Here is a 950,147-nt window from a genome sequence, read left to right as displayed (position 1 = left end):
GTTTTGTAACATGGATAGGTCTTGTTCTAGTACGTCTATATCAGAAGATACAATGTTGCCCAGTGAATAAATCCTGGATGTTAATGTAGTCATACCATTGTCAACTACAGCTTACACCTTTTTAGGTTAATCCTGTCTATTTCTCTTAGTCTCTCCGCTGCTTCTTGTTGGGAGATTTTCCAGATTTCGTTATAGACAGCATATAAGAAACGTTTTTCACCTGACTTTCTGGGACCTAATAAAAAATCCTTTAGATCCACATCATCTGATTATAGAGATAAGTGATGTTTTACCTGTGTGTCGAGGTTTTTAGCCAATCTAGGCACAACTTGCCGACACTGTATGATGTGACTAACCCGGATGTTGTCTTTGTACATTGTTTGGGTCTGGCCTATGGATACTAAACCCTTCGGTGGTACCCCAGAATCTTTCTTGACATCTGTTTGTGTCTAAGGGCCAAACCAACCATCCTTTCCAATCAGGGTCTGATCTATTGTACTGGATAATGTAATTCATGTTTGCTCCTTCATGCGTTGTAGAATTTTGCCACCCCTCCATGTTTGATGGCATAGGAAACCTAGGTGTGTTCTTGTCCTTATTCTTGGCTAGTCCAAAACAGGATGCCTGTTGCACAGTGTCATTTAGAAATAGCATCTGCTGAGGAATGAGGCATGCTCTAAATAGCGCTTCTTTTCCCTGGACTTGCCATTCTATAGTACCCCAGACTGATTTTAAGTCTATTGTGTCTTTCCATAAGTCTAAACCTTGTTCAGACAGTTGGGTAATAAAAGAAGCAGACTAAATCGGTTTGGTGTTAGTCAACATATTTTGCTGTGTCGATGCTGGTGTATCCTTATAATAATATGAGGCTGGGTCTGAAATGTTAAACCCTGAAAAATATGAACATTCCTGTACAAATGTCTGTGAACTACTCTTTGGTGGTGTTGGGCAATGCTCTCACTGGTGGTAATCAAAAACATTTCTAGGGGCAATTGATGTATGCAAAAAATGATGACCAGAATGTCGATAACAGTACAAAGTGTCATAGTCTGAAGTAGCTTCTAACATTTCAGTGTTGGAAATGCAGCTATTTTTTCGAAAACATACCCCATGTTATTAACAGTTTCAGATCCCAGACATCAAAAAATGTACTCGAGGTAATAATATCATTCAGTGAAATTTTAAATGAATGTGCTATTTTCAGATGTTCCGTAGGACAAAACAAATGATTTTAAAATCAATTTCACTTTTGAAGCTGCAGAGCTCTGTCTAAGATATGTTCCATTAATTAATAAGCTAAAAACAGTATCTAAGCATAACCAGAAAAGAAAAAAGAAAATCCCAGTAATTATCCACAGTTGCAGCCATGGTGATACCAGGTAAGTCTTTTTAAGAAAAATCAAAAAGTCAATAGTTTGGTTTTTAACGGCTGGCATCGTTTCTGGTTCACTTGGATCCAATGAAAAGGTATTGAAATCCACGAAATAGCCAGATGTTGTTCGATCAATTTTTTGAAGGCCAGCAGTTTGTGTTGAACTTGAAGGTGGCTCTTGACGTGGCATGTTGACGAGATATCGGTGTGTGACCTGATAGCAAGTTGTCGTTCATTTTGAGTTGAATTGTCTGTTGGATTTTCAGTTCCAAAGGGAACGAGTTCCATGGCATTATTGCATAGTCCATCATTCCGTTGCGGCGACTCTTCAGTGGTGATGAGTCTTTTTGTTTATACTTCTTGTATGGTAGTGAGAGGAGGATGTCGGCTACCCAGGAGTCCACGAGGCCTACTGTTCAGTATTGGCCACAAACCCCCAGATGCATCAAGCATCCATTTTGCGATTCCTTATTAGCGAAAAATAAGGATTCGCTAATAAGAAATAGCAAAATGCCATGCATGAAGAACTCGCTTTAAAAATAGCGATTTCTTAAAATTCCTTAATTGCGACTCGCAAATTGCGAGTCGCAATTAAGGAATACCTCCCCATTGCATATACCTCCCCAGGGCATGTCTGTGTGTAAAATGGAACTTTGAAAAATGCACTTTAGTGCATTTTTCAAAGTTTTTGCAAATTACCATTAAGTTCAACTTCATGGTAATTTGCGCCCCCTATAAGCGAAATCGCAAATTTTTTAACTTTAATGCGTTGCATTTAAGGAATCTCAATTTGAGATTCCTTAAATGCAATAGCAATTTAAGTAATCACAATTTTGCGATTTTTGCATTTGGGATGATGCATCCCAAATGCAAAAATACCAGTCGCAAAGGGGCAGATTCTGAGAATCTGCCCCTTTGCAAGCGGTTTTTAGCTTGATGCATCTGGGCTTAAGACCCCCCCCTTGATGTACTTTCAAAAAACGTGGTGCAGATGTAAAGCGTGTGCCCTTTATGGCACTTTAAAAAATATATTTTGGGGTGCTTTTATAAATTGCACATGGCTACCATCAACTTGGTATCGACGGTAAGAGCATTTCCTAAATACCCAGTTTGCATTTAGAAAATGCTTTGTACATGTACTTGGGAAATCTCTAAATGCGAGTTCCTATTTAGGGAATCACAAAATGTGATCTCTACTGGGTAGAAATCACATCCTGTGATTCCCTAACTGCCTTAGTACATTGGAAAAGGCTGTTTTGCATTTCTTAATGGGTCTAAATTGTGATTCGGCCTGTTAAGAAAGAAAAACTGCTTTTGTAATCTGACCCTAAGTAAATAATTCAGTTTTTGCAATTTAAAAGTCCACCAGCCAAATATTACATTATTTCTGCTGGTTAGCCAGCAGCCAGATATATGCTAACGCAATAAAGCTTATTTGCTGTTTGCATGCCTGCTGCCCAAATTATACACAATCTCGGCTATTTTGCCATCACCCTAGTAAAGTGTGACGTTTCCTGGCTGCTGACAAATAATGCATAATGTTTGTTATTGAGCCATAGGCCGGGTGAATACTGAGTATCTTTGCTTTGTGCATGTCTGTCAGCCGAACAGTACATAATGTCTGTCAATTAGCCACAGGCCAGGTAAATAGTGAAGCCTCCTTTCTATTTGCACGGTTGCCAGGCGAACACTGCAGAAGCAAGGCTATTTAAACAGCAGCCGGGTACACAGCGAAGTTTCTCTACTATTTACAATGCCACCGGTACAGCACAGAATCTGTTCTATTTAACCAGCGACTGCGTGTATAGAAGAGAAAATTCACTATTTACCTGGTGACCTGCTAAATAGCTGCTTATTCCTTCCATAAAATAAGGACAGAAATGGTAAATTTCAGGAAAACAATCATTAAAGAAACTTAAAATATCTCTCATTAGGTACAAACTACACACATTTCAGTACTGCAATGCTCCCAGGCTGAATTGAAAGTAAATGCTAGAACTTTATTCATGATATAGCAAAACACCTCGGTATAGTGAAAGCATTCCCATAAAGCTTATATTTGTGCAGGTGGTGGTCACTAGCACTGATTTGTGGTGGTTGGAGTTTGTTTCAGCAACAGACTTTGACCAAAAGCAAGAAAGGAATTCATTGGAAAATAGTAACAAAAGAAGGAGCAGGAATGATAGAGAACCAGCAAGAGTGAGATTGAGTGACAGGTAATGTAGAGTGGTGGAAGAAGTGACATGAGGTGGAGTAAAGACGAATACGTCTTGGTATCCAACCACCCTGGCATTGAGCTACCCTGGCGTCAGGCTCCATGGAGACACTGTGGGCCATTGCTTGTTTTTATATTGGGCTCCTCCCACACTTTCTTGATTGACAGCCTTAATTTATTATTTTCCTGGGGATTTGTTGCAAACGTCGCTCTGGCAGCATCTGATGTCTTCATCTGGGCTTAATAACTTGTGGTTTTCACATTCTTCCATGGTGATGCAACGCGTGTGCTCCTCTGTGGATAAAACAACCTTGTTAGTTTTTGTCCTGTTCTTGCTTGGGTAGCATCATAAAAAAAGATTAAAGGAACTGTAGCCAAAAAGTAAAGGTTATGCTCTAGTACATGATGAGTGAAGAGAACTTAGTTGCTTCCCAGTTCATACTGCCTCCCCACGCAGCCAGATTAACTAAAACAAGGATTGTGGTTTAAGGTAACAAGTTACAGCTTGACTGTATTTATTTTTTGTGGTACATGTTTTATGAACTGAATCCACTCTATTGCAGCTGTGGCTCCCCCCTGTGGTTCTCCCTGCAGCCTCTGTGGTCTAAGCTGCTGACCCAGAGAAACCTCATAAGTTTCAGAAGCGAGCAATATTCAAAATCCGGATTTACCGATTCTAAAATACCGAATTTTACCGATTCGGTATTTTAGAATCGGAAAATGGGATGTAGGTAAAAATGTGTTAATTTTTACCGAACCGGTAAAATTTGGTATCAGTCAATCGCTATTTACCGATTCGGTCTTTTTTGGTGTCCTACATCTCAATTGCCCAATACCGGTTGGTAACGGCCGAAATCCGATATTTTTTGGCCTTTACCGACCGGTATTGGGCTACCTACATCTGGCCCTTAGTCTTAAACATTTCGATGACCATATTAGGTATTGGGTCTCATTTAGACCCGGAGGATGCCCCACAGGCACCTAGTTCATTGGGGGCTAGTGGCTTTATTTGCAGGGAGAGAGACCACCTCCAGATGTACAGATCCCTGCCAGACTGGCGAGGACTTGCATTTACGTGAGTTGGAGCTATTAACATAGTAAATTACAATACCTTTTTATTTTTGTTTTCGTTTTTAAAACCTAAATAAAAGGCATTGCCATTTACAATGCCAATAGCTTAAACTAGCGTAAATGCAAGACCTATTGCATTGCAAATGCTTGTTTTTTGGTAGACACGGGGTGATTAAGTGATTTGCCCAGAATCACAGGGAGCTGAGCCGAAGCCGAGGCTCAAACCTGGTTCCCCAGCTGCAAAGTTGGAAGGAAATTCTCAGAATGTCTAATTTCAAGCAGCTCTCTATTATTTTTTTTTTTTGCGGATTTATATAGCGCAAACTCGACCCGAAGGTATTGGAGCGCTTTACATGAGCACCAGTTACCTCCGGGTCGGGTGTGCGCTACTTATACCCGCACAAAAAATAGGGTCAATTTGAAACCAGTGAACAACTTACCAATAAGGTTTTACATTTTTTGACTAAACATGGAGATTTTTCTTTGCAGAAAGCAGCAGGGATTATTCTGACATGCAGGTTGGGATGAAACATGAGTCTCTAAAGAATAACAAGGGGGATTGTGTAATTATAAATTTAGGTACCTGAGTCTTTCTCACATAATATTGGCTTACAAACCTGACTAGGATCACAAAGAGAGTAAGATTGCAATGGTGCTGTCAGGCTATTTCTATAAACCTTTATTTGTTCTTGACCATGTGATGAGGTGACAAAAGTGTAAGCAAGCAAAAAATATGTAGAAAATTATTATTTATTATAACACAGGGTGCATGTCATGTCTTGCTGAATCACAGCTGACAGAGAACTGAACATTCTAAATGGTTCAAACTGAGGTGGCATGGTGACCAAAAGAATGATGGGTGGGAATAGTAACACAAATAATCATCGGTGGTTAGACACATTACAAACATTCCTCCATCACCTTTTGTGAGTTTCGTGTATCTCCCTAAGTGTCATGGGTATGCCCAGACGTGAGTTACATGCTCACTGTGTCACTTGGTTCAAGCTAGCCTGTCTGATGAAAGGTGGTACCCCAAAACCGGCCTCAGGATGTTTGTTTCCAGTTAAGGGAGGACCTGACTTGGCAGTTCGGGCTGGATTGTTCCCATGAGCAGCAGGGTCAAGACTGATTTGCATATGGCTGGGTGCAAACTGAGGTGGCAAAGTGAGCTAAAGAACAATGATGGATTCAACCCAGATCTCTGACTGGGGGTGAGTGTCTGAAATGTTTCAGTGCTCCAGCCGTCATCTCCTTGTGTTTGCTTTGTTCACTCTAAGTTGGCAGGGTATGCCCAGATATGGGTCCACTGCTCACTTTGCCATTGGATTCAAGCTAGCCTAGCTGATACCCTGAAAATGGTCCCAGGATGCTAGTTTCCGGTCCCGGTAAGACCTGGCTTGGCAGTTCCGACTGGACTGTTCCCATGAGGAACAGGGTCAAGACTGATTTCCATAAGGCTTGCTCTGAACTGGAGTGGTGAAGTGAGCTAAAGTACACTGATGGATTCAACCCAGATCTGTGATTGTGGGTGAGTGTTTGAAAGGTTTCAGCTCTCTGTCCATCATCTCTTTGTGTTTGCTTTGTGCGGCCTAGGTTGGCAGGGTATGCCTAGACGTGAGCCCCTTGCTTACTGTGTCACTGGATTCAAGTTAGCCTGGCTGATGAGGGGTGGTACCCCAAAACTGATCCCAGGATGTTTGTTTCTAGTTAAAGGAAGACCTCCCCTAGCAGTTCAGTCTGGACTGTTCCTATGAGAAGCAGGGTCGAGACTGACTTGCATATGGCTGGGTGGCGCAGTGAGAAAAAGAACAATGGGTTGGGATGCTACCCATAGCGATTACCAGTGACTGGATAATATATAACCATTCCTACAATCAGCTTTTGTGTGTTTCATTCTAAATGAGCTTCACCTAAGATAAGGGAGGGGGAAGGGGATAGGAAGGTAGGTGCCATTCAGGTAAATGACAACACATCTCCTCTTTATACAAGGGATAAATAATTGAAAATACAGGAGCAGGTAGATACAAACACCTCTAACTGCAATAAGGAAGACAAAATTATAGAGAAAGTTTTACATTTGACAATATGATAAGATAATGAGAGAAGATATGGAACACTTTTTGAATACCGAAAGTCGTAAAGTTAGGATGTTTTTCAGTTTAGGAGTAATAAAGTTAGGAATCCTAACTTTACTACTCCTAAATGCCTTTTGTGAATACCAAAAGTTGTAACGTTAGGATTTTGTCTCAGATTACTTTTGTGAATCGGGCCCATAGACTTCAGGTCTAAGTTTACCTTTGTGAATTGGACCCTTAGACCTGAAGTCTAAGTTTACACCTCAAATCTAAGTTTACCTTTTTCAATCGGGCCCTACGTGTCTATGTTGGGTAATTTGCTAACATGATTAAAGTGTAGACAGCTATTAATAATTTTAAAGTGCTGTTAATTGCAACTTTTATGAATCTATTTAAAATGTATGCCTTGAAGTATTCTTCAACAAAAAAACAAAAGTTACCTGGGACCAACAAGAAGGAGGATTGTAAAAGAACTACCTATTTGGAAACAGCCGTCAACTATTATAATTATTGCTCAGATGGTATTATATTTTCTGCTACTCTGGTCTTCTGAGACTGATCAATGGTTGTTGTACCTCAGGAATAACAACACAATACATGGAACTGTTTATCTGTGTTTTATGTGTGTCCCTACTTTGTATTGGTACAAAAGGGGTGGTGATGGACGGAGCATCTGAACCAATCAAACACTCACACCCAGTCAACAGATCTGAGTTTAATCCATCAGCGTTCTTTAGCCCACTCTGCCACCCCAGTTCAGACATGGCCATATGCAAATCAGTCTGACCCTGTGCCTCATAGGAAAATGCCAGCCCGAACTGCCAAGCCATGCCTTCCCTGGACCGGAACCAAGCTTCCTAGGACCAGTTTCTGGCATTACAGCCGTCTTCAGCCAGGCTTGCTTGAATCCAGTGGCAAAGTGAGCAAGGGACTCATGTCTGAGCATACCCTGCCAACTTAGGGCGAACAAAGCGGTACAAAATGGGGTGTGATGGACGGAGCATCTAAATCAATCAAACACTCACACCCAGTCAACAGATCTGGGTTTAATCCATCACCGTTCTTTAGCCCACTCTGCCACCCCAGTTCAGACATGGCCATAAGCAAATCAGTCTGACCCTGTGCCTCACGGGAACAGTCCAGCCCGAACTGCCAAGCCATGGACCGAAACCAAGACTAGGTGTGAGTGTTTGATTGGTTCAGATGCTCCGTCCATCACCGGGTCAGACTGGTGTACCTACATTGTATTGTACACGAGGCACACCAGTGTCTCCAGTGATGGCTCGAGATGGAGAGTACCACCAAAATAAATATTTTGTCTGTTTGTGGATGAGTTTGTTTAACTTAGGGATCTTAGTCCTGAGAAAGGCCACTGACCCTTTAAGGGCCATAAAGAACGGCTGAAATCAGTCGGGACGAGGGAGTTTTTATAATCCCTTGAGTCCCAATTTAATGTTTTTAATATCCCACAGTGAATTTCCTATAATAACAGGAATTAGAAGGGCTTCAACATTAAGTATTTCTATCTCTTTTTCACATAGATCTAATACCTCTTCATCAGTGAGTTTACCATGACCTCTAAAGTGCTTGGAAAATGTCTTGATGACCCCATTCACTTCCCTAATATACTGTCAGACAGTTGCGATGGCCATTTGATGAAGCGTGAAACCTGGCTAGGTGTGTGAGGGTCAGTCTAAATAAAATTAATAACATCTAAGGCTCCTTCCTCATCTCTCCCTTTTTCTGTTGTTTGATCCTGAAGGTCTTCTTCTTCATGAAGACCATAGACAGTGAGAGAAGAGAGAGAGACAGAGAGAGAAAGAGAGAGAAAAAAAGGACAAGACTAAGTCCACGAGTAAAGGCTGATCAGAAGACAAGAGAGAATACCCATTTGAAACCAGGAGCAGTCTCTTCTCTATCTCAATTCCCTGTCCCCTTGATTCTTGTTGATTGCTCCAGTATAATTGCTTGGAGTAATCTACATGGTTGGAGGAGGCAGTGGCACCGGGTGGTAGGGTCAATCTGCTTCTCTGGAACTTCTGGTACCTGAGTCTGAGCAATCTACCAAAGGTACGGAGGACTCAAGGTCAGTTTTTGAAGGTCTTTGAGCCCCATCGGCCATTACACTCTTCAGTCCCTGCCCAGCCACTAAAAACAACTCTTTGCCCTGCTGCTATGTTGATTGTAATTAAACTTACACTATCAATAGGGTGAGACCTCACAAGACTCCTTGTCCCCAGTCAGCATCACTGGACTGTCAGGATGTATAAAACACAGACTGGATCTGCCTATCATACATGGGAAGGACTTGTGTCTATTCAATGTTCAAGAAGTTTGAAAAGAGAGTGGAATGACACAGCATAGATGGGGGGACACCAGTGCCAGGAAAACAGTGATGGCCCAGTAGATGTACAGGAGGGCTCAAATGTAGATCAATATCACCACACTGGACTGGACTCCACTAGAGAGACTGCAAAGGGATCTGGGATAAAGCAAAGCTGTCCCCTAAAGTGGACAATGAACAGTCACCAGCCAGCTAAAGAGGGAGTCTAAAAATAAAAGGCAGAAATTGAGAACTCATAGGTCATTCAACACCAATGACAGGCCACCTGAGCGCCTAGAAAGTAAATAATGATTATGTAATAAACAAATAACCCATTTCTCTTACAGACCAAACGTACTGTACTCTTTATTTGTGTGTGGGGGCAATGTCACAGTCATACCACAAAGGAAATAAAATATTGTGTATCTAAATGTTTATTTTACTCACCGAAACCCTTGAAAGTTTGTAAGCAGTCCACGCATTTGAGACTCATTTCTGTGCCTTTTGGGGGAACAAAGTAGCATTTGTAGGTTTTTAAGGCTTCACCTGAAAGAAAACAAGAGAGTTGAAGAGCTGGAGGAGGGGAGAGGAGAAGAGAAGAGAAGAGGAGAGGAGAGGGAGAGGGATTGGGAGGGAGAGGAGGGGAGAGGAGAGGAGAGGCGAGGCAGAGATTGACAGTGGGTCATGAAAAACAGGCCACGAGGCATAAATGAAGGTATGTAGATGATGATTGTGAACCTTGGAGCTATATGAGCAAAGCATAAGAACCTGCAATAAGTTTAGGATGGAGCATGAGTGCAGTTTTTCAGCACGTGTCTATATGATCATATTCCACACCTCTTTCCTTAAGTTTCCTTTGATTTGGGGCCAAAGCAGCTGTGTTGAAAGCTGGAGTGGGATGCAGACGCATGAGGAAGGCGCTGCTTCCCTCACTATTCAATGTCAAAATGAGTTCCTCAGTGCTGCTGACCATAGCCTCACCTGGTGGAACTTCCAGGATGTTTATTATTTCAAAAGTTTTTATTGAAAAACAAGATTTTACAAGTATAATACAATACAGTACAGTCGTGTTGCGGGGGAATATACATATGATCTCAGGGCCTTGTTGTATGTAGTTACATTTGGCGATGTTTGTTGATCTTTGTGGCCGGTGTTGCGTATGCCCCTAAATTCCCTTGGCTGAGAGAGAAAGAAGAAAGAAGAGAAGCTGGAGGGGGATGGGGGGTGTTGAGCACTGGCGCTTGTTGGTCTGAGGGGGTTTGTAGGTCTAAGGGGGTTTGTATGCTCCTAGGTAAGAGTCTAAGGCTGCCCACATTCCCCCTCTAGCTGTATGGTTCGCTGAGTGTTTCGCGGTGATGTTGTCGGCGCCTCTCAGGAAGGTTACCCAGTTAAACCATCTCTTGAATGTTGCTTTGCTGGTGTTCTTCCAGTTCGCTAGTATTGTCTTAACGGCCGCTGTGAGTAGAAGGTCCACTAGTTCCCTGTCTCCCCTGCATTCTAGGTCTGAGGCTAAAAAAGCTGTGGCGATTCCTGCTAGACCTTGTTGAATGCTCCCCCTACTATCGTGTTGATGAAGTTATACACTTTGCTCCAAAAGTTCTTGACTTTAGGGCATTCGTAGATGATGTGGGTCAGGTCTCCTTTCTCTTTATGGCAGTTCCAACATATGTCGGATTCTGTGGCGCCTGCTGCTGCTAGTCGGGCTGGCGTCCAGAACATTCTGTGCAGTAGCCAGAACTTTGTATGCGCTAGTTATGGGGATACTTTGTTCTTGGAGGCTGATACCCAGAGCTTGCATTTCTCATCCTCGCTAAATGTTCTGTTGTGTTTAGTTTCCCAGAATGCCATGGTTTTGGTGTTTAGTGTCGACGTGCGTGGGCATATGAGTTTGTATATATGGGCGGTTTGGTGACCTAGCCTATTTAGGTTCCGCACGTATTCTATGATGGAGGAAATCCCTTTGGAGAGGTTTGCTTTAGCAATGGCAGCTTTGATCTTAAGAAATTCGTAGAATTCAATATTGGGTAGGTTGAGGGACTGTTTCAGCGTCTCAAATGTGAGCGGAGTGTCCACTTTTTCCAATTGGGCAGGAGTTGTGATCCCTCTCTCATACCACTCTTTGTTTGCCAGTGTTTTGCCCCTATAGGTTATTCTTGCGTTGTGCCAGATCGATTCCCATTTTGACCTTTTGATGCTGCTTTCCATTTCTTTGTCTACTCTCAGGAGTGCTATTCTAGTGTTTTTGAACAAGGCGTTGTTAGCCTCTGGGTGCTTGTTTGCTGTGAGTAGCGCTACTGGGTTGCCCCCCCCCAGGATGTCTCTCTCTAAATCGAGCCTGACTGGTGTATATTCTGGAGTGGGGACAATCCAGTGTAAACCTTGTTTTGCCAGACATGCTGTTTGGAAGGCCCTGTAGTTCGTCATATTCAGCCCCCCCAGTTATTTCCGTAGTCTAAGTATTTGCAGGCTTATTCTGGCTTTTTTTCCGCTCCACAAGAATTTGTTGATGTTTTATCGAGTTTTTTGTGAAAATCATCGGTCAGTGTTAGTGGGAGCATGCTAAGCATGTAATTCAGCATGGGAGTGATCATCATCTTGATGGCCTCTACCCTTCCCCACCAGCTAATGAGTTTTGGACTCCACGACTCCAGTTTGGTTTTAATTTTTTTGAGGGTCGCTTCCTCATTGCGATCGAGAGTGGACCGTAGGTCTCTGCCAAATAGTAGGCCGAGGTATTTAAGGGGTTTCTTTTGCCACGTTAGCCCCGATGTGCCCAGGACTGTACTGGTTGTGTGGCAGTTCATGGGTTTGCACTCAGACTTGTCCCTGTTTAGCTTGTAGCCTGAAACTAGGGCGTATTCTTCTATTGTTTGCATTAGCGCCTCTATTGAGGTGTCTGGGTTGTTGGTTGTGATCAGAATGTCATCCGCATAGGCTGCTAATTTAACAGTGTTGTCCCTGATTTGAACGCCCGTTATCTGCGGGTTGTTCCTGATCGTGAATAGGAGTGGTTCCAGAGCTAGTAGGAATAGGCCGGGGGATAGCGGGCAGCCCTGCCTCGTTCCTCTCTCTAGGGTGAAAATTTCTGATGTTCCCCCGTTAACTACTACTCGGGCTTTGGGGCTGTTGTATAGTGACATCACCATACTTCGGTATTTGGCTCCTAGTCCAAATTTGTCCATGCACAGGTCTAAGAAGGGCCATGAAACCCTGTCAAAAGCATTTTCCGCGTCTAGCGCGATCATGACTGCCTTTTCTTGGCTGTGTGGTGTATGAGATGGCATAGGAGTCTGGTATTGTCTTGAGAGAGCCTATGTTTGAGATATCCTACCTGTGACTTATGGATGAGGTGGGGCAGGACCACGTTTAGCCGTGCTGCCATTATTTTGGCGTATATTTTGCAGTCAACATTTATGAGAGATATCGGGCGGTAGTTTTATGGGAACTGTGGGTCCTTCTCTTCTTTGGGAATGACGATGATATTAGCCTCGGCCATTGAAGCAGTCATTCAGCCTTTCTCCGTACAGAGCTTGAACACCTCGACCATGGTGTCCTTCAGTTGGTGTAGGAATTGTTTATAGAAAGCGGCCGTGTACCCCTCTGGGCCGGGGGCCTTAGTTGGTTTGAGGGAGATTATCGCCATTTCTACCTCTGCCCCCGTTATCACTCCTTCTAATGACTCTCTTTGCTGGTCCGTGAGCCTGGGGAGTTTGAGTTTGTCTAGTAGACTTGCGCCTCCGTCTATTGCTAGGCCCTTGTCTACTGTGTATAACTCCTTGTAGAACTCTTTGAATATCTCTAGGATCTGTTTGTTGGATGTGTGCATCTTGCCTGTCTTGTCTGTTAGTGCTGCTATGTGGTGTTGTCTTTGCTTTGCTTTTAGGTATCCCACTAGAGCCTTCCCTGCTTTGTTTGCTGAGCACAGGTTTATGGATTTGTATTTATTGATCCACGTGCCTGCTCATTCACTCAGGATTCTATTGAGCTCGTACTTCTTTCTGGTTAGCTCGGTGAGGGTATTTTTGTCAGAGAGGTTTGCACAGTGGCCCCTTTCTAGGTCTCCGATCTGATTTTCTAGCACTGTTATTGTTTTATTCCTATTTTTGTTCATTCTGGATTTGATATTTAGTATTTTGCCTCTTATTGTCGCTTTCAGCTCTTCCCATAGGGTGCCTTTGTCTGTCTCTCCGTTGTCATTGAAATGAGGTATTCTTTAATTGCCTCCCCTATTTCTGCTATGTTGGCTGGGTTCTCTAGGATGTCACTGTTTAGTCGCCAGCTGCAGCTGGGCTTCTCGTTGTGTTTGCCGCTGATCGTGAGGGTGATGTGAGCATGGTCGGAGATTGTGATTGGCCTAATTTCCGTCGTGTCGGTGAGGTGTGTGTGACTGGCCGACATGAAGATGTAGTCTATTCTACTGTATGAGTTGTGTGGGTGTGAGTAGAAGGTGTATTCTCTTTCGTCTGGGTGTTGGAGTCTCCATGGGTCTGCCACCTCTAGTTTGGCACAGAGGTTTTTGAGGGTGCTTTGTTCCTGCGGTCCGTGGCTAGTTCTCTGTGGGTGTCTGTCTATGGCGTTATGTATGGTTTGGTTCATGTCACCCGCTAGGATCAGTAGCTCACCCTGGGGAATGTTGTGCAGTTCGTTCTCCACCCCCTCCCAGAAGGCTTTGTCTGCCGAGTTTGGGCCATAGATGTTGGCTATATGAACCGACTCTTCACCTCTTTTTAGGCTCGTGATTAGCACCCTCCCTTCCGTGTCTGCATGGTATTTGTGTATTGCAAGCTTGGATTTTTTCCTTACGATTGTTATGACCCCTCCTTTCTTGTGCACTGCCGGTGAGCATACTACCTCTCCTATCCATTTAGCTTTGAGGCGTTGCGTGTCCTCCGTAGAGACCTTGGTCTCTTGGAGGACGTATTTGTCCCCTTTGAGTCTCGCTAGGTAGTCCAGCGTTTTCCAGCGCTTTATAGGATGGTTGAGGCCCTTAACATTGAGGGACACCACTTTAATGTCTGAGACTGATTGTGTTTGCGATTGTGTGGTCATGGTGGTTTGTCTCCATCGCTGGCTCTGATGGCGTGTGTGTCTACGTGCTGCCCTCTGTGCTGTTGTGCTTGGCCTGGTGCTTTGTTTGTTTCCCCCCCCTGAGAGATAGACTGGGAGTAGAAAAAGGTAAGAATAGAAAGAAAGTGAAGATAATACTGCGTATCTAGCTGTACTGTGCGGCTCCCCACCCCCTTTCCAACCCCCCGCCCGTCCCCCCACCCCCCCCGTCATCGTGCTGTGTGCGTGCGACAGCAAGGGTCCTCCCTCCCTCCATCATCCCTGAGTTCCTCATTCTTCCTGCCCCTCTTCTGTAAACATATTATATTACCCCTGGACGGCAAAGGATATGCGGCTCGTCTAGCATCTTCATGAGGTGCAGTCTTGCTTGAGTGTCTCATAGCTTCTGGTGCCACTTGCGCTGTAGTTGCTTGATTGTGCGTTATGATTTAGTGTCAATGTTCTTGAGTCGCTTCCGTCGCTTCCGCGCCTGTTGTCGTGAGGTAGCTTCTTAGTGTCTTGAGGTAGATCTGTTGTGCGAGGTAGAATGTTTTGTATGTCCTTAGGTAGTGTCTCTGCTAAAGTCCTCCATCTGCTCCACCTTCGGAGCCATCCGATGATGCTCTTCTTTTTGCAGCTCCTGGGCTTTGCTCTTCCATTTGTTTTGGGACAGGGCCTTGTAGGTACCTCCGCAGCTCTGTTGGTTCATCGAAAATCCGTGTTCCATTCTTGTCCGTGACTCTCATTCTGGCGGGTCCTGCAAAGGTGAAAGTTATATTCGCTTTCCTGAGTCTGTCTCTGAGCGCCAGGTACCCTTTCCTTGTCTCTACCGTTAACTTGGAGAAGTCCTGTGTTATGAGGATCTTTTGACCATTCCATTTTACGTTTTGGCTATTCCTGGCGAAGGCGAAAATGGCTTCCGTGTGGTTCGCCCGCAGTGGCTTGCATATGATCGCCCTCGAGCCCTTTCCCAGCGGTAGTTTTGTTGCTGGCACTCTGTACGCTTTGTCCACCTCGAAGGGCCTGTCGAATTTTAAGCCAGTTAGTTTGGGTAGTAGGTCTTCCAGTAGGGCCGCGCAAGAGCCCGATGCGTCTTCCTCGCCTTCTGGCACCCCCAGGAGCCGGATGTTCCCCTTTCTGCTCCTGTCGTCCTGGTCTGCCAGCATCTTCTGTAGGTCGCTTGTTGTTTTAACCACGTAGTGCAGGTCTTTATTGGTTTTGGAGGTATTGTCTTCTAGGTCACTTATCCTTTCCTCGGCCCCGTCGATTCTGCCGTTCATTTTGCTCTGATCGGCTCTTATGGCTGTGAGTTCCATTTGCATATTGTCTATAGTTTTTTTTGTGGCTTTCGCTAGCTCATTGCCTTCATTTATCTTCTTGAGGAGTGTGACTAGAGTTATTTCATTTGTGGGGTGGTTTTTCATCTTCGATGGGGATTCGGTAGTGTCCTTCCTTACTTTCTTGTTTTCATTGGTTGTTTTGTCCTCTCCTCCTGCCATTTTGTCGAAGCCTCTTCTCACTAGATGTGTGCTAAATCTGTCGTCTTTCTGTTGATTGGCTGGGTGTGATCTGTTGGGGATAACACTTGCGGTGTCTTTGGTTTCGGGTGTGCTCTCTAGCCTGAATCTGCTTGGCCACCTTATTGTCCTTGTCCTGGTCTTGGCGGAAGCCAGCTCTTTTGTTGGCCGTTACCCTAGTTTCTAGGTATGCTAGAGCTCGGTTGCTGCCCACGCTCTCCTGTTGTCTGCTGGCTGTGGTTTCAGTGCTCGGTTCTGCCTGCAGCGAACGCTTGCATCTGTGTCTCTCACTTGCTGTGTTGGGATTACCCCTCTGGTTCTATCCCGTGCGTGTTTGCGGGTGCATCCGGTGCCTGCGGTGGTACGCTGCCTTGACCGAGGGCGTCTCCAGAGGCCCTGATTAGTTCCTGTTTGCCGTCGCTGTTGGCTGGATAGTCATACCTGGAGGATTGGTGTTGCTAAGGGCTGGTTTCGAGGTTAGGTCTGTGTCCTTATTATTCGGTATGCTAGTTGCCCGTATTCGACCAGCCTCTCGCTTAACTTCGCCCCAGCGCGTCCTTCTGTGTGCCTCCCGCCTCAGGGTTTGTCTGTCTGCACCCCCAGTGTCGTGGGGTGTTAGCGTTGTCCTTATTTATCGCTGCCTCGCCTTGACACAAAATGGCTGCCCCCAGTGTTGCTTTTAGTTTCTGCTTCTGCGGTGTGTTTACCGCTGTTAGGCTTCTGTGGGGGTTGCTTCGCTGACCGGCATTCGTGATTCCTCTTCAAACGAGCAGCCACAGCAGGTAGCTACTGGTTGCTCCCTCTCTGCCTTTTCTCATTTTCGGAGCGTGTGGCTTTTATTCATTCGCTGTTTTGCTTGCCGCCATCTTGTGTTACTCTGGCAGGCTCCGCTGCCTCACAAATGCCTTCTTGCTCCCTCTCCTTCTGCGGGTCAGCGAAGTCTACCTTATGTACCTCCCGCCTCAGGGTTTAGCCCGTTGTTTCCCCAGTGTCATGGAGTGCCTCTTCTTCGGTGTTTGTCTTTATCTGCCGCTGACTCGCCTTGACTCAAGATGGCCGCCCCCAGGGTCGCTTTTACTTTCGCTTCCCTCGGTTTTAACCTTCTACTAGATAACAATCCCAGTGCTTTATTTTTAACTGAAACGTGGCTGCACGAAAGTGCGGGTCCTGACATAGCCACTGCCCTCCCCCTAACTATGCCATAGTTAGGAAAGATCGCAAGGGTCAAGTGGGCGGGGGAATTGCTATTATATTCAATAGAGAACTTACATGCACGCTTGAACCCGTCAATATCCCTGACTGTGAAGCGGCTTTTTTCAAATTAACTCTTACCCCCAACTTTACAGTCTCCGGCATCCTAATATACAGACCTCCTGGGAATGCCAGTACATGGGCAGCAAGCCTGGCTAACTACATCACACCTTTTCATCTCTCCTCTAAAAACTTCTCCCTTCTGGGAGATCTAAATCTGCATTTTGACGACCCCGCTAGTGTGACATGCAATAATTTACTGGATGATCTAGTAGCATTGAACTTAACGCTACTTAACTCTGGGCCTACTCACCGGGCAGGACACTTGTTGGACCCTATTTTTTCCAACATTCCGGAACTGAAATGGCTTAACACGACCCCCACTGCCTGGTCAGACCATCACCTTGTTCAATTCTGCCTAAAACTGCTATTACCCTCTCAACCTAACAAATCCTGCCCTATATCCTCCATGAGAAACTGGAAGTTGCTGGATATGGAAAAACTCAACAAAATGCTATCTATGAATCCCCCGGCCCCTGGCCCTGACATGGAAAGTATCGCCACATCCACACATTCATGGCTTGAAAAGGCCGGCGAAAACTGCCTCCCTCTTTCTCGGCTAAAAAGTAACACCCACCGTCCCCCAGCCCCGTGGTTCAATGAGAACCTGAAGATCGAAAAATCAAAATGTAAATCTCTAGAAAGAAAGTGGCGCAAGGACTATGCCCACGACAAAAAAGTGGCATACCACAAAGCCAGAAATGAGTATCATTCTGCATGTGCTAAGGCGTGTGCCCTTTACGTGGCAAATACCATTGACACTGCGCCAAACAAGGCAAGAACGCTGTTTAATACAGTCAAAGACCTTGCAGGCGCAAACACGGCTGCTACAGCTCGCCCTTTGGATAGGAAACAATGCCAAGACCTTGCGTCTTTTTTTAGTGACAAAATTGAAAAAATTATTTCCGATATCCCCAGAAACACCCCTGCACATGATCCTAGTGAGGAAATGCCCTCGTGGTCAACGAACTTTAACACCCTTGATCACTGGCCTCACATCACCCTGGAATCATTGAAATCTACCCTCAAAACCGTCAAATCTGGTTCCCCCTGTGACCCATTACCCGCCACTGTTTTCAGACAACTGGATGACCCAGCCTTGACCATCATTGCTGAAACTCTTAACTCTTCTCTCCAGCTCTCCTCAGTTCCATCACTCTGGAAACATGCGATGGTATGCCCGCTCTTGAAAAAACCCTCAGCAGACCCTGAATTACCTGCAAGCTACCGACCCATATCACTCCTCCCCTTTTTTTCAAAATTACTTGAAAGACACATCCACTCCGCCCTCACTCTCTTCACCGAAGCTAATTCACTCCTCCATCCATCACAGTCGGGTTTCAGAGCGGGTTTCTCCACCGAAACAGCTCTGCTGGGAGTAACCGAAACCATCAGGAAACTCCTAGATGATGGCCAGACAGTCGCACTCATTTTGCTTGATTTGAGTGCGGCATTTGATACCATCTCTCACACCAAACTCCTGGCCACTCTTGGGAGAAATGGTATACAGGGTAAAGCACTCAAATGGATTGAGTCTTTTTTGTCCCAGAGAACTTTTCAGATTTCATCCCCCATCGCTTGTTCGGACACGATTAGAACTCCGCATGGTGTACCCCAGGGCTCCATTCTGAGCCCTTTGTTTTTTAATCTCTATCTCAGACCCCTGGCTGATTTAGCTGACAGGGCGGGACTCACTCTGAGGACATATGCAGACGACTCTCAAATCGTCTTCTCACTGTCAGAGTCTAAGCCTACGGCCCCGTCCACCCTTAAACAAGGGCTTCAAAAAATCTTCAGCTGGATGTCTACTAACCAGCTGAAACTAAACGGTGATAAAACCGAAATCCTCCTCCTGGAAAAAAACAAACACCTATGGAACGCCTCCCATTGGCCTTCTGAGCTAGGCAGTATCCCCACCCCTGCCACCCACGTAAGAAATCTGGGGGTCATCATCGATAATACCCTCTCGATGAAACTTCAAGCAAACAAAGTGGTTTGTCTCTGTTTCACCATCTTGAAATGGTTGAGAAAGATCCTCTGGATGCTGCCCCTTGCAATGCAAAAGACCGTAGTCAATGCACTCATTACATCACGGCTTGACTACGGCAATATCCTTTATCTGGGCTCGAATCAAGCAGTCATTAAACGTTTACAACTTGTCCAAAACTCGGCTGCAAGATTACTTTGTAAAATTCCAAAAACTGCTAGTGTGTCGAAACATCTGAATGACCTACATTGGCTCAGGGTAGAAAACCGCATCAGGTTCAAAGCCCTGGGCTACATGTTTAGGATCAAATCCGGCACCGCACCAAAGTATCTTTTATCCCTAGCGACCCCCTACACCCCGGGAAGAGAACTGCGTTCTCTGACCGCAGCAAATTTTTCGACCCCGAGATTCAAATTGGCAAGAATAGGAGGTAGATCCTTCTCTGTACTAGGGCCTTCCTTGTGGAACAAACTCCCCCCCTATATTCGCAAGGAAGAAAACTACGCCAGTTTCAGAAAGAATATAAAGACCTGGCTCTTCCAGAAATAAGTATAAATGCTTTACCGTTACCTCCGTTCATAGAAGAATCATCGGCGCCGGGAAACCCTTTTTGGGTAGCTGTGCACCATACAAATGTAAAAAATAAATAAATAAAATAAATAAAACTTGTCTTTGCTGCCGAATTTGAAGGAGATGCTTCCCTCAGTGTGTCCTAGTCTGAAATCTAGCCCATAGGACTCCCAGCTGCGACAGATATCCTACATGCTCCGAAAGAAAGGGTGTACAAGTATATACACATAACCATACTACTAGGAAAATCAGTAAGTACATCAAATTGGACTTTAAATAGTTATCAAACCTCACGTTTTTTCTCGCTCATGAGCACATAACTTTTAGTACAGTTCTTATTCTCTACATATAAAAGAGAAAACTTAATTTTTTGCCTATAGCTAAATAAGGTTTTTCCTTTAGATATATTTGTTTCCAACGGTTCGAAAGGCATCTCGGTTTGTTTATATACATAAACACCTTTTTGACAGACACTGTACAAAAAACATAACTCTATCAAATAAAAGGCACACAAATGACCGTGCAGCGTTTTGGTGCCTGCAACCTGTGTCGCCCCTTTTTAAGTTGTTGTCAACTACGTTATGTTTTTCAGAAGTGCTTTCTCTACCGAGCACAGGTTACCCTCGTGGTTTGTTACAAATGAACCAGCCTTGTGAAATGTTGGATAGGGTCAGCACAAACTCATGTTTTATGCCGCCCTCCCCCTTTTGCCGCCCTAGGCAAGTGCCTAGTCCTGCCTAATGGTAGAAACGGCCCTGGCTGCCCCCTCAGCCTTTCTGCTCTCCCCTCCTCCGCCTCCTCTTCCTCCCAGTGCCCCCACTCACTCACAGTCTGCTCTGTTCCTCTGCTGCCCCCTCAGCCTTTCTGCTCTCCCCTCCTCCGCCTCCTCTTCCTCCCAGTGCCCCCACTCACTCACAGTCTGCTCTGTTCCTCTGCTGCCCCCTCAGCCTTTCTGCTCTCCCCTCCTCCGCCTCCTCTTCCTCCCAGCGCCCCCACTCACTCACAGTCTGTTCTGTTCCTCTGCTGCCCCGTCAGCCTTTCTGCTCTCCCCTCCTACGCCTCCTCTTTCTCCCAGCGCCCCCACTCACTCACAGTCTCTTCTGTTTCCCTGTAGTCTCTCCGTTCTACACACCAGTCTCAGCCTCTCTCCTCCTGGTCTTCTCAAAGAGCCTGTCTATCGGGTCTCCCCCAGTCTCTCTATCTGCCCCCACTCTCTCAGGCCTCACTGCTCCTTCCACCAGCATGACACCTCTCTCTTACCCCTGCAGCCCCCTCAGCGCTCTTACCCCTGTCTCTCCACTCTCCTCCCTCCCCTGTCCCCCTCCCAGTATTTCACTCTCACCCTGCCACCCGCATTCTATTCCATCTCCTCACAGCTCCTCTTCCTCCTCCCAGGTCTTCAAAACAGACCTCAAAGTTCTCCTCCTCCAAAGACACCTCCAAAAGTAATTCTCTTCCTCTCTATTATCTGAAGGAAGACCTCCCATTATTGAAAATTCTATTCTCGATGAGTATGGAAGTGCCTTCCCAGTGTGTTCTTGTGGTTGGAGTGTTTGCCATTTATTGCAGTATTATCCTTGTACCTGTGTTTGGTTCTCTTTTGTAACATGCACACGCCACTTTTCTCTTGTAACACACTGTTTGCTACCTCTCACATTTTGTTTGCTTTTGATACTTGCACAAGTGCCACCTTTGCCTACGTAACGTTTGTTCTTGTGCCTCTGTGTCTAGCTTATATTGCAGTATATTACCTCTAATTGTATTTTGTTTTCTCTTGTAACCTGCACACTTGTCACTCTTTCCTCCTGTAATGCACTGTTTGCTACCTCATGTATTTTGTTGGCTCACAATTGTCACTTTTACCTCATGTAACTTATCGTCTGCTTTTGTAATTTGTTCACTTGTAATTTTCTGTTCCTTTTGTGAAGCGCTCTTACGCCTTCGGGTAACGTCTGCGCTATATAAAAACGCATAAATAAATAAAAATAAATAAATATGATTGTCTGACCCTCGGTCTTCTGATGTGACGTGTCGGTACCAGGAACCGTGGTTGCGTCCTGTGACTTGACGTCAAACCTGAACATGGGTGTCATTTAAGGACCGACAGGGGTCACAGCTGCGACTCCTGGCTTGCCTTCTGCGACCTCTAGCAGTGTGTATGAGAGGCGACCCCTGAACTCAGAGGAAAGTAACAAACCGGAAAAACAATAATGTATAAAGTGGTGCAGGGCACTGTAAGAAGGTGTCTCCTGCTGCCCCTGAGCATGTGGAGGGAGCAAGAAACCGAGAAGGGAGAAGGGAAAAAGGGGGAAAGACTGAGAGGCAACATTACATGAGGGTAAAACAACAAAAGGAACAGCAGGGTGAGGACAGCGCAGAGAGAATGGTGAAAGATCAAGAGATTAAGAGGGGATATGTGGGAGATATCAAAAAGGGGTTAAGGAGACATCAGATAGAGGTGACATGTATGAGAGAGATATGCACATGTATGAAAGAAAGAAAGACAGGTGAAAGTGATAGGTGATAAAGACACAGACCAGTGATAAAGAGACAGCCGACAGACAGAGAGAGGAAGCCTGGTGAGAGATGCTACATAGAGGCAGATGAGACAGTGGTAGCTAAGAGCTGCAGATACAGAGATAATCAGTTCACAAACAGCCGAGGGGAGGGTGACAGTGGGTCAAAGGTCATATCAAGTTGCTTTCTGTGATTGCATTGGGGTCAAAGGGCATGTGTTGTCACTTTCCCAACTCCTGACACTTTGGTGTATGCACGCCCATGAACCTGAATTCCTCTAGCAGGAAGCCTGCGGGTCCATTTGAATGATACATCATCTCTGCCAGTTAGGCGGCTTCTGACTAAATAGCAGAGATTATTTTCTATTAAACTGGCGGGCAGGTGGAGAGACACTTCCAAAATTTCAACACCAAACACTTTTTGAAAAGGAAACAAAATCCTCTAACACTCACTCCTGAAGGCAATTATTACTGAGCTTGACTGCCTCCTGAGAGGGCAAAGTTATACAACTGTATCAGTGTTGGTCTTTGTTATCATTTGAGGGTATCCCTGAATCTTCCACTTGGTCTACCCTCACTAAAATCAACATTTCATAAATCCATCGGCAGCAGTTCTGTGACCTGGATGATATCTCTTTACCAGTTCCATGACTCTAGTATGCAACAGGTGATTAACACTGTCAGTGCCTAGAATTGTGCTTGTAGTCTGCTTGAGGTTTGCTAACTACAGTGGCTGGGCACCTTCAGGTAATACATTATGACCATTATTGATATAACTGGCTGTTAGACCTGACAGCCTTAGGGTGGTCTCCCCCAAAAATCTTTAGCCTGCCTGCCTCCCTTTTTCTGGATTTTTGCTTCTGTTGGCCTTTGGATGCTGTGTACATGGTTTGATTGACATGTACTTAATTGGCATATTTAGTTTACTTGCAAGTCCCTTGTAGAGTGGTATACAATATGTATCCAGGGCCTGTAAGTTAGATGCACCCAATGGGCCCGCAGAACTTATTCTGCCACCCACCTACATAGCACTCTAAAACTTGTCCCAGGCCTGCCGCCGCAGCCTGAATGCAGTGTCACACTGCCATGTTGACTTGGCATTTAAAACCCCTTGTCAAGCCTTAAGCTTTCTTTTATTACATATGTCACCCCTAAGGTAGGAACTGGATAGCCCACTGAACTTCAATGTTCTCAGGCACTTTTCTCTCAAAACTAAGTAAGTGCTGTCCGGGACCAATCTACTTCTTGTATCTGAACCGCTGTCCATCGAAGTCGGCCTTAACTTTCAACTTTCTCTCTGACTCTTGCGACAGATGTCCGCAGTTGATGCGTTGAACTTTTAGGTGCTATATTTCACTTAAACATGTAAAAATTCATAAATCTGTTTCTAGTGATTAGATTTTTGTCTTTTTGGTATAAAAAATGTATTAAACTGTACACTACTTTCCAAAAATGATTTGGGATTTTTCCTGTGTTGTTTTTTCACTTTTTTACTACCCCGGCTGCCTTTGCTGCCACCTACCCAGGATTAAGCACTGGTTAATTTAGTAACTTTTTTGGTTTATCCTGCAGGATATTGTGGCAGTTGCTTGACCATGGCTTGCAGCCCAGTCAACCAACAACCCAATTTCTCACACTGGCTAGTTTAGAAATTGTCATCATCCTAAATGTTATTAAGCTTACAGGTGGTTAGTGACAAGCATTACAATTAATTCTAAGAACTCAGAATAGATATGTTTATAACCATAGGATTACCAACAGCTACACCTACTGTCTATAGCATCTTTGTGCTAAATTTAGTAGTAAAGGTGTGTGCTGCAATTTCTACTCATACTGGACTTTACCTCCCATTTAAAACATTTGGGAAATTAAGAACAAATAAATATTCTGCAAGTTGTTTTTTATTGTTTTCAAGAACAAAAAGTGAAACCCACATTCACTGGTTGTGATACCGAGAATGTATTTTGTGCTTGTTCAGGTGTCCATTGTGAACTCCATTTTATCATCTGTTTACAGCTTGGAGTAAGGTGAAGTAGAAAAAAAGAACTAGCGCCATTTTCACTTACCTCGCAATATGTACACATGAAGAAATGGCACACAACTGCTTGTGCCTTTTCCCTCTTGTGTAAGCCTTTCACTGGGTGGTTGTAGCATCTTATAGAACATGGTAAGTGGACCCGGTGAGGAGCCAAATACTGCACTTCTAAAAAAAACAGCTGCTGACTGTTTGATTCATAAATTGATGGCTGTTAAAGAGTTGCAGTGGGGAAGGCTCAATATGTCCTTTAAATATCTCACTATTCTTAATGGTACCCTAAGAAAAATTCTATATGTGCAAGTCGATATTTATGTCCTCGATATTTTTTCTGCGATATTTTTGTTGCCTATATTTTATACTAGCAGCCCGTCCCGACGTTGTCCGGGTATGAAGAGTTGAGTGAGTGACAGGTCGCGCTAGAGACGCTGCACGTGTGGGAAAGGGCAGTCAGTTTGAAGTTTAGTGTGCCAGCAGGGCCGCTTAGTCGCGTCAGCCGCCGCTTGAGGCCGGCTTCAGCCCTGGTTGATGTTGTGCGCCGTGTGTAAATTAGTTAATGCAGAGAGTTGAGTGACAGCGCGCAGGAGACGCTGCAGTTATTGTCCCTGCAGGGACGCTCAGTGGCGTGTGCCCCCCGCTTGAGGCCCGGCTCCAGCGGCAACCGTATTACAATGCGAATTATGTGACTTGAAAGTTATTTCCCGGTAATATTATTTTTTTAGGACCCACGTGAAGGCAGGAACGTAACGGCAATTTAGTGAAGCACCAACGGCATTGGGCCCCAGTCTGTTTGACACGCACCCAGCACAAGGCACACACTACATTCGGCCCCAGTATGTGTGCCACGCCCCCAGCACAACGTGCAGGCCCACAAGTGAGTAGAGCGAACGGTTACTTACCATGCCTCCAGCTGAACACAGACGCCCATTGAACGCATACGCCCAGGTGCGCGATTGGCATCATAATTTATGAATGTGGCGCGATTGTTGGCGGCCGATTGCCACGCCCATTGTCCACGGCCCTTGCTCCCGTGCAATTCCGCAATTGGCGCACCCATTGTCGTTTGTCACGGCCCTTGCTCCCGCGCAATTGCGCAATTGGCGCGCCTCCAGCTGAACTCAGGCGCCCATTGAACGCTCTTGCTCCCGTGCATTTCCGCGCCCATTGGCCACGCCCCTTGCTCCCGTGCAATTCCGCAATTGCCGCGCCCATTGTCGTTTGACTTGCCCCTTGCTCTCCGCAATTAAGCAATTGCCGCGCCCATTTTTGTCACGCCCCTAGCACACGCCCCCAGCCTTTGTCACACCCCCAGTACACGCCCCGAGCACAACGCACACGTTTAAGGAACGTTTTTTTTTGTCGTCATGCCGCGCCCTGCCCACGCACACGCCCACAAGGGACTACTTTGCTGGCAACGTTCTTTTACCTTTCAAATGTATATGGTGGCCATCCGTATAGCCTATGTCCTTCTGCTGCAACTGCCCTTTCCAATGCTGTATTGAGTGTTGTGATTGGTGCTGTGGTTACTGAGATTACCCGCCTCAAAGGTTAGGGCTCTCTCTTTATAATATTAGTATAGATAAGTGATATGGGTGTATGAATTATTTATTGATCTTTATCACAGGATCCTGGCAGGCAGCTCAACATGTAAAGGCTATCTAAAGCAATACTTATTGTCTTTTATGACCAAAATAAAACACTGACAGTGTGCGCTTCGTCGTAAAAATATACCCACATCGTCGGTCCTGCTATCTGTTTAACGCACCTACACTGGCGTGCCTGCTCCTCCGATGCAGGGGCCTTTTATTTGTGTGTTTCCTGAAACACACAATTAAAAGGCCCCTGCATCGGAGGAGCAGTCCCAGCTGCAGTGTGTGGCGCTCTGAGGGGATGGGTGGGCAGAGCTCTGTGTGAACTCACTCTTGTAAAACAAAGGAGGGGCGGGGGGCCGCGGAACAAAACAAAAAGTTGAGGGAAGGAGTGACCTCCCCATTGAGAGACCCCCTACTCTGCACCCCGCCGCTTCGAGCAGGAATCCCACTTGGATTGTCCACTGCACCTGAGCACACTGTCAGATTAGTTACTGGGGGGGCTGTATTATATCTGCCACCGGAGGATATTTTGAAAGGGCATCTAGGGACATGTGTGTGCTTTCATTATATTTGGATGCCATATTTGGTGCCGTCTCCTCGGGCGTTACTCATACAATTCTGAAGTGCCTTTCAGGCATTAAGTTTATCCTTAGTTAGGCACTGTCACCCTCCAACACAATCAATTTCTCACAAGCTGCCAGTGAAAATGTTAACATGTTTAAATGAGGGAATCTATAACCGCTTTAATCCGTCTCCAGTTTACACTTAATGAGCCCTACACTGTCATTACTTTGCATAGATGCATAAATAAAGTATAGACCATTTCTAAAGCTGACGTTTAGGGCTAGTGTACTAAGGATTTTTGTGATTCCAAAGGGTCTGATTAGCAAAATGTATGACAGAAAAATGGCTTTTTGGTATGTACTAAACACAAATTGGGATTCAGCAACATGTTGCCGAAGTGCAATTTGAGTTTGCGACTCCATACTAAAAAAATTAACATTAATCTTTTATGAATGAAATCTGTTTTTAAAACATTATTATCTTACAGACTACACAACAGTAGTGGCAACCCATTTGTAAATGGAGAGGGGTCTCTAAAGAACCCCTTCCCCTTTGTCATTGCTCACAATTTTTTAAGGTTAGGCAGCGGTTCTATGGACCACTCCTTACTCTTCAAAACCTTTGTCACACTTAATTTTTTTAAAACCATCCTGTTTTCCTATATGAAAAACAACTGCATGAAAAAACAGTAGCTTTATAGTATTGTGTTACCAGTGTTTAGTACATCGGGCCCTAAGTTCTCTGTTTCACAAGAGTAAAGTACATCCCGAGGTCGGGCTTACATCCCGCGCACAGGTAAAAAATGGGGGGAGTCACGGCGAATTGCCAATTAGGTCAAGGGAGCCTTGGGCCAAAAAAGTTTGGGAACCACTGATCTAGGGTAAACTGCTCCATTTTGCATTACTCTAATAGTGAACTCTAAATTATTTTGCACTATACGTAAAATACACCCTAAAGGAGGACTATTGGATACCCTGAATAAACAAATTTGGAAAGTTTTCCAGAAGATTGCAAAAAAATATATATTGCTCTCTTTTACTGTTACGCCTGAATGGAGGACAACACTTTGTACCTCAATATTTAACACATTTAAGGTGAACTGTATAACTGTGTACGAATAATCCATTATTACAGAGGTGCAGTGGTCGTTCTGTAGTGAAATTCAGGCCACAGCAATTTCTTGTCTTCCTTAGGTTAGGAGTGCAGAATACCACGCAACATAAAGGAATTTACCTGTAACTTGATACACATTTCCAAAGACAAACTCCAAAGTCCATGCTGTAATTGGTTCACAAAATTGTTCCTTATTTTAATTTATTCATACAAATGATCAAATTTCCTCATCCAATATGTTTCATTCGATCCAATTGGGACGTTCTTCAGGGCAATGTGCAGCTCAACATGTTTCAGAAGTACGATCCACCCTGTGTTCAGTACGATTCATAAAACTGTTCCACGGCTAGGTATGTTTGTTGTGCAGCATGCTCTTAGAATGCAAAAATGTTGTGGCCCTACAAGAAAAGACTCCCATCGCAGGTCCACAGGACCACAGTATGCATTTAATAAACAGTGCTTAGTACAGCAGTTGCAGTGTTCTTTGGTATAAAAGTTATTCATCCATTTTTTACCCACTGCGGGTCTCAAGATCCATTTTATTGTGTCACTACCAGCCCGTCCCGACGTTTTCCGGGTGTGCGCTTCTTAAAGTGTGGCCCCTGACTTTTTTTGGTTGTATGTCAGCCCCCTCATAGACCGGCTTCTTTGAAGGTCAGCCACCTTAGAGAATGGCAAGGCCCACCAGAGAGTTAATGCCTGGTTACTCACCGGTAATACCCATTACTCCGAGTCCTGGTCTCCCCGTCCCATTCCTGATGAAGTGAGCAGCTAGTCTGCTCTACAGAACCCCTACCTAGCTGAGCTGTTGGCACTTCCCCCTAGGATGATGTCACCATCACGTGACTACAAAGGGGGACGTGCCGGAAGAATCATCCTGAAATACCAAAGACAACAGAACGAAACACATACAATCACCCACAGACACCCCAAACCAGGGAGGGAGGGAAGGGCACAGGAATGGGACGGGGAGACCAGGACTCGGAGTAATGGGTATTACCGGTGAGTAACCGGGCATTACCTCCTCGTCCTGTCTCCCCGTCCCATTCCTGATGAAGTGAGCCCATACCCAAGTACCCAAGCACACGGTGATAGTAAGAAAAAAACAGACCAGAATAATGCAAGAAACAGGTCCATTTTAATCCACAAAAAGAAGTACAAATCACAAATCATGTACAGCAGACAGGACAGAAGCCCCAAAAGCAGCAGAGGCCGCCATCCCCAACTCCAGACGATAATGGGCAACAAAAGTGTGGGGAGAAGCCCATGTGGCAGCATTGCAAATGTCCCTCAACGAGGCCCCTTTGAACATGGCCCAGGAGGAAGAAACACTCCGAGTCGACCAACCCTGAACAGAAGAAGGCAGGGGACAGTGGGCAGAATCGTAAGCAGAAACCACAGCGCCCTTGACCCAACGAGACAAGGTGGACAGAGAAGGGCGAAGCCCCATACCCGACAGGCCATAGGTGACGAACAGGGAATCCACTTTACAAAAACCAGCCGTACGCTCCAAGTAGATGCTGAGAGCCCTCAGCACATCCAACGAATGGAGGAGCACCTCTTCAGGAGAAGAAGGAACCGGAAAAAACACCGGGAGAACAATATCCTCCTGACAGTGAAAGGAAGAAACCACCTTAGGAAGAAAGAACTGACTTGGACGGAGAATGACCTTGTCAGCGCAAGAAGGGGGGAGAAGCCATCAGCGCACCAATCTCACCAACCCGCCGCCCAGAAGTAATGGCCACCAGGAAAATAACCTTCGCAGAAAGGAACTTCAGGGCCACGGAGTCCAAAGGCTCGAAAGGAGGACCCGTCAAAGCCCGCAGAACCAAGGGAAGATCCCAAGGAGGCACAGGCGAATGGGAAACAGGACGCTGAAGCAAGAAACTCCGCAGAAGGCGAGCCACCAACGGGGAGACAGAGGAAACAGAGGAACCCCGAAAGGCAAGAATGGCAGCCCACTGCGCCCGCAGGGAAGAAACCGCAAGCCCCAGGACAAAACCATCCCGTAAGAAGTCCAGCACCTTCACGGCCACACAGGAGTCAGGAGAGAGACCCCTCCCCAGACACCAAGCGGAAAAACTCTTCCAGTGTCGGGCATAAGAACGCAAGGTGGAAGGACGCCTGGAAAGCTGAAGACACTGGGCAACCTCCAACGAGCAACCCAAATTCAGCAAACTCAACCTCTCAAGTGCCAAACCCCCAGCCGGAGGCGACGCAGGGAGGCAAGGCCGAGAAGAGGAACCCTCAGAGGGGAGGGACACAGGGGAAACCGCCAATGAGGGTGAACAGAAAAGGCCAGCAGAAGGGGGTACCAAGACCGCCGAGACCACTCCGGAACAACCAGGAGAACCTCCGCCCGATCCCAATGAATCTTCCGAAGGACCCTCGGAATTAAGGCAAACGGAGGGAAGGCAAACAGCAGACCCCTCGACCAAGGAATCGAGAAAGCATTGGTGGCCCATGCCAGCGGAGAGGGGACGATGCTGCAAAACCGAGGATAAAGGGCGGATTCCTCCGAGGCAAAAAGATCCAGCCAAGGAAGGCCGAACCGGAGGACAATCAGATCGAACAGATCCGGGGACAGACAGATGGACACTGAGGAAGGGAACACCCGGCTCAAAGAGTCCGCAGGCCCATTCTCCTTCCTCGGAAGATAGACCGCCATCAGAGACAAGAGATTCGACACGGCCCACAGGCCGATCTTCCGGGAAAGGAGAAACAGGGCACGACACATGCCCCCCTGGTGATTCACATAAGCACGAACCACCTGATTGTCGGTCTGCACAGAGACCGCCTGACCCCGAAGGAGAGGAGCGAACCAAAGAAGAGCCAACCAAACTGCCCTCAACTCCTTCCAGTTCGACGACTGGAGGGACTCGAAGCTGGACCACCGACCCTGAGCCTTGGAGGCACCCAGAACGGCACCCCACCCCAGAGCACTGGCATCCGTGGACAAAATGACCACAGACAGAGGAGGAAGGAGATCGAACCCCCGGGAAAGAGAGAGAGAGGACAACCACCACTAGAGATCCGCCCGAATCCCCGGAGTGACAGGGATCAGAGTCTCGTAGTCCAAGGAGGCAGGATCCCAGTGCGACAGGATATGATGCAACAGGGGGTACAGATGGAGTCTGGACCAAGGAAGGAGATGCAGAGTGGAAGCCATCTCCCCCTGACTCCGCAGCCAGAGACGGGCAGACACCCGGGACTGGGACAGAAGCCAGGAAAGGTGACGAAACAAAGTCAACTGGCGCTCCTGCGAGAGAAAACCCATGTCCAAGTCCATGCGGAAGAGAGCCCCCAGGAACTTCAGGGACTGGGAGGGCACCAGGGAGGACTTCCTGTGGTTGATAAGGAACCCAAAGGACCCCAGCAGAAGACACACCTGGTCCACATCCGACAGAGCCTGCGAAAAAGAAGGAGAGACAATCAACCAGTCATCCAGGTATGGAAAAACCAGAAGACCCCTGGAATGAAGGATACCCACCAGAGGGGCCAAGAGCTTGGTGAACACCCTGGGCGCCGAGGAAAGGCCGAAAGGGAGCACCCGGAACTGATAGTGAAGGGTCCCCACAGCAAATCGGAGAAAACGCTGGTCTTCCGGATGTACAGGAACGTGCAGATAGGCATCCATGAGATCCAGGGACGCCAGGAAACCCCCCGGCAGGACCAGAGGCAGGATGGACTGGAGCGTCACCATCTTGAACGGACGATGGACAACGAAACGATTGACCCGCTTCAGATCCAAAACAGGACGAAGATCCGAAGTGTCTTTCTTTGAAACCAGAAAGAGGATAGAATAGCAACCCCTGCCCCTCTTCAGAGGAGGAACCTCCACAATAGCCCTCTTCTCCAACAGGAGTCGCACGCCGGCCAACAAAGCATCCCTGCGCAGAGGAAGACGCGGCAGGGGAGTCTGAACAAAACCCGGAGGAGGAGGAGAGGAAAACTCGATCCGGCAACCTTCCGAAACAGTCAGAACTGCCCAGGCATCCGGAACCGACAACCACTGGGCGCTGAAGGACTGGAGGCGACCACCAACTGGCAAGGGCAGACAGTCATTGAGAAGAGGAGGAAGCAGAGGCGGCAACACCGGCAGCGGCCCGGGGCTTGGCACTTCCAGGGGCCCCCCGGACACGACCCCTGCCACGAAAGGGCTGAGAAGCGCCACGAGCAGGAGGCCCAAAAGCGCGACGGTAACCAAATCCACGACCCCGAGAAGGAGGGCGGACCGGAGCCACCAGCTTGCGGTTCTCCGCAGACTGCTTGACCATGCCCTCCAGCTGAGGACCAAACACCTTCGAACCCTCAAAAGGCAATTTAAGGAGAACCGACTTCTGGGAAGAGTCCGCCTTCCAGGAACGCATCCAAAGATGACGACGGGCAGCAATGGACGCACCAGAAGCAGCGGCCGCCGCCCCCAAATTGTCGAAGGAAATGTCCGACAGGTAACGCACCTGCAACTCCATCAAAGACAGAAGAGGCGTGGCATCCTCGCCGTCCTGCAGCAGAAGAGACAGAGACTGGAAGTCCTTAAGGAGCGACTGAACCATATAGTAGGAATACGCAGTCGCCCAGACAGAGAAATTAGAAGCAGCATAGGAACGCTTCACCGCCCCTTCAACACGCTTATCCACAGCGTCCGCAGGAAGGGCGTCCTCAGAAACAACCAAACCCTGAGAGGAAAGGCCAGCCATCAAATTGTCCACTTTCACAGCCTGAGGGAACTCATCAGCAAAACCCTCAAGAGGGTAACGTCTGGACAGGAAACGAGGAAAAGAAGACTTGTCCACCTCCTTCCACTCGTGAGACAGCACATTGCGCACTGCACTATGCAAAGGCAAAGAATCCGGAGCAGGCTGGACATACTGCGTAAAAAAGTCATCCTCAACAACAGCATCCGCAGGAGGAGAAAAACCCAAGTTGGACCTCACATGGGCAAACAGTTCAGCGAGCTCAGCACCCTGAACAAAACGACCACGGACACCCTCATCCTCATCAGGACCAAAGTCATCCACAGGATCAGCCTGCGCATCCAAAGAAACATGAGGCACCTTGGGAGGAGGCCCAGCCGCGTCCCTAGCCAGGAAAGCAGCAGCCACAGCCTCATTAATAAGGTGGTGCAGGGCATCCAGAGGGGCCGCAGAAGAAGAAGCATCCAAATCCATAGCGGAAGCAAAAAGTCCAAACAACACTCCCAACAGGAACAAACATGGACAAAAAACATCCCAACAAGGACCCCAGATATAGCCGAGGACCCGAACACCTGTGGGAGGAGAAAAAAACTGGGCCGGCATAAGAAGCCCAGCCAGCCGCAAAAATCGCCCCCTGAAAACATGCAGGACACCAAGCTCCACAGAAAAGCCCCCGCCCGCTAGAGCAGGGCGAAAAATGGACTGGAGAACACCCAGGAACGGCCGCTGGAGCAGGCCAACCCAAGCCAGGTGAGCAAGCAAGCACGAACAATATAAAACGGCCGCTAACGCGAGCCGCGTATAAAATAGTGCCCCAAACAGAGACGGCCGCTAACGCGAGCCGCGTGTAATAAAGGAGCCTCACAAACGGAGCCAGCGCGGGGGAAACGGCAGAGAAGAAAAACACAGGCGGCCGCTAGAGCAGGCCGCCGCAAATAAAAAATAAATGAACACGGAGACTCACCAGCACAGGAAGCCTCCAACAGCACAGCCAGGAACGTGGTCGTAGACTGCAGAAATGAAAAAACAGGATGATTCTTCCGGCACTTCCCCCTTTGTAGTCACGTGATGGTGACATCATCCTAGGGGGAAGTGCCAACAGCTCAGCTAGGTAGGGGTTCTGTGGAGCAGACTAGCTGCTCACTTCATCAGGAATGGGACAGGGAGACAGGACGAGGAGGTAATGTTAAGCGGCTAGCCTTGTTAAGAGTGCATCCCCAGTGAGAATGTGCGTGTTTCCGAATTGATGAAAGCTTTGTTTTCCTTCGCGCCGCAAGTACTGTGAGTGCTACAGTGCTAACGCTGATGGCGGCGAGTGAACGCTGAGTCACTGAAGTTATTTTAGGTTTGTTGAATGTGGAAAAGATGTCCGCAACATATAAAGTAATTCGTGTGACTCTTATGAGTAAATTACAGTCAATGTTCCGGCGAGTGCCTTCCTTGCGTGACAAAGCCGCGTCACTTTTGTTTTAGGAGAGCCCCCTCTGACAACGTGCGAGCTTGATAAATGGCGAAAGTTTTCTTTTATTTATCGGCGCAAGTACTGTGAGTGTTATGAGTTATGTGGCGTGATAGGGCGGTTGTGAAAGCCACGCCCCTTTCTGTAAGCGTGCCCCCGTATGTGAAGGAACGCTGAGGGTCACAAATAAGCGTACTTTTGTATTACTTAGCGCCGCAAACAGTGTGAGTATTAGCATTAATGTAGGGTGAATGCCTTGCACAGTGAATTCGGCGGCCATGTATTTATTTTCAAGCTGCGCCTCTTACTTGATGTCAGCCTCGGCCCCTCTGACAACGGTAACGCCCACGAAGTTCTATTTGACACGCCCACGCTACTTTCACATGCCCATTGACAAGGCCAACACCCCCGAGGGACTACTTTACCACTAAGGTCGTTTCCCCTTTGTAAGGTATATGGTGTCCAGATGTATAGCCTATGTCCATCTGCTGCAGCTCCCCTTTACAATGGTGTATTGGGTGTAGTGATTGGTGCAGTACTTTTTTAGATTACCCGCCTCAAAGGTTTGGGTTCTCTCTTTATAATAGTAGTATAGATTTTATTCATAAGATGTTCATCCCTTCTCTCCCCTCCTACCTCAGCCTTGGTTCTTGTGACCCTAACAAGATCAGCAGCGGGTGACTAATTCTTCAGCTAATCCTCCACCTGTGCTCTCCCCGCCAGCACCCTAGATTCCCATGCCAGCCATTTCGACAGAGCAGTTTGTGAACTGCAGACATTGCTCAGGGAAATGGCAGAGGCAGGTGCATCCTTCTGCTAGTGGTTGGGCAATGGACTGGGAAAAGCTGGAAATACGCTGCCAATCCAACCCCCACTGACGCTAGAAGAGGGGAAGCGAGAGTGAGACCCGGGCAAACAGGCCTTCCGTTGTTCATGTACAAATGTACAAATGTCCTGTGCACTTGAGAATGTCATTGACCAGAGAGATCAGTGGCAAACCAGCACAAGTGTCCTCCCAGGAGAGTTCTATGTGGGGTGGTTTAGTTGGAAGGGCTGGTGAAGCTCAGTGCCAGTGGAAATGTCCCCAGTGTAAAGCCCAAGAGATGAATGTTGCCTTAAAGTTTGATCCCAACATGATCCTCTGTTAGAATGAGCTTTGGATTTTCAAATTCCAGTGACTGGCCATGCATGTTTAATTGCATCCAAACTGACCAGTAATATTTCAGAATAGCCCTCCTGGAAGGTTTCACTCTGTATTCTCACAGGAGGACAGACAACCTCTTTCACAAACAGGTAAAAGGTTTACTGAATGGATTGATTGAACTAAACTAAATTGATTGAACTAACACTTACCTGTGCACACAACCACTGCAAGGAAGAGAAGAAGAGCGGTAAGCTTCATTCTGCTGTAATTAGAAGTATTTCAAGTTCTTTTTTCCCGTAGGAACCCTGGAAGATACAATAATGACAAATTACACTGGAATCCAATCCCAAAGGAGGCAGGTTGCTTCAAATTTTCTGGGCTCTTCTAGGCAAAAGGGAACTTCTGAGAACCACATGCCTTTCTGGGGCTTTGGTGGAACTGGCTCGTCCGACAACCTGACAAACCAAAGTTCTACAACAATAGAATGTATGACTCAGCTTTTTAAATCAACAATTTGCCCTAGGAAGCTAGCAAAATAACTATTTTACAGTAGACCATCATATTGCTATTGCAAGAGTGTTCAAACTCCTTGATCTGAGAACATAGAACAGCAGATCCGTTCACCAGCATTCAGTTTCTGGACTAGTTATAACAAGTAAACCACCTCAAACCATGCTAGTCCTGGAAACCTTTCCGCAGTGGAGAGCACATTACCAGTTTTGAACACTTTTTTTTTATCCTCCAAAATGATGAGGTTGCTTAGAAATGCAATACGTCTTTATTGAAACAATTCTTTCCGATAAAATAAATCTTGATTCTGAATAGGTTTTCTCACGTTCATTGCCAAGCAATGCTGTCTTCTTTTGTAGTTTGATTAAACCCACAGCTCATTCCAGAATCAATGGAAATTGCCTTGCTATCAACAATATGAAAATGTAATTGATGCTCTACATTACACACAACATTATCACCCTATTTGTATTCTTTCTTTCACCATGATGTTCTCGTATGCTATTAGATTCAAAATATACTATGAAATTCATAGCAGTAACAGTTTGATCCAACAAGACATATTTCTAAAATAAGGAAAGCTATTTAATATCTGGAGAAAACCAACTAGTTACTCTACTTGTCAATTATCTGTTTCTCTTAACCCTGTTAGAAACTGGGTTTCTGGTTGGCAGAGGTATGCACCCTGTCCAAGCAGGATCCGCATTCATAGTCAGGGTGAGCCACAAATGCACCCTAAATTAACCTGTGCTCACCCTCTGGAAGCTTGACACTGAGTAGGCTTAATTTAAGAGGCAATGTAAAAGTATTTGTGCAAAACAGTAAATCTGTGAAAACACCACACAAAAAGATTTCACACCAAGTTAGAAAATAGAAAAATAGCTCTTAATTTCATAAATAAAACAAGACCACTACAGCAAAGATCCAATAGGTAGAAGTGAAGCTATGAATTTTAAAAGTTTAAATGCAAAAATAGTGCTTAAAAGCAGTAAGCGCTTAAAGAGTTAATTGGTTGTACTGGACCGCAACAAAGTCAAGAGTTCAGGCCAACCGTCATGGAACACGGGCCGGATACAAGGCCTGTACAGGGGCTGCTGAGTACCTTAATCCTGGTCACAAACACGAGAAGATGCAAGTTGCAGTCGGACGAAGCATTGGTGTTGATCCCGCAGTTGAGGTGATGTTTCCATTTTCTCCATGTAACAATGGCAATGTGCTGTTTCAGAAGATGAAGTGCTGATTCGGAGATGTGTTAGTTCCGAAGCCAATGCGCCAGGTTTCTCAAAGCAGTCAAGGGGATGCGTCAATCGTCTCTCACTGTAGTAGCAGCAATGCAGCTGTTCCGAGTGTGATGCGCTGATTCTGTTCCAGATGCGTCAATTCTGCTATTGCAGCAGAGGATGCGTCAGTTCAGCTGGAGCAAGCACCTGGGACTACTTCCAATGAACCAGACACAGGAGCAGTGTGAAAGATTTTGATGTCCCTGAGTCGTTTGAAGAACAAGTGGCTAGTAGGCTAGCCCTTAGAGCCACTTGGGGTTCAAGTTGTGATGGTGCAGTCAGAGAGAGCAGCAGGGAGGAGGGCAGCACAACACGGTAGCATTATTCCAGACCAGCAGTCCAGCAGAGGGATAGTCCTTAGCACAGGCGTCTACTGAGTTGGTAGAGTCAGAGGTCCAGTACTTATATCCTGTTGTGCCTTTGAAGTGGGGATGGCACAGAAGTCCTTTCTTACTGCCCTGGCTCCAGACTCAATACAAGGGGGGTGTAGCTCTTTGTGTGTAGACATGACACATCCTAGTCAGGTGTAAGTGTGAGGCTGTGCCTAGCTCCTCCCTCCCATCCTCCCAGGTAGATGCATGAAGTCACAAACAGCCTTCCTTTGTGTGTGGCTGCCTAGATGGAATACACAAAGTGAACTTTCACCCAGCCTATCCAGTGATCAGAGACCGGAAGCAGATACCAAATGGCTAGAGCAGGAAAAGTAGCACTTTCAGTATAGTAACAACAAATCCAACTTTACCATTAAAGATAATTTAATATTACTATTCCATAGGTACTAAACTTGACAATTCTACCTTCTCTTAATTAGGAATTACCTTCTTATTAATTGTAAGATGGATTTCCCAATGTTAACCTATGGGAAGGGTAGGCCTCTCAGTAGTGAAAAACGAGTTTGGGAGTTTTCCACTACCAGGGCATGTAAAACCTAATGGTAGGTGTCTTTCTTTCCTTTTAGTTACATTGGACCCTGCCCTATGGGCTACCTAGAGCCTACCGTAGGGGTGTCCTATATGTAATAAAAGGTGGAGCTAAAGGGCATTCTACGTCTTGCCAAGGGGTTTTAAATTTGGCCTAACTGCTAGGGCACTCGACCTCAGACCTGGGGAACCTGGTTCGAGTCTCGGTAATGTCGCTTAAACCTCCTGTGATTCTGGACAAATCACTTAATCTCCCCGTGCCTAACAAAATGAATGTGTGTCCTCATGTAACGTAACTAGTGCTATGTAATGCGCTCTCATGCCCGGTTCGGTTCAAGTTCGCTCTATATAAAACTCTACAAAAACAAAAAGGCGCCATGACAGTGTAAATTGCACACACAGGCTCTGTAATGGCAGGCCGGAGACTTGTTTAAGTGCTACTTGAGTGGGGCGCACAAGCAGTGCTGCAGACTCACTAGTAGCATTTAATTTACAGGCCCGGGCAAAAGGAGTGCACTGTACTAGGGACTTGCAGGTACATTACATGCTCAGTTAAATCATGTCTTAGGGAAGGAGCACATGCACTTTAGCTCTGGTTAGCATTGGTAAAATGGTCAGAGTACTAAGGCCAACAAAAAGAATGAGTAAAAATATTAGGCAAGCATGCAAAATGTTTGGTGAAGACCACCCTAAGGCTGTCAGGTCTAACAAACCCCAACATATTGACTGAGTAGAGTGACTGTTCTATAGGGTTATCATCACAGTTAAATGTTCCACTTGTTCTCTGTTGTAGTTTGTGTCCTTCTTTTCCTAATCAATATAAAAGACAGTTAGAGGACCTTGAGTCCAACACTCTCTTGAATTATAGTTTCTCCATAGATTTGGATTGGGAAAAGTAAACCCTGAAATACTGATGATGATCATTTTTATTGTTTGATTAATTAAAATCCCATAAATAGGAAAATATCATTTAAAAAGTAGCTTACATGCTGCTTTGACTTCCATACCTTCAATCTAACAGTTATACAAAAATAGGGTGCAAAGTTTGGCAGTGTACGCAAATCCTACGCAGATGTATTATGGATGATACTGTCAACAACTAAACATCGGAAATCACAAGTGAAACCAGATTAAAGAGACTAACAATACAATTACAATGAACCATTTAAAATGTAAGGTTAATTCATCCATTGCTTCAACCTTACAACTGAAAATTTCAAAAATTTCAAAGTGCAATTGCTTGTGTCTTAGCAGTAAGGTGCTAAATGAATAACATATGATATTGTTAAAATTCGTATAATGAAGTGATTCATAAATCCACAATACTATGTCATTGGATAATTATCTGGGGATTACTTAGCAGCAAAAACGAGTGACCTGTGCGAATGTGCAAAATAGGCCAAAGTGCATTGTATTTGATAACAGTTTCTCATTTGGTCCTGAAAAATCTCAAACACTCAGCTGGAGATACAAAAACATAAAGGGCTTATGAATGGTGAGGTATATCGGGACATATCTCAACAGCAGGTAAAACAAATGCAGATATGTTAAAAGCATACTATTTAATGAGTAGGGCATTTACTGTCGTGGCTAGAAAGCCACCAGCTGTTTCTCAGCAATAGCAAAAAACTTTACAAATCGGCAGATAAGCAGAGTAGAGCTGCCAGTTAAACATAAAATCCAGGAAATAGGGGCTCAGCATGATTTTACAAGAGCTCAATAAAGGTGGAGTAAAGTTTCCTTCATTTGTCCACAAGCCTGCCATTCCTGTTTGACCATTCTTAACCATAAAGGGGTAGCCTCCTTGATTGTATGAACACCAAGAGCCTCATTTATGAGAAATGAGGCATCGCTGCATGAAAGCAGTGATGCGTCACTTCTCAGTACGCCCTCCTTGCGACATACCTGATGCGTCATATTTAATGTATGACGCGTCATATTTAATGTATGACGCATCATGTCGCAAGGAGTTACAGATACGTCAGTATTTCTGACGAATCTGTAAGCGCAAAAGTGACGCATTGCTGGAGTGTGTCACAAAAGTGACGCAACTCCAGCAATGTCTCCTTTCAAATGGGACAAGCCCCATGTGAAGGGTCAGTCTTACGCCTGCTGTGAGACAGGGGCAAGATTTTGATGCAATGGCGTCCTAGAAGTGACGCAGTGAAATCTCATAGATTTCACTGCGTCACTTCTATGAGGCTTTTTGTGGCGGAACGCCCCCCCGCATACATTATACCTGACGCAGGGGTTTACAAAGTGACGCATCTGCTTAGATGCGTCACTTTGTAAATAGTGCGCAACAGGAGGCATGTTTTACGCCACCGATGCGTCACAAAAAGACGGCCCCAAGTCAGTGGCGGTTGGTCCATTGGGGGCGTTGGGGCGTTGCCCCACTAGCCATGGACGACCGTTACTAACTGTCACTGACACTGCACATACCCATTACCGACACTGCCGATAGTCATATTAATGCATTTGAGTGAGGTCGGACGGTCGGGACGTCATCGCGGAAGGAAGGACTGGTGTGGGGGCGGGCCTGCGGCAGTGAGTGGCAGGCTGGCAGATAGCAGCAGCGTCAGCGTGGAAGGGAGGGCAGCAGCAGTGTGTGCGCATTTAGGACAAGTCATTTTTATGACTTGCCCACGCATGCGCACACACGCAGTAGCCCCTTCCCTCCTCCTCCTCCCCTAGCACCAACACAGGCAGAGACCCGGGAGAGCCGGGTCTCATTATGGGCAGCATTAGCCCAGCTCTTTAGCCAATCCTGGCGCATTGGCGATGTTAATGCTGCGCCAGGATTGGCTGACTTACCGCCCACGAGGATCATGGTGGTGCCTTAGACCTGGTTTAAATTAACTGTAAAATAAATTCTCTTAGCATTCTGTTTAATTCTATTAACCTTGCATAATCCTTTAAAAGAATTAGATTTATTTAGTAAACTAAGCAGGGATAGGGCACACCAATTTGGGAATGGCAGAATCTAAACTCCAGGGCCTCATTCACAAGGGATCTTCTCACATAAGTTTATATTTAGGGACAAAGCTGGTTGATTTATGCCTGTTAGATATCCACAAAAGGATACTTAGCAGGGTAAATATTATTCTACCTTCATAACTGTAAGTTGTTTACGCAGCACCTCCTACATACATTGTGGGAGATGGAAGCTGCAGGGCGAGGCTAACCTTCAACATCTGCAAACATCTGTCAGCATTTAGACACTGCTCTCTGACTCTGACTCTGGAAATTAACTGAGATTTTCTCCTTCCAAACGCTGGAGGCAATGCCTTTTCATGGAGGGGAGGGAATCAGAACACCTCTGAATTTATTATGGGTATAAAAAAAGGATTTGTCCATGACATTTTTTTTTGCCACCATGCTATTGGGCAATTGCACATTGATACTGCATTTTCCTAACGTAGAATTCTGCTGGACATACAATTTCAAATTGGAAAAATTAATTCAAGGCCTTGTAAAATTAAAATTATGTTGAAAAAAGCCAAAATGCTGGATTTTTTACCCGATAAATTTGTCGAAATTTACTGGGGGAAAAACACCTAGTAAAACGGATCCAGATGATTTTGATGCAGTAAGCACTAAAAGATGTGCATGTATTGCCCCATATTTGGGGCAAAACTCCTTAGTTGCCATTATTTTACTCTTCTGCTAAATATTGAACCCTATGGTATTATTATTTATTGAATGTAATAAATCACAAGGCATTTAGACGCATTTTAGACTACCTCATAGCTAAGGACTAACAGCCAGATTCATGAACGGAAAATAGGCTCGCAAAGGGCCAGATTCTCAGAATCTGGCCCTTTGCGAGCGCAGTTTTTGCGTTTGGGATTCATCATCCCAAATGCAAAAATCGCAATCTCTATTTGAGATTCCTTAAATGCAATTCATTAACCATTTTTGAATAGCGAAATCGTCATTTTTGGCCGCTATTTACCGCGAAATCTGACTTCGTGGTAAATAGCAAAAACTTAGAAAAATGCACTTTAGTGCATTTTTCTAAGTGGCATGTTATACACACACATGTCCTTTGGACATGTGTGTGCGCAACATCAGTCTACATTTACAATTCAGGGGTGCTACAGGGTGTCCTTTGGACACCCCTGGCACCCTTGAAATCGCATCCTTTTTGCGATTAGCAAATTGTTAATCCTATGGGCCTAGGAATGAATGGGGAGTGATTCCTTATTTGCGATTAGCAATTTGCTAATCGCAAATAAGTAAGCTGTAGGAATCGCAATTGAAATTGCGATTTCTACATGAATCCCGTTTTGCAAGTCCTTAATAGCGATTCCTTAATAATCGCTATTAAGGACTCGCAAAACGGGACAATGATGAATCTGGGGGTAAAGGCCTCATTTATGGCATTTTGGCGTAGGGCAGCACCGCAAGACACCTTTCTGTGGTGCCCTACGCCAATGTGAATGGGCAGGAATGCATTGTATTTAAGCAATACAGTGCTATCCTGTCCTTTCTTCCTGAACTGGTGCTCTTTCGGCAGCCTAGCGCCAACATACCATTACATAAAGGGGTAAAGTCAAAAATCACTGGGACCTGGATATAAGACAGTACAATAATGGGTGGTCCCAGTAAAGGTTAATTAAACAGTGTACTTAAGATAAACAAAGATTAACAGACTCAAAGGAAAAATGTTTGTATACTGAACCAGTGTTATTTAATCACAATGAACACACAATGATATCAAAAACAATTTAAAAGCTGACAGTGCCCAGAGGGAAAAGGGAGAGAAGAAGTAGGGAAAAATCGGTGATCTGAGTGAGGATAACGGGGTACGAGAAGTTTGAGTATCGTGCACATCACATTATTATAATTTAGTGGCGTATCATTTAGCCAAAAGCTATACAAACGTTTTTTCTTTCAGTCTGTTTTAATCTTTGTTTATCTTAAGTACACTGTTTAATGTACCTTTATTGGGACCACCCATTATTGTACTAGCGCCAACATAGGCACCCTTACACCATGGTCCAAGAGTGCCTCCATTGCATGCAGGATTGTTTTTGTGCAGGAAGGGACACCTTCCTGCGGAAAAACAATCCTACAAGGCGTTTTCCTCTTTCTATGTGTGCTGCAGAATGCAGCACACGTGGAATGAGGAAAAAGGAGAAATTAAAAATGTCTCCACTTTACGCCTGCTCTGGAGAGGTGTAAGGTTTTGGTGTGGTCCTAGGTTTACGTGATTAAGTAAATATGGGGTACCGTGAAAATCCATGAGTGTTGCGCAACGCTCACATAACACCTCCCTGGTGCAGAGTAAGGCAACACAGTGATTTGCACTACTTTGTCTTACTCCATATCTGTGAGGCCATGCAAAGTCATGCAAAGTTGCTTTGTGTGTCCTCATAGATATGGCTGAGAGACTTGCGCTGTCGGAGCATCGAAAAAAGTGACACTCGGACGTGCAGACCTCTTGTAAATAAGACTCAAAGACTGAAAAAAATAAAATACATTTCTCAGAAGAATGCCTTCAAAGTTGTGATTTCCAGAAGTACACAGGGAAAGTTTGGTACATTCCAAAAATAGCATAAATCTATTTCGAGCAGGAGTGAAAATCTTCCAAAATAATATTCCCACTTTTTATTTGTGACTCTGGCCCCACTCTTCAGTGCATACATGCCAAGTTTGGAGTCTGGAAATCTTTTCAGTTTTGAAAACACAGCTATACCATTCTCAAATGTCTTGGGTAAGTGAAGTTGGCACATGTGTAACAACGCAGTATTGTATCACATTCAGGAATGATGTTGGGTGATGACAAATATAGGTGACATTTATTCACTGTAGGGCTGGCTGATTTTTACACCTTATTTATGTTTTGATATAGAGATATATGGCATTTAGAATCACAATTGTGCCCATAATGCCACAATATAAATGATGTCGCTCATTGTTCGCGTATACATGTATCACAGCATAGTCACAGTGTCACATGTAGCATATGTTTGAATACATGGATGAACTGATGGCCCTTTCTCTTGCTCCCTGTTCTGCACAGCCAATAGATTGACATGGGTGCTAGACAGCAAGATGGACAAGGAAGATCCTGTTTATCGGGTGGGAAACAGGACAACCATCGTGAATGAAGAGTTGGAGGAGTAGGGTCAGAAGTAACCCTCCCTTGAAGAAGCCACAATACCTGCCCACAGATGCACCATTTCCTTGATGAGGACACACCAGAGGAAGAGGAAGTGGTTCTGGACACCACCACATAACTAGAAGAGTTGGAGGAGGAGGATCAGAGGTATCGCTCCCTTGAAGAAGACACAAAACCTGCCCCCAGATGCGCCATCTACCCTTGGTGAGAGGAAGAGGTAGTGCTACTGGACACCACCACATGACAGGAAGACAGCAAGGAAAAGGGTCTTCCTGGCCATAAACAATCTGTGATGTCCAAGAATCACTCTCCCCAATAACACAGCTTGTGGCATCCAGCCCTCCTGTGTCTCCCTGTTCCAAGAGGCAATCCAGGAGCTGATTAGATATGTGGTGCATGAGCAGAATGGTTGTATAGCATTACAACGCGGGCTTTTACCCCGCGTGCCATTACAACTCTGTTTTTACAACGCAAGTCGTTACAACGACTTGCACTGTAAGCGCTGGATAGTGGAATAGTTTAATTTTCTATTCCAACTCTAGCCCACGTTACAGTAGGTAAGGTGTTGGATAGAAAATTAAACTATTCCCTATCCAACAGCACCCTCCAGCGCAAGTCGTCGTAACCACTTGCGAGGTAAAAGCAGCGTTGTAATAGCAGCGCGGGGTAATGCCCGTGTTGTTATGGCTGTTTACCGAGCAGAATTAATCCTTAAGTCCCTTGTAAGGGTATTTACTTTGATTTAGATGGGGGGTTGGGACTGGCACATTTGCAGGCTCACCAACATTGGGAGGAGACCTTCCTCGCTTACCCCTGGGTTGCTTCCTTGTCCTCACCAGGATCACCCCATGCCTCTTCTGTTGCCCTCATCATCCCACTCCTTCTTCCACCTTAGTCCTGCACTTACATCTGTTCCCCACAGGATGGGTTTGATCCTGCCTGCCAGTGGAATTGCTTGCACCCAGGAAGGCAGTACCATTCGCCTTACAGTCTGAAAGCAATGTGGATAGATAGGAACTCTCTTCCCACCCCAGAGCAGCAACGACAGCTCCTTGTCTGGGTTTGGGCATTCACTTTTAATTTACTTTAGAGCCATGGTAAGTGGATTTTAGCTGGATTTTCGGACATTTGTTTGGACGATTCTGACAGAACTTTTTCTTTGGACATTCATGTTAGGACAATGGTTTCTGGGGTTTTCTTGAATTTGCCAATATTCTTTTGTTTTCCCCCCACTTCCAAGTTGATGATCACTCCATGCACCAGCAGCAATCCCCATAACTCCTCATTTAAAGTCACACAGACAGTCTCTCTCCACATTTTGCATACTCCTCTTCCTCCTGTACATCCTATGAAAGAATACATGCCGATGTTGTGACAGTGTTTTAGTCAATTGTGTTAACATATGGCCATATATGGGCAACAAATGTTTCTGTAACTTTCCACATAGGTTCCTGTTCCTATAAAAGAGCACAATACTTGATGGACAGCAAAATGGACGGTGCAATCAAATGTATTGTGAAATAGAGTGCAGGTATGAAATGTCACATATTTATTTGCCTGTGAATGGTGCACCTACATCAAGGTGAGTTGTGTGTGAGAGGTAAGTTATAATAAGTCCCGAGGGAGGGTTTTAAAGTGCCCATGATTGGCACCCGCATGCACGAGTGGCCAAGACCACATCCCTGGCTGTATATAGTTGTGACTTGCCATGGGTCTGAACTAGGTTATGCACTGGTAGCAGGTGAGTGCGTGGTGTCACAGGACCCGGCTGTTGGTTGTTCCCATACAAGATGGACCAACTGCCTTACTATGTCCCACAAGAGTGACTGGTGCTTATCAGCCAGGAGCTGACTGAGCTGAAGGGCTCATCATCATGCCGAATGGCCTTTTCCTCTCTCAGCAGAGTGAGATATTCTTTGTGTATTTCCAAAGTGTTCTAGGAGAGTCAGCTGTTGATCTTCAGGAGCTGATTGTGTTTATTCATTAGGCATGTGTTTGCCTGCTGCCAATTGTTCAGGTTGGAGTTCATGAAGTGCAAGGACCTTCTATGTTATCAACACCATGGCACACAGCGCCTTGCTTGTTAAAGATGTTGGGCCCGATTCACAGAACTAACTTAAGACAAAACCCTAAACTTACTACTTTTGGTATTCACAGAAGTTAGGATTTTGTCTTAAGTTTGTCTTAAGACAGACTTAAGACAGACTTAAGTTAGGATTTTGTCTTAAGTCTGTCTTAAGTCTGTTTTAAGACAAACTTAAGACAAAATCCTAACTTCTGTGAATACCAAAAGTAGTAAGTTTAAAAATGTACTTTCATATTTCGTAGACCTACTGTCGTATTGGTTGTCAACGTGCTTGTTTGTTATAAGTTTGAAGAAAACATGTATACTACACCATGAAACAAAACAGAAAATGGTAGACCTGTGGATTCTCCGTTGTACAAATTGCTTGAATTATATGCACATGCACGTATTATGCCGCCGAACCCCCGGGTTGTCGGCTGAAAGGCTGTGTAAACTAGAAAATGCTGAACGGAAATGATGAACATCGCGGCCGGCCCGCGGGGTTGTAGGCCATGTGGTGTGTCATTACTGAACTGTGCAATAAAGGTCTTTAAAAAAAAAAAAAAAAAAAAGTAGTAAGTTTAGGATTTTGTCTTAAGTTAGTTCTGTGAATCGGGCCCGTTCTCTTCCCAGATGGGACCTTTTCCCAGACCATCCCCTCATTCATGGGATAACTTGGCCATCTCTTTAATTGGGAGGTGGCAGAGTGACATGAGGAGAGATGTGACATGGTCACTGTAGGAAGGAAGAGGCCCAGTGCTCACTTGGTCATCCCTGCTCAGGTGAAGAATGGAAAGAACACAGCAGCAGCACCTGGGTGGTCCAGTGCTACTGGGAATCCAGCCAGTGTAGATACAAGTCGGATGTGTGAGTTGGCATGTTCTATGTAGTTGTCTCAGGGGAGTGTCCCATGTGCTCAGAATGAGATATTAACACCCATTGGTACCTGGCCATGTGGTAGGGTTTGGACCTTAAAACACACACATTTTCAAGCATGACTAAGTGTGAAGTGGGTGATAAACATGAGACAGCCACAATTTCAACATATAATCCAAGAATTGAGTACAATAATAGAGGGACCCTAGAAAGTTACGTAGCTTGCCCACTCATGTCAATGTGTGGACGGACCCTGAGATGGCAGACCCTCTCCAACAGTATTGTTAGGAGGTTGTTGACATGTTTCCTAGGAAGGAGCAGGTCAAAGAGGAGGCCCCTGGGCCAGGAGGCAGTGGTGAGTTTGGACATCTGATGTATCTGACGTTACTATGGGGACATTTACTCCAGTCACGTGGCCATCACTTGTACCCAATGTCTGATAGCAATATTACAACTACCTTGATATATAATATGTACTGTAAGCTAACATTGCAATAAAGAATGTCATACATCAGTGTCTCCCTGACCCCACATGTGATTTGATTAAGTTTGTCAGTCAGGGATAGAAACACAGATTCTCTAGGTCTACCAGCCTATTGGACAGCTTGTGAGGAGGGGCCCCTTGCAGCAGGGACTGTAGCTATTGTCCTGGAGTGGACTCCAGTATGGAAGTCGGGTAGAACTGGGCAGCATTTGCCTGGCTCAGCAGGATTCAGTAATGGCGTTTATAGGAGGGGGTCGATCATTGCCTTCTTCAGGCTGGAGGGCGAGGGCCTGAGGTCAGGGAGATATTACCTCGCATGGTGACCATGTGGCTGAAGTCTGGAATTCACTTAAGACAAAGCCCTGGATGTGCTGCATCAGCTGGACAGTAGACGCCCTGCTTCTGACTCCTCGGGGTGACGGAGTCTGCTGCTCACAGACATTTATAAATACCTCGATGTGGTGCAGGCCGTTCTCCGTGGCCCGTAGTCTCTCCTGTGAGAGGACATTTATAAGGCGCCCGCCTTATAAATGTCCTCTCACAGGAGAGACCTTCGCATGGAGAGGCAAGTGTCTGTTGTTTTAGAGTAGACGCAATCCCTCAGCTTGTCACCAGTGCCAGCACAGAGTGGGGACCAGTTTGGATCCCACTGCAGCCCCAGTGACACCTCCCTGCATCCTGATGCATCTCTTGATCCAGGGATGTGTGCAGGGGCTTTAGAGCGTCCCCTACTGGGCAGCCGAATCTATGAGTCAAAGCTGGTCACGGCGCTGTATCTAAACACTTAGGTGCATATTTACAATCCCCGTGCGCCACTTTTGCGGCATTTTTAACATGGGAATAGTGACGCAAAAGTGGCGCAAGGGGCTTGTAAATCTGCCTCTTCAGCTTTAGGATGTGAAGCTGAACATACCTCTGCTTGCAAAAGAGCCAGGGCCTCATTTATCATTAATTCACGCAGCGCAGCAGGACACTTTGCTGTGCTTAAAGGAGGAGTGCGTCATATATCTATCTAGATGTGGCGCAGTCCTGGTCTCTGCCAGCGGTGGCACACAAACTGCTGCCGAGCGCCAACGCATGCACCCGTGTACCACGGTGCAAGTGTGCTTGTGTTAGAGGCTGGATTTTTTTGAGCATGGTGGGACGCCTTCCTGCACAAAAAACATTATTTTTTTCGCTTTCTAATGTTCTCACTAGAAAGAGAAAAAATAAGGAAAAATAAAGATATTTCTCTTTGTTACGCCTCCCTTGGGAAGGCGTAGCATTCTGACGCATTCTCAGTTCTACCAGTGTTGGCAAATCTGGGAATGCTTCCGAATCCATGGGTGGATGCACGGGAACACCCACACTGCACCCATGGAGCCCTTCCCTGGGGCAGAGTAACGCAGCTTGTGCTTCCTTGCAGTAATCCCGATATTCCAAGCCTTGCATGGCCCGGGTCTTTAATTTCTTTAGCGGGACCCCCGCCATGACCAGAAGACAGTGCTATGTTATACAATGGGAGGTAGTGGAGGCAGAGCAGGGAGCCCTGCAGCATGCCTAGTCAGGGGGAGCCCTCGCCTCCATCCTCTCACAGATGAGTACTCGCCAAGGAACAATTCCCTACTGAGGAAAGCCCGACTCTCTGCCATGATCTATGTGATGGAAGTGTAGTGTATGCACTTTCATGCCTGATGAAGTGCTGAGGGCCTGACGTGGTGCTGCAGCATGCCGTCAGGGGGAGCCCTCACCTCTATCCACTCACCAGATGAGTACTCACCAACGAACACTCTCCCTACCGGGAAAAGCACAGCTCTCTGGCCATGATCCCAGTGACGGAAGTGTAGTATATGCACTTTCATCCCTGATGAAGTGCTGGGTGCCTTCCATGGTGCTGCAGCATGCCGTCAGGGGGAGCCCTCACCTCCATCCACTCACCAGATGAGTACTCGCGAAGGAACACTCTCCCTACTGAGGAAAGCCCAGCGCTCTGGCCGGGATCCCTGTGATTGAAGTGTAGTGTATGCACTTTGATCCCTGATGAAGTGCTGAGGGCCTGCTGTGGTGCTGTGGCATGCTGTCTTGGGAAACCAAAACCTCCATCCACTCACAAGATGAATACTCGCCAAGGAACACTCGCCCTACTGCTGATAGCCTTGCTCTCTGGCCATGACCCCTGTGATGGAAGTGTGGTGTATGCACTTTCATCCCTGCTGAAGTGCTGAGTGTCTGCCGTGGTGCTGCAGCATGCCATCAGGGGGAGCCTTCACCCCCATCCACTCACAGGTGAATACTCGCCAAGGAACACTCTCCCTACTGGGTAAAGCCCGACTCTCTGGCCGTGATCTCTGTGATGGAAGTGTGGTGTATGCACTTTCATGCCTGATGAAGTGCTGAGGGCATGCAGTGGTGCTGCAGCATGCCGTCAGGTGAAGCCCTCACCTCCATCCACCCACCAGGTGAATACTCACCAAGGAACACTCTCCCTACTGAGGAAAGCCCAGCTCTCTGCCATGATCCCTGTGATGGAAGTGTGGTGTATGCACTTTCATCCCTGATGAAGTGCAGGGTGCCTGCCGTGATCCCTGTGATGGAAGTAAGGTGTATGCACTTTCATCCCTGATGAAGTGCTGGGTGCCTGCCGTGATCCCTGTGATGGAACTAAGGTGTATGCACTTTCATCCCTGATGAAGTGCTGGGTGCCTGCCGTGATCTCTGTGATGGAAGTAGGGTGTATGCACTTTCATCCCTGATGAAGTGCTGAGGGCCTGCTGTGGTGCTGCTGCCCAACTTGCATTTTTTTTTTTTGGATTAGGTAAATCTTTATTTGGATATAAAATATCCATAAAAGAGCACATCGAAAATACCAGCAACAATACATATTATTGTAAAAGAAGCAAAAACGTAAAAACAGTGAGTAGATAAAAACTTCCAAATTGCATTAGGGGACTACAATAACATACATATGTTAAAAGCCATGATGTGCAAAACAACAATGTCAACAATGGCATTTAAAGCATAGAGAGTTTGTGGCCCTGACAAATAGCAATTTTATGCTAGTGGATACAGTCAAATGTTCAACAATTAGCAGCCAGTTATGATAAAGTGCAATCAGATGTAAACCGTTTTAGCAGCGTAAAATAAGGTGCAATTTAGTGCGGACTGTTTCTTTAATAAAAAAAAGCATTGGCAGACACTTCCGGTTATTGAGTGAAATTACATAACATATAAAAATTGTAAGGCCAATATTTAAAACTGTATTTTCAGGAGTCAGAGCTGCAATAATTGCCTGTCTACAGGTCCGGATTCCCAGCCTATTCCACTCAGTTTTCAGTTTTCGTCTGCGCTGTGGCGTAAGAGCGGGGCAAAGACATAGTACATGCTCCAAAGTTTCAGCCGTCTTGCCACACCCTCTGCACAATAAATCCTCTGACGTTCGACGCCAGGAGGGTAAATCTTTTAAAAATTGCCAGTCACCCAATCTTAGAGCCATAAAGCTAAGTTTTAAATACAAGGGATAAGTGCAGGACAGGTAAGAAGAAGGAGAAGCCGGCCCATAAGAATTCATTATTGCCCATGCGTGTCTACGTTTAGCAAAGTGAGCTTTATCAATGATTAGGGACCTAATTCGGGTACGTTTCTTAATGCTGATTTTAAAAACTGCCTTGCTGGGGTTTAGGTCCCATAGGTCGCCCGCAGACATTTGCTGGACGCAGTCCTTAAAGAATCGGCCATAGGAGCCGCCTGGGATTTTCTGAGAAATGTCTAACCAAAGTAATGACTCAAATGAACCTGGATCTGCTTGCCTGAGTTTGTGGCCTTGCATTCACTTTTGTTTTACAGAAACAAACCTCCCAGTGTTTGTAAGGAACAGAAGAGAAACGTCCATGACCAGGGCTGGGCTTGCATCTTTGGCCTCGAGGGCCTTTGGAAAACAAGCTTCTGATTAGAGGTCTCTGCAGACCCCCTACAGACACACACACCGCACATGGGGCTGCTAAACTGCAGGTGTGACAGACCCCGAAGCTGCTCAGACTTATGACAGGACATCCATTCCACTGATCTCTGCCTGCACCCCTTCCTCTGTCATGAGTCTGACTGAAGAGGGTCAGTTCCACCCAGAGTGGCTTTGAACAATCATAATCTCGCGCTGCAGAAGCATCGCTGTTGCACTCACCTGTGCTTGTCGTCTGTGCTGCTCCCTGCTCCAGCCCAGCCAGCCCTACATAAGAGTCTCTGACGGCGCCCATTGGCTACACGGCTCGAGCTGGGGCTAGCGAGGAGTAAACACGACGCGCCACTGCCAAGCAGGTGATAACCGGTCTCACTTCAGGGTAAACAATAAACCTGCGTCTGTCACAAACGCAAAGCATTGGTAAACCCAGGCGCCTGTCAGGTGAGGACGCCGCAGCGTCAGCCACGCGGCACTCTCCCTGGTGACAATCCAGGGTATACACCAATGGACCTTTTTACAGACAGCCTCGCACTCACGCAGAGCTTTGCATTCAATTTAAGACAATATTTACAGCATCCGAGATTGAGGGCTGAAATAAAGCACTATGGGGCATATTACCAAGGGCCTTATCGCCGCTTTAGCGGGAATTTTTCCCGCTAAAGCGGCGATAATTTTATCTCCCTATTACCTAGCTGTCGCTAACATCAGTTAGCGACAGCTAGTAGGAGATAGCAATCATCTTGGGGCCCACTTTGCATGTCAGCGATAATTATCGCTAATGACATGCAAAGTGGGCGTGCCAAGATGTTAGCGACTGGAAACAGTCGCTAACATCGCTATCGCCTATTACCTACTTTTGGAAATATTCGCGCTAAGCGCGAATATCTCCAAAAGCTAACGCCTGCCCAGAGCAGTTCTTAGCCATGTTATCCAATGGTAGGTGGATAACATGGCTAAGAGCATTAGCTCGGTAATGCATGAATATCGCTGACTTTTCAGCGATATTCATGCATTTCGGCTGATTTTTATCGCTTTTGAGATAAACCTTGATAATAGCAAGGTTTATCTGCGATAAAAATCGGCGGAGCTCGGCGATAATGATATTCCCGCTAACCGTGTTAAGCGATAATTATCGCTTAATCTTGGTAATATGCCCCTATCTTCGGAGAATCATCTTGGGTAGAGAGCCTGTGAGCGGGCACATTGGCCTAAATTGTTTAAAACAGAAAACTAAAATATTATACGTGACATGTATGAGCGGGCTCTGGCGAATATCTTCACCCATTAACTGGGACGTCTCTTTTCCCTTTCTGAGCGGGGAACATTTCTGGAATAATGTTAAATATTTTTGGAAACATTATTTAAAGAAGATGCAGTTTGTAACCAGGCAGGGTTGGACAACTCTTGTATTGCTTACAGAACTGTCTGTGCTAATCTCACTGAATTACAAGAAGCATATAGATGAGAAGCATACATCACACCACCTTAAACAACAATAATGAGCATTGGCAAAGCCAAGAGGTCTGACATTTGCATTAGGCCTGTGCACGATTTCGATGACATAGAAGTAAATCTGTACTACTCTTTGACGCAGAATTACTGATATTCACACAACTACTACTTCTCCTGTAATTAAGATGAATATAGGGGGGGAATGCGACTGCAATAACGCGTTTAGTGAGTGCGGGTAGTGGCTTGTGCTTGTTATACATGCTCTGTTGCATTTAGTGCTGTTTCTTAGCAAAAAAGGAATGTGGATGTGAGGATACATTTTGTGCTAAGAAAAAATTGATAAATGATGGTAGTAAATTGGGAGAAAATCGTACCCTGAGAGCACATTTAGTCAGCTCGAGCAGCTACTCGTGCCAGCTATTAGTGTTTGGTTGCATTTAGTGCTGTTTCTTAGCGTAAATTGCATCCTCGCGTATATTTTTGGTATGAGGGTGCATTTTGTGCTAAGAAAATAGCGCTAAATGACGGTTGCAAGTTGGGGGGAAATCCCACTTCACAAGCACATTTTGCGAGTGCAAGCTGCTGCCCGGGCTCCCTACTCAGGTTCTGTTGCATTTAGTTTTTTTTCTTAGTGCTAAGAAATATCGCTAAATGCAGAATTACTCCTGCGTAATTCAAGCCTAATCTCATGGAATTCTTAGGTATTTGGCATGATTATGCTACACAGAATTACATGAGTTAAGCCCACCCCTAATTTGTATGAAATACTGACTGGGCATGTGCACACCGTCCAAAAGTAAAACCTATTGTACTGTAACCCAGATTAAACCATCTGAAAAAGCAAAGGAACAGGAAAGGGTAATAATTTTTAGGTCTCGCCTACCCAGCGCACAAGCCCTACTTTGGAGTGACCTGTTGGAATCACTCCGGGCTTTTTTTGAAACTTGTGAATGTTCTGCACTGTTTCCAATGAGACTCGTTCACATACGGCATTTACCGTGCGGGAGCGAGCAGCGACTCCATATGTTTGCAATCATTGTGCTTGGAAACAGATGGCGCCGCTGCTCGCTCCCGTGAGGTAAACACTGTGCACTGGCTCTCACAATGTTGTGACTTCGGGGCACCTCTGTTTTAAGCTCCAATTGTCCACATACTGTTTCTTTTGGTCATAGTTTATGCAATATTGGTTTGCCGATGCCATCTCAATTGAAAAGGGAAAAAGTCGGCGTCGCCTTCCGAAATTAGACTCACCCCGCCCCCCTCAATTGAGTAGCATAATATATATTTGTTCCGCTGTACGAGTGCTGCCTTGAGTCAGAAACATTTGTTGTGCTACCACATGACCCCCAGAATCTATTTTAAGCTTGTAAATAGCAATTTACACTAGGGACACTAATAACTTCTGCTATTAGCCAACTCAATGGTAGTGTTGCTTATGTCAGGAAGTGTAGAATATCTCACAGGTCTGTGACTCGAAGAAATGAGCTACAAGTATCTTGTGACAAAAATGCGATGTTTTAGGTAGAGATAGGTTATTACTTTTCTATTTGCAGCAAATTATTTTTTATTGCTAACGCGATATGACATTTTAAAATTTTATAGCGTATTACATGGCTCAACAAACGTCAAAGGACATCACAAGCCGCAGCAATGTCGCATTTCTTTCAGAATTCAAAAACTGCGGACTGTTCTTTGCTGCTCTTAGGCGAAAGAAAGACCCCCATGCTATGCCTTTTGACATCCCATTCTCTTTGGTAAATTCTGCCGAGGAAGACATTAACGAAGAATCAATCTGTTTATTGTTCTTTCAAATTCATTTGATTTCCTCGCATGCAGTGTCGTTATTGTTCTTCAACACGTCTTTACATGAAAACAAATTGTTTTATCAGTCACTTCGTTTTGTGAACTCCCTTTGTCACTATTTGAGACTGTTTCCTCTAGAAGCAAAGTTGTTTTCGATTTCAATGGATTCCGTACCAAAACATAATTTCATAAAGAATTCTGTGTCGTATGAAGACCTTTCTCCAAATTCTCGAACGCGCTGTACGCATGTAAAGCTACACGGTGCACATGCACACTCGGTTCATATGAAGGGGACTCAAATTTTGCATAAAGAAAAAAAAAAAAGGAAAAACATAAAGCTTGCCAAGGCCATTGGCATGCATTGCCAATACTTGTTTTGGGGTGGCAACGCATGCATATGAGTGAGCAATTAACCCCTCCGGTGCCGCCTTTCTTATAGAGTGCACTGCCCTGATCGGTGCCGCGGCAGACCGATAACTGAGAGCGCCAAGAGCAGGCAAAGCAGTGCACCCTATACAGTCAATGACTTGTTTCCAGTGTAAGTGCAAACGCAGGTGCCCGCGTTGATGCAAAGACATATTCCCTCATTTGCATTGGGTCATGTCCCCGTGTAAAGGAGGGAACACCCCTTGGGATAAGGATGTTGTATATTTATAGAAATTTTTTTTTTTTCTTTCATGTACGCAAAAGAAGGGTATATACCCATTGCCTCCCCCCCCACCCCCCACTCAACACAATCTCTGTAACATGGCCCTAGGTCTGGAAAAAAAAAAGTGGAAGAGAGAGAAGCGATCATGTGAGTGGCGACCATGAAAAGAGGCATGACTCTAAATGGCTTGAAAAATACTGCTATTTCCAGATTAGGAACAACAAAGAGAAAACAGGCAGTAAGAAAAGAAAAGAGCCCTTGAGCCTGAAGGTGGAGGGTATGGCAGCAGGTCCGGCGTCGGGCGGAGTACAGAGGAAAACATGTCCTCACCGGCGGCCACGAGCCAGACCACTGAAGGCGGCCTACGAGGAAGACAGTGGACACCGGCCAGGTCATTAGAATTAAAACAAGCATTGGCATAGCACTTGATGATGTTGCACCAAGGATATTGTGCTGCATAACTAAATACTTATAAGTTCCCAAAGGTGAGACCTATTGGCTATGCCAATGCTTATTTCTTCAGCATTCTTTGTTAAGATACTTTGTGAGCGATTGCGCCACAGTGCCTCCCAGCCACTCGCTGACTGATGTCAAATGTAAAACAGTGACATCACAGAGTTGGTCTTGTCGCTTTGATATTATCAGCTTCTCTCATCCTGCCCAATTACAACATAGGGTGGAATGGAACCATGATACGGCTGCGTGATATGAAACTGGTGTTCTACAGCACTCACTTCGGGTTCTTTCTTAGGGGGGACTACAGGAGGTTAATGTGAGGCTCCCTCGTATAGTTGTGACCCTCTTTAGTGTCTGGTATAACCCATATCATATATTCAGGGTGCCCTAAGTTTCCTTCCCCTCAGGTACATTATTCTCATAGCAGGCTGCCGGTAAATGCTTTACTGGCTCTGGGGCCATGGCTGGGACCTTCCTGGCTGCCTGCAGCTTGGGTGCCTTTTCAAGGAGGCTAGTTACGCCAATCGAACATACTTGAGTTGTTATAAGACTTGTCTGACTGACTGTTATTTCTGATCAGATGGACACATGACTGCAAGTGTGATCATTTCTTTGTGCCCTTCAGTCCCCTTCTACAGTCCTATCCATAGGCACACACACTCCAGCCATGGACAGCACCGCTCTTTAATGGGACCCGTCCCTCCATCGGTTAAATGGCGGATCTCTTCTTTTTAAAGCTTCTTGTTTTATGAACTGAAAAACGCATATGACAAACCAAACGTCAATCAATCAATCAAGAATTTGTATAGCGCGCTACTCACCCGGAGAGTCTCAAGGCGCTTGGGGGGGAGGGGTCCGCTACTGCTCGAACAGCCAGGTCTTGAGTTGCTTCCTGAAGGAGAGGTGGTCTTGGGTACGACGGAGGTGGATGGGGAGGGAGTTCCAAGTCTTGGCTGCCAGGTAGGAGAAGGATCTTCCTCCCATGGTCTCTCTTGGAACGGTGGCAAGGGCGTGGCTGGTCGATCGTAGCTGGCGGGTGGGAGTGTAGAAGGTCAGGCGGTTGTCGAGGTACCTGGGGCCCAGGACATGGAGGGCCTTGTGTGCGTGGGTGAGGAGTCGGAACGTGATTCTCTTGCTGACGGGGAGCCAGTGCAGGTCTCTCAGGTGTCCGGAGATGTGGCTGTGTCGGGGGATGTCCAGGATGAGTCGTGCGGAGGCGTTCTGGATGCGTTGTAGTCTTTTCTGCAGTTTGGCTGTGGTTCCGGTGTAGAGGGTGTTTCCGTAGTCCAGTCGGCTGGTGACGAGAGCCTGGGTGACCGTCTTCCTGGTTTCGGTGGGGATCCATCGGAAGATCTTTCGGAGCATGCGTAGGATGTTGAAACACGATGATGAGACGGCGTTGACTTGTCTGGTCATCGAGAGGGAGGAGTCCAGGATGAAGCCCAGGTTGCGTGCGTGGTCCATTGGTTTGGGTGCGCTGCCCAGGGCAGGGGGCCACCAGGAGTCGTCCCAGGCAGAGGGTGATGATCCAAGGATGAGGACTTCCGTCTTGTCCGAGTTCAGTTTCAGGCGGCTGTTCATCATCCACTCGGCTACGTCTTTCATCCCTTCATGTAGGTTGGTTCTGGCGGTGGCTGGGTCGTTGGTGAGGGAGAGGATCAGCTGGGTGTCGTCGGCGTAGGAGATGATGTTGAGGTTGTGTTGGCGAGCGATGGCTGCGAGGGGGCTCATGTAGACGTTGAAGAGGGTGGGGCTGAGTGATGATCCTTGTGGTACGCCGCAGATGACTTCGGTGGCCTCGGATCTGAACGGGGGGAGGCGGACTGTCTGGGTTCTTCCGGCGAGGAACGAGATGATCCACTCCAGTGCCTTCTCTTGGATTCCGATGTTGCTGAGGCATTGAAGTAGGGTGCAGTGGCAGACAGTATCGAACGCTGGGGAGAGGTCCAGGAAGATGAGGGCCGCTGTTTCCCCGTTGTCGAGTAGGGCTCGGATGTCGTCAGTGGCTGCGATGAGGGCGTTCTCGGTGCTGTGGTTGGCTCGGAAGCCGGACTGCGAGTGGTCGAGGGATCCGTTCGTCTCGAGGAAGGCGGCAAGCTGTCTGTTGACAGTCTTCTCGATGACTTTGGCAGGAAACGGGAGGAGCGAGATGGGGCGGTAGTTCTTGAGGTCGGTGGGGTCTGCTGATGGTTTCTTCAGGAGGGCGCTGAGTTCGGCATGCTTCCAGCTCTCCGGGAAGGTGGCGGTGTTGAAGGAGCAGTTGATGATGTCCCGGAGTTGGGGTGCGATGACGGAGTCGGCCATGTTGAAGACGTGGTGGGGGCACGGGTCAGTTGGCGATCGGGAGTGGATGGTGTTCATCACGCGGGTGGTGTCTTCGGTGCTGACCGGGGTCCAGGCGCGGAGGGTGGTGGTGGGGGACGTTGGTTCTGTGGTTGGGTGCGTGGTCTGTGCGCCGAAGTTGTTGTGTATGTCTGCGATCTTGCTGTGGAAGAACGAGGCGAGCGAGTCGCAGAGGTCTTGTGAGGGGGTGATGTCGTTGTTTCCGGCGCTGGGGTTGGAGAGCTCTTTGACGACGCTGAAGAGTTCCTTGCTGTTGTGTGCGTTGTTGTCTAGTTGATCTTTGAATGCTGTCTTCTTGGTGGTGTGGATCAGCTGGTGGTGTTTGCGGGTGGCGTGCTTGAGGGCGGTCATGTTGTCTGTGGTCGGGTTGTTTCGCCAGGCTTTCTGGAGGGTACGGCAGTTCTTCTTGGAGTTCTTGAGGTCGTCATTGAACCATGAGGCTTTCTTGCTGCCGGCCCTGCTGGGATGGTTTTTCAGGGGTGCGAGGTCGTCAGCGCAGTTGCTGATCCACTGTGTGAGGTTGTTGGCTGCTTGGTTGGGATCCGTTGATCTGGCTGGAGGGTTCTGGTTCAGTGCTGTGGTGAGCTGGTCGGTGGTGATCTTGTTCCAGCTCCTGCGGGGAACCTGTTGCGGGTGGTGGTGCGTCGTGGTCCTTCTGAAGCTGAAGTGGACGCAGCTGTGGTCTGTCCAGTGGAGTCCGGTGGAGTGGCTGAAGGAGATGTACTTGCTGGAGGAGAAGACTGGGTCAAGCGTGTGTCCGGCGTAGTGGGTAGGGGTGTTCACCAGTTGCTTGAGTCCGAGGTTGACGAGGTTGTCCAGCAGGGTGGTGGTGTTGTTGTCGTTGTTGTTCTCCAGGTGGAAGTTGAGGTCCCCTAGGAGGATGTAGTCCGCGGAGGGGAGTGCGTGTGGGCTGATGAAGTCTGCGATGTCTTCGCTGAATTGTGTGCGGGGTCCTGGGGGTCTGTAGATGAGGGTGCCTCTGAGTGTGGTCTTGGGATCGGTGTGTATCTGGAAGTGGAGATGTTCGGCGGCTGTTAGGGTGTCGTCCGAGTTGGTCGTGATGCGGATGGTGTTCTTGTGGACGATGGCGATGCCTCCTCCAGTCTGGTTGACGCGGTCCCTCCGGGCGATCTTGTATCCGTCCGGGATGGCGATGGCGATGTCGGGCACTGAGGAGGCGTTTATCCAAGTTTCGGTGAGGAAGGCGACGTCTGGAGATGTGGTGTCGAGCAGGTTCCATAGTTCCACGGTGTGTCTGTGGACGGAGCGGGTGTTGAGCAGGATGCACTTCAGGTGGTTGCTGCTGGTGCTCGGCTTGGCGGGTGCGGTGCAGGTCCTTTTGCAGGAGAACTTGCAGGATTGGCAGGTGAAGGGACCGAGGGTGTGTCCTGGGGTGGCTTGGTGGCATCCGGGGGTCCGGCCGGTGTTGAGTGCGTTGAGGGTGGTGGTGTCGTACGTCCGGCGGGTGGGATGGCATCTGCGGGGGCCAGGGGGTCTGGTGCTGGGCGCGGTCCAGGCGCGGACGGGCGCAGATGGGCTTGCAATTGGCGCGCCTTCGGCGCACAATCGGCGCGCACGAGCGGACTCTGCCATAAATGGAAAGTGGGGGGGGGGCGGGAGGAGGGAGGAGCAGCTGGGAGGTGGGAGCGGGATGGCGAATTGGTGAGGGTAGAGGGAAAGAGAAGGAGAGGGGGCGGGGCCTCGGGGGAGCAGCGGCAGGGTGCGGGGTGGACCAGTGGGGCCAGGAGAATCCTCTAGGCAGAGGACATGTGTGTGGCCAACATCACCAAGCAGGTAAAGGCAGGAAAAGGCAAATCACATCAAACTGATACATGGGCAGAGGTGTGGCGCCGCGGCCAGGGTGACTGACACCGGCCGCTGGGGCTCACAGTTCAATCCCCGGCTCCGGTGGCAGGGATATGGCCAGCACCATGTGAATCTGGGCAATAGCTTGCTTAATCTTCCCGAGGGCCCACAGAGCCGGGATGCCTCTTGGTAGCTGTGCGCTTTACAAATACTGGATTTACATAGATTACTCAAGCGTATCTCAATATAATGTAGCAGCGTCACCTTGGGGTATACTACTTGAAACTGGTTCCACAAATTTTACATCGCCAGCCCATGTTCTTGTAAGCCTGAGGCACAGTTATCCGTTCCCTGTATCCATTCTGCCTTTGTCGGTGGTGGTCCACCACTGGTGATTGCGCAACAGCACTCAGAAATGTCTCTCTTTGCCACCAAATAAGCAACATGTAGCAACATCTCATCACTTCCGGTAACAGCCCTTACAAATGATATCCCAGCAAGATAGTTCTCGGATCCCACACAAAGGAGGCCCGGATCAAGGTTGCTGAATGGGGGAGTGTGAGAGATGGGGTCTTTGGAGACTTGCTCTGAGCTCTCCTTAAGATCGAGTTGGGGCTCTTATCTGGGGTGCTGGCCGCCTGGTTCTTCTTTTGCGTTAGTAAAACATGGGGTATGCTCGATCTACATTAGAAGACGCCCGTATCCCCAGTTTTTAAAGGTCGCGGTGACCCCTAGTACCAGATCGGCAGCTGCAGAGGCTGACCAGGTCACCATGGTGGTCTTATTAGTTTGTCCTGGTGAAGGAGACAGGAATTCAACCGAGACACCATCATCCATGGTTGGATTCACTGCTTCTGGGATTTGGCCAAGGATGAGAGTGAAGAATTTCCCTTTGATTGATAGTCATGCTACATTTAGGCTACGTGGCTGCTTGTTGCACCGGGAGATATGATCCTAGAGTCAGTGAGGTTTTTTACCATGGTGTGGGGCTGCTGAGCCTCAATTCTGGAAGGCAGGGCCATAATTGCTGATGGATTTGTGAACCTGCTATGATAGTTATAGAGTCTAGTTTGATGGTGTCCTGAGTTGAACAGGTTCTATAAGCGTTAGTTTGATGGTGCGCAATATTGTTGCCCTGTCATAGCCAAAGTCAGTGCTAGAGGGGTGCTTACTTGTTCGTGACATGGCCTGTTGTAGGGGTACAGAGTTGCTGTCAGCTTGGTGGCCGGCATGGGCATCCTTTCATCCCTGTTTTTACATGTGCGCCCATCTGAGGTGCTGACTGTCTTGTCTGCTTGGGTTGCCGCTTGACAGTGCTCACTACGTTCTCCCATTCCCTCCCCCGTATAGTGATTTCATGAGAAGTTGCAGTGTCTAAATTAGCTTCTTGAGGTGGCATGTGGTCGGCGCAGCCTGTTCTTGTTTCTTGTTCCTGTGTGAGTTTGCGTCGCTGCTAGAATTGCTGATTACAAACACACAATGCCCTCACAGGATTTGTTTCACAATACTTCAATAGATACAATTCAGTCACCCACACTGTTTCGCAAATATAAAAATCATGGTTATGACCTCAAAATGGGTTCATTGATATTCTAAAAAGAATGTGATGTATGGTCTTTTTACTGGTCCATATAAAGGAGCGAAAAGTGTTTTATACTACTGATAACCAAGTGCAAATATTCGAGTAGTATGTACGTTGCCATATTTCATCTTTTTAAAATTGTGAATAAATAACACGACAAATTGTATTTCCTGCATTTTGTTGATTGAAGATCACTGTTTGGTGACTGAATTTTATCTATTGAAGTATTGTGAAACAAATCCTGTGAGGGCATTGTGTGTTTGTAATTGATAATACCCAGTCCTTACGGGAATAATGGGTGGCTCTGTTTTGTTTATAAAGCTAGGATTGCCAAAGCAGGGGTAGATGCTCTTCCTTGTGCTGGATTTGTCCCTGCGTTTTCATGCTTTGCGTCAATCCTTCCTCCGTGGGGCTCCTGACATTTGTCCGAGGTAGACTGCGACTGTTAGCTCGTGCCAAGGGAGTTGTATCTGGGTCCACGGATGGGTCCATCTGTGGGCAGGTGATGCTGTGGGGCTTCCACGGTTGTCGCTGCAGGAGGTGTTGTCTATTTCGGCGTTGAAGAAGCCTGAGGCACTTGCCCCTGGCAGATGCTGGACGTACCCTTTTTGTCATCCAGTGCCAAGTGTAGAGCGGGCAGAATGAGACTCTTAGAGGCATGAAAAGTGGGGTAATTTGCCGTGGTTACCAGCTTTATGGCTTGTTTGAGGTCGTAGAGGAAGCCGCCCTGGGTTGCAAGGAGTGTCTCCAAATGTCTAGGATTGGGGGGCACCTGGAGGGCCTGCCAGCTCCATGACTTCAGCTGCTTTTCCAGCTTTGATTATTAGGAACTGTCAATCTTTGTATCAATCCCTGAGGCAAAGACTGCCAGGGTGTTCAATAACTTGATCTGAGGATTCATGCTCATGGAATGGTAGTTGAGAGGGTCTATTGTGAATTGGAATGTTCTTAGCTAAGTTGCCCACAAGTCTGCTGAGTTGATTTGCTTTGCGGTCGAGCCGAGGTGATTGGGTTTGTGGGTTTCTGCTAGGGCGGAGTTTGAATAGTTCAGCTGATCGTCACCGTACATAGCTATCATGGCTTCCCATTCAGTTCAGGTGAGTGAAGACGGGTTTTGTAGAGGTTTCGTCTCCTGCGTTTCCAGATTGATGGGCTGCCTGGATAAGCGTAGTTAGTGTGCATCACATTGCTGTGTTTCTTGGGATAAGGCTGCTTGCCTATTGCTTTGATGCTGTTATTAAGCTGGAAGCCTGTTTCGTAGCAAGAGGTTGACCCCTGGGCCAGCTGTGGGGGAATTGTGGGCGTGGAGAAGGAGTGCAGGGTCGATTCCCTTTGTCCCATTGCTTCAATTAGAAGAGAGAGGTCTCCGCCGTCCTTACTCTCAGATAGATTCGGGAAAGCGTCGATCTTGTCTGCACGTAGGTGTACTTGCGCACAGAAGGTGAATACAGATTGAGGGGTTTATTTATGAGAGGCTTGCGCCTGGGGGAGTGTCTTTCTTTTTGTCACTCTTGTGGTGCAAGCCTCTTAATCATATCTATGAGGTGACGCAAAGCCACTCTGCGTGGCTTTGAAAGGCCTCATCGATATGAAGTAAGACAAAGCAGCACAAGTCGCCACCTTGCTTTACTCTGTGTCAAAGAGGCGTTCCATGGGTTCTGTGGTGGTTTTTACCATGCAAAACCCATGGATTTTGATGCTGCTTCAGATTTATTCACGTAAACATGGGGCAGCGCCAAACCTTATGCCTCCCCAGAAATATTTGTATTTCTCCTTGTTTTTTCCTCCTTCCAAAAGTCCTGCATTCTGCAGAAAGAGAAAATCACATCTCAGAACTGTTTTCATGCAGGAAGGTGACCCTTTTTGCACAAAAACAATTCTTTCTGCAACAGAGGCACCATGGTGCAAGGGTGCCTACATTCGAACTAGTCAGCAAATTGTGCATCGGCGCACGGGGAAAGGACAGGAATGCACTGTATTTCATAAATACGGTGCATTCCGCCCTTTCACATTGGAGTAAGGCAGTGCAGCAAGAAGACTTGCGGTGCTGCCCTACCCCAATTCCCCGTAAATGAGGCCCTGAGTTTCTCACTCTCTACTTGTGCAGTGTTTATCAGAGTTCACTGGCGTATCGCACCGTTCCTGCGGGGCTCCATTGGAGGTGATTGCACCCTTCTCCTCTTTGGCATTGGCGTTAGTGCTGGCAGGCGGGGTGAGGTCGAGACTGGGTTGTGGAGTGCCGCAACCTCATTAATTGTAGCCTTGGGTTTGGGATGCGGAACAGTTGGCCTGTCTGGAGTGCCTTGTGAAAGACCTTATGAAGAAACTTGATTAATGACAGTCGGCTCCAAGAGGGGTGATAGTCGAGGGATATTTGAATTAGAAGGAAACATTTCCACTGCTTAATCCTCGAGGTAGAAGGATTTAATGTGGATTTTAGATTGACGCTTGTTTATGTCTCGCCTACGCAGCGCGCATGGGCTGCATAGGAAAGAGACTTTTAGTAATTGGCACAGCTTTCCCGTCAAAAACGTGCATGCATTGCATTGCTTCCAATGGCAACGCATGCACGTCTGGCGATTCACTTGCGGGAGCGAGCAGCTGGCGTCATATGTCATCAATTATCGCGCCTTGCTGCTCGCTCATGCAAGGGAATGATGCAGGCCTCCTCCTCTCTCCCCTCCCCCTGCTGCCGCACGCCTTGCGCGCTTGTGCTTGCCTATTTAATGCGCGGCTGGACCTTGATGTACTGCGCATACTCCGTTTCCTGCTCGCCCATTACTTGCAAACTAATCAGGGCACCACCTCCCTCACGCTAAAGTCCTAACTGCTACTGCATTGTAAATGTATCACTCCCACCCCCTCCCATTGTCTGTTGACCACCTCCCTCGTTTTCCACTCTAACATCAGGCTCCATTTCCTGCTCGAGCATTAGTTGTTAAAATTGCTAATTGCTTTTGGAAGGGATAAGGAAAAAGGCGTGTGTTGCGGTTTGAATTTTACCGAATGTGTTTGTGTGTATGCTTTTGGGCACAGCGCAGCTTTTGTTTTGACAGCATGGCACCCGCTTCAGGGGTGCTGCACTTTTCATCGTTGTCTTCTTTCCTTGCTGGTGCTGCAAGGGAGGGGCATGGCTGCCTTGAGGTGAAATGGCTTGAACGTGCTGCTCTCTTAGCCAGAGCTGGGTTGTTCTGCATGTCTCCTCTTCTTTAGAGGTGGCATGCACGCAGGACAGATCACCACAGAGGAAGTGTTGTCCAGTGCGGTGTTCCACGGAGTGTGGATCCATTTCAATGGCTTTTGCATTGCGAGATGCTGAGCAGCTCACGGGTGTGTGGACAAGCTCCAGACGACCTTCTCTGTGGGCGTCTTGGCTCCTTTCTTGGCAGTGGGTCCCCTATCTTGTGTCTGACGTAGTTTTCCATTTTTTTATTTGTAATGCTTTGATTTGTGTGGAATATACTGGGGCCTGGGCAGTGTATTTTTTATTTTGCACCTGAGGTGTCCCCATGTGTCAGGATATGTGTTCATGTTTGTTTTATGCGCTCCTTCCCTGCTGTTTTCCATTGTTCTGTCTGTTTCCTAGCCTCGTCACACACTCGCTCCACTTGTGCTTGCACTCCCCCTCCTACTTGCTTCCCCCTCGGTGGCGGCTTTCTTTTTGTGCACGGTTCCTGTATCTCTTAATGTTTTTGCCTCAATTCCATCCCTGTGTCCTGCTCCTCCCCCTCAATTCCCTTTGCCTGCCTTTCCTTTCTATGGGAAATGTATTGTTCATCGAACCACAGTGGCTGGGGGCGAACATGTTTTAACAGCATAAATAACTGCGCTGAAAGTGTATTAGAAAAGTGTCTTTCCTATGCGTCCAAATATAATTCAGTTGGCAGTGAATATCTTGTGATGTACCGTGTCAATGCTGCCTAGATTCCTAATTAGTGCCTTAGAAATATTTGCTTTTATGCAGGCTGCACTCGCTATAATAAACCAATAAAACTCAGAATATAATTTTTTGAATAACATACCACAATAAATTACTCTTAAGCTCTTGTCTGCATTTGTGTCTCTCTCGTACCCAGAACTCAAGAGGCTGTTTCCCTGCTGTTGCTTCTTGTCAGGCCTAGTGTTGGCAGAGTACCTGGCCTCTGGTTTTCACTTTTGAAGTCCTAGGCCTGTTCTGCTGCGAGAAATACCATCACCCTCTCTATTATCAGTGTTAGTAGTTGCCTGTTTTCCCATATGTGTTACACTGCCAAAATTTAATAGAAGCTGCAGTTGCATTTCTGCATATGGTGCTCTGAGTTCAGGAGGAAGGCTTTTTTTAAATATCCCGACTTGGTACACAGCCTGTAGTATTTCTTGGTCTGGCGCAGGACATTCACAATCCCAAACGGTACATTTTCCAGAAAAGTTCATAGGGTGTTACGAACCCTAGCTCCAGCACGTGAAGTTAATGGATTTCATTTCACGTGCCTTACTGGTTTACATTCATGGCATGTGTGCCCTGTTTACCATTAATTAATTTGTATATATATATGTTTTTACTGAGGCTAATGCTCCCACTCTGATGCTAACGAGGAACACTGCTGCTCCTCATGCCCAGTCCACCAAAAAACATCATGCTATAAAATGTACAAAAATAAAACATTGTCAGTTATTCCAGTACAAACCATTGCCAATATCTCTAGCTAAAAACGTATAAGGTCCCAAACGCGAGACCTATTGTCGATGCCAATGCTTGTTGTTGATATATCCTTGTAAACGGAAGGTGACCCTATGCATCACATTAGGACAGTTCCCTTGGTAATGGGGCTGTAGAGTTATCTGCATCTGAAGTTGAGACCAAACGTGGGACACCAGGTTTCTGAAACAAGTCGGCTCGGTGCGTGCTGCCTCGAGGGCAAGAGTGGTTTTCCTTTTGACTCTCATCACCAGAGGGTCCCTCTATTTACCGGACTCCATATTGTGAATTGGGGTGAACTGTGCCAAGCCTAGCTGGAGCAGGTATGTCTAGAGACGAAGAAGCCACACAGGTATTGCACCTTCCGCACTGTAGCTCTGTAAAATTAGCATGTATGCACTAAAATAGTATGCAAGTAAAATCCAGAATTTGACCTTTCACCAACTTACCTTTGACAACGTAGGCTTGCATGCTGTGATAGCTTGGTGACAACAAACATTTCATTTAGAAGTTGACCAAAGTGGAAAAAGAGGAACACACTATTTCATGCCCATGTTTATAATTGCACCTATTGCGAGTTAAGTTCAAATTGCATGTTTACACTTCAGTTTAATTCAATGGGAAATCAGTATAATAATGGACAGAAGAATAACTTGAGTATATTATTCAACAAAAAAGGCAACACGGGTGATAAAGCACTACATATCAGACATTTCGACACAGTTTTACAGGCCACTTTAGTGTTAATCACTAAACAATGGATATATGTCTCACAGATGAGATCTTTGTGATTTCTTCTGAATGATATGAAAGTGTAACATATACCATTAACAACTTTTGAAAATGAAGGTCATGGGGGGCATGGCTTGCACCCAACGAAGATGGCGGAACCCTGCTAGGGTTCCGCACAGCGATGGGAGATATTTATCAAACAGAGGCGATTCTCCTTCACAACGCCACCTGTTAACTGATCCGTAGACAATGTAAGAAATTATAGCATTCCTGGGATAGGTTTCATGACTTCTCTAGGTTGTGTTAATCTATTTCTTCAAGACAACATGTTTTTCCTGCTAGCCGCGCACATCCCTCGGAGGAGGCGGCGGCAATGGTACATTGGTGAAAGGCTGGTTCCTGCATTAAACGTCTGACATACTGAGCCCTCTTTCACGTTTTTTAAGTATTCCACATCACCTCTTTGCACATCATTTTGGTGATTTATGTACTTTTAATCCAGGTAGCTGTAATTCTACTGATTTCAAACGCTGCAAAGGATTACTTCTAGGCAAATACCTTGGACCTTTTAGTGTAACCATTGTGGAGTTTTCATTCTGACACCGTACTGCGCTTCTCATTTTTGCCTCCTCTTTGGATTTCTCTCTCCACATTATCAGGGAAGAGTCACAGTTTACAACAAAATTTTAAACTGGTCATTCGGCTCATAATTGAACCTGTAATGTGAAGCCCGTTGGCGATCAGTTGGTATTGTTCTGTGACCATAATAGAGGTCTATATTAGTCATTGCAGATGCTACCATTCTTTCCTTCACCGGCGCTCCACTAAGGAATTGCGCATTGCTCTATGAACAGGCTGAGAAAAGTTTGACATCACTCTAAAGAAGCATTAGGCTTCTCTAGACCATCTGTTGCTTCATAATCCTATTGGTCAGTGGAAATTGTGATGGAGAACGCAAATACCTTGACCTCTCAAAGTCCCCCCCTCCTCTACAGCCTTAGGAGGCATTTTTCCATTGCATGCAGCAGGAAAAGCTTCAACTAAACGATTGAAAAAGACGCTCCATTGACTCTGAACCTTCTTCTTCAGTCTCTCTGGATCTTCTTTTGGAAGAGTTTAGGGCACTACCCCATGCATCGAGAAGATCAATACAAAACTCCAAAATGTAGATGACAAGTGGTCTAGATTAGAAGAGAGGATGATATCAGCAGAAAAGTGCATTTCAGACCTCACCAACTCAGTTCTTGCAGTCCCACAGCTTCCATCTCCTTGCTTCAGTAACAGGTTGAAGATTTAGAAAACAGGATTCGCTGGAATAATTTATGCATTTATGGCTTGACGGAGGGTCCTGACCCTGTCACATTTTTTCAAACCTTTCTTCCTAAATTACTTCAGATGCCAGAGACGTCTCCTTCAATCATTCAACATGCCCACAGACTTGGATACATATCTAATGCAGCATCTACTTCCAAAAAGCCTGGAGGTGTTATTCTATATTTTGTTGAATACATAGATCTGCTTAAAGTATTGTCAGCTACTCGATCCAGGTAACAGCTGTTATGGTCCAGTAATAACTTGCATTTCTTCCGGGATTACAGCAGACCGACGCAAAGATTTACATTCATTGAGACCTGCGCTTCTCTCCCCTGGTGCCCATTTTGGTCTGTTCCATCCATGCCTGTTCAAAGTCACCTATAACAACAAGACTTATAATTATAAAGACCCTGTCCACTTGCAAGCTTTTCTTCAAGAGCCCAAAATGGAGTTCATGGACACCTCCAAACTGACCAAGACTTGAAATGTGTTTTGCTCTAATATGGGTATGGTCTGTTCTCCGTCTTTTGAGACATTCTTTGTATACGATTTTTACTTGATGTTTACATTAGTCTTCGCACCTAGCTCAATACTCTTCACCTTTGCATCACAGGCATCTGAATTGTTGGGCCTTCCCTATTGTACATAGATTTTTGGTGGTCATAGTAAGCCCTGTGAAATACTTTAAACTGATAAGGTGTAAACGTGCTTTAATAGCCACTTCTCAGGATGCATCAAGGCTGCCTCCCAATCTATGCCTCTAGCATACCCAGATCTAATACTCATCTTTCCAGCAGATGTACCAGTGTGTCTGCATATTCTTGTTTATGGTCCTGTTTGTCTGTGATATGGTGCCCATCTCTAGTGCTTCCATTAGGATATGCCCTTGAAGAGGGGCGTATTCAGGGATATCCTCCTTATCCAGTCCCTCTAACTGCCACAAAGTTCCTCCGACTACCACAAAGTCCCTCCGACTGCCACAAAGTCCCTCCGACTACCACAAAGTCCCTCCTCCTCTACACCCTCAGGAGGCATTATTAGTTGTGCACATCTAAAAAAATTGGGTAGTTTGTAGCTGGTATTCCCTTTGCATTGAGGGAAACTGCATGAGAGTGCCATTCTTACGCACATCTCCTATTTTGGCAATGCCATACGTTCCACAACCACATAGCCCAGAAATCTCCCCCAACCATTTACCCTTCTATGAAGGTGACTCAAGTTATATTGTGCACCCAACTGATTGTTCTGGTGGCCTTTTACCATGCCTGTAGGGACACCTGCATTGCACGCACCAGAATGTGGGCACCCTTATCCCCATACAGATAGTGGAGAAGTGTACGTTTCTCCAGCCCTGCCCGTTCCAAATGAAATGTCGCATGGTCCTGTGGGGAGTAGAGACAATCATTGAAGGCGATTAGATGAGACACCCAGTAGTAACCCTCAATATCTGGGAGCACCAAGCATCCACCATACTGGGACCTTTGCAGGGTGCGAAGTGACACGCGGGGGTAGCTGCCACCCCACAATGGCATTCACAGCCCCTATTAACTTTAGTGAGCACCGATGGAGCTACTTGGTCATGAGTATTTAGAAGTGCATATAGACGTTTAGGTAAGATGATCATTTTAAATAATGCAGCGCAGCCAATAAATGTGAGCCCCCTCCACCTGTCTATATCAGTTAGAAAATCTGTGATGACTCTCCCAACATTATGTTTAGCTTAAAAGTCCTTAAGGGCAATCATAAAGATCCCTAAATATATGAAACCTTCCCCTGACAATCGGAGATCCAGTAGCAATGGGCAATACTGGTACAGGGTTCTGTGGGGCACACAACACTGATTTGGCCCAGTTGATATTATATCCTGAGTGGGGGCCATATTTCTCCAGTGCCTCAAATAGGACCAGGATGGTGCCATTGGATTCTGTCAAATGAAGGAGCAGCTCATCTGCATAGAGAGAATTTTTCATCCATTGTATCTACTGGCTATTTGAGGAAGCCATGTATGTCTGGGTGTTGTCTAATTATACAGGCCTGCCTTTCCAAAGTGAGAGCAAATAACAATGGGGAGAGAGGTGATTCCTGCCTGGTCCCTATTTCTATGGGGAATTCCTGTGTAATTATCCCATTTACCCGGACCGTAGCTATCGGATTCTTGTAAAACAGAGCTACCCATCCCCTGAATTTTGTACCAAAGAAAAATTCTGAGAATGTCTGTTCCAGGAAGGGCCAGTGAACTGTGTCAAACACGTGTTCCATGTCTATCAATAAAAATACATGAGGCAACAGGCAGGCCTATACAGTGGTCAGCCATATATGTGTTAGACACAGGTTGTGGTGGTCAATCTGCTCTGGATAAATTACTATTGGTGGCGATGTATCAGAGGAGTAATCATTCAGAGGAGGCATGTTGCTAAAATTGTGGCCAGTATTTTGGAATCTACATTTAGTAGGGATAAAGGGTTGTACGATTTGCATCAGTCATTGGGTTTGCCCTGTTTGAGGAGGACTGCTATTGTTTTGTTCCAAAGGTTCAATGGTAGTTCCCCTTTTTCCTTCCCCTCCTTGAACAGGTTCAGCAGATGAGGCCCAAGCAGGTTCGTATTTCGTTTATAGAACTCTGCAGGTATCTCATTTGCACCCCACGTTTTCGCCGTCCATAATCTAGCTATGGCATCCTACACCTCTTCCAACATGAGGTCTGCCTCGAGGTACTCATGAAATTCCCTGTTCAGAGCTGGCATGGCAATTGGGGTCTGATAGGAGGCAATTGCCTCGGGTCGTGAAGTGGTCTGGTAACATATAATTGTTGATAGCACAGTGTGAATTCAGCCACTATTGAGGTATCTGTTTTAAGAAGTTCGCCTGACGGATTGCAAACAGCACGTACCAATCTCTTTCTCAGCATCCAAGGCAAGTGAGCAGCTTGTCAGACTTATCATATGTGTCGTATAAATGGTGTAAGAATGCCATCTTTTGTTGTTTGGACTTTTCTTGCACCAGGTCTATGTATTCTGTCTGGTTTGCCGCTCTGCCTCATCCTTAAGTGATCTGTGGCCACATTGGGGGGACCGCTCAAGCTGTATAATCTTATCTTCCAGGGCCTCTAGTTGGGCTTGCCTGGTGTCCTTTTTCAGCTACAATATTTTGGGCCGTATCTCGAAGCACTACTTTGAAGGCCTCCCATAACACAACCCAAGATTCTACGATAGGTTTGTTTTCTTCCACCCTGTACCTGTCCTTTCTTTCAGCTTCCACATACAGATAAATAAAGGTGAATGATCTGAGAGGTCCCTCACCAGATATTCAGCCTGGGATACGTCCCCTATCTGACGCTTGGATACAAAGACATAATCCAATCTGGAGTACACTTTATGTGCACCCGTAAAATAAAAATGTGCCCAAGGGGTAGGATGTTGCTGACGCCACAAATCCTGCAGGCCCAAGCTAGAGGCAAAGTGTGCTAGGCCTGACGGATGGGGCATCTGTTCTTGGATACTGAAAAGATTCAAAGTTGGGGCCATCCAATCATTAAAGTCCCACCCCACAATGTCTATATCTGTGACCATAGCAAGAGTATGTGTGTAGCCGGGGCGGGCATATACATTTAAGATAGTTATGGCAGTCCTCCCCCTGGTACCCTGCACTCCAACGTCGACCCAAATAGGGTAAAGGGAGGGTTCTCCCTCATCAATATTGCCACTCCACGGCTCGGCTGGAATATCTAGGATGGGCCAATGTGGAGTAGGCTCAACTTCCGAAAACCTACAGTGGGATCCTTTTAGGTATGTCTCCTGTAGGAGAACCACGTCCGGCTGTAGCTGTCTAATGTAGTGGGCAACCAGATCTCTCTTGACTTTATTGCCAAGCCCATTTACATTCCATAAAAGCACAGTAAGGGGGTGCTGTATTAACTGTCCCGACTGAAGCATCTAGTTTCGAGTATTGTAAGAAAGCCCAAGTCCTAGCCCCTGTGAAAGGTGGAGGTCGTGTTGATTGTTCATCACTATTTGTAATGCAGAGCGAAATACTAAAACTTAAATAAAAAGATATAAAAACATCAAACAAATGATGCTTAACCATAATAGGGCCCCACCAACCAGCCTCCACCCCCGCAATAGCTCCCCACAGCACTGCACCATAAACTCCTGCTCAACATAAATCCAATTCTTCACCAACTATATAACTACAATTTTAGGTAAAATATGGAAATAGAAAAAGCAACGCAGCATCATCTATCCGGATGCATTTATTGAAAATCCAAAAAGAGAGAAGCTAACCCTCAGAAGTGTTCAGGTAACATACATGAATGACTTTGAGGGTGAAACGAAAGTTATGTAATGTAATTGAAAATGAGCCTGTATGCCCTTAGTAACGATTGCTATCATTATTGTAGGTGACAGACTAATTAAAGTAAGAAGAGAATATTTTACTGTACAGACGCACCAGAGTTGAGGAGTCTCTCTATTGTCCCCTCCCCCCCCCCTGGTTGGTGCATAAGACACACTGACATAATATAGCACATTGCGTGAGTAGTTGAGGGGACTATGGACTAATCTTCTGGTCCTGATGGCATCGACATTTGGTATCTTGACAATCCAACCCCAATACTTGGCAGGAGAGAAGGTAGGACTTTGTCTTAGTCACAAACTGGACACCCCTCACAGAGATGTCAGACTGCTGCATTGTGATGTCCCAGCATGCAGGGACCCTTGGTGTCAGCTGAAGTGCCTCCTCTGCAAATCTGTTGGATGCTTTTTATTCATAATAGATAGCAGCCTTGCGATGTACACATAGATTAGCAATGTTATGGATATGTAGATAGCCCTGTTGCCCTGTGGATGAAGCTAGAACGGCATTTGTACATAGTGTGTAGAAGGGCCTTGTACATGATGTTTGAGGCATCATGATAATGTGGTGCAAAGCTAGATGAGTAAACAAAGTAGTTTCAGAGAAAGTAATCCAACATTGTTGTGCACACAAATATGTGCAAAAGGTCACAGCAGAAACGTTATTGTGAAAAATAGGACAGTGAGCCATTTCGGTACATGGGCCTAGCTCAAGCGCATAACAGCAACATCCCCTACAGCCCGCCTCTCCAGTGCGGTAGTCGGCTGCCAAAGCCATCCAGCACTAAGGGGCGCCGTTCCCCTCGTGGGCCAGCCGATCCAGCGTACCTCAAGCAGTGGTCCTCCCAGGTCCCTAAACACTGTGAGCGGGCGGGGCAGTTGGTCAAGCACTCGCAGGCCTCTCTGGCACACCCAGCAGTATCGCGCCGGGGCTTGAGCGATACCTCCAGTTCTTCCTATGTTTTTGTTTGCACCCGCAGGCACGAGGCCCGCTCATTTACCACCTAATTTGTAGAAGTTTTGCTTTGCATCGACAATGTGCCCGCCCAGACCAGCGACTGTCGGCAGTGCTCCTCTCGAAGCCAGGATATGAACTACAGATTGCGATGCAGTCAGCATGGCTGCCGTCAGGCCGGGAACTTCCTCTAAGTGCTGAATTACCTCCTTGGTCATTATCACGCCTCAGAATCACCACAGCTTCTCCAGACTGCAGGGAGATGCATTCGCCAAGTCGGCAGGCAGACCGCGTATGGGTACAGGATTCCTGACGATTGAGCGCTGGGGAGATGGAGCTCGCTAGAGATGCGTCCCGTTGGAGGTCACACCCCCTCGATGCCTACTGGAAGGTTAAATTGTAGAACAAAAGTAGTATGCAATAATAAATCACATGATGTATTCATACTTTCAGTCTAGGTAACCTCATTACTTTCATGCTTAAATACGGACATTGCACAATGTGATATCTGCGGCTTGATTCTTTGCTTGTTTTTTTCTCCACTTCTGGCTGGACCCAATACAGCCACTGCTGAAATGTCCACGATTTAATTATTTTTATGCACCTTCACATTTGCCCCCTTGATCTACTGCTCTGGTGTCTCGTTGGTTGTATGACGTTACAACGCATACTTTTACAACCCATACCTTTACAACGCAACATCCATTACAATGCATTCCATTACAACGCACGACATTACAACAATTTTTTAAAAACTACCTTTACAACGCATTCCATTACAACGCATACTACCTTTACAACGCATACCATTACAACGCATAACATTACATTGCATGTATGGTAAGTATTGGATAGTGTAGGGGTAAAAATGCCTATTCTAACTCCGGGGGGAGCAACAGTAGGGTAAGTGTTGGATAGTGTAGGGGTAAAAATTACTATTCTAACTCCAGGGGGTGCAACAGTAGGGTAAGTGTTGGATAGTGTAGGGGTAAAAATTACTATTCTAACTCCAGGGGGTGCAACAGTAGGGTAAGTATTGGATGTTAATGGTATGCGTTGTAATGACTGCGTTGTAGTGGTATGTGTTGTAGTGGTATGTGTTGTAGTGGTATGCGTTGTTATGGCTGCGTTGTTATGGCATGCGATGTAATGGATGTTGCGTTGTAAAAGTTTTGTGGTAATGGTAGTGCGTTGTAAAAGTTGTGTTGTAAAGGTTGTTTCCCGTCTCGTTTTATCATTGGATAGTGCTATCACCCCTCTCGAGGATTAAGGAAAGTGATATACAAAGACACAAACACAACATTACAGAGTTAAGGAAGTATTGTGAGGCCAGCGAGTTTAATGTTAAAGCCATGAAAACATAAATAGTTGTCTTTGAGAGGATACATTTAAATGGACTTTGGATATCCATATTAAATCTTCTTGACAGTTGTAAATAACTATGGATTTTGTTTCTGAACGACCTGAGAGACATGGCACACATGGAAAATGACACCAGGGAATACACTTCATTGAGTGGCGCAAGATCTAAACTCACAGATAGCACTCTGACAGACACCAGGGCTAAATATGACATCATAGCTCGACAGGAGACTTGGTTATTGGGTCCACTCCAATTGCCTAGCTACATGGTGCATCATTTAGATGCCAAAAAAAGCACCGATTTGGGACCTATCGGTTTATGTATCAAACACCCTTAAGGCAGAATGAGAGCAACTATCAAAACAACCCCAAATATACAGATAATTAAATTAAACTTTGGCTGAGAATACTGGACAAGGTCAACAATCCTGTTCAATGTATATGCTCATCCAAACACCCAATCTGCTATATTTAAAAAATGAACAAACAAGCTAGCTGAAGTAAGGTATAACACGCCACCTTGGAAAATAATGATAACAGGCGACTGGAAACTTTTTTAGATCCTGACACAGCTAAACTGCTAGATTTAATGAACTGTAGTAACCTAGAACAACTGGTGATGGAGGCGACTCATCAGGCAGGACACACTCTTGATGGCATTTTTTCTAATAATTTGCAGTTATTAGTCACCAAGATTACTGCACTTCTGTGGTCAGACCACAAAGCGGTGTTATTTAATCTCTCTGTTCCAAAGCGTCTTTCGCAGAAGCCAGTTGTAAAAAAGAAGCTGGTGAAAAGAGAGTGGAAAAAAGTAGTGGCTGAGGATCTGTGCAACACCCTCAATAAGACTGTAGATCCGACCCCCTCTAACTTGGAAGAGGCAACATGCTTCATCTCTAGCTGATTAGAAACAGCAGGGAATATGCTTGCTCCAAAAAGATTTCTACCCCACCAGACGGGTGCCTTCCGCTCCATGGTACTCACAGGCTCTCAGGGAACAAAAACGGACATGTAAACATCTGGAGAGAAGGTGGAGAACAGAGTATAAGGATTCCGACAAGGAAGAGTATAAATGTGCTCTTGCCATTTATAAACAGCAGGTTCATCAGGCAAAACTTCTATTTTTCTCTATGAAGATTAATAGAGCAAAAAACTCAGCTAGGGAACTGTTTAATACAGTTACCAGCCTGGCCAATCCAGCGGCGATTACAGCTATGCCTAGTCAGGATTTATGTGAAAAACTGGCTTGTTTCTTTTATGAGAAAGTGTATGCTATTTTCTCCACTTTTTCCAATGCTACGGCTAAGAACATGGCGGACCAAACTGTCGATCGACAGATAGAGAAGAAGGTGTTATTGGACAAATTTGCTCCACCGTCAGCTACAGAAACTGGTAAACTTCTCAGGCAGGTGAAATTCGGATCCCCCTCGGACCCTTGTCCGATCGCTTTATTAAAGCTTGGAGCTGAGCCAGTATCTCGAGTTTTGACAACCATTTTCAACTTAATGTATTCAGAGGGATATTTTCCGCTAAATTGGGAAAATAACTTTTATTCTGCCCCTTCTGAAGAAACCTAATCTTGATACAAAAGACCCTAACACTTATAGACCTATATCAAGACTTACGGTACCTGCTAAAATTATTGAGAATAATTTAAATATGCAGCTTAGCCAATTTTTGGAGTCCACTCAAGCCTTGGATCAAACACAGTATGGCTTTCGAGGGGGCCACAGTACTGAAGCTGCTCTTCTGAAATCTACAGAAGAGATAAGGACTATTCTAGATCTTGGTGGTAAGGCTGCCCTGATCCTGTTAGATCTCTCTGAAGCATTCGATATGGTCCATCACGTTTTGTTGATGGACCGGCTGCAGGAGATGGAGTACAGGGTTCGGCTTGGAGACTCTTCAGATCATTTTTGTCAAACCGGAGTCAGCAGGTGGCGTTGGGGGAATTTGTATCTAAACCTTTTTCATTATCATGTGGGGTCCCTCAGGGGTCCTCACTGAGTCCGAAACTATTCAATATTTATGTGTCCTCTCTCGCTCCCCTTATTCAGTCATTTGGGTTTAGTCTGACCAGTTATGCAGATGATACCCAAATCGTGGTGTCTCTTTTACCAGCTGAGTTAAAAAGTATGGCAGTCCGTTTTAAAGATTGTATCAATGCAGTGGGGTCATGGATGGCCCAAAACTGCCTTAAATTAAACTCCAGTAAGACGGAGGTGGTATGTTTTGGGAATGATCCCAATTTCTGGATGCCAGAATGGTGGCCAGATACCCTGGGCCCTCTTCCTGCCCCCAATAGGAAGGTTAAAATCTTGGTGTGTGGATTGGTCAGAAACTCAGTTTCAAAGATCAGGTCTTTCGCTCTTGGGTCCTGCAAGAAAATGTTGCCTCTGTTACCAATTGAATGTCGTAAAACAGTGATCACAGCTCTCACTGTGTCAAGGCTGGATTACTGCAATAGTCTTTAATTCAATATTCAGGAAGGTTCATTGCAGAAGTTGCAACTCTTACAGAATGCAGCTGCTAGACTGCTGGAGGGCATCCCTAAATATGCTCCAATAGCGAAAGAGATTCGAAGACTTCACTGGCTGCCAGTCAGGAAGCGTACTATGTTCAAGGCGATCTGTCTGGTCCATAAGGCACTTTATGGAGCAGGGTCGGCTTATTTAAAAGAACGACTACGTTCATCTGATGCTAAACTGGTTTTTGTGCCATTTGTTAAAAAGGCCACTTGGGGTGGAAAAAGCTTTGTGGCAAATGCAGCCAAAGCGTGGAACAAGCTTCCCCTAAGGCTTAGAGGTATACCGAGACTTATGGCCTTTCGAAAGGCTTTAAAAACTTGGTTGTTTACTGAATAGTTTGCTAATTAAGATGTCATCGGCTGGACCCTTTGGATAGATTTCACATAGCGCCAGGACACCCATGGGTAACAGTAGCGCTCTATAAATGCTATAATAATAGTACACATATAATATACACCCCAAATGACGAGGACGAGCTAATGGCCTAAAACAAAATCTGGTTGGTAAATCCACAAGCAAACCATCCTCGGAAGAAAGCCAACAAGGTTAGCAAGGAACTGGTTACCACCCTTGAACATTTCGGCATTAGAGTGGGCAACAGTAGAACATGGGACGACAATCCCACAAACCATACATATTATGGACCAGCATAAGTATTAATATTCAACTACACCATTCTCTTTCTACGGCTTCTACAACAATTCAGAACATTTTCAATCAAATGTTCAATGGACAATGACCACTCAATTCAGGAAATAGCTATCTACATAAACCCAGAAAGACACCAATTGGCCCCTGTTGTTAGTGGGGGAATCGAAGAAACAAACCTGAAACTATTGAACTATTCATGTCACTCACTTCCAAAATTAGTGGAAAAGACAAAATCGATTATGGAGGCCAGTACAATGTCATCTAGAACGGCATTAAAAGCCTGGACCGAGTTTATAACCCGGTTGACAATTGTAACATTTAGTATGACATCAAGAGGGCACAAAACTTCTGTAAGTTCAATAACTCAGGAAACCAGAGAACTAAAGAAGGAATTGAGAAGGGAGATTAGGAAGGCCAGAAAACCAGGAACACCAACGGACGTATGGAAAAAAATAAAACTACTAAAGAAGGAATACAAGAAAAATCTCTGGCAGGAGAGGAAAAGAACGACAGAAGAGTTTTGGACCGAACTACTTTACAGCTGCAAACAATCCAACACCAAAGTCTTTTGGACAACAATAAATAGCTTGGGTACGCTAGCAAGAGTTATGAACGCATCGAACGTTACCAATAAAGACTGGGCAGTCTACCTGACAAAAGATTTTTGTAAATGATGAGCAGCAATCACCGCGTTAAGCTATCAAATCGAACAACACAATGACTTGGATATATAGTCCCAGTGTGACAAATCAACTCTCTTATGACAGAGTTCCACAAAGAGTGGAAAAAGTAATCAAGGCTGGTAGAAGTGACGATGCGCCAGACCCAAACGGCATCCCGTAAGCAATATACAAGATGGATCCAAAATACTGGGCCAACCCGATAACGGCACTGTTCAATGAGGTGGAATTTATGGGCACGATTCCATATAGCTGGATGGGGTCAATAGTAAGACCAATCTTTAAGGGAGGTGATCGAACAAACCCAGTCAACTATTGGTTAATAGCTTTCATTGATTCCGGAAGCTAAATATGATGCATCTTTAATACCGGAAGACTTCATTGAATGGTCAAACACTAAGCATCTGATTCCCCCTCAACTGACGGGTTTCTGGAAAGGGCATGGAACCATCATTAATATGCTGACAGTAACAACAATTGTGGAGCAGTGCAAACGGCTAAAGACTACAATTCTGCTTCATCGACCTTAAAGCAGCTTTCAAATGAGTTGATCGAACCCTTCTATGGCAAAAACTAAGACCATGTGGCATCCAAGAAAAAACCTTGACAGGAATAGAATCATTATACACTGACACATGGATCCAAACCAAGGTGGCTGGCGGCACAAGATTATCCAGAAGAATACCAACAGTCAAGGGCCTCAAGCAAGGGTGCGTGCTTGCTCCACACCTATTTATTCTCTTCAAGGCTGACTAACTTTCCCGGCTTAATTGAGTAAACTTCTACGCCACGAGATTAGGCCCAGTAACTACATCTCATTTTACATATTGGATTGACATTGTGTTGCTGAGCTACACGAGGGTGGGCCGATGAAGATTAGTTGAGGAAACTGCAATATTTACAAAGACCAACAAATTGGAAATTAACATTACAAAGACAAAAGTCGTCACTAGGGAGCAGATCAAACGTCCTTTTGAAAATTAAAAATTAGGTAATGCAACCACAGAAGATGTTAACACCGACAATTATTTTGGCTTCGGGTTTAACAAGAACTTGTGGTCAGCAAAAACAACGCCTTAATATATGCATTTCAACGCACTTGTAATACAAACAGAAGGACCCTCTTTTCAACCATTGCTTGCAGTGATCACTGCAAAATTACTTCTATCCTTGACATACACAAGCACGGTGATGCATGGGAAAGACGCTAAACTGTTACTTAAATTGCAAATACACACATTCAAGCAGATCTTTGGTCTCCCCTAAAATGCTTTGCATGCTCAAATCCGCTTGGAATTTGGATTGGCACGACAAGAGAAGGCAAAAACATACCATAAAACTAAATCTTGGCACTAAATACGAAATCAAAAGTCTAGCCCACTAGTCAGCGCTCTATGGCTGTCGCTGTCAAATGATTCAAGTTCGACTTATCACAAGTACTTATTTTCATCTTTGGACTGCTGCTTTATTGGACATAAACTTGCCACATGCTACCTTTTGCAGTGTGATCAACAAAGCAGAAAAAACGTCACTCATTTTTGAAAGATAAAAATAAATTTTCGCAGCGATCACACGCCTGGATGACAAACGCAACATATGCCACTTGAACCAGCAGCATACCTCCCATTAACTTAACCAGTGCACTTAAAGAAAAAGCTACTAGCTATTCGCCTAGGAGCATTGCCCTCTCTAGCGGACAAACCCCTTTGGGGGTACAAAGGCCAGAAAACGTGTAGGCTACGTGGCGCCATTAAAGAGGATTTCACACATTTGGTTTACATGTGCCCCGCATTATAGCAAGCACGCCTCTCATTTCAATTCTACAGGTCCCCAGCTAAATTGCAAACCATTGAAATTCTTGCAACTCCAGGACAAAGCGCTCAAACAGGGTTCAGAGAGCCGAGCTCCCGTAGGAGAAAGTGGGTCCGCATATATTCGTCAACAGTGTGCAGAAGACAGCTATTTCGCAAATTGAGACACAGCACAATGTGTCATCTTAACGCAGAACTACATGCTATAATAACTCAGTTGAAACTTATTGGCCTTGTTTCAGAAGGGAATGGAATAACACCTCAGACACCAAATGATTTTAACAACTTGTATTACGGAAATAATTGTGTTAACGTTCAATGAAAAGGACAAATCAGGGAAGTAATTATTAAGTACTTTATTTAAAACTGTTTTTATTATCTTGTATTGTCTGTAAAATATTGTGACGGTTTTTATGAACTTATAACAATAAATAAATGAAATGAGTGGCTCTATATGATTTCTCAATAAGGCCCTAATAATAAACGCCTTCGTACATAAAATATCTGTCATGGTTTCAACATTCCAACTTCCCTTGTTGAGCTGAATATTTAGAATAAAAGTTCATGCAAAAATTGAACAATGAAGGTGAGTTCATCTGAATCAATTGAAGGCATAGCATTTCATTTGGAGCATAGGAGGTGGCCTTCCATCGGTCAAGGTGGCAGAGGACAATACCTTCCCCACCCTGACCAGACTACGACCCAACATATTTAAGAGTTCTCCGCAGGCCCTGCAGAGATCTCTAGGTCTTTAGAGGAGTTGTTGCCATGGAGGGTCCACTGAAGACACTGAACATTTGCTTAGTGGCCGTCATGTTTCGGGCAGGAGTTTGTTTTTGAAAGACAAAAATCTAATGACACTGAAAGCTCTTCAAGGGTGTGGGAGCAATTTTTAAAACCTTCAGTTTGGTACTGCAAGGGTTTCTCTGGAGGACCCAAACAGTAAAAAAGTGTTCATCAACCCATCCCCTTAAAATAGGATGGCGGTTTTACACCAACATCCCCAAATTTATCGGGGCGTCGGTATGGGATTTCCAACGACGGTGACGCAGCCAGTGGGTGCAGCACCTTCGGAAACATGATGGACCACTCAACTCACATGAGAGCGTGTGGACTGTCAGATGAGTGAACAGGGTATTCCACAATGTTTGTGGCAGGGTACGCTGTCCATCAAACTCCCAATCAGGCTCAGAGAGTTCTTTAATAATGATTCACTGGTACAGGGATTACTGGAAAACTCAAAGGCTTCTTTCTACTAATCTCACTCAGTACATGAGAGAACAATCTGGGACTCAAGTTCACTCTATGTAAAGCTGCAAAAAAAGTGTTTCCAGCAAAATAGCAGCACAGGTACATTTTATTTTAAGTTTAGCTTCTACTGTTACATATTTGTATTTTCAACATTGTTTAGATAAATCTATCGACCTGGGTGGTAGGTGTAATCTCATTTTAAACAGCAGACGATTCATTTTGCATTAAAGAACCAAGTTTCAAAAACCCTTTCATTATTCATGGCAGGCATATTGGGCCTGATTCAAGAAGGAAATTTACACTTTTGAGTAAGTACTTTTGTGTAAGCTTATTGCTTTTCAGAATTCACAAATCGCACATTTGTAGTAACTTACAGTTTTATAGTAAATTACACTTTTGTATATGCCCAGCAGTACGCATGGCCAACCATTGGTAATTCAACATCCTCCCATAGAAACTAATGGAGGTAGAGACCTAAATTATAACTCCACATAAAATAATGTTAAATTAAATTGTTTAAAATGATAGCAATTATAAATACATATAAAGTAAAGTTAAAATGTCTATGAAATATTACATTTATAATTTCATTACAAAATATTTAATCAAAAATGGGTGGTGTTGCAGTACCAGTGGTTGGCAATGTGCAATGCCTTTTTAGGTCTCGGCTCTAAGACGGCGCGCATGCGCTGTCTCGAACGAGACATGATGTAGCTCCATCTAGGCTTACAGTCCGCCCATAGACTTCCTATTTGCTGCAACCATTGTCGTTCCAGTCTGTGTCTCCCCATTTGTTGAAGGCTTCCATAAGTCATGCCTTTTCTTGTGTTTCACCCCCCGAGCGATCCACCCTACTACTGGTAGACATGTGCTGGGAGCATTGTAGGGCACATTTTTATGACTACTTTATTATTTCTTTAAGCGCGCTCCTGTTTTTACTCGCAACAGTCGATGACACTGCCTCTCCGATATTTTTGCACACGATCCACTAGTCTGCGTCTCCACCTCACCAACTACATTCTTTACCCTGCGTTTAGGCAAAGGGCCAAGGATTAAATGATTAATCAACTTTTTAAAGAATTTGTCCCGTAATTACCCGCTCGAAGCTTGCCCAGTGACTCCTGTATATTTTTCGTCTGCAAACAAACATTCCACTTCACAATAGACACAGAAGAAGGACGCCCTTACTTCCTCATAGAAGATAGACCGCTTTATGGACGCTGCATTTCTCTCCGTCTTGAAAATTGAATGGGACACACTCATTTGCACATATGTTAATTTGGCACATTACTTAGAGTCTCTAAATATGCCGTATTTTGTCCCAAAATGACAGCATTGTTTCTTGTAGAAATAAATGAAGAGCTCTGTTGGCCTGCACGGTTCACTAGAAGAATTAAAGGAAGTTTGACAAAAAATGCCACTAACACTTGCATTAGCGAAAAATAAATATCAAATGTAGAAAAGAAAATCGAGAAATATGAAATGAGTTGCACTATACGTTGCTTCAAATACAATGAAAGGTTAGTTTCAAATTAATCTGCTTATTTTCAGATTGTGATTAAAAATGTTTTCTATTTGAATTGATAGAAAAGTCTGTAGATTTCCAAGCACCGCTTGCCCTGTGAACCGAGGGCTTCCCATTGAAAGATGGCGCTCACATTCACAGTCATCGAATGACTCAAACTACGTTGTTACTGTATTTTTAAGGAGAGAGGCACCTTTTTCTAATGAACGCGCTTGTTCTGGAACAGCCTCACTCGCTTGGTGTGAGCCCCATACCTTAGAACACAGTCTGTCTCACTCAGTGCAAGTCGCACCGTGCTGCACCATCTCTCAGATTGGGAGCCAGTATCACAAAATACCTTGAAGGACTGACACAATTATTCGGTTACAGTTTCACATCTTGGAGCTCAGTAATTGCACCTCTCACTTCCTGGAGAACAGCCTCAACAATCTGAAGTAATTCCCATGCCATAGTGAATAGTTTCACTCATCTGCCACAGACACATAGACTCCCTCCTTGTGCGTGAGTCTTACTTCCTTGAGGACAGTCTCACTCACTGGATTTCAGTTTCACTTCACAGAGCACAATGTCACTCACTGAATGAGTTATTACATTTTAAAGTACTATTTTGCTCGCTCGGTGCGAGTCTCTTGTCTTGGTCTCACTCACTGAGTGCCACACCTTTTTGCACAGTCTGACTCCTCTGATCCTAACCTACAGCCAGAGAAGGCGATTTTGCCAAAGTAGTGATGGCACCAAGATCAAAACTCAACATCACACCAGCGGCACCAAACACTGACACACTATGTTGTGTTGCATATATAGCACACATTCTGCCATTAGTGTGGTTTTGTTACGCTTTTGGAAGTCAGACTTACTTGCAATGTGTTCTAAAGTAATAATCCATACTAATATTATAAAGAGAGAGCCCAAACCTTTGAGGCGGGTAATCTCAGGAACCACAGCACCAATCACAACACCCAATACAGCATTGAAAAGGGCAGTTGCAGCAGAAGGACATCGGCGATACAGATGCCCACCATATACATTTAAAGGTGAAAGAACCTTACCAGCAAATCAGTCCCTTGTGGGCGTGGGCGTGCGCGGCATGATGACAAATAAAAGGCGTTCCTTAAACGTGTGCGTTGTGCTGGGGGCGTGTGCTGGGGGCGTGAACAAGGTCAATGGGTGCGGCAATTGCAATTGCGCGGCAGCAAGGGGTGTGGCCAATGGGCGCGACAACCGGCAACAATCGCGCGGCACATCCCCCCCCCCCCCCCAAAAAAAACGTGCCTTGAGGGCGTGTGGAAAACAAACGTGTGCGTTGGGCCGGGGGCGTGGCCAAGGTCAATGGGTGCGGCAATTGAGCGGGAGCAAGGGGCCTGGCCAATGGGCGCGGCAATTGCCGGGGCTTAGGCGGGGGCAGACGCGACTGATCGTGCCTGCGGGGACAATAACTGCACAGTATCCTGTGCGCTGTCAGCCAGTCAACTCTCTGCATAAAGGACCGTGCCTGCGGGGACACTAACTGCAGCGTCTCCTGCGCGCTGTCACACACTCAACTCTCTGCATAAACGAATTGACACCAGGTGCACAACATCAACCAGGGCTGGAGCCGGGCTCAGGCGGCGGATGACGCGACTAAGCACGCCTGCTGGGACACTAACCTTTGAACTGACTGCACTTTCCCACACGCGCAGCAACTCAACTCTCTGCATCAACGACTTTACACCACAAGCACAACATCAAACACACTGGAGCCGGGCCTCAAGCGGGGGATGGCGGGATTCAGTGTGCCTGCGGGGACACGAAATTTACAAATAAATGCACTTTCACACACGCTTACCTCCGGAAGTGGAGTACATACACACAAGAGACATCTGCTAATACTTCTTACTCCGAGGTACACACAGTATCTGCACACACATGCCTAACTATTGTGACACTTCATGCTAAAAATGTTGTCTACCGCGAGATTTTAAAATAAATTTCCCTTGCCTATTGCACACATTGCACACATTCTATTGCATACCCGGACAACGTCGGAACAGGCTGCTAGTAATATATAATACAAATATCCACATTTTTTGATCCAAGTAAGTAACCCCGGAGTGGACAGCTACTGCAGCCAAGATGTGGCTGAACTGACTACACACTGGTGCTTTTCTATGCACAGTTGCAAAGTTAATTCACTGCCAACCTTTTTTGTAACAGATCCTTCTCTGGCTATCACTGCCTCTTGAACACTCTCCCATCTCTTTACTGTCACTTCTCTTATCTGCACACATGTACTCCTCGTGCCCCCTGCCGCCACTGCACACAATTACCGCAACAGGAAGCACACGCAATCCATCAATTTGCAGGCAATAGTGGACCACCAGGGACTCTTCACCAATGTCATCGCCAACTACCCAGGCAGTGTGCATGATTACTTCATCTTCCGACAGTCCATCATCAACCAGCGCTTTGAGGCTGGCACCTATGGGAATACACTGCTCGTTGGTAAGTACCAAATGAACACACCACACACCTCAACTCCACAATCATGCAACTCACAACTGTGGGAATGGCTAAGTTACAAACTCACATAAAACATGCCAAACTACATGCCCACCTACCAGACAAGACAACACAACTTACTGCGGTAACCTGGGCTAGCCATGTACACAAGCCATCAACAGCATAGCACCTCAGCCACACAATAGCAGAATGTGGGGAGAGGTGGGAACCTGGCATGTGCGAAAGAGGCAAGTGACCCATGAATGAGAATGTGCACAATGCCAAGTGCGGCAGAATGTGCTGGACAGACTTGAGTATGCAGACCACAGACATGTCCATGTCGACATACACTGCTGGTGTTTGGAGTGTAGTGGACAGTGGATGCAACCATGTTACCTCAGGCAGTGGGGAAGATCACGGAAATGTAGGTTGTTACGTCCCCCCTGAGCAGAGTGGGCTGGCCCGGCATACGCTAGGCCAGCGTAGGGGGTGAATAAAAAGCCCGTTGCTCTGGCATGGTTCTCTTCCAGAATGGCCAACGTGTCTGCCAGGGCGGTGCCTCTCACCCAGCCATGAGGCCGACGCCATAAGCCGGCGGTGCCTGCGATCCTGTGCGCCTGCTGCACCCCAGCCCACTGGTCCCCAGACCCTTCTTTCCCGCCCCTACGCGCCCAGGCCTCATTGCTCACCTGCCGACACTGGCATGTGTCAAAGATGGCCCACCACGTGCTCCAAGCCAGAGGCCCGCTGTTAGGACTGGGGGTCTCTAGTTGGCAGAGGTAGGTACCTTTGACCAAATAGGGACCCTTGCTTCTAAGTAAGGGAAAGAGGATTACACTACTGGATAACCCCTGCTCACCGCCTTGGTAGCTTGGCACGAGCAGACAGGCTTATCTCAGAGGCAGTGTGTTAAGCATTTGTGAATACATACAGTAATACAGTGAAAACACTACAAATGGATACCACACAGGTTTTATAGAAATAAGTATTCTTTATATAGACTTAAACACAAGACCACAAATGATAAAAATCCACAATACTGTACTCAAAATAGACTTAAAGATGGTAGAAGTACCTGGATGTGTAATGCAAAACAAACAAAAGGTTCGCAGGGAGGATGTTGCGTCAGTTCCTTGTTTCGGGGGAGATGATGCGTTGTGCCTCAATGCTTGCACAGAGTAGGGGTTGCGTCTTGGTCCTTACCGGAGAGGAGGTGATGCATTGATTCTCGTACTGCGTTCCGGTTATGATGCGGCAAGATGGCGCCTCGATGCGATGCGGCAATCTGGTGCAATGCGATAAGATGGCGCCCTTGATGCGAAGATGAGAAGACGATGCGTGCACGGCTGTCGGCCGTATGGCGAACTCTGTAACTTTGGAGCCGCAACAGGCCCTGCGACACGCTTCTCCGGCGATACGACGCCAACAGCTGCGACTACGACACACTTCTTGTTGAGTCGTGCTTCCAGGTCGCAGCGACATGCTGGCTTCTGCAGACAGAATTCCCAGCAAGGAAGTTCAGAGGGTAGCTGGTGGTGAAGTCTTTTGTCCCTGAGACTTCAGCAGGAGGCAAGCACAAGTTCAAGCCCTTGGAGAAATATTCTGCAAGATGATGAAAGTTCTTTAAAAGTTCCTTCTTTTCTCCTTGGCAATGAAGACACCATTGCAAGCCAACCCAGCAACACAGCCCACTGGCAGGGGGCAGTCCAACTCCTACAGCTTCCTTGGTTCTTCTCCTTGGCAGAGGTTCGTCTTGTTGTTCCAGAAGTGATCTAAAGTCCTTGGGTCTGGGCGCCAATATTTATACTGCAAAATCCTTTGTCTTCTGAAGGCAGAGGATCCTGTACCTAGTTCAAACCAGTTCTGGGTGCATTCTGCCAGTGTACACCTTCTTCCTTTGTCAGTGTGGGCCAGGGTCCTGAGACACACCACAGGAGGTGGAGCCAGCATTGTGGAAAGCAGGCACAGCCCTATTCAGACCCAGGTACTACTCCTCCCACCAGTCTACATGCAGATAGGTCTATTCAGCCATGTGCTGACTCACCCGGTCTCCTGGAGCCCCTGTCACTCACAAAACCAGACATACAATACACAAGCTAGCAGAGGCAGGCTGGATGGTGTAGGCAAGAAAATACCTACTTTCTAAAAGTGGTATTTTCAAACACAGAATGTTAAAACCAACTTCACTACAAGATTTATTTTATCATTCTGAGTTCAGGCATACTAAACTCGAATTTACACCATGTTCCCTGGGTCAGTTAGGATTATAGGATGTTATAAACAAACTGCCCATTCTGGCCAATGGGGACTGGTAGCCCTGCAATATTGAAAAACGAAAATGGCTGTAATTCACTATTAGGACATGCCACACACACCAGGGCATGTCCTACCTTATACTTACATTGCACCCTGCCCATGGGCCTACCTTAGGGGTGTCTGATATGAAGAAAAGGGAAGGTTTAGGGACTGTAGTGGGTGCACTTACCAAGTCAGCATGGCAGTACCATACTGCACACAGGTCTGAAATGGCAGGCCTGGGACACACTTAACAGGCTGCTTCTGTGGGTGGCACACCCAGTGCTGCAAGCCCATCATCAGCATTTTATTTACAGGCCCTGGGCCCACACGGTGCACTATACTAAGGTCTGACAAGTAAATCAAATAAGCCAATCATGGAGTCACTAATCAATACGTGAATTTACAACAGGGAGCACTTGCACTGTGGCACTGAATAGCAGTGGCACAGTGCCCAAAGCATCTAAACCAGCAAAACATATCAAAACAGAGGAGGCAATCAATAAAAAATGGAAGGGAAACTCAGGCCAATGGTACCAGGTCTAACACCTGCGACCTGGGCAGCCTCCTCAGACCATTGCTGGCCTCTCCGACACAGGCCCCCAGCACTCCTTTCTCGTTGACGTACTCCACCACTGCCTCAGGCCTACACTGCGGTCCAGTAGGTCCCACATTTGGAACTGAATCTTGAATTCATGATGGCCGAGTTCATATGTTAATGGCAGCATTTATATCACTGTACTCCCTTTGATCTGGTGCCACTAACTCTGTGCATCGCAAGCCAATGACACGTGTCTGTGGGCCCTTGCGGACTACTGCCTTCGGCCTACACTGTGGTCCAGCACCGTGGGGTCACCTGTGTACTGTCTACACTGCGGTGGAGCCGGCCTCACACTAATCCAATCCAGCCCGCACCAGGCAGGACACAGCATCGTCGCAGGCTGCACACATGCTCACCTCAGGTGTTTCTACCTCCTTCAACCACAAATCATCGCCACATGCCATTTCAACGCAGTGTGTGAGAGTTCCAGTAGGAGCTGGCTGAACACCAGTTGGCCTGCACTGACCGCTGCCTCCGGCCAACACTGCGGTCAAGTAGGTCACACATTTGGAACTGAGTCTTGATTTTTGAATGGCAGAGTTTATACCATTGTACACGCCTCATCGCAGACTGCATCCCCTTTCAGCTCTGGTGCCACGAACTCTGTGCACCGAAATTCATGGACACTCTCTGGTTGAACTTTGATGGCATCTGAGTCTATGGCCTGGCGGTTGTCTTCATCATCATGTGGCTGGTACTGACTTGGTGTTAAACATGATTCAGTAGCATTCAGCTCCTCCATATTGCCTGTTTCAGATTGGTTCTGCCCTCTGCATCATGCCCTGGAAGTACATCTACCACTGTCCCCTGAAACACTCAGCGACATTCACCTTCGACATCGACGAGGACCCGCTCAGCTCTCGTGGCCCTACCTTAGTCCACCGCAAGTCACCGTCCCGTGGCGGTGTGCCTGTGCCGGACGGAGAGCATCCAGGGCCACTAACTCTGTGCAGCTCAAGTCATGGATCTTTGCTGTTTGAACTTTGAACTTCTGATTGTCTGATCACTGTTGTAGTTGTTGCCAGCACCAACCACTCCCTGAGGGCTGGCTTACACTCACACCACACCCCTCCAGCACAGGCGTCACTGGACATGTGACCCTGGCAATAAAAGGGGCCGGGCGCACGTGCCCGTAGCCAGTTCCACAAAATATCTAAGTGTGTCTGTGTGGTCATTATGTATGCATGAGGGCCCCAGGCCCTACCACATTACATTGTGCTGTGTACAGCGGACGCAACCATGTCACCTCAGGCAGTGGGGAAGACCTGGGGCATGTAGCTGTGTTGTACCCCCCTGTACGTGTAAGTGGAGTGGGCTGACCTACGACAGTCCAGCATAGGGGTGTGGATAATCACCCCGGGGCTCTGGGTGTGGTTAAGTTTTGGGCTTGCCAGGGAAGTAACTATTGCGTGTGTCTCTGTTGTAGTGTTGGCGTCACCCATCTCAAAATGGACAATGTTGCAATGTAGAATATCCCCGGAGTGCGGGCTCGGCCAAAGGGATAAATGAAGGAGCACAAGCCCGTTCGGGGTCAGGAATCATACATGCCAACTGTTGGGTGTGTATTGATATTACCGCAGCATAAGCCAAATGTCTAGCCTCAACCGCATCGTGAGTTCAGCCAGCCACAAACTCTACATCTGTGTCCACCCTATCGTTACCATAGGCCAACACACACGTGGCCGCCCACCTTCAACGCCCAACATCACGGGGTCGTTCTCAGGCTTGTGGACATGCGCAGACAGGCATGACAATGGTGTGCGGTAGGAGTGCAAGTGATGCAACGGCGCAGCACACACAAGTAAATAGGCTCGGGGGAGAGAGGACCAGCAGTGAGGCTACGTAATAGATATTGATGCTGCTCTTTTGCTACAAGCAGTACATGTTAAACAGGAATCACTAAGTCACACATACCACACACCACTAAACTAGTGACCCTGACAACACATCATGCAGAACCAACTTTTGACTCATGTCTCTCTGCACTGTCACAGGTGATCAAGGATATGCACTCTGCCCTTGGATGATGACCCCCCTCGGAGTCATGAACACACAGGCCCAGAGGTAGTACAATTTGGTCCACAAAGGCACCAGGGGCATCGTGGAACGCACATTTGGCGTGTTGAAGTAATGTTTCAGGTGCCTGGACATCACATCACAGCATGTGAAAATGAAATAATAACAACACATATTCCTTGAGTGGATGTCACTCCTCTGTACAAGCACATCACTCTGACAACTGCAAGTGCACTATGTCGTGCTAACAATCTCACAAAAGGAAAATAGATGGTGGGTGTCACCTCTGTACAGAGAAGCTGTTTAGGGTGTCACGTATTTGAAATGCCATTTCTGTGCGTCAAAGATAGTACGGAATCCCACTCATCAGCGTATCACGTGTCCAAAATCATGACATAGAGGCTGTCATTTGTGACCTACAATTGATAACAGGGCGTCTTTTAGGGTCAAATATGCACCACCATGATGCAGGGATGCACCCTGTGACTCAAGTCCCACAACATGAGCAACATGGACGTAAGGGGGAATCACTGCCCCTACATTTGTCCATGCTTTCATACTCGAGTAAACCTAGACATGTCACATCTGTGTGTATTGGAATGTATTATTCACGTTCAGTGGAGTGTTGAAGCTGTCTTAGTACTGGGCCATGGAAACAACACTTTAAAATGTTGCCCCGTGGAGGCCCATACAGAGTCCTTTAGGGAATGACGAGTTACTCGGAAAAGAAAGAGTCCAGTCCGCAGTCTGATTGCTGTGTCATTGTTAAGCAAACAAAATATGGCAGTCCATGTCGAGGTCCAAGGTTAGTGTCGCAGAGTATATCGGGGGACAGTCGAAGGTGTGATTCAGAGCATGATGCAGAGGGCAGAACCAAGCCATATGGCAGAGAAGAATGCTACTGCTTCCTTCTTACCACCAAGGCAGATTCCTCCTCATCTTCGTCCTCTGACATTTTGTGTGCCTCACATGTGGGTGGTGGTGTTTGGTCTGCAGCACTGTGTGACACTGACACATCAGGGGCCGGATTTGTGGACGTAGGAGTAGCCGCAGCATTCATCTGTGCCATGTCTTGTGGCATCACTCCCATTATGACTATCTGCAGGGCATGGAAGATCCCATCTACAGCTTGCTTGTGTGCAGCTGTGATAGTCATTCTTTCTGCCTGCATCCGCTCCATGTTCTCCATGACCCTCCTTATGTTTCCCAACTCACGGATGACATCGCTGTAGCCACTCTGACTACAGTTGTTGTCGTCTCCGAGTCATGACTCCAGCTACGCCAGCCGTGGATTGTTGGAGGGCATGGGTGGACTTTGAGGGTCCGTTAGGGAGTGTAAGTGGTCCCTCATGAGACTTAGACACCCACGTATGGCATCTAGTTTGGCTGCCTTGAGTGCGACCCACCCGCACCTGTTCAGCCAGCTCCTTCTGGCGGTCTAACACACAGAGTTGGAACACCATGTGTTCTTCTGTGAGGTGCTGGGAGCCAGACGTCGTGGTGGGTGCTTCCTGCTGTGTGGTCTGCACAGGGGGTGGGCTCACCTCGATGGTGCTGGGCTGCCCTGCTACTGGAGGTGGGGTGTAGAGGTTGTCCATGAACTGTTGGAGTTTGTTGTAGTCGATGTCCTGGGGGTCGTCTCCATCATCACTGCTCTGCAAGAGGTGTTGATGGTCACTCTGCAATGTAAAGGGGAGTGTGTTCCATGTATGTTGATGCATTGGAAAAGTTGGCATACAGACTGAATGACAATGTACATTGTGACTGTTTGTTAGGAGATGCCTATTTGATGCGGGACAGTGAACATTTGTACTACATCACGGATGTGAGGTTGTACTCGTACATTGTCATCTCACAGTTTCCTGCTATTCCAGTTGTGATTGGCCATTTTGTACACACATGCAGCCCCAGTTGTGTCCTGTGTTCTGTTGTGAAAGTGTTGCAGTTTGTACCACATTGTTGTCAATGTAGATTACTCTTATGTGTGTGCGCTGCAATGTGGGTGAGTCGCCCCTGCAGCTCAGATTTGGCTGCCCCTTATCCCTTTCAGGCGGTGTGTCTTTGACTTCTGTGCTTCTACAGTGCTGAGATGTTGCAGACTTGGGTCAATTGGACTCTTGGTCGACTTGTGACTCTTGTGCATGGTTTGTCCACAGATGTGTTGTTGACGTCAGGGGTTGTTTGTGCACCTGGATGTGTCAGAGTGTGACCTGTTTCTTTCCGGATGTGGGCCACACTCAGCCACCTCAGTGTCATGGAGTGCACAATGTCATGATCATTGGACTGCAGCCATGCTAATCGTCATGTAGTGTCACTTGCATTGTCAGTGTGGCTCCCAAATATGCATCTTTGCTGGGTTTCGCATGTGTTTGTTGTGAGATTGGTGATGTGTGGGGTGGAACCTCTTTGGGCACATGGTGGACGGGGTCCTACTTGGTGTTTGTATGTGTGATGGTGTCGTGGGGATGACCCATACATATACACTGTGTTAAGATAGCATGGGCTTATTAGAAGTTTAAAAGCCATCTTTACTTGCCTGCTCTGCTTTGCAGACGACACGCATTTGCGATATTGTTTAGAGAAGGCTGGTTATTTTGCTTCACATGAGAATAACTAGTTTTGCTGCATTTCTGAACTGCCTCGTTGGTTTAGGCTGTACAATGAGTGCCGAGACAGTCAAGGTTATCCTAGACACTGTAGCTGTTGTTCTAACTGATCAGCGCACGTTCTGGCCATAACACATATGCAGCTGTGGCCACCTCTGATATTGGCTTGTTTAATAATGCACTGCGAAGGCATGATCACACACACTTGGACAACATTTGTATGCTGAGAGCTTGTGCATAATCTGATGTGATCCACTTCTGCTAAATACCAGAGGTATGGGGCCGCCTATGAGACCTTCTATTAGTTATAAAATAACCTACTAGCAAGGGAGGGAGAAATATAGGTATATTTAAAACCTGTTTCCCTTTAGAATTATTACATGCTTTCTCCCTTTGTATTCTATGAAATATTAATTATGCTGACAATCTTGTTTCTAATAATATGTCTGCTTGTATTAGCTAAGGTACTGCGCCTGAGATCACGACGTTAGAAATAAATATTTCAAACTTGCTCGTGTCTCCTTTACTCCCTGTTTTGGACTGGTATGAGAGCGTAACGAAAGAGTGTTCTTGTTTTCCACATGGCCTGAGGTACCCTAAGTCGCATGTTCTGGGTTGTCTAATCATTGGTATTTTGCTATAGGACGAAGAGCCAATGAGACACTGATGCTAGACTGGTAGGGGCGGTTTGGTACTAAGGTGAGTTTTGGCACACCCTAATTCAATAAGGTCCTACGTCTTTGTGCACAGTTCTGTGTAGGAGCAGAATCCCTGCAACATGGCACCCAACGAGGTTGGTTGTATTTACAAGACGCTTGATTAGTGCTTATATCAGTCCATAACCCCCTCACTATTGTTTCCGGTTAACAGTGGTGAGGGATAAAACCTACCTATGGTTACATAGGTCCTTTCAAGCTTGAATCTATCAAATCAGTTTCCTTTTGAATTGCTACCCAGTTGAGCTACAAAGTATTACATTGTACTTCTTTCTGTGTCACTATGGCTGACATTGACATACCGCAGCATAGTCGCATTGCGGTCCGCAATCATTTGCAAGCTTATAATGTTGGCTTGGAGGGCAGGGCAATGTGGTGAGTGCAGAAGTAGCATTCCCTTTTGAGATTTTCTACACCTGGGTGACGTTTCCTGCAGTGGATGCGGCTACTCAGGTGTTTCACACTTATACTCACACAGCCGTGCCCGTGGAATATGTTCCCTATAGGACACAGGAAGGTCCGATTTCTGAATGGCAGCACTGAGTTTGGTTTAATGGCGCCCTTCCCCACAGTTTAACGGAGATTAGATTAGGTCCTCTGTCCATTGCAGGCGCTTCCTGGCCTGTTTTGGCTGGATTTACCCCGCATCCTCATGCGGGGGCAGTCCTCGTTTCGGACTTGAGGATCCTATATAACTCCACGATCGGGGTTATTAGGGCTCTTGTCCAATATATCACCCGCAATTTCCAGGGCGGGCCCCTGGTGTTGCGGCGCTTCCAGCTGGACCGAGCGGAATGAAGCTTAGTCCCGTGATGGTTAATGCAGTTATGGGCAAGCGTCCCCATGAGAAGGACGATATGCCTTTTTGGCTTGCCGAGAAATTTGACCAGCTGGAGGCAGTTTTGCCTAATTCGAGTCCCGTAGAAAAACACAGGATTCTTACAATTAGTTTGCCCAAGGACTTGGTACCGGAGGCCGGTGACTGCGAGTCATGGGGTAGAATGTTTGCGGCAGTATACGCGAGGTGCTTCGGCACTCCGTCGGTCATTAAGCGTGTTTAAGATGAGTACGGACCGGAGGCTACGGTTGAATTGGGAATGAGACTCGTTGGCACGTTTGACGTCGTTTCCGATCTCATCCTTTCTAACATTAAAGGAGATGCGGTTAACGTTCAGTGGTCTAATGCCTTGCGCGAAGTCCCCGATGCCAATAAACCCCGGCAGTTACCGAGAAATATTACGGCGGTTTATTATTTTTATTTTTTATTTTTTTTTATATATATTTTTATTATTTTAAACACAAGAAAGGTAATATACATATCGGGTGCCAGTAAACGAAACACATTACAGCTGGGGATGGGCGAGTGAAGGAAAGAAACACCATACAGTCATGAGTGGCAGAATGATCGATACCAGCGAATGGCTGGAGCAAAACAATTAAACGTCAATGACCGCAGGCCTCCCCCCACCCCATCCACCCACCAAAAATACAGGATTTAAGAAGCATACAAGTGACACCCAGATACGATAAAAACAGGAGAATATGCCACAGTTCTTGTGAGAGAGGGAAAAGGGAATAGAAAGGTCATAGAAAATAACAAAGGAAAAATAATAAACCCCCCCACAACCCCCCACCCTACACCCCTGCCGATGGCTACGACCTAACCCCACTAGCAGTGTGTCTGTCGCCCCCTAAACTACACCCCAAGGATGGGGAAAAAGGTTGGAGGAGGAGAATGTACAACACGATACGAGCTTCCGGACTCCCATCCCCCCGCCAAAAGCAGACACCCCCTACCGTCAGAAAAGCAAAGCAGAGCAAATCAAGAAATAGCATGTAGGGGAGCCGCAAACAGAGAGGGAAGAGAACATCCCGTCCGACCCCAATCAACAGAGATAGCAGACCCCGTCCAGATACAGTAGAAAACAATAACCAGACTATTCAGATACACAGTCGGCCCTGCTCCCATAGATACAACCCAGCCAAAAATTGAGAAAACATTGCATCGAAGTTCAATCAAGTTCAGCCCAAACCCTCACGGTCAAAAACAAGAATTCCCCTCAGCACAAAAAAGTCGCCACGATTCTCCACGTTGGAGACACCCAATCGGACCGCCATCACGACAAGAATGCCAAAAAACAGGAGAATGTCAAAGTTAATATGAGGAGAGGGAAAGCAGGATAAACGTACACAGAGATCAAAAGTCAGAGCAAGTCCACTGCCCATCAAAGAGAAAGTGTCCAAGCGGTGTCTATCGCTCACAGGAAGAAACGAAGGTCGAATTTGACAATCGTGGGGGGAGGCATACTTTCTCAGGGGGATAGTCACAGCCATCTCGGGTGGTATCAATTCAGGGCTGAACACACATCCAGTCGTTTCGGCCTCGATCGCCGCCATCTTAGTGTTGCTGGGAGGTTCCAAATGAATAACCCGCTCGGGGTCCTCTGCGCCAATCAAGACGGTTTCCGCGGGTGGAGTAGCTCGGCTTTCTAACAACAGAGGGTCGGAATCCGGTCTAGGACTAACACAGTCAACAGTGACAATCATCCCCTGGATGGCGGCGGCGACCCGTTCGTAAAGCTGCAAAATGGCGGCCATTACAGTGCGTAGCGACGGTGTAGTTTCAGACCGCTCCATCGCCTCTCAATGAGCGACCGGGCGGGTATCCAAACCCCAGAGGTCGACTTCTCCGGGGCACAGGGCAGAATTGATGTAAAGTCCACTGTAAAACACTTCTACAGCACGAGAGGTACACCGTCGCCGCCCACGAGGTATCTATACCATAGAACCACCGGGAGCTCAACGGGGTCTCCGGGAAGAGAATCCTCGAACAAATACTCGATAATAACAGGCCACCGTAGTTGCAGGGTAGTGCCGTCACCGGAGCGCCATCCAATAAGGGAAAGAAACAAAGCCACTTCGGGAGACCGGATCCACCCACTTTCCACAGCCGATGTTGTTCGACTCCAACCCGGCCAAGTTGAAACTCGAGGCCCCGGCGTCAAGTCTGGGGCAGGCCACAAATGGCGCACGGGATATCTCCGCTCTCCGGGCCGCCAGAAATTTCGGGGTTGCACCTTTCGAATCAGGCGCAAATCACCAGCACGGGAGTCCGGCGGGAAGTCAGAATAGTACACAGGATTTATGAGCTTCTGGTGGAGGTCGACGGAGCCGGGAGCTTATGCGGCCATCTTGGTTACGAGCATAGCTCCTCTATTACGGCGGTTTAGAAGACCATTGGCCGCAATAGTTTAGGTCTCAAGCCTTTTTCTACAAAAGAGAAAAAACAAACTCAGGCTCCGAAGTCTGATAAGGTTGATGAACCCAAACCTCAAAAGCAGAATTGGAGTAAGAACAAAAAGCTGGGTAAACAGCAACAGAAACAGGAGTGCCGTCCCGCATCACCAGTGCCTGCGTCTACTGAACGCGTATATGACTTGCGCGACCGCTCTACGATTAAGTCACCTGATCGATTTCAGGTTCCTGATCAACCTTCTCCTCGTTCTTAACAGGACACATCGGTCTCATCGTCCGGTGGTGGAGGCGGTGGCAGAGGTCGGGATGGCCAGCAGAGTCGCGACCAGCCCCGCCCGAAAGACGGAAAAGGCAAGCAGGACGAATCTTCACAGAAAAGACCCCAGTTTCAGAAAAGGAAAGTTGCCGCTTTAACAGCGAGATATGCCACAGATCGTGAGAACGCAGCTTTGGAATCTGACATGGGCCCTGACGCTGTTGGACAGCACGGCGGAGATTACCATTGTGCAAGAGGCCCTGCGTTCACTACTGAAGGTGACAGCGACTGACAAATATGTTGTTGTTAAGACAGCTGACACTAGAGTAGCTCCCCCTGACAGGCTTTATGAGATTGACCTTTTAATTGAAGGTGACATACAACGTACCATAAAAGGAGTATTTTGGGAAAATCTTACGACTACCTATGATATTTTGTTAGCGGAGGCTGACTGGCCACCACCTTTTGTTCTCGCGGCTCCAAGATGGGAGGAGGTAATCCTCCCTAGTTTCGAGCACACAGTGTCGAAAGAGCATGCGCTGAATTTTGCAGAAGAGTGGGCTAGGGCACTTGCGCCTGCTTTCTACCATGCTCGTGGTTGGGATAAATTCTCCCCCACCACGAGATTCCCTTACGGTCTATGCCACAACCTCAACCTCAATAACCCATGCGATGAGAAGGGAAGGCTTCCGTGGAAGAAATCCTTGAACAATTGGAATATCACGGAGTAATTGAAACTTGTGTGTCTCTGATGAATAACCCACTTTTTACTGTGACCAAGCCTGGCGGTTCATGCCGTTTGGTATTGGATTACCGGCATTTAAACTCGCATTGCCATACCTGTGCAGTACAGAATACCCACGGCTCTGCTTTGGTGGATGGTCTTGTGCGTAAACTGTTTAAAACCACACTTGACATATCCAATGTTTTTTTTGCCCACAACTTGTCTGGTCTATGTTCCCAGTTGACCAGTTTTACCAGTGGCGGTAAACAAAGCCAATTTAGACGCTAGGCCATGGGCTATAAGAATAGTCCAGGCATATTTGCTGCCCGTATTGTCTCTCTTTTGGAGCGAGTCGACCCAGATGGGTGTTCGTATGTGGATGACATTTATCTCACAGACTACGAGATATGGGCGCATCTGTGCCGCGTTGACCGCATAATTTGTTGTTTTGCAGACTTCGGTTACAAATTTAACTTTGCAAAGTCACACATTGCAGAGTACACAGTGTTGTTCCTGGGCTATAAGCTGAACAATGAAGGTAGAGGGTTAGCTCCTCACTTCTTGGAGAAATGCGCACAACTGCGCGCTCAGACAACACTGAAAAAATTACAGTCCTTGCTGGGATATTAAAATTTCGGGCGTACTTGCATTCCGGATTATGCCCAGCGTATCCAGCCACTGTATGCTTTGATACAACCTACTTTTACCAAATCGTGCTGGCTGCCTGAACATTCAGCCCTTTTGCAATCTTTGCAGGCTGATCTTTCAGAATCTAAATTCTTACTGACTCGTGATAACTGCACCAACCTGGTGATAAGAATCGTCCCTGGATCGGTGGGTTTCACGTACCTTACTTTTAACGAAGGTGACATAGTGCCTATCGCTTACAAGTCACACTTGTACACTTTGGCTGAAATGCGGTTTTCCACTGTGGATAAAGTTTTGACAGCAGTGCAAATGGCGATTTTGAGGGAACGTGCACTGTCGCAGGGAAAACGCAAGTTGGTTGTTACCCCGTATCCTGCCCTGGAAGCAGTGACGAAAGCCAATGTACCAAATTCTAAAGCTTTGCACCCATGGTGGATACAATCGGCGACATCATTGACGTCTCCGGATGTCAGGTTTATTTTTGATGCCTCCTTGCAGTCGCAGGAGTATTTACAGTATGATTTTGTTCATCCTGCTCCTTTGACTATGCGTCCGTTGGAGGATTTCCATTGTATCATTTACACTGATGGTTCTGCGCAAGTCGCGCATGGGTCTAAGCATGCATATATCTCAGCCTGCGCAATTGTGGTCGGTACAATGGTGAATGGAGAGTTCAAGTCCGATGTCGTGCATACACAGACATTAGGGGACTGTACCGCCCAATTGGCAGAGCTCCGTGCTCTATTGCTTGCACTGGTGTGACTATTCTTATTGTGAGTGACTCTTATTACTGTGTCCAGTCATACAATGACAATCTGTTCTTTTGGACTCAAAATGAATATCGAGACTCCAAAGGTAGCACAATAAAATATAAAATTATCTGGGTCGTAGGGGCTGAACTTAAAGAGCGACTGCCACTCGCGTATGTAATTCATACTCTCGGTCATCAGCATGTGGGAGTTCACGCTGCTGGCAATAGTTTGGTCGATGAGGCCGCAAAATCAGCAGTATCGACATATTTGGTTGCAGGGGTTACACGTTCCAAAAGTAAGATTGATGATAACATCTTGGCAGCTATTGCCGCTACTGAGAAGGGAAGTAAATGTCCTATGGGATTTCCTCTGAAGTATACTTATCACTTAAGTCCTGATAAAGTTCCTTATGTGAAAATTCCGGACATTTGTGATAGATTGATTCCCAACGCGGAATGCAGGACCTCACTGATTACAGCTGCCCATGAAGGTGTTGTGTCCGCGCATGCGGGCGTTTCGGCTACTGTATCTCAGCTACAATTACGTTTCTGGTGGTGGGGACTGTACTAACAGACGCATGATTATGTCCTTCAATGTGACATTTGTCAGCAGATCAAGCCTTCGACTGCTGCGTGTCCGCCACAGACACGGTTGTACATATCTAATAAACCACTTGGGTGTGTTTATTTAGATCACTGCGGTCCTTTTTCCTCTGATACTGCATATAAGTACATCTTAGTTGCAGTTAATTCATGCACACGCTTTGTTTGGGTGTGGTCACACCGCAGCGCTGATTCACGAACTGTCATAAGAGACTTGCGTGTCTTTGTGGGAATTTTTGCCTGTGGCACCTTCCATTCGGAGCAGGGTGCAGCATTTGTCTCTAAGGCGTACAAGGATGCCATGAGATCATTGGGGGTCCAAGTCAAATTTTCGTCTCTATACCGACCTGAGGGTAATAGTGTTGTAGAGCGAATGAACCGTGATTTAAAGCAGTCTTTGACAGCTAGGGTTATAGGAACTGGCTAGCCCATCTCAATAGCGTACAGCGTGCACTTAATAATCTCCCTAGAAGGTCTCTGGGTGGGCGGACCCCATACGAAATGCTCTTTGGTATCAAAATGTTCGTCCCGGACCTTGAAGGTCTAAACCAGGCGACGGATGCTGCCCCCTTTGATGTAGATGAACATTGTCATGTTTTACAGAATCTACAAGAGACGAGAGAGTCTAGCAAAGGAATACTTGCCCTCCAACTCTGATGCTGCGTTGCAGATCCCGGTAGTTGGCTGGCTACCTCGAGTCGGAGAACTGGTCCGAGAGAAGATCGAGAACAAGAAACAATTTGGCCCCTTGTATCAAGGTCCAGTTCCTGTGCTTGGCGTGCAGGGCACAAGAACAGTCCACCACTTCCAGGTCGTAAAGAAAAAAGATGCATCTCCATTGAGAATGTCAAACTACACAGAGTGGCCGATTCTTCTTAGCATGACACCTGCGGTGTCCTGTCCGGCACTGCAGAGGAATTCTGTTTTAGTTCTTTTTTTGAGTCCTTTATTGAATACCATTCCTGATACTCATCTTGATGATACTGAATATACTTACCCCACTGACTTATCGATGCCCAATTTACAGACCTGAGGGGCCAATGAGTCCAGATTTTATTTTGACACTAACTCTACCACATCAAAGTCCCCATTGAAAATGTCGGTTTTTGCAACATGGTTTAAAAAAAACATTTTTGATTCCCCCTGGACTTACGTCTGGTTGGTACTTTTTTCAATTTTTTTGTTCATGTCCATTGGATTTGTGGTGTATTTTTTCCGTCTTGTGAATGGACACTACGTTGAGGAACGAACACTTATTCGCCCAATTAATGCAACATTGGCACCCCACTCATCATCGCACAGAATAAAAAGAGACTTGGCCTTGGTTAATATCACTGCTTGGCCAGTTTTGGATGGGATTGTATGGGATGCTGTAAAATTTCAAATTCATGGACCCACGGAAGTTATAAATGTCCCAAATGTACTGAGAGTTTCTATGGGGGATGTGATTAAACAAAATTTTTGTTCTGATGATTGGAATGTTAAGGCCGTAGAATCTTTGTTTTCAGGTTTGAAATACTATGCTGCCTTTGATGCTGAGGATTTGTATTTAGATTCTGCTAATTATGGTGATTTGTACTGTTACCAGCACTTTGGAAATCACTGCCTGCACAAGGCAAACACAAGAAGGAATATTGGTAATTATACCCAATGGAAATATTGTTGTTCCGCTCCTGTAGATGGTAGCTCCAGGGCTCTTTTAAGGAGATTCACATACTTTACTGATTTCAATAAGTCAAATCCTAATGCATTTTATTTTAAATTGACAGAAAAGTAATCTTCCAAAGTTAGACTTACCCACACTAAATTGTTATATTCCAAGTCCTTTCATGACCAATTTGCTATTGGAGCCGATGAACTGTGGAAAGATACCATTGATCTTAAATCTGTTTGGGGTTCAAAAAGTTGGCAAGTGCAAGGCACTGAGGCTTTGCATCGTGCATGTCTCATCCCGAACCATATGTTGTATTTGAATTCGACTATTTCACAAACCACCTGCTTTGGATTGGCTACTACTAAAAAATTAAATGCACCTTCTTTTCCTGAATTAGAAGAATATCCCGGCTGGGATAATCACACTAATTTATCCATTGAAGATTTGAAGACCCTGATGCTGAATTCTTCGTTTAACATTTCCAGTTTGGACCCTAAAGGGTGGTTGCTTTGGCACAAAAGTGCTGATTCCTGTCAACATTGTTTTCCCGGTTTGTCCCCTGGGTATACACAGGTTAGGGTGGATCCCCGGTTTGGAAGTGACCATTCTGTCACAACCTATTCTGTAGGCAAATTATGTCAGAGTTGGCTCAAACACTCCACTTTAACGTCAGTTAAGCTTGATTTATCTAAACTGACTGACGATGTTGATCTGAATGACTTTGTAAAAAGTCCTGCGACTGGCAGATCCAAAAAGTGAATTTATGCTGTTTACAATGAGGTTTGGAAACTCTCTCAGATTGAGGCTGCTTCACGATTGAGAGCTATTGATCAAGCTAATTTAGAAAAAGTGCTTGCAGTCGTAGATAATAGCATTAACACACTTTCTTCCCGCCTTTATACATTAGATAATATTGTTTCATCTGTTGTTGATATTGTGCAAGAAGATGTGTCTATTTTGTTTCATGGACAAAATCAACTGCGTTCCATCATGCAGTTTGCGTGGACTTTGCAAACGTTAAAGGCAGGTCGAGTGCCGTGGGACTACATGAACACGTCCTCCTTATTTGCTCCTTTAAATTTAACGGAAAAGCAATAGTTTATGTCAATGAAAGAGGCATCTTTTTCTATGCTACATATTGAAAAGTTAGAACCTTTACCTTTTTCTGTGGCCGAATACAATTCTGCTGTGTAGCTTATTCATGGATTGATCACACTCCTTTTCCCTCTATTCAAGTTTGAAGCTTGCATGAAGTATTATACCATAGGCACATATGAACCTTTAGGCCGCGCTGATCTCCATGAAGCATGGCCACTGCCATTTACAAACAGATGCCTGAGGGAGGGTAAAGAAGTTTATTTGAATGGTGAGGATTGCACAACGACACCTGACCGCTCATTAGTGTGTAGGAATATCCATGGCTCCTGTATTCAGAACGCGCCTAATTTGGCCTGTGTTTTAAAAGGCACACTTACACCTGCTATCACACCAACATTCACATTACTAGCAAACGGTAGTTATTTACTTTTAAATAATGAAGACTGTTGTGGGATGTTCTCAGGAATTCCTTACATAGTTACGGTCTCCGAAAGAGTAGTTTGTTGTAAAAATGTCTTGTTTACTCCTCCGCATGGGAAGCTGGATGTTTCCATCTGGCCGTCGATTCCGACCTTCAAAGCAGAGTTCAACAAGATGATTGGAATAAGAGCGCTATTTTCCCAGAAAGAGGTTGCCCTCACATCTGCTCGTGAAACATTTGTCCTTCATGTGGCTAACACCCGCACAGTACATGCTTTATTAAATACGGATTTGCCCTTCCATTTTAGGGAGTTAATTCGCACTATCTTTAATGCTTCCTCGACCACGGGGCTGGCTCACTTTTTTAAAATTGTAAGTAGTGACCTTGTCACTTCCTTCCAAACTATATTTGGTGTGTTCCCGGCATTTTTTTATTCGATTTGTTCGAGCCTCTTTGGTGGATTTCCCTTAATGCTCGCTCTGGTGGTCAGGGTGTTTCTATTGCTGTTTTTATTTAAAAATGGATGCTCATCCTGTGGCTCACGACAATATGTCCCGACTGTTGTTGCTGCGCAACCGAATGCTTAACTATTATGGAGCACTGCCTCTGGCTACATTGAGTGCAGCTTATGGATTATCATTTCGATTTTCCTTTTTCACATGCGTCCAGCCCGTCTTTCATTGCCTGAGCTGCGATTTCGACTGGGCCCTGGATTTGTCTCTGCAGTACGGTGTCTCCCAACGCGGATTATGATCAACTGATGAGCCCCTTAGTTGCTCATGAATTGCTTTGTTCTGGCAGAGGGATTATGGCCTTTGCAGCGATGCATGGAGTCTTGGGACATTGGAATGTTTTTGCAGCGGCGCATGATTTCTTGGCAGGCAGTTATATTGAAGAAAACCCGAGTTGTTCTCTGATGGTGCTAGAGGCTCTGGTTATTGAGGAACATGTATGTTCATTCCCATTACGGAATTGGATGGCTGAAATGTTTTCGGATGAGAACAATGACTTCCTATTGGAGGCTGTCGCAACGTATGGTGAATACACGCTGTTGCAGTGAGATATTTTTTTCTCTTAAAATTGTTTACCTGTGTGATATTGTGCTTTTAAATCAAACTCTACTCACCCCAAGCCTCTGTTATTCAGAAGCGGACCCTCCGCTGACCAGAAACCGGCGCGCTAAATGCCTGCCAGCGCCTCGGCCGATTGATAGGCCACGCCCCCTTTGGAGGCCACGCCCACCGCCCATCTACGCACTATTCCATAAGTATGTGCGTCCCTAGGCAGCGCAGCAGACGAGCGCAGCGGGCGCGCCGTTTGCGCGCCGAAGGCGCGCCTAAGGAAAGCCCGTCTGCGCTCGTCCGCGACCGCCCGAGGCCAGAGGCCATACACCCTGCTCCTCGCATTCAATATTCCCACTCGCAACTCACTGCCCATCAAGGCAAGTGGACTCTACCTGCCGCTATCTTAGCTCGCATTTCTGATCTTGGACTACTAACTTCACATGATTCAGTCCACACCAACATCTTGTCCACGCCCCTAAAAACCAGTTACTCTAATCCTCTCCCAGACGTCCTCCCCCCCACAGCAATAACTGCTATGTACTTAAACACAAGATCGGCAGTAAAACACCAGCTCGATCTTTTCACCCTACTGGAATCCCATAAACCTGATTTATTATTTCTCACCGAGACATGGTTCTCGGACAGTTCTCTTCCTTCCCTGCTGGCGATACTCCCCCCCGACCTATGATGCCATTCGAGCCGACCGCCCTTCGGGCAGGCCTGGTGGAGGGGTAGCCCTGATCGCCCGTAAGGAATTCACTTTCCACCCTCTAGTCTCCCCCTCCATGGGAATCTCAGATTGTTTAGTGGTTCGATCCCTTTCCTTTACTCCACCTCTCACCTGTGTCCTTGTGTACCGACCCCCGTCCTCCCCTCAAACGTTCCTCCCCTGTTTTCAAGACCTAATGGCGACTTTGGTTGTTAACCATTCCTCCATCATTGTTCTGGGAGACTTTAACTTTTGGCCCTCCGACCCTGCGGAATGCGCCACGTCCAAGGAATTCTCAGACTCTCTTCAGTCGCTCAACTTTACGTCAGTCGTCAATGCTCCCACACACAGGTTGGGACATATTCTGGATCAAATCTGGCAACGCGATTGCCCGGTTAGTTCTATCTCCATCTCCCCATGTCCATGGTCGGATCACTCACTGATCACCTTATCCCTATCCCCCGTTCCACCATCTAAGCCCGCACCCGCGAGGAATGTCTGGGCGCGCTCATGGAATCGTGTTGACATCGAAGCCCTATCGACCCTCCTCTCCTCTTCCAGCCCCGATCTGACCGCGCTGCCCTCCTCTGGTCAGGTAGATGCTATTACCAATTGGCTGCGAGCTGGGTGCGATACCATCGCCCCTCTAAAACGCATCGCAACCAAACGCCCTAAAGATGCAAACCGCTGGTTCTCAGACGATCTAAAGACCCAAAAACTCACGCTCCGCCAAGCTGAACGACAATGGAGACGAAACTACTGCCCCTTGGCTAAAACCTGGTACACTGAACTTCTCACTCAGTATAAGAAAGCCATATTAGACACAAAGAAAAACTATTTCTCCTCTAAAATCCAACTCGCGGAGAACCGGCCAAGAGAAATCTTTTCTATCGTCCAAGACCTTGCCTTTTCCGATAGAGCTTCACTCAAACCATCACCCTCTCAATCACTATGCGACTCCCTTAATCACTATTTCCTAGACAAAATCAGCAAAATTAAAATTAAAATTCCTCCTCCATCCCCGACCTTCACCGACCCCCGACATCCTCCAGTCACTGCACATCTGGATTCAATTCCCCCCCTATCGACCGACTCATTTCTTTCCATTCTTCCGTTGGTCAAGTCCGGCTCCCCGCTGGACCCCTGCCCTGCCTACATCCTAAAGCAGATCTATACCTTCTGCCCCTCACCACCTTTAGTGCTTCTCAATAGCTCACTGACTCAGGGCATCGTTACCCCTGCACTCAAATCGGCAGTGATCGTACCGATCTTAAAAAAACCTGGAGCGGATCCCTCCGACCCAGCCAACTTCCGCCCAATTTCCCTCTTGCCTTTCCTGGCAAAGGTATTGGAACGACACGTGGTAAAAACCCTGAGTGAGTTCGTGGAAAGTCATGGTGTTTTGGCTTCAAGACAGGCCGGCTTCCGCCCAGCCCACTCAACTGAGTCCGTTATAACATCGGTTCTGGATAACCTCCGACAAGGAATGGACACCAATCAACATCAGGCCCTGATCCTCTTAGATCTTTCCGCCGCATTCGACACAGTGGACCATACCATCTTACTCTCACGTGTCGAGGCGGCGGGAATCCGAGGAACAGCCCTACTATGGCTATCCTCCTTCTTGAGCGGCCGGACTCAGGCGGTTCGTCTGGGAGAGTTCTCTGCGGAATTTTTACCCATCCAGTGTGGTGTCCCCGAGGGTTCCTCTTTATCCCCCCTTTTATTTAATCTTTACATCGCCCCCCTTATTTTTGCTTTACAGCAACTGGAGGTCTCTGTGTACAACTATGCAGATGATCTCCAGCTCATTTTCCACCTTTCCTCTGCCCCTGAGTCTATGTCGAAGGTTCAGTCCATCATGACCTTCATCCAGGACTGGATGAATTTCAACCACCTGAAACTCAACCCCGATAAAACGGAGTTGGTGTTGACAGGTGGTTGCTCCAGTCCCTGGTCCCCCTCCTTCTGGCCCCTCTCCTTAGGTCCCCCACCCACTCCTGTATCCTCTGTCAAAACACTTGGTTTCAAAATCAATAACCAACTTTCCCTACACTCTCAAGTCTCTGCTGTGGTTTCCTCAGCCTTTCTTTCACTCAGGACCATCCGCAGAGTCTCACGATTTTTTGACCCAGACGCGCTCAAACTAATTCTTCTGGCCATGGTGACTTCTCGCCTAGATTATGGCAATGTCCTCTACCATGGCATGCCCGACTACCTTATGAGGCGTCTCCAGCTGGTTCAAAATCAGGCCGCTCGGCTGGTTTTTAACCTTTCCAAATCACACCATGTAACTCCTCTCCTCTTTTCCCTGCACTGGCTCCCCGTTCGGCAGCGCGTCCTATTCAAGCTCGGCTGCACCATTTTTAAAGCCAGGACAGGTTCTGCCCCCTCCTTCATCAATTCGGCTATTCAAACCTACACTCCCTCACGAGACCTCCGATCCTCCTCTCACCACCTTCTCTTGGTTCCCCGCTTCAAACGGAAGAAGTGGGGTGGTCCCAAGTTTGCAACCACGGGCCCAGCTTTTTGGAACTCTCTCCCATTGTCCCTCAGAACTTGCACCCAGTACCCCCTCTTCCGCAGAGACCTCAAGACCTTCCTCTTCACCCAAGCCTTCCCATCCTGAATGTTCACCTTTCCCCCTTTTCCGACCCACCGAGTAGTGGTCGCCAGTTAGCGCCAAGAAACCGCCAGGTGTACGAGCGCTATATAAATCCCTTCAAATTCAAATTCAAATTCTTCCCTTTTCTCTCTCTCCCTTCCACGACTGACGTCACGTGCTGAACAGCGGATTTTTTTCTTATTCCCTTCGTTTTTGTTTAATGAAGAAGATTATACTACATTTGTGTATTATTTCCAAATTCGGAGTTTGCTCCCGTTTTCCCATGGAGGCAAATTTGAACTTGACTTTGGCTCTTAAACTTGAACTCTGCGTTCCTGATTTGCCCCCCACTGCTTCCACGTGCTCCGATCAAGGGAGGGTGTCGTGGGGCTGACCCGTACATTTACAGTGTTAATTTAGCATGGGCTTATTAAAAGTTTAAATGCCATTTTTACTTTCCTGCGTTGCTTTGCACACGACACGCACTTGCGATATTGTTTAGAGAAGGCTGGTTATTTTGCTTCACATGAGATTAACTTGTTTTGCTGCATTTCTAAACTGCCTCGTTGGTTTAGTCTGTACAATGAGTGCCGAGACAGTCAAGGTTATCCTAGACTGTAGCGGTTGTTCTAACTGATCAGTGCACGTTCTAGCCCTAACAGATATGCAGCTGTAGCCACCTCTGATATTGGTGCGTTTAATAATTCACTGCAAAGGCATGATCACACACACTTGGAGAACATTCGTATGCTGAGAGCTTGTGCAGAATCTGATGTGATCCACTTCTGCTAAATACCAGAGGTATGGGGCCGCCTATGTAAGCCTATGAGACCTTCTATTAGTTATAAAATAACCTACTAGCAAGGGAGGGAGAAATATAGGTATATTTAAAACCTGTTTCCATTTAGCATTATGAGCAGTTGAGTGCGCTACATAGGCATAGGCGCATCCCTGATGTTGGGCACACTTATAAGGGTCTCGGTGCTATACAACACGATGAGTTCCTCAAAGTTCAATAAACAGTTTCAAATGTTCATATTGTTGAATTTATTGGAATGTTTTCATTTAGACGTTTTATACTTTCTTCTTATGAATGATCATACAATGAATTTAGTCAACGTAATACCGTTGGAAATGCTCCAATGCATTTCGGACTCGAAGAGTCCTTTCTCAAGGAGCGTTCAAAGATCTCGAAATGACATTGTGCTTCAGGAACGGCAATGGAGACAGTACAGTGATGAGCCCAGCCAATGGGCTGGGCACAACACTGTACTGTCTCCATTGCCGTTCCTGAAGCACAATGTCATTTCGAGATCTTTGAACGCTCCTTGAGAAAGGACTCTTCGAGTCCGAAATGCATTGGAGCATTTCCAACGGTATTACGTTGACTAAATTCATTGTATGATGATTCATAAGAAGAAAGTATAAAACGTCTAAATGAAAACATTCCAATAAATTCAACAATATGAACATTTGAAACTGTTTATTGAACTTTGAGGAACTCATCGTGTTGTATAGCACCGAGACCCTTATAAGTGTGCCCAACATCAGGGATGCGCCTACGCTTATGTAGCGCACTCAACTGCTCATTAACCAGGACGCATTAGGACAGTTGCGTCACCTGTAGGAGCACCTTTAACTTCCTTAAAACAACACTACACCTGTACTTGACCATTACCCGACCAAACGCAGTGCGCCGTGCCTATCCTTTTCATTTTCCATTTAGCATTATAACATGCCTTCTCCCTTTGTATTCTATGGAATAGTAACTATGCTGACAATATTGTTTCTAATAATATGTCTGCTTGTATTAGCTAAGGTACTGCGCCTGAGATAACGGCGTTAGAAATAAATATTTCAAACTTGCTGTGTCTCCTTTACTCCCCGTTTTGGACTGGTATGAGAGCGTAACGTAAGAGTGTTCTTGTTTTAAACATGGCCTGAGGTACCCTAAGTCGCATGTTCTGGGTTGTCTAATCATTGGTATTTTGCTATAGGACGAAGAGCCAATGAGACACTGAGGCTAGTCTGGTAGGGGAGGTTTGGTACTAAGGTGAGTTTTGGCACACCCTAATTCACTAAGGTCCTACGTCTCTGTGCACAATTCTGTGTAGGAGCAGAAACACTGCAGTGTGCCAAGGGGATGAGGGACATGATCCAAAGTCATTGTGGGTGTGAAGTGTGCTCTACTTAATTGTGCATGTGTGCCATTGTGCCCATCTCCCCCTGTGCCCCCAGTCCCTTGTCGGTACTCACGCTGTTGATGTTGTGTCCGGTCATGTTGAGCAGTGTCCGGATCCTCAACTCCTGGCACTGTATTCCGACTGATGACTGTGGCCACCATTTTCTCCATGTCATCCAGCTCCTGGTGTGCCGCTGGACCCGCACCTCCAATCTGCGTTGCTGCTTTCATGTTGGCAGCGTGTTTCTTCTTGGTTTTGCCCTTCACATCATTCCAGCGCCTCTTGACCTCTTCCATTGTCCTCCTCAGCGCTGCAACTGCATTCACATGGTCCAAGATGGTCTGCCATATTTGCATCGTTGTTGCAAATGACACGGAGGTGACGAACAGTGGTTAGTAGTGTTCTATCACCTCCGTAACAATGATCCTGTTTTCCTGCGGACTGAACCTCCTCTTCCTCTTCTCCTTGGCCTTCCCCAACAGCGAGGTTCCTTGCTGGTCGTCTGTAGGGTTCTCGTTGTCCTCTACAGTCAGTCGGGGTGCATCCATGGTGCTACGTAGTTTTTTTTTAATATATTTTTTTCTTCTGCTTTTATAGTGCATTTTCCTGCATGACACGTGGGAATTGCAGGCCTGTCAATGGTTTTCGTGGATTTTTGTATCGAGATTTGGGCCATCGCCACTTTTTTCACATTTGTGTTTCGCATTTTTTCCGCAACGCGTTAAAATTAACGCGGTCATTTGACACGTTATCGTGAGACTATCGCATGGTACCGCCGTGTTGAGAATACTACTTTAACACAGCGTTATTTTCCAGCGATAGACTGCAATGTGAAAAGTTGCGTTAAGCTAATTTTTCGATAATTATCACGCGTTCTTCAGAATATCCCCCTCTGTTTTTACCCAGACATATTTAAATATTGTTTTTCTACTGTGTTTTTCTTGTGACAAGATCTATCCTAGGTATACCACGGATGCACCCCGTACTGCCACACGTAGGTGTTGCATGGAGCACCTACAAAAAACAACAAGTGATGGACTGAATGTGGATCAATGTCACACACTCCCCCAGTCAAAAGATCTGGGCCCAAATCCATCGTTTTTTTGCACTCCCACCACCCTGGGTCAGATAATGGCTTTATGCAAATCAGCTCTGACCCTGTTGCCCCATGGGAACAGTCCAGTCCGAACTACAACAGCCATATCTTTCCCAGACCGGAATCAAGCATCCGAGGACCGGACCGGTTTCGAGGTAACACCTCTCTTCAGCCCGGCTAGCTTGACTCCAAGTGGTGTGGAGTGCCTGGGACCCACGTCTGGGCATCCCCAGCGCACTTAGGGCGGCAATTGCAAAAAACAACAAGTGATGGACTGAATGTGGATCAATGTCACACACTCCCCCAGTCAAAAGATCTGGGCCCAAATCCATCGTTTTTTTGCACTCCACACCACCCTGGGTCAGATAATGGCTTTATGCAAATCAGCTCTGACCCTGTTGCCCCATGGGAACAGTCCAGTCCGAACTACAACAGCCATATCTTTCCCAGACCGGAATCAAGCATCCGAGGACCGGACCGGTTTCGAGGTAACACCTCTCTTCAGCCCGGCTAGCTTGACTCCAAGTGGTGTGGAGTGCCTGGGACCCACGTCTGGGCATCCCCAGCGCACTTAGGGCGGCAATTGCAAAAAACAACAAGTGATGGACTGAATGTGGATCAATGTCACACACTCCCCCAGTCAAAAGATCTGGGCCCAAATCCATCGTTTTTTTGCACTCCACACCACCCTGGGTCAGATAATGGCTTCATGCAAATCAGCTCTGACCCTGTTGCCCCATGGGAACAGTCCAGTCCGAACTACAACAGCCATATCTTTCCCAGACCGGAATCAAGCATCCGAGGACCGGACCGGTTTCGAGGTAACACCTCTCTTCAGCCCGGCTAGCTTGACTCCAAGTGGTGTGGAGTGCCTGGGACCCACGTCTGGGCATCCCCAGCGCACTTAGGGCGGCAATTGCAAAAAACAACAAGTGATGGACTGAATGTGGATCAATGTCACACACTCCCCCAGTCAAAAGATCTGGGCCCAAATCCATCGTTTTTGGAGCACCTAGACACATCTGGACAGCTTCTAGGCGCTCCCTGGACAGATTTTTCTTTTTAATAACATTTGAAAATTAATTATGTTCAGCCTGAGTCCGACTACTCCGATGTTGGCAGATGTATAATTTGCACAAACACACACATAGCACACAGCCAGAACACAGGCACACATGACACAACCATAACCCCAGAAACATATGACTGAAAACATTTACATTGATGACGCCAAAAGCTTGGAACTCGGCATTTGCTGAGAACTATTGACTTCGCCAATGCTTGTTACAAAAGTGTAAGTAACTACAGGAGAGTAAGTTGCTACAAACGTGAAGCTTGTGAACATCGAAATGAGCAAACTTACTAAAAGTGAAAACTTACTCAAAAGTGCAGTTTGTGAGTGAGGCCCAGAGTGCTGCATGCAGACTGCAAAGGGCTTTGGGACAGACTAATTCCGCCACTGGCTTCTTCTGCTACCGATACTTCATGTGTTGGCTTGAGTCATTGTTAATCAAATCTTGGATCAGTCCCCAGGAGAAGCTTAGTTAAATTGTTTTTCTGTCGGCGCTTTGGGTGGGTCTTCCTGTCGCCATTTTAAAAAATGAGGGAATATTTAATATCAGAAATCATTCGGCAAGAGGCAGAGTAGCAATGTAGAGTGATAGCTATTTCTGTTGATAATGTTTCCAACAAAACAATTGACATTGACTTCAAAAACATTCCCTGCTTAGCACTGTTCAAATAACACTTTCTGTCCATCTGAGAATAGTTTCACCTTAAGGCCTACTAAGACATTTCAGGCCTAACTTTTCTGCTTCCTGTTTTATACAACTGGAGCCAAGGACCCAGGTCTCCTCCACTCTAGCTCAGCTGAGTGACCAGCAGTGCTTTCTTCAGCACTGAGTGACCAAGAGTGATTTCTTCAAGCACTGAGTGACCAGCAGTGCTTTCTTCCAGCAATGAGTGACCAGCAGTGCTTTCTTCCAGCAATGAGTGTCTAGCAGTGCTTTCTTCCAGCACAGTGTGACCAGCAGTGCTTTCTACCAGAACTGAGTGCTCAGTTAAATGTCCGAGTAAGTTAGAGGCTGACTGCTAAGAGCACTTGTGAACACAATTGGACAGAAGGAACACGTGTATACACTAGAGTGCCACAGGAGTAAAAGAGGCATGAGATGCTGCCTCGCGTCCCCACCTGACCACCTAGTGCTTTGAGAAAACAGCGTTAATGGAAAATTAACTTTAGTTGTTTACCCTGAAATTACAATATGTCCCTGAAGAATGTGTCTCTTGTTTGCTTCTCTCTGGCATGAGGAATGGAGATGAAGCAATAGGCATTATCAAAGAATCGCGTATAGGGCCGAACACCTTCAGAGCACTGAACAGTAGACGTCAACCATGAGACCCCCACAGAACAGTGCAGACAGCAATGACACGCCCATAGATGAGTGCAGACAGCCATGCGACCCCCACAGATGAGTGCAGACAGCCATGGGAGCCCCACAGATGAGTGCAGACAACATGAGACCCCCACAGATGGGTGCAGACAGCCATGGGAGCCCCACAGATGATTGAATGCAGACAATTGTGGCAGTCCCACAAATGAGTGCAGACATCCATGAGACCCCCCACAGATGAGCGCAAACAACCATCATACCCCCCACCGATGAGTGAATGCAGACAGCCATGAGACCCCCCCACGCATTCCTTTACCATGCCATTTGTTACAGCGGCATGCCTTATGGAAAATGCTGGACTTTGGAGCAGTATAATTACAACTCCAATCTAGGCAACAGTAGGAAAAGCATTGGTCTTTAAAGTCCCATACCGCTTTCCCTAAGGCATGTCATTGTAAGGTATGTGTGGTAAAGACGCATTCATTGTAACGGCCACATTGTAACTCCAGCGTGTGGTTGGTGGGCAGTCAGGGTAAAGGCTGCTTCCCACAGTGAGGTAGGGGAAGCGCCCTCCACTGTTGCTTTGGGGGATGCGGGGGATGCAGAGCACAGGTGCCTGGAGGTTTGGTGGAAGTTCAGGTGTTGGTTGATGTACCTTTGTCCTTGGTTGTGACGGGCCATGTAGGTGTGGATCAGCATCTTGATTTAGCAGCCCTTCTGAATGGGGATCCAGTGGAGCTTCTTGATTGTGATAATGTTAATATTGGGGGAAAATATGTGGAGTTCTTATGACTGAAGTAAGGTGGGCAATGTCAGTTGTATATGCTTTGAAAACAACAATAAATTCAAATTGAACACCAGAGGACAGTCCATCTCCCACCCTGCCAGGTCATGGAAGACCCTTCCCCTGCACCTCCAAACAGACCTTCATTGACCGACTTCAAGAAGGGACTCAAGACCTGGCTCTTCGACTGAAATGCAGCCCAGCACCCGCATACCCTCACGGGTGATTAGTCATGCTATACAAACACCACATGATTGATTTCTTGGTTTCTATTAAATGCCTAGTTGATCTCAGTCCCAGCATGCACGTGGGGTTGGTGTGAGAGGCAGATTTGTTTTGGAGGGTCACATCTAGCTTCTGTTCTTAAAGTTTCATGACAAAATTGGCTTTTAACTCAGAAGACCTTTATACACACTATAACATCTGAACAAATGTGTAGACACAAGATAATCCTAATATGTCTGCGCAACCCGGAAATGTTTGTGGAGTCAACAAAGCACTGCAGGTGCTGGAATAGAACATGATTACACATTGTTTACAGAGTCTGCCTATCTTTGCACAATACACATTTCATTAGAATACAATAGTGTCTTATGCAGCAGGGCAGATGTTTCACAAGAAAACAACCTATGCATGGCGGTCTGTAATTGTGATGGAATCGGTACTCCTATTGTTTTTAAAAAATAGTTCCATGTTGTGATATATCTTCACTGGCCTCGTCATGCTCACGTTACAAAAACAGTGTCCACAGAAAGAGGTTTTAAACCCTGGCAAAGTAATATCAGCCTAATTCACAGGTGATGGATCACAAAAGCATTAACATTTAAGGGAAAAAAGGAGAGACAAATGGATACCCATTTGAGGTGGATTTGTACAAAGTGAAACCAGAAAACATGCATTAATTGTGGTTTTCCCGCTTAATCAAATTGTGTGTTCTTAGGTAAATATTTAATTTTACTGATCTTCCTTGTTCTTCACTATCGCATATGAAAGCACCTTCCACTCCCTGAGTTAGATACCAGCGGTACAAAAACCTATTGCGTTCGATTTAATGGACTATACTGTTGATTTATCTAGAAGAACCTGGGCAGAGGCAGATTTAGCGTTAGAGGTGCATGATGTGACAATTGTTGTTGCCGCCCCTCCCCCCCATGACTGCATTCTCTAGAGATTACCTTACTCCCACCTTCCAACATAGCGCTACTCATGCCAACCCTAGGGTGTCAAAACACTTTACATCAAACAAACTTTATAGAGGCAATGAATCTTATGTGTGTAAATCAATCTGTAGGAAATGTTCCACAAACCAATGAGGATTACCATTCTGTGATCTGCATGTACACGTTCTTTGCAGCAGGCATATTAACCCTCTGTGCTACTTTATGATGAGTCAAAGCTGTCACAAGACAAAACTTATTTCTCTCTCTAGCAGAAACCTTAATCACCTGCCTTATCTTGCCATTTTTACTGTTGCCTGAAACCTGCTGGACATACAAGGAAACAGCAGGTGCTTTTAAAATAAAAAAAATTCTGAACACACCGCCTCTCCCAGGTCAGCCCATGTGTGGCTGCACCAGTCGCACTGTCCTACTAAAGCTGCCTTGAATCTGGGTTACACAGAGGGTTCATGGGACAACTGTCTTGTCTCTTAGTTCACCAATAATAGCACTGCCACCAGAGCAGGGGCAGGAATGGTTTCTAAGGTCATGTATACAAACAATCACTTTTAAGTACTTCTCAGCGCAGCGCTATAATGTGACCTATTAATGTCAAAGCTCCACATGTCAAAGAAATACACATTTTTTAATTCTGCAGAGACTTTATCTTACATGACGTTTTGGGTATGATTCACATGGCACGCATTTTCTGGGCTTCTATTAAACAATCGTATAAGGAAAGATATGTCGGGGTCAGTTTCACATGAGGCTTCTGGTTGTCGTGGCAACATGTTGGAGGGCCATTGTGAAGAAAATGACACATGCAGGCATTGGTATGATAGGTGTTTATTAGGAGCAAGAACTGCCCGCCTACAACTAAATGCACTACAATAATCCTGCCGTGTAACCTGCAAAGTGATTCCCAACCACACACTGACTACTACCTAATACTATAGCAGATCTGAGGAATAAGAGGGTTGTTCAAGGATGAGGGGCTGAAACTCCCTGCAGCCCTCACACCAGCCTCAGCTCTGCTCATCCGGAGAGATTAAAGTACGGGAAGAGCCGCTCTTTGAAGGGGGCCTGCGGGAAGGTGTAGAGAAGCTCCCAGGAGTCAGCATTGTACACAGACAGCCGCCCCTCCTCCTCGTAGTCCAGATACACCCCCAGCTTCCGGGGCTTCTCACGTGGAGATAAAGCGGACTCTGGAGAGGTGAGAGCCTTGTAGTGACCATTACACACCTGTACCGCCCGGACTACCCCCTCAGATGACCATGTGATCCCTCCCCACCTGTTCACAGACTCTGCCGCAACCCCGGCATGCCACCCTCCACCCTCCTGCAGCAGCTGCACCTCCCAGTAATGTCGGCCGGAGGTGAACCCCTCGATCCCCAGCACGCACAGACAAGACATGAATCTCTTGGGGGTGTCCGGCAGGCGCTGTACTGTGTCCGCGTATCTCACACGTCTCCACCCCTCAGACAGAAGGAGCCAACTATGAACTGTGTCAGGATCCAGAGTCACCATCACTGCAGAGAAGAGATTCACAATTAGAGATTCAATGACAGAAAGAAAGGCTGTAATTACTGCTTCGGTTTTACAAATGATTAATTTACGCCACATCTGGAAGGAGCACGCTGTGCTAGAGAGCGCGGCACTAGACTGCTCACTACACTAAAGCACGCAGCACTAGAAGCTCACTACACTAAAGTGCACAGCACTAGAAAGCTCACTACACTAAAGCACGCATTTATCTAAAGCGCACCCTACACCAAACACCACACTGCACTATATAGACAGGACATTCTCCTACACACTACACTGCACCATGCAGTGCTAGACCGTACACTGTATTACACAAACACTACAGCTGATCTGGCACTGTACTATGCAGTACACTGCATCAGATGGCACAGAGAAGCAGATACTAGAACGTATACTGTGCCAGTCAGTACACTGCATTAGAAGTTACGGAGTGACAAGGTTAGATGATAAAGAGTGACAGGGCAGGATCATACGGAGTGATAGTTACTAGAAGGGATATAGTACTAGTCCGTACACAGCATTAGATGGTACAGAGTGACAGACTTACTATAAGGTATGCAGTACTAGTAAATACACTACCTCCATTGGCACAGAGTGACAGAGCTACTCCAATGTATGCTGTACTAGTAAGTACACTGCATTAGATAGTACACGGTGACAGACCTACTCCAAGCGTAGGAAAGTGCCTCTTTCGGATATAGTTAGCCTCCACTTTTTGCCTGGAAAATGATGTAATTTCAACTGGAAGTACACATGGTCCCTGCCAACCAGGTCCCCGGTGCCAATCTCCTTCCCTAAACTGTACCTTTAGTTTCAACAATTGGCACCCCTTTAGCTCACATACAAGTTGTTGTAAAAACGTACCTGTGGTACCAAGGGCTTTGTGGTTACAGAGGGTCCCTAAGGGGTGCAACACAAATTGTGCCATCCTATGGGACCCCTCACCAAGCACACAAGCGTGTCTTGGTGCAGACATAACTGAGGAGTCGACATGGAACACATCCCTGTGTGCCATGCCCATAGACACTGCATGACTTATAGAGACCCCCCCTTTAGCAGGCCTTATCCCTGAGGCAGGGTGCACTATATCCCTGTGATGTCATATCAGCATGAGCAGGTATGCCCCTGCAATATCCTCGTCGATTCCTGGATCTTGTACGTGACCAGGGAAGCTATAGAAAGAACATGGGCTGAGGACTCTTCATTACGAGTTCCCCAGCTCCAAGATGGATTCGCTGAAATATGGGATGTTATAGTACCAAACATCTCAGCATAATAAACCTGCACTGATTCCAGTCAGATTTATTAAAGAGTGCACACCGAGGACCTCTGAGGGGCCCCCTGTAACCTCCCAATCCTTAGTGTGGTCACCGACTGGCCTGAGCCAGCCTTTTATCACCAGTACAGATTCAAAGAGCTACTAGAAAGAATTCAGTATTATTTTGGATACACTGCATTAGATGGTAGAGTGACAGAGCTACTCCAAGGTATACTGTACGAGTCCTAACACTAAAGTAGATGGTAAGGGGTGACAGACCTACTAAAATGTATACAGTACTAGCCAGTACACTCCTATTATATGGTACAGATTGACAGAGCTACTGGAATGTTTCGTGTAATAGTCAGTACACTATATTAGATTGTACAGAGTCACAGAGCTACTCCAAGGTAGACAGTACTAGTCAGTACACAGCATTCGATGGTACAGAGGGACAGAGCTACTCCAAGGTATACTGCACTAGTCAGTACACTGTATTAGCTAGTACAAAGTACTAGCAATACTATAAGATATACAGAAACTAATCTGTACACTCCATTAGATGGTACATAGTGACAGAGCTAGGCAAAGGCACACTGTACTAGACAGAAACTAAGTGGTTCTTTATTGTTCAATTAATTAAAATCGTGAAAATGTGCTTCATTTTCATGTATCGGGTAAGAAAAATGAAAAGAAAAGGATAAAATTAAGATTTTAAGTTCGTACCCAACGTGTGTGTTCTAGCTGGAATATCTGGGTTCGCTAAAGTCTATGAAATCATAAAAGCAGCAGTCCAGGCTGAATCTAAAGTGCTAGTGCATAGGGAAACCAACCGCATCTATGGACCTCATTCTCCCATCCTTTGAGTGGCCCCTTTAACCCAGTAGATTAATGTTCCTTTACGGTGCTAGGGTAAAACCTCTGTGTTAACTGTCCAGCATTAATTGTGAGTTAAAACAGTTAAAAACAGCATTTGCGCGGTGCGCCTGCGCCTTATCCAGTTCAAGTACCTTCACCGGGTATATTTCCGCAGAGTTCGATAGTGATGGGCGAGGTTGGTGGCCTCCCCCGAGTGTCGTAGGTGCACGCGAGAAGAGGGATCTCTAATGCAAATGGTTTGCCATGGTTCTGCCCTGGCACGATATTGGAGAGAGGTTATGGCTTGCCTCTAGGAGGTATTGGGCTGGGACCTTCCCCGCTCGCTGAAGCTGGTAATCTTACACATATGGAAGGGTTGGGGGTAACATCTACAAACGTCATCTTATGTTACTGGGGTTTACTTTAGCCAAAAGAGACATTGCAAAGTCGTGGAGAGCACCGGCGGCGCCCTCTCTGACTGCATGGAAGAATAGCCTAGATTTGTGCATGGGTTTCGAGATCCCCATTTTCACAGCTAGGGGGTGCCCGTAAAAACATAACATTTGGAAGAGATGGTCGGACTATCGAGGTCTACAGTTCAAGCCTGTCTCTGTGGCGGGGCTACCGGACTCTGCTGGATTTCCCCCTTCTTTTTTTATTTTTCTTGTGGGTGCGAGATACAACTATGTATAAAAATGTGCTGCATTTCTTGGTGTGGGTGCTTCTTCTATGAATGTGCTGCACTAGGAAAGATTTTAGTGTGACGGGGGGGTAGTTATGTTCTTTTCTGTTGTTGCTTTTATACATTTGCATTGCTTTCCATTTCTACTTGATTACGTTTCTGTAAAAGTCAAAGTCATAATGATGTAAATTTATTATGCAGAAGTGTCTGGGGTACAGAGCTCTGCCTTATATGTGTTATTTGACAATTTTTGTTGTTGTTTTTAAACAGCGTTTGCGGGTATTTTCCTCGATTCGGTACAGGATACGTGAGTTGGCGAGTTTGACGTGCACGGTTTGTCTTCTAGTCTTGGTCGATTGGGTTTCCTTCTTTGCTGTGCAGGCCATTAAATCGTTGTTGCTCTCGCTTGGAGGCCAGCTAGTTGCTGCTGGTGGTTTTAGTAGTATTTGTAAGAGCGACCCAAATTAGTTAGTGAATTTCCCTAGTCTGGCCACGGTTTGTGCTGTGTTGGCGGAGAAACACAGGTCTGAGATTTCTATGCAGTGTCTAAGGCCAGGAGTCCTACAAATTGGGATTACCAAGCGATGTTGCTCACTAGCCATCTTTGGACAACTGCACAGTAGGTGAAGCAGGATACGCATTGGTAGCTACATAGACGAAAAGCGATTGAGTTGTCCCACCGGTACCAGGATGGGTTGAGGTCCACGATTGGTAGCACAAGAAGTCTCATGTATGAGATTCTCTTTCAAGCTTGAACTGTCAAGGCTTGCTCAAAATAAGGCTGAGGTTTTCCCAGGATATAGGAGGTATCCAGTTTAGAGAAATTGGGTTGGCGGCGTAAGCTTTCCAGGTCCCTTTCAAATGAAATTTACGTAACCTGTGCATTCACTGACTTTTTCCAGGCTGTGACCGGGATGTCCTGTTTTTGCAGGTTTTGAACTTCTATTTCAAGTAGACTTGTGGCCGCTGCCAACTGGGCCAGACATGGGGAGCCTGCCTCTTTGAAGACATTGAGGGTGCTGAGGCATGCGAAGTGCTGATGTAATATTTTATTGTGTCCCCTAAACATAAGAGATCCGCACGAGTGAGTCCCACCTCCAGTCTCAATCTGGCTCTCCTGGCCTGTCGGGGGAGCATTAGAACCTTATTGTAAGCGGAAGTATGGAATGTTGTGTGCCGAGAAATGCTAGATGACCATAGTTAAGGGAGGGGACTAGTTTGGCTCTTAAGACTTTCAGGATGGATTCTGCAGTTGGACTATGTAACAGCAGGTTTAGATGTTTTAAGCTGTAAACGATGTCGGCTCCCTTGATTCTTAGATGCATTAGATGGGCCACTGGTTTTGCCCAGTCTGATAGCCTGACGCCAAGATAGTTGTTAACTGGTCCGGTTTTAATTTGCTGATCACCTAGGCGCCATTGGGCAGTTTTCTTTAGAGGGTACTTCCTGAAGATGACTATTTTCATCACCACAAGATTATTCGTTTGATCGTACTCTGCAGGCGGGTCCGCATATGGTCCATTATTGAGATGTCATTGACATACTGGAGAATTTAGAGCTGCACTTTTCATAACTTTGGTGTTAGTAGACATGCACCTTCCAGGGCTTTGACAGGTCTGCTGTATAAAGATTAAAAAGTAGGGGGGAGGGGGGCAGCTTTGTTTCAGACCATTGTTGGTTAGCACCTTTGCTGTTGCTGTAGATTGGCTGGTCTTTAGGAGGACCCATGTTCCCTGATGTAGTGCTGTTATTGCCTTTAGTAACTGTCAGGAGATTCCCCAGGGGTCTAGGTTTTCCCACAGTTTCCCCTCGATCCACCCGGTCAAAAGCTGGGCTGTAGTCCATGAAACAGCGCAAGAGAGGTGGTTGCGTCTGCTGTGTAGCTCGATGTGCCATGTAACCCAGTGCTAGGATGTTATCCGTGGTAGAACCTTCGGGCATAAATCCTGATTAAAAAGAGGGGAAGGATGTTATCATTTGCCCAGGCTTCTAGTTCTTTCAGTAGTATTCTTGCATAAGCTTTCGCTTTTAAGTCTGATAAAGCAATGAGGCAATAGTTTCCCAATTTCGTGCAGTCTCCTTTTTTATGAATTGGGAAAAAGATGGACACTTTCCATGACAATGAAATTCTTGAGGTGGCGTAGGCGTGCTTTAAGAATGGTGTAAGCTGTCCCAACCAAATCATGTGAGGCTTTGAACACGGACCCTGTTAGGTCCTGGGGCTCCATCAGTCCTCATTTTTTTTTATTAAATCAGTTACCTCTGCAAAGTTAGAGGTTTTGGGGACCTAGCGTGTTACTGAAGAAGATTGTTGTGGGTTGGTGTATGATGTATTCTGTTGGTTAAAGTATAGTTGTTTTGTGTATTTGACCCGCTCATCGGCTGCCACTCCAATCTCTTTTGCCTGACCGGTGTTGCTGTATTGATTGATGCATTTCCAAAGTTGAATATGTCCCCTTTCTTAAGAAGAGAAGATTTTCAGCCATTCTGCCTGGATCTCCTTGGATTTTGTCTGTCAAACTTTCTTTCTGTGCTCTGCACGGAGAGCTAAGATTGGGTGTTTGCAAGTTTTTCTTCCCTTTTTTCATTGCCTTCAGGGCCTTTGAAAGGCTACGTTTGATTAGGTATAATTCCCTTGGTTTGATATGTAGGTTAGTGGGTGGCCTGCATCTGGATGATCCAGATCCCCCTCATAGGAATTGTTTTATGTCCACTAGGTGTGCTTCCCAATGCCCTGGGAGGGGGACTGTACACATTTCTGTTGAGTTAAACTCTTTGGATGTAATTCACTCCGCGAGTTTTGGGCCGAGCTTTGTAGACCATTTTATTCTACTCAGTACTTTGTGAAGCTCCTCCCCGGTTGGAGCCCCTAGAATTTGCAGTTGTGGGCGACTTTCCCTTCTAATTGGAGGCCCTCAGCGGTCTGTGGTCACTCTCATCCCTGTTGCCCACTTCAAAATAGTTGAGGAAAGATGCCAAGTGATCTGAAATGAAGATGAAATTAATTGGGGACTTGCCCCTGAAAGAGGTGAGTGGGAGCCAAAGGATGTCGTTTTGTTTAAGGTATTTAATTGCTGAGTTGGTACTGAGGAGTTTAAGACCAGCTACGTTCCAGGATATGATTGATAGTTGTGAGTGGAGTTCTGGTGCTGATGAATGTTGCCGTCGAGAGCACAGGCCTTCAGATCCGGTCAGAGTTCACGGTTCAAGAGTTTGCGTCGGCTCACAGGAGGAAACTGTCCTATGAACAAGTGTGCTGGTTATCCTGTATCCGTTGTAGGATGTTCGCTTTGATGTCAAATTGTTCCCTTGATGGCTGCCGGCTGTCCCCCTTAGAACTGAGTAAACTACGTTCGTTGGCAGGAGTACTTTTAACACGTAAGGATATTTCTCTAGTGCGGTGTCTATGCCGCATTTTGCCATGAGAGATGTCTCTTCTGGTGTTAATCCTTCCCAGATATTGCGGCACAGTACGATCGAGGTGGATTCCCCATGAGTATAGCCAGGTAGGGGCAGGAAGCCCGGGCCAAGGTCGGGCCCGTCTGCGCCCATCCGAGACCAGAGGAGGCTGGGCTGGGCCTACCCTCTTGGTTCCCTCTACTTCCACCTTTGGGACCTCGTCACGACAAGTCCGGTGATCCTTCAGCTCGGGTGGCAGTGGTAGAGAAGCAGGTAGGGAGGCAGCACTCCTTGTAATTGTTGGTATTATTAGTGGTAAATATCTATCTGAGGCTGGTTAGAGAGCCGAGGTCCTCGGGTGTTCATGGCCATTGTGTTTTAGACATGCGGGTCTGCGAGGCTAACAGCCTGTGCACGCAAGTAGAGCCTGAGACTGCTTATATTTGTGCTAAAACATGCTAAGGCATACTGGTCAGAGTTCGCAATGGGAAAACGCAAGGGGACCATGGATCTTGGGAGACCCACGCTCGGCACAATAGTGACTATGGACTCTTTTCTCCAGCGGGCCGCAGGAGTGCTTGACAAGGCTATAGAGCTGGTGATCCGGCGTCTCACCAGGTCCCCTGTGAATGGGGGGTTGGGTGGGCTGTGAATAGTCCTTTCCCTCCCTTCAGATCTACTGCAGGGCATGCACTGCATTGGTAGTGCATAGCATACACTGGCACTGCATTGGTACTGCAGGCCATGCACCGACTGTCATTTTATCATCAAACTGGATGTACTGTGACCAGATGGCTTTTTAGAAAAATATACTTTAAAACTCATAATTACACCCCATTTGTTAATTTTTCTTAGTGAATGCACCCACTCCAACCTTGAGACTCTACTTTATAAGATTACCAGTCATCACTGGCTGCAGGAACCTCTGCAAGCGACCCCTCCCCTAAAGTGTTGGCTACTAACAGCCAATGACAGAAGGCACTGCCAGTGCTCTCCATTGAATGTCAGCCCAGCACTGGGTTGCCACTGGTGGTGGAAGTAGTTGGCAACAGTGGTGGCAATCTTTGGGCATGATATATATATATAGATAGATACAAAAATAATCTACTGGCGCTCGTCAGTAGGGAATTATAGTTAGGATGCAGTCTCCATAGGAAAAGTTTTTTTCATATGCCTATACCTTTGGCATTGTTTGGTGAATCCTAACGAAATTTTCAAAACTAACATGCCGCTCACTTCAGCTGCTGTTTTGACAGTTTCCGGGGGATCCGTCATGTGAAGCTGAGAAATAGGGTTGGTCCCAAAATGTGTTTTCCCCATGTTAATTTCCATAGGAACTGTAGGCACAGCTACAGCCCGAACTGCTGCACGGAATTATAACAAATTTGGCAGAAATGTAGCTATTGGTTAGAAAGCGACCTTTTTGTAACTTGGTGTAAATCCGTTCAGTAGTTGCACATTTATTTAAAGATTTTTTCAATTGTATATATAGAGAGGGACGAGTCTCTGACGTGGAGCTAAGCAATCCCAAGCAGCAGGAGGAGAGCTTCAATTGGCAGGCCGCAAGCTGCGGAAAAATGTTGCCGCCACCATTTCATGAAGTGGAGTCGGTCCAGGGAAATGTTTTAAATGTTTGATAGCACAGAAGGGTTCAGGGTTGGAGTACCTTGACCCCATGGGTGCTTTGTAGGGGAGCCTTAGACCTCCTTTATAAGTTTTAGAAAGTCTAGATTTGTTTTTTCCCCACGTATGTGGAGTCGCGACCCATAACAGTATTCAGCGCGTCCATCGATGTAACGTTACGATGGAGGCGTAAACCCCGCATGAACAAACAAATAATTTGGACCCACAATTAAAAAAATATACACAGAATCAAAGTCTCAGTCATACATTATTTGTATGCACTCACAGACTCACACAGAGCCAATCACAGACTTATACACCCACTCACAGACCAACTTAGAGAATCACACATCCACTCAAAGAACCACTGAGACAGTCACTAACCCACACAGTGACCCACTCAGACATTCATGCACCCATTCAAAGACAAACTCAATCACTCACACACAGACCCACTAAGTCTCATGCATTCATTCACACAGCCACTCGGACTCATGCACCCACTCACAGACCCATTCAGAGGATCACACACTCACTCATAGGCCCACTCAGACTCATGCACTCATTGACACACCTACTCAGAGACCCCTGCATTCACTCATAGACCCATCTACTCAGAGTCTCATGCACTTACTCACAGACCAACTCAGACACTCACACATCTAGTCACAAAGTCACTCACAGATGCGTGCACCCACGCGTGCACCCACTCACACACACACACCCACTCACTCACAGAGCCAGGGTCACCCACCCATTCAGAGATCCACTCAGAGACTGAAGTATCCACTCCTACATCCACTGAAACATTCAGGCATTCACTCACAGACCCACTCAGACTCCTGCGCCCACTCACAGACCCATGTACACACTTACAAATCTACTCCGAGACCGACACTCCCAAACCCATTCAGACTCATGCACCCACTGACAGACCCACTGAGAAACGCATGCACCCACTCAGAGACCTATTCACCCACTCCCAGACACATTTAAGAAGTGATGAACCACTTAGACCCATTCATACAGTGTTGCACCAAGGCAGAGACACACTCAGACACCCTCAAAGACTCCTGCACTCACCGACAGACCTGTCCAAAGACTCCTACACCTATACACTCACCCACTCAGATACAGATGCACCTACTTACATACCCATTCAGACACTTATGTACCCAGTCAGAGACCCACGTAGAGACTCACAAGCCCAGTGACAGACCCTCAGCCAGAGTCACGCACATACATATCCACTGACATGCAGAATACAGGTGGATCAATTGATGTAGTGTGTGTGTGAAAGGCAGGAAGTGGCCACGCCCAGATGCATTGATGCTGCACTTACCCGAAAATGATTTGTTGCAGTCCACAGAATCAATAAAAATAATAGAAATGGATTTAGAGACGGTGAAGGAGTCATGGAAAAAGACAACGATAATGTAGACATAGTCATTGCCCAAGAGTGTGTGGAGGGGGGCAATAAAACTGGAAGCTATCAACAAAGTATAGGAGGAGATGAACAGAGCGGTGACTGGATTTTGTAAGGTGCAGGACGAAGCAGTAGTGAGGAATGTGGGCATGGTTTAGGAGTACCCACAGTTATTTATACATGTTAGCGTACATTCACCTTTGCTGGGAAATACACTTTAGTTAAAGCGTGTGACAGAGGTGCAGAGAAGGTGTTGGATGTGCAGGCCAGACAACCAATAGGTTGGGGGTGGGCACAAGTAGCATCTCAGGGTTCTTTCTGATGGCGGGCTGCACTGCCTTTAAGCTAGGTTTGCAAAATAGAAATACCATATACATGCATACATATAATCATGAATAGAGATAATTAAACCAGTGCACATCCCTACTAGTTACTTTTATCCAATTGAGTTTCAATTCAATCACTTCAATGGTTCAATTTTCTTCAAGTCCACACAAGTATTCAAATAGTACAAAGTCCATTAGTTCTTAAAGTTCTTATTTATTGATTACTTTCTTGCCACATCGTCACAGCCGACGCGCGTTTCGCCCTCCGCGGGCTTTTTCAAGGCTGCAAATTAGTATACAAATACATACAATAAGTAAAAATCATACATTAAAGGCCACCTTTACCCATCCATGCTTAACCAAAAGATCCAACCCTTGTTCCCCTAAATTCCAGTTTGGAGCGTCTATCATGTATCATTATTGTTTTTCAAGTCTGGTACTTAGATTATAAGTAGCTGCACATTTGCTTAATCAAATAACAGGCATAATGTACATTTATTTGAGAAAGTCGATTACACACGTTATTTAGTGTTCACCCTATTTCACATAGTTGCGCTATGTTAGCTGTTGGAAAACTCTATTTCAAGTTATCAATGCAAAACCTGTCACTCAAGATGACCACCACTTGTGCCTCAGTGTCTTTTGTTAGAACGCATGTCAGTGTGCCCATTATCACCACAAATCGATCAATATTCAAATGTTATTGTTATTTTAGTTGCACAAATGGAGACTAAGTGCATATACATTACTACCTAAAATTTATAGATTCCACTTACCAAAGAAAAATAGTATGGTGAGTGGCGTGTTTTCATATAAATCAATAAAAGACGTAAAATCCTTAATCATTGGTCCTGTAAAACCAAACAGCGCCGGTATTTAGAACAATTTTCTCACATTAGTATGTCGCATCACACTCATCAATTCATCATGGACAATTCCCATATAAGCCGGCTTACCTTAAAGCCTTAAATAGTGAATGTGAAAATTGTTCCTTAAGATTCTTGTACTTCTAAATCCATTTGTCACTCGGTGGTATGTAATTTAATAGAGGATTGAGGGAGCCATGATAAGTTCCATCTGAAATGATAAGTTCATCCCCATTTCAGTTGTTTAAAAGGGAAAAGATTTGATATACTGTTTATATACCTATTGTGTTTCCAATTGTGTATTCCATTGTATTATACCAAGTTTACAGCAAGGCTCTGAATCAATGCCTTTCCAAATACCGGTATTTACCGGAACTTATGATTGATGAGTGTGATGCGACATACTAATGCAGAAAATTGTTCTAAATACCGGCGCGGTTTGGTTTTACAGGACCAATGATTAAGGATTTTACGTCTTTTATTGATTTATATGAAAACACGCCACTCACCATACTATTTTTCTTTGGTAAGTGGAATCTATAAATTTTAGGTAGTAATGTATATGCACTTAGTCTCCATTTGTGCAACTAAAATAACAATAACATTTGAATATTGATCGATTTGTGGTGATAATGGGCACACTGACATGCGTTCTAACAAAAGACACTGAGGCACAAGTGGTGGTCATCTTGAGTGACAGGTTTTGCATTGATAACTTGAAATAGAGTTTTCCAACAGCTAACATAGCGCAACTATGTGAAATAGGGTGACCACTAAATAACGTGTGTAATCGACTTTCTCAAATAAATGTACATTATGCCTGTTATTTGATTAAGCAAATGTGCAGCTACTTATAATCTAAGTACCAGACTTGAAAAACAATAATGATACATGATAGACGCTCCAAACTGGAATTTAGGGGAACAAGGGTTGGATCTTTTGGTTAAGCATGGATGGGTAAAGGTGGCCTTTAATGTATGATTTTTACTTATTGTATGTATTTGTATACTAATTTGCAGCCTTGAAAAAGCCCGCGGAGGGCGAAACGCGCGTCGGCTGTGACGATGTGGCAAGAAAGTAATCAATAAATAAGAACTTTAAGAACTAATGGACTTTGTACTATTTGAATACTTGTGTGGACTTGAAGAAAATTGAACCATTGAAGTGATTGAATTGAAACTCAATTGGATAAAAGTAACTAGTAGGGATGTGCACTGGTTTAATTATCTCTATTTATGGTTCATGAAATTCTACTACACCTTCTGTGGGTAGATTATCGTGACGGAAATTGCTTAAGGGTGAATAAGCATCCTATCAGTTGGGCACTCCCAAAGTGAGTATTTTTGTGTTACTGGACAAATCAAAACTATGGGAAAAATGCAATATTGATGTGCTGATCATAGTAGCAAATTCACCCTGTCTTTTTGTTGACATACATATAATCATATTAGTAGGTGTGGCAATAAGACAAATGTGTGCCCAGCTTGCTCCTAAATAAAGTGACTTCATGACAACAATCAGGTATCCGGAGTTACTTTTCTCCCCCCATAGGGAACATCTCAGAATACTGCAGTAATTGTGTAACATGAAATTACCAGTCTCTACAGGATCAATATTTCTAAGAGCAAAATTACTGCAGTAGAATTTCTTAAGATCCAAGGAGGGAAGCAAGAATCAAACAGGAAACAGGTCAGTAGACCTATCAATTGTGGAGATGTTCAATGTTGAAAAAAAACCATCATAAGTCTTGCAATCCCAAAACGTGTTTTAAAACTTCTGGAAAAGTTAGAAAGTAGAGCTACAAACCAAGCAATTGGACTGTGATTTGAGAACTAGTGCATATTCTCATTATAAAAAATACATATAATTTATTTTGCTTGTACGATTTTGAGTTGAACTGATTAATTGTTGGTCTCGAGCTGTGTGCATGGTTAGATGTGTTGCTCTATTGGCATGTGTGAGCAGTATATCAAGCATATAACTATAACAAACAATGTCACTTTCATAGGATCAAATATCCATAATAAACCCAAATGTATTTACCTTTATAAAACTTGACCATCTCTGGGCACCGAGGCTTCACATCATTACACCTGAAACAACAATAAATCATGTTAGTCTAACAAAAAAAACACTGTTTACAAGATAACGTAAGGAACCCCACTTACACCCAGTTATTAGAAATATAATGCTGTAATCATAGGCAGTCCTATGGACCAGAGCACAGAGTGTGTTACTATTACACACAACATAACCTATATTAAAAAGGAAACCACGAAACTGGGGCGCCCCGATATTTTCTTTAACCCTGAGGGGCTGACTAAAGCGGATTTAACTTGTGTGAAATTAAATTTCATCAAGTCTTGTGAGACTGAGCGGGAATCTGAAGAAATAGGTAAACCTACGGTTAGGGCTCATTACTTGCTCATCTCATCCTTAACCATGCAACCGTATCTTTCTATTGTTACGATCCCCTTCCATAGATGGTTACTGACAACATTTCGGCTTAACCAAATCCATATGGTTTTAAGTGACATACAGGGATGGAGTAAGCCTGAGGACAGTGCACCTTGTAAATGTGATGATTATTCACTGCAAGATACTATGCACTTTATGTTTTTCTGTTCCTTTTATCATGAAGCCAGAAAAAGGTTTATTCTTCCACTGTTAAAAGATAAAGCATTCATTCAGTCGAAACCTGCACTATGGCACTTGCAATTAATGGAATCGCCTGTAATTATGTTTGGTGTGGCAAGTTTTCTGGTCACATCATTCCGCAGTAGAAGGTTAAGATTAGCAGTACAACAGGAGAGGGATTGTTTGATAACAGAAGTGTAACATATATGATTAACTGATTTTTTAATGTGACATTGTGTTCTTTTTTTAAACTGATTTTATGATAAATTTGAGCAACTATTTTTACTTCTGTATAGCATGCTTTTAGGATTTTTAATAATCGAATAAAGTGGTTTTTTGACTGGACTATTATACACAACAAATTAAAGCACCAGCCATATATGGGAACCCAGTTACAACCTGCTGGGCAGTGACTGGGTGAGGATAACAGGTGCAAAACCAACTAAAAAGTGCAAGACACCATAAACCAGGGCCACGCTGCTAATGATGAAGGACCATAGATTGGTAGCCAATACAGCCTGTTAATGGATAAAAAGACCATTCAACAACCCTCGATTTAAACTGGTCCAAGGTCATTATTGCCACATGACCGCCTGACTCCACTTAAAATAAACGAGGAGGATACAGGGAGTTCTCTACAATACCCAAGAAGCCATGAAACAGCTGGATTTAGGAGTATGAGGTGGTACTGTCCTTCAGAACAAATATACTAGTCTGAGTTAGAGAGAAGGTTGCCTCAGTGCAAATGAAAGGAAAGATGAAAAGAAAGTGCACTCCATTGGGGAATATACTAGTAGTACTTTAAAATGTCTAATTGTGTGTCTTGTTATTAATCTCTAGTTTCCGGCGCCTGGGAATCTCTAAAGACTTGCTCCTTGGAGTCCCTGGAGTTTTTCCAAAGTCAAGCCCCTTGGAATCCCTCAAGTCCTACATCTTGGAACCTCTGTGGTACTGGACCTTGGAATTTATGTAGTCCTGCACCTGGGAATCTGAAGCTTGGAATCTGTGTTTTCCTGCACTTTTGAGTCTCTGAATGTCTGCTGTAACACAGAATATCTGAGGTTCTGTACCTGGAATGCATGAGGTGGTGCTTACTGAAATATCTGCCTTCCTTGGTTCTGATTTCTCCGCAGAGTAATAATTATTTTTTTCTGGTTCTCTCATTACAAGTTTTGTACTTTGCCTTAGATCCATCTGACTTTCGCAATGCTTTGTCCAATACCTCAATCCAGTAATTCCTGGACTTTTTCTTGTTTGCAAGCATTCTCACATTAAGCAACAAACTGCTCCCGGACACTGTCCTATGAAGTAATACTGGGTAGGTGCCCCCTCTGCTGTAACCTAAAACTTCTTCCAGATGACTCTCAAACGACATGCAGCTATCCACTAACCGATCTGTTCTTGGCATGTAGAGCTGCAGATTTGTATACTTTTACATAGATCGCCATCTGGTGTTTGGCTCGGATGTTTGCAGTTTGTTTTTGTTTTTGTCTTGGAAGGAGTCTTTGTAGTCATGGCGTAGGTGGCTCCTTCCTAGGACGATAGCGTGCATGGGCATCTGCTCCACCCTTAGATTGTTTTTGCCATGAAGGGTTACGATGGAGTAGTAAGAAGTAGAAAGAGATGTCCATGTGAATGTACCTTATTAAGAGAGTACTGGAACAGATAGAGGTATCTGGGGAGGCTGGTGGGCGTATACAAATCTGTAGCTCTACATGCCAAGAACAGATGCATATTGGTAAGTAGCATTTTCCGTTCGAGGCATGTGGACTGCAGATTGTATACTTTTGCATAGACTATACAGCAGTTACCTCCTTACTGGTGGCTACCTGTATCCACTAGCTCGTTGTTTTGCCAGCACATCTACACAATAGTGTTTTGTGAAGGTGTGGGGTAGCCCAAGTTGCTGCTTTGCAGATGTCATCTAGGGGAATGTTCCCTAAGAATGCCACCATAGAAGCCCCTAGTTTGCATGTGTAATGAGCTCTAGGGGAAATGGTTAGCGTGCGTTTGGCTTTGATATATCATATTTGGATGCATTTAACAATCCACCTTGCAATTCCTGCCTTTGAGATGGGATTGCCTTTATGAGGTGGGGAGAAAGCCACAAAGAGTTGCTCGGTCTTTCTAAAGGAACTTTTTCTTTCAATGTAGTAGAGTATCACTCTTTTAATGTCTAACGTGTGAATGGCTTGTTTTGCCACGGAGTCTGGTTGAGGGAAAAATACTGGGAGTTCAACAGACTGGTTGAGATGGAAGGCAGATATGACTTTGGGTAAAAATGTAGGGTTAGTCCTACGAACCACTTTGTTATGATGCATTTGTAAAAATGGTTCTTGTATGGTTAATGCATGGAGTTCACTAATTCTCCTGAGAGATGTGATAGCGACCAAAAAAGCGACCTTCCAAGTGAGGAACTGTAGTGTTCATGTTTGTGGAGAGTTTCAAAATGGGGACCCATGAGTCTGGTAAGGACGACGTTTAGGTTCCACACTGGAGAGGACGGGACTCTGGGTGGAATTATTCCTTCCATAAAAGCTTTGATAGCGGGTACTCTAAACAAAGACAAATGTCTTTTGTAGATAGGCTGCTATGGCAGCTAGATGTAGCCTAATAGGTGTATATGCTAGGTTACATTGTTGTAGATGCAAAAGATAGCAGATAATGTTCTGAATAGTGGCATCTAGTGGATTGACTGTTTGTGCAATAAATGACAAATCGTTTCCATTTTGCTGCATAGCATGCTCTGGTGGTAAGGTGTCTAACCTCTTTAATGATGTTCATACAGTCTGGTCGAAGATTTCGGTTGCCAAACGGTTAGATTTGGGGGTCTCTAGTTGGCAGAGGTAGGTACCTTTGACCAAAGAGGGACCCTTGCGTCTAGTCAGGGTAAGGGTGTACACTCCTAAAATAACTCCTGCTCACCCCCTTGGTAGCTTGGCACGAGCAGACAGGCTTATCTCCGAGGCAGTGTGTAAAGCATTTGTGAACACATACAGTAATTCTATCAATACGGAGCTGTAGAGGGAATACAGAAACCAGGTCGCCCCCGCCTCTCAATTCATCAATAAACACACCAGACCTGTTCCTTAAGGCTTATCAAATATCAAAATGTGGAGGTAGAATTATTTCCTTATTTATCTACATCGAACACTCCTTGTTTATAAGGTAGTGCCACACCACTTTCTTTGCCTTCCGAGGTGCCATTTTGTTTGTTACACAATTTATTAAAAACACATTTATGGGTGTGTTTTGGGGTATATATACCAGGGTTACCCGTCTTTCAAGAATTGATGGGGTATGACTATCATGTGACAAAAGACACTTCTATAAAAAGAAGCCAAAGAAAGTGGTGTGACACTACCTTATAAAGAATAAGGAGTGTTCAATGTAGATAAATAAGGAAATAATTCTACCTCCACATTTTGATATTTGATAAGCCTTAAGGAACAGGTCTGGTGTGTTTATTTAACACATACAGTAACCCAGTGACAACACTACAGATGGACACCACACAAGTTGTAGTATAAAAATAAGTATTTTTATATAGACTTAACACAAGACCACAAACGACAAAAATACACAATACTGCATTTTAAAAATGGTAGAATTAGCTTAGTTTCTCAAGAAGTAAAATGCGACACTTTAGGAGTTCAATGTACCTTTGGATGCGTAACGCTATACAACAAAAGTATTGCAGGGAATGACCTTCCGTTCCACCTGAGAAATAGCACAGACCTCCTGACGTTTAGGAAGAGTCTTAAGACCTGTCTTTTTAACCTGTAACAGCAATTCACCGTCTCTTTACTTAGGAATAACCAGCGCCAGGACACCTCCAGGTAATCGTTGCGCTATATAAGTTCCCATAACATAACCTTGTGTACACCTGGGAGGTGTTCTGCAAGGAGATGGAAAATGCTAATTACCATTATGCATCTGTTCTTGGCATGTAGAGCTGCAGATCCACACACTATGCACAGATCGCCATCGCCGGGGATGCCTGGTTTCACCTTGGAGATACCCAGTAGGGACCATCTCACAGGGATAGCCAGGACGGGTTCCCCAGCGGTCTACAGCGCCACAATGCCTCAGGGCAGCAGTGCGCTTTACAAGACACACACATTACATCACATACATTTTGGAAGTCACAAGATAGGTGACTTCCCCTTTGGATGATAGTGCGCATGGGCATGGGCTCCATCTTCATAATGTTTTTCGCCAGTAGGTAAATGGAGTTTTGTGAGAAACAGAAAAGATGCCCATGTATGCTGTATAAGATAATACTGGAACAGAGAACGGTAGCCGGGGAGGTGGGTGGGCGTGTGTGGATCTACATCTCTAAATGCCAAGAACAGATGCATACTGGTAAGTAGCATTTTCAGTTCGAGGCATATGAGCTGCAGATCACACACTATGCATATATTGTATAGCAGTACCGGTCCTTAGCGGCGATCACCAGTATCTGTTGCAGTAGTTTGAAATAGTGTTTTGAGTACAGCTTGGCCTACAGTAGCTTGTTGTCTTGTTTGCACATCTACACAAAAGTGCTTTGTGAATGTGTGCGGTGTAGACCATGTAGCTGCTTTGCAGATGTCATCTAAGGGAATGTTCCCTAGAAATGCCATTGAAGCCCCTATCTTGCGGATAGAGTGGGCTTTAGGAAGAATAGATAATGTATGTTTTGCTTTGCGATAGCAAATTTGTATGCATTTAACAATCCACCTTGCAATTCCAGATTTTGATATGGGGTTGCCTTTATGTGGTGGTGAGAAGGACACGAAAAGTGGTTTGGTTTTGTGAAAAAGTTTTGTTCTTTCAATGTAATAAAGGAGTGCTCTTTTCACGTCTAGAGTATGAAGAGCTCTTTCTGCGACTGTTTGTGGTTGCAAGAAGAACACTGGCAACTCCACAGACTGATTGAGATGAAAGGGAAAAATAACCTTAGGCAGGAATTTTGGATTGGTTTTGAGAACCACTTTGTTATGATGGAGTTGTAAAAATGGTTCTTGAATAGTGAGTGCTTGTAGCTCACTGACTCTTCTAAGGGAAGTAATGGCCACAAGGAAAGTGACTTTCCATGTAAGAAATTGTAATTCACATTTATGCAGAGGTTCGAATGGAGAGCCCATTAGTCTTGTGAGAACAATGTTCAAATTCCACACCGGTGAGGGTGGTACCCTGGGAGTAGTTATTCTTTTGAGACCTTCCATAAATGCTTTTATGGCAGGTACTCTGAATAGTGATAAGTGCTGCCTATTCTGCAAGTAGGCTGCTATGGCAGCGAGGTGTAATTTAATAGATGTGTATGCTAGATTAGACCTTTGAAGATGTAGTAGATAACATGGGGTGCCGCAGCGTGGAGGTCTTGGAGTGATCTTTTGTTTCGTGAGGAAAGGACTAAGCTTGCCAAAGATTTTTGCTAATAGCGGGCTCTGGTGGAGTGACGTGGGGCCCATACCGTGATCCTGGACTTGTAGACACGCCGGAACATCAAGGCGGACTCCATGTCCCAGGAACCTTTCCCTGACAACACCTGGGCGGGGAGCAAGCCACGCCCATACGGTTCCTCCCATATAACTCTTATTATCCCCACGTCGCGGGAGCGTCCCGGGACAAGGGTGGGACCGTCTGAGGTCGTCCGAGGACGGAGAAGGACGCGACGGGCCACCGCCCTTGGCTGAGCATTAGGTGTGTAGTTGTATTGACATCGTGGCTAAAAGCATTAGTATCTCGTATGGTCTGTCCTATATGGTTGTAGCTTCCATCTGAAACATGGGCAAACACACACCAATGCACACTCGTTCTAGATAGAGACAGAAAACACAAATTTCGACACCACTTCCCAGCCTGACAGCAATAGATAGGATGCTGCAGAAAACGATAGGGGTTGTTGTGACAGCGATCGAGAACACTGAGAGAAGTCTCACTCCCACCAAATATGTGCCTGGCCACAACAAATAAATACATCTTTAACTACAGCATACGACTCCATACTTATGGACTCGTACGCAGACTTTCCAGGGATAGATAGAGGTTGTGATACCGGGTTACAACAAAACCCCACCATTGAGCATTCACTTTCAGCTACTAGACTGTCATTAACACCAAATTTACAACCATTACAATTAAATGAGGATTCCCCCACTCATAATTAATGATTCAGATAATGTGGAGAGGCCGGATCCCTACCCTAACACCAACACTGATACTGAATCCACAAACAAAGGGGATAATGAAAGTCCCTCACAAAGAACAAGAGGGCGTAAACCTAAATGTAGCCAAGTATGCAGTAGAGATAAACAACCTAAAATTGGAGCTAGGGGGAAAAATAAAGGCAATCGAAAAAAATGGCTCCTACCTCATCTAGACAAAAGGGTTTTATGAGTGAAGATCAACCAATAGAAATTAATACCCAACAAAATGAAGAGGAGTACAGCCCAACTCGATATAATATCTTTAAATACTGAGGGTTTTATGAGTCATTTGGAGCAACTAATGAAATCCCTTATTTCACCCCTATTGGAAAGAATAAAAGTCCTCACCGACAAAGTAGGCAACCTAGAAAATATGGTTATAGTTAACTTAGATGTATTGAAACAACTTGATTTCCATGGTAAAAATGCTGTTACATCTAATCCAAGCCCGGTCTTAAATACAGCCAGCGGTGCTTTAAAGGCACCCGATAAACCAGCTGCACCAGAGGCAAAGGGCGTTAACTGCCCGGTGCAGCATATTTCGCCCCAAGGGAACAGAGCACAGGCTTTTAAAAACACTGAACGAAAGGGGTTCAAGAGGGAGCCTGGAAATGCATTGACAGGTAGTGAGCGGACCAGGGGCACCACTGACAGATTTAAAAAAGTATAGAAGTAATACTGGGAAGATCAACTACCCACGCATTGACCTTCCACCTCAGTCCCTGCCTTATACCGTGGTCATAACTGGGGTGCCAGAACTGAATACAGAAAAAGGGGAATCCCACTCTGAACTAAAGAATAAGGTAGTCTTTTGGCTTAATGCCAACAGGCCACTACCAGGGCATGTAAAGGCGGAAATTATACATGTTCGTAGGGTAGGCTGGATAGGGCACAGACAAAAAAGTCTCCCCGGGGATTGTATAATCATACATTTTAGAGACAGACGTGCAGTAAGATTTATTTGTGGTTGGAACAATCAGAGAAGGAATGGCGGGATCCAAACAATGGATCTGACCTACTTCTATCCAACGATGATCATCACAACGAACGCATTTAACTTACGGCAGCAATGGGAATCAAGGGCACAAAACAAAGATGAGTATAATATATCAACATCCAATCAATACCATATACTGCAGGGCTTAGAGGATATTGATTGACTTGCTAGAGATATAAGGGTTTTTGATTTCCCAATGAGTAAGACACCCTGCGGACAAAGGTTAGTCAGTGAGAAGCATGGCATGGACACGACCAATGCTAAGGGCGAGTTTGGTATAGTGGCTTATGAGAGTAAAGAACAGGGACCGAAGAACAAAAGCTCTTCACATGATAAACCACTTATTAGGTTCACTGTGGAACCTATTCGCAATACAAGTGTGCTGGATAGACAACTAAATAAGGAATCATGGTCCTTTTTGAGCTGGAACATCGCAGGGCTAAGATCCAAATTGGATAATGAGAACTGGGCAAACCTTGTAAATAAATATGATGTTGTCAGCTTTCAAGAAACTTGGACCATGGTCCCCGACCACTTCAATGGTTTTAGAACCTACTGTACGCCCGCTATCAGCTCTGCTCGCAGTAGGGCTAAAGGAGGATTATGCACCTACGTTTCTAATATGTTGGCATGCACTAAAGTGGAAATGGTTTGTAACAATATGTATTATCAAGTTATAAGGTTTACAATTGATATTGTTTTTTCTTTAGTTTTGGTGAATTTTTATAATAATGTCCCGGATGAGGACATAGATAATGTTTTTAAATCCATGGGAGGTAACATTAAATCCATAATGGAAGAAAATAATAGAGAAGTCTGTGTCATATGGGCAGGGGACTTTAACTGTCCTCTATGTGTAAGAGGAGAGAGGGGAACTTGTGGAGTAATGTTGGATAAGGATACTAGTTTTAGCCACTTCGAGCACACTAAATGTGGGGAATATTTAAATGAAGTCATTTTTGTGTGTGACATGGGTTTTGCAAATAGGTTGATTGGCCCGAGATGCCATTTCTCCCCACTTTTAATGGTAGAGGGGCAAATACAACGATTGATTACATAATTATGACTGCCAGACTTGGGGACATGATTCAGAAATTTAACACACTTGACAACTCACTGAGTGACCACTTTCCCCTTAGCCTAGTCTTAAAAGGTAGAGTGAAGGCAACACATGGAAAAACCACATCCTGAATACGAGTAGACAACATTTCCATGGTTAGGAAAAACGGCTACTCCTTAAAGTGGACAAAAATCGTTCCGGATGATTTTTTGCAAAAACTAATAAAGAGTATTGCTCCTCAAATCTATGCCTGCACAGATATAAATACCCCCGACCCTGATATCATTAAAAATTTCTTAACAATCATTGTACAAATTAAGAAAGTGTTATGGGTTGAAACTAAAGGTGGTAAAAAAGTTCAAAAGGGGTGGTTTGATACGGCCTGCACTAAGGCCTATTCCCAACTTAAATGTGCCCTACATGCTGCAGTTAAGGATAGTTCCCTAATCCGAGACTGCAGAAATACCTATAAGCAGACGCTAAAAAGGAGACAAGATAGTTTAAAAAAGGAAGCATGGGACTCTCTGTGCGAAGCATCATTAAGCAGAGACTCCTCAGCTTTCTGGAAAGTTGCCAATGTCCCGTTTCTGCAACATAACACTGCAGCAAAAATTGAAATAGCGATCCCTGAGAAGGAGTGGGTGAAACATTTTTCACATTTATATTCTGCTGAGATGCAAGGGGAAGACAGTTTAATAGCGACAGATCCAGTTGGGTACCCCTTACACTTAATGAGCAACTTAGTCCCTGATATCTCTGTAACAGAAGTAACTGCTAGCATTGATGCAAGTTCGGGGGGTAAGGCACCGGGGCCGGATGGGGTCCCCGATCAGCTCTTTAAAAATAATACTGACCTTAGGTCTCCGATTCTTACATGACTCTTTAATGCCAAACTTAAAAATGACCTATTGCCCTCCTGGTGCGAATCATTGATAGTCCCCATATATTAACAAGCATTTACAATGCAATGGTCTCGGCAATATTATAGGTAGAGCTATTGGCATTGCTCATTCTTTTTTTTTGTATCGCTAAATAAATGGCATTGTCATTTATATTGGCATTAGCTTAATTGCTTGCATATGCGAGACCTATTGCATTAGCAGAGAGAGAGTGAGGTAGTGAGATAGTGAGGTAGTGAGATAGAGAGAGAGAGTGAGGTAGTGAGAGACCGAGAGAGTGAGGTAGTGAAAGAGTGAGGTAGTGAGGGAGAGGGATGTTCTGAGGTAGTGAGATAGAAACAGAGAGTGAGGTTGTGATGTAGTGAGATAGAGAGAGAGTGAGGTAGTGAGAGAGAGTGAGGTAGTGAAAGAGAGTTAGTGAGATAGAAAGAGAGAGAGTGAGTCAGTCATTTTTTATGCAGGGACGTACTTTTCTCCCTCAGACTTTGTACCAGAGGTAAAGAGAGACAGAAAGGCGGAACATGTGAGAAAGATGGATTGGCAGAGGTTTTACAAATCACATTGCAGGTGCCCATCTGTGGGACTGGAGCAGCAGACCATTAGTATAACTGTGCATGGGGTCAGCCGTGAAACAGCATGGAGCATTGCGGGTTAGATAAAGATGCATTGATAGAGCTGTGTTTCCTCAGTGCTAGGACTCCGGGGTCCTCTGCGCTTTGGGATTGAGGAACCTGTGTAGAGTTGTGCATGGGTCTTTGTATGGCCTAATGTCGGAATTGAAATGGATTTTGCCAGTGAACTATGAACAGGGCCAAGTGTTGAAATAGTTGTAACAATAATTACAGATAGGTGTATGGCCCGTAAAATGTCCTCCATATACGACCTGGAGCAGGTTAAGGCGCATTGACAGAGTTATATAGTTCTCAGCACTTAAAACAATCTACCAATAAACCAGCAAAGAGTCTACAAAGAAGAGACACCTACAGACAAATAAAACATATGCAAAATAGCAATATGATAATAATAAAATTACAATAGCCTAATGGAAATAACTGGCAGTGTGCAGGCTGCCATACAATTTACTGTGTTTAACAACAACAAGGCGTATGGGAAAAGGCTTCGTAACTAATGTATAGATGGGAGAAGGAGCAAGGAAGGCATATGAGGAAGAGAGGTGGGAGGTAGAGAGGAGAGACTAAGAGAAATATGAGCTAATAAAGTGAGAGGTAAAGGGGAGAGAGGCAGCGGTGCAGAGGGCATGGGCAGTAAATAGTAGAATTGCAGAGGGCTTTTATGATAAAAAAGGCTTGACATGGAAATTTGAAATGAGCAGCATATATGAAGTCAGATCAGAAACATTTCAGGATGAGTGATAACAGGTGGGATTAGGAGATGTGATTCGAATTAAATAGCTGAAAAGTGGCTAAAGTAGAGAGAATTGCCGATAGCAACATAGCAAAAAGAAAGAGACCCAATAAAGGAAAAAAAGAGACTGTGACGAGAGGAGTGACATTTAATGGAGTACATATAGATGACAGTGAAAGAGCTCAGAGGGGGTCAAGGAATAGTGGAGTGGAAAGGCAGAGATACAGAACACTGGACTGGCATTAAGAGAAAGCGCAGTGAAATAACAATGAAAGAGTAAATACAAGAGAAAGAGAGAGATTAGAGGTGTGCCATGACAAACAACAGTAAGAAAGACAAGCTCACTGGATACAAACGGTGGCTCCTTCGATATTAACAGATGACTATACAGTCTCACTCAGGAGAAACACTGCAAAAAAAACTCAGAGCAAAGAAAGGTAGAGCAGGTCACACAAAAAGGACAGATGCAAAACGACACCCTCTGGATAGCGGGTACTTTTCCAGGAGGGGCGCAAGGCAGGATGTTCATTACAGAACGGTGTGCAAGGTCGAGAAAAAAAAGGGCACCTCTCTAGCAAAACCAAAGGAAGGGATGCACAGCAACAGCTCCCGAGAAGGGTGAACCCACCAGAGTCATAGGGGGTCTGGAAGCACCTTGAATGAATGAATGAATATAAGCGTTATAAAGCGCAAACTTAGCCCAGGGGCGTCAAGGCGCTTCGGAAAGATGTCAACCGGAAAGAGAAAAGAGATGCAAATATATAACCAACTAACAGAGAAGAGAGGAGAAGGGGCCCAGGGGAAAGAGGGCTACTTGGAAAGGAAAGAAGCTCCACCAAGGAGGGGGAGATGGTGACACCGGCAAACCAGCAGTGTTGAGAGTGCAGCGAAAAAGAGAGGTAGAAGAGGCTTGGTGTAGGCAGGCAGAGTAGGGTAACCGACCGGCAAGCACTAGCCCGCCCGTTAAGCTCTACTGCTGGTCTGGGAAGGGAGTTTGTCCACACCTGCAGCTGGGCGCCGAGAGGAGGTCGTTAATACATGTTAATGAGACGCCAACAGATGCTGAACAAATTGATTTGCTCCTATCTGGTCAAACGACCATTTAAAGAGGGGGAGCGGAAGGGTTTAACGTCAAAGTAAACAAGCGGATCCGCACAAACATCTCTGCAGTTATTCACTGGAAAGGAAGATGGATTCGAAACCGTGGCAGGCTCTCGAAGGGCTGTTGACGCAGGCAATAATAGGCCAGTTAAAGTAATGAAGCGTCTGGATCTGTATAGAGAAAGGGAAAGCAGACGGAGCAGATGGGCGGGTGCAAGTGAAAACAATGACATCCAACAGGTTTCCCTTTTGTGCGGTATATGCACTCGGTAAACGCGCATAAGCCAACAAACCTACACATACCGAGACCAACATAACTATTACCATCCATTTTCAAAATGCTAGGCAGACTTGCATGCACTCATTCAACAAGGCTAGCAAATGCACAGGCATCCACGCAGACAGACCGACAGCCAGACAATCTTGCAGAGCAAGAGGGCACAGGGTGAAATGCCTCCGTGGAGCCCTTGGTGATGCGCCTCGTGGGAGCCCCAGGCACACACGGATGTGCAATGGGGGCGCGAGTTGAAGTACAGTACAGAAGACAAGCCAATGTGTGCCATAACCTGCCTTGCACCTAAAACCGGTCCTGGATTATCGCTAGCAGCAATTTACACACTGGGATTGTTAAAACCCTACTTTTGGCAGGACAAACAAAATTACAAGACTCAGAATGGTAAATTTTGTTGGAGAAAAAAACAGAACTGGATGATGCCACATCTTTATAACATTAAATCGTTACAATGTTCCTAACGCGAGATGTTTTTATTGTCACGTTTTTTCACTGTCCGCATCCTGAATAAAAAGTGTGTCTTAATTCGACGATTTCACACACCTTCACTTACAATGCTCCTCTCGAAGCTTTTCATGTCAATCAATAGTTCAAATTTCATTCGAGGTTATCTCAATATATTCAGATACTTAGACGTCCGCTGGAATGAACCACAGTGCACAAAAACACAGTAGTTTACCTCAGAGGGGATAGAAACGGCACTCACCGGCTGTTTAGAGAGGCGGCGGCTCCTCTCTGCCGCGGGCAGGGCTGCTGGGCTTCGGCTGGGGACGTGCTTCTTCTCCTTGCCGGACAGGAGCGCGGGGAGACCTCCCGTCCGCTTCCTGCCTGGCCCACTGTACTTCCGGGTCGCGGCTGCGGTAACCAATCGCACCGCGGCTCTGGAGTTTGGAGGCGGCCACAGCGCCTCTCAGCGAATTCCCGGGCCGGGGGTCTCGGGGGGTGGGGCTTTGAGAACAACTCGCGGGGCTCCCGGTGAATTAAATTAAAAAAAAAAAAACGGCAGACAAAGCACACTGCAGTCTACTGGCAGGCGGCGGCGGGGCTCCCGGTGAATTAAATAAAAATTTAAAAAAATTAAAACGGCAGACAAAGCACACTGCAGTCTTCTGGCAGGCGGCGGCGGGGATGCAAGGGCCAGCCATCACGACGAACAAGACGATCCTCCCCAGACGAGAAAAAAAAAATGGCGGCCGCTAAGCCCAAAGAATTTCGGATTTGGGGGCGTGGTTTTGTTGTTCTGAGTGACGGATGACGTCACTGTCTAAAGAACAGCAAAAATGACGCCCCCAAATCCGAGAAAGACGGGGCTAAATCGGAGTGACGGCTCTCTCCTCCAATGGCTGGCTTCCGTTTAGGAAGCCAGCCAATGGGAGAGAGGCATAAACTGAGGCGGGACTAATATTCCCACTAAGAAACATTAATTCTCGGACTTCCGGTCTGCCGACCGGATATTACCAAGACCTAAAAAGGTGACAGGGCTAGTTGTCAATGTTACCGTCCTATATCACTCCTGGATTCTACTATTAAAATCTTCGGACGGGTGATTTTAAACAGATTACAATGTTGGGCAGACGAGAAGAAGATAATCAGTGATTTACAGTATGGTTTTAGAAAGGGGCTCGGTACAATCGAACAATGCTTGAATCTGTATATTTTAATAGAAAAATGCACAAAAGCCAAGGACGGCCGAATGTTTTTAACCTTTGTAGATTTAAGTACTGCATTCGACTGTTTGTCGCATAGTAAACTTTGGCTGGTGATGGAGAAACTGGGGGTAGATCCTTCAATAATCAACTTTCTTCGTGAACTCTACCTGGGCGCAACCGCCAGAGTTAGCTACGGGAAAAACGGCGAATGCACAGATTCCTTTGGCATTGCAAGGGGAGTACGCCAAGGCTGCGTTTTGGCCCCGTTCCTTTTTTCACTCTATATCAATGATGTGGAGAACACTCTATTGAAGGAATGTAGGGACATGCCGATGGTGGGGGTAAGACCGATTCCAGCACTCTAGTACGCCGACGATGCCGTCTTGATGGCTAGAATACCTATGGCGATGCAAAGTTTAGTTACCTCCTTTGCGGATTTTATGACCAGGCTGGATTTGAGGATAAACTGCACAAAGACCTTCACCATGAACTGTGGTTTGGGTGCGCACAAAAAGAACGAGAAAGCTGGTTGCTATTGGTTCTTCCCCAGTTGATTTTACTATAACTTTCTCTTATTTAGAAGTTTTGTTTGATCCGACCGGCCTATGGAATACTACAATTAACACCGGAAAACTATTGTACTGTAAATCCATTATGGCTTTAAAAAATTTTAGACAAAAAATAAGAAGAAAACCCATTGGGGAAATGCTGACTGTGTATAGAGCCACCTGTGTGGCAATTGTGACATATGGCGCAGGTTTATGGGGCTATGCAAATGTAACATCTTTACAGACAGTAGAAAATTGCTTTATGAAATATCTACTAGCAGTGCCTAAAAGTGTCTCCACATGTCTGCCATGCAGAACTTGGAGAACCATATCTGGAGGATACCATAAAGACCGCCCCAGTAGCACAGAATCTGGACGACTGATGAGTGTGGGCTAAATCGCTTGATCTTGAACAATGTGGTCGGATTAGAAAAGAGTAACAAAATAAAGTGGTTGTGTTACGTGAGGAAATTCCTCACTGACCTGGCATGGGGAATTATTTCTCCGACCCGTCCGCTCTATGTTACATCTCAAGGAAGTCTTTGAAAGAAAAATGTATGACTTACCTACATGAGCACCGATCAATAATAAAAATTAAGAAAGTGACAGTGGTAGCCCACGAACAGATTGTAATTTTAAGAAAAATGCAGCCATATATCAGACTGCAAATGAGTGACCATGAAAGGTTTTTATTAACTCGTTTCAGATTAAATTTGTTGTTTAGGTTGCTCAGTTTTCCTGTAACGAATGATTGGTCTAAAAACTTGTCTATGTGCCCCTGTAATAACTTGTCCGAGCAATCGGATATGCATATTCTTTTCTTCTGCAAATTTTATACCATGACACGACGTAGATGGGTTGTTCCACTATTGAAAATTAATCACTGCACCCTGCCTTTTTAGCTGTACAGAAATTGGATAACATTTTAACTATTCTATTTATTTCTTCATTTTAAAAAAATGTTTACAAATCACGTAAATCAATTGTATCCTGAACTGAGTTGAACAGACCTTTAGTGCATTGGATGAATTAATTATATTTTATAATTGTGTTTTTATTTGTACTTTTATGGTTATTTGGTCTTAATAACCGAATAAAGGATTTTTGATTTGATTTAGTAGATAACATATGATGTGTTGAATAGACATCTAGTGGATAAATGTTGTTGTTGTTACAATATATCACAAATCTTTTCCACTTGGCTGCATAGCAGGCTCTAGAGGTGGGGCACCTAGCCTCTCTGATAACGTTCATACAGTCAGGGGGAAGGTTAAGGTCTGAGCATACCCTGCCACACTTAGGGCGAACAAAGCGATACAAAAGGGGATGATGGACGGAGCGTTTGGAAAACTCAAACACTCACCCCCAGTCAACTGATCTGGGTTTAATCCATCACGATTCTTTAGTTCACTCAGCCACCCCAGTTCAGACATGGCTATATGCAAATCAGTCTGACCCTGTGCCTTATGGGAACAGTCCAGCCCGAACTGCCAAGCCATGTCTTCCCTGGACCGGAAACAAGCATCCTAGGACCGGTTTCGGATTCATAATCCTCATCAGCCAGGCTATCTTGAATCCAGTGGCCAAGTGAACAAGGGACGCACGTCTGAGCATACCCTGCCACACTTAGGGCGAACAAAGCGATACAAAAGGGGATGATGGACGGAGCGTTTGGAAAACTCAAACACTCACCCCCAGTCAACTGATCTGGGTTTAATCCATCACCATTCTTTAGTTCACTCAGCCACCCCAGTTCAGACATGGCTATATGCAAATCAGTCTGACCCTGTGCCTTATGCCCTAAGTGTGGCAGGGTATGCTCAGACGTGAGTCCCTTGTTCACTTGGCCACTGGATTCAAGATAGCCTGGCTGATGAGGATTATGAATCCGAAACCGGTCCCAGGATGCTTGTTTCCGGTCCAGGGAAGACATGGCTTGGCAGTTCGGGCTTGACTGTTCCCATAAGGCACAGGGCCAGACTGATTTGCATATAGCCATGTCTGAACTGGGGTGGCTGAGAGAACTAAAGAATGGTGATGGATTAAACCCAGATCAGTTGACTGGGGGTGAGTGTTTGAATTTTCCAAACGCTCCGTCCATCATCCCCTTTTGTATCGGAAGGTTAAGGTAACCAAACTCTAAGACTTCAGGAGCCAGATCGCTAGATTGAGCTGTGCTGGGTCCGGGTGTCCGATCTCTCCATGGTTCTGTGTTAAGAGGCGTGGGGAGAGGTGTAGTTTTTGGTGCGGGACTACTGATAGTTCCAGCAATGTTGTGTACCATGGTTGTCTTGCCCATGTTTGAGCAATTAGGATAAGTGTCAGTGAGTGTCGCTGCAGTTTGCGCACCACCAGTGGAATGAGTGGGAGAGGCGGGAAAGCGTACGCTTATCTGCCTGACCAAGTCATCCATATCGCATTGCCTTTGGACAGTGGTGTGGATATCTGGAGGTGAAGCTTGGGCATTTGGCGTTTTCATGTGTGGCGAAGAGATCTATCTCCGATTGTCCCCACATGTGCAAAAATGGTTGAAGAACTTGCGGATGAAGTTGCGTTTGACGACTTAACAGATCAATCAATCAACATTTGTAGAGCGCATTACAAAATCGTGAGGGTCTCAAGGCGCTGGGTGGGTGGATGGGGGGGGGCGCTACTGATCGAACTGCCAGGTCTAGAGTAACCTCCTGAAGGTCAGCAGGTCTTCGGTCTGTCGTAGGTTCAGTGGGAGGGTGTTCCAGGTCTTGGCGGCGAGGTGGGAGAAGGACCTCCTGCTGGTGGTTTTCTTTTGGAAGCGCGGGATGGTGGTGAGAGCGAGGTCAGCGGAGCGGAGCTGGAGGTGTAGAAGGAAAGTTGTTTGTTGAGGTAGGCTGGGCCGGTCTTGTGGAGTGCCTTGTGTGCGTGGAAGAGGAGCTTGAAGGATATCCTCTTGTTGACAGGTAGCCAGTGCAGGTTTCTCAGGTGGGGGTGATGTGGCTGCAGCACGTCGAGGATCAGCCGTGCCGAGGCGTTTTGAATGCGTTGTAGTTGTTTGATGGGCTTGGTCGGGGCTCCTGCGTAGAGGGCGTTTCCGTAGTCCAGTCTGCTACTGACAAGGGCCTGGGTGACTGTTCTTGTTTCTGTCGGGATCCACCTGTATATTTTGCGGAGCATGCAGAGGGTGATTAAACAGGAGGAGGAGATAGGGTTGACTTGCTTGGTCATGGAGAGCGTTGAGTCGAGGATGATTCCAAGGTTGTGTGCGTGGTCGGTCGGTCCCAGGCTGAGGGGTTGGAGCAGAGGATGAGGACTTCCGTTTTGTCCGTGTTCAGTTTTAGTCGGCTGGTCTTCATCCAGTCGGCAACGGCCTTCATTCCTTTGTGGAGGTTGGCTTTGGCGGTGATGGGGTCCTGGGTGAGGGAGAGGATCAGTTGAGTGTCGTCAGGAGATTATGTTGAGGTGCTGTCGGGCGACGTGTGCGAGCGGGGCATGTAAATGTTGAACAGTTTCGGGCTGAGGGAGGAGCCCTGGGGTACGCTGCAGATCTCGAAAGCTTCGGATCAGAAAGGGGAGGCGGACGCTCTGGGTTCTGCCGGAGAGGAAGGAGGTGGTCCATTCCAGGGCTGTCTCTCTGATCCCTGCGGCGTGGAGGCGTGTGCGTAGTGTGCGGTCGCAGACTGTGCCGAAGGCGGCGGAGAGGTCCAGGAGGATGAGGGCTGCGGTCTCACCGTTGTCCAGCAGTATCCTGATGTCGTCGGTGGAAGCGATGAGGTCAGTCTCGGTGCTGTGGTTGCTGCGGAATCCTGACTGGGAAGGGTCCAGGATTCTGTTTTCTTCGAGGTATCGGGTTAGCTGTCTGTTGACGATCTCGATGACCTTGGCCGGGATAGGGAGCAGAGAGATGGGCCGGAAGATTTTGAGGCCATTAGGGTCAGCCGTGTTTTTTTTTTTTGAGTAGGGCGTTGATCTCGGCATGTTTCCAGCTTTCTGGGAAGGTCACGGTCTCGAGGGAGAGATTGAGGACATTGGCCAGGTGGGTGCGATGGAGCTGCTGGCTTTGTTGAAGATGTGGTGCCGAAATAGATCTGATGGGGAGCCGGAGTGGATTGTGCTCATGGTCTTGATGGTGTCATCGATGCTCACGCTGGTTCAGGCTAGCAGGGGGTCGTGGTCGATGGTGTGCAGTGAGTCTGTTGTGTTGCTGTCTGTTGGGGCTGTCTGGGTGTTGAAGCGGTCGTGGATGTCTGCTATCTTGCGGTGGAAGAAAGTGGCGAGGGAGTCGCACAGGGCTTGCGATGGCAAGAGGTCGTTGGAGCTGGGGTTGGAGAGTTCCTTCATGATGTTAAAAAGCTCCTTGCTACTGTATGCGTTGTTGTCGAGGTGGTCCTTGAAGGAGGTCCTCTTGGCCGTCCTGATGAGGTGGAGGTGGTGGTGGATCTGTTGGGTACGGTGGTGTATGGTGGGTTTCTGGAAGGAGGAGTGGATGCAGCAGGGGTCGGCCCAGAGGAGTTCGGTGGTGTGGCTGAAGGCGACGTGGGGGCTTGCGGAGAAGATGGGGTCGAGGGTGTGGCCTGCGGAGTGGGTGAGCGTTGCGACGAGTTGTCTCAGTCCGAGGTTGGCGATGTTATCAGGGTTGTCTAGTTGCTGTCGTTGTTGTTCTCCAGGTGAAGTTCAGGTCTCCGAGGAGGATGTAGTCGGTGGAGGTCAGGGCGTGCGTGCTGATGAAGTCTGCTATGGAGTCGCTGAACTGGGGTCGGGTCCGGGGGGTCTGTAGACGAGGGTGCCTCTGCTATGTTGTTCTCGACTCTTGGAACGTGTTGGGCTAGGAGAAAAATGTTCTGGGGAATAGCTCATCTCCATATACTTTGTGCTAGTTGGGTGAGCTGTAGGGAGTGTGTACCGCCTTGTTTCTGTATGTAGTACATTGCGGTCATGTTGTCAGTGCGGACTCAGCTTTGCCTGATATTTGTTTCTGGAATTACTTTACTGCTAGAAATATAGCTAGTATCTCTAGGTGATTGATGTGTAGTAACCTTTATTGAGGCGTCCACTTGCCCTGTATGGTGTGATGTAATAGATGAGCTTCCCAGCCAGAGAACGATGCGTCCGCTGTTAGTACAATCTGTGGAACGGGCTCGATGATTGGTCGCCCCATGGAAAGGTTTTGGGTGTTCCACCATAGCAGAGAACGATGTGTGCGGCCGTCCACCAACACCAGATCTGTAAGATGACCTTGAGCCTGGTTCCACTGACGCGATAAGCATTCCTGTGGAGGACGCATCTGGAGTCTTGCGAGAGGTACTAAAAATAGGCAAGAGGCCATCATCCCGATTAACTGAATGATTACTGGAGTTGGAAGAGAGTGTTGCAGTTGAAATTTTGTTATGAGGGTTTGCATGCTTGCTATCCTGGGAGGACTGGGATATGCAAGTGCTTTTGAAGTGTTGATTGTGGCACCCAGGTACTGTTGTGTGTGGGAAGGTTGTAGGTGAGATTTTGCAAGGTTTATGGTAAACCCCAAGTCGTGTAGTAGTTGGATTGTAGCGTAATGAATATGCTACTTACCAGTATGCATCTGTTCTTGGCATGTAGGGCTGCTAACATTCATATCTTTGCATTAGATCGCCGCCTAGTGTTGGGTCCGGATGATCGCACATTGTTGTCCTGGAAGAGTCTTCGAAGTATCCTGAGATAGGTGGCTCCTCCCCTGGACTACAGTGCGCATGGGCATCGGCTCCATCCCCAGATTGTTTTTAGCCATTGTGGCAGAGATGGAGTGTAAGGTGTAAAGGATGTCCATGCTAATGATTGAATGCAATAGTATATGTCTGCAGCTGCGACAGGCACCGGGGAGGAGGGTGGGCGATATGAATGTTAGCAGCCCTACATGCCAAGAACAGATGCATACTGGTAAGTAGCATATTCAGTTCGAGGCATGTGGGCTGCTAAATTCATATCTTTGCATAGAATACATAGCAGTCCCTCCATCAGCGGCGGTTGCCCGTGCCAGCTGCAGAAACCTGAAAGAGTGTCTTGAGAACATTCTGTCCCACAGCAGCTTGCTGCTTGGAATGCACATCAACACAGTAGTGTTTTGTAAAGGTATGTGGTGTAACCCACGTGGCTGCTCTGCAAATGTCTTCTAAAGGAATGTTCCCCAGGAAAGCCATGGATGCCCCCAATTTGCGTGTGGAGTGCGCTCTTGGGGGTATTGTTAAAGTACGCTTTGCTTTGTGATAACAGATTTGAATGCACTTAACAATCCACCTGGCTATTCCTGCTTTGGAAATAGGGTTGCCTTTGTGTTGTGGTGAGAAGGCAACAAAAAGTTGTTTTGTTTTCCTAAAGTGTTGTGTCCTGTCCATGTAGTACATCAACGCCCTCCGTACGTCCAAAGTATGGAGCATTCTTTCCGCCACCGTTTGTGGGTTTTGGAAGAATGCAGGCAAGTCAATAGTTTGGTTGAGATGAAACTGTGACACCACTTTCGGAAGGAATTTGGGGTTAGTGCGTAGTACTACCCTGTTTGGATGAATCTGTATGAATGGCTCTTGGATTGTGAGTGCTTGCAGCTCACTGACACGTCTCAGTGAAGTGATAGCAATAAGGAAAGCCACTTTCCACGTTAGGAACTGGAGTTCACACGAGTGTAGTGGCTCAAAAGGTGGTCCCATCAGCCTGGTGAGGACCACATTGAGGTTCCACACTGGAGCTGGCGGTGTTCTTGGGGGAATGACTCGTTTCAGACCTTCAAGGAAGGCCTTAATGGCAGGCACTCTGAAGACAGAGAGATGCTGCCTGTTCTGAAGATAAGCTGCTATGGCGGATAGATGTATCCGAATGGAAGTGTACGCTAGATTGCACTTGTAAAGATGTAACAGATAGCAAATGATGTTAGGGATAGATGCATCCAGCGGGTTTATGCCATTGGCTGTACAGTGAATGACGAAACGCTTCCATTTCGCAGCATAGCATGCTATGGTAGTTGGCTTCCTTGCCTCCTTGATGATGTCCATGCATTCTGGAGGTAGGTGAAGATAGCCAAACTCTATGACTTCAGGAGCCAGATCGCCAGGTTGAGCTGTTGCGGATCTGGATGCTGAATGTCTCCATGGTTCTGCGTCAAAAGCCTGGGCGTTAGGCGCAACCTTTGATGCGGAACCACAGAGAGTTCCAGAAACGTGGTGTACCATGCTTGGCGCGCCCACGTTGGAGCAACTAGGATGAGTGTCATCGAGTGCTGCCTTAGTTGTCTTGCCACTAGCGGTATCAGAGGTGCTGGTGGAAAAGCGTACGCAAATTTGCCTGACCAGTTCATCCATATCGCATTCCCCTGCGACTGTGGGTGAGGGAACCTGGCGGCAAAGTGTTGGCATTTTGCGTTTTCGTTTGTGGCAAACAGGTCTATCTCCGGATGACCCCACTGCTGGAAGTACGGGCGGAGTACTGATGGATGTATCTCCCACTCGTGCATCTGATGGCTGTATCTGCTGAGCAGATCCGCCATCTGATTGTCCTTGCCCGGGAGGTGTTCTGCCATGAGGAAAATGTTCCTCTGAATGGCCCACTTCCACATGCTCTGAGCCAGATGAGACAGCTGCGGCGAGTGGGTGCCTCCCTGCTTTTGAATGTAGTACATCGCTGTCATGTTGTCCGTCCGGACTAACACTACCTTGTTGCACAGATGTACATTGAAGGACTTGAGCGCCATGAAGATTGCCATCAGTTCCAGATAGTTGATGTGCCTCTTCTGTTGCTGCGTCGTCCATAGTCCCTGCACAGTGTAAGTGATCAGATGAGCTCCCCATCCCTGGAGAGATGCGTCCGTTGTCAGGGTAATCTGTGGCACTGGCTCTTGGAACAGATGGCCCTTGCAAAGGTTTTGTGGAGTCCACCAATGCAGAGAGTTGTACGCCCGACTGGTAACCAACACTAGGTCTGTCAATTGTCCCTGAGCCTGTGTCCACTGATTTGCTAAGCACTCCTGGAGCGGACGCATATGTAACCTTGCGTGAGGGACTATGAAGATGCAGGAGGCCATCATGCCAATCAACTGCATGAATACTCGCGCTGGAAGCGAGTGTTGCGGTCTGAACTTTTGGATTAGAGACAGCATGCTGTCTATCCTGACCTTGTTTGGCTGAGCCATGGCTGTCAGGGTATTTATCTTCGCGCCCAGAAACTGCCGCACATGTGCTGGTTGAAGGTGCGACTTTGGGTAGTTCAGCGAGAATCCCAGATTGTGAAGGAGGTGAATGGTAGTCGACATGTCCGCGGCGCACTGTTTTTCCGACTTGGCTTGAACGAGCCAGTCGTCCAGGTAGGGGTAGACATGGATGTTCTGCCTCCTGAGGTGCGCCGCTACCGTCGCCAGACACTTGGTAAACACTCTCGGGGCGGTTGTCACTCCGAAGGGTAGGACTTTGAACTGATAATGCCTGCCTTGGATAGTGAACCTGAGATATTTTCTGTGGGACGGGTGTAGTGGTATGTGGAAATAAGCATCCTTGAGGTCTAAGGTTGCTAAGAAGTCCCCTTGGTTTAACAAGGGAAGAATCTGTTGCAGTGTGAGAATATGGAAATGTTCTGACAGTATGTACAGGTTGAGGGGACGCAGGTCTAGAATGGGTCTGAGAGATCCGTCCTTCTTTGGAATAAGGAAGTACAGGGAATATACCCCTGTGCCTTCCTCCTCCACTGGCACGAGCTCGATAGCGCCTTTTTGCAGCATCACTACTACCTTTTGCTGCAATAAGTGCAAGTGCTCTGCGGACATAGGCCGTTGCCTTGGTGGAATGTTGGGTGGAGTGGACTTTAACTCTAGACAATAACCGTACTGGACAAGTTGTCGTACCCACCTGTCTGTGGTGATGTTTGTCCAGACTGGCAGGAACTGCTGGAGTCTCCCCCCGACAGGTGTTAAATGGTCGGGGGGCAGTGACAGAGTCACTGTTTGTTTGGGGCAGAGGAACGTGAGTTGTTGTTTCCTCTGCCACGGCCTCTGGTGCTGTTTCCGCGATAACCCCCTTTATTCTGTTTGGGGTACGAGGACTGTGCTCCACCTCTAGTGAACTGAGATTGTTGACCCATCTGTCCTCGGGTGACTCCACGTGCACCTGAGCGACGAAAAGTGTTGCCCCGAAATTGTTGTGACTGAAGGGCCCCCATAGACTTAGCTGTCTCGGTGTCTTTCTTAATCTTTTCGAGGGTGGTGTCAACATCCGGACCAAACAGTCTATCAGGATTGACGGGCTGGTTGAGTATGGTCGTTTGAATGTCTGGTTTAAACCCTGATATGCGTAGCCACGCTTGCCGTCTCAGCATGACGCTAGTGTTAATAGCCCTAGCTGCTGTGTCTGCGGCATCAAGTGCACACTTTATGGCTGCGTTGGAGATGAGTTTTCCCTCTTCTATAAGCAGTTTTGTACCCTCTTGAAACTGCGGAGGCAGGTGTTGTAAAACTTGTTCTAGGGTGTCATAATGCACCCTATCATAACGTGCCAATAGCGCCTGTGTGTTTGCAATACGCCAGAAATTGGCAGCCTGCGCAGCTACTCTTTTGCCCCCTGCCTCAAGCACTTTGTACTCCTTGTCTGGGGGAGGAGCTTCACCCGTCGTCTGGGAGTTGGCCCTTTTTCTGGCATTTGCGACCACAAGAGAGTCCAGTGGCAGCTGCCCCCGAATGTATGCAGGGTCCGCAGGTGCTGGTCTGTATTTCTTTTCGATGCGTGGATTGACCACCCTTGCCCTAGTAGGCTCTTTAAAGATTTCCGCAGCATGCTTAAGGACACCCTTGAGCATAGGAAGGGTCTTGACTGTCCTTTCAGAGACTGAAAAAGTGTCAAACAGGAAATCTTCTTCCACTGGGTCAGCATGCATGTCCACATCATGATTAGCAGCTGCCCGCTCAATGAGTGCATGAAATCCTGCAGAGTCTTCTGTGGGGGATGCACGTGCACTGAAAGGCTGTGGGTCTTGTCCCACATTCTGGATTCCCTGGTCACCCACGTCATCATAGGAATCCTGTTGTGCATCGGGGTCATTGATGGGGAAAGTGTACTGGTCATCTTGTCCATATTCCTCTCCCTCAGAGTGGTCAGGGGAAAGTGTTGGACTCCTTCTAGGAGTAGGCTGGATAGGCTCAATCAGGGCTGGAGCGTCCTGTACAGGCCTTTTCTTCTTTAGTGGAATCACATAGGAGTCCACTGGTTGGGAAGTGATCTTCCTTTTGTAAAGGCTCAACTTGCCCATGTCAGCGTCGATAAAACGCTCCGAATCGTCTCCTGAGTCGAGTTGTCGACCTAAAACACCAGCAGACGTGGACAATTCCGATGTCTTTGGCGCCGTTTTTGGCGCAAAGGCCTTTGGTGCCTCTTTTGGCGGCAGAATAAAGAGAAGTTTTCCAGCCGGCTTTGACGGCATGTCCATCGGCTTCTGGGGCGACGGCGTTGGAGCAGACGTCGCAGAGTCCTTATCCCGAATTCTTTGTAGTGAAGTGGCGATGAGGGATGCGTCACTCACAGCGGCACTTGGCGCCGACGAGGAGGCCTTCACTTTGCCTCCGCTTTCGACGGCTTGTAGGCCCTTCGTAGTCTTAGCCGTTGATGCTGCAGCCGTAGACACAGAGTCCTTGGACCGATGTGTTGAGCCTCCGGTCTTCGATCCGTGTTGTTTTGCAGCTTCCGTAGGCACTGCAGACTTGTCACCGACTTTTTTAGACTTCGACGGCGTTTCCCCGGTCGAGCCGTGCCGGGCGACCTTCTTAGAGGATGCCTCCTCCGTTGACGGCTTCGGCACTGTCGAATCAACAGTTTTCTTCGACTTCTGGTGACCGGAGGTCGACGGAGTCGATGAGGTAGCAGGCTTTGGCGTTTTTGGCGGTGCGGCCGCCATCTTAGGTGCACTCGAATCCGTAAGTTTCGGTTTCGTTTTCGGGTCGGCCATTTTAGGCGTCGTCGATACCGATGGTTTCAGTTTCGGTTTCGATATGGGCTGCGTAGCAAGTATGTCCGTGGCCGGGCCTGAAGGCGGGGCCGTGGCTTGCGGTGCAGGGTCTTGGGTAAGGCCGAGTGGCGATCCCGTGACCCGAGCCTGATCCTCGTAACTTTCGGGGCATAGCTCATCCCCTGAGCTATCTTCCGCGGCCCCATAAACTTCTTCGACGTCCCCTACCTCGTCGACGTATTCAAGGCCTTGATCTACGACTCCGTCGTCGTCTTCCGGATCTGCCTCGACCTCCGTCTCTGGCGGGGAGATCTCAAGATGATGGCTTAGGCCCTCTTCTTCCTGGTCGCCGAAGATGTTATCTGGAGCTGGGGCCGCTTGGCTGGCCTCAAGGCGCACCGCGCGCCGGAGCTTAAGCGTCTTCTTCGACCTGAATCTGGAGCAGGCCATGCAGTTGTCCTCGTTATGGTCTGGCGACAGGCATTTGTTGCAGACCGGGTGTACGTCGATATGTGGGTATTTGGACCCACAGACGGGACAGTATTTAAACGGGCTCCGCTCCATGTTGAAAAGTTTCGGTCGTGTTGCGATGAGAAGGCCTCGATGTCCGTAGAGTAACTCGACTCCGCAGATTCCGACTCAAAGAGACGGAAGAACTCGAGACCGTACGCAAACAATACCGACGTAAAGAAACGAAGGCCTTTTGGCCTTAAAGAAGCTATTTTTCTCGGGTCCGACAGAGAGACGTCGAGACCGCATCCGAACCCAATGGCGGAAAAAAACAATCTGGGGATGGAGCCGATGCCCATGCGCACTGTAGTCCAGGGGAGGAGCCACCTATCTCAGGATACTTCGAAGACTCTTCCAGGACAACAATGTGCGATCATCCGGACCCAACACTAGGCGGCGATCTAATGCAAAGATATGAATTTAGCAGCCCACATGCCTCGAACTTGTGATGTACACACTGGCTGTATGAGTTGGCTTTTATGAGCCAGTCTTATAGGTATGGGAAGACGTGAATTTGCTGTCTTCTTAGGTGAGCTGTAACCACCGCCAGACATTTGGTGAACACTCTGGGTGCTGTGGTGACTCCGAATGGGAGTACCTTGAATTGGTAATGCTGACCGTCCACTACAAACCGGAGATATTTCCTGTGAGAGGTGTGAATGGAAATATGGAAGTAGGCGTCCTTGAGATCTAAAGTGGGAAGGACGTCGCCTTGTGAGAGAAGAGGAAGGACTTGTTGAAGCATGACCATGTGAAAATGGTCTGAGTGTATGTATAGATTTAGGGGACTGAGGTCTAGGATAGGTCTTAGAGATCCGTCCTTTTTTTTAGGATAAGGAAATACAGGGAGTAAACCAGTGTGTTTTGCTGATGAAGGGGGACTGATTCTATTGCATGTTTAGGAGGGAGATTACCTCCTGTTTTAGTAGTGATAAATGTTCTAGTGACATTGGGCGCTGCCTGGGTGGTATGTTTGGGGGGGTTAGAGTTGAGTTCTAGACAGTAACCTGTTTGAACAATTTGCCTCTCCCACCTGTCTGTGGTGATGTTGTTCCAGACAGGAAGCAACTGTAGCAATCTTCCCCGACCGGAGTGGAATGGTCCAAGGGGAGGGGAGGGAAGTCATTGGGTAGGGGTGGAGGCAGAGTGGTTGTTGTTGGTCTTGCCTCTACCTTTGTTATTATTGCCTCTGTAACCTCTGGTAAATGTGGTCTGGGTGGGAGTCTTGTAAGAGGTGGAGGTGTTGTCAGAGGAGTAGCAATGACGAAAAGAACATCTGGGAGCTTGCGATTGCAAGGCTCCCATTGATTTAGCCGTGTCTGACTTTTTTCATCTTCAGAGATTAATCCACTGTTGGTCCGAATAAGTGTTTTTCGTCAAATGGCTGGTTAAGGATGGAAGTTTGTACTTCAGGTTTAAAACCTGAAATGCGTAGCCAAGCAGGTCTATGCAGAAGGACACTTGTGTTGATAACTCTGGAGGTGGTGTCTGCTATGTCTAGAGCGCAACGGATGGAGGTGTTAGTAATAAGCTTACCCTCCTGTATAAGGTCATTGGACTTGGTTTTATATTAATCCGGAAGGTGTTGCAATAGTCTCTAGCTCATCGTAGTGTGCTCTATCATACCTAGCTAACGGAGCTTGAGTGTTGGCAATACGCCATATGTTAGCTGTCTTGGTGTGCACCTGGGCCCGAAGGTGAAGGTGTGACCAAAGCCTTTTTCGGTGCTGGGGGAGGGGGTCGGCTGCCCAGGAGTGATGTCTTTGACGTCGGAGTTATCAGCTTCGTAGGCGCGGACGAGGCCTTCTTCGTACCGCTCCTGTTCCAGTACATCGACACCCTCCTGGAAGATGTCGTCGGGAATGGATGGCGACAAGCGAGGAATGCTTCTTCGAGCTCAACGATCTTGAATAGTCTTCTTGGAGTGGAAGGAGGCACAAGATGGAGAGTCTCTGGCCTTGCGCTCCGGTGAAAGGCAAAGGTTACACACCTCATGAAGATCTGTGTGTGGGAACTTCGACCCACATTGAGGACACTTTTTTAATTGAGTCCTTTCCATGAGCCAGACGTAATGGCCTAGGTAGGCCCAAAGGTCTTCGTCGACGACCTGAATCGAGCACTTCGAACTTGGAGAGATGTGCGTCGACTAGGGATCACGATCAAAACAATACCTGAGAAAGGGGCGAAGGATTACGCGTCGAAAGTTGAATCGATAACAGCACCAAACTGGAGCGCGATAAACACATCCGAGCCCGATGGCGGAAAAAAACAATGTGAAGATGGAGCCGATGCCCATGCGCTCTATAATCCAAAGGAGGAGTCACCTATCTCGTGACTACCAAAGACTTTTCCAAGACAAAAACAAAGTGCAAACATCCGGGCCCAACACCAGATGGTGATCTATGCATCGTGTGTGATCTGCAGCTCATATGCCTCTAACATATATTTTGCGGAATGGCCCATCTCCATATGCTCTGAGCTAGGTGTGAAAGCTGCAGCAAGTGTATTCCCACTTGTTTCTGTATGTAGTACATTGCTGTCATGTCTGCGCGGACCAGGACAGCTTTGCCTAGGAGATGGAGTTGAAAAGATTTCAATGCTAGGAACACTGCTAACAGTTCCAGGTAGTTTATGTGGAATTATCTTTGTTGGGGGGGTCCATATGCTCTGAATGGTATGGGTTTGAAGATGAGCTCCCCAGCCGGTGAGCGATGCGTCTGCTGTTAGCATGGTCTGTGGAACCGGGTCGAGGAACGGCAGCCCTTTGGAAATACTTTGCGTGTTCCACCACTGCAGAAAGCGATGAGTGCGGTCGTCCACCAACACCAGATCTGTCAGCTTTCCTTGAGACTGGTTAAACTGACGTGCCAAACATTCCTGTAAGGGATGCATTTCTAGTCTTGTATAAGGTACTAGGAGGAGAATGCATGAGGTCATCATCCCGATTAACTTCATGAACACTTGCGCTGGCAGTGTTCAGGCTGAAATTTTTGGATTAGAGCCTGTATGGTGCTTATCCTGACTGGATTGGCGAGGTTTACTGTGAATCCCAAACTGTGAAGCAGCTGAATTGTCTTGTGTGTGTTGCACGCAACTGCTGTGTGATTTGGCTTTTATGAGCCAGTCGTCCAGATAAGGGAAGACACGAATTTGTTGTCTCCTTAAGTGGGCTGCAACTACTGCGAGGCACTTGGTGAAAACACTGGGTGCTGTAGTGACCTAGAATGGGAGTACTTTAAATTGGTAGTGTTGACCATCTACCACAAACCTGAGATATTTCCTGTGAGCTGGGTGAATAGGAATATGTAAGTAGGCTCCTTTAGATCCAGCGTGGAGAGAAAGTCACCCTGTTGAAGTAGTGGAAGTACCTGTTGAAGAGTGACCATGTGGAAGTGGTCTGACTGAACGTAGAGGTTTAATGGCCTGAGGTCCAGTATGGGCCTGGGAGAGCCGTCCTTTTTTGGAAGTAGAGGGAATAAACCCCTGTGCCTTGATGGGGCAAGGGGACTTGTTCTATTGCATGTTTTTGTAATAGAGAGAACACCTCCTGTTTGAGAAGTGTTAGATGTTCTGGGGTGGAGTCAAGATGGCGGGCTGAAGCCGCCAGGTGAAGGAGCTCGCATGGAGTAGCTCCCCTCTGCTTTCAGAGAAACTTATGAGGAAAGCGTTTCTGTAGCGCTGCTTTATTGCGCTGCAATTTGCCGAGACCGGAGAGAAGCAGGAAGGGCAGAGAAAACCTGGCGCTCTCGCTTTCTTTACTTGAAGATATTCTTGCGGGGGAAAACGCCCGCAATTTCATTAACGCTACATCTTACCGTGGCTGGTTTTGGATGCTGCAGTTTGTTTGTCGGCTGAGCAGAGGGGTTTTACCAGTCTGGAGACTCAGGAGCACCGGCCCCCTCCGAACGCTCATCAGGGCTTACAAAGGAGCGGGTCCTGGATTACCCTCCTCTCAGCTGTGTGCTTCTCTAAGGCAGACGCCGCATTTGCCAACCGAGCCGCCATCGGAGCCGCCATCGGAGCCGCCATCGGAGCCATTGGAGCCAAGCCTCTCTGTTTTGCCGACGACATCGAGGCAGAATACCCGCTCCACTAGAACTGGAAGAGCGGGGAAGACGGGGAAACCGGACGGCTCAGGTATGATGTCTGCCAGCGAAGTTAAAGCAGCATTGGGGAATTCTGCTGGGAAAATGAAGACAGTTATGGGTGTTACTGGTGTTTGCATTGGAGGAAAAGTTGTAGCTAAGGTCACGATGGACAAGCAGCCACCCTGCCCAGTCACACCTGACAAACACCAATAACAATGTCGAACTTTCGGAATTTGAGGACATAGGAAGTAATGAAGCAATCGCTATAAAAACAATCAGTATAGCTCCTGTTCCTCTTAGTATCGCTGACACAGGCAAAGGAATCCTTAAGGGAAAGGATAAATGCAAAGACAAGATCGACAAGGCTGATAAGGCTGACAAGTCTGAACTTCATGCTGATGGAGATTCCACCCTTGAGGCTGAGACCTTAAGGGAAAAAGAAAGTGACATTGTAAACTTTGAAGCTGCTGCAAAGGAACGGGGTGTAAATACAAATACCAAAACCAATGTCCTTTTAGACTTTACGTCCGTAATACCTCACTCTATTACTACAAGTATATATGTAGATCCAACCAGCCACATAGACATAGAGGGTACTCAGGGGTTGAATCAATCACAACCGAATCTGCATCTGAGAAACAACTAGGCGGAATTCTACAGGGAAAGAACACCTCTGTGTGCTTACATAACGATGAAATGGAGAGAGTGGAAGAAAGCTCCAACCCTGACTACGAAGAAATTTCTGAAGAGGGTGAAACTGATACAGAAACTTCCACTAGTAGAACTATTTCTTGCCGAGTAACTGGCTTAAGGAAAGCAAAAATGAAGGCCACAACTAAACAAAAAGCTGCTATTCGTAAACCGCGGAATGAAGACTCTATTGTAAACAAGAAAGGATGTAATGCTGTAGTGGATGATAGCCGGCTGAGAAAATGGATTGAAGCAAAAGGAGGAGTGAAGGGTATGGCTCTAAGACTTTCTGGAGCAAGCCCTGAGGAGGACTCGAATTTACGTCATTAAAAATATACCTCCCAGAATGGAGACTACTAAAACAAACGTTGATATAATAGCTTCACCAGCTTTATTGACCAACAATAGACCCAATGGTGTGGGCTCCAATATAATACAGCCAGATACTTTAGCTCCAACTCTATCTACTAATCTGACGAATAGTCCTGTAACTAATGCCACCATCAATGCACAAGCAGATTCTACAAGTCCTAAGACAAGCTCGCATCCGATTGAAATTGACTCTGACAACTATCTATTGGCAATATCAAATGCTGAAAATTTTGAAACAGCGAAAATGAATGCGGGCCCTAGTTCTCTGGTTGCTAGTAATCTGGCCATAACATCAGAACATAATGACACATCAAACCAACTGCCAGCCCAATTAGTAATACAGGGGGAAAAAATAAAAGTGCATTCAGATATTACATCAACAGACTTAATCATGCAAACTCTTATGGCACAAAGACAAGAAAGCCAACAGCAATACTTGCAATTAAGAGAAGATAATACAAAATTGCAAGCCTTTATGAGTGAAGTGTGTAACAAGCTTGGAGGGGTCGCGCAGGAGATTGAAGATTTAAAACAACGCGTTGTCGAAGTAGAAGAAGGCGCTATAGATCGGAATTAGCAACAAGATCCCACTCAATACGAATATCTAATTTGGAGACAAAAGTTGAAGACATGGAGAATAGGGCACGCAGATACAATCTTAGACTGTTTGAAATTCCAGAGGGCTCTGAGGGGGCCGATCCGAGAACCTTTGTGGTGAAACTTTTCCAAAAGGCCTTTAGCGACTTATAGGATTGGGACTGGGACTCCCAATTACAGCGGGTTCATAGATTGCCCCTCTTTCAAAAGAACAAAAACAATAAATTCCCTAGACCATTTTTGATATATTTTGGAAATTTTCTGCTACGACAAGCAGTGTCTCTTAAAGCTAAACCTAATAGCCCAGTCACTATTGACAATATTACTTTTTTTGTACGTTCGGACTTGAGCAAGGGTACAATGGACTGACGTTGGGAGCTCCGCAAATTAACTCTTTTAAAGCTTTAGGTTGCATGGTCTATTTACAGGAACCTGCCCGCCTTAAAATTATTAGAAATGGCCAGTCATTATTTTTTACTGAACCGGAAGAGGCGGTCTTAGCTTTAGAGAAATTCACAAGAGAGCAAGACAAATGAAATAATACTCACATTAGTAGGACATGATCCTGATTATTTGACTATTTAGAAACAATTTGAATTTGCATAGATAAAGGGAGGCTTTCTTCAGTTGAAACTTTTCCTTTCTCTCTCAAACTCTTTATTGCTCTACTTCTTTTTTAGTCTCTCCATTCTCTTACGCTTTCCCTCTCCCCTTTTTTTTTTTTTTAGTTTGGAAGCTGAGGTGACAGTCTCCATGCTCATTACTTCACTGTGCTGCCCCTCCAGCGGCAGCAAGGGATAGAGGGGTGCTCCCCCCTTAGGGACCTGAGGGTGAGAGGGCGGGTGGGAGGGGCCAGGGCTCTGGCGTGGGTGGGGGTAAAAAAGGGGAAGAAACTTTATTGCAAGAATGGAATATGGGCAGAAACGGAAATTAAAGATTTAGAGTTTTTCAATACAAAGCAATATACTATGCAGAGGAGGCTGAGAAATGTAAGTACAAGCTATGTCTTTTCTTAGATGTTTGGTGTGGAATGTTGCTGGACTCAATAATAAATTGAAGAGGAGACTAGTACAAGAAGAAATGAACATGTATAAACCACATATTGCACTTATTCCTGAAACACATATTGGATTTCAAGATCGTAAGCTTTTTTCACAAATGGGCTATGACCTTGTCGTGTGTTCAACCTTAGGGGCATCAATTCGGGGTGTAGCTATCTTGAAACAAAAATGGTTAAGAATGAATGTTATTAAAACTGCAGCTGATGCCAAGGGGAGGTGGGCAATAGCACAGATGCAATTTGATCAAAAATGCTATGTCTTTTGTATTGTCTATGGTCCCAATATAGATGAACCTAAACTCTATGAGCAATTGAATATTGAATTACTCGATTGGGAAGGCGAACTGCTGATAATGGGGGATTTTAATTGTGTCATGAATTATAAAATAGATTCGACAAGTAAAGGAAATAGAACTAGAATGGGTAAAGTTAGGGCAGCTATAATAGAGCTGGCCAGGATTCATAACTTGAAAGATGCTTGGCGTACTAAACATCCCACCATAGCTGGCTTTACATACTATTCGGCTCCACATAAAGCTTGCTCTAGAATGGACATGATATGGGCAACAGACAATACTCTGGAGAATTGCGATATAGAACTTTGCCCTAAAGTTACTTCCGATCATAATCCGATAATGTTTGAATTTAAAATTCTGGATAATAAACAAACCCCCCGACAGTTTACATTCCCTAGATATCTACTAACAGATTCAAAATGCATTCTTTGTATTATAAGTCACATAAAGGAATTCATATTATTGAACATTAATTCAACAACTATTAATTTTGTATGGGATGCGTACAAATGCAGTATTAGAAGCTATGTGCAACAATACATTTTAAGGGATAATGCTGGAAAACGTGGCGTAGAAAATTTGACTATATCTAACATTCGACTTGGTGAACAACGACTGTCCGATGCTATAATACAGGGCCAAACTAATATCTAAGAACTTGGTTTAGGATTAGTGGCATTGAGGGCGACATTAAAGAAAACCCTCAGGGAAAAATTTTGTTTCAAAATACACAAATATAAGTTGGCACAGTATGAAGGGGGAGACAGAATTGGTAAAATGTTGGCTTACAAGATAGCTGACAAAAAGGCAAAAACTTCTATAAAAGTAATAAAAGGGTTAGACTCTAAGGAATACAAAAACTCAGAGCGGATTTTAGACCAATTCGCTAAATATTATTGTCACCTCTATACTCCATAAAATTCACCTACATCAGAAGAAATTAGAATTTATTTAGAGAAATGCGCACCCGGGAGACCAGATGTAGAAGCAATTAGACAACTTGGCTCCAAAATTACAATTGAAGAAATAGGGAAAGCTATACAAGCACTACCTCCAGGTAAGGCAGCGGGAGAAGATTGTTTGCCTATAGAGATCTATAAGATCTGTGAAAAGGAATTACTTCCTTTCTTTCAGCGAGTGATAGACTCTATAGGGGAAACAGGAAGAGCTCCTATATCATGGCGAACCGCCAAAATAGTATTCTTTTTAAAAAAAGAACAAGCCACCGGCGGAACAGGGATCATACAGGCCAATCTCACTAATCAATACTGATGCAAAAGTGTTTGCTAAAGTTTTAGCAAATCGCCTTGCTCCTATTATGTCAGATCTGGTCAATTGCCAACAACATGGGTTTGTGGTGGGGAGAGACACCACTACCCACATCAATACTGCGGTTACAGCTTTCGACGTTGCCGCAGTTACTCTCGCTCCACTCGGAATGGTCATGTTAGAAAAAGCATTTGACCGAATGGGCTGGGAGTACCTCTGGGCAACGTTGAGTGCATTCGGTATACAGGGGCAATATCTCGGTTGGGTTCAATCTATATGAATCACCAACGGCAACAGCTAGTTATTTAGGAGCCAATTCGGCTACATTCTTAATCAAAAGGGGGACTAGGCAGGGGTGTCCCTTATCGCCCCTGTTATTTGCTTTGGAGCCATTTCTAAATGCACTAACAGCTCAGGATAATAGAATTCCAATAGAGCATGGAGGCAAGAGCTTGAAAATTACAGCCTTTGCTGATGATATAGCTATATTTACTACCGACTTAGTTTTGGCCATCCCTAAGATAATTGAGGAAGCTAGCGAATTTGGTGCTATATCGGGCTATAAGTTAAATGTGAGCAAAACTCAAGTAATTGCTAATTATAAGCCTATACAACCGATATTAGGGCTTTGCCCAAATGCTATCTATTTAGGAGTTAAACTCACTGCTGATATAGAGAAAATCATAGCACTGAACTTTGATCCTTAACTCAAAGAGATCACTGCTACTCTTAAAAACTGGCATAAGATACCACTTAGTTTGGTAGGACGTATAAATGTAATCAAAATGAAGATTGTACCGAAAATATTGTATTTATTTAGGTCTATCCCCATGCAATTGAATAATCTATATATTAAGAGAATAGAGAGTATATGTAGCAGCTATATTTGGGGCTATAAAAAAGCCCGAAGGTCAATGACCGCATTGAAACTTTCAATAGAAAAGAGAGGCTTAAATTTCACGGATTTCAAAATTTATTTTTTTGCCATCTTCATCCAACGTATACGTAGTCTCCTGTCTAAGGATGGTTCCCTATTTTTCCATCAATTTATGTTGGGATCACAAAGTAATCAGTTTTTATATCGTGTGCACGACCCTAATTATTACAAGAGGGTCAAATTTAAGACCGCTAGAGATATCAAAAGAATTTGGGATCAAATTATGAGTATTGATAAAATTCCATTTTTCAATGCGGAGCTACAAATCTGGGGGAATCCAGGGATGCCAGATATATTTTCTGATGGCGCCTGCGCACAATGGATAGACCATGGTATAAATACTTTAGGCGATTTATATGGACCGGATGGGCTCTTGAGATTTAGTATATTAAAAATACTGTATAAAATTAATGATGCTATGTATTTTAAATATATACAGATACAAGACTTTTTGGTTAATAGAATGAAAATTGGGAGAGTAGAACATTCAGATACTTTACAATGCATTTACTCTAGTTATACTAAATCCCTTATTAGTAAGAGCTACGCTTGTCTTGATAAAGGCCAAACAGGGGATTGCGCAAAAATGGCGGACAAATGGACCAAAAGGTTAGGAGTTAATATCAGCTCCAACCAAATTGCTGGATCACTCACACAAATAAATCGAGTGGTTCAATCTTCCAAATTTGAGGCTACAGTTCTATAGAACGGTTACTCAAATATACTATACACCTCAAAGAATTGCTAGCTGGACCTCAGGAAATATTTCTAATGAGCGTACTAAATGTTTAAAATGCAATATGGAAGCTGCTGGTATAGAACATATGCTTTACCAGTGCCCGAAGCTTATGACATTCTGGCAAGGAATAACAGAGGCTCTTAATAGTAGACACATAATAACACCTGCTCTCTCGGCACACTTGATACTGCTGGATATACAAGATATTAATTGTAACTATAAAGACCTGATATCTATTGTTTTTGCCTGCGCTAGGTTGGTCATTGCGCGGACTTGGATCTCGAAGGAACCTCCCAGCGTTATGGAATGGTGGCATCTTATTCATGAAATATATACAATGGAGATATCACTGGCTAAACTTAGGGGCCCTAAGGCATTAAAAGGGAAGGAAAAAATTTGGGGAATGTTTATGAGGTAAATTTGCAATTGCTTTTCGAGACCAGCACACTAGCATTACTGTTATGATTTGGATACTTGTGAATATTTATACTGTAATTCTTTGCTTGTACTTCAATGATAATTTTATGTATAGATACTTATGCAATGATGTATACATAACCAAATATGATTTCTCTTTTTTTTTCTTTATTTCTACTTTCCTTTTTGCTTATTCTTGCAATAAATAAAAATATTTAAAAATAAAGAGAATTGTTAGATGTTCTAAGGACATTGGGCGCTGTCTGGGAGGGATGTTTGGGGGGGTAGAAGTGAGTTCCAGGCAATAACCATACTGGATAATTTGTCTTACCCACTTGTCTGTTGTGATGGAATTCCAGACAGGTAAGAACTGTGAAAGACGTCCCTAGAAAGGAGTGGTATGATCGGGGGGAAGTGGAGGGAAGTCACTGTTTAGTGGTAGGGGAGGTGCGGTTGTTGTTGCAGCGACTTTTTCCTTTATTATTGTTGCCTCTTTATCCTCCGTGAAAATATCCCTTAGGGGATGTTTGCGTGGGGCTCTTGGTAGGAGGAAGAGGGCTGTTCTGAGCCCATGGTTTTTGAGCCGGCTCTGTAGAAAGAGCGGTGAAAAGAACCTCTCGGGAAAGGGAACTGTAAGACCCCATAGACTCTTGGTGTCTTTCTTCATTTTTTATAGGGATGTGTCAACTGTGGGCCCGAAAAGATGTTACTGATCAAACTGCTGATTTAAGATAGCAGTTTGAACTTTTTGCTTGAATCCAGAAACCCAGAGCTAGGTGTGTCTCCGCAACAAGACGCAAGTATTAATTGCACGAGATGCTGTATCATCCCTATCTAACACACATTTTATTGATGTGTTGATAATCAACTTGCCCTCTTGAATAAGATAGTTGGCCTTTTGTTTGTACTGGTCAGGGAGGTGTTCCATGAGCTTTTCAAGCTCGTCCTAAAGAGCTCTGTCGTACCTGGCCTATAAGGCTTTGGCATTGGCGATTCGCCAATGGTTTGCCGTCTGTGACGTGATACATTTTCCTGATGTGTCAATTAATTTGGATTCCTTATCAAGAGTGGGAGTGTCGCCTGTACCCTGCGAGTTTGCCCACTTGCGTGCCTCAGTCACCACAAGGGAATCCAGGGGGTTCTGACCTTTACTATAAATTGGTGTCATTAGGAGCTGCCTTGTATTTTTTATCCACCCTTGGGTTGAGAACCCTGGCTCCGACTGGGCCTTTAAACACTTCCGTGTTAACAAGCCTTTTAATATTGGCAGGGTGTATGCTGTTTTTTGAGAGGGTGCAAAGGTTTCTAGCAAGAAAATCCTCCTCTAAGGGGTCGGAGTGTAAGGGGACTCCATGGTATTGGGAAGCTCTGGTTATAAGTTGCGCAAACCCAGTGTTTTCATCTGGCAGGGTGGGCTTAGATGGATAGACATCCGGGTCATTATTTGGGTCGGGCCTGTATTGTAGTCCTCCCAAGGGTCAATGTTACGTGGGATGGTATGGGAGTTGACATTATCATCCCCCTGTGGATCTGTATCCCCACCCTGGTCATCATCAGTGTCTGATGTCTGAGGTGAAAGTATAGGCTGTGGGGAGTGTGGAGGGGAAATCAATTGGTGTGGATTAACTGGAGAAGGAGGTGGGGAATTGTTAGTACCCATGTCCTGCTTCTTGGGAGGTATTGGAGGCTCCTCTGAGGTGTCCAGTTTAATCTTTTTTGGAGGTTTGGCGACTAGTTTGCCCGTGGATGGATCGATGAACAGAGATTTCTGTTTTTGGTCCGAAAATTCCGGTCTAGGCTTTGTGGGCAAAATTTCTTTGTTCGGTGCCGAAGATTTCGGGTCCGAGCTTTCTTTGTAGTGATTCTGTGATTATTTCCGTGGGGTCTTAGACTCTTGAGGGCTTTTCTGTTGCGAAGCTTTTTTCGGCTCCGACGACTTTTCGGAGTCTGAAGCCTTTTTCGGCTCCGAAGATTTCTTCGGCTTCGAGTCTCTATCTTTGGTGTGTGCCGATGCCGACAGCTTATACGTCGAGGCGGTCTTTGGCACAGAGGAAGGATCTTTTCTTTGTGGCATCTGTGCCGGGTAGGACTTCCCGGTGCCGGAATGGGAGTGACTCGAGCCTGAGTCGGAAGGCTTTTGTTTTGGCTTCATAGCCGGGCCCGGAGGCAGAACGTCAGAAGTATGTTGTCAGTGTCGACCTGAGCCGGACAGCGAGGGTATTACCGGGGCCTTCGGTTTGTTTTTGGGTAGAGGGGTTTCGGTACTCATGGACCGCTGAGACGAGGGGACAGTCTCCTCTTCAGCTTCGGAGATGGGGACGTCTTCTTCATCGCCTGATTCTTCCGGCTGGATTTCGGGATCTGTTCCAAAGACGTCTGGAATCGAGCTGGTTCCGCAAGACATTTTGTGTCATCGAGCCAGACGATCACAGATGTTTTTCTTTCGACCTGAATGATGCACAGGCCTTGCAATGCTCATCTTCGTGCTCCGGGGTGAGGCAGAGTTTGCACACCTCATGCAAGTCTGTGTGTGGGAACTTAGCATTACACCTGGGGCATTTCTTGAAAGGAGTCCTTTCCATTGTCTGCAGGCATGGTCGGCGCGGAGAGGCCCAAAGGCCTGCGTCGAAGATGGTCAAGAAGTTTGTTGTGAAGATGTGCGTCGGGAAGGAGTCGGGATAGAGTCAATACCGTCAAGTGGAGAGATTGCGCGTCGAAGGGGGATTCGAAACAGATATCGACTCGGAGCGCAGCAATGTACATCCGAACCCGATGGCGGAGAAAATACAATCCAAGGATGGAGCTGATGCCCATGCACACCAACATCCTAGGGAGAAGTCACCTACCTCGTGACTACAAAGATTTCTTCCAAGACAAAAACAAACTGCAAATATCCGAGCCCAAAACCGGATGGCGATCTATGCAAAAGTATACAATCTGCAGCTCACATGCCTCAAACAAGGGAGTATCTGAGTCTCTTCTCTGTATCTCGCTCTCTCAATCTTACTCTTGATATCTCTTTACATCTTTCATTGTCTCGCTTGCTGTATCTTCTCCCTCTCTTGATCACTCTGTCTCCCTTTTTCCTTCCATCCCTCACTCTCATCTTTTACCCGGTCTCTCTCTCTCTCTTGTTCCCTCCAAATCACCCTCCCTATTTCCTGCTCCCTTTACTTCTACTCACCCTTTCCTTCTCTCTTTTTCGCTCACTCCGTCTCTCCCTAAATTCTCCTCCCTCTCTTTGGCCATGTACTTTACCTATACCTCTCTCCCTCACCCTTAACCCCCTGCTCTATCTACCCGTTTGTATCTACTCCACACATCCACCCTCTTATACGGTTTCTCCATGAATAGCACAACGGGGGGTTGACCACCACACTTTGCTTTAATAATGGGGGGGGGAGTGGGGAGCCGAGGAGGGACCACCACTGCCACCTTTCCCACTGAGACACTTCTACGGACCTGAACTTCCAAACAGGGCCGAGACTATGGTTTGTTGTTTGGGGACTCAAGTTGGGGCATCGACGGGGGTGGGGGGGAGGGGGGGAGTTGACGGGATTTCCAGTTGGGGTTCAGGTGGGACAGTTGTTTGGGGTGGGGGAAGGGGGAAGGGGGGCCTCCTTGTCCACAGTTGCTGAGAAGTATAGGGTTTTTCTTTTTGAGCCACCAGCCCGCTTTCCATATGCACTTGCTCCTGTTCCACGCGCAGAATGACACGCCCGCTGACGGTACTTTCCCTAAATGTGAGAGGGCTTAACAGCCCGAACAAGCGCAAGGCGATTCTCTCCTTTCTAGATCGCTCACAGGCTGACATATGCCTTCTGCAAGAGACTCACCTACTGTCCAAGGATCACCATAGGCTGACGTCCCGCTCCTTCCCGGAGCAGTTTTTCTCATCCGCGACCAAGAAAGTGGCTGGGATGGCAATCCTGGTGGCAAAATCTTTCAGGGGGCGGGTGTTGCAGAAGGAGGTAGAGGTGAAGGGTAGACTGCTGGTACATCGCTTTCTCGTGGACGGGCAGACACTACTGATAGGCTCTATGTACGCACCCAATGAAGGACAGGAGAGGTACTTACACTCCGCACTGGAAGCAGCCACAGCCAACACGCATCCACACCTATTGCTGGGGGGGGGGGGACCTCAACCTGGTGTTTCATAACGCCGCGGACCGCTCCAACCAGAGGTTTGGCCAGGTGGGGGCGTTGTCCGCTGAGGGGCATGCACACCTCACAGACTTGGGACTAGTTGACCTGTGGAGACACTGCCATCCCCAAGCCACGGCCTACACTCACTACTCAGCAGCACATAAGTCTTATGCGCGACTAGATTACCTTTTGTGTTCCTCCCAACTGGCGACGCGCGCGCGATGTTGAGATCCTCCCAGCCTCACTGTCGGATCATTCCCCGGTAGTGGCGTCCTTTCTGGTACCAGACACACCTGGCCCGCAACGTCACTGGCGCCTGCGAGATGGTTTGATGCAGGTGAACCATTAAGCTCGAGACTTTTTTCTCTTGCAAGCGGGTGAGGCGGATGACGATCAGTGCAACAGAATGAAGGATGACTAGCAGGTACGTTAGACACATTGCCGGAAATAAGACGATGAGAGTATAGGGAAGGAAGGCAGAGTGGGGAAACATTGAATGAAGGAAAAGCACTGTTCGGATTAAGTTTAGGATGACATGAATGTCAGGTGTAAAATAGCAGGAGTAAATGACCATGAGAACACGGAGCCGAGCGAAAATAACGAAAGGAAGGGAGGCTCTGGCACAGACACAGCAGAGAGTAGAGGGGAGTTTCTAAAAGGCATTACGCACGGGGGATATGCAAAACAAATAGAGATGGGGTGTCAGATAAAAACAAATGTACAGTGGGACTGTGGAATGATTGTAAAATAATCGAGTTGATGCGCATAGGCGCAAAGGGATTAAGTGTTTTTTTTAATCGTGTACGCTACGAAAGGATGTGATATTACTATAGATGTATATTGTACTTTACAGTTACCCCTGACGAAGAGCCAGACCGGCTCGAAATGCATTGGGTGTAAATAAACTGCTTCCTACGAACTTGGCTTTAGTACGTGTTATTGATGGAGGTTCGGATGGCCCAACTTTAACATGAGAAATTTGGGAAATTGCCGTTTCCTTTCTTGTGGATAGTGACTGAGTTAATGTGAAATTTGGACAAACAAAGAATTAAAAAGAAGGAAGAATAAGAGTAAAATGATGGAAACAAAACAATGAAGATTAAACAGACTGCTAACAGCAGTATTTTGCAGTGCCATTGGTTTGGGACACAAAGATGTGTTCCATTTTTGAATGTTGATGCAGAGCCCCACCACGGTGGAGAAGATTAAGACTGCCACCAGCCACTTCCTCACGCACAACGCCAACGGCGACACCACTAAAGCTACCCAACGGACGACGCTTAAGGCGGTCCTCCGTGGCAAATTTATCTCAGTAGCTGCGGCCAATAATAGGGAGCGCGCGCAGAAGAGGGCTGAACTCACACAACGTGTAGCGGAGCTGGAGCAACTACACCAACGCACGGGGGCGGCCAGGGCTTGGCGCCAGTTATGCAAAGAGCGAAAGATGTTAGCTGCCCTGGATCAAGATGTGGCGGAGTTCGCCGCTCTGCGCCTGAAGCATTCCTATTACACCGGCGGGGACCGGTGCGGGAAACTGTTGGCTTGCAAACTACGAGAGCAGCGACAGCAGCGACATATTCATACTATCCAATCTACCCAGGGTGACTTGCTCACGGACGACGCCGCCATCGCGGCATCGTTTGGGTCTTTCTATGCAGACCTGTATGAAGCAGATGGACTAGACCTGCAGATCGGTAGCGACTACCTGGCAGGAGCAACCCTTCCGTCCTTGAGTGAGGCGCAAGCACAGTTCCTCGATAGGCCCATAGGCTTGGAGGAAGAAGTTTCAGCGATCTCCCGCCTTAAGCTAGGGAAATCCCCGGGCCCGGACGGCTACACCGCGGCTTTTTATAAGAAGTTTTGCCAACAGGTGGCTCCTCTGCTGCGAGATCTATTTAACACCTTTGATCAGCCAGGAGCTATCCCTCCGGAGCTATTGGAGGCAGCGATTAGGGTGATAGCCAAAGCAGGTAGGCTCCTACAGGCCGATATCTCTACTGAACGTTGACCTTAAGTTGTACACGGGCATCATTGCGAGTCAGCTGGCTCCCTATATGCAGCAGTTGGTTGAACCCGACCAGGCGGGCTTTATCCCCCAGCGGCAAACGAGCGATAACACCAGACGCGTCCTCCACCTCATTGAAGCCGGATCGCGTACAAGACCGGGTTGCATGCTCCTCACTATAGACGCTGAGAAGGCGTTCAACGGGTGCACTGGCCCTATCTAGAACAGGCGCTCCAGAGCTTTGGCTTCGGGGAGACTCTCCGCAATCGGCTATTTAACTGCTACAGACAGCCTCACGCGTCGGTCCGAGTCAATGGCCATACCTCACCACGTTTCCCGATAGGCAGAGGGACCAGGCAGGGCTGCCCGCTCTCCCCCCTCCTGTTCGCGCTCTACATGGAGCCCCTGGCGCAGCGGGTTAGACAACACCAACGCATCAAGGGGATCCCTTTTGGGGGAGACACGCACAAGATCAGCCTATATGCGGATGACGTCCTGCTCTCCCTCATGGACCCTATGCAATCCCTGCGGGCGCTCCTCGTCGAGCTGCACTCCTTCGCCCAAGCCTCGGGGTTTAAAATCAACGTTGAATAGTCCATGGCGTTAAATGTGTCCCTGCCCCCAGATGTGTTGGCGGACGCCAAGGCCGAATTCAATCTGCAGTGGTCCACCTCTACAGTTCCGCACTTGGGGGTCTTACTGGCGCCAACAGTGCGAGGCACGGTGGAGGCCAACTATTCCAGGCTGAGTGCGCGCCTCAGTGAGACACTGAGGAAATGGAACCGTCTCACGCTTTCCTGGCTAGGACGTATAGCGGCAATCAAGATGAGCCTGCTGCCGCAGGCTCTCTACGTCTTCCAGACCCTCCCTTTGCGCCCGCCGTCGGGATGGCTTCAGAAAACGCAGGCGGATCTGGCGCGATTCGTATGGAACGGGCGTCGCCCCCGCTTTAAGCATCAGATCGCAATACTCCCTCCGGCACACGGGGGAGTGGGCCTGCCCGACCTTACCCTATATTTCCAAGCGGCACAGTTGCGCACACTGGTGGAATGGTACCAGCTCGAATCCAGCAAACATTGGCTCTTTCAGGACCAGGCAGTGGCTGGCCGGCCCCTCCAGGGTGTTCCCTTCTTGCCGCGGCGTCACAGGCCACCTAACCTCTATGCATCCTACATCACGAGCACGGTGCTGAGGGTGTGGGATCAGGTAGCTGTCCGGAAAGAACTCACTTAGTTTCCCTCTCCGTTAACGCCGATATTCGGGAACCCCGATTTCACCCCAGGCCTTGACCCACAGCTCTTTAAAACATGGAGGACTACGCCCTGTAGGGAAGCGGGCCATATGTTTAACCTCGAAGGCATCCTCTCCTTTCAGAAGGTGAAGGAAGACTATGGGGTACAAGAGGCTGATCGCCTGCCTTATCTACAGGCCCGGCACTGGGTTCTACACCCGTCAATTAAGCCAGGAGCGCAGCGTTTCCTCACGGCATATGAGAAGTGGCTACTGACACGCACATCCGAGAAGAAATTGCTTTCTGATTTATACAAACATCTGCTTCTTACCAACATATACACATACAGCTCAGGGAAGGCTAGGTGGGAGAAGGACCTTGGGAGGCAAATCACTCGCAAGGAATGGGAAGGGATATTCCATAGAGCCCGGCATTCGGCCTATCACACTGGCCTCACGGAGACCCTGACTAAGGTAGCCACACACTGGTACCACACCCCAGCACGCATACATCGCTGGGACCCCCGGGTTAGTGATCGCTGCTGGAGGGGGTGCGGGAAACTGGGAACACTTGAGCATCTGCTATGGAGCTGTGAGCGACTGCAGCAATACTGGTCCACCATACTGGATCTAATAGACGCGCACTTAGATACCCAGCTCCCTAGATTCCCTGCCTATGTACTCCTTGGCTTGCCAAATGCGCTGATGTATCCCCTAAAATCCATGAGGGGGAGACCGATTGCTATCGCACTAGGGGCGGTGGTGCAGAACATAGTGGCCCATTGGAGAGACCCGCAGCCACCCATGCAACTTGGCTGGCTACACAGACTTTGGACGATCCTGGGGATGGAGAGGCTGTCGCTGTCGGCGGCTGGAAGAGGTGAGGAGTTTGCAGACCTCTGGCGGCCATTCTGGACTTTACTCACCGGGGAGTTCAGGGAGCTGAGCTGTCCCCATTATTTGAGATTGCTGCACCTTGCGGACACTCCACTCACTGTGCCCAAGGCAAAGGCTGGCAAACGGAAAGCCCAGATATGAAATGGTTCGAATGCTGCTCCTTTTATTGATACAGGACTGGTTGGGATTTTTTGGTTTACTCAGCGGACAAGGAGGTCCTCTGAGGGGGGTGGCAGAGGGAAGGGGTTAGTTTGGGGTTTTGTTCTATTGCACACAGGGCTACAGCTTCCGACTGGTTCTCATGCTTTCAGACGCGGCCGGCCCGGCAGGGTTGTAGGCGGCTTGCTGTGTGTAACACATGTAGTATGGCACTTGTGCCTACTTTGGCGCTATTATTGCATTGTTGTCGTGTGGCCGGTGCCTTCACAAGCATGGGTCGGTGTTAAAGCTATGAATAAAAAAGATTTAATACTAAAATGACCGCCGTAGGTCATCTTTATTTTCACATGTTTGGTCAACATTTGGCTATGAATCGACCACCAAACTCGATACTTTATATTGTTTTTAATAATCAGGGTAAAGGGAGTTCTCAAATCTATTCCCAAAACAAATGCAATTATTTTGTGTGGTCTGTCGCCACCTTGGATTATTTTGTTAAGTGATCCGGCATATCCGTTAAGGCTTTGAGGAGATCGCATTCTTACCTTTACAACAGAAGACATCATTGAGAAGTATCATGTCTAATGAAACTCTATTAACCCCTTCGATGCTTGTGACGGAACCATTCCGTCATCAGTCACGGCTGAGCTGTGCTGATAACGGAATGGTTCCGTCACGACCGCACCCTGTTCTGGCATGTCCAGCACGGGGCGGAATCGGCGCCGCACGGAAGCGGTTAATATTAACTTAATCAGAAACAACTTGCCTAGGAGCTTTTGAATGTTGTGGAAGTTCTTGTTTGCAGACTAGCCCATGCCTGGCTGTGCTCTCTCTCATGTTTGATTTTCATTTAGTTTCCTTTGTTTTATTTAGTTTTTATGCCTGTTGTTCACATATTATCCTTTCTGTACAGCAAAGGGTTTGAGGGTTCTATCCCTGTCGCCTTTGGGCTTAAGATCGCCTACTGTGTGGATAAGCAGCTACAGTCTAAAAACTGGATCATTTATACATTGAAGCGGGAAGCTGACCTGGAGTTAATTGTGTGATCTGGTACATGTCACCGTACTCTGTCTGCAGTGTGATTACTTTCTGATCTAGGAGTCTGCGCCATGACCATTCATCAGACATCCGTGGCTGTGACACCCACCCCATGTGCGGATCTTTAGCTCTCCACCCTATCTCTTCTTTCGCCTTTTGAGAATATCCTTGGAAACAGTTTTTAATAGATATTTTGAGCTATTAGTTAGGAGAAGCTTAGGATTGGCATCGAAGACCAGCTGTGTACGCCGCCTAAACCTGACAGAAAACTTGAGGGGAGAAGTTTTATGAAGATATATATTTGTGGAGGACTAATTCAGTTAGATCATCACTCAAACAAGTTTCAAGTGGATGCAAGCGAGTATTTTCCAGACTCAAGGATGCTTTTCAGGGAACTTTGAGATTTCTGAGATCTCAATTAAGTTTTATGAGGATCTGAAGATTTCTTAAAACAAAATGAGCAGTTTGAAAGAACTTGTGAATATAGTGTGGATTTTGAAACCAAGGAGAATAGTGTCAATATAGTTTGGACTTGTCAAAGTACTAAGCATAAGTTTATGGTGGGCACAGGTGGGTTGTATATTTTACAATGTAAGATCCTTTGACATATTTCTTTTGCAAGATGGGGACTTGTGTGAACTCAGCAGTTGCTTTTACACACTGCAGCAGCGAGACCTGCTCCTTACACACTGAGAGGAGGATAGTAAACCAGCCTTACCTGCTCAGGGCGCTTCTGACATCCTGCAAAACAGAGAAACAAACACAGTGAAATCAGATTTCACAAAACGATATTAAATAATTTTTTTGATAAACAAATGTGGGCCATATGTAGGTAAATGGCATTTGCCGAATCGTAAATACCGAATTTTACCGATTCAGTATTTACAAAATCGGTAAATGCCATGTAGGTAATTATTCTGTAATAATGACCGAATCGGTAAGAATCGGTAATTACCGATTCGGTAATTACAGAATCGGTATTTGCCATTGATTCCTATGGGCCTTGAAGCCCATAGGATTCAATAGCAAATATCGATTCGGTAATTACCGAATCGGTAAAATTACCGATTTTACAAGGGGGACAGGGTGTCACTTTGACACCCTGTTGCACCCCTGTTTCTGGCTTGTGTGCCATGTGACACACAGACATGCCCTTAGGTACATGTACACAGGAATTCGTTATTTACCATGCCATGATATTTCATGGTAAATAACGAATTCCTAAAGGCCTGTGGCACTGTTTGCAGTGCCACCTACATCCCATATTACCGATTCTGTACATTTACCGATTCGGTAATTTACAGATTCGGTAAATTTACCGATTCGGTAAATATACAGAATCGGTAATATTTTGGCCACCTACATCTGAAACTCAAAATACCGGTCGGTAACGGCCGAAATCGGCCGTTACCGACCGGAATTTGCCCACCTACATATGGCCCTTTATTGTTTACAAAGTACAAGCACCAACTGGACGACCATGAAGAGCTACAACACTGATATAGTACAATGAAAAAGACATAAGTAATGCTTATCCAGTCCCAACCCCCAGCGGAACATACAAACGCCTCATATACAGAGTTTGTCACCCAATGGCTCCCAACCACTTGCCCCACACCCTCCGGTATTTCTTCGGACACCCTTGTGCCTCGTACATTGTTTTTCTTGTGCCACACACCAATCCACCCCCTTTTGTCACCTCCCCAAGCCCGGCAGTGTGGGAAGTTTCCAAGAGGCGGCAATGTCCCTCTTAGCCACAACCATGGCCGTGTTGTAGAATTGCTTCTCATTCCTGGTCCCATCGAGTCCCTCTGTGATCCCAAGAAGGGAATGACGTGGATCATGGGGAACCTCCCACCCCAGGACCTCGGATAATTCACTCTCGATCTCTCCCCAGAACAGAGTCAGACGGGGCACGCCCACACCATGTGATAGAAATCGCCCGGTTCTTGACCGCATCTCATACATGCGGCAGGTGGGGAAAAACCGGCAGGATGTAGGCGCTGTGGGGTTAGGTAAGCCGTGTGTATGTAGTATAATTGTATCATGCAGAGCTTAGCGGATGTGTTGACCAACTTAGGTGACATGAGGGCGTCACTCTAATCCTCTTCGTCCAGAGGACCCACCCGCTCCTCCCATTGGCCCCTGAGTTGGTCTAGTGAGGTCGGGGTGTTGTTAACCAGCGTCTTGTAGATGCGAGATATGCCCCCCCTTCCACAAGTCGCCCAGCATGGCCTGAGCCTCGGAGGGACTGTATTCAGGGATCCTGGTGCCGTCTTGTAGGTGCACGTGAAGGGCGTGTCGTAATTGTAAGTATTTATAAAATTGCGATGGGTGCAAGGAGTATCTGGACTGGAGGTCTTTAAAGGAGTGCATGTGGCCACTCGCCCACATGTCGCCAAGTTGAGAGAGCCCAATAAGATCCCATGTTCTGAACTCCCGCAGTCCACTGACCTCCCCGTGCCATAGAGGCGTATGTTGAGTGAGCTTATGTGTCCAATTGGTATGTCGGAGGGTCGCCCGCCAGGATAGAAGTACAGAGCGCGACACATCGGGCCGGGTAGATGGAAGAGACGCCCCGTACATTAGGGATTGGATCTTGGGTAGGCCAAGCACACTGAGCTCCAACCTGTAGGCAGGGTCGGACCAGCCCCCATTGAACCAGTCGTGTATACTCAGTAGACGGGTTGCCAGGCAGTAGAGGTATAAATGAGTCAACCCCATGCCCCCATCGAATGATGGAATCTGACCAGTCCTGAGCGCTAACCGGGCCCTTCCTCCCCCCCACAGGAATTTAGTAGCCATAGTGTCCAGCTCCTGAAAACACACCCGCGGAAAGCAGAAGGGGGTATTTTGGAGGACGTAAAGGAATTTGGGAAGGATCATCATTTTAAATGAGGCGACCCTCCCAAAGGGGTTCAAGGGCAGTGCCTGTCATCTGGAGAGAGCCCTGCTCAGGCGTGGTGGGCTGACTGTCATGCTGCTACGCTCGCTGCCTTTTTAAAAACCAATACTGAAATTGCTGCTATCGCTAATTTGCACAGTGTGTTGTTACTGCTTTTTAACTGATTTAATAGTTTTAAACAAAGTATTCCTCACAGTGTTGGCGCATTGCTTTAACTCCCCACCTCACGACGCACCCCGGTAGAAGCACTTCCGGTCGGTTACCGGTCTAGTGCTGGGGATTGACAGCCGCTGCACAGCAGGGCTGATTGGCGGGTGGGTGGTGACTCTGCCTATATCTGTCACACTGGATCAAGCGCGCAGCGCGCGCAAGCCGGCGACGCGCCAAAGGCAAGCCCGTCTGCGCCCCTCCGGGCCCAGGGGCCAGACCCCCTGCCCGTGGCATACTGTACAATTTCTCCGACCTGCACCAACTAAAACGTCTACCTGTACCACTGGACAACAATGTAGCATCCCGCCTCAATGCAGAAGGACTACTAAGGTCCCCCCCTCAGAAGGCCTTTGACCCTCCGCGGAGGGCTGCTACCCTCAAAAAACCTTCCCCGACTCTCGCCTTTGCTTCACTAAACACCCGCTCACTCCAAAAACATAATGTAGAGGTTTTTCACTCTGCTACAAGATGAGACAATCGACTTCCTGGGTCTCTCGGAGACCTGGCTGGAAGACTATTCAACCCCTGACCTTGTAGCCACTATTCCGCCTAACTACGCGGCACTCTATCATAATAGGCCAGGCAGCACACGCGGGGGAGGGGTGGCCATGCTGTACAAAAAATCCCTGAAAGCCGAGACCCTGCTCGCGGAAAGCATCGAAGGGGCGGAAGTGTTAGGGGTCAAACTCCACTCCTCCTCGTGGTGTGTTACTGCCTTAGTCGAGTACCGTCCCCCGAAAACACCATCCAAGTTTGCTAAGTGGCTGGCGGAATTGGCACACGACCTATGCTCCCGCTACCAATGCCTACTTATACTGGGCGATTTTAACTTCCATTGGGAAGCATCTCCCAAGGAGAGTCAAGCCAACCTCTTAGACGAGGCTTTGACCGCTCTGGGACTGAGTCAATCCGTCACTGGCTCTACCCATGCAAAAGGTCACACTCTGGATCTAGTATGGGCCTCACTGCCTCTCACTAGCCCCCCAGTCATCCAACCTTGTGCATGGTCCGATCACTCAATCATTTATGGTACCATTCAACCCCCTAAATCAGGACCCCAACCTTCTCCAAGCTGGAGAGTGATTAGAAGCTGGAACAAAATTAGTGCAGACGACCTTGCCCCTGCCCTTAGAAAGTCCAGCCAGCAAGATTACCCATCTGGAGACATCAATGCAAAAAATCGCGCCCTGGCGGAAAGACTTAATAGTGCTATTGACAGACTAGCACCCCCACGTAGGGAAAGGATTAAAGATAAGGGGAAAGGGGCTCCATGGTTTAATGCAAATCTACGCAGTCTGAAACAACAGCTTCGCCAAGGGGAAAGAGCCTGGTGAAAAGCATATGACCCTACCGCCCTTTCACACTATCTGTTTACAACATATAAAAATGCAATACAGACCGAGAAAGCGGCCTTCTATGAAAATAAGATTGTGTCTGCCTCCAACACGCAGAAAGAAACGTTTAAAGTCCTGAAGGAACTTCGACAGGTCAAAGAGCAGAAGCCTGCCTTTAACACAGAGGACTGCGATAAGTTCCAAACCTTCTTTACCTCCAAAGTGGAAGACCTCCTGACAACTATTGAGAACACCCCTAAGCTTACATGCCCGCCAAACCCAGTCTCCATCGGCCATCCCTTAGAACTTGCCCTTACGTCTTTTCCCCTGCTTACGCACGAGGCCCTGGGGCCTCTTTTTGGACGTGTGAAGTCTGGTTCCCCAGCTGACCCCCTGCCCACCCAGGATCTATAAGATGGCCCTCCCCGAGATCGAAGGCGAGATTCTATTACTCCTGAACATGTCTCTGGAAACAGGAGTGGTCCCAAGTGACTTCAAGGAGGCGCGTGTGATTCCCCTCTTGATAAAACCCGGGCCGACATTAAAAATCTGAAAAATTTTCGGCCTATATCTCAGCTCTCTTTCCTTGCCAAGGTCCTTGAACAGCATGTCCTTGCCTCTCTCGCTCATCATCTAGAGGTTAACGATCTTCTGCAATTCAATCAGGCTGGTTTCCGGCCACATCACAGTACTGAACTAGTGATGTTAGCAGTCCTAGATGGTTTGAGATTGAGGGCCGATTCAAAGGACCCCTGCGCCCTGATTTTGTTAGACTTATCCGCGGCTTTTGATACTGTGAACCACGAGCTGCTTCTGTCGCGGATGTCTGACTTCGGGGTGCAGGGCATAGCAATGGCATGGCTCACATCCTTTCTGAAAGATCGCTCTCAGAGAGTGCAGCTGGGTGATGCAGTTTCCAAGTCGGGCACCCTCCCATGCGGAGTCCCTCAGGGATCCGCACTGTCTCCCCTTTTATTTAATGCTTACCTTCAGCCCCTGATAGCTGCACTCAACCAGCTGGAGTGCCAGATATACAACTATGCAGATGATACCCAAATCATCATTCGCATAGATAACTCCCTACCAGCGCAACATAAAGTACAGAACATCCTAAAATTCACAATAAACTGGATGTCGGCCAACCGCCTCAAGATCAATCCGGATAAGACTGAGATGATGGCTGTCACCAATTACGCCAACCCCTGGAACTGTCTTTTTTGGCCACCCGAGTTGGGCAAATACCCAGAGCCAGCCACGGTAGTTAAAAGCTTGGAAATAAAAATTGACAACAAACTAACCTTGGCTCCACAGGTATCCACTACAGTCGGGGTCTGTTCTAACATAATAAGGCAGTTACGAAAACTGGCTCAGCTGCTTACTTTTGAGACCTTCAAACGAGTGGTAGTAGCACTTATCCTATCCCGACTGGATTATGGTAACTCGCTCTACTTAGGACTCCCAGACTACCAATTGGCCAGACTCTAGACCATTATGAACGACGCGGCTCGGCTTGTGTTTAAAGTCCCACGTCGCACTCATGCCTCCCCCCTTCTGCGCCAACTCCACTGGCTCCCTATTGTCGTGTATTTCTATAGGTTCTGAATCGATCCCCCTATTCCTGACCCTATTCTGGTTAAACTACCTAGCTAGTTAACTAACAGTCAGCCCATGAGGCAAGAAATCCCCCATGATGCAGATACCGTTATCTGACGCAGTCACACTACGGCACAGGAACGTGTTATCTGATTAGGTCATAACGCTTGAGATCTAATTAGACAAGCGACATTCCTCCAGCCCCTGATAAGGCATACGACGTTCTCATAACAAATCAAACCTATGACAACCTGGAAAATCCGTGCGGCCATTGTTTTGATTTCACAGAGAACTTTTGCAAAAGAATGTGCTAACGAGCAAGTCGTATGACATCTTTATTGACGTACCTATGTCCATCCTTACGTCAATCTCGGCACCTTTAAGGTATAAATATTGCCGACCTTGCCCTATGCAAACACATGCGTGGTGACAAGACGGAGCAGCCATACTTGCCGAAGCCGAGAGCAGAAGCAGACCCCGCAGGCAGCAGCCCCGCCTTCCTGACGCGCTGAGAGACGCGCTGCTATCTCAAGCCGAGAGACCCAGCACCGGCGCTTCTGGGCAGCCCTCGCAGGCAGCCTGGAATATCGAGAGCAGAGAAAGAGATACCATTCCTCATTCATCCTAAATTCCAGGTACAGAACTGAATAACCCCTCCTAGAGAATTCTTTAGTTATTCACTTGGCAAAAACAAACTTAACTTAAACTGTAACTTTCTATTCCCGCCCACGCATTAGACTTAGGTCAGGTACACGGGGTAGGCGTATTTAGAAACACCAGTTGAGTACGTTTAGTCAAATGTATATGTGTATGTAAAAATATTTTAATCATTTTAAACATCATATGGCTCAGAAACCATATCAATGTTTTTACAGTATTATTTTATACTATTGCTTCTAATGTATGCACTTTACTTAACTATAAGTATTGCAATAATATCGATCCATTTCTCTTGTACGAGAAAAGAGACTGATCAATAAATAACATCTTTTATTGAACACGCCCGTCTCTTCCTTTTCTCTACATTCTGATGAGACTAAGAATGCACGTACTGACTGAGTAAAATAATTGCCTTGTGCTCACACGACTCATGAGATTGACTCTTGATTAGGGGAGAGCAAAGTTGTCATGTTCTATGGTTGTCAGAAACTAAATCCCTTCTAGTCTAATCAGGGGAGTTAATTCCTTCCTTGAACATTCGAGAAAGTTTCTAGCGAACTCTGAGCTTAGCTGGCAAACCCAAAAATTAAGTCTAGTATCGACAGTAGTAGACCTAGTTAACGTCTGGTCTAGGCCTTTACTGCTGTAGGTACTATTCCAATGCGCAGAGCCTATTGGGAAAATAGGAGCTACACTACATGGCGCCCAACGCGTTTGGAAAGGGCGATAAAACTAACGTAAGACATTTAGAGTAACTCAGTCGTGCTTTCTCACTCAGACCCCTTTTCCCAAATACTCCAAAGACGTCTGGAGTGGGTGAAAGGTTATTATATCCTCCAAAACCTCGCAGGAGGGAACTCCTATGTATGGTTCTTGGTCTAGTCAACGTTGAAGGATAAAACAGTTCCAGAATATTGTGCATCTAATCTCTGTTTCCATAAGAAACCTGATCTGCAAACAAACATAATACCATCCTGTCTGTGAGAGTGATGATGAAAGAGAGGCAATTAGATTAGCTACTGAAATAGCAGATGCTGATGCTACCATGCAAACAGCAGACCCGGATATAATACTCATCCAGGTCGCCAAAAGGAGATCTATAACCTTAAAACTTATAGAAAATGGACTGACACCTAGAGGTGGCACAGTCATATTCGTAATTGAGGCACACGAATATCGGCAGACAGAGGTATACTATACATGGATACATTTTCCAGCAGCAAATGCTGTAACAAAGTACTTCCACTATTACAAAGTAGAGGAACCTCCTGAAACGTACACTCCTTTCGAGGAGGTGGAAGTACCACTCAAATTCCAAGAGCATTTGCTCTTATTTGATGGCGCCCTAAAACATAACAATCACATTACAAGGCTCGGTCCTTTAGGAAGACCAGGAGCAACGTGGCCGGTCCTAGCCGGATACACACCACATCCAGACATCGAAAGAATGCCTGCAGCAGAGCTGTTAATACAGCTAAAACAACTACTAAAAATTCATAGACAATTAGTTCAGTATGTAATGCGGACTTCAACAATTCAGCCAGCGATTAAACTACCACAGCTGACCCCTCACCAGGGGAACACAAATAAAATTACACCACAGAACATCCAATCCTGCCTAGGTAAAGTTCCAGCTAAACGGGAACAAATACCATTCTGGTTGGCACAGAAAATTACCCAAATAGAGGCGGTGTTTCCTGACACCACCCCATTAGAAAAACACAGGATTCTGACTATATGTCTCCCAATGGGAATCGCACCACACATTGAGGACTGTGACACTTGGGGTACAGTCTTTGCTTCCATCTATACAAAAACGCACGGTGTTCCATCCATTTCGGTGATACCAGATGTGCTAAAACAAATTCAAGATGAATACGGTCCAGAACCTGCTTTAACTCTTGGTATGAAATTACTGAAAGACTTCAAGCAGGTCTCGGCTATATTATTAGCCAACATAAAAGGTGAAGCAGCAAACGTGGCGATCCGCCAGAGGTTAAAAGAGACAGATATAGCAGACCAACCAGCTGAAATTGCCAGAATCATAGAAAAATCCTATGAAGAACTAGGCAGAGATAGTCTAGGTGGAATACCAGTAAAACCGCAACTGACTACAAGTCCAGAAAAAATGTTTTTTAATAATAATAATAATTCACCAAAAAAGAACTGGGATGGGAACAAACAATCCAATCCTAAAGAAAAGAAATTCCAGTCCAGAGGAAGGTCTCCTAGGCGAAGAGAGAAATCTCCAAACCCGAGACAAAGGTCACCCCAGAGTGAACCCTCTGGGAATAGATATAACCTTAGAAATAGGGATAATATTAAAAAACCTGATAGATATCAAGACATTGATACACGTCCCTCTCAATCTTTTCAGAATTCCTCGCAGAAATCGGAAAGAAGAGGACGATCAGAAGAGCACGCCAAGTCCAAAGACAAGGAACCTGCTCAACTGAAAAAGAAATCACAATTTCCAAAAAAGAAGGTAGCCAGTATCAAGGTAGTTAATGCCGAGAATACTGAGGACACAACTGAAAAACGGAGAGTGGGCTCAGACAATGCTAGACAGCGCAGCAGAGGTGAGCATAGCTCGCAAAGTCCTTATGAATCATCTGGAGACAGTGGACACGAATGAATACCTTCAAGTGGAAACTGCAGATACCAGAGTTAGCAAGCCCCACAAAATATACGAGATAACATTACGTATAGAGGGAGATAAGACTAGGAAAATAAGGGGACTATTTTGGGATAACCTCTCCAAGGGTTATGACATCCTTCTAGCTGAAAAAGACTGGCCACCAGAGTTTGTCAGGGAGTGCCCTCATGGCGAAGAAGTAATTATGCCTGCCTTCTCGAATCAAATGCCGATTCATAAAAAATATACACTTGCTAGAAAGTGGGCAGTGGCCTTAGCACCTGCTTTATATAAAAATCATGTAGGATGGGATGAGGATTCTCCTCCTCACAAAATCCAGTTAAAATCACAACCAACTGCACAAAGGCAGTACCCAATTAAGCAAGAAGCTAAAAAACAAGTAAATGAAATACTAGATCAGCTAGAATACCAGGGGGTGATTGAAACTTGCACCTCACAAATGAACAATCCTTTGTTTCCGGTCTCCAAACCAGACAATTCATATCGCCTAGTTTTGGATTACCGACACCTTAACACATGTTGCAAAACTTTTGCAGTGCAAAACTCACACAGTGCTGCACTAATGAATAACATAGTGCGCAAAAAATACAAAACAACCGTGGACATCTCCAATGGATTCTTTTGTCAAAACATAGCACCAGAGAGCAGATATTTAACAGCTTTCTCAGTAAATGGCACTCAAAAACAATTCTGTCGGTTAGCCCAGGGGTACAAGAACAGCCCGGGGGTATTCTCAGCGAGAGTAACAGAATTACTACAACTATATGATGATGAAGCATTATCTTATGTCGATGACATTTACTTAACAGATGATGACTTGGAGACTCACTTGAAAAGAGTGAACACCATAATACTTGGTTTCGCTGCAGAGGGTTACAAATTCAACTTCAAAAAGTCCAGAATTGCCCATCTGACGGTCCTATTCTTAGGATATGAGCTATCAAGTGAAGGTAAAAGCCTGGCAGACAATTTCCTAGAGAAATGTGCCGTTATCCAAGCTCCTAAAACACTAAAAAACCTACAGTCAATTTTAGGCTTCCTAAATTTCGGAAGAACATACATTGCAAATTACGCAGAAAGGGTGAAACCCCTTTACGATCTAATTAAACCAGACTTTAAAAGATCCAGTTGGACTCAAACACACACAGAAATTTTGAGATCCTTACAAACAGACATGCTAATTAAGACAAAATTAGAAACCCGTGATAATACACGCAACCTTGTGATCCGAGTCATCCCAGGGAGATGCGGATTCACATACCTGACCTCTAATGAGGGAGAAAAGGTACCAATTGCATTCAAATCACACTTGTACACAAAAGCTGAACAGAGATTCAGCAACAAAGGAAAAATTGTTCAAGCAGTTCAAACCGCAATAGCTAGAGAAAAAGACATAGCTGACGGTAGACATATCACAGTCAGAACAGCTGAATCAGCCTTTGAGGCATTAACAACACCGTGTAATTTACCATCAACAACATTGGATCCAGAATGGATACAATGGGTGAATTCAATTACAACGGACAAAGTATACTACTACTTTGATCCAGAACTAGAAGAATTAAAAAATCTAAAATATGAAAAGACGTATCCTCTGCCAATCGACATTCTGCCTCTACGACATTACGCCTGTGTAATCTATACAGACGGACATGCTCAACCCTCCGTTTGGGGAGAACATGCATACAATCCCACATGTGAGATCACAAAAGAAGTGTGGCGCGGAGGTAAACTAAGACCTCTATTAACAAAATCACACTCAGTAGAAACTAATTCAGAACTACAAACTGAAATAATAGCTTTGAAAATGGCGCTAGATAATGCGGATCGCGAATTCCCGACACTTATAGTGTCAGATTCATATTTCTGCGTCAAAGCATATAACAAGGATTTGCAGACATGGATTCAGAACGGTTACAAAGATGACACAGATGCACCAATAAAGCAGAGACTTCTCTGGGAACAAGTAGCTCTTTTGAAAAAAGAACTACCAAAGACTCACGTGACTCACTCACTGAGTCATCAGCGTGATGGCGTTCACGTTGTAGGGAATTCATTGGCTGAAACAGCCGCAGCGGCAGCCAGTAAACCGGCTCCCGTAGATCGAAAAAAGCGTACATTAAAATACATTGACGGTGAAACATTGCTGGCGGTGAAAACGTCATTAAAAGGCGACTGCTCAGCGTTACCGATCAACTATCCACTCAATTATACATACATAATCGATGCAAACTCCGTCCCTTTTGCTCGAATCCCTGGAGTGGGGGATAGAGTGATTCCAAACACGGACAGGAGACACTTGTTAATCGCAGACGCACACATGGGCGAGGGTCTCAGACACCTTAAATTAAAAGATTCTCTGGAAGAATTACAATCACGGTACTGGTGGCCAGGCATGAGCCTGCACTACACCATGTTTGTAAAAAACTGCCCAAACTGCAACAGAGATCGCAGTGGGGAGAGAAGCAGTTTAATACCTCGTCGTATCAAGGCAGATAATATTACCAACAAAAAGAATGGCTTGCGATTAACATACACAGGCTAGTTCCACTTATAATGTAGATCCACAGCACTCGGCTGACGTCCGGACTGTTATACAAGATTTGCGAGTCTAAATGGCATATACGCTAAGAGCATGCTACGTTCGACCATTTTTTTTCACTCAGGCAATCCAGCCTGGGGGGGGAAAGAATGGCCAAATGAGCACAGCCCAGCGGGAATCTTCTCACTTCCTTCCTGAGGGTATGGGATGGTGTAAAGAAAAAACCAAGGCAGAAAGCAATCTATAATGGAAAGGACATTAGGTTCGGGAGCTGGGTGGGTCAAACATCTAATAAGTGTCCAACGTAGTCTAAATAACTTGCCAAGAAATTCTCTGAAGGGATTCAGTCCGTACGAATTATTATTCGGAACTAGGATGTTGATCTCTGACCTTGATAGTCAGACTTCAGTGGTAACAGAAAAAACCTTTGATGTCAAAGACCGTTTGGCTATTTTGCAGGACTTAAACAAAACAAGAAAAGACCTGAGCAACATACAGTTGAAACAACAGCCAACAACCACTGAAGAATCACCACCTGTCCCAGCAAGACCTGTCTGGATTCCAAAAGTCGGGGATCTAGTCAGGGAGAAGATCGCGGTAAAGAAGGAATTTGGGCCTTCTTACAGAAAAGCAGTTCCTGTCTTGTCTGTCAACGGGACAAGATCAGTTGTACTACCGCCACTTGCTGGAAAAAAGGAGAACCGAGTTGTATCCATCGACCTGGTAAAACCACAACATGTGGCCGATAACAAACAGTAGGCCAAGTGGACTCCCAATAAGTAGCAGAACACCAAGGTTTGCTACCAGTACAGAGGTCCTAACAAAGAGGCTCATCACATTCGAAACGCCTAAAGAAGAACAACAAGGACTATGCAACAATGCAATAGAACTCAGACCTCTGAAAACCCAAATAAAGACATTTAGCAGAGACACACCAATCTACAATGAAGTTCCAAGTGAAAATGCAAGAAACAAAAATCCTGAACCAATTGGAACAATTGACAGAACTGCATCTGGTTGCTTCATCAACTTCGATGATTCCTCTGAAGGTTTCAGCGAACAAAAGACACAGCCATCATCAAAATCCTTTAAAGACAAAGCTAAGGAACTTTTGAAACAACTGAAAGAAACATATCTGGTTACTCCATGGATTGAATTTTGGGTGGGTTTTGGTGCATTTATCCTCATACTTTGGCTCATCATGGTATTTACCTTGGGACGCTTCATTGAGGGAAAATATGCTAAAATGGACACAGCAAGTCAGAACATCAACTTGGTCCTCAAACCACACACATCTTCACACGTCGAGAAACAAGAACTTTCTTCAGAACTTTCTTCAGCCAACTTCACAGCAATTCCAATACCTGGTGGGGTAGCCTGGGACAACACTGACTATGAAATTTATGGTCCGGTCGAGATCCTGAAATATCCACACCAAATCAAGATCTCCTTGAGCGACTTTGCAAAACCAAACTCATTTGCTGATGATTGGGACTTTGAAAGTATAAACAATATGATGTCTGACTTAGTAATGTCTGCTAAATTTACAAAACATGATTATTTGCAAGGTTCTACAAATTATGATAGTATGTATTGCTATAACCATTATGGTAACCATTTCTTGCATAAATCTGCACAACCTAGAAATGTTTTAAATTATAATCAATGGGAACATTGTGCTACACCTCCAAAAGGGAGCTCTAGAACCGTTTATGACAAATATTCATATTTTTCAGGTTTTAACATAACTAATGCTGAAACATTTTATTACAAATTGTCAAACAAGACAGGGATGAAAACCATGATAACCAACACAAAATTGATATATTCAGATTCATTCTTTGAAAAAATGAATACATTTGGATTTGATTATTGGGACAAAAATGTTGATTTGAAAAGTGTTTGGGGTACAAAAGAATGGCAAGTACAGGGTATAGAAGCTTTGTTTAGAGCCTGCATGATCCCAGAACAAATGATATTTTTAAATGACACTGTTCAACAAACCACCTGTCTTGGCTTAGCCAAAATCAAAGATTTAAATAACCTGTCTATTCCAAAGCCAACAATGTTTAGCAATAACTCTGATACAGATGAAGAAATAGACATAAGCCATATACTTAACCAAAACAGAACACATCCTGATTGGAAACAATGGTTGATCTGGCCCACAGATACAAATAACTGTCAAGATAGATTCCTGAATAAAACACAGGGTTTCAAATTGACCAGGCCAGACCCTAGATATCCTCAAAGACATCACCCAGGGATAATAACAACCTACAGTGTGGGCAAATTATGCCTTCAATGGCTACAAACTTCCACACTGCCTGAAATTAAGCAACACCTAACTTTACTTACTGATGGTGCTGACTTGCGTGATTTCATACTGGGACCACGCAAACAGCGTCAAAAGCGTTTCATAGCAGCCTCTGTATATGCAGCATACAATGAGGCCTGGAAGGTTACTCAAATTGAAACAGCAGAGAGAATACGTGAAATTGATCGTATTAATTTGGAAAAATCACTTTCTGTAGTGGACAATGGGTTAATGACTCTGTCCTCCAGAATATTTTCATTGGACAGCATTGTGTCTTCAGCAATCGATATATTATCGCAAGACTTACTGTTATTGCAACATGGTCAGTCACAATTGCGCTCTATTGTACAGCTTGGCTGGACGTTACAAAATCTGCGTTCAGGCTATGTGCCTTGGCGTTTAATCAACACAACGTCACTATTCCAAATCTTTAACCTTACTGATAGACAAATCGGTATGGCTCAAAAGGGTGCTGATTATACAATCTTGAGCATTGAAAAACTAGAAAGATTACCAATGACAATGTCAGAACGACCTGTCAGTGAATGGATAATCCACGGAATCATAAATATTCCAATCTCAACCTTCAGGTTTCAATACTGCCAAAAATATATACAGGCTGGCATGTACGAGAAATTGGGAAAGGGGTACCTTAAAACAACTTGGAACCTGCCCTATTCACATGCATGTGTCAGTAACAAAGGACAGAAAGTGTTTCTTAGTGGCAACAATTGTGCTATGTCACTAAGCGGCACGCTTCTGTGTAACGGTATTAGTTTGCACAGAGCCTGTGAAGGGAATTCATACAACCTTTCATGTCACCAGCAAGGCGCACCTGCAACTGAAATAGAACCATTCTTTCAAAGACTCTATAATGGGAGTTACATTCTTATTGTAGACCGCAGATGTTGTAGTCTTATGCCCGGGACTCCTTATCTCGTCACCACGACGGCGAAGGTCAAGTGATGTGGACGTTCTTTGTTCCCCAGCTCCTTACCAGACAGGGAGGCAAGGGCATGGCCCGGTTTGAAAATTACTTCTATTCGAATAGACACTTTAAGCAGAATGAAAACAGTGCTTCTTCAGACGCCTACAAGGCTCACGTCATCTAAAGAAACGTATGATCTACAAGTCGCAAGGACGACTGCAGAGATACATACATTATTATCAACTAATTCCCCCGTACATTTCGCGGAAATCCTGAGCGAAATCTTAAATATTTCTGATACCACTGGGGTCTCAAAGGTATTTAAGACAGTATTTTCGATGGCATTAACACCATTCAAAGCCATACTGGGTATTTTTCCAGATTTCGTCCATTCGATTTTTGGCGGACTTCCCCTGATCCTGGGACTAATTGCAGGAATCCTATTCCTAGTCCTTATTTTTCGTTATGGCAACCCATGTCACAGATCAAACTCTCGCGACAATGGAAGATACGATCCTAGCCATTGGATACCGGGACCGGATATCAAAAATCCTGGGACTCTCCCGGCTTAGAGACCTAAACATGACTTGGTTTCTATCATTTCGACCAATGTGGCAAAGGTGTGTTTTACCTGTACTAAGGTGTCTGCTATGCGGAGAAGAATGCGTGTTAGACACCTGTCTGACGCTACAATCGGATGCGCCGGTGGATGCAGATACACTGTTGGTTCCTACCAAGGTTCACGCTTTGTGCTGCCCTCAAAGGCTGCCAATTCTGATGACGGCAATCCTGGAATCTTCACCACTACGATTGAAGAGTAGTGAAGTTCAAGATGAAAGCAGCATCGAACAGGTACGACCTTCTGTCAGCAATGCAAATCAGAATGTCAATGGAGACAATCATGCGCATGAATGCATGGTTACCCCTATTTCCGACTTAGTGGAACTTTCCCATGAAGCTGTTGACAGATTTTTCGAAAGCCTGAATGATATGATGTTCTCTCCGGAACAGAAATAGAGACTTTTGAGTAAACTCGCACACGGCGTTCCCTGAATTCGGCCTTCAACCTTTAAAAATAAAGTCACATGAACAATTACAATCCAGTTCACGGACAGCAACTTTTTTCAGCAAGCCCTTAAAATATTTTTCTATATATTTTTTCCCCGGGACATTGATCTTCTGCTTAAAGTAAGAAACTATTCCTAGAGAACTAAGATTTCTATTTTTAGATACTTTATAGACTTTATATAGACTTTAGCTGCCCGCTGGTATGTTCACAAATATTTTATCATGTGATGAAATGGTCTCGAACTTCCTTTCTGTATAGCTATATTAAGAGCCATTTCATGTGTATTTCTCATATACCAAAAAGCAATAATGCATTACAATGCGTGTTTACTTTTGCATTTAATTCATAGCTTAAGTGCGTACAATATATATGACTGCAATTTTTCAGTATATTTGAACATTTCGAAATGCATTTATGTATTTTGGGGTGGTAAGGTATACACTATACTCTATAGTATGTTGTACTATGTTATACTATGCATAGATTAGTAGATATGACCATAGTTAGCGTAGAGTGGGTGTCGTGTATTTCTATAGGTTCTGAATCGATCCCCCTATTCCTGACCCTATTCTGGTTAAACTACCTAGCTAGTTAACTAACAGTCAGCCCATGAGGCAAGAAATCCCCCATGATGCAGATACCGTTATCTGACGCAGTCACACTACGGCACAGGAACGTGTTATCTGATTAGGTCATAACGCTTGAGATCTAATTAGACAAGCGACATTCCTCCAGCCCCTGATAAGGCATACGACGTTCTCATAACAAATCAAACCTATGACAACCTGGAAAATCCGTGCGGCCATTGTTTTGATTTCACAGAGAACTTTTGCAAAAGAATGTGCTAACGAGCAAGTCGTATGACATCTTTATTGACGTACCTATGTCCATCCTTACGTCAATCTCGGCACCTTTAAGGTATAAATATTGCCGACCTTGCCCTATGCAAACACACGCGTGGTGACAAGACGGAGCAGCCATACTTGCCGAAGCCGAGAGCAGAAGCAGACCCCGCAGGCAGCAGCCCCGCCTTCCTGACGCGCTGAGAGACGCGCTGCTATCTCAAGCCGAGAGACCCAGCACCGGCGCTTCTGGGCAGCCCTCGCAGGCAGCCTGGAATATCGAGAGCAGAGAAAGAGATACCATTCCTCATTCATCCTAAATTCCAGGTACAGAACTGAATAACCCCTCCTAGAGAATTCTTTAGTTATTCACTTGGCAAAAACAAACTTAACTTAAACTGTAACTTTCTATTCCCGCCCACGCATTAGACTTAGGTCAGGTACACGGGGTAGGCGTATTTAGAAACACCAGTTGAGTACGTTTAGTCAAATGTATATGTGTATGTAAATATATTTTAATCATTTTAAACATCATATGGCTCAGAAACCATATCAATGTTTTTACAGTATTATTTTATACTATTGCTTCTAATGTATGCACTTTACTTAACTATAAGTATTGCAATAATATCGATCCATTTCTCTTGTACGAGAAAAGAGACTGATCAATAAATAACATCTTTTATTGAACACGCCCGTCTCTTCCTTTTCTCTACATTCTGATGAGACTAAGAATGCACGTACTGACTGAGTAAAATAATTGCCTTGTGCTCACACGACTCATGAGATTGACTCTTGATTAGGGGAGAGCAAAGTTGTCATGTTCTATGGTTGTCAGAAACTAAATCCCTTCTTGTCTAATCAGGGGAGTTAATTCCTTCCTTGAACATTCGAGAAAGTTTCTAGCGAACTCTGAGCTTAGCTGGCAAACCCAAAAATTAAGTCTAGTATCGACAGTAGTAGACCTAGTTAACGTCTGGTCTAGGCCTTTACTGCTGTAGGTACTATTCCAATGCGCAGAGCCTATTGGGAAAATAGGAGCTACACTACACTATCAGACAGAGGATTAAGTTCAAGGGTCTGTGCATTGCACATAAAGCCATCTATGGCAAGGCACAGACATACATCAGAAACAGCTTAACTAACTACGCCCCAACCAGAGTACTCCGATCCTCGGAAGCCAGGATGCTAGTTTGCCCCCGCGTTCGCCTGTCTTCCATGGGAGGCAGAGCCTTCTAGTCTATCATTCAACAGATCTGGAATAGACTTCCTGACAACCTCCGTAAAGAACACTCCGTTACCTTTTAGGAAACAACTCAAAACCATTCTGTTCAATGAAGCCTGGGGCTCACAGTAAAGTACAGCCTCCCCAGCCCCAACCTTAAGCAGGCCCCTCTCTCAAAGCGCTTAGAGACCGTTAGTGATAATGCGCTATATAAATATAAATTACAAATTACAAATCTGTGGAGATCCTCCTTCGCTTTCTTTATGAGCGAGGTAACATTAAGGGACCAACCCAATTCCGGGAGGAGAGCTACCCAGATCTCAAGACACTTAAAGGACTGACGCTGAAGCGATATCGTGGACTGCCAGTCGTAACATTCTCTGGATAGGTGGAGCAGAAGCAAGACTGACTTGTTAGGGTTCATTCGAAGGCCAGAGGCCTGTCCGAAGGAACTCAGGATCTGGAGACAATGGGGACCTGACAGGGCGGGATCTGTTAGGCAGAGCAGGACATCGTCCGCGTAAAGAGTGATCTTGTCCACTTCCGAATTGGGCCATTCCCATACCCGCACAAGGCTCGCGGACCGGATCAAAGTCGCTAGGGGCTCCATCGCCAAGGCGAGGAGAAGGGGCGAGAGAGGGCATCCCTGTATCACCCCCCTTTGAATGGGGTAGGCATCAGAAAGAGCCCCATTTACCAAGACTCTCGCTTGCGGCCGGGTGTAGAGAGTACCAACTAGCCAACGGAAATGAGGGCTGAAGTCCATAGCCACCAGTACCTCATCCAAGTAAGTCCAGTCCACGGTATCAAACGCCTTCTCAAAGTCTATCAGAAGGAGTGCCAAGTAAGGGGTAAGCACCTGGCGGTGAGCCACGGCCAGGTGAAGCAACCGGAGACAGTGTCTGGTGCATGGCTGGGGCAATGAACCACACTGGCCCGGGTGGACCAATATGGTAAGATGGGGCTTCAGCCGTTGAGCGAGAATTGCTGCAAAGAGCTTAACATCCATGTTAATAAGAGAGATGGGACGATAGTCTGCACAGTGAGGAGATGGTGGTTGTGACTTCGGGAGGACCACAATGGTAGCAATATCCGTCTCGGTGGAAAGGATCCTTTCTCCAGGGCCTCAGCATACAGCTCTGCCAAGCGAGGCTCGAGGGCTTTGCGGTACGCTGCGTAATATTCCTGGGGAAGGCCGTCTGGGCCAGGAGTCTTGCCCGAGGAGGTGTGGGCGATAGCCTCATTGATCTCGTCGTGTGAGATTGGATGGTCAAGGTCGGCCAGCGCAGTAGGGTCCAGTTGAGGGAGGTGGGTACCCGTCGATCCCAACAGCCCATGGAGAGATGCGTCGGGGTCCGCTTGGCGTAGAGCCGACGGTAGAAGGTGGCAAATGTGCTGGCCATAGCCACCCGGGATCTTTGTGTCGACCCCTCTTGGTCCAGTATCTCTGGAATAATACGGTTCATTCAGGGATACGTGGCGAGCCTATGCAGAATTGTGCCATTCTTGTCCCCCAACCATAGACTCGGGCCACAGACGATCTGCACAAGAGTTTGGCGGCCTCCAGGGAGAGATGCTCGATTTAATTCCAAATATGCATGAGGCGCCGCTCGCGATCAACATCGTCGTCAGCGGAGGGAGAGGGCTCGAGACGTAGAGCCTACGCCTCCAAGGAGGTGAGCTGTGATAGCTGGGCCCGCCGTTGCTGTTGGATGTGGCCGTTGGAAAACCCACGAATGGTGGCCTTACCTGCCTCCCACAGGGTACCCGAAGAGGGAACCGACCCCACATTAGCGTCTAAGTAATACTGCAGCTCCTGTCCCATTGCTTTTTTTAACCCTTTATCTTGAAGAAACCAGGCGTTCAGCCGCCACATTGGGCATGAGTAGGGGGAGGAGCCCCGATACTAAGGAGCAGCATGGAATTGTCTCGGTCTCGGGAGTATACAGACTTCTTGAAAGGAGCAGCAGTCTTTGTACGGATGAAAAAGGGCATCTATAAGCGCCTGCGTGTGGTGAGAGGCAGAGGTGTGTTTGAATTGTTTAGTGTGTGGGTGCCAGATTCACCATGCATCGCAAAGGCCAAGGGATGCAACCAAGCTTGTCAACTGTTTCGCTTGCGCCAGCCTAGAGGGGGATGGAGGGCCTGTCGTGTTGAGGAGTGGGGTAGAGACTGCGTTAAAGTCACCCCCAATAACGGTGGATCCCATAGGGAGGGCAGGCAACAGGGCAGTGGACTGTGTTAAGATCATGGCGAGCATCGAGGGGTGTGAGTACAAGGACACCAGGTTAAGAGGAGTACCCCCATGTGTACCGCAAACAATTACAAACGTGCCTTGGGGGTCATGAATAACTTGTGTAAGCACGAAGGGAAGGGTGCGTTTCAGTAGTACAGCAACACCACGAGAGCCTCGGGCAAAGCCCGAGTGCCAAACTCTATCATAGCCGTAGCGCGCATGAAAGGGGCAGTGGTTACCAAGCAGGTGCGTCTCTTGAAGCAGGAGTATGTCTACATTGAGGCGTTGTGCGTAGCGCAGTACAGCTGTTAGTTTGTGGCGGTCTAAAAGGCCATTAATGTTCCAGGATAAGCTATGAAGGGCAGCCTTTGGAGTTGGAGCGTCAATCATGGGGGAAGGAAGTCACTATTGCAGCCCATCTAACCCTGAAGAGTCGACGCAGATGCGGGGCCCGGTGCAAGCATGACAGCACGCTGGTGGGAAGATCAATGTGTATTGGCCCCCCAGAAGGGCGGGCCGAGTGTCGTGTGTGTGTGTGGTGGTGCAACAAAACCATAATGAACCGTAGTAAACCTCGGGAGCAAACAACCTCAGTCCCCGTCAACAAAAGAAAACCCCCCAAAGTCCCAGACCCTCCCCACCTCCCCTGCCCCCACCCTATACTTCGAGAACAGAAGCATCAGTCGACCACCCATTTGACTGAACCAAACTAAAACGCTTGGGGTGGTTGCGTGGAGGACCCCTCTAGAAGAACAGATATGCATGCATCGGCGTTGAACAGTGCAAGTGAACAAGTGCACATACCACCAGTCATATGCCGCCCCGCCGGCGAGGCACTCTCCCCCCGATGATGAACATACGTCTGAGTCTGACTACATTATCTTTAAAGGATGGGGGTGCGGGAGAGGTCAGTCTTCCTGGGCTAATGGTAGGGACGAGCCAGCCATGTTCTGAACAGAGCGGTGCCTGTGGCGCGGTGGGGACTCCGAGTGGTTGGAATAGTCATGGGGATCTGGGGCTGCCGCACTTAAGGACCTGGGTGCTGTTGCCTGTAGTTGGCGCCCCTTGCCCGACCGTGTGTAGTGCTGGCGCAGGCGTCCCGGCGACCTCCGCCCCCCCTAGGCTGTGACTCCGTATCATCCGGGGACGTATCACGCCACTGGCGGAGGGGGGGGGCGCTCCTCTGTCAGCCATGTCCAAGCCGCCTGGGGCGATTCAAAGAACTGTGTCTTGTTTTGAAAAATGACCCGAAGGCGTGCTGGGATTTGGAGCTGGTATTGTAGGCCCAGGGCGCGGAGCTTCTTCTTTACTTCAGTGTAGGAGCGCCAGAGGTCCTGGACCTCCCTGGTGTAGTCCGGGAATATTATGATAACTTGGTTCTGAAACTGGAGGGGGCCAGCTGCCCGGGCCGCCCACAGGATGGCGTTGCGGTCCTTGAAGTTGAGAACTTTCAGGATAATGGGACAGGGCACGGCACCGGGAGAAGGTCTGGGCTCCAGGGATCTGTGGGCCCTCTCCACTGCAAACCACATTGACAGGGCATCACCAGGCATCCATGACCGTAAACAGTCTTCAACTAAGGTGGCAGCTTGGCCCGCCTCCACCCCCTCAGGGAACCCCACCAGGCGGAGGTTGTTGCGATGGGCCCGGTTCTCTGCGCCTTCTGCGCGCCTGTGGAGGTCCTTGGTGCGAGTGCTAAGATGAGCCACCTGTTCGTTGTGTAATGTCGTCATCGGCCGTGGATATACGGGATTCGGCTTCTGATGTCCGCGCGGTGGCGTTGCGAAGATCTTGCCCAAGGAGAGACATGTCTATCTTAATTTCTCCAATCTTCCCCTCCACGGATGCCTGGGCAGCCGGATAGCCTGGAGGATAGTGTCGCGGTCGTTGAGGCGCCCCCCCCCCCGCAGCCCACCCTCGGGTCTCCTGCTCGGAGGTGGTGAACCGGTCAAACTTGGATTGCGTGGAGGACGGCGTGGGTTTGGAGCCCCTGTCTTTCCCCGTGGCTTGTGGTAGCTCCTGGCGTCACTGTAGCAGTAGGGAGCCCGGGGGGACGGGAGGCCGGCGTGGGACCCACGGACCCACAGAGGCGAAGGCCACCCCCAAGCCAGACAGGAGCCGCCCAGTCTGGACGGCCTCAGGGGCCCCGCAAGAGGAGATCAATCCTTCCGGGACCTGCGTGCCGGGAACGCCCTCCGCCACCCGAGAAAATGGCCGACGCCGTCTGGTGGGGTCAGGCCTCCCCTGCCTCTCCAATTGTTGTCAGTACCCCAGGGAACTAGATTCGCCAAAGCAGGGACAGGTGGGAACCACAAAACTCCCCAAGAAGAAATGCATAGGATTGAGGAGGGGGCCCACAACTTAACAGCGCAGCCAGTCCTCTCCCCAGACACTAAAACCGGGGAAAAACACCTCCAGTCACCACCGCTGGGGCCCCCAGGCCGCAGGGGGGCTCAGTGCTCCCACCCCCACAGATCAGGCCCCTGATTCGGTCTTCTGACATATAGCAGGGTTGCAGAGGGCCCCGCCGGGCACAGTGCTCCACGAAGACGCCAAGTTCCCCAGTGCCACCTGGTATGGTGCCCGAAAATTCCCCCGCCTAGGGCCTCACCCACCGCCGATCAGATGAGAGCACTGGCCAATAAGGGCCCGAACACGCCCACAGATCCAGCAGGTAGGGGGGGCACACCACCAAGGCCCCCCTGCAAGGGAGCTCCCCTCGCCACCCAGTAAGATGGCCTAATCTGCCCAGCCCGGGATGGGCCCCGCCAGCACCGCAGCTCCCCGTGCAGGCCCACGCCAGTGTGGGGTCAACAGCTCCAGCCCAGGAGGGGGCCCAGCTCAGCGGCCAGATAGATGTGGGAGAGAGGGGTCCACTTTTTGTCCAATAGTGCAGGCGATCCCCACCTCCAAGGTGGAAAGAGCAAGATATACCAAGGAACACGACCAGGCGGCAGGAGGCCTGACCCAGGGCCGCCCAACCCGTGTGGGCCCAGGCTACAAGCCCCACCACCTCAGGCGCTCTGATCCGATCTGGGGCCAACCCTCAAAGCAATGGCCCAGAGCGAGAGGGGGCGCAGCAAGAGGCGGGAGAGAGGGGGGCCACTCGCACCACTGCCCGAATTGACAGCTGTACCCCCCCCCACTCACCGGAAGATCCGCCGCAGCTCCCACCGCTGGAGGCCCACCCGGCCTCGTGTGATACGGGGCTCTACCACGGCCACCACCTCGCCAGCCAACGTGCTGGCCGATCAATTGACAAAGGCCGCGGGACGCATCCGGGTCCGCCAGCCCCTGGAGCGCAGCAGAACGCGACACCCAGGAGGCTGTAGGCGCCCGAGCCGGCACCAAAACAACAAGGGAGGAGCACCACCGGTAGAAGAACAGACTGCGGTCAGGTAGGGCTGCGGATGGGCGCCGATGGTCGTGGGATCCAAGGCGGATGACGGAGGGGTCCGGAGCACTCTTAGAGTGCGACCGCCATCTTGACGCCTTCGGCCACGCCCCTCAACGATATTAAATTTTAGGAGTTAAATGCGTTCGAAAATCTAAGCTTCTTTGAACACTTTTGACTATCTCTAGTTAGAAAGCATTGGGGCAGGTGCTGCCCCCACATCCTCCTACAAAGTCTGATATTCTGTCAACACAGGTTGTGATATCCTGAATGGAAATCCCATGACAGCACAATACACAGTGATATTCTGAATGGGGTCACATGGCACAGCAGACACAGTGATATTCTGAATGGGAAGCATGACATGGCACATTCTGATATTCTGAAGGGGCTCACATAACACTTTCATTCTGAACAAGGTCTCCCGACTCAGCAGTCCGTGATGCTATGAATCTGTTCATATTACACAGTCTGATATTCTGAAACTGTCACATGACTGCAATATAGTCGTAATATATGAACCAGGACAGTCTGTGATATTCTGATTGAAGTCACCTGATCGATACATCTGTTATATTTTGAAATGGGTCGCATGACACTAAATTGTTATATTCTAGTCTGCATCACATGACTCAGCACATGGTGACTTTCACTTAATATTACAAATTATAAATAACCTCCCATAAATGTGCCATTTTACAAGACCTCATAGGCGATAACACAAAAACTAAGAGCGCAGCTCCAGAAGTTATTTAAGAAAGGTCTCTACCCCTGAAAACCGTAAGTTTTGACTTTTTCACCACTGGTATTTGGACCTCTCCTGTGATGTAAGAGTTCCAAAAGACGTCTCACCCACTGTAATTAATCGCTGTTACAATGAAATTATGAGCTGCTTTTTTTATATATGGCCAGCTACAGTCGAGTAGTTCGAGTAAGGGTCTCTGAGTAGGTTGCACAAGACATGGACAAAGACTGTGTGTGCACTATGCGTGTTGCATGTGAGGGTGAGGGTGGAACGTGTCTGTTGTGCGTTAACCTAAGAGGACAGAATGTTGTATCTGCTATGTGTCAATGCGACCCAAGATGGAAGACGGAGAGAGCCTGTCAAACAAGGAGGTAAGTTATGGGTACATTAAAGTCCTTTGAAGCTGGTCAGGCACCTCTGAAAGGAAGGAGGGAGACAGGTGCCACTTAGAAGTGCTGGGACAGTCCAGGAATACTTCCTGCTTCTTTCTTCTCCAGACGAGTTGCTGTGGACAGATTTGTGGAGCAGCTGAATTGAGTTGTAAGGCCTCCTTCTTTTGTCACTTTGTCTCAGATTCCGTCAAGGTACACCCACCTCCAATCCCACTTACTGCCACATTTGAGCAAACAAAACTTTGGCCTGACCATCCCGAGCAAATAAATACATTATCAGGACATGGCTGAAACTCGCTCCAGAGATGGATCTCTGGAGCCCACATCTCTTTCTGCACAGTTTGGATAAATATTGTCTGGAAACCCAGATCAGAGTGCCAGGATTCTCTTCAACCATTGTTAGGACAATAGAGAAATGATGGTGCGCATTACTGCAGCTTCAGAGCCACGGCGCCTGATTGCGGACATCCTGGGCAGGGCCCCTACAAGGGCAGCTGTACACTGCCCAGAGAAAGTAGGAACTACCTGCTGGACATAGGGGGTCCGTGGACTGTCAACCCACAGAAACCTGCTTGTGAAGCCAATCACCAGCAGAGCTGCCTGGTGACTAAGGAGCTGTGCAAGGCACTTTGGGACCAACCCGGAGGGAGCTGCTGCATCTACCCGAGGGTAGAGTCTAACTCACTAAGCAGAAGGGGTACGAGAGCAGTGCTCTGCAAGAGGAGGTACAAGGAGATGGGGTACGAGAGGAGTGCTCTGCAAGAGGAGGTACGAGAAGGGGTACGAGAGGAGTGCTCTGCAAGAGGAGGTACGAGAAGAAGGGGTACCAGAACAGTGCTCTGCAAGAGGAGGTACGAGAAGAAGGGGTACGAGAGGAGTGCTCTGCAAGAGGAGGTACGAGAAGAAGGGGTACCAGAACAGTGCTCTGCAAGAGGAGGTACAAGCAGACTGGGTACGAGAGGAGTGCTCTGCAAGAGGAGGTACAAGGAGATGGGGTACGAGAGGAGTGCTCTGCAAGAGGAGGTACAAGGAGATGGGGTACGAGAGGAGTGCTCTGCAAGAGGAGGTACGAGAAGGGGTACGAGAGGAGTGCTCTGCAAGAGGAGGTACAAGCAGATGGGGTACGAGGAGTGCTCTGCAAGAGGAGGTACAAGCAGATGGGGTACGAGGAGTGCTCTGCAAGAGGAGGTACAAGCAGATGGGGTACGAGGAGTGCTCTGCAAGAGGAGGTACAAGCAGATGGGGTACGAGGAGTGCTCTGCAAGAGGAGGTACAAGAAGAAGGGGTACGAGAGGAGTGCTCTGCAAGAGGAGGTACGAGCAGATGGGGTACGAGAGGAGTGCTCTGCAAGAGGAGGTACAAGGAGATGGGGTATGAGAGGAGTGCTCTAGATGAGGAGGTACAAGAGCAGTGCTCTGCAAGAGGAGGTACCAGCAGAAGGGGTACGAGAGGAGTGCTCTGCAAGAGGAGGTACAAGGAGATGGGGTACGAGAGGAGTGCTCTGCAAGAGGAGGTACGAGAAGGGGTACGAGAGGAGTGCTCTGCAAGAGGAGGTACAAGCAGATGGGGTACGAGAGGAGTGCTCTGCAAGAGGAGGTACAAGGAGATGGGGTACGAGAGGAGTGCTCTGCAAGAGGAGGTACGAGAAGGGGTACGAGAGGAGTGCTCTGCAAGAGGAGGTACAAGCAGATGGGGTACGAGGAGTGCTCTGCAAGAGGAGGTACAAGCAGATGGGGTACGAGGAGTGCTCTGCAAGAGGAGGTACAAGCAGATGGGGTACGAGGAGTGCTCTGCAAGAGGAGGTACAAGAAGAAGGGGTACGAGAGGAGTGCTCTGCAAGAGGAGGTACGAGCAGATGGGGTACGAGAGGAGTGCTCTGCAAGAGGAGGTACAAGGAGATGGGGTATGAGAGGAGTGCTCTAGATGAGGAGGTACAAGAGCAGTGCTCTGCAAGAGGAGGTACCAGCAGAAGGGGTACGAGAGGAGTGCCCTGCATGAGGAGGTAAGAGGAGATGGGGTACGAGAGGAGTACCCTTCATGAGGAGGTACAAGCAGATGTGGTATGAGAAGGGTGGCGGGCATGAGGAGGTACGAGAAGAGTGCTCTTCACGAGGAGGTACAAGCAGAAGGGGTATGAGAAGAGTGCCCTGCATGAGGAGGTAAGAGCAGACTGGGTACGATAGGAGTGCGCTGCATGAGGAGGTACGAGCCGAAGGGGTATGAGAGGAGTGCCCTGCATGAGGAGGTAAGAGCAGATGGGGTACAAGCGGAGTACCCTTCATGAGGAGGGTGCGCTGCAGGAGAAGGTAAGAGAAGAGTGCTCTGCATAAGGAGGTACAAGCAGAAGGGGTACGAGAAGAGTGCCCTGCATGAGGAGGTACAAGCAGAAGGGGTATGAGAAGAGTACCCTTCATGAGGAGGGTGCGCTGCAGGAGAAGGTAAGAGAAGAGTGCTCTCCATAAGGAGGTACAAGCAGAAGGGGTACGAGAAGAGTGCCCTGCTTGAGTAGGTATAAGCAGAAGGGTTTACGAGAAGAGTGCCCGGAAGGAGGAGGTACAAGCAGAAGGTATGAGAAGAGCACCCTGCATAAGGCAGTACGAGCAGAAGGCGCATTAGGAGAAAATTTAGTTTCTTGCTAAATTTCCTGACATAGATCAGAACTCCTGCTACAGTTACTCCGAGCAGAGGCAAAGCGGCAGCCGAATGCTCGAAACCGGCCATGGCAGGGAGAGGTTCCCTCAGACGCATATCCAAGAAGGGAAAAGAAAGATGCCCAGGAGGAGCAGGTACTTGTGTAAAACCATCCTTGTGGGTCTAACGTTTGTTAAGGCACTGCGGGGAGGTGACCCATGTGTGGAGGGTCAAAAAGGGTTTCCAGACAACCCTATGAGCAAAGAGAGAGTTGCTCAGGGAACATGACTACCATAGCAAGTTATCTTGCATCGGGCTACAGTTTTGGTGTATGGTGTACGAGCATGTACCCCTGCCGTGAGTGTCCAACTGCATGCGGAACTGGTATCCTAGCATTCTGTGTGCAGAGAAGCCTAGGCCTTTCCACGACAAAGTGAGGTTAGTCACAAACAGAGGTGCTGGCACCGTTCTGAGATTTGTGAACCATTGGGCTTCAAAAGAAATGATTTCTATGTCTGAGTAGAGAACAGTTCACTGACCCCAATCATTTAAAGTTCGGCTTTAGTGTGAAACCCAGCATACATTGTGGGTGGACAAAGATTCCTCCTGCAGTGGACAGTAGAGGTGCATTGACTACATTTCTGTGGCTGGAGGGTGGAGATCCAGATTCTAACACAAAGGAGGATGGAGACTGGGCTACCTTTACAAATTCAATGAGGTTCTTGTTAGGAAACAGCAGCTGAGTTCCCGGGCACTCCCGTTCCGCAGATTGCAGGGGTGAATGGAGGGAAAACAGTTTCTGTTAATCAAAATGTGGAAGTTTTGAGGCAGGCCTGGCCGCGGTCCAACTGCATGTGAAACTGGTATCCTGGCATTCTGTGTTCACAGAACCCTAGGCCTTTCCATGACAATCATAGGTTAGTTATAGAAAGAGGCGGTGGAACCATTCTGAGATTTCTGAATCATTGGCTTCAAAAGTAACTTTTTCTATGTCTGAGAAGATTACAGTCTCTTGGCCCCACTCACTGGGAGGGCTGGATGGGGAGGTGGGGGTGGAGGCAAAGCGGGCTGAGTGTACACATATATATGTATGTTTGTCCAGTGGACAAACTTTAAGTCTTCTGAACCTCAATACTTGGACCAGCGGGATCCAATCTGGATGGTCCCTGGTTTAGCACGGCACAAGGTGGAGGATGGATTATTTCTTCCTCAGGCAGTGGACAGTGGTAGTGGATTGACTACATTTCTGTGGCTGGAGAGTGGAGACCCAGATACTAACATGAAGGAGGATGTAGACTGGGCTACCTGTAAAAAAATTCAACAAAGTTCTTGTTAGCAAACAGTGGCCGATTAATTTGTCCGGTGATGGGTTGGGCCAGCAGTTTCTGTTAATCAACATGAGGAAGTTTCAAGACAGGGTTTGCCCTTTTGTATGTCGATTGCTATCTCAGGAAGGCTGATGACAGCCAAGTGTAGTGATCCACCCTTCATTGTGTCTTTGTTTTGGATACAACGGCTTGGAACCAGCATCATTGCTACCTTCTGTGAGATAATCACCTTGCACACAAGCTGTGTCTGCCAAATATCCAGAAAATGAAATTCGAAAAGGAACCAACGGACGGAAAATGCTACTTACCCAGTATGCAGCTGTTCTTGGCATATAGAGCTGTAGAGTCATATGCTCGGCATAGACTGCCATCTAGTGATGGGTCCGGATGTTTGCACTTTGTTTTTTTTCCGAAGAAGTCTTTCCAGTCACGAGGTAGGGGACTCCTCCTTTCGGTGTTAGTGCGCATGGGCATCGACTCCATTGTTCGATTGTTTTCCCCACAGAGGGTGATAATGGTGTTAGTAAAAGTAGTAAAAGGAGAGGTCCATGAATGCATGAATCTAAGTAAGATGTTACTGCAACAGGTATAGGTACCCAGGGAGGTGGGTGGGCGCATACGACTCTACATGTAAAAAACGACAGAGATTAAATGTAAAAAACGACCGAGATTACCAACCCATCGGATACACAGGACTCTAGCAAGGTATTGTCTCTGCTCTACTTTTATTTCAGATTTTCCACAATTTACCTGTGAGACAGATACCGAGCGGAGCGGTATCCTTACCCAAGGGATGACTGTTCCATACCGGTTTACGAGACCCTGAGATCCAGACTCCTCTGCTCTGTTCCCACAGGATAGCGGACAGAGCCGTAACCCGGAAGTCCCGGCCTCGCGAACCGGAAGAGGAACCTCCGGACCAATAACAGGAGGGGAAACAGAGCGTGAGGCAGACAGAGAAGACGTGGGACCCGACCAGCGGAGAGAAGACGCGGGACCCGACCAGTGGAGAGAAGACGCGGGACCCGACCAGCGGAGAGAAGACGCGGGACCCGACCAGCGGAGAGAAGACGCGGGACCCGACCCAGAGAAGACCTGGATGCCGGAAAACCCCGAGGACGGAGAAGAGACCTGGTCCGAAGACTGGTGGTGTCCGGAGGTGGCTGGGGAGCGGCCGTGACTCAGGAGAGTTACGGCGGAGGCTGGTCAGTGTCTGTGGCTTGGGAGTGAAGTAGGAGAGGGTGGGGAAAGAGCGGGAGGGATTGTTTTTCTTGCAGTAGCGTATAACAAAGGGACCCTCGCAGTGCTACCCCTTGTGACTACATACGCCCTAGAGTAAATGATCCCGCACTTTCAAAATTTTCAACCCGAGAGCGTGCACCCTTTCCTTTTTCAGTTGAACACGGAACGTGACTTTGAGATATTGAAACAAAACCATTATTTTCTTAGTAGCCTGTATTCTCCTTATTTCTTGGTGGTTGGCTCTATACTAGCTTTATTCTTGGTGGTTGGCACTATTCTCGCTCGAGGCACCTTAAACAAACCCAGTGCACCTGGTGCGGTGATGGCAGTATACCACTGAAACATTACCATATCCCATTCTGACAGCCCTTTTTCCGTCTCTTTGTTCTCCTATGAGCCTCCGGGGTGAACACCACGGCCAAGGACCACCAGAAGACAGGACAATCCCCCTATCCTCATCAGACCAGACCAGTTCACGGGAGTCCTCGGATGAAGAGGAAGAGCCGTCAATAACTTTATCACTACCATCTACTTCCTCGGCTATTGTTAATAAATCTACTTCTAAACCTATACTTAAGCCTCCACGCCTGTTCATCAAGCCCGCCCTCCCACATTACCCCTCTTAAATCTGTTGCCTAAAATGGCTGGGGTCATAAACCTGCTACAATAAGTCAGCCTCCATTTTCACCAGACTCTCACTAAACTTAAATCTTTGCCTGGCACTGAGACTATCAAAACAGACATAGGACTCCCCACTCAGCAAGCTTGAAACTGGTCTTCCTCGGTCTGCCCTGAATTAGAAAGTGAAACTGGTCTCAAATCATCAAAGAAGGACTATAATACTATTCTCTACCTCCCCATCTTGGCGGCCATCTTAGACTAGTCAATCCTCTCTACCTTACCCTGCCTAATGAAGCGCCCATTTTAGACTAGTCACATTGTCTAATCCTCATGCACACTTTTCAGCCTAAACACCCACACCTTCTCTCACTTACCATAGCTGTTTACCTACTCCTACCCACACAACCTCCTTCACCCACCTACACCTCTACTCCTAACATGGAACCCACGGGCAAGCACACTTATAAAATTAATTACCCCCCAGAGCCCCCCAAAAACACCGCCAAATGTTTTAAACACAACTTCCTGAAGTCCCACCCTGAAACCCCCTTTGTAGACACCTACTTCTCACTTAACAAGGGAGCCAAGAGCACCGACATCATCCTATACACTATACGTAGAGCACAATGGAGAAAAGCGTTCCTCAGCTTACTCACTATCTCCGCCACCAGGAAATCCGCCCATGGCTTAACACTTTCCACCGCACCTTCTCAATTCTTCCCAGCTAGAGCAACCATCACTATCTACAACAATGGCATTATCCTAATTCAATCCACAGACAGGAACCATGACCTATTCAACAACTTGTTCCCCACTTTTAAAGCATATATCTCCAACCCTCAGACCCCTATCCATCTGGCCTCCAATCCGAACAACCTTGACTCCACAGCGCCTCCCAACACTGACACACATCTCCCCCCTCCCCTCAGCACTTTATTCCTTCACCCACCCGTTACAGTCACATCACATCCCTCAATCACAGTCTTAGCTCATTCCTCTTGTTACATCCCCCCCACCCCCACCACCTCTACCCCCCCAACAGAACCCTGCCCTCAACTTCCTACTAGACTCTCAGAACACCCTACCTCCTTCAACTGCACTCCCCACAACAGGTCCTCCTCCCAGCCCATCTCCCCGCCCATTCCCAGTCCCCACTACCTCACCTGCACCCCAGCCACCCCTAGCCCTCTCCCATCCAGCAACTTCTCCCCCCATTCTCAGTCCCCACTACCTCACCTGCACCCTAGACACCCCTAGCCCTCAGTAATCCCTCAACTTCTCCCCCCAACTTATTCCCCACTACCACACCTGCACCCCCGCAACGCCCAGACCACACTCACCCCTCAACATCCCTCCCCCTCCCAACTCAACCACACCCTTCACACCCAACCTACCTACCCTCCTGAACACTAACCCACTTACTAATACCACCAACACCTGCAGCAACACCACCCCCCCCGCTCCAGTAACAGATACCTACACACCTTCAATACCCATTCCCACCTCCATTCCCAATCCCACACTGGACATGATTATGTCCACCCTCCTCCAAGTTAAAGAAGATCTCCACACTCTCAAAGAGTTACTCCTCACACCACACAGACACGCCATACGGACCACCACTTCCCACCCCCCAACATATCCCCCACCCATCCTACTCTTCCTCTCACACAAAACTTCCCACGCTGGACCTCAATTCCCGCTCGCAATCCCACCATCCGCTCCAGACGCACCGTCACTCCACTTTCGGACCACGACATACGCACCCTTCTCAGCTCATATGACCCACTTCTCCAAAACCACTTAACCACCACACACCTTTCCATCCCCACGATTCACCCAAACCCCCTTAGGCACCCCACTTAAAACAACAGAGGCTCCGTCCCAAATAACCTTAAAAAAGTCCCCCTCACTCTAGAACACTCTACCACCCCTTACACCCCAAAGCTCAAATGCATGCTTCTCAACTGCAGGTCGGCCCCTAGACACTCCTCAGACATCACTGATCTCATTAATACACTGGACCTTGATCTAACCATTCTGACTGAAACTTGGTTAACTGAATCTTCTACACCCATCATGGATATTCTAGTTCCCCCTAATTACCACATCATTAGACTTGACAGGACCAGCAAGACAGGCGGTGGAATCGCATGTATTTATAGGAGCAACCTCTCCGTTACTAGAGTCACCTCCCCCTCGCTCACCTCATGTGAATACTTCTGCCTAGATGTCATCAGCGAGTGCAAACCTGTATGATCTCTGCACATCATCTATCACCCACCTGGGGACAACCTCATCTTCACCCAACAACTCATGGACACAATATCAACCAATTCCGGTCGGCAAAACACTCAAATTTTCCTTGGTGACTTCAATCTCCACTGGAACGATCACAATGAGGCAGTGGTAAACAGCATCAAAAACTACCTCAACGCTCTTGACCTCATCCAAATCTGCAACAGCCCGACCCACGATAAAGGCTCTATCCTCGACCTTATCATCTCCAAAGAGAACTCTACCCAATTTGGATCAATCCAACCCTGTGACTGGTCAGACCACCACATTATCACATTCTTTATCAATGAAAAAGTTTAATTTAACCTGGTTCAACCCACCAAATCCAAGGTCTGGAAAAGGGACCTGAAGAAACTCAACCCAAACTCTCTACCTTCCCACAGCTGCAATCTCCTCCTGCCCCCTACCGGTGCTCTAGACGTTCAATCCTTGAACAACCACTACCTCAACTCTATGACTTCCATAATCAATGAGACCACCCCATTGCAACTGAAAAGAGTCTCCTCCAAAAACTCCAACCCATGGTACGATGGCAGACTCGACGAAGATAGATGGGCTATGCGTATGGCAGAGCGCACCTGGAGATCAGCCCCTTCGGCACTGCACCTTAAAACTCTGAAGAAAAAGAGAAACGCCTACTTCAGGAAAATCAAGCGCACAAAATCAGATTTCTTCAGCCTCCAGCTCGACCAAGCAAAAAAAACGACCAAGAAAACTGTTTGAACTAATCAATACACAATCCAAGTAACATCCCCAACCATCGCATAGCACTACAGGTGATACAACATCCTGTAAAGACTTCTCTGCTTTCTTTAATCTAAAGACTGATAACATAAGGAACGATCTTCTCAATGACGTAAGCCTTTACTCCAACCCCACAGCATAATAACCAATGAACCAAAGAATCATGCTACATGATCATCCTTTGACACCTATTCTGAAGAAACAATTAACAAACTGCTCACCACACTGAACCCCTCTAACCACCTCACAGACCCCCTTCCTGCTAACGCTGTAAAGGACTTCATCCCACTTCTTCTACCACTCTGGACCAAAATTATCAACGGTTCACTTCAACAAGGACGCATCCCCGACTCCCTCAAAGTTGGACAAGTCACACCTATACTCAAGAAACCAACAGCTGACCCTACTGACCTAAACAATTACCGTCCTATTACCAACATTCACACCCTTGCCAAACTGTTGGAAAAATGCGTCCAACTCTAATTAACGAAACACATTGATCGGTTTGACCTCCTCAACCCTCATCAATCAGGCTTCCGAGCAGGACACAGTACTGAAACTGCTATGACACACATAATTGATGACGCCCTTCAAATCCTAGATCAGAACGATTCCTGCCTCCTCATCCTTCTTGATCTCTCCTCAGCATTTGACACTGTCAAACACGACAACTTACTCGAGCTGTTAAACACCAGAATGGGTCTATCTGGGACTGTTCTCAAGTGGTTCACTTCCTTTTTACATAACCGATCTCAGAAATTCAAGAGCAACAACCTGATGTCCTCACCAGTGCCTGTAACATTAGGCATCCCACAAGGATCTTCCCTATCGCCAACATTGTTCAACCTGGTCATGGAACCACTCGCCACCTTGTTACAAGCATCTAATGTACACTTTCACATGTACGCTGACGACACCCAACTATATTTGAAATTAAAATCCCCCAAAGACATCAAACTTCTGAACTCAACGCTCAGAAACACCCAATCATGGCTTGCCGATAATCACCTCAAACTCAATGCTCTGAAAACTGAGTTCCTTCTGATCTCACCTCCCGCGAAAAGCTCCACCACTCAAACCTGGCTTAAGCACTTAACTGCACTCAATGGCCAACCTACCATCGTGGACTCAGCGAAATCTTTAGGCATAACACTTGACGCAAATCTCAACATGCAACAGCATATCAGCAAGGCAACTAAGGGAGCTAATTTCCAAATCAATACTTTGAGAAAACTTAAACCCTTCCTCCCAGCCAAGGACTTCCAAACTGAAGTACAAGCCCTAGTCATGCCGCGCTTAGACTACGGTAGCATCGCCCTCTGCGGACTTCCCCTTTCTACAACTGCGCCCCTGAGAGCCTCTTTGAACGCTGCAGCAAGACTTATCACTGGATCAAAAAAACACTCGCATATTTCCCCTGACCTAAAATCCTTAAACTGGCTGCCTTTTGAGGCCAGAATACATCTGAAAATTGCGTGCATGACTCAAAGGGCTATACACCACAGCTCACCTGGCTACCTCACTCAGAAGCTGACAATTTCTGGTGGCTCAAGAAACACAAGAAGTACAAAGAATCTTCTTCTGAAACCTCATAGATTCCGGAAGGAAAAAACATATAAGTGCTCCTTTTCAGGAATGGCACCCAGGATCTGGAACTCTCTCCCTCCAGAAACCAGACTTATCACCTCCACTACATTTTTTAAGAAAGAAGTGAAAGCTATCCTCATGGCTAAATTCACCTGAACTTGTACTTCACTTTGGAACTATTTGAGACTCCTCACCTTTGTAATATTCGTTTATCTGACTGTCTACTTGTATTATTGTTTTAGCTGATTGACTATGCTCCCTCATGTATATACCCTATTTTGCTACTCATCTATTACCTATAAGAATTCTTTGCTCAAAAGCTTGTTAATCGCTCTCTTGTTTTTCCTACCCCCTGTTTTTGTGTTTTTTGTAAAGCGCTCTGATATCTGCAAAGATCTTATTCGCGCTATATAAAACCTTCAAAATAAATAAATAAAATAAATAAATAAATACAGCTCTATATGCCAAGAACAGATGCATACTGGGTAAGTAGCATTTTCCGTTCGAGACAATGAGCTGTAGCTCATATGCTGTGCATTGATTATATAGCATTTATCTCCCAAAGCGGTGGCTAACCTGTATCTATTGCAGTGGTTTGAAATACTGTACGTAAAACTGCCTGGCCCACTCTAGCTTGTTGTCTTGCTAACACATCTTCACAATAGTGTTTCGTGAATGTGTGAGGTGTAGACCATGTTGCAGCTTTGCATATGTCACCTATGGGTATATTTCCTCAGAATGCAATAGAAGCCCCCAGTTTGCGTGTAGAGTGTGCTCTAGGGGAACTGTTAACGTTAGTTTTGCTTTTGCATAGCATATTTGAATGCACTTGATTATCTACTTTACAATACCCGATTTTGAGATGGGATTGCCATTGTGTGGTGGAGCAAAAGCGACAAAAAGTCAATTTGTGTTACTGAAAGGTTTTGTCCTTTCTATGTACTAAAGCAATGCTCTCTTCACATCTAATGTGTTTAGGGCACGTTCCGTCACTGAATCTGGTTGAGGGAAAAACACAGGTAACTCAACAGATTGATGGATATGAAAAGAAGAAATTACTTAAGGAAGGTATTTAGGATTAGTCCGAAGAACCACTTTATTTTGGTGCTATGATAACAGGCACTCTAAAAAGAGATCGATGTGGTCTATTCTGGAGGCATGCAGCTATTGCAGCCAGATGCAAACGCATGGATGTGTATGCTAAATTGGAGCATTGTAGATGTAACAAATAACATAATGCGGGTTGATGTCGTTATTACAGTATATCCACTTTACTGCATTGCAAGCTCTTGTGGTAGGACGTCTAGCCTCTTTGATACTATTCAAGCAGTCTGGCGGTAGATTAAGATAGCCAAACTCTAAGACTTCAGGAGCCAGATCGCCAGATTGAGTTGACTGGGGTCTGGATGTCTTATGTTTCCATGGCTTTGTGTGAGGAGGCTAGGTGTAAGATGTAGTTTTTAGTGAGGAACTACTGAGAGTTTCAATAGGGTTGTGAACCAAGGTTGACATGCCCATGTGTGAGCAACTAGGATTAGTGTCAGGGACGCTTGTTTGAGTTTCTGAATCACTAATGGAACAAGTGGAGAGGCGGAAAAGCATAAGCAAATATCCCTGACCAATTCATCCATAGTGCATTGCCTTTGGATAATGGGTGTGGACACCTGGATGCAAAGTTTGGTCATTTTGCATTTAGATGTGTGGCGAACAAGTCTATGTGTGGGAATCTCCATATTTGGAAGAATGGGAGTAGAACATGAGGGTGTATTCCCCATTCGTGGATTTGCTGTGTCTGACGACTGAGCAAATCTGCCATCTGATTGTTTACTCCTGGATGGTGTTCTGCTAGGAGATATATTTGGTGATGTATGGCCCATTTCCAGATGGTCTCTGCTAGCTGTGACAGCTGGAGAGGGTGTGTCCCTCCCTGTTTTTGTATGTGGTACAAGGCTGTCATGTTTGTACGAATTAGGACAGTCTTGCGTACTAGCTGAACTTGAAATGCTTTCAGTACCAGAAAAATCACTAGCAGCTCTAGATAATTTATATGAAGCTGTTTCTGCTGCAAGCTCCATATGCCTTGAATTGTGTGAGTTTGGAGATGCGCTCCCCAACCTGTCAGTGATGTGTCTGCTGTAAGTACTATCTGTGGAACCGGGTCGCTGAAGGGCTGAACTTTTAAAAGGTTTTGTGTGTTCCATCACTGCAGAGAGCGATGGGTGCGGCCGTCTACCAACACCAGATCTGATAACTGACCGTGAGCTTGGTTCCACTGACGTGCTAAGCATTCCTGAAGGGGACGCATTTGAAGTCTTGCATAGGAGGGACTATAAAAATGGCAGACTCCATCATTACCAGTAACTGCATGAACAATCGAGCTGGTAAGGAGTGTTGAGGCTGAAACTGAGACATCAGGGTTTGTATATTCCCGACTCTGGCTGGAGTTTGGTATGCTAAAGCTTTTTGTGTGTTTGTAGTAGCTCCTAGATATACTTGAGACGTTGATGGCTGGAGATCGGATTTGGACAGATTTACTGTGAATTCTAGCTCGTGGAGCAATTGCACAGGTTTTTGTGTGTGGCGTAGATAGCTGTTGTGCAAGCTGGCCTTTATGAACCAGTCATCTAAGTATGGAAAGACATGAATATGTTGCCTTCTTAGATGGGCTGCGACTACTGCCAAGCATTTTGTGAAAACCCTGGGTGCAGTTGTTACTCCGAATTGATGCTCATATGCCTTGAGCAGACAGTTATCTAACCTTTAACACTGAAACAACGGCCCCTGCCTGGAGTATTCAAAAGACACCCAAACCACCCCACTTTGTTCAAATCTAAAGTTCTTCTTGGGGAGTTCTTCTCAGGAGTGCTCCGCAGAGTACTGAAAAAGCTGCTCTGTGACCAGAGCGGTTGTCTGAATAATCTGCAGAGTTATTAAAAAACACTGGCCTGTTTTAGCTCCTTTAGAACTTGAGACAGGGATCCCCTTATTTTCATTCAAAAGAGGCAATAATCTGAAAGATCATTTAGTGAGAGCTGCCTGCAGTACTAAGAATAAAAATACAACCATAGAGACATGTTTGAACCTTCCACCTATTGTAGGACACTACAAATGCAATAACTGCACTGCATGCGTGTTCTCGACTAACACAAAACTGTTTGAATATGAGAATTGCAAGTATAGTCTAAAATCTTTTACGAATTGTAATTCAAAAAATGTCGTATACTGCATACAATGTCCCTGCAAAAAACTGTATATCGGCCAAACTACACAACAGATCAAGACAATGATTTCACAGCATAGGAGCCGAATACGGTGTAAGGTACTAACTGCGCCCTTGGTTGAACATTATATGGAACTTGGACACTCTGAAAATGACTTATGGTGGCAAGTGATTGACCATGTTGTACCTAATGTAAGAGGAGGCAATCAGCAGACAACTCTGAATCGACTAGAATGTAAATGGATTTTTCTGTGCAAAAGTATTGAGAAAGGACTTAACACTTTGGACCAATGGAACAGTTGTGGCTAAATATACATAATTACCAGCTTGAAAAAACTGTATTTTTGATGATGTCCTTTGTATGAAAATGTAAAAGTATAAGCATGCAAATGAAAAATAGATAAGTGGTTTCTAGCAATAATAATTACATTTTTCGGGAAGACATTATGACATCTGTCTTTATAAAAATACTAGAAACTATTTGGCTTTGCTTAAAAATACAAAATCGGCAGGAAATCGCGCTATTGACACTACTCCTCCAGACATGCGCGTTATAAGAATCGTATGCGCATGCGCGAAATGTGAACCGGCTGACGCATGCGCTTAAATATACCCCGACCTGAAAATGGTAGTGCTCGAAAGAACGCTGAACTACTGAGACAGCGAGGTGCAGCCTACGGCGTAGACCCTTGCGGTGATTAAGTAAGTACATGCATCGCTGTAGATACGCTCTCCTCTCTTTTTAAGTACGCATCTTGATGCGGGAGGGCTGAATTTAATCTTCAATCCCCTCTCTTATTTTCTTTATCAGCTCCCGCCCGGACGCCGAAACACGACTTAACCTGGGACATACATCGTATGATAGTTCCCTCCATCAAATACAACGAATTGCATAACGAATTAACACGGCAACGGTAAAGATGTAAAATTGTTTTTACCATAATCTACCACGCATTAAAAACTAAATCTAAACAGTTTCTAATTGCTTATAGATGACCCTCTGGAGACGCGGAAGTTAACTGTAAATAGTACCAATCTCACCATTTCCCCGACTTCTATCGCACAGATATCGTGTAAGTCTCCATTTTGATTACACTTGGGTTACACCACTGTATAAATCTCTTTATTAAAATTATCTCTGTTTAAATTTTAGATAGTGTGGTTCACCATACCTGCAGAATTAATTTCTCCTCCACTTCAAACTATTGTTGAGAAACTTCCTTAAGTGAGTTCACCAGCACGCTTGAGCTTCAAAGCGCGTAAACAAGTCTGTATTTGATTAATTCAAGTCCCATCTTTGCAAAGTGATTTTGTATAGCTCATTAATTCGTCTGAGCCCAAAGCGCGCAAATAAGCTTGTGTTTCAAAGGCAACTATACACCCTTAAAATGAATGTGTGTAGTTCAGGGCTGCTCGCCCTAGTTAAATAATGTCCAAAACTGTATGAACTTCAGAGCATTGGGAGCATCAATTAATTTGGTTTTCGATCTTGTGCAATACCATAGGATTAAAATTTAATTTTATTAATAATTTCAGGGAAGCTCACGTCCTGATGATGATCTAAAATACTCTAGATCGAAACGCCGTCGACAAACTCAAGGAAAACTTCCCTATTCCACTGTATATATTTTCTGCGGGAATAACCTTGTGTGTGACATCTTTGTATATAATTGTATATAACTGTTTTTTAATATCTTTTCACTAAAGTCACTTTGAGCACTTTTGTCACATATGTGAGCACCTGTAATAGGAAGTAACTATCATTATTTTTGCATAATATGTTAATAAAATTTACCTATATGGTATCTTGCCAAGACCTTCTCCCTGAATTAATTTCATAATTTAAAGTACCCTTCCCAGGACCCTTCGGGGCCACTAAAAACCATTGTAACTCTTACAAAAAAGTTGTCTGAATAACAGCCTTTCTCCCAGACAGAAGGAGACATCGCCTGCTGAAGAAGAGGAGGGTCTGTCTAGTACCTAGAAGCCTGTCTGTACGCTCAGAAAGGAAATTAGAGTGCCCGGCCCTGCAGGAGGAGGGATTGTTCAGGAGGAGAAGCCAAGTGTGTTTTCTGGGGTGAGGAACACTCAATAGAAAATAAACAGCAAACCATTGCGACTCCATCTTTTCCCCCGGGGTGATCTGCTGTGGTGGGGGATTTGCTCCCGCTCGGTGAAGCGGAGGGAGCAGGCAGCACGTTTGGGGCGCCTCACCACCCGGTTGCTCGCTCTCCGCCCGCTCGGGCCTCCCTCCTCCCGGGGGCACACATGTGAGTCCTCGCCGTATTGGGTGCAGGGAGCTCGTCAGGGAATATCAGCACCCAGGACTGCAGGCGGCCATACGCGGCGGTGCCCGCAGTTGAGCTTGGCCCGCGTGGGCTGGCACAAGGGCGGGCTGCAGGGTCGTGTAGGTACATGTAGTGTAAAATTTAGCCGGAGGTCAGAGTTTAAATCATGGTGGCAGATGCAGCAGGAGAGCCTAGAGGCAACACCCGCGGTACCTGGTGGCACCGTGCCCCCACTGTTTAGAGATGGTTGGGGACACTTTGTGTGGTCTCCGGTCACAGCAGGTCCGTCACCACCCCCCAACACGACGGCCTGTTTGTCGATGGGAGCCCGCGCGTTAATTGTAGGTCCCCGTGCAAAGGGAGCTGCTCATGGGAAATTAGTGGCATTATGTGGGGGAGGCCTTGCACGGTCTCGGTTCGGGCATCCTAGTGCACCCGCTGCACGGGGCAGGCCGGGCGGCTGTGCAGTGTGCCGCTGCAAGGAGGAGATTACACCGGGTTTGGGAGGCCGCAGGCCTGCCTCAAACTGGGGCCTAGGGATGGAGAAGCACATTGACAGAAGGGGCCCCGGGGCTAGAATGATGTGCGCCATCCTGATCGCCTGCCGGCAGCAGGGGGAAGGGCCTAGTGTGGGCAATGATTGACAAGGGTAATTGTTCTTTAATCAAAACTCCTGCCAGCCCGCCCGGCAATATTGGCAACGGGAAAGTGCGGTTATGGCCTCACATCTTGCCTGGACCGGGTCTCGCACAGGACAGTGAGGTCCCGGAGTTCACTAAACGCGTTGCAGTAGTAAGCAAAGGGCGAACCCCGCAATCTCCACAGTCCTAAAAGTATGCAATTTGACCGGGCCTGTGTGCAAGGTAACTTGTCTTCAGGTAAAGCGCCCCATCACTTGCGGTTCGGTCGCGCCCATAATGTACATTTTAATGAGGGACTACACAGTTACAGGGGAAAGAAACAGTACAACACCGCGGGTTAAAACTGCTTTCGGTATATGGTGTCTTTCAAACGGGGTGTAGTACTCAGCAATGTTTTTGATTGAGGTATGGTTTGGCCTGGGGGAGGCCTTGTGCGTTTCTACTCACCGACTTGGTCCGGCACACAGTGCTTTACAATAAAGGTTAGGTTCCAATGCCAGATCCGTCGAGGTTGGCTCCCCACAATTGGAGCATCATGGAGGTGCTAGTATAGCAGCTGTTACGCCTTCTGGGACTCACAGTCAAGCCGGGCCCTGGTACAACCCAGCCACCAAGGGTGCGTTGTGGCGCATCTGCGAGGTCAGGGGGTCGAGGCCTGTTGACACGGTGCGGAGGTCTGCTTGTGCTGTGAGGTGTGGAGTGTAGTCGTGGTGTTACGGGGTGGGCACAGCCAGGGCGGGGTTCTGGACTGCGGCTTCGGCCACAGTTACTTCCTGGTTCATAAGACTGCATTCATTGGGCTGGTCATGCCGAAGCGGTGGGGGTAAAGGGTTAGGTTACCTAGCAACATTAAGGGGCTACCCGATACTGGGGTGAAGTACTCATTTATGTTTTGTGTTCACAGTTTACAGCAAAGGAGATTGAACGCCCGCCGCCAGCTTACAAGCCGACTCGCTGCGCTCAAATCCGCAACAGGTATTGCTCAGTGGCCTTGCCTTGTGCCGGGGTACGTATGTGTTGGTGGGTTTATCGTCAGTTTTACATGGCGCGGATTGGGCCCGAAGGGACCAAAAGGTTGCAGCAATTTAGCACAGCGGCCGAGGTCGCAATTTTCTAGGTGTAACATGATTGAATTTGGTGATTGGGGGGCCGTTTCTGCCTCATGCCACGAGGTGCGAGATTTGGAGCCGAGCACAGAGTAACTTGGGGGATATGTTGCACATCACCTCTTTCATGTTTTCTCTCCCTGAGCAGGTCAGGAACGGACGTTCAGCGCGGCTACTTGAACATCAGGTAATGGTGCACGGGTGAACCCCCGCGCGTAAGCAAGGCCTAGCAGACAGGGAGCGGTAGCAGCCCTCTTCCTTTACAAGGAGTCACAGAACTCACAGCTGGGGTAGCGCTCGTAAGAATGGGGGTGCTTTTCATCACTCCACAGAGACTGGTGGGGCACGCGGGCTAAAGGGGCATGGTGCAAGGGAAGTATGGGGGAGAGCTTACTTAACCCTCTTTCTTCATCTTTGCACGCAGAGTTCATCAAAGCACCCCACGAGCGTCGTCAGCTTAAAGCTCGATAGCCCACAGACAGTAAAGTAAGTACAGAGCTAGCAGAGGAACGCTGCTGCGGAGCACCTGAACAGAGCAAGGTCGTGCCTGGCTCAATGTTCGGTCGGAGTAGCTTACAGTTGTATTTCTCTTCCAGATTGAGCCAGCAAGCGCAGGAAGCAGGATGGATAGCCAGGGATCCCCTCTCCTATTCTTGCAGAGGTCCAAAGTGGAGGAAACCCAGCCAGGCACCGCAAGACACTCAGCTCGCAGCCTTCATCGAGATGGCTAAGACCAAGGGATTAGCTTGGGCCACAGAACTCTTGAAGGCCAATAATCCGGAAGACTCCAGTTTCGCCAGTGTGGTCCCGACCACAGAGCAGGAGCCCAGCAATGAGGCAGGCCCTTCTAGATCCAAAAGGATACACAGGCCCACAGCAAAGGACTTCCCGGCAGACCCACTGCCAACCAAGAGTCGCGCTGTGGCCACCACCCGAAGTGCCGCCATACCTTCGCCTGTTCCCACGCCCATCACGGGGACCATTAACACCCTCGGCCAGCAGGACGCCCTCTGCGACCTACGCCACAACAGAGGACTTGGGTAAGATCACAGACACTTGGAGGAGCTTTATGACAGAAGTCAGATCAGGCTTCACTGGGGCCAGCGCTGTCGCCGGGGGGCCAGCGTTATCAATGGGGATGGAGGGGCTGCGGCAGCTATGAACGTTTGGGCCCTACAAGGGGTTGGCTCACAGGGAAAACAGAGGGCCCTCCCAGGGGCATCCAGCGAAGTGTCTAAGGGAAGGGCAGGATCTACTGGAAGCAGCATAGGTCTGGGATTTGCGGGGGGTACTGGTTCAGATGGACCAGGCAGCCAGATCGCTACTCCCAAGGGCACGACAACAGCAACTGACACCGGGGACGGGCAACACAGAGGGCGGGGGGGTGGGGGGGGGGGGCTCTGGTCTCCAGTGCTCTGGCTATTCCCGCCCAGGCCGACCTCAGCGCCCGACAGTCACACCACCCTTATCTACACCTTCCCTAATTGTGGCAAGTGCTTCCTCCTTGCAGCCACCTGCAGCACCAGCAGTATCCTAGTCTGTCACCAATGCGCCGCTCCTATCTGGCAGCGGCTCCCTGTCCTGGGAAATCCCTCCGGCCATAAAAGTGGTCATTTGAATTTCTAGACGTGTTTTCCCTACTCCTGCTAGGCCAGGAGGGCCTAGAAGCTCGTAGAGTTGGGGGGGAAGGAGGACGACAAAAAAATTAAGTATCAGGCGTGGCCGGAGAAGAAGATCGACAACTGGCGCACGGCCTTCTCAATAATGCAATCAGTGATTATGGAAAAATTCCTAGAGCAGGGGCCAGGGCTGGTTCAATACGCACGGTTGATCCACATGGAGGCACAGAAGTGGGGTGGGTCAGGTTGGTTGGACTACGACCGTGAATTCAGGAAAAAGATAGCAAAGTGGCCAGAGATGGGGTGGGACCAGAAGGGGGTCCAGTTATGGATGGGTCATATAGGGGCACACACTGCACAGCGCATAGGGACGCAGCCTAAGGAGCAGGTGGGGTCCCACTCAGGCACGGGTTACTTTCAGACAAAAACAAGGGCCTTCAGGCAGCCATTTCTAGGGGCGGGCAGGAGTGGGCGGAGAGGTGGGTTTAGGAGGTCGCCTCCTGGAACAGGTCATATCTTCAACGCGGGTGCGTGCTCTTGGGGGAAAAGGTGCAGGTTCCAGCATGCCTGCAGCAAATGCGGTGGCCCTCACCCTCGGCCTCCTGTCATTGCAAGCAGGAAAAGAAACCGCTGGTCCCGGCAGGCAGGACATGGCATGCAGCAGCTATTAAGTCAGGACCCAGTCCCCCCACCCCCGTGACTCATTGCACTGTGCCTCTCTCGTCCATGCCTCGCCAGCCCTGTTGAGCGTCTTTCCCGCAATCCCCAGCGATACAACCCCCGTTTGCGGAGCACAGGCACATCACCAGTGAACATGAACTACATCATTCCCCTCCTTCGGCGGTACTCCAACAAGGAAGATGGGTCATTATTGCTGGGGGGGGGGGGTTCACGGAAGGTTTTGTGATCCCCTATGTGGGCCCATTGGGGACGTGAGTAAGGGCGTGGACTGGCGGTCCACCGCTGGGAGGGGTGGCCCCTCCCAAAATTGGTAACCCCCGATTGGCGACGGCCACAGTGGCATTTGGCTCATCAGGCGGGCAGACGGCATAGGGGCTGGCCTGCCCTTGGATCGCCCGTAAGATAACCCACAATGTTGGCATATTTGTTATGCAAACAAACCTGCAGCAATTTCCTCCAGAAACAAGGTGTCATTTGGTTTATTTATGTATTTTGCTGTATGGGAATTGGGAGTGTTGCCAATATTGGGACTATGTGCCCTGAGCTGCCGGATGATCCGCGGGAGCCTGCACCAGTAGGCCTGCACTGTTCTGAGGGCCCCACCTCGGCAAGGTGAATCACCCTCATTCACACCCAGCACATTCTGCACCCCACCCCGCCCCCCAGCTTGGGCTCCGCTCTCCCTGTCTCTCAGACACACCAGGGGTGGACGGGGGCATGGGGAGGAGCTTCAGGGAGAAGAAACCAAATTGTTCCATTTTCAGTCTGGGCTGTGCTGGAAGGCAGGGCTCAGTGAGACACACAGGTACACATAGTGCTTAACACAGTGCTTCACAGTGAGTAGTGCTCACCTCCCACAGCCTCAACGGAGTTCCACCGTGACATACACGCAATACGAGAGTGACATTCACCGGGCTGCCAATCCCTCGTGACTATGCCTCTATCTGGTGAGGCGTGATTGGAGGTTGTGACCAGCTCAGCCCAGCCTAAGGTCCAACCCGTGAGTCCAGAGCCAATGTATACGCTACTCACTTGCTGTTAAACAGCGCAAGAGAGCAGCATGAGGATTGGCTCAGTCAGGCGCTGCCACCGCTCCTTAGGAGACCTGAAGGCTGTACCTGTAACCTCCCAGGCTCCTACATTGCACAGGTAGGCGAGAGTTCAAGTGGGCATGTCGGGATGGTCAGAGTACGGCACCCATCCGACCGGACATGCGCACTTCCCCCCCCCCCCCCCCCCCCACAAAGTTATTGTGTCTGTATGTTGATCCACACTACCTCCCTGAGAAGCCTTGGAGTGCTCGCTCTAGTCACCCTCAAGAGAAGGTGCGGAAAGGGTGGACTTGGTCCAGTTTGCAGAATAGCAGAAAGCTTCCAAGGACAACGGCAGCAAATGACCTCCACCACTACAGTTGTGGTCCAGTCGCCCCAATCTGCCTCTAAGCCTACACACAGGGTCTGATACCGGGGAAAGACTTTTGGCCACTGATTTATGCCTGCATGCAAATCTCATTGGTCTCTTAGGCAGAGGCCTGATGTTAATGACAAAGCACATTGGCTTAGATTAAAGGATTGTCACATTCTTGTTAAAGACAATAGTTCTTTCTTGTACTTTGTGAATATCCTGGCCATGCCTGCAGGCATATTATGAATCCATCACTAGCACTCATACAGCAGTCTCAGCAGCACTGGCAGTATATTATGTATTCATCACTAGCACACATAGGGCAGTCTGAGCAGCACTGGCAGTATATTATGAATCCATCACTAGCACACGTAGGGCAGTCTGAGCAGCACTGGCAGTATATTATGAATCCATCACTAGCACACGTAGGGCAGTCTCAGCAACACTGGCAGTATATTATGAATCCATCACTAGCACACATAGGGCAGTCTCAGCAGCACTGGTTGGTATATTATGAATACATCACTAGCACACGTAGGGCAGTCTCAGCAGCACTGGTTGGTATATTATGAATTCATCACTAGCACACGTAGGGCAGTCTCAGCAACACTGGCAGTATATTATGAATCCATCACTAGCACACGTAGGGCAGTCTCAGCAACACTGGCAGTATATTATGAATCCATCACTAGCACACGTAGGGCAGTCTCAGCAACACTGGCAGTATATTATGAATCCATCACTAGCACACGTAGGGCAGTCTCAGCAACACTGGCAGTATATTATGAATTCATCACTAGCACACATAGGGCAGTCTCAGCAGCACTGGTTGGTATATTATGAATCCATCACTAGCACACAAGGGGCAGTCTCAGCAGCACTGGTTGGTATATTATGAATACATCACTAGCACACGTAGGGCAGTCTCAGCAGCACTGGTTGGTATATTATGAATTCATCACTAGCACACAAGGGGCAGTCTCAGCAGCACTGGTTGGTATATTATGAAATCATCACTAGCACACATAGGGCAGTCTCAGCAGCACTGGTTGGTATATTATGAATTCATCACTAGCACACAAGGGGCAGTCTCAGCAGCACTGGTTGGTATATTATGAATTAATCACTAGCACACATAGGGCAGTCTCAGCAGCACTGGTTGGTATATTATGAATTCATCACTAGCACACATAGGGCAGTCTGAGCAGCACTGGCAGTATATTATGAATCCATCACAAGCACTCATACAGCAGTCTCAGCAGCACTGGCAGTATATTATGAATACATCACTAGCACACGTAGGGCAGTCTCAGCAGCACTGGTTGGTATATTATGAATTCATCACTAGCACACAAGGGGCAGTCTCAGCAGCACTGGTTGGTATATTATGAATTAATCACTAGCACACATAGGGCAGTCTCAGCAGCACTGGTCAGTATATTATGAATTCATCACTAGCACACATAGGGCAGTCTCAGCAGCACTGGTTGGTATATTATGAATCCATCACTAGCACACAAGGGGCAGTCTCAGCAGCACTGGTTGGTATATTATGAATACATCACTAGCACACGTAGGGCAGTCTCAGCAGCACTGGTTGGTATATTATGAATTCATCACTAGCACACAAGGGGCAGTCTCAGCAGCACTGGTTGGTATATTATGAATTAATCACTAGCACACATAGGGCAGTCTCAGCAGCACTGGTCAGTATATTATGAATTCATCCCTAGCACACATAGGGCAGTCTCAGCAGCACTGGTTGGTATATTATGAATTCATCACTAGCACACATAGGGCAGTCTCAGCAGCACTGGTTGGTATATTATGAATTCATCCCTAGCACACATAGGGCAGTCTCAGCAGCACTGGTTGGTATATTATGAATTCATCACTAGCACACATAGGGCAGTCTCAGCAGCACTGGTTGGTATATTATGAATTCATCACTAGCACACATAGGGCAGTCTCAGCAGCACTGGTTGGTATATTATGAATTCATCACTAGCACACATAGGGCAGTCTCAGCAGCACTGGTTGGTATATTATGAATTCATCACTAGCACACATAGGGCAGTCTCAGCAGCACTGGTTGGTATATTATGAATTCATCACTAGCACACAAGGGGCAGTCTCAGCAGCACTGGTTGGTATATTATGAATTCATCACTAGCACACATAGGGCAGTCTCAGCAGCACTGGTTGGTATATTATGAATTCATCCCTAGCACACATAGGGCAGTCTCAGCAGCACTGGTTGGTATATTATGAATTCATCACTAGCACACATAGGGCAGTCTCAGCAGCACTGGTTGGTATATTATGAATTCATCACTAGCACACATAGGGCAGTCTCAGCAGCACTGGTTGGTATATTATGAATTCATCACTAGCACACAAGGGGCAGTCTCAGCAGCACTGGTTGGTATATTATGAATTCATCACTAGCACACATAGGGCAGTCTCAGCAGCACTGGTTGGTATATTATGAATTCATCACTAGCACACATAGGGCAGTCTCAGCAGCACTGGTTGGTATATTATGAATTCATCACTAGCACACATAGGGCAGTCTCAGCAGCACTGGTTGGTATATTATGAATCCATCATTAGAAAGAAGAGCTACTGTTGAACTAACCTGTATATTTATATGGGTTACTGACATGCATGAATCACCATACGTTGAACTGACTTTTATATTGGGATGAGTTCCTGGTGTGCATGCAACACCGTAGGCCAAACGTACCTTTATACTGGCATATGTGCAATACCGTAGCCTGAACTGACCTTTATATTGGGATGGGCCACTGACATGCATACATCACCGCAGGCTAAACTGACCTTTATATTGGGATGGGCCACTGACATGTATGCATCACCGCAGGCTGAACTGACCTTTATACTGGGATCAGTTATTGACACGCATGCATCACCGCAGGCTGAACTGACCTTTATATTGGGATGGGCCACTGACATGCATACATCACCGCAGGCTAAACTGACCTTTATATTGGGATGGGTTACTGACATGCATGCAACACTACAAGAAGAACTAACCTGCATATTGGGATGGGTGAGTGGCGTCCCTGTGAAACTGTAAGCAGAATACACCAGGATATTGTGAAAGTGTCATTAGCCTGAAGGAGTTCTGTAGGCAGAACGAACCTGCAAGGATGCGATCAACTGAACTTGGAGATAAAACTTGCACTTTTGGCCAGTAGCGGTATTTGTGCATTATTATTAAAACGATTACAACTAAGCTGGAAGTTATGGTCTACACATCTGCTACCAAAATCTTTGCTTTTTATGGGTGTTAATCTTGTGGTCCTGCATCCAGACACGGACTTTATCTTACATTTAGATTCAAAATTAAAGATATAAAAGAGGCTGCGAGGTCCCTTTGGAACATTCAGGCTGCTGGGCCAGGTGGCCTTCTGGGAAAGCAATGCGTTTGATCCAGATTTTCTAAACTTTCTTCAAGCGCTCACATCATAAGGTTTGGTCCATTACTCTAGAATTACATGAGGTCACATCAACAGGTCAGGACCCATCACCATAGAATGACACAAGAAGGCCTCTTCTTTAACGCTTTCGCTCGGGCGGCTATTCCACCGCAGTGCTAAGGAGCGAGGGGGCCGCGCGGCGCTCACACGCTGGTGACGGAACCACTCTGTCACGCCCCTCGGGTGAGCTCAATAGAACGCGGCGAGCGGGCCGTGACGGAACCGTCAACCGCACAGCCCACCCGAGGGGCGTGACGGAACAGTTCCGTGACCAGCGTGGGAGGGGTTAAGAAGCAAAAACTCTCGAATTATAAGTCTTTTTGCCCCATTTTGTTCTGTAAATTTTGACATGAAACAACATTTAAAATTTTTATCTGCATAGGTGGTGGCAAACTGGGACCCGAGGCAACATGGATTCATTGTGTGGGAAGGGCTGCTCAAACACTTATCTATCATTCTCCTAGAAACAGAAATGGCATCTGAAAATGTGTTTAGGGTAAACTTATGAAGTAGGTTTCTGTACAAACATTGACAGGCCATGGTCATGATGAACAAATTCAATTTAGATTCTTTCAGAATTGGAGATGGAACCAGACAGGGATGCGCCCCATCATCGCCACCTAAAACCCTTTGCATGGAGCTATTTCTCAGGAAGCTTCTTGGCTGTGAACTAATCAACCTATCTGAGGAGATCATCACTGTTAAAGTGACAGCGCATGACCATGATAAGGGGGTTTATATCTCAAGACTCATGCTACGCCATATTGGTGAGGAATTTGGTTACAGTTCAGGGCGTTGAGAAAATCCAGTTATAAATGAAATTTGTCTTGCTATGGGCAGCAATTTGGGGAAATTCATTTCACACATTCAGTGATATATCAGAGGGCAACTAGTAGTCATGGGTAGTCAATGCCCTTCACTTAAGGCCATATATATGCTACCAGGATCTTCCGGTTTCATTAATTTTGTGGTCCCACATGACAAATATATCTTTGGGCAAATGTATACACCTTTCAGTTACTTGCCCATTTTTGTGACCACTTTGTTTTTTATGCAGCAATTTCTGCCTTAATCAGTGGGCAGAAAACCCCAGTGAGCTTACCGTTACCCATTCTAAATGCCCAATTATGTAGCTCACTGTTCACCCTAACAAGAGGTTTGTGTAAGTGAAAAAATATGTGCCACCTTCATTAGGAGAAAATTAAGCGCTGAAGAGCAGAAATGTTTTCAAACTTCTGAAACAAGGGAGAAAGGTGGTTTCCCTCCCAGTCTCAGATTTTGCTTCTCATAATGTTATCTATTTTTATCTTGTTTTATCACATTTTGCTCCTTGGTCTCCATATGTAAATTACGGTCACTAGAATTGCTTGGTGTATTGCAACCTCCCTAACAGAAGAAATAAAAAAATAACTAGTCTTTATATTGAGATGGGTGTGTTAAAAGGCACTGGAATCTCCCGTCACCAACTAGGTTAATGCATCACCAACACCGAAACTCTCCACTAGACCGCAACATCAGCCGGCAATGATCCACCCAATGGGCGTCAGCCACCTGAGGCTCGGCGTTCCAAAGTCAGGGACGAACCACTGGAATAGAGCGTAGGGGGGTACTGCTGTGTCCAAGGGGAAAATAACCCATTAAACATGGAAAGTGAATGTAACAATGGGTTATAAAAACGTATGTGACACTGTAGGAAGTCACATTATATATTGTATATTGTATTGGGCTCACAAACAAAAGGAGGCAGTGTAAATAACCCTCCATCTGTATGTTTTGGGTGGCTGTCAAAGTGCATGGGGTCACTGTGCATTGAACCTGTCAGGAGATCGTATGTTACACTCGCGCATTTAACCCTGCATGCAAAGTATGAATATATCTACTCATACTTGAATTCATCAAACTATATCTCACCTTCAGGAGTTCCCACACTGGCTCCTCACATTTCTTTTCTATCTCTGTTATCAGGGCATTGAGAGAGGTGATTTGATTGGGGAATTTGGTGAGATTTGCATTTTCCACCATGGTGATTTTCTTCTCCATCTCCTCCAGTCTTCTGTGAAGTGTTTGCTCATTTTCTTTCAGCAGCTGCCACAGTTTCTCATACTCCGATTCAATTTTCTGCTTCTCAGTTCTTAACTTCTCCTGTCAGGAGCAAAGTAATGCTGGTTAGATATCAAGAAGCTTCATACAGACCCTGCCATCTTTAGGTTGGGAGTGTTGAGGGGGGAGGGCTCAGGTTCTTCTAAACGTCAGAACACTAACATTCTTTTCCTCACTTCTGAACCTTCCCTTCTACCATCTTCCGTCCTTCTCACACTCTATCCCTCTCCCCACAGACACCCCACAGACCTCAGAGAGGTCAGAATATGTAAAGCTGCAGAGAAGCTCGATCCATGGAGAGAGCGCAATTGAAAGAACCCACCGCAGGCAGACAGTGTCAAAGACCAGTGCCGGACTGGAACAGAAACCGGCCCTGGCAAACTGCTCCGCTGTTCTCTCTCTCTCTCTCTTCCCCCCCCCCCCCCTCCCCATTGGAGTTTGCGAGGGCCGGTTCCGGGCGATTTTGTGCAGGGGGCGTTATTAAAAACCCCTGGTAACAAAAACGGCCGCCCAGGGGCCCAAAACTAGTCCCCACCCTAGCGGCCCACCGGGGAAACGCCTGGTGCCTGCTATGGCCAGTCCGGACCTGTCAAAGACCCAGAGACAGGCTGAGCAGAGAGACTGGCTGAAGACAAGTGTGACTGACACGTGAACATGTAAATGAGGTGGAGCCCGGAACATTCAGCAATTAGGATGGAAGACAGGAGATTTGGGAATGTGGGGAATAACCCCATGTTGCCGGGACACTGAATATACAGAAGACATTGTGACAATAACCTACTATGTCCCTCATTTAGAGTGATGAGGTGGGTAATTTTACACTCAAAATTATACCAGTATCAAGTATTCTGAGGAGCAATTGAGAATTACCAGATATATCAAAGTTACTGCACCAGTTTCTGTAGGTAGATCACAATTTCCTATAGATGATGGGCGAGGAGGTAGGTTAGACATCTCATCCTATGATAGGAGGATGTGAGTTTTCAGATGAGGTACATTCACCTCAGCAGGAATAGGAGGGTTTCAGCACTGGAGAGAGGTATGTCTCTCTGGCATCACCATGAAATACTGTGGAGTAAGAGCAGTCTCCACTCCTTGTAGAGGCTTATGTCCTCTATGTGTCACTAGCAAACAGGTGGACGATTGTGCTCCTCTGATGCGTCACTATGATACAGGGATTGTCCTCATAGAGAAAGGGGTTCTACTGTGCTGTGTCACTATTATACAGGGAGAGTGTGGTGCTCCTATGATGTGTCAGTAGTATACAGGTAAAGGGATGTGCTCCTGTGCTCTGTCTAGTATGCTGGTAGAGGGTTTGTATGAGAAGGCCCTTTTGTACGGTCACCCCCACACTTTTTCCTCCAATGCTGATGGTTTTGACTCTGAAAGTTCACTGGAACCTGCTAACCAGGCCCCAAGTGCCAGTGTTCTCTCTCTAAAACATGATGCATGTTTATTGGTAAACCCGATTAGAAAGAACTTTAACCCCCTTATAAGTCCTTGGTAAGTGGTACCCTAGGGACACTGGACATGGGAATTAAAGGGATCAGCAGGGCTTGGAGCACCGATTGTGCTACCCAGAGTGGCCCAAGTAAACAGATGACAGGAGTCTTGCCATTGCAGACTGCATGAGCAGAGCCAACTGCTCCACCTTGACTTTGCCCTCACAGTGAGTGGCAAGGTCACAGCACTATTTTTATTATATGCCAGTCACCTCTAATGTAGGCCACCTAATCCCAGGAGGAGGACTGCATTATATTAAAGGTCTGAATATGTAAGTGCAAGCTTATATGTCCCTAAAGTAGCCTCCTTCCATTAGGAGCTACTATAAGATTTAGGATAACATGGGCTGGCACATGGGAATTCCAAGGACGTCAGCTCCATTATAGTCCCACTGAAAAGCATTATGTTTGGTATCAAACAACTTGTCTCATCAAACCCGACTTTCCTAAAGTAGGATTTATTGTAACATGTTCTCAGATGGCTACCTTAGAGGTTGCCCTCCTGGTTGATCCATCGTCTTCTGTGCCCTGGCTGACAGACTACAGTTACTACTACCTAAAACAGGAATCTGACCCCCAGCCAAGAGATGTGAATGTTCCCAAGAGTCAGAAACGAAGACCTGCCTGGGCGGGAGGTGTCAACCCCCTACCTAGTGCCCAGACATGTGCCTGCCGCTGCCTAACATCAGAACTGCCCCAAGAAGAACCGCCATCAACGTTGCTGTGAAAGCACTGATCCGACCTGTAAGACCACAACCGTCACAGATGAGCTGTGCAGGTCTCCTGAACTGATTATCACCAGCAGTCCTTGGCCTGAGTGAAGCTGCCGCTATAGCTCCACACAACTGGAGCTGCTGCCAAAGGAACAGGTCAGTCGAGCCTGTGTGCCAATGCCATCAAAGCCATAACCCCATCAAAGAGGCAGGGACAAATCTACAATCTGAGCAGTTTGTGCCCTTAAACTCGTTGAGGCAAAAGCGATTGAACTGATCTACACATGATCCAGTTCGGTGATCTAGAGCAAACTGCACCTGTGCTTGAATAAGGCCCATGCTCATGTGACATCCCGTGGACCGTAGACATTAAAACTCAGAGGGGGAAGAGGGCACCAGGGGGGGGTGTATTGCCTTATTGGAGATTGTACAATGCCACTATGTAATTGTACCTTTTTTTTTAAACTTTTTATTGATTTTGTGCACACAACAGACAATCTTGGTCACATAACAGTTCGTACGGAGCACACATAACCATATCACTTCCTTACCATCCCCAGCAACAGTCCCTATCCAAGATATCCCGCCTCCCCTTCTACCCCCACCCCCCCTCCCATGTCAGTGTGCCTCTCTACCCTCATTACAGTGGTCAAACCCATCCAATAATCGGCAGTAGGTACTCCCTTCAGGACAGTTATCCACAGATAAGGTCAGACAGGAGCCAATGTTGCTTCAGACCTCCACTCCATCTCCGGGCCCGTGGGACCCTCTTAATCTGTTCCCGCTGCACACCCGGGCGCACTGTCTAACTTCCTGCCTCCACCTCACCCACCTCCACCTCCCCTCGCCCCGCGCCCCCTTCCGGATTCGCCGGTTCGCCAGCCTCTCCGCCCTCATCAGCCTCCACAAGTGACTGCAAATCCGTCACAAGCGCGCTCCATGCCCTGGCAGCATCTAGTGCCCTGTCAGCGGCCGTACGCCTAGCTAATTGCAGCCTGAGAGAGCCTTCGCACGCAGCCCATTGCAGGAAGCACCTCCGCCACCTCAGAAAGTTAGGCCCCCCTCTAGACTTCCAATGTAAAGTAAGTTCCCTCTTAGCCATTATGAACCCCAAATCACAGAATTTGCTAGTAATTTTGGTGGTAGGGGTGTGGGGAAACCAGAGTAGCAGGCATACTCCTGCGTCTGCATCAACCCGACGGCCCGTAACCGCGTTCAGGCACGCGCAAACATCAATCCAATATGTGCCAAGCCCTGTGCACGACCAAAACATATGGTGAAAGTCAGCATCCTCCACGGCGCAGCGCGGACATAACGATTGTGCACCTCCGAAGATCCGTCGGATTCTGGCAGGAGTCCAGTACGCCCTATGGAGTGTGTAATACTGAACCAACTGAAACCGAACATTACGGGTGCTCTTCCAGGCCCTGCGTACCAGTTGAGGCCAGGTCGTCTCCGGTATCTGTCGACCCAGGTCAGCTTCCCAGCTCTCCCGCAGTCCATCAAGGGGGGGGGGGGGGGGGGGGGGGGGGGATCAGCCAGTGCCAGCCTCCTGTACAGGCATGTGATGGCCTTATAGGTGCCAGCCGCCATCACAACATACTGGCAGCCCAGTGACGTAGGAGGTTCCACCAGCCCCATCTTCCAGCGCCTCTGAATCCCAGTAACCAAAGCCGCATGTAACAGGAAGTCACCCCTCGGCAGACCGAAGGTCTCCTGCAGGACACCGAACGGCATCAAAGCACCGTCCCGGTATAAATCCCCTAGCATGTGAACCCCGTAGTCCTCCCAGCAGGCAAGCGCCGACCAATCCCCGCCATGCGGGATCGCAGTACACATACCCAAGGGTATCTCCGGTGCATATGGTGCACAACACCCCACCCGTCTGTGGCCACGCAGCCAACACCTGCGAAGGGTACGCTCTTCAAGAGTCAGCCGCTCTAACCGAAGCTCCTGTTGGAGCACAATAAAGGACAGAACATGGCGCTGCACAATCCGACCCTGCGGGCCGTCCGGTCCTCTAAATTCCCGCGCCACCGCTTGCGTGAGCCACTGAAGTTGAGCAGCCAAGTAATACCATTCGAAGTCCGGAACAGCTAGGCCGCCCTCCTCTCGGGCCCCAAGTAAAGTAATCAGGGCTATGCGTCGCCTGCCAGTACCCCAGATAAAGCCTATCACCACAGACAGCAAAGTTCGGAAGAAAGAGGAAGGGATCCACACCGGTAGCGTGCGGAAAAAATAAAGTAATCGCGGCAAGACCACCATTTTCAACAAAGCTATCCGCCCTGCCACAGACAACGGAAGGGCGCGCCAAAACCTCATGCTACCTCTAATGCCCCTCATGGCCCTTCCCACATTCCCCCCCTCGTATAGGAGCAAATGGGTGTAATATATATGAACTCCGAGGTACTGCAGACAATCCGGTTCCCAGCGCAGGCCATCCAGCACCTCGGGCTGAGCGCAGCGGGAAGTCAAGGGGAAGAGGCAGGTCTTAGACCAATTAACCCAAAGGCCCGATAAGGTCCCGAATTCCTGAAGCAAGGCACGTGCCCCCGTCACGGACGCATCTACATCTGCCAGGAATAACAAGAGGTCGTCGGCATACAAGGAGATATAATGCAAGTCGCCGCGGGACAGTACCCCGTCGAAGGACCGACCCTGCCGGGCCCGCGCCGCCAGCGGCTCAATCGCCAAAGCGAAAAGGAGCGGGGATAAGGAGCAACCCTGTCTGGTGCCCCGACCGACCAAGCATGCCGCGGATATGGAGCGGCCCGTTTGGACCCTAGCAGTAGCCGACTCATATAGCAACCCCATAGACCTGGTGTAGGCGAGGTGCCAGGAGACCCACATATGCCGCATAAAACTCCACGGGGAGGCCATCCCCCCCTGGCGTTTTCTTCCTGGCCATATGCTTAATCGCCGCCCTAATCTCCCCCTGTGTAATAGCCGCCCCAAGCGAGGCTCCCCGCTCTGGATCTAGCCGCGGCAGCCGAGCCTCTTCGAGGAAGGCATCCAGTGCCGCAGGGCACGCCGCCATCCGGCTCCGATAAAGTTCCGCATAATAATCCCGGAACTGAGTGTTAATCTCCAGCTGCGAATGGACCATGCCCCCAGCTGACGTAGCTAACGACAAAATCGGCGTGCCCCTAGCGTCAGGATTAGCCAACCATGCCAGCAGCGAGCCTACCCGATCCCGTTCCGCATGCGCTCGGACCATGTATTCCCGGTAGTCATGGCAGCGGAGCCTCTCCACCTGGGCGGCCACCCGCTCTCGAGCCTCTAGCACTTCATCTCTATTGCCGCCCTCCTCACGGCTGTTCCTCTCCGCCTGCCGCAGAGCGGTCTCCTCCCGCGTGACATCAGCCAGCAACGTCCGGCGGACCCCCGACGAGGACGAGAGGCACGCGCCCCGCACCACCACCTTGAAGGCGTCCCACTCAATTGCTCGAGTGGACGCAGTTCCCGAGTTCTCAAGGAAGTAACGCTCAATGCAGTCCTGCATTTCAGCGTGAAAAACTGGGTCCTCCAGCGTCAGCGGGTTCAGCCGCCATGTGGGAACCGGCTGCCGCTGCCTGGTCCAGAGGACCGTGAGCAGGCAAGGGTTATGGTCCGATATGGTCCGCGCCAGGTACTCTCAATCATGCGTAAGCTCCTGAGCCCCACTTGAGCAGAGGAAAGTGTCGAGACGCACATGCAAATCATGCGGTACCGAGTAGAACGAATAATCCCCATCTGTGGGGTGACACGTCCGCCACGCGTCCTGGAGTCTCCAGCGGTCCTGCCAGTCCCTCCGAACCTTGGCCACTCTACACACCACCGACCGAGCAAGCGGCGGATGGGAACGGTCCATCTCAACATCTGCCACCGAGTTAAAATCTCCTCCCATGTACACCGTGCTCACGAGCACATCCGGCAGCCGGCTTGACAACACAGAGAAAAACGCAGCCTGATCAAAGTTAGGGGCGTACACACAGCAAAACGCAACATCCCGGCCATCTAGCCTCCCCAACACTGCCACAAATCTCCCTTGCGGATCCACTCTAGTGGTCAATGGCTGAAAGGGGACACCCGCTCGCACCCAAATTAGCACCCCCCTAGCATGCGCAGAGTAAGTAGTATAGAAGAGTTGCCCTCTCCAACGCCGCTGCAGCGCCTGTCCTTCTGCCAAAGTTAAATGCGTCTCCTGTAAGAAAGCCACCTGGACCCCCCTCCGGACTAAATATGCATCTACTTTATACCTCTTCCTCATGGAGTTGAGCCCCCGCACATTCCAGGTAATGCACTTCAGTTCCAATCTAGCCGCCATCAATGGGCACATAGCAGAGTCCAATCCCCCACAGTCTCATCGGCACACTGACAATACCCAGAAACTGAACAATCCCAAAACATCCCCAACCAACTCCCACCCCCAGAACAGGCGTCAAACAGTTGTCACCCATCCAAACCCAACCCCCGAGTACGAGGGAAACTCTGGTAAATACCAGAGACTCACAGATTACGTGAGATCGAGGAGGTGGCCACCCACCAGCCGGCCGGACAGCCAAAACCCGTCCCACCAGGAGAGGTCGATCCCGACTAAGAGTATTCCTCCCCCACCGCCCCCCCCCCGGCAGCACCACCCCCCATCAACAAGGCCCAGGACCCAGCACCCCCCACAGGGAGCAGAGCACAGCCACAGTCCTATCCGCCCAGAGAGCAGGACCCCATCCGCCCATAATGTGTCCACCCCACTTGGCCAGCAGACCTCCTTACTGTCCATTACTCAGCGTCCCGTAGTCACTCATCTAGTAGGCCATCAGCTGTCTGCGGTGTGATCTGAGGCCGCCCCCCAGTTTCCTTGTCCGAAGCCTCATCCGAGCCTCCCGGTTCCGCCTCATCCGAGCCCAATCTCGAGCCCACCACCTGAGTCTCAGGCACCACTCCGGAGATGTCCGACACCGCCCGTAGGGCATCTCTCCTCTCCTGCGCAGTCTGTGAGGCCGAGGGAGACCTCCTGCCCTGTTCTCTCCTCCGATTACGCCTGCTCCTGCGCGGTCTCGGCCGGGCCTCCGCGTTCCCCGTCCAGGCACCCAAGCCATCCCTGCCCGCTCGATACCGCTCCAACCATTGCCAAGCGTCGTCCGGGGAATCACAGAACGTCGCCACTCCGTCCACCAGCACCTTCAGGCGGGCTGGAAACAGCAGAGAGTATTGCACCCCCTCATCTCGGAGAGCTCTCTTGACGGCGACAAAGGAAAAACGGCTGCGCTGGACCTCCTGGGAGTAGTCTGGAAAGATCGACACAGATGCGTTGTCCACCTTGTAAGGTCCAGCCGATCTGGCCTGCCGCAGTATAAGGTCCCGGTCCCTAAAGTGGAGCAGCCGAGCTATCACCGGCCGGGGAGGACGACCCGGGGCCAGGGGACGAGCCGGGACCCTGTGAGCCCTTTCCAAGGTGTAGAAGTGCGTCAAGCCCTCAGGGACCACCACGTCCCGCAGCCAGTTCTCCAGGTACGCAACCATGTCGTCCCCCTCAATATTTTCTGGTAGGCCCACCACGCGGACATTGTTGCGTCTGTTGCGCCCTTCTGCGTCAGCCGCTCTCCGTTCCAACTGCTGCACCCTACGAGTTAAGTCCTCCAGTGCGACGTCCGACGCCTTCTGGGCCGGTTCCAGTGTCTCTATCGCCAGTTCAGTGGCCTTGACACGGTCCGCGAGCTTGCCATGGTCCGCCTTCAAAAGGCCAAGGCTCGTGGAGACCTGGGCGATGTCCTGGCGCAGCGCCTCCCTCGGGTCCCCAATGGCCTGAAGAATCTGGTCCATCTGTTGCTGCTGCAGCCCTGCCACCCGATCGCCCGTCTGCTGCTGGTCAAGGGGGTCAAGGGAGTCCTCAACTTGGTCCGGTGGCGCTGCGCCTGCCCCCTTCCGCGGCTTCCCCATGGAGGCCAGCCGATGACCACGTCGATGCCAAACACTGCAGGGCCAGCCCAACTTGTTCTTCAATGAGGGCCAAAGTCGTTAGCCCGCCGGTAAGCCTGACGGGATAGCAGGGTCCAGCACGGTGAAGGGAAGAGAAAGAAGGGAGGGCAGCCAGCCGGCACAGCCAGATCTCGGCTCCCGCTACCCCCAATGATACTCCCTCCGCTCCAGTTCCCCGCAGCCAACAGCCAAAGCCACCAGTAATCCCACGCCGCCCCCGGGCCGTCTCTGCCGGTAGTTCCCAATGCAAAGGTCCAGGATGGGAGCAGAGTGGACCCAGGCTCCCCCCAGGGCCAGATGGCCGCCCCAAGGAATCCGCGGTATCAGGGTCGCTGCCGCCAAGGTCCGTCGTGGGTTACGAGGGGTCCCTCCAGGCAAACCCGGGCCCCCACAGTTCTCGCGGCCACCAGTCCAGTCACAATGCCGCCAGAGCCCAACAGCTCCACAGCCAATTCGGCACCCCTGGGCACCAGGCCGGCGGCGCCTCGCCGATGCCGCCACAGGTTCACAGCGCCAGTCGGCCTCAGCGCCGCCCACCGCCGCCGGGCGCCTCCGCTCCCGGTGCTCGCTCCAAGCCTCCTCACAGCACCAGCGTCCCGGCACTCCCCGCTCCGGTATCCGGCCCGTCGGAGCCTAGTCGTCGGGCTCCCAGGAGGCGGCCACCCGCACTCGGGGTCAGGGCGCCCGCCAGCGCCGTCCTCCAGCCTCCCGCAGCAGGTCAATCTCCGACGGCCCCCCAGAAATCTAGGCCGGGGATCGGCCGCGAGTCACAGGCCCAGGCAAAATGGCCGGCAGCCGCCTCCGCAGTTCCCACCGAGGAGCTCAATCCCCTGCAACCACGGGACCCAGCGCACTCCCGATCGGCGCTAGGGCGTCCCGCGACCCTCAGAGATCAAGCCCGGGTGGCGGCGCCGCCGGGGGGTCTCTCAACAGGATAATCTCCGAGACCGACCCGGAGCTCAGGGCTCAGGCGTGGTAAATAAATAATTAATTACCGGTACTATTTTTCAATGCATTAAATAAAACAGATAGCTCAATAAATAAGAGGCAGGATCCGGGGTATCTGAGTCGATCAGGCTTTAATCAGGCACAAGGGAAGGGACAGGATCGGAATAGCCTGTAAATGAATGGAATGGCAGCTGCTACGTCTCATTAACATTACATGGTATATATAGTAAAACAGTACAATTACATTGCATACAGTAGGCGGAACAAGTGACAAACGGAAGATAAGAACACATGGGCGTAAAAAGAAGGCGTGCACAGGGCGTGCACGAAGACATGTGATGTAGACGTCACAGAAGTGTCATGAATGGGTGGATACATGGAGGGGGCTACCTGGGCAGCTGGAACCTTTAACCTCGTGGTGCGCGCAAACGGGCCATGACGTGTACCTGGGGAGAGCTGGGGGCTCGGACTTCTGCACTAGAAGAGGAGACTAAAGTCTGGGATGTCAGGACGACATGTACCTATAGCATATCTGGTATCTTGTGTTTGGAGTACATGTTGATTGAATCTAAAAGTCATCAGAGCAAAGGCAACTTGACACTAAGGCTGGTGCATGCATATATTCTTCATGTATTGCGTGTGCTATGAATCTTCTATGGATATTACTACAGTAATTCACTTGCATGGAGACAGAAAGACTAGACTATAGCTGGAGATGTTTATGCGGTTCGTTAGCTTAGGAATGTGAAGACGAGGAGCTGAACTGATAACTGTAGGCATAACATATTCTTGGCAGGCAGGCAAACAGAGCCAAGCCGGGCACCGTGCTGCGCGGCAGGAAGTAAGTGAAGGGTCAGGGATGCAGGTGGGGGCTGCATCTCTCGGAGCAGTGCTTTCAGGAGACTGGAGCTTGAATCTGGTGTCCGGGCCCTTTGAGGCCTAGAGACGGGGACAATTTGATGAATTAACGTGCATAATGTAAAATGATGGCAACATAGGCCTAGAAGCCTAATTCACGTTGCTTTCACGGGGGACTGGATAACTGACATACTAACGTTGGACACAACTGTAAGTGCGTCTTTATTCGATCATAGGGGGATATATGCATATTAATCATGCACATATAACATAAGATGGGGAACACGTAGGGACACATAACAGGGCAAAATATAATTTTCCTCATTCCCTCCTTGTGCCCTACGTTTCCATCAGGAAACATCAATATTCATGATACCATCTACCATTTCATATAGCATCATTTGCTCATCTCGAATCTTCTTGGAACGGGACTTTGGACTTGGAATACAAGATGTAGCGCACAAGCCGCAAATCGCAGGGCCACATTGTAAACAGAGACAGCAACTGAATATGATCATTACTGCTATACCTAGGAATGATAATACTTTCCATCCCCAGGCAGATATTATACTCCAGAGCCAACCGGACCATGTCCAGGTGCCTGGATTCTGGTGTAACTGATGGGCTATTTTATGAAGTCTGGTTATAGCTGAATAAACAGACGGTGCGTTATTAGGAATTAGGAATGAAAATGCAGCAACTAGATCCGATGACTCTACAAGCTCCGCCCCTATCGGCCAGTATGACGTCAAGGACAAGGCGGTTTTGAAGGACAACAAATCTCATAGCAGATTGTTCTTCAGTTAAGTTACCTAGGGCGGAAGTAGTCTCATTCACTACTGCTTCAAGGGTTCTGGTTAGCCTACGTATTAGCTTACTATTCTGGACGGGACCTATGAAGAAAAAGAAACCTTTATTGAAGTCTGTATACTGTTCTAAGGCAGTTTCAGTCTGATCGACAATTGGGGACTCGATCTCCCTTCTATGTCTGACGTGTACTAGATGTGTGTTTCTGTGATAATCGGATGGGGCTAGGAAAACTGGTGGCAGTAGGAAGGCAATGTAACATGTTCCATCCCAATCTAGGGGCAGGCGTACATATGCGGTCTGACCACATACAAAATAAGAATGACGTGAGGCTTTGAAAGTAGATTTCCCACGGTCACTATACTCGACCACAGTTGTACAATCACTGTGTCCTAGATGTACTGAACCATTCTTTCTGACACATAATTCGCCTTTCACTGGTAGAACTGTAATAGCAGGCAAATCTGGAGTAGTCTCGGACTGAACATTCAAAACCATGAAATTCGAGGAATTACCTAGATCATATACTTCATTTTCTAGATCTAACCCTGTTCTATGGGAAAGACCTTCCTTGTCTGGGAAACATGTTCTATTCAGAAGGGACATATCGTTTGAGGATGACGTTAACGTGGACCATGCTCCACACGAACCATTGTGTGAAAACGGATAGGGAAAGAGTGGCAGAACTCCCTTCGGTGTCTGGAAAGGGGGGAGTCGACCACACACCCAACAATTAGTGGCATTGCTGGTCTGGTGTGAATAGTGTAGCATTCGAATAAAAGTATTGTTGCGCATGGCAAGTCGGTAGGATAACTCGTGCGGAGGTAGTTCACTAAATGTGTGCTCTACTGTAACATTAGAGGAAAAATGTACACGTGAAACGATAGGAGGAAAATACATGTGTAAAACATAACTTATGCCTGTAATCGTAAGACTCAGAAATAACATAATTATTAGAGTAACAATGCATCGACTTCGGAGATTTTTTCGATAACGTATTTTCTTAGAGTTTCGACTAACTCTCTCACTATGGAGGTCTATCTTATACATGTCAGGAACCTGTCTAACCGTTTCACCCGAGAGGGACTTAGACAATTAAACTGGCTGACTTACTAGACCTTAATTTTTCTTTATACTCCTGCTGCGGAGTTTTCTCTAACAGGGGAAGTTTAGAGTCAGTATCTGGGCAGTCCTTGAGAACGGGGCAGTCTTTGAAAAAAGTCTTTGGACGGAGTCCATGGAATCTTTTAACGTGGCTGGAATGTAGCCACCCTTTACGGCCCTCCAACTTCACAGCCGTCCTTGTTGTCATCAGAACGAGCTTCGGTTCTTTCCAGCGGGGCTCCAGCGGACTTGAACGATCAAAATTTCTAATCAAAACGAGGTCGCCTGGTATGACCTCGTGCGGTTTCACTTGGGTGTTGTCTGGAAAGGTAGCGGCGACCTGTGAACGACAAGAGAGTAGTGCAGACATCAAGGAAGCCAGGTAATCTGTCAGCATATTACTGTCAACATCGGTAATTGTACGTGGCCTAGGTGTACCCCACATGTTTGGGGGACGACCGAAAACTACCTCGAAAGGGGACAGACCTGAACGGGAGTGAGCAACCATTCTCATGTAAAAAAGGGCGACTGGCAGTGCTACCATCCAATCTACGCCTTTCTCTGCGCAAACCTTAGCAATGCGGATTTTCAGGGTCTGATTATGTCTCTCGACGAGACCAGCTGCTTCGGGGTGTCGCACACAGTGGAACTTCCACTGGTACCCTAACAGAAGGGATACTTGTTTCATGAGTTCAGATGAGAATGGCTGGCCGTTGTCTGAATACACGACCCTCGGCAAACCATAACGCGGGAAATACTCACGAACCCACTGCCTGGCAGTGGTCGCGGCAGTGTAATATGGGACTGGATATGCTTCTGTCCATCTGGACAAAGCGCATACTACTACGAGGACATACTTGAAACCTCGACATCGATCCATCTGAATATAATCCATCTGGAGGACTTCAAAAGGGTGGTCAGGAGGATGGAATCCACCTTGTTCCACCGGAACACCTTTACCTGGATTGAACTGACAACAGATCATGCAGGTACGCACTTTCTGCTTGGCTGCTGCTCGTAAATGCTTGTTAAACCAGAGGTTCTGAATACTGTCTAACATGGATTTTTCTCCTAAATGTGCTGGACTATGTGCGGTGTTAATAATGACTTGAACCATAGAGTCGGGGAGAAACCACGTGGCTTTTCCCTTCGTCAACCATCCCTGATCCGTCTGGACCCCTCCTTGTTCAGACCATTTCTTGATTTCGTCGGGGGTAGCATGTGACTGGATATCTAGTACGTCTTGTGTAGGGTCCTTAACTGTCATACAAGTCGTCTGAACTGGAATGTCTGTCTTTGTCGTGTTAACTGGAATGTCTGGAGTCTGAGCTGTAAGCTTGGCTGTTCGATCTGCCAGGTCGTTACCCTGGGAAATGATGTCAGTGACTTTCGTATGTGCCTTGCACTTCATGATAGCGATAGTTGTCGGTAAATGTATTGCACCTAACAGAGCTTGAATGAGGGAGCCATGCTGAATCTTGGTTCCATGAGAAGTCATGAAACCTCTCTCTTGCCAGAGTACTCCAAAGTCGTGTACGACTCCGAATGCATAACGTGAATCTGTATATATGTTTACTTTCAGGTTCTTGGCTCGTATGCAGGCTTGGGTCAGAGCGATGAGCTCTGCTGCTTGAGCAGACAGGGTGTCAATACGATGTGTTTCTATAACTTCGGTTTCAGTAGTCACTGCATACGCGGCTACTAACTCTCCTGTACTTGTTCTCATACATGAACCATCCACATAGAGTGTCAGGTCGGGATCAGGTAATGCAATGTCTGTCAAGTCTTGTCTTGGCTTTGTCATGGTGTTAACGACTTCCACACAATCATGTGTGGCAGGGCTTGAAGTAACTGAGGGTAACAGTGTAGCAGGATTTAAAACGTTGCAGCGTCTGATTTCTATGTGTGGCTGAAACAGTGTCAGTTCATATCCTGTTAAACGTGCAATTGTCAAGTGCTGAGTCTGTGTTCGGTTTAAAAGAACTTCCACAGAGTGTGGAACTTGTACTGTCAGGGAGTGTCCTAACACTATGGAATCACTTTGTCTGATAGCTAGGGCTGTGGCTGCAACTGACTTGAGGCACGCAGGCAAAGCCTGGGCCACCGGATCTAATGTGCTAGAAAAATAAGCACAAGGCTTGTGTTGTCCTGCTTGATCTTGTGTGAGAACAGACAATGATGTACCATCACGTTCAGTAACAAAAAGTGTAAAAGGCTTACTGTAGTTCGGTGTTGCTAGAACAGGTGCTTGGCATAAGGCTTTCTTTAACTCCTTGAAAACAAGTGTATGTTCTTGGGTCCAAGGGAGGACAGTCGATGTGGCTGCCTCCTGTGTCGTTAACTGTATCAGTGGCTTGGCTAGATATGCATACTGAGGAATCCATTGTCTGCAGTAAGAAGTGAGGCCGATAAAAGCTCGTACCTCTTTCTGTGTCTTGGGCTGTGGAAGATGTGCTATTAACTGGATACGGTCAGGTGTCAACTGCCTACCCCTCTTGGACAGTAAGTGTCCAAGGTACACCACTTGCTGGACACAAAATTGCAGTTTCGAAGGGGACACCTTGTGCCCCATCTCTGCCAGAAAATACAAGACTGTAAGTGACGCACGTTCGCAGTCACGCTCAGAACGGGCTGTGATCAATAGATCATCGACATACTGGAGCAGGGCAGTGTCAGTTGGCATGTGAATATTGTCTAGTTGTCTTTTAAGTGCTTGACTGTAAATACTAGGACTTTCTGTGAAACCTTGAGGAGCTCGTGTGAATTTATAGCTTCTTCCATTTAAACAGAATCCGAAAAGAAACTGGCTGTCTGGATGAATGGGGACACTAAAGAATGCGTTCTTGAGATCAATAACAGTGAAGAACGTGGCTTCGGAATCAATGGCAGTCAATAAGGAAGAAATATCTGGAACCACTGGGTACTGGGGTATGATACATTTATTAAGTTCTCGAAGGTCAATCACTAATCGATAAACTGGAGGTGCATTTGAATCAGTACGTTTAAGAATCGGAATGATAGGAGAATTACATACATTGGAGTCAGTTTCTACAACTACTCCTTGAGCGATGAGCTCGTCAATAATTTTCGATAAGGCTGCTACAGCCTCAGGTGGCAATTTGTACTGTCGGATTCGTGGTAATACAACACCTTTCTTCAGAGTGACACGATAGGGTGTAATGTGCTTACAACCTACATCAGTTGGACCTTGCGCCCATAAATGCTGTGGTACATTCAATAATCTTGGATCAAAATCACGTAACACATAATGACCTTTAAAATCACGTAAAAACAATCTCACTCCTTCTGGGGAGCAACATATGATAGCACCTAACTCTTTCAGTGTTTTGATACCTAGTAAATTTTCTGGACATGATTTCGTAAGTAACAAGTCTGTAGTTCGGGACAATGGACCAACTTCTAGGGAAACTGGTTTCGATATTTCGTTAACAATAGGCTTTCCTGAAAATCCAAGGGAAATGTTTCTAGAGCCGGAGAGCGGAGCCCCTGGAACCTCGTCATGACTGATGGTAGTCCTACTTGCCCCTGTATCAATCAGAAACTTTCTGCCTTTCCCTAATACTTGACTGTGTACATAGGGACCCTCTTGATCTACAGGAATCTCGATGAGAGGCAAGCCAACCTCCCTCTCTAGGCTGTTTCATGAATACTGCTGATAATCTGGATATTCGGACTGTGCATACTGATACATCTGTTGTGTAACGTGTTGTGTGGCAGCTATAGGCTGCGGTACTGTAACTGTCTGTTGTGCGTTCTGCGGTGCTTGCGTGTTCTGCGGAACATGTTCCTGTCTAGGCGGACGCGGTCTCTCTTTCGTCTTACCAGTAGCTATGTTGTGTTTCAGAACTGCACATTCATTTATATAATGACCTGGCTGTTTACAGTAATTGCAGGTCCCTTTAACGGGAGCTGCAGAATGACTAGTTTGATTCGTACCCCTCTTCTGACTGTCTTGGGGAACAGACTGTGCAACTAGTACTTTCATTTTCGTGTCTTTCATACGTCTCCTTTCATGTTCCTGCTCTTCCCTGATTCTGTTCTGGTGATACTGGAGCATCTGGAGCATTTGTGACGGAGTATTAGCTTGCCAAGTACTCTCGACTTTCAGTACTCGATTTTTAACTTGTGGTAAAGAATTCTCAACTAGTTTGGTAACAAAAAGATGTGGATACGATTCACTACTTGTTTTCAGACCGCTATTAATAATGAAACATTTCTCAAATCTAGAATAAAAATCACTAGTGTCTTCGTCTTGTTTCTGTTTACAGGCTGAGATAGCATCCCAGTCTTCCTTTTTCGTGGCTAGTAATCTTGGCAAGACTTGTATTAACAATTCGGGCAATGCTTTAGCTTTTTCCCCAAGACCGGTACCTGGAACTCGCGTGTTATCTTCAGTCTCTAATGCGGTCCAATCTATCTTTTTCTCTCCCACTTCCCATTCTTTTTCTTTGAGTTTTTCATATATGCCCGCAGGCAACAGGACCTTTAACATTTTAATGATATCAGGATACGTGTATTCTCCCATACGGAGCATGTCTTTTAATTCACGGTGGAACCCTGCTGGATCTTTATCGTGACAGGGTATTAACTTTTTCATTTCTAGTAGTTCTATTTTCGTGATAGGGGTGTAAACAAATACTCGTTCTAGATCACCCCCGCTCCCTTAACTGGATGTACTTCTCGCAACGGATTCTGTCTGTCTATGTAGAATGATTTTCTTACTAGCGGTGGAACAGGAACAAAATGTGGATTCAGGAACGTTCTGTATTTGTGGCGCTGTTCTAAAACGACATTAATTAAATCGGTACCTAGACCTTTCCATCTGTTTAGGAGTAACTCGTTCAGTACATCATACAGGGGACCTGGATCAGACTGCTGATCCTCATACAGTGTAACGAGGTGCTGGATCATGTACATACCCACCAGTCGCTGCTCGGCTGGGGGCAGTTTCAGAAACATTTGGGCCACTATTTCATCTGAAAACGTGGTAGAATCACTAGTCCATCGGACTGCTGATCGGGCTAGTTCTTGTTCATGCATGGTACTAAGCTCACTGTAACCTATTCGTAATTTCAGAACTTTATCGGTAGCCTGGAATACTTGTTCAAGAGAACACTGTTCTGGTACGGGAGGAGGAAAAGCTTTCTTGTAGTCTAGGCGTGAATGTCTATCGGAAGGTCTCGCTCTACCTACATACGCTATTCTGGTTGGGTTCTCGCTGTCTACCTCTTCACTTGAAGAGTCATTCTCTTTTTCTGCTACTCTTCTTGCTTCCTCCTTTTGGTGTATACTTATAATTTCCTTTCGGATCTTTCTGTACATAGTTTCTATACAATTTTGTGTCTTTCGTTTTCCGTCGGCTATATTGTCACACCATCTTGTCAAGACTTTCCTCTCGTCTTTGTCTTTATCAGGATAATCCTGTTCTCTTATTAAACAATTTATCAGAAATTGCAAAATCATGCTTTGAGTCTCGACTTTCCTGTGTGCCATAGCTTCGTGAATACTTTCTGGTTTCTCCCCTGTTTGGATAAAATGATATATTCTGTCTAAATGTTCCTTCATATCTGATATGGTAACTAAAAAGTTTGCAACTCGTCGTAAACGTACGGAATATAATATCATGTGATCTTCGCCTGGCACCGGGTCATATCTGCAATCAGTAAGGAACTTACTGATGGCTTCGTGCGTAGCCACTTTTGGCGTATGTTGTAACGCTGCGTCTCTCAGCGTCAGTCGTTTTACTTGAGGCAGAGTGGTAGGAGCACCTCCCCCCGCTCCTCCTGAACTAGAATCGTCAATTGATGCTGAATGTACTGGTAAAGTGACTGGCAAAACAGGCACACGTACTGTGGGCTGGTCCGGGGGGTACTGGCATATGAACGGGATTCCCGGGACCAGTGGCTGGAGGAACAGAAATTACATTATTAACAGGGTGCTGAGGTTGAGCAGGCAGAATAGGATTTGCATATTCTGGGACAGTATCGTCCAAATAGGACGAAAGAAAAATTTCAGCTGCAGTCGGTTTATGACGTAGCTTAGTCGGGACCAATGGTGGCGGTAAATTACAGGATGCTTCCGGGGTTGCCTTTGGCAAGCCCTCAGCAAGAAGAGGATACATACCTTTAATAAGGGCATTTCTCTGTCTGTCTGACTGTTCTGCTCTAACTCGTTCACCTTCTTCTAGAAGTTCCCTTTCTTGGGCTTTTTCTGAGGATTCCCTGCTTAATTCTGCTTTTCTGAAATCTTTTTCGGATCTTTTATGGGATTCTTTACGCCATAATTCTATGGCATCTTTCTGGGATTGTCTGGCTTTCTTTTTCCATAATGCTTCTTCTACTCGCATGATGCACTCGGCATCCCATGTACCTGATACAGGCCATCTATATTTCTCTTCAAGATTCTTTGTATAATCCACCCATAAATCTAGATACAGTATGGCATCTAAGCCATGCTTATGATACATGAAATGTCCAGGACTATCCCTAGGAGGGACAGGAACTGCTTTTTCGAGTAACCCTTTTCTAGTCTTTATCTGACGTAACTTCGAAAACAGAGGCATATTTGAACCGTTACTTGAACATGAACCCAATACACAATAATCACAGAAATGAATAGCAAAACAATCGCTCATACCACGACATAAAAACACATTAATAACAGTTTGAACAGAATACTACCTGGTACATTGAGAACATAACACTTGAATTTCTCGAGAACGGACTTACTAGAATTACTGGATGCACTGCTAAAACAGTACAGAACATACCGGTCTCATAAAGAGACACGTCAAACCGTATAAACCTAGATGGACACGTCGGTCTGGATCTGCGTACCCAAACCCATCGGACCAGGGACAAACTAATGACCCTGTCTAGATACTTCCCCCGCAACGGTACTCACCGGGAAGCAGAACTGAAGGCCTCGGACTGGACTGCTACGACGTCTGGTTACTGCCACGCATGCGCTTCGAACTTCGGAAACAGGTGGGCCTCCGGATACCTCGGACCTTGCTCTCTCGGCTTGGGCTCTGGTCGGGACGAACCGCATTCCTCACCGCCTCGTCTGGATGCCGGACCGCAGTCTCCGTCTCCTCCGTGGGCCTGAGGGAGACTTGATGAAGCAGAAATATCTGCACGTGCACGGTAGGGTTCCGTCACGGCTGTAGAAGGGTCAGGGGACCTGCGTTACATCTCCGGCGCGTGGGGAAAGGGCTCGTCCCTGTTCGGGCGCCATTATGTGGTAAATAAATAATTAATTACCGGTACTATTTTTCAATGCATTAAATAAAACAGATAGCTCAATAAATAAGAGGCAGGATCCGGGGTATCTGAGTCGATCAGGCTTTATTCAGGCACAAGGGAAGGGACAGGATCGGAATAGCCTGTAAATGAATGGAATGGCAGCTGCTACGTCTCATTAACATTACATGGTATATATAGTAAAACAGTACAATTACATTGCATACAGTAGGCGGAACAAGTGACAAACGGAAGATAAGAACACATGGGCGTAAAAAGAAGGCGTGCACAGGGCGTGCACGAAGACATGTGATGTAGACGTCACAGAAGTGTCATGAATGGGTGGATACATGGAGGGGGCTACCTGGGCAGCTGGAACCTTTAACCTCGTGGTGCGCGCAAACGGGCCATGACGTGTACCTGGGGAGAGCTGGGGGCTCGGACTTCTGCACTAGAAGAGGAGACTAAAGTCTGGGATGTCAGGACGACATGTACCTATAGCATATCTGGTATCTTGTGTTTGGAGTACATGTTGATTGAATCTAAAAGTCATCAGAGCAAAGGCTACTTGACACTAAGGCTGGTGCATGCATATATTTTTCATGTATTGCGTGTGCTATGAATCTTCTATGGATATTACTACAGTAATTCACTTGCATGGAGACAGAAAGACTAGACTATAGCTGGAGATGTTTATGCGGTTCGTTAGCTTAGGAATGTGAAGACGAGGAGCTGAACTGATAACTGTAGGCATAACATATTCTTGGCAGGCAGGCAAACAGAGCCAAGCCGGGCACCGCGCTGCGCGGCAGGAAGTAAGTGAAGGGTCAGGGATGCAGGTGGGGGCTGCATCTCTCGGAGCAGTGCTTTCAGGAGACTGGAGCTTGAATCTGGTGTCCGGGCCCTTTGAGGCCTAGAGACGGGGACAATTTGATGAATTAACGTGCATAATGTAAAATGATGGCAACATAGGCCTAGAAGCCTAATTCACGTTGCTTTCACGGGGGACTGGATAACTGACATACTAACGTTGGACACAACTGTAAGTGCGTCTTTATTCGATCATAGGGGGATATATGCATATTAATCATGCACATATAACATAAGATGGGGAACACGTAGGGACACATAACAGGGCAAAATATAATTTTCCTCACGTCCATGCTCGGCAGCGCCGTGGCCACGCCCCCTCGAGTCATGTAATTGTACCTTTATTGAACTGTTTGATATTTTGTGTTTCTGTGAACTCAAAGGTCTTTCTTTCTAACTAAAATTAAGCAATGGGCCAGACATAAAATTATCGTGCCTGTTAGTGGACTGTTGAGTTCTGAGTACTTGCCCCGCGCTCTATCTTTATGAGAAGCTTTTGACTGCTCGATCTCACTATCCTGAGAGTCAATTTCAGAAAGAGAAGTCTTTCGCCCACCCTCCAAAGCCATAAGGACAGACCCCTGGACACAAGAAGCAAATAGCCTCAATGATTGGGGATCACTAACCTGTTCACCGCCCCTCCCCACCCCAATGCGGTCTGACTGTGCAAAAGGAGTGCAGAGCTGTGATCTGGTACAGTTTTTTGCAGCAATAAATGGGCACTCAGGTGAGAATACAATCAGGCAGCATAGCGACAAGTGAGGTACTAACCACTACAGAACGAAGAGTGTACATTAGGAAAAGCACTTCACAAAAATTGTGGAATAGATTAGCAAATACCGTGAAATGTGTATGCCAATGACACCTTCTTTAACTTTATCACCACAGACACCTGATGAACTCTTGGGGTAATTCCCCCACGGCGCGGGGTGGGGCGCGGTGCTGCTGTGCTTGTGATGAGCCCAGCTCGTTATGAGTCACAGTAGAGCTCTGCTCAGGACGAGCTGGACTCGTCACGACTCCGCCCACTGATTAATTCTCCCGCACAGGCGAGGAATCAATCGCTCGTGGGCAGACCGTGGCAGTTATGACGAGCCCAGCTCGTCATGAGCAGAGCTCTAATGGACTCATGACGAGCTGGGCTCGTCATGAGCATGGATGGGGTTAAATATCACAACCGTGGAGTCTGAGTGGTGATAAATGTGCGCTATTGCCGATCCATTTCAGGCTAGTCCTTTCTTCCAGTTTGAGGCAGGGCAATGTGTCTTAGTTCTCTTGGGGTGCTATGTTTGGCTATGAGCCATCTTGAAACAGCATTTTAATGAAGGCATAAAATAGGACACGTGGAACTGTAGCACATACATATATATATATATATATATATATATATATATATATATATATAAAAAATACGGTTTCAGAAAAACCTTGGAACAAGGATTGAGCTGAACAGATAAGTCTGAGATCAGTGGCCAAAGCAGAGTTGTGCCCATGTTTTCAGAGTTAGAAAGGCCTAAGCCCTGAAGAAGGGAAATGTCTTAGCCACAAAACATGTAAAAACTTAAAAGGCATTTGATTTAAAACGAATGAACTATTTGTGGGTAAGATTCACTATAAAAATAACTTTGCTTTGAAACAGAAGATTCCGTGGAACGTGTGCACTCTACAAGGTAAAATATTTCCATGACCTGTCAGTTTCTCAGTACCCACAGGTTTGTCGGAAGTGGTGGCGTTGGATATACCATTCATATGACTAGGTCAAGGGTCACCAGCTCCACACCCTAGAAAGAAACTCGACAGACCGACAGACCGACAGACACACACCGACACACACACACACACACACACACACACACTTGTACAAAATTGCAGATTGATGTCTCCAGAAGTACACAATACTTCACATGCACACCCAGATGCACATCAATAATCTCAGAGATGTACAACTCCAGACCCATGCAAACAAAACGTACAGAGGCGCACACACAGATGCACTCATGTATTTGTACAGTTACAAATAGCACCAGACCATGTGACATGCAAACTTTCAGACAGACATTCACATATGGAAGTACAAACTCGCAGCCAAAAAAATTCAGACTAAAGCATATACATCCCCCAAACGCACATGCACACAAAAGTGCACATGCATTGGCAGATTATGTGGCTCAAAATACATACATAAAGAGACACACAAACTCTCAACATGCCCACGAAAATACACAATTATAGAGATACACAGGCATGCATGCACTGCCACAGATTACTCCAGAACCATCCATACGTAAAACGCATACTTTACCACGTAAGTCTGAACATGTACACACAGACTGGTATATACTCGCTGCCAGATAATGCCACACATGTACAAACATATACTAATGTACACTATTTAAGTATGTATGTATTACGTTCTAGTGAGCATAGTAATTTTTATTTGTGTTTATTAAGACACACCCTTGGCTGACGATTTCAGCCCCAGTGTCCAACAGCAGTGGCTCTGTTTACCTAGTGTGTATCACGACCCGGTCTGTAGGGGGTCTCATCGACGTTTGTGTGTCTTGAACTTTAAGAGGTACACACAAGTACATGGACAAATACAGACACATATATCCAGAGCATTCACTGCAGCCACTCACCCTCAGGGTTCTACATTGTTCCTCGTCCTTGACTTTAGACTCCAGAATATATTCTTCCTCTTTCTTGAGAAGACGCAGCCACTCTTGAAGTTTTACCTGCAGGGGTGAGAGTGCAAGAAAGAAGTGTAGATCGGTAGAGTGTGGTCTAACTTACGAAACAAAATCATTACAGTACCAAACATACCTGTCCAGACTAAGTACCAGCCCCACATATCCAGACTAAGTACCAGCCCCACAAAGCAAGGCTGTACTCACCAGCCACACATACACAGACTGTATACATCAGTTGTACATATCCAGACTGTAAGTACCAGCCCTAAGTATTGGACCTTTTCTGATCTGGAAGGACTAGGCTAGAATTCCTGCTCCAGGTAAACTAGCTTCATCACTGGCACTTACTCCTACTTGATAAAGACCTTAGTCTTTAACCCATAATAACATTAAGACGTTGCACTACTTTAAACAATAAACAATGTCCTACTGACATTTTCAAAGCACTAAGTAAAAGTATCAATCACTATAGGCTTGGCGGTGGTCAGCCCAATATAAACTGGGAAACACTCACTTTGCCATATGACGAAGGGTTTTAGCAGCATCAGACTTGGAGCTGTAATACTACTGTGCACAGGCACAGCATAAGCACTTCTGGATACACCCCCTGCCATATATGGCCCACTTAGCAATTAAGTGAGACATAGCATATCAATACCCTTGACTGCCCTGACTGGGAGGGCGCCTCAATTGGGCCGGAATGAATTGAACTCAGTCAAGAATGCGCGACTGGCCGATCGGTGCTAGTCACGATGAGGAGGAGGAGCAAGATGGCAGACTGACTCCACCAGGGAACACAGGCAGTCGGACCGGTCCTCGCAAACTCCTCAAACCCGCTAAGGATATTGATCAGAATGTTGTACTGACGAGGTGAAAACTCCGCCGCATGGAAGCAGAGCAAAAATGTTTTTGAAAACTAATTAAAACAAATGGAACAATACAGCTGAGTACCAGGATACATAGTGGACACATGCTGGTGGTTACACTTCGCGATATCGACTGACATCTTACAAACATCGGCTTTCTAGTCTCCTGACTGGGAGGAGATCAGCAATTGTTTGGGAATCATTGGCTTGTGATACCAGTGCTAGAATTGCAATGGCTCCACCGAAGGGATCAGCAAGATTGACTCGCGCATGCAGGCAACCACCTCTTCAGCAGTGTTTAACCGGACTAACTCCCGCTGCCACTGAGGAGGATAATGCCGCTGAAGAAACATCAGAGGCAGTGGCGCCACCGAGATCCCGTGGGGACAAAGCCTATACTTCGACTATTACAATCAGGGAGAGCAGCAGAGCTCCTGGCAACAAACAGCTCTACTGAGAACGCCAGTAGTAATGAAATTGCTGGCATTTTATCGGAGGCTATCCCTGGGCAACAAATTTGAATGGCTTAAACTTCTACTGTGCTAGAAAATGGCGCAACTGCCTCAGAGTACACGCTAGAGTCCGGTGTTCAACAATCAAAGATTGCTGGCTGCCCTGAAAGCGATCTAGTGTTGTCAGATGATATGATTGCACAGATAGCAGTGAATGAGACAAACACAGAGCAGAGCTAGTGAATTGGGCGAGAGGGCTGTACGCTTGCAGTATTGCTAACACGGTTAACACTGTTAATGTCAATATGTCCAGCAATGAGGGCTCAGCTACAGAGGACTCCGCGTATGAGCAGGTGATCGGGTTGGCTGATAGTAAACTGATATTACAATCTCACCTCTTAATTTGGCACTCCCCCTCCCCCCCCCCCCCACCCCAACGATCATTTCGATAGAGAAACGGGCTAGGAGTCACAATCCTCTCCATATTTATCGACGGATGAAAGTGTGATACCCTGAGACAACTGTCATAGTGTGCTACAAACGCCTTCACCTCCCTCTAATAAAACCAAGGTAAAAAAAAACATGGAAACAACGTCTAAAAACACCCAAGACTGTTCCTAAAAAGGGAAATACAAAAACAACATATCACAAAGGCAATAAGAAAACGCCAATTAGGTCTGATCAACAATATACAGCTGGTTTACGAAATAAAGATGTATTAACTGACACCTCCCTACGTCGCTGGGTTCAAACGAAAGGTGGGGTCAAGTCAATCATTTCTAGTCTATCGGGGGACAGTCCAACAGAGACAGTCCAGAGCAAAGAAATTGTGTCAGAAGACTTGGATAAAGGTATTTCTACTGTGTCTGGAATGACGGGAATCTCTGGACCTGTTCTCTCAGGAACAGCCATCTAATTCTGACTCAAACTCATCAATTGAGCAGTTATCTGATCATGCAGAACCATTACTTGCTTTGAATCTAAAAGATCAAAGGCAAGAAGCTCAGGAGCACTATGCCCAGCTTAGAACTGACAATCCTGCATTCAACAGGCATTGCCGGCAGTGAGACTCAAGGTTGGCACACTTGTTAGTGATATTGCAGAACTTCAGCCGCGGGTGGTGGATACTGAGGAGGCTACGGCACAGACGGTGGATTTGACTCAATCCCATGATACTTCTATTACAGCACTACAACTTAAGGTCGAGGGCTTAGAGAACCGCCAACGTCGGCATAAACTCAGACTGTTTGGTATTCCAGAGGGGAAGGAAGGGGCAGATCCTTGTGCGTTTGTGGTACTTTTTTCAGAAAGCCTTCCCAGATTTAGGCGACTGGGGTTGGGATTGTCAGATCCAAAGGGCGCACAGACTCCCTCTAGGGCAGCAAAAACAGGGATCCCGCTTTCAAAGGCCAATGCGAATATATTTCGTCATCTTTTTGTTGCGACAGATTGTATATTTAAAAGCCCGCCCGAGCTCCCATATAACAACTGATTCTATTAGTGTTTTTGTACGATGAGATCTCGGTAAAGTATCAATGGATAGGCGGTGGCAAATGCGACAATTAATTGAACCCATAAAATCTCTGGATGCACAAGTGTTTCTACAGGAACCAGCACGTTTGAAAGTTCTGAGAACTTATTTTCTTCAATCGTTAATGATGCAAAAGCGGCTATCAGTAGGTGGCAAACTGAGAAGGGGGGGGGGGAAAGAGGCTGAGATATACTTTTTTTTCTGTTGAGTCTCATTGCTCTCCTTCCTACTTGTGTATTCACTTTTTCTAGTTTTCATAAGTTGTGGGTGCGGGTTTCTGTTTGAGGGCTGTTCCGGTTGACCGGTCTTCCTTTAGCTGCTACAGTAGCAGCTCTTCAAGGGGTTGATTCCTCCTTCACGAAACGGGGTGGGTTGGGGCGGGTGGTTTGGGAGGGGGCAATTGGAAAATAAAAATCAACAAGATTAGAATATGTAGCTATAACCTTGTCTTTAATAAAAAGAGAATAATTATTAAGAGGATAAAACTATTTGTAATATTTGTAATAAATGGCAATAGCGCATATGAGGCGAATAAGAAAATTGGGTAATGGATCAGATTAAATGTATAGCTCGGAATGTCACTGGTCTCAACAGCAACCTCAAAAGGCAGTTGGTACGGTAAGAGCTAAAAATGTATAGCCCTCAGTTCGTTCTGTTAACAGAAACACATCTTTCTTACAAGGATCGTAATCTTTTGTCACACCTGGACTATGAAACAATTGCTTGCACGTCTCAGTCATGTTCGATCAGAGGAATGGCAATATTAAAACAGACAGGTTTTTCATGTGTAATACAGAGAACCTTGACAGATCAGGCTGGTAGATGAGCAATTGCCCAGGTGGAAATGCGGGGTAAAAAATATATCCTATCTGCTTTATACGGTTCTAATGTGGACGACCCATCAATTTTTGATGTATTAAATATGGAATTGTTAAATTGGGAGGGAGAAAGGGTGATAATGTATTACAACATTGACACAACTAGACACGGGGCCACCCATAGAATGTGTAAAACTAGGGCTGCAATAGTGGAACTTGGCCGTTTGCAACTAATCAAGGATGTATGGAGATATTTGTATCCAAATACTCCAGGATACACGTATCATTCCTCACCACATCGCTTGTACTTAAGAATTGATATGGCATGGGTGTCAGAAGGAATACTTTTGACATCAGATTTAGCAAAATGCCCACGCATTACATCAGACCATAACCCCTTAATGTTAACTTCCAAATCTTACCAGGAGATAAAACACATGGACCTTTTACTTTCCCAAGATTGAAGACTTGCTATCAGATAAAACGTATATAGATACTGTTAGGAAACAATTAGAAACATTTTTTCATGAAAATATAGGGTCAGCTTCTCCAGCGATGGTCTGGGATACCTGGAAAGCAGTTATCCCAGGAACTACGCAACAATATATATTACTATAAAACAAAAAAATGCAAGCTACAACCCAAGAAGATATCCTAGCTATAAGAAGGGTTGAAATAGAACATATGGAGGCAGTCCTGTCTGGATCGCATAATCAGGATAAACTGTTATTTAATCTGATAGACCTCAGAGTGGCTTCCAAAATAGTATTTAGAGAAAGAATAGCAGTTAGTTACAACAAGTATCGCCTCTCACAATATGAATTTGGTGAGCAAATAGGGAGAGTTCATTCTTATAAAGTGGATGACGATCGAGTTACAACTTATATAAAGGGGGTAAAAGCAGCAAATGGTATACTGCATACAGAACTGAAAGATTTTAAAACAATTTTCAATCTATCATCAAGAACTATACACCTCTGATATAATGACAAAAGAGGAAGCTATGCAGCAATACTTACGGCATATACGCTAGTCCAAACTAAATGAGGAGGTCATAAGTACAATAGGAAAGGACATGAATAGAGAAGAGATATGTCTAGCAAGATCTACGCTCCCTTTGGGTAAGGCGACGGGGAAAGATTGTTTACCTCTGGAATTTTATAAAATATTTAAAGATCTTTTAATAGAACCATTCAGATTGGTTATACAATATATCGAAACCAGTGGTACAGTACCCGACTCCTGGAACCTACAGTGAATAGTATTCTTTCTTTAAAAAAAAAAAAAAACACCAAAAAAAACACCCTGATGAGTGCAGCTCATATAGGCCAATTTCACTTATGAATGCAGATGCAAAATCTTTGCAAAAATACTCACAACCCGTTTGGCTCCAGTTATGTCAGATTTGGTATCTGTCCACCAACATGGTTTCATTCAAGGTAGAGATACCACTGCCCACATTAATACTGCCATCTGCGCTTTTGATCGCGCGGAAAAAACAACTATTCCCCTTGGTATGCTACTTTTAGACGCAGAAAAAGCGTTCAACAGGGTAAATTGGGATTTCTTATGGGCTATACTAAAAAACATACGGGTCAAGGGCATTTACAAACGGTGGATATAGGCCCTATACGACAAACCACAACCTAAAATAATGTATTTAGGGTCACAATCAACTGCTTTTCCAATTTTTCGCGGCACACGACAAGGCTGTCCACTTTCTCCCCTTTATATCAAACTATTTATTTATGCACTGCAATCCAATCTACAAATTAGACCACTGTTATATGGTGCAGCCTCGCTTAAAATCATCGCCTATGCTGACGATATAGCGTTTTTTACGACTGAGCCAGCTAGACAGATGAAATTAAATCGAGGATGAAGCAGCTGGGTTTGGCGCTATATCAGGGTATAAACTTAATACCAATAAAACTCAAATAATCCTTAATTTTAAACCTAGGGAATTTATATATGGTGTCTGCTCTGTTGCTACATACCTAGGGGTCAAACTATCTTCACGGATTGACTTGATATTTGCTTTGAATTATGAAGTTTTAATTAAAGATACAGCTATACTGTTGAAAACAATGGCATAAACTATCTATTGGCATCATCGGTCGCTCAAATATGATCAAAATGAAAATATTACCGACATTTTTGTATCTTTCGATTTATCCCTTTGCGGGTGCCCAATATTTTTTTTAAAAGGTCAGAGGGTCTTTTTAGTAGTTTTATCTGGGGTTACAAAAAAGCACAACGATACTGCTCCCTTTCGAACAGGGTGGAATAGATTTTCCAGACTTTAAAATTTACTTTTGGTCTGCATTTGCTGGTCGCTTTCATAGTCTTTTAAATCCCTTATGCACTACTTTCTTCTATCAACTTATGCTGGCAGAGAATAGTACTATGTAGCTATATAGAATCAATGATTCGAATTATTTTAAACAGGTTAAATTTAAGACCTTGCAAGATACTACCTTTATGTGGAAGGCGATCCTATCTAGATGAGACTTATCATGTTATCACGATAGACTCCCTTTATGGGGTAATCCAATGTTCCCAGAAACTTTTCAAGATATTACTAGTAAACGCTGGGCTAACTATGGCATTACATCTCTTGGCGATCTGAATGACTATAATGGTTTTGCGTCCTTTGAGAATTTACAACTATTGTTTAAACTACCAGGACATATGTTTTTCAAATATTTACAAATCAGGGACTACTTCGTGAAACATCTAAAATTGACAAAAATAACTAAATCAGAGATCTGGGATAATTTAGATCAGGACAAAGTCAAGCCTCTTATAAGTCATATGTATAAATGCTTTACTAGCTATAGAAAAGGGGATGGTAATAAATTAGCTGAACGGTGAAGGAAGATACTGGGAGTAGGGGTTACGGTAAACAATATAGAACAAAGCTTAAGTGTAATTAAGAACTCTGTACACTCTAGCAATATACGATTACAACTATTTCGTACTATCTGCCTTCTCTCTTACACAGAGAATTGCTAAGTGGGCTCTTCTGGGCTCTGTTAGCACTTGAGTAAAATGCTCCAGATGTGACCTCTTTGCAGCGGATATCACACACATGTTTGTATTTTGTCCTAAACTAGATAGTTACTGGCAGCAGGTGTGCCAAATATGTTTTCAGAAGATGGGGCTAGATCCTTCTTTTACGATCAGGGAAATCATGATTGGTCCTGTAAATACGAATCATAGACAGGCCTGTTTCCTTTCGATACTGCTTGTAATAGCTAGGTTGGTATTCGCTCGAGTATGGATCAGTCAGAACTCTCCACTTATAAGTGATTGGTGGATGTTGGTTAGGGAAATATATGAGATGGAATATGCACTGCCAAATGTAAGGGGTGTTCAATCTATGACTAAACTAAATGCTATAATGGGGCTTATATTTTAATTTATAATATATATGAACTAAGATTTATTGTAACTGAGATAAAAGTTGAACTTGATTTTAGTTCTATGTACATATGTGTTCTAATGTTTTTGGTATGAGTGCACGACTGGCCTAGGAGGGCCTCAGAAGACGCTCAGACTACCCTGAGCAATACGCCCTGGAACAGTCCCTGACCCACCACCCTCTTAACTCACTCACAGCCACCAGGCAGACCCTCAAGAAAAAGAGTGTGGGGGGAAACTAAGATAGGAGACTTATTCCATACTGGTGCTTTTATAGACTGGGACACCATCGGTGGACGGACAAAACCTACTCTTGTGGATAGAGTCCCCTACATACGCGTGCACTATTTGTAAAGCAACTACTCATCTTTCCGCAGGAACCATGAGATTGTAAATCTCTCTTGTTTCTCTTAATGCACAATCCAAATCTCACTCGACCGGGAACTTATACACTACACAGGATTGTTCCAACCGTTAAAGCTAAATGGTTAACAGCCCTAGACAACACATTTACGGAGTAATAATGGCTCTGTTGCTGCAAACAAATGGGCATATTATCTTCATACGGCGGACTAAGACTCCTTCAAAGTTTCGCATGAAGCCTACAGCACCACCCTTAAACAAGCCAAACATAGTGCAGCAGCTACAACCAACTGTGTGCGCTGCTCTGCACCAAATGCAGATTCCCTCCACCTTACCTGGCACTGTTCCTAAATTGCAGCATACTGGGTGCAGATCTTTGAGCGTTTATCTGCAATGACAAAGATACAAGTATCCCTAAAATAGCCCTTTCAGGACACACCAGGTGATTAGCTGCAACAATCAGATTTGGCCCGCTAGCCCTACTTCTGGCGAAAGCCAGTGCACCTCCCCAGGACCTGTGAGACAGCTACATGAGCTACGTCATTGGCTAGTGCAATGTGGGAGACTGATGGAGCCAAGCCCCTAGAGTGCCAAGATCACACGGTTCTTCAACTGAGGTGTCTGATGGCCTGCTGCCCCAGCAGGATCCGGTTTGAGCGTGAACTGGTCAAGCACTATAATTGAGACAGGCTGGAGTCAAACTAGACCTATGACAAGAGCGTGTCATCTACCTGGAGGGGGGGGGGGGGGGACGACAACAAGTTGTAATCCGGAATGTGTCAGACGGGCGACTATTGGGAGCTGATACAGTAACTTATATTACATGGTCTGGTATGTTGGTGTATTGTAGGAAACTTTGGTATAAATACAAAAGTTTAATAAATAACTAATTCAACAAGTTTTTAGAAGTGTAATAACCATGCATAATGCCCATACCAACAATAAACAGAATATTTTGGGAATGTAAGCATGAACATGCCTTGAGCGGTTTGTTCTGCCTTGCTTTCGCTTATTTGCAAGCTTAATGTAGCATTCGTAGCTTCTTAGAGTTCTACACCAGTTGTCAGGTGATAGAGAATAATATTCTCGGTCTAGGATGTAGCTTCAGTTGGAGCCAGGATGTTAAGCTGAAGACAGGCTGTTACTGGATGGGATCCTTATTTCTGGAATAAACCTTAATCTACATGGAATCTACATGGAACAAAGTTCATTGATTGGAAGAGTTGCAAAGGTTCGAGATATGGCATTGAATGCGCTTGCTCTGTGAAATCGTTGAAATCTTTTAAAGTGGAGGGTTTTTTTTTTTTTTTTATTGTTACCACAAGGTAATACAAACATGGGCCTACAACCATTCCAGCCGGCCGCTAGTCAAGTCGGAAATACAGCAATTCAGTGTATAAAGATACAGCAGCCCGAAAATCGGGGTCTGATAAGTGTCCAGGATATAACTTGTATTCAAATATACTATGTGAAATTTAGGATTCAAGAAGGTTCATTTTACCATGAAGAAAAACAAAAAAAGTTAAAATCAATACCAGACGGTCATACATGGTCCTACAATAGCAAGCATGAAACAGGAAATCCGCAAATAGTGCAACTACATTTGAAGTAATGGGGCAAGGCACAGGAGTCAGGATAAATGCAACAAACACATACATTTCGTAGCGAACTATACCCCACCCCTCAAAACGAAACATACTGTAGGAAACATGAAAAACAATGATATCAGAAAAAGGAGAAAGACAAAGGGCCACAGAGACAAAGACAGGACAAATTTACAAACCCCAACCCCCTACCCCCCACCCCTGCAGAAGGCTACGGCCTAACCCCTCCCCCCTCCCAGCTGCGTGCCTATCGCCCTAAATAAGAGACCCGAAATAGAGAAAAAGAGAGAAAAGAAAAATGTGGAGAAGGGCCATCAATTCGGCCACCCCCCCCCACCACCGCGCGCAGTGATTATCGTAACAAAAAGGTCAGAATAGCCACGGAAAACAGTAATCATCAATAGCACAACCAAGTACATCCCCGCTGAGTTTCCCCCAAACCACCGTCAGCCAACAATGAGTTCCACTATGTCCCAGACGGTCTCACCCCTGGCCTCTTCTATCGACAGTACCAACATACGTCCACTGATCAATCAGCATAGAGAGCAGCGTAGAGGGTCCAATTGATCCGGGCGGACCGGGCAGTGTTGTTACTCCATGAGATGTTAACCACCAAAACCCAGCCGAATATGCATGGCGGAAATCCGTCCGTGTCAGTATCGACACCGAAAACCTCCTCCAGTCCGAACACAGTCTCACCCGCCAGGGAAAGAGGAGCAAACAATTCGGTAAGCGGCGAAACGCCGCCGGGGCAGCCCAAACCATAGATCGATGTTGTTTCTTCTGCCGCCGAACAGATAAGGGCCCCGACGAGTCACTCACATGTACAACAGCTCTATCCAAAGCGATCTCACGGACCGGGTCTATCAGCGTCTCCACGAACGTAGACGTAGCTGAGGCACTCATCACTGACGCAGAGACGGGCACATCGGCGCTTCTTTGAGATCGACCCATGCCCGTGTAGAACGGTGGGACAACAATGGCGGCCATCCTTCTTGCCAGTTGCCGGGCATCCCGGATCAGGGTCATTTGCAGGGTTGTTAGCGCAGCCAGTATATCTCTGGACGTGGGCTCTTTCTCGTGTCGCCAGACCCCAGGACTCTCCTGCACAACGGTTTCTCTGCCTGGATGAGGTGCGCGTAACAGGGTGCTATCCGCCATCTTAGCTGCTCCGGCCTCTTCCCTCTACACCTCACCTCGGGACCGGGCCCCACACCAGGGAGCAACAGGAGTCACCAAGGGACTTCGAAAGTCAAGGCAGGCCTCCCAGCGGAGGGTCACCAAAAGGCTAAACTAAATTTCCGCCGCTCCCTGGGAGCCGCCCGCCAATTCGGGGAATAGTTGCCAGCATCACCGGACACCACACCGGAAAGGGGGGCCAAGCATCGTGAATTCCCCTTGACCCTGCCCCACCGCACTCCCCACAGGACACTCCGCTAGTTGGCCTGGGTCGGCTCTGTCGCCATCGGTCATCAGATCTCCGGTTCCCTCCGGCCGACTCCTCACCGCCACCAGAGGCCGCTGTTGTTGCAGTCGCGGCCGGATACTCTCCTCACTCGAGACCCCGGTGCCAGCACCGTGAAGGCCGCAAAACAGTCGGGGACATTTCCACGGGTCTGCCGCACGTAGAAGCCTCAGGAGCAAACGGTAAGTGAAAGTTGTCCTTCGCCTACTTAAATACGCCGTTACAGCTCAGGATAGTTGCCAGGATGTATTCGCGGGGAGAGAAGGCTCACGGAGCCGAGCGTTTATGCAGCCATCTCGGTCGCCATCTTGGCTCCTCCCGTGGAGTTTTATTTTAATGGACGTTGTGCTTTTCGTGAGGGGTGACATGCAGTTTGTGTTCTAAGGAAAGCTGTCGCCTTTGATTTGAAATCAATATTTTTGCTCTGCAAACACATTTTTAAAAATGGAAACTCTGCACGCCTGCTAAGCCAAGACGCATTTTTGAATTCACTTACCCAAGTCTGTCCGCGTAACTTGGAACGCTTGGGAAGTCAAACCTCGTTCCGGCATTGTTATTTCCTGCCTTGAGCCTCGGAAGACCTTCCACGACGAATTACGTCATTGCGGATTACGCTCTTTAGAAGCTATATAGTTCAGCATTGTTAGTGCCTGACCTAGCTTCAAGGACGCGTTGCATCATCAAGTGTACTGCACAACGTGGGGGCCATTTTGAAAATTAAATTAGCGAAACGCATACAGAGAGTAAAACGCATACGGAGACCGTTATGTGTTTCAGCGTGTTGCAACAGTGACACACACATTGTACCACTCCGTGTCAGATGAGCGAACGGGGCCAACAATATCCGAACCAACTTCCTTCCAAGGACCATCTGGGCGATTCCTTATAATCATAGGTTGAACTTTGGGTTTAGCCACTCTTTCGCTCAGAGCACACTGCATGCAATCTCTTATTCTCCGTTCCACTTGAACATCAATTCCTGACCACCAATATGATTGGATATCAAATACAGGGGAGTGATTCGTTTGAGGTAGTCAGAGGCCAGAATCACGATCAAGTAGTTATATCAAAGGTTTTACCTCTGACACCATAGATCAAACAGCATTATTTTTAAATCAGAAGTCCTTTTAATTGACTCTTTAAATCTTATTGCTTTTTTTCTATTTTTTTGTTCACTTTTTTTTTTTTTTTAAGGTTAGCTGTACTCACAATCTATACAGCGTGATTCCTCGAATTCTCATACATCCATTTTAGCACATGATATATACATCAAATACTATTTACAAAATGTGAAAACAAATTAATCCATTGAACTCATAAATACTAAATCAAAACATTTACAAAACACATTTATATATACATTTATATACTCAAAATCAAGTCCTACTCGTTTGCTAGAGGAGCGTTATTTTTTTCTTAGCACTTCTTATTAATTGGTCCTATTGGAGTTCAGAGTCTATTATTTAAGGCAATATACTGGAGAGCTCATACAGTCCGGCTCCTATAAATTACTATAGATCTTATCATCCTAGTATATTGTACTCTAATCCTCTATTATGAATGCCAATGCGTTTCCACCTTAGTAGTTGTGGACCTCTTGTTTAATAGAAGGTCTTCATCAAGGCGTAGTGTATGTTGCGTAGAACAGTTTTTCGTTGATTGTAAAGGGAAGGAAGTTATACTTTGGATGTGATGGTCTCTTGTTTTCCAGGTTAAGCAGGATTTCTAACCAGTCGTTTATGTTCGAGCTGATTACTTCTGCTTTATATGGAGAGGTTTATTGTGCTTGTCAACTATTTAAAGTTGGTGCGGGCTCTCTTCTGAATGTTCGTTTCTTTCCTCGTAGCTCGGGCAGTTTATTTCTTCCTATTTCTTCACCATTCGCTCGGCGTCTGACGTCATTACAGTGCGCTATCAAACACACTGTAATGACGTCAGACGCCAAAAACTGAGGCCGCCGAGACCAACACAAATGGCAGTCTGAGGGAGCAAAAAGTGCCTTAAGGGGTAACAAAAGCCGTTAAGTTTCTAGACCTTTCATCCAACCTGATCTGGTGGTATGCAGACTTTAGGTCAATAGTGCTAAATACTTAGCCCCTTTTAACAACATTAACAAGTCTGCAATCTTGGGTAATGGATATTTATCTATTACAACATTTTTGTTTAACTCCCTATGGTCCACACATAGACGAAGTGAGCCGTCAGATTTTTTTCGCTGCAACAACTGGCGCAAGCCATTGGGTTGTCTCTACTTCAATGATTCCATCCTTTTTTAAGCACTCCAGTTCAGCCTGAACTTGTACCATAACAGCAATAGGAATACCTCGTACCTTACAACACACAGGTATAGCATTATTTGCTAAGCGGATGTGATGAACATAATTTTTTAGACACCTTAACGTTTCACCAAATACATTGAGAAACCTTTCTTTTAACATTAGGGTGAAATGATTCTCAGGCTTGAGTGTTGCGATCAATGGCAGCTGCAGATTTAGAAATAACGTTTTCTTTTAGAAATAAAGTTTTCTTGGAGAAGCATTTGCATCTAAAATCACACCAAGATCTCTCTGGTGGAACCAACTTAATATACTATCACCTTTTTGTGAAATATACATTTTAGCACTGGTTAGCCTGTTCTTGTAATCAATTAGACCCCAGAAATAGCCAAATAACTTATGAGGCTCACCCCCAAACGCAAAAGATCTAATATCAGAGGAATAAACCTTTGCTTTCTCTGTGATCTAATGTAAAACGCTTTAACAGAGTGCCGAAAGAGACAATTGAGATGGCAAAATCAGCAGGCCTGGATTGGCGCACAAAGTCTTAAAAAAGTGAAAGTCTATAGGTTATCTCCACATGCTGTCACAAAATGAACCCCTTTTGAATTGTTATGGGGAAGGTGTGCCAACTCTTTGGTGACATCCAGTTGGGTTAATGCCAGACTGCTTTGGAGAAAGTGAAAAATGTGACTGGAGGTTAGCCGAATCTAAAAGAATGAATGCAAGAAAAAAAACAATGAGGTCAGAAAAAGTGTAAGGAAAACAGTTGTGAAAGTTGGTGACTGGGATGTAATTAAAATACTTGTAAAAGTAAATCTAATGGAGCATTTTTTAAACCTATTCGAATCATCAAGATTTTCAACAATGCCATCAAAACTGCTGATCAGCGCTGATCATCGCATTTGAAATTTGAACAGGGTGGTGGTAGTTAGGGAGGACTTCGTTTATGGATCTAAAAGAACATCTGAAAATTCGGATACGGATTCTCTAACTTATAAAAAGAACTGGTTCGTACTAATGATACTCCAACTGCTTTACGCAAGTCAAAGGATTGTTTCTTCTCCAACTTATATAAGAGACTATGTTAAGTAGTATTTTCTTTTGTACATATATTTGTTGTTTATTCATCCTATTTCAATTATTTGATAGACAATGTTTTTCTCGGACTAGGATGTAGCTTCAGTTGGAGCCAGGATGTTAAACTGAAGACAGGCTATTACTGGATGGGATCCTTAATTCTGGAATACACCTTAATCTACATTTATATTTATGGTGGGTTGGATTCTTTCACTTAACCTTGGCCCATTTGCACGCAGAAATCGCTGGTAGTCTCTTAACTGATGTTTTAATCATTTTTACTCACTGCTGGAAGTCTGTAGTATTGCATTGGATGAATTTGTTGTGTTAACTTGCTCCGAGGGGCTGAAACTTCCTGGTTTCCTGGTCGACGCCTAGAGACGCCATTTTGGTCAGTGCGCTCTCTAGTTGTCAGAGGGACATCCCCATAAATATGCGCGCTGAGCAGACGCGCGACTGGCACGCCAAAGGTGCAACTAAGGCAAGCGCATCAGTGCCCGTCAGCCTCCCAGATGTGCCCATCGCCCGCCACGCTGCCCGTTTCCTTCCCCATCCTGAGACATTACGAACCTACAGCCGCAATGAACTGCTTTCCCATCTCGGTTGAAGATCCTTTGGCGGTGCCTTCATCCGACCATTTCCTGTCTTACTTCTCTTGATTGTCGGATGGCAATATTTTACCTAGTCAGCTGGTTTCTAAAATTGACCCCCTAATTTTTAGCTGTGTTCTGGCAGAGTCAAGACCTGCTCGATCTAATGACGTAGAGGGAGAGCTTGCCAGCTTCTCCAGGTGGATCACGCAAGCAGTGTTTCTCCTTTTCCCCACGCCCCTTCATAGGCGTTCAAGGGACTCTCCCTCTAAACCTTGGTTTACACCGGAACTTAAAGGACTGAAGCAGCAATTTTCTCCATTGTTCAGAGCTTTCTGGCCCCAAAAGTTGAATCGTCTACACTGCTTTCCTCAAACGCTTGGTGTGAGAAGCGCTCTAGTTTCTTTATGGATAAGATTAGTTCTATTCAGGCACCGTTCACCATATGCAATCAGCCATCTGCCAGGATCCCACCTTTGGTGGATCCGGCTGTTCCATCTCCTTCTTTGGTGGCCTTTGCCTCTATCAATTTGGATGACTCACTCAGGGTCCTCAAGGCACTGAGATCAGGCTCTCCTTCTGACCCTTGCGCTGCCCGACTTCTGGCTTCGGTCATGGAGACAATTAACCCAGAAGTTAACAGGCTCATCAATCTGTCCCTTCAAGAAGCCCTTGTCCCGGCAGTGTGAAAACAGGCTACGATCCTACCCAGTCTAAAAAAGCTGTCGTTAGACCCATTGATCCCGGCGAGCTACCGTGCCATCTCCCTCTTACCTAGCATGGCCAAAGTCTGCGAAAAAGTAGTCAATAGACAATTTACTGACCTTATCGAATGCTCAGGATTACTTCACCCAGCCCAATCTGGATTTAGAACCTCCTACAGCATCGAATTAGCTGTTGTGGAAATCTCGGAGGTCATTCGGGAGTGTCTGGATGCTGGCAGAAGGGCAGCTTTGATCTTGCTGGACCTTTCGGCAGCATTCAATACCGTTCCCCACTACCTGTTGCTCGCTCAACTTACGGACATGGAAATAACGGGCACTGCCTGGTGCTGGCTGGAATCATTTTTTAGAGGGTCGTTCACAGCAGATATGATCCTCCCCACTCACTTAATCAGCGCAGAGGGTGGCCACTGGGGTGCCTCAGGGGTCCTCTCCGAGTCCCTTCTTTTTAACATTTATGTGGCTTCTCTAATTCAGCTTGCGGAGGACTTTGGTGCCAAAATCACTGCTTATGCTGATGACACCCAGCTCCTGTTTACTTGGAAAAAAGCGGAGTGCTCCACTTCATCTGCTAAAAACTGTCGGTCAGCTGTCTTCCATTGGCTGTCCTCTGCACAACTCAAATGCAATGAGGACAAATCAGAAATCCTCCTGTACGGCAGCTTCCAGCCTCAGTTTAAGGAAGCACTTTGGCTGGTTGGCCGCCAAGAATCTTGGTGTCTGGTTTGAAGAGAATTTGTCTTTCTCTACCCAGATTAAGAGACTTGCTGGGTGCTGTTTTGGGGTCCTTAAATCCCTCAGGAAAGGTCTTCCACTTCTCCCTTGGGATGCAAAGGAAACGGTCACTCGAGCTTTGATAATTTCACATATGGATTATGGCAATGCCCTGTATGTTGGCCTACTAGACTACCTGCTTAATAGACTACAGGTAGTCCAGAATGAGGCAGCAAGGATTCTTCTCAACAACCCTATTAGAAGCAGTGTAAGGCAACATCTGCGCACTTTCCACTTGTTAAAAAGTTCAAAGCCCTAGTCTTGGTGCATCGTGCTCCGCTGGATTTCAGCCCAATCTATTTAAGGAAGCGCTTTATGTTCTACACGCCAGCTAGACAGCTTCGTTCGGCCTCCCAGCTTCTAGCACACATTCCTCAATTTCGTTTGCAGAGGTTAGGTTGCAGCTTTCTTGCTTTTAGGGCTGTGACTGCATGGAATCTGCTCCCATTTGCTCTGCGCAGCATCCAGGACCCCAATCTTTTAAAAAAAGATTGAAAACATTCTTTTTCTTTCACTCCTTAAGGTTCGCACCGGGACACTCCTTGGAGTATCCTTGCGCGTTATAAGCTTGAATAACATACACCGCCAACGAATTTCTGTCAGTACATTCTGTGTTTTTATCATAACCTCATACTCGACTGATGCTAATCAATCAATGCACACTGTGCAGTTACACACGCTTCAGACATCACTGATGTCTTCACCCAACACAACCTAATTTCACTCTCCATCACTGAAACATGGTTCACTCCCTGGTCCAAAGACCACACACTAGAAGCATTCTATCAGCATCTCCTCATATCTGCTGCTAGACTCCTACAGACCTCGACTGGACCAACCACCTTGCCAACCACTTCACCATCAAATATTCTACACCATCACCATCAAACATTCTACACCTCAGCATCAAATACAACTGAAAATAACCTTCATGTCATCAAAGACAAGCAACTGAAAAAATTCAAGAAGTTTCCAGAATACTTCAGCCCACCAAAGATGTCAACTAATGTACAAAAAGCCAAACCGCACAAAGACTGAATTCTTCCTGTACGCCAGCAGCTCAAAACAATCCCGTTGCAGAATGGCTCTCCAACTTAAAAATTTCAGGCTTTACCCCTACCCATAGACACATAGCTCTCATTCAAGGAACACTTTGAAAAGACCAAGGAAGCTATGCCTCAACTCGCGATTGAAGGTTTTTTTCATGATAAATGAATTCCAAACAACCATTTAAGTCCTCTCAGATAGAGGCAGAGGCAAGGCTTTGTTCTTGTTCAACGATCTCCCTAGTATCACACAATCACCCATTAAAGGTAGCAGACACGAAGTGGCACAGCTCATCAAGGTCTGAAAGAAATTTGATCAAATCATCTCCAAATTAAAAGACCTACACTGGCTCCTACTTCTAGTCCAAATTCATCCTTAAGACCAACTGCATCAGTTGTAAAGCGCTCAGCAAGAGGACACCACCTTACCTGTCAAACAAACTAACCAAATATAGAGAACAATGTCAGAACAGGAAGACAGATCACCAGCCTGGAGACAAAGCACATATGAATAAAAAACCCAGGAGGTCAGCCTTCTCTATTCATGGTCCCATAATCTGGCACCGCATCCCTATCGATATAACATCAGCTCAAACTCTCCACATTTTTTCTGAATTGCAAAAGACACAGATCAAGGATTACTACCCCTGACTTGACAGCCCACCCATGACCTTCCACCAACAATTGTATCTTCCCTGGGGCAAGGCGGGAGGACAAACCAGAGTAGAACAAGCCATTAGAGACTATATCACAGATAATGAATCGCCAGACATAGACCCCAAAACACTGTGGGACGCACGAAAGGCAACAATTAGAGGGACGCTAATAGAAATCGAAGCAAGACGGGACAGGGAAGCGAGATCAACTGGAAAGAAGCATCATGCAATTAGAAAAAAAACACATCGGCGATACTAGGAACACCAACACCCTAAAAGAACTCACCAGGAAAAAGTACGAATGGAATTCTGAGCGAACGGGCTGGCCTGTGGATAAAAAAATACAAACAAATTAACCTATGCGAGGCAAACAAGGCAGGGAAAATCCTAGCATCATACCTTAGCACAAACATAGGCAGCACTCCATCTCTTCAATCACAGACACAAAAAACATCACACACACCCAACATAAGGACATCCTGCGCACATTCAAGGACTTTTACCAAGACCTATACAAAAGAGATGAAAAGCTGGACCAGAAGGGCTGCAAGGTCTACCTGGACAGACTGAACCTACCCAAGATATCGAAAGAGGAGGCACAGACACTAGGGCAGGACATAAAAGCTAACAAGATCGCACTGGCGATCAAGTCACTGAAGGACAACAAAGCCCCAGGGCCAGATGGCTACACGGCCACCTTCTACAAGACGTTCCAAGACCAGTTACTCCCAATCATGAAAAAATTATTTAACCACTGCGAGAACATGGGGGAAGTCACCGAATCCATGAGCGAGGCGAACATAATAGTCCTACCGAAGGAAGGCACAGACCCTCTGCAACCAAAAAACTACCGGCCCATCTCACTTATAAACTTAGACTGCAAGATCTATGCCAAAATCCTTGCTACAAGGCTTAACGCCCTGCTCCCTCAGCTGATTAAGAACACACAAGTGGGCTTCATGAAAACACGGATGTCACATGACAACACCAGACTCCTCTGCCATGTTATAGAACACTTCTCCAAAACTGACATACCGGCGGTAGCAATCACGCGGGATGCAGAGATAGCCTTTGACAGAGTGTCCTGGCAATTTCTAGAACAGAGCATGCGAGCGTACAACCTTGGAGATAACTACATAAGGAAGGTTATGGATCTATACAAATCCCCCAAGGCACAGATAGCCCTCAATGGGTCGACATCAACCCAATTCAATCTCCAACGGGGCACAAGACCAGGCTGCCCACCTTCCCCTGCGCTGTTCCTACTTGCACTCGAAACCCTTATCAGGGACATCTTGTACAATAGTAATATGAAGGGTGTAACCATCAATAACACGACAGCCAAACTCGCAGCTTATGCGGATGACATACTAATAACAGAGGAACCAGAAACCTCCATCACAGACTTGTTAGACACCATAGAAGCGTACTCTAAACATTCCGGGTACAAGTTAAACAGGGACAAATCGTAGTGCATGCCTCTCAACGTACACACATCCAGTGAGGTAATAGGCACCGCAGGGCTAACCTGGCAAAATAGGTCGGTGAAATACCTTGGGATCCAGTTTGGGAAAAACCTGAAGTCCACACTCGAAAACAACGAGAAAATAACCAGAGGTAAGATCAAAGGACTCTTAGAATCATGGTCGCCAAAATTCATCACTTGGTGGGGTAGAATAAACACCATAAAAATTATGCTCACACCAGTAGTAAACTATCTGGCAGGAATGCTTCCCCTCACACTCCTCGGACGATATCCATCGCAAGGTAGACCAAATGATAAACAAGTTCATATGGCGAGAAAAGAAGCCTAGAATTAGCCTCCCAAAACTAAGACTAGAAGAGAGACTTGGAGGACTAAACGTGACTAATTTCATGGCATTCCAGGTGGCCTTCATAGCCAGACAAGGATTGTACTGGATAATACCAAACCAGAAATACACGCCAACATGGCTAGCCATCGAGAAGGCCATCCTAAACAATACAGAACCGATGACACTCCTTACCGCTAATAAACAGGCTCAAAAGAATAACACGATACTTAGAAACACAAGAATGGCACTCCTCAGGGTAGACCAGAGGCTTGAACAGAGCATCAAATATTTGAATTGGGAAGCCCTCTGGGCAAACCCCAAAGTACAAAACAGGGGGAAGAACCTGGAGATAAACTCATGGCAGAGGTTAGGGTTCTCATTCCCGGCACATTTAGAAGAAGAGGGTAAGCCTCTCACGTTCAACAACCTCAAAGCACGACACAACCTCCCAGACATTGAACTATACAACTACCTCATAATCAAAACAGCCCTAACAAATTAAAAAATAACAAAACACAAACCCTCAATCATTCAATATATGGAGAACCTAAACAAAGTGGACCACCATGTGTCCCACCTATACAAACTCCTCTGTCCTGGCTCCTCAAAATTCAATATCAAGTTTTGTAGTGTATTTCCAAGTCTTCGTTGGATTCGGTGCTTGGGAACATGCAAGGTGAGGCCCCTGTGTGTGGTGATGGTGCCACGGTATATCTGGATCCCCTTGTTTTGTTGTGTTTCAGATTCTTTGTTGTAGCCTGTGCTTGGGAACATGCAACAACTACACTGAAGCCTTCTCCCTTAAACTGGATATAGGCTGAACCCCTGAGCATATCTAGTGCTCCCTGTTTAACTAAAAGGAGCTCTGCACACCACTAAAGAGAAGGCAAAGGCCAGAGATGCGGATCTCAGCTGTCTCACTTCTACAGGTAAGCACTAGATCCCAGGACAGAAGAAACTCTGCCTTGCTGCTAAAGGACCAATGAGCTGGACTGCCTGTCACGAGAGGACTTTCTCACAGAGCTCAAGTCCAGTGTACAGCAACTGGAGGTAAGAATGCCAGAGACTCCGAGCTTCTAGAGCCTGTAATCACTGCCCAACCCAACGTCCAGTCCTCCTGTGAACGAGTCCCCAAAGGTCAGCGTAATTTATGTAGAAAATGCTAGAGGAGAACTTCACTCTGTGCAGTTACCTCTGTGGATCATGGTATACGCATGTGGTCTCAACGCTCTGAAAGACACACTTTGTGCTCTTTTACACCTATGTATATAGTTCACAGTCTTCACTTACGCTCCCTAAACACCCCAAACATTCCTTGTGCTTTAGGTCAGCCTTCTCTCAGAGATCCACATACTTCGTTGTGATCCCTGAATACCAACAGACACATCTTGTGCTCCTCTGCTGCTTCTTCTATGAGACTCATAGTGAACAAAATGTGATCCCTGAAAATTTACATACAAGTGTTGTTTGCCTCTGAGGCTCCGTGTCTAAACTTCTGAACCCTAACCACACACACACTGTGTGCTCTTAGGCACCCTTCTCTATGGGACCCGTGGGTGAAACTTAAATCCCATATTACCGGGCATTCCCGGTATTCTCTTACAGACTTAACAATTGAATTCACGTGTAAACCCTGAACTCCCACACATATACCTTGTGCTGCTCTGCAGCTTTTTCCTCTGTAGAACACACAAACATTTTACAGCCTTCTCTTTGGGGCCCTCAGGGTGCACTATGATCCGGAAACATCGACACATTCATAATTCAATCAATCAATCATAACACTTGTATAGCGCGCTACTCACCCGGAAGGGTCTCAAGGCGCTTGGGGGAAGGGGGCCGCTACTGCTCGAACAGCCAGGTCTTGAGTTGTCTCCTGAAGGCGAGGTGGTCCTAGGTCAGCCGAAGGTGGATGGGGAGGGAGTTCCATGTCTTGGCCGCCAGGTAGGAGAAGGATCTGCCTCCGGCGGTGGCTCTTCGGATGCGTGGTACGGCGGCGAGGGCGAGGCTAGCGGACCGTAGCTTGCGGGTGGGTGTGTGGAAGGTCAGGCGGTCGTTGAGGTACTTGGGGCCCAGGTCGTGGAGAGACTTGTGTGCGTGGGTGAGGAGCCTGAACATGATCCTCTTGTTGACTGGGAGCCAGTGCAGGTTCCACAGGTGGCCAGAGATGTGGCTGCATCAAGGGATGTCCAGGATGAGTCGGGCGAAAGCGTTCTGGATGCGTTGTAGTCTTTTCTGTAGCTTGGCTGTGTATCCGGCGTAGAGGGTCTTTCCGTAGTCCAGCCGGCTGGTGACGAGGGCCTGGGTGACCGTCTTCCTGGTTTCGATCGGGGTCCATCGGAAGATCTTGCGGAGCATGCGGAGGGTGTGAAAGCATGAAGAGGAGACGGCGTTGACTTGTCTGGTCATCGAGAGGGAGGAGTCCAGGATGAAGCCCAGGTTGCGGGCGTGGTCTGTCGGCTTGGGGGCGGTGTCCAGGGCTGGGGGCCACCAGGAGTCGTCCCAGGCGGAGGGTGATGGTCCAAGGATGAGGACTTCCTTCTTGTCAGAGTTCAGTTTCAGGCGGCGGTTCTTCATCCACTCGGCGACGTTTTTCATCCCTTCGTGGAGGCTGGTTCTGGCGGTGTCGGGGTCTCTGGTGAGGGAGAGGATCAGCTGGGTGTCGTCGGCGTAGGAGACGATGTTGAGGTTGTGTTGGCGTGCGATGGCTGCAAGAGGTCTCATGTAGATGTTGAAGAGGGTGGGGCTGAGTGATGATCCTTGCGGGACGCCGCAGATGACTTCTGTGGCCTCGGAGCGAAACGGGGGGAGGCGGACTCTCTGTGTTCTTCCAGCGAGGAACGAGATGATCCACTTCAATGCCTTCTCTTGGATGCCGGTGTTGCTGAGGCGTTGGACTAGGGTGCAAATTTCCGCCGCTCCCTGAGAGCCGCCCGCCAATTCGGGGAATAGTCGCCAGCATCACCGGACACCACACCGGAAAGGGGGGCCAAGCATCGTGAATTCCCCTCGACCCTGCCCCACTGCACTCCCCACAGGACACTCCGCTAGTTGGCCTGGGTCGGCTCTGTCGCCATCGGTCATCAGATCTCCGGTTCCCTCCGGCCGACTCCTCACCGCCACCAGAGGCCGCTGTTGTTGCAGTCGCGGCCGGATACTCTCCTCACTCGAGACCCCGGTGCCAGCACCGTGAAGGCCACAAAACAGTCGGGGACATTTCCACGGGTCTGCCGCACGTAGAAGCCTCAGGAGCAAACGGTAACTGAAAGTTGTCCTTCGCCTACTTAAATACGCCGTTACAGCTCAGGATAGTTGCCAGGATGTATTCGCGGGGAGAGAAGGCTCACGGAGCCGAGCGTTTATGCAGCCATCTCGGTCGCCATCTTGGCTCCTCCCGTGGAGTTTTATTTTAATGGACGTTGTGCTTTTCGTGAGGGGTGACATGCAGTTTGTGTTCTAAGGAAAGCTGTCGCCTTTGATTTGAAATCAATATTTTTGCTCTGCAAACACATTTTTAAAAATGGAAACTCTGCACGCCTGCTAAGCCAAGACGCATTTTTGAATTCACTTACCCAAGTCTGTCCGCGTAACTTGGAACGCTTGGGAAGTCAAACCTCGTTCCGGCATTGTTATTTCCTGCCTTGAGCCTCGGAAGACCTTCCACGACGAATTACGTCATTGCGGATTACGCTCTTTAGAAGCTATATAGTTCAGCATTGTTAGTGCCTGACCTAGCTTCAAGGACGCGTTGCATCATCAAGTGTACTGCACAACGTGGGGGCCATTTTGAAAATTAAATTAGCGAAACGCATACAGAGAGTAAAACGCATACGGAGACCGTTATGTGTTTCAGCGTGTTGCTACAGTGACACACACATTGTACCACTCCGTGTCAGATGAGCGAACGGGGCCAACAATATCCGAACCAACTTCCTTCCAAGGACCATCTGGGCGATTCCTTATAATCATAGGTTGAACTTTGGGTTTAGCCACTCTTTCGCTCAGAGCACACTGCATGCAATCTCTTATTCTCCGTTCCACTTGAACATCAATTCCTGACCACCAATATGATTGGATATCAAATACAGGGGAGTGATTCGTTTGAGGTAGTCAGAGGCCAGAATCACAATCAAGTAGTTATATCAAAGGTTTTACCTCTGACACCATAGATCAAACAGCATTATTTTTAAATCAGAAGTCCTTTTAATTGACTCTTTAAATCTTATTGCTTTTTTTCTATTTTTTTGTTCACTTTTTTTTTTTTAAAGGTTAGCTGTACTCACAATCTATACAGCGTGATTCCTCGAATTCTCATACATCCATTTTAGCACATGATATATACATCAAATACTATTTACAAAATGTGAAAACAAATTAATCCATTGAACTCATAAATACTAAATCAAAACATTTACAAAACACATTTATATATACATTTATATACTCAAAATCAAGTCCTACTCGTTTGCTAGAGGAGCGTTATTTTTTTCTTAGCACTTCTTATTAATTGGTCCTATTGGAGTTCAGAGTCTATTATTTAAGGCAATATACTGGAGAGCTCATACAGTCCGGCTCCTATAAATTACTATAGATCTTATCATCCTAATATATTGTACTCTAATCCTCTATTATGAATGCCAATGCGTTTCCACCTTAGTAGTTGTGGACCTCTTGTTTAATAGAAGGTCTTCATCAAGGCGTAGTGTATGTTGCGTAGAACAGTTTTTCGTTGATTGTAAAGGGAAGGAAGTTATTCTTTGGATGTGATGGTCTCTTGTTTTCCAGGTTAAGCAGGATTTCTAACCAGTTGTTTATGTTCGAGCTGATTACTTCTGCTTTATATGGAGAGGTTTATTGTGCTTGTCAACTATTTAAAGTTGGTGCGGGCTCTCTTCTGAATGTTCGTTTCTTTCCTCGTAGCTCGGGCAGTTTATTTCTTCCTATTTCTTCACCATTCGCTCGGCGTCTGACGTCATTACAGTGCGCTATCAAACACACTGTAATGACGTCAGACGCCAAAAACTGAGGCCGCCGAGACCAACACAAATGGCAGTCTGAGGGAGCAAAAAGTGCCTTAAGGGGTAACAAAAGCCGTTAAGTTTCTAGAACTTTCATCCAACCTGATCTGGTGGTATGCAGACTTTAGGTCAATAGTGCTAAATACTTAGCCCCTTTTAACAACATTAACAAGTCTGCAATCTTGGGTAATGGATATTTATCTATTACAACATTTTTGTTTAACTCCCTATGGTCCACACATAGACGAAGTGAGCCGTCAGATTTTTTTCGCTGCAACAACTGGCGCAAGCCATTGGGTTGTCTCTACTTCAATGATTCCATCCTTTTTTAAGCACTCCAGTTCAGCCTGTACTTGTACCATAACAGCAATAGGAATACCTCGTACCTTACAACACACAGGTATAGCATTATTTGCTAAGCGGATGTGATGAACATAATTTTTTAGACACCTTAACGTTTCACCAAATACATTGAGAAACCTTTCTTTTAACATTAGGGTGAAATGATTCTCAGGCTTGAGTGTTGCTATCAATGGCAGCTGCAGATTTAGAAATAACGTTTTCTTTTAGAAATAAAGTTTTCTTGGAGAAGCATTTGCATCTAAAATCACACCAAGATCTCTCTGGTGGAACCAACTTAATATACTATCACCTTTTTGTGAAATATACATTTTAGCACTGGTTAGCCTGTTCTTGTAATCAATTAGACCCCAGAAATAGCCAAATAACTTATGAGGCTCACCCCCAAACGCAAAAGATCTAATATCAGAGGAATAAACCTTTGCTTTCTCTGTGATCTAATGTAAAACGCTTTAACAGAGTGCCGAAAGAGACAATTGAGATGGCAAAATCAGCAGGCCTGGATTGGCGCACAAAGTCTTAAAAAAGTGAAAGTCTATAGGTTATCTCCACATGCTGTCACAAAATGAACCCCTTTTGAATTGTTATGGGGAAGGTGTGCCAACTCTTTGGATGTAATTAAAATACTTGTAAAAGTAAATCTAATGGAGCATTTTTTAAACCTATTCGAATCATCAAGATTTTCAACAATGCCATCAAAACTGCTGATCAGCGCTGATCATCGCATTTGAAATTTGAACAGGGTGGTGGTAGTTAGGGAGGACTTCGTTTATGGATCTAAAAGAACATCTGAAAATTCGGATACGGATTCTCTAACTTATAAAAAGAACTGGTTCGTACTAATGATACTCCAACTGCTTTACGCAAGTCAAAGGATTGTTTCTTCTCCAACTTATATAAGAGACTATGTTAAGTAGTATTTTCTTTTGTACATATATTTGTTGTTTATTCATCCTATTTCAATTATTTGATAGAGAATGTTTTTCTCGGACTAGGATGTAGCTTCAGTTGGAGCCAGGATGTTAAACTGAAGACAGGCTATTACTGGATGGGATCCTTAATTCTGGAATACACCTTAATCTACATTTATATTTATGGTGGGTTGGATTCTTTCACTTAACCTTGGCCCATTTGCACGCAGAAATCGCTGGTAGTCTCTTAACTGATGTTTTAATAATTTTTACTCACTGCTGGAAGTCTGTAGTATTGCATTGGATGAATTTGTTGTGTTAACTTGCTCCGAGGGGCTGAAACTTCCTGGTTTCCTGGTCGACGCCTAGAGACGCCATTTTGGTCAGTGCGCTCTCTAGTTGTCAGAGCGACATCCCCATAAATATGCGCGCTGAGCAGACGCGCGACTGGCACGCCAAAGGTGCAACTAAGGCAAGCGCATCAGTGCCCGTCAGCCTCCCAGATGTGCCCATCGCCCGCCACGCTGCCCGTTTCCTTCCCCATCCTGAGACATTACGAACCTACAGCCGCAATGAACTGCTTTCCCATCTCGGTTGAAGATCCTTTGGCGGTGCCTTCATCCGACCATTTCCTGTCTTACTTCTCTTGATTGTCGGATGGCAATATTTTACCTAGTCAGCTGGTTTCTAAAATTGACCCCCTAATTTTTAGCTGTGTTCTGGCAGAGTCAAGACCTGCTCGATCTAATGACGTAGAGGGAGAGCTTGCCAGCTTCTCCAGGTGGATCACGCAAGCAGTGTTTCTCCTTTTCCCCACGCCCCTTCATAGGCGTTCAAGGGACTCTCCCTCTAAACCTTGGTTTACACCGGAACTTAAAGGACTGAAGCAGCAATTTTCTCCATTGTTCAGAGCTTTCTGGCCCCAAAGGTTGAATCGTCTACACTGCTTTCCTCAAACGCTTGGTGTGAGAAGCGCTCGAGTTTCTTTATGGATAAGATTAGTTCTATTCAGGCACCGTTCACCATATGCAATCAGCCATCTGCCAGGATCCCACCTTTGGTGGATCCGGCTGTTCCATCTCCTTCTTTGGTGGCCTTTGCCTCTATCAATTTGGATGACTCACTCAGGGTCCTCAAGGCACTGAGATCAGGCTCTCCTTCTGACCCTTGCGCTGCCCGACTTCTGGCTTCGGTCATGGAGACAATTAACCCAGAAGTTAACAGGCTCATCAATCTGTCCCTTCAAGAAGCCCTTGTCCCGGCAGTGTGAAAACAGGCTACGATCCTACCCCGTCTAAAAAAGCTGTCGTTAGACCCATTGATCCCGGCGAGCTACCGTGCCATCTCCCTCTTACCTAGCATGGCCAAAGTCTGCGAAAAAGTAGTCAATAGACAATTTACTGACCTTATCGAATGCTCAGGATTACTTCACCCAGCCCAATCTGGATTTAGAACCTCCTACAGCATCGAATTAGCTGTTGTGGAAATCTCGGAGGTCATTCGGGAGTGTCTGGATGCTGGCAGAAGGGCAGCTTTGATCTTGCTGGACCTTTCGGCAGCATTCAATACCGTTCCCCACTACCTGTTGCTCGCTCAACTTACGGACATGGAAATAACGGGCACTGCCTGGTGCTGGCTGGAATCATTTTTTAGAGGGTCGTTCACAGCAGATATGATCCTCCCCACTCACTTAATCAGCGCAGAGGGTGGCCACTGGGGTGCCTCAGGGGTCCTCTCCGAGTCCCTTCTTTTTAACATTTATGTGGCTTCTCTAATTCAGCTTGCGGAGGACTTTGGTGCCAAAATCACTGCTTATGCTGATGACACCCAGCTCCTGTTTACTTGGAAAAAAGCGGAGTGCTCCACTTCATCTGCTAAAAACTGTCGGTCAGCTGTCTTCCATTGGCTGTCCTCTGCACAACTCAAATGCAATGAGGACAAATCAAAAATCCTCCTGTACGGCAGCTTCCAGCCTCAGTTTAAGGAAGCACTTTGGCTGGTTGGCCGCCAAGAATCTTGGTGTCTGGTTTGAAGAGAATTTGTCTTTCTCTACCCAGATTAAGAGACTTGCTGGGTGCTGTTTTGGGGTCCTTAAATCCCTCAGGAAAGGTCTTCCACTTCTCCCTTGGGATGCAAAGGAAACGGTCACTCGAGCTTTGATAATTTCACATATGGATTATGGCAATGCCCTGTATGTTGGCCTACTAGACTACCTGCTTAATAGACTACAGGTAGTCCAGAATGAGGCAGCAAGGATTCTTCTCAACAACCCTATTAGAAGCAGTGTAAGGCAACATCTGCGCACTTTCCACTTGTTAAAAAGTTCAAAGCCCTAGTCTTGGTGCATCGTGCTCCGCTGGATTTCAGCCCAATCTATTTAAGGAAGCGCTTTATGTTCTACACGCCAGCTAGACAGCTTCGTTCGGCCTCCCAGCTTCTAGCACACATTCCTCAATTTCGTTTGCAGAGGTTAGGTTGCAGCTTTCTTGCTTTTAGGGCTGTGACTGCATGGAATCTGCTCCCATTTGCTCTGCGCAGCATCCAGGACCCCAATCTTTTAAAAAAAGATTGAAAACATTCTTTTTCTTTCACTCCTTAAGGTTCGCACCGGGACACTCCTTGGAGTATCCTTGCGCGTTATAAGCTTGAATAACATACACCGCCAACGAATTTCTGTCAGTACATTCTGTGTTTTTATCATAACCTCATACTCGACTGATGCTAATCAATGCACACTGTGCAGTTACACACGCTTCAGACATCACTGATGTCTTCACCCAACACAACCTAATTTCACTCTCCATCACTGAAACATGGTTCACTCCCTGGTCCAAAGACCACACACTAGAAGCATTCTATCAGCATCTCCTCATATCTGCTGCTAGACTCCTACAGACCTCGACTGGACCAACCACCTTGCCAACCACTTCACCATCAAATATTCTACACCATCACCATCAAACATTCTACACCTCAGCATCAAATACAACTGAAAATAACCTTCATGTCATCAAAGACAAGCAACTGAAAAAATTCAAGAAGTTTCCAGAACACTTCAGCCCACCAAAGATGTCAACTAATGTACAAAAAGCCAAACCGCACAAAGACTGAATTCTTCCTGTACGCCAGCAGCTCAAAACAATCCCGTTGCAGAATGGCTCTCCAACTTAAAAATTTCAGGCTTTACCCCTACCCATAGACACATAGCTCTCATTCAAGGAACACTTTGAAAAGACCAAGGAAGCTATGCCTCAACTCGCGATTGAAGGTTTTTTTCATGATAAATGAATTCCAAACAACCATTTAAGTCCTCTCAGATAGAGGCAGAGGCAAGGCTTTGTTCTTGTTCAACGATCTCCCTAGTATCACACAATCACCCATTAAAGGTAGCAGACACGAAGTGGCACAGCTCATCAAGGTCTGAAAGAAATTTGATCAAATCATCTCCAAATTAAAAGACCTACACTGGCTCCTACTTCTAGTCCAAATTCATCCTTAAGACCAACTGCATCAGTTGTAAAGCGCTCAGCAAGAGGACACCACCTTACCTGTCAAACAAACTAACCAAATATAGAGAACAATGTCAGAACAGGAAGACAGATCACCAGACTGGAGACAAAGCACATATGAATAAAAAACCCAGGAGGTCAGCCTTCTCTATTCATGGTCCCATAATCTGGCACCGCATCCCTATCGATATAACATCAGCTCAAACTCTCCACATTTTTTCTGAATTGCAAAAGACACAGATCAAGGATTACTACCCCTGACTTGACAGCCCACCCATGACCTTCCACCAACAATTGTATCTTCCCTGGGGCAAGGCGGGAGGACAAACCAGAGTAGAACAAGCCATTAGAGACTATATCACAGATAATGAATCGCCAGACATAGACCCCAAAACACTGTGGGACGCACGAAAGGCAACAATTAGAGGGACGCTAATAGAAATTGAAGCAAGACGGGACAGGGAAGCTAGATCAACTGGAAAGAGACATCATGCAATTAGAAAAAAAACACATCGGCGATACTAGGAACACCAACACCCTAAAAGAACTCACCAGGAAAAAGTACGAATGGAATTCTGAGCGAACGGGCTGGCCTGTGGATAAAAAAATACAAACAAATTAACCTATGCGAGGCAAACAAGGCAGGGAAAATCCTAGCATCATACCTTAGCACAAACATAGGCAGCACTCCATCTCTTCAATCACAGACACAAAAAACATCACACACACCCAACATAAGGACATCCTGCGCACATTCAAGGACTTTTACCAAGACCTATACAAAAGAGATGAAAAGCTGGACCAGAAGGGCTGCAAGGTCTACCTGGACAGACTGAACCTACCCAAGATATCGAAAGAGGAGGCACAGACACTAGGGCAGGACATAAAAGCTAACAAGATCGCACTGGCGATCAAGTCACTGAAGGACAACAAAGCCCCAGGGCCAGATGGCTACACGGCCACCTTCTACAAGACGTTCCAAGACCAGTTACTCCCAATCATGGAAAAATTATTCAACCACTGCGAGAACATGGGGGAAGTCACCGAATCCATGAGCGAGGCGAACATAATAGTCCTACCGAAGGAAGGCACAGACCCTCTGCAACCAAAAAACTACCGGCCCATCTCACTTATAAACTTAGACTGCAAGATCTATGCCAAAATCCTTGCTACAAGGCTTAACGCCCTGCTCCCTCAGCTGATTAAGAACACACAAGTGGGCTTCATGAAAACACGGATGTCACATGACAACACCAGACTCCTCTGCCATGTTATAGAACACTTCTCCAAAACTGACATACCGGCGGTAGCAATCACGCGGGATGCAGAGATAGCCTTTGACAGAGTGTCCTGGCAATTTCTAGAACAGAGCATGGGAGCGTACAACCTTGGAGATAACTACATAAGGAAGGTTATGGATCTATACAAATCCCCCAAGGCACAGATAGCCCTCAATGGGTCGACATCAACCCAATTCAATCTCCAACGGGGAACAAGACCAGGCTGCCCACGTTCCCCTGCGCTGTTCCTACTTGCACTCGAAACCCTTATCAGGGACATCTTGTACAATAGTAATATGAAGGGTGTAACCATCAATAACACGACAGCCAAACTCGCAGCTTATGCGGATGACATACTAATAACAGAGGAACCAGAAACCTCCATCACAGACTTGTTAGACACCATAGAAGCGTACTCTAAACATTCCGGGTACAAGTTAAACAGGGACAAATCGTAGTGCATGCCTCTCAACGTACACACATCCAGCGAGGTAATAGGCACCGCAGGGCTAACCTGGCAAAATAGGTCGGTGAAATACCTTGGGATCCAGTTTGGGAAAAACCTGAAGTCCACACTCGAAAACAACGAGAAAATAACCAGAGGTAAGATCAAAGGACTCTTAGAATCATGGTCGCCAAAATTCATCACTTGGTGGGGTAGAATAAACACCATAAAAATTATGCTCACACCAGTAGTAAACTATCTGGCAGGAATGCTTCCCCTCACACTCCTCGGACGATATCCATCGCAAGGTAGACCAAATGATAAACAAGTTCATATGGCGAGAAAAGAAGCCTAGAATTAGCCTCCCAAAACTAAGACTAGAAGAGAGACTTGGAGGACTAAACGTGACTAATTTCATGGCATTCCAGGTGGCCTTCATAGCCAGACAAGGATTGTACTGGATAATACCAAACCAGAAATACACGCCAACATGGCTAGCCATCGAGAAGGCCATCCTAAACAATACAGAACCGATGACACTCCTTACCGCTAATAAACAGGCTCAAAAGAATAACACAATACTTAGAAACACAAGAATGGCACTCCTCAGGGTAGACCAGAGGCTTGAACAGAGCATCAAATATTTGAATTGGGAAGCCCTCTGGGCAAACCCCAAAGTACAAAACAGGGGGAAGAACCTGGAGATAAACTCATGGCAGAGGTTAGGGTTCTCATTCCCGGCACATTTAGAAGAAGAGGGTAAGCCTCTCACGTTCAACAACCTCAAAGCACGACACAACCTCCCAGACATTGAACTATACAACTACCTCATAATCAAAACAGCCCTAACAAATTCAAAAATAACAAAAACACAAACCCTCAATCATTCAATATATGGAGAACCTAAACAAAGTGGACCACCATGTGTCCCACCTATACAAATTCCTCTGTCCTGGCTCCTCAAAATTCAATATCAAGTTTTGTAGTGTATTTCAAAGTCTTCGTTGGATTCGGTGCTTGGGAACATGCAAGGTGAGGCCCCTGTGTGTGGTGATGGTGCCACGGTATATCTGGATCCCCTTGTTTTGTTGTGTTTCAGATTCTTTGTTGTAGCCTGTGCTTGGGAACATGCAACAACTACACTGAAGCCTTCTCCCTTAAACTGGATATAGGCTGAACCCCTGTGCATATCTAGTGCTCCCTGTTTAACTAAAAGGAGCTCTGCACACCACTAAAGAGAAGGCAAAGGCCAGAGATGCGGATCTCAGCTGTCTCACTTCTACAGGTAAGCACTAGATCCCAGGACAGAAGAATAAACTCTGCCTTGCTGCTAAAGGACCAATGAACTGGACTGCCTGTCACGAGAGGACTTTCTCACAGAGCTCAAGTCCAGTGTACAGCAACTGGAGGTAAGAATGCCAGAGACTCCGAGCTTCTAGAGCCTGTAATCACTGCCCAACCCAACGTCCAGTCCTCCTGTGAACGAGTCCCCAAAGGTCAGCGTAATTTATGTAGAAAATGCTAGAGGAGAACTTCACTCTGTGCAGTTACCTCTGTGGATCATGGTATACGCATGTGGTCTCAACGCTCTGAAAGACACACTTTGTGCTCTTTTACACCTATGTATATAGTTCACAGTCTTCACTTACGCTCCCTAAACACCCCAAACATTCCTTGTGCTTTAGGTCAGCCTTCTCTCAGAGATCCACATACTTCGTTGTGATCCCTGAATACCAACAGACACATCTTGTGCTCCTATGCTGCATCTTCTATGAGACTCATAGTGAACAAAATGTGATCCCTGAAAATTTACATACAAGTGTTGTTTGCCTCTGAGGCTCCGTGTCTAAACTTCTGAACCCTAACCACACACACACTGTGTGCTCTTAGGCACCCTTCTCTATGGGACCCGTGGGTGAAACTTAAATCCCATATTACCGGGCATTCCCGGTATTCTCTTACAGACTTAACAATTGAATTCACGTGTAAACCCTGAACTCCCACACATATACCTTGTGCTGCTCTGCAGCTTTTTCCTCTGTAGAACACACAAACATTTTACAGCCTTCTCTTTGGGGCCCTCAGGGTGCACTATGATCCGGAAACATCGACACATTCATAATTCAATCAATCAATCATAACACTTGTATAGCGCGCTACTCACCCGGAAGGGTCTCAAGGCGCTTGGGGGAAGGGGGCCGCTACTGCTCGAACAGCCAGGTCTTGAGTTGTCTCCTGAAGGCGAGGTGGTCCTGGGTCAGCCGAAGGTGGATGGGGAGGGAGTTCCATGTCTTGGCCGCCAGGTAGGAGAAGGATCTGCCTCCGGCGGTGGCTCTTCGGATGCGTGGTACGGCGGCGAGGGCGAGGCTAGCGGACCGTAGCTTGCGGGTGGGTGTGTGGAAGGTCAGGCGGTCGTTGAGGTACTTGGGGCCCAGGTCGTGGAGAGACTTGTGTGCGTGGGTGAGGAGCCTGAACATGATCCTCTTGTTGACTGGGAGCCAGTGCAGGTTCCACAGGTGGCCAGAGATGTGGCTGCATCAAGGGATGTCCAGGATGAGTCGGGCGGAAGCGTTCTGGATGCGTTGTAGTCTTTTCTGTAGCTTGGCTGTGTATCCGGCGTAGAGGGTCTTTCCGTAGTCCAGCCGGCTGGTGACGAGGGCCTGGGTGACTGTCTTCCTGGTTTCGATCGGGGTCCATCGGAAGATCTTGCGGAGCATGCGGAGGGTGTGAAAGCATGAAGAGGAGACGGCGTTGACTTGTCTGGTCATCGAGAGGGAGGAGTCCAGGATGAAGCCCAGGTTGCGGGCGTGGTCTGTCGGCTTGGGGGCGGTGTCCAGGGCTGGGGGCCACCAGGAGTCGTCCCAGGCGGAGGGTGATGGTCCAAGGATGAGGACTTCCGTCTTGTCCGAGTTCAGTTTCAGGCGGCGGTTCTTCATCCACTCGGCGACGTTTTTCATCCCTTCGTGGAGGCTGGTTCTGGCGGTGTCGGGGTCTCTGGTGAGGGAGAGGATCAGCTGGGTGTCGTCAGCGTAGGAGATGATGTTGAGGTTGTGTTGGCGTGCGATGGCTGCAAGAGGTCTCATGTAGATGTTGAAGAGGGTGGGGCTGAGTGATGATCCTTGCGGGACGCCGCAGATGACTTCTGTGGCCTCGGAGCGAAACGGGGGGAGGCGGACTCTGTGTTCTTCCAGCGAGGAACGAGATGATCCACTTCAATGCCTTCTCTTGGATGCCGGTGTTGCTGGGGCGTTGGACTAGGGTGCAGTGGCAGACCGTGTCAAACGCGGCGGATAGGTCCAGGAGGATGAGTGCCGCTGTTTCCCCGTTGTCGAGAAGGGCTCGGATGTCGTCGGTGGCTGCGATGAGGGCGGTCTCGGTGCTGTGGTTGGCTCTGAAGCCGGACTGCGAGGGGTCGAGGGATCCATTCGTCTCGAGGAAGGCGGCAAGCTGTCTGTTGGCGATCTTCTCGATGACTTTGGCAGGAAAAGGGAGGAGCGAGATGGAGCGGAAGTTTTTGAGGTCGGTGGGGTCCGCTGTTGGTTTCTTCAGTAGGGCGCTGAGCTCGGCATGCTTCCAGCTCTCCGGGAAGGTGGCGGTGTCGAAGGATGTGTTGATGACGTCTCGGAGTTGGGGTGCGATGGTGGAGTCTGCCTTGTTGAAGACGTGGTGGGGGCAGGGGGTCAGTCGGAGATCCGGAGTGGATGGTGTTCATCGTGCGGGCTGTGTCTTCGGTGGTCACTGCGGTCCAGGTGCGGAGGGTGGCGGTGGGGTGCGTTGGTTCGACGGTTGGGTGCGAGGAAGGTGCGCCGAAGCTGTTGTGGATGTCGGCAATCTTGCGGTGGAAGAATGAGGCGAGGGAGTCGCAGAGATCTTGCGACGGGGTGATGTCGTTGTTGCCGGTGCTGGGGTTGGAGAACTCCTTGACGATGCTGAAGAGTTCCTTGCTGTCGTGGGCGTTGTTGTCCAGTCGATCCTTCATAATACCCTTCAGCAGACCTGCTATATGAACCTAAAGGGTGCCTTGTGACCCCTTGAAAATCACAAACATTCCTTGTGCTCTTCTGCAGTCTCTTCTTTGAGACGCACAGGGTGACGTGGGGCCTCTGAGAATCAGCACACGCTGCTTTTGCTCTCCGGCTGCCCCTTGATGTGGCTCACCAAGTGACTTAGCAATCTTTAATTTCCACAGATACACCTTGTGCTCTTCACTTGTGGTTACAGGAGAACACACACACAAAACTTGTGCTTCTCTGTAGCCTCCTCTATTGGACTTGCTGGATGTGTTTTATGCTCCTTGACTCCCGTACTTTACTACCTCTATCCCAGGTTCTAGCTTGCATACCCGCATTCACCTGTCGGCTTTTCTCTTAAAAGACCTCTGTAAAAGTGACCCTTTGATTAGGTGTCCCGTCGGGCATTGCAGAGCCGGCCCGACGAGAAGCATAAGCCCAGTGATGAAACATGACTCCCGTCGGGAAGTAGGAGGGCTAACAAAAGAGGCAACTAACAAAAGAGGCAAGACCGGACCGTCCGCTTCGGGACTAGTTCCTGGAGACCGGGGATGAACATATGCCTCTCTCTCTCCTCCTCTCTTTTTACATCTCTCCTTCCCACTCTTTCTCTCTCTCTCCTTGATGAGTAGGTGATAACTCACACCTGACTCTTGGAACAGTGCCCCCTTTTTGATATACGTGACTTGTTGGAGCACGGACACTGGACCAGAATAGGCTCCTGGTCTCCCCTTTCTGCTTTTTTCTGACTTAGTAGTATGGCACAGCCCACAGCCTAGGTCAGTCACCTGTTTCCATGCGAGGCTGCAGAGAAACAATATATTAAACCGAGATTTCAATAATCTGAACTGTCTCACTTGCTGGCGAGAGAAATGGGGGCGATGGGTGCTGCAAGCTGCAGTGGACTCCTGGTTCGGGCCCGGGCGCTTATTTTACATATTAAGCACCGCCCTGCCTCATTTAAAATAGGTGGGACCAAAACCAGTTCTACAGTCGAAAACCCTGTCCCGCTCAGCATTACCACAACACCGTCACGTCTACGGGAGAGGAACTTTAGGTAGGCAAATTAGCCCACTTAGGGAAAGTGTCTCAACGTTGCTCTTCCTGCCCATGATCGCCATGAATGACCTGATGGTTGCAGGCAGGTATAAACACAAATAATGCCTTCTATGCACTTAGAGAGAACCTCTCAGTGCATCAGGTGCAATGAATCAAACAACAAAATGCTGAACCGGTCAGAAATACAGTTCAGTGGTCTTGAAGAGAGGCCTCTTCAAACACTTACTGAACAGCAGGTATGATGGGGCACGCCTGGTGGATCCGTTGCTGGAGATATATATATATATATATATATTCATATTCTTTTTGCCATTTTATATATCGAAAACTAGCCCCGGAGGTATTGGAGGGCTTTGCTTAAACACCAGTAACAATACTCAAGGGCACATTTAATTATTTATTTCATGCACTGGGCGATTAAGTTATTTGCCCAGATTCACAGCATGTTGAGCCAACGCCGAGACTGGCACTTCGTTCCTCAGTTATAAGACAGCAGGTGTGGTGTATATTAAGCAAATTTGACACACGAAATTGGAAATGTAACAACCTAATATGTATTTACATTCGCTTGGTTACCCTTCTCCACCTGTAAATCTGTCTAACAAACTGATGGATATGACATTCCTGCATGACAAATTGCAGGTTTGAGTAACTACGCAAGTCGAGAATTTTAAATGGTGTCATAGCGAGATGCTCTATCTGCCGCCCTGTGTAAGAAAGTTTATCACTGTTAAACTTGCACTGTTCTTACAAGCTTCTGAAAATGCAGATGAGCAAAAGAGGCAGGATAGTTGAGATGCGTCTGTGTAAATGTGTGTGACAAAACTGCACTTTTCAAGTGGTTTGGTCACACTTCTTTTAGGGAAGCTCCAAGCTCACAGTCAGCGCATGCATATTGTAATTGTATTTATATAGCGCTTACTACAACTAACGAGGCGTCAAAGTGCTTTTCAGAAAGTAGCCCACTACTCCTGAACCCAAAAAGGATTAGTGGTGGATTAGTGTAGGGAAATATGAGAGGTGGACATGTGAGTCTGTTATTTGAATTGCAAAGAATAGTAGAGGGATAGAAGAGGGAAGGGTCTAGAATGTGTTCTTTGGGAGAGCATAGTAGTAAGGTGAGGTTTCAGATGAGCAGAAGGAGGAAAAAGTCTCTAGAGATCATAGTAGTAAAATGAGGTTTGGGTACATAAGAGTTCGATGAGTCCAGGTCAAGCGGGCTAGATGGAATCTTGTGCTCAAGGCTATTGCTAAAGATTCTTCTCACACCACATTAAAATACTTTCTAAAACTATGGGTAGGTGTAGTGAGCACAGGCCAACACGCTCCCAGGAAGAGATCCAAGGTTTTTATTTGTCTAGTTACTGCCACGTGTCGCACCTGCAGCTTAAATTGTACCAGTGCTTGTAAGTGTTGGTCATCGACATTATTTCTGGAGAGCAGAACTTATTTTTATCTGCATACTTCGAACAAGATCCAAGAAATCCAAAAGAATAAATGGGGAAGGAGCAGAAAGATATGAAACAAATGACAAATGGTGAAAAATACCCTGTAAGAATAAGAGAAAGGATTTGCAGGTGATGGAGGAAAAGGCGTGACGAACAACATTAGGTTTCCTTAGGTTTTGGAATGCCCAGCATTTGGCATCACAGGTGGCACGCTTTTAAGATAAATCCTAGACTACAGCACCTGCTTTTTTAATTGAGCAACTGTGACTGTATCAGAGGAGTGTCCTTTAGATTAATCTGTGCATCTGTTGTTCTCCCCTCCCACCACCTCCCCCCGTACTCTGGATCACAGTTGGGCATACAGGGGGTGGGAGGAGGCCTCGGGTAAACAGGCGAACCTCCGTTTATAATTTTCATTATCTGCACCTTTCTCCCAGTGCACCTTCCATGAGCGGCGCTTTGAAATATGAGTGATGTAACAAGGTCATTCGGAAATCGGTCATTGATTTCTTTAGAAACTGTTACAAACATGCACATTTAGCCATTTTCAACACAGACATTTAGTAAGTTTTAAAGCTTCTTTTCTCAGATAAGAGTGGACTAGCTTGTGCAAAAATGCTCCCTTTTTGCAGATAAAAGAAACTGAGCACCACTGTTACAAAACCTCTATTTAGAAAGGTGAACGATTTTCTCGGCGAAAGTTTGACAGGAATTGTTCATTTTGAAATAATTTGTATGTCAAAAGATTCATGCCCAGCAGCTTAACTGCCAGGCTGGTTTAGTCTAGAGGTTCGCTGATTGTGCAGAAACTGAGCATAGGTAACGAAAAGGGTCACGGAGGGCGACCACGCCCCCCACCTCCCAAACCAATTCCCATATTAGGGAGAAGCCATGATTGTGCGTGATCTAGCCCAATTTGGCAACACTGCCGCTAGGTGGGGGGAGGTGGGGGGGGGGGGGGGGGAGACACTTGTACCTCTCGCCCTCCCTGGCCCCCCGAGGGGTTTACAAAAGCTGGGCTGTCCTTGTGCCATCATGTGGCACTAAAAGGGGCCGCCCTCTTAGGAGGGTCCCCTTCGTGGGTGTTGGGCAGCCCACATTCATAATGCCGTTGAGCAATCTCCTGTATGGACCTACAGGGTGCCTTGTGAACCTTGGAAATCCACAAACATTGTATGTGCGTTTCTGCAGCCTCCTCCATGGGACGCACAGGATGATGTGATTTCTGAGCATCTGCACACACAGCTGGTGCTCTCCGGCATCTGCACACACAGCTGGTGCTCTCCGGCTGCACATTGATGTGGAGCACCAGGTGACTTACTGTCCTATGAATTTCCACAGACACACCTTGTGCTCTTCACTTGTGGTTATAGAAAGAAAAAAACCACACGCGCACACACACCTTGTACTCCTCTACAGGTTACTCATAGCTTGACTTTGCAATCCATGAATGCCCAGATACACCTTATACTCCTCTGCAGCCTCCTCTATAGGAGTCACTGAGTGAGTTGTATGCTCCTTGGACTCCCGGCAGACCCAGCATATCATCCTCTGATCCTCTGCACAGAACAGCCTCAGTTTCTCTTCGTGTTTCTAACACAGATTGTCTCCCAGGGGCCTCTCTGTGGGCAGGTGAAGCTGTTTTGCAATTTCCACCACGTTCCCCAGTTGTCCATTGGGTCGGAATTTTTTCCTAGGAGATATTTCCCTGCACTGTGGACAGGGGAAGTTTCCATCTCTTCCCTCCCAGCTCTGGGTGATGCAGGAGCGGCAGAAGTTGTGGCCACACTCAATAATCACCGGATCAGTAAAATATTCCAAACAAATGGAACAAGTAATCTCTCCCTTGAGGTTCACCAGCTGAGCTGCGCCTGCTCCCGCCATGATTCAGCAATTCCGGAAGTTAAAACTAAGTTTCGTTACTCTTCCTCTTAAGCTCAGCGCAGGCTCAGGTTGGTTGAAAGCCTTCTTGTTTCCATTGGTTGCTGCTGAGAACAGCGCAGTCTCGGATTGGTTGACAGCCTGCTTGTTTCCATTGGTGGCTCTGGATGGCAACTCAGGCTCGGATTGGTTGACAGCCGCCTTGTTTCCATTAGTAGCTGCCGAGAACAGAGCAGTCTCGGATTGGTTGACAGCCAACGTGTTTCCATTGGTTGCTCTTGAGGACAGCACAGGCTCTGATTAGTTGACAGCCTGCTGACTCCCATTGGTTGATACTGAAGATGTGAAAAGCCTCTCAAACAGGCCTGTAAGTTATTGCTTCAGGGTGTGCTGTTTATTGCTTGACACGTAAACGAAAATACAGGGAAAGAGAAAATACACGAGTAGAATAAAAAAATAATCCCCGAGTGGACTTAAAATAAGCACAAGGGGAGAAGAACGAAAGAAGAAAATTCAGACCCCAGGAAGAAGAAAAATAACAAATAACAACATAATGCGGGTAACTGGGTAAGCAGTGACAATGAGGAGGTGAAAGGAAAAGGGGAAGGAAAAGAGCAGGAAAAAGAAACCGTCCTGTTTTTTTAAGAAATAAAAAGTTTTAATGATTTGGTTTGCACAGTGCACATTTTAAGGATTGTTACAGGGCAAGTTTCCCTTAACGCAGTGGGCGGGATCGGAAGGGCACAGCGTACCCCTACTTCTTTTATTAAAAAGATTCCGTTCCCCTACTTTTTCTTTTCAAAACTGTCTCCCAGGACAGAAGAAATAGCAAAGGCATTCAGATAAGGCTCTGCTTTGGTGGCCGTTCGGGGACGGGCAGAGAAGGAAAAGGACTCTGTCTCTTCCTTACTGCCCATAGAAGACACAGACAATGTCCTCTTCTTTTCTGTGCTGGCAGCTGTCCCCTTCCCCCATCTCTTCCTATTATTCCCTCTCTTTCTGTCTTGCTACTCACTTACTGAAAACTGTGACTTGAAGAAAGGTTCACAACCTCTCTTTCCTTCTTTCATTTAGTTGCTTCCCTGTGAAATGGATCCAAAAAAGACAACATTGGCATAGCCAATAGGTCTCGCCTTTGGGACATTATAAGTGTTTAGCCATATAACAGTTGATGTTGCACCAAGCATATTGTGCTGCATAATTAAATAATTGTAAGGTCCCAAAGGCAAGACCTATTGGCTATGCCAATGCTTGTTTAGTATTTGACATTTCACTAACAAGTTACAGCTTATTACGGCATTTATTAAATAAACCAATAGATACACGTTTACTTAAGGTTTAATATAAGCTAACGATACAGGGTCATAACACAGGCCCCGGAGCCCCAGCGGTGCGGGGGGGCCTCAGCTGCAGGGGGCCCCTCAGCACAGTACTTTCGCCGAGAGTTTCTGCAAAAATTCGGAGTGGAGGCCCGCTATGCATCTTGCAAAGGGGCCTCCTCAAATTTCGTTACGCCACTGTTTGTCGGTGGTGGACCACCACTGGTGGTTGCACAACAGCGCTCAGAAATATCTCTCTTTGCCACCAAATAACCAACATGCAGCAATATCTCATCACTTCCGGTACCAGCCCATGCGATTAATATCCCGGCAAGATAGTTCTCGGGTCCCACACATAGGGAAGCCCGGATCAAGGTTGGGTGAGTGTGAGAGATGGGGGCGTTGGAGACTTGCTCAGTGCCCTCCTTAAGGTCGCTAGGGCTGTTATCTGGGGTGCTGGGCGCATGGTTCTTCTTGTTCGTTAGTAAAACATGGGGTACGCTGGATCTACATTAGAAGACACACGGTGTCCCCCCGTTTTTAAAGGTCGCAGTGACCCCGATCAGCAGCTGCAGAGGGTGACCCGGTCACCTTGGTGGTCTCGTTAGTTTGTTCGTCCTGGTTTAGGAGACAGGAATTCAACCGATAAACTATCAGCCATGGTCAGATTTACTGCTTCTGGGATTTGGCAAAATAAACAAAGGATGTTTCCATGAATGAAAGGTCGAAATGCCCCTTTGATTCATAGTCAGGATTATATTATACAGTTTGTCATATATAATAGATAAAATAAACAAATGCCCTTATTATTGTGCATTCAAAAAACAGCAATGTGAAAGTAGAAAAGAAGAGGAACAAATATATGAAAAACTGTATAATATAATACCATATACAAACTGTGCAAATATGTTTTTGCAGCCTTGAGAAAGCGCAAGGGGGCAAAACGTATGTCGGCTGCTGCTGAAAACTATATGTAATGACAAGGAATAAACCAAACAAAAGGATCTGACACAACAATTGTGGTGGGATTCTTTTAAAGGACATTTACTGTGACTGGTTGATTCACAGAATTTTGAACTTGGATGATAGTAACAATCAGTTGGTGTGCTTTGGTGTTTTTTGTTGGATACTGTTCTAGGCTGTCTCCAGTCCTAGTTGATGTATACCCTGGTGGGTGGGTATTATGACACCACAAGAGCACCCTAAAACATTGTAGCAACAAGGACACAGTTGAGACGAATTACTGTGGTATATAGATGTGTAGATCACAGAGCACACCCACAGTCTTTGGAAATAGGATACATTAGTTTTACGTGGCTGCTTGTTGCACTGCAAGATATGATCCCAGATTCAGTGATGTTTGGTCCAGTGGTGCCCAGCTGCTGAGCCTCAAGTCTGAGAGGCGGTGCCCTAATTGCTGATGGATTTGTGAACCTGTCTACATTAGGTATGTGAGGATCTAGTTTGATGGTGTCCTGGAGTTCTGAGTTTACCGGGCTTGTGTAAGCCCTGTGTCATTTTGATGGTGCACATTTTTGTCGCCTGGTCAGTAGCCCAAGTCAGCGCTAGAGGGGTGCTTCCTTGTTCGTGACATGGCCTGTTGTAGGGGTATCCGTTGGATAAGGGGCACAGTTGGCTCGCATGCCTGGGCGGGGCAGTCTTTCTGTCCTGTTTTTACATGTGCACCCATCTGAGGTGTTGACTGTCTGCGTCGGTCGCCACCTTTCAACGCTCACTGCGGTCTCCCATTCTCCCCCGTATAGTGATTTCGTGAGAAGTTGCAAAGTCATAATTAGCTACTTAAGGGTGCCATGTGGTCGGCGCAGCCTATTCTTGTTTCTTGTTCCTGTGCTATACTTCTGTTGTGTGAGTTTGCATTGCTGCTAGGATTGCTGAAGCAGGGGTAGGTGCTCTTCCTCCTGCCTGCTTTCTCCGTGTGTTTTCGTGCTTTGTGTCAATTCTTGCTCCGTGGGGCTCCTGCCATTTGTCCGAGGCAGACTGTGACTGTTGGCTCGTGCCAAGGAAGTTGTATCTGGGTCCACGGATGGGCCCATCTGTCGGCAGGTGATGTGGTGAGGCTTCCACGGTTATCGCTGCAGGAGGTGTTGTCCCTTTAGGCTTTGAAGGAGCCTGAGGCGCTTGGCCCTGGCAGATGCTGGACGTACCCTTTTTTTCCTCCAGAGCCACGTGCAGAGCGGGCACAATGAGACCCTTAGAGGCTGTCAAAGCAAACAAATTCATTAATAGGGACAAGAAGAAGGGCACATACAAGGTTTCAAAGAAAGTGGCTTTATTGCCAATAAAAGCTGCAGCTTGAGATAATTTGCAGGAGTGCAAAGTGATCTGGTTTTTCAGTAAGCAAGCCAGTTCTTATATACAGTTTTCAGAACCTGCATACATTAATTATTAACAATGACATCATGGTGTGACCATGCTAGAATTAGGTCCACGTGTACATTACAGTATCAAGGTGCATTTCAAAAATATGTCTACGTTCACAGTTTACATTAGTTGCAATACATCTGACCATGCAGCTATAGGTTAATCTTTAAACTACCGCCGCCTCCTGACTTTCAACCTTGCCTTGACCGGTTATCTGGAAATGTCAATGTGCAATGTTGATCTGATGTCAGCAGAGGCCCGTGTTTTCTGCTTTTCCATACAGATGACGCACTTGCTATCTATGTTATCTATGCTGAGCAAACACTGCCCTTTCACTTAACCGGGCGAGGGGCAGAACAAACTTGGCACGTCCTAGGTCAGCGAGCGATTCTTAGAAAGGTCTCGCTGAACTGACTCTGTACATGGGTGAAAGCTAGTAATACATTAAACAAGTAGGAGCTACAGTAGAATGAGCACGCACACGTTCACCATCTATCCTTTTCTGGTTTTAGCTGAATTTCAGACAACTTAATTTAACTCTCTGTGTACCAGCTGTGCATCATGGAGCAGCATTTCATTATGACTAGTGGGCTTATTTTATTAGCAAGCAGGTTAAAGACAGAAATTAATATAAACTACGGTTCAATTTAATATTTTCATTCAACAAAGGGCCAACTTATTTTTCATCTTTTACAAATCGACCCTTTGAACCTCAGTTTAAAATAATTTCATCACGCAGCATATCACAGTCTAATAATTATATTGTTCATTCTTATCAATGTCAGAAATGTCTATGTTCATTAACTCAGTAGTGGCTGTTTGCATCAGCATTCTTTCTTTTTCCTTTAATTTCCTCACTGGGCATTTAGTCAGCTGTCCCAATAGTTGACAGCACATTGGCAGGCAATTAATTAATAGGCAACAGCCTATTATTAGTAGGAAAATTGTTATGAACACCATTCCTATCTTCCAACCCCATGCGCTCAACCAACTCCAAAGTGAACCTCCTATATCCCATGTACCAGACTCCTGATGTGCTTCTACACCTATATGATGTAATCTTTTTATTGCTTCCCTGACAGTAACAGAGGTGTCAGGGACATAGGTACAGCAGGACGCCCCTATAACTGCACAGACTCCTCCCCTTTCTGCTAGCATCATGTCAAGAATCATTCTATTTTGTAATGAAACTAATCTCACAGCTTGAAGCTCTACTGTAATATTTTCAAGTACACTTGTAGTTTCGTTTATTGTTGCTTCGAGTAGTCTGGCTAATCTACGTATATCCCTTGAGTTGATAGATGGACCAACCCATGGTATTATTCCTTTAAATATATCACCTGCTATTTCTGCTGCTGTATCTCTTTGATCCACACTCCTTCTGCCTCGCCGTGGTGCATGTCTTTGCATGTCCCTTCGTACTTCCTTTGTGTCTTTTATCGCTATAGCAGGTAATACAAAACCTAGGTGACAACAACCACTCCAACTTGTTGGAAGCCATGTATAAGCCTTATCTCCACAAATGAAATAAATTGAGTCACCTACGTAAAATGGAATGCTAATATTTCCGGCCGTCATTTCAAATGTCATATTGCAATTTGTACTATTGCCCACCTGATAGGTCCCGTTACTCTTAATACAAATACTCCCTATTGCGTTGTGTTTTCTTAATTTTAACTTCAAAAATGGTATATTCTTATTTGCCTCTTTTGATGGGCCTGCTATCCCAATGCTTGTATTCTGAGTTGGAAAGATTGGGGTAAAGATGTCAGACAAGGGGAATGTTGCATTCTGCTCTACTACCTCCGTGCAATTTCCCAGTGTCAGAATCTCTGCCATATATTTGTTATATAATGTTCCTGCAGGGGGAGCCATAGTTGCCCCTGCACCACCAGAGGTGCTTTTCTTTAGATTCTGTAAAACAGCTATTATCTCTATCTTTACTATTGTTACGTAAATAGCGTAACAGGATGCTGCGAAAGGCAGTGGGACTTGAACCAGGGGCAAACTTTGGTCTACCGAAGCTGGGAATTGCAAACATATCCAGCAATCTCCCCTTGGTAATATTTTATTGGTATGATGCAACAAAGTCACAAAAGTATTGTGGTGCATATCTTCTCTGTGGGCTATTTCTTCAGGTGACAAAGTGTATGCAGGTATTGTAGCAGGTGTTGTTGGTGCTGGGATCAATTTTTCCATAGGATAGAACACATCTAATAGATATACAATAATTAATGCTAGCAATAACAGACAGAATATCACCCCAGGTATACACATTTTAGACTTGTACCATTTTTTCTTCATTTTTAAAGCTGTATTTTCCCTATCCATACCTATCTATTCTTATACTCTTGTTAATTGGATGTAGAGCTATTGATGACACTATGTTGTGAATTATCACTGTGAATTTTTACTATAATATAAGCTAAACACACAAAAAGCATGAACACATATAAGGTGAGGCTGTAGTACAGAATATATTGCGAACAACTATTCGTTAATATTTCAGATGGTCTCTGAGAATTTCTTGGTACTTCTCGCCTCCCAAAGATATGCATGTAATTTTGTAATGCACGACCCTTTGATATATATCAGTTGGTGGTGCAGCCACACTTACTTTCACAGGAGTGTCCACTATACCTCACCCCTCAGGTAATTTTCTAAAGCTAGCTGTCTCGACGACCTGGAAAAAGTTCTTTGCTGGTTGCTGCAGCAGCACGGGTGCTCGCAGTGACAGGAGGACTCGCAAATACCTCCCGGATCAGTTCATCTACTAATGGCTGCAGTGGCACGGGCACTATGCAGCTACAGGAGGACTCGCAAATACCTCCTGGATCAGTTCATCTACTAATTACTGCAGTGGCACGGGCACTATGCAGTTACAGGAGGACTCGCAAATACCTCCTGGGTCAGTTCATCTACTCAACGTTGAACTTCCCTGATGAAGTGTGCTAAACTTTTCTTGTTCTGCAACTGAGCTATTACTCCTGGTGGTAGTGTGCAATATACCTTAGTTGTATTTTCTTAGTCTGAAAGTACTCTACTCAAGGCTTCTTGTAATGCTATGCTATTTAAATCTCGCATTAGTTGGTATTCTAGCTGATCAAATACTTCCTCAAGGCAAATGAGTGCATTTTCATTGTCTTCCTCACTGCTATTCTCAAAGTCAAAAATTGTCGTCAAAATATCTGTTAGGATGATATCTAGTAGTAATACTTCACCTACTTCCTGTAGAAGATCAGGTACTGGAATCACTGACATTTCATCTCCTTCTTCTTGGTAGATCTTAAGTTGTACCTTTTTTCCTCTTTGACTGGTTCTGGTGTTGGCGTGTGTTGCTGACCTGTGTCTTGACTGGATGCCGTCTCAGTGGGTGCCCTTTTTATATGGCTGGCATGAATCCAGGATTTGTAGTTGGTGCACTTCACTGCTGTCTTTGTAGCGAGCAGCACCTGCTGCGGTCCCTTCCAGCGGGCTTGGAGGCAGTTGGACCTCTGGAATGCTTTGATGAGCACCCAGTCTCCAGGCTTGAACTTGTGCCCCTCGACCTGCAGCGGCTCTGGAAGTGCTCCCTTCACGTGCTGGTTGATAGAAGCAAGAGTACGTGTAAGTGACATGCAGTAATCATTCAACAGTTCATTCGTCATCATAGGCAGAGCATTTTTGTCTGGAACTCCCCAAGCTACCATCGGCAACCCAGTGACAATCTCGTGTGCACTGAGTTTGGTCTTGGCATCTGGTGTGCTCCTCATGCTCATCAGGGCAATAGGTAAGGCATCCATCCAGGTCAATTTTGTGTCAGCACATATTTTAGATATTTTGGCCTTGAGCACGCCATTTTTTCTTTCCACTGCGCCAGCGGCCTCTGGATGGTAGGCACAGTGTAGCTTCTGCTGTATTCCCAAGGCTTTGCATGTCACTTTTATTAGTTCATTACAGAAGTGACTGCCATTGTCTGAAAATATTGTTTTTGGGACCCCAAAACGTGGGATCAACTCCTTTATCAGGCACTTGGCTGTTGAGATGGCATCATTGCATTTTACCGGGTATGCCTCTATCCATTTTGAATACATGCACACCACCACCAGGATATACCTATACTTATTTGTAGGGGGCATCTCCACATAGTCTATTTGCAGGGCTTCAAATGGCATTGTTGGCTTCTGAAAATGTCCCTTGGGTACTGGAGCAGTCTTACCCACATTGTACTGTGCACATACCATACATGTTTGACATATCTCCTGTGCCATCTTTCTTATGTTCTTGTTCACCCAGAATTTGTCCATGCAATTTACAATTGCATCCCTGCATATATGTGCCGGGCCATGCATGGCCAAACACATAGAGTAGACCATCCTGTCTGGTAACATATATTTATCTTTGGCATCATTCATCCAACATCCTTGAACAAATGACCCGTTCTTTGACCAACTCATCTGTTCTTCTGCTGTTGCTCCTTGTTGCATTAGTCTTATACCTTCACTTGTTAGATCTAGTGACTTCACTTCATCAGGTAATTCTTGGACCGTTAGTACTAGTGCTGCATTATTTCTTGCTGTCTGTTTTGCTGTAATGTCAGCAAATGCATTTCCCTGGCCTACCTTGTCTGTAACTTTCTTATGAGCACTGCATTTAACTATGGCCAATTTCTTTGGAAGTGCCAAGGAATTAAGTAATTTAGTGATCAGCACTCCATGCTGTATCTTTGTGCCTTGTGAGGTAATAAAACCTCTTTCCTTCCAGAGTCTTCCAAAGGAATGTGCCACATTAAAGGCGTATTGGCTGTCTGTATATATGTTAACACACCTTCCTTCAGATAATTCACAAGCTCGTGTGAGTGCCACAATTTCTGCTGCTTGTGCAGACAACTCAGGTATCTTACAGGACTCAACTACAGTTCTATTTGTTACAACTGCATAGGCTGCTGATGTATTTCCATCCTCTGTTCTAAGGCAGGACCCATCCACCCACAGTTCTCCTTCAGCATCTGCATAGGGTGTATCAGTCATGTCAATTCTACCCTTCGTTTGTTCTTCAGTTAACAGAATACAATCATGGTCTGAATCCACTAAATCATCAGTGGGGACAGGTAACAGAGTGGCAGGGTTAAGTACATTGCATTTGTGAAGTGTCACATGTGCTGCGAATAAACAGATCTCATACTGCGTGAGCCTGGCATTTGTGAGGTGCTGCGTGCGTGTCTTATTCAGTATCAACTCCACGGCATGTGGAACATAGACATCAACTTCATGTCCCATTATAATGCTTTCTGCACGTTGTAGTGCTAAAGCAGTTGCTGCAACAGAACGTATACAGGAAGGTAAAGCCTTGGCTACAGTATCCAAGGTGGCAGAGAAATATGCGCATGGTCTTTTGTGGTCACCAAATTGCTGGCATAGAACCCCAAGAGCACTCCCGTCAGACTCATGGACATAGAGTAGGAAAGACTTAGAATAGTCTGGTAGGCCTAAAGCAGGAGCAGAGCAGAGAGCTTGCCGAATGGCAAGGAAGCTTTGTTCATGTTCTGGCAACCACTGAAGGGGTTCGGGAGTGTCCTTGTGGGTCAGGGCCAATAAGGGTTTTGAAATCAAGGAGAAGTTAGCAATCCACTGTCGACAATAGCTGGCCATACCTAAAAAGGCTCGCACTTGCTTTTGGGTGCGTGGCACTGGTGTCTGTAGAATCAATTTAATGCGCTTGTCATCCAATCTTCTCTGCCCTTTCGACAGGATGTGTCCTAAATAAGACACTTCCTGTTGAACAAATTGTAGTTTCTCTGGGGAAACTTTGTGACCACGTTCAGCTAGGAAATTCAACAAATTGATGGTGTCAGTTATACATTGTGGCTCAGAGTTGCTGCCAATCAGCAGGTCATCTATATACTGTATTAGCACAGAATCTGGTGATAAATTGAAAGTATCTAGTTCTCTTTTCAAGGCCTGATTGTAAATGCTTGGGCTTTCTGTGAACCCCTGAGGAACCTTCCTAAAACAAAAGGTCCTCCCGGAGACTGAGAATGAGAACAGATACATGCTACCCTCATCTAATGGAATTGAGAAGAAGGCATTCTTCAAATCGATCACTGAAAAATATGCCATTTCTGGTGACAATGTTGACAGTATTGAGACTACATTGGGGACGACCGGGAACTGAGGCACCACAATCTTATTAATTTCCCTGAGATCAAGAATGAATCTATAATTCTTTTCAGTAGTATTTCCATCTCCCTTTTTAAGGACCGGTAAAATAGGGCTGTTGCAAGGACTGCCTGTTATTTCTTTCACAATTCCTTCTTTGAGCAAGTCAGTTACTATATCCTGCAACCCCTTTAGGCCTTCTGGAGCTATTCTGTACTGAGGTATCCTTGGTAATTTCACATTCTGTTTAATTGTAATTGTTACAGGTGTCATGTTCATTCTTCCTGTGTCATTTTTATGTTTCGCCCAAATTCTTGAATCTATTTGATCCAATATGTGTGCTGGTATAGTTTTTATTCCTATTGACAGTAAACAGTTGTCTATTTCCTCTGTCATTGGCCCATCTACTTCCAAGAATACTCCATCTGCCCTACACGTAATTGTTGCATTCATTTTCTTAAGCAAGTCTAATCCCAACAAATTAAATGCACATTTTTCTGATATTAGAAATGAATGGGTGTCCTGTAGTGGGCCTATACTGTATTTCAAGGGAGCCGAAATTGGGCTAGTTACAGGTATGTTGGTGAATCCCACTGACTTATTTATTTTTCCCGAGAGAGGAACATCTGGAAACTTTTTCTTTGTTAAGGAGGAATTGGTGGCCCCTGTATCTATTAGTAATTCCACAGGTGTACCTTCAATCTTACCCCTGACATATGGTCCAGTGGGATCTACAGGGATTACCATCCTCTGTATTAACTCTCTCGGGCCTCCCTATCGTGCATAATAGTCCCATTCCCCTTGGGGCCCTTCCTGATATATTCCATCGTAAGGGTGATGCACCTGCATTTTTGGTATTTGTGCATTATCAAAGAAATTTGTGTTGGGGGGATAGTCTGTAGGGGCAGGTTGTGAGTCACGTCCTTGCTGTTGATAACCAGCTCTTCCCATGCTCCTACCCCGACCTCTTGATCTCCCCAACCCACCCCCTCTCTGTGACTGTTTAAGGGGGTGTGGGCATTGAGCTCTCCAATGATCATGACCCCCACAATTAAAGCATCCTTGTGTGTGTCCTTGTTCATTTGTGGTGGTATGCTGTGCAGGGGGAGTAGAAACGACCTTTGTGGACCCCCACGGCCTCTTCCTCTACCCCTTCTTATTTCTCCTCTGCCGCTATACTGGTTTGCCTGCTGAATCAAAACTTTAGTTTTTAACTCTTTTAATTTGTTATTTTTACTTTCCAAGTCCTTTTTACCTAGCATTTCGTAATACTGTGCCAATTGTAAAACTTCTGTTAGTGGTTTGCATGACCAAGTAGGGTTGTATTCTAGAATCCCTTTTTTAATAGATGGTTTTAAATTATTTACAAAACAAGAGACAAGTGCACTCTGTGTTGCTTCCTTTTCAGTATCTAAACCACTTGAAGCTGTGAAGACTTTCTGTATTCTAGCGAAAAACCCAGATACTGTTTCTTCAGTGTCTTGAATGCATGCATTTAATTTTGACCAGTCTATTTGTTTTCTGGGGATCAGTGTATTTACTTTAGTCATTATTTTTGCTGGTAAGGCTCTAATCTCATCTGATATATCATCTCCTCCTTTTCTAGTTTCTGAAGTTATATCGTCCCATTTTATTTTGAAAAGTTCATCATCTTCTCTCCTTATTCTTCCCCAAATGTCTGGTGGTAATATTATAGAAAACATTTGTTCAATGTCATCCAATGTCAGAGTGCCAACTCTTAGTATTATTTCTGTTTGCCTGTACCATTCTTCTCTATTTTGTCTAATGTCTGGAAACTGAAGCGCAAATCTATGTAATTCAACATTTGACCATGGTGTGTGAACTTTAATAGTGGGCTTCCCTTCCTGACTTCCTGGTACTTCTCTTAATGGCAGGGCTCTAGAAGTGGAAAGAGTACTATCTTCTTCTTTTTTAGAAAGAGTACTATCTTCTTCTTCTTTACTTTTTTTCTTTTGTATACATTTTTGTTGTAGTATCAGAAGAGTATCTATCCATTCGGCTAATATCTGGACAGCCTCTAGTATCTCTGTGCTTAATGCCCCTACATCATCTATTGCTGCTGAGATCGTGTTGCTATGAGCACGGGACAATCTGTCAGGTTGGGGGTAGCTGTGTTCCTCTGGCCAAAATTTGGCCCAATCTTTAAACCAGTTGTAACTTTTTTTGTCCAATTTATGCAAAGCACTGCGTTGAAGTGCAGGCGTGAAATCTGGGGGGAAGCGACATTTTGCAGTACGCCATGCAGCGGTACCATATTTCATAACGTCCATCACCCATTCGTGTATCATTTTCTGTTCTTTTTCTGATATTTTTTGTCGTAACCCCTGTCTACCAGAGTGAGAGAGAGGCGTGTCATGTAGTGGTATAGGTACTGTCTTGCTAGGTGGTGATGTATGTTGTGGTGTGTGTGTCTGTGCTGCTGATGGAGTTTGCATTGTTTGTGGGCTGTATGGTGGTGGAGTTGTTAGTAATGCTTCTATTACAGGATCTTCGGTATCTTCCTGTTCTAAGGGAGCATTAGGTAGAGTTGGGTAAATATCTGGTATTGGCTCGTGAACTGTGAAGCATTTGTCTACTTCCATTTCCTTTTCCCTACAATTACTTACATGTCTTTCTTCCCATTTCTGCCTATCATGTACCATTGCTTTTCCTTTCATACTTTTAGGTTCGCATGAGAATCTTGAAGCTACATATGACCTCCATGCATGGAAAGCATCCCACTGCAACAAACGTACCTTCTTCCCTTTCTTTTCACGTTCTCTTAAACAATCTTCTAAATAAAGCATTTTATCTTTATCAAACGTGCCATATTCTGGCCATTGCAATTCAGTATTTTTCCTTGTGTAATGAGTCCATTGATGTAGATGGACAATTGCAGAGTATCCCTTTTTCCTTGACACGTACCATGCTGGGGTACCGCGAGGTGCTGTCGGCTGAGTGACATCTAATGCTGCCCTGCGGCCTTTAGCTGTGCTCAGAAATAATTTACTAAGCATTTTTTAGTTATGTATGTATGTATTTATCAATTTATTTTCTAGATATACACTGTTCTACACTTTATTTAAACACTGTTGTACAACCTATTTCAGTAATATGCATATTTTTCTAGACGTCTTTCAGAAGCATGCTCTGTCTAAAGGCGACCACCCACGGTCCCTCCTCCTGTCCTTGAGATCCTCAAGATCTTTCACAGGTTTGGACAGTCTTCCTCAGGTATCTTACTTAAAGGCACCCTCAGACCTCCTCTAGAGACCCCTAATGAATCTCAGTATATACCTTCTAATGTAGTTTTTTAGAAAAATACTATTCATTTAATACAGTTGAGTTCAGTGCAATTAAGCACTGCCTACCTGATCATCAGACCAGTCAGTATGATGCCGTTGTATGCGTCCTTCTTTGTTGTGGCAGCAAAAACCTGATGGCCCAAAGGAAGCTGGTGGTGTCTTTTGTCAAAGGATGATCAGCGGGAGCCTTGCCTTCTGGGCGTGTCAGGAAACAAGTCCTCTCATCAGTAGCTGCGCAGATTACACCGAGACTGAAAGGCCCCTGAAGATTCCAAAGACAGCAGTTCTTTATCCCCTGCAGAGACCATCAGTTCCTGTAGGGTCACGGCACCATTCTGTCAAAGCAAACAAATTCATTAATAGGGACAAGAAGAAGGGCACATACAAGGTTTCAAAGAAAGTGGCTTTATTGCCAATAAAAGCTGCAGCTTGAGATAATTTGCAGGAGTGCAAAGTGATCTGGTTTTTCAGTAAGCAAGCCAGTTCTTATATACAGTTTTCAGAACCTGCATACATTAATTATTAACAATGACATCATGGTGTGACCATGCTAGAATTAGGTCCACGTGTACATTACAGTATCAAGGTGCATTTCAAAAATATGTCTACGTTCACAGTTTACATTAGTTGCAATACATCTGACCATGCAGCTATAGGTTAATCTTTAAACTACCGCCGCCTCCTGACTTTCAACCTTGCCTTGACCGGTTATCTGGAAATGTCAATGTGCAATGTTGATCTGATGTCAGCAGAGGCCCGTGTTTTCTGCTTTTCCATACAGATGACGCACTTGCTATCTATGTTATCTATGCTGAGCAAACACTGCCCTTTCACTTAACCGGGCGAGGGGCAGAACAAACTTGGCACGTCCTAGGTCAGCGAGCGATTCTTAGAAAGGTCTCGCTGAACTGACTCTGTACATGGGTGAAAGCTAGTAATACATTAAACAAGTAGGAGCTACAGTAGAATGAGCACGCACACGTTCACCATCTATCCTTTTCTGGTTTTAGCTGAATTTCAGACAACTTAATTTAACTCTCTGTGTACCAGCTGTGCATCATGGAGCAGCATTTCATTATGACTAGTGGGCTTATTTTATTAGCAAGCAGGTTAAAGACAGAAATTAATATAAACTACGGTTCAATTTAATATTTTCATTCAACAAAGGGCCAACTTATTTTTCATCTTTTACAAGGCATGAAGTGTGGGGGTCGCTTGCTGGGGTTGCAGGCTTCGTGGCTTGCTTGAGGTCACAGAGGAAGCCACCCTGGGTTGCAAGGAGTGTCTCCAGTTTGTCTATGATTGGGGGGCAGTTGCAGGACCTGCTGGCTCAATAACGTCAGCTGCTTTTTGAGCTTTGGTTTTGAGGCTATCGGGATTGTCAATTCTTTTATCAATCCCTGAGGTAAAGACCGCCTTGGTGTTCAATAACTTGATCTGAGGATCCATTTTCATGGATTGATAGTTGAGGGCATCTGATGTTAATTGCAATGTTCTTAGCAAGATTGCCCATATGTCAGCTGAGTAGTTTTGTTTTGCGGTCGAGCCACGGTGATTGGGTTTATGATCAATAACTTTCGTTAATAAAAGAAGATGTACTGACACTGGCAATGCTGAATCTTTTTCTGGTGCAACTTCCCTATTGGCACATGGCTTCCCATTCAGTTGAGCTGAGCAAAGACGGGTTTTGTATAAGTTTCGCCTCCTGACTCTCCAGATTAATGCGGCTGCCTGGATAAGCATAGTTAGTGTGCATCACAGTGCTGTGTTTCTCAGGATAAAGCTGCTTGTCTATTGCTTTGACGCTATTATTAAGATGGGAGCCTCTTCCGTAGCAAGAGGTTGACCCCTGGGCCAGTGGTAGGGGAATTGTGGGGGTGAAGATTGAGTGCAGGGTCAATTACCTTTGTCCCATTGCTTCAATTAGAAGAGAGAGGTGTCCGCCGTCCTTACTTTCAGATAGATTCGGGAAAGCGTTGATCTTGGCTGCACGTAGGTGTACTTGCGCACTGAAGGTGAATACAGATTGAGGGGCGTATTTATGAGAGGCTTGCACCTGTGGGAGTGTCACTTTTTTTTTTACACTCTTGCAGCGCAAGCCTCTCAATATTATCTATGAGGTGACGCGTAGACCACTCTGAGTGGCTTTGCATGGCCTCATGGATATGAAGTAAGACAAAGCATCACAAGTAACCAAGTTCCCTTACTCTGTGTCAAAGAGGCGTTCCATGGGATTTGTGGTGGATTTTTCCATGCAACACCCATGGATTTTGACCTAGCCCAGATTTATTCATTCACGTAAACCTGGGGCAGTGCCAAAACCTTATGCCTCCCCAGAGCAGGCATAACGAGGAGTAATATTTGTATTTCTCCTTGTTTTTTCCTCCTTCCATATGTCCTGCATTCTGCAACCACATAGAAAGAGGAAAACACATCTGTGGACTGTTTTTGTGCAGGAAAGTGCTCCTTCCTGCACAAAAACAATCCTTTCTGCAATGGGGGTGATCCAGCGCGGCTCTCTAACAACCTTTAATATCAATTCACTCAACTCAGATGCAATAACTATTTACCCATAGGTGGGGCCTATAACATCGCGAGTCACACAAAACACACACAATACATCTGAATCAGTGACATCGAGGTAGAGCTGCTGGTTAGCGGGGTACCTAGGTTTTATATCCTGTACATTATATACATTAACCTCTATTTATTATATGTCAACACATAATCTGGAAAACTCTACACCAAGGCACTCCACTACTTGGTCAATAGATCATCTAGGAGAAGCTAGTTGATGGAGATTAGGACCAGCTCAATCATAGTAATCCAAATAATACATTAACATTTAAGACACTTTGCAGGCACTTACCGTCTGTTCCGGTTGTCTCTGGGTGCCGTGGATCCTGAACTGCGCCCTTGTTCGCTTCGGGGCCTCCGGAGCGGGCTGGCCTGGGTCTCCTCGGCGGCGCCCGGACGGGGCGAAGCGCTGTGGCCGGCCCTTGATGGCGCAGTGGGCTCGGTCAAAGAGGCCGTTGTGCGGATAGGCCGGTTGCGGCTTTCTGGCCTGGTCGGCGGTCCTGCGGCCTGGTGTGGAGGCGCTGCCTTCCGTGGACGGGGCTGACCGTATATGTGGCTTGTCCCCCCTTTGTTCTCCGGTCCGGCCATTTTGAGTCCCTCCGCCCGGACTCGGAGAACGGGGCCGGTGGATTTGGGGAGCCAGCGACCCTCCTTCTTCTGGTGGCCCCCCTTCCTGCTCTGGATGTGCCTCTGCTGATGGTTGGCTGAATCCGGGTTGCCTCGCTGCTGCCCGGACGGGGGTCGAAGATCGCCGCGGCCCCGCCGGGCTTCTAAGATGGCGGCCGACCTTGTGTATCTCAACCGGGCCGAGACGGGCGACGGGGGTCCGCCACATGGCACAGATGCCGGATACTGTAAAGGTGTTCCTACACTTGCCGACATCCTCGCCGCCCTACGCTCCTGGGGTGCTCCTGTGGCCGCACCCGCCGTTACCCTGGAGGAGGATCGTTATGCCGGGCCGTCTGAGCCCCCCCTGGCGTGTGCGGCTCCGTCGTTGCTGGGCGCGGCTGGAACTGTCCTGGAAATCATGGGCCCGGTGGCTGCCGCTTCTGTGGATGTGCGGAGTTCCGCTGCCCTCCATCGTGCTGTGCTCTCTCCTGTGCTGTGGGTCGGTGGGCCGCGTCCCGTCCGGACCAGTCTTGATGGTTCTTCCTGTCCTTCTTCGCCTCGAATGGCCGAACGTAGATCCTGTGCTGGCCCCGCTGGGTCGGCTTTCCTCAGATTGTCTTCGGAACTGTGCCTGCATTGCCTACGATGGTTTTTGACTTTTCCGGATCATCCGGGTTGTACTCGAAATAACTTATGCGGATTGGCGTTTAAAATCCCTGTTATCTGCCTCCTGTTCCTCGTGGTCTGGTTCTTCGTGAGTTGGACGACTACAGCTTTGGAGAAACAAGGACAGGGTTGAGACGAACTTGCTTTTGTGGACTGTTGTCATGTAATGGTTGGATGATCTGCTTGTAACGGTACGACCATGTCTGATTTTTGTCGTGTTCCTGGAGTTTATCCTTTGAGTTTTTGTCTTCCCGAGGGCTCTCCATATTTTCGGACGGGAGGGTGGGAGCTGACGATTCTGTTTTATGGCCCTCTCCCGTGCTCTTTCCTCCCTTATCCCTTCTTCTCCCCTTTTTGTCTTTGTTGTTCCATCTTGCTTCAGTTCTTCTATATTTCGGGTTCTGATTAGGGCGACAGGCACGCTGCTGGGGGGTAGGCCATAGCCTTCTGCAGGGGTGCAGGGTGGGCTTGCGGGGTGGGGGGGGGTCTGTCACTTTGGGGGTTTTTTCCCCCCCATTTTCTTCCCTTTTTTGGTTCTATGGCTCTTATGTATTCCCTTTTTCGGGACGCAGTCTCGGCATGTGTCCCCCTGGGGTGTTTCTGATGCGTGGGCCTTCCGGTCTTATTGTGATTACGGCTCACTACGTATTCTTGCTCCGGTTACCACTGGTTCCGTGTACCGGTCTATGTTTTCCTGCTTAGTTGGCCATGGGACGCGTGCTTGAGGAGGCGTTCTTCTTTTTACCTTTTGTCCCTTTTTTTCCCCCTTTTTCCTTTCCCCTCCTCCCCCTTTCGTGGGGTTTTTTTCTTTTTCCCCTGGGTTGTGGTGATGGAGGGTTTATATGATAGGCTTTCTCCCATTCTGTTTGTTATGATGTGTTTCTGCTGTGGTGGGTGGGCGCCGAACGGCGAACGCAACTGCTTCTTGCTGTGGGGCTCCCGTTCTGCCTTTACCAACATGTATTTGTTCTTAATGACTTATCCTGTATTTTATACTGCTGCTTGTTCGCGGCCCACCACGGCCCTCCGGGACTTATTGCCTGTCATTATCCTGTTATTCCCGTTTCTATATTAGAAAATCAACCTTCTCGTATCCTGCCCATGCTGGTTGCTATATGCTTTTAGCCTTTGCTTCCTGTATGGTTTGTTGTGATATCCTGTCGGCGCTTCTGTACTGTCGAATGTGTTCCTTACATGTGGTGGCCGGCCCGCTGGGTTGTGGGCCCGTATTTGTGAGCCCTTTCTGTACAATAAAGGTTTTAAAAAAAAAAAAACATTTATCTTGTCCTGACTTTATTTTAAAAAAACGCTACTCTCCTGTGCTGTGGGTCGGTGGGCCGGGTCCCGTCCGGACCGGTCTTGATGGTTCTTCCTGTCCTTCTTCGCCTCGAATGGCCGAACGTAGATCCTGTGCTGGCCCCGCTGGGTCGGCTTTCCTCAGATTGTCTTCGGAACTGTGCCTGAATTGCCTACGATGGTTTTTGACTTTTCCGGATCATCCGGGTTGTACTCGAAATAACTTATGCGGATTGGCGTTTAAAATCCCTGTTATCTGCCTCCTGTTCCTCGTGGTCTGGTTCTTCGTGAGTCGGACGACTACAGCTTTGGAGAAACAAGGACAGGGTTGAGATGAACTTGCTTTTGTGGACTGTTGTCATGTAATGGTTGGATGATCTGCTTGTAACGGTACGACCATGTCTGATTTTTGTCGTGTTCCTGGAGTTTATCCTTTGAGTTTTTGTCTTCCCGAGGGCTCTCCATATTTTCGGACGGGAGGGTGGGAGCTGACGATTCTGTTTTATGGCCCTCTCCCGTGCTCTTTCCTCCCTTATCCCTTCTTCTCCCCTTTTTGTCTTTGTTGTTCCATCTTGCTTCAGTTCTTCTATATTTCGGGTTCTGATTAGGGCGACAGGCACGCTGCTGGGGGGTAGGCCATAGCCTTCTGCAGGGGTGCAGGGTGGGCTTGCGGGGTGGGGGGGGGGGTCTGTCACTTTGGGGGGGTTTTCCCCCCCATTTTCTTCCCTTTTTTGGTTCTATGGCTCTTATGTATTCCCTTTTTCGGGACGCAGTCTCGGCATGTGTCCCCCTGGGGTGTTTCTGATGCGTGGGCCTTCCGGTCTTATTGTGATTACGGCTCACTACGTATTCTTGCTCCGGTTACCACTGGTTCCGTGTACCGGTCTATGTTTTCCTGCTTAGTTGGCCATGGGACGCGTGCTTGAGGAGGCGTTCTTCTTTTTACCTTTTGTCCCTTTTTTTCCCCCTTTTTCCTTTCCCCTCCTCCCCCTTTCGTGGGGGTTTTTTCTTTTTCCCCTGGGTTGTGGTGACGGAGGGTTTATATGATAGGCTTTCTCCCATTCTGTTTGTTATGATGTGTTTCTGCAGTGGTGGGTGGGCGCTGAACGGCGAACGCAACTGCTTCTTGCTGTGGGGCTCCCGTTCTGCCTTTACCAACATGTATTTGTTCTTGTTGACTTATCCTGTATTTTATACTGCTGCTTGTTCGCGGCCCACCACGGCCCTCCGGGACTTATTGCCTGTCATTATCCTGTTATTCCCGTTTCTATATTAGAAAATCAACCTTCTCGTATCCTGCCCATGCTAGTTGCTATATGCTTTTAGCCTTTGCTTCCTGTATGGTTTGTTGTGATATCCTGTCGGCGCTTCTGTACTGTCGAATGTGTTCCTTACATGTGGTGGCTGGCCCGCTGGGTTGTGGGCCCGTATTTGTGAGCCCTTTCTGTACAATAAAGGTTTTAAAAAAAAAAAAACATTTATCTTGTCCTGACTTTATTTAAAAAAAACGCTACTCGAGTTTAAATTTAAAGTAATTTTTATCTATTCATTTAAGAAACAGAATTTTAGTTTATTCGGACAAGCGAGAATTTAGCCATTATTTGGTACATGTTAAAACAAAACAGAAATTAGAAATTATATTACCTAACTCCGTCATATAGAAATAACAGAGTTGCACGAGTCTCAATCTGCCTCTCTATTCTCCTTTACACCTCAAAATAAAATCTCCCCATTCAGTCATCTTCATTGCTCCAAAAACGTAAAGTCCAAAAATATTTCAAAGTCTCTAGCACCATAGAATAGATCAGACTGACATCATGTCGTGGTGCAAAATAAAAATCAGGAGCAAGCTTTTTTACCCTTTTCGAACAAGATCTTTTATACCCTCTTTCACTAACTATCTTACTAAAATGTAAATTTTTACGGTCCATAGTTTATACTGACTGGTCCAGCAATGGGGTGACAATGGTCACCTCATCCATCCTTGGCAGAACCCGTTTTCCAAAATGCACAGTCATTTTACCCTTTCTCATACATGTCATCTCCGTTTTTGTTTTTGTCATTCAGTTCAATCGTTACATGCCTTTCCGTTCCCAGGATCTCAGATGCAAAACAACTTTTGGCATCCCCTTTTCACTCCTGAGTCAGGCCGGCCTTGACATCAGTCGCTCGATGTTCCAGGTGCTTCTTGCTGAGTTGGTCTTTTTATTCATGCGCACACGCACGGGTCACTGAAATTATATCGACCACAAAAATATCGAGGATAAAATATCGAGTGACAAAATATGGACTGGCTATCTTCAAACAGGTAAGTACTAAAATATCGACTCAAAAATATCGAGTTACAAAAATATAGACTGTCAAAATATCGTTTTTTTTAAATGTCTTTAAATTAAGTTAAAACTAATATAATAATACATATATTTAATATAAACTTAGTTAAAATTATTAAATAAATGTAATATTAATACATAATTAATGTAAATTAAAAGAAAATATAACAAAAATAATACATATATATATATATATATAAAATCATATTATTAAATAAACATATATAATATTTTTACCGTAGCATAGCAAAATGGTTAAAATTTATTGTAACAACTCTAGTAAGTTCAACAGTAGGGAAAGTGTTGGATAGCGTAGGGGTTAAAATTACTATTCCCACTCCAGTGGGTGCAACAGTAGGGAAAGCGCTGGATAGCGTAGGGGTTAAAATTACTATTCCCACTCCAGTGGGTGCAACAGTAGGGAAAGCGCTGGATAGCGTAGGGGTTAAAATTACTATTCCCACTCCAGTGGGTGCAACAGTAGGGAAAGCGCTGGATAGCGTAGGGGTGAAAATTACTATTCCCACTCCAGTGGGTGCAGCAGTAGGGAAAGCGCTGGATAGTGTAGGGGTTAAAATTACTATTCCCACTCCAGTGGGTGCAACAGTAGGGAAAGCGCTGGATAGCGTAGGGGTTAAAATTACTATTCCCACTCCAGTGGGTGCAACATTAGGGAAAGCGCTGGATAGCGTAGGGGTAAAAATTACTATTCCCACTCCAGTGGGTGCAACAGTAGGGAAAGCGCTGGATAGCGTAGGGGTAAAGATTACTATTCCCACTCCAGTGGGTGCAACAGTAGGGAAAGCGCTTGATAGCGTAGGGGTAAAAATGACTATTCCCACTCCAAAGAGTGCAACATTAGGGAAAGCGCTGGATAGCGTAGGGGTTAAAATTACTATTCCCACTCCAGTGGGTGCCACAGTAGGGAAAGCGCTGGATAGCGTAGGGGTTAAAATTACTATTCCCACTCCAGTGGGTGCAACAGTAGGGAAAGCGCTGGATAGCGTAGGGGTTAAAATTACTATTCCCACTCCAGTGGGTGCCACAGTATGTAAAGCGCTGGATAGCGTAGGGGTTAAAATTACTATTCCCACTCCAGTGGGTGCAACAGTAGGGAAAGCGCTGGATAGCGTAGGGGTTAAAATTACTATTCCCACTCCAGTGGGTGCAACAGTAGGGAAAGCGTTGGATAGCGTAGGGGTAAACATTACTATTCCCACTCCATTGAGTGCAACAGTAGAAAAAGTAAAAACTTCAAAAATAAATATAATTAATAGAAATATTATTACCAAGTAAATTTAATTTCCTATACCAATTACTTTTATTTACCAATTAAAATTTAATTAATGGACAATTATTAATTAATTAACAATTATTATTAATTTACATAATTAATTCATTATAATTAAATTACTTCCCACCCTATTCCCCTATAAACCCACAACCCACTACAGAAAATAATTTACTAAAAATTAATGATTTATCAATTAATCAATTATTATTAATTACCAATTATATTTTAATTAATTACCAATTAATTATTATTAAAAAAATATTATTAATTTACATAATTATTTAATTATAATTAAATTACTTCCCACCCTATTCCCCTATAAACCAACAACCCGCTACAGAAAATAATTTACTAAAAAATAATTATTTATCAATTAATCAATTATTATTAATTACCAATTATATTTTAATTAATTACCAATTAATAATTAATTAACAATTCTTATTAATTTACATAATTAATTAATTATATTTAATTTACTTCCCACCCTATTCCCCTATAAACCCACAACCCGCTACAAAAAATAATTTACTAAAAATTAATTATTTATCAATTAATCAATTATTATTAATTACCAATTATATTTTAATTAATTACTAATTAATAATTAATTAACAATTATTATTAATTTACATAATTAATTAATTATATTTAAATTACTTCCCACCCTATTCCCCTATAAACCCACAACCCGCTACAGATTTATATTACACAATTATTACAAATTATTAAAAACGTACCTTATTTTCGATTTTTTTTGGTCTATATTCTATCTAGTCGATAATATGTCTAGTCTATATTTTTGATTCGATATTTTGGCTATTAATATCGATATAACTCGATATTTTTGTAGTCTATATTATGTCTGGTCGATATTTTGTCTAGTCTATAGTTTTTAACTCGATATTATGTCCAGTCGATATTTTGGAATCGATATTATGTTTGTTTACCCACACGCACAACCTCTCAGCTTCAAACCAACGCTAACATTGCAGTCAGCAGCCATTTCCAGCTCCCAGCCACGAAGGCCACAATGAGAACTAGTGTGAAAACAAACACAATAGAATATTAAAATATAGAATTATAGATTTTTCTGTTAACCTCACACCTTTCTAATATTCCCATTAGTAAATTACCTAGCTGAAGCACACACACATATAGCGTTTTCTACTTACCAAATGCATTTATTTTATTTTCGCCACAATGAGACATACATGTTCACAAAAGCAGACACACATGCAGTTTTTCGCATTATAGCACTATATTAGTATGACTCGTTCACACTTGTTAATAAATTAGTCTTTGCAATTAAGCGTTTAGTACCCACGTGTAATATTGATGTCTAAGCGTAACTTTGTTGGTTAATTTGTCATGCTTCACATGATTAAATTTGTTATAGTTATGCACGTATGACTTCACAGGGGGTACATAAAAATATTTGTCTCACCCCTGCTCCATCAGAGACAACCTTGCACCATGGTGCAAGGGTGCCTACATTCGAACTAGGCTGCAAATATTGTGCCAGCGCATTGAGAAAGGACAGGAATACACCACATTTCATAAATATGGTGCATTCCTGCCCTTTCACATTGGAGTAGGGCAGTGCAGCAGGAAGACTTGTGGCGCTGCTCTATGCCAATTCCTCATAAATGAGGCCCTGAGTTTCTTACTCTATACTTGCACAGTGTTTATCAGTGTTCACAGGTGTATCGCCCCATACCTGCTGGATGCGATTGGTGGTGATTGCACCCTTTTCCTCTTTGGCATTGGGGATGGCGGGCGGGTCGAGGTCGGAGTCATGGAGTGCCGCAGCCTCATTAATTGTAGCCTTAGGTTTGGAATAGGGACAGCTGGCCTGTCTGGAGTGCCTTGTAAAAGACTGTATGAAGCGACTAGATTAAGGACAGTCGGCTCCAAGAGGATGGTAGTCCAGGGATATTTGAATTAGAAGTAAAAATTGCCACTGCTTGATCCTTGAGGTAGAAGAATTTACTGTGGATTTTAGGTTGACTCTTTTTTGTTGATATATCCTTGTAAACAAAAAGGGAACCTTTTGCACCAGATTGGAACAATGGCTTTGGTAATGGGGCTGTAGAGTTAGCTGCGACTGAAGTTGAGGTCAAACGTGGGACCGCCAGGTTTCTGAAAGAGGTCGGCTCGGAGCGTTCTGCCTCACGGGCAAGAGTGATTTTCCTTTTGACTCGCATCGCCGGAGGGCCTCTCGTTTTCCCGGACTCCATATTGTGAGTTGGGGTAAACTGTGCCTAGACTAGTTGAGACAGGGAGGCAGGTATGTCTAGAGAGGAGCAAGCCACACCCTTTTTTGCTCCTTCTCTATTGTAGCTCTGTAAAATTAGCATTTATGCGCCAGCATTTAACCTTTTACCAACTTCCCTTTGTCAATGTAGGCTTGCATGCCGTGATAGCTTGGTAAAAACAAACATTTAATTTAGAAGCTGACCAAAGTGGAAAAAGAGGAACACACTATTTCATGCCCATGTTTATACTTGCATCTATTGCCAGTTAGGTTCAAATTGCATTTTTATATTTTTACACTTCTGTTTAGTAAATGGGAATTCAATACAACAGCAGACAGAAAAATAACTTGTGTATATCATTAAAAAAAAAAGGTAACGCCGGTGATAAAGCACTACTTATCAGAAATTCCAACACAGTTTTACAGGCCACTTTAGTGCTAATCACTAAGCAATGGAAGAAGACATATTGGGCCCGATGTAGGTAAATATGAAATACCGATTCCTAAATACCAAATTTTAGCGATTTGGTATTTAGGAATCGGTATTTCATATGTAGCTAAAAATTCGGTAAAAAATACCGAATCGGTAATATTCGTTATTACCGAATTGGTAATACAGATTCGGTAATAAGGAATCACCTTCCCATTCACTATTACCGATTCGGTAAATTCCCAGTTCGGGGCAGACGCGCTCGAGGACAGTAAGCAAAATCGCCTCGCGCTAGCTCTGCTCGTGTGAATTTGATGCAACTGTATTGTATTCTTTTAAAACTTAGCACATAACCTGTAGTGTAGTTCCTATTATCCCAATAGGCTCTGCGCATTGGAATAATACCTTCAATAGTAAAGGCCTAGACCAGACGTTAACTAGGTCTACTACTGTCGATATTAGACTTAAAGTTTTGGGTTTGCCAGCTAGCTCAGAGTTCACTAGAAACTTTCTCGAATGTTCAGGAAGGACTTAACTTCCCTGATTAGACAAGAAGGGATTTAGTTTCTGACAACCATAGAACATGACAACTTTGCTCTCCCCTAATCAAGAGTATATCTCGAGAGTCGTGTGAACAAAAGGCAATTTATTTTACTCAGTCAGTACGTGCATTCTTAGTCTCATCAGATTGTAGAGAAAAGGAAGAGACGGGCGTGTTCAATAAAAAGGTGTTATTTATTGATCAGTCTCTTTTCTCATACAAGAGAAATGGATCGATATTATTGCAATACTTATAGTTAAGTAAAGTGCATACATTAAAAGCAATAGTATAAAATAATACTGTAAAAACATTGATATGGTTTCTAAGCCATAAGATGTTTTAAAATTAATAAAATATATTACATACACATATACATTTGACTAAACGTACTCAACTGGTGTTTCTAAATACGCCTACCCCGTGTACCTGACCTAAGCCTAATACGTGGGCGGGAATAGAAAGGTACAGTTTAAGTTAAGTTTGTTTTTGCCAAGTGAATAACTAAGGAATTCTCTGTGAGGGGTTATTCAGTTCTGTACCTGGAAGTTAGGATGAATGAGGGATGGTATCTCTCTCTCTGGTCTCGATATTCCAGGCTGCCTGCAAGGGCTACCCGGAAGCGCCGGTGCTGGATCTCTCGGCAGGAGAGAGCAGCGCGTCTCGTTCTCAGCGCGTCAGGAAGGCGGGGCTGCGCCAGCGGGGTCTGCTCTGCTCTGGGCTTCGGCAAGTATGGCTGCTCCGTCTCGTCACCACCGCGTGTGTTTGCATAGGGCAATATCGGTAATATTTATACCTTTAAGGTGCCGAGATTGACGTAAGGATGGACATAGATACGTCAATAAGGATGTCATACGACTTGCTCGTTAGCACATTCTTTTGCTGAAGTTCTCGGTGAAATCAAAACAATGGCTGCAGGGTTTTTTCCAGGTTGTCATAGGTTTGATTTGTTATGAGAACTCCGTATGCCTTATCAGGGGCTGGAGGAATATCGCTTGTCTAATTAGATCGCAAGCGTTATGACCTAATCAGATAACACGTTCCTGTGCCGTAGTGTGGTTGCGTCAGATAACGGTATCTGCATCATGGGGGTTTTCTGCCTCATGGGCTGACTGCTAGTTAACTTGTTAGTTTGCTAACCAGAATAGGGTCAGGAATAGGGGGATCGATTGAGAACCTATAGGAATACATCACACCCACTCCACGCTAACTATGGCCATATTTACTAATCTATGCATAGTAAAACATAGTACAACATACTATAGAGTATTGTGTATACCTTACCACCCCAAAATACATAAATGCATTTCGAAATTTTCAAATATACGGAAAAATTGCAGTCATATGTATTGTATGCACTCAAGCTGTAGAATAATGCCAAAGTAAACGCATTTGTATACATTATTGCTATTTGGTATATGAGAATTACACATGAAATGGCTCTTAATACAGAAAAAAAGTTCGAGACCATTCCATCACAGAATAAAATATTTATGAACATACCAGCGGGCAGCTAATGTCTATAAGCTATCTAAAATTAAGAAACCTTAGTTCTCTAAGAATAGTTCTTACTTTAAGCAGAAGATAAGTGTCCCGAAAAATATGCAAAAATATTTTGGGGCTGCTGAAAAAGTTGCTGTCCGTGAACTGGAGGGAAAATTGTTCATGTGACTTTATTTTTAAAGTTGAAGGCCGAATTCAGGGAACGCCGTGTGCGAGCTTGCTCAAAAGTCTCTATTTCTGCTCTGGTGAGAACATCATATCATTTAGGCTTTCGAAAAAACTGTCAACAGCTTCCTGGGAAAGTTCCACTAACTCGGAAATAGGTGTAACCATGCATTCGTGCGCATGATTGTCTCCATTGACATTCTGATTCGCATTGCTGACAGAAGGTCGTACCTGATCGATGCTGCTTTCATCTTGAACTTCACTACCCCTCAATCGTAGTGGTGAAGCTTCCACGAATGCCGTCATCAGGATTGGTAGCCTTTGAGGGCAGCACAAAGCATGAACCTTGATAGGGCTCAACAATGTTTCTGCATCCATTGGCGCATCCGATTGTAGCGTCAGACAGGTGTCTAACACGCATTCTTCTCCGCATAGCAGACACCTTAATACAGGTAAAACACATCTTTGCCACATTGGTCGAAATGATAGAAACCAAGTCATGTTCAGGTCTCTAAGCCGGGAGAGTCCCAGGATTTTTGATATCCGGTCCCGGTATCCAATGGCTAGGATTGTTTCTTCCCTTGTCGCAAGAGTTTTGTCTGTGACATGGGTTGCCATAACGAAAAATAAGGACTAAGAATAGGATTCCTGCAATTAGTCCCAAGATCAGGGGAAGTCCGCCAAAAATCGAATGGACGAAATCTGGAAAAATACCCAGTATGGCTTTGAATGGTGTTAATGCCATCGAAAATACTGTCTTAAATACCTTTGAGACCCCACTGGTATCAGAAATATTTAAGATTTCATTCAGGATTTCTGCGAAATGTATGGGGGAATTAGTTGATAACAATGAATGTATCTCTGCAGTCGTCCTTGCGACTTGTAGATCATACGTTTCTTTTGATGACGTGAGCCTGGTAGGCGTCTGAAGAAGCACTGTTTTCATTCTGCTTAAAGTATCTACTCGAATAGAAGTAATTTTCAAATTGGGCCATGCCCTTGCCTCCCTGTCTGGAAAGGAGCTGGGGAACAATGATCGTCCACAGCACTTGACCTTCGCAGTCGTAGTTACGAGATAAGGAGTCCCGGGCATAAGACTACAACATCTGCGATCTACAATTAGAATGTAACTCCCATTATAGAGTCTTTGAAAGAATGGTTCTATCTCTGTTGCAGGTGCGCCTAGCTGGTGACATGAAAGGTTATATGAATTCCCTTAACAGGCTCCATGCAAACTAATTCCGTTACACAGAAGTGTGCCGCTTAGTGACATCGCACAATTATTGCCACTAAGAAACACTTTCTGTCCTTTATTACTGACACATGCATGTGAATAGGGCAGGTTCCATGTTGTTTTAATGTACCCCTTTCCCAATTTCTCGTACATGCCAGCCTGTATATATTTTTGGCAGTATTGAAACCTGAAGGTTGAAATTGGAATATTTATTATCCCATGTATTATCCATTCACTGACAGGTCGTTCTGACATTGTCACTGGTAATCTTTCGAGTTTTTCAATGCTCAAGATTGTATAATCAGCACCCTTTTGTGCCATACTGATTTGTCTATCAGTAAGGTTAAAGATTTGGAATAGTGACGTTGTGTTGATTAAACGCCAAGGCACATAGCCTGAACGCAGATTTTGTAACGTCCAGCCAAGCTGTACAATAGAACGCAATTGAGACTGACCGTGTTGTAGCAACAGTAAGTCTTGCGATAATATGTCGATTGCTGAAGACACAATGCTGTCCAAAGAAAAAATTCTGGAGGACAGAGTCTTTAACCCATTGTCCACTACAGAAAGTGATTTTTCCAAATTAATACGGTCAATTTCCCGTATTCTCTCTGCTGTTTCAATTTGAGTAACCTTCCAGGCCTCATTGTATGCTGCATATACAGAGGCTGCTATGAAACGTTTTTGACGCTGTTTGCGTGGTCCCATAATGAAATCACGCAAGTCAGCACCATCAGTAAGTAAAGTTAGGTGTTGCTTAATTTCTGTCAGTGTGGAAGTTTGTAGCCATTGAAGGCATAATTTGCCCACACTGTAGGTGGTTATTATCCCTGGGTGATGTCTTTGGGGATATCTAGGGTCTGGCCTGGTCATTTTGAACCCCTGTGTTTTGTTCAGGAATCTGTCTTGACAGTTATTAGTATCTGTGGGCCAGATCAACCACTGTTTCCAATCAGGATGTGTTCTGTTTTGGTTTAATACATAATTTACGTCTATCTCTTCATCTGTAGAGCTATTGCTGAACATTGTTGGCTTTGGAATAGACGGTTTATTTAAGTCTTTGATTTTGGCTAAGCCAAGACAGGTGGTTTGTTGAACAGTGTCATTTAAACATATCATTTGTTCTGGGATCATGCAGGCTCTAAACAAAGATTCTATACCCTGTACTTGCCAATCTTTTGTACCCCAAACACTTTTCAATTCAACATTTTTGTCCCAATAATCAAAACCGAAAGTCTGAATATATCAATTTCGTGTTGGTTATCATGGTCTTTGCCCCTGTCTTATTTGACAATTTGAAATAAAATGTTTCAGCATTACTTGTGTTAAAACCTGAAAAGTATGAATATTTGTCGTAAACGGTTCTTGAGCTTCCTTTTGGAGGGGTTGCACAATGTTCCCATTGATTATAATTTAAAACATTTCTAGGTTGTGCAGATCTATGTATAAAATGGTTGCCATAGTGGTTATAACAATACATACTATCATAATTTGTAGAACCCTGCAAATAATCATGTTTGGTAAATTTAGCAGACATTACTAAGTCAGACATCATATTATTAATGCTTTCGAAGTCCCAGTCATCAGCAAATGAGCTTGGTTTCACAAAGTCACTCAATGAGATCTTAATTTGGTGTGGATATTTCAGGATTTCGACCGGACCATAAATTTCATAGTCAGTGTTGTCCCATGCTACCCCACCCGGTATAGGATTGGCTGTGAAGTTGGCTGAAGAAAGTTCTCTTTTCTCGACGTGTGAAGATGTGTGTGGTTTGAGGATCAAGTTGATTTTCTGACTTGCTGTGTCCATTTTAGCATATTTTCCCTCAATGCAGCGTCCCAAAGTTAGTACCATGATGAGCCAAAGTATGAGGATAAATGCACCAAAACCCACCCAAAATTCGATCCATGGAGAAATTAGATATGTTTCTTACAGTTGTTTCAAAAGTTCTTTAGCTTTATCTTTAAAGGTTTTTGATGATGGCTGTGTCTTTGATTCACTGAAGCCTTCAGAGGAATCATCGAAGTTTATGAAGTAACCGGATGCAGTTCTGTCAATTGTTCCAATTTCTTCAGGATTACTGTTTCTTGCATTTTCACTTGGTACTTCATTGTAGATTGGTGTGTCTCTGCTAAATGTTTTTATTTGGGTTTTCAGAGGTCTGAGTTCTATTGCATTGTTGCATAGTCCTTGTTGTTCTTCTGTAGGCGTTTCGAATGTGATGAGCCTCTTCGTTAGGACCTCTGTACTGGTAGCAAACCTTGGTGTTCTGCTACTTATTGGGAGTCCACTTGGCCTACTATTTGTTATCGGCCACATGATTGTGGTTTTACCAGGTCGATGGATACAACTCGGTTCTCCTTTTTACCAGCAAGTGGCGGTAGTACAACTGATCTTGTCCCGTTGACAGACAAGACAGGAACTGCTTTTCTGTAAGAAGGCCCAAATTCCTTCTTTACCGCGATCTTTTCTCTGACTAGATCCCCGACTTTTGGAATCCAGACAGGTCTTGCTGGGACAGGTGGTGGTTCTTCAGTGGTTGTTGGCTGTTGTTTCAACTTTATGTTGCTCAGGTCTTTTCTTGTTTTGTTTAAGTCCTGCAAAATAGCCAAACGGTCTTTGATATCAAAGCTTTTTTCTTTCACCACTGAAGTCTGACTGTCAAGGTCAGAGATCAACATCCTAGTTCCAAATAATAATTCGTACGGACTAAATCCCTTCAGAGAATTTCTTGGCAAGTTATTTAGACTACGTTGGACACTTATTAGATGTTTGACCCACCCAGCTCCTGAACCTAATATCCTTTCCGTTATAGATTGCTTTATGCCTTGGTTTTTTCTTTACACCATCCCGTATCCCTCAGGAAGGAAGTGAGAAGATTCCCGCTGTGCTATGCTCATTTGGCCATGTTTCCCCTCAGGCTGGAGGGCTAGAGTGAAAACAATGGTCAAACGTAGCATACTCTTAGCGTATATGCCATTTAGACTCGCAAATCTCTGTATAACAGTCCAGACGTCAGCCGAGTGCTGGTGATCTACATTATAAGTGGAAACTAGCCTGTATATGTTAATCGCAAGCCTTGCTTTTTACTGGTGATATTATCTGCAGTGAGACTCCACGGTAGTATACCGTTTCTCTCACCACTGCGATCTCTGTTGCAGTCCTGGCACTTTTTTACAAAAATGTGATGCTGCAGGCTCATGCCTGGCCACCAGTACCTTGATTGTAATTCTTCCAGAGAATCTTTTATTTTGAGGTGTCCAAGACCCTCACCCATATGTGCGTCTGCGATTAACAAGTTTCTCCTGTCCATGTTTGGAATCACTCTATCCCCCACTCCAGGGATTCGAGCAAAAGGGACGGAGTTTGCATCGATTATGTATGTATAATTGAGTGGATAGTTGATCGGTAACGCTGAGCAGACGCCTTTTGATGACGTTTTCACCGCCAGCACTGTTTCACCGTCAATGTATTTTAATGTACGCTTTTTTCGAACTACGGAAGCCGATTTAGTGGCTGCCGCTGTGGCTGTCTCAGCCAATGAATTCCCTGCAACGTGAACGCCATCACGCTGATGACTCAGTGAGTGTGTCACGTGAGTCTTTGGTAGTTCTTTTTGTAAAAGAGCTATTTGTTCCCAAAGCAGTTTCTGCTTTATTGTTGCATCCGTGTCATCTTTGTAACCATTTTGAATCCATGTCTGCAAATCGCTGTTATATGATTTGACGCAGTAATGTGAATCTGACACTATAAGTGTCGGGAATTCGCGATCCGCATTATCTAGCGCCATTTTCAAAGCTAATATTTCAGTTTGTTGTTCTGAATTAGTTTCAACTGAGTGTGTTTTTGTTAATAGAGGTCGTAGTTTACCACCGCGCCACACCTCTTTTGTAATCTCACATGTGGGGTTGTATGCTTGTTCTCCCCAAACGGAGGGTTGAGCATTTCCGTTTGTATAGATTACACAAGCGTAGTGTCGTAAGGGCAGAATGTCGATTGGCAGAGGGAATGTTTTTTCATATTCTAGATTTTTTAATTCTTCTAGTTCTGGATCAAAGTAGTAGTATACTTTGTCCGTTGTGATTGAATTCACCCATTGTATCCATTCCGGATTCAATGTTGTTGTTGGTAAATTACACGGTGTTGTTAGTGCCTCAAAGGCTGATTCTGCTGTTCTGACTGTGATATGTCTACCGTCAGCTTTGTCTTTTTCTCTAGCTATTGCGGTTTGAACTGCATGAACAATTTTTTCTTCAATGCTGAATTTTTGTTCTGCTTTTGTGTACAAGTGTGATTTGAATGAAATTGGTACCTTTTCTCCCTCATTAGAGGTCAGGTATGTGAATCTGCATCTTCCTGGGATGACTCGAATCACAAGATTGCGTGTGTTATCACGTGTTTCTAATTTTGTTTTAATTAGCATGTCTGTTTGTAGGGATCTCAACATTTCTGTGTGTATTTGAGTCCAATTGGATCTTTTAAAATGTGGTTTTATCAGATCATAAAGGGGTTTGACCCTTTCTGCGTAATTTGCAATGTATGTTCTTCCGAAATTCAGGAAGCCTAGAATTGACTGTAGGTTTTTTAGTGTTCTAGGTGCTTGGATTACGGCACATTTTTCTAGAAAATTGTCAGCCAGGCTTTTGCCTTCACTTGATAATTCATATCCTAAGAACAGGACTGTCAGATGGGCAATTCTGGATTTTTTAAAGTTGAATTTGTAACCCTCTGCTGCGAACCCAAGTATTATGGTGTTCACTCTTTTCAAGTGAGTATCCAAGTCATCATCTGTTAAGTAAATGTCGTCGACATAAGATAATGCTTCATCATCATATATTTGTAGTAATTCTGTTACTCTCGCTGAGAATACTCCCGGGCTGTTCTTGTACCCCTGGGCTAACCGACAGAATTGTTTTTGAGTGCCATTTATTGAGAATGCAGACAAATATCTGCTCTCTGGTGCTATGTTTTGACAAAAGAATCCATTAGAGATGTCTAATGTGGTTTTGTATTTTTTGCGCACTATGTTATTCATTAGTGCAGCACTATGCGAGTTTTGCACTGCAAAGGTTTTGCAACATGTGTTAAGGTGTCGGTAATCCAAAACTAGAAGATATGAATTGGCTGGTTTGGAGACCGGAAACAAAGGGTTGTTCATTTGTGAGGTGCAAGTTTCAATCACCCCCTGGTATTCTAGCTGATCTAGTATTTCTTTTACCTGTTTTTTAGCTTCTTGCTTAATTGGGTACTGCCTTTGTGCAGTAGGTTGTGATTTTAACTGGATTTTGTGAGGAGGAGAGTCCTCATCCCATCCTACGTGATTTTTATATAAAGCAGGAGCTAGAGCTACTGCCCACTTTCTAGCAAGTGTATATTTTTTATGAATTGGGATGTGATTTGAGAAGGCAGGCATAATTATTTCTTCGCCATGAGGGCAATCCCTGACAAACTCTGGTGGCCAGTCTTTTTCAGCTAGAAGGATATCATAGCCCTTGGAGAGATTATCCCAAAATAGTCCCCTTATTTTTCTAGTCTTATCCCCCTCTATACGTAATGTTATTTCGTATATTTTGTGAGGTTTGCTAACTCTGGTGTCTGCAGTTTCCACTTGAAGATATTCATTCGTGTCCACTGTCTCCAGATGATTCATAAGGACTTTGCGAGCTATGCTCACTTCTGCTGCGCTGTCTAGCATTGTCTGAGCCCATTCTCCGTTTTTCAGTTGTGTCCTCAGAATTCTCGGCATTGTTAACTATTTTAATGCTGGCTACCTTCTTTTTTGGAAATTGTAATTTCTTTTTTAGTTGAGCAGGTTCCTTGTCTTTGGACTTGGCGTGCTCTTCTCTTTGTTCTGATCGTCCTCTTCTTTCCGATTTCTGCGAGGAAGTCTGAAAAGATTGAGAGGGACGTGTATCAATGTCTTGATATCTATCAGGCTTTTTTATATTATCCCTATTTCTAAGGTTATATCTTTTCCCAGAGGGGTCACTCTGGGGTGACCTTTGTCTTTGGTTCGGAGATTTTTCTCTTCGCCTAGGAGACCTTCCTCTGGACTGGAATTTCTTTTCTTTAGGATTGGATTGTTTGTTTCCATCCCAGTTCTTTTTTGGTGATGTTGAATTATTATTAAAAAATATTTTTTCAGGACTTTCAATCAGTTGTGGTTTTACTGGTATTCCACCTAAACTATCTCTACCTAGTTCCTCATAGGATTTTTCTATGATTCTGGCAATTTCAGCTGGTTGGTCTGCTATATCTGTCTCTTTTAACCTCTGGCGGATCGCCACGTTTGCTGCTTCTCCCTTTATGTTGGCTAATAATATAGCCGAGACCTGCTTGAAGTCTTTTAGTAATTTCATACCAAGAGTTAAAGCGGGTTCTGGACCGTATTCATCTTGAATTTGTTTTAGCACATCTGGTATTACCGAAATGGATGGAACACCGTGCGTTTTTGTGTAGATGGAAGCAAAGACTGTACCCCAAGTGTCACAGTCCTCAATGTGTGGTGCGATTCCCATTGGAAGACAGATAGTCAGAATCCTGTGTTTTTCTAGCGGGGTGGTGTCTGAAAACACCGCCTCTATTTGGGTGATTTTCTGCGCTAACCAGAATGGTATTTGTTCCCGTTTAGCCGGTACTTTACCTAGGCAGGACTGGATGTTCTGTGGTGTAATTTTATTTGTGTTCCCCTGGTGAGGGGTCAGCTGTGGAAGTTTAATCGCTGGCTGAATTGTTGAAGTCCGCATCACATACTGGACTAATTGTCTATGAATTTTTATTAATTGTTTTAGCTGTGTTAACAGGTCTGCTGCAGACATCCCGTTGATGTCTGGATGTGGTGTGTATCCGGCTAGGACCGGCCACGTTGCTGCTGGTCTACCTAAGGGACCGAGCCTGGTGATGTGATTATTATGTTTTAGGGCGCCATCAAATAAGAGCAGGTGCTCTTGAAATTTGAGTGGTACTTCCACCTCCTCGAAAGGAGTGTAAATATCAGGAGGTTCCTCTATTTTGTAATAGTGGAAGTACTTTGTTACAGGATTTGCTGCTGGAAAATGTATCCATGAATAGTATACCTCTGTCTGCCGATATTCGTGTGCCTCAATTATGAATATGACTGTGCCACCTCTAGGTGTCAGTCCATTTTCTATAAGTTTTATGGTTATAGATTTCCTTTTGATGACCGGGATGAGTATTATATCCGGGTCTGCTTCCTGCATGGTAGCATCGGCTTCTGCGAGTTCAGTTGCTAATCTAACTGCCTCTCTTTCATCATCACTCTCTACCATTTTACCGACAGGAAGGTTATTTTGTTTGTTTGCAGATCAGTTTTCTTATGGAAACAAAGATTAGATGCACAATATTTTGGAACAGTGTATCCTTCAACGTTGACTATACCAAGAACCATACATAGGAGTTCCCTCCTGCGAGGTCTGGCGGATATAACCTTTCACCCACTCCAGACGTCTTTGGAGTATTATGGGAAAAGGGGTCTGAGTGAGAAAGCACGACTGAGTTACTCTAAATGTCTTACATTAGTTTTATCGCCCTTTCCAAACGCGTTGGGCGCCATGTAGTGTAGTTCCTATTATCCCAATAGGCTCTGCGCATTGGAATAATACCTTCAATAGTAAAGGCCTAGACCAGACGTTAACTAGGTCTACTACTGTCGATATTAGACTTAAAGTTTTGGGTTTGCCAGCTAGCTCAGAGTTCACTAGAAACTTTCTCGAATGTTCAGGAAGGACTTAACTTCCCTGATTAGACAAGAAGGGATTTAGTTTCTGACAACCATAGAACATGACAACTTTGCTCTCCCCTAATCAAGAGTATATCTCGAGAGTCGTGTGAACAAAAGGCAATTTATTTTACTCAGTCAGTACGTGCATTCTTAGTCTCATCAGATTGTAGAGAAAAGGAAGAGACGGGCGTGTTCAATAAAAAGGTGTTATTTATTGATCAGTCTCTTTTCTCATACAAGAGAAATGGATCGATATTATTGCAATACTTATAGTTAAGTAAAGTGCATACATTAAAAGCAATAGTATAAAATAATACTGTAAAAACATTGATATGGTTTCTAAGCCATAAGATGTTTTAAAATGAATAAAATATATTACATACACATATACATTTGACTAAACGTACTCAACTGGTGTTTCTAAATACGCCTACACGTGTACCTGACCTAAGCCTAATACGTGGGCGGGAATAGAAAGTTACAGTTTAAGTTAAGTTTGTTTTTGCCAAGTGAATAACTAAGGAATTCTCTGTGAGGGGTTATTCAGTTCTGTACCTGGAAGTTAGGATGAATGAGGGATGGTATCTCTCTCTCTGGTCTCGATATTCCAGGCTGCCTGCAAGGGCTACCCGGAAGCGCCGGTGCTGGATCTCTCGGCAGGAGAGAGCAGCGCGTCTCGTTCTCAGCGCGTCAGGAAGGCGGGGCTGCGCCAGCGGGGTCTGCTCTGCTCTGGGCTTCGGCAAGTATGGCTGCTCCGTCTCGTCACCACCGCGTGTGTTTCCATAGGGCAATATCGGTAATATTTATACCTTTAAGGTGCCGAGATTGACGTAAGGATGGACATAGATACGTCAATAAGGATGTCATACGACTTGCTCGTTAGCACATTCTTTTGCTGAAGTTCTCGGTGAAATCAAAACAATGGCCGCAGGGTTTTTTCCAGGTTGTCATAGGTTTGATTTGTTATGAGAACTCCGTATGCCTTATCAGGGGCTGGAGGAATATCGCTTGTCTAATTAGATCGCAAGCGTTATGACCTAATCAGATAACACGTTCCTGTGCCGTAGTGTGGTTGCGTCAGATAACGGTATCTGCATCATGGGGGTTTTCTGCCTCATGGGCTGACTGCTAGTTAACTTGTTAGTTTGCTAACCAGAATAGGGTCAGGAATAGGGGGATCGATTCAGAACCTATAGGAATACATCACAAACCTAATGGCTTTTACCTGTTTGGCTCTCGCTTGCTCTGTTGCTTTCCCCGGTCCACCGCAGCAATCTTGTGCTGTTTGTTGTGGAGGGAGGCACTTCAGTTCTTACTTCCTGGTTGAGCACGTTAGAGCAGCCATTGTGGCAGGGTGACGCTCTAGTGCTCCATCAGTAATGTGCCATATAAATCACACCATGACGCTAACGCGCAGCGGGCATGCCGAAGGCGCGCCAAAGGCAAGCCCGTCTGCGCCCCGGGGCCATGGATTATGGCAAAAATGTAACCTATTCATCTAGGGAACTAAAACTACTAAGACCTCCTACACACCTTTGTCCTTCTCTGGACCTTAACACCCATCACTGTATTTCCATCAATGGCATCTCTAGGCCTCTATCAGAGCATCTTTCTGCTGAACCCAGTCCTGACTCCCCTGCTATCACTAACCTTACCACAAACCCTCAACTGGATCTTCATTGTGTATATTTCAACACATGCTCTTTGGTAAAACACCAACTTGACATCTTCCTTCTACTTGCCACTGAAAAACCTGATATTCTATTAATCACGGAAACTTGGTTAACCCAGGACTCATTACCGGATATCCTAGCAGCACTTCCTTCAGATCATTACATCATATCAGCCAATCGCCCCCTGGGCAAATTGGGAGGTGGGGTGGCAGCTATTATCCACAAAAACCATAAGTTTGTCGCTCTATCCTCTCTTGTCCTGCCAGAGGTCGAGAACCTAGTTATTAAACTCGACACGGACACTGGCACGCTGGCACTCGTGCTGATCTATCGCCCCCCCCAAGCTATGGCCACATTTCCCACCTCCCAGGGTGAGCAGATGGCCTCCCTAGTGGTAAACCTTGCGAAAGTTCTCCTAATTGGAGACCTGAATTACTGGTTCAACAACACCGCTGGCGGCCCCCAGGCGGTCGAACTCTCGGAGCTCCTTCTGAACCTGAACTTGGTCCAACATATACATTCCCCCACTCACAAAAAAGGACATATCCTGGTCCAAGTATGGTCACACAATCTCTCACTCTCGACTCCATCCATCACTCCTTGCATATGGTCTAACCACCACTTAATCCAGTTCACTACCACCATCAATGGCTACACTAAGTCCCTGCCCCGGGTGGGAGGGATAACTAGGAAATGGAAGTCCTTAAACACATCGGCCTTTGTCGACACTCTGAAATCCACCTTACCCACCTTCTGTTCGGATGTCAACATTATGGCAGGAAATATCACGGAGGGGTTATCAGCGGCTAGCGATACTCACGCCCCCCTGTTAAATTTTCCCACACACGTTGTAAGGATGCCCACAAATGGTTCACTTCTGACCTAAAAAAACTAAAACTTGAATTACGCCAGAAAGAAAGGAAATGGAGAGCTAAATACACCATGCAAGATAAGAAGGAATTCTCCACAGCCTGTAGGGTATATAAGAAAAGTATCCTAAATAGCAAAGCAGCCTATTTCTCTACAAAAATACTAAACTCCCAAAACAAATCAAAAGATATTTTTAAAATAGTGAATGACCTATGTAACAGCGAGAGAACGGCACCCACTCAGACCCCTACCCAGGAGCTCTGTAACACATTGAATAAGTTCTTTGTAGACAAAATCTCTGCTATTAAAAACAGCATCCCTAACCCCCTCAGTCAGGAACCATTGGATGACATCTATAATAACCATCTTACTCTTGATGCCCTCCCTCCTATTGACCCGAAAACATTCTCGGAGCATCTGTCTCGGGTCAATTCCGGGTCGCCTTACGACAGCTGTCCACCACATATTATGAAAGAGGTCTTCTCGGCCCTACCCCAAAGTATTCTCCCCTTCCTCAATGAATATCTCGCACAGGGCAAGGTTCCTTGCATCTTTAAAAATGCAACGGTCGTCCCACTCATAAAAAAACCTTGGGCAGACCCCATGGACCCGTCCAATTATCGGCCCATCTCCCTTCTCCCCTTTATGGCCAAAATACTAGAGGCCCACGTGTCTAGATGTCTTACGAATTTCATCGAGCATTCTGACTATCTGGAACCTAACCAAGCTGGATTCCGCCCTTTACACTCAACGGAAGCGGTGATCCTCGCAGTTCAGGATACTCTCAGGGTCAATGCGGACAAGGGCAACAACCAGGCCCTGGTGCTCCTGAATCTGTCGGCCGCGTTCGACACGGTCGACCATAACATACTGTTGAACCGTGTCGAACAGGCTGGCCTCAGGGGATCCGCTCTCAGATGGATTGCTTCCTTCATTACCGAGCCGATGCAATCAGTAAGACTTGGAAACTTTACCGCCCAGTGGCTCTCTTCCCTCTGTGGGGTCCCTCAGGGATCATCACTGTCGCCACCATTGTTTAATTTATACCTCAGACCCCTGATACACTCCCTAAAACATCGCAAGATTACCATATTCAATTACGCTGATGACCTGCAGCTGATAATACCTCTGAATTCCCCAGATTCAGCTGCACAGTTCCGAGCAACCATGTCCCACATACGGAGTTGGATGGACCTTAACCATCTAAAACTCAATCCAGGCAAGTCAGAACTAGTACTGCCCGGGAAGAGGGAGCTCAGTTGGGGCCCGCATTTCTAGCCGTCTGATATGGGCTCTTCTCCCATTGCTTCCCCTTCGGTAAAAAGCTTAGGGGTCATCCTCAACACCGACCTGTCGCTTAAAGGACAGTTGGGAGCTGTCTTCTCCGCTAGCTTTTTCCATCTTCGGAAAATTGCACACCTGCTGACTCACTCTGCACTCATACAGGTAGGGATAGCCCTGATACTCTCGCGCCTGGATTTTTGGAACTCCCTTTATCTTGGCCTGCCACTGGGCTTGTTAAAACGACTCCAGATGGTTCAAAATCAGGCGGCAAGACTCATTTGGAAACAACCCAAATGGCAGTCAGCTAGACCGGGTATGTCAAAACTACACTGGCTACCGATGGCCCAAAGGATTGTCTTTAAGACGGGTTGCATAGCTTTCAAGGCACTGCATGGCAACGGCCCCAAATTTGTAAGAAATATGGTAAACAATTACAAACCCCATCGTAACTTACGCTCTGCCTATCTCCACTTGGTAACTATTCCATCGTTCAAACGAAAAAAGCAAGGAGGAAGCTGTTTCTCCTACCTAGCCGCCACTTTCTGGAACTCCCTCCCCTTGTCACTTAGGAACTGTGACAATCTCATGGTCTTCAGGAAGTCCCAAAAGACGTGGCTGTTCGAGCAAGCATACATCTAGGGGTTTGGTTACGTCTCTCTGCAAGAGGGCCATGAAACCTACGAGTGTACGTGCGCTCCACAAATGGTTATTAACATAAAATAATATAACATAGGGGGAGCATATTCAAGGGTGGCAGGGTGTCACATTGACACCCTATTGCACCCCTGAATCGTGCATGTGTGCACATGTGGCTCACAGTATGTCTGCCACATAGCACTGAGGAAAAAGAAAACATTGCTTAATTTAAGGAATTCGGTATTTACAACCCAACTTGTAGTTGGTGGTAAATAACGAATCCTTAAAGCTAAAATGCACTCACTTAAGTGCTACCTACATAGGTTTTAAGGATTCGATAATTTACCGATTCCTTAAAATAAGGATTCAGTATTTTACAGATTCCTTAAAATAATGAATCAGTAAATTACCGAATCCTTAATATCTGCCTCCTACATTAGAAAGGGCTAAATACCGGTTGGTAACGGGATAATTACTGATTTTCTGCCGTTACCGACCGGTATTTAGCTACCTACATATGGCCCATTGTCTCACAGATAGATGGGATCTTTTGTCATTTCTTCTGAATGATATGAAAGTGTAACATATACCATTTACAACTTTAGGAATGGAGGTCATGGGGGCGTGGTTTGCACCCAACGAAGATGGCGGCACCCTGCTAGCTCTCTGCACAGCGATGGGAGATATTTATCATACAAAGGCGATTCTCCTTCATGTCGCCTACAGTTTACTGATCCGTAGACAATGTAAGGCATGAAATCCTTCCTGGGATAGGTTTCGTGACTTCTCTAGGTTGTGTTAATCTATTTCCTCAAGACAACACGTTTCTCCTGCTTGCAGCGCACATCCATCAGAGGAGGCGGCGGCAATGGCACATTGGTGAAGGACTGGTTCCTGCATTAATCGTCTGATAAACTGAGCCTTCCACTAATGTTTTTCAAGTATTCCCAGTGGGTTTTTCTTCTCACATCACCTCATCGAACATCATTTTGGTGATTCATGTGCTTTTAATCCAGGTAGCTTGTAATTCTACTGAGTTCAAAAGCTGCAAAGGATTACCTGTAGGCAAATAACTCTGACCTTTTAGTGTAACCATTATGAAGGTTTCATTCTGACACCGTACTGCGCTTCTCATTTTTGCCTCCTCTTTGGAGTTTTCTCTACATTATCAGGGAAGAGTCACAGTTTACAACAACATTTTAAACTGGTCATTCAGCTCTTAATTGAACCTGTAATGTGAACCCTGTCTGAGAACGGTTGGTATTGTACTAAGGCCATAATAGAGGTCTATATTCACAGTCCGTTGGTCATTGCAAATGCTACCGTTCTTCACTTCACCGGTGCTCCACTAAGGTATTGCGCATTGATGTATGAACAGGCTGAGAACGCTTGATGTCACCCTAAAGTAGCATCAGGCTTCTCTAGACCACCTGTTGCTTCATAATCCGATTGGTCAGTAGAAATTGTGATGGAGAACGCGAATGCCTTGACCTCTCGAAGGCCCTCCTCCTCTACACCCTCAGGAGTTTTTATTCTGTTGCATGCAGCAGGAAAAGGTTCAACTAAACGATTGAAATAAAGACCCTCCTTTGCTTACAAAACCTACTTCTTCAGTCTCTATGGATCATCACTTGGAAGAGATTAGGGCACTACCCGTGCATCGAGGAGACCAATACAAAACTCCAAAATTTAGATGACAAGTGGTCTAGATTAGAAGAGAAGATGGTATCAGAAGAGAAGATGGTATCAGCAGAAAAGCTGATCACCCTAGTCTGTCTCCTACATTATCCACCTTCTCCCCTTATGTCGTCTTCCTGGAGCATGGATGTGTCATTCTTTCGTGTGTTCTCAACACCTCCCCGTCTTCTTTGATGATATTTATAGATCTGTTTTCTTTCACTTGTGTTCTTCATTCTATTTTACTTCTGCACTTACGTATTCCTCAGCTTCACTCATATTTTGTTAATGTATTTTCATTTGTTTTATGTACAGGACAACAAATAGAAAACATTCTACAAGTCCGTGCAACATGCGCCCTTTACAGCTATTATGCATCACCGATGTACAAGGGCAATCGTGTATCAAATTAATAGAAAACAGTTCACCCAACACCATAACAGTCAATGCCAGCACAGAAATACATTGAAAATGTGAAGGTGAAGAACGAGCCCATCTCAACCCCAGTCACCTGGGTCCCATCCCCTCCAAGAACTGTTAAGGGGGCAGCGCTATTGCTACGTCAGTCAATCCATAGGCATGCTCTCCACCATCCTCAGATCATATGGAATTTACGTGGGCACCTCCTACTATGACACATCACCTTCTCTGCCACCATATAAAGATCTATTCCACTATGCCATTCCTGCACAGAGGGGGTCTACGCTTCACCCCAGTACCTTGCAATATCTCATTTGGCCACAACCAGTTCCAATGAGCTAAATAGATGGTGTGCAGAAAGGAGCCGACATCCACTATGCATCGCAGACATGTGAATGTGGGGGCCTTATCTATTGTATGTAGTTTTCAGTGGTCATAGTAAGCCTTGTGAATTACTTAAAACTAGATTAGTAAGAAGTAAGACCTCCCACCCTTGGTCTCAGGCCTACTCTCTCCCCATCAGTTCCGCTCCACCTGTGCCGCCACTGAAGGCGCGCCTAAGGCAAGCCCGTCTGCGACGCGACCAGGGCCAGGGACCCTGCATCTCGATCCACCCACCACTACAGCACTGCTGCCCTCCACGCACTCAACCCCAGAAGACTCAGAGACTTCCAATAGGCCGCACCAAACTTGACCGACGGCCAGTTCTCCTGCCTCCACTGCCGCCAGACTTTCACCACCAGCCCGGTCTTCAACACCACCGACGCCAACACAGGCGACACCCTAAGATGCATCCTCTTCAATGTGCGCTCCATGCACAAACACACCATGGAGATTTGTACCCTACTCGACTCCCTCTCGCTCAACATCGCCTTCTTCACGGACACCTGGACCAACGCCTCCTCTGCCCCAACATCAACACCGCCATCCCGGACGGATAGAAGATCCAGAGGAAGGATCACCCCAACCACCCGGGAGGGGGGGCTTCACCATCGCCCACAAGAACACCCTCTGCCTCAGCACCTCCGCCGAACATCTGCTCTTCCAGATCCAGAGCAGGCCAAGCTCCACACTCCGCAGACCCCTCGGCCCCCGGGCCCTCTTTGCCGCCGCCATCAGCGACCTCTTCGTACCCCATGCCATCGGCTCAATGAACTACATACTCATCGGAGACCTGAACTTCCACCTTGACCCCAACTCCACTACTCTTTGTGACAACCTCGCCAACATCGGACTTAAATAACTCGTCACCACACCAACCCATAGGCCAGGGCACACCCTCAATCCCATCTTTGCAAGAGGAAACAGCGTGCACTTCAGCCACACAACACAACCCCATGGACCGACCACCAATGCGCACACTTTACCTTCGACAAACCCTAAACACCCAAACCTGCTGCACGCCCACCACAAAGGAAATGGAGCAAGGTCACAGACGAGCAACTGAACTCCACACTCACCCGAGACAACCACACCTCGGCATCCTATGCCAACGTCGCAGCTAGGGAACTCCACACCTGGATCTCCAACTGCGCAGACAAGCTCGCCCGCTGCCCAACCCCGACAAACAGTGCCCCAGGAAAGCCACTTGGTTCACCACCGATCTCCAAGAAGCCAGACACACCTGCAGACGCCGGGAGAAGATATGGAGAAATACCAAGACACCCGAAACCCACTCCAAGGAACTTTTCAGTGTCACTCAGAAATTCACCAACCCCCGCAGCGAAGCCACATTCATCACCCCATCCCAAGACCTCTGAGATAAGCTCAGAACCTACTTCCACCTCAAGATCAAAAACGTAAACGACAATGTCGTCGACCATCCACCAGATGCAACAGCCAGCCCCCAAGACACACCAGCCACCCCACCATCTCTACCTGAACCCATCTTTCCCACAGATATATTAGTGTGTCTGGCATACTCTTGTTTATGGTCCTGCATGTTTGAGATATGGTGTCCATCTCTAGTGCTTCCTTTAGGAAACGTCCCTCAAGAGGGGCGGATTCAGGGATATCCTCATTATCCAGTCCCTCCGACTACCACAAGGTCCCTCCTACTCTACACTCTCAGGAGGTATTATTAGTTGTGCATATCTCCAAAATTGAGTAGGTTGTAGTTGGTATTCCCCTTGTATTAAGGGGAACGGCATGAGTGTGCCATTCACAAGTACATCTCCTATTTTGGCGATGCCATATGTCCCAAAACCATGTAGCCCAGAAATCTCCACCAGCCATTTACCTTTCCATAGAGGTGTCTCATGTGTTATCTTGTGACCCAACCCATTGTTCTGGTGGCCTTGTACCACGCTTGTAGGGACACCTGCATTGCAAGCACCAGAATGTAGGCACCCTTACCCCCGTAAAGATAGTGGAGAAGTGTTTGTTTCTCCAGCCCTGCCCGTTCTGGATGAAATGTTGCATGGTCCTGTGGGGAGTAGAGCCAATCATTGAAGGAGATTAGATGAGACACCCAGTAGTAACCCTCAATATCTGGGAGCGCCAAGCATCCACCATACTGGTGCGAAGCAACACTCAGGGTGGCCGCCCACCCACAATAGCGCCCACAGCACATGTTAACTTTAGTTAACACTAATGACACTACTTGGTCATAAGTATTTATAAGCGCATATTGTAGTTTAGGTAAGGTGATCATTTTAAACAATGCAGTGCAGCCCATCAGTGTGAGGGGGAGCCCCCTCCACCTGTCTACGTCTGTCAGGAAATCTGTGATGACTCTCCCAACATTATGCTTAGCATAAAGCTCCTTAAGGGCAACCATAGAGATCCCCAAATATATGAAACCTTCCACCGACAATCGGAGATCCAAAGGCAATGGGCAATACTGGTACCGGGTTCTGTGCATACAACACTGATTTGGCCCAGTTGATATTGTATCCTGAGTGGGCCCCATATTTCTCCAGTGCATCGAAAAGGACCGGGATGGTGCCATTGGATTCTGTCACATAACGGAGCATGTCATTTGCATAGAGACAACTTTTCTTCCTTTGTATCTTCTGGCTATATGCGGAAGCCATGTATGTCCGGGTGTTGTCTGATTATACAGGCCAGCATTTCCAAAGTGGGCAAATAACGGGGAGAGACGGCATCCCTGCCTGGTCCCACTTTCTACAGGGAATTCCTCTGTCATTTTCCCATTTACCAGTACAATGGCTATCGGATTCTTGTAAAACAGAGCTACCCATCCCTTGAATTGTGAACCAAAGCCAAATTCTGAGAATGTATGTTCCAGGAAGGGCCAGGGAACTGTGTCAAACGCTTTTTCCAAGTCTAGCGATAAAAATACATGAGGCAACAGGCAGGCCTATACAGTGGTCAGCCATATATGTGTTAGACACAAGTTGTGGCAGTCAATCTGCTGGGCATGAATCCAGATTGCTGGCGATGTATTAGAGGAGTGATCACCCGGAGGAGGCATGTTGCTAAAATTGTGGCCAGTATTTTGGACTCTACGTTTAGTAGGGATAAAGGCTTGTACAATTTGCATCCGTCTTTGGGTTTGCCCTCTTTGAGGAGGACCGCTATCATTGCTATCCAAAGGTCCAATGGTAGTTTCCCTTTTTTCTTCCCCTCCTTGAACAGGTTCAGGAGATGAGACCCTAGCAGTTTCGTATTTCGTTTATAGAACTCCTCAATGATGTGATTTGCACCCCACGTTTTTCCCGACCGTAATCTAGCTATAGCATCCTGTGCCTTGTCCAATGTGGTCTGCCTCAAGGGACCCATGATCTTCCTTGTTCAGAGCTGGCATGGAAGTTGGGGTCTGATAATAGGCAATAGCCTAGGGGTCGTGAAGCGGTATGGCAGCATATAATTGTTGATAGTCCGGTGCGAAGTTACCCTGACTGATTGCGCACCTCACGTAGCCATATCTTTCTCAGCATCCAAGGCAAGCGTGCAGCCTCCCAGACTTAACACCTGTTTCTTATAAATGGTGTGAGGATGCCATCATTTGTTGTATGGACTTTTCTTGCACCAGGTCTCTGCCTCATCCTTAAGGGATCTGTGGCCAAATCGGGCTCAAGCTGCATAATCTTATCTTCCAGGGCCTCTAGTTTGGCCCTTTCCTGGAGTCCTTTTTGAGCTACAATATTTTTGGGCCGTATCCCAAAGCACTGCTTTGAAGCCCTCCCATAACACAATCTAAGATTTTGTGGTATGTTTGTTTTCTTCCATCCTGTAGCTGTCCCCTCTTGCAGCCTCCACATACAGCTAAAGTAAGGCGAATGATCGGAGAGGCCCCATGCCAGATATTCAGCCTGGGCTACTTCCCCTATGTAACACTTGGATACATAGACATAATCCAATCTGGAGTACACTTTATGTGCACTGAAATATAAGAATTTGCCCTACTGGTAGGGTGTTGCTGACGCCACAAATCCTGCACGCCCAAGCTAGAGACAAACTATGCTAGGCAGTACGGATGGGGCATCTGTTGTTGGATACTGGAAAGATCCAAAGTTGGGGTCATCCAATCATTTAAATCTCCCCCCACAATGTCTATATCCAGTGCTCGAAACTCTCCTGAGGCGGAAGCCAGGAGATAATAGGTTCAGAAACAGATTGTTTTTTAAACTGTGTAACTTGTTGTGTTTTTTAAATTGCGGACTGTCATAGCGCATTTTAAACTTGCACCACGTTCTAGGTGGTGACCCACCTATCTCTGCTGCATCCCGACCCCTGATCCTCGCGCAGCCAATTAGGTGCTGACGCGGGATTAGAGAGGGGTAAGCCGCCATCTTGGGGGGTATGCGAGGGTTGCCGACCAGTTGTTAGCATCCTCCCGTCTCCCGGGGATTTAAACCGCCTTGCAGCGCTCGCGCGCATATCCAGTGCTCGAAACTCTCCTGAGGCAGAAGCTGGGAGATAATAGGTTCAGAAACAGATTGTTTTTTAAACTGTGTAACTTGTTGTGTTTTTTAAATTGCGGACTGTCATAGCGCATTTTAAACTTGCACCACGTTCTAGGTGCTGACCCACCTTATCGCTGCTGCATCCCGACCCCTGATCCTCGCGTAGCCGATTAGGCGCGGACGCGGGATTAGAGAGGGGTAAGCCGCCATCTTGGGGGGATTGCGAGGGTTGCGGACCAGTTGTTAGCATCCTCCCATCCTCCTCTCACCCCATAAATGTCCACCAGACTCCGTCCGCGCAGCGGGCGTGCCGAAGGCGCGCCAAATGCAAGCCCGTCTGCACCCGTCCGCGCCAGTCCGGCGCCTCCCGCCGGAAATGCTGGTCAAAACCTGCCGGATAAGGGGTTCTATTCTAGAGAGGACTTGCCTGATCTGCGCCCTCCTAAGTTTCAAGGGTGTTTGCCCCCTCTTGACCCTACGAGTGGTCCACTAACTTGTTTGTGCGGCCAACTTACTCTCCCCACTCCTATTACTATAGGAGCCTTCCTTAACTCTCCTCTGCATCAGCAGTTAAAGGTGTTACAGCTGAATGTGCGGTTGTTACCTAAACATCATGCGGAAATATTCGATCTTATAGTTGATGAGTCCGCTGATATCTTCTTCTTAACAGAAACGTGGATGAGGGATGACTTAACTACCATTTCAAACTTAGTACTACCCCCTGAGTATTCGATTTCTCTAGTAAATAGAGCTACCAGAGGAGGCGGTATCACCGTGATCACGAGATCTACCTATTCCTGCCTCTTTGAGAAAGTTAGTATGAAAGGGGGGGAATGCGCACACTTTAGCATCACCATCAATACTCATTTCACCTTTGCGGGGCTATTAATATACAGGCCCCCTGGACCTTTGTGCGGATTTAACACCACTCTTTTGGAGATTGTAGAAGCGTTCGCTGTGGGGTCAGCTAACTTCAGCATCCTAGGTGATCTTAATCTCCACTTTGAGTTGGAGCACGATCTGACTATTCGCACCTTGACTGCTGATTTAGCCACCTTTCAGCTTCTTCAAATAGTAAAAAGTCCCACTCATATAGGAGGTCATGTGTTGGATCCGATCTTCACGAATATAGAGATGTCCAGCACTATTATCCCCACACCGATAGCTTGGTCGGACCACTTCTTAGTGGACATGTTTTTTTGTTTCCCTACCTCTACCTCTTGTAAAATCCAAAGAGCCACGCGCAAAAGACCTTGGCGTAAGCTCCGATTAGAGGATTTTCACGCACTCTTGGTATCCCACCCTTTGGGCCCTTTTACTGACGTGGAGACAGGATATGATTCCTTTTGCTCATGGCTTACCTGGGCTCTTGACACACTCATACCAGCTACTTGGGCAAAAGGACGCACTCAGGACGCCAACCCTTGGTACAATGATACCTTGGCGGGCCTGAAGAAGACCTGTAAAAGATACGAACGTGAGTGGAGGAAAGACTATTCCTCTGAGAAAAAGGCCTGCTATTTAAATAAACTTAAAGTGTATCATAAAGCTATTTGTAGGACTCGGGCGGGGTATTATGCCTCCGAAATAAAAATGAGTTCTAATCCTGCTAAAGTCATCTTTAAGATTCTTAAAGAACATAGCACAAAAAAATCTGCACAAAATATCCCTACGTCTGCTGCCCAATGTGAAGAGTTGGCCTCCTTCTTTGTGGAGAAAATCCAGGGCATTTATCAAGCGTTCGCTCCCGCGAATGAGCCTCGCTTCATCCCTGTCAAGAGACCTAGTCTTGCCTCCCAACTGTCAGTCATACTTAAATCTCTGAAGAGGAGTTTGACAAATTAACTAGATATATTAAATCTGGCTCTCCGGCAGATCCCCTCAAGCCTGCCCAATTCAGAGACTCTTCTCTATGTTGTCTGGTCCCGCTTTACAATCTTATTAATGCCTCTTTTTCAGCTGCTACTGTCCCAGTTAAATGGAAGCAGGCATGGGTCTCCCCTATACTCAAAAAACCCTCTTTAGACCCTCTGAAACCTGAAAATTTCAGGCCTATTTCCCTGCTACCCTGGGCTGCGAAGATTGCTGAGTCTCATGTTAACTCAATCCTTACTAAAGTATTGAATGCCAATAACATTCTGGATGAAACTCAGCACGTGTTCCGCGCCGGTCATAGCACAGAGACGGCGCTCCTGGCTATGACGGAGCACCTTCGTTCCACTCTTGATCACGGTCATACGGCGGCACTGATTATTGGAACTTAGTGTCGCCTTTGACACGGTTTCCCATCAGATCCTGCTCCACCGGCTTGAAGAGGCAGGGATCACGGATATGGCTCTTGCCTGGTTTAGATCTTTTTTGACCGATAGATCATTCCGTGTTTCCACCCCCCCTTCCTTTCTATGGCACATGCTGTTGAACAGGGTGTTCCTCATGGCTCGGCATTGAGCCCCACCTTGTTCAACCTCTATGTTCAGCCACTAGCTGCGGTCGCCAAAATGTGGGATCTTAACATCGTCTCATATGCTGACGATACGCCGCTGGTGGTTGCCCTCACGGAAGGTACCAACATGAACCATGTTAAGTTCAAAGCTGGTCTGGCCGCTGTGGCAGAGTGGATGACAGCTAACTGTCTACAATTAAACACTGCTAAAACAGAGGTGTTATTGGTCGGAAGGAACACCCACCTATGGGGGATCATTGGTGGCCATCTACCTTGGGGAAATCTCCTACACCTAAGACGGAAGTAAAAAATCTGGGAGTCTGGCTAGACTCAGCCCTAAGCTTCAGCACTCAAACGAAAAAGGTCGCCGCTACATGTTTCGGCATACTACGCAGCTTGAAACCGGTCTTGAAATTCTTTGACCCTGCCATTAGGCAGCTGATTGTCCAGTCTACGGTGTTGTCCAAACTGGACTACACATGTTCATTGCTGTTAGGCCCTAACCAGGCCGAAATTGCCCGATTGCAACGCATTCAAAATGCGGCTGCCAGGGCATTAGAAGGCCTGCCTCGATTTAGCCCTACCTCTGCTACCATCCGGAAACCTCATTGGCTTCCGGTTGCTCAGCGGATACAGTTTAAGACCTTATGCATTTTGTTTAAAATCTTAAAACTGGCTACCCCCAAAATGTTGGGTACTCTGCTAAACATGTATGTTCCTATGCGGGCTCTATGTTCGGCTGGTCAGAACCTGGTCAAAGTACCCCGTTTCATTCGAAGCAGAGCTGGTGGACGCTCCTTCCGTTTTCTAGCAGCAAAATTATGGAATGCCCTACCAGCCCACATCCGGGGAATGGAAGGCCTGTTAAAATTTAGGAAAGCCATCAAAACATATTTATTTCCTTTGAAATAACACTTTCTGTACACCTATCTTATTGAACCCAGTTGTTTGTTTCTTTCTACAGGATTTAGCGCCGGGACGCCCCTTCGCTGGGGCAGCTGAGCGCTTTACAAGACTTTATAACATAACATAACATAACATCTGTGATTTTAGCAATTGTATGTGCTTGCAGCCGGGCGGGGCATATACACTTAAGATAGATGGCAGTCCTTCCCCTGGTACCCTGCACTGCAACGTAGCACCCCATAGGGTCTACCAAACTGGTCCCTGTCCAATAGATCATTCTCTTCATGGAAACCTGATAGTGACTTGCTGACCACTTTTTCCAGTATTTTTACAGGGTATGTCAGAAGGGATTTAGGCCTAAAGTTTGCTGGGTTAGTAGAGTCTAAAGAGGGTTTCTTGAGTAAAGGGGGGGGGGGAGGTTACCACTGCTTGCTTCCAGGCCTCTGGTACCACCCCATCATCTAGTGATTGACAGCAGATTTGGTGCATCCAAGGAAGTAGTTCTTGCCCACATTCCTTCCAGATCTTATGAGGAATGGGATCTAAAGGAGATCCAGATGAATCACTTTGAGCACAAGTGTAAAACAGCTCCTTAGTGAGAGGTGGAAAGTGCTCCAGAGTTGCTTCTGTCCGGGGTTCCTCAGTCATTATCTGGGGTAGTTCCTCCTGACCACTGACCGTGCCCGGATCAAAATCTTTAACAATTTTAGCTCTCTTTTCTTCAAAGTGGGCAGCGAACTCATCGCATAGTTGCTGTGAGGCAACTTTATTACCCATGCAGGCAGGGCCAGAGAGATCCCTTATGATGTTAAAAATAGCTTTTGTGCTGTTAGTTGCATGAAGAATGGTTTTAGCAAAGAAAAGTGCTTTGGTCTTGGCGATGGCGTCTTTATATAGAGGACTTTTAGCACTTTCTTGTCTCCTTCTAAGTAGCACCTTCGCCACCTCCTCTCAGCCTGTCTACATGCAATGCACAAAAGTTTCAACTCCTCATTGTACAATGGGGCAGATGGCTTCCTTTTATTCTCCATCTGTTTAATGGGGGCACATATATTCAACGTATTAATGAAATGTTTACAATAAGATTGATAATTCTTATCCACCGAGTCGTCAGGAGTAAAGAAATGTTCATTCAAGAATATGGGGCCATGCCTATTTTTTTTTTTTTTAACTAATCTCGTCCAAGCTCTACCCATACGATAAATCACTGGCAGCTATTGTCGTATGCTGCTTCAGGCAGAGCCATTCTAAACTGAATGAGTGAATGATCAGTTCAGCTTTGAGGCAGTACACTGATCACCTCCGTGTCCACCTGATTTGCGAATATTAAATCTAGCACATGCCCTCCTAGGTGAGTGGGATGGGGTACTAACTGACTTAAGCCGAGATTTTCACAGGTTTGCCTAAGATCTCTCAAATGATTTTCTAGGGTCTCGTTATCCCACAGGTTAAAACCTCCTGGGAGCAGCATTCTGGAATGTGTTAGAGTCAGGGTAGTAATGGTATCGGCCAGTTCTAGATACTGTGTATCTTGGCCCGGCGGTCTATAACAGACCATTCCAGTTAGAAGCCTTCCCCTTCTTGTAATGAGAAGCCTAGTAGCTCGATCCCTGCAACCTCTTCGACCTGAAATGGAGCAAAATTCAATCTTTCTTTAAACAGGACCCCAACGCCCCCTCCTCTTCCAGAGGACCTAGGCTTATTAAACAGCTTATAACCAACTGGACAGGCAAGGCCTAGCTCTACCAGGGAGTCATTGTTAGACCACGTTTCCGTAAGAACCAATACATCCAGATCCAAGTCTAACATATTGGACACCTCCTTCAATCAGGGACCTGCAGTTTAACAATCCACACTGTAGTGCATCACATCCCCGTGACTGAACTACTCGAATTCCCCCCCTCCACAGTCCTCTCACCAATACTAACCAGTTCATCCTTGGAGTAGGTAAGCCGGCCGAGGCTGACACGAACAGCATGGCTGGCGGTAGGTGCAGACAGGGTGCGGACGGGGCGCGGACGGGCGCAGTTGTGCTTGCCCCTGGCGCACCATCGGCACGCCCATTGCGCGCGCTTGCATTGCCTCTCCTAAAATAGGCCGGCAGATGCAGTCGTCCGAGCACTAGAGCGCTAACTAACATGGCGCTTCCTACAATGGCACTAGGAGAAAAACAGTTCCCTACCTCCCGCAAAACAGCGGGATGAAGTGGCGATTTTTAAAATGCGGGTATGCATCTGCTAACAGGTATTATATTTTTATTTCCAACAATTAAAAAGTATTTCCAAATTTAAAATGCGGCGAGCCCCCCCTGCCCATGACCCTGCAGCCGCCGGCAGTACAGGCGTCCCATAGGCTTGCTTTTAAAAAGAAAGGCCAATTGGAGAGAAGGAACACGTGTATACATTAGAGTGCCACAGGAGTAAAAGAGGAACAACAAATGCTGCCTTGCGACCCCACCTGACCACCTAGTGCTTTGAGAAAACATAGCGTTAATGGCAAATTAAACGTTGTTGTTTACCATGAAATTACAATATGTGCCTGAAGACTGTGTGTCTTGTTTGCTGCTTTCTGGCACGAGGGCTAGAGAATCGCATATGGGGCTGAACACCACCGTCAGAGCCCTGAACAGTAGACGACAACCATGAGACCCCCACAGAAGAATGCAGAGAGCAATGAGACCCCCACACATGAGTGCAGACAGCCAAGGGACCCCCCCCACAGATGAGTGAATGCAGACAGCTGTGGCAGCCTCACAAATGAGTGCAGACATCCATGAGACCCCCACAGATTAGTACAGACAACCATGAGACTCCCAAAGATGAGAGCAAACAACCATGAGACCTCCACATATGAGTGCAGACAGCCATGAGACACCCACAGATGAGTGAATGCAGATAGCCCTGGCAGCCCCACAGATGAGTGCAGCCAGCTAAGGGACCCCTACAGAGAAGTGCAGACAACCATGAGACCCCCACAGATGAGTGCAGACAAACCTGAAACCCGCACAGATGACTGTAGACAGCAATGAGAACCCCACTGATGAATGTAGACAGCAGTGAGACCCCCACAGAAGAGTGAAGACAGCAATGACAATGAGACCCCCATAGAAGAGTGCAGACAGCAAGGAGACCCCCACAGATGAGTGCAGACAACCATGAGACTCCCACAGATGAGCGCAGACCGCGATGAAGCCCCAACAGATCAGTGCAGACAACCATGAAACGCCCACAGACGAATGCAGACAACCATGAGACCCCCACAGATGATTGCAGTCATCTGTGGGGGTCTCATAGGTGTCTGCAGACAGCCATGAGTTCCCACAGATGAGTGCAGAGAGGCATGAGACCCCCACAGATGAGTGCAGCCATGAGACCCACACAGATGAGTGCACAGGCAGCCATGAGACCCCCACAGATGAGTGCAGACAGGCAGCCATGAGACCCCCACAGATGAGTGCAGACAGCCATGAGACCCCCATAGCTGAGTGCAGACAACCATGAGACCCCACACAGAGGAGTGCAGACAGCCATGAGACCAGGGCCGGACTGGCCATAGCGGGCACCGGGCAATCCCCCGGTGCCCCGCACAGGTGGGGGCTGGTTTTGGGCACCTGGTGGCCATTTTTAAAACAGAGCTCGGCGGCACCTCCAACCCCCCCGGGAGGGTGGGGAGGGGCGGCCGAGCACTTTGCTGGGGCCAGTTGTGGTGCCCAGTCCGGCCCTGCATGAGACCTCTGCAGATGAGTGCAGCCAGCTATGAGACCTCAGCAGAAGAGTAGAGACAGCCATGTGACCCAGACAGACGACTGCAGACAACCATTCTTTGGAAGCATGATATTGTGATAGATCAAGGCCCCCACGGGTGACATTGACTCCGTTCATTCCATAATCAGGACATGGAGGCTCGTGTATACAAGGGTGCCAGACCTGTCAACCACCTACCGTAACAAACATCTCTCCTGCCGAATGGGAGGCCCACATTGTAGCACTCTACGTAGAGCCCAATAGAAACAACTGACCTAGCCATCACAGCTCAAGTCATATTAACTCTTACATCGGACCAGAGCCCACCATCAAGATCACACCAACACAAGTCGCACTCATTATACGAAAAAAATGCAACCCAGAGGGGCGCCGGGCCCAAATGGCATACCAACAAAGGTGTACAAAGAATCTACTCACAAGTGGGCCACACTCTTGGCCACCCTATTTGAGGCAAGGAGCATGGGTGGGTCTAATCCTGACTCCTAGCGAGGCTCTCTCCTTGTGCCATCCATATAAAAGGCCCAGGGCCAGTCCTGATAACTACCGTATGATTGCCCTCCTCGATGTTGAAGGGCAGGCCTATGCAAGTGCTCTACTTCAAGAACTGACTACCTGGGTGGAAGACCATAAATTAATACCCTTTACTCAAACTGGCTTCCAAAAGGGCTGCCACACTGAAGACAATTTGATCTGTCTAGCCCTCATGATTGAGGGCACGCTCGCTACAAAAGGAAAATCCTTGGTTCATCGATCTCCAAAAAGCTTTTCATTGCGTTGTTCGTCCCAGACTCTGGCAAAAAAATAATTAAATGGGGCATCTCGCAATCCCTACTGAATGCTCTCATCGACCTGTACACTGACACCTGGGTAAAAATAAGAGTCTCCTCTGGATGGTCAACAACCAATAAAATCATGACCAACAGAGGCTTAAAGCAGGGATGCATACTGGCCCCTCTACTCTTTAGTTTGTACCTAGCAGACCTGCCCAAGTGGCTAGCTCTCCCTCTAGCATTTCTGTCTAGTATCGCATATATTAAAATGCAATCAATGCAGACAATACGATTCTCCTCGATCAAACCCAGGCGGGCCTCCAAAGACTTCAATTCCTTGGAATTGTACTGCAAAACAAACGTTTTAGAGATTAACGCCACCAAAACCAAGGTGATGATAGTCTTGAGACAATGAGCAAGAAAGCGCTCCTGGTATATTGAAAGGAAATCAATAGAGGTAGTTGCCGCATATAAGTCACTGGGAGTCTGGATAGATCACAGAGGAAGACCGGCGCCCCACATTGCTGTAATGCAAGGAGTGGCTCGCTGCCTGGAGGGGGCCTTCTTAAGAACCACAAAAGCCCTCCATTCTCCATATTTCTCGCTGTTAATCAGTTATAGGTGCCAAACTTTTACAGACCTTAGCCTTTGGCGCCATAACCTTCAAAGATAAAATGTTCACCTGGATAAACAGAGCGCAATCAGCCTGTTTTCGCAGTGTTCTATCTACGACCTCTCAAGCCCAAATCCGTATGGAGTTTACCTTGTCATCCCAACACTGGATTATGAAAGCAAGATGTATTGCCTACTGCTCAAAAACTAAAAAGGTCTGTGATCTTACACTACAGAGTTGTATTTGGTCCCTGCTAAACAACCCTAGACCTCCTGGGGTCCATTTTTAACATACTGCTTGGACGCACTAGAAGCTCATGATATATGGGCTAGTTCGCTGTCCACAGGGGTGATCGCAAAAGTACTGACCAAACGAGCGAAGATCTTGTCAGCAGAACATGATGCACATGCCGTGAAAAATCTCTCTCATGGTAGCTGGGCGTAAAAACTCCATGATCATGAAACTCTACCACACTGTCAACCCCTATGAAACCATCAGTGAAACAAAACCTAATGAGATTACGTTTTGGCCTAATCCCCCCTGATGGCGTACAAGTATGGCCAGAGGTATAAGGTAGATATGCCCTCTCAATGCTGTTTTGCGACAACGGGTAAGAAAATGTATTCACGTCTTGTGCATTTGCAAGACCTGACTTCCCTTGCAAACCTTTTGGTTGCGTCCAATTTGGCGGATCCTCAATGTGGAGACATGTCAAGAGGCCCTAGAGGAGTGTATGAAGGGTGACTCAGCTCAGATGGCCTCTCGTTTTGTAAAATACAAATCTGAGATTAAATCTATTTTATCAGTAGACGACCGCCATGAATTCTGCCATGCCAGTCATGAACTCTTTTAATATGAACTCCTTTTTTAATATAGAATGGAAATAGCTTTTAAGCTTTTTTGTATGAATTGCAATGATTTTAATTAATTGTGCAATAAAAAATGTATCACCTAGATGCGGAATTTCTGTCCAGAGGTGAAAGTGCAGCTTCTCTTACTACAAATCAATAAAAACAGATACTATTAACATTGAAAATTCCATTAGAATAATTAAAGATAATTAAATTTTTAGTCGGGGACAGGGTCGAGACAAAGGAGAACGCTCGTTAGGCTCCTCTGTGAGGGCCTGTATTGCATTGGCATATGTCTGCCCATGCAGAGTTGGATTTCCCTGCAATTCGCAGCCAGTCAGTCATGGCGCAATTCAAGGCACATGAAGGGAGTAAAGAAACGCTACTGAAATCACACATGAGTCTGGGGAAGATTCCAGTGGCGGTAACCGATTGTGGACCTGGATGGCATGAAGAGCAAGGTGTAACTCGTGAGGTGCAGGTAAATAACAATCACAATTGCCCAACATGAAGAAGTCACATTTGAGGGGCACCTACAAGCGCCGTTGGCATCAAAACAGAGGGGTGTAGAAGGAATTAATCCAAGACAAACATCGGGAAAAGTGCAGGGTTGTAAGATCTGCTCTTGGAATGTCAACAGGCTAAGCTCAAAGCTAGAAGAAGATGAATTCATAGAGTTCATTACACAACACAACATACTTCTTTTTCAGGAAACCTGGCAGACAAAAAACTCGACACTCGTGGGTTATGAAGAACATTTTATTCAATCTCAAAAGGAGGCACAGCAAGGTAGGGCAAAAGGAGGGCTATCGACCTTAATATCCACTGACTTCCTTTAGAGAGATATTGATATAGACTTAGACTCCACATGTATGCAATGCATTGAAGTCAATAGTTCACTTTCCATGGGCCTATTAATTCTGAATCTATATATGCATCCAGCTGGAAAACATAAGGGGCAAAGAATTAAGCAACTAATATCAGCAATTACAATGCTGAAAAGCACCTACCCAAGTGACAACATGATAATAACAGGTGACTTCAGTATGAACCTAATCCAAGGACAGGAGGGAAACTTAGCAAGCTTTATACAGCCAATCAAAGCAGACAAGATACCACGGGGAAGAAATGCAGAGCAACATTAGAAGACCTATTTCTGCACGCGTTAAGCGGCAGGAGCCCCTTGGACAGACCAGCAGCTTTTACGAGGGTCACCAGGAATACATGCTCAACAATAGACTTTATGTTAGCAGACCTCGATCTGTTTCCCCACATAACAGATTTCCACATCCTGGAACGGGTTGAAAGCGATCATTACCCCCAGATCTTCACATTATCTATCACCCCAAAAGAGTCGGAGCAGGCGAATTCTCTAACATTGAAAACGCAACTCTTCAACTTACAATGATTAAACTGGAACGAAAAAAACATCGCCAATTTAATGGAGACATGCCGCTCATTGCTATCACCGCCAGTAGAAGTTCAAGACACAGAAAAGGCAAGGGAGTCCTTCGTAGACAACATCAACAAAAGATACCAAATCAAGTACAGAGGCCACAAAACAACAAGAAAGGGAGGAGGTATGTGGTATATGCCAAAAATATGGGCAATAAAAACGTGGCTTAACACTCACCTAAGGTCAGTTTCGAACAAAGGACCACCAACTGTCACAACAGACTCTCGTAACAAAAGAAATTTTTTAAAAGGAGCTAAAACGTGAAATCATGGTAGCCAAGAAAATATATAAGGAAAACCTTTAGACCATCATACTCCATGCTAGTAAGCTGAGAAATTCTAAACAGTTTTGGGCAAAAATAAATCTAAAAGGCAAACATCTGCAGTTTAACTCCGATATGGCAGATAAAACCTGGAGTGGCCACATACAACACCACACTGGACCTGCACACAGATAGTATAACTGACATCTCAACAGAGCTTAAACCGACTTTCAGTTGGAGAACAATACCAGAAGCCGAGAGTCCTAGCAAGCAAAACGGATCACCTCCCACCCTCAGTCTGCCTCAGTGGAAGCCTCAGCCGTGGATCCAAAAAAGCCATCCCAAATTAAACCACAACTTACAAACAGAGAAACCTATAAAGAAAGAAGCGAGCTAGCTATTCTGAAGCAAATAGATGAAAGACTAGATAACTCCAAAGCAGGTTTTGACCACAATAAACCACTTGAGATCAGACGGGGCTCCCGGACCAAACGGCCTACAGAATGCTTTGTTCAGGCAAATCCCACGTTTTGGTCCAGCTTCTGATCTCCCTTGTTTTGCAACAGCTTAAGGACCGGGAATATCCCTGATTCCTGGAGGGGTAGCATCCTTTAACCAATTCACAAATCAGGGACAAGCTCATACCCAAACAATTATAGGTTAATAGCCCTAATAGACGTTGAGGCCAAGATCTATGCATCCAACCTACTGGTAGACCTGGAGACCTGGGTCAAGAGAAAAAAACTGATTTCAATGACACAAACAGGATTCCGGGCCAACATGGGCACCCTAACAAATTCATCACCACTAACTCTTCTGGCTTTTGACAACTCTAACATCCTCTATACATGCTTTCTAGATCTTAAAGCAGCTTTTGATAAGGTGCCAAGAGCCAAACTATGTGCCAAAATTAAAGCTTGGGGTGCCCCCCTAACCTATTGGGAGCAATCATTAACTTTTATTCGCATACCTGAGTTCAAATTAAAAAAAGGAACGGTCAGCGCCTAACAAAGAAATTTCCAATAATAAATGGGTAACAGCAAGGATGTGTGTTGGCTCCAAGCCTATTCAAATCTATACTGCCGACCTAGAGAGCAACCTACATATAATCCACGGTGACCCACTGAAATTGGGATAAACATCTATAGCGAGCGCAATATGCGGACCATATCGTGCTTCTTTCTCAAACTCCACTTGGCTTACAACGGCTGATTTCACAACTCGCGCTGTATATCTCAAATGCTCATTTAACAATAAACTTCAAAAAATCCAAAGTCCTATGCTTCTCCAGCACTCGTAAAAAACAATCAAAATTTGTTTGGAGGATAAATTCCTGTACTCTAAAACAGGTGGATGAATATAAATACTTGGGTGTTCTACTAGATCGCCATTAAACTACAAACATCATTAAGACCTCGGTAAAGCTAAATCAAAATAACTACAATCGCCTTCAAAACCATACAGAAAAAAAACGAAGTGGAAGCTCAACCAGTCACCTACTAAAGGTGGTAGCAGCAAAATGTCTGCCCTCTATTACATATGGCTCGGAAACGAACACCAAGGATTCTAAAATGCTAAATCTCACCCAATCAAGATAGTTAAAAAAACTGTTCTTAATTCCGCGTCATATTTCCCAAGTGCAAATACACCTGGAATACGGATTAACAAACCAGATACAGGCCAGACAAGGTGCCTTGGTCAAATATTACTGGCGAATGAGGGCAGCTGAAGACAACACGCTAGCCCATCACTGTTTGGAGGAGGTCGAAAAACAGGTTAGGCAGACCAATTCCATATGTAGGACTCTTAGGCAAGCGCTTCTATTGCTAAATCTGGAGGAAACTTTGCCTTCACCAATGTCATACCTCGCTTTTAAACAAATTACTAACAAAGCCATTAAACAAACATTGTTGCAAACAGATAAAGCATTAGTGGCTGGCAAAAGTCATGCCTGGATTGTGATGCCAACGTACAAACAACTGAAACAACAATCCTATTTACAAGAATGCTTCAGAGATCACTATAAGAGGAAACTAAGTTTACTGAGAATGAGGTGGTTCCGATCAAAGACCTCACCCCAAAATGGTTACGTACTTGGCCATCTCTGGATTGTCAATTCTGTGACAAGGGAGAAGAGTCGCTATTACACCCATTATGTATCTGCCAGGCCTTACACAATTTAAGGAAGATCCCCCTGAGGCCAATTTTAAGGGAAACACAAGTCAGGACTGTGATGAAATGCCTCATGGGGTCTTCGATCCAACTTTCCTACAAAACGATTAAATTCCTGACATTTGCAGCTCAAGAGCTCGAAAAAAAGGCTGCAGCAAAACAGGAACATGTGGACATTTTGCAGCCGGACCCAGATGTTTCTTGATGCTCCTTGCAGCCTCCTCTCCCTTTTATTCTAAGTCACTTCAAGCACTTTATTTGAGACGGGGGGGACAGACACACTTAATCAAGAACAAGTTCAAACGTGTTCTGCATCCTTGTTATAACAGTCATTGGTTGGCCCCAATCTTCTAATGTGAGGGCCATCCTTCCCCTTTTTAAAACTATTTTTCTGGTTTTTACTTAGCATGTACATCTGCGTAATGCTGTCCTGCACACGTGGGCATGTCTCGTCTTTTTAAAGTGCTTTTCCTGTTTTTACTCATCTTGTACATTTAAAAAGTGCTTTTCCTGTTTTTACTCATGTATATTTGTGCAATGCTGCCCAGCACGTGGGAGGCTTGTTTTACTCTATATGTTGTTGTGTACCACATGGTGGTATGTTCCATCCATTTATGATTTTAACAAATTAAATAAAATAATTTCTTCTTTTTCCGAGGTGAAAGAGTACGTTGTTCCAGGACTTAGCAGTGAGGGGTTGTACGGCAGAACAAGGCATGCTTTTAGCACCCATGCCATTACTCCACAGCCTTTACAACAAATGCGTCTTTGCCACACATTCCTTTACCATGCATTTCATTACAGCAGCATATTTAGGTAAAATTCTGGACTTTGGAGCGGTATAATTTACTATTACAACTCCAGTCTGCGCAACAGTAGGGAAAGCGTTGGACTTTACAGTCCAACACCGCTTTCCCTAAGGCATGTCATTTTAACGATATGCGTGGTGTGTGGTAAAGATGCATTCATGTGGTAAAGATATATTAATTGTAACAGCTGCATTGTAACTGCAGCGTGTGGTTTGGCCATCAGGGTGAAGGCTGTTTACGGCACTGAGTTAGGAGAAGGAGCGTCCTCCACTGTTGCTTTGGCGGATGCAGGAGGTGTGTGAGAGGGAGAGGGATGGGGAGCACAGGTGTCTGGAGGGTGGTGGAAGTTCATGTAGTGGCTGATGTACATCGGTCCTTGGATGTGAAGGGCATTGTGGGTGTGGATCAGCATCTTGAATTAGCATCCCTTCTGAATGGGGAGCCAGTGGAGCTTCTTGAGTTTGGGGTGGGGGGGACTGTGGGCCCGTTTGGGGAGATCGAGGAGGAGTGATCATTTTGTTTGTTTACCATCTGCCTAGACTTGAACTTTCAGGGGTACACACATGACGCTGTAATGCTATTTAAGTGTCTTAGATAACTAGATAATTTATGGTATTTTTCTCTGGCAGCATCACAGACTGGAGGAGGGCTGTCATTAACCTACATGGATTTTGAGCTTTGGCTTGACATTTCGGTCTACTATTACATCTATTTTCTGAATGATTGTACCACAGGCAATTTTGGCTTTGTGTACTTTTCAGGATGCCTACAAATATTTTGCAAAAAGGTGTTTACAATTGTAACCATGAAGACTATCCAATCCTGTGTAATTTTTTCTTCTGGCTACATTGTGTTGATTTTCATTTTTGTACCCTTGATAACCAATGATTTGTAATCAATATAAACAAAAATCATACACACCCATGTTTCGCTTATCTGTTCTCTAACTTTTATATCCTTACACAAATGATTGATTCATTGATTTATTAACAGAATTGTTTTTGGATTACTCCAATTGGAAGCGACTTTCGTAGAGCTTACCTGAATGTAATTTTCTAATCGTCAAAAATATACATTTGAACAAATCCCTTGTAGACACACTTTACCTGCTTACTTGATTGCGCAAGCATCCAGGGTCTATTGGGTTTCCCATTTTCTGAGATAGCGTTATGAGAAAGCCAGTAGGACTGACCTACTTATTATAGAAAGCATCAGTTAAAGACAATAGGCTTTTAAGGATGGATTGTTATTACATTGCACTCAAGCCTGTAGGCAAGTACTTGTTATATGTAATTCAGAGGTTACTGTAGTAGGCTAGGGCTTGTGTAAGTGATCTACATGGACAAACGGTGGCGATAGAAGACATGCACTTTAAGAATAATCCTGATCAGGCTCTCTTTGGAGCTTAGGATGTCATTTTATGACTGTACGTCCGATGGTTGCCTGGTGGGAAAGCTTCTGCTCTGAAGGAGGCCTCAGTTGGTTACGGTGATAATTCATTGATAACAGCGATTGGCCTGATTGGTTCACAGGTAAAAAAAAAATTGGCCACCACAGGTATTATCTGTGTATTATAAAAAGTTAAGATAAACGCAATAGGCCTGACATACTGATTGTATAAAGCATACATTAAATTCAAAAGGCATTTAAGAGTGGATTGCTATTTTTCTGTATTAAAGCTACATACAGGTATTTTGACAATCAATATGTCAGATTAACTTTACAGGGATGATTTTCCCGCTGGTTAAGATTTGCACTGTAATAATTCTTGCTATAATCTCTTCTTAGATGTCTGACAGGATCTTACAATAAAAAGCCATTAAATAATACATACATTTATATAAATATATATCCATATAGATACATTAGATCAGCTCTGTTCTGCCGCTGGGCTGTCTGCCATTTAGACTCTGCTTCCATCCATGACAGTGTACTGCATGGGGCATGGTGGGGTAATGGATTGGAAGGTTTCAGTCATTGGCTCTTTTGCCCTGTGACTGATGGTATTTTTTAATCATGCGTACACATCCGCCTTGTAATGAGTGCCCGTCAGTATCAGGGCTGGTTTCAGTCCTTTAGTTTAGAATTTTCTCCTTTTATGGTTTAACCTTCACTTCTTTGCTTCCACTCTTTTCATTTCATTGTTTCTTAAGAGGACATTACAGCTCTCCGGACAGTGCCAACAAGTTGCTCGTTTGCCGCTTATTATATCCGCAGAGAGCCGCATTCCACGCGGCCACCTTCTCTAAACCAGTTCATTACGGAATGATACAGACTACACTAGATCATTATTTTAACAATCTAATGTGGCCAATGTATCGGTTCTAAATGTGACAGCCACGCATAAACTTTAAAACAAGGAAATACTATTTACAATACCTTTGCAAGATGGACACCCGCTGCTACGTTCAGTTTTTCTATTACAAACATACGCCCACCGTATACAGAAGGCAGTGTTTTCTTTTTTCTTCTTGTATTCTTTTAATTTATCTTGTGTATGTTCTTGAGATTGTGTGTCTTTTTTGTGGTTGTGTAATAGGGTGAATGGAAGGATGAGTTAGTGGATTGATGGATGGATGCTTGAGTGCAAAGAATAGCAACAGAGTGCATGTATGGTGAATTATTGGGTCTACAGGCATCAGTGACGCATTGCCAGTGCTAATGCTTGCTTAATAAGTCCTTTCACCTTTCTACTATTCTCCACTTTCTGTGACTTCATTTGGGCTAAGATGCCTCTGCGTGAACTTTGGACTTAATACTTGTATTCATTCAATAACCTCCCTGGTGACAACTTAAGATCTTTTAACAAGTAAATAAGTAATTACATTTATATGGCACACAGTACTACTAGTTAGTCGCTGAGTGATATGAACAGCAAAGTCAAGAGGATTTATGAGCATCACTGGGGATGCGGATGCGGACAAAACACAGTGGTGATGAGAGTCGCGCGAGCGCGTCGACCAAGATGGCCGCCACCGCCGGAGCTCCGTAAGTCTCCCGGCCCAATTAGCCGGAAAACGACGAATTTTCAGTCAGGACCCGCCAATTTATAGCGGCGCTTGTTTTCTTTCACTGTCCCCTACCTGCTGCTCTATTTCTGGGCGATTTCTTCGAGGGAAAGTGCTTCTGCTCGCTCCTCGGTCCTCTCCCCTGCCTCTGCTCCAGCTTCTGCCGGCTTGCTCTGCTTGGGGGGCGGAGTGAACACAAAGAAAGGGCCTGGCTTTGGCCTGGCCACACCCACGACCCTGTTTAGCTGCTGCACCAGTCCTTTTGCAGTACTTTTGGGGAATTTACATCCTTTTTCCCACATATTTATTAAAATTTGGGGTGATTTTTACTTTTTTGCAGTTTTCTGACGCAAAAGGTTCTTTTCACCTCAAGATGGAAAATAAAAATGTGCCTACTAATAAAAGGAAACAGCAGATATCGCCTCCTCCAACTAAGTCTAAGGTTGTTGAATCTTCTGAACCTTCCCTTGCTTTGATTTTCGAGGAAATTCAAGCGCTGCGTCTGAATACAGACACTATTGCCACTGAAGTGAAAAAATGTGCGCAAAGATATGGCTTCTATCTCCATGAAAGTGTCTGATAATACTATCAAAATTCAGGACAATAAAAATAAATTGGACGCTGTTACTCCTTTGGTGAGTCAAATAGTACCAATGCATACTCAACTGCTGGAATTGGAAAACCGTAATAGACAATACAATCTTCGTATTTTCAATCTTCCTGAAGAGGTTGAGGAATCTGATTGCCCATTATATCTAGAGTCCTTGCTTCCTGGTCTCCTAAATATCAAATTTCCTGAAAAATTTGAAATAGATAAGGCTCACAGAATTCCCTCACACAGGAATCCTTGCCACACTAAGCCCAGGCAAATGATTTTTAAGGTTCTGCGACACCATCATTTGGTCCTTATCAGGAAAGCAGCAAGAGACATTCCCTCCCTCTTAGTAGATGGCTGTAAAATCTTTATCCATCAAGATTTTGCTAAGGAAACGGTTGCTATTCGCAAGGAATTTTCCTCTTTTCGTCCACAATTGCGAAGCCTTGGTTTTAAGTATGGTCTATTTGATCCATCTACGATGAGAATCTGGAAAGACACCTTTTCTAAATCTTTTCATCGTCCTGAAGATTTGAGACTCTTTCTGGCACAACAAGCTTCACCGTCAATGGACACTCATGATCCAGTTACTTGAAGACGTCTACTCTGATTTCTCCTGACATCTATACTTCTCTCTCTTCACGGGCTCCAACGGTTTATATGGCCATGCTTGAGGAACGTGTGTGCGTCTCTATCTTCTTATTTATGTTTCTGTTTCTTGTTTGGTTTTTTTCCCTTCCTTTGTGTTTCTCCCTTTTGTGTCCTTCCTTTTATTACTCTCTACGTAGAGTTACTTTTTCTCTATGGCTGTTTTTCAGTTCCTCTTCCTTTGAATCTTTTCCTGTCCTCTTCTTTTTAACTCCTAATGGCTAATACTCACTCTATTAAACTTGTTTCACTTAATGTCAAGGGCCTGCGGAATCCAGTAAAACACACGAAAATCTTGGACTACCTGGATGCATGCAAAGCTGACATTTGTTTTCTTCAAGAAACGCATATTGATAAGATTTTACAATATATGAGGAAAAAATGGGTTGATAATATTGTTTCCTCGCCTGCGTTGGGGAAGAAAAATGGGGTTGCGATTTTCTTTACAAAAAGGTTACACTGTCAGATTCTTAATAAGTTTAATGACACAAAAGGTAGATATATTGTAGTTAAGGTAAAAATGTATGACTCAACCTTCTATTTGCTTAATATTTATGGCCCTACGGCTGATGACCCTTCGTTCTGGTCTGCTATAACTACTGAAGTTTTGAAGTTGGGACAAGCTCCTTTGATTGTTGGGGGGAATTTCAATGTGATTATTGATCCGTTATTAGATAGGCTTTCCTTTGCAAAATTCCGCCCTCCTAAAGTTTTTTATGCCTTTAAATCTTTCCTTCGATCCACCAAGTTGGCTGATATTTGGAGAATACACTTTCCTACTGATAAATGGTTTTCCTTTTTCTCTAATTCCCATAATTCTCATTCAAGGATTGATTATTTTTTGCTTTCGCCTTCTTTACTCCAATCAGCTGACAATCCTGTTGTAGGTAATATTGATATCTCGGACCATGCCTTAATTTCCTTTGTTTTAAATGTCTCCTCTACTTTTACCAAACAAAATAGGTGGCGTATGAACACGAATGTTGTACTTAATGACACGCATAAACCTAAACTATTACAAGCTGTTCAGGACTATTTTTTATTTAACCCTGAAGGTTCAACTTCACTTGTCAATAGATGGGATGCGTTTAAGGCTTAGATTAGAGGTACCACAATTTCTATTATGGCCCATGCAAACAACCAATTTAACTCTAAAGTTAAACTTTTGGACAAACAAATTGCCAAATATGAACGTTTAGTTATTTCTTCTAATGACCCTAAACACAAATTTACACTACAAAAGCTTCGTTATGAATTTAATGCTCTACTTAGTACTAGAGCAGGGATTCAACTTGCAAAATCCAATGCTAAGTTTCGCTTTAATGCCAACAGGTCTGGGAAACTCCTTGCAAATTATTTACGAATCAAGAAGGATAAGACCCAAATAACCTCGATACGTGGTGCTAATGGCCAAGTTGCTATTTCCCATAATGATATTGTCCAAGAATTTTTTACTTTTTACTCTACCTTATATAGTAAACCTGATACCTGTGATGATTCTTTAATTGATTCCTTTTTAAATAAATGTAATTTGCCTCAAATCTCTCCCTCCGATAGATTAACTTTAGATTCCCCAATTACTTGTGATGAGATCTTACTTGCTATTAAATCCCTTCCTAAGAATAAATCCCCAGGCCCGGATGGTATCCCAGCTGAATTTTATAAAGAATTTGATTCTCACCTTTTACCTTATTTAAGTGCCCTTTTTTCCCATTTTGGTTCCTCTGGTACTATTTCAGGCTCCTTTACGGATGCTTTAATCATTGTTTTGCCAAAACTTGATAAGGACCCTACCCTGGTTTCTAATTATCGTCCCATTTCCCTAATAAACCAGGATTGTAACCTTTATGCTAAAATCCTTGCCAGTAGATTGGCTCCTATCCTTCATTCCATCATTCATCCAAATCAATCTGGTTTCATGAAAAATAGATACTCTGCAAATAATACCAGAACGCTTTTACACGTTATTGAACAGAGCTCTCACCTTACTTCTCCTGCGGGAGTGATGGCTTTAGATGCGGAAAAAGCATTTGACAAAATTCATTGGCAATTTTTATTTAAAACTTTGTCTTTTAATTTTGGTATCCATTTTATTCATATGATTTCTGCTTTATATTTTGCCCCTACTGCTCGTTTGTTTATTAATGGTCAAATTTCTACTCAATTTCCACTCTTTAGAGGTACTAGGCAGGGTTGTCCCCTTTCCCCACTGCTATTTTTATTAGGAATTGAGCCTTTTCTTAATTATGTTCGATGCTGTGATACTATTCAAGGTGTTGCGATAAATTATGTCACGGTTAAAACTTTGCGTAATCAAGAGAGAGAGGTAGGACCAGAAAGCTAGTCCTTGTCCCCGGGGTAATATGTGATTTAATCAAAAAGAGACTAGCTCATATTTATTTTAGATTACAAAAACAAGAAGGAAAAGACTCTGGTATGTTTCGTCACGGAGTTGGAACACCTGGTGAGTGTGTTCAGAAAGCCCTCACCCACCAACCTAGTTGGTGGCATGCTTCATCATCGGGCCCACCCAGTGGCACCTAGCGTGCCCCGGGTGTGCTTCGACGCCTGATTACAGCGGAGCTGGTATATTGCTGAGTGTGCAGTGAAGACAGTTAAGAAAGTGATGTTAAAACGGCTAGGCGGGGGTCCCAGTACCCGAGGGTGAAATTAGACTTTAATACCTGGGCCTCCGTCAGCGGTTAAAATAAGGCAGGGGGATGTAAGAGGCGAGTTACGACCTCTCACATCCAATGGGTCAACATGTTTCAGCCAGTGCCTTATGACTAAGCTGGCTTTCTTCAGGACCTAAGTAAAAGGGGTGAGTGTAAGTAAACTAGTGGGAGTGTGGATTAGACTATGTGTCTACACGCCCTAAAGTGTATCTATGTGTGAGAGGGGGATTCCCTTCTCAAGACCACGCTAGTTTTTGCTCAGTCTGACCTCAAGGTTGGGAGGTGGCAAGGGCTTGACCAGCATTTCTGGGCAGAGCCTGCTCTGGACCTGTAGTGCCTCCTTCGCATACCGGTTAAAACTTTAGCATATGCAGATGATGTGTTATTGTTTATTAGCAATCCTCTCTCCTCTGTTCCCTCCCTCTTAGACATTATTACAAATTATTCTGTAGTTTCAGGTTACAAGTTAAATGTAAGTAAAACTGAATTTTTTCCTTTAAATGCTTTTTGTACACCGGATATGCTACCAAACGCAGATATTCTTTGGCAAAACATTAAGCTTAAGTACTTGGGTATTCTATTTGCCTCTTCATTGCCTGCTACATTAAAACTAAATATGGATTTTATACTTGATTACGTCAAAGACAAAACGTCCAAATGGTCTCCCCTTCATCTCACCTGGTGGGGGAGAATGGAGGCTGTAAAAATGAATATTGCACCAAAAATCTTTCACTCTTTGGCTATGATTCCCACTCAATTTCCTCTCAAATTCTATAAAGATGTTGATAAACTGCTATCTAAATTCCTTTGGTCCAACAAAGTTCCTCGTATTGCTTACAGAAAATTATAACTCGCCAAGTCCCAGGTAGAATTTGCCCTTCCAGACTTTTACCTTTACCATAAAGCTTTTATCTGAAAACAAAGTTCCTTGTGGTTTTCCAATTCACATGTGGTCAAGCCTCCAATTTGGTTAGATATTGAAACCTCACTTGTACGCCCCTTTACATTGCTTTCTTTGATGTCAATGTCCTCTGTTTCTAAGGTTGTTCATCGGTCATCTATAATTAAATCTTCTAGATTAATACTTAATGACTTGGACTCTAATTTTGAATTACCCTTACTCTCTACAGTCCACTTGTCTTTATGGCACAGTGCTCTACTTAAACTAAACAGAAACATTAATTTTTGGTCCTCATGGATTTCAAAGGGAATTTTATATCTTAAAGATGTCTTTTATAACAATGCCTTTATTCCTTTTGAGCAACTACAGTTACAGTTTGGTATCCCAGTTTCTGATTTTTCAAAATACCAATCTTTATGTAACTCTATTTTAGATTCCTTTCCCAATGGTATTCCCTCTTCCACCACTAATGACCTTTTGATTTATCTTAAGGCTGTTACATCATCCTCCAAAGCTGTCTCTGTTTTTTATAAAAAAAATTCTACTTTCCAGGGCTCCAATGTTGGTGCAATATCATCTTTTTGGAACACTGAACTTTCCATTTCCCTATCAGATGACTTATGGTCCTCAATATGGCTCAACAGTATCTCTGGTTGGCTTCCAGTGTCTCTTTATCAGACTAATGCTTATATTTTATTTAACGCTTTATGGACCCCATCTCGATTAAGTCATGCAAAATTGATACCATCTGATGTTTGTTGGCACTGCAAGTCAACTTCTGGATCACTTCGTCATATGTTATTTGAATGTACAATTATTATGAAATTTTGGTTGGATGTTTGGAATGTCATTTTGAAAATTTTACCTTTGCATGATATTTCTTATGCTGTGTTAATATGCAAATCGGTTGCCCTCTCCCATCCTCTTAATGATTCAGAGACAAAGTTATTTAATTTTTTAATTACAGCTGCTTTAAAATTCATTACTTTTTGTTGGAAAGACGCTTCTTCTCTTTCAGTTCATGCTTGGTGGTCTTGGATTACCTTTACAAGAAGAGGAGCTCAGCTGTTTCTTAAAGGCGTTACTCACAATTCACAGTCATTTCAATCTTTTTGGTCGCCTATTGATTCGTATGTTCTACAATGACGTGATTAATATGCTTTTATGTCTCTTGATGGTTAATTTTTCTTTATTTGCCATCTTTGTTATATTCAACCAACTCGTAACTCTATATGTTATGTTTTTATGATTCTATGATATCTTCATTCCCCCATCCTCCCATCCCTTTTTCTCCCCTTTCCCTTCCTCTTCATTTTTGTATTATTGCATTTCATACTTATCAATTAATCATTTACGCATGTACGAATTATTCTTTCTGTATTGTACTTGTTTATTTCTTTTGTTGCCTAAAACTTCAATAAAAACGTTTTGAACTCAAAACACAGTGGTGATGCAATCATACGGAGTCTAGAGCTCCAGAGTGCCAGGGCTTCCTTTGTCCTCATGTCTTACCTGAATCCTTGGCGTGCTCAGGCTGATCATCACTGCTAGGAATACAGCTCTGTGGTAATCAGTGTTCTCCTTAGGAAAGCAAAGTGCATTGTGGGACATGTAGTATACTTTTTTCGGTTTTGCGATTGTCAAAAAATCCTACTAGGCAAAGTCCTGGTGGGTAAAATGCAGATATGACGTTGTCTGAAGGTGTCACATGACACGGGTGCACCTATCAGCTGTGGACTTTGCATGCTGGGATTGAAGTTTAACAAAGTCTCAGAATAAGCCTCATTGTTGCCTAAACAGTCAGAGGCGCCTGATGGTGGAGCCCTTGACATGGAGATGCTTGGCAGCTCTGAAAAGGTGACACAGTCTGTGCTCAAAGATTATTCTGGTTGTGGCGATTCTGTTGCTTCCATAAACATCGCTGTCTTCATCCCCGGGGCACATAGCCCTGCCGCTCGTGGATGAAGATAGTGATGACGTGTACACTGGATGGTAATTCTTGTACGTCATGTACAGAGGATCAAGATAGGGTTATAAGAAGCCTCAAGCATAATAAATAGGATTTGTTTCAGAGAAACTAACCAACATTTGCCGCAAACGTAACTGTGCAAAAGGTCACCACTGGAAATGTTATTATGGAAAAGGCAGGACAGTGGAGGCAAGAAGCCGCTTTTCTACATGGGCCTCACAGGGAATATAACAAAAGCCGCGCTAGGATCACTTTCAAACACTTTGAATGTGATGCTGCGTTTCTACCTTCTTTTTACAAAGAATGCAATGACTTCTCACTTGTAATGAGGAGGACGTGCAGCATCAAGCACTTTGCGCTCTTGTGATATAGCGATAGCTGTTTTTGGTGCCTTCTCTAAAGACTGCCTTACTGCCACCTTCCAACACAGTCACTCCTCTTTACACAGCCCCGGTCTCACGCGCATTTCTCTTATTTTATAGCGCTACTCATGCCAACCCTAGGGTGTCCGAGCACTTTACATCACACACATGTTATACAGAGGCAATGAATCTTATGTGTGTATGTAAATCATTCTATAGGAAATGTTACACAAACCAATGAGGATTACCGTTCTGTGATCTGCATGAACAGATTCTTTGCAGCAGGCACATTAACCCTCTACGCTACTTTATGAGGAGTCAAAACTGACAAGACAAAACTTCCATCTCTCCAGCAGAAACATTAATCACCTGCCTTATCTTGGCATTCTTATTGTTGCATAAAACCTGCCGGACACAAGGAAACAGCAGGTGCATTTAAAATAAAAAGTTATTTCTGAACACACCACCTCTCCCCAGTCAGCACAGGTGCGGCTGCACCAGTCGCACGGTCCTGAAGCTGCCCTGAATCTGGATTACATACAGGGTTCATTTGACAACTGTCTTGCTTCTTAGTTCACCAATAATAGCACTGTCACCAGGGCAGGGGCTGGAATGGTTTCTAAGGTAATGGTACTTCTCAATGCAGCGCAATAATGTGACCGATTAATGTAAAAGCTCCGCATGTCAAAGAAATACACATTTTTGAATTCTGCAGAGACTTTATCATATCTTACATGACGTTTGGTGTGTGATTCACATGGCAAGTATTTTCTGGGCTTGTATAAAAAATTGTATAAGGAAGAGATATGCAGGGGTCAGTTTCACATGAGGCTTCTGATTGTCATGGCAACATGTTGGAGCATCATTGTTACAGATGATGACACATGCAGGTATTGGTATGATAGGTATTTATTAGGAGCAAGAACTGCCCGCTTACAACTAAATGCACTACAATACTCCTGCTATGTAACCTGCAAAGTGATTCCCAACCACACACTGACTACTACCTAATGCTATAGCAGAGCTGAGGAATAAAAGGGTTAATATTCCCCAATGAGACAAAAAATCCAGTTATTCTATGTAATCCAGTTACCATATAACATATACTAAGGTGTGCGAGTCACCGTGGATGCACACTAGCCGTATGCTGGAATCTAAATAGGGCACTGTAATTATGCAGTCATAAGGTGTGCGAATCACTGTGACGCGCACTTTAGCATATGTCTCTCAGCCCCATGGTGTGCGAATCACCAACAAAGTGCACACACTTTTCAAAACATGCCGCTTGTAGTTCACAAAGTGCGAATCAGTGACGATGCACACCTTTACTGGCGATCCAGCGGCCGACGCCGCCTCCTCAGCTCCTGGCCTTTCCAAGATCATGATGCATTAATGGAACGTGCGCACGCAGCACGTGCGTCATTGACTCGCCCGCAGGCAGCAGAGCCACGTGCACCGAGCATGCACCGTTTAGCTGCACGAGCCACGCAGGACTTGCACTCCTTCAATGATGCAGACTGTGAACTTTTCCTGCTTCTAGCCGCCCTGCTACACCACGCCAAGGACGTTCACAATACTGCTTGCTCCCATCGCTCAATGCTGCAGGCATCCGGGGCGTCCAGAATGGGAATTAAATTACAGGCTCCGGGTCGTCGCCAGTTTGTAGAAGGGGACACAAGCAGGTATTGGGGTGATAGGCATTTATTAGGAGCAGTTGCATGGAGTCCTCACACAAACGAACAACCTTCCAACTGCTCCTCCCACACCCCATTCCATTCTAGAACAGGAGACCTCATGTTACCAAGATGCTGGTAACTAAAACACCACAATTGTGAAGAAGATTCTTTGGCATGTTGGAGTTTAAACTGGGGATCATCCGGTGAGGGGAGGGCTCTTCACATCGGGTGGGCTGACATCTATACATGAATAAATCTACATGAAAGAAACCTTTTCTAGACACTTGAATTACTACCCCCTCCAAAGAGAATTATCCCCAAAGGGAGCGTTTTATTATTGAAAAGCATCTCTGCTTGTGCTCCTGGTTACATTTTATCGGGGGGGGAGGGCACAAGGATGAGGGGCTGCAGCTCCCTGCCGCTCTCACAGCAGCCTCAGTTCCGCGCCCGTCCAGAGATAAAAGTACGGGAAGAGCCGCTCTTTGAAGGGGGCCTGCGGGAAGGTGTAGAGAAGCTCCATGGAGACAGCATTGTACAGGGACAGCCGCCCCCCATCGTAGTCCAGATACACCCCCAGCTTCTGGGGCTTATCACGTGGAGATAGAGTGGTCTCTCGAGTGGTGAGAGCCTTGTAGTGACCATTACACACATGCACAGCCCAGACTCCCTCCGCAGATGACTGTGTGAAGCGTCCCATCCTGTTCACAGACTCTGCCGCAACCCCTGCATGCCACCCTGCCCCCTCCTGCAGCGGCTGCACCTCCCAGTAATGTCTGCCGGAGGTGAACCCCTCGGTCCCCAGCACACAGGGGTGGAAGTAGTTGAATCTCTTGGGGGTGCCCGGCAGGGTCTTCCATGTGCCCGTCTCTCTCACTCGTCTCCCCCCCTCAGACAGGAGGAGCTGTGGATGAGCCGTGTCAGGATCCAGAGTCACCATCACTGCAGAGAAGAGATTTACAATTAGAGATTTAATGACAGAAAGAAAGGCTGTAATTACTACTTCGGTTTTACAAATGATTAATTTACACCACATCTGGAAGGAGCACGCTATGCTAGAGAGCGCAGCACTAGACTGATCACTACACTAAAGCGCGCTGCACTAGACAGCTCACTACACTAAAGCGCACAGCACTAGACTGCTCACTACACTAAAGCACGCATTTATCTAAAGCGCACCCTACACCAAACACTACACTGCACTATATAGACAGGACATTCTCCTACACACTACACTGCACCATGCAGTGTGCAACACTACACAACACAGTGCTAGACAGTACACTGTACTACACAAACACTACAGCTGATCGGGCACTGTACCATGCAGTACACTGCATCAGATGGCACAGAGAAGCAGATACTACAACATATACTGTGCCAATCAGTACACTGCATTAGAAGGTACGGGTGACAAGGTTAGATGATAAAGAGTGACAGGGCAGGATGATAGTTACTAGAAGGGAGACAGTACTAGTCAGTACACAACATTAGATGGTACAAAGTGACAGACTTACTATAGGGTATGCAGTACTAGTAAATACACTACCGCCGATGGTACAGAGTGACAGAGCTACTCCAAGGTATGCTGTAATAGTAAGTACACTGCATTAGATAGTACAGGGTGACAGACCTACTCCAAGTGTAGGAAAGTGCCTCTTTCGGATATAGTTAGCCCCCACTTTTTGCCTGGAAAATGATGCAATTTCAACTGGAAGTGCACATGGTCCCTGCTAACCAGGTCCCCTGTGCCAATCTCCTTCTCTAAACTGTACCTTTAGTTTCAACAATTGGCACCCCTTTAGCTCACATACAAGTTGTTGTAAAAAAGTACCTGTGGTACCAAGGGCTTTGTGGTTACAGAGGGTCCCTAAGGGGTGCAACACGAATTGTGCCATCCTATGGGACCCCTCACCAAGCACACAAGCGTGTCTTGGTGCAGACAAAACTGAGGAGTCGACATGGAACACATCCCTGTGTGCCATGCCCATAGACACTGCATGACTTATACGTGAGACCCCCCCTCCTCTAGCTGGCCTTAGCCCTGAGGCAGGGTGCACTAAATCTCTGAGGGCATATCAGCATGAGCAGGTATGCCCCTGCAATATCCTTGTTGATTCCTGGATCTTGTACGTGACCAGGGAAGCTATAGTAAGTACATGGGCTGAGGACTCTTCATTACAAGTTCCCCAGCTCCAAGATGGATTCGCTGAAATATGGGATGTTTAGTACCAAACATCTCAGCATATAAAACCTGCAACAATTCCAGTCAGATTCATTAAAGAGTGCACACAGAGGAGCTCTTTGAGGGGCCCCCTGTAACCTCCCAATCCTTAGTGTGGTCACCGACTGGCCAGAGCCAGCCTTTTATCACCAGTACACTCTATTAGATGGTACAGATTCAAAGAGCTACTAGAAAGAACAGCCTGTGCACGCAAGTAGAGCCTGAGACTGCTTATATTTGTGCTAAAACATGCTAAGGCATACTGGTCAGAGTTCGCAATGGGAAAACGCAAGGTGACCATGGATCTTGGGAGAGCCACGCTCGGCACAATAGTGACTATGGACTCTTTTCTCCAGCGGGCCGCAGGAATGCTTGACAAGGCGATAGAGCTGGCGATCCGGCGTTTCACCAGGTCCCCTGTGAATGGGGAGGTGGGTGGGCTGTGAATAGTCCTTTCCCTCCCTTCAGATCTACTGCAAGGCATGGACTGCATTGGTAGTGCATAGGAAACACTGGCACTGCATTGGAACTGCAGGCCATGCACTGTCATTTTATCATCAAACCGAATGTACTGTGACCAGATGGCTTTTTAGAAAAATATACTTTAAAACTCATAATTACACCCCATTTGTTAATTTTTCTTAGTGAATGCACCCACTCCAACCTTGAGACTCTACTTTAAAAGATTACCAGTCATCACTGGCTGCAGGAACCTCTGCAAGCGACCCCTCCCCTAAAGTGTTGGCTACTAACAGCCAATGACAAAAGGCACTGCCAGTGCTCTCCATTGAATGTCAGTCCAGCACTGGGGAGCCACTGGTGGTGGAAGTAGGTGGCAACAGCGGTGGCAATCTTTGGGCATGAAATGTATAGGTAGATTCAAATAAATAATCTACTGGCGCTTGTCAGGAGGGAATTATACTTAGGATGCAGTTTCCATAGGAAAAGTGTTTTTCATATGCCTATACCTTTGGCATTGTTTGGTGAATCCTAACGAAATTTTCAAAACTAACATCTCGCTCACTTCAGCTGCTGTTGTGACAGTTTCCGGGGGATCCGTCCAGTGAAGCTGAGAAATAGGGTGGGTCCCAAAATGTGTTTTCCCCATGTTAATTTCCATAGGAACTGTAGGCACAGCTACAGCCCGAACTGCTGCACGGAATTACAACAAATTTGGCAGAAATGTAGCTATTGGTTAGAAAGCGACCTTTTTGTAACTTGGTGTAAATCCGTTCAGTAGTTGCACATTTATTTAAAGATTTTTTCAATTGTATATATAGAGAGGGACGCATCTCTGATGTGGAGCTAAGCAATCCCAAGCAGCAGGAGGAGTGCTTCAATTAGCAGGCCGCAAGCTGCGGAAAAATGTTGCTGCCGCCATTTCATGAAGTGGAGTCGGTCCAGGGAAATGTTTTAAATGTTTGATAGCACAGAAGGGTTCAGGGTTGGAGTACCTTGACCCCATGGGTGTTTTGTAGGGGAGCCTTAGACCTCCCTTATAAGTTTTAGAAAGTCTAGATCAGTTTTTCCCCCACGTATGTGGAGTCGCGACCCATAACGGTATTCAGCGCATCCGTCGATGTAACGTTACGATGGAGGCGTAAACCCCGCATGAACAAATAAAAACAAATAATAAAAAAAATCCTAACTATATATACCTACTGGCGACCGCCAGTAGGTTATATATATATATATATATATATATATATATATATTCACTGAAAAAACCATAGGTTATAGACCATATATAGTTAGGAATTAGCATTTACAAAACCTTGAAAATTCACTGAAAAAACCATAGGTTATAGACCATATATAGTTAGGAATTAGCATTTAAAAAACCTTATTTTACTCACACAAAACCATTGAAATTCCATATATAGTTAGTTGTACTAACTATATATATCGCGCACCCGCAATCCACTGCTGATGATGTCACATATTACATCATTCATGATATGGTCAGTTAGGATTTTTTCTCTATGGGATTTTTGAAAATTCTAACTATATATACCTACTGGCGACCGCCAGTAGGTAATATATAACCTACTGGCGGTCGCCAGTAGGTATATATAGTTAGGATTTTTTTCCTATGGGATTTTTGAAAATTCTATGTCGAATAACTTTGGCGTTTGAGGACGGAATTGGCTGAAATTTTCAGGAAAATGGAACATTGTGTTTCTGAGCAGCCCCTAAAAATTTGGGGGGGGGGTTCGTTAAGGGGGGGCCGAGAAAAAAGGGGGTCCCAAAACGCGTTTTTCCCATGCAATTTTCCATAGGGCGGTTGGACTCACTTTTAGCTCGAACGGCTGAATGGATTTCCACGAAACTTGGCAAAATTGTAGATCTTGTTTGCCCGATGTGCCTTTGCTAGGTCTCAATATATGTGCTCCAGTGGATTTTGATAAATTAACGTTCAAAAAAATATATATATCTGTGACAGCGCTCCGGTTAGCGCCCCGGTTCGCGTACCTGACGCGTAACGGAACTTCGCGAAGCGAAGCTGATTGGCTCTCCGGTGTCTGTCAACATTCTAAACAGTCCGGAGCGGCCGCCATCTTGTCTCTCGGTAGGATCGAGAGACAAGAGGTGAAGAAAAACGAAGGGGGAAATTAATGAAAGGGGGCAAGGTAGACCCCTCCTGACCTCCTAGGATTGATGAGGGGGCTATTAAAGGGTCCCGCGGGGCAAAAAATAAATAAAAAAAATTCAGTTTTTTCGCGGTAGAGGCGCTACCCGGTACGCAAACCGGGTAGCTTACCGGTAGCGTAACGGGAGTCCGCCATCTTGCGTTAAGGTCTAATTTGGACACAAGATGGATGCTAAACAATGCTGGGATTGTGTAAAAGGGGGCAAGGGAGACATATCCTGACCCCCTAGGTTTTGTGAGGGTGGAGGAGGAGACCCATATATGTCCCAAAAAAAAAAAAAAAATTAAAATTTTCGCGCGGTCAGCGTCCGGTGCGCGAACCGGGTAGCGCTCTGGAAAGCGTAAATCGTGAAAATTAGTAAAAAAATTACATTTAAAATTTATTTAGAGTGATCATAGTTAGGGTAGCTCTGAAAAGAGCTTTTGGGTCTGTGGTAGGTGTGTGCAGCTACAACACTTGCCATTTTAGAAAATATGGAAAGTAGGTCTTCCTCTCACAAAGATGAAAGTCAGAGTGAGGAAAAAAGGTGGGGGCTTTCATCATTTGGGAAAAAAAAATTTAATGAACCAATGAAAAGTGTTATTTTCAGGTCACATGACCTGTTACGCTTACGTTACGCGTCCCGTTCCGCGCCCGGTTCGCTTCCGGGGTGTTGCGTTTCGCGCCTCGGGACGCGGACCGAAGCACTTCCGGGTGCGCTAACGCGGCGCATCATAAGACGCATTACGCAGCAACGCGATACGTCGCGCTTACGCGACGCGTCACGATGTTGTGTTCGATCGCGGGAGTTGCGCTAACGGAACGTTTCCCGGTACGCGGATTGGGTCGCGGCACCAAATTGAGCTAACGGGAAGCTACCCGGTGCGCGGACCGGTAGCGAAACAAAAAAAAAATAATAAAAAAAATTAAAGACATAAAAAAATTAAATTAGATACATAATATTTTTCCTTTAAAAGAAGAATATTTTACACCATTTGATATTTTCTATTAAAAAAACCATTGAAATTCACTGAAAAAACCATAGGTTATAGACTATATATAGTTAGGAATTAGCATTTACAAAACCTAGAAAATTCACTGAAAAAAACCATAGGTTATAGACCATATATAGTTAGGAATTAGCATTATCAAAACCTTATTTTACTCACACAAATCCATTGAAATTCGCATATATAGTTAGATGCACTAACTATATATCGCGCACCCGCAATCCACTGCTGATGATGTCACATATTACATCATTCATGACATGGTCAGTGACATCACTGATGACATCACTGATGACATCTCAAATGACATCTCAAATGACATCATCCAGTGACTGTGTGTTTCTGTAAAGTTTAAATATGTTTTACATATTGAAGAATGAGTGGATGTATAAGTGTCTGAATGAAGGTTTTAGTAGGTGCATGATTGACTGTATGAGTGAGTGATTAAATGTGTCTTACTGAATGCATGGGTTAGTGACTAAACTGTCTGAAAGTGTGCATCAGTATGTCTGTTGTTGTGCAAGCTGCTGCATGTGTTGATCAGTAGCTATATGAGTGGCTATATGGGTTATTGATTGGTTGCCCAAGTATTTGTAGGGGAGACTGAGTGTGTGTGTGGCTGGCTGGGAGGTGTGTGACTCTGTGCAGATCAATGTGTACTTGTATCAGTGATTGTATAAGAGAGTAAGTATGTGTTAGTATATGTTTGAAAATGTAAGGTGTTCTATGTTTAACTGTATAGATGAGAACATGGAAGTGTGATTGATTCTTTACAGGACTGACTAGGTGTGTGAGTAACTCCATGGATGAGTGGCAGAGTGTGAGTGTCTGTATAGGTGTATGAGTGCATATGATAGTGTTGTAAAGATGAGTGATTGTATGTATGAATGATTGTATGGGTGAATGAGTGAATGTGTGTGTAGACGTAAGAATCAGTGAGTGCGTATGTAGTAACTAGTATTGATGTGTCAATGGTTTCAAAAATTATACTCTGTATTTAACACTGGGTGTAACAGAGGTTATATTAGAGTGTGAGGAGATGCATTGTATTATCACATGAATGATATCATCAGTGATGTGATCATTGATGTCAAATGAGATGTCATCAGTGATGTCATTTGAGATGTCATCAGTGATGTCATCAGTGATGTCACTGACCATGTCATGAATGATGTAATATGTGACATCATCAGCAGTGGATTGCGGGTGCGCGATATATAGTTAGTGCAACTAACTATATATGCGAATTTCAATGGATTTGTGTGAGTAAAATAAGGTTTTGATAATGCTAATTCCTAACTATATATGGTCTATAACCTATAGTTTTTTCAGTGAATATATATATATATATATATATATATATATATATATATATATATATATATATATATATATATATAACATCCAAACCTTCGTTACAGCAATGCAAAAAGGCGCTGGCTCCGTGGGATTCAACCAAAGAGGAATTTATTCACCCAACGATGACGGCTAACGCGTTTCGGCGGTACAACCGCCTTGTTCACAACAACTTCAAGTGAAAACGATAAGAATATATACACACCCACAACAGGTTTGTCAGAGCCTCCTGATGACGTAGGTTAGTTGCTATGGTTACCCTCCCCATTATCATAGACATGGAAGAGATGCATTAAGGTGACAGAAACATTTGTATCACGAGTGATTCCCGGCATTGCAAATTCTAATTTCAGATTTTTATCAACTGAAACATAATTCATTCTATTTGCAAAACTTTAACAGTTTATACATGCACAATCTTATTTGCATTTGCTCTTATTGTCATTTATATTTTCTAATGTTTCTGTGACGATGTAATCATGCAACAACAATACCTGTGTTCATTACTAACTAACAAAAGTGCAAGGAAAACCATATTTCTGTTTTTAAACAGTGCAAAACAATTATTTGAAAAAATTATATATACTGTGAAATTTAAAGACAACGTGACTTCCCACAGTACTGGATTATATTGTAGCCATCGGTATACAACCATATAGCAACTCCAATAGACCTTCTTGACAACAATTTTTAGCATCTTTACACAAAGTATCTTGCCCCAGTGGGCTTTTAATCGATTGTGGGCTATTGTAAAACTCCCATATGTATATCATGGTGATGTTGGCCTCCAATATCTCTCTTTTTTGTCTCATATTGGGTAACTCAGTACTGTGATTTATAAATGAACTTGTGAAATTGAAAATTAAATTAACCTTTGTGCTCCAAAAAAACCAGACTGTCTCATTGTGAAATTTGATTTCATTCTAAAGTGCTAATACTGTAATTTTTTACACATATCCCTATCACGAAGTTTCAGAGGAGTGGGGTATGTGATTTTTGCATGGAGCCAATAAATAATGAAATTACAGATGAAAAAAGGTATACATCTGAATACAGGGCTAGTCTTTTATGTATTTGATTACAAGTGCACACTTAATGCTTCATCGGAGTTTAAGCCATTAGGAGCCTTGGTATCGAGCAAGATAATATACCTCGATTCCAATCGCCTAAGTGCTAGGACTATTGCCTCCTCTTGTGTTCTTGTTGACACAGTCAATAACAAAGTATTGCAAATCTTCTACTCTCCCTCCGTGAAAAGCGATGATATGGCGTGCCGGTAACTTTGGTCATCGTTGGCCACAGCTCTCAAATGCTGTAGGATCCTTACATGTACTGGATGCAAGGTACTTCCAACGTACCGTTTCTTGCAAGTACATTGCAAAACATAGATTGCATAATCTGTTTTGCAATTAAAATTCCCGCTCAACTCCAGAGGTGTTTTCCTGAGTGGGAGGTGTACTTTGCTGAGATTGATACCATGCTGGCATGCTTTGCACTTAAAAATCCCTTCTTCTTCTGAAGCCAATTGGTGTTACTCACTTGGCTCGGAATGTTAGATACCAATTCCTGCTTCATAGACTTAGCCCTTCTGTAGATAATCTGCAGCAATTTAGCACATGATGGTCCTAGTGTGGGGTCACTGCGTACTATAGGCCAATGCCTGTACAGAATTTTTCGTACATTGGTATGGTAGGCATTGTACCCTGTGATGATTCGCGGCGTCTCAGTCTTTGTGTTTGATCAGATGTAATATTCCTGAGTACAAGATTTTCTCTAATATATATATATATACAGATTCAAAGTCTCAGTCATACATTATTTGTATGCACTCACAGACTCACACAGAGCCAATCACAGACTTATACACCCACTCACAGACCAACTTAGAGAATCACACATCCACTCAAAGAACCACTGAGACAGTCACTAACCCACACAGTGACCCACTCAGACATTCATGCACCCATTCAAAGACAAACTCAATCACTCACACACAGACCCACTAAGACTCATGCATTCATTCAAACAGCCACTCAGACTCATGCACCCACTCGCAGACCCATTCAGAGGATCACACACTCACTCACAGGCCCACTCAGACTCATGCACTCATTGACACACCTACTCAGAGACCCATGCATTCACTCATAGACCCATCTACTCAGAGTCTCATGCACTTACTCACAGACCAACTCAGACACTCACACATCTAGTCACAAAGTCACTCACAGATGCGTGCACCCACGCGTGCACCCACTCACACACACACACCCACTCACTCAAAGAGCCAGGGTCACCCACCCATTCAGAGATCCACTCAGAGACTGAAGTATCCACTCCTACATCCACTGAAACATTCAAGCATTCACTCACAGACCCACTCAGAGACTCATGCGCCCACTCACAGACCCACTAAGACTCATGTACCCACTTACAAATCTACCCCGAGACCGACACTCCCAAACCCATTCAGACTCATGCACCCACTGACAGACCCACTGAGAAACTCATGCACCCACTCAGAGACCTATTCACCCACTCCCAGACACATTTAAGAAGTGATGAACCACTCACAGACCCATTCATACAGTGTTGCACCAAGGCAGAGACACACTCAGACACCCTCAAAGACTCCTGCACTCACCGACAGACCTGTCCAAAGACTCATACACCTATACACTCACCCATCCAGATACAGATGCACCTACTTACATACCCACTCAGAGACTTATGTACCCAGTCAGAGACCCACGTAGAGACTCACAAGCCCAGTGACAGACCCTCAGACAGTCACCCACACACAGACCCACTGACATGCAGCATGCGGGTGGGTCAACTGATGTAGTGTGTGTGTGTGTGAATGGCAGGAAATGGCCACGCCCAGATGCATTGATGCTGCACTTACCCGAAAATGATTTGTTGCAGTCCACGGGAATCAATTAAAATAATAGAAATGGATTTGGAGACGGTGAAGGAGTCATGGAAAAAGACAACGATAATGTAGACATAGTCATTGCCCAAGAGTGTGTGGAGGGGGGCAATAAAACTGGAAGCCATCAACAAGGTATAGCAGGAGATGAACAGAGCGGTGTCTGGATTTTGTAAGGTGCAGGACGAAGCAGTAGTGAGGAATGTGGGCATGGTTTAGGAGTACCCACAGTTATTTATACATGTTAGCGTACATTCACTTTTGCTGGGAAATACACTTTAGTTAAAGCGAGTGACAGAGGTGCAGAGAAGGTGTTGGATGGGCAGGCCAGACAACCAATAGGTTGGGGGTGGGCACAAGTAGCATCTCAGGGTTCTTTCTGATGGCGGGCTAAGGATGAGGCTGCACGGCCTTTAAGCTAGGTTTTCAAAATAGAAATACCATATACATGCATACATATAATCATATTAGTAGGTGTGGAAATAAGACAAATGTGTGCCCAGCTTGCTCCTAAATAAAGTGACTTCATGACAACAATCAGGTATCCAGAGTTACTTTTCTCCCCCATAGGGAACATCTCAGAATACTGCAGTAATTGTGTAACATGAAATTACCAGTCTCTACAGGATCAATGTTTCTAAGAGCAAAATTACTGCAATAGAATTTCTTAAGATCCAAGGAGGAAAGCAAGAATCAAACAGGAAACAGGTCAGTAGACCTATCAATTGTGGAGATGTTCAATGTTGAGAAAAAACCAGCATAAGTCATGCAATCCCAAAACCTGTTTTAAAACTTCTGGAAAAGTTAGAAAGTAGAGCTTCAAACCAAGCAATTGGACTGTGATTTGAGAACTAGTGCATATTCTCATTACAAAAATACATATAATTTATTTTGCTTGTACGATTTTGATTTGAACGGATTAATAGTTGGTCTCGAGCTGTGTGCATGGTTAGATGTGCTGCTCTATTGGCATGTGTGAGCAGTATATCAAGCATATAACTATAACAAACAATGTCACTTTCATCAAATAGTATCAAATATCCATAATAAACCCAAATGTATTTACCTTTATAAACCTTGACTATCGCTGGGCATTGAGGCTTCACATCATTACACCTGAAACACACATAAATCATGTTAGTCTAACAAAAAAAACACTGTTTACAAGATAACATAAGGAACCCCACTTACACCCAGTTATTAGAAATATAATGCTGTAACCATAGGCAGTCCTATGGACCAGAGCACAGCGTGTGTTACTATTACACACAACAATTAAAGCACCAGAGATACATGGGAACCCAGTTACAACCTGCTGGGTAGTGACTGGGTGAGGATAACAGGTGCAAAACCAACTAAAAGTGCAAGACACCATAAACCAGGGCCACGCTGCTTACAATGATGAAGGGCCATAGATTGGTAGCCAATACAGCCTGTCAATGGATAAAAAGACCATTCAACAACTCTCGATTTAAACTGGTCCAAGGTCATTATTGCCACATGACCGCCTGACTCCACTTAAAATAAACGAGGAGGATACTGGGAGTTCTCTACAATACCCAAGAAGCCATGAAACAGCTGGATTTATGAGTATGAGGTGGTACTGTCCTTCAGAACAAATATACTAGTCTGAGTTAGAGAGAAGGTTGCCTCAGTGCAAATGAAAGGAAAGGAAAGATGAAAAGAAAGTGCACTCCATTGGGGAATATACTAGTAGTACTTTAAAATGTCTAATTGTGTGTCTTGTTATTAATCTCTAGTTTCCAGCACCTCGGAATCTCTAAAGCCTTGCTCCTTGGAGTCCCTGGAGTTTTTCCAAAGTCAAGCCCCTTGGAATCCCTCAAGTCCTACATCTTGGAACCTCTGTGGTACAGGACCTTGGAACTTATGTAGTCCTGCACCTGGGAATCTGAATCTGAAGCTTGGAATCTGTGTTTTCCTGCACGTTTGAGTCTCTGAATGCCTGATGTAACACAGAATATCTGAAGTTCTGTACCTGGAGTCCATGAGGTGGTGCTTACTGATATATCTGCCTTCCTCGGTTCTGATTTCTCTGCAGAGTAATAATTATTTTTTTCTGGTTCTCTCATTACAAGTTTTGTACTTTGGCTTAGATCCATCTGACTTTCTCGATGCCTTGTCCAATACCTCAATCCAATAATTCCTTGACTTTCTTTCTTGTTTGCAAGCATTCTCACATTAAGCAACAAACTGCTCCCAGGCACTGTCCTATGAAGTAATACTGGGTAGGTGTCCCCTCTGCTGTAACCTAAAACTGCTTCCAGATGACTCTCAAACGACATGCAGCTATCCACTAATGGATCTGTTCTTGGCATGTAGAGCTGCAGATTTGTATACTTTTGCATAGATCGCCATCTGGTGTTGGGCTCGGATATTTGCAGTTTGTTTTTGTCTTGGAAGGAGTCTTTGTAGTCATGACGTAAGTGGCTCCTTCCTAGGACGAAAGCGTGCATGGGCATCGGCTCCACCCTTAGATTGTTTTGGCCACGAAGGGTTACGATGGAGTAGTAAGAAGTAGAAAGAGATGTCCATGTGAATGCACCTAAATAAGAGAGTACTGGAACAGATGGAGATATCTGGGGAGGCGGGTGGGCGTATACAAATCTGTAGCTCTACATGCCAAGAACAGATGCATACTGGTAAGTAGCATTTTCCGTTCGAGGCATGTGGACTGCAGATTGTATACTTTTGCATAGACTATACAGCAGTTACCTCCTTACTGGTGGCTACCTGTATCCACTATCTTGTTGTTTTTTGCCTGCACATCTACACAATAGTATTTTGTGAAGGTGTGGTGTAGCCCAAGTTGCTGCTTTGGAGATGTCATCTAGGGGAATGTTCCCTAAGAATGCCACCATAGAAGCCCCTAGTTTGCATGTGTAATGAGCTCTAGGGGAAATGGTTAGCGTGCGTCTGGCTTTGATATATCATATTTGGATGCATTTAACAATCCACCTTGCAATTCCTGCCTTTGAGATGGGATTGTCTTTATGAGGTGGGGAGAAAGCCACAAAGAGTTGTTTGGTCTTTCTAAAGGATCTTTTTCTTTCAATGTAGTAGAGTATCACTCTTTTAACGTGTGAATGGCTTGTTCTGCCACGGAGTCTGGTTGAGGGAAAAATACTGGGAGTTCAACAGACTGGTTGAGATGGAAGGCAGATATGACTTTGGGTAAAAATGTAGGGTTAGTCCTACGAACCACTTTGTTATGATGGATTTATAAAAATGGTTCTTGTATGGTTAATGCCTGGAGTTCACCAATTCTCCTGAGAGATGTGATAGCGACCAAAAAAGCTACCTTCCAAGTGAGGAACTGTAGTTCACGTTTGTGGAGAGGTTCAAAAGGGGGACCCATGAGTCTGGTAAGGACGACGTTTAGGTTCCACACTGGAGAGGACGGGACTGTGGGTGGAATTATTCCTTCCATAAAAGCTTGGATAGCGGGTACTCTAAACAAAGACAAATGTCGGTTTTGTAGATAGGCTGCTATGGCAGCTAGATGTAGCCCAATAGGTGTATATGCTAGGTTACATTGTTGTAGATGCAAGAGATAGCAGCTAATGTTCTGAATAGTGGTATCTAGTGGATTGACTGTTTGTGCAATAAATGACAAACCGTTTCCATTTTGCTGCATAGCATGCTCTTGTGGTAGGGTGTCTAGCCTCTTTAATGATGTTGATACAGTCTGGCGAAAGATTTCGGTTGCCAAACTGTTAGATTTGGGGGTCTCTAGTTGGCAGAGGTAGGTACCTTTGACCAAATTGGGACCCTTGCTTCTAGTCAGGGTAAGGGTGTACACTCCTAAAAAAAAACTCCTGCTCACCCCCTTGGTAGCTTGGCATGAGCAGACAGGCTTATCTCCGAGGCAGTGTGTAAAGCATTTGTGAACACATACAGTAATTCTATCAATACGGAGCTGTAGAGGGAATACAGAAACCAGGTCGCCCTCCTCTCAATTCATCAATAAACACACCAGACCTGTTCCTTAAGGCTTATCAAATATCAAAATGTGGAGGTAGAATTATTTCCTTATTTATCTACATTGAACACTCATTCTTTATAAGGTAGTGTCACACCACTTTCTTTGCCTTCCGAGGTGCCATTTTGCTTTTTTCACAATTTATTAAAAACACATGTATGGGTGTGTTTTTGGGTATATATACCAGGGTTACCCGTCTTTCAAGACTTGATGGGGTATGACTGTTATTTGACAAAAGACACTTTTATATAAAAAGAATGCAAAGAAAGTGGTGTGACACTACCTTATAAAGAATAAGGAGTGTTCAATGTAGATAAATAAGGAAATAATTCTACCTCCACATTTTGATATTTGATAAGCCTTCAGGAACAGGTCTGGTGTGTTTATTTAACACATACAGTAACCCAGCGACAACACTACAGATGGACACCACACAAGTTGTAGTATAAAAATAAGTATTTTTATATAGACTTAACACAAGACCACAAACGACAAAAATCCACAATACTGCATTTTCAAAATGGTAGAATTAGCTTAGTTCTCTCAAGAAGTAAAATGCGACACTTTAGGAGTTCAATGTACCTTTGGATGTGTAACGCTATACAACAAAAGTGTTGCAGGGAATGACCTTCCGTTCCACATGAGAAAAGGCACAGACCTCCTGACGTTTAGGAAGAGTCTTAAGACCTGTCTTTTTAACCTGTAACAGCAGTTCACCGTCTATTTACTTAGGAATAATAACCAGTGCCAGGACACCTCCGGGTAATCGTTGCGCTATATAAGTTCCCATAACATAACCTTGTGTACACCTGGGAGGTGTTCTGCAAGGAGATGGAAAATGCTAATTACCAGTATGCATCTGTTCTTGGCATGTAGAGCTGCAGATCCACACACTATGCACAGTTTGCCATCTGGTGTTGGGCCCAGATGTTTGCACTTGTTTTTGTCTTGGAAAAGTCTTTGGAAGTGACAAGATAGGCGACTCCTCCTTTGGATGATAGTGGGCATGGGCTCCATCTTCATAATGTTTTTCGCCAGTATGGAAATTATGGAGTTTTGTGAGAAACAGAAAAAATGCCCATGTATGCTCTATCTAAATAAGATAATACTGGAACAGATAACGGTAGCCGGGGAGGTGGGAGGGCGTGTGTGAATCTGCAGCTCTACATGCCAAGAACAGATGCATACTGGTAAGTAGCATTTTGCGTTCGAGGCTTATGAGCTGCAGATCACACACTATGCATAGATTGTATAGCAGTACCCGTCCTTAGCGGCGATCACCAGTATCTGTTGCAGTAGTTTCAAATAGTGTTTTGAGTACAGCTTGGCCTATAGTAGCTTGTTGTCTTGTTTTCACATCTACACAAAAGTGCTTTGTGAATGTGTGCGGTGTAGACCATGTAGCTGCTTTGCAGATGTCATCTAAGGGAATGTTCCCTAGAAATGCCATTGAAGCCCCTATCTTGGGGGTAGAGTGGGCCTTAGGAGGAATAGATAATGTATGTTTTGCTTTGTGATAGCAAATTTGTATGCATTTAACAATCCACCTTGCAATTCCAGATTTTGATATGGGTTGCCTTTATGTGGTGGTGAGAAGGACACGAAAAGTTGTTTGGTTTTGTGAAAAGGTTTTGTTCATTCAACGTAATAAAGGAATGCTCTTTTTACGTCTAGAGTATGAAGAGCTCTTTCTGCGACTGTTTGTGATTCCGAGGAGAACACTGGCAACTCCACAGACTGATTGAGATGAAAGGGAAAAATAACCTTAGGGAGGAATTTTGGATTGGTTTTGAGAACCACTGTTATGATGGAGTTGTAAAAATGGTTCTTGAATAGTGAGTGCTTGTAGCTCACTGACTCTTCTAAGGGAAGTAATGGCCACAGGAAAGTGACGTTCCATGTAAGAAATTGTAATTCACATTTATGCAGAGGTTCGAATGGAGGGCCCATTAGTCTTGTGAGAACAATGTTCAAATTCCACACCGGGGAGGGTGGCACCGTGGGAGGAATTATTCTTTTGAGACCTTCCATAAATGCTTTGATGGTAGGTACTCTGAATAGTGATAAGTGCTGCCTATTCTGCAAGTAGGCTGCTATGGCAGCGAGGTGTAATTTAATAGATGTGTATGCTAGATTAGGCCTTTGAAGATGTAGTAGATAACATGGGGTGCCGCAGTGTGGAGGTCTTTGAGTGATCTTTTGTTTCGTGAGGAAAGGTCTAAGCTTGCCAAACATTTTTGGTAACAGCGGGCTCTGATAGAGTGATGTGGGGAACATACCGTGATCCTGGACTTGTAGAGACACGCCGGAACTTCGAGGCGGACTCCAAGTCCCAGGAACCTTTCCCTGACAACACCTGGGTGGGGAGCAAGCCACGCCCATACGGTTCCTCCCATATAACTCTTATTATCCCCGCGTCGCGGGAACGCGCTGGAGCGTCCCGGGAGAAGCCTGGGACAAGGGCGGGACAAGGGCGGGACCATCTGAGGCCGTCCGAGGACGGAGAAGGACAGGACGGGCCAACCCCCTTGGCTGAGCATTAGGTGTGTAGTTGTATTGACATCGTGGCTAAAAGCATTAGTATCTCGTATGGTCTGTCCTGTATGGTTGTAGCTTCCATCTGAAACATGGGCAAACACACACCAATGCACACTCGTTCTAGATCGAGACAGAAAACATAAATTTCGACACCACTTCCCAGCCTGACAGCAATAGATAGGATGTTGCAGAAAACGATAGGGGTCGTTCTTACGTTTAATAAATCATGAGACCAGCTTCCGTTGCAAGAAAAAGTAACACCCAAATAACAAAAAATTTCCACTTGACAACTCACTGAGTGACCACTTTCCCCTTAGCCTAGTCTTAAAAGGTAAATGGAAAAACCACATCCAGAATACGAGTAGACAACATTTCCATGTTTAGGAAAAACGGCTACTCCTTTAAGTGGACAAAAATCGTTCCGGATGATTTTTTCCAAAAACTAATAAAGAGTATTGCTCCTCAAATCTATGCCTGCACAGATATAAATACCCCCGACCCTGATATCATTAAAACATTTCTTAACAATCATTGTACAAATTAAGAAATTGTTATGGGTTGAAAGTAAAGGTGGTAAAAAAGTTCAAAAGGGGTGGTTTGATACGGCCTGCACTAAGGCCTATTCCCAACTTAAATGTGCCCTACATGCTGCAGTTAAGGATAGTTCCCTAATCCGAGACTGCAGAAATAACCATAAGCAGACGCTAAAAAGGAGACAAGATAGTTTAAAAAAGGAAGCATGGGACTCTCTGTGCGAAGCATCATTAAGCAGAGACTCCTCAGCTTTCTGGAAAGTTGCCAATGTCCCGTTTCTGCAACATAACACTGCAGCAAAAATTGAAATAGCGATCCCTGAGAAGGAGTGGGTGAAACATTTTTCACATTTATATTCTGCTGAGATGCAAGGGGAAGACAGTTTAATAGAGACAGATCCAGTTGGGTACCCCTTACACTTAATGAGCAACTTAGTCCCTGATATCTCTGTAACAGAAGTAACTGCTAGCATTGATGCAAGTTCGGGGGGTAAGGCACCGGGGCCGGATGGGGTCCCTGTAGATCTCTTTAAAAATAATACTGACCTTTGGGCTCCGATTCTTACACAACTCTTTAATGCCACACTTAAAAATGACCTATTGCCCTCCTGGTGCGAATCATGGATAGTCCCCATATATTAAAAAGGTGACAGGGCTAGTTGTCAATGTTACCGTCCTATATCACTCCGGGATTTTACTATTAAAATCTTCGGACGGGTGATTATAAACAGATTGCAATGTTGGGCAGACGAGAAGAAGATAATCAGTGATTTACAGTATGGTTTTAGAAAGGGGCTCGGTACAATCGAACAATGCTTGAATCTGTATATTTTAATAGAAAAATACAAAAAAGCCAAGGACGGCCGAATGTTTTTAACCTTTGTAGATTTAAGTACTGCATTCGACTGTGTGTCGCATAGTAAACTTTGGCTGGTGATGGTGAAACTGGGGGTAGATCCTTCAATAATCAACTTTCTTCGTGAACGCTACCTGGGCGCAACCGCCAGAGTTAGATACGGGAAAAACGGCGAATGCACAGATTCCTTTGGCATTGCAAGGGGAGTACCCCAAGGCTGCGTTTTGGCCCCGTTCCTTTTTTCACTCTATATCAAGGATGTGGAGAACACTCTATTGAAGGAATGTAGGGACATGCCGATGGTGGGGGTAGGACCGATTCCAGCATTGTTGTACGCCGACAATGCCGTCTTGATGGCTAGAACACCTATGGCGATGCAAAGTTTAGTTACCTCCTTTGCGGATTTTATGACCGGGCTGGATTTGAGGATAAACTGCACAAAGACCTTCACCATGAACTGTGGTTTGGGTGCGCACAAAAAGAGAAAGCTGGTTGCTATTGGTTCTTCCCCAGTTGATTTTACTATAACTTTCTCTTATTTAGAAGTTTTGTTTGATCAGACGGGCCTATGGAATACTACAATTAACACCAGAAAACTATTGTACTGTAAATCCATTATGGCTTTAAAAATATTTAGACAAAAAATAGGAAGAAAACCCATTGGGGAAATGCTGACTGTGTATAGAGCCACCTGTGTGCCAATTGTGACATATGGCGCAGGTTTATGGGGCTATGCAAATGTAACATCTTTACAGACGATAGAAAATTGCTTTATGAAATATCTACTAGCAGTGCCTAAAAGTGTCTCCACATATGTCTGCCATGCAGAACTTGGAGAACCATATCTGGAGGATACCATAATGACCGCCCCAGTATTACTTTGGCACAGAATCTGGACGACTGATGAGTGTGGGCTAAATCGCTTGATCTTGAACAATGAGGTCAGATTAGAAAAGAGTAACAAAATAAAGTGGTTGTGTTACTTGAGGAAATTCCTCAATGACCTGTGCATGGGGAATTATTTCTCCGACCCGTTCGCTCTATGTAACATCTCAAGGAAGTCTTTGAAAGAAAAATGTATGACTTACCTACATGAGCACCGATCAATAATAGAAATGAAGAAAGTGACAGTGGTAGCCCACGAACAGATTGTAATTTTAAGAAAAATGCAGCCATATATCAGACTGCAAATGAGTGACCATGAAAGGTTTTTATTAACTCGTTTCAGATTAAATTTGTTGTTTAGGTTGCTCAGTTTTCCTGTAACGAATGATTGGTCTAAAAACTGGTCTATGTGCCCCTGTAATAACTTGTCCGAGCAATCGGATATGCATATTCTTTTCTTCTGCAAATTTTATACCATGACAGGACGTAGATGGGTTGTTCCACTATTGAAAATTAATCACGGTCGCCCTGCCTTTTTAGCTGTACAGAAATTGGATAACATTTTAACTATTGTATTTATTTCTTCAGTTTTAAAAAATGTTTACAAATCACGTAAATCAATTGTATCCTGAACTGAGTTGAACAGACCTTTAGTGCATTGGATGAATTAATTATATTTTATAATTGTGTTTTTATTTGTACTTTTATGGTTATTCTGTCTTAATAACCGAATAAAGGGTTTTTGATTTGATTTAGTAGATAACATATGATGTGTTCTAGTGGATTGATGTTGTTGTTGTTACAATATATCACAAATCTTTTCCACTTGGCTGCATAGCAGGCTCTAGAGGTGGGGCGTCTAGCCTCTCTGATAACGTTCATACAGTCAGGGGGAAGGTTAAGGTAACCAAACTCTAAGACTTCAGGAGCCAGATCGCTAGATTGAGCTGTGCTGGGTCCGGGTGTCCGATCTCTCCATGGTTTTGTGTTAAGAGGCGTGGGGAGAGGTGTAGTTTTTGGTGCGGGACTACTGATAGTTCCAGCAATGTTGTGTACCATGGTTGTCTTGCCCATGTGTGAGCAATTAGGATAAGTGTCAGTGAGTGTCGCTGCAGTTTGCGCACCACCAGTGGAATGAGTGGGAGAGGCGGAAAAGCTTACGCTTATCTGCCTGACCAATTCATCCATATCGCATTGCCTTTGGACAGTGGGTGTGGATATCTGGCGGCGAAGCTTGGGCATTTGGAGTTTTCATGTGTGGCGAAGAGATCTATCTCTGATTGTCCCCACATGTGGAAAAATGGTTGAAGAACTTGCGGATGAAGTTCCCACTCGTGAATCTGTTGCGTTTGACGACTTAACAGATCAATCAATCAACATTTGTAGAGCGCACTACATACCCGTGAGGGTCTCAAGGTGCTGGGTGGGGGTGGGGGGCGCTAGTGATCGAACAGCCAGGTCTAGAGTAACCTCCTGAAGGTCAGCAGGTCTTCGGTCTGTCGTAGGTTCAGTGGGAGGGTGTTCCAGGTCTTGGCGGCGAGGTGGGAGAAGGACCTCCTGCTGGTGGTTTTCTTTTGGAAGCGCGGGATGGTGGTGAGAGAGGTCAGCGGAGCGGAGCTGGCGGTTGGGGGTGTAGAAGGAAAGTCGTTTGTTGAGGTAGGCTGGGCCGGTCTTGTGGAGTGCCTTGTGTGCATGGAAGAGGAGCTTGAAAGATATCCTCTTGTTGACGGGTAGCCAGTGCAGGTTTCTCAGGTGGGGGTGATGTGGCTGTGGCACGTCGAGGATCCGTCGTGCCGAGGCGTTTTGGATGCGTTGTAGTCGTTTGATGAGCTTGGTCGGGACTCCTGCGTAGAGGGTGTTTCCGTAGTCCAGTCTGCTACTGACGAGGGCCTGGGTGACTGTTCTTCTTGTTTCTGTCGGGATCCACCTGTAGATTATGCGGAGGGTGATGAAGATGGGGTTGACTTGTGTAGGAGAGTAGGGTCTGCAATCCTATGATCACCCCAGATTTTTGCTTTTTGCTTCACTGGTTTACGATGGGCCTGCTAATCAGACCCACAGCCTAGCTGTTCTCTCTATTCCAAATTGTACCCAGGTACTGAATTGGCACTGGGCCCTCTCTTGTGTCCCTGTAACCAGGGCAGAGGTGTACCCAGAAGTCTCCCAGGGGCTGCAGCATGTATTATGCCACCCCTGGGTTGACTAACTAAATCAGACACAACTGGCTGCTTGACAGCTGGGGCAAGGTGGTGTACTCACCCTTTGCTTTAGATATAGTATTCCTATATCTAACCCTAAAAATGGACACATATATTCCTATCAGTCACTCCTATGGCAGGCCTTAACAATCCTGAAGGCAGAGTGCTTGGAATAATGTGAAATGGTGCTCTGGCATGAGCTGAGCCCGTTTGCAGCTTGCGGAACCAAGTCCTGATAGCTGTTCCATGATAACGCTATACCATATACTCTTAAGTGCATTATGTACCTCGCGGTCAAATGCTAACTTTGGTATAACATTATCAAAACATGTCGAGTAAGGTGTCATACGAATTGGAATACTAACCCCTCGCCAATTCTGGCGACGGGGTTAGCATTCCACCCTTCTAGAGGGACACGACATGTATGTAACCTGTAACCCCGGTTAAAGTCGAACATAGCCTCAGCTCCACAAAATGGATGCTGCCACCGAGACACAAGTCTGCCCTCCTGCTGCTGGGAGTCCTCCCAGAGCAGGAAGCAAAGACAAAGGGTTTCCTGCCAGGGTGGTGCCAGCACCGTCCCAGACAGGATTTTGTGTATCCCAGGTAGGCAGGGCTATAGAGGAAGGTGACTGCAAGTGGCACCCCGGTGCTCACTGTGCATAGGCCGGCCAGAACCAGTTCCAGGGGCACACCAGCCCCTGAGCTGGGGAAAGCCCGGCCTGGGAGAGGGGTGTAACCACCCCCCTTCCTAGTCCCACCCATAGGGCAGGACTTAGTCGCGTGCCAGCCCCTTTTTGCAGGATAAAGGTAGGAACTGGCCCCCTTCCAAATCAGATCATCTTTGAATCCTGAAACTACTTTCTACGAAAAGGAACTCAAGACTCTTCTCAAGATTTCTCCCTTGTGGCTAAGGAGTAGTCACCCTGCAGCAGCAGGCACCATCCAAGCATCGCGGTCTGCTGTAAGTCTCTCCTCCGGATCAAGACTGCCCAGCTCGACGAGAACCGGCTTCCCTGGCATCTCTGACCTCTACCTACATCATCAGTCACGCTGAGATTCGTGGGTGTGACGAGACCTCGAGGGACCGGCCATCTTCAAGACTGCACGACGCTTGCCCAGCACGACCACCGAGTGACCCTCGACCGAGTGCTTTGGGGTAAGAGAAGCCCCAACCCTGAGCAGCTCCAGCACCGAAGTCCAGCCCCCCTGCATCCACGAGATCTGCGTGGGGCCCTTCTGCTTTTTGCTGCTCACCGCGTTGTCCAGGTCGCTTGCCCGTTGGCTAGTGGCCCTTCTGACGACAAACTACGACGACAACACCGCTGGTCTGGTTGCTCCAGACTGGCCCTTGCTCCCCTCCAACAGAGGAGCACCCCGGACCCTCCTGGTCCACTCAAGACGCCATTTTGAGTCCACCGCGTGGGCTTGCATTTGCCAAGACTTGTTGCCCCAATCCTGGGTCCAGCGACGTCGACAGCAAGTACCTTCGTGGGACAGCTCGCACCTCCATCCTGGTCGCCGACAACGCCTCCTGGTCCGAGAGACTGCAGAGCCCAGCAGCGCCAACTCACCTGGCTGAGGTGACTTCGTCCGGTGCCATCCTGGTGCCCACCTAAATCACTGGCTAGTGATTCAGAACTTGGTCCCCTCTGCTTACAGGTTTCTTCTTCCCTGATCCAGGCTTGGATCTCCACGAACTTTCTTCACTGGCCGCCTGCCAGCAACTTCTTTCTTCAGGCTCCTGGTTCTTCAACGTGGGTTTCCGACGCAACTTCAACCCTATGCAGCCGCAGCCCCTGGGCTAGGTAAACTGAGTACTCCGGTGCTCCAGCATAGTCCAACACCCTAAGTGTTCGGATCCACTCCCGTTGTCGACCCACCTAGTCGGGTTCGCCCGAGAACAGTAACTTTGCCATTACTAGCATCCATAAACTTTTTCCCGCCTTACGCGTGAGAGTTCCCACTCGGCACACGACGTCCACAGGCCTCCTGCTCCTAACCTAAGTGTTTAGTATTGTAGGCCTAGCGATTCTAAAGTCTAGAAAAGTATTACTTACCTGCTAGTAATTTCGCATTCCACTTGTATAGTATATGGTTTTTCGTGCCCCTCGGGCATCTGTGTAAATTGTGCGACTTTAAGTATTTTCGTAAGAGTTTTGTTGTGTGCTTAGCTCCCTGTCTCATAAAGAGCCAGGGTAGTCTTGTTATAAATAAATATACAGTTTATTTTCATAACAACTTGTGTGGTGTCCTTTCACTTGGTGTTCAAGGGGTAATGTGATGGTAAAACAGCTGGCTTAACACGCCCTCTAGAGTTTAGCCTAAAGACTGCACGTGTCCATGCTACTAGGATAGCTGGTCTATCAGGTTGACTTACAACCAAACATCAATAAGGGTTGTTTGGACTGATACATAGTGATCACTAGAACAGTGAGCACTGCATATCAGGCCACCTTCTCACAACTTGCTTGGTCATGGAGAGCGTTGAGTTGAGGATGATTCCTAGGTTGCGTGCGTGGTCGGTGGGTCCCAGGCTGAGGGGTTGGAGCAGAGGATGAGGACTTCCCTATTGTCCGTGTTCAGTTTTAGTCGGCTGGTCTTCATCCAGTCGGCAAAGGCCTTCATTCCTTTGTGGAGGTTGGCTTTGGCGGTGATGGGGTCCTTGGTGAGGGAGAGGATCAGTTGAGTGTCGTCCGTGTAGGAGATTATGTTGAGGTCGTGCTGTCGGGCGACGTGTGCGAGCGGGGAATGTAAATGTTGAACAGTTTCGGGCTGAGGGAGGAGCCCTGGGGTACGCCACAGATGATCTCGAAAGCTTCGGATCGGATAGGGGGAGACGGACGCTCTGGGTTCTGCCGGAGAGGAAGGAGGTGGTCCATTCCAGGGCTGTGTCTCGGATCCCTGCGGCGTGGAGGCGGGTGCGGTCGCAGACTGTGTCGAAGGCGGCGGAGAGGTCCAGGAGGATGAGGGCTGCGGTCTCACCGTTGTCCAGCAGTATCCTGATGTCGTCGGTGGAAGCGATGAGGTCAGTCTCGGTACTGTGGTTGCTGCGGAATCCTGACTGGGAAGGGTCCAGGATTCTGTTTTCTTCGAGGTATCGGGTTAGCTGTCTGTTGATGATCTTCTCGATGACCTTGGCCGGGAACGGGAGCAGAGAGATGGGCCGGAAGATTGAGGCTTTTAGGGTCAGCCATGGGTTTTAGGGCGTTGATCTCGGCGTGTTTCCAGCTTTCTGGGAAGGTCGCGGTTTCGAGGGAGAGATTGAGGACATTGGCCAGGTGGGTGCGATGAGCTGCTGGCTTTGTTGAAGATGTGGTGCGGAAATAGATCTGATGGGGAGCCGGAGTGGATTGTGCTCATGGTCTTGATGGTGTCATCGATGCTCACGCTGGTCCAGGCTAGCAGGGGGTCGTGGTCGATGGTGTGCGGTGAGTCTGTTGTGTTCCTGTCTGTTGGGGCTGTCTGGGTGTTGAAGCGGTCGTGGATGTCTGCTATCTTGCGGTGGAAGAAAGTGGCGAGGGAGTCGCACAGGGCTTGCGATGGCGAGGTGTCGTTGGAGCTGGGGTTGGAGAGTTCCTTCACGATGTTAAAGAGCTCCTTGCTATTGTATGCGTTGTCGAGGCGATCCTTGAAGGAGGTCCTCTTGGCCGTCCTGATGAGGTGGTGGTGGTGGATCTGTTGGGTGCGGTGGTGTATGGTGGGTTTCTGGAAGGAGAAGTGGATGCGCAGTGGTTGGTCCAGAGGAGTTCGGTGGTGTGGCTGAAGGCAACGTGGGGGCTTGCGGAGAAGATGGGGTCGAGCGTGTGGCCTGCGGAGCGGGTGGGCGTTGCGACGAGTTGTCTCAGTCCGAGGTTGGCGAGGTTATCGATCAGGGTTGTCGAGTTGCTGTCGTTGTTGTTCTCCAGGTGAAAGTTCAGGTCTCCGAGGATAATGTAGTCGGTGGAGGTCAGGGAGTGCGTGCTGATGAAGTCGGCTATGGAGTCGCTGAACTGAGGTCGGGTCCGGGGGGTCTGTAGACGAGGGTGCCTCTGCTATGTTATTCTGGACTCTTGGAACGTGTTGGGCTAGGAGAAAAATGTTCTGGGGAATAGCTCATCTCCATATGCTTTGTGCTAGTTGGGAGAGCTGTAGGGAGTGTGTACCGCCTTGTTTCTGTATGTAGTACATTGCGGTCATGTTGTCAGTGCAGACTAGGACAGCTTTGCCTGATATTTGTTTCTGGAATTACTTTAATGCTAGAAATATAGCTAGTATCTCCAGGTGATTGATGTGTAGTAACCTTTTTTGAGGCGTCCACTTGCCCTGTATGGTGTGATGTAATAGATGAGCTTCCCAGCCAGAGAGCGATGCGTCCGCTGTTAGTACAATCTGTGGAACGGGCTCGATGAACGGTCGCCCCATGGAAAGGTTTTGGGTGTTCCACCATTGCAGAGAACGATGTGTGCAGCCGTCCACCAACACCAGATCTGTAAGATGACCTTGAGCCTGGTTCCACTGACGCGCTAAGCATTCCTGTGGAGGACGCATCTGGAGTCTTGCGTGAGGTACTATAAATATGCAAGAGGCCATCATCCCTATTAACTGCATGAATACTGGAGTTGGAAGAGAGTGTTGCAGTTGAAATTGTGTTATGAGGGTTTGCATGCTTGCTATCCTGGGAGGACTGGGATATGCAAGTGCTTTTGAAGTGTTGATTGTGGCACCCAGGTACTGTTGTGTGTGGGAAGGTTGTAGGTGAGACTTTGCAAGGTTTATGTTAAACCCCAAGTCGTATAGTAGTTGGACTGTAGTGTAATTGTGATGTACACACTGGCTGTACGAGTTGGCTTTTATGAGCCAGTCGTATAGGTATGGGAAGACGTGAATTTGCTGTCTTCTTAGGTGAGCTGTAACCACCACCAGACATTTGGTGAACACTCTGGGCGCTGTGGTGACTCCGAATGGGAGTACCTTGAATTGGTAATGCTGACCGTCCACTACAAACCGGAGATATTTCCTGTGAGATGTGTGAATGGAAATATGGAAGTAGGCGTCCTTGAGATCTAAAGTGGGAAGGAAGTTGCCTTGTGAGAGAAGAGGAAGGACTTGTTGAAGCGTGACCATGTGAAAATGGTCTGAGTGTATGAATAGATTTAGGGGACAGAGGTCTAGGATATGTCTTAGAAATCCGTCCTTTTTTTAGGATAAGGAAATACAGGGAGTAAACGCGTGTGTTTTGCTGATGAAGGGGGACTGGTTCTATTGCATGTTTAGGAGGGAGATTACCTCCTGTTTTAGTAGTGATAAATGTTCTAGTGACATTGGGCGCTGCCTGGGTGGTATGTTTGTTGGGGGGGGGGGGGGGGGGTTAGAGTTGAGTTCTAGACAGTAACCTGTTTGAACAATTTGCCTCTCCCACCTGTCTGTGGTGATGTTGTTCCAGACAGGAAGGAACTGTAGCAATCTTCCCCAACCGGAGTGGAATGGTCCAAGGGGAGAGAAGGGAAATCATTGGGTAGGGGTGGAGGCAGAGTGGGTGTTGTTGGTCTTGCCTCTACCTTTGTTATTATTGCCTCTGTAACCTCCTCTTTGATAACCTCTGGTAAATGTGGTCTGGTGGGAGTCTTGTAAGAGGTGGAGGGGTTGTCAGAGGAGTATAGAATAAGTGTTTTTCGTCAAATGGCTGGTTAAGGATGGAAGTTTGTACTTCAGGTTTAAAACCTGAAATGCGTAGCCAAGCAGGTCTATGCAGAAGGACACTTGTGTTGATAGCTCTGGAGGTGGTGTCTGCTACGTCTAGAGCGCAACGGATGGAGGTGTTAGTAATAAGCTTACCCTCCTGTATGAGGTCATTGGCCTTGGTTTTATATTTATCCGGAAGGTGTTGCAATAGTCTCTAGCTCGTCGGAGTGTGCTCTATCATACCTAGCTAACAGAGCTTGAGTGTTGGCAATACGCCATATGTTAGCTGCTTGTGACGCTGTGCGTTTACCAGAAGCGACCAAGAGAGTTTGGACTCTTTGTTGGGAAGTGGAGCGTCCCCAATGTTTGCGAGTTAGCCCTTTTTCTGGCGTTGGAGACTACTAAGGGGTCCAACGGTATGTGGCCCTTAATGTATGCTGGGTCTGCTGGGTCGGCTTTATATTTCTTCTCTATCCTGGGGTTAATAACCCTAGCCCTAACTGGATCTTTAAACACTTCCGGTGCATGTTTAATCACTCCTTTGAGCATAGGTAGAATGGAGGTGTACTTTTGTGAAATATCAAAAGTGTCCATTAAAAAATCCTCTTCCACAGGGTCTGTGTGCAAGTCAACCCCGTGGTATTGTGCAGCTCTGAACGAACTGGTTGAAACCCATAGTATCCTCTGGGAAGGAAGGTCTAGAGGGGTAGATGTCGTCTTGTGGTACGTTAGGTACATCTGGTATGTTGTAATCATCCCAGGGGTCTGGGGTAGAAGGTGGACTAGGATACCCTAGTGGCTCATCATCTGCACCCTACCCTGTGTCAGAGGTGTCATCATCGTCCACTGGTGGAGGAGATGGTGTAGGAGAGTGGTATGGTGGAGTAGGAGGTGGGGGAGAAGGAGAAGGTGGAGAAGGGATCCTGAGAGAAGATGTAGCAATGTCTCTCTCTTTTTGGGTGGTTGAGCTGGTATAGGCGTGTCCAGTGGTCTCTTTTTAGAACTGAGAGTCAGCTGGGTCTTTTAGAAGAGTTTTTTGGGTGGGATCTGGTTTGAAAAGCTCTTCTGCTGGAAGTTGGTCTTTCGGTGCCGATTTTTTCGGTTCCGAATGCTTGTGCGACACAGACTCTGGAGCGGTTTTGTGCTCTTTATGCTTGGAACCGTGATGTTTTACAGTCTCTGTAGGAGTCTGCGGAACCGGTTGTTTTTTTCGTCTCGGAGGTCTTTTTCGGCTCCGGAGGTTGAGAGTCTGTAGTCTTCTGTAGCGTTCTTTTACTCAGTTCTGATGTTTTTTCGGAGTTGAGGGATTGGTGTTGACAGGCTTTGGTGCCAAGTGCGGAGCAGAGGCAGTAGTCGGCACTGAGGAAGACAATGGCTTCTTTTTGGGTGTCGGGGCTTCGGCACCAACGGAAGGCAGACTGGAGCTTGAGCGGCCTGAAGGCTTAGTTGTTTACTTCTTTGCCGGGCCCGGAGGCGGGGCGTGAGAAGTACTGTCTTGGTGTGCACCTGGGCCCGAAGGTGAAGGTGTTACCAAAGCCTTTTTCGGTGCTGGGGGAGGGGGTCGGCGGTCGACGTCAGTACTTGCGACCAGAGTCGGAGTCATCAGCTTCCTACGCGCGGACGAGGCCTTCTTCGTACCGCTCCTGTTCTAGTACATCGGCACCCTCCTGGAAGATGTCATCGGGAATGGATGGCGACAAGCGAGCCATGCTTCTTCGAGCTCGACGATTTTGAATAGTCTTCTTGGAGCGGAAGGAGGCACAAGCTGGACAGTCTCTGGCCTCGTGCTCCGGTGAAAGGCAGAGGTTACAAACCTCATGAAGATCTGTGTGGTGGAACTTCGACCCACATTGAGGACACTTTTTAAATGGAGTCCTTTCCATGAGCCAGATGTAATGGCCTAGGTAGGCCCAAAGGTCTTCGTCGACGACCTGAATCGAGGACTTTGAACTTGGAGAGATGTGCGTCGACTAGGGATCACAATCTAAACAATACCGGAGAAAGGGGAGAAGGATTACGTGTCAAAAGTTGAATCGATAACAGCACCGAACTGGAGTGCGAAAACACATCCTAGCCCGATGGCGGAAAAAAACAATGTGAAGATGGAGCCGATGCCCATGCGCACTATCATCCAAAGGAGGAGTCACCTATCTCATGACTTCCAAAGACTTTCCCAAGACAAAAACAAAGTGCAAACATCCGGGCCCAACACCAGATGGCGATCTATGCATCGTGTGTGATCTGCAGCTCATATGCCTCTAACATATATTTTGCGGAATGGCCCATCTCCATATGCTCTGAGCTAAGTGTGAAAGCTGCAGCAAGTGTATTCCCCCTTGTTTCTGTATATAGTACATTGCAGTCATGTTGTCTGCGCGGACCAGGACAGCTTTGCCTAGGAGATGGAGTTGAAAAGATTTCAATGCTAGGAAGACTGCTAACAGTTCCAGGTAGTTTATTTGGAATTGTCTTTTTTGGGGGGTCCATATGCTCTGAATGGTATGGGTTTGAAGATTAGCTCCCCAGCCGGTGAGCGATGCGTCTGCTGTTAGCATGGTCTGTGGAACAGGGTCGAGGAACGGCAGCCCTTTGGAAATACTTTGTGTGTTCCACCACTGCAGAAAGCGATGAGTGCGGTCGTCCACCAACACCAGATCTGTCAGCTTTCCTGGAGACTGGTTAAACTGACGTGCCAAACATTCCTGTAAGGGATGCATTTCTAGTCTTGTATAAGGTACTAGGAGAATGCATGCGGTCATCATCCCGATTAACTGCATGAACACTCGCGCTGGCAGTGAGTGTTCAGGCTGAAATTTTTGGATTAGAGCCTGTATGGCGCTTATCCTGACTGGATTGGCGTGGTTTACTGTGAATCCCAAACTGTGAAGCAGCTTAATTGTCTTGTGTGTGTGTGTTGCACGCAACTGCTGTGTGATTTGGCTTTTATGAGCCAGTCGTCCAGATAAGGGAAGACACAAATTCGTTGTCTCCTTAAGTGGGCTGCAACTACTGAGAGGCTCTTGGTGAAAACTCTGGGTGCTGTAGTGACCTAGAATGGGAGTACTTTAAATTGGTAGTGTTGACCATGTACCACAAACCTGAGATATTTCCTGTGAGCTGGGTGAATAGGAATATGGAAGTAGGCTCCTTTAGATCCAGCGTGGAGAGAAAGTCACCCTGTTGAAGTAGTGGAAGTACCTGTTGGAGAGTGACCATGTGGAAGTGGTCTGACTGAATGTAGATGTTTAGTGGCCTGAGGTCCAGTATGGGCCTGGGAGAGCCGTCCTTTTTTGGAATTAGGAAGTAGAGGGAATAAACCCCTGTGCCTTGATGGGGCAAGGGGACTGGTTCTATTGCATGTTTTTGTAATGGAGAGAACACCTCCTGTTTGAGAAGTGTTAGATGTTCTAAGGACATTGGGCGCTGTCTGGGAAGGATGTTTGGGGGGGTAGAAGTGAGTTCCAGGCAATAACCATACTGGATAATTTGTCTTACCCACTTGTCTGTTGTGATGGAATTCCAGACAGGTAAGAACTGTGAAAGACGTCCCCAGAAAGGAGTGGTATGATCGGGGGGAAGTGGAGGGAAGTCACTGTTTAGTGGTAGGGGAGGTGCGGTTGTTGTTGCCGCGACTTTTTCCTTTATTATGGTTGCCTCTTTATCCTCCGTGAAAATATCCCTTAGGGGATGTTTGTGTGGGGCTCTTGTAGGAGGAAGAGGGCTGTTCTGAGCCCATGGTTTTTGAGCCGGCTCTGTAGAAAGAGCGGTGAAAAGAACCTCTCGTCCCATAGACGCGATAAGTTTTCCAGATGTGTCAATTAATTTGGATTCCTTATCAAGAGTGGGAGTGTCGCCTGTACCCTGCGAGTTTGCCCGCTTGCATGCCTCAGTCACCACAAGGGAATCCAGGGGGTTCTGACCTTTACTATAAATTGGTGTCATTAGGAGCTGCCTTGTATTTTTTATCCACCCTGTGTTGAGAACCCTGGCTCTGACTGGGCCTTTAAACACTTCCGTGTTAACAAGCCTTTTAATATTGGCAGGGTGTATGCTGTTTTTTGCGAGGGTGCAAAGGTTTCTAGCAAGAAAATCCTCCTCTAAGGGGTCGGAGTGTAAGGGGACCCCATGGTATTGGGCAGCTCTGGTGATAAGTTGCGCAAACCCAGTGTTTTCATCTGGCAGGGTGGGCTTAGATGGATAGACATCCGGGTCATTATTTGGGTCGGGCCTGTATTGTAGTCCTCCCAAGGGTCTATGTTACGTGGAATGGTATGTGAGTTGACATTATCATCCCCCTGTGGATCTGTATCCCCACCCTGGTCATTATCAGTGTCTGATGTCTGAGGTGAAAGTATAGGCTGTGGGGAGTGTGGAGGGGAAATCAATTGGTGTGGATTAACTGGAGAAGGAGGTGGAGAAGTGTTAGTACCCATGTCCTGCTTCACGGGAGGTAAAGAAGGCTCCTCTGAGGTGTCCAGTTTAATCTTTTTTGGAGGTTCGGCGACTAGTTTGCCCGTGGATGGATCAATGAACAGAGATTTCTGTTTTGGGTCCGAAAGTTCCGGTCTAGGCTTTGTGGGCAAAATCTCTTTGTTCTGTGCCGAAGATTTCGGGTCCGAGCTTTCTTTGTAGTGAGTCTGTGATGATTTCCGTGGGGTCTTAGACTCTTTAGGGCTTTTCTGTTGCGAAGCTTTTTTCGGTTCCGACGACTTTTCGGAGTCTGAAGCCTTTTTCGGCTCCGAAGATTTCTTCGGCTCTGAGTCACTATCTTTAGTGTGTGTCGATGCCGACAGCTTATACGTCGAGGCGGTCTTTGGCACCGAGGGAGGATCTTTCCTTTGTGGCATCTGTGCCGGGGAGGACTTCCCGGTGCCGGAATGGGAGTGACTCGAGCCTGAGTCGGAAGGCTTTTGTTTTGGCTTCATAGCCGGGCCCGGAGGCAGAACGTCAGAAGTATGTTGTCAGTGTCGACCCGAGCCGGACAGCGAGGGTGTTACTAGGGCCTTCGGTTTGTTTCTGGGTAGAGGGGTTTCGGTACTCATGAACCGCTGAGCCGAGGTGACTGCCTCCTCTTCGGCTTCGGAGATGGAAACGTCTTCTTCATCGCCTGATTCTTCCGGCTCGATTTCGGGATCTGTTCCAAAGACGTCTGGAATCGAGCTGGTTCCGCAAGACATTTTGTGTCATCGAGCCCGACGATCACAGATGTTTTTCTTCGACCTGAATGATGCACAGGCCTTGCAATGCTTATCTTCGTGCTCCGTGGAGAGGCAGAGATTGCACATCTCATGCATGTCTGTGTGTGGGAACTTAGCACCACACCTGGGGCATTTCTTGAAAGGAGTCCTTTCCATTGTCTGCAGGCATGGTCGGCGCGGAGAGGCCCAAAGGCCTGCGTCGAAGATGGTCAAGAAGTTTGTTGTGAAGATGTGCGTCGGGAAGAGTAACGAGATAGAGTCAATACGTCAAGTGGAGAGATTGCTCGTCGAAAGGGGATTCGAAACCGATATCGACCCGGAGCACAGCAATGCACATACGAACCTGATGGCGGAGAAAAAACAATCCAAGGATGGAGCCGATGCCCATGCGCACCATCGTCCTAGGGAGAAGACACCTACCTCGTGACTACAAAGATTTCTTCCAAGACAAAAACAAACTGCAAACATCCGAGCCCAAAACCAGATGGCGTTCTATGCAAAAGTATACAATCTGCAGCTCACATGCCTCAAACAAGGGAGTATCTTAGTCTCTTCTCTGTATCTCGCTCTCTCAATCTTACTCTTGATATCTCTTTACATCTTTCATTGTCTCGCTTGCTACATCTTCTCCCTCTCTCGATCACTCTGTCTCCCTTTTTCCTTCCATCCCTCACTCTCATCTTTTGCCCGGTCTCTCTCTCTTGTTCCCTCCAAATCACCCGCCCTATTTCCTGCTCCCTTTACTTCTGCTCACCCTTTCCTGCTCTCTTTTTCCCTCACTCTGTCTCTCCCTAAATTCTCCTCCCTGTCTTTGGCCATGTAATTTACCTATACCTCTCTCCACTTCTCTCACTCACCCTTAACCCCCTGCTCTATCTACCCCGGTTTGTCTCTACTCCACACATCCACCCTCTTATTCTTCCACTCTGCTCTCCCTTCCTCTCATTCTCTCTGTTCCTTTGTGTCTACTTCTGTTTCTCTCCACTCTCACTTTTTGTATTCCTCTCAATCACAGTCCCTCTGTCACCTTATGGCTAAGTCCCTCATTTTCCGTCTGTATTCTGGTACTTCCATCACCCTCTCTCTCACTCTCAGTCTCTCTCTCCTTTCGTAGTATTAGACTGGTTTAAAATGACCGCCGTAGGTCATCTTTATTTTCACATGTTTGGTCAACATTTGGCTAAGAATGGACCACCAAACTCGATACTTTACATTCTTTTTAATAATCAGAGTAAAGTGAGTTCTCAAATCTATTCCCAAAACAAGTGCAATTATTTTGTGTGGTCTGTCGCCACCTTGGATTATTTTCTTAAGTGATCCAGAGGTCACATATCCGTTAAGGCTTAGAGGAGATAGCATTCTTACCTTTACAACAGAAATCATTGAGAAGTATCATGTCTAATGAAACTCTATTCATATTCACTTAATCAGAAACAACTTGCCAGAAACAACTTGCCTAGGAGCTTTTGAATGTTGTGGAAGTTCTTGCTTGCAGACTAGTCTATGCCTGGCTGTGCTCTCTCTCATGTTTGATTTTCATTTAGTTTCCTTTGTTTTATTTAGTTGTAATGCCTGTTATTCACATATTAGCCTTTCTGTACAGCAAAGGGTTCGAGGGTTCTATCCCTGTCGCCTTTGGGCTCAAGATCGCCTACTGTGTGGATAAGCAGCTACAGTCTAAAAACTGGGTCATTTATACATTGAAGCGGGAAGGGTGCTGACCTGGAGTTAATTGTGTGATCTGGTACATGTCACCGTACTCTGTCTGCAGTGTGATTACTTTCTGATCTAGAAGTCTGCGCCATGATCATTCATCAGACATCCGTGGCTGTGACACTCACCCCATGTGCGGATCTTTAGCTATCCACCCTATCTCTTCTTTCGCCTTTTGAGAATATCCTTGGAAACAGTTTTTAATAGATATTTTGAGCTATTAGTTAGGAGAAGCTTAGGATTGGCATCGAAGACCAGCTGTGTACGCCGCCTAAACCTGACAGAAAACTTGAGGGGAGAAGTTTTATGAAGATAGATATTTGTGGAGGACTAATTCAGTTATATCATCACTCAAACAAGTTTCAAGAGGATGCAAGCGAGTATTTTCCAGAATCAAGGATGCTTTTCAGGGGACCTCGAGATTTCTGAGATCTCAATTAAGTTATGTGGATCTGAAGATTTCTTAAAACAAAATGAGCAGTTTGAAAGAACTTGTGAATATATTGTGGATTTTGAAACCAAGGAGAATAGTGTCAATATAGTTTGGACTTGTCAAAGTACTAGGCATAAGTTTATGGGGGCCACAGGTGGGTTGTATATTTTACAATATAGGATCCTTTGACATATTTCTTTTGCAGGATGGGGACTTATGTGAACTCAGCAGTTGCCTTTACACACTGCAGCAGCAAGACCTGCTCCTTACACACTGAGAGGAGGATAGTAAACCAGACTTACCTGCTCAGGGTGCTTCTGACATCCTGCAAAACAGAGAAACAAACACAGTGAAATCAGATTCCACAAAACAATATTACATTTATTTTTATAAACAACTTTATTATTTTACAAAGTACAAGCACCAACTGCACGACCATGAAGAGCACCAACACTGACATAGTACAATGAAAAACACATAAGTAACACTTATCCAGTACCAACCCCCAGTGGTAGATACAAACGCTCGTATACAGAGGTTGTCACCCCCATGGCTCCCAGCCACCTGCCCCAAACCCTCCGGTATTTCTTCGGACACCCTTGTGCCTCGTACATAAGTTTTTCTTGTGCCACACACCAGTCCACCCCCTTTTGTCACCTCCCCAAGCCTGGCGGTGTGGGAAGTTTCCAGGAGGCGGCAATGCCCCTCTTAGCCACAACCATGGCTGTGTTGTAGAATTGCTTCTCATTCCTGGTCCCATTGAGTCCGTCCGTGATCCCGAGAAGAGAATGACGTGGATCATTGGGAACCTCCCACCCCAGGACCTCAGATAATTCACTCTCGATCTCTCCCCAGAACTGAGTCAGACGGGGGCACGCCCACACCATGTGATAGAAATCGGCCGGTTCTTGACCGCATCTCGTACATGGGGCAGATGGGGAAAACCGGCACGATGTAGGCGCTGCAGGGTTAGGTAAGCCTTGTGTATGTAGTATAATTGGATCAGGCGGAGCTTAGCGGACGTGTTAACCAACTTAGGCGACATGAGGGCGTCACGCCAATCTTCTTCGTCCAGAGGACCCCACCCACACCTCCCATTGGCCCCTGAGTCGGTCTAGTGAGGTTGGGGTGTTGTTAACCAGCGTCTTGTAGATGCGATATATGCCCCCCTTCCCCAAGTCGCCCAGCATGGCCTGAGCCTTGGGGGGGGGACTGTATTCAGGGATCCTGGTGCCGTCATGTATGTGTATGTGAAGGGCGTGTCGTAATTGTAAGTATTTATAAAATTGCGATGGGTGCAAGGAGTATCTGGGCTGGAGGTCTTTAAAGGAGCGCATGTGGCCACTCGCCCACACGTAGCCAAGTTGAGAGATCCCAATAAGATCCCATGTTCTGAACCCCTGCAGTCCACCGACCTCCCCGAGCCACGCCCCGTGCCATAGAGGCTTACGCCGAGTGAGCTTATGTGTCCAATTGGTATGTCGGAGGGCAGCCTGCCAGGCTAGAAGTACTGAGCATGACACATCAGGCAGGGTGGATGGAAGAGACGCCCCATACATTAGGGATTGGATTTTGGGTAGGCCAAGCAGACTGAGCTCCAACCTAAAGGCAGGGTCAGACCAGCCCCCGTTGAACCAGTCGTGTATACTCAGTAGACGGGTTGGCAGGTAGTAGAGGTATAAATGTGTCATCCCCATGCCCCCATCAAATGATGGAATCTGACAGGTGCTGAGTGCCAACCGGGCCCTTCCTTCCCCCACAGGAATTTAGTAGCCATAGCGTCCAGCTCCTGAAACCTCGCCCGCGGAAAGCGGAAGGGGGTATTTTGGAGGACGTAAAGGAATCTGGGAAGTATCATCATTTTAAATAAGGCGACCCTCCCCAAGGGGTTCAAGGGCAGAGCCTGCCATCTGTGGAGATCCTCCTTAGCTTTCTTTACGAGCGGGGTAACATTAAGGGACCAACCCAATTCCGGGAGGAGAGCTACCCAGATCCCAAGATACTTAAAGGACTGACGCCAAAGCGGTATCGTGGACTGCCAGTCGTAACATTCTCTGGATAGGTGGAGCAGAACCAAGACTGACTTGTTAGGGTTCATTCGAAGGCCAGAAGCCTATCCGAGGTAACTCAGGATCTGGAGACAACAGGGACCTGACTGGGCGGGATCTGTTAGGAAGAGCAGGACATCGAGCAGTAAAGATCGATCTTGTCCAGTTCCGAATTGGGCCATTCCCATCCCGGTACAATGCTCGCGGACCGGATCAAAGTCGCTAGGGGCTCCATCGCCAAGGAGAAGAGAAGGGGCGAGAGGGGGCATCCCGGTCTCGTCCCCCTTTGAATTGGGAAGGCGTCAGAAAGAGCCCCATTAACCAAGACTCGCACTTGAGGCCAGGTGTAGAGAACACCAAATAGTCAACAGAAATGGGGGCTGAAGCCCATTGCCACCAGTACCTCACCCAAGTACGTCCAGTCCACGGAATCGAACGCCTTCTCAAAGTCTATCAGAAGGAGCGCCAAGTAAGGGGAAAGCACCTGGCGGTGAGCCAGGGCCAGGTGAAGCCGCCGTAGACAGTGTCTGGTGCCTTGCTGGGGCATGAAACCACACTGGTCCGGGTGGATCAATGTGGTAAGATGGGGCTTCAGCCGTTGAGCGAGAATTGCTGCAAAGAGCTTAACGTCCATGTTATTAAGAGAGATGGGACGATAGTCTGCACAGTGAGGAGATGGTAGTTGTGACTTCGAGAGGACCACGATGGTAGCCATATCCATCTCGGGCGGAAAGGACCCTTTCTCCAAGGCCTCAGCATTCAGCTCAGTCATGCGAGGCAAGAGGGCTTCGCGGTATGCTGCGTAATATTCCTGGGAAAGGCCGTCTGGGCCAGGAGTCTTGCCCGAGCCCGAGGAGGTGTTGGCGATAACCTCATTGATCTCATCGTGTGAGATTGGACGGTCAAGGTCGGCCAGAGCAGTAGGGTCCAGTTGAGGGAGGTGGGCACCCACCGATCACAGCAGCCCGTGGAGAGACCACGTCGGGGTCCGCTTGGCATAGAGCAGACGGTAGAAGGCGGCAAATGTGCCTGCCAAAGCCACCGGGGATCTTTGTGTCGACCCCTCTTGGTCCAGTATCTCTGGAATAATAAGGTTCATTCTGGGATACGTGGCGAGCCTATGCAGAATTGTGCCGTTCTTGTCCCCCCCAACCATAGACTCTGGCCACAGACAATCTGCACAAGAGTTTGGCGGCCTTCAGGGAGAGATGCTTGATTTCATTCCGAATATGCATGAGGCGCCAATCGCGATCAACATCGTCGCCAGCGGAGGGAGAGTGCTCGAGACGTAGAGCCTGCGCACCCAAGGAGGTGATCTGTGATAGCTGGGCCCGCCGCTGCTGTTGGACGTGGCCTTTGGCAAACCCACGAATGGTGGCCTTACCTGCCTCCCACAGGGTACCCGAAGAGGGAACCGACCCCACATTAGCATCAAAGTAATACTGCAGCTCCTGTCCCACCGCTTTTTTGAAGCCTTTGTCTTGAAGAAACCAGACGTTCAGCAGCCACATTGGGCATGAGTAGGGGGGGAGGAGCCCCCATACTCGGGAGCAGCGGGGAATAGTGAGAGATGCCTCTCGGGAGTATGCAGACATCTTGAATGGAGGAGCAGTCTGTGGACGGAAGAAAAACGGCATCTATACGCACCTGCGTGTGGTGAGCGGCAGAGGTGTGTGTGAACTGTTAAGTTTGTGGGTGCCAGATTCGCTACGCATCGCGAAGGCCAAGGGATGCAGCCCAGCTTGTCAACTGTTTCGCTTGCGTCAGTCTAGAGGGGAATGGAGGGCCTGTTGTGTCGAGGAGCGGGAAAGGTGCGTTTCAGTAGTACAGCAACACCACAAAAGCCTCGGGCAAAGCCCGAGTGCCAAACTATCACAACCGTAGCGCGCAAGAAAGGGGCAGTGGTTACCGAGCAGGTGCGTCACTTGAAGCAGGAGTATGTCTACATCGAGGCGTTGTGCGTAGCGCAGTACAGCTGTTCGTTTGTGGCGGTCTAAAAGGCCATGAACGTTCCAGGATAAGATATGAAGGGCAGCCTTTGGAGTTGGAGCGTCAATCATGGGGGAAGGAAGTCACTATTGCAGCCCATCGGACCCTGAAGAGTCGACGGCAGATGCGGGGCCCGGTGCAAGCATGACAGCACGCTGGTGGGAAGAACCATGTGTATTGGCCCCCCAGAAGGGCGGGCTGAGTGTCGTGTGTGTGTGGTGGTGCAACAAAACCATAATGAACCGTAGTAAACCTCGGGAGCAAACAACCTCAGCCCCCGTCAACAAAGAAACCCCCCCCCCAGTCCCAGACCCACCACCCTCCCCTGCCCCCACCCTATACTTTGAGAACAGAAGCATCTGTCGACCCCCCCATTTGACTGAACCAAACTAAAGCGCTTGGGTTGGTTGCGCGGAGGACCCCTCCAGAAGAACGGATATGCATGCATCGGCGTTGTGACAGTGTGAGTGCACAAGTGAACATACCCATAGTCATGTGTGTCAGGGTTTTGCGAATTGCTGCCATATAAGGTGTCAAGCCAACAAGGAGGGCAAAGACTGTTACCAGACCCCATTGGGTGAATGTCTGGCACCCTTATCGTTAGGAGAGATGCACAGTGCAATTGTACATAGTTTTCACAGTTAACGTAAATTCTCTCCTCCCAAGATGGCTGCCGCTGTGGACATTAGAGTTAGACTCAAAGCAGCGTCAGGTCTAGTCAATGAGCCCCGCGCGCAGCTTTGAATCTGCGCACTTCAACTGTTTGTTTCCTGAGGCGGTCGCTGAATTCCTTGCTCCGTGTCTGTAGTCGTGACAGGAGTTTAGGAAAAAGATAGCGGCTTCCTAATTAAAGTATCCAGAGTGTAGTCAAGGTCTAGAGTATAGAAAGACTAGCGTTAGCGAGAATTACGTTTGTCCCCACAGTTAAGGACCTCAGCTTAATGACTACGGAGATTCCGTATTTCCAGTCGGACCTTCGTCACAGAGTCCGAGGTGAAGTCAGAGTTCGTAAGCAGTGTTCAGCTCAACGGAGAGTCAAGCACATCAGAGAGTAACCACGACGGAGAGCACCCGCAGGAGAGTTCGAACATTTCCACGAGTGGCATCACCAAGAGAGTAGTAAGCAAACCTAAGCTGAATTTACAAATACCTTGCTGCGAGTAAGACTTCGCAATCCCTCTTGCGCTTTTCCTCGCTTCTTCCTCCCCCCCCCCCTTTTTCCTTACCTGGTACCTTTTTGCGCGCTACGGATTGGAAATACAGTTTGCAGCAAAGACAAGGTTTCTTACCAGCATTCACCAACAGAACCCCCAATTAAAAAGACTTGCAGGATACTCTCAAGGTAACAGAAAACTCCATAGAGGGAGGGAGGTAGTTAAAGTTAGAGCAATAGTAATATAGAGTCTATTTCTTTCAGATAAGAGTATTCTGCAGTATATCGAATCTCCACCAGAAGAGGGGCAATAACTTGGGAAATTCTGGTAGGACAAGTTTGGTTATTATTATAAGAGTGTACAGTTAAAAGGTGGGTAGTTGTTTATGTTCTCTCCCATTCTGTGTATTAGGCACCCGTGAAGTACAGACAGCAAGACTTCCTACATAACGCAGTCTGAAGGGTGGCAGAAGATTTCAAGTTGTCTCTTTTCTTATCCACTTCCCCTTTTCCCTTCTGCTGGTGGCTTTGCCTGTCAGGCGGGGTCACTGGTGGAGGGGTGATTGGGTACAGCTTCTGGACTGCTCCTGTGAGAACTTCAGGCCTTCGTGACAATGTGCCCCCCCCCCCCGGCGAGGCACTCTCCCCCAGATGATGAACATACATCAGAGTCTGACTACATTATCTTTAAAGGGTGGGGGTGCGTGAGAGATCCGAGTCTTCCTGGGCCAATAGTAGGGACAAGCCCGCCAAGTTCTCAACAGAGCGGTGCCTGTGGCGCGGCGGGGACTCCGAGTGGTTGGACTAGTCATGGGGATCTGGGGCTGCCGCACTTAAGGACCTGGGTGCTGTTGCCTGTAGTTGACGCCCCTTGCGCAACCGTGTACGGTGAAAACATACCCTATGCACACACTTGACAGGTACAAAATGGAACAATGTCCAAACGCAAATGTTCAATATAATGCAGAGAAACAACAATAATAAGCAAATTGTTATAAATAAATGAATAGGTGTCAATAAAGAAGTCTTGATCTCTTTTGTCTTGATCTCCTTGTTTTAATCAAACACAGCTTGTGAACAACCAGCCGACACGTGTTTCATCGCATCTGGCGAATCTTCAGGGCTCCATTGGTTGCTGAGGCGCTTCACTAGGGTGCGGTGGCAGACGGTGTCGCATGCTGCAGAGAGGTCCAGGAGGATGAGGGCCGCTGTTTCCCCGTTGTCGATCAGGGTTCTGATGTTGTCGGTGGCTGCGATGAGGGCGGTCTCGGTGCTGTGGTTGGCCCGAAACTCGGACTGCGAGGGGTCGAGGGATCCGTTCGTCTCGAGGAAGGCGGCAAGCTGTTTGTTGATGGTCTTCTCGATGACTTTGGCTGGAAAAGGAAGGAGCGAGATGGGGCGGTAGTTCTTGAGGTTGGTGGGGTCCGCCGTTGGTTTCTTCAGGAGGGCGGTCAGCTCGGCGTGCTTCCAGCTCTCCGGGAAGGTGGCGGTGTGGAAGGAGGAGTTGATGGTGTCTCGGAGATGGGGTGCGATGGTGGCGTCGGCTTTGTTGAAGACGTGGTGTGGGCACGGGTCGGTTGGTGATCCGGAGTGGATGGAGTTCATCGTTCGGGTGGTGTCTTCGGTGCTGATCGGGGTCCAGTTGCAGAGGGTGGTGGTGGCGGGCGCTGGTTCGGTGGTAGGGTGCGTGGTCTCTGCGTCGAAGCTGTTGTGTATGTCTGCGATCTTGCTGTGGAAGAACGAGGCGAGTGAGTTGCAGAAGTCTTGCGAGGGAGTGATGTCGTTTCCTGCGCTGGGGTTGGAGAACTCTTTGACGATGCTGAAGAGTTCCTTGCTGTCGTGGGTGTTGTTGTCCAGTCGTTCTTTGAGTGCCGTCTTCTTGGTGGCGCGGATCAGCTGATGGTGTTTGCGGATGGCGTGCTTCAGGGCGGCCCTGTTATCTGTGGTGTGGTGGTGCCGCCAGGCTCTCTCGAGGGAGCGGCAGTTCTTCTTGGATTACTTGAGTTCGTTGGTGAACCAGGGGGTTTTCTTGCTGCCGGGTCTGCTGGGAGGGTTCTTAAGTGGTGCGAGGTCATCGGCGCAGGCGGTCAGCCACTTGGTGAGGTTGTTGGCTGCTTCGCTGGGGTCCGTTGTGCAGGTCGGAGTGTTGTGGCTGAGGGAGGTGGTGAGCTGATCGGAGGTGATCTTGCTCCAGCTTCGGCGGGGGACCTGTTGCGGGTGGTGGTGGGTCGTAGTTCTTCTGAAGCTGAAGTGGACGCAGCTGTGGTCGGTCCAGTGGAGTCCGGTGGCGTGGCTGAAGGAGATGTGCTTGCTGGATGAGAAGACGGGGTCAAGTGTGTGGCCGGCGTAGTGGGTGGGGGTGGTCACCAGTTGCTTGAGTCCGAGGTTGGCGAGGTTGTCCAGCAGGGTGGTGGTGTTTTTGTCGTTGTTGTTCTCCAGGTGAAAGTTGAGGTCTCCTATGAGGATGTAGTCGCGGAAGGAAGGGCGTGCGGGCTGATGAAGTCCGCTGAATTGTGTGCGCGGTCCCGGTGGTCTGTAGATGAGGGTGCCGCGGAGGGTGGTCTTGGGGTCAGTGTGTATCTGGAAGTGCAGGTGTTCGGCGGCGGCGAAGGTTTCGTCTGAGTTAGTTGAGATGCGGATGGTGTTCTTGTGTACGATGGCGATGCCTCCTCCTGTCTGGTTGCCGCGGTCCTTCCGGGTGATCTTGTATTCGTCCGGGATGGCTATGGCGATGTCGGGCGCTGAGGAGGTGTTCATCCAGGTTTCGGTGAGGAAGGCAACGTCCGGTGCTGTCGTGTCGAGCAGGTCCCAGAGTTCCACGGCGTGCCTGTGGACGGAGCGGGTGTTGAGCAGGATACACTACAGGTGGTTGCTGCTGGTGTTGGGCTTGGTGGGTGCGGGACAGGTCCGGTAGCCAGTGAAGCGGCAGGCTAGGCAGGCGAAGGGTCCATGGGTGCGTATCGGGGTGGCTCGGTAGCAGGCAGGGTTCCGGCCGGCATTGAGTGCGTTGAGGGTGGCGGCGTCGTAGGTCCGTCGGGTAGTCTTGCATCGGCGGGGTCCAGGCGCTGGGCGCGGTCAAGGCGCGGACGGGCACAGACGGGATTGCCTTCGGCGCACAATCGGCGCTCCCGTCAACACCCGGCCTCGTGTGATACAGGTCTCTACCACCGCCACCACCTCGCCAGCCGACGTGCTGGCCGATCAATTGACAAAGGCCGCGGGACGCATGCGGGTCCGCCAGGCCGATTCAGAGCCGCAGGAGCGGCTCACCCCCCAAGCGTCACAGCGCTCCCGGCCCACACCAGCTTCGACACTCAGCGGCGCACAATCTTGCTGACAGAGGGGCCGCGGCCGCAAAGACAAGCAGGCCGCGGCCGCAAAGACAAGCAGGCCGCGGCCGAAGGTCCCGCTGGCAAAGGGGAGCCACGGCCGCGAGGGCAGGTAGGCCGCAGCCGGCAGTCCCGCTGATGACGGGGGGCGCGAACACAAGTAGGCCGTGGCCAACCGCAGCAGAACGCGACACCCAGGAGGCCGTAGGCGCCCCGAGCCGGCACCAAATCACCAAGGGAGGAGCACCATCTGTAGAAGAACAGACTGCGGTCAGGTAGGGCTGCGGATGGGCGCCGATGGTCGTGGGATCCAAGGCGGATGACGGAGGTGTCCGGAGCACTCTGAGTGTGACCGCCATCTTGATGCCTTCGGCCACCCCCCAAATTATATTAAATTTTAGGAGTTCAATGCGTTCGAAAATCTAAGCTTCTTTGAACACTTCTGATTATCTCTAGTTAGAAAGCATTGGGGCGGGCGCTGCCCCCACATCCTCCTGCAAAGTCTGATATTCTGTCAACACAGGTTGTGATATCCTGAATGGAAATCCCATGACAGCACAATACACAGTAATAATCTGAATGGGGTCACATGGCACAGCAGACACGGTGATATTCTGAATGGGAAGCATGACATGGCACATTCTGATATTCTGAATGGGCTCACATAACACTGTTTGATTCTGAACAAGGTCTCACGACTCAGCAGTCCGTGATGCTATGAATCAGTTCATATTACACAGTCTGATATTCTGAAACTGTCACATGACTGCAATAGTCTGAGTCGTCATATATGAACCAGGACAGTCTGTGATATTCTGATTGAAGTCACATGATTGATACATCTGTAATATTTTGAAATGGGACGCATGACACTGCATTGTTTCTTATACTCTGGTCTGTATCACAAGACTCTGCACATGGTGACTTTCACACAATATTACAAATTATAAATAACCTCCTCTCATAAATGTGCCATTTTACAAGACCTCATAGGCGATAACACAAAAACTAAGAGCGCAGCTCCAGGAGTTATTTAAGAAAGGTCTCTACCCCTGAAAACCGTAAGTTTTGACTTTTTCACCACTGGTATTGGGACCTCTCCTGTGATGTAAGGGTTCCAAAAGACTTCTCACCCACTGTATTTGCTGTTACAATGGAATTATGAGCTGCTAACAATAGAGCTGCTTTTTTTTTTTATATATGGCCAGCCACACTTGTGTAGTTGGAGTAAGGGTCTCTGAGTTGGTTGCATAAGACATGGATAAAGACTGTGTGCACTATGCGTTTTGCATGTGTGGGTGAGGGTGGAACGTGTCTGTTGTGCTTTAACCTAAGAGGATAGAATGTTGTATCTGCTATGTGTCAATGCAACCCAAGAGGAAGACGGAGAGAATTTGCCAAACAAGGAGGTAAGTTATGGGTACATTAAAGTCCTTTAAAGCTGGTCAGGCGCCTCTGAAAGGAAGGAGGGAGACAGGTTCCACTTAGAAGTGCTGGGACAGTCCAGGACCCCTTCCTGCTTCTTTCTTCTCCAGACGAGTTGCTGTGGACAGATTTGTGGAGCAGCTGAGTTGAGTTGTAAGGCCTCTCCTCCTTTTGTCACTTTGTCTCAGATTCCGTCAAGGTACACCCACCCCTAATCCCACTTACTGACACATTTGAGCAAACAAAACTTTGGCCTGACCATTCTGGGCAAATAAATACATTATCAGGACATGACTGAAACTCGTTCCAGAGATGGATCTCAGGAGCCCACATCTATGTCGGCACAGTTTGGATAAATATTGTCTGGAAACCCAGATCAGAGTGCCAGGATTCTCTTCAACCCTTTTCAGGACCATAGAGAAATGATGGTGCGCAATACTGCAGCTTCAGAGCCACGGCGCCTGATTGCGGACATCCTGGGTAGGGCCCCTACAAGGGCAGCTGTACACAGCCTAGAGAAAGCAGGCACTACCTGCTGGACATAGGGGTCAGTGGACTGCACACCCAGAGAAACCTGCTTGTGAAGCCAATCACCAGCAGAGCTGCCTGGCGACTAAGGAGCTGTGCAAGGCACTTTGGGACCAACCCGGAGGGAGCTGCTGCATCTACCTTGAGGGTAGAGTCTAACTCAGTAAGCAGACTGGGTACGAGAGCAGTGCTCTGCAAGAGGAGGTACGAGAAGAAGGGGTACGAGAGGAGTGCTCTGCAAGAGGAGGTACGAGAAGAAGGGGTACCAGAACAGTGCTCTGCAAGAGGAGGTACGAGAAGAAGGGGTACGAGAGCAGTGCTCTAGATGAGGAGGTACAAGGAGATTGGGTACGAGAGGAGTGCTCTAGCTGAGGAGGTGCAAGCAGAGGAGGTACAAGAGGAGTGCTCTGCAAGAGGAGGTACAAGCAGATGGGGTACGAGGAGTGCTCTGCAAGAGGAGGTACAAGCAGAAGGGGTACGAGGAGTGCTCTGCAAGAGGAGGTGCAAGCAGATGGGGCATGAGAAGAGCGGACTGCATGAAGAGGTAAAAGCAGACTGGGTACGATAGGAGTGCTCTGCAAGAGGAGGTACGAGCCGAAGGGGTATGAGAGGAGTGCCCTGCATGAGGAGGTAAGAGCAAATGGGATACAAGAGGAGTACCCTTCATGAGGAGAGTGCGCTGCATGAGGAGGTACAAGCAGAAGGGGTACGAGAAGAGTGCCCTGCATGAGGAGGTACAAGCAGAAGGGGTACGAGAAGAGTGCCCTGCATGAGGAGGTACAAGCAGAAGGGGTATGAGAAGAGTGCCCTGCATGAGGAGGTAGGAGCAGACTGGGTACGATAGGAGTGCTCTGCAAGAGGAGGTACGAGCCGAAGGGTTGTGCAAAGAGTGCCCTGATGGAGGAGGTACAAGCAGAAGGGGTACGAGAAGAGCGCACTGCATAAGGCGGTACAAGCAGAAGGGGTACGAGAAGAGTGCCCTGCTTGAGTAGGTATAAGCAGAAGGGTTTACGAGAAGAGTGCCCGGAAGGAGGAGGTACAAGCAGAAGGGGTACGAGAAGAGTGCTCTGCATGAGGAGGTACAAGCAGAAGGGGTACGAGAAGAGTGCTCTGCATGAGGAGGTACAAGCAGAAGGGGTACGAGAAGAGTGCCCGGAAGGAGGAGGTACAAGCAGAAGGGGTATGAGAAGAGTGCTCTGCATGAGGAGGTACAAGCAGAAGGGGTACGAGAAGAGTGCTCTGCATGAGGAGGTACAAGCAGAAGGGGTACGAGAAGAGTGCCCGGAAGGAGGAGGTACAAGCAGAAGGGGTATGAGAAGAGTGCTCTGCATGAGGAGGTACAAGCAGAAGGGGTACGAGAAGAGTGCTCTGCATGAGGAGGTACAAGCAGAAGGGGTACGAGAAGAGTGCCCTGCATGAGGAGGTACAAGCAGAAGGGGTACGAGAAGAGTGCCCTGCTTGAGGAGGTATAAGCAGAAGGGTTTACGAGAAGAGTGCCCGGAAGGAGGAGGTACAAGCAGAAGGGGTATGAGAAGAGCACCCTGCATAAGGCAGTACGAGCAGAAGGCGCATTAGGAGAGAATTTAGTTTCTTGCTAATTTCCTGACAGAGATCAGAACTCCTGCTACAGTCACTCAGAGCAGAGGCAAAGCGGCAGCCGAATGCTCGAAACCGGCCATGGCAGGGAGAGGTTCCCTCAAAAGCGTATCCAAGAAGGGAAAAGACAGATGCCCAGGAGGAGCAGGTATTTGTGTAAAACCATCCTTGTGGGTCTAACGTTTGTTAAGGCACTGCGGGAAGGTGACCCATGTGTGGAGGGTCAAAAAGGGTTTCCAGGCAACCCTATAAGCAAAGAGAGAGTTGCTCAGGGAACATGACTACCATAACAAGGTATCTTGCATCGGGCTACAGTTTTGGTGTATGTTGTACGAGCATGTATCCCTGCCGTGAGTGTCCAACTGCATGTGGAACTGGTATCCTAGCATTCTGTGTGCAGGGAAGCCTAGGCCTTTCCACGACAAAGTGAGGTTAGTCATAAAAAGAGGTGGTGGCCCCGTTCTGAGATTTGTGAACCATTAGGCTTCAAAAGAAATTTTTTCTATGTCTGAGTAGAGTACAGTCCACTGACCCCACTCATTTAAAGTTCGGCTTTAGTGTGAAACCCAGCATACATTGTGGGTGGACAAAGCTTCCTCCAGCAGTGGACAGTGGAGGGGCATGGACTACATTTCTGTGGCTGGAGGGTGGAGATCCAGATTCTAACACAAAGGAGGATGGAGACTGGGCTACCTTTACAAATTCAATGAGGTTCTTGTTAGGAAACAGCAGCTGATTAATTCTTCGAGCACTCCCGTTCCGCAGATTGCAGGGGTGAATGGAGGGAAAGCAGTTTCTGTTAATCAACATGTGGAAGTTTCAAGGCAGGCCTGCCCGCGGTCCAACTGCGTGTGAAACTGGTATCCTGGCATTCTGTGTGCACAGAAGCCTAGGCCTTTCCATGACAATAATAGGTTCGTAATAGAAAGAGGCGGTGGAACCATTCTGAGATTTCTGAATCATTCGGCTTCACAGGTAACTTTTTCTATGTCTGAGAAGATTACAGTCTCTTGGCCCCACTCACTGGGGGGGGCTGAAGGAGGGGATGGGGGTGGAGGCAAAGGGGGCCGAGTGTACACATACATATGTATGTTTGTCCAGTGGACAAACTAAGTCTTCTGAACCTCAATACTTGGACCAGTGGGATCCAATCTGGATGGTGCCTGGTTTAGCACAGCACAAGGTGGAGGACAGATAAAGCTTCCTCAGGCAGTGGACAGCGGTAGTGCATGGACTACGTTTCTGTGGCTGGAGAGTGGAGACCCAGATACTAACATGAAGGAGGATGTAGACTGGGCTACCTGTAAAAAAATCAATGAGGTTCTTGTTAGCAAACAGTGGCCGATTAATTTGTCCGGTTTTGGGTTGGGCCAGTAGTTTCTGTTAATCAACATGAGGAAGTTTCAAGACAGGGTTTGCCCTTTTGTATGTCGATTGCTACCTTAGGAAGGCTGATGACAGCCAAGTGTAGTGATCCACCCTTCATTGTGTCTTTGTTTTGGATACAATGGCTTGGAACCAGCATCATTGCTACCTCCTGTGAGATAATCACCTTGCACACAAGCTGTGTCTGCCAAATATCCAGAAAATGAAATTCGAAAGGGAACCACTGGACGGAAAATGCTACTTACCCAGTATGCAGCTGTTCTTGGCATATAGAGCTGTAGAGTCATATGCTCGGCATAGACAGCCATCTAGTGATGGGTCCGGATGTTTGCACTTTGTTTTTCTTCGAAGAAATCTTTCCAGTCACGAGGTAGGCGACTCCTCCTTTCGGTGAGTGTGCATGGGCATCGACTCCATTGTTAGATTGTTTTCCCACAGAGGGTGATAATGGTGTTAGTAATAGTAGTAAAAGGAGAGGTCCAGGAATGCATGTATCCAAGTAAGATGTTACTGCAACAGGTATAGGTACCCGGGGATGCGGGTGGGCGCATATGACTCTACAGCTCTATATGCCAAGAACAGATGCATACTGGCTAAGTAGCATTTTCCGTTCGAGACAATGAGCTGTAGCTCATATGCTGTGCATTGATTATATAGCATTTATCTCCCAAAGCGGTGGCTAACCTGTATCTATTGCAGTAGTTTGAAATAGCGTACGTAAAACTGCCTGGCTCACTCTAGCTTGTTGTCTTGGTAACACATCTTCACAATAGTGTTTCGTGAATGTGTGAGGTGTAGACCATGTTGCAGCTCGGCATATGTCACCTATGGGTATATTTCCTCAGAATGCAATAGAAGCCCCCAGTTTGCGTGTAGTATGCTCTAGGGGATTTGTTAACGTTAGTTTTGCATAGCATATTTGAATGCACTTGATTATCTACTTAATACCTGATTTTGAGATGGGATTGCCTTTGTGTGGTGGAGCAAAAGCGACAAAAAGTCAATTTGTGTTGCTGAAAGGTTTTGTCCTTTCTAAGTAATAAAGCAATGCTCTCTTCACATCTAATGTGTTTAGGGCACGTTCTGTCACTGAATCTGGTTGAGGGAAAAACACAGGTAAGTCAACAGATTGATTGATATGAAAAGAAGAAATTACTTAAGAAAGGAATTTAGGGAGGAGCTACGCTACGATTCAAGATGGCCGCATAATCTCCCGGCTCCGTCGACCTCCGCCGGCGGCTCGTCTATCCTGCTAATTATCCTGTCCCTACACCGGATCCCCGTGTTTATGAAGATTGCTTGATGCCGTTGGTGCGATCCCGGTTCTCCTAGCTGCTTGGGTGGCGGAGTTCTGTCGAGATCTGTTCTGGGCCGAAGTCCGTGGCTGCCGCCGGGACCTCAATTTCCTGCCCATCCGGTTCGCAATCGATCAACAGCGGCCGTGCATCCAGGGTCTAGTCCGGTCCTTCACAACTTGATTTTTGCGACTTCGACTCGCAATCCGGCTTTCAATCGGTGACGAAGACACGTCTTCGGTACGGACTGCTGCCATCCTGGGCCGCGGCCGGGGACTTTCGCCCGGAGGCCTTTGTGGGATACAGGGTCGAGGGGCTGTCCCCCGCGGCCGGCGAGGGTGCCGAGTTCGCTGATTGAGAGAGCACCCGCTATCGTCATCAGCTCAGTGTGTGCCGAGGGCCTCGGAAGTGAGTCCGGGGCTCGAGTCCTGCTCCGTCTCTGTGCCCCCGGGAGATGGAGGGGACGGATGGCGCACCATTGTTGTGATCCCTCATGGCCGCCATTGGGGTGCTCCATTCACAGCTCGCCGTCACGTATAATCGACTTGCTGAAAAGCTGGACAATATTTGCTCGGAACCGGGCGATGACGCTGTGTGGCACGGACAACACCCTGTGGAACCGGCTGAGGGTTTGTTCCACCATTCTGAGGTTCCTGGACGGCAGCCTGCTTCACTCCCTTTGGATTCTTTTGGCCTCGTCAATGCTGCACCCGACCCTGTGATCGGGCCCCCCTGTGTGGCCTTTGCCCGGCGAAACATCGTTGCTGGAGGTTCCGATCGCCAACTACAGTTCCTCCGTGGCTGCCGGGGAAGTCAGCCTCTCTTTTTCGTCTCGCCCTGTTGGTTCTCTGGATGTCGCCATTTTGTGCCTGGTCTTTGTTCGGACATTGCTGCCTCGATCTTTTACGGGCGCATCTACTACCATCGGACTATCGTGATTCGGAGGGCATGGTGCTCCTTACGGATTCGCACTGGACAGGGCGGACTTCCTCTCGTATCCTGCTTTAATCCATTGCCACTGCATTGCACGGATTGGACAACTTCTCTGATTTGCAACTGTTGTTCCTTGGGCGATGTGTATTTCAGATGGATCCGGACACACCAAGGCTGACTTTGACTTTTGGGGTTGCTACGCTACGGATTTTATGCCGGGGTCTTACAATGCATGTCACGGGGAGTAGGGTGGTCATGGTTGATGTCCTCCCCATGTCGATGTTTGATTCCTGATTTAATAGATAGCCGATATGCTTTGGGGAGGTCGCTAATGGCGGAGGGTAAAGGTGGCCGGGAGCATGGGTTCTTTATTGTTCTCCTCCTCCACTTTCTCTTTTTCTCTTCTTTGGGGCAGTTCCTGGGCGACAGGCACGCTGTTAGTGGGGTAGGCCATAGCCATTACAGTGGTGTAGGGTGGGGGGGATTTGTTATTTTAGTTTGTTTTGTTCTATGGTCCCTTTCTTCTTTTTCTGTCTGTCTTTGGGAGGGTTCTTCACCTCTTCAGTAGGGTTGGCTGTCTTTCTTTCTCTCACTCCTCTCATTACAAGGCTTCTACACTCATCTATGCCTTTAGGTCACTGGAGGGCGGGTTTTCGGGATGGTGCTCTGCTATACCGTTTGCTGTCGTATTGTTTTTGCGCTGGGTCTGCCTCGGCGACTGTATTGTTTTAACAACTGTTGGTTCATCACCTGATTCTGTTTGCCCCGCGGGGTACGTCCCCCCCTTACCTCTTCTTATTTTAATATGTGGTGTGACGCCATTGCTCTTGCAGCCGTTCCCACTCTACATAACTTTAAAAAAAAAAGAAAACCTTGTATATCCTTATGCTTTGCAGTGCATATTCACACATGTTGTACCTATGATATTGTTTTATTCGGTCGTGTTTCTGTTCCTACATCCTCACTCATTTGCTACGCTTGCGGCCGGCCCCTGTGGTTGTGGGCCTGCGCATGTAATATTTTGCAAGTTTCAATAAAGGTTTTCAAAAAAAAAAAGAAAGGAATTTAGGATTAGTCTGAAGAACCACTTTATTTTGGTGCTATGATATCAGGCACTCTAAAAAGAGATAGATGTGGTCTATTCTGGAGGTATACAGCTATTGCAGCCAGATGCAAACGTATGGATATGTACGCTAAATTGGAGCATTGTAGATGTAACAAATAAAATTTAATGTGGGTTGATGTCGTTATTACAGTATATCCACTTTACTGCATAGCAGGCTTTGTGGTAGGACGTCTAGCCTCTTTGATACTATTCAAGCAGTCTGGTGGTAGATTAGGATAGCCAAACTCTAAGACTTCAGAAGCCAAATCGAGTTGACTGGGGTCTGGATGTCTTATGTTTCCATGGCTCTGTGTGAGGAGACTGGGTGTAAGATGTAGTTTTTACTGAGGAACTACTGAGAGTTTCAATAGGGTTGTGAACCAAGGTTCACATGCCCATGTGGGAGCAACTAGGATTAGTGTCAGGGACGCTTGTTTGAGTTTCTGAACCACTAATGGAATGAGTGGAGGGGTAGAAAAGCATAAGCAAATTTCCCTGACCAATTCATCTATAGTGCATTGCCTTTGGATAATGGGTGTGGATACCTGGATGCAAAGTTTGGCCATTTTACATTTAGATGTGTGGCGAACAGGTCTATGTGTGGGAGTCCCCACATTTGGAAGAATGGGAGTAGAACTTGAGGGTGTATTTCCCATTCGTGGATTTGCTGTGTCTGATGACTGAGCAAATCTGCCATCTTATTGTTTACTCCTGGATGGTGTTCTGCTAGGAGATATATTTGGTGATGTATGGCCCATTTCCAGATGGTCTCTGCTAGCTGTGACAGCTGGAGAGGGTGCGTCCCTCCCTGTTTTTGTACGTGGTACGTGGCAGTCATGTTTGTACGAATTAGGACAGTCTTGCATACTAGCTGAACTTGAAATGCTTTCAGTGCCAGAAAAATCACTAGCAGCTCTAGATAATTTATATGAAGCTGTTTCTGCTGCAAGCTCCATATGGCTTGAATTGTGTGGGTTTGGAGATACATTCCCCAACCTGTCAGTGATGAGTCTGCTGTCAGTACTATCTGTGGAACCGGGTCGCTGAAGGGCCGAACTTTTAAAAGGTTTTGTTTGTTCCATCACTGCAGAGACCGATGGTGGTGGCAGTCTACCAACACCAGATCTGATAACTGACCGTGAGCTTGGTTCCACTGACGTGCTAAGTATTCCTGTAGGGGACGCATTTGAAGTCTTGCATAGGGGACTATAAAAATGGTAGACGCCATCATTCCCAGTAATTGCATGAAACTGAGACATCAGGGTTTGTATATTCCCGACTCTGGCTGGAGTTTGGTATGCTAAAACTATTTGTGTGTTTGTAGTAGCTCCTAGATATACTTGAGACTTTGATGACTGGAGATCGGATTTGGACAGATTTACTGTGAATTCTAGCTCATGGAGCAATTGCACAGGTTTTTGTGTGTGGCGTAGACAGCTGTTGTGCAAGCTGGCCTTTATGAACCAGTCATCTAAGTATGGGAAGACATGAATATGCTGCTTTCTTAGATGGGCTGAAACTACTGCCAAGCATTTTGTGAAAACCCTGGGTGCAGTTGTTACTCCGAATGGGAGTACTTTGAATTGATAGTGCTGACCTGCTACCACAAACCTGAGGTATTTGCAGTGTGCAGGGTGAATTGGAATATGAAAGTAAGCAGCCTTTAAATCCAGAGTGGAGAGAAAGTTACCTTGCTGAAGAAGGGGCAGCACTTGTTAAGAGTGTTACCATATGAAAATGGTCCGACTGAATTTATAAATTTAGTTATCGGAGGTCCTATATAGGCACGAGAGAGCCATCCTTTTTGGCAATTAGAAAGTAGAGGGAGTAAACCCCTGCTTCCGGGTATGGTAAAGGGACTGGTTCTATTGCACCTTTCTGCAACAAAGAGAGAACTTCTTTCTTTAGAAGTGTGAGATGCTATTGTGTCATGAGGTGTGACCTTGGAGGAATGTTCGGAGGAGTGTTTGTAAGCTGCAGGAAATAACCAGATTGAATAATTTGCAGAACCCATTTGTCTGATGTAATCGTATTCCAAACGGGTAGAAATTGGGAAAGAAGTTCCCCGACGGGAGTGGAATGGTCAGGGGGGTATGGAGAGGAAGTCACTGTTTGGGGTTTGCAGGGGAAGTGCGTGTTGAGTTACCTCTGCCTCTTCCATTATCACGGTTTCCTCTATATCCACCTTTAAAATAAACTCTTGAAGAGGGTGACTGATTGTTGCCCGAGGAAGAGGGATTGTCTGTAGACAAATTTTTGGTGCTGCCCCTGTAAAATGAGCAAGGAAAGGACCCTCTTTTGGAAGGTGATTGTAAGGCCCTCATGGAATTAGCATCCTCAGTATCCTTTTTTATCTTTTCCAGTGATGTATTGACAGCTGGACCAAATAGGTGTTCTTTTCAAGGGGCTGGTTAAGAATAGAGGCTTGTACCTCAGGCTTGAATCCTGAAATTCTCAACCAAGCATGTCTACGGAGCAGTACACTAGTGTTTACTGCTCGAGCTGCTGTGTCTGCCTCATCTAGAGCACACCTGATAGAGGTATTAGTTATTAATTTACCCTCTTGAATCAGGGCACTAGCTCTAGACTTATGCTCATCAGGAAGAAATTCAATGAGCTTTTCGAGCTCATCATAATGAGCTCATTCATACCTTGACAATAGTGCTTTACCATTAGCAATGCACCAATGATAAGCTGCTTGCGACGCTATTCTTTTCCCCGAAGTGTCCATTAATTTGGACTCTTTATCGGGAGTTGGGGCTTCCCCTGTTATTTGCGAATTATTCTTTTATGAGCATTGGAAACTACTAGAGAGTCGAAAGGTAACTGGCCTTTGATATATACAGGGTCATTAGGTACAGATTTGTACTTCACTACCCTGGAAGTGATGATTCAATCTCTTACAGGATCTTTAAAGATTACTTCAGTATGTTTAAGCATACCCTTTAACACTGGTGTTATTTGTGTAGCCCTTTGCAATGAACTTAGTGTGTCAAACAAAAAATCCTCCTCTAAAGTCTCTTTATGAAGCTGTACTCCATGATATGGTGCAGCTCTGTTAGCGAGCTCAATATATCCAATGTTATCATCTGGAGGAGAAGGTGTAGATGGATATAGGTCGGGATCATTATCTGGTTGAGGGTCAGCATTATAATTATCCCATGGGTCAGTATCCTGGGGTGTGTAGTCATCTATATCCCCATCCCCGTAATACTGTGGGTCAGGTGATGGAGGAGAATGTGTAGTTGTAATAAGTAAATGTGGATCATTGGCTGATGAAGGTGGAGAAGGGTTAGTACCCACATTTTTCCTTTTTAGAGGAATGTGGTGGTCTTCTTGTAAGCCCATTTTTCTTTTCTCAGGAGGGTTGGCATGAATCTGTCCAGTTTCTGGATTAACCACAATCTCCTTCTGTTTCGGATCCGAAGGTGGAATATCGGTCCGAGGCTTTTTAGTTGAAGTACTTTCTTTAGACGTCTGTTTAGGTGTCGAAAGTTTTGGCTCCAAAGTTTTCGGCTCCGAAGATTTCGCTTTATAGACCGGTGGCACCGAAACAAGAAGATGTTTGGATTTCGACGCCGAAGGTTTTAGGTCAACACTGGGGTGGGGATGAGTAGACTGAACCGAAAGGCTGTTTATGTTTTGGCGCCGAGCTCGAAGGCGGGATCGCTCAAAACCTTTTCTTGGTGCCGACCTTGGCCCGAAGGCAGAGGAGGGACCGGAGACTTTTTATGGAGGAGATGGTTAGGGAAGGAAGTCTTTTTACTCACGGTCCGTTGTCCCGGTGTGAGGTCTTCGGCATCAGAGTCAGCTTCAGACATGGAGATGTCTCCCTCCTCCATTTCAGCATCCTGCGCTTGTGATTCTTCGAGTTCGGACTCATCTCCGAGGAGATCCGGTGTGGAGCCACTTTGCCGGTACATTTCGTAATGTCGAGCCAGACGGTCACAGAGCGTCTTCTTTGATCGAAATGACCGACACGCGTCGCAGTCCTTCTAGTCTTATTCCGGTGATAGGCAAAGGTTGGACACTTCGTGCAAGTCGGTGCGCGGAAACTTAGCGCGACACCCTGGACAGAACTTGAAGGGAGACCGTTCCATCAACTGCTACCGACCCCGGCGTGGGTAGGCCCAACAGCCTTCCACAAATCTTTCGATCGAAGGTTTTTGAGTGTAAATGATACGCGGAGAATGGGAAATGCGATCGATAAACAATATGGTCGAGGGTAGTGGATTGTGCGTTGAAGGGGGCCCGAAGAAACAGTGCCAAACTGGAGTGCAACAATTCACATCCAAACCGGATGGCAGAAAAAAAACATCTAGCAATGGAATAGATGCCCATGCGCACTATCAACGAAAGGAGGAGTCACCTACCTCGTGACTGGAAAGACTTCTTCGAAGAAAAACAAAGTGCAAACATCCGGACCCAAAACTAGATGGCGATCTATGCACAGCATATGATCTACAGCTCATATGCCTTGAGCAGACAGTTACATAACCTTTAACACTGCAACAACGTCCCGTGCCTGGAGTACTCAAAAGACACCCAAACCACCCCACTTTGTTCAAATCTCAAGTTCTTCTTGGGGAGTTCTTCTCAGGAGTGCTCCGCAGAGTACTGAAAGAGCTGCTCTGTGACCAGAGCTGTTTTCTGAATAACAGCCTTTCTCCCAGACAGAAGGAGACATCGCCTGCTGGAGAAGATGAGGGTCTGTCTAGTGCCTAGAAGCCTGTCTGTACGCTCAGAAAGGAAATGAGAGTGCCCGGCCCTGCAGGAGGAGGGATTGTTCAGGAGGAGAAGCCCAGTGTGTTTCTGGGGCGAGGAACTCTCAATAGAAAATAAACAGCAAACCATTGAGACTCAATCTTTCCACCGGGGTGACCTGCTGTGGTGGGGGGGGGTTTGCTCCCGCTCGGTGAAGCAGAGGCAGAAGGCAGCACTTTTGGAGCGCCCCACCTCCCGGTTGCTCGCTCTCCGCCTGCTCGGGCCTCCCTCCTACCGGGGGCACACATGTGAGTATTGGGTGCAGGGAGCTCGTAAGGGGATCCGTCGCCGTTGGGAATATCAGCACCCAGGGCTGCAGGCGGCTATACACTGCGGTGCCCGCAGTTGAGCTTGGCCCGCGTGGGCTGGCACAAGGGCGGGCTGCAGGGTTGTGTAGGCGTCTGTAGTGTAAAGTTTAGCCGGAGCTCCGAGTTTAAATCATGGTGGCAGATGCAGCATGAAAGCCTTGAGGCTACGCCTGCGGTACCTGTTGGCACCGTGCCCCCACTGTTTAGGGATAGGGATACTTTCTGTGCTGTCTCCGGTCACAGCAGGTCCGTCACCACCCCCCCACACACGCCGGCCTGTTTTTCGATGGTGGCCCGCGCGTTGATTGTAGGTCCCCGTGCAAAGGGAGCTGCTCATGGGATATTAGTGGCATTATTTGGGTGAGGCCTTGCACGGTCGCGGTTCAGGCCTCCTAGTGCACCCGCTGCACGGGGCAGGCCTGGCAGCTGTGCAGTGTGCCGCTGCAAGGAGGAGATTACACCGGGTTTGGGAGGCCGCAGGCACGCCTCCATCTGGGTCTTAGGGGGTTCTCGCTGGCCTAGCGATGGAGAAGCACATGGACAGAAGGGGCCTTGGGGCTAGAATGATGTGCGCCATCCTGATAGACTGCCGGCAGCAGGGGGAAGGGCTTAGTGTGGGCAATGATTGACATGGGTAATTGTTCTTTAATCAAAATTCCTGCCAGTCCGCCCGGCAATATTGCCAACGGGAAAGTGCAGTTATGGCCTCATATCTTGCCTGGACCGGGTCTCGCGCAGGACAGTGAGGTCCCGGAGTTCACTAAACGCGTTGCAATAGTAAGCAAAGGGCGAACCCCGCAAATCTCCACAGTCCTAAAAGTATGCAATTTGACCGGGTCTGTGTGCAAGGTAACTGGTCTTCAGGTAAAGCGCCCCATCACTTGCGGTTCGGTCGTGCCCATAGCAGCACCCATTATGTACATTTTAATGAGGAAGTACACGGTTACAGGGGAAAGAAACAATACAACACCGCGGGTTAACACTGCTTTCGGTATATGGTGTCTTTCAAACGGGTTGGAGTACTCAGCAATGTTTGTTATTGAGGTATGCTTTGCCCTGGGGGAGGCCTTGTGCGTTTCTACTCCCCGACTTGGTTCGACACACAGTGCTTTACAATAAAGGTTAGGTTCCAATGCCATATCCGTCGAGGTTGGCTCCCCACAATTGGAGCATCATGGAGGTGCTAGTATAGCAGCTGTTACGCCTTCTGGGACTCACAGTCAAGCCGGGCCCTGGTACAACGCAGCCACCAAGGGTGCGTTGTGGCGCATCTGCGCGGTCAGGGGGTCGAGGCCTGTTGACACGGTGCGGAGGTCTGCTTGTGCTGTGAGGTGTGTAGTCGAGGCGTTACGCGGTGGGCACAGCCAGGGCGGGATTCTAGACTGCAGCTTCGGCCACAGTTACTTCTTGGTTCATAAGTCTGCATTCATTGGGCTGGTCAGGCCTAAGCGGTGGGGGTAAAGGGTTAGGTTACCTAGCAACATTAAGGGGCTACCTGATACTGGGGTGAAGTACTCATTTATGTTTTGTGTTCCCAGTTTACAGCAAAGGAGATTGAACGCTCGCCGCCAGCTTACAAGCCGACTCGCTGCGCTCAAATTCGCAACAAGTATTGCTCAGTGGCCTGGCCTTGTGCCGGGGTACGTACGTGTTGGTGGGTTTATGGTCAGTTTTACAGGGCGCGGATTGGGCCCGAAGAGACTAAAAGGTTGGAGCAATTTAGCACAGCGGCCGAGGTCGCAATTTGCTCGGTGTAACATGTTTGAATTTGGTGATGGGGGGGGGGGGGGGCATTTCTGCCTCATGCCACGAGCTGCGAGATTTGGAGCCGACCACTGAGTCACTTGGGGGATATGTTGTACATCACCTCTTTCATGTTTTGTCTCCCTGAGCAAGTCAGGAACGGACGTTCAGCGCGGCTATCGTCGGATTGCGTCCCGGTACTCGAACATCAGATACTGGTGCACGGGTGAACCCCGCACGTAAGCAAGGCCTAGCAGACAGGGAGCAGCCCTCTTCCTTTACGAGGAGTCACAGAACTCACGGCTGGGGTAGCGCTCGTAAGAATGGGGGTGCTTTTCGTCGCTCCACACGGGTGGGGCACGCGGGCTAAAGGGGCATGGTGCAAGGGAGGTATGGGGGAGAGCTTACTTAGCCCTCTTTATTCATCTTTGCACGCAGAGTTCATCGAAGCACCCTACGAGCGTCGATAGCTTAAAGCTCGATAGCCCACAGACAGTAAAGTAAGTACAGAGCTAGCAGAGGAACGCCTGGACAGAGCAAGGTCGCGCCTGGCTCAATGTTTGGTCGGAGTAGCTTACAGTTGTGTTTCTCTTCCAGATTGAGCCAGCAAGTGCAGGAAGCAGGATGGAAAGCCAGGGATCCGTTCCTCTATTCTTGCAGGGGTCCAAAGTGGAGGAAACCCAGCCAGGCACCCCCAAGACACTCAGCTCGCAGCCTTCATCGAGATGGCTAAGACCAAGGGATTAGCTTGGGCCACAGAACTCTTGAAGGCCAATAATCCGGAGGACTCCAGTTGCGCCTGTGTGGTCCCGACCACAGAGCAGGAGCCCAGTGAGGAGGCAGGCCCTTCTAGATTCAAGAGAATACACAGGCCCAGAGTCAAGGACTTCCCGGCAGACCCGCTGCCAACCAAAAGTCGTGCTGTGGCCACCCCCCGAAGTGCGGCCATACCTTTGCCTGTTCCCCCGCCCGACACCAGGACCAGTTACACCCCCAGCCAGCAGTACGCCCCCTTCGACCTACGCCACAACAGAGGACTTGGGTAAGATCACAAACCCTTGGAGGAGCTTTATGGCAGAAGTCAGATCAGGCTTCGCTGGGGCCAGCGCTGTCTATGGGGGGCCAGCGTTATCAATGGGGATGGAGGGGCTGCGGCAACTGTGAAAGTTTGGGCCTTGCAAGGGGTTGGCTCACAGGGAAAACAGAGGGCCCTCCCAGGGGGATTCAGCGAAGTGTCTAAGGGAAGGGCAGGACCTACTGGAAGCAGCATGGGTCTGGGATTTGCGGGGGGTACTGGTTCAGATGGACCAGGCAGCCAGATTGCTACTCCCAAGGGCACGACAACAGCAACTGACACCAGGGACGGGCAACACAGAGGGCGGGGGGGGGGGGGGAGGCTCTGGTCTCCAGTGCTCTGGCTATTCCCGCCCAGGCCGTCCTCAGCGCCCGACAGTCGCACCACCCTTATCTACACCTTCCCCAATTGTGGCAAGTGCTTCCTCCCTGTAACCACCTGCAGCACCAGCAGTATCCTAGTCTGTCACCAATGTGCCGCTCCTGTCTGGCAGCAGCTCCCTGTCCTGGGAAATCCCTCCGGCAGTCAAAGAGGTCATTTGGAGGCAGGAATTTCTAGAAGTGTTTTCCCTACTCATGCTAGGCTAGGAGGGCCTAGACGCTCGTAGAGTTGGGGGGGGGGGGGGAAGGAGGACGACAAAAAAATTAAGTATCAGGCATGGCCGGAGAAGAATATCGAGAACTCGCTCGCGGCCTTCTCTATAATGCAATCAGTGATTATGGAAAAATTCCCAGAGCAGGGGACAGGGCTGGTTCAATACTCACGGTTGATCCACATGGAGGCACATCCAATGTTGCAGTATATTCCGGAGTATAGGTTCTCCCTTTTAAATGGTCATCAGGTACAGGTTACCCACAGCCAGCCGACACGTGTTTCATTGTAGAAAAATAGTATTCTACAACTCCTCAGGGCTCATTTGCTGTCAGGGCCGGACTGAGAACCAAAACCGGCCCTGGCAAAGTGCTTGGACGGCCCCCTGGGGGTGCGACCGAGCTGTTTGCCGGGCCGGTTTTCGGCCGATTTTGTTACAGGGCCGATTTTGTAGCTATGCTGCAAAAACGGCCGTGTAACAAATACGGCCCCCAGGGCCCAAAACCGGCCCCCACCCTTGCGGCGCACCGGGGGATTGCCCGGTGCCAGCAACGGCCAGTCCGGGCCTGTTTGCTGTATCCAAAGTCAGAACGGCCCAATTCCGCTGATAATTCCAACCCGGAAGGGTAACAGTATTCTCGGTGAACAAAGGTAGATAAAAGTCGAATAACGGCCAGAATGTACAGTTTCCTTTCTTAGCATGGATGTATCATATGGGGGCACGCACTGCGCAGAGCATAGGGACACAGCTTAAGGAGCAGGTGGGGTCCCACTCAGGCACTGGTTACTTTCAGACAAAAACAAGGGCCTTCAGGCAGCCATTTCTAGGGGCACACAGGGGTGGGCGGAGAGGTGGGTTCAGGAGGTCGCCTCCTTGAACAGGTCATTTCTTCAACGCGGGTGCGTGCTCTTGGGGAAAAAGGTGCAGGTTCCAGCATGCCTGCAGCAAATGCGGTGGCCCTCACCCTCTGCCTCCTGTCATTCCAAGCAGGAAAGGAAACCCGCTGGTCCCGGCAGGCAGGACATGGCATGCAGCAGCTATTAAGTCAGGACCCAGTCCCCCCCACCCCCAGTGACTCTTGCGCTGTGCCTCTCTTGTCCATGCCTTGCCAGCCCGGTTGAGCGTCTTTCCAGCAATCCCCAGTGCTACAACCCCCGTTTGCGGAGTAAAGGCCCATCCCCAGTGAACATGAACTACATCATTCCCCTCCTTCGGCGGTACACCAACAAGGAAGATGGGTCATTATTGCTGGGTTGGGGTTCACGGAAGGTTTTGTGATCCCCCTATGTGGGCCCATTGGTAAGCAGGGAGGCAGAAAACTTGAAGTCAGCTAGAGAACTACTAGCAGTGGTTCAGGCCAAAGTCAACAAGGAGTTGGCACTGGGCAGAATGGCGGGGCCCTTCCAGGAGCCCCCTTTAGACAACTTTGTAGTGTCTCCCTTGGGGGTAGTGACCAAGAAGGAGCCTGGGGCATTCAGACTCATCCACCACCTATCCTACCCAGAAGGGGACTCAGTTAACCCTGGGCTGATGGAGGGATCATGCTCAGTGTCCTAATGTACACTGGATGTGGCCTCGGACTTAGTAAGGAGGGCGGGCAAGGGAGCCTGGTTGGCAATGGCGGAAATTGAATCTGCTTTTCGCCTGCTACCAGTTCATCCAAGCAGCCAACACCTTCTGGGTTTCAGGCTAGACGGCGAGTACTTTTATGACCTGTGCATGCCCATGGGATGCACGGTCTCATGTCCCTACTTTGAGGCCTTCAGTTGCTTCTTGCAGTGGGCTCTACAGGAAACCTTTGCGGTAAAAGTGGTGACCCACTACCTGGACGATTTACTCTTCATTGGACGGGAGGGCACGCAAGATTGCAAGAAGGCCCTCACAGATTTTGAGACATTGGCGGATCACCTGGGGGTCCCTTTGGCGCCAGGGAAGACAGAGGGCCCTGCGCAGGTGCTAACTGTCCTGGGTATCGAACTGGACACTCTAGCAGGGTAATCCAGGTTGCCTCCAGACAAGGTACGGGGCCTAAGACAGCAAATCCAGCTAGCTGTAGGGATGGAGTAGGCTTCTCTAGCATTCATTCAGCGCCTTCTAGGGAAGCTCAACTTTGCTGCCAGGGTCATCCCCGCAGGGAGGGTCTTTGCGCGTAGACTGGCCAGAGCCACTGCAGCGGTTAAAAGGAAACACCACATGGTGAAACTGAGCAGGGGCATGAGAGAAGACCTGCGTATGTGGGCGGACTTTCTGGAGAATTTCAACGGGGCAGTCATCTGGCGAGCACCTTGGGCAAACAGCACAGAATTGGCATTGTTCACAGACGCGGCAGGAAGGGAGAGGTTTGGGGCTATCTTCGACAGGGAGTGGTATGCTGGGAGGTGGCCCAACTCTTGGCATAAAAAGAAGATCACGTCCAAAGTAACTGTTATGGAACGATTCCCCATAGTGGTAGCCTTCCACCTGTGGCCTTGTGTACTGGCAGCAATAAGAGTCTTGCTCTGGGCAGACAACCTAGCAGTTGTTCAAGCAACCAACTCACAATCAGCTAAATGCCTGCTGGTATTGTGCCTGTTGAGGGAGCTAGTGAGGGCATGCCTGAGGAACAATGTGGACTGCAGGGCTCGTCACATTCAAGGGGTGCAGTACGTGGCAGCTGACGCCTCTCTCGTTTTCAGTGGCGCTGGTTCCGGGAGGCATGGCCGAGAGCGAGAGAGGAGAGGACCCTTTTCCCCCAGCATGTATGGTTCCTTCTGAGTTCGAGCAGTACCGAAGAGGAATGGGTGAGATGCCCCTGGCACCGAGCACGAGGAAGCGCTATAAGGCTTGTGTGGGCAGATTATGAGCGACAGTGGGAGCCTGGGATGAGGTGGGGTCACCTTTGGAACTAAGAGTACAAGAGTTTATCGTGTGGGCCAGACATCGTGGGAAAACCCACCTGTGGATCCTGGGTCACCTGTCGGCCATCAGCCACCACGCCAGGTGAAGAGGTCAGGGCAACCCCATAAAATCCTTTCTGATCAGGGCGGCACACAAGGGGTGGGCTAGGAGCGAGCCGCGGGCCATGGATAATAGGTCCCCTATTGACTTCTCTATCCTGCAGGGGATGCTGGACTGCCTGCCCAAGGCCACCAGCTCAGTGTTTAAAACATCCCATTTTTCAGCCACTTGTGCCCTGGCCTTCTTTGGGGCCTTTAGGATTGGTGAACTAGTGGCTAAATCCAAGATTGACACTTCTCGGGCAGCATTGGACATAAAGGATGTTACAATATTCAGGACTTGCCTCAGGATTGTGGTGAGGCGGTCGAAAACGGACCAGGCAGGGAAAGGGAGAGTGGTCCTGTTACAGAGGCTGGGCGAGGCAGTGGGTTGTCCAGTGGTCCTGGTCTCCGCCTATTTAGCACTTCGCCCTGGGGTTGAAGGGTACCTCCTCATGCAGGAGGACGGGTTTCCGGTCACGAAGTTCCAAGTAGGCCACATCATGCAGTCTTGTTTACAACGGTCAGGCCACACAAGGTCGGGCAAGAGGTTCTGTAGCCATTCCTTCAGGATGTTGCCGGCCACCACTGCCTTCCTTGCAGGTTTAATGGCTGAGCGCATCAAGCAGGTGGGGCGCTGGGACTCTCAATGCTTCAAGAGATACATAAGGCCTTGATCACGGGAAAGGGTATGGAGGATTACAATGGGGTACCACAGGGGGCCCCTGAGGCCGGTGGATTGGCAGTGTTTTTGTGTGTTTTTGATGTGCAATGCAGTGAAGTAGAGTGTGTCGAATATTAATAAAACTTTGCAAACGCAACATATTTTTATTTGCCAGGAACCAAGGTCTGGGTGATTGGCGATTCGGGCGTCGCTAGAGTGTCACGGTGGGCTGCGAGCAGGAAGTGGCGACATGGCTTTTCCGGCACTGAGATAACGTGGCTAGGCTACCCAGGGATGTGTTGGAAAGGTTTGATGAGGAAGCTGCAGCAGAGACTCGGGGGTGGGGGGTATCGCACCGTCACACATTCTGGTAATACACTTGGGTGGGAATGACCTGACTTCACTGGGGAGGAAGGTACTACTGCAACAGATGAGGGACACAATGTGTCATTTGAGCAACCAGTTGGGGTCAAGTGAACTGTGGAGGTCTAAAATAACACTGCGCCTAGTTTGGCAAGGACCACGGTCAGGGGAGGCCATGGAGATATCTCGCAGGAGAGTGAACAGAGACATGCGTAAATTCACAGAGCAAAGGGGATTTGGCTTTATCAGACATGGGCTACAGCACGCCAAGTCAACGGGATGCTTGGATGTTGAAGGGTTGCACCTTTCAAGTGTGGGCATGGACGTATTCTTGCTGGACCTGGGGGAGGCTCTGGAAGCAGCAGGATGTAAGAAGGAATGCGGCCTTGGTGGGGGGCCCTGGTGTGACAGTGGCCACACCTAGAGCTGTGGAGAAGTTACAGGGCGATCCAGAGGCTGGAAGGTACAGAAGGGTACTCTATGCAGGAGCACAACAAGGGGGCAAAGCCAAGTGACCCGAGGGATGTCCTTGCGTTTGCCCCTGGAAGAGCCACGGCGCTCTGTTAGTCCTATGGCCGGTTGTGGGCCTGTGCAACCGGGGGCTGCCTGGAACGCTCCGCCCCTTTGGGGGCTTGAGTAAGGGCGTGGACTGGCGGTCCACTGCTGGGAGGGGTGGCCCCTCCTAATGGCCGGTTGTGGGCCTGCACAACCGGGGGCTGCCTGGAACGCTCCGCCCCTTTGGGGGCTTGAGTAAGGGCGTGGACTGGCGGTCCACCGCTGGGAGGGGTGGCCCCTCCTAATGGCCGGTTGTGGGCCTGCACAACCGGGGGCTTCCTGGAACGTTCCGCCCCTTTGGGGGCTTGAGTAAGGGCGTGGACTGGAGGTCCACCGCTGGGAGGGGTGGACCCTCCTAAAATTGGTAACCACCAATTGGCGACAGGCACAGTGGCATTTGGCTCATCAGGCGGGCAGACGGCATAGGGGCTGGCCTGCCCTTGGATCGCCCGTAAGACAACCCACCATGTTGGCATATTTGTTATGCAAACAAACCTGCAGCAATTTCCTACAGAAACAAGGTGTTGTGTGGTTTATTTATGTATTTTGCTGTATGGGAATTGGGAGTTTTGCCAATATTGGGACTATGTGCCCGGAGCTGCTGGATGATCCGCGGGAGCCTACACCAGTAGGCCTGCACTGTTCTGAGGACCCCACCTCGGCGAGGTGAATCACTCTTTCACACCCAGCACATTCTGCCCCCTCACCCTCCACCCCCCCCCCAGCTTGGGCTCCGCTCTCCCTGTCTCTCAGACACACCAGGGGTGGACGGGGTGCAAGGGGAGGAGCTTCAGGGAGAAGAAACCTAATTGTTCAATTTTCAGCCTGGGCTGCGCTGGAAGGCAGGGCTCAGTGAGACACACAGGTACACATAGTGCTTAACACAGTGCTTCACAGTGAGTAGTACTCACCTCTCACAGCCTCAACGGAGTTCCACCGTGACATACACACAATACGAGAGTGACATTCACCGGGCTGCCAATCCCTCGTGACTATGCCTCTATCTGGTGAGGCGTGATTGGAGGTTGTGACCAGCTCAGCCCAGCCTAAGGTCCAACCCGTGAGTCCAGAGCCAATGTATACGCTACTCACTTGCTGTTAAACAGCGCAAGAGAGCAGCATGAGGATTGGCTCAGTCAGGCGCTGCCCCCGCACCTTAGGAGACCTGAAGGCTGTACCTGTAACCTCCCGGGCTCCTACATTGCACAGGTAGGCGAGAGTTCAAGTGGGCATGTCGGGATGGTCAGAGTACGGCACCCGTCCAACCGGACATGCGCACTTCACCCCAAGCAGGACGGCAGCTGAACCGGTCTGTCAAAAGCTCCACGCCGACATCTGCCGGTCAAGCTGTAAAGGCAAACTTTGCACTGCGGCAAAAAATAAAATAAAAATCAACGCGCTGAACTGCTGTGATAGGAATCATGTATTGCGGGGCCCGGGGGTATCAAAATAGAAAGCGGGGCAATGGCCCAACACCCCAATAAAGGTACTGCTGCTGGACTAAAGTACTTTTTTTTCCTAAACATAATAACTGGGTTGAACAATAAGTTATTGTGTCTGTATGTTGATCCACACTACCTCCCTGAGAAGCCTTGGAGTGCTCGCCCTCGTCACCCTCAAGAGAAGGTGCGGAAAGGGTGGACTTGGTCCAGTTTGCAGAATAGCAGAAAGGTTCCAAGGACAACGGCAGCAAATGACCTCAACCACTACAGTTGTGGCCCAGTCGCCCCAGTCTGCCTCTAAGCCTACACACAGGGTATGATACCGGGGAAAGACTTTGGCCACTGATTTATGCCTGCATGCAAATCTCATTGGTCTCTTAGGCAGAGGCCTGATGTTAATGACAAAGCACGTTGGCTTAGAGTGAATGATTGTCACATTCTTGTCAAATACAATAGTCCTTACTTGTACTTTGTGAATATCCTGGCCATGCCTGCAGGCATATTATGAATCCATCACTAGCACTCATACAGCAGTCTCAGCAGCACTGGCAGTATATTATGTATTCATCACTAGCACACATAGGGCAGTCTGAGCAGCACTGGCAGTATATTATGAATCCATCACTAGCACACGTAGGGCAGTCTGAGCAGCACTGGCAGTATATTATGTATTCATCACTAGCACATATAGGGCAGTCGGAGCAGCACTGGTCGGTATGTTATGAATCCATTCCTAGCACACAAGGAAATCTCAGCAGCACTTGTCGGTATACTATGAATCCATCACTAGCACACATACAGCAGTCTCAGCAGCACTGGTCGGTATATTATGAATCCATCACTAGCACAGAGGGAAATCTCAGCAGCACTGGTCAGTATATTATGAATCCATCCCTAGCACACATAGGGCAGCCTCAGCAGCACTTGCTGGTATATTATAAATTCATCACTAGCACACAAGGGGCAGTCTCAGCAGCACTGGTTGGTATATTATGAATTCATCACTAGCACACATAGGGCAGTCTCAGCAGCACTGGTTGGTATATTATGAATTCATCACTAGCACACATAGGGCAGTCTCAGCAGCACTGGTTGGTATATTATGAATTCATCACTAGCACACATAGGGCAGTCTCAGCAGCACTGGTTGGTATATTATGAATTCATCACTAGCACACATAGGGCAGTCTCAGCAGCACTGGTCGGTATATTATGAATCCATCACTAGCACACATAGGGCAGTCTCAGCAGCACTGGTCGGTATATTATGAATCCATCACTAGCACACGTAGGGCAGTCTCAGCAGCACTGGTTGGTATATTATGAATTCATCACTAGCACACGTAGGGCAGTCTCAGCAGCACTGGTTGGTATATTATGAATTCATCACTAGCACACATAGGGCAGTCTCAGCAGCACTGGTTGGTATATTATGAATTCATCACTAGCACACATAGGGCAGTCTCAGCAGCACTGGTTGGTATATTATGAATTCATCACTAGCACACATAGGGCAGTCTCAGCAGCACTGGTTGGTATATTATGAATTCATCACTAGCACACATAGGGCAGTCTCAGCAGCACTGGTTGGTATATTATGAATTCATCACTAGCACACATAGGGCAGTCTCAGCAGCACTGGTTGGTATATTATGAATCCATCATTAGAAAGAAGAGCTACTGTTGAACTAACCTGTATATTTATATGGGTTACTGACATGCATGCATCACCATACTTTGAACTGACTTTTATACCGGGATGGGTTCCTGGTGTGCATGCAACACCGTAGGCCAAACTTACCTTTATACTGGCATACGTGCAATACCGTAGCCTGAACTGACTTGTATTGTGATAGGCTACTGACATGTATGACCTTTATATTGTGATCAGTTACTGACACGCATGCATCACCGCAGGCTGAACGGACCTTTATACTGGGATGGGTCACTGACATGCATGCAACACTACAGTAAGAACTAACCTGCATATTGGGATGGGTGAGTGGCGTCCCTGTGACACTGCAAGAAGAATACACCAGATTATTGTGAAAGTGTCATTATCCTGAAGGAGTCCTGTAGGCAGAACTAACCTGCAAGGATGCGCCCAACTGAACTTGGAGATAAAACTTGCACTTTTGGCCAGGAGTGGCATTTGTGAATTATTATTAATACGATTACAACTAAGCTGGAAGTTATGGTCTACAAATCTGCTACCAAAATCTTTGCTTTTTATGGATGTTAATCTTGTGGTCCTGGATCCAGACACGGACTTTATCTTACATTCAGATTCAAAATTAAAGATATAAAAGAGGCTGCTGGGCCAGGTGGCCTTCTGGGAAAGCAGTGCAAGGAACTCCCAGTGAGTTTGATCCAGATTTTCTGAACTTTCTTCAAGAGGTCACCATCAAATCTGGGTTTATCACCCTACAAAAACATGAGAGGTCCTCTTCTTTAAGAAGCAGACACCTCTCGAATTATATGTCTTTCTGCCCCCATTTTGTCTTGTAAGTTTTGAAATGAAACAACATTTTACATTTGTATCTGCATGGGTGGTAGCTTGAGCCCCAAACTGGGACCCGAGGCAACATGGATTCATTGTGTGGGAAGGGCTGCACAAACACTTATCTATCATTTTCCTAGGAACAGAAATGGCATCTGAAAATGTGTTTAGGGCAAACTTATTAGGTGAAGTAGGTTTCTGTACAAACATTGACAGGCCATGGTCATGATCAACAATTTCAATTTCGATTCTTTCAGAATTGGCGATGGAACCAGACAGGGATGCTCCCCATCATCGCCACCTAAAACCCTTTGCATGGAGCTATTTCTCAGGAAGCTTCTTGGCTGTGAACTAATCAACCTATCTGAGGAGATCATCAATGTTAAAGTGACAGCGCATGACCATGATAAGGGGGTTTATATCTCAAGACTCATGCTACGCCATATTGGTGAGGAATTTAGTTACAGTTCAGGGCGTTGAGAACATCCAGGTATAAATGAAATTTGTCTTGCTATGGGCAGCAATTTGGGGAAATTCATTTCACACATTCAGTGATAGAGCAGAGGACAACTCATAGTCATGGGTAGTCAATGTCCTTCACTTAAGGCCATATATATGCTACCAGGATCTTCCGGTTTCATTAATTTTGTGGTCCCACATGGTAAATATTATATCTTTGTGCAAACGTATACACCTTTCAGTTACTTGCCCATTTTTGTGACCACTTTGTTTTTTATGCAGCAATCTCTGCCTTAACCTGGGGGCAAAACCCCAGTGAGAGTACCGTTACCCATTCTAAATGCCCAATTATGTAGCTCACTGTTCACCCTAACAAGAGGTTTGTGTAAGTGAAAAAATATGTGCCACCTTCATTAGGAGAAAATTAAGCGCTGCAGACCAGAAATGTTTTCAAACTTCTGAAACAAGGGAGAAAGGTGGTTTCCCTCCTAGTTTCTCAGATTTTGCTTCTCATAATGTTATCTATTTTTATTTTGTTTTATCACATTTTGCTCCTTGGTATCCATATGTAAATTACTGTCAACTAGAATTGATTGGTGTATTGCAACCTCCCTAATAGAAGAAAATAAAAAAATAACTAGTCTTTATATTGAGATGAGTGTATTAAAAGTCACTGGAATCTCCTGTCATCAACTAGGTTAATGCATCACCAACACCAAAGCTCTCCACTAGATAGCAACATCAGCCGGCGATGATCCAACCAAGGGGTGTTAGCCACCTAAGGCTCGGTGTTCCAAAGTCAGGGAGGAACCACTGGAATAGAGCGCGGGGGAGGGGGGGGGGGGAGGTTACGGCTCTGTCCAAGGGTGAAATAACACATTAAACATGGAAAGTGAATGTGACAATGGGTTATAGAAACGTAAGTGACACTGTAGGAAGTCACATTAAATTCCCCAATCTGTATATTATATTGGGCTCACAAACAAAAGGGGGCAGTGTAAATAACCCTCCATCTGTATGTTTTGGGTGGCTGTGATAGTGCATGGGGTCACTGTGCATTGAACCTGTCAGGAGATCGTATGTTACACTCACGCATTTAACCCTGCATGCAAAGTATGAATATATCTACTCATCCTTGAATTCATCAAACTATATCTCACCTTCAGGAGTTCCCACACTGGCTCCTCACACTTCCTTTCTATCTCTGTTATCAGGGCATTGAGAGAGGTGATTCGATTGGAGAGTCTGGGGATATTTGCATTTTCCACCATGGTGATTTTCTTCTCCATCTCCTCCAGTCTTCTGTGAAGTGTTTGCTCATTTTCTTTCAGCAGCTGCCACAGTTTTTCATACTCCGATTCAATTTTCTGCTTCTCAGTTCTTAACTTCTCCTGTCAGGAGCAAAGAAATGCTGGTTAGATATTAAGAAGCTTCATACAGGCCCTGCCATCCTTAGGTTGGGAGTGTTGAGGGGGAGGGCTCAGGTTCTTTCAAACTTCAGAACACTAACATGCTTTTCCTCACTTCTGAACGGCAGTCTCTCTAAGTACCTTCCTTCTACCATCTTACGTCCTTCTCACACTCTTTCCCTCTCCCCGCAGACACCTCACAGACCTCAGAGAGGTCAGAATTTGTAACGCTGCAGAGAAGCTTGATCCATGGAGAGGGCGCAAGGGAGAGAACCCACCTCAGGCAGAGACAATCAAAGACCCAGAGACAGGCTGAGCAGAGAGACTGGCTGAAGTCAAGTGTGACTGACACATGAACATATAAATGTAGTGGAGCCAGGCACATTCAGCACTTGGGATGGAAGACAGGAGATTTGGGAATGTGGGGAATAACCCCATGTTACCGGGAAACAATATGCAAAAGGCATTGCAACATTAACCTACTATGTACTTCATTTAGAGTGATGAGGTGGGTAATTTCACACTCAAAATTATACCAGTATCAAGTATTCTGATGTGCATTTGAGAAATACTAGATATATCAAAGTTACTGCACCAGTTTCTGTAGGTAGATGACCATTTCTAATCAATGATGGGCGAGGAGGTAGGTTAGACATCTCATCCTATCCTAGGATAGGAGTTTTCAGGTGAGGTACATTCACCTCAGCAGGAATAGGAGGGTTTCAGCATTGGAGAGAGGTATGTCTCTCTGGCATCACCATGAAATACTGTGGAGTAAGATAGGTCTCCACTCCTGGTAGAGGCTTATGTCCTCTATGTGTTACTAGCAAACAGGCGGAGGATTGTGCTCCTCTGATGTGTCACTATTATATAGGGATTGTCCTCTTGTGCTGTGTCACTAATAAAAAGGGGGAGGGTTGTGCTCCTATGATGTGTCGGTAGTATACAGGTAAAGGGATGTGCTCCTGTGCTCTGCCTAGTATGCTGGTAGAGGGTTTGTATGATAAGGCCCTTTTGTACAGTCACCCCCACACTTTTTTCTCCAATGCTGATGGTTTGGACTCTGAAAGTTCACTGGAACCTGCTAACCAGGCCCCAGTGCCAGTTGTCTCTCTTTAAAATATGATGCATGTGAAATGGTAACCCTGATTAGCAAGAACTTGTAACCCCCTTATAAGTCCTTGGTAAGTGGTACCCTAAGTACACTAGACATGGGAATTAAAGGGATCACCAGGGCTTGAAACACTGATTGTGCTGCCCAGAGTGGCCCAAGTAAACAGATGACAAGAGTCTTGCCATTACAGACTGCATGAGCAGAGCCAACTGCTCCACCTTAACTTTGCCCTCACCATGAGTGGCAAGGTCATAGCACTATTTTTAATATATGCCAGTCACCCCTAATGTAGGCCACCTAAGCCCAGGAGGAAGAGTACATTATATTAAAGGTGTGAATATGTAAGTGCAAGCTTATATGTCCCTAAAGTAGCCTCCTTCCATACTATAAGATTTAGGATAACATGGTCTGGCACATGGACAGTCCAAGGAGGTCAGCTCCATTATAGTCCCATTGAAAAGCGTCATGTTTGGTATCAAACAACTTGTCTCATCAAACCCGACTTTTTCCTAAAGTAGGATTTAATGTAACATGCACTCAGGTGGCTACCTTAGAGGTTAGTCTCCTGGTTCCTCAATCCTCTCCTGTGCCCTGGCTGACAGACTACAGTTACTACTACAGAAGACAGGAATCTGAGCCCCTGCAAAGAGGTGTGAATGTTCCCAAGAGTCAGAAACGTAGACCTGCCTGATCGGGAGGTGTCACGCCCCCCCCTACCTTGTGCCCTGACATGTGCCTGCCGCTGCCTGACATCAGAACTGCCCCAAGAAGAACCGCCATCAACGTTGCTGTGAAAGCACTGATCCAACCTGTAAGACCACAACTGCCACAGATGAGCTTCGCAAAGCACGCCTCCTGATCTGATTATCACCAGCAGCCCTTGGTCCGAGTGAAGCTGCCGCTACAGCTCCACACAACTGGAGCTGCTGCCAAAGGAACAGGTCAGTCGAGCCTGCTTGCCAATGCCATCAAACCGATAACCCCCTCAAGGAGGCAGGGACAAATCTGCAATCTGAGCAGTTTGTCCCCGTAATTCGTGGAGGCAAAGGATTGAACTGATCTAGACATGATCCGGTTTGGTGAGCTAGAGCAAACAGCACCTGTGCTTGAATAAGGCCCACGCTCATGTGACATCCCGTGGACTGTAGACATTAAAACTCAGAGAGGGTGTATTGCCTTGTTAATGTTATGGGGCATTTGTACAAGCGCACGGCTACTCCAAAGAGTGTCCCGGCGCTAAGGAAAGAAAAAGAAAAAGACAAGACCCTGAAAGAGAGACACAGTAACTCCCACTCATACATAGATCTCATTATTGCTGGAACAGCCAGGTCTTGAGTTGTAGTCTGAAGCTCAGGAGCTTTGCTTCTTGTCTCAAGAGTAAGGGCAGCGAGTTCCATAAGCTACTCACTACCACCTGAAAGGATCGTCCACCCTTCCTTGCCCTACATAATTTAGGCATTACCAACAAATGTTGGGTTGATGACCTCAAGGTCCTATCTGGAGTATAGGGCATAATTCGTTTTCTAATATACTGTGCCCCACTGTTGTGCAACGCCTTGAAGGCCAGCACCAGAGATTTAAAATCAACTCTATTTTTTACTGATAGCCAATGCAGTGATCTCAGGTGACTCGTCATGTGTGTTCTTGGCCAGACCATAGAAATTGCTCTGGCGGCTGAATTCTGCACAACCTGAAGACAGTTCAATAAGTACTTGCGAATACCTATATAAAGCACATTCGCATAGTCCAGCCTAGACATTATCAAGGCTTGGACCACTGTCTTTCTATGAGACAGTGGCAGCAATGGGAGGAAATTCCTCATCATGTTTAACAGCCTAAAACACGTATCAGCCACTGACTGCACCTGTGACTTCAGACAAAGATCAGAATCCAGCATAACTACAAGACTTTTAACAGTAGTAACAGGGCTGGAAGGGGCCGGTTGATCCTGAGGCCACCACTTCCGCCATTCATCATCCAAGGTGCGTCCGAAAAAAATAATTTCGGTCTTGGTGGAGTTGCAAGATAGTAGATTCTGTCGAACACGGTCTTCAGACATAAATGTATTTGACCTTCATTAAACGGCACATCTTTTTCATAGGTAAACAGCAGTTGGGTATCGTCTGCATAGGTGTTAGATCTGGCACCTTGGCGGGAGTCTCCCTCCCACTTTTTGCTGTTGTGCCTCAGATGTTTTGCCGGTGTTAGCTGTTGAGGACACTGCGCCACGGCCAATCCGTGCCGCAGTGCAAGTGCTCCCATTGTAAAGTGTACCCGTAATTGATTTCCATGATTGGCTTATTTGGTTTATTGTCAGTCCCCAGTAACGTGCACCAGGAGTGCCGGGGCTTGTAAATACAAATGCTGCTGGCGGACCTGCAGCGCTGGTTGCGCCACCCACAGAAGCGGCCTCGTAAATTGGGTCTTGGGTCGACCATTGCAGAACCCACGTACAGTCTGGTACGGTCACGCTGACTGCGCAAGTGCACACACTTGCCAGTCCCGAAACCTTCCCTTAACTTCATATCAGTCACCCCTATGGTAGGCCCACGGGCAGGGTGCGTTGTAAGCCTAAGGTAGGACAAGCCCTGATGTGTGTGGCATGTCCTAATAGTGAATTACAGCCATTTTCCGTTCTTCACTATTGAAGGGCTACCTGTTCTCATAGGCCAGAGTGAGCTGCCGGAATTATTACACGCTATAGTCCTGGCAGGCTCAGGGAACACGGTGGCACGTCGAGTTTAGTATGTCTGAACTCAGAATAATAAAATACTTCCTTTCGCAAGGTTTATTTTAATATCCTGTGTTTGCAAATGCTACTTTTAGAAAGTTAGCATTTGCTCGCCTAACTATGTCAGCCCGCCTCTGCCAGGATGTGTATCTGTTGTCTGAGTTTGTATGAGTGGCAGGGCTGGGGAATTCCAGGGGACGGTCTTGGCTCCCAGGTGGTGAATAGAGTGCTTACACCAGGATGGGTAGGCGGAGTAGCCCTTGACTCTGAATAGGGTTGTGCTCCACCACCACAATGCTGGCTCCACCTCCTGCGGAGCGTCTGATGTCCCTGCCCTGCACCCTGAAAGAAGACGGCAGCTTCCTGTCAACAGAGTGCTCCAAAACCGGGTTGAACCAGGCTCAGGCCCCCTGGCCTGCAAAGACAAAATAAATGGAGTATAAAGGTAGGAGCCCGGCTCCTAAGAAATTAGATCCAGTTTTACCACAACGAACCTCTGGCCGACTAGAAGGACTAAGAACAAACTAAAGGACTGGCCTGCAGTGGTGCCTTACTGAGAACGGAGAGGAAAAAACCAGAGAGGACTATGACGACTTGTGCTCTAAACTATCTCCAAGGGCTTGATCTCGAGCTTGCCCCCTGAACTGAACCCCAGGACCAGTGGGTTCTATCCTGCCTGTGCTAGTCTGCTGCTGGGTCCTTAAATTCTATTCCCGCGCCGGAGTTGTGACTCGGGTGCCTTCGGCCCTCCTAAGGTCGTGACAGCTCGGAGCCTGGTCGCCCCGCCGCCGAGAGCCCTGCTCAGGCTTGAGTCGCTCTCCGCGTCCAGTGCCGGGCCGCCCGCTCGCCTGTCACCTCGCCTGCTAAGGAGCGCGTTGTGCGCCTCTCATCTCCTCCCGCCAGAATCTGCACGGAGCACATCTAATAGCCTCGGACGGTCCGTACGTCGTTACGTTCCCGACTGTCTCGCTTTGCCCTCCCTGCATACCAAGACCGTGCCGCACCTCAAGAAGGCCTTCCGTACATTGGTACCGGAGGCCCGGGGCTGCACCTGTCTGTCTAAGAACGCGACGCCCCACACAGATCCACAGGTACGACCCAGCATACTAAGAAGTATAACGCCCCGCAGGCCTGAACGGCGCCTCGCCCCGTGAGCTGCTCAAGACCCCGGATCACCGCAACCCCCCACCGTCCCGCTCACCCGCCTCGCACCTCGATGGGGCTTCGAGCCGGATACATCCTCGGAGAACCGCCGGCCCCGTCCCGGGTCCGCCCTCACCAGTGGTCGCGCCTGAAATGCCTCGGACATTCCACCCAAGGTACACATGAACTCAGTCCCGAGTTCACATCGGATCAAGGGTCCGCAACGTTTGTTTTCCCTGTCTGTCATTGATCGACACTCAGCATACCTTACTGAACCAAGAACACTTAATAACTTTTGCCTATTTACATCTGTGGGCCTCAATCGTTAAACGTTATATGGTCTTGTGATAATCCTGCACATCTTTTATAATAAGTCGACGTATTTTTTATACAACCTTACGACTCGTGTCAGTCTGTGGTGGGTCATTGGGTTTACTGTATGTGATCAGAAATGCTTAACTAACTATCGCCCTGAAGTTTAGCCTTGACTGCTCGCGCCACGCAACCTATAGGGTGAGCAGGGGTTATTCTTAGGGAGTAGTTCCCTTGCACTGACTAGAGGAGAGAGTCCCTGCTTGTCGCAAGGGCATACCTGTGCCAACCGGAGACCCCCGATTCTAAAATTGGTCGCAGCGGATGGGATTCGAATTTGCATTTATGATTTATGTACAGTAAATTACTGATCACCACATAGTGAGAGCAGACCTATAACGAAGCCACAGATTATCGTCTTTTAATTCTTGTGAAGAATCTCCAACCATTGAAGTCATCCCTGGCTCACTCCCCGCCGACAGAGTAGCCTCCATCATCTCTGGAGTAGATGATGCCGACTGGGAAGGACTTGAAATCTGCAAAGTAGAGCAACTAAAAGGTTTCTGCCTGAAGTTCAGAGTGTCCCACTCTGGATGCACCAGGAAACTCCAATTCATCAAGGCGCTGAAGGCCTGGAAGGAATCGAGAGAACCAGAGAACCAGCTGGTGGTGGATCCACCGGATAACCTTGTCGAGGTGAGCGGAGTCCTGTCGTCCGACGAGCTGGCGGACAGGGCGCATGAAGTAGAGATGGTGAGATTGAATGGACAGATGGAGATAGAAAGGCAACGTTTGGCAATGGAGGAAAAGAAACTCCAGTTAGATCATGACATGAGAGTGAAGGAGTTGGAGCTGAAAGCGAAAAGTTTGGAAACAACTCCCTCTGGTGGCAGCACAACGTCAGTGCAAGTAGAGTCAAGGGTCTACGTACCGAAAGATGTAGTTAAGGAGTACTTTAAGGGGGATGACCTAGGGCAGTGGTTTCGGGCCTACGAGGTAGCCATGTCCTCCCAACGGGTCCCTGATAGAGATTAGGGAGCGGGGTTGTGTGGGCGGTTCCTGACCAAGGGGCGGGACACCCTGCTAGATCTTCCCTCCGAAGTGTACAATTCCTATCCACATATGAAAGAGGCCCTAGTAACCAGGTTTGGGTTAACCCCGGAAATGTACCGTCAGAGGTTTAGGGGATGTACCAAGATTGCTGGGGGTACATATGTGGAGTATGTGACTTTTTTTGCAGAGCGCTGGATGGTTGGGTGAAGGGTAGCAGGGTAACTGATTTTCAAGGGCTTCTTGATTTAATGGCATGGGAGCACTTGTCGAGTAATTGTTTTCCTGAGCTACGCCAGCACCTGATCAATAGCAAGCTGTCCAACCAGAGGAAGCTTGCTGAGGAAGCAGACCGCTGGCTCAGCACCAGGGTCCACAAGGGTCCAGTGGGAGACTCAGCCAAAGGTGGGCAGGGTCCCCAGCAGAAGAGTGGGGGGGACAGGGAAAACAGAAAGGGTTCCAGAAAGGCACCCAAAGTAATCCCCAAGGGAACCAAGGGAAAGGTTCTCAGCCTCCTCCACCCCCGAAGCAGACCGGGGCCCCGACAGGTAGACCTGTTTAGAGAGGGCCCATCACCTGTTTTAGGTGCGGCGACCTGGGTCACATTGCCACTGACCCAAAGTGCCGCCTTTTTGGAAAACCCGCACCCACTGGTGCTCCACCCCGGCAACTGGCTAATGTTAATTTTGGGGGGGGAAGTAGCACTCCCGGGGGGTGGGGATCCTGTACAGATGACCCTAGTCTCGCTAGGAGACAGTGAGATGGTCCCCGAAAACTAACTACCCACTAACAGTAAAAAATATTGGCAGGTAGTGACCATCAATGGTAAGAAAGTGGAGGCTCGAGATACAGGAGCCAGTGTGACTGCCATCCGGCAGCACCTGGTGTCTCAAGAGCAGGTGGTACTGCATGCATTCTGCCAGCTTGTCAATGCTGACAATTCCAAGAGCCAGTGTCCGATGGCTCAGGTTCCCTTTGAGTGGGGGGGGGGGTCTCAGGTACTCTGCAAGTCGCTGTGAGGACCTCCATGCCTGTAGATTGTTTGCTAGGGAACGATTTGGAGAACTCACTTTGGGGAAAGGTGGAGAAAACGACTCTTCTACGGATGGTGGATCTACCCGACTGGGCATGTGTGACCACCCGGTCAATGGCAGCCAGTAGGGGTTTTAAAGAGGTCCTGGAGCCTGAAGGAGAGGCTTAGGAACCGGCTTTAGAGAGAAGGCACAGGGGGCGCGGACAACCGGCCCCCGAAGTTCCCACAGCCCAGGAGGAGGCAGACCTCAAGGGGGATGCGCTGGAGCCTACCGGGGAACATATTGCCGAACTGGGGGACCTGCCTGAGCTGACCCATTGGCAGCAAGAAGGAGGCCCCTCCAGGGAGGAATTCTGCAAGGAGCAGAGAGCGTGCCCTTCTCTCGTGGGTATGCAGCAGCAGGCTGCAAACCAGGCAAATGGTGCTCAGTCCGGAAAACACTTAGTCTACCTGGGAGAACGACCTCCTGTATTCCGAGCCTAAGGTTGCTGAACCTGGGTCAGCCCGTGCGCTGGTGGTACCCCAGCAGTTCAGGGCCTTCCTACTGGGACTGGCTCCCGATGTTCCGTTAGCAGGACATTTGGGGATGGACAAGACCTATGACGGGCTTGTCACCCACTTTTATTGGCCCCAAATGCACAGGAGCTCAGACGCTCACTGTAGAACTTGCCAGGCAAGTGGTAAGAGTGGAGGGAAGCACAAGGCTCCCCTCCAACCATTCCATGTCGTCAGTACCCCATTCCAGCGAGTGGGAATTGACATTGTGGGGCCTCTGGACCCCAAGACAGCCATGGGCAACAGGTTCATCCTGGTCTTGGTGGACCATGCCACCCGGTACCCTGAAGCCATCCCTCTGAGGACAGTGACGGCCCCCATGGTGGGACGAGCACTGATGGGAATTTTCTCCCGAGTGGGATTCCCTCTAGAGGTGGTGTCTGACAAGGGCACCAATTTCATATCGAAATATGTGAAGTCCCTTTGGCAAGAGTGTGGTGTAACCTACAAGTTTACCACCCCTTACCACCCCCAAGGAAACGGGTTGGTTGAGAGATTCAACCGAACTCTAAAAAGGCATGATCATGGGCCTAGAAGGACCAATGAGGCGTAAGTGGGACATCCTCTTGCCATGCCTTCTCTTCGCATACCGAGAGGTGCCAGAAAAGTCGCTCGGGTTCAGTCCCTTCGAGCTTTTGTACGGTCACCTGGTCAGAGGACCTCTGAGTCTGGTTCGGGAAGGCTGGGAGCAATCTACCAGGAATCCTCCACAGAGTGTATATAGTTACATCAGTTACATGCTGGCTTTCCGAAACCAGACCAGGCGATTCAGGCAACTTGCTGAGGCAAACCTGGAAGCCAGCCAGGAAGAGATGAAGCGGTGGTACGACCAGAATGCCACTCTGGTAGAGCTTCAGCCTGGACAAAAGGTGTGGGTCTTGGCCCCCGTGGAGCCTTGTGCACTTCAGGATAAGTGGACAGGTCCATTTGAGGTTGTGGAGCGCAAGAGTCCCGTCACCTACCTGGTGAACTTGCAATCTCCCAGGAACCCTTTGAGGGTCCTACATGTTAACCGCCTTAAGCCCCACTTGGGAGAGGTCCGAAGTGGGCATGCTGTTGGCAACCGATGATGGAATGGAGGAGGAGACGGAGCCTCTTCCTGACCTCTTGGTAGCCTCAGAGAAAGATGGGTCAGTGGATGGAGTTAACCTCTCACCCACACTGACCCCTGAACAACGGAATGACTGCCGCCAACTGCTGGGGTACTTTCCTGATCAGTTCTCACTGGTTCCTGGTGTCACAGAATGGGTCGTCCATGATGTGGACACAGGAGACAGTTTGCCTGTAAAGCACAAGCCTTACCGGGTAACTGACAGGGTAAGAGCTTGCATCAAGGAGGAGGTCTCGACAATGCTTGCTCTTGGGGTGGTTGAGTCATCCAGCAGCCCCTGGGCCAGCCCAGTGGTCTTGGTCCCGAAGGCTGCACCGCCGGGAGCCACACCCGAACTCCGGTTCTGTGTGGTCTATCGAGGACTCAATTCAGTCACGAAGACTGACGCGCACCCCATCCCCAGAGCTGACGAGCTCAATCTGTTGGGGGCTGCCCGGTACCTCAGCACGTTTGTTTTAACGTCTGGGTACTGGCAGATCGCCTTAACCGATGGGGCCAAAGAGAGGTCAGCATTCTCAACCCCAGATGGGCATTTCCAGTTCCGGGTTATGCCATTTGGGATGAAGAATGCCCCTGCCACCTTTCAGAGGTTGGTCAACCAGGTGTTGGTTGGACTGGACGAGTTCAGTGCCGCCTACCTGGCTGACATCGCGGTGTTCAGCGGCACATGGGAAGAACACCTGCGACATCTCTGGGAAGTGTTGACGGCGCTGCGCGAGGCAGGCCTCACGATCAAGGCAAGCAAGTGTCAGATCGGGCAGGGTGGTGTACTTGGGACACCAAGCTGGGAGCGGCCAGGTGGCGCCCCTTCAGCCCAAGATTCAAACCATCCTGGCTTGGGAACCCCCCCCAAGACCCAAACGGAGGTGAGGGCCTTCCTAGGACTCACCGGGTACTACAGGAGGTTTGTCAAGGGGTATGGCAGCATCGTTGCCCCCTTGACAGAGCTGACTTCGAAGTAGCGGCCCCGGAAAGTGATCTGGACCGACGCCTGTCAGGAAGCATTTGACACCCTGAAGAAAGCCATGTGCCCGGCGCCCGTGCTCCTGGCTCCTGATTTCTCCAAAGAGTTCCTAATGCAGACAGACGCTTCAGAGCATGGGGTAGGGGCTGTTCTTTCACAGATGACTGAGGAGGGCTGGGATCAACCTGTAGCCTTCATGAGTCGGAGGTTACTTCCACGGGGACAGAGGTGGAGTGCGATAGAGCGAGAAGCTTTCGCTGTGGTCTGGGCATTGATGAAGCTAAGACCCTACTTGTTTGGGTCTCACTTCCAGGTTCAGACAGACCACATGCCCCTCAGATGGTTGATGCAGATGAGGGGTGAGAACCCAAAACTGTTGAGGTGGTCCATCTCCCTACAGGGTATGGACTTTACGGTGGAACATTGCCCTGGCCTAGACCACACCAATGCTGACGGTCTATCTAGGTTTTTCCGCCTTAGTGATGAGGAACTCTGGGGTAGGGTAGTTCTCCCCATGTTTCAGCTGGAGGGGACACGTGTTAAACCTGGCACCTTGTCGTGAGTCTCCCTCCCACTTTTTGCTGTTGTGCCTCAGATGTTTTGCCGGTGTTAGCTGTTGAGGACACTGCGCCACGGCCAATCCATGCCGCAGTGCAAGTGCTCCCATTGTAAAGTGTACCCGTAATTGATTACCATGATTGGCTTATTTGGTTTATTGTCAGTCCCCAGTAACGTGCACCAGGAGTGCCGGGGCTTGTAAATGCAAATGCTGCTGGTGGGCCTGCAGCGCAGGTTGCGCCACCCACAGAAGCGGCCTCGTAAAATGTGTCTTGGGTCTGCCATTGCAGAACCCGCGTACAGTCTGGTACTGTCACGCTGACTGCGCAAGTGCACACACTTGCCAGTCCCGAAACCTTCCCTCAACTTCATATCAGTCACCCCTATGGTAGGCCCACGGGCAGGGTGCGTTGTAAGCCTAAGGTAGGACAAGCCCTGATGTATGTGGCATGTCCTAATAGTGAATTACAGCCATTTTCCGTTCTACACTATTGAAGGGCTACCTGTTCTCATGGGCCAGTGAGCTGCCAGAATTATTACACGCTATAGTCCCGGCAGGCTCAGGGAACACGGTGGCACGTCGAGTTTAGTATGCCTGAACTCAGAATAATAAAATACTTCCTTTCGCAAGGTTTATTTTAATATCCTGTGTTTGCAAATGCTACTTTTAGAAAGTTAGCATTTGCTCGCCTAACTAGGTCAGCCCGCCTCTGCCAGGATGTGTATCTGTTCTCTGAGTTTGTATGAGTGGCAGGGCTGGGGATTTCCAGGGGACGGTCTGGGCTCCCAGGTGGTGAATAGAGTGCTTACACCAGGATGGGTGGGCGGAGTAGCCCTTGACTCTGAATAGGGTTGTGCTCCACCACCACAATGCTGGCTCCACCTCCTGCGGAGCGTCTGATGTCCCTGCCCTGCACCCTGGAAGAAGACAGTTTCAACAGAACAAGGGAACCCTATAAATAGTCAAGGACCAAGGGTAGCAATTTTATCAAGTAACAAAGGCCCTTGATTAAGCAGAATAAATACAAGCGAAGGATAAATTATAGACAAGAATCTGTTCTATAATAAAGGAGGTGTCCAGCCGGACACTAATTTCATTGATTGAAAAAATGACAAACAATATAAAAGACAGACAATTATAAAGTGGAATACAATCCTGTATCCTGTACATACAACATTTAGGGAAAGGACTAAAATAAAACCATAAAAAAGGAACCAACAGGCAATTCTGTATAGAGCCACTAGTTGGAAGATAACAATTGGTCTAGCTAAGCTCGTGTAGAGAATACAATTTTATATCACATTGGAAGTCACTACATTAACAGTCGACGGCGTTTCTATCCTATAACCAATAAAGGATCATCATCAGGACTACAAATAACATTGCCTTAATTGTAAGCCTATTTGGGCCAATTGAGGGGATGGTCAAGGCTGGACCGTGTAGTAAATCAGCGAGTCCAGAGGCACGGAGGAATTCGTACCGCGTGCTATTTGTGAGGGGAGGCAAGGTCCACAGTGTAGGTAGACCGTTCGAGGCGTCTGGGTGGCGCTTGAATGGATATGTGTATTTGGTTGTTCCCCCCTTATTTAAGATGAGCCTCAGGCAGTAGAGGGCAAGCGCAGCAAAAGCTTCGTATCTCGGATTGGAGATTTCGACAGAAGAATAACTTCAGTTAGAAACCAGAACCTTCAATGAAGTTCACGATATTTGGAGGGGAAAATACCCGTATGGTTCGAATGAAGACATCCTCGGTGACTGCTGGGCACAAACGCTCCTGTCAGTCTGACAGGAGCGTTTGTGCCCAGCAGTCACCGAGGATGTCTTAATTCGAACCATACGGGTATTTTCCCAAATAGGCTTACAATTAAGACAATGTTATTTGTAGTCCTGATGATGATCCTTTATTGGTTATAGGATCGAAACGCCGTCGACTGTTAATGTAGTGACACACCAGCTTCCAATGTGATATAAAATTGTGTTATCTACACAAGCTTAGCTAGACCAATTGTTATCTTCCAACTAGTGGCTCTATACATAATTGCCTGTTGATTCCTTTTTTATTGTATTATTTTTGTCCTTTTCCCTAAATGTCGTATGTACAGGATACAGGATTGTATCCCACCTCTATAATTGTCATCTTTTATATTTTTTGTCATTTTTTCAATCAATTAAATTAGTGTCCGGCTGGACACCTCCTTTATTATAGAACAGATTCTTGTCTATAATTTATCCTTCGCTTGTATTTACCCTGAAAGAAGCGGGCAGCTTCCTGTCAACAGAGTGCTCCAAAACCGGGTTGAACCAGGCGCAGGCCCCCTGGCCTGCAAAGACAAAAGAAATGAAGTATAAATGTAGGAGCCGGGCTCCTAAGAAATTAGATCCAGTTTTACTACAACGAACCTCTGCTCGACTAGAAGGACCAAGAAGAAACTAAAGGACTGGCCTGCAGTGGTGCCTTGCTGAGAACGGAGAGGAAAAGACCAGAGGACTTTAAAGACTTGTGCTCCAAACTATCTCCAAGGGCTTGATCTCGAGCTTTCCTCCTGAACTGAACCCCAGGACCAGTGGGTTCTATCCTGCCTGTGCTCATCTGCTGCTGGGTCCTTAAGTTCTATTCCCTCGCCGGCGTTGTGACTCGGGTGCCTTTGCCCCTCCTAAGGTCGTGACAGCTCGGAGCCTGGTCACCCCGCCTTCGAGAGCCCCGCTCAAACTTGAGTCGCTCTCCGCGTCCAGTGCCGGGCCGCCCGCTCTCCTGTCACCTCGCCTGCTAAGGAGCACGTTGTGCGCCTCTCATCTCCTCCCGCCGAAATCTGCACGGAGCGCATCTAATGGCCTCGGACAGTCCGTACGTCGTTACGTACCAGACTGTCTCGCTTTGCCCTCCCTGCATACCATGACCGTGCCGCACCTCAAGAAGGCCTTCTGTACGTTTGTACCGGAGGCCCGGTGCTGCACCTGTCTGTCTAAGAACGCGACACCCCACACAGATCCACAGGTACGACCCAGTGTACTAAGAAGTAGTACGACCCGCAGGCCTGAACGGCGCCTCGCCCGTGAGCTTCTCAAGACCCCGGATCCCCGCACCCTCCACCATCCCGCTCACCCGCCTCGCACCTCGAGGGGGCGTCGAGCCGGATACATCCTCGGAGAACCGCCGGCCCCGTCCCGGGTCCGCCCTCACCAGTGGTCGCGCCTGAAACGCCTCGGCCATTTCACCCAAGGTACACGTGAACTCAGTCCCGAGTTCACATCGGATCCAGGGTCCGCAACGTTTGTTTTCCCTGTCGTCCGTCATTGACCGACACTCAGCGTACCTTACTGAACCAAGAACACTTAAGAACTTTTGCCTATTTACATCTGTGGGCCTCAATCGTTAAATGTTATATGGTCTTGTGATAATCCTGCACATCTTTTATATAAAGTCTACGTATTTTTTATACAACCTTATGACTGGTGTCAGTCTGTGGTGGGTCAGTGGGTTTACTGTATGTGATCATAAATGCTTAACTAACTATCGCCCTGAAGTTTAGCCTTGACTGCTCGCGCCACGCAAACTAGAGGGTGAGCAGGGGTTATTCTTACGGAGTAGTTCCCTTGCCCTGACTAGAGGAAAGGGTCCCTGCTAGTCGCAAGTGCATACCTGTGCCAACCTGAGACCCCCGATTCTAACAATAGGTAAGAACCTTGGCCCAAAGATTCTCCGCTAAAGATGCAAAAGGTGCCATATAAATATTAAAAAGAGTAGGGCTCAAAACTGAGCCCTGCGGCACTCCAACATTCAGCGGAGAGATGTCAGCTGAGTAAGGTGGCGACCAGACAGATTGTTGATGGCCTTCCAAAAAGGAAGCAAACCACTTTAAGACCGTGCTCCCCAGGCCGCACTCCCTAGGCCTCTGAAGGAGTCGCCCATGGGGCACGGTATCAAAGGCCGCCGAAAGGTCTAGCAGTACTAAAACTGCCATGCCTCCTCTATCACGAATGTCTTTTGATACTTTGTATGTAAATGTATTTGAGCTTGTAAAGCGCACTGCTACCCGTCCGTAGGTTTCCTGGCGCTGTATAACTCTGGGGAAACCGTCCTGGCTTTCCCTGTGGGATGGTCCCTGCTGGGAGTCCCTAAGGTGGAGCCAGGCATCCCCGGAGTTGATGGGGCCGTTGTGGAGATTAGGCAAGCTAATGCCCAGAGTTACCGAGTGGAACCCCTGATTAGAGTAAGCACCGAAGCGAGAATTATTGAGTCCGCTGACCCAAGTCCACGACCCTGCCACGTCGGGAATTGAACCCTGGTCCCGGGCAGACTTCTGCTCCCGGGTCTGCCGCCTCTAATCAGTGAGCCACACTACTTTGAGACCTCGAGTAGGGCTGTTTCTGTACTGTAGTTGGCCCTAAAACCCGACTGACTCGGGTGAAGGGCATTGGTGGCCTCAATAAAATTCGAAGTGACCTTATTTACATGCTTTTCCAAAGTCTTAGCAATCAAAGGGAGCAATGTAATGGGCATATCATTACTGACTACAGTAGGGTCCGCTGAAGGTTTCTTCAGAAGAGGTAAGATTTTACCCTGTTTCCATCTGGCGGGAACCTGCCCACTAAACAACGAGAGGTTCAGGACTTTATTTACGGCAGGGTTTAGAACTTCAGCAACAGATGCTAATATTTTAGCTGGACATGGATCCGCAGAGGACCCAGATTTAAGTGTCTTCATAATGGAAAGTGAGGTATCCAAAGACATCGGAACTCCAACAGAGGTTCTCCCTTCGGGTCTCCCCTCAGAGAAAACCCCTCATTCTGATTCTGGGAGACAGGCATAACAAAGGTATCTTGAATGGCCTTAATCTCATCATGGAAGAAATCAGCAATCTGAGTGGTTCATTCATAGGTGGGGACAAAAGGACTCTGAATAGCTTTAGGAGAGGAAAAGTCCTTTACAATCTTAAAAAGAGTTCCCTGCTACTATTTCTGGCCATATCAATTTTAGTGGTCAGGTATCTTTTTTTCTCATCACGAACCTTAAGATAGTGCACTTTAAGTGCCTGTTTATATATATATGTTTTCTTTCAGGGTCAAAACTTCTTCTCCATAAACGTTCCAAACATTTACAAGCACTCTTGCTTTTCTTCAGTGCTTCTGTGAAACAAGGGGCAGAGATATTTTCTCGCGAGGCCCTATGTGTCTTTAAAGGAGCAAGATGCAAAGCCCACTTCTGCAACCAATTTTCAAGAGCAAGTGTATCCTCTTCCAGAGACCCTTCTCAAGGTATGGAGTGGTGACCTAATATTTCAGCCAGGGAGTCATGGGTGATGAGCTTAAAAGATCTAAATTCTTTTGTTTTATCCCCGCCCTTAGGTCGAATCCCAATCAGACCTTATTGTTGAGTTGTGAGTGCTTGCCCCGCACTCTATCTTTATGAGAAGCTTTTGACTGCTCGATCTCACGATCCTTCGAGTCAATTGCAGAAAGGGAAGTCATTGGCCCACTCTCCAACGCTATAAGGACAGATCCCTGGACACAAGAAGCAAATAGCCTCAACCGCCACGATTGGGGATCAAACGCCTCTCTGTCCTGTTCACCACCCCTCCCCCCAATGCGGTCTGACTGTGCAAAAGGAGTGCAGAGCTGTGATCTGGTGTATTACAGCAATAACTGGGCCCTCAGGTGAGAATACAATCATGCAGCATAGCGACAAGTGAGGTAACAACCACTACAGAACGAAGAGTGTACATTAGGAAAAACACTACACGAAAATTGTGGAAGAGCTTACCAAATACCATGAGATGTGTATGACAATGACACCTTCTTTAACTTTATCACCACAGACACAACTGATGAGTTCTACTGAGGAGTTATGCTCAGATGTGGCCCTGTCAATCAATCAATCATTTGTAAAGAGCACTACATACCCGCGAGGGTCTCAAGGCGCTGGGGGGGGGGTGCGTGGGGGGGGCACTACTGATCGAACAGCCAGGTCTCGAGTATCCTCCTGAAGGTCAGCAGGTCCTGGGTCTGTCGTAGGCCCAGTGGGAGGGTATTGCATGTCTTGGCGGCGAGGTGGGAGAAAATCTCCCACCGGTGGTTGTTCTTCAGATGTGCGGGATGGTGGCAAGTGAGAGGTCAGCGGAGCGGAGCTGGCGGTTGGGGATGTAGAAGGAGAGCCGTCTGTTGAGGTAGGCTGGGCTGGTCTTGTGGAGTGCCTTGTGTGTGGGTGAGGAGCTTGAAGGATATCCTCTAGTTGACGGTGAGCCAGTGCAGGTTTCTCAGGTGGGGGGTGATGTGGCCGTGGCGTGGTACAGAGGATCAGTCGTGCCGAGGCGTTTTGGATGCGTTGTAGTCGTTTGATGAGCTTGGTCGGGGCTCCCGCGTAGAGGGCGTTTCCGTAGTCGAGTCTGCTGCTGACGAGGGCCTGGGTGACTGTCTTTCTTGTATCTGTCAGGATCCATCTGTAGATCTTGCGGAGCATGCAGAGGGTGTTGAAGCAGGAGGAGGAGACGGCGTGGACGTCCTTGAGAACGTTGAGTCGAGGATGATTCCCAGGTTGCGTCCGTGGTCGGTGGGTGTCGGGGCTGCCCCCAGTGCCGTCGGCCACCAGGAGTCGTCCCAGGCTGAAGAGTTGGAGCAGAGGATGAGGACCGCCGCCTTGTCCGAGTTCAGCTTCAGACGGCTGGTCTTCATCCAGTCTGCGACGGCCTTCATTCCTTCATGGAGGTTGGCTTTGGGGGTGATGGGGTCCTTGGTGAGGGAGAGGATCAGCTGAGTGTCGTCGGCATAGGAAATTATGTTGCGGTTGTGCTGTCTGGTTAAGTGTGCGAGCGGGGCCATGTAAATGCTGAACATCGTCGGGCTGAGGGAGGATCCCTGGGGTACGCCACAGATGATCTTGGAGGCTTTAGAACGGAATGGGGGGGGGGGGGGGGGAGGCGGACGCTCTGGGTTCTGCCGGAGATGAAGGAGGTGGTCCAATCCAGAGCCTTGTCTCGGATCCCTGCAGCGTGGAGGCGTGCGCGTAGTGTGTGGTGGCAGACTGTGTCGAAGGCGGCAGAGAGGTCTAGGAGGATGAGAGCTGCGGTCTCGCCATTGTCCAGCAGGGTCCTGATGTCGTCTGTGGCGGCGGCGATGAGGTCAGTCTCAGTGCTGTGGTTGCTGCGGAACCCTGACTGGGAATGGTCCAGGATTCTGTTTTCTTCGAGGTATCGGGTTAGCTGTCTGTTGATGGTTTTCTCGATGACCTTGGCCGGGAAGGGGAGCAGAGAGATGGGCCAGAAGTTCTTGAGGGCTCTTGGGTCTGCCTTAGGTTTTTTGAGTAGAGCGTTGATCTCGATGTGTTTCCAGATCTCTGGGAAGGTCGCGGTCTCGAGGGAGAGATTGAGGACGTTGCGCTGGTGGGGTGCAATGGAGCTGCTTGCTCTGTTGAAGACGTGGTGCGGGAACGGGTCTGACGGAGAGCCAGAGTGGATTGTGCGCATGGTCTTGATGGTGTCATCGATACTCACGCTGGCCCAGGCTAGCAGGGGGTCGGGGTCGATGGTGTACAGAGAGTCTGTTGTGTTGCTGTCTGTTGGGGCTGTCTGGGTGTTGAATCGGTCGTGCATGTCTGCTATCTTGCAGTGAAAGAAGGTGGCGAGGGAGTCGCACAGGCGGGATGTCTTTGGTGTTGGAGCTGGGGTTGGAGAGTTCCTTCACGATGTTGAAGAGCACCTTGCTATTGTGTGCATTGTTGTCGAGGCGGTCTTTGAAGGAGGTCCTCTTGGCCGCCCTGATGAGGTGGTGGTGGATGTTGCGGATGGCATCCTTGTGTGCTGCGTGGCTGTCCGGAGTTTGTTCACTATGCCATTTCTTCTCTAGTTTCCGTCAGGATTGCTTGGAGGATAGGAGCTCTGGGGTGAACCAGTTGGACCTTTTGCTGGTGTCTCTGTGGGGGGGGGGGGGGGGGTTCTTCAGCCGGGCGAGGTGTTGGTGCAGTCCTCGATCCAGCGTCTGAGGCTGTGTGCAGCGTGGTCGTGTAGGAGGGTTCGGTGGGTGGGCTGAGAGGCTGCCCTGTTGCGGTACAGGACAGCCCTTCCTACCAGTCTGAGTCAGAGCCATGTGTCTTTGTTCTCTTGGGGTGCTATGTTTAGCTATGAGCCATCTTGAAATAGCAGTTTTATGAAGGCATAAAATAGGACACATGGAACTGTAGCCTATATATAATAAAGTTTCAGAAAAACCTTGTAACAAGGATTGAGCTGAACAGATAAGTCTGAGGTCAGTGGCTAAAGCAGAGTTGTGCCCATGTTTCCAGAGTTAGAAAGGCATAAGCCCTGAAGAAGGGAAATGTCTTAGCCACAAAACATGTCAAACGGCATTTGATTTAAAACAAATGGAACTATTTGTAGGTAAGAATTCACTATAAAAATGCCTTTGCTTTGAAACAGAAGATTCCGTGGAACGTGTGGACTCTACAAGGTAAAATATGTCCATGACATGTCAGTTTCTCAGTAACCTAAGGTTTGTCGGAAGTGGTGGCGTTGTATATACCATTCATATGACTAGGTCAAGGGTCACCAGCTCCACACCCAAGAAAGAAACTCATCAACACAATGTTGGACCTTCCGTGCTCAATTTAGTATTTAGATCAGTGGCTCTTAACATTTTGACTTCAGTGGACCCCTAATTAACCATTACTGTACAGATGCACACACTATGCACGCACACAAACATATGTATAGACGCTTGTACAAACTTGCAGATGGATGTCTCCAGAAGTACACAATACTTCAAATGCACATCAATAACCTCAGATGTACAAATCCAGACCCATGCAAACACAAACGTACAGAGGCGCACACACACAGATGCACTCATGTATTTGTAGACTTACAAATAGCACCAGACCTTGTGACATGCAAACTTACAGACAGACATTCACATATGGAAGTACAAAATCGCAGCCAAAAAATTCAGACTAAAGCATATACATCCCCCAAACACACATGCACACAAACTTGCACATGCATTGGCAGATTATGTCACTCAAAATACATACAAAGACACACACAAACACTCACCATGCTCACGAAAATACACAACTATAGAGATACACAGGCATGCATGCACTCCCACAGATTACTCCAGAACCATCCATACATACATAAAATGCACACTTTACCACGTGAGTATGAACAGGTACACACAGACTGGTATATACTTGCTGCCAGATAATGCCACACATGTACATACATACACTAATGCACACTATTTAAGTATGTAAGTATTACGTTCGAGTGAGCATAGTAATTTTTGTGTTTATTAAGACACACCCTTGGCTGATTTCAGCCCCAATGTCCAACAGCAGTGATTCTGGTTACCCAGTGTGCATCACGACTCAGTCTGTAGGGCGTCTTATCAGCTTCTGTATGTCTTACACTTAAAAAAAAGGTACACACAGAGACATGGGCAAATACAGACAAACAGCACTGACTGCAGCCACTCACCCTCATGGTTTTATATTGTTCCTCTTCTTTGACTTTAGACTCCAGACTATATTCCTGTTCTTTCTTCAGAAGAAGCAGCCACTCTTGAAGTTTTACCTGCAGGGGTGAGAGTGCAAGAAATAAGTGTAGATCAGTAGAGTGCATTCCTACTTATGAAACAAAATCATTACAGTACCAAACATACCTGTCCAGACTAAGTACCAGCCCCACATATCCAGACTAAGTACCAGCCCCACATAGCAAGGCTGTACTCACCAGCCACACATACAGACTGTATGCATTAGTTGTACATATCCAGACTGTAAGTACCAGCCCCAAGTATGAAAGTCAAGGACACAGACCAGGGGTGTCATCTGTTTGGACCTTTTCTGATCTGGAAGGAATAGGCCAGAATTCCTGCTCCAGGTAAACTAGCTTCATCACTGGCCCTTACTCCTACTAGATAAAGACATTAGTCTTAAACCCATAATAACATTAAGATGTGGAACTACTTTAAACAATAAACAATGTCTTACTGACATTTTCAAAGCACTAAGTGAAAGTATCTATCACCATAGGCTCCGCAGGTGGTCAGCCCGATATAAACTGGGAAACACTCACTTTGCCATATGACGAAGGGTTTTAGCAGCATCAGATTTGGAACTTTATTACTACGGTGCACAGGCACAGCACACACACTACTGGATACACCCACTGCCATATATGGCCCACTTAGCAATTGAGTGAGACACAACACATAAATACCCTTGAGTGCCCTGACTGGGAGGGAACCTCAATGGGGCCGGACTGAATTGAACTCAGTCAAGAGTGCACGACTGGCTGATCGGTGCCCGTCACAATGAGGAGGAGCAGCAAGATGGCAGACTGATTAAAGCTGCCGCTAACTTAAATAACGGACCAGGGTTATCATTGGGGCCATAGTAAACTGCATACGTATAAGGGATGTTATAAATGAATATAACTGCCACCAACCATCTTCCTGTCTGATCGGTTTCATATATTTTCGGACTTATACGTATGCAGTGTACTATGGCCCCAATGATGATAACCCTGGTCTGTTATTTAAGTTAGCGGCAGCTTTACTTGGGACCACGGCCCAGTGATCCTAGGGGGTGATTTTAACCTGGTTTTTGATCACATTCTAGATAGAACCTCCAAAGACAAGTATCACGCTCCCACTAAATCACTCTCTGCCTTAGGCTGTATGATGAAAGACTTCAACTTGCTAGACGTATGGAGGACTAAATACGGTTCTACCAGGGGGTTTACATTCTACAGTAAAAAGTACAAACACTAGTCAAGGATAGACCACTTTTTAGTCGATCAACACCTTCTCTCAGATATCAGCTCCATCTCATTTACACCCGTTGGGATATCAGACCACGCTGTTCTGGAATTGGTCCTCCTATTAAGTTTGAGTCCCTTAAACACCAGATGGACATTGGAGAAGACATTGTTACTTGGTGATCAGGTCAAAAGAGAAGTGAGAGAAAAGACCAATGAATTCTTCACAATTAATATCGGCTCCTCTACCCCTCAGGGTGTCTGGGAAACTTACAAGGCCTTTTTGAGAGGAGTCCTGAGTTCTCGAATGGCGCATAAAAGGAAGACTATAAAAAACAAAAGGCGGGAAGAACTAGAGGCTATAATTAGAAAAGACTCTGAGTTACAAAGAGCCATTTCTTCAAACACAGAGAGGATCCCGGCATAGAGAAGGAGCTTTCAGATCTACAACTTCAACTTAAAATCAGTGACGAGAAAATCATAAAAGAAAAATGGGAGACCAGCAAATTAAAGAACTTCGAATACGGAGAAAAATGCGGGGCCCTGCTAGCGTGGAAATCCAGAGAGGAAAGAAACAGGAACAACATTAAAGTTCTAATTCAGAGAGAGACAGGGGTCTTAATTGTGGAAGATGGAGGGATCAGAGAGGAAGCCAGGAGGTTTATGCAAAGTCTCTACATGGAGGATAAGAATCCAGAGCTAGAAGAGGTCGAGACCTGGCTGACCCAGAGAAATTTACCCCAAATTTCCGACTCAGATAGGAGGTATTTAGAAAGTGAGATTATGGAGGGAGAAGTAATAAATCAATTAAAGAAAATGAAGCGGGGCAAAGCTGCAGGTTCAGACGGGCTACCGGTCGATGTTTACTTAGATTACACAGAACAACTGGTGCCTGTCCTCACTACACTTTTTAACTGTTTATTGACCCAGGGTTACAGTATCCCCCCTACAAGGGCTGAAGCTACAATAACTCTTATTGCAAAACCCAATAAAGACCTTAAGAAAATTGAATCTTATAGGCCAATTTCCCTTCTGAACTGAGACATGAAGTTATATTCCGGGATTTTAGCTACTAGATTTGCCAAAATAATAAAATCCATAATTCATTCTGATCAAAGGGGTTTTACCCGGAAAGACAATTGAACGAATTAACCTTTCAGGTGATAGGAGCCATAGACTACGCTGAGGATAAAGGCCTTCCGTTAGCCTTGGTCGCAATAGACGCGGCCAAGGCTTTCGATCAGGTTAATTGGAAATATCTATGGGCCACTATAGTTGCGTTTGGGTTCCCTCCAGCTTTTATAGAGAGTATTAAATCATTGTATCAAAACCCACGAGCAAAAGTCTTGGTCAACGGGGCTCTATCTGATTGGTTTAATATATCCCGAGGAACCCGGCAGGGTTGCCCCCTGTCCCCCCTTTTGTTTGACATTTATATGGAACCTTTTGTTTGTGGTATTAGAGAAGATAATGTAATTCAACCCTTTAGAATGGCAAATATGGAGCTAAAAACTGCCCTATACGCAGATGACCTTCTTTTATACACCTCTAATCACATAGAAGCCATACCTAGGCTATTTTTTTAGCTGAGGAATTTGGAAGGTTGTCAGGCTACCAGATTAATAGGGAGAAGACAGAGATAATGGGGTGGAACAACAATATTCCTATTCAGGGGGTAAAACAAAAAATGTGATATTTAGGAATATATTTAACTCAAGAACTAAAGAATATCCCGAAAATCAGTTGGCAGACTGCAGTGAAAGACATCATTAAAACATTAACAAGATGGGGCAGTCTACCATTAAATATATATGGAAGAGTTAACCTCATTAAAATGTCCATACTTCCTAAGTTGACCTTTCTATATAATTCCATCCCTTTATCTTTTCCGTTGAAAGAAATTGCGAACCTTCAGGGCAAGATTGGCTCTTTTATTTGGGCTTGCAAATCTCCCAGGATAGCCTGGAAAAAATTAAGGAGGGGTTTAAAGATTGGGGGTCTGGCCTTACCAGACCTATTATTGTACTGCCATGCCTTCCATTTTAAAAATTTCAGGCTACTTGCTAACGTACTAGACTCATCCTCACAGGGCCGTTTATTTCAGGCTTTATTACATGATTTACAAAAAGGCCAAGAGTTTTTCTTATTTAAGTTTGGCGACCAGAAATTCTTTAAGAAAGTCAGTCTTAAGATTCTGCAGACCGCACTTAGGAATTGGGGGTTTATCCGGAAGGCCTTGGGAATTCCATACTACCACACATATACTCCAATCTGGGATTCCCCGGGCACACCAGTGTGTCTTCAGGACCAGTTATCCCTGCTTCTGAGAGCAACTGGAGTCCAGAAATGGGGGGATTTATGGGTGGATTCAGGTCTTATGGATTGGAACTCTCTGATGTCACTCACAAATGGGTCACTGACAAGATTTAAATTGTATCAACTATCGGCATGGTGATCAAGCCAGGAATTACAGTGGGACAAATACACTGGAATTCTTGACTCAATTTGCAGGGGGGGGGGAGGGGGGGGCTGGAATCGAGAAGTATCATTTTGGTATAAATTGATCACAGAGGCAAAAGGAAATCTAGATCTCGAGTTGATAAGCCTCTGGGGTAATACCATAGCCGAATATCCCGAAGAGATTAGTAAAATATGGACAGATTCTTTCTCCTTGTCCCAGAGATTAATAAAACCGGCCAATTTAAGGAGGAACCATCTGTTTACGGCTTATCGGGTGTATTGGACCCCGGCTAAATTGTATAAGATAACACAGGAGAACTATTATTGCCCCCGTTGTAAACTCTTAGCAGCAAATGACATGCATATATTCCTAGAGTGCCCTGAGATTCAGGAGTATTGGAGGGCGATTGTTGGCTTTCTGGGTGAGGTCTTATCAACAACTATTCCCTGTTCTCCTAGGCTAGTATTCTTTGGTCTCCCATGCGAGTATAATATTAACAACTTTTCCTCACAATTTATTTTTTACGTGGTAGTTATAGCTAGGAGGGAGATATGTAAAGAGTGGAAGTCAGTGGCTCCTCCTAGATTTGTAGACTGTTTAAAAAGCATCATGGAAGTTTGTAAGATGGACATGGCTGGTCGAGCTGAAAGCTCAGAGAACGTATGGTCGAAACTAGAGGCCTGGTCAAAAAAGTAAACGGTCCGATGATTATGCCAGAGGTTTGTGTCGGTCCTGCCCTCCCCTAGTCTGAGATATTCGATCAAAAGGCAGGGGAGTTGGATAAGGAAACAACCCACCTCTGGGAGATCTCTGGTAGCTATATATTGACCCTGGGGCGGCTTCAGGAATGTCAGTATTGAAGGCAACAGAGACCCATCTAGAGCATATAATATCTGGTGGCATATATGAGGACAAAGAAAAAAAAAAAAAAAGAAGATGGCAGACTGATGCCGCCAGGGAACACAGACACCCGGACCGGTCCCCGCAAACTCTTCGCACCCGCTAAGGATATTGATCACAATGTTGCACTGATGAGGTGAAAACTCCGTCGCATGGAAGCAGAGCAAAAAAGTTTTGAAAAATAATTGAAACAAATGGAACAATACAGCTGAGTACCTGGATACATTGTGGACACATGCTGGTGGTAACACTTCGCGGTATCAGCCGACATCTTTACAAACATCGGCTTTCTCGTCTCCTGACTTGGAGGATATCGGCAATTGTTTGGGAATTCTTGGCTTGTGATACCAGCGCTAGAATTGCAATGGCTCCACCGAAGGTATCAGCGAGATTGACTCGCGCAGGCAGGCAACCACCTCTTCTGCAGTGTTTAACTGGACTAACTCCCGCTGCCACTGAGGAGGATAATGCCGCTGAAGAAACAGAGGCAGCGGCACCACTGAGATCCCGTGGGGACAATGCCTCGAAAGTTGACTATTCCAATCAAGGAGAGCAGCAGAGCTCCTGGCAACAAACATCTCTACTGAGAACGCCAATAGTAATGAAATTGCTGGCATTTTATCTGAGGCTATCCCTGGGCAACAAATTTGCATGGCTAAAACTTCTACTGTGCTAGAAAATGGCGAAATGGCGGGACTGCCTCAGAGTACACACTAGAGTCCGGTGTTCAACAATCAAAGGTTGCTAGCTGCCCTGAAAGCGATCTAGTGTTGTCAGATGATATATTGATTGCACATAGCAGTGAATGAGACAAATGCAGACCTGATTACTAGCGAACTGGGCGAGAAAAATGTACAGGCAGGGCTGTACGCTTGCAATATTGCTAACATTGTTAACACAGTTAACAATGTCATAATGTCCAGCAATGAGGGCTCAGCTACAGAGGACTCGGCGTATGAGCAGGTGATAGGGTTGGCTGATAGTCACTCCGATACTTCAACTTCACCTCTTAATTTGGCACCCCCCCGACGATCGTTTCGATAAAGAAATGGGCCAGGAGTCACAATCTTCTCCATATTTATCGACGGATGAAAGAGAGATACCCGGAGACAACTGTCATAGTGTGCTACAAACGCCTTCACCTCCCTCAAATAAAACCATGGTAAAAAAAAAAAAAAGAACATGGAAACAACGTCTAAAATTACACCCAAGAATGTTCCTAAAAAGAGAAATACAAAAACAACATATCCAAAAGGCAATAAGAAAACGCCAATTAGGGCTGATCAACAATATACAGTTACTTTACGAAATAAAGATGTATTAACGGACACCTCCCTACGCCGCTGGGTTCAAACGAAAGGTGGGGTCAAGTAGATAATTTCTCGTCTATCGGGGGACAGTCCAACAGAGACAGTCTCGAGCAAAGAAATTGTGTCGGAAGTCTTAGATAAAGGTATTTCTACGGTGTCTGCTGCATCTGGGATGACGGGAAGCTCTGGACCTGTTCTATCTCAGGACCAGCCATCTAATTCGGACTCAATAAACTCATCAATTAAGCAGTTATCAGATCATGCAGAAACATTACTTGCTTCGATTCTTCAAGCTATAAAAGATCAAAGGCAAGAAGCTCAGGAGCACTATGCCCAGCTTAGAACTGACAATCATGGCATTTAACAGGCTTTGCAGGCAGCGACACTCATGGTTAGCACACCTGTTAGTGATATGGCAGAACTTCAGCAGCGGGTGGCGGACACTGAGGAGGCCACTGCACAGACATTCAATTTGACTCAATCCCATGATACTTCTATAACAGCACTACAACTTAAGGTCGAGGACTTGGAGAACCGCCAACGTCGGCATAACCTCAGACTGTTTGGTGTTCCAGAGGAGAAGGAGGAGGCGCTGCTTCGCTTGGCACTGCTTCGCTTGGTGAGACTCTATTGTCGTGGCTTTGGTAGGCGGAGGGAGACAAACCATGGGCTCGCACGGACATGCGATGTGCGCGCGCATGCCATCTCCTTACACGCTCCCATCGCGCGCTTTGCGATAGCGCATGCTCCTCGCAGCCTTGTCCGCGTGCACCACTCGTGGGACGCTGCTTTCTGGCGGCGCCCGCTCCTCGCAGGGATCTCGCAGACTTGTTAAGAAAGTAAGTGAGACACCAAAGTATGCACAATTGCAAATGTGGAGCAGTGACGCGCTTCGGACCCTTGTGAGAGGGGCTCTCGCCTGTAGTGCAAGCTTACCCTTTCTGCCTAAGACGAAATTAATTATTTGACCTCAGAAAAGGTTCTAGATTCTTAAAATCTAAGCTGGTGCATATCAAATTCTGAAAGAAAAATCCTGATTAGGAGCAGTGTATGCATCACTTCACTTTGTTTTAACCATAATCTCAACCATGCTCTTGAGGAGGGGGGTGGAATTCCAGCCCCGACCCGTACAATTCTTGGCCTCGGTGCCTGGACTGCAGATAAGCCCTCAACAGTCTAACAGAGATAGCAACTGGTCTGATCTCGCCCAACCCCGGCTCCCAGCAAAGGCTTGCAGGTACCAAACCCGTAGGTGGGATTCAGGAACCAGGGCTTGCTAAACCAGTGCGGACAGCCCGAGCCTCTCCACTTACCGGTGTGCATGTCGTAGCAGGCCTGCAGCTGCGTTTGTGCACACATAGAGGGCTCTCCATGAAGCGCGAATACACACGGTGAAGCGTCTCCGAGCAGTGAAACGTGCCGGGCGTGGCGGCGCAGCCGAAATTCCAGGTCCTGTTCCCGGGCTTTGATGAGGGCTTTACTTTCGTAAACGTCACATCCTCTTCTTAGGCCTTTTTTTTTCACTACTTTTTTTGTTTACAACAAATGGAAGAAACACAGAATTAGCCCTTTGGGGCTTACGGCGTGTTTAGAACGGTGATTGACATACTGTGCTCCTTCCTGAAGGCACGAATTGAAGTTTTGCAAAAATGTTGTTTCGAGTATAGTCAGTGCTACAAAGCCGATGCTAAAATGTCAGGCATTTCCCACCACGAATCCATAATCTCTGTGGTACAATTTCACGATAAGGTGGCATTGGAGTAAAAGGTCTCAAAAGTCAGTGTGTGTATTTTTTTCTACCTTACAAGAATTACTTTGGGTTTACATATCCACAACACTACCATGAGGCTTGAAACAGGCCAGAGTGGACGACATTCTAGTACGTCAACCCCCAAGCTGAACCATTCACTCAGAACTCAGCCTGCTTGCCTTGCTTAAGCATCAGGGTTTGACGATTGCTCCAACGCCAGTTGATGCAAATACTAAAGGTTGAGTCTTATATACATACACGCGCTGTGTCTATTGCAGGGGTGTAAAACCGGCCAATACCCCTCTGGGGCCCCATTCAGCCCCACAAGTAAGAATATTCGTAACATTTGGGAGCTCAGGGGGCCCTTAACAAATTCTGCAGTCCTTGTGCGTTACACCACTAGTCGTTAGGCGGACGATTCCCAATCACGTCATCAACATTGACGTATTGTACCAGCCGTTTGCATACTAACCCCTTAACCTTAAAGCACCCACTAATGAACGCAAATAGAAAGTCATCGACATTTTTTCACCCGAGTCCACATATATGTACCTTGGCAATAATTGCATATCTTCAGGTACGTAAATAAAGAGCTAGGACTAGGAAATCTATACTTCCCTATGTGCACTTATTTTCAGGTATTCTTCTAAGTCTGTACTCTGGGGGTCAATATTCAGTAGCACAAGCCACGCTTGCTTTGATCTGAGCTCTAATGAGCACAGTTATCACAGGGTTTGCAATGGCTTTGCAACAAAGGAGCACTGGGGACCCAAAGGTAATATTTCATTTGTACCATAGCCCAGAGCATTCCAGCAGCAGAGGTTGAGCGAGGGAATGCACGGTGCACACCTGCCATTGATGACACCCTGAGCCTGTGCCATCTGAATACCAGTGCACCACACACCAGTCTTCAACTACAAGCTATGGGTCTGGTGCACTAAAGCTTTCCCTGGCTTTGGGCAGGTTTAAGAAATAAAGCATGGCTAAAGGTCAACGCACACCGCTTTTAAGCCATATAGAGCAGTTTAACACTGTCCTAAGAATTGGAGACTGTTTTACACAAGGCAATCTCGTTATACATCAAGACTGCCTTTCATTGCCTAAGACAGTCTTCAATCAAGTCATGCTCTATGTGCAAAGTGCAGTTTGTACCCCAAATCCCCTAGAGCTGTCATGAATTGGAGATCCGCCCCAGCAAGGAACAAGTGGCTTTAATAGAGCACTCCTTTGCCTCCTCCGCTGTGGTTCTCAAGATCACTGGATTCTCACCTCTCTTTTTCCCTGGCTGTGGTATCTTTTCTGGCTTTACCAAGATTTCCAAATGATCACAGGTCACCAAAAGTGCAGTCCTCCAGTCATGGATTTAAAAAAAAAATGTTATCAACTAGAGTTTAAGTGTGTTAGTTGAATTGGATCAATTGAATTGAATCAATACCACAACTCCCAGAATGCAGTAACGTTTTGAACAAGAACTGTGTTATTGGTGCCATTTGAGTTTTAACGTCTCTGGGTTGCTTGTGACAAAGCCTCCCCCAGTACTCCTAAGGCCAGGGGTTCTGAAATTACTCTGTGACTATGCACGTGCATCCAGCAAAGGGTTCTGAAATCACTCTGCGACTCTATGCACGTGCAGCCAGCAAGCTCCATCCTGAACTGCCTTTCAGCAGGCAGTGCAGGCAGGCCTGATGAGGAGTTCCCAGATGGACTGTGACTGCTCCACCTCTTTGATAGTGCAGTAAATTTTGTGTCTGTCTGCTCTGTCGGTATTGCTCAAGAATGAGATACCGACTCAAAGGGTGTCTGCCATATGCAGGGCTGTCCGTTTCACTTGCCCCCACACTTCTTCGGCTCTGACACTTCAATGCATTGCAGTAAGTGAATCTGATTGAAAAAAACGCAGAGCTGCAACAAGCTGCCCATGCCCTTCGCGTTGCAGCCGAGGCTGAGCACGTGTAATGTTTACCCGAGCAGCAGCCCACCGCCACGTCAGTTGTTGGGCACTTCAAGACCAATGTTTGCTGCTGGCTTTGGGTCAGCCATGCCAGGGCGTTGACAGGTCATCATTTCTCTTTGGAGTAATGGGGAAGGAGTTTCGAAAGACGCGACCAGATTTACTTCACAGAAAGTGCTTGAAAAGGCCAGATTAGAGAACGCAGGCCAAATTGATTTGTGTAAAAATAAAAAAAATAAAAATAAAAGTGCAGGAACCAAGTTTTTCTTTGGAGGCCACTGCCCGCGCTGTAGAATGCAGGGACTGCCTAATCGGAGGCTGCCTTGCCCCACGCCCCGCCCACACCTAGCACCTTCTTCCACCACCCCGCACTTGCTCTGAGCTGCTCATTGGGAGATTATTTTTCAGCAGCTCTGCACTCTCCCTCTTTTCTCTTTTACTATTTGTTGTTCCTCTTTCTTACTCCCTTTTCTCTCTGATCGCCAATGGCCACCCCCTGTAACCACCTGCACAAATTAAGCACCGGCACAGACAGTCCGTGGATGTCGATTAGAGGTCGCCAGTCACTGCTGCCCCCCGGCTCACCGCGTGGCACACCTGTCTGGAGGGCGTCGCCCTCCTTGCACTCTTCTCTCCAAACAAGAGAAGTCACTGACAGACTTTAGCCGCATCTATCACCTGCCCTGCTACATCAGTCTTTCATTAACTACACGAAAGACGAGTGGCCCTTTCCTTTCTTGCATTAAGACCCGTGACTGCCCTACTGACTACCTTCGCTTTTCCAAAACATTTCCACATCCAGGAATTAAACTTGGTACCAACCCTGGATTTCCCCTTCCTACTAGACTCTGTTGGTACCAGGTATGCCCCGTCTCCCCTTGCACTGCTCTTGTTCCCCCTGGCCTGATGGGCAATGAAGCAAGAACAGAGACTGAGCAGGCCCTCAGCCCAGCTGATGTTGTGCAGTTTCAATGCCTGCCCTTTAACTTGTCGCTCAGCTCACAACAGAAGTGATTTTGGGCACATATAATGGTGCTTAGTGTATGTTTCTGAGTACAGATACAAAAGGTACACAAGTACAGGTACTGGTCATGGTTGTGTGATCTTGGACACCTTCTAGTGATCGATGTGTTACTGTTGATATTTTAATTGTTCATTCGAACAGGTATAGAGCACAGTCTGCTAAAAAAAATTTAATTGTAGAGCCTGTAGATAGTGCAGGTATGAATTTCCAAATGTTTCCTTACAAGACCGAAGTTCGACTCGGTTGTGTTGATGTCTATAGTCACATTTTGGGAATTCTGAGTTTTTTTGTGAGGGTTTCACCAGTGGGCTGTACCAAAGCGCTTACATATTTCCTAAATGGATATAGGAGTTCAGTCATTTCCCAGCAAATCTACTTATGTAGTAAGTAGCTAAGGGTAGCAAGTGTTGTTGGACGACTTGATAACCATTTAATTACATATTCGGACTATGTGATGGTAAATGTGGGATCTTAGCAACAGTATATGTTGGGTACTGTGTAATTCTGGGGTATATTGGTGACAAGTTAAGAATGGTGACGCATTAATGCTGCACTTGCCTATAACTTTACATGTACATTTTACAAATGGATGGATAACAGAAATCATTAAGCAAATTTGATATGCTACTACTTTTATAACAACTCTCTCTACAATTGTTTAAACTATTCACTATAACTGTTTATATGCTATGACAAAAGGTCTAATAAACAATATTAAACTACAATTGACCTGTATAAGTTCATGTACTATATATACCAACTAACAAAAAAAACACTGATAAACAACACAAATATACTAATCCAATAACTAACTCAACCTAATGCAAGACCTGTTGCATTGCAAATGCTTGTTTTCTGTGGAGTCTCATTGCTCTCCTTCCTACTTATGTATTCACTTTTCCCCCCGATGACCGGTCTTCCTTTAGCTGCTACAGTAGCAGCTCTTCAAGGGGGTGATTACTCCTTCACTATATGGGGTGGGGTGGGTTAGGGGGGGGGGGATTGGGGGGGGGGGGGCGCAATTGGAAAATAAAATCAACAAAACGGCTCTTAGAAAATATAGCTATAACCCAGTCTTTAATGAAAAGAGAATAAGAATTAAGAGGATAAAACTATTTGTAATATTTGTAATAAATGGCAATAGCTCATATGAGGCGTATAAAAAAATTGGGTAATGGATCAGATTGGAATGTTACGGAGCTAAAATGTATAGCCCTCAGTTCATTCCGTTAACAGAAACACATCTTTCTTACAAGGATGGCAATCTTTTGTCACACCTGGGCTATGAAACAATTGCTTGCACGTCTCAGTCATGTTCTATCAGAGGAGTGGCAATATTAAAACAGACGGGTTTTTCATGCGTGATACTGAGAACCTTGACAGGTCAGGCTGATAGATGGGCAATTGCACAGGTGGAAATACGGGGTAAAAAATATATCCTATCTGCTTTATATGGTTCTAATGTGGACGACCCATCCATTTTTGATGTATTAAATATGGAATTGTTAAATTGGGAGGAAGAAAGGGTGATAATGGGTGATTTTAATTGTATTATGGATTACAGCATTGACACAACTAGACAGGGGGCCACCCATAGAATGTGTAAAACTAGGGCTGCAATAGTGGAACTTGGCCGTTTGCAACTAATCAAGGATGTATGGAGATATTTGTATCCAAATACTCCAGGATACACGTAGTATTCCTCCACCTATCGCTTGTACTCAAGATTGATATGGCATGGGTGTCAGACGGAATACTTTTGACATCAGATTTAGCAATATGCCCACGCATTACATCAGACCGTAACCCCTTAATGTTAACTTTCCAAATCTTAGCAGGAGACAAAACACATAGACCTTTTACTTTCCCAAGATACTGCTATCAGATAAAACGTATATAGATACCATTAGGAAACAGTTAGAAACATTTTTTCATGAAAATATAGAGTCAGCTCCTCTTCTGGAAAGCAGTTATCCGAGGAACTACGCAACAATATATTTACAACAAAACAAAAAGAGGCAAGCTACAACCCAAGAAGTTATCCTAGCTATAAGAAGGGTTGAAATAGAACATATGGAGGCAGTCCTGTCTGGATCGCATAATCAGGATAAACTGTTATTTAATCTGATAGACCTCAGAGTGGCTTCCAAAAAAGTATTTAGAGAACGATTAGCAGTTAGTTACAAGTATCGCCTCTCACAATATGAATTTGGTGAGCAAATAGGGAGAGTTCTTGCTTATAAGGTAGCCAACGATCGGGCTACAACTTGTATAAAGGGAGTAAGCGCAGCAAATGGTATACTGCATACAGAACCGAAAGAGATTTTAAAACAATTTTCTGTTATCAAGAATTATACACCTCTGAAATTTTGACAAAAGAGTAAGATATACAACAATACTTACAGCATATACGCTTGTCCAAACTAAATGAGGAGATCATAAGTACAATAGGAAGGGACATTAACAGAAGAGATTTGTCTAGCAATATCTACGCTCCCTTCGGGTAAGGCGACGGGGTAAGATTCTTTACCTCTGGAATTTTATAAAATATTTAAAGATCTGTTAATAGAACCATTCAGATCCGTTATTCAATATATCGGAACCAGTGGTACAGTACCAGACTCCTGGAACCTAACGTGAATAGTAGTCTTTCTATAAAAAATTAAAAAAACCCTGTGAGTGCAGCTCATATAGGCCAATTTCACTTATCAATGCAGATGCAAAAATCTTTGCAAAAATACTCGCAAACCCGTTTGGCTCCAGTTATGTCGGATTTGGTATCTGTCCACCAACATGGTTTCATTCGGTAAACGTAGTTTACAATGCAGTGTTTACACCGCACGACCTTTACCACGCAGCCATTACAACTTAAGTCATTACAACGACTTGCGCTGGATGGCGGCCTAGGTTTAGGAATAGTGTGATTTTCTATTCCAACACCTTCCCTACTGTTACGTGGGCTGGAGTTGGAATAGAAAATCATACTAATCCTCAATCCAGCGCCCTCCAACGCAAGTCGTTGTAACGACTTGCGTTGTAAAAACCGCGATGTAAAGTACTGTGATCAAAATGATCGCGTTGTACTGTCATACATCTGTTTCATTGAAGGTAGAGATACCCCTGGCCATATTAATAGTGCCATCTGCGCTTTTGATCTCGGTGAAAAAACAAATATTCCCCTTGGTATGCTACTTTTAGATGCAGAAAAAGCGTTCAACAGGGTAAATTGGGATTTCTTATGGGCTATACTAACGAACATAGGGGTGAAGGGCATTTACAAACTGTGGATTCAGGCCCTATACCACAAACCACAAGCTAAACTAATGTATTTAGGGTCACAATCAACTGCTTTTCCAATTTTTTGCAGCACACGCCAAGGCTCTCCACTTTCTCCCCTTTTATTTGCCCTTTATATCGAACCATTTATTTATGCACTGCAATCCAATTTTCAAATTACACCACTGTTATATAGCCCAGCCTCGCTTCAAGTCATCGCCTATGCTGACGATATAGCGTTTTTTACGACTGAGCCAGCTAGAGCGATGAAATTAATAGAAGACGAAGCAGCTGGGTTTGGCGCTATATCAGGGTACAACAATACACAATACACAAAAGAACAGACCAGGTCTAGAGACAATGTGTGGCTATACCAGTCACCGTGGCCACACGTAATGCATGTGTGAGTAAAGGTTGCTGTCAGCATAAATTCATTGAAAACACATATTAACAACAAATGTTAAGCAAAAACTAAAGCAATTCCCATCAGACCACCCTTTTTGGTGGATTTTGCGTCATGTGGGAATTGCTGAACATTCCGTCCGACCATGTAGTGCCGGTGATGGAATGGATAACAGTAATGTAGTCATAATAAACATCCTAATGTGATGCTGGTGAAAACGTGAAGTGCTAAAGTGGTAGTGATGGATAAAAATGACTACACAGACTCTGAAAAGGGTTTTAACAGAGGTCCATGTGCCACAGGTTAAAAGTGCGCCAAGTAGTAAGACAATAACGTTATGTATTGACGCTATAGTCATGCGTCTACGTTCTGATGCGCATGCGCGATGAAGTAGTGACTCCATTACGCATGCGCGATAAAGTAGTGCTCTCCCCTGCACTTTCTTCCGTTGAATCTCCTCACAAGGTCACAGGTCGTTAAAGATTCCCCTCGACCCTCCACACACCTGTTTTGTATTGTAATGTTTAGAGCAACTGTTCAGTTGCGGGTCAATTAGATATAGATGCAAACGCAGTTTTGTTTGCACTCATAGCTCTCCCAACTCAATTGTGTATGTTGTCCTCCTGTCTACATCTCCTGACACTCTAAGATAACAATAATCAGTAAAGGGGCTTAAATCAGCGCCCTTTATGTGTGTGAATTATGATGGTATATACTTTGTCTAACCACTAATGCTGGAAATAGCCATACTTTTTTCCTCTCTGGACACTTTTGGGTGTAGAGCTATTTTTGACAGACTTCCCCATTGTACATCATACATCTAGAGACCATTCAGGATGCATTACCTGTCCAGCGGGTGTGCTTTTTGACACACGTCTTTGATACACGGTTGACCGAGTGTAATACAAAACACAATGATCTGAAAGCTGGACCCATTTGGAGCGAGATTACTGTACACTGGTTTGCAAGGATTCAGTATGCCAGTGTATCTCCTTTGATCACAATAACGTTATGTATTGACACTATAGTCATGCGTCTACGTTCTGATGCGCATGCGCGATGAAGTAGTGACTCCATTACGCATGCGCGATAAAGTAGTGCTCTCCCCTGCACTTTCTTCCGTTGAATCTCCTCACAACAACATGCAACACGGATTATCCAATTACCGGTTGCTACTTAAGGGGACAGGGCGGCACCACCTATACCTCCACTTCCGCTCGCTGCAACATGGGAGGTACCGACGGATAGGTGAGCCACCTGCTGTCCCGTTTTTTACCGTTCTTTCACCGTTTTTTTACTGGTCTCTATTTGCTATTTACTTGTTAATTCCCATCAAGGAGATAGGGTCAGTACATTTACTTCAAGGTAATAGGACGTGTAGCAGAGAAAGGGTCAGTTCATTCACTGGCAGGTAAAAAGGATGTGAAGTAGCTAGTATGCCCTGGTACTCCTATCATATTCTGTCTCTAGTTGGGTTTTCTGTCGTTTATGCCCCTCAGTAATGAAGGAACAATGTGACTATGGGTGGCACAGTTGGCCACTCATTGGTGTCCCTTAGTACCCCCCACTTATGTTAATGCACTGTGATCTTAAGTAAGTACACAGTCTTTCTGTGTCACTGAAGGATTAGCTATCTGGATACGCACACAAGTGCTTATATCTTGCCTTGTGATATGAAGAACATCGCAAGCTGCATGGTCTTCATGTGTTTTATAGTATTCCTAGGGTGGCAGCTCTCTTGTTAGACAGATGGATTGCTCTCACACGTCTGTTGGGTTATAAGTGTAGAGTTATTGGACTGGGTACCGTGAAGATGTGTGCTTACTGTACCCCTTTTTCTACACTGCAGAGCGGGGCCTCATACTCCCGAGCGGTCGCCGGGTGAGGTGAGGTCTTCACCCACACAAAGCTGGGTGAGTATCACTGTGAGGAAATGCCTCAGGGTGATGAAGCTAGTATGCTTGTTTAAAAATGCAGAATGCAAATTATTCTTGCAGGTGTGGCCAATCGGTCTCTGTGTACATATGTGGATGTTTGTGTACAGGTTGGTGTTGTCTGACCAAATGCTTTCATGTTTTTTTGATAGGAAGAAGACATATTGCTCTACCTCCAGTGGACACTTAAGTATTGAAGTTCCTGGTAGATAATTAATTAATATATTGTTTTGTAGTACATTTTTTCATATTTTACACTTCAATGTAAGTGCAGTAGCCATTTGATGTTTATAGGTCCTGAAGAAAGCCGGGGTAATTGCCCCTATGGCTGAAACATGTCGACCGCTCTGCACTGTGCCAGTAGGTAGTCTTACTACTTGGCGCACTTTTAACCTGTGGCACATGGACCTCTGTTAAAACCCTTTTCAGAGTCTGTGTAGTCCTTTTTATCCATCACTACCACTTTAGCACTGCACGTTTTCACCAGCATCACATTAGGATGTTTATTATGACTACATTACTGTTATCCATTCCATCACCGGCACTACATGGTCGGACGGAATGTTCAGCAATTCCCACATGACGCAAAATCCACCAAAAAGGGTGGTCTGATGGGAATTGCTTTAGTTTTTGCTTAACATTTGTTGTTAATATGTGTTTTCAATGAATTTATGCTGACAGCAACCTTTACTCACACATGCATTACGTGTGGCCACGGTGACTGGTATAGCCACACATTGTCTCTAGACCTGGTCTGTTCTTTTGTGTATTGTATATTGCTAGAAGGGGTATGAGCAGACAGGTCGTTAAAGATTCCCCTCGACCCTCCACACACCTGTTTTGTATTGTAAAGCTATATCAGGGTACACACTTAATACCAATAAAACTCAAATAATCCTTAATTTTAAACCTAGGGAATTCATATATGGTGTCTGCTCTGTTGCTACATACCTAGGGATCAAACTATCTTCACGGATTGACTTGATATTTGCTTTGAATTATGAACTTTTTTAAAGATACAGCTATACTGTTGAAGAAATGGCATAAACTAGATATTGGCATAATCGGTCGTTCAAATATCAAAATGAAAATATTACCGACATTTTTGTATCTCTTTCGATCTATCCCTTTGTGGGTGCCCAATATTTTCTTTAAAAGATTAGAGGGTCTTTTTAGTAATTTTATCTGGGGTTACAAAAAAGCACGGCGAGCAATAGAGCTGCTTAAACTCCCTTTCGAACAGGGTGGAATAGATTTTCCAAACTTTAAAATGTACTTTTGGTCCGCATTTTCTGGTCGCTTTCGTAGTCTTTTAAACCCCTTATGCATTACTTTCTTCTATCAACTTATGCTGGCAGAGAATAGTACTATGTACCTATATAGAATTAATGATCTGAATTATTTTAAACAGGTTAAATTTAAGACCTTGCGAGATACTACCTTTATATGAAGGGCTATCCTATCTATACGTGACTTATGTTATCACAATAGACTCCCTTTATGGGGTAATCAAATGTTCCCGGAGACTTTAAGATATTACTAGTAAACGCTGGGATAACTATGGCATTAAATCTCTTGGCGATCTGTATGACTAGAATGGTTTAGCGTCCTTTGAGAATTTACAACTATAGTTTAAACTACCAGGACACATGTTTTTCAAATATTTACAAATCAGGGACTATTTGAAACATCTAAAATTGACAAAAATAACTAAATCAGAGATCTGGGATAATTTATATCAGGAAAAAGTCAAATCTCTTATAAGTCATATGTATAAATTCTCTACCAGCTATAGAAAAGAGGATGGTAATAAATTAGCTGAACGGTGGAATAAGATACTTGGAGTAGGGGTTACGGTAAACAATATAGAACGAAGCTTAAGTGTAATTAAGAACTCTGTACACTCTACCAATATACGATTGCAACAATATTGTACTATCTGCCTTCTCTATTACACACCAGAGAGAATTGCTAAGTGGGCTCTTCCGGGCTCTGTTAGCACTCGAGCAAAATGCTCCAGATGTGGCCTCTTTGCAGCGGATATCACACACATGTTTGTAACTTGTCCTAAACTAGATAGTTACTGTCAGCAGGTGGGCCAAATATGTTTTCGGAAGATAGGGATAGATCCTTCTTTAGGAAAATTAGGATTGGTCCTGAAAATACAAATCATAGACAGGCCCGTTTACTTTCGATACTGCTTGTAATAGCTAGGTTGGTAATTGCTTGAGTCTGGATCAGTCCGAACCCTCCACTTATAAGTGATTGGTGGATGTTGGTTAGGGAAACATATGAGATGGAATATGCACTGGTAATTGTAAGGGATGTTCAATCTATGACCACACTAAATGCTATATGGGGGATTATATTTTAATTTCTAATATATATGAACAATGAGTCATTGTTACAGAGATAAAACTTGAACTTGATTTTAGTTTTATGTACCTATCTGTGTTCTATTTTTGTATGATTAATAGGAAACCTTTTCTCTTTCGTATACAGAGTATATGTAGCTTTATCTTCTTTTGCTTGTTGTTTATGCTGTCTTGTTGATAAATACAAATATTAACCCGTTAACCGCGGCTTTTTTTGCGGCAGTGCAGCAGTTTTTTTAAAGAAAGGGTGGGGCTGCTTCGGCCGTTGAACGTGCGCAGCACCAGCCAGGTAGTGCTCCGAACGTTCAATGGCCGACGGCAGCACTTAACGGTTCATAAAAAAAAAAACGTGCACGACTGGCCTAGGAGGGCCTCAGAAGACGCTCAGCCTACCCTGAGCAATACGCCCCGGAACAATCCCAGACCCACCACCCGTTTTACTCACTCACAGCCCTCAAGAAAAAGAGTGTGGGGAAACTAAGATAGGAGATTTATTTCACACTGGTGCTTTTATAGACTAGGCCACAGTCAGTGGACGGACAAAACCTACTCTTGCTGATAAATTCATCTACATATGCGTGCACGCTATTTGTAAAGCAACTACTCATCTTTCCGCAGGAACCATGAGCTTGTAAAACACTCTTGTTACTCTTAATGCACAATCCAAAGCTCACTTGACCAGCAACTTATACACTACACTGGATTGTCCCAACCGCTAAAGCTAAATGGCAAACAGCCCTAGACCACACATTTACAGAGTAATAATGGCTCTATTGCTACAAACAAATGGGCTTTTTAGCTCCATACGGCGGACTAAGACTCCTTCTCTTCAAAGTTTTGCATGAAGCCTACAGAACCACACTTAAACAAGCCAAACATGATGCAGCAGCTACAACCAACTGTGTACGCTGCTCTGCACTGAATGCAGATTCCCTCCACCTTACCTGGCACGGTTCCTAAATTGCAGCATACTGGGTGCAGATCTTTGAGCGTGTATCTGCAACAACAAACATACAAGTATCCCCAACCCCTGAAATGGCCCTTTCGGGACACACCAGGTGATGATTACCTGCAGCAATCAGATTTGTCCCGCTGGGACTGCTGCTGGTGAAAGTCAGTGCACCTCCCCATGACCTGTGAAACAGCTACAGCTACATGAGCTATGTCATTGGCTGGAGCAATGTGGGAGGCTGATGGAGCCGAGCCTCTAGAGCGCAAAGATCACACGGTTCATCAACTGAGGTGTCTGATGGCCTGCTGCCCTGGGCAGGATCTGGTTTGAGCGTGAACTGGTCAAGCACTAGAATTGAGACAGGCTGGAGGCAAACTGGACCTATGACAACAGCGCGTTATCTACCTGGAGGGGAAACAACAATAAGTTGTAATCCGGAATGTGTCAGAGAGGGGCGACTATCGGAGGCTGATACAGTAACTTATATTACATTGTCTGGTATGTTGGTGTATTGTTGGAAACTTTGGTATAAATACAAAAGTTTAATAAAGAACTAACCCAACAAGTTTTTAGAAGTGTAATAACCATGCATACTGCCCATACCAACAATAAACAGAGAATATTTTGGGAATGTAAGCATGAGCATGCCTTGAGGGGTTGGTTCTACCTTGCTTTCGCTTCTTTGCAAGCTTAACCTTGGCCCATTTGCACGCAGAAATCACTGCTAGTCTCTTAACTGATTTTTAACTCGTTTTAAATCATTTTTACTCACTGTTGGAGGTCTGTAGTACTGCATTGTATGAATTTGATGAATTTGTTGTGTTAACTTGCTCCGAGGGGCTGCCACTTCCTGGTTTCCCGGTCGAGACCTAGAGACTGCATTTCGGTCAGTGCGTTCTCTAGTTGTCGGAGGGACATCCCCATAAATACACGCGCCGAGTGGATGCGCAGCGGGCGCGCCTAAGGCAAGCCCGTCAGCCTCCCAGATGCGGCCAGCGCCCGCCACGCTGCCCGTTTCCTACCCCCATCCTGAAACATTACGGACCTACAGCCACAATGAACTGCTTCTACTCCGTCTGCGCCCCGATTTTCTTTTTAACAGATGGGAGGTCTCTGCTCACCCCTCCACTATATGCCCTATGGTCTGGGCTTAGAACTTGTTGGTCCCTCCCAGACTGATGATTCCAATCGGAGCCTCAGTAAGAAGGGGCCCTGGATTCACGCATCTATGATTAATACCCGCTCACTTAGGAGACATTATCAGGACATCTTTGATCTTCTCTCCAATAAGCAGGTGGATCTTTTGTTTATTACTGAAACCTGGCTGAAGTCTTCTAATCCTATAGTTGCAATGGCCATACCGGGGGGGATATAAGATCTCTCGTGTGGACCGCAAAACAGGCAGAGGGGGGAGGTGTTGCAGTCATCTATAGGGATAACTGGACCTTCTATCGTGGCGAGGAGCTGTTGTTGGGAAGAGTGCGAAGCTCTAGACTTTAGCATTGGCATCTCCCCTCACTCCTCGTTGGGGGGTGGTGGGGGAACAATGGTTTATAGGCCCCCGGGGACGGCAGGGGCCTTCCTCAACGTTCTGGAGGAGGCAATTGTCCCACATGCAGTACGATATTCCAACTATCTCCTGCTTGGGGATCTTAACATTCAGCTAGACCTGGCTGGTGCCGGGTACACTAGGGATTTTTTGGGATCTATTGCCCAGCTCCCTCAATGGGTTAAGCTACCTACTCAACAAGGAGAAGTGTGGCTCAATGGTTAGAGCGGCAGACCCTGATGCAGAGGTCTAGCCCGGGACCAGGGTTCAATTCCCTGCCTCGGCGGGTCTTGGGCTCAAAATTCCACGGACCTGATAATTCTCGCCTCGGTGCCTATTCCAATCATGGAGTCCCACTCTGCAACTCTGGGCAATAGCTTGCTTAATCTCCACAACGGCCCCACAACGCTGAGGATGCCTGGCCTCCACCTTGGGGGTGTCCAGGAGTGGACGCCTCACAGGGAAAGCCAGGATGGGTTCCACAGTGGTATTCGTACAAGCGCCTTGAGACCCTTGCGGGCGAGTAGTGCGCTATACAAGTATCAATTTACATTACATTACATTACATTACAAGGTGGTCATATTCTGGACCCCATTTGCTCCAACTTTCTCATCTCGGTTAAAGATCCTTTTCCGGTGCCTTAAACCGACCATTTCCTGTCGTACTTCTCTTGGTTGTCGGATGGCAATATTTTACCTAGTTGGCCGGTTCAAGGCCCGGCCGTTGCTTAAATTGACCCCCTAATTTTTAGCCGTACTCTGGCAGAGTCTAGACCCACTCGCTCTAATTTATTTATTAATGAAATTTGTTAAGCGCAAGGCAAATGCCCGAAGGCGTCTAATGACCTAGAGGGAGCGCTTGCCATCTTTTCCAGGTGGATCCTGCAAGCAGTGGTTCTCCTTTCTCCCTCACCCCTTCATAGGCGTTCGAGGGACTCTCCCTCAAAACCTTGGTTTACACTGGAACTCAAAGGACTAAAGCAGCAATGTAACAAATTAGAGCGCTGTTGGTGGAAGGACTTCTGTCCTTTGGTGAAGCTGACACTTAGGAAAGCCTGTGCCAAAAGTCTTTACTTTACGGCTCGTATTGATCTTGCCAGAAATAACTCCAAGGAGATTTTCTCCATTGTTCAATGCTTTCTGGCCCCAAAAGCTGAATCGTCTACGATGCTTTCCTCAAACGCTTGGTGTGAAAAGTGCTTGAGTTTCTTTATGGATAAGATTAGTTCTATTCAGGCGTCATTCACCGTATGTAATCAGGCATCGGCCAGGATCCCACCTTTGGTGGATCCGCCTGTTCCATCTCCTTCTTTGGTGGCCTTTGCCTCTATCAATCTGGATGACTCACTCAGGGTCCTCAAGGCACTGAGATCAGGCTCTCCTTCTGACCCTTGTCGCTGAGACAATTAACCCAGAAGTTAACAGGCTCATCAATCTGTCCCTTCAAGAAGCCCTTGTCCCGGCAGTGTGGAAACAGGCTAAGATCCTACCCCTTCTAAAAAAAGCAGTTGTTAGACCCATTGACCCCGGCGAACTACCGTCCCATCTCCCTCTTACCTAGCATGGCAAAAGTCTGCGAAAAAGTTGTCAATAAACAACTTGCTGACTTTATCGAATGCTCAGGCTTACTTCACTCAGCCCAATCTGGATTTAGAACCTCCCATAGCATCGAATCAGCCGTTGTGGAAATCTCAGAAACCATTCGGGAGTGTCTGGATGCTGGCGGAAGGGCAGCTTTGGTCTTGCTGGACCTTTCGGCAGCATTCAATACTGTTCCCTACTCCCTGGTACTGGCTGAAATAATTTTTAGAGGGTCGCTCACAGCAGATATGGCCCTCCCCGTTCACTTCATCATTGCAGAGGGTGACCACTGAAGTGCCTCAGGGGTCCTCTCCGAGTCCCCTTCTTTTTAACATTTATGCGACACCTCTAATTCAGCTTGCAGAGGACCTTGGTGCCAAAATCACTGCTTAAGCTGACAACACGCAGCTCCTGTTTACTTGGAAAAAAGTGGAGTGCTCCACTTCATCTGCTAAAAACTGTCTGTCAGCTGTCTTTCATTGGCTCTCCTCTGCACAACTCAAATGCAATGAGGACAAATCAGAAATCCTCCTCTACGGCAGCTTCCTGCCTCATTTTAAGGAAGCACTTTGGCTGGTTGGCTATCCTTTGCCGGCCTCACCAGGGCAACCCGCCAAGAATCTTGGTGTCTGGTTTGTAGAGAAGTTGTCTTTCTCTACCCAGATTAAGAGGCTTGCTGGGTGCTGTTTTGTGATCCTTAAATCCCTCAGGAAATTTCTTCTGCTTCTCCTTAGGGATGGAAAGGAAACGGTCACTCAAGCATAGATACTTTTACATATCTATTATGCCAATGCCCTGTATGTTGGCCTACCAGACTACAAGGAGTCTAGAATGAGGTGGCCAGGCTTCTTCTCAAAATCCCTATTAGAAGCAGTGTAAGGCAGCATCTGCGCACTCTCCACTGGTTGCCTGTGGCATAACGAGTTAAGTTCAACGCCCTACTCTTGGCGCATCGTGCTCTGCTGGATTTTGGCCCAATCTATTTAAGGGAGCGCTTCATGTTCTACACGCCAGCTAGACAGCTTCGTTCAGCCTCCCGGCTTCAAGCATACATTTCTCTCTTTTGTTTGAAGAAGGATGGGTGGCAGCTCTCTTGCTTTTTGGGCTGCGTCTGCATGCAATCTGCTCTAATTTGATCTGCGCAGCATCCAGGACCCCAATCTTTTTAAAAAAGATTGAAAACATTCCTTTTCATCTAATTTTTCTCTTTCCCTCCTCAAGGTTTGCGCCGGGACACTCCTTTGAGTATCCTTGCGCATTATAAGCTTGAATAAACAGGGATGTGGAATTCCTTAAGCCCGACGGCCAGGACATATTGTTTGGGGTCAAGGGCAACAGGTTTTCATGTGTATTCTGTCCTTGGGACAAAAAAGCCCAACCCCCTGCAACACAAACCCTTTGGCTGCCCATTTGCAGTACCACATTATGGATCAGGGAAGGGCACTGTCTGCAGTTAAGGTAATATTTTTGTTCATATGATAATGCAGTTCAAACTTGTATTTATGGTTCATTAATTCAAAGCCTTCATTTTTAGCGTGAGCGCTCTAAGTAAATGTTGTAAGCTCTGACTGCACTACTGACACTGGTTCCAGTATAAACGTGTACACACATTTTCAAAGTTTAGCAGTACGAGGCTATGTATAATGCTCCGAGAATGCTCTCTAATAGACGCAAACATTTGCAGAAGCTTGAGGGCAAGATTGATGATTCTTTTCTTTAAAAAAAACAATGTCCATAAAAAATGAAAGCAGGAAAAAAAACGTTTTGCTAAACTACTATAAACTTTCGGGTACCATTTCTTTTCATCATCATTTAGTAACATGCGTTGATGCATGGTAGAATTTCCCAAAAATCAGTGTAACCAGTTTCAATAAGATTATGGGAAACAAAAATAAACAAGCATTGGCAAAGCCAAAAGGTCTGAAATTGGAGGTCAGCTTTTTAATTTTGTCAATGGCATGGTTTTTGTAAAAGCTTAATGGTGTGGGAGTTACCGGGCCCTCACCATTATAACAAACATTAGCAAAAGCAAAAATTGTTTTTGGTCTCAAAAAGCACACACTACCACAGTAGTTAATGGCACTGAACAAAACTACTCTGTGTGCCGATATGCTCCTTATGAAAGAGCAGAATGCTGTCACTCACAGTGAAGCCAGCCGATACAGAGACAGAATTGTAATCAACGCAAAAGTTCATGGTCAACGCCAGACCAAATTTGGGGCCCAATTATTAAAGAAAGTCTCAAAAGTGCACCCATGATATATGTCCTTGCATCAAGTGCAGCTATAAGGTTTTTATGAATTCCCAATAATTTACAGAAGTAGGACAAGAAATAATACTCCTAGAAAATATGTAAACTGCATTTTAGCATGAGAAAGTGTGCATGGTAGATTTGTTCATGAGAAAATCTGATTGTTTGCAAGTTCACTTTCCCTCCAAACACTTAATTCCCAACTCTGGAAGAAGGTTTACGTCTGCCATTGTCAGGAATAAAATTCCAACATTTCTCAGTATGGGAAAACATTAGAGAAGAGTTGTTGATAACCCTTAAAACATGCAAGTTAGTAGGTTTGCACAGACTCAAAAGGGCATTCTAACCCTGGAACTATTGCGGAAACGTGGCAACATAAAGGGATTGCAAGTATTCAAACACTAATATGCTTTGAGCCCTGGCATAATCAGAGAGGCTATATCAGAGTTCTTATATAATGACAGGGGTGGGAATTCCTATCTCCCGGCGCCCGAGACATCTAGATTTCTCACAAGGGCAACAAGTTTTAATGTCTATTTTGTCCCAAGGACAAGTAGACAAAGACTTGTTGTACTCCAATACCCAGCTCTTTAACCCTGTTAGTCAAAGCCAGTCAATAAGTCTGAATGAAGTATATGCCACTACGTGCTGAAATGTAGTGGCCGGAGATTGCACTGATGGCATACTGTACAGTCACATCTGGCTTTGGATGAGAGGGGGGCTTAGCTCTCCCCACTGGTACACTTTTCTTTTCTGTCTGTGCCTCCTGGTCCGGGCTGGGTTTTGAGCAGATTACTGGCAGTCAAGGGGCCAGTGCAAAAGTTTGGGTCTGCGCTTTTATTTCCCCGGAACATCAGACCAACATGTTGGAGTGGAGCTCGTGGTTGCAGCTCCGTGTGGTACACCCACAAAATTGCCAGGTAACAGGCATTTTACTTTCTCCTCGAGGCTCTTTCATTCTCTTCAAGCACTGCAGCTCAAGAACACTTACAGCACTGACATGCAAGAGGCTCTTTTATCTGCTTCTAGGCCCCTGCCATCTCGGTCTTTTGTTCTAACCTTGGGCCTCATATGGCCCCGAGATGCGTTTGTGTTGTCAGCCTCGCTGCCTGGGCCTACAGTAGAGTGCCTTGCTTTCCCTTCTCAAGCAGCTCAGGCCCCTCCCTCCCTTCATGCTTTGCCTTCCCTGTGCACCCTATGTCTTACACTAGGCGAACCCGGGGGAGGCAGAAGGTGTCTGACTGACCACCCCTAGGTCTACCCCTCCTTCAGAGAAGGGACCGAGCGATGTCGAGAGGCTCCGACGGGAGGGCCCTCTCCTAGAATCGTACAGCAGAGTAACCACACCACTCCAAATATACACCACACGTAGGTAGAGTTTTCAATCTTTATCGGGCAATAAGTATCGTTTCAATATATACAGCAGATCCAGAGATCTGGAAAGTCTCGTAGCAAGGGGCAAGGTAGCGGGACAGTCTTATCGATGGTCGGTGGCAACGGGACCCTACGCACAGCTCTCAATCCTCGAGCTGGGGGGTTCCGGAAGGTTGGGCCGCGGCAGCGCCAGCAGGCTCTAGGAGGGTTCGGCGAGCGTAGACCGCGGCAGCGCCAGCAGGTTCCGAGGTGGTTCAGCGAGTGTGGACCGCGGCAATGCCAGCAGGCTCCAAGATGGTTCAGCCAGTGTGGGCCGCGGCAGCAGGCTCCAAGATGGTTCAGCGAGTGTGGACCGCGGCAGCGCCAGCAGGCTCCAAGATGGTTCAGCGAGTGTGGACCGCGGCAGCGCCAGCAGGCTCCAAGATGGTTCAGCGAAGATGGACCGCGGCAGCGCCAGCAGGCTCCAGGTAGAACAGCAAGGGGAGTTTGTCTCAGGGTCAGCCGCGACAGCAGGGCTTCTCGACTCCGGGATACAACTGCCGTTGTACTCCGGGGCTGGCCCAGATATAGGTCTGGAGTCCTTTGATGTCCGGACCCTCTCGCCTGGGGATCAGAGGGGCCGGGATGATGGTGTCCAGACACCCAGCAGGGGGTGGAGCCGGAGCCCAGGGAGGCCGGAGGGTGATCGAAACCAGGCATCCGGGGATGGTTGGCGAGCCATCGAAACTCCCCTCTCCTTGTCTCTGGCGGAGTGGCCACTCTACCACCCGGAGGGTTCATGGTGCCTCGATGGCGGGCTCGCTGGGGCCGTGGCCGCGGCTGGTCCGGGACCACGTGTCTGTGACGTGATGGGCCCAAGATGGCGTCGGGCCTGGAATGAGGGTCCGAGGTGGGCACCGGACCGGTAATGCTGGGGCGGCCCGAGGGTGTCGTGTCAGTGGTTGTGGGCCGCCGGGTGGCGGATCTGGTGGTTTGGAGGGCGTGCATAGGTGTGCCCGAGGCCGACCCGGGCTGGATGGAGGGCCGATGTCGTCCGGGGCCCGCCATGCGGGAGGGGTAGGACCACGCCACGAGGCCGGGTCCAACACAAGTATTCAAACACTAATATGCTTTGAGCCCTGGCATAATCAGAGAGGCTATATCAGAGTTCCTATATAATGACAGGGGTGGGAATTCCTATCTCCCGGCGCCCGAGACATCTAGATTTCTCACAAGGGCAACAAGTTTTAATGTCTATTTTGTCCCAAGGACAAGTAGACAAAGACTTGTTGTACTCCAATACCCAGCTCTTTAACCCTGTTAGTCAACGCCAGTCAATAAGTCTGAATGAAGTATATGCCACTACGTGCTGAAATGTAGTGGCCGGAGATTGCACTGATGGCATGCTGTACAGTCACATCTGGCTTTGGATGAGAGGGGGGGCTTAGCTCTCCCCACTGGTACACTTTTCTTTTCTGTCTGTGCCTCCTGGTCCGGGCTGGGTTTTGAGCAGATTACTGGCAGTCAAGGGGCCAGTGCAAAAGTTTGGGTCTGCGCTTTTATTTCCCCGGAACATCAGACCAACATGTTGGAGTGGAGCTCGTGGTTGCAGCTCCGTGTGGTACACCCACAAAATTGCCAGGTAACAGGCATTTTACTTTCTCCTCGAGGCTCTTTCATTCTCTTCAAGCACTGCAGCTCAAGAACACTTACAGCACTGACATGCAAGAGGCTCTTTTATCTGCTTCTAGGCCCCTGCCATCTCGGTCTTTTGTTCTTTGTTCTAACCTTGGGCCTCATATGGCCCCGAGATGCGTTCGTGTTGTCAGCCTCGCTGCCTGGGCCTACAGTAGAGTGCCTTGCTTTCCCTTCTCAAGCAGCTCAGGCCCCTCCCTCCCTTCATGCTTTGCCTTCCCTGTGCACCCTATGTCTTACACTATGTCTGAGAATGAAATATCCCTTGGGTAAATCAATCAAGCTCTTAGTCATATACGCTGAACTCACTCATTCATACCTCACCCTTTCCTTGTTAGTTGTACTATACATTTATCTAGGTATCCTAAATGCAAACCACCCCTACAATATTGATATGTACCATTGCTCACGTTTTTTCCTTTTAGTGGTCATATCTCCACCACGTTTACTGCATACAATTCTCTCAATAATGAACCAACTCATTTCCTCGAAGGTTTGTAAGGACTGCTTTTCTTGAAAAGTATAAACGGTCGACATAAGAGGCCACGTAGCCAAACAAAAGGAAAAATTACCGGCGATTTACCATATGCCACGGGATATCATTTTAAGGTATGAAATTAATTAGACCCCATGCACATTTTGTTTTTTAACCAAAACATACTTAAGACTGAATAGGTTTTTTTATATATACTTGCAGAACGGACTAAAGAAAGTACATCATTAAATAAGGAGAGTGCAAGCACAATCTACGTGTTGTGATCTGATCAAGGTAAAGACTATTCCCTGATTTAGATTAGGTACTCAATAGAAATAGGACCTAAAAATAGAATCTAACTCGAATCTTAACTTATCCAATAGATCCTGTGGGTTTATGGAAGTTGAAATATTGTGGAACTTCCACAGGAGCGATTGATTTCCGGCAACTCAGGAGTTTCTATGGTATGCGAACATGCAGAGACTCGGAAGGTGTATTAAAATTAGAAAAAGAGAATGATTGAAGTGTGCGAATGGGTGTATCGAGATCAATGATCTTTTAGGAATAGAAGCAGGATTAGGAAATCCCCAGAAGTGATAAGATGGATAATTTGTTGTAATAAATGTTTTGAGTATAGATTCCTAAATGGTTTTGTATATGTATAGATATAGAGATAGAAAAACTGGGTGCAAGACGGACAGCTTTTTCTCAGGATAAATTGACACTAGTGCCCATATAGGCACATAGAGAAGCAGGGCATAGTTGCTTTTCTTATATAATGTGAAAATAATGTAGGATGATATTGGTGTCCTGGGGAATAGCATTTGTTAAGGGTCGAATATGGGGCTATGAGATAGCGGGTATGATAAAAGAGATATAATCCTTAGACAATGATCATGGAAAGAGATTATTAACACCGTTTTTTTTTTTTTAAATAGTAATGTGAAGAGAACAATGATCAAGTTTTTGGATAGCCATTGTATAATTGTACAACAATACAACCTGAACAATTTTTAATAGCCAATGTGTAATTTTGTTTTTTATCTTTTGTATTGTTTAGATATTATTTGTTCTATCAAATTGTGGGTTCGAAAGAGAAAGAAAGAGCATTTTGTCTTGATAAAGTTGGTGCATATTAAATAACACACCGAAACGCGTCGACACATCTGTTGCCAGTTAAAATTCAAGGAACTATGTGCCAGGACGGATCTATTTGATTCTGGTTTTTGTGATTTTGATTCCTATGAATTAACGTACCGATGATTGTACATTACATCACGGATCTCAAGTCTCTTTCTTGTTTTTAAGAACTGTGTAATGTGCTTTAATATTGATGAAGTAATATTTCTGCTGCTATGTTTTTAATTGTTTTTAATTTGTGATATTAATAAATGCACATACTGTGATATTGAATTGTTCAGGTTTTTTCCATGTTCTAAAACTGAGGGGTGGTTTGCATTTAAGGATACCTAGATATATGTATAGTACAACTAACAAAGAAAGGGTGAGGTATGAATGAGTGAGTTCAGCGTATATGACTAAGAGCTTGATTGATTTACCCAAGGGATATTTCATTCTTTGATATAATCTGGTACCCTGTCCCTTGGATAGCTGGGCCATTCCCTTTTTTATTCCTTTACCCTATGTCTGCCCTTCCTAACCCCTGTGAGACAGCCCTGGCCCGCTCCCTTTGGCTTCTCACCTCTTATCTTATTTAGGACTTTCATTAAAGCTCCTTACTTTACCCATGCAACTTTCGCTTTTATAGAGGCCTCTGGCCCACCCCCATTTCTGTCTTTTCACTTGGCCCCTCGTGCCTCAGGTTTATTTGGTGGGCGGGGTGCTGCTTGCCAGCTCGTTCATCCAGGTGCTCTGCATTTGTCTCTTCAACAACACCAGGAATGAGAAGAGGGAAATGAAAACAGAAGAGACACCCCAGTCTGCTTTTGTAGACAGGTTTGTGATGGTATGCAGGGCACAAATTCTAAAGAAAATCGCTAGTGGACTAATTAGCATAGGCAAAGCACAGAGACAATCACATGAAGTGATGTCACAATCTTGTACGATGCATTAAAAATTTGGCATTTTGCACAGAAACAATGTTTATATTGTTAGGCTTTGTCAGTTCTCCAGAATTGGTCCCCTAATTGTATAATTGCTTTATATAAACAACAAATATAATTATGCAGTGAAATGCTGAACTAGGTTTTATATTAGTTTTACTTCTTGTAAATCATGTTTTCCCCAAACACAAAGGGGTACATAGTGACATAAAAACCCTTCCTAGTTACAGTCATAAACAGCAGTTTTTAGTGAGTACATAAAAGGTGTTTCATGTATATCTTGTAAAGAGCAAATTGTTAGTTGCTGTGTTTCGATTATGCTGTAATTCGTAACACCATAAAACTGCAAAACATCACACTCCCAAAATTGTTAAGAAATTAATGCCAGTGGTGGACAGTTTACCCACATCATGGGCTCCTCTGGAGGAGGGGGGAGATGTCTAATGACACAAACAATGTGAGCCACATTGCAAGTAAACACAAAGGCATATGTTTGCCACTGGAAACAGTAATGCTAGGTAACTGCATAGGTGTTCATACAGTTGTAAAAGGGACATACCTGATCTTCCTTCTGCCTTGGGCAAAACACAACTGTGTACCCTCTGAATAGTGAGGGGACTCAGTCCACCATTTTCCACCCCCGACTTGTGCTGTGGTGTGTGTACGAAAGACAGTCAATGTAAATCTTATTTTCAATTACCTGATTTTACTAAAGCCTGGTGTTTGAACTGAGGGAATTTATATGCTTTTCAGTGAACTACCAAGCATGGCTTTAAGGAAACATGGGGTGCTAAATGGAGGGTGATCTCTTCAAGTGCCAGGACAGAAGACTATACCTGCAATAGGATAGGTGACTGGAGGGGCTACAGCAGGGTCAGCTCAGTTCTCATTGAATACGGACGTACCATCAAATTCACCCACGAAACCACCATGAGTTTCCCAATATGCTGCACCTTTATCTAACTGATAGCAATAATTAAGCCTTGAAAACTCTTCATCACCCCTGCAAACACTATTAAAGTTTTGGTTAAACCCAATGCCTCTGTGCCGTTTAGCAATATACACTTGTTTTAGGTAGCGTTTATTAATGGGTTAACCTTTATCCAAGTACCACCAATTTTAGTAGATTAAGAAATGGAGAAACAAGTAAACGAAACACTTGCCCAGGATCACACAATGAGGTTAACTGAAGGGGAGTCAAGGTTGAAGGTTCAGTGCCCTCCTTTGGCCGATTAGATTTGAGCTACATTTCCTCAAGAGCTATGTGAATAGTGTGCTGGTACTAGGTAAATTATGGAATGGTTGCCTACAATGTACTGGCAGAGATGACTAGTTAGAGGAGCTAATATGGGTAGACGTGCCTGTGTGTATATGCAATGTATGCAACTAGGCACCTTAACAATTGTCGCAGGAAGGCGAAAATGTTGAGACCCTAGGATAAACTGCTCTAAAGAAATCCTCCTCCTACTGTTTGGGATGGATAGATTGAGGGGGCTTCCCACTCCTTGACTTCAATAAGATGTATTGTTTTCAGGGTCCAAATCTTTGCAGAGGCCCATGAGTCTGTCCTTTGTGTTATATTTGTTTTCTCTTCCCAGAGCTTCGGAATCTCTACAACAGCTACACCTTGCATTTGGGCTGAATGTTACATCAAAGCACATTGCTGATACTTTTACCACTAGGCAGTCAGGAAGACCATTTTTTCTGCTGGAAAAAAATAAAATGCAGGGCAAGTAAATACACGGAGAAGGTACCACTGGAAGCTACTAATGCCAGGAACAGCTAACAGTACAAACTTCTCAGGAGAGACAGTAAAACAATGTGAAAGTGTACTGATGCTATGTTCTTTACGGCAGAAATCACAAAGGTACCCACTGTATAAACTCTGCTTCTTAAGACAGTAACCATCTCAAGCCACCGCTAAAACCTTACCTCCGTTTTTGCTAAACTACTGTGAAATTTTAGGTACCATTTATGTGAAGCATCATTTATTAAAATGTGTGGATGCATACTAGTTTTTCCAAATAAAATTCATAATGGAAAGTCAGTGTGACCAGTTTCAACAAGATCATGGGAAACATGAAATTAAGTAAGCACTGGCAAGGCTAAAAGGTCTGACTTTGGTGGTCAACCTTTTGGTTTTGTCAATGCGGGTCTTGTTTTGACATGGTTTATGTAAAACTTTATTGTTGCTGGAGCTGCTGGGTCCTAACTATTACAACAACTATTGGAAAATAGTTTTTGGTCTCAAAGCACACATTGCCATAGTATTTCCTAGCACTGAACAAAACTACTATGTGTTCCGATACGCTGCTTGTAAAAAAGCAGAATGCGGACTCTCACGGTGAAGCCAGTCAATAGATAGAAATTTCATAAAAACAAAAAGGTCCTGCTTAACACCAGACCAAATTAGGAACCCAATTATTAAAGAAAGTCACGAAAGTTCACCCATGGTATATTTTCTTGCATTGGTGCAGATTCACAGCTTTCATGTATTCACATGAAGGCCAGGAAATTGTACTCCTAAAAAATACTTGTGAGCTGCATTTTTGCACTGCCAAATATGATTGCATAATTTTGCTCCTGCGAACATCTGTTGAACATTTACAATATTCACTTTTCCTCCAACCACATTTTTCCCAGCCCAGCAAGAAATGTTCCTTCTGCCACTGTCAGAAGTACATTTCTAACCTTTGTCAGTGTCTGAAAAGATTAGAGAAGAGCTGGTGAAACCCACTTAAACGTGCAAGTTAGTAGGTTTGCACAGACACTAAAAGGCATTCCAACCGTGGACCCATTGCTTATCACTACCTTTAGCCCCAGTATGAAGATCTGCTGAAAGGTGTCAAAATAAGTGAATTTCTAGTATTCAAACCCTTATATAGTATGAACCCTGGTATAATCAGAGAGGCTATTATCATAGCTCTTATAAAATGAGATTGCCGCTATTATTTGTCACTGCACTACATGGCACTAAAGGGGCAAGTGGATTTTGTTACAGGGCAAGTAGATTTATGAAGCTACCTGTCCTATGGACAAGTAGATATTTTATTAAATTCCACACCCCTGATAAAATAACATAACATACACTGCCAACAAATTTCTGTCAGTTCATTCTGTGTTTTCATCATAACCTCATACTCCACTGATGCTAATCAATGCACACTGTGCAGTTACACACGCTTCAGACATCACTGAGGTCTTCATCCAACTCAACCTAATTTCACTCTCCATCACTGAAACCTGGTTCACTCCCTTGTCTAAAGACCACACACTAGAACTCATTCTATCAGCATCTCCTCATATCTCCTGCTAGACTTCTACAGACCTCGACTGGGCCAACCACCTTGCCAACCCCTTCACCATCAAATGTTCTACACCTCAGCATCAAGCACAACTGACTGAGGGTGTGTGGCTAAGGCGCCGATGGCGGAGGTCGCCTGAACGCTCCGCTATCGAGCCGCAATTAATCCTGCCTTAGAAGCTCCAAGGGCTCCCCGATCCTCCACTGGTCGACAGGGTGGGGGCACTGAGCTGAGGGCCATGAAAGGAAGGCTGCGGAGACGCGGGAAAGGGGAGAACGGAGACCGCTCGGGCGGTCGGCTGAGCGAGCAGCGCTGAATTCAACATGGCGCCCGCTCCGGCCCGGAGTTGCTAAAGTGCCCGGCAGCCCTCGGAGGTCGGAGATCCTGAGACGACCTGCTCTCCGCTCCCCATCCCTGGCGGTACACAGCGGGGGCCGGCCATCTGAGTTACCGGCGGCCCCGTTCGCTTCCAGGGCGATACCAGTCGGGTGGCTGACCGGCAGGACCCCCGGGGCACTGTGAGGCGGAGGAGCTAGAAGAGTGCTGCTACGGCCCCCGTCGAACCTGGGATAGCTCCGACCCCGTCGCCCAGGACCCTGGACCCGCAGAGGTACTAAAGACCTGGCCTCTGTTGGAGGACCGAGGAGGAGAGCGTGGAGGGCTTGAGCTGGTCGCCAGGTGAACATGGGCCGGCGTGGCTGAGGAAGGAGGCCTGCGGCCTAGTACAGAGGCGGAAGTAGTTTGTGGTGGCTGTAGTGTCTGACGACACGTGGAGACCTGTGAGAGGCCCATCTCTCCTTTTCAGCCTTATTTTTGCCTCGGTGGGAGCGGGATTTTGCCCCCCGCTTGGCCTGCTGCAGCGGAGTTCGATTAATGAACGGACACGGAGAGCCCTGCGCCACGTGGCCATAGCGGTGGACTCATTCTTGGCGCTCCTGCAGCGGCCGGTTGATGGTGGGTCACCTACCCCGGACACTGAGACCCGAACAGGACACCCACTGATTATATGTCCTGAGATAGAGAACGACCGTACCACTCTTTCCTGTTGCGCTGAGCGCTGGTTGGCGGTTCGCGCCGGTGTCGGCCCTGAGACCGGAGCCGGCGGTGTACCGGCCGACGCCCCTCATCGAGGTACTTGTCTGTCTTGCAGCTGGTGTCCGCGGCCGCCATGGGAAAACCGAGGGGCGCTAAGGGGAATGCGCAGGCCACCTCAGACACGGAAATATCGGACAAGGGGGACCAGCTTGACCCGGAGGTACCAACAGACCCACACCTGCAGCGACAATTGGACAAGATCTTGCCAGCAATAACGGATATGAGGTCGGCACTCCAACAGGACATTGCCCAGGTGGTGACGGTCCTGGGCTTGCTCAGGGCTGACCATGGCAAGCTCTCAGGCAGGATCAAGGAGGTGGAGAACTCGGTTGGAACCCTAGAACCGGCGCAAAAAACATTGGCCGTCGCCATGAAGGATGCCTTGACTCGGATAGACGCACTGGAGAGGAGGGCAGAGGACGCAGAAGGGCGCAACAGAAGGAATAACATCCGCGTAGTGGGCCTTCCGGAAAAAGTTGAGGATGGCGACATGGTGTCTTATCTAGAAAACTGGCTCAAGACGGAAGTGGCGCCCGAGGGGCTCTCCTCCTTCTACACTCTGGAGCGGGCACACAGGGTCCCGTCCAGACCGCCGCAGCAGGGCCGCCCTCCGCGCCCGGTGGTGGCGAGATTGTTACACTTCCGTGACAGGGACCTGCTCCTCAATAATGCCAGAATGAATGGGCCATATCAGGTGGACAACAGTAAGGTGAATATTTTCCCGGACTACACTTATGAGACTCAGCGCCAGCGGGCCTCTTTCTTGGCAATTAAACGCGAACTGCGGAACGAGAGTATACAATATTCATTGCTATTCCCAGCGAGGCTCCGCATCATTCTTGATGGCAAGACTAAATTCTTTGACACCCCTGACTATGCATGTAGCTGGCTGGAACTATATAGAGCTGGCAAAGATGGACTTGGCTCTTCTTTCCCGGCTGTCTCGGAGGTTGGACTACAGCAGAGGTCTAGGAGGATCCGCAATCGCCGGGGCGGATTTGGCCGCCCCTCGAATGTGGTGACTACGGCAGAGCGGCGTGGTGTGTTGGAAATGCTATCCAGTATATCGAGTTCTCAGGGGGGACCAGTGACCAAAGAATCGGAGCCTGGAGGTGGTGGAGGTCGTACAGACACAGAGGACTCTGAGGCTGATAGTGTGACCCTCCCTGTGGTCACCCCAAATACGGTGGAAGAACTGCTTGATGGCCGAGGGTGATCTTGGGCGAGTCATTCCCGACGGGGATGGGAGTGCTGTGTAGGGTATAGACCCCTGCTGAAGCGGATGGGCAATTGGATGATTCATGGGTTCGGGACAAGCCCGGGGTTTGCTCATGTAACTTGTGGCTCGATCGCTACTAGACGGCCTGAGCGAGGGAAGGCCCTCCTATCGGTGCTCAACCCCTCCTTTGCCCTTAAGGCATACCTGCGGTGGCTACCGTCAGGATAGTTTTCTAGTTTTTGTGCACGGTTTGGATGGGAACTGGGTGGCACTCTCTGGGTCCTGTTCTGGGGGGGGGGGGGGGCGGGGGGGGAAATGGGAGTCACGGTTGGGGGTTCAATTGTTATGGTTAGAGAGGGGGGACGCCATTGGTGCAGTGCGATTACTGCTTATCATCCTATTTGAGCGAGCTGGGGAGGGACATACCGAAACACAATGGGACAATGGCTGAGCTGTCTAATCTGAAATGCATTACTTGGAACGTGCGCGGGCTGCACACTATGTCCAAGCGTCACAAAGTACACGCTTACCTGAAGCGTAGGGGAATACAGATTGCGCTGTTACAGGAAACGCATCTCACGAAGGCGGAGGGTTTGGCCCTACAGCGTAGATGGAGGGGACAGATCTATAACACGACATATTCGGCTTATGCTAGGGGCGCGCTAATTTGGGTGCGGGCTGTGGGTCCCCTGCAGGTGACGAAACACACGGTGGACCCTGAAGGAAGGTTTGTTGCTATTGCAGGTAAATTAGGGGGGAAAGAGCTGAATATTTGTAGCATTTACGCGCCCAATGTGGACCAGCTGGCCTTCTTCGCGGCGCTCTCGGGATCACTGGCCCATTACCTGGCGGGGCCTCTTTTGATCGGGGGTGACTTCAACTCGGTGGTGGACGTGGATCTCGATAGATCTCATCCTCCCCTAGTGAATTTGCCAACGTGCCGAGTAGCTAAGGGTAGACTGGACTGGCAGACTAAGTGGGGGCTGACGGATATATGGCGGGCCCAACACCCATGCGCCCGGGACTACTCCCACTTCTCTGGAATGCACGAGCTGCACGTGCGGCTGGATGCTCTGTTAGGGTCGGTGGATTTGGTGTCCGCGGCTGTGAGATCCGAGTATTTGGCAAGAACTATCTCCGACCACAACCCTCTACTGGTTGACCTCAGGTGGTTCCCGGGTACCCACTGCGTCCCAACGTGGAGGTTGCGGCCCGAGCTGCTGGAGGACCAGGTGTTTCGGACTGAACTGGAGGACAGGATCACCACCTATTTTGCGGAAAAAGAGGACACGACTGGAGCTAGGGCCACCGAATGGGACGCCTTTACAGTTGTTATGAGGGGCTACTGCATAGCTCGGAAAGTGGGGATACGACGAATCCTTTTAGAAGACCTAGGCAAAGCAGATCAGAAACTTCGCGAGCTGGAACTGCAGCGCCCTGGCCGACCGGAGCTCCAGCAGCAGACTGCAGCCGCGAGGGAGGCGGTAGCTGTGGAGGTTGAACCGTTGCGCAGTTTTGACTACAAAGCCCATCTTACTAGATCGCTCGTGGAGGGTGACAAATCGGGGGCACTCTTGACCTGGCTATCTAATCCCACGAGACTTACCTCTCCCACGGTTGCCATGCGCGACGCAGTGGGTGGGGAGGTCTATACCCAGCCGGAAATCCTGGAATGCTTCACAACCTACTATGAGGAGTTGTATCAGAGTAGAGCAGTTGGGGATGCTAACCCCATTGACACCTTTCTACAGGACTTGCCTATCCCTACCCTAGAGCCCGAGCACGCCAAAGAGTTGGGGAGAGAGATGGAGCTGGGGGAGATCCGCAGCCCCATCAAGCGCATGGCACGCAACAAAACCCCGGGTCTCGATGGGCTCCCGGTAGAGTTTTACGCCACCTATGTGGACCTCCTGGCCCCGCGTCTGTTGCTGATCTACAGAGAGGCGAGGCACCTGGGATACCTCCCGGGCTCGATGCGTGAGGCCCTAGTGGTCCCCCTGATCAAACTGGATAGAGAGGCTAGTGATCCGGCGTCCTATAGGCCGCTTTCAATGCTCACGGTAGATTATAAGATATTGAGCAGCATTCTAGCGTCGAGATTGCTGGGGCACATGAGCTCCTTGGTGCATAGAGACCAAGCGGGGTTTATTCCCAAGCGAAACACCACAATGAACATCCGTCGCCTGCTTCGCCTGCTGGAGGATAGCCATGAGGAGGCTTCCCAACCCCTGATTCTATCGATTGACCTGGAGAAGGCTTTTGATAGCTTGGAATGGGAATACCTCTATAGAGTGCTTGGTTCGTTTGGGTTAGGGGAAGGTTTCTGGCGCTGGACCGCGGTGCTCTATGCATCGGCGGTAGCGAGAGTAAGATCGGGTCCGTTGATCTCCCGGCAATACTCAGTGGAGCGCGGCACGAGACAGGGTTGCTCGCAGTCTCCTCTACTATTTGCGTTGGAACCCCTGGCACTGTCGGTTCGCACCGGGGCCCATTACAGAGGATTACGGACCTTATTGGGGCAGCAGTTCATCTCCCTCTATGCGGATGACCTGCTGTTGTTCCTGGAGGATGCTGGGGAAGCACTGGCCGCTGCAGTACTCACATCTTTTGGTGCGATATCGGGCCTTAAAGTGAACTGGTCCAAGACTTGTTTGTTCCCGGTTCGCAGTGGGGAACCCCAGCCTGATACGACTAGGGTGATTAGATGGGCGCCCAGTTGCTTTAAATACCTGGGAGTTTACATTTACCACTCCCCCACTGATGTCCTGGAGGGCAACATATCCTGTTGCGTCCGGGCATTAAAGGGCAGCATGTCATTCTGGGCTACTTTGCCGCTGTCGGTAGCAGGACGAATAGCGCTGCTTAAGATGGTGGCGCTTCCCCGACTCCTTTATTATTTCAGAACGTTGCCGATATGGATTCCACCGGCTGAATTTAGAAACTTGAAATCGCTCATAGTTGCATTCCTCTGGGGATCGGGCCGCCGCAGGGTGGCGCTTCAGACCCTCATGAGACCGAAGGCGGAGGGTGGGTTGGCAGTTCCCGATTTTGAGACGTACTATCTAGCTGCCCAACTACAGCTTTACCCTCAGGAGGTGGCGCGGGAATTCCGGGGACCGGAAGAGGAGAGGGGGCTGGGTATTCCCCGGCACGTTCTCTCTTACATCACGTTACGGCAGAGGATAGCAGTGAGGGACCTCACGCAGGAGGAACGCACCATTAGATCGTGCTGGAACCGTGCTCAGCGCAAGCTGGGATAGGCCATCCATACGCCCCCGAGATTCCATTGGGAATGCTCACTGCGCTCCCCCATGGTGGGGATTGGTCCCAATTACATACCTGGGAAGAAGCGGGTATACAGGTCATGGAAGACCTGTATGAGGATGGAGTGCTCTTGCCCTTCCAGACACTATTGTATCGCTTTGACATCTCCCGAGGCGACTTCCTGCTGCACACGGTGGTCACGAGAGCGCTGCAGACGCATTGGCGGACTGGTCTTGAAGAACCGCCGTTGTCCTTGACGTGCCAATATGTGATGATGGCAGCCGGAACGGTTAAAGCAGTAACGTGCTTATACAATAGGATGACTCAGGAGCAGTTAACCCCGCTGGAGACACTTAGGCTCAAATGGGAGACGGACATAGGGAGGATCATCCCGGAGACCACATGGGCCCAGTTGCTGCGCCGGGCCTGGAAGAGCACGCACAATGCTCGGTTCCAATTGGTCCACTTTTATATTCTGCACCGAGCATATCTAACCCCGGAAAAGATACAGAAGTACTTTGCCTCTGACACCGCGGCTTGCCCGAGATGCCGGACAATCGGAGCGGACCTGGCCCACATGCTATGGTCCTGCTCCGCCCTGTCCTCTTACTGGACGATGGTAGGGGACACCCTTAACGAGGTAACAGAGCGAACCCTTCAGGTTGACATCGCAGTGGCGCTTTTGCACTGGTTCCCACACACCCCCAAGACACGGGTGACTAGCAAATTTATCGACATGGGACTACTTTTGGCGAAACGGGAAATAACGCGGCGCTGGAAGGCACGAGTTGGTCCAACGGGCGCTAAATGGCACACTGAATTCCTCAAATGGGCTGAGGGGGAGAGCACCCTGCGCTACCAACTAGCGAGGCGGCAGCAAAATGAAAAGACACTGGACTCTGCACAGGCGTGGGAAGCATTAGTACAAGCCCTGCGCGATCACAACTCCCCTAGCGACACGGACAGTGATGCTGCTGAACTACCTGTGTCCCTGTAATGAGATATGTTTCTTACATACTCCTACAAACTATGGATAGCTTCCTCCTACACGCTCACAGATGAATTGCTACTGCACTGATGGCGGGGGGGGGTGAGGGTGGGCAGACAATACCTACAAGGTACCCCACGAACGTTCGATCCTATGTGTAAGTTGTTTAGCCTCCAGATCGATGGGTGAGTTTTGCTGCAATGGGGGAGGGGCTGTTTCTTGGTTTTCTTTTACTTATCAGGTTTTCTTTATTTACAACAAAAACAAAAGCAGAGCTGAGATGTAGCACGATGATTGTCTGGTTCAGGCTTCCTGCTGGGCCCACGTACATACGACGTTTACATTTCGCCGCCCGACCTCCGGAATGTGGGCTGAATGGCCGTGTATCAGTACTGCAATAAAAATACATTTAAAAAAAAAAATAATCAAGCACAACTGAAAAGAGGAAAAATAACCTTCATGTCATCAGAGACAACCATCTGGAAAAAAAATTCAAGAAGTTTCCAGAACACTTCAGCCCACCACAGATGTCAACTAATGTACAAAGAGTCAAACCGCACAAAGACTGAATTCTTCCTGTACGCCAACATCTCAAAACAATCCCATTGCAGGGTTGGCTCTCCAACTTAAACCTATCAGGCTTTAACCCTACCCTCGACACATAGCTCTCATTCAAGGAACACTTTGAAAAGAACAAGGAAGCTGGGCTTCAACTCGCGCTTGAAGAACGTGAAGCTTTTTTTCATGAAAAATTACTTCCAAACAACCATACAAGTCCTCTCTGATGGAGGGAGAGGCAAGGCCTTGTTCAACGGTCTCCCTAGTATCACCCAATCACATATTAAAAGGTAGCATACACAAAGTGGCACAGCTCATCAAGGTCTGAAAGAAATTTGATCAAATCATCTCCACATTAAAAGACCTAACCTGGTTCCTCCTCCTAGTCCAGATTCATCCTTAAGACCAACTGCATCAGTTGTAAAGTTCTCAACAAGAGGATGCCAGCTTACCTGTCAAACAAACTAACTAAATATAGAGAACAATGTCAGACCAGGAAGACAGATCACCAGACTGGAGACAAAGCACATATGAATAAAAAAACCAGGAGGCCAGCCTTCTTTATTCATGGTCTCATAATCTGGCACCACATCCCTATCGATATAACATCAGCTCAAACTCTCCAATTTTTTTCTGAATTGCAAAAGACACAGATCAAGGAGTACTACCCCTGACTTGACAGCCCACCCAGGACCTTCCACCAACAATTTTATCTTCCCTGGGGCCATGCTCACAGTTTAGTGGTCGGTATCCAGATTGTAAGTACTGCTCATATATATTAAGAGTGTAAGTCCAAATAACAGATATCCACATTGAAAATTATGGCCACACATATCCATATTATACTTGAATAGGTTATGTTCAATACCCCTGCCCCCTTGACTCATTAACCATATGATTACTTTGTCCTGTACAGGTGCCAGCCACATGCAGGGTCTGTGACAGAGAAGAGACAACCAAAGATCAAAAACAGGCACCAGCCATGATCAAAGTCTGTGACATAGAACAGCCATAGGAAGAGTGCAGACCCCAACCCCAATCAGGGTCTGTGACAGAGATGAGAAAACCAAAGATCAAGAGCAGACACCAGCCATTTTCACGGTCTGTGACAAAGAACTGCCACAGGAAGAGTGCAGACCCCCAACCCCAATCAGGGTCTGTGACAGAGAGCAAACAACCAACGATCAAGAGCAGGCACCAGTCATGATCACAGGCTGTGACATAGAACAGCCATAGGAAGAGTGCAAATCCCAACCCCAAACAGGGTCTGTGACAGAACACAGGCACCGGAAGAGTGCAGACCCCAACCCAAATCAGGGTCTGTGATAGAACATAGGCACAGGAAAAGTGCAGACCCCAACCCCAATCAGGGTCTGTGACAGAGAACAAACCTCCAACGATCAAGGGCAGGCACCAGCCATGATCACAGACTGACAGAAAATAGACACTGGAAGAGTGCAAACCCCAACCAGGGTCTGTGACAGAGAACAGGCACAGGGAGAGTGCAGACCCCAACCCCAAACAGCGTCTGTGACAGAGAACAGACAGCCAAAGATCAAGAGCAGGCACGAGCCATGATCACAGTCTGTGACATAGAACAGCCATAGGAAGAGTGCAGACCCCAACCATAGTCTGTGACAGAACACAGGAAGAGTGCAGATCCCCAACCAGGGTGTGCGACAGAGAGCAACCAACCAAAGATCAAGGGCAGGCACCAGCCATGATCACAGCCTGTGACATAGAACAGCCACAGGAACAGTGCAGACAACAACCAGGGTCTGTGACAGAGATCAAGCAGCCAAAGATCAAGAGAGAGGGTATGCCCAGACGTGGGTCCCTTGCTCACTGGATTCAAGCTAGCCTGGCTGAAGAAGGGTGACACACCCTGAAACTGGTCCCAGGATGCTTGTGTCCGGTCCAGGGAGGACCTGGCCTGGCAGTTCGGTCTGGACAGTTCCCATGGGGCACAGGGTCAAGACTGATTTGCATATGGCTGGGTCCAAACTGGGGTGGCATAGTGGGCAAAAGAACGATAGATTTAACCAGATTGTTTGACTGGGGGAGAATGTTTGCATTGTCAGCATTCTGTCCATCATTTGTTTGCTGTAACAAAAGATCAAGAGCAGGCACCAGCCATGATCAGTGACAGGAAACAAGCCCAGGAATATAGAAGGCTTCAAACCCAGCACGGTCAATGGCACAGACACTGCGACAGAGCAGGTACAAGCATCATGCAGGATCTGTGACAGAGAGCAGACAAGGAGAGAGTAAAGGAGACAGATTTATACCATGTCAGCCACAGACAGCAACATTGAGAAAGCGGGACCCATATCTATACAGGGCCTGCCACAGAGAGACACAGGGAGAGATAAGGAGCCAGATCTATACAGGGTCTGCCACAGAGAACAGACAGCAAGAGAGCCAGAGTCGGATCTATACAGGGTCTGTGACAGAACAGACAGCGACAGAGCGGGAGTAACATCTACACAGGGTCTGCCACAGAGAAAAGACAGCGAGAGAGCCGGAGCCAGATCTATACAGGGTCTGCCACAGAGAACAGAGACACACAACAAGAGAGCAGGAGGTAGATCTATACAGGGTCTGCCACTGAGAACAGACAACAAGAGAGTAGGAGCCAGATCTGTACAGGGTCTGCCACAGAAAACAGACCAATATACAGGGTCTGCCACAGAAAACAGACCAGACAGTAGGAGCCAGATCTATACAGGGTCTGCCACAGACCAGCAAGCGAGACAGCCAGAGTAAGATCAATACAGGGTCTGCCACAGAAAACAGGCCAATATACAGGGTCTGCCACAGAAAAAACAACAAGACAGTAGGAGCCAGATCTATACAGGGTCTGCCACAGACCAGCAAGCGAGAAAGCCAGAGTAAGATCTAAACAGGGTCTGCCACAGACAACAGAGAGACACAGCAAGAGAGAGCCGGAGTCTGGTCTGTACAGGGTCTGCCACAGAGAACAGAAAGCAAGAGAACAGGAGCTAACCTACACATCGCCAGATAATGGGAAGAAAGGGGTTTTTATGGTTCAGGGGAAGGTAGGAGTAAAGGAGGCAATGGTTGAGGAGCTGGTAGAGGAAAAGGGAGATTGACTGCCCCAGCAAAGTTGGGTGCAGGGTCCAGCCACAGGCCAGGCTATGCAGACTACCCGATACTCTGCACGGACGAAGATGTGCGGGATGGCCGAATGTCGTGCACAGTGGTCAGGCCATGTCCCCAACCTCACAAGGCATATGGTGGATGGCAGTGCATGAGGGGGGTGGGGGGGGGGGTAGGGGAACAGGGCTCGGCCATTGACCAGGCACTCTGCCATACCCTGCGTTACACATGGCCGAAGCAGACAACCCTCTGCCACGCATAGGAACAAACTGGTGCAGATCTGCAAAAAGAAACAGACAGACAAATCAAGAGAGGAGGTATTGACTCCAAGCAGGGTCTATGGCAGGATCGCAGCAGTCAGATAGAAGGTGAGGCTCCCGTGTGTAGTGATGGTGCCTCAGTCTGTCTAAAATCCCTTGTTCTGTAGTGTGTTTCAGAGTCTTCGTTGTAGTGAGTGCTTGGGAACATGCGAGGTTAGGCTCTCGTGTGTGGTGATGGTGCCCCAGTATGTCTGGATCCCCTTGTCTTGTAGTGTTTCTGATTTTTCGTTGTAGTCAGTGCTTGGACAGGGGAAGAGAGCCGAAGGTGGGGATAGGCGAAGAGCAACAGAGAAGTGAGTAATTCCTCGTGTTTTAAGCACCCAAAAAAGTAATGTGCACCAAGACTAAAAGAAATAATGTTTTTTTAATTATTTTCAAAAGCGTACTTGAGCATCAGCAACTAGCGCAGGGCAGATAATAAAGAATTCAGCAGCACCACTACCTCATGCGGGTCCGCTGCGCGCTCCGCTTTGCAGGGCCATTTATGTTAAAAGCAGGCTGAACACTAGACCGCCGACCAACTGGAAGTGGCTGCTTCCCTCCGCTCAAACAGGATTAGGACCCGCGGTGGACCGGGGAAGAGAGCCGGAGGTGACCTTGTGACCCTGTGTGCTACACGCATGGTTGCTGCACATTTTTGTTTGCAGCTCTTTTGCTCTTTACCATGTCCATGTGAGCCCATGTGCCACACCCTGCTTTGCTGCACCTCTTCCACTATGTCCGATGACCACATGAGCCTGTGTGCTACACCTTGAATAGTCGCATCAAGACTTCTGACACTGAATGTTTGCGCCCATGTACTACACACTGCACCGCCACACTGAATCCTTTGAATACAGCTTGAGATTCCAAAACACCCACACACATCCCTTCTGATCTCCTGCAGTCCCCTCTGTGGCTTATGGTATACGCATGTGGTCTCAGCGCTCTGACAGACTCGCTTTGTGCTCTTTCGCACCTTCGTATATAGTTCTCACATAGAGTGTTCACTTAAGATCCCCTGACACCTCAAACATACCTCGTGCTTTTGGGCAGCCTTCTCTCGCAGATCCACAGATTTCGTTGTGACCCTTGGATACCCACAGACACATCTTGTGCTCATCTGCTGCTGCTTCTGTGAGACTCATAGTGAACAACCTGTGATCCCTGAAACTTTACATACAAGTGCTGTTTGCCTCTGAGGCTCAGTGTCTAAACTTCTGAACCCTAACCACACACACTATGAGCTCTTAGGCACCCTTTTCTATGGGACCCGTGGGTGATATTTAAATCCCATATTTCCAGATCCCATTCCCTGTATCCTCTTACAGACTTAACAAGTGAATTCACATGTAAACCCTGAATTCCCACACATATACCATGTGCTCCTCTACAGTTTTTTCCTCTGTAGAATACACAAACATTTTACAGCCTTCTCTTTGGGGCCCTCAGGGTGCACTATGATCCGGAAACATCGACACATTCATAATTCATAATACCCTTCAGCAGACCGGCTATATGAACCTAAAGGATGCCTTGTGACCCCTTGAAAACCACAAACATTCCTTGTGCTCTTCTGCAGTCTCTTCTTTGAGACGCACAGGGTGGCGTGGGGCCTCTGAGAATCTGCACACGCTGCTTATGCTCTCCGGCTGCCCCTTGATGTGGCTCACCAAGTGACTTAGCAATCGTTAATTTCCACAGATACACCTTGTGCTCTTCACTTGTGGTTACCGGAGAACACACACACACAAACCTTGTACTCCTCTGTAGCCTCCTCTATTGGACTTGCTGGATGATGTTTTATGCTCCTTGACTCCCGGCAGACCCAGCATATCATCCTCTGTTCCTCTGCACAGAACAGCCTCAGTTTCTCTTCATGTGTCTCACACAGATTCCCCCCCTGGGGCACCAGTGGGGGCAGGTGAAGATGTTTTAACATTTCCACCACGCTCCCCAATAGTCTGTTGGGTCTGAGGTTTTTCCCAGAAAATGTTTCCCTGCACTGTGAACAGGCTAAGTTTCCATCTCTTCCCTCCCAGCTCTGAGTGATGCAGGAGCTGCAGAAGATGCATCCACAATCAATAATCATCACAGGATCAGCAAAATATTCCAAACAGATGAACAAGTGGCCTCTTCCTGGAGGTTCCCCAGCTGAGCTGCTGCCTCCATGATTCAGAAATGTAAGAGCTAAACAAAGTTCAGTTTCTCTTCCTTTTGAAAGCAGTGTTGTCAGATATTTAGAGCATTCTCGAGCCCACAGCCAACCAAAAAGTAGCCCAAAGTTGCTACTTTAAGGAAGAGGGGGCAGGCAGTAAATGGAGATTTGTGGCTGGACCATTTTACAGACGTGGTCTGTGCAGAATGTATGCTCTTGCTAAGTCTTAAAAGGCTTCAGTTCACAATCTTTGCTTGACTACACACATTTAATTTCTCCTGTGATCAATGCTCCAAGCGGAGCTGAAACGCTTTGGGATTGGTGTTGCAGCAGGCTGCCACTTAGCAGCCAAGGTTTCAGATTGCTTACGTGTGACATTTTCTTAATTACAGTGAAAATACGAGTGACATTCAGTGACTAGGAGTGAAACTTTCTTGTGAACAGTATAATGTCACCCACACTTAGTAGTAGCATGGCACAGCCCACAGCCTAGGTCGGACACCTGCTTCCATGCGAGGCTGCAGAGAAACAATATATTAAAGAGAGATTCCAATAATCTGAACTGTATCATTTGCTGGAGAGAGAGAGAGATGGGGGCGATGGGTGCTGCAAGCTGCAGTGGCCTCCTGGTCGGGCCCGGGCATTTATTTTACATATTAAGCACCTCCCTGCCTCATGTAAAGTAGGTGGGTTCTAAACCAGTTCCACAGTCGAAAACCCTGTCCCGCTCAGCAGTACCACAACACCGTCACGTCTACGGGAGAGGAACTTTAGGGAGGCAAATTAGCCCACTTAGGGAAAGTGTTCCAACGTTGCTGTTCCTGCCCATGATCGCCATGAATGACCTGATGGTTGCAGGCAGGTATAAACCCAAATAATGCCTTCTATGCACTTAGAGAGAACCTCTCAGTGCATCAGGTGCAATGAATCAAACAACAAAATGCTGAACCGGTCAGAAATACAGTTCAGTGGTCTTGAAGAGAAGCCTCTTCAAACACTTACTGAACAGCAGGTATGATGGGGCACGCCTGGTGGATCTGTTGCTGGATATATATGTTCTTTTTGCCATTTTATATATCGAAACTAGCCCCGGAGGTATTGGAGGGCTTTGCTTAAACACCAGTAACAATACTCAAGGGCACATTTAATTATTTATTTCATGCAGTGGGCGATTAAGTTATTTGCCCAGATTCACAGCATGCTGAGCAAACGCCGAGGCTGGCACTTCGTTCCCCAGTTATAAGACAGCAGGTGCGGTGTATTTTAAGCAAATTTGACACACGAAATTGGAAATGTAACAACCTAATATTTATTTACATTCGCTTGGTTACTCTTCTCCACCTGTAAATCAGTCTAACAACCTGATGGATATGACTTTCCTGCATGACAAATTGCAGGTTTGAGTAACTACGCAAGTTGAGACTTTTAAATGGTGTCATAGCGAGATGCTCTATCTGCCGCCCGGTGTAAGAAAGTTTATCACTGTTAAACTTGCACTGTTCTTACAAGCTTCTGAAAATGCAAATGAGCAAAAGAGGCAGGATAGTTGAGATGCGTCTGTGTAAATGTGTGTGACAAAACTGCACTTTTCAAGTGGTTTGGTCACACTTCTTTTAGGGAAGCTCCAAGCTCACAGTCAGCGCATGCATATTGTAATTGTATTTATATAGCGCTTACTACAACTAACGAGGCGTCTAAGTGCTTTTCAGAAAGTAGCCCACTACTCCTGAACCCAAAAAGGATTAGTGGTGGATTAGTGTAGGGAAATATGAGAGGTGGACATGTGAGTCTGTTATTTGGATTGAAAAGTATAGTAGAGGAAAGGTTCTAGAATGTGTTATTTGGGAGAGCATGGTAGTAAGGTGAGGTTTCAGATGCGCAGACGGAGGGATGGAAGAGGGAAAAGTCTCTAGAGATCATAGTAGTAAAATGAGGTTTGGGTACATAAGAGTTCGATGAGTCCAGGTCAAGCGGGCTAGATGGAATCTTGTGCTCAAGGCTATTGCAAAAGATTCTTCTCACACCACATTAAAATACTTTCTAAAACTATGGGTAGGTGTAGTGAGCACAGGCCAACACGCTCCCAGGAACAGATCCAAGGTTTTTATTTGTCTAGTTACTGCCACGTGTTGCAGCTGCAGCTTAAATTGTACCAGTGCTTGTATGTGTTGGTCATCGATATATTATTTCTGGAGAGCAGAACTTATTTTTATCTGCATACTTCGAACAAGACCCAAGAAATCCAAAAGGAGAAATGGGGTAGGAGCTTAAAGATACGAAACAAATGACAAATGGTGAAAAATACCCTGTAAGAATAAGAGAAAGGATTTGCAGGCGATGGAGAAAGAGGCGTGACGATCAACATAAGGTTTCCTTAGGTTTTGGAATGCCCAGCATTTGGCATCACAGGTGGCACGCTTTTACGATAAATCCTGGACTCCAGCACCTACTTTTTAATTGAGCAACTGTGATTGTATCAGAGGAGTGTCCTTTAGATTAATCTGTGCATCTGTTGTTCTCCCCTCCCACCACCTCCCCCCGTACTCTGGATCACAGTTGGGCATACAGGGAGAGGGTGGGGGGGCTCGGGTAAACATGCAACCATCAGTTTATAATTTACATTATCTGCACCTTTCTCCCAGTGCTTGCAGTGCACCTTCCATGAGCGGCGCTTTGAAACGTGAACGATGCAACAAGGTCTTTCAGAAATCGGTCATTGATTTCTTTACAGACTGTTACAAACATGCACTTAGTAAGTTTTAAAGCTTTTTTTCTCAGATAAAAGTGGACTAGCTTGTGCAAAAATGCTCCCTTTTTGCAGATAACAGAAACAGAGTACCACTGTTACTAATGCCTCTATTTAGAAAGGTGAACGATTTTCTCTGCGAAAGTTTGACAGGAATTGTTCATTTGGAAATAATGTGTATGTCAAAAGAAACTATCAGGCTGGTTTAGTCTAGTGGTTCGCTGATTATGCAGAAACTGAGCATAGGTAATGAAAAAGGTCACGGAGGGCGAGGGCGACCACGACCCCATCTCCCCAAACCAATTCCCATATTAGGGAGAAGCCATGATTGTGCGTGATCTAGCCCAATCTGGCAACACTGCCGCTAGGTGGGCGGGGGGGAGGAACTTGTACCTCACCCCCTCTCGGGCCCCCAGGGGGGTCTCGCAACGCTGGGCTGTCCTTGTGCCATCATGTGGCACTAAAAGGGCCTGCTCTCTTAGGAAGGTCCTCTTCGTGGGCGTTGGGCAGCCCACATTCATAATGGGTTAAGCAGTCTCCTGTATGGACCTACAGGGTGCCTTGTGAACATTTGAAATCCACAAACATTGTATGTGCGTTTCGGCAGGCTCCTCCATGGGACGCACAGGATGATGTGATATCAGAGCATCTGCACACACAGCTGGTGCTCTCCGGCTGCACATTGATGTGGAGCACCAGGTGACTTAGTGTCCTATGAATTTCCAGACACACCTTGTGCTCTTCACTTGTTGTTATAGAAAGAAAAACACACACCTTGTACTCCTCTACAGGTTACTCTCATAGCTTGACTTTGCAATCCATGAATGCCCAGATATACCTTATACTCCTCTGCAGCCTCCTCTATAGGAGTCACTGAGTGAGTTGTATGCTCCTTGGACTCCCGGCAGACCCAGCATATCATCCTCTGATCCTCTGCACAGAACAGCCTCAGTTTCTCTTCGTGTTTCTCACACAGATTGTCTCCCAGGGGCCTCTCTGTGTGCAGATGAAGCTGTTTTGCAATTTCTACCACGTTCCCCAGTTGTCCGTTGGGTCGGAATTTTTTCCTAGGAGATATTTCGCTGCACTGTGGACAGGGGAAGTTTTCATCTCTTCCCTCCCAGCTCTGGGTGATGCAGGAGCGGCAGAAGTTGTGGCCACACTCAATAATCATCACCGGATCAGTAAAATACTCCAAACAGATAGAACAAGTGATCTCTCCCTTGAGATTCACCAGCTGAGCTGTGCCTGCTCCCGCCATGATTCAAAAATGCCGGAAGTAAAACTAAGTTTCGTTTCTCTTCTTCTTAAGCTCAGCGAAGGTTCGGGTTGGTTGAAAGCCTGCTTGTTTCCATTGGTGGCTCCGGATGGCAACTCAGGCTCGGATTGGTTGACAGCCGCCTTGTTTCAAGTAGCTGCTGAGAACAGAGCAGTCTCGGATTGGTTGACAGCCGGCGTGTTTCCATTAGTGGCTTCGGATGGCAACTCAGGCTCGGATTGGTTGACAGCCGCCTTGTTTCCATTGGTTGCTGCTGAGAACAGCGCAGTCTCGGATTGGTTGACAGCCGGCGTGTTTCCATTGGTGGTTTAGGATGGCAACTCAGGCTCGGATTGGTTGACAGCCGCCTTGTTTCCATAAGTAGCTGCTGAGAACAGAGCAGTCTCGGATTGGTTGACAGCCGGCGTGTTTCCATTGGTTGCACTTGAGGACAGCACAGGCTCTGATTAGTTGACAGCCTGCTGACTCCCATTGGTTGACACTGAAGATGTGAAAAGCCTCTCAAACAGGCCGTAAGGTATTGCTTCAGGGTGTGTTGTTTATTGCTCGACACGTAAACGAAAATACAGGGAAAGAGAAAATACACGAGTAGAATAAAAAAAGAATCCACGAGTGGACTTAAAATAAGCACAAGGAGAGAAGAATGAAAGAAGAAAATTCCTGGTAACTGGGTAAGCAGTGACAATGAGGAGGTGAAAGGAGGAGGTGAAAGGAAAAGGGGAAGGAAAAGAGCAGGAGAAAGAAACCGTCCTGTTTTTTTAAGAAATAAAACGTTTAAATGAGTTTGTTTGCACAGTGCACATTTTAAGGATTGTTACAGGGCAAGTTTCCCTTAACGCAGTGGGCGGGATCGGAAGGGCACGGCGTACCCCTACTTCTTTTATTAAAAAGATTCCGTTCCCCTACTTTTTCTTTTCAAAACTGTCTCCCAGGACGGAAGAAATAGCAAAGGCATTCAGATAAGGCTCTGCTTTGGTGGCCGTTCGGGGCCGGCAGAGAAGGAAAAAGACTGTCTCTTCCTTACTGCCCAGAGAATACAAGGACAATGTCCTCTTCTTTTCTGTGCTGGCAGCTGCCCCCCCCCCCATCTCTTCCTAATATTCTCTCTCTTTCTGTCTTGCTCCTCACTTAATGAAAACCGTGACTTGAATAAACGGTTCACAACCTCTCTTTCCTTCTTTCATTTCATTTCGTTCGTTCCCTGTGAAATGGATCCAAAAAAGACAAATATTGGCATAGCCAATAGGTCTCGCCTTTGGGACATTATAAGTAATTAGCCATATAACAGTTGATGTTGCACCAAGCATATTGTGCTGCATAATTAAATACTTGTAAGGTCCCAAAGGCGAGACCTATTGGCTATGCCAATGCTTGTTTAGTATTTGTTTGGCATTTCACTAACAAGTTACAGCTTATTACGGTATTTATTAAATAAACCAATAGATACACGTTTACTTAAGGTTTAATATAAGCTATTGATAAAGGGTCGTAACACAGGCCCCGGAGCCCCAGCTGTGCGGGGGGGGGGAGCCCCAGCTGCAGGGGCCCCCTCAGCACAGTACTTTCGCCGAGAGTTTCTGCAAAAATTCGGAGTAGAGGCCCCTCCATGCATCTTGCAAAGGGGTCTCCTCAAATTTCGTTACGCCACTGTTTGTCGGTGGTGGACCACCACTGGTGGTTGCACAACAGCGCTCAGAAATGTTTCTCTTTGCCACCAAATAACCAACATGCAGCAATATCTCATCACTTCCGGTACCAGCCCATGCGATTGATATCCCGGCAAGATAGTTCTCGGGTCCCACACATAGGGAGCCCGGATCAAGGTTAGGTGAGTGTGAGAGATGGGGGCGTTGGAGACTTATTCAGTGCCCTCCTTAAGGTCGCTAGGGCTGTTATCTGGGGAGCTGGGCGCATGGTTCTTCTTGTTCGTTAGTAAAACATGGGGTACGCTGGATCTACATTAGGAGACACGCGGTGTCCCCCCCGTTTTTAAAGGTCGCAGTGACCCTGATCAGCAGCTGCACCACCAGGTCACCTTGGTGGTCTCGTTAGTTCGTTCGTCCTAGTTTAGGAGACAGGAATTCAACCGAGAAACTATCAGCCATGGTCGGATTTACTGCTTCTGGGATTTGGCAAAATAAACAAAGGATGTTTCCATGAATGAAAGGTCGAAATGCCCCTTTGATTGATTGTCAGGATTATATTATACAGTTTTTCATATATAATAGACAAAGTAAACAAATGCCCTTATTATTGTGCATTCAAAAAACAGCAATGTGAAAGTAATTGTAAATTGATATTGTAATTGTAATTGTAAATTGATACTTGTATAGCGCACTACTCACCCGCAAGGGTCTCAAGGCGCTTGTACGAATACCGCTGTGGAACCCATCCTGGCTTTCCCTGTGAGGTGTCCACTCCTGGGCACCCCCAAGGTGGAGGCCAGGCATCCTTAGCGTTGTGGGGGCCGTTGTGGAGATTAAGCAAGCTATTGCCCAGAGTTGCAGAGTGGGACTCCATGATTGGAATAGGCACCGAAGCGAGAATTATCAGGTCCGTGGAATTTCTGAGCTCAAGACCCGCCGAGGCGGGGAATTGAACCCTGGTCCCGGGCCTGACCTCTGCTTCAGGGTCTGCCACTCTAACCATTGAGCCACACTTCTCCAAAAGTAGAAAAGAAGAGGAAAAAATATATGAAAAACTGTATAATATAATACCATATACAAACAGTGTGTAAATATGTTTTTGCACCCTTGAGAAAGCCCAAGGGGGCAAAACGTATGTCGGCTGCTGCTGAAAACTATATGTAATGACAAGGAATAAACCAAACAAAAGGACCTGACACAACAATTGTGGTGGGATTCTTCTAAAGAACATTTACTGTGATTGGTTGATTCACAGAATTTTGAACTTGGATGATAGTAACAATCAGTTGGTGTGCTTTGGTGTTTTTTGTTGGATACTGTTCTAGGCTGTCTCCAGTCCTAGTTGATGTATACCCTGGTGGGTGGGTATTATGACACCACAAGAGCACCCTAAAACATTGTAGCAACAAGGACACGGTTGAGACGAATTACTGTTGTATATAGATGTGTAGATCACAGAGCACACCCACAGTCTTTGGAAATAGGATACATTAGTTTTATGTGGCTGCTTGTTGCACTGCAAGATATGATCCCAGAGTCAGTGATGTTTTGTCCAGTGGTGCCCAGCTGCTGAGCCTCAAGTCTGAGAGGCGGTTCCCTAATTGCTGATGGATTTGTGAACCTGTCTACATTAGGTATGGGAGGATCTAGTTTGATGGTGTCCTGGGGTTCTGAGTTTACTGGGGTTGTGTAAGCCCTGTGTCTTTTTGATGGTGCACATTATTGTTGCCTGGTCAGTAGCCTAAGTCAGCGCTAGAGGGGTGCTTCCTTGTTCGTGACACGGCCTGCTGTAGGGGTATCCGTTGGATAAGGGGCACAGTTGGCTCGCTGGCCTGGGCGGGGCAGTCTTTCTGCCCTGTTTTTACATGTGCACCCATCAGAGGTGTTCACTGTCCGTGTCGGTCGCCACCTTTCAACGCTCACTGCGGTCTCCCATTCCCTCCCCCGTATAGTGATTTCGTGAGAAGTTGCAGAGTCTAAATTAGCTACTTGGAGTGCCATGTGGTCGGCGCAGCCTATTCTCGTTTCTTGTTCCTGTGCTATACTTCTGTTGTGTGAGTTTTCATTGCTGCTAGGATTGCTGAAGCAGGGGTAGGTGCTCTTCCTCCCGCCTGCTTTCTCCATGTTTTCGTGCTTTGTGTCGATTCTTGCTCCGTGTGGCTCCTGACATTTGTCCGAGGCAGACTGCGACTGTTGGCTCATGCCAAGGGAGTTGTATCTGGGTCCACGGATGGGCCCATCTGTGGGCAGGTGATGTGGTGAGGCTTCCACGGTTGTCGCTGCAGGAGGTGTTGTCCCTTTAGGCTTTGAAGGAGCCTGAGGCGCTTGGCCCTGGCAGATGCTGGACGTACCCTTTTTTTCCTCCAGAGCCAAGTGCAGAGCGGGCACAATGAGACCCTTAGAGGCATGAAGTGTGGGGGTCGCTTGCTGGGGTTGCAGGCTTCGTGGCTTGAAGCCACCCTGGGTTGCAAGGAGTGTCTCCAGTTTGTCTATGATTGGGGGGCAGGTGCAGGACCTGCTGGCTCAATAACGTAAGCTGCTTTTTGAGCTTTGATTTTGAGGCTATCGGGACTGTCAATCCTTGTATCAATCCCTGAGGTAAAGACCGCCTTGGTGTTCAATAACTTGATCTGAGGATCCATTTTCATGGATTGATAGTTGAGGGCATCTGATGTTAATTGCAATGTTCTTAGCAAGATTGCCCATATGTCTGCTGAGTAGTGTTGTTTTGCGGTCGAGCCAAGGTGATTGGGTTTATGATCAATAACTTTCGTTAATAAAAGAAGATGAACTGACACTGGCAATGCTGAATCTTTTTCTGGTGCAACTTCCCTATTGGCAAATGGCTTCCCATTCAGTTGAGGTGAACAAAGACGGGTTTTGTAGAAGTTTCGCCTCCTGACTTTCCAGATTAATGAGGCTGCCTGGATAAGCGTAGTTAGTGTGCATCACAGTGCTGTGTTTTCTCAGGATAAAGCTGCTTGTCTATTGCTTTGACGCTATTATTAAGATGGGAGCCTCTTCCGTAGCAAGAGGTTGACCCCTGGGCCAGTGGTAGGGGAATTGTGGGGGTGAAGAATGAGTGCAGGGTCAATTCCCTTTGTCCCATTGCTTCAATTAGAAGAGAGAGGTCTCCGCCGCCCTTACTTTCAGATAGATTCGGGAAAGCGTCGATCTTTTCTGCACGTAGGTGTACTTGCGCACTGAAGGTGAATACAGATTGAGGGGCGTATTTATGAGAGGCTTGCACCTGTGGGAGTGTCACTTTTTTTTACACTCTTGCAGTGCAAGCCTCTCAATATTATCTATGAGGTGACGCGTAGACCACTCTGCGTGGCTGTAGGAGAGTAGGGTCTGCAATCCTATGATCACCCAGATTTTTGCTTTTTGCTGCACTGGTTTACGACTTTCCCTGGCTGTGGGCCTGCTAATCAGACCCACAGCCTAGCTGTTCTCTCTATCCAAATTGTACTCAGGTACTGAATTGGCCCTGGGCCCTCTCCAAGTCCCTGTACCCAGGGCTGAGGTGCACCCAGAAGTCTCCCAGGGGCTGAAGCATGTATTATGCCACCCCTGGATTGACTAACTAAAACTGACACAACTGGCTGCACGACAGCTGGGGCAAGGTGGTGTACTCACCCTTTGCTTTAGATATAGTATACCTATATCTAACCCTAAAATGGACACACAGATCTCCTATCAGCCACTCCTATGGCAGGCCTTAACAATCCTGAAGGCAGAGTGCTTGGAATCGTGTGAGATGGTGCTCTGGCATGAGCTGAGCCTGTCTGCGGCTTTCGGGATCTATCCCTTAGCCGTTTCCATGATATCGCATACCATATACTCTTAAGTGCATTATAATCCTCGCGGTTATGTGCCAACTCTGGTATCGCTTTATCAAAACATGTCGAGTAAGGTGTCATACGAATTGGAATACTAACCCCTCGCCAATTCTGGCGACGGGGTTAGCATTCCACCCTTCTAGAGGGACACGACATGCCTGTAACCTATAACCCGGTTAAAAGTCAGACAGAGCCTTAGCATCCACAAAATGGATGCTGCCACCGAGACACAAGTCTGCCCTCCTGCTGCTGGGAGTCCTCCCAGAGCAGGAGATAAGGACAAAGGGTTTCCTGCCAGGGGCGGTGCCAGCACCGTCCCAGACAGGGTTTTGTGTATTGTAGGTAGGCAGGGCTTTAGAGGAAGGTGACTGCAAGTAGCACCCCGGTGCTCACTATGCATAGGCCGGCTTGAACCAGTTCCAGGGTCATTCCAGACCCTGTGCTGGGGAAAAGCCCGCCAAGGAAGTGGGTGTAACCACCCCCCTCCTAGTCCCACCCATAGGGCAGGACTTAGTCGCGTGCCAGCCCCTTTTTACAGGATAAAGGTAGAGACTGGCCCCCTTCCAAATCAGATCATCTTTGAATCCTGAAACTACTTTTCTGCGAAAGGAACTCAAGACTTCTTCCTAAGATTTCTCCCTTGTGACTAAGGAGTAGTCACCCTGCACCCGCAGGCACCATCTACAGAACACTGCGGTCTGCTGCACGTCCTTCCTCCGGAATCCGACTGCCCAGCTCGACGAGACCCGGCTTCCCTGGCACCTCTGACCTCTACCCACCTCTACAGCACAGCTGAGAACCGTGGGTGCGACGAGACCTCGAGGGACCGGCCATCGCCAAGACTGCACGACTTCTGCACAGCAAGCCCACCGAGTATTCCACTGGTGAGTGCTTTGGGGTCCGAGAAGCCCCGACTCTGAGCAGCTCCAGCTCCGAAGTGCAGCCCCCCAGCATCTCCACGATCTGCGTGGGGCCCTTCTGCTTTCCGCTGCTCACCGCGTTGTTTGGCTACTAGCCCGTTGGCTTGTGGCCTTCCAGACGACGCCCGACGACATTTCTGCTGCTGGTCTGGTTGCTCCAGACTGGCCCTTGCTCCCTTCCAGAAGAGGAGCACCCCGGACCCTCCTGGTCCACTCAAGACGCCATTTTGAGTCCACCGCGTGGGCTTGAATTAGCCAAGGCTTGTTGCCCAATCCTGGGTAACTTCGACGCCAAAGACTTCATCCTTCGTGGGACAGCTCGCACCTCCATCCTGGTCGCCGACAACGCCTCCTGGTCCGAGAGACTGCAGAGCCCAGCAGCGCCCACTCACCTGACTGCGGTGACTTCGCCCGGTGCCATCCTGGTGCCCACTTAATCACTGGCTAGTGATTCAAGAACTTGGTCCCCTCTGCTTTCAGGTTTCCTTCTTCCTTGATCCAGGCTTGGATCCATCGAACTTTTCTTCACTGGTCGCCTGCCAGCAACTTCTTCCTTCCAGGCTCCTGGTCCGGCAACGAGATCCCCGACGTCTTTTCAGACCTATGCAGCTGCAGCCCCTGGGCTAGGTAACTTCGGCACTCCGGTGTCCCAGCATAGCCTCACTATCCAAGGGTCAGGATCCACTGTCGTTTTCTCCCTACCAGGTCGGGTTCGCCCGTGAACACTAACTTTGTGAATTCTAGCTTCCATAGACTTTGTCCCGCATCCCGCGTGAGAGTGCACACTCTGCACCCGAGTCCCCTGGGCCTCCTAGTAGTAATCTAACGATTCCCTAGTCCAGTCCTAGCGATTCCAAAGCCTATTAGAACTGTTACTTACCTGCTAGTAATTCGCATTCCACTTTTAGCGTATATGGTTTTTCGTGCCCCTCGGGCATTTGTGTAACGTGCTAACTTAAAAGTATTTTCGTAAGAGTTTTGTTGTGTGCTTAGCACCCTGTCCTCATAAAGAGTACAGGGTTGTTGTGATTCTAATAAATACATTGTTTATTTTCATAACACTTGTGTGGTGTCCTTTCACTGGGTGTTCAAGGGGTAATGTGATGGTAAAACAGCTGGCTTAACGCGCCCTCTAGAGTCTTAGCCTTAGACTGCTCGTATCCATGCTACTAGGATAGCTGGTCTATAAGGTTGACTTACAACCAATCATCAATAAGGGTTGTTTGGACTGATATATAGTGATCACTAGAATAGTGAGCACTGCACATCAGGCCAACTTCTCACAGTGGCTTTGCATGGCCTCATCGATATGAAGTAAGACAAAGCATCACAAGTAACCAAGTTCCCTTACTCTGTGTCAAAGAGGTGTTCCATGGGATTTGTGGTGGATTTTTCCATGCAACACCCATGGATTTTGACCTAGCCCAGATTGATTTATTCACGTAAACCTGGGTCAGTGCCAAAACCTTATGCCTCCCCAGAGCAAGCATAACGAGGAGTAATATTTGTATTTCTCCTTGTTTTTTCCTCTTTCCATATGTCCTGCATTCTGCAGCTACATAGAAAGAGGAAAACAAATCTGTGGACTGTTTTTGTGCAGGAAAGTGCTCCTTCCAGCACAAAAACAATCCTTTCTACAACGGAGTTGATCCAGCGCGGCTCTCTAACAACCTTTAATATCAATTCCACTCAACTCAGATGTAATAACTATTTACCCATCCGTGGGGCCCATAACACCGCGAGTCACACAAAACACACACAATACATCTGAATCAGTGACATCGAGGTAGAGCTGCTGGTTAGCGGGGTACCTAGGTTTTATATCCTGTACATTATATACATTAACCTCTATTTATTATATGTCAACACATAATCTGGAAAACTCTACACCAAGGCACTCCACTACTTGGTCAATAGATCATCTAGGAGAAGCTAGTTGATGGAGATTAAGACCAGCTCAATCATAGTAATCCAAATAATACATTAACATTTATCTTGTCCTGACTTTATTTTAATAAAACGCTACTCGAGTTTAAATTTAAAGTAATTTTTATGTATTCATTTAAGAAACAGAATTTTAGTTTATTCGGACAAGCGAGAATTTAGCCATTATTTGGTACATGTTAAAACAAAACAGAAATTAGAAATTATATTACCTAACTCCGTCATGTAGAAATAACAGAGTTGCACGAGTCTCAATCTGCCTCTCTATTCTCCTTTACACCTCAAAATAAAATCTCCACATTCAGTCATCTTCATTGCTCCAAAAAGTTAAAGTCCAAAAATATTTCAAAGTCTTTAGCACCATAGAATAGATCAGACTGACATCATGTCGTGGTGCAAAATAAAAATCAGGAGCAAGCTTTTTTACCCTTTTTGAACAAGATCTTTTATACCCTCTTTCACTAACTATCTTACTAAAATGTAAATTTTTACGGTCCATAGTTTATTCTGACTGGTCCAGCAATGGGGTGACAATGGTCACCTCATCCATCCTCGGCAGAACCAGTTTTCCAAAATGCACAGTCATTTTACCCTTTCTCATACATGTCATCTCCGTTTTTGTTTTTGTCATTCAGTTCAATCGTTACATGCCTTTCCGTTCCCAGGATCTCAGATGCAAAACAACTTTTGGCATCCCCTTTTCACTCCTGGGTCAAGCCGGCCTTGACATCAGTCGCTCGATGTTCCAGGTGCTTCTTTCTGAGTTGGTCTTTTTATTCATGCGCACACGCACAACCTCTCAGCTTCAAACCAACGCTAACATTGCAGTCAGCAGCCATTTCCAGCTCCCAGCCACGAAGGCCACAATGAGAACTAGTGCGAAAACAAACACAATAGAATATTAAAATATAGAATTATAGATTTTTCTGTTAACCTCACACCTTTCTAATATTCCCATTAGTAAATTACCTAGCTGAAGCACACACACATATAGCGTTTTCTACTTACCAAATGCATTTATTTTCTTTTTGCCACAATGAGACATACACGTTCACAAAAGCAGAACACACATGCAGTTTTTCGCATTATAGCACTATATTAGTATGACTCGTTCACACTTGTTAATAAATTAGTCTTTGCAATTAAGCGTTTAGTAACCACGTGTAATATTGATGTCTAAGCGTAACTTTCTTGGTTAATTTGTCATGCTTCACATGATTAAATTTGTTATAGTTATGCACGTATGACTTCACAGGGGGTACATAAAAATGTTTGTCTCACCCCTGCTCCATCAGAGGCAACCTTGCACATGGTGCAAGGGTGCCTATATTCGAACTAGGCAGCACATTTTGCGCCAGCGCATGGAGAAAGGACAGGAATGCCCCACATTTCATAAATATGGAGCATTCCTGCCCTTTCACAGTGGAGTAGGGCAGTGCAGCAGGAAGCTTGTGGCGCTGCCCTATGCCAATTCCTCATAAATGAGGCCCTGAGGTTCTTTCTCTCTACTTGCGCAGGGTTTATCAGTGTTCATGGGTGTATCGCCCCATACCTGCTGGACGCGATTGGTGGTGATTGCACCCTTCTCCTCTTTGGCATTGGGGATGGCAGGCGGGTCGAGGTCGGACGGGGTCATGGAGTGCCGCAACCTCATTAATAGTAGCCTTGGGTTTGGAATAGGGAGCAGCTGGCCTGTCTGGAGTGCCTTGTAAAAGACCGTATGAAGCGACTTGATCAATGACAGTCGGCTCCAAGAGGGATGGTAATCCAGGGATATTTGAATTAGAAGTAAAAATTGCCACTGCTTGATCCTTGAGGTAGAAGAATTTACTGTGGATTTTAGGTTGACTCTTTTTTGTTGATATATCCTTGTAAACAAAAGGGGAACCTTTTGCACCAGATTGGAACAATGGCTTTGGTAATGGGGCTGTAGAGTTAGCTGCGTCTGAAGTTGAGGCCAAACGTGGGACCTCCAGGTTTCTGAAAGAGGTCGGCTCGGTGCGTGCTGCCTCACGGGCAAGAGTAATTTTCCTTTTGACTCGCATCGCCGGAGGGCCTCTCGTTTTACCGGACTCCATATTGTGAGTTGGGGTAAACTGTGCCTAGACTAGTTGAGGCAGGGAGGCAGGTATGTCTAGAGAGGAGCAAGCCACACCGTTTTTGCTCCTTCTCCATTGTAGCTCTGTAAAATTAGCATTTATGCGCAAGCATTTAACCTTTTACCAACTTCCCTTTGTCAATGTAGGCTTGCATGCCATGATAGCGCCATGATAGCTTGGTAACAACAAACATTTAATTTAGAAGCTGACCAAAGTGGAAAAAGAGGAACACACTATTTCATTCCCATGTTTATACTTGCATCTATTGCGAGTTAGGTTCAAATTGCATTTTTATAATTTTACACTTCTGTTTAGTCCAATGGGAATTCAATACAACAACAGACAGGTCCAATGGGAATTCAATACAACAACAGACAGAAAAATAACTTGTGTATATCATTCAACAAAAAAGGTAACGCCGGTAATAAAGCACTACATATCAGAAATTCCAACACAGTTTTAAAGGCCACTTTAGTGCTAATCACTAAGCAATGGAAGAAGACATATTGGGCCCGATGTAGGTAAATATGAAATACCGATTCCTAAATACCGAATTTTACTGATTCGGTATTTAGGAATCGGTATTTCATATGTAGCTAAAAATTCGGTAAAAAATACCGAATCGGTAATATTAGTTATTATCGAATCGGTAATACAGATTCGGTAATAAGGAATCACCCTCCCATTCACTATTACCGATTCGGTAAATTCCCAGTTCGGGGCAGACGCGCTCGAGGACAGTAAGCAAAATCTCCTTGCGCTAGCTCTGCTCGTGTGAATTTGATGCAACTGTATTGTATTCTTTTAAAACTTAGCACATAACCTAATAGCTTTTACCTGTTTGGCTCTTGCTTGCTCTGTTGCTTTCCCCAGTCCACCGCAGCAATCTCGTGCTGTTTGTTGTGGAGGGGGGCACTTCAGTTCTTACTTCATGGGTGAGCACGTTAGAGCGGCCATTGTGGCAGGGTGACGCTCTAGTGCTCCATCAGCCGCAGGGCATTAAAACCCAGTTCGGGGCAGACGCGCTCGAAGACAGTAAGCAAAATCTCCTCGCGCTAGCACCGCTCGTGTGAATTTGATGCAACTGTATCGTATTCTTTTAAAACTTAGCTCATAACCTAATAGCTTTCACCTGTTTGGCTCTCGCTTGCTCTGTTGCTTTCCCCGGTCCACCGCAGCAATCTTGTGCTGTTTGTTGTGGAGGGAGGCACTTCAGTTCTTACTTCCTGGTTGAGCACGTTAGAGCGGCCATTGTGGCAGGGTGACGCTCAAGTGCTCCATCAGTAATGTGCCATATAAATCACACCATGACGCTAACGCGCAGCTGGCGCGCCGACGGCAAGCCCGTCTGCACCCGTCCGCGCCAGGGGCCATGGATTATGGCAAAAATTTTACCTATTCATCTAGGAAACTAAAACTACTAAGACCTCCTACACACCTTTGTCCTTCTCTGGACCTTAACACCCATCACTGTATTTCCATCAATGGCATCTCTAGGCCTCTATCAGAGCATCTTTCTGCTGAACCCAGTCCTGACTCCCCTGCTATCACTAACCTTACCACAAACCCTCAACTGGAACTTCATTGTGTATATCTCAACACACGCTCTTTGGTAAAACACCAACTTGACATCTTCCTGCTACTTGCCACTGAAAAACCTGATATTCTATTAATCACGGAAACTTGGTTAACCCAGGACTCATTACCGGATATCCTAGCAGCACTTCCTTCAGATCAGTACATCATATCAGCCAATCGCTCCCTGGGCAAATTGGGAGGTGGGGTGGCAGCTATTATCCACAAAAACCATAAGTTTGTCGCTCTATCCCCTCTTGTCCTGTCGGAGGTCGAGAACCTAGTTATTAAACTCGACACGGACACTGGCTCGCTGGCACTCGTGCTGATCTATCGTCCCCCCCCAAGCTATGGCCACATTTCCCACCTCCCTGGGTGAGCAGATGGCCTCCCTAGTGGAAAACTTTGCGAAAGTTCTCCTAATTGGGGACCTGAATTACTGGTTCAACAACACCGCTGGCGGCCCCCAGGCGGTCGAACTCTCGGAGCTCCTTCTGAACCTGAACTTGGTCCAACATATACATTCCCCCACTCACAAAAAAGGACATATCCTGGACCAAGTATGGCCACACAATCTCTCACTCTCGACTCCTTCCATCACTCCTTGCATATGGTCTGACCACCACTTAATCCAGTTCGCTACCACCATCAATGGCTACACTAAGTCCCTGCCCCGGGCGGGAGGGATAACTAGAAAATGGAAGTCCTTAAACACACCGGCCTCTGTCGACACTCTAAAATCCACCTTACCCACCTTCTGTTCGGATGTCGACATTATGGCAGGAAATATCACGGAGGGGTTATCAGCGGCTAGCGATACTCACGCCCCCCCCTGTTAAAATTTCCCACACACGTTGTATGGATGCCCACAAATGGTTCACTTCTGACCTAAAAAAACTAAAACTTGAATTACGCCAGAAAGAAAGGAAATGGAGGGCTAAATACACCATGCAAGATAAGGAGGAATTATCCACAGCTTGTAGGGAATATAAGAAAACTATCCTAAATAGCAAAGCGACCTATTTCTCTAAAAAAATACTAAACTCCCAAAACAAATCAAAAGATATTTTTAAAATAGTGAATGACCTATGTAACAGCGAGAGAACGGCACCCACTCAGACCCCTACCCAGGAGCTCTGTAACACGTTGAATAAGTTCTTTATAGACAAAATCTCTGCTATTAAAAACAGCATCCCTAACCCCCTCAGTCAGGAACCATTAGATGACATCTATAATAATCATCTTATTCTTGATGCCCTCCCTCCTATTAACCCGAAAACATTCTCGGAGCATCTGTCTCGGGTCAATTCCTGGTCGCCTTACGACAGCTGTCCACCACATATTATGAAAGAGGTCTTCTCGGCCCTACCCCAAAGTATTCTCCCCTTCCTCAATGAATCTCTCGCACAGGGCAAGGTTCCTTGCATCTTTAATACTGCAACGGTCGTCCCACTCATAAAAAAACCTGGGGCAGACCCCATGGACCCGTCCAATTATCGGCCCATCTCCCTTCTCCCCTTTATGGCCCAAATATTAGAGGCCCACGTGTCTAGATGTCTTTCGAATTTCATCGAGCATTCTGACTATCTGGAACCTAACCAAGCTGGCTTCCGCCCGTTACACTCAACGGAAGCAGTGATCCTCGCAGTTCAGGATACTCTCCGGGTCAATGCGGACAAGGGCAACCACCAGGCCCTGGTGCTCCTGGATCTGTCGGCCGCGTTCGACATGGTCGACCATAACATACTGTTGAACCGTGTCGAACAGGCTGGCCTCAGGGGATCCGCTCTCAGATGGATTGCTTCCTTCATTACCGAGGGGACGCAATCAGTAAGACTTGGAAACTTTACCGCCCGAGGCTCTCTTCCCTCTGTGGGGTTCCTCAGGGATCATCACTGTCGCCACTATTGTTTAATTTATACCTCAGACCCTTGATACACTCCCTAAAACATCGCAAGATTACCATTTTCAATTACGCTGATGACCTGCAGCTGATTATACCTCTGAATTCCCCAGATTCAGCGGCACAGTTCCGGGCAACCATGTCCCACATACGGAGTTGGATGGACCTGAACCATCTAAAACTCAATCCAGGCAAGTCAGAACTAGTACTGCCCGGGAAGAGGGAGCTCAGTTGGGGCCCGCATTTCTGGCCGACTGATATGGGCTCTTCTCCCATTGCTTCCCCTTCGGTAAAAAGCTTAGGGGTCATCCTCAACACCGACCTGTCGCTTAAAGGACAGTTGGGAGCTGTCTTCTCCTCTAGCTTTTTCCATTTTCGGAAAATTGCACACCTGCTGACTCACTCTGCACTCATACAGGTAGTGATAGCCCTGATACTCTCGCGCCTGGATTTTTCAAACGCCCTTTATCTTGGTCTGCCACTGGACTTGTTAAAACAACTCCAGATGGTTCAAAATCAGGCGGCAAGACTCATTTGGAAACAACCCAAATGGCAGTCAGCTAGACCGGGTATGTCAAAACTACACTGGCTATCGATGGCCCAAAGGATTGCCTTTAAGACGGGTTGCATAGCTTTCAAGGCACTGCATGGCAACGGCCCCAAATTTGTAAGAAACATGGTAAACAATTACAAACCCCAGCGTAACTTACGCTCTGCCCATCTCCACTTGGTAACTATTCCATTGTTCAAACGAAAAAAGCAAGGAGGAAGCTGTTTCTCCTACCTAGCCACCACTTTCCGGAACTCCCTCCCCTTGTCACTTAGGAACTGTGACAATCTCATGGTCTTCAGTAAGTCCCTGAAGACGTGGCTGTTCGAGCAAGCATACATCTAGGGATTTGGTTACGTCTCTCTGCATCAGCGCCATGAAACCTAGGGGTGTACGTGCGCTCTAAATGGTTATTAACATAACATAACATAACATAGGGGGAGCATATTCAAGGGTGGCAGGGTGTCACATTGACACCCTGTTGCACCTCTGAATCGTGCATGTGTGCACATGTGGCGCACAGTATGTCTGCCACATAGCACTGAGGAAAAAGCAAAAAATTGCTTAATTTAAGGTATTCGGTATTTACCCCCAACTTGTAGTTGGTGGTAAATAACGAATCCTTAAAGTTAAAATGCACTCACTTAAGTGCTACCTACATAGGTTTTAAGGATTCGGTAATTTACCGATTCCTTAAAATAAGGATTCGGTATTTTACCGATTCCTTAAAATAACGAATCAGTAAATTACCGAATCCTTAATATCTGCCTCCTACATTAGAAAGGGCTAAATACCGGTCGGTAACGGGATAATTACTGATTATCGGCCGTTACCAACCGGTATTTAGCTACCTACATATGGCCCATTGTCTCACAAATGGGATCTTTTGTGATTTCTTCTGAATGATATGAAAGTGTCACATATACCATTTACAACTTTAGGAATGGAGGTCATGGGGGCGTGGATTTCACCCAACGAAGATGGCGGCACCCTGCTAGCTCTCTGCACAGCGATGGGAGATATGTATCATACGAAGGCGATTCTTCTTCATGTCGCCTACAGTTTACTGATCTGTAGACAATGTAAGGCATGAAATCATTCCTGGGATCGGTTTCGTGACTTCTCTAGGTTGTGTTAATCTATTTCTTCAAGACAACACGTTTCTCCTGCCTGCAGCACACATCCCTGAGAGGAGGCAGCGGCAATGGTACATTGGTGAAGGGCTGGTTCCTGCATTAAACGTCTGATAAACGGAGCCTTCCTTTAATGTTTTTCAAGTATTCCCAGTAGGTTTTTCTTCTCACATCACCTCATCGAACATCATTTTGGTGATTCATGTGCTTTTAATCCAGGTAGCCTGTAATTCTACTGAGTTCAAAAGCTGCAAAGGATTACTTGTAGGCAAATAACTCTGACCTTTTAGTGTAACCATTATGAAGGTGTCATTCTGACACCGTACTGTGCTTCTCATGTTTGCCTCCTCTTTGGAGTTTTCTCTGCATTATCAAGGAAGAGTCACAGTTTACAACAACATTTTAAAATGGTCATTCAGCTCTTAATTGAACCTGTAATGTGAACCCCACCTGAGATCAGTTGATATTGTACTATGGCCATAATAGAGGTCTATATTCACCGTCCGTTGGTCATTGCAGATGCTACCGTTCTTTTCTTCACCGGTGCTCCACTAAGGTATTGCGCATTGATGTATGAACAGGCTGAGAACGCTTGATGTCACCCTAAAGTAGCATCAGGCTTCTCTAGACCACCTGTTGCTTCATAATCCCATTGGTCAGTAGAAATTGTGATGGAGAACGCAAATGCCTTAACCTCTCGAAGGCCCTCCTCCTCTACACCCTCAGGAGTTTTTATTCTGTTGCATGCAGCAGGAAAAGGTTCAACTAAACGATTGAAATAAAGACCCTCCTTTGCTTACAAAACCTACTTCTTCAGTCTCTATGGATCATCACTTCAAAGAGATTAGGGCACTGCCCGTGCATCGAGGAGACCAATACAAAACTCCAAAATTTAGATGACAAGTGGTCTAGATTAGAAGAGAAGATGGTATCAGCAGAAAAGCTGATCACCCTAGTCTGTCTCCTACATTATCCATCTTCTCCCCTTATGTCGTCTTCCTGGAGCATGGATGTGTCATTCTTTCGTGTGGTCTCAACACCTCCCCGTCTTCTTTGATGATATTTATAGATCCGTTTACTTTCACTTGTGTTCTTCATTCTATTTTACTTCTGCCCTTACATATTCCTCAGCTTCACTCATATTTTTTTTAATGTATTTTCATTTGTTTTATGTACAGGACAACAAATAGAAAACATTCTACAAGTCTGTGCAACATGCGCCCTTTACAGCTATTATGCATCACCGATGTACAAGGGCAATCGTGTATCAAATTAATAGAAAACAGTTCACCCAACACCATAACAGTCAATGCCAGCACAGAAATACATTGAAAATGTGAAGGTGAAGAACCAGCCCATCTCAACCCTAGTCACCTGGGTCTCATCCCCTTCAAGAACTGTTGAGGGGGCAGCGCTATTGCTACATCAGTCAATCCATAGGTATGCTCTCCACCATCCTCAGATCATATGGAATTTACGTGGGCACACCCTACTATGACACATCACCTTCTCCGCCACCATATAAAGATCCATTCCACTATGCCATTCCTGCAGAGAGGGGGTCTACGCTTCACCCCAGTACCTTGCAATATCTCATTTGGCCACAACCAGTTCCAATGAGCTAAATAGATGGTGTGCAGAAAGGAGCCGATATCCACTTTGCATCGCAGACATGTGAATGTGGGGGCCTTATCTATTGTATGTAGTTTTCAGTGGTCATAGTAAGCCTTGTGAATTACTTAAAACTAGATAAGTAAGAAGTAAGACCTCCCACCCTTGGTCTCAGGCCTACTCTCTCCCCAGCAATTCCGCTCCACCTGTGCCGCCACTGAAGGCGCGCCTAAGGCAAGGCCGTCTGCGACGTGACCAGGGCCAGGGACCCTGCATCTCGATCCACCCACCACTACAGCACAGCTGCCCTCCACGCACTCAACCCCAGAAGACTCAGAGACTTCCAACAGGCCGCACCAAACTTGACCGACGGCCAGTTCTCCTGCCTCCACTGCCGCCAGGCTTTCACCACCAGCCCGGTCTTCAACACCACCGACGCCAACTCAGGCGACACCCTAAGATGCATCCTTTTCAATATGCGCTCCATGCACAAACACACCATGGAGATTTGTACCCTACTCAACTCCCTCTCGCTCAACATCGCCTTCTTCACGGACACCTGGACCAACGCCTCCTCCGCCCCGACATCAACACCGCCATTCCGGACGGATAGAAGATTCAGAGGAAGGACCACCCCAACCACCCGGGAGGGGGGCTTCACCATCGCCCACAAGAACACCCTCTGCCTCAGCACCTCCGCCAAACACCTGCACTTCCAGATCCAGAGCAGCCCAAGCTCCACACTCCGCAGACCCCTCGGCCCCCGGGCCCTCTTTACTGCCGCCATCAGCGGCCTCTTCGCACCCCATGCCATCGCCTCAATGAACTACATACTCATCGGAGACCTGAACTTCAACCTTGACCCCAACTCCACTATTCTTTGTGACAACCTCGCCAACATTGGACTTAAACAACTCATCACCGTAACCAACCCACAGGCCAGGATACACCCTCAATCACATCTTCGCAAGAAGAAACAGCGTGCACTTCAGCCACACAACACAACCCCCATGGACCGACCACCAATGCGTACACTTTACCTTCGACAAACCCAAGACACCCAAACCTGCCGCACGCCCACCACAAAGGAAATGGAGCAAGGTCACAGACGAGCAACTGAACTCCACACTCACCCCAGACAACCACACCTCGGCATCCTATGCCAAGGTCGCAGCTAGGGAACTCCACACCTGGATCTCCAACTGCGCAGACAAGCTCGCCCGCTGCCCAACCCCGACAAACAGTGCCCCATGAAAGCCACTTGGTTCACCACCGATCTCCAAGAAGCCAGACACACCTGCAGATGCCGGGAGAAGATATGGAGAAACACCAAGACACCCGAAACCCACTCCAAGGAACTTTTCAGTGTCACTCAGGAATTCATCAACCCCCGCAGCGAAGCCACAGACATCACCCTATCCCAAGACCTCTGAGATGAGCTCAGAACCTACTTCCACCTCAAGATCAAAAACGTAAACGACAACGTCATTGACCATCCACCAGACGCCACAGCCAGCCCCCCAGACACACCAGCCAGCCCACCGTCTCTACCTGAACGCCAATCATGGCCAAAGACACCACCTTGACCAAGACAGGCATCCACTCATGGGCCCCCACCGAACCCTGCCCTCCACACATCATCCTGAGATCTGCCATCGCACCCGAACTATAATGCACCATCAACACCATCTTCAAAACAGTAACCTTCCCATAAGTACAGAATCCTGCGCACTCAAAGGGAATCACAACATCAATGTGTAAGTAAATTCGAATTTACTTACACATTGATGTTGTGATTCCCTTTGAGTGTGCAGGATTCTGTACTTATGTTGTAAGAGTGTATTTGTTGCGCTCTAATTGAGTTTTTTTTTTCAAGGGTCTCCCCTCCCTGCCTGCACCATTACTATTGAGCAATACGAATTACGTTCACTTTGCTAGAGCGCCTATAGAACCCGTACACTTAAAACCCTCTTCTCTGATATCAGGAACCTTCCCATTTGACTGGAAACGCGCAGAAGTCAGGCCCCTGCTCAAGAAGCCCACAGCTGACCCCACTGACCTCAAGAACTACCAGCCCATCTCGCTCCTCCCCTTCACGACCAAAGTTGCAAAGAAAACAGTCAATAGAGAACTGACATGATTCATCGAAGACAACGTCGTCCTCGACCCATCCCAATCCAGATTGCAAAGCAACCAGAGCACCGAGACTGCCCTACTCGCCGCCAAAGACGATATCAGCACCCTCCTGGACCAAGGCCATTCCGCAGCCCTCCTCCTACTCGACCTTTTAGCAGCCTTCCACACCGTCTACCACCAAACACTCGTTGCCAGACTACATGATGCCGGCATGCAAGGAACAGCCCTAGACTGGATGCGATCATTCCTCACCGGAAAAAGCCAAAGAATGAGACTGCCACCCTTCCTTTCCGATCCCATGGAAATCACCTGCGGAGTCACACAGGGGTCATCATTAAGCCCGACCTTCTTCAAAATCTACATGGCCCCCCTCGCCACCATCGTCCGACAACACGGCCTCAACATCTTATCCTACGCTGACGTCACCCAGCTCATCCTCTCCCTCACCAAAGACCCCACCACCGCCAGACTCAACTTCCAGAAAGAAATGCAGGACGTTGCAGTCTGGATGACCAATAGCTAGCTGTCTAAAGCTCAATGCCGAGAATACAGAAGTCCTCGTCCTCAGAACCACCCCTTCAGCATGGGACAACACCTGGTGGCCAACCACCCTCGGAAGCCCACGGCCCCCTCGGACCATGCCAGAAACCTCGGCATCGTACTCGACTCATCTCTCACCATGAACCAACAGGTCAACGCCGTCACCTCTAGCTGCTTCAACACCCTCTGCATCCTCCGCAAGACATTCAAATGGATCCCCCCCTTCATCCCCCGAGTCAAGGAAGACTATCACTCACCCACTCATCATCACCAGCAGACTGGACTATAGAAACACACTCGACGCCGGCATAAACAAGTCCCTAATCCGTAAACTCTAGATGATACAGAACACTGCCACCAGACTTGTCCTCAGCATCCCCCCGCAAAAACAAATCAGCCAACACCTACGAAGGCTCCACTGGCTCCCTGTGGAGAAAAGAGTCACCTTCAAAATCTATGGCCTCTAACTTACCCAGATCTCATACCCATCTTTCCCGCAGATATATTAGTGTGTCTGGCATACTCTTGTTTATGGTCCTGTATGTTTGAGATATGGTGCCCATCTCTAGTGCTTCCTTTAGGAAACATCCCTCAAGAGGAGCGGATTCAGGGATATCCTCATTATCCAGTCCCTCCGACTGCCACAAGGTCCCTCCTACTCTACACTCTCAGGAGGCATTATTAGTTGTGCATATCTCCAAAATTGAGTAGGTTGTAGTTGGTATTCCCCTTGTATTAAGGGGAACCGCATGAGTGTGCCATTCTCAAGTACATCTCCTATTTTGGCAATGCCATATGTCCCAAAACCATGTAGCCCAGAAATCTCCACCAGCCATTTACCCTTCCATAGAGGTGTCTCACGTGTTATCTTGTGCACCCAACCCATTGTTCTGGTGACCTTGTACCACGCTTGTAGGGACACCTGCATTGCAAGCACCACAATGTAGGCACCGTTACCCCCGTAAAGATAGTGGAGAAGTGTTTGTTTCTCCATCCCTGCCCGTTCTGGATGAAATGTTGCATGGTCCTGTGGGGAGTAGAGCCAATCATTGAAGGAGATTAGATGAGACACCCAGTAGTAACCCTCAATATCTGGGAGCGCCAAGCCTCCACCATACTGGGACCTTTGCAGGGTGCGAAGCAACACTCGGGGTGGCCGCCCACCCACAATAGTGCCCACAGCACATGTTAACTTTAGTGAACACTAATGGAACTACTTGGTCATAAGTATTTACAAGCGCATATTGTAGTTTAGGTAAGGTGATCATTTTAAACAACGCAGCGCAGCCCATCAGTGTGAGGGGGAGCCCCCTCCACCTGTCTACGTCTGTCAGGAAATCTGTGATGACTCTCCCAACATTACGCTTAGCATAAAGCTCCTTAAGGGCAACCATAAAGATCCCAAAACATATGAAACCTTCCACCGACAATCGGAGATCCCATGGCAATAGGCAATACCGGTACTGGGTTCTGTGCATACAACACTGATTTGGCCCAGTTGATATTGTATCCTGAGTGGGCCCCATATTTCTCCAGTGCATCGAAAAGGACCAGGATGGTGCCATTGGATTCTGTCACATAACGGAGCATGTCATTTGCATAGAGACAACTTTTCCTCCTTTGTATCTTCTGGCTATGTGCGGAAGCCATGTATGTCCGGGTGTTGTCTGATTATACAGGCCAGCATTTCCAAAGTGAGGGCAAATAACAACGGGGAGCGACGGCATCCCTGCCTGGTCCCACTTTCTACAGGGAATTCCTCTGTCATTTTCCCATTTATCAGGACCATGGCTATCGGATTCTTGTAAAACAGAGCTACCCATCCCCTGAATTGTGAACCAAAGCCAAATTCGGAGAATGTCTGTTCCAGGAAGGGCCAGGGAACTGTGTCAAACGCGTTTTCCAAGTCTAGCGATAAAAATACATGAGGCAACAGGCAGGCCTATACAGTGGTCAGCCATATATGTATTCTACAAAAGTTGTGGTGGTCGATCTGCTGGGCATGAATCCAAATTGCTGGCGATGTATTAGAGGAGTAATCACCCGGAGGAGGCATGTTGCTAAAATTGTGGCCAGTATTTTGGACTCTACGTTTAGTAGGGATAAAGGCTTGTATGATTTGCATCCGTCTTTGGGTTTACCCTCTTTGAGGAGGGCCGCTATCATTGCTATCCAAAGGTCCAAAGGTAGTTTCCCTTTTTTCTTCCCCTCCTTGAACAGGTTCAGGAGATGAGACCCTAGCAGGTTTGTATTTCGTTTATAGAACTCCTCAATGATTTCATTTGCACCCCACGTTTTCCCTGATCGTAATCTAGCTGTAGCATCCTGCGCCTTGTCCAATGTGGTCTGTCTCAAGGGACTCATGATCTTCCAGGTTCAGAGCTGGCATGGCAATCGGGGTCTGATAAGAGGCATGGCCTAGGGGTTGTGAAGCGGTATGGCAGCATATAATTGTTGATAGTCCGGTGCGAAGTTACCCTGGCTGATTGCGCACCGCACGTAGCCATCTCTTTCTCAGCGCCCAAGGCAAGCGAGCAGCCTCCCAGACTTAACACCTGTTTCTTATAATGGTGTAAGGATATCATCATTTGTTGTATGGCCTTTTCTTGCACCAGGTCTCTGCCATCTGTCTGGTTTGCCGCTAACTGCCTCATCCTTAAGGGATCTGTGGCCAAATCGGGCTCAAGCTGCATAATCTTATCTTCCAGGGCCTCTAGTTTGGCCCTTTCCTGGAGTCCTTTTTGAGCTACAATATTTTGGGTCGTATCCCAAAGCACAGCTTTGAAGGCCTCCCATAACACAATCCAAGATTTTATGGTATGTTTGTTTTCTTCCATCCTGTAGCTGTCCCCTCTTGCGGCCTCCACATACAGCTAAAGTAAGGCGAATGATCGGAGAGGCCCCTCGCCAGATATTCAGCCTGGGCTACTTCCCCTATGCAACACTTGGATACATAGACATAATCCAATCTGGAGTACACTTTATGTGCATCAAAAAATAAGAATATTCCCTAGTGGTAGGGTGTTGCTGACGCCACAAATCCTGCACGCCCAAGCTAGAGACAAACTGTGCTAGGCCGTACGGATGGGGCATCTGTTGTTGGATACTGGAAAGATCCAAAGTTGGGGCCATCTAATCATTGAAATCTCCCCCCACAATGTCTATATCTGTGACCTTAGCAAGAGTATGTGCTTGCAGCCGGGGAGGGGCATAAACACTTAAGATAGTTATGGCAGTCCTCCCCCTGGTACCATGCACTGCAACGTAGCACCCCAAAGGGTTCTTCCGATGTTTTCAACACAGTAAAGGGAGGGTTCTCCCTCATCAATATTGCCACTCCATAGCTCCGCTGGAAAATCCAGGCTGGGCCAATGTGGTGTAGGCTCCGCTTACCAAAAACTTACAGTGGGATCCTTTTAGGTATGGCTCTTGTAGGGGAACCACATCCGACTGTAGCCGTCTAATGTACTGGGCAACCAGACCTCTCTTGACTTTATTGCCAAGCCCATTTACATTCCATAAAAGCGCAGTAATGGGGTGCTGTATTGACTGTCCCGACTGAGGCATCTAGTATCGAGTATTGCAAGTAAGCCCAAGTGGTAGCCCTTACGGCGCAAGGTGGAGTTGTGTAGATTGTCTATTGCTATTTGTAATGCAGAACGAAATGCTAGAGCTTAAACAAATAATACTAAACCATAATAGGTCCCCTCAACCAACACCCACCCACCCCCACACAAAATAGCTCCCCACAGCACTGAACCATAACCACCTGTTAAACATTCATCTAATTCTTCACCTACAACACAACTACACTTTTGGATAAATTAAGGAATTAGAAAAAGCAACACAGCACCATCTATCCACATGCGGTTATTAAAAATCCAAAAAGAGAGAAGCTAACCCTCAGAAGTGTTCAGGTAACAAACATGAATGACTTTAAGGGTGAAACGAAAGTTATGTATTGTTATGTAATTGAAAAGCAGGCATTGTATATCCCTAGTAACAATTGTTATTATTGTAGGTGCAAGTTGACAGATTAATTTGAGTAAGAAGAGAATATGTTACAGTACAGAAGCACCAGAGTTGAGGAGTCTCTCTATTGTCTCCTTTCCCCCCTTGCTGGTACATGAGACACACTTTTTTTTTTTTGTGGATGTAATACATCCGTGTATAAGTACTGTATTAATCTTTTAAAAAAGCAACACTCGTTTGTACACAAGCAGTCATACAGATCACACAATTACAAGTATACTTGTCAGTCATGAATTCAGAAAATATTTTTTTCACGCAGCTAACAAGAACATAACAGAAGTTTACGATACAGTTAAATAAAAGTATACAGCAGAGGAAACAAGCAGATATGGGTAAACAGTGAGTGCAATACATTGAAAATGTTATAGGGCGAATAAAATATTAATGTTCTATACAATACCAGGGTGAAGAAACAGTGCTTTCTTCACCTTCCTACCTTTCAAATAGGTTGGAGCTTTCACTTATACAGTTATCATACCTGTAAATATATATGGAGTCTTTGCCGAGGACTCCTAGCTTAATGAATCTCTGCACCTGAAGTAGTAATGTCTGCTTCAGAAATTAAAGATTTCACATCCCATGCAAGCCGGTGAAAGCATCAGCAAACCAATTTTACTTTTCAATCTAGTTTAAAGCTAAAAAGGAACCTGAAATGTTTAGCAATACTTTTTACAAGTCTCACTTTGCTAGATAAACACACACAATTATTCTGGAAATGAGATACGTCAGCAAGAGTTATCTTGTTGGGATACAACCCACTTTTGGAGTTCTGAAAGGTATTATAGAAATGAATCTTTTTGTATAGGTGGGCACAAAATTGTCTTCCTATATCTTAAAGCATAGATCACAGATAAAGAAATGTACCTTTACACCTGTGACGATTTAAGCTGACAACTGTTTGCACGCTTCATCGCTTTCACAAAGTTTTCTAACCTATCCACTGACACAATAACTTCTTCATAATTTGCTTTGATTTTAACTGACCTATTTCTACGTGCAAGAAAGAAATAAGAACAAATGTACTTGATTACATTTAAGCATGGTACTATTCTGGAAGCCAGCTGATGTGCACAGTGAGACGGCAGCAGCGAGAATGCACTCAGGAAGATACTTATTTGTCTTCTATATTAAATAAAATAAACTCCTGTGCTACAGTTATATTAAAAGGTTCACAGGCCTCTGTGCTATGGGTATAGCAATACCCTTTGGTATGCAACGAATCACAGAGGAGACTGATCGCTTCTAAAATAATACCCATCCTATTTAGTCTTTTAGCTCTCACCTGATGTAAGGGAAAAGCACTTCGATAAGTTACGTTGTTTGAGTAAGATGTAAAGGTCATGCATTAGCAACTGTGCAGTTCTTGCCTAAATAAATCCCTTGACATGTGGAGGAGGGGAAAGAAGGGTCTACTCAGAGTCAACTAGAAGTTTACACTGAGGAACTAGACCATTCACTCCATTTTTTTAAAAATACCATTTATTCAAACCAACACGTGGTTCAGGAGGCGCATTCTTTTTTTGGCAAGCTAAAAGTACAATCTGTACTTTCATCCATCAAAACCACTTTACTCATTGGTCTTGTTTTTTACCCAAAATGAACAGGCTCATCAATACTAAAGCGTTTATCGGTTTCTCTTCAGTAGATGTAAAAATCTTAGCACAACTGATGGTGACGTCCCTTTGAAATCTGTGTTTTACCTTCTAGTGAAGGGAATTGCAACAAAAATAAAGCCGACCAGGACACAGGAAAATAGCTTTAGGCAGGAGATTGCATTCCAAATGTTTCCTGAGAGGCATAGACCATGTAGAAAAATCCATCTTCATCTTTTTCACGCTCGTAGACCTCCGATATAGGCGTAGAGACGCTGACCATGCTATGTCCATTCACAAGCAAGAAGAAGGCTTGATTAGAATTCAGCTGCAAGCGTCTCCTTATAATTTTAATCAGCTCACTCATGTTGACATGATCCGGAACCAAGAACTTGGTTTTGTCAAGCACAGGAAGCTGCTTTTCCCCCTTGTACCTTTCAATAACCACAGGTATTTTATTTGGGTGTTGCTCTCGAATAAGTCGTACATCTTCCACTCGCTGCTCCAGGGAGCGCCTCTGCTTGAAACTCTTCTCGGAGGGCATGGCGGGCCCTCTACAGACCAGCAGGCTCTATGTCGCTCCTTTGTTTATTGCTAGGGGACTGAGGAACGCAGATACACAAGGCCCAGTCTCCTCCTCCAAATGCCCCTGCGCTTCCTCAGCCTGCCTCCGCTGTTCTGTCTCCATGAGACACACTTGCATAATATAGCACGTTGCATTCTGTAGTTGAGGGGACCTTGGACTAATCTTCTGCTCTTGATGGCATAGAAATGTAGTATCTTGACAATCGAACCCCATTACCTGGCGGGAGAGAATGTACGACCCCGTCTTGGTCACAAACTGGACACTCCCTCACGGAGATGTCAGAGAGCTGTGTTGTGTTGTCTCAGCAAGCAGGGACCCTTGGTGTCAGCTGAAGTGCCTCCTCTGCTACTCTTTTGGGTGCTCTTTATTTATAATAGAAAGCAGTCTTGCGATGTGCGTATAGATTAGCAATGTTATGGATATGTAGATAGCCCTGTCGCCCCATGGATGAAGACAGAACAACATGTGCACATAGTGCGTAGAAGGGCCTTGTACACTATGTTCGAGGCATCATGATAATGTTGTGCGAAGCTAGATGAGTAAACAAAGTAGTTTCAGAGAAAATAATCCAACATTGTTGTGCACACAAATATGTGCAAAAGGTCACATCAGAAATGTTATTGTGAAAAATAGGACAATGTAAGAAATTATCCACATTCTGTCCATCATTGTTGTTTTTGCAATTACCGCTCTAAGTGTACTGGGGATGCTCAGACGTGAGTCCCAGGCACTACACACCACTGGAGTCAAGCTAGCCGGGCTGACGAGAGGTGTTACCTCGAAACCGGGCCGGTCCTCGGATGCTTGATTCCGTTCTGGGAAGGACATGGCTTTTGTAGTTCGGACTGGACTGTTCCCATGGGGCACAGGGTCAGCGCTGATTTGCATATCGCCATTGTCTAACCCAGGGTGGTGTGTGGTGCAAAAAAACGATGGATTTGGGCCCAGATCTTTGGACTGGGGTGAATGTGTGACATTGATCCACATTCTGTCCATCATTGTTGTTTTTGCAATTACCAATGTAAGAAATGAGCCACTTCACTACATGGGCCTAGCCCAAGAGCATAACAGGCCGACATCCCCCAAGGCCCAGCTAGCCAGTGCTGTAGTCGGCTGCCAATGCCGCCTGGGAGCCCCCCTTCCTTTGTGGGCCACCTGATCCAGCTTACCTCAAGCAGGGGTTCTCCTGGAGCCCAGAACTCTGAGTGGGCAGGGCTCTTGGTCGAGCACTTGCAGGCCTCTCTGGCACACACAGCAGTCTCCCCCCAGGGATTGAGGGGTACCTTCAGTTCTTCTGTTGTCTTTGCAGGCGCCCTCAGGCAGGAGGCCTGCTCATTTACCACCTGATGTGCGGACGTTTTGCATTGCAGTGACCACAGGCCCCCCACCCCTGAAGCCAGGATATGGAATGCAGATAGCGATGCAGTGAGCCTGGACTCCATCAGGCAGCGATCTCCCTTTAAGTGCCTAATGACCTCCTTGGGGCATTATCGTGCTTCAGAAGCATCACAGCTTCTCCAAACTGTAGTGAGATGCATTCCCCAAGCCAAGGCGGCAGGCAGCGCCCGTGTGGTTACTGGATGCTTGATGATTGAGCGGTGGCGTGATCGAGCTCCCTAGAGACGCGTCCTGTTGGCCATCTTGCTGGTCACACGCCCTCGACGCCAGTGGAATGTTAAATCTTAGAACAAAAGAAGGGGGGCGTGGCAAGCAACATGGTGGAGTGAGACGCGAGTCTGCACAGCTCCGGTGCAGAGAAGTGATCCGACGTATGCTACAGGGGCCTAAGGTCCCAAAAACTTAAAATAATTTGATCCCTGGGGGTCCAATGTCCCCTCCGGCATCAGGAGGCTGCAAGAGGAGGCTGTGGCAGTATCGTATTCCGCGACGGTGCAGGCCAGCCTGGAGGTCCACTAGCGAGACCCAAGATGGCGCATCGGCCTCACTGAGAGAGGAGGCCGTGCGACTGGCTGCTACAGAGCCCGTCGGGAGCTGTGGGTGCCCCGAAGAGCATCCCCGCCTGGACGCCAGTGCCCTGGAGGTGTGCGGAGGGCCCCGGAGACAACTATCGTCGGCTCCCGAGGAGGGGGAAGCCATGACAGAGGGCGGCGAAGTGGAGGCGAGAATCACGGCCAGCCGCCGGACCGGGCTACGTGGCTGGGAGAGGCGGGGGCTGGCACCAAGGTCTGCAGGGCTCGGAGGGAGCGGTGAAGTGCCAGTGGAACCGCGGAGGACTGTGGGGTGAGCTGGCTGCCTTCCACTCGGCTGGTAATCAGGGGGACTGACAGGAGACCAGACGCGAGCTGAGACGGGACCCCCCCCCCACCCCCTAGACCTTGGTGAAGAGGGCCTGAGGAGGCCGCCTGCCTGGAGGGAGGGAGTCCCCCTCGCCATCTTGCGGGGACCGGGTGGGTTCTCCCCCCCCCCCCCCTGCTGGGGCCCATGATCAGTGGAGCACCTTGAAGGACGGCCCAACGACACTGCCAGAGGAAGGTACGAGGGGCACAGATTTGGAGGGAAGCGAGGTCTGGGCTCGCTGGCGAACTGCTGTTTGAAGGTCTGGGACGCCCGGGGCAACGCAGAATAGTGGAACCAGTGGTGGCGACAGGCTTTTCCAGGCAAGTCAACCCGACAGAGAACCGCCTTGGGGTGCATGAGTAGTGAGAGACTTGGCAAGTAAGCGTGGAGATAGCCTGGCGCAATTTCGTCCCGGCTCTGTGGATTGGACTGGCCAGGTGCCCGGGCCGCCCATCCTAGCCCCCTCCCGGGGTTGAAAGGCTGAGGAGAGTGCTTGCTGGAGGTGGGGCTGGGGTTTGGCAGAGGTGCACGCTCACAAGTGGTAACAGAAGGACTTACCGGTGAGGGTCCTAGAGGCAGCGAAGCAGAACATTGGGCTGGATAACGTCCAGAATGCCCAGTCCTTAAAGGTGTGGGTGTGTGACACGGCGCAGCGCACCATGGGCAGGGTAAAGGACAGGGACCCTAGACCCCCCCCCTCAGGATGAAGGCTCTGCGACTACTAGTTCGGACACAGCCCTGCTGATGAACGCAATCCAGGCCTCCCGCAAAGCCCTTGAGAACAAGATCGGAACGGTGGGCACGGAAGTTACGCTCCTATGGCAGGATCTCAGAAATCTAGCAGACAGAGTGAAGGAATCGGAAACGAGACTGGGGGAGGCCAAAGACACAATACAGGAGGTGAGAAAAGGTATGACTGAGCTTCAGTCGTCGCATAAGCAGCTGCTATGGAAGGTAGACGACACAGAAAACAGGGCAAGACGCAACAACCTCCGATTCGTAGGTTTTAGAGAGGGAATTAAAGTCATCAGTATGGCGGCGTTCCTGCACTCTTGGCTCCTGCGTACTTTCCCAAAGGATAAATTCTCTACCTGTTTCGTCATAGAAAGGGCTCACTGAGCGTTGTTGGCCAAACCACCGGCTGGAGCGAGACCTAGGCCAGTCATTGTTCGCTTCCTGAATTTTTTGGACAGGGACAGGATTCTCAGGGAAGCTAGAAAGCATGGGGAGATCTGGCAGGACAATGCCCAAATAATGATTTTTCCGGACTACAGCCAGGAAGTGCAGAGGGAGCGATGCTCCTATGACTCGGTAAAAGCAACATTGAGAACCCTCCAAATTCAGTACATGTTATTGTTCCCGGCCAAATTAAAAGTGATCTACAAGGACAAAACACATTTTTTTCTGAACCCGGAAGAGGCTTGGCAATGGCTGGAGGAACAACCCCCGTTGACACGACCTACGACTGGTGCTCAAAAATCACTTCATGTGGAGAGGCCTCCGGGAGGCCCCAGAGGAGCGCCCAAATCGCAGAGGTCGAGACAGGGTCGCGGAGAGCGTCTTTCAGGTGCGACCCCATACCCCAAATCTGGATCTGAACGACGGAGACGACGAAGCAACGGATTCCTTGGCCCTAGTCGATTGTCGGGGTCTTGGTTTTCTTGCCTGGCGGAGAAGTCGCGCTCAGATGTGGAGGGAGAGCCTCAGGCTTCCTCATCGGAGGAGGGAGCGTCGGACGGGCAATCGCTGCATCCCTTGGCAGTTGAAATCAATGAGATGGAACAGGAGCCCACGCCAGAAGCCGTGGTGTCTCCGGGGGACCTACAGGACTCTACCTTGTGAAAGAGGGGACTGACGTGGCTGCCCAAGTCTAGATAATGTCTCGCCTGGAGCATGTAAGTTGGACACCCGCCCGATTGGATTGTTTAATTGGTCTTTATCTAGTTTAGTTCGTGCTTGCCCTTGTTCACACCTTTGCATGTGGTGACTTTGAAGGTTTAGAGCGGGCCTCTTTTCTGTTGGGTGTTTGGGAGTGGGTGGGCGACAGACCTCCATCACCCGATCAGCGTATTCTCTGCCGCTTGGTGGAAGATGGGACAGCGGGGCAGAGGGAGGTGGGGAGGGGGGAGATTGCGGGGGCGGGGTGGCAAATGTTTTCAGGGGAGGGAAGGGGGAGGGAGGGGCTACATGTTGGTTGGGGCTGATTGTTAAGTTTTTTAGGCAAGTCAAAGTAGGGATCACTACATACACCTGTGTATTAAACACCCGACTCCTGCCGCCACACGTATTTTACACCTGATGTCCTCCTCAACAGTGGGTAGTCCCCAGGAGGCTGTCCAAGTTAGTGGCTGTGCCAAGATCCTTAAATGGAACGTGAACGGCCTGGGCAATAAAGTGAAGAGGGGGTTAGTCCTGGCATACGTGAAGAGGGTAGGGCCGGATAATGTCCTATTACAGGAGACTCACCTTCAGGGCACTCAATGTGGGTTCCTGGTGAGCAGAGGCATAGCTAGAGCTTGTGGCGCCCAGGGCTATCCCTCAGATTGCCGCCCCTGGAGAGGGTGGGGTTGCTGGGGGAAAAAGGACGGAGAGCACTTGAAAGAGGTCCGAGAGACACGTAGTATTGCCGCTAATAGTTACCTAGTTACCTCGATCATGCAAGTTACATGCACATACATGACGCGGTCCAAGGCTACACAGTTGAATACACCGGTGACTGGCAGTACAAGAGAGAACACACAGACAGTTGCTTTCTTCCAGACTTGAGGTTCCCCACCCCTCTTCAAAGATTGATTGCACACCTGCAGTGTAGGTGAGCCTTTATGAATATGAAAGCGCTGCATGGGCGCAAGTAAACAAAAGAAATAAGTAAGCAGGGCCGTTAGTGAAAAAACAAATACTTGCAATGCAATAGGTCCTGCATTTACGAGAGTTTAAGCTATTGCATTGCCAATAGCCTAAACTCCCATTAATGTGAGACCTATTGCATTGCAAATGCTTGTTTTGTTAGGGACAGAGAGATTAATTGATTTGCCCAGAATCACAGGATGTTGAGCCTCCCTGCCGAAACTCGCACCTGATTCTTCCGCTCCAAGTTCGTCCTCTCTAGGTGTTAGGCCACATCCTCTCCCACTTCATGTAAGTGGTTTCCTTATAGACATTCCAATTGACCAGTTACATATGTCTTATTTCAGATCATATTGGTGGCAAATGGGTTTTGGACAACTACTAAAAAGCAACATAGACAAGACTAGTTGATTCTAGTTGCATGTTGGAGCTAGTTATTGGTGTTTATTGTTTCAGTTTCCATCTTTTAAACAGTCGAATGGTCCTTCTGTTTTCAATGTAAACCATATAGTCCATCGTTCAAAACTGATTTGCATCAATGGATCTTTAATTAGGATCCACACTGATGCAAAAACTGGTGACCTGTTTAATATTGGTACAAAACTGAATGCCCAAAAGGTATTTATGTTTATGTGCTAGTAAACATGAAAACTTGTCAGTGAGTCCCTCATCAGGTGCAGAATTTATATTAGACTAGCTTCCTTCACAAGGACCCGGGTCTGAATTTATGACTACAAGGCAAATTTTAGGGGCCATTTTAAAATCTGAATAGCCTTATGGCCGTCACTAAGGTGGCACGTTAAAATGCAAGCAACATAAACAGATCAAAGCAATCGACTGGACGACCTTTGAACCACAAATCGAATGCACTGAATCCGAAATGAGCAAACAATGATGGCCAATCATGTGAGTGCAATCCCAGGTAAACACCATACACAGGTCAAGCAGTGGACCTCTGAAACTCTTGCTAAGAAGCAGCGATCCTTCATGTAGACGGAGTGAGCATGATGTATCACATATCTGAATGCAATGACAGAAACAGCAAAATACAAGTCAGTTGACACACTATGATAAACACAGCTTTTTAGCGTGTTTTAAAACCACGCCCTTAATTAACTCGGCCACCCCCATTTTTTTCATCCTACTTAAAAGCCATGTTGGTATCTATGCTGCCACTCACTAAATATGCCCTCTGAAAGCTCTCTTACCTCACTTGTGACTCGCTCCAGGGTCTCTATAGCAGGCAGCCAGGGGTGGTTGATTCCCAGAGAGCAGCACAGTGCCGACTGCCCCAGGCCAAAATGAGCGCGAGAGCACGTAGCGGTGAAGCGCATGACGCTCACTGCTACGTCTTTCTCATCGCGAGGCGAGGGCAGGGCGGGCCAAAATAATAAATTATTTTATGTCGCCCCCAGGGCCGTCATTGGTAGCGCTCGAGCGCTACAAGATTGATTGACGGCCCTGGAGGCTGGGATGGACAGCGAATTCAAACGCGGGACCGGGACGTTGTGGCCGCAATTTTTGAAGCACTGTGACTGCCACAGGTCAGGTGCGCTCAGGGCACACTTTCAAACGCGCGGCCTTTTCAATTTATTTGGGGACACAGTGTCCCCAAATAAATGATAAAGGCCGCAACAGGCCACCAGTGCTGCGCGGCCTCCCCCAAAATTGTGCCGCCTGGAGCGGACCGCCGCCCCCCTAGCTACGCCACTGATGGTGAGGGGACCGTATAAAGTTTTGGCCCATGCAGGTTACACAACAGGCTCCAGAGGGGTTGCTATCCTGATTAAGAAGTCACCCCCCTTTGTGGCTACTCAGACATGGACGGACCCACTGGGGACCTACGTGGGGGTAACGGGAACCTGGGGACGCCAGAGACTCACGATAATCTCAGTATATACACCACCGAAACTACAGGCTAGAACTCTGTCTGGTGTAACTGATATCCTCCTGAACACACCAGATACATTGCAGGTGGTGGGAGGGGACTTTAATGATGTTATGTCATCTCTGCGGGACAGGTCAAGGAATCGGCTTGGTGACTCCACAATAACTCCCCTAGCTAGGACCATCTCTACTCTTGGGCTAATAGTTGTCTGGAGGAGGCTGCATCCGGATGCCAACACCTATTCATATTTCGCAGGGGCTCACAGGGTGTATTCCAGATTGGATTAGGTCTTCCTGCCGCGCCGTGCCCTTAGCGTAGAGGATGTGACGGAGTATCAAGCTTGTGGTATCTCGGATCACTCACCTCTTCTGGTGCGGCTGGGTGGGAGACATGCATCGGGGGGAGGGGGATGGCGTCTGCTGGCATGGGACCTGCAGAACAAGGAATTTGTGAAGGGACTCAGGGCAGATGTAAAGGTATACTTTGCGGAAAACATAGGATCGGTTTTGTCAGGTGTAGTTATCTGGGAAGCTTTTAAGACAGTTATGCGAGACAGGGTCCAAAATAGGATAGCCTGGGAAAAAAGGAAAGTGCAGGAAGAGCTGAAATGCATATCATGGAGCTAGAGCGCAGGCATGTGACTGACCGGGACGCACAGACTCTTAGACATCTAGTGGACAAACAACAGCAATACAAGGCCCTAGTGACGGATGAAGCCAAAACGCAGGCACAGGCGACCCTTCACATACTATATGATGTAGGGGATAAGTCTGGAAAGCTCCTGGCGTGTTTAAGCCGGCGAGAGCAGGATGCCCTGATGGGTGGAACAGGTGCTTGACAGGCAGGGGCAAATTAGGCGGAATGACGTCCAGATAGTTCAAGCATTCGCTGCCTATTATGAAGATTTTTACAAAGCTAGGGATCTGGGAGCGCTAGAAGGTGCACTGACATACATCGACAGCATAGAGACCCCCGGTTTATCTGAAGAGGATCAGTTGAGCCTTGGGGGTGAGATAACAATCACTGAAATTAAAGAGGCCCTGGCCAGACTCGGCCCGGGGAAATCTCCTGTCCCGAACGGGTTTCCTGCTGAATTTTTTTTTTAAACTGCGGATCTCCTTGGCGGCCACCTGTTGGCCCTGTCCGAGGAGGCAGTCCAAGATGGCATCTTACCGCCTGATCTTCGTATGGCCACAATTGTTCAGATCTATAAACAGGGTAAACCCCCCCGAAGAATGCGTGTCTTATCGCCCCATCTCTCTCCTGAACGTGGAGGTTAAACTGTAGTGTAGTGTATTTTGTAAAGCGCACAGCTGCCCCAACGGGGCGTCCCGGCGCTGTATAACGCTGTGGAACCCTTCCTGGCTCTCCCTGTGAGATGCCTCTCCTGGGCACCCCCAAGGTGAAGCCAGGCATCCCAGTGTTGTTGGGGCGGTTTGGAGATTAAGCAAGTTATTGCCCAGAGTTGCAGCCTGGGACCCATGATTAGAGTAGGCGCCGATGCGAGAATTATCGAGTCCGCGGACATTGGGCCCAAGACCCTGCCGCGTCGGGACTTGAACCCTGGTCCGGGGCCTGATCTCTGCTTCAGAGTCTGCCGCTCTAACCAGTGAGCCACACTTCTCCACTTACCAGTGAGCCACACTTCTCCTCAACTCTTGGCAACAATTTTGGCCCTTCGACTACGATGGGTAATTCCCAACCTGGTCCACTTGGACCAGACAGGTTTCCTGCCGGATAGGGCAACTAAGTTGAATCTCAGGAGAACCCATAACTGGCTGATGGAGGTGGACAATAGTCAAGATCCCCATGTATTTTTATCTTTGGACGCCGAAAAGGCGTTTGACGCTGTGCATTGGCCTTTCCTTGAGGGAGTGTTAATCAAGTTTGGATTTGGCCCCAAGTTCCGGAATTGGGTGAGACTCCTCTACACAGACCCACGAGCCAGAGTAAAATTAAATGGGGTACTGTCAGAGGACTTCCCCATACGAAGAGGGACCCGGCAGGGATGTCCCCTGTTCCCGTTGCTCTTTGCCCTTACTATAGAAAAAGCATCATGTGAAATTAGGTAGGAAAAAAAATGAGGGTTTAAAATTGAGCAGACGTACATGTATGAGGAATAAATATCGCTATATGCGGATGACGTCCTCTTGTATGTCACCCACCCAGCCACTACGATCCCGGTGCTGTTTACCCTGTTGAGCGGCTATGGCGCCCTGCAGGTTACAAGATGAACTGGCATAAGTCGATCTTATATACCCCCAGACGGGGAGAGGACTGGCCCCTCATGCCCGGTGCTCTTAGAGTCACGGACGGAGGGTTTACATATCTAGGGATATATATAACTATGGATAGGAACCTCTCATACCAGAGAAACGTCAAGCGGGTGCTCGCAAACTTTGTTGAGGACGCTGCTAGGTGGAAGACACTCCCCTTTATGATTTTAGGGCGTGCTGCAATGTTTAAAATGATAACGTTACTGCGGTTCCTGTATGCCCTACAAAATGAATATTTCCCACTCCCCCGGCAGGTTTTTAAAGATATAAATGCTGAGCTGTGGTCATTGCTCTGGTTGGGGAGACAATCCAGGATAGCCCTAGGTACAATGCAAAGGAACCAGTACAATGGGGGGGGATCTCCCTGCCGAATATCGAAGCTTATTATTGGGCAGAACACTTATCACCGATCAACGATTGGCTTCACGCTCCAGCAGACCACCCCACATACAACTTAGAGAGAAGGACAATGGCACAGTGCACCTGTTTGCATTATATATACGGGGGTAGAGGGAAGGAAAGACTGCACTCAGCAACGCGGGTTACAATAGAGGTATGGGAGAGAGCGACCAGGACGATTACATGGACTCACAAACCAACAAAACAGACCCCAATATGGCACTGCGCGTGGTTAAAGGAATTGAATACGCTGAGAGGGTTTAAGAGATGGGATGACATTGGAATTTCCGTACTGGGGGACCTGGTGAGCAGAATACGGACTGCACCGCACTCAGTATCCGAAGTATGCGCAACTGTGCCACGCTTGGCGGACGGAGAAGGCGCTCACCTCTTCCTTGCCAGAGTACGCCCCGTTCGAGGGTCGTTCACTGCAGGAACGCATCCCTTGCAAATTAGTTTCCCTGACCTATAAATAATATGCCAGATGGGCTAGGGAAGCTTAGAGAGACATGGGAGCAAAATTTGGGGGAGATAGATACAGTGGACTGGGAGACAGCCTTGATGCATCCAAGGGAAGCCGCAATTAAGTCCCGTCTCCGGCTCATCCAATATAAAATCCTGCATAGGGTATATTATGACAGACTAAGACTGCACCGCATGGGACACGCTAGTGACACTAACTGCCTGAGACGTGGTCAGGGGCAAGGGGACTTTTACCACATTATCTGGGTGTGCCCTATAATTCAGACATACTGGGATGAGATTCGGAAGGAATTAGGTGACGTGCTGGAGGTGGTTCTACCGGTGGACCCCAAACTGGTGCTGCTGGGCATAACAAACGATGTAGACTTGAATCGCCCACTCCTGATATTCGTAGCACTAGCTCTGGTGGTGGCTAAGAGGGACGTGGCCCGGGCGTTCTCATCTTGACAGTTGTAACTAACTGTGGGTTTAGTTTCTGAACAACCTGAGAGAGATGGCTCGCATGGGAAATGACACCAGGGAACGCACTTCAATGAGTGGTTCTGTTGATGTAACTCATTATATGATGATTTCTCAATACAGCCCTAATAATAAACGCCTTCTTACATAAAATATCTTTAATGATTTGAACATTCTAACTTCCCTTGTTGAGCTGAATATGTATAATAAAGGTTCATGCAACAATTGAACAATGAAGGTGAGTTCATCTGAATCAATTGAAGGCATAGCATTTCATTTGGAGCATAGGAGGTGGCCTTCCATCGGTCAAGGTGGCAGAGGACAATACCTTCCCCACCCTGACCAGACTACGACCCAGCATATTTAAGAGTTCTCCACAGGCCCTGCAGAGATGTCTAGATCTTTAGAGGAGTTGTTGCCATGGAGGGTCCACTGAAGGCACTGAACATTTGCTTAGTGGCCGTCATGTTTCAGGCAGGAGTTTGTTTTTTAAAGACAAAAATCTAATGACCCTGAAGGTTCTTCAGGGGTGTGGGAGCAATTTTTAATACCATCTGTTCAGGACTGCCAGGGTTTCTCTGGAGGACCCAAACAGTAAAAGATGTTCCTCAACTCATCCCCTTTAAATAGGATGGCGGTTTGATGTACTTACACCAACATCCCCAAATTTATCGGGGTGTCGGTGTGGGATTTCCGATGATGGTGATGTAGCCAGTGGGTGCAGCACCTTCGGAAACATGATGGACCACCCAACTCGCATGAAAGCGTGTGGACTGTCAGATGAGTGAACAGGGTATTCCACAATGTTTGTGGCAGTGTACGTCGTCCATCAAACTCCAAATAAGGCCCATAGGGTTCTTTAATAATGATTCACTGCTACAGGGATTACAGGAAAGCTCAAAGGCTTCTTTTTACTAATCTCACACAATACATGAGAGAACAATCTTAGACTCAAGTTTACGCTATGTAAAGCTTTAAAAAAGAAGAGCTTCCAGCAAAATAGCAGCACAGGCACATTTTATTTGAAGTTTAGCTTCTACTGTTTCTTATTTGTATTAGCAACATTGTTTTGGTAAAGCTACCGGGGTGGTAGGAGTAATCTCATTTTAAACAGCCGACAATGTATTTTGCGTTCAAGAACAAAGATTCAAAAAACTTTACATCATTGGCATGGCAGACATATTGGGTCTGATTCAAAAAGGAAATTTACATTTTTGAGTAATTTTAAACCTTTGAGTAAGCTTATTGTTTTTCAGAATTCACAAATCGCACATTTGTAGTAATGTACAGTTTTATCGGAACTTACACTTTCGTACATGTCCAGCAGTACGCATGGCCATCCACTGGTAATGCCATATCCTCCCATTTAAATAATGGAGGTAGAGACCTAAATTATAATTCCACATAAAATAATGTTAAATGAAATTGTTTAAAATGATTGCAAATAACAAATAAATATAAATTTATGTTAAAATATCTAATACATATTACATATTTATTATTTCATTACAAAATTTAATAGAAAATGGGTGGTGTTGCAGTCCCAGTGGTTGGTAATGCCTTTTTAGGTCTCGGCTCTAAGACGGCACGCATGTGCTGTCTCTAACCGAGACATGATGTATCTCCTTCTGGGCTTACAGTCCACCCATAGACTTCCTATTTGCTGCAAACTTTGTCGCTCCACTCTGGGTCTCCCCATTTGTCGAAAACATCCATAAGTCATGCCTCTTCTGGTGTTTTGCCCTCCCGAGTGATCCGCCCTACTACTGTTAGACATACGCAGGGGGCAATGTAGGGCCATGTTTTAGGACTACTTTATTATTCTTTTAAGCGTGCTCCTGTTTTTACTCACAAAAGTCGGCGAGACAGCCTCTCTGATATTTTCGCACAGGATCCAGTGGTCCACGTCTCCCACCTCACCAGATATCGCATTCTTTACCCTGATTTTAGGCAGAGGGCCAAGGATTAAATGATTAATCCCTTGAATAGCATCACATTTTAAAAGAATTCGTCCCGTAATTACCCGCTCTGAGCTTGCCCAGTGACTCATGAATATGTTTCATCTGCAAACAAACATTGGGAGGGAGGGGTGGGGGAGAAGCAGACCACGGACAAAGAAATATGTGGAAAAGGCCGCTTTTATTGGAACAGGTGCACATCACATATTAAATAAACCTCGGCAAAAGCCTTCCAAAACTAAGCCTCACTAAATAAAGCACAGGGTACACGGTCATCCAACCCACTTCTATGGAAAGGTTGATAACATGCAGTGTCTAGAACAATACACAGCCATTTTCGGCCCACATCCCGGAGGCTGGGCGGCGTAGGGACAAAGCATGCAAAAAAGAAAAAAGTTCATCCGTGCCCTAAGGATACGGAACTATCCTTGTATTTGCTAGATTTTCTTTTTCTGTGCAATTATGCTATTTAACGTGTAACAAGAACCAATTTCCCCAACTATGGCATCATTAGTACAGATTTCAACGAGACAGGTCAATTATGTGAGGGCCAGCTGAGGCCCAGTCATTTTGACACAGTAAGGACCCACGGGGATCACAGCTAAGTACAATTATGTGTATCAAGGAATACGTACGCGGCTACATAGGGCCCTCACACTAGGTCCAAACTCCCAAAGTCAGCCCCCACCTCAGCACACTCAGACTCCGAGTCCTCCGGAGTGAATAATTCAGCGCTGGTTGCATCCGAGTCATCATCCGCCAACCCCTCTATGCACAACATCCTCCATGCAAGCAAATCATCCTGTAGCTTCTCATCTTTACGAGCGTGCTGCATGTGCGTCTCCTCAGCCAGTGCCCATTCTCTAGCATCCCTCAGCCAGAGGGAAATCTCAGGCGCCCTTTGACCCATCCAGGTGATAGCCACGCGCCTCCTCGCCAAAACTAGCAGCAGCTGTAAGAACTTATAAGACAGCTTCTTCTTTCTGGGCCTGGGCACTAGTGCTAGGAGACAATGAAGCGGGTCTAGGGGAATTCTGATGTTAGCGGCTCGAGCAATGCGGGCCACCACTCCCCTCCAGAAGTCCTGGACCAGGGGACATTCCCACGCGAGATGGAGAAAGCCCGCTCTTTGCGCCCCACACCTGGGACAATTGTGTCGTTTATCTGCTGATATGCGATTCAGGGATACAGGGGTCATATAGGTGCGGTGGACAAAGTTGAAATGTATAAGTTTAAAACGGGTGTTGCAAGAGACCTTACGGGTCAAGAGTCCGATCCTTTTTCGTTGTTCAGGTTCCAACTCCGTTCCTAAGTCGGCCTCCCAGGCGCCCAGGCCGGTGCGATCTGGGGGGTCGAGTCCCGACGCATGGCCGAATAAAGCAGGGAGATCAGACGTTTTCCCCTCCTACAGGATAAAATAATGTCTAGAGTATAGGTGAGTGGAGGTGCTTCCGGGTATTGGGGCCACGTTGTTCTGGCTATGTCCCGGAGGCTTCCGTAGTGGAGATACTGTCCCCCACTGAGCTCAAAGGACTCCATGGCACGTTCAAAGGACACGAAGGAGTCATCCGGGTAGAGGTCCGCTAGGGTCTCACATCCGCCACAACGCCACTCACGGTAGGACATGGTTTCTTCCAACCGGAGCACCGGGGCCAGGATCCAAACCAGGAGTTCTCTATGAAATGGAGCCCTCCTCAGTACCCTCTCAACAAATCGCTGCCAAATCCCTGCCGCGTGACGCACCACATACGGCAGGGTCACAGCGGCGCCACGACCCTGCATCAAGGCCTCCCTCGGAGCCTTCTCAGTCGCCGTACCTGCCAGCAGTGCCAGTTCCCAGTTTTCCTCATCGACGAACCACCTTGCAGCCGGGAGAAGTTGCGCCGCATAATAATACAAGTCAAATCTCGGGGCCTCTAGGCCACCCTCCTCCCAACACTGTGTTACTGTACGTAGCGCTACTCTACTGCGCCCGCCCGCCCAGAGTAGGGAGGTAAGGAGCGAGTCAAGTGTACGAAACACTCGGGGGGGCAATGGACATAGGGTATTCTGTAAAACGAATAAATCACATACTTAACCCCGCCCCTAAAATTCCTTGACTCAGCCCCACCCATACAATACTTCAAACAGTACAAACATTACATCACCGTATCAACCAGTATAAACATATAAATACAAGCCCTCCGTTAACCAACTCCGTGCCTGCCCCTTCACAGCTGTCAATCCCCCAAACCCCTGCTCACCTGTTCCAAAAAGGCCACCCAAACTAAAAAATTAAAAGCAAAGACCCTAGCATAACAAAAGTAAGAAAAACACTAACCACCAGGTCACCAAACCTAAAATGGTGGCTGGGAGCAGGAGCCCAAAGCATTTAGGCTTGTGCTCCTTTTGGGCTACAAACCAAACAAGCCCAACACTAAAAAGGCCAAAGCTCTAAGCTCCCCGCCCCCCCAGCCCCACCCAAATCGACAGGTGGGACCTCCCTGTGGTCGGCTGCCCCCCCCAAACCCCCCTTGGGAGGGTGGGTGGGGGGGGAAGCAGACCACGGACAAAGAAATATGTGGAAAAGGCCGCTTTTATTGGAACAGGTGCACATCACATATTAATTAACCATCGGCAAAAGCCTTCCAAAAATAAGCTTCACTAAATAAATTACATACCTAACCCCACCCCCGCCAATTCTCTTAAAATTCCTTGACCCCGCCCCCACCCATACAATACAATATTTCAAAAAGTACAGAACATTACATCAACGTATCAACCAGTATAAACCTATAAATACAAGCCCTCCGTTAACCAACTCCCGTGCCTGCCCCTTCACATCTGTCAATCCCCCAAACCGTGTAACCGAACTAAAAACAACCAACCTATTCTTTCCCCGTCAATAACACAACTTAAACATTAATTAACAAACCTCTGCCAAACCTGCCCAAAAACAAATAGTCCCCGCCACCCAGAAAGACAGGGGGAGGGAACTACCCACCCTTTCTGCCTCCCCAACTAGGAAGAAAAACCTAAAACTCCCAACCTCTAAACATTCAAGCATCTGGACAACACTTCTCTGATCTCCAGCAAATAGTGGTCCATACCAAGCCTGGATAAATGCACTCCATCATCCCTGAAAAACTCTACTGACTCAAAACGGATGTTCCTGTGCGACACTCTCCCGAATCCCAAATTACGGCAAAATCTTGAAAGTTCACTTTCTTCCTCACCCTATCAATAGCTCTGGGGTTCACTGCCCCTCTCCAGATCCTCTGCGGAACCAACTCAGTCCACAACAGATGGCAACCTGACCAGCGCTCCTTTATTAGAGACAAATCCCTCTTCATTTCCCTCAGCAGAACCACACCCTTTACCCCACAAGATCGTTCTCTCCCAGGTGTACCAACAAAATATCTGGGCATAGGCCCTTCATCAACGCTTTATTCAAACATGGTATAAGTTCCTTCCAAAGCATACCGCCCTTGCGCTTCCAAACAATCCTAAACATTTGATCATTGAAACCCAACATTTTCCGAAAATAACTTTGGCACGCCTGAACCTGTGCCCATTTGATGAACGAATGCCCCACTATCCAAACAGTCAACTCCTTAGACTGGGGCCCAGCTACAGAACCTGTAAAGAGAAAAATAAAATGAGTCTCAAAGAAAGGAGGATGACACATGTGCCTCCCCCGCGTTCCCTCTCACATAGCGCTGAAAACAGTTTGACGACCAGAACCCTAGCCACATAATTTCCCCTTGAGACCAGCCCCTGTTATGCGCTTCAGTCGCTGCACCAATCCTAAAAGAGTGAGTTCCATATTGCGCCCCGTCCAACCCAATCTTCTGCAAGGCTTTACACAGAACCATGCGCAGTTGATAAGCAGTTACTCGTGCTCCATTTATATGCTGAAAAACTAAATCGGACTCCGCCCCCCTGACAAAGTCTTCCAGCGACGGGTCAAGCGCAGGGGACAAGTAGACCTGGGAGACTCCGCTTCTAACCAAACCCCCTTTCCAGTTCTCCTCTGATCAGTTTTTGAACTAGCCAGCTAAATATGCAAACCTTCTTCCGAGAAAAATACTTCTTGCCAAGTAATGCTCTTCTTTAATTTGGTACCCAAGAGCTCTGAGACTCAAAATGCCCCGAAAAACATGAACGCCATCAGAGTAGCAAACAAACATGCCTCAAAATCATCCCTGCACACTAAAGGTAAAACCTCCAACAAACGAGCCAAAGTCTGCCACGAGAGGGGAGAACGGGACAACTGAACCCCTCCCTGCTCCCTAGCCCAACATTCGAGCATTCTCTTCCCCACTTCGCCAGCAGAAGAATAACCCCAAAAGAGTTTCCCCATAAAAGAAATTTCTGCTAATTTCCCAGCGATAGTAACCCTAGAAAGGCCTCTCTCAATGAGGTCTAAGATAAACTGTACCACATCTTCAGAACAACGCCATGCTTCCTCCCGCCTACATGCCCCAGATGCCAAAACTTCCTTCCATGCAAGTGAGTATGCCGCTCGAGTGGACGCAGATAAAGAACCTACCACCAGTTGTAATACCCTACGTTGCCTACATGCCAAAGATGCTCCGGCATTGGGTTCCGTGTCCTGTCCGCCTCCTTGGCCAGCCCTCGGAATCTTCCCCACTGCGAACGAGACAAAGCATTGGCTATGTCATTGTCCACACCAGGGATATGTAAAGCTCGAAATGCAATGTCATGTCTAAGGCAGCCCAGCACAAACATCCTCAGCAACTTCAAAATCTGTTCATCTCTCGCCGACTGCCTGTTGATGATCTCGACCACTGCCATGTTGTCCACACGAAAAAGAACCTTCTTGTGTGCCAGTTCCTCACCCCAAAGGATCAATGCCACCAGCAACGGGAAAAGCTCCAGAAATGTTATGCTCCTCCCTCCATCCTTCCAGTCCTGTGGCCACTTCTCTGCAGACCACCTGCCCTGCCAGTATAAGCCAAAACCTTCAATGCCTCCTGCATCCGAAAACATTTGAACATCCCACAGTACATCCTCCTCCCTGACCAATGGCACTCCATTAAATGAGGTAAGAAAAACGGACCACATACGCAGATCCTCCTTCACTCCTGCTGACAAGCGGACATGGTGGTGAGGCAAATGCTGTCCCGCTAATGCTCGGCCCAACCGCCTACAGAAAGTCCTCCCCGCCCTGACTACCCTGCAAGCGAGGTTGAGATAACCCAGCAACACCTGAATGTCCTTCACCTTCATCTTCTGCCTTGACAGCATTCTGTCCAACAAATCTAGCATTTGCAACCTTTTGTCATCTGGCAACCGAGCCCACATTGCCACCGAATCAATTTCAATTCCTTAAAAGGATAAAACTGTAGCAGGTCCCATTGTCTTTTCAGGAGCCAAGGGCACTCCTAGGTCCTCCATGAGCTCATGGAAAGTGTCCAGAGCTGTCTGGCACTCCGTGGAGCCCGGGGAACCTACAAAGAAAAAGTCAACCAAATAGTGTGTTACCAACGTATGACCTGTGTAGTGCGTGAAATGCCATTGCAAAAAGGTGCTGAAACATTTGAATAAAGCACATGACATGGAGCAACCCATTGGTAATGCTTTATCCTTGTACCATTTACCCTCAAAATGGATACCCAGAAGATCCCAGTCATCTGGATGGACTGGAAGCAACCGAAATGCCAACTTAATGTCACATTTTGCCAACTCTGCAGTTGCGCCCGCGGTCACCACTAGTGACATGGCCACGTCAACTGAGGAATATGAAACCGAGGCAGCCTCCTCATCAATGAAATCGTTCACGGAAGACCCCTCTGGCCATGACAAATGCTGAATTAGCCTGTACTGCCCTTCCTTTTTGGGAACCACTCCAATGGATGATATTATCAGGTTCTCCATTGGCCAGTCATCAAAAGGGCCTGCCATCCTCCCTTCGCGTACTTCTTTGCACAGTTTTTCTTGCACCACCCCGCTATGTTCAGCCGCTGACTTCAGGTTATCCGCCCACCTCCTCTGCCTTGGTCCCTGGTAATCAAATGAAACCCACATTGAAAACCATCCAAAAGCTTCTGTCTCACCCCTGCATCCTCATACCCCCGTAATGCCTCTTCTAGCTTAGACACCCTAACTGGCGTAGGAGCCCTTTGGCCCAGTGCCCCGTGTCCCTCTACTCCCCCTACCGCCCTGAAATTGCTGTGTAGTGCCAGATGTGCTTGCACCTGCCTGTTGCCATTGCTGACCTCCTTGTGGTTTTACTCCCCAACAGTTAACCAGGGGATGCCGCTTACCACACTTGGAGCATTCGTGCCGATACTTGCAATACTCCCTTGTGCATAATCCTTTATTGAAATACCAGCATGCCCCCATTCCCATCTGTGTTGCGGATGCGCTTCCCACCCCACCCCGGGTGGGCTTCCCCTGAAAGGGCCGGTAGACTAAAGGCAGCCCGCTAGCTGTAAAAATGGTCTTGCCGCCCCCATCATATGCTGCCAAAAATCTGTATCCAACTCCCCCCACTTTGCCTCTGGGTCCCATGCCATCCGTGCCCCGAACTCCTCATCATATTGAGCCCAAGCATAACCACCCCCCAGTAATCTGAGCTTTTCGAATCACATCCATATACTTGAATATAGCCACGCTGCGCTCAGGAAACTTCTAACAGTATACGCTTGCGTAAATCAAAAACGCTGCCGTCCAGTTCTCAATGGTCAATGGCACTTTGGGGCGTTTAGCCAACTCATACTCCTCTTCCTTAGAGCCCTCTTTAGATCTCACCTCCCTATGAAGGAGTTTCAGTATCTCAACGTACTCTCCCTTCCATATACGCTCCTTAGTTGCCAACATTAAATGAGCACCCAAAGTCTTAGTCACCCCCATGTAAGGCAGTTTCTTAATTTTCAATTACTTGCTTTCCAGCGGCTCCCTAACTTCCCCCGCTGCATCTGTGTTCATCCCGCTCTCTACCTTAGTACCCGAAGCCATACCCCCATCGCCAGTGCCTACTCCAGTGTCCTTAACATATGTACCCTTTTGCAATCTCACTTCCTTCACCTCCCCAACCCCTTCCCCCCCGTCCCCACAGACACCATTTTTGGTTTGGCCTGTGTTCTATCAGTCTCACCTGGCTCTAAAGAGGATGCCCCTGCGGATTCCGACCACCGTGTCAACAAATCAGATCAATCCCTTGTTCGAGGAGCCCTCACCAAGGGGCTGCGCTCTCTTTTATCTCCAGCCGCCATGACCTGTTTCTGCTGTACCACTCCTGAAACCTGTAAAACACTAGGAGACAAGTGAGATGGCCTACCCACCTCCACATCCCGCAATTCCCCTTCCTCGAGGCTGTCTTCATCATAATCAAGCAAAATCGGCTCCACCACATGAAGCCCCTCCGTATCAAAATCCACCTCACGGGTCTTACCAGCCCCAGCATTACCAACACTGGAACTCATGGCCTCCGAGCGTCCTCCTGGAGGGGGAGCCGACTGTACCCGCCGGTACTCCCCCATGCATTGACTCTGTAACTCCATAGCCGCATGTAAGGTAGACCACCTAGACCAGCTTGTCGTTGGGGCCAGCGAGGTCGCGCCGGAATGCGCGAGGCTCCACCCTCTCTTCACCTCGGCACAATTGGGCCGCTCCCCGCCCTACCGAGTCTGCTGCGCTGCGACGATCTGTACCCTGAAAAGAAAAAGTTTGGACTGATGTGCTGGGCCCCTTCCTAATAAGCGCCAATTCTGACCCCAGCCAACTAGCGACTACCAGCCCAGCTGACCGCCTCCTGATCGGACTGCTCTGCCCGGTCAGTACTTACCACCGGGGGGTAATTCCCCCCTTCTTCGTCATCGCTCCACTCTAACATAACCTCCACCACTGCTGAAGCGGGCCCCAACTCCTACCTGCCCAACCAGCATCACCCTCCCCTTTTTGCCGCCCCACCTGCCTGCCTACATCCCCCAAACGCACTTGCCGATCCAAAAGCTCACCCATACCACAATCCCACACTCCCACTGACCAGGAGGGAAAATTGTCTAAACCCTCCCAAGCCTGTCCACCCCCGCTGGCTCCAACTCCCTTTGCACCTCTGAAAAAGATCCCGAAACGACGCCTCCGGCCCCGTCCCCTCGAGTCAAGTCCCAAGCTCCTGCCGTTTGAGCCCCAAACGCACCCCCGATATAAGAGAAACTCCCCCTGACCTCCCCTGCACCAAAACCTGAAAACCCCTTATCTCCACACCCCCCCACCTGTGCCCATTCTCCATCTCCTTTAGAACTCCCCCCCACTGAAACAGCCCCCCTAAGTGATGTAGGGGGTGAAAATAGCAGGGGGCTGCCAAAATTCCCTTCAGCATCGAATTCCCTTCCTCCTCTTCCCCAAATTGACCTTCATATTCCATGTCACGTGCAGGAGTGGACCTATCTACCTCCAAAACACTACCTTGCGTGACAATATTCATGCCCTCCGGGCCCTCTAGCAAAACGCCCGCTCGCTCCCAAGCGGAACAACAGGAGCAGCCTCCTTCGGCTCCCCACTCTCTTCCCAACCGCTCCGCCCCTCCCCCAGCACCAGAATGCCTTTGCCCGTGCTCCTCTCACCTACGCGTTCTCCTGTCCCCGCCACACGCCTCATGGTAGACATAGATGAGGACCGCTTTTTACTCCCCCGCCGGCCAGCATGCTTCCAGATCTCAATGGGCGATGCGCCCACCTCCTCCCCTTTCTCATGGGGCCGGGCCGCATCAAAAGCATTCCCCACACCAGCCAGGCACTTTGACATGCCTTCCGCTTCAACCTGCGCAGGCCCGCCCGACATACCAGAGGCCTCCCCGCCCCCGACCTGTACCTGACGGGGCCGACTTCCAATTACGGGACCGGCTCCGCTCACTCACCGGAGACGACCGCCACCGCTACGGGGATGTGCACGCAGCTATCGCAGCTGCGACTCCGCCAGAGGCCTGCCGCAAAGGGCGCGCTGACCCCGCGTTGATCACCAAATCCATCCTGCCGGCTTTGCTCAACAAGCGAAGCGCTTCGAGCACCCTGTAATCCTCCATATAACAGGTAACAAATCCTATCAATTAAGGCACCTGAAATAAAGTCTACCTAATGTTATGGCAACCCTAACGCAGACAAACTAATTAAACCCCAAAAATTCCTGACTAAGCTCCCAGCCACCAGGTCACCAAACCTAAAATGGTGTCTGGGAGCAGGAGCCCAAAGCATTTATGCTTGGGCTCCTTTTGGGCTACAAACCAAACAAGCCCAACACTAAAATGGCCGAAGCTCTAAGCTCCCTGCCCCCCCAGCCCCTCCCAAATCGCCCGGGGTGGGGAGGGGAACTCCCTGCGGTCAGCTGCCCCCCCTAAGCCTCCCTTCCACTTCACAATAGACACAGAAGAAGGATGCCCTTACTTACTCAAAGCAAATAGACCGCTTTATGGACACTGAATTTCTCTGGAGAACCTGAGTTTCTGTCTTGAAAATGGAATCGGAAAGACTCATGTGTACGTATGTTAATACTGGTACATAACGTACAGTCTCTAAATATGCCATATTTTGTCCCAAAACCAACCGCATTGTCCTTTGTTGAAATAAATGTAAGAGCTACGTTGGACTGCACAGTTCAGTACAAGAACTGAAGAAAGTGTGAAAAAATTGCAACTAACATTTGCATTAACGTAAAATAAATACCGAGCACATGAATGTAAAAAAGAAATTCAGGAAATATTAAATGAGTTGCACTATATTTTAGCTTCAAATACAATGAAAGGTTAGTTTCAAATTAATCTGCTTATTTTCAGATTTTGATCAAAAATGTTTTCTATTTCAATGGATAGAAAAAGTCTGTAGATTTCCAAGCACCTCTTGTCCTGTGAACTGAGAGCCTCCCATTGAAAGATGGCGCTCACATTCACAGGCATCAAATGACCAAAAATACATTGGTTTTTTGAGAACTAATTTTATTGCCATTTTGAACAACAAAGTGAACATTGCACCACTGTGACATACAAGAAATTTCAGTACGTTTACAGGTGTCCTCCCCCATCTGGTTGTTTGGAAGACGAGCCCACCTGTGTTGAGGATAATCAATCCAGCGGTCCCATCCACTTGTTTCGTATACAGCTTTTTCTTGGATGGCGCACACCAAACTACATAGTTAGTGTATTTTTAAGGCGAGAGGCACCTTTTTAGGTCGAGCCTAGCGGCAGCGCACATTCTCTGCTCGCTCTGCGAGACTGCTGTATTAGAGTATGTGAGAGATGACGCACCCACTCTCCTTCCATATTTTTCATTAGCTTGTGTCATTGTCTTTCGTAAATGCGGACTTCGGATTCGTTAATAGGCTTGTTACCAGCAGTGCTTTCTTCCAGCGCTGAGTGACCAGCAGTGCTTTTTTCCAGCACAGAGTGACTCAACAGTGCTTTGTTCCCACACTGAGTGACCAGTTAAATACAAAAGTCTGAATAAATGAGAGGCTGGCTGCTAAGAGAACTTGTGAACACAGATTGGGATGAAGGAACGCTCATGTGGATACTAGAGTGCCACAGGAGTAAAAGAGGCAAGATAGACGCTGCCTCGCGTCCCTACCTGACCACCTACTGCTTTGAGAAAACAGCGTTAATGGCAAATTTCATTTTGTTGTTTACCCTGAAATTACAATATGTCCCTGAAGAATGTGTGTTTTGTTTGCTTCTCTCAAGCATGAGGGCTAGAGATTAAACAATAGGCATTATCAGAATATCACGTATAGGGCTGAACACCACTGTCAGAGCCCTGGACAGTAGACTACATCCATGAGATCCCCACAGAAGAGTGCAGACAGCCATGAGACCTCCACGGATGAGTGCAGACAGCCATGAGACCCTCCACAGATGAGTGCAGACAGCCATGAGCTCCCCGTAGATGAGTGCAGACAGACATGAGACCCCCGCAGATGAGTGCAGACAGCCATGAGACCCCCGCAGTTTAGTGCAGACAGCCATGAGACCCCCACAGATGAGTGCAGACAGCCATGAGACCCCCACAGATGAGTGCAGACAGCCATGAGACCCCCACAGAGGAGTGCAGACAGCATGATACCCCCACAGATGAGTGCAAACAGCTATGAGAGCCCCACAGAGGACTGCAGACAGACATGAGATTCCCACAGATGAGTGCAGACAGCCGTGAGACCCCACACATGGGTACAGACAGCTATGAGACCCCCACAGAACAGTGCAGACAGCCATGAGACCCCCCGTAGATGAGTGCAGACAGCCATGAGACCCCAGCAGATGAGTGCAGACAGCCATGAGACCCCGCAGATTAGTGCAGACAGCCATGCGATCCCCACAGATGAGTGCAGACAGACATGATACCACCACAGATGAGTGCAGACAGGCATGAGACCCCCACAGATGAGTGCAAACAGCTATGAGAGCCCCACAGATGAGTGCAAACAGCCATGAGGCTCCCACAGATGAGTGAAGACAGCCGTGAGACCCCCACAAATGGGTACTGCCATGAGACCCCCACAGAAGAGTGTAGACAGCCATGAGACACCCCACAGAAGAGTGCAGACAGCCATGAGACCCCCACATATGAGTGCAGACAGCCGTGAGACCCCCACAGATGGGTACAGACAGACATGAGACCCCCCACAGAAGAGTGCAGACAGCCATGAGACACCCACAGATGAGTGCAAACAGCTATGAGAGCCCCACAGATGACTGCAGACAGCCATGAGATTCCCACAGATGAGTGCAGACAGCCGTGAGACCCCACACATGGGTCCAGACAGCTATGAGACCCCCACAGAAGAGTGCAGACAGCCATGAGATCCCCCACAGAAGAGTGCAGACAGCCATGAGACCCCCACAGAAGAGTGCAGACAGCCATGAGAACCCCACATGAGTGCAGACAGCCATGAGAGCATCGCCAATGAGTGCAGACAGCCATGAGACCCCCACAGATCAGTGCAGACAGCCATGAGACCCCCACAAATGACTGCAGACAGTAATGAGACCCCACAGATGAGTGCAGACAGCCATGAGACCCCCACAGATGAGTGCAGACAGCCATGAAACCCCCACAGATGGCTGCAGGCAACCATTCTTTGGAAGCATGATATTGTGATAGTTCAAGGCCACCACGGGTGACATTGACTACATTCATTCCTTAACCATGACATGGAGGCTCATGTAAACCTCCCCTAGATGAGGTATTCCTGTCCATGTCTGAAAGTGCAACTTCTCTTCCTACAAATAAAAAACACAAATACAATTAACATTGAAAATTCCAATAAAATGATTAAAATGGTAGTCCGGGACAGGGTCAAGACACCTGCAAAATAGAACGCTCATCAGGGTCCTCCGCATGGGCCCGTATTGAATTGGCAAAGTTCTCCCCATGCAAAGTTGAGTTTCCTTGCACTCAGCCACTCACCCATGGCACGCCTCGAGGCACATGAAGGGAGTAAAGGAACGCTACTGAAGTCACAGATAAGTCTGGGGAAGATTGCAGTGGCTGTAAACGATTGTAGACCCGAATGGCTCCTGACACCAGGCACGAAGAGCACGGAGCAACTCATCCGGTCCAGAGGTGAAGGGGTACATTGTTCTAGAACTTAGCAGTGAGAGGTTCTATGGCAGAACAATGCATGCTTTTACCACCCATGCCATTACTCTGCAGTCTTTACAACAAATGCGTTTTTGACACGCATTCCTTTACCACGCATTTAGTTACAGTGGCATGCCTTAGCGAAAATCCTGGACTTTAGAGCGGTATAATCTACTATTACAACTCCAGTCTGCACAATAGTAGGGAAAGCGTTGGACTTTAAAGTCACACATTCATTGTAACGGCCGCATTGTAACTGCAGCATGTGGTTCGGCTCAGGGGGTAAAGGCTGTTTCCCGCAGGGAGATAGGAGTAGGAGCATCTACCACTGTTGCTTTAGCAGATGCAGGGGAGTGTTCGAGGGAGCGGGATGCGGAGCACAGGTGTCTGGAGAATGGTGGAAGATCATGCAGTGGTTATTGTACGCTGGTCCTTGGTTGTGAGGGGCTTCGTAGGTGTGGATCAGCATCTTGAATTGGCATCCCTTCCCAATGGGGATCCAGTGGAGCTTGTAGAATGGGGTGGATGTGGGCGTGTTTGGGGTAGTTCAGGATGAGTCTGATCCTTTTGTTTGTTTACCCTCTGCCTGGTCTTGAACATTCAGGGGTGCACACATGACACTGTAATGCTATTCATGTGTCTTAGATAACTATATAATTTATGGTGTTTTTCTCTGGCGGCAGCACAGACTGGAGGGCAGTCATTAACCTAAATGGATCTTCAGGTCTGACATGACAGTCCCTTGACCTTCTGTGATCAACAAAAAAGATGCATATTTTGCTATTATTGGCAAAAATTATACAAGATGCAGCAGGACTGAGTTGGTTATAGTGACGAGCCACTGATCATGGCTATAGGCCTGGTCTGTTTATTCTGAAAGGTTATGATAAATGCAGTAGGCCTGATGTATTTATTGTGAAAAGCATATGTTAACGTCAATAGACAATTGTTATTTTTACAAATTTTTAATTTTAAATGGTATGCATGATGGTTTCCAGTTTATGTGCACTTGAATAGGCCGGGTTTGGGTAAAGTGTAAAGCCAATGTAAAAAGGTAAAGGGTTCATCTGTTTGGTGGGAACAGCATGCCAGATTTCATAGGTTTCATCTGTTTATTATGAAGAGTTATGACAAAGCCAGTAGGACTAATATACTTATTATAGAAAGAATCAGCTACAGGCAATAGTCTTTTAATGAAGGATTGTTATGACACTGCACTCAAGCCTGTAGGCAGGTTACTTGTTACATGGAATTCAAAGTTTACTGTGGCAGGCAAGGACTTTGATTTTGGTGATCTACACGAATAAAAGGTAGAGATAGAAGATATGCACTACTAGAATAATCCTTACCACGCTCTCGTAGGAGTTTACAGTCTAATTCTACAAACTGTGGGGATAGAAGATATGCACTACAAGAATAATCCTCATCAGGCTCTCTTAGGCGCTTACAGTCTAATTCTACAAACGGTGCGGATAGAAGATAAGCACTACAAGAATAATCGTTATCAAGCTCTCTTAGGCGCTTACAGTCTAATTCTACAAACAGTGAGGATAAAAGAATCCTTACCAGGCTCTCTTAAGCGCTTACAGTCTAATTCTACAAACGGTGGTGATGGAAGATATGCACTACAAGAATAATCCTCATCAGGCTCTCTTAGGAGTTTACAGTCTAATTCTACAAACTGTGAGGATAGAAGATATGTACTACAAGAATAATCCTTATCAGGCTCCCTTAGGCGCTTACAGTCTAATTCTACAAACAGTGAGGATAGAAGATATGCACTAAAGGAATCCTTACCAGGCTCTCTTAGGAGCTTACAGTCTAATTCTACAAATGGTGAGGATACAAGATATGCACTACAAGAATATTCTTATTAGGCTCTCTTAGGAGCTTACAGTCTAATTCTACAAACGGTGAGGATAGAAGTTATGCACTACTAGAATAATCCTCATCAGGCTCTCTTAGGCCCTTACAGTCTAATTCTATAAACGGTGAGGATAGAAGATAAGCACTACAAGAATAATCGTTATCAAGCTCTCTTAGGCGCTTACAATATAATTCTACAAACAGTGAGGATAGAAGATATGCACTAAAGGAATCCTTACCAGGCTCTCTTAGGCGCTTACAGTCTAATTCTACAAATGGTGGTGATGGAAGATCGGCACTACAAAAATAATCCTCATCAGGCTCTCTTAGGAGCTTACAGTCTAATTCTACAAACTGTGGGGATAGAAGATATGCACTACTAGAATAATCCTTACCAGGCTCTCTTAGGAGTTTACAGTCTAATTCTACAAACTGTGAGGATAGAAGATATGCACTACAAGAATAATCCTTATCAGGCTCTCTTAGGAGCTACAGCGTAATTCTACAAACGGTGGTGATAGAAGATATGCACTACAAGAATAATCCTCATCAGGCTCTCTTAGGCGCTTACAGTCTAATTCTACAAACAGTGAGGATAGAAGATATGCACTAAAGGAATCCTTACCAGGCTCTCTTAGGAGCTTACAGTCTAATTCTACAAACGGTGAGGATAGAAGTTATGCACTACTAGAATAATCCTTATTAGGCTCTCTTAGGAGCTTACAGTCTAATTTTACAAACGGTGAGGATAGAAGTTATGCACTACTAGAATAATCCTTACCAGGCTCTCTTAGAGAGTTTACAGTCTAATTCAACAAACTGTGGGGTTAGAAGATATGAACTACAAGAATAATCCTCATCAGGCTCTCTTAGGCGCTTACAGTCTAATTCTACAAACGGTGAGGATAGAAGATAGGCACTACAAGAATAATCCTCATCAGGCTCTCTTAGGAGTTTACAGTCTAATTCTACAAACGGTGAGGATAGAAGATATGCACTACAAGAATAGTCCTTATCAGGCACTTTTTGGAGCTTACAGTCTAATTCTACAAACTGTGGGGATAGGAGATATGCACTACTAGAATAATCCTTACCAGGCTCTCATAGGAGTTTACAGTCTAATTCTACAAACAGTGAGGATAGAAGATATGCAGAGGGGCGTGGCTTGGATGCCAATGGGGAATGGCAGCGTGAGCCCGGAGCTCCGCGCCCAATCCCCACTGACATCCTGCAAACAGCACGTAATCCGGCGTGTGAGGAGATACCCTTGAGGCACGGAACGTCGGAGGAGCGACGGAACCCCAGGGACCGGGTTTAGCTCAACTCCGGCGATGATACACTGAAGTGGCGAAGAGATAACCACTCGGGACGATCTGGCCCCAAAATGGCGGACGGCATCCAGACCCGGAGCAACTAACAATCGAGGGCGAGTGGCAGCCCATCCAGAAGCATCGGAGGGAGTAACGGTGCCCCCCCCGATTATTGCCAACAACGGGGGCCGAGACTGGGAACTCTGAAGGCGGAGGAAGACTCGTCCGCTGACCGGCTGCCTCCATCACGGGTGAGCGCAAGATGGCGGCCACCCCGCGAGTGGGCGAGTGAGGGGAGCACAGCGCACACAGGCGGAGAGAGAGAGGATCAGGATAGCAGCGGACAGGGCACATTCTGCACGAGGGCTTCCTGCCGGGAAGGCGGCTCCTCTGCCCACGCAGAAAGCAAAGCTCCCGGTGACCAGAAGCCGGCGTGCGGTGCGCCTGACCAGGCTGCGGGTGGATGGGCAGAGGACGGCGAAAAGGAGGTGAGGAGCGACTCTCGCCGGCGCCCCAGGACTGTGGGGCCAGGGAAACCGAGCGGCGCTGAGACTGCACGCGCTGTTAGGAGCAGGGGAGACAAGCGCTCTGGCCGGCCTGGGAGTACATAGAGCCCTGGGGAGAGAACTGCTTCGTGGCTGCCTTGGAGTCCTGACGCCGGCGGCGCTGGCAGTGGCGGTGCGGGCTAAGGAGCGCACATAAAGAGGAGAGCCCACAGTGGAGATTCACCCTGCATAAAGGGCACCGGAAGTGGTGGTGTTTGCGGGGGGGCCCTGAGACAGTGGCGGAGGACCCTAAAACGGGGCTTTAACACTAGAGCCCAGACAGTAATAGCGCTTGGAGACCCGCGAAGCTGGGAGCTCTGCAGTTAAACCGGCAGCAAGAGCGAAAGTACAGAGATACCCCGAGGACACGCTGAGCACTGGAGGTGAGCGGAGGGGAGACTGCGCGGTATCTGGGGATCCACGGAACCCTGGGGGAGCGACTGCCTGAAAAACGCAGAGGGGCTGAATGGTGCACTGGGGCTGGCCGGACCCAGAAGCGGAGACCTGCATGAGCCTGGGCTGTAGGTGGCCTCTCGGAACTGGAGGCTAGGATAAGGAGGTGCTGAGCGGCGATTGGGGCATTGAATGCAGCCCGAAACCTATGAGCTGAGATGAACTGGCAACGGCCCGAAGAGCTCGATTCAGCGGCCTGGTTGGCCTGGAGGGTGCGGCTGCTAGGAGCACGTTGCTCGACGGAGTGCAGTGAAAGGAACCCCCTCTCCAATAACGGGGGGAAGCGACTGGCTGGCAGGAAGCACAAGATGGGGAAGCCTAAGGGGAGAGTGGAGGGGGCTGCCGGATCTGAGGCGACGGATGGCTCAGTGCAGAGCCCTACGGACTTGCAACAGCTACAGGACCGTATCCTGGAAGCCATAACGGCCACGAAAGACGCTTTAAGGCAGGATATAGCCCAGGTGGCGACAGGCTTGGGACTACTACGAGCAGACCACGACAAATTGAAAGACAGGGTCAAAAATGCAGAGGTTACCCTACAAGAGGTGGTCCCAGAGCATAAGTCCATGGAGGGACGATTAGTAGACGCGCTTGACCGGATACAAGCACTGAAACGGCGGGCGGAGGACGCTGAAAACCACAGTAGGCACAATAATATACGCTTGGTGGGTCTGCCGGAGAAAAAGGAAGGCGATGATATGGTGGGATACCTTGAGAACTGGTTGCGAACAGAAGTGGCGCCGGAGGGTCTTTCACCTTTCTTCACACTGGAACGAGCGCACCGGGTCCTGGCTAGACCTCCTAAGCCGGGTCTGCCGCCCCGTCCAGTGGTAATAAAACTGTTGCACTAAAAGGACAGAGACTGGCTGTTGCAAAGAGCCAGGGATGTGGGCCCATTTCAAGTAGATAACAACAACGTAACATTGTTCCCTGACTTTACCTTTGAAACGCAGAAACTGCGAGCCTCCTTTTTGTCACTCAAGCGAGAACTGCGAGCGGAGGGTATAAAATACTCGCACCTCTTCCCAGCCAAGCTCAGAGGTATGGTAGATGATAAGACGCTCTTCTTTCATACATCAGCAGATGCCTGGGCGTGGTGGGACACCTACAGGAACGGACGGGGCACGATTCAGAGCTGAGGAGGAGAAGCGTAAACAGCCAGTGCGGAAATCGCAGAGACTCCGGAGACATCGATAGAGGTCTAGGAAACCAACGGAATCGCAAACGGAAGAGGAGAGGAGAGCAGCGCTGCAAGCAGTGGTGGACTTATCAGGAACAGTGAGCACCCGATCACGGAGGGGATCGGACTCAGAGGGTCGTGCTACGGGCTCGGAAACGGACCTGTCCGAACTTGGTGGCGCCAAGGGCCCAGTGATGACGCCGCAAACATCGGAGGTGATTTTCGAAGCTTGAAGAAGGAGGTGAACAGTAATGACTATATATGGTACCTGGGGGGACCGGCGCCTACTGATGCTGAGGAGTACAACAAGGCAGTACGGATGTTCGTGAGTGTTAATGGGGGGGATTGCAGGGCGGGGGGACTGGGACCATGGTAACCGCCCTCGGAGTCGAGTTACACCCTGTTGGCCCATAAGGCCGCCGTAGTGAAGACTGCGGGATAGACGGGCAGCTGTGGGGTTAGCTAACCCTTTCTAAAGTTTGGATGGGAGCTACTTTTGCGAAGATAGGTCCTGTTCTGGGGGGGGGGAGGATGCCGAGAGTAGTTGGGGAGGCTCGAGGTATGGGATATGGGGAGGGGAGGGCTACTGTTTGGGGGTTGGGGATGGGCTGGGGAGGGGCCGCCACATACGCCTGGAAGCGAACATATGCAATTTCATGTTGGTTAATACGGGACAATGGCTAATACTGGAACAGTGAAATGTGTAACCTGGAATGTGAGGGGTTGCATACTATGGCAAGGAGACACAAGATTCATGCTTACTTGGTCCGCAGAGGGGTCCAGATTGCATTATTGCAGGAAACGCATTTGACAAAACAGGAGGGCATGGCACTACAGCGGAGGTGGAGAGGGCAATTGTTCAACACCACGTACTCTGCATTCGCAAGGGAAGCGTTGGTATGGATTCGGGCGGGGGTTCCCTTCCAAGTGATTAGGCATACAATAGACCCAGAGGGCAGATTTGTGGCAGTAGAGGGGAAACTCAAGGGCCGAGATATAGTGCTGTGTGGCGTGTATGCACCACGTCGGCTTTCTTCGCAAGGCTCTCCGGGACGCTGGCGAGCTACTTAGCGGGCCCCGTAATTATGGGAGGCGACTTTAACTCAGTGGTAGACACTACACTGGATAGGTCCCACCCACCGCTGGGGGCATCTCCGGTGCATCGACTAGCGAAGCGAAGGCTGGAGTGGCAGGAGAGATGGAAGTTCGAAGACGCTTGGAGAGTGCAACATCCGACAGTGAGAGATTACTCGTATTATTCGAGCCTGCATGACCTCCATGTTCGTCTTGATACCTTTTTGTGCTCCCCGCTCGTGATCTCCACCGTGGCAAATACCGAGTACCTGAGTCGCACGTTGTCTGATCATAATCCCTTACTACTAACACTAAATTGGATGACCGTGATCTCGCGAGTCCCGATGTGGCAACTACGGCCAGATACACTAGACGACCTACTGTTTAGAGAGGAGCTGGGAGAAAAGATTACGCATTATTTTGAGGAAAATGATGGTACCACGGCATTCAGTGCGATGGAGTGGAATGCCTTCAAGGTTGTTATTAGAGGCCACTGTATCGGGAAGTGCGCAGGGGTGCGTAAGGCTCTGTTAGATGATTCGGATAAGGCAGAAAGGGCATTGCGAAAGGCTGAGCAGGAGCGACCTAACCACCCTGAGTTACAGAGTGCTGTCTGTGAGGCCAAGGAAGCAGTGGCGGTTGAAATGGAACGGCTTCGAAGTTTCGACCACAAGACCTATTTGACGAGGGCGCATGCCGAGGGGGACAAGGCTGGGACGCTGCTTGCTTGGCTGGCGAACCCCACGAGACGCAGCCACCCGATCTTGGCTATCGAGGGAGAGGAGGGCCGACTATGCTGCACCCAAACAGGAATATTGGATAGATTCCAAATGTACTATAGCACACTTTATGAAAGTGCGCTAGAAGGATGTGAGAGCGAAATTGACACCTTCCTAGAGGGGATGCAACTACCGCAGCTAGACCAAGAACAGGCGGAAGCCCTGGGAAGGGACATTACATTGGGGGAGATCGGGAAGGCTGTGAAGCAGATGGCACGGAACAAAACACCGGGCTTGGACGGATTGCCCATAGAATTTTACAGCAAGTACATAGAGCAACTTCCCCGCGGCTCCAAACGGTGTATAATGAAGCCAAGACTAAAGGTAGGTTACCTCAATCAATGTGCGAAGCGTTAATGATCCCGCTGCTGAAGCCGGGAAGGGAAATCGATAGTCCAGCGTCCTACCGGCCGTTGTCCATGCTCACAACGAACTACAAAATCTTGTGTACCATATTGGCGACCAGACTGTTGCAGCATATGACGGGGTTGATCCATAGGGATCAATCTGGCTTCATCCCCACAGGAAACACCACAATCAATATACGTAGGCTGATACGGTTAATGGGTGACCCACTGCCAGGAGCGCAAATGCCCCTGGTATTATCTATTGATATCGAGAAGGCGTTTGATAGTTTAGAATGGGAATATCTGTACAGGGTAATGAAGCGCTTTGGCCTTGGAGAAGGTTACATAGGCTGGACGAGGGTGCTGTATGCGTCGGCAATGGCACGGGTGCGGGTGGGTTCCCTTGTATCGCACCAACATCGGGTGTGCCGCGGCACGAGGCAGGGCTGCTCGTTGTCCCCCCTGTTATTTGCTTTAGCTATCGAGCCATTTGCAGCGGAAGCCAGGACGGGACATTATTACAAGGGCCTAATCTACAGGGGAAGCCCACAGGTTATCTCGCTATATGCGGATGATCTCTTATTATTCCTAGAGGACGCAAGCGAGGCGCTGGAGGGCGCTGAAAGACTTCTAGCGCTTTTTGGCAGGCTATCGGGTCTAAAAGTCAATTGGTCTAAATCCTGTTTATTCCCGTTGCGACGGGGGGAGAAGCGACCCGCTACCCGCCCGCTGCTCAACTGGGAGCCAAATTGCTTGAAATATTTGGGTGTACACGTGTATCATAGGACTGCGGATTTACTGTAAGGCAATGTGGGCCGCTGTATCCGGGCATTGAGGGGCAGCATGACCTTTTGGGCCACTCTCCCGCTTTCGGTGACGGGACGTATTTCATTAGTGAAAATGATAGCTTTGCCACGTCTCCTTTACTACTTCCGTACCCTACCAGTGTGGATACCCGGTTCTATTTTCCAACAGCTGAGGTCGTTACTGATATCGTTCCTTTGGGGCACGGGCAGGCGAAGAATAGCGTTAGCTACGCTGCTCCGCCCGAAGGACGAAGGGGGCTTAGCGGTCCCGGATTTCGAGCTCTATTATCTAGCAGCTCAATTGCAGATTTTCACACAGGAAGTGGCAAGGGTGTATCAAGGTCCGGAACACGAGAGGGATAGGGGCACCCCCCCCCCCCCGACATGTGCTGGCGTATATCAACCTACAGCAGAGACTCACTATAAGGGATCTATCTACGGAAGAGCAGACGTTTAGGCTCTGCTGGAATCGCTTGAGACGACGAGCGGGAGTGCGACACATGTACGCACCAGAGATACCGTTGGGGATGGTGACGGCACTCCCTCACGGAGGCGATTGGTCGCGATTACAGGGATGGGAGGAAGCGGGACTGCAAATGCTAGGGGACCTATACGAAGATGGGGAGTTAATCCCTTACCAAGCATTGCAGGAGCGCTTTGACCTCCCGAGAGGGGACTATTTGATGCACGCTGCAGTGACCAGAGCCATGCAGGCACACTGGGGGGAAGGGCTTTCGGAGCCCACCACGTCCATGGCTTGCCAATACACTATGATGGCCGCGGGTACTTATAAGGCGGTGACGTGCTTGTACTCTAGAATGCTGCGCGAAACTTTGCACCCTCTAACAACACTGAAGACCAAGTGGGAATTAGACCTCCAAATGGAGATCCCAGATACCACTTGGGCGCAAATAATAAGGCGAACAAGAAAGAGCACAAGAAATGCTCGCTTCCAACTGATACATTTTTAAATCCTCCATAGAGCCTATTTAACACCAGGGAAAATAGGGAAGTATTTTGGAGTGGAGAACGCGGCATGCCCCAGATGTAATACGGCAGAGGCGGACCTGGGCCATATGCTATGGGACTGCCTGCACATACAGGGCTATTGGAAGGAGATTGGCGAGTCATTAAACGAAGTAACAGAGAGAGAACTGCAATATACCAAGGCTGTTGGGGTGCTACATTGGTTTCCGCACACACCCAAGAATAGAGTCACGAGTAAGTTTATCGATATGGGTTTGATCCTAGCCAAGAGGGAAATAACCAGAAACTGGAAGTCAAAAAAGGGAGCCACGCACAGGAGGTGGATTAATGAGTTTCTCAAATGGGCGGCGAGCGAAAGTACGCTCAGATTTCAGCTGGCTCGTCGCAATTCTGACGACAGGGCGGTGGAGGCGGCAACGGCATGGGAGACGTTGGTGCAGGCATTGCGAGACAGCATATTGGAGGAGGAGGAAGAAGTTTCCAATTCAGGGGCTGCAGTTCCCACAGACACACCAGGTGCACTTTCTCCATAATTAATCAATTACTCCGGATAGCTTTAACACATGCACACTAACAGTGAGCTCGGGCGTAGGTGGGGGCAGGCGGAGGAGGGTGGGGGAGGGAGGTAGGGAGTTCAGAAGTTAGGGGGGAGGAGGAGCATGAGAGGCAAGGGAGAGGGGGGGGAATAAAAATGAGTAAAAGCAGACTGGAGACATCCTTGTATGGGTAAACACTAACGTCCAGAGGTTGCTGTGAATGTTGATCCGTCGCTTGACGCCGCCCGACCTCAGGGTTGTGGGCTTAAAGGCCGTGCATATCTAACAACTGAATGAGAAATACGCACTGACGATGGCAGTGCAAGATGTTTTATAACTGTATGCAATATATCTCAGACCTGCAATGAAAAACGTTTAAAAAAAAAAGAAGGATAGAAGATATGTACTAAAGGAATCCTTACCAGGCTCTCTTAGGCGCTTACAGTCTAATTCTACAAACGGTGAGGATAGAAGATATGCACTACAAGAATAATCCTCATCAGGCTCTTTTTGGAGCTTACAGTCTAATTCTACAAACGGTGAGGATATAAGATATGCACTACAAGAATAATCCTTATCAGGCTATTTTAGGAGCTTACAGTCTAATTCTACAAACTGTGGGGAAAGAAGGTAGGCACTACAAGAATAATCCTTATCAGGCTATCTTAGGAGCTACAGTGTAATTCTACAATCGGTGGTGATAGAAGATATGCACTACATGAATAATCCTTACTAGCAGCCCGTCCCGACGTTGTCCGGGTATGAATTGCTTCCGGCCAGTAGTATATTGTTTTGTAGGATTTCGTTTTGATAGCATTTCTTATCTGTGACAGACCTGTGAAACGCTCCGATTCACAGTGCACTGCTGAAGCACTTAAGAGTGCGCGTTCAGTAGTGTGTGAACTCAAGTTTCCCTACTTTATTTTTCCTTGCAATATTATATAGCGCAAACTCGACAACATGGCATGAGCACAATTTACATTACAGAAGAACACATTCATTTGTGGTAGGCACGGGGAGACAAAGCGATTTGCTTGGAATCACAGGATGTTGAGCTGATGCCGAGATTCGAACGTAGCTCCCCAGCTCTAAAGTTCGCAATTCTAGAACTTGTGGCGGGAGGTGTGTCTAAAAGTGTATGTCGGTGCTGGCCATCAATGAGAGAGACCTGTGCATTTTTCAAATCGGTGGTGAAAAAATATGAGTATGTTGCTGGAGATGTGGGCCGCCGTGCCACCAATGTACTTACTGGGGGAGGGTAAACACCCATTATTCCGCAACTTTCTTTCCGCATACCAGCACTCCGCATACTTTCCTTACGAAAGTACCATGACTCCTCAATGCCATTATAACGCATGGCATTACATTTTATATGCTTTTCCCACGCATACATTTACAACGAAATTCGTTGTAAATGCATGAATGGTAAAAGCATGGTTTTTTTATGTTTGGATAAGGTAAGTATGGGTATAGGGCTATATGTTTTGGGGTACTGAGGTATATGTTTTGGGGTGTTTGGGTAGTTTAAGGGTTCAGATATAGTTTTGAGTTATGGGGTACAGGGGTATTTTTAGGGTTCAGGGCTAGTTTTGGGGTATAGGGGTATTTTTAGGGTTCAGGGCTAGTTTTGGGGTATAGGGGTATTTTTAGGGTTCAGGGGTAGGTTTGGGTTTTGTGGTACAGGGGTATTTTAAGGGTTCAGGGCTAGGTTTGTGTTTTGGGGTACAGGGGTATTTTAGGGTTATGGGGTAGGTTTGGGTTTTGGGGTACAGGGGTATTTTTAGGGTTCAGGGCTAGGTTTGGGTTTTGGGGTACAGGGGTATTTTTTGGGTTCAGGGATAGGTTTGGGTTTTGAGGTACAGGGGGATTTATAGGGTTCAGGGCTAGGTTTGGGTTTAGGGGTACAGGGGTATTTTTAGGGTTTAGGGATAGGTTTGGGTTTTGGGGTACTGGGTATATTTATAGGGTTAAGATGGGTTAGTGTTTAAGGGTGTTGGGGTATTTTAAGGAGTAAGGGTGGGTTATGATTATGGGGTGCAGGGGTATTTAAAGGGAGCAGGGTGGACACCCGGAGCTGGAATGTACAGAACCTGGGAAGAAAAAACAAAGAAATATTGGGCACAACGCTCGCTTTTTTTTCCGTAATCCCACGCCCCGCACACGCCCCCAGCACACGCCCACAGCACACGATATGAGACATGGCATGAAGGGCGAAATGTACCACACGGCCCCAGCGTTTGTCACGCCCCCAGCACACGCCCACAGCACAACGCAGACACGCCCACAAGGGACTACTTTGCTGGCACGGTTCTTTTACCTTTTAAATGTATATAGTGGGCGTCTGCTTAGCCTATGTCCTTCTGCCGCAACTGCCCTTTCCAACGCTGTATTGGGTGTTGTGATTGGTGCTGTGGTTCCTGAGATTACCCGCCTCGAATTTGTGGGCTCTCTCTTTATTATATTAGTATAGATAAAGCTCCCTTAGGAGCTTACAGTCTAATTCTACAAACTGTGGGGATAGAAGATAGGCACTACAAGAATAATCCTTACAGGCTTTCTTAGGAGCTTACAGTGGAATTCTACAAACTGTGGGGATAGAAGATCGGCACTACAAGAATAATCCTTACAGGCTCTTTTAGGAGCTTATAGTCTAATTCTACAAACTGTGGGGATAGAAGATATGCACTACAAGAATAATCTTTAAAGGCTCTCTTAGGAGTTTACAGTCTAATTCTACAAACTGTGGGGATAGAAGATATGCACTACAAGAATAATCCTCATCAGGCTCTCTTAGGCGCTTACAGTCTAATTCTACAAACTGTGAGGATAGAAGATATGCACTACTAGAATAATCCTTATCAGGCTCTTTTTGGAGCTTACAGTCTAATTCTACAAACGGTGAGGATAGAAGATATGCACTACAAAAATAGTCCTTATCAGGCACTTTTTGGAGCTTACAGTCTAATTCTACAAACGGTGAGGATAGAAGATATGCACTACAAGAATAGTCCTTATCAGGCACTTTTTGGAGCTTACAGTCTAATTCTACAAACTGTGGGGATAGGAGATATGCACTACTAGAATAATCCTTATCAGGCTCTCATAGGAGCTTACATCTAATTCTACAAACAGTGAGGATAGAAGATAGGCACTACAAGAACAATCCTTATAACGCTCCCTTAGGAGCTTACAGTCTAATTCTACAAACTTTGGGGATAGAAGATATGCACTACAAGAATCATCCTTATTAGGCTCTCTTAGGAGCTTACATTGTAGTTCTACAAATTGTGGCGATAGAAGAAATGCACTAAAATAATCCTTACCAGGCTCTTTTAGGAGTTTAGGATGTCATTTTATGACTCTACGCCCGATGGTTGCCTGGTGGGAAAGCTTCTGCTCAGTGCAGGAGGCCTCAGTTGGTTACGGTGATAATTCATTGATGACAGCAATTGGCCTGATTGCTACATTAGGTAAAATAATTCTGTCATTACAGGTATTAGGTGTGTTATGAAAAGTTATGATAAACGCAGTAGGCCTGACATTGATTGTAAAAAGCATACGTCAAAATCGAAAGGCATTTAAGAGTGGATTGTTATTTCTCTGTATTCCATTCCATGCGGTCACCTTCTCTAAACCAGGAGTTCATTGTGGAATGCTGCTGCCTACATGATATCACTGTTTTGACACTCCAAGGTGGCATATATATTGGTTCTAAATGTGACGGCCACACAAACTCTAAAACAATGAAAGACTATTTACAATACCTTTTGAAGATGGACACCCGCTGCTATGTTTAGTTTTGCTATTACAAAAATATGCCCACTGTAAATAGAAGGCAGTGTTTCCTTTTTTTCTACTTGTATTCTTTTAATTTATCTTGCATATGTTCTTGAGTTTATGTGTCTTTTTTTGTGGTTCTGTCAGAAGGTCAGAGTGTGTGTCTGATGAATTATTGTGTCTACAGGCATCAGTGACCTATTGGCAGTGCTAATGCTTGCTTAATAAGTCCTTTCACCTTTCTTCCATTTTCCACTTCCTGGGACTTCATTAGGGCTAAAATGCCTCTGTGTGATTTTTGGGCATACTACTTTTTTTTTTTTGCAGAGTTTTATATAGCGCGATCTAGACCCGAACCGAATCAGGTATCAGAGCGCTTTACATAGCACCAGTTACGTTACATGAGGACACACATTCATTTTAGGCACGGGGAGATTAAGTGCTATGCCCAGAATCACAGGAGGTTTTTGGCGTCGTTACCGAGACTCGAAATCCCCAGGTCCGAGGTCGAGCGCCTTAGCCGTTAGGCCAACCCCTCTCCCCTTGTATTCATACATTCACCTCCCAGGTGACAACTTGTACTCTATTATATTTATAAGGCACACATCACTGATAGTTAGTCGCTGAGTGATATGGACAACAAAGTCAAGAGTATTTATAAGTATGGATGGAGATGCTGACAAAACACAGTGGTGATGCAATCAGACTGAGTCTAGGGCTCCAGATTGCCAGGACTTCCTTTGTCCTCATGTCTTACTCAAGTCCTTGCTGTTCCCAGGCCGTCCATCACTGCTAGGAATACATTTCTGTGGTCATCAGTGTCCTTCTTAGGAAACAGCACAGCGCATTATGGGACATGGAGTTTTCTTTTTACGGTTTTGGTATTGTCAAAAAATGCCAGCATTCAAAGTCGAGGTGGGTGAGAAGCCAGATATGACGCTGGCTGAAGATGTCACACGTGACACGGGTGCACAGATGAGCTGTGAACTTTGCATGCTGGGATTGATAACACTTTTACTGTTCCAAGTTTTAAAAAGTCTCACAATGAACCTCATTGTTGCCTAAACAGTCCTAAGTGGCTGAAGGTATAACCCTTGACACTGAGATACTTGGCAGCTCTGAAAAGGTGACACAGTTTGCCCCCTAAGATTCATCTGGCTGTGGTGATTCTGTTGCTTCCACAAACAGTCGAATACTGAGGCCTTGGGCACATGAAGGCAGCAGCCATTGCATCTCACCTCCTGAAGAGAAGCGTTCCTTCACCAACACCCCTGCTGAGGATCACACCTGTACTCAGCAGCTCAGACTGTGTGTTTTCTCCATGTTCTTGCTTTGTACACAGGACTCACAAGTTATTCTGTGTCAGGCATGAGTCCATCTTGAAGCCATGGGTTGTACTTGGTTACTGGTACCTGCAGTTTTGTTTTGCTCTTATAAATGTCTTGAGAAGTACTTGTTTATTTGGGGGTTTTGTAGTTCCAATATGACATCTTTTGGCTTCTACAAAGGGCTTTGGGATACAAAAAACACAAATACAAGGTGGCCAGAATTGCATTCAAATTCTGACCAGAAACGCACACTGACTTCAGATCACAGAGGGGAGACAGCCAAACCTCTTACGGGGTCAGGCACACTGATGCTAGATCACTGAGAGGACACACCCAACCTCTTATTGGGGGAGGGAGAGTCATGCGCACTGATGGCAGATCACAGAAGGGAGACACCGCATCGGCCTTTTAAGGACCAGCATCTGGTGCAGTATATCTGGTGCTGGTGCAGTGGGCTCCGGTGCCACTACAACTGCTGAACTACTGAAAGCAATGCCACGAAATGGTGAGACAGGAGAGGGGTTGTAAAGTCGAGAGCGATGGACAGCAACACGAGAGAAGGAAAGTGATGAGAGAAAGATGGCAGTGCAGAACAGGGGGAGTAGCAGCAACTTGCATAAGGCTCGCTGCGGAGTGTCGTGTAGTTCCTACCAATCCGTAGGATCTGTGCATTTGTTAGCCAACACAAACTAAGGGTTTGGTGCCAAGACAGGTTCTGGGCACCCCTACAAGATATATTAGCCTATACCAGCTAGCTCAGGAGTAAAAGGATTCTGGCAACCACCGAACAGGACACCCACGACCCCTCAGGGATCGTGGAAACAGTACAGTACTTTTTGCTCGGTCACTCGTGCCCACTTACTCGGAGAGAGATATGCAGAGAATGCACCGTGGGATGCTTTCAATAGATTTATTGAACAAAAGTTATTCAAGTATAAAATATATGTGCTGCGACAATCAGGAGACAGAGGCAAATGAAAGTGATTACAAGCATCAACATCGTATATAGCAGATAGAGCTCTACCATGGTGCTAAACACTGAATATATGTAGGCATACAGACAGAGCGGTAATCAAGCGTACTCCTATGATGCAAACCTTCCTTAAGTGTACCCAGCATGTATGTGGGTGTAGAGCCAACAATCCCTTAGGAATGACCCCACCCCATTACCTGATGGAAGAGAATGAAGGACCCTGTCTTGGTCACAAGTTGGACACCCCTCACAGAATGTCTGACTGTTGCATTGTGAAGACTTCAGCATGCAGGGACCCTCGTAGTCAGCAGAAGTGCCTCCTCTACCCACCTATCAAAGGTGCCGATCTTTTACATCAGAAGGTAGCCTTGAGATGTCTACCTAGACAAATGATGTTATGATTAGGCACATAGCCCTGTCACCTGTGGATGAAGATAGGTATGACATTTGTACATTCTATGGTAATTCTTGTACGTCCTCATGAGTAATAAATGAGGCTAGTTCAGAGAAACTAATCGACATTTGTCACACACCTAACTGTGCAAAAGGTCACCACTGAAAATGTTATTATGGAAAAGGCAGGACAATGTAGGCAAAAAGCCGCTTTTCTACATGGGTCTAACTTAGGGAATAGAACAAAAGCAGCGCTAGGATCACTTTCAATCACTTTGAATGTGATGCTGCGCCTCTTTCTTCTTCTCCAAAGGATGCAATGACTTCTCACGTGTAATGAGGTCATGAGGAGGGCGCGAGGCATCAGTCAATCACTTTGCGCTCTTGTGATAAAGAGATAGCTGGCGATTCACTCCTCATGAAGCTCACTCCACTGCAGCTTCACATCCAATCACTTTGCACTCTTGTGATAAGGAGAATAGTGAGCCCCTCCTCAAGAGTCTGACTGTGCACTGCAGTTTCACATCCAATCACTGTGCTCTCTTGTGATAATGAGAATAGTGAGCCCCTCCTCTAGAGTCTGACTGTGCACTGCAGTTTCACATCCAATCACTGTGCTCTCTTGTGATAATGAGAATAGTGAGCCCCTCCTCAAGAGTCTGACTGTGCACTGCAGTTTCATCATCCAATCACTTTGCGCTCTTGTGATAAGGAGAATAGTGAGCGCCTCCTCTAGAGCCTCACTGTGCACTGCAGTTTCATCATCCAATCACTTCGCGCTCTTGTGATAAGGAGAATAGTGAGCGCCTCCTCTAGAGTCTCACTGTGCACTGCAGTTTCATCATCCAATCACTTCGCGCTCTTGTGGTGAGGAGAATAGTGAGCCCCTCCTCAAGAGTCTGACTGTGCACTACAGTTTCATCATCCAATCACTTTGCACTCTTGTGGTAAGGAGAATAGTGAGCCCCTCCTCAAGAGTCTGACTGTGCACTAGTTTCATCATCCAATCACTTTGCGCTCTTGTGATAAGGAGAATAGTGAGCGCCTCCTCTAGAGTCTCACTGTGCACTGCAGTTTCATCATCCAATCACTTTGCGCTCTTGTGATAAGAATAGTGAGGCGCTCTTCAAGAGTCTCACTGTGCACTGCAGCTTCACATCCAATCACTTTGCGCTCTTGTGATAAGGAGAATAGTGAGCGCCTCCTCTAGAGTCTCACTGTGCACTGCGGCTTCACATCCAATCACTTCGCGCTCTTGTGGTGAGGAGAATAGTGAGCGCCTCCTCAAGAGTCTGACTGTGCACTGCAGTTTCATCATCCAATCACTTCGCGCTCTTGTGATAAGGAGAATAGTGAGCGCCTCCTCTAAAGTCTCACTGTGCACTGCAGTTTCATCATCCAATCACTTTGCGCACTTGTGATAAGGAGAATAGTGAGCGCCTCCTCTAGAGTCTCACTGTGCACTGCAGTTTCATCATCCAATCACTTTGCGCTCTTGTGGTAAGAATAGTGAGGCGCTCTTCAAGAGTCTCACTGTGCACTGCAGCTTCACATCCAATCACTTTGCGCTCTTGTGATAAGGAGAATAGTGAGCGCCTCCTCTAGAGTCTCACTGTGCACTGCGGCTTCACATCCAATCACTTTGCACTCTTGTGATAAGGAGGAGAATAGTGAGCGCCTCCTCTAGAGTCTCACTGTGCACTGCAGTTTCATCATCCAATCACTTTGCGCTCTTGTGATAAGGAGGAGAATAGTGAGCGCCTCCTCTAGAGTCTCACTGTGCACTGCAGTTTCATCATCCAATCACTTTGCGCTCTTGTGATAAGGAGAATAGTGAGCGCCTCCTCTAGAGTCTCACTGTGCACTGCGGCTTCACATTCAATCACTTTGCACTCTTGTGATGGTGAATGCATCCTCGTTGAGCTGGTGGTATAGACGAAAGGACATCTGCTGTTCTCTGTCCTCACTACTGACACTGGAGGCCTGGAGGAGGAAGTGAGGAGAGTGTGCACAAGGTCACACCTCTACAAGTACACCTTCATGTGAATGAGTTCAGCCAAGAGCCCTACAGTCCTCACCAGACAATCTCACACACTCTCCAGCCTTGGCTCCTGCTATATCATTTTTCACTGAGAAACCTGGAATGAAAAGATACAATCTGGAATCCCATTTGCCTGTCCTGACGTGCCTCTCTGCGCCTCTCACAGTGAATTGGAAGGTGCGTTAGGAAATGAATTTCTCTCTCACCTTCACGTTTTGGAGGTTTTATGTAAAACTATTTAAAAAATAAGATCATCATTGTCATATATGAAACATTTAGGTAAAAATTCACAAAAATAAAAAAATAAAGTGCACATCTTTTACAAATAAACATTGGACTGACATAAAAAAATAATAAAAAAAATAAAAATAAAAAAAACCCTGATTTCTCGCTTTTAATATTTGAAAGTTATAGTTTAAAAATAGTAGCCAGATGAAGCAACTGTGAGGTCTGCTGTGGGTAAACTGTGCACATCCACTACACCAGCCTCAGCTCTGCTTCTTCTCAGAGAAATACATCATTATGTTAATATTGGAAAATAATATGTGAAGTTATTATAACTGAACTAAGTGGGAAACGGGTGTATATGCTTTGAGAACAACAATTAAAAACAAATTAAACAATCGAACACATACCACACATCCGCCGCTGCAGCGCCAGAGGACAGTCCTTCTCCCACCCTGCCGGGTCATGGAAGACCCTTCCACTTCCCCTCCACGTCTGAACAGACCTTCATTGACGGACTTCAAGAAGGGACTAAAGACCTGGCACTTCGACTGAAACCTGCAGCCCAACACCCTGATACCCTAACGGGTGATTAGTCGTGCTATACCAGCACCGCAGGAATGATTGATTTCTTGGTTTCTATTAAATACCTCGTTTATCTCAGTCCCAGCATGCACGTGGGATTTGCGTGAGAGGTAGATTTGTTTCGGAGGGTCACATCTAGCTGCTGTTCTTAACGTTTCATGACAAAAATTGCTTTTAACTCAGAATGGCCTGTATACACACAATAACATCTGAAAAAATGTGCAGACACAAGATAATTGTAATATGTCTGAGCAACCCGGAAATGTTTGTGGAGTCTTGAAAGCACTGCAGGAGGATGATAGTGTGTTGTATTAATGCTGGAAAATACAATTATTGCACATTGTTTACAGAGTCTGCCTACCTTTGCATAATACATATTTATTAGACTACAATAGTGACTTGTGCAGTAGGGCAGATATTTCACAAAAAAACAACGTACGCATGGCAGTCTGGAATTGTGATTGAATCTTTAGAGTGTAGGTACTCTTATTGTTTAAAAAAAAAAAAAAAAAAAGAGTTCTGTATTGTAATATATCTTCATTAGCCTCGTCATGCTCACAAGTTCAATCAATCAATATTTGCTTTATTCGATTCAAGTATTAAATCATAAAAGCACAAGTATCATTCAACATTTAAAAATAAGCATTCATAATAAAAAAGTTTATCAAGCTAAAAACTGATTAAAATCCATTACAATTACCATAGATATGAAATAACAGACAGATTTCAAAGTGTTAGCCGCATGCTCAGGTAGTAACAAAATCATCATGTGAATCAGTTAGTTTCAACAAGAGTTGGACCTTGCATAGATGACATTGTTCTGACCGCCCCTTTCAGATATTTTACAATGTGACTAGTGACATTTTCATCCGCTAGAGATTGATGTCCTATAAATGCGGGTCAACATTGCCTCAAGCCTAGCATCTTCAAATAAGGCACAATCCATCTTCTCCTAAGTACAGTATAAAATTTACAAAAAAACAATGTGGATTGTCAACTGTTTAGATACATTGACACAAGGACAGGTGCAGGGAAAAAGTGACCAGTCGTTTAATTGGGGAAATGTAACCAGATTGTGAAAGTTGCCTAAGCGTAGGCGCGTCAGTAAGAACCTATCATAAGTACTTGGGGTACACAATAAATACGGTTGTATCCCTGTTTGAATCAAGAGCAATTGATTGACTCTAACTGTCTGTTTCATAATGTTAGAAGACAACCTGATCGTCTCCAGATGATTTAAACAATGTTTTTAAGTCCTTCCTCGAAATATGAAGCATAGAGTCAGGATTGTCAAACAACTCAATGTGGTCAAGGTCATCAAAAAAATGTTTTAACATATGCGAGCCAGGGGATGTAATTTACCTGCTGCAGTTTCAAACAATCTAAAATCACTTCCCGATTTAGGCCTGTAGACACACCTGTCCAGACCTTATGCCATAATTAAATCGGCTGGATTTTAATAAGGTCAGACGGGTATGGCAGGCCCAGTGCGGCACGGCAGATGGAAGTAGCTGTGCTATCAGGGACAGCCAAGAGGTATCTCAAAACTATTTTCAACTTGTTGGAGTGGCTCTTCATTTATATGGCCCCAAATGCCAGCCCCATACAAGGCAACAGAGATACATTTGGCTTTATATATTACCAGGAGGTCATCAATAGGGTGCTTGCCCAACCTCCTTGCAAAATTAATCAGAGCACCTGTTGCTTTAGCAAAAAGTAATTTTCTGCAATTGACAGCTTTAGCCCACAAACTTCTATTGTGAAAAACAACCCCAGGAGATGAAAAATGATCTACAAAATCCCGCTTTGTATGAAAATATTGCAGCACTTTACACTGGGCTTACTACATGTGGGAGTGCGGGCTTGATAAACAGAGCTTGGTTTGTTAGCAGTAGGTGAGTTATCCATTGGTACAGAGTCTCTCCTCTTGGTCTTCTCCAGAATTACTGGGTGGGGAGCTGAAAGGGTTGGCTGTAGAAGATGTTCCAGGCTCCTCTTCGGTCTTGGTAGGGTCTAACCGGAGGCTCATAGAAGAAGAGATAGAAATGGAGCCGTCAGATACTCTGTTCTAAGTATCAGATTATCTCTACCAATCACCACACCTGGGAGTGATGGAAAGGACGATCGGGCAGAATGTGCACTGGGAAAAACCCAGTGTAACTAGGGAAACAGGGAAAAACGATAAAGAAGAACCACCCCCCAAACTTAACACGCGGTGGCAATGTGAAGCAAGACAAGGTATCCCTACCCTCCCCTTAATATACCTCCCGCTTTCATCTTCCAAGTCCCCGGAGGCGGTACCACTCACTGGCTCCGCCGCAACTCTCCTGAGTTGCGGCCGCTCTCCAGCCTCCTCCGGTGGACACCACCAATCCTCGGTCCACCGAATCCTTGTCTTCTTCCTGACCGACTTCAGGCCCCGCATTCTCCTGGATTCCCGCGTTATCCTCCTCAAGTTTCCTTCGGTCTTCAGCGTCTCGTCTCTTCACTTGTCCTTCCTCTTCTTCGCTGGTCAAAGACGACTCCTTCTCCCTTTTTCATTGGACCGTAACATCCACTTCCTGGTTCATCTCCGCCTAATTCCGAGGTGTTTACTGGGCCTCGCTGTGGAGAAACATTACACTGGGATAATGATTGATAGACACGTGATTCCTCCTCCAAGTCCCAGGATGCACTAGGCTGTCGTTGAACCATTAAATATTCGTTCCAGGACGACTTAAAGGTAAGGCTGCCGTCCTCTTTCTCACACTACATTTCATGACAAAGGTTTTTGAGATGTTAACTTTAAGGTCCAGGCTTGACATATAAGATACGAAACTCGTCACTATTTTTTGCAGACAGTTCGGGGTGCGGGCTAACAGGACCGCATCATCGGTGTATAATAATACGCCAATTGCCCTGTTGCCAATGCAGGGCAGGTCTTGACAGTCCCGTGCTAAAAAGTCTCCCAAGCAGTTTATATAGAGGGTAAAAAGGAATGGTGCGAGCACACACCCTTGCCTTACCCCCTTTCCAATGGGAAAACTAGAACTAAGCTGACCCTTTCTGTCGTAACAAACCCTAGCCCGGGCCTCTAGATAGGATTGTTTTAAGAAATTAACTAATTGACCTTCCACCCCCATTTCCTCTAGAATTTTCCAAAGCTTTGGTTATTGACACAATCAAACGCTAAGCTCAAGTCAGCAAAACACATATACAGACTCCCTTTTATTGCTTGGACATATTTTCCTATAATGAGGCTCCGATTCAGGCTCTGTTCGATTGTGCCCAGACCAGTGCGAAATCCGTACTGTAAATCTGAAATGATACCTGTATCCTCAGCCCACGTCTGCAATCTATTTAAGACCACACGCCCGGCGACCTTTACTATGGAGTCCAACAATGAAATGGGGCAGTAGCAAGCAGGGTCATAGCGATCAAGTTACAAAAACACTGTCCACAGAATTAAATTGTAAACCCTGGCAAAGAAATATCAGCTTAATTCACAGGTGATGGATCACAAAAGCCTTACCATTTAAGGGAAAAAGGAGAGACAAATAGGTACCCATTTGTGGTTGATTTGTACAAAGTGAAAGCAGAAAACCTGGATTCATCACGGTTTTCCCGCTTAACAAAATTGTGTGTTCTTAGGTAAATATGTCATTTTACTGAGCTTCCTTTTTCTTCTCTATCGCCTATGAAAGCACCTTCAACGTCCTGAGTTTCGTTACCAGCGGTATAAAACCTATTGCTTTTGATTTAATGGACTATCCTGTTGCTTTATCTAGAAGAACCTGGGCAGGGCGGATTTAGCGTTCGAGGTGACTGATGTGTCAATAGTTTTTGGGGCCCCTCCCTTCCATGACCGCCTTCTCTAAAGATTCCCTCACTACCACCTTCCAACAGTTCCACTCATCTCTACACAGCCCCTGTACCCCACGCATTTCTTTTGTTTTATAGATCTATTCTTGACAACTCTAGGGTGCCCAAGCACTTTACATCACACACGTTATACAGAGTACAATTAATCTTGTGTGTAAATCAAGCTGCTGGAAATGTTGCACAAACCAATGAGGATTACTGTTCTGCGACCTCCATGTACACGTTATTTGCAGAAGCATATTAACCCTCTACTACTCTACGAGGAGTCAAAGCTGCCACCAGACAAGGCTTTGATCCCTCTCCAGCAGAAACATTAATCACCTGCCTTATCTTGACATTTTTATTGTTGCATGAAAACATGCTGGACACAAGGAAGCAAAACACACAAGATGATGGACGGAATGTTGCACAATGGCAAAACATTCACCCCCACTCACAGATCTGGGTTTAATCCATCGTTATTTTGCTCACCAAGCCACCCCAGTTCAGACATGGCCATATGCAAATCAGTCTTGACCCTGTGCCTCATGGGAACAGTCCAGCCCTGCCTGCCAAGCCATGTCTTCCCTGGACCGGAATCAAGCATCCTAGGACCGGTTTCTGGCTATCAGCCGTCTTCAGCCAGGATAGCTTGACTCCATTGGCGTAGTGAACACGGGACCCACGTCTGGGCATACCCTTCCCACATAGCGTGAACAGCAAAACACACAAGATGATGGACGGAATGTTGCACAATGGCAAAACATTCACCCCCAGTCACAGATCTTGGTTTAATCCATCGTTATTTTCCTCACCAAGCCACCCCAGTTCAGACATGGCCATTTGCAAATCAGTCTTGACCCTGTGCCTCATTCTGCCCATCAACTGTTTTTGCATTTGTCACCCCGAGTGGGACGGGTATGCTCAGACGTGAGTCCCGTGCTCTCCATGCCGCTTGAATCAAGCTATCCCGGCTGATGAGGGCTGAAAGCCCGAAACCGGTCCTTGGGTGATTGTTTCCAGTCCAGGGAGGACCTGGATTGGCAGTTCGGGCTAGACTGTTCCCATGGGGCACAGGGTCAAGACTGATTTGCATATGGCTGGGTTCAAACTGGAATGGCATGGTGAGCAAAATAACAATGGATTTAGGCCCAGATCTCAGTACTGGGGTGAATGTATGACATTGTTCTGCATTCTGTCCATCAACTGTTGTTTTTGCATTGGACACAAGGAAGAAGCAGGTGCTTTTAAAAATTTTTAATAAAATGTTACTGCTGAGCACAGCGCCTCTCCCAGCTCAGCCCATGTGCGGCTGCACCGGTCGCACTATCCTAAAGCCGCACTGAATCTGGGTTACATACAGGGTTCACAAAACAACTGTCTTGTCTCTTAGTTCACTAATAATAGCACTGACACCAGAGCAGGGGCATGAATGGTTTCTAAGGTACTGTATACAAACAATCACTTTTAAGAAGTCTTTCTCAGTGCAGCGCTATAATTGTGACCTATTAATGTCACAGGTCTGCAAGTCAAAGAAATACACATTTTTTATTCTGCAGGCTATCATATTTTACATGACTTTTTGGGGTATGACTAACATGGCAAGTATTTTCTGGGCTGGTATAAAAAAATTGTGGAAAGAGATATGTAGTGGTCGGTTTCACATGAGGCTTCTAGTTGTCATGGCAACATGTTGGAGGGTCATTGTTATAGAAGATAACATGCAGATATTGGTGCGATAGGTATTTATTAGGAGCAAGAAATGCCCGCTTACAACTAAATGCAATACAATACTCCTGCCATGTAACCTACAAAGTGATTCCCAACCACACACTGACTACTACCTAATGCTATAGCAGAGCTGAGGAATGAGAGGGTTAATGTTCCCCAATGGCTTTAAAAAATCCAGTTATTATATGTAATCCAGTTATTATATGTAATCCAGTTACCATATAACATATACTAAGGTGTGCGAGTCACCGTGGATGCGCACTAGCCGTATGCTGGAATCTAAATATGGCACTGAAATTATGCAGTCATAAGGTGTCCAAATCACTGTGACGCGCACTTTAGCATATCTCTCTCAGCCCCATGGTGTGCGAATCACCGACCAAGTGCACACACTTTTCCAAACATGCTGCGTGTAGTTCACAAAGTGCGAATCAGTGACGATGCGCACCTTTACTGGCGATTCAGCGGCCGACGCCGCCTCCTCAGCTTCTGGCCTTCCCAAGATCATGATACATTAATGGAATGTGCGTGCACACACAAGATGTGCTCCAGTGACTGCAGACATGACCTTGCTCATAGACACCACTAAGGAGGGAGCAGTTCAGCACCACGTGCACAGAACATGCACCGTTAAGCAGCACGAGCAGAGGAGAGGTGTGGTGCAGCGGCCAGGGCAGCTGACTTCGGAGCACAGGGCTCACGGTTCGATCCCCGGCTCCAGCGGCAGCTCAGCTCAGCACCATGTGACTCTGGGCAATAGCTCACTTAATTTCCACAACGGCCCCCAGCTCCTTGAGACCCGTAAGGGTGAGTAGTTGGCGCTTTACAAATACGGATTTACATTTCACGAGCTTTCAAGCCAGACCTGCACTCCTTCAATTATGCAGCATGTGAACCATTCCTGCTTGTAGACGTCCTGCTACACCACGCCAAGGACGTGCACTACCGGAGCGCACAGTAGGGTCCTCTTTTCTGATACCCGCAATGTCTCAATACTGTTTGCTCCCATCGCTCAATGCTGCAGGCGTCCAGAATAGGAACAAAATTGCAGGCTCCCAGTCGTTGCCAGCTTGTAGAAGAGGACACAAGCAGGTATTGAGGTGATAGGCATTTATTAGGACTAACTGTATGGAGTAATCACACAAACGAACAACCTTCCAACACCCCATTCCATTCTAGAACAAGGTGTTGGTAACTAAGATACCACAATTGTGAAGAAGATTCTTTGGAAAGTTAGTGATTAAACTGGGGATCGACAGTTGAGGTGTGGGCTCTTCACATCAGGGGTTGGCTGACATCTATATATTAATACATTTACATGAAAGAAACCTGATATTCCAGTCAATGGAGTTACTACCCACTCCCAGGACACTTTTCTCCAAAGGGAACGTTTTATTATTTAAAAGTGTCTAGGCTTGTGCTCCTCGTCACATTGTTATCACAGCAGGGTGGGGGGAGTGGGGAAAAGGATGAGGGTCTGAAGCTCCCTGCAGCTCTCACACCAGCCTCAGCTTTGTTCCACTCCAGAGACCGAAGTATGGGAAGAGCCTCTCCGTGAAGGGGGCCTGCGAGAAGGAGTAGAGACGCTCCATAGAGTCAACATTATACAGGGACAGCCGCCCCCCCTCGCAGTCCAGATACACCCCCAGCTTCTGGGGCATCTCGCACGGGGATAGAGAGGTCTCTGGAGAGGTGAGAGCCTTGTACTGACCATTACGCACCTGCACAGCCCAGACTCCCTCCTCAGGAGACCGTGTGAAGATCCCCTTCCTGTTCACAGACTCTGCTGCGACCCCCACATGCCACCCTCCTCCCTCCTGCAGCAGCTGCACCTCCCAGTAATGTCTGCCGGAGGTGAACCCCTCGCTGCCCAGCACACAGTGGTAGTAGGTAAATCTCTTGGGGGTGTCCAGCAGGCGCTGCGCTGGGTCCGTCTCTCTCACTCGTCTCCCCCCCTCAGACACGAGGAGCCGAGGATGAGCCGTGTCAGGATCCAGAGTCACCATCACTGCAGAGAAGAGATTCATAATTAGAGATTTAATGACAGAAAGAAAGGCTGTAATTAATGCTTTCTGTTTAAGCTATGATTAATTTACACCACATCTGGCAGGTGCACGCTGTGCTAGAGATCGCACTGCACTAGCCTGCTCACTACACTAAAGCGTACATTTATCTAAAGCGCACACTACACCAAACAGAACAACATAGACAGGGCATTCTCCTACACACACCACTGCACCATACAACATGCGTGGTGTAGTGTACTACACTACACCACACCACACAGTGCTAGACCGTACACTGTACTACACAAATACTGCCGCTGATAGGGCACTGTCCTACGCAGTACACTGTATCAGATGGTACAGAGTAAGAGAGCTAATGGAAGGTACACTGTACTAGTCTGTACACTGCATCAGAGTAGCAGATTCTAGAACATATACTGTACTAATCAGTATGCTGCATTAGATGGTACAGAGTGACAGAGCTACTGCAATGTATACTGCACTAGTCAGTACATTGAATTCGATGTATGGAATGACCGAGCTATAAGAAGGCATACTTTACTAGTCTGTACACTACATTGCATGGTACAGAGTAACAGATACTAGAACGTATACTGTACCAGTCAGTACCCTGCATTAGATGGTACAGAGCTATTCCAAGGTATACTGTACTAGTAAGTACACTGCATTAGATGGTACCTACTCCAAGTGTAGGAAAGTGCCTCTTTCGGATATAGTTAGCCCCCACTTTTTGCCTGGAAAATTATGTAATTTCAATTGGAAGCGCACATGGTCCCTGCCAACCAGGTTCCCTGTGCCTATCTCCTACCCTAAACTGTACCTTTAGTCCTTTGTAGAAGGTACCAAGGGCTTTGGGGGCTAAAGAGGGTCCCTAAAGGGGTGCAACACGAATTGTGCCACCCTAAGGGACCCCTGAACAAGCGAGTCTTGGTGCAGACAAAACCGAGGAGTCGACATGGCACACATACCCATACCCACAGACACTGCATGAGATATAGGTGAGACCCCCTCTAGCAGGCATTATCCCTAAGGCAGGGTGCACTATATCTCTGTGAGGGCATATCAGCATGAGCAGATATGCCCCTGCAATATCCTCGTCGATTCCTGGATCTTGTAAGTGACCAGGGAAGCTATAGTAAGTACATGGGCTAAGGACTCTTCATTACAAGTTCCCCAGCTCCAAGATGGATTCACTGAAATATGGGATGTTTAGTACCAAACATCTCAGCATAATACGCCTGCACTGTTTCCGGACACATTTATTAAAAAGTGCAATTAGAGGACCCCTTTGAGGGGCCCCCTGCAACCTCCCAATCCTTAGTGTGGTCTCCGACTGGCCTGAAGCAGCCTTCTATCACCAGTACAGATTCAAAGAGCTACTAGAAAGAATTCAGTATTAGTTCGGTTACACTGCAATAGATGGTACAGAGTGACAGAGCTACTACAATGTATACTGTACTAGTTAGTACACTCCTATTATATGATACAGATTGCAAGATCTACTGCTGGAATGTATCCTGTATTAGTCAGTACACTATATTAGATTGTACAGGCACGCAGCTACTTTATGGTATAATGCACTAGTGAGTGCACTGCATTAGATGATAGAGTGAGAGAGCTACACTAAGGCACACTATACTAGCCAGTAACTTAGTGGTTCTTTATTGTGCAATTATTTAAAATCGTTACAAATCTGCTTCATTTTCATGTATCGGGTAAGAAAAAAGGAAAAAGAGGATAAAATTAAGATTTTAAGTTCGTAGCCAACATGCGTGTTCTAGCTGGGATATCTGGGTTCACTAAAATCTATGAAATCATAAAAGCAGCAGTCCAGGCTGAATCTAAAGTGCTAGTGCATAGGGAAAACAACTGCATCTATGAACCTAATTTTTTCATCCTTTGAGTGGGCCATTTATCCCAGTAGATTATTGTTCCTTTATGGTGCTAGGGTAAAACCTTTGTGTTAACTGTCCCAGCATTAATTGTGTGTACAGTTAAAAACAGCGTTTGCTGGTATTTTCCTCAATTCGGTACGGGATGCGCGAGTTGGCTAGTTTGACGTGCACTGTTGGTCTTCTATTCTTGGTTGATTGTGTTTCATTCTTTGATGTGCAGGCCATTAAGTTGTTGTAGCTCTGGCTTGGAGGCCAGCTAGTTGCTGCTAGTGGTTTTAGTAGTATTTGTAAGAGCGATCCAAATTACATTAGTGAATTTCCCTAGTCTGGCCACGGTTTGTACTGTGTTGGTGGAGAAACAGGTCTGAGACTACTCTGCAGTGTCTACGGCCGTGACTCCTGCAAATTGGGATTACCAAGCAATGTCGCTCTCCAGCCATCTTTGGACAACAGCACAGTAGGTGAAGCCAGGATCCGCGTTGGTAGCTACATATACGACAAGCGATTGAGTTGTCCCGGAGGGACCAGGAGAGGTTGAAGTCCACAATTGGTACTGCAAGAAGTCTCATGTATGAGATTCTCTTCCGAGCTTGAACTGACAGGGCTTGCTCTAAATAAGGCTGGGGTATTCCCAGGATATAGGAGGCATCTATTTTAGAGAAATTGGGTTGGCGGCGAACGCTTTCCAGGTCCCTTTCAAATGAAATTTTCTTAACGTGTTCATTCACTGACTTTTTCCAGGCTGAGACCGGCATGTCCTGGTTTTACAGGTTTTGAACTTCTATTTCAAGTAAACTTGTGGCCGCTGCCAACTGGGCCTAACATGAGGAGCCTGCCTCTTCTAAGATGGTTTTGATTTGAGCTTTCAATGAGGATACTGAGGCATGCAAAGTGCTGATGTAATATTTTATTGTGTCCCCTAAACATATGAGACCCGGACGAGCGAGTCCCAGCTCCAGTCTCACTCTGGCTCTCCTGGCCTGTCAGGGGAGCATTAGAACCTTCTTGTAAGTGGAAATATGGAAATACATGAGGAACCTGTTAAGTGAGCCGGGAAATGCTAGATGACCATAGTTCAGGGAGGGGACGAGGTTGGCTCTCAAGACTTGATGGGTTCTGCAGTTTGACTATGTAACAGCTGGGTTAGACGTTTTAAGCTGCAAATGATGTCGTCCCGCTTGCTTATTAGATGCATTAGATGGGCCACTGGTTTTGCCCAGTCTGATAGCCTGACGTCAATATACTTGTGACACGTGCATGTTTTAATTTGCTGATCACCTAGGCGCCACTGGGCAGTTTTCTTTCGAGGGTACTTCCCAAAGAGGACTATCTTGGTCTTCTCCTGGTTCACCATGAGATTATTCTTTTTTTTTTTTTTATAAAACCTTTATTGTGCATCACATGAATACAGATACGGGCCTACAACCACTTGGCCAGCCTCGAAATCAATTTGTAGCACGTTCGTCAACCAGAAAGCACCTCAGTAGTTCACCATTCCAACAAACTGCACACATCACAAAAGACAATTCGAATAGACGCGACCACTGAGTTAAAGGAGCAAATAAGGTTCATTTTAAAATATACGATAATAAGGATCAGATGGCATACAATCAATCTAAGGGCATAGGGTGGGTAATGCACACATCAGGATGTCCACAGAGCTAATAATCAGTATCAGGTTGCTGGTGCTACAGTACACATATCAGGACGAAGGAATTTCTAATCACAGTTCGCACCAGTCATCGCCCACCCCATGAACGCCAGACCACCTTAGTAAAGTTAGCAATATCCCAAAGTACAGGTATGCCAAGGGGCGCGATACCTAACCTCCATACTGACCCAAAAAAGAGAAAGAGAAATTAAAGGAAACAGAGAAAAGAGAAGTGAGGGAAAAAAGGACCCATAGAAACTAAGGAAGGACAAGAAAACAAAAAAGAGAGGACCCCTCCCCTACCCCCCACCCTGCACCCCTGCAGAGGCTATGGCTTACCCCCCCTAGCAGCGTGCCTGTCGCCCATAAAAGAGTACCCAAAATATAGTGATAGAAAAGAAAAGAAAAAAATAAAACCATTAATAAAACTAAAGGAGGGCCATCCATACTGGCTCCCGGCCACCCCCTCCCGCAACATACCCAGATCCCTCCCCAGAATACAAAACAGAATTAAGGTCAGTCAATACCGTAAGAATTGGGGAGAATCTTCCACGTACCACGCAAATAGCTATCACAAAAGATCGCGCAACCCTCGCCTCCGCCAGCCATATTAGTGTCAACATTTGGGGAAGCATATTATCCCTGGCCCGACCTTGCAAGTCTACCCGGGCATGCCCGTCGATTTATTCCCTCAGCAGCCAAAGTAGTAACCCAACGTGTCCAAGCAATACTGGATTTCAGCAAACAAAGACAAAATGGACGTCGCCGGCCACCAACAGAGTCCTCACCACTTGCGGCCATCTTTCCAAAGACAGTCCCGGTATTCGTACTCCACATCAGGGAGGCCAAGACGAGAAAGACACTGCCTGGGGTATCAGTGACGGTGCGATAGACCAGGCCGCCGGCAGTTGCTGAGAAAGGGACCCGTCAGAGTAGTCCAAACACACGGAGGTCTGTCCACAGGCCACGGCAGGATCCGGGATCATCAGTTCCCCTCCGTACACATTAGCGGCCACAACACCACCCGCGTAGATAGTGTGGGGCAGGTCTGCATGCACCCCGGACCCATCCGATCGTGATGTCTCCAGCGTACGCACCACCTCTTCAAGCTTACTCCCCAGAACTAGGGAGCCATGCTTTCAGACAGACCAAAGGTCACCAAGAGCGGCAAGAATATCGCCATACGATAGTGTAGTCCCCTTCTCCTGTGCCACCATTCCGCCTGGTATCGCACACTTCCCACCTCGCTGTGTCGTGATAGTCGGGACGGCACATTCCGCCCCCCCAAGGCGGCCATCGGGCATTCCCATCGTGAGGGGAGATTGGGAGTCAGCCATGGACTATAGCAATCCGGTCAGGCCACCATCAGATGCACTGTGACAGTGGGGGCCGTCACCCAGGAGGTGATCTCTGGTTACGGCCAGCCTCGCTCCGGCTGAGCGTTAACGGGAAAATCGGGAGCGGTCCGCGAAATCCGGGCAGAGTTGCAATCCGCGTCGGAGCAGCACACCCTCGATAAGCCGACTATTTTCAATCTTTCCCTCGGGCCAGCACATCAGGGACGCACTCCGACCGCATCTGTTATCACGGAGAGCGTCGAGATTATTCTTTTGATTGTACCTGTGGAGTGCATTAAGGGCTTTCTGTAGGCCGGTCCGCGTATGGTTCATTACTGCAATGTCATGGACATACTGGAGAATTTGGAGCTGCACTTTGGCTAACTTTGGTGTTAGTAGACATGCACCTTCCAGTGTTCTTCCCGGGTCTGCTGTATAAAGATTAAAAAGCAGGGGGGAAATGGAGGGGGGACAGCCTTGTTTCAGACCATTGTTGGTTAGCACCTTTGCTGTTGCAGTAGATTGGCTGGTCTTTATGCGGACCCATGTTCCCTGATGTAGTACTGTTATTGCCATTAGTAACAGTCGGGGGATTCCCCAGGAACTAGGTTTTCCCACAATTTTCCTTGATCCACCCGGTCAAATGCTGCACTGTAGTTCACTAAACAGCAAAAGAGAGGTGGTTGTGTCAGCTGTGTAGCTCGATGTGCCAGGAAACCCAGTGCTAGGATGTTATCCGTGGTAGAACTTTCGGGCCTAAATCCTGATTGAAAGAGGGGAAGGATGTTATGATCATTTGCCCAGGCTTCTAGTTCTTTCAGTCGTATTCTTGCATACGCTTTAGCTTCTAGGTCTGATAAAGTAATGAGGCAATAGTTTCCCGGTTTCGTGGAGTCCCCTTTTTATGAATTGGGAATAAGATGGAATTATTGAGGTGGCGTTGGCCTGTTTGAATAATGGTTTAAGCTGTCCCGACCAGTATTCATGTGAGGCTTGAACACTGATGTGGGGACCCCGTTAGGTCCTGGGGATCCATCTTATCATTATTTTTGATTAAATCAGTTACCTCTGCAAAACTAGGTGTTTTGGGGACCTGGCGTGTTACTGAAGAAGATTGTTGTGGGTTGGTATATGATGTATTCTGATGGTTAAAGTATAGCTGTTTTGTGTACTTGACCCACTCATCGGCTGTAACTCCAATCTCTTTTGTTTGACCGGTGTTGCTGTATTGATTGATGTATTTCCAAAGTTGAATATGTCTCGTTTCTTTGAGGAGAGATGATTTTCAGCCATTCTGCCTTAATCTTCTTGAATTTTTTTCTGCCAAACTTTCTTTTGGTGCTATGCACGGAGAGCTAAGATTATGTGGGGTTGCAAGTTTTTGTTCCCTTTTTTCATTGCCTTTGTAAGGCTATGTTTGATTAGGTATAATTCCGTTGGTTTGATAAGTAGGTTAGTGAGTAGCCTGCGTGTGGATGAATCCAGATCCGCCCTATAGGGCTTGTTTTTTGTCCGCTAGGAGTGCTTCCCAATGCCCTGGGAGGGGGACTGTACATATTTCTGTTGAGTTCAACTCTTTGGATGTAATTCCCTCTGTGAGTTTTAGGCTGAGCTTTGCAGACCATTTTATTTTACTCGGGACTTTGCAGCGCTCTTCCCCGGTTGGAGCCCCTAGAATTTGCAGTTGTGGGGCGACTTTCCCTTCTAATTGGTGGCCCTCAGCGGTCTGTGGTCACTCTCATCCCTGTTGCCCACTTCAAAATAGTTGAGGAAAGATGCCAAGCGATCTGAAATGAAGATGTAATTAATTGTGCACTTGCCCCTGAAAGAGGTGAGTGGGAGCCAGAGGGGCTCCTCGACCGCTTTAATAGCATGCACCGAGCCCAGGCTGTTACTTTGAAAGAGGTGCTGCAAGAGGGCAGCCTCTGTGGAAGATAGGGGTTGGTTTGCGGGTTCCCCAGCTCCCGAGTATCAGGTCAATGACAATAACTGGGAAATGTGAAACGTATTTGTTTCACAGGTGATCACATTTTGTTGCCAATGCCTGTTTTTTTTTTAAATGAGTGGCAGGGTTAACAACAGATAATTGACAGGAGACGGATTGAGTTGTTGTTGTTGCTGCATTTTAGCCAGCTGATGAGTGCTGCTTGCAGATCTGTAGTGTTGGTTGCCATTGAAGTAGAATCTATTCTGCGCCCAAAGATATTCAGTTTTATGGCTGCGGTGTGAAGTTCATGGACACTTAAAAGAATTAAAGGTTCAGTAGCCCAGGTCTCTTGTAAACAAAGGATGTCGTTATTTGAATGTATTTAATTGCTGAGTTGGTACTGAGGAGTTTTTTAAGACAAGCGACATTCCAGAATATGATTGATAGTTGTGAGACGATTCCGAGAGTTCTGGTGCTGATCCAGGTGCAGTCGGCCTTTGTGATTTTAATGTTGCCGGCGTGAGAGCAGGCCTTCAGATCGGGTCAGAGTTCACGGTCCAAGAATTTGCGTCTGCTCACAGGAGGAAACTGTCCTGTAATGAAGTGTGCTTGTTATCCTGTACCCATTGTAGGATGTTCGCTTTGATGTAAAATTGTTCCCTTGATGGCTGCCGGCCGTGCCCCTTAGAACTGAGTAAACTACGTTCGTTGGCAGGAGTACTTTTAACACGTAAGGATATTTCTCTGGTGCGGGGAGTGCGGTGCCTATGCCTCATTTCGCCATCTCTTCTGGTGTTAGCCCTTCCCAGATATTGTGGCTCAGTCCAATCGAGGTCGATTCCCCATGAGTATAGCCAGGCAGGCGCAGGAACTTGACCCAGGCTAGCTCATCAGATTGTATAAGGCCAATGTGGGGATATGCTTAAATAAGCAAAGTATATTGCCCCGTTTAGAATGTCATAGTGCCCTCAATGCCCTATCTGGGGGTGAAGATTACCTCGTGAGTAGGTTTGCTGGCTTGATTCTTCTTGAGTGTAGCTCTGGGTACAGTCTGAGCAAAACTTGAGTTGGGACTCGAACCGAAGTCTTGATAACTGATTTCTGGGCTGAGAGTGGGGCTTTGGGATGGTGGGCTAGTTGCAGCGCAGAGCAGCTGGGGGGGCGGAGATGACGGACGCTGATTAATGCGTGTCCTAGTAGTTGGATCTTGTTCCCTGGACAGGCACAATTGAATGGGACACCCGATTAGAGTTTTATTTACCGGCATGACCACTGCAGCAACCGGGCTCGGACTATAGCACACAGGATCTTTTGGGGCCAAGCACGCCATCACAGAGTGCCCGGAGGCACTTAAAACAGTGGCAGGGCTCCCGCGGGCAAAGCCCGGGCCAAGGGCGGCCCAGTCTATGCCCGTCCGAGACCGGAGGAGGCTGGGCTGGGTCTACGCTCTTGGCTCGCTCTACTTCAACCTTTGGGACCTCATCACGACAAGTCTAGTCATCCTTCAGCTCCAGTGGCAGAGAAGCAGTTAGGGAGGCAGCACTCTTTGTAATTGTTGGTATCAGTGGTAAATATCTATCTGAGGCTGGTTAGAGGGTTGAGGTGCTTGGGTGTTAATGGACATTGTGTTTTGGGAACCGGGGTCTGTGAGGCTAACATCCCGTGCATGCAAGTAGAGCCTGAGACTGCTTATATTTGTGGTGAAACGAGCAAAGGCATACTGGTCAGAGTTCGCGATGGGAAAACGCAAAGTGACCACGGATCTTGGGAGAGCTAAGCCCGGCACAGTAGAGTATGGGCTCTTTTCTCCAGTGGGCTGCAGGAGTGCTTGACAAGGAGCTATAGCTGGAGATCAGTCGTCTCTACAGGTCCCCTGTGAATGATCCACCCCCACCTACATCAGCAGGGGCCCTTATGGCCATGGACAGCGCTAATGGATCATTAAACAACTCTGGGATGCAAAGATTAGAAGGTCTAGACAGTCGCACATCGGGCCACCAGCTACCACTTACACCCAGTTTTCTGGTCAATAATTCTAGGGGGGGTGGGGGGAGTTGATGTACCTCTTAGCCAAGGACATGTGGGAGGCACATAAGCAACTGAGAATTACTGGATTGGCCACGGGTGGGAGACCAGGAGGAGTAGAGTTGGTCGGGCAAGGGACCGAGAGCCAAGCTGACAACCCAGAAGCCTATTATTATTATTATTAGGGATATTTGTAAAGCGCCTGGTTACGCAGAAAGCGTGTCCCCGCGCTAGAACTGGGGAAGACAGATGAGGGGGGAGACCTAATTAACTTTGAAAGAGTTGCGTTTTAAGTTTCTTTCGAAAACTCAATTCTGAGGAGTCCAAGCGAAGGTTGAGGGGCAGGTCATTCCAGCTTTTTGCCACCAAGTAGCGAAAGGACCTCCCTCCCATGCGAGTCCTGCTAACCCTAGGGACTTTTAACAGGCCTCCGTGTGAGGAGCGCAGGGCGCGTGATGGTACATACCTGGTGATAAGGTTATTGAGTGGGGCTGGCGCCTTTCCAGCAAGAATCCGATGGCAGGTGCATAGGGCCTTGAATGCAATTCTGCTTCTTACTGGCAGCCAGTGGAGGGTCTGAAGGGCAGCTTTGGAGTTGGATCTTTTGGGGAGATTGAGGATAAGGCGGGCTGCCGCATTCTGTAACACCTGAAGGCGGTTTGTTGCCTTACAGGTTGCTCCCAGATACAGTAGGTTTCCGTAATCCAACCGTGATGTGACGAGTGCATGCACCAGCGTTCTACGGGCGGACGTAGGGAGGAGAACAAGGACCTTCCGCAGGCTTTTCAAAACACTGAAGCAGACACCCGCCACCCGGTCTATCTGGGGTCTAAAGGAAAGGTCCGCGTCGAGCCAGATGCCTACGTTTTTGACTTCCTGACGGGGCGTTGGGGCTTCTCCTAGGCATGGTGGCCACCACGCTGATGACCAAACAGATGGATTCTTCCCTACCACGAGCACCTCGGTCTTGCTACCGTTAAGTTTGAGGCAATTGGTGGACATCCAGGTTGCCAGTTCTTGCATGCAGATTCTGAAGCTGTCCATAGCAAGGGCAGGTGCACGCGAGAGGGAGATCACCAGCTGCGTGTCATCGGCGTAGGACACAATTTGCAACCCATGACCTACAGCAATGGAGGCCACTGGGGAGACATAGAGATTAAAAAGAGTGGGACTCAGGGACGATCCCTGGGGAACTCCCTGGCCCAAATCTATGTCCCTAGAATAGTGGTCGCCCTGGCGGACCTGAAAGCCGGGGGACCTCTTTTCTATCCCTGAAATTGTTTTTAAACATTGTACTTGTACTGACTGTGGTTACTGTTCGCTCATAGGGCGTTAACCTTGGAGGTGTATTTGTAAATACATCATTGGTGGTTAAAAACGTAGTTTACCTTCTGGAATTTAACGCGCGCTGCATTGCGCGACAGCAGAGCATTTACCTCAGCGCTGCCCTTTCGGTCGCGGTCACGTGACTACTCGTGACTCATCCGCCATCTTGAGCAGGGAAGGGCTGCGCTCCAGTCTATCGAACGCTCCCTCCCTTCCCGCCTTTTTTTCATGCATAAAATCAAAGGTACTTCCCGTCCGCGCAGCGGGCGGGCGCAGCGGGCGCGCCGGCGGCGCGCCGGAGGCGCGCCAGAGGCAAGCCCGTCTGCGCCCGTCCGCGCCGGGACCGGGCCCAGGGCCACACATCCTGCCAAAAATGTATCGGCAAGTATCTTAACTTACTCCAGACTTGATCTACTTGCCTTATGTCTACCTGACACGTCCAAATGTCTAAAAAGGAACCTCTTAGATATTCATAAAGACACGACCATCGCTTGTCCTCACTGCTTCTACTCCATCCCCCTTCTTCCTCCCCTTCAAACCATGGGCACTCCAATCAACTATGATACAGGTGATACCACTTCTATAGCTCTTATCAATGCCCGTTCTCTTGGCAAGCACAGGCAGGAAATATTTGATCTTATTACTGACTACTCTCTCGACATTTTGTTCATCACGGAAACGTGGACAGATGAATCCTCACAGCCAGATCTGGTCATCGCTGTGCCACCAGGATTTAAGGCCTACTGTCAGGATAGGCCCAAACAAAGAGGGGGTGGGCTGGCCATAATTGCCAGAGACACATACCCTGTTAAAACAACCATCATTCCTTCCACCGCCTGTGAGGCCATGCAATTTTCTATCAACATCTCCCCCTCATTCAACTTTAAGGGAATGTTAATATATCGGCCCCCGGGATCAAAAACTACTTTTCTGTCCAGCTTAAACTCTATAATGGAATCTGTAGCTACAGAAACCAGTTTCACAGTTCTCGGTGACCTCAATTTTCACTTGGATCTTGATCACTTAGCTGATTCGGTTGCCCTCACCTCTGACCTAGGCAATCTAGGGTTAAAACAGCTTGTCATGTCCTCCACACACCAAGCGGGCCACATTCTGGACCCGATCTTTTCCAATTTAGAAGGACTCCAAATCACCAACATTCTGCCCATGCAGTGGACAGATCACTTTGCAATCTTTGCGAACATTGCTACTCGCAATGATTATAATAACAATTCCCTTTCGGTTCCTAAATTACCGTTTAAAGACTGGAAAAATATAAATCTAGGAAATTTCAAGTCTATACTTATACAAACTTGTCCAGAGTTCGTTGCCGACCCCAATATAGCTCTCCAGCAATTATATGACTGGATTGGTCAGGCATCCCACCAATCAGCCCCTTCCAAGGAACATTCTAGCAACCGAGCTAAACCCTCCGCTCCTTGGCACAATGACATACTTAGGACACAAAAACAGATAAACCGCAGCAAGGAGAGAACCTGGAGGAAAGACTATGATGATGTCAGTAAGTCTGCCTATAGGGAAGCTGTTGCCCTATATAAAAACATGATAGCGCAAGCCAAAAGAGAATATTATACTGACCAAATTGAGCAGGCCAGGAATTCTAGTAAACAACTATTCTCCATTACCAAAGCTTTATCAGGTAACTCCCCTGACCTCACGCCTCCCCCGTCACAATCTCTGTGTGACGCTCTTGCATCTTTTTTCTACACCAAAGTAGATGACATCTACCAAGCATTTTCTTCCAAAGCACTTCCGGTTGTCACATCTTCCGTCACCTCCTCCTTAGCTAATGTCTTTCCGTGCTTTCAATCAGTTACCCAGGAGCAAATAAAAAACACACTTCTGACCATTAAATCAGGTTCACCCCTCGACCCTTGCCCCCTATCTGTCCTCAGACCAGTTTTAGAAGTTATCCTACCAGCTCTCACACAGGTCTGCAATCTGATACTGCGGTCAGGCCAATACCCTAATTCGCTCAAAAACACGCTACTAAAGCCTCTGTTAAAAAAACCTTCGCTCGATAAAAATGAGCTGAAAAATTACCGACCAATTGCCAGTTTACCGTTCATTGCTAAGACCATCGAAAAGATCATGAACACCCAGATCTCTGAGTTCGTCGAGGTTCACCAGCTCCTGGACGATACGCAGTTTGGGTTCCGAAAATTTCACGGGACCGAGACCGCCCTGATTAAAGCCGCGGATGACATTAGGGAGATTAGGGACCAAGGTGGCACTGCCATATTGGTGCTGCTAGACCTATCAGCGGCTTTTGACACGGTCGACCACAACATCTTGGTCGACCGTGTCCAAGGATTTGGCATCTGTCACTCGGCCAAAAACCTAATAGCCTCCTTCCTTGCCAATAGAACGCAGGCGGTCATCCTAGGACCCTTTCAATCAGCACAACTCTCCGCCCCCTGTGGTGTCCCTCAAGGCTCATCCCTTAGTCCGACACTTTTCAACATCTATGTGTCGGACCTAGCTAAGACCATCAAAGCTCATGGGATGAGCCTTACCTCGTACGCCGACGACACCCAACTAGTGTTGGCGATCAAGGGTGACGGAGAGCAAGTAGCTGAAAAATTTAAGAAAGGGCTCCTAGACATAGGAGACTGGATGGAAACCAATTGCTTAAAGCTAAACTCAGAGAAAACTGAGGTGCTCATTTTCGGTCCATTGTCCCCAGCCTGGTCCACCAGTTGGTGGCCAGAGACCTTTGGTACCCCTCCCACACCGACCTCGAAGGTCAGGAATCTGGGGGTTATCTTCGATGATGGACTGAATTTCATGGATCATGCCAATAAGACAGCATCCACAGCGCACCTAAAACTAAAAATGATTCGCAAAATTCGTCCTTTTCTACCTGAATCTGCGATTAAGACACTGGTCTCGGCTCTTGTTCTCTCATCCCTGGATTACTGTAACGGTTTATTTCTCAACGCGCAATCTCGAGTCACCACAAAACTTCAAACTATACAGAATGCAGCAGCCCGTCTCATTACCGGCAAAACAAAGTTCGAACCTATTGCCCAAAACATAAAAGACCTTCACTGGCTGACTGTACAAAAAAGGATCCACTTCAAGGCTCTCTGTATAGTTTTCAAATCAGTTAATAATCAAGGACCATATTTTTTGAGAGACAAATTGCAACTTTACAAACCGACAAGAGCTTTACGCTCAGCCACTCTTAATCAACTGTCTGTCCCACGCACCAAAACAGTGTCCTGGGGAGACCGTCGCTTTCTGGTGGCGGCTCCCAGACTTTGGAACACCTTGCCTCTTAACATCAGACGAAGTACTACGCTGTTTCAGTTTCGTAAACTCTTGAAAACCTGGTTGTTCTCTCATTAACCATGTTCAACTTTCATTCTGTTCATTCTTCTCTCCTACTTCTTCAATAATGGTTTCAGCGCCTTGACGCCTAAGGGTATAAGTAGCGCTTTACAAGTGTCAAAAATAAATAAATAAATAAATAAAGCTTCTCCCAGTCAGGTAGGATTGGATCCATTGGAGTGCAGCCCCTGATATTCCTCCATTATTCAGACACTGTAGCAAGGTGGTGTGGGCTACAGTGTCGAATGCTGCACTCAGATCCAATAGGATGAGGGCCATAGTATGACCCTCATCCGCCCCCTGGCGTAGGGATTCCGCCGCTGTCAGGAGCGCAGATTCTGTGGAGTGGCGGGGACGGAAACCAAATTGGGTATCGCGAAGTAAGGCAGCCTTATCCACGAAGTCCATTAGTTGTCTAGTAACCGTTTTTTCTGCCACTTTGGCCAGGTAGGGTAGAAGGGAAATTGGTCTGAGATTGTCTAGTTTGTCAAAACTGACATTTGGTTTCTTCCTGAGGGGTAAGACCACCGCTTTTTTCCAGTCATTGGGCACGGTATTGGTGCTGAAAGATATGTCTAGTAGGTGTCTTAAGTAGGGTTCCAGTACCACTAAACTATCTGTTAGGCGTTTGGGTGTAGTGGGGTCACGTGGAGATCCCGACTTCACAGATCTGCAGATTTTTAGAAGTTCATCTGAGGGCGGGGTGACAAAGTTGGTCAGTCTTTGTCTATCCCCCCATATCCTAGGGCTTTCGACAAATTCTAGCCCGTTAATGGGTTGAGTTGGGAAAGCCGAATAGATTTTTGTTATTTTTTCAGAGAAGAAATCTGCGATCCTATCGCAGGATTCAGGCGAGCAGTCAGTTGGGGTAGTTGCAGGTTTCCCGCTTGAAAGAGTTTTGTAGATCAAAAAAAGCTCCTTCATTGAGTTACCAGCTTCGCTGATTCTCGCTGTGTAATAGGTTGACTTGGACTTTCTGATTAGTCCATGGTAGAGGCGCCTCACACTCAGGTAGGTGTCTCTGGTTTCTTTAGAGGGTACCCCCCGCCAGTGTCTTTCTGCTCTTTTCAGTGCGGCTTTCCTGACTCGCAGTTCGTCATTGAACCAGGGGGCTGTTTTTTGAACGCGGCTACCTGTTTTGGCTTTTGAGAGGGGAGCGGTGGAGTCAAGAGCCTCATTAATGCGTTTGCAAAGATTGGTGTTAGCCGTGTCGGCATCATTTCCTCCGGGGTTTCCCCCTTTAGTCAGTGCCTCACAAAATTTGGATTGGGAGAAGGTGGCCCATCTCCGCCTCAGGTGGTAGAGTGCCACTGGTGGCGGAGTTTTTCCTCCAGGAATACGTATGGAGAAAGGTACTAAATGGTGGTCAGACCAGGGGATCGGGATAGGGGTTGAAGCTTCTATTTCATTCCAATTAACAAATATGGGATCGAGCAGATGTCCTAGTTGGTGAGTAGGACCCTTAACAATTTGGCTCAGTTGAAGGGCTCCTAATGCCTGACAGAAGTTCTTGCTGACGCTATCGGAGGGATTATTGAGATGTAGGTTGAGGTCTCCGAGTACCAGTAATTTTTCTTTGCATAGTGCCGTCTCTATGATACCCTCGACCAGGCTCTCTTCAAACCTGGCCAAAGGTCCCGGGGGTCTATAATTTAACACGCCCTTCAGTGTGCAACCATTATTCACTTTGATGGTGAAACTCCCTGCTTCACTATCTAGGATGGGGGAGTGATCTAGTTGGCAACGTAGATTTTCTTGAACTATGATTGCGATTCCACCTCCTCTTCCTTTGGGTCTATCCTGTCTGTGCATGGTGTAACCCTCTGGGAGTGCCTCGAGGGCATCAGGAGTGGAACCTTCGTCAAGCCAGGTCTCCGTTAAAAACATAAGGTCCCACCGTTTCTCTGTGAGTAGATCATGTAGATCTAACTTATGTTTCCGTAACGAGCGTACGTTGAGTAATCCGCACTGCAAGATATGGTCCGTAGTGGCTGTGTTCGCATCAGGATCAGGGTCATAGGAGAAGTGACAGTTTTCACAACCTATGTTGTCCTCCACTCGTAAGGTATGTGTGCAGGATATAGCAGTGTTGTGGCGGAATTTTGTCAGTTCCTGTTTGCTCCACCGGATATGATCCTCCTGAGGAGCATAGGGTATGGCCCTGGACCGCGTACGATCGCGGACGGGCGCAGACGGGCTTGCCTTAGGCGCGCAAACGGCGCGCCCGCTGCGCTCGTCCGCTGCGCTTCCGGTGGAAGCACATTTTTATGGTATGAGGGGGGGCGTGGCCTAAGGGTGGTGGGCGTGGCCGCAGTGATTCCACTGAGTGGCGTCAGCCGTAGAAAGTTTCCCTTGACAGCGTTCAGGTCGGCTGTGCTGGGGGTGCAGAGGGCGAGTGGCAGGTAGGATCTTGTTATTTGGTTAAAAACACAGTATCACACAAGAATTAAAAGTGTTAAAACAACAAGCAGTCTTAGCGTAATTCTCCCGGCTTTCCGCCTCAGGAGCTTACCAGTTCTCTGGTCGCGCCTAAGTACTAAGCCCTCAAGCGATTACAAAGGCGGATATGATGTCCGTATTAGAATCCTTCCACGTCTCTTTGAAGGCCATGATAGACTCTCAACTGGGGTCCTTATTCCAATGTTTGTTGCCAATCGAAAATAGACTTTTTGATCTTAAATGCTGTATGCCCGCAAGGGGGGAAAGCGGTTACCTTAGAACGAAGGTGTCCGATTAACCCCGTAGCAACGAAAGGATCCACCTTGCCAGCCCCTCGCTCAAACACTAGGCAACACTCACTTTCCCCTTCAAAGCTTTTAAGGGGCCCTCCAGAACCGTTTCTGAATCACAAAGTGTTAAACCCTGGTTCGAACATGGGCCTGGTGAAAAGATCTTCTACAGGTGATCAAATAACCTCTGAGAATATACAGCTAGAGAGCCACAACAGGGGGAAGGGGAGGGCTTTATGCGGAATCTGCCTGTTATACATCTTCCATTTGAGGCAACACCAAATGTTGTGATCCTGATGAATGTGCCAACTCTCCCTCGGGGTGCAAAGGAGGACTATTTCAGCTGAAAAACAAATCCTTACATTGGCTATATTGTAACACTACTCTAGGCACAAGGGCAGAGAAAGATATCAATAGGGTGCGAAGAGTTTACTGGGTAGGCAGCTCTTCAAGTTCTGCAAAGGTGATTGCGTTATTATTAATTGTAACAGACCTCATATTACAGAACGGATTTTGGTTACGGCCTTGAACAAAGCCCCCCTTGGCACTCAGTCATCCATAACGGCTCTACCCCTTGGATTCTTCTACAAACCTGAGATTTTCGAGCCGAATCATCTACTTAATACCATCAGAGTCCTGTTGAACAGGCAGACTTCATTATATCCAGCGTATCCACCCCCCAGGTACATAAACTCAAACTCCAATTTAAATCATACGCATTGGTTACCACAAGGTGGGCAGCAGACAGTATTACCCTTAATGGAGCTATCTAACCGCTTTGCAGCCCTGGACGCCATTTATATGGGTGACTTACTTAGCGGGCCAGCCCCCGTGGATCCAGTGACTCTTAATACTCTGCAGGAAACTTCACAGCAAAGCAATGGGACCTTGGGCGGTATTGACTAATTTTATATTCTGGAACATAGCGGGCTTAGCGAACAAGCTTCTTGACTCCTTGTGGATGTCATTTATAAAGCAGTTTAGTGTGATTTTCTTGCAGGAAACATGGTGGTCTGAAAGCAGTGTAACATTGGAGGGCTATAAGTCCTTTTTTGTTCTGGCCTCCCCCTCACCTGCAGGAAGATGAAGAGGAGGTCTTGCTATTTATATCTCTTTGGCAGTAGAGTGCAAGATATTGGCCATGTCGACAGAGAATCCATGTTTATAGTCCCTGGTATTGAGTAAGGGGTGCCATAAATTGGGTATTATTAACTTTTACAACTCGGTGTCTGGTGCAAAAGGTGTATGCAATATCTCCCTGTTGGGCTCCTTTCAAAGGAAACATCTGAACATTGCTTTTAATAATTTTATGATTGCCGGGGATTTTAATATTCACCCATGTGGTGACCCTAGGACCTCTAGCCTGGCAGATTTGGGTTGGCCACGTGTGTGGATAATCCATCTTGAACACACCTCACAAGGTGACACACTGAACGGCTTTTTACATGAATTGGATGAAGCTTCCCTTATGTGCTTAATCGATCTGCGTAGTAAGGCCCTCATACCATCCAGGTGGTGGGTCATTTATTGACTTCATACTGGTTTCTACGCCTCTACTGGAGTAATTTAGGGGATTCACTATCAAGCTAACGCATATAGTGACCACAACCCACTCTGTGTAATAATAACAATCTTTATTTAGATATAACACAGATATCTTTAAAAGAAAATTACAAAATTCACATTATATACAAGCTGTTTAAAATTCGATAAAAGGCTGCAACACTTAGATAACCATTAGGATCTCCCACATCCTGAACCTCCTGATTCAATGACATTTTAAAAAAAAATACAAAGCAGAATTTTAAAAAGTAATGTGCAAAACTGTTCAGCCATTTTTTTGTTCCCCTGAAAATATGCAACATACATATAAAAGACAAACCAGTGTACTTTAAGGTACTATTTGATGGGTTGGCCTATCAGGTCGCAAAATATAATGATCATTTCATTTCATCTTCCCTGGAATTTTATTAGCAGGGCCTCTTTTGCATAAAGTTGCGATATGCTTGCTGAATGAAAGTTATTAGCCCTAGGTTTAGGTCTGTATTTTCGGGGTTCAGAGCAGCAATAATGGCTTGCCTACATGTCCGAACACCCAGCCTATTCCACTCTACTTTAAGTTTACCCCAGCGTTGATAATTAAGAGCTGGGCAAAGACAAACCACGTGCAACAGAGTTTCAGCTGTCTTGCCGCACCCTCTACAAAATAAGTTTTCCACCGTATGTCGCCAGGGGGGTAAATCATGCAGAAAGCGCCAGTCACCCATTCTGATTGCCATGAAACTACGTTTTAAGTACAATGAATATGTGCAAGACAGGTAAGTGGCGGGGGCTAACCGTCTATATGAATTTACAATGGCCCAAGCATGGCTACGTTTGGTAAAGTGTGCCTTGTCAATTATAAGGGAACTAATTCTCACGCATTTTTTAATGCCGGTTTTAAAAGCTGACCGACTGGGATTAAGGGCCCATAGATCACTCGCCGACATTTGATGGATGTAGTCCTTAAAGAGGCAACCAAACGTACCTCCAGGGTTTTTCTGGGTGATTTCTAGCCAGACTAAAGATTCTAGTGTACCTAGATCTGCTTGCCTCAGTTTATGACAGAGGTTTAAATATGTACCGATGTTAGAGGCCTCATAGTTTAGTATCCCTAGCTCTAATCTTACCTGAGCTGTGGATGCGGAATACGGCAGATGGAGTACCTTTTTATAAATTTTGGTCGTGTCTTGATTTAAGGCAGTGTTCAATTTGCCCCTGAATATCTCTATGCCTTATGATAAGGTGGGGCCAGTTTTTCCTCTCAGAACTTCTAAGAGTGGCGAGAGAGTTGGGCCAGAGAGATTTTTCGAGAGCTTAGCTAATGACACCGCAAGGGTCATTGCTTTAACTGAGATCTCGTTACGGTGTTTAATAAGGTTGCCCCTAGAGTCCAAATGGACACCTAGGTACTTGTACGAGTTGCCTATGACGAGGCTTATGTTGTTATATGACCAACCTCCACCAGTGCGCCGTTTCCGGCCAAATGGGACAACTTGTGTTTTCTTTAGATTGACCTCTAGTTGGTTCATAATCGTGTAGCTGTGCAGTTTATCGAGGAGCCTTTGCAGCCCGACCCTGGTAAGGCTAAAGAGAACCAAGTCATCGGCATATAAAAGATTACTTAATGACGTGCCTCCTACCTTAGGGGGATGACTGTTGGTTTCATCTAGTGACTTTGACAAGTCCGCTATGAACAGGTTAAAAAGCTTGGGGGCCAGCACGCATCCCTGCTTCACACCTCTTGTTGTCGGGATTTTCCGCGAGAGACCCCAGCTTCACCCGAACCCAAGTACTAGAGTGGAGTTGAATGATTGCCTCCAATAGTTTGTCAGGAATCCCCCATTTCCTCAGCTTTTCCCATAGAGCAGCTCTCGGGACCCTGTCAAATGCTGCTTTAAAGTCGACAAAGCAACAGAACACTAACCTAGACGTGGAGAGTACTTTGTCGACAATGCTAGTAGATTGGTCATAGTCCCGGAGTTAGCAACAAAACCTGTTTGGTTCATTGGTATCAGATTGTGGTCCTTAGCCCATAGCCTCAGCTCCTCCAAGAGAAGACCAGCGTAATGCTTCGCCTCGATGTCCAGAAGTGCAAAGAGTCTGTAATTGTTGGGAGAGGCACGGGAACCTGATTTATGAATAGGTTGGATTATTGCACCCCGCCATGAGTCCGGAATTGTTGCAGTTCTCAGAGCGAAGTTAAAGAGGTTTGTCAATGGTCCTGAGCAGAGGGCTACGTCAGATTTAAACAAATTCTGTGGCAGGCCATTTGGGCCTGGAGCTCCGTCTGATCTAGCTCTTAATACAGCAGTGGCGACCCTTTCCTGTGACATCTGAAGGGCCTCATTGATGGAATGTGAGCACTCTGTTAGGTGGCTCTGCGTATTAAAATAATCTGTGTCTTTCTCTCTTGCGGGGCTGCCACCTGTAACTCCGAAACATTCTGGAGACCTAAAGTGATCGGTGAGGAAGGATACCCACTCTAATTCTTGAATGTTTACAGATCCAAAACTCGATATGCCTGAGTTGGAATGATTGATTAGAGCCCAGAATTTTCGTGAGTTTCAGCTCTTGCTCTCCCACACTGACTTACACCAGAATTGCTTTTCATGCATCCGTTTGTCTTGGATAGTCGCCAGCCTGAATGACTTTTGGGCTACTTGATACGGTTTTAAGCGTTCACTGTTCCCTGGAGCTTTTACCAGTAGCCGCAGGGCATGATTTCTAGCTTTCTTAAGTAGCTTTGTCTGTTGTGAGAATGAAAACTGATGCAGGAGGAATTTCCTTGGGGGGTACTCTGTGTACACCTTAGCAGGCCTCTACTGACAGAGAGGGGGGGGGCATGCAGAGTAGGATGGCGTGACTAACAGATGGTGGAAGGCGGCTAAAATGTGCCCAGATATCCCCAAATGTATTTTATTAACTAACCGACAAGAGTACTAATGAGTTAGGCTTGTGCACTCCTCAGTCAACGGCCCTGGGCGAGGTCATTAGTGTCTTTGCAATTATTTCTGCTCGGCGATTGGCTACCCAGCAACCCAGATGGTTCGATTCTCCTTGTTCCCGGGCAGCCAGGAAGCTGAGGGAAGCTTTGAATAAGAGCCCAAGAGAATCAACATTAGTTAGAATCTGCCGAAGGGAGTATATGTTGAAACTGGAAAGACGCAAGTCCATGTTAAAGGAGAAAGCCTGGAGGGAGTTAACTGAGGCCAGTACGCTGAGGGACAGTTCCAGGTTCTGGAGTATAATTAATAGCCCCTTCTTGAACTATGAGGGAGGAAGTGTGGATGGTGCTCATATTACTGAAGAGGAGTGGGTGCTTCCTTTTGAAGCCATGTTCCAGTGCCCCCCTGACTTCAACCGCCCCTCTGGCCGCAAGGTTTAGTTTTCAACATATATGAGGTCAAAGATGGCGTAGTTGGGTTGTCAAGCAACAATGCTCGGGGTCCTAATGGTATCCAGTCGGATCTTTACAAATCAGATCCAACCCATTTGGGCTCTGGTCCTTACAGAAGTTATGAATGCTGCTGTAAAAACAGGTTGCCCTGGGTCATGGGACATTTCCACGATAATGCCTATTTTTAAACCGGAACCCCACTGCTATAGACCAATCTCACTTCTGGACTCTGCAGTAAAAGTGGTAGGCAGATTAAAAGATTGACTAACTGGGCAGAGGAACACGCTATCCTATCGGACTTCCAGTATGGGTTTCACCCTGGGTGGTCCACTGTGGCCCAGTGCCTTAATCTATCTATCTATGATTCTGAATAAATATACAGTGGCCCGCCCCGGAACCATTTATCTAGCTTTCATAGAACCTATCATCCGTGTTCAATCACGTGAATAGGGCTAAACTCTGGCAGGCCATGTTGGCTATTGGACTAGATGGCAACATCGTTCGTTTTCAGGAAGACCTTCGCCGATCAACCAATTATTGGCATTACGTCCACTATTATTTTGTCTAAAGATTTGGCTGAATGAAGGATCAACTGAGTCGTTCGATCCTGACGGAGTGCATGTCTCTTGATTATGCCCATTATATTCCCTGGCTCAGATATATTAAAAGCAGCTTTGAAAGCTTGGGAAGAGTCGAACTATTTCCAAACCCAGAATCGAGTACTTTAATGGTTTCATATGTGAAAAACGAATAAAGTTTGTTTGAATTGAATGGTTTGCTCAGGCTTCGTGTTAGTTGGTAAAGAAGCTAGTTGGATATAGGTTGCCTGGCCTTTTAGGCTGGACAATTCACCTGTTTGGGGTATTTGGAAAGATGAGGTGTACGTCACATCTTTTACATCGGTTGTAGTTCGTACTGTTAAGGTTTGTTTGCTTGCAACGGACCTTTAGGCAAAAATTGGGTAGGTCAGAGCTGTATCTTTGTTAGCTTGTGATGTTTGATTCTGGGTTATTTGTAGGAAGGCAACTCTTTTGACAGCTTTGGCCTTTTTCTGCTGTTTCTTTAGTTTTTTCTTGTCCCTCCTCTAGAGGGGATCCTCTTGCTTGTTCTGGTTTGGGGGATTGTCCTCGATTTCCTTACTTAGGTGTAGAATGCAAGGGCTGAGACTTTATCTCAATGGGCCGGTGGAAGGGTTAATGGCCAAGGGTGGGACATGAATTCAATGTGGGGCTGCAGGTATGGGTTGTTGTGGAGTTGATTTGGGAACCAGCTCGTGTTGTAGTTAGCTTGGAGCTACTATTAAACAGCAGATTAATGGTACTCCCTGTTGACCCCTTGAACGAGGCTACCAAGTCCATTAAAATTTTAGGAAGACTTGCCCATTTGTCAATGAGTGCTGTGCATGAACAGTTGCAGGACCAGGTATCCTTTGTTTTGCTAAGATTGTTCTGGATATAGTCCACCTTGATGCTCAGATCTGCTAGGCATTGTGCGATGGTTGATAAGAGGTCAATTTGTAGCTCCGTTGTGGTTGATTGCCAGAGTAGTGCCCTTGCCGTGGAGTGATTTATTTCACTGGTTGAGGTTAATCCTGGGTTGTTGGAAGGGTTAATGTTTTGAGATCTTTAGCTAAGTAGGGGGTAAACCTAATTTCCCAGGCCATTCTAAATTGCTTTGGGGTAAGCTCCAGTGTTCTTTCTATAATGGTCTCCAGGTTTTGTAAAAATAATGATGATAGGTACCACCGCTCTTGTTTGTGCTCAGGCACTTTGATGTTTCCTGAGCCAGGGCTTGAGAGTTCCAGGAGGAGGAACTGGATGGGAGACTGCAGGTTGGATTGTTGGTGGTGGGGGTGTATTTGGGCTGTAACAACCTGCTCGCGGATACCTGATATAGAGATGTTGGTATCGACTAGTGGGACCCATGTGGGTGTGAGTTCATTACCAGGGGGAGGCTGCTCTGCCTGGGGCTGGATTGAGGCTGACGTCTCCCTGTGTGTGTTCGGGGGTCTTGTATTGCGGAGGTTTTGCAATTGGGGAAGCTACATGATAGGGGCTCCTTCATGTTGCTGGTCTTGCACGTACTAACGATTGTGGCGAGATGTGGGGATTCTCACCATTAGGAGAGTATTTGAGTAGAATTTAAAGATATGAGGCCTGCTGTAGAGGTCTTTTGAAGCGACTTCAGGGCAGGGGATCCCTGGGCTACGTTTCGTGTACTTATATGGCACTTGGGTCGCAGGAGTTTTGCCCTCGGGGGCAAGTTCTGGGCACAGGGGAGGCTTCTTTTTGGTCATCCTTCAATTAGGAGGTCTTAAGTTGTTGGTGGCTGGGGGGGAACCACTACAGGCGTTTCCTTCCTCCTTGGGCTTGCCATGTGCTAGTTCGTGGCCCTGAACTCTATTTTGGCCTCAAAGTGCCAGGATGTCTGCTGGATGGTAGGAGGGGTACCTTTAATTTAGCAACTTTGACTCGACGGCCTTGGAGACTCTCCCTCTCCTTTCAATTATATTGAAGCCTTGGAACCTTAGCTTCCACCAGCCGGTCCTGCGCCCTTCTTTCTCTGGGCTGCCTCCGATTGTCCCGTCTCCGGGGAACCACTTGTCTTTCTGGGGTCTTCCTTCGGCCGGCGGAGGATCTTTAGGGCCTTTGGGTCCTTCTTATTACTGCCACCAGAGCCCACACTTGATGCTGGCTTGACCACTCCCACAGGGAAGGGCTCTGAACTTGTGGCTGCTCGTTTTCTGCCACAGCCTAGTGTGGCTCCGGAGCCAGTGAGGGGGGAGGGGAGCTCCCAGCAGTCTCAGGGTGTCCGCAAACATCTGCCTACCCCACAGGGGCAGGGAATCTGGGACCAATGGGCCGGGGCGATAAACACCACACGTACCTCCACGCTCCCCACTGGTCACTGACAGCTATAGGCCGATGCGGGGCTCTTAGTCCCTTGCACGATCATGGCTCCACAGCTTCAGGGAGAGGGGGTGGAGGCGGGAATATATATATATATCCATCAATTGTGAGACATTCTTTACTGACATAATGCATTTGGAGCGATTTGTGTATTCAGCAACGTGAGCCTTTTTTCAGTAGTTTTTCATAGAGTATTTTTTCACTTTCTATTGCATTGGTAGTCACTATAACACATGGTCATTGCACTGCTTTATTTAAACGTCCCAACCATGCGACGCGGTTATGTGAGCAAGGCCACTCTGCTGGCCGAAACGCGTCATTTGTCTGGCACTCTGCACTTTATATATGGCTAAATAAATACGTTACTGCAGCCGGCAGTAGCAGAAACAATTCAAGGAGTCAGTCTCTCTTTTTGGTGACAGAACGCACCTGAGTGGTAACTGGAGATATCTATGGATGGAAAAGAATTACTCCATGGTATACTGTACATGTCACTACACTTCCGTCAAGTAAATTAGTGGATTCTCTAAAAGGAAGGTTGTGAAAAGCTACTATGCATATTGCACCTTATAATCCAGATTGTGGTAAAATGTAGTGTTTGCTATTGGTTAAATGCACCTTGCAGTTTAAAATGCTATTGGGGCAGAATGAACTGTTCTTATATTGATCAATTATGCACAATTTTTAGTGAAAGGTTTTAAACATAAGTGAGAATTTGGGCGGTAGATTGTATTGGGTCTGGTTAGGAAAAGGTTTTAATGTTTATATAGTCGAAATTGCATCATCTACAAGTGGTCGTGGTGGAATGATACAACCATGAATTGTTTTCATTTACTAAAATGGTCTGTTCTTATCTCTGCTTTTTCTTTTTATGAACTACAAATGTGTGTAATATTTCTTTAAGAATATATTTCTTGGAAGTAAAGTACTTCTGATTAATGTCACTACACTGTATTAGATAGTATAATGTGACAGCGCTACTAGAAGGTCTACTGTATTAGTGCGCTGCATTAGATGGTACAGAGTGAGAGAGCTACTCCAAGGTATACTCTACTAGTAAGTACACTGCATTAGATGGTACAGAGTGATAGGGCTATTAGAAGATGCACTATATTTGTTAGTGCACTGCATTCAATGGCACAGAGTGACAGTTACTAGAATTTATACTGTACTCGTGTCAGTACACTGTATTAGATGATACAAAGTAACAAAGCTACTCCGAGGTATACTGTACTAGTCAGCACCATGCATCAGATGGAGTAGTTTCTGTCCTGTAACTCCAGTTCTGTAGCAGGGGTATCTCTGTTATAGTCATAATCTAGTGAATAGTCCCGCCCATGTGCGTGGACCCCGGAGCAATCAAAAATAATCTCTTAAATTGTCCAAACATGCAGAACTGCACAGACACTTAAGAGAGAATTTAAAGACAGATAATGCAGCCTATATCCACAGGCTACACTGTCTAGTACTTCAACTAGAAATTCCACCAAAAACCACAAACAGCACAGCCTGTCTAGGTTTCTCCACAGAGAAAAACCTTGCCTGTACCAGCAAAACCCTCTCGAATGATAGAGTGGAAGAAATGGACAGACAAGCCCCATAGGCTGCCATTATGTGGCTCAGAACAGGATACTGTGCCTTTAAGAGAACTTTCCAGAAGCCTCACAGTATCCCAGAATGCACTGCAGGTCCCTTTTACTTTCAGTTCTTTTTGAAGGCGTAACACGCCAGACCTGTAGCATTCCTTACATGAAAATGTATCTCTCCACCGGGGAGGAGGGCGGGCGCTTATGACTATAACAGAGATACCCCTACTACAGAACTGGAGTTACAGGACAGAAACTACTCCTTCTGTATTAGGGGATCTCTGTGTATAGTCATGATCTAGTGAATAGAATGGCAAGCCCACCCCCACACCAAAGCGTCGGTGGAGAAAAAATGAAATAACACCACTACTGTGCAAACAGATTTCGCAGCGAAGCCTGCCCAACCTGAGCGTCTTTCCTAGCATCAGTGTCCAGACAGTAATGCTTAGCAAAGGTATGGACCGACTTCCAAGTGGCCGCCTTGCAGATTTCTTCAATTGGAACATTACGTAGCAAAACAGTCGTGGCAGCTTTGCCCCTGGTGGAATGAGCCTCAGGTTTACCCCCTAAGGTCTTTTGGTAACACAATTGTATATAGGACACAATCCACCTCGAGATGGACTGTTTAGAGGTAGCAAGACCGGTCCTGACTGATCCATAATTGATAAACAATTGGTCTGACCTACGAATATCCTTGGTTTTATCCAGATAAAATTTCAACATCCTCCTAACATCCAGGGAATGCAGGGACCTTTCCGCTGGAGATGAAGGATTCTGAAAAAACGTAGGTAAACTTATGGTCTGGTTAACATGGAAATCAGATATAACCCTTGGAAGAAATTTAGGGTGAGTACGCATAACAACCTTAGCAGCATGAAATACAGTATAAGGTTCTTGGCAACACAACGCCTGAATTTCACTTACCCTGCGGGCCGATGTAATGGCCACGAGGAACGCCGCCTTCCAGGACAGGTGCTGCAACGAAGCCTTATGAATAGGTTCAAAAGGCTCCTTCATCAATCTGGACAGCACCACGTTCGATTCCCATGAAGGCGAAGGAAGCCGGACAGGAGGGAACACTTTCTTCAAGCCTTCTAAAAAATCTTTGATCACAGGGATCTGAAAGAAGGAAGTCTGTGAAGGGCATTTCCTGTAGGCAGTCAGCGCAGCAAGATGAACCTTAATGGAATGGACATTAAGGCCAGACTGCGCCAGATGTAGAAGATACGGAAGGATGACATCTTCCTTACACGTCGTTGGGTCATAGTTCTTGGACTTGCACCAGATGCAAAACCTCTTCCACTTGTAAGCATAAGAAGTCCTAGTGGAAGGTCGCTTAGCCTCCTTCAGTATGTCCATACAATCTTCTGGTAGATTCAAATGGCCATATTGCACTATCTCAGGAGCCATGCCGCCAAACTCAAAGACGAGAGGTTGGGGTGCAACATCTGCCCCCCAACTTCGTGAGAAGGTCTGGCCTGCACGGCAGCCGTACGTGAGGAAGGAGAGACCGGTGAAGCAGGTCCGTGAACCACCACTGCCTGGGCCATTCCGGGGCAATCAGGATCATCCGCGCCCTGGACTGGGACAGCTTGATGAGTACCGCTGGAATCAGGGGAATGGGTGGAAAAGCGTACAGAAAGCTGTTCGACCAGTTGATCCATAACGCATTCCCCAGCGTCCCCTGCTGGTAGTACCTGGAGGCGAAGTCTCGGCATTTGCTGTTTTCAGCGGTGGCGAACAGATCTACGTCTGGAGTCCCCCACCTTGCGAAGACTTCTCCTAGTACTTCGTCGTTTATGACCCATTCGTGGTTTTCCTGAATCAGTCTGCTCAGTGCGTCTGCCTGAACATTCTGCACACCTGGTAGATGGGTAGCCATTATCGTCAGTCCTCTGGCTAGAAGCCAGTGCCAGATCGCCTGCGCCTCCTGCGACAGGGTGCGCGATCTCGAACCCCCCTGCTTGTTGAGGTAATACATCGTGGTCGTATTGTCCGTCTGTACAAGCAGGGAGTTGGTCTGGAAGGACAGATGAAAGGCCTTCAGTGCCAAGTGAACAGCTCTGAGCTCCAGGAAATTGATGCGATACGTGGACTCCGTCGGGGACCACGTTCCTTGTATATTTAAGTCTCCGGAATGAGCCCCCCAGCCGTGGAGAGATGCATCCGTCACGATAGTCTGTGTGGGAATGTCCTTGTGGAAGGGAACCCCTCCGAGGAGACTCTCCGCTGAACACCACCACTTCAGAGACTGAAGAGCATGCAGAGACAGTCGTATCTTGTCGTCCCAAGATCCTTTCCTCTGATCCCACTGATCCTCCAAGCACTACTGCAATGGTCTCATGTGCAGCCGTGCGTGTGGCGTGAGGAAGATACAAGAGGCCATGGACCACAGTAGAGAAGACACCGTCCTCACTGTTGTAGATGGAGCGGTCATAAGAGCCTGAGCCTTCCGAAGGAGTGATAATCGTCTCTCCTCCGAAGGAGACACGCTTGCTGACAGCGTATTGATGGAGGCTCCCAAGTACTGTATGCACTGGACCAGAGTCGGGACAGACTTGGACATGTTGATGTGCAACCCCAGCTTGTTCAAGAGAACGCACGTCTTCTGGAAGTCCGCTTGAGCTTCCGAGAAGGAGTAGGCCTTGATCAACCAATCGTCCAGGTACGGGTAGACAAATACCTTGTTTTTCCTCAGGTGTGCAGCCACCACCGCCATGCACTTCGAGAATGTTCTTGGGCACAGACTTCAGCCCGAATGGCAGTACTGTGTACTGATAATGATTGGCGCCGACTTGGATTCGCAGGAACTTCCTGTGTTTGTGTGCAATGGGCACATGGACGTACGCATCCTGTAGGTCTATAGCGCAGAGCCAGTCTCCCTGTTGCAGCTGAGGATAAATCTGATGCAACGACAGCATGCAAAATTTCTCTCTGCGAATCCACTTGTTTGCTTGTCGCAAATCCAGAATGGGCCTGAACTCGTTCTTGTCCTTCTTGTGAACCAGAAAGAACCGGGAGTACAGAACTCTTCCCCTTTGAGACAGAGGTACGTCTTCTATCGCCCTTTTCCTTAACAGGAGATCGGCCTCCGCCTGGAGCTCGTGCAGCTGAAACTGCGAGCTGACCGGAGGAATCGCTGGAGGCGGGCTGGTGAACCGAAGACTGTATCCATTGCAAACAATATTCAGCACCCATTTGCCCTGAGTAATTTTTCTCCACTCTGCCAGAAAAAATTGAACGCTTACCCCCACCGGAGCGGGTAACGGATGTAGGGGAAGTAACCGCTCAGGGCCGAGACCCAGCCGGGCCTTTGTTCGCCGCTGCGGACTACTGGCCGCCTCTACCTTTCTGGCGCTTCTGGAAGGGCCTTCAGAACTGCTGCTGCTGTTGTTGCTGCTGTCTTGAAGCCTGCCCACGCCCTCTGCCCTGCGCTCCAAACCGTCTCTGGAATGGGCGGTAGGTCTTCTTCTCCTTGGGCTTCCCCAACCCGACAGCCGTCAGGGTCTCGGCCTCTGCCTTCATGTGGGCCATCTCGTCATCCGCATGCTTGCCAAACAGGGTTTCCCCCGAGAAAGGCAGATTGGCCACCCGCTGCTGAGCCTCTGGCTTGAGCGACGTAAGGCGAAGCCAAGCGTGGCGTCGCTGGTTGACAACATGACAGTATCCATGTGCCGCCAGAAGAGACATCAGCCGCCGCGCTGATAAGTTGGTTAGACACCCGCATCCCCTCCTTCAGAATCTCTTGAAAGTCCTCTTTCTTCTCTCGAGGAAGGAGCTCGGCGAATTGCTGGAGGGACTCCCATAGGGCACGAACGTACCGCCCTAGTAAAGCCGTGGCACTAGCCGCCTTCATTGCAGTCGATGCCGTCCCACAGACCTTCCTGCCTGCCGAGTCTATCCAGCGGCTCGCCTTATCAGGAGGGACCGTGGAAGACGAGGTGGCGGCATGCTGCTTCCTAGCCGCCGTCACTATGACAGAGTCCGGTGTCGGATCCATCCGAAGGAAAGCCGGGTCAGAGTCCGGGGCCCGGTACTTCTTAAGGAGCCTTGAGGGAGCAGCCTTTGTCACCGCAGGAGTGAGAAACAATTCCTCTGCGGGCTCTACCAAACCTGGTACTAGCGGCAGCAATGGTCGAGACAGGTGCTTTTTATGGAGCGTCTCGAAGATCACGGACGCCGTGGGCGTAGGCACCGTCACCGTGATGCCCAACTTCGCTGCCCCCCTCAGCAGCACATCTTGGAACGTGACGATGTCGTCTACGGGCGACACCCTCATCCCAGTCGGTGAGTAGTCCCTGGTCCCAGAAGAATCCGTGCGTGACCGTGACCTGCGCCTCCTGTGGCGTCGTCTTGATCTCGTCAAAGACCTGTGACGACTCCGCGATCTACCTCTCCGACCGGAGCGAGAGCGCGATCTCCTCAGCTTCGGACGCTCCACAGGCCTCACAGGCGTAGGCTGCTTTGGCCTGACTGGGGTCCTCGGCCGAGGGGTCCCCTTAGGAGGTGTCGGAAATCGTGGCAGTGAAGCTGTCCTCGGAGGAACCGGAGGCGGTCCGCCTTGGGCAAGGGAGGTGGAGGCGGAGTAGACCTCGGCTTAGGGGGTGTATACACCTCAGAGTACACCGAGCCCGGTGACTGCTCCTTCCTAGGCTGAGGCGATGGGGAATCCCCTATCGGCACATGCCACCGACTAAAATGACTCCTGGCGCCAGAACTCCTTCTGCACCTCTTCGGCGTCGAAGAACGTCGACCCGACGGCGACCGTCGGCCCCTCGACGGCGAGCGCCTTCGCCTCGACGGCGACCTTCGCCTCGACGGCGACCTTTGCCTCGACGGCGACCGTCTCCTCGACGACGAACGCCTGTGAGACTTCGACGTCATCCTCGACGTCAAGGATCCCCTCGACGCCGACCTCCTCTTCTTCTTCGCCGACGGCGGTGTCGCCTCGACGGCGACCGCCGACGGCGGTGTCGCCTCGACGGCGACCGCCGACGCCGGACCACCTCTTCACGTCGATAACTCGCCGACGACGTCGACGATGAAATAGTTTCCGGTGATCTCGACGGCAGTCTATTCAGTTCCCTCGACGCCGAGCGTCGACGCCGCTTTGACCCAGAGCCCTGGGGAGACGGGGAACAGACTGCAGTCATCTCTCTCGACGCCGTCGTCGGTGCAATCGACACCGACGGAGAATGGGGACGTTTGCTGGTCTTCCTGCCCCTGGGGAGCCCCCCAGAGGACTCAGCATGGGCAGAGGAAGTCTGCCCAGACCCACGTTGTGCCTTCAGTCTTCTGTCTTCCAGGCCTTGGAGCCTGATCTTCATCCTATCTCTCAAGGTCCTGCTGGAGAAGCCCTGGCAAATGTCACACTCTTCTGGGACATGAGATGAGGGAAGGCAGATGATGCACACCTCGGGTGGGTCAGACCTGGCCTTTTTCTTCGAACACTCTGGGCATTTGTCAAATAAAGCAGGCATTTTGACAATAAAAGGCTGCCCAGAAACACACACAAGGAAGAAAGCAACAAGTACTTCAAATGAAATACACTTTAACACTTGAAAAGTGAAAAATCACTAAATAAACCCTTAGAAAGGGAGAGCTCAATGCTCCAGGGTCCTGCTAGCAGGAGCCGGAAAAAAGAACTGAAAGTAAAAGGGACCTGAAGTGCATTCTTGGATACTGTGAGGCTTCTGGAAAGTTCTCTTAAATGCACAGTATCCTGTTCTGAGCCACATAATGGCAGCCTATGGGGCTTGTCTGTCCATTTCTTCCTCTCTATCATTCCAGAGGGTTTTGCTGGTACAGGCAAGGTTTTTCTCTGTGGAGAAACCTGGACAGGCTGTGCGGTTTGTGGTTTTTGGTGGAATTTCTAGTTGAAGTACTGGACAGTGTAGCCTGTGGATATAGGCTGCATTATCTGTCTTTAAATTCTCTCTTAAGTGTCTGTGCAGTTCTGCATGTTTGGACAATTTAAGAGATTATTTTTGATTGCTCCGGGGTCCACGCACATGGGCGGGACTATTCACTAGATTAGGACTATACACAGAGATCCCCTACTACAGAAGGTACAGATTGGCAGAGCTACTAGAAGGTATACTGGATTAGTCAGTACACTGCATTTGAGGGCACAAAGTAACAGATCTACTGCAGGGCATGTACTGCATTGGTAGTGCATAGCATACACTGGCACTGCATTGGTACTGCAGGCCATGCACGGACAGTCATTTTATCATCATACTGGATGTACTGTGACCAGATGGCTTTTTTTTAGCATAATCTACTTTAAAATGCGTTATTACACCCTATTTGTTAATAATTTTTCTTAGTGAATGCACCCACCTCAACCTTGAGACTCTACTTTAAAAGATTACCAGTCTCCACTGGCTGTAGGAACATCTGCAAGCGACCCCTCCCCTAAAGTGTTGGCTACTAACTGCCAATGACCGAAGGCACTGCCAGTGCTCTCCATTGAATGTCACTCCAGCACTGGGGTGCGACTGGTGGTGAAAGTAGGTGGCAATAGCGGTGGCAAACTTTGGGCACGATATATATATATAGATAGATAGATACAAATAAATAACCTACTGGCGCTCGTCAGTAGGGAATTATAGTTAGGAGGCAGTTTCCATAGGAAGAGTGTTTTTCATATGCCAATACCTTTGGCATTGTTTGATGAATCCTAACGAAATGTTCAAAACTAATTTGCCACTCACATCAGCTGCTGTTGTGACAGTTTCCGGGGGATCCGTCAAGTGAAGCTGAGAAAAAGGGTAGTTCCCAAAACGTGTTTTCACCATGTTAATTTCCATAGGGACTGTAGACATGGCTACGCCCGAACTGCTGCACGGAATTACAAGAAGTTTGGCAGAAATGTAGCTATTGGTTTAGAAAGCAACCTTTTTGTAATTTGGCGTGACTCTGATCAGTAGTTACGGATTTATTTTAAAAAAAATTCAATTGTATATATAGGGACACAGAGGGACACATCTGACGTGGGTCTAAGCGAACCCAAGCGGCAGGAGGAGTGCTCTAATTGGCAGGGCGCAAGCTGCGGAAAAATGTTGCTGCCGCCATTTCATGAAGCAGAGCCGGTCCGGGGAAATGTTTTAAATGTTTGACAGCATAGAAGGGGTCAGGGTTGGAGTACATTGACCCCATGGATGTTTTGTAGGGGAATCTTGGACCTCCCTTATAAGTTTTGGAAAGCCTAGAATTGTTTTTTCCCCCACATGGGTGGAGTCGCGACCCATCGCGGTGTTCAGCGCAGACCCCATGTGAAGTCGCGATGGATGTGCAAACCCCACATGAACAAATAAAATCAAATAATTAGGATCCAATATAAATTTTAAAAATATATATACATTCAAAGTCTCTCTCATACATTAATGTATGCACTCACAGACTTGCATATCCACTAACGGAGCCAATCACAGACATATACAAAACAAACGTATTCCCTAAAGACGGATATCATACCCAATAGCTACACGGATCCTACACACCACTCTTCCTCTACTTCAGCGCGTGATATCCCAATGGGATGAATGTCGCGCTATACAAAGAAAATAAATAAATACATAAAAGAAATACATAAATAAACACCCACTCACAGACCCACTTAGAGAATCACACATCCACTCAAAGAACCACTGAGGGACTCCCTCACCCACTCAGACTCATACGCCCACTAAAAGACATACTCAATCACACACACAGACCCACTCAGACTCATGTATTCACTCACAGACCCATTCAGAGGTTCACACACTCACTCAGAGACCCACTCAGACTCATGCATGCATTGACACATCTACTCAGACTCATGCATTCACTCATAGACCCATCTACTCAGAGACTCATACACTTACTCACATACCCACTCAGACACTCATACTGTCGTGTAGTTCCATATATTCCTATAAAGAATCTGTGCGTTTGGATAACAAACTGTGGGTTTGGTGGCAGCCAGATTCCTTGCACCCCCACAGAGAATATTAGCCTCTTTGCATTAGCTAGCTCACAGTGCCACTAGAATCTCCTCTTATCGGAGAGAGAATAGTTTCTGGCAACCTTAGAACATGAGAACCCGGATCCCCCCAGGATCGTGGAAACAATGTACTACTTTTCGCTCAGTCACTCGTGCTCACTTATTCAGTCTCAGAGTGTTATGCAGAAGAAACAGCCAGGCGTGTTACAATAAGTATTTATTGCACAGTTCTTCTAGTGTATAATATATGTGCTGTAACAACCGTTAGACGGTAGCAGATATATATGATCAGCAGTACAGTGAATATAAAAGGATAGTACAGTTCTACCATTTTGAAATAGTCATTAACACATACGTGCATATAAAATCCATGATAAAAAGAAAGCGCATACTCCTACAATGCATGTCTAGATGTACCCAAGTGTACCTATTATGTGAGTAGGTATGAAGCCAAGAATCCCTCTAGGTTTAGCCTAACCCCATTACCTGAAGCAAGAGAGTGTGGGACCCAGTCTTGGTCTTGGGTTGGACAACCCGCAAGGGATGTTTAGACCACTGTCAGCTGAAGCGTCTGCATGCAGGAGCTTCAGCATCTATGGTTGGTGTGTCAGCCTGGAAGTATTTGGTCTTAAATTAGTATTTCGTCTTAAAACCAAAACTTTAAAAAAATCCAAATTTAAGACAAAATCCTAACATGAGACAAAATACTAACTTTACTACTACTAAATACCTTCTGTGAATACCAAAAGTAGTACGTTTAGTAAGTAAGTAATGTTTATTTTGTACATGATTAATTAAAATCTTTACAAAAATATAAAACACCAATAGAAACATTAAAAACAGTTTATAATTAAGCTTAAAAGGTACGAGATTTACTGGGATCAGTTCAAGGTTGGCCTCAGGTCCTAATAAAGTTCTTTAAAACACTATTAAGTCTTTTTCTTATTAAGTCAAAGAACTTCACAACCTGGCAATTCAGTTTGGTGTTACTGGTGGTAAAGCATAGTTTGACTGTCTGCCTGCCTGCAGGTCCGAACAGCATGCGATTTAAAGGATGATAGCAAAAGGTTATACCTCAAATCCCTTAGTCTGGGGCATATACAAATCACATGAACAATGTCCTCCTTACCGGACTTACACAGGCGACACTGTTGCGAAGCATGTGTTCTCTCCTAGGGGGGGCAGGTGTGGCAGTATCGGGATTACACCGAGGAGTAATTTTAGAAACTTTTCTTTAACTTTTATTTTCATCCCAGTATTGAGGTATGCTTGTGGCTGTGTTTTACCTTAATCACCCAGGGTTGTCCATCCATGCGCTCTGTTTGCTAAGTCCTTCTTGTCTTCAATCGCTGAGATAATACGTGCTGATTTTTTAGCTAATTTTTTGAAGGACTGGAGATCTATAGACGTTTCCCAGATGTCAGACAAACCTAGATCTTCAATTGATTCAAATAAGTAGTCTCTAGGCAACGAAATACGATGCCGGAGTAACTCTTCCCATACGTTGGCATTTAGGGAGTCGGCCTCTGCATTGCGGATCTTGTGCCAGCTGGCTACATACGCCCTCCGCCTTTCTAATGTTTAAGGATGCCAAATTCTAAACGAATCTGAGCAGGAGAGACATATTTAGGAAGATTAAAAATAGCCCTATAGGAGTTGGCTATGACTGTGTCCAGCAGTGCGGCATCCTTCCCATGAAGAGATTCACTCCCGTATGTGAGCGTTGGTTGTAGTTTCGCACGCAGGACTTCAAGAAAGGGTTTGAGTGTGAGATCGGGGAGTTTGGCCTTTAATGATTTTAATGCCAGATAAGTCATTGTGGCCTTCCCTCGGATGGAATGAAGTTGAGCCCTAGACGTATTATTTGTCCAGGAGAACACCCAGATACTTGTATGTGGCTACCCGGTCAAGTTTTTCTCCATTCAAGTGCCAGCAAGGATTCCTTTTTTTCCTGTAATTCACCGTCATGACCTTTGATTTGTTAAGATTTATTCGGAGGGAATTCTTTGCTGAGAAGGCGTAGGCTGCGTTCAAGAGGTGCTGAAGGCCTGCTGACGAGCGGCTTATCAGCACCAGATCGTCCGCGTATAACAAATTTGAAAGGGTGATTTTCCCTAACTTGGGTGCATGGTTGCGGCATTTATCGAGTTCTGCAGGTAAATCCGCTAAAAAGAGATTGAATAAGATGGGTGCTAGTAGGCACCCCTGCTTTAGTGCTTTTGTCGTCCTAATCGGCTTCGAAAGGTGTGTACCTGCCCCAAGTTTAATTTTAATCCAGGTATTGGAGTGGAGCAGTATTAGGACGTCTATGAGGCGTTTCGGAATACCCCAATTGTATAGTTTCTGCCAAAGTTTGTTGCTGTCGACATGGTCGAAGGCAGCAGTATAGTCGATGAACATGAGGAATAAAGGTGACTTGGTTGCTTTTGCTGCACCAATCAGGAGGGACAGTGCCATAATGTTAGTTGTGGTCCCTTGGCCTTTACAGAAATCCATTTGGTTGAGTGGGATGATGGCGTTTTCAGAGGCCCATGACGATAATTCCTCCAAGATGAGTCCTGCGAAGTATTTTGCTTCTACGTCTAGCAGGGCAATAAGACGATAACTGTTTGGATGACTCTTGCTCCCATGTTTGTAGATCGGGCTGATGACGGACCCGTGCCACGAATCAGGAAGAAACAGAGTGAGTCTTGTGTTGTTGAATACTAGTGCCAAAGATGCACTCCAGAAATCTACATCTGATTTATACAGCACAGGTGGTATTCCATTCGGCCCTGGCGCTCCGTTGGGTCTCCCCTTCGTTATTTGCCGTCTGATCTCTGCTGGGGTAATTTTCATTGGCCCTGGCTCGACGTCCTTTGCGGGTGTTCCTTCCGTTTTTGGATTATCAGGTTTCGGTGGACTCATACCCTCACACTCCCACATTTCCTGCGTGTTTACGCCTGTGTGATTATCGAATTTCTCCTCTTTTTCAGGCCTTGTGGTTTTTATGCGAGGAGACTTTATTGCAGTGTCTCCAGTGATGTCATCATTATTGAAGTGCGACAATAAGTATTTTGTCCATACTTCCTCTGATATATGTGAATTTTGCCCTAAATGGTCAGGGTTCTGTATTCTTTTTACCATTTGCCAGCACCTAGAGCGGTTTTTCTGCTTCCCTTCATAGAGAAGTTTTACCCAAAGATCTTAATTTCTTTTCCTTTGGCTTTCCCATTTCATCCGTTTGAGCTGTTTTTTCGCTTCCCGCAGAACTGCTTGCAGGCTGTGGTTTGCCTGGTCCTTTCGCATACGTCTCAGGGTTTGATTTATTAATCGTTTTTGTGTTTTCATGTCCGGGCATGAATGTCTCCAAGTTGGGGTCCCCTTCACTTGGCGAAAGTAGTTATACACAGTACATCTCATTTTTTCCCTAAAGGCATTGATGACATTTTGCCAGACGTCCGACAGCTCAGTTGAAGAGCAGAAGGCTTGGGAGAAAAGGATTTTTGCAGTGACGCTGATAGAGTCAATGTTGTCGGGGTTGCAACGTAACCGCCTTAAATTTGAGCTGACTTCTGTGTCTGGGCCAATAAGGGGTTTAATTTCCAGTTTCGAGTTGGATCTTATTTCGGCCACTAGAGGCAGATGATCACTGAAGCCGCTCGAATCTATTTTGAATGATGTTACCCAACAGAACATATTCAGAGACATGAATATGTAATCAAGGTGCGAAGTTTGTGTATTGGAGTGGAAGGAGGCTGCTGGGGGGGGTCGTCTTCGGCGTAGCAACCATTTAGGGCCCTTAAATTGAGTTGTTCCAGATAATGTAGTAAGTTTTTCGAATGCTTCGAGTTATTATTTTTTGTTGAGCCTTGTTGTGGCACGCCCCATGCTGTATTCAGTTCTTGGATGAGGTCGCTGTCTTGATCTTTGCTGAAGAGGAGCATGTTTAAGTCACCAGCCAGGATGAATAAGTCAGACACCCTAGCTTCCCTTATTTTTTCTAGAACTTTCGCCAGCTCTTCCACCGATTTTTGTTTCCGTTTAGGGTGAAAATATGTATTAATTATAATTGCTTCCTGAAGCTGCTTTTTTAACCGGAGTGATAGCTTTACCACCTGGATGGCACTTGGAGGAGGTATATGAAAATCCATTGCCTCGATTTCGCCTATTGTCGATATAGAGGCGAGGAACATCAGCCCTCCTGATCTACGTCCAAAGATTGAGTTTTTGTTTGCCGGAATGCAGCAAGACGTGAACCCCTGGAGTTCGAATACTTTGTCTTCCCAAGTTTCTTGTAGTAATAGAAGGTCAAATGTGGTTAGATATTGTAGAAATTCAGGGTCATTCCTTTTGTTAGCTAGACCATTGATGTTCCAGGAACAAATTCTTATATCCCTGCACCTCACTGAGGGGTTGGAGAGCACTTGCCCTTTTTGTCAGTTGGCGGCAGTCGTAACGATTAAGCGCTGAATTGACTTCCAATTATGGTCAGATGTTAACAGGAGAGGACTACTTTGATTTTGATTTTGTCCAGAACGAGGACTTTTCATATTTCGGGTGAACATCCCATGTGAGCTGCTCCTGGCTCCCTTTAATATTGAGTTGGAGTTTTTTTGAGGCTGGAGTCGGGTTGCGGTTAAAAGAGGAGTCGGATAGCGAGGTTGCTTTTCGAGCTTCAAGGCAATCCCCCATTGCTGGAACATTGCTTCTTCTTTCATTATTTTCTGCGCTATCTCTGGTGAGTTCCAAGTTGTTTTTGATATGTCTGGGCGGTGAAGCTCGGTGTTGGATTGAAACTCTACGATCAAGAGGTCAGTAGAGCTGATGTTTGCAAGATTTGTTAATGAATGCAGAAGTCTTAATATGTTTCCCCTGTTCAGTATATCATCCCTGCCTCTGGATGTATATTCGGGAATGAAAAAGATGGATGTTGAAGTACTCAATTGCTGCATTCTTGTTGAGTCAATTGGTGGACTCTTCTTGTCCTGTTGGAATTGTGCAGGCAAGTGACTTGGGGATGCTGTATCTGGGACGTGCTATTTGATTTCAATTTAGGCAGTTGAGATGTCTCTATGGCAATGACCGTGAGGGTGTCGTCACTTCCTGTTGTTAAGGCTTCCTCAGCTGGTTTGGTTTTAATATTAGCAGAGTTTTGGCCTAGCTATGTTGTTTTAAATTGTAAAAGTTTCTGTTTATATTTTTTTGGTGTCAGTTTCTTTGTAGAGTTATGCATCGATTTTGCACTCTGTGGTGAGGACACTGATGGAGTGCTGCATGGGGCCTTGTGCAGGAGAGATAGTTGATCATTGGTTGTCAAACTCCGGACAAGAGTAGCTGATGAAGGAAAGGAGATCGGTTGTTCTTCTATATTATGACTTGCGCCTATTAGCATCCGATTCCCTCCTTTCCTTTTGTTCTTTCTACGGGACTTTGCATTGGATTGAGAGGAGGATTCAGCTGTGGTCGCAGTGGTAGTCGTTGGCTCTACTTCCAGTAGTCCGGGGGATAGTACTTGAGCTGAGGGTAAAATAATAGCTGGGCTTTGATCGCCCGTGTGCTTGGTCGCTGGCCCTGTTGGTATCGCTGGAGGATCTGGGAATGGGTCAGAGATTTGTGGCTTCAAGGATTGAAGGGCTGTTGATTTTAAGTCGCTTTTCAGGTCCCCTAACCTCTATGGTAGAGATGATAGTTTGTCTAGAAGAGGATCACAAGGTAGAAATTGTGACGGGGATGGTTGAGCTGCAAAGACGGCGTCTTGGCCCCTCCTTATAAGACCCTTTAATGCCGAGATTTTCCAAATCGATCCCTGAAATAGAGTCGGCCATTGACTGCAAAACAGAAAGCTGTAAGTCCATTTTATGTGACTGGAAGTCCAGAGCAGTAGCCGAGTATTGCAGGGTATTTAAGATTGTTGTCCATGGTGTTTTGGGGGCTAGTTCACCTAAGTTGGTGCTCCCTTCTAATCTTGGAGGTTTCCCTTCAGGGTTCCCTTCAGGTGGTTTAAGGTTATAAGTGGCAACTAGTTGCTCCCACTCCTGTGCTGCTATGGAGGACAGGTCGTCGTTTATGGAATTGTTTATAGGTTGCGAATCGTTGAACGGCAGTAAGGTGCGGCGTTGAGATGCCGTTAGCGCTGCTGGCCAAGTGTTTGGAGTGGTTTGTTCACTAATGCTGCTCAGGTTCGGTTGAGGTGCTTTAGTTGGAGTCAGAGGTGATCCTGGCAGTTGGGATGATGGAATCCCGCTTCCTTGCCCATTGAGGTCCGTTGGAGGTACCGTACATAGGTCTCGGATTTCCTTCACTGAAATTGGGGAACTGCTGACTGGTTGGAGATCGGGCAGATCTTCTCTTGCCTCCTCTCTATGAATCATGGCCTTAGTTACCATTGATGAGTCTTGGCTATCAAAGAGTAATGGACTGAGCTTTCTGGATTGGGTCTCACTCTGATTGACTGAGTGTCGATCGATTACTAGCTCGGGGGGTGCGGCTTTATTTGGTGGGCTCCAGTCTCTCGTGGGAATTTTTCTATAAGACCCCATTTCCAAGGAATTGAGGATGATAGGATTGTTGCCAGCCGGGAACGTGTTTGCTGCTGTTTTTCTTAGATCAGACGATGTTGATATTGGTATAGCAGCGGCGGCCCCGTTGCTGGATGGAAAGAAGACATTGGCTAGTTGGAGTGGACCTACTTGGCTCTTAGTCTTGTGGCTACAGTCTGGTTCGCCTTGTAGAAGTGGAGTTTGAAGGCCTCTAATGTTCCCTGTCTTGGAGTAAATACCTGTCCCTGGGTCTTTAAGGAAGAAAAACTTTGTGTAAATCTTCGGTTGATAAGAGCATATCCTTTTCTTTGCTGGCAGTCCATCGATGGTTACAAGATTGTCCGGGGCTATTGGTGGGGACCTTAATACTGGAGATGATAAAATTTGTACGGACCTTTGTGAATGCTGAGGGACAATAGTTGGACAAAGCGGTGCCGGGGGGATGTTTGCCTGATCGTTTTTATTTGTCGGATCAGTTGGATTTGGGATATGATTTGAAGACAGCGTTTCCATAACTGTAAAGATTGGGTCCTCTTTGATATTTTTATTGTATGCGTTTGGATTAATATCCTGAAAGTTGTTTAGGTTAGGTGGAGATGTTGGCTCAAGATTTCTCCCAGTTTCCTTTTCCGTGCTTTAGGCTTGGCGTTTGATTTAGGCTCTAGTTGTTGCCTAACTCTGCCTGATCTCATTGCTCTGCTTGTTTGTCGCCTCCCTGTTTTTTCCTTATCTGTTTTTTCCTTTTTGTGACCCTAGCAAAAGTTATGATTGTGCGCCAGTGGTGTAGTTGCGTCCTCTATTGGAACCCTGAGGGGGTCTGTTACAGGAGATATTGGTTTTCTCCTTCTCCTTCTGGAATCCAATTGACACAGTTAGAGATGGATCCCTGGAATGATTACAGTTGTAACTGGTTGTCGCTAGAAGCTAGCTGTAACTGGTGGCTAGTGAATTGCGAAGGCTGATAGCTAGCTTGCTATCTTCTAGATGCAGGCTGTCTGATCAAAGTGAGGCATACTGGCACACTGAAGGGGCGCAGGGAGGGTGCTACGGTTGCGAGCGGTGCTCATGGGGAGGACCACGGGTCAGCACGACCTAGTCGAGCTGCCTTCCGGCCCACCCCCCAGGCTCTTACTCAGCGGCCGACTCTATCGGCAGCCGCGCTCACGTATGCACAGTGTCAAATGATCCCCTTGTGACGCCTTGTGATGCGGTGTGCCGCCCTCCTGCTCCTGCCCCTCTGCTGCTCCTCTCCTGAGGCGAACACAGCCTGGTATGTGGACGGGTAAGGTTGGGGGCGAAGTGCGCATGTTTCTAACCCCCGCTCCCCAGGGGCAAGGTTGGTGAGCCCGGTCGAATGAGTGCAGGGGGTGGGGGGGTCGCGGGGAGAACGGGTTCCCCTCACCCGTTGACGAGCAGGACACCGGGCGAGGGACAGAGGTCGAAATCCACCGCCAGTCCACTGCAGTCCACTGCAGATCGACTGCGAGGGGGGAAGGCGAGAGGCCGGGGGCTCGCTGGCTCGCTGACTCGCGGTCTCCCGCTTAACTCGGGACAGCGGAATCGGCACTGCGATCTCTCACCGCACCTCGCTCTGCACAACACAACGCCGCTCTGCGATCTGCTCTCTGCACTGCGTAGTCAGGGGATGATAGTACATTTAGGATTTTGTCTCAGATTAGTTCTGTGAATCGGCCCCAAATATTTTTTTTTTGCTTGTACGATTTTGAGTTGAACTGATTATTAGTTGGTCTTGGGCTGCGTGTATAGTTAGATGTTTTGCTCTATTGACATGTGTGAGCAGTATACCAGGCATATAACTATAAAAAACGATGTCATTTTCATCAAATATCCATAATAAACCCAAATGTATTTACCTTTATAAATCTTGACCACCTCTGGGCACTGAGGCTTCACATCATTACACCTGAAACACACATAACTCATGTTGGTCTAACAAAACAAACACTGTTTACAGGATAACATAAGGAACCCCACTTACACCCAGTTATAAGAAATATAGTTTTGTAATCACAGGCGGTCCTGTGGACCAGAGCACAGTGTGTGTTACTATTACACACAACGATTATAGCGCCAGTGATACATGGGAACCCAGTTACAACATGCTTGGCAGTGAATGGGTTAGGATAACAGGTGAAAACCCCACTAAAAGTGCAAGACACCAGGGCCACGCTGCTTACAAAGGTGAAGGGCCATAGATTAGTAGCCAATACAGGTTGTCAATGGGTAAAAAGACCATTTGATAACTCTCGATTTAAACTGGTCCAAGTTCATGATTGCCACTTGACCCGCCTGAATCCACTCAAAATAAACAAGGTGTACAGGGAGTTCTAGACAATACCCAAGATGCCATGAAACAGCTGGCTTTAGGAGTATGAGGTGCACTGTCCTTCAGAACAAACCTACTAGTCTGAGTTGGAGAGAAGGTTGCCTCGGTGCACTGGAAGGCTTTGGGAGACTATGTCCAGTGCATGCGGCAGACGAAAGAAAAGGAAAGATGAAAAGAAAGTTCACTCCACTGGGGAATATACTAGCAGTACTTTTAAATGTCTTTAATTGTGGGTCTTGTCATTAATCTCCAGTTTCCGGCACCTGGGTATCTCTAAATCCTTGCACCTTTTTCAAAGTCATGCACCTTGGAATGCCTCAAGTCCTACATCTTGGAACCTCTGTGGTACTGGACCTTGGAATCTCTGTAGTCCTGCACCTGGGAATCCCCCAAGTCCTGATGCTTGGAATCTGTGTTTTCCTGCACTTTTGAGTCTCTGAATGCCTGCTCTGAATGTCAGGGCGCTGACCTGAAGTTAATCGTATGGTCTGGTACATGTCACTGTACACAGAATATCTGAAGTTCTGTACCTGGAATCCATGAGGTGGAGCTTACTGAAATATCTGCATTTTTCGGTTCTGATTTCTCTGCAGAGTAATAATTATTTTTTCTGATGATCTCATTACAAGTTTTGTACTTTGGCCTCGATCCATCTGACTTCCTCGATGCTTTGTCTAATACCTCAAGCCAGTAATTCCTTGACTTTTTCGCTTTCTTGTTTGCAAGCATTCTCACATGAAGCAACAAACTGCTCCCATGCACTGTCCTATGACGTAATACGGGGTAGGTGACCCCTCTGCTGTAACCCGCAACTACTTATAGATGACTCTCAAACGACAAACAGCTATCCACCTTACTATAGCGCCACACAAGAGGGAGTATCTTATTCTCTCCTTCTCTATCTCGCTCTCTCAATCTTACTCTTGATATCGCTTTACATCTTTCATTATCTTGCTTGCTGTATCTTCTCCCTCTCTCTCTATCACCCTGTCTCCCTTTTTCCTTCCCTCCCTCACTCTCATCTTTAGCCTGGTCTCTTTCTCTTGTCCCCTCCATTTCACCCTCCCTATTACCTGCTCCCTTTACTTCTGCCTCACCCTTTCCTTCTCTCTCTTTCTCACTCACTATCTCTCCCCAAATTCTCTTCCCTTTCTATTTGGCCATGTACTTTACCTATACCTCTCTCCACTTTTCTCACTCACCCATAACCCCCTGCTCTATCTCCCCCGGTTTGTCTGTACTCCACACATCCACCCTCTTATTCTTCCAATCGGTTCTCCCTCCCTCTTGTTTTCTTTCTGTCCCTTTATGTGCATTTCTGTTTCTCTCCACTCTCACTTTCTGTATTTCTCTCCATCACAGTTTCTCTGTCCCCTTTCTGTCTTTATTCTGGTACTTCCATCACCCTCTCCCTCACTCTCCTTCTCCGTCTGCCTCTCTCCTTTCGTAGTATTAGGCTTGTTTATGATGACGACAGTAGGTTATCTTTATTTTCACATGTTTGGTCAACATTTGGCTAAGAATCGACCACCAGCCTCAATACTTTATAATCTTTTTTAATAATCAGGGTAAAGTGAGTTCTCGAAAATACATTCCCAAAACAAGCGCAATTACTGTGTCGTCTGTCGCCATCTTGGATTATTTTGTTAGTGATCCAGATGTCGCGTATCTGCGAAGGCTTTGAGGAGATGGCATTGTTAGCTGCACAACAGAAGACATCCCTGAGAAGTATCATGTCTCACTACACTCTAATAATATTAACTAAGTCAGAAACAATTTGCCTAGTAGCTTTTGAGTGTTGTGAGGTTGTTGCTTGCCAGACTAGTCCATGCCTAGCTGGGCTCTCTCTCATTTGTTTAAATTTTATTTTGGTTCCTTTGTTTTATTTAGTTTTTTTACCGATTGTTCACATATTATTCTTTCTGTAAAACAAAGGGATTGAGGGGTCTATCCCGGTCACCCTTGGGCTCAAGACCGTCTAAAAACGGGGTCATTTATACACTGTAGTGGGAAGGGCGCTGACCTGGAGTTAATCGTGTGCTCTGGTACAAGTCACCGTACTCTGTCTGCAGTGTTATTACTTTCCGATCTATGGGCCCGATGAATACAAGTTACTTACCTGTAACTTGGGTTCCCCAGTATTGGTAACTTTCATAGATTCCCATGCTTTGTATCATTCCCCGTCGTCGGAATGGGAGCCTCGGTAGTATAAAAACCATAGAAACAAAAGAGAAACCTAGGCCTAGGCCTCATCTCATTTTGTATCCTATCACCCTCTTTTTGTAAAAAGAGACCAAACTTTTGCCAGGACCAATCAGAGCAGCCTCACCCTCTAGAACCTTCCTGAGAGAGCTCAGAGCCTCAGATTTTCGTAGCCGTTGTGCAAACCGCCACTAACTCTGTAAAAAGACTGAGCTTTCCCAGGGGAGGCGGGTGGGCGCATGGGAATCTATGAAAGTTACCAATACTGGGGAACCAAAGTTACAGGTAAGTAACTTGTATTCTTGCCCCAGTATTGGAACTTTCATAGATTCCCATGCTTTGTATCGGAGTAGCTAGCAGTAAATTACCAAGAACACATTTTGTAAATACATGGCATTACATAACCATATAAGCAATACATAAAGCATAGCAAAAAACAAACAGAATGTGCTCACCAGGATGGAGGGATCGTAGGGAAAGCTCACCTCTCAATGAAAAAGATTCCGCAGGACTGCTTGACCAACAGCTGCGTCGTCTCGTCCTGCAGACTCCAGGCAGTAGTGTTTCGTGAAGGTATGAGTACTGCTCCACGTTGCTGCCCTGCATATGTCCTTAATGGCCACTCCCGAAAAGAAAACCACTGATGATGCCACCGACCTCGTGGAATGTGCACGGACTCTTCCGTCCAGTGGCTTGCCTGCTTCCTGATGACAGAATTGAATCGCACTGGAGATCCAGCGGGAAATGCCACTCTTTGCCAAAGGCAACCCCTTTCGTGGTGCACTGTAGGACACAAACAACTGAGTTGTCTTCCGAAAGGGACGTGTGCGCTCCAAGTAAAACTTTAAGCATCTCTGAACGTCCAAAGAATGTAGTGTGCGTTCCGCAGGAGTAGAAGGGTGCGGAAAGAAAGATTTCAGAATCAAGGGTTCATTCAAGTGGAACTCCGATGGCACCTTCGGTATAAATTTTGGATTGGTCCGAAGAATAAGAACCTCCCTTTCAAATTGTAGGAACGGATGCACTATGGAGAGTGCTTGCAGCTCACTCACTCGTCTCGCTGATGTTAGAGCCACCAGAAGGGCCAGTTTCCAAGACAAGCACTTTAAGTCTGCTTTGTGCACAGGCTCAAACTGAGCCTTCATGAGTTGCGCCAAGACAAGGTTGAGCTGCCACACTGGTGGAGGAGGTCGTACTGGTGGATACATCCGGAATAATCCCTTCAAGAATTGTTTCACAACCCTAGAGGACCATAAGGAAGGACCTGAGGAACTGCGGCGATACCTCGATATGGCCGCCAGATGTACCTTTACAGATGTTATGTTATGTTATTTATACTTTTGTATAGCGCAACGGTTACTCAAAAAGAGTGTCCCGGCGCTTTAGGTAAGGAGAGCTGCTTCACCATAACATAACACAGTAAAAGGGGAAAATAGAGGAACAGACGTAGTAAAAGAAAGGGGCTACTGAGGGCCTACTGGGTGAACAACCAGGTTTTAAGACCTCTCCTAAAATCAAGGAGACTAGAGGCCCCCCGGAGTGGGAGCGGAAGTGAATTCCACATCTGCGGAGCCAACAAGCCGAAAGAACGGCCACCCAGGCGCGCTCTCTTCACACGAGGGACGACCGCCAAGAATAAAGATTCAGACCTCAGAGACCGCGCCGGTTGGTAAAAGACAAGTCTCTTTTGGAGGTACTTTGCTCCCACCGCGTGGAGAGCCTTATAGGCCAAAGTCATAGCCTTAAAGGCGATCCGTTTGCGGACGGGTAACCAGTGCAGCGTCAGCAAAAGACCCGAAGCGCTAGCACGTCTGTTAAGACCAAAGATGGCCCTGGCCGCCGCATTCTGCGCAACTTGAAGCCGTTGCAACAGGTACTCTGGTAGGCCCAGGTAAAGAATGTTGGCATAATCTAACCTGGAGCCTATCAGCGCCTGCACGGTCAGCTTCCTATGTTCCTCCGACAACAGAGGCAAAAACCTCCGCAGCATCTTTAATAGACCGAAACAGGTACCCGTCACCCCAAGGATCTGGGCTTTCATCGTCAGCCCCTTGTCCATCTTGACCCCCAAGTTTTCAGCCATAGGGGCGGAACAAGACGGAGGGAACATATCAGTGGGCCACCAGGCCTGCCAGCTGGGCTCCGTGTCGCATCCAAAGAAGAGTACCTCGGACTTATCGGAATAGCACTTGAGGCTGTTCAGTTGGAACCATTTAAAAACAGCCCCAAGGCAATCCCGGATACTCTCCCCGTCAAAGTCTGCCCCTCTCTTACAAGAAAAGAGGAGCTGGGTGTCGTCGGCGTAAGATACGATCCAGGCACCAAACGACTCCGCCACCGCCGCCAAGGGGGTCATGAAGATGTTAAAGAGGGTCGGGCTCAATATAGAACCCTGAGGGACCCCAACTCCCAAAGGCGGCATCACGGCGGTGTCAGGGGATGTCCAGACCGTTTGCCGGCGGCCAGCTAGAAAGGAGGAAAACCAGCTGAGCACCGTCCCACGAAGGCCAATCTCATAGAGTCTTGCGAGAAGGCCAGCATGGGGGACGGTGTCAAAAGCCGCCGACAAGTCCAACAACACCAGCATGACTTTGCCCCCGGTATCCAACACCCCTTTGATGGTCTCAGAGACCTCAAGGAGCGCGGTCTCGGTGCTAAGATTTGAACGGAAGCCGGACTGGGTGTCATGCAGGATCTCGTGGGTCTCCAAAAAGTTGGAGAGCACCGACTGAACGTGCTTCTCCAAAATTTTTACGAGAGCCGGCAGCAAAGAAATCGGCCTATAATTGGCTGGGACCTTCGGGTCGAGGCCCGGTTTTTTAAGCAGCGGGATGACCATTGCCTGCTTCCAAGCTGGCGGAACCACTCCCTGACTCAACGAAAGATTCAGAAGAGGGTTCGCCAGTGGATTGATCACTTCTGCGATCTTACCCAAGAGCTTAGCGGGGCAAGGGTCCAGAGGCGACCCCGATTTCAAATTGCCCATAAGCACTAAGGAAGCAGGGGCTGACAAAGATGGAAACACAGCCAACGTGGCACCATGCGAGGCCGGAGGGCACATGTCAACCTCAGCAGAAACTCCGGATGGAAAAGAGTCCTGTATGAGTTTTATCTTGCCTGTGAAGAAACAGGCCAGGTCCGCCGCCCAGGATTCTGAGGGCCCCTCTTCCGATGTAATGGTCCGAGGAGAGATAAATTCTCTCACTATGGTAAAGATCTCTTTGCAGGAGTTGGAGGCCGCTTCAATCCTCCCTGCAAGATAGGCTTTTTTCCCAAGGCGAATATCCCGATGGTAAGCCTTAACCTCCGCCTTGTAGGACAACCTGTCCACGCTGTCATAGTGTGCCCGCCAGGCCCTTTCGGCTACCTTACACTGCTGCCGCTTAGCCCACAGTGCAGTGGTAAACCAGGGGGCCGATACCCGCTTCGATGTCAAGCGGGGGGGCAATACCGGGGCCAGGTCGTTAAGCCTATCTGAAAGCCATGCTTGCAGGGACTCCAAATCTCTCTCCAGCTCACCGGATAGAAGAAAAGGATGATCCACAGCAGCCCGAGCCAACATCTCAGGGGTCACTCTATTGAATGCTCTAAACGCTCGTCCCCGTTGCTGTGGTACTGAGATGGACGACCTGGCAGTGCCGCGGATCGCGAATTTGGCAAGGCGGTGATCAGACCACAGAACCGGGAGGATCTCTTTCACCACCAGAGCGGATGTAGAAAAGACCTGGTCGAGAGTGTGCCCCTTAACATGAGTCGGCCCCTGCAGATAGGGGACAAGGCCCAGTGGGGTCATAGCCTCAGAAAGCTTAATAGCAGCAGGGTCAGACGGATCGTCCATCCGAAAGTTGAAGTCCCCCGCTACAATGCAGTGTTCTGCTCTCAGGGCCAGTCCCAGCAAAACCGAGTCGAGATCTTCAAAGAACGTTCCAGGCGGGCCGGGAGGCCGATAGACTAATAATCCCTTCACTGATTGGTGCGGCGCGAGAGTGATCGCAAAAGCGAGTGATTCAGAGCCGCGGATGTTCTCCGCCGGCAAGATGGTACACTTCGTGCCCTTCTTCACCACAAGTGCGACCCCTCCGCCCCTTCCCTTGGCTCTACCCTTGCTGAAGATGTTATAATCAGGCGGGATTGCCATCGCCACGTCAGGGTTAGAGGTATCTCCCCACCACGTCTCAGTAAGCATTAAACAGAGTGGCTTCTCTGTATCGAGAAGCTCAAAGATATCTTGCGCATGACTGCACGCCGATCTGGTGTTTAACAGCATGCAGGAATACTCTGCACTGGCGATGTTACTAATGGGGGCTGATGCCAGAGCACGGTTGGGACGCCAGCCACAACAAGGGCAACGAGACTTACCTCTGTGGCGGCCGGGGAAGACGGAGCAGCAGCGGCTCTCACAATGATTTAAGGAGCGCAGCTCCTCAGACGTGTAGCGCAGCACTGATGCATCGGCTTTACACATATTGGATAACAGAGCCCCACCCGCCGACCGAAACGCCGCCGAGACGCTGACGGGCGCAGACGGGCAGGCCTCTGGCTTGACTCCGGCGCGAGTCCGGCGTGAGTCCGGCGCTCCCGCTGCGCGTCACCGCTGCGCGAATAGAGCGAGCATTAAATAGGGCTCACCTGAGGTCCAAATCAGCGCTAGAGCGCTGAGACAAGTGGCACACTCGCCAATAGCCACCCCCAAGATGGCGACCAGGCGCCAAAACGAAGGTAAGACGAATCCGCTCAAAACGCGGTGGGGGGAACAATTTAAATGCAGGTGTGTGGGCACAGCAAGATGGAGTTAAAAGCAGGGGAAAAATACAATTAAGAATAACGAAAATACAAAAACGGTATTATTAAAATTAAGCAGCGCTGAAGATCACTAATCCAGCAGCATAGCGCGCGTGCGTGCTATTACCTTTACCAAGGACGAGCAAAGAAAATGCTCGCCTTAAATAGGGCTCACCTGAGGTCCAAATCAGCGCTAGAGCGCTGAGACAAGTGGCACACTCGCCAATAGCCACCCCCAAGATGGCGACCAGGCGCCAAAACGAAGGTAAGACGAATCCGCTCAAAACGCGGTGGGGGGAACAATTTAAATGCAGGTGTGTGGGCACAGCAAGATGGAGTTAAAAGCAGGGGAAAAATACAATTAAGAAAAACGAAAATACAAAAACGGTATTATTAAAATTAAGCAGCGCTGAAGATCACTAATCCAGCAGCATAGCGCGCGTGCGTGCTATTACCTTTACCAAGGACGAGCAAAGAAAATGCTCGCCTTAAATAGGGCTCACCTGAGGTCCAAATCAGCGCTAGAGCGCTGAGACAAGTGGCACACTCGCCAATAGCCACCCCCAAGATGGCGACCAGGCGCCAAAACGAAGGTAAGACGAATCCGCTCAAAACGCGGTGGGGGGAACAATTTAAATGCAGGTGTGTGGGCACAGCAAGATGGAGTTAAAAGCAGGGGAAAAATACAATTAAGAAAAACGAAAATACAAAAACGGTATTATTAAAATTAAGCAGCGCTGAAGATCACTAATCCAGCAGCATAGCGCGCGTGCGTGCTATTACCTTTACCAAGCCAGAATGTGCCAAACCAGACTTAGCCAGAGATAGTAAATATGGCAACAATTGATGAGGTTGGGAAGTGTAAGGATGAAGACCTTGACGTTGACACCACAAGCAGAATCTTTTCCATTTTGCCTTGTAAGTCTTATTGGTACTTGGTGCTCGGGCATGAGCTAAGACCTCCCGGCACTCCTGAGAGAGCATTAGATGACTGAACTCTCTGTGTTCAGGAGCCATGCCGTCAAGTGGAGTGATGTCGGATCCGGATGGTAAACCTGCCCCTGACTCCTGGACAACAGGGACGGAATGGGTTGGAAATGAATTGGAGGAGCTTGGGAGAGCCTCAGAAGCTCGGTGTACCAGAATTGTCTGGGCCATGCTGGAGCAATTAGAATCATCTTGCAGGGCTCTGCCTTCATTTTCCTGAGGACTCGAGGAATGAGGGGAATTGGAGGAAAAGCGTAAAAGAATGCGCTGTACCAAGCCATCGAAAGAGCGTTCCCCAGGGACCCCTGATGGTAAACTTTGCTTGCGTAGAACCGGCATTTGGCGTTCTCCGGCGAAGCAAAGAGGTCGATGGTTGGTGTCCCCCAGACTGAGAACACCCTGTCCAGAATGGATTGATTCAACTCCCACTCGTGAGTCACCTCTGTCTGCCGGCTCAAGGCATCCGCCATGACATTGAGTGTGCCTGCCAGGTGTTCTGCTCGCAGAGTGATGTTGTGGAGAATCGCAAAATCCCAGATCCGTTGAGCCTCTGTGGACAGAGTTTGCGATCTGGTACCCCCTTGTTTGTTGACATAGTGCATTGCCGTCGTATTGTCCGTCCGGACCAGCACTGTATGGTTGTGAACTCTGGGAAGGAAAGCCTGCAAAGCCAACCAAATGGCCGTCAGCTCCAGGAAATTTATATGGCACTGGCTCTGTTCTGGACTCCAATGGCCACTGACCTGAAGCTCTCGGAGCACTGCGCCCCAGCCTTCCAACGAGGCGTCCGTGGTCATGATCATGGGTGAAGGAGAAATCCTGAATGTCAGACCTTGTGCGAGATTGTCCTTTAGAAGCCACCATTCGCACGCCTTCCTCATTGTCGCTGTAACCAACACCTTGTCGTTGAATGACCCCTCCGACTGGCGCCACTGCTTGTCCAGTTCCTCCTGCAGAGGACGCATGCGCAGCCTGCAATGCGGTACTAATGGTATGCAGGATGACATTGACCCGAGAAGGGACTTGTATTGGCGGACTGAAAGGCATTTCTTGTGGCATAGTTGTCGAGCTGACACCAACAACTTCTGTTGTCGTTCCTCCGAGGGATGGGCCGTGCATTGCGTGGTGTCCAAAACAGCCCCCAGGAATCTGGCGGCTCTGGAGGGCCGTAGGACAGACTTGCGTTCGTTCAGCTGAAGGCCCAGGCAACGGAACAAATGGATGCAAGTTGCCACTGCTTGAGAAGTTTCCTCGAAAGATGGTGCCTTGACGAGCCAGTCGTCTAAGTAAGGGAAAACTTCTAGAGATTGTTTTCGACGAAAGGCTGCTACCGGCGTCAACACCTTGGTGAACACTCTTGGCGCCGACCGAAGGCCGAACGGAAGCACCTTGAATTAAAAATGGCTCTTTCCCACTGTGAAGCGCAGGTATTGCCTGTGAGCTGGATGTATCGGAATATGGAAATACGCGTCTTCTAAATCCAGCGACGCCAAGAAGTCGCCTGGATTCAAGAGAGGAAGGATTTCCTGGAGAGTGACCATCCTGAAGGAGAGCTTGACGAGATAGGTGTTGAGCTTCCGCAGGTCTAGAATGGGGCGCCAAGTCGTCTTCCGCACGAGGAAGAACCTTGAATAGAAACCCCGGCCCCTCTGAGACAGAGGTACCGGTTCTATCGCTCCCTTGAGGAACAGTTGATGGGCTTCGAGGTGGAGTTGTCCCAGATGTCCCGTGCGGATGGTGCCCGGAGCTCTTGTCGGAGGAAGGTCTTGGAATTCCAACACGTGGCCACTCTCTACAATTTTGAGGACCCACTGGTCCGATGTTATTGATCTCCAGCTGTTCAGACAAAGATATCCTGCCCCCCACTGATGTGATTGGGAGGGGAGGAACAGTAGGTAGAGCCGGAAAGCCGCTATTGACGCTTGGTGTTGTCACGTCCCTGCCGGGTCTGACGGGCTCGCGGTGGATGGCGAGAGAAAGACGCTGATTGTCCTTGGCGCCGATGGAATACTGGGGCTTATAGGACTGTAAAGGTTGAGAGGAATATCTCTGTTGGTTTCCTCGTTATGATGTAAATCCTCTGCCTCGTGCGCCCCTAAAGGGGACTTTACGGTAGGCGAGTGACCCTAGGGACTTTGCAGTGTCCGTGTCCTTTTTGATATTCTGCAGAGCATCGTCCACGTGCTTGCCAAACAGCATCTCCCCATCGAATGGTAGATCCAGGATTCTATTTTGGACCTCCTGGCGAAACCAGGTGGCTCTCAACCAGCCCTGGCGCCGTAGTACTGCCGAGCCAGCTAAGGCTCGAAATGCTGTGGATGCAATGTCCATCGCACAGTCGATAACCTTAGCAGAAGACTTTTTCCCCTCTATAAGCACCTTCTTGGCTTCCTCCTTTGTGGGTTCTGGTAACTGCTCCTCGAAGGGTTCCATGTCGCACCACATCTGGCGGTCGTATCGGCCAAGGATGGCAAGAGCATTTGATGCTCTAACAAGCAAGCTGGCCACTGAGGAAAACCGCTTCCCCACATTATCTAGGCGTCGACCGTCCTTATCCGGAGGTGTGGTCAAAGGTGTGGACGGATTCTTGGACTTGCTTTGAGCCGCCTGAGAGATGACTGAATCAGGCTTCGGCTGACCAAGAAGGCAAGCAGGACTGCCGTCCGGAGCCTTATACTTCTTTTCCAGCCTTGGGAGGACTGTAATAACCGTGGCCGGATTTTGCATAATTTTCATCCCTTCCTCCCATACATGCTCAATGATGGGAATAGACTTGACCGATCTCCTGTATTGTTCCTTAAAGTCATAAAGGAAACATTCCGATTTCTCTCTCGAGACAGGCAATCCAAATCTTTTAGCTGCCCTTTCCATCAGGTGATGAAAACCCCCTATATCCACTGGAGGGGAGATGGACGTGTCACGACCCGCGGCGTCCGGATCTTGTGGTCCACTGTCTCCTTGATCCAAATCTGGGTCTTGCAACGGATCAATCAAGGGATCCACCTGTATCACCTCTTCATCCGAAGAGGTATCCTGTTGGACGTCATGAATGGGTGCGGGATCCGGAGTGCGGACCCGGACCGCAGGTGTCATTGGTGGTGGCGAGGGGGGCACCACTGGAAGACTAATAGCCGGCTGCACTTGCGACTGTGTAGAACCTGCAGACTGTCCAGAAGGTTCAGACGGAAACCTCTTCCGATAATCCTGCAGCATCATCTGTAGATCAGTAATGAGCGAGGAAGGCATGGCCACCATGCCCTGACCCAAACTCGGAGTGCGTCACTCCTCCAGGACATATGGATGCGACTGCTGGCCACCTGCATGTTCGTAACACTCCTCTGTGTCCGTCTACTGCATCTTCACGTTCAAGTCAGAGGGACTATAGGCAGGACCATAATTATCATCTTCCTCAACTTCAACTTCATCTTCCTCAGATTCATCGTCTAGAAGCATAGTAGGCGGATGTGAAGAAACCCGTCGCGGAGACGTCATCTCCGGCGTAATTTTCATCTTCTGCGTCGAAAAAGGCATCTTTTGCCCCGTTGACGGTTTCGTCGACGGTGCCGTCGCCGACGGTGTAATCGTCGACGAAGATGTCAACGGAATGGTCGACGGCACCATCGCTTTCGTCGACGCCGGTCTCCTCGTCGACGGAACCATAGTCGACGGCTTCGTAGACAAACTCGTCGTCATCAACATCGTCGTCGACGTCGAGGTTGTTGTCGTCGTCGACGTAGTTCTCGTCGTCGTTGCTGTCGTCGACAGTACCTTGCTTGCCGTCGTCGACGTGGAAGATGTCAGCGTCGACGAACTCGGGACCTTGAATGACGATGAAGTCATCGTGGAGAGCGCTACCGTCGACGAGCCCGTCGACGGAGCCACAGAAACAGCAGGAATCTTAACTGAAGTAACGGTCGTCGACGTACCTGGTGTTTTTGTCGTCGACGGACGCTGTTTTTTCTCCGGCACAGATCCTGAAGTGACAGAAGAGTGTTTGTCACTGGATTTGGTCTTTTTGGACGGAGGAGGAGAAAGAGCAACCTCTTTTTTGTCCTTTAAAGCTGCAACCACTCCAGCAGCTTGTCCCTGCCTCTCCTTTTCACTTCCGTGAGGAGATTGAAGGGGACCAGCCCTCTCAGACCTATCAGAGATCTTGTGAGGGGCTTGAAGAGAGGGCGCAGATGTAGAAGCACCAGGGGGAGACCTACCCCTCTTCCTAGATCTGTGAGAGGAAGCACAAGACGTGGAATCTTCCTCATCTGAAGAGAGCACCTCCTTGCGAGTCTTCATCTTTTGAAGCCAGGTTAACAGCCGACCTTCCCTGTCCCGAAGAGTCTTGTTGGAGAAGGTTCTGCAGATCTTGCACTCTGTGGCCTTGTGGTCAGGATATAAGCAGTAAATACAATTGTCATGCTTATCCTCCACAAAAAGACGTTTTTTGCCACAAGAGGCACAGGCCCTGAACAAGGCCTTCTTCTCCTTGTTAGACATGTCGTTTTTCCAGTAGAAGCTTGAAGAAATATCCAGAAAGTAGTTGAAAAGCTGAGCAGAGCTCAGTGGAGACTCCCTAGCACAACGTGCGGTAGAAAAATCTGAGGCTCTGAGCTCTCTCAGGAAGGTTCTAGAGGGTGAGGCTGCTCTGATTGGTCCTGGCAAAAGTTTGGTCTCTTTTTACAAAAAAAGAGGGTGATAGGATACAAAATGAGATGAGGCCTAGGCCTAGGTTTCTCTTTTGTTTCTATGGTTTTTATACTACCGAGGCTCCCATTCCGACGACGGGGAATGATACAAAGCATGGGAATCTATGAAAGTTCCAATACTGGGGCAATCACAAAACTAACTTAAGACAAAATCCTAAACTTACTACCAATTTGGTATTCACAGAAGGCACTTACTCATTTTGGTACTCACAGAAGGCACTTACTCATTTTGGTATTCACAGAAGTTAGGAGTCCTAACTTTAGGACTCGTAAATGCCTTCTGTGAATACCGAAAATCTTTAAATTAGGATTTTTCTCAGTTTAGTAGTAGTAAAGTGATGAGGCCTAATTTTACTACTCCTAAACTGAGAAAAATCCTAACTTTAAGACTTCTGTGAATACCGAAATGAGTAAGTGCCTTCTGTGAAAACCAAATTGGATGTAAGTTTAGGATTTTGTCTTAAGCTAGTTCTGTGAATCGGGCCCTATGAGTCTGTGCCCTGACCATTCATAGACCTCCGTGGCTGTGACACTCACCCCATGTGCAGATCTTTATCTCTCCACCCTATCTCTTCTTTCGCCTTTTGAGAATATCCTTGCACACAGTTTTTAATAGATATTTTGAGAAGCTTAGGATTGGCATCGAAGATCAGCTGTGCACGACCCCTAAACCTGACAGAAAACTTGAGGGGGAGAAGTTTTATGAAGACAGGCATTTGTGGAAGACTAATTAAACAATTTCATCCCTCAAACAATTTTCCAGAGGATGCCAGCGAGTATTTTCAGGACTCAAGGATGAATTCATGGGGACTCCGAGATTTCTGAGATCTCAATTAAGTTTTATGAGGATCTCAACATTTCTTAAAACAAAATCAACGGTTTGAAAGAATTTGTGAATATATTGTGGATTTTGAGACTAAGGAGAATAGAACCGGTACAGTTTGGACCTTTCAAAGTACTGGACATAAGTTTAAGAGGGCCACAGGTGTGTTGTATTTTTTTACAATCTGAGATCCTTTGACATATTTCTTTTGCAGGATAGGGATTTGTGTGAACTCATCAGTGGCCCTTACACACTGCAGCAGCAAGACCTGCTCCTTACACACTGAGAAGAGGATAATAAACCAGCCTTACCTGCTTAGGGTGCTTCTGACATCCTGCAAAACAGAGAAAGAAATGTAATGAAATTAGTTCCCACAAAATAGAATACATGTTGGCATTAATTTAGGAGTGAAATGTGCTTTGAACAATAAGTTTCATTGAACACTAATAACTAGCTCTAGTTAGATGACATTAGGATGGGAGCTGCCCCCACATCCTCATACAAACTCTGATATTCTGTGGCACACGTTGTGATATCATGGATGGAAATCCCATGACAGCACAATCTTTAATATTCTGAATGGGGTCACAGGACGCAGCAGAGGCTGTGATATTCTGAATGGAACTCATACGACATGGCATAGTCTGATATTCTGAATGGGTTCTCATAACACACTGTTACATTCTCAACAAGGTCTCATGACTCAGCAGTCTGTGATGCTATGAATGAGTTCATATTACACAGTCTGATATTCTGAAACTGTCACATGACTGCAATACTCGGAGTCGTAGTATATGAACCAGGACAGTCTGTGATATTTTGATTGCGGTCACGATAGATACATCTGTAATATTTTGAAATGGGTCAAATGACACTGCATTCTTTGTTATATTCTAGTCAGTATCACATGACTCAGCACATGGTGACTCACATAATATTACAAATGATAAATAACCTCCTCCCATAAACGTGCCATTTTACAAGACCTCAAAGGCGATAACACAAAAACCAAGAGCGCAGCTCCAGGAGTAATTTAAGAAGGGCCTCTACCCCTGAAACCTCCAAGTTTTTACTTTTTCACCACTGGTATTTGGACCTCTCCTGTGATATATGCCCTCCAAAAGACATCTCACCAACCGTAATGGCTGTTACAATGGAATTATGAGCTGCTAACTATTGAGCTGCTCTTTAATATATGGCCAGCTCTACTTGAGGAGTTAGTGTGAGGGTCTCTGAGTAGGTTGCAGAAGACATGTATAAAGACTATGTGTGCACTATGCGTTTTGCATGTGTCGAATAGGGTGAGGGTTGAACGTTTCTGTTGTGCGTTAACCTAAGGGGACAGAATTTTGTACCTGCTGAGTGTCAATGCTTCCAAGATGGAAGATGGAAAGAGCCCGCCAAACAAGGAGGTAGTTTATGAGTATATTAAAGTCCTTTGAAGCTGACCAGGCTCCTCTGAAAGGTAGGAGGGAGACAGGTGTCACTTTGAAGTGCAGGGACAGTCCCTGACCCCTTCCTGCTTCTTTCTTCTCCAGAAGAGTTGTTGTGAACATGTTAGTGCAGCAGCGGAGTAGTAAGGCCGCTCCCTCTTTTGTATCTCAGATTCCATCAAGGAACACCTGTTGCGGGGGTTCTGCTCATGCACAGAACTATGCACAGGAAACCAGGACCTCAGTGAATTGTGGTGAACCAAAAACTCACCTTAGTACCCAGAAACCCTATCCAACTAGCATTAGTGTCTTATTAGCTCTCCGTCCTACAGCGAAGCTACCAATGATTAGCCAACCCAGAACATGCGACTTAGGGTACTCTCAGGAACGTAGGAATCAAGAACACTCTTTCGTTTATATTCTCATACCAGTCCACAACGCGAGTAATCAGAGACACGGAAAAGTTTAAAATGTTTATTTTTAACTACGTGCTCTAAGATGCAGTACTTTGACTAACATAAGCAGGCATATGATTAGAAATAAAATAATCAGCATTGTTACAATTCCATAAAAAACAAAGGGGGAAATCATGCTACAATGATAGCAGAAACAGGTCATATAGCGCCTTGTGAACCACCCTCCCCTGGATAATAGCTAGTTTTATAGTAATAGAAGGTCTCTGGGCTTGAATGGGGAACCCCATACCTCCAAGATCAGCAGAGGTGAATCACATCTCAGGATTAGCAAAGCGCTCAGTCTCTGGAAAGGGTTTTTCTCCAAGAGCCCAAATCATGCATGCAATGCAATATTAAAGGCACTAGAATTTCAGTTGGTTGTAGCTGTGTGCGTGTTGTGTCTAGAGCGTGGGCCGATCAACCTGAATCACAGCATACTTTGTTATTATGACCTTGAAGACTCCTGCACTCAGTGTACAGACTAAGGTCGCAGTGTAAGTCTAGGGACGTGAAAAACAGACCATTCTCATGCGAAGAAAATCAAGCAGTTTAACTTACAACAACAGTTACACGTAGTGTCATGTGCAAAAGCTGCAAAGTGGCAAAATGGCGTTTAAACTTCTAATACGCATATGCTAACATAGCAATGTGTACAAGAAGAACCCTGCCTTCACTACACCCTCCCCTGATTGGACCACCAACAAAAAAGGGAAGCAATTTAGGAACGCAGAGTTCAAGTTCGAGTGAGACTGAACCAAGTTCATAATTTGCCAAACTGGATAATTGGAAGTGATAAGTTCGAAATTGTTAGGTAAAAAGGAATAAACCAAGAAAGGGCGGTATACTGCCCATCATGGAGATAAAAAAAAAATAGTAAACATTTTTTCGATGACAGTACGAGTTTATGATGGACAAGTGCCAATTCAATCCATCAGTGTATAGGCACAGTACATTGCAACAGCCTCCAAAAGGAATCATTGTTATCAGGAAACGATTCAGCCATCCAATGTAATAAAGAGAATGAACAAATATGTTCTTCGATAGCTGGAGCCTCTAGCACCATCAGCGGACAACTTGCGTGTTCTTCTTCAGGAAGACCTGTGCAGCCACGCATATATTCCAATCCCCTAGAACTCCATGCGCAGGCCATAATCCCGATACCAGAACAGTCCAACTCATGAGCCACTAAGGGACTCATCAGTCGATCATAATCCGGGGCAGGAGACACCGTATTGCAGAGACACAAATCCAAAGCCCATTCAAAACAGCAATCCAGGCAATGAAAAACGGGTTGCGCGCAAGTAAAGTACGAGAATCGGAAGGATAATCCATAACCAACCCTCAAGTTGGCCAGATGTAGTGTTCCATAATATTCAAGCATCCGGTTGCGAAGCTGGAGCAGCCGGGGCAGGCTGTCTTGTGACACAGATTGTGCAGCCATTTCTGAGCACGCAAATCAACAGCAGCACACCGGCAGCCAATGCGAGAATTAATGGTAACCCGCCAAAGATGCTGGAAAAAATAGAATGAAAAAAATGCCGGTATCACACCAAATTTTGGTTGGAATGAGGTCACAAGGCTCGGAGCTCACAACTTTTAAAAAATGTGCCAAGCCAGTTGTTGATGAGGCATTGAATATTGTGTGAATCAAAGCGTCAAAATCAAGTGGGAGATCAGTATTTAAAAGTGCATGCACCTCAGTGCGGGTGTTTGCCACGTGAAGGACAAATGTTTCACGGGAAGAAGTAAGGGCGACTTCTCTTTGGGACAATAGAGCCCTTATTCTACTCATCTTGTTGAACTCTGCTTTCAAGGTCAGAATGGAAGGCCAGATGGAGGTCAAGTCTCCCATGCGGAGGCGGGAAAAGCACATTTTTACAGCAAACTACACGTTGGGAGACAGTTACAATGTACGGAATCCCTGCCAGCATACCGCAGCAATCTTCATTATTTAAAAGCAAATAGCTACCGTTAGCTAGTAACGTGAAAGTTGGTGTTATAGCTGGCACAGGAGTACCCTTTAAAATTCAAGCTAAATTTGGGCCTTGCGTGTTACAATAACCATGCAATTGTATGTTCTTGCAAACCAGTGAGTGATCAGGTGTAGAAGTGCACTCCTCGCCGTTCAAATAAACTTCTTTACCCTCTCTCAGGGACCTATACGTGAATGGAAGAGACCAAACTTCATGGAGGTAGATGCTGCCTACGGGGTCATATCTGCCTAGGGCACAGGGTTTCATACATGAACTGAATTTAAACAAGGGGAAAGGCAGTGTTATCAACCCATAAATTAGCCATATAGCTGAGTTTGACTCAGCGACCGAAAATGGCAACTATTCCAATGTTTCAATATGAAAAAGTGAATATGTAGCATCCTTCATGGACAAACAGTTGTTTTTTAGTCAAATGAAACAGTAAAAATAGAGAAGAGGTATTCATGTAGTCCCAAGGAACTTTCCCAGATTTTAAAGTTTGTAAAGTCCAAGCAAACTGCATTATAGATTGTAATTGATTTTGAGCGTGGTACAAAACAGACACTTCATCCGACACAATATCAACTACAGATGAAACAATCTTAACTAAAGTGTAAATTCTGGAAGAAAGCGTATTAATGCTATTATCAACGACAGCAAGCACTTTTTCTAAATGTGTGATCAATAGCCCTTAATCTAGAAGCTGCTTCAACCTGAGACAATTTCCAAACTTCGTTGTAAATAGCATATATCCACCTTTTGGACCTGCCTCCTACAGGGCCTTTAACAAAATAATTCAAATCAACATAGTCAGTCAATTGGGACAAGTAAAGTTTAACTGATGCTAAGGTGGAATGTTTAAGCCAGTTCTGACATAATTTGCCTACTGAATAGGTAGTAACAGAATGGGTGTTTTCGAAATGGGGGTCCACTCTAACCCGTGTGTAGCCTGAGGCCAGACCCAGAAAACGATGTTGGCATGAATCTGAAGTTTTTTGCCATAATAACCAACCTTGAGGATCTAAGCTGGAAATATTAAAGGAGGAATTTGTTACTAGTGACTGCAATTCATCAAGGGACCTATTGGTGTGATTGTACCATTTAGGGCAGGGGTCTCCAAACCGGTCCTGGAGGGCCGGATCCATGCCAGATTTTTTGTATATCCCCATTGAAATACATGTAGTTATTTTAAAAATCTGGCATGGATCTGGCCCTCCAGGACCGGTTTGGAGACCCCTGATTTAGCGTATGCCCTCAAGACAGGAATCAAAGGGGCATTCATTTTTTTAGAAGTAGCCAATCCAAAGCAAGATGAGACATGTACAATGCAAAGCTTCAGTGCCTTGTACCTGCCATCTTTTAGAACACCAAACTGATTTAAGATCAATTGTATCTTTCCACAGCTCATAGCCCCCTATATCTAATTGATCCATAAAGGACTTTGAATGCAGTAATTTAGTGTGGGTGAGTCTAATTTTGGAATAGGAATTTGCAGTCATTTTGAAATAAAAGGATTCAGGATTGGAACGATTAAAATACGTACATTTTTCAATAGAGTTTTTGAACTGCCTTCAATGGGAGCTGGGCAATGTTCCCATTGTGTATAATTAACCACATTTCTAAATGTTTTTGCTTTATGCAGAAAATGATTGCCGTAGTGCTGATAGCAGAATAAGTCTGCATAATTAGCAGAGTCTAAGTACAAATCTTCAGCATCAAATGCAGCATAATATTTCAAATCAGAAAAAAGAGCCTCAACGGCTTGGACATTCCAATCATCAGAGCGTATATTTTGTTTAACCACATCCCCCATTGAAACAAGAAGTACATTGGGGACATTAATAACCTCTGTATGGCCATGAATTTGAAATTTTACAGCACCCCAAACAATTCCATCCAATACAGGCCAGGCTGTAATGTTAACAAAAGTCTGGTCCCTCTTCTTTCTGTGTGATGAGGAGTGTGGTGCCAAAGTTCCATCAATTAATCTAATTGAAGATCTTTCTTTAAGATAATGTCCATTTACAAGACGAAAAAACATAACTACAAATCCAATCGACATGAACAAAAAAAATGGAGAAGAAGAAGAGCACCATCCAAATGTAGGTCCAAGGGGGAATAAAAAAAAGTTTTTTAAACAAAAGAGAAAAAAATGTAAATTTTTGATGGGTCTCTTGATGTTGTAGAGTCGGAGTCAAATGAAAAATGTGACTGGTCATTTGCACATGTCTGCACACCAGGCAACGACACATCTGTGGGATAGGTATACTCAGTATCTTCATGGGGATCACCAGCCTGTGGATTACATAATGGATTAGTATCTGTATACACCTCGATGGCAATGTCAGGCCTGTTCGCTGGGGCCAAAACAGAATTTCTCAGCATTGCTGGACAAGAGACCGCTGGAGTCATACTAAGAAGAATCAGCAACTCGTTGTAATTTGACATTGTCAATGGAAATGTACCCGTTATCCTTACGACCAGGAAGAGGAGGTAAAATTACTGTTCTTATACCCGGCACTCCAAGCAATGGAACAGGTGCACGATAAGAGGGTCCAAACTCCTCCTTGTTCTCCACATTCTCACGGACCAGGTCACCGACTTCAGGTAGCCAGCCAACTATCGGAATCTGAAGTGCAGAATCAGTTGTGGAGGGCAAATGTTCCTTTGCAAGACTGTCTCGAGTCTCTTGTAGGTTCTGTAATACAGCAGAATGATCATCTACGTCAAAAGGTGCGGCAGACGCCACCATGTCTAGACCCGCAAAGTCTGGGACAAACATCTTTATGCCAAAGAGCATTCTGTATGGGGTCCGCCCACCCAGAGACCTTCTAGGGAGATCATTAAGTGCACGTTGAACGCTAGACAAATGGGCCAACCAGTTTCTGCCAGTACCTAAAACCCTAGCTGTCAAGGATTGCTTTAAGTCACGGTTCATCTGTTCCACAACAGAATTACCCTCATGCCGGTATGGAGATGAAAATTTGACCTGCACCCCCAAAGACCGCATGGCGTCTTCGTATGCCTTAGAAGCGAACGCAGGACCTTGGTCAGAATGGATGTTGCCACATGCAAAAATTCCCACAAAGACACGCAAATGCCTGATTACAGTTCGAGCATCAGCGCTGCGTTGTGGCCAGACCCATAAAAAAAACGTGTGCACAAATCCACTACAACTAAGATGCAGTATCAGAAGAGAAAGTATCAGAACACAGTATCGGAAGAGAAAGGACCGCAGTGATATAAATAAAAACACCCAAGTGGTTTATTAGATATGTACAACTGTGTTTGTGGTGGACGCGCAGCAGTCGAAGGTTTAATCTGCTGGAAAATGTCACAAGTAAGGACATAATCACGGGTCTGTTTGTACAATCTGTGCCACCAGTAACGTTGCTGCAAGATAGTGACAGTCGCTGAGACGCCGGCATGAGCTGAGGCCATGCCCTCGTGAGCGGCTGTTATCAAGGAAAGCCTGTGGTCCGCGCTGGGAATCAATCTGTCACCAACGTCATTAATTCTCACATAGAGAACTTTTCAGGACTTAAATGAGTATTTAGAAGGGAAACCTCTAGGGTAATTACCTCCCTTCTCTGTTGCAGCAATAGCTGCCAAGTTGTCATCATCAATCTTACTTTTGGATCTTGTTACTGCTGCTACTAAATATGACGTCACTGCTGTCTTTGTTGATTCGTCAGCTAGACTGTTACCATTGGCGTGTATTCCCACGTGCTGGTGACCAAGAGAATGAATTACTTTGATGAGAGGCAGACGCTCTTTAAGTTCTGCAACTCGAACCCAAAGCATTTTGTATTGGATTGTGCTACCTTTGGAATCACAATAGTCATTCTGAGTCCCAAAGAATAAATTATCATTGAAAGACTGAACACAGTAGTATGAGTTACTTACAATAAGAGTAGTCACACTGTGATCAGCAAATTCTAGTGCAAGCACCAGAGCACGAAGCTCTACCAACTGGGCAGTACAGTCCTCTAATGTCTGCGTGTGCACGACAACGGACTTTAATTCTCCATTCACCACGGTACCAACCACTATTACGCAGGCTGCTGAATAAGCATGCTTAGATTCCGTCACCGGTTGCACTAAACCGTCAGTGTAAATTATACACTGGTAAACCTCAAGCAGGCGCAACGACAAAGGAGCAGGATGAACAAATTCATACTACAAGATAACCTGTGTCTGCAATGAGGGGTCAAAGATAAACGTGACATCCGGAGACGTCAGTGAAGTGGCCCATTGTATCCAACGTGGATGTTAAGCTTTTGAATTGGGTACACCCGCTTTCGTCACCGCCTCAAGGGCAAGATACGGGGTAACAACCAACATGCGTTTCCCTTGCGACAGCGCTCTCTCTTTAAAATCGCAATCTGCACAGCTGTCAAAACTTTCTCGACAGTAGAAAATTGCATTTCAGCCGAAGTGTACAAGTGTGACTTGTTAGCAATAGGGACTGTGTCTCCTTCATTAAACGTCAAGTACGTGAACCCCACAGCGCCTGGCACAATTCCTATCACCAGGTTTGTGTGGTTATCACGTGTCACTAAGAACTTGGATTCAAGAAGATCAGCCTACAAAGATTGCAGTGTAGCTGTATGCTCAGGTAGCCAGCATGATTTGGTAAAAGTAGGTTGTATCAAGGCATATAGAGGCTTGATACGATGGGCATAGTCGGGAATGTAAGTACGCCCGAAATTTTAAAAAAAACAGCAAAGATTGTCGATTTTTCAGGGTTGACGGAGCTTGCAAACATACGCATTTCTCCAGAAAGTGAGGAGCGAAACCTCAACCTTTATTATTGAGCTCATAGCCCAAAAACAACATTGTGTACTCTGCAATGTGTGATTTCGCAAAGTTAAATTTGTAACCGAAGTCCGCAAACATGACAATGATGCGGTCAACGCGACATAGATGCGGCCATAATTCGTCGTCAGTGAGATATATATCATCAATGTACGAGTACGCATCAGGGTCGAGTCTCTCTAAACAGAGAGACTACACGAGCGGCAAAGAAGCCCGAGGTGTTTTTGTAGCCCATGGCTAATCTTTTGAACTGTTTTTGTTTGCCGCCTGAAGTAAAGGCTGTCCATTGAATACTAATCGAGGACAGATTAGGACTATAAAAGCCATTGGAAATGTCAAGTGTGGTTTTAAACCTTTTTCTCACAAGACTATCGACCAGGGCAGAACTGTGGGTCTTCTGAACTGAGCACGTCCGACAATAAAAGTTCAAAACTAGGCGGTACGACCCATCAGGCTTGGTCACCGTGAAAAGAGGATTATTCCTGGGAGACACACAAGTTTCAATTACACATTTATATTCCAATTGTTCAAGGATTTCCGCAACGGGAGCTTTCGCTTCTCGCCGCATGGGATATTGGGGTTGTGGCATCGACCGCAATGGTATCTCATGTCTGGACAAAAGCTTATCCTAACCAACCAGAGTACGGTACAAAACCGGTGCAAGCACCAGAGCCCACTCTTCTGCAAAGTTCTGCGCCTGCTTCTTGGGCACTGTGTGTGCGAAAATAGGGAGGATTACCTCCTCCCCTCTCGGAGTGGCCAAAACAAAAAGTGGGGGCCAGTTTGCCACAGCTAACAAAATGTCATATGTGGAAGTCAGATTTTCCCCAAAAAACCCTTTTATTTTATGTTGTATGTCGCCTTCAATTAAAATTACTATTTCATATAGTCTGTCAGGGGGAGCCACTCTCGTGTTAGCGGTCTCTGGGACCAGACTCAAAGCATTAGACACCTGAAAGTTAACCGCATCCCCCTTGACATTAGCAAGGATGAGATCGGAAACTACGTCAAACACTCCGACAAGTCTCATTCCCAGCTCGACAGCCGCCTCCAGACCGTGTTAATCCTGAACACACTTGATCACGGAGGGTAGGATAGTCATAGACTGTGTGTCGAAGCACTTTGCATAGATTGCCGCAAATACTGTACCCCAGTTCTCACAATCGGTTGCCTCAGGCACCAAGTCTTTCTGCAAAGTAATGGTCCGAATCCTCTGTTTTTCCACAGGAGTCGTATTAGGAAAAATTGCTTCCAGTTGGTCAAATTTCTCAGCAAGACAAAAAGACATCTCTTCTCTATCCTGGACAGGACTAATTTTTATCCCGACTGGCCCGACTGGTTGCCCCGCAGCACAAGGTGATCCACCTGGATGTTGCGTGAAACGTATTGCACTAAAGCCCTATGCACCCCAATAATGGAGGTATAGAGTGGTCGTAACTCAGCTAAAGGGACTGTTAAATAACCTGGATGCGGTGTAAACCCGGCCAAGTGGCCCCAGGTATAGACAAAGGGCCTAACCGAACCGGAGCTACGGAGTGGGGAAGGGCGCCATTAAACCAAACCGGATGCTGCCAAGCAGAAATCTGAATCTCCTGTGTCCTATATGGTGCATATATCGCAGGCACCGCCGTGTGAGTGTAAGTACAGAATGTACCCTCATCTACATTCACAGTAGGAAACATAACCCAAGAGTAGAAAAGCTCAAATGGATACACTGCATCGGTACTCACTACAAAGAGCACTGTGATACCATACGTGGGCACCCCGTATAGCGTCAAATGATTCCGGAGGGGTACTCGACTATGCTGAGCTATATCAATATCACCCATAAGGACACAGTACAGAAAAAACAATATAAATGTATTGCACAAACGGGTAGCAACTTAAAGAACGAAACTTTTTTTTATTTCAAGCTCAAATGAACCTATAAATTATCCATATGGGTAGGTTAATCCGTCACTGCTGTCAACCGGAAACAGGAGTGAGGGTGTTGTGGACTATAATAAGCACTACTCAAGTGTCTCGAATAGAGGACCAAACGTTAGGTGCTCCATGTTACTGGGGTTATGCTCATGCACAAAACTATGCACAGGAAACCAGGACCTCAGTGAATTGTGGTGTACTAATAACTCACCTCAGTACCCAGAACCTCTATCCAACTAGCATCAGTGTCTCATTAGCTCTCCGTCCTACAGCGAAGCTACCAATGATTAGACAACCCAGAACATGCGATTTAGGGTACTCTCAGAAAATGGTGGGAATCAAGAACACTCTTGTTTATATTCTCATACCAGTCCACAACGTGAGTAATCAGAGACACAGAAAAGTTTAAAATGTATATTTTTAACTACGTGCTCTTAAGATGCAGTATTTTGGCTACCAATAGCAGGCATATGATTAGAAATAAAACAAATCAGCATTGTTACAATGCCATAAAACACAAAGGGAGAAATCATGTTACAATGATAGAGGAAACAGGTCATATAGCGCCTTGTGAACCACCCCCCCCTGGCTAATAGCTAGTTTTATAATAATAGAAGGTCTCTAGGCTTGAATGGGGAACCCCATATCTCCAAGATCATCAGAGGTGAATCACATCTCAGGATCAGCAAAGCTCTCTGTCTCTGGAAAGGTTTTTTTCTCCAAGTGCCCGAATCATGCATGCAATGCAATATTAAAGGCACTAGAATTTCAGTTGGTTGCACCTGTGTGCGTGTTGTGTCTTGAGCGTGGGCCGATCCACCTGAATCACAGCATACATTGTTATTATGGCCTTGAAGACTTCTGCACGCAGTGTACAGACTAAGGTCGTGGTGTAAGTCTAGGGATGTGCAAAACAGAGCGTTCTCATGCGAATAAAATCAAGCAGTTTAACTTACAACAAGTTACATGTAGTGTTGTGTGCAAAAGTTGCAAAGTGGCAAAATGGCGTTTAAACTTCTAATACGCTTATGCTAACATAGCAATGTACTATATCTTTTCATCTCTGAACCTGAATGCCGATACCCCTGAATCTAATGCCCATCCCACTGATTCTGCTACCTCAAGGAGGGCAGTCTCCGTGCTAAAGCTCGCCCAGAAGCCAGATTGTGTCTCATGCAGAACGGCAGTAGACTCAATGAAGTTGGTCAGTTGACGCTGGACCAGTTTCTCCAGCACTTTACCAGGAGCGGGCAGTAGAGAGATTGGCCTAGGATTGTTGAGGTCTCCTGGGTCTCCGGTAGGTTTCTTTCTCAGAGGGAGAAGGGTAGCATGCTTCCACCTGTCGGGAAAGACACCAGTATCACGGGATGTGCTCCAGACATGAGTTAGCGTATCAGTAAGGGAATGGGATATTATTTTCCAGAGTTTAGGGGGGCATGGGTTATCTGGGGCCCCTGATCTATATTTTAGAATTTCCGCTGTTGAATCCTGATGCGAGATTGGTAGGAAGTTTGTAAACAGAGGAACCTCCACCCCTCTCAAAGGTGAGTCCGGTTTCTCTTTTGCCTTAGGTGCAGAGAAGGAGTCATAGACTTTTCAAATTTTGCTTTCAAAGAAGCTAGATATGTCTTCACACAAAGCTGGAGAAGGTTGCACTTCGGTCTCTATAGCTTTTGGCTTAAAAAAGGTCTGAACTAACATAAACACTTCTTTTCTGCCTTGTCGATAAAAGAAACAATGTGATTTCTCCTGGCAGCTTTTAGCAACTTATGTAAATTTTTCAAAGCATTTTTATAAATTATTCTCCACAGGAGTTCTAGTCTCTTACATCTCCTTTTATCTTCTTTGAGTGCATCCGAAAACCATGGGACCGATGGGGATAGTCTACAAGATATCATTTTGGCTGGGGTAATGGCCTCCACTGCCGAGGAGATCCATTGATTGTCACTCCATCTACATTGGGGTCTGAAGAAAGAGCGGGGTGATTGTTCTCTAAAATAGGACCCAGCGCTGCTGCAGTCAAATTTTTCCAATTTCTTTTCAAGGTGCAGGGGTGATGGGAGGGCCAGCAGTTTCTGTTAATCAACATGTGGAAGTTTCAAGGCAGGCCTGCCTGAGTGTCCAACTGCATGTGAAACTGGTATCCTGGCATTTTGTGTGCTCAGAAGCCTAGGCCTTTCCATGACAATGGGAGGTTAGTTATAGAAAGAGGTGCTGGTACCGTTCTGAGATTTCTGAATCATTCGGCTTCAAAATAAACTTTTTCTTTGTCTGAGAAGATTACAGTCTATTGACCCCACTCACTGGAAGGGCTGGGAGGTGGGGGTGGAGGCAAAGGGGGCTGAGTGTACAAATATACATGTAGGTTTGTCCAGTGGACAAACTTTAAGTCTTCTGAACCTCAGTACTTGGACCAGTGGGATCCAATTTGGATGGCACCTGGTTTAGCACGGCACAAGGTGGAAGGTGGATAAAGCTTCCTCAGGCAGTGGACAGTGGTTTTTGTGGGTGGAGTGTGAAGACCCAGATACTAACACAAGTAGGATGCATACTAGGCTACCTTTAAAAATTCAACGAGGCTCTTGTTAGCAAACGGTGCCCGATTAATTTTCCCCGTGTTGGCCGGGGGTGGAGGGGGGGGGCAGCAGTTTGTTAATCAACATCAGGAAGGCTGATGACAGGCAAGTGCAGTGATCCATTCTTCATTGTGTCTTAGTTTTGGATACAACGGATTGGAATGAGCATCATTGCTGCCTTCTGTGAGATAATCACCTTGCAAACAAGCGGTGTCTGCCAAATATCCAGAAAATGACATTCGAAAGGGACCCACTGGAAAGACCGTTACAAAACCTTAAATAAGGGATCCACGTCCCCTGCCTGGAATATTTAAGAGACACCCAAACCACCCAACTCTGTTCAAATCTCAAGTTCCTCTTGGGGAGTTCTTCGCAGAGTACAGAAAGAGCTGCTCTGCGGCCAGAGCTGTTTGAATTACCACCTTTCTCCCCGAAGGAAGGGGACATTGCCTGCTGGAGAAGCAGAGGGTCTGTCTAGTACCTAGAAGCCTGTCTGTACGCTCAGAAAGGAAATGAGAGCGCCCGGCCCTGCAGGAGGAGGGATTGTTCAGGAGGAGAAGCCCAGTGTGTTGCTGGGGTGAGGAACACTTAATAGAAAATGACTGTAATTGGAGGCATAGCCAGGAGTGACCCATGTTGTGAGGGGTCTCCTGATCCCCCCGCCCCAGTGGTTCTCCTAGTGAACTGCAAACACATTCAAGTGAGAGCTACATCGTGCCATCTGGCATCCCTGCCATGTGCTTGAGATACTGGTGCTGGCATTCTCCGTTGGGACTTTCATTGACTAGGAGCCGTCGTCATTGCTGATGTGGACACCTTGACACGGATCAGAGACCACAACTGCTTCTCTTTGCTCCTATGCCACTGCGTGTATCGCCGGCCCGAGGCAGCCTCTGGAAGCCACGTTGGGCTGGACGCCAGCGGCGGGAGACCTGTTGCAACAATGATCCCTGCTATTGGTCCATGTCCCAAGTGAAGTTGTTGCCACGGTCCTGTACCATGGACACGGCTTGCAGAGTGCATCTCCAAGTGGCACAGGAGCCTCATCTCCATTAGGCAGGTAATGCAGGGCATAGCTTGAAGAACCGAGAGACTGAATGCACAGGAACTGAACTGGGCAAATGGTGCATTTTTAAGCAAATTTGAGAAAGCACGAGGGTGAATAATGCAATTGCAAAAGTGTAGTTATGACATCAATAAAGGGATTTCATATGATGACGTATGTAGCTCCTTATTCCCTATAACCAGGTGATGACAGTGAGAAACATCACTTCTTGATTTCATGCATAGAAGAGGCCTCTTACAGCAAAGCTGCTCTACTCACCCGCCCTTCTCAGAAGAGACGTGGCACCTTTATCTGCCCTACATTGTGCACAACTGTAAATGCACATTTCGAGCAATGAGGTTAGAGGTGATATGTTTCATGTTCAAACGTCATCAGCGCCAGAGCAACATTCCAGGTGTTCATCTTATCTGGTCTGTACAGCTGCTGGCCCTTGACAAAAGCATCATGCTCACTCAGCTTCTGGTAAATGGAAAACTGAGATACATTTCCATTAACAGCCCTGACCCACGTGTTTTAGTCCAGTCTGCAAGAGACAAAGAGACAACATTCAAGCCAAACCTGAAATCCTCTATGGACAGTGGAGCTGGCCTGGGGCTTGTCCACATGCCTTGAGGCACATGTGACAGATTTACAAGCCCCCTGCGCCACCAGTCCGTCACTTTTTGTGACGTACTGATGGTGCATGTTACTGCTCCATATTTACGACAAGAAAAGCCACGCAGGGTGGATTTTCCTGACCTTGTAAATATGGCCCCTTTACACGCAGCACTGTGCGTGAATGGTGCATTCCATGGGTGTTGCTGTGGGTGTTCCCTCACAACACCCATGGAACAAGAGACATTTCCAGATTTACGAGGAATCTTAAATCTGGAAATGCGTCTGGATGCTACGCCAACCTAGGGGTGGCATAGCAAGGCACAACGAGGAGAAATATTCTCATTTCTCCTTGTTTTTTCCACTTTCTACAGCATGCATTGAAAGAAGAAAATGCCTGTAGTGATTGTTTTTGTGCTGGAAGGTGCCCCTTCCTGCACAAAAACAAGCACCATGTTGCAAGGTTGCCAGCGCATGGCAGCAGTTTGTACGCCAGCGCAGGGGAGAGCACAGGAATGCGACATATTATTGTAAATATGTTGCATTGCTGTGCTTCGGAAGTGCTGCAGCGTGGCGCAGCCAAAGGGCTTGCGTTGCCGCACTGCAGCACTTCCTCGTAAATCTGCCCCATAGATTCTAGTATAATCACACCGGACACTTTTAAATGATTCACTCAGGAGCTGCTGTTCGCCCCATCGGATTATGTTGCGTGCAGGCCCCCTCACCCAGTCACACCCTCACAATGCCTGCTACTCCTGTTCATTGTTTTCCTACTCAATAAGTGCCTGCAGAAAGGGTGGTGGTGGCAGCAGGAGGAACGGTGCCTTGAGCTGCTGGATGATCCGAGGAAGCCTGCACCAGGTGATCTGCACTGTTCTCAGGGCCCCATCTTGGCGAGTTGAATCACTCACTCACCAGCAGCACATTCTCTGAACCCCCCCTCCCCCCCTCCCCTCGGCTCGGGCTGCGCTCTCCCTGCATCTCGGACACAGCTGGGTGGACAGGGGAGAGTGGGAAACGGGGAGAGGAACCCCAATCGTTGCATTTTTAGCCTGGGCTGTGCTGGAAGGCAGATCTCAGTCTGAGACACACACACATGTACACATAGTGGTTAACACAGTGTTTCACAGCGAATAGTACTCACCTCCCACAGCCTCAACGGAGTTCCACAGTGACATATACACAATACAAGAGTGACATAGTGCCAATATCAGCAACACTCCCCTTCCCAAATACAGCAATATTATTAGGAAATAAACCACACGACACCTTGTTTGTGGAGAAAATTGCTGCAGGTTTATTTGCATACCAAATATGCCAACATGGTGGGTTATCGTATGGCCGAACCAAGGGCAGGAATACCCTCCGCCGCCTGCCCGTCTGATGAGCCACATTACACCATCGCCAATCGGTGCTTAGCAATTTTGGGGGAGGGGATAACCCCTCCCACCGGTGGCCCGCCAGTCCACCCCCTTACTCTCGCCCGAAGGGGCAGAGTGTTCCAGGCAACCCCCGGTTACTCAGGCTTACAACCGCCTGTAGGACTAACGGGGTGCTGTCGCACCTCCAGGGTCCAGGGCGAGGACTTGCTGGGGGAATTTGGCCTTTGCACTCTTTGTGCTCCTGAAGAGGGTACCCCTGAGTACCTTTCCATCTCTGGATCGCCCTGTAATTCCACCACAGCTCAGGGTGTGGCCACCGTCACGACCAGGGCCCCCACCAAGGTAGGCATTCCTACTTGCATCCTGTTGATTCCAGGGCCTCTCCCAGGTCCAGGAAGAATAAGTCCATGCCCACACAGACAGGTGAACCCTATCTTCTTCAAAAGATCCTGTGGACTTGGCATGCAGTAAACCATGCCTGATGAAGCCAAACCCCCTATGTACAGTGAGTTTACGCATGGCACTTACTTTCCTGCGTGAAGTTTCCATGGCCTCCCCTGACCGGGCTCCTTGCCACACTAAACGAGGGATTCTCTCAGACCACCAATCACTCACATGCCCCCAATAGGTTACTTAACCAACACATGGAGGACCTCAATTCTTGCAACAGATCCCTCCTCCTCAAGAGAGTCAGATCATTGCCTCCCAGATGTGCGACCAGGGTGTCAGGAGGGGAGACACTCCGCCCCCCCCCCCACCCAATGTCTGTGCTGCAGCTTTTTCATCAAGCTGTTCCAACGCATGCCTGGCGCTCCCAACCTAATAAACTTAGTGGAGGAAAACAGTCATAGCAATCTAGCAGCTATGTCTTACTTCCGCCCCAGAGGGGAACAGAAAGCTTAAATAGTTTTTTTGATTTTTTCGGTCCGCACTCTGCTGTGAGCTCACCTTACCCTACTCTTGCACCGGATAAAAACAGTGCCTCATGGGAGGAGACTCACCTCTGAAAGCCACCGTCACTGCCCCCGAGACAAGGACCCGTCGTATGGATGATGGAATGCGGAGTATGCCTAGCCTCAGCCACTGCAGGCGGAGAGGCGACCAGCTGGATATTCATACCAGTGACCGCGTGGGACACGTGATCCGTGGGGCCCACAGGCCACTCAGACTGAACATTATTGGTCCCTCCACCCATGCTCCATTTCCTGAATTCAGCCCCTTGTGCCACTCACACGACGCATGGAAGGCTATTCCCCCAGACCCTTGATCCTGGCAAAAGGAAGAGGTAGGTTGCCAACACCCCTTATTGAGCACTGCACACCATCCTATACCACTACTCAAGCTTGCACATAGTTTCAACAATAACATTTACGCCCACTCCCCTGGGTGGCTAAGGACGGGTGTACCTTTTAAACATTGGGATTCTCATCGTCCCGCCTGCATGGTGCGCTCATCCTGTCCCTTTAATACCACCCCCGAAGTGTCTGATTTGGACCTTGCCCTAAACTAGATGATTCTCAGGGCCCGAAGGAAGCCACCGCTATAAGGAATGACCACCCATGAGATCCCATAGCTAGCTTCATGAATCACGCTGCTCCTGGCACTGTACCCTTCTGATAGATTATGGCCAACGTAGTGCCCTGGCATCGCACCAGACCCCCCGTATTCTGCTTTCTAATATGGCCATATTGCATGCCGGCCCATCACCTTCTGCCTGCGATGTATAACTGCTGTGCTTCCAGGCTGATGTCCCCTCCTAGCGCAAGTCGTGCACTTTCCTTCCTTCGCCAATGTGAGCCATGGCGCAGACAAGTGGATGGGGACGGGGACAGGGGCCACAAGGTACCGCTACCTGCCTTTGCTTGAATAATGAACATGCCCACTTTTCTTAATACTGTGTACCCTCTTTGTGCTTTCATACCTTGTCTCCCCCCAACTGAGGGTCAGCAGCACCCTTGTACCAGTCTGCTTCCTCAACCGGTCTAGTATCTCTGGCTGTCTTGGCGGGAATGTTTATAACTGAAGCTCCCTGAACAGGCCCTGGATCCAGTGTGCAACTGCTTTGCTGAGTTGGCCCAGAGATTTGCCCAGCCCTTTTGGTTTCAAAACCAATGGCGAACACCCGGCTGGTGACAAATCCGGTTTGAGGAACTATTTGGATTATGCTCACAATTGCAGCCCAGTAGCCTTTTTGGAATGACAATTTACACCGCCCACCAGGATTATTTACTGTAATCAGATCCCAGGTACGCCCTACCTGCTGATCAACTGTGACCCTCGGTGCTTAAACCAGCAATCGCCCTAGTTAGATTCTTTATCCCCGGAGTTGTAGCCCTTCTTGACCAATGTTGTGTCATAGTCCAGTACCCTTGGGGAATGGCCTTTTGTGCCTCACCAAGTCAGTCAGTCCCCCGCACATTAATCAAAATAAAATTCTTGCAGTTTGCCTGCTTTATAGAATGATAGATTAATAGACCCCACCGAGTTTAATCCTGTGACCATGAGGATTAAACCACCCCCACACCTAGGCAGTGAATCGGTCCCATTTTCCTTAGACATGGCCCCATCTATGCCCTTTGGTCTCCCCATAAAAACCTGCACTTGACCAAGTGGCAGGCACCCAAGCGTGATCTGCCAATCCTATTTAGCCTTCATATCCTTGCAGCATCGCAGCACTCTGCAGATGTCCTGCTGCAGATGTCTTGGTGCATCCAATACACATATATAACATTTTCAGACATACTGTAATGTGACACGTTTGGATTTGTCCGTCTGGTTAAGATGGTCACCTGCAATCAATTTAAGTGACCAGTGTAAGAAAATCACATAACCAAGCATGCCGCTAAGAGACCTTGACTGAACAAACAGCAGCTTGGTATGGTAGGGTTACCCCAATGTAGCTTGGATGCGGTGAGTGTCCCCCCCCCCCAAACGTCTCCAAATTACTGTGCAGTTCTGTCTCCACTCCCCCAGTTGCAAAATTAGCAATGTGAGTGGTCCAAAAGACATCAATGTAAAAATTCCAGGATTCTCAGGGATGTTCCAAGCGCAGCCTCCCTTCTGGAGGGTCCAGCAAGGACCCCTCTGCCTCACTGAGTGAAAACTAGCTACTTTGCATTCAGCTCACGTGTTTGCCATTAAGCGAGACCCTAGCGCAGCATGGTGCCCTGCTAAGGGTGCCCTGGTAAGGGCAGGTACAATCTACGCACTCCCGGGAGCTGTTGAATCACGATCATAGCGTACTCGCTTCAAGATTGGGAGACAATAGTTCATAACACTGATTGGAACTCATCAATTGACCTACCGGTTTGGACCTTTTACCGGATTTTAGACTGACCTAGTCTCCTCTATAAAGACTCCTATGACACCAAGCATGACCGGCCGGTTTGGAATTATCACCGGCTTTTAGGTCTCTGCTAATTCTTTTGTTATATCAGCCCTGAAGGAGTCCAGGGTCACTTCCCTTTGGACAAAACACGTGTTGGCTGGACCCTGTGTTTGAATAAACAAGAAGAAACATCACACAAGATTCTCTCGTGCTTTCTCATGTGCACTCACTTGAACGGTCAAGGAATACTGTAGCGTGTGCATAGGCTTTGTGTGCATCACTTATACTGATCTGTTGATATGAATGAAATAGTCATCGTTGTACCTTCCCATGTTAATCAATATCAGGGGCAGGTGACCAAGATTGCAGTTACACCTTTACCCTCCCATGAATTTTTGGGGCTTTCCTTCGTGTTTTTCTTCCCTACACACCTTTGTACAGACATCCACCTGAGTGAGAAGCTCTGGATTTTTGACAGCCTTGCAAGTTAACCAACAATCTATTACAAATTGACCTATGTGGTGTAGACATTCTAAAGAATTATTTATTGTTGTCTGCACCCTAGAGCATTCTAAGCTGGGGTTACGCAGGGACAGCAGGAGTTATTTTCCAGGATATTGTTATTGTTCCTAGTATTTTTATTTGTGCTCCTACAGTGAAAATAAATTTGTCCCAATAGCCTGTATATGAGAAACATAATGCACATATTAATTGTAACGAGACTTATGCACCCTGCCAGCCATGTCCAGATAAACGGTGAAGGCAGCAGCGGCAAATCGCGCCATCTCTGCCCCTAGCCACAAGCTTGTGAAAATTCGGTGCAGCAACAACAGGATTTTTCCAGCTGCTGGAGGTCATGTTGCTCAACTGAGCCATCTGCTGCGCTCTCATAGGGAAGGCAGTTTTATTCAGTGGCTGCATGTCGGTGACTCAGTCCTTGGAGGGCAAACACATTCTATAGACAATCTTGTATATAAGCCTCTATATGGCTGCACTGTAGTTGTTTACCCTCCCACACTCTCCATACCCTAATCGTGTGCCCTACACTCCAAAGTTATTGCTTTCGGTGACCAAGCACGGCAAAATTCACACCCGCCAGGCCACTGTTCTTAATTGGGACCCTTCTCGCACTGGTCCCCTTTCCCCCTCAGCATAGGGGAGGTCATACATGGTGGGGCGGCCTCACCTGCTGCTAAATGTGGGCCCAGTTTGCCCCTGTAAACAACGGCACTGTTGCCTATGCCCCCAAAATCCGGCAGGCACCCAATGGGCGCGACCTGCAGTCCCTTAAGAAATGCCGCCCCAGCACAAACACACACACCACTAGGCCTGGATGACCCCAGGGCCCCAACCAGGAAGACAAAGCCGCTGATTGCGGGGGAAGGGGCCGTTGTGGGCAGATACTGTCCCTGACCCAGAAAACACAACCGACCGGGGACACGATGTCGCACCCGCGGGAGCCAGGACCAGCCCCGCAACAACTGAGGCGGAAGCGATGTCCACAATGTTGTAAAATATATATGAATATCCATATAAATTCATGTGTGTGCACTTCAAAAGATATCATGATATTCACATGAGGCCTGGAGCTAAGACTTTCTGGTCTGCCCATATCTAGCTGTTTTGCATGGTGCAGACATTGCACATCCAGGTCAGCCATATTTGGCTTGGTGTCTTATTCTAGTTCCGCTGATATTGCATTTCATACTGTATATAACACCTAGAAACTTGTCACTCTGGGAAGAAGGGGTCTGAGAGCCCCTAAGGTGGCAGATCTGACTTCTTCTTTGCTAATTAGCAATGATGCATGCTTTTGGTACCAATAAATAAATGTCACTCTGTTTCTGAGCAAACCTGCTATGTCTGTTGAGTTTCATTCATTTGCTCCTGGGAGGGTGCCAGTATTTCCCCATCACACAACACTACCCAGTCTCCACGACCTGCCTGCCCGACGTGCCACAAACTCCCTCAAGGCAAACCACGGAAGAGGCCATCGTGTCCCACCCGCAGTCATGGGCCAGGGGTCTACCCCACCAGCCCTCAAGCACGTCCCACTGGGCCCTGTAATCAAGCAGCCCTCAAGAATGCACACAACAAACGGCGGGCGGAAGATATGTCAGGCTCACGCCTGTGCCCTGCTGCGACGAGACCAGGCCCAGTTCCAGGAGACATCAATCCCGCCACCTTTGGTTGTTTCCCTAGCCCTCTGCAGACAGAACGGCATGGTAACCGCCTTTAATTGACTTACCGCCGCCTTGAAAAAACATGCATTGTGATTCTCAGGCTCTATCTAGCCATAATCAATCAATGCTTCTTCTTGCTGCATTCTGCCCTCCTCCTTGGCTATACCGAAGTGCAGCCTCCCAGGAATATTGAAGCAGTTAGCTCTTAGCGCTGAGCTTCCAGCTGCTGTATATCTCGGCGGAATTGTGGAGGTTGTGATAGGCGATACTTCCATATCACGAGGGGCGCTGGCAAAATAATTCTGCTATAAAACAGCCCAGTCCAGTCAGCCAGCCTGTTCTACTGCACTGCACACATAGATCTGCACTGCCCCGCTCTAACCTGCACACGTAAATATACCAACTTCTGTTGCTCAAATGGGTGTAATGTCTCATACTGATGGGTTACCATCATCTTCATTGCTTGCCCACGCTCGCAAGGAATCGACACACATATTCACCGAAATGTCACTGACAACAACACTAAAACTATGATAAGTCAATCATAGGAATCTGGCAGCTATGTCTTACTTCCGCCCCAGAGGGGAACAGAATGCTTAAATAGTTTTTTGGTTTTTTTCGGTCCGCGCTCTGCTGTGAGCTCGCCTTACCCCACTCTTGCACCGGATAAAAACAGTGCCTCATGGGAGGAGACTCACCCCTGAAAGCCACCGTCACTGCCCCCGAGACAAGGACCCGTCGTATGGATGATGGAATGCGGAGTGTGCCTAGCCTCAGCCACTGCAGGCGGAGAGGCGACCAGCTGGATATTCATACCAGTGACCGCGTGGGACATGTGATCCGTGGGGCCCACCGGCCACTCAGACCGAACATTATTGGTCCCTCCACCAGACGGGAACCACGAGAATGCCGTGCCTGTGAGGACCGCCCACCCACAAATTGCAGCGACCCCCCTCCGCATTGGCTGACCCCCACTGTGGGAAGTAGGGACCCGACTCACCGCAAACCAGACAAGGACGGCCACTGCTCACGAGACAAGAGGGATGAAGCCAGGCCATGCAAGACCAACAGCGTTAAGGGCAGCGACAAAGAGGCCGCCAGGTGGGTGAGGCACTTATACCTCATCCCACGCCCACTCCCTACCTGAAGTGACGCTGCGCGCAGACCCCTAGGGGCCCCACAACGCTGGACTGTCTTGTGTGCCCTCGTGTGGCACTAAGGCGGCCGCCCTCTTATTTTTAGCGCTGGGACGCTCTAGGGCAGCCATGCGCTTTACAAATCAAATTTCATTTCATTTCATTTCATATGAGGGTCCCCTTCGTGGACCACGGGCAGCCAACATTCACCGGCCGGACGAACTCTGGTGACCATGCCTCCACCTGGTGAGGCGTGATTGGAGGTTGTGCTGACAAGCTCAGCCCAGCCTCCGTTCCAACCCGTGACTCCTGAGCCAATGTAGACACTGCTCACTTGCTGTTAAACAGCAAGAGAGCAGCATGAGGATTGGCTCGGTCAGGTGCGGCCACCGCTCCTTAGGAGACCTGAAGGCTGTACCTGAAACCTCCCGGGCTCCTACATTGCACAGGTAGGCAAGGGTTCAAGTGCGCATGTTGGGATGGATACGAGTACGGCAAATGATCCTTCCTGCTGCAGCTCTGCAGACTGGACCAAGTCCACCCTTTCCGCACCTTCTCTTGAGGGTGACGAGAGCGAGCACTCCGAGGCTTCACAGGGAGGTAGTGTGAATCAACATACAGACACAATAACTTATTGTTCAACCCAGTTATATTCAGGAAAATAAAATACTTTAGTCCAGAGGCAGTTCCCTCTTTGGGGTGTGGGGATGTTGCCCCCTTTCTATTTTGATGTTCCCGGGTCCCACAATAAACGTTTCCTATCACAGCAGTTCAGCGCGTTTTTTTTCTTTTCCGCAGTGCGTGCGCCATTGCTCGGGAATGTTTGCCTTTACAGCCTGACAGGTGGACGTCGGTGGGGAGCTTGTGACAGACCGGTACAGCTGCTGGCCTGCTTGGGGTAAGCGAGCAGGTCAGGTCGGACGGGTGCCGTAGCAAATGACCTCAACAACCACAGTTGTGCCAGAGTAGCCCCTCTGCCTTTGCCCCCCCGCTCCGCCACACAGGGTCTGAAACTGGTGAAAAACTTTTGGCTCCCGATTTGTGTTTGTTGTAGAAAACAGGGGAACCCAAGAAAGGTAAATCAGGAACCTTGGGAAATTAGTATTAAAAGAGAACAGTGGTCCCTAGACAAACAGGAATAGAGTGCATAAAAATGAATATACACCCACTCAGTACTATATTGGTTAAACCTGTCCAGCCAGACGGAGATTTAACATTAGGTATTTTTAATCAAACACTGATTAAACAAAAAACAATTGAAGTGGGAAACAAGCCTGCATCCTACTTGGACACGACGACACACAATGGGGAACAAAGGCTCAAGAAGAACTGAATGTTTGTTAAGGACACATTTTCAATAGAACAAACAAATCAAAGAGGAGAACATCTTTACAAATAAATGGCATGTTAAAGCAGTGTACAAGGTGTATAGCGTGTCAACAGCGTTTCGATCCATACAGAACATAAATGGATCATCATCAGGACATTTAGAAATAGCATGCCTATATACATTTGCCTGTAATAAACATTGTTGGATCCAGCATAGGTAGAGAATAGAGAGCAGCAAGGGCACAGTGTCAATGAGCTGGACCACATGCGAGGCTTGAATTATGCAGTTTTTATTTTATTTATTTATTTATTTAAAGAGTTTTATATAGCGCTGGCTAGACCAAGAGATGTCAGAGCACTTTACATGAGGATATGCGAGTTACAAGTTTCAAATTACATACGTTACAAGAGCACAGTAAGACATAAGGGGGAGGGGGACACAGCAGGGAGACGGGGAGAAACAGTGTCCAAAGTCCGGCTGGGTAGGTGACAGCCAAGGGGGTGAACCAGGGCTGATCTCCTCTATAGCGGTCTAGGCAGCTCCACCGGGCTTCAGCCATATTGCTCAATCTCCGAGCGAGTTACAAGTTTCAAATTACATACGTTACAAGAGCATAGTAAGACATAAGGAAAAAAGAAGAAATGTGACAGTACTTAGTCAGAAGAAGGGGGAGGAGGGGGACACAGCAGGGAGACAGGGAGAAACAGTGTCCAAAGCCCAAAGACCCATACATTATGCCCAAAATCGTGGCGCTTGTGGGCATGCAATTTCTCACAATTGAGGTATAGCGGGGGGCCGTGCCGGCGGTCTCCAAGTTCGGGTAGGGGTTGTCTAGGTCCGGTCCTGTGTGGCTGGCAATGTGAAGGGGTGTCCCCCGCACATTACCCCCCCCCCAACACACACACACACACACACACACACACAAGGTCTGAAACTGGGGAAAGACTTTTGGGCTACTGATTTATGCCTGCCTGAAAATCTTGTTGGCCTCGAAGGCAGAGACCTTATGTTAATGACAACAGAGCACGTTGGCTTAGATTAAATGACTGTCACATTCTTGTCAAAGACAATAGTCCTTTTTTTGTACTTTGTGAACATCCTGGCCATGCCTGCAGGCATACTATGAATCCATCACTAGCACACATAGGGCAGTCTCAGCAGCAGTGACAGTATATTATGAATCCTTAGGGCAGTCTCACCAGCAGTGACAGTATATTATGAATCCATCACTAGCACGCAAAAGGGCAGTCTAAGCAGCACTTGTCATTATTTTATGAACAGGTCACTAGCATACATAGGGCAGTCTCAGTAGCCCTTGTTAGTATATTATGAATCCATCACTAGCACACATACGGCAGTCTCAGCAGCACTGGTCAGTATATTATGAATCCATCACTAGCACACATAGGGCAGTCTCAGCAGCACTGGTCGGTATATTATGAATCCATCACTAGCACACATAGGGCAGTCTCAGCAGCACTGGTCGGTATATTATGAATCCATCACTAGCAGGCAAAGGGCAGTCTAAGCAGCACGTGTCATTATTTTATGAATAGGTCACTAGCATACATAGGGCAGTCTCAGCAGCCCTTGTTAGTATATTATGAATCCATCACTAGCATACATAGGGCAGTCTCAGCAGCACTGGTCGGTATATTATGAATCCATCAGTAGCACGCACAGGGCAGTCTCAGCAGCACTTGTGGGTGTATTACGCATCCATCACTAGCACGCATAAGGCAGTCTCAGCAGCACTGGTCATTATTTTATGAATAGGTTACTAGCACACATAGGGCAGTCTCAGTAGAACTTGTTGGTATATTATGAATCCATCACTAGCACACATAGGGCAGTCTCAGTAGCACTTGTTGGTATATTATGAATCCATCACTAGCAGACATACATTAGTCTCAGCAGCACTGGTCAGTATATTATGAATCCATCACTAGCACGCAAAGGGCATTCACAGCAGCACTGTTCAGTATTGAATATGCTACTTACCAGTATGCATCTGTTCTTGGCATGTAGGGCTGCTAACATTCATATCTATAGCATAGATCGCCGCCTAGTGTTGGGTCCAGATGATTGCACATTGTTGTCCTGGAAGAGTCTTCGAAGTATCACGAGATAGGTGGCTCCTCCCCTGGACTACAGTGCGCATGGGCATCGACTCCATCCCCAGATTGTTTTTAGCCATTGTGGCAGAGATGGAGTTTAACCGTGTAAGCGATGGCCATGCTAGAGATGAAAAGCAAGAAAAGTCTGCAGCCGCTACAGGCGCCGGGGAGGAGGGCGGGCGATATGAATGTTAGCAGCCCTACATGCCAAGAACAGATGCATACTGGTAAGTAGCATATTCAGTTCGAGGCATGTGGGCTGCTAAATTCATATCTATAGCATAGAATACATAGCAGTCCCTCCATTAACGGCGGCCGCCCGTGCCAGCTGCAGAAGTCTGAAAAAGCGTTTTAAGAACAGCCTGTCCTACAGCTGCCTGCTGTTTTGAATGCACATCTACACAGTAATGTTTGGTAAACGTATGTGGTGTAGACCATGTGGCTGCCCTACAAATGTCTTCCAAAGGAATGTTACCTAGGAATGCCATGGAGACCCCCAACTTACGTGTGGAGTGTGCCTTGGGGGGGACTTCTAAAGTGCGCTTAGCCTTCTGATAGCAAATCTGAATACGCTTAACGATCCACCTGGCTATTCCTGCTTTGGAAATGGGGTTGCCTTTATGCTGGGCTGCGAAGGCAACAAAGAGTTGCTGTGTCTTTCTAAAAGGTTGTGTCCTGTCAATATAGTGCATAAGCGCTCTTTTGACATCAAGTGTATGGAGCATCCTTTCCGCTACCGTTTCCAGGTTTGGAAAGAATTCCGGCAGTTCGATGGTTTGATTGACATGAAACTGCGACACCACCTTCGGGAGAAATTTGGGGTTAGTGCGCAGCACCACCCTGTTTGAATAAATTTGTATAAATGGCTCTTGAATTGTGAGCGCCTGCAGCTCACTAACACGTCTCAGAGACGTCATGGCAATAAGAAAAGCCACTTTCCATGTGAGGAACTGAATCTCACATGAATGCAGAGGTTCAAATGGGGGACCCATCAATCTGGTGAGCACCACATTGAGGTTCCACACAGGAGCTGGCGGGGTCCTGGGAGGGATGACCCGCTTCAGCCCTTCCAGGAATGCTTTAATGGCAGGCACCCTGAAGACAGAGAGATGCTGCCTGTTTTGGAGATAAGCCGCTATGGCGGATAAGTGTATCCGAATGGAAGCGTATGCTAGATTGCATTTGTAAAGATGCAACAAATAGCAGATGATATTAGGAATGGATGCATCGAGCAGGTTGATAGCGTGCTCCGTACAGTAGATGACAAACCGCTTCCATTTCGCTGCATAGCAAGCTCTGGTAGTGGGCTTCCTTGCCTCCCGGATGATGTCCATGCATTCCGGGGGCAAATCCAGGTAGCCAAACTCTAAGACCTCAGGAGCCAGATCGCCAGATTGAACTGCTGCGGATCTGGATGCTGAATGTCGCCACGGTTCTGCGTTAAGAGCCGGGGTGTGAGGTGCAGTCTTTGATGCGGTACCACGGAGAGTTCGAGGAACGTGGTGTACCATGGTTGTCGCGCCCACGTTGGAGCAACTAGGATGAGCGTCAGCGAGTGTTGCTTTAGCTTTCTTGCCACCAGCGGAATGAGAGGCGCTGGGGGAAAAGCGTACGCAAATCTGCCTGACCAGTTCATCCATATCGCATTGCCCTGCGATAGTGGGTGAGGGAACCTGGTGGCATAGCTTTGGCATTTTGCGTTTTCCTCCGTGGCAAACAGGTCTATCTCTGGATGACCCCACTGCTGGAAGTACGGGCAGAGTACTGATGGATGTAACTCCCACTCGTGCATCTGGTGGCTGTACCTGCTGAGCAGATCCGCCATCTGATTGTCCGTGCCCGGGAGGTGTTCCGCCATGAGGAAGATGTTCCTCTGAATGGCCCACTTCCACATGCTCTGAGCCAGATGAGACAACTGTGGAGAGTGCGTACCTCCCTGCTTTTGAATGTAGTACATGGCTGTCATGTTGTCCGTTCGGATCAACACGACTTTGTTGCACAGATGTACTTTGAAGGACTTGAGAGCCATGAAGATTGCCATCAGCTCTAAGTAGTTGATGTGCATCTTCCTTTGTTGCGTTGTCCATAGTCCCTGCACCGTGTAGTGGAGCACATGAGCCCCCCCCATCCCTGGAGAGATGCGTCCGTCGTTAGTGTAATCTGTGGCACAGGCTCTTGGAACGGTCGGTCCTTGCAAAGGTTGTGTGGATTCCACCAATGCAGAGAGCTGTATGCCCGACCCGTCACCAACACTAGGTCGTTTAACTGTCCTTGAGCCTGAGTCCACTGATGCGCTAAGCATTCTTGGAGCGGACACATATGGAGCCTCGCGTGCGGGACTATGAAGATGCAGGAGGCCATCATGCCTATCAACTGCATGAACACTCTCGCTGGGAGTGAGTGTTGCGGTCTGAACTTTTGGATCAGCGACTGGATGTTGTCGATCCTCGCTGGGTTTGGTTGAGCTGTGGCAGCCAGAGTATTGATCGTCGCACCCAAATACTGCCGCACATGGGCCGGCTGAAGGTGCGACTTCGGGTAGTTCAGCGTAAATCCTAGACTGTGAAGGAGGTGAATGGTGTGGGACATATCTGCGGCGCACTGCTGGGCTGACTTTGCCTGAACGAGCCAGTCGTCCAGATAAGGGTAGACATGTATACTTTGTCTCCGTAGGTGGGCCGCCACTGTCGCTAGACATTTTGTGAACACTCTGGGAGCAGTGGTCACTCCGAAGGGGAGTACCTTGAACTGGTAATGCCGGTTTTGGATGGTGAACCGGAGGTACTTTCTGTGGGATGGGTGGAGTGGTATGTGAAAGTAAGCATCCTTGAGGTCCAAGGTTGCGAGGAAGTCTCCCTGTTGTAACAAGGGAAGAACCTGCTGCAGTGTCAACATGTGGAAGTGTTCTGAAAGAATGTACTGGTTTAAGGGGCGTAGGTCTAGAATCGGTCTGAGTGAGACGTCCTTTTTTGGGATTAAGAAGTACAGGGAATAAACCCCCGTGCCTTCTTCCTCCACTGGCACGAGCTCTATTGCACCTTTTTGCAGCATCACCAGAACCTCCTGCTGCAATAAGTGCAAGTGCTCTGCTGACATAGGACGGTGTTTTGGGGGCATGTTTGGTGGGGTGGATGTCAGCTCCAAACAATAGCCGAACTGGATAAGTTTCCTGACCCACCTGTCTGTGGTGATGGACTTCCAGACTGGCAGGAACCGTTGGAGTCTCCCCCCGACAGGTGTTGGATGGTCGGGGGGCAGTGACAGGGAGTCACTGTTTGTTGGCGGCAGAGGAACGGGAACTGTTGTTGCCTCTGCCTCTACCCTTGGCACTGTTTCCTCTGTATCCACCTCTGCCCTGCTTGCTGTAGGAGGATTGCGCACCACTTTTATTGAATGGCGTCTGCTGCGACATGTGCCCTCTGTTAACACCTCGATTGCCTGAGCGACGAAAAGTGTTCCCTCTAAATTGTTGTGACTGGAGAGCTCCCATGGACTTGGCTGTCTCGGTATCTTTTTTGATCTTCTCCAGGGTGGTGTCCACCTCTGGACCAAACAACCTGTCTGGATTAACGGGCTGGTTGAGGATAGTAGTCTGTATCTCTGGTTTAAATCCCGAGATGCTGAGCCATGCCTGACGTCTCAACATCACACTAGTGTTGATCGCTCTCGCTGCTGTGTCCGCAACATCTAGCGCACACTTTATAGCAGCGTTGGGGATGAGCTTCCCCTCCTGGATAAGCATTTCAGCTCCCTCTTTAAACTGGTCTGGGAGGTGTTGTAACAGTTGCTCTAGGGTGTCATAGTGTGCCCTATCGTATCTGGCCAACAGAGCCTGCGTGTTTGAGATGCGCCATATGTTGGCCGCTTGAGCTGCCACCCGCTTCCCAGATGCCTCCAGCACTTTTGACTCTGTGTCTGGGGGAGGAGCTTCACCCGTGGTTTGGGAGTTTGCCCTCTTGCGGGCATTAGAGACCACCAAAGAGTCCAAAGGCAACTGGCCCCTTATGTAGGTTGGGTCGCCAGGTGCCGGCCTGTATTTCTTCTCAATGCGTGGGTTGACAACCCGTGATCTCGTGGGTTCCTTGAAAATGTCTGCTGCATGCTTAAGGACCCCTTTCAACATTGGGAGAGTCTTGACAGTTTTTTCAGCAGTAGAGAAAGTGTCAAAAAGGAAGTCCACCTCCACGGGGTCAGCATGCATTTCCACTTTATGGTTTGTAGCTGCCCTTTCAATTAAGGCATTAAATGCCACGGAATCTTCAGTGGGAGACGGCTTGACGTTATAAAACTGAGGATCCTGGACCGTCTGCTGGTCCCCTTGATCACCTGTGTCCATCCATGAGTCCTGTTGCTCATCAGGCTCTGTATGAGCAGGAAAATTGTACTCCTCATCCTGCTCCCCTTCATCCCCATCAGAATATGTGGGTGAAGGTGTTGCAGTCCTCCTAGGCTGAGGAAGATTCTGCTCAACCAGAACTGGTGTGTCTGGTGCAGGCTTCTTTCGTTTCAGAGGAATTGTAAACGACTGTAAAGGCTGTGAAGTGATTTTCCTCTTGTATAGCGTGAGCTTCCCGGTGTCGGCATCGATGAAATGCTCCGACCGTTCTTCAACTAAAGGGTGTCGATGACCCAAAGTCCCAGCCGGGTGAGTCGACTTTGACACAGTGTCTTTGGGCACCGACCGCGGTGCAAAGGCCTTCGGCGCCACCTTAGGCGGCAACGTGTAGAGGAGCGGCGCCGAGGTGGTTTTCGGTGGGTCCGCTGGCTTTGGTACGGAAGGAGTCTTCGGTCCCGATGCCAAAGCCTTGTCCTTAAGGCGCTTGAGGGAGTCCGAGACCTGCTTCGCAAAGGAAGCCGGCGGTTTCGTCGATCCGACCGATGTTCTCGGTCTGCCCCCAGGGGAAGACCCGAGCGTGGATGACTTGTGTTTGTCCGGTGGAGGCGCTGGAGCACCCATGACTGGTGCATTTCGAACACTGTCCACGGCTGCAGACGTCGATGCCGACGGCTTCGGATCAACGGGTTTCCCTTTAGGAGTAACGACCCCAGACATTGGCTCTGCGCCCTTCACTGACTTCGCTTCTCACGGCCCCTTGGTCTTTGGCGCGACAGACTGTCCTGATGTAGGCTCGACAGCCTTCTTGGAGGCCGGCTTGTCCGCCTTGGTTGACACTGGCTCGACGGCCTTCTTCGAGCTTGGCTCCTTGACCACCTTCGGCACCTTTGCCTGGTCGACAGCTTTCATCGGTTTGGAGGCCCCCGAAGACGACGGCATCGGTGGTGGAGCAGACGTCTTCGGTTTCGATGGCGCGTCGGCCATCTTTGTGTTCGTCGATACCGAGGGTTTTAGTTTCGGTTTCGATTTTTGTAATGGCGGCTCCGCGGAGGTGTCCGTAGCCGGGCCGGCAGGCGGGGCCGTGGATCGAGGTGTAAGGTCTTGGGTAAGGCCGCGTGGCGATCCCGTGACCTGAGCCTTTGTAAGAGTACGAACGGGGCATAGCTCTTCCTCCGAGCTATCTTCCATGGCCCCATATGCTTCGTCGTCGTCCCCTACCCTCGACGAGTTCTTCAATGTCTTGACTGTGGACGTCCGCTCTGTAGTCGGACTCGACCTCCACCGGTGTAGGGGAAATCTGCAGGGGATGCACCTGCTCGTCTGCTTCGGGGTCGTCAAAGATGTCCACCGGTGCCGGAGCCGATCGCTGGGCCTCAAGGCACGCCACGCGCCGAAGCTTGATCGTCTTCTTTGATCGAAATCTGGAACAGGCCATACAGTTGGCCTCGTCGTGGTCCGGCGACAGGCACTTGTTGCACACAGGATGGACGTCAATGTGTGGGTACTTGGATCCACACACGGGACATTTCTTGAACGGACTCTGTTCCATGCCGTCGAAGTCTTGCCGCGTCGACTAGGCCCCGATCACCGAAGAGTCAAACGACCCCCCGGATATCCGACTCCACGAGCTGGAAGATATACGGGACCGAACGCGAACAATACCGACGGTGCAAAGAAGGCCTTTTGGCCTTGAAAAAGTTCTATCACGATTCCGAACAGGAGACGTCGAAATCACATCCGAACCCAATGGCGGAAAAAAAACAATCTGGGGATGGAGTCGATGCCCATGCGCACTGTAGTCCAGGGGAGGAGCCACTTATCTCGTGATACTTCGAAGACTCTTCCAGGACAACAATGTGCAATCATCCGGACCCAACACTAGGCGGCGATCTATGCTATAGATATGAATTTAGCAGCCCACATGCCTCGAACATTATGAATCTATCACTAGCACACACAGGGCAGTCTCTGCAGCACCTGTCGGTATATTATGACTCCAACACTAGCACACATAGGACAGTCTCAGCAGCACTTGACCGTATAATATGAATCCATCACTAGCACACATAGGGCATGTTATACTTGGCACAATTGGCGTGGGTCTCCCTTCCATTTTTGCTGTTGCAGCCTGTGTTTTTGCTAGTTTAGATGCTTTGAGCACTTTGACACTGCTGTTCAGTGCCAAAGTGCAAGTGATCCCTTTTGTAAATTGTTGTTATGGATTAGTGATTCCATGATTGGTTATTTGATTTACCTGTCAGACCCTAGTATAGTGCAACGTGTGTGCCCAGGGCTCGTAAATCAAATGCTGCTGTTGGGCTTGCAGCACTGATTGTGCCACCCACAGAAGCAGCTTGTAAAATGTGGCTCATGCCTGCCACTGCAGAGCCTCTGTGCAGTCTGGGACGTCCATGTCGACTTGGCAAGTGCACACACTTGCCAGTCTCCAAACCTCCCCTTTTCCGCATGTTAGTCACCCCTAAGGTAGGCCCAAGGTACCCCTGTAGGCAGGGGACATTGTATGTGAAAGGTAGGACGTGTGGCATGTCGAGATGGTGAAATACTGCCAATTTCGTTTTTCACTATTGCAAGGTTATCTGGTCCCATATTCCAGAATGAGCAGTTTGCTATAACCGCTTATAAACATAACTGACCCTGGGAACAAGACTGTAAAATAAAGTTTAGTATGCCTGAACTCAGAATGTTAAAGTGCATCTTTTAGTGAGGATGATTTTTACATTCTGTGTTTGAAAGTACCACTTTTAGAAAGTAAGTATTTTCTTGCCTAACTATCCAGTGTGCCTCTACTAGGTTTGTACATTGCATGTCTGGCTTGTGAGTGACAGGGGCTGGGAGATGGCAGCGGCTCCGCCAGTCTCATGAGTCAGGGCTGGGCTGAATGGACCTGGGTTGAATTTAGAGTAGGGGGAGGAGATTTCCTTTTACCTGCCTGGGCCAGGTCTGCTTTCAACAATGCTGTCTCCACCTCCTGCCGGGAAGCTGCACCAGAGACCACATAACTGGTTTTGTCTGGGTGCAGACCCTCTCTGCCTCCAGAGAACAAAGCATTTGTGTGTTTAAAGAGTGGGACCCAGACCTTTAGATCACTTCTGGGAAATCAAGAGGAACCTTTGCCAAGGAGAAGAACTGGAGAAGCTGACGAAGATTACTGCCCCTGTGCTGTTTACTGGTAGCCAAGGAAAGGAGAAAAAGGACTTTTCTGTTTGCTTTGTCACCTGCTTGAAGAAAAGATCTCCAAGGGCTTGAAACTGAGCTTGCCTCCTGTTCTGAAGTCTCAGGGACACAAAGACTTTACCACCAGTTCCCCTGAATTTCCTTGCTGGGAAATCCAACCTGCAAAGAGGTGCCTGCAGCTGTTTAGGACCTCTAGAGACTGTTTGTTGCTGGGAAGTGGAAGATAGACGCAACGAGGAACAAGCGTGTCGCATCCGTACCGATTTCCGACGCATCGCTGAGCCACGGAGAAGACGCGAGCTGCATCTGTACCTGGTCCCGACGCATTGCTGATAAAACTGTTGCAGCACCTGCTGTTCGGCTGCAAAAGTTCACACATTTTACCGGATGGTCGCATAGTTTCGAACCTCCATTTTGTCGCATCGCACCGAGGCGTTATCTTGTCGCATCGAAACTGGAATGCAGTAAGAAACAGACACATCCCCTCCCCTGCACTGCAGTATGGAACAGACGCATCATCTCCCCCAAAGCAAGGAACTGATGCATCACCTTCCTTGCGACCCTTTTGTTTATTTTGCGTGACGCATCTAAGGTACTTTGTGGGAAGTGTCGCATTTACAACTTGCATTAAACTGACCCATTTCTACCATTTAAGAGCCTTATTTTTTATACTGTATTGTGGATTTTTGTTGTTTGGTCTTGTTTTTGTTTAGATAAAGATAACTTATTTTTCTAAACTGGTGTAGTGTCCATTTGTAGTGTTTTCACTGTTTTACTGTTTGTGTTCACAAATGCTTTACACACTGCCTCCGAGATAAGCCTGTCTGCTCGTGCCAAGCGGGTGAGCAGGGGTTATTTTAGTAGTGTATCCCCCTTATCCTGACTAGAAGCAAGGGTCGCTATTTGACAAAGTTACCTACCTCTGACAACTAGAGACCACCATTTCTAAAACGGTAGTCTCAGCATTGGTCAGTATATTATGATTCCATCACTAGCACACAGGGCAGACTCAGCAGCACTTTAATGTATATTATGAATCCATCCCTAGCACACATAGGGCAGTCTCAGCACTGGTCAGTATATTATGAATCCATCACCAGCACACACAGGGCAGTCTCAGCAGCACTGGTCGGTATATTATGAATCCATCATTAGCACACATGGGCAGTCTCAGCAGCACTGGTGAGTATATTATGAATCCATCACTAACACACACAGGGCAGTCTCAGCAGCACGTGTCAGTATATTATGAAACCATCACTATCACACAAAGGGCAGTCTCAGCAGCACTTCTCAGTATATTATGAATCCATCACTAGCACACGTAGGGCAGTCTCAGCAGCAGCACTGGTGAGTATATTATGAATCCATCACTAGCACACATAGGGCAGTCTCCGCAGCACTTCTCAGTATATTATGAAACCATCACTAGCACACAAAGGGCAGTCTCAGTGGCACTTCTCAGTATATTATGAATCCATCACTAGTACACGTAGGGCAGTCTCAGCAGCAGCACTGGTGAGTATATTATGAATCCATTACTAGCACACGTAGGGCAGCCTCAGCAGCCCTGGTCAGTAAATTATGAATCCATCACTAACACACACAGGGCAGTCTCAGCAGCACTGGTGAGTATAATATGAATCTATCACTAACACACACGGGGCAGTCTCAGCAGCCCTTCTCAGTATAATATGAATCCATCACATGCACACACAGGGCAGTCTCAGCAGCACTTGTTAGTATATTATGAATCCATCACTAGCACGCACATGGCAGTCTCAGCACTGGTCAATATATTATGAATCCATCACTAGCACACATAGGACAGTCTCAGAAGCAGTGACAGTATATTATGAATCCATCACTAGCACGCACAGGGCAGTCTCAGCACTGGTCAATATATTATGAATCCATCACATGCACACACAGGACAGTCTCAGCACTGGTCAATATATTATGAATCCATCACTAGCACACAAATGGCAGTCTCAGCAGCAGTGGTCAGTATATTATGAATCCATCACTGGCAAGGAGAGTTACTGTAGGCTGAAATATCCTGCATATTTATATGAATCACTGGCACACATGCAACACCTTAGTCTGAACTGACCTTTATACTGAGATGGGTTACTGACATGCATGCAACACCGTAGGCTGAACTGACCTTTATACTGGGATCGGTTATTGACACGCATGCATCACCGTAGGCTGAACTGACCTTTATACTGGGAAGGGTTATTGACATGCATGCAACACCGCAGGCTGAACTGACCTTTATACTGAGATGGGTTACTGACATGCATGCAACACCGCAGGCTGAACTGACCTTTATACTGAGATGGGTTACTGACATGCATGCATCACCGTAGGCTGAACTGACCTTTATACTGGGATCGGTTATTGACACGCATGCATCACCGTAGGCTGAACTGACCTTTATACTGGGAAGGGTTATTGACATGCATGCAACACCGTAGGCTGAACTGACCTTTATACTGAGATGGGTTAACAAACACTTATCTATCATTTTCCTGGAAACAGAAATGGCACCTGAATATGTGTTTAGGGAGAAATATTTAGGTGAAGTAGGTTTCTGTACACACATTGACAGGACATGGTCATTATCAACAAATTCAATACAATTTAGACTTTTTCAGAATTGGCCATGGAACCAGAGAGGGATGCTCCCTTCGCCCTCACCTAGTGCCCTTTGCACGGAGCCATTTCTCAGGAAGCTCATTGGCTGTGAACTAATTATCCCCCTTGCGCAGAACATCACTGTTAAAGCGTATGACCATGATAAGGAAGTTTATTTCTCCAAGTCCATCGTAGCCCATATTGGTGAAGAATTTGGTTACACTACAGGATCTCGAGAATAAACAGTTATAAATGAAATTTTTCTTGCTTCCAGGCAGCAATTTGTGGGAATTCACTTCGCACATTCACTAATATATCTGAGGGTGACCTGTAGTCCTGGCCAGTCACGGTCCTTCAAACTAAGGTCGTACAGATGCTACCAGGATCTTCTTGTTTCATTCACTTTGTGGTCCTTTATGCAAATGTATACGCCTTTCAGTTCCTTGCCCATTTTATGACCACTTTGTTTTTTATGCAGCAATCTTTACCTTAATCTAGGAGCACAAAAAACCACAGTGAGCTTACCCATTCTAAATGGCCAAATATATAGCTCACTGTTTACCCTAACAAGAGGTTGGTGGAAAAGAAAATATATGGCCACCTTCATTAACAGAAAACTTAGTGCTGTAGAGCAGAAATGTTTTCAAACTTCATAGACCAGTGAGAGAGATCGGTTCTTTCCCATTCACTCATGACTACGCCTCTCATCTCATTCTGTTATCTATTTTTATCTTGTTTTATCACGCATTGCTCTTTAGTCTCCACGTGTTTATTACTGTCACTATAATTGCTTGGTATGTTGCAGCCTCCCTAACAGAAAAAAATACATAAAAATAAGTAGTCTCCAGGAACATCTGCCGGCGATCCAACTAACAGGTGTCAGTCACCGCGCGGTCAGCATTCCAAAGTCAGGGACAAACCACTGCAACCGAGTGCGGAAGGTTATTGTTGTGTCCAAGGGCGACATACCCCATGAAACATAAGAAAGTATAACAGTGTGTTAAAGACAATATGCGACACTGCAGGAAGTCACATTAAATTCCCCGGTCTGTATATTGTATTAGGCTTACAAAAAAAGTGGGCAGTGTAAATAACCCCCCCCCCCCCTCTGTTTGTTCTGGCCGGCTGTCATAGTGCATGGCGTCACTGTGCATTGACCCTGTCAGGAGATCGTTTGTTACACCTAAGCATATAACCCTGCATGCAAAGTATGAATATATCTACTCATCCTTGAATTCATCAAACTATATCTCACCTTCAGGAGTTCCCACACTGGCTCCTCACACTTCTTTTCTATCTCTGTTATCAGGGCATTGAGAGAGGTGATTTGATTGGACAGTCTGGTGATATTTGCATTTTCCACCATGGTGATTTTCTTCTCCATCTCCTCCAGTCTTCTGTGAAGTGTTTGCTCATTCTCTTTCAGCAGCTGCTGCAGTTTTTCAAACTCAGATTCGATGTTCTGCTTCTCGATTCTTAACTTGTCCTGTTAGAAGCAAATACATGCTGGTTAGATATTATGAAGCTTCCAACTAGCACTGACATCCTTTGGGTGGGAGTCTTGAGGGGGAGGGCTGAGGTTCTTTCACATTTCAGAACACTAACATGCTTTTACTCATTTCTGAAAGGCAGTCTAAGTATCTTCCATTCTACCATTTTACGTCCTTCTCAAACTCCTGCCCCACAGACCCCTCAAGAACCACAGAGAAGTCAGAATTTGTAAAGCTGCAGGGAAGTTCGATCCATGGAGAAGGCACAAGGGAGAGAACCCACTGCAGGCCGAGACAGTCAAAGACCCAGAGACATACTGAGTGGAGAGACTGACTGAAGTCAAGTGTGAGTGAGTGTGAGTGACACGTTAACATTTAAATGAGGTGGAGCCAGGAACATTCAGTGCTTGGAATGGAAGATAGGATATTTAAGGGGTAGGGAATAAACCCTATCGCCAGGGCATTGGATGTGCAGAAGACACTGTGAGATTAACCTACTATGTCCCTTAATTAGAATGATATGTGGGTAATTTCACATGTAAAATTATACCGACATACAAGTATTCTGCTGTACAATAGAGAATTACCATATACATCACAGTTACTGCACCAATTTCCGCAGGTGGTTCACAAATTCATATAGAAGATGGGTGAAAAGGTTGGTCAGACATCCCGTCCTATCCTAGGACAGGAGGATGGGAGTTATCAGGTGAGGTACGTTTCACCTCACCTTGGAATAGGAGGGTTTCAGCTGTTGAGTCACCTTGAAGAGCTGGACTCAAGAATACTGTGGAGTCAGGTATGTCTTCACTCCTGGTAGAGGGTTATGCTCCTGTATGTGCCACTATTATACAGGTGGAGGGTTGTACTCCTGTGGTGTGTTACAAATAGACAAGTGGAGGTTTGTGCTTCTGTGATGTGTCACTAGTATACGGGTATAGGAGTGTGCTCCTGTGCTCTATCACTAGTATACAGGTAGAGGATTGTGCTCCTGCGCTGTCTAGCATGCTGGTAGACTATTTCTAAGAAAATGCCCTTTGTACGGTCACCTCTACACTTTTTCCTCCAATGCTGATGGTTTTGACTCTGAACGAGCACTGGAACCTGCTAATCAGGCCCCAGTGCTAGAGATCTCTACCTAAAATATGACGCATGTGAATTGGTAACCCCAATTGGCAAGAACTTTAATTCCCCTTATAAGTCCCCAGGACATGGGAATTAAAGGGGTCACCAGGGCTTGCAGCACTGAGTGTGCTATCCTGAGTGGCCCAGGTAAACAGATGACAGGAATCTTGCCATTGCAGACTGCATGAGCAGTGCCAACTGCTCCACCTCGACTTTGCCCTCACCATGAGTAGCAAGGTCACAGCACTATTTTTAATATATGCCAGTCGCCCTTAATGTATGGCTCCTAAGCCCAGGAGGAAGAGTTCATTATATTAAAGGTATGGATATGTAAGTTCAAGCTTATATGTCCCTGGAGTAGCCTCTTTCCATTAGAGGCTACTATAGGTGGTCGGGGCATAGGATAACATGGGCAATACCAGGTTACCAGCTCCATTATGGTCCCACTGAAAAGCGTCAAGTTTGGTAGCAAACAACTAGTCTCATCAAACCCAACTTTTTCCTAAAGTAGGATTTAATCTAACATGCACCCAGGTGGCTACCTTAGAGGTTGCCCTCCTGGTAGCCCCGTTCTCTCCTGTGCCCTGGCTGCAGCTGCTGAAGACAGAAATCTGAACCCCTGCCAAGAGGTGTGAATGCTCGCAAGAGTCATAAACAAAGACCTGCCTGGGCTGGAGGTGTCACCCCCTACCTGAGAAGATGGCTAGTGAGTGAAGTGGCATACCAAGACTATGAGCTTCAAAGCTCTCACCACCTCAAACATGCAAGTAGGCTTTCTCCCAGAGGAGAAAAGGCCAACCCCCTGCCCAAGGCACACTTAAAACCCAGACAGGCGGGAAAATTGGGTAGTCAAGAGGCATACACTCGCAGTAGGTTAGCCACATCCCTAGAGTGGGCTACCTGGTCTGTACAGACAAAGTACGATTCTGCCATTTTTAAAAGTGGCAGAATAGAGGCATCTGCGTTGAAAAGGTGCCACACTCCCTCAGAAATGGTCACCTCAGGGGCAGAAAAGCCACTCCGGCTAGAGACCATTGGCTACTAGCTCCCATACCCCTAAATGTATGGATTTATTGGGCTCCCCTGGCACTAGTACCTCAGGTCTGATCGACTTGCAACAAAGGATAAAGAAGAGACCAAAGTCTGCGACTTCAGGACCTGCAGAAAGAAAAAGCACCAAAGACTGCACCAGTGGCAACCACCCTGCAACTGCACGCCTGTGACTCTCCCCGCAGCAGAGACAAATACCAAAAGTAAAAGGAACCCCTCTGCAAGCCAAAGGCAACTCCAGAACTTCCTTGGACCAACTGTACTAGACCTCTGCAGCTTGCAGGCAGGAACCACACTTCCGGATCCAAAGAATCACAGGCCATCGGGCCTGTGGAGGAATCGCCAAAAGGAAATTGGTCTAGAGCATGGTTTGAAACAGTGCTGACCTCCAGCAAGGTTCAGGTTGATACCATTTTCCCTCAGACTCCAGGACCTTGAAACGACCAACAGCTGACCTTGCTGTTACCAAGGCTCGTTAGTGGCCAGCCAGGCTCCCACTACCTTTACCGGATGCCATGCCTCGAGGGAACACTGCAGCATCTTCAACTCTACGCCCCCATTGTCGCGAGTTTTCATCCCCTTTCTCACCAGCACAATCTGAGTGGCAAAGTCATCATCCATGGGGGACATTTAAATAAATAAAAAGTCAGCACCCGAGGTTCTCTTCTTCAGCACCGACAGCCAGGACTACTCTGCACCTGGGCCCTATGAGTCCGGTATTATCCAACTGACTGCCCAAGCTTGGTCCTATGACCCGCCTCACCATAACCCCCAGTGGTTTCCATGGAACTCAACCTGCAAGTGACCATTTCACACTAGCCCATTTCCCCATTTGACCACAATGTTAATACTTTGCAGGAGTGAAATGCACAGATTTTTTTTCCATTTGAAAATCATGGTACTGCTACTAATTACTATTATAACGTCTTGGCATTCTGTGCATCTTGTGAGCTCACCCAATCGTTCCCGCCGTTTTACCGCCGTTCTGCCCAGCATCCGCCTCCCCTCAGACCCGCCCCTTCCCAGAACTACTACTTATGCAGGCCGCTTCATGGCCTCTGCGAGTTGGCCCCTGACCTTCTGGTCTGCGCGCCACTTCCTGCAGCCTCTGCCTAGCGTTCCTGTCGCTGATGCTGCAAGTCCCAGAGCCCGGGTTCAATCCTGCTGTGCTCTTGCTATTTTGGGTAGTTTTCAGTTTTAGTTCGAATGGATAGCTTATGTGTTACTTCATTGTACTGGTAATAATTACTATTATAAATCTTAGGCATTCTGTGCATCTTCTGCGCTCACCCAGTCCCTCCCGCCATTTTGCCCAGCCTCCCCAACAGACCTGTCTCCTTTCTGGACTACTAATTATGCAGGCCGATTCGTGGGCGAAAGGCAAGGCCTCCTGCGCCCAACTGCATCCGATTGCGCCCAGCTCCAGGAACCATGGTTCCTTGGCCATATGTCACTACACCGTCGCAGATCTCCTCGCCCTGGTCCGAAGCACCAAGCCAACAACTGCTGCACTTCCTCACCCAGATGTGCAGAGGGACCCTTCGCTGCTGATTCTCCTGTGGCACCGACACCCACTCAGCCAACCTCCACTCCTACAGAACTGCTACACTGCATGCTGCTCAACGCCAGATCCCACAGCAAACATGCCACCGAAATCTGGGACCCCCATCTCTGCCTCAGTCCCGATGAACTGTTAATCGAGACCTGGCTCAAATCTTCCTCAGCCCCCGACATCGCAACTGCAACGCACCACAGGAACAAGATGTTACACATAAACTGTGCCAATAAACTAGGAAGAGACGTCACCATCACTCACAAGGAGACCATCCACTGCACCACCACTGAAGACGACATCTCATCGATCATGGAACACCTCAACTTCCAGATCAAGGCTGACGCACACACAAACATCAGAGGAACCCTTGCATATAGACCACCGGGTCGCTGCCCAAGCTTCTGCAAAATCCTCACCAAAGATCACCAACACCCCTAGCTATCTACTCCAGAAATGACAACTTCCTCAGTGACCTGAACTTTTACCCAGATGACACCTACGATCCCAACTCCGCTAACCTCCTAGAGAGCGTCAACAACATCAGACTCACGAAACTAGTCACCAGCCCAACACACTGCGCAGGATACATACTCAACCTCATCTTTACAGCAAGCGACAAAATCAAATTTAGTCACACCACCGAACTCACCTGGTCAGACTACAGCATCGCCCAGTTTACGATAGCAGTCTCACCACAACACATTGCTCCCACTCCTACTCACCGTATTTGGAAGAATGTTACCAAACCGAACTGGACAGCTGCCCTCGCTGCCCACTGACCTCACACCTCCAACATCCTCTAGACAGACGTTTGACATTTTTCCAACTGGATCTCCCGATGCGCCGACACAGTCATCCCCATGAAATAGGCCAATTCGAGAAGCTTCACCAAACACCAGATGGTTCACCCCTGATCTCCAGAGCATCAAACAAAGATGCAAACAACTCGAGAGATCAAGGCGCTCAGACAAAACCCCCTCAAACCACACCACCTTCAAAGTGGCCCTAAGCAAGTACCACCACCACCTAAAGGAAGCCAAATAGGATGCCCTGCCCACCCGCTTAGAGGTATGCATCAACAACACAAAATAACTTCAGCATCATCAAAGAATTCACCTGCCCTGCTGCCACAAAGACCACAATCTCCCAGATCCAAGTCCTCTGTGACTCCCTGGCTGACCACTTCTACAACAAGATAACAGACATCTACAGCAACTACTACGAACAGCCCTCCAACCTCAACCACCTCATCACCTGGACCCCTTTCACCATGACCACCAACACAGCGATCATGGCCTCCACTCACTCCAGAGCATCGACCGACGCCTGCCCCCACCACATCTTCAACCTAGTAGAGAAGGAAATCGGCGACACACTCACCACCATCCTCAACTCCTCCATCACCACTGCCACCTTTCCAGACGCCTGAAAACACACAGAGGTGAAACTCTCCTAAAGACGCCTTCCGCCAACCCCAACGAGCTCAAGAACTACTGCTCCCTTTCCCGTCCAAGGTCCTGGAAAAAGCCATCAACTTACGCTCCAACCACAGCATCGACACTGCCTTGATAGCCGCAACCAATGACATCGGAGCTGCCTTGACTGTGGCAAGTCGGCGGCCCTGATCCTCCTCGACCTCTCAACAGCACGTGAGACTGTATCCACCCAAACCCTCATCACCAGACTCCACCACATTGGTATCAGAGGAAACACCCTCAAGTGGATCTCATTCTTCCTCACAGGACGCACACAAAGAATCCACCTCCCACCGTTCACCTTCGAACCAAAGTTCATCATCTGCGGAGTCCACCAGGGATCGTCCCAGAGACCCAACCTCTTCAATGCCTACATGACCCCTTTGGCTGACATCGCTCGCACAGAATAAACATCAATCCATAAGCTGACAACACCAAACTCGTCCTCTCCCTCACGCAAGACAAAGTAACCACCAGACACAACTTCCAGAACGCCATGAACAAAGTCGCCAACTGGATGAAATCCAACCGCCTGAAAGTCACAGACAAGACAGATGTTCTGGTCTTTAGAAACATCTCCTCCCCTTGGGACAACACATATTGGCCACCTGCACTTGATCATGTTACCACCCCCACCAACCATGCCCACAACCTCGGAATCATCCTGGACAACCGATTCTCCACAAAACAAAAGGTCAACGCAGGAGCGTCCTCCTGCTTCCACGCCCTCTGCATGCTTAGTAAGATTTTCAGATGGATCCTTGCCAGCACCAGGAAGACAGTCACCCAAGCCAGTGTCACCAGCCAACTGAAGTATGGAAATGCATTCTACACCGGGATCACAACCCACCTCCTCAAATGATTCCAGACAATACGGTGGGACCGATCAATGTTGCTTTTCAAAAGGGACCGCAGGGGTTATGAAAAATATGTTTCACTGATTGGAAAGATGTAAAGGAAACCCCTTTCATATTAAAAATTGAATTCATAGTTCTCCTCTGTGTAGTCAATACAGTGTGTTTCTACCCTCTGTAGCGGTCTTCATCAGGACAGGGTTCCTAGTTTCGGGGACTTGTTGACAATGTGAAACATCTACCCTCTGGCACGCAGAGCGTGATTGGGTAACTTATGTAATGGGAAGCAGGTGTATGATCGTGCACTGAGTGTGGGGTTGCACCGAAACTGATCTGACCTTTTGTGTGGCCAGGTAATCATGCTAATATAACGTGGGCACAGATGCCTAGTACTACCCCTGGTAATGCAAAGCTCAAAACCTGTTGTGTAAGCTGGAGAGGCAGATGAAGCGTGCCCTCATAACTGAGATGACACAACTTTTCATGCCTGAGTTAGACACCTAAAGTGGTAGTGGCAGTGCAACAAGTATTGTATATCATTAGTGAAGACCAGAACTGTTACCTGTTCGAGATGAGAGTGTAGTCTACTGTAAAATTCTGTTTTAGTGTGAGCCCCAATCTCTTGCGCTAACCTTTTGTGTGAATGTCCAGTGCATATATATACCAAAGATATGTTAAAAGGACTCCGTATGGTGAGGGATTTAGTTCTAGGACAGTGGGATCCATGTTAGATGGCCCATTTTAGGACGGCACAAGATTGAGAGTGGATACAGCTTCCCAATGGAAGTGTATCGACTGAATTCCTGCAACTGGAGGGTGGAGACCCAGACACTAAAGTGAGTGAGTATGGAGACAGGGCTAACCTTAGAAATTCAGTTATGTCCTTATCAGAGGGCTGCTGATTAGTCCCTTCCAAATACTTCCCTTTAGAAGACGGTAGGATTGATGGGTGGGAGGGCAGTTTCTGTTGTTAGGAGGAGAGGAAGATTTGGGGCCCAGTCTTCCCTTTTGTCTGTCCCTCGTTACTGCTTCAGGAAGGCCGATGACAGCCAGGTGCAGAGGTCTTACACCTCCTTGTGCCCCTGTTTTGGACACTACTGCTGAAGGCAGCATCATTGCATCCTCCTGCGAGTGTCATCACCTTGTGCAAAGGCTGTGTCTGAGAGACAACCAGAAAATGTCAAGAGAATCAAACAAAACACGTTTTAAGGCCGAGAGCGGATCTGCATCCCCTCTTTGCAAAAAGAATATAAATAGAAGTAGGACTCAAACCTCTGACTTTCTTCCAATTCCAAGTTCTTCTTGACCTAGGAATGCTACATATAGTATACGAAGGACTGCTGTGTCCCCATCGATGGAGTCTGCATAACAGACAGGCTCCCAGACGTGAGGAGACATCACCTGAAGTCTACACTTCTTGATAGGAGAGCTAATGTGCCTAGCACCTAGAAGCCAGCCTGGTAAGAGAGGGAACTTGAGTGCCAGGCACAACAGCGATACACCCTGCCCAGGACAGAAGCCCAGGATAGGTCAGCCTTAGAAACACTCAGAGAAAGCGGACTGCTATTCGGAGAACAGCCAGGAGACATCTGTTCTGTGCAGGGTCTTCCAGCCTCCCTGAGTAGTTCCCATTATACACTGTGCCAACCCATTGTAGAGAGAACCAACACTGTTGTCTGGCACCCTGATATGTGTCTGCCACTGCCTGAAATCAGAACTGCCCCAAGAAGAACCGCCTCCTGAACCGATTATCGCCAGCACTCCTTGGCCTGAGTGGAGCTGTCGCTACAGCTCCGCAAACTGAAGCATCTGCTAAAAGGTACAGGTCCATTGAGCACGCGTGCAAATGATATCAAAACCATAACTCCACCAAAGAGACAGAGACAAATCTACAATCTGAGCAGTTTGTCCACGTAATCTCTTTGAGGCAAAAGCGATTGAACTGATCTAGACATGATCCGGTTCGGTGATCTAGAGCAAACTGCACCAGTGCTCGAATAAGGCCCATAAGGCATCCCGTGGACCGTAGACATTAAAACTCAGAGAGGGAAAAGGGCACCAGAGGGGGTGTATTGCCTTATTGGAGATTGTACAATGCCACTATGTAATTGTACCTTTATTGAACTGTTTGATATTTCGTGTTTCTGTGAACTCAAAGGTCTTTCTTTCTAACTAAAATTAAGCAATGGGTCAAACATAAAATTATCGTGCCTGTTGGTTGACTGTTGAGTTCTGAGTACTTGCCCCACACACTATCTTTATGAGAAGCTTTTGACTGCTCGATCTCACGATCCGGCGAGTCAATTGCAGAAAGGGACGCCTTTGGCCGACCCTCCAAAGCCATAAGCGCAGACCCCTGGACACAAGCAGCAAATGGCCTCAACCGCCACGATTGGGGATCACTCGCCTCTCTCTGTCCTGTTCACCGCCCCCTCCCCCACCAATGCGGTCTGACTGTGTAAAAGGAGTGCAGAGCTGTGATCTGGTGTTTTACATTAATAAATGGGCACTCGGGTGAGAATGCAATCAGGCGTCAGAGCGACAAGTGAGGTAACGACCACTACAGATCGAAGAGTGTACATTAGGAAAAACACTTCACGAAAATAGTGGGAGAGCTTAGCAAATACCATGAGCTGTTTAGGTCATGGACATCTTCTGTAACTTTATCACCATTGACAAACCTGGTAAACTCTTAAATATCACAACCAAGGCGTCTGACTGGAGATCAACGTGCACTATTGATGAGGCGCTACAGAACAGCCCTTTCTTACGGTCTGAGTCAGGGCCATGGGTCCAAGTTGTCTTGGGGTGCTACGTTCAGCTATGCCCCATCTTTGTAACAGCAGTTTAATGCAGGCATAAAATATGACAAAGGGAACTGTGGCCCATATACGAGACTGTTGCAGAAAAACCTTGCAACGAGGATGGAGCTGAACAAAGAATGTCTGAGATCAGTGGCTAAAGCGGAGTTGTGCCCTTGTTGTTTCCAGACTTAGAAATGCATATGTCCTGAAGAAAGGAATGTCCATGTCCCGAAACTTGTCACGATTAAAGGGCATTCGATTTTAAACTAATGAACTATTTGTAGGTTAAAATTCACTATAAAAAGTCCTTTGCTTTGAAACAGAGGTTATGTGGAATGTGTGCACTCCACAAGCTAAAATATGTCCATTACATGTCAGTTTCTCAGTACCCACGTGTTTGTCAGAAGTGGTGGCATTGAATATACCATTCATATGACTAGGTCAGGAATCACCAGCTCCACACCCAAGAAAGAAACTCAACACAATGTTGAAGCTCCTGTGCTCAATTTAGTATCTAGATCAGTGACTCTTAACCTTTTGACTTCTGTGTACCCCAAGTTGACCATTACTGGAATCCAGGGACCCAAGGGGGAGGGAGCACACATTGAGCATCCCAGGAGAGTTCGTCAGCTCATTGGCTCGAGAGAGCCTTTCAAACACAAGGGGGAGGGAGCACACCACCTCTCCTCATGGAACATTTACCCAAATTGCATCCTGGTAAATGCAATCTGCTTACTTTCAAAGTTGCAGTAGGTTTTCACCAAAGTTGGTGCAGGTAGTGCTGTTATCTCTAGACATGTGTTTCTGGGTTTAGCCCTTCATCAGAAGAGATGAAAAGTAGTAGAGAGCAGAGAAAAGTCTCATGGGGTTGTTGAAGAATCCCGGAGCACAGGTTAAGAACAGCTGATCTAGATAAACTCTATTGAATCTTATGCGGTTCAATGATATATATATATGCAATACTTGACATGATTACATTGCTTACACCTGTAGGAAGGGTCTTACACCAAGCTTGCTCAGTCTGACAGATGGATAGATAGCTGCAGATCCATACATACACAACTCCACTGAGGTACACAGTTATACTGACGCACACATTAATGTGCACACACACACACACACATATGTATAGATGCTTGTACAAACTTGCAGATGACATCTCCACAAGTGAATAAACAATCTTACAAATGCCCACTCTCCAGGAGCACCCATGCATACATATATTCATACACAGATGCACATTTATAATCTCAAAGATGTGCAACTCCAGACGCCTCCATACACAAACTCACTGAGGCCAGCACACACACACATACAGATGTACTCATGTATTTGCACACGTATAGATACCACCAGACCTTGTGCTATACAAATTCACAGACATTCACATATGGAAGTACAAACTTGCAGCCAATAAATTCTGACTAAAGCATACGCATCCCCCAATCACACGTGCACACAAAAGTGCACGTGTTGGCAGATTCTGTGGCTCAAAATACATACATACAAAGACACACACCAACACTCAACCAAGCCCAAAGAAATACACAACTATAAAGATACACATGCATGCACTCACACAGATAACTCCAGAAGAATCCATACATAAACACATTCTTTAACACATACATGTGAACTTGTACACACAGACTGGTATATACTCGCTGCCATATAATGCCACACATGTTCATACATACACTAATGCACACTGTTTAAGTATGTAAGTATTACATTTGGGTGAGCAGAGAAACTTTTATTTTTATGTTAAGACACACCCTTGGCTGATTTCAGCCCAATGTCCAAAAGCAGTGATTCTGGTTACCCAGTGTGTACCAATACCCAATCTATAGGGTGTCTGATCAGCTTCTGTCTGTCTTAAACTTTAAAAGGTACACACAGACACATAGGCAAATACGAATACAGACACACAGCACTGACTAAAGCCACTCACCCTCATGGTTTTATATTGTTCCTCTTCCTTGGCTTTAGACTCCAGAATATATTCCTCCTCTTTCTTCATAAGACGCAGCCACTCTTGAAGTTTCACCTTCAGAGACGAAAGTACAAGAAATAAGTGTAGATCCGTAGAGTGAAGTCTTACTTACAAAACTAAATCATTACATTACCAAACATAGCTGCCCAGACAGTAAGTGCCAGCCACACATATACAGATTGTGTCTATCAGTTGCAGGGCTTGAAAAGTCCACTCGCCTGCTTGCTTTGGCGAGCAAGATTTAATCAGGACAAGCTATTTTTAGGGCCTACTCGGCCTTTCTGGCGAGTAGGAAGACAAACTGATTTTTGACATCTGTATCTGAAAGCGGAGCAAATGTGACAAGATAAGATTTAAAGGCATCTTTATTGCTCACAAAGTGAATGAGCAATAAAGATTCCTTTAAATCTTATTATCTGGTCACATTTACTCAGCTTTCAGAGACAGAGGTAAAGTACATTACAGTTAGGTCGAGTAGATTTTCCAAGTTACTAGACCTGTAGTCTAGTAAAATTTCTATGACTTTTCAACCCCTGAGTTGTACATATTCAGACTAAGTACCAGCCCCACATATCCAGACTGTAAGTACCAGCCCCAAGCACACACAAGGACACAGACAAGGGTGTCACCTATTTGGACCTTTTTGAATCTGTAAGGACTAGGCCAGAATTCCAACTCAAAGTATACTAGCTTCATCACTGGCACTTACTTCTACTCCATAAAGACAACTAAACCCATAATAACATTAAGTGTGGCCCTACTTTAAAGAATTAACTTTGCCCTAGTGACAATTACAAAACACTAAGTGGAAGTATCTATCCCCCTAACCTGGGCGTGACGTCAGCCCAGAATAAACTGGGAAACACTCACTTTGCTCAATGAGGAGGGGGATTAGCAGCACCAGACTTTGAGCTGTACTACTACTGTGCACAGGCACAGCACACGCCACTGGAGACACCACCTGCCATATATCGCCCACTTAGCAATAGAGAGAGACACAGCACATACAATACCCTTGAGTGCCCCGACTGGGAGGTCACCTCTATGGGGCTCTACTGAAATGAACTCACTCAAGAGCACGCGACTGGCCTGGGGGAGCAACAGAAAATGCTCAGCCTGCCTGAGCTGTGTGCCGCACAACAATCCCTGACCCACCACCTGCTTTACTCACTCAGGGCGGACAGGCAGACCCTCAACAGAAAAAGAGCGTTGGTGGAAACTAAGAAAGGAGATTTATTCCCCGGTGGCACCTATATAGACTTGGACACCGTCGTTGGACGGACAACCTATACTTGCTGATAAATTCACCTACATACGTGTGCATGCTATTTGTAAAGCACACTACTCATCCTTTCCGCAGGAACCAAGAGCCTGCAAAGCACTATTGTTACTCAATGCACAATCCAAAGCTCACTCGACCAGCAACTTATATCACACAACACCGGTTTAATAAATGTAATAATCATGTAGGCTGCCCATACCAACAAAAAACAGAGAATATTTTGGGACAGTAAGCATGAACAAGGGAATACTGTCAGTGAATTTGTCAGTTCATACTGTCAGTGAATTTGTCAGTTCATACTGTGTTTGCATCATAACCTCAGACTAGGTTGATGCTCATCAATGCACACTTCAGACATCACTGATGTCTTCATCCATCACAACCTAGGTTCACTCTCCATCACTGAGGCCTGGTTCAGTCCCTCGTCCAAAGACCACACACGAGAACTCATTCTATCAGCATCTCCTCATCTCTGCTGCTGGACTCCTACAGACCTCGGCTGGACTGAGCACCTCGCCTCCCCCTTCACCATCGAATATTCTACACCTCAACATCAAGCACAGCTGAAAAGTGGAAAAATAACCATACATTTCATTAGTCACTCATCTGAAAAAAATTTGAGAAGTTTCAAGAACCGTTCAGCCCAGCACATATGTCAACTAATGGACTAAAGCTAACCCGCACAAAGACTAAATTCTTTCTGTATGCCAACACCTCAAACCAATCCCATTGCAGGGTAGGCTCTCCAACCTACACCTATCAGGCTTTACCCCTACCCTCGACACAGACCTCTCATTCAGGAACACTTTGAAAAGCCCAAGGAAGCTGGCCTTCCACTTGCGCTTGAAGCACTTTTATGTGGTGAGTTGTGTCCACACAGAGCGTAAGACAAGGTTGGCGGATTGAGGTCCACCCAGAGTGGTACTGCTTTTAACATGCCCTGCACTGCCCATGACACTAACGGTGTGGGATGGTTCATTGTAGTAGTGGGGTAGTTGTTACCCGACACCCAGAGAGCAAAGAGAATCACATTACCTTCTGAATCTGCCTACATCATATCTGGGCTCCATCATTCTTCTGGTTGTATGTGCAGCCCATGTGTTTTTGACAGAGATTTGTAAAGTGTTGTATTGCCAACAGCATTGACTTACAGTGCTATCAAGCTCAGGTACCTTCAGGCCCAGGTCTTTTGGATTCAGTGCTTGGTGGTGACGGTGCCTCAGTGTGTGGATCTCCTTGTTTTGTAGTGTTTCAGATCCTGAGTTGTAGTCCGTGCTTATGAACATGCCAGGTGAGGCTCCCGTGTGTGGTGATGATGCCTCCAGTGGCAGCTCCTCCGCTCGGCAGAGGAGTGTCACCCCACTGAGCAGGTCAAAGAGGAAAAAATAAAATGATAACTCATTGTTATTTTATTTTTCCCCTGCTCAGCTAGGTAGGGGCGGGGCTACTCTGCTCACACAGCAGGGCAGGAGCGGTTTGCCCACTCTAAGTGCACAGGACGCTTTGGCCTGCCTTCTCGGGCCGGTCAAACAGTCATGCGCACTTTGCATGTTCTCCGAGGAGGCCGCATTACAGCCTGCATGGAGAACATGCCCAGCCTCCCATTCTTTGGCTGAGTGTTGATCCACGGCGCTCAGACCAATCCCCACGCTGCACTACAACATTGTAATTGGCTATCAGGAGGCTGGGAGCCAGGTGCTTTCTGCCCTGGAAGCAGGCGGAGAGGAGGCGGCAGACAGGAGAGTATTTTTTTTTCTTCTTTTACCCAGCCCCACAATTCGCCCCCTACCACCGTTAAATAACACTGGTTGCCTCGTTATGTGAGAGCCCCTTGTTATGTGGGTTTCAGATTCTTAGTTGTAGTCAGTGCTTGGGGACATGCGATGCTCCTGTGTGGTGATGGTACCCCGGTATGTCTGGATCCCCTTGTTTTGTAGTGTTTCAGATTCTTAGTTGTCGTCAGCTCTTGTGAACATGCGTGGTGACAGGTGAGGCCCCCCCTTAAGAGTGGTGATGGTGTACACAACACCCTCACACATCCCTTATGATCTCTTGCAGCAGCCTCTGTGGCTCGTAGTATACTCCTGTGGTCTCAGCGCTCTGACAACCACGTGTTGTGCTTTTTTGCAACTTCGTATATTGCTCTCACAGAGGGTATTCACTTACGATCCTTAAACACACAAGCATACCTTGTGCTTTAGGGCAGCCTTCTCTCGGAGATCCACAGACTTCGTCGTGACCCTTGGATAACTAGACAAATTAAGCTACTGTGCTGCCTCTTCTATGAGGCTCATAGTGCACAACCTGATCTCCATGAAAGTTGACATACATGTGCTGCTTGTCTCTGTGAGACTCGGTGTCTAATCTTCGGAATCCTGACCCCCCCCCCCCCACACACACACACACACTATGTGCTCTTAGGCACCCTTCTCTATGGGACCCGTGGGTGCAATTTAAATCCTATATTGCCAGAACCCATTCTCTATATCCTTTTAAAGACTTAACAAGTGAATTCACCTTAGAACCCTGAACTCCTACACATACACCTTGTGCTCCTCTGCAGCTTCTTCCTCTGTATAATACACAAACATTTTACAGCCTTCTCTTTGGGGCCCACAGGGTGCATTATGATCCGTAAACATCGACACATTCATAATGCCCTTCAGCAGCCTCCTATGTGGACCTAAACTCCTAAGGGGGGCCTTGACATTGTGGCCCCTTGAAATGCACAAGCATTCCTTGTGCTCTGCTCCAGACTCTTCTATGGGACGCACGAGGTGACCCCACAGCATCTGCACACACAGCTGGTGCTCTCCGGCTACCCCTTGATGAGGCTCACCAGGTGGCTTAATGACCTTTAATTTCCTCAGAGACACCTTGTGCTCTTCACTTGTGGTTACAGAAGAACACACTCACAAACCTTGTGCTCCTCTGCAGCCTCCTCTATAGGACTTGCTGCGTGAGTTTTGTGCTCCTTGGACTCCCGGCAGACCCAGCATATCATCCTCTGATCCTCTGCACAGAACAGCCTCAACTTCTCTTCATGTTTCTCGCACAGATTCTCCTTCGGGGGCTTCACAGGGGGCAGATGAAGCTGTTTTAACATTTCCACCACGTTCCCCAGTTGCCTGTTTGGTCTGAGATTTTTGGCACAAGACATTTCCCTGCACTGTGGACAGGGGAAGTTTCCATCTGTTCCCTCCCAGCTCTGGGTGATGCAGGAGCGGCAGAAATTGTGTCCACAATCAATAATCATCACCGGGTCAGTGAAGTATTCCAAACAAATGGAACAAGTGGTCTCTTCTTTGAGGTTCACCAGCTGAACTGCGGCTGCTGCCGCCATGATTCAGAAATGCAGGAAGTTAGTTTCGTTTCTCTTCCTCTTGAGCTCAGAGCAAGCTCGGGTTGGTTGAACGCCTTCTTGTTTCCATTGGTTGCTGCTGAGAACAGCCCAGTCTTGGATTGGTTGACAGCCTGCGTGTTTCCATTGGTTGATCTTGAGGACAGCACAGGCTCTGATTAGTTGACAGCCTGCAGACTCCCTTTGGTTGATACTGAAAATGTGAAAAGCCTCTCGAACATCTTTACGTCTGGGTGTGTTGTTTATTGCTCGACACGTAAACGAAAATACAGGGAAAGAGAAAATACACGAGTAGAATAAAAACTAATCAACGAGTAGACTTAAAATAAGCTCAAGGGGTGAAGAATGAAAAAAGAAAATTCAGACCCCAGGAAGAAGAAAAAATAATAAGTGACACTATAATGCGGGTAACTGGGTAAGCAGTGACAATGAGGAGTGTCGTGTTCTTCGTGTGCGCCGGGAGGTACACCAAACACGGGACGCAGGTTAGTCTCACATTCCTTTATTTGCGTCGCTCATAACTGCTGGTTAGCATCTAGTCAGCTGCTGGTCAGCACATCCGTCCCCGTCCATGTCCTGGTCATTGTCTGTCCCCTTTCTTCTGTCGTCACCGGATCTGCTGTCCGGTGACCTGGTCACTCTGCCTGAGGACCCACAGGGTCCTAACGCCCTACTGTCCGTCGCCCACACTGTCGGGTCACGACATCTCCCCCCTTGTTGCAAACAAATGTTTGTGACACATTTACCATAGTCCTCATTCACAGTCATATTGATGGAGGTGAACGAACGAGAGAGAGAGAGAGAGAGAGAGATAGAGAGAGAGAGAGAGAGAGAGTACTTGTCATTCTACATTTCTTCAATGAGTCTCTGTTGTTTACTGCATGCCCTTCGTGAATCTAGTGTCTCCATCGCTTCCTTGTCCTCTATCTTCTACCTTCCATGTGGCTGCAGTTGTCGCTGCCATTTCTTCTTTCTCCGCCTTCTTTGTCCTTGAAATGCTATCTGTTTCTTGTTATTCGTTGTCGGTCGTAGGCAGCCGTTATCATCGATCCTTTCACTTTCGTCACCGCCAGTGACTCTTTGGAGAACTTGTTGTCTTATTATCTATATTGTTTCTGTCTCAACACCTTTGGTCCTGGCCATGCGGTGCCTCTTGCCTTTATTTCCTGGGTGGCGCCTGTCCGCTCTGCTCATTGTATGTCTTTGTCCTTTCTTTTTGCTGCTGTTTCTCCTGCGCCAAAGCCCTCTGGCCATGCGTTGCCTCTTGCCTTTATTTCCTTGGTGGCGCCTGTCCGCTCTGCTCATTGTATGTCTTTGTCCTTTCTTTTTGCTGCTGTTTCTCCTGTGCCAAAGTCCTTTGTGTCTTTCCTTTTATTTTATTTTCTTTTATGTTCTCCTTTTCTCTTTCCTGTTTCTTTGTGGGTCTTTGTCCTTCTTTTCTTTGTTATTTCTTTTTTCTGTCCTTTTCCTCTTTCCTTTTTCTTGGTGGGTCTTGGTCCCTCTTTTCTTTGTTATTTCTCTTTTCTGTCCTTTACTTAGCCTTATCTCTGGCTTTCCTTTCTTTTTCTTTTTGCTTCTTTCTTATTTGTCCTTCCTTCTTTTCTTTATATATATTTTTTTTACGAGATTCTTATTTGGCCTCTTCTGGGCTTTCCTAGTCCTTTTCTTCTTTATTTCCTTGTTTTCTTATATTTGCGTCTTTTTTTTTTTTTTGCCTCTTCTGGGCTTTCCTAGTCTTTTTCTTCTTTATTTCCTTGTTTTCTTCTGATTTCCTCTTTCTGTTTCTTTGAGTGTTACTTTACTTCTCTTTCTTTTTCCTTCCTTTCTTTATTGCCTTGTAACTTCTCCTTTGCTCTTTCTTTATACTTGTGCGATCTTGGTCATTTTGTTTCCTTGTTGTTCTGCTTTGTTTCCTTTATTTTCCTTTCTTTTCTTTGTTATTTCTCTTTTCTGTCTTTTATTTAGCCTTCTCTGGCTTCTTCCACTCTCTTCTGCTCTTTTCTTTTGTATTTTTCTTATTCCTTCTTTCTCTTTGTCTATTTGTCTTTTTGTTTATGTCCTTTCTCTTTCTTTCACTTATTGTTCTTCTCTTTTCTTATTGCACTGTCTTCTTTCTTTGTCTTATTGCTCTTTTTCCACTTGTGCGCCCTTTTTGCGCTTTGTTTATCCTTTATTCTTCACTTTTTTTCTTCTTCTTGTTTGCCCTTTGCCTGGCTTAGAAATGGCTGCTCTGCTGTTTCCTATGATCTTTTCTTGAATGTCCCATTCAAAATGTCCGCCGTTGTTCTCACGATACTTTGAGTGGTCTTTGTCCCTTCTTTCCTTATCATGCCCCTTTATTCTCCTTACTTTTTGCCTTTAATTTGTCTATTTCTGGCTTCTGGGTGTCTTTTCTGTTTCATTTCCTTGTTTTTGACGTTATTTGGCCTTAAAATGTCCGCTCCATTGTTGTCTATGTTTGTTTCCTGATCTAAGATGGCCGCCGCTGTTCTCGCGCTATTTCGCGGTCATGATCGCATTGCCTGTTCCTAAGATGGCCGCCGCTGCTGTTCTCAGTGCCCATTGGCTCGGCTCGCCTGATTCTAATATGGCCGCCGAGACTCTCGAAATTCTCGCGATGACTCGTGCCAGCCGTTTCAACTCGTGCATTTGTTTCTCAGCGCTTACCGCATCCGCGCTGGTCCTCATCGGTGGCAGTTGGGGTGAGCTCCCGCGTTGCTGCTCAATGGGCAGTCTCTCCTGTGTCCCCTACACTTCCAGGGTGGGCTCCTGGTGTGTCTCCAGTCATCGATCGTTGCTCGACGATCCACGCGTCGTTCGTCACTTTCCCTCGTCGCCAGTTGTCGTGTTCTTCGTGTGTGCCGGGGGGTACACCAAACACGGGACGCAGGTAAGTCTCACATTCCTTTATTTGCAATCCTCATAACTGCTGGTTAGCATCTAGTCAGCTGCTGGTCAGCACATCCGTCCCCGTCCATGTCCTGGTCATTGTCTGTCCCCTTTCTTCTGTCGTCACCGGATCTGGTGTCCGGTGACCTGGTCACTCTGCCTGAGGACCCACAGGGTCCTAACGCCCTACTGTCCGTCACCCACACTGTCGGGTCACGACAAGGAGGGGGAAGGAAAAGAGCAGGAGAAAGAAACCGTCCTGTTTTTTGAAGAAATAAAACGTTTTAATGAGTGTTTGCACAGTGCACATTGTAAGGATTGTTACAGGGCAAGTTTCCCTTAACGCAGTGGGCGGAATCGGAAGGGCACGGCGTGCTCCTACTTCTTTTATTAAAAAGATTCCGTTCCCCTACTTTTTCTTTTCAAAACTGTCTCCCAGACCGGAAGAAATAGCAAAGGCATTCAGATAAGACTCTGCTTTGGTGACCGTTCGGGGACGGGCAGAGAAGGAAAACAACTCTGTCTCTTTCTTACTTACTGCCCAGAGAAGACACAGACAATGTCCTCTTCTTTTCTGTGCTGGCAGCAGCCCCCGCCATCTCTTCCTATTATTCCCTCTCTTTCTGTTTTGCTTCTCACTTACTGAAAACCATGAATTGAAGAAAGGTTCACAACCTCTTTCCTTCTTTCATTTCGTTGCTTCCCTGTGAAATGGATCCAAAAAAGAACAAGCTTTAACACATTGGACACTCATGAAGAGCTCAGCTCGTCTTGAGGCACAGTGGCGCTGTGCTCATGACAAGCTGAGCTCGTCATACCGGGCGAGGAATGCCCACGCAGGGATAATTCCCCTCCTATGCGGGGCGTTCCATTGAGTGGGCGGAGTCGTGACGAGCTCAGCTCAGCGCCACTTTGCCTCATGACGAGCTGAGCTCGTCACGAGCACCGTGGGGCCCTCCTCCCCCCACACCGCGGGGGAATTAGCCCCGCGTTTAAAGGGTTAAAAATGCAATAGGTCTCCCTTTTATTAAGTTAAAGCCATTTGCTTTGCTATACAATACCATCTGCAAAGCAAATGGCTTTAACTTAATTAAAGGTGATACCTATTGCATTTTTAATGCTTGTTTTGGCTGTTGATGAGCCTGTTTTCTGGCCTGTCTGGTCAGTCCCTGACATGAAAACAGCAAGCATTTGCAAATAAGTCTTATTCAGCTACTAAAGCTAATGAGGTACTTGTAGATTCAATGGCTCCACCTGCAGTTTATTTATTTAAAAATTTAAAAGTTTAAAAGTTAGAATGACTATGTGCCCTTGAGAATGACTGACAGCACATTCAATGTACCAAGTAATAAGTACACTGTTCCAAAATGGGTCATATAATCTATAGTGTATTGGGGTAACAACAATTATCTTATTAAGTCCCTTCAATACACACATCTGCCACTTTAGAATCTGTTGGAGTCTTTAACGTTATGAGCGCCTTTGTCACAGGAGAAGCACTTGAGGGGGACAACACGAGATTAATGGCGGCCCGAGAGCAACACGTTCGCCTTTTGGACAGGTTAAAAAACCTGAATTACGCTGCCCATTCGGCGCGCACACATCATACTGGGGACAAACCAGGCAAACTTTTGTCTTGGTTAATACGACGGGACACTCAAACGGCGCCAGTCTTAGCAATTAATACCACTCACGACTCCACAGTCTATACGCAGAGAGCCATACACGGGGTCTTCACTAATCACTATGTGGGCCTTTACCGCTCCCGGTTGCAGGTCACTGAAGAAGAAATCTCGGAATACCTATCACAGCTTCCCCTACCAATCGCCACTAATACCCAGAGGGAGGAATTAGGTGCGCCACTTGTGGCGGAAGAGCTCAGGACGGTAATTTTCTCCCTTTCCAATGGCCAGACGGGTTGCCTGCGGAGTTTTATAAGGCCTACTCCACTATTCTCATACCTGAACTATTACGGATGTATAAGACAGCGATAGACAACTCTGCTCTCCCCCCAACTCTGAATGAGGCGCACGTAATATCCCTCTTGAAGCCAGGCAGGGATGGACTCAATCTGGGGTCATACAGACCACTTGCACTCCTTAACACGGATTACAAGATCCTGGCGTCTACTCTCGCTCAGAGGTTGGCTCCCTTGGTGCCTAGCCTGGTACACCCTGACCAAAACGGTTTCTTGCCATCCTGGAGTATGTCCTATAACATCAGATGCCTCTTTCGAATACAAAGCTTTGCCACGTCTCAGTGGCCTCGCTCGGGGTGTTTGGTTCTCGATCTGGAGAAAGCGTTCGACTCCGTGGAGTGGACGTATCTGATGCACGTGCTCCAGAAATTTGACTTGGGAGAGGCTTACCTACAGATGGTGAAAATCCTCTACCAAGGTCCCGTGGTACGGGTGCGCACAGGCAAGCTTCTATCAGACATGGTCCAAATACATAGAGGCACTAGGAAGGGGTGCCCTCTCTCCCCATTAATTTTTGCCCTAATGATGGAGCCTTTGGCGACACTACTTCGCGCCTCTGGTGCGGATTGGGGCATTCCTTTGGCCGATGGGATACACTCGGTGTCGCTATACGCGGATGATCTACTGATCTATGTCAGAGACCTGACTTGCTTTCCACGTGCGCTTACCTCCATATTCCGCGATTTTGGAGATATGTCAGGCCTTAGGGTTAAATTGGGCAAAATCAGGAGTGTACTCTTTTGCCGCGGACACGCCGGAACATGACATTATAGCGATGGGTGAAAAACTCACCTGGTACCCGACCGTCTTCCGTTATTTGGGGATACGTATCTATCGAGACCCAGCTGACTTACTAGAGGGTAACCTCACGCGAGCCATTTCGTCACTCACGGCGCAGGTGGCCTTTTGGGACACCCTTCCATTAACTGTTCCGGGTCGGATTACCCTTACCAAGATGATTATGCTGCCGAAACTCCTGTACTTTTATGCCAACTTGCCAGTGTATGTCCCGACTAAAACTTTCCGTGAACTAGAAACACTGACTAGGCGGCTGATCTGGAATACAGGGCGCCCCAGAGTAGCGCTAAAAACACTATATGCGGCAACAGAGTCAGGGTGATTATCTGTCCCCAACCAGGAGCTTTACTATCTGGCAGCACAGTTGCAGTGGGTTGCCTACTGGCTGAGCGGTAGGAACCAATGCGACACGACTTCGGTCGATACCGTCATGACGGTGGCTCAGATACATACGCTATTTCACTGCCTGACTAAGAAACGTTGTCCAGACCAGTTACATCTTGCGGTGGCGAGGAGGTGTTTTGTGAGGAGCCTAAAACATACGTGCTCGGTCGCACCTTATGCCCCCAATCTACCGTTGTTGGGAACACCTTGGGAGGGCGGCATGCTCACGGAGACAGCACTGGACAATTGGACAAATGTCGACTTGGAAACATTGGGGGACCTCTTTGCGGACGGCACTTTGCTTTCGTTTGAGTCCCTGACAGCTAACACAGGACTATCACCTGGACAATTTCTAACACACGCGGCACTGCTTTGTCTACTGACACGGGCTTGGGGCGACCTCGCAGTGGAACTACCTCCCCACTTACTGATTCAATACTTACATGTGATGGGAAACGGCTCTCACATAATACACTGGCTTGCCCAAGCACTACACACACACACACACAATTTTCGCCGCAACGCCTGCGAGACAAATGGGCTGTAGACAGAGGCCGTGCCTGGACCGATAAGGAGTGGGCGGTGGTACTGGCTGGGGCGACTAATATTCCACACAACTCACGATTCAAAACCATACAGTATTACATAGTGCATCGCGCGTACTTGTCTCCGGACAAAATCAATCGGTACTTCGACCTAAACTCATCAGCGAGCCCCAGATGCAGACTTGTAGACGCGCATCTACTCCACATGCTCTGGCAGTGCCCTCTCCTGAATAATTACTGGACGCTGATTTGGCTTCTCTGGCGGCGGCGGCAGGGGGTGGCTTGCCACACACCTGGGAGGCATGCTTGCTGGGCCTGTTTAGGAGAACGAAGCAGACCAAGGTACAGGCTAGATTCTGGGACCTGGGACTGATAACTGCGAAGCGCCTCATCACCAAGCGCTGGAAGAATAGTGCACCCCCGCAACCTGCACATTGGCGCACCTCATTTGATAACTGTGCGAGGGTGGAAAGTGTGGCACTACATAGGGAAGAGACGACTGGATTGTGCAAGTTCCCCATAGCGCAAGACTGGGACAACACCTTGGCCACTTATCCCCGAGTGTGCCTGCAAAAAGGCATTATCTAGATCCGGGTGTGCGGCAGTCACCTCACCCTGCTACCCCTACCTTTTCTCCCACCCCTTACCTCTACTTCCCCCTCCCTCCCCCTCCTCCCCCCCCCCTCTCCCACAACCCTTTCCCTCCCTTCCCCCTTCCCACCCCTGGTACATACCGGTCTCGCACCCCCGCACGCTCCAGACTAGACCTCGTGATCAGTCCTCCTGCCTCCCCCCCCGCATCTCATCTCATTGTTGGGCCCATTGCGTTTCACATGCATCGACCTTCTCTACGGCCATGGCACCACACACGCCCGTTCCTGACCGCCCTGATAGAACCACACATTCCTTGATCACCTCTACCTAGTTTTTTTCAACCTCACAATCCCAGGTTATTGTTCATAATTTCCCGTATCAAGCAAAAGATTTGAATACCTGCTACATGTATGCCACAACTACTATTACACGATACCACAGGAATTATATAGCGGATACCCCTACCTACTCATTCCCTTGGTATGCGGTTGGAAATTGTTTGGCGTTTTCAGCAAACTGCTGTTGTTAATTTAATTTGCGATTTCACATCTGCTCAGCGCACAATAGGAACTGATGGCCTAGTCATGATGTAAACATTGCTTTACTCTTATTATGTCATCTTTTACTTGTAACCAATATTGTGTCTCTACGATTGGCAAGATATGTACTGATGATGCTGTGCCGCAATTATGTCACTATCTCATATATGTGTACGAATTGAACGTAACTTAACAAAACAACTAATAAAAGATATTCAAACAAAAAGAAATGAGCACCTTTGTCACTGCCTGTTCGGGACCAACCTTACTGTTGTACTAAAATGTCCGATGGTTAATTGAAGGAATATCAATATAGGACTAGCTAGGTTGTGTTAGTGAGACTCAGGAGGTACATCTGTGGGCAAACCCTTAGGTTTGGTCATGAAGCCCTCACACACCAACCTAGTTGGTGTCATGCTTCATCATCGGGCCCACCGCAGTGACACCGAATGTGTCCCGGGTGTGCTGCGACTCCAGATTACTGAGGAGCTGGTATGCTTACTGAGTGTGCAGTGAGTGGTGAGTATGAACGTGAAAAGTTAAAAGCTATACAGGTGGTCCCAGTTCCCGAGGGTGAAAGGTAAATTTTAATATCTGGGCCCCTGTTAGCAAGATAAAAAGGCTTGTGGACGATATGGAGTGTATTAAGAGCTCCTACGTCCTTTGTGGTCTACATGTTTCAGCCAGGCCTTTTGGTTAAAACTGGCTTTCCTCAGGACCAATGAGTATGTGTGGGTGAAAAAATAAACTATATTAAGTGACTTGGTGTGTGGTAAAAAGTGTCGCACTCGCTAAGGTGCTGTACGTGTCAGAGGGGGATTCCCTCTGCTTTACTGTACATTGAACACAAAGACATTACAGACATACAAGGGAGAACCAGTGAGTATGGTATTTCAGATAACACAACTTATTGCCGACTTCTAGTGTGCGTGAGCGACCTAGAGCGGCAAATAACGTGGCCATGAGCGTTTTTCATGGTTTTGGTGAAATATGGCGGTAAAGGTTTAAAACGCAGTGGCGGTGGTGGGCTACACAGCGAAACGGGCATAGCGTGAGGTACAGGTAAGTATGGTACATAATTCCTCACACTTGCTACTTGCTGTTAAAGCCTCATGGGTCACTTGGCAGGGAGGGGAGGAAGACCCTATACATTGTAAAAGGCAAGAATTAGGATTGAACCTGTGGAGAGAAGATGCTGCTTACCCAGAGCGTCGTGAAGATTCCACAAGTTTACTCACGGTAATTCCGATCAGCGTGCTCCTGCGACCTATCGTCCTGCTCCAGTTTCCCGAGTGAGATTGCATGGCTCAGGCACGGGCTTAAGTAGCTTGTTCTATTGGTTGCACCTGGAGCTGGGAGAGGAGGGTGCGGTCGCGCTGGCCCTTAATGCGCGTGTGTAAGGAAACAGTGCGAGTCGCTTCGCGCATGCGCGGGGGTCAGTGCGGTGCCATATTGTGCATGCGCACACTGCGCTTGCGCATTTGGGATGTTCTTGCTGGAAATGGCCATGGGACCAAATAATGATGGCCAGTGGTGGGTGAATAAAACGATAAAAAGCAACTAACAAGGGAAGTCAATAAAGTCAAAAAGGTTAAAGTTAAAAAGGCAACTACAGAGATGGGACAGACCACGAGTCTGAGAGTGAACAAGAATACAGTCTATTTTGCTGCATATATGCAGACAGGGGGTGGTTATTTGGATAATGCATTCCACGGGATGGAATCATTAAGCCCCTCTATGTGGGTTGAAAGGCGGTAGATCCAGCGCTGCTCTTTGGAGAGCAAGGTTTTCTCATTGCAGTTGGATAGTGCGAATTGTTCAATGACTGTCCATGAGGAGTCATTTGGGGTGTGATTTTGGGTGAGGAAATGTTGAGTCAGTTTGCTGATGTTTTTTCCACAGCGCATTGTGCTTCTATGTTCAGTCATCCTAGTTCTGACTTTCCTGGTGGTCATGCCGATGTACCTCAAGCCACAGCGACATGTGATCAGGTATATTAAGTTGGATGAATTGCAGTTGGTAAATTGTCGTTGTGTCCAGGTTTTTCCGTTTTCCAGGGACAATGTCTTGGAAGGGGTGGTGAGGTGGCAGACGCTGCAATTGTAACATGGTTGATGGCCTGTTTTTTCGGGTAGTCCCTATGCGTTGAGGATTGTGTGGCTTGTTTGTTGATTCTTTCTGGGTCTGGTAGATACCAGTTGGTCTTTGAGATTTTGTGCTCTTTTGTAGGCAAACCGTGGGGGATCCCAGTTTCTGGTGCCCGAATTGATGATCTTCCAGTTCTTGCGGATTATATTTGAGACCTGGTTTGAGGCGGTATTGTAGGTGGTGACACATGTCAGTGTGGGCGTTTCTTGTGGCTTGACAAATGTTTCTAGAAGAGCCTCTCTGTTCTGGTTGCGTGCTCTTTTGCAAGATTTGGAAATGATTCTGGATGGGTAACCCCGGTCTTCCAGCTTGTGGACCAAGGCTTTTGACTGGTGTTTGAAATCCTGGAGGTTGCTGCAGTTCCGTCGTATACGCAGAAACTGCCCGAACGGTAAGTTCTCCCTCAGAGGTCTGGGGTGGAAACTGTCAAAACGCAGTAATGAGTTCCTTGACGTCGGTTTGTAGTGGGTGGTTGTGGTCAGGCCTCCCTGATCAGGTCTTATATTGAGGTCTAGAAAGGCTAGTTCAGTTGAGCTGCTGGTGCAAGTGAACTTGAGGAAAGGGTCAAGGTTGTTGATCCATATGAGGAAGTCTTTCAGTGTTTCCTCATTGCCTTCCCAGACAATGAAAATGTCGTCGATATATCGACGCCAGATTGTGATGTTGGCTGAGTAGGGGTTCGTGGGGGCTTCGATGTTCGTCTGTTCAAAATGGTGGACGTATAGCCCTGCCACGCTGGGGGCAAAAACACTCCCCATAGAGGTTCCATTGGTCTGCAGGAAGAATGTGTCTTCATATTTGAAGTAATTCTCTTTTAGTGCGAGTGAAGCACAGTCCAAGATGAAGTGACGCGGAGTGCGATGTTGCCAGTCAATCTCCATCAGGAGATCGTGGAGTACCTTCAGTGTGGCGTCCTGGGGGAGGCTCGTATATAAGCTCTCTATGTCTAGTCCGACCAGAAGTTGTTTATCTGGATCGAAGCTGACATCTTTGATGATGTTGAGGAGATGTTTTGTGTCCTGGATGTAGGATCGAGTTTTTTGAACTAGCGGGTTGAGGTAGTGATCACAGAACCGTGATAGCGGTTCTAGAAGAGATTGGATGCCTGACACTATGGGTCTGCCGGGTGGTGGGGTGACCCCTTTGTGCACTTTAGGCATGATGTAAAAATAGGGTACTTTTGCATCATGTGTGTTGAGATATTCAGCTTCTTGTTTTGAGATGTAGTTGGCGTCAGACGCCTCTTGCACTAGTTCTTTAATCCTTTTCTGTAAGTCTTCAGAGGGGTCTCTCTGTAGTTTTCTGTAGTTGCGTGTGTCGCTGAGGAGTCTGCGGCATTCGGTGTCATAGTCGGTTTTGTTCATGATCACTATCCCCCCTCCTTTATCTGCTGGTTTGATGATGCGGGTGGGGTCATTTTGAAGTTTTTTGACGATTTCCCTATTTTGATAGGAGAGGTTGTTGAAATGGTTTTGGGGTTGTAATTTCTCGACCTCTGAGTATACTGCTATCTCAAAGGTGCTGATCTCCACTGGTACGGTGGCGGGTGGAGGGGTGAAGTTGGATTTAGGTTTCAGGCCAGTTTCATTGGTGTTCTCTGGGTCATTGGGTTTCTCCTTATTTTCGAAAAATGCTTTTAACCTCAGTTTCCTGAAAAACTCGGCCAGTTCGACATGAAGTTTGAAAGTATCTAGTCTGGTGGTGGGAACAAAAGACAGTCCTTTGTTAAGGACGGTGGTTTCCTCATTTGTCAGTGGTATGTCAGAAAGATTGAACACCAGAGTGCTGTTATTCGCTGGTGTAGTTATTTGCTGGGACCCGCTTGTTCCTTGGCTTTGTTCCTTGTGTTGGCACTCACTTGGTCCTCTTCTGGTGCCCACTGTGCCGGTTGGGGTGCCCACTGCACTTGTTGGGGGGGATTCCTTCTCTTGCCGCGGGGTCTGCGGCCTTGGCCTAAAAAAGGATATCCTTGGTTTGGGTTGTTTTGGTAATATGGCACCTGGCCAGGGGGGTATAGTGGTGGGTATCCAAAGTATGGAGGCATGGGTCCAAATGGTGGAGGTCCAAAGTTTTGGAATTGTGGAGGGCCTTGCCATGGTTGTGCCCGTTGTTTACCTCCACGGCCTCTCCCTCTGGCTTTGTAGGATCCGTTGCTGGAACCGCTAGATATGGAGCTGTTGTCTCCTGAGCTATCAGTGCTCTGGCCTTTTGTGGGTGCAGTGTATCCGTCATCAGCATAAGGATAGGTTTTTAAGTAGCTGAAATTTTTGAGGTCCTTTTCGAATTTCTTTATCTTGGTTTGGGTTAGATACTCTTTATAATCGTTCATCTCACGATTCTGATCTTCCAGTTTCTTTTTGTATCCTGTCAAAGTGGTTTTGAAGTGGGTTTCGGTTGCCTGGATCTCTATTATGACTGCGTCTGACAGACGTTTAGCAGTTTTTATTATAAGGATGAGCCAGTCCCTGGTGCAGTGCCAGGCTATCTGTGCCCAGTCCTTTCTGAAGGTTACATCGTCGAGGAATATTCTCGGTGCGTTGGTGACTAGTAAGCCTTTGGGCGCTGTATTGGTTCTAAGGTATTGTGCGAGGATAACACCGTGTAGAATAGTGCGTATCCTGTTCCGCTTTTTCTCAGTGAGAGTGTCCCAGTCTGTAGTTTGCGCTATTGTAGTTGCTGTGTTAAAATCTGCCAAGAGCGAGGGGTCGTCGAGGATTTCGGTAACGTCATCCTCAGTGAAGGTTAGGCCGGTATTTTGTGCCATCTTGTATCGGTAAGGTGTCTCTCGCAGCTGTGCGCTGCCAAATGTCAGCAAATCAAAAGGGAGAGAGAGGACTAGGTAGGCTAGTCCGGGTCCCCTGGTTATATGTAGGAATATCAATATAGGACTAGCTAGGTTGTGTTAGTGAGACTCAGGAGGTACATCTGTGGGCAAACCCTTAGGTTTGGTCATGAAGCCCTCACACACCAACCTAGTTGGTGTCATGCTTCATCATCGGGCCTAATCATCATCGGGTTAATTGACCCTGTCACCAGGCAGGTCGTTCTCCTCGCCACCACGCAACCCCTCCTATGTGCTCTGAGCATGCTGCTGCCACTCGCATTGGTTTGTGCCCGTTCTCCTGACTGCCTTATCACTCTGTCTCTGAGCTGTCTTTAATTACTGTGTTGGCATTATTGTGTTCTCTCTCCCCGCTGTAGACTGTGTTAGCTTATTGTATTTTATTTCCCCTCTGTACCCCTCAGTGACCCCCACTTTGCCTTTTGTATCACCCGCCCACTCCCCCCTTCGTATTTTCCCGCCGCTGCGTCCCCGTCCCCCTGTTCTCCCATTCGCCGCCCCGCTCCTGCCTCCCAGCTGCTCCTCCCTCCCCTATCCCACAACGCCCACCTCTGCTACGACTCCAGTGCCCTCAACGCCGGACGATCACGCACCTGCTGTCTGGCCGCCCGAAGCGCACCCAAGGACCCTTTCTCCTGCCGGAACTGCATCTTTACCAGCATCCGGCCCGCCAACCCACCTACCAAAGAACCCAACTTCCTCAGATGCATCCTGCTCAACACCCGCTCCGCCCGCAAACACGCTGTCGAACTCTGGGACCTACTCAACACCAGCACCCCAGATGTCGCCTTCCTGACGGAGACCTGGCTGAACCCCTCTTCGGCACCCGACATCGCCATAGCCATCCCGGAAGGCTACAAGATCAGCCGCAAGGATCGCACCAACGGAGTAGGAGGATGAATTGCCATCGTCCACAGAAAACACCCTCAAAATATCAACAGTCACCGACGACACCCTCAGCACCGCCGAACACCTGCACTTCCAGATTCACACCGACCCCAACACCACCCTCAGAGGCACCCTCGTCTACAGACCCCCAGACCCTGACCGCAGTTCAGCGACTCCATCGCCGACTTCATCAGCACACAAGCCCTCGCCTCCCAGGACTACATCCTCCTCGGGGACCTGAACTTCCACCTCGAGAACAACAACGACTCCAACTCTTCCACCCTGATCGACAACCTCGCCAAACTCGGACTCAGACAACTCATCACAACACCCACCCACTCTGCTGGCACACGCTTGACCCCATCTTCTCACCAAGCTTCCACGTCTTATTCAACCGCACCACCAAACTCCACTGGACCGACCACCGCTGCATCCACTTCACCTTCTGGAAACCCACCACACACCAACGCACCCAGCAGATGCCTCACCGCCCCTGGAACAAAGTCACAGAGGACCAGCAAACCACCGCCCTCACCCAGAACCCACCCGCAGAACAGACCGATCCCAACGCCGCAGTCCATAGCCTCAGACAGTAGATCCACGATTGCACCAACACCCTCGCCCCACTCATGAAGCCCTCCAACACCCACACCAGCAAGAGAGCCATCTGGTTCACCAAAGACCTCCAGGCCTCCAAGTGAACCTGCCGAAAACTCGAAAACAACTGGATGCGTGAATGATCACTGGAAAGCTACACAGCCCACAAGGACGCCACCCGCAGGCACCACCACCTCATCAGATCCGCCAAAAGGACCTCCTTCAAAGACCGCCTAGACAACAACGAACACAACAGCAAAGAGCTCTTCAACATCGTGAAGAAACTCTCCAACCCCAGCTCCAACACCAACTACATCCCACTGTCACAAGACCTATGCGACTCGCTGGCCACCTTCGTCCATCGCAAGATCACAGACATCCACGACAGCTTTGACGCTGTCACCAACCCGGCAACCGCGGAGAACCCGCACCCACAACCACCACCCGCACCAACCGCCTGCTCGCCTGGACCAACATCAACGACAACAACACCATCAAGATCATGAACGCCATCCACTCCGGATCCCCGGAAGACCCCTGTCCACACCACATCTTTAACAAAGCCAGCAGACCCATCGCACCCTATCTCCTGAAAACCATCAACATCTCTTTTGAGACAGCGACCTTCCCGGAGAGCTGGAAACACGCAGAGATCAACGCCTTACTCAAGAAACCCAAGGCGGACCCCAAGGACCTCAAGAACTTCCGACCCATATCCCTGCTCCCGTTCCCTGCGAAGGTCATCGAAAAGGCCATCAACAACCAACTGACCAGCTTCCTCGAGGGAAACAGCATCCTGGACCCGTCCCAGTCTGGGTTCCGCAGCAACCACAGCACCGAAACTGCCCTCATCACCGCCAACGACCACATCAGGACCCTGCTTGACAACAGAGAAACCGCGGCTCTCATCCTCCTGGACCTGTCAGCCACCTTTGACACGGTCTGCCACCGCACACTACGAACACGCCTCCACGACGCCAGAATCCAAGAGAAGGCCCTGGACTGGACCACCTCCTTCCTCTCCTGCAGAACACAGAGCGTCCGCCTCCCCCTTTCCGCTCCGAAGCCACCGAGATCATCTGCTGCGTACCCCAAGGCTCATCCCTGAGCCCAACGTTGTTCAATGTCTACATGGCACCGCTCGCCCACATCGCACGCCTCAATATCATCTCCTACGCCGACAACACCCAGCTGATCATCTCCCTCACCAAAGACCCCCACACCGCCAAAACCAACCTCCACGAAGGAATGAAGGCCGTCGCCGACTAGATGAGAAACAGCCGACTGAAGCTGAACTCGGACAAGACGGAGATCCTCATCCTCGGATCCACGCCCTCGGCCTGGAATGACTCCTGGTGGCCGTCTGCACTAGAAGCACCCCCCACACCCTCCAACCATGCACGCAACCTAGGGGTCATCCTCAACTCCACCCTTTCCATGACGAAGTAGGTCAATGCCGTCTCCTCCTCCTGCTTCAACACCCTCTGCATGCTTCTAAGGATCTTCAAGTGGATCCCCACCGAAACTAGAAGGGCGGTCACCCAGGCCCTCGTCAGCAGCAGACTGGACTACAGAAAAGCACTCTATGCATGAGCCCCGGCCAAACTCATGAAACGGATCCAATGCATCCAGAACGGCTCCGCACGCCTGATCCTCGACATCCCTGGCCGCAGCCACATCACACCCCACCTGAGAGACCTGCACTGGCTCCCCATCAACAAAAGGACAACCTTCAAGCTCCTCACCCATGCACACAAGGCACTCCACAACACCGGACCAGCGTATCTCAACAGCCGACTCAGCCTCTACACCTCCACCCACCAGCTCCGCTCCGCAGACCGTGCCCTCGCCACCGTCCCCCGCATCCGAAGAGTGACCGCCAGCGGCAGATCAATCTCCCATCTCGCCGCCAAGACATGGAACACCCTCCCCATTTGCCTGCGGCAGACCGAAGACCTCCTAACCTTCAGGAGACTTCTCAAGACCTGTCTCTTCGAACAGGAGCAGCTCCCCCCCCTTGCGCCTTGAGACCCTCACGGGTATATAGTGCGCTTCATAAATGCGATTGATTGATTGATTGATTCATTCATGTTCAGTAAACTCCTGTCTTTCATTCACACACTGTCCAGCTATTGCTTTCTACTTTATTTCTATAATGTTTATATTTTTGCACCTTGCTTACTTTCCTATATAATTGTTTCTTCCTGTCCATCGTTGTAGAGTCTGCTATGCTTCTCAAGACCCCCTCACTAAGCCAAACCCATCACCCTATATCCGTTCACCACGCAAAATCAATTATGACAATATGTGACATGTTGAACATAAGTGAGCTGCCTTTGATGGCCTAAGAGACTAGATTACAGGCGCTGAGTTGGGTGTGTGGACACTCATGCTTTGCTCAGCTGTTAGATACATTTACACTCCCAAGTAAGAGTCCGGGTGAGCACGTCGCCCTCCTGCAGAATGGTGACAAACAACTCATTAGGCACACGTTGCTGAGTGACTTCTGTTTGCCATTAAGGAGTCTGCTGGGGTCCATGGAGGTTTCTACACAAAAAGGGCATGAATTAAGTTAGCCCAAACTTTGCCAACAATTAGCTAAGAGCATCGGATGCCATTAAAAACAACAAAATAGACGCAAATAATAGTGACATTTAAATACAACGTTTGCCGTACAAAGTGTAAAATCCCAATATTGGAACCTAATTGAAGGCGTGAATGCCAGCCGCTTTAGAGGCAAGGCGCTGAGTCTGTGCTTGGCTTGTTGGCCGTACAGAAATGAGAGAAGAGCAGAAAATCATGCGTGTGGAGCTGGGTAAAGTTGAATGGTAAAACACATTACAGAGAGGTGGAAAAAGACCAAAAAAAGGATGGGAGAAAGTGTTAAGCATGGGGGAAAGGAAAACAAAACCAAAAGGCAAAGGCAGAATGAGGAGAAGGCGGTACCCACTCAGAGAGCATGAGAGCCTAGGCCTCCAGGTTGCAAGGCGACGTCTTGCGATCACAGGAACTTAGCGCAGCTCCTGTTGGATGAGCCCCTCGTTGCTGGGTGACACTCTGCTTTCGCACCAATCCTAGCGCGGCTCTGCTCTGACGTCGGCGGACTCTGGGCCGGCGTCGGTGAAGGCAGCACAGTGCTATCGCGGCTCCCAGGCAGGCCGCGGTGATTACGGGCACACATCGCTTTCAGGCAAATAGCGATTTCAGGCTCCTGGGCCGACGGCGACAATGGCACACAGCGCTCTCTTCTGGTCAAGTCACGGGAACAAAGATGGTGTCGGGCTGTCCACATGGGCCGTCCTAAAAGCGGACAATGCGGTAATCCAACAGCCCGATTGCCAATCATGTGCCAGCGTTTAACATAAACGCTGGCGTAAACCAATGGAAAAGAAGGGCGTGGCTTAAGTCCCCGTCCGAAATTGAATTGATTACAAAAGGCCCGCAGGCAAGACCTAAAAAGAACAATTGATGAACAGAATGCAGAACAATGTCATACATTCACCACAGTACAGAGATCATGGCATAAATCATTCGTTTTTTTGCTCCCCATACCATTCCAGTTTGAACCCAGCCATATGCAAATCAGTCTTGTCCCTGTGCCCAATGGGAACAATCCAGCCCGAACTGCCAGACCAGGTCCTCCCTGGACAGGAAACAAGCATCCTAGGACCGGTTTTGTGGTTTCACCCCTCATCAGCCAGGCTAGCTTGATTCCAGTGGCACAGTGAGCACAGGACCCACATCTGGGCATACCTGTCCCATTCAGGGTGACAAATGCCAAAAGAACAATTGATGGACAGAATGCTGAACAATGTCATACATTCACCCCCAGTAGAGAGTTCTGCACCTAAATCCATCATTATTTTGCTCTCCGGGTCTGGGGAAAAAGGAAGGGCCTCCCAGGTGTCAGCTAAATTTGTCTCTTACAGGTTTGGCCTCTGTGAAGTTAATAACGTTCCTGGGCCCAGCCTATTGCCCATCGTGTCGAGAAAACAACACCACCTCCCACCCAAAACCTTTATCCTGATCTGGGAGCAGTTTTCATGCCTCATCAAGGGGGGCATTCAGCTACCAGGGAGCTCTTGCAACTGGACCTCCAGAGGATTTAAACAGGAAAAGGTAACTTTCAGAAAGCACATTCTCCATAATAATTATCAGTGATTTGATTTTACTATTAAATTGCATTTTCAATACCTATTAAAAAAAATTTGAATTTTATTTCTAGCTGTTTCCTAACTACAAGTAACATTATTAAATGTAATATTGTAACCCAGTGATTTGCTATACAGCAGCCAGCCGTGCTACAGTGAAATTAGCATTTGGGGCTTTTTCACTAAAGCAAGTTTAACATTAAACAATACATGTTCCACTGTCTTGTGGGCAATAAGGCATAATTAGAAGTGACTTATAAATATTTAAAAGGAAGGTTTTGAACAGTCAAAAGAAGTTATTTTGACAGATCGAATTTGCAGTTTAAATCTGCAATTGTCAGGCAACAAATGGTAGGCCTGTCATCCTGATTGCACAGTCATTATAGTGGGCGGCACAATGGATGCTGCAGTCCTATTGTGACATTTATCTTATAGGCCCTTTGTACATTTTATACATATAATCAGTGCCGTCGGTAGGGGGAGTGCTGCCGGGAGGTGACGTGAGGCGAGGGAGGGGCAGAGTGGGGGGGGGGGGAGGTGGGTAGTAAACTACGGAATAAGGCAAACTACAGGTAAGTAAACAAATAAATGAATAAAACAAATTTTGTTGCGTGCACTGCAACGCCAAATTCGATGCAGTGCACGCAACAAAATTTGTTTATTTATTTATATGTTTACTTACCTGTATTTGGCCTTATTCCGTAGTTTACTACCCTGCCCCTCCCCTGCCCCAAGTCACCGCCCAGCAGCACTTCCACCACTGACCACTACTGCATATAATAGGGACGTAGAGGTAAGTTAACCATGCCAATTAGGGGAATGCTAATTACATCATGTTGAAAGGCACTTTACCTCTGGTTAGCAGGGGTGAGAGGAAGATGAGCTACCCATGGGTTGGCGAGGGGCATGACTTCCAACCCATTGCTGCCCATTTTTCAATGAAGGGGTAAGCCAAGGTGAAAAGATGGGGCTTAGAACTAGAACGGCTTGATTAGACCCTCCTCCACTCTAAAATCCTCCCAAAATAAAATACAATTTCAATACTTCTGAGGCTGCCACTGATGTCCCAAAGAGGTAACAAAACCCTGATGGATATCAGCAGTGCACATCCCCCATACACAAGCACGACATCCACTTTGTGCTGGTGGTTCCAGCTCACCCTGACTTTCACTATGTGATTTAAGCTTATCGCTAAGAGAACGGGTGAAGAGAGCGGACACTGTGTGACACCATCTGAGCGACTGGCGAATATCCCCAAGTTTAGGAGGGCACGTACCGGAGGTCGCCGCTTCTCAGTAAAGGCAGCCACCTGCTGGAACTTGCTTCCCCGCAGTTTGCGGTTGGAACCCTGCTACTTGCGCTTTCGCAAGCAGCTCAAAACTCTTCTCTTCCCTAAATAAAATTTTCTTTTTTCCCTTCCCCTCTCAGCCAACTTCTCAGGTCTCACAGCGCGGGGATGCCTCCGGGTCACCAGGCGCTTTACAAATCCTTAAATAAATAAATAAATAAAATAAAATCTGGGCTGGAAGGTCTGAGGGCATGCAGTACGCTTTGATGTCTAATCGCCATGTTTTCCTTCCGATTGCCACTGCCCTATGGTCAGAAAGGTCACAGATCCCAAATTACTCTCTCTCCTAAGAATCTCAGCAAGATGATAAGAGTCACTGATAGTGACTGTGAATTTACTACTCTGTGAGTTTTATGTATTGAGAATAGATCTTCAGATTGCCTTGGGATTGCCTGATCCCGTCAGAGCCATGTTGCATTGGAGACAGGAGTGAAGCTGACATGGGATGTTGCTGAAATCTGCCCCAGCAGCACCAGTACCTCATTTTGGTATCTTGTAGGATGCTTGATCTGATAAAAGATATAATATAAATGTGGATGAGCTGTGCTGGCTGAACTCAAACTGGCCTCAACGCACAAGACTCCGCTGAGTGGAAAAGTGATCTTTACACCCTTTGGAGTGCCTAACGTACCAAGCCCTTTTGTGACACTCCTATACCAGAAGCAAGAGGAACTGCAAGTGAGTGTGTGCCATGACCAAGTTCCAGATTTTGTACTCTCAGCACTGTGAGATGATTCGACGATAAAGCTACAGTGACACCTGTACTTAGGTGTGGGTAGACTGAACAGACATGAGTATTTTCCACAAGCGGCCTCCTCTCCTATTTCTTGATGACTTTATGCTCACCTTTGTCCTATTACTTACCGGTAATCTTCATTACTCCTGGCCCCGTTGTCCTCCTCCCATTCCTGAACATAATAGAGGAGATAACCTTCTCTGCGACAGAAAACAAGAACAGGAGCATGCTGGGATACCTAAACCACTCCCTCCCACTGGGAGTACATCAGCAGGAACCAGCACAGCATGCAGCCTAAAAATACCAAGCCAACAACCGGAAGGCCGGTCGCCCGGGAGGGAGGAAGGGGCGTAAGGAATGGGACCAGGACAATGGGACCAGGAGTAATGAAGATTACCGGTAAGTAATAGGACATTACTCCCTGGTCCCTCCTGCCCTGGTCCCATTCCTGAATATAGTGGAGAATACCAAAGCAAACAATCCGGCCATCTGGACACCCACCAACGCCAAGGGCACCAGACCGAAAAAAACGGTACGCAACCGAAGCAGAAGGGAGCCCACAAGAAAGAAGAAAACGCAGGCAGGAGCACAAAACCAGCCACGCGCCCAACCAAGCCGACAGAGCCGAGACCCCACAACAAGCAGGGGATGAGCAAGAAAGGACCGTGAAAGAGCACAAGACCCCCCCAGTCAAGCCCGAAGGAGGCCTCGCACCCAGATCCAAACTCCAAGGGAACACCCAGAGGGGCGGAAACAAAGAATGCCCCCCACCGAACCACCAGGGGAAGGGAGCCCAGGAGAAGTGTAAGCACCCCAACGGAGCAACCCAGCCAGGAAGGTCAACCGACCAAGAAGAAATGTCACCAAGGGCGAAGCCCACAGGCCCAGGCAGCCACCCACCAGGGACAAAACAGGCCAACCCGGCCAAACGTCAGAGAGCAGAAGAGAGCAGGCCGCACAGGGCGGCACGGCTGAAGGCCCAGGAAGGAACACAGCAGGGGCAAGACAAAGGGGGAATCTCCCAGAGCAGGGAAGAGGGCGACCCACAGCCACAGGAACCCACAAACGACCACAACAAAAGGCTAGGGGAAGGAAGACAAGACCAAAGAGGCACGCTAAAGCAAGAGAACAATTACAGGCCCTACCCCAACACACCAAGGGAAGCCACCACCAGAGCGGCAAACACTTAAGAGGGAGGAACCAGACAAGACAACAGGCACCGACCCAGAGGAAGAACCAGGACGAAAAGGGGCCAAGGAGCAGATGCAAGGCCCCCACAGCCGACCAGAGCAGCAACAGGGAACCCAAAGGCACAGAAACAGCACAGAAGGCCCGGGCCACAAGGCCGGAAGGACCAGCGGCCAAGCACAGCGGAGACACCGGACAGCCACAGGAAAGGCTGCCACACCGGGAAAAGAACCCGGGGCACAGGAACCCACCCAGCGGCCAGGCCCAAGGCACACCCCCAAAAGCAGGAGATTCAGGGACACGATCCCAGCAACCCGCCCAACCGAGGCCAGGGAGAGCAACAAAGCGCAACCCGAAGCAGACCCCGCACAAGACCAGGGCTCAACCAAGAGAGAACCCCAGAAGGCCGAACACGGAACCGGGGAAACAAAAACCCAGAACCGGGAAGGAGGAACCGGCACCAACCAAGAGCCGACTCACCGGCCAGGAGGTCAGAGGAGGACACCAAGGAACCACCCAAGGTGAATCCCAAGAAGGGCAAAACAGGCAGGACCAACAAGGAGGCCAACAGCCCAACAACGCAGGTGGCACAGAAACCCCTAAGAAGCTAGCCGGACAAATCGACAGGCCAGCCAGCCAGGAGGCTCCCAACACGGCACCACCAGAACCCGGAAGGAGAGGCAAAGGGCCAACTGACCCAACCCCAAAAAAACACAACCAGGAAAGGGCACAGGGAAAGACACCTGAGCCAGCCACAGCCAGGCCACCAAGAGAGGAGAAGCAGCAGGAAGACATGGAGGGAGACCGGCAACCCCCACTGCCAATCCACCAAAGGGCCCAGAGCAACAGGCAGGCGCAAGGAGTGGCACAGGAAAGGACCGAAGACCAACCCAGCACCCAGACCACCAGGGCAAGAAGCAACGACCACCAAGAGGCCCAAAAGAGGCCCAAGAGCAGCAGAGAACGGCTAGGAAAAGGACCCAGCCAGGGACCCAAAGGGGACCCTGAAGCAACCAAGGGCCCCACAGCCAACAAAAACCCGACCACCCCAGCCCTAGAAGGCAACAGCGACCCTTACGCACAAGCAAATGGGAGGCCAAACACAGGGACCCCAAGGGCAAAACCCAACAGAGGCAGAGCCCAGGCCCCAACAGCACCCCAGAACACCTCAGGCACCACCAAACAAAAGAAGAGAAGCCCAGAGAAACCAAAGGCGCCCTCGGGGCGTGGGAACAGATCCAAAAAAGGAAAGGGAAGAACGAACCCGCAGAGCCAGCAAGAGAGCAACGGCCAGACACCACAGGCCAAAAGCAGGCCGCCTGGGAGTGGGAAAAACGCACAAGCTCAAAGACAGAGTCGAGGCAAAGCCAACCGCAACCACAAAGCCAACACAGAGGTGTGGGGAAGCAGCAACAAGGCCCAGACACCAGGGGAGGCCAACACCAGACTCACAACCGGAAGCCCCACCAACAAACCCACCGGGCAAGACCAAGAGCAGGCACTACGAGGAAGACACCCAGACCAGCACCCATAAAGCAGGGAAAGGGCACAGGGCAGCCCGAACCAGCCAACAGGGTGAGGCACAGGAGCAGTGCACCGGAGAAACCAAGGAGCCACCTAGGGCAGAAGCCAAGGAAGACACACAACACCTAGCCACCACAGGTGGCAAAGGGAGCAGCAGCCAATAGGCAAAGGAACCCAAAGCGCACCAAGCCATAAAAAAGAAAAACAAGACGGGAGAACGAAACCAAAACAGGAAACCAAACCCCACCAGCCAACCAAGTGCAACACAACCCAGCACCAGGCAAGAGGCAAACAGCAATGCATGCCAGAAAGCCACCAGTGGCACCACCAGCAAAGCCCCGGAGTAAACAGCCAACAAGGCCAAGGGCCCGCCAGGACAGGGGAAGGGCACAACAGCCCCCGCCCCAAAAAAAAACAACGGAACTCAAGAAACAGGGAGGCCGGAAACCTCAAGGGTCCCGAAGCAGGACGCAAGAAGCGACCCAGCGACAGTCGAGCAGGGTCCAAGCAACAGCCCTGGAAGGAAGCAAGGAGCACACAGTGAAAGGATAAGCAGGATGTCATACTGACAATGCTATCCCCTGCTCATCACACACTGCAGGTACAAGCAAATGGACCAACCGGAAGCCCCAGCCAGGCAACCAGACAGACCAGATCCTGCCCAAGGAGCGAGAGCAGACATGACCAGGCGCCAGCAGGGATGAAAGGCAGCAGGCCAGGAAAACACACCCTGGTAAGCCCACAGCACCCGACAGGTACAGAGGGGGCAGGAAGAAACAAGGCACCCCAAGCAGAGGCCAGGCAAACGCCCCAGGAAGGACGCAATGAGCACCCAACACCGGAAGCCGCAGACAGGCACACAGACAGGCACGCACTAGGCCCAAAGGAAAGAGAAGGGCAGAGCAACAGTCAAACCCAGGCAGACACTCAACCAGGCCTGACCAGGGAAAACAGAAGCTTGCAGGGCAGGACGGCCGTAGGCCTAGAGGCCTGAGGCAACAAACCGGACCGGACCCCGCCCAAACATGAAGAGTCCATGAGAGCAGACGCATGCACAGGGGTACGGGCGCAAGCCCACAACAATCGTGCAGCCCCGGAACACCCCCAGCAGGGGGAAACAGGTAGCCAAGGCCGCAGGCCAGCACAGCAGCAGGAGCACAGCACAGGGAAGAAAGATATCCTTACGCTGTACTTACCAGGGGGACAGGCCAACAGCACCACACAGAGACCGCCCCCCAAACGCCAGCCCAGACGCCAACCATCAACAAGCACTGAGCAAGCAGAAAGCCAGGAGGCCCGGAAACCCACAACCTGTGGAGGAAGCCGCCGAAACGCCGGGTGGAGGAGACTGCAGCCACCGGCCATCGAGGCCACAGAAGGCCCGCCCCTGCACTGACCCAACGAACAGCAGGGTAGGCAGGAAGGAAAGAAGGCCAGTAGGACTCCAAACGCCAGGCAGGGAGGCAGGAGCACCGCCAAGCGCAACCCCTGGACTTGTCAAACAGCAGCAGCCCCAGGAAGACGCGCGCTATAACCCGGAAGAAACCCGGAGGTACGGCGCCTCAGCCGCAAAGGGCCGGGCGCCCATCAACACGGCTCCTGGCAAGCCCAGCAGGCCAGGAGAACACGGAACAGGACGTCGAGGACAGCCCAGTAGCCCGACGAGACATCTAGTGAAGATCAAGTAAGACAGAAAACACGTCCCATTCTGTCGGCAGACAGCAAAAAGAACCGGCTGCATGCTGGGCTGGTACCGCTTATGTACTCCCAGTAGGAGGGAATGGGTTAGGTATCCCACCATGCTCCTGTTCTTTTTTTCTGTTGCGGAGATGGTTATCTCCTCTACTATGTTCAGGAATGGGATGAGGACAAGAGAGACCAGGGAGTAATGACCATACACAGCACTCCGCTCCCTTTTGGCCAGGTCTGCGCTCGAGAAATGCTATATGTTTCAATGTAATTGGACTACTCCGAAGAGTGTTTCCATTACTACCGGATTTTACCAGAAAAACCCTCGTCCAGGCTCTGGTGCTCAGTCACCTGGATTATTTTAATGGGCTATTTATCTCAGCGAACGACAGCTTACTTAGCAGACTTCAGGTGGTCCAAAACACCGCTGCGAGGTTAGTCCTGAATGCACCACCTAGATCTCCATCACGCCCCCTGTTGGAAAAGCTCCATTGGCTGCCTATCCGCCAACGGATTAAATTCAAAACCTACTGCGTCGTTCACAAGAGTATACATAACCTTGGCTCCACGTACCTGGCGGAGAAGTTTGTCCCCTACGTCCCAGTACGTGCTCTCCACTCTAGCAATCAATCCCTTCTTCAAGTTCCCCCCATCAGAAGGGCAAGAATGGGTGGAAAGGCTCTTTCCTACCTTGGCCCCTGACTTTGGAACAAACTCCCTGCCACCCTCAGGTTATGTACGGATCACTTTGCATTTAGGAAACTGTTAAAAACATTTTTGTTTCAAACTTAGCATCTCCCTAGGATCTCAAGACCATCCACTAATTTTCTGTTGTTTGAGCGCAGAGATACTCATTCGGGAGTCGATTCTAGCTATATTAACCCATAAATAAATAAATAAACAAACCTATATTGTGAATTCAGGACTACTGCCCAGGAGACAATGGAGTCCTGGTCCCTTCCCCCTCGTGCCAGAGGTGCTCACTGGCGAATGGCAGGATGAGAGGAAGGCAGGAATGTCTGAGAGTAGGAAAGGAGGAGGGACAAGGGTGATGGGTACAGGAGAGATAGCTATAATGGAGGATGACAGCGGGAAAGACAGGCAGCAAAGAGGGATTATTGATGGAGTTGGGAGCCAGTCTGAAAGATGAAAGCAACCCATGATGGGGCACGAGGCAGGAGGAACAAGGGGTGACCGAGAAGGGAGAACAAGGATGGATGTAGGACTGCAAGAAAAGCATCTCGGAAAACCTAATGGCAAAACTAATGGTAGAATGTATCCTTCCACAAAATGCCCTGGGAGACCTGGAAAACGACATGTGTACCAATTGTTGAAAGACACTGACCCAAACTCTACTCTTTCTATATCATTTCTCAATGCATTTCTTTAAAGAATTGATAAAAGAAGGTCTACAAAGCAGGTAAAGCTGTCTGTAGCAAAACTTAAAAGCGCTGAGTAATAATAAGAATAATCAATAACTCATTCAAACATGATGTTCTAATTAGAGGCTCTTCATATTCAATCTATGTTATACAGTGCAGACTTCCAGCTTAATCTGTGGTTCATAATTCAGTCACAGCGCTGGTTCTTGTATTCGGACACATTTTTTTTATGCAATAGGTCTCGCATTAGGAAGTTTTGAGTTATTGGTTTTGTAAATAACAATATTTTTATCTATGTTTTTGTTGTTGAGAAATAGGTAAGTTAATAGCTTCGTTATTTACAACTGCAATAGTTATAATTTTGGCAAATGTTACACTTATAGCATTTGTAATGTAGCTTTTTGTAACATTGAGGCAATATATTTGAACTGGTGATGATGTTGTGGTGTTGAGTGATGTTGTAGTTGTGCTGAGTGGTGCTGCGGTGGTGCTGAGTGGTGTTGTAGTGATGCTGAGTCGTGTTGTGGTGGTGCTGTGTTGGTACTGTGGTAGTACTGTGATGGTGCTGAGGTGGTGCAGTGGTGGTGCAGAGTGGTGTTTTGTTGGTGCAGTGGTGGTGTTGACAGTTAGGGTAGTAGTGTTGTGGTGTTGCTGTGGTGGTATTGAGTGTTGGGCCTTCTGACATTTTATTCAATTGTACTCGGTAAAATAAATGTTCCTGATGAGCGCAATCGTAGCATGTTAGCAAATAAGTAAGCGTATTAATTGAAAGGCAACTCTCCGACTTTTAATTTAAACGTAGTTCTTAAAATATTTTTTCATGATGTGCGCAGTTGGGGCATGTTAGCAAATAAGCAAGCGTGCTAAATGAAAGGTAGCCTTCGGAGTAATGATTGTAGCTGGCTATAGTTAGCGTAGTTATAATTCGAAGTACAAAGAAAGGGCTTTGTAGCAAACTACAGAGTGCATTGGGATTGTACCCTGAAAGCGTGTTAATTTAAAGGCAGTTTTCTAACGTTTCAATGAAATGTACTCGGTAAAATAATTGTTTATAATGAGCGCAGTCGGACGTTTTTGCATTCTGATTTTAGCAAGTTACATTCTTTACTTAAGTTTAATTGTTGGTAAACAACCTTTACAACGCACCTTTTACCACGCAGTGCCTTTACAATGCAACTTTTACAACGCAAACATTTACAACGCATTGCGCTGGGGGCGCTCTAGGATAGGGAATGTGTTTAATGTACTATCCAACACCTTCCCTACTATCCACGGGGACTGGAGTTGGAATAGTAAATTAAACAATTCACTATCCAGCGCCTAAAAGCATTATGCGTTGTAAAGGTATTCGTTGTAAATACCGCGTTGTAAAGGCATGCAATGTAAAAGCATGCGTTGTAATGTCATACTTCCTTAATTGTTAACGTTAACATTACGATTATATATGTATGGCTAAAAAATAAAACAAGCAGCTTGCACGTCTAGGCTCGACCTAAAAAGCAAGCTGAAAGCGAAACTGCAAGCTGCTTGTGCACACACACTTACGCACTGAGCATGCGTGCTGTGAACTTTGCCTGTGACATGGGCGGGGGATAGAGCGCGTGGCAGTGTCTAATTTCTTGTGAGCTAACGGAGCTTCGCGTGTTACAACCTGTGTGAAGGAGCAGAACTTGCAGACGCTTTCTACAGAAGTCTAGTTTGACTGGTAAGTGGGGCATGCTGTATGTATGGAACGTGTGCTATGCTGTATGTGTAAAGCACTTGTTATGCTGTATGAGTGAAGCGCGTGGTATGCTGTTTGTGTAAAGCGCGTGGCATGCTGTTTGTGTAAAGCGCGTGGCATGCTGTTTCGGTAAAGCGCGTGGAATGCTGTATGTGTGAAGCGCATACTGACGTTTTAAAGAAGTTGTAAAGACGAAAGCGCAGCAAACAGCAGAGCGAATGTTTGAATGTGTGTTTGTTTTGTGTTTGCAGATTGTACGACCTAAAATGGCGGCTTTAGGTTAAGTTGTGCGTGAATGTTGGCACATGAAGTTAACAGTAAAAGTACGAAAAAGCAGCATATTTTCAAACAAACGCGTTTTTTTGTCGTTGTTGCGTACTTGTAACAAGCGAAGTAAATTTTGAAATACAACAAGAAGACGTTCTTTGCGGCTGTTGTTGACTTTTAATGCAAAGGTAGCTCTTAAAATAATTATTCTTGATGGGCGCAGTTGAGGTATGTTAGCAAATAATTAAGCGTGTTAATTCAAAGGCAGCCTTCTGACGTTTAATTTAAATGTACTCTGTAAAATAATTGTCATTGACGAGTGCAAATAGAGCGACAAAGAAATCAAACGTCCAGCAGCGTGTAGCGAAAGCAGGAGAAATCACGGTAAAATACAAGGCAAAAGCTAGTTTCTGATGAGGTCAAGTAGCGTTCTGTTTAGCATGGGGGCACCACTGAAGAACCCTCCCAGCAGACCCAGAAACAAGAAGGCATCCTGGTTCACCGACGAACTCAAGGACTCCAAGAAGACCTGCCGCACCCTCGAGAAAGCCTGGCTCCTCGACCGGACCACCGACAACATGACCGCCCTCAAACACGCTACCCGCAAGCACCACCAGCTCATCCGCACCACCAAGAAGAAATCCCTGAAGGAACGACTGGACAACAATACCCACGACAGCAAGGAACTCTTCAGCATCGTCAAGGAGTTCTCCAACCCCAGCACTGGCACCAACGACATCACTCCGTCACAAGACCTCTGCGACTCCCTCGCCTCGTTCTTCCACCGCAAGATCGCCGACATCCACAACAGCTTCAGCACACCATCCACACTGCTCGACAAGGGGGAAACAGTGGCCCTCATCCTCCTGGACCTCTCCGCTGCGTTCGACACTGTCTGCCACCGCACCCTAGTCCAGCGCCTCAGCAATATCGGTATCCAAGAGAAGGCACTGGAGTAGATCATCTCGTTCCTCACCGGAAGAACACAAAGAGTCCGCCTCCCCCCGTTTCGCTCCGAGGCCACCGAAGTCATCTGCGGCGTTCCGCAAGGATCTTCACTCAGCCCCACCCTCTTCAACGTCTACATGAGACCTCTTGCAGCCATTGCACGCCAGCACAACCTCAACATCATCTCTTACGCCGACGACACCCAGTTGATCCTCTCCCTCACCAGAGACCCCAACACCGCCAGAACCAGCCTACATGAAGGGATGAAAGAGGTCGCCGAGTGGATGAAGAACAGCCGCCTGAAACTGAACTCGGACAAGACGGAAGTCCTCATCCTGGGATCTTCGCCCTCCGCCTGGGACGACTCCTGGTGGCCCCCAGCCCTGGGCACCGCACCCAAGCCAACCGACCACGCACGCAACCTGGGCTTCATCCTGGACTCCTCCCTCTCGATGACCAGACAAGTCAACGCCGTCTCCTCATCGTGCTTCAACAACCTGCGTATGCTTCGCAAGATCTTCCGCTGGATCCCGACCGAGACCAGGAAGACAGTCACCCAGGCACTCGTCACCAGCCGACTAGACTACGGAAACGCCCTCTACGCCGGAACCACAGCCAAGCTACAGAAAAGACTCCAGCGCATCCAGAACGCCTCCGCCCGACTCATCCTGGATGTCCCCCGACGCAGCCACATCTCCAGCCACCTGAGGAACCTGCACTGGCTCCCCGTCGACAAGAGGATCACGTTCCGGCTCCTCACCCACGCACACAAGTCCCTCCACGACCTGGGCCCCAAGTACCTCAACGACCGCGTGACCTTCTACACGCCCACCCGCCAGCTACGGTCCACCAGCCTCGCCCTCGCAGCCGTACCACGCATCCAAAGAGCCACCGCCAGAGGAAGATTCTTCTCTTACCTGGCTGCCAAGACATGGAACTCCCTCCCCATCCACCTTCGGCTGACCCAGGACCATCTCGCCTTCAGGAGACAACTCAAGACCTGGCTGTTCGAGCAGTAGCATACCCCTTCCCCTAAGCGCCTTGAGACCCTCCCGGGTGAGTAGTGCGCTGTACAAATGGTATGATTGATTGATTGATTGATTGATTCTGTTTAATTACGTTTTTTTCGCCATCAGATAGTAAAGTTTCGGGGCAAAAAAATGCAAGAGGCGCAGGGGGAAGAAATGCATAGGGTTAGTGTGAAAATGGCCAAGTGTGAAAGGAACTTGTCTGCTAAGTGTCAATGGAAACGAAAGGGCAAAGGTGAACTATAGGATCGAAGCAGTTTCGTTTCTTAAAATCTATTCAGTTACTGAGAAATATAGACAAGTTTCTGTGAAATCGAAACAAAAAGTTGTTCGTTATGTTTGTGTCATGTTCATTGTTTGTAAAGGCAAAGATGTCATCCTTATTTGCTAAAATATCAGTAGTTGTTGAAATGGCATTTTTAATTGAATCGAAAGTCAGAAAATATTACGCATACGCACTTTAAACATTAGCAGGCGCATGAATGTGTTTGGACATGGTGTCAGGCTTTTATAAGCACTCGCCTGAGCTTAATGGCACGTTGTGCGTTCAGTCAGTATTCTTAATGTAGTAATATTGCTGGTGTTGCAAACATTGTTCGTTATGTTTGTGTCATCTTCATTGTTTGTAAAGGCAAGGATGTCATCCTTATTTGCTAAAATATCATTAGCTGTTGAAATGGCATTTTTACTTAAATCGAAGCTCTAAAATTATTACGCATACGCACTTTAAACATTAGCAGGCGCATGAAAGTGTTTGGACTTGGTGTCAGGCTTTTATTAGCACTCGCCTGAGCTTAATAGCACGTTGTGCGTTCAGTGAGTATTCTTAACCTGGTAATATTGCTGGTGTTAATTTTGTACAAGCATAACAATTCTAGCAGCATTGTGGTGAGATATTACATGCTGTGTTATATTACATGTAGCTATGTTACATTACATGTTGTTATAACAGATGCCTTTCGAATAAAGCTTAGGCCACACTTGTTTTAACTACATTAATACTTCTACTATGGCTGCTGCCTATGTATGCATCTGGTAACATTGCTGACGCCTACTGGACCCCGTCAATGTAACCTGGACTTCTTAACTTTAGCATCACTTAGACGAAGTCTTTCTTGTAAGCGCTTTGGTGACTGTCAAAAGCACGCACCAAGCTTTAGTTTACATGCCATATGTACAAGAACACACACTTTAGTGACTCTTTGCAATCGAACTTGCATGGTGCCACTTTTGGCATAACACTGTTTTGCATTACGCCACATTTTGGTGGAGCAGACGCCACTTTTGACACAACGCTTTTTTGCATGACGCTACATTTGGGCAAGCAGACATGACAGCAGCAAGTTAGTAGCACGTGCTTTTTTGACATTCAAAATAAAACATGTTTTGCTGTAGATGCACAAGATTTGCATATCCTTTAAAGCTGTATCTCCTGTACGTAGTAGCAAGCTAGCACATGATTAGAACAAGGTTAAACAGTAGCCAGATGCCTGCTTCTATAAAATGAAAAAATGATAGGGAGAATATAGTAAATAAGCAGAGTTTCATTTTAACATATTTCTGATAACGATATGGAAGTAGTAAGTCGAAAAGTTCCACTGCTAAAAAGATAAATGGCCTTCTATATTTGCAGTTTTGTAGCAGCTCAATACAAACGTAATCTGTCGCCATAGAGAATAACGAGACAGACAAATTATACTTCACCTTATGAGGTTGATTTAAATATGAAGCAACGTATGGCCCAGGGGCATTATTTTTCTAGAACTGAAAAGAGTACGGGCCGGCCGCCATCTGATGTTAGGTAACTAGAGGTATGCCATGTACATGCTCACAGCTTGGGCACACTGCAGTTTGGTGCAACGCCAGTCTAATAGCATCAATCTTGCTTCAGCAGAAACAGATGACACACAAACATGCCCCTCGTAAAGTGCTCATATACAACACCAAATGAAAAGCTTGTGTTACACTCGGTCAATGTACACTCGGTCAAGGTAACTCCAACTTATTAACTTTAGCACCACTTTGTGGTAAATAAATAAATAATACCCTATTTTTGACTAGACATATATCATAACAGATAGCTCAATAAATAAGAGTCAAGATTCGAGGTAGTAGGAGTTTTGCAGGTTTAATACAGCATAAGGACAGGAACAGGACAACCTGCATAGGAATAGGATGGCAGGGCCCAGCAGCTGCTGGGGCTGGATCTGGGATGAGCGCGCTGGCTTTTAATAACAATACATGAGCATATATACATAACGCAAACACATAGCATTACATTGCAGTAGGCGTAGCAGTGGGTGGAGCAGAAGGTGTGACGCGTAGCAGTCGCGAAAGATAAGGGGGAAAATAGGTGTAACGGGGCGTATACATGGACATGTGATGCAAACGTAACAGAATATGTCATGAATGGGGCGGAAACCATGGAGGGGGCTACCTGGGGAGCCGGGACCTCTAACCTGGTGGTGCGCGCAAACTGGCAATGACGTATCACTAGGAGAAGCTGGGGGCTATGAACTCTGTGCTAGGAGCAGAGACTGAAGTCTGGAGAGTCAGGGCGACATGTACCTAAACAGTATCTAGTATCTGATGTTTAGAGAACATGTTGATATAAACTAGAAGTCAGGAGGGGAAAGGCTAACTTGATTCTAAGACTGGACCATGCATTATTCTACATGTAGTGCGTGATGAAGAATATTAAATGACCATTAAATGCAGTATTTCTCTAACGTGGAGACGAGAAGGCTAGACAATGACGGAAACTATTGATGCGATTCAGTAGTTTTAGGAATGCAGAGAAGGAGGGCTGAACTGATAACTGGAATCATAACATAGTCTTGGCAGACTCAGAGGCAGAGCCAAGCTGGGCCGGGCACTGCGAGGCAGGAAGTAAGTGAAGGGTCGAGGATACAGGTGGGGGCTGTATCGCTCCTCAGCGAGGCTTCAGGAGACAGGAGCTGAATCTGGTGTCCGGGCCCTTTTGAGGCCTAGAAACGGGGACTTTATAATGGAATAACGTGCACACTGAGAAACGTGGCAACGTGGCTTTACATAGGCCTGATATTCGTAGTATTCACGAGAACTGGAAACTAGCATATTAGAGGTGGACACAACTGTAATTGCGTCATTAATCGAACATGGGGAATAACATATGCATATTTAATCATGCACACATAACATATGATGGATGACACGTAGGGACACAGAACATGGCAAAATTTACTTTTCCACATTCCCTCCTTGTCACTACGTTTCCATCAGGAAACATCAATATTCATGATACCATCTATCATTTCATACAGTATCATTTGCTCGTCTCGAATTATCCTGGAACGGGATTTAGAACGGGGCTTGGGACTAGGAATACAAGAGGTAGCACAAATGCCGCAAATCGCAGGGCCACATTGTATACAGAGGCAGCAGCTGAATATGATCGCTACTGCAATACCTAGAAAGGACAATATTTTCCATCCCCATGCGGAAATTATATTCCAGAACCAACCGGACCATGTCCAGGTGCCTGGATCTTGGTGTAACAGATGGGCAATTTTATGGAGTCTGGTTATAGCTGAATAGACAGACGGCGCGTTATTTGGAATGAAAATGCAGCAACTAGATCCGATGACTCTACAGGCCCCGCCCCTATCGGCCAGTATGACGTCAAGGACGAGACGATTCTGTAAAACGACAAATCTCATAGCAGATTGCTCTTCGGTTAAGTTACCTAGAGCAGAGGCAGTCTCATTTACTACAGCTTCAAGGGTTCTGGTTAATCTACGGATTAACTTACTATTCTGGACAGGGCCTATAAAGAAGAAGAAACCTTTATTGAAATCGGTATATTGTTCTAGAGTAGTTTCAGTATAATCGACAATTGGGGACTCAATCTCCCTTCTATGTCTAATGTGTACTAGATGTGTGTTTCTATGATAATCAGATGGGGCTAGAAAAACTGGTGGCAGTAGGAAGGCAATGTAACAGGTTCCCTCCCAATCGAGGGGCAGACGAATATATGCGGTTTGACCACAAATAAAATATGAATGACGTGAAGCTTTGAAAATAGATTTCCCACTGTCACTATACTTGACAATAGTAGTACAATCACTATGTCCTACATGTACGGAACCATTATTTCGGACACATAATTCGCCTTTGACTGGTAGTACTGAAATAGCAGGTAAGTCTGGAGTAGTATCAGACTGAACATTCAGGACCATAAAATTCGAAGAATAATTACCTAAATTATACACTTCATTTTCTAGATCTAACCCTGTTCGGTGAGGGAGACCTTGCTTGTCTGGGAAACATGTACTGTTAAGAAAAGACATATCTGTTGAGGATGACGTTAACGTGGACCATGCCCCACACGAACCATTATGTGAAAAAGGATAAGGAAAGAGTGGCAGAACTCCCTTCGGCATCTGGAAAGGGGGGAGTCGACCACACACCCAACAATTAGTGGTATTGCTGGTCTGGTGTGAGTAATGTAACATGCGGATAAATGAGTTATTACGCATAGCGAGGCGGTAGGACAGTTCATGAGGGGGCAGATCACTAAACGTGTGCTCTACTGTAGCATTAGCAGACTTATTTACATGTGAAACTGGGAAACATAGGTAAAATGCATAACTGGTGCAGGAAATCATAAGGCTGGAAAATAATATAAAACATAGAAAAATGATACATCGGATTGAGTTTTGACTAACTCTCTCACTATGGGGGTCTATTTTATACATGTCAGAAACAGTCTAACCGTTTCACCTAGGGGAGGACTTAGACAATCAAACTGACTGACTTAATTATTTACTAGACCGTAGTTTCTGTTTATACTCCTGCTGCGGAGTTTTCTCTAACAGGGGGGGTTTTGAATCAATGTCATTTGCGGGACAGTCCTTGAGAACAATATTCTGGCAATCCTTCAAATCCTGGGAAATGTTCTTAAAGACGGGTTTCAGTCCATTAAAAAGTTTAACATGAGAAAGGTGCACCCAGCCCTTGCGTCCTTCCAACTTCACGGCTGTACGGGTGGTGAGGAGGACCTGTCGGGGCTCTTTCCAACGAGGCTCCAGCGGACTTGATCTGTCAAAGTTGCGGACCATCACCATGGATCCTGGAACGATTTCATGCGGTGCCACCTCGGTATTGTCTGGAAATGCGGCGGCAACCTGTGAACGACATGAGTTGAGGGCAGACATCAAGGAAGCTAGGTAATCTGTCAGCATATTACTTGAAACATCGGTAATACTTCGGGGTCTAGGAGTACCCCACATATTTGGGGGGCGGCCGAAAACGACCTCATACGGGGACAGACCTGATCTGGAATGTGCGACCATGCGCATATAAAATAAAGCGACTGGCAGAGCTACTAGCCAGTCCACACCCTTCTCTTTACACACTTTTGCAATACGGATTTTCAGAGTCTGGTTATGTCTCTCAACGAGACCGGCTGCTTCAGGATGGCGTACACAATGGAACTTCCACTGGTACCCTAACAGAAGGGAAACGTGCTTCATGAGTACAGATGAGAATGGCTGGCCGTTATCAGAATATACGACTCTAGGGAGTCCATAACGGGGGAAGAACTCACGAACCAACTGCTTGGCAGTGGTCGCGGCTGTGTAATCTGGGACTGGATATGCTTCTGTCCACCTGGACAAAGCGCATACAACTACAAGGACATACTTGAAACCTCGACATCGCTCCATCTGAATATAATCCATCTGGAGGACTTCAAAAGGGTGGTCGGGGGGCTGGAAACCACCTTGTTCCACCGGGACACTTTTACCTGGATTGAACTGACAACATATCATACAGGTACGGACTTTCTGCTTGGCTGCAGCTCGTAAATGCTTGTTGAACCAAATGTTCTGGATACTGTCTAACATAGCTTTTTCTCCTAAATGTGCTGGACTATGTGCGGTATTAATAATGACTTGAACCATAGAGTCGGGGAGAAACCATGTGGCTCTACCCTTCGTTAACCATCCTTGATCTGTCTGGACCCCTCCTTGTTCGGACCATTTCTTGATTTCTTCGGGAGTAGCATGTAACTGGATATCTATGACATCTTGAGTAGGGTCCTTAACTGTCATACATGTAATCGGATCTGGAGTATGTGTCATGTTAACTGGAATGTCTGGAGTTTGTGCTGTAAGCTTGGCTGTGCGATCTGCTAGATCATTACCTTGAGAAATAATGTCAGTAACTTTCGTATGTGCCTTGCACTTCATGATAGCGATAGATGTCGGTAAGTGTATGGCATCTAACAGAGCTTGAATAAGGAGACCATGCTGAATCTTGGTTCCATGAGAAGTCATGAAACCTCTCTCCTGCCAGAGCACTCCGAAGTCGTGTACGACTCCAAATGCGTAGCGTGAATCTGTGTAAACATTAACTTTCAGGTTCTTGGCGTGTATGCAGGCTTGTGTCAGAGCAACTAGCTCTGCTGCTTGAGCGGACAGAGTGTCAATACGGTGTGTCTCAATAACTTCGGTGTCAGTAGTCACTGCATACGCGGCTACTAGTTCTCCTGTACTTGTTCTCATACATGAACCATCCACATAAAGTGTCAGGTCGGGGTCTGGTAACGGAATATCTGTCAGATCTTGTCTTGGCTTTGTCGTAATGTTAACTACTTCCACACAGTCATGTGGGTCAGAATTTGATTTAGCTGATGGTAACAGTGTAGCAGGATTTAAAATGTTGCAGCGTCTGATTTCTATGTGTGGCTGGAACAGTGTCAATTCATAACCAGTTAAACGTGCAATTGTCAAGTGCTGAGTTTGTGTTCGGTTTAAAAGAACTTCCACAGAGTGTGGGACTTGTACCGTCAAGGTATGTCCTAAGACTATGGAATCACTTTGTCTGATAGCTAGTGCTGTGGCTGCAACTGACTTGAGGCACGCAGGCAAAGCCTGGGCTACAGGATCTAATGTGCTCGAAAAATAAGCACAGGGCTTGTATTGTCCTGCTTGATCTTGTGTGAGAACAGATAATGCTGTACCATCACGTTCTGTGACGAAAAGTGTAAAAGGCTTACTGTAGTTCGGTGTAGCTAGAACTGGAGCTTGGCATAAAGCTTTCTTTAATTCATTAAAACTAAGTGTATGTTCAGATGTCCAAGGGAGGACAGTCGATACGGCTGCCTCCTGTGTCGTTAACTGTATCAGTGGCTTGGCTAGGAATGCATACTGAGGAATCCATTGTCTACAGTAAGAAGTAAGGCCGATAAAAGCACGTACCTCCTTCTGGGTCTTGGGCTGAGGAAGACTCGCTATTAACTGGATACGGTCTGGTGTCAACTGCCTACCCCTCTTGGACAGTAAGTGTCCTAAGTATACCACTTGCTGGACACAGAATTGAAGCTTCGAAGGGGACACCTTGTGCCCCATCTCGGCTAGGAAATACAAGACTGTAAGGGATGCTCGCTCGCAAGCACGTTCAGAACGGGCTGTGATCAGTAGATCATCGACGTACTGGAGCAGGGCAGTGTCAGTTGGCATGTGAATGTTGTCTAGTTGTCTCTTGAGTGCTTGACTGTAAATACTAGGACTTTCTGTGAAACCTTGAGGAGCGCGTGTGAACATATAGCTCCTTCCATTTAAACAGAATCCGAAAAGGAACTGGCTGTCTGGATGAATAGGAACACTGAAAAATGCGTTCTTGAGGTCTATGACAGTGAAGAACGTGGCTTCGGAATCAATGGCTGTCAATAGGGAAGAGATGTCTGGGACAACTGGGTACTGAGGAATAATACATTTATTAAGCTCTCGTAGGTCGATCACTAATCGATAAACTGGGGGTGCATTTGGATCAGTACGTTTCATGACTGGAATGATCGGAGAATTGCATACATTGGAGTCAGTTTCTACAACCACTCCTTGAGCCATGAGCTCGTCAATAATTTTGGATAAGGCTGCTACAGCCTCGGGTGGCAATCTGTACTGTCTGATTCGTGGTAACACCACACCTGGCTTGAGAGTCACACGATAGGGTGTGATTTGCATGTAACCTACATCAGTTGGACCTTGCGCCCATAAATGCTGCGGAACATTAGACAGTCTCGAATCAAAATCTCGTAATACATAGTGACCCTTGAAGTCACGTAGGAACAATCGTATTCCCTCTGGGGAACATCATATAACTGCACCTAACTCTTTCAGTGTTTTAATGCCTAATAGATTTTCTGGACATGACTTAGTAAGTAACAGATCAGTAGTGCGGGACAATGGACCTACTTCTAGAGTAACTGGCTTTGAAATCTCATTTACGATAGGCTTTCCTGAAAATCCAAGGGAAACATTTCTTGAGCCTGAGAGCGGAGCCCCTGGAACTTCGGCATGACTAATTGTGGTCCTACTTGCCCCTGTATCAATCAAAAACTTTCTGTCTTTCCCTAATACTTGACTGTGAACATAGGGACCTTCTTGATCTACAGGTATCTCGATGAGAGGCAAGCCTACCTCCCTCTCTAGGCTGTTTCATGAATACTGCTGGTACTCTGGATACTCAGACTGTGCATACTGGTACATCTGCGATGTAACATGCTGTGTTGCAGCAATAGGCTGCGGTGCTGTAACTGTCTGTGGTGCATTCTGTGGCTGAGGAATCTGTGAAACTTGTTCTTGTCTAGGCGGACGTGGTCTTTCTTTAGTCTTACCAGTAGCTATGTTGTGTTTCAGAACTGCACACTCATTTATAAAATGACCTGGCTGTTTACAATAATTGCAATTCCCTTTAACGGGAGCTGCAGGATGACTGGCTTGATTCGGACCCCTCTTCTGACTGTCTTGAGGAACGGATTGTGCAACTAGTACTTTCATTTTCGTGTCTTTCATACGTTTTCTCTCGTGTTCTTGCTCTTCCCTGATTCTATTCTGGTGGTACTGGAGCATCTGGAGCATCTGGGACGGAGTATTAGCTTGCCAGGTGCTTTCGACTTTCAAAACTCGATTTTTAACTTGTAGGCTTGAATTCTCGACTAATTTAGTAACAAAAAGGTGAGGGTATGACTCACTACTTGTCTTGAGGCCACTATTGATGCTAAAACATTTTTCAAATCTAGAATAAAAATCACTAATATCTTCCTCTTGTTTCTGTTTACAGGCTGAGATTGCATCCCAGTCTTCTTTTCTAGTTGTCAATAATCTGGGTAGAACTTGAATCAATAATTCTGGTAATTCTTTACATTTCTCTCCTAGACCGGTACCTGGTACTCGTGCCTTGTCTTCAGCTTCTAGAACTGCCCAATCGATCTTTTTCTCTCCCACCTCCCATTCTTTTTCCTTTAGCTTTTCATACACCCCTGCAGGCAACAGGACCTTTAACATTTTAATGATATCTGGGTAAGTGTATTCTCCCATACGGAGCATGTCTTTTAATTCTCTATGGAACCCTGCTGGATCTTTGTCATGACAGGGAATTAATCTCTTCATTTCGAGGAGTTCCATCTTTGTAATCGGGGTGTAAACAAACACTCGTTGCATTTCACCGTCCTCTGTCTTAACTGGATGCACTTCTCGTAACGGGTTCTGTCTTTCCATGTAAAATGGTTTACTTTCTGGGGGTGAGACATGAACAAAATGCGGGTTCAGAAACGTTCTATATTTGTGGCGCTGTTCTAGAATGACACTAATTAAATCGGTACCTAGACCTCTCCATCTATACTGGAGTAACTCGTTCAGGACATCATGTAACGGACCTGGATCAGAGTGCTGACCCTCATACAGAGTAATGAGGTGCTGGATCATATACATACCCACCAGTCGCTGCTCGGCTGGGGGCAATTTCAGAAACATTTGTGCCACTATTTCGTCTGGAAAAGTGGTAGAATCAGTAATCCATCGGACTGCTGATCGGGCTAGTTCCTGTTCATGCATGGTACTTAACTCACTGTAACCGATTCGTGATTTCAGAATGTGATCGGTAGCTTGAAACACTTGTTCTAGGGAACCTTGTTCTGGTGCTGAATGATGGAAAATTGACTTGTGTTCTAGGCGTAAATGGCGATCTGGAAATCTAGATTTTCCTACATACGCTATTCTGGCAGTATTCTCGTCGTCTACCTCTTCAGTATCAGAGTTACTTTCTTTCTCGCTTACTTGTGCTGCTTTACGTTGTTCGTGTATCTTTATTATTTCTCTACGGATTTTCTTGTACATACTCTCCATGGCACTAATGGTATTGTGCTTACCCTCGGCTATATTATCACTCCACTTTGTCAGGGTTTTCATTTCGGCCGGATCTTTAGATGGGTAATCTTGTTCTCTTATTAGACAGTTAATTAAAAACTTTAATATCATACGCTGGATCTCAGCTTTCCTTTGAGACATGGCATCACTAATACTTTCTGGATCATCCCCTGTACGGATGACACGATATATTCTGTCTAGATCTTCTTTCATATTGGGTAGGGTGACTAGATACTCGGTCACCCTCCTTACGCGTACTGAATATAAAACCATATTATTCTCGCCTGGGACTGGGTCATAGGCACATTCGCCAAGGGCTTGCCTGATTTCTGCAACAGACTTATTACTCTTGGGAGTACGCTGTGATGCTTGAGCATGTAATTCGAGTGCTGATAAACGCTTGCGTGGCGGCGGGGTTTGAGGAGGACCTCCTCCTGCGGCCCCTAGACTAGAATCGTCGACTGATATTCTTCGTGGCGGAGCGGGACTTTGAAATGCTGGCTGGACCGGGGGTACCGTAGCAGGTACTGCATGGGGTGCCCCGGTGTCTGGAGGAGCAGGATGTGCCTGATTTACAGGGACTGGCGGAGCGCGAACAGGATCTGCATATTCAGGGACTGTGTCGTCCAGATAGGACAAAATAAAAATATCAGCTGCGGTCGGTTTGTGACGTAGCTTGGTCGGAACTAGTGGTGGCGGGAAATTACTGGATGCCTCCGGGGTCGCTTTTGGCAAGCCCTCGGCAAGAAGAGGATACATACCCTTAATAAGGGCATGCCTCTGTCTGTCTGATTGTTCGGCTTTGATTTGTTCACCTATCTCGATTAATTCTTTTTCTTGGGCTCGCTCTAAGGATTCTCTACTTAATTCTGACTTTCTGATTTCTTTTTCGGTTCTTTTATGAGCTTCTTTACGCCATAACTCGATGGCATCTTTCTGTGACTGTCTGGCTTTCTTTTTCCATAATGCTTCTTCTACTCGCATGATGCATTCGGCATCCCATGTACCCGATACGGGCCATCTATACTTTTCTTCTAACTGTTTGGTATACTCTACCCATAAATCTAGATACAATATGGCACTTATGCCATGTTTCTGATACATAAAGTGACCTGGACTGTCCCTGGGCGGGACGGGAACTGCTGCTTCCAGCAGACCCTTTCTAGTTTTTAACTGACGTAACTTGGAAAATATGGGCATGACTGAACTGTAATCTAGACACAATACAATACACAATGAACACGATACTTATTCCCCATTCATACCACGACATTAAAATACATGAAAAACATTTAAAAATAACAGTTCGAACAGAATACTACCTGGAAATACTGAGAACAGAACACATAAATTTTCTCGAGAACAGAAACTGACTAGAACAGAAACTAGATGCACTGCTGAAACAGTACGAAACTTACCGGTCTCGTAAAGAGACACGTCAGGACCCGCATCCACCGAAGTGGACACTTCGTTTGTGGGACTGTGTACCACCAACCCACAGACCAGAGTCAATTTAATTGACCCTGTCTAGATACCACCCCAGTAACGGTACTCACCGGGCAGCAAGAACGGAAGGCCTCAGACTGGACTGGACTGCTACGACGACGGACGACGAACTTCGGACTTCGGACTTCAGTTACGGGTGGACCTCCGGATACCTCGGACCTTGGACTCTTGGCTTGGGCTCTGGTCGGGACTCGCCGCGTTCCTCCACCGTCTCGTCTGGATGCTGGACCGCCTCCTCCGTCTCCTCCGTGGGCCTGAGGGATACTTGAGCAGAAATATCTGCCACTGCGCAGAAGAGTTCCGTCACGACTGCAGAGGGTCAGGGGGTCGGCGTGGCTTCACCGACGCGTGGGGAAAGGGCAAGTCCCTGTTCGGGCGCCATTATGTGGTAAATAAATAAATAATACCCTATTTTTGACTAGACATATATCATAACAGATAGCTCAATAAATAAGAGTCAAGATTCGAGGTAGTAGGAGTTTTGCAGGTTTAATACAGCATAAGGACAGGAACAGGACAACCTGCATAGGAATAGGATGGCAGGGCCCAGCAGCTGCTGGGGCTGGATCTGGGATGAGCGCGCTGGCTTTTAATAACAATACATGAGCATATATACATAACGCAAACACATAGCATTACATTGCAGTAGGCGTAGCAGTGGGTGGAGCAGAAGGTGTGACGCGTAGCAGTCGCGAAAGATAAGGGGGAAAATAGGTGTAACGGGGCGTATACATGGACATGTGATGCAAACGTAACAGAATATGTCATGAATGGGGCGGAAACCATGGAGGGGGCTACCTGGGGAGCCGGGACCTCTAACCTGGTGGTGCGCGCAAACTGGCAATGACGTATCACTAGGAGAAGCTGGGGGCTATGAACTCTGTGCTAGGAGCAGAGACTGAAGTCTGGAGAGTCAGGGCGACATGTACCTAAACAGTATCTAGTATCTGATGTTTAGAGAACATGTTGATATAAACTAGAAGTCAGGAGGGGAAAGGCTAACTTGATTCTAAGACTGGACCATGCATTATTCTACATGTAGTGCGTGATGAAGAATATTAAATGACCATTAAATGCAGTATTTCTCTAACGTGGAGACGAGAAGGCTAGACAATGACGGAAACTATTGATGCGATTCAGTAGTTTTAGGAATGCAGAGAAGGAGGGCTGAACTGATAACTGGAATCATAACATAGTCTTGGCAGACTCAGAGGCAGAGCCAAGCTGGGCCGGGCACTGCGAGGCAGGAAGTAAGTGAAGGGTCGAGGATACAGGTGGGGGCTGTATCGCTCCTCAGCGAGGCTTCAGGAGACAGGAGCTGAATCTGGTGTCCGGGCCCTTTTGAGGCCTAGAAACGGGGACTTTATAATGGAATAACGTGCACACTGAGAAACGTGGCAACGTGGCTTTACATAGGCCTGATATTCGTAGTATTCACGAGAACTGGAAACTAGCATATTAGAGGTGGACACAACTGTAATTGCGTCATTAATCGAACATGGGGAATAACATATGCATATTTAATCATGCACACATAACATATGATGGATGACACGTAGGGACACAGAACATGGCAAAATTTACTTTTCCACAACTTGGACGAGGTCCTTCCCTGTAAGGGCTTTCGTGACTGTCAAGAGCACGCACCAAGCATATTTCACATGTCATATTTACAAGTACACACACTTTAGTGACTGTCTGCAATCGTACTTGCATGATGGCACTTTTGGCACAACACTCCTTTGCATGACGCCACATTTTGCGAAGCAGACGTATAAACAGTTCCTGAAACTCTGCACAATTTATACACGCACACACAAACGCGCACACACACATGTACACACACGCACCCACACGCACTTGCTGGAGCTTAAAAACCACGCACGCACACACACGCGCGCATACACACATGTATACACGCGCACTCACACGCACTTGCTGGAGCTTAAAAAACACGCACGCACACACACACGCGCATACACACATGTATACACACACACTCCTTGGAGCTTAAGGGCACGTTGCGCGTTCAGTGGGTATTTTTAATTTAATAGTATTGCTTTTGTTATATTACATGCTGTAATGTTAAACTTTTCATATGTAGCACAGTGACTGTTTACACTCGTACGACGTAAAAAAAACAAAAGCACAACACCTTTTACGCAAGCAGACAATATATATTTTTTTACACAATAAAAAATTACAGAAAAAAAAAAAAAAAAGAAGAAGTATCTCTGCCACTTTTAGCACAGCTCTTACATAATAAAGGAGCCACCAAATTACCGTGTGATACCTGATAGTGGCTAACTTACAAAAGATCACAGTCTTCAGCAGCTCTTTGACATCACGCTGTTTTAAAGCGTCCTGCAAACTCCGATGTCTATGTTTGCATGGCGCCGCTTCAGAATACAATACACAAACCTAAACTTCTTAGGCAGCTAGTGCCAAAGTGTTTTACATTACATTTGCATGGCGCCAATTGGGTATGGCATACCTCTTCAGCAGCACTTAGACATCAGGCTGTTTTAAGCGTCTTCCAAAGTCTGAACAGCTCTAGTCACTGTTTTGCATTTGTACCAATTAAAAAAGAAAACCACAACACCTTTGTAGCTGAGCATAGTCGGGCGTGTTAATTGAAAGCCACAAACGCGCTCACGCTCCCTAAAAATGCTGACTTTATTTAAGGCGTACGTGAATGTCAAAAACGTATTACACATGGCATATTTCCAAGAATAGCTAAGCATAAGCGTGTTAATTAAAAACTACAAACGCGTTCTAACTTCATAAAATGTCGACTTCATTTGCGGCTGTTGTACACCTTTAATTTAAATGTAGCTCTTCAGTTGGAGCATGTCAGCAAATAAGTGAGCGTGTTAATTTAAAGGCAGCATAAAATGCTGACTTCATTTGCGGCTGTTGTCCACCTTTAATTTAAATGTAGCTCTTCAGTCGGAGCATGTCAGCAAATAAGTGAGCGTGTTAATTCAAAGGCAGCCTTGGAAATAACGATGAAAGCGAAACTGACACCGCAAACAAAGCAAGCAGCCAGCAGCGCGCTCAATAACGATGAAAGCAAAACTGACACCGCACACACAGCAAGCAGCCAGCAGCACGCTCCCACGGACAAAACTGACACTGGAAAAGTGTGCCTCCGACTCGTGTCTACATTCCCAGAAACGGGCTGCAATAGTTGTCGAGCAGACAGCAAGCAATGCTTCGCATTGCTTGCACATCTAGGCTTGACCTAAAAATTGAATATGTGTGGAGACGTGACATGTGAGATCAATTCAACATTCATCAGTTTTAAGTATCTAATTTAGAATTGTTTGGGAATTCATTATATTATTATTTAGGAATATGATTGTATTAAACTGCAAAGAAGAACTTGTTGCAGCGTCCGCTTCGTCCAGTTGGACATCATATCCTTTCTTGTTTGCGCCATGTGGTCACCTGAGAAACAGAGAAGACAGACTACATTCATGTTGAGATCCGTAATGTATTTGAAGCAGCACACATGGATCCTTTTTGTTACCTTTGGTATATTTTTACATTGGGCTGACGTAGGACTCCATCATCAGAGTGTATCAATATGCTCACAGCTGAAGGTACTGGTACAGTGGGTATCAGCAATATTCTCTTATGGGTTTTCACCTAATGTTTATACTAGTGGTGCTGTAAAGAATAGCCAATTATCACTGGGATCCAATTCCTACATTCTTTACACATTTGTTGCGCATTCACCGCTCCTGATGGGAACAGCTTTCAACTGTGGAAATCTTAGGGGAATTGAGGAGTTTTCCAGGAATGGTTTATTCCTGTCCCCTAAGTAATTATTGGACAAATCCTGAATTACAAGGTTCCAGTGATGAGGTTTTGTATCTGTAAACCCCAAACTCTGCACAGATTAACACCCATTTCCAGACCTATTGCACAGGATTTACCAGTACCAACAAAGGCAGAACTGTATCAATCTGTATGAATAGCTACTCTGATTTTGAAGATGTTGTGTCAACTAACCTATGAAATGTATCCGCACTTGACCTGAAGAAGACCAAAAGTCAGATGGTGTCTTGGTACCATGCTTTCAGATCTCCTGGAAATAGGAATCAGAAACACATGCTGAAAAATAGCTGAGAATAATGATAGGTCTGCCTTAGATGGCTAACCACAATTAATGTTAGCAATGGCAACATTTCTGAACTTTTATAGTATAGTTTTTTTGTTCTCACGTCTCTCACTGTTGTGTTTTTGATCTAGGTTTTATGTCTCTCCTTCTTTCTGTCTCTCCTTTCCATTCCCGCATTCTAGAGTCTGATCTCCCTCCTTTCCTGTGTAACGTCCTACATTGATGGAGACAGGGGAGAAGGCAAGTCTAATTCAGGGGCATATCTGGGACTGGACTCAGGAGAGACTGAGGATGTTTCTACCCAAAGGACTGAAGCGGCGAAGCAGGAACCTCGCAGTGCCAAACTCTGTTACCCGTGTCACTCTCTGTGTACTTATCAGCTTATCCTGAAGTTCCTGTCACCTTTCTGGGCTCAGTCTGGTGACCTGGTGTCTCACTCTCAGAAATGGGTAACAGGTTTATTACCATATCATCCAACAGATGACGAGAGGCAATGTAACATATTGGGCTATTAATTGAGGAGTGTAAGTACCCCTCCCCCCCCGATAATAACCACAGTCCTTGTCAGGATGAACCCCTAGAGACACTAAATAAACCTGACCTCAATCCCCTGGTAGCAATGGCACTTAGCTACCAGGTTAACTTAGAGGACTAGATAACTTATAGTTAACTTAGAAGCAAAGTGTACAAGTATATATGCAGTACTAAAACAGCAATAAATTATAAAAATCCGAAAGTGAATTAGAAAAATAGAGTAAAATTTAATAAACAAAATCACACCAAAATGACAAAAATCCAATGAGGGGAACCGAATATATGAAATTGTAAAGTTTGAAGTTGAAATAGCGCCAAGGAGCTCAAAGTGCCAATGACAGTCAAGGGGGCGTGGCTTGGCACGCAATGGCGGTGGAAGTGCCTGGGTAGAGCTCCGTGCTGAGCTCCCCTACCCACAGGCAAATTCCCCGTGAAAATTATACGTCTGCGGCCGCAATCCCCAGCGGAGCTGCGTGAGGCTGCTCCCCGTGAACCTGCCGAGTCTGGGACCGAGTGACAGCCCCTGGCCGCACCTACGGGGATAGAAGGTGTGTGCCCCTGCCGTGGGCTCCCCAGGACGGCGTGACAGCGTAGCCGAGACCGGTGCTTCCTGACCGAGAGGCCCAACAACTGGCTGGCCGGAACGGGCCAGGCGGACCGCGACACGAGCTGCGTCCTCCACACGGCATTGGAGGATACAGCCTGCGAGACTGCTCGGGCCCCCCGAGGCACTTCTGAAAAGGGGAGGCGCGGCTGATTGCGCCGGCGGCAACGGACCGGGGCGGCCATTTTGGTACATCTTCCTGCCGGACGCCGGACCGCCCGGGTCTTGTGAGCGGACCCTTGTGGCAGTATCGGGACGCCAAAGGTATTACCCCATCTGCGGCTGGCACCCGCCGGAGTGCTGTGGTGAGAACTGCAGCCCTTGATGGAGGCTGTGCTGGTGACCGCTGGGCGGTCTGGTGGCGGGGGCTGCCTCATCTTCCCTGGGAACCCGTACGGAGCCTGACCCGGGTGCCTTGCAGAGGCCTCTCTTGCGGTGCTGTAGTCACTTGAGCCGGCCTTTCTGCCACACGGTGCTGGCCCACTCGATTGGGCTTGAATTGAGCGGTGAGTGACACTGTGTGCTTGTATCTGCCTGCCCTGCTGCTGAAGCTGTATCCTATCTGGGGAACGCTGGACATTTCACAGGAGGGGCTGGGGGAGCACACAATTGTCCCGCTTCAGCCCACGGTAAGAGCGGTGAGGGCTGAGACTCTGTGAACAGCTGGGGCATCGTGGACACTCACTGGCAGGGGCTTGGGGGCCGCCGCGCCCCCTACATCGCCTTGCCCGCCTGCACGGCCTGGTGAAACAAGTCGGCACTACCATCCGGCACCGCCCCTGAGCCGCCTTTCTCTGTCCACATGGACATTGAACCCCTCTCCCTGGCACCCCGTGAGGCCCCCCCGCAAATGCCCATGCACTGAACTGAAGCACGCGTCCTATGTCTGGGGACCCAAAACAAGAGCTGGTGCTAGCGGCATGCAGGTGAGAGGGAAAATGGCGAAATTGATGGACCAGGACCAGACGGCCTCCAAACTCGACACCATGCTGGCGGCCATGGAGCGACTGGAGGAATCCCTGCAGCTTACTCGCCCATCCCTGGAAACAAAAATTGACAGTGTGGCCATCGACCTCACGCACCTGCGGGCCGACCACAAGAAACTGGCGGAATGCACAACGGCCCTTGAGACCACCGTTGCAGATGTCACGCCCAAAGTGGCGCAGATAGACAAGCACGTCCAAAACCTACTAAATCGGGTTGAATTTTTGGAGGATCGCGCGGAGGATGCGGAAGGGAGGGCACGAAGGAACAACGTCCGCATCGTCGGACTGCCGGAAAGATGGGAAGGTAGGGAACCAGAAGTATGCATGGAGAGATGGCTCACTGACCTACTGCCTGAGGGTTCCCTATCCCAGCACTTCGTGGTGGAGCAGGCCCACAGAGTCCCGGCGAGACCCCCTCCTGAAGGCGCCAACCCCAGACCTATGCTCATCCACATCCTTAACTACCGGGATCGCGATGTCATACTGCGAGAAACCAGGAAGCTGTCGGACGTCAGAGTCAAGAACGCTAAGATCATGCTGTTCCCTGATTACACCATTCAGGTACAACGTCAGAGGCACTCCTTTATGGCGGTTAAACGGCGTCTCCGAGGCCTGGAATTGAAGTATTCTCTGCTCTTTCCGGCCCGGCTCCGTGTTGTGGCTCAGGAAAAAATCCACTTTTTTGACACTCCGGAGGCGGTGGAGGCCTGGCTGGACTCGGGAGTCGACACGGAACCCCGCACGATGCCGTCGACATCAACTTCACGACGCGCCCGTGGACCTCGGCGTCGCCGCAGACGACGGCCCTCGCAGACGAGGCGAACGGGGATGGAAGCGGACATCGGCCCCCCGGCCGAGCTTGTGCATAGCGGACAGCAGGAGGCTTTACGAATGGTGGCAGTAATAAGTGGCTCGCTGGAAGCGGATTCAAATTTAGTAGCTAGCCCACGTGATATTCCAAGTGATGATGAGCGCATATATGGCCTGCCGGACTCGCAGGTGTCTGCGGACCTTCCAGATGTCAGCCCACAAAATGCTGACTTCATTCACTGAAGGCCCACCCAGACCATCTGCCCCCCCTATTTGATAGACACCGGGACTCTTTCTGCCCTAAGAACAGTTCCTCTTTGCTGGTGCCTCGCATTGCTGAGGCCCTGTTGGCCTTGCCGCCCCCGTGTGTCAGGAAGCCCCGGCCGCTGGTAAATCACTGCCTGCATTGTGAACCCGTCTTGAACATGAAAAACTACATTTCCCATGTTTCCTAAAGCGGCGCGTCAGAATGATGCCGCGCGACCAGGAAACAGGATATCCTGGTGTTTGCGGAAGACACTTTGCCGATTATTCCTTTCGGACGAGCGGACTTGAGGCTCGTGTGACCGGCTCTTTGTTTTGTCCTGGTTCAGGTGAGTTGAGCGGAAGCTCACGCTGAATGGTGTTTGGAAACCGCTGGATTACCAGGTGGGGCTTAGGAAGCGCCCGTCCCGGTGGCTTATCTGTCGGTATTGGAAACCGGCTATACACCGCCTTGTGGATTAACTGGAGGGGCTTAGGAAGCGCCCGCTTCGCGTCTTGTGAGGTCCTGCTACAGGTTATCCCTGAACTAAGGGGGTGGCGTTACTCTGTACTGTACTGTACTCATTGTTACTGTTTTCCTGTCGCCTCCAACTCGGCTGAGTTCGGAGGTCTGAGCAGTTACTGACAACAAGTATCAGTGTACTTTAAAGGAAAAGTGTTCCTGTTCTTTCCTGCAGAGACGTATCTGCAGGGGAGTGCGTTTTTTCACAACAACCTTTTGTTTTGCTGGGCAACAGTTATGTTCCTGTCTTTATTCCTGGTTGGAATACCCTAATTGACTCCCGTGTACTTGTGGTTGAGAAACTTTTGGGGTATTCGTGTATCTGCCGGTACACTTCATTATCCATCCTCTCGGAGGGGAACGTTTCTTTTCCATACTTTGTGACAGGTGAATGGTATCCTCATTGGCATTCAGGTTCCCTTCCAGTTCTCAGGGGGTAGGTGGTGAATGATCTTCCTTACACTCAGTACTTGTGAAACCCTATACCAAGTGGTGGGAGAGAGGGGGCATATTGATGGTCTTCTTTGTATCTTTAAGCAGGAAATCCTGGGAATCGAGAAGACGCCTGATCTGTCACTCTTGGTTCCAACACGCCTGTAGTCAAATCAGGTGGGTGTCAAACATAAAGCAGTGGGTAGAGAGTAGTTAGGCATAGAGGGACTCGCCCATTGATTCCTTGCTTTGTATGTTGCAGGTTTTCAGTTCCAGTTGCCCAGCTGTTCCCCTCCGGACTATCCTCATTTTTTCCCCCGCTTGATCTCCTTAATAGTCTGCGTCACCAAGAGCCAGACTTGGGATGATCTAGAGGTGGGCCCCTTTTCAGCATCAAACCAATCCTGAGGAGCCACGACGAAAGGCCTGACACCGTGGGGGCGCCGGAATCCACCGGCCCTGCAATCTGGCGATGTACTGCTGCCCTTCGTGGCCCACTAAGCATCAAGTGAACCCTGTGGGGGGAGACACCCTCCTCCTGAGCACATGCTATCTCAGACACAGAAACCACCTACGTGCTCAACGACCTCCCTCTGAACTCACGGTTACTTCAGCTCTCTAGAGCGTTTGGACGATAACATGTTCAGCTGTCGACCATTTGGTATTGTATTATTGTTCCTTTTGTTTTCAGTCTTGATTGCCCCTTTGTTCTTCCCTCCCATTCTCCTTATAAGTTATGGGTATGTAATGCGATATGCTGGCGCTGCAGGTTCCTGTTTCGGTGACCGGGTGGTGGGATGGGTTATTGGTGGGGGGAGAACTGATGTTACGTAACTAACATGGCTGCAATTAAACTGTGCACATGGAATGTGCGGGGAATGCACACGCCATCCCTCAAACGTCACCACATTCAAATAGCGCTCTTGCAGGAGACTCATCTGACAGGTCCGGAGACACTAACACTCCGCCGCAGATGGAGGGGACAACTGTACGCCACCGGATACTCAGCCTATGCACGGGGGTGCTGATCTGGGTACGACCTGGAGTTCCCTTCGCACTTTCTCACTGCACTGTGGATACGGAGGGCAGATATGTAGTCCTGCGGGGCACCCTAGATGGGCAACCCATTGTCCTAGCTTCCCTCTATGCCCCTAACATTGACCAAGCTCACTTCTTCACACAACTGTCCACAGTGCTAGCGCCTTGGCATAGTATACCTTTCTTGCTGGGGGGCGATTATAATTGTGTTCTAGATATAGCCCTTGACAGATTTTTCCCCCCCTTAGCCAGCTCCCCGGTACACAGTGCCATGAGGGCGCTTACGGACTGGGCAGAACAGTGGGACCTCCATGATGCTTGGAGAGAACGCAACCCTCACATAAAGACATATTCCTACTATTCTGGGGCCCATACCCTACATGTCAGGTTGGACAGATACATGTTGTCAAGAGACCTGCTCCCTTTGGTCACGGACTCCTGCTATTTGAGCCGCACACACTCGGACCATAACCCCCACACATTAGACTTTGCCTGGGAGCGTCCGCACCCACCGGTGCCCACTTGGCGCCTCCAGCCCGATTTGCTCTTAGACGCCCAGTTTAGGGGAGCGCTTGAGACCCGCCTCTTGCAGTACTTTAAGGAAAATAATGACACTGCTTCCTCCCCCCAATTAGAATGGGATGCACTCAAAGTAGTCGTTAGGGGCCATTGTCTGGGCACGCAGGCGGGAATGCGTAAGCAGAGCGAACGGGAACTTGTGCGGATTGAATCTGAACTCTTGGAGGGGGAACGAGCGGCGTTAGCGGGAGATGACGGGCCTTTATTTGCGACCAGGGAGCGGCACACATTAGCACTAGACAGATTGAAACACTTGAATTACGCTGCACATTCGGCACCCACACACAGTTTCGGGGACAAACCTGGCAAGCTTCTGTCATGGCTGATTAGGCGTGACACCCAGAGCACCCCAGTGATGTCTCTGCGGACAGCCCCAGATGCCATTGTATACACACAGAAGGCCATCCATGATGCTTTTGTGACGCACTATGATGCCCTCTACCGTTCCCGCATGCGGGTCACCCCTGACCAGATCTCGGACTATTTATCTACCTCGCAGTTACCGACGATCACTGATACGCAGCGTGATGAGCTGGGCGCGCCATTTACGGCAGAGGAGCTCCTAACGGCCATATTTTGCCTCTCCAACGGGAAATCGCCGGGCCAAGACGGCCTACCCGCCGAGTTCTATAAGGCCTTTTCTCCCACATTAATCCCAGAACTGCTGCGTATGCTTGTGGCGGCTGTCTCCGATTCCGCCCTTCCACACACATTGAATGAGGCGAATCTCATATCTCTCCTGAAGCCGGGCAGAGACGGGACAAATATGGGCTCGTACAGACCACTGGCGCTCCTCAACACCGATTATAAGCTTCTGGCGTCCATGCTAGCTCAAAGACTGGCACAGTTGGTACCTCCTCTTGTCCATGATGACCAAAACGGCTTTGTGCCCATGCGCAGCACGTCGTACAACATCCGGCTCCGGATGTTTGATACTTGACCGTGAGAAGGCCTTTGACTCTGTGTAGTGGCCCTATCTCGTCTCTGTGCTGCGTAAATTTGATCTGGGCGATGACTTTCTCCAGCTGGTGGAACTCCTGTACCAGAGACCCACTGTGCGAGTCCGGACGGGCAAACTGCTCTCCGACCCTATCCAGGTACGCAGGGGCACCAGACAGGGGTGCCCCCTCTCCCCCTAATCTTTGCTCTTATGATGGAACCTCTGGCGGCTCAGCTCCGCATCTCTGGTGAGCACTGGGGCATCCCCCTAGTCGACGGAACTCACGCGGTGTCGCTCTATGCAGACGACCTATTACTCTACATTAGAGACCTGACCCGCTTCCCGCCGGCTCTTTCAGACATATTCAGAGTCTTTGGAGACATGTCTGGACTCAAGGTCAACTGGGCAAAATCCGGTGTGTATCCATTTAGTGCTGCCACGTCGGAATGCGATGTCATGGTTCTGGGAGAACGTCTTGCATGGTATCCCACCACGTTCCGATACTTGGGGATATTCATATACCGAGATACCGCTGATATACTGGAAGGTAACCTAGTGCGTGCGATATCCTCACTCACAGCGCAAGTCGCGTTTTGGAATCCCTCCCGTTAAACGTCCCTAGTCGCATAACCCTGACGAAAATGGTGGTATTGCCTAGGTTGTTATATTACTACGCTAACCTACCAGTTAGCGTTCCCACCCGCATATTTCGGGAGCTCGAGACTCTGGTCAGGAGGCTGATCTGGAATGCGGGTCGACCTAGAGTCGCGCTACGAACATTATATGCTCCTGTGGAGGCTGGTGGACTGGCTGTCCCTAACCAGGAGTTATACTACCTGGCTGCACAACTGCAGTGGGTGGCTTATTGGCTGAGCGGACGAAACCTGTCCGACACCACCACGGACACAATGGTTGCGAATGCCGCGCAGATACACGCATGGTTTCATCCACTGTCGAAATGCCGCTGCCCCGCACAGATACACCTGGAAGTGGCGTGGAAATGCTACGCACGTGGCCTGAAGCTTACAAGCAACACCAAGCCATATGCCCCGAACCTGCCTCTACTGGGGACACCTTGGGAAAATGGCGCGCTCACGGACGCGATGTTGCACAGCTGGTCCCAGGCCGAAGTTGATACACTGGGCGACCTCTATGGGAAGGCGCACTGATTCCATTCAAGACGCTAGTAGCTGACGTGATGCCCGTCGGACAGTTCCTTACTCACGCAACACTCACGCGCACGCTAACACGTGCCTGGGGTGATTTGACAGTGGAATTGCCGACCCACCTACTGGTACAGTACTTACACGTGATGGGGTCCGGGTCCCACCTGGTTCACTGGCTCGCGCAGGCCTTGCACATACACACGCAGTTTTCCCCACAGCGGTTGCGTGAGAAGTGGGCCGCAGACAGAGGCCGGAACTGGACTGACAAGGAATGGACTGTGATTCTTGCTGGGACTCTCAATATACCACGCAACTCCCGCTTCAAAATTATTCACTACTATGTCATACACAGGGCGTACCTATCCCCGGACAAGATAAATCGCTATTTTGAACTGACCACGGCGGCTTGCCCCCGATGCGGATTGGTAGACGCGAGTTTCCTGCACATGCTCTGGGCCTGCCCTACCCTACATGGCTACTGGGAGGCGGTGTTGGCTACACTGACAGCGGGGGCGGGGGGAGGACTGCCACACACATGGGAGGCCTGCCTGTTGGGTCTCTTCAGACAAACCAAACTGAAGAAGGTTCCGGCTCGATTCTGGGACCTTGGATTAATCACAGCGAAACGACTCATCACCAAACGCTGGAAGAATGATGAGGCCCCGCAACTCCTTCGATAACTGGGCGAGAGCGGAGAGCGTGGCTCTACATAGGGAGGAGACCGCGGGCACCCGCAAATACCCCATAGCCCAAGCCTGGGATGATATATTAGCCGCCTTCCACCAGGCATGTTTACAGAGAGGTATTATCTAAGTCCACGTCCCTTCACTTACTGGCCGGATGCATGCACCTTAGTGAGGGATCGCCCCCCTTCCCCCTCCCACACACACATAATATCTCCGCAATAGACCGCGCACGAGGAGGTGATCCTAATCGTCAAACACGCACACGAACATACCCGGCTGCCCTGTGAGAGAAAACCCGGAAGGGTTTTCCTTTTTCTTTTTCTTTTTTCTCCTCCCCCCCCACCCCCCCTTCACACCGAGATAATAGGTTTTCGCGCCAAATGATTCATGTCGCTATCAGCAGCCTACACACACCCGTACTTGCCCATGTTAATCTCTGATTAGTTTTAGTCTTACACTTCACACGAGATCCCATCCCTGTTTACATGGGACTCAGTTCACTGGTGAACTTGTTTAATAAAAGAATTGAATATTGACCCCGCAAGAGACCTTGCTAGACCCTGCCCGGCAACCAAACTGCGGATCACTACCCGCGGGCACATCATGACATTCAGGGCCGAGCTTGCCTTATTCGGGCAGTACACAGGAGACACGTCCTTGGGGCGGGGGGCACTGAAACACGTCGTAAATGATACGGCATGATGGAACGCTTAGAAGGTACAAGACCACACCAGTCATACCATGCCCACAGCCTGAGACGGAGACCTTTGGTCTGCACATAACCAATTTTAATTGCTAGGTCCATATATGACTGCTTGAAAAAGGGCTCTGATTCGCGCCTGTATTGCGTCTTTGAAAAATATGGTTCCTTGACCTGCTTCCTTGCCTCACGGGCTGTATGTGGCAGTGGTGACTATTACTATGAACTGTTATTCTTCAAGTACATCCTTGCACAGTACTGTTTGAAATGTTTAATGTTTCTTTTTTTTCCTGTCGGGTACATGGGATGGATATATGGGAGAACAGACAATGTACTGTTTCATTCAGATTGCTGTTTTCTTTGTTGTTCCGATGTACCTCCATGTACGAAATGCATTAATGCTGATAAAGATAATAATAAAAAAATATTCAAACAAAAAAAAAGGAGCTCAAAGTGCCAATGATAATCAATGGTCACGGTAGAACAGGACCTAAGCACAATTTGATGCTGCCTGCGATGGAGCGTAGGTCGGATACACTAACAAGGTTCATCCTGGTTAAAGATTTTACCTTCTGACTTTACTTCTTATAGTCCCAATCCACAACAGGAGTACAATTCCAAATCCCCTTCCAGGACCTCAGGGGAGGCGCTTAGAGACTCAGAGTCTTTTCCAAATCCACTTGTCACTGATCAGCTGGACAGTTGAAGAAAAGATCTCTTGTAACGTTCTGAAGGGAGCATTTTTATTCCTGGCACAAGCTAGTGGATGGGAATGACCCCTCAGGAGCTCGAACCAATGGTGTAAAGGTTCCTGGGGGTATTTTAAAGATGGCTGAAGTCTTCTGCCTCTCTAAATTTGGGCTATGAGGGCTGGCGGTGAATGTGGGGAGTGTACGATGCTAATCCTAGTGTCCTCCCACACCCAACACTAAAATCCAGTTATTGGCAGTCTCTCTACCCCCAAAAAACTCAGGAACAGAAGTCTGGTAAAATCAAAGCTGAGCGTTCAGCTGCCAGACAGTAACACACAAAGTATTTTGCATTCTGTTTCCTTTCTTTGATGTGCGCCCCTAATGTTATATGTAAAACTGCAGCAGACCTGCCAAACAGTATGTGACTCTCTAATGTCTTAGACTTAGAGGATTGCAGCCAAACAGTGTGTGACACTCTACTGTCTTAGAGGATTGCAGCCAAACAGTGTGTGACTCTCTACTGTCTTAGAGGATTGCAGCCAAACAGTGTGTGACTCTCTACTGTCTTAGAGGATTGCAGCCAAACAGTGTGTGACTCTCTACTGTCTTAGAGGATTGCATGATGGTCGGAGCACTAAGAGTTGATACCTATTTCAAAAAAATTGTTATATGTATTTCTATTTTTAAACACTTTTATTGCAAAATACGTCTCATATAAAAATGAATTGTGTAAACCATAGAGTTTAATTACAGTAGTCAATCACATACAATACTGTTAAAAAACGAAAAAGAAAGTGCAATGGTACACTGATCCAAATATGTATACTATACATTTTGAAAACATGATTAAGGATCTTGATATAATATTTTCGATCAAAACACAGACAACACGTTTTTTGTCTGTGCTAGACTTCCTCAGGGCTGTAAGAGCATAAACAATTTTATATCAATAAAAAGAAGAACATATCATAGCATCTCAAAATAAAGAAATTCAGTAGGGTGGTCTGACGGAAGAAAGATAAAAATAGCAACTAAATAATGGGAATGTGCATTATTAATATTTGTATCTAGTACATCGATTGTGGTGCATTTAAGGGACGTTAAATTACATTTCAGCAGCTCCAGTGACCTTCCATGACATCCCGCCCCTCTCTCTCACCTGCGGCTGCTGACAGACTCTTCACTCCCGTCCCCTCATGCAGGGGGCCCACGTCCGAACTCCCAACCTGCGCCACAGCAGTTAACCCGCAACCGGTTCCAGGATACTTGTTTCTGGTTCAGGGAAGACCTGGCTTGGCAGTTTGGGCTGGACTGTTCCCATGAGGCACAGTGTCAAGACTGATTTGCATACGGCTGGGTTTGAACTGAGGTGGCAAAGTGAGGTAAAGAACAATGATGGATACAACCAGATCTGTGACTGGGGGTGAGTCTCTGAAAAGTTTCAGTGCTCCGTCCATCATCTCCTTGTGTTTGCAGCAGTTGAGATTTGTGCCGGCGATGCAGCTCCCACCTCCAGGGCTCACTCGTTCTGTAGTTAACTTTAAATCTGCCCGAAACCGCTATGAGGGGGGTGACTTGCAAGGGTTCCTCCAACTGCAGCTCCACGAGACTAAGCTCCTCACCGTTCAAGTTTGGAGGCTCAAGGTATACAGGAACAGGACAGGTATGTTTACCATCCAGGCATGTGTACAGAAAGAATAGGACACTTTACCCCGCATGCTTTTACTCCGAATGCCATTACCCCACATTTTTATCCCGTGAAAACTTTTACAACGCAGGGCTTTACAACGCATTTAATTACAATGCATTCCCATTCCATGTTGTCATGGGGTTGAACCAATTAAGGGGGGGAGCAGTTGGGGGTTATATAGCAGGGAGGATGTAAGTCTTAGAGCTACAATGTCAAGAAGAGACGATGAGCAGGGGATAGAATTTTGATGGCGGCTATACATTTGGGAGGGAGCGGTTGAGGGAAGGGACTTTAAGTTGTTTTTTTAATTTTGTGAAGGACGGGATAGTCCTGATACCAACTGGCTTTCCAGATTTGGGTGCATTTCCTGTAAAGGACCGTGCAGCAGTTTTTTGTTTGCGTGTTTTCATGGGGATGAGTAATAGGGTGCTCGAGCTCTTGAGGTTCCTTGTATGACCAGCCCTCTTGAGTTTGGCAACCAAATACTCAGGTTTTCCTGTGTGCTGGGCTTTCTGTGTGAGGCAGGCAGTTCTGTATCTGGCACGCTGTTCGATTGGGAGCCATTTTAGTTCTCTGAGTGCTAGTGAGATGTGATCGTATTTCCTGATTCCAGTGACCATTCTAGCTGCTGCGTTGAGAGTAGTTTTGAGGAGGGCTAGGTGAAATTTTTATGTACCAGTGAGGGTGGCATTGCCATAGTCGAGTCTGGATAGCACCAGTGATTGGGTGGCTTGCTTGAGGTCGTTCGTTGGGATGAATGGTTTTATTTTGTTAAGTAACTTCAGGTTGACAAAGGCACTCTTTGCAGAGTTCTTGATGTGATTGGCCATGTCAAGTTTTGATTCCAGGGTAATTCCTAATGATTTGACGGAGTTGGTCAGAGTGTGATTGCCATTGAGAGCATCCAAAGCTTTTAGCCATTCTGAAATATGAGGAGTATTTCGTTTTTTCTTGGTTGAGTTTTAAGTGGTTAAGCGACAGCCAATGTTGGATTTCTTTTAGAGTGACATTTAGTCTGTGAATGTCATCAATGGAGGAGGTTTCTAGATAGATTTGGGTGTCATATGCATAGAGGTGGAAAGGGATGTTAGCATTTTTGAGTAGGGAGGTGAGGGGTTCCATGTATATGTTGCATAATTGAGGTGAGAGCACTGAACCTTGGAGAACGCCCCTGTTGACAAGGGTGTAGGTCGGAGGTAAAGTTTTAGATTTTTATCCTTTGTTAGAGGCTTCATAAGAAGGAGGAGAACAACCGCAGGACCACCTCATCAGCTCCTACGATTTCTTGTAGAGCCTTGATGAGAAGTTGGTGATCAACTGTGTCACAGGCTGCTGATAGGTCTAGGAGGATGAGGAGGAAGCATTGGTCGGTATTGAGGGATTTGTGGATGTTGTCTGTTATGTTAAGGATCGAGGTCTCGGTGCTGTAGCCTTTTCTGAAACCTGATTGGTGGGGGTCAAGAAGGTTGATGTTATCCATGTGCTGAGTCAGTTGTTGTAGGACACATTTTTCCAGGATTTTGGATAGAAGGGGGAGATTGGACACAGGTCTGAAGTTATTCAGTTCCTTGGAGTCAAGGCCTGGTTTTTTAGTAGTGGCGTGACTTGGCCAACTTTGAGGCATTCGGGTATGATGCAGGTTCTCAGGGAGCTGTTAATGATATTGCACCAGAACGGGGCTAAGGTGAGACTTGGTCAATTCAGAGGGAATCGGGTCAAGGACGTGAGAGGCTGGTTTGGAGTTGGAGATAAGTTTGAGGATCTCAGTTTCCGGGATGGTGTTGAAGGACTTCCAGGTTTTTGTGGGGTGCTTGGGCGAGCTAGCTACTGACACTGGAGGCAGGTTTTTGCAGACAAGGTTGACGTTGATGTCCAGTGAGAGCTCAATCTTGGTGATTTTATCTTCGAAGAAGTTGGCAAAGTTTTCACGCAAGTCTTTGAAGGCCTGTAGGGAGGATTCCGGGGGTTCGGAGGTTTGTTGTCTGATGATCTTGAACTGTTCGTTGGGCCTGTTTTTTGCGTTGTCTAGGTCGGTGCAGAAGAAGGTGGATTTTTTGCTGCTGATCTCCTATGGGCTGCTTTGAGTTGTTCAAGTAGGTTTGAGGAGGGGTTACTTTTCCATAGTCTTTATGTGGCTCTTAGTAGTCTTCTTACATTGTTAATGTCCGTGTTGAACCAAGATCTGGATGGGATGTTCCTGTTTTTTTTTAGTTTTAAGGGGGCTACTTGATCTAGAATGGATGTCATGTTTGTGCTGTAGTGGGCAGTGAGTTCTGTTGTGGATAGATCGTCTGTGGAGGCAGTAAGGAGAGAGTTAACCCTTCCCTCTAGGTCAGTCATGTTAATATTGGTGAAGTTTTTAGTCCATTTCGGAGGGTCTTGGGTGGGGGGTTTAGGTGTGATGGGCTGAGTGAGGTGGAAAAAGATTAAGTGGTGGCCGGACCAGTCCACGGGCAGGATGCGGTCTATCATGACAGTGTTGTACTGGGCAATAATGGCGTCTAGGATTGCTCCTTTGTTAGGGGGTTCCTCTAAGCAGTGTTGGGTAAGGTTATTGCTGTGAAGCAGCTCCTTCAGGTTCTGGATTAACAGGCTGCTTTCTTCATTCCAGATTGAGGTCACCCAGAATAAGGTTGTTCATATCTCGGAGAGAGCAGTGGGCAATCAGGTCAGACATGTTTTCGGTGAATGTGTTGGTGTTGCCTGGGGGTGGTAAATGAGGTAGCAGATGAGTGTTTTGTTGTTGCTAGTGTTAATGTTGGTGGTTAGGCACTCAAAGGTGTTGTAGGTGAAGGAGTCTATTTCTGTCATAGAAATATTGTTTTTGTGGATGATGGCTATGCCTCCACCTCTTTGATCTTTTCTATCTTTGTTGGTGATAATAAAGCCAGGGGGGACAAGAGTATCCATGAGTGCCATGTCTCTGTGAAGAATGCTATGTCTATGTCGTGGGTGAGGACGGATTCCGATAGCTCTGTGGCACGCTTGGTGGCTGATCTGCCGTTTATGAGCATGCAGTTTGTGGGGGACGTCTCTGTGTTTTATCGTTCGGGATACCGTGGGGATGATAGTGCCTATGGCCAGAGGTCTGGGGGATTTCGGAGGGGCCTGTTCTCTTCCCAGTCCGGTGATCACCTGTATTTTGGGTTGTGGTTGGCAGTAATAAGATTGTCGTACGAGGAAGTCAGAGCTGCCGCTTCACTCGCAGAAGTGACTTCTCTAGTTCTTTTCAGTCTCTGTGTCTGATGAGAGAGGGGGTAGAGATGCCTTCCGGAGGGGGAGCATTGGGAGGCCTCTGTTGAGAGAGAGAGAGGGGAAGGAAGGGTAATGGTGAGGCTTTATGGGTGCGGCGAGGTTGGTAAGGATTTCACTAAGACCCTGGATTATGGTGGAAATTTGGCTTTTAAGCATGGTGAGCTGCTGCTCAGTCTCTGTTAGTGTGGGTGTTCTGTGCGGGAAAGTTAAACCTGGGGGGAGAGCCTAACATTGTTGGGTTGCCCTTTAGTGGGTAAGGTGTCTGTGTGGGATCTAGGCGGGGTCGGTGGTGCAGGGAGGTGGGGGCCATGTTTTGGCGTGGGTGTTAAATAGCATGAGGGACTGGGGAGGGGGTTGGGAGTCACGTACTGTGTGTTGAGGTCGTTTGAAGTGGGTTGGGAGGGAAGGAGGGCGGGAGAGGGAGGTTGCCGGAGAGGGGTAGAGGGGTTTTGTTTTCTCTGCTAGTGTTGGAGGTGGTGTCTCGTGACAGGAGGCTGATGTTATTACTAGGGTGCACTGGGATGGTGGATGAGTTCTGTTGGCAGATCGGGTTCTTCAGGGAGAGGAGGATGGGTGAGCAGGGGAGGAGTGCGGGGGGGGGGGAAGTACAGAGGGATGCAAAGAGAGCATCAAAGATTTTTTGTTGGCTTGTATAAGGACTATGCCATTGGAGTAGATGGTCGCAGTGGTAATCCCATTTTGCCCAGTGAGGTTAGGGGCTGAGAAAGTCAGTTTGCAGCTATGGGACATGTTAGTCATTTTATAGATATTGAATTCCGATATGAGGATGGAGTTCCATGTTTCGGGTCTTTCCGTGTGGAAGATGAGATCCATTTTTACTTGTCCTTTAGAGACGCAGTGATAGATGTCCATGTTTATTGATTCAGGATGTTGTCTGTTCAGTTTTTGTTGAAAGGTTTTTATTTGCTTTGGGTGAGAGGTTAGGGGGGAAGCTGATTGTGAAGAAGTTCAGGCCGTTCAGTTATTATTTTGGTCAGCAGTGCCTGATTTATCCAGAAATGAATCGCTTGCTAGATTCCTGTCACTTCCTTTTATTGTTTCAAGTTTCAATCTTTATTTCGATCAATTAGACCATCAAAGATATACAAATAAACACAATCATTTGAAACATTGATTAAGAATAGGGCCACACAATATAAAAATAGTCAGTCAACAATAGTTAAAAAAGAAGTTAAATAAAAGTATCATAAAATTGTTATGGGCCCAACTCCGCTTTCAAAATGCGGGTGCGAATAAACCACATGGCTGTGAGGTATTTTGCCAGTACAAAAAGAGTTAAAGGTGAGACATCGGTTTTTAAAATTCTGTACATGGGGGAGAACTGTCTGCAACCAAAGTTTCTGATGAGGGGGACAAGCCAATATTTTCTGATGACTTGGTAAGCCTTGCAAAATAGAACCACATGTAAGTCACTTTCCACGGCAAGTGCACATGCCGGGCATTGGTTTGTAGTTGGTGGCGTTGTCCAAGAGCTGGTGAAAGACCTGAGGGGCAGTGTGCCATATCTCCACTGGAGAAATAGCTTCCTGGTCAACACGGGGGTCATCCCATCTAGAACCTTCTCCAGGCAGTAGGTGTCTTTGCTTCGGATAAATAAAGACGTCAGGGAACCCTCACGCTTGCTAATCAGAGCAATGGCAAGCTTTAGGTCATAATACGCCTTTGACAAAACTTTGCGCGGTATCCTGGCAGACGCATTGGCTGGGTCGGTCCATAGTTCTAAGAACCCTAGACTCTCACACGATGATTTTATGTATTTCAGCCAAGGAATCTGCATAGCTTTTGGTTGGGTTAAAAACTCCTTGAGCTCGGACCTGTACTGTATAAGATCCTCGCTACTCCATATCTTTCTCCAGAATGTTAAAGGTTTCAGACCCAATTCCTCTGTAATTGGTCTAAGTCCTAGGTCTAACCTCAAGGGGAGCAGCGGTGGAAGTGCAACCAATTGTCTGATGAATTTGTTTTCAGTTGTCATCAGGTTTAGGGCTGGTGTGTGTCCCCAGAGTTCAGCCCCATAAGTTACAGCACCCCGGGCCTGGGCTTTGTAGATCTGGATGGCCAACGGGCGATGTGTTGATTTGGTCATCATCCTTGAAATGCCTCCCACAATCTGCACCAATTTCAGGTTGGCCCTGGTCTGATGTGCCCCCCATGTCATGTTCTCATTTAAAGTTACACCTAGATTTTCAAACGTGGAAACCCTCTCTAATCGTAATGGGCCAAGCAATGGGTTTGGACGAGTCCTCGGAGTGGGATTTAGGATCATAAATTTAGTTTTTGACGCGTTGATCTCCAAGCCCCTCTCCGTACAGAATACCAAGAAAGAGTAAAGGATTCGCTGGATCCCCATTGGGGTTTTGGACAGCAGCAGGGTGTCATCCGCGAACATGATTGCGGGCACCCTGCTGCCATCCAATTTAGGGGCGTCGGTGTGTTCAATCCCATTCAGGTGGGCGATTACCCCGTTGACAAAAAGACAAAAAAGGGTCGGTGCGAGCACACAGCCCTGTCTCACCCCTCTGTCAACGGGGAATCTGTCTGTCAGTTCACCATTTCTTCCGCACCTGACGCGTGCAAAGTTGTTCTGGTGGAGTCTCTGCAGAATTTCAAGAATATCAGATGGAACCCCCATCTCAGCAAGCACACTCCACAGTTTCATTCTGGGCACCAAGTCGAAGGCGGCTCGCAAGTCCACGAAAACCGTGTACAAGCTGCCCCCCTTGAGTATCGCCGTCCTCCAGTAGATGAGACTTAAACGGAAAATCTGATCCACTGTGGACACCCCCTTTCTGAATCCCGCCTGGTAAGGACTAAGAGTGTCAGTTTCCACCAGCCAGGCCTGAAGGCGATCCAGCACAATCCTACCAAAAAGCTTCTGGGACACGTCTATTAAACTGATTGGCCTGTAATTGGCTGGGAGCAGAGGCGAGCCCTTCTTGAATATGGGAACCACCTCTGCCCCCAGCCAAGTACTAGGAATCTCCATGCCCAACAGGACAGCGTTGAATATTGTGACAAGATAGGGGGCCCAAACGTCAGGCTCCTGTTTGAACAGGTCACCCGGAATGCCATCCAATCCGGGGGCCTTGCCAGATGCCAATCCTATAATGGCTGCTCGCACCTCCTTTAGTGTAAACAAGTCGCCCCTGCAGTGGATAGACGTGCTTGGGAATGGATTACAAATATCCCCGGTGTCCGAAGTGTAGAGCGACTGAAAGTGCGCCTGCCACACCCCCGCTGCAAAATTTGGTTCGATTGCTGAGGGTAAATTCTCGGAACCCCCATTTACAATTCGCCAAAACTTGCGATAATCCCTGGTAGCTAGGGAACTAGAGAGTTCCTCCCACTGGCCCTCCTCCCATTCGATCTTGGCCTGGGCAACCAGTTTCTTATACGCCCGTCTACTAGCCTGTATCTCCCCTCTGCCTTTGCCCTCCTTGATACTTAAGAGGAGTTCTCCCTTTGCCTTATGACATGCAGCATTGTACCATGAGGACTTACAATGTGGACCCCCCCTTTTATGTTGGGGTTTGGAAAAGAGATCATCCGCTATGGTCCTAGTAAGATCCTCATGAGCCTGGTATATTAATTTACGGGTGTCCTCATTGCACCTTTCATCAGTTAAAACGCCCACTTTTTCCAAAATTGGAATTATTCCATCATAGAGCTTTGGAGGCTTCTCTCGGCTAGCGACAAGTTTTTCCCACCTAATTCTCCTTCTGTTGTTTTCAAGGAGAAGCTCTGGTTTGGTCACCGCCATGCTTTGGTCACCGACTCTCGTACCAGGATGAACAAAATCTAGTTCAAGAGCATTATGGTCGCTGTCCACTCTTTCCGCCACCCTAAAGTCAATGATGTGCGACCATTCCGAAAGTTGTACAATGACATAGTCCAAGCGGGACTCCCTTCCCACTCTGTTATATGTGTGTCTGCTCGGTATGTCAGATTTAATGCGCCCATTACAAGCTCTAACTCCATGGTTAAGGGTCAGGGCAGTAATCTGCAAGGCTAGGGGTGACCAGGCTCTCGGAGGAGGTGCCACTACAGGCGGAACCGCCCACCTACCATCCTCTTCCATGGAGAAGCCATCCAGGAGGCCCTGTAGGGGTTCAAAATGTGAATTCAAGTCCCCTCCAACCAAAAATGGGGTGCCCCTTGGAATTTCACTGAGGTAAGCCGATAATTCCTCAATGGTGGGTGATTCACGTGTGATGTTTACCGGCCTTGAATACACGTTTATCACAGCAAGTCTGGCTGAGTTAGGCCATACCAACAGAACCACTAGTATGTCCTCAGATGCCAATGGGAGACGTACTGCCTGACAGCCCAAGTGGGTCCCCACCCACGTTGTAAGTCCACCAGAGGGACGGCCCCTTCCCGCCCACTTCGCGGGAATGGAAAATGCCAAGTAACCCCGTCGGGAATGTTCTTCCCGCACCCAGGTCTCCTGGAACATACATATATCCCCAGTATCCACAAAGGTGGTCCATTCCTGTAAATCTAGCTTGTTGCCTAGGCCAGCTACATTCCATGAGATTAGCTTCAAGAGTGGTGGTTTGGAAGTCGGGACCAGTATTGGGGACGTGGCATTGTTACTTGAGTTAGCCACAGATGTAACCATGGGACTGCGATCACCACTAGGGTACCGCATATCCCTGGGTACCCTTGTCTCTGGGTTTGTAGAGGGGGAGTCTGTATTGGTTCGAGTTTTCTCAGCAGAATGGCCCAAACCTGTCATTGGGGCCGATGTGTAACCAGTGAGAAGCAAATCTCCCTCCGCACCCTCCCTGAGATACAAGCTATCCCCGGTGGCATTCTGCCTGGACTGTCAATCTATCATATCCAAGTAGCTGTACCTGTTAGACAGGAGGGGATATGTGTGGTATTGTGATCTTGGGTTGCGGTAATCAACTCTCTCTCTTCTCCTCCAACCGCCTCCCCCTCTGTGGCAAGTTTTCCATCCCTCTTCTTCGATGCTTGGGGGATAGTACACCTGTGGGTGGCGACTTGGGTAGTAAAAATCTCCTCTTCCTACTGCCTCAGGGGGGCTCCCCCATCCCTTTTCCTCAAAAATATGCGGGAGCCGGGGGTAGAAAAAGGATAGAGGTAGGGACTGAATGTTAGTTCCCTGATCCTCATATTGCCAGCCACAGATATGAGAAACAGTCATGGGGTCTCTAAAGCTAACCAGGATACAGTCTCCTTTGATAGTTTTTCTAGTGGTGCCCACCCATGGGACCCTTCTTGCCATGAGGACATCACTAGTTATGCCCTGGGGTAAAGGTCTATATTTGGATAGCCAGTCCAGCGCCTTGTTCTTAAGAGAGGCCGTGGATTCTATCAGCGTTGTTTTTAACTCTGGCACCCCCGCTAAGATTACTGTGTACTGGCTGGCCTCTGGCGGCAAGTGCACCACTCTTGGCTTTTTTTTGTTCACTAGAGCCTCGTCTAATGGTGTAGGTGCTTTTTGGAGTAAGCTAGAGGCAGGAATGTTAGCCTTAGGCTGATTAGAAGTGTTTTTTGGCGGAGGGACCTGTGGGTGATTGGGAGTTGCCATGTTAATACTAGGTTGCATGATCTTATTTGAGGGAGCAGTTGATTTGTCCTGGTGCGCTAGAGGACCTGTACTTTTCCCCGTCCTGCTGTTAACTGGAGCACCATTCTTAGTATTAATCTTAGTCACTGTCCCTGACCTGGCACCCTTGTCCTCTATTTTGCTGTCCGTTTTGGGGTTATCGGCTAATACAGCCGTGAATTTCTCGATGTTCACTAGGCTGGCTTCCATTTTGATAAGCCGTGCTTCCAAAGGGCACAGTAGGGTTCTCAAGAGTGATCCTATGTCGGCCAAGTTAATATCTTCGCCCGAAATATCATGGGGATTGGTAGTGTTGTGATCTAAAGACACAGCGGTCTGAGTCTCTGGTAGAATTGCCTCGGCTCCCTCAGTAGGCATAGACCCCATTGTTCTTGGTTCAGAACTATTTATCTTCGGGTTAGGATTTCCCTTTGGTGTTTTAGTCTTCCTCCCACCACTTTTCTGTGCCCTATTTTTCACCTTGGGTACTGCTCCTTCCCTTAGCCCCTGCTGTATGACTCTATCGTTTGTATTTGTCGCGGCTAAGTCTGAGTCGTATTCGGGGTTGTGAATTTGGGCTGACTGGGGTTGGGCCAGTGGGAGATTTAACAAACTCAGGTCATCGTAATCACTTGCTTCCCTAAGGCTAGTGTGGGAGCTAGAGATGGACAGATCTAAAATCGTGTTTTGCTCGCTAATCCTAATTCCCTCATTGGTAGTGTCAGTTGGGTCAGTAAAGTTTGGTCTATTAGTTGGGGTCTTGGCTTGTGCAAGGGGGCCCATGGAAGACCTTCTCACCCAGTCAATTTCTTGGGAGATGCGCCTTTCAGGTATTGTAATTTCGTCGATCAATAAAGACCCTGCTTTAACAAAATAATTGTCCAATGTACCTTTATTAGCTCCAGTTGCCGCCTGCGTGCTTTTGCTCCTTGTTTCCATCGTGGACATCCTTGGGCACGCTCAGGAGCAGTGAAATCCAGAAGGAAAAATTAAAGGAGAGGTGGCCCGGTCCCGGTCTCTCCGGTCCTCAAACTGCCTCAAACGGCCCGCCCTTTGCCCGGCGCACGCCCGCGCGTGTCCCGCGTGCGCGTGATCTAGCGTGCTGTTGTAGTGACGGGAGGGGGCGGGAAGAGACACCAGGTGCGCTGCGTTGGTAATGTGCGTTGGATCCTGGGTCTCGCAGTCCCGGCCCCTGTAGGCGCGCTGGAGTGGGTCCCTGGGTCGGGTTTCGCCTTCCAAGTGCTGGCTCCGTGGAAAATACAATTATTCAGCAGAGTCTCTCTTCAAGTCAAGCGGCTGCGAATACCTAATGTCAAATTCAGGTAACAATATCGAGAAATTGGAGGTTTTTGGTGGGCGTTTACAGGCTTTAGGGGCCTAGACAAACCCAATGACAAATATTATTTGCTGAGTTTTCAGTTTTGAAAAAGCATATTTTCCCTCGGGTTGGTCCATGTTTGAAGGACCTTGGGCCCGATTCACAAAGGTAAACTGAGACGAAAGTCTAACTTTATGACTTTTAGTATTCACAAAGCTCATTTAGTACTCATGAATGCCCTTTGTAAATACCGAAAGTCCAACTTTACAACTTCCAGTATTCACAAACGGGCATTTACAAGTAGTAAGTGCCCTTTGTGAAAACCTAAAGTCGTAAAGTTAGACTTTTGTCTCACTTTACCTTTGTGAATCGGGCCCCTTGTGTGGTAGGGACTCCCTGAGAAGGATGGCCCATCACTCGTTGCAGAACAGTTGCATGTTCCGCTCCTGATAATCATGGAGCCCTGCACTCACATCTTAGCTTTAAAGACTCGGGTCCCAATAAGTGTTTCCTTGAGGAGTGCAGTGTCCGACCCTTCCATATGTAGATAGAGAGGCGCGTTCTTTCTTTTAACAAGGACAATTCCATTTAAGGAATAAGCTCCCATGGCCCTGGTGTACAGTGCAGTGTTGTCATGTTGTACAACAACACAAACACAAGGTATGAATCCTGTTATCTTCATTTTATGTTAGACATGTACAACTTTTTTCTCTCCACATCCTGTCTATCAGCATATCTTAAACAGCGTCTCTTTTCTCTCCTGCATCCCTTTTTCACTCTCTCCTGAATGGTCTTCCTCACCTGTCCTTCACTTATTGTCCCTCGATCACACAACTCACCCACTCACCTGTAAGCACTGCATTTTATTTCACTTTCACCTTGTCAATATTTTGACAGTTGTGTGCCCCTTCCAACACAGAATCATGCTCAGAATCACAATTGCAACTGGCATACATGACCATTGCTCTGTGCCCCCCCCCCCCACCCAGCCTGAAAGGTAGAGGGGGAGTCGAGATGAGAAGGAAAAAAAAGTTTTTTTCTTTCAGGCTCACTGTGGGCAGTGCTTGAAATGGAAGTAGAAAGGTGCAGGAACACACCATCCCAGAGTACATGTCTCGTTCTGAGAAGTACTAGTACTCTCCATTAAATGCATTTCACCCCCTCTGAGAAGTGCAGATACTCACTATCCCAGAGTACCCCTCTGCTCCTGAGAAGTGGCGGTACTCACCATTAAATGCATTTCATCCCCTCTGAGAAGTGCAGGTATTCACTATCCCAGAGTGCCTGTCTTCTCCTGAGAAATGCAGGTACTCTCCTTTTAAAATAAAAGTACCTGTGAGTACCTGCACATTTAAAGCCCCAACTGTGACACACACAAATATACATATTTAGAAGGTCAAAAAGGTTGTATTTATATAAACGCAGTTACTGGAGCAAGAAACATAGGAGCTCATCGCTTCTTCATTTCCTTTTCAAAAGAAATGTTTGACTTACTTTGTTTGAACTTCCAATCTATTTCTATTCTATTTGAAGATCTTCTGCTAGGAATTCCTGGTCCCACTGGTTCCCTCGCTGCAAGAATTCACACAATCCTCTTTTGAAATCACAACTGCTTGTGTTCCGTAAAACAAAACTCCTGAGAATAACTGTCATCAAAGCTTTCCCTCAACAATATCAAAGTCTGTAATCCACATCACCATGTTTCTTACATTTGTGTGTTACAAACGGGGAGGAGATGTGGCCTAGCGAGAGCCAGGCTCCAGTCCCGGCGTCGGCTCACCTCTCTGTGATTCTGGGTGTTGGACATGGCACATTTCGATTGGCTGGGGGTGTGGCCCTGACTAAACGAAACCGACCACTTCCGTCAAAGAGATCACACACACTGTATAACCGGCTCTCACCCTTGGGTAGCTTGGCACTGAGAAGCCAGGCTTATATCAGAGGTATTACTATTGTGTAACGCATTCGCAAAACAGTTCCCCACAGCAACGTCCATGAACGTCACACCAGAGACTTCACACGTGATGTCGATAACATTGTTTTTTTAATTCAATACACACTTTTAATCAATCCAATATGAATATCAGCATAAATCACACTTCGAGATATTGCTAGCCGTGCGTGGCTCAATCGTGTTCAAATTTATTCAACAGTCTACACATTTTAGCATTACCATTCTAACCTCTGGGCCCCTTAGGTGGTGCCAACCGCTACTTGAACTATAACCACCCCTTTATATAGCAGAATAGAATCTCATACGATGCGGCAGTGCCCTCTAGATCAAAACGAGATAGACAATAAATACATTCATAGAGTTATGGTCAACCTTAGCTTAGGCTGCGGGAAATTCAATGTCGATGCTATACACGTGTAACCAATTCAGCTGCAGGTAATTGTCAATCTCACACACATGCACTCACTTCTACACACATTCGGGCGGCATCAGCTGGCAGTGCCACGGGTATCAGGCTGGCTTGCACAAGATGCTCCTGCTCTCACATGCACCCTGCACCCCAGGGCCGGTCCTAGAACTCCTGGGGCCCCGGGCGAAAGGGAAAATGTGAGGCCCCTCTAATTTGCATGTAACTTCCAGTCGCAGCCGGCATGACTCGCGTGTGGAGGGTCTCGCGGGAGTTCGGGAGGTGGGGAACAGGAAGCAGGCAGCCTCCCTCCCCTCCCCTAAGCCAATCCCAATGTTGCAATGGCATTGCAGCCTACATAGAGAAAGGCCAGAGTATGCATGACTGGTTAGGTCGAACAGTCAGCGCCCTTAGCAGTTGGCAAGGCACTCCTCTCCTGCCCTAAAGCAGACCCGCGCGCCCCAACCAAACACTTATGCTTCCTCGCAGTGCTAGAAGTAGAAACATAAAACGGTCATTTTAGCATTTTGTGTTTCTGCTTTTGCGAGAAAGTAGTGGGGCGACGCTCCTCCGCCCTAGTGGAGGTCCCGCCATTGGTAACATCACAAGAAGTGACATCTCAGAAAGTGACATCGCAGGACTGTTGATCTTATTTGGCATCACTGAAGAGACCTAACGTGGATATCAGTAACATGGACAAAAAGCTAAATATACAAATGAAATAAGTCCATATGTTTTAAAACTGTTAAATGGATTACATTTGTCTCATTAGATGGAAAAGATAGGTGCAGGTCTCACAAAGATATATATTATTTACTCCTCGTTAAATGATTGTTTCCAGATGAGTGCATGATACACTTTCCAATTCTGCCTCATAAAGGGGAGAGATCCTGTTGAGGTAATGAGGGGCGGGATCATTCAAAATATAAAATTACACAAGAAAAAACCTCTCACACCATGGATATAATTGCACATTTCAAAAGGCTCCCTTATCTTTCTGTGCCATTATTGTGCTACCTTAGGATGACATTAATACTTCGTAATTTGTTTTAACGTAAGTCCTCTCACCAGAAACCCACACTCCCATGCTAAGAGACGTAGGACAATCTTTTTTGAGTGTGTGCTCTTTACTCGCCAGAATTGTACATAAACGAAAAAAGACTTAGAACAACCTAGACCACTGCTAAATAATACATTGACTTGAATGTATGCTACAGATTCAAGGGGTCGTCAAATCAACGTTTTTGATTTGGTGGTAGAACTGTAGGAAGTAGAAGTGGCCAGCTTTAGGGCTGGTGGAGCCCTGTGCGACAATGTTGGTGCCCCCAATAACTTGCTCTGCCACGGATTCCATCACTACCACCCATTAACAGTGCCCCTCAAGTCTCCATAACTACACTCTCTCTCAGATGCATTTAATTCGCACCATCACTGGTTTTAGTACTGTGCGCCATGCACAGACCTTAGCGCTGAAGCGCTAGGGTGTGTGCATGAGTGTAGCATAGGTTTTGTACAGAAGGGTACCCTTCTTGTGCAAAATACTATGCTGGATACGATACAAAGCTTTTGCCACTTTGCATACGTGCTGCGCAGTGTAGCGCGCATGCAAAGTCGTAAAAGCATGGAGAAATATAAGCATTTCTCTTGTTAGCGCCTCCTTTGAAGGGGCGTTAACTTTTGTCGCAAAACCACTTCAAAAATGTTTGTAAATATGGTTTTGCGTCAAAGGGTATGTGTGGTTACATGGGAACGCCCATGTACCACTCCCTCGGCGCAAAGTAACGCAAAGCAGTGCTTTGTGCTGCTTTGCACTACTTGAAGGGTGCTTTCCAGCGCAAAACAAGTTTTCGCTGAAAAGAAAATAGCAGCAAAAATAAATTGCGCCGGTTAGCGTCACTCTTGTGATGCAAAACCAGCGCAAAAGGTTTGAAAATCTCCCCCTTCATGTTTTATCTCTCTCTCACCTCTACCCTCCATTCGCTGTTTCTGCCTCTCAAGCTTCCACCTCTCCCCTACATGCCTTGCTATTCACCACTCTTCTCTCCGGCCTCTTACCTTGCTTCACCTCTTGTGCCAGGACGCAATAGAGGCCCCTGCAGCACAGATGGGCCCACAACAATTCTGAGGGCCCCATCTCACCAGGGGGCTCCCATTCAGCCTTGGGCCAATGAATATCTGTGAGATCTTGGAGACTCTGGGGCCCATTATCACATTCTGCAGAATGGGGACCCCATCATTTTGTGTTACACAACTGCTCTTGTGTTACTTTTCAGATGCGTAAAGCAATGGATGGTGAGTGGCTTGAGGGGTATATTACTTGGGTGTATCTTGGAGGGTTCATTACACTCCCCTTGGGGTGATAAGGATGAGTGTGGGATCATCCCCCATCCCTCCCCCTAACTGAATGTTAGCATCTCCACTAAACTTTTAAAGACCAAATTGCTCATTCTTCCTTCAATTCACATCAATTACATGCAAATAAAAAACACCAAGCGCTTATAACTGGAGTTTATTATTTATGTTTAACTCCTTTTATGTTTGTTTTGTATGAACATGCTTGTTTGAGAAAAAAAAACAGTTGCAAAAAAGAGAATAGAATAATAAGCGTTTTATCCATTTTCTGTCTTCTCCCTTCCATGGAAGGAGCAGCGCCTTTTGTGATGTGAGATCACTCTGTTTTTGTGTTGTGAGCCCTGCAGGATGCTCTGCGTTTCATTCATGCAGGGGCAGGGCTCACTTCACACCTCACAGTTCAAGTAGCTGCCTAACTGCTGTTATGGAGATGCAGCGATTAGGCTGATCACGGCCACAAACACAAACCCGCCTTGCCCACTCTGCAGCATCTGAAAGGATGGGGTGTCATATTGCTTTTTCATTCCATGGCAGCCGGGCGAGGTGAGGGGGGCCCCCCGCCGTTGGCCTCGCACACTACACTATGGCAGCAAACGCCAAGGGAAGCGGCTCCCCCCCTGTCACTCTTACAATGACACAGTTTCAAAAGGTTGATGGGCTCGGTAGGGGGCCCCATCACAGTTAGACAGCCGCGAGGCCCTGGGCAGCCGCCCACTCTGCCCATGCCTAGCGCCGGCCCTGCTGCACCCTAATGCGGTGCACCGATACCCAGCAGGTCAGATATCTTCGTTCTGCCCTTCCTGTGGCCCTAGACCCCCTCCACCCGCTGTCTCACTCCAATTACTGTACTACTCCCTTCCAGATGAGGTGTACCGGCCCTTCCCTCCCTTATCCTATTCTTCAGGGCCGAGGCTGCACTTAGTCAATATCCTTGGGAAAGAAAAGAGGGGGATGGAATCCCAGGAATTCAGTTGGCAAATGGGGGGTTCTGGCCCCCTCTAGGGAGTTCACCCACAAAATCATAGCAGACGAAGCTGAGGGGATAACAAAGACACTCAGTTAGGTCCCGGGTCTTCAGCCAGCAACCGAGTCTGCCTAGCTCCACTATGGCAGTGTTGACCTGCGTCCTATGGATCAGGTTTGCACAGAATAAGCAGTGAAACTTTACAGCGTTAACCTTCGGCGACGTCCTCTCTACAACAGCTATTTTTGCTAATTCTTTCTACGGAACAAAAAGAAAGGAAGTTAGAAATAAAATCTAACCATATACACAATATAATTGAGTGTCTATAACAATTTTCACAAACCTCGTCATTTTTGCGGGTCTTGACAGCGGCTCTGAATTCTTGAGACTTGCTGAGGTCCATCGAGGCACAACAAGCGTTGGAGTTCGCGTGCGGCTGTTGTGCGACGTTACCCTCCAGAGCCGATTCCTCCACAACCCCTATATCTTCATAGACCAATAAGTTAGGAGCTGTTATAGATTCTTCATCATCTTCCATGTCAATTAAATTGTTTCCCGCATTTGCATCGTTACTCGAAGCTTTGCTAGAGCTCTTAATAGGGGATATCAGTTGCGGCAAACCCTTGAGGCAGAGCGTTTCCAAACGCGGACAGAGCTCCTTGTCAAAACCGGTGACTCGTGACCACCGTATTTACGGTCGCTCTGCTGCATGTTCTGCATCATTGCCGCTGGTGTCAGGCTACAATAATATCGATTGATAGTGTTTAAACCACCATCAGAGGGCATCTTTTTGAGGGGGTGCTGTATCTCTTCATACTGACCGAGCGATCTCTTCCTGGAGGGTGGCCCCTGGGTTTGGCATAGGCTGCTTAGAGGCTCCTTATATGTCTTCTAAGCATAAAAGAATGGGGCGTATTCCTTTACAACACATCATGGTCACCTGCTCTCCATGGCCTCTGTTTCATTGAGGGCTGCTGCATGGCCCTAACCACGTGCATGTGACCAGGGTGATGTCACAACACACGTGGCCCAACACAGTCACATGACAAGACTTTCTGCCGGTCATGACTCACCTGAGAAACTCCAGAATTTCCTACTCTTGGTGTCATCCTTTTCGACTCATCTTCCGCTTCGAGGGCAGCGTCCACCAGCTCAGGTCCCTCTCCGAAGCCTGCAAGGTTCTTAGTATTAATTATCCACCTCGAGATGCTCACTCCTCCTCCACGAGTGATTAGAGGCAGTCCTATAGACAGCGGAGGAGCCAATATAAATCTGCCCTGGAGGGCCTGCGTTCTGACCCTGAGACCATAGCAAGGGAGAAGGAGGTTGTACTTAGCTCCTTGACCGGAGAAGGGGCGGACATTAAAGGAACTTGACTCCAGGTCTGATAACTGTATTGCTCATCCTTAGTGGGTGCGTTCCGTGGTGGTGGGGAAGGGCTGTGGGGCTTGCTCATGTCTTGTTGATGGCAATTCCTGTTGACACCACCCCCTTGGTGATATATCCAGGTATGGTGGTCTGTATACGGTCGCCTTGGACTGTTCCTTGCGTTCTAGGGGTTATAATTTTTTGAGGGTTTTCCTTTTCCTTCTAACTGCATGATGCATGCTAGGCCATTTGGTGTGGAGAAGTGTGGCTCAATGGTTAGAGCGGCAGACCCTGATGCAGAGGTCTAGACCGGGACCAGGGTTCAATTCCGCCTCGGCGGGTCTTGGGCTCAATTTCCTCGGACCTGATAATTCTCACCTCGGCGCCTATTCTAATCATGGGTCCCACTCTGCAACTCTGGGCAATAGCTTGCTTAATCTCCACAACAGCCCCAACAACGCTAGGATGTCTGGCTTCACCTTGGGGGTGCCCAGGAGTGGGCACTTCACAGGGAAAAGCCAGGAAGGGTTCCACAGCGGTATGCATACAAGCGCCGAGATACCCTCATGGGTCGATTCGTGCGCTATACAAGTACTACTACATTTACTGGGTATGAACCCACCTACGGGCAGGGTGTCCCTTACCCATCAACCCACACGCCCCGGGGAGGACATTTTCCTAGCAGTCCATCTCTACCCATGCTTTATGGGGTTGAAACTTCTTAGCCTTAATGTCCGACGCCTTAAAAACCCAATTAAGCGAGCAGCTATCCTCTCGTTACACTAACAAAACGGGGGGAGGTGTGGGATATCTGCCTCCTCCAAGAGACCCACCTGGTGTCGAAAGGTTTTCAGTGGATGCGGTCCCAGCACTTTTTTCCTGGCAATTCTAGGCTCTACTAAAAAAAGGAGGGGGGAGTTGCCATTCTTTTTTCCAAGTGCTTCACTGGAGAGGTTCTGGCCATGATTGCGGAGGTCAGGGGCCGACTACTGGTGTTCTGCATATGGATGGAAACCTTTCATTTTACCCTTGCAACTGTCTATGCTCCTAATGAACAGCAGGAGGACTTCTTAATGGACTCTTCAGTCCCCGGATGCATCTATAGTGGTCGGGGGACACTTAAATCTAGTGCTGGACTCTGATCTCGACCGCTTTGGTCAGCGATCATCCCAGACTGGGGTCTTCTCGCCCGCTGGCCTTCGTTGGCTCGCTGACTGCACCCTGTATGATCTATGACAATGAGCCCACCCTGGTGATAGGGCTACACGTCTTTCTCCATGGCATATAAGACGTATGCAGAAATTGATCACTTTCTAGCTACCCCGTCCCTACTAGATCACATCACAGATACCACCATTGAGCCGCAGTATTTATCTTACCATGCTCCTATCACCTTATCGTTGCGGTTGCCTACCTCTTCATCTCAGAGTCCACAATGCGAATCCAGGCAGTCCCCGACTACAGAGGAGGCACTCCTGGTTGTGCTCACGGATTACTTAGCCACTAACGCCACAGGGGAGACCAAATTGGCATCTGTATGAGAAGCTGTTAGATTTGGGGGTCTCTAGTTGGCAGAGGTAGGTACCTTTGACCAAATAGGGACCCTTGCGTCTAGTCAGGGTAAGGGGGTACACTCCTAAAATAACCCCTGCTCACCCCCTTGGTCGCTTGGCACGAGCAGACAGGCTTATCTCAGAGGCAGTGTGTAAAGCATTTGTGAACACATACAGTAATCAAGTGACAACACTACAGATGGACACCACACAGGTTGTAAATCAAAAAATAAGTATATTTATATAGGTTTACCACAAGACCATAAACGAAAAAGGATCCACAATTCTGGTATCAAAAATAGAGTTCTGGTTAGGAATACTTGAATCAAAGTTCTTTATGAGCCGGTAGCCTCCTCCGGCTATGGCAATGTTAGAAACAACAGAGTCTAGCAACTCCAGTTGACAGCATCGATACGGGTCAGCACAGCGGGACAGACTCGGTCACAGTATCTTTACTCGTTGCGGCAGGCACGGGCATGCAAGCCAGAAGTGGCAACTGTTGCGGTCGCGTTGATGAAGTGGAAGCGTTGCAGGGCGCGTTATCCCTTGATGCGGTGCAGGGAGGGGCTTGGTGATGTCGTCGGGACCACGTCATTAACACCAAGGCTGTGCGTTGGAAGGCGAGACAGTGCTCGATTCGGTGCTGGCAGGTTGCGGCGCTGCGACTGAGCCGGTTGGTGGGAGCTGCTGTTGGTCCGCCCAGATGCGGTCTCAGGATTCGAAGTCAACAGCAGCGACCTTGTCGGTCAGACCAGTTCGATTCAGTGAAGTGAGGCGGTGCGAGGTGCGGCGCCCGCGGGTCACGGTGCAAGCAGCGGCTCCTTGGCTGCAGCATTGAATGCCGCAGTCGGTGAGACCAGGGTTGCGTTGCAAGATGCAGACGGTGCTCGGTGCTATGCCATCAGGACACTAAGCCGGTCGTCAGAGTTGGTCACAGCTCACTAGCTCTGTAGCAACTGAAACAGCATTTCCAGAAGCAGTGCACAGAGGTTGGTGAAATCTACTGGTCCTGAGACTTCGGTCAGTGGGCAAGCTCTCTCTCAAGCCCTTGGAGATCCGGCACAAGTTGATGAAAGTACACACAAAGTTCCTCTCTCCTCTATTTGGCAGTCAGGCAACCACTGAAGGCCAATCCCTCATGCTTAGGGATAGTCTCTCATCAGTCTCTCTGGTTCCTCTCCTCAGCAGAGGTTTCTTCTTTTTTCCCAGTGGAATCCGGTCTTGATCTCTTCTGATCTCGGCGGTCTGATCTAAAATTCTGGTGTCTGGGTCCCCCTTTTTATACACAGTTTCTCTTTGTTCTCTGAAGGCAGAGAGGCCTTTGCCTAGTCCAAACCAGTTCTGGTCAGTTCTGGACCACTCTGTTGACAACACTCCTGCTTTCCTTTCACAGTGTAGGCCAAGGACATAAGACGCACCACAGGAGGTGGAACCAGCATTGTGGTGGGTCAGCACAGCCCCATTCAGGTCTCAGGTGCAACTCCTCCAACCCATCTACATGGTGATCTCTCTCTTCAGCCCTGTGCTGACTCACCCGGTCTCCTGGAATCCCCCAGTCCCCATCACTCAAACTCCAGACAAGGAATACACAACCTAGCAGAGGCAGACGTGGATGGTTAGACAAGAAAATACCTACTTTATAAAAGTGGTATTTTCAAACACAGAAAGTTAAAACCAACTTCACTAAAATATGTATTTTATCATTCTGAGTTCAGACACACTAAACTCGACTTTCTACCACGTTCCCTGAGTCAGTTAGGATCATAAGATGTAATAATCAAACTGCCCATACTGGCCTATGGTGAACAGGTAGCCTTGCAATAGTGAAAAACGAAAAGGGCTGTAATTCACTATTAGGACAGGCCACACACATCAGGCCATGTCCTACCTTTCACCTACGATGCACCCTGCCCATTGGCCTACCATAGGGATGACTATTATGCAGAAAAGGGAAGGTTTAGGGACTGGCAAGTGGGTGCACTTTCTTCAAGGCAGTCACGGACCGCACACAAGCTCTGCGATGGCAGACCTGAGACACGTTTTACGAGGCCACTTCCGTGGGTGCCACAACGGGTGCTGCAAGCCCACCAGCAGCGTTGGTTTACAAGCCCCGGCCACACTCGGTTCACTCTACAAGGGTCTGAAAAGTAAACCAAACCAGTCAATCATGGAGTCACTAATTCGCACATCATTTTACCATAGGGAGCACTCGCACTGTGGCACTGGACAGCAGTGGCACAGTACCCAAAGCATCTAAAACCACCAAGAATACATGAGGCAACAGCGAGAAATGGAAGGGAGACCCATGCTAAGGTGCCAGGTCTAACAAAAGCCCTAAAGCTATACTTGTCTTTGGAAGGCCCGAAGGCTGACCATGAGGGATACCTTCGCAATATGGCTCTCACTCCCCTGACACCTGCGGAGGCGAGCGCTCTGGCAGAGGAAGTCAGCTCAGCAATAGCCCGCTTGAACCTTATGAAGTATCTTGGCCCAAGAAGTTTTATCGCTTTGTATAAGAAGCCCTAAAGCTAGCTGTCAGGGGAGAGTTTATTTCTCTCTCTGCAGCAGAGAACCGTACACGCTGAGAGAAATGGGGAGAGCTCGAGAGAGAGAGGTCTCTGAGCTGGAGACTATCCACAAGCGGACCTACGTATCCAGAATTTGGAGGGAGTTAGAGTTGACACGGCTGCAGCCTAAACAACTAGATTTGGATAGGGTGCAATTTGTGATGCTGCGCCTTAAATATAAGTTTTACTTTGGGAACAATGATAGTGATCATATGTTAGCACACCAGATTCACAGTAAACTACATGCTGGATCAGTGAAATCTATCTCCACCGGCCCAGACACTGAGAAAAGCGATGCTGAGAGAATTGCACCGCTTTCCCGGCCTTTTATGCTTCCTTATACTTGTCTTTGGAAGGCCCGAAGGCTGACCCTGGGGGATACCTTCGCAATGTGGCTCTCATTCCCCGGACACTTGCGGAGGCGAGCACCCTGGATCAACCTATCCCCGCAGACGCAGTCAGTTCAATAATTGCCTGCTTGAACCTTATGAAGTCCCCTGGCCCAGGCAGCTTTATCGCTTTGTTTTATAAAACATCCTGCTCAGAATTGGCCCCCTTGCTCATGCAACTTTTTAATTCTTTCTTCGAGTCTGGTACCCTGACGGATTCCATGTTGGCAGCTTCTATAACAGTAATTCCCAAGCCCGGTAAAGAGCCGACCTGCTGTGGGTCATATCGGCCTATTTTAGTGCTTAGCATCAACGCAAGGCCTTTTTGACTCGGATCATTCGGGCTTCATTCCTACTCACCAGTGCGGAGACAACACGAAGCGTATATGTCATCTTATAGACAAGGTACATCGGTCGCACAGGGAATCCTTGCTGCTTTCTATAGACGCCGAAAAGAAGGTTGACTGGGTGCATTGGCCTTACCTTTTCGATACGCTGCGACGATTCAGTATTGGCGTGAGTTTTGAGAAATGGATTCTGAGCATATACAGTGAGCCTAGAGCGTCGTGAGAGTGTATGGAGTCCACTCCAACCATATTTCCATCAGAAGGGGCACCCACCAAAGAGGCCTGCTTTTGCGGCTTCTCTATGCTCTATATAGGAGCCACTGGCACAGAGGCTAAGGGATAATCCCACAGTTACTGGGATTCCATTTGGATCTGACCATCACCTGATTAGCCTCTACGCCAATGACATCATCTTCTCGGTTTCTGAGCCTCTGATCTCACGCCCAGCTATAGTTGCCAAGATTCAAGCATTTGGTGCAGTCTCAGGGTTCTGGGTCAATATGCAGAAGTCACAGATCCAAAATCTTTTGGTTGCTCTTGCGAATGAGCTGACATTAAGATCACAATTCCCTATCAAGTGAGTTCCAGAGGGCTTTTCCTACCTGGGCATTTCTCTGGTGTTTATGTTAACCAAGACCGAGGCCATAAACTACGCGTCCCTTGCTTCTCAGATGAGAAAAGCCCTATGGACATTGAGCCGTTTGCTGGTGGATGGGGTGAATGGAGGTGGTTAAGATGTTTGATCTCCCCGCATTCTCTATATATATTCCAGACTCTACCTCTGACTCCCCCACCCAAGGCGATTCGCTCCCTACAATCGGACATTAGAAAATTCATAAGAAACTGGAAGAAACCCCACCTGCATAAGCAACTCACCTACCGCCCAAAGCCTGAAGGTGGGTTTGCGGTGCTCCAGTTGCTCTGATATTATCATGCCCCCCAGTTATGGTTCCTAGTGGAGTGAAATAGACAGCTTCCTGAGAAGCACTAGCCCTTCATGGACCAGGCTGTGTTTGACATGCAGATTTGAAGAGAGGTATGCCCCCCCCGCCCCCCCCCCCGTCGACACAGAGCTTGCAGATTATACTCCTCACCCGCGATGAGAGCAGCTGTAAATGTCTGGGACGCGGTTGCAGTTAAATCTGGTTTGATCACTTTCCCCTCGCCAATGACTCCTCTTTTCGCTAACCCGGACTTTGTTCTGGCAATTACTCAGATTTAGAAGATGGATAAACTGAGGGTGTAAGCGATTGGGCTGTCTATTCGATTAGACGGGTTGCTTCCTGTTGATCTGCTCAAATCAGGTTAATCCCTCACTGACACTGATCAGGTCTCATATCCTCAACATTGGACATTGGTTCCCAGAACATGACTGGGAGCAGGACGACCTCTGACCCCGTTTGAGGAATGGTTGTTTCTTAAGACTGACGATAAGCGATTGATCTCTGAAATCTACAGATTACTGGGGAGGAATGGGCCACAGGTCAGGTCCCCGGGACAGCAGAGATGGGAGGCCGAGATAGGTAGAACCCTCACGAGTAAAGAGTGGGATGACATACACTACAGACTGCATCACACTGCACACACCATGGCTAGCACTGAAACTGCATACAAAATGACTTTGTATTGGTGTTACACTCGGATGGTGCTTCATAAGTGGAATACAAGTCGTTCCGAGGCCTGTTGTAGAGGCTGCAGTGGTACTGGGACCCATCGTCATCTCTTAAGGCACTGCCCCAAGCTCACTAGATACTGGGAGCAGGTCCTGGAAGACAATGACGCAGCTTTTGACACTGTGATCCCATGGTTCCTGGCATACACCCTTCTGGGCTCCCAAACCCCCTGATGTTTCCTCTCTGCTCCAATAGGGGGAGGCAGACGGCTCTTGCTCTGAATGCGGCCCACCATGTGATACTCTTGTTGTGGGGCACAGATAAAACATAAAAACACAATGACAGGTTGCTCAAACAGTGGTCCCTTTTAGGAAATGGAGAAGATAGCTTTGGCAATTACTCCAGGTCATTCCTCTTATGCAGAACTGTGGGTCCCCTTTATCGCATTCTTTCTTTGGAATTCAGGGATCTGACCTACCAGTCATACCTTCGGCTTCTTTGCCACATCCTGGCGACAGTGATACCTGGTGTGCTAGGCACCTCTGAGGTAACCTCTTGACCGCTACACTGGTTCGTTTTCTCACAAGCATAAAGGAAGGATGGGGGGGATGGAGTTATTGTTGTTTCCTTCTTGTTGTTTTTGCTTATTCTATTAAAATTCAGCCTAGCCTCGCTGCTGGCCCGGGGTTGTAGGCAGTCGATGTATACTGAAGCCAGAACGCGGATGGCCCAATGGGTTGTAGGCGACATGCTGTTTTGTAATGCATATGGGCTGTGATACTAATAAAAAGAATTGATCCTAAAATCAACAGGATGGACATTTTGCATTATCTTTGGGAGTGTTTATATGTTTAGAATGTTTCGCTGTTAAGTGTTGTGAGTATTATTCTACTGGGCTAAGATTCTTCAGAACACTGCCTCTCCTACAATCAAATTTGTAAAAAACAGTATTAAAAAAATAATGTGTTTCTTTTTGATAAATCAGTACATTTAATACGCTCATAAAAATGGAATCTGGGATTCTAGGAGTTGTGCATGTACATCTGTGAAATACCTCACTTTCTAACAACAGATACAACTGTCAAATGAGATTAAAACGCATCATTTGACCCTCCAAAACACAGAAAAGTATAATGTGCTACGCAATACTTTTTATGTGATCGATTGATGGTGCATTTATCATGCACAATGCTGTAAGCATTACACATTTTTAGGTCTCGTCTAGGCTTGCAGCGCATATGCGCTGTCGCTCAGTGAGACCTCTTGTGATCAAGGAGATTTCTGAAGGGCACTTGAAGTACCGCCCCTCTTTCTTATTGGCGGGCGTCTGTGTAGGAGAGTAAGATCTGCTTCTTAAAGTTACCCCCACTTTTTCTTGGGTCTTTACTGTTTTCGACTTAGTCTGGCTGAGATCCAGCTATCCAGGACCCCAGCCTAGTTGCTTTCTCTCTAAAAGGGATTGCATGTACTTTAGGTACACCACAGACTGGATTCTGGGGTACCCAAATAAGTCCCTAGTACATGGTATACTATGTACCCAGGACATAGGTACTCCAGAGGCCTTCCAGGGGCTGCAGCATATATTAAGCCTCCCCTGGGAAACCATGCAAAATTACACAACAGGTCTGCTCTGCTACTGCAGCCTGTGTAAGGTGGTGCATGCACCCCTTTCTTAGATAAAGGTTCACTATATCTATCCATATCACTGCACATATAAACCTATCAGTCACCCCAATGACAGGTCTTATCAATCTTGAAGGCAGGGTACTGGGTTTTATGTGAGAGGGTGCAACTGCATGAGCAGAGCCCCTCTGCAGCCTTCGGAACCTCTATTATGGGGTTGTTTGTGATGCAGCCAACCATTTACTCTTTTTTTTTTTTATTGATTTCCGGTGCATAGATTTACAAACATAATATACATTCTTGTGTGCAATACATGGCTTGAGCTATAGTGAACACCAATCGAGGCAGTAATTTGTGACATCACTTACATCAAGGTTGCAATATCTTAAGAATGCTAGACAGCACACTCAGCCATACATAGTACAGTGTCCATATTTGTACTATACCACTAGGTATGCAACACATATTGTCCTCTCTCCATTATCCGTAATAGGGCGCTGGCTCAGTCCCCTCCCCTCCTCAGCTTGCTAAGCTACATTAGGATAATCCCTCATCTTTTTGAGAAGCTACTATCCCATCTTGTATAGCAGGGGTGATGGTTGAGTCCTCTATGTCTGAGCTATCCTCTGCAATACCCAAGAAATAGGCCTGTAGGGGCCCCCAGATATCTGTAGGTCTAGACTTGGCCGGTTGCGTTTCTGCATATATAGCAGTCTGTTCTTGACAGTAAGTGATGTCTTGCAGCCACTCCGTGAATTTTGGGGTTCTCCCTCGCCCCCACCTACAGGCGAGCCGTCGCTTTGCTAGTAGTAAGGCTATGTTAAGGAGTTTCCTAGTGTGCTTAGGGATCGCCATTGTGTAGCCCAGCAGCATTATCAGCGGTGTTTTATCAAACATAATGCCTATCATATCCACCAGCGCTGAATGTATGTGCGACCAGTATTGTTCCACGGCAGGGCATTCCCAAGCCAAGTGATAGAAGCCCGCGCCAGGACGCCGGCATCTCTCACATCTGTCGTTGTCTGAGAGTTGGAATCTGAACTTTCTTTCAGGTGTATAGTAGACCCTCTGCAAACATTTGTAGTGGATAACCTAGAGTCTGCAACTAGAAGAGACATCTTGCATTAATTCACAGCAGTATAGCCACTGTTCATCCGTGATGCTCTCTCCTATGTCTGTACTCCAGCGTTGCCTGGCTGAGCTACCACGTCTGGGCGTTGGGTCCTAATGCTAGTGTATAACAACGACACTAAGTGCGTGCCGTCAGTGGATTGCAGTAGGGTGTTCAGCGGCGCCAGGCTTTCAGGCTCTTGCGGGAAGGCTGGTAAAATGTCACGCATACCTTGGCGCAGCCTCACGTAGTAAAAAGCTTCCAATGGTGTGTAAGGGGATTCTTTAAAGAACAGTTCCTTAGAGCGAAACTCTCCATCTACGAACAGGTCCCCCAGGTGTTAATCTGTATCCTCTTGCACATGTTCTGAAACCCTGTTTCCCGTAGGAGATCTAGTCTCGGGTGGTATGTGAGTGGCATGCGTGGGGCGTACAACATCGGGGCTCGTAATATGTGGGCAATACGCCTCCAGGCATCCATCGTGCACGATACCGTAGTGGGGGGTGTTTCCAATAGTTTTACAGTGCCTTGCAATATGCCATTTAAGGGATAAGGGCGAGCAATCCAATCCTCTGCAGCTATTTGGGACATGAATGGCGTAGGCACCATCCAGTGATAGGCATAATGTGCCTGGGTGCTCATATAGTATACTTCAAAATCTGGTATGTCAAACCCTCCCTTATCGTAAGGTTGTGCCATGACCCCCCATTTCAATCGCGGTTGTCTCCCACCCCAGACTAGTCGGATCAGTTCTGATCTTAGTGTTTTAAAAAAAAGGCTCCCGGGTAGTATGGGATATTGAGAAAAAGGTAAAAGTAGCGAGGCAGTATCACCATTTTGATGAGTGAAGCTCTGCCAGCCATTGAGAGGGGCAAGGATATCCAGAGAGATACAGTGGTCTCAAGCTTCGTGACAGCAGTGCCGTAGTTCAATCTCAATGTTTCCTCTCGATCTCTGGAGATCTGTATACCCAAGTATCGTAAATCCGACCGGCACCACTCTAAGGGGAAGTCTAGGGGGAACTCCCCTACAGCTGTAGTAAGAGGAAAGAAGAGGGATTTGCCCCAATTGATGGTGATCCCAGACAGTCTCCCAAATATCAAAAATTCACGCAACAAAGCGTTTAAGTTCTGCTGCGGGTCTTTAATATAGAGGGTAATAACATTCGCATATAGCGAGATCGATATTTGGCGCTGGAAGCATTGAAAGGCACTCTTCCGGTGTACCTGGCAGATTCTGCAGGCCAATGGCTCTATCACAATTGCAAAAAGGAGTGGGGACAACGGACACCCCTGGCGAGTGCCCCTAGTGATGGACATGGAGGAGGAGAGATACCCGTTGATTAGGACTTTAGCGGTGGACTGTGTATATAATAATTGTAACCAGGTCAGATAGATGACAGGAAACCCCATTTTCTGCAGTACAGCGAAAAGGAAACTCCATTCCACTGAATAGAATGCCTTAGAGGCATCAAGGAACACTGCAGCAACCGGTAGGTCCGGAGCTATTGTCTGGATAAGAGAAAAGAGAGTGCGCAGATTGTAGGTGGTGGCTTTACCCGGGATAAACCCTGATTGATCTGAAAGAATGATCCTGGACATCAATAACGACAGTCTAGTCGCCAAAACTTTGGCCAATATCTTGACGTCACAGTTCATCAGCGATAGCGGACGATATGAGTCGCAAGCCTCTGGATCCTAGCTGGGTTTTAGTAAGGAAGTGATCACTACTTCTCTCATGGACGGGGAGAGTATCCCCACCTCCAACGATTCTACAAAGACCTCGCGCAGTACCGGGGCCATAATGTCTATGTAACATTTGTAGAATTCGGCAGGTAGCCCATCTAGTCCCGGCACCTTACCATTCGTTAGGGACATTATTGCATCCCGTATCTCATCCAGCTCAAGGGGAGCGTCCAAAAATGTTCTATGAACATCGCTTAGCCAGCATAAGGCTAAGTCCCCCACGAAATCCTCCAGATCAGAGATGCCCGGACTGCATGTGGTGTATAGTTGTTCGTAATGCATAGTGAAAGTATTAAGTATCTCAACACTGTTCCTGCATTTCGTCCCCATTGGGCCTGTAACTTCTAATATGTTCGTGTTACCCCGCTGACTACGTGTAATGTTGGAAAGGGCTTTCCCAGGTCTCTCACCTTCTCCATATTTACGCGCCACCCAGTAACGGTCTCGGAATTTGGCTTCCCGCTCGGCCTCTTGCTCATATTCCGATAATTTGGTCCTGAAGTCACTCTGCGCCTAATTTCTTGCTCAAGTTCCTCTCGAAAAACAACATCTAAGAGGGATGTGGGTTGGAGACACCATGTCCATTGTGGCCTATCATACCCAGGGATCTGCAGCGTGACCAATACCGGACAATGATCTGAGTAGGTTCGAGCCAGATGTGTCACTCCCACTAGCCCAGTAATCAGCCCCGTAGACATCAAGACATAATCTAAACGTGCCCAAGTGCCTGAGTAGGATGTAGCCAACCATTTACTCTTAAGTGCATTAAATCCTAGTGGTAAATGCTAACTTTAGAATGGCTGCATGGAAACCTGTTGTGTTTGGTGTCAAGCACCTTGGAATAATACCTCCACACCAGTAACTGGTGTGGGAGTTATGATTCCGCCCTACTTGAGAGAGAAATATGACTGCACCAGTACACCCGATACCAGCGTCACAGAACCTTGGCATCACAAAATGGATGCTGCCAGCCACAGACACGCGTCTGCCCTCCTGCTGCTGGATGAAACTCATCCAAAATGGATGCTGCCAGCCACAGACACGCTTCTGCCCTTCTGCTGCTGGACGAAACTCCGGCAGGAGAGGCTGGACAATAGGTTTCTTGTCACAGGGTGGTGTGACCACCTCCTAGACAGGCTTTAGTGTATTGGGACTGGGTGGGAGCACTCGGCGAGTGCTTTGATGTCTGCACTGGGGTCACATTTGGTGTCCCTGTGCATATTCCAGCTCAAACCGATTGCAGGGGCTATCAGCCCCTGCTCTGGTGTGAAACTGGACAAAGGACATGGGTGTAGCCCCCCTCTGTACTGACCCTCCCATAGGTGGGTCCCAAGAGTTTGTTCCACCCCTTCCTTGGGTATTCAATAGGAACCCCTGACTACAGGACTTTAGATTTTACCTGGACTAAACTCTGCTACAGAAACCAAGTATCCTTCGATGATCTACGCTTTCCTGGATGACTGAAGAATCTCCCTTGGAGTAAAGGAGTTACTCCCCTGCAAGGCAGGCACCTCAACGCATCTGACCGGTTTGCAACTACGCAGCTCCTGAAGGACTCTGAAGATTTTGCAACACAGGAGGTGGGTTCCTATGCTTCCCCGAGTCCGACCAGTGCTCTCAGCAATCCTGAGACACGCAGTCTCCGTGGGGACCGTGCAACCCATATCCTTGGATACCGTGAACATTTGCAGCAGCATATGCTTTTTGGTGAACCCTGAGTCTGTGCATTGGACTACTTGTAATTCCGACCCCGAGCAGTGATTCCACTGAAGATTACCGGTCTACACTCCACGAGTGTCCCGTGGGCTGGTATCTGTGTTTCCTCTCGAGGTCACTTCACTATCCCTGGTCCGTCGACCTGTGGGTCCCTGAGAAGGGAACGTTAACTTTCAAAGGGTTAACCTGGTTGCTCCATATGTGCTCTGACTCTCCATTGCTTGGGGAGTCCACAGGACCTTGCCGGTCCTCGGGGAAGCATAGTTTCTCTGACCGTGTGGGTTGCAGTTGCAAAGGCTTGTCGGTCTCCAATCCGGACACTGACCCCCCCCAGCACTCGACAACCTTCGTGGGGCAGCTCGCCTGCGGACTTTGGTCATCGTCGATGTCTCCTGGTCCCCGTGGCTGCAGAGTCAAGCTTCGCACCTGAAACACTCGACGTAGGTGAGCATTCGTCTACCGAGCCCCTGGTCACTGGCAAGTGACCCAGACTCTGTCCTCTCTGCTTTCAGGTTCTTAACAGCTCCGATCCAGGCTTGGATCACACCGGACACTTTTCCTCTTCACGGCAGCAGCACTTTGCAGCATCTCGCCATTGAAAACTACGAGGATGCCAGACACCATTTGACCACTATGCACCCAGCTTCCCTGGGTTAGGCAACACGAGTACTCCGATGCTCACATGGGTGCTGGCCTTAGAACCTTCTAAGTCTGAAAGGGTTTGCTCAAAGTCCTCTCCTAAGTGTCCTTAAACTTTTAAATTCCAACAGGGACTTTCCCATAGAGTTGTACGGAGCTCGCGGCTGTGTTCTCCACTGCACACGTCCCCAATGGGTCTCCGGTGTCACTACCTTGGGTGGTTCCTTGGGGTCCCAGCGATTCTACGTGCTCTAGGCACTGTGTCTCGTCAAGTCATGGTTATTATACCACTTTCTGAGTATATGGTTTGGTCTCCCCCCTGGGGCCCACTGTGTATTGTGCTATTTACTGTTGTTCTAGTACTGTAATATTGTGTGTCTTGTTCTCTAATCTCATAAAGAGGTTAGTAGAGAGTGTTTAATAATAAATATATATATTTTATATATAACTTGTGTGGTTCTCCTTTCATTTCGCAATTCAAGAGGTTCTAATCTGGTAAACAAAGCTGCTTTACATTCATTCGAAACTTAGCCTTAAGGCTGCTCTCCATAGCTACCACTAAGATAGCTTTAAATTAAGGTTGTCTTTAACCTAATCATCAATAAGGGTCATTTGGACTGGTGCAAGGTGCCCACTAGAACTAGTGGACAACCTATACCAGGCCAACTTCTCACAGTCAGCATTTATGTTAAACGCTTGCTCCCTATTTGCAATAAAGATTTTTTCTTTACGCCCGGTCTTCTTGTCGGCACACCCATCCTGACTGGATTGTGTACTAGCGGCATCACATGGTGGGCTTTATCTGGTGGGGAAGCACTCTTTTATGGACACACAGGGAGACTGGCATATGTGCGGCGATACCACGGAGCTTTGTTCTCTGGTATGTTTGTCACACACGAGCAGTTTTTGAGCATATGTTTTTTGGGTTTCGCCTGCCGAAGGCTGCGCTCTGCACAGCTTTTCGGCGCAGGTGAAATCCTTTGTTGACAATAAGGACTTCGGGAACGTCCCCCGGCTCTCATTGGCTAGCTCCATAAATGGAGGCTAGCCATTGAGTACCGGATCTGTCCGTCAAGGCCGGACCAGATTCGGGGGCGTTCCCGAGATTTTTTCCCTGGGCGTTCCGCTATCCACCCTTTTTGCATCGTCATTGGGCGGTGGGCGGAGTTTCGTTTTTTTTTTTCTTCTGGGTTTGTTGTTGTCACTCCATGCCGACCACGGCCGCCGGAGGAAGCCCAGGTGAGTGCTTGTTTTTAAATCTTGCCTTCCCGCGTCCTTTCTCTGTGTCCGTTACTTTCCCGACCCCCTCCCGCTCTCCGTTCCTTTCCCGCCCCCCCTCCCGCTCTCCGTTCCTTTCCCGCCCCCCCTCCCGCTCTCCGTTCCCGCCCCCCCCTCCCGCTCTCCGTTCCCGCCCCCTCCTCCCGCTCTCCGTTCCTTTCCCGCCCCCCCCCCGCTGTCCGTGTCCTCGTAGGGGGCTTGTTGTTTATTGGTCTCCTTCGATCCTGGGCCTGTGCTTGATGTTATTGACATCTAACGCTGAACACCGAGCACGAGTTTGAAACTCTCCCTTCAATGGCTTTTTTTTATATATGAATCTTGTGTTTGGTCCTATTCTGATTTGGGCCCCGAGGAGATGGACTATGAACATTGACTCGGTCAGTCATGGGCCACTGCCCAAAGATGTCCGCTATTCATCGGTCCACTGAGTTGCCTTATGGGAGCTGTAGTTTTGTGGGGGATTGAGCGTTTGAGTGTTTCCACATACCCTGGTCGTTTTATGAGCGATAACTGGAATCTGTGAATTTATTAAATATAACAACACGTTTATTATCAGTATCCGTTGCGAGGACTCTGGTTTTTGCATTAAATAATTGAAATAAACTGTGGCCATTGAATTATGTCAACTGACTCTGTTTATATACGTGTTACAGGTAGCTGGGGTTCGAGGGAGCCCTGAGCGCTTGGGTTAGATTTGGATATACATGATTTATCAACATATTTAAAGTTTCCCTTTCGTCAGAGGGCGTACAGTACACTTTCAAGAGGATCAGAGGGACATGTTACCACTGTAAGCTTGAAAAGAGGATTCTGCGGGCTCCTCGGGCGGGGAGAAAGGCAGCTTGATGCCCAGGCACAGAGGGGATTCGAATGGAACGCTGGCGGAGTTTTCAAACTTTCCCCCTCTGCCAGGAGCGTTCGCCTGCAGGGGGAGGGGTGGGGGTGCCTATTGTTCCCTCAGCGGCCTCCATGTTTGTTGACTCGTGCAGCTCGTGTTTGCACCTGTCAGACCTGGGTGTAATATTAACCCTTTTTATTGGCTGTTTTGTGTGGGCGCTTCGAAGCCATTCTGGACAGGGCGGCGCACTCCCTTTCCTGCCGCTCCGCCCCGTGCAGAATTATTTCATCCGATGCCACGGGCCTTCTTTCATGTGGAGCAGGGCGGATTACAGCTTTGTCCCGCCGAAACCTTCTGTGAGCTCTTGGCAGCCAGCCAGGGCGCCACCTTGCTGCCAGGCTCTGCAGGGCTGGGAAAAGGCAACCCGCCTCCGGTGTTACTGGCCCCGAACAGGGCAGCTTAACAGAAGCCGGCACGGGGGAAAGGACTGGCAGAGAACAGGCGAGGGGCCAGGGCTGTACTGGGGACCCAGGAGCAGCCCTGGCAAAAATGCTCACACCAGCCACTGCCCTCCAGCAAGCTCTTTATTTCCATTCATTCATTCATCCATTCACACTCTCTCCTCTAGCACTTCTGCCTCTCTGGTGGCTTTCCCGCTACCCCCCTCCCTCCTCCCTCCCTCTCTTTCTCTCTCTGAAGCCTCCTGTGCCTGCTGCAATTGACCTTAGGGAGCCAGGGAAAGTGACAGACACCAGGAGCTGCCTTGGCTTCCTAACCTGCCTCAAGGGGCTCCAGCCTACTGGGGAAATGCCCGGGGGAGTAATAGGCATGTGGTTAAAAAATAAACAAGTGGGGAAGAAGCCCACACTTATTTTCACACGCTCAGTTTTATACTTGTTATCATACCTTTTTAGGTTTTGCCTAAGTGATTGCTCACTTACGCTATGACCCTCTGTCTTGCACTGAACAGCAACGTGGACGCTGGGAGGAAATCACTGGCATTAATCAGAATTGCTTTTTGAAATGGATTGAATGTGAAGCAACCTCTAGCATCGAACATTTTGGTGCTTTAAGCAAAAGACTGTTCGCTTGTAAAGCATTATTTGGCCAGGCCCGTTCAAGTTTTAATATAATTAACCTTATTAGGGGGAACTTTGCTACAGATATGCGATGTTAATTTACAGCGTGTTATTTTATTTTAAGATCATCCCATCAGCGTGCTCCTCCTTACTACCAGAGCACCTACGGTCTCCCACGTCAAAACCATCAAACCCCACAGCCATACGGTTAAGATTCCACACCACGCCCTTCCATAATTGAATCCCACAGCACTATTCAGGACCTCCACCACTTCTTTGGCGGTCATAAAACTGTCTGTCTCCTTTAGGAACACAGTTTCTTTACTTTTACACATTGCCCACACTTATTTTCACACGCTCAGTTTTATACTTGTTATCATACCTTTTTAGGTTTTGCCTAAGTGATTGCTCACTTACGCTATGACCCTCTGTCTTGCACTGAACAGCAACGTGGACGCTGGTAGGAAATCACTGGCATTAATCAGAATTGCTTTTTGAAATGGATTGAATGTGAAGCAACCTCTAGCATCGATCATTTTGGTGCTTTAAGCAAAAGACTGTTCGCTTGTAAAGCATTCTTTGACCAGGCCCGTTCAAGTTTTAATATAATTAACCTTATTCCTTCCTTGCCCCCTCCCGCTGTCCGTTCCTTCCCCCTCCCCCCTCCCGCTGTCCGTGAGCCTGTTACTGCCCCCCCTCCCGCTGTCCGTGTCTCCGGCCCCACTTGTAAATGCTTGTTTCATTATTGCACTATATTTCCTTGGGAAAGCACATGTCTGTAGTTGCATTTGGGGAATGAATCTCTGAAACTGAGATCTGTTTTGAATTTGGGAAGTGCTTCTCTTAGAGACAGCAGCATAGTGTGGGCTGTGAGAGCTGTGTGGGCTGTGAGAGCTGTGTGGGCTGTGAGAGCTGTGTGGGCTGTGAGAGCTGTGTGGGCTGTGAGAGCTGTGTGGGCTGTGAGGGCTGTGTGGGCTGTGAGGGCTGTGTGGGCTGTGAGGGCTGTGTGGGCTGTGAGAGCTGTGTGGGATGTGAGAGCTGTGTGGGCTGTGTGGGCTGAGATAGCTGTGTGGGCTGTGATAGCTGTGTGGGCTGTGTGGGCTGTGAGGGCTGTGAGGGCTGTGTGGGCTGTGTGGGCTGTGTGGGCTGTGTGGGCTGTGTGAGCTGTGTGGGCTGTGTGGGCTGTGTGGGCTGTGTGGGCTGTGAGAGCTGTGGGCTGTGAGCTGTGAGAGCTGTGTGGGCTGTGAGAGCTGTGTGGGCTGTGAGAGCTGAGCGAGCTGTGTGGGCTGAGAGAGCTGTTGGCAATGTAAATAACAATGCCATTTATTTATAAGTAAAAAAAAAAAGAAATGTCATGAGCAATGCAAATAGCTCTAACTTTTCCAAAGGCGAAACCATTGCATTGTAAATGCTTGTTTTAATTAGGTTTTGCTTGGCAATGCGTACGAAGTACGCATGCGCTAGCAAAATCTAATGTAATTTCTCTGTGGGGTCGGGTATCCGCCCCCTCCTCCCATTGGCTAGCTCCATAAATGGAGGCTAGCCATTGGGAGACGGCTCTGTCCGTCAATCCCGGACCAGATTCGGGGGCGTTCCCGAGAATTTTTCCCTTTTGGTGACGTCAGCCGAAAGCCTGTTCTCGGGAACGCCCCCGAATCTGGTCCGGCATTGCCGGCACCAGCCTTCCTGCTCGGGCCCGGGCGCTAATTATATGCTGCAAGGAGTTTTATTTTATTTGTCTCCATCTCAGTCTGGGGATCTCGAATTAATTCAAATATTTTTAATTATGCTGTGCACATTGACCAGAAAATATCTTTTAACTCTGATTTGAACCCAAACGGCAGAAAATATTGGTCGCCTCATTTTCTGAAGCGGATTTCCATCCCCTTCTACTACCAGAGCCACCCACCCCCAGGGTATATCGCACCCCAGTGCTTTGTTAAAATAACGCGGATTTCTGCACTCCTGACTCCGGAGTAGAACGCGTTCTTACAGGGGGCACCTCGCCTCGTGGAAGCGGTTTCACCATGTTGAAATAATTATCCGCTCCTTTGCTTTGGAGAATGAAAGTGTAACAAATTCACGTGTCCCGCCAGCATACCCCCAACCCGCTCTCCCCCACCTCCTAGGAGCGGTCATAAAATGTTTGTTTCACGGCTCGAGTTCTACTTGTGTTTTTAAAGGTGCCCTGATGTGTACACTTGAACTCTGACATGTGTTGACTGACGGACACGCATGCAGCAGCGGGCCCGGCTCGCAGCCTGGAGCTGTTGTGCCCTCGTGTTCGGAGCTGTGGAGTGCTGTCGAGTTCAGTAAACTCAGCCCCGGCCTGCCCACAAGTTGAGGGAAGTTTAACAAGTTTAAGATTCCGCCCTCCGCATAATGCATGCAAACATAGCGCCCGCGGGGAAGTGAAATTGATTTTATGTATTCTTTTTGCGTGTCTTTAGTGCTATTAAATCTAAACTCTTGAAATCTGGGGCGATGAAAGGCGGCTTGTCTGCCTACCTCAAAGCGGCGAACTCCGTGCACGCATGAGTGGCTTCACAAAGAAAGCAGAGGGGCTGTCCGGGGTTCACAATAACATACCACAGCCTCCCCGATAGATGGCGGGGGCTCTTGGACTGTTTATGAGGACTTTTTGGGGGGAGGGAGCGGGTCACCGGCAGTTTGTTTTTCCAACGCAGGTTCCCAAACATTTCAATATATTTCCTTTCCCCTGCTCCTGCTTAGCACGTAGTATCGTAGTTACCGTACTCTACTGAAGGGCCCAGTGCTACCACAGCAGCCCTTAGGGAATGCATTCGACACTTGGATGCATCTCGGGTCGCTTCTAGGCGCTTCTCAGCGGAACACGTGTTTTTCTTTTTACCTACATTTCATAGTTACTTATTTTGCATCGCGAATCCTCCGATATTGGCAGTTGTATAATTGTGGCAGAGGGAGGCAAAACATACTTCTCGGCGCTCTTTGGAGGTATGTAGCGCTATATAATTTAAGGCCCGTAGCACTTCGAAGTGGGAGGGCTATTGAAACATCAAGCCTGTATAATAGTGCCCCACTCACACTGGCACTTGCTAATCCTGTTCTCTTCAAGTTAACCAAGAAAGAGGCAAACTAAACTCTTCTATGTGCCTGTATCCCCTCCATTTTTTTAGGTTTTGCCCTAGCAAGCGCCCTATTAAAGCCCCCTCCCCTTGTGTGGTACCGGCGTGAAGAATGTGCGTCCCTCCCTCTTGGGCTCTGTAAATGCACGTGTTTTTATCATTGTCTCTATTATTTTGGGGTTATAACATTTTTTTATTTTTCCTTTGTAAATTGTCATTGGCATATGCTGTAAAAGGATCGTCTCCCCCCATACAATTGCAATTACTGGATATATCTGAGGCTTCCCCCTGTCAGGTGCGAGCCGTTCATCCAGTCATGTCTTTTATGGTGAGATAATTTCGGGTTATTTCACCTGCTCCTGGAATCCTAGTGCACCTGCCCGTCACGTAAATAAATACCGGTGGAGCCTGCATAGCCTTTCATCTTCTCGAGGTCGATAAGTGAAAAACATGTCCCTATTATTGTTAGTTCTCGACCTAGTGAGTCTATTTCTCCCCTGTATTTATTATAGCGCCGAGACACATTGTATGTGTTTGTGTTTTAGTAAAGCACTGTGGGCGACTTCTCGGATACCTCAAGGCGCCTTGTAGAGGTGACAGCAGTCCATGTGTAAAAGACAAGCAATCAACCAGTTAGAGGTGAAATCACTGGATTCCACCCGGAACTCTCAGTAGACAAACACCAGAGATACAAAGGCTGCACAATCATGAAGGCAGCACACCTTCTCAGCATGTTATTTGTCCATTTTAATAATTATCGCCGTCTCTAATAATTACATACACTTGTAAAATAATAATAATTATTGCCGTCAGTATTAACGTTGATAATAGTAAAAACAGCAATAATTATCTTCCGGGGTGATGCACACATCGGAATAGAAATAACGCTATTCAAAGTAATAATGCATTATTATTAAATGTATTTTAGTACTGTCAATAATGATAATATGTTACATATTCAGGTAAATAGGTTGTACTCGTTTATCATTGTTATTACTATTATATTTAGCACACCCGTGTCCTGGCAAGCATCCTTTTTGGCCACAGTAGTGCAGCTTTTCTCGAACCAATTACAAATTTTCCAAGACTTTTGAAGTCTGAAAGGGGACAGAACTGTGCTGCTCTGTCCTCTGGACTTCCAAAGCAGGGGGCTGGACCTGACATGGGGTCTTTCGCGGCCACAAAAGTGTCATTCACTCTAACAAAGTTAACATTTATTGCATACATATTAAAAATTATCCCGTCCCAGGGCCAGCCCGGGGGCTGGTTTTATTGGAGGCCTCCCAGAGGTGAACTCCCCCGGGTTGGTAGCGAGAGGCATTTGTGTCGTATTATTAGCACTATTTATTGCCTATTCCCCTTGGAAAATGTTTCAACATTTCCCCCGGCTAGGCGCTAAATTGAGCTGTTATTTGGACACCACAAACAGTTTGAGGAAGCGCTGGGCGTGATGTTCATGAAACCGCGGGCAGCCCAAATAAACGATATATCTCGGCATATCTGGGCCTGGCGGGGGCTCTGGGACAGATGTTATGTTATGTTATGTTATGTTAGTGCTATTTGTATTGCGCACGGCTGCTCCAGCGAAGGAGCGTCCCGGCGCATTGACAAGGTGGCGAACACAACACAACAGGAAACAGAAAATATTATTAAAAATGGGGGGAATGACGCCTCTGTGACTGGGCCCCGACCCCCGCCATTGGACCCAACATGAGCTTCACATCCTGCTATCTCTGCCTTCATAAACAGACTCTTCGGGGTTCACAGACACCCCTTTGTGCACCTCGGATCCCAAAATAGGAAGAGGGCTTGGGGATGCATGATGGATGTATGCATGATGCATGGGTGGATGCATGGATGGGTTGTTGGTTGGATGGGTTGGTGGATTGCATAAATTGTTGAGGGATTGGCTGTATATATGCATCTATCCATCCACCCATCCATGCATCTATCCATACACCCATCCATACACCCATCCATGCATGCACCCATCCATGCATCCACCAACTCATCCATGCAAGCATTACAACAAGAGCCCGCAGCTCTCCTTCGTCTCTCCTCGCCCCCCCTTCCCTGAGCCCGCAGCTCTCCTTCGTCTCTCCTCGCCCCCCCTTCCCTGAGCCCGCAGCTCTCCTTCGTCTCTCCTCGCCCCCCCTTCCCTGAGCCCGCAGCTCTCCTTCGTCTCTCCTCGCCCCCCCTTCCCTGAGCCCGCAGCTCTCCTTCGTCTCTCCTCGCCCCCCCTTCCCTGAGCCCGCAGCTCTCCTTCGTCTCTCCTCGCCCCCCCTTCCCTGAGCCCGCAGCTCTCCTTCGTCTCTCCTCGCCCCCCCCTTCCCTGAGCCCGCAGCTCTCCTTCGTCTCGCCTCGCCCCCCCTCCCCTGGGCCTTGCCCTGCTATTGTAAATGACAATGCCATTTATTTATGTTAAAAAAAACATAAATAAAAATACTGTCAAGAGCAATGCCAATAGCTCTAACTTTAACAAAGGCAAAACCATTGCATTGTAAATGCTTGTTTATATTGTTTCGTGCCAATGTATAGTGCTGAGCGTTTCGCTGTGCTTTGTTTCGCGGTATTTTCTGTGCGGCGATATCACAGAGCTTTGTTCTCCGGTACGTTTGTCACACACGAGCATATGTTTTTGAGCATTTCTTTTTGTTTATATTGTTTCGGTGCCGCTGTACAGTGACGCGATGCCGCATGTACACACACACTGCTGCCGCCCTCAGTGTAGGCGCATGTGCAGCCTTGGCCAACATCCACCCGCAAAAACAGAAGTGCGCCCACTGATTTGTTGATACCTTAGGTCAGTGCTTACAATCCTGCACCTCGTTACCTCTATGGTAGCTTGTTTGGCGAGGGGCAGAGCGGTGTCGAAGTATATGGTATCATGATTGTTTTACTAAGTGCTCCTCCATGAATCTGGAAGGGATGCGGAGGGGTTTTGTGAGCTGTCGAGGTAGCTTTAATGTTAATATGGGCTAATAAAAGCAGGTTACACACACCAACCCACTACGCTATCTTGATCGGTTAGACTGCTACAAAGGCACACACATTCGGTCAACTGATCTGGTTAGCGTTGATTGTTTTTGATAAAAATTTATTTGTGTGATTCACTACCTCTCCACACTTATGTCCTTCCTAATATGTCTTGCTTTCTTATTTTTGCAATCAAATAAGGCTATGATGTTTCTGGACCTAAGCTATACTGTATTTCTAACAATCTTTGTTAAAATAAAAAATTATTAAAAGCTGCTATTACGTTAAGCCATAAAGCTCCAGTACCAAAAAAAGGGTACAGATAACCCCCCTATCTTTTCAAAGCGAATTCTGTCTATTTAATGTTCCCTTCAAAATGCATGTCATACGAGCCAACTTGTCTTTTTGCTGAGTCTTCCACTATCCCTCGTTTCAATACAAAATAAAGGACAAATACTGAGCTCTGTTTTTGAGAGTTCCCTCCTGGGTGTTCCAAAATGTAGCATGAATAAATCACAAAGACATGTTTTCTTCCACGCCCTTTCTCCTGTTTGCCGCTGAATGGGGTAGTGTTACACCGGTTTATCCCGGTTCGATGCCATAAAGCGTTTTTAGGAATTCCACGAGTGGCGTCGATCAGTCTGTCCCAAGTTCGGTACAAAGGTCCCTTTGCTCCCTAAGTCTGTTTACTCCTTTGTTGGCTCTCAAGACAGTGTTCCAAATATGTGCTGGCTATGAGAGCGCTTGCTCTAAATAAGAAGGGGCAACAAAAAAGTGCAACAAGCATTTGCAATGCAATAGGGCTCACATTTACGCAAGTTTGAGCTATTGGCAATATAAATGACATTGCCTTTTATTTATGTTTTAAAAAAACAAAACAAACAAAAAAGGCATTGTCATTTACAATGTCAATAGCTCAAACTCCCGTAAATGCGAGACTTTTTGCATTGCAAATGCTTGTTAGTTAATGTCTTATAAAAGGAGTCGCACAGTGAACCCTTCCAGGCATGCCTCGTCATGGTCTGGTTCTCTCATATAGTGTTGCCACGTGCAGTATGGGGGCTCGTAAGGCAAAATATGCCCAGTCCGGCCCTGTTGCAGGGTATAAACAAACTCAGTAAAATATTTTGTTTCTTTTAAAACGTTTTTTTTTTTCTACTATTTTCCGTTTCTTCCCCTTTTACTTTCATCTCCTCATTGTCACGGCTTTTCCCCATTATGGTGTTAATTATAATTTTTTTCTCATCCCTCGTGTATAGTTTCTACTTTCCATCTCATCCACCCATGTTTATTTTATTCAGTTTCAATCCATTTGTTCATTTTTAGGTCTCGTATGAGGCAGGGCATGTGCTGTGTTGGCGAGACTTTTAGTAAGGGGGCTTCAAAATGCTGACCACACGCTTTTGCTTGTGGCCTAAAGCTTGCTGTTACGTGCACAAGCGCCATCTGGCTTTCCTCTCTCGCCATGGCTCATTAAGCGCATCGCTCGCGGACACCCTAACAGCACGCACATCGCACACCACTCGCCAGACGTGCCTCCTTGTTTTAAACTTTCAGCGCGAGGCGCGCGTGCTTGTTTACTTTACTTTAATAAGCGCGGTGACCGCTTTAGGCACTGCGCTCACTTTATTTATTTATTTCCCACTCCACCTTTTACTTTAATAAGCACGGCGCACACTTTAGGCACGTGCTCACTTTATTTATTTATTTCCTGCTCCACTTTTCTCGTGAAGCCCAACGCTCCATTCCTCTCCCTTCTGCCCAGACACAAGCTGTTGAAATACAAGGACCCCGAGGTTACGCCGAGCACTGCAGCACCCAAGCAGCAGAGGCACCCCCCGAGTCCGCTGGAAGACTGAGGAGCGCCGCCATCAACCGAAAAAAAAGAGCTGCTGCTTGGCCCTCATCTACAGACCCCCGGGACCACGCAGCAAATTTAGCGAAGACATCGTCGACTTCATCAGCCAGCACGCCCTCCCCTCCGCCGACTACATCCTCCTCGGGGACCTCAACTTCCACCTGGAGAACAACAACGACCGCAACACCGCCAGCCTGCTGGACAACCTCGCCACCCTCGGTCTCAAGCAGCTGGTGACCACCCCCACCCACCTCGCTGGACACACACTCGACCCCGTCTTCTCATCCTGCAAGGACATCATCTTCAGCCACGCCACCGGACTCCACTGGATGGACCACAGCTGCGTCCACTTCAGCTTCAGAAGAACAACGGTCCACCACCACCAGCAACAAGTCGCCCGCAGAAGCTGGAACAAGATCACAGCCGACCAGCTCGCCGCATCCCTGAGCCAGCACCCCCCCACCAGCTCAGCGGACCCCAGCCAGGCCGCCGACAACCTCACAAAATGGATCAGCAACTGCACAGACGACCTCGCCCCACTGAGGACCCCACCTAGCAGACCCGGCAGTAAGAAAGCACCCTGGTTCACCGACGAACTCAAGAGCTCCAAGAAGAACTGCCGAGCCCTCGAGAGAGCCTGGCGCAGAGACCCAACACCAGACAACATGACCACCCTCAAGCTCGCCACCCGAAAACACCACCAACTGATCCACGCCACCAAGAAAACGGCATTCAAAGAACGACTGGACAACAACGCACACAACAGCAAAGAACTCTTCAACATCGTTAAAGAGCTCTCCAACCCAAACGCCGGCAACAACGACATCACCCCATCGCAAGACCTCTGCAACTCGCTCGCCTCCTACTTCCACAACAAGATCGCTGACATTCACAACAGCTTTAGCACGCAACCAACGCTCCCCACGACCGCACCGACGCCCCCCATCACCACACTCCGCGCCTGGACCCCGATCAGCACCGAAGACACCATCCGCACGATGAACACCATCCACTCCGGATCTCCAACCAACCCCTGCCCTCACCATGTCTTCAACAAGGCCGACGCTGTCATCGCACCCCACCTGCGGGACCTCATCAACACCTCCTTCGACACCGCAACCTTCCCTGAGAGCTGGAAGCACGCCGAACTCAGCGCTCTACTGAAGACACCATCAGCGGACCCCACCGAACTCAAAAACTACCGCCCCATCTTGCTCCTCCCGTTTCCTGCCAAAGTCATCGAGAAGACCGTCAACAAGCAGCTGGCCGCCTTCCTCGAGATGAACGGATCCCTCGACCTCTCGCAGTCTGGCTTCCGGGCCAACCACAGCACCGAGACCGCCCTCATCGCAGCCACCGATGACATCCGAGCCCTGCTCGACAACGGAGAAACAGCGGCCCTCATCCTCCTCGACCTCTCCGCGGCATTCGACACTGTCTGCCACCGTACCCTAGTGCAGCGCCTCAGCAACGTCGGAATCAAGGAGAAGGCTCTGGACTGGATCATCTCCTTCCTCGCCGGGAGGATACAGAGAGTCCGCCTACCCCCGTTCAGATCAGAAGCCACCGAAGTCATCTGCGGCGTCCCTCAGGGCTCCTCGCTCAGCCCCACCCTCTTCAATGTCTACATGAGCCCCCTTGCGGCCATCGCACGCCAACACAACCTCAGCATCATCTCCTACGCCGACGACACTCAGCTGATCCTCTCCCTCACCAACGACCCCGCCACCGCCAGAGCCAATCTACACGAAGGGATGACAGACGTAGCCGAGTGGATGACGACCAGCCGCCTGAAACTGAATTCAGACAAGACGGAAGTGCTCATCCTGGGCTCCTCACCCTCCGCCTGGGACGACTCCTGGTGGTCCCCCGCCCTGGGCAGCGCACCCAAACCGACAGACCACGCACGCAACCTGGGCTTCATCCTGGACCCCTCCCTCTCCATGACCAGACAAGTCAATGCCGTCTCCTCTTCTTGCTTCAATATCCTGCGCATGCTACATAAGATCTTCCGGTGGATCCCCACCGAGACCAGGAAGACGGTCACCCAGGCCCTCGTCACCAGCCGACTTGACTACGCCAACGCCCTCTATGCCGGAACCACCGCCAAGCTCCAGAAGAGACTCCAGCGGATCCAGAACGCCTCAGCAAGACTCATCCTTGACATCCCCCGACACAGCCACATCTCCGGACACCTGAGAGACCTGCACTGGCTCCCGGTCAACAAGAGAATCACCTTCCGCCTCCTCACCCACGCTCACAAAGCCCTACACAACCGAGGCCCAAGATACCTCAACAGCCACCTCAACTTCTACACCCCCACCCGCCAGCTTCGATCGACCAGCCTCGCCCTCGCCGCCATCCCCCGCATCCGAAGAGCCACTACAGGAGGAAGGTCCTTCTCCTACCTGGCCGCCAAGACCTGGAACTCCCTCCCGACCCACCTCCGCCTGACCCAAGACCACCTCGCCTTCAGGAAGCAGCTCAAGACCTGGCTGTTCGAGCAGTAGCGGACCCCCCCTCCCAAGCGCCTTGAGACCCTCCGGGTGAGTAGTGCGCTATATAAATGTTTTGATTGAATTTGTCCCAACCTGTGAGGGCGCCCTTGAGCCGCTCCCCTGCTCCCCCCCAAGAGACTCCCCCGAGCCCCACAGGGAGCACTTTGATAGGCTCATCAGGCAGTCTAAGCTCTGGTGTTATGCAAAGGGCTTCAGCGCAGATGGGAAAGAGTTCCGCCTGACCTTCGGCAGGGCCCCTGCCTCCAAAAGAGCTCGCAGTGGCGACAGCAACCCCTCCAAGAAGTCTTTCAAGGGCAGCAGCTTGTAAAGGAACGCTAAAAGGAGAAGGCTTCCCAAGGGTACTGAGCCAGCTAGGCAACAAATCTGTCGCCGCCCTAAATTACAAAGATTTCAATAAGGTAAGTCTGTCACTTATATATTCTCTCTGTTTGTGACATCATTATTCTCACAGTGCATTTCCAGTTAAGCATTTTAATTAAAGCAGATGCTTTTCAATTACTACAGTGGCTTTGTTAAACACATCTCTGAAGTTCACTACAGTACAAGGTCCATGATGTATTGTGTTGTAAGGTAAACTCCAAAGATGACCACAGGTAGCCAGGAGGTATATTCCATGTAAAAGGTTTATTAGTTATTTGTTACAGGTTTCATAGAGGTCTTAAGTAGGTCTTGTTAAAGTCCTGTAGAGGTCCCACCAGGAGCTGCATGGTTGCTGCTCAGCCCACTCTCTTCAACTGTCATTCTCCACACACAAGCAGGCACACTCACATTCCACTCTCTCTGTCATCAGGCATTTCAACATTCCACGCAGAGATCACATTCATTCTGGCTGAGCAACTAAGGAGGATATGCACTTGTAGGAATCAAGGTATAACACATCCCCTTCCCGTGGACAACAATAAACCACAATAAATTGCAACATTGCAAATAGAAAGTAAAAATTATGATGCTTGCAATATTGCACACAGTTCATATTAGAGAAAGAATAAAAGTACAGTGATAGGGAAGAAGGAAATGAATAAGTAGTGGAAAGTGACTAGAATGAGGGGAGGATGAAACAGAGCAAACAGTTACAAGATGGCACATCCCCTTCCCTTGGAGAAAAAAAAGCAATAAATGAAAAGTTGCTTGTAAAACATTGCATGTAAAGCATTCTATTATAGTATCATGAGAGTGAAGAAAGAAGAGAAATAGAAAATTTGATATGAGAAAAAGGTGCAAGGCAGTAGCGTAACTCAAGGTTGAGAAAAAGAAACACCAAAAGGTATAACACCCAACCATGTCTCTACACGCCGCACAATAGAGGAAATAGTGCAGGACTGAGAGAGTGAAGGACAAAAAGGGAGATGAAAATACCTAGACGCTCACTATGATCCGCACACCTCATTAACTACATGGGGTAGACAACCCATTGTACAAAGTATGGGGTAGATACCCCATCACACAAAGGCCCAAAGGCCCAAAAGTATAGGTACATAACCCATCGCACAAAGGCACAAGGGCACAACAGTATAGGGTAAATAACCCAATGCATAAGGGCACAAAGGTACACAAGTATAGGTACAAAACCCATCGCACAAAGGTATAGGGTACTTAACCTATAGCACAAAGGCACAAGGCACACAGGCACAATAGTAAAATGTAAATTGATACTTGTATAGCGCACTACTCACCAGCAAGGGTCTCAAAGCGCTTGTACGAATACCGCTGTGGAACCCATCCTGGCTTTCCCTGTGAGGTGTCCACTCCTGGGCACCCCCAAGGTGGAGGCCAGGCATCCTTAGCGTTGTGGGGGCTATTGCCCAGAGTTGCAGAGTGGGACTCCATGATTGGAATAGGCACCGAGGCGTGAATTATCAGGTCCGTGGAATTTTTGAGCCCAAGACCCACCGAGGCGGGGAATTGAACCCTGGTCCTGGGCTAGACCTCTGCATCAGGGTCTGCCACTCTAACCATTGAGCCACACTTCTCCACATAGTATACGGTAAATAACCCATTGCACAAAGGCACAAAAGTATAGGGTACATAACCCATAGCACAAAGGCACAAGGCACAAAGATATAAGTAAATAACCCATTGCACATTACAAACTGATGTGTGAACACAGCCGAAGTAAGAAGATAGGAACAACTCGCACGCCTGAAAGAACACACGTAAAGGTTGATGGAAGGGTAACACTAATGTTAGGCACAACAAAAACACTATCTAGGGTAGAAACAGTGAAAAGGTGTGTGCACCACCCACACTGAAGAATTGAACATATGTATGAAGACCAGCTCCTATACACAACTACCCTACATGAAAAGATAAAACTCAGTGCCCTAAAAATGTCTAGATTGGCCAAATCTACAACAAATAAAGATCACACTAAATGCATACCTCGTAAGCAAAACACCTAATTACAGCACAAGTAAAGCAAAGGATTGTGCGAAACACAGTGTAAATAACACAAGACTAAAATAGCGACTGTAGTGCACTTCCTATTACGCGCACTTCCTATTACGCACCAATTGCTAAACCTATCACAATATTATTGGCTTACAAATGCATGACATAGTAATTCAAATGAAGCAGACAATAAAATAATTAAAACAAGTCATTCATCACGATGCTCTCTCCCACTTGACTGCACAGCGTCCAAATCAGTTATTTAAAATAAGCAAGAGTGTTGTTGAAGCTGAACTGCTTAATTTTCGGCAGTCTTACTTCGAAATTTCACTCTGAAACCATACCAATGCAATGTCCAAAGTCGGGATGGTGGGTAGATTTCAGCATTTCCTAAGTCCAGGAACTTCCTTTGAAGAGCTACGGAGATTGACAGGAAACCGGCATGAGTACAACTGATGCATTGGTGTTGCGTTGAAGCACTATTTAATTTAACTTTATTGTGCCACTGCCAAACTAATGGAAGAACAACAGAGGACAGTGTGGTGTCCGGAGACACGGGACAAGGGAATGCCTAGGCCGCAAAGTGGGGCCTAACTATGACTGACAATGAATGACGCAACACTGGCTAACAGTTAGGGCCAAAGACCTCGAGCGACCTTATGACCGTTTATTTAACCTCAGGGGCTGCCCCGCCCCCGAGGCGTATGCGTGCGTGCATGCGTATGTGTGCGGGCCGGGTGGCTCCATTACTACATCCCTCCAAACTCACAGATCAATAGTCCCGGCCATGAGATGTCTTGAGTCAGTTCATATTCCATGCATAGTCCTTTAATCGTTGGTTGGGGGTCGGATTGGGTCGCAGGTGATATCGTTGGCTTTGACGACTTTCCAGACCTCCTGTCTCCACTGGTTGCTCAGGGCGATGTTGATCATTACTCGATGAGTTTCCAGGGCTGATGTTGTCGGCTAGTTCGGGCCTCTGTGAAGTCGATCTTTCCTCTTCTTGTGGGGACGTGGGTGACTCCATGCGCGCTGGCTCCTGGTCTCCGTCTTCCGCCTCCTCAGATGCAGAGCCGGCGTGTCCACTTTCGCAAAAGACACGCTTAAACCATGACACGTTTCGAGTCACAGCTCGTGTGCCTCTGGATGCGGACACCATGGTGCCGTGCACATTCACGATCTCCCACACTTCTGGTTCAAAGGCTGAGTCGTATTTTGAATGTCGGTGTCGGTTCTTGAGGACCACTTTGTCTCCAACTACTAATGACCTGGCTTGGGCTCTCCTGGCTTGACTGGCTTTGTCGTTTGTGCGCCTCCGTCGATCTTGGGTGGCTTCGTGGTTTATTTCTGGGGGGTACCAGGTAGGTGTAGCTGGCACGCAGTCTCTGGGTACCTTCTTGAATACTAGGTGCGCGGGAGCGCAGCGGGTGGTCGAGTGGGGTGTCTGTCGATATGCGCTGAGGAACTGTGACAGGCACTCTTCGGCGTCCTCCCTTCTTTCCACGCCAATTTGCAGCGCGCGGTTCAGAGTCCGCATAAATCTCTCGACTTCCCCGTTTGCCTGGGGCCATTGTGGAGTGATTTTTCTGTGGTGGATGCCCCGGGCGGCGAGGTATGCCTGGAAGTCTTTCCCCTGAAAAGGAGGGCCATTGTCCGACCTCACTTCTTCTGGCAGGCCTACCATGGCGAATACTCTCTCCAGGGCCTTCTTGACATGGTGGAACGATGTGGAGGGTACAATTTCCACTATTGGAAAATGGGAGTAGGAGTCGATTAAGACAAGGGTGTGCCGTCCATCTGGGAATGATCCAAAATCCACACTTATTTTTGACCATGGCTCTTTACAGGGATCTTCCGTGATCACAGGGTGAGGAGCAGGTTCCCGGCCTGTGATTGTGCACGAATGGCAGTTGCCAACCTCTTTCTCTACCGCTGCGTCCATGCCGGCGAACCATACTTTGTTGCGCAGGCGTCCTTTTGTTTTTGACACCCCTTGGTGGCCTTGGTGCGCGAGGCGTACGACTTCTCCTTGCAACCTTGCAGGTACCACAATCGCTGTCCCTCGGAGGATCACACCATGGGGTCCGACGCTCAGCTCGCTCTGAGCCCTCCACAGTTGTTGCCTTGCCAGCTGTTCCTGGGGCGTGAGAGCGCTGACTCCATCCAGAAAATTTTTCCAGTTTCTATTTGCCAGCGTTGCTTTTACTTTGATGAGGCACTCGTCCTCATCTGTGGCCTTTCCGATGTCTTCCAGCGTCAGGGCTACTGGGCAAGCGTCTTGAGAGATCATTCGGACGTATTCCTCAACGTCGTCTTCATCACTTCCAGTTTGGACTGCATTTGAGGAGCCGGGGTGTCTTGATAGGAAGTCCGCAGGGTTGTCGGCTCCAGGCCGATAGATGACCTCGAACCGGTATTTTTGGAGTTGCACAGCCCATCTTTCAATCCTGGGCGGGGCGAGCCTAGCGGTTCCTGCAAACAAAGGCACAAGGGGCTTGTGGTCAGACACAACTTTGAACTCATGTCCAAACAGGTAGAGGTGAAAATGCTGGCACGCCCATTTGATGGCCAGTGCTTCACGTTCAATTTGGGCGTACCGCATCTCCGTCGCGGTCAGTGCTCTGCTAGCGTAGGCTGTCGGCACCCATTCATGGGCTTCTGTCTCCTGCATGAGGACGGCCCCCAACCCAACGGGACTCGCGTCCACAACGACTTCCGTGCGCCGGTGTGGCCTGAAGTATGCCATGACTTTGTCGTCCATTAACGCAGCCTTGATTGCCGCGAAGGCTTCATCTTCCTTGGCAGTCCACGCCCATGGTTGGTTCGATTTGGTGAGGGTGCGTAGTGGCTCGGAGAGGGATGCCAATCCAGGGATGAAACGACCACAGTACGTGGCCATCCCCAAGAAACTTCGGACCTCAGTAGCTGACATCGGTTTGGGAGCAGCCCGGATGGCGTCCGCTTTCTTCGGATCGACCTGAAGTCCCTCCCTGGAGAAGATGTACCCGAAGAAGTCCACTGATTCCTTGTAGAAGGAACATTTTTCTCTATGGAGAGTGAGGCCGTGATCGGCAAGGCGCTGCAACGTGGCTCGGAGGTGAACGTGGTGCTCTTCCAAGGTTTTGGAGAAGACAAGGATGTCATCACTTAGGTTTATGACCCCTGTTAAGCCTGAGAGAGTCTCCCTGATGGCGTTCTGAAAAACTTCAGCCGCCGACGACACCCCAAAGCTCAGCCGTTTGTACCTCCGGAGTCCGACATGGGTGGAGAATGTCGTGATGTTGCGACTGTCCGGGTGAAGCTCAAGCTGGTGATATCCAGCATTGAGGTCTAATTTGGAAAACCAGCGTGCACCGTTGAGATCTGCCACGATGTCGTCCATAGTTGGTGTTAGATGCCTCTCCCTTTTCACTGCTTTGTTTGGAAGACGCATGTCCACACACAGGCGTATGGCACCTGGCTGCTTCGGCTTAGGAGCGATCACGAGCGGCGATACCCAGGGCGTCGGGCCCGACACTTTTTCGATTACCCCCAAATCTTCAAGTTTGCGCAGTTCTTCCTCTACTTGCTTCCGCAGGTGAAACGGCACTCGTCTGTGTCGGAGGGCAGTGGGACGGACCGTTGGGTCAACGTGTAGTTTAAACTTTCTTCCTTTTAAGCATCCGAGTCCTTTGAAAAGGGTCGGGAAGTCTCGCAAGATGGCATCCGCGTGCAGTTCATGCACTTGTCGCGCGAAGAATACCAGTTGCAAATCTTCCGCCGTGTGGCAGCTCAGGAGTGTGCCACGCCTGCCCCCGGTAACATGGAATTTGGTCTTGACTTGTTGATCGTTGCAAGCGGCTGTCACTTCGATTACTCCCCTCAGAGGAAGCGGGTCGTCGCTGTCGTAAGTGTATATCCTTGCGTTTGAAGGAGACAGTGGTGGGCGTGGAGACAATAACTCATATTGCGTGCTGTCCATCACGTTTACTGATGCCCCAGTGTCAATGAGTGCTTGCACGGGAGAGCCAGCAATGGAGATCTCACACATCGGGGGTGGGCGTCTTCTAGAACCTTCTCTCCCCACGAAGGAGACAAAGAAAACATTGTCATCATCGTCGTCAATGTGGAACGCTGATCTGGAGGCATCACTGCACGGGCCTTGATCTTCCAAAGAGAGTTGCCGCACCGCCTGTGTAAGGCCTCTTCCGCTCGAGCTAAACCGGCGGTTCCCGCTGCTGCGACACACTTTCGCAAAATGATTCGCTTTTCCGCAGTTGGAGCATACTTTTCCTCTCGCGAAACACCTTCCACTTGCAGGGTGTTCCATGCCGCAGTTCCCACAGGGGTTCCGGGAAGTGGCTTGTGAGGCTCCCCTTTGTGTTTGTGGCCGGCGCCTTATAGCGTCTACTTGTTCCTCCTTGATGTGAGGGGTCTTTGTGGGGGCGCCGGGTCGGTCAAGAGCAGCTTGCATTTCGTCAGCTCTGGCGTTGGAGAGCTCATGCGAACGCGCAAGGACAAGGACCTCGTCGAGAGAGATACGTGGTTGCCTAAGGATGAGGCGTCTGAGTTGTACCGACCGGCACCCTTGGATTAACTGTGCGCGAATCTCTAGGCGCTGGTCAGGAAGTTCGCAGGCAATAGCTAGTTTCCGTAACCGGGCATAGAAAGAATCAATGGGCTCTGTCTCTCCCTGCCTGGCTTGGCGCAGCTTAAACCATTCGTAGTCAGGGTTCACCCTGGGATCGAAGTAGAGATTTAATGCCCGTACTGCGGCTTCGTAGTCATGTTCTCCTCCCCGATCTGGCAATGTCTCAAAGAGTTCATATAGCTCATCCCCACCATAACACATAAGCAAAGAGCGCTTGACTTTGCCATCAGTCTCACGGACACCAATAAAGTAGTGCTCCAATCTTCCAATCCACAGACGCCATCTTGCCGCAGCCGTGGGTGGATCCGCCAGCTCGCTGAACGGAGGAAGCGGCGCTGCAAGGCCATGCCCAGGGGGGGCTGCAGCAGCGGTTGTGGCAGCACCAGGAGCCGGACCAGGAATAACGAGGGGCATGGCCGGGGGACCAGTTGGAGCAGGCGGTTGGTTCTGTGCAGGTGTCGCGGCAGCAGCACCACCATCGGCTTGCTGATCGCTCATTGTCGTAGCAGTAGTAGGGACACGTAGGGAAACACGATGTGAGAGGGTGAGGCAGGGTAGGCGCAGTGATGTACAGATCCCACGTGGCAGAGGAGAAAACGCCGGGTAACTAGGCTTTTATTCCAAGCTAGGCGTGTAGAAATTATGCTGTAGGACAGGCTCCAAGCAGCCAAGGGTGCAGTGTTGGTTGTTGAGGCGGTCGATCTGACTAGGAGCGAGCCGATTCGCCGTCTGGTCAATGGCCGAGTGAAAACAAAACTCCTTTCCAGTCAATTTCAGCGTCCGCCCAATGCGTGTGGATACGCAGGGCCCTTCGCACCGGTCGGCAGCCTGAAATCTGAGCTGACAGGGCTTACGCGACCTTGTGCAGTGTGCGCATGCGCGAGCCCACGGCTCTGAGCGCGGCCGCTGAGGTACAGGCGCGAGGGCCGAGGATTACCCCCCGAAGCGCCAGCGGCAGGCGGTGAAGCGCACACGGAGGCGGCAGGTAAGTGAACGGCAGCGTGAGCGCCGGTAAGCGGCCAGAAAGGCTGGGTGGCGGGCGTCGGTTGAGGCCTCAGAGAAGCGCAAGCTCACCTGACGCACCACGGCTTGGCGCACACGTCACACGCGGCAGCACCACCTCAGGGCACGGCCGAACAGGGATGACCGGCACAGCTGCGTGGCGAGGCACGGGTAACGAAAGTCCGCCTCGTCGCCAGTGTGGTGTCCGGAGACACGGGACAAGGGAATGCCTAGGCCGCAAAGTGGGGCCTAACTATGACTGACAATGAATGACGCAACACTGGCTAACAGTTAGGGCCAAAGACCTCGAGCGACCTTATGACCGTTTATTTAACCTCAGGGGCTGCCCCGCCCCCGAGGCGTATGCGTGCGTGCATGCGTATGTGTGCGGGCCGGGTGGCTCCATTACTACAGACAGCATCACTGAAGTGCAGGAAAGCAGTAAAAACACAAGATGGCGGCACCTTTTCTGATGCTAGTCGGGGTGGCTCTCGGTGCGTCAGCGCAGCAGAGCTTCCTCCAGTAGCAGAACAGATGCCAAAACGTAGGAGAAATGCCTCGAACTTGAAGGATCTATGACGGAGATAAGGACTCATTCCAGAGTAGCAGGTACATGCATGTTATTTTTCAAAAGGGTGGCTCGTGCACAATTCAAAATCAAATTGATGAACGGCCTTGCTTCAATTACTAACAAGTGCCAAAGTGTACACCAAAGAAAAACACAAGATTGCCTCCAAAAGTATCTGGAAGTGCCAATGTCCGGCAATTCAAACGTGCACACTGTTCAGCTTAAGATGCCACACTTGACACAAGAAGCAGAATATGCAAACCTGTAGCGAAAGACATTGAAATCTGGCAGTTTGGTGTATGAAGGAGCGGTTTACCTGAATATCTGATCAGGACACAGAAATAAATACCAAAAGTACGCAGAGCAGTCCTCCATAGATTGACCCTTCGACCTCAAGGCAAACTCATGCTGCGGCAATCATCCAGGGTCATTAATAACATTGAATTTCAAAGTTGTCTTCGTATTTTAAAATGCATTGCTAGAGTTTGCTGAAGAAAGAAATCTTTGCCAGTGTTCAACATTCACTGGTTGAGCAATCGAAGAAAGATAAAAGAAAATGCTGTACAGTGCAGTTCTCGCCTCACTCAAAGCACAGTTGGGAAAACATTGCCATGGTTCCTGCTCTTCACCAGCATCAGTAAATATCACAGAGTATCCATACATGTAGAAAATATGCCAGTCTTTAACTTATATTGGTTAGCATTGCATTTCTTCTTATAAAGTATAAATCCGCAATTACAAGGAATGTGAAGCACCCTGAGTAGGCTGTCCAGGTGGTGGAGGACACTGGTGGGACTCGGGAGGGCGTTCTTTTCCTTGCTTTTTTTGTTTTTTTTTAGTTGCTTTGCTTAGTTTCTTGTGTCAATAAAGTTCTGTAAAACTGTAAGTTTCCTCACCTTCTGTAGTTTTGTGGCCAAAACATGCAGGGTTTCCTTCAGATAGTCGCCAAAATGTTGTAAGGTAAATTCCAAAGATGACCACAGGTAGCCAGGAGGTATATTCCATGTAAGAGGTTATTAGTTATTTGTTACAGGTTTCATAGAGGTCTTAAGTAGGTCTTGTAAAAGTCCTGTAGAGGTCCCACCAGGAGCTACATGGTTGCTGCTCAGCCCACTCTCTTCAACTGTCATTCTCCGCACACAAGCAGGCACACTCACATTCCACTCTCTCTGTCATCAGGCATTCCAACATTCCACGCAGACATCACATTCATTCTGGCTGAGCAGCTAAGGAGGATATGCACTTGTAGGAATCAAGGTATAGCATACTGTTATGCTGCCTACTGTTGTCACCTCTGCCCCCACTCGTCTCTGTCCATCCTGTGCTCTGATAGTGGGGGAACATCCTTTACGACGCGGATGTTACCCCGCGCTACCATTACGACGCGTCTCTTACAACGCAAGTCGTAACCACGACTTGCGCTGGAGGGCGCTCAAGGACAAGGAATAGTTAATTTACTATTCCAACACCTTCCCTACTATCCACGGGGACTGGTGTTGGAATAGTACATTAAACTATTCCTAAGTCCGCACCCTACAGCGCAAGTCGTGGTAACGACTTGCATTGTAAAACATGCGTTGTAACGTCATACATCCCTGATAGTGCTTCCGCCCTGTCTACCCACAGTCTTCTGTTCTTTGTGCTCTCCCTCTCCACCCACGTTCACTTCTACCTCTCACTTTTCTGTGCTCTCTGCCCTATCCTGACTTCTGACAGTAGGTGCGTCTCTCCCCCCTCCCCGGCTCTCCCCGCATTGGGTTTCCCCTTCAGCCATCAAACACTGCGAAGTCCAGGAGGCAGGAGTTGGTGAGCAGCGAGGTGCTGTAGATAGCCCGGGACAGGAGCTGGTGAGCAGCGAGGTGCTGTACATACCCCAGGGCAGGAGCTGGTGAGCAGTGAGGGGCTGTACATACCCCGGAACAGGAGCTGGTGAGCAGCGAGGTGCTGTAGATACCCCGGGACAGGAGCTGGTGAGCAGCGAGGCGCTGTACATACCCCAGGGCAGGAGCTGGTGAGCAGTGAGGGGCTGTAGATACCCTGAGGCAGGAGTTGGTGAGCTGTGAGGGGCTCTCTGCCCCAATTATCATGCCCCCTACTGCTGTCACCTCTGTCCCCACTCGTCTCTGTCCCTCCTGTGCTCCAATTGTGGTTCCGCCCTGCCTAACCACAGCCTTCTGTCCTTTATGCTCTCCCTCTCCACCCATGTTCACTTTTGGCTCTCATTTTTCTGTGCTCTATGCCCTATCCTGAATTCTGACAGTACTCTTGTGCTCTCTGCCCTATCCTGACTTCTGACAGTACTCTTGTGCTCTCTGCCCTATCCTGACTTCTGACAGTACTCTTGTGCTCTCTGCCCTATCCTGACTTCTGACAGTACTCTCGCGCTCTCTGCCCTATCCTGACTTCTGACAGTACTCTTGTGCTCTCTGCCCTATCCTGACTTCTGACTGTACTCTTGTGCTCTCTGCCCTATCCTGACTTCTGACTGTACTCTCTGCCCTATCCTGACTTCTGACTGTACTCTCTGCTCTATCCTGACAGTACTCTCGTGCTCTCTGCCCTATCCTGACTTCTGACTGTACTCTCGTGCTCTCTGCCCTATCCTGACTTCTGACTGTACTCTTGTGCTCTCTGCCCTATCCTGACTTCTGACTGTACTCTCTGCACTATCCTGACTTCTGACAGTACTCTCGTACTCTCTGCCCTATCCTGACTTCTGACAGTACTCTTGTGCTCTCTGCCCTATCCTGACTTCTGACTGTACTCTCTGCCCTATCCTGACAGCACTCTCGTGCTCTCTGCCCTATCCTGACTTCTGACTGTACTCTCGTGCTCTCTGCCCTATCCTGAATTCTGACTGTGCTCTCGTGTTCTCTGCCCTATCCTGACTTCTTGCAGTACTCTCGTGCTCTCTGCCCTATCCTGATTTCTGACTGTACTCTCGCGCTCTCTGCCCTATCCTGACTTCTGACTGTACTCTTGTGCTCTCTGCCCTTGTGCAACCTGCCCTTTATCCTTTGTGTGCCCTCTGCTCCTTGCCTACTGTCACATTCACCCTCACGCCATCCGTCTCCTTCGATCGCTGCTGCCCCTTTTCTCTGCTGCCCTCTCCTCCCTGTTCTCCTTGTTTATTCTGCCCTCAGACTCTCTCGCATCTTCTCTCTGCTCACTGTCTCTGTCCTGTCTGCCCTCTCCCTGTCCTCCGTGCCTGTTCTACCCTTGGGGTCTCTTCCACGTCTCCTTTCTGCCTCCACCCTTTATACCCTTGGGGTTCACTGTGCACTGTCCCTTCGTGTGCCCTCTGCCTCTGCTCACTGTCTCTGTCCTGTGCCCTCCCCTCCCCCTGTCCTCAGTGCCTGTTCTACCCTTTAAGTCTGTTCCACCTCTCCTCTCTTCTCCGTGGCTCTCAGCCTCCACTTTTTATGCCTTCTGGGTTCACTGACTGTGCACTGTCCCTTCACGTGCTCTCTGCCTCCTGCACTTTTTATTACATTCACCTATCCCCCTGCCTAGGTTCTGCCTCCTTTCCTCCCTGCTCTCTGCCCCGACCCCTCTCTGGCACCAGTGGCACTTTGGGGCCCCGGCGCATATTTTCCTCATCCTCAGAGTTTGACCCTCAGCAATAGAGAGAACAAGCATTTGCAATGCAATAGGTCTCGCATTTATGCGAGTTTGAGCTATTGACATTGCAAATGAATATGCCTTTTATTTACGTTTAAAAAACGAAAACAAAAATAAAAGGCATTGTTATTTGCAATGTCAATAGCTCAAAGTCGCGTAAATGCGAGACCTATTGCATTACAAAAGCTTGTTTTTCTACTCATGAATTTTTCCTTACTCAACGTTTGTCTGGCTGGAGCAGCTGAGAACACAACCAGAACAACCGGCGAATTACAGGCGTATTCGAGAGGATGTGTTCACTTTTTCAGTATCAAGCAATAGGAACCAGCAGACTGTCAACCAATACGAGCTTGCGCTACCCTCATCATCAACCAATAGAAATAAACAGGCTGCCAGAAAATCCGAGTATGATCCATGAATCCAATCCAACATATTTTCTAATTTGGTTTGATTTGCCAGCAAATCAACCAATAGCAGCCTGCAGACTATCGGCCAATCCACACTGATGCTCCCATCCGCAGCAACCAATCGGAGCCTACGAACTGTCAGCCAATCCCAGCCCTTGCACCTCGATGGCGCCTGAGACCCACTTTTCAAAAGCGAAACTTACCTTCACTTCCTGCATTTTTGCATCATGGCGGCAGCAGCTCAGCTCGGGAATCTTCAAGAAGAGGCCACTTGTTCCATCTGTTTGGAATATTTTACTGACCCGGTGATGATTATTGACTGTGGGCACAACTTCTGCCGCTCCTGCATCACCCAGAGCTGGAAGGGAAGAGATGGAAACTTCCCCTGTCCACAGTGCAGGGAAATATCTTCTGGGGAAAACCTCCGACCCAACAGGCAACTGGGGAACATGGTGGAAATGTTAAAACAGTTTCATCTGCCCCCCCTGAAGCCTCCGGAGGAGAATCTGTGCGAGAAACATGATGAGAAGCTGAGGCTGTTCTGTGCAGAGGATCAGAGGATGATATGCTGGGTCTGCCGAGAGTCCAAGGAGCATAAAACTCATTCAGCAAGTCCTATAGAGGAGGCTGCAGAGGAGTACAAGGTATGTGTGTGGGCTTTCAGGGATCACAAAGTCACACTGTGAGAGGAGTACAAGGTGTGTGTGGGGGTTTTCTGAAACCACGACTGAAGAACACAAGGGATGTCTGGAAATTCAACGGTCACTTAGTCACTTGGTAAGCATCAAGGGGCAGCTGGAGAACACAATTGTATTTATTTGTGATTTTTTTATAGCTTGTACATTACCAGAGGTGTCAGAGTGCTTTACATTCCAGCGAGGAGTGTTTCATGAGAAGGTTTAGATTAACAAGGTAGTACGGGACCAAACTTATGGTTACTCAGGGTCAGAGTTACGTATTTACAAGATTACATATTGCAGTTAACATGTTTAGCGGGTTACACAGAGAAATAATACATATTTACAGAGATAAATACAAGTTGTTATACTGCATAGTTTACAACTTAGATATGAGACGCCTTATGTTCCGTTTGTAGAATAATGGTTTATTCAATTGTTGTGAAACAGTCAGGGTTATGCCATAAGGCAGGGGCGTATAATTGGTGGGGAGCTTGGAGAGGACTGTTATTGTGAAAAAGGTATTTGGAAGAGAATTTGAGGTCCGGTTTGAAGATGCGGAAAAAGGTGTTGGTGAGCAGGATAGGAGGCAGCGACTTCCAAATTCTAGTCGCATTCCCTGAGAATGATTGCACCATAAGTCTTTCGCTTTTAAAGGTTGGAGGTTCAAGCAGGATTTTCTCAGCATTTTTTGAGGGTCTAGAGCCACCTGATAACTTGAGTTTGTTTGCTGAGTAGCGATGGGTAGAGTTGTGAATGGCTTTATAGGTGAAGCAAGCAGTCTTAAAGAGGGCCCTGGCTTTAATATGAAGCCAACAAAGAGTTGTCAACAAAGGAGCGATAGGCCCCATAGACAAAGCACGTAGCTGAGTGGAGGATGGATTTTAGAGGGGATAAGTGGGTCATAGGGAGGCTTGTAAGAAGAGAATCTCAGGAATCCAGTTTGGAGAGTACCAAAGATTGGACAAGATTTTTCAGATCTTGTTCAGGAATGTAACGTCGAATACCCCAGAGAAGTCGGAATTGGAAACGTGCATTCTTGACCATAGTGTTGATTTGATGTTGAGTCTTTTGTCCAGGAGGACACCTGGGGATTTGGCATTGCCAACAATGGTGGGTTTGCTGTTGAGGATGTTTAGATTATTCATCCAAGATTGAATAGGAGGTGGAGAGTTTGAGTTGGAGAAAAGAAGGAATTCAGTCTGTACTCCGTCTCAGACCCTGTATAATGCTGGTACCTTCTTTCTCTTGCTCGGTCTGTTCACTGTTGCAGATCCTGTACGAGCCTGGTACCTGTTCTCTCAATGTGTCTGTGTTCTGCTTTAAACCTTGAATGAGGCTGGTGCCTCCTCTCTTGCTGTACCTATCGGTTCTATGTCTCAGACCATGTATGGAGATGGTATCTGTTCTCCTGCTCTCTGTGTTATATGTCACAGATCATGCATACGGATGGTGCGCACTATCTCAGTTTAATTGTCCGTTCTCTATTGCAGATCCAATATGGGACGGGCTCCTGCGTTCTGCCTGTTTTTTGTCACAGACCATGTATGACACTGGTTCCTGTTGTAAGACTGGCGCAGCCACTTACCTGAAGTTCAGGTTGTCTGCAGAAGCGATGAACTGTCCCCTCTCCTCCTTGAACACCTCTCGGCACTACTGAACTTGCAACAGGAGTCCCGGCAGGTGTCCCAAAAGGGAAGGGGGGGTTTGGACCAAAAAATTGAGAAACCACTGCTACGCCACACAGCCTGGTCCAGCCCGATACCCTTGAGGGGATCTGTTTGCAGAGTAGGGTCGCCTTTTTGAGGACTTGTTTTTCTATAGAATAAGAAATGAATCAGATGAGTACAGAGACACTTCTGGGCCAGGCAGGCATACTCCTAATAAGCGTGTTATGTTAGTCACCTGGTTCTCAAGAGGAACTGAGATACTCTCTTAGCCATTGTCTGTAGGTTGCAGGAGAATACAATCCAAATAATAGTTCTCTAAGAACAATGCTGCCGAAAAGAAGGCACTGGCTATGATTGTGTCCTCTACAGCCAGGTAAATGAATGGCATCTAGACATGTCTTTTCATTTGCACAAAACACCCATAAACAAATATTCACATCTAGGAACCGGCCCAAAGTCAATATGATGATCAGAGGGGTAACAGGATGATTCCATGCGCAAGGCGTGATATCCAGTTCACAATATTCGCCTTCATATCAAACTTCTATGCAAACCGTGTCGAAAAAACTTTCAGAAGTGATAAATGAGTTTAAACATATAATGACCCCAAGCGCTAAGCTGAATACAAATATGAAATTAATTCAAACATAAAACGACCCCAAGCGCTAAGCGTAATACAAATCTGAAATGCCATAATCTTGAATCAAGTCACTTGTTGCCAAATACCAGATGGCCACTTTACATGGCAAATATGCAAGGACGAGCCTTCCGATACCAACAGAAAATGTCAAAGTCGCAAAGCCTTTCACTTCACACGCAGCCTTAAAGCGTGTTGCACTTAGCTGTCTGATTCTTGCTGCAGTCCCGGACCTGTGTGTGCTTCCGTCCAATGGTGAAGGAGGAATTCCTGAGGCGGTAACAGAAGCAGTCTCCAGCTGAAGCGGGAACTAGGAGATTAAGCCAAGCACTGACCGGTGCAAGGCTTGGGCTTTTACAGCCAGTTCAGTGGCAGTTAACCACACATGGCTAGCCACACCCATAAGCATGCAAGGTGCCTCAACCACGCCCATAAGCATGACCGGTTTACATGTCCAATATTGTGATACTGTTGCTAGCACCCAAAAACATGCAGTTGCAAAACAAGCACTGGCACCAACAAATACAGTAAAAAGAAACAAACATTGGCAGTGGGAAGAAAAGGAAAAAAACAAGCAACTTAGTGGACATAAACGTGAGCAAGCAGGGACCCCTGAGGGTGCCGACATACCAGACAGGACTGGGAGCTCCTGACACCTGCTCTCTCTCTCTGTGGCTACCTGTTTGTTCTCGGTTACAAGCCATGTATGGTGCTGGCACCAGATCTGACTCTCTCTGAAATATCTCTTGTTTGAGGTTTAGAGGGTTCATTATTGGGCAATGTCCTGATTTCATTTAACTGAAATTGGAATAGAAATTATAGGATCTGATGGTTCCTTCCAAAAAGGTTGAGAGGACATTTTTAGTTGATTGGGGGTACTGAATGTATCCTATATAAGCCCAATATCAATATGTGTGATCAGAATTTATAGTCTGGATATCTGTTATTTGTACATACAGTCTTGATCTTATATATATATATATATATATATATATATATATATATATATATATGTTCAAACAATGGCTCTGCAATTCGAAGAGGCACTCACAGAAGGTAGGTTCCAACGCCTTTATTCATGCACCTGATGGTGAAATTTCGTCCGTAATTGATTCCTTTTCCCAACGCGTTTCAAAGCTTTACGCTTTTTCTTCAGGGGATCGAAGTTGCTGCGGCCATTCACACGTCTCACTGAGTATTTATGGCATTCTGCACATGAACCTTCAAGTGTGAGATAGCGCAGCAGTCCAAAAACTAATGATGATGACAATTTCATGCCGGGGCCCACTGGGGGCTTTTTTATCGTAGTGAGGTCAAGATAAATCACTGCAACCTTTTAACTTGGAAGTTACGCTGTGGAATCCACTATGGAGAATCAATTAATACAAGTCCCACAATGCATGCTACCTAGCAAGCACACGGAATGCCATAAAAACTCAGTGAGACGTGTGAATGGCTGCAGCAACTTTCGACAGCATTGATGTATAAATCAGTTGTATTACGATGGAGCTTTGCTCAATTGGGTAGTCAGGTTCCCTGTTGCCCCTCTGTCTTTTTCGAATATGAAATAAGGGTTTACCTAGAACTATTTATGACACATAATAGATAGTCAGGTTCCCTGTTATCTATTGGGTTTTACTATTCTCCCCCTTTTTTCCTTTCCCTTGGCTCTGTCCTCCGGCCACCTTACATCTGTGGCTATCCTTTTTCCTCCATACTTATTATTTAATTTTATTACCATATAATTGGTCACTACACTTATTTTTTTCACTGTTAAAATCATGATGAATTACTGTTTTTAGAATAGCATTTTTTACTTACTCTGATCAAATAATATGGCTTTGTCCTTATTTTAATACAGGTAATGTCTTATATATGCATTCCTTTTAACTAGTAAGATGTAGATCATGTATTTTATTATCATTTTTTATATGTGAATTTATGCACTTTATACTAAGCCTCTTTGCCACTAGGCAGGGTTGTCCTAGCTTGTGGTTGTTGACACTTTAGCACTTTTTTGCCCATTTGCACACCGAGCCTCTCCATTCCTCTGTCCCACAAGGCAGAGGCTAAGATGTTATCATTAGCACAGTCGCCTTGTGTAAATAAGTATAGTTGGTCTATATTGTGACATAATGGATTTACGGGGTATACGCCTGACTTTGTGATCTTCTATCAAGGTTGTGGCATGTAATCTCTGATTTACCTCTTTTCTCATTAAATACTCGAGTTGCCTCAGTTGCTGTGTAGTAGTACCTGTAGATGTACCATATTCCCTTACTTTTTTTACTAAAGCGTAAATTGATTGAGCTTCTTCTGTGGAACAAACCTTGGTTTCTGCCCGGACGGGTACAAGAGAGTTATTGGAAGAGAGTATAATCAAATTGAACACTTTGAACCCCAGGATCAAATTCACTCATGATCTCAACAAAGATATAATTCATTTTCTGGACATTGAGATAAGGAGAACAGCCAAGGGCCTGGAGACATCCGTGTACAGGAAACCTACTGATGTTAATAATGCTCTTTTGTTTACCAGTGCTCATCCATACAGTTTGAAAAAACATCTTCCTATATCACAGATGATGCGCACGAAGAGAATTACATCAAATGGCTTCCAGTGCAAAGAAGAGATCGATAAACAAATAAAGGAGTACGAGGATCATGGTTATCCAGATGATATATTAAAAGCAGCTGTTCAAACAATATCTCACAAAGCTCGCGATGAACTTCTGATACCTAAAGTAAAGACTCCTATGAAACGAGAAGTATTTGTCATAAAAAATTTGACTCGGACATCTCAGATTAAATCCATCATTAGGAATCGATGGGAAATAATTGACAATGAACCAGACTTTACACAAGTGTTTCAGGGCACCCCTTTGTTTGCACACACAAGGGCAAAATAGTTACGGGAATATTTGAAACCTTCAAAGAAAATCAGCAGAGTGAGAGAGAAGGGTATGATGAAATGTTACAACTGCGGTCAGTGTGGTAATGTCATTACTGTTAATCAATTCATGCACCCTCACACAGGTCAAAGCATAGAACTTAAATATAATGCAGATTGCACCACTGAAGGAGTTATATATGCAATTGAATGCCCATGTGGACTTGAGTACGTGGGTAGACCCAGTAGAAAGATCAAGACACGAATAGTGGAGCATAAAAGTCGCATTAGAAACCAGAACACTCACTCCTCACTAGCTAGACATTATGTAGAAGCGAAACACACTATTCCCCAATTAAGATACACTGTTTTAGAACGAATTGAACAAATCCCAGGGTTGGACTTTCACACTCTCCTAGCTAGGAGGGAAACACATTGGATAAAGACTCTAGGAACTGTCATTCCAGGGGGTCTTAATGACCATTACGAATTATGTTTTCTATAAATGTATATTTTTAGGTCTCGTCCTTTTCCATTGCGAAGCAATGGGAAATGGGGGAGAATTCATGTGCTCCATCGGATAGTCAAACCACCACTTTTTTCCGTGGCGTTTTCTTCGAGTGCACGTACAGGCACGCGCATTTGGCCCATACACTTTCATGGCCATCTGTTCCTGTTCCTAATGGCCCTCCCCCAGCACAGAGCGCGCATCGCGGCCGCACAGCACATCAAAGGGCTTCGCCCAGCGTGTGCTCTGCGGCTTCTCGGCTTCTCCTCCCCTAACTTCCTTGCATTTCTCCTCCCCCTCCCCAGCCAGCTTCCCCCAGGCCAGAAAAGTACATTGTCATCACACTGTTTGTTTCATTCAGTTCGTTACCTCCTTTATGCTGTCTATACATAAAACAAACGTATTTGCTACTTTTTACCAGTCTTGGTAAAGCCAACAGGTCCAGCATAAAAGCATTTGTGAATGCAGCTAAATGATTTGCCTACATGGGCTACCAGCTGCGATACAACGGAAGCACAGTGAATCACACATGCTTTCATCCATCCCCAGAGCACTCTGATCTTTAATTGGCAATCGGTAGCAACATGTAAAACCTGTAAAGATTTACAGAATACTATGATTGGACATTAGGGCCGAGAACATACCCTATTTATTAATTGCACGGCACTTTTAATTCAATTACGAGTTATCCTCTAATCAAACGTGGCCACAGGAGTTCTCTTTTAATGCTTTTCTCACTAAACAGTTACCTTTCTGTCTCTCGCGCCTTTTTCTGTTCGTCTTTCTTGCTCAAAGTTAGTCTTCTTGACTTAATTGCTTTAAATTGACGCCCCCTTTATGATTCTCATTTTCGCTGTCGCTCTGTTAGTCAACATTATGCGTCCCTTGATCTCTCTTCTCTTTTTTTGCTCTCCTCTTCCTTGCTCCATTTTACTTCCTCGTTCGCTTTTCCCCTCTTCCCTGAATCCCTCATCTCCTTTTCTATCCCTCTCTTCCTGGGCACCCCTGGTAGAAAACTGACTTTTGTTCTAATTCATTGCCCGTGGTCAGGCCCGTGTAATGTATCCTGTTCTCAGACAGACCTGGACTTCTTTTTCCCGCTGCCTCCTACCTTCGCCTCTGACTGTGAGACTGCATCCCAGACGTTTGCATTCGTCTTAAAATGTTCAATGTGCTTCTTTATTTAAATAAACTTTATTAATCTGTTGATATGCACGTTCCTAAGCAGTCACTGTCACCCTCAAATTTTTAAACAGCTCGTGCTACCACGTAATTCATAAAAGAAGGAAGATCGATAAATTCATTCAAAACTGACCCAGAACATAGCGTTCAGCTATACCCAGCCTTAACCAACGCAAACATTCTGCCGTCAGCACAATCACTACATCAGCAGGACACACAATGACAGTCAGAGGAGCCGGAATAGCTAACGTCATTTGCATGGTGTCGCAAATTCATCATTCCTTCAATCAACTCACCGGACCCCCCCCCCCCCCCACCCCCCCGCCCACACAAGCACTCCCTCCCCGCACCTCTTGTGTCCCCACAGGGAGGAGCAGTGCAAGCTTCCCTCACACACAGAACAGGTACAGCACAGGCAGCAACAGTGCAAGCTTCCCTCGCACACAGAGCAGGTACAGCACAGGCAGCTACAGTGCAAGCTTCCCTCACACACGGAGCAGGTACAGCACAGGCAGCAACAGTGCAAGCTTCCCTCGCACACAGAGCAGGTACAGCACAGGCAGCAACAGTGCAAGCTTCCCTCACACACAGAGCAGGTACAGCACAGGCAGCTACAGTGCAAGCTTCCCTCACACACGGAGCAGGTACAGAACAGGCGGCAGCAGTGCAAGCTTCCTCACACACAGAGCAGGGACAGCAGCAGTGCAAGCTTCCCTCACACACAGAGTAGGTACAGCACAGGCGGCAGCAGTGCAAGCTTCCCTCACACACAGAGCAGGTACAGCACAGGCGGCAGCAGTGCAAGCTTCCCTCACACACAGAGCAGGTACAGCACAGGCGGCAGCAGTGCAAGCTTCCCTCACACACAGAACAGGTACAGCACAGGCGGCAGCAGTGCAAGCTTCCCTCACACACAGAGCAGGTACAGCACAGGCGGCAGCAGTGCAGCACAGGCAGCAGCATTGCAAGCTTCCCTCACACACAGAAAAGGTACAGCACAGGCAGTAGCAGTGCAAACTTCCCTCACACACAGAACAGGTACAGCACCGGCAGCAGCAGTGCAAGCTTCCCTCACACACAGAGCAGGTACAGCACAGACAGCAACAGTGCAAACTTCCCTCACACATAGAACAGGTAAAGCACAGGCAGCAGCAGTGCAAGCTTCCCTCACACACAGAACTGGTAGAGCACAGGCGGCAGCAGTGCAAGCTTCCCTCACACACGGAACAGGTAGAGCACAGGCGGCAGCAGTGCAAGCTTCCCACACACACAGAGCAGGTAGAGCACAGGCGGCAGCAGTGCAAGCTTCCCTCACACTCAGAGCAAGTACAGCACAGGCGGCAGCAGTGCAAGCTTTCCTCACACACGGAACAGGTACAGCACAGGCGGCAGCAGTGCAAGCTTCCTCACACACAGAGCAGGGACAGCACAGGCAGCAGCAGTGCAAGCTTCCCTCACACACAGAGCAGGTACAGCACAGGCGGCAGCAGTGCAAGCTTCCCTCACACACAGAGCAGGTACAGCACAGGCGGCAGCAGTGCAAGCTTCCCTCACACACAGAACAGGTACAGCACAGGCGGCAGCAGTGCAAGCTTCCCTCACACACAGAGCAGGTACAGCACAGGCAGCAGCAGTGCAAGCTTCCCTCACACACAGAGCAGGTACAGCACAGAAAGAAGGGGAAGGGGTTAAGTCAACAAGGACTACAGGTAGAAAGGGCGTGTTTTATGCACCGCTTGCAGGTTGTCAAAACACATAAATTGAAGGCATTGTCATTTAGAATGCCAGTAGCTCTCAAAATCTCGCAAATACGAGACCTATTGCATTGCAAATGCTTGTTATAATAGATTGTACGGGAGTACACTGGGATTTCCTTTACATTCTGTTCTCAAACATTATGTAGAGCTTAGTCACATTTGTAGAGTCCTTAAGCACCTGGTTAATTCATTTATTTATTTTTCTGCACATCCTTGGTAGCACACACAAATATTTCCTTATTTGGTTGAGTGATGTTTCACGTGGAGAGTTCAATGCTGTGCTGAGCCTTTTCAACCTTGTTTTTTATTTGAGACAGTGTAGATTAGATCGATATACCTTCACCAGTCTTTCCCATTTTCAGGCTTCCTCTGCAGTTGGGTTTCAGTTCGTTTTTTATTTTGATCTATTCCTTTATCTTCGGCGAATTCCGCACCACGTGATCTGATGGGCGGACTTGCGTCGGACATCGAAGTCAGTTTGGCGGCGTCTTGCAGTTGTGGGTACGTTTACGGACTTTCTCCTGATTTTTACATGGTTTAAAAGTTGGCCGCATTGATATTAAGTGTTGCTTCACTCATATGTTTTCAGGTTTCCTTTTTTCGGGCTCACGGAGCTTTTGCTCATACAGCATTGTTGGCGGTAAGCTTCTTCAGTTTACACGGTAGCACGTTTACGCTGTTTCTGCTCCTTTTGCTTCCTATACATTCCCTATGATTTACCTTGCAGGGATTCTGGATATACACTGTTAGTGTTCCATACAGTGGTAGAAGAACTCTTGTAACCTGCGCTTCAAGCGCGTCATTTTTCCAGTAAGCGGTTTGGAATATTATGTACCTCTGTATGTTAGTGTGCCCGTTGTCTTGCACACGGGATTGGAATTCTTTTTAGGTCTTTTTAGGTCTCGCGACCTATCGATGCGCGTCAAGCAGAGCGAGAATTCAAGTCGGCAAAATCCTTGTGAAGCTAAGGGCTTTCAGCTGGCGTTTTGTTTACGTTCACGTGAACCACGTGACAGCAAGCTCCTTCGTGCACGAGCTTGCCTGAGCCTTCCGCCTATCAGCCTGCCAGTTCTCCACCCCTAATTATTCACTTCACTCCCACATCAAAGCCTCAGCCTCCCTCCCATGCCATATGCTTCCTAACCAGCCTGCCTCGCATAATTGCATCAGACACTTCAAAGGAATGCGCCCTCCGAGACGTGCATTTCTCTCTCCCCCCCCCCCCCCCCCTCCGTATTTTCTTTGGAAACAACAGACACACATTCCAAGTCTGCAGTTTTAACTACCAGTCACCACGTCAGATTTTACTTTGTTGTTTTTTGCAGATTTATATAGGCGAACTCGACCCGAAGGTGCAGGAGCGCTTTTCATGAGCACTAGTTACGTTTGTTGTTTAAACAGTCGAAAGGTGGATTTACACAAGCAGAACTGTGCGTGCACTTCACTAAATCCTCGAATACCCCTGCGTGGTGACTGTGCCATTTGAACACGTTGTTAGATTCAGAGTGCAGAGTGCAGAGCCACCAGGCAGGCTTTGACAACAAGGTAGACCAGAGCGCGGGGGAGCTTAGCCTGTAAGGGTATGAACGCCATGTTCCCTGTAATTAAGAAGCAGCCTATTCAACACTTAAGACAGTAATGTTATCCCATCTGCCAAGGCCTGCGCTGGCTGGCAGCGCGCCCCTGCCTGCTGCTGCTTCTGTTACCCACCTGATCCTCGGAGACCCGCTTTGATGGAGCGTTTGCAAACACAAGTTTCTTCGCCGGGCTGGCGGCGCGCGCAGGAGATAACAAGCATTGGCATTGCCAATAGGTCTCGCTTGTGGGACCGTATAAGTATTTAGTTTTGCAGCACAATGTCCTTGTTGCATAATCGGATATTGTGCTGCAAAACTAAATACTTATAAGGTCCCCAAGCGAGACCTATTGGCAATGCCAATGCTTGTTTCTATTGACTTTTTGATTGCATGGTACTCGCGTAATTTTTTCTTCACATTAGTGTCACACCGGTAAAGGGCAGGGATTTGCATGTTTTCTTGACACACCAAAGGGCATGTTTTGCAAGGTGTTAAAATTCCTCACTCTTAAATTTCCTCACTCGTGAAGGTTTTTCTCAAGTGGTGCTCCCCAGCTAACTTTCTATCTTTTGTGCATCATGTAATTTATGCAAGAGTTGGATACAGTTTTCTATGTTGCTGTTTTGTAGATCCTGTAGTGACTTCACTACAGGACACTGTTACTTCAAGATTGCTCTTTTTCTATCTTCAATTTACATATCCCCTGATGAAGGGTTCAGTTTGAACCCGAAATGCATTGGGACTTTGGACATCAACTTTAATTGTTTAAGGATATTATGTTTTTCATGTGTACAATGCAAGTGGTCATAACATGTAATCTGATTATGTGGTTATTGAACATTTTCAGTTGAGTGCAGAAACCCTTGTATGAATACTACACAAAATACGGAAAATAAACTTATGTGTTACATGTGTTTTTTCATGAGCATGTATAATATTGATAATTAAATGTTATCTGTTTACATAGCAAATTGATAGGATTACTTTTTGTCTACTTTTCAAAAGGCATACGGCCCATTTGTTGTGCCTCTAGTAGTCCAGGGTTTTCCTTGGCCTCATATTCATATTACTGGTACTGATTAGGGAGTAGGGCACACACCCTTATAACTAGAGAGCACGCTAAACTTCATGAAGGTGTGGAAACATTGAATAAATTATTTTGAACTAGGTGTGCAGATCCACCCTCCACATTGATTGGCAGACCCACTAGTGGCATTTGATTTATAGGTCCTGGGCACATGCAGTGCACTCTACTAGGGACTTGTATGTAAATCAAATATGCAAATTGTGGATAAACTAATGCCCTCTTTTCGGTAAAGAGCACATGCACTTTAGCACTGGTTAGTAGTGGTAAAGTGCACAGATTCCTAAAGCCAGCAAAACAAAATAATAAAGTCAGCAGAACAGTCAAAAACAGGAAGTCGGAAGGCAAAACGTCAGGAGAAACCAGACCAAGAATGCCAGGTCTAACAATGGAGAAGACCAAGAGGAGGTGAAGGAGTAATCCAGGCGGTATTATACTGTAGAGGGTGCCCCCAAACCTGAGACCAGTATGGAGCAAGTCGGGGCGTTCTGTTCATTGAGTAGAAGGGCATTGTCCACTACGTTGGAGTGTGGCTATCTCAGAGTTGCAGTATGGCCTGAAGATAGATTGGGCGTCCTGTAGAAAACTATTCTTTCAGATGTGCGCCTGGAAGGTGGGTAATATGTTAGAGTTCGGTTAGCTCGGATGGATCCAGAGATGGTGTCTTTTAGCAGAGAAAAGATTTTTTTTTTATTAGAAATATTTTTGTTAAACAAGGTCATGAGATCACATACATTGGATTACGAACGCATACAGTTAATCTTTCAGGTATATAGTCAGACCCTCCAGGATTTCGCGATTTCGCTATTTGCAAAAAAATCGCGAAATCTGCAGTTTTGTAAAAAGGCCGAGCTTTTTACAAAACTGCCCGCGAAATTTGGGACATGCAATCTGAAAGAAGATTAAAAAGTTATAGGGGACATGTTTTTCATGACAAAATTTATTTCGAAAGAATGTGAAAATGTGCAGAGAAGTGCCTGTCAGTTATGGGCTCGAGCAACACCCGCACGCAAGTGTAGTTTCCATTTCAGCCTCGCGGTCATATAAACACCATCTCCGGCTTAGCAAACACATTCGAGGCGGGAGGAGGAGAGAGGGAGCACAGAAAGAGGGAGGACAGAGAGAAGTGAACCTGAGGGGACAGGAGGGAGGAGGAGACCGGGAGCACAGAAAGAGGGAGGACAGAGAGAAGTGAACCTGAGGGGACAGGAGGGAGGAGGAGACAGGGAGCACAGAAAGAGGGAGGCCGCAGGGAGGACAGAGAGAAGTGAACCTGAGGGGACAGGAGGGAGGAGGAGACCGGGAGGATAGAAAGAGCTGGCGGGCCTCAGGGAAGACGGGGATAAGGAGTTGTGTGGGGCCTCAGGGAGCGCGGAAGAGGGATTTTGTGCCTGATTTTATTAGGGCATATTGGAAGTTGATCTCCAGTTACGCTCACTCCTTCCATCACAATTTTCTACAAACTATAATTTGGTCATTAAACTGTGCAAACAGGAAGCAACTACTGACACTAAAATCGTTTTCACCCATTATTACTGTGAAATGTGAGGAAGTGTTTTTTCACCCAATTTGTTATTGCAGAAGGTGATGAACGCTTAATTACACTGAAAATCATGTGTTACCTCTGCCCACAAAAGCCAAAGTCGGCTGTATTTCCACGGCTAGATTGCACCAGGAGGATTGTGTTGTCTTGGTAGAGATGCAATTGGGAAAGGAAAGGAGTGTGTGTGGCTGTGTTCTTTTTAAAACCAAGAGCACAGCTACCAGAATTCAAACATCCTTCTCACTGACCCCCCCCCCCCGTCTTCCCCTTCTCCTTTATAATCTGCCCTCATTTCCTCCAGCTTTTATTTGTCATCTGCCAGCTCTTGTACACCTCAAGCTGTGTGCCACACCTCTACCCACTTCCAGGGTCTCACCCTTTTCCGGGAGGTACACCTTATATCTGGTGTAACTTATGCCGGGGGTGCACTTTATGCCTGGCACACGTTATGTCTGGCAGGCGTACTTTAAGCTTGCCACACTACATTGCATGGCACATATCATCTCTCTAAGCGTGGCACACTTTCTGCCTGGCATACATTATGTCTGGTGCAATTTAAGCCTGACCACACCTCCTGCCTGGCACACGTTATGTCTGGCGCACTATACGCATAGCACGCTTTCGGCATGACATGCGTGATTTCTGACACTCTTTAAACCAAGCACACTCTCTGCATGGCACGTTGTGTACCACGCTTTAAGCCTGGCACACTTTCTGCCCGCAAAAAGAAAAAATGATGGACGGAATACTGAACAATGTCAAACACTTACCCCCAGTACGAGGAGGTCAGGAATTTCTCCACCCACTGCGATCCTGCGCCCTAGGGTGCCTGAGGAAGAGTTGTCATGCCTCAGGAATGCGGGAGGCCGTTGTGCCCCGGCAGGGGTGCATACATGGGCACTAGAACACTCCAGAGACATAAGGCCCACTTCCATGAGGATATAATTGGAGCTGTGCTTCCATTAAGCTACAGAACCTTTAAACATGCCTTTTTCAAAGTGGAATACTCTGCAAAAACAGGCTCCATTGATTTTAAGGCTGAAAAGGAATGATTACGGGTAAAATAAAGTGCGCAATATTGCCGCTAAATTTTAATTTTTGTGCCGCTAAATTTTAATTTTTGTGCCGCTAAATTTCAATTTTTGTGCCGCTAAATTTGCAAATCTATGCCGCAATATCCTGGGGGGTCTGTATAGTTACACATATCATTGTCTTAAGGCCTGCGCCCTCTGACTCGCCTAGTGCTGATACCACTCCTATGTTTCTGTATTTCTCTCAGGGGGACCATATTTTTCCACATTTTTTCGTGTCCCCTGTGTTAGAAGTGGGAGTTCTTATCCCTCACCGCTGCCACCAAATGCTGGAGGCGGGAGTCCCCGACCTCTCGTTTCATAGTTAGGCTAACTAAGGACACTGTCTTAGATAGCCCTGCTCACCCCCTTAGTAGCTTGGCACAAGCAGCCAGGCTTATCTCCAAGGCACAAGTGTACAGTATGTGCAACCACACTCACAGCAACCCAATGATGTCATCACAAAACGACTCCACACCAGTTTTTATAAAATGAGTATAATCTTTATGTAAGAAGTTATACGATATGACCACGTGATCCAAAACCAACATAAGAATGGGTAGTATTCCTTCCGGTGGGTAGGTCGGTTCTAATCCCAACAACTGCTTTTAACCAACAGTTAAGCTCGCTCTAACCATTTCCAAAAGGTTTGCAAGTCGTATTGCTAGAATCACCCACGTTGCAAAAGAAAGAAATACTGAAATGCGTAACGATATTCTCTTGTGCTGTGCAACAGAGAAACCATGCCCTACGTAGCGCCACAGTCATGTACTTTGCAATAGAAGGAACAATGCAATGCGTATCCCTACCAGCATGCCCTGTACCAGGAAGAAACAAAGCGAGGCATCACACTACAATCATGTACTGTGCAATGAAGAAATAATGCAATGCGCCACGTTACAATCCTGTACTCTGCAAGGGAAAAATAATGCAGTGCGTAGCGCACCAAGCATGTCGTTCGTCTGGCACAAATGAGGTCAGGCATCATACGACCATTCAATAGTTCGTTAGCAGCAATAAAGCAAAGTGTAATACGACAGTTTAGGTGCTCCGTTAACAGTGCCCACAATATGGATCAATGATGACAAAAAAAGTACTGCTTCTCACTCCGGCCCCAGTACTGCCCCTCCTTGGGCCAGCACTGGCCAAGATCCGATCCGAAGCAACAGGCTCGCGCAGCTGAGAAGCGAGAGGCAGAGAGTGTCCCTCTGGGTCGGCACTCCCACCCCAGGTGGTGATCCACATTACCCTGGGGGGCGCGACCCCACTCGCCTCTCCTACTTCAGCGACTTGGGCCTTGATCCAGAACTCTGACACTGGGTACGGCGAGCTTGGGCCGGCGGCTCAGCTCTTCTGGGGCTACCGGTCTGGGCCGCTGCTGTTTCACTCCGAGGACCGATGACTAGGCCCTCCTTCCAGCGGTCTCAGTGAACACCGAGATCCACCCTCAGCACTGTGGAGACTTTTTTTTTTTTTTTTTTTTTTTTTTTTTTTACTTTTATTTTTCAGTTTTATATAGTACATTCATAAAACACCCCGCCACACCCCCAATTGGCATCAAAACCGCACGTATACACATCGACCGACTCATTAAAGCACTGTGGAGACTTACTTCGAATTCGATGCACACACTACCCAGGCACTCCTCACCAGCGCCTCAGGTTGCACCTCGACAAGCACTCTGCGTGTCCGAGATTCGCCTCTTCTCTGGTGCTCACAATGACCCGCACTCTTCATCAACGCCTCTGCTTGCACCTCGACACGCACCCTGCGCGTCCGAGTCTCTCCTCTTCTCCCGGTGCACATGATGTCCCGGCGCTCTTCACCAACGCCCTGGCTGCACCACGACAGGCACACTGCGCATCAGAGACTCACTTCTTCTTTTGGTGCACACAACGACCAGGCGCTCCTCACCAACTCCTTGGCCTGCACCACGACACGCACCCTGCACGTCCGAGACTCCGCTAACTCCTGCGTGCCCACAATCACAAGGCACAACTTCTGAGGGTCTCAAGCTTCAAAAGCACGCGCACACCGCGTTGCTTGGGACTTCTCCGTAAACTTTTATGTTCCTGTGTTTCCAAGCAGGGCGCCAGCTCACCTATGGCTCTTGGGGTTACAAGTCACAGCACAAAGCAGTCTTTTTCAAGCAGAGGGACCCAGCGCCTCCAAACACAGTCCCAATAGCCTCTCCCTTGGTTAGAACATCAGTCTCTTCAGTTGCTCCTTCTTTAGCAGAATTTTCTCTTGACCACAGAATGGGTCCAAGCTTTTTCAGTCTCAATCCATCTCTGTTTCATTCCAACGTTCAAGGGTTTCAGCTCTCAAAGTTATACCCCGTGATGTCTTTGAAGTTCGTTTGCGCTCAGGGGTCCCTGACCCCTCTCTAAATCAGTTCTGGGTGTCTCCCTCCCAGTGTCCCCTTACTCCCTTTGATACCGGGGGGGTCTGGATCATTAATCACTCAGCAGGAGATGGGTCAATTGGTTTATAGCACCAGCCAGGCCTTTTTACTTCCCGGGCTTCTCCTCCCACCCTACTCTCCAGTGCCATCTCAACCCCTCCCTGGGCCAAAACCTCTCCCAGCTCCTCTCACCTTCCAGATCCAGACAGTCAATCCACATTTCAGCAGAGACACACCGAAATGCTTGGAGCACAAAACCCAGCCACGTTCTAAAAGAGTGCTTTCTGAATACAGTCACAAAACCACCTTCACTGAAAGATGTGTTATGACACTGTGAGTTCATACATAATAAACTTCACCACTCCATTATAAACTTACAGGAAACTAGGCTAACAAACTCAACACCCAGCCTCCCCCATTCTGTCTTATGGGCAGGATGGCCTTTCAGCAGTGAAAAACGAAATGGAGTGTTTTTCACTGTCAGTACCTAACACACACATTAGGATAGATATGTCCTGCCTTTTACCTACACTGCACGCTGCCCAGGGATTACCTGGGATCTACCACATGGGTGCCCAATGTGTATGCAAAAGGGTAAGTCAGGCCTGACAAGTGGTTGCACTTGTTAGGACAATATGCTAACTTAGCAAACTGCGCGCAGGCCCTACACTGCAGGGCTGAGTTCTCCGTACGCCTTTGCATTACTAGCCCTGGCACACCCAGTGCACATCACTAGGGACTTTACTAGTAAGACAAACATACCAATCATGGCCAACCAATTACCATTACATTTTACATAGGGAACACTTGTACTTTGACACTGATCAGCAGTGGCAAAGTACCCAAAGCATCTAAATTGGCAACTCTGTCAGGAAAACGGTCAAGGGGGAAAGCAAAATGTTTAGGGAACTTTAGCCAAAAAGGCCAAGTCCTACGCCCTGCTGTTATGTATTCCCTTTTCCGCTGGGTAACACCAGTTAAGATCAATCTCCCACTCAGTCACAGTTGGGGGGGGTGGGTGTGTGACCCCCACCTACGAGCTATGTTACGCTTTGCCACTCTGGTAGCCAGGGCCGCCAAGTTCTTGTATGCCTAGGCCAATCTTCCTCATCAGTAGGAGACCCTTGGCATCCAGAGGTATCTCTTCTCCCGTGACCCTGGACATTATCGCCACCACTCCCTGACAGAAGCGAACGACTACTGGGCATTCCCATATTATATGGAAGAATGATCCCTCCACCTGGCAGCCTCTCAGGCAGTGTGATGACTGTACTTTGCCCCATTTGTACAACAGTGTGCGGGGGTAGTATGAGCGATGGAGGATTCTGAGTTGTATCAGTCTAAATCTAGACCTAATTGCTATCCCTCTAGGCACTTGCAGCGCATCGGTCCACTCTTCAGGCTCGAGATTGCCTAAGTCAGTCACCCAGGGGCGCAGGGAGGTCAGGGGATCTGATGAATTGTATATTAATTTCTTAAATATTGTAGAGGTTGCCTTGTCTGATATGAGGTCTGCCAGCAATCGGTCCTCTAGGGGGGGGGGGGGAACAGTCAAGGTTGGTCTCTCCTCATTTTATATGATTATTTCATGCATGTGTGAGCCGCGCATAGGGAAAGACCTGGGTAGGCGAGAGCTGAAATTCGGTTTTCAGGTCATCAAAAGAGAAGTGCCCTTCCCCTCCATATGTTGCCTAGATGGTCAATATCTATGGCTCTCCACCCCGAGAAGCCAGTCAAGGTGGCTACTTCCCTCAGTTGGTTGCCCACCCACAGTGGTGTCATCGCTGTCAGACGGCGATGCCACCCTAAATATTTGTTTGCTGCAAACCAGCATTCTATTACTGTTGCTGTATGGGCTGCATGATCTTGTGTGAGCCTTCGGGCGTAAAGCAGGGCTTTGTGATTCCCATTAGGCATAGCCTCCCTATCCATTCTATAGGCTGGTTCCTCTTCCAGTATATATCCATCCATTTATAACCATCAACTGTGGGGCCCAATAGTATAGCCTGGTGTCGGAACCGGCGAGGCTGCTGTCATAAACTCCTCTCTGTAATTTATTCAACGCTATCCTAGGTGTTCCTCCCTGCCAGATTAGGATGCAGAGTTCCTGAACTACCTGCTTAAAAAAGGCGGCCGGAACCAGTTAGTGTGCGTTTTGCAACACATAGAGGAGGCGTAACAAGGTCATCCTTTTGTATAACGCTGCCCTTCCCATCAACGTCCGGGGAAGCGTACGCCAGTGTCTCGTGTCTGCCTGAAATCTTTGCAGTAAGGGATAAAGATTTTCTTGTAAAAAGGACTGAAGGTCCCGGAATATGTACAGGCCCAGATACTTAAAACCTTCTTCTACCACCGGGGCTGCACAGTTAGCCGGCAGCCGCGGAGGAGTTCCAGAAAGGGGAATAACAATTGATTTTGTCCAATATATAGTGAAGCCCGAGTAGCTGCCAAACAACTCAAAAATATGCAACACCCGGGAGATGGACAAATAGGGTCTCAATAAATATAGGAGTAGATCGTTGGCATAAAGAGAGATGTGCTCTTCCCAGCCTCCAGGTGCCTGAATACCCCATATCATCGGGTCTCTCCTAATCTAATGTGCCAGTGGCTCCAATGCCATAGCATATGGTAGCGGTGACAGGGGACAGCCCTGCCTAGTTCCCCTCCCCGGCGAGAACCCACAAGACCGCATCCCATTAACCCTGACCTGTGTGAGCTGGTCGGGAAATATGTTTTTCCCACTTACAGAACTTTGGCCCGAAGCCCAGCCTGGTCAGTACTGCGAATAAATAAGCCCACTCTATGCCATTGAGGCATGAAGCGCCGTCAATGCAGATTGGGGAGATGTAGGGGTGGCTGTCATATGCAGGACTCAGTAGAGTCGCCGTAGGATATGACGCGTACTCCTGAGTGGCATGAAGCCCGACTGGTGTATATGAATAAGGACTGCCGACAATCTGTTAGCTAGAGTCTTATCTAATGCCTTCGCCTCGAAGTTTAGTAGGTAGATTGATCTGTATGAACTACAGCTCTCTGGGAGTTTCCCCGCTTTATGTATCGCCACTATCGTGGAATAGCATTGATCTACAGGCAGTGTACCTAATTCTCTGGCTTCTTTGAGCATGGCTAATAGTGGACGAGTGATTTTTAGAAGCCATACCTTTAAACAACTCTACTGGAAGGCCATTAGGGCCCATGGCTTTACCGGATCGTAGGGATCCCAGCGCCAAGGCCAGCTGCTCTTCAGATAGGCCTGCCTCCAGAGTGACGCTCATGTCTTTAAGCGTCTGGGGAGAGAAGTCGGCCAAAAATTCTGCGCAATATTGGGTAGATCTTGGACTTGCAAGAGCTTCATAATAGGACGCGAAGGCTTCTGCTATATGGGCATTTGTTGTATGGACGGCGCCTCCTTCATCCCTGATGACTGTGGCGACCCAGGACCTTTTTTTGTCTCGTTTGTCGAGCCATGCTAAGAGCTTGGAGTCCGTCTCCTCCACATCGTAAATCCTACGTTGTGTCGTCAATGCATGTGCCCGTTCTTCGTTTTTTGGCCAGCGTGTGCAGCTCGCGTTGTTGCAGGGTTAGTCGTTGTCTTGGGTCAGAGCCATCTCCCTCGATCGCCTCCTGTTCTATTTTTGTTATTTCTTGCTCCAACCTATGAAACTTGGAGGCCTCCTCTTTCTTTTTCCACTGATTAGCGCCTGTCCCCGCAGTACTGTCTTAAACCCTTCCCAGAGCGTCACGTGATAGTCTACCGTCCCTTCATTTTCTTAAAAATCGAGTTTCAGTCCCTCCTCCAGTTCCCCCTCAGCTCAGGGTAACGGAGATACCAGATGTCTATCTTAGGGAATCCTGTTCTACTAGTCTTTAGTCCCATGAGAGTGATGCATGTAGGGGAGTGGTCTGAGATACCCCTAGCCAGGAGAAGTGGTCGTTCAAAACTCCCCATTTGGTCTTGCTGCGTAAGGGAATGACCTGTGGCGAGCCGAGTAGTATCTGAATTGTTTGGTTTGTGGGTTATGTGCCCTCCATATGTCTGCCAGCCCCATTTCCATGAGGAAATCCGGAAGAACCCGTCCCCCAGGGTGTTCCCCTGCGCTGCTTAACCATCTAACTCTTGATCCATCACTACATTTGCGCCTATCCCCATCAGGAGGACTCCTGGTGGAAGCACCAGCAACAGTGCACCTATTTTGGGAAGCATGATCGAGTGTAACCTGGGCGGCACATATCCGGAGCAAAGGGTCCAAGGGCGCCCCTCCCAACTGCCCGCAAGTGCCACCCCGCGGCCTGCGTCATCGTGTATTTTATGAATTGTTAGGGGCAGAGAGTTGCATACCAGGATACCTACCCCTCTAGAACCACCCGAGTACACGGAGTGGTCGCTAGCTTATAGCCAAAGTGATCCATGGCTTTATATTGGCTACCTTTTTAGGTGTGTCTCCTGAAGCATTACCACTTCTGGGGCATGACGTTTAATGTGTTGGAGAACCAAAACCCGCTTGATCTTGTTCCCAAGGCCATTCACGTTCCAGGATCAGATACGGACTTAGCAGAGGAAACATTTGAGCTGTCTTAAGAGTGTTCTGGAGTTTTCCTTGGCTGAGGGAGATGTTGACAATATGGTGGAAGGGTGGAAAGACCTCTCCTTTGAGCAGTGTGATGATTGATGAAGCGAGAGTTCTAGATATTGGGGAGATCCCCATGCATGAATCTATTGAAGGAGGACCATTGGGTGGTGAGGAAATGGGGGATGGTTGGTAGTGAGGGGGTGTGGAAGTAGTAACATTGGATCTGATTTTGTTGATCTTGGTGAAGCAGAGGCTGATGCCATTTAATTTGTCAACTGATGCAGGGACTGTGGTTCTTGGAGAGGGTTGGTTCAATGTGTCGCTGCCTTGAAGAGGGCTTTGCTTCTGATGGATACATCACCGATGGTAGTTTTCTAGTAAAATGCTTTAGCTGCAATTAGAGTTAATGTTTTAGTAGCGTGCGGTCATCTGAGAGTTTGAACTTATCCTGTTTACGCATTGTACGCTTGTTTTCATTAAGCTCTGACATTTGTGGTGGGCTGAAGTGTTCTGGAAAGTTCCTGATTTTTTCCTACATGGATGTCTGATGAAATGGAAGGTTACTTCTCCTCTTTTCAGTTGTACTTGATGCTGAGGTGTAGAATATTCGACGGTGAAGGGGGTTGGCAAGGTGCCTGGTCCAGTCGGGGTCTGTTGGAATCTAGCGGCAGATATGAGGAGATGCTAATGGAATGAGTTCTAGTGTGTGGTCTTTAGAGGAGGGAGTGAACCAGGTTTCAGTGATGGAGAGTGAATCTAGATTGTGATGGATGAAGACATCAGTGATGTCTGAAGTGTGTGTAACTGCACAATGTGCATTGAAGAGCATTAACTACGTATGAGGTTATGATACAAACACAGTATGAATGGTTGTAATTACAAAATTCACGGATACTGTACCCTTTTTCATGCTTAGACTCCCAACATGTTCTCTGTTTATTATTGGTATGGGCAGCATACATGGTTAATGTAGTAATTTATACCAATACATTTAACATACCAGACAATGAAATATGAGTAACTGTATCGGGGGCGTGGCCAGCAGCCGAGCATGGCGGTCGCTTGCTAGGAGTGCTCCGGACTCGAGCCAACAGTATAAGCGGAGACCTGCAGCTGCGGTGTGTAGCAGTGGGGTCGCACCCGGACACTCGGCGCGATCAAGAAGGGGTGAGGTGTGCTAACCTCGCTGAGGCGGCGCGGTGCGCGACGAAGTGGTGCGGCTGCCCGGACTGATGATCCAACGCTGCGGGTCCTAGGTACGGATATCCTGGGGTCGGCGTCGAGGTATCGGACGGCGAAGACATCGGGACATATCGCTGACTTTGCCGACCGCTCCTTGGTCGAGCCTGCGCATACGGACACGTGAGGTGCGGCCTGTGATGAGACACCGGGTCGCCAATCTACGCGAGCCCGGGGATGAGACGGGCCTACTTTCCAAAAGACGATCCCCGGTGGTACATATGCCGAGACGCGGCAACTAACGCATCGGAGCCTGGTGAGAGAGGCGGACAGTACGAGCAGAAGACCGGGGCTCCACTCCCTGTGTGTGCGGTGCGGGAACTGGGCGAACAGTAGAGCCATGGATAGGCGGGCGTGCCCTATGACTATGCCGGCCTTTTAGCAACCAAGCTGCATGTTGACCTGGGACCGGAACTGTAGGGAAAAGATTGCTCCTTTGTTTCCTCCCTGAAGTGATTGACCAGACTGGCAGAGGGTCGTCACACGCTACTCATGTTCTGGAGAGAGGGGAACTGAGTATAGTGGGCTTCGATAAGCCCACTAAGGAGGCTCTACTTTGTTCGTATCCCTGCATTGATACTGGCATATCCTTTAGAAAAACCGCTATGGACATACCGCGTGTTGCTGTACCGCATTGTTGAGCCTGGATGAGCCCGTAAGGTGCGTGGCGTTCATTTGGATGTGATCTTCTGGCAGTTTACCTAACGACGCCATTATCCTTACCCTTGCCACCGGACGGGATGGGGGAGAGGTCCCTGCAGTAACATTGTCCAGTGCGCTGCACAACACTGGAGTGGACATTTGCCCTACTAGAGATTGCTGTGGTGCCAGACGGGGACTATAGGGAGCGAAAGGTCTCGTGTGAGCGCAGTCACTGCACGCAGGGGGCAAGTACAGCCTGGCAGATTTGATACCTCCACAAAGACCGACGGCTGAGAAGAATTTTACGTGTGTGTGACGTGCCACACTTTTTTGGTGGAACTTTCTTGTTTCGTATCTTTACTCTAGTGCATACTTACATCAAGAGCAATGAGCAAGGTAGGACGTGCCAAACCGAAGCAGCAGGACCAGTGTGATGCGGACCAGTCACAACTAGGTCTTGGTGGTACGGACGTGGTGATGAGCTCAGGGTATGTCCGCCCGACTAAGGAGTCTAGTACGGAGGATAAACTGGACCTTATTCTGAGAGAGGTACGCGACACACGGAAGGCGCTCGAGCTTCAAATAGGGTCCCTCACCACAGGACCAAAGTAACTCAGAGCGGACCATGTCAACACGGTGGAAACAGCGAAAGAGCACGGAATGTCACTGGCGGAGCTGACTCCTAAAAAAAAAAAAAAGCAAACGGAGACAGATGTGAAACAGCTACAAACACAAGTGGCCACTTTACTGGAAAGGGTGGAAGATGCGGAAGGGAGGGCACGAAGGAATAACATTCTGGTGATTGGCCTGCCGGAGAGAAGTGAGGAACCTGATGCAGTAGGGGTATATGGAGCAGTTGTTTAGAGACCATGTCACGGCAGAGGAGCTCTCCTCACAATATTGCATAGAGCGGGCGCATAGAATACCTACTGGGAGGCCAAAACCGGGCGCTCCTCCAAGACCCCTCATCGTAAAGTTATTGAACTAACGCGATAGTGATGTCCTACTGCAAAAAGGCAGGATGGTGGCGCCGATCAACTTCGAGGATTTCTTTATTCCCGGATTAGACGATGCTTGTACAGAAACAAAGATCCTCCTTTATGGCGGTGAAACGGCGACTTAGGGATCTGAAGCTACAGTATGCCTTACTGTTCCTGGCAAGGCTCAAGGTAATACATGAACCGAAATCATATTTCTTTGAGAGCCCTGGTGATGTTGAGGACTGGCTGGAGGTAATGGAACTTACCAATGTGGAAGAAAATTCTGCGCTCATGGAGGAGAGACACAAGTCCTTCGAAAGTGCCTCGACTGGGCGTGGAGGCCGTCAACTGCGGAGGAGTCATGGACGTACACGAGTTACATCGCAACAGATACAAAAGACCAAACAACAGGCGGTGTTGGCCACTGCGCCCTTCACGAATGCGCCAAAGATGATCACTAAATCCTCCACGGAGGAAGAGGACTTGCACGGATCGGAATCCGAGGGCAGTGTGGCTTTGTTTCCTTCGGCGACTCCACAGCTGATCACGGACCTGTTTGGGTGATGGTCGCACACAAGTATTGTAACCTTTCTGTTGTATTCTCCCACCGTAGCTGCGCTAGCTTGGGCTCCTTCCCTAGATAATATGGTTACTTTATTTTAGGCACCATTTGTTAGTGCTCTTGCACCGTAGAAGCTCAACCTAGCTGTTATCTGCTACAAGGTGCCATGTGCGGAGTGCAGGCGCAACCCCCCATATGGCGATGGCGCTATGTCTGTTACCTTTTTGTTTTCCTTTTGTTTATTCAATTATTGTGTTCATTGAAGATCCTTGTATGTATGATGGATCAGTTGTTGTGGGTTTTGGTCCGATGCAGTTCTCGGATTGGACAGAGTATTTGGGGAATGGGGGGTGGGGAGGGGGGCACGTGCTTGAAATGTCTACCATTGTAGTTAGGATGGTCTGCCGATCTGCTGAATTGTATCTTTATGCAATATGTTTAATGTCAAGATGTATACTCTAGGGACATATAAAATTATAACTTGGAATATAAGAGGTATGGGTACAATACATAAATGGCACAGGATACACGCCCAATTGCAGCGTCTGAGGGCGCATATCGTCTACTTGCAGGAGTCACACATGATAGAAAGTGAGGTAGTGAAACTCCGAAAGAAATGGAGGGGGCAAGTGTTTTCCACCCTCTACTCATGCCAGGGGTGCCACGATCTGGATAAGGCACGGGGTGCCTTTTGTTGCGCAGGAACAGAGAGTGGACAAATTGGGTAGATATGTGCTGGTCAAAGAAACATTGGATGGCCAATTGGTAATCTTGGGGAATTTTTATGCACCCAATTTACGACCAAGACCACTATTTGAACACGTTGAGTGGGGCGCTAGCGGGCTGGGAGGCATACCCGTGGATATTGGGAGGTGATTGCAATGTAGTACTAGATGTATTACTAGATAGGTCGCACCCACCAGTACAGGGCACTGGGGTACATAAACAAGCAGAGGCACTACTAAGATGGACAGAGGGGTGGGGCTTACATGATGTCTGGCGTATGCGTCATCCGCTCCATAGGGAATACTCCTAATATTCCGTGGTGCACGATCTCCACACGAGAGTAGATCGGCTGCTCTGCTCCAGCGGGATAGCGATGCAGGTGACTGATTCCACTTATTTCCCCAAGACCTTCTCAGATCATAACCCCCTGGAATCAATCATCACATGGGGTAGGATACCCACGCCTGTCCCAACGTGGCACCTCTGGCCACAACTTCTGGAGAATCAAGTATTCCGGAATACCCTTTCTACCACTATCGAACACTACTTCATTGACAATAGTAACAATGCTACGAATAGACTGATTGAATGGGACGCATTTAAGGTGGTGGTACTAGGGAAGGCTATTGGTACGACGGTGGGAGTGAGGCAAGAACTGCATAAATCACTGATGGAGTAGGAGGAGACATTGGGCAAGCTAGAAAAAGAGGCAATTACGGTTGCGGAGAAAAAAGCCCCCCTACAAGAGGCGCGAATCCGCCACGCGGAACTGTTAGAATCTCTGAGAGTCATGGACTATGCGGCATACACGAAACGTAACCACAGTGAGGCCGACAAGGCAGGTGCGTTATTAGCTCACATTATACGCGACAGTCCCCAACCAGTGGTTATACCTCGGATTATCACAGATACTGGGAACATAGTTTCCACGCAGGGGGGGGATTAATGCGGCGTTCCGCGACTATTATGCCACATTACATGGGGTGTCTAATTACTCTGACGGGAACCAAATAGTGGATTTTTGTCCACCCTAACCTGCCTCACCATTCCAGAGGCGCTGCAAAAGGGACTCCTAGGACACATTACACCACAGGAGATCAGAGTGGCGATGAAGGGGCTGCCACGCAACAAAACACCTGGCCTGGATGGGCTTCCCATTGAGTTTTATGACACATATGCTGAGGTACTGGTGCTCAGATTAGTGGATCTTTATAAAGAGGTATGGTAAAAGGGCTTTCTACCTATTACGACGGCCCACGCCCTGGTCATTACACTGCCAAAGCCAGGCAGAGAACACAGTTATGGCGAACTACCGACCATTATCGTTATTGTCCACGGAATACAAAATTCTAAGTAAAATATTAACAAACAGACTATTACCACATCTGTCCAAATTGATACATGTAGACCAAACCGGTTTTTTGCCTGCTCGCAGCACTTCCCTTAACATAAGGAAGTTACATTATTTACTAACAGAGGCCCCGAAGCGTTACCCACATGCCGGCTGTCTTTCGCTGGACCTTAGACAAGCCTTCGACTCTATACACTGGGAATATATGTTCCAGGCACTGGGTAAATTTGGAATACCGATAGAATACATAACGTGGATACGAATATTGTACAGCGCCCCCATGGCACGCACTAGGACGGGTCGACACTTATCAGAGGAATATACTATACATAAAGGGACGAGATAGGACTGCCCGTTGTCCCCCCTCCTTTTTATTTTAGCATTAGAGCCACTAGCCCTAAAGTTGCGACAGGATTTCCAGGACTGGGGCTACAAATAGGTAACTCGACTCACTTATTTTCGGCATACGCCGACGATATCCTCATGTATATATCTGATCTCCACAGACCAATGGTCGAGCTGTTTGAGGCTTTTTACAGTTTCGAACGTATATCGGGACTCGCTATAAACATCACCAAAATGCATGCATTTTTCTTTGTGGAACGCGAGGGCGTGGCAGTGATAAACATCGGAAGCGCTGATATCCAGGTCGCACAGTCGACGTTTAAATATTTAGGCATACAAATATATAGAAAACACGAAGACATGCTGGAGGGCAATCTGAATAAAGCAATCAGAGCATTGAGAGCTAGTGTCGCTTTCTGGAGTGCGTTGCCGCTCTCTAACAGGCAGAGCAGCTATTGCTAAAATGGTTGTATTACCGCGATTGCTCTATTATTTCACGAATTTGCTGTTGGTTGTGCCGCAACTTACTTTTAGTCTACTCGATACTTTGATTACAGATCTTATCTGGGGTAAGGGCAGGCGCGTATTAGCCTCCAAAAACTACAAATCGGAACTAGTGCGGGTGGCCTAGGTATGCCTGATTTTTGTGCATATTATTATGCCTGTCAGCTGCAGTGGTTGTCGGATTGGACAGCGGGCCGCAACCTGCAAGAAATTGACTGTACTGCTGCAGACTTTGATAGCGGGTTACTAGACGCTTTGTTACTGCCAGGTAACCGGACCCCATCAGATCTCCCCCCGTTACTGCAGACGTCACTACGGTGCTGGAGAGCTGCGCTGCGATATACTAACACGGAGCAACGGTACACAGGGAATATACCATTATTAGGCATTACACTAGCAAGTGGTAGGCTTACGAAACGCAAATTGACACCCTGGTTAGATTCGGGTATTAGCACTGTGGCGGATCTGTTTGGAGAAGAGACATTGATGGATCATGATACATTTATAAATCAAACTGACGCTCCGGCGAATTTGTACTTACTGCATACAGCACTGCTTAGATTTATTAAGACGCATTGGGCCCCACAGAGAACTGCCCCTTCGGAGAACAAATTCATTCAAATGGTCTATTACATGGGTGGTGGGCGCCATCTGATTAAACGGTTGCATGCTGGTATTAGTGCACACATGAGGGTCCCCCTGCAACAGCTGAAGACACTGTGGGACTTCGATTTGGGGAAAGAAATGTCAGAGAAGGAATGGGCGAGAGTGCTGGAATATCCCAGAAAAATCCCACGTAATACCAAATTCATTCAACTGATTGTGGATCCAGTTCCCAATAATATCCTAAAGCAACTGAAATCTTCCCATTTGGAGGTAATTCTCGATACCCTCAATACTTCTTTCCTACAATCTACTGTACCTACCCTTTGGAAGCATGCAATGGTGAACCCCTTATTAAAAAAAAAACAATGGCTGACCCCGAAGTACTGTCCAACTACAGACCCATCTCTCTCTTACCAGTGTTTTCGAAAATTTTAGAAAGACATGTCCACTCTCTTCTAACACATTTTACAGAAATAACAATTGTCTGCATTCCTCCCAATCTGGCTTTCGAGCCGGCTACTCCACTGAAACAGCACTTTTAGGAGTCACCAAAAAGATCCGTAAGCTCCTAGATGACGGCCAAACAGTTGCCCTCATTTTATTAGACCTTACTGCGGCCTTTGATACCATCTCGCACAAAAGGCTTATAAATACTTTGAAAAACACTGGTGTATGGGACGCAGCACTTGAATGGATTTGTTCTTTTCTAGAAATTCGCACTTTTCAAATTATGTCAGCCTCAGCTTGCTCAAAAAGTTTTACTTCACCACATGGAGTACCCCAGGGCTCAATTCTTAGCCCTCTGCTTTTTAACCTGTATGTTAAACCTTTAGCAGATATAGCAGACAAAGTGGGTCTCACCCTCATGACCTATGCAGATGATTCTCAAATCATCTTCTCCCTTTCGGATTCTAGTCCATTGGCTCCCTCCAATTTTAAACAGTGTCTTACTGATATTTTGACTGGATGACCATAAACCAGTCAAAACTTAACAGAGATAAGACTGAGGTTCTTATCTTAGGACAACATAAAGACCTTTGGAAATCCTCCCATTGGCCTACTCAAATGGGAAATCTCCCTGTTCCGACTAGCTATGTTCGTAACCTTGGTGTTATTGTGGACAGTGCCGAGGTTCAAACTTTCTAGAGTGGGTGGGCGATCATTCTCCTATCTAGGTCCATCTATCTGGAATAAATTTCCCACCTTCATACGAAAAGAAGCCAACTATTACCGTTTCCGAAAAAATGTCAAGACCTGGCTGTTTGATCAGTAACATCTACGGAAGGTTTCTGCACTGCTGTTTGCACCGTCTTGGCGCCGGGAAACCCTTTTTGGGTAGCTGTGTGCCTTATAAGCTTAACAAATAAATAAAATAAATTACATCGGGCATATTTACCCCCGAACAGACTAGACAAGATGTTTCCCCAAACACAGCACTTATGCCCGAGATGCCTTTTGGTAGGAGCAGGCTTTATACACATGGTATGGGAATGCCCGAGGCTATGGAGATATTGGGATACAATACGACACATGACTGAGGAGGCCATGCAATACGCCATTACTGATACACTGGGGGAAGTGCATTTTGGGATTACATGCTAATGCCACTTCCCATAGAGTTCAATACCGATTTATAGACCTTGCATGTATTCTGGCTATTAGAAATATCACTGTGAGGTGGAAATCCCGTAAGCCACCGTTAGTGCGTATCTGGCACACAGAAATGCTACGTTGGGGTGGCGTAGAAGGGGCGGCGCTACGCAGAGAAGAAATCAGGGGCCTGCGTAAAACCCTGATCTCCCTTGAATGGGAAGTTATGCTAGAAGGGATGCAATCACACGATTTGCACCCTGTTGGCTAGGAAATGGCCGTCTAGTACAGCAATGCCTCACGTAGAGTGTACACAATAGAGTACGGCTGGGACTTAATGCAAGGCAGTGTGTGCGGACCAGACATTTTAGAATCAAACGTTTTTTATTGAGCAGCATGATATTATTTAACACAGCTAGGCTGCCTACATCCAGCGGCCGGCAGAGCACAGTCCAACAACACTTAAACACAGCCTTAGGGCCTACACCCCTGGGGGCGACCCGGCGAAGATAAGCTATAGCCGCGTGGAGCAACCAGATCTTGTAATGATACTGCATTTTATGGAGAAGAAAAAACAAACATTAACATGAAAGCAGAAACCAACCCACCCACCCCCTCCAACCCCCCCCCACCATGATCCCCCCTCCTCCCGCCTCCCCACTCCGCATCAGCCCTGCCTGCGCCTCCGCAGCTGCCCACTTCTGCCGCCCAACCAGCACACAACCATCAAGATCTCCCTAGGAGCTGGCCCTCACCGGCCCCAACCGAATAAGCTGCAGGATTTGCAAGAACTTGGGGCATGTCACATCGCGCAAATCTCGTGATAGCAAGCGTATGAACGGTTTCCACAACTCCGCATATGTCTCACCCTTACCATCCACACAAAGCGAGAGTCTTTCCATACCCAGCAGTAGCCACAGTCGTCTAATCCAATTTCTCGGGTCAGGGGCATCAGGGGAGCGCCACTGCGCAAGGATGACAAGGCGCGCGGCCAGTAAAGCTAGGGCTATCTGCCTACCCCGCATGGAGCGCAAGGGGAACGCTTTGGGGTGCGCTAGGCCCAACAACACGTACTCGGGGGCTCTGGGGAGTGTAATGCCGAATGCGTCGTCCACATCGTCCAGGACCTCCTGCCAATATCGCACTAGTTTGGGGCAGTGCCAAAGCAGGTGCGTCAGGGTGCCCGACGCTCCGCAGCCCCGCCAGCAGAGACTCGGGCATTTGGGATCCCACGTGTGGATCCTAGCCGGGGTGTGATACCAGTAGGATACCATTTTGTAGGCCGATTTGGCCCCGGCCACATTAGCAGCAGTGTGGTGTGCACGATAGTGAACCTTGTCCCATTCCTTGCGAGTCAACGGGCGGCCCAGCTCCGTCTCCCACCGAACCTGTGCCTTAGTGCACTGAGCATGCGGACGCGCTGGGAATCAGTGCATAGAGTTCGGAAATGAGTTTGCGGCCGATTTTTTTTTACGGACAACCCAACGCTCCAGCTTTGTCATGGGGCGGGACATGTCAGCCACATTAGAGGGTAGCGTGACCCAGTGAGCAACCTGCGAATAGAGAAAAGCGTCAGATTTGGGAAAATCAAAATGGTCTCTACGGAGAGAGGAGAATGGGATCAGCCCCTCCAGATCGAAGAGGTGGCCCACCCTCTTACAGCCCTGTTCCCTCCAGCGTTGAAACACCGGCGAGGCGCAGCCCGGGGGGAACTCCGGATTGTCTACAATAGGCGTCAAGGGTGACGGGGAAAGTGGTCCAGCCCCGCCTGCGCGCCAGTCGGTCCCAAGCGTCCAGCGTTGGGAAAGTGACCGGTGACGAGTACAAGCCCCAAGCTCTATGTTTACGTGGGAGCCATAATTCACGCCAGATATTGCTGCCCGCCACTGTTTGGTCCATGAACAGCCAGTGTTTCATTTCATTTCACAGCGGTCTATTCCACTCGAGAATATATCGCAGGCACGACGCTTGATAGTATGCCTCTATGCAGGGGAAGCCCAAGCCACCCTCGGCCCGCGGAATCGTGATCCGGAAGAGCGCCAACCGCGGACGCTTATGGTTCCACAGAAATTTGGTGAGCAGCCCCTGTAATTTCTTCAACGCCCCCGGTGGAGGACGCAAGGGCAACATCTGAAAGAGGTAGAGGATGCGCGGGAGAATCGTCATTTTTACCGCTGGCAGTCGGCCAAACCAGGCCAGCTGCAACCGGGACCAGTCCGAGAGAGACTTGGCCGTCTGTTCAATCAGGAGTCTGTAGTTGAGGGCGACAGTCTGCGGGATTGTAGGTGCTAATCGGATTCCGAGGTATGGAATGTCCGAGTGGACCCATTGGAAGCCGAAGTCCCGCTGATGATCCTGGACGTCCCCGGCCTGTACCGAGACATTGAGGATCTGAGATTTAAGGAAGTTGACCTTGAAGCCAGCCACCGACCCGAACTCCCGGATCTCGTGCGAGAGGTGCCGCAGAGAGGAGTGAGTGAGTGAGGGTGGGTGAGCGAGAGGATCACGTCCTCGGCGTAGAGACTCACCTTGTGATCTTCTGCGCCAAAGCGAATCCCTTGGATGGGCGCGTTGTCGCGGAGGCGTTGGGCAAATTGCTCCATATAGAGCGCAAAAAGCAAGGGCGACAGGGGCCAGCCCTGCCGCGTCCCGCGTGTGATGGGGAAGTGCTCCAACCGACATCCATTGACCCTCACCGCCGCTCTCTGGGAGGCATAGAGGCAGCGCACCCAGTTGACATAGGTGTCCCCTAGTCCAAAGGTCTTTAGGACCGCAAACGGGTACGACCAGTCAACCCGGTCGAACGCCTTCTCGGCGTCTATGGAGAGGAATAGGGCCTGCGTCCGGGACCGGTGCACCGAGTCCATTAGATGTAGGAGCCGCTTAGTATTTTCACCCCCCTGTCGTGTGGGGACAAATCCCACCTGATCAAGCTCAATAATTCCATCCATGTAAGGGCTAAGGCGCGCGGCTAAAATGCCCGAGAAGAGCTTCATGTCAACATTGAGGAGCGAGATGGGGCGGTAAGAGCTGCACTCCTTGGCATCTTTACCTGCTTTGGGAATAACCAGACCAGACATTTTAATGAAGTGGATGTCCACTGGGATTTTTCGTACAGTGTGTAACGGGTAGACGGAGACCGTGTCCTCAGGGGAGGGGGGTGTTGGGATGTTATTATGGACGTTCTTGTATGTGTTGACTTACACTGTACTTATGAGCATACATAGTATGGCTATATGCATAATAAGTATTGTGAAGATAACAGTTCATATGCATGTATGTATACTTCATGATTTTTATGATATAGCACCTTGTTATGCATTGATATGTAACAAACTCCTCGAATAATTGTGCTGTGTGATTTGATACTATGAAACTCAATAAAATATGTTTAAAAAAAAAATGAGTGACTGTATCTATCAGCTCCTGTTAGTCTCCCATCTTTGACACATTTCGGTGTGGCAACTTTTCGTTGTTCCCCTCCAGGCAGATGGTGCTTTCCAATGATAGGTCCAGTTTGCCTCCAACCTGGCTCAATTATAGTATTTGATAAGTTCATGCTCTAACCAGATCCTAACCGTGGCAGCAGGCTATCCGATACCTCTGTAAATGAGCCGCGCAATGTTGGTCCTGACGCGGTGGGGGCTCAGCTACGTCATCCTTCCACATTGTTCGAGTCAATGATGTAGCACACGTTACTGTAGCTGTTTCACAGGTCCTGGGGAGGTGCACTAAGCTTCGCCAGTAGCAGTGTTAGTGAGACAAGTGTCCTGGTTGTTGCAGGTAGTCGCTTGGTATATGTTAAAAGGGCCGTTTCAGAGGTTGAGGTTACTTGTATGTCTATCATTGCATAAACATACTCCAAAGACTGCACCTAGTATGCTGCAATATGGGAACAGTGCCAGGAAAGGTGTAGGAAGTCTGCATTCGGTGCAGAGCAGCGTACACTGTTGGTTGCAACCCCTGCCCCATATTTGTCTTAAATGGGGTGCTGTAGGCTTGATGCAAAAAGTTGAAGTGAAAGAGTCTTGGGGGACCATTTGCCAGTTTGTTTGAAGCAATAGAGCCATTTTTGCTCCGTAAATGTGTGGTCCTGGGGTGTTTCCCACTCAGCTTCAGCAGTTGGGACAATCAGTGGGGCATCTGCCTGTGTTGTCGTGTATAATTTAGTGGTCAAGTGAGCGTTGGATTGCAGTAGTAAGAGAAAGAAGAGGGCTTTGTATGCTCTTGGTTCCTGAGGAAAGGATGAGGTAGTGCGCTTTACGAATGGTGTGCATGCGTACATTTTTCTGGTAGTGTAGTTCGTATTCGTCGGCTGACTGTGGCCAAGTCTATATAGGCGGCACCAACGAATAAATCTCTTATCGCAGTAATCCCTCACTCTCTTATTCTCTGGAGGTCTGCCTGTCCGCCATGAGTGAGGATAGTGGGTGGTGGATCAGGGACTGTTTGGCATATAGCTCAGGGTAGGCTGAGCATTTCTGATGTCCTCACGGGCAAGTCGTGCACTTCTTGATTGAGTTCAATGCAGTACGGCCCCTGCGAGGTGTCCTCCCTGTCGGGGCACGCAAGGGTATTGATGTGCTGTGCCTCGCTCAATTGCGAAGTGGGGCATATATGGCAGGGGGTGTATCCAGTAGTGTGTGTGCTGTGTCTGTGTGCAGTAATAATACATCTCAAAATCTGGTGTTGCTAATCCCCCTCGTCATACGGCAAAGTGAGTGCCTACCAGTTTATTCTGGGCCGACCTCCTGTCCATGCTAGGGTGATAGGTACTTTCACTTAGTGCTTTGAAAATGTCACTAGGACAAAGTTTATTTTTTTAAGTAGGGACATTTCCAAATGCCATTATGCGTTCAAGCATGAAAGACTAATGTCTTTATTATGTAGAAGTAAGTGCCAGTGATTAAACTAATTTACCTGGAACAGGAATTCTGGCCTTAGGTCCTTCCTGATGCGAAAAGGTCCAAATTGGTGACACCTGTGTCTGTGATACTTTGGGCTGGTACTTACAGTCTTGATATGCAAAACAGATGTATACAATCTGTATATGTGTGGCTGGTACTTAGTCTGGGCATTTGTTTGGTACTGTAATGAGATTTGTTGTAAGACTACACCAGAGAGATCTACACTTATTTTTTGTACTCTAATCTCCACAGGTAAAACTTCAAGAGTGGCTGCGTATTCTGAAAAAAGAAGAGGAATATATTTTGGAGTCCAAAGTTAAGGAAGGGGAACAATATAAAACCATGAGGGTGAGTTGCTGCAGTAGGTGCTGTGTGTCTGTATTTGCCCAGGTACTTGTGTGCACCCCTTAAAGTTCAAGACACACAGAAGCTGATGAGACACCCTACAGACTGGGTCGTGATACACACTTGGTAACCAGAGTCACTTATGTTGGGCATTAGTGCTGAAATCAAGGCTGTGTTGTAAATTAACAAAAATAAAAAATTAATCTCCTCATCCTAAGGTAAAAGTTACATGTTATGTTATGCACTTTTATGCACATAGTGTGTATTAGTGTATATATTTACATATGTGGTATTTTCTGGCAGTATATGCCTGTGTGTGTGTGCAGGCATGTTCGTGCTTGTGTTACAGTATGTGTTCAATCGATGGGTGGTTCTGGAGTTCTCTTTGGAAGTGCATGCATGCCTGTGCATCTCTATAGTTGTGTAGTGTATTTTGTGGGCATGGTTAAGTGTTTGTGTGTGTCTTTGTATGTATTTTGAGTCCTAGAATATGCCACTATCCATGCACATTTGTGTGCATGTGTGTTTGAGTGATGTGTATGCTTTAATCTGAATTTATTGGCTGTGAGTTTGTAGTTCCATATGTGAATGTCTGTCTGAGAGTTTGCACATCACACGGTCTGGTGGTATATTAGTAAGTGCAAATACATGTGTGCATCTTTAGGAGTGTGTTCCACACGGACTTTGTTGTATCTATGGTTCTGGATATTTAAATCTGTGAGATTATATTCACTGAAAAAAAAACAAAGGTTACAAGGACGTTGTAGTTAGTTTCAGATTTCACTTGTACAAAACCATTGAAATTTATCAGTAATAGTTGCCTGAGCTAACTATAACCTACGCCCTGCAATTAACTGATTATGACCTCATATATTACATTGCTGTCGACATGCTCAGTGACCTCACTGATGACATCATTGACATTCCAAATGACATCCTCCAGTGCGTATACGTGTTTCCTAAAAGTTTGAGAGTTAAAGATATATACTAAGCTACTGCATAAGTTAAATTACTATTCTTTATGCACTACTGAGTGATATTGTTTCTTATATATGCCATCTGAGTGGCACTGTAACTGTATCCGCGTTAGCAGGGAAAGAGATGAAAACTCTGCTTCCAGCAAACTGGAACACTTTGACAGATCCCACTTGCTTTGTTGGCGGGAGCTGTTCGCCCCAGCCAAGCAAAAGCAAACAGTTATGTCCCGGGGTGAGCACCCCGGGTCATAGCAGAAGCAGACCCTGGAGGGTGGCGGTCCCCAGAGCCATATATGGCTCCAGGAGAGGGGCGGCCTCCCTCCTTGGATTTGCATGGGCCGGCTCCGGGGAGGTGGCTCTCTCCGGGGAGGTATATGGCGGCCCCTCCCTGTATTTTTTTACATCAATTTTAATTTATTTAGCCCCGGTAAGGTGAGGGCCACCAGGTTCTTTTGAAAACCCTAGGAGGGGGCTCCATGCAGCATCCCTCCTTTAAAAAAAAAAAAAAAACACACAGCCCAAGGTAGGTGGCGGTGCCCAGTGCATGAGAACCCACCTATATGTTTATGTTGCTTCGGAGAGGTGTTTATACCTGGGGCACGGGTGGGGGGGGTCTACATGACCCCCCAATGTTTATTCATTTTAGCCCTTGGGAAGTGGTGGTCCCCAGGGTACAGTGGGGTGACCGTGCAGCCCCCCCTAATTAACAATGGCATGAGCCTCGTGATTATGAAGCCCTTGAAAGGAGGCTCCTTGCGCACCCCTCTATTTTAAAAAATAAACTCTGCAGGCCCCCCGGACTTGGCCCACCTGGGGGCTCGATTTAAAAACGAGCACGGGAGACCACACTTATTATTATATGTTTTTCCTTCATTTTTTGCCACAAATGTGCATAGCTTTTTTTGCCCTGGTTGGTTCCCTTAGGGACCCCAGGACCAAGGCTGCAGGGTTAAGTTATTTTTGGGGGGGGGGACTCGGCTGAGAAGAGTCCCAAGATGGCTGCTAACACTGCGAGGTTGAAGTGTTTTCCCCATGCAATTTTCCATAGGAAACTTTAGTCACGGCTACAGCCCGAACTGCTGAACGGAATTACCCCATATTTGGCAAAGAGGTAGCCCTTGGTTCTGAAAGGTGCCTAAATGGTATAAATCCGTTCAGTAGCTGCTGAGAAAATCAAATGTAAAAACACACATGTATATCTATGGCCGCGGAGGATCCGCGCAACCTTCCGATCATGAGCTGTATGCTAATTGGCTGTCAACACTCCAAACCAGGAAGTGTTGGCAGCCATCTTGTGCCTCGGTAGAATCGAGGCACAAGAAAACAGAAAATAAACCACGCAAAAAGGGGGCAGGGTAGAAACACCCTGACCCCCTAGGCCTGCTTAGGGGGTCCCACAAATTTTTTTTTTATTTAAAATAAATGTTAAAAATTTTTTAAAACGAAGCGCGGACTCCCACGCTTCATTGCTATTCAGCCCCCGGGTGGGCCAAATATAGAATTGGGTGGGGGCCCAAAGGAGTCCACCAGCCCCGGGGATCGCCACCCCCGTGGCTTTAATTAAAAAATGATTAATCCTGTGTGGGTGGGGCTTAAGCCTCCCCCCACACGCCCCGGGGACTGCCACCTCCCCGGGGAACTAAGTATTCTATTTGGGGGTCCGTGACTGACCCCCCAGCCCCTGGGACCACCACCTCCCTGGGGCTTTTGTAATGTTGGGAGGGGGGGGCGCGCGGCCCCCCTCCTGGAGCCCTGTCATGGCCCTGGGGACCACCACCCCCCAGGGCCAGCTCCTGCAGTGTCCCGGGATGCCCACCCCCGGGACACTGTAGTTTGCTATGGCAGGGCGGGAGCCTCGCGGCTCCCGCCCTGCAATAGAAAACTGCTTTGGTATTTGGAAGAGAGCAGGAAAATTGCTCTCTCTTCAAAGTACCAAAGACGATTGCTTTTCTACATGGGGAGGTAAAAGTAATACCGGCTCCCGCAGGACGCGGGGAGCCGGTGGGACCATGGGGGATTTGAGAGAGGGCCACCCCCGGGGGCTGGGGTCCCTGTGGCTATTAGTGGCCCGGGAGGGGGGCCACGTGGCCCCCCTCCTCAGGAATAAAAAAATTAAATAGGGAAACAAAAGGCCGGCCCCGGTGGATGGGGTCCCTGGGGCCATAAATGACCTAAGGAGGGGGGCTAAGCAGCCCCCCTCCTAAAATTAAAAAGAAAAAAAAAGGCCAGGCCCCGGGGCCAAAATATTAGGAAAAGAAGGGGGGCCCATACAGCCCCTCTTATTAAAACAAAAAAAATGAAAAAGAAGGCATTGCGCCAGAGGCCACACCCCCTTCTTCCAGCACTGATGGGGAACAAATTCCCCATGAACACTGGGGGTCCCTGGGGGCCAACTAGCCCACCAGGAACCTCCAGTATGCGCCAGCGGGCTACGTTGCAGAGAGGTGTTCTGAGGCCTCGCCCCTTTTTACACCTCTCTGCAACGCAGCTCTGTGGTGCTTAATGGAGGTAGCTGGTGGGCTAGTTTGACCCCAGGGACCCTCAGGATTCAAGGGGAGTTAATCCCCCTACTTAAAATGCACCACGGGGCGCGTTTGCATAGTGGTGAAGGAAGTGGGCGGGGCCTGAGGTGACATGTGTGCAAACACGCCCTGTGGCACGGTTTTAAGTAGAGTAATTAATTCCTCTTCAATCCTGAGGATCCCTGGGGTCCAACTAGCCCACCAGGTACCTCCAGTAAGCACCACGGAGAAATAGCTTAGTTCAATGTAGATGGTAAATGCGACACTTTACTTACCTTGGATGCGTCACGCAAAACAAACAAAATGGTCGCAGGGAAGGTGATGCGTCGGTTCCTTGCTTTGGGGGGAGGTGATGCATCGGTTACTTACTGCAGCCCAGGGGAGGTTATGCTTTGGTTCCTTACCAGAGAGGAGGTGATGCGTCGATTTCTTACTGTGATCCAGTGCGATGCGGCAAGATCTCCGTCCGACCCATGCCCACACCACATCTTCAACAAAGCCAGCACCACCATTGCACCCAATCTCAGGAAAGTCATTAACATCTCCTTCGAGACAGCAACCTTCCCGGAAAGCTGGAAGCACGCCAAGATCAACGCCCTACTTAAAAAACCCAAGGCTGACCCAAAGGACATCAAGAACTTCCGCCCCATCTCCCTGCTACCGTTCCCGGCAAAGGTCATCGAGAAGACCGTCAACAGACAACTGACCCGCTACCTTGAGGAGAACAGCATCCTGGACCCATCCCAGTCCGGGTTCCACAGCACCGAAACTGCCCTCATTGCCGCCACCTATGACATTAGGGCCCTGCTGGACAACGGAGAAACCATGTCCCTCATCCTCCTGGACCTGTCAGCCGTCTTCGACACCGTCTGCCACCGCACCCTACGCACACGACGCTGGGATCCGACACAAGGCTCTTGACTGGACCACCTTCTTCCTCTCTGGCAGAACCCGCCTCCCCCTATCCGCTCCGAAGCCACCGAGATCATCTGCGGCGTACCCCAGGGCTCACCCCTTAGCGTGACGTTGTTCAACATCTACATGGCACCGCTCGCCCACGTCGCCCAAAGCATGACCTCAACGTCATCTCATACACCGTCGACACCCAGCTGATCCTCTCCCTCACTAAGGACCCCCTCACCGCCAAAACCAACATCCACGAAGGAATGAAAGAAGTTGCCGAGTGGATGAAGAACAGCCGACTGAAGCTAAACTCGGACAAGACGCAAGTCCTCATCCTCTACTCCACCCTCTCGGCCTGGGATGACTCCTGGTGGCCGACCGCATTGGTAACCGCTCCAACATCCACTGACCGCGCACACAACCTAGGGTTCATCCTCGACTCCACTCTCTCCATGACAAAGCAGGTCATTGCCGTCTCGTCCTTCTGCTTCAACACCCTCCGCATGATCTTACAGGTGGATCCCCACCGAAACAAGAAGAACGGTCACCCAGGCCCTCGTCAGAAGCAGGTTGGACTACGGAAACGCCCTCCACGCTGGAGCCTCTTGCCAACCTCCTGAAACGACTGCAACGCATACAAAACTCCTCTGCATGCCTGATCCTCGACATCCCTCGCCGCAGCCACATCACACCCCACCTGAGAGACCTGCACTGGCTACCCGTCAACAAGAGGATCACCTTCTAGCTCCTCACCCATGCACACAAGGCACTCCACAACACCGGTCCAACATACCTCAACAGATGACTCAGCTTCTACACCCCCAACCGCCAGCTCCACTCTGCCGACCTCGCCACAGTCCCCCGCATCCGAAGAGTGACCTCCGACGGCAGATCGTTCTCCCACCTCGCTGCCAAGACCTGGAACACCCTCCCCATCCTCCTTCGGCAGACCCAGGACCTGCTAACCTTCAGAAGACTCCTCAAGACCTGGCTATTCGAGCAGTAGAACCCCTTCTCTCCCCCATTGCCTTGAGACCCTCACGGGTAAGTAGTGCGCTTTACAAATGTTCTGATTGATTGATGCGAATCGACGATCCGGAGTGATGCAACAAAATGGCGTCTTTGATGCAATGCGACAACATGGATGCGATGCATGCACGCCCGACGGGGGCAATCGATGTTCTTTGGAGCCGTGACAGGCCCTGCGACATGCTTCTCCGGTGATGTGGCTGCCGCACGCTTCTCTGGTGATGCGTCAAGCGGAGGATGCGGCTGCGAACAGCTGCGGCAGCGGCACGCTTCTTCGGCGATGCAGCGGCAACTGCTGTGGCGGCGACACACTTTTCATTGCGTTGCTCTCCCAGCGACATGCAGTCTCTCAGAGGGCCCAAACAACAGCAGGCACCTCGCTGCAGGTAGAATACCAGGCAAGGGAATTCAGGGAAAGCTGGTGGTGAAGTCTTTGTGTCCCTGAGACTTCAGAACAGGAGGCAAGCTCCGCTTCAAGCCTTTGGAGATCTTCCTCATGATGATTAAAGTAGAAACAAAGTTCCTTTTCTCCTTTCCTTGGCAATAAAGTAACCACTGCAGGCCAACCCCAAACAGTCACTATCGCAGGGGCAGTCTCCTTCAGCTTCCTTGGTTCTTCTCCTTGGCAAAGGATTGTCTTGATTCTCAGAAGTGATCTAAAGTTCTGGGGTCTGGGCCCCAATATTTATACTGCAAAATCCTTTGTTCTCTGAAGGAAGACAGTCACTGTACCTAGTCAAAACCAGTTCTGTCCTCCTGGGTGCAGCTTCCTGGCAGGAGGTGGAGACAGCATTGTTTGAGAGCAGACCTGGCCCAGGTAGCTGAAAGGAAATCTCCTCCTCCTACTCTATTCTACGAGGGCTCAGGGCAGTGAAAGAAAATCTCCTCCTCCTACTCTCTATTCAATGCAGGTCCTATTCAGCCCAGCCCTGACCCATCATACTGCTGGAGCCAAGGCCCTCTCCAGCCCCCTGTCACTTACAAACCAGACATGGAATACACAAACCCAGCAAAGACAACGGGATAGTTAGGCAAGAAAAAACCTACTTTCTAAAAGTGGTATTTTCAAACAAAGATGTATTTTAACATTCCTGAGTCCAGGCACACTAAACTCGAATTTCTACCTAGTACCCTGGGTCAGTTAGGATTATAAGATGTTATAATCAAACTGGCCATTTTGGCTTGCAGGAACAGGTAGCCTTACAATAGTGAAAAACGAAATTGGCTGTAATTCACTATCGGGACATGCCACACACATCAGGGCATGTCCTACCTTTTACATACAATGCATCCTGCCTCTGGGGGTACCTTGGGCCTACCTTAGGGGTGGCTAATAGGTAGAAAAGGGAAGGTTTTAGGGACTGGCAAGTGTGTGCACTTGCCAAGTCAACATGCCAGTCCCAGACTGCACACAGGCTCTGCAATGGGAGTCATGAGTCACATTTTACAAGCTGCTTCTGTGGGTGGCACAATCAGTGCTGCAAACCCACCAGAAGCATTTGATTTACAGGCTCTGGGCACACATGGTGCACTGTATAGGGTCTGAATAGTAAATCAAATAGTCAATCATGGAGTCACTAATCCATTACAATTTACAATAGGGAGCACTTGCACTTTGGCACTGAATAGCAGTGGCAAAGTTCCCAAAGCATCTAGACCAGCAAAAACAGCAAATATACAGGAGGCAGACGATATTCATAATTCATGCCACTATCCCATATTATATCAAAAAACACTGGTCCCCTAATGGAAGTGAACCCCCAACGCACGGATTAGTGCAAGCAGTACACTTGCTGGGTAGGAGACAACACCTGGTCTGCTGGCTATACAATGACATCTGGTCACATGTGGGTATTGCACTTGGGCCACTGCGTACGAAATGAGAAGGGGATATTGGACGGAATGTCACTGATGAGGAATGGGCCCACGCCCTAGAGTTCCCCAAAAATGTGTCCCGTAATGCTAAATTCAAATACATACAATATATGGTTTTACATGGGGCTTATCTTACACCGCACCGCCTTAACTGCATATTCACAGAAGCACCGATCAGTTGCCCCAGGTGTGGGACGGCGGATGCGGACCGACCTCATATGATCTAGAACTGCCCAAAATTAGGGAGGTTCTGGACCAAAATAGGAGATATATTGCGGGATATAACCGGTACATCAGCATGGGACACAGTGGAAAGCTGCCTATTGGGTCTACACTCCCACCCGAAAAAAAACAGAAAACACAATACAGAATCGCTGATAAGGCCATAATATTGGCAAAGCGGGCTATCACCATGGGACCGCCACCGCCAGAGCCAACCTGCACGAAGGGATGACAGACGTAGCCAAATGGATGTCGAACATGTGGAAAAGTAAATTCTGCCATGTTCTGTGTCCCTACGTGTCATCCATCATATGTTATGTGCGCATGATTAATATGCATATGTATTCCCTATGTTCGATTCAAGACACAATTATAGTTGTGTCCACCTCTAGTATGCCAGTTTCCAGTTCTCGTGAATACTACGAATATCAGGTCTATGTAAAGCTACGTTGCCACGTTTCTCAGTGTGCACATTATTCCATTATAAAGCCCCCGTTTCTAGGCCTCAAAAGGGCCTGGACACCAGATTCAGCTCCTGTCTCCTGAGCCCTCGCTGAGGAGCGATACAGCCCCCACCTGTATCCTCGACCCTTCACTTACTTCCTGCCTCGCAGTGCCCGGTTCAGCCTGGCTCTGCCTCTGAGTCTGCCAAGAAAATGTTATGATTCCAGTTATCAGTTCAGTCCTCCTTCTCTGCATTCCTAAGCTACTGAACTGCATCAATAGTTTCCGTCATTGTCTAGCCTTCACGTCTCCACGTTAGAGAAATACTGCATTTAATGGTCATTTAATATTCTTCATCACGCACTACATGTAGAATAATGCATGGTCCAGTCTTAGAATCAAGTTAGCCTTTCCCCTCCTGACTTCTAGTTTATATCAACATGTTCTCTAAACATCGGATACTAGATACTGCTTAGGTACATGTCGCCCTGACTCTCCAGACTTCAGTCTCTGCTCCTAGCACAGAGTTCATAGCCCCCAGCTTCTCCTAGTGATACGTCATTGCCAGTTTGCGCGCACCACCAGGTTAGAGGTCCCGGCTCCTCAGGTAGCCCCCTCCATGTTTCCGCCCCATTCATGACATATTCTGTTACGTTTGCATCACATGTCTATGTATACGCCCTGTTACACCCACTTTCACCCTTATCTTTCGCGACTGCTACGCGTCACGCCTTTTGCTCCACCCACTGCTCCGCCTATCATATGTACTGTAATGCAACTGTTTTACTATATATGCTTGTGTATTGTTATTAAATGCTGGAGCGCGCTCATCCCAGATCCAGCCCCGGCAGCTGCTGGGCCCTGCCATCCTATTCCTATGCAGGTTGTCCTGTTCCTGTCCTTTATACTGTAATAAACCTGCGAAACTCCTACTACCTCGAATCTTGACTCTTATTTATTGAGCTATCTGTTATTCATTTATACATTCAAAAATAGGGTATTATTTATTTATTTACCACATAATGGCGCCCGAACAGGGACTTGCCCTTTCCCCACGCGCCGGTGAAGCCACGCCGGCCCCCTGACCCTCTGCAGCCGTGACGGAACCATACCGTGCACGTGCAGATATTTCTGCTTCAAGTATCCCTCAGGCCCACGGAGGAGACGGAGGAGGCGGTCCAGCATCCAGACGAGGCGGTGGAGGAATGCGGCGAGTCCCGACCAGAGCCCAAGCCAAGAGTCCAAGGTCCGAGGTATCCGGAGGTCCACCCGTAACTTAAGTCCGAAGTTCGTTGTCCGTCGTCGAAGCAGTCCAGTCCAGTCCGAGGCCTTCCGTTCTTGCTGCCCGGTGAGTACCATTACTGGGGTAGTATCTAGACAGGGTCAATCTAATTGACTCTGGTCCGTGGGTTGGTGGTACCCAGACACACAAACGAAGTGTCCACTTCGGTGGATACGGGTCCTGACGTGTCTCTTTATGAGACCGGTAAGTTTCGTACTGTTTCAGCAGTGCATCTAGTTTCTGTTCCAGTCAGTTCTGTTCTCGAGAAAATTCATATAAAGTCATATATTCTGTGTCCCGTATTCCAGGTAGTATTCTGTTCGAACTGTTATTTCTAAATGTTTTTCATGTATTTTAATGTCGTGGTATGAATGGGGAATAAGTATCGTGTTCATTGTGTATTGTATTGTGTCTAGATTACAGTCCAGTCATGCCCTTGTTTTCAAAATTACGTCAGTTAAAAACTAGAAAGGGTTTGTTAGAGGAAGCAGTTCCAGTCCCACCTAGGGACAGTCCAGGTCATTTTATGTATCAGAAGCATGGCATAAGTGCCATATTATATCTAGATTTATGGGTAGAGTATACAAAACAGTTAGAAGAAAAGTATAGATGGCCCGTATCGGGTACATGGGATGCCGAGTGCATCATGCGAGTAGAAGAGGCATTATGGAAAAAGAAAGCCAGACAATCACAGAAAGATGCCATCGAGCTATGGCGTAAAGAAGCTCATAAAAGAACCGAAAAAGAAATCAGAAAGTCAGAATTAAGTAGAGAATCCTTAGAACGAGCACAAGAAAAAGAACTAATCGAGATAGGGGAACAAGTCAAAGCCGAACAGTCAGACAGACAGAGGAATGCCCTCATTAAGGGTATGTATCCTCTTCTTGCCGAGGGCTTGCCAAAAGCGACCCCGGAGGCATCCAGTAATTTTCCGCCACCACTAGTTCCGATCAAGTTACGTCACAAACCAACCGCAGCTGATATTTTCATCTCGTCCTATTTGGACGACACAGTCCCAGAATATGCAAATCCTGTTCCCGCTCCACCAGTCCCTGTAAATCAGGCACTTCCCGTTCCTCCAGACACCGGGGCACCCTTTGCAGCACCTGCTACGGTCCCCCCGGTCCAGCCCGCCATACAAGTCCAGCCCGCATTCCAATTTCCCACCCTGCCAGGACGAAAAGCATCAGTTGATGATTCTAGTCTAGGGGCCGCAGGAGGAGGTCCTCCTCGAACCCCGCCGCCACATAAGCGTTTAACGGCAGCCGAATTACATATGCAAGCGTCACAACGTACGCCCAGACTGTCTGTTGCAGAAATAAGAAAATCCCTTGCCGAATGCTGCTATGACCCAGTCCCAGGCGAAGATGATATGGTTTTATATTCATTACGCGTAAGAAATGTGGCCGAGTATCTAGTCACCCTACCAGATATGAAGGAAGATCTAGACAGAATATATCGTTTCATCCGTACAGGGGAAGATCCGGAAAGTATTAGTGATGTCATGTCCCAAAGGAAAGCTGAGACCCAGCTCATGATATTAAAGTTTCTGATGAATTGTCTAATAAGAGAACAAGATTACCCATCCAAAAATCAGGCCGAAAAGAAAGCCCTGATGAAGTGGAGTAATAGTATAGCCGAGGGTAAGCACAAGACTATCGGTGCTATGGAGAGTATGTACAAGAAAATCCGTAAAGAAATAATAAAGTTACACGAACAACGTAAAGCAGCACAAGTAAACGAGAAAGAAAGTAACTCTGATACTGAAGAGGTAGACGACGAGAATTCCGCCAGAATAGCGTATGTAGGACAACCTAGATTTCCAGATCGCCATTTACGTCTAGAACCCAAGTCTACGTTCCATCATCCAGTACCAGACCAAGGTTCTCTAGAACAAGTATTTCAAGCTACCGATCACATTCTGAAATCACGAATCGGTTACAGTGAGTTAAGTACTATGCATGAACAAGAAATAGCCCGATCAGCAGTCCGATGGATTACTGATTCTACCACTTTTCCAGACGAAATAGTGGCACAAATGTTTCTGAAAATGCCCCCAGCCGAGCAACGACTGGTGGGTATGTATATGATTCAACACCTCATTACTCTGTATGAGGGTCAACATTCTGATCCAGGTCCGTTACATGATATCCTGAACGAGTTACTCCAGTATAGATGGAGAGGTCTAGGTACCGATTTAATTAGTGTCGCTCTAGAACAGCGCCACAAATATAGAACGTTTCTGAACCCGCATTTTGTTCATGTCTCACCCCCAGAAAGTAAACCATTTTACATAGACAGACAGAATCCGTTACGAGAAGTCCACCCAGTTAGAGGAACGGGTGGCGAAATGCAGCGAGTGTTTGTATACACTCCGATCACAAAGATGGAACTTCTGGAGATGAAGAAATTAATTCCCTGTCATGATAAAGATCCAGCAGGGTTCCATAGAGAATTAAAAGACATGCTCCGTATGGGAGAATACACGTATCCAGATATAATTAAAATGTTAAAGGTTCTGTTGCCCGCAGGGGTGTATGAAAAGCTCAAGGAAAAAGACTGGGAGGTGGGAGAGAAAAAGATCGATTGGGCAGTCCTAGAAGCTGAAGATAAGATACGAGTACCAGGTACCGGTCTCGGAGATAAATGTAAAGAATTACCTGAATTATTGATTCAAGTTTTACCCAGACTATTAACAACTAAAAAGGAAGACTGGGATGCAATCTCAGCCTGTAAACAGAAACAAGACGAAGATATTAGTGATTTTTATTCCAGATTTGAGAAATGTTTTAGCATCAACAGTGGCCTCAAGACAAGTAGTGAGTCATACCCTCACCTTTTTGTTACTAAATTAGTCGAGAATTCAAGTTCACCAATTAAAAATCGAGTTCTGAAAGTCGAAAGTACCTGGCAAGCTAATACCCCGTCCCAGATGTTGCAGATGCTCCAATACCACCAGAATAGAATCAGAGAAGAGCAAGAACATGAAAGAAAACGTATGAAAGACACGAAAATGAAAGTACTAGTTGCACAATCTGTTCCTCAAGACAGTCAGAAGAGGGGTCCGAATCAAGCCAGTCATCCTGCAGCTCCCGTTAAAGGGAATTGCAATTATTGTAAACAGCCAGGTCATTTTATAAACGAGTGTGCAGTTCTGAAACACAACATAGCTACTGGTAAGACTAAAGAAAGACCACGTCCGCCTAGACAGGAACAAGTTTCACAGACTCCTCAGCCACAGAATGCACCACAGACAGTTACAGCACCGCAGCCTATCGCTGCAACACAGCATGTCACACAGCAGATGTACCAGTATGCACAGTCTGAGTATCCAGAGTACCAACAGTATTCATGAAACAGCCTAGAGAGGGAGGTAGGCTTGCCTCTCATCGAGATACCTGTAGATCAAGAAGGTCCCTATGTTCATAGTCAAGTATTAGGGAAAGACAGAAAGTTTTTGATCGAAACAGGGGCAAGTAGGACCACAATTAGTCACGCCGAAGTTCCAGGGGCTCCGCTCTCAGGCTCAAGAAATGTTTCCCTTGGATTTTCAGGAAAGCCTATCGTAAATGAGATCTCAAAGCCAGTTTCTCTAGAAGTAGGTCCATTGTCCCGCACTACTGATCTGTTACTTACTAAGTCATGTCCAGAAAATCTATTGGGCATTAAAACACTGAAAGAGTTAGGTGCAGTTATATGCTGTTCCCCAGAGGGAATACGATTGTTCCTACGTGACTTCAAGGGTCACTATGTATTACGAGATTTTGATTCAAGACTGTCTAATGTTCCACAGCACTTATGGGCGCAAGGTCCAACTGATGTAGGTTACATGCAAATCACACCCTATCGTGTGACTCTCAAGCCAGGTGTAGTGTTACCACGAATCAGACAGTACAGATTGCCACCTGAGGCTGTAGCAGCCTTATCCAAAATTATTGACGAGCTTATTGCTCAAGGAGTGGTTGTAGAAACTGACTCCAATGTATGTAATTCTCCGATCATTCCAGTCATGAAACGTACTGATCCAAATGCACCCCCAGTATATCGATTAGTGATTGACCTACGAGAGCTTAATAAGTGTATTATTCCTCAGTACCCAGTTGTCCCAGACATCTCTTTCCTATTGACAGCCATTGATTCCGAAGCCACGTTCTTTACTGTAATCGACCTCAAGAACGCGTTTTTCAGTGTTCCCATTCATCCAGACAGCCAGTTCCTTTTCGGATTTTGTTTAAATGGAAGGAGCTATAAATTCACACGAGCTCCTCAAGGTTTCACAGAAAGTCCTAGTATTTACAGTCAAGCACTTAAGAGACAACTAGAAAACATTCACATGCCAACTGACACTGCCCTGCTCCAGTATGTCGATGATCTACTGATCACAGCCCGTTCTGAACGTGCTTGCGAGCGAGCATCCCTTACAGTCTTGTATTTCCTAGCCGAGATGGGGCACAAGGTGTCCCCTTCTAAGCTTCAATTCTGTGTCCAGCAAGTGGTATACTTGGGACACTTACTGTCCAAGAGGGGTAGGCAGTTGACACCAGACCGTATCCAGTTAATAGCGAGTCTTCCTCAGCCCAAGACCCAGAAGGAGGTACGTGCTTTTATTGGCCTTACTTCTTATTGCAGACAATGGATTCCTCAGTATGCATTTCTAGCCAAACCACTGATACAGTTAACGACACAGGAGGCAGCCGTATCGACTGTTCTCCCTTGGACATCTGAACATACACTTAGTTTCAATGAGTTAAAGAAAGCTTTATGCCAAGCTCCAGTTCTAGCGACACCGAACTACAGTAAGCCTTTTACACTTTTCGTCACTGAACGCGAAGGTACAGCATTATCTGTTCTTACACAAGATCAAGCAGGACAATACAAGCCATGTGCTTATTTTTCGAGCACATTAGATCCTGTAGCCCAGGCTCTGCCTGCGTGCCTCAAGTCAGTTGCAGCCACAGCACTAGCTATCAGGCAAAGTGATTCCATAGTCTTAGGACATTTCCTGACAGTACAGGTTCCACACTCTGTGGAAGTTCTTTTGAACCGAACACAAACTCAGCACTTGACAATTGCACGTTTAACAGGTTATGAATTGACATTATTCCAGCCACACATAGAAATCAGACGCTGCAACATCCTGAACCCTGCTACACTGTTACCATCAGTTAATTCAAATCCAGCCACACATGATTGCGTGGAAGTAGTTGACATTACGACAAAGCCAAGACAAGATCTGACAGATACTCCGTTACCAGACCCCGACCTGACACTTTATGTGGATGGTTCATGTATGAGAACAAGTACAGGAGAACTAGTCGCCGCGTATGCAGTGACTACTGACACTGAAGTTATTGAGACACACCGTATTGACACCCTGTCCGCTCAAGCAGCGGAGCTAGTTGCTCTGACACAAGCCTGCATACACGCCAAGAACTTGAAAGTTAATGTCTACACGGACTCACGTTACGCATTTGGAGTCGTACACGACTTCGGAGTGCTCTGGCAGGAGAGAGGTTTCATGACTTCTCATGGAACCAAGATTCAGCATGGTCTCCTTATTCAAGCTCTGTTAGATGCCATACACTTACCGACATCTATCGCTATCATGAAATGCAAAGCACATACGAAAGTTACTGACATTATTTCCCAAGGTAATGATCTAGCAGATCGCACAGCCAAGCTTACAGCACAGACTCCAGACATTCCAGTTAATCAGGCACATACTCCAGATCCGACTACATGTATGACAGTTAAGGACCCTACTCAAGATGTCATAGACATACAGTTACATGCTACTCCCGAAGAAATTAAGAAATGGTCCGAACAAGGAGGGGTCCAGACAGATCAAGGATGGTTAACGAAGGGTAGAGCAACATGGTTTCTCCCCGACTCTATGGTTCAAGTCATTATTAATACCGCACATAGTCCAGCACATTTAGGAGAAAAAGCTATGTTAGACAGTATCCAGAATATTTGGTTCAACAAACATTTACGAGCTGCAGCCAAGCAGAAAGTCCGTACCTGTATGATATGTTGTCAGTTTAACCCAGGTAAAAGTGTCCCGGTGGAACAAGGTGGATTCCAGCCCCCTGACCACCCTTTTGAAGTCCTCCAGATGGATTATATTCAGATGGAGCGATGTCGAGGTTTCAAGTATGTCCTTGTAGTTGTATGCGCTTTGTCCAGGTGGACAGAAGCATATCCAGTCCCAGATTACACAGCCGCGACCACTGCCAAGCAGTTGGTTCGTGAGTTCTTCCCCCGTTATGGACTCCCTAGAGTCGTATATTCTGATAACGGTCAGCCATTCTCATCTGAACTCATGAAGCATGTTTCCCTGTTGTTAGGGTACCAGTGGAAGTTCCATTGTGTACGCCATCCTGAAGCAGCCGGTCTCGTAGAGAGACATAATCAGACCCTGAAAATCCGTATCGCCAAAGTATGCAAAGAAAAAGGTGTGGACTGGCTGGTAGCTCTACCAGTTGCTTTATTTTATATGCGCATGGTCGCACATTCCAGATCAGGTCTGTCCCCGTATGAGGTCGTTTTCGGCCGCCCCCCCTAACATGTGGGGTACTCCTAGACCCCGAAGTATTACCGATGTTTCAAGTAATATGCTGACAGATTACCTAGCTTCCTTGATGTCTGCCCTCAACTCATGTCGTTCACAGGTTGCCGCCGCATTTCCAGACAATACCGAGGTGGCACCGCATGAAATCGTTCCAGGATCCATGGTGTTGGTGAGGAATTTTGACAGATCAAGTCCGCTGGAGCCTCGCTGGAAGGAGCCCCGACAGGTCCTCCTCACCACCCGTACAGCCGTGAAGTTGGAAGGTCGCAAAGGCTGGGTGCACCTTTCTCATATAAAAAAGTTTTATGGACTGAAACCCGTCTTAAAGAACATTTCCCAGGATTTGAAGGATTGCCAAAGCACCATTTTTAAGGACTGTCCCGCAAAAGACAATGTTACTACACCCCCCCTGTTAGAGAAAACTCCGCAACAGGAGTATAAGTTAAAACTCCGGTCTAGTAAAATAAGTCAGTCAGTTTGATTGTCTAAGTCCTCCCCTAGGTGAAACGGTTAGACTGTTTCTGACATGTATAAAATAGACCCCCATAGTGAGAGAGTCAGTCAAAACTCAATTCGATGTATCGTTTTTCTAAGTTTCATATTATTTCTCAGCATTATGATTTCCTGCACCAGTTATGCATTCTACCTGTATCTTCCAGTTCCTCATGTAAATACGTCTTCTAATGCTACTGTAGAACACACGTTTAGTGATCTGCCTCCTCATGAACTCTCTTACCGCCTCGCTATGCGAAATAATTCCTTTATCCGCATGTTACATTACTCACACCAGACCAGCAATGCCACTAATTGTTGGGTGTGTGGTCGACTCCCCCCTTTCCAGACACCGAAGGGAGTTCTGCCACTTTTTCCTTATCCATTTTCACATAATGGTTCGTGTGGAGCATGGTCCACGTTAACGTCATCCTCAACAGATATGTCTTTTCTTAACAGTACATGTTTCCCAGACAAGCAAGGTCTCCCCCACAGAACAGGTTTAGATCTAGAAAATGAAGTGTATAATTTAGGTAACTATTCTTCGAATTTCATGGTCCTGAATGTTCAGTCTGATACTACTCCCGACTTACCTGCTATTTCAGTGTTACCAGTCAAAGGCGAATTATGTGTCCGAAATTATGGTTCTGTACATGTAGGACATAGTGATTGTACTACTATTGTCAAGTATAGTGACAGTGGGAAATCTATTTTCAAAGCTTCACGTCATTCTTATTTTATTTGTGGTCAAACTGCATATGTTCGTCTGCCCCTCGATTGGGAGGGAACCTGTTACATTGCCTTCCTACTGCCACCAGTTTTCCTAGCCCCACCTGATTATCACAGAAACACACATCTAGTACACATTAGACATAGAAGGGAGTCCCCAATTGTCGATTATACTGAAACTGCTCTAGAACAATATACAGATTTCAATAGAGGTTTCTTCTTCTTTATAGGACCTATCCAGAATAGTAAACTGATCCGTAGGTTAACCAGAACCCTCGAAGCTGTAGTAAATGAGACTGCCTCTGCTCTAGGTAACTTAACCGAAGAGCAATCTGCTATGAGATTTGTCGTTTTACAGAATCGTCTCGTCCTTGACGTCATACTGGCCGATAGGGGCGGGGCCTGTAGAGTCATCGGATCTAGTTGCTGCATTTTCATTCCAAATAACGCGCCGTCTGTTTATTCAGCTATAACCAGACTCCATAAAATTGCCCATCTGATACACCAAGATCCAGGCACCTGGACATGGTCCGGTTGGTTCTGGAATATAATTTCCGCATGGGGATGGAAAATATTGTCCTTCCTAGGTATTGCAGTAGCGATCATATTCAGCTGCTGTCTCTGTATACAATGTGGCCCTGCGATTTGCGGCATTTGTGCTACCTCTTGTATTCCTAATCCCAAACCCCGTTCTAAATCCCGTTCCAGGATAATTCGAGACGAGCAAATGATACTGTATGAAATGATAGATGGTATCATGAATATTGATGTTTCCTGATGGAAACGTAGTGACAAGGAGGGAATGTGGAAAAGTAAATTCTGCCATGTTCTGTGTCCCTACGTGTCATCCATCATATGTTATGTGTGCATGATTAATATGCATATGTATTCCCTATGTTCGATTCAAGACACAATTATAGTTGTGTCCACCTCTAGTATGCCAGTTTCCAGTTCTCGTGAATACTACGAATATCAGGTCTATGTAAAGCTACGTTGCCACGTTTCTCAGTGTGCACATTATTCCATTATAAAGCCCCCGTTTCTAGGCCTCAAAAGGGCCTGGACACCAGATTCAGCTCCTGTCTCCTGAGCCCTCGCTGAGGAGCGATACAGCCCCCACCTGTATCCTCGACCCTTCACTTACTTCCTGCCTCGCAGTGCCCGGTTCAGCCTGGCTCTGCCTCTGAGTCTGCCAAGAAAATGTTATGATTCCAGTTATCAGTTCAGTCCTCCTTCTCTGCATTCCTAAGCTACTGAACTGCATCAATAGTTTCCGTCATTGTCTAGCCTTCACGTCTCCACGTTAGAGAAATACTGCATTTAATGGTCATTTAATATTCTTCATCACGCACTACATGTAGAATAATGCATGGTCCAGTCTTAGAATCAAGTTAGCCTTTCCCCTCCTGACTTCTAGTTTGTATCAACATGTTCTCTAAACATCGGATACTAGATACTGCTTAGGTACATGTCGCCCTGACTCTCCAGACTTCAGTCTCTGCTCCTAGCACAGAGTTCATAGCCCCCAGCTTCTCCTAGTGATACGTCATTGCCAGTTTGCGCGCACCACCAGGTTAGAGGTCCCGGCTCCTCAGGTAGCCCCCTCCATGTTTCCGCCCCATTCATGACATATTCTGTTACGTTTGCATCACATGTCTATGTATACGCCCTGTTACACCCACTTTCACCCTTATCTTTCGCGACTGCTACGCGTCACGCCTTTTGCTCCACCCACTGCTCCGCCTATCATATGTACTGTAATGCAACTGTTTTACTATATATGCTTGTGTATTGTTATTAAATGCTGGAGCGCGCTCATCCCAGATCCAGCCCCGGCAGCTGCTGGGCCCTGCCATCCTATTCCTATGCAGGTTGTCCTGTTCCTGTCCTTTATGCTGTAATAAACCTGCGAAACTCCTACTACCTCGAATCTTGACTCTTATTTATTGAGCTATCTGTTATTCATTTATACATTCAAAAATAGGGTATTATTTATTTATTTACCTGAAACCGCCTGAAACTGAACTCGGACAAGACGGAAGTCCTCATCCTGGGATCATCACCATCCGCCTGGGACGACTCCTGGTGGCCCCCCGCCCTGGGCAGCGCACCCAAACCCACGGACCACGCTCGCAACCTGGGCTACATCCTGGACTCCTCCCTCTCCATGACCAGACAAGTCAACGCCGTCTCCTCGTCGTGCTTCAACATCCTGCGCATGCTACGTAAGATCTTCCGATGGATCCCCACCGAGACCAGGAAGACGGTCACCCAGGCCCTCGTCACCAGCCGTCTGGACTACGGCAACTCCCTCTACGCCGGAACCACCGCCAAACTCCAGAAGAGACTCCAGCGGATCCAGAACACCTCAGCACGACTCATCCTGGACATCCCCCGCCGCAGCCACATCTCCGGACACCTGAGAGACCTACACTGGCTCCCGGTCAACAAGAGAATCACCTTCCGGCTCCTCACCCACGCACACAAAGCCCTACACAACCAAGGCCCAGGATACCTCAACAGCCGCCTCAAATTCTACGCTCCCAAACGCCAGCTTCGATCGACCAGCCACGCCCTCGCCGCCGTCCCCCGCATCCGTAGAGCCACCACAGGAGGAAGGTCCTTCTCCTACCTGGCCGCCAAGACTTGGAACTCCCTTCCGACCCACCTCCGCATGACCCAGGACCACCTCGCCTTCAGGAAGCAGCTCAAGACCTGGCTGTTCGAGCAGTAGCGAACCCCCTCCCCCCAGCGCCTTGAGACCCTCCGGATGAGTAGTGCGCTATATAAATGCTTGATTGATTGACATACGGAGCTGGTCCGGTGGGGAGTGGCAGGGAGTGCCCCCCACCGGTGGGAGGGACAAAGGGGGGGGGGGGCGCAAAATACCTTTTTCTATGGAGTGGGACCAAATACTGGAGTCACTAAAGGCTATGGACTTGATGGAACCCGACGGATCCCAAGCTGTGTAGAATATTCCCCTAACATAATATGGAACCCGGCCACTTGCATCTAGAAGTACATTCGCATCCCAGGAAACCATCCATCATATGTGCATCAAGAACAATGATAACGTCTGTAGGAGGATTGTACGGAGCACTATAAGTCGACATATACAAGAGTGAACCTAACCGGGGTGGGGGCATGTTACGACAAGTTTGGGTACAGGAACGGGATTTGAAAATGTATGCAACGCTGTAAATCTTTTATTATTTAAGATTGTATTGCTAAACTCCTAATACCAACTGTAAAAGTAAGAATGACATGATTGTATGTATTGAATATAATTATAAAATCAATAAAATTGTGTTTAAAAAAAAAAGTCACTCTGTAGTCATTCGGCTCGTGCTGCATGATTCCTACGAAATGATAGATGGCTCGAATCAGTCACAAACTATATATATATATATATATATATATATATATATATATATATATATATTCACTGAAAAAACCATAGGTTATAGACCATATATAGTTAGGAATTAGCATTTAAAAAACCTTATTTTACTCACACAAAACCATTGAAATTCCATATATAGTTAGTTGCACTAACTATATATCGCGCACCCGCAATCCACTGCTGATGATGTCACATATTACATCATTCATGACATGGTCAGTGACATCACTGATGACATCACTGATGACATCATCCAGTGACTGTGTGTTTCTGTAAAGTTTAAATATGTTTGATTTATTGAAGAATGAGTGGATGTATAAGTGTCTGGATGAAGGATTTAGTAGGTGCGTGACTGACTGTATGAGTGAGTGAATAAATGTGTCGTACTAAATGCATGGGTTAGTGACTAAACTGTCTGAATATGTGCATCAGTATGTCTGTTGTGATGTAAACTGCTGCATGTGTTGATCATTAGCTATACGAGAGGTTATATGTGTTATTGATTGGTTGCCCAAGTATTTGTATGGGAGATTGAGTTTGTGTGGGGGTGGCTGGGAGGTGTGTGACTCTGTGCATAGATGTGTGAGCAGTTGATTCACTAGGTGTATGAGTTCAAGAGTGCATGTGGAAACAGCTACATGGGCGGTTGACTGTGTGCATGAGTGTATTGATGAGTGAATGGATATCTCAATGCTACATGTCATAGTAAGTACATATGTAAAACACAGTACATGTGAGAGTTGGCATATATAAATAACTGTGCATGAGAGCCACTGAATGTGTGAGTGGCTGTATGGATCATTGTGAACTTGTATCAGGGATTGTATAAGAGAGTAAATATATGTTAGTATATGTTTGAATAAGTAATGTGTATATCTGTATAGTTGAGGGAATGGAGGTGAGATTGTTTATTTGCATGACTGACTAGGTGTGTGAGTAACTCCATGGATGAGTGACAGTGTGTGAGTGTCTGTATACACTGAGTGTATCTAAGGTTATATTAGAGTCTGAAGAGGTTTATCGTATTAGCACAAGAATGATGTCAAATGAGATGTCATCAGTGATGTCATCAGTGATGTCATTTGAGATGTCATCAGTGATGTCATCAGTGATGTCACTGACCATGTCATGAATGATGTAATATGTGACATCATCAGCAGTGGATTGCGGGTGCGCGATATATAGTTAGTGCAACTAACTATATATGGAATTTCAATGGTTTTGTGTGAGTAAAATAAGGTTTTGTAAATGCTAATTCCTAACTATATATGGTCTATAACCTATGGTTTTTTCAGTGAATTTCAATGGTTTTTTAATAGCAAATATCATAAGCTGTCGAATGTCAAGTACGTGGTAAGTAAAAACATTTTCGTGTTTATGCACACTGATCTGCTTTGAATGCTGCCCCCCCCCTCATTTCTATTAGGAGTACTCTCTCTTTACAGATAGTGAAGGGTAGTTAACGCAGGCCTTTGCCCCCGTTGTAATCCGTCGTGCCTGCTTCTCTCTCCATTTCATTGATTGTTCTCTTTGGTTCATTCTCTATTTACAAACAAGCAGAGTCGCAATACTCTGTTTAGTCTTTGCAGATAGCGAAAAATCGTGTAAAAAAACAAAAGGAATCGAGCAAAATCAGTAGGCCACTAATGGGATCTCTTTTTGACCTGGCTAAAATAGAAACATTAGGAACAACCTGTTGAAAATAGCAATGTGTATGTACATAAGCGGCGTTCATTTGTGTTCACAGTACCCCTTGTTGATTGTTTGAATCGAGCATTGAATTGTTCGAAGTTGGTTCTCTTAAGGATCTTCTCTGCCTGCAAACGAGGAAGAATAGGAATATTCTCTCTCCCTTTGCAGATAGTGAAAGGTAGGTAACGCAAACCTTTAACACGTCGTGCCTATTTCGTTCCTCATTGATTGATTGTTTGCCCGAACATTGACTGTTTGGGAATTGGTTCTTTTTGGAGGTATTCCCTGTTTGCAAATAAACGTAGGAAAATCTTTGCAAGTAGTGAAAGGGTAGGTAATGCGGACCTTTGTCCCCCGTTGTAATCTGTCATGCCTATCTACTCCCCACTGATTGATGCACCTGTTTCACCCGGACCATTTACTAGAGATAGGTCATCTGGCCCGACCAGAGAGCACCCCTAGTGAAAAGGACATATGCAATAATAACGAAGTGATCACTGTATCCTGTTAACAGAAACTTTAGCATGAAACAACCTGGAAAGAAAGGAATAGGAAAACGAAAATCAGTAGGCCACTGATGAACTTTTTATTAAATAACAAACAAAGAAACGATAACAATACGTAATGATAAAACCTATTATTGTCCTAGAAACAAGAAACGTTAGAAGTAAGCCCGTAATAAGAAACCTGAAAACAGTAAGAGAAACCAAGTGTGACATTGCAACGGCCACAAGGCAACGAGGCTTCATCGCCCCTCACTGCCCCAAAACGTGTCTGTCCCACCGCCTGCCACGCCCAAATAACGGCAAACTGGGAAAGATACAAGTCAGCAGACATCCGCCCCATTCTGGAAACTTTATCGGGATTGTACTTGATTGAGTGTGATGTCACAAACATTTGTGCGGATCTAGATTGTGTTAAGGAATACAATAGGTTAAGAAGAGAGTATGCGCCACATTTGCCTCAATATCCTTTGTTTGAGAAACAGGTTTCCGGCTACGCCCAGCCGGAAGCAACACATATAAGGCGGGTCCTGCTGCCAACCGTCGGCCAGGAGATCATCACATAGGGTGTAGCCGGAGGAGAGGCCGAGGCCAGCGGGACCCGGCCAGGGGGATTGCTACGACCACCCTGGAGAGTTGCAGGGGGGGGAATGTCCGTGTCCTCGACCCTCCCCTCTCTCTCCCAGTCCGGCCACCATCAACCAGAGGCCGAGGCCGACGGGATCCGGCCGCGGTGGCGGTAACCCTGGAGAATTGCAGGTTAGACCCTCTCTCTCCCAGTCTGGGCCAGCATCCATGGAGGGCCTGGGAGTGGAGAGGCCACTGCACGAAAGGCCCAGGAGAGGCACCACACGCCAAGGCCTGCCCCACCGGATGAGCCAAGGAACCCGTTCATGGGGCCAGAGCAAAGGGCGTCCGGCCGCCATCCACCGGAGGTCCGGCCCAAAGACGGACGGGACATTTCTTCTTGCTTTTATAATGGCTGCGACAACACTGGGGGGGGATGTCTTGCACATGCCTCCGACCCCCCCCCCTCGTCCTCATCGCCTGGTCCGGCCATAACAAATGTCAAGCGAGACGCCGTGGGGTGCACTGGGTGGGAGAGACGGTGCGAACAGGCCTCTCCCGCCTCCCCAGGTGGAGGCTTCCCAGCTGCACCCTCAGCGCTCCAGGCGCCCGGAAAAGGGTTCTTCCACTGTGGCGATGCTGCAACGTCTCGCCCGGCAGGGTGGAGCCCGTCCGCTCATTTGACCCCGCGATCGCCAGTAGCTACCGAACTCTCAAAATGGCGGTCGACCTGGCAAGAGCGGGCCCAGCATGAAGAAATGGCCCGGTCACTGGTTGACTCCACCACCGTAGTCCTCCACGACCTTGAAGATTCTAGAGGAGCCGCGGGAGTCCCCGACCCCCGCAGACACCCCCGATGGGGAATGACTGCCATGATCGCCCGTGGAGTGACGAAACTGTAGCCGCGGGACGTCGGTGCTCCCATGCTGGCGCCAGCCTCAGTTTGAATGACTAGAAACCTGCAGACCTCAGTTCTGGTGAAAGCACAGTGTGACCCGGTAGGAAAAATTGTTGCACCCCCTCCCCTTTTTGACTGATGGTTCAAACCACCGATCCTTTCCTTTGCCCTTTTAACGGAACTTTGGACTGCCTCCCCCCACCCCCCAGCGGCGCCCCACGCCGTTATTTGCTGGGCGGCAACTTACTAGACATCACCTTCGTGCCATCCAGATTTCAGCGCGTTCTGCTGCCTTGGAACTATTCGCACAACAGACCGCTACTGACAACCCACCCCCCGGGACGCCCCACGCCGGATACCCAAATCAGTGCGGCACCCAGGCAACATCTTCTGAATTTTCATAATTTGAAAGAACTAGTAACATGTCCTCATCAGGAATTTCCTCTTCAATCATCTCATCAGGAATCTCCTCATAAAGTCTGCAATGATGATTCTTGTAACTCTATGGTCTCCAAACATTCGATAAATTCGCCATCAAGAGATTGATCAAAAAAATCATTCAAGTCATCTCCTCCATGTGAGAATATTTCATTATTGGTGCTATCAATTTCATTAAATGTAGTGGATAATTCAAAAGAAATTGCCACGGTCTCTTCATTGTTTAAATGTTTTTACTGTTTTTGTTTTGTTGTATATATTTATAAGTTATTAAAGTTTTTATATTCCTACTACTTTGTTGGAGTAATGTGACACATAATTGTAAAAACTTTGATGTACAAAGAGTCATCCCTGGAATCTTCCGCTTCAGGCTCGGTCCCCTCCCCAATCACAATACAGGATGGTTTTCAGATAGTAGGAACGCGTGTGGTTTGACGGATCTCATCGGGTGTGGGCCTTGATCTACTATAACTCCTTTGAAGAGGGGTGATTCTTTACAGCTGGGGCCATAAACTACATCTGCAGGGCTAGCTGATAGCCTGGACAATCGGACACAGAGGAAGAGGAGTGTCAGAGGGTGCGGTAGTGAATAGGGCGAAAGGGAGCTGTCGGGCGGGCACAGAGTGTGATTCTCAGGGAAGAGCAGCGCAGATGGGGGGAGGTTTATTGCCGATGCATAAGACAGAGAGCGGGGGTGACCAGTGCCTGGACAATCGGACACAGAGGAAGAGGAGTGTCAGAGGGTGCGGTAGTGAATAGGGCGAAAGGGAGCTGTCGGGCGGGCACAGAGTGTGATTCTCAGGGAAGAGCAGCGCAGATGGGGGGAGGTTTATTGCCGATGCATAAGACAGAGAGCGGGGGTGACCAGTGCCTGGGGAAGATGCTTGCGAGGGTGGGGAGCCATGCTACGGATCAACAGCATGCAGAGAGTGGGTCTGGTCAAGGCATCTAAAATGGCTGGCGTGCACGACAAAAGTGTGGCATTTCAAAAAAGGCAAGATGGCGCAGACAATGTTTTTCAACACTTCCTCATTTCCTTCGAATCGAACGTTAACAGACGTTGGTGCATATTACCAAAGTTAAGCGATATTTATCGCTAACGATGCTTAGCAACAAATTTTTTACCGCTAAGCATCGTCAGAAATTATCGCAGATAAACCTTGCTATTATCAAGGTTTATCGCAAATGCGATAAACGGCCGCAATGCATGAATATCGCTAAAAAGTCAGCGATATTCATGCATTACCGAGCTAATGCTCTTAGCCATGTTATCCACCTCCCATTGGATAACATGGCTAAGAACTGCTCAGGGCAGGTGTTAGTTTTTGGAGATATTCGCGCTTAGCGCGAATATCTCCAAAAGTTGGTAATAGGAGATAGATATCTTGCATGTTGTAATGCAAGTTATTGTGGTATATGGAACTCATACCATAATCTCTCAGGAAAACAGAAACTGATCCTTTTGGGACCGCCTGAGAAGGCCTAGGGGGTGAGGGGTACTCTACTTTGCCCCCTTTTCACGTTCCGAACTATTTTATTTTACTCTCTTCTGTAATTACACAAAATGGCAGCGATAAGATGCATCAGACACAGACAGTGAGAGAAAGGAGGCCGGAGATGAAGAAGAGATGTCAAATACACATTGGAGATAATATAGTGGGAGAAGGAAAGTAAATATGAGTAAGCTTACCATGTAACATAAAAATGTTGCACTCTATACTATAAGTCTCATTTTATACTACAATCACTTCGCTACAACCTCATAAATTAAAAATAAAAATGAATAATGTCTCAAACAATTTTTGATTTCTAAATATAAATTTATTCTTCTGAATTTTCAAAATTTGAAAGAACTAGTAACATGTCCTCATCAGGAATTTCCTCTTCAATCATCTCATCAGGAATCTCCTCATGAAAAGTCTGCAATGATGATTCTTGTAACTCTATGGTCTCCAAACATTCGATAAATTCGCCATCAAGAGATTGATCAAAAAAATCAATCAAGTCATCTCCTCCTTGTGAGAATATTTCATTATTGGTGCTGTCAATTTCAATAAATGTAGTGGATAATTCAAAAGAAATTGCCACGGTCTCTTCATTGTGAGCCATTTTATTTTGAAATTGCTTGCTGTAAATTGCAGAAAAAAATAATCACTTTCATTTATCGTTTTTAGTAATACATAATATAAAACTAACTTTATCAAGTATTTAGTATAACAGAAGGACTGTAAATAAATAACAGAAAACATTTTTCAAATTATCTTAAAGTGTACAACATAGTTCCCCTTACAAATTAACAACTCACCTTTTTAAAAGTAGGAGAAGTGCTAGTACTGTGTAAATCAAACACCAGAAATTGAGCACCAAAAATTCCTCACAAATATACCTCAGACAGTAGTATCACAAAATGGCTGTGGTTTCCTCTCATTTTAGATATATACATAACCAATTAACTTTCATCACACACAAATACAAAACCAAAGTAACATTTTAATTGGTTCTAAATTTCAACACTTTCAAATGTGTTTTCCCCATGCAATTTTCCATAGGACATTTAGATACGTCTACAGCCTGAATGGCTGAACGGAATTACACCAAACTTGGCAAAATGGTACATCAAACCTAAGAGGTCAGGGAGGATCTACTATGCCCCCTTATGGTCATTTGCCCCTTCGCTTTGGCCTCCTCTTGTCTCTCGATCCTACCGAGAGACAAGATGGCGGCCGCTACGGACTGTTTGGAATGTTTACAGACGCCGGAGAACCAATCAGCTTCGCAAAGCTCCGTAACGCGAAAAGTACGCGAAGCGGAGCGCTGTTACAGATATATATCTTTTTTTGAACGTTAATTTCTCAAAATCCACTGGAGCACATATATTGAGACCTAGCAAAGGCACATCGGGCTACCAGTCCCTAATATTTTGCCAAGTTTCGTGCAAATCCATTCAGCCGTTTTATTATTATTATTTTTTATTTTTTTTTTGCCCCGCAGGGCCCTTTTAAAACCTCCACATCAAACCTAGGGGGTCAGGGAGGATCTACTATGCCCCCTTATGGTCATTTGCCCCTTCGCTTTGGCCTCCTCTTGTCTCTCGATCCTACCGAGAGACAAGATGGCGGCCGCTACGGACTGTTTGGAATGTTTACAGACGCCAGAGAACCAATCAGCTTCGCTTCACAAAGCTCCGTAACGCGAAAAGTACGCGAACTGGAGCGCTGCCCGGTCCGCTGTTACAGATATATATCTTTTTTTGAACGTTAATTTCTCAAAATCCACTGCAGCACATATATTGAGACCTAGCAAAGGCACATCGGGCTACCAGTCCCTACAATTTTGCCACGTTTCGTGCAAATCCATTCAGCCGTTCGGGCTAAAAGTGAGGCCAACCGCCCTATGGAAAACTCAATGTTAAAAACACGTTTTGGGACCCCCCTTTTTTCTCAGCCCCCCCCTTGACAAACCCCCCCCCAAATTTTCAGTGGCTGCTCAGAAACAAAATGTTCAATTTTCCTGAAAATTTCAGCCAATTCCGTCCACAAACGCCAAAGTTATTAGACATAGAATTTTCAAAAATCCCATAGAGAAAAAATCCTAACTATATTTACCTACTGGCGACCGCCAGTAGGTAATATATATATATATATATATAATTATCTGGCCCTATACCTCGATTCAAGGGTAACCTTTATGCAGAAAAAGCAATGCATTAAACAAAAGGGGTCTGCTTTAACCCATAACTTCATCACCCTGGCAAAAAAAATTGCAGGGGCTTTAATTTCAGCCACTTTGAACAGTAATTACTTCCAAGTTATTGCTGACAGTCACCTATGAGTGTGGCAATGAGAGGCCGGGATGCGGAAACAGTGGATAAAATACAGCTTAACACATTCAGCTGAGTGTTCAGTCTACCTCAGAACTCTTCCCGAGCTAAAATTCACCTGTAATTCTTTCTATTTAAGCAAGATCTCGCCAGAATAGCAGCAGTGATACAAACCTGGTACAAGATCAGCCTTGCTCAAGACACCATAAATCGTGCCGCAATGGTCCGATCCTCAAACAACCGACAATCGGAACATCACAAATATCTGTACACTTCTATTAAGATACTGAATGTGTCAGTATTAACTTTTTAAAATTGTTATGGTTTTAACTAAAAACAATAAAAACCAACTTGAACCATCTGTAAACCAGGGACACATCACAGGAGCACAACTATCTACCTGTATACTAGTCACACACCCCAAAAGCACAACTCTCTACCAGGACTAGTGGCACACCACAGGAGCAGAGCTCTCTACCTGTACACTAGTGACATATCACAGGAGCACAACCCTCTACCTTTATACTAATGACACATCACAGGAATCTAACACTCTACCTGTACTTTTGCCCTCAAGTGTGAAGACCTACCTTCTTTGTGACTCTAGAGAGACCTACCTCTCTCAACAGTTGAAATCCCCCTGTTCCCGGCTTGGGTGGAACATACGTCACCTGAAAACTCTCACCCTCCTGTCCTCGGATAGGATGAGATGTCTGACCATCATCCTTGCCCATCATCTATAGGAGTTTGTGAATTACCTGCAGAAACTGGTGCAATAATTGTGATAAATAGGAAATACATCTGGTAATTCTCCAAAGCACAGTACCTGCATGTTTGGTATAATTTTAAGTGTGAAATTACGCACCTCTTTACTCTAAATGAGAGACATAGTAGGTTAATGTCACATTGTTTTCTGCACTTTGTGTCCTGGCAACATGGGGTTATTCCCCACCCCTCAGATCTCCTGTCACCATCCCAAGTGCTGAAATTTCCAAACTTCCTGGCTCCACCCTCATTTACATTCTCTTCTGCTGGTCACACCTTAACTTCAGCCAGTTTCTCGACTCAGCCTGTCTCTGGGTCATTGACTGTCTTTGCCTGCAGTGGCTTCTCTGCATCTTTACAAATTCTGATCTCTGTGGTTTGTGAGATGTCTGTGGGGAGAGGGCAGGCGTGCACGAAGGATGTAAGATGGTAGAAGGAATGTACTTGGAGAGACTGTCAAATAAGAAAAGCAAATTAGTGTTCTGAATTTTGGATGGCTTGCAGGAAGCTTCATAATATCTAACCAGCATTTCTTTGCTTCTGACAGGGCAAGTTAAGAACTCAGAAGCAGAAAATTGAGTCCGAATTTGGAAAACTGCGGCAGCTTCTAAAAGCGAATGAGCAAACACTACACAGGAGACTTGAGGAGATGGAGAAGAAAATCACCATGGTGGAAAATGCAAATATCACCAAACTGTCCAATCAAATCACTTCTCTTAATGCCCTGATAACAGAGATAGAAAGAAAGTGTGAAGAGCCAGTGTGGGAACTCCTGAAGGTGAGACACAGTTTGGTAAATACAAGGATGAGGAGAAATAGTCCTACTTTGTGTGCAGCGTTAAATATGTGAGGGTAACGCACATAATCGCTTGACGGGGTCAATGCACAATGACCCCATGCACTCTGATAGCCGCCCAAAACATACAGAAAAGTTATGCACAATGACCCCATGTATACAGACATTAGTTTAATGTGACTTCCTACTGTCACATACATGTCTACAACCCATTGTCCTATTCGCCTTCTATGTTTTATGGGTTACAACACCCCTGGAACCCTGCCCTATTCCAGTGGTTTGTTCTGACTTTGTAACACTGAGGCTGAGATGACGATCTACATTTAGTTGGCGCGCCGGCAGATGTTTCTGTCTAGTGGTATTCTATGGTAATACAATGACCTGGTTGAAGATGTCAGATTCCAGTGTCATTTATCAAATACATCTCAATATAAAGCCTAGTTATTTTTTAGGTCGAGCCTAGGCAGTGCGCATGCGCTGTCTGGAAGACCTGCTGAAATCACTGTACGGAGTGTAATCCTTCCTGCTACTGGTTCACTCCTGCGTTGCTATTTTTTCCTGGCTCCTTATAGGTTGATGCTCCCAATTCATCATTTCCATTTTTTATTCCGAGGAGCACCGGCCAACTGCAGTTTGCTTATGCTGTTTGTGGTTATGTGTTCCTTTGGGGACTACTTGTTTTATTTCCTGCTTCGGATACACCATGGCACCCGCTTCACGGGCCACAGCACACATACATTTTTTGTACACGGATGCTTCGTGTTCTAGCACAGCGCCCATTTTTTATTTTTTTATTATTTGTTTAGTGCGTTTTACAAAGCATAGTCTGCAATAACACAGCAAGTATTCCATTGTAACTGACATACAAGAAATATAAAATGAAGTCCTATACAAAAAACTAACTGGGCGTATCAAACCCCTCCTTCATATTTGGACATGTTACTACATCACCTAGTCGTAGGTTGCTTACACCATCTATATTAAGTACAGTGCATATTACATTGGTTTGTGTGTGAACAGTTCATAATTAAAAAAATAAATGTATTTATTGATTTTCGTTAGTTATCATACAGTTCAGACGTTAAAGTTGATGGTTACATATAAATGCACCTACTGCGGTTACAGAGTTACGGCGTGTGATGTTGATATTGTAATAACTCATAACATATCCTTCCTTTATCGACATATTCACATAGCACTTGAGACATTGACCTAAACTTCTTGAATGAGTCAGTTACAGCTTAGCGTACATATCTTGCACCCTTCATAGTCTGAAGTAGTAGAGAGTGGTATTTATAAGAGTGACAACAGAAAGGATTACATCGTGATTTCGAAGCCCTTCACTTCAAAGTATAGTTGAGTTTATTATGTAGGATGAGGAGGTATGGGGACATTGACAATGTCAAATCTTCCGTATCCGAGGGAGTGCCAGACGAAGCCTCCGCAGCTCTCATCAAGAGATACTGCTGGAGAAGGTCACATATGTCTTTGGGCCATGAAGTGCGTGGGAGTGTTTCAGCATATATAGTGAATTGTTCCTGGCAGTAGATTAGATCATCAAGCCATTCCTTAAATTTGGGAGCTCGCCCCCTACCTCATCTACATGCTACTCTGCACTTCGCTAACAGCAATGATATAGTAATATATCATCAGTATAGCTTGGGGATCTGCTCGGTGTAACCTAAAAGTGCCATTAGGGGAGTGCACTCTAGTGTGATAGATGTCATCTTCGCTAGGGCCTCCAAGACCTGCGTCCAGTATTCCAACACTCGTGGACATTCCCATGCTAGGTGTAAAAACCCAGCTCCCGGACTATTGCATCTGTTGCAGTGATCTCTTTCCCTTAATTTAAACCGAAACAGCATGGACGAGGTGTAGTATAAGCGCAGTAAGAACTTCTAGTGATGATGCGCAGTCTGCAGCTAGCGGAAATGTGTGCAGTTTGCAGGCAACAGTACTTCCACTGTTAGTCTGTTACTTCAATTCCCAGGTCTGCGTTCCAGTGTATGCGAGATGTGTTCGAGGACTCTGGTTGTTGAATGCAGAAATTATGATCAAGTGTGGATACCAGGTGCCCCGGACTCGTAGCCCCCAGCATAATATTGAGCGGTGCCAAATTTGCAGGCTCCTGAGGGAATTCCGGGATGATGGAACATATTCCCTGACGCATTCGAACATATAAGAGATTTAGGGGAGTGGGCTGTGTCCTATGGAAAAACTGATAAGAGGAGCAAAATGTACCATTGTGGAAAAGATCCCCCATTTAGTAACGTTCGTGCGCTCACATACTTTGCGAAAGACCTTCTCTTGCAGTAAGGAAATATGGAGGTGATAGGACAGGGACATTAATGATGAGTATAGTATCGGAGCTTCAAGGAGGCCTACTATGCGATGCCATGCATCTACCATGCCCGTAATAGTAGTTGGTGCTATGTCTCGGCTGGGGGAGGGCGTGTATCATCCCATCCAGAGTGATAGGGTCAGCTAACCAGTGTTCCGCTGCCACCTGTGGCATGTATCTCGAGGGGTTGACCCAATAGTAGGCATAATGAGCCTGCTTACATGTGAAATACAGCTCAAAATCCAGAATGCCCCCCAGAAGAGCCGTATTATTTCTGTGCGGAGTGTTTTGAAAAAATAACGTCCGGGGTTATAAGGTATATTCATGAAGAGGTATAAGAACTGTGGGAGCACTACCATTTTTATCAAAGAGGCTCTGCCGGCTAGCGAGAGGGGCAAAGCGATCCACTGTGTGACATTGCTGGTGAGGCGGTCTCTGGCAGTTCTTCCCTGTCCCGGTAAATTTGGATCACTTGGTATCTCAAGTCTGTGTTGCACCACTCCAGCGGCTAATCTAGGGGAAATCCTGTGACTGCAGGCGTTAAGGGGAATATTTACGACTTCCCCCAGTTGATTTGGACTCCGGAAAGTTTTCCAAAAACTATGAATTCTGGTAGCAGAGGATTAATATTATTCTGAGGGTCTCTTATATAAAGTGTGAGATCATCTGCATAAAGGGAAATTAGGATTTGTCGCAGGTTGCATTGTAGTGCTTTCTCCTCATGGTGTGGCGCAGTTTGCATGCCAGGGACTCGATCACAAGGGCAAATAGTAGGGGGGATAACAGGCAACCTTGCCTGGTGCCTCTCGAGATGGGGAGTGCTGCTACCAAGTGGCCATTTACAAGCACCTTAGCTGTGGGGTGCCGATACAATAACTGTATCCAGGACACGAAAAGAGGGTGAAAATCCATGCGTTGTAATATTCCTAGGAGGTAGTCCCACTTCACGGAATCGAATGCCTTAGTGGCATTTAAAAAACACTGCAGCCAGAGAAAGGTCTGGTGCTATGTTCTGAAGAGTGGAGAATAAAGTGAGGAGGTTGTGTTGTTGCAAGGAATCTGCTCCTACACAGAACTGTGCACCGAGAACCAGGACCTCAGTGAATTGTGGTGTACCAAAAACTCACCTTAGTACCTAGAAAACCCCAACCAGCTAGATCCTTGTCACATTAGCTCTTCGTCCTATAGCAAAGTAACCAATGATTAGACAACCTAGAACATGCGACTTAGGATATACTCAGGAATGGTGGGAAATGAAAAAACTCTTTCGTTATACTCTCATACCAGTCCACAACAGGAGTAAAAAAGAGACACTGTAAAAGTTAAAATATTTATTTTAACAACGTGCTCTCCGATGCAGTATCTTTGCTAACATAAGCAGACATACGATTAGAAATAATATGGTCAGCATTGTTACAACTCCATAAAACACAAAAGGAGAATTCATATTACAATGATGGTGAAAACAGGTCCTATAGAGCCTAGTTATATCACGCTCCCTTTCTAGGAACTGTTTTATTAAAATATAGAAGGTCTTTTAGGCTTGCATAGGGGACCCCATACCTCCAAGATCAGCAGGAGTAAATCCCATCAGGATCTGCAGAAGCTCTGTCTTTCTGGAAACGGAAATTCTTCCAAGTGTGTGAAATCATGGCTGTCGTGTAATAATAAAGGCGCCAGAATTTCAGTTGACTTCGCAGCTGCCCTGTGTTGTGTCTAAGTGAGCCGATCAGTTCGAACAACAGCAATCATGTTATGATAACCTTGGCGGCTCGGGCACTCATTGTGCAGACTAGGGTCACGTTGTAAGTCTAGGGATGTCGAAAACAAGTGTTTTTAATGTGAAGACATTCGCACAGCTTAACTTACAAAAACAGCTATAGGCAGTGTTGTGTGCAAAAGCAGCAAACGATAAAATGGCGTTTAAACTTCTAATAAGCCATGCTAACATAGCAATGTGTGCAAACCAGGCCTCCGCCACACTACAGTGTGTGGTGGCTCAGCCGGGGACGAACCCTGACTGATCACGGAGCACAAGTTTTTCCATCAAGACGATTAATCGTTTAGCGATGACCTTGGCTAATATTTTCGTGTCGCAGTTTATGAGCGAGAGCGTCCTGTATGAATCGCAGGAGGTGGGGGATTTGCCTGGCTTCAGTAGGGATGTGATCAGTGCCTCTCATCGATGGAGGAAGTGTGCCACATTCTAAGGATTCTTCATATAGCTCCTTCAGTACGGGGGCCATAACATCTATATATGTTTTATAAAATTCAGTGGGAAGGCCGTCCAAGCCCGGCGCCTTGCCAGACTTCAGCTGCATTACCGCTTCGCGAATTTCTGCCAGTTCAAAAGGAGCACATAAAAACTCCCTCTGTGTGTCTCCTACCCATCCTAGTGCTTAATCCCAGAGGAAGCTGTCCAGCTCGAAATAATCTTGTCGCGATGAGGTATATAGTGTGGAGTAATGTGTGGTGAATATTGCTAATATGTCCGATGTATCTCATTGTACCTCCTCCCCAGGCCCTATGATTACTATGACATAGTTGGAAAAACGTGGTCCCTTTGTCATTTCCGCTAATGCTTTCCCCGGATGCTCGCCCTCTCCATATTTCCGGGCAACCCAGTATTTCCCCCGAAACTTTGACTCCCATGCCGCAGTGTCTACATACTCCGATAGTTTCTCACGAAAGTCCATTTGCATCTGTCCTCCCTCCCCCCATCTGTGTCTCTAGAGTCCTAAGTTCTTTCTCAAGTTTTTTCAATGTGCCCTGTATATCTGAGTAATCCAAAGCTTTTTGAGATGCAGAACCCTCTAATCGTAACTTTGAAGTCTTCCCAAATGATTTCCACCGTGTCCACAGAACCCCTATTCCTCTGAAAGAAGTCTTTGATTTCAACTTTCAACTCGCCATGAAACACCGCATCTAATAATGCTGTTTGCAGCTGCCTACAACTACATATGGCCATATCGTTACCTGGTGGTGTAATTGTGAGCTTCACAGGTAAATGATCGGAGAAGGTCCTAGCCATATATGTGACGTCTTTTATGGATGGTCCTAGGCCCCTCGAATTTATGCAGTAATCTGTTTGAGCCCAAGTTGCAGCCCGTGCCGTTTAGTGTGTACCTTCTCGAGAAGTGGGGTGAATATGGCGCCAGGTATCAATTAAGCTCCCTACCTCTAAAATCCCCTGAAGAGTTGCCTGAGCTTTAGTATAATGATGTGGTGCTGTATTAGATCTGTCTGATGCCTAATTAAGCGCTACGTTAAAATCAAACTCCCTGATTACATGGGTGGAGCCTATGTCCACGATTTTCCCACATAAGTTGGTAAAGAAGTCGGGAGCGTCAACATTCGGGCCGTAGAAACACACTAGTGTAACCGAATCTGAGCCCAACCGTCCCCACGTATGGACGTATCTCCCTTGTGGATTTGTAATCGCACCAGCGGGTGTGAATGGTGTCACCTTTTTAATTAGAATCAAAGTACCTCTCGCATAGGATGAATATGAGGAAAATATGTTGTGATCTGCCCATTTACTAGCAAATGTGGTGTGCTGTTGTGGATTGATGTGGGTTTCCTGTAGCATAGCTATATTTATCTGGTGACGATCCAAGTATGCTAGGATCTGTCTGCGCTTTCTTGGGTTCCCCAGCCCACAGACATTCCATGACAATATCCTCAGATGTTGTTTAATCGGTGATTCAGCCGTACTCCCCGTGTGTGTCGTGACAGTCCTATTGCATGTAAGTGCATATCACATTGAGAGCATGAATATGTTCAAAATTCTGTCTGTTTTGCTGTATATTATTCTGAATGACCATCTTCATAACAAACCCCCCCCCCCCACCCACTGAAGCATCCCAATCATGCCAGAGATTCCTGCCCCTCCCTTCACCCATAAATTCCAACCACAATAACAGGTTGAACACAACTAATCAAGTTTATTCAACTTATAGTAAACTGCAATGAGGATCCCCCCCCGTAAGTGTAACTTAGCTAGGTGGTACACTGGTAACCCTCACTCTGTCGGGGTATCGAGATGTTTCTGTCTTCTCTCTCCAGGATATGAGGGTGCCTGGTGGTGATTGTCCCTTTTTTACCCGTCCTATGGCTAGTTTCGTCGAAATTTTCAGTTGTCTCACAGCAGGGGTCAGTCAGTCCGGATCTGGTGAGCCTGGCCTCGGCGTGTCGTCTGGAGTATGTGAAGCTGCTTTCTGTAGTTTAAGGTGTTTCAGAAACTCTTCGGCTTGTTGGGGTTTCGTATAAAAAGTTTGTTTGCCTTGATAAGTGATCCGAAGGCGGGCTGGGTACATCAGAGCATAATCTATTTAAGCTTGTCGTAACTTCTGCTTCACGGGTAGGAATTACGCCACTCTTCTTGCACTAATGCTGTGAAATCGGGATATATTGTGAATGGCACTCCCTCAAAGTTCAGTTGTTTCTTCTCCCTTGCCACACGGAGGGCGACATCTCTGTCCCTGTAATTGAGGAGCCGTGCGATTATGGGACTTGGCGTGCTTTCTGGATGGGGTCTCGGGCCTAATGTGCGGTATGCTCGTTCGACTATGAAGTGGGGGAGAGGGATTCCGCCCCACCACTGCCAGCAGTAGTTGTTCTATGTAGACCTCCATTTTGCCTGTATTTGTGCTTTCTGGTATTCCTAGGACTCTAATGTTGTTCCTGCGACTTCTCGCTTCAATGTCCTCGTTCTTTGCAGCTAATTTCAGTAGCTTGTCCATTTGCGTTACAGTGCCTTGTACGCCAGAAGTCGCATCCTCTGCATCCAATATGCGGCGCTCAGTTTCCTTTATGCGCTCTTCGTGGCCATCTATTTTGTGGACAATAGTGTCCGTGCGCATAGTCATGGCATCCACTTTGTCAGCGATGGTAGCGAGGACTTGTCTAACCTCAAGAAGGATTGCTTTCATGTCCTCTCCCTGGGATGAATGGGGTTCTTGCAGTGTCACTTCAGCGCCATTTTCTACCTCAGACTGGTGTGGCCCGGTGCTTTTTTTACTATCGAAGTTTAGTTGAGGCTGCTTTCCGTCAGGTTTCCCTATTATTGAGGTCCGCCTGTGTATGCTATTTGTCGCCAAGATGGGGAGTATTTAAGCGCTTTTCACCGTGAGACACTCTGGGAATCAGCTAGTCCTCTGTGCTGATCGTCACCTAAACGTGTCTATAGCCGTGTAAATCCGAGACAGTTTTTGGGCCCCCAAATAACACTGCACTTTCAGTCCCCAATGTCGCCTACAGAGTGCTGCCTACGTCTTCTTGTATTGGTGCCCAGGGATTCATTCTCGATTTTAAATAGGCAAAATCCCACACTCTGCCATGCTCCTGTAGTATGATTACACGCCTCACTTTTCATGCTCTGCCTCTTGGGGTCCGCTAGTTTAAATAGATCGGAGTGTTTATCGTTGCAGTCGCCTCAGTCACTTGTCACCGCACAACAAGGCTCCACTCCTAACTGCTTGCTCATGCCTTCAGCCCGCGTACAGTATATAATATTGGAGCAAGTTTTCAGGCCTTACTTTGAGGGCAGCGGCGCTTATGGCCGATCCCCCACCCGCGCGGTGCGCGTTTGTAATTACGGGGCTACTGCACGAGAGCAAAACTATGTAGCTGCCTTTTGGGGTGAAGTAGCTGCCTCCCCACGCCTCAGCAGACTTCACTATGCGTTATGTAGCGTTGCGGCTATTTGGCACTTACATCACCTCTGTTGTTGCTTCCTTCGGAGGACGGGGGCCTGCACGCCACGTGAGAACCACAGCTCGGTCATAGTGGTCCATGCTGCGCACCAATCCTGAGCCGCTCTGGGGTTTCACATCAGCAAAGTCAGAAGCTGGCGTTCCCTGCTCGAATTATCGGCAGAATAGCACCGCCTGGTCATCGATGCTTTGACAACTCAGGTCAGCAGTTTGCGTGCTGTTGTGACCATCTGGGCAGGATCTGTTACAGGATTTCGGCACCAGGCTGCAGAAGCCTCACTTCAGGTCGGCCATTCCGCTTGTGCGCCACCTAGCGCCCCCCCCCACAGTTAATAAATTAAATGAGCAGAACCCACAGATCTCAAGGGATTTAAGGCCTTAATAGATAATATTTGTTGCATTATAAATGACTAAGGAACGTAGCAGTTATGCGATTTTCGTTAAATATCCAGTTCAGTTCAGGTGCTTCCTCCTTCCGGTTCCCCTGTCTCTTTTTCGATCAGATATTACTGGTATAATCCCCAAAAGCCCTTGGGGCGGCACTGTGGTGGAAGTAGCTCACTATATGTGTCAGATTGTCTGTTACAATAAAGCATTTCATTCCATGATGAGGTATTGAACCCTTCACCCAACGCATAGTAGCGCATGCTTGGCTAGCAACAATCCCATCGCTACCAGTTTCCTACAACCGGCCATTATCTCCCTTTCATAACCCGACAGTGCGACCAGTGGGTTGGCCACGAAGTACTGTCCAGTGTTTACGCTCAGTACCACAAAGACCTTCTCCCAAAATGCCAAGTCACTAGGACACAGCCATGCCACAAGGAAGAACCCGCCATCTTACTCCCCACACCTGTCACAGTTTGCAGTGTCTCGCAACTCATATAGATGCAATCTGTTGGCAATGTAGTACACCCTGATAATCTATTTAAAATGTATTAAACTAAGTCTGCCATTCAGTGACACTGGCCTTGTCTCCTCGCAGCAGTATGACCAGCACTTATTGTCTATCAGCATGTCACGGTCCCTCTGCCTTTCTTGTCTGGCCCTATGTTGTTGTGCTTTCCGCACATATAAGTTGTCAGCGCAGGGAATGTAATGGGTTCCTGCATGTCATCTACAAGTAGTTCCTGCCATGCATGTTGGGGCCTGAGATATTGAAACTGATCCAACTGTGAAAGTCCCGGTGTTCCCTCGGTCAGGTCCCCAACTACGTGCTGCCTCATCTTGAAACAAGCATTGGCAAAGCCAATAGGTCTTGCCTTTTGGACCTGTTGCCTTTGGCAATTGCATTTGACAGGACTGTACAGCATCAGGAGACACACTCTGCAGCATCTTTGAAATGAAAAAAGGCACTGACAAAGATACTAGTTCTCGCATAGGCAAGACCTATTGGCTTTGCCAATGTTTGCTGTAAAAAGTGAGCCTGACCCTTATAGTATTGACCTAGAATGGTGAAAATACTGCTGGACCTGCCATATTTAAAGCAATGTCTTGTAGGCTGCGTGCTGATTATGCAACAGATGAATTTACCCACTGAGTTATCCTACAGCTGCACTCCCTTTAGAAAATAAATAAACGTGTGCTTCTTAGCTGATCAGTCCGGGCTTGGCTGTGCTCTACAGTGACCCAAGCGTGACTCATAAAAAGCATGTTACCCGTCGCTGCCACCAGCAGTTGTTTCTTGCCCACAAGTAAACACAACCCTCTCTAGGAACATGAACAAGGTCATCAATATAATGGGCAGTGGTGCATGCTTATGGTATCTGCCAAGAAGCATCTACAAATGCTGATTCCACACTCCAGGAAAGGTTGCTGGTGAGCAGATGTCTAAGGAACCAGCTACGAGCAAAAGACACACTGAAATAAAAGCATCTAATAAATATTATCACAATCTTAATTTTGTTAAAACAATGAATGGTTTGAAATGAAAAAATGTACAAAAGCAAGAACTTAGTAGGTGTGTTATTTTTCAGACTAGGATACAGTAAATGATGGCAAGTTGAAGGCGTGATTTAGAGCCCCGAGCTTGGAAACAAGATGCAGACGTACCAAGCCTCTGCCCCTACCCAACTTGGAATGTAACCAATCGGAGACCAAATGGGGATTCACCCTATCCATAGGGACATGCGGGCCCCATTCCTGTGAATGAACAACCTGAATAATAAAAGCAGCCATATTGACTCAACGCGGTGTGGGGTAAGCAGTGTACGCCAGAACAGGAGGTCAACTGGCACCTCTGGAAAAGCACTGGAGAGGCATTCATGGTCTGTCCGCGCCCTGGCATCGCTCACCCAGTATAATTAATGTGCACAGGGGATGTCCTGGGGATCTGACGCAGTTACAAGTTGTGTGTGGTCTATGCCACTGGGATTCACTGGCCCACGAGAGAGCACCATCTGCCGAAGTAGGTGCATGTTGTTATAACACAGTTGTGCCAGCACTGTGAACATGCCTCTGCGACGCCTTTGTAGCGCTACCCACTCTCTTGGAAATATGCACTGTTAGGATTTCCAACATGACGCCTTTTCAGGTGCCCACAGCTGGGTCTCGAGATGCAGGCAGAGTGAGGCTTAAAAACATCAAACAGCTCCGACTCGGTGAACAGGTCTGTGCTGATATTGGAGTGGAGCAGATTCCCTGGGGCCAGACAGTTCTAATGACAACAAATCGCGGGACTTCAAAGGCCAGTGCAGATTTAAAGCGGTGATGGGGGAGAGGGTCATTTGTGGATGGAGCACGCATAGACAAGAGGGAGGAGGTGGCGAAAAGGTTTTAAACACGCACACATGCGATCTTGGCCTTTTCCAACGTAAATAAATATTTCTAAATGAGAAGCACAATATCTTTTTAGTCTGAAAAAAACATTGAACCGCTCACTCTGAACGTGTCTGCACAGAGACTCTGAACAGATTTCTGGGGCTGGTAAGTTCAAAACACTGATAACAATTAATTGCAAGACATCAAACGCCAAAGGGGATTTAAAGCGGTGATGGGGAGGGAATGATTTATGAATGGAGCTAGCGTTGTCGGGAGGGAGAAGGTCGGGTAAAAGCTTTTAAACGTGCACACTCGCTAGCTTGCCCTTTTCCGATGTAAATAAATATTCAAATATAAAGGAGAAGCATAATGTCTTTTAGCTGCTACAAAAACATAAGGGAAAACACGCTGCCATTCAAATGCCACAAAAGCACGAGGAACAAAAAAAAAATGAAGCTTGCATAAACGCAAGCCAGAAAAAAGGAAAATAATTGCCCCCAAAAACGAACACATAAGCTACAAAGTGCAACAATATCAATAATTTAGGTGGTGCTACATGGGAGGAAACAAAGCACAACAAGCAAGTGGAAGCACGCCGCGTTGTATGTTACCTGACCCACCAAGAATGCAGCTGCCACCCCGTGCGCCGCTGCTCCCTCCCGAGAGCAAAACGCTGTGGGAGTGACACGTTGGGAAGAAGGTGGGACATGCACCCGCCTTTGGCCATTTGTGTGCTTTCATTATTGAAAGACACACGCAAAGGCCAATCGAATGTGTGGGAGGAGTAAGACCCACACGGAGAAGTTTTGAGTGCTCACAAGAAGCCTCCCATAGGGCAGCGCATGCGCGCTGCGCTAGGCTCGACCTAAAAAATTGCCCAGTGTTAGTATGCCTACGCACGTCCAGAAAATGTATCCTGTCAGGGTTGCAATACATTGTCAAACTGTACATCATATATATTATCATTTAGATAGTTCACATATTGATTCAAACTATCTCTGGTACCAGTCCAAATAATCACAACCTCATCGATGAAGCACCCCCAGAAATATATGTAATCTATCCAACTTCTTCAGACGGGGCCCAGGCATGCACCCTCTCAAGCCAACCCATAAAAAGGATGGCATCATAGGGGTAAACCTGGACCCAATCGCAGTTCCCTGAATCTGGTGATACCAATCTCTGTCAAACAGGAAAATATTCGTCAAGATAAGTTTTGCCATCTGCGTGAGCATTTTAGAGTGCTCCACTAAACTAGCACTCCTACTGGACAAAAAATCATCAAGAGCCCGCAGGCCAAACTCATTATGTATACAGGTGTAAAGTCATAACCACGTTTAAGGACACGAACATCATGCTAGAGTCCCAGGTCACATCCTTCAGTTTGTTAAGCACATCCATAGTATACCTTATATATGACAGTAAATTTACTACCAGAGGTTTCAAGTATAAGTCAACATACTCAGACATATGTTTGGTAAGACTTCCTAGACTCGAAATATTCGGCCTTCCTGGAAGAGAGCTCCTTCATTCACACTCACTCACATTCACTCTACCTCTTACTCACTCGTACTTTCTGACTCATGTGCACTCATTCTTACTGTCACTCATTCTGACTCACTCATACTCACTCACTCATACTCGCTAATACTCAATCTCATTTATTCTCACTCACTACCTTTTACTCACCCCCTGCCACTCACTCACCTACAAGCACTCACACTAAAAACTTTTTTACTCCCAACATCTGCCATTGAAGTTCTTGTTCTATATCCTGGTGCTCCATGTTTATATTACACTAATAGTGAATAATAAACTATTATTCACTATTAGTCGCAGCTGTGACCCATGGCAATCTAAATGATGCCCATGCATGTGACCCTGTTGAGAACGTCATACAATGTGTTGAGTGACCCCATTTCTGCTATGTCATGTGACCTCATTCAGAATATCGCTTTCTGTGCTTGCCATAACATTAACATCTCCTGTGGAAACTGGTTTCACTGGTTTTTTTTTCTATGTTTTGCAGGCTGCCGGAAGCACTCTGACCAGGTGAGTCTGGTTTATTCTTCTCCTCTCAGTGTGTAAGAAGCAGGTCTTGCTGTTGCAGTGTGTAAATGCCACTACTGAGCTCACACAAAGTGTTACAAAACTTTCAGATCCTCAGAAAATACCTTGGATTCCCGAGAAAACTTAAGTCCTCGTAAAACTCCCCTGCGTCATTAGGAAACTTTCATACATCCCTGTGAGTCATCAGAATACTCATTTGAGTCCTTAAAAAATTGCTACAGAAATGAGCTGCTGTTCTCAGAAAGCATATTTGTATCTTTAAAACGTAGCTTGAGTCCTAAGAAAAGTACCCTGAACATACAGAAGACTGAAGCACATTCTGGAAACTTCCTCTCGGGTTTTCCTCAATTGAGAGTTCTGCAAAAACTAACTCAAAGTTTCCTAGTTATTATAACAGTCTTCAAAACATCCATTCAGTGCCTCCAAACATCATTGAAATGTAATTAAAGCATAATCGGGCCTCATTCTTTAGTAAATTCCCTCCAATTTGAAGAGGTCTCGCCCAGTTCTCACAAACCTCATTGTAATCCTCAGATCTGCTCCTAGTCCTAATAAATCTCTCTCCAGTCTGCAGTGACCTCCCTCCAGTCTGTAGCATCCTCTTGAGGCTTCAGAAGCCTCATTTCAACCCTCAAACCTCTGCCCAGGTCACTGACCACTCATTCCAGGCACCAACTCCTTCTTATAGTCCTCAAAGACTTCCTTGTGTGTGTTATGAAGCCTCATTTCAGTCTTTTTAAAAAAAAATTTTTAAAGGTCTTTATTTATCATTTTTTGGTAACCAGTTTCAAACAATAAACACCAGTGGTTCAGCGTCATCAGTCGCATGTAGTATATCATTGAAAACAGGGAGTATGGTTCAGGGGCATCGGATAACTGTTATTTTTCAATTCTGAAATAAGATAATGAGACATTTCTTTACAACTATTGCCCATAGTCACACCGTTGGCCAGGGTGTCTGTCAAACACATCTCCATTCATGTGTGCCATGGGGGAGGGGCTGCCTCCAGCCCTGTTGGCCACCTTCCCTCACCTGCAGAGACTGCCCCCACTTCTCAGTCTCCTGTACAGTGTCTCCATTCCTGAGGGATCCGTCCACAGGCCTCATAGCATGCAACTGACTTATACATTTGTGCTGCTTGTTTACTGGCTGGTCTTGCTAACTCATTATAAACAGAGCTTAATGAGACATCGTCATTTTCAACGATGTATTCTGTTGTGTAGCTAACACTTCAATCTCCACAAAGCCTGAACGGATACACGCCTTCTGGATCACTTCACAAAATAATCCAAGATGGCGCTGGACCACATAAAATAATTGCACATGGTTTCAACACTGATTGGAGAACTGATAATTTAAGGTTCCAGTCATTTTCACAAGGAAAATAAATGTGGAGCACCAAGGCTGAATGTGTTGAGCACCAAAGGCAGCCTGGCTGTTTAGCTGTTGTGACCCAAAAAGGTGCAGGGTAAGGAAGATAAAGAGGCGTGTGAGGGAAAAAAACGTGTACTTCTGGCCAACATCAATCTGTGAGCAAGCTTTAAAATATGGAATGTGTGTGCGTCCTAGAGATGTGAATAGTGAAGTGAGATTCCGGAGTGCAAGTGTAACTGCACAGCCGCATGGCCCACTATGCTCCGCATTGGGATGCCTGTATTACTTGCAAATTGGAAGTGGTTTAGGCTCCCAACTGGTTTACCACTTCGGAGAGGCGCGCAGCTTGTGCTGAGCTCTGGAGAATATTATTATTATTATTATTATTAAAAGAGATTTGGTACCGCGCACATACACCAATTGGTTTCTTGGCGCTCGAGACCGGGTGGAGAAAAACAGTCGGGATCGGGCAGCTAACCATGCGCAAGACGGAACAGGTGGGTCTTCAATAAAGTGCGAAAGCAGCGATAGTCGGTGGACAGACGAATAAAAAGAGGAAGGGAATTCCAGGTAGCGGGAGCAAGAAAAGAGAAACAGGCACCCCCGTGTTTCTTGCGGTTGAACCTGGGAGTGATCAGAAGATTGTGGGCCGAAGATCTGAGGTGACGGGAAGGAACATAAGCGTGCAAACAAGAGGAGATAAAGGCAGGGGCACAGGTAAACAGGGATTTAAAAATGGTGCAGGCCATCTTAAAGACACACCGTTGCGCAACTGGGAGCCAGTGTAAGGCCTTCAGCAGAGGGGTGACATGCTGATGTTTAGGCTGCTGAAAGATTAATCTGGCTGCCTGGTTCTGAACCAGTTGAAGTCGGGAAAGGTGACAGACAGGAACCCCCCACGTATAGACAGTTGGCATAGTCTAGACGTGAGGTGATGAGGGCCAGGATAACAAGAATAAGGGCCTCTTGGGATAAAAACCTGCGGATCTTCCCGATTCGGCGAAGATGATAAAAACATGCCGAGGTGACGGTGTTAATATGTGGCCGCATCGAGAGGTCACTAGAGATGGTAACCCCCAAGCTCTTCACAGTATTCACAGGACAAGGAGGGGAACCCAGAGCGGTGGGCCAAAAGTTGGGAGACCAGGGAGTGAGGGGGCCGCCGGTCACCACCAGCTCCGTTTTACTTGGATTGAGCTTTAATTGGCTAAGGTTCATCCACTCATAAATAAAAAGCATGGCATTTTGAAAATTGGAACAGGAGGAAGGGGAAGGATTAATAGGAAAAATAAGCTGCAGATCATCTGCGTAGTTGAAAGCAGTAACTGAAAACTGACGAAGAGAAACAAGGAGGGGCTGCATATAAAGGTTGAACAAAAGCGGGGACAGAGCAGAACCCTGGGGAACACCACAGGAGAGTGAAGATAGGGGGGCAGAGGAGGAGGAAAGGCGAACAGATTGAGAACGGGATTGGAGAAAGGATACCACCCATGACAGGGCCAGCCCAGAGATGCCAGCATTTCTGACACGGTCGACCAGGATTCCATGGTCGACCGTGTCAAATGCGGCTGAAAGATCTAGAAGTACAAGGGCCTGGGCCAAGTTCTTATCAGCTCCCTGTTTCAGCGTGTCCATGACTGCCACCACCACTGCCTCAGTGGAGTGAGCAGGTCTAAAACCAGCCTGTCGATCATCGAGGAAGTGTGTTTCCTCGATAAAAGCACTGAGGCAGCGGGTGACATAAGTCTCCAAGACCTTTCCCAGGTAAGGGAGAAGGGAAATGGGACGATAGTTTTCCAGCGTGGTAGGGTCAAGCCCAGGTTTTTTTAAAATGGGGACCACCACAGCGCTTTTGAAAGCATTGGGGACAGAGCCTGACAAGAGAGATTGGTTAAGGAGGTCAAGAGGGGGGCCGGGGCAGGCCACAAAGGCAGCTCTTAAAATAGATGTAGGACAGCAATCCTTAGGAGAGCCGGAGCTCACAGTCTGAAGTAGTGAAAGAAAAGTATCCAAAGAGATAGGGGGAAATTCAGAGAAGGAACAAGGGTTCAAGGGAGGGAGAACAGAATCATGAGACAAAGTAGTAGGGGGAATGTTGTTTTTGATCGTAGAGATCTTATCAGAAAAAAAAGAATTGAGAGAATTGCACAGGGCTTGTGAAGGTAGAGGCTGAGGAGTGACCCGGTCAGGGAGAGAAAGTTCAGCAACAATAGAAAAAATTTCTTTGGTCTTGGATGCCGAGGTCAGGACTTTCTGAGAGAAATAGGAAAGTTTGGCCGAAATGATCGATTTTTTTATAAGTTCTCAATAGATCAGCGTAACTGGTTTTGGATGAAGGGTCATAATTACGCCGCCAGCGGCGCTCAGCCTGTCTAAGGCGAAGTTTATCCGCCTTCAGAGTAGAAGTGAACCAGCGCTGAGCGTCGTGGGGACGTTTAGACTTGACAATTTTAATGGTGGCAACGATATCACAGGCCGAGGACAGCCACTGATCAAAGGAAGTTGCTTGTGAATTGAGATCAAAATGGTCAGGGAGAGGTGTGGAAGGAAGGATCGAATGAAAATAGGGAATATCGGCGTGTTTCCAGTTCCGAGCCCTAAGATTATGAGGGACCGGATGGCAAGTAGGCAAAAATAGGTGTAGGGAAAAAGAAATAAAGAAATGATCGGACCAGGGACGGGGATAAACCAAGGGAGGGGAAATGTCAGAGTTGGTAGACCAGATCTGGTCTAAAGTGTGACCTTTATTGTGTGTGGCAACCGAGATATGTTTGGAGAAGTTTAAACCAAGCAGTGAGTCAGTGAACTCACAGGAGAGAGAGGATTCTTGGGGGTCTAATGGCCAATAATTAAAATCACCTACCACTAAGACCCTAGCAGAGTTGATGGCTATTTGCGAAATCAAATTACTAAATAGGGATGGAAAGAGGGGCATGTTGACAGGAGGGCGATAGACTAGTATACAGATAAAAGAAGAACTGGAAGAGGTAAATTTCAATGTAAGAATGTCCGTATTGGCTATGGGTGGAGTGGTAAGAGTGGTGAATTGTAAATGAGAGCGGACAATGGCGGCGACTCCGCCGCCAGATCTGCCGGAGTTTCTATTAGAGTGGAGAATATAGTAACCCGCAGGAATGGCGGCCAAGATATCTGGATAAGAGTCAGCGTTCAACCAAGTTTCCGTGAGGAGCAAGATGTCAATGAGGCCTCCTTCTAGAAGTTGGAATATGTCTAGTTGATGTTTCGGAAGGGAACGAGTATTGAGATATAGTAATGAAAGGGGGTTTCTGCCGCTAGGACTAGACTGAATCAGCAGAGGTGCAGCGGGGGAAGGGGGGGGGGATGGGAAAGGAAGGGGAGGAAGGAATTGTGGACGAGGGAGAGGATAGGATATTATTTTCTAGAATGGTGGCTATGACACGGGGGCAAGGGAGATGTGATGGGAAAAGACACGAAGTGCCTGAGAGGAGTAGACCAAACGTTGCACAGCATGCACGGCCCCGGGCCTCGGTCGGCCGCGGACGGGCGCAGACGGGCTTGACTTGAGCGCGACTTCGGCGCGAAGTCGGCGCTCCCGCTGCGCTCGTCCGCTGCGCTTCCTCCAGATGGCCATTTATGCTGTCCGACGATAGTCAGTGGGTGTTGTTGTGTTGCATCGTGGTGCTTAAATGTAACACACTCACTGTGCATCTCACATGCTAAAACACATTTTGCAGGCTTTAAGCAGTTTTTACTTTATCGATGTCACCCCGGACTGAACAATTAAACCCATTCCAAAGATGACCACAGACGTCTAAACTGGCCTGAACCATGGTACTGCGCATGCACATTAGCAACATCAATATTACATTCCTCCAAAACTTTATCAACAAACAATAACACCAGTCCAGTGTAGGCTGGCTATAGTTTCAAACAGTCTGTTGCTCGTGGTCTTTATAGCGCTGAGAGAGTGGGTAGGATTCACCCGGAAAGGGTGCCTGTGGTCATCAGATCGCATCTGAGAGGCACCCATCTTACTGTTCAGGTCCATTTCACTCACTTCTACACTGGCCCCAGCTGCCTCGGGCATCCATGGCGGTCACCATCTTTTCCGGGGACATTGGGAGGAGACCTGATCAATCCATCACCATCATGTCCTACTCCTCCGTATCCAAAGCACATGCCTCTGCTTCACTGGTTGCCAGCGTGGCTGTCTCGGCTGATAATCTGCAAAGTAGTTGGATCCTGGTGGATAGAATACTGAGAAAGCCTCCTCCTGTAGCTGGTGGATCCACTATTCCAGCCTGACGGAGGCTGACCCCTGAAACAATGGCGCAAGAGGCTTATAGTCGGTGCAGACGGTGAATGTCTGCATTCCCAATGGATGGCGATGGCCTCCCTGTCCATCTGAGAGTAGCATGGTTTCATGTCTTTCAAAGCTCTGCTGGCATAGACCACCGGAGCCCACACGCCACATTCTTGTTTGTGTGAAAGTACAACCCTTAGGCAGGTGGACCGAGCATCGATGGCAGCTCTGAGTCTTTGGGAGGGCAGAACTAGGACATCATTGTTTCAGCCGATAGGGCATCTGTGGTCTGTTGAACCAATACCTACTCTCTATGACCATTGCGTTACATCTGTCTTTGTAAGCATCTGGACTAGATCGGTAAAGGCTGTCAAGTTCTTTATGAACTTACCACAATATGTGACCACACCTAAGAAAATTTCACTTGTACAAAACCATTGAAATTCCCCAGTTATAGTTCGTTCAGCTAACTATAACTCGTGCGGCCGCAATGCACTGGTGATGAAGTCACTTATTACATTACTCATGACTTATGACATCTCAAATGACATCACTGATGACATCCAGTGAATGTGTGTTTTTCTGAAAATTAAATGTTTTATATATGTATATCTCAAGGTCGACGGAAGAATACATGGGTATATAAGTGTCTAAATGGATGATTTTTGGGGGGGGGGGAATTGATTGTATAACTGACTAAGTGTATCTTAGTGAATACATGGGTTAGTGAGTAATGTTTAAATATATCCATTTCGTTATCAGTCTCTCACTTTGTGTATAAGTGGCCGCATGGGTTGGTGAGTAGCTACATGAGTGTCTATATATTGGTTATTAGTTGTTTTTTTTTAGTATCAGTATGAGTGTCTGTATAGTTCGCTGGGGGGTATTACGTAGTGCATAGATGCATGAATGAGTGACTCACTGTATGTGTTGAAGACAGCATGTGTGCAGGACTGTATGGGTGAATGAGTGTGTGTATGGGTGTGTTAGTGAGTGAATGACTGTCTCAATAGTGTATGAGTAACTACATATGTTTTAAACTAGTGTATGTGAGTATTGGTGTATATAAGGGAGTATATGTGAGAGTGAGAGATTGGAAGAGTTCATGTATGAATAAGTATGTGTTTCTGTAAGTGATTGTTCAAAAGCGTAAGTATGTGCACGTTTCTGTAGAAGTAAGTGTGGTGGTGTGTGTATAACTGTATATGCAAGTGAATGGATATTTGATTCTTTATTAGCATGAGTGAATATGTGTGTGAGTAACTCTATGGATGAGTGTCCGTGTGTAACAGGATATATAGGTGTACGAGTACATATGAGTGAGTACATGTATGAGTGACTGTATAGGACTGTTGGTGAATGAGTGGATGTGTGTGTGTAGATCTTGGAATTACTAAATATGTGTGTTGTAAGTGGTATTGGTATGTCCATTGTTTTGAAAGTGTTAGTTTCTATTTTTGAGTGTGTATCAAAGGTTATATTAGGGTGAGAGGAAGTCTGCCACTCTATCACATGGATGATGTAATCAGTGATGTCATTTGAGATGTCGTCTGTGATGTCACTGACCATGTCATGAATGATGTAATATGTGACATCAGCAGTGGATTGCGGGCGCGAGAGTTAGTTAGTACAACTAACTATAACGGAGGAATTTCAATGGTTTTGTCTGAGTGAAATGTCCAGCTAACTATAACAGCCCTGAAACTGTTTTTTTCAGTGAATTTCAAAGGTTTGTTTTAATGATAATTCCTAATTATAAAGTTTATTGAGCATATCTGTTTTTTCAATTTTTTTAATCATCATCCCGTTCTTAACGTAGTAGAAACTGCAAATATTACCACTCTTCAATGTATTCCTTTCTCCAAGAAAATCGCTACAAACCAGAACCACAACTAACGTTATTAATGTAGAAACTAGGTGTTCTCGTAGAAAAAAAACACCACTTCCCATACTTACAACAACAACCAAAATCTACAATGCTACCTAAAAAGACAGGCGATAGTTCCACTAACAAATTAATATCAACGTTTAACTAGTGTAAGGACGTAGACTATGTACTGTGTAAATTACATCCAACTCACACCCACATCTAAAGACAACTATGTAATAGAGGTACTAATCGTACACTTCCAACACCCAACAAAATCGCAACACCTAGTGCCACTACAACCACCCCTACTGACCCCTTCCCCTCCACTACCTCAGAGGCAGCGAAATAGAGCACAACGGACCTTCCCAAAATAATGTCCCCTCAGCAGCGCACTAGCTCAATGTTCAGAGATGTGGCAATCAGCTATGTATTAGGAAAGGAACTCGCACATCAACAATAATGTACACAATGCTAACACTACCTGCTATACAAAACTCACTATACAAACCAAAAACTTTTCTGTGTAGATATTATTTTAATACGTGTAATGTACTGCACAGTGGACGCAACCATATTATCTCAGAGTCTGGAGAATATCTTGGTCATGTAGCTGTGTTCTCTCCCCCCACCCCTGAAGCGAAGTGGGCTGGTCCAACGTACGCAACTGCAGCGTAAGAGTATAAATAATTAGCCTATGCCTTGGGCGTGGTTCACTTATGCAAAGAGAAAAGACTCCGCCACAGCGAAGGTCTTCACCCTGCCACGTGGCTGCCACCATGACCACGTGACTTGATACTGGCCCATTGCGAACTCAGCGCCACAGCAACGCAGACTTATGGCTGTATCGACTACTGCCTTCGATCTACACTGCGGACAGCAGGGTTCACAACTTGAATTCAGCTTTGGATCTACACTACAGACAGCATGAAATTCAGCCTTGATTTATTTAAGACAGAGAGAATTGTACTCTAAGTTGTCAGATTTTCTTAAAGGATGCGACAAAAAACATTCCTCAATGTCTGTACTGACTACTGCCTTCGATCTACACTGCGGTCAGCAGAGTTTACAACTTGATACCAGTTTCGCATCAGCCCTACAGACAACTCTATTTATTTAAGGTAGAGACAATTGTACTCTGTCCTCAGATTTTGTTAAAGTATGTGACAAAAAGCATTCCTCTGTGTTTGTGTCGTCTACTGCCTTCGATCTACACTGCGGACAGCAGGGTTCACAACTTGAATTCAGCTTTGAATCTACACTACGAACGGCATGAAATTCAGCCTTGATTTATTTAAGGCAGAGATAATTGTACTCTATGTCCTCAGATTTTGTTAAAGGATGCGACAAAAAACATTCATCAATATCTGTGCTGACTACTGCCTTCGATCTACATTGGGAGGGCTCACGATTCAGGTGGAATGGCGATTACACATGACGCATTCCAGTAGGCAAGAGACATTGTACCAGTGCGACCCGCCCGAACCACGAATCATCGCAGGGTGCGCACACGCTGAGTACTTCAGGTACCACTAACTCACTGCACCACAAGTCATCTCCACGTGGCCTTGTTAAGGCAGAAGTCACTAGGCAAAAACATTGCTTCCAGTGCGGCCTTCCCGGACCATGCATCATCGCAGATTACATACACGCTCATTGCCAAATGGACTACTAACTCAGTGCACCATAAGTCATCGCCACGTGACCGTATTGAGTCAGATGTCTTATTTGGAAGAAAACCTATCATAGTTTTTGGAGATCTACTGCAACATACTCCCGTAAAAGGACAACAAGTATTTTTAAGAGAACTTGATTTTAAAGATGTTGCTACCAGTGCGTCCTTCTCGGACCACGCATCATCGCGGGCTCCACAGAACCTTGTTTTTTCAGGTGCCACTAACTCAGTAGTCCACTTATCATCAGTGGCTGCTCACACGCTAAATTACCAATACTGTGCAGCTCAATGCCACGCGGTCGTGGGCTCTTGCTAACCGCTGCCTCCTGCCTACAGTGTGGTCATCAGAGCTCACAATTTAATAGACTGATTCATTATTTGCAGAGTAAAATACCAAAATAAGTATAACGTCTATCAAACCCTATACAATATCCCTTTAGTATGCTTCCTTCAAAAACTTATTTTATATCAGTTATAGCTTTAGTTGAATAATAAAAGTCGTGCTGCAAGTGCAAAGGCACACTCAATGGTAGTCTACACTGCGGACAGCATAGGTCACAATTTGAACTATAATGTCCCTGAAACATACATATTTTGACAATGTATTCCATACATGTTTCATCTTTTATTTCAGTTGTGATTACAGATGATGCAGTCCAGCCTAAAATCTGCACTGCGGACAGCAGGGTTTACAACTTGAATTCAGCTTTAGATCTACACTACATACAGCATTGAATTCAGCCTCAATTTAATTAAGACAGAGACAAAAAATACTCCTGTGGCACTGCAAGTATGCTCAAGCACCTTCAATCCCTGCATCCTGTGAACTATGCTTACAAAGAATGTAGAAGACTGCGCCAAAATGTACCTCCACCACCGGCAATACCAAGTACCTCTGGGGCATCACCTTCAACATCGCCACCAGACATGCGTCCCCATTTTGAGAAAGTTAGAATGCACTGCGTGTAGTGCAATAGTTTAATTTGTTATAGGGAGCAATCGGTAGACCTAGTTTGCAGAGCAATTGATAACCATCAATGGTAGTTTTTTTTTTCCCCCCCTCAAAGTTCATGCAGTTCATTATGCAACAGTCAATGCTTTGAGTGCAGCCCGTTAAGACCACGCATCTTCGCAGGGTGAGCACACACTAAGCACCAGACGTACCACTAACTCAGTACACCATAAATAATCGCCACATGGCCTTATTAAGGCAAAATTCATTAGTCAAAAGACATTCTTACCAGTGCGGTCTCCCTGAACCACGCAACACTGCAGGCTCCACACAAACCGCCCCTACCTCAGTGCACCACAACTCATGAACCCTTTACGATAGAATCTTCTGTGTATTATTTCACATATGGTGTTCCTAGCTTTGTACAGCAGAAGTCATAAACCGTTTACGATTGAATATCTGTGTATGATATCAGGATTACTATTCTACTTGTTACCAACAGCAACGTAATAAAATGGAGTCGAGCACACGTGCCCGTACCCGCTTTATCTATCTGTGTCTGTGTATTTATTATGTTTGCAAAATGCTGGTCCTGCGCCCTACCACATTATACTGTGCCATATATAGCGTATGCAACCATCTTACCTCTGCCAGTAACAAAAAAATGAGATTATATAACTTTCTCTCGCTCATTCTACAAATACGAATGTACAAACTGGATCATTAGAATACTGCAAACAAAGTGTTTAGTAAATTTAGAAATGTGTGCTATTGCTCGTTTTTTTTTTTAAGCATATTTATATAGCGCGAAGTCGACCCAAAACTATATCAGCAATTTACATGAGCACCGTATTTACAGTACATTTTCAGGCACGCGCAGATTACGTCATTTCTCTACAGTAACAGGATGTGGACGCGACTCCGAGCCTCGAACACTGACTTCCAGCACCAAGTTCGACAGTATACCCGAATGACCACATACGTATGTGTGTGTATGTATGTATGTGTATATATATATATATATATATATATATATATATATATATGCTGTCCTTCATGTGCCAAAAACTGCATCCAAAACCTTTCATATCCCTGTTATACTATATACTACAGCTACAGCATTTCACTGAATTTACAACAAACATTCATATCATCTTTTATATGTGCAACTATGGATGAATATAGGGTCAGTGATACAGAAAAACACACAAGATGATGGACGGAATGTTGCACAATGGCAAAACATTCACCCCCAGTCACTGATCTGGGTTTAATCCATCGTTATTTTGCTCACCAAGCCACCCCAGTTCAGACATGGCCATATGCAAATCAGTCTTGACCCTGTGCCTCATGGGAACAGTCCAGCCCGAACTGCCAAGCCATGTCTTCAATGAACTGGAATCAAGCATCCTAGGACTGGTTTCTGGCTATCAGCCATCTTCAGCCAGGATAGCTTGACTCCAGTGGCTTAGTGAGCACGGGACCCACGTCTGGACATACCCTTCCCACATAGGGTGAACAGCAAAACACACAAGATAATGGACGGAATGTTGCACAATGGCTAAACATTCACCCCCAGTCACTGATCTGGGTTTAATCCATCGTTATTTTGCTCACCAAGCCACCCCAGTTCAGACATGGCCATATGCAAATCAGTCTTGACCCTGTGCCTCATGGAAACAGTCCAGCCCGAACTGCCAAGCCATGTCTTCCCTGGACCGGAATCCAGCATCCTAGGACCGGTTTCTGGCTATCAGCCGTCTTCAGCCAGGATAGCTTGACTCAGTGGCTTAGTGAGCACGGGACCCACGTCTGGGCATACCCTTCCCACATAGGGTGAACAGCAAAACACACAAGATGATGGATGGAATGTTGCACAATGGTAATAGTGATACCCCGTACCTTCAATGTTGGCCATGTTGTGGGACTTTACAGACATAATGTCACATTTGCGTTTAAGATCCGGGTGAAGGCAGCACTACAACATGGACACCCAATTCAGTTGATTTCTCATATAGCTCACGACGGAACCACACCCATAGCTTTGGAGTCATCGTTCACAGCCTCGCGCAGCACTGGCATACGTCAGTCTAACCCACTCCGCTAACGCTTCCAGGAAAACACAACAATGCTACATGGCCCAGATTTTCATTGTAGTGATTTCTTAGTTCCAGGTCTAGTTGTCAGAATGGCACACACACACACACTCCCTCATGGCTGGTATACACCCACACCACACCCATCCAGCACATGCATCACAACACCCGTGACCCTACCAATAAAAAAGACGTGCTCTATGCCATTTTAGAGTTGCTCCCATCGCAAGCGCTGTTATGGCCCTTCCTGATGGTTCGGACGCCGCATGTAGGCCCGAACTACCGAACAGGGGGCCCACCACCGCGTGCCTGGCCTCTTTGGTCACGGAGTTAGTGGTACCGCAAGGACTGAGCGGGTGAGGAACCTGCGATGAAGATGGGTGCACAAGTATGTCCTTTGCCATAGCGATAGCAAGACTCCGCAACAAATGTGAGACTTATTGGTGGCAGAGCGGGACTGCATGATGTAGAACATGCCCTGCCCGCAAAAAGGTGAGCAGTGAGGCCTGGGTGCGCAGCGGAGGTAGTCGATGGGGTGCAGCAGACTGGATACAAAAAGGCGACGCAGCGATTTAGGCGTACGCAGTCCTATATGCCGTATCTTATTGCATTTGCATTTTTTTTTTCCTATAGCAGGAAAGTTTTTATAGTCTGTCAAAAGTCCGTTGCTCGTGATGATTGAAACCACATGTATTCACTGCGCACCACTTGTTTTCTATAACCGGATGGAAAACATTGCTACTATACTAATTCTTCATAAATCGAAGCCTATTAAATATGTTGGAACTGTACAAATAGTTGTATTTTTAATGTGGGAGGGAAGGTGTGTGAAAGGGCGATGTTATTCTACTCCACATTAAGATAGTGGCAGTTACCAACCATAACATCTTTCTTTTACTATCTTTTAGATGTGGAGCTTCAGGGTGCAGTACGTCCCGGCACGTCCTGGAAGACACACCGGTGACAGAAAGGTGAGCTGCGATTATTCTTTTCAGTCACTCTCTCACTTCCTCTCTCCTTTGATAAACAAATGACGCACAATCTTCCTTTTTATCAAACCGGTTGTGTTTCACAAATTGGCATTCCCCCATCCCTCCCCCCAACACCTCCAAAGCTCATCGTTTGAGGATTCTGCGATGATGCGTGGCCATCGTAACAACGCATAAGATGGCTGCTTCGACGTGTGGTAGACCTTCTTTGAATCACGCCAATGGCACAAGGTGAGCAAAGAAGCTTGTTGGAGAAGCAACGAGAAGTCACCTGTTGGTGGGGAGAGTGGATACTGTGCAGCAACTTGAGTGCATAGGAATGTACAATCACCTCCTGGCAGTGGGAAGTGAATAGGTTACAACAGTTTGGGTCCGCAGGAAAGGGCACTCTCCCCCGGACACTGGGAGTCAATGGGGTGCAACAGTCTGTGTACGCAGTAATGAGAACTCATCGTTATGCAGTGGGAGTGCATGGGTATAGTACTCTGGGAGAAAAAGAGCGCACAGACAACTCCTTGCAGTGGAAGTTGATGTAATATAGTATCCTGAGTGTCCAAAGGCATAACGCAGAAATATATGTGTGCAGTTCTATGTACTCTGCTATTACTAACCCTATATTATCTTTCAGATCACTAAACTTGAAGGGGCACTATGAACCGGCACATGCTTGGACACACCGGAGGCAAAAAGGTGAGCTGCGAAGATTTTCTCCAGTATCAAGAATACCTCTCCTGCTCCATCTATTACTTTCTTTCTCTCACACTTTCAATGTTTTTTCTCTCTCTCTCTCCCTCTTTCTCACATTATTTCTCTTTCTCTTTTCAAGTTATGAACGCTGCTGTCCACTCTGCAGATAAATAAATCAAGGCTGAATTTAATACAGTCTGCAGTATAGAAGCAAAGTATACTTCAAGTTGTGAGCTCTGCTGAAAACAGTGTTTCCAAAAGGTAAGCAGAGTGGCCTAGATACTTAATGCCTCCAATTAAACGCGTTGCATATAAACGATATTGTCCTGCATAATGACGTGATCTCTCACCGAATTCTGTCTCCTCTCTGAATCATTTTAAAGACCTGTTGGACCATACTATAGATCTAACCCAGCAGGCACTTCCCTACAGACACCTCTTCAGGGCGGGCCTATGAGAGGGGTGGGATGTATCAGGCACACTACACATGTGAGAATAAGCAATATTGCCAAGTGTTATGTTAATTTGTGATCTTTGACCTCAATCAGTCACAACTCTGTCTCATTTAAAATACCATCTATACCATAAGATAGGCCTAAACCTAAGACCACCGCTGCCCTACAGACTCCTGTTGAGGGTGATTCTACAGGAGGGGTGTGCTGCACTACCCTGAGTATGCATGTGAGAAAAAAAGATCTTGCCTTTCGTAATAATGTAATCTCTCACCTCATTCAATCCCATCAATCTAATTTTAAGGGCTTATGTTTCATTTTTGTTTTGCAGGTTACCTACGCTACTACCACTGCAGTCCATCTTACGTTTTGTTTATTCTACTGTTATTAAAGTTACGTTTTTACTTATTTCTGTTTCAATAAAAGTTACATATTTATTTATTTTGGTTTTAATAAAAGTTAATTTAAAAAAAACTGTGTACATGTGTTTTTTTTCTGACATTTCACTATTATTTAGTGTGATAATCATATGTTTAGAGAAGATTTAAAAATAAAAAGTAGAAATTATGTTTATAACTAAAAGTATAATACTAATGCTAACTCTTTACCAGAGTCTGTAGCTGCGATTAACAGTTCCTATGTAACATTTTAAAAAGTCCAGAACACTTGCTGTCTGGATTAGCAACATTGTGTGGTGAACTTGTGACCTGTGTGCTCAGTTAAGTGTTCCATGAACTGTTACTATGGTAACAGGCAGTAAGCAGTTTGGGGGTAGGGTTGAAATGTACTGGCTGTCCAGAAACCGTTATATTTACCTAGGATCCTCTACATGACAGAGGGAAAAAAGAAAATTGAGTAGACAGAACACTATGTACATTACGAACAAAAGAAGTACACAACTCTTCGAAATAACCTCAAGATAGGGCTTGAGGAATATCCACTGACGTTACAAAACCCCATGTACAATTTGCCTACTATACTCAACAATGGGCAATTCTTTATCGATCACAATCGGACACTGTTGCTTCACGATTCACAGTGTGCACTTCTCTAAATATTTTGTGCCTATTTAAATGGGAGACGGGATAGTCGACATTCCAAAACTTAGGGGCATATTTACAAGGACTACGTTAAAATTATCGCCGCTTTAACAACAGCAAACTACAGCTAAAACGGCGATAATGGACTTCAAAATCCTTTGTTGTCTTACCAGAAGATTTTTTCAACACTGCTGTTTCCTATGGCAGGGTGAGAACCGAGGCTCCCGCCCTGCCATAGCAAACTTGGTTTGCATTTAGAAAGAGAGAACACGAAAACCTACTCTCTCTTTTAAAATGCAAAGCAAAATGCTTTTCCCCACGGGGAGCTGCATATTAGCAGGTCCCCGTGTGGAAAAGTAATGGTGGCTTCCGAAAGACGCACGGAGCTGACTGGCACCGTAGGGACATTGGGCCTCCACCCACAGTCCCCAACATTGAATATCCACCCATGAGATGGAATCCCGAGGAAGAGTAAAAATTAGTAGGAGGTAATATTTTTTTACGGTAAAATTAGGAGTCTGTAATGGGCATATTTACAAGGACAGCGTTAAAATGTTCTGGTGTAAACCTGGGCTTCTATTGGAATTCACACAAATTCTCAAAAGCCTATTAAGCCCACTACGGCCGCTTTAACGGCACTTTCCTAACGCTAAATCGATGATAATTTTAACACTGTCCTTGTAAATATGCCCCAATATCATGAGAAATACAGCGAAAATTCATGTTTGCAAGTGAAAAGACTGTGGACTTAACATATCAATCCACCTCGCATATTAAACATGCTTAAGTCTACTTCAGAACCGATGTTAGGATCCGACATAAACCGCAATTACCAAGAGTTTTGCTATCGGTCCTCAAATCCAGGGCCGCCTTGTAAATACAAAGCTGTTGTCATACCTCCCTCTTCCATGTTATATTGTCATAGGAACACCTACCTTGCCCCTAGGAACGCCTACATTGCAACTCATTTGAGATGCGAGGCGAGCCGTTGGCAAACCGGCTGTTAACATGCATCTTAGTGTCGCCTAGTAAATAGGGCGATATAATTTTCACTGCATTTTTGGCTTTTTTTTTTTTTTTCTATTGTGGCGAAACGGCACTTGTTAATATGCCCTCAAGTTTTCTATGGCAGAGCGGGAACCTCGACTCCCGCCCTGCCATAGCAAACAGCAGTGTCCCGGGGGTAGGCACCCCAAGGCGCATCAGGAGCTGCTCCTGTGGGGTGGTGTTCCTCAAAGCTTTCGACTGCTCCAGAATGGAGACCACGCGGCCCCCCTCCCAAAATATAAGAAGACCTGGAGGGTGGTAATCCCCGGGTCTTAGACGGACCTTTGAGCTCCCTCACCCATTTATTTTTTAGCACCGAGGAATGGTGGTCCCCCGGGCTACAGGACCCCTCTGAACCCCCATCAAATTTAAAATTTTAGACCCCTGGATTTGGCCCTCCCAGGTAGCTAATTTTTAAACAATCGCAGGAACCCGCGCTTCGTTTTTATCTTTTTTTATGGCGAATCCATGCACCCAGTGCACATTTCTCAGTTTTTTCAAAAAAATACATTTTTTGGGGGGGCCCTAGAGGTCCTTGTAGGACCCCCTAAGCAGGTCTAGAGGGTCAAAATATTTCTACCCTGCCCCCTTATACGTTTTGAACACTTGTTCCACTAATTTCTACATGCTTGCTCCTACCGAGGCACAAAATGGCTTCCAACACTTCCTGGTTTCGAATGTTGACAACCACTTGACCGCCAATTAGCATTGAGTGCGTGATCGGGACCGGTCGCTTAGGGTGCGCTCAGGATGCGCGGATCCACAGAGGCCATAGATATGTATGTACTTTTAATTGTGATTTTCTCAGGAACTACTTAGCGGATTTACACCATTTAAGCAAAAGGCACAAGTCTGAACTAAGGACTACCTCTTTGCCAAATTTGGTGTAATTCCGTTCAGCAGTACGGGCTGTAGCCGCGATGAACAGTTCCTATGGAAAATTGCAAGGGGAAAGCATGTTTTGGGACCCCCCCTTTTTTTTTCTCAGCCCCCGCTTCACGAATCACCCCAAGACTTTCAAAATAGGAGCAGACCGGAGCGCCCCACTAGTTTTGAAAAGTTTGCGAAGATACGTCAACCGGCGCCAAAGTTATTCTAAATAGAATGTAGCAGATGATTTCCTATGGAAAATAGGTCCTAACTACAACTACCTACTGGCGACGCTGATGTGCGGTGCCTCACTTGTAGGGCATCACCACCCCCTTTTGTACCGCTTTGTTCGCCATAAGTTGGCAGGGTATGCTCAGACGTGAGTCCCTTGCTCACTTTGCCACTGGATTCAAGCAAGCCGGGCTGAAGACGGCTGAAATGCCAGAAACCGGTCCTCGGAAGCTTGTTTCCGGTCCAGGGAAGGCATGGCTTGGCAGTTCGGGCTGGACTGTTCCCATGAGGCACAGGGTCAGACTGATTTGCATATGGCCATGTCTGAACTGGGGTGGCAGAGTGGGCTAAAGAACGGTGATGGATTAAACCCAGATCTGTTGACTGGGTGCGAGTGTTTGATTGGTTCAGACGCTCCGTCCATCACCACCCCCTTTTGTATCACTTGTAGGGCAGCGTCAAATGGAATATGTAGCGGCCCGGGTCGCGAGGCGCCCCGCCATGGAAGAGCAGCTCCTGCACGCCATCAAGATTACAGAGGCGTCAAATGGAACAGAGTGACCGTTCTCAAGGTTGACACTGGCCAGGACATCGTCATCTACACTGTCCGCTAACCTACTATAGGTTTTTAAGATTGGAAGCATGGAGGCATACTACTTCAGTTTGCAACTACGACGACCAGAATGCAACATGACCACGCCCACTTGGGCGAGAACTCATTACAAAAGCGCTACAAACATGGCACAAAATCATGCAGCTTTCTATCCGACAGAATCCAGTGACCAAGGGCTGAGGCAGCCCGAAACACGTATGGACCCTTGACTGTAGCTGCTTTGAGATGCCGTTGTCCCTTTGCCACCTGCGTGAAATAAAAGGTTGTGAAACGCTGATGTGTGGCACCTCACTTGTAGGGCAGCGTCAAATGGAAGATATATATACTTGAAGTAAAGTGAATACAGTCACGTGACCTGACCCTATTAAAAGCACGCCAGAACACACCTGAGTGCTTATTACTTCCATCTGTGAACAAGGCTATGTCGAAACGTCGGAATATGGAAGCAGGCGCTGCCAGTCTTTGGAAATAAAAACTTCTGTTGCAGTATTGGTCCTCTCCTTGTGTGTTTACTGTGGTGAACTGATAGGCTGCACCGTGCCTATCGTTTCGGGATATCCTGAAACGGGTTGATTTATGCCTGCTTGCTTAACAAAATCTATGCTGTGAGGTGTAAAATAAAAAGCACAAAAGAAAAGACAAAAGCAAGTTCGTCCCGTCTTTCTCCCAGTCGGAAGATGTGGTCTTGGATATGGATATGGATATATATATTATATATCTTTCTGATTTCTTGCAGGGCGTCCAGTATATTTGCTTGTGTCTTATCTCATATTTGCTGCTTGTTTATTATTCAGTATTATTCATGTATTTAGGTTATTATTGCTTGCATATAAACATACATATCTCTTTGTGTATTTGAATCTTGTGCATTTGGTATCTGGGAAAGCCTTTCTGTTAGAGAGCATTGTGTAAAATAAAACCCCAAACCTTATTCTAAGAGAGAGAGCCCCTGCATTTTGTAAAATAAAACCATTTTCTAAAGTTGCTGTTTGTTTTGTGTTAAAGTCTTTGCTGCACCGGGTGTTGAGCCATCGTGTGAGAGCTGTATTATCTGATAGACTGAAGCAAGACATCTAAAATTACAATCATTACAATACGACATGTAAAAGTAAACCTACGTCCTACTTTTTAATACAATTCACCCTGCCTTTATAAGTATTAAGAAGGAAGGTTTAGACCCGGCAAAAGGTTTATTATTCCAAGTCAAAATGTTAGTTTAAAACTGCAGTGGCAGACCTGTGACGTGTTAATAGGCTACTTTAGTGGATGGCAAAACTGGTGCTGCTGCCCACTAGTAGCATTTAATTTACAGTCCCTCACTTCAGGTAGTACCATTTACTAGGGACTTATAAGTAAATTAAATGTACCAATCCGGTGTAAACCAATGTTGGTATTGAGTAAATGGCTCTGGATGCACATCCTCATGCACACAGTGTGCAGTGTGGTTCCATTCCACACATTTCTTTTTGTTTATTATAGTCCTTAACCCATCCAGAGTTCTTGAGTAGTGATAAAGCAGTTTGCAGCAACATAGCTTGTGTGCTAATCCTTCCAAGGTTGTAGAGGAGTAGTGGCAATGTTTACACTGGCATCGATTGGGTGTTGCACTGTTATATTGTGGGTGCTGGCAGGAATGCATGTGGACCTCAGTTAAGAAAGTATTAAATATATACTCGAGACCTCCAACAGGAGTGGATGTAACCTGTTAGTTAGCCTCACTGCGGTTGCAGCCGCTCCTAGAAGACCCATGATGGCATAAGATATTAAAGGAATTTTGGGATATTGTTAGAGCTTTGACGGTTGTGTATGAACAGTAGCTCACACTGAGCGCTAGTTCGCAGGTGCTGCTGTTAATACTGAACCTTATTTCAAATACAAGTCCTATGGGATGTTCATTCTTTGTTCCTGTAGCTGTCATTGCTCTTTAATACAAAAATTATGTGTTTGTTATTACAGGTGTAATAATGTGAAGATTCAATGCTCAGAGGTGGTGAAGCGATATAAAGGTAAATATTGTGTTGATTAGCTTTGTATGTTCATGAAAATGGTATGACATGTTATGAGATGGTATGATGTATGGTATTGTGGTATGTAATGGTATGGTATGGAATGTTTGGTGGGATATATGGTATGGTGGTCTAGTATGGCAGTGTATGGTGGCATAGTATAATATGGTATGAGATGGTGGCCTGGGAGGGTATGGTGGTATAGTCAGTAGTATATGGTATTCAATGCTTATGTGCACTCGAGTCAGGGTACAATTAATCGACTTGTGCCTGCAACCATAGTTCCATCTAATATGTGAGGGCGCACATGCACAAGGCCTTCCTCCAGTGCGCGTACACACTTACAATGCGTGCATGTCACCAAGAGCCGATTCCTCAACCACATGCTTAAAGACATGGTGATGAACGGCGGTAATACTATCACTCTCTTGGCGAAGTGTCATTGCGCCCGAGAAACGACGCACCATCAACGCCACTTTCAAATCCGATACTTTCCCAGACGACTGGAAATGCGCAGAAGTCAAGTCCCTCCTCAAGAGACCCGACAGACCTGAAGAACTACGACCCACCTCTCTTCTTCCTTTCGCAGCCAAAGTCACCGATAAGGTGGTCAATGCCCAGCTGACTAACTTCATCGAAGAGAACTCCATCCTCGACCCTTCCCAATCCAGATTCCACTGCAACCACAGCACCAAGACCGCTCTCCTCGCCACCACTGACGACATCAGGACGCTCATCGACCAAGGCCTCACCGTAGTCCTCATCCTACTCGACCTCTCCACAGCCTTCGGCGCCGTCTCCCACCCAGACACCACGACGCCGGAATACAGGGAACCACCCTCGACTGGCTCTGCTCCTTCCTAACCGGCAGAACCCAAAGGATCAGACTTCCGCCTTTCGTCTCTGAACACACAGAGATCAATTGCAGAGTACCACAAGGATCTTCTCTCAGTCCCACGCTCTTCAACATCTACTTGGCCCCCCTCGCTGCCATCGTCAGACAGCATGGACTAAGCATTATATCCTACACCGTTGACACCCAGCTCATCCTCTCCCTCACGAAGGACCCCAAAACCACCAGACTCTGCTTCCAAGAAGCAATAAAAAAAGTCTCTGCTTGGATGAGCTGCAGCTGTCTTAAACTCAACAGAAGTCCTAGTCCTCGGACCCTCCCCCTCTGTGTAGGACAGTTCCTGGCGGCCCTTGGCACCCCGCCCACCCCCACGGACCTTGCCCGAAACCTCTGCATCATACTCGACTCTTCCCTCACAATGACCCAACAGATCAACGCCGTTGCCTCCAACTGCTTCCACGCGCTCAACACCCTCCGCAAGACCTTCCAAGGGATCCCCCCAAGCCAGAAAGACCGTCACCCACGCACTCCTAACGAGCAGACTGGACTACGGAAATGCCCTCTACGCTGGAATCAACAGATCCCTGCTCCGCAAACTCAACACCATCCAGAACACCGCGGCCAGACTCGTCCTTAGCATCCCTCGGCATGAGCATATCATCCAACACCTGCAAGACCTCCACTGGCTCCCCGTCAAGAAGAGAGTAACCTTTAACCTACTCACCCACGCCTGCAAATCCCTCCACAACAGCGGACCCAAATACCTCAACGAAAGAGTCCCCTTCCACATATCCAAAAGCAACCTCCGCTCTGCCGACCTCGCCCTAGCAGAAACCCTGCACATCCGCAGAATGAGAGCGGGTGGAAGAGCCTTCTCCTACATCGCAGCCAAAGCCTGGAATGGGCTCCCAGACAACATCAGACGCTCCCCCACTCTGCACACCTCCCGGAAGAGCCTCAAAGCCTGGCTCTTCTGCTAAACCAGAGCTGCACCGCACTTTGAGACCCTCACAGGTAAGTAGCGCGCTTTAAACCCCCTGATTGATTAAGTGCGAGGAGCAGTGTTGGGATTTAAAAGGCCAGACGGAGGAGCAGCTATTACGGGCACAGTAGATATGCTGCACGTTACAGAGATTGCAGCTTGTACTGTTGCAGCTTCCTTGGTTTAGTTCAGGGAGCTGCTAAGATTTATAGAGAGTGCAGTGGGCGCGCCAAAGGCAAATCAGTCTGTGCCTGTTCACGACTGGACCGTGCCCAGCGCAAAGGCCCTGGTTCTCGGATCTCCCACCGTTACAATGCCAACACCCTCCTCGCCCTTATCACATGACACCACTTGCCACCTTGCATCACCGAAAGACACCAAAGGACATTTCTCCTGCATAAAAACGGCAGCTACTCCTTTGCCCACCTCCACACACCAGCTCCTCTCGCCACCCAGCTGACCAACAGCGCACCCAACCGGCTCAGCTGCATCCTCAACACGTGCTCCCTCCATAAACTGGCCACCTAAATCTAGGATTTCCTCAACGCTGCTTCTCCCGACATCGCCTTCTTCACGGAAACCTGGACTAACCCCAGCTCTGGCCTGGACATCACCACCGCCACCCCAGACGGCTACAAAATCACCCGTATGGACCGCGCCGGCGGACCAGGGTGGAGGCATCGCCATCATGCACAGTTGCACCTTCCGCCTGGTCACTCATTCGTATGAAACGACAACCATGGAACCCCTCCACTTCCAGATCCAGTACCTTGAGACCCTTACAGGTGAGTAGTTGTGCTTAACAAACGCCTGATTGATTGACAAACCCCAACACCCCCTCCGTGTCACCAGGCCTCCCTACCCCTGCCCGCCCTTCACCGACACCATTATCGTCCTCATCACACCCCAGGCTTTCGCACAGAGGTTTATATAGAGCGAACTTGACCCGAATCGGGTATCTGAGTGCTTTACATAGCAGCAGTTGCATTACACGAGGACACATTCATTTTTATTTTTATTTAATTTTTGTTAGGCACGGGGAGATTAAGTGTTTTGCCCACAATCATGGAAGTTCAGCGTCATTGCAGAGACTCAAACTTAGTTCCTCAGATTCAAGGTCGACCGCCCTAGACGTTGACCAACTGCTCTCACCTGGACAACCCCAGTGACCAGAACACCACATCCCTTCTGGGGAACCTTTTTTTTTTTTGTAAAACATTTTTTTTTTTGTAAAACATTGGGGAACCTTTTTAACATCGGACTCAAGCAGCTAGTCACTGCTCCAACCCACACAAAGGGAAACAAGCTCAACCCCATCTTCTCCGGCAGCTGAAACATCATCTACAGCCACACCACTGAACTCCTCTGGCCTGACCACCACTGCGTGCACTTCGCTTTTACCACACCCACTGTACACCACTGCCCCCCTTCTCCTCCATCATGGCGGAACAAGGTCTACGAAGAGCATCTCATCGCCTTCCTCAGCACTACCATACCGCCGACATCAGCAGACGCAAACACCTCAGCACGCAACCTCCAACAATGGATCTCCAACTTTGCCAACACAGAGGAAGGCACCCGGCAAGCAACACTCCAAGAAAGCCAGCTGGTTCACTCCCGCCCTCCACGAGTCCAGACCCACTTGTAGACGACTTGAGCAGAGATGGAGGAACAACAAAACCCTGGAAACACACGCAGCCTTCAAACCCGCCATCAGCACACACCACCTCCTCAAAACCACAAACAAAATGGCCCTCCAATACAGAATCCACACTAACTCACAACAGCAAAGAACTCTTTGCCATTGTCAAGGAGTTCTCCAGGCCCAACTGCGAGACCACAGATGTCCTTCCTTCCCAAGACTTCTGCAACAAACTCTTCACCTTCTTCCACTTCAAGATCAGGCTGATCTACGAATCTACAAAGATCTACAATCTCCGACACCCAAGACCCTCCCACCACGCCCGACATTACGCCACGCAACCACGCCACACCCCAACAGATCCTGATCAACTGGACTCTGCTCATCACAGACAACACACTCAAGACCATGAAGTGCATCCACTCCGGAGCACCATTGGACCCGTATCACATCTTCCATAGAGCAGCCACCTCCATCGCCCCAGAGTTTAGCCGTACCATCAACTGCTCCATCGAGACCACCACCTTCCCCGACGTCTGGGAACACGCTGAGATCAACCCCCTGCTAATGAAGCCATCCGCCAACCCAACAGATGTCAAGAACTTTAGACCCATCTACCTGCTGCCATTCCCAGCCAAGGTCATCCAGAAGGCCGTCAAAGGCCAACTCTCCAAGATCATCAAAGGAAACCAAGTCCTGGACATTTTCCAATCCAGCTTCCGAAGCAACCACTGCCCAGAGGCCGCACTCCTCGCCCAACAACATCCGCTCCCTCCACGATCAAGGCGAAACCACAGTTCTCATCCTACTGGACCCATCGGCCGCCTTCAAAACAGTCTCCCATCGCACCTTAATTACACTCCATGACTCCGGCAACCGCGACAAGGCTCTAGACTGGATCCACTCTTTCCTTACCAGCTGAACACATCGAGTTTGACTACCTCCGTTCCTCTTGGAACCTACAGATCTCAGCTGTGAAGTGCCCCAGGACTCCTCTCTAAACCCCACTCTCTTCAACTTTGACATGGCCCCCTCACTGCCATTGTCAGGAACCACAGAGTCTACATAGTCTTGGACGACACCCAGCTGATCCTCTCCTTCACCAACAAACCCACAGTGGCCAGAATCAACTTCCACAGCAGGATGAAGGCCGTTGCCACCTGGATGAAAGATATCTGCCTCAAGCTCAACTCGGACAAGAACAAAGTACTCATCCTGGGACACACCCCCTCAGCTTGGGATGTCTCATGGTGGCCCGCCGCACTGGGAACTCTCCCCACAGCCCCAACGGACCATGCACGTAACCTCCGCATTATACTGTACTCCTCACTCACAATGAACCGCCAGATCAATGCTTCGAAAGACATTCAGATGGATCCCCACAGAATCCAGAAACACGGTCACTCACTCACTCCTCACCGGCAGACTCTGTTAGGGCAACTCCCTCTACGCCGGCATCACTGAGAAACTCCTCTAGATATGACAGAACCTTCAAAACACTGCAGCCAGAATGGTCCTCAACATCCCCTGCCACAGCTACATCACCGAACACCTTTGAGTACTATAATAAAGGCAGTGGTAGCCTCCAAGGGAAAATGTTGGAGAAGTGTGCATTTTCAACATACAGTGACTCTGGGCAAATCACTTCATCTCCCCAGTAACGTTTTGGGGCTCAACGCAGGAATTAATGTATTGTACACAACATTTATTTATTTATTTATTGCAGTGGAACTGGCCTGCATTTCATCCATAGTACGTGTAACTGCTCTTGTTATGTAATAGACTGTTTCTCAGTTCATGTTTTTGACCACTTACTTTTAATAAATACTTGCTGAGGTCTATGCTTCTTCCATTTCCCCTTGATGAGAGAAAGGCAAAGAAACAGCCTTTCCATGCTGCTGTCTTGAACCAAAGCAGATTCCATATTAAAATAAATCACACTACTAAGTTCCCCAGTGGTTAGCGCATGTGGTGAACTTCAAAAATGTCATATTATAGTAATTCGTCCACACAGCCACAGTATGCAGTGTTCCTTCCAGGTAATGTCATTAATGGGAAAAGTCCTCCTTGATTATCAGAAGTTCACAGTCTTCAATTATGTAATTCTTCTCTGTAGTAGTTAAGGTTTGAGAAAAGAACACCACTGGATACACTGGTCACTGGAATGTGTAATGAAGAGATCACCCTTAAGGGAGCAAGGATGCATCAGTTTCAGCCGAGGAGCAGGCCTACATCTGGATTGTTCAAAATGGGTCGACCAGACCTAATTTCTCGATTTTAGTGAAAGCCTCATCTTGCATCACGTCCCATTTGAAGGGTTCCTCTTTACTGTACAACTTTTTTTCATATGTAACCGTATCATATTCTAACATGTTTGTTGAATGTTTTACATTCCAAGTATTTTCAAGGCTCAGCTCATACGAATAAGAGTGCAACCCTTTCCAAGTCATACCATTTACATATGGTGCTTTTAGAACTTGGGGAGTTAGGGCAATGAATGGCTCTTAGGCTGCCAACAACTTTACCTGCCAGTCGGGAGAAAGCCGTGCCACAATACATCGCCTGCACCGCTGGGGAATACTACGATTTCCATCATCCTCAAGGTCCCTCTTACACGCGAACCAGACCCGCGGTGTGGTAGCCGCCAACTGTAGCTGCCAGGGGGAAAAAGCTGTGTCGCAATACATCGCCTGCACCACTGGAGAATACTACCATTCCGGTTATCCTGCAGGGCCCTCTTAAGCACTCACAAGCATGACCCCGGCCCGTGGCGTGGGATGTGCGTTTGGGCGAGCCCAGGCCAGGGTGGGCCCGTCCATGCCCGGAGGAGCATAGGCAGGGCCCCCTCTAACGTTGCTGGTCCAAAAGACTACATCGAACCACCACCATGAACAAGAAGAAGCAGCCAAAATCAGGTGGGGAACTAATTTGTACTTTGGATTCCTTTTTTGTAAAAACATCTAGGGCTAGATGTAGGTAATTCTTATTTACCACTTCTTAAATACCCAATTTTGCCAATTCGGTATTTAAGAAGTGGTAAAATAGAGGGGGGGGATGTAGGTATTTCAGAATCGGTAAATACCGAATCGTTAAGATTCGGTATTTACCGATTCTGTAAATAATGATTCGGTAATGCCCATAGATTCCTATGGGCCCTGAAGCCCATAGGAATCAATGGGCAATACCGAATCGGTATTTACCGATTCGGTAAATACCGATTTTTGCAAGGGTGCAGGGGGTGTCACTTTGACACCCTTTAGCACCCCAAAGACGGGCATGTGTGCCATGTGTGCCATGTGGCACACAGACATGCCCTATGGGCATGTCTGTCTGTCACATGGCTAGGTGTGCATGCACACATGTGCATGCACACCTGGATTCGGTATTTTACCACCCAATTGGATTGGGTGGTAAAATACCGAATCTGTAATGCCTTAGGGACTCTGAAGAGTCCCACCTACATCTGGCCGTTACCGAATCGGTAAAAATACCGATTCGGTATTTTACAGAATCGGTAAATTTACAGAATCTATAAAAATGGCCCCCTACATACCAAATACCCATTTACCGGTCGGTAACGGCCGAAATCGGCCGTTACCGACCGGTAAATGGCCTCCTACATCTGGCCCCTAGTGCCCTAACAAAGGAAACGCGGATAACCGAGCAGAGACTTTCACTGGGAGGGGTTGACGGACCTGTCTCTTGCATATCAGATCTTATTACGCCTCTAGAAGACTCTGTGCTTGATAAGCTTAACACTTTTCAGTCCTCAAGCGCATCTTCTGCACCATCGCCCCAAAGATCCAATGGGTAAAAGGAAAAGAGGCCGGCTGAGAGAGCCATCTTCTACGCAAGCTAAATGATCCAAGAAAGCTCCCCTGACGAGCACTCTGTTGAACTCCAAAACCCAATCCCAGATGCAGGAACCACCCCTTCCCAATGGAGGAAATCTTTTTGAAAAACTCAAGTCTTTTCCAAACTATGGTACAGCCCCTTTTATCATGGCTGGAAAACATTGAACAGAGAGTAATCAAACTATCTGAAAGGGATGGGCATTTAAGCCGGTTACCCTCAAATTCTATGTGTGCCCCAATTATAACTTCAGATTTATGTAACCTCCCTGGAGAGAAGAAAGATAAGACAGGGGCTGGGGTAGGAGACTGGAGTAGAGGTTCGCTTTCAACTCCTGTACCAGCTATGGTCATGAGACAACCAGATAGGGTGCAAACATGCAGGCCCTAGATGACCATCTACTGATGCCCAAGTAATGAGTTCTCACTTAAACCAAGTTCGCCCAACCGAAAATTCAATCAGGCCAACAACAAGGGGGAAGAGTGATGAAGGAAACATCCTGTTGGCAAATGGAGAAAGTAAATCACAATATTTAAGCCTCCCACCGGCATCGTACCCATACATACTGGTCAACGTCCCGGAATTAAGACCATCCCTGTCATAGACAACAGAACAACTAATGTCCAAAGCACGGCATTGGTTGACTAAATATTCAAACGTAGATCTGTATATTCAGGGGGACCTTCTTATGGCAGGAGATCCAAGTGGGGGGCCCTGCGCCTAAAAAGATCAAGGGAGATTGCATAGTAGTTAAAATGGATAGCATTGGATTAGTTGGGTAGCGATTAAGACAATTGCCCACAGCACCAACAGCGAGGACCACTATCTTTGCCCTACAAGACATTGCGAGGTACCAGTAGGGCAAGGAAACGTCGAAGGGCCTTTACCCTAGTAATTCCTGCACTAAACCGCTTTCATCTAGTGACCCCCGTGCTCTAAGAGGCATTTCCACTTTGAACCAATTTGCTCCATTGAACAGTTTAGAGGACTGTAATTGACTCAACAGCAATAAGGGTCCAGAATCACACTTGGAGGTTAAGCCCCCAATCACTGAGTAGGGAGGAGACTAAAACTCCAGAGGGGACCACTAAGCTAAGGTTGATAATACTGAATATTGCCGGGTATAATGGTAAGACAAGTAATGCTGAATGATTAAGTGAGATTAGCTAATACAATATCCTCTGTTTTCAGCAAACCTGGGAGGAGGGACCTAGCTCCCTGAATGGATATTGTTCGTTCCAAACCCCGGCATTGCATTCTAGAATGGGTAGAGCAAAGGAGGCTTACAAACACTATTAGCCAACACTGTTAAGGTGAAAATTATAAAAAACTTTAAAAGTCTTCTTTTTCCATTATGTGGTTTGTGAGGGAGAGGGGGATTGGGATCTGGTTACTATACATTTCTACAATAATCACTTTTGAAATTACACCTTGTCGTGGAAGAAGTTGAATGGCTGACAGAGATCAGTAACCCTGACTTAACAGTTGCTCTTCCACCTGGCTATACCGTCTTTCGACAGGATAGACTGAAAGGAAAGGGAGGAGGAGTAGCGGTGGTGCTCAAAAACCACATAAAATGTCACACCTTTAATTTAGCTCCCCTAAAAGGGCTGGAAAGACTGGGTTTCTCTATCAAGTTAAATGAATCCTCCTCCTTTCAGGTGGCTTGATTTATCGCCCCCCCAGGTAGTGCCTCGGCGTTTTTAGATTCACTAGTGACTCCTTGGGACAACTTCTAGTTCGCTACCCACATTTTACACTTTTGGGCGATTTTAATTTACAATTAGAATCCACATCTGACACATATGCATTGAATTTTCTCCAAACTTTAGAGATTTTCAACCTCAAACAGATGGTTACACAGCCCACTCATCAAGCTGGTCACACCCTGGACGGAATATGCACTAACTTTCCTCTTCTGGAGATCCAGACTCCCGTCCCTCAAATTTGGTCAGACCACTGCTTGATTCCCTTTCACTTTAAGCTTCCACGGTTTCAACCACCTATGAAACTTACCCATAATCTAGTGAACCATGTCAACTGGACACGAGTAGAGGCTAATTTTAAGCTCAACCCCATCATTGATGCACTTATCCCTATTATGCCTGGAGATGCTGTTCAGGGCTCCAAATGTTTTCACACTTGGATGCGACTGGAGATCAAGGATCGGGTACCACAGAACCGCCCCCAGGGAAAAGGGAAAAACGGGAAGATAAATGCCCCCTGGTTCACACCTGAGCTAGCAAAAGTCCATCTACTATGCAAAAAAAGAGAACGTAGCTGGCGAAAAACTACGACCCGATAGATAGAAGCCTATATACTCAGCAGAGGAAAACTTACCTCAATGCTATCAAAATAGCTAAGAAGAACTTCTACATTAATGCCATCAATATAGCCAAGCAAAAACAAAAAACGGTATTCTCCATCGTTTAGTCATTTACCCATCCAAGAGCCTTACAACCGGAAATCCCCCCATCCTTAGAGTTCTGCAACCAGATTGCAGACTTCTTGGAGGAAAAAATCTTATTAATACAAGAGGACTTCCAATCACCTTGTCGAGCCTTGTCCCCTATTCCATCGGACCGTGGAGAGAACCTGATGGGCTGCCTTAGAACCTTTACCCCGGCTACGCTCCTCCAGACCCGGGAGGCAATCCTGACATGTAAATCTGGTGCCCCCTCGGATTCATGCACCCCTCGAATACTTCATCAATTAATTGAGGTTGTCAATCCCATCATAAATGAGATTGTTAATGCTTCCCTGAGTTCAGGCGTTGTGCCTAGCGAATGGAAACATGCAATCGTGAAACCTCTCATGAAAAAATCAAATAAATCCCCCACAGACCTTGCAAATTTGTGCCCGATCTCACTCCTCCCCGTCCTGGGTAAGATTACTGAACAAATGGTCCACAAAGAATTAAACAATTACGTAGAAACACACCATATCCTCCACCCTCAGCAATCGGGTTTCCGTTCACACCATTCTACGGAAACTGCCTTGATCGAACTCACCGATTCAATAAAACTATTACAGGATGAAGGGAAGAACGCCGTCTTGATCTTATTAGATCTCACGGCGGCGTTCAATACCATCTCCCACTCCCTACTGATAGACAGACTTAGGGATATAGGAATTACAGATGTTGCATTGGATTGGATAATCTCCTTCTTGGCAGACAGATCCCAAACCATCTCCTTGGGCCCTTTTCTTTCTAAAGAGAAAAAGGTACACACTGGAGTCCCTCAGGGCTCAATATTAAGCCCATTATTATTCAACATCTATATGGTCCCTCTCATCGCTTTAATTGAGTCATACGGCATATTAGTGACATATGCCGATGACACTCCGCTTATTGTTCCCTTGGAGAACAACTCTACAGATGCTGAGCTGAATTTAAAAAAGTGTTTAAGAGATGTCTTCTGCTGGATGGATCAAAACCATCTCAAATGCAACACCAATAAAACAGAAATTCTCCCTATGGGAAAAAAAAACAATTCTGTCCCAGCAAATGGTGGCCTGAGGACACCCCTGCACCTCCTCAAGCTGTGGTTTCAGCGAGGAATCTGGTCGTTCTATTTGACGCCGAATTATCCTTTGACCAGCATGTCAGGAATGTTGCAGGAAGCTGCTTTAATATCATTAAATCACTGAAAAAGTTTTTCAACTTTCTACCCATAGATTCAAGAAAGGCAGTGGCCTTAATCCTTGCACGTCTTGATTACTGCAATGGTCTGATGGCAGGTGTTAAAAAGAAAACCACTCTCAAAAAGCTCCAAGGCGTACAGCACGCAGCGGCTAGACTTGTTCTCAAGTTACCCAGGAGATCATCAGCCTCGGCCGCCCTCAAAACCCTCCATTGGCTGCCACTCCCCAAAAGAATATAGTTTAAAATCTTAATCATAGCCTTCCGTGCATTCAATCGCACCGGCCCGACCTACCTTATTAAGCGATTCCCCCACTACAATCCTGCAAGGACCTTAAGATCCTCAGGTCAAAACCTGATTAAGCTGCCAAAATTCAAATACAAAACTAAAGGAGGCAAGTCTTTATCCTTTTTATCTTCCAAAGCTTGGAATTCAATTCCCATCAATCTCCGATCCCTAACTCAGGAAAACCATTTCAGAAAGCAGCTCAAAACATGGATTTATTCTCTCCCTGATGATCATGTAATGACCTTCATCTAGTCTCTTAATTTTTGCACACTGTCTATTTAGCACCAGGATGCTCCTTTCGGAGCGATTGTTTGCGCTTTAGAAATACAAATACAAAAGGGGAGATTAATGAATTAAGCACCTTCCACTGTAAGCCACTGAACATATTATGGCTTGGAGACTTTAATATCAAGAGTTACCCATTAGTTGATAAGCCTGTTTGTGGTGTACCAGATTCAGAGGGGGACCCAAGTATTCACTTCATTCATACTCTATATGGGAAACCCCCTAAATAGAATTTTAATTACTTGGAACTTAGTGATAGGCATTGAGATAAACCAGGATACCGGATGTTTGGACAGAACATTTGAAAGGGCAGGTAAAGGTTCAACAATAGACTACATCATTACCTCGGATAACCTGACAACTCGTATAAAGAATGTTAAGGTCCTATCCTTAGATCTAAGCGATCATGCCCCGTTAATCTGTGAACTAGCTTCGAGGGGTGATATTGCCCGTTTGTCCAGGAAAGTCCCCAAACCCAACGATATCAGGAAAAATGGCTATATTTTAAAGTGGGACAAAGTAAAAGCGTCAAAACTGGTTACCTCAGTTTTGAGATCCAACATATGTGATGGTATCTGTTTGGATGACCAGGGTACCCCGAGATGGGTGATGGGCGCATTTCAAGACATCCTGAGTGGCATTAACTACCATCTAACCTACCCCTATCAGCAAAAAAGTACCCACAGTTAAGCTGGTTTGAAAATTGCCTGCTCTTAGGCTCTATTACAACTGTACATAGCCTTGAGATAGTTCTCTAGAAACACTCCACTGATACGGTCCTTGCGGGCGAGGTATAAACTAGCAAAACAGGAAAGATTGAAAAATCTGAGAGAGGAAGCTTGGCAAAACCTACTCCAAGCCTTTGAACGAAATGATAACATTGGGTCCTGGAAAACAGTAAATGCTGCCTTTTTTGAAGATCCAGAGGATCCGTCCCTAAAGGTACATATCAAGGAAGAGGGGTGGGTTAACAATTTCCAAAAAACCTTTCATAGCTATGAAGGGTCCAGCAACCGAGTAGATTACCATTAATTGGTTCGTACCGCCACTATGATGTTTGAGGTAACAGAAGTAGATCTAGCCTTGCAGCAGTCAAAAGCGTTAACCCCTTGCATGCTCGTGACGGAACCAATATGTCACGAGCCACGGTGGTGCTGTGCTGGTGACGGAATGGTTCCGTCACGGCCCGGCCGCCGGGCCTGCGCAGTGCTGTTTTCGCGCCTGCGCTGAGGGTTCTATTAGGCGGGCGGGCCGTGACGGAACCATTCCGTCACAAGCACAGCGCCACCGCGGCTCGTGACGGAGTGGTTCCGTCACAAGCATGGTGGAGCCGCGCGGCCTCCCCTCCCCCCTTGCGCCGCGGCGGAATTATCGCCGCAGCCAAGGGGTTAAAGGCCCTGGTCCTGATGGGGTCCCTGTTAATATTTTTCGAACTAATACCTCATTATGGGGCCCCCTATTAACAAATGTTTTTAATTTAATATCTAAAGCCGGGCCTCCAAATTCTTGGAAGCATTCAGTAATAATCCCAATCTTTAAGAAGTGGGATAGTAACAATCCTAAAAATTATAGGCCTATTTCCATAATTGACCGCATGGCTAAAATTATGAGACTTCTTTTTATTAAATAGGCTAGAAAACTGGGTAGGAGTAAAGAACATCTTCTCCAAGGTGCAATACAGCTTTAGGAAAGGTAAAGGCACTGCAGACCAGTGCCTGAATTTAGTGTGTATGGCTTTTATGGACCTCTCAGCAGCTTTCGACTGCGTGGTCCGTAGCAAGTTGTGCGTTATTATGGAGAATATGGGTGTTGAGGCCCCGATTATCACTTTTATTAGAAAGCTATTTGGGGGAGCTACAGCCAGTGAGTGGTACGGGAAACAAGGGGAGTGCACAGAAAGCTCTAATATTGAAAGGGGTGTAAGGCAGGACTGTGTCCTCTCCCACTTTCTATTCGCTCTCAGTACGAATAACCATGAAGCTGTATTAGTGGTAGCGCAAAGGATGTTCCTTATGTGGAGGCGGCCCCCCTGCCAGTACTCCTCTATGGTGACGACTGTGTACTTATGGCGAGACCCCCTGTGACCTAGCAGAGACTCACAGAGGAGTACACGTTTCATGGATAGCCTGGACTTGCAAGTTAACAAGTCAAAAACTTTTGTCCTTATTATTGGGGCTGGTTCGAAAAATCCCTCAAGATATTTTATAGGGACAAGTAGAATAGAAATAGTTGATAATTTTAATTATTTGGGTGTCCTCTCCGACTGTAAATTAAATTGGAAGGATATGGTTACAAAAAGAGCCAACCTTGTGGAAAGAATCATTGCTGCGATTTTTTTGATTTTCAAAAAAACTAGGCTCCAAACCAATTCTGGAAATTTGGAAGATTTATTTAGCAAAAGCTATTGCCACATATGGGACTGCACTGTGGAATACTGTGAATATAGAAGAGTTACAACACAGGGAGCACGCTTTCTGTAAAAGATTATTAGCCGCCCCCAGCACCCGCTCGAACTCTTATCTGCCACGCGGAATTATGCTTAATTTTTATTAGCGACATGATTAAATTGGCCCCTTTATTAATGTGGTACTCGATATGGACAAGGGATAGCGAAATACTTAACCAATCAGTGGTAAGACTCATTTAAAAAATGGACCATGCATCTAGAATTCCATGGTTGGGTTAAGTAGAGACTTCTTTGGCATCACTGGGTTTACTCAAATTGTATGATTCCCCATCTCTGTTACCTGCAAGCGGGGTAAAATTAAATAACACTTTTGATATAAAATGGTTAGTGATAAAGCGGCCACAAATGGGGATCAAATTACAGTCACTTTATATCACTCACTACCCTCTGCAAATCATAAAACATTTTTATTTGGGTAAGGTACATAATTTACAACATCGGTTCATCTTGACACGATTTTGCTTAAACCTTATCCCACTTATTATAGGTTTTCCTGCAAATATATTTATTCATTAAATCAGCTCCCGCCTTGTAAATGTGATAGTATGTCCATACAATCTAAAATGCACTTTTTATTTTAGTTGTTCTCTATATAGCCAAGAAAGGGAAAAAAATGTTATCCCACTTTTGCGCCAAAATAGCCTCACACACCGTGTTCAGGCGCTATATTATATTCAGAATCTAGGTGACTTTTATGTCCGTTTTAGCCTTGCATCCTTGGGCAGTTATAAAATGCTGCCGTTCCTTTTAATTATGCTGATTTAGCATTAGGACCTCCGCTCACATTATTATCCCATTTAGATGCAGAGCTTGATATATTACAAGTCTTTTGCTGTGGTTGGCTTGGACACATATGTAAATTGTGTATTTTATATAGTCTGTTTTTGTCTTTTTTAAAGTTTTATTGAATGTTTTAATGCCGAATTGTATTTTTATGGATCACTTTATTGCATTTGCCAATTCATGAATCGTTTATACAACTTATGTTCAAGGCACTAGAAATAGACATTTGATATACATTCATCTCAATGGTGGATGGATATCGATTGTACCTAAACCTCTTGAGTATATTTTTATAAGCTATTTATATGCTGTATTATTTTACTTTTATACATTATAATTGATGCGAAAATAAAGTTGCTTGACTGACTGGCTCTGAAAGGATTTTAGCTAAGTCTCGCAGAGTTTTCCACACTCCGCGTTACACGTAGCTCGCGGAGTTTGAAAAAACCCTCTCTCGTCAACATCAAGTTGGTGCAAGTGAGTAAAATCCACCTCCCGGTGAGATTTTTCCTCATTTGCGATAGTCAACGTGAAGTTGGCGAATGCGAGCGTGGAAAATCAACCTCCCTGCGAGATTTCTCAACGTGAGCGGTCCGATTTCTCATTTGGAGTGGTCGTGTATGCTTGTGACTGCTCGCTTTGAGAAACCATTCATTCGCTTTGCAAAAGCTGCAGCTCGAGTAAAAAATCTACTCAAGCGGCAGAAAGGAAGCAGCTCCTGCAAGCGCTGTGCTAGTGTCGTTTGCGATGATTGCAGAGTGTGGACAAACACTCGGAGCTGAAAATCACTGCAAATAGCATTTTTCCAACGCACTCCGGCGTGTGCTGAGCTCTGCGTAGTGCGGCGGAGTTTATTTTGCACTAACTCTGCCCTGGCTTACTTTTAGCCTTCGGGTGCTGATCTTAGAAAAGCATGCATTTTTTGCCAATTTACCATGAACCCACTTCAAAGACCTCATAGATGTGCGAACCCATAAATTGGTGGTCAAGGCTTGACGACAGAAAAGGGGTGCAGTCATGAGAAACTGAGTCATGAAAATCAGTCTGGATGTCAATGTATAACTTTACTTTTTCCAAACTCTGCAGCAAAGTAATTGGCAAAAAGTACAAATCTGACAGTGAATCTGTTCTGGCTTAACTGATCACAAAGGCTGCATTTAAAAATATCTTCTGGTGCAGAGATCTTTGTGTGCCCAGAATACCCTAGTGGATAATTGTTACTGTAGGATAGCTTAGGTGGGTAATGCAGTTGCTGGTGAGATCTGTGTTTTGTCTAGTTACAGTTTTGATGCATAGTGATGCATAGAGGGCTAATACATCTCATGTAAAGCACACTATGTATCATGCAAATCACACATATAAATTGTAGTTGGGGAAAGTGGGTTTTTGCTTTTGAACACATATCCTATGTTACTTGCAGTTCATAAATTGCAACCCATATAATCTAGCACAGTAAGCTATGAACCAGCATAAAGAAGCGGCTTGCAAACTGCAAGGCATGGGTTTGGAACCTTAGTGTTTTCTTTCTCAATTTGTCTTATAAAGCTACTGAAAAGGGTTCCATTACATAAAGTCAAATAAATACCGACACAGTATTAGGCTCCAGGTGACTACCAGCCAGACTCATTCTTAACTAAAAGTAGGGCTGATGGTCCTTTAAATTAGGCCTTTGTTTTGGCCCAAGTTAAATTGTAAATAAGAAAGCCCCTTCACAGTCTACATATTCTTGTTTGTAACAATAAAGCAGACACCCTCCAGGCGCTGCTCAATGTACCCGGGTGTCTGCAAATTACACTGGGAGAAATGTCAGCGTATTTCACTGGGCCCAGCATGGCTCTCCGTTCAAGCTCAATATTAGCTGCCTCCTTTTAACTGCTTGCATCAACCCTGCTGTTCAGTAACATCTTATAATGGTGCAACCTTCTATGTCCTGTCCCTTTCTAATTCTAGGGTGTAGGTGCTACAGGAGTAAATAATTCATTCCACAAAGTTATGTATCTATGTTGCAAAACTCTCTTAACATCCAATTACATAGAGCTATATATGTGTAATGCACTTGTTGTCGCTCTCGTTTGGAGTTGTAATTGCCACAGATAAACACTCTTCTCATAGCTCCGGTCAATACAGCTCTAAAGACAAGGCTAAGGGCTTCCTGCTGAAGTCCACCAAAGCTACAGCCACTCCCCCTTGCACCTCCACACCCTCTCCTTTACGAACTTGGACCCGAAGGCCTCAACACACGACTCTCCTTCTACACCCCCTCCCGCCAGCTACGTTCCTCCAACCAAGCCCTTGCTACCGTACCTCGCATCAACAAAACCACCATGGGAGGTAGATCCTTCTTCTACCTGGCAGCTAAAACCTGGAACTCACTCCCCACTCACCTTCGTCTCACTCAGAACCACCTAGCATTCAGAAAGCAACTTAAAACTTGGATATTCGACAAGTAATTCCCCACCCTTCTTCAAGCGCCTTGAGACCCCTTGGGTATGTAGCGCGCTATATAAATCTTTTGACTTGACTTGACTTGACTCCTAAGGTTCAGACTGGCCCGACACTACCCATGGTGTTCCCAACGCAAAACGACACTCTGGGCAGCATCTCCCCTTTATTTTCTAGTGAACTTCCCTCCACTCCCCTCCAACCTCCATCGTCACACAATAACACAACGCAGTCGCCGCCCACTTCTAACCCTCGCTCCTCTCCAACACTTATAGTGGCTAACACACTAGCCACTCAGCGTAGCGGACACTCGCCCCAATAGCCCTGTGACCACCTTGCTGAGCACGCATTGCCCTTCGCACACCTCTCCTCACAGAAACCAATACGCAGGGTGGTCAAGCTCCACTACCAGACTATTGGACCATGCCAGCAGAGCAGGTACTGACCCACTGGTCTCCTTCCCACAACTTCAACCTTCACTCATGGACCTTCAAACTCTGAACCTCAGAGCAGCCAACATAGCTCCAGCATCCATAACTCCGTTCTAGAACTGAAAAGCATCCTTAACCTCACAGAACAATCTATCTTGAATAGTAAGCTCTCCCAGAACTCGGTTCTTCCACCCACTCTCCAAGTCCTTCCTTCAACTCTTGCCGCTAGCCTTCAGACACCTTCGCCCTTGCAAGCATTCCAACTACCTCTTGGAGGAAGAAATTCAAGCCCTCCTTTTATCCAATAAGTCCTCTCCTGACGCCCCCCCGTCCTCCAGAAAAGAAAGATGAATACATAATTCACACAGTTGCAATCAGCTCTAATAGACCATCAACTCTCCGTAACGGAGGAGTAAACAGCAACAACTTAGCGCAAGTACCCTTATCTCTAACTCACAAGACATGCCCGACCCTCCTCTCTCCGGACTCCTAATTAACTGCCGATCAGCAGCAAAACATGCCTCCGACATCGCTGCTCTCATCCTGAGCCAAAAATCTGACGTAGCAATCCTTACTGAATCATGGCTCAATGAATCATCTTCATCTTACCTAGATTTATTGGTCCCTTCAAATTATAGCACCGTAAGGCTTGACAGGCAGATAAAAAAGGGGGAGGCATTGCTTGCATTTACCGCTCAGACCTCCTCATCACTGAACTTCACTCTGACCCCATGACTCCTGTGAATGTCTCACACTCTCCATATGTAACAATGCTACCCAGTTGTGAAGCTGCACATCTTCTACCACCCGGAGGCAAGAGCGACACCTTCATCGACCACCTAATGAAAATCATCACAGCGAAGGTTTCCCCCCACTCCAATGACATTTTCCTTGGAGAGTTTAATCTGCACTGGAATTACCTCAATGACCCTCAGGTTAACGCTCTCAAAGACTTCCTTGCTGATCAATCAAGCCTGTACATTACCAACTCACACAAAAGGTGTCACGTTGGATTGGATCATTGCTAAGGCAACGACGGGCAGGCTTAACTCAATAGATCCATGCGACTGGTCTGACCACGCTATTACCTTCCTATTGCCTGGCACCCAAAAGACAAGGCCAGCGCAACCTGTGAATCTGAAACTCTGGCTCAGGGACACAAAGAGCCTAGATCTTGAGGAGCTGGCTGCACATTGCAAGAATGACCACCTCCCCTTCCCACCCCCCTCCCCTCCACCCCAGAATCTCTCAAAGGTTAATGACCTTACAGAACACTACAGCTCGACTATGTCTGACATAATTGATGATCCTGCCCGCTAAAGCTAAAAAGATCCTGAGTCTAAGACAAAAAACCCATGTTCAACGGATCCCTCAACACTGAAAGGAGAACCCTCCAGCTAACAGAAAGAACCTGCAGACAGCACCTCTCAGCCTCCCAACTAAAACTTCTCCGACAGACCAGAAATTCTCACAACAGGAACATCCTCCAATCTAAAAAAGAGTTCTTTAGATCGTAACTGGGAAACGCAAAGAGCAGACCTCGCAAGCTATGAAAAGGTCAAACACCAATCTAACAAACTGGCTAATACTGCCAAAGAAACCTCAAAATCCCTAATAACCTGTGAGGAGTCTTCTTCCTTCTTTACAGCCAAAATTACCTCCCTAGGAAACTAATTTAATTTCGCCACCAATATCCGACCTCTTCCTGCCGGGTCCTATCTCTCCTCTCTTCCCCCCCAGACAACACCCAAGAACCAAACGCACTTGTCCAACTTCAAGTTTTATGACGACCATTCCATCTCGAAAATTCTATACTCCTTAAATCCGAATAGCCACTTTAATGACCCACTCCCCTCCAGCTGCGTAGCAGCGATCTCCCAATTCATCATTCCCATTTGGACTACAATAATCAACACTTCCCGACCAAAAGTCTCCATACCTGACTCTAAAAGCCGGTCAAGTCGTCCCCATCTTAAAAAAGAACACACCCCGAATCCTGCTACTCCAGACAATTTCAGACCAATATCCAATATCCCACTTCAACCGAAAGTTCTGGAGAAATGTGTTGGGGTGTGCGGAATTTGCGTGTTGGCGCTACGCAAAGCTCTGCGAAACAGTAAAAAACTCTGTAAGCACGCAGAGTTCTGCGAACACGTGGAGTTGCATTCGTGATGCTTTTTTTTCCTGTTCGCGAACGCTGTTTGCATGCAGGGGGATAATATCTCGCAAACATGCATTTTGAAAGCGCGAACAAGGCAAAAATTCTGCGAAGTCGCGTATCGCGGAATTTCTGGCAATTCCGCGTTCTCTGCGGAATGCGAATTTACCAAAATTTCACAAATTCTGCAAGTGGAACGGAATTTACTGCCCAGGCCTAGAAGTGTGTGCAACTTCAACTGAGCCAACATATCACCAACTTCAATCTGCTAGACTAATTCCAATCTGGGTTCAGGCCTGGGAACAACACGGAAACTACTATTCTCCATATTGTGGATGATGCTCTTCAAGCCCTTGACCAAGGCAAAACATATCTCCTAAATCTATTGGATTTATCCTCTGCATTCGACATAGTCAATCACGAGAAACGACTTGAACACCTCGAATTCGGGATGAGAGTAAGGGGAACCGTTCTCAAATGTTTTAGATCCTTCCTCTGGAACTCCTCCCAGAGATTCTTAGTCAACCGCAATCTATCTGCTGATAACGATTGAAGTCCCCCAAGGATCAACTCTTGTCCCAACCCTCTTCCATCTCTACCTTGAACAGTTAGCTGAATTACTACGTACTGCCAACATCTCTTCCACATGTATGCCGATGATAACCAGATCTACATCAGAATCTCATGTCTAGAAGAGATCTACTCTTTGAATGTGGCCCTAAAGCTGACTGTTCAGTGGCTCGCGTGCAACCAGCTGGTTATATGCAAATTAGTCTGTCCCTGGCCCAGTGCATCATGGGAACAGGGCAGACCAAACTACCAAGCCAATTCTTCACCAGAAAGGAGACAAGCTACCGGGGACCGGTTTCTGGCATTTCAGCCTCTTCGGCCCGGCTTGCTTGAATCCTGATGGAGCAGTGAGAAAGGGACTCATGTCTGAGTATACCCTGCCACACCTATAGTGGCCAAAAACGATTCAGAAAAGGGGGTGGTGATGAACAGAGTGTCTGAATTAAGCAGACCACTCTTACCCAGTCCAAAGATCAGGGCTTGATCCATCACCGTTATTTATCTCACTGCTCCATCCCAGCTCAGAACCTGGCTATATGCAAATTAGTCTGTCCCTGGCCCAGTGCATCATGGGAACAGGGCAGACCAAACTACCAAGCCAATTCTTCACCAGAAAGGAGACAAGCTACCGGGGACCGGTTTCTGGCATTTCAGCCTCTTCGGCCCGGCTTGCTTGAATCCTGATGGAGCACGGTGTTGGATCTAGCCCTGATCTTTTGACTGGGTGAGAGTACTCTGCTTAATTCAGAGACTCTGTCCATCACCAACCCTTGTTGTAAATAATTTTGTCCACCCTAAGCGTGGAAGGGTATACTCCGATGTGAGTCCCTTGCTCATTGCACCATCAGGATTCAAGCAAGCCGGGCCGAAGACGGCTGAAATGCCAGAAACCGGTCCCCGGAAGCTTGTTTCCTTCCCAGTGTAAGAATTGGCTTTTGTAGTCTGGTCTGCCCTGTTCCCATGATGCACTGGGCCAGGGACAGACTAATTTGCATACAGCCAGGTTCTGAACCTGGGATGGTGCAATGAGCTAAAAAACGGTGTTGGATCTAGCCCTGATCTTTTGACTGGGTGAGAGTACTCTGCTTAATTCAGAGACTCTGTCCATCACCACCCCTTGTTGTAAATAATTTTGTCCACCCTAAGCGTGGAAGGGTATACTCAGATGTGAGTCCCTTGCTCATTGCACCATCAGGATTCAAGCAAGCCGGGCCGAAGACGGCTGAAATGCCAGAAACCGGTCCCCGGAAGCTTGTTTCCTTCCCAGTGTAAGAATTGGCTTTTGTAGTCTGGTCTGCCCTGTTCCCATGATGCACTGGGCCAGGGACAGACTAATTTGCATACAGCCAGGTTCTGAAACTGGGATGGTGCAATGAGCTAAAAAACGGTGTTGGATCTAGCCCTGATCTTTTGACTGGGTGAGAGTACTCTGCTTAATTCAGAGACTCTGTCCATCACCACCCCTTGTTGTAAATAAGTACTAACTTCCTAGCACTCAATACTGTCTAGTGCAGTTTGCTGTCTAGTACTAACATCTAGACCATTCTCCTGTTACGTGCAGCGTGTTGTCTTGCACTGTAAGCTATCCATTACAATGTATTACATGGTACAGTGTGCCATCCAGTATCGTGGTCTCACCTGGGCTGTGCACATTTTAGTACAGTGCACTGTTTAGTACTTTAGTACATTGTGATTTGCTGTCTATCCTTGTGTGTTACCTTGTACAGTCAAGTGCACTGCACATTGCAATGTGCTGTCCATTACAGTGTCCTGCCTGTTGTCCTGCTCTGTCTAAGGCAGTGTGCCGCCCTCATCCTCCTCGACCTCTCAGCGGCGTTCAACTCAGTCTTTCACCGCACCCTAATACGCAGACTCCACGACGCAGGGATCCAAGACCAGGCTCTCGACTGGATCCGCTCCTTCCTCTCCGGCAGAACGCAGAGGGTCAGACTCCCCCCCCCCCCCTCCGCCCCCCTCCTCTCACACCCTACACCTACCGAGTCCCCCAGGGGTCCTCCCTCAGCCCTACGTCTTCAACGTCTACATGGCTCCGCTTGCCCCCATAGTCAGAACCTACGGACTCAACATTGTGTCATACGCAGACGACACCCAACTCATCCTCTCCCTATCCAACGAACCCAACAACACCGCCAGACACAACTTTCGAGAAGGCATGGAAGCCGTCGCCAAATGGATGGAAAACAGCTGCTACATCTAAACGCAAACAAAACGGAAGTACTCCTCATGGGCCCAAACCCAGACGCCTGGAACGACACCTGGTGGCCCCCCACCCCCGGAAGCCCGCCCACGGACCACGCAAGCAACCTGGGAATCATCCTGGACTCCAAGCTCAAAATGGACCACCAGATTAACTCCGTCTCATCATCCTGCTTCCACACCCTTCGCTTCCTACTTAAGACCTTCAAATGGATCCCCCTCGAACACAGAAAGACCGTCACTCACGCCCTGGTCACCAGCAGGCCTGACTAAGGGAACGCACTCAATGCCGGAATAAACAAAAACCTCACCCGCAAGTTACAGAACATCCAAAACGCCGCTGCAAGACTGGTCCTCAACCTGTCAAGCCACTGTCACATCTCCCAGCACCTGCGTACACTCCACTACCTCTCCATCGAAGCTAGAGTAACCTTCAAGATGCTAACCCACGCTCACAAGGCCCCACACAACACCGGACCAGCATACCTGAACAGCCGACTCAAATCCCACACACCCCAAAGGACCCTATGATCAGCCCAGCTCTCCTACGCTTTGTTCCCCTGCACCAGAAAGACCAGATCTGGAGGCTGCTCCTCCTTCCGCGCAGCCAGTGTCTGGAACGACATTCTGCTCCACCTCACAGATAACATTGCTCCCCATCTTTGTTACAAACCTCAAAACCTGGCTCTTCGACAGACCCCCTCCTTGATGGACTGGAACCTGCTAACCCCCTACCCCCTCCCCCCCCCCCCCCCACACCCCCAGCGCCTTGAGATCCTTACGGGTGAGTGGTCGCGCTTAACAAACACCTGATTTGATTTGTGTGCGGTCAGGTGTACTTTGCTATGGTATGCAGTGAACTGTTTAGTGAAATGTGCTGCTTAGTGCAGTGTAATATAGCATGTACTATACTGTGCTTTCTAGTGAAGCATGACATATAGTATAGTGTACAGACTAGTACATTGTCCTGTCTGGTGTAGACAGCTATATAGTAAGGTGTACCGCCTAGTACAGTACAGTGTGCTTGTGTTGTGTAGTGCAGCATGTAGTTTCGTAACGGGAGATGCATAATACAGTGTGCTGACTAGAACAGTGTACCTTTTAGTAGCTGTCAGCTACACTGCACCATCTAGTACAGTGTGCTGTATATTGCTAGTGAAGTTACTATCCCTGAGTACCTGTTTACTCTATTATAAATAGTTCTACTCTCTGAGAAGTGCTGCTGCTCTTCCGTTCACATTAAAGAAGTGCTGGTGCTGTTCCTTTTTGATTACAAAACTGCAGGCACTCCGTGTATGACAGTAGAGGCCCGTTTAAAGCTCTGGTTAATCTGAGTACAGTGTGCTATCTAGCACTGTCTGATATTTAATACAGTGTACTCTCTAGTGAAGTGTTTACTGCACTATTTCAGAAAATGTGCTATTGAGCTCTGTATGGCTAATGCACACAGTGTGTGGTCATGTGCAGTGTTCCGCATAATACAGTGTGCATTCTGTAACTGTGTTGTGTCTGGTGTAGCATACTCTCTAGTGTAGTGTGTGTTGTAGTGAAGTGTACTCTTTAGTGTAGTGTGTTTCATAGTTTAGTATCCCCTGTAGTGTATAGTGCTGTTAAAGCTGTGTGCTACCTGCAGTTGTGTGCTCTGTACAGCATTGTGCTAATAGTGGGCTGTGGTGACTAGTATAGTATTATTTCTAGTATAGTTTACATTATAGGAAAATTAATTGTATAATGTAGTGTACTCACCTGGGTAGTGCATTCTCTAGTAATGTGTACTATTTTGTGCCATGTTCTAGCCGGTTCAGTGAACTGTCTAGTACAGTTTATCGTCTAATGAAGTGTGTCATGTGACGCTGTATGCAACATGTGTGGTTTAGTGTAGTTTTGTTTCATGTTGTGTAGTGTAATATGCTTCTTGTGTGGTAGTGTAGTATGCCTCATGTGGTAATGGTGTGTAGAGTAGCATGCTTCATGTAGTGGTGTGATGTAGTGTAGTATGCTTTTTGTTGTAGTGTAGTGTTGTGTAGTATGCCTCGTGTTGTAGTGGGTGTAGTGCAGCATGCTTCATGTATGGTAGTGGGGTGTAGTGTAGTATGCGTCATGGAATATAGTGTAGTGTGTGTCATGTGTTATAGTGTGGTGTAGTATAGTATCCTTTTTGTGGTGGTGGGATGTAGTGTAGTATGTGTCGTATGCAGTGGTGTGGTGTAATGTAGCATGCACCGTGTGTGGTAGCGTTGTGTAGTGTAGTTTTCCCCATGTATAGTGTAGTATGCGTCATGTGTAGTAGTGTAATATAGTATAGTATATCATATGTGTAGTTTGGTTCATGGGCAGTAGTGTATAGTGCTTCATGTGTAGTAGTGTGATGTAGTATAGTATGCGCCATGTGTGGTTCATGGAGGATAGTGTGATGTAGTGTAGTGTGCTTCATGTGTGGTTTTGCGGTGTGGTGTATTTTGGATCATGTTCAGTGTAGTCTGCATCGTGTGTCGTAGTGTAGTATGTTTCATGCGTTGTATGCGTCATGTGGTAGTATGGTGTAGTATGCTTCATATGTGATTGTGTGGTGTAGTGCAGTGTGCATCATGTGTGGTGCAGTGTTTTTTGGGTATGGACGATTTAGTATGTTTCATGTATGGTTGTGGGCCTCATGTAGGGTAGCTGGGTGTAGTGCAGTATGCCTCGTTTGACAGTGTAATACACTGCATGGTGCAGTGTAGTGTGTAGTAGAATGTCCTGTCCATGTAGTACAGTTTGCTGTTTGGTGAAGTGTGCGCTATAGATGAATGTGCGCTTTAGTGTAGTGAGTAATCTAGTGCCAGGCGCACTCTAGCACAGCGTGCTCCTTCCAGATATGGTTTAATTTAATCTTATCTAAAACAGAAAGCATTAATTGCAGTCGCGGCCTGAAGGAAGTGACCCGATTAGGGCCACCCGGGTCACTTTAGACCACCTCTCAGCCTTCCTTACCAAATGAAGAGTCTGTCAAACAGTGGAGAATAGAAACCAATTATTGTTTATTCATATACACTCAGAACGGAGCCCAGTCTTCCCGGTCGCTAGGAGTACTGCAGAGGGACTGAAATCAATAAGTATAGAGATACATATTATACATTTTGTAACTGGATTAAAACACGCCCATAGTAGAATTTTCCAAGCAGATGCAGCATAACAGCAAAATAAAAAAAAAATACGTTTTGATCCCCCTATCTTACATTACCTAATGCGGCTCAAGGCTGTTTCACCCTGGGCCCGCCACCAGACAAGTGGGAGAGAGCCTCTATCTAATGAGAGGGTATACAGTAGATGAACAGTGTATTCATTAACAAGACAGTTTCAACATTCACTGAAATGAAACCTAAGCAAGGCCTTTTCTCGGAAATGGGGAAAGGTCAGTTTCACTCATGTACTTAAAATGGCGTCTAATCAGTAAATGGTGCCGCAAATGCAAACTTACATAGGACACTGCGTAAGCTATTCTCTAATCTATTCTAACAGGCCCATGCAGGTAAGACATTTACACATACTCTCTAACTGAGTGGTGATGTTGTGTAAAGCTGCCACAGTAGTGTTGGATGACATCTTCAATTTGCACCCAAAATATTCTCTGGCCTTCTCACCTCTAGCCATGGAGGTACCACCTAAAGTGACAATTGACGACAGAATATACCCAAAGGTGATCCCATTACTATAAATATTGACATCCAAATCAGTTACTCCCTCACAGAATTCTTTGGTTAGAGTCCTTTTAACCCAACGAGTATTAGGCTTAGCTTATTTACAGGGCACACACAAAGGCAACACCATCCCAAGAGCCACATCATTCGTACTATTGTGGACATTAGAGTATGTACCATTAGAAAAAAAGTAAAACCAAGAATGGGCATAGATCGGACCTTCATAATCTACTGCAGCATATCTAGAATCCATTCCAATTGTACGTGGATCTTTATCATTTTCTAAAAAGATCGTAGTTTTGTACAACACTATTCCTGAACAATTGACATATAAGGAGGTGTCCGAACTATTCACAATGGGACGACAAGCAGGATAATAACCAGCCTCCCACGTGACTACTAATTCCTTGTAGTGCCAACCAATCTAAGTGATATTCTGTTCTTCCATATAGAAATTGTCGCAATATGTATTATTTTCATAACCTGGATAACCCGTTTCTTGTCGTTTCCTGTATTATAGACAAGGTCCTGGATAGGCTAAACCAAATTCTCCCTTCACTTCGGTAAATTGCGGTGGGCGATTATAGGTATCATTTACAAGTGACCATGGATATGCAGTCCATAAACTTGTAACTGAGTCAGTGGGGTAGCAAGCTGTTCCTTCTCCAAAGAATCTTTTGTGAGTGTCTAAATATATATTACTAGGAATTGTTCTTTTGTTTCTAGTCAGGGGAATAACTTCACTTTTACTTGGCAAAGCCACATCCTGATCGTTTTCCAAAACCCATGACACTCCACATAATATTATGAGCAATAAAACCACAAAGGCATTACATATTATTTAGTTTTTGGGGGTCCACATCAAATTTGGCGAAAAACAACAAAAATCACTGACTGCTCCTCCTCAGCAACCTGTCTACCAAACGGATGCATAACGGGTGATAAAAAGAGCAAAATTGCAAATGGAATATGTAAGTTCCCAATGTCTGTCAGAGCCTCACTGTTACAGGCTCCTATTGTCCATCAATACAGTGGCGCTCTTCAGCACCGGCGGTGGAGCTTGCTCTGTCCTAAGCTCTTGATGTATCCCACGTCGGTCCAGATGGTATACCTGCAGGGTATACTTCAGTCTCTCCTACCTGATGTTCAAACAACTAAACTAAAGCAAAACAGAAATCCTTCCCTAACTTCTTCAGATAATCTCATTGGTACTTTGACTCTGTACACCCTACTTTATGCAGTCCATCCCTAGTCTCTTTTTTCCTTAGACTTCGTGTCCCTCAGCCGAGGGCGCAAATTATACCTCGTAACACCCGGCACTGTGGGTTCGCTGAACAGAGGTTCCTGGATAGTTTGTGTTTCTGGTGGGACAGCCTCGTTCAGAAAAGCATCGTTTTCCTTGTCGGTTTGCATCCATGTGAGCTGGGCGTCACTGAAAGGGACAAAGCGAGGCACCTGCTCACACTCCTCGTCAGGCTCTCCTTCCTTGACTCACTGATCATAGGGTAGTGGCAGAGGCACCCTACGACAATGGCTAACATGGATTCAGTTCTTACGGCCAGAAGCTTTCACAGTGGTGTGGGTCACCAATAGGACCAGGTACGGCCCCTTCCAGCGGGGTCCCAAACTTTTCTTCCTCTGAAAATTGCGAGTTAACACATAATCTCTGGGCTGGATATCATGGCCTGGACCCTCCGGTAGATCAGGTAGGGACTCGTGCGCCAGTTGGTGAATAGAACATAAAGTCTCTTTAACTGCCCATGGTAATCAATTAACACAGGGTACTCAATATCTGAGAATCAACAAGGACACCCCAGACATTTGCGGGGCACCCAAACACAACCTCGTATAGAGACAATCCTGTACTAGAATGTGCTGTTCTTGTTGACAAATGTGCTAATGCTAAAGCATCTGGCCACTACAACCCAGTGCTCGCCTGTATTTTTGCAAGTTTTAGTTGAGAGTACCGTTGTACTCCACCAAACCCCCTGAATGTGGATGATTAGCAGTGTTAAACTTTTGCTTAACATGAAGACTCTCACAAAACAAATCAATTGAATCACCTTTGCATTAAAATGACTTCTATTGTCACTCCAGATAACTCGGAGCAAGCCAAAACGAGGAAATAACTCCTTCAGGAGTACCTTTGCAGTTGTAATGGCTGTATTATCCTTAGTGGGGTCAGCTTCAACCCAGTTACTAAATGCACACACAACCACCAAGACCTACTTCAAATTGTTGCATCTCTCTAATTCTATATAGTCCATTTGAAGGACTTCAAAAGGAAAAGTTGGTGGTGTGAAATTACCAGGTGGTGTCGGGGTGCCTTTCCCTGAATTATGCATCATGCAAACCATGCAATATTTAACTAATTGTGCCGTTGTTTTAGCGATATTGTCATTCTGCCATACAGGGGATAACAATTTACAAATGCCTTTTGCACTAATATGAGCTGGACCATGTGACATCGTAACCAAAGGAAGAACATACACATCTGGCAGCATCCATCTCTATTTCCCTGCTTTATCTATCCAACATCCTTCCTCATCCAACTGAGCTGTACTTTCTTGCCATGTCGCTAATTCTTCCATAGTGGCTTCACTTTGTATCTCCTTTACACTCAAGAGTATTTTCGAACATAGCAACTACAGGAACCCCCTTAGCTGGACCTGCTAAAAACATGTTTCATCTTTGTTCGAGCCGTTTACTTAGCTGTCTGATCTGCAGAAGCATTTCCTCTACCTGCATCATTAGTAACCTTCCCATGCGCACCACATTGGATAACAGCCAATTTCTTAGGGAGTGTTCAAGCGGACAAAAGCCTCAATATGAGGTGTCCGTGCTGAATTTTAGTTCCATGGGAGGTAAGAAACCCTCTCACTGCCCAGAGTCGCCCAAAATTGCGCGACCCTGAAAGCATACTGGCTGTCAGTATAGATATTGACAACTAGTCCCTCACTCGATTCGCAGGCATGAATAAGAGCAGTAAGCTCAGCAGCCTGAGCTGACTGATAGGGGACCCTTGACGTCTCTACCACCGTGCGCAATGTGGTGGCAGCATAGGCTGCAGTCGTAGTGCCATCTGGTAGCTTAAAACAAGAGCCATTGACATATAGTTCCCCTTGGGGGCCAGATAGGAGAACATCAGTCAGGTCTACCCGTCCTTTATTCTCTTCTTCTGTGCGGAAGATACATTGATGCTTATTGACTGCATAATTCTCAGAAGGGAGGGACAGTAACGGGGCTGGGTTCAGAGTGGCACATCTTTTTATTGTAATATGCTTAGCAAAGAGTGTCAATTTATAACCAGTAAAACGTGCACTGGTGAGATGCTGTGTCTTCGTCTTATTCAGAAGTAATCCACAGCTGGGGGTACCATAATTGTGAGGTCAGTATCAAGCACAAGTCCAGCCGATTGTCTGATTGAAGTGGCCACAGCCGCGACCGTTCTCAGACAACTCGAGAATGCCCTTGCGACAGGGTCAAGCACAGCAGAAAAATAAGCACACTGCCTCTGCTAATCCTCAAACGTTTGTGTTAGTACAGAAAGCGCCCAGCCAGCCATCTCATGAACATAAAGCTCAAATGACTTGCTATAGTTTGGTGTACCAAGCACTGGAGCCGAACAAAGTGCAGCTTTCAATTGCTCAAAAGACTGCTGACATTCAGGCGTCCAAGGTAAAGGCTTATGTACATCCTTCGTTGTTAGTGCAAGCAAAGGGTTAATTAGTAGGGAATAATTAGGTATCCACCGTCGACAATACGAAGTGATACCTATAAAAGCGCGTACATCTTTTTGAGTGTGTGGAACGGGCATTTGAGCAATGGTGCTGATGCACTCAGGGGTCAATCTTCTACCCTCCTTTGGCAGGAGGTGGCTTAAATAGGTGACCTCCGGTCGACAATACTGAAATTTAGAAAGGGAAACTTTATGTCCATGATGAGCCAAATGCAACAACAATTTGACTGTAATATCTTTACAACCCTGTTCCATATCAGAAGCAACAAGGAGGTCTTCCACATACTTCACTAATATATTACCTGGAGGGAGCGATAAGGAATCCAAATAACCTTTCAAAGCCTGACTATAAATACTAGGACTCTCTGTATAGCCCTGAGGAACTCAACAGAATCTAAAACTTCTGCCGGCCAGTGTAAAACCAAGCAAATATCTTCTATCTTTGTGAATAGGAATACTAAAAAAAAAAGCATTTTTCAAATCAGTAACGGAAAAGACTTTAGCAACAGAACGAATCATCGTCAAAAGTGTAGTAATATCAGGAACTGGGGAACTACTATTTTATTAACCTCACGCAAATCAATCTCGAAACCATATACGTTGTCGCTTTCATCAGAGGCGCCTGAAGGTACCCTTTTAAGAATCGGAAGAATAGGACTCTTACAAACATTGGACGGCGTTTCCAACTCTGCGACTTGATCCAGAGTATGAACCTGTCTCCAAACATCAACAAGAAGACCAAAAAACATTTCAATATAAGCAAGGGTAACAGTAGAAGAGGCAGCCTCCATCCACTCCTTATAATAGGCCGCGGGATTCTTCCTAAGATCAGGCAAATGAGCCTTCAGAGCTAAAACCTCACTTCTTTTCCACGGAGTATAGGCCCATTGCTCTTGGAAACAGACCGCTACAGCTCGTCGAGTGACAACACCATGCTGATCCGTTGACTCCGGTATTTCCTGGTGATAAATCGGGTGGATCTCACACATAGGAAACTGAGTTTCTTGAATAGGGCTCCTCTCATAGAGTCTACCCCTTTAGGCAACTAGAGTTGTAACATTCCCAAATACCTGACTGTGCTCCAAGTCGTTAACATATGCACGATCCTTAATATCAAATATTTGAGGCGCTTCTGTCCAATGCATTGATGCCAAAGACTAATCAATATAGCAGACATATGCTTAAGGGCATGTTGCTGTATAAAGGGTTCAAAATCTCGCATATCTTGCCAAATCTCCTCCACGCTATGAATCGCATTACGAACCCGTTGTGCAGCCTGATTAGCTACCTCTTCTTTCTCCTCATTTCCTATTTCAGATCGGACTAGCTGGGCATTTCTGTCTTTAATTTTCGCCAATCTTCATCTCCGAACCCACGCACTGGCGTCTCAACATTCAAGGGTGCAGGGGGATGAGTCATGGAAGAAGTAACAGCACAGGCGATGGGTGCAATTGTTGCTGGCGCCTCAACTGGAGGGGAAAGAGTAGGAGGTACAGGAGTAGAAGCAACAAACACTAGGAGTCCTATTAATCAAAGGGGGCGAAGACAAAATAGGATCAGGAGGTTCCGAAGCAGGAGCATTTGAAACAACAGCCGTAGATACAGGAGCAGCTGTCACAGACAGAACAGGCTGCTCAGACTGTAAGGGAACAATGGTTTATATCCTCTGCGGGGCATAAGGAGGCGGGGGTCTTTTATCTAACAATTCCTCTACAAAAGTATCATCATCATCCTCTCTCGCCACATAATATTTGTCAACATTCAACCAAAATTTCCTATCCTGACATTCCACAGCCACCTCATGCTTCTCTCTATCGTACACAACAGCTTTCGGAGAAGAGTCTGCATCCTTCCCTTTCGCGTATCTTTCTCCACTTTCCACCGCCTTTGCTTAGCCTCTTTCTGCCAAGTTCGAAGAGCATCAAACATAGACTGTCTACTTTGTTTTTTAAACAATTGTTCCAGTAAAAACCCAATTTTTTGTTCATCAAAAGTACCTGTCAAAGGCCACTGCAACTCGGCATTGTCCCTCGTATATTTACGCCATAAAGTACTAAACATAATAGGGCCTAGGCCATGTTTCACATACATATCCAAATTAGGACAGTTCTCAGGGGGCACTGGTTGAGCTTCCTCCAACCGAGCTACTACAGAACAACAACGACGACACAGTCAATATTGTACTAAGGCCAGGCATTTTCCAAAGAGAACACAATTATTATTTTCCCTGGCAAAAGTTTGCAAACTCACTTTATCAAAACACACCGTAGACCATATCAAACTCAAACCCAAAATAGTGCCATATCCACAAGGAACCAAAACAAACTCACCTGATATCAGTTGCACAAACAAATCGATTCTTCACTGCCGACTCCTCGGACCAAACCGTCAGATCAAGGGTTTTGCCGTTAAGGACTCCAGTCAGGATGGCACCGTCTAGCGGGACAGAAGGGCCAGCTGCGAGTATCAGAAACTATTCTTGCAGGGATCCCTGGTCTGTCAGTCCAACCCTACTGTGTCCCTGTCCTCCCCCTCTGCCAGCGGCCAAGGGGATGGGTTACTCACCCGAAGGAGTCCCTGTTCAGGTGCAAACTGAAGGAAGTGACCTGATTAGGGCCACTCGGGTCCCTTTAGACCACCTCTCAGCCTTCCTTACCAAATGAAGATTCGGTCAGGCAGTAGAGAATACAAACCAATTATTGTTTATTCATGTACACTCAGAGCGGAGCCCAGTCGCTAGGAGTGCTGCAGAGGGACTGAAATCAATAAGTATAGAGATGCTTATTATACATTTTGTATCTGGATTAAAACACGCCCATAGTGGAATTTTCCAAGCAGATGCAGCTTAACAGTAAAATACAAAAAAAATTAAGTTTTGATCCCCCTATCTTACATTACCTGATGCGGCTCAAGGCTGTTTCACCCTGAACCCGCCACCAAACAAGTGGGAGAGAACCTCTATCTAATGAGAGGGTATGCAGTAGATGAACAGTGTATTCATTAACCAGACAGTTTCAACATTCACTGAAACGAAACCTAAGCAAGACCTTTTCTCGGAAATGGGGAAAGGTCAGTTTCACTCATGTACTTAAAATGGCGTCTAATCAGTAAATGGTGCCGCAAATGCTAACTCACATAGGACACTGCGTAAGCTATTCTCTAATATATTCTAACAGGCTCATGCAGGTAAGATCAGTGGGGCGAGGTATGTGCGTTTAATTATTTTATTTAATTTTCCCTCGTCTTTGTCTGTCGAAATCCCCTTTCCCGGCCCCACCACTCTTACTTGCACGGGCCGCGGCTGATTGCTTGCAGTCTTTATGTGTGTCATTAAATCTCTAATTATGACTCTCTTCTCTGCAGTGATGGTGACTCTGGATTCTGACACAGCTCATCCACAGCTCGTCCTGTCTGAGGGTCAGAGGCGTGTGAGAGACACAGACACAGAAAAACCCCTGCCGGACACCCCCAAAAGATTCACCTTCTTCAACTGTGTGCTGGGGAGCGAGGGGTTTATCTCCGGCAGACATTACTGGGAGGTGCAGCTGCTGCAGGAGGGACGAGCGTGGCAGGTGGGGGTCACAGCAGAGTCTGTGGATAGGAAGGAAGACTTCATATGGTTACCTGAGATGGGAATCTGGGCTCTGCAGTGGTGTGACGGTCGGTACTCGGCTCTCACCTCCCCTGAGACCCCTCTGTCCCCTCGTGAGAGGCCCTGTAAGCTGGGGGTGTTTCTGGACTACGAAGGGGGGCGGCTGTCCCTGTACAATGCTGACTCCATGGCGCTTCTCTACACCTTCCAGCAGGCCTCCTTCACAGAGAGGCTCTTCCCGTTCTTCCATCTCTGGTTTGGTGCGGAGCTGAGGCTGGTGTGAGAGCTGCAGGGAGCTTCAGCCCCTCATCCCTCCCTTCCACCCCCTTCTGTATTGATAACGATGCAACCATGAGCACAAGCAAATACGCTTTTCGCTCCTTTTGGGGATGAGGCCTTGGGAGGGATCAGTTATTAGGATGTTTATTTCAGCTGTACAGGGCTCCATTGCCCCTGCAGTCTACACAGCGCCCCCCTTCAGGATTGTTCTCATGGTGACAGAGATCCCAGTAAACAGGCAGCCTGTGAATTATCAATATTATTAAATCATTGTCCCAGTATTACCGCACTGACTCGTGTCCCACAGTTCTGAGCTCATGCGCTCTGCCGCTGTCCCTCAGGGTCTCTGTTTCACAATGGGGCTCTGCTTACCGTGTGCTGGCTCAGATTCAGGACGGCTTTAGGGCGGTGCGACTGGTGCAGCTGACCTGGGAGAGGCGCTGTGTTCAGAAATAAATTTGTGTTTAAAAAACACCTGCTGTTTCTTTGTGTGTCCAGCAGTATTCTGTCCACAATAAAAATGTAAACATAACGCATGTGATTAATGTTTCTGCTGCTGGAGAGATGAACGTTTTGTCTGGTGGAAGTTTTGACTCGTCGTAAAGAGCAGAGGATTAATATACCTGCTGCAAAGAATGTGTACATGCAGATCACAGAACGGTAATCCTCATTGGTTATTCAAATCGCTACTCAAAGCCCTCTTCCTTGAACACTCTGGTACCTAAGGAGGACCCCACGCCTGACGGTCAAAGTCCCTATGACTGTCGTACTGACTCTATTTCCTGCTTGTTGTTCTTGATTCCTGTCTTGCTTATTCTCATTTACTGCATATCTGTATTTGCTGTGAAGTGCTCTGATACCCTCGGGTCTAGCTAGCGCTATACAAAACTTCAATAAATAAATAAATAAAATAAAAAGTTTGTGTAACATTTCCTATAGACTGATTTACACACGTAAGCAGGGGTGGCTGGTAAATTTTAAATGTGGTGGGGCCTAATGAAAATGTGCGAGCGAGCCAAACGGATATAGAGGAGTGTGGGGATATTCTCCCCACAAGAACATTTTGAAACAAAACAGCTTGAAATGGTGGATTTTACAGCACACTGTCAGTCTTGGAAAACTTTGCATTTCAGGGTAACACATAGAGCAGCAGCACAGTGCAGGACTTTAACCCAGATAGAACCGCAAACAGATACAAGCATGCACTGCCTTCAGAATAATTAAGATCTCAGTAGAAAACATGTATTTGTGTAGGATACCACTTCTCAGCAGTTGTTTTTTTACAGTTGTATCTGTTTCAGCCTTTGGCAACTTAAGAGACAGAGGTCAAAGCAGACAAGCAAGCTTCCCTCATACTAAGCGTGCACCCCAGTAATAAAGGCCCCTTACAACCACGTAGTAGACTCTTGCTGTTTTGTACCATTTATTCTAACCATTTTCCACGGTGATCCTCCATGCATGATGAGTTTTGCAGTAGAAGTGTCATGCTTCGTTGCGTCTTCAGAAGCCCCCGGGGCACCGCCTGCTGTTGTGACCTTTGTTAATTCATGGAGGTGATGAGGCCTAATGGCCAACCCATGCAACTCTGCTCTGTCCTTGCTCCACTGTCCAGCCTTACTCATATGCAGCCCTTATCTCTTTCCTTTGTGTTTCTCTGGGCCGTCACCTCTCTCCCACTGTTGTTTTGTCCCTCATCTTCACTCTGCCCACTCTTCGACCCTTCTGTCCATGCCCTGCTCCCTCTCCTCTCCACCTCAACTCTTTACTGTATCTACTGTAGTCTTTATCAGCTCGGTCTCTAGTTTACCTCTAACCACACTCTCTTTTCTCTCTACCCATTTTCAGCTCTTTTCTTGATCTCCATTCCTGCTTTCATACCCTGAATGTCCCATTTCTCTCTCTCCTTCACACCAGGACCACATTACACATTAAGGGTATATTCATTGTTTGTGCCAGGCGCACCTTTAACAAGCATTTGCAATGCAATAGGTCTCGCATTAGGGAAGTTTGAGCTATTGGTCTTGTAAATGACACATTTTTTATTTACGTGTTGGGTTCGAAAATAGCGAAATTAATAGCTTTGTCATTTATAATGCCATTAGTTATAACTTTCGCAAATGTGACACCTATAGCATTTGTAATGCAATATGTGTTGTATTAATATTACAAATAACAATGGCTTTTATTTTTTTGTAATAATTAATACTTAAATAAAAGTTATTGTAATATATAATGGCAATAGCTTAAACTTTTGTAAATAACTTTTGTGAAGATTATGTTCAGTGTGAGTTATATGAAGAAATGTGTAACTGTGAAGCAAATAAAAATAAAAGTTGCCCATTTACTCACTGAATAAAAAAAGAATTTTCAAGTCACTAGGACTAATGGCTCCACTTTTGCCACAAGGAGGCATCGGAGCATATACACAGGAATTAACACCATGTAATCCAAATGGCTGAAAATTTCACCACATAGAAACAAAGACAGCAATGGACAAAGATCCTGTTTCTTAGGCTAACGTTAGTATAATTCACAAGCCCATTGACACTTAATGTCATGCACTTCTAGTTCCTGAGTTAGCCCACAACCTGTCACTTAGAGGATGGCTGCGATGACTGACTTAGGGTATGTGCTTGACTTTATGACTGCGAAATAGTTTGGCTATGTGGGCTGTCCTAACCTTAATTTGAGCAACACAACTCCTCAAGACAATGAGCTGGAAAGATACAGATACCTTTCAGACTGAAACCACAGAACAAGTTGGTAAGGAGTTTGAGTGGTTCTCAACTTCTTTGTGTCTTTCACGTTAACTTCGATACCTGCAAGGTACTTACCCGTAGAACTCCTGTGTTCTGAACAAAGGTATCACCACCCACATTCCCATAACTCCAAGTAGGCACCCTAGAATAGATTACTCTTTGCTGCATAATGGTGCTACACTGTTCTGAAGACAGACAAAATATTCAATGGGTTACCTGCCATACCCAAGCTGGCGCTTTTTGTTTGATAAGCTACAGTTGTTGATGGATCTGAAAGCAGTTCGAATATTTTGTTCTGAATTTACTCCACTCAGGGTTTGGAGTATGCTAGCACATTAACTTTTGTCACCTTGTATCAGCAGTAAACAAAACAATCTGCTTCATACGGAAACAAAAGGAACAACTAGCTAGATTTTTTTTTTTGTAGTGCTGGTAACTACAAAGGTCTATTTACGGCATCAGAAAAGGTATACCATGTCAGTCATACAGATTTACATAGGATTCAGTTTATATGGCACAACTGACGTACGTTTCTTACTGATAACTTACATGGGCAATAAGAGTTGCCATAAGCGATCGTTACAGCAAATGGCACTACTAGCTCTACATCTACTTGCCCCGCAAGAAGTTTCTACTAATTTACCAGTTTAAGGTTTACACTAGCAAATACAGTACACGTCCTTGCTGAGTGAGGTGTGTAGAACAGAATCAGATCTAAGTGTGTTTACACTTTAAGGTGCCACCTTAGTGCTGATAAAGTGACAATATTGAGAGCACAGGGATAATGTATGCTATGCATAGCAGCGAAACTAATAAACTTAAAAATCTAATACACAAACTGTTAAGGCATTAACGTTTCTTGCATAGTGCACTGTGCTACTGAACTTAATGCAGGACAATTCGGAACGGAAAATTTAGATTTGATAGCACCAAGGTGTGGCAGTCTCAACAATGTACACTTCCCGTACTGGTATCCCGCTGTAGCTAAGTGTTCAGGCGGTGAGTGGAGTTGTCTTTCCATGTCCATTCAGCAACCTCCCTCTCAGAAGACTGCTGAGTTAAGTGAGATTTGTAGTGGTTCATTTGTGTACAAAAACATGGGAAAAATACACAATTCACAGTAGGAAAAAATATTTGTGATCTCTGTGATGAGAATTATGGGGCAAGAAGTGTGAATCATCTAATCTCCAAAAGGCTTTCCACAGTGGATAAACTATTGGGGAGGCCATGGACTCCATTAAATCCATGGGAAATTAGGGAAGCACATTTTGAGAAGCTTCAGTTCCACTGGAATGTATCATTCTGTAGTAGGGGATCTCTGTGTATAGTCATAATCTAGTGAATAGTCCCGCCCATGTACGAGGACCCCGGCAATCAAAAATAATCTCTTAAATTGTCAGAAAATTGCAGAACTGCAAAGACACTTAAGAGAGAATTTAAAGACAAATAATGCAGCCTATATCCACAGGCTACACTGTCCAGTACTTCAACTAGAAATTCCACCAAAAATCCACAAACAGCAAAGCCTGTCCAGATTTCCCTTGCTTTAACAGCAAAACCCCTCTGGAATGATAGAGAGGAAGGCATGGACAGACAAGCCCCATAGGCTGCCATTATGTGGCTTAAATAGGGTACTGTGCCTTTAAGAGAACTTTCCAGAACTTCTCCCAGTATCCCAGAATGCATAGCAGGTCCCTCTCACTTTCAGATCTTTTTTCCGGCTCCTGCTTACAGGACCCTGGTGCATTGAGCTCTCCCCTTTCAAGGGTTTATTGGAGTTTTGTTGTTCACTTTTTGGATTTAAAAGTGTTCTCAGTGATTCTTGGTGATTCCTTTTCACTTCTGTGTGTTTGTTCAGGCTTTTAGGGCTCTAAAATGCCTGCTTTATTCGACAAGTGCCCAGCATGTGGAAGGAAGAAGGCCAAGACTGATACCCACGACGTCTGCATTCTTTGCCTCCCTGAAGAGCATGTCCCTGAAGATTGTGACATCTGCCAGACCTTTTCTACAAGGACCCTGAGGGAAAGGCTGAAGACTAGGCTCCAAGGCCTGGAAGAGAGGCGACTGCAGGCTGCAGGTGGGTCTGGGCAGGCTGGGAAGGCTCCCTCTGCCCCTGCTGAGGCCTCTGGGGGGCTCCACAGAGGCAGGAAGACCAGCAAAAGGTCCCGGTCTCCGTCGACGTCGATAGCTTCGACGACGACGTCGAGAGGGATGACGACGGTGTGTTCCCCTTCTCCCCGGGGCTCCGGGTCGAGACAGCGTGGAAGATAGACGTCGAGAGGCCTGGCTAAGCCGCCGTCGAGGTCACCGTCGACGTCGTCGAAGTCGAGGCATCGCCGTCGACCAAAGCACCGGCGCTCGCCGTCGAAGCGACACTGCCGGTCGCCGTCGACCAGTTCGCCGTCGAGGGGATCCTCGGCATCGAGGACTGTGAGGAAACGGTCATCGAGGAGGAAGAGTCGACGCTCGCCGTCGAGGTCTGACCGCTCGTCGTCGCGGGGACGACGCTTGTCGTCGAGGAAGAAACACTCGACGTCGAGGAGACGGCGTTCGACGCCGGAGTCGAGGGATCGCCGTCCCATGCCTGAAAAACGACGCTCGACGTAGAGCAGGAAGAGATCAGCGTCACCAAGGATCTCAACCTCCTCTAAGAGGCGCAGGAGGGATTCTGGCGCCAAAAGTCACGCTGGATCTGGTGGTGGACGTCGGAGGCGTCGCTCACGCTCTGGAGGGTCTGGATCACAGGCCCCTCCCTCGAAGAAGTCAACGGGCACGGTGTACTCGGTGGTATATACCCCGCCAAGGCCTGCGACCCCCTCCACCTCTACCGAAGGAGGCTCCTCCGGCTAATCCGCCGCTCCCCTCCCTTCTTCCGCTGCCTCCTGCGGGGCAGCCTCCGCCGTCGGTCCCTCCTCATAGGCCACCGAAGTCGGTGTCGCTGCCACTGCTTCCGACACCTCCTAAGGGTACGCCTACTCCGAAGCCCCAGGACCGGCCACGGAAGACGCCTCCACGGAAACCGGTGGAGCGCCCACGTGCTGGGAGGTCGCGCTCCCGCTCCAGGAGAAGGGAACGTTCGCGTCATAGGTCTTCCACACGATCTAGACGGCGCCACAGGAGACACAGGTCTCGTTCACGGACCAGGTCGTCTGGGACCAGGGACTACTCCCCGACCTTGTCGGATTCGCCGGACACGAGGGTTTCACCGATCGATGATCTGGTGTCCTTCCAGGACGTGCTGTTACGTGGTGCGGCGGAATTGGGCATTACTTTGGCGGTGCCCACTCCCAAGACATCAGTCATCTTCGAGACGCTCCATCAGAAGCATTTGTCTCGGCCGTTGCTGCCACTGGTGCCGGGTCTGGAAGAACCGGCCATGGATCTTTTCCTCACTCCAGCGGTGACTAAGGCGGCGCCTTCCAGACTGCAGAAGAAGTACCGGGCTCCGGACTCGGCCTTTCTAAGGCTGGAGCCCCCTCTGGACTCGGTGATTGTGACTGCGGCGCGCAAACAGCATGCCACCACGCCTTCGTCCACGGTTCCACCTGATAAGGAATCTAGGTGGTTGGATTCGTCTGGGAGGAGAGTTTGTGGGACCTCGGCGACCTCAATGAAGGCTGCTAGTGCCACTGCCTTGTTGGGTCGGTATGACAGAGCCCTCTGGGAATCCCTTCTACAATTTGTGGAGCTCCTTCCGCGGGACAAGCGGGAAGACTTCCAGGAGGTGCTAAACGAAGGGATGTTGGTGGCGAATCAAGTCATCAGCGCTGCAGCCGACTCTTCTCTACTGGCGGCGCATGGTTTCTGCCACGGAATAAACCAGCGACGACATGCATGGCTCCGCCTTACGTCTCTGAAACCGGACGCTCAGCAAAGGGTTGCCAATCTACCATTCTCTGGCGAAACCCTGTTCGAGAAGCACGCTGATGATGAAATGGCCCGCATGAAGGCGGAGGCGGAAACGCTCACTGCGGTGGGTTTGGAGAGTCCGTTCCAACGCCGGTTTGGTGGTCAAGGCAGAGGGCGTGGCCAGTCTTCTGGACAACAGCAGCAACAACAACAGCAGCAGTTCAGAAGGCCATTCCAGAAACGCCAGAGAGGCAGAGGTGGCCATCAGTCGGCCCCAGCGACTAAGGGCCAGGCCGGGTCTAGGCCCTGAGCACTTACTTCCCCTACAACTGTTACCCGCTCCGGTGGGGGGAAGCATTCAATCTTTTCTGGCAGAGTGGAGAAAAATTACTCATGACAAGTGGGTGCTGAATATTGTTTGCAATGGATACAGTCTTCGGTTCACAAGCCCACCTCCATCAATTCCTCCGGTCGGCTCGCAGTATCAACTGCGCGAGCTCCAGGCGGAGGCCGATACCCTGTTAAGGAAAAGGGCGATCGAAGTCGTACCTCTGTCTCAAAGAGGAAGAGGTCTGTACTCCCGGTTCTTTCTGGTTCGAAAAAAGGACAAGAACGAGTTCAGGCCCATTCTGGATTTGCGACAAGCAAACAAGTGGATTCGCAGAGAAAAGTTTCGCATGCTGTCATTGCATCAGATTTATCCTCAGCTGCAACGGGGAGACTGGCTATGTGCCATAGACCTCCAGGATGCTTACTTCCATGTGCCCATTGCACACAAACACAGGAAGTTCCTGCGGTTCCAAGTCGGCGCCAATCATTATCAATACACAGTACTGCCATTCGGACTGAAGTCTGCGCCGAGGACATTCTCAAAGTGCATGGCGGTGGTAGCCGCACACCTAAGGAAGAACAAGGTATTTGTCTACCCGTACCTGGACGATTGGTTGATCAAGGCATCCTCCTTCTCGGAAGCGCAAGCGCACTTCCAGAAGACGTGCGTTCTCTTGAACAAGCTGGGGTTGCACATCAACATGTCCAAGTCGGTTCCGACTCCAGTCCAGTGCATTCATTACTTGGGAGCCTCCATCGATACGCTGTCAGCAAGCGTGTCTCCTTCGGAGGAGCGACGATTATCACTGCTTCGGAAGGTTCGGGCTCTTATGACCGCTCCATCCACGACGGTGAGGACGGTGTCTTCTCTACTGGGATCGATGGCCTCATGTATCTTCCTTACGCCCCATGCACGGCTGCACATGAGACCGTTGCAAGAGTGCTTGGAGGATCAGTGGGATCAGAGGAGAGGATCTTGGGACGACAAGATACGTCTATCTCTGCATGCTCTTCGGTCTCTGAAGTGGTGGTGTTCAGCAGAGAATCTCCTCAGAGGGGTTCCCTTCCACAAGGACATTCCCACTCAGGTTATCCTGACGGATGCTTCTCTCCAGGGCTGGGGAGCGCATTCCGGAGATCTACAGATTCAAGGGACGTGGTCCCCGACGGAGTCCACGTACCACATCAATTTCCTGGAACTCAGAGCTGTTCACTTGGCACTGAAGGCCTTTCACCCGTCCTTCCGGACCAACTCTCTACTTGTGCAAACGGACAATACGACCACAATGTATTACCTCAACAAGCAGGGAGGCTCGAGGTCACGCACCCTGTCGCAGGAGGCGCAGGCGATCTGGCGCTGGCTTCTGGCTCGAGGACTGACGATAACGGCTACCCATCTGCCAGGTGTGCAGAATGTTCAGGCGGACGCACTGAGCAGACTGATTCAGGAAAACCACGAATGGGTCATAAACGACGAAGTACTAGGAGAAGTCTTCGCAAGGTGGGGAACTCCAGACGTAGATCTGTTCGCCACCGCAGAAAACAGCAAATGCCGAGACTTCGCCTCCAGGTACTACCAGCTGGGGACGCTGGGGAATGCGGTATGGATCAACTGGTCTAACAGCTTTCTGTACGCTTTTCCACCCATTCCCCTGATTCCGACGGTTCTCATCAAGCTGTCCCAGTCCAGGGCGCAGATGATACTGATTGCCCCGGAATGGCCCTGACAGTGGTGGTTCACGGACCTGCTTCACCGGTCTCTCCTTCCTCACATTCGGCTGCCGTGCAGGCCGGACCTTCTCACGAAGTTCGGGGGGCTGATGTTGCACCCCAACCTCTCGTCTTTGAGTTTGGCAGCATGGCTCCTGAGATAGTGCAATATGGTCATTTGAATCTCCCTGCAGATTGTATGGACATACTGAAGGAGTCTAAGAGACCTTCCACTAGGACTTCTTATGCGTACAAGTGGAAGAGATTTTGTATCTGGTGCAAGTCCAAGAACTATGATCCGACGACATGTAAGGAAGATGTCATCCTTCCTTATCTTCTACAGTTGGCGCAGTCTGGCCTTAATGTCCATTCTATTAAGGTTCATCTTGCTGCTTTGACTGCCTACAGGAAATGCCCTTCACAGACTTCCGTCTTCCAGATCCCTGTGATCAAAGATTTTTTGGAAGGCTTGAAGAAAGTATTCCCTCCGGTCAGGCTTCCTTCGCCTTCCTGGGAATTGAATGTGGTGCTGTCCAGATTGATGAAGGAGCCTTTTGAACCTATTCATAAGGCTTCGTTGCAGCACCTGTCCTGGAAGGCGGCGTTCCTCGTGGCCATTACATCGGCCCGCAGGGTGAGTGAAATTCAGGCACTGTATTTCATGCTGCTAAGGTTGTTATGCGTACTCACCCTAAATTTCTTCCCAAGGTTATTTCTGATTTTCATGTCAACCAGACCATAACTTTGCCTACGTTTTTTCAGAATCCTTCATCTCCAGCGGAAAGGTCGTTACATTCCCTGGATGTCAGGAGGGTGTTGAAATTTTATCTGGATAAGACCAAAGATATTCGTAGGTCTGACCAATTGTTTATCAATTATGGATCAGTCAGGACGGGTCTTGCGACCTCTAAGCAGTCTATCTCTAGGTGGATTGTGTCCTGCATACAGTTGTGTTACCAAAAAGCTAATAAGACCTTAGGAGGTAAGCCTAAGGCTCATTCCACCAGGGGCAAAGCTGCCACGACAGCATTGCTCCGTAATGTTCCGATTGCAGAAATCTGCAAGGCGGCCACTTGGAAGTCGGTCCATACCTTTGCCAAGCATTACTGCCTGGACACTGATGCCAGGGCAGACGCTCAGGTTGGGCAGGCTTCGCTGCGAAATCTGTTCGCACAATAGTGGTGTTGATTCTCTTTCCTCCACCGCCGCTTTGGTGTGGGGATGGGCTTGCCATTCTATTCACTAGATTATGATTATACACAGAGATCCCCTACTACAGAAGGAGTAGTTTCTGTCCTGTAACTCCAGTTCTGTAGTAGGGGTATCTCTGTTATAGTCCTAAGCGCCCTCCCGCCTCCCCGGTGGAGAGAGAGAGGTGTTCATTTAAGGAATGCGACAGGTCTGGCGTGTTACGCCTTCAAAAAGAACTGAAAGTGAGAGGGACCTGCTATGCATTCTGGGATACTGGAAGAAGTTCTGGAAAGTTCTCTTAAAGGCACAGTGCCCTATTTAAGCCACATAATGGCAGCCTATGGGGCTTGTCTGTCCATGCCTTCCTCTCTATCATTCCAGAGGGTTTTTTGCTGTTAAAGCAAGGGAAATCTGGACAGGCTTTGCTGTTTGTGGATTTTTGGTGGAATTTCTAGTTGAAGTACTGGACAGTGTAGCCTGTGGATATAGGCTGCATTATTTGTCTTTAAATTCTCTCTTAAGTGTCTTTGCAGTTCTGCAATTTTCTGACAACTTAAGAGATTATTTTTGATTGCCGGGGTCCTCGTACATGGGCGGGACTATTCACTAGATTATGACTATAACAGAGATACCCCTACTACAGAACTGGAGTTACAGGACAGAAACTACTCCATGTTCTCCATTAGGGTGAACTCAGATACTTTAAAAAAAAATATTAAAAGCAAAGACACAGGAACCCACAACAGAAACAGACACTTAACCCTCATATTTTCCCCATCAGCTCCGTTGAATACAGTTCTTTAAATCCATGTGGCGGTGCACACACAGAGCGGCGCGCACACACAGAGCGGCTTGCTTGAAGAAAAGCAGTGACTTTAGGTTTAGGTGTACAAGAGTTACTGTGGCAGTCCACACTCCAGTGTCCCAGCTCTTGTGAAGATATGAACGAATTACAAGCATTCTGATGTCAGGGACCAAAAAATAATTATACTGAGCATCTCTAATCGACGGCATAGTGCTTTCAAAATCCACCAGTAAAAAACATTAGTTGTAGTGCAAATCCCTTCATGGAAAAAAAAAAGTCTTGGAAAATGGTCAGCATTAAAGCAGAGATAATAAAAACGCTGCTAGGAGACCTACATTTTTGACAGTCCTAAAATCAGAAAGATCCATCATTCCGACTGCAGTCACCTCAGCATGTAAGTAAGTTCTGAAAGAAATGTAGAAGGAAATCTCCAGTGTCAAATGGCACTCATAAAATCTTTGACGGAGATCCATTGGTACAGTCAGGCCACTGAACAATACTCCAATGTACCTGGCCGATATAATTTTAATAAGCTAATCTGTTTTCCAAGTCCCTAGAGTAATGGGTGATGCGCTAGATCCGACAAACTTTACTCTTCCCAACTTTCATGGGATCTCATCAAAAGATGCTTAGCAAAAATATGTAGCTAAAACCTTCCTTGGTGGATTGCCGTTTGAGCTGAGGAAAAGACTACTTTAATGCAAGACTTGGTGTGGCAAGACTCAAGAGCCAGTATAAAACAAAAGACTACTCTCACTGAAGCTCCCAATTACAAACTGTGACCCACAATTCTTAACAAGTATTTTCCACACCAAGACAGACTTACCAGACTTGGAAACAGCGCTGTTCCTGCCGTTGACTGTGGACTGCTCCTACTCAACAATGTTCACTCCAAAACCTGCCCTGCTCCACCTATGCCACGCAATGTTGGTGGCCCAAGAACGTCAAGAAGCTCCCAGGGCTCTAGCCCCTGTGCTGCCCCTCACCCTTCGACCCTTGTCTACAGCAGCCCAGCTCTAGAAGGAGGGGTTTCACGCGGACGGCGAACACGGAAGACAGCGAAACTGAAACCGGGCTGTGACTGAGAGGGCGGGGGCTGCCCGCGCATGCGTGCTATTTCTTATGAAGAGGGAGCCTGGCGCCGGCAGTGAAGTCCCGGGTCCCAGGAGGGGGCCCGGGTGAAGACCAGCGCTGCGGGGCTACCTTGCCAAGACTGACCCGCTGCCTGCCGAGGGAGAGAGGGACATGCGGAAGAGCCAGGTGAGTGGGGGAAATGTCTGTGTGTGTGTGTGTGTGTGTGTGTGTGCCTGTATGTATGAGTTATACACCCCCTGTGTGCCTGCGTGTGTGTGCGTGAGCGTGTGAGTGGGGTGGAGGGGGGGTGTGCGTGCGTGGCTGTGTAATATCTATGCTTTTATTCCTGTGCTGTTTCATCTGGCATCACATCTTTCGCTGTAACTGGTGGCAAAAGCAGCTTAAAATCTGGGTATTTTCGCGGTCAGTGGACAGGGGTGGAAGAAGCACTTAATGTTCACGTGGGTGGGAGTCAGGTGCCCGAATAGGAGGCGGCAGATCGCCTGTACACGCGATGCGAAGGACAAAAGCGCGCACACATGCTGAAATCTGAAACGGCCCTGCGCGACCTCCCAGCAGCATGTGAGACAGGAGATGTGCACGGCGCCGGGCTGGGCGTGTGCGGCCACGAAGTGAAATCGCCGAGGGCTTGCTCGTGCCCATCCCCTGTCTCAGATTCCCAAGAAGTGAGTCACAATAGATACTTCGCTGGACGCAGTGCTTCGCACTGCTTTCACCAGCTCGACCTAAAAAGGTGCACCCAGCGTAAATGAAATGCGCTCTATTACGATGAATGCACTGCCCCAGGGCAGCCCCGAACTCGTGCTGCCCCCAGGGCAGCGCCTTCAGGTGAAAAATGGAGCAGCTGCTTTACAGCTGCTCTGTGTTTTCACAGTGCAGGCGGCAACCCGCCTGCAAGGGGATGTCTAGGGGGTCCATGGGACCCCCTTTTCTCCCGCAAGAGGGCTGCCATCAGGGGGAGCACTGCCAGTGCTTCTTTGCCTCTGCGGCAACATTAGTAAAACGGCAGGGTCGCCGAAGCAAAGGGACTCCCTCATTTGCATGTGGCACGCCCCCATGCAAATGAGGGAATGCTCCCTTGAAGATAGCGCTGGCTCTTTATATGCGCTAGCGCTATTGGTATTACAGAAGGGGCCTCACGAGTCTGTGGCCCATTCTGTAATACCAAAGTTCCCCAGGGGTACGCAGAGCGGGTGAAAATGCCTGTTGCTCCCCCAGGGCACTTTATGTAATGAGACCCCTAATCTGCCTTCTCTCTCCTGCTGTATTTAGGGGGGATGTCCTCACTCCCTTTTTCCCTACTCTCTTTCCCCTCCGGTCAGGGGGGTATCTTCGGGGGGAGGGTTGAGGTTCTGGTTTACACCCCTAATTAATGTAATATTTAGTAAACAGTTGGGTACAGGAGCTTTCAGTCTGGTATGGTATGGTGTCTGTCGGATTTTTAAATATCCACTG

At 47.1% G+C, this 950,147-nt stretch overlaps 4 protein-coding genes and 1 pseudogene across 6 annotated transcripts; 1 reads left to right on the top strand and 4 right to left on the bottom strand.

The window, feature by feature from the left end:
- Nucleotides 1–3,401: 3,401 nt before the first annotated feature.
- Nucleotides 3,402–34,915, bottom strand: LOC144752989 (CD59A glycoprotein-like). The gene is made up of 3 exons (XM_078640800.1): nt 34,817–34,915; nt 9,504–9,602; nt 3,402–3,881 (listed from the first exon to the last, which is right to left on the bottom strand). Exons 1-3 carry the CDS (start codon nt 34,863–34,865, stop codon nt 3,766–3,768), a joined length of 264 nt encoding a protein of 87 aa, XP_078496926.1. The 5' UTR covers nt 34,866–34,915; the 3' UTR covers nt 3,402–3,765.
- An 80,611-nt stretch (nt 34,916–115,526) lies between these two features.
- On the bottom strand, nt 115,527–690,268 carry LOC144754225 (E3 ubiquitin-protein ligase TRIM39-like). Of its 2 annotated transcripts, none has more exons than XM_078641815.1 (6): nt 689,826–690,268; nt 249,661–249,756; nt 226,811–227,041; nt 175,657–175,679; nt 128,870–128,919; nt 115,527–116,372 (listed from the first exon to the last, which is right to left on the bottom strand). In XM_078641815.1, exons 1-6 carry the CDS (start codon nt 690,246–690,248, stop codon nt 115,879–115,881), a joined length of 1,317 nt encoding a protein of 438 aa, XP_078497941.1. In that variant the 5' UTR covers nt 690,249–690,268; the 3' UTR covers nt 115,527–115,878. The 2 variants fall into 2 exon arrangements, with proteins under 2 accessions (XP_078497941.1, XP_078497940.1); XM_078641814.1 differs by lacking the exons at nt 115,527–116,372; nt 128,870–128,919; nt 175,657–175,679; nt 226,811–227,041; nt 249,661–249,756 and adding exons at nt 578,325–580,743; nt 622,826–622,875; nt 637,104–637,126; nt 674,533–674,763; nt 685,582–685,677.
- Nucleotides 362,595–530,624, bottom strand: LOC144754224 (E3 ubiquitin-protein ligase TRIM39-like). Of its 2 annotated transcripts, none has more exons than XM_078641813.1 (6): nt 529,946–530,624; nt 452,050–452,145; nt 431,762–431,992; nt 396,677–396,699; nt 373,423–373,472; nt 362,595–363,149 (listed from the first exon to the last, which is right to left on the bottom strand). In XM_078641813.1, the coding sequence occupies exons 1-6, from the start codon at nt 530,216–530,218 to the stop codon at nt 362,635–362,637; spliced, it is 1,188 nt and encodes a 395-aa protein (XP_078497939.1). In that variant the 5' UTR covers nt 530,219–530,624; the 3' UTR covers nt 362,595–362,634. The 2 variants fall into 2 exon arrangements, with proteins under 2 accessions (XP_078497939.1, XP_078497938.1); XM_078641812.1 differs by lacking the exon at nt 529,946–530,624 and adding an exon at nt 502,227–502,652.
- LOC144754227 (microtubule-associated protein 1 light chain 3 beta pseudogene) lies at nt 527,865–528,889 on the bottom strand (annotated as a pseudogene).
- A 114,560-nt stretch (nt 690,269–804,828) lies between the features above and the next one.
- Nucleotides 804,829–937,870, top strand: LOC144754221 (E3 ubiquitin-protein ligase TRIM39-like). Its single transcript, XM_078641808.1, has 6 exons — nt 804,829–805,328; nt 839,959–840,054; nt 869,731–869,961; nt 882,824–882,846; nt 903,000–903,049; nt 936,446–937,870. Exons 1-6 carry the CDS (start codon nt 804,912–804,914, stop codon nt 936,955–936,957), a joined length of 1,329 nt encoding a protein of 442 aa, XP_078497934.1. The 5' UTR covers nt 804,829–804,911; the 3' UTR covers nt 936,958–937,870.
- Nucleotides 937,871–950,147: the final 12,277 nt, after the last annotated feature.

The sequence above is a fragment of the Lissotriton helveticus genome, chromosome 5_1 (genome assembly GCF_964261635.1).
Source record: "Lissotriton helveticus chromosome 5_1, aLisHel1.1, whole genome shotgun sequence".
In the NCBI taxonomy this organism is placed as follows: Eukaryota; Metazoa; Chordata; class Amphibia; order Caudata; family Salamandridae; genus Lissotriton; species Lissotriton helveticus.
The sequence above is the reverse complement of the archived record's forward strand: the minus strand, read 5'-3'. Positions and strand labels throughout refer to the sequence as shown.

Excerpts from the sequence above, each read along its gene's own strand:
- LOC144752989 (XM_078640800.1), bottom strand. The coding sequence starts at position 34,865 with ATGAAGCTTACCGCTCTTCTTCTCTTCCTTGCAGTGGTTGTGTGCACA. Across the intron at positions 9,603-34,816 it reads TGCAGTGGTTGTGTGCACAG|GTGAAGCCTTAAAAACCTAC; the intron begins GTAAGTGTTAGT and ends GTTTTCTTTCAG. Across the intron at positions 3,882-9,503 it reads ACAAACTTTCAAGGGTTTCG|AGGAGCACACGCGTTGCATC; the intron begins GTGAGTAAAATA and ends TTTTATCCACAG.
- LOC144754224 (XM_078641812.1), bottom strand. The coding sequence starts at position 502,649 with ATGGCGGGAGCAGGCACAGCTCAGCTGGTGAATCTCAAGGGAGAGATC. Across the intron at positions 452,146-502,226 it reads AGGCTGCAGAGGAGTATAAG|GTAAAACTTCAAGAGTGGCT; the intron begins GTATATCTGGGC and ends TCACCCCTGCAG. Across the intron at positions 363,150-373,422 it reads GATAGTCAAGGTTTATAAAG|TGATGGTGACTCTGGATCCT; the intron begins GTAAATACATTT and ends TCTTCTCTGCAG.
- LOC144754225 (XM_078641814.1), bottom strand. The coding sequence starts at position 690,248 with ATGGCGGCAGCAGCCGCAGTTCAGCTGGTGAACCTCAAAGAAGAGACC. Across the intron at positions 637,127-674,532 it reads CAGTGTGGGAACTCCTGAAG|GATGTCAGAAGCACCCTAAG; the intron begins GTGAGATATAGT and ends TCTGTTTTGCAG. Across the intron at positions 580,744-622,825 it reads GGTGGTCAAGATTTATAAAG|TGATGGTGACTCTGGATCCT; the intron begins GTAAATACATTT and ends TCTTCTCTGCAG.
- LOC144754221 (XM_078641808.1), top strand. The coding sequence starts at position 804,912 with ATGGCGGCAGCAGCTCAGCTCGGGAATCTTCAAGAAGAGGCCACTTGT. Across the intron at positions 840,055-869,730 it reads AACAATATAAAACCATGAGG|GGCAAGTTAAGAACTCAGAA; the intron begins GTGAGTTGCTGC and ends TGCTTCTGACAG. Across the intron at positions 882,847-902,999 it reads GCCGGAAGCACTCTGACCAG|GTGTAATAATGTGAAGATTC; the intron begins GTGAGTCTGGTT and ends TTGTTATTACAG.